Source organism: Malaclemys terrapin, chromosome 8 (genome assembly GCF_027887155.1).
Source record: "Malaclemys terrapin pileata isolate rMalTer1 chromosome 8, rMalTer1.hap1, whole genome shotgun sequence".
Taxonomy (NCBI): Eukaryota; Metazoa; Chordata; order Testudines; family Emydidae; genus Malaclemys; species Malaclemys terrapin.
Genome location: NC_071512.1, coordinates 109,309,843 through 110,455,722, shown reverse-complemented (window position 1 = coordinate 110,455,722; position 1,145,880 = coordinate 109,309,843). Strand labels below are relative to the sequence as shown.

The 1,145,880-nt window shown below is 50.4% G+C and overlaps 10 protein-coding genes across 33 annotated transcripts; 7 read left to right on the top strand and 3 right to left on the bottom strand.

Moving 5' to 3' along the window:
• The first annotated feature begins 26,353 nt into the window (after window positions 1–26,353).
• Window positions 26,354–65,620, top strand: TIE1 (tyrosine kinase with immunoglobulin like and EGF like domains 1). 3 transcript variants are annotated; one of them, XM_054037819.1, is made up of 23 exons: window positions 26,354–26,534; window positions 27,101–27,388; window positions 35,404–35,514; window positions 37,439–37,594; window positions 38,536–38,667; window positions 42,498–42,638; window positions 43,197–43,325; window positions 44,084–44,229; window positions 44,881–45,025; window positions 48,713–48,871; window positions 49,987–50,124; window positions 50,740–51,030; window positions 54,534–54,824; window positions 55,780–55,973; window positions 56,189–56,399; window positions 57,208–57,318; window positions 57,514–57,704; window positions 58,774–58,887; window positions 59,403–59,473; window positions 59,891–59,931; window positions 63,220–63,316; window positions 63,695–63,794; window positions 64,629–65,620. In XM_054037819.1, the coding sequence occupies exons 1-23, from the start codon at window positions 26,486–26,488 to the stop codon at window positions 64,698–64,700; spliced, it is 3,378 nt and encodes a 1,125-aa protein (XP_053893794.1). In that variant the 5' UTR covers window positions 26,354–26,485; the 3' UTR covers window positions 64,701–65,620. The 3 variants fall into 3 exon arrangements, with proteins under 3 accessions (XP_053893794.1, XP_053893795.1, XP_053893797.1); XM_054037820.1 differs by lacking the exon at window positions 54,534–54,824 and having other exon boundaries at window positions 26,450–26,534; XM_054037822.1 differs by lacking the exons at window positions 26,354–26,534; window positions 27,101–27,388; window positions 35,404–35,514; window positions 37,439–37,594; window positions 38,536–38,667 and adding an exon at window positions 41,465–42,343.
• Window positions 65,621–67,174: 1,554 nt separating this feature from the next.
• Window positions 67,175–88,622, top strand: MPL (MPL proto-oncogene, thrombopoietin receptor). Its single transcript, XM_054037941.1, has 12 exons — window positions 67,175–67,353; window positions 70,653–70,788; window positions 75,335–75,513; window positions 76,951–77,105; window positions 78,741–78,897; window positions 79,312–79,441; window positions 80,146–80,318; window positions 80,882–81,024; window positions 81,456–81,615; window positions 84,428–84,566; window positions 85,045–85,132; window positions 86,397–88,622. The coding sequence occupies exons 1-12, from the start codon at window positions 67,251–67,253 to the stop codon at window positions 86,931–86,933; spliced, it is 2,100 nt and encodes a 699-aa protein (XP_053893916.1). The 5' UTR covers window positions 67,175–67,250; the 3' UTR covers window positions 86,934–88,622.
• Window positions 88,623–93,178: 4,556 nt separating this feature from the next.
• On the top strand, window positions 93,179–111,777 carry CDC20 (cell division cycle 20). Of its 2 annotated transcripts, XM_054036504.1 has the most exons (11): window positions 93,179–93,312; window positions 94,656–94,894; window positions 99,150–99,295; window positions 101,344–101,440; window positions 102,183–102,311; window positions 104,034–104,230; window positions 109,424–109,518; window positions 110,087–110,318; window positions 110,598–110,723; window positions 111,009–111,126; window positions 111,520–111,777. In XM_054036504.1, exons 2-11 carry the CDS (start codon window positions 94,672–94,674, stop codon window positions 111,690–111,692), a joined length of 1,536 nt encoding a protein of 511 aa, XP_053892479.1. In that variant the 5' UTR covers window positions 93,179–93,312; window positions 94,656–94,671; the 3' UTR covers window positions 111,693–111,777. The 2 variants fall into 2 exon arrangements, with proteins under 2 accessions (XP_053892479.1, XP_053892480.1); XM_054036505.1 differs by lacking the exons at window positions 93,179–93,312; window positions 94,656–94,894 and adding an exon at window positions 97,120–97,781 and having other exon boundaries at window positions 99,119–99,295.
• A 15,360-nt stretch (window positions 111,778–127,137) lies between these two features.
• Window positions 127,138–160,565, bottom strand: ELOVL1 (ELOVL fatty acid elongase 1). 5 transcript variants are annotated; one of them, XM_054037623.1, is made up of 9 exons: window positions 160,489–160,524; window positions 150,061–150,135; window positions 137,043–137,236; window positions 136,161–136,351; window positions 135,856–135,936; window positions 135,402–135,458; window positions 129,793–129,898; window positions 129,235–129,371; window positions 127,138–128,767 (listed from the first exon to the last, which is right to left on the bottom strand). In XM_054037623.1, the coding sequence occupies exons 3-9, from the start codon at window positions 137,086–137,088 to the stop codon at window positions 128,507–128,509; spliced, it is 879 nt and encodes a 292-aa protein (XP_053893598.1). In that variant the 5' UTR covers window positions 137,089–137,236; window positions 150,061–150,135; window positions 160,489–160,524; the 3' UTR covers window positions 127,138–128,506. The 5 variants fall into 5 exon arrangements, with proteins under 5 accessions (XP_053893598.1, XP_053893597.1, XP_053893599.1 ...); XM_054037622.1 differs by lacking the exon at window positions 160,489–160,524 and adding an exon at window positions 152,348–152,430; XM_054037624.1 differs by lacking the exon at window positions 160,489–160,524 and adding an exon at window positions 152,183–152,201.
• Window positions 160,566–205,594: 45,029 nt separating this feature from the next.
• On the bottom strand, window positions 205,595–232,395 carry MED8 (mediator complex subunit 8). Of its 2 annotated transcripts, none has more exons than XM_054037703.1 (7): window positions 232,352–232,395; window positions 227,412–227,530; window positions 223,526–223,670; window positions 220,182–220,322; window positions 219,663–219,744; window positions 213,115–213,363; window positions 205,595–210,260 (listed from the first exon to the last, which is right to left on the bottom strand). In XM_054037703.1, exons 1-7 carry the CDS (start codon window positions 232,355–232,357, stop codon window positions 210,196–210,198), a joined length of 807 nt encoding a protein of 268 aa, XP_053893678.1. In that variant the 5' UTR covers window positions 232,358–232,395; the 3' UTR covers window positions 205,595–210,195. The 2 variants fall into 2 exon arrangements, with proteins under 2 accessions (XP_053893678.1, XP_053893679.1); XM_054037704.1 differs by lacking the exon at window positions 232,352–232,395 and adding an exon at window positions 227,659–228,532.
• Window positions 232,396–232,454: 59 nt separating this feature from the next.
• SZT2 (SZT2 subunit of KICSTOR complex) lies at window positions 232,455–306,644 on the top strand. Of its 6 annotated transcripts, none has more exons than XM_054036882.1 (74): window positions 232,455–232,502; window positions 233,499–233,624; window positions 233,858–234,031; window positions 234,466–234,636; window positions 236,469–236,600; window positions 239,744–239,903; window positions 240,165–240,271; window positions 240,631–240,841; window positions 242,125–242,295; window positions 246,391–246,622; window positions 247,337–247,466; window positions 248,068–248,210; window positions 249,745–249,897; window positions 250,518–250,632; window positions 252,920–253,125; window positions 253,566–253,790; window positions 254,218–254,296; window positions 255,082–255,179; window positions 255,509–255,677; window positions 258,307–258,421; window positions 265,988–266,101; window positions 267,538–267,735; window positions 267,838–267,950; window positions 268,520–268,658; window positions 269,189–269,350; window positions 270,241–270,445; window positions 270,702–270,814; window positions 271,151–271,394; window positions 272,202–272,361; window positions 272,445–272,537; window positions 272,759–272,840; window positions 273,171–273,452; window positions 273,846–273,984; window positions 274,331–274,447; window positions 274,539–274,602; window positions 274,926–275,111; window positions 275,294–275,620; window positions 275,720–275,912; window positions 276,310–276,384; window positions 276,518–276,656; window positions 277,706–277,823; window positions 278,027–278,156; window positions 278,273–278,425; window positions 278,611–278,713; window positions 279,078–279,195; window positions 279,639–279,750; window positions 280,460–280,578; window positions 280,949–281,113; window positions 282,304–282,385; window positions 283,103–283,153; window positions 286,478–286,666; window positions 286,971–287,153; window positions 287,368–287,543; window positions 287,767–287,933; window positions 288,698–288,795; window positions 289,404–289,536; window positions 289,683–289,810; window positions 292,837–292,958; window positions 293,410–293,592; window positions 295,862–296,132; window positions 296,384–296,463; window positions 296,723–296,848; window positions 297,135–297,337; window positions 297,447–297,537; window positions 298,862–298,942; window positions 299,551–299,625; window positions 300,620–300,685; window positions 302,021–302,234; window positions 302,702–302,885; window positions 303,144–303,266; window positions 303,567–304,065; window positions 304,601–304,717; window positions 305,229–305,297; window positions 305,911–306,644. In XM_054036882.1, the coding sequence occupies exons 1-74, from the start codon at window positions 232,473–232,475 to the stop codon at window positions 306,052–306,054; spliced, it is 10,965 nt and encodes a 3,654-aa protein (XP_053892857.1). In that variant the 5' UTR covers window positions 232,455–232,472; the 3' UTR covers window positions 306,055–306,644. The 6 variants fall into 6 exon arrangements, with proteins under 6 accessions (XP_053892857.1, XP_053892856.1, XP_053892859.1 ...); XM_054036881.1 differs by having other exon boundaries at window positions 277,703–277,823; XM_054036884.1 differs by lacking the exon at window positions 283,103–283,153.
• A 1,304-nt stretch (window positions 306,645–307,948) lies between these two features.
• HYI (hydroxypyruvate isomerase (putative)) lies at window positions 307,949–315,256 on the bottom strand. 3 transcript variants are annotated; one of them, XM_054036888.1, is made up of 8 exons: window positions 315,035–315,256; window positions 312,558–312,669; window positions 309,944–310,058; window positions 309,608–309,686; window positions 309,451–309,500; window positions 308,884–308,953; window positions 308,476–308,610; window positions 307,949–308,116 (listed from the first exon to the last, which is right to left on the bottom strand). In XM_054036888.1, exons 1-8 carry the CDS (start codon window positions 315,231–315,233, stop codon window positions 308,043–308,045), a joined length of 834 nt encoding a protein of 277 aa, XP_053892863.1. In that variant the 5' UTR covers window positions 315,234–315,256; the 3' UTR covers window positions 307,949–308,042. The 3 variants fall into 3 exon arrangements, with proteins under 3 accessions (XP_053892863.1, XP_053892864.1, XP_053892865.1); XM_054036889.1 differs by having other exon boundaries at window positions 308,476–308,530; XM_054036890.1 differs by lacking the exon at window positions 308,884–308,953 and having other exon boundaries at window positions 308,476–308,530.
• A 3,349-nt stretch (window positions 315,257–318,605) lies between these two features.
• On the top strand, window positions 318,606–319,729 carry LOC128842476 (proline-rich protein 2-like). The gene is made up of 2 exons (XM_054038497.1): window positions 318,606–319,125; window positions 319,209–319,729. The coding sequence occupies exons 1-2, from the start codon at window positions 318,606–318,608 to the stop codon at window positions 319,727–319,729; spliced, it is 1,041 nt and encodes a 346-aa protein (XP_053894472.1).
• Window positions 319,730–507,328: 187,599 nt separating this feature from the next.
• On the top strand, window positions 507,329–1,078,163 carry PTPRF (protein tyrosine phosphatase receptor type F). 5 transcript variants are annotated; one of them, XM_054037697.1, is made up of 35 exons: window positions 507,329–507,461; window positions 665,642–665,722; window positions 735,109–735,268; window positions 812,401–812,546; window positions 814,420–814,561; window positions 946,696–946,884; window positions 969,199–969,309; window positions 987,474–987,743; window positions 989,535–990,116; window positions 990,960–991,093; window positions 992,326–992,470; window positions 997,223–997,528; window positions 1,000,618–1,000,811; window positions 1,010,319–1,010,345; window positions 1,013,136–1,013,253; window positions 1,015,742–1,016,320; window positions 1,016,844–1,016,941; window positions 1,024,457–1,024,710; window positions 1,025,447–1,025,537; window positions 1,028,128–1,028,340; window positions 1,031,694–1,031,842; window positions 1,035,474–1,035,589; window positions 1,038,399–1,038,431; window positions 1,041,635–1,041,732; window positions 1,054,580–1,054,703; window positions 1,057,616–1,057,791; window positions 1,063,990–1,064,109; window positions 1,065,046–1,065,200; window positions 1,066,271–1,066,556; window positions 1,068,611–1,068,789; window positions 1,071,711–1,071,837; window positions 1,073,567–1,073,692; window positions 1,074,410–1,074,564; window positions 1,075,221–1,075,356; window positions 1,076,587–1,078,163. In XM_054037697.1, exons 3-35 carry the CDS (start codon window positions 735,187–735,189, stop codon window positions 1,076,653–1,076,655), a joined length of 5,730 nt encoding a protein of 1,909 aa, XP_053893672.1. In that variant the 5' UTR covers window positions 507,329–507,461; window positions 665,642–665,722; window positions 735,109–735,186; the 3' UTR covers window positions 1,076,656–1,078,163. The 5 variants fall into 5 exon arrangements, with proteins under 5 accessions (XP_053893672.1, XP_053893674.1, XP_053893675.1 ...); XM_054037699.1 differs by lacking the exon at window positions 665,642–665,722; XM_054037700.1 differs by lacking the exon at window positions 1,010,319–1,010,345.
• An 8,616-nt stretch (window positions 1,078,164–1,086,779) lies between these two features.
• On the top strand, window positions 1,086,780–1,125,190 carry KDM4A (lysine demethylase 4A). 5 transcript variants are annotated; one of them, XM_054036997.1, is made up of 22 exons: window positions 1,086,780–1,086,959; window positions 1,087,201–1,087,373; window positions 1,089,144–1,089,319; window positions 1,093,169–1,093,283; window positions 1,095,391–1,095,584; window positions 1,098,289–1,098,336; window positions 1,099,346–1,099,451; window positions 1,100,073–1,100,210; window positions 1,101,513–1,101,763; window positions 1,102,478–1,102,668; window positions 1,103,459–1,103,829; window positions 1,108,276–1,108,396; window positions 1,109,898–1,110,076; window positions 1,113,586–1,113,790; window positions 1,114,088–1,114,164; window positions 1,115,270–1,115,325; window positions 1,116,503–1,116,611; window positions 1,118,381–1,118,569; window positions 1,119,370–1,119,540; window positions 1,120,514–1,120,633; window positions 1,121,905–1,121,997; window positions 1,122,892–1,125,190. In XM_054036997.1, the coding sequence occupies exons 1-22, from the start codon at window positions 1,086,953–1,086,955 to the stop codon at window positions 1,123,030–1,123,032; spliced, it is 3,231 nt and encodes a 1,076-aa protein (XP_053892972.1). In that variant the 5' UTR covers window positions 1,086,780–1,086,952; the 3' UTR covers window positions 1,123,033–1,125,190. The 5 variants fall into 5 exon arrangements, with proteins under 5 accessions (XP_053892972.1, XP_053892970.1, XP_053892969.1 ...); XM_054036995.1 differs by lacking the exons at window positions 1,086,780–1,086,959; window positions 1,099,346–1,099,451; window positions 1,100,073–1,100,210; ... (12 more) ...; window positions 1,121,905–1,121,997; window positions 1,122,892–1,125,190 and adding an exon at window positions 1,086,970–1,087,043 and having other exon boundaries at window positions 1,098,289–1,098,503; XM_054036994.1 differs by lacking the exons at window positions 1,086,780–1,086,959; window positions 1,099,346–1,099,451; window positions 1,100,073–1,100,210; ... (12 more) ...; window positions 1,121,905–1,121,997; window positions 1,122,892–1,125,190 and adding an exon at window positions 1,086,975–1,087,048 and having other exon boundaries at window positions 1,098,289–1,098,503.
• Window positions 1,125,191–1,145,880: the final 20,690 nt, after the last annotated feature.

The following is a 1,145,880-nucleotide window of genomic DNA, read 5'->3' as shown; positions in this document are numbered from 1 at the left end:
TTGGCACCAGACCACCTTGCCAACCAGGACATAAACCGCAAGAGGTACTTCTCTATGGTGCTGCAAGCGCTGGTGGATGTTTCACTGACATCAACATGGGATGGCCGGGAAAGGTGCATGACGCTCGCATCTTTAGGAACTCCAGGCTGTTTGAGCAGCTGCAAGAAGGGACTTACTTCCCAGACCAGAAAATTACTGTTGGGGATGTTGAAATAGCAATAGTTATCTTGGAGACCCAGCCTATCCCTTGCTCCCATGGCTCATGAAGCCGTACACAGGCAGCCTGGACAGTAGTAAGGAGCAGTTCAACTATAGGCTGAGCAAGTGCAGAATGGTAGTAGAATGTGCCTTTGTATGTTTAAAAGGTTGCTGGTGCTGTTTGCTGACTAGGTTAGACCTCAGCGCAACCAATATTCCCATTGTTATTACTGCTTGCTGTGTGCTCCATAATATCTGTGAGAGTAAGAGGGAGATGTTCATGGCGGGGTGGGAGGTTGAGGCAAATCGCCCGGCTGCCATTTTGAACAGCCAGACACCAGGGCAATTAGAAGAGCACAACAAGGCATGCTGCGCATCAGAGAGGCTTTGAAAAGCGGTTTCATGACTGGCCAGGCTATGGTGTGACAGTTGTGTGTGTTTTTCCTTGATGCAAACCCACCCCCTTTGTTGATTTTAATTCCCTGTAAGCCAACTACCCTCCCCCCTTTGATTACAGCTGGTAAAGGAAATAAAGTCACTATTGTTTTGAAACCATGCATTCTTTATTAATTAAAACAAAAAGGGAGATAACTGATAAGGTAGCCCGGGTGGGGGAGGAGGGAAGGACAAGGCCACATTGCTTATTGTAGCCACACTACAAATCAAAACTGTTTGAATGACAGCCTTCTGTTGCTTGGGCCATCCTCTGGAGTGGAGTGGCTGGGTGCCTCTCCCTGCCCACCCCCCCCACACACATGTTCTTGGACATCTGGGTGAGGAGGATATGGAACTTGGGGAGGAGGGCAGGCAGTTGTACAGTGGATGCAGCAGCGATCTGTGCTCTTGTTGGCTTTCCTGCAGCTCTACCAGATGCCTGAGCATGTCCGTTTACTCCCCCATTAGCCTCAGCATTACATCCTGCCTCTTCTCATCACGCTCACTTAATGCTTTCCTGGACTCTGCCACTGAATGCCTCCATGCATTCAGCTGTGCCCTATCAGTGCGGGAGGACTGCATGAGCTCGGAAAACATGTCATCTCGAGTGCGGTTTTTTTCGCCTTCTAATCTGCGATAACCTCAGGGATGGAGATGGTAGGGGGAGCATAGAAACATTTGCACCTGCGGGGGGATAAAAAGGGAGAGTAAAATTTAAGATGATACATTTCTGAGAACAAAAGGAACACTCTTTCACAGTGTATCAAGCAATTCACAGCAGACAGCACATGTGCTTTAGGTACAAGGTCTCATTTTGTCTTTTATATCGAGCGCCTGCTGGTATGGTGACACATCACACACAGCTGGACAACAGAATTCGGTTTCCAGGCACCCATGGTAAGCCAAAGGGTATGCGGGTTTGGCTTCTAATGCCTTTATAACATGTGGGAATGTTTTCAAACTGCAGCGCCCTCCTTTCCCATAGCAAGCAATGGGTTGGGTTTGCTATTTAAAAAGAGGGGCTGTGGTTTTCGGGTGGATGTGCAGCACACACCTCCCCGCACCCCTTCGCGTTGCTATTCTTAGGGATGATCCCTTTTAGCCAAGCGCAAACAACCCAGCAAGAACAGGATCCTTTTACTGTTCCCTTACAAAAATTCCCCTATTTCAACCAGGTGACCATGAATGATATCACTCTCCTGAGGCTAACACAGAAAGATATAGACCAAATGTTGCTCGAATGCAACCAAAACCCAGGACCATTTGCTGCCATGCTTTGTGCTGCAGTGATTCCAGACTACTTGCTACTGGCTTGGCATGGTAAAGTGTCCTACCGTGGAGGACGAAATAAGGCAGCCCTCCCCAGAAACTTTCTGCAAAGGCTTTCAGAGTACCTCTGTCATGGACTCACAGATCGTGCCCACTCTTGGTCCCATGCGGTCCGTGGGGGGTGCCCCTTTCAGTGAGATAGCCCTTTTCCCAGGGGTCCACTCTCTCTCGGGGTTAGGCCCCTCCACCTCCTGGAGCCGCACCTCTCTGAGCCTTAGCACACCTGTTCCTTGCTGTGGGCCCCCTCAGGGAGTCCACTCGCTCTGGACCCCCCGGGGCCTCCACCCCCCGAAGGGGACGATGCAACCCTATTCTCTAGACCAGAGTGACTCTCAGCCAGCGTAAAACAGGAGGGTTTATTGAGCATTGAACACAGCACAGGAAACTCTCAGTTCTCAGGCCTGGCCATCAGCACAGCACACCCCAGCCCCCTGCATCCAGGTGGGCTCTGCCTGCTCCCCCTCTCCATCCCAGAGCCCCCCTGCTTCCCAGCTGGGCATCTGAGATCGCCGGCCCCAAGCCCCGCCTCTGTCCATTGTCTTCTCTCCAGGTAAACAGGGTCATAAACCAGGACACCTGGGCCTCATCTTCTCTCTTCTGTTCTCTGGCCCCTCTGGCTGATACTGGCTGGTTAGGTCACTGGGGTCCTCTCTCCACAGCCCATTGTCCTCCCACTGGCCAGAACCAGCTGCAACTCCTGAGCTGGGTCTCTGGGTCGTCAGGTCACCAGTCGCTGGGGCGTCCATCCTCCAGGCCATTGGCTGGGGTCCCAAGTTCCCTTTCTGGTCCTGTGTAACAACAAACTCCCTCTCCCCTCACCTCGTTAAACCAGTAATACCCAGGGACACTGAGTTCCACTCCCTCTGCGTGCAAACCATTGGAAAAACAAGGGAAAAACAAGAAAATCCCCCACTTCATCACAACCTCCAGGAGAGTTTCATGGAGATGTCCCTGGAGGATTCCCGCTCCATCCCCAGACACGTAAACAGACTTTTCCAGTAGCTGTACTGGTTGCGAATGCATCCCAAGTCTTCAGGGCAAATCAAACATTAAACACTATTGCTTTTAAACCCTGTACTCTAGTTAAAAATGTGCACTCACCAGAGGTGCCTTCTCCGCCTTCAGGGTCGAGGATCCCGCCTTGGGAGGGTATTGGCTCCAGGGTGATGAAAAGGTCCTGGCTGCTGGGGAGAATGGATTCACCGCTTGCCTGCTGTGCATTGTCCTCCTCCTATTCCTCATCCACAAAATCCTCCTCTGTGTTGCGTCAGACTCCCCCCTTACAGATGTCCACAGACAGTGGTGGGGTAGTGGTAGGGTCATCTTCCTCCTCCCCCCCCCCAATGCCATGCAGCTGATCATAGAAGCAGCATGTATGGGTCTCTGACCCAGAGCGACTGTTTGCCTCCTTTGTCTTTTGTAGGGTTGCCTGAGCTCCTTGACTTTCATGCGGCACTGCTGTGTGTCCCTGTTGTAGCCTCTGTCCATCATGCCTTGTGCGATTTTGCCATATATATCAGCATTTCTTCTTTTTAATCAGCATTTTGCCTGCACAGATTCTTCTCCCCATCCAGCAATCAGATCCAGTGTCTCCCGTTCGCTCCATGCTGGAGCTCGTTTGCAATTCTGGGGGGACTGCATGGTCACCTGTGCTGCTGAGCTTGCCACGCTGACCAAACAGGAAATGAAATTCAAAAGTTCCCGGGGCTTTTCCTGTGTACCTGGCTAGTGCATCGGAGTTGAAAGTGCTGTCCAGAGTGGTCACTTTGGAGCACTCTGGGATAGCTCCCAGAGGCCAATAAAGTTGATTTGCATCCGCACTACCCCAAATTTGACCCAGCAAGGTCGATTTTAGCGCTACTCCCCTCACCGGGGAGGAGTACAGAAATAAATTTTAAGAGCCCTTTTGGTCGATGGAATGGGGTTGCTTGTGTAGACGCATTCATTATAAAATCAACCTAACGCGGCCAAATTCGACCTAACCCTGTAGTGTAACCAGGGCTAAGCCCTGATCTACACTACAAAGTTAGGTCGACATAAGCCGTATTAGGTTGATTTAATAATGTATGTGTCTACACTACTGAGTCCCTTCCGCCCACCTAAAGGCCTGTAAAGTTGACTTTTGTACTCCACCTCCACGAGAGGTGTAGCGCTTGATTCAACATCCACAGGTTGACATGGGGATAGTGTAGACACTGCGTTGTGTAATTCAAATGAATTGGCCTCCAGGAGGTGTCCCACAGTGCTCCGCTGTAACCGCTCTGGAGAGCACTTTCAACTCCACTGCATGTCAGCCAGGTACACAGGAAATAGAAGCCCCCCAGTTAAAGCTCCAGGAACTTTTGAATTTTCATTTCCTGTTTGATCAGCGTGGAGAGCTTGTCAGCACAGCTGATCATGGATGCTCAAGGCCACAAACACACTCCAGCATGGAGTACAGAGGAGGGCTGGATCTTATTGTTGTGTGGGGAGAAGCATAGGTGCCGACTCCATGGGTGCTCCGGGGCTGGAGCAGCCACGGTAAAAAAAATTATGGGTGCTGAGCACCCATCAGTAGGCCTCCTATCAATGCCTCTCCCTCCCCCCAGCGCCTCTGCCTGCGCTGATCAGCGCCTCCCCCTCCCAGTGCCTGCCGTGGATCAGCTGTTTTGCGGTGTCTGGAGGCATTTGGGGGAGGGGAAAGGAACAAGGGCGCCGCGCATTCAGGGTAGGGGGTGAGAAAGAGGTAGGGCGGGGGTGGAGCAGGGGTGGGAAGAAGCAGGGTGGGGTTGGGGCATTGGGGGAAGGGGTGGAGTGGGGGCAGGGCCTGGGCGGAGCCCGGGGGAGCACCCCCCCCAGCAGATTAGAAACTCTGTACCTACGGGGAGAAGAGTTTGTGCAGGCAGAGCTCCGATCCAGCAGAAGAAACATTAACATCTATGCCAAAATCGCACGGGGCATGGGGGAGAAAGGCTACACCAGGGACACGCAGCAGTGCCGCATGAAAATAAATGACCTTAGGCAAGCGTACCAGAAGACAAGGAAGACGAACAGTCACTCTGGTTCTGAGCCACAGACATGCGGCTTTTATGAGGATCTGCATGCAGTTCTTAGCGGCAACCCCACCACTACCACAAAATGCTCTGCAGATACCGCCCAGGAGTCCCGGGTGACCTCAAGCAACAACAAGGAGGACATTGTTGAGGAGGAGGAGACTGCAAGGAAGGCAAGTGGAGGATCCATTCTCCCTGATAGCCAAGAACTTTTTTTAACTCTGGAGCCCATCCCCTCAGCGGAGTGTGATGCTGTGGAAGGCACCTCTGGTGAGTACACATTTCCAATCAAATCATAGGGGTTACATGCTATTTTTTTTTTTAATGTTGAATCTGAACAAAACAATAGGTGTAGTGGTTATCAGTGGCCACTCCAGCTACGCAGAGGGTGCACTTCAAAGAAGACGGTTTATGTATACGGGGATGACCCGGGAATCCTCCATGGAGATCTCTAGGAAGCTTTCATGGAGGTACTCTGCAATCCTTTGCAGCAGGTTTCTGGGAAGGGCTGCCTTATTTCATCCACCATGGTAGGACACTTTCCCGCGCCACTCCAGTATTAACTCTTCTGGTATCATTGCAGCACAGAGCATTACAGCATAAGGACCAGGTCTGTACCCAGATACTTGCAGCATCGACTCCCTTTCCGTCTCTATTACCCTCAGGAGACTGATATCACATATGGTCAGCTAGGGGAAACGTGGGAACTTTTAAATGCTAGCCCTTAAACCCCAAGCAATTTGATAAGTAATCCGCCCCTGTTTGGTGAATTCTGGGTCACACAACCACGCTTTCCTGAGCCTGTCCTGGCTGTGGTTGGAAGGGATCACCGCGTATTGCAATCAGGCATTAAAAAAAAATTTTGTGGGGGCGCTTCCTATTTGTCTCTCTTCTCCCCAACCCGGTGCCGCTTTTGTAACAATCAAACTATTTGGGGGGCTTTATACTGGTGCCTGTCTTCAAGCACTAACCAGATTGCTTGGGGAAAGGGGGATCTTGTGAGGTTGGAACCAGTGATTCCAAGGATGTCTTCACAAAAGCAGCAGCACAAGACCTCTCGCCCATGCCTCATGGCCTTACTTACCATGGCTGGAGCACAAAACGACTCTTGCAGTAGCCAGCGGTTGTGATTACGTTGTGGCTTGCAGGGAAGTGCATCGAGGGGTGTTTCTTTTATAAAAAGAATTAACTTTGCACTAGAAACAATGTATGCACTGTCAATGCTATCCTTGTGCTCTGCATTCCTTGCAGCTGAAATCTTGTCCGTTGGCGCATCCTCCACACTGGGACAGAGACTTTCCCAGATTATAAGGCAGAAAAAGAAGACTCGGGAGGACATGTTCAGTGAGTTAATAATGAGCACGTCTGAGAGTGACAAGATGGAGCTCAGCACATGGAGGATTGCACTGTCCGACAGCCTGAATAAGGACAGCAAGGACAGGAGAGCATGCAGAGAACATGAGCGTGCTGTGCAGGAAGAGATGCTGCGGATTATGAGGGAGCAGACAGACATGTCGAAGCATCTGGTTGAGGTTCAAGAAAGGCAGCGGGATGCTAGAGTCCCGCTGCATCCTATGCTGAATCTGCTGCCATCATCTCCAAGTTCCACATCCTCCTCCCCCAGACATCCTAGGATGTCGCCGGAGGGTGGGAAGGGGGGTTCAGTATCTGTTGCACTCAACTCCAGGGGAGGGTACAAGGTCCAGAAGGCGCCTATTCCCACACCTTTGACTGTTACTGCAGTGCGACTGTAAGCAAGCTGTCCTTGCTTCTCACCCCACCCCCGTGTTATCTGCCATTTTCCCCCAGGTTATCTTACTTTTCTTTGCTGTCTCTGTAGGTCTGTGAGCATAATAAAACTTAATGGATTGAATAGAAAAGGCTCTTTAAACATTCACCACATTGTGGTTAGTGGGGGTGAGCTGTTCTCAGTGGTGGCAGATGACAGAACAAGGAGCAATGGTCTCAAGTTGCAGTGGGGAAAGTTTAGGTTGGATATTAGGAAACACTATTTCCCTAGAAGGGTGGTGAAGCACTGGAATGGGTTACCTAGGGAGATGGTGGAATCTCCTTCCTTAGAGGTTTTTAAGGCCTGGATTGATAAAGCCCTGGCTGGGATGATTTAGTTGGTGTTGGTCCTGCTTTGAGCAGGGGGTTGGACTAGATACCTCCTGAGGTCTCTTCCAATCCTAAACTTCTATGATTCTATACCTGTGTGTGTGTGTGTGTGTGTGTGTGTGTGTGTGTGCGCTGCAAGGGGCCGAAGAGCCTAATTCAGCAAAACAGGGAGAGGAATCCTGGCTGATGAAGCCGAAGGGGCTCAGTGAAACCCCAGTACATCAGGTGGCATCTCGGACATGGGAGTCTAACTCGTCACAATGTTACTTATTGACACATGCATCCAGTTGAGTGATTTAGGGTGTCTTTCTTCCATATAGAAGTGATGTATGTTCGTGGTCCTTTATCAATACTAATCAATAGTAATTATTTGATTACGGTAGTGCCCAGAATGTTCTGTATGTTTTCCAAACAGAGTCCTGGCCCGCTGAATGTTGATAAATGGACTTAAATCGACTAAACAGCATGACTATTTTTCAGGCACACGTGTACTGCTGTGTGCAGGGGCCATCTCCATCAGGAGTCCTTGTGCTCTAAACAGAGCACATATTGGATGTGCTCTTTCCATCACTGAGCGGCGCTAGTGTATGTGCAGTGTTAGCAATGGAGTCTGTGGGCTCTTTCCCAGGACACTGTGAAGATCTGGCAATGATGCAGCAGAGCCTGGGTCTCCTTTAATCACTCCATGGATGCTTCGCTTCGGGGGCACTGTACTTCCCCTGAGTGCAGTGTAAATAGTCGGAAACAATGACTGGATTTCCCGTTCCTGTGCATGTTTTCTTTAGATTTTTAGCAGGATGTCCTATAGGTTCAGGACAAACTAAAACACAAAGCTTGTTAACAGGATTTTTGCCCAGACAGCATTAGGTTTCACATGGGAACAGTTCAGAGTTCGGTGGGTAACAACAGTGTGTGAAGTTTATCGGCTGAAGATTGATGATGCTTTTCCCTAGGATAGGCTGTAGCACATGGAGTTAACCTCAAGCATGCAGTCCTTTTTCTGGGAGTCACTTAGTGTTTTCTGTAGGCCTGTGTGTGCTGTTGGGTGTGACTTTGCATTCCTGGGCATAAGGCCTGTGAGTTTTTCTTGAGTTGTGCAATGTGTAAGTAACTGTGATTTGGGTGTTGTACAGTTGGAAGTTTTGCACAATGCACTGTGGGTTCTGTAATGTGTGGTGCAGTGCTGAGGCATTGCACGCAATGAGCTTAGCTGTTTGTTGTGCATCTGATGCCCCTTAGACTCATAGACTTTAAAGCCAAAAGGGACCATCGTGACCATCTAGTGTGACCTTCTGCACACTGCAGACCACAGAACCTCGCCCACCCACTCCTGTCAGAGATCCCTAACCTCTGGCTGATTCATAGATTCATAGATTCTAGGACTGGAAGGGACCTCGAGAGGTCATCGAGTCCAGTCCCCTGCCCGCATGGCAGGACCAAATACTGCCTAGACCATCCCTAGTAGACATTTATCTAACCTACCCTTAAATATCTCCAGAGACGGAGATTCCACAACCTCCCTAGGCAATTTGTTCCAGTGTTTAACCACCCTGACAGTTAGGAACTTTTTCCTAATGTCCAATCTAGACCTCCCTTGCTGCAGTTTAAACCCATTGTTTCTGGTTCTATCCTTAGAGGCTAAGGTGAACAAGTTCTCTCCCTCCTCCTTATGACACCCTTTTATATACCTGAAAACTGCTATCATGTCCCCTCTCAGTCTTCTCTTTTCCAAACTAAACAAACCCAATTCTTTCAGCCTTCCTTCATAGGTCATGTTCTCAAGACCTTTAATCATTCTTGTTGCTCTTCTTTGGACCCTTTCCAGTTTCTCCACATCTTTTTTAAAATGCGGCGCCCAGAACTGGACACAATACTCCAGCTGAGGCCTAACCAGAGCAGAGTAGAGCGGAAGAATGACTTCTCGTGTCTTGCTCACAACACACCTGTTAATGCATCCCAGAATCATGTTTGCTTTGTTTGCAACAGCATCACACTGTTGACTCATATTTAGCTTGTGGTCCACTATAACCCCTAGATCCCTTTCTGCCGTACTCCTTCCTAGACAGTCTTTTCCCATTCTGTATGTGTGAAATTGATTTTTCCTTCCTAAGTGGAGCACTTTGCATTTGTCTTTGTTAAACTTCATCCTGTTTAACTCAGACCATTTCTCCAATTTGTCCAGATCATTTTGAATTATGACCCTGTCCTCCAAAGTAGTTGCAATCCCTCCCAGTTTGGTATCATCCGCAAACTTAATAAGCGTACTTTCTATGCCAATATCTAAGTCGTTGATGAAGATATTGAACAGAGCCGGTCCCAAAACAGACCCCTGCGGTACCCCACTCGTTACGCCTTTCCAGCAGGATTGGGAACCATTAATAACAACTCTCTGAGTACGATTATCCAGCCAGTTATGCACCCACCTTATAGTAGCCCCATCTAATTTGTATTTGCCTAGTTTATCGATAAGAATATCATGCGAGACCGTATCAAATGCCTTACTAAAGTCTAGGTATACCACATCCACCGCTTCACCCTTATCCACAAGGCTCGTTATCCTATCAAAGAAAGCTATCAGATTGGTTTGACATGATTTGTTCTTCACAAATCCATGCTGGCTATTCCCTATCACCTTACCACCTTCCAAGTGTTGGCAGATGATTTCCTTAATTACTTGCTCCATTATCTTCCCTGGCACAGAAGTTAAACTAACTGGTCTGTAGTTACCTGGGTTGTTTTTAGTTCCCTTTTTATAGATGGGCACTATATTTGCCCTTTTCCAGTCTTCTGGAATCTCTCCCGTCTCCCATGACTTTCCAAAGATAATAGCTAGAGGCTCAGATACCTCCTCTATTAGCTCCTTGAGTATTCTAGGATGCATTTCATCAGGCCCGGGTGACTTGCAGGCATCTAACTTTTCTAAGTGATTTTTAACTTGTTCTTTTTTTATTTTATCCGCTAAACCTACCCCCTTCCCATTAGCATTCACTATGTTAGGCATTCCTTCAGACTTCTCGGTGAAGACCGAAACAAAGAAGTCATTAAGCATCTCTGCCATTTCCAAGTTTCCTGTTACTGTTTCTCCCTCTTCACTAAGCAGTGGGCCTACCCTGTCTTTGGTCTTCCTCTTGCTTCTAATGTATTGATAAAAAGTCTTCTTGTTTCCTTTTATTCCCGTAGCTAGTTTGAGCTCATTTTGCGCCTTTGCCTTTCTAATCTTGCCCCTGCATTCCTGTGTTGTTTGCCTATATTCATCCTTTGTAATCTGTCCTAGTTTCCATTTTTTATATGACTCCTTTTTATTTTTTAGATCGTGCAAGATCTCGTGGTTAAGCCAAGGTGGTCTTTTGCCACATTTTCTATCTTTCCTAACCAGCGGAATAGCTTGCTTTTGGGCCCTTAATAGTGTCCCTTTGAAAAACTGCCAACTCTCCTCAGTTGTTTTTCCCCTCAGTCTTGATTCCCATGGGACCTTACCTATCAGCTCTCTGAGCTTCCCAAAATCTGCCTTCCTGAAATCCATTGTCTCTATTTTGCTGTTCTCCCTTCTACCCTTCCTTAGAATTGCAAAGTCTATGATTTCATGATCACTTTCACCCAGGCTGCCTTCTACTTTCACATTCTCAACGAGTTCCTCCCTATTTGTTAAAATCAAGTCTAGAACAGCTTCCCCCCTAGTAGCTTTTTCAACCTTCTGAAATAAAAAGTTGTCTCCAATGCAGTCCAAGAATTTGTTGGATAGTCTGTTCCCCGCTGTGTTATTTTCCCAACATATATCCGGATAGTTGAAGTCCCCCATCACCACCAAGTCTTGGGCTTTGGATGATTTTGTTAGTTGCTTGAAAAAAGCCTCATCCACCTCTTCCACCTGGTTAGGTGGCCTGTAGTAGACGCCTAGCATGACATCTCCCTTGTTTTTTGCCCCTTTAAGCCTAACCCAGAGACTCTCAACACTTCCGTCTCCTATGTCCATCTCTACCTCTGTCCAAGTGTGTACATTTTTAATATATAAGGCAACACCTCCTCCCTTTTTCCCCTGTCTATCCTTCCTGAGCAAGCTGTACCCATCCACACCAACATTCCAATCATGTGTATTATCCCACCAAGTTTCAGTGATGCCAACAATGTCATAGTTGTATTTATTTATTAGCACTTCCAGTTCTTCCTGCTTATTCCCCATACTTCTCGCATTTGTATATAGGCATCTAAAATACTGGTTTGATCTTTCCTCCCAGTTTTTTCCTGACTCTCCTTTCTCTCTGCCAATATAGCCCACACTCCCTCTTGTTTCCGACTCATTTCCCCGGTCTCCATGTTCCCCACTTACCTGTGGGCTTTGCTCACCTGTCCCCGTCGAACCTAGTTTAAAGCCCTCCTCACTAGGTTAGCCAGTCTGTGTCCGAATAGGGTCTTCCCTCTCCTCGAAAGGTGAACGCCATCTCTGCCTAGCAGTCCTTCCTCGAATAGCATCCCGTGGTCTAGGAAGCCAAAGCCCTCCTGGCGACACCATCTTCGCAGCCAGGCATTCACCTCCATGATGCATCTGTCTCTGCCCGGGCCCCTACCTTTAACAGGAAGAATTGAAGAGAATACCACCTGTGCTCCAAACTCCTTCACCCGTGCTCCCAGAGCCCTGTAGTCACTCTTGATCCGCTCAGTGTCACACCGCGCAGTATCATTTGTGCCCACATGGATGAGTAGCATGGGGTAGTAGTCAGAGGGCCGGATAATCCTCGACAATGCCTCCGTAACGTCTCGGATACGGGCCCCCGGCAGGCAGCATACCTCTCGAGATGAAATGTCAGGGCGACAGATGGGCGCCTCCGTCCCCCTCAGCAGAGAGTCTCCGACCACCACTACCCTACGTTTCCTATTCGCAGTGGTGGCAGCAGACTCTCCAGCCTTAGGGGTACGAGGCTTCTCCTCCTTTACTGTAGGGAGTGATTCCTTCTTTCCTGTATCAAGAAGAGCATAACGGTTACCTATAACCACGGCAGGAGGGTTCGGAGCAAGGGTGGAGCACTGCCTGCTGCCAGAAGTAACCAGCTGCCAGCGTCCACCCTGAGCCATCTCCTCCTCCACCAGTGGTGTATCAGCAGTCCTGTGTACTGGGACAGCTACCTCAGCTGTCTCCACATGGACACTGTCGAGGAATTGCTCGTGGATACGGATGCTCCTCAACCTAGCCACCTCCTCCTGTAGCTCTCTCACCTGCTGCCTGAGAGATTCCACCAGCAGGCACCTTTCACATTGGATGGTCCCCCCAGCCTGGATATCCGTAAGTGGAAATTGCAAGTTACAGTCTTTGCAAAACCACACCAGGATCTGGGTAGAGGCATCCATGCTTAGGCACTCTGTCTGGCTACAGGCACAGGTGGAGGAGACAGTAGCAGTGCTGGCACAGGTGTTGCGGGTCTTCCTAACCATCGTAAGCCTCCCTCTGTCAAACTCCCGTCTGCAGCCCCCTGTCAGCTGAAAGGGTTGTTTAAGCAAACAGTTAGAATGTAGTTGCTTTATAGGTATTAAGGGGAATCAAGAGAAAACAGATGGAACCGGCAAGGGACCCTCGCCCCCTTCCTGCTCCCCTTCCAAACTCCCTTGCGAAACTCCCTGTTAGCAGCCCCTGTTGAGTTACTGAAGTCCTCAAATCATGGTTTAAAGACTTCAAGTTACAGAGAATCCACCATTTATACCAGTTTAAACGTGCAAGTGACCCGTGCTGCGGGAAAGGCAACCCCCCCCCCCCCCCGAGTCTCTGCCAATCTCTGATCCCTACCCCAAATGTGGTGATCAGTTAGACGCTGAGCATGTGGGCAAGACCCACCAGCCAGACACCTGGGAAAGGATTCTCTGTAGTAACTCCCCCACTCTAGTGTCCCAACGCCAGCAGTTGGAGATATTTGCTGCTAGCAGTCACAGATTGGCTACATGCCATTGTAGGCAGTCTCATCAGACCATCCCATCCCCTCTAGACACTTGATCAAGCTCAGTCTTGAAACAAGTTAGGTTTTTAGCCTTCCATGTGTAACTGAAGTTTGTAAAATGTGGTAAGGGGAGAGAGCTGGAAATCAGTGAAGGAGAGTTGGGTTTTCTGCTGCTTTAAACTTCCTCCCAAACATGTTTACCCAGACATACAAATTCTATTGTTCTCTCCTCAGCATCCCCCACCCTCCTGATCCCAGTCCAGCTCTTTTAATCTCAGTAATGAAAGCACTAGGTCACCACTCACAAAGTTTCAAATCAGGCAGCTACGTTTCAAGTGGCCCCTACGCCAAGAAAGAACAATGCTTGGAACCCTTCCCCAAGGCCTCCCAGGAGCACCGGCTCTTGGATAGTTTGGTAGAGTTAGAGGTCTAATGGCCCTGGCTGTGTCTGTAATGGACCTTGTAGGAATCCTAGCCCCAGAACGTAGCATCAATGGGGCCCAGGCATTTTGATCACTAATTCTGCTCAGAGCAAGTCCAGCCCATGTGGTTGTGTAACTGTCTGTACCCAGTCTACACTCGCTCTTCCACCGATGCTTACACATTCCAGCATTCCCTGACATTCCCACTGTGGCCAGGCAAGGCAACCTGCACTGAGCTGGGCACGCTGCCTCCAATTTGCCCTTCTCTGCTCTTTCCCTGATTTTCAGACTGTTTATAAAGTGGGTTCATCTCTGCGACCAGGCACAGAATCCATGACACTGCACGGTGGGTGCCTGTCATTGAATTTAACACGTCTCTGGGTGTGTGGTATTCTGTACACATTGGTTATGGAATGATAACCAAAGAACTATAGTCTTTAAAATAAGTCCATTAATTTCCTAAGAGTCGTGTAAGAATTCATCCACTCTCTGAGGAATCTGTAATAACATTGCAAATAGTAATATTTAGCAATGCATAGTCATTTCTAAAAATTGTGGACCAAGTTACTGAATTACTTACCCCTAGGTTACTCACCTCCCTGCATGGGAAACTCAGGAGAGGGAGACGAAGGGGGAGGAGAATGCTGTGATGAGCCTTTCACCAAGTTTCCCCCAAATCATTCAGTATTGAATGTGCCACAGTTCCACCTTGAACCCAGATCCCCAGAAGGCAATGGGACTCCACACCGGCTCTTGCACCCATCCTTAGCTCCTTGTCAGCATTAATCCAATGACTCTGGACTGTCCAGCAGTTATGGAGGGCAGCTGTGGCAGATTGTGATGTCTGCACATCTGCTTTCTAATTTGGTATTGTACTTCTGAATGTTTAGGCAATTGATATCCTGGGCAGACAGGTAGAAAGGTGTGCTGGGGAGCAGGTCTTATGTGATCTGCTACAGATGGCCCTGCGGCATTAAGGGATATAGAAGATGGTAATAACATTGGAAACTTCTCTTATTCATTATTAACATTCTGCCTTTTTACCTGGATGTAACTGAGAGCAGAATGGCCCCTTTTGTAAAGGAGGAATGAATCATGGCAGCTGGCAGCATGATTCGGTTCCCCAAGATTAGTGCTGTTCACAGGCCTCCCAAGGGCAGTTTTAGCTCTCTAGGTATATCTATGGCTTCCTTGCCCACAGTATCTGCATGCCTCAAACATTAATGGATTTTATCCTCCTGACCCCCCCAGCAAGGTAAGGAAATGCCATCCCCATTCTAAACCTGGAGAACTGTCACAGAAGTTAGGGGCCTGATTCGTAGGGTGTGAGCACATGTCGTTCCTTTTGACTTCAGCTGAGATCCAGCACTTCTGAAAACTGAGCTCAGTGTGACTTGCCTACAGTCGCATGGAGTTCATGGCAGAGCAGGAGATTTGAACCCAGGTGTCTCATATCCCATGTGTCCCCAATGTCTTAGCCACGAGGCCGTCCTTCCGCATTAGTTCATACTAGCTGTGACCACTAATCTATATTCTGAGTGGTCAGAATGTTTCATAGAGATTTTAAGGCCAGATGGGACCATTGGAAACATCTAATCCAACCTGCATCACACTGGTCTCAGAATTTTCCCATTCATCCCTGTAGCGCAGGGAATTATTCTCCCCCTCTCCTGGTGTAAATTAACATTCACCAGCCTAATGCACTCAGTTCAAATGTCTCTTTTAGGGATCAGTCCATTCTGAACTGAAAGATTCCCAGTGACGGTAGATTTATCACGTGCCTTGGGGAGCTGGTCCAGTGGCTAAATATCCTGACTGTCCAAAATGTGCTTCTTATTTCCAGTTTGAGTGTGTCTAACTTTAGCTTTCAGGCTTTGGATCTCCTGCCCTGGTCTCCGTGATCAACAAGCCCCCTGATGTCAGATATCTTCTGCCTGTGTAGGTGCTTTAGACTGTAATCAAGTCACCTCTTACCCTCCTTCAAATAAGCCAAATAGATCGAGCCCCTTAAGTGCCTCACCGTGAGGTATCTTTTCCAGACCTCCAGTCACTTGTAGCTCTTCCCTGAACCTTCTTGATTTTTCAGTCTCTCTTTAAATCTGTGCTAAAGTGTCTGTTTACAGTGGTACAGCCAAACACCAATTCCCTCTCCTCTGTCATTCTGGTGAATGTGTTTCCTGGGGGGGCTGTCTTGTAGCACCCTACCCACAGAGCTGGGGCACGGGGACCTTGCAGAAGGGAAGCTGTATGAAATGCAAAAGGATTTGCAGTCTTTGTATTCCAAATCCATCCATTCCCTAGAGAACAGCATCTGTGTGGCAGCTCAAATCATGCCACACATTACTCCCCTTCTCCTAGAGTCAGGGCCATGTTAGAACAATGGGTGGAGAGCAGGAAATGCTGCATGGGAAACAGGATTTCATTTCACTGCTATTGGGATTCCTCCGACAGATCCTCTCCCCTCCCCCAGCTCAGCCCTGTCTGTTACCCGGGGTTCTTTCAACCCAGAGCTCTTGGTATCTTTTACTCTGTGCAAGATGGTGTCAGGAAATAAATCAGGGGAGACACAGCCGTCTGACCGATAGATGGCTGGCACAAACAGGACAACACATTAGTGCTTTCACTTAAGGCTAAACTTTACTAGTCTCAAGCACTTACACACGTCCGCAACAGGTTAGTAAAATAGGGTTACCATACGTCCTCTTTTTCCCGGACATGTCCGGCTTTTCGGCACTCAAACCCCCGTCCGGGGGGAATTGCCAAAAAGCCGAACATGTCCGGGAAAATGGCGGCTCTGCTCCTCCCCTGACTCTTCGGCTCTGTTTAAGAGCCGGGCTGCCCAAGCGCTACCGGCTTCGGGCAGCCCCCATGCCTCCGGACCCTGCGCCACCGGAGCCCGGGAAGGGAAGTGCCTGGCTGGGAGTGCAGGGTCCGGAAGGAATAGGGGCTGCCCAAAGCCCGAGCGCTACCGGCTTCACGGTTTGCCGGGCAGCCTCCAGACCCTGCGCCCCCGGCTGGGCGCTTCCCCTCCCGGGCTTCGGCTGCGCTGGGGAAGCGCCGGCCGGGGGCACAGGGTCTGGGGGCTGCCCGGCAAACCGTGAAGCCGGTAGCGCTCGGGCAGCCCTTTCCGCATGGCTGGGAGTGGGAGGGAGGAGGGGGCGGAGTTAGGGTGGGGAAGGGGTGGAGTTGGGGCGGGGGCTGGGGGTGGGGAAATGGGCGGGGCCAGGGCCCGTGGAGGGTCCTCTTTTTTTATTTATTAGATATGGTAACCCTAAGTAAAATACCCCCAATCCCCAATAATTACCGAAGCTGAGTGTGGCTCTCAAGTGGCACAGTGGCAGCCCATCTGCCGGTGGGGGACACAAGATGCATCCAGAGGGAGAGACCAGTCCCAAAGAGTCCCCCTTATTTTGTTCATTAATAGCACAATGACATATCCCTTAAAGAAAACTTGTTAAGCAAGCAGTTTCAATGGTCAAGCAAGAGGTTTCCTTCTGATTATTGATTAACCAGATATGGGTTTTTCCCAGAGTTTGCAGCCTTGAGGTCCCAATAGACAATCCTGAGGGCACATCCTGCTCTTCTAAAATGCATGTATCAGCAATTTCAAATATTAACATCAACTCTGTTAAAAGCATCTTGTTATAACAGGCCTTTTATTTAGACAATTTGTTTTTGAGGCCAGTGTGTTCAATGCTCTCTTGAAATTTTTGCATCGGCTTTTTAATGTAATTATATCCTTGGGGTTTCGGTGAATTAAAAAGTCGGGGTGTCATGCATACAAGCAGACCCCTTTTGTACCTGTCTTCAGATTTTAGCACCCCCCCCCCCCCCCCCCCACACACACACTTTACTCTACTTAGGGATAACCTGTCCCTCTCTCATTTTTAGGTTTGACTTCTTTTTCCACCTTCCTCTGGAGGGTCATAGATTCTAGGACTGGAAGGGACCTCGAGAGGTCATCGAGTCCAGTCCCCTGCCCGCATGGCAGGACCAAATACTGTCTAGACCATCCCTGATAGACAGTTATCTAACCTACTCTTAAATATCTCCAGAGATGGAGATTCCACAACCTCTCTAGGCAATTTATTCCAGTGTTTAACCACCCTGACAGGAACTTTTTCCTAATGTCCAACCTAGACCTCCCTTGCTGCAGTTTAAGCCCATTGCTTCTTGCTCTATCCTTAGAGGCTAAGGTGAACAAGTTTTCTCCCTCCTCCTTATGACACCCTTTTAGATACCTGAAAACTGCTATCATGTCCCCTCTCAGTCTTCTCTTTTCCAAACTAAACAAACCCAATTCTTTCAGCCTTCCTTCATAGGTCATGTTCTCAAGACCTTTAAGCATTCTTGTTGCTCTTCTCTGGACCCTCTCCAATTTCTCCACATCTTTCTTGAAATGCGGTGCCCAGAACTGGACACAATACTCCAGCTGAGGCCTAACCAGCACAGAGTAGAGCGGAAGAATGACTTCTCGTGTCTTGCTCACAACACACCTGATAATGCATTCCAGAATCATGTTTGCTTTTTTTGCAACAGCATCACACTGTTGACTCATATTTAGCTTGTGGTCCACTATGACCCCTAGATCCCTTTCTGCCGTACTCCTTCCTAGCCAGTCTCTTCCCATTCTGTATGTGTGAAACTGATTTTTTCTTCCTAAGTGGAGCACTTTGCATTTGTCTTTGTTAAACTTCATCCTGTTTACCTTAGACCATTTCTCCAATTTGTCCAGATCATTTTGAATTATGACCCTGTCCTCCAAAGCAGTTGCAATCCCTCCCAGTTTGGTATCATCCGCAAACTTAATAAGCGTACTTTCTATGCCAATATTTAAGTCATTAATGAAGATATTGAACAGAGCCGGTCCCAAAACAGACCCCTGTGGAACCCCACTTGTTATGCCTTTCCATAATTTGAGCCTTTTGGTTTCAGGTAGTTTATTTGCTGGCCAGGTATGTTCATAATCTGCAGCTCCTTTGTGCTGCCATTTATGGGCAGTTCTCTCCTTCCTCTGTCAGTTCGGTAATTTGCATTAACACAGACGCTTTCTGGCTTGCTTTTGGATCCAAAGCCATCAGCAGCTCAGAGACCCTGTCTTAAAAAGGACACAATCAACTTCCATCCGAGTTTTGATTTCTTTTCACTTTCAACTCCTGCTTCAAAAACATACAGCGATCTGAAAAAGAAAACACAACCTATTGTGGCTCCCTTTAGAGCCCTAATAGGATTTCAATTTCCATTTCTTTTACCCCTTCTACAATATACATTGCACATGTCCTGGGAAAAATGCACATTCCTTTCATAGTTTAACGTCTATAACATTACATTAGCCATATCAATTTTTACATAAGGTGTAACTGTTTCTTTTGTGCTCACAGAGTTTTCATGTACCTTTATCAAAGTGACAGTCTGATTACTCAGGCCTTGGCTACACTGGCCCTGTACAGCGCTGCAACCTGCTGCGCTCAGGGGTGTGAAAACGTACCCCTCCCCCCGAGCGCAGCGCTGTAAAGCACCAGTGTAATCAGCGCCTGCAGTGCTGCACGCTCGCTCGCAGCGCTGGCGGCGCAACTACACTCGCGCTTCACAGCGCTGCCACGGCAGCACTGAATCCCCAAGTGTAGCCAAGGCCTCAGAGCCACCTTAAGGCTCAGTGTTTCTAATGTTGCTTCTTTTTTTTGTGCACCTCACCCCTGCGGTTGCTCCAGAGGGATACTGTCTTTTTTAATTTCTTTTACTACAGCTCTTATCTGCTATTTTGTTACTAAAAAAAAAAAGGATCCAGAATTTCTCCCCATTCTCCTGGGTTTGACGGCCCTACTGCAGCCACAACTTTGGTCTTTAAAAAGATATTGAACTTTATAAAGCATTGAGGTAGCTGAAGGGTTAAAGGCTAAATACCAAACCCAAACACCACCTGTGTCTGGCAAACAGTGTCTGTCAGTTTTGCAGCTTTGAATGAAAGATTCAAATGGCTTTTTAGTGGTATTATTTAAAAACAAAACAAAAACCAATTTATCTTAAACCTACAAAACAGAGTTTTACAAGCCAGGAGTGTTGTTTTAGGTCCTAAACACTCCACATATTTACACAATATATTTACACACACAGACAGATACATACATACTCTTTTGCTTAACATCCCTTACACTGCTTTAATTTTTACACAGCTGTACATAGATTACATTGGTATACATTTGGGGTCAGTTTGTTCCAATAGAAACCCCTTACATTCTTTTAGCAAATTTGACTAAATTGTTCAGTCAAATGATTTAAATCAGATTGTCTTTTTGCCTGGCTTATTTACAAACATTCCTTGGAAAAGGGCCTACTTTTCCTTCAGAATGGCTGCAAAGAAACCAATATTTCTTTTTCTATAATGCTTTTTCTTGTTAACGTTTTTACAAGGTTCAACCCTTAATTCCCTCCAGCCTCTGCAGAGTTAACTTCTCACTCTCTTTCTTAAATCACTTGCTTATCTCCCAAAAGGACACCTTCATCAACTCAGATTTTACCTTTCCAAGTATTGTCCCAGGGATCTGAATTTCCCATGCCTGTACTGAGAAAGCGTTGTTCTAAGTCAGCCATAAAAATGTTGGCATACTGTGGGGCCATGCGGGTACCCATAGCAGTGCCGCTGACTTGAAGGTATAGATTGTCCCCAAATGTGAAATAGACTTTAACCTGTCTGGTCACTCAATGACAGACCTGCAGGTGGCAATTTTGCAACAGAAAAGCTTCAAAAACAGACTCCAACGAGAAACTGCTGAGCTTTAATTGATATGCAAGCTAGATACAATCAACTTAGGCTTGAATAGAGACTGGGAATGGCTGAGCCATTACAAACATTGAATCTATCTCCCCATGTAAGTATTCTCACACTTCTTATCAAACTGTCTGTACTGGGCTAGCTTGATTATCACTTCAAAAAAAATTTTCTCTTACTTAATTGGCCTCTCAGAGTTGGTAAGACAACTCCCACCTTTTCATGCTCTCTGTATGTGTATATATATCTCCTCAATATATGTTCCATTCTATGCATCCAAAGAAGTGGGCAGTAGCCCACAAAAGCTTATGCTCAAATAAATTTGTTAGTCTCTAAGGTGCCACAAGTACTCTAGTTTCTTTTGGTAACCCTCAGTGGGATCAGAGGATAGTGGCCTGTAGAATGTGGTGTTAGCGAGCTGCCTAGCAGCCTCTCATTCATATTCCGACCTACTCATGATGACGACAGCACCTCCTTTGTCAGACTTTTTAATTATGATATCAGAGTTGTTCCTGAGGCTGTGAATGGTGTTGTGTTCAGGGTGTGATGTAAAATAAAATGTCAGTTGAAAATAACTGTGTGAAGCGTGTTTTTATGGAGTTCAAGGTGTGTGGGGTTTGTCAAAAGGGAAGTAGGTTGCCCCCTTAGTATACATGGAGTTAGGTTACAGTTTGTCAACAACAACAAGAGGTATATGAGCGGCCTGTTCCTCTAACAAAGGCCCACCCACCCCACATAGCCCTGGCGCTTGTGCATGAGGGATATAGGCTATTGGGGCATCTGGACCATTGCAAAGCAGCCCTAGAACCCCTCTTAAATCATACCATCTTCCGCTTCAGCTGTAACTTTTCATTTTCCACCCCAGGCCCTCTGCATTAGGACTTAATCATGACCCCTCTGATTTCAACAATGTCTCAGGACTCTCATCTACTGTTTCATATTATTTAATGCTGTACAGCATCTAGGGTTACAGTTTGCATAAAAGTGTTTCATAAAAACAAAACAAAAATATATTCTCTAGGGCAAGGGCAAGGGCCGTCCCTACCCATATGCAAATTTCCTGGTGCCTTACGAAGCTGCGTACTGCTCCCACCCCGCCCACACTCCAATCCTACCCCAAAGCCTCTGCCCTGCTCTGCCCCGCCCCAGCCCCACCTCTTCCTGCCCCTGCTCCACCCCAGCCCTACCTCCACTCTCCTGAGGAGTGCAGCGGGGTTGGGGCTGCACTCACCGGCGGTGGGAAGTGCAGCGGCCTGGTCCCAGCCGCGCCGCTGGTGAGTGCTGGGGGGTGGTTCCCTGCTGCCCCCCCCCGTGGGGGGGCTGCATAGGGCCCCAGAATATCTAGGGATGGCCCTGCTCTAGGGGCTTAGACAAGATAATGATCAACAGCATTGTAATTGTTGCTTTGCAGGCATTGCTACAAAGTAGCTTTAAGTTTGTTTTTGTTAAATCATACCATCTGCCCTCATGGTGACCGGCATGCCGCCCCCTGCGGCTTGCCGCCCCAGGCATGCGCTTGGTACGCTGGTGCCTGGAGCCACCCCTGGGGAAGACTCCTTATCTCTGGTAAAAAACAGGTAACTTTTTTTACATAAGCTAATTTTTTCTTTTTTTTTTTTTGTATAAATCCAAACTTTAAAAAGCAATCTTGTTTATTTTTTTTGATAATTTTGTTTTTTTATTAAAACACATATGTAAACTCCCCTGAATTGCCAGTTTTCATATTCTTACCCAGTTGCTGTTTTTGTACTTTAAAAACACTATTTTTAAAAGGACAGGATAGTATCTTAAATCTTTTTACTTCACTAAACATCCCTAAGAGGGGCCTTGTTTTGTTACTGCTCAGTCAATACTGCTTTTTCATGTTAAACTTTAAAAATAAATAAATAAATAAAAATAATGCTTCAAATAGGCCTCACTGCAGACAGACTATCCTTTAAAAAGGTCATGTTATGTTACATCTCAGTCAATGCTGTATTTTCATGTTAAATGTTAAAAAAAAAAAAAACCTTTATATAATGAAACACTGCATGTTTAGCAAACGTTAAAAGTATGGGGGAAAAGTTGAGTGGTGGAGGGTGTTCTTCAGATAGGCTATATCTGAGCTTCATGCAGTCACAAAGCAATGTTTTTTGTCTTTTTACAATCAGTAAATAGAATAAAATACTTGTTATAACTTTCACAAAGTATCTTCCAATGCAATCTCACCATTTGTTAAAACTTTAACAGCGTTAAAGAAGTCTGTGTTAAAAAACAAGCAAACTGAAGGGGTTACCCCTAGAGCATTGCTAAGGCAGACTATAATGCATGGATCACTGGCTAGCCTAATTAGTCTTATCTGTTTTTAAAATGTAGAGAAAGCTCCAGCCTGTGCTGTATTATTTTAATGAAATCTATGGACCCAAAACAAACACAGGAGCTTGTACCAGTGTCTCAGCACACGGGTTGCAAACGCTTAAAAAAAAAAGACATTCTGATAATGCAACAGAAAAATTCATCAAAAGTCTTAAGAAAATGAAAGCTTAATATAACTTTCACATGGATTTGTTAAAAAGTGGGGAGGAAAATAAACTTGTCTCTGATACACTGGATTACAGAATAAGGGGAATATAAACTAGCTGTTACTGAGGTTCTGTGGTTTTCACTCTGAGGTGTTTTCTGCATAATCATTTTTTTTTTTAATTGAAACACGCATGTAAAAATACTAAATAAAGGGCTCTGTCTTCATATAGGCCTGTCTTCTAAAGTGTTTGTTCCTTTACAAAACTTAATATAACTTTTACTTGTATTTGTTAAAAAGCAGGCAAAGAAGCAGCCTTTTTATCTCTGCTCCAGTGGTTTATAGAGGCTGTTTTTTGTTAAAAAGCAGGCAAAGAAGCAGCCTTTTTATCTCTGCTCCAGTGGTTTACAGAGGCTGTTTTTGCTGACAGTGGCTTTGCTGCAAAAGCATGCTGTTTCAAATTGTCCTTACTAAAAAATGACCAGTGCTAGTCTAAAACATAGAGGGGAAACTTTTTTTATCACTATACATTACTTTTATAAACAGGTTTTCTGTGTTTTTAACCCTAGGTTGTTTCTGCATGCTCACTTTTTATTGAAACATATGCAAAAGGACTAAATGAAAAATTGTTTCTTCAGATAGACTTGTTTTTCAAAGTGGTGGTCTTTTCTAATCCACTAACTTCAAAAGGCTGTTTCAAATTATTCTCACAAAAAACATACGGAAAAGCTTTTAAAAACTTTTTCTTAGCAAGGGTTTGTGGGTTTAGGCATGGGGTGCTTCTACATGCTCTTTTTTTATTGAAACATATGCAAAAGTGCTAAATGAAGGGATGTGTCTTCATAGAATCATAGAATATCAGGGTTGGAAGGGACCTCAGGAGGTCATCTAGTCCAACCCCCTGCTCAAAGCAGGACCAATTCCCAACTAAATCATCCCAGCCACGGCTTTGTCAAGCCGGGCCTTAAAAACCTCTAAGGAAGGAGATTCCACCACCTCTCTAGGTAACCCATTCCAGTGCTTCACCACCCTCCTAGTGAAATAGTGTTTCCTAATATCCAACCTAGACCTCCCCCACTGCAACTTGAGACCATTGCTCCTTGTTCTGTCAACTGCCACCACTGAAAACAGCCAAGCTCAATCCTCTTTGGAACCCCCCCTCAGGTAGTTGAAAGCAGCTATCAAATCCCCCCTCATTCTTCTCTTCTGGAGACTAAACAATCCCAGTTCCCTCAGCCTCTCCTCATAAGTCATGTGCTCCAGAGCCCGAACCATTTTTGTTGCCCTCTGCTGGACTCTTTCCAATTTTTCCACATCCTTCTTGTAGTGTGGGGCCCAAAACTGGACACACTACTCCAGATGAGGCCTCACCAATGTCGAATAAAGGGGAACGATCACGTTCCTCGATCTGCTGGCAATGCCCCTACTTATACAGCCCCAAATGCCGTTAGCTAGGGTTACCATACGTCCGGTTTTTCCCGGACATGTCCGGATTTTCGGCAATCAAACCCCCGTCCGGGGGGAATTGCCAAAAAGCCGAACATGTCCGGGAAAATGCCTTGGCACTTCCCCTCCCGCGGCAGCTCTGCTCCTCCCCTGACTCTTTGGCTCTGTTTAAGAGCCGAGCTGCCCGAGCGCTATGGGCTTCAGGCAGCCCCCTTGCCTCCGGACCCCAGCCGCCAGCCGGGCACTTCCCCTCCTGGGCTCTGGCGGTGCAGGGTCCGGAGGCATAGGGGCTGCCCGAAGCCCAAGCGCTACCGGCTTCACAGTTTGCCGGGCAGCCTCCAGACCCTGCGCCCCCGGCTGGGCGCTTCCCCTCCCGGGCTCCAGCTGCGCTGGGGAAGCACCGGCCGGGGGTGCAGGGACTGGGGGCTGCCCGGCAAACCATGAAGCTGGTAGCGCTCAGGCAGCCCTTTTCGCGTGGCTGGGAGTGGGAGGGAGGAGCGGGCGGGGAAGGCGCAGAGTTGGGGCGGGGCTGGGGGTGGGGAAATGGGCGGGGCCAGGGCCTGTGGAGGGTCCTCTTTTTTTATTTGTTATATATGGTAACCCTACCGTTAGCCTTCTTGGCAACAAGAGCACACTGTTGACTCATATCCAGCTTCTCGTCCACTGTGACCTCTAGGTCCTTTTCTGCAGAAAATAGGCTTGTCTTTTAAAGTGTTTATCCTTTTACAAGTCTTTCACCTCTATTTAACAAATTACTTTTATAAACTAACTGGCTGTGGTTTTAACCCTGAGGTAATTTCTTTTTTTATTTTACATTTTTAATAAGATTAGTTACAAAGCAATGTCTTCTTCACATAACAAAAGGAAATGTTTATTTCAACAAGTATTTGGTATAATTTTGTTTTAAAAGCAGGTCTAGGGCTTTCTTGTTATGTTCTGACCTTCTTATCTCTGATCCACTGACTCACAGACGCTGTTTTTGATGACAATGGCTTTGTTGAAAAAGCATGCTGCTTCAAATTGTTCTTTCTAAAAAATGACCAATGTTAGTCTAAAACATAGGGGGAAACTTTTAAAAATTGTTTGTTACTAATGGCTTATGGTTTGAACTTTTATTAAAGCCCCTATGTAAAAGGGCTATATGGTGGGAAAAATGCTTGGTGTCTTTTTTTAGATAAGAATAGGGCAGATAAAGGGGGGTGTGGGAGATGGCTCTTGCTTAAAAACCTTGGGACTATAGGATTGGTTCAGGAAAATGAATTCTATGACACTGCTGTAGAACAACATCTGAATGGGCCGATCCAAAGGCAGTGATAACAAGCCTGAGGGGCTGTGAACCTGGAAAGTTGCCTCTTTACGCAGAAATACTTGGAAGGGTAAGAGCTCTCTCTCTGACTCAACCACGTGCTAACTTTGCCCTTTGCAAAAGGGCTTTCTTTTCCCTTTTCTTGTCCTGTTCTCACTTTTAACCTATCTTTATATGTTTCTCTTTTATTTAACTCTTTTTAAATGCTCTTTTCTTAACCTACCCTTATATTTAATACACCTTTCACATTTGTCGCAAAAAATTTGATTCTTTAATAACATGCCAGACTAGGCCTTTAAAATCATCTCTCCTTACTAAACCTCACCAAAAATCTCTTTTCTTTAATAACTTGCCTCTATTTGAGGTTATACTACTTACAGACATTATTCATATTGGGCCCTCCACAGTTCCTCTGGCACCAGCTGCCTTACTGGCCGGATGAGTTTGCTTGGCGTTCAAGGGCACTAAGCTCCAGAATGAGCCTGCCACTGTACTAGAGGAAGCAGACGGGCAATGTCACCTCTTGTCATGGATGCAGACGACACATGATAAGGAGCAGCTTGAACCCCAGGGAAGCTGGAACACGCTTTGAGAATTCTGGGCAGGGCCCTAGTTCCCCTGATAGATCAGCAGCCTGGAACTAGACCTGGGATACCTCTGCTCACAGAGACTTTCTGCTTGTGCGGCGTTCAGCTCATGCTGGAATCTGCCTCCGAGTAGACCAGCCGCCAGCATTCTGCTGAGATTCCAAAAGGAGCTGAGCCGGGCGACTGGGCCCAGAGTGTTTTCCACTTAGGGAAAGGGAAGCTTCTTTCTCGCTGTGTCTCTGATATGAGCAGCACCATTTCCTTCCTGGACTTCCGCCCCCGTCGCTGTGACTGGAACTAAAAACTAAAGGAAACCCGCCGGGGAGGGGGACCGCCTCCTCGGCCAGCTCAGTCTCTCTCCAGTCGGGCATGTCTGGGCTTTCCTGACACTGGGCAGAGTCGGGACTCACTTCAGGGCCATGAGATCCCAGGAGGTGTATCTCCTTTTCCTCCTCCTGCGCCTGACAGGTAAGTTTCCTTCCCCTGGTGGGAAACCCATGGCATCTACACTGGTTCCCCAAAGAATTTCCAGGGGTTTGTCGATTGCACAGCCAGGGTGATCACTTTCCATAAAGTCTGCTTCGGGCCATGCAGTTGTAATGCTGCAGCTGCGCTGGGGCGGGGTCCCTGCAGGACAGGCTGGGAATGGTGACGAGGCACTGGTTACCTGCTCTGCAGGGTGCATGGTTGGAGAAATGGGGCTGAAAGGGCGGCAAGGAAAACTCCCAAGGTCTTAACAGCTGGAAAGAAGCAGTGACCAGCATGGCTCCCAAACCAACTAGCTGAGCCGGCAGGGTTCATTGTTCTCTCACTGGATCAGACCTAGCCATGTGCTGGCAGTCGCTCCCGCTCAGCCACGCAGTCACCTGCGGCCAAGGTAGATGTCGAAGGCGTTCTGGGACTGACTTGAAGGTTCATGTCTAAGAGTCGGGGCAGGTTGAGACCCAGGAGAGCCGAAGGCCTGTGTCCTCCTGGGCTGTGTCTGGGCCGTGGTTCCCCACACGCTCTCTCTCCCTCTCATTCCTCCTGCACAGCTGCCATTCTGGACATTACTCTGGTCGCCAATGTGCAAAGTCCGTCTCACACCAGTTTCTACCTCTCCTGTGTGATGGGCGAGCGAGCTGTGAGCTACCTCCAGATCGAGAGGGACAATAAAATAGTGATGACTCATCCCAACACAAAGTTCCAGAACTACAGGAATCGCAGCAATGAGGTCCAAGCCAGAGGCTTTTCGGTGGCGGATCTGGTGGGGATTTTATACTGCCTGGGGAAGACCCCGATGGAGCAGGCCAGGGTGGTCTACGTGCATAACGGCCGGAATGGTAAGTGGCTGCAGGACAGCAGGCCTGCCCCAAGCGTTCCCGGAGGAGTCTGGGCGTGCGACATAGATTCATAGATTCATAGATTCTAGGACTGGAAGGGACCTCGAGAGGTCATCGAGTCCAGTCCCCTGCCCGCATGGCAGGACCAAATACTGCCTAGACATCAGCATGCCTGGCAATGGCTGAGCGTGCGTGTGGGCATGCAGGAGTGTACTAGCACCGGGCAGGCCAGAGTTATGCTGCTTTCTGAGGCTGTTAGCACTCAGAGGCCAGAGAATGGTATTTGAGCAGCTGAACTACTGAAGGGACCTTGGCTAAGGGCAGAGCTTCTAGTGACCAGGTCAAACCTCGTTATGTCCGCGTGGGAGTCTGGCTGTGGGCTGATTCCCAGAACGGTCTCGGAAGGACTTTGGGAAGCCCAGAGCTGCTGGGGCCATGAAAGTGGCATTGAACAGCTAGAAAAGGGACAGAGCGTGGCCTGGCCCAGCTGTTGCAAAGGAGTGTCTGTGAGTTCCTCCATTGCCTGGACTCTAGGGCTATCTCCCCATCCTGAGCTCAGGGTTCTTTTCAAGGGGCAAGGCTCAGCATGGGGCACATCACAAGCTTCTCTGCTTTGGACAGGTCATCGGGGAGGGTGCCTGTTGGAGAGTTTGTCTTGGACCCTTTCATTTCTGTCCTGGGCAGCTTGGTCCGGGACATTTCAGCCAGTTCCCTGTTCTAGCTGGATGGCGGTTCTACATAGAGTCTTTACTGGCTTGTGGGTTTGCTCCTAGCTCCTTGGTCGCACCCTGGCCCTGTATGAATTACGGTCCTGTCACAGAGCAGGAGATAAGAAATTACCCACTAAGCTGACACCACTGCAGAGGTGTCTGGGAGACTTAGGCTAGCAGCACTTGAGTCGGGGTGATAGCTACGCACCTCGTTACAATACATCCAGTGACGAGTGCCAGATTGTAGCAGAATGGAGAGATTGCAGAATGGGGCCCACCTGAGGAAATCCGGTGATTCCTTTATAAAACCAGCCAGTTTTAAATAGTAATAAAGTCCAGTTGGGGAAGGAGCTTGAGGGAGGTTCCAGGAAAGGCCAGAAGCTCAGAGCAATAAGAGGCAGTGAAAGGGGGAAGCCCAGAAAACTGCCACAATATCCATAGAGACGGCAGGGAGCCGAAGGCCCCTGAGTTGTCCGGGAAATGCTCTCCAGGCAGGCAGGGAACCATGGGAGCAGCCCTGCTCCAGCTGGGAGGAAGCTGAGCAGTAACCCCGGAGCCAGCAGGGGGGTTTGTGTCTGTCAAGGACATTTTGGACTTGAGTCTGGTCAATGGTGACCCCAGAAAGGGGGAACTAAAGACTGTAACCTGGCTGGAGGGCCATGTGACCTGGCAGAGAAACCACCACAGCGCCGGAGTGACTGTCCACGCTCATGCCCTGGCCATGAGGGGACTGTGCAAGGACTCCCAGCCGTTCGGCTAAGTGGCGTATGGATGCAGTATGAGGCCCCAGGAGAGCAGCTCAAGTCTAAGAGGACAGACCTAGTTCTGAGACCCTCCCACCCTGCAGGGTCCCTGACCCCAGAAGTCTACGCAGCAATGAAACACCCCACGAGCCCAAGTCGTCTGGCACAGGCCAGCCATGGGGTTTTTCTTTGCTGTGTAGACATGCTCTCAGGCCCAATGCTCTTATGGTCAAAGATCTAGGAAGCTGGAAAATCTGCCTGTAAAACATTACACCTGTTACTTCTCAGCATTAGCTGCTGAGTAACCCGCCTGGGCACAGCTTAGGGGAGCTGTGTACTGACACCGGAAGCATCTACACTTTAAATTTGCTACAAGGAACAACACAGCAACTGACTAATGCTTGGGTTCCCCTTGGGATGGGGATGGCACAAGAAGCCTTCCCTCCCCCCCCCGATACTTGACCCATCACAACTGTTGCACAAGGGCTGGTCCCTATGCTCCTAAGTGCAAGGGCCAAGCAGTACTAGCCACCCCAATTGCATACATGCAGGCTGCATGCTGGTGGGCTCTGGGCAGCATGACTCTGCATTGTCCCCAACAAGGGCCAGAGCCTGAAAGGTGCTAAGCTGCCCCTAATGTTAGGTAACTAGTAACCATGAGTGTTGGATTCTCACACCCATGCTCAGACTCGTATCTTACTGCCTAGGTACTACAGTGCTGGGTATGTTTATGATAGGGGACACAGGTAGCGATGCCTGTAGTTAAGGTTGCCTGACACTTTCAATTATAAGACCCTGTTATCAGGTGCTTATAACTTTGCCAAACTTTATTCTTATGATTTGTATTGTGCTTAAGGACTCTAGTCATGGATCAGAATTCCAGTGTGCTGGGCATTGTACAAACACAGAACAGAAAGGTGGTCTCTCCCCGCAGCTAAGAGGTAAATATAGCCAGATGGCAGCCTACAAACAAAGAGGGGTGGTCAGCATGACGAGCAGCAGTCTCTGCACACTAGCAGCCTAACCATTGTCGTTTTTGTAGGCATCGTGGCTAAGGAAAGTTGTGAAGAGACATTTGAATGTGGACAATGAGGTAGCTTTGCAGATGTCTATGGGCAGCCACTCCCATGCGTATGGGGCAGCATGAGAGAAAGCACAAAGGTGTTTGAAACTGTAAGAAGTGGGCAATGGAGGCCATCACGGGCCGATCAGAGGAGAGCACTGACAACTGGAAAAATGAACGAGACTCAAGAGGAGATAGGTAGACTTGGATTGACTGTGAAGGGCCTTGAAAGTGAAGACAAAGCAGCTTATGCTGGATGCAAAAGAGGAGGAGGAGCCACTGGAGGGATTCAAAGAAAGGGGTGACATGGTCAAAGGGACAGGCTAGGAACATGATCTTTGCAGCAGCAGCATTCTGAATATGAGTGGGACAAGACTGCATTTGTCAAGGCCAGAGAGGATGTGGCAATAATCGAGATAGAAGATGAGAGTCAGGACACGGGTTTTAGCTGTGTGGATGGATAAGAAAGGGCATATCTTAGAGATGTTATGCAGAAAATGAAAATTTATATATCATCTGGATGTGAGGATCTAGAGCAGTGGTGGGCAGCTTGTGGCACGCAGGCCGCATGTGGCCCGTCAGAGTAATCCGCTGGCGGGCCGTAGGATAGTTTATTTACATTGACTGTCTGCAGGCACAGCCGCCCACAGCTCCCAGTGGCCGGGAACGGAGAACCGTGGCCACTTGGACCGTGCCTCTGGACGGTCAATGTAAACAAACTGGCTCGCGCTCCACTAGCGGATTAGCCTGACGGGCCGTGTGCAGCCCACGGGCTGCAGGTTGCCCACCACGGAGAGAGGTCCAAGCTGAAGATGCCACTCAGGGTCCGGGCTTGTGACCGACAGGATGGCGTTATACACAGTGATTGAGAAAGGAGGTAGTGGAGGATTTGGGTGGCAAAGATTAGGAGCTCTGTTTTAGTCAGGTTGAGCTTGAGCTGACAGCTTGCCATCCACAAGGAGATGAGAGAGAGAGAGTGGCTGAGATTGTAGTTTGGGCAGAAGGAGACAGGTCTGGAGTAGATGTAGATCTGTGAGTTATCCGCATAGAGATGGTTGTTGAATTTGTGTTTGCAATGAGATTACCAAGAGATAAGGTGTCGAGGGAGAAGAGAAGGGGACCAAGGACACAGCCCTGAGGAACCTATATAGAAAGCTGGGGCAGGGGGATGAGAAGGATCCTCTAAGGACATGCTGAAGAACCTATTAGAGAAGCAAGAGGAGAACTAAGAGAAGACAGAATCATGGAAGCCAAGGGACGACAAGATTTCAAGAAGAGCATGATCAGTTGTGTCAAAGGCAGCTGACAAGTCAAGGAGGATGAGGAAGGAGTACTGATTCTGAGATTTGGCTAGGGGGAGGTCATAGAGACATTGGCAAGAGCCATTTCAGTGAAATGCAAAGGGTGGAAGTTGGACTGGAGAGGGTCTAGGATGGAGGAGAGGAACTCCAGACAGCAATTGTGGACAGCATGTTTCAGTAAGCTTTAATTTTAACCATTTGGGCTGAAATTTTGTGTGCTGGATGCCTGCCTCAAGCTGAACATTTTTTGGAAAGTTTCAGCTAAAGCAGTTCAGCTGTTTTCTGAAAATGAGATTAGGGAAAAACATGTTCTGCCCATATTAAAAATCTTGCAGTCTTTCTTTGAGACGCTCTAGTGCTTCTATTATATGGACCACGGGCTTGAAATTTGGCTAGGAGGGAGGTAGCCTGGTGACAGGATGTGCCTGTTGCTGTACCCATGATAATTTGCCCAAATTTGGCCAATTTATGAACCCCTGAAAACTGCAGTTTTCACACGTTCAGTAGAGACTTGTTAGAGTTTAGCAGCTACATTTTCCAACAATTTTTGTCTGTACAGAGCATGCTGCAGCAGCCTCTCTCAGCTCCTCCATGCTCCCTCTCAGGGATGCAGGGACTGAGCAGGATTTCCCATGCATTTGCTCCTCTTGGCCAAAGGGGGTAGTTGTGGCTCTGAGCCCAGCAACTGAGAGCAGCAAGCCTGTCTCTGCTGTGCGCTCAGGCATCATGGAGGAGAAGAGAAGAGTCATGCAGTCTAACTGGGATGCAGGGGAGTGAGGAGCTGAGCTTGAGGTTAATGAGGAGGGAAACTGGGGCAAGAAGCCAGGGCATTTGGTGGGAAATGGGTGGAGAGATAGGGCTGGCCACATAGAGGAAGACCAGGGTTGGCACAAGGAACTGAGGAGGGGAGACCAGAACTTGAATGAGGTCAGGCTGGAGGGCCAGGGGCAGAAGGGGTCAGGTTTTATTGGGGGTGGGGGGTCCACAGGGCCAGAAGTGTCTGTAACCGTTAGAGCACACACCCCTCAGACCTTGGAATAGACCCCAGGATTTCTGAGGCTCAACAGTCCTCTGCTGTCAGCACATCACTGTGAAATCCCCTGGCAAACCTCTTTCTAGAGGCTGGCCACATAGAGGATGACAGTCTTCTACTGCTGCCAGTTATTTTGTTAGCCCACATGGCACAGGACTTTGGGGTGGATTTAAAGGTTCTGACCCTCCTGATGACCTATGTGGGTTCCCATGCAAACTTAATTGTCCCCCCTTATGCATATGCAGTATGATACAATCCTTCATACATGATCACATTCTACTTTTTCATAGGATCCCACTTCATTCAGTGAGTAGATCATAATTCAGTATCTTTTTTAAATCTCCTCATACAATGTGTGCCCTCATGCCTTATTTGGATACATCCCATCCAAACCCAGTACTGGATATAAAATTATTAATTTCCTCTTAGGTGTTTTCTGTGGTGCTCTTGCCATAGTATTTCAATGAATTATCTTCACAACACCCCAGTGAGAGGAGTTAATATTTCAATCCCCACTTTACAGATGGGAAATTGAGGCACTGAGACATTAAGGCCAAAATTGTTAGAAGTGTCTACTTGAGACACACGAGACTTGAGTTCCCAGATGTCTCTGCAGTTTTACAGCACTTTATACTTTCAAAGCACGGCTCCACTTGACTTCAGTTGCTGTTGTGAGCACTTACCATTTCTGCAAAAACAGGTATCTCACACTGGGCACCCAGAAAATGAGGACCACACGATTGTGAGCACTTAGGTTTTAAGTAATTTGCCCAGCATCACAGGGGAACTCTGTGGCAGAAGCAGAGATACAATTCTCCAAGGTAGCATTCAGCTCCCTTACTCAGGAGACCATCCTTTATTTTCCTGCAGTCCTCTCCCATTCACCGCACACCTTCCCACTTCTGCAACAAATGAAGCAGAACCCTGATACATCCCCAGAGCACCATCCATCCTGTGCACGGAATGAGGCAAGGGGCCTGTGGAAAAAAATAGTATATGATCAGGTAATCAAAGGCTGTATCATCATGCATACACACGGGGGGAGGCAGATAAGGCTGCACCGGCAGCCTTCATTCTGGCACTTCCTAACTTTTTAGTGGCTGACTTTGAAACTTTAATGTTCTTTTAACAATTTTTAGGATCTGTAAGTACCTAATATAGACTCCACTGGGTAACAGTGATCACTACACACTTACAAAGCTGTATTATTAGCCACACAGATTTCACAGGAAACATCAAACTGACCATTTGCTATGAAAACCAGAAAATCCCCAAGAGGACTGTGAAATCCTTTGGCTGCATGACCTGTTTGTGTTGTGCACACGGGCAGAGACGTGGGCGAGTCTGAGCCCGCAATCTCATTGCAGCAGATCAGACTGGGGGAAGTGGGTGGCCAGGCTGGTTGCCTGCCCAGGGACTCTCCTGGACTAAGGCTGTGGACCAGGCCATTAACAGCAGCTGGGGGAGATGGGAAAAGAAACTGTAGGAACAGTCTGGGAGGGGCACTTCCCTTCTGCTCTCTTAACAAAGGAAAGCTCCAGGAGGTTGAAGAGCGACGGGCTTATGGCCCTTTTGGAGCGAGTGGGTGCCCCAGCGTAAGCACGGCCGGGCTACATTCATACTTCCACATATGCCCTGTAAACCGTCCTGCTCCCCTCTCCAGCCCATACTATGCAACAAGAAGTCCTCTGCAAACCTGCCATCACTCCCAGCCATACAACAGTGCCTCACTCCAAAGCCTTCTTAATGCCTAATCAGTGTGGCCAGCAAAGCGGTCTCTGGTGGTGCCAGTGATTACCGCAAGGTGTCCAGGTACATCTGAGTGGTAGCCATGTTAGTCTGTATCAGCAAAAACAATGAGGAGTCCTTGTGGCATCTTAGATACTAACAAATTTATTTGGGCATAAGCTTTCGTGGGCTAAAACCCACTTCATCAGGTGCATGGAGTGAAAAAAACAGTAAGCAGAATATATATTATAGCCCATGAAAAGATGGGAATTGTCTTACCAAGTGGGGGGTCAGTGCTAACGAGCCAATTCAATTAGGGTGGAAGTGGCCTGTTCTCAACAGTTGACAAGAAGGGACGAATACCAAGGGAGGGAAAATTACTTTTGTAGTGCTAACGAGGCCAAGGCAATCAAGGTGGCTCATTTCCAACAGTTAACAAGAAGGTGTGAGTATCAGCAGAGCAGCAACAGCTCGTCTGTTAATGTTCATTCCCGAGTGACCTTCCTGTCTTGCTGCCCCCACCTGCCTGGGTTGTGTCTTGCTTTGTACTGGTTAGTATGAGAGGGCAATTCTCCCTCCTTTGTGCTAGGCTTGTGGACACTGGGGAATCCAGACAGACAGAGGCTCTGTGTCTGTATGTCCTGCCATGTCTCCTGCTCCCCTCCTTGCCTTGCACCTCCTGCCACATGGCAGGCTGGACCTCGAAGGGCTCAGACAGGGCAGAGACCATCACTGACAGTGTTTGACCCCTGTCTCTCTCATGCGTTGGCCTCTCTGGGGTTCTCTGCTCTTCCGGCTGTCAGGCCATGCGGTCATTGCTTGCTCATAGAGATCCCGGGGTCCAGACTCCCTGTGCCTCTGGGTGAAAATGTCGACTAGAGGCCCCAAGCAGGAGCAGTGCAACTCCCTCCTCAGCACCAGCAAGGAGCCCACAGCCTGTGATACAGTCAGGGACAGAGGTGGCTTCCGGCCACTCTGCAGAAATCCTGTCTAGCAGGTAACTTCATTGTACTTTGGATTTCAGAATGGCCTGGAGCACAGCAGGGGGCTGGAACAATGTGTCCAGAGAGCAGTGGAACCAAACTGTAAACCCTGGATATGATGGAAACCACTTCAACCCGGGGCATGCGGCAGCGTCCCCCGTACCCATAGTTCCAGCACGTCTGGAGCACAGGGTGTGAGGAGCTCCCATCTCTACATCCCAGTGCCCAGGATATCCGAGTGCTGCTTGGCCTGGCTCTGCCCTGCTCTCAGCGACATCAGCAATGAGACTGTGCCATAGGCGGCCACGTTAACTTTTTCTTTTTTTTGGTCCGAATGATGTCCCAGGGGTTGGCAGTTCCTCCACAGCAGCTGTCCCCTCTTGGGAAAGAGGGGTCATTGTGGACACTCAAACACCCTCCTAAGCTTTACCCTTCTTTCTCCGTTTCTCTGTAGCCCACCTGGTCCCACTGAAAGTCACCCAGACTGTGAGCATTGCGGACTCGGCCACCTTCTCTGCCAAAGTCCTTCACAAGAAGAACACAGATGTCTTATGGAAAAGAAATGGCAAGTGATCTAGTGAGCAGCTTCCCCTGGCTGGAGAAGGCAACCCTAGGGAGTATCCCCTCACACCCCAGCAGGAGACCCCAGGGAGCCATGCCCCCAAGAGATTAATAGCTAATAAGGCAGAAGGGACCCCTGTGCTCAGCTACTCTGACCTCCTGTATAACACAGGCCATGAAGCTTCCCTTAGTTAATTCTGCCTGAACCAGAGCAGACCTTTCAGAAAAACATCCAACCATGACTTAAAACTTGCCAGTGATGGAAAATCCACCACAGCCCTTGGTAAATTGTTCCAGTGGTTTAATTTGAGCCTTATCACCCGTCTGAATTTGTCTAGCTTCAGCTTCCAGCCATTGGCTCGTGTTAGACGTTTGGCCGCTGGAGCTCTCCTACTGCATGCAGGTTCTGATTGACTATGATCAAGTCACCCCTTAACCTTCTCTTTGATGAGCTAAGTAGATGGAGCTCCTTGAATCTACTACTAGAAGGCAGGTTTTCTAATCCTTTAATCATTCTCGTGGCTCTTCTCTGAACCCTCCCCAATTTATCAACATCCTTCTTGAATTGTGGGCACCAGAACTGGACACCGGATTTCAACAGCAGTTGCACCAGAACCAAATACAAAGGTTAAAATAACCTCTCTGCTCCTACTCGAGATTCCCCTGTTTATGCACTAGCCCTCTTGGCCACAGCCTCACACTGGAAGCTCACGGTCAGCTGATTATCCACCACGACCCCCACAGAGTCACTACTTCCCAGGATAGAGTCCCTCCCACAGCAGGAGACCCCAGTGATCCGCCCCCTTTGCCAGGCTGGGGCAGGCAACCCAAGTGAAACAACCAGACTGTTGTGGATACGTAGGGCCAGGGACCCCAGAGAGCTCTGGGCCAGGTTCCAAGGTGTGCACACAGCCAGGGCACATGATCCCAGTGAGACCATCTCCCCAAACCCCTCCCCACGGGGTCGGAGTGAGACCCTCCTCCACACATGACTGAACCCTACATTGCATGAGCTCAGGACAAGTGGCAAGTGAGCCCCCCCCCGCCCCGCTCCAGATGCAAATGAGGCTGGGGCAGGTGCCCCCTCTCCCCCCCCGACTGCTCTGGAAGTACTCAAGGCAGTCGCGTTGAGCAGGATAAGCTGTGGCAGTTTCTGGTCCAGACTGTGCCATAGGCTCCAGGCACTCGCTCTGCAGTGTCTCCAGACCCCCTTCTCCTAGGTATGTTTACACTGCAATGCCTGCCAGTGTGGGGAGACAGACGCACTAGCTGTGCTCACGATAGCGCCCTAAAACCAGCAGGGGAGCCGCACTGGAGTGGCCTGGCTGGCAGCTCAGGCTGGCTGCCTGAGCACAAACCCACCCAGTCCCCTGGGCTACGTACGTGGGCGGCTAGCCTGAGCCCCTGCCTCTGCTAGTCCTGTGAACAGAGCTAGTTTGTGCCTGTCTATCCATGCTGGGGAGCATGCACCCTGCTGCAGTGCAGACGGGCCCTGAGAGACACTGCCTCCATCTGATGCGGTCCCTCCAGACAGTGCTGCCTGGGGGCTCAGACCTACCCTGGAGGGAGCGCCTCAGTAACCAGGGAGAGGAGTCAGGCTGCATGTTTGTCTGACCCCTGCCTTTTCTGGGATCCCTATCCCCCACAGACGGCCACGGGACTGGCCACCAGGGATTGGCTCATGCCTTTGCGCTCACTTTGCTGGCCTGGCCATTCAGGAACAGTCCAGGAGAGCCCTGATGCTCACCCACATCCTAGAGACATGTCTGGGTCATCAAGCTGAAGAGGGCAGAGCCCCTCGGTGTTGCCCAGCTGCACATGGTTGGCTCTCCCTAGAGGGACTAACAGGGACAGGGTTTGACTCAGGCCAGCTCCAGTGTTGGGTAACTTCAAGACCTGATGCCATTTTCCCTCGTTCCTTAATTCAGGTACCTACTACCAGACAACGGACCGGGGTGAAGTGAATGGGACGCTGTTCACCTTAACCCTACCGGATGTGGGTCTGAGTGAGAATGGGGTGTACAGTGCTGCATTCATTGGGGACAGTCCCCTGACAAGTGCCTTTTACAGGCTGATTGTGAGAGGTAAGATTGCTGTGGGACCTCAGGGCTGGATCTGGAGCCTGGCTGGGGTAGGGAACAGGGCAGGAATGCCACGTGGGGCCAGAGCCTAGGCTCCAGACATACAACAGACCCACTGGAGAAGGGGCTGGTGGGTGTGAGGGCTCAGTCTAGGCTGGGACCTGGCCCAAGAGAAACGGGGGTCTTGGATTTGGGGTCAGACAAACAGACATGGGCCCTGTTCTGGCTTTGTCTGAGCTCAGCTGTGCGCCGCATTTGCCGCCCTCTGGCGCTAGGGCCTGTACAGAATGCTGCTCTAAGTTACGCTAGGCTGTGTTGGGCCCCGTGAGGCGCCTGTAGCAGCCAGAAATGGCTGGGATACAGCAGTGCTCTTGCCGTGCTCTCCCCCAGCCATGCCTCCACGGGGAGGCGCATGCCGTGGTCCGGACTGGAGGCGAGGAGGGCCTGGAGGGCAGCTTAGCTGTGTGGATAGAAAACAAAGGTGGAATCTAAGGAACGTTCTGGAGAGGGAAGCAGCATGGTGAACGCGTGGGTGCAAGGGAGGGAGGAATTGAAGGTGACGCCAGGTTCCAGGCCTGAGTGACACAGAGGGGGATGGTGCCAGAGAACAGGGAGCAGTGGGGCTTGGTGGGAGAGAGCAGCAGCTTAGCTTTGCCCTTTGGGGTGCCAGTGACGCATTCATGCAGAGCCATGTTAACTGGGAGGGGCAGAACACATGTGTGCCACGGGGCTGAGGTCTGTGTGCTGGGGAGACGGGCCCCTCTGGCATTTCCTGCTATCAGAATACTGGATCCCGTTGCCCTGGCCCTGCCTAGCGGGCAGGCTCTGCTTTCGCATTTCCTGAGGTTAGGAGTCCATCGGGCTTCAGTTCAGACTGAGCATGCAGCCGGTGCTCCCAGAGGTACATGGGTGGCACTGCCCTAAACCCCCCTGCTTTCTCCCAGGGTGTCCAGCGAAGAAGTGGGGCCCTTCTTGTGAGAAGGACTGTCCTGACTGCCTGAATGGAGGCATCTGCCACGACAGTGTTGGGGAGTGCATCTGCCCCCCAGGTTTCATGGGCACGCGCTGTGAGAAAGGTATGAACTCCACACACCCAGCCCCTGTGGGGGGAGGTGCATTCTGGAGCAGGAGTAAGCAGTCGTGGGGCATAGGTACCTCCACACTCCATAGGCCAAGGGAATAAACACCCCACTCCCTCCACTGACCCTGAGTCCCCCGTCTCCCATTTTCCAGCTGCAGTAGGCACAGAGCCTTCCTCTCCCCTTTCTCTGCCGTGTGGCAGGGATGGTGATGTAGGGATGGGGATGGGCTGTGCTGGACCTGGGCCTCCTTGGGGGATGCGGATGCGGATGCAGGGATAGGAACAAGCCAGGCTGGAGCTGGGCCTCCTTGGGTGACAGGAACAGTGATATAGGGCTGGGGCTGACCTCAGTCTGTGACACGGGGATGGGCTCAAGGAGGTCTGTGGCTCAGCCTCTCCTAGACAATAGGGGCGGTTTTGGGGGGTTTGACAGATTTGTCAAATGTCTGTTGTTTGTGAGTCTCCGTGGCCTGCATGGGAGGCTGGGCCCCTCTAGCAGGACGGGGGCAGGAGCTGCTCCCCATTTCTTCCACAGAGGCAGGGAACTGCCTTACCTGCTCCCAGGAGTGGCACTCAGCTAAGGACCGTGAAGCCTCCAGGGATCTGAGAGAACCTTCTCCTGCAAGAGGCTCTGCTAGTGCTGGGTGTGGGAGGCAGCGTGTCATCTCGGACCCCTCCATGCTGAAGCTGGGGCTTAGATCCTGGGGCAGAGGAACTGTCCTTTTGTAAAGATGCCTTTAAAGATTCCTCCCACTGAGGGTCTGGGTTCATAGACTCATCGACTCAACGGCCATAAGGGACCATTAAATCAGCTAGTTTTATCTCCGGTCTATCACAGGCCAGAGAACTTCACCCAGTTCCCCATGTTTTGAACCCAGCAACTTGTGTCTGGTAAAGCAGTGGTCTCCAAAGTGGGGTGCACGCACCCCAGGGGGTGCGCAAGAGGATCCTTCAGGGTGCGCGGCAGGAGGAGCGCCGGCGGAGCAGCGCCGCTTCGGCAGTTCAGGCGGCTTTTTTGCTTGTTTGTTTTTTTGCTTCGGCAGTTCAGACGGGAGTCCGAGCGCCCTTCTCCCCCTCCCCCCTTCGGCAAGTCAGGCAGTTTTTTTTTTTTTTTTTGCTTGGGGCGGCAAAAATGGTAGAGCCGGCCCTGCGGTGTGGCAGGGGGTGCATGCTCAAAAATTGTTTACTGATAGGGTGCGCGATCAAAAAAGTTTGGAGACCACTGTGGTAAAGCAGCAATTCCAGAAAGGCAGCCGGACTGGATCTGAAGACAGCAGGAGATGGAAATCTACCACTTCTTTGGGAGCTGGTTCCAGTGGTAAATCACCTTGATGGCTAATTTTTGGCCTTATTTCTAATTTGAATTTGTCTGGTTTCAACTTCCAGCCACTGGTTCTTGTTCTGTCCTTCTCTGCTGAAGGAGAGAGCCCTGAAGTACCTGGTATTTTCTCCTCATGAACAGACTTACACACTGTAATCAAGTCTTCTTTCTGGTAAACTGAACAGACTGAACTCTGTAAGTCTCAATGGTAAAGCATGTTCTCCAGCCCTCAATTCATATTTGTGGCTCTTCTCTGCACGCTCTCCAATGTTTCAACATCCTTTTAAAAATGTGGATGTCAGAACTGGGTGCAGTATCACCAATGACAGAGGTAAACCCCCCACCCTGCTCACTATATCCCAGAATCACATTGGCCCTTTTTGCCTCACACTGGGAGCTCATGCCAAGGTGTGTGACAGAGTGCTGAGACCTGACAGGTGGGTCAGCACTCTGATCACTGTAGCCTCAATTAGTTTTCCCAGAGACTGCTGACTGAACAATGAGCTAATCAGAAGGAGAGGATGGGGAGGTAAGGAACTAATTAGTCCTCAGCTGGCTAACCTGATAAAAGCCAGGAAGGAAGTGTTACAACGGGGGACTGGAGTGGCTGATCTGAGCCTGGCCTGGCTCTCTAGAGAGGGAGATCGCCTTTCCTCCTAGGCCCTAGTAAAGAGAGGCAGAAAGATGTAGGGATTGAATACTGTGATGTTGCACTGTACTGGTGGGATTGGAAGGGTTTAGAATAAAATACAGTCTGAACACTGAGGGTATGTCTGCACTGCAATTAAAACCCACAGCTGGCCTGTGTCAGCTGACTCAGGCTTGCAGAGCTTGGGCTAAAGGGCTGTTTAACTGTGGTGTAGACGTTTGGGCTTGGGCTGGAGCCCGGGCTCTGGGACTCCACAAAGAGGGAGAGTCACAGAGCTCAGGCTCCATTCCATGGTGCACGCAGAATATAGTGACCTCATCGTGTCTTCACCTCACAGGTGCACAATCACCATAGACCCACGGGGGAGGGTGCAGATCACCACGAGTGGTCACCATGAGTGCCCGTTGCAATGCTGGAATGGGTTCCCTAGGGAGGTGGTGGAATCTCCTTCCTTAGGGGTTTTTAAGGTCAGGCTTGACAAAGCCCTGGCTGGGATGATTTAGTTGGGAATTGGTCCTGCTTTGACCAGGGGGTTGGACTAGATGACCTCCTGAGGTCCCTTCCAACCCTGATATTCTATGCTGTAGCTAAGATGGTGGATGTATCCTTGATTGCATTAACAACAGATAGTCAAGTAGGGAGGTGATGTTTACGTCCTGTATACAGCATTAGTGAAGCTGTTACTGGATACTGTGTCCAGTTCTGGTGTCCATACTGCTAAAAGGATGTTGATAAACTGGAGAAGGTTCAGAGAAGAGCCATGAAAATGACTGAAGGATCAGAAAATGAACTATACCGTGAGAGACTCAAGGAGCTCAGTCTATTTAGTTTAACAAAGAGAAGGGCATGACTTGATCAGTCAATATGTACCTACACAAGGCAGAGAAATTGGATAATGGGGGCTCATCAATATAGCTAACAAAGGTATAACAAGATCCATTGGCTAGAACTTAAAGCTGGACAGGTTTAGACTGGAAACCAGGTGCAAATTTTTAAACAGTGAGGAGAACAACTTACGAGGGTTTTGGTGGATTCTCCATTGCTCCAAATTTTTAATCAAGCTGGGATGTTTTTCTGAGCATTATCCTCTAGTGTGAACAGGAATTAATTCAGGGCAGGTCTCTGGCCTATGCTGTGCAGGAGGTCAGACAAGCTGATCACAATGGTCCCTTCTGGCCCTATAATCTGTGACTCCTGGCCTGGGCACAGCAGACTAGGTTCTCGTAGTATCTGGCCCTACCCAAAGATAATCTGTTCATTGTCCCCTGAGTTGAGATCTCTTGTGCCAGCAAGATGGCAGAAATCCTCAGCTCTGACTTATGCTGCTCCATCTTGGAGTTTTATGCTGCAAAATGGAACTGGGGTAGAAAGTTTGCTCTGTGCAATAGCTGGGGCTGTTTCTTATCTGGGTCCATTTGGCTTAGCCTTGTCTCTGATGCTGTCAAAGCTGCCCCTGGCTGTCGCTAAGGTCTCCTTAGCAGTTATTTCTGCCTATCCTGTCCCTGTGAGTGGTGTTTCTCTATCTCCCGCTAATACACATTTTGCTCTTACTGCTTATACCATTATATTTTACACGGGACTGAGGCTGGATTCCCACACCAGTAATGGCCAGCATCTCTGCTCTGCCTTGTGGAACTCAACAGAGTTTTGTTTTCAGCCGTGTTCCGGCACAGGGGCCTCCCCAGTTCCCTGCTGGTTTTGGTAAGTTCATTAACTGTTAGTGCACCTCTGTGCTGGCTGCGTAGCTTGTCCTGGCTGTGGTGGTGGCAGGGTCAGGCCATGTGGAAATGGAGGACAGTGAATGGACCGATGCTGGCTGCAGCAGAGTAGTGAGGAGAATTGTCTTGTTTTGAAGCCTGTAGGGAAGGGAGGTTTGGCCGTAACTGCCAGGAACAGTGCAACAATGACCAGGGCTGCAAGGGACTAAGCTTCTGCCTGCCAGATCCATACGGCTGTTCCTGCGCTTCTGGATGGAGTGGCTTACAGTGCAGTACAGGTACAGCCTGCTTCCCTCTCCCCTCCCCGACAGAGGCACCACCCTCAGACGGGGTTCCTCCTAGGCAGAGGGGCCTGACCTCTCTATTTCAAAAGGGAGACACCCCCTGGGGCCAAGGCAGCCCCCAACCCCCACCCACACATTTGGCTGTGGTTTTTGTCTCTTGCTGGCTCCCCTGCTGTCTGTGCAGCATTCCGGATACAAGGGCGCTCACTCGAGGACGCTGAGTACAGCTCATGTCTCCAGTTTTGCAGCCCCAGCCCATCAGCCACGCAAAGTACCTTGGGACAGGAACTTCCACAGCTCAGACTGCAGCAGAAAGAAGCAAACGAACCTTCTCTGCTGCTTCCCCATCTCCTCTCATCCCCCATGTCCCTGGCCAGCCCCACAACGGATCCCTGGGGACACAGCTGGGCTGGAAGAGAATGGGGCAGGGTGCCACACATCACCACTTGGACTGAAGGGCCTGTGAGAACTGGCTCTGACACAGTATTAGTGCCTTGGGGGTCTGATTCTGTGGTTGCTGCTCACCAGTGAATTCTTGGCTCCTCCCCCCAGCCTGCCCCCTTGGACGCTATGGCGCAGACTGTGCCCTGGAGTGTCACTGCCAAAATGGAGGCACCTGCAACCGCTTCAGTGGCTGTGTTTGCCCATCAGGGTGTCATGGGGAGCGCTGCGAGAAATCAGGTACAGCTGCCCTCAGTGCAATACCTATGATCCGCCTGGGGCGCGGCACTGCCAGGCAGGTTCACCCAGCCCCGGCCCCGCAGTGTCTGTGCACCGCCCACGTACTGACCATTGTAACGCTGGGGGTGCACGAAACCTCAGGAACTGCTCCCTGCCCAATGCCGCAAAGTGCTGCTTAGAGACAGGCTAATGCAGCCCCTCCCTGGCTGGCAGTGCCCCCGGCGGGAAAGCTGCCGAAGAGCGGCTGGGTGGGACCCTGGCACTGGGTGGGAGAGCAAAGTGCTGCAGCACTGTGAGCAGGCCCATCAGATGCCAGTGCTTGGACAGGTCAGCTCCGTCAGGGGACATCACTGCCCAGCCGAGGGGCTCAGACCATGGCCCGTGGGCACTGGCTTGGGGTGTGGAGAGCTGCCTGGGCACGAGGTGCTGGCTTCTCCTGCTGCTAGCAAGGGAAGAGACCTGGGAGAGGAGCAATGAAATGGTGTCAGTGGAGAAGGGGGGCAGATCCACCAGCCGTCCTTGCTGGGACTTGCCCCTAGAGACCAGGGCAGTCACTTCTTCAGGGCATCTAAAACTGGGAAGGGGGCGGGTGGCTCTGCAGAGCTGCCTTGAGGACCTCAACGCAGAACCCTCAGCTTGGGCCAAGCTCTGGGCCTCCCAGACGCCCTGCAGCAGCCTCTGGCTCGGGGGGGCAGGGAGAGTGGTGAGCTCAGGGGGGCTGGGGCTTGCCTGCTCAGCACTGCTATTTGCCATCCCAGATCGGAGTCCCCAGATCATCAACTTGGCCGCAGAGCTGGAGTTTAACCTGGGTTCCCAGCCTGTGATCAGCTGTATGGCCACGGGCAACCCGCCCCCAGTGCGAGACAGCATCGAGCTGCGCAAGGCTGACGGGACAGTGCTCACGGTACCCGCCCCCCCTCCTCCTGCCCCATCAGGGCTCCCTGTGCCCCCCCCCATCTTCCCAGGGTTTCCTGTGCCCCCCCAGTCCCGTACCACCAGGGGGCTCCTTGTGCTGCCCCCCCCAGTCCTGTCCTGCTGGGGCTCCTTGTGCCCCCCCTCCTCCTGCCCTATCAGGGCTCCCTGTGCCCCCCCCATCCCACCAGGGCTCCCTGTGCTGCCCCCCACAGTCCCATCCCACCGGGGCTCTCTGTGCCCTCCGGTTCTGCCCCGCCAGGGCTCCCTGTGCTTCCCCACCCCCCAGTCCCATCCCGCCGGGGCTCCTTGTAGCCTCCCCCCACTCCGCCCAGGAGAGGCTCTCTGTGCCTCCCCTGCCCCTGCTCTCTGTGCACCCCTCCACCCTGCCAGGGCTCTGTGTGACTAGGTCCAGCTGCCCCCAGGTACCTCAGTCTCCAAGCTGGTATTTACCCCAAATCCCTAGGCCTGTGCAGCCCCATCTAGTGCGCCATGGCTGCACACCTGAACGTGAGCCTGCTCGGGCCTGCGTCCTGCGCAGCAGCCGTCTGCCCCAGCCCAGCCATCTCTGTTCTACCCATCTGGCTGTGCTTGGTGCCTGTGGCGCTAGGAGGGGTAACTGCAGCTTCTCTCTCCCACCCAGTCGATTAAAGCCATCATGGAAACAGACAAAACCACCTCTGAGTTCCTGGTGCCAATGCTCACCGAGGCAGACACGGGCCTCTGGGAGTGCAGAGTTTCCACCAGCGGGGGACAGGACAGCCGGAGAGTCAATGTCAATGTCAAAGGTGAGCGGAGCAGGGGAGGGAACAGCTGGGATATTGGAGAGTGTGACCTTTCTGCCAGTCCGAGTTGGCAGCAACAAGGGCCGGGTTCAATATCTAGTGATTCCTTTTCAACAATACAATGCAAAACCAGCTCGAGCTCCCACCCAGTGACCTGGGACAATTACACACCACCCCCTGGGCGCCTCTAAGAGGCTGTACTTCCCCACTCGCAAGCACAGAGTCTGAGTGCAGCAAAAATGTTTAATAAAAGGAGGGGAGTAACTCCGCATTAATTTGGGAAAACACCACAAGTAGGTTCATAAATATAAACCCTGAGCAAAAGACCCACCCCCAAGTAAGTTGGGCAGTGTCCTTTTCCCCTCAGGGTCTTAAGTCCAGCAACCAAAAAGTCCCTTAAACATGCCCGTCCCATCACTGCACCCCGCTCACTGTCCTTGGTCAGTGCAGCCCCAGAATCCAGAAGTTCAGCTGTAGAATTCACCTCCCACCGTGGGTGGAAGGGGGGGTAAGGAGGCACCTTACACACTCTGCTGCTTGGACAGTCGCTCGCTTCCCCACCTGCTGCACCCCTCTGCCAGCCACCCTGCTGGCCGCTCCTCTCCGCCAGCTGGCTACTTACCACCTTGCTGGCCACACCTCTCTACCAGCCACTCACCAAGATGTCTTCTGGGCCCACCACTTAACACAGCTCTCAGTGATTTCAGCTCTCAGTGGAGGGGACCCTCACTGCTTGTACACACTAGGCAGTCTCTTGTACCAGAAACACTGTCCCAAAGTAAATCTAATACTTAGACTTAGGTATCAGTGATTTTAGCTCTACAGCATGTAGCAAGACTCTTAATTGAGTCTAAATTAGTTATTTTATTATAGAGTTGGGAGACAAGCTTAAATAGTACCTGGGTGCCCATACCCCACCTCCCTCTACTCATTGGTGTTTGGAACCCATGTCCCCGCCTAGTGAGTGCCATTCAGTTGAGGGTGAGTCCCTCCATTGCGGTATGCCAGGTACAATTCTGCTGCCCTCAATTCACACAAGGATAACAACCCTTTATTATCAGAGGGGTAGCCGTGTTAGTCTGAATCTGTAAAAAGCAACAGAGGGTCTTGTGGCACCTTTGAGACTAACAGAAGTATTGGGAGCATAAGCTTTCGTGGGTAAGAACCTCACTTCTTCAGATGCAAGTAATGGAAATCTCCAGAGGCAGGTATAAATCAGTGTGGAGATAACGAGGTTAGTTCAATCAGGGAGGGTGAGGTGCTCTGCTAGCAGTTGAGGTGTGAACACCAAGGGAGGAGAAACTGCTTCTGTAGTTGGATAGCCATTCACAGTCTTTGTTTAATCCTGATCTGATGGTGTCAAATTTGCAAATGAACTGGAGCTCAGCAGTTTCTCTTTGGAGTCTGGTCCTGAAGTTTTTTTTGCTGTAAGATGGCTACCTTTACATCTGCTATTGTGTGGCCAGGGAGGTTGAAGTGTTCTCCTACAGGTTTTTGTATATTGCCATTCCTGATATCTGACTTGTGTCCATTTATCCTCTTGCGTAGTGACTGTCCAGTTTGGCCAATGTACATAGCAGAGGGGCATTGCTGGCATATGATGGCATATATAACATTGGTGGACGTGCAGGTGAATGAGCTGGTGATGTTGTAGCTGATCTGGTTAGGTCCTGTGATGGTGTTGCTGGTGTAGATATGTGGGCAGAGTTGGCATCGAGGTTTGTTGCATGGGTTGGTTCCTGAGTTAGAGTTGTTATGGTGTGGTGCGTGGTTGCTGGTGAGAATATGCTTAAGGTTGGCAGGTTGTCTGTGGGCGAGGGCTGGCCTGCCTCCCAAGGTCTATGAAAGTGAGGGATCATTGTCCAGGATGGGTTGTAGATCACTGATGATGCGTTGGAGAGGTTTAAGCTGAGGACTGTAGGTGATGGCCAGTGGAGTTCTGTTGGTTTCTCTTCTGGGCCTGTCTTGTAGCAGGAGGCTTCTGGGTACACATCTGTCTCTGTTGATTTGTTTCTTTATTTCCTTGTGTGGGTATCGTAGTTTTGAGAATGCTTGGTGAAGATCTTGTAGGTGTTGGTCTCTGTCTGAGGGGTTGGAGCAGATGCGATTGTACCTCAGTGCTTGGCTGTAGACGATGGATCGTGTGGTGTGTCCGGGGTGGAAGCTGGAGGCATGAAGGCAGGCGTAGCGGTCAGTGGGTTTTCGGTATAGGGTGGTGTTAATGTGGCCATCGCTTATTTGTACTGTGGTGTCTAGGAAGTGGACCTCCCGTGTAGATTGGTACAGGCTGAGGTTGATGGTGGGGTGGAAGCTGTTGAAATCATGGTGGAATTCTTCCGGGGTCTCCTTCCCATGGGTCCAGATGATGATGATGTCATCAATATAGCGTAGGTATATTTATTACTCCTGCCCCAATAACAAGGAGACTAGGGATCCAGCACCAGTCACAAGTGACCATTTGGGCAAGCAGTCCATCATGCTGAGTACCTAGGCAGGGTGGGTGGGCCCATGCAAATGAGATCAACTCCTGAAGTCCTTTTCCACAGCTCACCAGTAGATGTCAGGGGACCTCATTCAGACTCTGCTTACAAGAGCAACTAGAGCAGTGGTTCTCAAACTTTTGTACGGGTGACTCCTTTCACATAGCAAGCCTCTGAGTGCAACCCCCCTTATAAATTAAAAACACTTTTTTATATATTTAACACCATTATAAATGCTGGGGACAAAGCAGGGTTTAGGGTGGAGGCTGACAGCTCGCAACCCCCCTGTAATAACCCCGTGTCCCCCTGAGGGGTCCCGACCCCCAGTTTGAGAACCCCTGAACTAGAGAGAGGTGGAGTCTCCACTGCCGAAGACATCCATCTCCCCGCAGGCCAAGGCAGGCTCCCTGGGCCTGAGCGCAGCACGGGGGAGGTCCAGGGCTGCCCTCTACTTCTGGGGAGCAATTGGCATTGTCATGGTTACAGGAACCAGCATGGTTTGCTTGTAGCTGGCCGACCCTCAGCCTGGTCTTGGACATAGAATCTTTCCCTCTCTTGCCCCTGGGTCCTCTCTGGGAACCTCAGCCACTCGGGCAATCTCATTGCTCCTGGCAGTTCAGTTCACTCCTGCGGTCCCTTGTGAGTCCAATTCCCTCTAGTCCCTGGCAACATTCCCCAGGCCTAACCACTGGTTATAGTGGGGAGCCACCTTCCAGGGCCCCTGGCCCATGTCAGGTGTCAGTCTGCCCCCAGACAAGGGTGGGGTGGGAGGAAAGGACAGCCAGTCCCCCGGCCAGGCTCCCCTGGCTACTGGAGCTCACTGGCAGTCCCCAGCAGCCTCTCCTTCTGGGCAATCCCCCCACCACCACTCGCAGTAGCATTGTTGCCTTTTTAAGCTCCCCTTCTCCAGGTGAAGCAGATTCTGCACATGCCCCTAGCTGGTACTGCCTGAGTGCAGGAACCCCTGTTAGCCTCTGCATCAGTGGGATGAAGGCATGTCCCATCACGGTACTGACGGCAGAGACTCTGGGATCATGGGGTTCCCCCTAGACTACGAAGGAAAGGGGTAGTATGAAACTAGCATGGGCGATATGCTAGGGCTGACCAGCAGGTCAGTGTGGCCAAGTGTCCATGTTAAACATTGCTTTGTTCCTTCTTCCTTCAGGGTTGTGTTGGGTTTATTGATGTTGGTTCTGTTCTTTGCCTACAGTCCCTCCAGTGCCACTGAGGCCTCCCCGGCTGCTGGCCAAGCAAAGTCGGCAGCTTGTGGTTTCCCCAGTGGATGGATTCTCTGGTGACGGCCCAGTCACCTCCATCAAACTGCTCTACAAGCCCAAGGACAACACCTCGCCTTGGTCATCCATTGTGGGTAAGGGAATCGGCTTGCAAAGGACATTTAGGGCAGGATCAAAGTCACGGAGCAACCGCTCTGCCTCTTGCCCCACTGCCTGCAGGACTGATCCCTTGTGTCTCTCTGCCACGATGCTTTCCTCCCTGTGTTTGCTACTGCTCCGATTTTGGTGTCATGTTCAAATTTGGCCACCATTTACAACAAGGAAACTCCTATCCCAGGGAGGCCTGAGCCAGCTGCTGCTGCTTCTGAGCTAGCATGTCAGTAAAGCCTATGGAGACCCTCCCAGGCTGAGTGAAAACCAGCAGAATCCGTTGCTGTGTAGAGATTGACAGCTGATGCCACATCATGACGGCAGCAGTGGCTCAGACGTGCCTGGCTGGACATGGGCCAAGAACCCATGGTCCAGAAACTCCAACCCTAGCCAGGGAAGGATAGGGCAGGTGAGGGCTTCGCTTGGCCAGTTCTCCCCTCGCCATTTTCCTCAGCACTCCCATGAGGTCCCCTCCCCAGTCTCCAGCTAATCCCACTCTGCCTTGCCCTGGCTGCCACATCGCAGGGAATCTCTGCAGGGGATTTTAGGAGAAAGCAGAGCGTGTGATGCTGCAGGGAGCGTGTTCGATCTGTGCAAGGCCGAGAGTGCTATCAGGGCTTTCCTGGGCACAGGGTGGGGCATGGCTGCCTGAGGGGTTGGCCTGGCAGCACCATGACCAGAATCCAATGTGCTGCTCTGTGAAGAGCTTCTCGTTCTAGTTGCAGGGCTGGTGCTGACCCAGATTCTGTTCTGAGCTCCAGCCCCAAGACACTGGGCGTTGGGCACTCCAAGTACTAGCTTCGCCAAACAGAGCATTCTCGTAGCACCAGGGGAAATCCTAGAAGCAAAAGGGGGCAGGCTGAGTAGCAGGCGGCGATGGGCTAGGGCTGAGACGCTGGGATCCAGCAGGTCCATGTTGCACATTGCTAACAGCTGGGCCCAGGGAGCTTTCGGGAGGGAAGAGGCAACAGGCCAGCCGGGGACATCCTACTGCCAGTGCTCAGCCTGCGATGGGCTTTGGGAGGAAGCTGTGTCACAGGATGGAACAAGGCTGCTGGTCACATGGCTTCGGTTTAACAGGATCCTCTGTAATCAACAGTTGACAACAGTGAAAACATCACACTCATGAACCTACGGCCAGTCACGGCCTACCTGGTCAAGGTGCAGCTGACTCGCCCTGGTGACAAAGGGGAAGGTGCCATGGGACCGCAGGCGGTCATGGTGACAGAATGTCAAGGTGAGTGCCTGGCAGGGACTGGGGACAGATAGGAAAGGAATCCCCCGAATAAAAATTCTACAGAGTGGGTGTGCCTGGCCCTGCCCTCCCCAAGATCCGCCAGGACTAGAGCTGGGTGGATTCAGCTATTGGTTATTGGTTTATACTGCACCAGTGTCTAAAGCTTCCAATCAGGGATCAGGCCCTGTTGTCCTGGGCTCTGCACACGTGTGGTTTAATTCACAGCAAGCCATTTGTTCCATGAATCTCACCTAATTCATCCTGCTCTGAATCAATCCAATGAGATTTAATTCTGTCCAGTCCAGTTCATACTAGACCAATCCCAGTTTTATTGGAATTTCTCTGATTTAATCAACTCTGTTCCAACTGATCTGAGAGTCTGGGCCCATGCTGAGTCTAGTCTGAATTTACTGGGGCGTTCTCATCCTCCTCAGCATCAGGGCTTGATACAAGTGTAGGGTTCTGCCAGGCCCTGGAGCCTAGATTGGCAGCATGAGGCTCTGTGCATTCCTTCGGGAGGAGAGAGAGGACTGGCCCACAGTGAATTTGCTGTCTGGTTTTCACAGGCATTGGTCCAGTAAAGATATTACCTCATCCACCTTGTGTCTCTAACAGAACCCACAGCCAAGCCTGTGATCGAAGGCTGGTCTGTAGAGGGGAAGAACACGCTTCATGTTAATTGGAACTTGCCAAATAACTACGAGCCAGCAAATGGGTTCGTTGTACGTCTCTTGGACTCAGCAAAAGTGCTTGTCCGTGAGATGAATATAACCTCCATGTTTGTGCACTCTGCCCGCATCCCTAACCTGGAGTTCAACAAGGAGTATGGCCTGGAAGTGTTGGTCTATCACTGCACCAGCCTGGGCCCTCCATCTGACCTCTACAAGGTCATGATCAACAGCAAAGGTAGGTAACCAACAGCCCCTCCTACCCCTGCAGAACCAGCACTGTCAGGAGCAAAGGGAGGGAACTGTTTGTCCTAAGGACATGGGGCCAGCTCCTCAGCTGGTGTAGATCAGCATAGTCGCATTGAAGTGAATGGAGATACACTTGGTGGGGATCCGATCCATAGAATTTGCCACACAAGATCAGACTACTGGTCCACTGGGCTCTTCTGCCTGCTTATTTCAGGGACAATGGCCAATACCTGATGCCTCAGAAAGAGGCAAAAAAGTCATGATGCACCTGGCTCATGGTACAGTCGTGCACAGGTAAATAGTTTAGCCTGACATGGGGAGGGGGGAAACTTTCCTGGCCCTTGTAGGGATCAGCTGGTATCTTGAAGCATGAGGCTTATTCTTTATGTCTTAGGTATGTCTGCACGTGAACCGCCCCAGCGGCACAGCTGCAGCGAGCGCTCCACTGTCAGTATAAGTAGTGCCTACCGGAGCGGCTCTCCCATCAGCGTAACAATCCATCTCCCTGAGAGATGGTAGCTAGATCGACAGGGGTTAGGTTTCCACGCCCCTGAGAGATGTAGCTGTGCTGATTAAGTTCTCAGTGCAGACCAGCCCTTAGTATCTAGTTGCCAGTGTTATTAGGCATAAAACTATTATCCAGCACCTCTTTCAGTTCGGCTCCATATGTCACTCTGCCCCTGCAGCCATGACTCCCTCGGCCGATTGCCTGAGGAGGGAAACACTGTCTCTTTTTCTTTCTTCCACAATTGTTTGGCCCAGAGTGGCTTCCTGCTGCGTAATCCCCTGTTCCATGGCTACTGCTTGCCCTCTGTGTGTAAAGCACTAGCACAGTAGGGCCACCGTCCCAGATTGCTATTGTAATACAAATCCTGCATTGTGGCAGGGGGTTAGATTAGGTGACCCTTGTGGTCCCTTCTAACCCTACAGTTCTATGAAATAATAGGTAACACAGGCCATGGAATTTCACTGGTGATTCCTGCATCAAGCCCAGTAACTTGCTGCAGTTCCTTAGCCTTGTGTCATTTAATAGGACTAAAATTATAGCACTGACCATCCCCAGTTTGATTCTTTGCAGACACAACAGCTCAATTCTTCCCAGGTGCCACTGCACCAACCTCCTTGGAGTTACATGAGAGGGGACCATTGTGATCATCTAGTCTGACCTGTACAGCACAGGGCAGAGACCTGCCCCACAATAATTCCTAGAACGAAGCTTTTAGAAAAGCATCCCATTTTGATTTAAAAATTGTCAGTTAAGGAAAATCCATCACAACCCTTGGTAAATTGTTCCAATGGTTAATTACTCTCACCAGTAAAAATTTACACCTTATTTCCGGTCTAAATTTGTATAGCTTCAGCTTCCAGCCATTGGATTGTGTTAGACCTTTCTCTGCTACATTGAAGACACCATTATTAAATATTTGTTCCCCATGTAAGTACTTTAAGTACCAAGCAAGACGGATGCAGTTTGTCTTTGAGGCACTGAATTTCCCTATTGTTTGGAGAAGGGACTTTTTGACAAGTCACCCCACTTAAAATAAACGTCAGCGAGTTGTCCCAGGGGCATGTGCAGAACTGGAGATACTGCTCCCACTTCAGCTAACTGTGCTTTGGAGAGGTTAACCCTCCTGCAGTCAAGTAAGAGTGCCCCTAGAGGTGACAATCACCAAATTCAGCATGACTTTGGGATACTGTAATTAGACTGTGGAACTTACGGGCACTGGATGACATTGCGGCCAAGAATACAGGAAGATTCAAAGAGGGGTTGGACATTTCTATGGCTATCAGTAATATGCACAGGTATTACAGTTAATGTGTAAAAGGGTTTTTGGAAGGGAGACAAAACCCTGCTTTGGGGCTTAAGCCAATCTCTGACAGATAGGGAGCAGGCTGAGACCTTCATGGAGGCCACACTATCCCACATGAGCCTGCAGTGGGCTTTTGACAGTGTTCTCTGAAGCTCCTGGGCTGGCTATGGTCAGAGACAGGAGAGTAGGCTACACAGACCTCAGGCCCAACCCAGCCTGCTCATTCCTCTTTCTGTGGTGCTGAAGAAAGAAATTAAAACCTTAATTTAAAAAATGACCAGCCATTGATTATCTTGTGGGTCCTGTCCCATACCACGGCTGGGGTAAAGGGAGGCAGTGGTCAGCATCCACTAGACCCTGCCGCCTCCTCTGTCTCATCCCTTCTAACTATTTAGCGTTGGTGCTGACTCGGGATGGCAGCCATTGCTCACCCAAACATGTGCTGCTCTCCCTGTCCGGCTGATGCCTCAGCTCTCTATTTCCTGTAGCTGGTTCTGCACACTGCATCCCGCTGCCCTGAGGGCTCAGCCCTGCACTGCAAGCTGGGAGCATCTGAGAAGGGCTGATAGTGCCCCTGGGAGCCCTGCCATTTAGTGCAGACGAAGAGCGGTGACTAGAAAGATGAGGCTGAGGCCACGTCTACACTAGGTGCACTTTGCCAGTACAGTTCTTGCAGTGGTGCTCCTAGCATGGACACAGCTTATACCAGCCACACTGCACTCTTGCCGGTAGAGCTTAGACTCATAGACTTTAAGGTCAGAAGGGACCATTATGATCTTCTAGTCTGACCTCCTGCACAACGCAGGCCACAGAATCTCACACACCCACTCCTGTAACAAACCCCTGGCCCTGACCTATGTCTGAGCTATTGAAGTCCTCAACTTGTGTCTTACTCCAGCTCCTCCCTGTGAAATAGGCTCTATTGGCAAAGGCGCACTTTTACCAGAATAACCGGGCCTAGCCTAGGGGCTTTCCCCAGCCCAACGCCATTGCTCAGGGATTGCACCTCTTGACGCCGCAGACCCGTCACCGTGTGTGTGTGAATTTAAAAAATATGGCCTTGGCATTTCCCAGCCTCCCATCCAGGCAGCCCTCAGTCTGCTCTGTCTATAGCCTCAGCAGTAAAATCAAACAGGAGTCAAGACTCCCACCTCATTGCCTCTCTTCCCCGGCCCTAGGAACGGGGTGCGCGGCTCCAACCCCGCCCCTCTTCCCAGCCCTGTGGACGGGGTGCGCGGCTCCGACCCCGCCCCTCTTCCCCGGCCCTGTGGATGGGGTGCACAGCTCCGACCCGGCCCTGGGGACGGGGTGCGTGGCTCTGACCCCTCCCCTCTACCCCGGCCCTGGGGACGGGGTGCGCAGCTCTGACCCTACCCCTCTTCCCCGGCTCTGGGAGCATGGTGTACGGCTCCGACCCTGCCCCTCTGCACCAGAGGTCAAGGGGGGACCTGTCTGGGGGGTGATCCCACTGTTCTTCCTTCTGTGTTTATTCTGCTGTGGCCCATTGACTGTCACCCCCTCCCACATGCACACACGTCCTTTCCATGATCCCATGCCCTGCACAGCCCAGGGAGTCTCCTTAGCTGTGGCTGAGGCTGGGGGCTGGGCTCAGCCAGGCCTGGTGCCTCACACCCTGGAGATGTTACCTGTGGTGCTGATTTCCCTCCTCTCCTCGTCCCAGGCCCCTCCTCCCCCAGATCTCTCCACGCAGAGCCCCTCACGGACACTATCGTCAAACTCACCTGGCAGGCCCCTGAGTATCCCAACGGGGGTGTCAGTAAGTACATTGTGGAGCTGCAGCAGCTGGGTGGGGCCAGTGAGCCACAGTGGGTTGACACGGACAGCGGTGGGGAGACCACGAAGACCATCCCGGGCCTCAACGCCAGCACATGCTACCAGTTCCGGGTCCGAGCGAACTCCCATGTGCCTGGGGAGTGGAGTGAGCCTGTGAAGGCGGAGACCCTGGGGGACGGTAAGTGGGTTATTTCAGAGACGCACCAGGAAAGCGCTGAACTGAGTGGGGTATGCAGTCCCCCTTCATCCCGGCTGCTCTGCTGACCTACGTCTTGGACCCCACCATAGCTGGAGGCCTTGCACCTGTATCCATTCCCTCCTCTCCCACACACAGCCATATTGCCAGGGCAGCCCCAGCCCAGCTGGCACCCCACACACACAGGCCCCTTTGGAGTCTTGGCTCTGTGTCCAGCCCTGCAAAAAGCCTAGTTAGTGGGTGATGTGCTATGCCCCAGAGTGTCACCAGTAACCACCTCTCCGCTGGTGTGTGACCCACTGAGCGGCTCGGGCACTGACCCCCACATCAGCTGCGAGCCCACAGGAGAGCTGCTCCCAGCAGCACTGCTGTGGTGTGTGGAGACAGCAACGCTCCTGGGGCTGGAACATTGTCTTTGGCGTGGGGAGGCAGGGCCAAGCAGAAATGGGCACGAGAGAGAAACTGAAGGTGAAAAAGAGCCAGGAGGGGAGGGGAATGGTGCGAGAAAGGAAATAATAAGTCAGTGGGGCTGGGGGGCAGGGAAGGGCACAGCCTGAAGGGGAGTAAAATGCCCTTTCCAGAACATCGTTCATTTCAGTGCAGCATGGGGAACATGCAACACTTGTGCAAATCAGTGTATGTGTGGGTGCAAATAAGCAGCAGCTGTCAGGGCCGGGAACGTGCTGTCATGGCTCCAGTCGTGCAGTGTGATACCTGGGGCAGGTGAACTGCAGAGCCCCGAAATGCCAGGGTCAGCTGCAGCCACTTCGCTGCATGGCCTTTGCTATTGGGCTGCAGGGCAATACTCAGCCAAGGAGGAGAGGGGTTTTCCCAGTGCATGGAGCAGTGCAAAGAGCTGCGTTGGGCTGGAGTTGGTGCATTTGATACCTTGAGCCGGGCACAGCCATGAGCCCTCTGTTCCCCTCCCTCCCTGCAGGTGCCTTGAGCGAGGTGCCCAGACTACAAAGCCAGGACATGCAGCCCTCGGGAATAGACCAGCAGCTGCTCATGGCCATCATTGGCTCCGTGTCCGTCACCTGCCTCACCATCCTTTTTGCCCTCTTGGCACTTTTCCTTATCAAGAAGAATTTTTTTCACCGGCGCCGGACCTTCACCTACCAGTCTGGCTCAGTGAGTAATGCTGCCTCTGCCTCTGCCTCATCAGACCCCCAGTCAGGCTCCCTGAGTCCCCATGTGCCAGCCCGACCTCTAATCCTAGTGCATCACGGGCAGCGTGAAGCATGCCTCACGCGCACACACACCATCACCCCCAGCCCTGCTCAGACCACGGTGTTGGGTTCCTTGGGGGCCAGAAATCTTTAACTTCCCCCTTACCTGTTTGTCAGGGGGAAGAGACCATCCTGCAGTTCAACTCAGGGACCCTGACCCTGACCCGCCGGCCAAAGCCCCAGCCTGAGCCCCTCAGCTACCCCATCCTGGAGTGGGAGGACATCAAATTTGAGGATATGATTGGAGAGGGGAACTTCGGGCAGGTCATCAGGGCAATGATCAAAAAGGACGGCCTGAAAATGAATGCAGCCATCAAGATGCTGAAAGGTGAGCGAGCCTGTGCCTGCTTGGGGCCCAGGAGGGAAGGATGAATGGCAAGGGGATTAAGGACAATGTACACATCCTGGCAGGGATCCCTGCACCCTGAGCTGGGCCCCAGGGCCCAAGCTGGAGTTTGCTCCAGGTACTGGGACAGACTCAGCCTCGAGCAGCTGAGATACTGAGCAACACCAGAGCTCACAGGGCTGCCTGAAGGCCCCACATCTGGGCTCCGTGGGGCCCAAGTCCAAATCTGAGAAGTGCCCGATGTGTGTCCCCCAAACACTATCTGAATGGGAACAGCGTGGACACCTGGGGGGTGTGTGATGGTTTGTGCCCACCCGAGAGGATTTTTCAGGAGTGGGCAGGTGATGGGGGTTTGCACCCACCCAGGAGAGCACCTCGGGGGAGAGGGTTTCTGGTGGTTTGCACCCACGGGGGGTGGAGGGGCAGTGCTGAAGGTTTGTACCCACGTGGGAGGGTGTCTCACGGGCGGGGGGGGTGATGGAGGTTTGCACCCACCCAGGAGGGTGCCACGGGGGATGGGAGCCAGTGCTGGTGGTTTGCGCCTGCCGGGGGTGTGGTGCCAATTGCCTTGTTTTAAGAGTCACACCTGGCCGAGGGGTGGAGGAGGTACCTCAGGACTGCAGAGGGGGGTGGCTGTGGACAGGAGCCTCAGGCCTGGGACTGCAGAGTGGGGTGGCTGGCGATGGGAGGGTGTCTCGGGACTGGGACTGCAGAGGGGGGTGGCTGGGGACAGGAGGGTGTCTGTGGCCTGGGCCCCTGGACTGCAGCGTTTGTTCCTGGCTTGTTTCAGAGTTTGCCTCAGAGAACGACCACCGGGACTTTGCGGGGGAGCTGGAGGTGCTGTGCAAACTGGGACACCACCCCAATATCATCAACCTGCTGGGGGCCTGTGAGAACAAAGGTGGGAACTACCCCCCCTCCCCCCCCCCCCGCTGCTCTGGGTGGGCTGGGCCAGGCTTTTTTCCCTGCTGTTCCTGGGGTCCCTGCACTTCTCCCCATACCTGCTTCGCTGCCCTCTTCTGTGCTCTGGGCGAAGTCCTGCCCGCCCTACCCACTGCAGGATGTTGAAGGCCTGTCTCCCTCCTTTGTCCCTCAGGCTACCTGTACATTGCTATTGAGTATGCTCCCTATGGGAACCTGCTAGATTTCCTCCGGAAAAGCCGAGTCCTAGAGACTGACCCGGCCTTCGCGAAGGAGCATGGGACGGCATCTACCCTCACGTCCCAGCAGCTCCTCCAGTTTGCTTCCGACGTGGCCAAGGGAATGCAGTATCTAAGCGAGAAGCAGGTGTGTCCCCTCCCCTGCCCTGCCTGCTCTGAGCACGTGCCAAGCTCTGCCATGGCCAGCAGCCATGGTAGCCACGTGGGTGCGTGTGCAGGAGCGTGGGAGGAGTGCCGGTGCCTGCACAGCTGTGTATCAGAACCAGGAGCTGAGGCGTCTGGCACCAGGCTCTCCCTGAAACACGCCAGCCATGGCCACCGCTCTGTGACCCAGCGACATGGAGCCCAGCCTGCCTGCGGTGAGGTAGCGTTACCACGCCCCAGCATGTCACTTGCCACCAACAAGACACAGAGCTGGGGCAAACTAGCCAATGAGTATAGGGCTCTCCCACCCATCTGCGTTCTGATTGGCTGTGACGTGTTCTGCACGTGGGGCACGGGAATGGAGGAGCTGGCGCCATGGCCCTGCCTGCTCCTGTCTCAGAGAGCAGCTCTGCTGCTCAGTGGCTGGCCCAGCTGACCTACCCATGCTCTGACCCAGAATGCGGGGAGCCGGGCACCCCCCGAGCCCTGCTGAAGCACCCTCCCATGCTTAGCCGCCCCATGACGCCCCAGTGCTGGGTGTGAAAGGCCCCCAGTCTCCTCTTCCTAGAGCTGCCCCAAAGCCCAGGCAGTCCTAGGTGCAGCACGTTGACTTCCAGGGACTTGGAGCCACCGCTGCTGAGTCCAGGCTCCTTTCTGCTGCCTCCTGGCCAGGCTCCCTGAACCCACCAGCAGCTTGGCTGCCCTCTGCCCAGCCAGCTGGCCCAGGGGAGACTCCCCAGGATCCAGGGGAGCGGATCAGAATCCACTGCAGGAGCAGTAGCGGGGGCCCAGCTGTGCCCAGGGATGAGGGCTGGACCAGAAGCAGAACAGCTTTGTCCAAAGCGCCGAGGCTAAGGCCCGCCGGCACCTTCCCGTTCCCAGCTGCAGAGTCCCAGAGGGTGAATGCTGCATCGCCCCCACCCCCACACACCTGTCACCAAAGCTGGTCCCTGTTCTGGGAGTAACAGGAGGCTGTGCCGAGCTGGGGCCCGCCAGCTTGTCTCCAGGAGGGGTCACACAGGCCCAGCCCTCACTGACCATGGCTGTCTCAGTTCATTCACAGGGACCTGGCAGCCAGGAACATTCTGGTGGGGGAGAACCTGGCTTCCAAGATCGCCGACTTTGGCCTTTCCCGAGGGGAGGAGGTCTATGTGAAGAAAACCATGGTGAGTCCAGAGTGAGGGGCTCTCCACTGCGCCCTTGGCAGACCTAGGTTGCAATGCCCGAACCCAGCAGCTCTAGGGACAATTACTGTAATTGCCCCTGTCCTAGTACAAGATCTCTTCTGTCCCACAGCAAGGCCGTGAACCCCCCTCTACCCATGGCTCCCGCTGCCTGGATTGGGGGCAGCTGTTCCCTACCCTGGCTTTCCCCACTCAGTGGTGGGTGACACCTGTATCATAGAATATCAGGGTTGGAAGGGACCTCAGAAGGTCATCTAGTCCAACCCCCTGCTCAAAGCCGGATCAATCCCCAGACAGATTTTTACCCCAGTTCCCTAAATGGAACCCTCAAGGATTGAACTTGCAACCCTGGGTTTAGCAGGCCAATGCTCAAGCCACTGAGCTATCCCTCCCCCCTGATTGGGTTGGGAGTGGCTGTTTCCTACTCCCCCTTTCCATGACTGGGGGGGGGGCATTTCCCCACTACCCTGCTTATTACCGTGAGTCTTTTTCCCCAGGGCCGCCTGCCAGTTCGCTGGATGGCCATCGAGTCACTGAACTACAGCGTGTATACCACCAAGAGCGATGTGTGAGTCCTGCCCCCGGTCTGTGGGGTTAGCTCTCTGCCAATGCAGAAGGGGGTTAGCCGACCCTCCCTGCTGACACCGGAGGGGCTACTGCTCCTACACCTTCCCCGTGCCTTGTTCCCAGCTTCTAGCCCATCCCCCCACTCAGCCCAGGCTCGCTGTGCTCAGAGCCAGGGATTCCTGTTACAGCAGGGCCCCATTGCGCTGGCCTTGCTCAGCCCCAGCAGGACACAGTCCTAGCTCTGAAGAGTTTGTCCCCATTTCCAGTGCCTCCATCTTCCCAGCCCCCACCCCTGGTGCAGTCCCAGCCCCTCCCATTCCTGTCCCAGAGTGAACCCCGCAGACAGATATGCTGGAACTGGGCGAGGGGGCCCAGGAGGGAGGCACTGCTGGAGACCCAAGCGCTGTCTCTCTTTCAGGTGGTCCTTTGGGGTGCTGTTGTGGGAGATTGTCAGCCTGGGTAAGTACCGGCCCAGGTGGCTCATCCTGGGTTGATCCGTTCTACCTGTGGGTCCTGCAGGCATGGCACAGGTGTGCCCAGCTGGTCTGGCCCTCCCTCCCATTGCTCTGGCAGGGAGCTCTTGGCTCATGTCAGAAATGTTGTCCGAGTGAGGCAGTGAGGAACGTGAACATGCCTCATTGAGCGCTGCCCAGCGGAGGGTGCGATGGCACGGCAGTGCCAGCCAGGAGGGTCCCTCAGATCCAAGCACCCATTGGGGCAAGGGAGTAACTCACATGCCGAGGAGCTGGCATAGGGTCTCCACTGAGCTGTCTCCTCTGGGCCTTGGCGCCTGAGTCATAGCGTAGACGTGCTCTGAGTGCTCCAGCAGCCCAGCTGCAGCACTGTCCTGGAGACACTCGCGACAGCCACGGAAGGGCTTTCCCGCTGCTTTAGAGCCACTCCCTCAAGAGGCGGGCGCTGGGTCACCATCGACCTCGCGGCGTCTACACCTGGGCTTAGGTCAGCGTAGTGACGTCTCTCGATGTGTGGCTGCCCCGCCATAGTGTCTGAGTGCCGCACCATCTGGGGCAGATTTATCCCCATGGTACAAATGGGGACAGAGGCACGGACCCTGGCTCTCAGTACAGCCAATGGCTACATGCCTTGGAGGATCTGTGCCAGAGAGACCAGGTGACTTGCCCACGGTCATGCAGGGAGCTGTCATGGAGCAGGGACATGAACCTGAATCTTGGGCTAGAGCTCTAACCCCTGAGCCAGCCTGTCCCGAGTCAGGCCAGTCCCGACAGTAATCCAGTGTTGAACATGTTCCCAGTGCTGTGGGTTCTGAGTCTGTGGGCACCCGCGACAGCACCCTAGGACTGGCCCAGCTCCTGCCACGGCTCCAGCGGGCACTGCCTGTCCAGGTCTCTTCAGGAAACACACAACCCACCAGCAACAAATGCCTTCCAAAGTGATGGAGCTGAAAGGAGCATTATAGGGAGATACATGTGGGCAGCGCAGGGAGGCGGGGGGAGAGCCCACCCATTGCGTGTCCCCTTGAGGGAGGTGGCTGGTTCAGCCTCAGCCACAATCTGGCTGGTGTGGTCTGAGTGTGGCTGGAGCCTGGGCAGCTCTGGTTTTGTATGGCAGAGTCTGCACAGGGGTGGTGTGTGGCGTGGGACCTGCAAACTGAAATAGTCACAAGAGTGAAATGCCTGCAAGCTGCATGGAAACTTTTAAATTCATCATAACAGAGGCTCAAACTCTATGTATACACCAAATAAAAAAACACAGTAAGGGGACCAAAAAAATGCCATCATGGGTAAACAGAATAATAGAGGCGATTAGAGGCATATTTTAAAAATTGGAAGTCAAATCCTACTGATGAAAATAGAAAGAAACTCTGCCAAGACAAGTGTATATGTATAATTAGGCAGGCCAAAAACAAATATGAAGAGCAACTAGCAAAAACTAACCAGTTTTTTTTAAAGTACACCAGAAGCAGGAAGCCTGCCGAATAGTTATTGGGCCACTGGACAAAAGAGGTGCTAAAGGAGCACTTAAGGAAGATAAGGCCGTTGCTGAGAAGATAGATAAATTCTTTGCATTGATCTTCACAGCAGAGGATGTGAGGGAGATTCCCACACCTGAGTCATTCTTTTTAGGTGACAAATCTAAGGAACTGTCCCAGATTGAGGCATTGATAGAGAAGGTTTTGGAACAAATGATAAATTAAACAATGATAAGTCACTAAGACCAGATGATATTCATCCAAGAGTTCTGAAGGAAGGAACTCAGATATGAAACTGCAGAACTAATAACTGTGATATGTAACCAATCGCTTAAATCAGCTTCTGCACCAGATGACTGGAGGGCAGCTAATGGAATGCAGATTTTTTAAAAAGGCTCCAGAGGCTATCCTGGCAATTACAGGCCCATAAGCCTAACTTCAGTATCAGGCAAATTGGTTGAAACTATAGTAAAAAACAGAATTATCAGACTGCTAGATGAGCACAATATGTTGGGGAAGAGTCAACATGGCTTTTGTAAATGGAAATCATGCCTCACCCATCTATTAGAATTGTTTGAGAGAGTCAGCAAACATGTGGACAAGGGTGATCAGTGGATATAATGGACTTGGATTTCAGAAGGCCTCTGGCAAAGTCCCTCACCAAAGGCTCTTAAGGAAATTAAGCAGTTGAAGGTCCTCTCATGGATCAGTAAATGGTTAAAAGACAGGAAACAAAGGGTAGGAATAAATGGTCAGTTTTCAGACCGGAGAGAGGTAAAAGGTGGGGTCTCCCAAGGATCTGTACTGGGACCAGTGCTGTTCAACATATTCATAAATGATCTGGAAAAAGGGGTAGAGAGTGAGGTGGCAAAGTTTGCAGATGATACTAAATTACTCAGGATAGCTAAATCTGAAGCATACTGTGAAGAATTACAAAGGGATCACACAAAACTGGGTGACTGGACAACAAAATGGCAGATGACATTCAATATTGATAAATGCAAAGTAATGCACACTGGAAAACATAATCCCATCTATACATATAAAATGATGGGGTCTAAGTTAGGTGTTACCATTCAAGAAAGAGATCATGGAGTCATTGTGGATCATTCTCTGAAAATATCTGCTCAATGTGCAATGTTAGGAACCACTAGGAAAGGGATAAATGGTTGCCCCACCTAAAAAAATGATGTGTTAGAATTGAAAAAAGTACAGAGAAGGGCAACAAAAATGATCAGGAGTATGGAACAGCTTCCCTATGAGGCGAGATTAAAAAGACTGCGACTGTTAAACTTGGAAAAGAGACGACTAAGGGGGGATATGATAGAGGTCTATAAAATCATGACTGGTGTGGAGACAGTGAATAAGGAACACAAGAACCAGGGGGGTCACTCAATGAAATTACTAGGCTGCAGGTTTAAAACAATGATAAGGAAGTACTACTTCACACAACACATAGTAAACCTGTGGATATTGTAGAGACCAAAAGTATAATTGAGTTACAAAAAAATTAGATACGTTCATGGAGGATGGGTCCATTAATGGCTATCAGCCAAGATGGTCTGGGACACAACCACATGCTCTGGAAGCCTCTAAACCTCTGACTGCCAGATGCTGGAATTGGACAACAGGGGATGGATTACTCGATCAGTTGTCCTATTCTGTTCATTCCCTCTGAAGCACCCGGCATTGGCCACTGTTGGGTGACAGGATACTGGGCTGGATGGACCATTGGTCTGACCCAGTCTGGCTGTTCTTATGTCCTTATGAGTGTGTGTGCTGTGCTCTGCCCCCAGGAGGAACTCCTTACTGCGGGATGACGTGTGCCGAGCTCTACGAGAAACTGCCGCAGGGATATCGTATGGAGAAGCCCCGCAACTGTGATGATGAGGTGTAAGTGGGATCTGGCTGCCCCAGTCTGTCCCAGTTGGGCCTGGTGAGACCAGGAAAACAGGCTTGGCCTTGGCTGTGGCCATGGGGCACCAGCCACACACAGGAACCAGGGCCTCTTTGCACGGCCTCTGTGTTTGTTTGGTGTCTTGGGGGACGGGCTACGTCACATGATGTAATCCCTGTGCACTAGGAACAGGAAAGCTGGCAGCCTCCCCACCCGTGACCCGCCGTAGGGCAGCCTGCTGGGGTCCCTTGCCTTCATCCCTCCTACTGCAGTTTGCTTATGCCTCAGCTACTTGCCACCTTCCCTGCCCATGCTTCCCCCACCCCCACGTCCTGTCTGCACTGACACAGGCCCTGCTGTGCCCTGTCTCCTAGGTATGAGCTGATGAAGCAGTGCTGGCGAGACCGCCCCTACGAGCGCCCGCCCTTCGCTCAGATCTCCATGCAACTTATCCGGATGCTGGAGGCCAGGAAGGTAGTCTGCTTGTGCCCCAGCGGGGCTGGCTGCAGCTCTGTCCCTCCCTCAGCGCTGTACTCAGGCCCTGGGGCAGGGCTGCACCCAAGGGGGAGGCAAGGGTGGCCTTACGGGGCAGTCCCATCACAGTAACTGCCACTCCAGGGCTCTAATGAGCTTTTCCAGTGGCCAGGACCAGCTGGATTGCAGAGCTGCTGTAGCTCCTTTCCCTGGCCATGCCCCGTGTTGGCAGCTGCTGGGCGATGATGTAAATCTGACTGTGCCACACGGGAACTGCCATGATGCTGGGGAAATCCTAGGGGCTTTGCAGCCTCTCTCCTCGGAAGGGCACCAGGGAGCAGGGCTTTGAGCCCTGCCACGTGCTTGGGACTCATCTCCAAGCCGGAGTCCAGGAAGCTTTGCAGGGGGACAGTCACAGCTGGACTAGGCGCGTAGTGTGGGGACAGCCCTGTTCTGGAGGGACATGCTGTGGGGTCAGTCCCGCTCTGCCCAGTGCCCCGTCCTGCCTGGCATTGGCAGGGAACACCGGCTCTAATCCCTGTTCTGAACCTCACCAAGTGGAGCCGCAGCCCAGACCCAGACTACAAGGGGCTCGGGGGAGAACACTGCCCCCTCCTGGCTAAGAGAGGAGCAGCTCCCAGCCTTAGCTCAGGCCGAGGGGCACAAAGCCAAACCCCACTTACAAGGTGTTCAGCCCTACCTACGTTCGCTTAGACATGGGGAATCACCCAGACAGCACTCGGAGCCGGCCAGGGTCCTGATACCAGGACCAGGGAGTAAGGGGCAGGATGTTCTAACCCAGCCCCAGGCCTGACACTCTCTCTCCCCATCCAGGCCTATGTGAACATGGCCTTATTCGAGAACTTCACGTACGCCGGCATCGACGCCACAGCGGAGGAGGCCTGAGGGCGAGTGGAGCACAGCGCTGGGAGCCCTGTAAATAACACACCCCGACTTGCCGCACTTGGACGCCAGGGGAGGGACATGGCCTCTGCCCCGTGTGGGGCATGCAGTAAATGGCCTGCTCCAGCATGGAGAGTGGAGACGAGGAACTGCCCTTTGTCCTGGAGTAGGAACTTGCCTGGGGGCAGTTTCTGGCTAACATGATACCCCCATATTCTGCAGCCAGATTCCTGGCTGAACGGCAGCTTCTGCCCCCCAGTCCGCTCAGGCAGGACTGCCCTGCGCTTGCTGCCCTCTCTGCCGGTCTCTGCAGTGCAGCTCTACACCAGTGGCAGGGCCAGCCAATGGGCCAGGCTGTCCCTGTCTCATGCCCCTCCCCGCTCTCCCAATCCTTGCTGCAGGCAGGCGCTGTGCGTGGCCGAGGACAGGGGCAGGGAGGCCTGTCTCCCCTTGAGCCCATGGACACTGGGGCCTTCTCTGAAGCTGAAGGATGTGATACCAGCCCCTTGCTGCCCGAAGAGAGGCACAAAGACTTGTCCTGGGTAAAGGACAGACTTGGAAACAGCCCCAAATGTAGAGCCCTCGTCCCCACCTCCAGCCCCAGTGTTTCATGTGTGGCTGCTCAGCTTCCCTGCTGCCCGTGGGCTCTCGGAACTGACTCGCTGTGCAGCTGGACCTGGCCCGGCACCATGCGGCCAGCGCACTGGCACACAGAGCTGTGCAAACATTGCTCCTGGATGCTGGAGACCCTCTGGGACAGGGCGATCAGGGGAGTCTGAGAGGAAGGATTCCAGCGCTGGCCTTTGGAACACCATGGAGGAGTAAAATATTCTAGGCTTGGCCCCAGGCTCCTCTCTGACCTGCCAGAGACCAGTGGGTGCCACGACTTGTGCTTTACGGTTAATAAAGGAAGTCTAAGGGACTGGCTGGCTCAGGGGTTTGGGGAAGGGGCTTGAGCCTTTCCTCTCTCTCTCTTTCATAGAAACACAGATTGTAAGTCTAGAAAGGACACTTAGATCGTTTAGTTTGACTTCCGCTAGGGGGCACTGGCTCCAAGCCAGCTCGAGGGGGGGGGGACTGGCTGGCTCAGGGAGCAGAGAATGGGATACTGGGTCTTGCACCACTGGTGCCTGTGTTTTCCCTGACCTGCCATGAGGACGTCAGTGTCCTGGGCTATCTCAAGAGCATGGAATTTGCCAGTTTTGAGCGTGGGCCCGTTGCTCCCAGAATCCTGGATAGGGTATGGTTTATGCCTGTTTCTTCAGGAGCAAGCAAACTAATTAAAGAAACCCTCCTTGCACGGGGATATTGGGCCATGCTGAATAGCAATGGAATTCCCTCCTGAACTCTAAGGAGACAACTGGTGCTCTGGTACATGAGAATGGATTCCCCTGAGTTCAGCTTTCTGGTGAGTGCCCACATTGTTGCTGAGCGTCTAGTTTTCTTACCCACGTCCAGTCCAGTTGTGGTATTTTCCTTCTGCATGGCTGGCAGTGCAAAAGCCAATTACAATGTATGATTTTAAAAAACACATTCTGCAGCATGTGCGTGCTCTGAGTGCATGCCCTGTGCTCGGAGTGTTCTGAGGGGTCCAAGGTGGCGCAGAGGTGCAGCTGTATCCTGGTGCTCTGCACGGGCCCTCAGGCTCTGCTCTCTCTGTCGCTCTCTCTGGGAAGATGGTGTGGAGCACATGCCTGGCCTCACAGTCGCTAGGCTTGGCCTTAGGCACCTGGTGGGAGCTCAGTAAGTTTGGAGCAAGCAGTTGCCTGGGGCAGGTGACGCCTGTCTGCATAGCTGAATATCGCCATCTTGCGGAGCCTGTACAGGTGGTGGATACAGGATGTGTTGGGAGGGGATTTCTGTCCAGGCTGAGCTGACGTGAGGTGTGAAATCTCCAAGGGACTAAACCATGCAGCATTCCTCTATGAGCCAGAGCTTCCTTTCACCAGTGACATGCAGCAGCCTCGTCACCCTGTGTTGTCTTGAGTTGTTATTGAATGAATAGCTGAGAGGTGTGTGCAAGCATGCCCCTGACTGGTCTGGTGTGTGCAAAGAGCTGCTCACACAATGGGTGTGTAAGGGGCAGCTAGTCCCAGAGTGCTGCCTGCAGAGGGACCCAGTGTGCATCCTAGAGCCAGGACTCCCTCCCGGGTGCACCCCCTCCTTACCCACCAAGCAGGGACTCGGTGTCTCACAGCAGGGTTGTTTTTCTTCCTATCCCAGCCTCCATTCTCTCCTGTAGCCGCAAGGGCAGGACGTGCTGCCTATCTGATAGGCACAGGCTCTATTGGTGCCATCACTGTCAGTGGCTGAGCGGCCACAGCATGGTGGTTTGGGGGCCGGGGAAGTTGGGTGGATGGGGGTGGAAGGAGCCCTTTACCCAGGCTTCCTGCGGAGCGAGGCTGGCATGTCTCAGATAAAGGCTTTGTGTCTCAGCTCCAGCAGCAAGCCAGGCCCAGAAAGAGAACAGCCCTGCCCCTGGATGCCCAGCTCTGCAGGGCAGGTGGCCGGAGCCCTGCGTTCTCACTGGCACTGAATGCTCACTGTAGCAGAATGGGGGCCCAGCTGTGTCAAGAGCGGCCCCTTTTCTTGGTAGCTGGACTCCTGCTCAGCCTACTCACTCCTGCTTTGAGCCCTGCTCCGGTGACATCTGAAGGTGGGTCCAAAGAGCCTCTGTCCTTCCTTAGCGCCCTTGGGGAAGTGCGGGGGAGGAGGGTGTGCTCAGTCCCTTTTGGGTCTCTGCAGTCGGTACATGGGCCATGGCCAGAGATGAGCCTGTGTGAGCCTAGGGAACAGTCGGTCTCTCATCCAGCCTGGCCCAACTTGCCAGCCTGGCTTGACTAGCTCCAGATTCCTCTGGTTTGGGGCTGAGTGAAACGGGGCGTGGCCAAGGCCCTGCCACACCTGGCTGTGCCCTAGTTGTGAGTGGTTCCTTGGGGTCATGTGCAGCTGGGGGTAGGCAGATGGCTTCACCTTACAGCTGGGACTGGGTGGATACTGTCTACTTCAGGTAGGGACCCAGGGCTACAAGCCACTTCCACAAACTCCCCTGGGTCTTGTGTTAAGCACAGCTCCCCTGAGCCAAGACCCTGCAAATGCTCACAGCAATGACTGTCCTATGTGTGCACACTGCACATGCCTTTGGCCAACTGGTGAGTGCTGGGGATAGGGGTGCACTGTGGCCCCAGGGTGGGGGCGCACTCCAAGGTTCCTGGGAAGAGAGAGCACCTCTCTTTGCTCTCGATCACCTCCCTGCCTTTGAGTGGAGCTGCATCAAGCGTTGTGAGGTGGAGGGGTGTGTGAGAGAGTGTGTGCATGGACATGTTGTGGAGGTGAGGGGTGCTGTGTAGGTATCCCTATCCTGAAAAGAAATCCAGTGTGTTCTTAACCTGTGTTAGCAGTGATGCCAGGCAAGTCAGCACTGCATGTGGGTGAGCAGCGGGGTCTCGGCCCTCGGGCTCCCTAGAGCCGAGGCTTCAGCATGCACTGCTTACCTGAGATAAAAGCCAAATTGCTGTTTCTTTAGCTAAATTGGGTGAAAATAGCTGATCTAAGTCACACCCCCACTTTTGAAGTGTAGAGACCCTGGGTGTGGGTGTGCATTGCACATGCATGTGGGGCGGAGGCTGGGACTGGGGGGGCCTCTCCATGTTCAAAAATGTCCCAACTGACTCCATGCTAGGCTCTGTACTGCTCCTGCATCGTCTCCCTAGCCCCTGTCCCTGCAGGTCCCAGGCCACCACCTGTCGCTCTGTGGGCTGAGGAGGGAGAACTGGCCTAGGCAGGAGATGCTGCAGGGGCAATGAAGGGCATCCGGGACTGGGATAACCATTCCCAAGGAGCCCGCAGTTGTGGCAGGGGAGAGCTGGGCTCTGGTACGTAGGCGGGCCGAGAAACTATTTAAATACAAAACAACAAGGAAACAAAATGCCCCAAAACTTCATTCACACTGAGGTAAGGGTGCCCGGGGCTGTCCGGTGCCCTTCCAGAATGTGGAGCTCAGCTGAACTCACACTGCTGAAAACCAAGAACTGGAACATTATGGTACATGCCACCCCAGCCATGCCACCTTAATGCTGGTGGCCTTGCAGCTCCTTCAGCCACCTGGCTTCCTGGGACATTGTCTAAGGCCAACTGGCTCCAGGGGGGGAGGGTGTCTCTGGCTGGATAGCGGGCTCCCCTGGGGGGGTCTCTGGCTGCCCAGTGAGCTCATAGGGGGATCTCCAGCTAGCTGGTGGGCTCCTGGGGGAAAAGGGGGGTGTCTCCAGCTGGACAGTGGGCTCCTGGGGGAAAAGGGGGTGTCCCCAGCTGGACAGTGGGCTCCTGGGGGGGGAGGGGTGTCTCTGGCCAGCTCCCTGGGGCACCAAACTCTTGCTGAGCTGAGGGAACTCCTGATGCTTCCTGTGAAAGCCCAAGTCCCAGGCTCCTCCCATGCTGGCACCAGGGCACCCCTCACTGCACTTCTCCCTAGGTGAGTCCTGGCACTGGCTCGCTGATCGGGACACAGATGCCCCAAGACTATGGCAGCAATTACCTGTGCAAACCTGGGGACAGCATGGGGCGAGGTCTGAGCAGCGGTGAGCCTGATGGCAGCAGGGATGAATGCCCCCAGCAGGCAGCTCCCTGAGCCCCGCATGGTGCAGCACTCTCTACCTCTTTCTCGCCTGCATTGTCTCCTCCGCCCAGCCCCCTGCGTGATGCCCAGCCCTGGCCCTGCCCTGCTCCCGCTCCAGGGAGGAGTCCCGAAGCCCCAGGCCTTCCTGCTGGTCTGTTCCATCCAGGGGCTGCTGCTGCAGAGCTGCTGTGTCTGTCCTGGGAGCGCATGGACCTGCTTCTCCTTATCTCACTTCCTCACACTTTTCCGCAGTGAATGCTATCGCCCAGCATGAGACAGGGTGTGCTTCCCGCCGAGCTGGCCTGAGACTGGCCTGAGCCACATGCCGAGCCACATGCCAACCCACAGGGCTATTTTGGGATGTTTGTACCCAAATGACCCACCCCTCCCTACGCGATAGCCTGGGAGGAGGGATGGACTCCGATCCCGATGGCCCACGGCATGCAGTTTGTGCGGCTGATCAGAACTGGAAGCACAGCTCATGAGCCCACTGGACCCTTGTGGGCGAGCCTGGTGAGACGGGCAGGTTCTTACCTGGTACACGGCTAAGCCTCCCAAAGAGCTTTGGCCAGCTGGCCAGCATGGGAGGCTGATGGCCATCTGTGGGGAAGGGAGTTTCTATGGCTGAATCCCAGGCCTGACTCTCTCCTGCCCTGTCCCTTGTGTGCACCTCCCAGTCCACTCCTTGCCCCAGGGCAGCATTGGCAGCCCCTTTGCACAGGGGTAAATGGTGACAGAAGATGGCAGGCAGGGTCCCCATAGGCTCCCCATCTGTCTGGGTGGGGTGGGGGTGATGAACACCTACCTCTGGGGGCTGAGCTGGGGACGCACATATGAGCCCTGGGCTAGGGTGAGGGGGCTTTCCTAATACAACATCAAAACCAATAGCACGTTTTTCTATCCTGCGCCCATCACCTTGGCACCTGAGCACTTGCAAAGACATTAAAGCCCTGACTCTCTGGAGCAGTAGGGCTGCCACATGCGGTTCTGGTGACACAAAGCAGCAAATTCCCCTGCCTGGGGGAAATGGCAGCTGGCCCAGTGCTGTCATGTGGCTGCTCTGCCTTGCCTGTCCCCTCAGCACAACGGTGTGGCCAGGCTGCTCTGGCAGCTGGTTGATCTGCAGTTACTGGAATGGGTCCTGGGTGCTGCTGGCAACTGGCACAGGACACAGCAACCTGGTTGCTCTAATTTGCTCTGAGACCAGGCCAGTGCACGGCAACTGCACAAATGGGGCACCGTGCTTCCGGACTCTCATTGCCTTCTGGGGTCACTTTGACTGTACTCTGGAGCAGCCTCTCCAGGCCCCTCCCCACTAAACAGCTCTCTCCTCCATGCAGATGTGGCTCTCCTGAGAGAGGTTTCTGAGACCATTCGCTGCTTCTCCCGATCTTTTGAAGACCTCACCTGTTTCTGGGATGAGGAGGAGGCAGAGCGTGGGAACCACACGTACCGCTTCTACTACACCTACAATGGGTGGGTCAGGACTCACAGGCCCTGGAATCCTAGCCCTGGCCTCTCCCTCCCCAAGGGCCAGGCTGGCTGCACTGTGCCCTAGACAGACACCTGACTGCCAGCAGCCCCCATCCGCCTCAGCCCTACTTAACTCCTGGAGTGTTAAAGATGGTGCACCCCACTTATCTCCCCGGCACAGCTCCGAGTGGAGCACTTCGCCCTCTGCACCAGTCTTGGCCTTTCACTGGTTTCCAGAGCCTGGGAATTGGCTCCCTGCTGCAGTATGTTCTTGGCAGCCGTGTGGGGAAATGCTCCCCCACTACCATCAGTACCTCTGTACTGCCCCCACCATAGTGCCTGCGTGCCGGGTGGTCTGGCTTTGCCCTCAGCCCCCACAAGCAGCGCAGGGCCATTGGCACCTTGGTACAGCTGGGAACTGGGTCTCAGAGCCTGGCCCAAGGTCACACAGGGAGCAGGGACTCGAATGCTGGTTGCCCAAGCCCTAGGTTAGTGCCCTGGACACTTGCCCATTGTCTCCCTGCTGCCTGGGCCCCTGGGGCAGAGAACCTGCTTCTGAGGGGGGCAGCCTCCTTTCCTGTTCTGCCCATCACAAGCCTGGCCCGTGCAGAGTGGGTGTTGGTGGGCGGTCAATTAGGGTTACCATATTTAAAAAATAAAAAAAGAGGACACTCCACGGCCCCTAGCCCCGCCCCTTTCCCACCCCGGCCCTGCCCCTTTCCCACCCATGGCCCCGCCCCAACTCCGCCCTTTCCCCGCCCCTTCCCCAAAGTCCCCGCCCTAACTCCCCCTTCTCCCTCCCAGCCACGCAAAAAGGACTACCTGAGCGCTACCAGCTTTACGGTTTGCCGGGCAGCCCCCAGACCCTGCGCCCCCAGCCGGCGCTTCCCCAGCGCAGCTGGAGCCCGGGAGGGGAAGCGCCCAGCCGGGGGCGCAGGGTCTGGAGGCTGCCCGGCAAACCATGAAGCCGGTAGCACTCGGGCTTCGGGCAGCCCCTATGCCTCCAGACCCTGCGCCCCCGGCCGAGCACTTCTCCTCCCCAGCTCCAGCTGCTCTGCTCCTCCCCGGACTCAGACTTCGGCTCTGTTTAAGAGCCAAGCTGCCCGAGCCAGCGCTACCGGCTTTGGGCAGTCCCCCTTGCCTCCGGACCCTGCGCCGCCGGAGCAGAGCAGCTGGAGCGGGGAGGAGAAGTGCCCGGCCGACGGCTCAGGGTCCGGAGGCAAGGGGGGCTGCCCAAAGCCGGTAGCGCTGGCTCGGGCAGCTTGGCTCTTAAACAGAGCTGAAGTCTGAGAGGGGAGGAGCAGAGCAGCCGCGGGAGGGGAAGTGCCCGGAAGGTATTTTTCCCGGACATGTTCGGCTTTTTGGCAATTCCCCCCGGACGGGGGTTTGATTGCCGAAAAGTCGGACATGTCCGGGAAAAAACGGACGTATGGTAACCCTAGGTCAATAGCATGGTCTGCCACAAAGGGCTCTGCTGCTGGGCCTGGGGCTTAGGGTTGCCAGGTGTCCAGTTTTCGACCAGAACGTCTGGTTGAAAAGGAAACCTGGCAGCATTAAATCTGGTTGGCCACAGTAGCCGCTGGCTCCATCCCATCCCAGCACCCACATGCGGCAGCTCCCTCTGGCCTGGTCTGCTCCTGCCTGAAGGCTCTGCCCTCTGCAGCGGGACAAACTGCTTGGGGGACCCCTGCTCCCCTCTGGGCCCTGCCCCTGGGCTGCTGCTGCTCCTCACCTTCTCCCTGCAATCAGAGGTGGCTCTGGGCACCCCACTCCCACCTCATTCTGCAAGCACCCCAGGTTCCTGATTGCAGTTGACTCCAGTTATGAGCTCCGGGTAGTAATCAGCCCTGTGCTTGCATCGCTCAGTCTGCTAAGTGCTTTAGCAATGCTCAGAGCTAAACGGCAAGGATGGTGGCTTTCTACTTGCTGGTGAGAGAGGAGAGAGCGCACACACTCTCCCTACTTACTCTCACACACCATGGGTCTGCTCTTTCAAGTGCTAAGTGCAGAACTGTATATACAAAAATCATCCGCAGTGATCTCAATTGCAATTATTATGATCAAGCATACAAATTGATTATTTGAACATGCAACTGCCATAATTGTGTGTGCCTTTTTTGCACACAAAACTGCGCCAAAAGCGTGCGTGTGTAATGGACTATTCTGCCTGTGTGTGTGAATGATCTCTCTCTGTCAGATAGGGTTACCATACGTCCTCTTTTTCCCGGACATGTCCGGCTTTTCGGCAGTCAAACCCCCGTCCGGGGGGGATTGCCAAAAAGCCGAACATGTCCGGGAAAATGGCGGCTCTGCTCCTCCCCGACTCTTTGGCTCTGTTTAAGAGCCGGGCTGCCTGAACGCTACCGGCTTCGGGCAGCCCCGTGCCTCCAGACCCTGCGCCGCTGGAGCCCGGGAGGGGAAGTGCCCGGCTGGGGGCGCAGGGTCCGGAGGCACGGGGGCTGCCCGAAGCCGGTAGCACTTGGGCAGCCCGGCTCTTAAACAGAGCCGAAGAGTCGGGGAGGAGCAGAGCCGCGGCGGCTGGAGCCTCCAGCCACTGGAGGCTCTGACACAGTGTCAGTTACACAGAGCCCCAGCCGCTGGAGGCTCTGTTTAAGAGCCGGGCTGCCCGAGAACTACCGGCTTCGGGCAGCCCCGTGCCTCGAGACCCTGCGCCGCCGGAGCCCGGGAGGGGAAGTGCCGGGCTGGGGGCGCAGGGTCTGGAGGCACCGGGGCTGCCCGAAGCCGGTAGCGCTCGGGCAGCCCGGCTCTTAAACAGAGCCGCGGCGGCTGGAGCCTCCAGCCCCTGGGGCTCTGTGTAACTGACACAGTGTCAGTTACACAGAGCCCCAGCCGCTGGAGGCTCTGTTTAAGAACCGGGCTGCCCGAGAGCTACCGGCTTCGGGCAGCCCCCTTGCCTCCGGACCCTGCGCCCCCAGCCGGGCACTTCCCCTCCCGGGCTCCGGCGGCGCAGGGTCCAGAGGCACGGGGGCTGCCCGAAGCTGGTAGCGCTGGGGCAGCCCGGCTCTTAGAGCCTAAGAGGAGCAGAGCCTCCAGCTGCGGGGGCTCTGCTCCTCTTCGGCTCTGTGTAACTTATACAGTGTAAGTTACGTAGAGCCACCGGAGCCCCGGAGGGGAAGTGCCCGGCTGGGGGCGCAGGGTCTGGGGGCTGCCCGGGAAACCATGAAGCTGGTAGCACTGGGGCAGCCCTTTCCCCCTGGCTGGGAGTGGGAGGGAGGAGGGGGCGGAGTTAGGGTGGGGAAGGGGCGGAGTTGGGGCGGGGCTAGGGGTGGGGAAATGGGCGGGGCCATGGCCCGTGGAGGGTCCTCTTTTTTTATTTATGAGATATGGTAACCCTACTGTCAGACCCCTCCATTTTAGCCAGTATTCACTACGCGGCTGATAGGATGCCAGCAGTCTAGGAGTTCAGAACTCCCCTCTGAGGGGGTTCTGTTTTTCACTTCAATATCGGCCACCCAGGTGAAGGGACAAGGCCCTGAGCCCAGGGGTGAGGGGTCTGCAAGCTGTCTTCTCACAGACAGGCTGTGGGGGCGCACTCAGGGCCAGGCCAGAGGCTCCAGGAGCCTCCAGTGCACTAGGTTAGGCTGCTAGGCCCGTCTCCATAGTGATGGCTACGGCGGTGCAAGGACCAAACCGTGCAGTCAATGGGCTCTGTCTGGGAGACCCGGGGCATGGAGCAGCTTCTGGGCCTCTGAACAACCCATCCCCTCCCTGCCCTGGCCCCAGCCCCTTGCTATGGGAACCGACTCCTCCCTGCCCCGGCCCCTTGCTATGGGAACCAACCTCTTCCTGCCCCAGCCCCTCATTATGGGGACCGACCCTTCCCTGCCCCCTAGCTCTGGGGACTGGCCCCCACTGTGCCCCGGCCCTAGTCTCTTGCTACAGGGACTGACCCCTCCCTGCCCAGGCCCCAGCCCCTCGCTATGGGAACTGACCCCTCCCCACCCCCTCGCAATGGGAACTGATCCCTCCCCACCCCAGCCCCTCGCTACGGGAACTGACCCCTCCCCACCCCAGCCCCTTGCTCTGGGGACCAGCCCCCACTGTGCCCCGCCCCAGCCCCTCGCTACGGGAACTGACCCCTCCCCGCCCCAGCCCCTCGCTACGGGAACTGACCCCTCTCCGCCCCAGCCCCTCGCTATGGGAACTGACCCCTCCCCGCCCCAGCCCCTTGCTCTGGGGACCGGCCCCTGCTGTGGCCCGATCGGGCAGGCTCCACATCAGCTCCTCCCAGTCTGGCTCTGCAGGCAGCCGGTGAGTCCCGGGAGAAGGGGGTTCGGGGGGGGGGTGGAGAGCGAGTGATGGAGGGAGGGGGGAAAGGACTGAGTGGGGTGGGGCCTCGGGGGAAGACGCAGGGCAGAGGTGTTCGGTTTTCAGCAATTAGAAAATTGGCAACCCTCCTGGGACCCAATTCCCCTGGCCTGGCCACGAGGCTGAGCTGTGCCCAAGAGTGAGGAAGGGGGACCTGGTGAGGCCCCTCCTGAGGCCTGTGTGGGCTGCGACCCCACGCTCTGACTGCCCTGCCCCCCAGGGAGAAGGCCAAGGAGTGTGTGCTGGCCGTGCATAGACGGAGCGGCAGCGGCAGACGTTACGTCTGCGTCTTCCCCAGCAGCCATGAGGTGCGGCTCTTCACACAGCTCTGCATCCGCGTGCTAGACACACCCAGCAACCAGACCAAGTACTCCCGGGAAGTCGCCGTGGAGACGGTCGGTGAGTGCTGGTGTGACGAACTGGGTCTGTTCTCACTGTGGTCTGTGAATGCTGACAGGGGAGTGTGCTGGGATAGTCTGCATTGCAGGATGGGATCTGCCCGAGGGCGCATACCTGAGTGTGTAACATGAGAACCCAGGAAGGGGTTGAAGGCGAGGCGACTCCTTAGCCGGGGAAACTGAACAAAGGCTGTGGGAGGGGTCGCTGAAAGCAGAGTGCGGAAAGCAGGCTGGAAGGAGGCTGGAGAGATGGCTGGGAGGCAGAGATGGCTCTGACCCCCCAAGGGGGGTGGGCTGGCATGCCCTGGGACCCCAAGCTGGACCTAACTGAGGGGGGCCCTGTTGTCTGTGCCTGCAAGATCTGTCTTGGACTGTATTCCTGTCATCCAAATAAACCTTCTGCTTTACTGGCTGGCTGAGAGTCATGGTGAATCGCAGGAAGCCGGGGGTGCAGGGCCCTGAGTCCCCCAATACTCCGTGACAGCTGGCCTCCGGTTTCTGCCTGCGACGAGCCCTGCCTGTGCCCCACCCCTTACATCATGACCATTGGAGATGGAAAAGCCATGGCTAGGCTCAGGGCTGGCACAGCCGATTCTCCAGTGCTTTGTCCTTCCCAGGGGCCGTGTGGTGAAGAGTTTACTGCTATGGGAAGCCCCAGGCCCTGCCCCCCACCACTGCCACCTTTTCTCTGACACTGGCAAGTCGTTGGGCCGATGGGGCATGGCGGTGTTTCCCAGCATCTCAGTCCTGTGCTGCCCCAGACGGAGGGAGCTGCCATTACCTACTGATGCTCACACCACGCATGGAGAGCAGCAGTGACCCTCACCCCACTGCCGAGGTCTCGACACCCTGCTGCAGCCTGCCAGCATGCTGGCCCCCGCCCAGTCAGGCCAGGGCACGGCACAGAAACAGCCCTTGCTGCTCAGGTGGACGCCCTCTTCCTGCCCAAAGAGACAGGAAACCCATCCACATGGTTCCTGTCAGGCCTCTTCAGGGGTCATCACCTTTCTGCAGAGAGATGGAAACTCCCTGGCTGGCTCAGTCCCAGCTCTGAGGCTTGCTCCATGCAGCCTTTCTTCCATGCAGCACTCGGTTTAGCCAGCGCGGGACCATGCTGTCTGCCTCTCAACCGCCTCAGTAATGGAGAGGGAGCTTAGCCACAAGCCCAAGTACCAACAGACCCTGCTCCAACCCCAGGGCACTGGCTGCTAACAGTACCCAGCTCTTGGTCCTGGCACAGCCAGGCCCCATGCCCAAACAAGGCCTGTCCCTGGTGTCACACAATTGTTATGAGAGTAGTGCCTCGGGGCCATGCCCAGCCACACGGGTGGGTTACTTACAGGCTGCTGGTGCTGTGTGCTGCTAGCCTGGCCTTGGAGCTGTGGCAATTCCTATGAGCCTGCAGCAGAGGCTTTTAGTTTTGGCACTTTCCTTCCAGGGCTCATTGCTCCCCCTGTGAATATAACGACCACCTGGACAGGGGCAGCTGGGGAGCTCCAGGTGAGCTGGGAACCCCCAGCTACTGAATACACCGAGTTCTTCATCTATGAGATCCTCTACTGCATTGTGGGCTCCATGGAACCACCCCGCCGGGTAAGGCTGTGTTCCTCCTGCCATGGCCGGCTGTAACATACCTCATGGGCTGTGAATATTGCTGTGTTCCTCCCGCCGTGGCCAGCTGTAACCAGAGGTGGATTTACCATGAAACAAACAGTGCGGTGGCACGGGCCCCCCAATGACAGGGCGGCCACCAAAATGCAGGACAAATCTCATCTGACAACCTGCCCCTGAGTCCCGCCGGCGGTGCAGCAGGACTTAGACTGCCTGCATTTTGTGGCTGGTGGCTCCACGCCACTCCTGGAAACGGCCGGCGGCTGGCACATCTCTACATGCCCCTGGTGGGAGGGAGGCGGCCCCGTGCGCTGCCCCCACCCCAGATAGTGCATGGAGACCCGCTGCCCTCCTCCCCCCAAGGGGCATGCAGAGACGTGCCAGCAGCAGGGCTAAGGTGGCTCCCTGCCCGTGTTGCTTCCTTCCCTCTGCGCTGCACTGCTACCGGAAGCAGCCGGCATGTCCCTGAGGCCCCTGAGGAGGGGGGTGTCTCTGTGCGTTGCCCCCACCCCACGCGCCGACTCCACAGCTCCCATTGGCTGGTAACTGCAACCAATGGGAGGTGCAGGGGCAGCGCCTGCGGGCAGTGGCATGCAGAGACCCCCTGGCCTCCCCCCCGCTTAGGAGCCACTGCCAGAGGGGTGTGCTGGTTGCTTTGGGAGCTGCGCGGCCCAAGGTAAGCGCCGCACCCCTGCCCCAGCCCAGAGCCAGCACCCAAACTTCCTCCCAGAGCCCTCACCCCCTCTGACGCCCCAACCCCCTGCTCCAGCCCAGAGCCCGCACCCAGCACCCAAACTTCCTCCCAGAGCCCTCACCCCCTCTGACGCCCTCACCCCCTCTGACACCCCAACCCCCTGCTCCAGCCCAGAGCCCGCACCCAGCACCCAAACTCCCTCCCAGAGCCTGACCCCCCGCATCCCCACCTGCACCCAAACTCCCTGCCCCGATCAAGATACCTCACTTTATTTTCATTTACTTCCTATTACTTATAGGAGGAGCAGGAAGAAAAAAAGAATTAAAAACCAGGGGAGGAAAGGGTGGAGATAAGAGAGGATGTTCTTTTTCTTGGCTGGGTCCCCAGGGAGGGGCCCCCTGAAAATGAAGCTGTGCACAGGGCCCCACTAACTCTAAATCTGCCTGGCTGTAACATACCCCATGGGCTGCAGGTTGTGTTTCTCTCCTGTGGCCAGCTGTAACACCGCACAAGCTATGGGTAACACTGGGTTCTTCCTCCCCATGTTCGGCTGTAACAGGCCCCATGGGCTGTAGGTAATGCTGTGTTTCCCCTCCCTTGTCGAGCTGTAACAGGCCCCATGGGCTGTGGGTAACACTCTGGTGACCCTTCATGCCATTCTCCCTGCAATTCCCAATCCCAGCCTGGCAGCTGCAGTCACCTCATTTCCTGCCATGTGGATATAATGGGGGCATTGGAAATTCAGCCAGACTCTTGCAGGGAAGGATGTGACTCTCTTTCACCTCTCTGGTGCTGCCCCAGGCCCTTGGGGCTCAGGGGCTGAGAGCTTTGGGGGGGTCTTGTTAGAGGCAAGGACAGTGTATGTGGTGGTTGAAGCAGCTCCCACGTTCTCCTCCTCACCCAGTCTGGTCCCTCTCCTACAGAAGCAGGTTCGTAGCACCAGGGCATGTGTCCTCCACACCCTGCAGCCCGGGGCCAAGTACCACATCCGGATCCGCACCAAGCCAGATGGCTCGTCCCTGGATGGATTCTGGGGCCCCTGGTCTCAGGCAGTGGCTGCTGAAACACCCCGCTCCTCAGGTGAGTGACTCCTGGACAGAAGGGGTTTGGCTGGGAGATCCACACACAGGATCTCCCCAGTCCTGCCTGGTAACACACAGCCCACGCAGGAGCCAGGGTGGGGGCTGAGCGCGTCACTCCAACTCTGCTCACCCATCGAGGGCTCCTTGAACTGCCACAATCGCCCATCTCTGAAGGCTTCTGAGGAGCATCAAGGGAGGAGACTGACGGCCAAAGAGAGAGAGGACAGGGTTTGGTGGAACCTGCGGGAGATGGCACCTGGGGGGTTGGGCACAAAGGGGCCCACTGCCTACAGCCCAGCTCTGTAGGGCCCTGCCTGCAGGATCTCAGACATCCAATAAACTGTAAGCTGGGCTCCTTGTTCCTGTAGCCTTGCACGGTCTGCTTGGCACTCACTTGCTCTCTCCTGCCCAGGAGAGATCGGGCTGCGCTGTTTCACCTCTGACCTGCAGTGGGCGCGGTGTGAGTGGACCTGGGATTCTGCAGATTCCAACAGCTCCCACAGCCTCTTCTATCGGTCCCAAGGGAGCAGTGATGCCTCCAGGTAACAGGCCCCGGCCAGTGCCCAGGACACGCCACTCCTGTGCGAGGTGGGGAAGTGCTGCAGCTGTTCTGGGATCGACTTTCAGATACACAGATGCAGCGCCCTGTCCCAGGAGCAGAGCTTGCCATGTCAGACAGTACTGAAAATCCCATGCAGCCAGGACCTTCCCTTCCCCCTTCCCTTCCCCCCTTCCCCCCCCTTCCCTTCCCCCTTCCCTTCCCCCCTTCCCCCCCCTTCCCTTTCCCCCTTCCCCTCCCCCCCCCCCGACTGGTGCCTGTGCTCTGCAGACCCCAGAGGTTCCCAGACTGAGGGGATTCTCTGTCCTGCCCATGCCCTGCTTCGCTCAGGAGCAGAGACGAAGGAGGCTGTGCTACGGGATGGGCCACATGCCATTCTTTCTGTGATGGTCACCAAAGGCCCCTGGGGAGCGAGGACAGACTCTCAGGAAGCAGTGTGGGCTCAAGCCAGGGGGAGAGAGCCCAGGAGGCCAGAGATGCTTGTGGGCAATGGGTTGGGGCAGTGCCCAGCTGCTAGTGACATTCGGGCCCTTACGGACAGGGCGGGTTTGTTACCCTGTGGGGGAAGGGTGACTCGGGCGAGGGTGGTGAGAGGAGACAGGTCAGTGAAGGGGTGGCCATGGCTGCTGGAGGGATTGGGAAGCAGAGGTCTCAGCTGGACTCACGTGAGCCCTGCTTCCTCCCCAGAGGCCAGGCTTGGCAGCGCTGTCAAGAGCACAGCACAAGGCCCCAGAACACCCACGCCTGCATGTTCCAGCCCAGGAATGACAGCGACATCTTCATCTTGGTGAATATCTCTCGGGGGCACCCTGAACCAGTCCTCAGCTACTTTGGGGAGCCGTTCCGGATGCACCAGGCCGGTGAGAACCCGCTGACGCCCCATCCTGTCTCCTTTCTAGGTCTCCTCCCCATGGCTGCACAAGCCTGTGTCCTGTGAGGCAGGGCTGGCTCCAGTTTTTTTGCTGCCCCAAGCAGCGAAGGGGGGTGGGGGAGCCGTGATCGGCAGCACTTCGGCGGCAGCTCTACCGCGCCGCTTCATTCTTCTGCGGCAATTCGGCGGCGGGTCCTTCCCTCTGAGAGGGACTGAGGGCCCTGCCGCCGAATTGCCGCCGAAGACCCGGACGTGCCGCCCCTTTCCATTGGCTGCCCCAAGCACCGGCTTCGTTTGCTGGTGCCTGGAGCTGGCCCTGCTGTGAGGGTTTTGACTGCGCGGGTGCGGCCCAGGGAGCCCCGACTGCACTGCCAGGAGAGCTCACTGCATGGCGTGGCTGCGCCCGCCCTTTCACTGCATCAGGAGGGAGCTCTCTCCTGTCCTGTCTGGGCAGAGACGGGGTCAGTGCGGGTGGAACTCGGGGGCTGGGCTGCATGAGGGATTCTCCATTTGCCCAGCTGTGCCAACATGCGCTCCTTGCTCCAACTGCAGTGCTCACCAGCCCCCCCAGGATCTTGCAGGCCAACATCAGCGGTGGGCAGCTGAGGCTGCAGTGGGCCCCACCAGAGGAGGAATTGGCAGAGTACATGGTGTATCAGATCCGCTACTCGGTGGAGAACAGCCTGGACTGGAAGGTAATTGGGAACTGCCCCCCATTGCAGGAGAGGTTGTCAGGGGGACTGGCACCCCCCCTCACCTCCACAGAGGTCTCCCTGGGGATGGGCACCCCCCACATGGGAGGTCTCCCTGGGTACTAGCACACCCCTTACCCTGCAGGGAAGGTCTGCCTGGGGATTAGCACACACACAGCCCGGCAACCTCCTCCAGCAGGGGAGGGCTCCGTGGGAACTGGCGCACCCCTCCCCTGGAGGTGCTCCAATACCATGGAGAAGGGTCCAAGAAAAAAAGGTGCCAAACCCAATAGAACTTGGCCCGCCCTTTGTCTGTCCCACCCCAATCCCCATCAGCTCTATCCTCAGGGTCAGCACAGGGCATGTGGAGTCCAGCGAAGTATCTCTTGCCTCACCCCATGCCCTCAGGGTGTAACCCAGCTTTCCCTGGGCAGGTCCTGCAGATCCAGCATGTGGCCAACAGTGAGACCCTGGACCTGCGTGCTGGCCCCCGCTACCTCCTCCAGGTGCGAGCCAAGCCCAATGGGCAGCAGCTCCAGGGGTTCTGGAGTGCCTGGTCAGAGACCATCGTGGTGGAGGCCCCTTCTGGAGCAGGTATGGGCCAGTGCTCCTGATGGGGATGGGCCTGAGCGAGAAGGGGGGCCTGTAGCTGGCTGAGGCGAGGGACACTAGGGGCTGGGGCAATGTGTGTGTGTGTGTGGGGGGCGCTGTCACAGATTCACAGGGGCTCTGCTAGACCCCAGCCTTTAACAGTCTCCACAGAGTCTCCGTTAGTGTGGGTCACACTGTTCCACAAAGATGGACCACGCAACCCCAATGACTCTGGGATTGGGCCTTTGGCCGCCAGCATCCCGTGTCTCCCCATGAGTTCTGCCCAGCGAGTCAGACTGAGGAAGACTTTTCATCCCTTTGGGGATCAGTGAATGTCAGCCAGCATTTGCAGTGATGCCAAGTAACCTGTCTCAGACCCCAGCTGGAATACAGTGTCAGGGATTTCTTAAACAACAAGGAGTCTGGTGGCACCTTAAAGACTAACAGATTTATTTGGGCATAAGCTTTCGTGGGTAAAAATCTCACTTCTTCAGATGCATCTAAGGGATTTCTTAGATTAGCATAGGGAGCAAAGATTAAGACTGAGTTCAGACTTGTCCAGCTGTTTTCAAACTTTTTGAGCTGAGCCCTCCTTTGAGTTACAATTCTGGGGTGCGTCCCCCCCAACCCAGACAAAAATAGACACAATCCTTGCCTCTCTCCACATCAGATTTTTAGGGTGGGGGAAGGCGCGTGCAGTCTTTGGGGGTGGAGGCTGCCGGGAGCGGAAATTGGTGTAGCCATGGCGGATGTTGACACTGACCCACAGGCTGGGTGCCCCACTGAGGCGAGCCAGAGGGTGGAGGTGGCGCTCTCTTCCCTGGCGTCGTCGCTCCCCCTCTCCCCCCCCAAACATTCCTCTGCACCCCCCTGGGGAGGTATGTCCCACAGTTCGAAAACCTCTGGACTGGCCAGTGCAGGGGTTCCCCCAGCCAAGCTGCTCTAGAATCCATCTTCTCCCTCTCTATCTCCGAGTCCCAAAGGAGAGCTGCTTTGTGTATGTGAACCCTGTTCTTATCCCAGGCCCCTGACCCCTCCAGTCTATTGTCTTTGTGCTGCAAACATACCGAGTGCACCTGTTCAGCATGCCAGGCTTTCCCATTGAGTGTTAATGCTCGGTCATTGGAGTTCCCACTGTCTTTTCCGATTGCTCCATTGGTACAGAATCATATAAATGTAGGTCTGGAAGGGACCTCAAGAGGTCATCAAGTCTAGCCTCTGCATTGAGGCTGGACCAAATAAACCTGGACCATCCCTGACAACTATTTGTCCAGCCAGTTCTTAAAACCTCCAATGATGGGGATTCCACAACCTTCCTTGCAAGCCTGTTCCCCAGCTTAACGACCCCTAGAGTTAGAAAGATTTTCCTAATATCTAACCTAAATCTCCCTTTAAACCCATTACTTCTTGTCCTACCTTCAGTGGCCATGGAGAACAACTGATCCCATGCTCTTTCTAACAGCCCTTAACTGTTATCTGGTCCTCCCACAGTCTGCTTTTCTCAAGACTAAACGTGCCCAGTTTTTTTTTTAACCTTTCCTACTACATCAGGTTTTTAAAACCTTTTATAATTTTTGTTGCTCTACGCTGGAATTTCTCCAGTTTATCCATATCTTTCCGAAGGTGAGGTGCCCAGAATTGGATACAAGACTCCATCTGAGGCCTCATCAGTGCCAAGTAGAGTACAACAATTCGCTCCTGTGTCATTTATATGACACTCCTCTTCATATTCCCCAGAACATTAGCCTTTTTCGCAACTGCGCTACAAGCCCCAGATCCTTTTCAGCAGCACTGCCATCTAGCCAGTTAGCCCCCATTTTGAAGTTGTGCATTTGATTTTATCTTCATAAGTGTAGTACTTGAGAGAGAGAAGGTATGTGAGACAATATCTTTTATTGGATCATCTTCTGTTGGTGGAAGGGACACATTTTCAAGCTTCATGGAGGCCTTCCTCAAGTCTGGAGAAGGTAACTAGAGTGTCCAAGTAAAATACGAGGTGAGACAGATTGTTAAGTATAAAGGGCTCAAACATGCTGTAAGAGACCACTGAAAATGAAATGGGCAATTAGACCCAGGACAGGCCTCTTTCTAACGATAAGGGTAGTTAAGTTCTAGAATAGGGAGGATGTGGAATCCCCATCATTGGAGGTTTTTAAGAACAGGTTAGACAAACACCTGCCAAGGATGGTCCATCAGGACAGCTGGACGACTGGCTGTGGCTTGAGCAGGCACAGGGTGGAGCAGGAGCTGAGGCAGGAACAAGAACAGTCTGGAGCAGGAGTAGTCTAGCAGGCAGCATACCCAGCAAGGTAGTGACGTTGAGCAGACTGAAGAGGCTTGTGGATTGACTGGACCCGTAGGACTCACAGGTAATTATCTCAAATGTCATATCAAGCTCAGAGCCATCAGGCTCAGAACACTCATTACATGATCTAGGTTTAATTGGCTCTCTCAGCACAGGGGGCAGGATTACATGACCTCTTGAGGTCCCTTCCAGACCCACATTTCTATTTCAGCAACTTCTCCCTAATGTCACAGACGTGGGATCCAGGCAGGCAGCACCCCTCCTGGTGCCTCAGGTCACGTCGGCTGGTGGGTGCCTCTGTGTTGAGATGTGTTGATCCCAGCCAGTTCTTGAGGACACATTTGTACCACCCCAGGCAGCTACATGACCCAAACACCTCATATCTTCCTCTGCACCAGGGGAAGCGCTTTAATCCCTTTGGACCCAGCAGGTCATAAGACAGTCTGATGGGTCACCTGAGACACACAGTGCTCATAACAACACTACAGACAATTCCCATTTTCATCACAGGCAGCAAGGACACCGGGGAGCCTGATGCATTCACTGCTTCCTTCTCTGTCCCCGGCTGGATAATATTGAGCCTTACCGTCACTCTGCTCTTCTTCATGGGACTCCTGGGGCTGAGGTGCTCTTTTCCCTCTGTGTACAGGTAACTGACCCCCCTTCCTGCTGGGGTACAGGTAACTGACCCCCCTACCATTGGGGTACAGGTAACTGACCCCCCTTCCTGCTGGGGTACAGGTAACTGACACCCTCCCATTCCTGTAACTGACCTCTGCTCCCAAGGTACAGGTAACGGATCCCTCCCTCATCAAGGGTAAAGGTAACAGACGTCTCCTGCTCTCCTGTTCTCTCCCTGTCCCCTAGAGTGCTCCCTGCTGTTCCCTAATTTGTCTTTTCCCCAGAGGGACTGTGCTAGGATGCTGTGACAGGCCTGGTTAGTGTGTTTCTGGGACAAGCCAGGGGCAGGATGGTGTCTCCCCCATAGACCTGTGTGGTGCTGGGGGAGGGACGGAAAGTGTCTCCCCCATAGGGCCATGTGGAGCTGGGGGGGCGGTCTTCCTTTATTGGCGTGTGTAGAGCTGGGGAGAGATTGATTTCATGCTCCCATTTTTCCTCACCCCCAGCAGCGTGAAGCGAAAGCTCTGGCCTCCCGCCCCAGATCTGCACCGCGTCTTGGGCACTTTCCTCACCGACAGCAGCAAGCAGCAGCAGGTGAGGTGCAGAGGCCTCGGGCCATGTTCCCAGGGCAGGAGCCGAGGTGGCTGTCCTGCCCCAGTAGGGTCACCAACTTTGTAAGGTTTAAAAACCAGACACTGAACCGGAGTGCCAGAACCTCCCCAGCCCTGCCTCTTCCCCCCAAGATCCCACTCCTGATTTGTTCCTCTTCCCTCCCACCCCCGCATGGCTCGCTGCTCTTCCCCTCTGCCTGGGAGGGACTCGCCTGCGGAGCTGTGGCTGGGAGCTGCAGCCACGGAGGTAGGAGGCAGCCCTGGCTGAGTAGGGCTGATGCAGGTGATGATCCGGTGCCTCCCCTGCCCACAGTAACCAGACTTTAGGTATCTGGTTGGTAGATGTGACCAGCCACTGTCAAGTCCCTTTTCGACCAGACTTCCTGGTCAAAAACTGGGCACCTGGCCACCCTATGCCCCAGATGAATGCCAGCTGGTCGAGACTCTGTGTTCTCCCACCTCCCTGCTCCAGAGCCAACAAAGAAAAACCTTTCACTGGAGCTATTTGTCACGTCTCTGCCTGTGGCGCCATTTCCCAAGTAATCACAAGCCTGAGTCTCAGTGGCATTAAGCACTGCAGCTCCCTGTGGCTGCAGCTGGGTGCTCAGCACTCCTGTGGGTCAGCCATGTGGGGATGGCTTCTGGGCTGTAAAACCACCCCAAAGGAGACCCAACCGTTTCCAGACACACAGCAAGTTAGGAATGTCCCCTCCCCAAGGGGTAATGCCCCATTCTGAGCCCTGGGGTACAGCTGAAGCATTTAAGCATGTGAGGCGCTGCCACTGGGCCAGGCCTGACTCTTACCCTTACCTGTCCTGGGCCTCAGGCTGCTGGGGTGACTTCAGGTCAGGCAGGGTCATCACCTTTGGCTCCTCTCTTCTGCAGCAACTTTTCACTGTGGATCTCAAAGCCTTTTACAAAGGGAGTTGAGGTCACTTCCCCCATATCACGTAGCGGGAGACTGAGGCAGGCGGGGATGAGGCACATTCCTTTGGCAGGTTCTTTGAAACAGCTTGAAGGTTGATATGTGAGGATTGGTCCCAGAAGATGTATTAATGGACCAAGGGCAGGCAAGATTGGCAGAGGTTAGTGACTGGGGAAATGTATCACATGGAGATCTCTGTCCTGCGAGCATAATATACACAGAGGGTGGGATACAGGTGTGGTCTGGGGTGGGCTGCATTACTCTCCCTCCCCGTCCTGCCCCAGCCTACACTCAGCTGTGCTATTTCCCCGTCCTCCTTAAGGCAAACACTTCATTCTACAACAAGCCCTTGGAAGATGTAATCCTACCCTGCCTCCTGGAAGTCCTTTCTGAGAGGAAGGGGGCTGAGAGTCCCCCAGAGCCCACCCTGCTGAAGACAGCATGCCCAGGGTCTGGTATCCCAGAGGGCCCCGAGGATGAAGAGGCTAGCAATTTCTCCTCTCCTCATCAGGACTACATGGTGCTGCATCCCAGCAGCCCCACAGGCAGCCGCTACGAGAACGAGTACTTGGACAGCAGAGGGGAGGGGGATGACATCTACCTTAGGGGTCTCGCTGTGCTCCTGCTCCATGTCCCAGATGCTCACGCAGAGCTCCGGCAGGACAGGGCTGAGATCCAGTACAACCCACAGGTACCTAGCAGCCTCCAGGCTGAACATATACCTCTAGGGGGGCCTGTGGACTCTGAGGAAGAGGACTGGGATTGCCCATGCTCTGGGAAGCAGTCCATGTCCACTACAGACATTTCTAACCAGTCCTACCTGCTGATGAGCAGCTGGGAGCAGCAGCCCTTCCTCTGAATGCAGGATCTGCTACATGCCCTAGGCTGCCCAGCGAGATGGGAGTGAGGCAGAGGGCTTGGCATGTCATTAGAACCTCACTGCTGGGATGTCCGTGCCTGCCTGGATTCTCAGCTGGGCAGGAGGCACTCCCATGAGCTAATACTGTAGAGTTATCTGCATTTCTTCTGCGGCCTTCACTGTCAGCTGCTGCTGGTGACAGGATCCTGCACTAGATGGGCCAGGCTCAGGGGTGTTTGTGCAGTCAGTGGGTGGCCGATACCGATCTCCCTGGCATGTGATCAGTCTCTGAGGCAGCTCCCCAAACAAGCTGCACTCTGGCACTACCAGAGAAGTCCTGCAGGCTGGGGTAGGGGACACTACAATTGTCCTGGAGGTCAGAAATCTGCAACCCTTCCCCAGGCACCCCAACCACTGTCCCCGGTGATCCCCAGCTGCTTTTCTTGGGGAGGAGTTGCAGAATTCTGATGTCTAGGACAGTGGGGTGAGCCCCCCCTGGGTTCTGTGGGGGAGCTGGGGGCTTTGAAAAGGGGATGTGAGGGGCTGAGCACAGCTGTAGTCCTGCCGCATGATAGATGACCTGACCAGAGACAAGAAAAGAAGTCCGCTTCCCCTCCCCCTGGCTCCCCAGTCCGGCTGCCTCCTGCACTTCCCTTCAGCACTTCGTGAAGCTGTCTACATGGTTCCAGTCAGCCAAGCTGGGAAACGCTGAGGCTCCCCAGAGCATTATGACATGACTCCTCTGCCTCAGTCACAGCCATTTGAGATGGGAACGAGGTCCTTTGTGCTCCCTTTTTTTCCTCCCACTCTCCACACTGCCTGTGTGTGCCCAGTTCCGTCCATCTCCACCTCCAGAGCATATCCTTACATTTGTCTCCCTCCTGACATGGTCTCTGAAGCTCCTGGGTGCAGGGTTGTGGTCTGTGCTTTGCTCTGTAGAATGTGGTGCACACCCTGTGGCATTACTGATGAGTAATAAAGAATCATTTACTGAAATGTGATGCCTGTTGCTGCCAATTGGATCAGGGTGGTTTACTAACATGGCACACTCTGCAGGAGGCCCTGGAGAAAACCTAGGCTCCTGAGAAATCCCTATCACAAAGCAGAGCTCTCTACTACTGGACCCCTCAGTTGTGGAGTCCCATCCCATCACTCCCTACACTGGCCTCCCATGGAATATCAAATCAAGTTAAAGGTCTCGGTCCTGAGCCACAAGGTGCTCAGAGTATCTAAAGGATCACCTAAAGCTCTGGGATGAAGACTGGTGGAGAACTCCACTCCTCTGGCACAATGCAACTCCCTGCAATAAAGATAAAGCAGATCTGTGTGGGAGACGGAGCTTTCTCAGTCTGAAACTGTGGAATTCATAGATTTTAAGGCAGAACGGATCATTGTAATCATCTAGTCTGAGCTGTATAGCCCAGGCCAGAGAACATCCCCACAATAACTCCTAGAGCACATCTTTTAGAAAAACATCCAATTTTGATTTAAAAATTGTCTGTGGAGAATCCACCATGACCCTTGATCCATTGTTCCAATTATTAATTCCTTTCAATGTTAAAAATTTACACTGTATTTCCAGTCTGAATTTATCTAGCTTGAATGTATTCCCACAAAATCTCTCAAACTGAAGGGCCTTGCTTTCTTTAAAAAATAAAGTATGTGTATATGTATTTTAAAAATCCTAAACCATTCCCCTGCGTATACTTCTCCCATGAAGAACCGGAGGAGAGAATACATACAGGACAGACGCAGGGCCAGCACCAGCTTACCAAGCAGGTGCTTGGGGCGGCCACTTCGGAGAGGGGCGGCACGTCCAGCTGTTTGGCGGCAATTTGACGGACGGTCCCTCACTGCTGCTCGGAGAGAAGGACCTCCCACTGAATTGCCGCCTCAGATCACGATCGCGGCTTTTTTGTTTGTTGGTTTGTTTGGCTGCTTGGGGCGGCCAAAACCCTGGAGCCGGCCCTGGACAGACGTTAGTCACTTTATGCGCTAGTGGGAGGTGCTCAGATACTACCCTGAAGAGCACAGCATAAGGAACCTAAATTGAGTAGAATAAATCTGAATGTGTTACCTGATTGGATCAGCCAAGGAGAGCAACAGATTTCAGAGGACTCAGCCATGGCCAGTCACGATACAGCTGTTTGCATATACAGTTAGACTGCTTGACACTTCCCTTCCCGAGGTGCAGTAGGAAGGTGGCCTGGATTCTCACCTCCTCTATAAAACCTCTGTGGATTTGGAGCTCACTGAGAGAATATCTCACACTGTTCTATCAGTGGGAAAAGCCTCAGGGGAGACTCTCCGAAGCTGGTTTATCCCCAGGGAGTGGTGGGAGGCCAGAGCCATGAGTGCACAGGCTCTGTACATCAGCCCCAGCCAGTACCTACCCCCCATCCCCTGGCAGTGAGTTCCATTGGAGCCATGGTAGCAGTGACTGCTGGTGGTCCTGGTTTCTCCTAGAACCCCTGGGAGGCGCCACAGGGCCCTGGCCATATTATTGCTTCTGCTTATGGTTTGCGGTGAGGGAGGGTGGGGGAATAATGTGCGTCCCAGCTCACCCAGTCTGCACCCCTTCCCCCACTTTGGAGCTGAACCTGTACAGGGGCCTCTTTGAGGTCTGGGGATGGTGAAGAGGGACCAAGAAGGTGGCTTACTCCCCCAACCATGCAGCAGAGGGGAAGAACCTATCAAAGCCCCTTCCTATCTCGGTTTTGGAACAGGGAGAGGGAAGGAGACAATCTGTGTCAATAATGATACTGAGGAATTAACAGCAGACCAAAAACCTGCACCCCCCCAGTGCAGCTGGGGAAACTAAGGCTCAGAGAAGGGATTTGCCCACTCAGAGCTGGCGGCAATGCCAGGAAGGGTGCCCCGGTAATCCACACACCTTCTGGGCGTGGTGTTCTGTCCCATCTAGTGGCACCGAGACCACTTGGAGAGAGATTAATGCATCTGCTCTGCAGCCTGAGCTAATAGCCACATGGCTTTGAGCTCATGCAGGAGAGGCTCATGCACTAAGCTCCAGAGGTCCCAGGTTTGATGCTGCCCACTGACAACCGGGGGTCTGTTGGTGTTACACCCCCCACAGCTTAAACTTCCAGTCCCTGCTGCCACATGCACATGCCCAGACATGCTGCTCACACCTAAGACATGTGTGTACATACATGAGCCCAGATGTGAGTGCACGCACACATTAGGCCCTAATGCAGAGGCCCTCACATAAGTGAGTCTGTCACAGTGTTTCAGGTAACAGAAGGGAAGCAGCCTGTTTCATGCTGAAGATTACACAGGGGCTGGGGCAATCTGAATCCAAACTGGAACAGGTGCAGAGAAGGGCTACTAGGATGATCAGGAAAATGGAGAGCCTATTGTACAAGAGGAGACTGGAAGAGCTTGGCTTATTTAGCGCAGCAAAATGAAGACTGATAGGGGACCTGATTGTTCTCTCTACATTTATCAGAGGGGTAAACGCCAGGGACAGAGAAGAGCTACTGGAGCTAAAGGAAAATATTGGCACCAAAACAAATGGGGATAAACTTGCCGTGAGTAACTTTAGCCTCAAAATTAGAAGCTTTCTAACCATCAGAGGAGTGAGGCTCTGAAACAGCCTCTCACCAGGAGCAGTGGGGACAAGAAATGTAATTAGTTTTAAGATGGAGCTTGATAAGTTTATGTGATGATATGAAGGGGTTACACACACACCAGATTAGCACGAACTCCCAGCCTTACAGGTCTTCCTGCTCTCCCCTGCCACCCTTCTAACTAGGCGAACTGAAACCCTCCTTGTAATGGGCTTAGTCATGAGTTACCCTCTAACTCCCTTACGTGAATCATCACTAGGCACACTGCAGTCATTGCTCCCAGGCCTTAGTAATAACCAACAGGACCAGTTTAAAATCCTGTAGCACTAGGGTGAGCAGATGTCCCAATTTTATAGAGACAGTCCCGATTTTTGGGTCTTTTTCTTATATAGGCTCCTAGTACTCCCCACCCCGTCCTGATTTTTCACACTTGCTGTCACCCTTTATGGACAGCAGAGCAGGCAGAACACAGTCCTGATTGCTGTTTTCAGCACCAGCCGCTAGCGGCAGGGGAGCCTTGCTCTGAGGGCATGCCAGTCACCAAGCCTCATGGATGGGAGAGGTGAACGGTGGGTCCAAAGGTATAGATAGCGGGGGAAGACTGCAACCTCCCCACGTCACACAGCTACACTGCGGAGAGCACCGTGCATGCACACGCTGCTCTCTCTGGCCAGACATACCACGGTTCCCAACATAGCTACCTAACTGCTTCTGCATGTGTCCACACACAAGGTGGGGAAAGAAATATTATTGGGAAACAAAGCTTTCAGAAATGGGCCTGTCTGTCCTTTACTACCACGTATTACTTGTACTAAGCTAGTGCCTGAGGGCTCTGTTCTCATTCGCTCAGGCAAACTGAAATGAATTGCTGCTGCTGTGGCTGTGGAAGGCCCTTTCTCTGACCTTGCCGTGGGCTGTCTGAGACCAGTGTGCCAGGATTTCTCATTTATGTTCAAGTCTCACTTGAGCTTGTATGCCACTATCCATGGGGATAGAAACCTCTCCTAAGCTTAAAAGCCAGTTAAACCAGTTTAAACGTGTCTACATTAGTGGATTGTGCCTGTTTCCCTAAATCAATTTTGAAATTAATTTATACTTTTGTAGTATACATAAAGCCTCCCAGCCAGATTTTCAAAGTTATCTGGGCACCTAAATCTGCTGACAGGCAGGTGGTAGGATTTTCAAAAGTGCCTAGGCACCTAATTCCCATGGGCACCTAACTTCCCTCTATGGTGCTGTTATTTCTCTAAGCTCCCCATAAGAGTAAGGGTAGGTCTACACTTACCCGGTAGTTCGGTGGCAAGCGATCGAACTTCTGGGTTCGACTTATTGCGTCTTGTCTGGACGCGATAAGTCGAACCCGGAAGTGCTCGCCGTCGACTGCGGTACTCCAGCTAGACGAGAGGAGTACCGCGGAGTCGACGGGGGAGCCTGCCTCCCGTGTGTGGACCGAGATAAGTTCGAACTAAGGTACTTCGAACTTCAGCTACGTTATTCACGTAGCTGAAGTTGCATACCTTAGTTCGAATTAGGGGGTTAGTGTAGACCTGGCCTTAGCGACCTAGGCATTTGAAAATTCCCTAGACACCTATCTGCAACTTTAGACACCCTAAATATGGTTTAAAATTTGGCCCCTGGTATAACCTATGCACCAATATCTACCTGAGTTTACTGAGAACCTGCAACAACAGTTCTGAAAGGCATTTCTCTAACTCGGAGACCAGTGATGAAGTGCCAGCATAGCTAACTATTTCACTGCTGATCACAGCACGTTAAAAGCAGAGGGATAATCCTGTTGTGTAGATCTCCAGTCTGCAGGGAGCAAGTCAAGTAACAGATCATTCTGGGGCCAAGAATGAGTGGCACTCGGGAAGATCCCTCGATTGATTGTTTCCAGTCAAAAATGAGCCAAACCCACACACCCGCTCAGCCTCCAGCAGGGCCTCTGAGCTTGGCCGAGGCGGGAGCCGGACGCAGCGAGTGCAATGGGGCAGCCGAGCCCCACGGGAAAGCTGAGGCGAGCAGACATGTTGTCACCCTCTGGACAATGCACAACTAGTGCAACCAGCTCCTCGGGCGGGTGCGGGGTGACCAGATGTCCCGATTTCTGGGTCTTTTTCTTAGAGAGGCGCCTAGTCCCCCCCCCCGCCCGGTTTTCACACTTGCTGTCCGGTCACCCGGCGGGCGGGCGGGCGCGCGGCTCGGGCTTTGTGGGCAAGGCTGGAAAAGCTCCACTCGCCCCCCCCCCCACGCAGCAGCTGCTCAGTGACCCAGCAACGAGCGCCCGCGTGCCAGGGGCGGCGGGCCGGGCTCCGCGGCTGGGGGGGGGAGGGGTTGGTAGCTCGGGTTGGGACCGGGCTTCAGCCCCCCCAGGCCTGGGCCAGGCCGGCCGGCCAACACCGACCCCCAGACAGGCGCTTCCGGCCAATCAGCAGACCAGCTCTGAGGTCACGGGACCGGGCTCGCGTCAAGGGTCAAAGCCCCTAGTCTCGCGAGACGGACGCTGCCGGCGTAGTCTCAGGGCTAAACCCCGCCCCCGAGTCCGTGCGGGCCAATAGGGACAGGGAGTCCGGTCGTCATGGTGCCGGCGGCAGTTGGGTTTGAAGTGGCCAATGGGGGCTTGGGGCGGCAGGTTTAAGCGGCGCGAGGGGGCGGAGCTTGGAGAGCGGAGGCTGACGGAGGGACCGCGAGCGCGAGGTGTCGTGTCCCGGTATCCCCGGCTGTGACCTGACTTGTCCCGCCCCGCCGCGCGCGCCCCGACCGGTCTCTGCGGTTAACTCCCCTCCCCGCCGGTCTGTCTCCGATCTGCCCGGGGGGGTCGGGTGTGTGGTTGTGGTGTGGGGGTGTCGGGCGGGGGGAGCCCGGGGTGTGTCGGGGTGTGTGTGGGCGGGGGGTGTCGGGCGGGGGGAGCCCGGTGTGTGTGTGTGGGCTGGGCGGAGAGCCCGCGGTGTGTGTGGGCGGGGGGGTGTCTGGCAGGAGGGGGGCACTGGGTATTTGGGCGGGGGGTGTCTGGCTGGGGGAGCACGGGGTGTGTGCGTGGGCTGGGCGGAGAGCCCGTGGTGTGGGTGGCGGGGGGGAGCCCGGAGTGTGTTGGGGTGTGTTTGGGCGCGGGAGAGCCTGTGATGTGTGTGGGTGGGGGGTGTCTGGCAGGAGGGGGGCACCGGGTATTTGGGTAGGGGGTGTCTGGCGGGGGGAGCACGGGGTGTGTCGGGATGTGTGTGTGGGCTGGGCGGAGAGCCCGCGGTGTGTGTGGGCGGGGGGGTGTCTGGCAGGAGGGGGGCACTGGGTATTTGGGTGTGGGGTGTCTGGCGGGGGGAGCACGGGGTGTGTGTGTGGGCTGGGCGGAGAGCCCGCGGTGTGTGTGGGCGGGGGGGTGTCTGGCAGGAGGGGGGCACTGGGTATTTGGGCGGGGGGTGTCTGGCTGGGGGAGCACGGGGTGTGTGCGTGGGCTGGGCGGAGAGCCCGTGGTGTGGGTGGCGGGGGGGAGCCCGGAGTGTGTTGGGGTGTGTTTGGGCGCGGGAGAGCCTGTGATGTGTGTGGGTGGGGGGTGTCTGGCAGGAGGGGGGCACCGGGTATTTGGGTAGGGGGTGTCTGGCGGGGGGAGCACGGGGTGTGTCGGGATGTGTGTGTGGGCTGGGCGGAGAGCCCGCGGTGTGTGTGGGCGGGGGGGTGTCTGGCAGGAGGGGGGCACTGGGTATTTGGGTGTGGGGTGTCTGGCGGGGGGAGCACGGGGTGTGTGTGTGGGCTGGGCGGAGAGCCCGCGGTGTGTGTGGGCGGGGGGGTGTCTGGCAGGAGGGGGGCACTGGGTATTTGGGTGTGGGGTGTCTGGCGGGGGGAGCACGGGGTGTGTGTGTGGGCTGGGCGGAGAGCCCGTGGTGTGGGTGGGTGGGTGGCAGGGGGGGAGCCCGGAGTGTGTTGGGGTGTGTTTGGGCGCGGGAGAGCCTGTGGTGTGGGTGGGTGGGTGGGGGATGTCTGGCAGGAGGGGGGCACTGGGTATTTGGGTGGGGGGTGTCTGGCGGGGGGGAGCATGGGGTGTGTTCGGTGGAGCCTGAGGTGGGGTGTAGTGGGGTGTGTCTGGCAGGAGGGTGGGGGCTGGTCTCTGACTCCCTGTCGGTCTCTCCCTCCCCTCCCCCAGACACCTCTCCCCTGCCATGGCGCAGTTTGTGTTTGAGAGCGACTTGCACGGTCTGCTGAAGCTGGACACCCCGATCCCCAACGCCCCGCTGGCGCGATGGCAACGCAAGGCCAAGGAGAGCAGTGCCTCTGTTGCTGGCCCAGGGCCCAGCCCTGCCAACACCAGCAGCACTGGCCTCTCCCCCATGAAACCAGCCAACCGGTCCCACAGCACCAGCAAAACCCCCTCCAAGACCCCCGGTGAGTCAGAGCTGGGGCTGGTGCCCCTGGGTGTGTGGAGGTGGGTGAGCAGACTTGGGGCCCTGCATCAGCCAGCTGCTTGTGTGGGAAGCGGTGCAACAGCGACCTAGCTGGTGTGACTCCCGTTGACAGGGCACAGAAGGCTGATAGAGTACTGTCAGGTTTCAGAGTAACAGCCGTGTTAGTCTGTATCCGCAAAAAGAAGAACAGGAGTACTTGTGGCACCTTAGAGACTAACAAATTTATTAGAGCATAAGCTTTCGTGGACTACAGCCCGGAGGAGTCCATGCAGAATCCTTTTTTTGTAGTGCTGGTAGGGAGGATTCTGTGGGTTAGTATGCTGTTCAGAGGTATGTTGGAAATATTCTTTGAGTCGGAGACGTCGAAAGTAGGATTCTAGGTCACCGCAGAACTGTATCATATTCATGGGTCTGGAGGGACAAAAGGAGAGGCCCCGAGATAGGACAGACTCTTCTGCTGGGCTAAGAGTATAGCTAGAAAGATTAACAATATTGCTGGGTGGGTTAAGGGAACTACTGTTGTGGCTGCTTGTGGCATGTAGCAGTTTAGATAGTTTAGTGTCCTTTTTCCTTTGTAGAGAGGCAAAGTTTGTCTAAGAGTAAACTATCTAAACTGCTACATGCCACAAGCAGCCACAACAGTAGTTCCCTTAACCCACCCAGCAATATTGTTAATCTTTCTAGCTATACTCTTAGGACAGACTCTTCTGCTGGGCTATCTCGGGGCCTCTCCTTTTGTCCCTCCAGACCCATGAATATGATACAGTTCTGCGGTGACCTAGAATCCTACTTTCGACGTCTCCGACTCAAAGAATATTTCCAACATACCTCTGAACAGCATACTAACCCACAGAATCCTCCCTACCAGCACTACAAAAAAAGGATTCTGCATGGACTCCTCCGGACGGTCGAAACAACAGACTGGATTTCTACATAGATTGCTTCCGTCGACGTGCAAAGGCTGAAATTGTGGAAAAGCAACATCACTTGCCACATAACCTCAGCCATGCTGAACACAACGCCATCTACAGCCTCAGAAACAACCCTGACATCATAATCAAAAAGGCTGACAAAGGAGGTGCTGTCGTCATCATGAATAAATTGGAATATGACCAGGAGGCTGCTAGACAGCTCTCTAACACCACATTCTACAGGCCATTATCCTCTGATCCCACTGAGGATTACCTAAAGAAACTACACCATCTGCTAAAAAAACTCCCTGACAAAGCACAGGAACAAATCCGTACAGACACATGCCTAGAACCCCGACCAGGGGTATTCTATTTGCTACCCAAGATCCATAAACCTGGATATCCTGGACGCCCCATCATCTCAGGCATTGGCACCCTAACATCAGGCTTGTCTGGTTATGTAGACTCTGTCCTAAGACCCTACGCTACCAGCACTCCCAGCTATCTTCGAGACACCACTGACTTCCTGAGGAAACTACAATCCATCGGTGATCTTCCAGAAAACACCATCCTGGCCACTATGGACGTAGAAGCCCTCTACACCAATATTCCACACAAAGATGGACTACAAGCTATCAGGAACAGTATCCCTGATAATGTCACAGCTAACCTGGTGGCTGAACTTTGTGATTTTGTCCTCACCCACAACTATTTCACATTTGGGGACAATATATACCTTCAAGTCAGCGGCACTGCTATGGGTACCCGCATGGCCCCACAATATGCCAACATTTTTATGGCTGACTTAGAACAACGCTTCCTTAGCTCTCGTCCCCTAACGCCCCTACTCTACTTGCGCTACATTGATGACATTTTCATCATCTGGACCCATGGAAAAGAAGCCCTTGAGGAATTTCACCATGATTTCAATAATTTCCATCCCACCATCAACCTCAGCCTAGATCAATCCACACAAGCGGTCCATTTCCTGGACACTACTGTGCTAATAAGCGATGGTCACATCAATACCACCCTATACCGGAAACCTACTGACCGCTACACTTACCTACATGCCTCCAGCTTCCATCCAGGACACACCACACGATCCATTGTCTACAGCCAAGCTCTAAGATATAACCGCATTTGCTCCAATCCCTCGGATAGAGACAAGCACCTACAAGATCTCTATCAAGCATTCTTAAAACTACAATACCCACCTGCTGAAGTGAAAAAACAGATTGACAGAGCCAGACGAGTACCCAGAAGTCACCTCCTACAAGACAGGCCCAACAAAGAAAATAACAGAACACCACTAGCTGTCACCTTCAGCCCCCAACTAAAACCTCTCCAGCGCATCATCAGAGATCTACAACCTATCCTGAAAGATGATCCTTTACTCTCACAGATCTTGGGAGACAGACCTGTCCTCGCTTACAGACAAGCCCCCAACCTAAAGCAAATACTCACCAGCAACCACACATCACTGAACAAAACCACTAACCCAGGAACCTATCCTTGTAACAAACCCCGATGCCAACTCTGTCCACATATCTATTCAAGTGACATCATCATAGGACCTAATCACATCAGCCATACCATCAGGGGCTCGTTCACCTGCACATCTACCAATGTGATATATGCCATCATGTGCCAGCAATGCCCCTCTGCCATGTACATTGGCCAAACCGGACAGTCTCTACGCAAAAGAATTAATGGACACAAATTTGACATCAGGAATCAAAATACTCAAAAACCAGTGGGAGAACACTTTAACCTGTCTGCTCATTCAGTGACAGACCTGCGGGTGGCTATATTACAACAGAAAAACGTCAAAAACAGACTCCAAAGAGAGACTGCAGAGCTAGAATTGATATGCAAACTAGACACAATCAACTCCGGTTTGAATAAGGACTGGGAATGGCTGAGCCATTACAAACGTTGACTCTATCTCCCCTTGTAAGTACTCTCACACTTCTTATCACACTGTCTGTACTCGGCTAGCTTGATTATCACTTCAGAAGTTTTTTTTCTTTTTAATTAATTGGCCTCTCAGAGTTGGTAAGACAACTCCCACCTGTTTATGCTCTCTGTATGTGTGTATATATATCTCCTCATTATATGTTCCATTCTATATGCATCCGAAGAAGTGGGCTGTAGTCCACGAAAGCTTATGCTCTAATAAATTTGTTAGTCTCTAAGGTGCCACAAGTACTCCTGTTCTTTTTACCTTAAGAGTGTGAATGGGATGGAGAATATAATATGTATGCAGGAGGGCAAAAAAACCTCTTCCTAGAGAGGGAAGATCAGGAACTCTAGTTCTCCCTTTCTCATAACACAGAATAGGGGGGGATGTTCAATTATATTGAAAGATGGGGAGACTCACAACCAGTACAAGGAATTTTTTTTCATAAAACATTAAACTGTGGAACCTACTGCCACAGCAAATCATAGAGGTTAAGGACTTGACACAATTCAGAAAGGGAATGGACATTTATATGGATATCAAGAATATTCAGAGTTAACATAATTGACAAATTCTAGAAGGGGTATTTTAAACTTTGCATGTCAGAGGTTAAGCTAATCTCTATTAGAGATCAGCAGGAGGCCTATATGGGGCACATCTGCTACTTGGGGGTTGTTACACCTTTCTCTGCTGCATCTGGAACTGGCCCTGTTCGAGAGGATACTGAGGTAGATGGACCTTGTTGTCTGAGCCAACATTTTGAATTACCATGTAAGGATTCCTGGCTCTGGGGTCTGTAAGTGGCTGCAGTCACTGTGACTGGGCTCTGGTGTTGCTGAGCTCTGCACAGTGGATACTGGTGACCTTCTACTTGGCAGTGCCACCAGTCTGTCCTCAGTCCCTCTCTAGAGGAGTCTGTTTGGCTGCTCCTGGAGAGGACTGAGGTCTGTATAGGTTAATGGCGAGCCTTTGAAACAAGTTGAGGTTCTTCCTGGAGCTATGAGTGATGCTGCCTGTTGCTGAAGCCATTGCTTTGGCGTTCAGAGTCTCTCTTAATGAAGTGAAGCTGGGACCCAGGCCCTTCTAAGATGTGCTGAGGTGAGGGCCAGCAGCACATGATCATTGGATTGGAGGCAGCTGGTTATCTACTGCATCAGTCTCTTCCCAGCCAATCGAGATCATGGGATTTGTGTGGCTGCACTAGAGCCTCCAGGCTGGCAAAACACCAATGCCTGGAAAACACGGTGTGCAGCCAGCAGTGCCTGAGGGCTTTGAGGCAAACACTGTCTATCTGGGGCCTTGCTGGGCAGTTTGCTTCAACTAACTGCAGATGGAATGGCTCTCTTCTGTATACAACACAGGTAAATCAGGATCCAAAATCCAGAGCACACCGACCAAGGCAGGCGGGGATCGCTATATTCCCAACCGCAGTGCCATGCAGATGGAGGTCGCTAGCTTCCTCTTGACCAAAGAGAATGATTCTTCTGAGGATACACCTACCAAGAAGGTGAGCAACGCGTTCTCCTAAGAGCCAGTCCCTCCTAATCTTCTCCTGAGAAGCAAACTTCAGAGTATTTACACTGCTTCATGATGAGCAATTGGTGTGGTGCTCACATCTGCAGCACTCATCTTTATGGAGTGAGGCATGAAAAGTGGTGGCTGGAATGGGTAGAGCTGTACAAAGTTATTGTAGGAGACAAAGAATGAGGGCAGAGTGTGCTTTTTGTCTTGTCATATAATGCCTTGGGACCCTTGGCTGGCCTGCACTGCATCTGGCAGGTCTGAATGCAAACTTGTGGAAGGCTAATCATAGAATATCAGGGTTGGTAGGAACCGCAGGAGGTTATCTAGTCCAACCCCCTGCTCAAAGAAGGACCAATTTCCAACTAAATCATCCCAGCCAGGGTTTTGTCAAGCCTGACCTTAAAAACCTCTAAGGAAGGAGATTCCACCACCTCTCTAGGTAACCCATTCCAGTGCTTCACCAGCCTCATAATGAAATTTGTTTTCTTATTATCCAACCTAAACCTCCCCCACTGCAACTTGAGACCATTACTCCTTGTTCTGTCATCTGGTACCACTGAGAACAGTCTAGATCCATCCTCTTTGGAACCCCCTTTCAGGTAGTTGAAAGCAGCTATCAAATCCCCCGTCATTCTTCTCTTCTGCAGACTAAACAATCCCAGTTCCTTCAGCCTCTCCTCATAAGTCACGTGCTCCAGCCCCCTAATCATTTTTGTTGCCCTCCGCTGGACTCTTTCCAATTTGTCCACATCCTTGTAGTGTGGAGCCCAAAACTGGACACAGTATTCCAGATGAGGCTTACCAGAGGGGAATTATCACATCCCTTGATCTGCTGGCAATGCGCCTATTTATACAGCCCAAAATGCCGTTAGCCTTCTTGGCAACAAGGGCACACTGTTGACTCATATCCAGCTTCTCGTCCACTGTAACCCCTAAGTCCTTTTCTGCAGAACTGCTGCCTAGCCACTTGGTCCCTAGTCCACTTCTGTCCAAAGTGCAGGACTCTGCACTTGTTGAAACTCATCGGATTTCTTTTGGCCCAATCCTCTAATTTGTCTAGGTCCCTCTGTATCCTATCCCTACCCTCCAGCATATCTACCACTCCTCCCAGTTTAGTGTCCTCTGCAAACTTGCTGAGAGTGCAGTCCCTGCCATCCTCCAGATCATTAATGAAGATATTGAACGAAACCAGCCCCAGGCACTCTGCTTGATACCGGCTGCCAAGTAGACATGGAGCCATTGATCACTACAAGTTGAGCCCGACGATCTAGCCAGCTTTATATCCACCTTTATAGTCCATTCATCCAGCCCATACTTCAACTTGCTGGCAAGAATACTGTGGGAAACCATATCAAAAGCTTAAAGTCAAAGAATAACACTTCCACTGCTTTCCCCTCATCCACAGAGCTAGTTATCTCATCATAGAAGGCAATTAGGTTAGTCAGGCATGACTTGCCCTTGGTGAATCCATGCTGACTGTTCCTGATCACGTTCCTCTAAGTGCTTCAGAATTGATGAGACTTGCACACACACAGCTGGCTATTCCAGGCTCAAAGCTTGAGGACTTGGCTGCATAAGGAAATTCCACAGAACTTGTTGTGGAATAAGCTATTTAGCAATAGCTATGGCACTTTAAATTCACGGCCTATATTATTCTGGAATGATTTCTCCATATAGACAAGTCATGAAGCAGCTGTACAAAGCCAGTCCCTTGTGGCCATATTTCCAGACTGAGAATGGGATGCAAAAAAGGGCAAATCTGGGGGCAGTTGGTACACTACAAAACTGGCCAAACAGGACACAGCTGTTCAAGTGAACTAGGGGCAGCCTGGAGAACTGGCTTGCATGCGGCTGGTTCTCCAAGCAAAGCAGCATACCATCTGGAGCAGAGGGAACTACCTTAAGCTGATGGCACAGCTGGGACCATGGGGCCACGGAGCTGTTGAGCTACATTCCTGTTCTGCCTGTATTCCCTCTGAATGTGGTAGGAAGACTCTAGTTTGCCTGAGAGGATCTGTATCTTCTCTACAGGAGCAACAGAAGGCTTGGGCGCTGAATCTGAATGGGTTTGATGTGGAAGAAGCAAAGATCCTCCGGCTTAGTGGGAAGCCTCAAAATGCCCCAGAAGGTATGCCGGGTTTGGGGGTGATCTGAATACACCTTCTGTGCTGGAGGGAAGAAGGGCTCCTTTCCCTCAAAAGAGGGATCCATAACAGAACCCTGACTCGTGTCCTGTGTACTCTCCCACCCCAAGTAATGGGATGTGTTCAAATAGCCGTGTACCAGACTGAGCTCTGGAGCACCATGAGTTCCTTAATAGCTTTCCTTTGTGGTCACTGGCTTACTGGCATCCCGACCACTGCACACCCCTCAAGTCTAAGCTTAGCAGTAGCTGCACAGGTCATTGGCACTAAAAAGAGCAAATCTTCCCTAAGAATTTGCTTTTGGCCCTAAGCTCCCTCAAGGAAAGGCTGCAGTAGAATATTTGGTAGCCCCCACCCACCCAATACTATCCTTGATTTAAGTCATGCTTCAATTAAACTGTTAATTAACAGAGGATTGCGGAAAGTGAAACTTCCTAATCCCACCAATTTGAATCTGGTTTCAGCAGGTAAAGTAGCTGCCATCTGAAGGTAGCTCGATGGATCACATAAAAGGAGTGAAACTCATCAGCTCAGTCTCCTAGTGGGCAGGGGTCATAACTGGCACTACAGCTTGCTCCACTGGCCTGAAGCAAGTGCATCTCCCTTTTAAGTCTTGGCTTTGCCTTCAGTGCAAGACTCCCTGTGCCTAGGTGAGCCACAAGTCTGCCAGGATGAGTTGGTAGAAACTATCTAATGAGTAACCATTGCTGTCTCTCTGGTTTTCAGGTTACCAGAATAACCTGAAAGTGCTCTACAGCCAGAAAACAACACCTGGGTCCAGCAGGAAGAATGGCAGATATATTCCCTCCATGCCAGACCGGATCCTGGATGCGCCAGAGATCCGTAACGACTACTGTAAGCAGGTTCTGCTGCTGTGTGCAGGGCCCTCGGTGGCCCGCTGTATTCCTGTCCATACTAGTATTTGCTACCCTCCCTGTGCCATGCCCTTTATAAATGTCACAAGGGTACTACTTGCTTCCTCTTCACCCTGCATGAAGAGATTAAATAAGATCAGACTTAAGAGTTCTTGCAATATCTTTTATACCATCTCCAACTCAAACTGTCACTTGGTGCCACTGGTTGGCTATCCTCCAGCCCATTTGTCAGTCCATATGAGTGTCCCATTGTAGCTAATTCTAAGTAAGATTTTGAAAGTGTCTCTCCATAGGATCCTGGTCTTGTTCACCCCTTATTCCCTTCACCCACTCTGTTCTTCACTTGGTCTAGCAGGTTTTTTTCTCTAACCTCAGACTTCTCATGACTTGAAGGGCCATCCACCTCTGGAAGTCTGTACTAAGACTTGTTCCACTAGGGACTGAAATTAGCCTCACCAGGCACTTCCTGCTGGGATTGCTCTTGTTTGGATGGTGCCTCTCCCTTGGTTCTATGACTGCAGAACCTTGTGTACTCCCAAAGGAGTTCTTCAGCAAATCCATTAGTGTCAGACTGTCTCTCATCTAGACCTGCTGGCTTGTATGTTTAAACTTGAATGCGGTTGAGCAGAAGGCAAGTCCCTTGCTCTTCTTGAAGAGGAACTCAAAAGTCAGGCTTAAAGGGTTCAGTACTGGCCGTTTTCAGTTGTAATTAACTTCTGCCCTTCCTTTGTGAGTGGGTGGCTCTGGTCCCCATCTCCTGATATCTGAAAGTGCCTCTCTTTCCTCTATACTCCTGTTGCTGGCACTAACTCTGTGCTCTCCTTACTACCCTGACTCTGAATGCTTCTGTCTGGCTGCACTTCCACTTCAGGACAAGTTGTCTCTACTCTCAGGCCTCTGATTATCCCATTGGGCAATCACACTGGCAGCTTTTGTGCCTCATAGCCTGTAGGGATTGTGGTGGCTTTTACCACTTTCTGTTGCACCTCATTCAAAAGGCCAAAGATAGGTGGGGAAACGTGTGCTCTTATTGCTGCCGTTTCCTTCATTGTGCCGTGGAGGCTGCGTTCCTCTCTCTGAGAGGATGCCAAAAACTCCCTATAGGAATGAGGGGGCTTGGGGTCAGTCATCAATCCCCCTACCCCAAAATCAGCTGCTTTAGTGAGAAGGTAGTTCTACCTAGGAGTAAGGTGGGTGGGGTGAAAATAGCAGACAGTGCCTGTTCTCAGCCGCGGCAGGTCAGCTCCCTTCCTTGGCTCAGCAGTTTGGTCCTGGAGGACCAATGGAGCCTTCTCTAAGCTCGGTCAGTGCTGTGTCAGTGGCACGCTTAGGGCAAACTAACACACAGGCTGACTCTGGGTGGCTTGCTGAATAGTGTCTCTATCTAACCTTATAGGAAAGGGAGTTCAGAGCTTCATGCACCTGGACTGGAACGAAAAGCTTCAGTGCGCTGATCTTGTTAGCTAGGACTCCAACATGCCACAAGGCCAATCCCCTTTCCTGTAGAGTCCCATACACCTGTGGCACTATAAGAATAAATCAGTGGTGCAGTTGGGAGTTCCTGGTCCATCAGCATTGGGGGTGAAGAACTGGGGGGGTCTCTTGCCATGGTGCTGAGCCAGGCTGCAGGCAAGACTTCCCTGGGGTATTGTAATGAGCAGCGGGCATAATGGGTGACCTGTGCTGTGTCTTCTGATCTTAGATCTGAACCTCATTGACTGGAGTTCCCAGAACTTCCTGGCTGTGGCTCTGGACAACTCTGTGTATCTGTGGAATTACTCCTCTGGCGAGATCATCCAGCTGCTGCAGATGGAGCAGCCAGATGACTACATCTCATCAGTGTCCTGGATCAAAGAAGGAAACTACCTTGCTGTTGGCACCAGCAATGCTGAGGTCCAGGTGAGAGGAATTGCACAGTACAGGGAAGAGCCTTTTAAATAGAGGCTCCTGCCCAGGGACCATTGTTGATGCCTTTAACGACTGCTTCTTGGAGCAGGTAGTCCTGGAACCCATAAGGTGAGAGGCAATTCTTTATTTCTAAGTAGTACACGCAGGATCTGGTCTAAAAGGTGAATATAGCTGAACCACTTGGTAATAGCAACTGTAATGTAATAAACTTAACATCCTTGTAGAGGGGAAAATACTAGCCTCCCTTCCCCAACAACAGAATTTAAAAATTCAAAAAGACCTGCACAAAAATGAGGAAGCTTCTTAAACAGAAATTAAAAGGCACAGTGACAAGAGTGAAATGCCTGCAAGCTGCATGGGAACTTTAAAAACACCATAATAGAGGCTCACTCATGTATACCCCAAATTTAAAAAGTAAGAGAACCAAAAAACACCACTATGGCTAAACAGAGTGTAAAAGGCATTCAGAGACCAAAAGACTTCCTTTAAAATTTGGAAGTCAAATCCTACTGAGGAAAACAGAAAGGAACAAACTCTGGCAAGTCAAGTGTAAAAGTACCAATTAGGCTGGCCATAAAAGAATTTGAAGAGCAACTAGCAAAAGACAAACTTAACAAAAATTGAGTGTTTCTGCTTCTGAAGCAATCAGTGGGACCACTGGATGATTGAGATGCTAAAAGCATTCAAGGAAGATGAGGCCGTTACAGAGAAGCTAAATGAATTCTTTGCATCAGTCTTCGCTGCATAGAATGTGAGGGAGATTCTCACACCTGAGCCATTCTTTTTAGGTGACACATCAGAGGAACTGTTCCAGATTGTGGGGTCAATAGAAGTTTTGGAACAAACTGATAAATTAAACAGTAATAAGTCACCAGGACCAGATGCTATTCACCCAAGAGTTCTGAAGGAACTCAGATACAAAATTGCAAAACTACTAACTGATATGTAACCATCGCTTAAATTAGTTTCTGTAATAGATAACTGGAGGATAGCTAATGTAAAACTTTTCTTTTTAAAAAGGTCTCCAGAGGTGATCTTGGCAATTACAGGCCAGTAGGCCTAACTTCAGTACTAGGCAAACTGGTTAAAACTAAAACAGAATTATCCAGCTCATAGATGAACACGATATGCTGGGGAAGAGCCAACGTGACTTTTGCAAAGGGAAATCATGCCTCATCAATCCATTCATTGTTTGAGTGGGGTCAAACATGTGGCTCAGTGGATATAGTGAACTTGGACTTTCAGAAACCTTTGACAAGTCACTCACCAAGGGGTCTTAAGCAAAGTAAGGAGTCATGAGATAAGAGGGAAGACCCTCTCTTGGATCGTAACTGCTTAAAAGATGAGAAACAAAGGGTAGGGATAAATGGTCAGTTCACTCAGTTGAGAGGTACATAGAATCCCCCAAAGATCTATACTGGGACATGTGCTGTTCAACATATTCATAAATGATCTGGAAAAAGAGATAAACAGTGAGGTGGCAAAGCTTGCAGATGATTCTAAATTACTCAGGATAGTGAAGTCCAAAGCAGACAGCGAAGAGTTACAAAAGGATCTTACAAAACTGGGTGACTGGACAAGAAAATGGCAGATTGCATTTATCAACATTGGATTTCAAGTAATTCCCATTGGAAAACATAATCCCAACTATGCATCTAAAATGATGGGATCTAAATTAGCTATTACCACTCATGAAAGATCTTGGCATCATCATGGATAGTTCTCTGAAAACATCTGCTCAATGTGCAGCATCAGTCAAAAAAGCTAAGTGTTAGGAATCATTAGGAGAAAGGATAGATAAATAAGACAGAAAATATGCCACTACATAAATCCATGGTATGCTTATACCTTGACTATTGCATACAGTTCTGGTCTCTCCATCTTAAAAAAGATGTATCAGAATTTGAAGAAGTAGAGAGAAGGGCAACAAAAATTAAGGGAATGGAACAGCTTCCAAATGAGGAAAGATTAAAAAGACTAGGACTGTTCAGCTTGGGAAAGAAATGACTATGGGGGGGATATGATAGAAGTAGGGCTGTCAGTTAATCGCAGTTAACTGGTGCAATTAATCGCACTGTTAAACAATAGACTCCCAATTGAAATGTATTAAATATTTTGGATGGTTTTTCTACATTTTCAAGTATATTGATTTCTATTACAACATAGAATACAAAGTGTACACTGCTCACTTTATATTACAAATTTTTGCACTGTAAACATTATAAAAGAAATAGTATTTTTCAATTCACCTCATACAAGTATCATAATGCAATCTCTTTATCGTGAAAGTGTAACTGTATATTTTTCTGTTACATAACTGCCCTCAAAAACAAAACAATGTAAAACTTTAGAGCCTACGAGTCCACTCTGTCCTACTTCTTGTTCAGCCAATCGCTAAGACAAACAAGTTTGTTTACATGTACAGGAGATAATGCTGCCTGTTTCTTATTTACAATGTCACCTGAAAGTGAGAACAGGCGTTCGCATGGCACTGTTGTAGCTGGCATTGCAAGGTATCTACGTGCCAGATATGCTAAACATTCGAATGCCCCTTCATGCTTCGGCCACCATTCCAGAGGACATGTTTCCATGCTGATGCTCATTTTTAATTAAAAAAAAAAAGGGGGGGGGGGAATTAATTAAATTTGTGACTGAACGTTTTAGGGGAGAATTGTATGTTTCCTGCTCTGTTTTACCCGCATTCTGCCATATATTTCATGTTATAGCAGTCTCGGATGATGACTCAGCACATGTTCATTTAAAGAACACTTTCACAGCAGATTTGACAAAATGCAAAGAAGGTACCACCAATGTGAGATTCCTAAAAATAGCTACAGCACTTGACTAAAAGTTTAAGAATCTGAAGTGCCTTCCAAAATCTGAGCGGGATAAGGTCTGGAGCATGCTTTCAGAAGTCTTAAAAGAGCAACATTCAGATGTGGAATCTACAAAACCCAAACCCCCCAAAAATAAAATCAATCTTCTGTTGGTGGCATCTGACTCAGGTGATGAAAATGAACATGCGTCAGTCTGCTCTGCTTTGGATCGTTATAGAGCAGAACCCGTCATCAGCATGGAAGCATGTCCTCTGGAATGGTGATTGAAGCATGAAGGGACATACGAATGTTTAGCATATCTGGCACTTAGATACCTTGTGACGCCGGCTACAACAGCGCCATGCGAACGCCTGTTCTCACTTTCAGGTGACATTGTAAACAAGAAACAGGCAGCATTATTTCCCGCAAATGAAAACAAACTTGTTTGAGCGATTGGCTGAACAAGCAGGACTGAGAGGTCTTGTAGGCTCTAAAGTTTTACATTGTTTTGTATTTGAGTGCAGTTATTATTTTGTACATGATTCTACATTTGTAAGTTCAACTTTCACAATGGAGATTGCACTACAGTACTTGTAGTATTTTTCAATTCACCTAATACTTTTCTTTTTACAGTGCAAATATTTATATTTTTATTACAAAGTGAGCACTGTACACTTTGTATTCTGTGTTGTAATAGAAATCAATAGATTTGAAAATGTAGAAAACAATCCAAAAATATTAAAATAAATGGTATTCTATTGTTTAATAGCGCAATTAATTTATTTTTTTAATTGCTTGACAGCCCTAGATAGATGTCTATAAAATCATGAATGGCATGGAGAAATAGAATAAGGAAGTGTTATTTACCCCCTTCACAGACACAAATCAGGGTCATCCAATGAAATTAATAGATAGCAGGCTTAAAACATACGGAAATACTACTTCACAAAACATACAGTCAACCTGTGGAACTTGTTGTCAGGCAGTGTTGTGGAGGTCAAAAATAACTGGGTTCAAAAAAGAATGAGAAGTTCATGGATGATAGATCCATCAATGGCAATTAGCCAAGATGGTCAGGGATGCAACCCCAAGCTCCGGATGTCCCTAAAACTCTTGACTGCCAGACGCTGGGACTGGATGATATGGATCACGTAACAAAGTGCCCTGTTCTTTTCACTCCCACTGAAGCACCTGGCACTGTCCACTGTCAGACAGGATACTGGGCTAGGTGGAGTACTGGTCTGACTGGTGTGGCTGTTTTCATGGCCATCAGTAGTGCTGTGACTGCACAAGTACTCAGTTGTACAGCTCTGAATGCAGCACAGCTAAGCAGCCCGAGGGAGCTTCTCAGGGCAGCAACTATGCCTAGGGGCTCCACAAGCCTTGACTCTCTTCAGCTCAAGTTGTAGCAGCTTATTCTTTTAGCACTTGAGCTCCCTGGTTCAATCCCCGCTATACTGGCCAGGAGGGCCTGTGATAGAACTTAGAATCTTTAAATCAAGAGTGAGTGTTTCTGAATATAAGATATGGTAGTTCAGTAACAAACTATTGGGCTTGATGAAGGAACTGCTGTGTGGACGGACCCTCGTGGCTTCACTGTCTCTAAATCCTGAGTGCTGCCGGGTCCCTGAACACTAGGCTTGCAGGCAATCTGTATTGCTCGGAGCATGATGTCCTACCTCCGGAGGGCAGTGTGCTTCAGTCACTCTGGGCAGCAAAGGAAACTGTACTATTAGGTCAGAAGAACTCTCCTGGCTCATGGAGTGAGTGGCTCAGCACAGATGCCAAGTGACCACCTCAAACTCCTGAATGACAGGGGGAGGCTAATGCATTAGAGCTGCTGCCTGCCAGAGCCAAGGGGGGTGGAAATGTATCTGCATTGCAGGCGGTTTGCAACCTTCACTCTAAACATAGGCATCTCGTACACTACTTATAGATCCTTCTAAAGGCAGCAAACTCCCTCTCCTGGGCTAGTAGAATGAAGCTAATTCCTGTGCAGAGAGTGTACTGCCTGTGCATGGAGGGCAGCAGGGATATGCCCTACTTCATGTTCCCATTGTCCAAAGTTCAAACTCTCTGGGCAGTGCCTTCTAGTGAGTTTTGTGACGATGGCACTGAGTTGTTAGCACTTGGTAACTAATTGGGAAGGCCCCCAATATACATCTAGAGTTTCCAACTGTCTCATGGGCAACAGGTATAAAATTCTTTGGATGGCTCCATAGCCTAGTGCCCTGAGAGGTTTAAATGCTAGCCTGCAAGCAAAGGGACCCAGGATTTGACAGCCAAGGAATGCACCAATGTGACAAGGGCTCTAGTCTCCTCTCCTTGCACAATTAGAGAAATGACTGCTCTTAATGTCTCTTTGCAGCTGTGGGACATACAGCAACAGAAACGGCTCCGAAATATGACCAGCCATTCTTCCCGTGTAGGGTCACTGAGCTGGAACAGCTACATCCTCTCCAGGTAAGGACACGACCAAGGCATGGCAAAACACTTTGCTGAGCCCCCTGCGCTAAATGAACAGATGGGAAAAACCAAATTGACACTGCATGTGCACAGTGATCTGTTCACAAAGCCAGAAGTGCAGTTTTGCATGGACCCACTTCAGCATAACCAGGGCACAGATTCCCCAGATGCCAATAGAAAGTCAGTGAAGTCCTGGTGAACAGCCTGTTTCTGCCCTGGGCTGCTGCAACTCCTCCCTGGTGTCTTGCCCTGCTTGGGGGAGGGACCTGTATATGTCCTAGCCTCTGATTAGAAGGGGCTGGATTTAAGCCCCTGAATGTAGGGGCAGTGGGAGGGCCCTCCATTCCCCATAACCTCTGTATGAGTCCTCTGCAGTGCAGTCCCTGCTGCTGTGTTCCGCTGTCCCCAGTAGCAGGTGACACCAAGATTACAGCATCACTGAATAGCTGGCCTTGCTGAAATGCCTGTCCAGGAGCTCTGCAGTGGGAGCCCCTTGGAGCAGTGCTGAGATGGAATATAGCTCACAAGCACAATATGACCCTGATTCAGAAACTTCCCTCTGCAGTGGGGCGAGGACCGGTCATATCCATCACCATGATGTCCGGGTTGCTGAGCACCACGTGGCCACGCTTGCTGGCCACACGCAGGAGGTGTGTGGGCTCAAGTGGTCGCCCGATGGTCGCTACCTGGCCAGTGGAGGCAATGACAACCTGGTGAATGTCTGGCCGTGTGCCCAAGGGGACAGTGGTGACTTTGCTCCTGTGCAGACCTTCACTCAGCATCAGGGTGCTGTCAAGGTGAGTGGGTGGCTTGTGCGAGACTTGTTTGTTGTGCACAGGGCAGAGAGTGATGCAGCAGCTGCTGGGTTCCACTTTCCTCTGTCAGTGCACTGGCAGTCTCCATCTGTTGGAGAGGGACTTCTCCTAGGACATATGAAGACTCTGCCTGCATCCTGGCCAGCCAGTGCTGCTCATGCTGCTGCATGGATGCAGAGCTGCCGTGGCTTGGCCTGACCTATAAGGGCAATGGGGCACAAGCTGTTCTTGCATGTCTTATGACTGATGCCTCTCTCGTAGGCTGTGGCCTGGTGCCCATGGCAGTCAAATGTCCTGGCCACAGGTGGTGGGACAAGTGACAGACACATCAGGATCTGGAATGTGTGTTCAGGCACCTGCCTCAACGCGGTAGATGCCCACTCCCAGGTGAGCTTCAGCACTGACTCTGTCCAAGACTGCGCTTTGGCACAATGAGCAGCATAAGTGCTGCCAAGGGATGGAACCTGAGGGCCAGGGCCTGGGATATTTCCCAGGAGAGCATGGGGGATGCTGGGGGGAGGTTTCTTGTCTCTGGATGGGGGTGGATGTTGGGTACTACTGCAGTGTATGTGCCCCTTCCTTGTGGGCTCTTTTGGGAGGTGAGGAGCTGGTCCCCAAACTAGGCGACTGCTGGTCTGCTACCTGCCAGTGTAACAAACTGCCTCCTTACAGGTGTGTTCCATCCTGTGGTCAACAAACTACAAGGAGTTCATTTCTGGTCATGGCTTTGCACATAATCAGCTGGTGGTGTGGAAATACCCTACCATGGCCAAGGTCACAGAGTTGAAAGGTAGGTCTGCATCTGAGAGGGCTGGGATCCAAGGCAGTGCGAAAGGGCTTGGCTGCATCCAGACAGATCCTGAAAGTAAAGTCACTCTCCAGTCTTCGTGAGAGCAGCAGCAGCATGCTTATGAGATGGGGCGATGGCAGCAAGGCACGTCCTGCTGGGAAGTGACTCCGCCCTAGGGAAGGCTGAGGGATCAGGTCTCCTTTGAGTTCCTGTGTTCAGCCTTGCAGACTGCCCAGGTCAGCCTGAGCATCAGCTGGGCAGGATGGAGTCTGTTTATGGGGGGAGAGCGGACTGAACTGGGAATGTGACTGGGCATAAATGTGGCTGAAAAGGACTGTGGTATTGGTGGGGGATGTGAGCAGAGCCCTGACAGTGCAGCTCCTCCTTCCCCAGGTCACACAGCCAGAGTCCTGAACCTGACCATGAGCCCAGATGGCTCAATAGTGGCATCTGCAGCCGCTGATGAAACATTGCGGCTTTGGCGCTGCTTTGAGATGGATCCGGTGAAGAAGAAGGAGAAGGCAAGCGGTGCCAAGAGCAGCATCATTCACCAGGGCATCCGGTGAGCCTGCGAGATGCCACTGGCAAGAGAGATGTGGCTACACTCTGTACAGTATTTTAAATGTCAATAAATACCTTAGTCTGCTTTTATGGAGTCTGATGGAATAAGTGACCCTGGCTTGTCTTGGGATCAGACCTGCCACCGCTGGACCCTGGGAGCCAGTGATCCAGTCAGTCAGCCACAGGAATAGGGAAGTGGTTGGCCAAGGAGCTAGGCTACCTGTCTGGAGCCCTTCCAGTCTGGGAAGAACCCTCCCAACCAAATCCCTTCTATACTGGCTGGGCCGCAGCTGTGCTGCACAGTGGAGTTATGGTGGGCACTGAGCTGTAAAGCTGGCATAGCTCCTGTAGAGGTAAGTGGTGGTGGCAAGGCTGAGAAGCTTTTTCTTAAACCAAAGTGTCTTGAAACAGCCTATCACTGCCCCTGGGTCAGACTCAAGTCTCCTGCTGGTCCCTAGAATTGCTAGGGGGCTTGACTCAGACAAAAAGGAAACTTTAAGGTTCAATGTTCCCCCTTCCAGCTCCAAGGGGGCTGAAGTAGACACCTGCGAGCAGTCATTCCTGTGCTTTGTGGCCCATCTGCTTCAGGCTGGCAAGGTGACTCCAGGTATAAGCAAGGCTGGCCCTTGCCATGGGTATAGTCTCCCCAGCTGTGCTTGGTCCTCAGAATCAGTCTGCTGTAGGACAGGAATAATTTCTGTGCACAGCTGCCTTAGAAAGATAGGCACTAACAGCCAAGAGCAGTGGGGCATTGCTAGTGTCTGGACTACAAAATGCAATGCTCTGCTCAGGGCAACTTCCCAGTCTGTGATACCTGAGGCCCTTGGCCCTGTGGAGTATTGTAGAAGTACAGCTGAACTACTTCTGCCCTTGTTTGTCAGAACTTGGCAGCATGGCTCCTGCCCCTCTCCAGTGCTCATTTTGCTAACAGACAAGGAGTGGTGGGGGCTAGAGTGTGTCCCTTCGGGAAGACTTCTCCCTCAATGTGTGCTCCTTGCTGTGCAGTCTTCCTTGAGATGTTGAGAACAAAATTAAGGAACCAAACCACGGGAAGGGATATGATTAATGACTTGCCTATGCACTAAGGGTAGGAGTTTGGCAATAAACAAGGCCCTGGAATTGCTCAAAGATGAGCATAAATTCACTCTAGGTGCTATTACTTCAATGGGGTAGGATGAATTGCACAACTGGTATCTTAAAATAATGCTTACTACCTCGTTGGGTAGGAACAAGTGGACAAATGAGGAGCAGGAGTATCACTGTCAACACTACCATTACCTAGTTCTTGGGTCAGTGATAACTTGGAAGAAAAGGATTGCATTTGTGGATCAATGTCTTAACAGATAAAACCACACCATGGGCTACTAGTTAGTGTTGGTGCTGTACCATCCAATCACACTAAGGAAGAGGATAATTGTCTCCTTATGCACCTGTTTACAATGTGGAGGTGGGAGGGGGAAGTCGCATGCTCACAGGGGCCTTCAATTTGAGGGAGGCATGTTGGAGATCTGTTCTGGCCTGTACTAAACATCCTTGGAATTTCTAAATGTTACAACCAGCACAGACCAATTCTTTATTAGACTTTCCCTTAAGGGCTAGAGGACATGAGCACTGACCTAACAGATAAGGAGAGTTTAGGTACCACTGTTTGTGACTTGAGCATATTTATAATGTTCAAGCACAATCAAGTCCAGAGCTGTAATATATCTACTGCTATTTTAATAGGGCCAAATTCACAAGCTGTAATGAATAAATCAGACAATGGTGAATGATTATTGGGACTTGTTCAAGAACACCTACCTTGATGCCTAAAATGTCATAATCCCACAAATGAAGAAGGCTGTTCTGGTTTAAAAAAACAACGTGGGAGTAGATGGGGACGCAGAAACAGCTCTTAAAAAATAACAAAATAATATATAACAACGAGAAGTTGATATAAATGAGAAGTTAGCAAGTGTAGAAAATTGACGAAGGAAGCAAAGGGACAGAAGGAGAAATCTATGCAGAGTTAGGGATAGTAAAGGGTTTTCAGAATATATTACAAACAAAAATGGTGGTGCTGGTATTGAATGCTTGAATGTGAAGGTATCTACATCTACCATAAAGAATGTAGGCCATACTAGTGTAGTGGTACAGGGACTCTAAGGGGGGAAATAGTGACTCTTACACCATGCCCCCCACATCTTTGTATCATCAGCTGAACAGGTGCACTCACAGGGAGGCTGATGCCAAAAGAGCTAAAAGGATCCATAAACAGCAGGCATGACTTGGTGGAAAGAGGTTATTTCACTTCTGTCTTTAGTGATGATGTGACTGCTGCTAGAATACTGTATCCAGTATTGCTGAATGGGAGAGGGGTCAGAGAGGAGGCACAAGAATGATTAAAGGATTAGAAAATCTGCCTTATTGTGATAGACTCAAGCCGCTCCAGAGTTTAACAAAGAGAGGGTGCAGGGACACGATTACAATCTACACTTATTTATGAGGGGAACAAATATTTAATAATTAGCTCATTACTGTAGCAGAGAAAGGTATAACATGATCCAATGGCTGGAAAATGAAGCTAGGACTAAAGTGTACATTTTTGACAGTGAGGGTAATTAACCATTAGAACAATTTACTAAGGTGGAGTCTCCATCACTGACAATTTTTAAATCAAGATTGGCTGGTTTTAGAACAGATCTGCTCTAGGTATTTTAAGGCTGTAAGAACTGCCATGCTGCGTCAGACCAATGATCCCACTAGGCCAGTAACCTCTCTCCCACTGAGGCCAGTACCAGAGCTTCAGGGGGGAGTAGTTGCACCATAACACTGTTGGAGGGACAGCCAACCTTGTTTTGCTCATCTGGTATGGGGCAGGGAAGAAACCCTGAGTATGGGGTTACATCCTTGACCATCTTTGCTAATGGCCATAGATGGTCCTATCCTCTGTGATTTTATGCAGTTCTTTTTGAACTGTTATACGTTTGGTCATCACAACATCCCCTAGCAGTGGGTTCCACAGGTTAACGGTACACTGTGTGAAAAACTATTTCCATGCATTTGTATTAAACCTGATGCCTGTTAATTTCATCAGCTGACCCCCCTGTTTTTTGTATTGTGCAAAAGGATACATAATGCTTCTCTCTTCGCCCTTTTTTCACACTGTGATTTTATAGACCTGTACCATATCCTTCCCCTTAATCATATTTTCTCAACTGAACCTACCTAAAGTGTTGTTAGTCTCGCCTCCTGTGGAAGCTGCTCCATTTTTGTTGGCAGGTTCTGAACCTTTTCCAGTCCCCTATCTTGTTTTTGAGACGGGGTGATGAGAACAGGCCCCGCTATTCAAAGCACAGGCACACCCTGGCTGTATATAGGGGCATTGTGCAATTTTCTAGCATTTGCTTAATAGTTCCTAACAGTATTAGCTGTTTTGACCACTGCTGCAGAACTTGTCAGAGCACTAGTCCCACTGCCTTTACAATCTCTTGAGTAGTAACAGTTACTTTAGCCCCACCTCCTTCTATACTTATAGTTGGGATGATTTTATTTCACGTGTACATTACTTGCTCTTATCAGTGTTGCATTTCAGCTGCCATTGAGTTGCCCAGTCACCCAGTTTTGTGAGAGTTCCCCTCTAACTTTTCATGCTCACTTTTGAGCTTAGCAAGCTTGAGTGAGTTTTGTATCATCTGCAAACATTGCCCCTGCCTGTAGGAACCTTCCCTTTTAGCCCCTATGGGACTTCAACAAACGCATTCTGAACATTTAAGTACACCATATCCACTGTATTGCCCTTGGCCACATGGTTGTTGACACCTTCAAAGAATTCTAGTAGATTAGTGAGGCATGATTTCCCTAAACCAATGGTGTGTTGAGGCTTCCCTAACAAAGTGTATTAAGCTAGGTTAGTGTTTCCCCACAGGTGTGCCATCAGGCCCAAACAGGTGTGCTGTGAAATGTTTTGAAAACTGACAGTGGGGGAGAAGCTACCATCTTCAAGTGCTCGTTCATGTCAATTCCAATCAGATCTGTGCACACCATGTGCACAATCATCAGAAAGTTTTTCCGTAACAGCTCCTATCAGATCAGCTATGGAGCCCTTGGAGTGGCGCCGTCATGGTACTCTATATATGACCCTGTCAACCCAGCCCCTGCTCACTTCTTTCTTACTGCCCGTGACTGTCACTGGAACTGCGGTTGCTTGCTTAGCAAGTGCTTCCATTTGTGTTCTTTCACAGAGTTAGCTTAGCCTCGTTTAGTTCTAATTAGTCAAGTGCATATAGTGAGATTTGGGAGCAGGGGTTCCCCACTCTCAACTCTTTACCCCCCCGGGCTCCGGGGTATGCTGCGAGCCGAAGGCTTTAAACCTTGCAGAACCTGCAGCAAGCCTCTGCCAACGAGCGACCCCCATGCACCACAGAACAGTGCAAGATCTGCAGGGCTTTCTGCCCAAGACCTAAAAAGGAGCGAGATTTCCGATTGCAGCAGTTGCTCAGGGAATCCGCCCTTCGTGCCCAGTCTGCTGCGAATGACCCTGCACTGAGCACATCCATAGGCCCCAACATTGGTACGTGACGCTGCTGAGGAAGGATGCTAGTCTAAGAGATCCTTGGCACTGGCACTCTCCAGCCCCGCAGACTGCACAGACAAGCCGGCACCGCTCACACTCAGCGGTGCCGTACAAGTAGCACAGAAATGCTGACGGGGTACTCCCTGTTGCAGAAAACAGTAGAAGCTGCAGGTGTGGTAGCGGGGTGGCCTGTGAAGGAGTCCTTGGTGTCCAGGAAGCAAGAGTCAGTGCCGTTGACTTTGGCTCCCACCGGGGGACCGTCGAGTCCACCGCATGGCGACTCCCAGGATGGGCAGTGCCAGGTGGAGGAGTTGGAGTTACCCTCCACCACGGACACGTTTGAAGCTGCCAGAGACGTAATAGCAATGATGGCTACTCGGCCCCCGTGATCAGAGAGAAGCCCCCGGCGCTGCCGCAACTGGCACCATCTAGAGGCAAACCAGCCATGGTGCAGCAGTCACCCTCTCCTGCCTGGCACCGCTCCAGATCACTTCTCTGGCACTGGACTCCGTGAAGGGTTCCCTGGTACCAGCAGCACAATGCTCCCCGGCACTGACGAGATAGCTGTGATCCCCGGCTCTGAGAGAGGACTGGCACCGGACCCTTGGCACCAGACCCCCAGTTTCGGTCACCAGCCCAGGATCTCAACACTGGTCCCCTGCATCATCAACTCAGCACAGGTCCCCGGCCCAATACCATGCGGTGCCACCATGGTCAGCTCAATTGAGATCCGTGCAGAGGTGAAAGTAAGCTGGTACGGCATACCGGCAAGAGCCAGTACACTGTGGCAGACTGCACCGGCTTCCGCGGCGGGGAGCCCAGAGCCCATTAAACCCCGCCCCCGCAGCTCCGGCGGCTGGGCTGGGGCTGGGATTTAAAGGGCTCGGGGCTCCCCGCAGCGGTGGGAGCTCCGGATCCTTTAAATCCGAGCCCAGCTGCCAGAGCTGCGGTGGGGATTTAAAGGGACTGGAGCCCCGCGGCGACTGGAGCCCTATGGCCCTTTAATTTGCTCCTGAGCCCTGGGGGCTCCTAACCACCTCTGCAGCTGGGAGCCTCGGGTTGATTTAAAGGCCCTGGGGCTCCCAGCCACAGCTGGTGCCCCAGGGCCTTTAAATCTTGAGTGGTCCCACCTCTTCCAGATGAGGCCACGCCCCCCTCAGGACTCCGGCAGTACCGGTAAGTCCTGTAAGTTACTTTCACCCCTGGATCCGTGTCTTCAGATTCGGATGGTGACTCATATTCCCGTCGCAGCCGGCATAGATCCAACAAGTGACGGAGGGAGGCACCAATGGCACAGCAACCCCAGTGGCAGCCTCCGGCGCAATGGCCTTTTTGGATCCCCTGGGCTCACCATCAGGCCCAGGGCTCCCCTTTGGTGACCTCAGAGCTCCCACCATCCCAGACAGCCAAGGCCCATGGTGCTGAGGCGACCTTGGCGCAAACCCCACAGGCCAGGTCCCCAGGGAGGCAACTCTGAGGCAGGACCAATTGCAAGGCCAGGCTACTGTCACCTTGGCTACAGTCGCCTCGGATGCTGAACAGGACGTGAGGGAGCCGGAGGGTCAGGAGGACCCCATACCACCTCTGGTTGCCTCATCTTCGGCCCCGGATGAAGCGGTGGTGGGAACTTCAACCTTGGGCCCTCCCCCAATTGAGCACAGGGCCCACCAGGACCTTCTACAAAGGATTGCCCGTAACATGAGGTTACAGGCGGAGGAGGTGGTCGAATCCCAAGGCTCAATGGTCGACATCCTTGCCAGAAGGACCATCCAGGGTAGCTCTGCCGCTAATAAAAACTATCCAGAGCAATATTAAGACTCTGTGGCAGACCCCTACCCCAATCCCACCTACTGCCAGGGGATACGAGTACCTGTTCTCTCACCTGCAACCATGCTCCCTCAGTATCAGCGGTGAAAGAGAGAGACGGGGTAGCAAGGGCTGGCCCCTAAATCCAAGGAGTCAAAAAAGGATGGACCTTTGTGGTAGGTAAATCTACACAACTGGGGGCCTGCGGCTGAGGATAATAACCAGCAAGCTATCCTCAGCAGGTACAACTTAAACTTCAACATGGAGACCCACAAGTTGAAGGAGCTGATTCCACCAGACTCGAGTTCTCGGCTATCACTGATGAAGGGAAGGGAGTGGTACAAACCTCCCTCCAAGCTTCATTGGACTCTGCCGCCTGCACCCTTTTCTGCAGGACCTGCTATTCGAAGGCGCAGGATTATTTTCAGAGAAAACAGACTCGAAGCTGCACAGTGTCAAAGACTCCCTGGCGACTAAGAAGTCGTTGGATACGCACAGCCCAGCAACCCAACGGCAACATTTCAAGCCCCAGCTGCAACAAGACAGGATTTTTATAGGCGTAGGGGCAGGAACGGCAGGTGCAAACCTTCCAGTCCCCCTTCTCGGCAGAGGCCAAGGCCCAACCAAACCTTCTTCTGGCTCTAGAAAGGGAGCCTGAGGACAGTGCACTCGCCATGACACTGGATCCTTCCACATTTTATGAATCATCTGCCCCACTTCTACTGTGCTTGGGCAATCCCAAACAACATCGGACCACTGGGTTCTTCTCGTGGTAGAGGTGGGATATTCTCTCCAATTCTGCTCCTTCCCACCTCCCTTCCCCATCCCTCTTCAGGGACCCTTCTCACGAGCAACTCCGTATCCAGGAGGTGCAGGCACGCCTTGCAGCAGACCCAAAGAAAAGAGTTCAGTGGGGCGCTACTGGACTTGGTACGGGCAGAAGCGTTTTTGCCAGAGACCCAATTCCAGGTTACGACAGACACTATTCAAGGCCTCAGGCGATTCCTGACCACCACAGCAAGGGGATGCCTGAGTCTCCTCGGCCACATGGCAATCTGCACGGATGTGGTCTGCCATGCCAGACTGAGGCTCAGGCCACTCCAGGCGTGGCTCACTTTGGCCTATCGCCCGGGGCATGACAGCCTGGACGTAGTGGTCATGGTGCCAGGGCAAGTACTCGAGTCCCTCGGTCAGTCTACAAGAGAGTCCTGCTCAACAGCTCCCAGCCCTCCTTGTCCCTTGTAACAGACGCGTCAGCTCTGGGATGGGGCACGCAGTTGGGAGACCTCCAAACATGAGGCCTATGGTCACGGGAGGAGCTTCCCCTTCATATCAATAGCGAGGAGCTCAGGGCAAACCTTTCAGGCCCGGCTACGAGGTCAGTGTGTGGCAGTGAGGACAGACACCACCACTTTTGCCTTTTTTCAGAGTAACAGCCGTGTTAGTCTGTATCCGCAAGAAGAACAGGAGTACTTGTGGCACCTTAGAGACTAACAAATTTATTAGAGCATAAGCTTTCGTGGACTACAGCCCACTTCTTCGGATGCATACCACTGCCTTGTTTTACATCAACAAGCAAGCTGGAGCCCGTTCCTCCTGCTTATGTCAAGAAGCCCTGAGGCTCTGGGAGTTGTGCATAGCCCACTCCGTTCACCTGGAGGCGTCACAGCTCCCAGGAGTGCAGAGCGAACTAGCAGAGCACCTCAGCAGATCATTACAAAATCACAAGTGGTCCATCTGTCCGGATGTCATTCACGCCATCTTCCAAGGGTGGAGGTTTCCCCAGGTCGACCTGTTCGCTACCAGGAGCAACAGGAAGTGTCCAGTGTTCTGCTCCTTCCAGAATCACAGTCCTGGCTCGATCACAGACATGTTTCTGCTTCCCTGGGGAGGCTGCCTGTTGTATGCCTTTCCCCTGATCCCTCTTATGCACAAGGTACTTCAAGGTTTGCAGGGACATATCTGAGGTCATTCTAGTGGCCCCAGCATGGCCCTGACAACACTGGTACACCACACTCCTGGAACTGCAGGGGACACTCCAGTCGAGTTGCCACTGTTCTCCAATCTGATCACTCAGGACCCCGGTCGCCTTCACCACCCAGACCTCCAGTCCCTCCGTCTCACAGCCTGGAAGCTTCATGGCTAAACCCCATGGAGCATCTGTGCTCAGAACCAGTAAGGGAGTAGGAAACCATCTACGAGGGCCACATATCTAGCTAAGTGGAAAACGGTCACTTGCTGGTGTACCCAGCAGCGTATACCTCCACTACAGGTGTCTATACCACTCAGTCTGCAGTACCTTCTGTACCTGAAACAAGGACTGGCAGCGTCATCTCGCTGCTATCTCAGCCTTCCACCAGGGAGCATCCGGGTGATCTGTATTTGCTAACCCCATGGTAGGCCTACATCCTCTGACCAACCAGCCTGAGACCTCAACCTTGTCCTCTCCAAACTAATGGGCCCCCCCTTTTGAGCCAATAGTGACTTGCTCCCTTCTCTATTGTGGAAGGTAGCCTTCCTGGTGGCTATCACCTCAGCTAGGAGGGTGTCAGAGCTAGAGGCCCTTACCTCCGATCCACCTTACACGGTCTTCCACACGGATAAGGTGCAACTCAGGCCTCACGCAGCCTTTCTTCCCAAGGTAGCGTCACTCTTTCATACTAGCCAAAACATTTTTCTACCTGTCTTCTATCCTAAGCCTCATGCCAGTAGTCAAGAGCAGAGGCTACACTCACTGGATGTTCGGCAAGCGCTTTCATTCTACATTGAGTGCACTACGCTGTTCAGGAAATCGAACCCGCTGTTCGAAGCAGTAGCAGACTGGATGAATGAACTCCCGGTCTCCTCTCAAAGAATATCTTCCTGGAACACATCCTGCATCCACACGTGCTACGAGCGGGCAAGGTCCCAGCCCCGGCACTTACGGCACATTCCACGAGGGCACAGGCCTCATCAGTGGTGTTTCTGGCCCAGGTCCTGATACAAGAAATTTGCAGGCAGCAACGTGATCCTTGGAGCCCACGTTCACTGCTCATTATGTTATTACCCAGCATGCCACAGATGATGCAGTATCCAGCAGCGCGGTGTTCCAATCAGTGTTTCCTTAACTCCGACCCCACCTCCGTGGTGGAGCTTGGGAGTCAGCTGATTGGAATTGACATGAACAAGCACTCGAAGGAGAACAAACAATCAATTACTCATCTTCTCGTAACTTGTTCTTTGAGATGTGTTGTTCATGTCCATTCCAATATCCGCCCACCTACCCCTCTGTTGGACTAGCCAGCAAGAAGGAACTGAGGAGGGACCGGGCTGGCAGGGTCATATATTGAGTGCCATGAATGCCTCACTTGAGGGGGCTCTACAGCTGACCCGATGGGAGCTGATAGGGGAAAACTTTCCGACAACTGTGCACATGGTGCGCACACACCTAATTGGAATGGACGTGAACAACACATCTCAAAGAACAGTTATGAGAAGGTGAGTAACTGTTTTTTCCTGTTTGGCCATCTACCTCACCTCCTCCAGGCGCTGAGCAATCAGAGCTCAATCTCCCTCTCTCCCACCCTACCCCCTCTTGGGTGAGCACTAGGTCCACCCCTCTGCCCTTCCCCTTCTGCAGCCACCTGGCTGGGGGTGGAAGAGGGAAAAAAAGCCCCTGGAGCTCAAGGTGTGACACGGGTAAGAAAAGGGTGGGAACCACTGAGTAGGTGTCAGATAGTTCCTGTGCCTGGTCCTGAAGTCACCAGTCTGTAACTGGCAGGCTCAGCTCTGGAGCTCTTTTTAAAAATCAATGTTCCATTACCTACGTGCCAGTCCTCTGGTACAGAGACTCACTTCAGCAATAGGTTACACAGCAGTTAGTGCAACTTCCTCTTTGAAAAATACTAATTTCCCCCTACGTTACTCATACCTTCTTGTCAACTGTCTGAAATGGGCCACCCTCATTACCCCTTCAAAAGTTATTTTTCCTCCCCTGGTATCCTGCTGTTAATTGATTTATCTTGTTAGACTGACCTCACACTTGGTAAGGCAAATCACAGCTTTTCATGTATTTATACCTGCTCCTGTATTTTCCACTCCATACATCTGATGAAGTGGGTTCTAGCCCACAAAAGCTTATGCCTAAATAAATGTGTTAGTCTCTAAGGTGCCATAAGGCCTCCTTGTTGTTTTTGCTGATACAGACTAACACGGCTACCCCTCTGAAACCTTCCTCTGAGTTCCTTCCAAAGTCTTGGGCAAATGCCAGCTGCGTTACTATTTAACTTATCATACTTTTTCTATTTGTTTGAGTCTATTTGTTCAAATGTGGAGATGTTGCAGGCCTGTACTCTACAGGAGGTCAGGCTAGATGATCACAAGGGGCCCTTCTGCCCTTGGAATTCTGTGCAAGCCATTGGGGTAACCTCAAAGTTTGCGACTAGTCAGCTGCATTTCAGTGTGCACAGGGCAGGGGCTGCTCCCATCCCAGCAAGGGGCCAGCTGCGGGCACTGCAACAAACTGGGGCTCACGGTAAAGTGCAAAGGCTCAGGCTGCATAAGGCAGGGGAGTAGCTACCCTTGGGATGGCATCATGGACGGAGTCAAATGGAGGGGTTCACAGCCAAGAGCGAGTGACTAGTAACGCCTCCTGCCCCACAGCATGGGACCCAGGCTACACTCAGAATTTAGATCAACAGCAATATGGCCCTCATGGGTGTGGGAAAACCCACATCTGAGCATTGTAGCGATGCTGCCCTAAGCCCTGGTGTAGATGTCGTTAGGTCAATGGCTGCATGCCCAGACCAGTGCTTTTCTTCCCTCACTGTAGGAGTCTGTGCTACAGGACTATGGCAGCATAGCGATGGCACATACCTAGAGTGCTACAGCTCCTGGCAGCTAGAGACAGAGGAGAGGGTAGAGCAGGCCCCGCTGCTCAGTCCGTACAAGACGAGTGTGGAACACTGCAAAGCGCCGCAACAGCAGGCAGCCAGCGGGTGGTGCACATGGCCCAACGTTCAGGGGGTGAGTTTTTCCTTAATTTAAGTGGGGGGGGGGGACAATTGCAGGACCTGGAGGAGTCTGAGTGGGAAAAGGATGGAGGGACTGGACACAGCCAAATCAACAGCAGGTAAAACTAGAGTCCCTGCAGTAAGCCAGGGAGGAAGCTAGCACTGCTACTTGGGCATTACAAAAGCCCCAAACCTGGATGGGGCATGGTGCCACCTCGATGGGGGTTAGGATCCTAGCTCCTAGCCCCAGGGGTGAGTCCCTCCCCAGGATGACACCCTCCTCCCCCAATGTGTACTGCTGTACCCAGTCTGGCTTGCAGTGGAGACTGCATCCCAGCCACTTATTCTGCTGCTAGAGCCTATGTGGCAGCAGGGGACAGCCCTGGAAGTATCGTATTAGTTCTGTTCTGCCAGCAGGGCTGAGTCTGTCTCCTCCACAAAGCTCTGCCTAGGCCCCTTCTTCCTCTGAGCCCATGTAGCTATGGCAGAGTTCTTGCCTCCTCCAGCTTGGCTAGCTGCCTGTTCAAGCAGCTCCTGTGTGCTCCCGTACCCACCACCCTCCCTGCTGCCTCCCCTCCGGGCTGTCTCCTTCCCCCCCAAGCCAGGAGTTATTCAGGTCTAGGCTAGTGGTTGGGCTGAGCCACAGCTGCTGTGTGGAACAGGAACTGAGCCCTTTGGCCCCCGCTGCAGCATCAGGGCCTGCAGCAGTTGCTAGCAAAGGGGCTTCGGGTGCCCCCATTGCTGATACTGGGGCACAGGCCGCCCTGCCCATTGGTTTCCTGAGACACACTTAGGAGGCGTGACTGGGTGCAGAGCACTAGTGCTCCCATTTAGCTGTGTTCTTGTCTCTACTCTCAGCTGGGCAAGGTCAGCCAGAAGTGAGAGAGACAGACCAGGCTGCTAGTACTACAGGAGCTGCAGCCGAAGCCCCACCGCCATAGCGTGCTGAATAGCCTCACAGGGGTGGGGTGACCCTGGGCCTCCACCGAGCTTGAGGCCTGGGACAGGCATTGCTTTCCACTTTTATCGCTCAGTCCCTAGGCTCGCGTCCCCTGCCAGGATGCTGTGCCCAAATTGCCCCCACACTACAAGGAGAAGGGAGCCCCCCTGGCCCAGAAAGCTAGGCCTGGGAGAGCTCCCTACAAGGAGAGAATAAAAACATTTGGACTAAACCATTTGGAGAGAGGACATAAATGACTGAACAGCTCACACGGGGCTGTCACCTTCCCATGAATCAAAGACATAGGCACACCTTAACAGATACTGCTGGGGGAATTCTGCACCAAAAAAAATAAAATAAAATAAAAACTCTGCATATTTTATTTGTCAAAACAATGCAATATAATCACACCAGCTTCAGATATTCTGGTAATTTATTTCAAAATACCTGTCAGCAAGTATGTCTGTAACAACACAGACACCGATTTCCCCAGGCATACAGAGCTAAAGAAACTCCTATGACAACCCAAATCCTGTTTCACTGTAATGCTTTTGTTGGGCACCACAGTCTGGGTGTATCACACATGCCAACTAGGCACATCTTGGGGGAAAACTGTACCCCTCAGGTCTCAGATACCCATATCCCTCCCCCCCAGAACCCAGCTGCAGGACACCCCTTGAGATCCCAGGGATCTAGAGAGAAACAGCCTGATGCTGGGTCCCAGGCTTGTAGGGAGTTCCCTACATGCTGCCTCCTTCCTTCAGGACACACTGGGAACCACAGCTGCCCAGAACCCTCCAGCTTCTCCCCCCCGCCCCCAGTCCTGTATTTGAGAGCTTGAGAGCTAGGCTCCGCTGGGTCCAGTGGCCCATAGTGGCAGCCAGCAGCACGAATTCTCCAGGGAAAGATGAAATTCTGCACAGAAGATTAATTCTGTGCAAATTCTGCATTGGTGCAGAATTCCCCCAGGAGTAAACAGACCACATCTAGAATCCACAAAACCACAAACAGTGGGACAAGATTGAGGCAGAGTTTAGCACAGCACCAGGCCTTAAATGGATAATATCCAGAGTTGCATTAAAAAGGGCCAACTCCTCCCGTCTTCAGTGGCTGAACTGACCACTCCTGCCCCCACTGGGGGGGGCATGTGTGTCCATCATTGCCCCCCTCCTTCCACCCCACTAGCACCTTCTCCTGTCATTATCAGGTACTGGTCATTCTCACAGCCACAATCCAGGACTAGAGTGCTGGGCACACTAGATTATCAATCCCTTTGTTGCTAGCCTAGGGTGGATGAGCAGTAGGGTACATGGTAGTTTGGGGGGAGGAGGGGAAGAGAGGCGAGCCTAAGAACATCAGCACTGCCTGAGTCGATCAAACCCAAGGTCCATCTAGCCCAGCATCTTACCTCCAACAGGGACGACAGCCAGCGGTTTCAGAGCAAAGTTGTGAGAACCCCACAGGAGCATGTGTGGGATAACCTGCCTTGCACAGTAGTGCCATGCTAGGCCCTACTAGCTGGAGATAATCTTAAACCCTGAAACAAGTTTTAATCCCTTCCAAAATTTATCACTGCTGCTAGTGGAAGCTGTTCCTGATAGCCCTCTAAGCGTCCAATCGCTTTGTGAACCATGTTAAATCCCTGGCCTCAACACTTTCTTGTGCCAGCCTGTTTCCTCAGTCTAGTTACCTGTTCTGTTCCTTCCATTTACCCCTGCTCAGTGGCACTGTGTGGCTGGTAGGAGCCTGGGCCAGGATTTTCTTACTATCCATCTGACGTGCTTTAACACCCCCCTTCATCCCACCCTTGCGTAGAGCTGGGAGAGGAGGAAGTCCCTGGTCTGGAGGCATTGGGAGCGCAAGTGGCACATGCCTGATTTCTGGCCAGCCTCCTGCCCCTGGGAACGGGAACGGTTCCTCTCACACCCAGCAGCTGGAGGACGTTCCCAAGTGCGGACTCTAGGGGAAGCACATGCAGGCAGCTTGCTGGCTCTCCACAACAGCCCAACTTTAGGCAAAAGCCAAAACGACTTGGCAGCTATTCCCATCTCCTGCTGGAGGTTTGCTTCCTGCCCCATTTCTGCCCTAACAGTTGCACAGAAGGACCCTCATGAGCAACAGTGGCCGCTCTGCAACCCCCCACCCCAAACACTTTGTTCTCTGCCTAGGCTTTAGCAAGCATACCGGTCTGGTATTTGCTCTCCGCTGTGGTTCCCACCTAGGGTTGTCAACTCTCCCAGATTGGCCAGGAGGCTCCCGGAATCAGCCTTGGTTGCCTAGCGAGACTACTGAACCAAATTCGGGAGATTTTAATAGGCTAAAGTCCAGTGGCACAGTAGGGCTAAGGCAGGCTCCCTACCTGCCCTGTCGCCACATGGCTCCTGGAAGCGACCTGCACGTCCCTCTGGCTTCTAGGCACAGGGGCAGTTAGTGGGCTCCGCCCACTGCACCCACTCTGAGTGCTAACTCCACAGCTCCCATTAGCCGGGAACCACAGCCAATGGGAACTGCAGGGGTGGTACCTGCAGGCAAGGGCACCATGCAGAGCCGCCTGGCTGCCTCAAGCCAGGGAGTTGGACACGCCAGTCGCTTCCAGGAGCTACCCGAGGTAAGGGTTGGGCAGCCAGAGCCCACACCCTTCACCCCCTCCCACATCCCAATCCCACCCTCCAACCCTCTTGGCCCCACCCCCCAGCCCAGAGCCCACACCCCAACCCCTTGCCCCAGCCTAGTGAAAGTGAGTAAAAGGTAGGGGAAAGTGAGGGGGAGGGGGAAATAGAATGAGTGAGGGGACATTGGAGAAGGGGCAGGACAGGGCCATGGCCTTGGGCTGGGGACGGAGCAAGGGTGTTTGCGTTTGTACCATTAGACAGTTGACTACCCTATTCCCACCTCACCAATGTTCTTCCCAGAGTGCTCCGAGAGTCCAGCTGCCTTCCCCAGCAGCAAATGATTCTAGTATCTGCTGCCTTGTTAACTCCCTCCCAGCTGCGAGCAGCTGCCCTCAAGGCAGCGAGTTCACTGCAGGTGCCTGCTGGCTGCCTGGTGTTCTGCCAGGGCCAGGCACTTCTCTCAGGAGCTTTCACCCCACATCTCCGTCTAGCTCAGGCAAGGGTTACTGAGTTCACACTAAAAAGAGATCCTGGAAAACAAGAGGGTAGAGCCGCTTCTCCTTCTGTCTTTATTTCTGGAGATACACAAGAGCAGCCCGGTTTATGTGGGGGGAGGGGTGCTCAAGGCCCCGTGCTTCCCCCACAGGATGCACACCAACAAGGCTTGACTGCAGCCAGAGTGGGAGATGCTCACTGAGCAGCTGCTGCACTACTCCCAAGTGCAAGAACAAGCCCCCCATGCCCTCCAAGTGGAAACACTTACAAGGCACAAAGGGCACCGCCTTGGGAACCTGCACAAGGGACAGCAGGGCCACGGGGAGGAAGAGGGCTGTGGCCATGCTCTGACCTCCTCTCACTGTGCACACGGCTGCTGGGCTTCAGTGTGGCTACTGGCCCAATGCCACGGCAGCAAGGGAGCAAATTCCAGGGGAGATTATTGCTCCAGTCTTGAGTTTACGGGTATTAAGCAGAGGGAGACAAAACTCAGCTGCTCCGATGCTGGACCAAGCCACAACCTGAAGAGGCTAGCTCTCAGGCAGCCATGGCCGGAATGGACTCACTCGCCCCACAGCCAGCCAGGAAAGAAGGGTGCAGGCAGGCTGGGAGCATGCACTCTGGGAATGGCTTTTCCCGAGTGTCAGCATGGCCCATGTGGATGCAAGGCACAGGGTGAAAAGGGTCAGCTAGTGCACAGGGGCAGTAGGCCCAGCCTCATATTCAAGTAGTAACCAGAGAGGGACCTGACCCTGCACCCAGCCTAGCTGTCCTGGAGTGCCAGTGCTCTCAGTGCAGGGCCTAGCATCCCCTCGCTCTGTGTACTGGAGCTGGGAGGGAGCAGCGCAATGAAATGCAATGAAGTGGCAAGGACAGATGGTGAATGGGGAGGACCCAGGGTCCTTGAGGTGGGAGTGAGGCCCAGGGCCTTACACTCCTAAGCAGCAGTGCTGAGAACAGAGGGGCACAGGGAGCACCTGGAGTCAAATGGAGAGTGACTCCCCTCATTCACACAGGGCCCAAGACATGGCAAAGGTGGGGTGGGCTCCATGTTTGGTCCTACTCACCATGGAGCGCCTCCTGGTGCAGGAAGGGGGCCCTGGCAGAAGGGGCAGACAGGCACTTATGGGGAAGTTCCTTTGGAGACAACGGAGCAGGGCTGTAACCCCTCTGCCGGTGATGCAGGTGGCTGCTCCTCTGCTCACATGGCAGGGAGCAGGAGCCTGCCCCGCCCTGGTGGGAGGAGCTGCCCAGAGCAGAGGGGCCACGCCTGAAGACAGGGCAGCAGGGAGCGGGGCCGGGCACTTGGGATACAACAGTCTGTAGGCACTTGATTTGGCTAGTAACACCCAGGAGCAGGGGGACAGTCCCAGCCACCTCTGCCCCGGGGCTCTCATTGGCTCTGGGAGGGGCTGGCCCTCTAGTTGGCTTTGACTTTGCCGTTGGTGACAGCGCTGTTCTCGTGCAGGCTGATGCCGTTGTGCTGGAGCTGGGCTGGGTACTGGGCCCCCCTGGGCAGCCGCTTGCCCTTGGTGTAGGAGTGGTACCAGAAGTTGGAGAAGAGGATGAAGAAGATGGTCCCATAAATCCAGATGAGGTGGATGAAGATGGGGTACTGGTACTGGCAGCCGGGCATGAAGTAGTATTGGGAGATGTGGATGGAGACGATCACGAACTGCGCCTGGGAGCCGGCGTGGAGCGTGCGCCACGGGAGAGGGAGGCAGAGAGGGGACCAGTTACTCATGGGGGGGAAGGGGGAGGGAGAGAGTATCCCAACCCCATCTACGCCTCCTCCCCGTAGCCCATGGGAGAGTGCCCATTCACACAGGGCACACACACTGAGAACAGCACCACGAGGGTGCCCCTGGTGGTGGCAAAGGCCCAGCCCTTCCCAGGGCAATACATGAAGCTGCTGCAGACCTCAGCTGGTCACAGCACCCAGACAGGCGCAGCCTGCTACGGATCTCAGTGTGGGACAGACACAGCCCCATCTGCACTCTAGTGAGGGGTGCTGGTCCTGCCAGAGGTTGGCATGGATCCTTTCCAGAGCAACCCTGCCCCCCTGCTGTGCCTCCACTGGCGCCCACAGGAACACCCAGCCCCAGGGGTGTATGGAGCATGTATGGCTGCTGCACAGCCCAAACTCACCAGCTGAACAGCTGTGATGTGCTTCTTCCACCACAGGTACTTCTGGAAGGCAGGCCCTGCCGCCGAGAGCCCATAGTAGGAATACATGACGACATGCACCATGGAGTTGATCATGGCATGGAAGGAACCCATTCCCCCTGCCGGGCAGAGAAAGGTGATTAGGGCTGAGGGCCACTCCCACCCTGTGGTGCTGCGCCCCCCCACCCAACAGGGGCACAGGCTCCCAAGCTCATGGATGACCTACTGCAGCAAGCCAAACTGCACTACAGCCCTCCCCATACCCACACAGGGCTCCCAGCCCCCACAAATGGGGAATAATGGGTGTGAGGAGTGGGTAGGGAAGTGGGTTTGATTCAGCCACAGGTGAGAATGGGGGCTGCAACCAGGCGTGGGAAGACTGTGCATGCACTCCTACAAGGGTAGTGAGAAGAAGGGCCCATGGGGAACAAGGGCAGAAGAGCCCTGAGGCCAGCGGGGCGGCGTAGGCCTCTCACCAGGAGACTGGGACCAGATCTTCCCTCCCCTCACTGCAGGGCAATTCAGTGTGCCAGCCCTCACCTGGGCCAAACTTAGCCCCCCACCACCAGCTCCAAGGCAGGACAGAATGGTGGAAGAGGTGCAGGAAGGTGATCTGCTCATTCTTCTTGCGCAGGACGAAGATCACCTAGAAGCAGAGAGAAGCAGGTGGGTGGCTGAGTCAACGGAAGCTGGGACAGGATGGCTATTGAAGGTGCAGAGGTTCTGCCAGGGCTCTCAGGAAAAGACGGTTACTCCCCTTTGTAACTGTTGTTCGAGACGTTGCTCATATCCATTCTAATTCGGTGTGCGTGCGCTGCGTGCACGGCCGTTGGAGAATTTTTACTGTAGCAACACCCGGTGGGTCGGCTGTGGAGCTCCCTGGAGTGGTATCTTCATGGCACTGGATATATGCCCCGGCCGACCCAGCGCCCCCTCAGTTCCTTCTTGCCAGCTACTCCGACAGAGGGGAAGGAGGGTGGGTTTGGAATGGATACGAGCATCTCGAAGAACAACAGTTACAAAGGGGAGTAACCATCTTTTCTTCTTCCAGTGCTTGCTCATATCGATTCCAATTAGGTGACTCCCAAGCCTTACCTAGGCAGTGGGGTCAGAGTGAAGTACCGTGGATTGTAGGATCGCTCTATTAAATGCCGCATTGTCTCTGGCCTGTCTAACGATGGCATAATGTGAGGCAAACGTATGCACTGAAGACCAAGTAGCAGCTCTGCAGATCTCCTGGATTGGCATCTGGGCCAGGAAGGCTGCCGATGAGGCTTGAGCCCTCATGGAGTGAGCAGTGAGATGGGGGGGGGGGGGGGGTTGGGGAAAATCAAGGCCCCAGCCAGGTCAGCAGGCACGAATACATGACGTGATCCAGGAAGAGATCCGCTGGGAGGAGACTGAAAGACCTTTCATCTGGTCTGCTATTGTGACAAAGAGCTCCGTCGTTTTCCGGAACGGCTTTGTATGTTCAATGTAGAAGGCAAGAGCCCTACGAACGTCGAGGGAGTGAAGCCGTTGTTCCCGACTATTGGTGTGAGGTTTTGAGAAGAAAGATGTTCTGGTTGATATGAAAAGTCGACACCACCTTGGGAAGAAAGGCAGGATGAGGTCATAGCTGCACCTTAACCTTATGGAAGATGGTGTAAGGTGGTTCCAATGTAAGAACCTTGAGCTCAGAGACTCGCCTCGCCGAAGTGATAGCCACGAGGAAAGCTGTTTTCCAAGAGAGGTACAAAAGGGAACACATGGCCAAGAGTTCAAACAGGGGTCCCATAAGTCTGGAGAGGACCAAGTTGAGGTCCCATGTGGGTACAGGCTGTCGTACCTTTGGATATAGGCGATCCAGGCCCTTGAGGAACCTACCAACCATGGGGTTGGCGAAGACAGATCGGCCAGTCACTCCCAGGTGGAAAGCTGAGATGGCTGCCAGGTGAACTCTGATGGATGAGATTGTCAGGCCCTGCTGTTTCAGGTTCAGGAGATCGTACCTATCATTCTGGACTGACGCTTGGAGGGGAAGTGTGCCGTGGCGAGAGCACCAGCATGAGAATCGCTTCCATTTAGCCATATACGTAGCCCGAGTGGAAGGTTTCCTGCTGCCCAACAGGACCTGTCGTACCAAGCGAGAATAGAGGATTTCAGAGTGGCTCAGCCATGCAGCATCCACGCCGTGAGGTGGAGGGACCGCAGGTCGGGGTGACAGTGGTGACCGCGATCCTGAGTGATCAGGTCCGGAAAGAGAGGCAGCGGAATCGGGGCGTCCACCAAGATCTCCAATAGCGTGGGGTACCAATGCTGCCTGGGTCACGCCGGGGTGACCAGAATCAGTTGTGATCTGTCCCTGCATGCCTTGAGCAGGACCTTGTGTATGAGGGGAAACTGTGGGAGCAGTCAGCTTGTCCACCGGAGTAGGAAGGCATCTGTGAGAGAACCTGGGGAGCGACCTTGGAGGGAGCAAAACGCCTGGCATTTCTGATTGCTGCGTGAGGCAACAGGTTGACCTGGGGAAACCTCCACTTTAGGAAGATAGAGTGGATGACATCCAGATGGAGCGACCACTCGTGGGCATGGAAGGATCTGCTGAGGCAGTCTGCCAACATGTTCTGGACCCCTGGGAGAAATTACGCTACCAGGTGACTGGAGTGGGCTATGCTGAACTCCCACAGTCGAATGACCTCCTGACAAAGGGGGGAGGAACGAGCCCCCCCTTGCTTGTTGATGTAGAACATGGCTGTGGTGTTGTCTGTGAGGACTGCCACACAACGGCCATGCAGCCGCTCTTGAAAGGGTTGACAAGCTAGACGTACTGCCATCAGTTCCCGTATGTTGATGTGGAAAGAGAGTTTGGAAGGGGCCCACAGACCATCCCAGGGCTGACGCATCCATAACAAGGGACAAGGAGGGCTCAGGGGTGTGGAAGGGAACTCCTTTGCATAATGCCCCTGGTTCTAGCCATCAGTGGAGGGTGGTCAGGATCCTCTCTGGGACGGTGACCACCAGGTTCAGGCTCTCTCGACCTGGGTGATAGACCAATGCCAGCCAGGCCTGAAGTGGGTGGAGCCTTAGTCTGGCATGCCTGGTGATGTGCGTGCAGGAAGCCATGTGCCATAGAAGACTCAAGCACATTCTTGACATCGAGGTTGGGAAGCTTTGAAGGCTCTGGATGAGGCCCGACAAATCTTGGAAACGAGTGTCTGGCAGGAGGGCTCGAGCGCACAGAGTCCAGGCCGCCCGATGAATTCTATCCTCTGGGTTGGTTCTAGCGTCGACTTCGCCACGTTGAGAAGGACGCCTAATCCGTTGAGAGGCCAAATGGAAGGACCGTAAACGGATAGTGTTCGTGGTTGACCACAACGGAGGAAGCGTCTGTGCGCTGGATGGATCGCTATGTGGAAATACGCGTCCTTCATGTCAAGGGCGGCGTACCAGTCTCTAAGATCCAGGGAAAGTATAATGGTGCCCAAGGAGACCATGCGGAACTTCAACTTTACCATGAATTTGTTGAGTCCATGCAGGTCCAGGATAGGCCGAAGCCTGCCTTTTGCCTTGGGGATTAGGAAGTAACGGGAGTAAAACCTCCTGCCCCTTGGAACCTCCTTGATCACCCCAATGGCGAGGAGTGACTGCACCTCCCGGATAAGGAGTTGCTCGTGAGAGGGGTCCCTGAAGAGTGACGGGGAGGGAGGGTGGGGATGACGAAAATTGGAGAGAGCATCCCCTTTCCACTGTGCGAAGAACCCAACGGTCCGTGGTTATGAGGGACCAGGCATGGTGGAAATGAGAAACGATTCAAGAATGGGGTAGGATCCTGAGTGAGGTCTGGTACACCGTCCTCGGGCAGCCCTTCAAAATTTTTGTTTGGGACCCGCCGAGGGCTTGGAAGGACCTTGGGCCTGGCTAGATTGGTGGTTGGAGAGTTTTCTCCTGCCACTGCGCCCCCGTCTCCTATAGAGGTCCTGTCTCGGCCGAGGAGGAGGGTAGGAATGTTGAGGCTGCGGTTTAAATGGTTTCCGCAGGGTAGATGGTGTGTGCATCCCCAGCGAATGCATTATGGCCCTAGAGTCTTTGAGTGTCTTGTTTGAGAACAGGCTCACCTCCATCAAAGGGGAGATCCTGCAAAGTTTGCTGAAGCTCTGGTGGTAGACTAGAAGCTTGCAGCCAAGAAATGCACCTCATTGCTATCCCTGAAGAGAGGATCTGAGCGGCAGAGTCCATGGTGTCCAATGAGGCCTACAAAGTGGTTCATGCGACCGTTTTGCCCTCTTCTACCAGGACCCCAAACTCTTCTCTGGACTCCGGAGGAACCAGTTCCTTGAACTTCATCATGGAGTTCCAAGAGTTAAAGTTGTGTCGGCTCAGGAGAGCCTGCTGGTTCGCAACCCAGAGTTGGAGCCCCCTTGAGGAGTAGACCTTGCGCCCCAATAAATCGTGGCGCTTGGCCTTTTGATTTGGGTGCCGGGGCTTGCTGACCATGACGCTCCTTTTCATTCACTGAGGCCACCACCAGTGAACAGGGCTATGGGTGAGTGTACAGATAGTCATATCCCTTGGAGGGGACTAAATACTTCCGCTCCACCCCCTTAGCAGTTGGGGGAATGGAAGCGGGTGTTTGCCAAATTGTACTGGCCGTGGTTTGAATGGTCCGGCTAAGTGGTAAGGCCACCCTGGAAGGAGCCTCTGCGGACAAAAATGTCAACCACAGGGTCCTCCACCTCGACTACCTCCTCTGCTTGCAGGTTCAAATTCCACGCCACTTTTCGCAAGAGTTCCTGGTGGGCGCGGAGGTCTATCGGAGGGATGGGGGCCGATATAGCGGTCTATGCCACAGCCACGTCGGGCAAAGATGATGAGGATGCCGCCACAGGAGGTAGAGAATCATACGGGGCCTCTTCCTGAGTTGTGTCCCTCTGCTCCGGTCCCGCGACCTCAGTGTCCAGGCCAGGAGCTGGAGTTGGAGGAAGAGAAGCTGCGCCTGTAAGGATGATGCCTCCATGCCTCTGGGATCAAGACGGCTGGCAGAGGCCTCAGGCACTTGCGGCTCTTAGTTCTCAGCCTCCAGCGGTGCGCCAAGATCCGGTGCTGAGTGCTTTGGTACGCAGCTCCCTGGCTTCAGCTACAGGAGTGCTAGGGAGAGTGGAGAGTAGCAAAGCCAAGCTCCACGGTTCCAACAACCATCACGGGTGGCAAGAAGGAACTGAGGGGTGCTGGGTCGGCCGGGGTAGATATCCAGTGCCATGAAGGTGTCACTCCAGGGGGCTCCACAGCCGACCCACCAGAGGGTAAGAACTCTCCAACGGCGTGCGCACACCTAATTGGAATCGATATGAGCAAGCACTTGAACCTACAGTGACTGCAGAGGCTCCAACAGCAGGGAGGGTCCTTCCAAAGCTCGGGTGATATGTTGGGAAGAACCCACTGCCAGGCACTTCTTGTCCTGCATCCTAAGAACATCGGATTCAGCAGCCTCCAGGGATGATGGTGCCATGCTTACCTGGGCAGTGCCAATTCCCAGTAATCAGCTAATACCTGTGCAGCCATCAGGGAAGGTGGAAAAACTGCAACCTGCCCCCGCTCAGGAAGGGGAGAGCCTGGTACTGGCATGAAAGAAAGCGCTCACCTCCCATGGGCTGGGCTTATTGTTTGGATGGATCCTGGCTCCCTCACACTCATTTCCAAAGCCCAAGAGGGGAATCTCTGGTCACTGCTTCAGGGCAATGACCTGGCACGAGGTGTAGGGAAGCTCCATCACTGGCTATCAGACAGAATGGGCAGGGACACAACCCCATGCTCTGGGTATCCCTAAACCTCTGACTGCCAGAAGCTGGGACTAGACGACAGGGGATGGATCACTCTATAAAGTGTCCTGTTCCATCCACTCTCTCTGAAGCACCTGGCACTGGCCACTGCCGGAAGACAGGATACTGGGCTAGATGAACCACTGGTCTGACCCAATGTGGCCGTTCTTATGAAGCTCATTATTCCCAGTCTCCGTATTTTTTCCACGGGCACTGCTGAGGCCCAGCACTGGGGTCTGGCCAGGCTCATTTGGATTTGCAAGCCACTCTAGGAATCTGGAGTGCTTGGGGGGGAGAGAGGGGCCAGGGAGAGGGTGCTTGATTACCACTCCCCCAGGATCCATCACTTACCGTGTCCATCAGCTCAATGAACTTGGAGAAGACAAAAAGCCAAGCTACACGGACCATCTGCAACAAGGAGATGGTATGTGCGTCAGAGACCAAGCAATGCCCACCCAGCTCTGCCCTGCAGTTCAACCCTCCCAGACAGGTTTGTTTCATGCAGCCAGCAAGGGCCAACAAACATCGGGGCAGTGACGCTTTCGTCTGTGGTTCAGTAGATGGACCCCTGGGGTTCTGCAATCCCATACAGGCAGGCGCGCACACACACACACCCCGGAAGGCACTGCCTCTTTATTCAGCTCCACGCTGCTGGTTTATAAGCCACAGGAGACACCCAGCCACCATCTTGGGCCAGAGGTCCCCAAAGCCAATGGCTACGGTAACAGGAAGGAAGCAGCTGCATGCTGCCCAGGGCCTGTGATTAAGGGCCCCATTCTGCTTGCAGCAAGAGGGGAGAACTTACCCGAAGGGCCTTGGGGTCCTGGGAAAAATCAACAGGGTCACATCTCCAGGTGTATCCCGTCAGCCAGCCTGCCATCAGGAACTGCAGCAAGGGGACACCACCAGACCAGGTTCAGCACATACCATACCACCATGCCCATCCTCCCCCTCAGAGAGAGGGTAGGCCGAAGCTCCCAAAGCAACCATGAGGGGATGCCTCAGTCACTGGGCATCCAGGTGCCCTCTGCCTGGCAACTCAGATTGTCCAGGGGCAGGGACTGATGGCGCAAACGCCTGGCACAGACTGCACTGCCATTGGCACCTCACCTCATAGACGATGTAGAGTGAGAGGCCCACCAGGAAGAAGTTGTAGACCACCATGAATTTCTTCAGGTCAAAGGGCTTCCTGTTCGCCATCAGCCGGGGGCCCAGGGACAGCACAAAGTAGACATAGCCCAGCAGGATCCCCATCATGAGGAAGGGTGACTGCATCAGGGGGTACTCAGCTATGCGGGGGTCTGCAGTGAGAGGCATAAAGGATGACGGTAAGGACCAGGGGAGAAGTCCAGCCCCCAGCCCCTGCTTCCCTTCACCTGCAGTCAGGGCCCTGCTCCGAGTCAGGAGACCTGGACTCTGCCACTGACCCACAGTGTGGCCCTTAGAGACCCCCTGCTCCTCCTGGGCAATCACAGTTACATGGCGCTCAGGGAGGGATGTGGTTGGGAGCACCTGATGAACCCAGTAATTCCTAATGCACACCAGGCTCCATGGCAGCCACAAACCACTTTGGGTGAAGACTCCACTCCAGGACTTCTCCCCTGCCCCTCAGATGGCATCGTAATACCATGCAGGAGGCACTAAGAGCAGGAGAAGCCCAGGACACCCGAAGCAGAGCCAGGGTTCCACAGCATGGCTCAGTAATGGGGGCACCCCAAGGGCATCGGGATCGCAGTGCAGGGGTCCCGCAGCATGGCTCAGTACCAGTGTGAATCTAAGAGCTGTGGAACTATATTCCACTGGGTGCTGTGATGGCCAGCAAGCAGGGCTAGTCCTTCAGGGTTAGGGAAGAAGTGGGTTTTTTACCCATGAAAGCTTATGCCCAAATAAATCTGTTAGTCTTTAAGGTGCCACCAGACTCCTTGTTGTTTTTGCAGCTCCCATGGCACCCAGCTCCCTGGGCAGCAGCTGGGCACGGAAGGAAGATCTCACCTGTTCCCTTCATGAAATCCCGGTACATTGTTACAATTGCTTCCATAGCAGCCGGAGTTCCGCAGAGTCAGGGAAGGGTCAGGTTTTCTGGGCTCAGGATCCCCAGCTCTCTGTGGTGAGCACTGAGCCTGCCGATTTACCCCAAGTGCGAGCGTCACCGTAAAAAGTGAAAGTTCACCAAGTGCCACAGTAACCTACAACAATAAATGTGATGGGAAAAGGTGCATAAGGGAGATTTGTTTGAATTAATTCAGTTTGAGGCCCACTAATACAGTGCCTCTCAACCTTTCCAGACAACTGTACCCCTTTCAGGAATCTGATGCGTCTTGCACACCCTCAAGTTTCACCTCACTTAAAATCTATTTGTGACAAAAATCAGACATAAAAATACAGAAGTGTCACTGCACATTACTGAAAAATGCTTACTTTCTCCTTTTTACCATATAATTAAAAAATAAATTGATTGGATTGCCCTCACATTTCAGTGTATAGTACATACAGCAATATAAACAAGTCATCGTCTGTATGAAATTTTAATTGTACTGACTTTGCTAGTGCTTTTTATGTAGCCTGTTTTGTAAAACTAGGCAAACGTCTAGGTAAGTTGATATAGCCCCTGGAAGGCATAAGAACGGCCAGACTGGGTCAGAACAAAGGTCCATCAAGCCCAGTATCCTGTCTTCCGACAGTGGCCAATGCCAGGTGCCCCAGAGGAAATGAACAGAACAGGTAATCAGCAAGTGATCCATCCCCCGTTGCCCATTCCCAGCTTCTGGCAAACAGATGTTAGGGACACCAGCCCTGCCCATCAAGACCTCTGGGGGTTCCCCTGGTTGAGAACCATTGCACTACTACATCTCAAGAACGGAGTTAAAATAATGCCAGGTAAACAAAAGAATTGTGGAACTGGAACTCGATGGACAAAAGTTGGTGCACTGGAAGTTAGCCCTAACCCAGGGGTTCTCAAACTGGGGGTTGGGACCCCTTAGGGGGTTGTGAGATTATGGGGGGGGGGGGTTGCAAGCTGTTAGCCTCCACCCCACACACCGCTTTTCCTCCAGCATTTATAATAGTGTTAAATATATTAAAAAAAGTGTTTTTAATTTATCCGGGGGGAATCGCACTCAGAGGCTTGCTATGTGCCAGTACAAAAAAGTTTGAGAATCACTGCCCTAACCAATGGGCAAAATAACAAGGGACGGGATATTCCACCCATCATCCCTTCTGGAGTCCTTAAAATAAAAGGATTTTTTTGGTTTGGGGAAGGGAGGAAGAACTAAAAAAAAGCTGTCTGACAAAACCCCTGGCTGACGGAAAAGAGGAAGACGCAAGCTTCATCATCACAGCTGCCATCCCCACTGGGGTCCCAGGAGGCATCACACCACCACTGGGCCCTCATCGTCCTGATCCTGAGTGCGATCCTGACCAGACCGGGCCAGGGAGAGGGACCCAGATCACAGCATCATCTCCACCAACTTTGGCCAGATCCCCAACGCTACCTGGGATGTAAGAATGTATCATCCCTCTCTTCCCCTCCGCCCATGTGTCCTTTTCCTTCCCCACCTTACTTCTCTCCTCATCTTTCTAATCACGGTCTGGCTTAACCTGCCAGACTGTTGATTTTGCAACACGGCTATGAGCCTGTAACAAAAGAGAGACAAACAAAAGCAATGTCCTAAACAGCCCAATGCTGGTACAAGTTTGCCGGGCCACAGAATGGCTAATAGAGTCAAGCGCCAGGCTTGTGTTTCCCTAGCAGCAAGGGATAGTCAACAGCAGAGACAGAAGCTGCATCTTCTGTCTTCACTGTTTTCTTCTCCCTTCATGGGTTTTGTCTTGTCTTTTAGAAAATGGGAACAAATGTTTCCAGCAACAGCAGCTCCAGCACCACTCAGCTACCTTCTTCTCTTTTCCCCAAAAAGGACTAAGATTGTCAAACACCAATTTTCCCTTTTAAAAATTCTACTGCTAAAAACCCAAGGAAAAAAGGTGTGGTTAAAACAGAAGCCTCACCTAATGCGTGAGCCGTTTCTCCTTTTCTGTGTCTTAAATAGAGATGTTTAATACCGTGTTTGCCATGGTCTTATGTAGGGTGAGGGCTCTCTAGCCAAACCCCAAACCTTGTTTAAAATTGAACAGTGCCAGGGTCATGCTAACACCTTCCCCTGCATCATGCGAGTCCAGAGGTCACTTCCCAGGATTATCCGGGCATCTCACGGAATCATTTCCCTGCCATTGCAGGGGCCCCCCGAGCACTGGTGCGCCTCAGTCCCCACATTCTCTGCCTGTGGCACATCCTAGTCTAGTCTCCTGTGGGTCTCGTTTTGGTTGCTGGAGTAGTGTGCAGGTGCTGGTGGCCCGTGATGCCCAGGTCAGCCTCGATGAGCCGTCAGGCCCTTCTAGGACCCTGGAAGGGCCCAGCTGCAGCAGCACCGGTTCCTCCCCATCAGGCTGTTCTCAGCCTGCTTCTTGCTGCACAGCTCAGTCCCTGTTCGTGGCAGCATTGAGCCCTGCCCACACAAGGCTCAATGCTGCCACAGCTAACAGCTTCACTCTGTTTGCTGCAGTGGAGAAGCCACTTGCGCCAACCCAGTTCCCAGAGCTGGGCCATCTGCACCCCCAGCACTACCTTCCCCCTCCCCATGCAGAAGGGGCTTCTTCCCGGACCATGGCCATGCCCAATCCCTCTCATGCCTGGAGAGAGACCCCAGCCCTCCACATGACTGCAGCCTGATTCCCTCACCCTGCCCCTTCAAGCACTCGCCCAAACCAGCCAGGGTGATCCCACTCTTCACACAACAGAGCCAGAAGGGTGCCACGGTATCACCACCCCTCCCTGCTGCTCGCATACCCATCAGCTGGAGGTCTGAGCAAAATGATGTTATTTCTGCCAGGATGAGGGCAAAGAAGGGAGGGGCCACCGCACATGGGCCCCGGACATCAATGGCCACCAGAACATGGAGCATAAAGCTTTGAGCTTCTGCAGGCCCCAGCCAGGGAGGGACACAGCCCCTGGGCAGCAGCACCCAAGGCAGAGGAGCAGCAGGGCTGGGTGAAAGCTGCCAGCTCAGGCAACTGGACATCAGCTCATTGGTCTCCAAATTCCATGCACTGCTCTCTAGGACCTACCCCTGGCAGGGTGCTAGCCACACAGCCCAGCCCTTCCCAGCCCACAGCTCCTATTGGCCTCATTACAGCTCCCCTCTGGAGGGACAAGTTCAGCTCCAGGTGTGACGCTGCTGTGGTGCCGGACAGTCGTCCACACAGCCCACTCTACCAAGCACACAGCAAGCCAGGTGCGCTCCTGGAAGTGGGACAGCAGGCATGGAACAGCACGGAGGACAGCCACCTGCCGTGCCCTCCTCCACTTGCCTGAGGGGAGAGTGTGCCTGGCATAGCTCTGACTGCAGGCCCAGCCCTGCCTGACTCACTCAGAGCCAGCCCAGAGAGGGAACTCCCTTGGCTCTCCTGCCAAAAGACGCACTCCACCCACCCGCCTTCTACAGACAACAGCCCCCTCTCTGCAGTTACTGGGCAGGGTAGGCCCCAGCCTCTGGCACAGTGAAGGGCCCCAGGGAAGGTGCAGAGAGACCCCACAGGATGGGGGACGTCAGCCCCCAGCAACCAGCCAGGGAGGACACTGGTACATAGGAGAGATGGCACTAAGCTCTTTCTCTCCTAGAGAGTCATTGCCTGGCCCACAATGGCCACCCCATGGGCGGCAGCTTCTCCCCCACAGGACAGTTACAGCAAGAGTGACACCACCAGATCCCACTCCACCAATCTGTATGGTGAGCTGTCTGGGGCCACGGGATGGGGTGGGGGATGACATGTTCAATTCCCCCCACTCCTGTGGCCCCTACCTGAGGGCTTGTCTCAAGCTATGAATTCTGTCCAGTGAATTGTGGAAAAGTTTGTCTGTCCTGGTGGGCATGGGGGAGGAGAGAGAGAAGAGAATCGTGGGAAGTCATTAGAGGACAAGGGGCATTCATGTGGTGCTAACAGGCCATTCTGCGCTCTGGACACATGCTAACACAATTCACATTAATATACTCCAAGTCCAGAAGGGACTCTTTTTGCTTCAGTCTGACCTCCTGCATCACACAGGCCAGACCCATGCCCTGTATTAATTCCTGCTTCAATTCCAACAGCTGAGCTAGAGCATCTCTCGTCGGAAAGCATCCAATCTTCACCGAACCGTTTCCAGGGATGGAGAACCCACCACAGCTGTCCCAATGGTTAATGACCCTCATTGTTCCAGCTCGGCACGTTATTTCTAGTCCGAATTTGTCTAGCTTCAGCTTCCACCCATTGCATTGTGGTAGACCAGTTAGCCAAACTGAAGAGCCCTCTACTATCAAACATCTGTTCCCCACGGAGGTACTTACAGATGCAATCAAATTACCCCCAGCCTGTGGTATGATAAGGAGCTCAGGCTCTTTAGCTTGAGTCTCTCAATATAAAGGATTGGAAAAAATATGGCCTTAGTCTCTCTCAGGGCTCTTCTGTGAGCAGTCTCCAATTTTTCCATATCCTTCTTGGCTTGTGGATACCAGAACTCAACCCTGGTGTGACAACCAGTGAGAATAACCTACTCCTCAAGATTCCCATTTCTACATCCAAGGATTGACTCCCACCCCCACCCTGCCAATTTGAATTAAACACACCACTGAAGTTTAGGGTCAACATGTAAGCTATGGACCACAGAATATGCCCCCAGAAACCTTTGCAGCATCCTCTACCCAAGTTAAGTGCAGAGAACATGAGTTAACTCCCCTGAAGACACATCCATAGAGCAAGAGCTCTTTAGGGGATCTTGCTGCCAACTCAGTAATATAATCAAAGCCTTATTGCTATTACCCTCATTCATCTCTTCACTCCCATGCCTTGGGCCCCTGCGCGCCAAAGGCAGAGGGTACCGAGAAGCAGATGCACTGCCCAAACTCCCTGCAAGCCTGGGAAACCTGCCCAGCCTACAGAGCCAGGATGCCTGGATTAAGGGAGAGGCTCACCCAGCTGACCATGGGATTGAAGTGACTCTAAACATTAGCCAGCACTGCTGGCACCAGGATGACAGGAGACTACCCAATGCCACCAGCCAGTCAGTGCCAGAGCTGGAAATAGAGCTCAGGAGCCCCGGCTCCCGCCCGGTACTGAGACCACATGGTTGCTCTTCTTTCTATGTGCTCCAGAGAGGGAGCTGGAGAGCCAGCAACTGGTTGGCACAGGACTGGGGTACCATGGAGGCCCCAGCCAGATGACAGAAAGGGCTGGCTCCTGTGCCTCTCAGCATGCTTGTCAGGAAGCAGGAGAACCATGTGGTGATGCCCAGGGAGGAGATCCTTCCCCTTTCCCCCCCCCCCCGCCCCGTCCCCCACCAGCCCTGCAGAGAAGGCCACTGCAGGAGTAGAGTATGCACAAAGGCCATTCTGACAACAGCAGAAACCACAACAGTATTGTGCATGGGAGCCCATCCACCTGGACTGCTGAGCATACATCCAGAGGGGCTGGAAGGACCAGGCCCAGCATGCCTAGAGCTAGGAGCAGGTTCCCTGCTGGCACAGTGCTGGGTTTCCCGCAAGCCCATTCCTTGCTGCAGAGGCTGTAATTCCATTCAGTTGCCACCAATGCTTTCTAGCCTCACAACTGCAGAGAAAACTCTCAACCCGGGATAAGACAGTGTCTCACGCCCGCGCACACACACACACGCATGGGAAGAGCAATGCACTGAAAACAGCCAAGCGCTTTAAAATGGTAGGAGCAGCTGCCAGCAGGAGTCAGTTCTACAGTCGGAGAATCTAGACCCCAAGTGGCTGCAGGTGGCAGCCAGGAGAAGACAGGGATGCTGTCAAGGGCCAGGACTTCTCCTTGTTTCCCCCCTTTCCCAAGTTACAGAACTTACCTGACACCCCACTTCGAAGGGCAGGCTACTCCCCATCAGCCGACCTTGCCCCCTCCATTCCAGGCTTGAGAGCCCTGCGCCCTCCACCCCTCTCTGCCAGCATTATAAATAGGGACTTGAAGGGGTGGGAATGGATTTCTTACTTCCCCCACTCCCCAATTAACTCCACTGAAACACTGCACCAGGGCAGCCTGATTGGAACAGTCACAGAGCTGTCACTAAGGGCAGATCTGCACTTAACGCTGCATTGATGCAGCTACACCGCTGTCGCACTTAAGTGAAGATGGTCCTACACTGACAGGAGAGCTTCTCCCAACAATGTAGGGACTCCCTGCCCCAAGGCAGCAGCTATGTTGAGGGGGAAGCCCTCCCCTTGACATAGCACTGTCTACACTGGGCGACATAGGTACACAGACATAAGTTGCTAATGTAGGTCAAGCCTAAGCATCAGAGAGAGGGATGGGCCCATGAGCGGGAATGCTGACAGCACACAGGTCGCAGTGATGGGCCCTTTAGGAATACCCAGCAGAGGGAAACAGGAGATTAGACAGAGGATTGCACTATGGCATGGCAGCAGTAGAGGTGGATGTGGTTAGGAAGGGAAGATCAACACCTGGATACTACACATCAGAACGGTATGCACAGAACTGGTGCGACTGCACTTGAGGTAGTGCACTGCACTCCAGGCACCTCAGTACTGGAGAGGCTGATAAGCTGGAAGGACATCAGAGACTGACTTGGTACATGGCAAACAGCCATGGCCGACGATTAGGTCACTCACAGAAGAAGCCATGGGATGCTGCCCAAGCACTTCTAGGAAGATGAGGGACTGAATAAGCAAGGGCCAAGCAGTACTATCATGCTGAGGATATGCTATGTTCAGAAGTTGTCACGCTGAGTATTATGGGACAGCCAAGCCCATCTCTTCCCCCAGTGTGGTCGGGGCAAAATCTCTCAATGTCTGCCCCTTAGAGAGTTGAAGCAACAGACCAAAGTAAGGAAAAAGACACTGAATTCAGGATTGTTCCCTACAGCCCCAGCGGCACCTGGCACGCAAGGAAATGTCTAACTCTCAGAAAGGCGGGAAGCAGCCAAGGACTCCAGCCTCCGATCAGGCTGCGAAATTAGACTGCAACCCAGAGGTGCTTAGACGTGTGCCTCCCAGAGTAGCTATCAAGAAGCCATGCAGACAACAACTCAGCCGTCTCCTGTACCCAGCAGAAAACTCCAACGTCATGGCACCAGTCTCTTGGAGCCAAGCCTGGCAGAACCAGTTCAGCAGCTTTAAAATAGGGTAAAGGTGAGCTTTCCTTTCCTACCATTTGATTCCACACGCCTGGTGCAGGCTTGCAAGTCAGAAAAAGACTCAAGAGTTCCACTGGACCAGAATACTCAAATGCCAAGGTCAGTGCACTCCTGGGGGAGTTCCCTACACAGATCTCTGCAGGAGAACACCCTCAACCCAATAGATTCCTACGTCACACAGTTCTGTGAGCCATACTATGCAGACTGTCTAGGCAAGTAGCCATCCCAGGTCTCCTCCTTAGCAAACCCAAGTATGTTAGGCTAGCTTGGGGCTGGTGGCCTCACACTAGTGAACTGACTGCATGCTCTGCATCCATTCCTCCAGTGCACTGGATTTCAAAAGTGCACAAAGCACAAGTGTTAACAGGGAGTGTTTAATAAACTCCATACAGGTAGGGAGGGTCTGGGATTCCAAAAAGCACAACTGACAGCCCCTCTGCTAAGAGGAAGAGGCCTGTGCAGTTACAGCAAAGGCCTGGAGTCAGTTAGTCCGGATTCTATTCCGGACTCTACTGCAGAATCACCAAGTGACATTAGGCAAGTCACTTCCCATCTCTGCAAGTCAGTTTCCCCCATCTGTGAAGAGGGGTGTGTTTCAATACCACTTCCTTGCCTTGGGCAGGCTGCAATAATGTTTGTAAAGCCCTTCAAGGACCTTGAATGAAATCTTAGAAAAGGTGGGGGTGGGGAAAAGAGCAGAAGAAAGTCTCAGAACCCAGGTCCACTCATTCATCCTTGCAGGGTTTGTGCTATGGGGATCAAAATAGCAGCACAGGCATTCCTGCTTGGGCTGGAGCCTGGGCTGGGAGATTGTGTGTATGCGGGGTGGGGAGAAATCACACACACAGAGGCCAGGTCTCAGAGCCTGGGCAGAAACATATGCATTGCTATTTTTATCCCTGTAGCTTGAGCCCCACAAGCCCAAATCAGTTGACCCGGGCTCTGAGACTCGCTGTCACGGTCTTTTTTGCCAGTGTAGACGTACCCTTCAATTCTCATTGCCTCCCAACAGTAAGTGTATCAGTAAGGAACAGCTGCACTCATGCCATCTGAACACAGCCTGCACGAGCAGCAGAGCGCCACAGGTAAAGGGAGCAGCACTGAGAGAGGCTTGGGCAGAACGTCTGGAGCAGGAAGGGATGAGATCAGCGATATCCGAGCAAGAGCTCTTCCTGCCCTGAGCTGCCTGCAGCCTATGGGGAGTGTGGAAACTCCACAACCATGCTAGTAATCAACAACAATTGTGTGGGCAGGAGATTAGACCGCACAGCCACAGGCAGCCCAGCCCAAGGAGGATTAAGGAGGTGGAACCCAGCAGATCTAGACAAATATCTAAAGAGTGGAGAGGTCAAGGCAGAGCAGAACTAGCTGGGGCAAAAGTGGAGGAACAGTGTTACAACAAGGAAGGGAAGAGTGCAGTTAAGTCCCAAGGGGAACAGCTTCCTGACAGGCACATGGGTTAGGCTGACAGCCTTCCAGAGGCAGAGCCAGAGCCAGAGGTCCCATTCCCTGGGCCAAAGCCCCAGAGGAGCCCACTACTGGGTGAGAGCAGACAGGGCTTCACCAGCACCCACCTCGGTTATTTGAAACACACAAGAGTGCAAATTCCATGCTGCAAGGCTTCAATTTGATTGCTAGGACAGGCCCTGTAGTTAGCAGTTACTACTCCACTCTCTTGCCCTGGCTAGGCCTTGGCTGCAGCATCACACAGACAGGGACTGAACAGAGAGCTTGGAGAAGGGCACAGGCACACTAAAGGGTTTGGAAAGCAAGAACCAGGAGAAAGACTTCGAGGGCTCTGATGACTGAAACCCTACCCTGGCTACCCAAGAGATGCAAGCACAATCTCCCCCGAGAGCTACCACCCAGCAGAATGCGGTTATCAGCCAACAAAGGGAGCATGGAGTGGGGGAGAGAAAGAAAGTTTACCTAGGAGCCAGAACTAGGCTATGGAATGCACTTCTGCAACATCCGAGACCCCAGGCCCCACACCCTGCTCTGAGAGGTCACTTCCCCTCAGCCAGTGTCTCCCTCCCCCACAACTATGTAGGGCAAAGGATAATTGGTGTTAACACTCAGGAGGGGCTCCAATCCTGTGGGGAAATCACATGTCCCAATAAACCCAAGGCACTGAGCAACTTCATCCAGGCTCCCCAGCCCCACCTCAACAACGGACAGACTGACAGCTCAAGGCCACAGAGGCACAGCTGGGATCAGCACCCAGGCTGACCCTGTGCAACAGGGACAGGAAAGGCCTGTCCTCCCTGCAGCCCACTCTTCCCATTGATCACTAGAGAAAAGCATAATCCAGAGGAACCTTTCGATTTTATGCCCATGGGGATGCACCAATCAGCCCAGAGCCTGACTGCAGATTCCCAGGGGCCCCAGGCAGAGCCTGGGAGACTCCGGCTGGCCTTCATATCACAGGCTGGGATGAGATAAACCATCCCAGCTGTCCTATAGTCAACAACCAGGACCATGGACTAAGTGATGCTATAAGGCCACAAGGAGCGAGCTAGCTGACCATACCTGGCATCAAAGCAAGGTAGTTTTCTACAGCAGGCTCTCAGGTTTCACTCCCAATAAACAGCTGCCCACCCTGATCCATTCTGGGGGTTACCAGAGTGAATTTACCCCCATAATGATCCCTTCACAGGGCACAGGATAGGAAATGAAGAACCCATGAGATCCTGTCCCCAGGCATGTCCACAAACTCTCTAGCCCCCGCTCCACCACTGGAGCTAGAGAATGCTCCAAAAAGGCAGGAGAGTATAGCATCCAAACTGGATACTGATGTTATCAGAAAGCGACAGCTTCCTCAGCCTTCTGGACCAGCAGCAATGACTGCATTCCCAGAGCCTAGCATCTCTGCTATTCCCGGCATGGAGAAGTTCTTGTTCTTAGGGACTCGCTCCTTTCCAGAGGCATCTCAACTTGCTCCACCCATCTGACAGGAAAGGGCAAGACATTCCAGCCAGAGAGCTCCCTCTGCCCCAACAGCTGTGCAGTGGCAGAGCACAGGCAGGCCACCATCTAATCCAATATGTGGAGGTTTCTTCCAGAGCCTCTCTGAGGGTTTATGCTCCTCTTGGCCTTGCAGCACTCAGGAAGAGCAGAGCACAGAACACCATTCATCCCTCCCCATCTCTGCAGGAGGATCAGTGCCTATACCTGCCCTGCTCAGTCTGTATGCAAGCCAGGTACAGAGAGAGAACACTCTCTCCCTGCTATTACTCTGTGGGGCAAATAGGAGGTTCTCCTGAATCCAGACCAACATGGGGGGAGAAGGCAATGCAATCTGAAAGAGACCCTGGGCCTCTTCCCAACTCTCACAGCACCAGGAAGACAGACTCAGCATGGCTCAGAGATTCAGGAAGCACTGGGCTTCCTACCCACTCCCCCACAAACAAACAAGTTGTCCTACCTGCTCTGGAGTGAGTGGGGAATTGGGTCTTGGTCCCCCAGGGCAGAGAGTTGTGTGGGAGGAAGCACATCTAATTCCCATACCTAGAGGCATTACTTCTCCCTTCATCCCCCCTGAAACTGCACAGATCAGAACCCAGCAGAGGCCTGGCTTCTGCGTGGCAGGGCCTGGCAGCTCCACACCTGTGGTGTGGTAGAGAGAGGAGCATGCAGCACTTAGAGCCAGCATGTTACTCTGAAGGCTGGGCACTGTCACTGGAACAAAGAATCGCAGGTTGACCGGTAGGCACTAACCTCTAAGCCAGGGGAAGTCAATGGGGGACTGTGGGCCAAATCCAGATGCTTTTGAGTGGACCCCAAAATCTTATTTACTTATTATCATCATGATAGGGGGGAGGGGAGAGCAGAATGATTTTTCTCCTCTGGAGTCAAGACCTTGACTATATGTTGACCAAGAAATTTGGACCTTGACAAAAAATAGCCCACCCCTGCTCTAGGGGCGTGTCTACAGTGCAGCAGGCAGCAAGCCTCCCCGCACAGGGAGACAGACTCACGCTAGCATGCCAAGAATGGCTGTACAGACACTGCGCCTTGGGAAGAGCTTCACTACAAATTTATGTTGACCTAACGCCATTGCCCAGGGAGTAGGAAAAAAGCGTTCCCCTGAGAGACATAGCTAAGCCAATCTAAGCCTCAGTGTAGACACCGCTAGGTCAATTTTTCTTCATCAACCTAGCTACCAGCTCCCGGAGAAGTGGATTTACTGCAGAGACAGAGAACCCCTTCCGTTACTGTAGTAAGTGTCTACACTGCAGTACTGCAGCGTTTCCAGTATAGACACTCCCATAGGTTAGCACCCGAGCTAAAGACCATACAACCGCCCAGGCTTGAGCTCGGATGGCTAGCCTGACTCGCTGCCAGAGCCACAATGTTCACACAGCTATTTTTAGCATGCTAGCTTGAGCCCCTCTAGCACCCGTCTGCCTACCCATGCTCATGAGAGTGTCCAGCAGTGTCACTCAAGCCCCATACCACTAGGCAGGCTGTTTGATTCAGGGAGCCCTCTATCCCTGGGAAGCTGTTTAGCAAGTCTGGCTGGAAGGTCAGCCCAGCCTGGAATCTGCCCTGCCCACATTCTGCAAGGTGGGAAGAGAGCCCAGCCCAGAGCCTGTAACCCACAGCAGCAGGATACATGCCTGCCATTCACACAATGCTTGTTGCCTTTCAGGCCTGGGGCAGAGACCTTCCCAAGGAGACTCTCCTCAGCTCCTTGACAGGAGGAGTTCCCTCACTATCAGCCCAGTCTGCTTATCACCCCTGCTGCCACTTGCCTCTCTCATTTCACCCCTCTCCACCACAGCCACTTCTTCACCAGGCTCGTGCCTCCAGCATCTCTGAATTCTCCCATTTCCCTAGTTACTAAGGTACCCAAAACAAAGCAAGTCATCCCAGGGGCAGCTGCACAGAGCATTCCAGAGAGACTGCCACTCCTGTTGCAGCAGGCGTAAGCCCAGGTGCACACACAAGAACTGCCCACCATCTCCACAATGCCTCCGTGTATAGCCCCACTTCACCCACCACACATGCCGACCGCATCCCTAAGGAAAGGCTCTAAAGAAAGGCAACCGCATGCAGAGGGGGAAGAAGCGGGACGGTAAGCTGCTGAGTCACCCCCAGTCCCACCCAGGAGTGGGGGCTGACAGCTACTGAATTATATGGTCCAGGAGATTAGAAATTCCTCTGCCCCCTCCCTACACAAGCGGCAGCACAGATCCCCTGTGCATGATAACGCCACAAGCCTCACGTGAGTCTGGCACTGGCCTCCCAGTGCTAGTGCTGCACAGTCCCAAGAGCCTCCTTCCCACAGATGTTCCAGAGAGAGACCCATACACAGGCCATGCACCTACGCGAGCTGGATCTCATGAAAGCCAATGTTTTATTACAGGCAGCGCACAAGGCCTGGCACTGCCATCCAGCACGGGGAGGGGAGGGGAGGAGGAATCTCTCAATGGGACATTGATGCAGTGGCCTGGAATGGAGAAGGAGCTCTCGTGCTACAAAGCAGTCAGCCAATCACAAGAGTCAGATTGCCTTTGCCCTGCAATGCAGAGGTCTGAGCATGGCAACTGCTGCAGGCTCAGCTGCAAAGGGAGAGCATGCTGCCCTGCAGCAAGAGGTGGGCACTGTCACATGTGACTGTTCCCAACTGAAGATCCAATCTTCTGTGCTCCCAAACAACTCCCCTCAGCCACCTATCAACCTGGGCCAGGGGTCTTATTTATACAACACATGCAGCTTTCCTCCGGCTTTGGCTTCTGAGTGCAGGAGGCATGAATTTGAAACCAAGAGGAGAGGGGCGATGCTGATGCAGCCCCAGATGAATTTTACCTTTTCTCCAATCAAAGATGCCTCTCTCAGGAACGGGCCCCTGAATTCTTCTCCGGGTCACAGATGTGTTGCTAGCTGTAATGAAACAGGAACTCCCTTAGAACTGAGGCACCCACTGAGGGAGGGGAAAGCAGTAGCAACTGTTGGGGTCCAGCATAGAGCTGCGGTGGCCCTAGGGAAAAGCTTCAGTAGCCCAGGTGAGAGATGATGCAGGCAGAGCGAGGTGCTCAGAAGGGGTAGAGCCATCAGGTTTGTGACAAGGCTGCCAAGGTAGGCCAGGTATATGAGATGGGAGCCTCGAGTAAAGTTCAGAGTGGAGGATTGGGAGTAGCAGAGACAAGCAAGGGTGTGAATGCTGAGGAAAAACAAGATGGCACTGGGTTCCTTTGCCTTGGAGAGATCAGAGGGCAAACCTGAACAGGAATCTGTGCCACCCATTTGACATTTACAGCTCCTATTGTTGGAGCACCTCGGCTGAGGCAAGCACGTGGGGCAGGGTGTGTGCCTGGAGACTGAAATGACACTAGCTCATGCCCGGGACATACACGTTTTCACCCTATACGCTGGAATCACATAAGGCTGCACCTGGTATGGGGCACTGGACAGAACTCAACCTGCAGCTGGGGTAGGTGGTGAAGCTTTCTGCACAAGGGGAACATGTATGTGCAGTCCCTGCACCAAGTGGGAGCACACAATTGAGTCAGGCCAGCTTAGTCCCACAGCCAGAGGTAAAGAGCCACCCCTCCATCAACATATTGCCACTATCTAGGAAACCCACCACAGCAATATCGTCTCCCTAGCTTAGCCAGCTGCCAGAGGCCAACAGGCTTCCTTCCAAAGCCAGCCAGAACCCCTTTCTGCCGGGACTCAGGATCAACCCTGCTGACCTCCAACCCTAACCCCCCAGGCGTGGCCAATGCCTACTCCATGCAGCCCCCCTACCCCGTCTGGGGCTCACCCCGCTGACCTCCAACCCTAACCCCTCAGGCGTGGCCAATGCCTACTCCACGCAGCTCCCCTACCCCGTCTGGTGGCTCACCCCGCTGACCTCCAACCCTAACCCCTCAGGCGTGGCCAATGCCTACTCCATGCAGCCCCCCTACCCCGTCTGGCGGCTCACCCCGCTGACCTCCAACCCTAACCCCCCAGGCGTGGCCAATGCCTACTCCATGCAGCCCCCCTACCCCGTCTGGCGGCTCACCCCGCTGACCTCCAATCCTAACCCCCCAGGCGTGGCCAATGTCTACTCCATGCAGCCCCCCTACCCCGTCTGGGGCTCACCCCGCTGACCTCCAACCCTAACCCCTCAGGCGTGGCCAATGCCTACTCCATGCAGCCCCCCTACCCCGTCTGGCGGCTCACCCCGCTGACCTCCAACCCTAACCCCCCAGGCGTGGCCAATGCCTACTCCATGCAGCCCCCCTACCCCGTCTGGCGGCTCACCCCGCTGACCAACAACCCTAACCCCCCAGGCGTGGCCAATGCCTACTCCATGCAGCCCCCCTACCCCGTCTGGCGGCTCACCCCGCTGACCAACAACCCTAACCCCCCAGGCGTGGCCAATGCCTACTCCATGCAGCCCCCCTACCCCGTCTGGGGCTCACCCCGCTGACCTCCAACCCTAACCCCCCAGGCGTGGCCAATGCCTACTCCATACAGCCCCCCTACCCCGTCTGGGGCTCACCCCGCTGACCTCCAACCCTAACCCCCCAGGCGTGGCCAATGCCTACTCCATGCAGCCCCCCTACCCCGTCTGGGGCTCACCCCGCACTCCCACTCCCACTCCCGGCCAGGGCCATTCCGCCGTTCTTCGCCAGGCTGCGCTCGCCGGCGAGTCCCGGCCACACCAGCGCTGGGCCGTCGGCCCCGCACTCCCCCGGGCGGGCACTCCCGGGTCACCCCGCACCGGCTGTGGGGCAGCGGGCCCGAGCCCGAGCCCGGCTCTGCAGACACCCAGGGAAGCGCAGAGCCCGGCCGCGGCGCCAGCCCCCGGACCAAGCCCCGGGGACCAGCCGGCTCGCTTCCCTCCCGCCCCGGCCGCGCTCAGAGCCAGGGCACCGGCGGGACGGACCGGCCCGGACCCGGCCCGGACCCAGCGGCCGCGGGGCCATGAGACACCCACCCCGGGCTCTGGCGGGGCCCCGCGGCCCGGCCCGGCACACACCGACCCGGCCCAGGCCCCGGCCCCGGCCCCGCATCGGCCCCTGCCCGAGCGCGGGGCCCGGCGCGATCCGCCCTACGCGGCCCCAGAGCCCCGGGCCTCAGACCCCCGCCCGGCCCCACTCACCGGGCCGCGGAGCGCTCGCCGGCCTGCCCCGCCCTGCCCTGCCTCCCCGCCGGCAGCAGTGAGCGAGCGAGCGGGCGGGCGGGCGGCGCCCCGGGCCCCGCCACGGGAGCGGGCAGCCCGGCCAATCACAGCGGCGGGCCCGCCCCGGGCGCAGAGGGAGGCGGGGAGGGGGCAGAGCTGGGGGAGGGGGGCGAGAACAGGCTGTCGGGGGGAGGGGGCAGGGGACAGTCAGGGAGGGGCAGGGCAGGGAGGGGCAGGGGAGGGGGCTGTGAGAGGGGAGGGGGACGGGGAGAAGGCTGTGAGGGTGGAGGAGGGGGCTCTGAGGGGGCAGGGGGTTGTGAGAGAGGAGGGGGCTGTGAGGGCAGAGGAGGGGCAGGGGGCTGTCAGGGAGGGGGCAGGGGGAGAGGGGGCTCTGAGGGGGCTGGGCTGTGAGGGCAGGGGGCAGAGGGCTGTCAGGGAGGAGGCAGGGGAGAGGGCTGTGAGAGGGGAGGGGGTTCTGAGGGGGCACGGAGGGGCAGGGCTGTGAGGGGGCAGAGGGCTGTCAGGGAGGGGGCAGGGGGAGAGGGGGCTCTGAGGGGGCTGGGCTGTGAGGGCAGGGGGCAGAGGGCTGTCAGGGAGGGGGCAGAGGGAGAGGGGGCTCTGAGGGGGCTGGGCAGGGGGCAGAGGGCTGTCAGGGAGGAGGCGGGGGAGGGCTGTGAGAGGGGAGGGGGTTCTGAGGGGGCACGGAGGGGCAGGGCTGTGAGGGGGCAGAGGGCTGTCAGGGAGGGGGCAGGGGGAGAGGGGGCTCTGAGGGGGCTGGGCTGTGAGGGCAGGGGGCTGTCAGGGAGGAGGTGGGGGAGAGGGCTGTGAGAGGGGAGGGGGTTCTGAGGGGGCACAGCTGTGAGGGCAGAGGAGGGGCAGGGCTGTGAGGGGGCAGAGGGCTGTCAGGGAGGGGGCAGGGGGAGAGGGAGCTCTGAGGGGGCAGGGCTGTGAGGGGAGGGGGACGGGGAGAGGGGGCTCTGAGGGGGCAGGGCTGTGAGGGGAGGGGGACGGGGAGAGGGCTGTGAGGGTGGAGGAGGGGGTTCTGAGGGGGCAGGGCTGTGAGGGCAGAAGAGGGGCAGGGGGCTGTCAGGGAGGAGGCAGGGGGAGGAGAAGGCTGTGAGGGGGCAGGATGCAGCAGGTGGGCAGGGGCTGGGAGCCTCCCCCAGCTCAGGTGGAGGAGGGCCCTGTGGGAAGAGGCACAGCTGCCTTCCCATCCTCCATGCAGCACAGGCCACTTCTGCCCCCTCCTTGGGTTGTGGCTTCTGTTGCTGTCACCCTCATGCACTGGCTTATGGGGCAGGACCCTCCTTCCCAGTAGTCCGTTATTCCCAGGGGTCCTGGCAGGCCACAGGACTGAGCTCTCTAGGGAGGCTTCAGGTCACATCCTGGCTCTTGCACTCTATATATCAAAATGTGTATTGTGCCCTGCCCCCATCTACCAGATTTGCTGAGGGGGAAGTGCCAGCTTTTATAAGCCCCCCTCCCCATGGCTACCAACACACCCAAGACTCATGGGGTTGAGAGGGTTTCAAGTGGAACTGGCTTCTCACACAGGGACAACTTTCCAGATAACAAGGGGCCGCTAGTGCTGCTTGCTGGAGGGTGCATGCTCAGTCCCAGGAGGGTAGCATAAATATTTAATTCTCAGGGCACCACCTCTAAGCTAATCTGAAAGATCTTCTCAGACCAAACACTCCCCATCCTCCGTTCTGTCTCACATATCATCCCATGATATTGCATCATTATGATGCACTGTTGCCAAAGTCAGTTAAGAGCCACAAACTCCACAATCAACAGAGCAAAATTACAGTTCAAATCAGAGATGGGGGAATACAAAGGTTCAGAGTCCAGACATATCCACAAAGGATGCTTGCATGACTCTATGGAGGCTTCTAACGCTTCCTGTGACCCTCCCTTTGTTGGGTCTTGATTTCCACTCCTTGTCTCCTCAGCAGCACCAGATACTACAATGACTGGAGCCAAATTGATTACTTAAATTAGAAAGAGAGCCTCTTAGAGGGATGGGAAAGTTTAGGCACTGCCAAGACAATATTGAATGGGAAGTAGAAACTTTGAAAGCAGAGACCTCGAGTGTGACATGGTAACAAAACCAAATTGACCCCGATGCCCCAGTGTGGTACTAGGAGGTGCAATGCTGCAGGAGTAGGATGGGGACTCATCAGCGCATTGTCTAGACAAATATTTAGAAGCGTGATGCTAGCCAACATTACAAACGCCAACCAGGACAGCACATGTTACAGGCAGTGTGCCATGCCTACACTAGTCCTGAGCACTGGTTGGTAACATGCATACATCACACTTTTAAATCCTCATCTAGAGAAGGCCTCAATGAGTCCAGATCCTAGTGTCTTGGCCTTGGGCTCCTGAAACTGCCATCTTTCCTGTGATACTTCAAGAGCTTTATTTAGTCAGATTTTTTTGAGGCCAGAGGGAACCATTAGTTCATCTGTGCAATTTGGCACCTGTTGACTCAGGCTGCAGGACTCTTTAATTGGGCTGTAGACACTGGCTCAGGCTCCAGCCTGATCTCTGGAACCCTCTCACCTCACGTGGTCCTAGTACCCAGGCTCCAGCCTAAGCCTGGAAACCTACACTGCAATTAAACAGCCCCACAGCCCGAGTCAGCTGGCATGGCCCAGCTGTGGGTTTTAATTGCAGTGTAGACATACCACTAGTCTGATCTCCTGTCTATCACTGGCCAGACAATTTTATTCATTTACCCCGCTATTGTGACCAATATTTTGTGCTTGACTAAAGCACCTCTTCCAGAAAGGCCTCCACTTCCTTGGGAGTTTGTTCTAGTAGTAGGTCACCCTCAGTGGGAAATATTTGTGCCTAATTTCTAATTTGATGGTCTGGCTTCAGCTTCCAGCCATTGATCCTCATGTGCCTTTCTCCATTAGATTAGAGCCTTTTAGTACCTGCTGTTTTCTTCCTATGAAGGTACTTACATGCTAATCAAGTCACCTCTTGATTCTTTTTAATAAACAAACTAAACTGATTGGAGTTCTTTAAGACTCTCTCACTTTTAAGGCATTTTCTCCAGCCCTCCAATCCCTTGTGTGGCTCTTCTCTGCACCCTCTCCAATTTTTCAACATTGTTTTTATAGAAACAGCTTGGAATGGGATCTAGGTGCTTTTGTCAAATATTTAAAAATGATAAATCTAAATTTAATCTCAACCCCCATAGCAAGAGATTGCCAGACAAGAAAAACAGAAGTGGCACCTCCCCACACCCTCTCCAAAGGGCCTAGGATGATGGATGGTCTTTACAGGACACACTAAAATGAACAGAACTGGGATATGGGGGAGAGGGGATGAATTCCAGGGCAGAAGGGCCCTCAGAGAATACTGACTCCAGCATCCTCCATTTAAAACAGAGGCAGTTCAGCTTGAGCCTCTACACAGACCTAGCCTTCGTGTTCACAAGTGTCTAGGTCTATGCCACAGACCTTACAGCAGCACAACTACACCCTACAATGGCACAGCTGCAGCAGTCTCCGGCGTAGCCGCTCTACGCCGGCGGGAGAGAGCGCTCTCCTGCCAGCATAATTAAACCACCCCCCAACGAGCGGCAGTAGCTATGTCGGCAGGAGAGCGTCTCCCACTGACATAGCACTGTGCACACCAGCGCCTTTGTCAGTGACACTTATGTCAGTCAGGGGTGTGATTTTTTTTCCACACCCCGAGCAACATAAGTTATACCAACAAAAGTGCTAGTGTAGACAGCCTTAGAATCCTATAATACCTTTCACAAGTGCAGGGATGTTTGCTACAGGATCTCAGACATCTCCCAGTGTGAGGTCCTCCACCTTCCTGCAGGTTAACTGGGACACCATCCTCGCCTTCCTGCCCTGAACTCTCTGCAGAGCCCTGAGTTTGGCAAGGGGAGGGATTCCCATGCTGTGCAGAGTGGTATGGACTGCAAGTGTAAGGTGTTAGTGTTATTACAGGGGAAGAGATGGTCTCAGATGTTACAAGCCCCTGCTCCCAAACTGCAGCAGTACTTGGAAGTGGGGGGATGGGGGGGAGCACTAGCTTAGCTCCCCAGAGAGTCACACTCTGAGGGTACACTAAGAATCTTTGCATCTTTTTCCTCTGTCCAGTTGCTCCTCACCTCACATCTCAGCTACCCACCCCAATCAAAACACTGCTGCCAAAAAATCAGTTTCCAGGTACATCACTTCAATGTGTCACAATTCTGTCTTCCCCCTCCCACTCCCTCTATAAGTTCCTCCACTGGCTTCCACTTCCAGTAGTTGGTGTTGGTCCTGCCTTGAGCAGGGGGTTGGACTAGATGACCTCCTGAGGTCTCCTCCAACCCTAATATTCTAGGATTCCTTATTTCCTCAGACAAAAGCATCTCATCCTCACCTTTAACACGCCTCATGACGTATCTCTGCCCCACTTATTGCATCTATCATCTTATTGCATCATTGCCTCCTGCCTCTGCTCTAAAAAGGTCCATCCTTCACAATCTCACGGAAGCATATCCCTCCTCACTTTTTCACAGCTGCCCCGTCACTGGCACAAACTCTGTAGAATCATCACCTTATCCCACCCAGAGTCATCGGTGTCAAGAGGCCTCCAGGGCCTGTCAGCTGATAGCAGGTACTTGTTGCAGCAGGCACACAGCTAATTTATGCATCAATTTGCTCTGATTATTGGTCCCATTTCTTCCCACACAACCACCCACTTGACTCCACTTGTGGTGACTTGTCATTAACCTAGGCCTGGTCTACACTTAAAATGTAAATTGACTAGCTACGGTGCTAAGGGTGCACCCCAGCCATGCTGACCTAACCCCAGGGGGAAGCTGCTGCTGATGGAAGAACACTTCTGTTGACCCAGCTCCCGCCACTCAGGCAGGTGCAACTCCTACAGTGAGAGGAAAAACCCCTTTTGTCACTGCAGGCTATGCCTACACTGCAGGCTTCTGGCGACATAGCTACAGTGCCATAGCTGTGCTGCTATAGTCCCCATGGTGTAGACATGGCCCAAGAGCAAGGATACTCAGACCTCAGTAGTCCAGGAGCCAGATTAGCGATCAACATTACCTAAAAGAGCCACAATGGTGTGAATTCATTTCCCTCCCTTTGCTATAGTACCATCTAGTCATGCTGAAGCAATATGACAGGGGAGTATATACATATATATTCTCACAGCAAAGTGACTGACCAAATGTCATTGTATCAACTACAGTTCACTAACAACATAGTAAAAGCATCCTGATTGGTGAATAATTAAATCACACTGTTTCGATATCATGTGCTGCAAAGAGCCACGGGAGATGCATCAGAGAGCTACTTGGGGATCACAAGCCTCAGTCTGAGTATTGCTGGGCAGGGGTTATCACACCTGAAACCTCTCTCCAAGGAGCACAGGCCTGGCCCTGGGAAAGTTTTGCAAGTTAGAGAAAGGGCTTCCTCCAGGCAATGGGTAAAGTTGATGCCAACTCAAGATTGGAGGGCTTTCAAAAAGCCAGGCCGGAGCCCAAAGCAGAGCTATAGGCTTGATGCAGGAATCGGTAGGTGGGATTCTCTGGCCCATGTTATGCAGGAGGTCAGAGCTGACGATCGTAGCAGACCCTGTGAAGTTGGCTGAATCAATTTGAGTCTTTGAAGCTCTTCTCTGGCCAATTCCAAGCCCTGCTGACGCAGACCACTACACTATTACTGCCAACCACAGGGGCACAATGTGCAGTGCTGGGGGGAAATGGACCAGATTCACATCCCCTTCCCCAGCAAGCGACGGGGGCAGCATATCAGCCAGAAGGAGCCACCCTGCTCTTCCCCAAAAAGCTCAGCACAAGGGCTTCCAGCAAGAGATCAGGGCTGGGAATCAGATCCCCAGCTATGCTCCTGCATAGCAGTGCTCAGCCTCCTCTCCCACCATGGCAGTGCAGAGAGTACCCGCCCCACACAGCCCTGCAACCCCCTCACTGCCCTGCTGGGGACCAGCCCTGCAACCCCCATCTAGGGTGACCAGATGTCCCAATTTTACAGGGACAGTCCCGATATTTGGGGACTTGTCTTATATAGGCTCCTATTACCCCCACACCGTCCCGATTTTTCACATTTGCTGTCTGGTCACCCTTCCCCCCCATGTAATGAAAAGAGCCCTGCCGGGCACTGGTCCTGCGCTCCCCTTCCCCGCCCAGGTAATGCAGAGAGCCCTGCTGGGCACTGGTCCTGCGCCTTCCCTGCCCTTCACCCCCCAGATAACACAGATCCCTGCCAGGCATTAGCCCTGTGCCCCCTTTCACCCCCCAGGTAACGCAGAGATCCCTGCCGGGCACTGGCCCTGTGCCCCCCGCGCCCCCCAGGTAACGCAGAGATCCCTGCCGGGCACCGCGCCCCCCAGGTAACGCAGAGATCCCTGCCGGGCACCGCGCCCCCCAGGTAACGCAGAGATCCCTGCCGGGCACCGCGCCCCCCAGGTAACGCAGAGATCCCTGCCGGGCACCGCGCCCCCCAGGTAACGCAGAGATCCCTGCCGGGCACCGCGCCCCCCAGGTAACGCAGAGATCCCTGCCGGGCACCGCGCCCCCCAGGTAACGCAGAGATCCCTGCCGGGCACCGCGCCCCCCAGGTAACGCAGAGATCCCTGCCGGGCACCGCGCCCCCCAGGTAACGCAGAGATCCCTGCCGGGCACCGCGCCCCCCAGGTAACGCAGAGATCCCTGCCGGGCACCGCGCCCCCCAGGTAACGCAGAGATCCCTGCCGGGCACCGCGCCCCCCAGGTAACGCAGAGATCCCTGCCGGGCACCGCGCCCCCCAGGTAACGCAGAGATCCCTGCCGGGCACCGCGCCCCCCAGGTAACGCAGAGATCCCTGCCGGGCACCGCGCCCCCCAGGTAACGCAGAGATCCCTGCCGGGCACCGCGCCCCCCAGGTAACGCAGAGATCCCTGCCGGGCACCGCGCCCCCCAGGTAACGCAGAGATCCCTGCCGGGCACCGCGCCCCCCAGGTAACGCAGAGATCCCTGCCGGGCACCGCGCCCCCCAGGTAACGCAGAGATCCCTGCCGGGCACCGCGCCCCCCAGGTAACGCAGAGATCCCTGCCGGGCACCGCGCCCCCCAGGTAACGCAGAGATCCCTGCCGGGCACCGCGCCCCCCAGGTAACGCAGAGATCCCTGCCGGGCACCGCGCCCCCCAGGTAACGCAGAGATCCCTGCCGGGCACCGCGCCCCCCAGGTAACGCAGAGATCCCTGCCGGGCACCGCGCCCCCCAGGTAACGCAGAGATCCCTGCCGGGCACCGCGCCCCCCAGGTAACGCAGAGATCCCTGCCGGGCACCGCGCCCCCCAGGTAACGCAGAGATCCCTGCCGGGCACCGCGCCCCCCAGGTAACGCAGAGATCCCTGCCGGGCACCGCGCCCCCCAGGTAACGCAGAGATCCCTGCCGGGCACCGCGCCCCCCAGGTAACGCAGAGATCCCTGCCGGGCACCGCGCCCCCCAGGTAACGCAGAGATCCCTGCCGGGCACCGCGCCCCCCAGGTAACGCAGAGATCCCTGCCGGGCACCGCGCCCCCCAGGTAACGCAGAGATCCCTGCCGGGCACCGCGCCCCCCAGGTAACGCAGAGATCCCTGCCGGGCACCGCGCCCCCCAGGTAACGCAGAGATCCCTGCCGGGCACCGCGCCCCCCAGGTAACGCAGAGATCCCTGCCGGGCACCGCGCCCCCCAGGTAACGCAGAGATCCCTGCCGGGCACCGCGCCCCCCAGGTAACGCAGAGATCCCTGCCGGGCACCGCGCCCCCCAGGTAACGCAGAGATCCCTGCCGGGCACCGCGCCCCCCAGGTAACGCAGAGATCCCTGCCGGGCACCGCGCCCCCCAGGTAACGCAGAGATCCCTGCCGGGCACCGCGCCCCCCAGGTAACGCAGAGATCCCTGCCGGGCACCGCGCCCCCCAGGTAACGCAGAGATCCCTGCCGGGCACCGCGCCCCCCAGGTAACGCAGAGATCCCTGCCGGGCACCGCGCCCCCCAGGTAACGCAGATCCCTGCCGGGCACCGGCCCTGCCCCCCGGAGCCATGTCGGAGGCCGGGCCCGGCGCGCCCCGCAGCAGGACGGACTCCCTCCCTCACTCACCCACTGGCGCTGCCGGCAGCTCGCGGCGCTTCCTGCCCTGGCGACTCGGCCGGCTCGCGCTGTCACCCCAGCGCTAAAGGGGGCCGCCCCCGGCGCTCGGCGGCCGCTGATTGGCCCGGCCGGGCCCGGCGGCCCCTCCCGGCAGGGCGGGGCGGGGCGGGGGAAGCCGCCCGTCACCGCCCCCTCCCGGCGCGCGCGCGCGCGCGCGCGGCCCCGGCCCCGGCCCGCCTGGAGGTTCCGCTCGCGCGGGCGGCGCCGCCTCTGCGTGCGCGGGCTGGGCCCGGGAGCGCCGCCCTCGCGTCGGAGGCTCGGGCGGTGCGTGTCAGGCGGAGCCTGTCGGGCCGCAGCCAGGCCGGGCCCCCCCGCGCGGGGCGCCCCGGAGCTCGCCCTGCAGGGACCCCGTTGGTCTCTGGGCGCCATGGCCTGGGACCCCACCGTGCTCGGCGCTGTACGAGCGGAGCCGTTCGCCCCTGGCCTAGGGGCTGGGGCAGCCCAGTTTTAACAGCCCGCAGTGCAGGGGCTCCCCGAGGTGCTGGATCCCCAGCAGGGCCGGCAGCCTGGTAGCAATCGCTGCCCCCTGCAGACAGGGCCGGCTCCACCATGTTCGCTGCCCCAAGCAAAAAAACAAAATCCGCCCGGACTGTGCGGCCCCAAGAATGGCCGGAGTGCCGCCCCTTAGCACGGGCCGCCCCAGGCCCTGCGTCCTGCGCTGGTGCCTGGAGCCGGCCCTGATCCCCGGCCTGGTGCAGCTTCCCGTCTCGGGGTTTGCCTGATAGTCCACCTAAATTGTTCCGCTCTGCGTTTCATCCATTTACTCCTTTTGCCGCCCCGCAGAATTCGTCTCTCTCCCTTCATGGTCGCACAGCCAAGCTGTGCGTTTCTCGCCAGGTCAATAAGTCTGTCAGCCCCTCACTGTCTTGCTGCTCCCTGAACTGCCTCCGCTTTGTGCCTGTCCACCTGAGACAACGGAGACAATGGCCTTCCTTCCCTGATGCCTCTGTCCCGCCAGCCCCAAAGAGCAGTGGCCTGTTTCTAGCGCTATTCCATTGCAACGTGTCTTGTTACCTTCTGCTCCCCTCTTGGGCTCTCTCGTTTCTTTCTGTTCCCTGCATTTCTTCTTCCCGTTGAGTTTTGGGGCCTCAGATTATTCCCCGGGGGGATCAGTTGCCCTGGCCCGGCCTGTGAAGTGCTGGCAGTGGCACAGCGTTCTGTACCCCGGCAGTGCCCTCGGGCCAGTGCTTTCATACCTGGCAGTAGCCCAGTCGGGGGATAACAAGGGAAAGTGAGGCCAGGTCATCGTCTGCCAGGATGGGACACCACAGGTGCCGACTTTCTGATTTCCCCTGGGGTGCTCAACCCCCGCTTCACCCCAGGCCCCACCCCCGCTCTGCCTCTTTCCGCCTTCACTCTGCTCCTGCCCCCCTCTTCTCACCCCATTCCACCCCCTCCCCCAAGCATGCCCCGTCCTCGCTGCACCTCTTCCTGCCCCTCCCCCTCCCCCCCAGCGCCTCCTGCCCCCCACTGAACAGCTGAGCAGCAGGAGGTGCTGTGGGGGACGGGGAGGAGTGGATTGGTCCTTCCCCCAGCGGGTGGAAGGTGCTGGGGGAAGGTGAGGAGCTGATATGGGGGGCCGCCAGCAGGCGGGAGGTGCTGGGGGGAAGGTAAGGAGCTGATTGGTGGGGCCACTGGTGGGCAGAAGGCATGGGGTGGGGGAGGAGCTGATCGATGGGGCTGCCAGTGGGCGGGAGGTGCTGGGGGGGAGGGGTAGGAGCTGATATGGGGGGCTGCCAGTGGGCGGGAGGCGCTGGGGGGAAGGGGAGGAGCTGATCGATGGGGCCACCAGTGGGCGGGAGGTGCTGGGGGGGAGGGGTAGGAGCTGATATGGGGGGCTGCCAGTGGGCGGGAAGCGCTGGGGGGAAGGGGAGGAGCTGATCGATGGGGCTGCCAGTGGGCGGGAGGCGCTGGGGGGGAGGGGTAGGAGCTGATATGGGGGGCTGCCAGTGGGCGGGAAGCGCTGGGGGGAAGGGGAGGAGCTGATCGATGGGGCTGCCAGTGGGCGGGAGGCGCTGGGGGGAAGGGGAGGAGCTGATCGATGGGGCCGCCAGTGGGCGGGAGGCGCTGGGGGGGAGGGGTAGGAGCTGATATGGGGGGCTGCCAGTGGGCGGGAGGCGCTGGGGGGAAGGGGAGGAGCTGATCGATGGGGCCGCCAGTGGGCGGGAGGTGCTGGGGGAGGAGGGTTTGGCTGCTGGCAGAACTGCTACCCCACCCTGAGTCATTCCCCTAAACTGAGGAAGTAGGAAACCCAGAGTCACCCCCAAAGTAGGGCAGGACTGGGCGCTTCCTTTGATTTCGCACTCCAGTTTGCAGCTCTCAGGGCCACCCAGCCCATGGGGATTTCATGAGGTTAATCACCTTCCTGGAGCCTGCTCTGGCTGCTTATTACCTCCAGCCTGGACACCCTGTCAAGAACTGGGAGCACTGACCTCAATTCCAGAGTTCAGTGGGGCCACACCCGCTGGTTGTACCCTCACAGCACATCTCTAGCTCCAGAGTTGCTACCATGGCAGCCTGAATCTAATAACACAACTGTGCATTTATACAGAAGATGTTTCATCAGAGCCGCCAGACATTATTGCTCTCTCAACCCCTGTGGGGCAGCTGGCAGATTAACGCCCATGTGCAGCTGGGAAGAATAGCAGAGAAACTACCCAGAGTCACCCAGCAATTCAGGGCAGAGCTGGGAACAGAATCCTGGAGTTCTGATCACACACTCCTGATCAGGCTACTGGCCAATACCCCACTTCCAGCACCAGTAATAAACCCCAGGAGTTCTTAGTACCAATCCCCGGCCGGCCCATCAGAACACGCTCCAGGATTAATAAAAAGAAGAACAGGAGTACTTGTGGCACCTTAGAGACTAAGTGGGCTGTAGTCCACGAAAGCTTATGCTCTAATAAATTTGTTAGTCTCTAAGGTGCCACAAGTACTGCTGTTCTTCTTTTTGTGGATACAGACTAACACGGCTGCTACTCTGAATCCAGGATCAATGTGCCCCTTAGCTATTGCTCTCTCTCTTGCTTTTGGTCACACATTCATTATCTGCGTATTGCACTGTAATGTTTGGTGGGGTGAGTCCAAACTACATTTCTTTATAGCTGCCCCCCACCCCCGTGCCGTCACTCCAGCACTATCACCTGTGTGAAAGAGAGCAGATCCCCGAACAGAGCAGCTCATACACACTTCTGCCTTGCCTCCACATCATGTGTTTGTCAGCTGCTGAACCGGTTTATCAGCTGAGACAAAGAGTTGGCCATCTCTTGATGTCTTAAAACCCAGACTGGATCCCTTTCTGGAGGAGATGGTTTTATCAAACACAAGTTATGCTTTAGGATGTCAATTTCTCTGTGTAGACCAAAATGGTGTTGCAGGAAAGCTCACCTGTGGGTGCTATTTTGGAATAAAAGTGATTTTACTCCACTATGGGAGTGCATTGATTATGCCTGAATAGAGCGATTTAAAGACTAAAGTGAATAAAATGACAGAGAGCTATTCCAGAATAGTTTATTATTATTAATAGCTTATTATTGTAAGGGTTAAAGCTTGTACCAGTCAGTTTCCCTGTCCTGACAAGACATCAGTCAAACACAAGAAATTTCGTTCAATATGGGATAATGGGGTGAAATTCTCTGGATGTGATATATTGGGAGTTAGACTAGACAATCTAATGGTCCATTCTGGCTTTAGGCTTATGAATCGATGGAGGTCAAGTTCAGATGTCTGCCAGGCCTTGTCTCCACACAAACTTTCACCAGTGTCGGTGTAGTCAAACTGGTGCAAACCTGGGTGTGGATGTTCTTACTGCAGTGTAATTTAAACCTGCTCCTAATCAGTTTAAACCAAACTGAAACCAATGCAGTTTAAACTGAAATTAAAGTGTCCACACAGCCTCTTTCCAGCAGATCAGCTAAATCAGTTTAAATCGGGTAGGCAACCTATGGCACGTGTGCCGAAGGCGGCATGCGAGTTGATTTTCAGTGGCACTCACAGTGCCCGGGTCCTGGCCACTGGTCCGGGGGGCTCTGCATTTTAATTTAATTTTAAATGAAGCTTCTTAAACATTTTAAAACCCTTATTTACTTTACATACAACAGTAGTTTAGTTATATATTATAGACTTATAGAAAGAGACCTTCTAAAAACGTTAAAATGTATTACTGGCACGCGAAACTTTAAATTAGAGTGAGTAAATGAAGACTTGGCACACCACTTCTGAAAGGTTGCCAACCCCTGCTTTAAATCCACACCTTCATCTGCATGTAGACATGCTCCAAGCAACACACAGGCAGCAGCACCACACTGACCATCCCCTCACAGGTTCCCATGTGGGAGGGTCCTGCTGCGTGGTGGCCAGACATTTGTCATTAACTCAGCAACCCATAAACCAAGCATAGTGCCCTCCATTTCTGTCCCTGGTGCCAGAGACAGCACACTGAGAGAAGGCCAGGCACCGTACCTAGATGCTCTAATGGTTCATTGTGACATTGACCATCACCTTCATGCCAACAGCTTTTCCCACAACCACCTTCATACTTCCCCCCACACCACCTGGTCCCCCTGGGGAAACTTCTGACTAAATCTTCTTTGTCATGGCCATCATATTCCTTTGAAAACTCATCTGGGTCACAATGCCTGCAGGCCGCTGCCAGCTGGTATTGGCCAAGAGGGGAGCCATAAATCATGCTAAAATGCAGTGTGTTTGAGCAGTTAACCTCCTTCCCCTATAACCACACCCACCACGCTCTGCTCCACCTATCTGTGGTGCCCTATAAACTGTAAGTGCTTAGGGCAGAGATTGTCTTCTTAAGACACGCTTGTTCAGTGCTGAGACCACGGGGAGTTCTCAGGCACTGCTGGAAAACACACACATCCAACACGCAAGAGCAGAAGCAGGAGGAGCATGCAGCATCCCAGCAGAAGCGACAGCACTCCACATTCTAAAACGTATTGCTTCACACAGGGACCTGGAGACAGACCTTTCAGAGCAAGCTGGGTTTGGGGTTTCATTGATTGGAGACGCTCTGTCAGAGGGAGAAAGTGCACTAAACATGTACCCCAAATTATAGGCAGAGACCTGCGTATGACACAGCCCCACAACCTCAATTTTAATTTAAAAACAATTGTTTCTAGCTCTAATTGTGAAGAAAGGCTTGACACCATGAGTGTAACCAAAGCAGCAAGACACCCAATGCCATGTCTACATTAGAAAACTTTACCAGTTGCCAGCATACAGCTACTGACCTTATTCTCTAATAAAATTTAAATGTCACCAGAGTGTGTTCACACTTGTTTGCCTTGGCCAGTGCCATATGTCCTTATGGTGAGAAGCTATCCTGGCAAAAGATGTGCTGCCCTGTGGATAGAGGTCCCAGTGTCCCCTGCACCACCATACGGGACACTGCCTTGTGGGGCATTTTTGCAGTGTGTGTAGAATAACACTAGGAGCTTGAGGTCACGTTTTCCCAATTCCCTTTGCTCCAACCCACAATCTGCTATTTTTGTGGCTTTCAAAACAATCCCCACAGTTCCTCTGTTACAGCCCATAAGCAGTTTCCGAGTTCTTGCCATCTCACTGTCAGAAGCGTGGATCCTGAACGGATCAGTGGAGTTTTCATGTCTGTTTTAGAGACAAGGCGTCTGATTCATCCGTATTTGATGAACTTCAATAACTCCCGCAGCAGCCAGGCATACAGCAGTGAAATGAGAACACCCAGGAGAAGGGGATGATGTGGGAAAGCAAATCAACGTCACCCATTGCTGCAAGCGTTCACTGACCAGCTGCATATGGCAGAGTGGGGATTCTGGGCCCGTGAAATTAGCACCATATGGTGGGCTCAGACTAGTTGCAAATCTGGACAATCAGCAGCGGCTGCAGAACTTTTAGATGCAGAAGGCCGTATTCCTGGATCAGTGTGCCAAGCTCGCCCCAGCCTCCAGCGCAGACACGCCAGAATGAGAGCTGTTGTCTCAGGGTGCTCCACTCTCTGCTTGATGGCGCCTCCCGCTGGCTGTTCTGTGGATTAGCTCAGCCAGGCCGACGCACCTTCCTCCGGCTGCACTCTATCATTCTCTCACTCTGCGGCCCCCTCTCGCTCCAGCTTCCTCTTCGTGACCCAGCCCTTGCCCGGGTCACTAACTGGTTTCCCCTTCCAGGGTGGGAGACTTTCCAGGTGTCTCTGAACAAGCAGAGTCAACAGTCCTCATACCCGCTGTCCCGCTTCTGTCACTCCTGACGTGACTCAGACAGTCTGCTAGTTCACTGCCCCGGCAGTACCACCCAGCCGTGGCTGGTAGGGAGCCCAGGCTCTCCCTCTCCTCTGGGTGTCAGACCAGGGCCCTGCAGCAAGCAGTTCAGGACTGCAGCTTCCCTGACCTTACTACTCTCACCCCTGGACTATTAACTACCCTGCTGCCAATATTCTCGTCAGAGCCCTCTCTCCTAGTGTCTGCTAGGTCACCCTGCAGCCCTATCTCTGTTGCCCATTTCTTGGCTTTATGTAAGCCCCGCCAGTTCCCTCACAGGTGAGTTGCTTCCAATTAGTGGGCTCCTGGTAGCCTGAATCTCTCTCATTTGCTGCTTAATTGGTTGATTTGCCCTGCCTGGCCTAATTCAACCCTCTCTGGGCTGGTGTGGGGAGTAGATTCATAGATTCTAGGACTGGAAGGGACCTCGAGAGGTCATCGAGTCCAGTCCCCTGCCTGCATGGCAGGACCAAATACTGTCTAGACCATCCCTGATAGACATTTATCTAACCTACTCTTAAATATCTCCAGAGATGGAGATTCCACAACCTCCCTAGGCAGTTTATTCCAGTGTTTACCCACCTTGACAATTAGGAACTTTTTCCTAATGTCCAACCTAGATCTCCCTTGTTGCAGTTTAAGCCCATTGCTTCTTGTTCTATCCTTAGAGGCTAAGATGAACAAGTTTTCTCCCTCCTCCTTATGACACCCTTTTAGATACTTGAAAACTGCTATCATGTCCCCTCACAGTCTTCTCTTTTCCAAACTGAACAAACCCAATTCTTTCAGCCTTCCTTCATAGGTCATGTTCTCTAGACCTTTAATCATTCTTGTTGCTCTTCTCTGGATCCTCTCCAATTTCTCCACATCTTTCTTGAAATGCGGTGCCCAGAACTGGACACAATACTCCAGCTGAGGCCTAACCAGAGCAGAGTAGAGCGGAAGAATGACTTCTCGTGTCTTGCTCACAACACATCTGTTAATACATCCCAGAATCATGTTTGCTTTTTTTGCAACAGCATCACACTGTTGACCCATATTTAGCTTGTGGTCCACTATAACCCCTAGATCCCTTTCTGCCGTACTCCTTCCTAGACAGTCTCTTCCCCTTCTGTATGTGTGAAACTGATTGTTCCTTCCTAAGTGGAGCACTTTGCATTTGTCTTTATTAAACTTCATCCTGTTTACCTCAGACCCCATCATAGCTGCTCTGGAAGCTTGCAACTGTGGATTGCTATCAGTCAGTGGGTAACCAATGGGTGACTGATACAATGGGAGCTGCCATCACCAGGTCTGCAAGGCCATTAGGCATGTCCTGCTGCACAAGACTGTGAGTGTGGGCAGTAGGTAATTGAGGGATTCAATGCAATGGGCTTCCTTAACTGGAGCATGGTGGGGTGACAGATGGGACATGTATCTGGACTATAACCCTCCACCTACCTTGCTTCTGAGTACTGTGACAGGGTCAGGCCAGATGGCTACAGGAGAGTGATAGAAGGCAGATATATTAGCCCCAGATTAAGTAGGTCTCTTTTCCCTGGGTAAGATAACAGGGAAAGTTCCAGAAGAATCAGGAACTTTCTGGAAATAATTAAGGCAGACAGGCTGATTAGAACACCTGCAGCCAATCAAGAAGCTGCTAGAATCAATTAAGGCAGGCTAATCAGGGCACCTGGGTTTAAAAAGGAGCTCACTTCAGCTTGTGGTGTGGGTGTAAGGAGCTGGGAGTGAGAGGGTGTGCTGCTGGAGGACTGAGGAGTATAAGCATTAACAGGCACCAAGAAGAAGGTCCTGTGGTGAGGATAAAGAAGGTGTTGGGAGGAGGCCATGGAAAAGTAGCCCAGGGAATTGTAGCTGTTGTGCAGCTGTTCCAGGAGGCATGCTAGACAGCTGCAGTCCACAGGGCCCTGGGCTGGAACCCGGAGTAGAGGGCGGACCCGGGTTCCCCCCAAACCTCCCAATTGACCTGGACTGTGGGTTCTTCCAGAGGGGAAGGTCTCTGGGCTGTTCCCCAACCCACATGGTGAATCTCTGAGGCAAGAAAATCCACCAATAAGTGCAGGACCCACCAAGATAGAGAAGGAACTTTGTCACAGTACATACAGAAAGAGGAGTGCTTTCCAGTGGTGATTTAACACTGGTGGGTCACCAGAAATGTTTCACTGAGATGAACGAAGCATGGTTGGGGAAGGTGCATGATGCTCGCAGCTTTACTACTGGATTGTCTGAAAAGATGCAAGCAGGGACATTTTTCTCAGGCTGGCACATTCACATCAGTGGGGCTGCAATGTGGATAGTTACCTTTGGAGACCAGCCTATGCTTTGCTTCCCTGGCTCATGAAGCCATACACCGGGCGCCTGGAAAGCAGCAACAAAAGCTTTGATTGCTGCTCAAACAGGTGCAGAATGACTGTTGAATGCATTTGGTAGATTGAAAGGATGCTGGTGCTGCCTCCTGACTAGTCTGGATCTCAATGATCCAAATATTCCCACTGTTATTGCTGCCTGTTGTGTTTTACATAATATTTGCAAACCAAAGGGGGAGGGGGGAAGTGACCAGCAGAGTGCCAGGGGAAGTGGAAAGATTCTCTGGCTGTTCACAATCAGCAGACACAAGGACCTCAGCAAGATCACGTCAAGATGCTGTACTGCTGAAGGAAGCCTTACAAGATCACTTTAACAGTGTGCCTGGGTCCTGGAGCCTATTGGTTTGGTGTGCTTAGCTTCTATATGAATTTTAAACAATTTGTTAACACCTGTTTTGAATCTGGTGGGAGGGGCTGATTTCTGCTGTCACATGTCTGCTTTAGAGAGAGCAGATGGGAGAGGTAATATCATTGATTGGACCAACTTCTGCTGGTGAGAGAGACAGACAAGATATTGAGCTCACACAGAGCTCTTCTTCAGGGCTGGGAAAAGTACTTCGAGTATCACAGCTAAATGCAAGATTAATCAGATTCTTTAGCATAAGATTTGCATAATTACTTCTGCTAAACAACCTGTTCCATCTTGCATTTAGCCGGGACACTCAGAGTACCTTTTCCAGACCTGAAGAAGACCTTTGTGTAAACTCTAGATAAATTCATGGAGGATAGGTCCATCAATGGCTATTAGCCAGGATGGGCAGGGATGGTGTCCCTAGTCTCTGTTTGCCAGAAGCTGGCAATGGGCGACAGGGGCTGGATCACTTGATGATTCCCTGTTCTGTTCATCCTGGAAGACAGGATACTGGGCTAGAGGGACCTTTGGTCTGACCCAGTATGACCGTTCTTATGTTCTCAAAAGCTTGAGAAGTTGGTCCAATAAAAGATATTACCTCACCCAACTTGTCTCTCTAATACCCTGGCATCAACACAGGTACAACTACACTACATGTCTGCTTTGTAAGATGTAAATAAATCATGATTTTTACCAATCAATCTTCTGAGCAGTACAAACAACCAACTTATTAAATACTTTAAAACATTAAAAATAGCTTGAAAGCAAAGTCCAAGGTGCTCACTGCTCCTGCATGAATCACAGGTCAGCCTATGGACAGTCATAGCAGTTCTCCTTGAATCATAGAAGATTAGGGTTGGAAGAGACTTCAGGAGGTCATCTTGTCCAACCCCCTGCTCAAAGCAGGACCAACACCAACTAAATCATCCCAGCCAGGGCTTTGTCAAGCCAGGCCTTAAAACTAAGGATGGAGATTCCACCACCTCCCTAGGTAACCCATTCCAGTGCTTCACCACCCTCCTAGTGAAATAGTTTTTCCTAATATCCAACCTAAACCTCCCCCACTGCAACTTGAGACCATTGCTCCTTGTTCTGTCATCTGGTACCACTGAGAACAGTCTAGATCCAACCTCTTTGGAACCTCCCTTCAAGTAGTTGAAGGCTGCTATCAAATCCCCCGTCATTCTACTCTTCTGCAGACTAAACAAGCCCAGTTCTCTCAGCCTCTCCTCCTAAGTCATGTGCCCCACCCCCCAATCATTTTCATCGCTCTCTGCTCAACTCTCTCCAATTTGTCCACATCCTTTTTGTAGTGGGGGGGAGGGGGGCAAAACTGGACGCAATACTCCAGATGTGGCCTCACCAGTGCCAAATAGAGGGGAATGATTACTTCCCTCGATCTGCTGACAGTGCTCCTACTAATGAAGCATCTGAGTTTGCTGTCTGAGGAGCTGCATTATGTCTTGGTTAGGTGACCAGATGTCCTGATTTTATAGGGACAGTCCTGATTTTTGGATCTTTTTCTTATATAGGCTCCTATTACCCCCCACCCCTGTCCCGATTTTTCACACTTGCTGTCTGGTCACCCTAATCTTGGTGCACTTCTTGTTGCATCTCTCGGTTCTTTTGCCTTTCCTCCAGCATGTGCTCTTTAAAATCCCTTGCTTCTTGTAAACTGGCCTCAGAGCTCATAAGAAGATCTGAAAAATGTCCTGCCTTGTGTGTTTCTTCTCTCTCCTCAGGCGCGTAGGAGTGTAGGGTCACCTGAGGACACTGAGATAGCTCATGACCAAGACACATTGTTAGATTTAAAGGCTTAGTGAGCAGGAAAAGATACGAATGTCAGAACGCCCTACAATTTCCCCATGAAGTTCTTCATTATAGTGGTGCTCCTGTTCTACTGCAGTGAAGGTTCTGTCACGACTTCTCTGCAAAGATTGACCTTTCTAAAATTGGCATGCTTACTCAGATTCCCTTGAAATTTGGTGTTCCCCAGGAGGATGCAGGGTAGTGTTAGTGACCCAAATTTGGGGCCATTTGAGCTAAGAGTTGAGGCAAAATAAGCCCTGAAAAAAAATAGCCATTTTTGAAAAGCTCTTTAAGTGGTGGGTTTTTTGTTTTGTTTTGGGGGTTTTTTTTGCGCAGAACTAGGGATCAAACTATGGCTATGATCTTGTTAACATGGTCTCAGTCTGTCAGGTTTTACCCAAGGCAGTGCATGGGACCCACTAAACTTTTGGGAGACCCAATCTGAGAACATTGTTTAAGAACAGGTTTATTTCTGCACTTGCAGAGATATGCAGCCTGGAAGGCTTCCACAGCGCATGCACCAATTTGAAAAAACAAGTGAGAGGGTTTCTATGGAGCCACTTTGCACTTGCCTGGGTAGCTCGAAGGAATGTGCTGACACTATTTCCTCTGGGGAATGCCCCTCCGCTGACATTCAAGCCCAAGCTTTGTAAACCTGTGCCGATTGTAAAGATTTAGTAACTCACGTTGTTGTTACATCTTATCTCTGTTGTAATATGACATGTTTATTTTATGGGGAGGTTTACTGTGAACACAGCGGAACAGTCAGCAGCTGGAGTACACCATGACATGGGGGTTGATGACTACAGGCTGATTAGGACGGAGAGCAGTGGTCTGAGTTGGCATCTTGTTTTGCCCACTCTGTAGCCTCTCACTGGTGACTTACGAGCTACTGGACATTGTGGTGATTCACTCAGGTCGAAATGATCTAGGTTTTAGTCCTAGTGCACACCGCACAAAAGGTATGAGGGCAGATTTGGACCAGATCAGAGCTTTATGTCCAGGAGCTGTGATAGTTTTCTCTGGGTTGGCCGAGCTTCTGAATAGTTGCTTCAGTGATGAGATGAAAGCTGTTAATCAGTGTTGGAAGAACATTAATCAGGAAATTGGAGGGTTCGTGGGTGACCAGAAAATGTACAGGGTGGCATAGAAACATTAGGAGCTCTGACACCTCGCTGGCTCTCAGAGAGGGCGTACACCTATTGATCAGGGGTCGGAGGATCTCTCTCTCAAACGTAAAGCTGTCAGTGTTATGGAACAGAAACCCAGTCTGTGATGTCTCGCTGGCCCTGCCACAAACTGCCCCCTCCAACCATTCTGAAACACGACCAGACACTAGGGAGGCCACTCGTCTGGTTTTGATCTTATGGATGTCGTGTCGTTGTAGCCCTGTTGGTCCGAGGATCTTAGAGAGACAACGTGGGGGAGGTAATACCTTTTATTCAACCAGTTTTTGTAGGTGAGAGAGAAAAGCTTTCCAGCTACACAGAACTTTTCCTCAGGTCTGGGAAAAGTGCTAAGAGTGTCACAGCTAAATACAAGATGGAACAGAACAGCTTAGAACAGGGGTGGCCAACCTGTGGTTCCGGAGCCACATGCAGCTCTTCAGAAGTTAATATGCGGCTCCTTGTCTAGGCACCGACTCCGGGGCTGGAGCTACAGGCACCAACTTTCCAATGTGCCGGGGGTGCTCACTGCTCAACCCCTGGCTCTGCCACAGGCCCTGTCCCCCCCCTCCACCCCTTCCCCTGAGCCTGGCATGCCCTCGCTCCTCCCACGCCCCTTCTGAGCCTCCTGCACGCCACAAAACAGTTGATCAGGAGGTGCGGGGAGGGGGAGGCACTGACTGGCAGGGCTGCCGGTGGGCGGGAGGCGCTGGGAGCGGGGGGGAGCTGATGGGGGGCTGCTGACGTATTACTGTGGCTCTCTGCAGGGCCTGCTCTAGGTTTTTTGCCTCCCCAAGCAAAAAAAAAAAAAAAAAAAGTGTCCAGAATTGTGCCGCCCCTGAAATAGTTCGCCCCAAGCACATGCTTGGTTTGCTGGTGCCTAGAGCCAGCCCTGGCTCTTTGGCAATGCACATTGGTAAATTCTGGCTCTTGTCAGGCTCAGGTTGCCACCCCGGCTTAGAACTTTAGCCTAAGCAGTTAGCGCATGTTCTAAGGCACCATTCAAGGTGAAGTGGCCCATTAACACCCCTGCGGGCATAGGACAAACAGGGGTTAGTGGGTTACATATTGTTGTAATAAGCCATAAATCCAGTGTCTCTATTCAGTCCATGATTTTTAGTGTCCAGCAAAGTTATGAATTTAAGCTCCCAGGCCCATCTTTTGAAAGTGCCAGGACAAATCCCAGGAAGTACCGGGATGTCTGTTAGTCCAGAAATGGGTGAGTGGCCACCCTAACAGGACGACCATGCCATTGTAACATAGCTGTCCTTTGCTCTCGGCAATGCATGCGAGTGGGGTTCTAGGGAGCAGGAGAAGTAATGGCTATAGAAACGTTTGTATACCAGTGAGTGAAGACTTCAGGAAGATGTGTTCCCTGCTTGTGGGGGGAGGGGGCTGGGTACACTAATGTGAAGGGGGCCAGGTTGGAAGGGGCAGTAAATGGGTTGGAGCATGGTTTGGGCGGTGTGCTGAAGCAGGGCTGGTGGGGCTCAGCTCATGGGAGGGGGGACTGGCTGGTTTGATATGAAAAGCATGTGACATGATACGTACAACTGGCAAAATTACTGCTAACTCCCACCAACAACATGTCTTTTTCTGTTCAACCCAAGTAGGAAATTCAATGGCAAAACCCTAAATTAATGCAGAGTCAGGGTTACTTGGTGGCACGTCATTCCCTTGTAGAACATTAAGCTGGGCAAAATTCAAATGTCTGAAAACTAGGAAAATGAAGGTTACTTACATGTAACCGAGGTTCTTGCATTTTCATGCTAATAGGATACTCCAGCTGGTGGAGCCTAAATGGTAGAACTCCAGCTCCCAGTAGCCACTGGAGCATCTCACTCTCCCTCCCCCCACTGCGAATGTTGAACACTCCAGGGCGAGGGTATCAAAGGGACTTGGCGCTCCAGCCGCCTCAGTCCCTTCCCCTCTGGCCCCAAGCCCTTTGGTCAGTAGGAGGCGGGCGGGGAGTGTCCATGTGCAGAGTCCATCTCGAAACATCTCCAATTCACTTCTTGGGACAGATGAATAAGCAGTTCTCTGACCCAGGCTAGTGGGACCATGGAGTCCTCACTGGAGGAGGACAGCAGGATGTCTGTGGCAAATCTCACATCAGTTCTAGATTCTAAATCTAAGGAACAGTGTTTAGGAAAGGTGTGACCAGAACTCCACCTTCCTGCTCTGCACAGCTCTATTAGAGGTGTATGTCTAGAAAAAATTATAGAGGCTACCTTTGACCTAGTAAAATGTGTTCTAATTCCCTGGGGAACAGACAAACTTTTATATTTATAAGCTTTGTTAATACAAAATCTAATCCAGCTTGCAAGTATTTGTACAGAAATAGCTTTAACCGTATCTCTCTTTTCATAGGCAATAAACAATCTTGGAGTCTGTCTAAATTGCTTAGTCCTGTCTAAATAAAAGGCAAAGCTCTTCTAACATTTTGCATATGTCATTTAGCTTCCCCTTCCTGAGCACAAGGGTTGGGAAAAAATGGTAAAATTATAGACTGATTTACGTGAAAGTCTGAAACTACCTTTGGTAGAAATTTATGAAGAATTACTTTATCTTTACAAAAGACAGTGAATGGTGGATCAGCCATTAGTGCACGTAATTCACTTATGTGCCTTGCAGATGTACTGTACTTTCACCCCGTGTAGTAATAATAATGTTTTTATTAGATTACACATTTGAATTTATAGCCTTGCAAAGTGCCGTTAACAGATAGGCCTGCAATATTTGGGACGCTGTGAATACATATGTAATCCTAGATAATTACACATGTGTATATATAGATATCTTAAGATATTTCAGCATGGCCCTCTTAACCCGTGGTCCGTTAACACGCGGTCGTGACGACTTGACTCCCAACATCTGCGCATAAACAGGTCTGTACTGTATTCGCTATACAAAACACTGTCTTAATAGACAGCTGAAACAAAGTACAACTTCCCAAAGGTTCAAAGGGAGGTTTCATCAATTGCAATAGCACTAGGTTCATACCCTAAGATGGCACAGGATGTCTTATTGGAAGATATAAATTATCCTTTTAAGAATTTTTACTACATCATTAGTGAAAATTGATTTATCACTTGCAGGAACATGGTGCTATGGCTGAAAGGTGAACTTTCAGAAGATAGTGAAAGAGTTGTTGTATTAAGAGTCAATAAGTATTCTAATATATAGCTAATTGGTTCTCTAGACATCAGACACACAAATCCACAATAGCAATCTTTGCCACTTATGACTATAATATTTTCTGTGCACTCATTCCTGGAATGTAACAAATAACTTTTTTCTAACAATCCCAGACTCCTGTGCCCCTTGCTGTTAGATGAAGAGCCTGGCGATCTGGGTGATAAACCATCCTGTGTTTTTGCGCCAAGTCTGGTACTAACGGTAGAGGCTCTATTACTCCTCTCGACCAATGAATTAAGTCTGGGTACCATTGTTGTGTGGCCCATGCTGATGCTATTAAAATGATCCTGGCTTTGTCTTGTCTTATCTTGTTTATCACTCTCTGAATGAGGGGAAATAGGGGCCATGCATATGTTAATCCCTGACCCCAGTGTTTTAGAGAGGGGCCCGATATCGGGTCTCTGTCTCTGCTGAATCTTGAGCAAAATTTCTGACACTTCTTGTTGCTGCTGGATGCAAAAATATCTTTTATTGGACTCCTCCAGAACTGGAAGAGCTGTACTACTATTTTGCCCTTCAGAGACCACTTGTGCCTGTGACCTGCCCAGATGATCTGCAAGGGCGTTTTGCTCCCCAGATACATAGATTGCTACTGGGTGAACATCATGTTTTACAAACCAGTTCCAAAGGCTCTTTGCCTCCAGGCATAACTGTAGGGAATGAGCCCCGCGCAGCTCGCTTGTCCAGATAAATATAACACTGGCATATGGTCTGTTACCCTCAACTACCTTGTGTTTGACCTGAGGTAGAAATGATTATAGGGCCAGTCTGATTGTTCTCAGCTCTAATATATTAATATGTAGATTCTTTTATTCTGATGACTAATGAGCTCTGACCAACAAATCGTTAGAGACAAGGTAAGTGAGATAATATCTTTTATTGAAATACGCTCCCCATACCAGTGTAGATGCGTCAGACGTAAGTATTGCTACTGGCAGAGGGAAATTAAAAATCACACCCTTCATTACATGTCGAGGGTTTGTCCACCACATTAAGGATGTTATCACCTCCTGTGGAATTACTAGTTTGCGATGCATGTTGTTTAAACCTGGCCTGTAACTTATTGCTAACCAGTGTTGAAGATCTCTCATCTGAAGATGAGCATATGGTCTCATTGAGATGGGTGATGCCAACAGACTCAGCAACTGGAGAACAGAAGAGAATTGATTGTTGTGGGGATTGGAGAAGGAGATATTTAGACGTTTTTATAAGTCTCTCCTCTGGGAGAAAAGTTCTTGACACAGTTGAATCTAGTATGGCCCCTATAAAAAGCATCCTCGGAATTGGGCTTAGGAACAACTTTTCCCAGTTTAGTGGTAATCCCAGACAGGCAAAGAAGGACCGTATTTGTTTTACATGTGATAGGATGTAGGTATAGGTGTACACACATCCCCTGCCTTCTTAGGTTCACTGCTATTACTACAGGGAGGTATTCTGTAAACACTCCAGGAGCTCTGGACAGCCCAAACCTGAAGGAAAAAAGAAGGGATTAAAGAGGTAAGAGGTAACAGGAGGAAACAAAATTTCTTTATATAGGTAGGGCAAAGGCCTCACCTTTTGTAAATTAGAAAATAGCATGAATAAAACCCCATCCCTCTCTGATCTCGCAGTACTGTCTTGATCACTCCTGACTACAGTAGAGATTGAGCCTCTTTTCTTAGCAAATCAAAGCAAACTCGATCCCTGACCTGGGATGAAAGAGGTGGGTTGTTCAGGGGGAAAGATCTCGAACTCAGTTGTATAACTGCTTGCAAAAACTTCCAGGATCCACCTATCAGATGTTATTAATTCCCACTGCTCATAAAAATGGGACAAACGGTCCCCAAACTGCGGATAAATGATGTCCAACTGAACTGGTTTGTAACCCACATCCTCATGTCAAACCTAAGACACTCCAGGAATCGCGGCAGCTGAAGCAGTGGAAGTTTTCCCTTTATTATTAAGAGGTTTATACAACTCCTTCCTTTGATGTTGCTGCTGAGAGAGATGATACTGAGGTTGGTGATAATAATTCCTTCTGTGATAATGGTAAGGAATCGATGCAGAGGAACTCAGATATTGTTGTCGGTATCTGAATAATGGAGTTGCAGAGGATCTCTTCTCCATAGTAAAGACACCCAGAAATCTAGCTATAGATCTCACATTTTTAATCTTTTCTAACACTTAATCCCTCTGTACGCTAAAGAGACCTTCTCTTTCAGAAGGAAGGTTTTCAATCCTCGTCTTTGTCTCATGAGGCAGACCTACTGACCTAAGCCATGCATGCCTTCTTAGAGTGATAGCTGAAGCTACTGCCATTGCCAAAGTATCTGAAGAATCAAATGCTGCTCTCAGCTGATGTTGGCAACATCCTGCCCTTCGGGGAGAAGAGCATCCGCTAACCTCATATGTTCTTCAGGTAAAGTATTGAGGAATGATAGCATTTTCCCCCATAAATGGTACCATACTGGTATCTCACCATGTCAGCTTCATAATTCAAAATACACATGACTAAAGTGGTTGAAGAAAACATTTTTCTCACAATACCATCCAGTGTTTTCCCTTCTTCATCAGAGGGAGTGGAGTCCACCTGAGCACCTTTTGATCTTTGTAATGCCGCTTCTACAACTAATGAATTAGGAGATGGGTGGGTGGGTGGGTGTGAAACATAGCCAGAGCTTCTTGTGGAAACTGATACAATTTGTCCGCCCTCTTCACTAAAGGCTGAGACGACGGAGTATTCCATACTGCTTTTGCTGGTTGGAACAATCCTTCCAGTGAGTGGAGTGTAACCCCTTGTCGGGTAGCTGCTCCCAGTATATCAAAAACTGATTTTGAAATGATTCCTCCAACGAGCCTGAAGGAATATCCAAAGTCTTTAGCATGCAATCCATCAGCTCATGGAATGCCACTGCATCTTCCGATGGTGACGAGGCCAACTTGTCCCCCACACTTTTATTTGGGCATGTCATCCCTCCAGAGTCTGGAGCCGACTTCTGAAATTCATAGAATCATAGAATATCAGAGTTGGAAGGGACCTCAAGAGGTCATCTAGTCCAACCCCCTGCTCAAAGCAGGACCAATTCCCCAATTCCATTAGTTCCTTCTCTGACAAGAGACCCCTTACTGCTGTAGGAGACCCATCAGGTCTTATAGGGCTTGTCGGACATATCCTTCCTATCCGGTAACTGAACATCCTCTTTGTACCAAACTGCTGAAAGCCTAGTCTCATACCTAGGGAGCTCCAGATAAGGTGCAGGAAAAACAGTGTGACCTTCTAAGCCAAGGGGGACTTGCCAGTCTGGCCAGAAACCCACATTCAGACCTGATTGTTAATATCTTTGTCCACATGGATCTGAAGTACATGAGTGTCTGGGCCTGGACGTCTGACCTAATGGTCTGAGCCCAGAGCAGAGTCATGGTCAGGAATCACGCCAAGAATCATAGCTGGATTTGGAGCCAGAAGCCATGCCCAGTGTTAAACCAGCATCAGAGCCAGAAGTCACACCAGGAGTCAAAGTCAGCAACTGAGGTCAGGACCAGGGAGCAGGAACAAGGAACGAGGTGAGGTACGAGGAACAGCGGGAACCAGGCATGGAGGCAGGAACTTGGTCTCAGGGGCACTCAGCAGCAGGCCTAGCGACCAGTTGCTCAGACAAGGGGCCTGGGCAGGAACAGGAAGCTTTATGCTAGGCGGTGACCAATTAGCAGTCTGCTGCTAGTCAGCTGACCCCGCTGAGTCAGCTGGCGTAGCCCGCTTGCGGGGTATCAGCTGCAGGTTGTAGCACAGGGGTGCAGAAAAACACTCTTGCTCAGCAGCCCTGGGAGGCCTGATGCTCCACCCACTGAGGGTGGTCCCCGGGCGCCCCAGGACCAGGCTTTTCAGAGTGATCCCTGTAGAAAGCCTGTACTTTTGCAGGGGTGTGCACGCAATCAGCTGGCTCCCAAGAGCGTTCTTTGGGCCCATAACCTTCCCAGTTAATCAAACAATACATTGTTCTTGGGTGTATTTAGGAATCCAGGATGTTCTGAACTACATATTCCTTAAAAAGCAACAGAGGGTCCTGTGGCACCTTTGAGACTAACAGAAGTACTGGGAGCATAAGCTTTCGTGGGTAAGAACCTCACTTCTTCAGATGCAAGTGAATCTGAAGAAGTGCATCTGAAGAAGTGAGGTTCTTACCCACGAAAGCTTATGCTCCCAGTACTTCTGTTAGTCTCAAAGGTGCCACAGGACCCTCTGTTGCTTTTTACAGATTCAGACTAACAAGGCTACCCCTCTGATACATATTCCTTGTGGTCCTTTACTTGAACCGGGGAGATGGACTCTGGCCAGAAAATGCATCACTGAGAAAAAACTTTGAGAGGAATACATGAACTATTGGCTGGATCTTCCAGGACCGAGGGAGCTGCAATTCAAATGCCACTGGATTGATGGTGCAAGCGCCTGCGTATTGGTGGTCCAATCGGTGCCCAGGTCGGCTGGCATGTAGATGCACGTGCACAGCCAGACCTTTCGACCGGCCTTCAGCAGTGTGGTATTTGTCAGCGTGATGTTTGTAGGCTATTGCGGCGGTCTCCAGGTGATCCTGCAGGTTAGCCTATGGCTTCTGAATAGTCAGTACCAGATCGGAGGCAGCAGGAACCGCCATGGACAAGGGGACAAAGGGATCAAACTGTGGATGAAAATCATAATTGGAGTAGAAAGGACTGAATTGGGTGGAAGTGTGTTCTGCGCTATTATCAGCAAATTTGGCTAATAGGCGTAACGCAGCTCTGATAGGTGCTCAGATGACTGAGTGGCCTAGTGATTAGTGCACTTGACCTCCAACCCCTTATCTCTCTGCTGGGGGGGAAGGGGGTGTCAGTAACAGTGCCTGGTTCCTGAGCCCCGGCTGGGAATGTCTGGGACTCCCCCCTGCATCGAAGCCTTTGAATGGAGCCTAGTAGGGGGACCCAGGCCTCCCTCTCCCCTGGGACCCACCCCAGGGCCCTGTGGGAAGTAACACTGGCAGGTTCTTCCCTGCAGCAAGCCTGAATCTGCCACCTGAAGCTACTTCCTACCTATGTGGGCCTTCAGTCTGGGGCATGGCCCATATGATCCAAACAGTCAATAGCTTCACAAAGACCAAAGGAGCAGGGCCCTGCAAGGCTTGCTGGTTCTCAGAGGGTGGTGGTTGGACAAGGCTCAGCCTGAGGGCCTTACTTGCTATGTGGCTCTCTCTCAGGCTTCCTGGAGAAGGACTCTTCTCTCCTGCTGCCTGTCCACTACCCCCTGCCTGGGCTTCTGAGCACCTTTTACTCCACTTCTTCAGCTGGAACATGCTCAGCAGGCCTGTAGGGGTGGGGATATCTGGGCCCAGTAGTGCCTTTCAACCCCTTCAGGCTCAGGGTGGGGTATACAAACCCCATCTCAGCCAGCCAATTATTTTGGCAGTGGTTTGGGAAACAGTGTAGATACCGTTCAATTACCTGGTTGACCCGTTCCGACTGGCCATCCATCAGGAGGTGGATGCATGAGAACATACATCCAGGAGGATAAACACTTCCTTCCAAACCTGGATAGAAACTGAGAACCTTGACCTGTGGTAAGAAGATTAGGAGGCCATGGAGGCAAAAAACATGCATAATTTGGACTCATGCAGTAATTTCTGCAGTCGGGAAACATACACATCGTATAAAATGAGCCAATTTGGTGAGCTGATCTACTTATAATTCTGGTAGTTCCACTATGAAATCAAGGGTCATACGTAACCAGGGTCAGGAAGGGGGTCCGGACAGTATCAGGAGGCCAAAAGGCTTGTTTTGGGAGATCTTAGTCACAGCGCGAGTGTTGTAGGACCTGACGTAGGCTGGGACATCATCCTGCATCTGCGGCCACCTGAATGAGCGATCTACTGCACGCCAAGTCTTGGATTGTCCAAAGAAACACGGGGGCTGTGATGGTGCATGCGCAGCATCTCAAGTCATGGGGGAGCCTTGGGGACATAGAGATGGCCATTAACATAGACGAGAGTGTCAGCCCAGGAGTAATGCTGTAGGCCGGTGCCAGGGAGGCCCTCCTTGGATAACGTTATAAGCTTTACAAAAGGATTGGTAGTGAGATAAGGAAATCTGACGGCACAGATCCACAAAGGAAACGGTGTGGTTTCAGTATGTCAGGTGGTGGTTCTTTGGGGTTATAATATAATAAATAATGATATACCTATCTCCTAGAACTGGAAGGGACCCTGAAAGGTCATAGAGTCCAGCCCCCTGCCTTCACTAGCAGGACCAAGTACTGATTTTGCCCCAGATCCCTAAGTGGCCCCCTCAAGGATTGAACTCACAACCCTGGGTTTAGCAGGCCAATGCTCAAACCACTGAGCTATCCCACCCCACAAGCTCTGTATAGCATTCCCCCTTCTGTGGAGGCGTGTACTGGGCTTGTGGCCTGGATGGTACACGATCATGAAGTCAAACCTTGAAAAGGACAAGGCCCAATGAAACGGCTGTAGCTTCAGCGCCTTGGCAGATTACACACACTGCAGGTTTTGTGGTCTGTTAAGATGAGCATGGAGTGCTTAGCCCCCTCAGGGTAGTGTCCCCATGTCTCAAGTCCCACCTGGCTTGCCAATAATACTTTATTGGCTGCTTCATAATTGCATTCAGCTGAAGTAAGTTTTTGAGGGGAAAAAAGCACATCCCGTTGGGACCCCATTCTTTTGGGCACAACTGCCCCACTGGCTACATGGGAGATGTCAGTTTCAAGGATAAAAGGTTGGTCTGGATCTTGGTGGGCCAGGACTGGGGCTGAGATGAAGGCTACCTTAAGATGTTCAAATGCTTGATGGGCCTCTGGGGCACAGTGAAACTTTGCAGGTTCATGAAGGATAGTGGTTATGGGAGATGTGATTTTTGAAAAGTTGGGAATAGATCTCCTAAAGAAGTTGGCAAACCCCCTGAATTTCTGAATGTCTCAAATACTCTGGGGCTCTGCCCAGACTGAACTGCAGATACCTTCTGAGGATCTATCCGTAGCCCTCCCGCTGACAGGATAAACGCCAAAAATTCAGTGGATGACTGATTGAACGCACACTTCCCTAGCTCTGTGTACAATCCGTGCCGGTGTAATCTTGTGAGAACCTCACGAATCTGGTGGTCATGGCTGGCTTGGTCAGAGTACATTAAGAGATCATCCAAATATGTGAACACATATTGGTTGATGATCTCTCAAAGAATATTGTTAATTAAGGTGCTGAAAGGTGGCAGGGGCATTAATAAGGCTGAAGGGTATTACTTAATATTCAAAATGCCCATAGCTAGTTCTAAAGGCTGTCTTGCACTCATTCCTTTTCCTGGTGTCAACTAGGTTATATGGGCCCCTAAAATGCAATTTGGTGAACACCCAAGCTGACTGTACTTGATACAAAAGCTCTGGAATGAACAGCAGTGGGTACCAATAGCATACAGTTATTTGGTTAAGTGCCCTGTAGTCCACACAAAATCTCAGAGAGCTTTCTTTTAACAAAGAGTACCAGAGCGCCTGCAGCGGAGGTAGAGCAATGGATAAAGTTTTTTCTAGGTTTTCCTGGATGTACTCTCTTAAAGCTGCAAACTCCGGCTTGGATATAGAATATATGTGTCCAAACTGAATTTTAGCCCCGGGTTGAAGGTAAGGCAAGATTGTGAAACCTATATGAGAGAAAACCTACAGGAAAAGAGTAGTCAGCAGGGAGATGTCTTATTTATTACTAAGATCAAAGGATTAGACTTGTACATCAAGTAACTCCAGGAAACGCACAGCATTCTTCACCCAGGACGCAAGCTGATGGCATGGCTTGTCTTACGAAAAAGGCATCACAGCCTGCCTATCTGCCTGGAAAGCACTGGTGAGCAATACTTTATTAGATGTGAGAGATTCTCATTAATTGAGTGTAGACTCTAGACTGTGTTATGATTTTATTTGATATGTAACCATTTGTTCCCAATACATCTACTTGCTATCACTCGACTCTCTGGACTTTAAATAAACTTTTACTTGTTTTCCCTGTAAACTTATCTAAGTGCCGTGTGTGAAGCAGGGCAGTGATCTAAGGTGCAACTACTGAGCTGGGGGCACTGTTCCTTTGGTAGCAGTGACTCTGTGAATACTGCGAGTGCCCTGTGGATAACGGGTTGGACACTCCAGGGAGATGGTGGGAGGGTTCAGAGGTCAGAATGTGCCTATCACTAACCTGAAGAGATAGAGCAGGGCCTGCATAGGCTGAGAGGGGAGTGCTTGTGTTGCCTGTGGCTGACGGAGTTGGGGAACTGACCCCCAGCACGCATAGGCAAGGCTTCCACACACTTACCGCAGGTGGTAGTGAGGTGCTTCCATCCAAGCCCTGGGTACCCCCAGGAAGCATCGCTGTAGTCCGCAGGATCTACAGCCTGTCTGCTCATAAGCCAAGGATCACGTTCCAGCCACTTGTGCACCAGATAATACAGATATTGAGAGACTCAAAGGTGAGCAGCTTGAAAACAGGTAAAGAAAAAAGGTTGCAGTTTGTTATTTTCCATTTGTTTATTTTGGGTAAGGGAAACAGAACAAAGGGAAGGACAAGGTGAGTAAGCCAGAGACATCTGCTAAACATACCACACTGCAGCTCAGTGTCGGGCATGGCCCAGGAGGTCCAGTAAACACTGCAGAGGGGATGAGACCTGTGCTCCTGGAAGATGATAGACATCAGGAGGAACTGACTAATCTATTCAAAGTGCCTGCGGCCAAGAGGGGTGTGGGCTTCGGACACCAGCCGGGCACAAGTCCCAGTGAATAGCAATGCAGTTGGAACTGGCCAAACTAGAGATGAGAAAACTGGAAATAAAGGAAAGAGTCCAGGAAACGGAGATGCTAGCGAAGAAGCAAAAGCGGGAGGCACAGACCAGCCTGGTAAGGGCAGGTGGTAGTGAGGTGCCTCCACCTCGGCTACCCCTTGGAAGAGTCACAGTGTCCTACCACGGTGAATGAGCCAAGGCTGTCCTTCCCAGGCATGTTCAGTCACAGATTAAAGAGCATCTGCTTCAAAACGTTACTGGGATTGTGCGAGAGGACAAAAGGGACATATGCAAGAGAAGTTAAAATTTCACAAAAGCAGAACTCTGCTGCTGCCGCTACTTAGCTCTTCAAGCCAGTACAAAGCCAAGCCCCCTGAGCCAGCAATCGGTCATCTCTACCTCTCTGTACCCTGAATCCAAGCACGCCATGTGAGTGATTTATTTCGGACTTGTGCTCTGGGACTGGAAGACCAAAGCCCTGCCTTTTGCAATGGTGATGTTGCACATTCAGTTTTCAAGTTTATTCATAAGAATCAGGTCGTCTGAATGGCCAGTTACTGGGCTGCTTGCAGGGGTGATTTGAATTTTTTCGTTTTTTATTTGAATGGTCCAGTATCAGTGTTTGCAATGAATGCCTTGATTTTTGTTGGTAGAAATCCAATCCGGCGGCCTGCGAAAATCTAGCAAGGTTGATATGCTGGTGATCTTTACAGGACTCTTTAGCTTTACTGCCAGGGCACATTTTTGAAATAAAATTTCTTCTTCAAAAGGCAATTTATGTGTTCCCTGCATGTGTGCTTTTGGCCACCATTTTGGAAAGGGAGGGAGGGTGGAGAAGGGGGAGGTAGTTTTAGGCCCATGCAGAGAGTGAAAGGAAAAGAGCAGCGTGCATTAATACAGCTCCCTATGCTGCCTTCTGCCTTGCCTAGGTCGAGTCCTGCTGGGTCTCAAAGAGCTTCTGGCAGTCCACAGGCCCTGCATCCCTGTCCCCAAATGAGCTTGTCATCAGGGCACCGGTGAGGGTGCCTGCCTCCAGGGCTTGTGAGGTGTCCACTGTCACTCACAGGGTGGTGGCGGATCCCCACCAAGGGTGGCATACAGCTCCGCATAGAAGCGGTGGGTCTGGGGTCAGCGTCAGCTTGTGTTGGTCTCCTTTGCCTTTTGTTAGGCCGGGCACGGTTCCTCCCTTTCACCCAGCATTGCTGCTCGTCCTCCAACTGCTGCATGCCCTCTGCAATGTCTGAAGACAGATTTATTTTGGCAGCTGGGTTATTATGCAGCTGTGTTTGCATTGCCCCTTCTTCCCACAGGCCAAGGAGATCCAGGACTTCCTTGGATCTGGGACAAGGCAGCAGCATGAGGTTTAGCTGTAGCTCTAAGTGGCGCCAGGCCTGTGTGCCTGCTCATCAAGGCAGGCGAGCACTTCGAAAACACGCTGGGGGTTTTAAAGGGGGATGGGCTTCTGGTCACTGTGACCGCAGAGCAGCAGAGAGGTCACCACCGGAGGGACAGGGACACTTCAGGACTGTTCCTACCGGCACAGGCAGTGAGTGTCGGCACTGACACTGTACCAGTCAATCAGTGCCAGCAGGCGGTGTGTCATTCGGCGAGCGGGTTTTCAGCCACTGCCAGAAAGTCAGAGTTTTACCGCCAGGACCTAGAACAGGGCGTTCATGCCCACAGCGATTACCAAGAAAAGGCAAGTTTTGCTAGTAAAACCTGCTAATATGGCCCAGGTCTGAGGCTGAAGACAGCCAGGAACAGCTCCGAGAAGGGGAACTCCCCAATCATTTCAATGGGGTATTAAAATTGCAACCAAAGTTGGTAATATCAGCGTGAATACCAAACTAGTGTGTTTACCCCTTGATCTGAAATCATCTCCCAAGCTGCCCAACCCCCCAGCTCCCTCCTTACGGTGCAGTCATGTGGGGTCAGTGCCTGGACCAAAAGCAGACACATTTTGGGGAGCGCGTACGCCGAGCAGACCAGCTCCTCTGAGGGCTGCTCTGCAGGGAGGAAATGTCCACTGTATCTGAAGCTGCTGCAGGATTTCCATGGACCCAGCAGAACCTAGGAGCCCTGATGCAGAACCGAGGTGCTGGCATCCAGAGAGGGGCAGGGGAATTCACTGGAGTCTGGCTGAACGAGCTGCTGTTCTCTGCGGGACAGAGGGACCCATTGTCACAGCAGAGGACTGTGCTGGCAGAGAGGCCACACAAATCTGGAATTGTTTCTCAGCCCCCAGCTGGTCTGGGCTTTGGCCTCCTTGCATTTCTGAATGCTGAGCATAGAAGCGGCCTGGAGCATTGCCAAAGTGACTGTTACACTTGTTAAGGGCCAGAGCCTTTTCCAAGGACATTCTGGCCATCGCCCCAGCACACATGTCCTCTTCTGTGATCCTTCGAAAGCCCAACTAGCAGCAGAGACCTGCCCCGAGCTCCTGGGGTGAGTGGGGAGGAAGAGACACTCAAACTGCTTCCCAGAATGTATGAGAAGAAAAAACGGTTACTCACCTTTTGCAACTGTTGTTCTTTGAGATGTGTTACTCATGTCCATTCCATTGTAGGTGTGTGCGCTCACCATGGGCACTGGTGCTGGAAGTTTTTCCCTCGGTGGTTTCCGTAGGGGACCGGCTCTGGCGCCATCTGGAGTAGCGTGTGTATCTGTCAGTATAAGGGGCACAGCTGGCTCCCACCTCCCTCAGTTCCTCCTTGCCGGAACTCCGACAGAGGGGAAGGAGGGTGGGTCATGGAATGGACATGAGCAACACATCTTGAAGAACACCAATTATGGAAGGTGAGTAACCGTTTTTCTTCAAGTGCTTGCTCATGTCCATTCCATTGTAGGTGACTCCCAAGCACTACACCTCCAGAGGTGGGTAGGAGTTCATGGATGTGTCGATTGCAACACAGCTTTGCCAAATCCAGCGCCACCCCTGGCTTGCTGGGTGATGGCGTAATGCATCGTGAAGGTGTGTACCAACAACCACGTCGCAGCTCTGCAGATGTCCTGGATGGAGACAAGGGCCAGAAATGTGGCCGACGATACCTGAGCTCTCGTGGAGTGAGCAGTTATTATAGGTGGGGCGTCACTGGTATGGATGCAGGTGGTGATCCAGGGACAATATGGGGAGGTGCGCTCCAGGCGGAAAGGCTAGGTGCGCTCCAGGTAGAAAGCCAGAGCACGCCTGAGGTCTAGTGTGTGCAGACGCTTCTTCTCTTTAGACGCGTGCAGCTTTGGACAGAACGCCAGGAGGAAGATGTCCTGGCTGACATGGAAGTGCGACACCACCTTTGACAGGAAGGCAGGATGGGGACGCAGCTGGACTTTATCTTTGTAGAACACCGCGTATGGGGGATCCAACGTAAGAGCTTTTATCTTGGAGACTTGCCTCACCGATATAATAGTTACAAGGAATGAGACCTTCCATGACAGGTGCGAGAGACAGCAAGAGGGTAGAGGCTCGAATGGAGGACCGGTAGGCCTGGAAAGGACTAGACTGAAGTCCCATTGGAGAACCGGATCCTGGACCGGAGGAAACAGCCTCTCAAGGACCCTGAGGAACCTGATCGTCATCTTATGTGAGAATACTGATCTACTCTGGATGTGTGGATGAAAGGCTGATATGGCCGCCAAGTGCACCTCAATCGATGAAAAGGCAAGGCCCTGGCACTTTAGATGCAGGAGACAGTTCAGGATGGATTGTAAAGAGGCACTAACAGGAGAGAGATTCCGCTCCGAGGCCCAGCAGGAGAAGTGCTTCCATTTGGTGAGGTAGGTAGCTCTGGTGGAGGGCTTTCTGCTTTCCAGAAGAACCTGCTGGACCTGAGTGGAGCAGGCCTGCTCCTCGGGGCTCACCCACACAGCATCCACACCATGAAGTGGAGAGAGGTGAGATTCGGGTGCAGCAACTGTCCGTGATCATGAGAAAGCAGGTCTGGACGGCCATGAAGAGTCCATGGGGCTGCCACTGCCAAGTCCGTGAGAGTGCTGAACCAATGCTGGCGAGGCGAGACCGGAGCAATCATGACTCGTGCCTTGTCCCTCTTGATCTTGAAAAGGACTCCGCTGATCAGCAGGATTGGTGGAAAGGCGTACATGAGACCCTCTGACCATGACAGGAGAACAGCATTCAATAGCAAGCCGCTGTCGAGGCCTTGTAGCAAGCAGAATTGGTGGCATTTCCTATTCTGTATGGTGGCGAACAGGTCTACTTGGGGAGTTCCCCACCCCATCTGGGCAACATTCGAGTGGAGGGATCACTTGTGGTGAGAGAAGAAGGACTTGCTGAGGCAATCCGCCAGCGTGTTCTGGACGCTGAGAGGTGCAAGGCTTCCAGGTGGATAGCATGCTAGATGCAGAAGACCCACAGGTGAAGGGCTTCCTGACACAGGGCTGACGACCGGGCTCCCCCGTCTGTTGACGTAGCGCATGGAGGCCACGTTGTCTGTCAGTACCTGCACCACTTGACCAGATAGATGGGGAAGGAACATCGTGCATGCCAGACGAATGGCCCTTAGCTCTCTGACATTTATGTGAAGCGACAGCTCCTCCCACGACCATAGTCCTTGAATTTTGAGGGCCCCGAGGTGCGCTCCCCAGCCGAGATCGGACACATCCGACATCAGGGACACTGTGGGCTGTGGAGCCATGAACGGAACTCCTTGCATCACCGGATTCAGGTTGCACCACCATTGGAGGGAGGTGAGTACCCCGGGCAGGATGGTGAAGAGCCTGTCCAAAGGGTGTCTGGCTGAGGAATAGACTGACAACAACCACATTTGAATGGGCTTCAGCTGCAGCCTTGCGTGCTGGACTACATAGGTGCACACAGCCCTGTGTCCCAGGAGTCTGAGACAGACCTGAGCTGTGGTGAGCGGGCGCGTGGTGACTTGGGCAATCAGATCTGACATTGCTCTGAACCTGGCTTGGGGTAAGAATCCCTTCCAGATACGCACATTTCAGGAATGTGGGACTCACCCAGACTTTTCAAACAACTAAAGATGCACATCCGAAGAAGTGGGCTGTAGCCCACGAAAGCTTATGCTCTAATAAATCCGTTAGTCTCTGAGGTGCCACAAGTACTCCTGTTCTTCTTCTTCTTGTTTTTGTGGATACAGATTAACACGCCCCCCCCCCCCCAGGAACTGTTAACTATCTGTAACTGCAACTATTTACACAAGAAAAGTTCGAAGAGCCCCTGAAACCCACTTGCTAGAGCACGGGGAGCGTTCCAGCACCGGCGCTGGTGATAAGAAGGAAGTGAGGGAGGGAGGAAGGGGGCCGGCAGCACCCCTTATACCAGCGTGCACGCACGTCACTCCAGAGGGCACTAGAACCGGTCCCCTACGTATACCACGGAGGGAAAACTTCCGGCACCGGTGCATGGGGCGCGCATACACACCTACCATGGACTGGACACGAGCAAGCACTCGAAGAACTAGCTGAATCCCGCCTCTGGCAGGAGACTCTCACAAGCCTGCCAGGCACTGTCAGAGGTGCATGGATGCAGGGGGAATGGCAGGGAGACAGTGCCCAGTGCTCAGTGGAGAGGGCTGGCCAAGCAGCAAGGGGGCGGAGATCTTTCAGCTAGGTCACTAGGCCCAGCTGCCTTATCTGCCCCACTCGGCTGTTAGGAGGAGGGCTCAGCTAGGAGCAGAAACGTGGAGGCTCAAGTTGGGAAAGGCGATGGCTTCCTTTTTGCAGGCAGGAGCGTGGAAAGCTGCAGAGCAAGCCTGGCTGGCTACTCGCTGCAAAGGAACAGGGGGTTACAGAGGGTCGCAGATTGAATATCAGCCGACAGTGGGCTGCAGTTCCAAAAAAGGCTACTCTCATTCCAGGGTGTATGAAGAGGAGTGCCATATGTAAGACATGGGAGGTAACTGTCCCGCTGTGGCACTGGTGAGGCCTCCGCTGAAGTACTGTGCCCAATTCTGGGCCCCACACTTTGGGAAAGATGTGGACAACCTCAAGGAAGTCCAGAGGAGAGCAACAAAACTGATGCAAAGTTTAGAAAACCTGTCCTATGAGGAAAGGTGTTAAAAACTGAGCTTGTTTAATCTTGGGAGACTGAGGGGGGACCTGATAACAGTTGTTAAATGTGCTAAGGGCTGTTAGAGGAGAGTGATCAATTGTTTTCCATGTCCACTGAAGGCAGGACAAGAAGTGATGGGATTCATCTGCAGCAAGAGAGATTTTGGTTAGAGATCAGGGCTGTTAAGGTCGGGAACAGATGTGCAAGGGAGGTTGTGGAATCCCCATCATTGGAGGTGTTTAAGAGCGGGCTGGACAAACACCTGCCAGGGACAGTCTAGGTTTATTTAGTCCTGCTCAGCACAGAGGGCTGGACTCAATGACCTCTCGCGGTCCCTTCCAGCCTGACATTTCTAAGATTCTGTGCACTGCCCCATGAACTTACAGTCTAAATAAGGGGGAGTGCAGGGCCCAACAGAGAGAGCAGGGGGCAGACAGAGCCATGGCACCGGGAACACAAAGCTGCAGATAAGAGCTGGTGTCTCTGTTGGAGGCTGCAGAGTTAATTATTTTCTTTATTTAAGTAAATGAATGAACAAGAGCTGTTAATGAATAACTAACAGCCCCCATCTCATCAGCACTAACCCATCCCTCTGCTCCTCCCCAGGCTTGTATTACAAACTTGTGTCCGGGGCAGCTCCCCTCTGCCACTGTGGGCTACCTCCTCTGGGGTCAGCTCTCATCCCTGCTGAGCCCAGACAGTCTCTGGGTCAGGGATTGTACTTTATGTTCATTGCATGCCCCGTGAAAGGGAATCCTGGCAATAGTCACCGTGTTATTCATTGCAAAACCCCCAAACAACTACACTATTGCTGTTATTACAGCAACGCCTAGAAAAAAATTAAGTGTACAAATTCAAAATAATCAGAGTTGTGGTTCCTCAGCAACATTCAGTAGGACACACTTCACATGGGTAACACTCTGTAATACTGTCTTAATTAGCTGCTGGCATTATCCGTTTGTACAGTGCTTTAAAGTCGTTTCCTGAAGATGCTGATGGATATCTGAGTTTTGACAAGAATGGAAGAATTGTCTTGTGCAAGGCACTGGACTGGGACTCAGAAGATCCTGAGTTCAATTCCTAGCTCTGACCCAGACTCTCTGTGTGATCCTGGGAGAAGCGCTTCATCTCTCTGGGCCTCAGCACGGCAGTTGTATGGGGGGTGGGGAATAATGAGAGTTCATTTCTCCTGCCTTTTGTCTGTCTAGCTCTTCAGGACAGGGCCTGTCTCACATTCACGTACAGTGCCCTGATCTCAGCTGTGACCTCTAGGCACTACTGCAATACAAATACCTAATAATAATAACCAGCTGCATCAACGACCAAATTTCAATCTGTGACTCACAGGGACAGCTGCACTCCTCTGGGACAACGCAGATCACAGAGCCCATGACACACCGCGTGAGAGCGGGGATAAAACATTCTCTGCTAAGGGGATCTGGCAAATCCAGACTCCGAGCCTCTGTAGGACCGTCCTTGTTGTTGCAGGACCGTCCTTTTCAAAAGGATTTTCTACCATAAGAATGACACTCTCACACTGACAACCCCCTCTGGCCAAAGTCCCAAGCAGCCAACCAAAAGGGGAAAAAAGAGGAAACTGGAAATTAATAAAATACAATAAATAAATAAACAAGTCAATCACACAAACCTTCCCTCAAGCAGGGTCTTTACAAAAAAGCAGGCAAGCCAGAGACCACATGAAATCTACTAGGAACTTTGCTGTTGCTATCATCTTGCTGTGGTAGATGCTCAGATACTATGGCAATGGACCCCAGGATAAACCCCAAAGAGAGAGAGAGAATAATATTACCCTAAAACATGGCCAAGTTAATTGCTGCAAGAGCTGTAACTTTTCATTTCCTTTAGGGTGCTTACATCTCACCCTGGGCACTACATTAATGTTGTTTACACCAAATTTCCTTTAAAAAAAGAAAACCAAGCTGCTCCCCCATGCACATTACACACTGCCCTTTAGCCCAGAGCTCTCGGACATACACAGGGTCACCCATTCAACGTGATCACAGAGGTAGTTATTAATGATGGTGCAGAACTTCATCAAAACCAAGGCTCATGGATGTAGCTGGAACTCTGCATCACCGTAGGCAGCCGTAAACGTACTGAGAAATCACATCCATCCAAGGTGCTTTCATGGTCTCCGCCACTGCAGTGTGTAAACACCTCCTGATTTCTAATGAGCAAGCTTGTCTGTCAGGGCCGACTAGCTGCTAGCTAAGTGAGCACTAGCCTCCTGTCCCTTGAGCACCCTTCCCCTGTGTGTTAATAAGGGGGCAAGGCTGACATAGGGGAGAAGGGCTTAGAAGCCAGACACTGAGGCCTGCTCTACACTAGAAAATTAAGCCAGCTTAACGACGGTGCTCAGGGGTGAGAAAAATCCACTCCCAAGCAGTGGGGTTAAACCGACCTAATCCCCAGTGGAGGCAGCGCTAGGTAGATAGAACAGGAGTACTTGTGGCACCTTACAGACTAACAAATTTATTAGAGCATAAGCTTTCGTGGGCTACAACCCACTTCTTCGGATGCATAAGAAGTGGGTTGTAGCCCACGAAAGCTTACGCTCTAATAAATTTGTTAGTCTCTAAGGTGCCACAAGTACTCCTGTTCTTTTTGAGGATACAGACTAACACGGCTGCTACCCTGAAACCTGTCATAGGTAGATAGAAGAATTCTTCCGTCAACCTAGCTACCCCTCTTGAGGAGCTGGGTTACCTATGCCGACAGGAGAACCCCTATTGTCTGTATTGAAGCACTGCAGTGGTGTGGCTGTAGCATTTCAAGTGTAGACAAGCTCCAAGTGAGCAAGGAGGAGCTAGCACCTAGGGGAGTTTGAGAGGCAGTTTGCAGGAGGGAGACAAGAATAAAATCACATGGTTACAAAAGGCCACATTGCCTATGCTACGCCTAGTTCCTCCATCTGCACCTGCATCCAGACAGAGAACCCTCAGTCCAGGCCCTGGTGTGGATTTGCAGGGACTGGGGCCTGTGTTTCCCCGTCACAGAAAGCCAGGTTAGGGGCACTGTCCGGTGTGGGAGATTCCTATGGGTAGAGTCCCTCAAGAAGCAGGTGGGAGAGCTGCCGAAGTAGGTGCTACACCAAGGAGCATCCATGCACAGGACGAAGCCATTGAAAACATGCACATGGAGATCTCTAAAGCTGAGGAAGCAATGCAGCTGCAGAGGGCTGCAGGAGCGCCACCAGGGCAGGAGGAAACGTAGGGTTACCATATTCAAACATTTAAAAAAGAGGACACTCCGCGGGGCCCCGGTCCCGCCCCCGCCCCAACTCCGCCCCTTCCCCACCCCTGGCCCCGTCCCAACCCCAACCCCACCCCTTCTCCGCCCCCATTCCAACCCCTTCCCAAAAGTCCCTGCCCCAACTCTGCCCCCTCCTCTGAGCACCCCGCATTCCCCCTCCTCCCTCCCGCTCTGATCTTGGTTGGGGGTTGCTAAGTGCTTCCCTGCTCCCCATTCGCCCCACAGCCCCTATGCCCTTGCCTGCCCTGCTCCTCCTCACCCTGCAGCCTCTGTGCCCCCTGCTCCCCACTCGCCCTGCAGCCTCTGCACCCCCCCGCCCCTGCAGCCTCTGTGCCCCCTGCTCCCCACTCGCCCCGCAGCCTCTGCACCCCCCTGCCCCTGCAGCCTCTGCGCCCCCTGCTCCCCACTTGCCCCTGCAGCTTCTGTGGCCCCTGCTCCCCACTCGCCCTGCAGCCTCTGCGCCCCCTGCTCCCCACTTGCCCCTGCGGCCTCTGTGCCCCCTGCTCCCCACTCGCCCTGCAGCCTCTGCACCCCCCTCCCCTGCAGCCTCTGTGCCCCCTGCTCCCCACTTGCCCCGCAGCCTCTGCGCCCCCCGCCCCTGCAGCCTCTGTGCCTCCTGCTCCCCACTCGCCCTGCAGCCTCTGCACCCCCCCACCCCTGCAGCCTCTGTGCCCCCTGCCCCTGCCGCCTCTGTGCCCCCTGCTCCCCACTCGCCCTGCAGCCTCTGCGCCCCCCCGCCCCTGCAGCCTCTGTGCCTCCTGCTCCCCACTCGCCCTGCAGCCTCTGCACCCCCCCCGCCCCTGCAGCCTCTGTGCCCCCTGCTCCCCACTCGCCCCGCAGCCTCTGCGCCCCCCGCCCCTGCAGCCTCTGTGCCTCCTACTCCCCACTCGCCCCGCAGCCTCTGCACCCCCCCACCCCTGCAGCCTCTGTGCCCCCTGCTCCCCACTCGCCCCGCAGCCTCTGCGCCCCCCGCCCCTGCAGCCTCTGTGCCTCCTACTCCCCACTCGCCCCGCAGCCTCTGCACCCCCCCCACCCCTGCAGCCTCTGTGCCTCCTGCTCCCCACTCGCCCCGCAGCCTCTGCACCCCCCCCACCCCTGCAGCCTCTGTGCCCCCTGCTCCCCACTCGCCCCGCAGCCTCTGCGCCCCCCGCCCCTGCAGCCTCTGTGCCTCCTGCTCCCCACTTGCCCTGCAGCCTCTGTGCCCCCCGCCCCTGCAGCCTCTGCGCCCCCTGCTCCCCACTCGCCCCGCAGCCTCTGCGCCCCCTGCCCCTGCAGCCTCTGCGCCCCCTGCTCCCCACTCACCCTGCAGCCTCTACACCCCCCCGCCCCTGCAGCCTCTGTGCCCCCTGCTCCCCACTCGCCCCGCAGCCTCTGTGCCCCCTGCTCCCCACTCGCCCTGCAGCCTCTACACCCCCCCGCCCCTGCAGCCTCTACACACACCCCCTGCCGCCTGCCCTGCTCCCCCCACTCACCCGGCAGAGGGAGAAATGCAGGCTCCACGTGGAATCAAACACAGCCCCGCTGCTCTGTGGGGGAGGAGTTCGCGGGGGAGGGGGAGGGACTCTGGCTGCTAGAGGCCCTAGTGGCTGCAAGCGGCTTTCAATCAGGCCAGGCGTCCAATCAGCCGCGCCGCACGAGGGGAAGGGGGAAATCCCGGACATTTCTACTTGATTAGAAATCCCCCCCGGACGGCCATTTAACACTGAAAAAGCCGGACATGTCCGGGGAAACCGGGACGGATGGTAACCCTAGGAAACGGCTCCAGCACAGGGCGGAATCTGGCAGCAAGCAGTGCTGCACCCCTGCTCCCAACCCACCGTCCCTATAGATAAAACCTGTATGCTGCCCTGGCATCCAGGTGTGAGGAACCTCCCCGAAAGGTGGAGGAGGAGCCGCGTACCCCCATGGGCGTACCCCCCAGAGGATCATGGCCACCTCTCCCAGGAGGAAACAAAGGGTGGTGGTGGTTGGTGACTCCCTTCTAAGGGGGAAGTGAGGCATTCAGCTGCCAGCCTGACACACCATATCCTGGAAGGGCCCATATCTGAGGATCGTCCGGCCCTCTGACTACCACTGCTCGTCCACATGGGCACTAAAGGTCCTGCAGGGTGTGACCCTGAGCAGATCAGATGGGACTACAGGGCTCTGGGAGCGAGGGAGTTGGTGGTGCAGGTGGCGTTGTCATCAACCCTTCCCATCAAGAGTAGCGGCCCAGGCAGAGCCAGACACACCCTGGAAACGAACGCACGGCTGCACGGCTGGTGTCGCCTGGGCTTTGGCTTCCTCAACCAGGAGAGGCTGTTCTGGGAAGGGCTGCTGAGCAGAAACGGGGTCTGCCTGTCAAGGAAGGGGAAGAATATCTGGATACAGACTGGCTAACCCGTGAGGCAGCCTTTGAACTAAGGCCTGGTCTACACTACAGAGGTAGGGTGACGTAAGGCAGCTTGAGTCAATCTAGCTCTGTAAGCATCTACACCACAATGTAGCTCCCGCCAATGTAAGTTGCCTGTGTAGACACTGCGTTACTTACATCGCCTGTTGCCAGGCGGGGCTGCAGCCAGAGCCCCCCCCCCGTGGCACTGGCAGCCTGAGCCTGGGCAGCCTCCTGGTTAGGGATGTGGGTGGGAGAGCCCGAGCCCAGGCTGCCTCCCACTGAGGGATTGGGGGGGGGGGGGGAGAGCCTGACCCCGGGCGGCAGGGCTCTGGGGGAGGGATGGGGGGGGGGAGGAGAGCCTGACGCCGGGCGGCAGGGCTCTGGGGGAGGGATGGGGGGGGGGAGGAGAGCCTGACCCCGGGTGGCAGGGCTCTGGGGGAGGGATGGGGGGGGGGAAGGAGAGCCTGACGCCGGGTGGCAGGGTTCTGGGGGAGGGATGGGGGGAGGAAGGAGAGCCTGACCCCGGGTGGCAGGGCTCTGGGGGAGGGATGGGGGGAGGAAGGAGAGCCTGACCCCGGACGGCAGGGCTCTGGGGGAGGGATGGGGGGAGGAAGGAGAGCCTGACCCCGGGCGGCAGGGCTCTGGGGGAGGGATGGGGGGGAGGAAGGAGAGGCTGACCCCGGGCGGCAGGGCTCTGGGGGAGGGATGGGGGGAGGAAGGAGAGCCTGACCCTGGGCGGCAGGGCTCTGGGGGAGGGATGCGGGGAGGAAGGAGAGGCTGACCCCGGGCGGCAGGGCTCTGGGGGAGGGATGGGGGGGAGGAAGGAGAGCCTGACCCCGGGCGGCAGGGCTCTGGGGGAGGGATGGGGGGAGGAAGGAGAGCCTGACCCCGGGCGGCAGGGCTCTGGGGGAGGGATGGGGGGGGAGGAGAGCCTGACCCCGGGCGGCAGGGCTCTGGGGGAGGGATGCGGGGAGGAAGGAGAGGCTGACCCCGGGCGGCAGGGCTCTGGGGGAGGGATGGGGGGGAGGAAGGAGAGGCTGACCCCGGGCGGCAGGGCTCTGGGGGAGGGATGGGGGGGAGGAAGGAGAGGCTGACCCCGGGCGGCAGGGCTCTGGGGGAGGGATGGGGGGAGGAAGGAGAGCCTGACCCCGGGCGGCAGGGCTCTGGGGGAGGGATGGGGGGAGGAAGGAGAGCCTGACCCCGGGCGGCAGGGCTCTGGGGGAGGGATGGGGGGGAGGAAGGAGAGGCTGACCCCGGGCGGCAGGGCTCTGGGGGAGGGATGGGGGGAGGAAGGAGAGCCTGACGCCGGGCGGCAGGGCTCTGGGGGAGGGATGGGGGGAGGAAGGAGAGCCTGACGCCGGGCGGCAGGGCTCTGGGGGAGGGATGGGGGGAGGAAGGAGAGCCTGACCCCGGACGGCAGGGCTCTGGGGGAGGGATGGGGGGAGGAAGGAAAGCCTGACCCCGGGCGGCAGGGCTCTGGGGGAGGGATGGGGGGAGGAAGGAGAGCCTGACCCCGGGCGGCAGGGCTCTGGGGGAGGGATGGGGGGGGAGGAGAGCCTGACCCCGGGCGGCAGGGCTCTGGGGGAGGGATGGGGGGGAGGAAGGAGAGGCTGACCCCGGGCGGCAGGGCTCTGGGGGAGGGATGGGGGGAGGAAGGAGAGGCTGACCCCGGGCGGCAGGGCTCTGGGGGAGGGATGGGGGGAGGAAGGAGAGCCTGACCCCGGGCGGCAGGGCTCTGGGGGAGGGATGGGGGGGGAGGAGAGCCTGACCCCGGGCGGCAGGGCTCTGGGGGAGGGATGGGGGAGGAAGGAGAGCCTGACCCCGGGCGGCAGGGCTCTGGGGGAGGGATGGGGGGGGAGGAGAGCCTGACCCCGGGCGGCAGGGCTCTGGGGGAGGGATGGGGGGAGGAAGGAGAGCCTGACCCCGGACGGCAGGGCTCTGGGGGAGGGATGGGGGGAGGAAGGAGAGCCTGACCCCGGGCGGCAGGGCTCTGGGGGAGGGATGGGGGGAGGAAGGAGAGCCTGACCCCGGGCGGCAGGGCTCTGGGGGAGGGATGGGGGGGGAGGAGAGCCTGACCCTGGGCGGCAGGGCTCTGGGGGAGGGATGCGGGGAGGAAGGAGAGGCTGACCCCGGGCGGCAGGGCTCTGGGGGAGGGATGGGGGGGAGGAAGGAGAGGCTGACCCCGGGCGGCAGGGCTCTGGGGGAGGGATGGGGGGAGGAAGGAGAGCCTGACCCCGGGCGGCAGGGCTCTGGGGGAGGGATGGGGGGGGAGGAGAGCCTGACCCCGGGCGGCAGGGCTCTGGGGGAGGGATGGGGGGGAGGAAGGAGAGGCTGACCCCGGGCGGCAGGGCTCTGGGGGAGGGATGGGGGGAGGAAGGAGAGGCTGACCCCGGGCGGCAGGGCTCTGGGGGAGGGATGGGGGGAGGAAGGAGAGCCTGACCCCGGGCGGCAGGGCTCTGGGGGAGGGATGGGGGGGGAGGAGAGCCTGACCCCGGGCGGCAGGGCTCTGGGGGAGGGATGGGGGAGGAAGGAGAGCCTGACCCCGGGCGGCAGGGCTCTGGGGGAGGGATGGGGGGGGAGGAGAGCCTGACCCCGGGCGGCAGGGCTCTGGGGGAGGGATGGGGGGAGGAAGGAGAGCCTGACCCCGGACGGCAGGGCTCTGGGGGAGGGATGGGGGGAGGAAGGAGAGCCTGACCCCGGGCGGCAGGGCTCTGGGGGAGGGATGGGGGGAGGAAGGAGAGCCTGACCCCGGGCGGCAGGGCTCTGGGGGAGGGATGGGGGGGGAGGAGAGCCTGACCCTGGGCGGCAGGGCTCTGGGGGAGGGATGCGGGGAGGAAGGAGAGGCTGACCCCGGGCGGCAGGGCTCTGGGGGAGGGATGGGGGGGAGGAAGGAGAGGCTGACCCCGGGCGGCAGGGCTCTGGGGGAGGGATGGGGGGAGGAAGGAGAGCCTGACGCCGGGCGGCAGGGCTCTGGGGGAGGGATGGGGGGAGGAAGGAGAGCCTGACGCCGGGCGGCAGGGCTCTGGGGGAGGGATGGGGGGAGGAAGGAGAGCCTGACCCCGGGCGGCAGGGCTCTGGGGGAGGGATGGGGGGGGAGGAGAGCCTGACCCTGGGCGGCAGGGCTCTGGGGGAGGGATGCGGGGAGGAAGGAGAGGCTGACCCCGGGCGGCAGGGCTCTGGGGGAGGGATGGGGGGGGAGGAGAGCCTGACCCTGGGCGGCAGGGCTCTGGGGGAGGGATGCGGGGAGGAAGGAGAGGCTGACCCCGGGCGGCAGGGCTCTGGGGGAGGGATGGGGGGAGGAAGGAGAGCCTGACCCCGGGCGGCAGGGCTCTGGGGGAGGGATGGGGGGGGAGGAGAGCCTGACCCTGGGCGGCAGGGCTCTGGGGGAGGGATGGGGGGAGGAAGGAGAGCCTGACCCCGGGTGGCAGGGCTCTGGGGGAGGGATGGGGGGAGGAAGGAGAGCCTGACGCCGGGCGGCAGGGCTCTGGGGGAGGAATGGGGGGGGGGAGAGCCTGACCCCGGGTGGCAGGGCTCTGGGGGAGGGATGGGGGGGGAGGAGAGCCTGACGCCGGGCGGCAGGGCTCTGGGGGAGGGATGGGGGGAGGAAGGAGAGGCTGACCCCGGGCGGCAGGGCTCTGGGGGAGGGATGGGGGGAGGAAGGAGAGCCTAAGCCCGGGTGGCAGGGCTCTGGGGGAGGGATGGGGGGGGGAGGAGAGCCTGACGCCGGGTGGCAGGGCTCTGGGGGGGGGGGGGGGGGAGGAAGGAGAGCCTGACTCTGGGCGGCAGGGCTCTGGGGGAGGGATGGGGGGGAGGGAGGAGAGCCTGACGCCGGGTGGCAGGGTTCTGGGTGAGGGATTTGGGGGGGGAGAAGGAGAGCCTGACGCCGGGTGGCAGGGCTCTTGGGGAGGACGCGCACCGCTGACAGAAACAGCATAGTGTGGACGTTAAAAATCAAATTAATTACTCCAGTGGCTGTATGTCGACTTAAGTTGACTTAATTTTGCACTGTAGAAATGCTCTTAGTTTGATGGGGACAGGAGACAAAGGCCCACAGATATGTCCAAAACACAATGACCTGGGTGAACGGTCAGAATCTGGGGGGCAGATGGACAATCATAGCAGGGTCAAAGGAGAGACAGAAGGGAATGTAGGAGGGAAATCTAATGAACATCTTATCTGTTTGTAGACTAATGCAAGAAGTTCGGGGAATTCACTAGTATTTCTAGTTCTTCCTGTTAAGAGTCACAATTACAACAGAACTGGTATCACAGAGACTCAGTGAGATAATTCACATGACTAGAATATTAGTATATTATATTAGGGTACAGGCTGTTCAGGAAGAACAGGCAAGGAAAAAACAAATGAGGTGTTGTCTTGTATGGCAAAGCTGTCTTCACTTGGACTAAGGTCGAAATAGAAGTGGGAGGCAGCCCTGTTGAAAGTCTCTGGGTAAGGATAGAAAGGATAAAAAAACCACAAGGGTGATGTCATGGTAGGAGTCTGTTACAGACCACCTGACCAGGAAGAAGAGGTGGATGAAGCTTTTTTTAAAACAACTAACAAAATCATCCAAAGAAGTAGTGACAGGGGACTTCAACTTACCCAGACATCTGCTGGGAAATGATAGAATTCATGATCCTAAGAAACGGTAGGAGGGAAAACAAGCAGAATAAAGACATTAGACTTCAAGAAGGGAGACTTTAGCAAACTCAGAGAACTGGTAGGCAAGATCCTGTGGGAAGCAAGTCCAAGGGAAAAAAAGAGTTCAGGAAACTTGGCAGGTTTTTTTTTTTTTTAAAAAGAGACATTATTAAGGGCACAAGAGCAAACTATCCCAGTGCATAGGAAAGATAGGAAGTAAGGTATGTGACCATCCTGGTTTAACCAGGAGATCTTCAATGACCTGAAAGGGAAAAAATGTCGTACAAAAAGTGGAAACTAGGTCAAATTACAAAGGGAATATAAAAAAACCCAAGACAAGCATGTAGGGACAATATTAGAAAGGCCAAGGCACAACACAAGATTGCACTAGCCAGGGACATAAAAGGTAACAAGAAAACATCTTACAAATACATGAGAAGCAAGAGGAAGACCAAGGACAGGGTATGCCTGTTACTCAGTAAGGGAAAGACAACACAAATTCAGCAATGGTGGAAGTGTTAAATGCCTTTTTTGTTTCAGTTTTCACCAAAAAGATTAACAGTGATTAGATGACTAATGTAGTGAACATCAGTGTAAATGGGGCAGGATCTGAGGTCAAAATAGGGAAAGAATGAGTTAAGAATTACTTAGGTCTGGTCCCCACTAACCCCCCACTTCGGACTAAGGTACGCAAATTCAGCTATGTTAACGTAGCTGAATTCGAAGTACCTTAGTCCGAACTTACTGCGAGTCCAGACGCGGCAGGGAGGCTCCCCCGTCGATGTCGCGTACTCCTCTCGCCGAGCTGGAGTACCGGCGTCGACGGTGAGCACGTCTGGGATCGATCCCAGAACATTGATTGCCTGCCGCCGGACCCTCTGGGAAGTGTAGACGTACCCTTAGACAAGTTAGATGTCTTCAAATGGGCAGGCCCTGACAAAATATAACCTAGAATACTTAAGGAACTGGTTGAAGAACTCTCTGAGCCATTAGTAATTATCTTTGAGACCCCAGAGGATTGGCAAAGAGCAATATAATACCCATCTATAGAAACAGGAATAAAAGTAACCCAGGGAATTACAGACCAGTCATCTTAACTTTGGTACCCAGAAAGATAAGGGAGCAAATAAACAATCAGGGTGTAAGCACATTGAAGATAGTTAGTAACAATCAACATGGATTTGTCAAAAACAAATTATGTCAAACCAACCGAATAGCCTTCTTTGACTGGGTAACAATCCTTGTGGCTAGGAGGGAAACAGGAGATGTGATATAGCTCAACTTTAGTAAGCCTTTTAATACTGTCTCATAGGACCTTCTCATAAGCAAACTAGGGAAATACAGCCTAGATGAACCTACTAACAGGTGGGTGCACAGATGATTGGAAAACCATACTCAGAAAGTAGTTATCAATGGCTCACAGTCAAACTGGAAGGGCATATTGAGTGGGGTCCTGCAGGGATCTGTCCTGTGTCCGGTTCTATTCAGTATTTTCATAAAAGATTTGGATAATGGCACAGAAAGCACATTTATAAAGTTTGTGGATGATACCAAGTTGAGAGGGGTTGCAAGCACTTGGAAGGACAGGATTAGAATTCAAAATGATCTTACAAATTGGAAAAATGGTTTGAAATACATAAGATTGCAATTCAATAAGGACAAATGTAAAGTACTACACTTGGGAAGGAATAATCAATTTCACAAATACAAAATGGGAAATGACTGCCTAAGAAGGTGGCATGGCCTTGGGGAAGGGGCGGGGCTCGGGTGTTTGGTTTTGTGGGATTAGAAAGTTGGCACCCCTAACCACATGACCTATTGAGATTCCTTCCAGTCCTACAATTCTATGATTCTATTTACTCTTACAACACTCCTGTGAGATATGGAAGTGCCTTTATCCCCATTTTACAGATAACTGAGGCAGAGAGAGGCTCAGTGCCAGATTTTTACAGGTATCGATTTGCCGAGGGATGCAGCTAGGTACCCAGTAGAGTTTTCAGAAGCAGCCAGGTGCCTCTCTGCATCCTTAGCGAACTAAATACCTTTAAAAACCTGTTGCTAGGTGACTTGCCAAAGTCTCACAGCGAGTCTGTGCAGAACAGGGAACTGAAGCTAGGTCCCCCAAGTCCCAGGCTAGCACTCCAACCACTGGGCCCTTCTGCCTCTCCATGTCCCTCACTTCTCCTACCTGACATTTTTGAGCACTTCACTCTAAAATGTCTAAGGCACACTCTTCCCAGATCTACAAGCAGCTTGTCCTTCATGAGCACTAAGTTCAGGTCCAGCTGCTTTGGGAGTGATCTGAATGCAAAACCAAGCTCAACATTTCTATAAAGTGTGCACAGAGCTTACTCTCAACACAACCTCAGTCCAAACCCCAGGGCACATCTGCCTTTGGATCCAGAGCACACATGGGACACCTCAGTCAGAAAAGTCATGTCATTGAAGTAAGTGCCTCCAGCCATGGCTACTGTTCAAATACAAGTCAGTGGCACAGACTGAGCCAGCAAGCCTCAAGTCATGGCTTTGGTTAGGTACAGAAAACATATACTCTCTAACAGGTTCCTTCCCCGGCTTCTCCCTCCCCGTATCTGAAGAGTCTGCTAAACTCCCCTGCTGTAGAGAGCTCTGGGCTGCGTTAGCACCTGCAGATAGTTGAAAATCCATCACTAGATGGAATGGTAGAATGGTTAATACAGATGTGAAAAAGGCAGAAGCAATCAATAAATGATTCTGTTCTGTATTTGGGAAAAAGCCAATCATGTAGTTCTATCGTACGATCACAAAACTTTCCATTCCAATAGGAACTTGGGAGGATGTTAAACAGCTACTAAATTTAGACATTTAAAGTGGGTGGCTCAAAGTGACATGATTTGGCCACTGAAACTGAGCAGCACCTACGTAGTAAGAGTGCAGAGAACGTATGTTGTATATGTTATTTTGGGGAAGTGCTATACAGAAGGTCAGACTAGAGGATCACAGTGGTTCCTTCTGGCCTTGGAATCTATAAATCAGCAGGTCCAGATAACTTGCACCCAAGAGTTTTAAGAGAGCTGGCTGCCCAGCTCACTGGTCTGTTAATGAGGATTTTCAATAAGTCTTGAAACACTGGGGAAGTTCCACAAAATTGGAAGAAAGCTAATGTTGTGCCAGGTCTGTCATTATAGGTCTGTCAGATTGGTATCAAGCCTGTGCAAAATAATGGAGTGGATGATAGGGGACTCAATTAATAGAGAATTAAAGGAGGGTAATATAATTAATGCCAGTCAACACAGATTTATGGAAAATAGAGCTTGTCAGAATAACCCGATATCTTTTTTTGGATGAGATTACAAGTTTGTTTGATAAAGGTAATGGTGTTGATGTAATATAATTAGACTTATGTAAGGCACCTTACTTTGTACGGTACAACATTTTGAACTAGAACGATGCAAAACTAACATGGCACTCAAATGGATTAAAAACTGACTAACCAATAGGTCACAAAAAGCCAATGCGGCCACAAAGGCAAATGGCCTCCTGGGATGTACTAATAGGAGTGTTGTATGCAAGACCACAGGAGGTAAGTGTTCCCCTCTACTTGGCGCTGGTAAGGCTTTAGCTGGAGTGTCATGTCCAGTTTTGGGAACCACATTTTGAGAAAGATGTGGACGAACTGCAGAGAGTCCAGAGGAGAGCAACACAAATGGTAAGTAGTTTAGAAAACATGACCTGTGAGGAAAGATTGAAAGAAATAGGCATGTTTTTGTCAAGAGAAGACTCAGGGGGAGAATTTATAACAGTCTTCAACTATGCGAAAGGTTGTTATAAAGAGGACTATGATCAATTGTTCTCCATGTCCACTGAGGATAGGACAAGAAATAATTGGTTTAGTTTGCAGCAGGGGAAATTTAGGTTGAGGATACTTAAGCACTGGAGCACGTTACCTACAGAGGCTGTGGAAGAGAAAATTGGAGGTTCTTTAAAATGTATGGTCCCTATCGGTAATCCCCCGTGGGTATGCATGTGGTCCATGCACCTGTACTCAGAGAACTTTGAAAGCAGTGTTCATTGGTCCACGCACACGCCCTTGCTCTCCTTGTGCCTCCAAGGAGATAAAAGGGCAAAGTGGACTAGCCACCTGTCCAGTTCCTTCTCTACTGCAAATCCAATGATGCAAAGCAGAGGGAAAGGAGGGTGGGTAGTGGAATACAGATAGGGACCACACAGCTCAAAGAACCTGCACTTACTATAAGGTAAGTAACTTTCTCTTCTTCTCTGAGGGGTGGACCCTATATGTCCTCCATTGTGGGGACTGACAAGCAGTCAGGATGCAAATGCTATGAAACTTTGTCTCCATGGAGTGTGATGTAAGGTGGATCCACCATCAGTGCTCCAAGATCACTCACTGCTGGAATGATTAATAATCTTTGAAATTATTAATATGGAAAACCACTAATTTAACCATTGTGGCAGGGCACTGCAAGAGAAGCCCTTAATCAGCTCCTGCCACTCCAGGGCTGGGTGAACTGCCCTGTGTTTGCCCGGTAACTGACCACACCTGCCAGCCTCATTAGCAGGACCTATAAGGCTGGAAGGAAGTGAGAGAAAGGGTGTGTGTGTGTGGACTAGGAGTGGGAGGTCAGGCTCAGAGGGAGTAGACGCCTCCTAGTCTGCTGCTGGCCAGGCTTGTGATAGGCCAAGCAGCTGTAAAGCCTGTATATAGCTGGAAATGGATCACAAATAAAGAACATGGGTGTTGCACCAGACTGAAATGCCCCTGATTCATGGAGGAGAGGGCCCAAGGGGCTGAATCCAGAGGGGCGCAGTGTGTACCCCATTACAACCATAAATTCCTTTATTAAATCCAAAGAAACTTATACAATTACTCTAAACATGCCTAAAAAGCCTAAACAATAACCAATGCATCCAAACAGTAACAAAACATGTATCAAGCATTTGATCAAGATACTTACAAATGGGCTACAAGCAAGGAGTGCTTAGACCCATATTGGTCGGCTCCAGCTTGGTCAGGCAGGTATTAGCAATGAACCCTTTAAGAATTTACTATTTATATCTTATAAAACAAGTTATGTCACTGCCAATTACTGACTTCAGCAAAAGACAATTGGAGACAGTTCACCCTTATTTCCAGCCTTAATCCAGGTAAGATTTACAACCTCCTTTCTTTCCCAGGCCTTTCCTCTCTCCTTCTTGCTGTTCAACAGTTTTCCCATTGCACCTGGGTTCACACAAGCATTAACACTGGTGTGTGGGCTGGGGAAGGGAAGGGTTGGCTCATTTAAAGACAGATTCTCTTTGTTTTATTTAAGTCATCTACAGCTTCCCCTATTGGTCAGAGGCCTTCTGTTTAGAAACTTCCCTTTATCTCACTAGTTGTTCTTTGAACCAGACGTCCTCCCTACATTAGTCCTCCTGGCCTTATCACTTAACTTAAGCTAACGTTAATTTTTTAATTTTGTACTTATCCTACACCCACCTCCTGGCTGAGGTTATGGCTACCAGGAATGCAACCTTCATAGACAGGCGAGACACGGAACATGTAGACAGCGGTTCCAAGGGCAGCTTTGTGAGCACCGAAAGAACAAGGGCGTAGGTCCCATTGAGGAGCAGGGTTCCTTACTGGCAGAAAGGTTCTAACTCAGCCATTCCAGAATCAGGCAGTCAGCGGGTGAGCAAAAATTGAGTTCCCATATGAAGGTGGGTGGTATGCACTGATTGGTGCCAGGTCAACTCATAAAGAGCTGATGGAAAGACCAGCTGCTTTGAGGGACAGAAGATGGACAAGAATAAGGGGAATACCTGCAGCCTCTGGGGATATAAGTTGTTGTTGTGCCCAGACAGAGAAACACTTCCACTTGGCTAAGTAGCCTTTCCTAGTGGAATCTTTTCAACTATTAGTAAGGATGCTTTGCATGGCTTCAGAGCAGAAATGTTCTAGAGTTGATGCCCATCCAAAAAAACATGCCTGAGATGGAGTGCTTGGGGGTTGGAATGCTTGATTCTGCCCTTCCCCTAGGTCAGGCTATCGGAAAAGGGCTGAATATTGATCGATGACTAAGATGACAGGAGTACGAGACTCGGGAATCAAAACTGTCTGGTCTAGTTGGGGGCGATGATGATGACTCGTATCTTGTCCTGATGAATCTTCCGCAAGACTCAAGATAGGAGTGGTAAGGGAGGGAAGGCCTAGTTCAGGTGATCTGACCGCAGAAGGAGAGTGTCACCCTACGAATGAAGCCCTAGGGCGCCTCTGGAGCACTATATGTCACACTTCCTGGTTGTTTGAGAGATGAACGGGTCTGTGGTGGGGGTTCTCCATACAGCAAAAATACTGTTTATCACGGAGTCGTGTAGCTCCCACTCATGGTTGATAGCAAAGCGTCTGCTGAGCGTGACCATCAGCTCATTTTGATTCCCTGCAAGGTAAGCTGCCAAAAGCCTCATCTGATTGCTGATGCCCCAGTTCCATGGACTGACTGCTTCTGCACACAGGGATGGATCTCACTGCTCCCTGCTTGTTGGTGTAAAAGATGGTTGTCATATTAGTCGATATTACCAAGACACGGGGACATTGTATGAATAGGAGAAAGGCTTCCACAATTCCATAATGTTTATATACATCCTGGTCTCTCGGGATGTCCAAGTGTCCTGTGCTGTATGACTGTCCATCTGGGCACCAGCCTAAGAGGGAGACATCTGTAATGATCACTGTGCCTGGTGAGGGGGAAAGGAAGGGACACCTATGCATATTTGGTGGGATCCTTCCACCATAGTAGAGATGATTACTATGGTGGGAATATTACTCTTGTGTTCATGGACAGTTTGTTTGAGGAGTACACTGTCTGAAGCCATGCCTGTAGGCAGCGAAGATAGAGTCTGTCAAACGATGTGATGCAAGTGCATGAAGCCGTATGTGCTGAGAGAGAGAGAAATTTTGGTTGATGTTCAAGGGTTGTTCGTGACCTGATCCATAAGGTCATTCATTGCTTGGAACCTGTCCACTGGCAGGTAAGCCCTTGCTGTGACTGAATTTAGTTACACCTTGACAAAGTCTAAAGTCTGTGTTGATATTAGGCCGGCAAACACTGCCTTCAAAATTCTCCAACTCTGGATGCATGCAGCGCACGTGTACCCACAGTGAAATACACAGAAAGGCCAGCACTTGAAGAAGAATCTCTGTTATTGGATGGAAGAGTACAAGGAAACAATGAGACAACACGACTCAGCACACCAACAGCCTAACCTTAGTTAATTTTTTTGTAGGCCTCATGGTAAAGGAGTTTAAGGAGGCATTTATAGGAGGATAATGAAGGGAGCTCCTCCTAAGCCTGAGAGGCAGCATAGGAGAAAGCATGAATATGCGTGTTTGAAAATCAGAATGGATATAAGCAGGGCAAGACAGCATCTGTCAAGGCCAGACAGAAAGATGTGGCAATAATCAAGAGAACGTGGATGACAGTTTTAGCTCTTTGGGTGGACAGAAAAAGGCCTTATCTTAGAGATGTTATGCAGAAAGATTTGGCAAGATTAAAACATAATCCGGATGCCAGGACTTAGACAGGGGTTTGAGTCAAAGATGATGCCCAGGTAATGGGCCCAAGTGACAGGCGGGCGGATGGTGGTGTCACAGAATCATAGAATATCAGGGTTGGAAGGGACCTCAGGAGGTCATCTAGTCCAACCCCCTGCTCAAAGCAGGACCAATCCCCAACTAAATCCATAGTGATCAAGTAAGCAGCTAGTGAGGAGGACATGGGGGGGGAAGGTCAGGAGCAGTTTTAGCCATGTTGAGTTTGAGCTGATGGCTAGACATCCACGAGGAGCTGTCAGAGACAGGCCAATATTTTAAGTCTGGACAGAAGGAGACATGCCTGGAGCAAAGGTAGATCTGAGAGTCATCAGCATCCAGCTGGTAGTTGAACTTGTATTTGTGGATGAGATTACCCTGTATAGATGTGTAGAGGGAGAAGAGGACTAAGGACAGAGCCATATGGAGCCACCATATAATGTTGGAGTGCAGATGAGGATCCCCCTCCAAAGGGCATGTTGAATGTGTGACTAAAGACGTAGGAGGAGAACCAGGAAGGGGCAAAATCACCAAAGCCAAGGGAGGACAGGATTTCCAAAAGAAGAGCATGGTTGATGGTGCCAAAGGTGGCTGACAGATTGAGGAGCTTTGTCTAGGAAGAGGTTATTCGAGACCATGGCAAGAGTGCTTTCAGTGGAGTGTAAGGGCAGAAGCCAGATTGGAGAGGGTCTAGGATGGAACTCCAGACAGCAAGCTCTACACTTTGTGTTAGGAGGACAGACGAGATGATCAACAGTGGTCCCTGCTGGCCTTGATAATCTATTATTTTAGACAGTGTGTTCAATGAGCTTTGTAGATGGAAGGGAGATGGGGCAGTAGTTGGAGAGACAAGTGGGGTCAAGCGAGGGTTTTTTAAAATAGGAAAGACTAAAGCATGTTTGTACTGCGAGAGGAAAGAGCAGGAGGAGAGTGAAAAATTACAGAGAAGAGTGAAAGTTGGTGCGAGGGAGATCAGGAGATGGGATGGGATCAGGGCACGTGGAGCCATTAGATTACAGAACATCTGTGCTTCTGTTCCTGAAGCTCCCTCTGCTGTGACCCTCACAGCATGGCATCTTGAAGGGTGGTACAGGGTTACTCATTTTCCCCTTGGATGGATTTTTTTTCATTCTAGGACTGGTGCCTGGGGAATAGCTATTGTGAGTTTTACAGTAAATAAAAATTCTGCTGCTCATGGCAGGGAGTGCTGTATCCAGGTGAAACCCAACAGCAACTCCTGGATTCAACCTCCATATCAGTATTCAATAGAGAACAAGATGCCATATAAATGGCCAGCTCCATGCCATGTTTAGAGGCAGAGCTGTTCTACAGCCATTCCCAAAGGGAAATGAGGATCAGGCTGCGAGGCTCCTTGGGACCTGACACACAGCCAACAGTGGTCACACTTGGCATAGTACAGGGTCTTTATTCAACAATGGGAGGCAGGGGAAAGGGAGGGGGCAGTGCAACCTTCATGCACCTCCTTACACAGAAGCCAGGAGAAGAGTTTTCTCTGAAGCTGTTCAGGTTCTGCATTTGGATGAACGAAGAGTATGGGCCCCTCCACGCCAGACCAGGTGGGAGACAGGCTTTCCCTTGTCTGGGGAGCTCCCACCCCAAGCACGCGGCCACCAGCAGCTATGCACAAACCCTCCAGCACTGAATAAAACCAGATGGAGGAGACAGCCTGGAGCTCACAGGAGGGGAGAGCCCACCCAGAAATCTCTCTGCTGGGGATGATGAGTGGAGGCTTGAGGGGATCCGACAGGCATGGAAGGAAATCCTGGAGTGGCAATTGGCAGGAACAATGCTAGTGTCGTGTGGTCAGCCAGGACGAGGCTCCTCTCTGCTCATCTCTGGTATGGATGCATTGAGGCAGATTTGATGTTGGTTTTTATGCCACTGGGTATCTTACCTAGAGAAGAAAAAGGAGTCATGCAGTCACTTGATAAGAGAAAGGGTACGTGCAGGACAGCACATCAGTGCAGAAACAGCCCTATTGGGAGCCATCCAGTCCCAACCCCAGGCTCCAGGGCAGGATGGTTAGAACATAAGAATGGACACACTGGGTCAGAATAATGGTCCATCTAGCCCAGTATCCTGTCGGCCAACAGTGGCCAGTGCCAGGTGCTTCAGAGGGAATGAACAGGACAGGGCAATTATCAAGTGATCCTCTCCCGTCATAGAATCATAGAATATCAGGGTTGGAAGGGACCTCAAGAGGTCATCTAGTCCAAGCCCCTGCTCAAAGCAGGACCAATTCCAAACTAAATCATCCCAGCCAGGGGCTTTGTCAAGCCGGGCCTTAAAAACCTCCAAGGAAGGAGACTCCACCACCTCCCTAGGTAACGCATTCCAGTGCTTCACCACCCTCCTAGTGAAATAGTGTTTCCTAATATCCAACCTGGACCTCCCCCACTGCAACTTGAGACCATTGCTCCTTGTTCTGTCATCCAGTTCCAGCTTCTGTCCCATCCTAAATAAACCCTTCCTCTCTCCTTCCTGGTTACACCCTTCATCACGTTTGCAGGCAGGTAGGTTTGCTACCATTGGTCATTATTTTGGCCAAGCAATACATTATAATTTGCTCCGCTATAGCCACTTCACAAGGATCTCAGAGCATTAACGACTAACACTACACTGGGTCTTCCTCAATGTTAATTTAGGGTTAAAGCTGCTGCTCAAAGGTATTTTCCAACAACACTACCAGTGCACATCCAGGAACTCACTAGTAGGCAGAGTTACATCCACACTAGCCTCAACTAACACCTCCTTCCCCAGACGTTATTCCCATCATCCCTGGATTCTGTGGCAGCTTCAAGAATAATTTAAGAAAATTGAGATTTTTAGTGAATTAAATAGGACCATGAGTAATTCAGTCAGCTCAGCTTTCCTTATGATATTTAATTCAGTGGTTTCTGGGCTGCCCTGAATTCAGTGTTGTGTGCTACAGAACTCTGTATTGACACTACATTGTCGTTTCATTCCAGAAGCTGTGGGTAGAAGTGGAGGTTTTGGCAGCTGGGCCCCCCACACCCTTGGAGTAGGAGCGTTTGGAGAAACACATTAACTGGAGGTTTCTGCTAACAGGACCAACCATGAAATCGCTAACAATGCTGACATTTACATTGTCATTGTCAGGGTCCATAATTATCACCCCACTGAGATAAATGAGGCCATTCTACCTCTCTGGGCCATTGTTTCAGGCTGTTTGCTGACCCTGGCAGACACCACTGCACTGGGTATGCTGGGTTATATTTCAAAGGATTCCTTCACAACCATAAAGGCTAGAAATGTGTCTTTTGAATAAAGCGGAGTTTTTGGAGGACACTTACGCATCGCCTGGAATGGATCCTTACACCAAACTTAGCCAGGGTCTGCATCTATGTAACACGTTCTGCTTTGAGCATTCACAGCACTCACGTTCTATTGCTCGGAGTCACGCCCATGGAATGTCTTACCGCTGACTTCAGCATGTCTGGCTAGTAACCAATATGACAATCAAGGTCCAGACACCCCCGGGGAGAACGGGAGTGAGGCACTGATTTACAGAACACGAATACAGCATGCAAAGTATAATGAGTAACATCTTGCATCACAGCTTGTCATGTTCTGAACGTGATGGCCATAATGAAATAGGTATACAGACTGGTTATGAATCTAAGTATTTTTAGCTATAGAAAAATTTGCTAATAACCCGTACTACAACTTCAACTCCACCTCACAGCAAGGAAGGGCACCTCCTAAGGCAAGAGCCTCCATATAATCATCATTGTCCAGCCCAGGAACAGATAATGATGAAAGATGATAGTTAATGGGGAGACATTGAGACATCCCCTGCTATCACCTCAAGAGGGAATTTCCCCAATCTGAATAACCACAAGTCACCATGGTTTTGGGGGAGATCCCTTTAAAAAGGAGGCTTTCATCCAGAAACCGAGGGACACCTCTAGGCAGGAAGCTGTCAGTGAATGCCAGATTCCACCTTTGTACTAGAGAATATAGGTTCGTTTCACCGTTTGTGTCCCTTTGTTGACTCCAGCTCTGAGTTATTTTATGTCAGTTTGGATCGTATTGTGGGTTAACCTAGATCCCCAAGATACCGCAGTCTACTCAGCTACACCCTGGTGTCCTCCACAACTCCACACCCTGGCACTTATTGTAACTCCGTGAGTACGGTTATTCAGCCAGGTTTAAAGTTGTGGGAGTATCAGAGCCACAACAAACTGAATTCTTCTGTTAGGAAAACAGCATCAAATGGAAATAAGATGCAAACAGTGAGGGTAAGTAACCTCTGGAACGTGTTCCCAAGGGACATAAGCAAGTTCTCCATCACCTGGTGTCTCATGACAGGGAGTTTCTGTCTAAACCATCTGCTCTAGCTCAGCCACAGGGCACTGGGCTGGAGACAGGAGTCTCTGGCCTGTGCTATACAGGAGCTCAGACTAGATGGTCACAATGGTCATTTTCAGCCTGAACACCATGAATCTGTGAACAGTTCTGTAATATCTGGATTTTAATAAGGAGAGGTGTCCCTCAAAGCCAGGTCTCTCCAGCTCCATGCCATGGATGCTCTGCTCTCCTTGTCCTGAGCCCCCACTTTGCCCCAAAGAGGTCTCTATCAAAGCCAGGTTTCCCCAGCTCCATACTGCGTATCCCTCTGCTCTCCCTGGCAGCACAGAGAGCGTGGTGCTTGGGGTAGGACAGCTGGCCTTGATGTCCCTCTTTTTCTCTCCACACACCAAGCACTCTTAGGCATTCTTATTTACCTGGCTGGCCTGCCTGTGACATCTGCACTCCTCCAAGCATTGGCTGCTGTTGGCTAGAAGCACTTGACATCTGGACCTGCTGGATGCCTGAAGCCCCTGCTATGATGGCACCGGCACCTGGCTGACTTGCTTGGACAGGTCCCCCTGAGCCTGGAGGCCTCCGGTTCGACAGCCCTTTTCCAAATGCCACGGCTGCCACCAGAGCATTGGTATCAGCAGGGTTGAAAGTCTGCTTGTTTTGCCGTAAACCTGCAGGGAAAGAGAAAATTTCTGGAGCATTTCAACAGCCAAGCCCATTGGACACTTCCCAGGAGACAACCTGGGCTCACTACTGTCCTGTGTCTGTAACGATGAACTTGGTGTGGATACCAGTAGATGAAATAGAATAAGGATGGGCCAGCGTGCTAGTGGCACTCAGGAGACTGAGGCTCTACACCCACCAAGGACTCCTTGTGTGACCTTGTGCAAGTCTTGCCTCAGTTCCCAATCTGTAAAACGGGGACAATAGCCCTGCCCTGCCACACCAGGGTGTATGATGGTAAATTCACTAAAGACCGTGAGGTGCTCAGACACTATGGGACATCTACGATACATCCATGAGGCCCCTTTCTCCAAGATGCCATGCTGTGGACTGGCAGGTAGCTATGGAATAAGATGGCCCAGCCTACCCGGGCTGTTGGAAAATCAAACCTACTTTCAAGAACTGAACATACATGGTTTCAGGTAACAGGGTCATGCTGTGCATGATCAGTCCATGTTGGCCATGGATACTGGAAATACCCAAGATCTGATTTTAAAAACAGTAGACTTCACGTAGAGATAAAAACTAAATTTCCCTGTGCTAATTTCCCCCTACTGTTACTCATACCTTCTTGTCAATTGTTTGAAATGGGCCACCCTGATTACCACTACAAAAGTGATTTTTCCTCCTATTGATAATAGCTCACTTCCACTTTTAATTCAATTGTCTCTTTAGAACTGACCCCCCACTTGGTAAGGCAACTCCCATCTTTTCATGTATAGTTTGAAATGGGCCACTCTGATTACCACTACAAAATTTGTTAAGTCTCTAAGGTACATATTCTGCCTACTGTATTTTCCACTCCATGCATCTGTAATAGGCAGAATATATATACACAGCACATTTATTTGGGCATAAGGTGCCACAAGTACTCCTCGTTGTTGTAATTTTAGAACTGAGACTCCTAATGGCTATAAAATGGTTATTTGCCTGTTCAGGAACTGCTGCCTTTCATCATGTGTTGCACATGTCCATTCCACTTCAGGGTGAGCACATGTGTTCAAGTGCACCAAAGCCAGAGCTCTTTTTCTCATACCAGTACCCGTCAAGCAGCGCATGCACTATCCACATGCTTGTGTTGCTAGCCAATGGTATAAAGGGGTAGAGCTGACCTGACCTTCCCTCAGTTCCTTCTTACTGGAAAATAGTAAGTTGGAGTCTAATATAGAAGGGAGGAGGGTGGGTCAGGGAATAGATGTGTGCAATACAGCTCAAAGAACAATAGTTACAGAACAGGTGAGTAACTGTTTTTTTTTTCTTCTTCAAGTGATTGCTCATGTCCAGTCCACTTCAGGTGCAGTGCAGCAAGGAGGAAGGTTTCAGAGTCTATTTGAACAAGAACTGCAATACAACTTGTCCAGATCTGGCATCTTCCCTTGATGCTTGGAAAATACTATGACTCGGGTACATATTTTCATGTCCAGGTTGCAGCCCTGAAAATGTCACTTATGGGCACCTTACCCAAGGAATGCAGCTGATGCTGCTTGAGCTCTTGTAGAAATGAAGGTTACCCACTTGTAACTGGAGTTCTTCAAGATGGACTCTGCATATTGCCACTCATGGGATATGTTGAGTGATCTGGGGCATGACTAGCTCTTTATGGAAAAGGCTAGCCCATTTAGTCAATTTTATATATTGTCTTTAGGAAACTACAAAGGTTATTGAGATTCGCAGTGTTAAGAGGAAACCACACAACAAAGGCGCTGCCATCTGGGAACTGGTTATCCTAAGAGCTTTGATTTCTTAGATCAGTGGAAATTATACCAGAGCTAAAACAGAGAATTCAGCTGAGTGAAGCCAATGTTTGTTTCTACTTGAGTACATACCTGCTAAACCATAGCACACATGCTACAATCCTCTGACAGACCCTGCTCAGGGAAGCTCAGGCTTCACCATGATGAGAGTGGGTTCCCCCACCTCTTACTGTAATAGTTACATCGGACGCCTCCAAAACAGGTTGGGGAGCGTGTCAACAATCTACTACTATGAATATGTATTTGGCATTTAAACTTCATGGAAACTATGGGATATTACATGCATTGTTTTCACTTATCTGTATCCTGTTATAATGTAATGGCAAACATTTACATTATCATACCTCTGCAACTAAATAAGTGAGAAAGAAGCCTTGTGTAATGCAAACAAAGAATTTTAGCAGGAAAGTACTAATTAGTGTGCATTTGAAGGCAAGTGGTAATTGTGTGTGATAATCAGAGATCCAAGACCCTAAATAGACTCCGGGTGGTGACCCTGTCAGTTTGCTTTCTGTAACAAGAAGCTATAAGTATGGATTCAGGGAAAAATTCTGCAGCTCTGGATGCAAAGCAGGGATCCCAGATAATCTGGTACCTTGAAAAGACTGTTGGGAAACTGGCAGTTTGTTACATCGCTGCCATCATTTGGAATTACCAGACTGTGATTCACCTGTACATAGATTTAACCTGTTTTAACATCTCAATAACTCTCATTTCCTTTTCTTAGCTAATAAACCTTTTGTTAGTTTACTACAGAATTGGCTACTAGTGTTGTCTTTAGTGAGGCATCTAGAAAGCAACATGACCTGGGTGAGTGACTGGTCTCTTGGGACTGGGAGTAACCTGGAATAGTGTGTGATTTTTGGTATGAATGCCCATTTATCACTAAGTTTCAGAGTAGCAGCCGTGTTAGTCTGTATCTGCAAAAAGAACAGGAGTACTTGTGGCACTTTAATAAATTTGTTAGTCTCTAAGTGCCACAAGTACTCCTGTTCTTTTTGCATTTATCACTAAGTCCAGTTTGTCTGGATAACAAGACAGACTGGAGAGTCTCAAGGGGACTGTCAGACTCCATGGAAAGACTGTAATAGCAATCCAGTAGTTCACATTTAGTACCGACTTGGTGAAATATAATTACAGAACATGCCACCAGTTTGGGATATCTGCCCTGAGATAGGCAGTAGGTACTTACGGCTGTGAGCAGTGGTCACTCTAATTTTTCCCACCCATGTGAGAAATTAATTTTGTTATGTCCACCAATATGGAGGTGACATGTGACACATCACCTCCATATTATAGACTCATAGACTTTAAGGTCAGAAGGGACCATTATGATCATCTAGTCTGACCTCCCGCATATTGGTGCACTTAACAAAATTAATGTGGAGGGGTGGGGCCAAGGGGTTCGGAGTGTGGGAGGGGGCTTAGGGCTGGGGCAGAGGGTTGTGGGGTGGGTGAGGGCTCCAGCTGGGGCTGTGGGCTCTGGGGTGGGGCCGCGAATGAGGGGATTGGGGTGCAGGAGGTGGCTAGGGCAAAAAGTTGGGGTGTGGAGGCTGTGGGCTCTGGGCCAAGCTGGGGGAGGGGCTGCTTTCCCTGGAAGCTCTGGTGGGGCAGGGCTGGACCAGGGGAGGGGCGCCTCCCCCCGGCCGCGGCACTTCCGGCGGGCCTGGGCCGGGAAAGGGGCTCCTTTCTCCAGCAGCTCCGGAGGGGCTGGACTGGGGGATCTGTGCATCCCTAAATAGCCAGCTGCATGGCCGCGCAACTTACAGGGATCTTAGGTTGTGAGCCACTCCAGGCAGCATGACAAAGACTATGTGAGATACAACTGAGGTCGGAATCTGAAGCAGAGAGAAAGATTAAATTAGTCTTTCTTGGAGACCCTATAGGTGTCTTCGGAGGTGGAGCTAAGAAGTCAGATGATCTTCATGAAGACCGATGCAAAAAATTAATTTAGTTTCTCCGTGATGGCCTTATTGTCCTTTTACTTTGTTGTTTAGCCACAGTGGCACTTTTTTTGTTCTCTTACTATGTTCTGTAATTTGGGGTATACATTTAAGCTGAGCCTCTAATATGGTGTCTTTAAGAAGTGTCCATGCAGCTTACAGGGATTTCACTTTTAGCACTGTATCTTTCAATTTCAGTTTAACTTCCTCATTACTGTGTAGTTCCCCTTTCTGAAATTAAATGCTACAGTGTTGGGCTGCTGTGGTATTTTCCCCACCACAGGGATGTTAAATTTAATTATATTATGGTCACTATTACCAAGTGGCCCAGCTATATTCACCTCTTGGACCAGATTCTGTGCTCCACTTAGGACTACATCATGATAGAAAGAACCAGAAGAGATGAAGTGCTCAATTTAGATGGATATTTTGGATTCTTTGGATACTTTACATTGGTAAGATACAGGGCTATTATGTTTTTAGCCTGCGGATCCTTAGCCAACGTTGGACCCACACTGAATTCACAAACCAAGGGATCTGATGAATAACCTGAAATGGGAAAACTTTTCCAGCTCCGAGGTACGTTTCATCTTGGCTTTCTGTTTGCTTGAACTGATGTCCCCAGGTCTGACATGATGTCAGGGGGTTTAAGTCCTCTGTCCTGAAGGGTCTCAGTAGAGGGCTGTACCTTTCTGGCAACGGGGTCTGAATGTTTAGCTACTGAATGCTCGGTTGCCTTGGAACTAGAGCTCAGTGCAGAGGCTGATGCCTTCGGCGTAATTGACTTCCTCAATCCAGAAATGCCTGGGGCTGATTTAGGCCACCTGTTTTTTCCCTCAGATGATTCTGATACCCCTTTGGAATCGGGGGTAACAGTCAAAACTTCTTGTAATAAGAGGGCTTGAAATCTTTTGTCTCTCCTGCTGGACATGGGGAGTGAATGTGCGACAGACAGCATAACAGGAAGAACAGGAGTACTTGTGGCACCTTAGAGAACAGGAAGGACGGTGTCTTTTCTCTAGGCATTTGAAACCCCTGGTGTGGGCATCCAAAGCTAGGGGCAGAGCATGGAACACAACACACATCTTTTAAAGCCACGCTTCTTTGACCCCACCACGGACACTAGTACTGTCATTAGACACTAACACCTAGACTAATGCTATTTACTATGAACTACTGGCTAACAAACTAAACTGACTGACTACCCTAAGAGAATAAAGGCGCTTATCAAACTATTACAGATCCACAAGATCCGGAGAATGTCCATATCCGTCCCAGTGCTGCACTTGGAAGGAAACGAGATGGTTGGGTTGAGCTGTCTCTTTGTGCTAATACTTTTGTTTCCCTTTTATCTAAACCAACCTAGTGCTGCGTCTGAGCTGAAGTGATTGTTAACTCCAGTTAAAGCAGCGAACGGCGATTTTGTCTCTTTAGAGGAGCAACAAACGTGTCCCCAGAGCGGGCTGGGGCATTCAGGCCAGACGGTTTTGGGGTGCTTTGGGCCTGGGGGGGGGGGGGGGGTGTTGAGGTCAAGGCCGGGGAAGACCAGAGTGGGGGCTGCTGGAGTCAGATCGCTGAATCAGGGCTGCAGAGCACACACACTCGGGGCACTGCATGCTTGTCTGGTGGCTGTTGGTCTGCAGGCTGAGAGTCACAGCAGCAGAGCAGAGTAACAGGGCCTCTCCCTGGCCTGGGCGGAACCCCAAAATGTGACAGCCCCTAATAACGAGTCGATAACAGCAAAGCAAATACCTTAGCCCCCCCTCACCCCCACCCTACATTCTGGGCTTCCCAGGGTGTCCTGTCTGCTACACGTCTGTCTTGGTTAGATGACAAGCCCTCTGAAGCAGAGAAAACCTATATTTTGGATCTTGGACAGCACCACTCACAACATCAGCACGGAAAAAACAAGAACTAGCAGCCTGCATGGAGCAGTGCTGTTTATGCAGACAGAAGCGTGGCAGGAGATAAAATGCAAGGGTGCTCAACACTGTGTCACAAAGTGAGACAGAGCAGGCTGCTGCATGTCTTGAAACACACCTTTAATCACAGGGCACGAACAACCCAAGGGCAAAGCTACCAGCTGGCACATTCTCGACTCATTCAGAACATGGCTAAGGGGTTTCTTGTTTTCTTCTGTATTTGCATGGTCATTCTAATTAAATTATGCTGATTAAGATACTTGTGTTGGCAAACTCCAGGAGCAGCATTTAGGGTCACCTAGAGGGATGTAAAGTGAAGCTGCAGAGATGGCCAGAATGACATTCCTGATAAGATCAGAACTCACCTGAATGATGCTAGTTTGGATCAATTAGATTTCCCTAAAGCACAGAATACCTAATGCCTGGCACAAAGGAAACCCATCTCACGCCGTCTGGATTCCTTTCTAAAAAATGGGTCTCCTGGCTCAGCCTCTCCTCCCTCCGCCCATCCCGAACTCTTCTCCCATAAGGCCCTTCTGCTATCCCCATGCTCTATGGTTTGTGTTCGACTTGGCCTCTCAAGCCTTCCCCTTGGACTCTGTACCCCACCTCCACCCCAGTGCCATACCTCCACTCTCAGACTCTCGCTCCTCCTTGCTGATTTTCTCCAGCAGATTTGAGCACATTTTGTTCAGGCTCTGGATCTGTTTCTGCAAAGTGAAAATAATGAGAAAATGCAAGGACATCTCCAGCATGGTACAGGACAGTGAGGTTAGTGTGTAAAACCTTTCCCAGCAGCTGTGTGACTGAGTGCAGGCATTTAGGGAGCCTGGGTCCAATAAAAGGTTGGCCGGGAACAGCCATGTGAACGACTGTGTACTCCTCATCTCTGCTGATCAAACAGCAATTCCTACAGAATGGGAAGTGGTTACGGTGCTGTCACTTTAGGAGGAGGTGGAGCCCTATGGTCTGGGGCAGCTGGAGAAATCACAGAAGGGAAAAGGGAGAAGGGCCTAGAAGAAAAGCAAATTGCAACCAGGACAGAATGGCAGGATGTAGCAACTCAGGAGCGAGACAGAGAAATGGGGAGCCTGCACCTGTTCTCTGGGTTGAAGGTGGGTGCAGCACCTAGCTGTTCCTCCCCTACCTGTGCCACATCAGAGCTGATTCGAGTTGCATCTGTGATCAGCTGCTTCTCCTGCTCCTCCACCTCAGGGTCGGGCTTGGTACGGAGGTGGTCCGGCACCACCTCATGGCTGAAGACTGGCACACGCCCTTCTGTCTGTCGCTGGAACAATTGGAGAATCTGTGCTCAGAGCCCAACCCTCCAGCACAGCAGTCACACAACTGGAGCAAAGAACACTGGCTAGGAAGCTAGAGCCCTACTAACATAGAATCATAGAATCATAGAATATCAGAGTTGGAAGGGACCTCAAGAGGTCATCTAGTCCAACCCCCTGCTCAAAGCAGGACCAATTCCCAGCTAAATCATCCCAGCCAGGGCTTTGTCAAGCCGGGCCTTAAAAACCTCCAAGGAAGGAGACTCCACCACCTCCTTAGGTAACGCATTCCAGTGTTTCACCACCCTCCTAGTGAAATAGTTTTTCCTGATATCCAACCTGGACCTCCCCCACCGCAACTTGAGACCATTGCTCCTTGTTCTGTCATCTGCCACCACTGAGAACAGCCGAGCTCCATCCTCTTTGGAACCCCCCTTCAGGTAGTTGAAGGCTGCTATCAAATCCCCCCTCATTCTTCTCTTCTGGAGACTAAACAATCCCAGTTCTCTCAGCCTCTCCTCATAAGTCATGTGCTCCAGACCCCTAATCATTTTTGTTGCCCTCCGCTGGACTCTTTCCAATTTTTCCACATCCTTCTTGTAGTGTGGGGCCCAAAACTGGACACAGTATTCCAGATGAGGCCTCACCAATGTCGAATAAAGGGGAACGATCACGTTCCTCGATCTGCTGGCAATGCCCCTACTTATACAGCCCAAAATGCCGTTAGCCTTCTTGGCAACAAGAGCACACTGTTGACTCATATCCAGCTTCTCGTCCACTGTGACCCCTAGGTCCTTTTCAGCAGAACTGCTACCTAGCCATTCGGTCCCTAGTCTGTAGCAGTGCATGGGATTCTTCCGTCCTAAGTGCAGGACTCTGCACTTGTCCTTGTTGAACCTCATCAGGTTTTTTTCTGCCCAATCCTCTAATTTGTCTAGGTCTCTCTGTATCCGATCCCTACCCTCTAGTGTATCTACCACGCCTCCTAGTTTAGTGTCATCTGCAAACTTGCTGAGAGTGCAGTCCACACCATCCTCCAGATCATTAATAAAGATATTAAACAAAACCGGCCCCAGGACCGACCCTTGGGGCACTCCACTTGAAACCGGCTGCCAACTAGACATGGAGCCATTGATCACTACCCGTTGAGCCCGACGATCTAGCCAGCTTTCTATCCACCTTACAGTCCATTCATCCAGCCCATACTTCTTTAACTTGGTGGCAAGAATACTGTGGGAGACAGTATCAAAAGCTTTGCTAAAGTCAAGAAATAACACATCCACTGCTTTCCCCTCATCCACAGAGCCAGTTATCTCATCATAGAAGGCAATTAGGTTAGTCAGGCACGACTTCCCCTTCGTGAATCCATGCTGACTGTTCCTGATCACTTTCCTTTCCTCTAAATGTTTCATAATTGATTCCTTGAGGACCTGCTCCATAATTTTTCCAGGGACTGAGGTGAGGCTGACTGGCCTGTAGTTCCCCGGATCCTCCTTCTTCCCTTTTTTAAAGATGGGCACTACATTAGCCTTTTTCCAGTCATCTGGGACCTCCCCGATCGCCATGAGTTTTCAAAAATAATGGCTAATGGCTCTGCAATCTCACCCGCCAACTCCCTTAGCACCCTCGGATGCAGCGCATCCGGCCCCATGGACTTGTGCACGTCCAGTTTTTCTAAATAGTCCCGAACCACTTCTTTCTCCACAGAGGGCTGGTCACCTTCTCCCCATGCTGTACTGCCCAGTGCAGCAATCTGGGAGCTGACCTTGTGCGTGAAGACAGAGGCAAAAAAATCATTGAGTACATTAGCTTTTTCCACATCCTCGGTCACTAGGTTGCCTCCCTCGTTCAGTAAGGGGCCCACACTTTCCTTGATTTTCTTCTTGTTGCTAACATACCTGAAGAAACTCTTCTTGTTACTCTTAACATCTCTTGCTAACTGCAACTCCAAGTGTGATTTGGCCTTCCTGATTTCACTCCTGCACGCCTGAGCAATATTTTTATACTCCTCCCTGGTCATTTGTCCAATCTTCCACTTCTTATAAGCCTCTTTTTTGCGTTTAAGATCAGCAAGGATTTCACTGTTTAGCCAAGCTGGTCGCCTGCCATATTTACTATTCTTTCTACACATCGGGATGGTTTGGTCCTGCAACCTCAATAAGGATTCTTTAAAATACAGCCAGCTCTCCTGGACCCCTTTGCCCTTCATGTTATTCTCCCAGGGGATCCTGCCCATCTGTTCCCTGAGGGAGTCAAAGTCTGCTTTTCTGAAGTCCAGGGTCCATATTCTGCTGCTCTCCTTTCTTCCTTGTGTCAGGATCCTGAACTCGACCATCTCATGGTCACTGCCTCCCAGGTTCCCATCCACTTTTGCTTCCCCTACTAGTTCTTCCCTGTTTGTGAGCAGCAGGTCAAGAAAAGCTTTGCCCCTAGTTGGTTCCTCCAGCACTTGCACCAGGAAATTGTCCCCTACGCTTTCCAAAAATTTCCTGGATTGCCTGTGCACCGCTGTATTGCTCTCCCAGCAGATATCAGGGTGATTAAAGTCTCCCATGAGAACCAGGGCCTGCGATCTAGCAACTTCTGCTGTTTTTTGCTCAATTTGCTGTTGAGGGATTTTGATCTACAGAGCATTAAAAGGTTTGGGTCCTATCTAATTATCTAATTAGGTTCTTAAACTACGCCTGTCCTCATGGTATCCAAACATTCTAGGGGCTACCCGAGATCCCTCTTCTCTCCCAAGGCGATTCCTGCCATGACTGCCCGTTTAGCTGGGATGCTTGTGCTAACAGCCCCCACATTTCAATATCGGGGGGCCTGGGAGTTCTTAGTGGCGTGTCTTGGACTGTGGAATTTACTTCCCTATTGGTCAGTTAGCCGAGGACACGGTGCAAGAGGCAGTCAGTGGGGAGGCCTGTCAGTACAGGGGATCTCTTTCTGGGGGCCTTGGCTGCACGGTGACTGCATTTTCACAAAGAGGAACAAGGAATATAGACTGTACCAAAGTGCAAGTTCGCAGGTGAAACCTCTCCACACAGCAGCTCTGGGATGAGCTACCCCTCCCCCAAAGTGTTCATTCCCCTCTTCCTTCTGTGGAAAGGCTGTGTGTGTTAAGCATTAGGAGGTTGTAGGTGAGTTGGAGCTAGTGCCTGAAGCACATTCCAGCGCTCCATGGGCATCTCTCAGCAGAGCAGAGCTGCCAGGTTCTTACCATGATCTCCTCATCACGGTCTGGAGATAGCACCAGGGGGATGATGACCTGGTTGCGCATTAGGGGCGTCTTCTCATGCTTCAGCACTTTGTTCAGCGTGTTCAACTGGCCTGAGAGCAGTGCAAAACTGTCCAGTACTGAGGGCCTGGGAAGGGAAAGGCGATGAGTGAGACCAGGGAACGGATGCAGGAGACAGAGAGAGCTCTTTCACCGCTCAGCCGCAGCTCGTCATCCACTCGTCTCTGCAAGGCCCCCAGACCCAGGGGCAGAGCAGGCTGGGGGAGGAAGGGTGGTCTCTGGTATTTGTGAAAGAAGCCTGCCTCAAAGCAGGGACTAATAACTCCCCCTCCCCCTGTATGATGCCATGGGTGGTGCCATTCCCAGCACCACTGGAAGGGAAAAGGGGGAGGAGATGCCTGTAGGTTTTAAATTACATGCACAGAAAGAGATGCAGTTTTCCTCATCGCTCATTTCCCATTGTGATCCGTATGGCAGTGCCTGAGACACCCTTTAACTTCTACCCAGCACCTGGCACTAGGAGTAGAGAACGTGCTCATGGTTTGGCTGTTGAGATTAAGAGCCAACGAAGTAGAAAATGTTTCAGGTGGGAAGTTTGCTTAATAAATACCATCAGCAAAGCCCCCTTCAACTTCCTTTGATTTCTTGGAAAATCATCAGGGAGGTTCTGACAATTTTGCAGGCCTTTTACAATGCTGTGTATAAACAGTGACTCTCTCCAATGCTTCACTGTAGTAGCTGACATTAAAGAGAGACTGCATAGTTTAGTTAGCAGCTCAGCCATTTTGTCCTGAATGTCCTTCAGAAGGTGAATGTCATTATGTGATTGACATCAAAAACCTCTAGGCAAATGCACAGCAACGTCAAACAACAAATGCAAGAGCTATGTTTTTGCAGGGGTCAGGTGGCATAGCTGGCAAGACCAAGAAATGTGGAACAATTTACTTATCGTATAGTAAATGGGGGTTTTCAAGATGTCTTCTCCAAGTGGATCCCACTCAAGGTGTGCTTGGGGAGCCATGCACACAGTTTCATGCACGAGGCCCAAGCGCATCATGTAAGATCCACATGGACAAAGATTCAAAGCAATAACTACAATTTTTACTGCCACACATAGGGTGGGGCTGGCCTGGGTCAGATACAGAGAAAGATATCGTGGCCCTAATCAGGAGCAGTAAAAGAATGAGATGGATCTGGTCTCTCTCAGATCTCAGTGTGATTCTGTCCCTGGCTGCGATTAAGGAGCTCAAGGCTCCGTTGAAGTTCCCGATTTGACGACGATCCCAGTCTCCCTTGGAATTGTACCTGCCTCAGTTTGGTACCAAGGACCTGCAGGCCAGTGCCGAACCAAGGATGCAGCTCAGAACTGAGGATAGATTATACAAGGCCTCGTACATTGCCTTTGCTAGAACCCCTATGGAGGATGACTGCTGGTGGTATGGGCAGACAGATCTGAAAGCCATCTCTAGGCAGGGATAAAATCCAGCTGGATCTTTCCTTTCAGTGAACTTTCAGATCTGAGAATGCTGAGAAGCCTGACCAGATCCACCTGTCTGTGCCTTTGCATATTCATTCATAGATTCACAAATTCCAAGGCCAGAAAGGACCATTGTGATCATCTAGTCTGACCTCCTGTACAGCACAGGCCAGAAAACTGCCCCAAAATAATTCCTAGAGCACATCTTCTAGATAAACATTCAATCTCGATTTAAAAATTGCCAGTGACAGAGAATTGACCGAGATGTTTGGTAATTTTTTTCAATGATTAAATACTCTCACTGTCAAAAATTTACACCTTATTTCCAGTCTGAATTTGTCTAGATTGTATCAGCCATTGGATCGTGTTCGACCTTTCTCAGCTAGACTGAAGAGCCCATTATTAAATATTTTTTCCCCATGTAGGTATTGTACTTATAGTCTGTAAATCAGTCCTTAACCTTCTCTTTGTTAAGATAAATAGATTGAGCTATTTTAGTTTATCACTATAAGGCAGGTTTTCTAATCCTTTATTCATTCTTGTGGCTCTTCTCTGACCCCTCTCCAATTTATCAACATCTTTCTTGAATTGTGGGCACTAGAACTAGACATAGTATTCCAGCAGCGGCCACAACAGTGAAAAATATAGAGGAAAAATAAACTCTTTTACCCCTATTTAAGACTCCCCTGTTTATTCATCCCAGGATAACATTAACTCTTTTGGCCACAGTACTGGGAGCTCATGTTCAAATGCTTATCCACCACGACTGCCAAAATTTTTTCAGAGTCACAGCTTCCCAGGATAGAGTCCCCCGTTCTGTAAGTATGGCCTATGTTCCGTTCCCAGATGTATCCATTTAGCTGTATTAAAACACACATTCTTTGTTTGCGCCCAGCTTAACCAGCAGATCCAAATCACTCTGAATCAGTGACCTGTCCTCTTCATTATTTACAACTTCCCCTAATTTTGGTGTCATATGCAAATTTTATCAGTGATGATGTTGTGCTTTCCTCCAGCTCAGATACAAATGTTAAACAGCGTAACAAATCCCTGCGAGACACCACTGGAAACACATCCACTTGATGATCATTACAATTACCTTTTGAGACCTATCAGTTAGCCAGTTTTTAACCCATTCTATGTATGCCACTTACATTTTATATCCTTCTAGTTTTTTTTGTTTTGTTTTTTTCCGGGCAAAATGGTGTGCAGTACCAAGTCAAACACTTCACAGAAGTCTATTTATATTACGTCAACACAAATCCCTTTATCAACCAAACTTGCAATCTCATCAAATAGAGATGTTAAGTTAGTTTGACAGGATCTATTTTCCATAAACCCATGTTCATTGGAATCAGTTACATTGCCTTCCTTTAATTCTTTATTAATTGAGTCCTATATATGGAAATGCTCCTTCCTTTCCTTGGGGGTGGACATTCCTTTCCATAAGGACTAACTCACAAGACAAGGTCACATTTCAGAGTATATGCACTACTGAACTGTGTAGGGTAACTCTATTCTTTCTAGGGTCTTACACCGTGCCCATCACCATGGCATCTGAATGTGTAAAATGTGGCCATTTTTAGAAGTGGGAAAAGTGGGGAGTTCACACTCCGTGACCTCAGAAACACCAGAGAGGATTGTGCTCAAACTCTCCTATGAAGTTAATCTCTGGGCAAAGACCAAACCTTTGAAAAGTCATGACAGCATATAGGGAGAGATGTGTCTCCCTCAAACACTTCAATACTGTGGTGATAGGTGCTGCATAAAAACCCTAGGACAAAGACCCAAACTGAGATTTAGAAATCAATTGCAACACTGGACTAACAAGCAAGAAAACCACCCACATTAGATCAGATGACAGAACCAGACCCTTTCTAGAGCGAAGAATATCGTGCACGACCATCCCTACATTCCCTAGAAGTTCTATGGCCTGTACTATATAAGAGGGTTGAGTAGATGATCACAGTGGTTCCTTCTGGCCTTAGAATCTATACAGAGCAAGGGGGGGGTCCCTGCTTACTCCATTCCTGACTGGTTCCGAAGCACACTTTGCTCAGGAACCAACACAAGGAGCAGGCACCTCTGTAGTTTGCACTCCTTCTACAAGGCTTGTGGCTGCTTCTTTTTTTCAGAAGATCATCTGCCAAACCCAGTGCGTGGGCACCTCCCCTCCAAAATCACCTGACAGTCATGTGGCAACACCAGCAATTGCTAACATGAAAAGTAAATATTAAGAAAAGATTTTTTGGGTGGGGATTCTTTTCATGGGATTTAGCAGCTGAAAATAAGGTCTCTGTGAACCCCAACAAGCAGAATGTAGAGCACATCTTGCACAACAGGCAGATTAGCCATGACACCCCACACTCGCAAACATGCACACCCTCTTACCAGGTGAGCCGGTCATACTCATTCTCTAGCTTATAGATGAAGCTGACCAAGGAATTCTTCAGGTCAGCCACCTGGCTAATAAGCGCCTCCAGGGACAATTCGAGCTGCTTCTCCTCCCTCTGCAGAAAGTGGGAAAGAGAGGAGTTAGGACAAGGCCTAGTGCTCTCCTCAGCCCCAGAAATGCACAGAGGTTACCAGATACAAATATATGCATCGCCCCACTCCCCCTTAGCAGATAGAGCAATACCATTCTTCCAGGAGAGAAACATGCTGGAGATAAAATGCCCGGGGTTTCTTCTGTCACAGCCCCATTTCCCTTCGGCCAGGAACTCAGTCTCGTGCAGCTCACAGGCAGCTGGTCTCCCCTGGATTTCCTAAGCACCACTCGACCTGACCCCCTTAGGTACCCACCTCAGACTCAGGTACCAGCCTCTTTCCCTCACCCGCTGCCTTTGGTCTCACACTGACCACTTGTAATCTCCAGTGGCCATGGAACCTGTAGGCTCCCACGTTTCGTCTGCCATTTTTAATTTGTGGCTGGTGCTCAGACACTGCGGTGGTTAGGGTCATACAAGTACCTAGACCCACAAAGAGAGTTGACTACTGCCTTTCATTTCGAAGTGTTTCATACCGACATACAGCCATCTCACGGACATCCTTTGGGATGGAGGGTGGCAGACAACTGGGGCACAGCATGCCACCTAACAGATGGGTGAGCATCTGCAACCTAGGAAGCTGGGTCAAACCCCGGACTCTTACAAAAAGCACCCTAGGATTTTGGCTACTATATGTTACTTACACAGTAGCAGAGTTGCACAAAATTCTTTATGAAACACAGTTGGACTAGGTCCCTGCCCCAATAATTTACCAATGTAAACCACAAAGAGAATAATAATACGCCAAGGAGGGTGGGAGAGAGCAAACAATGGGAAGGGAATGCTGATTGGGAAAGCAGATCATGACACAGTCTTTTTACAGGCATGGCTCTCACCACACCCTTCCTGTCTCAGAGCAACCATCCTTCTCCATCCTCCTCCCTTCCCCCCCACCGGGTCCATCTTCCCATCCTGGTTACCATCCCCCCTCTACGGTTCCCACCAGCTCTACTCATCCCATTCCAATCTACCACTCCTCCCACCACCACAAATCCAGATCCCACATCCACATCCTTCTCTACGACCTCCTCCTCCTCCTCACCTCTGCTGACATTTGCACCAGCCCTGGTCCTCCCTCCATCCCTACCCGCTCCACCTCCCACACACATCCACCATCACTTCTGGCCCCTCATGGCACCATTCCCAACCTCATACCTATTCTCCTCCACTCCCATGCCCTACCCTCTCTCTTTTTGGAACACCACACCATTTCTAAAAAGATCACAGCCATCCACAAACTCTTCATATCTCCCTCCTACCAGCTCCTGGTTCTCACAGAGACCTGGATCCCTTCGTCTCATCCAGCCTTTGCAGCTGCCCTCTTATGAGGCCCCTCCTTCTCTTACATTTCCCACCCTGGATCAGATCGTAGTGGAAGTGTTGGACCTCTCCTCTCCTGCTCCTACAGCTTCCATCCTCTCCTTCCTCCCCTACTTTGAACAGCACTGCATGTGCCTCTTCTCTCCTCTCCCATGCCACCGTGCTCTCATCTACCATCAACTTCGCTCCTCCCCATCAGCCTCCCTCTGGCTCTCCTTCCTCTCCTGGCAATCTCCCACATTCATCCTCAGTGACTTCAACGTCCATGTTGATAACCCATCCAACCTCTCAGCTGCACATTTCCTTACCCTTCATTCAACCTGCAGCCCTGGTGCAACTCTTGTACTCACCAAAAGGGCCATTCACTTGACTCAGTCTTCACCAAGCACTGCTCTTTCTAACTGTTGCGTTCCCTCTCTCTGACCATCACCAGCCCTCTTACAGCGCCACCCATCAGCCCTGCCCTCCCGCCCTGGCACTCGCCTTTTCTGTTTGCCTCCAGCCCACCAGCGCTTCTCCTTTGCTCTCAGCCCTCTCCTCCCTTCATAGGATTGTTGATTCCCTCCAGGCTTCACTCACCTCCACCCTTGATTCTTTCGACCCTCTCTCTCATCACAAGGTCCACCTTGCCAATCCCCAACCTTGGCTCACCCCCAACATCTGTTTCCTCTGTGCCCGCTCTCACACTGCAGAGCATCTCTTATGGATGAGCAGGCTGACTTCCTCCACTACAAATCTGTTCTCACCCGTTTCAGTTCTGCCATCTTCCTAGCTAAACAACATTACTTCTTCAACTTCACTGACTCCTATGGCTGCAATGCCAACTGCCTTTTCACCACCTTGGACTCAGGCTTTGTCTACACTAGCACTTTTGTTGACAAAACTTTTGTGGGTCGGGGTGTGAAAACACACATCCCTTACTGACATAAGTTTCACTGACAAAAGCACCAGTGTGGACAGCACTATGCTGGCAGGAGACACTCTCCAGCTGACATAGCTACCGCTGCTCGTTGGGGGTGGTTTAATCATGCCGGCAAGAGAGTGCTCTCTTCCCCCGGCGTAGAGCGTCTGCATAGGAGCTCTTACAGCGACGCAGCTGCAGCGATGTAGCTGTGCCGCTGTAAGGTCCATAATGCAGACATGGCCCCACTCTTCAAACACACCCCTTCTCCTGCCACAGGCTCTCACCAATTTTGTTGACGAAATACGACATGACCTTCCCCCTCCCCTCAGCTTGCCTTTCCCTTCACCCTTCCCCTCCAACATCTCTACTTCTGCACTGTCACACATACAAAAGTGTCTCATCTGCTCTCTTCCTCTAACCCCTCCACTTGCCCCAGTGAACCAGGGATAGCTCAGTGGTTTGAGCATTGGCCTGCTAAACCCAGGGTTCTGAGCTCAATCCTTGAGGGGGCCCACTTAGGGATCTGGGGCAAAATCAGTACTTGGTCCTGCTAGTGAAGGCAGGGGGCTGGACACGATGACCTTTTAAGGTCCCTTCCAGTACTATGAGATAGGTATAGCTCCATATATTATTTATTATTATTTATCTCCTGATCTCCCTCACTGCCCACTCTGATCCTCACCCTCACTTTTCTCCTTAAACTCTCATTATTCTAAAGCTCTTTCCTCTCTCACAATACAAACATGCTTTAGTCTCTCCCATCTTAAAAAAACAAACAAACCACCTGTAACCTCACTTGCCTCTCCAACTACTTCCCCGTCTCCTAGCTCATTGAACATGCTGTCTACAGTCACTGTCTGAGCTCTTCTCCTCCAATTCCATGTTAGACCCTCTCCAATCTGGCTTCCACCCCTTGCGCTCCACTGAAATCACTCGCCCTCTTAGTTGCCCTTTTCTGAACTTTTTCTAATGCCAGTATATCTTTTTTGAGATGAGGAGACCACATCTGTACGCAATATTAAAGATGTGGGTGTACCATGGATTTATATAAGGGTAATAAGATATTCTCCATCTTATTCTCTACCCCTTTTTTAATGATTCCTAACATCCTGTTTGCTTTTTTGACTGCCGCTGCACACTGCGCGGATATCTTCAGAGAACTATCCACGATGACTCCAAGTTTCAGAGTGGTAGCCGTGTTAGTCTGTATCAGGAAAAAGAACGAGGAGTACTTGTGGCACCTTATTTGTTAATCTCTAAAGTGCCACAAGTACTCCTCGTTCTTTTTGATGACTTCAAGTTCTCTTTCCTGATTAGTTGTAACTAAATTAGCCCCCAACATATTGTATGTATAATTGGGATTATTTTTTCCAATGTGCATTACTTTACATTTATCTACATCAAATTTAATTTGCCACTTTGTTGCCCAATCACTTAGTTTTGTGAGATCTTTTTGAAGTTCTTCAGTGTCTGCTTTTTTGGTCTTAACTATCTTGAGCAGGTGGCAAACTTTGCCACCTCACTGTCTACCCCTTTCTCCACATCATTTATGAATAAATTGAATAGGATTGGACCTAGGACAGACCCTTGGGGAACACCACTAGTTACCCCTCTCCATTCTGAAAATTTATCATTTATTCCTACCCTTCGTTCCCTGTCTTTTAACCAGTCCTCAATCATGAAAGGATCTTCCCTCTTATCCCATGACAACTTAATTTACGTAAGAGCCTTTGGTGAGGGACCTTGTCAAAGGCTTTCTGGGGCAGGGGCTGCCAGCAGCAGGGCCCCAGGGCTGGATGGAGGTGAAGTAACCGTGCTGCTCCTACCGCAGGACCCTCCAGCTCTATCAGCCACAGCCCCCCTCCAGCCATGCCCCACCCCCCTGTCTCACACAGTGCCACCTCCAGCTATGCCCTGCCCCCTCCATCTCCCATAGCCCCCCACAGCCATGTCCCGCCCCCCTCCGTCTCACACAGCACCCCCTCCAGCCATGCCCCACCCCCCTCCCACAGCACCCCAGCCTTGTGCCATCCCCCTCCGTCTTACACAGCCCCCCACACCACACCCACAGCCATGCCCCGCCCCCTCCATCTCCCACAGCCCCCCCGCCATGCCCCGCCCCCTCACACAGTACCCCAGCCATGCCCTGCCCCCTCCATCTCCCCCAGCCATACCCCGCCCCCCTCACACAGTACCCCAGCCATGCCCCGCCCCCTCCATCTCCCACAGCTCCCCAGCCATGCCCCGCCCCCTCCATCTCACACAGCACCCCCTCCAGCCATGTCCCATCCCCCTCCATCTCCCACAGCCCCCCCAGCCTTGTCCCATCCCCCTCCGTCTCATACAGCCCCCCCAGCTATGCCCCCCTCCGTCTTACACAGCCCCCCACACCACACCCACAGCCATGCCCCGCCCCCTCCGGCTCCCCCAGCCCCCCCAGCCATGCCCCACCCCCTCCGTCTCCCCCAGCCATGCCCCGCCCCCGAGGGACACGTTCACGCGGACTCCGAGTGCGCGGCCGCCTGTGGCGATGACCCGCCCCTCGGCTGAGTCCCGCGCACCTGCATGGCGGCGCCTCCAGCTCTTCCCGACGCGCGGGGGGGGCCTGGCGCGGCTCCCTTCTACTTCCGGGTCACGGAGTGAGAGGTCATCGCCTGCCGGAGGGGGCGGGGTGGGGCAGACATGGCTGCCTCCGAGCGAGCGGACTCTGAGGTACCCCCCCCCCCCCGCCCCGACCCGACCCCGCGAGGAGGCGCGTCCTGCCCGCCTGGCCGGGCCGGGCCTAGCGCTGTGCGGGAAGCTTGGTCGGTGGAGCTGGGCCTGGCACTGGGCAGGGGGAGCTGGGCCGGGGCCGGGGCCGGGGCCTGGGCCTGGATCAGTGGGAGGGGTCCGAGCCCGATGCCAGGGGGCGGGTTGGTGCTGGGTCTGGGTCTGGGTCTGGGTCTGGTGGGGGCAGCATGTGGGCCCAGGTCTGCCGGACTGTGCCGTCTCCCTAATGAACAGTCAGAGCAGCAGAGGGGCCTGTGGCACCTTCTAGACTAAGGGATGTATTGGAGCATGAGCTGTCGTGGGTGAATGCCTGGCCATGCGTCTGACGAAGGGACATTCACCCACGAAAGCTCATGCTCCAATACATCGATTAGGCTACAAGGTGCCACAGGACCCTTTGCTGCTTTTACAGATCCAGACTAACACAGCTACCTCATTGATACTAATGAACAGTGCTGGTGCCCTGCTGTGACTGTCGTTCAGGGTTAGATCATAGAATATCAGAGTTGGAAGGGACCTCAGGAGGTCATCTAGTCCAACCCCCTGCTCAAAGCAGATCCAATCCTCAGACAGATTTTTGCCCTAGATCCCTAAATGGCCCCCTCAAGGATTGAACTCACAACCCTGAGTTTAGCAGACCACTGCTCAAACCACTAAGCTATCTCTCTTACAGTGGTGCTAAGCCTTGGCCTGTTGTACAAGGGGCTGCACAGACGTCTAGCAAAGCACAATCCCTGACCCAGACCCTACAGCTTTGGCTCGAGATCAGGCATGGTGTGGGTGAGGATGGAGCAGCAGCATGTATCTGCAGAGATGAGCAATATGCACTTTTAGCTGTACAAGGGTTTTTGTTAATGGAGAAAAATAAGCAGCTTAGCTGTTGTGTTCTCTGGTCATCTCCTGCCTAGTGATATGGTGACATGTTCCCCTTTGCTGCAGGTGGAAGACGCAGGACAGGTCTTCCTCCTGATGAAGAAAGACTATCGGATCTCCCGCAACGTGCGCCTAGCCTGGTTCCTCAATCACCTGCATCAAGTCATTTGGGCTGTGCCTGAGACAGAGCTGGTGAGTACGTGTGCCCAGGCTTGAAGGCAGGATGGCGCTGTGTGCTGATCAGTGCCCTTTGACATTGGCAGTTTGGCCAAGTAGGAGAGAAGCTGTAGGACTTTTGGCCACCACTGCTCCTTGGGAGCCTAGGATTCCTGTGAAAGGCTTTAGCCCAATTCTTTTTGTCTGTTCCTTTTCCTGCTCCCCTGCAACCTGGCTTTCCCTCACTTGCTGTTTCTTTTCTCCTGTAGGTGAAGTCAGATAATGAACTGGATGTTCTCAGCATCCTGCCAAATGGATGGCAGCCACATGAGTCTGTCCGGCCTAGGCCTTATCTCCTAGTGCCTTCCACACAGGTCACCTTCCTGGCACGACAGTACCGCTTTGTGATTGAGCTCGACCTGAGCCCATCCACAGGCATTGTGGTGAGTGTATACGTCTCTGTGTACCCCATGGCTCTGCCCACAAGGCGCTCCTGCTGCCATCTCTGTTCTGGAAGGGCTTCCTCCTGTGCATTTACTCCCAGCATGCATCTCCCTTCTGTGTGCCACGAGAGGTTAGCTCCCACTAGAAGCAGTGTTTGCCAGCAGCTGCCACTTGGCCAGTGCCACTCCTAGGCCAGCTCCTAGCAGGCAAAACCCCTGCACCGATAATCCTTGCAGGAAAATCCCGCCCCTATTGCAGGGATTATCGGTGCATGGGTTTTGCCTGCTAGGAGCTGTCTCAGGAGTGTTCGGCCTCTCCGTGCTGGGGCTCTGCAGAGTATTACTAGAAGGCTGTATGGTGTAATTCCATGTGCTAGGGACCCTTGTCAATACACCAGGGAAACAGCTAAAATTTCCTTTTTGTACTTCTGCAGGATGACTCAACGGGGGAGATCATTTTTGATGAAGTGTTTCATGCCCTTTCTCGATGCCTAGTGGGATTGCTAAAACCCTTCCGAATTCCTGGTTCAGAAATTACCTACCAGCCAGAGATCTTTGTCACCATCCAAGCATATTCCTCCATCATTGGCCTGCAGTCCCACCAGGTAAAGTTCTACCTCCTTCCCCTCCCCCAATCTTTGTGTGAGAGCACTTTTTGTTGCCCTGGTTGCTGCTGAGATCCTAGGGAAGTGGAGACGGGAGTTGTCTGAGCACTGCTATATGATGCTGTAGTCTTGCTTCATGAGAGCCTGTAGTCGGGTGCAATGCTAGACTATAAAGGAGCAACTGCTCTAGTGTGGGCACAGCTCCATCGTGTATCTGTGGGCAGGAGGCTGAGATTTGGCATATGTGGGCAATGCCAAGCAAAGAATGGGATCTGTGGGCAGCAGCTTGCCATTAATTTAGGGAAGTACATCTAGGATATATTTTGCCCCAGTGTGACTTGAACTCTCTTCAGTTCACTTTTTTGGGTGTCTTCCTAGTGAGATTGGACCGTAGCTCAGGTGCTCTGTAAACCTCACATGCAAGGGCAATTCCCGTTTAAACAACTGAATTCTGGTTGTTGGGGCCAGAAGGCACCCATGTAGCTAATCCCTTCCCAGCAAAACCTTAACCCTCAAAAATCATAGTGTTACCATGCCATTTGCAGACCATCGCTCTTCTCACCCTGCTGATGCATTCTATCCCTTTCCTCTGTCTTCTGTTTGTGTGTTTGGAATGTAAGCTGCTTGGGGCAGGGACTGCTTATTACTCTGTCTGTACAGTACTTGCACAATCCTGGTTAGTCCCTAGGCACGACCATAATAAAGATAACGAGGACACCTCCCTCCATCCTTCCCATTAGCCTGCTGTCACTGATGTCAGCCTGAACTGCCTGCTTGTCCAGTTCTCCCGTAACCGTCTGTGTGCTTTGTTCTAGTTCATCTCCCCTAGTGACATTCAATTGATTTGCAAGGCCACTATCCTCTCCTCCTTCAGATCCTTTCTCGAGACCCACTTCTTCCATGAGGCCTTCAAGAAACTAGCCCGGGGCTGAGGTGCAGATGGAGATTGCTGTACATGTGCCGGGGAGGAGAAGGATGTATATGTGTGCAACTCATCTAAATAAAATTGTCCATATTCTAGTTGTTTCCCTCTCCCCCACTCTGTTACTCATCGCGGGGGGGAAAGGGGGAGAGAATGGAGCTAGCAAGTTGTGTGCCGATTATCTCCTGAATTCTCTGCTTGTGTGTTGCATCATGTTCCCCTCCATGTCATCTTGTAAATTCTTTGGGGCAGGGACTGTCTCTTACTCTGGGTCTGTGCAGCACTCAGCATGATGGAGCCCTGATCGTGGCTGGGGCCTGTGGGTACTGCTGTAATATAAATGGTAAGAGCATCATCTCTGACCTGCTGTGAATTATCTGCTGTGATTGGGCTCCCACCTCTCTGACCAGTGGACTTCACTGTCCAATGCTCAGGCTTTTTCCCTAGTTTCTACCCTATTTTTTTTTCTTTTGCTTCAGGCTACTGTTCCTTTATCCTGCCAATTATCAACAGGTAGTTGGATCAGGCTGCATGTGTGTTAGAGTAGAACAAATGTGCCTTCTTGAGAAATGTTAGGCTGAAGTTAGAGGCATCTAGGGGCTTGGACAAGAAGCCCTACTTCCTCCTGTTCAGTGCCTTCCCTCTCCCTGACTCCTAGGGCAGCAGGAACCTCTTGCCCCAGAATGAGGTTGACAGGTGCATGTTGTGGTGGCTCCCAGGATCACAACACAGAGGTGGCTGGTGTGAGGCCTTTCTTGTCATGACTGAATTACCTGCCATCTCTTGTGTTCCCCCTGCATTTCCTTAGGGTAGTGCATGTGTGTGTCTGGATCAGTGGGTCAGATACCACTGTGATGGGTGGCTGTTTAAAACCCTAAGGTAATGTCTTTCCCATGTGTCTCTGGCTCAGGTGCTATTCCAAGGCTGTCAGCTGGATGAGACCAAGAGAGAGACCTTCCTGCAGCAAATTTACACACAGCTGTGTGCCTTTGAGAATAAAGTGGCTGAGATGCTCCAACAACAGTATGAACCCAAGCCCCAGGTGAGGCAGGCAGAGGTGATGGATGGACTGGAGGAGAGATCTAGGCTCTCTGGGGCTGCTTTCCTGCCCTGGCACTCCTCTGGGAGGGGCTCATAGGATGCTGGCTTGTACTAAGATGGACATGCTATGTAAGCCTCAGCTAGGAGTCTGTCCTTTTTGAGGAACAGCCTCGTTCAGTGGCTGAGAGAACAGCGCCTGGCTGCAGAGATAAGTAGACTGAGAGGTTTCCATAGTAGGTAAGCAGGACCAAGAGGTATTTGGGAGGGATCACATGGGAAATATTTACCCTAGCTCGGGGTTATACAGTTAAGCAGCTGGATTTATTTGAGATCAGTGGGCAGACCCCACCTCTGCGCTCCCGCTCCCAGGTAGTTCATGTCACAGCGGGGTTCAGTGTTAGTACTAACATGGGAAGGGTGGCTTGAGCAGCTTCCTGTTTGGTGTAACAGCTGACTCTTGGGCTGCAGAAACAGTGAGGCCCAGCTGTTCCTAACATCATTTTGAAACAATGGTGGCTGAGGGATTTTTAGTGCAGGATACAGATATTAGCAAGTTAACAGGAAGTGCCCTCAAGTAGCTGTTCGGGGTCATGGGGATTCAGAGCTCAATGCGACCTGTCCATAAGAACAAGATCTGCGGAATGAAATGGAGGGGATGGAGGAATAAGACTGACCCTGCAAGCGCCTGTGTGTGTGATGGGATCCCCGGGGTACAACCTGGAACTGGGGTACCATCGTGCCCCCTTAACTCTCCAGCCTGGGCTGTCTCTCAATGCTTTGCTAACGATCAACAGCAAACCCCTCCAGGCGCTGTGATCACTCAGCATAACAGGAGGTGGAGCCCCACACCCAGCTAGATTACATGAATGCTCCCAGAGCCACTCCTGAATCACACAGAGAAAGGCACCAGCAAATCTCCCAATCCCCCAGTCTTGCACCCCAGAACTGTACCTGACCAGTGTATGTTTATTACCTAATCCACCCCCTCTCGATGTGGAGAGGACAGACACTAGCCTTTGTAAACTGATCACTTCAACCAAAACGTACTGTTTTAGATGAAACATGAAACATATGTATTAATTACAGAAAGATAGATTTTAAGTGATTATAAGCATCAGGCACAAAAGGTCAGAGATAGCTACCAAGGAAAATAAAAATAAGCCCGCAGTCTAAATCTTAACCCTTGTTTACAACTCCCCTGCTGATTTATGGTCACTTAACACTCTCCTGGGAGTGGATCACCACATAGCAGTGGAGACTCTCAAATTTACAAGATATTTCAGTAACAACCATTCAGCAAAATTTCATAACTTCGTACACACTAATGATATATGTATTTGCACAGAACAATGGGTGTCAGCAGATCATGACCTTTCATATAATAGTTTACATGCCATGCTTTGTATGAAATAGATCATAATTGTATGACAGTGTGAATATGGGGGCTCCAAGGTGCTGCTTTGAGGTACAGAGTGCCACAGTGTGTAACTTTATGCGCAAGAGCAATCTCATTGTAAAGTTATATGCTTGTGTAAGTGTTTTCAGCATCGGGGCTTAATACAAGAACAAAATTGCTCAAATCCAGGGTAGTGAAAGCAGAAGCTGCTTCTGTATTTAGGTGGCTACTGCTGGTTTGTGAGAACCTTAGGCAGAGAGTCACACATTTAAAGGGGCACCATAAACTTCATATTCTGACTGGAAACGTTTGACCTGCTAATGTCATGAGTAACATTTATAATTTCTAGAACTGAAAGAGACTTGTGGAGATTCTGTTTGACAGATACTTTGTCAGCATTTTGTGCCAAGTCCCACTCATTGTGTTTCTGATAGAATCAGCAGCCCCTGTTTATGTGGCATTCTGCCACACACACCGGGGGCGGGAAGAGAAACACTTATAAACAAGAGTCGTTGTAAAACCACAGAAACTGGCAGTGGCCTTGGGCAGGAGGCTCTGAAGCAGAGGATATGCTAGAACTGAAATTTATTTTTTTTATTTTTGAAGTTGCCTAGATTTTCAGTTGACTGTGTCCTTGCCAGCAAACACTGATGACTTTATTGGATCCAACAAATTAAAGAGGTTTCGATGCGCACTGAGGGATTTTAATTTTTGCTGATCATGTATCCTCTTTCCCCAGCCAAGAGCAGCCCTGTGATTGTGCCTGGGAAGGTTTTTTACCCTTACCTGGTTCAAGAGTACAAAATAATAGTTATATGGGATGAGGCTGGCAGAGCTGTCCCAAGCCATCCCCAGACCAGGAGGGCCCATGGCTGCTCTTGGTTTTACATGACAAATATTTATGTACCCCAGGACCACACACCCTCTTTCACCCACAATAGCCTTTGGGCAAATGACGGGAAAGACAGGCCAGCATTTGTATCCGTCTTTGTAACAGGACTTGTTCTGCTTGTACAGGTCTAAGCACATAGGTACACATTTGTTTATGACCTGAGTCCTCAGCGCCTCCAGGAGCAGTGTCCCAGACAGGGTAAAAGAGACCTACATTTCTTAGATGCCCTGGAAGAGAGACCTCGGGCTGCATTATGAGAGATGCAGCTTGCACTAGATTGAAGGAGTTAGGGTCTGTCCACACTGCAATTAGACACCCGTGGCTGGCCTGTGCCAGCTGACTGGTGCTTGAGCTGTGCAACTGTTTCCTTGCCGTGTAGACTTCCAGGCTTGGCTTACAGTCCGAGCTCTGGGACCCTATTTGGGCTGCAGCCCGAACCCAGAATGAAACAGCCCCACAGCCTGAGCCCTGCTAACCCAAGTCAGCTGTCAGGTCTAATTGCAGTGTAGACATACATCTCCTAGTGCTGACTGCAGAAATCTAGTGGCCCCGGCATCTCCTCCTCTACTCACCCCATGGGGTGATCTGGTAAGCCCAGGCTCTGCTCAGACAGAATATTGGGCATATAACACCATAGAAGCCTTCTTAGGGGCCAGTAGGAGTGCGAGCTCAGGGGAAAGCCACATTAACGGGATTGAGAAGGGCTAGAAGATTAAAGGTTAGCATAGTACTGGGTAAATCACACTAGGGCTGGGGTAATGTATGGGGCTGTTAGACTCCAGGGCACCTGCAAAAGGAGTGGGTGGAACAAGGTCAGAGTGTGGCTGACGGCATCTCGTTGGTTTCTCGTTGCTAGGTAGATTTGTCACCCCTCAGCCAGGAGAGTCCTTGTGCCACACAGGAACCTTCTGGAAGGAAGTCGGGTGTCTCCATGGTCACTGCTGACATTGGCCTAGTCAGCATGATCCGACAGGGGATCTTAGCACTGCAGCTGTTGCCTTCCAACTCCAGTGCAGGTTAGTTCCACCTCCTGGGCTTCAGGGAGGTTGGCCTGGAAGTCTGTATCCCTCTAGCCTTCATGCCCAAGGAGTCATGTTAGGCCCTTCAGATGAGGGAAGGGCAAGGCTTCAGGGCAGCAGCTCTGCGATGCAGCATTTCATGATCCCATTGTGGTGTGGTAACGCAGATAAAGCCAGCGAGTGCACTGGGGGTGTAGGGTGGGGAGTCTGATCACAAATGAGGGACGGTGCTCTGAGATGGTGCCTTGTTACCTCCAGGTATCATCATAATCACAGATGGTGTGACCAGTGTCCCGGATGTGGCTGTGTGTGAGACTCTGCTCAACCAGCTGCGGAGTAGCACTGTGGCCTGCTCCTTTGTGCAGGTATGGCTGGTGCGGGGGCACTGCAGACTGCACCGTGTATGCTGGTATGCTAGCCAGTCTGAGGCGGAGGGTAGGCGTGGGATGCTGCACCATGTGTGTAGGTATGCCAGTCTGGGGCAAGGGTTGGGGATAGAGATGGCTAACCTCTGGTGGGGAGTGGGGACGGGGATGCCAATCCAGGGCAGGGGCTCTGACACCCGGCAGGGGCACCGTGCTGTGTGTGCTGGTATGTGCTCCCTTTTGGGGGTTTGATGTTCATTCGCCCCTAGCAGGATGGAGTGGAGCTTACCTCTGCTTCTCTCTCTCCTCTCTCCTCCTTTGCTCTGTCTCACATGGATCTCTCTCCCTTGCCTTCTCAGGTGGGTGGAGTCTACTCATATGACTGCAGCTTTGGCCACGTCCCCAATGTGGAACTGATGAAATTTATTGCTATGGCAACTTTTGGTGCTTACCTGTCTACCTGCCCTGAGCTGGATCCCTTAAGCCTCGACCTCAATGTATATCACAAGGCCTTCCTGCTGTATTCCTTTCTGCGCACTGGGGAGTCCCTGAACCCAGAGTATTACTGTGGTGAGGCGAGCATGTGTGTCCTGCTCCATTGGATGGGGGGGGGGGGCTGGAATTTCTTCATGTGGTGGGGCCTGGATACATCAATGTCCCCTTCGTACCCTTTCCTGATTGTTTCCAATAGCAGTGGGTGAGGGAGGCAGTGGGGAAAGCCTTTTTCCAGCCCCTTCTACCTACTGCAGTACACACAAGGCAAGGGAGTGGTCCTCTTTTCTCCAGCAGCCCCGAGAGCTCGGTCTGGGGAGGACAGCTTAACAAGCACACTGCTCAGTGGATTGGAGCATGTGGTCAGGGCCTGCAGAATTCTAGGCCTTCTCGAGGCTCTGAACACTACTGGATGCTGGAGCAGAATCTCTGTGGCTCCCTTCCTGGGGCATGGTGCTTTAGGGAGCATTAGCTGGGGAGTTGGGTGCTAACGTGCCTTTCTCACTACTGCTCTCAGCTTGCCTACCCAGCCCAAAGGGGAATGTTTGTGCAAGCCTGAGCACAATCCCCCCTGCCACGGGAGTACGGTGAGGGTAAGGAAACGCTCACTGGCCCCTTTGCACATGGAGGCCCTCTGAACGCTGACCTGGTTGGCTGCGCTCCGCAGAGCACATCCAGACCATGTCTGCACATGGGAACTTGGCTTACACAGTTATGGTCCCCAGAGAAATGGCCACAATGCCAGCATCTGGGTGCTCTCACTGAGGATGCGGGAGGACACGACACTTTGTGTCAATTGAAAATTGGCCTTAAGGCTCAGAAGCATCACCAGTTCTTGGAAAATGTCTGCTGTCTGTGGGGGGGTTGAGATTTCCCATGCTGGTTCGGAGGGGGTCTGGCCTGAAGGACTGGGGGGAGGGGTTCAGGTGCTGGGGGCATCCGATGCTGTTAGTTGTTAAACCTTGCAGTGAAGGCTGTCAGGCCCTACTAACTGGTCATTATACAGCACCCAGGGTGGGCATGAGACTCACTAGGGACAGGGGGAAATGGATCCCTGCCTGGATTAGTGCAGCGGCCTTGCCATTCCTGTCTGGTTAAATGCATCACCTGTTGTGCTCCTCCTGGTTATCACGCCTGTCCCATCATGTGCTCAGGCTTGGCCCCTGCCCTGTTACAGATCTCTTCTGCACCATCAGGCCTCTCCTGTCCCATTCCTGAGCGAGCCTGGAGGGATGCACTGCTCACTGGGAGGGAGGGAGGGGTTCCACAGCTGCACTCGCCAAGTGCCTTGGGCTCCTGCTGCAGGCTGGGGAGTGAAGGAGCTGCCCCTGCGTGACCCGTGTGCCTGCTGTTGTTTGCAGTGTCCCAGCACAGACTGTTCAACGAGCATTTGGTGTCCGCGAGCAGCAACCCGGCTCTGGCCATGAGGAGGAAGAAGCACACAGAGAAGGAGGTGCATGCAGACCTCGTGAGCATAGTCTCTGTCCGGCTGCGTGAGGGCTACAGCATCCGTGAGGTCAACATCACCAAAGGTGACCTGCCTGCACCATGCCGCTCTGTGACTTGGGGCTCCATTCCTGGTTACACAGACTTAAGTGCAGGCTCGCCATAGTCTGGCCAGCCTCGGTGGGGTGAGGACAGGAAACCATGGTCTTGGGGAAGGAGTTTGTTCTCCATGGTACGTGCACAGGATTGCCCTGTGCATTTGCATGGTGCTTGTGTGCCTGCTAGGCAAATCCTGTCTCACAGTATGGAGATACCAACAGTTCAGAGGTGAGGAGCAGCTACAGGGTAAGGGGGTGCCCCATAGGCGACAGCGGTGCAAGGGGGGGAGGGATAGCTCAGTGGTTTGAGCATTGGCCTGCTAAACCCAGAGTTGTGAGTTCAATCCTTGAGGGGGCCACTTGGGGATCTGGGGCAAAATCAGTACTTGGTCCTGCTAGTGAAGGCAGGGGGCTGGACTCGTTGATCTTTCAAGGTCCCTTCTAGGAGATGGGATATCTCAATTAATTAATTAATTAATTAATAATTAAAGTCTGATATGGGCACAAGTACTGAACCACGGCTGCAGACTAGGAAGGTGCAAATAGCAGCACTTTATGCAAAGAAAGTGGCTGCCAGCAGGTAGCACTGTATTTACATTAGCCCAGTGGTTCCCAAACTTTAACAACCTGTGAACCCCTTTCACTAAAATGTCAAGTCTCGTGAACCCCCTCCTAAAAATTAATATTTCCAGGGATTTTCTCGTTTACCTGAGTATAAATTATAAAAACAGTGATCTTGGAAATATAAAATTTGTTTTTATGACATGCTTATTACACACTAATTATTATTAAGTGTCCCTGGCCTCTGTTTGCCAGAAGCTGGGAATGGGCGACGGGCTGGATCACTTGATGATTCCCTGTTCTGTTCATTCCCTCTGGGGCATCTGGCACTGGCCACTGTTGGAAGACAGGATACTGGGCTAGATGGACGCTTGGTCTGACCCAGTATGGCCATTCTTATGTTCTTATTTATCATTACAGTATTTTTATTACATTATGAAAATGGCAACACTCTTCCAAGATCTCACTTTCGTAGCTTGTATCACTTTGAATAAGCCGGTTATAAGACCAGGCTCCTATGTTTCATCAAAGAGTATCAGATGTGAAACAGCATGAAGGTATTTAAGAAGTCAACTCAAAGAGTTCCTCGTACACAAGCATTCAGGTCTTGAGCAGTCCAGACAAACAACTCACATTACAACAAAACTTAAACTTGTTCATCATAATAATTTTAAAAATAATACTAGCTGCCTATTTAATTTTAAAAACCGCAAAAAATATCCACCTCCCTTTCCATTTCTTATAAGGAGTCTTGAAGTTCAAATCTCCTCAGTGTGATAGATATGCTTGCTTTGATCCTCTTAGCTCTTGGAAGTCCAGGGGCACCAGGCTGCTGGCCCCGTGCTGCCCGGGGTCCCTAGGGACAGCTCTGTCCGCAATTAGGGAATTTTTTTCCGAGAACATTTCTTGAACCCCCAGGGGTTCTCGAACCCCAGTTTGGGAACCATTGCATTAGCCTAAGCCTTCTGCATTCCTGCCAGCACAGCAGTGGCTGCAGCAGAGCCAGGTGAGTGGCTGCAGAAATGATAGCATGGGCAGGATCTCAGTAGCACCATAAGTGTACCTGGTCCTTCCTAGACAGTGAGAGAGAGAGAAAATGAAAATCTTACTTTAGTGAAGCCATGTAAAGAAGAATAAATTCGAGCAGGAGAAATGTACGGAGTAAACTAGGGTGAGAACAGGACTTTTGAAGAGCAAACTTCCAAACACAAATAGCAAGAACAACAAGGAGTCTGGTGGCACCTTAAAGACTAACAGATTTATTTGGGCATAAGCTTTCGTGAGTAAAAACCTCACTTCTTCGGATGCATAGAGTGAAAGTTACAGAAAGTCTGTAACTTTCACTCTATGCATCCGAAGAAGTGAGGTTTTTACTCACAAAAGCTTATGCCCAAATAAATCTGTTAGTCTTTAAGGTGCCACCAGACTCCTTGTTGTTTTTGTAGATACAGACTAACACAGCTACCCCCTGATACTTGACAAATAGCAAGAAATCATTTGCATATGCAGAGACAGGACGCCTGCAGGAGAATCAGTGTGTCTGCTTGCCTAGCTGGGAGTCAAGGGAGCAGTTGAGAAGGATAAGGCCATAGCAGAAAAGTTTAATTATTTCTTTGCATGAGTCTTCAGCTCAGAAGGTATTGGGGAGATACCTACTCTTCTTGGATAGTAAAGATGAAGCACTGTCAGGGACTGAAGTGTCAAAAGTAGAGTTGCTGGAACAAATAGAGTGACAAGTCACCTGGGCCAGATGGTGTGCTGAAGGAGCTTCAGAATGAAGTATATGAGCTAACAAAAAATTGCAGTCTGTTTAAAATCTACACCTATGCCAGAGGCTCAGAGGGCAGCAAATGTTGTATCTCCATCCTGTAGGATGTTCCTGGGAATTCTGGCATGTAAACTAGCACTGTGTAAATTAGTTGAAACAACAGTTTTTAAAATAGAATTCTAAAATGGTTGGGAAATTGGACATGACGGTGTAATCAGCACAGCCTCTGCAAAGGAGAAGCATGCCTCACTATTAGGCAGCAGCAGAATGGAGCTGACCAGACTCTTTCTTATTGGTGTCACTGCTGTGGGTGTGGTTCTGGGCAGCTGCTGACCAGAGTCTAGTTAATGTCACTCTTGCTCTGGGTAGCTCTGTGCAGAGGAAGCTGACGCTGGCTGCAGACTCAGGGAGGCAGCACTGCATCAGGTCTGGTTGGGATGATTGGCTTCTGACCAGTGACTTACCTCCTTTGATGGCTTAGCATCTCCAGCCACTCGCTGAGGAAAGGTTTGATAAGCCCTGCTAGCTGTGCAGCACTGGGGACCTAGTGGGGGAGCGAGTGAATGAGTTGGCAGTGCGATGACCTGTTTGATTGGGTTGCGTCCATAGGCTAGCATGTGGGATGGGTGTTCTGCTCCCCTGGCCCGGCTAGGTCCTCCTTGGGCGCTGCCATCACTCTGCCAGTGAGGGAATGGAGCGCTTGGAGCAGGCCCCAAAGAGCCGAAGGATTCTGGAGAACAGCCCGTGGGGCAGGCTGGCTTGTTCACTTTGGGGCAGGCATGTCTGGGGAGAGATGGGACCAGTGTGACATGAAGGCTGTCAGGCCTCAGGGAACTCCAGCTGGTACTGAGTGCTGCAGTATCCCGTACTCGTGAGCAAACTACATCTGTCCTATGCTCTGCATTGGCTTCCTATAGACTGCTGAGTTAGGAGCAGGGTCTTGGTCCTAGTGTGCATAGTGCTCCATGGCCTAAGCCCAGCACGTCTGAGAGCCTAAAGCTCCAGGATGAAGCCTCTGGCTGACCGCTCTGCTCCTCCGGCACCATGGAGCTTCCTTCACAAGGGGAAAGCTCGTTTGTGCAGGAGACAGAGCTCTGCTTTTCCAGTCTGAGCCTGCCTGAGGAACTGGCCTCTCATTCCAAAGGCCAGGTGCGTGTCTGTGACACGCACACAGCAGTGTGTGCATTTCAAAACAGCTCCCCAGCAAAACGCTGTATTGCACAAACACCTCTCTCCCTGGGGGCGCACACGCGAGAATGAAGCACACGTCCCCTCACTCAATGTGTGATTGGAAGGTGTTGGGGGTTAGGATGACACCTGTACAGGACAGAGTAGCCTCTGCCAGTTCAGAGTGGTATTTGAGTGGGCCTGGGCCCACTTGTTCTCCCATGCTGTGGGGCGCAGAACAGGCAGCAGTGGCCGAAGGGAAAGGCCAGGGTAAGTAGGAGGGGGCTTGTTTAGCTGGATGCCAGAACAAGCTGCCAGGGGGCGCTGTGGAGTTCCCATTGCTGGGGAATCAGAACAGAGCCTGGGTGCATTGTGCTTAGGGCAGGTTGGGGGTGCTGAGTTCGGCCCTGACCCCATGGAGGAGAGGGACCATCCCACCCAAAGGATTCTGGGAATCCTCTTACCTGTTCAGGGGCCCCATGTCAGTTGAATCTTGTATCTGGGGGCAAGAGGTGGTGCTGCTGGGTTATGGCCTGGGTGGTGAGCTTGATCGCAGCCCCTCACGGCCCTGCTCTCATCCCACGCAGGTGGCTCCCAGCTGGAAGTGAAGCTAGTCTTGCTGTGGAAGCACAACATGCGGATAGAATACCTGGCTGTGGCGGCATGGCCCCTGGACCCCTCCAAGCGCAGTACCTGGGTGGAGGTGACAATGGAGGGCAGCTATGACATCCTGCATGATATCAGCTGCACCATGAGGAAGCCTATCACCAGCCTGTACCGCACTACAGTGATCCGTCGCTTCTGGAACACACTGCAGAGGTGAGCCTGGCCGTTCCCTGCAGCTCTCGTAGTCTGACCCCAGCACCTGCTCGCTCCAGGATGCCTCTGCACCCCCCTTTCCCTGCTCACCTGGGCCCCCCAGTGGGGGTGGCCTGAAGAGGAACACCGATTGGGAAGAGGGACTTGAACTGACTTGTGTCCTAGGCAGTAGGATTCCCAGAGCCAACGGTGCTGCATTCCCTGGGCCTTGCTCTGTTTGCTGTCATTAACCAGACCCCAGGCATTGGGAGGGGCTGGGCAGTGAGCAGGGGATGTGTGCCCCTGGCATCACCCTGCAATGCTGCCTTGCTCTGAAGGACAGAGCTGTGGGTGATTCTCTCTCAGGTAGGTGGGGTGTGTGGCTGCTCCCGGATGACTTGTGGGCATCTGCCCAGTGTTCCCAAGCTCTGCAGAGCCTGGGGCATCTACCCCTGTTCTGTGCAGTTGTTCCCTGCCTGCTGTACCTAGAGGGAAGGACACGGCCGAACCCTTTCCTAACTCTTCTTGCTGTCGCTGAGCTCTCTCGCCTGTGGGGTGGGCTGCTGCATCCCGGCTCCCTCTAGTGTGCCCTTTGCCAGGCCTGGGGGAATCCTGCTTCCCCCAAGGACGTGCCCCCAGCTGGCCTTGCAGTGCCACGTGTGCAGGCAGCACAGCTCTGAATGGTCGATCGGCTGGGAGCGCCCCAGAGACTTACCGATGGCTTTTGTCTTGCAGCATCAACCAGACCGATCAGATGCTGGTTCACCTGCAGTCTTTTGACACCGTTCCAGAGCACTTTACCATCCCTGAGAGCACTAAGAACGGAGTGCCCCTTTTCTACATCCCACCGGGCTCTACTACCCCGGTACGCCGCCGCCTCCCCTTTCCTGAGAGCCCTGGGAACAGGTGCCCTTCTGTTCTGTATCCTGTGTCAGAGGGCTGATCCATGCAGGTGGCTGCCATGGTAGCTGTGACTCACAGGCTGTTCTCCTTGCTAACAGTTGCACTGCTCCACTTCCGCATGATGCTGTGTGAACCGGCACTTCTCTGATGTCCTTTCCCAAACATTATGCACTCCATGGCGCTAGCTTAGGGTGTCTGCTCCAGCAGCTGCTCCTGGGGTGAATAGCAGGCTGCCCATTCTAGGCAACGTGCAGAGTGTTCTCCAGTGAGCGTGTGGTGTGTATACCAGGTGCACTCCAGCTAGAGAGGGCAGGAGTGCCGCAGGCTCAGCCTGCCTCGGTGCGTCTGAGATACCTTCCCATGGGTGCGGAAGCCCATACTGGCTGTCCGGCTGCATTGCTCAGTGATGTTGCTGAAAGCATTCATTCTCCCCAGAGACAATGTAATGCTCTTCAGCCACCCTGTGAGGCTCAGACTCTGGGGAGGCCTGGACCTTCTCCCTGGGGAAACCAACAGCTTGCGGCTGAGCTCTGTAACCCCAGCTCTTTCTCTCTGTCTCTCAGGTGCTGTCCCTGCAGCACAGCGGCTCTGACTGCAGCCATTCACAGTTTGCCTCCTACTGGAAGCCCATCCTCTCCATGGATGCTAATTTCTGGCAGAGGTGGCTGCATATGCATCGGATTGTCCTCATGCTGGAGCATGACACGTACGTCTGTGGTGGGGCTAGGGCAGCGTGACCTGGACAAGTCGCTGTGGGGAGGAAAGCAGCCCAAGGGACGGCGGGAGTCTGGCTAGGCAGCCAGAGCCTGCAGGAGCTGCCTCGCTGACAGAAGGGGGCTATGCAGGATTACTCTGTGCACAGGAGGGCCCTGGGAAGGTGTCTGCTAGCTGCACAGCACAGGCAGTAACAGGCTGGGCTCTCAGGCATGGGAAGGCCCATTAGCCTGAGGAGACCATGCTGTTTGTGCATTAACCCTCTGCAGGCTGGGAAGGCATCCTGGCTGGAGGGGGAAGGGAGAAGAGAGGCAGCTCCTGAGAGTGTTGGGTGCCCTCAGGGTTTGTCTCTGCCAGAGAATCCGATTGCAGGGTCTCCTGTGGGCTCCCAGCTGGAATTTCACCCTGTGGCTCAGTAAGCCTCCCTGCAGGGTGGAGAAGCTCAGGGTGTGTCTACACTACAAAATTATGTCAACCTAAGTTCTGTGGATGTACAGCGCCGCATGTCCACACTATGCTCCGTGTGTCAGTGGTGCGTGTCGTCCCCAGGAGCACTCGCACCGATTGTACGGTCGATGTGGGGCACTGTGGGACGGCTCCTGAAAGGCAGCCACACTTGATGTAAGCAACGCAGTGTCTACGCTGACGCTGGGTCGACCTAACTACACTGACCTAAGCCTCTCGCAGAGGTGGAGTTAAGCCCTGTAGTGGGCGAGTTACGTTGGCAGGAGCATTTTAGTGTAGATGCTCACAGAGTTAGGGCAGCATAAGCTGCCTTATGTCAACCTAACTCTAGTGTAGCCCAGGACTCAGTATAGAGGGGCTGTGGCCTGTTCCCGGGGGATCAAAGGACAGGTACAGCCTGTTGTGTCCTGCTGAGAAGGGGGCTGCCAGTTGTTCACAATGGCCCTCGTTTCCGTAAAACACGGCTGGAGTCTGCTCTGATTCCTGCCTCAGGCAGAGCCCAATGCCTGGAACCTCTGGAGAGCTGGAGCTTCCAGGCGCGGGGCCAGTTTGGAGTCTGTCTCTGCATGTCCCGACATTATGGCAGGTGACTGCGAAGCTCCATTGGCTCAGATGGACACAGTGGCCTGCTGCCCACCCTGGCATCATCTGAAGCCAAGGAGGGGAGGGCGCCCTGTTAGCAGGGGGGCTCGTCCCAGCCAAGGATCAGTGTGGCTAAGCCCCAGCCCTGATCAAAGGCTTACCCCATTGGTCCCTGGGAAGCAGGTAGGTAATGCTACCTCCATTGTACAGAGGGGGAAGTAGCAGATCAGCCTAGGGGGAGAGCAGGGTTCCTGTGACAGCGGAACAGTGGAACTCCCTGCAGATGTGGCAGAGCTAGACAGCACAGCAGGAGAGGCGTTAGTGGCAGCCTGTGGGTGTGGGTGGGGGAGGAGCAGGTTGATCCTGCCCAGGCTAATGAGGGAGGGTGAATGGGCCAGGGGCTCTGCAGGGGCCCTTTCTGGGCCATGGTGGGAGCAGACAGGAGGGCTGGGCTAGTGACGCGCTGGTGTGTTCCACAGACCTGTCCCAAAGCACCTGCACACACCAGGCAACAATGGCCGGTACAGCACCATCCAGTGCCGCATCTCTCACTCGGCACTCACCTCCCTGCTGCGGGACTGGAGCAGCTTTGTGCTAGTGGAAGGCTACTCCTACGTCAAACTGATGCCCAGGTGAGAGGCTCCGTGTACGCAAGGTGCTGCTTCTGCTGTGCTCCATAGAGAGCCTGGTTGGGCAGGGGAGGAGTCAGGGTTCCTTTCGCGCACTAACACCATGGCTCATGGGCTGTTGGAACTGCCATTCAGGTGTGCCCCATTTTCCCCCCCCTTCCGTGCGCTGCTAGAGCCCTCTTTCCCTCTCTCTGCTCCTGGCCCCCTTTCTGCCCCATCTGCCTGGGGCAGCCCCTGGTAACCTTAGCGCAGCCCCTCCTCTTGCCAGAAAGCCTTCCAGCAGGAACCCCCATGGCAGTACTCTGTCCTCTCTCATTGGGGCCCTGGAGTGTGTCTGACTCAGCAGCTCTCTGCGCACCCCTCGTGCTGTGGAATGAAAATAGTACAGGCTGATCCCTGCTAGCAGGGCTCGTTCAGCTCCGCCTGGCTGACCCCAGCGCTGGTTGATTCCAAACCCAGCTTACAGCTCGCCCGTAGCAGGGAACTCTCTGACCTCACAGCTGGGGGAAGGAGCATCCACTCTGCATCGGGCCCCAGAGCAGCTAGAGCTCTGCCGCCAAGGCCATGCCGCCCGGTTAGACCATTCTCCCTGCTACCCAGTCAGTGACTAACTCCTCTTCCAGCTCTGAGGATCCAGCTCCTTCTTCATTCTATGTGGTACGGATCATCTCCAAAGCTCCCTGCATGGTTCTCCGGCTAGGGTTCCCCATCGGGACGCCTGCCCAGGCCAGGAACCGGGTGAGTCTGAGGGAGAATGCTTTGGGGCAGTGGAAACAGAGTGAGCTGCCTGGGAGGCGTGGGGGGGCTGGCATGGAGAAGAAGCAGGTGGATGTATTTACAGAGCTGACACCTTGACCAGGCAGCTGTTTGGGATTTGGGACAAAGGAATTTAAAATGTAGCTGCTGTAGCAGAGATTTGGAAGGTGGCAAGAGACTGCACCTGTATATTAAAGAGGCTCCAAGGGTGATCCAGGGAATTGCAGACTAGTAAACCTCACATCTGTGCCTGGTAAACGGGTCAAAATGATGATTAAAAATAGTAAAATAAAACATCTGAAGATTATATGATTTGATCTAACCAGCGTGGTTTGTGCAGAGGAAAACCATGACTCACTGAGCTATTAGAATTCTTTGAGCATTAGTAAAGTAGTGGATAGAAGAGGAAACTAGTTAACATAATTTAGATTTTGACAAAGTCCCAGGCAGGAGGCTACTAAGAAGCTAAGATGTCATGGGCTGAGAGGCAAAGTGAGGGATCAGGATCTGTGAAGGAGACAGGAAACAGTGGGATTAAATGTTCAGTTTTCATCCTGGTGCCCGCAGGATCTGTACTAGGTCCTGTGTCCTTTAATGTTCTGGAAAGGAAAGGAGGCAGAGAAAAGTGAAACTCCCTGCAGATGTGGCAGACCAGACAGCGCATCAGGTGACTTCATAAAGGTCTCTGAAAGGAGTGGACTAAAGAAAGGCAGTTGGGAGCGTTGTTCTGTCTCCTAACAAAAGAATAAGGCACATTCAATGAGGTTGAAAAGTGGCAAATTAAAAACATAAAAGGAAATTTGACTGCGGAAGTCACAGGAAGTTGCTGAGGCGAGAACTTAACAAGATTCAAAGAGGGGTAGGGCCTTTACGTGGGTACAGAATACCCTAAAAACCTTGCACTTTGGGGCTTAACCCAACCTGTAACTATTAGAAATCAGGAGGAGATCATTATGGGGGCAGATTATCCCCTACGTGCGACAGCAGGGTTTTTGCACCTTTGTCTGCAGCCGTTGGAGCCAGGACACCGAGCTAGGCAGAGCTGTGGTCTGGACCCATCTGGCAGTGCCTGTGTAATGGCATTCCTGCAGACCCAGAATGGGGCAAGAGTAGGGAGTGGTTTCCCTGGTGCCTCTCTCCACAGAGCAGAGCTGTTTGTTGATCAGGAGTGGGGAAGGGGTGGTTAATTCATAGCGTTTAAGGCCAGAAGGGACCATTGTGATGATCTAGTCTGACCTGCTGTGTGACACAGACCATTACACTTCACCCAGCTACCCCTGTGCTGAGACCAATAACTTGTTTGGCTAAATCATTTCTTCAGAAAGGCCTCCAGCTGGAGAGTCCATCTCCTCCCTCAGCAGACTGTTCCGGGGGTTAGTCACCCTCACGGATTGAAAAACAATTCTGCCTTATTTGTCTGGCTTCAGCCACCAGCTTTTGGTGGTTCCTGTCCCAAGTTAAAGAGCCCTTTGGTACCGGGTGTCTTCTCCCCTGGGAAGTACTTGTCACTGCAATCCAGCCACCTTGCAGTCTTCTCTCTGATAGCTGAACAGTGTGAGCTCTGTAAGCCTGTCACTATAAAGCATGTTCTCCAGCCCTCAGAGCAGTTTTGTGGCTCTTTTCTGCCCCCTCTCCAATCTTCAATGTCCATTTTAAAATGTGGACCCAGAACGGGATTCTGTATTCCAGTATCAGCCTCACCAATTTCACATACAGAAGTAAAATCACCCCCCTGTTCACTGCTCCTCTGTCTGTACATCCCAGGATCACCTTCGCCCTCTTTGCCAAGGCCCTGCTGTAGCAGCTCACGTCGAGTTGCTTGTCTCTACAGCAGGCAGCATGGACGTAGCTAAGCCCAAGTCTGCAGGACCCAGGCTTGTAGAACTGATGTTTCCAAGCCCTGCTTGAGCATCCATGCTTCATTGTAAATCTGGGTCTGCACTGGCTGGGCCTGGCTCCCTCAGATGGGCTAACACGTCCACACCACGCTGCGCAGCCCTTCGGATTGTGGCTGGACCTGCAGCCATGCTGCCAAACGAGAGCGCTTCAGCCTGAGCTATGGCTGACTCAGGATCTCACCCTCTCCCCTAGCAGGGTCCTAGGCCCCAGGCGCTGAGTGCCGCCGACCCGGGGTCAGACTGATCTCTTCGTGGATGGAAGTGGGGCTTGGGCTCAAATCTCAGTTGGGATCTGGGTGTAGTGTGCAATGCAGACACCCTGTGATCCCTAAATAGAGCTGCTCAGGCTTCCTTTTACCTCTGTCCTGCAGATAGTGGAGGAGTTACAGGACCGGATCCTGCAGCTGCGCTTCCCCCACAGGGTCCAGAGCAAAGAGGCGACTCCCAAAGTGAAGAGGAAAACTTTTGGCAGCAGCTCTCCCTCGAAGTCCCCGCCCGTGGCTGGGGCCCCGCCAGCCCTCTCAGACAGGCCCTGCCTTGTAGTGCTGCACAAGCCGCTGGAGAAGCTCCTGATCAGGTAGTGGCGGTGGGCTAGTGGGGCAGAGGGGCAACAGGCTGCCGGGAGTCATCTTGCTTAGTAGTCGGGGTGGGGAGGGGAACTGCGGTCTGGGTTTGCCCTGTGCCCGAGGAAGGGCCCGTGGAAGGCTGGTGCTGCCGGCGGCGGGGTAGCCTATGCCCTTGGGTGGGTTCCGCGGGCACGTTCTCTGACAGAGCTGTGGCTGTGACTCGCAGGGCTTGGGGTCAGCGCTGTGCTGAGAATCCGAACCTGGCTAGAGCGAAGGGAGGGGGAGAGAGGATCACTGGCCCCAGAGAGGGGACTGAAGTGGAGCAGATCCCAGCCTTCCTACTGCCGCCCCCGTGGTGTTAGAGCCAGGATCAAACCAGCTGTCCAGAAGTGCAGGCCTTGTCTGGGGACCCTTCCCTCTTGGCTGGTCATTCTCCCTTCCGCCCTCCTAGGTATGAGAAGCTGCCTTCCGACTACCGGGCTCCCTTCATCCTCACCCTGGAGCACCCCCCTGTGTCCGGCCCCCTCACCATGGTGGCCAACCGCACCGCCTCCTCCACCCTGGCTTCGCTCTCCCGCTACTTCTATCACCAGCGCTGGATCTGGTGCATCCAGTCGGGGCTGGCCCCAGCCGTGCCCATCGCAGCCGTAGCCCATCTCCTGTCCACACTCACCGAGTAAGTGTCACGGCTGAGGGGGGCAGGGAGCTGGCGGGCGGGGAGCTGCCCTTTCCGAAGGTGCAGACCCCAGGGCAGGGCCGGATGGTTTGAGGCTGGGTTGGGGTCCCATAACCCATCTCAGCACAGCTCGGATTCTGGGTCTGTGGGGTTCGCCCAGTCCTGCTGCCACCCACTAAGGGCGAGTGGGTTTCCTGACGTGAGTGCGCAGGAGGCGTCTCCTGGAGCACGGCACCATGGCCTGGCCTTTGCTTCTGTCTGGGCTGTGTCTGTAACGTGCCAAGCTACTCCCGGTGTGTCGGGGCTGGCTCGGATTCAGTCCCTGCGGGGGGGCCCTGAGGAGTTCCTGTGGCCGAGGGGCTCCTCTCGGGGGAGGGGGAGCGGAGGCGTTGCTCATCTCCCAGTGCTTTTCTCTGGTGCTGCCCAGGGTCCGTTTGTCAGAGGGCTTCCATTTTGCATCCAGTGGAGACGGAATTATCAATATGGTGCTGGAGCTGCCCATACGGGTAAGTCCTGTCCCTGCCCCACCCAGTCCCTCCAGGGGGACACACTCTCTGAGACCCCATGGGAATGAGTGTGGGGAGACCCACTCACTTCCCTGGGGCTCAGCGGCTCCTGTCTCCTCCCCAGCCCTGGGGCTGAAGGGTCCCATGGAGCACTGGGGGCTCGCTGCTGTAAAGGCGTAGGCTCCCTCTCCACTTGAGGGAGGGGACTTGGGAGTGGGGTGTGTTGGGGGAGGTGTGGGGATTGGGGGAGGGGGAATTTGAAGGTGGCCTGTGTTGGAGGAGGTGTGGGGATGTGGGGTGGGCTGTGTTCGGGGAGGTGTGGGGATGGGGGCAGAGGGGTGTGGTGGGCTGTGTCACATGGGATTTGGGGGTGGGCTCTTACAGGGCATGGGGAAGTGGGGCAGAGGGGTTTGGGGGAGCGGCGACAGATTTGGCAGTGGGCTGTGTTTTGGCGGCATAGTGACTGGCCTGAGGGATTTGGTGGAGGCAGAGGGTAGGTACACATTGGTGCCGTTGTTGCTGGTCCAGCAGTGGGCTGTGTTTCGGGGGCTGAGGGGTTGGGTGGAGGCAGGGGGTATGCACGCATTGGTGCCGTTGTTGCTGGTCCAGCAGTGGGCTGTGTTTCAGGGGCACAGTGACGGGGCTGAGGGGTTGGCTGGAGGCAGGGGGTAGATCCACATTGGTGCAGGTGTTGCTGGTCCAGCGGTGGGTTGGGTGGAGGCAGGGGGTATGCACGCATTGGTGCCGTTGTTGCCAGTCGGGCTCATGCAGCGTCTTGGCCACAGAGTGACTCCTCCAGTGACGACAGCAGCGGCAGAGAGAAGCACACTTGCATCGTCCAGTATGTCCTCTTTCCGCCACACTCCACCTCCACCAAGGACAGGTGAGGTCAGGGATCAGCCTCCCAGGTAGCACTGAGAGCCAGCCCCTCTGGCTCCTGGCCTCGGGCCTGTCAGGCAGTGTGTGGGGATGGGGAGGGCTCGTACCTAGCGCACCCTTAGCAGCTGTTGGGCTGTGACTGCTTGGAGCTGCAGTGCCCTCGTGCCTCGCTGGGCATGGCCTGCTGTGGGGGCGGGCTAGCCATTGATGCCGGCTCTCGGGGGGCGGGTGGTGCTGCCCTGGGGGGTGTCTGGAGCCCGTGCAGCACGGGGGAGAGGCCTGAGCAAACACCTGGATGTGCAGGATGCTCACCCCACCTGCGCTGTTCTCCAGCTTTTCTACAGATGATGACAACGACACAGAGGTGGAGGCCATCGAAATGGACACTGAGCTGAACCTGGTCACTGAGTGCTGGGTGGAACCACAGAGTGGCCACATCCGCAGCACTGCTGAGAACTGGAGGTATCTCCAAGGGCTGCCCTACCAGAAGATCCCCAAAGCTGTGAGTCTCCAAGGGTTGGTGGGGATGGTGAGCCCAGTCACGTGCCAGGCCCCCATTGTCCAGGCCCCATGCAAATACTGACCAAAATTTTCTAAGCGTGGGACATTAGATGGGTCGGACAGATGGCAAAGTGCAGGGAAACAATGGGACAGTATTGCTCAGCAGGACGGGCAGAGGTCTCAGCACCCCTGCGGCCTTGCCGTTGTCAGGTCTTTTCTGGGCATCATGGCCAAGGAGACCTGGGGAGGTTAAAGCTATCTGGTGGTCCTTTTCAAAGCTCTCCTTTGCTGTGATACCCACAGAACTATGACAACCGGCTGCTTGTGCGCTGAACCCACTGCCTATCATGGTGACAAATAGGGTTTCACTGTCTCTGTGTGCTCCCCTGTCTGCCTGTACCCATCTCTCTGGTCTTATGCTCAGACTGGAAGCTTTCTGGCACAGGGGCTGTCTTTGTTCTATCTGTGCACCGCTTAGCACAGCCCATGACTACGGCTCCTAGGCGTGAGGATAAATCATTAAGGGAAATTTGAAGGAGGGTAGTGAGGCAGCTTTGCAGATGTTTATGGGATGCTCCTCCCAAGTGTGAGGGGCAGCATGGGAGAAAGGCACAACGGTGTTTGTTTGAACATATTCCAAGTGGGTGAGGGAGGCTGGCCTCACGGGATGGTGAGAGGCAAGAGTGGACACCACAATCATGAACGAGAGAGAGAAAGTGAAAGCAAGTAGCTTACATTTGATGCAGTAGAGCAAGGGGAGCCGGTGAAGGGTTGCAACGAAAGGAGTTTGGTCAAAGCAACTGGGTAAGAAAATGATCTCTACAGCAGCACTGGCTGCATTTGTCATGGCCAGGAGGAGAATGTTGCCGCGATTGAGATGTGGAGTGATTAGCACCTGGATGAGTGCTTTAGCTGTGTGCGGGTCTAGGAAATGCCCTATTTTACAGATGCTGTGGAGAAAGAATTGGAGAGACAGATAGCCGGATGTGAATCTTAGTCAAAGGTGATGCCCAGGTTACACGCTCGAGTGACAGGCAGGATGGTGGTGATGTACGCAGTGACTGAGAAAGGAGGTGTGGAGCTCCAGACACCGCAGCTTGGGGCCGCCACTGGAGGGGGACCCTGGAGCTCCCAGCTCTCCTACACCCACCCGAGCTGCCCAGGCTACCTATTTTGTCATAGGTTTTAGTAAAGGTCAAGGACAGGCCATGGGCTTCCATGAATTTTTCATTATTGCCCGTGACCTGTCCTTGACTTTCACTAAAAATATCTGTGACAAAAACTTAGCCTTACTATGAGCCAATAATAATATACAGGGGAAAAGGTTCTATGTGATACCAGTCTTCAGGAGCCATTTACATTCACTTTACGCAGAAGGTGTGCTCCCAAAACTATGCACTTCAGCTGGCAGTGTTTATAGGGTGACTTTCCATGTTACACGTTTGCTTACGTCACTGTAATTCACCCCATCAGTTTGTCTCTGTCTGTGACGTCCTTTCCATATTGTTGTTCTGGAAACTAGCAATCCAGGTCCTGGTCCTGAAGGTACCTTCCTAGGCTTATACCATGGAAGAACAATCCGATATTTGGTCCTCTTCCTTTGGGACATTCCAGTACTGACCTGAGAGAGTAACTCCCTACCTGTTGCTGTGGTAAAACACCCCTATGTCTTGATCCTGACAGTTTTCCTATCTACTTCAGCTAATGCAAGGTGTCATGGGATTCTTAATGTAAGTGAACAGGATTCTAGTTAAGATTAGGCCAATTTAGGCTATGCAATTGCTACAATATTTGTGTGTAATGGATACATACATGTATGTATGTATGTATATATAAAATAGAGAGAGAGTGTGAGTGTGTGTGTGGATAATACCTAGTAATAATATAAGATAGATAGATGTGTGTGTATATGCTAGCCAGCACATACTAGTCAACAGAGAGAAGGAGACAGATCTGGAGCAGAGGTAGATCTGAGAGTCGTCAGCATAGAGATGGCTGTTGAATTTGTGTAGGTGGATGAAATTAACAGAGATAAGGTGTCGAGGACAAAGAGAAGGGGACCAAGGACAGAGCCCTATGGAACCCCCCCCAGGAAGGTGCAGGACACGTAAGGACATGCTGAAAGTGAGATTAGAGAATTAGGAGAGGACAGTCACAGAAGCCAAGGGAGGCCAAGGTTTCAAGAGGAGCATGGCTGATCGCTCAAGGAGGGTGAAGATGGAGCACTGGTTCTAAGCTTTGGTTAGGGAGAGGTCATGGAGTCCTCCTCAGAAGCGGTTTCCTGGAGTGCAAGGGGCAGAAGCTGTACTGGAGGATCTAGGGTGGAATTGGAGGAGAGGAACTGTGTCAGTGATTTATAGATAATGCCTTCAGTGGTGGAAGGAAGATGAGGCAATAGTTGGAGAGGCAAGTGGAGTCAAAGGTGGACTTCCCAAGATGAGAGAGACTAAAACATGACAGTATTGTAAGTGAAAGAGTCAGAGGAGAGCGACAGGTTAAGCAGGGGATGAGAGTGGAAACAAGGGAGATCAGGAGGGTTGGGATGGAGCCTCCTGTCTTCAGACTTCCTCTGCCCTCAGTCGTCTTCTGCTTGAGGCTTGTTCGAGACTGAGCCTGTATCCTTGTTGCAGCTGTACCCCAGGGATCTGGCCTGCATTAGCACCATGCTAACTTTCGAGTACATCAGCCAGCTATGCCAGAACAAGGAGTGGGTGTCCCCGGCTTTGGAAGCCAAGGCTGCTGAAGGTGAGTCAAAAATCTGTTTCTGCTCTGGCATGATGGACGGAACCAGGGGCAGAGCCTACCGCCAGCAAGACGAAGTTCTCACAGCTCATTCTGACGCTCTGACAGCTCCCTCTTTCTGTCTGACAGCCTCAGCCTCCTGCGCTGCTCCCACAGATCACCCAGTCTGTGGCTCAGCTGGCGAGGGTGCGGGCTGGGCTTGTGAAAGCCAGCAGGCACCCTGAGGTCTCAGGGCAGGGGAGGAGAAATCCTTTGGTCTGGCTTGCGGAGCAGTTCCGGACAGGGAAGAGCTGCTGTCTGTCTCCATTCCCTTTTCCCTGACTGGGCACGGTGGGTGTCTCAGCTTCTTTGCAAAGAGAATCCCTCTTAGGAGCAGGCGCTCAGCTGCTATGGTCCTGAGGGTGGGCTGAACACCTAGACGGACAGCTGAATGTAGGAAGGGTTACAGACCAAACCATGGGGAGCTCCCTTGATGCTTCAGGAGCTCTGTTCTCAGGACCCTTCTGAACCTCTTGGAGCACTAAATCCCTTAGTTAGAGATTGCAGCTACCTGTCTGCGAGTCATGTTCCCTTGGTACCTCCTGTTCTGGTGCACTAGCAGCCCAGGAACCTAGACTCATTTAACCTGGGTGACCATCCCTCCAGAAGCAAAAGGGTCTTGGAGGGCAGCACTGGAAGGGGACATGAAACTGCACAAGCAGGAACATGTTGGCGCTGCAGCTAGCGATGGTCCACCAGTGGCTAGAGGGTGGTCCCCGCAGCTAGCTCTCGGTTGTACAGCAGGAGGCCAGGCTTTCAGGCAAGCTCAGTTCTAGCATATCCACTGTTCTCGAGCAATAAGGACTTCCTGTGGGAGCTGAGCTGTTCTGAAAGCCCTGCCCACTCTGGAGCCACTGGCCCTGTGTTGTGTGGCAAGGTAAGCTTGGCACCATTGGGCAGCAGGATCTAACCATCAGCCAGTGAAGGTGGGAATGAGAGCTGGGGAAGCCCTGTTCAGGCCCCTCTCCCCCGCAAAGCCGGGCCAGGGGTTCCTCTGGTACTAGGTGCCCATGAATGCAGCCCCTGCTTCCCTTAGGATGGATTCACAGCTTAATGTGCTCCCTGCCCGGTTAAGATTTCCTGGTATTCAGCCTATTCTGTCCTGTCCCTCCAGGTTATACTCTCCCTAACCAAACAGCTCTCCTTCTCCAGCTTAATTCAGTCCTGAGTCCCAGCCTGCTTTTTGCCACCTTTGACTTGCTCCTGAAGCGTGGTGGCAGCAGAAGGGTTTCTCCCTCTCATCGCAGCGATTCTCGGACTGTGGCGCTCAAGCCGCAAGTGAGCTTTAATGTGTCTCCTCCGGCTCTTTGCAGCACATGATATTAAAAGACGTGTGATTGATTAATAGGAAAAGCAGCCTGATTTAATTATGTTATTAACCAATTGTAATTGGTAAAATAATATACTTGGTCAGTCTCTTTGCTGTGAGAATATCAATATCATCATCATCATCATCACCACTCCCATAACTGCATTGGTCATTGGGGCACCATCAATTATGGTGCCATCGACCAATTGTCTCCACCCCTGACGATTGTGTGTCAGTGCTTGAGTCTCCACGAAGTCCATTCCTGTCCACTCTTAGGTTGTCAGTCCATCTCTTCTATCTACCTCTTCTTCTCTTCCCCTGAACTGTCCCTTGGAGGATCATCTTGGATAGGCCAGATGATCTTGTTACGTGGCCGTACCACTTCAGCTTGCGCTTCTTCACGGTCACCAGGAGGTCTTCATATGACCCATTGGGTGATGATGTTGCAGACCTCTTCGTTAGTGACGAGGTCGAAGTAAGAGAAGCCCAGGATTTTACGGAAGTATCTCATCTCTACTACCTGTATTTTCTGTTCAAGTTCTGCCATAAGGGTTCATGTCTCGGACGCATACAGAAAATGGAGATGACCAACGTGTGCAGCAGTTTCAGTTTGGATTCCAGGGAGATGTTCTTATTCCTCCAAATTGGCTTTAGCTTTGTCATTGCTGCTGTTGTTTGCGCAGTTCTTGCCTGAATTTCTGCCTTGGATCCTTCATCAGTGATGATTGCCCCCAAATACTTGAACTGTTTCACTGTCTCCAGCTCTTGTCCACTGACAGGGATATGTGAGCTCATCCCATCACATTTGTTTGTCATCAGGTTGGTTTTCTCTGCACTGATTTCCATGCCATATTTTGCAGAGGTTTCATCCAATCATTTCACAAGGTTGGCAAGTTCATCTTTGCTGCCTGCCAGGCCATCAATGTCATCAGCAAACCAAAGATTTGAAATTGTTTGCCCCCCAGTGCTGACTGGGTATATGTAATCTTCTAGGGCATCAGTCATTATGCGCTCCAAATAGATGTTGAACAGTGTGGGCGAAAGAAGGTAGCCTTGTGAGACTCCAACAGTGGTGCGAAACCACTCTCCTATTGTGCCATTGACGAGAACTGCACTGCTGGCCTTGGCATACAGTCGTTTAATGGTAAGAATAAACTTACGACCAACATTGTACTTCTTCATGGTTGCCCATAGAGCTTCATGCCATACTCTGTCAAACGCCTTCTTGAAGTCAACAAAGACGTGGTAGATGTCCTGCTGGTGTTGTAAGTACTTCTCATATAGAACACGAAGGTTGAAAATCTGTTCTGTGGTACTTCTTCCAGCACGAAAGCCAGCCTGTTCTTCAGTGATGATATTCTCTGCTTGTGGCTTCAATCTGTTCAATATGACTTTCAACATCACTTTGCTGGGATGGCTAATTAAGCTTATGGTCCAGTAATTTTGACACAATTGCAGGTTGCCTTTCTTTGGCAGAGTGATGATTAGTGACTGTGTCCATGTGGAGGGCCACTCACCGGTCTGCCAGATCTCGTTGCAGATCTTGGTGAGTACATCTATTACTATTTCTCCTCCAAATTTCATCAGTTCAGCTGGGATGTTGTCAATACCTGTAGCCTTTCTGTTCTTGAGTGATTTCATAGCTGTCTCCACTTCTTCACGTAGTATTGGAAAGTCATCCTCCTCTGTTGAATCTGGGCTGTCTAAGACACTAGGATCTCCATTTGGCTGGTGGTTGTATAGATCAGAGCAGTAGTTTGTCCACCTATTGATGATGTCCCTTTCTTCTGTAAGACTGTTCCCTTCGTTGTCTTGAATTGCATTAGCTTTGGTCCATCTTTCCTTCGTCAGATCTTTTACAACCTGGAAGGCTCATTTGCTATTTTTATTATTGATGCACTTTTAGAGCATTGTTTTTCAATCTGTGGTTTGAGCATTGGCCTGCTAAACCCAGGGTTGTGAGTTCAATCCTTGAGGGGACCACTTAGGGATCTGGGGCAAAATTAGTACTTGTTCCTGCTAGTGAAGGCAGGGGGCTGGACTCAATGACCTTTCAAGGTCCCTTCCAGTTCTAGGAGATAGGATATCTCCATTTATTTATTTTATTTATTTATTCCTTTCTTGATCTTTCTGCCAATCACTCTATATTTATCAGCTCCCTCAGTGCTGTTCTTGTCTCTCAAGTTCTCTTCTAATGTCACACATTTGTAGTATTTCATTTGTGACTCACGGTTTTGTCTTCTTACGATGTTTCCCAAGGATGCCCATTGCTGCCTCATTCATTACAGCTTTGAAATTGTTGATCATTGTTTCTACGTCTTCCTCTAGAGCAAGCAGTGGGGCAAATTTTCCGCTGATCTTGCTTGGAATGACTCTGCAATGTTTTGGTCTCTGAGTCTTTCTAAGTCAAACTTAGTTCTGGTGAACTTTGGCCTGACGATTTTCCTTAGCCGCAGCCAAAAATTTAGCATCACAAGGTCGTGATCACTTCCAATATCAGAACCAGGAAAGCTCCTTGTTTTAGCTCTGTTAATCCCAGAACAAAATCGGTTCTGCACCATGATGTAGTCGATCTGGCTGTGATGTAGGTGTGTGCCATGTTGACCGTCTGGATGCTTTATGTGTTCCTAATGTGTTTGCAAGAATCAGATTGTTATAGCTGGCAAACTCCAAAAGTCTTACTCTTCTCTCATTGGTTACCATGTTACAGAAAGGGCCACAATAATCTCACCGATCCACCTGTGCGTCAGTACTCACGTTAGCATTCTACCACAGAACAGATTTTCAACCTTCATGTTCTATATGAGAAGTACGTACAACACCAGCAGGACATCTACCACGTCTTTGTTGACTTCAAGAAGGCGTTTGACAGAGTATGGCATGAAGCTCTATGGGCAACCATGAAGAAGTACAATGTTGGTCGTAAGTTTATTCTTACCATTAAACGACTGTATGCCAAGGCCAGCAGTGCAGTTGTGTACCTTATTGATGATATCTTGAAGCTGATCGAAGATTTTTACAATTTGCTCATCATCATAGTCTGTTGTAGGAGCATAGACTTTTACCATTGTGATATTAAACGGTATTGCCTTTAGATGGATGGAAATAAGCCTGCTGGACATTGGGCGCCATCCTAATACTGAATTCTTGATAACTTTATGCACAAGAAATCCTGCGCCGTTGACACTGTAATAGAGTACATGGCCTTCTTCCGTTAGTACCTCTCAGAAGTTCTTCCATCTGACCTCAGAGATTCCTAGGAGGTGCCAGGTGTATTGTTCCATTTCATACCTGAGTTCTTTCAACCTCCCTATTTGTCTCAATGTCCTTACATTCCATGTGGCTATGGTGATGTTATCTCTTCCACGGATCCTCTTTGTTGGGGTTACACCTGTAGTATATTTGTAGCGTCTGCCCTGTTGGGAGACGGATGGCGCAGTCATTATTAACACAGGCAGCGATCAGTCCGGTATGGACATGGTTGACTTGCTCATCATATGGTGTGTCTTGGGCAAATTTCTAACCTGGCGGAGCCCATCCCTCTCCAGGCAGCCCCCTTTAGTTGCTTCTTATAACATGTAGGAGGAGCAGTGGGCCTATTCTGTCCCCGGACCCACAGGGAGCATATATACAAAATATGAAGTAGTTCCCAGTCATACTGTTTAAATATGACTCTACAGCCCTATAGTAAATGAAACAACGACTTCACATGGCTGTGGCTCTTTTGGGTAATGCTGATTGCTAATTTGGTTACTGAGGTCTGAGTCTCGCTGCTCTACAGGATCTCACTGGTTTTCTTTCAAGAGATAATTGAAAAAATGTGTCCTGCTCTTCCCATCCCCTGCAACAACTCTCTCCTTCTTCCAGGTCATAGCAGACAAGAAACATCTGCATCTCTGACAGGTTTCAGAGTCGCAGCCGTGTTCATCTGTATCCACAAAAAGAACAGGAGTACTTGTAGCACCTTGGAGACTAACAAATTGATTAGAGCATAAGCTTTCGTGTAGCCCACGAAAGCTTATACTCTAATAAATGTGTTAGTCTCTAAGGTGTCCCGAGTACTCATGTTCTATCTGCATCTCTCTCTCTCTCTCTCTCTCTCTGACCTCTCTGTTTGCCACTCATCCCATCTCCTGATCTCTCTCCATCCTCTCTCATCCCCCGCCTTTCTCTCCTCTGGCTTTTGCCCCTCACAGGTTTCTCCCATCTTAAAAACAAAAACCATCCATGGCCCCACTTGCCTCTCCAGCTACTGCCCTGTCTCCCTTCCCTCTCTGAACTCCCAGAATGCGTTGTCGAGCTCCTCCTGTCCAGTCCCATCCTAGACCCTCTCCAATCCACTTTCCGCCCATTGCACTCCACTGAAAATGCTTTTGCCAAAGTCTCTGATGATCTTTTCCTAAGCAGAGCTCAGGACCAGCACTGCATCCTCCTCCTTCTGGACCTGTCAGCTGCCTTTGACATACTCGACCATGTTCCTCTTCTTGAAATCTTGTCCTTCCTTGGCTTCTGTGATTCTGTCCGCTCCTGGTTCTCCTCCACCTTCAGCATGTCCTTAGAGGATTAATCTTATCCCCTGCCTTTCGCATGGGGCTCCCAGGGCTGTGTCCTGGGTCCCCTTGTCTTCTCCCTCAACACCTTCTCTCTGGGTAATCTCATCCACATCCACAAATTCAATAACCATCTTTATGCTGATAACTCAAGCTCTACCTCTGTACTCCAGACCTCTCTCCTTCTGTCCAAACTACAATCTGGGCCTGTCTCGCTCTCATCTCCTTGTTGATGGCTAGCTGCCAACTAAAACAGAACCCCTAACCTTTGCCAGACAAATCCTCCCCACTACCTCCTTTCTGCATCACTGTGGACAATACCATTCTATTGGTCACTCAGGCCCTCTGATTCACACCTCTCCCTAGGTCCTCGCATCTACACTGTACCTAGCAGTATGTTTACACTTAAAATGCTGCAACAGCACAGCTAGACCCTAGCTGTGCCGATGGGAGGGTTCTCCTGTCAGCATAGGTAATCCAGCTCCCCGAGAGGTGGTAGCTAGGGTGACAGAAGAGTTCTTCTGTTGACCTCTCACTTTCTACACCAGGGATTAGGTTGGCTTAACTACGCTGCTCAGGGGGATGGATTTTTCACACCCTTGAGCGACATAGTTAAGCCGACTTAATTTTCTGGTGTAGACCAGGTGGAAGTCTTGTGTATTCTTTCGGCATGCCTTCTTATCAGAGAGAAGTGGGGGGAGGGAATCTCTTTTAGTGGATAACTTCTTGGTTGATATCACCTCCCCTACCTTGTGTCTCTGATATCCTGGGACCAACCTGGCTACAGCAACGCTGAACCCATCTCTAAGATACTGCTTTCCTATCCATCCACGCAGCTAAACCTCTCATCCTGGCTCCTGTTATCTCACATCTTGATTACTGCAGCATTCTTTTCTCTGGCCTCGACCAATGCAATCCTACCCCACTCGTGTGGATTCTGATGCTGCTGCAAAGATTCTCTCCCTGCTGTGTCACTTTGACCACGTTACCCCTCTCTTTGCATCCCTTCACTGGCTTCCTCTTCTCTTGTTATCATATGTAAGCTCCTTGTTTTTACTTCCAGTGCCCTTAACGAGCATCCCCACCCCGTGTATTGTCTCCCTCAGTGCAGAAAAGCCAGCTCCCACCTCCATGTGGCCCTAGACCCTCCAGCTCCCTCTTGTTAAATTCTCAAGCAAGCCCTTTTGTGGTTTGTCCCCTGCTGCCCCCTCGCGCTTGGGTGGAGCTCCCTGTAAACCGCCCCCAAAGGAACCGTTAGTCTCCTGCAAAATCTGTTTTGCTCTGCCGCCTACAACCAGTTGTGCACTGAGACTGCTGCCTGTCATGCTGACCAATGCCATGTCTCTGTGGCCATCTCTTGTCCTTAGATTGGCAACTCGGTAGGACAGGGGCTCTCTCTTTGTTCTGGGTTTGCTCAGTGCCTAGCACGGTGGGGTCCTACTCAATGACTAGGACTCCTAGGTGCTAGGATAATACAAATAATAATAAATCCCGGGTGATTCCTCCCCCTCCTTGGCTTTAGATGCCACCACACAGTGAGCAGCAAAGGCGCCTTCAGTGTGCACGTCTCCCAGCTTGTGCTGCTTCCAGCTGGCAGGCGCTCCTTGTGGGTCCAGCCACCTAGTGCCCCAGGAGGGACCAGGTGCCTTATCTCCCTTGTTCTCCTTGCAGGCCCTGACATGGGGGCTGGCTCCCATGTGCATGAGATCCCGTTCCAGTTCAGCCTCCTGAAGCTGCTACCCAAATGCCAGCAGATCGAAATGTTCTTCCTCATGCTGACGGGAGGTGAGCACTGACATTTGTTAGAGATAGGGAGCGAGGGAGAGCAGTGAAAGTCTGGGGAATGTGACGTACTGAGTCGGGCTTTCATTGTAACCACACTCCTTTTGCAAGAGAGGAGGGCTGGATTTGCTGCTGCTTAGTTTGCTTGCTTCCTTGAAAACCAAGCCAGACGCGCACCTACAAAGGGGAGAGAAAGGAAGAGCAAAGGGAATATGCAGCTGCTGTTTCTGGTGGTGGCTCGTTTGCTGTCTCGCTGCTGGAGAAACACAAGCACAGCACGGAGATTAATCAGCACTCCAAGCACTGGGAAACTGGTGCCACCCTCAGGCCGTTCAGGGAATTGCTTTTTGTTGTCTTTCAGGCTCCCACAGTGTTGCAAAATGTCCAGTCTTGGCCGGCTAAGCTGGGACTCTCTTTAGATGAAGGGCCAAGCGCCAGGCACAGGAAAGAGGAAATAAGATGGGGAAGGAAAAGGAGGGAGAAGGGGCAACAGCAGAAACTAATGCCTCACGTCCCAGGTGGTGGTTGGGATCTAGCTGGAGCCAGGGAGATGTGAGGTGATTTGGGTCCCTCTCTCTGGCCCAGTCTGGCCAGGGCAGCTCTTAGGATCAGGCCAGTGAAGGCCCATCAGTATCACAGTGGCTCCTGGTGTGCCAGAGTGGGATGGGGGGTCTTTCAGCCAGTGCTCTCAGGACTCCAAAGCGAGGTGATAGGTGCAGTACCCCAGCCTGTCATGATTTTGTTCACCAGTTGGGTCTAATTTACGACACACCAGTTCTGGTCCATCGATTTCCGTCCCACAGTCCTCCAGCAATATCCCGACGGTATCAGCAGGCTGCCTAGTTTGGATGGATGTGGTCTGCCTCCCTTCTGTACTTTTTCTGTTAACATTGATTGATGTAGGTGATTGGAACCTTTTATAAACTTTCATCTGCTTTCGCCCCATTGACCTCACAGCTGGGGGAGGCCCCTTGGGCCCCGGTTATTACAGCAGTGCAGGGGAGCTGCCTCCTCTCCTCCCTGCAGCGGTGCCACCTCGTGTCTCCCAGCTGGGGCATGCGGGGTGGCTCCTACAGCCCCAGGGTCACTGGCGGAGACGTTGGGGGTTGCTGCTGCTCCTGTGCTGGTGTCAGCGTGGTAGCGGGTCTGTTTGTGAGTGCCAGGCCTGGGTCTCTGTGCTGTCTTGTGGCTTCGTCCCTCTTGAACCTTGTCTTCAGCGTGGTTCCAGTAGCTGGTGTGGGTGGGTGCAGAGAGGTTTGTGTGGCTGATAGCAGAGGGCTCCCTCTCAGCCTTGTGTAAGCTCACCTTGCAGACGTAATGGGAAAACCTCACCAGCCCCATGCAGCTGTCTCCTTGCTATGACCTGCCTGGCGGGAGGGTGTTGGGACAGTAGCTGGCTGGAGCGGGTCTCTGATGCTGGTGGTTCTGTGCTGGAGCAGAGGATGAGGTGATGGCCAAGGACTCTTCGTTTGCACCCAATGAAATGCTGCTAGACTTCTTCCACGGCTGCCTGCAGCATGACCTCAGTGACCGGGAGATCCCTTTGGCGGACATGGATCACATGGCCTTCATGGAGCAGGTCCTACAGCGGGACCGCGATGGCCATCTGCCCCCATTCACGCTTCCAGTGATCCGAGGTAAGGGGCAGAGAGCCTGGCAGCCGGAGACGTGAGCAAGGCGGGGCCCTTGGTGCCCTGCTCCTGGGTTCCCCTCCTCACAACCTGTCTCTTCGGTTCCAGAAGAGCCCCTGAAGGCCCCTGCGCCCCTGGACCAGCAGGATCCCTCTTTAGCTGCTCACCCTGTTGGCAGTAGCACTACCAGGGACATGAATGGCTCCACGAGCACCCTGCAGGTACCTCCCTTGGCTCTATGGCCCTCGTGCTGCTGGGGGCCTTGTGCTCCCCTGCCCCGGAAACTCCTGAACACTGCACAAAGGGGGCAGCTGCTGGGGCACGGCCTGAGCCCAGGGACAGGGATTGGAATGGAGCACTTCAAATCCAGCTCCTGTCTGTGATGACCCACCAGTCTCTCTTGGCTGCCCAGGGGCTGGGAGAAAGCGAGGGCCTTGCTCTGGGGCAGGCACACAGCTGGCAGAACTGCCCCGGCTGGCACTGCCCATGGAGAGGGCAGCAATGGAAAGGGCTGGGGATGACACAGGCAGGAGCCAGGCTGAGGAGGGCCTGGGGAAGCTGGCGCCATGGCCACCTGTGCTATACCTGCAGTGGGGGGGAGCCCCAGCCTATGCAGTGTGCAGCAGCACAGGTCTGAGCCAGGCTGCTCTGTCAGCAGGTCGAGCGCATGGACACGGAGGCTGCTGCACCTGAGGGCCAGCCAGCCCCCGAGGGGTGTTTCTGCTCTGTATCACCCCTGCCTTGCCCTGTGGTGTCCCTGCAGTCTTACCCCGCTGTGCTCTCTCCTCAGAGCCTGTGCAGCGCAGAGTTGCCGGAGGCCGACGTGTCCCCGGCCGATGCTGCTGGGCTTCTCCTGCAATGGCGATGCTACGCCAAGCTGGTCAGTCCACAGCACCTCTTCCTCACCTTCCTGCCAGCCACCTTCCCCAGTGAGTCTGCCCTGCTGAGCCAGGGAACTGAGTCGGGCAGCAGCGGGAATGCTGAGTGACGCTCTCGGGGGGACAGCCTTCCTGTTGTGTGGAGATGGGCAGAGCTCAGAGCTGAGGGGCTTAGCAATGGGTCTCTTGCAGTGCTCTGGGACCTGCCTGGCTGTTGCTTGGCTCCCGTGTGGGGGTTTGGCTTTCCCCAGTTTATTGCGACCTGGTTTGGGGCATGCCTAGAGCTCCCCGCCCCTGCCATGGGTGGACCTGAGTGAAGCCCCCTGGGGTTACCAGAATGGAGGCTGGGGCGGCTGGCAGGGTGTTCTCTGAGGGCCCTTGCCTCTCGCAGGAGGTGGGTATTTTAAGGGTTGATACCAGTTACCCAGGGTGAGCTACTGAGTTGGCTACTTCTCTAACTCATGTTGAAGGCACCTAGAATGTGGCTGGTCCTCCAAGCTGCCCTTGGGGTTCTGGGCTAGCAGCAGCCCCCACCTGTCGGGCTATGCGGGAAGGGCCTGACCTCTCCTTTTCTTCTCTAGACGTACAGAAGCTGATGGCTTGTGCGCTGGAGAAAGCCCTGAAGGAGGACGGCTCTGCAGGAGAGAGCCTGGACTCTGTCTGTGGGGAGCCGGGCAGAACGGGACTCGAGGAGGCGGTGGCTGCGGCATTCCCACCTACCCTCAGTGTAACGCCGGCCAATGGTACTGGCCCCAGCTCCCCACCCCATGTGTTCTGTGGGCAGGACCCGTTCCTGAGCCCAGGAGAGTCGTCCTCCCACTCAGAGTGTCTGCCACGGCCAGGCAGGCCAGAGGCTTGTGCACATGTGCTGCTCCTGGCTCAGCCCGCGTGGCTGTGGGATACGCCCATCCCCTGATCGGGGCGTGGGGAAGGGCTGAGGAGTCCCCGAGCAGTGTAGCTATGTATGCAGCCTGGTCAGCACCCCTCCAGAGGGGCTGCTCCTTGGGAAATGGACGTCCGCTAATCTGGCGCACAGGCTGCAGGCCGGGTGAGACTGCCTCCAGCGAAGCAATGGGGCTTCCTCAGACACCAGCCCTTCTGCCATGGAGGCCCCTGGATCTCTCTCAGACCCTGTCCCGACAGGCTGTTCGGAGTGTGCTGTGTCGCTCTGGTAGCGTGGAGCGGAGCCACCTGCTCCCTGCTGGAGATCACAGCCCCCCGGAGGGCAGGGGAAGAGGCAGCACTGCAGGCTGGGGGTGTTCAAGCTCCATATAGAACCCTTGATATGGAAAAGGGGAGGGGGAATCAGTTGGCTGGCTAGTGTCTGAGGAGCGGAGGGTCCATGCTGCTGGACAGAGCCGTGGCAGGGGACAGGAGTGGGAAAGCCCTGGGCCAGTATGCTCAGGTGAGGAGAGTCTAAGGGAAGTTACAAACCGGCCTCATGCTCCCTGTGGGCCCAGAGAAGACGTCTGGGGCGGATGGGAGCAAGACGGAGGGGGGCTCTTGGGAACAAGGATACCAGTGTATTGAGCTGAATGGGCAATCTCGTGAGGAAAGGGCAGGCCCAGACATAGTGGCTGGCGTCTTGGGCTGTCAGCAGGGAGCTCCCCCTCAGGGCGCCTCTCTTCTGCAGAAGCATGCCAGGACCCAGGAGAGCCAGGCGCTGCCCTGCGGAAGGACGTACACATCTCCTTCAGCCGCCAGGCCTCGCAGCCCGAGCTGAGCGAGGGGCACCGGGTCCGCTGCCCTGTCTACGTCTATAGCTGCTCCTTGGAGCTGCTGCGGGAGCAGATGGTCAGCCCCCGGACACACCGGCCTCCGCGGGACATCTTTTTCAGGTACAGCCAGCTCCCCCAGCTCCTTGGGTGCAAGTGCAGGGAGCTCAGGGCTGCCCAGTCGAGTCTTCCCTGTGCAGGATGCTGGCTCCAGCCTTGCCCTGGTCTGCTGGCGTATTCCTTCTTGCTCACAGCAGTGCCTGCCTGCAAGAGCTTGTAGGCTGGCCATGGCCCATCCGGTCCCAGCGCAGATTACCTCTTCCTCCAGGGATGTGACACACCAGCAGGGCTGAGTGGTGACGCTGCTGCTCTTTTCCAGGTCCCAGTTTCTGGAGCGCCCCCCAAATGCCACCTGGCTAGACCACAAGCACAAGGAGCTGGTGAGTTACTGCACGCTGCTGCAGGAGCACTCGCACCAGTGCTACGTGAAAGGTAAGGAGGGGCATGGCAAGGAGCTGTGCCCTGGCATGGAGGGGGCTGAGCCAGGCCTTCCTAGACCCCACTCTTTGGTGGGTGAGGGGAGGGAAGAACTCTCTGCAGGGAACTAGTTTCTTGTCAGAATTAGCTTAAAGATGTTCCCGCCCGGCCCCTTGGGGCCCAGGTCTGTGGGCACAGCCGCAGGGAGCACAGCACAGAGCGAGCACTGCTTGCTAAGTCCTCTCACTGGGGGCTTACTGAGCGGCCTGAGTAACCTTGGCCATGGTCTCCCTTCCCACCTCCTGCCCCGCTGGGCACAGCCGTGCACTGAGCCCGGTGTTACACCCACAGGGCTGTTCAAGAGCCTGCAGCAGTCGCATAGCATCAGCTCCCAGGACCTTCTCACAGCCATGGACTACTGCGAGGAGCTGCTGCAGGAGATCGACATCACCAACTTCCTGCTGACCCTCTGCAGCCATGTGCGGGCCTTCCGCGAGAGCCACCGGCACTTCCACATGCACCCCAGGGCAGCCAGCCTGGAGCAGGAGGAGGAGCCACTCTCCAGGGAGAGGGGTGTCCTCGTCTCAGAGTCTAGGTAGGAGCCATCTGCCGCCCTTTGCATTGACTCAGGGATGAGCCGTGAGCTCCTGGCCCATCACGGGTCGTTTCCACGCAGAGGAGAGACCGCATCATGCAGCAGGAGGGCTAAGGAAGTGAGGCCCCAAGTGGGTTGGGGGCTGCAGTGTGTCCTGCCGGGTTCCCACTCCCTGGTGCTACCCAGAGGTACGGTGCCTAGGCACAGAATGACACGAGATGTCTGCATGACGGGTTCTGTGGCTGGTGGACTTCGTGCTGAGTTAAGGTCTGCGGCATGGCTGCAGGGCCCTGAATCCTGCTTGATCAGCTGGTTAATATCTGCTATGTGCAGTGAGACCAGCCCCAGTCAGCACCGAGCAGGGACATTGCTGCACTCTGCCCACTTCTCCATAGGCACCGCCCCTTCCCTGAGTGGCTGGACTCTGTGTCTGTATCCAGACCCCGATCTGACTCCCTCTGCTCCTCTCCTGAAAGTCTGGCAAAGGCCTGGTATAGACACAGCTTCCCCCCAGCCCTTGTATAGAGTCCAAGGCCTTATACCCAGCTGCTGTCCCTCTACTTTTCTTCCTGGGTCCTACCCCCCAGGGCTTAGCAGAGGGGCACAGTACCCAGCAGGGCCTGCGTGGCAGTATGGGTACCTAGTGGAGTCAGCTGCAGTGGGCAGAGGTGTTTTCTGGCACTTTGGGCTGAGTGGGTTATAGGTCTGTTAGGTGGCTAGGGGTGGGTGCATTGTACCTGGAGGTGACACTGACTGTTCATGGTTCGTACTGTGCCCATCTGGCTTGTATGCATGTGGCCTCGTCAGTGCGGAGATGGAGGACTACAGCGAGCAGGACCACGGAGGTTTCTCATGCCCCACTGAGGAGCCCAAGATCAGCACCAGCTGCTGCCCGGAGTTCCCCCTATCCCTGCTGGAGAATGGCCAGCCCTGCCAGGTGCACCCTGACCTGCATAAAATTATCCAGGTGAGGGAGAGGAGCAAGCATGCAGTGGGCTGGGGCCGGAGGGAGTCAGTCTGACATTCACCATCTCCTGTCTCTCTCGGCAGGAGAAGTTCCTGGAAATCGGGAGTTTGCATTTTAAGCCAGTGCTGTCGAATCCTCATTATTTCTTCTACTGTCCGCCCTGTGCCAAGAAAGAGGTGTGTGTGTGTGGGGCGGGGGGAGTACTCGGGTCCCTGTTCTTGGCTCTGCCCCAGTGCCCTGATGGTGGGACAAGTGAACTAGGCTCCTCCGAGGAGGGAAGTGCCATTAGTCTCCCCCAGGTCTGTCCTTTGGGCGTCCGTTGAGCCCCCGGGACGCTGGAGCAGCCTGCCCTGCTGCCCAGCCTGATGATTGACACGAGGTTGTTCCCCCTGCTCAGGAGGAGGCCTCCCGGGACCAGGCAGACAGGAAGGGCAGCGAGGACATGGAGGGGTCGGAGGCTGAACTGGCAGTGGAAGAAGGTAACTCTCTGTCCTCCCTACAGAGAGCATGTGCCTGGCACTAGTTCCGGGGGGGCTGGACTCCACCACACTTCACAAGGGAGGGGAGCTCGGCTGGACCGCACTTAGTGTTCCAGCGTCGTTCTTGGAGCAGTGTGAAGATCTCGCCCCCAGTTGCCGTAGCTGTACGGGCAGAAGCCCTAGTGTAGCTGCACTTATAAGTGCAGCTCGTTGGGGGCCAGTCCTGGCCATGTTGGCAATGGAGCACTGCTGCTGTGAGCTGCGTCTCCACTAGCAGGGTGAAGGTGCGGTTACGCTGTGCTAGAGTGGAGCAGCTGTGTGTGTGCGCAGGGACCGTGTCTGGCTGCTGCATTGCCACCGAGAGTGACCCGGAGCTGGAGGTGGAGTATCGGGAGAAGCTGGAGAACGAGTTCCCAGACTTGGGCTCCCTTTCGGACTCGAACACCGTCAACCATGACGACGACTCGTTCAGCGTCCTGGGCGGGGACTCGCTGAACGAGCAGGAGCTCCTGGAGCAGGAGATGCCGCCACTCTTCGTGCACCTGACCTGCTCGGTGAAGCTGCGCACCCAGCACAGCTCCATGCCCGTGCGGTCGCTGCCCACCTGCCTGGGTAAGAGCACGCCCTCAGGCGGCCAGGGCTGGGGCCTTGGCTGCATCCTGAGCTGAAGGGTTCCAGCGGAGCCCAGGTCAGTGCCAGGCTGCTGGCTGGGTGAGTGGAGCCCCTTGGAGCACAGCGCACTCGTCTCCCCCTCTGCCCCAGACGCTGCTCGCTTGAGGCAGGTTCCCTCCCAGGCTGGAGGCCAGAGCTCTCCCAGTACTATGCTGGTGCCGCCAGCCAGCCCTCCTGGTCCCTGGGAAAGTGGCTCCAGGGTGCTGTACAGGAACTGCAGGACCTGGGCTCCCCTTGCCTCAGGGGCCTCTTCCACCTGTCTGAGCAGGGCGGGGTTCAGCACAGGACCCCCACGCCAGCCCCTTCCCCTGACCTCCTGGTGTCCTTCCTCAGGGGAAGTGCTGAGCTGCCTGGAGACCTGCCAGGCTATGGCCAGCATTGACCTCAGCGACCTCTGTGTGACCCTGGACATCTTCGTGCTGACCTTGCCGCTGGAGATAGAAGGTGTAAACGCTGACCTTCACCACAACAGGTGGGTGTGGGGCCGGGCTGGCTCCCCTGAACTGGCTCCCCCGGCCCTGCCAACCTGCAGCCCTACGGACTGGGCGCCCAGCTGGCCTGGCTCTCCTGAATTGACCCCTCCAGACAAGGAAGGTGGAATTCCCCTCTCGCATCCTGGACCCTCCTGTAGAGCTAGGCTGCTCTGATTCCCCGTGATGTGGCACCAGGGTCCCTGGCTATGGGAGAAACGGCCCCCCCCATTCCACAACTGCTCAGCCCTTGCCTGGGGCCCCCGCACTCCACTGGAGCCCCTCTGTGTGGCTCCTGCCTGGGGCTCGGGGGCTGCTGTCCCAACCTGCGCTCTCTTCCCGTGGCAGGTACACGTCTGAGAGCAGCATCTCCTTCACCCGCTCGCCCGGGCAGCCCTCCTCCTTTCGCTCTGACGAGGAGATCATGCACAACCTGGACCGGCTGCCGTCTACGGGAGGCGAGAGGTACTACACCCCTTGGGCTGGCAGCTGGGCTCCGTGCTCGGGTGCAGTGCAGGAGCGCGGGAGAATGAACCCACTCTTCCCTCTCTCGTAGGCATCCAGCGCTCTCCAACCTCCCAGGGGTACACAGACAAGCTGTCGAAGCCACCATGAATGAGGTGAGCCCTGGTGCCCTCTCTGGGTCACCGCAGTGCCGCCTTCTCGCCCAGCCAAGCGTGTCCCAGTGCGGGGACCTTTGCTGCCTGCAGCAGGCTGCATGCTGAGAGCAGGCCCCAGGCCGTGCTGAGGACGCACAGGACACTGGCTGTGCTGCCCAGCTGCTGGGCAAGTCTGTCTGAATCCAGCCAAGGCCTGGGGTTGGTGCAGGAGGGTCTCTGACCTCTGGCCACCAGTGGGCATGGCTGGGGAGGGAGATAGAGGCCCAGGGTGCATGGTGGGGAGTGTGAGCACAGGTCACCCACATCGTGTCCTTGGCCCTTAGATCCGCTGGCTTCTGGATGATGAGATGGTGTCTGCACTGCGCCATTCGCAGGCGGTCAGCACCTCCATCCTGGAACGGGTCGCCACCCACGTCTACAGCTCCCAGGGGAGGCCTAGCTGCCACAGCGAGGTGGTGCCGTTGCAGTTCGTCTTCGGGCCCGAGCACTCCTTGGAGAAGTTCAAAGAGGTGAGAGCCTCACGGCCCCTGCCGATGTGCCCCGCCCCACCTCCCATGGGCATGCCCAGCGTGTTCTCTGCTCTGCCCTTGGCAATGCCCAGCCCCATGCGCATGCCCAGTGTGCTCTCTGCTCTGCCGTCGTCAGTGCCCGGCCCCCCTTGCAGTGCGCTCTCGTGGGCTCTGTGTTACAGGAGTTCCGGAGAATGACCCTGCCTGGCTACGTGCTCAATGCTGAGGGCAGCGATTACCACTACGTCTCCGTCAGCCGCTTGCACCCCCTGGAGGCCCCCGCCAGCGCTGTCCCCAGCCTGCAGCAGCCCGCGCCAGGAGGAAGCACTGGAGCAGCCCAGAGCCACGTTGGGCAGGAGGGGAGTAGTGAAGCAGATGCCGAAGGCCTCCATCCAATGCCCTCCCTGCCGCAGGGGGCTGGGAGCCTCTGGGCCTGGCCAGTGGGTGAGAGCCAGTTTGGGCCGGACGTGGGAAATCCACTGAGCGAGAGCGGACAGACGCAGGACGAGGTGAGAGGGATGGATACTGTCTGGACGGCATGGGGGAGCTGAGCTTCGGGAACCAGCCCTGGGGGCGGGTCAGTAACGCAGCCCCTGGTTTGGGTGCAGGAGCCAGAGGAGGTGCTGCGGCCGGAGCAAAGTGGAGCGGTGGGACACAGCTCGCTGGAGGAGGCAGCCCGGGAGATGACCCCCCTGACTCCTCCCCACTCTCGGTTCCTGCCCTTGTCCTCGGAGAAGGGGAGTGGTGAGAAATCGCCATCAGCAGCGAGCCTGGCTGACTCCGGGACCCAGGGCAGGGAAGGTAGGAGCCTGCATGGGGCTGGGCAGCATGGGCTGGGCTGGAGCCCATGGCACGAGAGCAGCTTCCTCTGTGCTGTCATGTGGTCCCTGCTTGACCCAGGTGTTCTGCATGGGGGAGCCCTGCTCCTGGGAACGGGGTCTCTCGAGGCCGTCTGCCTCCCCCTTTCTTTGCCGACCTGGGGGGTTGGTTCTGCTTGTTTGCACACGGGGGTTTGTGAACTGGGCTGTGCTGGGTTGTCTCTAGACACGCAGGCTGCTCCAGAGTCAGTCCCAGGGCCGTCGCTGTACCTCCTGGCACCCTGGGCCTGTGCTGCTAGTCAGCTGGTGTCTTGTCCCACCCTGCGGAGTCTGGGAGCCCGGGGTCTGTGCGCTGCAACAAGCTCCCTCTTCTCCCGCAGGCGCCACCAAGCAGCGTCCCAGCCGAGTGCAGAGCCTAGTGTCAAGCCAGGGCAGCATGGACTCGGATCACTTAGGTGAGATTCCCCTCGGCGAGGGCAGGCAGCGTGGGGCACGGGACTGGCTGGGCGTTGAGCTCCAAGGTGCCAGCTCCCGCTCTGGAAGGAAGCAAGGGGGGCTGTGTTCACAGGGCCCACGTTTCTGCGGCAGGTTATGATGGAGGGAGCAGTGACTCGGAGTGCGACGAAGCCCTGATGAGCGACCATGACCCCAAGTGCCCCCTGATGCCGGATTTCTGGCTCATTGTAAAGATCCAGCAGGACCGGGTGGAGGCGTATTCTCACACACGGTAACGAAGGTCCTGTGCCAGGTCCCCTCTCCACACCCCCTTCCTGTCACTCGCATTGGCCCGCAGACTTCTCCCGCTCTGCCCCCAGTGCCTTTGCTCCCCTCTGTCGCCTGCTCTCAGCCTTGCTTGCTCCTTGCGTCTGCTGTCTGAATCTGGGGCACCCTGGTGGCCCCAGCCCAGCACTGGGGTGTTCTGGTACCAGCCATGTCACACGGGGCCCAGGACAGCACAGCCCCGTCACAACGCTCACGATCTCAGACAAACAGCTGGGCGGTTTGTTCTTAAGCTTGGCAGGGCAACCTGGGCTAATGCTGCCAATCTCTGTGACCTGAGCTGGGTGGGGCTTTCTGTCGCTCTGCCCTCCCAGCTGCCCCCAGCCATGGCCGTGGCCAGGGGGATTGGGGCAGGCACCCAGCCTTCCTTGCTAGCACCTCTGCTGCTCCCTCTCTGAAGCCTCACACCCTACTCAGCAGGACTCTGCTCCAGCTCTGTGGCCTCTGCTGCTCCCAGCCCCTCTCCACTGGCTCCCCTCTGCTGATCCTTCCCACAGCAGACGGAGTCCCCCTGCATCTTCGCCTGCAGTTGGGGCCGCAGGGTACGAGTCCTCGATCCCGCTGCAGCATACCTGCCCCAAGCCTGCTCCTGCAGGGTCTGAGAGCCCCTTGCCTGCCCTTCTCTCCAGGACCCCCATGTGACTACTCTCACCCCCAGCCCTGCACTCCAGTCCTGGGTCTCTGCTCTCACCGCCCCAGTTCCCATCTCCCTGCCAAGGAGTGACTCATTGTCTCTCCCTCTGTTGTCCTGCCAGCCACTCCGGCTGCTGCTCTCTCCGTTGTCCAGGCTTGGGGTCCTGACTGGCTCTCCTTCCCTTCCATGCATCACCCCACTCTTCTCCACCCCTCCTGCCCACTGGGAGACTAGCCCTTTTTGCCAGCTGCCAAGGAGCTCCCCAGTGTGGCTGGGGCTCCCGGGCACTGTGCCCGGCGCTGGGCCCCATAGCCTGCAGCCCATAGGCCCGCTGACCTCCCTCTCTCATCCCCACGAAGCAGCCTGAGTGCAGAGCAGGTGGCGATGGCTGAGGCCGGGAAGGAGCCGGCCGGGGAGTGTCTGCGTCTCCACCAGACCGTGGTGAGGAAGATTGGCGAGATCTGCAGGGTCGTTAACCAGGTAATGTGGCTGGTAATGTGGCTCAGCCTGGCTCTTGAAGGAACAGGGGTTCCTGGGCTCAGCCCAGCCCCCAGTTCCCTCTGTAGCACCAATGCGAGGGCTCTTGCAGCCCTTGTTCTGCCTGGGCCCTGGGTTCCAGCCTCGCTCGCCCTGGGGCCTGGGCCGTGAGGAGCCGGCCTGAGCCACCCCTGTGTCTGTTGCAGCGCTTGCTGCTGCAGGACCTGCACGACAGCCACGTCTGCAACACGCTGCTGGTGGCGGAGAGCGAGGAGGACATCTGGAAGAGCGAGACTCCCTACAACTCCTATCGGCAGCGCGCCCAGCCCACCGATGGTAAGCTGCGCTCTCTCTCTCTCTCTCCCCTCACCCCCACTGCCAGGCGGGGAGCTGCCTGCAGCCCCAGCATGACCGGGGTGCTATGCCCGCATGACCCACTCTCTGCCCTGCAGATTACTCCACCGAGGAAAGCTACCAGCCCCGCGACTACCTGGCAGCCACCATGCAGTTCATGCCAGGTCACTTCGCCTGCCCCGTGGTGTGGAGCACCCTCATCCACGTGCACTCCCGTCTCAAGATGGGGCCCAATATGGGGGTCTCGCGAGGTGCGTACCGTCGGGGTCGACTGACTACCCTGCTGATGCGGGCGGGCGGGCCCTGCCTTTCCCAGGCATCCAGCAGGCGGGGGTCTGAGCGGTGCCTGCCTAGGCCTCATGTCTGCACCGGGGGGCAGAGAGCTCAGTGGGGCAGTGGGCTGCAGAACAGAGCTCAGTGTCCCGTGTCTCCACAGCTATCCAGGCGCTACGCTCGGTGCTCAATGCTTTCTGTGTGGTGAACAGGAAGAACATGTTTGTCTACCAGGAGCGATCCACCAAGTCAGTCTTCTACCTCCGGTAAGGAGCCCCCTTCCCCAGCCCTGCCCCCGGTCGCCTTGTCCCTAGGCCGTGCCCCCCTGACCTCCGCCGGGGCTATCGCCCTGGATTTCTGGGCTCCTTGGGGCAGGGACGGTCTGGGTCTGGGCAGTGCCCTGCACATGCTACTGCAGCACCTGCAGTGACTGCACCATTTCACCAGTGGTGCCAGGCAGACTGGGTCCCTCCTGCCCGCCGCTGCCTGGCCCTCCACACGAAGACCCACTGAGCCTTCAGTAAAAACCCCACTGAACTCTTGCTCCTTTTCACAGACACCTTAATGCCCCGGGCCCCACCCCCTGGGCTGAGGCTCACATTCCTCCCGTCCCTCTCTCCCTGTGCCCAGACTCTCTGAAACCACCCACAACGGGAAGGCGGGGGAAGGGGAGAGCACCCAGGGCTGCGTGTGCCACTCGCTGGCTCTGACGCGCAGTCAGGAGCCCATTCACATGGAGGATCAGACAGTAAGTCTGTGTTGCTCTCTGCCCTTGCGGGATCTGGGGCAGCTCCTCAGGGTTGTGGGGGGGGCAGGTCAGTGGGCCCGGCATGGGCACACACTGGTGGTGGGCGCCGAAGGCCTGGGATACAGGGAGCAGCCCCATCTCCTCTCTGGCAGGCAGTTGTGGGTTTTGAGGGTTTGTGAGGGGGTGCATGTGGGGCATGGGAGGTACAGGTGGGGGAATTACAGGCAGGGCAGAGGGAAGTGTGGGGTAGGAGGGTTGTAGGTAGGGCAGGGGAGAACAAAGGGGGGGGAATTGCAGACAGGGTGGGGTGTGGGGGGTCGTGTGAGCAGTGGCAGGTGCTGGAGCTTGCCAGAGCTCAGTGACTCCCCAGCAGTCCTACATGGGGCTGGCTCTAGGGGCTGTGGAAGCGAATGTGTCTAGTGTAACCCCTTTGTTCCCCCCAGGGCTCGCGCTCCTCCCTGGACACAGCCTCCTGCCGCAGCGCGGACTCTGCCCGCCCCGTGGGCCAGGTGGACAGACACATCCAGCTCATGGTGCATGGTGTCGCCCCAGCAGGTGGGTCGTGACCTCCTGGGGGAGAGAGGGCGCACAGGATCGATCACCCCCTACCCTGGGCAGTGGTGTGGGAGTGGCAGGGCTGGGCTGGGGCTCCCCCAGGGCAGTGGGCTGGGGAGTGGGCTGGGGGGCAGGATCATCCCCGGGGCTGGGGGGCAGGATCATCCCCGGGGCTGGGGGGCAGGATCGCCCCTGGGTCAGTGGGTGGGGGGCGGGCTGGGCAGCAGGATTGCTCCCGAGGCAGCGGTTTGTGGGGGTGAGGGCGCAAGATTCTCTGCCTTGGCTGTTGTCTGAGCGATGCCTGGTGCTGGGGCTTGGAGTCAGCAGCTCCGCGTGGCATGAGGCATGTCTCGGGTCAGGGGGAACAGTTTATCCCTTGGCCCAGTGCCGGGCGGGGGTGGGGGGGGCTGCTTCCTTGTCCGTGCCGGGCCCTGTTCTCCCCTTGCCCCCCCAGCTGTCCTGGGCATCGATGCCAGATGGCCCTAGGGTCAAACCCCATGCATGACGTGCAGCCCAGACAGTGCCATGCCTCCCCCGGTCGGCGCCAGGGCTACTCCTCCGACGGGAGCAGCTTGCTCTGGCACGTGGCCTCTTGGGGTTTGCTGTGACAGGCAGGTGCCCTGCTTGAGGGGCGGGGTGGGACCTCCGGGGGTGATGCCCCGATGAGCACGTTGTCCTGGGGGCTGCTCTCACCTCTGCTTCTCCCCAGGGCCCGAGATCACAGACGAGCTGGTGAAGGTTCTGCGCAGGCGTCTGGATGAAGCCACCTTGGATATCATCACTGTCATGCTGGTGCGGAACTGCAAGCTGACCCCGGCCGACGTGGAGGTAACGTGTTCCCAGGGCCCACAGCCAGATCCAGACCCCTGCCAGAGGCCAGGAGCCATCAGTCCTGCTATGCCCCCGCTGTCCCCCACCCCCAGGCCAGCCACTCTGCCGCTGCAGGGAACATCCACTGCCTGAGGCTGTCTCCTTGGCTGGGGTCCCAGGCGCTGGGGTGGCGCAGGGCCCCTGCCAGGTGTCTGAGCGCTGACCCCCTGCTTCAGGCCAGCTCTGGAACAGGGTGCCCATGAGCGCCCCGCATACGTCCGCTGGGTCCTCGGGGAGTTCTGTGTGCAGCAGCACTCGGGGGGGCCTGTCTGATGCTGCCTCTCCCCGGAGTGCTGGGCCCAGGGATGAGCAGACTTCCTCTTCACAGTTCATCCAGCCCCCAGGCTCTCCGCCCACAGAAGTCCTCCAGTTCACTCTGCCCCCAGCCTCTCTGCCCTGGCTCCCTGCTGTGGCCTGTTACCTGCGCCAGAACCTGCTCATCTTCCTGCACACCCCCAAGTACACCGACAGCAACGTAGAGCACCACTTCAAGGTGAGGGGCTGGGGCCCTGCGTGCGGCCGTGTTCCCACATGGACTGGGGGTGCATCGGAGCAGGGCTCCGGCTGCAGAGCGTGCAGGTCTGTGGCTGTCTTGCTGCGCTCAGAGGCAGCGGCCGAGTGGTCAAGTCTGACGCTTCGCTCCGGAGCCTGAGGAGAGTGAATTCCCACCCAAGGAGATGAGCCCCCTGGGAGCGGTTGGTGCAGGCAGCACTGCCGGGTGCTGGTTCCTTACCCTGCAGTCACCCCGCACTGGGCCTTGTCCCCACGCACAGGCCGAGGCCCGGGGGAAGGGGTTTGAGGTACTGGGAAGCTGCGGGCGGGGGGGTGAGCCAGCGGACAAGGAGGGTGGGGAGTAGGAGGGGCCCAGCTGCAGCACTCATCTGCGTTGAGCTACGTTGATGGTCCTGTTCCCGGCTGTCGCCGTGGAGACCCCCCCACCACGTCTGTCTCTCTTAATTCTGACAATGCCCCGTGGCTCTGTCTCCTGGCCCCACTGAGCCAAAGCCTCTGGCCAGCCGTGCCACACCTACCGAGTGAGCAGGGCTGCTGTGCCAGCCTCCACGTGGGCGCTGAGCCTGCCCCTGGGTCTGCTGGGCTCTGGCTTCCTGGGTGTGCTGCCATGTGGCTCCGAGGGCTTCATGCCCTTAAAGGCTCAGACGCCAGAGCCCGGCCTGCAGCCCCGCCCACTCCGCATGGAGGTGGGGTGGCGGATGGTGGAGAGTTCAGTGTCCGCTGACCCCCAGCAGCACTGCTTGGCTGGCAGGCTGTCTGCTCCCCTCCGCTCCAGTTGTGGGGCCTGGCAGGTTGACAGCCATCCTAGTCAGCTCAGTGGCCCGGCAGCCTTTCTGGACTTGTGGCTGAGGGGGTGATGCCACCAGCATGCAAGGCAGGTTGCTAGGCACCAGCCCAGGGCCCATCGAGTCCCAGCGGCTGGTAGATGATGAGGGCTGAGCATGGAGGGCAGGGCTGAAGCAGATGGGGCAGGCTCAGGGTTAGCAAGGGACCTGCCCATGTGGCTGGAGGCAGAGCGCTTACAGTGGGTGAAGCCACGCTGGGCTGGCACGCGCCCGCCCCTGGGACAAGGCTCTGCTCTCCTGCTGATGTGGCTGAGGCCGCCTCCCGTCGCTCAGTGAGGTGCTTACCCTGGCACGCCCTTCACCCTTCTCCTTCTCTGCTCCCCAGCACTACTTCCAGCAGGGTGGCAGTCCCGACCTAGATCTCTACCTGTACAACAAGCCTGGTGGCCAAGGCACTGGCGGCAAAGGTACTGGGGCGCTGGGCTCTCTGGCATTGGGGGAGGGGCTGAGCAGCAGGGAGCGGCTTTCTCGTGCTGAGCGTCCCGCAGGGATAGGAGGGCAGCACGTGCCCTGTGCGCAGTGTGTGGATGTGGGACCATGGGGATCATCTCTTCCCTGGGGAGGCCTCCCAGGGAAAAGCCCCGCCATGGCAGTTGGGGCCCAGCACAGCTTGGAGAGGGTCCCCTGCCCCATTCCTTCCCGTTGGAGCAGCGTGGCTGCAGTGCAGCTCTGGGGCTGGCTGGAGGCCCCTTGGACATGGCCCAGCAGCAGAGCAGTAGCCCTGATGTGCTATTCTCCGAGGGCCCCAGTGTGCTCTGCCCCTCAGTAGCCCAGGTCATTGTTCACCCAGCTCTGGGGTGACACACAGCTGGGTTCCAACAGGTAGGAGCATGGGGTAACCCTCGGGGTTCAGGGTCTTGGGTGGGGAAGGGCAGGCCCGCTGGGTGCAGGCGCCTGGCGATGGGGACCCTTGAGCACCGTAGGTACTAGCTGCTGAGGATTCGTTGTGGGTGCAGTGTCCTGCCCCCTCTCGTGGGCTGTTGGAGGAAAGCTTGCCCGTCCTGTGCTTCGTGCTGGTCCCTTGTGCCCCTCCCCTGCTGGGTGGTAATGTCCCGTCTCTGTGTCTGTCTGTGGTGAGGCTGGTGTGGCCCGCGGTGGCCTCTGAATGCTCTTCTGTTGTGTAGGAACCATGTCGGACCTTGTGCAGCACCTGTTTCCGCTCTCCCACTTTCAAGGTAGCACCTGTGGTTCGTGTTGCACTGAACCTCTTCCCCTCCCCCCACCTGGCCCCTCTGTTCCTGCCATGGACTGGTTGGGTTGTATTGTGGCTTCAGCGCTGGCTCGTGGCTGTGTGACTCCAGGCTCCCTCTTCCCAGCTGCCTGTGGGGTCAGTGAGCAGAAGGCTGCTGCTGCCTGGAGCCACAACCCTCAAATCCCCTGGAGAGAGAGTTCTGCTGCTGGCCCCCCGCCCCCAGCTCAGCCCAGGGAGCTCTCTGCAATGGGAACACATCTCCTGCCACCAGGGCACCCTGCAGGCAGTGCCCACAGGGTACAGGCTCCCTCCACGGCTATGTCCACAAGGCCCCGAGGGGTCACCCTGCACCCCAAGACCCAGGTGGCTGCATTGGGGGGTTTATAGTGGACAGCATCCCTGGTGTGATGAGGCTGGGTGGAGGGGATCCAGTGCGATGGGGCTGGGTGAGTGCTGCGGTCTGGCCAGCACTTCCAGTGGGAAAGGGGGGAGGAGGGGACAAAGCCCCAATCTCCGTCAGTGTGGGTCTGGGCGGAAATCCTGTCAGGAAGTGGGGGGACCATGATCTCGGTCGCTGTCTGTCTAGGCTGTGCCCGAGAGTGGGAGAGTAGGTTTCCAGTTTCAGCTGGGCCTTAGATATCTTCACACCAGCAATGGATTAAGGCTACGATTTTCTTATGGAAGTCACGAGACCTCTATGACTTCAGCCTGCGGCGGCTGGGAGCTGCAGGGTCCACCCGCAGCATGAGGCAGCGGGGGAACCCCGAAGCTTCCGGCTGCTGCAGGTGGCAGGGGGGACCCTGCATCTCCCGGCTGTGGAGGGGAGGGGCACAGCTCCAAGCTACCGCAGGCATCAGGCCCAGCCACAGCGGGGCCCCCCACAGCTGCCATGCCCAGTGTGGGGACCCCGCAGCTGAGCTCCCCTCTGCTCTCATAATGGGACTGGCAGCGTTGGCATCTGGTGGACCCCAGCCTGTTCCCCTGCTCCAGAGTATTGTGCCTGGATCCTGGCTGGCCTCTCATGCTGGGGCAGCCCGTGGGAACCAGCCATCTGCCTGGGGCAGGCGCTTGCAGAATGGGCCTGGGGAATCAGGCAGGTCACAGAGCTGCACGGCTAGCCCGGCCCCAGGTAGGGGGTAGCAGCCCTCCTGATGCAGGCAGACAGGGACCAGCCCTGGGTACTGTGTCCCATTCAGGTGTGCGTGCGTCAGGGGGATGGAAAGTTCAGGAGTCCCAAGGAGGACTCGTGAGCTGGAAAGCCTGCCTGCTCATGAGAGACTAAAGGAGCTCAGTGCGTTGGCAAGAGAGAGAGAAGGGGTGACTGGAGCACGTCTGAGCACCATGGGGTGGAGCCGTGTGTTCCGCTAGCAGAGGGCTCTTCAGGCTGTCAGACTGAGGCCGAACAGGCTCCGGGGCGGGAAGCTGAACTAGACAATGCTGACTATAAACAAATTCAACTTCGGATATAATTAGCCATTGCTCTAGCTCAGCCCAACGTTCTGGGCTGGCTCCAGGAATCCCCGGGGAGATTCTCTCTGGCCTGCTACGCGCCTGGTCAAACTGGATGATGATCATAGTCCTCGATGAACGTCTCTCAGCACCCACCTTGCTGGGAATCTGCCACTGACGCTTCGGTGCATGTCCTAGGCAGGGCGGGCTGCAGGGACCCTATCCGAGCGCTCTGCTGCCAGCCCAGACTGCAGAGCTCTGACATGTGGGCACCAGGAAAAGGCACCTCCTCAGCACCTCTCTGGGCTGCCAAGGTGGGCGCTGTGCTCTGGAGTGTGTGGAGCCCAGCCCCCAAGGACGATAACCTGCCGTTCAGCAGACTCCTGCTCCGCTGGAAGCATCCCCCCGCCCCCTGGAAAAGGGGTCGCTGCCTCCAGTGCTGAGTGGGGGCAGGCCACGGCCACCTGCTGCCCTCCCTGCGTGACCCACTCTCCCAGCTGAGTCGCTGGCACCCATGAGAGTGGACTTGCTGCTCTCTGCAGGGGAGGGCATTACCTTCCTGCGAGATGGATTGGGGCAGGGCCCTGTGATGGCCCCCATTGCTGGCATGTAACCTAGTGCATGGGTCCTGCGTGCGTTCACATGCCAGCAACTGTGCAGCGACTTGCCTGTCTCAGTGCCCTTAAGTGCAGGTTCCTGGGCCACCTTGCACATACTGCCCCTAGGAGGGATCTTGCCCTTACCCAGCCAACTTCCCCGCACCCTCTCCCAGTTGCCAGGGCCCTCCTGGTGGCCCACGGGGAGTTATCTCCATCTCCAGAGACATGGCAGTGGAGGGACCCCACACAGGACGATGTGCAGTGGACACAGTGCTCTTAGCCTCCTTACTGCCGGCGCTTCCTGCATGGACTGCTCTCCGCTCTTTGGCTGTTCGGAGAGCTGCCCTGGGAAGCAGTGTGGGGCTGGGTAGGGCTAGGAGGGGTTGGGTGGCTGAGTTATGGTCCCAGGGCTGGGCTGTCTCACCTACTCCTGTTGCTGCTGCTGCTGCTGCTGCCTTCCCTCCCCCCCCCCGCCCCCCACCCCCGGCGGGTGCCCCTGGTTCCGATGGAGACTGCGGACCCCTGGGGACGAGGCCTCTGGCTGTGTGTGGCACAGTGAGGCCGATTGAGGGTCTGGCTCCTGCCATACAAAGAACTAACTGCTTTATGCCCAGAGCCCCTCACTCTGCCCCTGAGGGGGTAAAACCCCCAGGCCAATGCTCAGTTCTTCAGAGCGAGGCTGCAGGCCTGGGGCCTTCCCCAGCATCATCACCAGGAGCTACAGGTCCTGCAGCACTACTGAAGAGTGTTGGATGCTGGCATGGAGAGGAGCAAGGACACAGAGCCCTGCCCTGGGAGTGGGGAGGGCATGTTCTAGCCAGGATGCTGCGGGGATGTCCAGGAGCACACTGAAGGGCATGGGGAGCTGGTGCAGCATTCGGGGGGGGGAGGGGATGGGGCGTCGAGGGCAGCATAGCTGGACTCCTTGCACCAGCCAACAATACAAATGCAGCATGATGGGTACATGACCCACACGCACCTCCTCAAGGCATCATGTGGGCATCTGCAGCCCATCCCCTCTGCTCCCCAGGCCAGGGACCCTGTCTGTCTGCACCGGGCGCTCCTGTGCAGCTGTGTAAGTGTGGGAATGCTAGAGTGGCAGCAGGACAGACCCAGCTGTATGCCAGGGGTGGCATTTCCCTCTTGGCCATGGGCACTGGCTGCAGTGGCAGCTCTCGGCAAGGGCCCAGAGTCCCTGTGGGCTGGGGGTGTCCAGTGCAGGGTTGACACACAGTCACTCGGGCTCTCCTCTCCTGCAGGAATTGCGTGCATTGCTCTGTCGTTCGTGGATGAGCATGACAGCCCCCTCTCACTGGCGCACTGGGAACGGTCTAGTTCCCTGAAGCTGCCCCCGTCCCCGCCTGGCACAGACCTGCTGCAGGACGCAGACTTCGAGAGCCTCACTGCAGTCAGCAGGCACCATGCTGAGCCCGGCACCCTCCAACCAGGTGGGAGTGCGCATGTTCTGTCCTGGAGCCGCTGAGCAGCTGCCTTGTCCCTGTCCCTGTGCCTGGGCAGGAGCTGCAGCCTGACGAGGGAGCTCTGGGCACCATGGACAGTGGGCTCAAGGCTGGGGGTAGGGGGGCTGTGGTGGTGGGGCCCCTCCAGCTGTGTCTCTGGGATGGCTGGAGCTGAGGAGGGCCTGCTGTGCTAGGGGAGAGGGCATCATGTGGCCGTGGGTGTCTCTGAGCCTTGGGGGGATCATCCCTCTGCAGGGGCCGTGCAGCTCGGGTGACTCCCCTCTTCCCGCAGGTGCCTGCACCCTGGTGCGCTTGGACGTCTGGGAGAAAGGGAACATCAGTCCCCTGCAGCTGTCGGAGAAGCTGCGCAGTGCCGTGCGCCATGCCCTGTGCGATGCAGTCATGGAGTTCCGAGTGCTGCCGGCCCCACTCTGCGTGGAGGCCGCCTGCCCGCCGGAGGAGCTAGGCAGTGGCGGTAAGCTCTGGGGCAGGATTGCTGCCATCTGGCTGTGGGGTCTCTTCTGGGTCTTCTCACCACGGGCAGCTGTGTCCTGGAGCTCAAGGGGGTGGGATGGGCCCCAGTCCAGGAGCCAATGGGAGGCTGGCCCCTTCTCCTTGGCCAGGGAGATGCTGCTCCGGCGCTGGGTCCATGGCCTCTGCCCAGGTTCTGATGTGCACTCTGTCTGCAGGAGGCCTCCGGAGGACCATGTCGGAGACCAAGGGGCTGGCTCTTCCTGCGGGCAGTGCTGGTGCCAGTAGAGTGCCCCCGCCCCCTCTGCACTTCGCCTCAGCCCCCAGCTCTAGCTCCGGCGAGCCAGTCACGCCCACAAACAAGATGGGGCGCCGGAGCTTCTGGGACATGCTGGTACAGTCAGAGGGACGTGGGCTGTAGCAGGGTGCTCAGACTGAGTCCTGCCCCGGGGCTGCGGTCACAGCGGGGCCTGGGAGGGGAGGAGCTGGCTGTACTGGATGGCAGTGGTGGGGACGGGCCTACAGCTGGAAGCCAGCTGGGATGGGTGGGCAAGGGGAGCTCAGAGCTTTGCCTCTCTCCACCACTTCACCCCCTCTCATGCCCCCTGCCCCCCCAGAGTAAGGCCGACTCCTCGGAGCTGGGCAGCCCCAAAACCACTGACGACATCGTGCTGGAGCGGCCAGAGGAGAGTCGCACCCGGCGCCGCCACAAGACCGAGAGCGTCAAGCAGCACCTGAGCCAGGAGCGTGCTTCCGCCACGGCCGAGCTGGAGCAGGCCCAGAGGCAAGTGCCCCCGGTGCTCCCTGCACGGCCGGCCGGCTGTACCCACAGCAGCCCGGGAAGGCGCGCGGTGTGGCGCTGTGTGCGTGGCAGGACTCGGAGCAAGAGTCCAGGACACCGGGCCCGAGGCTTGTAGTGACCCACACGGGGCATTACGCATGGACAGGGAGTGACCAGTGTGACGAACTGGGACTGTTCTTGCTGGGGTGTGTGAATGCTGACAGGGGAGTGTGACTAGGATGGTCTGCATCGGGGGATGGGAGTCTGCCCGAGGGAACATACCTGAGCTTGTAACATGAGAACCCAGGAAGGGGTTGGAGGCCAGGTGACTCCGGGGCCCGGGAAACTGAACAAAGGCTGTGGGAGGGGTCGCTGAAGGAGAGTGCTGGAAGCAGGCTGGAGAGATGGCTGGGAGGCAGAGATGGCTCTGACCCCCCAAAGGGGGGTGGGCTGGGATGCCCTGGGACCCCAAGCTGGACCTAACTGAGGGGGGCCCTGTTGTCTGTGCCTGCAAGACCTGTCTTGGACTGTATTCCTGTCATCCAAATAAACCTTCTGCTTTACTGGCTGGCTGAGAGTCATGGTGAATCGCAGGAAGCCGGGGGTGCAGGGCCCTGAGTCCCCCAATACTCCGTGACAACCAGACATCACCATGGGGGGAGAGGGGGGGAGCACCACCATTCCCTCATCCCTCTAGCTTCTGCTTTGCACTGCCCCTGACGTCTGTCTCTGGCCTCGGCTGCATAACCAGTGCCCTGCCCCCACAGGCGCCAAGTCTGCCAGCTCCAGGAAGGGGAAGTGGGCACCATGCACCCGCTCTTCAGTCAGACCTGCCGGCAGTGGATGGCGTTCATGAGTCGGCTGGGTATGTACCACGGGCCCATCTCCCCTGCCTCCCAGGATGGGCTTGGAATGGGGCTCTTCTCCCCGAAGCTTTGCCTGTAGTCCCTGTGTAACCATTCCTTCCTCTGGCCCACGCTGACCCCACCCTGTGCCTCTAACCCAGCATGTAAGTGCTGTTTGTTTCCTTAAAGGCACCATGTGCCCGGGGTGTGGTGTAAGCAGTAACATGGCCTCCAACAGATGGGCCTGCGCTGGTCAGCCAGTGCCTAGTGCTGCACACGGCGGCCTGGGAGACCTGGTCGCTCTCCCCAGCCCATCAGGAGGGCTCAATGTGGGAGGCGTCTGCAGCCACAGGGCTCCTGCCAGAGGGGAGAGGCCGGAGCCCAGGCCTCACACAATGCGCTGGAGATTCGGGCCCTGTCCAGCTCCGGAGAGGAGAACTGTTCCTTGGGAATACCTGCCTGAGATCCTCGCAGTCCATGCCCTCTGGCTCCGCCAAGGGCGTCCCCACTAGGGTGCTCACGAACGCTCTCTGAGAACCCGGCAGAAGGCCAGCTCCCTCTGCTCCCAGCAGGCCGCTTTGTAGCTGGGTATGTCTGTGGCTCATGCCACTTCTCCTGTGCGGGGCAGGGTGTCCTTCGGTGCAGCAGTGCTCGGTGGAGATCGTCTCCCGCTTCCTGCTCGCCTCCATCCTGGAGGAGGTGGTGAGCCTGGTCACGGCCCTGGCAAGTGACACCATTGTCAAGGTGTTCCAGCAGCACTGGTGAGTGTCGCGCTGGGGGGATCGGCCGTGGGGTTGGGAGAAGGGCCCAAGGAGCTTGGCTAGGAGGTAGGGTGGGGGGTCACTGGCAGGGATTGGGTGGGGTGGCTCCTGGCGGCCAACGCTCTGTGTGGTGCTCTCCCCTGCAGCTGCCCTCGGGGCGCCGCCTTCCTTCCATACAACCCCCATCAGAGCTCCAGTCCTCAGCCTGCAGCCATCCGACATTTCATCCTGCTGGGACGCAACTTCCATCAGTGGCGCTCCAGCACTGAGCAGGGTGAGTGCGGGCCGGGTGCAGGCATTCCGTGGGCCTGGGGGGCAGCCAAGGGGGCCCCAAGCTAGCAGTGCTGGGAGAGGGCAGGCGCCCAGGCAGAAACTTCTTGTGCCCAGCTCCGTGCCCTCAAGGCTTTTGTTCTCAGACTCGCTCGTGGCCTGTCTGGCTTGTCTCCGGGTGGGACTCAGGCTTGGGCAGTACAGGCTCTACCCCAAGCAGTAGTTCCCTCTCTCCCAGTCCGCCTGAACACACCACGTGGCACATCCTCCAGGAGGAGCCATTGCAATGTGACACGCTCCAGGCAATGCGTGTGGCGCAGGCTGTGCCAGGCACCCCTCAGGCCAGCACCGGGCGGCTGCTCCAGCCCAGAGCAATGTGCGGTGTCTGAGCAGCGGGTAACTTTCCTGGGCCAGGGCCCCCTGAGGAGTTTTATCCTGTCTCTGCTTTGCCGGAATCTCGCAGTGCAGCAAGTGGGTGGTGCGCCGTACGGAGAAGGGAAGGCCAGGCCCATTCCTCCTCCTCACAGACAGGCCCTACAGAGACTGCAGGGAGAAACAAGCTGGCGCCCCTGGGGAACATGCTGTGCTGGTCCCAGACATGCTGCTCCTTCATCAGAGTGGTTAGCTGGCTCGGACGATGCCCACCCTGGCTGGCCTCCCGTGGGGGTTCTGCCCTTAGTCCCCCGTCCCCTTGGGCAACACTTAATGCCCATGTGGGGCGAAGGGAGGGGAGTGAGGTCCCAGCGAGACCAGCTCGGAGCTGGTGCTCAGCAGAATGTGGAGAGCAGCGAGAGGAACTCCTCCAGCATCGGCTCTATCAGAACTTCATCCTCTGCTGAGAGAATCACGGGGGCCTGCTGCTCGGGGAGTGAGTGGGTGTATGTGCGCCCAGGGTCCGGTCCTTCCCATTAAAATTCGGGCCTGGTCTCTGGCTGGCTGCAGAGCTCTGGGGCTCTGACTATATCAGCACCCAGGGGTGCGGCAGCCAACACTGGTGGTCAGCTCATGCAGTCTGCAGGAAAGCTCTTCGGGAAGGTTTGACCCTCCGATCATGTGCCCAAGACCCTGACGGAGCCAGGGCAGACGAGGCCTGATGTTCCTTACTAGAAACCACATCTGCTTCCCGAGAAGGGCCGAGCCCAGTGCCCTACAGTGCCCACAGGCCTGAGCAGGTTTTGCCATCAGCTCCCCTCCAGCCCTCTGGGTGGGCTCCCCGCACAGGCTGGGCACTTTGCAGCTGGGCCCCTTCACTCTTGCAGGGCACTCTTCCAAGCCACGCCCACAAAATAAGCGCTGCCCACGAGTGTCCGCCAGCGTGGTGCTGCTTGTGGCAGATGTCCCACACAGGACTGCGCAGTGCCCGAAGCTGCCCTGGGTTCCCCATGCCGGGGGGTGCACATGCCCCTGGGCCTGGCACCTTGGCTGGGGAAAAATAAAATGGCTTCCCAGCCCCAGCCACTCGTGGCTCCAGAACGTGGCCACCTGCAGGAAATTGCGCAGGTCTGTGACCCGCTCGCACGGGGGGTGAAATAGTGAGCAATGCTGATGTCTCGGCGATCATCCCAGGCAGAGGCGCTAACCCCTTTGCGCTGTGCAGACCCCTTTCCGCAGCAGCTGCGCAGGTGGCATGGCGTTGAGGTTTTCCTACGAGCTGAGTGACTTGGGAGAGGTGGCGCTGCACGGTACCAGCCTGACCCGAGCCCTGCTCCTGTCTTGCCTGAGCTCTCCGCCTTGGCCCTGCCTGGAGTCAGGGATGTGCCCATCTTTGGCTGGGGGTGCTCCCATTCGCCTGTGCTGTCATGGTCCCTTCCCGCCCATGTCCTGACTAGACCCCAGAGCAGGTAGCGCTGGCTGGGCTGGGTCCTGACCAGGCTCGGGAGCTGACATTGTCCTCACCAAGAGCAGGTGTCAGTAGGTTGAAAGTCTCTCGCTGGAGTGATGAGCTGGTGCTTGGGCCTCGCCCCGCCCAGTGGAAGGGCCAGCTGCAGGCTGTCTCCGGGCCTTTGTGCTGGAGTAGAAGCGAGTGGCTGTGCGAGTGCTCATGCCACGGCGGGGAACACTGCACGTGCTGCTGGTTAGGGCTAATCTGACCGGGTTCAGCCACGGGGCTGTCCTGATCCCAGGGGCTGCAGACACAGGAGACCTGCAGCCAGCTGAGGGGCTGGGCGCTGTGCTGCTGTGGTTTGCCAGTGTGCCCGCGTGGCTCTAACACTAGTGCCCTGAGCGCTCGCCCTCCCTGGGAGAGGCAGGGATCTGGGGTGGCTGTTGCCTAGGAAGTGGGGAAGCCAGGAATAGCTGCTTCCCAATGCTTTTCAGACTGAGGCAGGGCCTTGGGTGCAGCATGGCCAGGGCACTGCTCTGGCAGGGCACCCTGGGCTTGGCCTCATGGAGGGTCACCCCAGCATGGCGGGTAGGGCCAGCTCCCTTTCCCTGCGATGCCAGCACAGGGAGGGGGTGTGGCTAGGATGCCCTTAGCTCAGGACTGGGTGGGAGGGAGGGGGCCTTGGCTCCACCCAGGACTTGGCATGGCAGTATCACAGGGGCCCTGGGCTGTGCTGCTCCATAGTGGCTGGTCGGCATCACAATGCTTTGGGGACAGGGCTGGGGAGCACAAGGGGAGTGCTCCCTACAGCTTGGTGGCACTCAACGTTTGGTCGTTCCCTACGTCCCCACTGAAATGTACCCACCTCTGGTATCAGACATGGGCACAGAACCCTGCCGCCCAGGATCTCAGTGCTGAGGGTGGGGCGTGGACTGTTGCCGCTGCACGGCCCAGCCTGCTCGGCGCAAACACTGGCATGCGGGGTTGGGGATTAGACTGGAACTTACGGTGCAGCCCTCCTGGCCAGCTGGGTCTTGGCAGGCTGCAGTGCTGATAGGCTCCAGCTGGTTCCCGGCTAGTTGCTGTCATGGGCCTCCTTCCCGAGGACAGGGGGTCTGTGACACCCAGGTTCCTGCCGACGCCTCCCTGCGGGGTACGGGCAGTGAGCAGCAGGAAGACACATGGTGATTCTCTCTGGTCTCTTTCAGCGCACAAGGGGCTCCAGCACTTCGAGGCCATGGAGCTGAGCTTGGCGGAGAAGGGCTCCAACTCCAGCCCCTCGCTGGCCCCGCGGCAGAGATTCCTTCTCCTGGAGATCCTTGACAAGAAGGTGAGCACAAATCCAGCCTGGCCATGCAGCCTCTCCAGGCAGGGGCTGTGGGTGAGGGCAGCCTGGCCTGGCTCCTCACAGGGCCCTGTGTAACAGTGGGGTGGGCAGTGTTGGGCAGCTGCCTCCGTCTGCCCTGGCGTGGCAAACCCCATGGTCTTCCTGTGGCCTGGTGCTGCCACCCCCTCCAGCCGGGCATGCTGATAATAGCCTTGGTGGCTTGCCAGGGCCAGCCTGTGCTCCCAGGCGCTTTGCAGTCGGCAGCTGTGGGCCCTTGTGCTGCAGAGCAGGTGTGAACACCAGGATACATCACCGTGGTGATCGGCTGGGCGCTGAGGTGGTGCTGTGCTCCCCCCACACACACACATCCCGCATCCTGTAGGGGAAGCCGGCTGGTGGTGCAGCAGCCTGGCCATGGCTCAGCAGAGCTCTCCCCATCTCCCTTCCCCTCTAGCTGATGCTCTACACCTACAACTGGTCCCCGGACCTGGGCAGCTCCTTGAACAGCTCACTCACCCGCCTGCTGCAGTGGCAGAACGCCCGCTCCCACATCGTGCATTGCCTCCTCAGCCAGAAACTGGGGCTCTTCCACCACTACTGCTACCTGGACACACCCTGGCATGAGGACAGCAAGCAGGTAATGGCACTGCCAGCCCCCCCATGCTTTACTGCTGTAGCTCCCACCGGGGCCGCTCACAGATCACCACGAGTGTCTAGACAGCCACAGTTCTGTTCGGCAATTCTAACCCAGAGCCTGTCCGCAAACACAAGGCACATGCTGGCTCCCGACAGCCTTGGTTACTACCTGTCGGGTGACCCCAACACACTCCCAGTCCCGAATCCCCCCCAGAAATGTGCGCACTGTTCTGTCCAGCCCTCTTCTGGGCCGTCCGGATAGGTCCCTTGTTCCTGCACGGGAACAACATACAGCAGCTTGCCGCCTGCGGTGGAGCTACCCACACAGCTCACAGCATGGAACTAATTTTGATTACACAATAAAACCAGTTTCTTTAGCAACAGAAGCTAGGACTTGAAGTCAGTACCAGTAATGAGGCATTAAAGTCAGAAGTGGTTACAAGAGAAATAAAGATAAAACAGATTCTAAACTTAAACTAGCCTTGGTTCAAGATGAAGTTCTTACCACAGGTTTTCAGTAGCAATGTTGACCAAGTTTCAGGTCAGGCTCTGCTCCGAAGATCTGCGGCTCTTTCTGCTCTCTTAAGTGAAAAGAGAGAGAGAACTTGGGGTGGTTTTGTCAGTCTCCTTTTGAAGTGCATTTTCCGGAGAGTGACCCCTAGATAAAGATCTTTTGGGCTCAGAGAAAGGAGACATGGAGTCTGGTGGGAAAGAGGTTTCATGCCGTTGTTTGCTAAGATGCAGAATCTGTTTGGCAAGGAAGCGGTTCAGGAACAAAGAATGGCTGCTTGAGAGGTGATGGCTAAGGCAACGTTTTAGTCACGGGTATTTTTAGTAAAAGTAATGGTCAGGTCACTGGCAGTGAACAAAAATTCCTGGCCTGTGACCCTTCCATGACTTGTACTAATATACCCCTACTAAATCTTGGGAGCTCGCGGGGAGACCCTGCTGCTGCGGGGGGTTGGCAGGCTCCCTGCCTGGCTCCGCATGGCTCTCTGGAAGCAGCAACATGTCCCTTAACTCCTAGGTGGAGGCATGGCCACGGGTCTCTGCACACTGGCTTCGCGGCGCCCATTGGCCGGAAACAGCAGCCAATGGGAGCTGCGGGAGCAGCGCCTGCAAGCGGAGGCAACACATGGAGCCACCTGTCCGTGCCTCCGTTCCTAGTAGCTGAGGGAGGGACATGTCGCCGCTTCCGGGGAATCCCCCGAGGTAAACGCCAGCCGGAGCCCTCACCCCCTCCTGCCCCAACCTCCTGCCCCAGCCCTAAGCCTCCTCCCACACCCAAATTCCTGCTGGGGTGGGGTGCAGTGGCCCGAGACTGCCCCAGCAGCGGCCAGTGCAGCTGACCCAGGGCCTGCCAGAGCTGCTCAGGCGGCCCCCAGATCAGCCGTACTGACCGCTCCAGCAGTCCCAGGAAGTCATGGATTCCATGACCTCCGTGACGAACTTGCAGCTTTAGTGATGGCCCATCAACTTCGGTGACACCTGGCTAGAAGTGTCAACTTGTCGGTTGTCTTTGAGAAACCCGTTTACCCATTCCTCAGACTTGTCTGGTAAACACGTCAGTCATGATTCCAACTCCTGTTCATACCTTTACGTGTAATGTTGCCACGTGCATTTCACCATGATATTACTGACCAGCAAGTGATGTTTTCACCAGGCATGTTCCGTACACAAATGACTACACTGGTGTGGAGGGTGTGAATCCAGGGTGCATTCCATCACACTCTTTTTCTTTTTAAGACCCCACTGAAGGGAGCGATGGGTGGAATAGCTCATTTCCTCATTGTTTTGTTCAACAATTAGACCTAACATCCAACATACCAATTTTGGTCCATTGATTTCTGATCCCACCCTGTTCTTGTTCACCAGGCGTGATCTTAACACATCCTCGAATTCTATCAGGAGACCCTTTTGTTGGGACTAATTCAGCGCGTCTCCCTTTGGCACCTTTTCCCGCCAACTGGTTCTTATGAACTTTCACTCACTTCTTATGGCTGAGCTTGCGGTTCGGGTACAATTATCACAGCAGCAGGGGCCAAGGGCATGAAACTGGGAGGGGTAGGCTGTGCCAGGCTGGGGAACCCGCTGCCTATGGCAGGGGCCACGTTAGAAGTAGGACTGGGCAGAGCCCTGGGACTAGGCTGTGGGGACCTGTCCCTGTTAGGCAAGGTCTAGAGGGGCGTTCAGGGGCTTTCCCAGCTCTCTGATTCCCACTCCCAGGCTCACAGTGAGGGGGGTCTCAGGGCTGTCTCTTGCTTACGTAGGAGCCAAACCCCTTCCTGAACTCCACCCTGGAGGTGGATGCCCTGATCCGGAGCTCAAGCCCTCCCCCCAACAAGGAGCAAGGCCGGCTCAGCAGCTCTACGCGCAGCCTGCCGTCCCTGCACTTCCCCCCCGACATGATGCCCTTTGACGAGGCTCTGCGAGATGTCACCGCCCTCAAGAGCGTCCCCCTCGGCCCAGAGCTGGGGCCACGTGACCCGGTGTCTTGGCATGGTGCCCAGTTCCTGGAAATCAAGAGCCTGGAGAGGAGAGGTAAAGGGGGGGCCCCCCAGCTGGTCCAGCCCGGGGCACTGGTTTCTGGGGATGCGGGTGCTCACAGCCACGGCATTTCAGCCTCCACTGCTTTCCAGCCCTGACCTCTCCCAGCAGGAGTGTGAGGAGCCTGGCCCGCACTTCAAGGGGGGTTGGAGGCTTTACTCTGTGGGGGGGGACGGTGGGAGCCTGTGGGGTGGGAGGGGCCTGGCTCTGGCTCCGGCACCCATGGCCGCTCCTTTCCCTCTCAGAGCTGGAGAAGCAGATGAAGATTGAGAATCTCTTTGTGACGTGGCAGCAGAGATCAGCACAGTCCAACATGCCCATCGGTGTAAGTGCCGCCCCGCTCTGACCTGGTCACTGCCCCCAGGGGTGGCTGGGGGCATAGGGACATGGGTGGAGGGGAGGTGTTGCCCCAGGGGTGGGGGGTCCTACATTGGGACTGGTGGGGAGTGGGGGGGTTGCAGAGCCAGTGGTCCCCCTGGGCATTGGGGGGTTGGCCCGGAAGGGCAGGACTCCCTGCATGGGACTGGGGGAGAAGGGGGCTCCCGTGGGCCACCTCCTGCAGCTGTGCCCCTTGTACTGTGCAGCTGGCAGACCTGGAGACCCTGAAGCAGTCCTCGCGCCTGGTTCACTACTGTGCCACACCACTGCTCTTCGACCCAGCTTTCCGGCAGCAGATCCAGGCCGACCAGCAGGCGAAGCTGGAGGGGAAGGTGAGCGACTCACCAAGTGTGCTGTGACGGGGCCCACCCTGTCTGAGCTGCAGCCTTGTCCCAGGGAGGGAGCCAGCTTCCCTAGAGCTGGAGGAGGGGCTCTGCCCCAGCTGTGCAGGGCCAGGCCACTGGGCTAGAACCAGCCGGGCAGTTCCTGTGTTCCAGCACTCGGGGGCAGCAGCTGAGCAGCTATCAGCCAGCAGGTCCCTCTCTCCTCGGGCAGGGCAGCGCCTGCTGGCCGTTCTCTACCGCAGGTGCTAGCTGCCCCGGCTCCCTTGTCTTCCAGAAGCGCCATCGCTCGAGCGACTCGACGGCGTCGGGGCGGGACCGGAGCCACAGCTGCGACTCGGCAGAGGTGCTGCCCTGCAAGCTGAAGGAGGAGCCCTGGCTGCAGGAGATGTGCAACGCCTTCCTGCAGCAGTACATCCAGTACCTGCAGAGCATGGGTTTCATCCTGGTGCAGGTGCGGCCCCCCTCGCCCGCCCGCAGGTCAGTGTGACACCGAGACCCCCACCCTTGTGCAGAGCGACGCCCGGGCAGGCAGGGCATGCTTGCAGAGTGACTCTGGTCAGCTGACTTTGTTCTGTCTGCTTTGCAGTAGCACAAGCCGGATCCGAGCTCTGGCATTCCTGGGCACTGAGGGGAGAGGCTCCTTCTCCTACAAGCCCAAAGCAGATGGGAGTCCGAAGGTGAGAGCCGAGTGTTAGGGCGGGCATGGGTCACTGCTCTGCTCACATGCCTGCTCTTGGCTACTCACCAGGCTGCTGTGAGCAGAGCCAATCACGGGATCTTGGAGGTTCTACGCGTCCCTCTCCTGGGGCCCCTGGGCATGCCCTCGGCGTGCCCGTCCAGGATCTAGCCCCCTCTTCTGACAGCTGCAACCCAGCAGTCCCCTGCCCAGTCCCTGGACCCAGTTCTGACCCTTCAGACTCCTTCCACAGCTTATTCATCCCCTCTCCCAGAGCTCCAGCTTGGGGGCGTGTTCTGGGCCCAGGTGCCTCTCACGGGGCACGTGAATAGTGTAACACACAATGCAGTGTGATGCTCTGCTTGTCGCACAAGGAAAATCTGCCTGTAGGAGACTGAGGGAGCCCAGTCTGCGGTGGTGAGGGGAATTGGTCGTGGCTGCCATCCCACCTGGGGAGGAGAGCTCTTCTGGTGGCTGGGAGTGGAAGCGAGAGCGAGACCACCCAGACTAGAAATAAGGCACAAATGAAGCTGTGAAGTTGATTAACCATCAGAACAACTCCCCCAGGGATGTGGGTGGAGTCTCCAGCACAGTCTCTTCACCCAGACCGGGAGTGTCTTTCTGCGAGATCTGCTGTAGCTCAGGGTGTGTCTACACTGAAAATGGTGCAGTGGCACAGCTGTGCCGTTGTAGCATGTCAGTGTAGGTGCTCCCTATGCCAACGGGAGGAAATCTGCGGGTAGTCCGCTTCCCCAAGAGGCGGCAGCTGGATTGACAGAAGAATTCCTCCATCAACCTAGCATTGTTTACACGGGGGGGGTTAGATCGGCTTAACTATGCTATTCAGAGGGGTGGATTTTTCACACACCAAGTGACCCAGTTAAGCAGAGTAAATCGCCCAGGCCTCAGCGAGAGGTTCTGGGCAGGAATTGGTGGGGAGAGTCTCTGTGCCGGGCTGCGGGGGAGAACAGCCCCTCCGGTGTCCCGTCAGGCTTAGTCTCCAAGTGTCAGTGTATCCACCATGGCCCTAGGTTTGTTGTAATGCAGGTTACGGACCCTTGATCAGAAACCTCCTCCCAAGGTGGAAGCCTCCAGACAAATCTCCTCTTCCCCTTCTCTCAGATAAACAGACCGAGCCCCTGGTCCCCCTGGTTCCCCCTCCCGACTCCAACAGTGTGGGGAACAAAAGCTGGCTCCAGAGGGAGAGACGCCCATGCCAGCTGCCTCTCCTAGCTGGTGCCGCCTGGCTCTTGGCTTGGATGGTGGCTGCTGCTGGCGCCAGCACCCACCTGCCTTCTGATCAGATCTCTTCCTCTTCTCTCCAGAGCACAAGCCCCCCAGTCACCACCTACCACCTGCAGAGAGCCCTCCCGGGCGGCATTGTGCTCATGGAGCTGGGCTTCCAGGTGAGTGGGCAGAGATCTGTCGTCCCCAGCCGGGTTCTCTGTGCCCAGCTCACTTAGGGCTCCCGTGGAGCTTCTGTGTAGTGTCTGCAATGGTGGGCTGCAGCCACCAGCCAGCCTGGGGCCTTGTTCTCATGTGCCAGCCATGCTCACGCTGTGCTGGGCACTGTCCCGGTGCGGGCGGGCGCTGCCCCTGCCCTGAAGCGCTAGCTGCTGAAGGAGACGAGCCCCCCATGGCAGATGGGAGCGGAGACGCTGTCTAGACAGAGCTGTCCCTCGTCTGGCCCTGCCCAGTGCACTTCCTCACAGATGAGCCCAGGAAGGGCCTGGCATGCCCAAAAGGCAGCGAGGAGGGTAGTGAGATGAGCAGGGAAGGGGTAGGGCTTAGCCATGCCCCAGGGAGAGGGTTTTCATGGCTGGTTGGGACTAGAGTGGTGAGGCCAGAGATGGGAGGGCCAGGCCAGAGATCTGACGCCTGGCCCAGGGGAGCTGAGGCAGGATTGGGGTGTGGCCTGGCTATGTGCACAGGACCCTGCTGGGCCTTTGGGAGGCTGTCGGCAGCAGGGCCATGCCTGCCCATGGGCCGTGTGCTTAGTGCGCTCTCTCTCCAGGGCTGTTACTTTTGCGTGAAGCAGTATGCGCTGGAGTGCTCGCGGATCCCCATGGGCCAGTCCGTCAACTCGCAGGTAACAGCTGGCCTGTGGGCGCTTGCTCTGTCCTGGCTGCTCCGGGCCTGGGCAGGCAGGGCTGGAATCTCCAGCTTGCTACCTGCCGGGACAGGAGGGCAGGGCTCCGGGTAGCACTTCCACCTTTCCCGAGGCCCGGCCTGGGCTGACTTCCTACAGTAAGAGCAATAGCTCCTCTGCTTCACTTGAACAAGGGGGAAGCAGGGCCAAGAATGCACATGGAGTGACCTGAGCTGGGAGAGGCCGTTCCAGCACCATGCACTGCTATGCCCTCTGCAGTGCCTTGGGGCTGCCCCAGTGGAGCAGTGATAGGGTGTAGAGCGTGCCAGCTTTCCAGGTCTCTCTTGTGAGGAGTGGGCTGCTGCCAGAGGGGCCAGCCGTCCATTGTCCGCTGCCCTACCAGTCTGTGCTGGGTGCAGGAGGCCTCAGGGAATGGGGCACATGCTCTCCTTCCCCAGGGAGCCAGCGCCCTAGACGTGCCACTGGGCGAGGGGCAGGGGACCTGGTCCTACTGGGAGCTGATCGCCCCGGCTGGCTGGTGGGCCTGTTCCCGTAGGTTGAAGTCTGCCAGGCCCTCGAAGCAGCTGCTGAGGGCACATGGAGCCTGCTTTCTGGGGAGCCTTTGCGTGGGGCCCAGCTATAGACCCCTCTAGGCTCCGGCAGGGGGCTGGGTCACCCCAGTAGGTCACCCAGGGTTCTGCAGTGGGTGGCAGGCGTTGTCCCACCTCTGCTGGGGCATCTGATGAGGAGATACTGCCCAGTCCTTCAGGGGTGCTTGGCCTCCCTCTGCAGTGCAGGGAGCGCTGGGCAGGGCTGGCTAGCATGGGGCTCATTGCAGGTTCTGGGACTGCAGGGTCAGCCCCTCTTCCACAGGGGCTGGAGTGCTGTCTCCTCCCTGTGGCCCCTGGAGGGCGGGCAGGACACAGGGGCAGGCATGGGCAGTGCCAGGCACTGTCCCCTTTCCCACTGGCTGCGCGTCTCCTCTCTCCATCAGGGTGCTCTCACGGCCAGAGCTCGTAGCAAGAGCTGCATGGGACCCAGCTCCATCTCTGAGTCTGCGGTATGTCCTCTCCTCCCACTACTGCCCTGGCACTGCAGCATCTCCCCGTGCAGGGCTGGGGCTCGCCCTGCCAGGCATGCTGGGTGCTCTGTACCCACAGCCCCTTCCTGCCCTGGATGCTGGCTGATGCTGGGCCTCTTGCTAGCTGGTTCTCGTGGGGAGACATCCCAGCAGGCAGCTGGGCCCTCAGGAGAGGGCTTGGAAACAGCCTCGCTCGTCTTGCTTCTCTCTCCAGGGCTGGGGCAAAGGTGCCTCTTGCTGGGCTCACTTCTTAGATCCGCTTGGTGTCCTCTCTGCTGCTGGCACGGGGTCAGGGTGCTGCGTTTGGATGCAGCGAGTGCTGCTGCCTGGTCCCCTTGGCTGCTTGTTCACCCCATTTCTCGAACGCTCGGGGCCAGCTCTGTCCCCTGGGTGACACCCAGAGGGCATCCCTGTGAGGAATCAAGGCGCTGGAGCCAGCCCAGCAATGCCAGTACCTCGGGGGGGGGGGTGACCGGAGCACACTGCGCTCTGGTGATCCTGGACCAGGGCAGGTACTGCGGCATACATCAGAGTGCCCTTGAGGCTGCTCTAGCTTGTGCTCCGGCCCAGTTGGCCTCTGGCTGCCCCAGGATCCGGATGGGGGAAACCACCTCTGCCTCCTCTCCTCAGGCCTTCTGGGAACTGGCCTTGTGTGTCAGCTGTGCTCAGTTAGGATGGGGTGTGTCTGCAGTCAGAGCTGGCCCAGGCGAGCCATCCGCAGTGGGTTCCCAGCAGCTGTGCCGCTCCTGCTGGGGGGCTGCCAGTGGCTGAGCTGGAGGTGTTGCATCCAGGGGCGTGTGGGGAAGGGCGCAAGGGGTGGGTGAGTGTGGAGACTGAAGCAGGCCCTAGCTCCCTGCTCTGGGGGCAGTCCGAGTCTCTGTCCTCACCCTGCTGCAGTCCTTGCAGAGCGCTGCACCGCCTGCCCCAGACCCAGAGCCCGTGGCCTGACTTTGCCTAATGCCAGCCCGGTGGGGTCCTGGCTGGTTGGAGGTCCGTGCAGCAGGGTGAAGAGCTAGGCTAATGGTGGGAGAGTTGAGCTGTTGCAGGCTGTCGGGTTTGGGGCCCTGCCACTCAAAGCCAGCTGTGGGTCCGTCTGGTTCCTAGCAGCCAGGTCTCTGCAGCACGTCTGCACCAGGGCTTGGAATTGAAGCAACACAGACACAGCTGCCTCCAGCTGGGCGCAGAGAGGGGTGAATAGGCAGCTCCCCACTGCCAGGCCCTGTGCCTTCGCCAGGAGGCTGCTGGTGTCACTCACTCTGCTGCCAGCAGGGCACAAGACATCTGGGGCTCCCCTGACCCTGTGCCCCTCCCCAGCTCTCCATGCTCTTCACGGAGGAGTGTGACAAGGTGCGGGACCTCATGCACGTGCACTCGTTCAGCTACGACTTCCACCTGCGCATCGTGCACCAGTACCTGCTGGGCTCCCACATGACCCTGCGCCAGGGCTACCACCTCACCAGCTTCCTGGAGGACTTCATCGCCCACCACCCCGACATCCCCAAGTTCGGCCGCAATCACGTCTTCCAAGGTGAGCTGGGGAGGGGCGATGCCCGTGGCCCTGCGAGCCCCGGTGCTCCTGGCTGAATCCATCCCCCCCATGCAGGAGCACGGGCCCTGGCCCTTCCCCCGGGGGTGGGCCGCTCCCCAGCTGGAGACGCCGTTCCCAAATTCAGTGCGGCATCTGGCCCCATCCGTTCCTTGGCCAATCCGGATGGATCCGCTCCGTAGCTCTACCTGGGGCACGCTGTGCCATTGCCCCCGGCCTGCACGGTTCCAGGGCGTGGCTGTCAGGGACTGAGTGACCCCAGCCAGGCTGTGTTCAGCAGAGGCTGTGCAGAGAGCCCTGCCCGGGGGCTGCAGGGCAGGCGACGTTGCCTCATGAGTGCGCTCTCGGGGCTGGGAATACTTGCTGTCCTGGTGTCCGGCTCTGGGGGCCCTGACCTGCCCCTGAAGACATGGGGACACCCAGGCAAACACTGACTCCTCCTCTGCTAGGCACGCTGGCCATGCCCACCAACATGATAGCAGCCCATCAGCTCTACAACTACGTGGCAGACCATGCCAACACCTACCACATGAAGCCCCTGCGCATGGCCCGGCTGGCTGCGGGCAGCGACGGCAGGAAGGGGACCCCGGGCATGGAGCAGAACGAATACGCGCTGGTCTCCATCTGGAACAGGTGAGCGCCTGGCACTGCCCCAATGGCTCCGGGAACCCTGAGTGCCCGTCCCACTCAGGGCATTGCCTGGCCAGGGCCAAGCAGGACTGGGGCTGGGAGATGCACTCACACCAGCTGCTGGCCTTGTGCTCTGGATGGGGGTGGGTGCTGCAGCTGGTTCTCCTCACCCTCCCCGGACACCTCCTGCGAGGCCCTGCTGCCCAGCTGTGGTTGGGGGTGGCACCGCCTCGGCCCCCAACGCTCTGCTTATGCCTGCAGCTCAGGCTCCTACAAGGACTCGGAGGGGATGCGGCACCATGATGACTTCGACGTGTCCCTGCTGGTGTGTCACAGCGCGGCGCCGTTCGAGGAGCAGAGCGAGGCGGAGAGGCACGTGCTCCGGTGAGAACCAGGGCCTTCAGTCAGGGCTGGGTAGAGAGGCCCAGGGGGGCTTGGGCAGGGTAATGGTTTGGGGGTGGTGCACGGGCCAGGGCCACTTGCATGGCTCAGTTCCTGGGGGGACGAACAGGGTGGCTGTGCCAGTGCAGTCCCAAGGTAGCGTTGGCTGGCGGGGGGTGAGGGCCTGGGTCGGGTGGGCACTGGGTGGCACGTCTGCCTGAGGAAGGAGTGTTTCAGGAGGCCCTGGGGGCACGGAGCCTGGTTGGCAGGGGTGCCCCCTCCTCACAGGCGTCTCCTCTTCAGGCTGCGTTTCTACGTCATCATGACGAGCCAACGGGAGCTGTTCCCCCGGCTGACAGCTGACATGCGGCGCTTCAAGAAGCAGCCACGCTTACAGCGGGAGAACACGCTGGAGCCAGTGGTGGGCCGGGCGGCGTGGGAGGCGCCGGAGCCGGGTCAGGGCTGGCAGCAGCAGGCGGAGCGGGAGCTGTGGCAGGAGGGAGAGGACAGCAGCGAATTCTACGCGGGCGGTGCCCAGGTCAAGCTGGGCCCTGGGCTGTTCTACACGTCGCCGCTCTTCCCCCTGCTGGCCTCCGAGGTGGCCGTGGCCCAGAAACAGCTGAGCAGCATGGTGCACCTGGCCAAGTGCCACTGCCGCAGGGACAACCTCTGGAAACGCCTCTTCCTGCTGGAGCCGCTGGCCTCGGACAAACTCAAGCTGGGCAAGCTGTCGCTGGGGGAGCTGGAGGAGCTGCTGAACGCAGTGCACGGGAAATCCATCGCTGACATCGACCCCCAGCTGGTGAGGGGCAGGGGGTGCACACTCACACACTCACACACTCACACTCACACACACTCCCACCCACCCCCGGGCCCATCATCCCCTGGGGACAGGCTGAGTCCCAGCTGGTGAGGGGTGGGAGTGGAGACGCGCATGGCGTGTGGGAATCATCGGGAACATTGTCCCCCCACTGGTGAGGGGCTGAGATGGGCATTGCTGGGGATGTAGCATGTGGGAAATCCCGGCTAGCTGTGGGTCATGATCCGGGGGCCAGCAGGGACTTGGGTTTGAGCGCACATCTCGTGAGTTTTGGCACCAGGGGGCCGGCAGGAATTGGGTTTGAGCGCACATCTCGTGAGTGTTGGCGCCAGGGGGCCGGCAGGAATTGGGTTTGAGCGCACATCTCGTGAGTGTTGGCGCCAGGGGGCCGGCAGGAATTGGGTTTGAGCGCACATCTCGTGAGTTTTGGAGTTCCTGGGCTGTGTTGCTCCTCTGGCCTGGTGGCCTCTCACTGCTGTTCAGGGGGCCTGGCCTCACCCTCTCTCCGTCCTCGCAGGGCTGCTTCCTCACCATGACTGTGCCCTGGTACCAGAGCCTCATCAAAGTGCTGCTGAGCCGCTTCCCGCAGAGCTGCCGCCACTTCCACAACGTCGAAACTGGCACCCAGTATCTGGTAAGGGCCAGGGCCCCGCAACCAGCCCCACCACTCCTGCCCACGCCCCTGCAGCTGGCCCTGCTGCCAGACTCCCTGGTCCTGCGCCGGCCCCTTTCCCCGGACATGCTGACCCCGATCCTATGGCCAGACCCACCTCCTGCCCTGGGACACTTTTTTCTGCCCCCTCCCCTGGAGCCAGAGGTGGCTCCCCTGGCCCAGGAGTCTCTTCTGTCCCACCCATGTCAGCCCCCCTGGCCAGACGCGCCGCTGGATGTGGTGCCTCTGTGCCCGCTTTAGTGAGGCTACCCTGAGGTGTGATGTCACGAGGGCACAGCCGTAGTCGCATTGCCTGACTGCACCGTGCACTGACCCCCACCCCACGGCGCTGTCACTGCGCCCCCTGGCACGCCCCACAGTTCTGGCACTGTGCCCCCATGGGATGCTGGGGAGCCTGCCCCCCATGGTTCTGGCACTGTGCCCCCCAGCCGTTGTCATTGCACCCCCTGACGGCCTGTCGTGCTCTCTGCAGGTCGTGCTCAATCAGAAGTTCACAGACTGTTTTGTTCTTGTGTTTCTGGATTCCCACTCAGGGAAGACGGTAAGAGCTGCTCCCCGCGGGGGCCTGGGTGGGTACCTGGCTCTGCAGGTGTGCCCGGCCCAGGGGCAGCGGAGGGAGTGCGCTTCCAGTGCTCAGGCAAAGCCCGGAGGGTTTCAGCATTCGCCATCAGGCTGGGCTCTGCCCAGAACTGTCAGAGCTAAAACTCCACCAGCCCTCTCCTGCTGTCCCCTCCCCGAAGAGCAGGTGTCAGCTCCCGAATGGGGGGCTGGGTGGGGGTGAATGGGGGGCAGCAGGGGCCATGTCTAACACACGAAGCACGCTACGGAAAGTCCAGGAGCCCTGACTTGCTGCATTTCAATGAGGCAGCAGCCTGGAGCCCCGGTATCCAAGGGCCTGCTGGTGCCCTGCCCCCCAACTGGGGGTCTCATCCCATCCAGGAGCCTGTGCTGTCCAGTCCTTCCTGCCCCCCCCCGCCCTCCCCCCAGGTGTGTCTGACTCTTTGGGAGCCGGTGTCATCCATTTTCCCCCCCCTGGTGGGTGCAGGTATCCTTGCCAAGAGCAGGTACAGGCACTGAGCTGGCCCCAAGCCGGGCAGGGGCTGGAGGCTGGGGGGGAGGTGGCTCTGCTGTGAGCAGCTTGTTTCTCTCTGCAGAGCCTGACGGTGGTTTTCCGGGAGCCGTTCCCCGTGCAGCCCCAGAACAGCGAGAGCCCACTGCCGCAGCTAGTGTCCACCTACCATCACCTGGAATCTGTCATCAACACGGCCTGCTTCAACCTCTGGACAGGGCTGCTCTAGCCGGCGCCAGCACCTTCCAGCCAGACACACCGCGCCGCACCACGTCTGCACCCAGGAGCTGACCTCCAGCAGGATCCCCCCAGCGCTGCTGGCAGCACGGGGGTCACGTGATGAACGAGTAATGGACAGAGTGGAGGGTGCATGGGGCTTGGCGGCTCCCCTGGACTCCAGCTAGCCCAGACTCCCCAGAAGGGGTGAGCCGGGGGGGGGGGGCCCTTCTCGGGTAGGGGAGCTGCTGTTAAGGACGCTCACGTGTATTTGACACTGAATGGATTTGAAATGGAGACCCAAGGAGGGTCCCGGCGGCCCTGGCACCAGGAACTTGGCGCACCTGCCACAGCTAAACAGCTGCCATCTCTGGGCCCAGAAACCCATGTATGCCCAGCCCTGGGCCTGGTGACGGAGCTGCCTGGCATGCTGGGCCGGAACCAGGCACAGTCCTGAGGGCACCGAGCACGGCTGCTGCGGGCCGTCACTTCGATGGGTGGAAGCAGGGTGGGATTTCAGGGGTGGGCCAGCCGCGGGGCGGCAGGGGGGTTATGAGAATGTACTGAAGGACGTCACTGTCAAATAAACTGCCTCAGACCATCCCGCTGCTGCCTGGCTCTCAGCTTGGCGCTGCAGGGGGCTCCCAGCCTTGCCCAAGGCCTTCCCAAGGAGCTGAGCAGAGTCTGGCTGGCCCAGTGTCCTCATGGCCCCCTACCCTCTCCCCCCAGCACACTGGGGAGGCAAAGCTAAGCCCCCCCAGGGCAGCGTCGTCCTTCTGGCCCCCAGGCCTGGCTGCTGAGCGCAGGGAGGAGTCGGGAACAGCGGGGTGAAGTGGTGGTGGGGCAGCTCACCGGCTGAGCAGGGCTGGGGGGAGGGCAGAGCACATCCTGAAGGACTCCGGGGCCCTTGGCTGTCACTAAACCGTCCTTCGACCCACTTGGCTCTGGGCGTTCCGCAGGGTTGGCTTCCCTTTGCCCCACCAGCCTTTGAGCCCGTTGATTCAATGGTGGGGGGGGAGGGGAGGTGTCTCCTGGGTGCCATCCAGGGAGCACCCGCTCCCTGCCCCTTCTCTGCCCCACGGTGCTCAGCAGGGAAAGTGAACAGTGCTGACTTCACACTGTGGCTGTTTGGAGTCTCCTGCCCGAGGGCTGAGGCAGGTTCCAGGCGGGCATCGCTGGCCCAGTTATTGCTGTAGCCACACTCAGAAGGGCTGGTGGCTTGTCTTGGGTAGTAGCTCAGTGTGGCAATGGGCTGCAGCCCCGTCCTCTTGCAGGGTCGGCTGGTGCAGGAGCCATAGCCTTAGCCACCCCTCTGCAAGCCGGATCCTGCCTGGTGCTGGTTCCCCGCTCCTTGTCATCACCTCCAACCCCCAGCAGGGCCCAAGGGCCCAGAGCGTTACCACGTGGAGATGAAACGCTCCCAGCCTGACCCGGGCAGGCTCTGCCAAGTAACTGCCCTTGCCCAGAGCTGCAAGGAGGCAGTTTTGGGGCCTCTCCAGGGAAGAGGAGAGCCCTGGAACCAGACCTGCCCCATGGCTGCCCCCACTGTAGTCGCCTACCCCTGCTGTGTGTGGCAGGGCACTCCTCCGGCTGCAGGCAGCCCTGTTCTCCTGTCCCAGCAGTTGTGTGTGCTGCTTGCTCTGCACCGGCCTGGCTGCTGGGGATGGCACACGGGAGAGTCAAGGCAGCCTCCTGCGTAAGCAGGCAGTGTGAAGGGAGGGGCAGTGGGGTGTGAACCCCCAAACAGACAGGGGAGCCAGTGCACAGGACAGCTGCTTCCTCCGCGTCGCTGCCACTGAGTGCTCTCTATCCCAGTTGCTACGGACTCCACCTCCCAGCTCCCCCCATTTTGTGGGCACAGCCGGCGCTGGGCAGAAGCAGACTACGCAATTGCTTGGGGTCCTGAGTGGCTGGAAGGCTCCTATTCGCTTTTTATTAAAGACCTTGTCTGTTTTAGTAAGGGGAGGGTTACAAATATTCCTGCGTAGGGCCCCCGCTGGGCTAGCACCGGCGCTGCTGCCGCCCTCGGCTCTCCCAGTACGCGTGCAACCAGCCCAGCCCTTCCAGCGTGTCTCCTGCAACAAGAGCCAGATCCGGGCGTGAGCAGCTTCCCCTGCATTGGAGCAGCCAGCACAGACCATCCCCTGGGGCAGGGCAGGTACCCCCGAGGGAGCAGCAGCTACAGGCCAGCTCCCACCAGGTGAGTCCTGCGACCCTCCCTCCCCCTGGGAGCGCTGCTCCAGCACCCTTCTCCCAGCCCGGCAGCGCCTGCCCCCGGCAGAGACACCTCTCCCAGGCCCTGGCTCCATCCACTACCCCATTCCCTGCCCTCTGGGGTGGACTCGCTGGGCAGGGCCTGGCTCCACTCCAGTGTGTGCCAGGCCCCCCTCTCCCGCCCAGGCTGCTGGGGTCCCTGCGCTCCAGCCCCGCTCACCTTGCGGGGTGTATTCGCAGCCCACGTAGCCCTCGTAGCCGAGCGACTCCAGCAGCTGGAAGAGATAGGGGAAGTTCACCTCGCCTGGGCTGTCAGGTTCGTGCCGACCGGGCACCTGCCCGACCTGGATGTGACCTGGGGGTGGAACCAGCATCTCAGGGTGGCTGGGGCATCACTGTAGTGTGCACGGCCCCGGGCTCTGATCCACGGGGGGGGCACAGCCCCTAACCCAAGAGTCCTGCCCCCACACCCATGGTATGAGGCAGCCTCTCCCTCCCAGGGGCCAGGCCCGCACCCCCTCCCCCCAGGCCTGTCCATGAAGGGCTCTGCCTTGACTCAAACCTCCCACCCCACAGTCTGGGCCCAGTGCCTTCCCCACCATGCTTGGAGCAGAGCCCCGGCCCTCACCAATGAGCGGGAAGTATGTCTTCAGGTTCTGTGTCAGGTTCCCATCCATGATCTGGCAGTGGAAAATGTCCTGCAGGAACCAGAGCTGCAATTCAGGGTCTGGGGCAAGAGCCAAGGCTGCAGCTGCAGGGAATGACTGCGCCTCCAGGCACGCCCAGCGGGGTTGCCGGGGCTCCGGGCACGCCCAGCGGGGTCGCCGGGGCTCCTGGCTGGCAGCGGAGACCTAGTGCCTGGGATGTGTCTGAGCCCTCTGCCCTGTCCCTCGCTGCACACAGCACAACGCTCCCTGGGGCCCACGCCGCCTCCTGCAAGCTGGGGACTGGTGGGGGCATGGCCGGCATGGACCAGAGGGTAGCTCAGCCCCACCTGGGGGATGGCACCATCACTGACCCACGGGGCCATGTCAGCAGGCTCCTCTAAACTGCTTGGGCCGGGTTTACCCACCTGCTGCACCCCGTGGCTGGCACCCACCTCTGGCTTCCCCTGGCAGCAGGGGCTGGGAACTTACTTTCCTGTAAAGGAAACGGGGCTGGGCACTACAGAAACCACCAAGCTGCAGCTACTCACCAGCTGCAGGCGGAGGTTGGGCCTCCCCACCTTCTCCAGAATGGCTGCAGCTGTAGGGGGAAAAGGCAGGTTACTCACAGCAGGGGCCCCACAGCGCCAGCACCCAGCTCCCCTGGGCTCGGGCCGGGGCAGTCAGTGGGTGGCAGGGCCCCCTTACCTTGGTGAGGGGTGGTCAGGAAGTAGCGGGGGTCGGTGATGCGGCTGTTCATAGGCTCCAGCAGCCCCGTCATGTCCTCCTGCAAAGCCACATGTGAGCCCCTGGCACTTGTCCCCTCGCGGGCAGGGCGGCCATGGCTCCCTCACCTCCCTCCCCAGCCACCCCTTCTCCAGCTGGTGTTGGTGTCTCGCGCAGGGGCTGCTCCTCAGCCAGAGGCCGAGTCAGCTCAGGGACTATGTGGCCCCATGCCCCCTGGGGGAGTCTCCTCTGCGTGTCCCTCTCATGGTGCAGGAAAGTCCGGGGGGGGCACAGCTGACTCCTAGCGTCCCCTCGTACCTGGGCCAGGATGTCAGCAGCATATCGGAGGTTCTCAACGAAGGTGGTTTCCATCTCCAGAGCCATCGCTGCCCGCTCGGTGCCCACAGGGACCCGCCCGGCCATGAGATGGATCCTGCAGACAGACCCGGGTCAGAGCCCACAGGCAGGAGCGGAGCTGTTCACGGCATAGACGCCTGACCACGCGTGGGACAGGGGCAGAGACGGAGGATGCAGCAAACTGCTCCAGGTGCCCAGTGCAGGAGGGGTGAAGGGAACAGCAGCTGCAGCACCACCAGGGCACAGGCTCTAAGGCACTCGCCCTCCTGCCGTGGCTGGGGCCACCCCATACGGGGGAGGTGGGGGGCCACTCCCTCTGAGGGGGGATCCGGGGGCCCTCAGCAGCATTGCCTCAGGTTGGGCAGGAGGAGGTGGGCTTTGATCCCCCCCCACCTCTGGCATGGGGCCTACAGGCCAGCACTCAGCCTTGGGAGGGGTCTCTACCCCTCAGCATGCCCCCCACATGCCAGCACTCCCCAGCCCGGGGGGGGGCGCCTGCAGCCACAGGTGCCTTCCAACCAGAGGCCATCTCTGGGGCAGGGGGATGGCGTGTGGAATCGAAAGCCTAGAGAACCTCAAAGCTCACCAGCACAAGGACCCTGCACTCAGCTCTCCCTCTCCATGTCCAGGGGGATGGGGATGCCACAGATCCCAGTCACTACACGCCACTCACCCTGGCTACCACACAGCACAATCCTCCGTGGCTGCTCATGCTTTCACCTACAGGCTGAGCAGGGGAGAGGATTTCTGCTGGGATCCCGGCTGAGCTGGAGTTCGTGTGCAGCCCGGGGTGCCCCTTGGTGCTTTACACAGCGGCAGCCACGTACCCCTAGCCAAGACCCTCCTGCTGCCAGGGGTACATGGCTGTGGGTGTGCGAATCACCCAGGGGCCCTTGTGGGAGGGGAACACGCTCAGGCCCCTGTGAGCAAGAGTCACTGGAATGCCAGGATCTATCAGGGGCTGGCAGAGCAAATGCTGGGGAAGGACACAGCCCAGGGCTGCCACACCCCCAATGGAGCTACAATCACGCAGGGCCAAGAACAGGAGCTCCAGAAATGCCCTTTCTAGAAGCTGCCGGAACAGACTTGGGGGATGGAGACCACCACTGAAGCCCAGCACAGGGATTTCCCCAGGACAGCCCCACTGCTTTGGCCCACCCAGCCCAGAGAACCAGGTGCTGGAGATGACAGCCAAGCCCCGGGGGCGAGAGCTGCAGTGTGGTGCTCTCCCATGGTGCTGTATTGTAATACAGCAACAAAGAGGGATTTGAACACCTTTCCTGCATAGCCATGGCCCCTGCCCCCCTCTCCTCGTGTTTCCCCAGCCCTCGCTGTGGGGGCCTGTCTGAGTTCTCGGGGCAGCTGATCAGCCCAGGCCTAGGACGAGATGGGCACGGCTGTTGGCAGCACTCCTGTAAGACTCGTCCAGTGCAAGGCCGGAAGGGCCCATTGTGATGGTCTGACCCCTGCACAGCATAGGCTGGAGACCTGCCCCCAGTCGCTCCTAGGGCAGAGCTCAGAAACCATCCAGCCTTGAGTTAGCAAGTGCCAGTGGTGGAGACTCTGCCATGACCCTCAGTCGATTGTTCCTGTGGTTAATTACTCAAATTGCCTTCTTTCCAGTGTTTGTCTGCTCCCTCTTTCTCTGATCAAGTCTATTAGCAATTTCCAGTGGTAGGTTCTCGTAGGCTGTAATCAAATTACCCCTGAACCTTCTCTTGGTTAACCAGACTGAACTGCTGGACTTGCTCAGGAGGGGGCCTGGTTTCTGATCCTTTCATCAGTCTCTTCTCGCAGCCCTCCCCAATTTATCAACATCCTGCTTCAATCGTGGGCACCAGCCCCGGACACAGGACCCAGCAGCGCTCGCGCCAGTGCCGGAGGTGAAATAACCTCCCTGCTCCTTCGCAAGGTTCCCATTTATACACCCCAGGATCCCATCACCTCTTTTGGCCACAGCGTCCCCCTGGGAGCTCGTGTTCGGCTGATTACCCACCACAGCCCCCAAATCTGTCTGAGTCGCTGGTTCCCAGGGCAGCGGCCCCCATCCTCTGGTATGGCCAAGGTACACTGAGCATATTAAACCCTACTCTGGGTGCTCGCAATCAGTGCACTGAGTGACCCACGGTGTAACACTGCTGCAGGGAGTTGGGGGGAGAGCTCCCTGCCCCCATCCCAGGACATGGCTGTAACTGACCACGCTGGGCACTGCCTTGTCTACCCCTCCCAGCCCACGGCTGCTAGCAGCCCCTGCCCTATGCCGACAGCCCCTGGGGCAATGGGCAGGGGGTGGGAGTGGAGCCTGGGCTAAGCTGTGGTCATGGGAGGAGCCCAGGTTGCCTAGCAGGGTGTGGGGGGTCGGGACCGAGGCACAGGACCAGGGGTGGGGGGGCCCCAGCGTGTCTGGCTGTGGCAGCCTCTCTCCGCTGGCCTACAGGGCCCCTGGCTGGAGAATACCAGTGCCCACCGCGAGTAAAGTGACACCCATGATCTCACCCTCCTGGTGTCGGCCAGGCCAGCTCCTTCCCCTGACCCACCCACTGGCCACGGCGGGAGGGCTGGGCTGGTTCCCTACCTCGGGCAACCCAGGACCTTTGCGTACTTCACGGCCAGGGCCAGGCCTTCCCGGAACGCAGCCTGGCGGCCGGGCACAGCCCCCAGCCCCTTCTCGCCCTTGTCCTCGTCCCCTAGGGAGAGAGCAGCCGAGACAGCCCCGGGTTAGGGGCAGGAGAAACCCCAACCCCTGCCCGCCCAGCCAGCCAGGGATGGGGTCACCTGTGCCCACGTGGGAGGGGCTCGCTCCAGGGCCAGACCTGGACAGGCAGTGCCCACATCTGCCCATAAGCTGGGGGCTGCAGCCCCCCGGACCCGTGACTTCATCCAGGGGACAGGGACAGGCCCGGGGAGCTGGCTCCTAGACAGAGTGGCCCTCAGGCAGTAGCAGACCGGGGACCCGGGTGGGTACCTGGCCGTGGGGGTGGGTGGGGTTCGGGGCCCAGACCCTGGTCAGCACGAGGCAGGGCAGAGCGTGTGGGGGGGGTTGGGGCTCGGTACCTGGCGGGGGGCGGTTCGGGGCTCGGACCCGGTCGGTACCTGGCGGGGGGGGGGTTTCGGGGCTCGGACCCGGTCGGTACCTGGCAGGGGGGGGGTTTCGGGGCTCGGACCTGGGTCGGTATCGGGGAGGGTTCGGGGCTCGGACCCGGGTCGGTACCTGGCGGGGGCGGGGGGGTTCGGGGCTCGGACCCGGGTCGGTACCTGGCGGGGGCGGGGGGGGTTCGGGGCTCGGACCGGGCGGGGGGGGGGTTCAGGGCTGGGACCCGGTCGGTACCTGGCGGGGGGGGGGGGTCGGGGCTCGGACCGGGCGGTACCTGGCCGGGGGGGGGGGGTTCGGGGCTCGGACCCGGTCGGTACCTGGCGGGCGGGGGGGGGTTCGGGGCTCGGACCCGGTCGGTACCCGGACCGGGCGGGGGGGGGGTTCGGGGCTCGGACCCGGTCGGTACCCGGACCGGGCGGGGGGGTCGGTACCCGGACCGGGCGGGGGGGGGGGGTTCGGGGCTCGGACCCGGTCGGTACCTGGCGGGCGGGGGGGGGGGTTCGGGGCTCGGACCCGGTCGGTACCTGGCGGGCGGGGGGGGGTTTGTTCGGGGCTCGGACCCGGTCGGTACCTGGCGGGCGGGGGGGGGGGGTTCGGGGCTCGGACCCGGTCGGTACCTGGCGGGCGGGGGGGGGGGGTTCGGACCCGGTCGGTACCTGGCGGGCGGGGGGGGTTCGGGGCTCGGACCCGGTCGGTACCTGGCGGGCGGGGGGGTCGGTACCCGGACCGGGCGTGGGGGGGGGGGGTTCGGGGCTCGGACCCGGTCGGTACCTGGCGGGCGGGGGGGGGGTTCGGGGCTCGGACCCGGTCGGTACCTGGCGGGCGGGGGGGGGGGTTCGGGGCTCGGACCCGGTCGGTACCTGGCGGGCGGGGGGGTCGGTACCCGGGCGGGGGGGGGGTTCGGGGCTCGGACCCGGTCGGTACCTGGCGGGCGGGGGGGGGGGGTTCGGACCCGGTCGGTACCTGGCGGGGGGGGGGGTTCGGGGCTCGGACCCGGTCGGTACCTGGCGGGCGGGGGGGTCGGTACCCGGACCGGGCGTGGGGGGGGGGGTTCGGGGCTCGGACCCGGTCGGTACCTGGCGGGCGGGGGGGGGGTTCGGGGCTCGGACCCGGTCGGTACCTGGCGGGCGGGGGGGGGGTTCGGGGCTCGGACCCGGTCGGTACCTGGCGGGCGGGGGGGTCGGTACCCGGACCGGGCGGGGGGGGGGGGTTCGGGGCTCGGACCCGGTCGGTACCTGGCGGGCGGGGGGGGGGGTTCGGGGCTCGGACCCGGTCGGTACCTGGCGGGCGGGGGGGGGGGGGTTCGGGGCTCGGACCCGGTCGGTACCTGGCGGGCGGGGGGGGGGGGGTTCGGGGCTCGGACCCGGTCGGTACCTGGCGGGCGGGGGGGGGGGGGTTCGGGGCTCGGACCCGGTCGGTACCTGGCGGGCGGGGGGGGGGGGGGTTCGGGGCTCGGACCCGGTCGGTACCTGGCGGGGGGGGGGGGGGGGTTCGGGGCTCGGACCCGGTCGGTACCTGGCGGGCGGGGGGGGGGGGTTCGGACCCGGTCGGTACCTGGCGGGGGGGGGGGTTCGGGGCTCGGACCCGGTCGGTACCTGGCGGGCGGGGGGGTCGGTACCCGGACCGGGCGTGGGGGGGGGGGTTCGGGGCTCGGACCCGGTCGGTACCTGGGGGCGGCGGGGGGGGGTTCGGGGCTCGGACCCGGTCGGTACCTGGCGGGCGGGGGGGGGGGGTTCGGGGCTCGGACCCGGTCGGTACCTGGCGGGCGGGGGGGGTCGGTACCCGGACCGGGCGGGGGGGGGGGGGGGTTCGGGGCTCGGACCGGGCGGGGGGGGGGGGTTCGGGGCTCGGACCCGGTCGGTACCTGGCGGGCGGGGGGGGGGGGGGTTCGGGGCTCGGACCCGGTCGGTACCTGGCGGGCGGGGGGGGGGGGTTCGGGGCTCGGACCCGGTCGGTACCTGGCGGGGTGTTGATCAGCACCAGAGCCAGCCCGGCCCGGTCCGCAGCCCCGCGCAGCAGCGCCGGGCACCAGGCGTAGGGCTCGGGCAGCTCGGCCGCGCGGAACCCGGCCCGGGCCGCCGCCTCCAGCCGCTCGGGCAGCGCCGGGCGCTCGGGGAAGAGCCAGGCCAGGTTCGCAGCGAAGCGCAGCGGAGCCATGGCGAGCCTGGGGGCGGGGCCTGGGCTGGGGGCGGGGCCGCGGGGAAGCTGGGGGTGGGCGGGGCCTGGACTGGGGCGGGGCCAGTGGGCGGGGCCTAGGTGTTTGCCACGTGCTTGCGGGGGGGGGCTGGAGCAGAGCGGGGGGAGCCCGGGTCCCTGCCAGGCCCAGCCCCGCCCCCCCCGCCTGGCCCCTCCCCAGAACAGCCCCCGGCTGCTGCCAGCTGCGCCCAGACCCAGCGCCCGCTCGGCTCTGCCCGGCCTCGCCACGTGCTGCCCGTCTCCCCTGGGTGCAGGGCTGCTCACACGCACCGTGTCGTCGCCTGCGGCCGGGGGCGGCCACCCACGTGCTGAGCCAGGTGCCCTCAGCTGGTGGAGCCGGGGCCCTGCCCAGTTGTGCCAGGGCTGGGCAGTGCGTGGGCACCTCGCCTGTCCCCAGCCGGGAGGGCTGAGGGGCACTGACGTGGGTGTAGGGCAGGGTGACCCCAGAGCATGGCACGGGGAGACGGGTCTGCACAGCCTCACTTCATTCCTGGGCAGCGGCTCCTCCAACCCAACCCTCCATTCCCTGTCAGACAGAGCCCAGCGCTGCCCAGGGGCTCCCGCCCACCCCTGCTGTCCTGCCCTCGCTCCCCCCAGGGTATCCCCCTTCCTGTTCCCTGCTCCCTGCTCCCCTCATTCCCCCTGCTCCCCAGTCCTGCGAGTGCCCTGACCTCCTCATGCACTGCTGACCTCCTCGTGCACCGCGCTGACCTCCCCATGCATTATAGCTGACCTCCCCGCGCACCGCCCTGACCTCCCCGCGCACCGCCCTGACCTCCCCGCGTACTGCGCTGACCTCCCCGTGCACTATGGCTGATCTCCCCACGCACCGCGCTGACCTCCCCGTGCACTATGGTTGACCTCCCCGTGCACCGCCCTGACCTCCCCGCGTACTGTGCTGACCTCCCCGTGCACTGTGGCTGATCTCCCCACGCACTGTGGCTGATCTCCCCACGCACCGCCCTGCCCTCCCCTCCCCTCCCCTCCCCTCCCCTCCCCATGCACTATGGCTGACCTTCTCGTGCACCACCCTGACCTCCTCGTGCACCACGCTGACCTCCCCGTGCATTATGGCTGACCTCCCCGTGCACTGCGCTGACCTCCCTGCACACTGCACTGACCTCCCCGTGCACCACCCTGACCATTGACCTCCCCGTGCACCGCCCTGACCTCCCCATGCACTATGGCTGACCTCCTCGTGCACCACCCTAACCTCCTCGTGCACCACGCTGACCTCCCCGTGCATTATGGCTGACCTCCCCGTGCACCGCGCTGACCTCCCTGCGCACTGCGCTGACCTCCCCATGCACCGCCCTGACCATTGACCTCCCCGTGCACCGCCCTGACCTCCCCATGCACTATGGCTGACCTTCTCGTGCACCACCCTAACCTCCTCGTGCACCACGCTGACCTCCCCGTGCATTATGGCTGACCTCCCTGTGCACCACGCTGACCTCCCCGTGCACCACGCTGACCTCCCTGCGCACTGCGCTGACCTCCCCGTGCATTATGGCTGACCTCCCCGTACACCGCGCTGACCGCACTGCGCTGACCTCCCCATGCACCGCCCTGACCATTGACCTCCCCGTGCACCGCGCTGACCTCCCCGCACACTATGGCTGACAGCTGCATCCCTATCCCTTGGCTGGGCTTGCATGGCTCATTAGGTGTGTTCTTGCTCTTTTCACTTATTGACCCAGCGCCCGAAGCCTGCTGGGCGTTTTACAGAGTGAGCCGTGGCATAGCCCCTGCCTGCAGAGCTCCCAGGCTCTTTTTCGCAGGAGTGAATAACATGTTGGGGGGGCTAAGGCACGGCTCTTGTCTCTACCTTTCCAGGACACAGCAATGAGAGCTGGCTCTCAGCTCCAGCCAGGCTGCGCTCTCTGCACCCAGAGCCCCACCATTGGTCTCTGCAGCCCCTGACCCTCCAGATCCCTCCACAACACCCCCAGCTGCCCCACCCAGCACCTGCGGCTGCTGCTGCTGTTTTCCCTGGGGTCTGCTTAATGCACTTTCTGCACGAGCTCAGCTGTGGCGATACCTGACTGAAGCGCCTGGTCCTGTGGGTGCTGCGCACTCTCCAGGCCTAGCAATGAGGACCCAGCATGTTCTGCACCATGCAGAATTGGGCCTGTCACAAACCAACCCATCCGGGATGACCTGAGTGCACTCAGGCCCTTCCCACTGCCCTGCCTTGCCGATGCCCACTGGGGTTTGCATTTAGCACGCAGCTCCGCAGCAGAGGGTGATGCACAGCGTACATTTGTTTTGAAGTGATAAAATAATCTGTGCTGATGATTAAATACCATCAGCCTACGGATAGAGTTTATTGATACCAATGTAACTGGCTCATGTATCAAACTCCAAGCATCTCCTGACAACTCTCCATTTAATACCAGCATTCTCCAAGCTGATCACTCCCATTCACCAGTCAGAAAATGGCCACAGGTGTGAGGGTTAACCATGCAACTTTCCCACACCCTGCGGCAGCTGGACCAGCCCCCAGACCCCAGGGTGTGTGCGTGAGAGGGATTGCTGGCTGGCTGCAAACCCCAGGGTACGTGCACTGCCCCAGTGTGAATCTGCAGCAGAGACATTTATCCCAGGTGCAAACATCCCTAATGTGGCTAAGAACATAAAAATGTAAGAATGGTAGGGTGACCAGATGTCCTGATTTTATAGGGACAGTCCTGATTTTTGGGTCTTTTTCTTATATAGGCTCCTATTACCCCCCACCCCAGTCCCGATTGTTCACACTTGCTGTCTGGTCGCCCTAAGGAATGGCCAGATTGGGTCAGGCGAATGGTCCAACCAGCCCAGTGTCCTGTCTTCCAGCAGTGGCCAATACCAGACGCTTCGGAAGGAATGAACAGAACAGGGCAATTATTGAGTGATCCATCCCCTGTGGTCCAGCCCCAGCTTCTGACAGTCAGAGCTTTGGGGACACTCAGAGCTTGGGGGGCAGCATCCCTGACCATCCTGGCTAATAGCCATTGATGAAACTATCCTCAATGAATTTACCTGATCCATTTTGAACCCACTTACACATTTTTGGTGCCCTTCTCTGCACCTTGTCCTATTGTACTATATCTGTTCTGAGATGGGGAAACCAGAACTGCACGCAGTATTCAAGGTGCGGGTTCACCGTAGATTTATACAGCAATATTATGATATTTTCTGCCTTGTTATCTATCCTTCTCCTATGGCTCCTAACATTCTGTTCGCTTTTTTGACTGCCGCTGCACATTGAGTGGAAGTTTTCAGAGAACTAGCCACAATGACTGCAAGATCTTTCGTGAGTGGTAACAGCTAATTTAGATCCCATCCGTTTTTATGCATAGTTGGAGCTGCCGAATACCCCGAGGAGCTGCCGCCCGGCAAGTACCCGAGGAGCTGCCGCCCGGCGAGTACCCGAGGAGCTGCCCCCCGACGAGTACCCGAGGAGCTGCCGAATACCCCGAGGAGCTGCCCACCGGCGAGTACCCGAGGAGCTGCCCCCCGACGAGTACCCGAGGAGCTGCCCACCGGCGAGTACCCGAGGAGCTGCCGCCCGGCGAGTACCCGAGGAGCTGCCCCCCGACGAGTACCCGAGGAGCTGCCGAATACCCCGAGGAGCTGCCCACCGGCGAGTACCCGAGGAGCTGCCCCCCGGCGAGTACCCGAGGAGCTGCCCCCCGGCGAGTACCTGAGGAGCTGCCCCCCGACGAGTACCCGAGGAGCTGCCGAATACCCCGAGGAGCTGCCCACCGGCGAGTACCCGAGGAGCTGCCCCCCGACGAGTACCCGAGGAGCTGCCCACCGGTGAGTACCCGAGGAGCTGCCGCCCGGCGAGTACCCGAGGAGCTGCCCACCGGTGAGTACCCGAGGAGCTGCCGCCCGGCGAGTACCCGAGGAGCTGCCCCCCGGCGAGTACCCGAGGAGCTGCCCCCCGGCGAGTACCCGAGGAGCTGCCGCCCGGCGAGTACCCGAGGAGCTGCCCACCGGTGAGTACCCGAGGAGCTGCCGCCCGGCGAGTACCCGAGGAGCTGCCGCCCGGCGAGTACCCGAGGAGCTGCCGAATACCCCGAGGAGCTGCCCACCGGCGAGTACCCGAGGAGCTGCCCACCGGTGAGTACCCGAGGAGCTGCCGCCCGGCGAGTACCCGAGGAGCTGCCGCCCGGCGAGTACCCGAGGAGCTGCCCCCCGGCGAGTACCCGAGGAGCTGCCCCCCGGCGAGTACCCGAGGAGCTGCCCCCCGGCGAGTACCCGAGGAGCTGCCCACCGGCGAGTACCCGAGGAGCTGCCGCCCGGCGAGTACCCGAGGAGCTGCCGCCCGGCGAGTACCCGAGGAGCTGCCCCCCGGCGAGTACCCGAGGAGCTGCCCCCCGGCGAGTACCCGAGGAGCTGCCCCCCGGCGAGTACCCGAGGAGCTGCCCACCGGCGAGTACCCGAGGAGCTGCCCCCCGGCGAGTACCTGAGGAGCTGCCCCCCGGCGAGTACCCGAGGAGCTGCCCCCCGGCGAGTACCTGAGGAGCTGCCGCCCGGCGAGTACCCGAGGAGCTGCTGGAATTGCTGGCGTCTGAGGACTCCAGGAACTGAAGGCCCGTGAGCGACGAAGCCCGATGAACAGGTGGGGTAGGCTGTAGCCCAGGGACATCAGACATTAGTCCGGTTGGTTGCCAGAGTCTAGGTCAGCGTGTTCAGTGGGATCCCCGCTGACCCAGGGGTGGGATTCGCTGCCACTGCCAGGGGCCTGGGCTGGCACCTGGTGGAGTACAGTGAGTCCAGGTCCCTGCTGCCGGCCCCATTCCCGCGGTGGCTGCCTGCCCATGCTAGGCCAGCATTTGCCTACAGTCTGCACTGCTGGCGAGCTGGGCTACGGAGCACCTCGGCGTCACAGACACCTCGGGAACGGAATCGTCCGTAACTCCGAACAAAGCGAGTTTGGGCTCCAGATCCAGCCGCTGACCCTCCGAGCGAGGCTTCAGCAGCAGCCGAGCTCCCTCCTCAGCCCCGGCACGAGTTCGAAACCTTGTCCCCCTCCCGTGCTGTGTGTGTGGGGGGGTAAAAACAGCACATCCCCCTCCCGTGCTGTGTGTGTGTGTGTGTGTAAAAACAGCACATCCCCCTCCCGTGCTGTGTGTGTGTGTGTGTGTGTGTAAAAACAGCACATCCCCCTCCCGTGCTGTGTGTGTGTGTGGGGGGGGTTAAAAACAGCACATCCCCGTCCCGTGCTGTGTGTGTGGGGGGGGTAAAAACAGCACATCCCCCTCCCGTGCTGTGTGTGTGTGTGGGGGGGTAAAAACAGCACATCCCCGTCCCGTGCTGTGTGTGTGTGTGGGGGGGGGGGTTTAAAAACAGCACATCCCCGTCCCGTGCTGTGTGTGTGTGGGGGGGGGGGGGGTAAAAACAGCACATCCCCCTCCCGTGCTGTGTGTGGGGGGGTAAAAACAGCACATCCCCCTCCCGTGCTGTGTGTGTGTGTGTGTGTGTGTGTGTGGGTTAAAAACAGCACATCCCCCTCCCGTGCTGTGTGTGTGTGTGGGGGGGGGTTAAAAACAGCACATGCCCCTCCCATGCTGTGTGTGTGTGTGTGGGGGGGGTAAAAACAGCACATCCCCCTCCCGTGCTGTGTGTGTGTGTGGGAGTGTAAAAACAGCACATCCCCCTCCCGTGCTGTGGGGGGTGTGTGTGGGGGGGTAAAAACAGCACATCCCCCTCCCGTGCTGTGTGTGTGGGGGGGTAAAAACAGCACATCCCCCTCCCGTGCTGTGTGTGTGTGTGTGTGTAAAAACAGCACATCCCCCTCCCGTGCTGTGTGTGTGTGTGTGTGTGTGTAAAAACAGCACATCCCCCTCCCGTGCTGTGTGTGTGTGTGTGTGGGGGGGTAAAAACAGCACATCCCCCTCCCGTGCTGTGTGTGTGTGTGGGGGGGGTAAAAACAGCACATCCCCCTCCCGTGCTGTGTGTGTGTGTGTGTGTGTAAAAACAGCACATCCCCCTCCCGTGCTGTGTGTGTGTGGGGGGGTGTGGGGGTAAAAACAGCACATCCCCCTCCCGTGCTGTGTGTGTGTGTGGGGGGGTAAAAACAGCACATCCCCCTCCCGTGCTGTGTGTGTGTGTGTGGGGGGGTAAAAACAGCACATCCCCCTCCCGTGCTGTGTGTGTGTGTGAGGTAAAAACAGCACATCCCCCTCCCAGGGGAGGGGGGAGGGATGAAAGCTAGGGTTACCATATTTCAACAAGCAAAAAAGAGGACGGGAGGAGCCCCGCCCTAGCCCCGCCCCTCCCACTTCCCGCCCCCCCAGAACCCCCAACCCTCCCCCTATTCCTTGTCCCCTGACTGCCCCCTCCTGGGACCCCTGCCCCTAACTGCCCCCCAGGACTCCACTCCCTATCTAAGCCTCCTTGCCTCTTGTCCCCTGACTGCCCCAACCCTTATCCACACCCCCAGACAGACCCCTGGGACTCCCATGCCCCATCCAACCACTCCCCACCCCCTGACAGCCCCCCCCCAGAACTCCCAACCCATCTAAACCCCTCTGCTCCCTGTCCCCTGACTGCTCCGATCCCTCTCCGCACTCCTGCCCCCTGACAGCCCCCCCCCAGAACTCCCAACCCATCTAAACCCCTCTGCTCCCTGTCCCCTGACTGCTCCGATCCCTCTCCCCACTCCTGCCCCCTGACAGCCCCCCCAGAACTCCCAGCCCCCCACCCCTCTCCTTGTCCCCTGACTGCCCCCTCCTGGGACCCCTGCTCCTAACTGCCCTCCAGAACCCCACCCCCTACCTAAGACTCCCTGTTCCTTGTCCCCTAACTGCCCCCTCCTAAGACCCCCCCCAACTGCCCCCCAGGACGCTACCCCCTACCTGTACCCTGACTGCCCAAAACTTTCTCCACTCCCCCCAAAAAGCCCCCCCCCGTTTCTTGACTGCCCCCTCCAGAACCTCCCTGGCCCCCTTACCCTGCTGCTCAGAACAGAGTGTTGGGCTCTGTGCGAGCCGGACACATGGCTGAGCTCCCCTGCACAACACAAAACCCGGTCCCTGGCCCTGCACAGGGCTGCCGGAGCGGGCTGCAGGAGGAGGAGCTGCCGGCCGGCTCAGAATGCAGGGGGGGGGGGGGGTGGGAGGAGGAAGCTGCTCCGGAATCCAGCCCGGGACTTTCCTGCAGCCCTCCCAGCCGCTCGCTCTGCTCTGCCAGGGGAGGGGGAAATCCCGGACATTGTGAGTGCTTTACAAATTCCCCCTGGATGCTATTTTTAGCACACAAAAGGAGGACATGTCCGGGTAAATCCGGACGAATGGTAACCCTAATGAAAGCGGTGCAGACCCCAGTGCTGCTCCTGCTCTACCGGCTCTGGCAGCCCCGGCATCTTGCTGTAAGTGGCTGCCCCGTGGGTCGGGTGGGGACAGGCAGCCCAGATGTGCCTCCCTTTAATACAGGCACAGCACAGCACAGCACAGTATTTGCTTTTGTGTGTGTGTCTCTGCAGCTGCCTGACTGGTTACTTCTGGTTTCACTTGGTGTCCGGTTGACCAGTCAGTCCGTAACTCTGGTGTTCGTATCTTTGAGGTTCTGCGGTATTGCTCTGTCCCGCCCAGAGGGCTGGGGCCTGACTGTACTTGCTGCCTGCCCGCCCCAGCCAGGGCGCTGGGCTAAAGGCAGCCAGTTGCCCTGTCCCAAGCGGCCAGGGCCCTAGACTCTTTACTGACTTACCATGCTAACCCGTTGTTGATCAGCTCTCAGCTGCCAGAGGCTGCCTACATAAGGGTTAATATTTGTGTCTCTCCTTACAACTGCATTTCACATGTAGCTGTCCGGCTGCAATAGTGTGGCTTTTTCTGGTGGTGGAGGAACCTACATAGCACTGTGTGTTCCAGCATTTGTGTGCCACGATTGTGTAATGAATGACCCTGTTGCAAATGCAGGCATCGGGGGCTGAATGACGTTGCTGTGGGAACCTTCTCTCCAAAGTCCCGGAGTGTTCTGAGAGAATCTCAGCAAGGTTGCTCTGTAGCCACCAGAGCAGGGAATTGGATGATATCATGTATTTAGATTTTCAAAAAGCCTTTGTCCAAGTCCCTCACAAGAGACTGTTAAAGAAACTAAGTGGCCATGGGCGAGAGGCATGATAGTGCCACAGATCAGAGTCTGCCAAAGAGACAGGAAACAGGAGGAATATATGATCAATTTTCAGCCTGGCAGAAGGCTGACATGAGGCTGTATACTAGGACCAATGTTGTTGAATATATTGTTACCTACCCCCTCAGTGGTTAGCCAATGTTTGGGGCTTTTTGGATGGTTTCTATGAGGAGGAAATACTGATTGATGCAATCTGATATTTCTTTGATGCAATCCTGTTTATTCACAAGGAATGTCCATAAATTCTGGTTCCCCTGAACACAGCAGGCTAAACAGGAGACAGTTTCCTTTCTTACAATTCCAAGCCTCTTTCCAATCAGCACTCTGCCCAAAAAGTTCTCTCTTGGGGCTCTCGCTCTCTCTCAGGTCCATGCCACATGTACATTTCTTGCTGTCCTTGGCTTTCTGCTTCTTTCACTGGCTGCTTTGACTCACACAGACACCCACACAGCTGCAATGAAATCAGCCTCCAGCCCCTGCGTTTGCATCCAGTCTAGTCTTTGGGCCGTAGTTTCCATTGTTTCACCTCCCACCAAACAAAGAGTCATTTAGTTGTTCCCTGATTTAGCTTGAAAGGAAGGCAGCTAGCATGCCCAATGAGGTTTGTGCCTGCTCATAGATCAAAGACACAATGTGGGAGCCACCCAGCTGCAAGCATAGCAATTTTCATTAACAATCTGGAAAACAGGCTAAGCAAGTGGGTAAATTTGCCAGTGACACAAAATAATTTAGTAAACGCTGAGAGGAACTTCAAAGGAACTGAACCAGATTGGTGAACAGGTAACACGCTGGCAGCCAGGAATCAGTGTTGAGAAATGCAGCGCCTCATAACACAAGAACAAGGGGATAATTAAATTGAAAGATAGCAAAACTAATCTCTAATAAATGGAAGCCAGGGGACATTGCTAGTCAGCACTACACATATTATAGAGAAGACTTGGAAGGTAGGCTTTCTAGAAAATTGACAAAATAAGCAAAAGGCCACAAGGTGAAACCCATACCCAGCGGAGTTAAGGAAGCATGTGTAACCCTTCTGCCAGGTGGAGCCAGCAGCAACCAGGGCCGGGTTCAATATCTAGGGTTTCCTTTCCATCGATACAACACAGAACCGGCTCGAGCCCCAACCCAGTAACCTGGGAAAATTACACACCACCCCTGGGTGCCTCTGAGAGGCAATACTTCCCACTCGCAAGCACAGAGTCTGAGTGTAGAAAATAAACTTTTAATAAAAGGAGGGCAGTAACTCGGAGTTAATTTGGGAAAACACCGCAAACTGGGTTCATAAACATACACCATGAGTAAAAGACCCACCCCCAACTAGGTTGGGCAGTGCCCTTTCCCCCTCAGTTTCTTAAGTCCAGCAACCCAAAGTCCCCTTCACTTGCCCAACCCTTCTCTGCTCCCTTTCAGGACAGTTGCTGTCCTTGGTCAGTGCAGACCCAGAGTTCAAAGGTGCATCTGCAGAGTTCACCTCCTACCCTCGGGGTGGGGGGACGGCAAAGAGGCATCTTACTCGCTCGCTGGCCACTTGCTGCCACCTGCTCACCGCTTTCGCCGGGCCCCTCCACCAGCCACCCTGCTGGCCGCTCATCACGCTCTCTGCCACCGCCCTGCTGGTCACTCATTCACCAGCTGACTGTCAGTCACCTTCTGCCTCTCTGCTGTGACCGCTGCACGTCATTCTCTCAGTGATTTCTGCTCTTTTGCAGGCTGGGCAGAAACACACTCCGACCACAACTGGTTTCAGCTCTGATTGAGCAACTAAAATAACAAAAGAGGCTCCTAATGAAGCCTCTTGAGCTGTATTCTTTGAACAGTGGGGAAGAACAGGTTAAGCCAGTCTAGAGAGAACCCCTGGAGGAGTTGTACAGCCTCCTGACCAGAACTCCTGTCCCCACGCCTCTTACTCTCACAGGGCTCTGGCATTCGAGCCCCTGGCTTAACCAGGTTCTTTCAACTGAGGATGCCTCCCTCATTTGGGACAGGTTAAGCAAGTTCTGCTTTTCTGTATTCCTACAATAATTACAACATTGGTAACCATGTTTCACTACCTTGCATTCAGTACTAAGGTCATTTGTACCTGTCAAGGCTGATTCCCCACTCTGGCACTTCGTGAGTGAGTACAGCACCCCGTCACATTCCCCAACCCCCGCAGGGGCCAGGAGGGCTGGAACAATTTGTATTGTGGGGGTGCTGAGAACCATTGAACTAAACAGTGAACCCATATGTAATGGAAACAGCTTCAAGTCAGGGGGTGCTGCAGCACCCCTAGTTCCAGCACCTTTGCTAGGGGCCTCCTGAGGCCCCGCCCCTTTGCCATGGATCAGCCTTGCTTGGGTGGAAGGAGCCATCCATACAAGGGCCATTTGCTCAGCTCAGGGGGCTGGCACCCATCCCCCTACACACTGCTCCCTGGCTTTACATGGGCTGGGGCCTGTCCGGCAGGAAGGAGGATACTTCTCCCATCCACCCAAGCACAGGACCCTGGGGGGCCCTGTGAGCCATGATGGGGTGACAATGAGCCCCCACAGAGCCCACCCAAACAGTGTGTTTTACATAAAACCCATGAGGTGCAGGGTAAATCACCGCTCTCTGAGCAATGGGCTCAGGCTCTCTGCAGATACAGGAAGCGCCACTGTGTCGGTCACACTCAGGACAGTTCAGTTCTCCGAGCAATGGGCTCAGGCTCTCTGCAGATACAGGAAGCGCCACTGTGTCGGTCACACTCAGGACAGTTCAGTTCTCCGAGCAATGGGCTCAGGCTCTCTGCAGACTCAGACAGATGTTGCTGCATCAGTTACACTTGGGGCACCTTTTCAAGTTTTTCTTCACAGTCATAAACTGAATTGCTTCTGACCCTTAACTCAAAGCTGACATTCTTTCATTGTCACGTGACGCCCGGTGCCGGGCCGAGGGCATGGATCCATTGTGCCTGTGCCTTAATCCAACTCCAACACATGCATTCACACCCACAAGGATACCAGAGCTGCACAGAGACTGCATCAGTTCACGGCACACTGGACAAATGCTACTGAAGTAGAGCGTGGTCAGAGTCCTGCGCTCTGTGTCGGGGTGCGGCCTGCCCAGGCCAGGGCTGCGTGCTGTGCTGGGGGGCGGATCTCTGTGCCCATTCTGATGTGGCAGCAGACGGCTCCATAGCACAGGTCTGTCCCTCTCCTTTCCCCGGGGCCAGGAACGGCGTTTCCTCAGCTCTCTGATAAAGCATCTTTGATGGTTCCAAGAGTCTGAGGGAAATGTCTCTGATATGGGGATACGGCAGTAGACAGGGCCCCTGTCTGTCGCTCTGTCCCCTGCCCTCCTAGATCTCTCCTCCCAAGACCTGTGTTTCATGCACCCCAATCGCCAGCTCTCCATGACGGCCAGCGAGGCTGTAATGGGGACAGCCTTAGCCTTGCACCTCTCACTGTGGGGAGGCCTCAGCGGGAATCAGCAGCAGGTGGCCGCTTGTCGGCATTTCTTCTGCGTCTCCCAGCTGTGGCTATTCCCTGCTTTATGCTGCAATGTAAAGACACAGTCCCTGCCCTTAGGCGCTCATAGCCGAGTTCTGCACATATCTGCAGCTTGCTGCTGGTTTACCATGCCGAGAGTGACTGGGCTTTTGTCCCGCTGGCCAGGGGGTTAGAGCTGTTACCCTGAGGATCCAGAGATTCCCAGGCCAGAAGGGTCCACTGTGATCAGCTAGTCTGACGTCCGGGGTAATGCAGGCCAGAGACCTGCCCCGCAATAACTCCCAGAGCAGAGCTGTCAGACAAACATCCAATCGCAATTTAAACATTGTCCATGATGGAGAATCCACCACGACCCTTGGGAAATTGCTCCAATGGTTAATTACCTTCACTGTCAACAATGTACCTCTTATTCCTGGCTTCAGCTTCCAGCCCTTGGACCGCGACAGCCCTGTCTCTGCTTGGCTGACGAGCCCATTACACATTCCCATGTAGGTACTTATAGACTGTGATGAAGTCACCCTTCACCTTCTCTTTGTTAAGCTAAACAGATTGAGTCTATCACTCTGCGTCATGTTTTCTGAGCTTTTAATCAGTCTCATGGCTCTTCTCTGACCCCTCTTCAATTTATCAGCATCCTTCTTGAATCGTGGGCACCAGCCCTGGACACAGGATCCCAGCAGCGGTCGCACCAGTGCCAGATCCAGAGGTGAAATAACCTCTCTGCTCCTACTCCAGATTCCCCTGGTCATGCATCCCAGGATCCCATTAGCCCTTTTGGCCACAGCATCACACTGGGACGTGGGCGTTGAGGCCAGAAGGGACTGTCATGATCGCCCAGTCACGTCCCACATAGCCCAGGGCAGAGCCCTTCCCCAGGGCTGCCTGCAGTGCAGGGAATGAGTTTTCCCTCCGAAGGTTTACTGTTTTGGATGAGATGGCACCATAAACTGAGTCTTCTGACTGGGGGTCCAAACAGCCAGGCAGATCCACTCGTCCATCCCCAGAGCCCCCTAGCAATGTTACGAGACACCCCTCCCCACCTCCCTGCCCACGTGCACACGGCACCCTTGCCTGTTCCCCGGCATCAGTAGGGCCCTGTTGCATTCTGCGCTGAGGCTGGCAGCTTTGCTGCCTTTCTGTCAGGTATTTAATACTGTGCTGCTGGGGTCTCCAGGCTGGCCCTGGTAGGCAGAGCCAGGTTCTCCTTGCTGCATTGTACACTGGGGAGGTTGCTGTCATCACAGAGGGCTGCAGGATGCTGTGAATGACCCAGCGAGGCCTGTGTGTTCCCTGGGAAAGGTACTTTTGCCAGGTGTTAGCCTGACGTGTACCAAGCGCTGTGTAAATGAGTTTCCGGGAAGGCTGTGTGCAACAATGGGTCAGTACGGGAGACGGTGCTTTCTCTTCTCTCACGGACGCTGCATATTTTACCATAAAATGAAAGTCTCTGGCTCTGCAGAATGGGGATCTCATGCCAGATAACTTGTCCCTGGCTCCCTGCCAGACAGAGAAGCCAGATCTGCAGGTTCCCCACCGAGCTTACCCCCCATCCACGAGTGCGCCCCCATGTTCAGCCGCCAAGACCCCTGTCCAGCCCTGTGCCTGTCTGAGCACTGCCCAGCTTCCATGGGGCCTGTGCCCCGGGGCAAGGTGAATGCTGGGCTGAGCGGGGCTGGACGGCTCAGCAACTGGGGCCTGAGCCCTAGGAAAGGGACAAGTTAAGCTGAATGTCAGGAAAACCTTAACTGAGCAGCTGGGACTTCTTTCATGGATTGAGCCCGCAGGGAAGCTGTCCTGCCCTTGCTCTAAAGCCTGTGCCCCAGCGAGGAGGGCAGGCCAGTAGCTGACAGCTCACAGCAGTGACCAGCTGCATCTCCAACCAATGCTGAGCCTGGCTGGAGCCGGTGGCTTGCCGCAGGAGAGCAGCTCTGGTCAGTGCAGGGGCGGTGGTAGGGAAGGATCAGTGACACTATCCATCAAACAGTTGCAACTCAATTAAGGGTATTGATTAATCAGTACGGGCTTGACTCAGCTTCTCAGCAATGATCAGAATCCCCGTCTGGGGAGGAACAGCTGCACCGCAAAAACGGAAGCAGGTTCTTCAGCACATGCCGGGAATTTCATTGGGCCATTTGGTTTGCATGCCGGGGAATTTCCGGTGCCCAGGCCAAGTGCCAGCCCTGCGTGCTGGAGGGAAATCCCACACCGGGCCCCATTTGACACTGCAGGTTTTCGGCACCTCAGTCTTTTCCCAGCGATGTTCCAGCCCCAAGACAGCAGCATTTACGGTGCAAATGTCAGCCATTTGCAAGGGTCAGCTGGAAGGTCCCTGGGTGCGCCTGTTCTGCTCCTCTTACAGAAGACTAAGGGGATGAACAACACCACATTAAAGGCAGAAGAATTCAGCCTGTTACAAGGAGCTCCTTCGGCCACTTGTTTCACACGGGTGCAGCTGGCCTGGGGCACTTACGATCACAAGATGTCACAGAGGCCCCAGGCTCAGCACAATTCAAACCTGGGTTCTCGTACTGCCCTGGGAGGCAGCTGATGCTGGCCCTGCTCAGCGGTGGATTGGAGTAGCTATGGAAGGGTGACCTCATGGCCAGAGCACTGGCCTGGGACCCAGGACTCCTGGGTTCCATTCCCACCACTGCCAGACTCCTGGTGTGCCCTTGGCCAAGCCAGTCTTTCCACCCCTCAGCTGGGCAATGGGGAAACCCCCCTTTCCTGTTGGTATTTGTATCCCAGCAGCGCCTAGGCAGGGCCCAGGGCCCACGGTGTCGGGCGCTGGACAAACAGAACAAAGAGCCAAGGGGATAAAGAGGCTGCTTGGAGCTGTGTCTGACAGCGCCTCCCCAGGCTCGGGGCAGCACGGGGGTGTTTGCAGGTGTAACACATGGGCTGGGGGAGGCGATCCTCGCTGGGCTGTAACACTCACTGTGCAGCTGGGCAGTGAATGGACTCGCCCTGCTGGGCACAGGAATGCGTTTGCACCGTGCGTCCCATCTCTGTCGTGCCAGGGTCACGGGAACGCCCGGGGCTGTTGCAGGGGGCGGAAGAGCTGGTGGAATTGCAGCAGAAGGACAGAGGGCTGCGTGTGGTTCTGTGAACGGGCTGTTCCCTTCCATGGCTGAGGCCTGGACCTGGACCCCTCACAATCTCTCAGCGAGAGCAGGCTTATGGCTGCTCTGCAAAGCCAGCTCCTGGCCCAGCTAACAAGCCAGGCGCACCCTATGCGAAGCCAGCCCCCATGCGCATGGAGCTCGGTTCTGCTCCGCTCCGAAGCAGGCTGGCAGCGTAAGGAGCCATTTGACTGGCCGCTGCAGCCTGTGCTGAGACACGAGAGCGCGGAAATGCTGCCGCCTCCTCCGCCCGCTCCCCTTAGTAAGGGACCGCTAATAACAGCTCCACACTGTGTCCCCTGACCCCAGTCCATGCCCCTAGGCCGCAGGCGTGGACGGCTGCAGACTGCCCAGGACTCGCCGGGCCCGGCAAAGAGCAGGGCTTTACAGATACAGGAATAAACAACCACAGAGCACCCGGAGCATTTAGAGGGATTTCTCGGCTAATCAACAGCATAAGCCGGCTGTGCTGGCGGGATCCCAGGTGCAGGTGAGCACGGGCTGCCGGCAGCCTGGCTCTGCGCCAGAGGGAAACATTCAAAGGGAAACAAGAGCGTCCTGTATTACGTCTCTAATGCTGCTGTTTAGGGCTGCATGGCCCGCCAATTCCCCTGACGCTTTGCGGGTCTGGAACAGCTCCTGAGAGCCGGGTGCAGTGGGGTTTAGTGCCATGGCCTTTCTGGCGTGGGTCTGTGTGCGGGTCGCCAGGCATCTGCCCCGGGGGTGCAGCCACGCAGGGCTCGGGTGTGCTCACAGCCGAGAAGGGGTTTTATTGTGGCTTGAACTGCCTCCTAGCCCAGGCTGACGTGCCCTGCTGGAGCAGAGGTGGGTGTGCCCACACACCCCCGGGAGCCTCACGGGAGGACAGCCGCCCGCTCGCTGTGGCAGAGGCTGTGATTGGATCGCCCTGATCAGCACCCTGACGGGTAATAAATAACAAGGACTGAGCGACCGTCAGCCAGAGCCGGGGGCTGCTCGGGCTGGGCAAGGTGCTTACGTACGGGCCTCGAACCGGCCTGTGACCCTGTGCTTGGGCACCTCACTGCAGGGTCTGCTTGCCAGGATGTGGAGCACCCAGCAGCACCTGTCACCTCTGTGGGTGTCTCCCTCTGTGCCCAGGACCCAGGTTCTAGGCTCCTCTCTCTGCAAGTGCTGGCCCCTCTGCTGGGGCGCGCTGGCGGCTGGCGTGGGAAGGACTTGTCCCCACTGGCCAGGCCAGAGAGGAGGAGGCTCTGGGGCTGCAGCTGCCTTTCATACCAACTGCTATGGGTGCTCGTCTCCCTCTGATGAAGGTCACTGCCAAGATGAAGACAAGGACCCGGTCCAGGAACTGGCAAGCACACGCTGGGATCCTCAGCGATGGCCCTTGTGCGCCGTAGCCGAGCGCTCTGCACCAGGACAGACCAGAAGCAGCCACGCTCGACTTGTTGATGTCCAGCTGAACACTGAGTGCGGCGCATCCCTGACCCCTCCAGGCGAGTCCAGTGCCTGTCGCACGTTGCTCCCCATCCCTGCGCCGCGACGCCACAGCCCTTCGGGAATTCCAGAGGATGATGGAAAAGGAACGTCTCCCATCCACCGGCACCTTCACAGCGTCCCTCACCACTGCCTGGCGTTGCCTGAGCCCGTTTGGACCCACGCGTTTCACCTTCAATAGCGAAAGGCCCCATGCAGAAGATCCCTGGCTTCGATCTCCCACCAAGTTCCTGGGCGGCCCTAAACCACAGCCGCACAAGCCAGGGCAGATGCGGAGACTTGCTGCACAGACAGAACAGTCGAGACTCTCCAGTGGTCACCCAGACAGACCCTGGAGCACAGAACAGCTCCGTGCCCGATTCACCACTACGCAGGCGGCAGCTACACTCCACCGCGCAGACGCAGGGCTTTGGCTTAACCCTCCGAGGGTAAGACGAGAGCTGCTGCTGGGCCTCTACATCAGCCACACGGAGACGCTCTCCAGGGATGGGCGCTCAGCAGGCTCTTCTAAAAACCACCCGAGACTGATGCTACGACCTGCCGCTCCAGAGCCCACACGCTGCTCTGAGCTGCACACACAGCATGGCGGGCGGGGCAGGGGCACGGCGGGAGCTGCACACGCAGCACGGCAGCTGCGACGGGGCACGGCGGGAGCTGCACACGCAGCACGGCAGCTGCGACGGGACACGGCGGGAGCTGCACACGCAGCACGGCAGCTGCGACGGGGCACGGCGGGAGCTGCACGTATAGTACCGTGTCCACGGCAGGGGTCCGCCGTCCCGTAACTTTCCCCGGTATGAGGGGGCAAAAGAGGCTCCTGGGAGCACTAGAGACCAGTTCCTGCCACATGGCCCCGGGGGCAGTGCCCAGGCAGCGGGGTGAGGGCGGTGGGGTAAGAACCCAGGCGCACCCAGTGGCATTCTGAACGAGTTCCTCGAGGTGCAGCCCTACCCTGCCAGGGATGCTCCCGCCCCCGCTGGGTGGGTCTGGGCTCTGGGGCTGTCCACGTGCTTTCAGCGCTGGGGAGAAGGTAACAATGGGGCTCGGGGGAGCTGCAGCAGAAAGGCCACCCACAGGCCAGAAGTCCTGGACTTGGCTGGGAGTTGGCCAAGGAACGTTCCTGCTGCAGGTCGTGACCTGGCAGCGTTTCTGGGATGCTGCCTGGCAGTGCTGGGAATCTGCAATCAGGGGGATGTTCCAGCGTCCCCACTAGCCCCTTCGGCTTGTCGGTGGCGGGCGGGCGGCAGCCTCAGCCCCAGGCCAGGGGAGCGGCAGGTCGCCGTCTTGTAGAGGCTCGTGTGGCTGGAGGCGTTTTATTCACCCCGAGGCTCTGGCTGGTTTGACTAGCGGGGGGACGTTTTGGTGCAGACCTGGCTCTGGTCTCTGCTGATGAGTAATGGGAACGAAAACGACTGGCCGAGTGTCTGCATTCCAGCCAAGCTGCCAAAGAGCTCACCTCCGGCTCCACCAGCAGGCAGCCATGGGGGCTAGGGGGACCCCTCACCTCAGCCCTCCCCCCAGGCATCTGGACAGCCGCCGGCAGGAGCGCTGGGTCTGAAAATTCAGAGCAAGTATTAGCTCGTGATGGAATGAACAGTAAATACGGCCAGCGAGTGGCATTAATCTTGTGACGTGCCAGTCACCAGGCTGCTTCGCTAGCCCATAAATCCACGGCTCTCTCCGCTTCAAAGAGAGCTTCTCCTCTTCTCTGAAATTGTTTTAATTTCCACTGACCTTTCCCTGTTTCCAACCACCTGCCCCTAGCTCCTGGTTCCCCAGTGCGCGGAGGGCTGAGGCTGGCCCTAGCGGGCCAGGCGGTGACAGCCCGGAGGGCTCTGTGCCCCTGGCTCCATTGCAGCAGACAGGGGGGCAGGGCAGCACCTCTCTGGGGTGCTGTGGGTTGGAAGCAGACCCAGCACTGCAGCCGTCTGGGGGAGGCCTGGCCTCACATCCCCAGCTCCGGTGCTCCCCTCCGGCCCCACTGTGCAGTTCCTCAGACAGCAGCTCCTTGTCCCCCAGGCCTAACGTGGCCCCCACACAGCTCACCCCCGTCTTGTCTATGCCACAGACCCAGCTGGGTACATGGTTCAGTCTCCTCACCGGGTGACCCGTCTCTGTCTAACTGCCCGTTTCCGAGTCTAGCAAGCACTCGCTAGCATCTCGCTCTCCCCGCGGGCTTGGCCTCCAGACGGTTCCGTCTCTGTCGGTATCTCGTGGGCTCTCTGGGTGCTGAGTCTGCCGGCTCATCAGGGCCCCCTGCTCTGTCGGGTCCCTGGTCCCTCTCACGTAGCCACTTCGAATGACCTTGGTGCCACTGCACCCCTCCCGACTCCTTTAGTCCATTGCTGCTGGTGTCTCTCTCGTGGCTGGATCCTCGCAGGAGTGCTCCAGTACTCTTACTCTGGAGCCGGCGTTCTCTGGCTGTCGGCCATCTCTCGGCAGGACCTCCAGCCCTCTGGCTGCAGCAGGTCTCCCCTCATTGGTGGCAGGGTTTTGGCAACCCACCTGAACCAAGGGACAGCCTCACCAGCACCCTGGGGGCATGCCGGGGACCAGCTGTGTGGGGCAAATTCCCATTTGTGTGCAAATTCCCTGAATTCTACCCAGGCAAATGGGGCCCATTGCTGGGGAATAGTGTCCAGGTGCCACAGCTCACAAGTTGGGCCGCCAGTTTGCCAATCATTGCCTTGCTTCTCGTGTCAGGCAGGGCATGGACTTCCCAGAGGTCGAACAGCAGTTCCCTGTAATCAAGTGCTGCTTTTCCTTCTCCCAGGGTCATGTGGGCACAGCTCTTCCTGCTGCGGTTATTGCACAGCTGGCGGGTGTGATGGCCTTCTGTCGAAGAGCAGACTTGGAGCTTGGAGGTGGGGGCGGAGCGGGAAGGGGCGGGGCTTGGGAGAAGGGGCGGGGCCGAGGGCGGAGCAGGAGGTTGAGCACCCCCGGGGCCCGGAGGAAACTGGTGCCACGTGTCGTCTGCAGAGTGAAGCTGAGTGCAGGTTGAGTTTAGCAAGTGGAACTTTATCAAACCCTGATCGCTGCTCTGTCCGTATGGCTGAGCCGCTTCCAGCCAAACCCCACCCGATCCCTGGTCCCTTGGGGTCCCCTCAGTAGCAGCCCTTCCAGGCAGCGTGAGCCATCGACTCCCGTTCCACCGACCAAGATACAGCCACTCGGCTCTGCTGGGCTGGGCCTCGTCAGTATGTGGCTGGGCAGCACCCATGCTGGGCTGTACTCCTTCTCCCCTGAGCACTGGGATTGCCTGGCTGCGGGCTCCTTGCCCCATGGAAATGCGCAGCAGGGTGGGGTGTGGCCTCGGGGAACAGACCGGGCTTTTCCAGCCCTAAGGTCCATCACGTCCGGCCTCACCAGTCGTGCTGTGTCCCACGGGTGGCTGCATTCAGCAATGCAACGTGCTCGGGGATGACATGCAAAGGGGAGGTCATTCCAGTAACCAGAGCCATCCCTAGAGTACGGCAAATTGGGGCGACCGCTCTGGGCCCTGCGCTTTGGGGGGCCCTGCGGGCTGGCACGACTGGGTGCCGCGTGAACTGCTGGGTGGGGGAGGCTAGCCCCCAGCCAAGCCCCGTCCACCCGAGGGAGAGCACACCGGAAGGGCGGGTGGCGTGGCCCCAGCCCCCTGGAGCCCAGAAGCACCACTGAAGCAGGATCCTGGGGGGGGCGGCGTGTGGGTGGGGCCATGCCTGGCTGTTTGGGGAAGTATTGCCTTCCCCGACCCCCGCCCAGTGCGGTTGGTCCTGGAAGTGGGAGATTCGTCACTTCTGCCCCGGGCCCTGTACCCCCCTAGGAACGGCCCTGACAGTAACTGCCCTCTGGCTGCTGCCAGTGTTGGGCTAGTGTCACAGACAGAGGCAAAACGGACACTAAGGATGGTACAGAAGTGACACAGACTGAACCCAGCATGCAGGATGGTGTGCTCCAGCCGCCTTCTCACTGCGCCTGGGGACTAAACTTTATTATGCAGTTTAAACTTTCCATCCCATCGCCCCCTTTTTCATTTTTCTTTACTGCATTTTAACAATTTTAATTTTTAAAACTGCTTTTAACTAACTTTAAATCTCCCCACACATCTGTCTGTTACTCACCTCTCACTTGTCGTGTTGCTTAAGTGTATGGCCAGAATGGGTCACACCTGGGTGACTAGACTGGCATTTATTTGCAGCAGCTGTCTCTGGCCCGTTTGGAATATGTTCAGCTTCATCTCCTGGTTCCACAGCTGCAATTTGCAGAGTTTGCTCAGTTGATTGTTGAATCTCTGGAAGAAACTGAAGATGCTGACCATTTCCGTTGAATTCTGCAGGGTCTGTCTCCATAGTATATGACCTGGGCAAGGCATTCTTTTTCTTTACATCAGTTGGAGTTCTCCATCCTTTTCCTCCATCCAGTTTGAGACAATCATGGTCACTAGGTTCCAGATCAGGCAATTTTCTAACTGAGTGACATTGACTATAAAAGTGTTTATAAGCTCTTTTAGCCTTGTGATCTGATTTGTCTACTCTGCCTACGTCTGGCCACTTTGGGGCGAGATTCTTTTCCAGGCTTGGAACAGTAGTTGCCTTCCCATCAGGAGTTGGGCTGGGGTACAGCTGGTAGCTGCTAATAGTTTTGATCTGTAGATCAGAAGAGCAGGGACCAGATTGTCCTGCTTCAATATTTTTTTGGCTGTCTGTATAATCCTCGCAGTCTCTCCATTTGCTCATGGGTAACGTGTGCTGCTGGTGATGTGTTCAAAATCATATTTTGTTTGGAATGACGTAAATTCAGCTGCCGAGAATTGTGGTCCATTTTCTGTCAATAGTTGTTTTGGAATACTGAAATGGGAGAATGTGCTCTTTAATTTCTCGATAACACTGTTACATGTTGTAGCTTTCAAATATATTATTTCAACATAGCTAGAAAAATAATCCACTACAACTAGATAATGTTGTCCTCTGAATTTGCATCGATCTGCTGCTGGCCTCTTCCAGGGTCTGTCCAGGAGAGGTGGTGTCATTAGAGGCTCTTTGCACTGGGTTGGTCCGTTAACTCTGCAGCGTTTGCATGAAGATACTTTATTCTCCATGTCCTTACTGATTCCAGGCCACCACTCTGACTGATTGGTCCGTTCACGGCATTTAGTTAGACCTTGATGTCCTTCATGGATGAGGTCTAGAATCTCTCCTCTCAAAGCACTTGGGAGGACAATGTGATCACCTTTAATCATTAGCCCATTGAACTTGCTTAATTGTCCGCATACAGCAAAGTGGTCTCTTGCCACAGCCATAGTGGCTGCTCAAATGTAGCTAAAAACTTCTTGATGTTGCTTATCTGCCAAGGTTGCTTTTTGTAGTAAGAATAGTCTCCTACTTGACACTGGTCTGTCAGCTTTCACGGGATCCAGGTAAGTCTTTCCGAGTTCCTCTAGCTCACAGCTGTTTGAGTGACACTGGTCTCCGTGACAGCGGGTCTGCTATTGTCAGATTTTCACCAAGAATATATTCAGCGACTGTGTTAAATCACATTAGCCTAATGAAAAGACGTTGGTATCTCAGCTTTACTTGATCCAGGTCCTTCCTATTGATAAAGGTTCCAGAAGGATTATGGTTGGTTATCAGCTTAAAGGAACCCAACCCACACAGCTAGCTATAGAAGTTCTCCCATGCCCATACTCTCGCCTGGCATGCCTCTTCAATCGGAGCATGTTGTTTTTCTGCTTCTCTAAGTGCACGAGGGCAGAAGGAACTGGCTTCCACTCAGCTCCATGTCATTGTAACAGTACACCACCAACAATAACAGTCAAGTAAAGTAAACAGCTGCTGGCATCAGCACTGACTCTTGGGAGTTTGTTTAAAACTGGAGCAGCTGAGATCTTTTCTTTTACCCTTTTGAAGAGAGTCTCCTGGTTTGGCCCCAGAGCCGGGGTGCATTGGACCTTACTGGTTCCTTCAGGGCGGAGGTCACTGTAGAAAAGTCTTGCTGATATTAGCCAAGATAATCCCCAGCATGTGTCTCAGGCAGGGCCGGCTCCAGGCACCAGCCAAGCAAGCTCGTGCTTGGGGCGGCAGATTCTGTGGGGCGGCATTCCGTCCAATCCTAGGGCGGCACGGCCACTTTTTGTTTGTTTGTTTGTTTTGTTCACCGATCCGGCCGCCTTGTAAGGGGCGGCAGCGCGGAGGAGGGAAGTGCCCTGCTGGGAGGGGGCTGCGCGCTCGGTCTGCCCCAGCCGGTGCAGCAAGCCCGGCAGGGCAGCCCGCATCCTTCCCTCCCCGCTGACCAGAGCGGCGCAGAGCCCTCCCGGCAGGCGGCGCGGCAGTCGGGGCTGCGTGGCGAGCGCCCCGCTGAAGCCCTGGCCACACCCCTTCTCTCTCTCCCCCCTCTCCCCCCCCCGCTAGCTGGAGCACGTCTGCAGCGCAGGGAGTCTCCCTGCACCCTGGCTCCGGCTGCGCCGCAGGGGTTTTTTTATTTTATTTTATTATTATTTTTGCTTTGCCGTTCTGGTGGCCTGGTCTCAGGACTGGTACCCCTGCTGGTGCATTCAATGCTCTAATTGCTTTTACTTTTTCCGGACTAGGACTAATTCCATCTTTGTGTATCTGTCCCAAAAATTCAATTTGATCTAGGCAGAAAACACACTTTATTTAGCTTGAGTCTGGCCCCACAGATTAAGCTCAGAACTTCATTGAGGGTTTTGTCACGGTCTTCCGTTGATGACTTGTATACTTGTTAAACCCTGCAATAGACGTCTTTCTATGAGATGGGGAGCAGGCAGATACCGGACACAGCATTGGTATATAATACTTTAAATGCTTTTTATTGATTACAAAACAAACCTTACTCACTCCACATTCACACCCCAAACATACTATACCAGAGTTCAAAGGTCAGAATGGTCCCGATGGCCAGTCGAGATTCCTTCCGATCATAAGATCATAAAATGCGGGGAGCAAGCAAAAACCACATCTGTATCCACATGGGATTCTGGATCAATAAACAACTCCAATTTGCAGAAGTTATAGGCAACCATTTATAGTTCATTTATCGGTTCTTTGCTTTTGTTTACTAGGCCTTCTACCGCACAATTCCAAAGAGAAAACCCTGGGCGAGCCACCATGATGTAAGGCAGGCCATTTTTTTCAATTTTTAAACAATTTTTTATCAGTCCCACTGGTGGTGGTGTTTTTCTTTTCTGAATTTCCATATTTTTTTCTGAACATAACAAGATTATTTTTGCACAAATAGTTTTAATAGTCCTTGACCTTAAGTTCTTGCTTCGGTTGCCAACTTGCAACGCGTGAGCGGGGGGTTGGACTAGATGACCTCTTGAGGTCCCTTCCAACTCTGATATTCTATGATTCTATGATTCTATGATTTATGTTAAGCACGTGTCATTCATACCAGGTCTCAATGACCTATAACATATTACATGAATATATGAATCACAATGCGTATGTGTGTGTGTGTGTGTGTGTGTATATATATATATATATATATATATAAAATACCGACATTCCCTCCACTTAATACATGATTAATGCCATTCATTATTGTATCACTTTATAATTTTGCAAGCAATTTAATTTTATATATTACTTGCTTTAAAAATTTTGTTGCTTTTTTATTTGGCAGTATAAACATAGCATAATAAAGGTTAACAAAATTATTAATGCAAATATTATGACAATAGGATGTAGTGGTAAATTTAGAAGAGCTGTGACACTGGGAGACCATTTTTAAAAAATATTATACTAATGAGAAATTGCCATTTAAAAAAAATATTTGACCATTGTGGATTAAAATGTTTATTTTTTTCTTAGCTGAGCAGACTTAGATAAATAAATCCCTTCTGATACGACAGTTACGTTTGCACCCACACATATTTACATCTATTTTAAAATTAGCAGTCTTTCTACAGATACTCAGCTCCACCCTCCAGGCTGGCTCTGTGTAATCACACATGATTGATTTCCCCCTCTCCCCCATCGTTCCCACATCTTGGGCTCCTGCTCTAAAAAGGGCGACATTTTGCCTGGGGTTGACACCACATTGCCTTTGAGGATTTACTACAATTGCTTTTGCAACTGTGCTGTGATTCCTATCGTGTAAGTCACTTCCTTAAGGCTTATTTCTGGCACTCACTGGTCTCGGTTTTGATTTTTAATCACCTCTGATTGCCTTGCCGTTTCTGTGGCTGTGTGAAGGGTTAAATCTCCCTCCATTCAGTTTCTCTGACAGGCCCTTGTTTGATGCCAGTCACGACTCTGTCTCTAGTGTGCTTTTCTCTTTTGTCTTCAAAATCTCAGCTTTCTGCTGTGGCGGGTTGGATCACAGAAATCCTCTTGGGAACTGCCAACTGATGTGCCAAGAGTACTGCCCCTGCTTTCCCTGCCAGCCTGGGACTCCAAAACCCTGACTTGTTGAGCCAGACATGCCCGTCTGCTCCAACACAGACCCAGAGTCTGAACCACGTGCCCCAAAGCTGCAGACTTAACTGAAAGCAATTTAAGAAGTGTTCCTGTCTTTAACACTCAGATGCCCAACTCCCAATGGGGTCTAAACCCCAATGAGGTCCAAACCCCAAATAATTTAAGACTGTATAAAGCTTATGCAAGGTAAACTCATAAATTGTTCGCCCTCTATAACACTGATAGAGAGATATGCACAGCTGTTTCCCCCTCTCCCCCCCAGGTATTAATACATACTCTGGGTTAATTAATAAGTAAAAAGTGATTTCATTCAATACAGAAAGTAGGATTTAAGTGGCTCCAAGTAATAGCAGACAGAACAAAGTGAATTACCAAGCAAAATAAAATAGAACACTCAAGTCTATGTCTCAGAAAACTGAATACAGATAAAAACCTCACCCAGTAAGCTTCCTTTTACAGACTAGTCTCCTTCTAGTCTGGGTCCAGCAATCACTCACACCCACTGTAGTTACTGTCCTTTATTCCAGTTTCTTTCAGGTATCCTTGGGGGTGGAGAGGCTCTCTCTTGAGCCAGCTGAAGACAAAATGGAGGGGGTTGCCCAGGGATTTAAATAGACTTTCTCTTGTGGGTGAAGACCCCCTCCTCTCGCCTATGCAAAGTCCAGCTCCAAGATGGAGTTTTGGAGTTACATGGGAAAGTCACATGTCCATGCATGACTCAGTTTTTACCAGCCAAGCCACATCCCTAGGAAGGCTCAGATGTGGATTGGTGTCTTCAAGTTCATTGTTGGCTTAAGTGGTTCTTGACTGGGCATTTAATTTGCACATTCCCTTTTATAGATTCATAGATTCATAGATTCTAGGACTGGAAGGGACCTCGAGAGGTCATCGAGTCCAGTCCCCTGCCCGCATGGCAGGACCAAATACTGCCTAGACCATCCCTAGTAGACATTTATCTAACCTACCCTTAAATATCTCCAGAGACGGAGATTCCACAACCTCCCTAGGCAATTTGTTCCAGTGTTTAACCACCCTGACAGTTAGGAACTTTTTCCTAATGTCCAATCTAGACCTCCCTTGCTGCAGTTTAAACCCATTGTTTCTGGTTCTATCCTTAGAGGCTAAGGTGAACAAGTTCTCTCCCTCCTCCTTATGACACCCTTTTATATACCTGAAAACTGCTATCATGTCCCCTCTCAGTCTTCTCTTTTCCAAACTAAACAAACCCAATTCTTTCAGCCTTCCTTCATAGGTCATGTTCTCAAGACCTTTAATCATTCTTGTTGCTCTTCTTTGGACCCTTTCCAGTTTCTCCACATCTTTTTTAAAATGCGGCGCCCAGAACTGGACACAATACTCCAGCTGAGGCCTAACCAGAGCAGAGTAGAGCGGAAGAATGACTTCTCGTGTCTTGCTCACAACACACCTGTTAATGCATCCCAGAATCATGTTTGCTTTGTTTGCAACAGCATCACACTGTTGACTCATATTTAGCTTGTGGTCCACTATAACCCCTAGATCCCTTTCTGCCGTACTCCTTCCTAGACAGTCTTTTCCCATTCTGTATGTGTGAAATTGATTTTTCCTTCCTAAGTGGAGCACTTTGCATTTGTCTTTGTTAAACTTCATCCTGTTTAACTCAGACCATTTCTCCAATTTGTCCAGATCATTTTGAATTATGACCCTGTCCTCCAAAGTAGTTGCAATCCCTCCCAGTTTGGTATCATCCGCAAACTTAATAAGCGTACTTTCTATGCCAATATCTAAGTCGTTGATGAAGATATTGAACAGAGCCGGTCCCAAAACAGACCCCTGCGGTACCCCACTCGTTACGCCTTTCCAGCAGGATTGGGAACCATTAATAACAACTCTCTGAGTACGATTATCCAGCCAGTTATGCACCCACCTTATAGTAGCCCCATCTAATTTGTATTTGCCTAGTTTATCGATAAGAATATCATGCGAGACCGTATCAAATGCCTTACTAAAGTCTAGGTATACCACATCCACCGCTTCACCCTTTTCAGGAAGCTGACCAAATGCTCTTCTAGGCTAGTTAAAATCAAGCAAGTACACAGCCAATATTCATAACTTCGAATACAAAAATGACACACGCATACAAAAAGGATGAATAGATTCAGTAGATCATAACCTTTACATAGATATGTTACGTTGCATATGTAGCATAAAACATGTTCCAGTTGTGTCATATCTATACATTCATAAGCGTATTTCCATAAAGCCTTATGGGGATCACTGTCCCGTCTGCCAGGTCACACAAGCCTCGTAGAAAAGATTCCACAAGCTGCCCAGGTATTTGGACACACTGGTAGGCACATGCTCCCTCACATCCCATTACGCTGCTGAGGTGTAAAATGCTCCTCACACTTAGCCAGCACCACAGCGTAACTGTTCTCAGGGCTCCTTGCCAAAGGCAAAGGATTGAAAGAGGCCTTCAGCTTCCCCGTCCCTGGCCTAGACAAGGAATGTGCCTGTACCTCTCCAGGCTCTGCAGGGCGTGTGGCTGCCATGTGAAAACATGCAAACCATTCCCTCCAGCCTGGGCTGTCAACGCTGATTCTCTCTGAGGCACCCAACTGTGGCATTGGGACGAAATTCTGCAGGTCTATTGTTGTCGGGTTAGTGACAGAGGCAAAATGGACACCGCCGCCGGCAACCTTATTGCAAAAAATAACCTCGATTGCCTCCAGCACGCCGTAAAGATGTGCTGCGGTGGGCTCCTCACAGTGCCACCTCATCACTAAACAGGGTAATGCTGTTTAAACTTTCCTTCTCTGTCTGTGCGCATGAGATGGGGCTCCTGTCCGGCCACAGCTCCTGGGAGCAGGCCCTGGGCCTCGTCCGTTACCCAGCGCGTCAGCTGTATGGAAGTCGCATTGCAATCTACAGCGCTAAACGCATCCCTTTCCATTTGTGCTGGTTGATTCCCCAGGGAGCCCACTTGGCAGCGAACACTGATCTCCCTCCAGACGCGCCTCATCCCCTTCGGAGGCTCTGTGCCCGGCCCCTCTGCTCCGAGTGCCTCGTGCCTCGTGCTCCGCTGGCTACAGGCCCAGTGAAGCAGCTACCAGGTAAGAGCCGTAGGTCAACTCTTCACCCTGAGACTTCCCCTCCTCACCCGGGTCGCTGCCTTAGGACTCTGCAGCCCCACGATGGAGGCTGGGCAAAGCTGCTCTTGCTGCAGCCAGAGAGGCTGCCAGGCCACTGCACGTGGCTGGGCTGGCAGCGGGCAGAACGTCCGCCACAGACGAAGCCAGTTCAGGGCATCTCCAAGCGGGCGCTGCTGAGGGTCCGCTTCAAGCCAGCTAGGAAAGATGCCCCAGGGACTCATTCCCATAGGGTTACCATACGTCCGGTTTTTCCTGGACATGTCCGGCTTTTCAGCAATCAAACCCGAATTTAAGGTTTTGGGAATTGCCAAAAAGCCGAACATGTCTGGGAAAATGCCGGCCGGGCACTTCCCCTCCCGCGGCGGCTCTGCTCCTCCCCTGACTCTTCGGCTCTGTTTAAGAGCCGAGCGCTACGGGCTTTGGGCAGCCCCCATGCCTCCGGACCCTGCGCCGCCGGAGCCTGGGAGGGGAAGCGCCGGCCGGGGGCGCAGGGTCTGGGGGCTGCCCGGCAAACCGTGAAGCCGGTAGCGCTCGGGCAGCCCTTTTCGCGTGGCTGGGAGTGGGCGGAGTTAGGGCGGGGTTGGGGCGGGAAATGGGCGGGGCCAGGGCCCCATGGAGGGTCCTCTTTTTTTATTTGTTAAATATGGTAACCCTACATCCCCATGTAACTGCAGGTCTGGCCAGCAGCCTGGGACGTGGGTCGGATGAGCCCTTCCTTTCCCGAGGGCTTAGCATCTGGACCCCAGAGGGGTCTGTGGGACTTCCATGCTCTTGGCAAGGTGCCCACACTGAAAATCCAGCAGCACTCCTGCATTTCCACAGCGCCAGGCAGGGGCATTGGGCAGCCTGGGGCTGGTGCAGAGAAGCAGTTTGTCCTGCTGTCCTGCAGTGACTCTAGAGCACAGATAATGTTGTACTTAAAGTACTGCCCAGGATCTTTTCAGGGGGAATAAGGCAGAACGCCACATTTATTATCATAGAATACCAGGGTTGGAAGGGACCTCAGGAGGTCATCTAGTCCAACCCGCTGCTCAAAGCAGGGCCAATCTCCAGACAGATTTTTGCCCCAGAACCCTAAATGGTCCCCTCAAGGATTGAACTCACAACCCTGGGTTTAGCAGGCTAATGCTCAAACCAACGAGCTATCCCTCCACCCTAGTAATACGTGTATTCATTAACACTGTATCATATGCATATAATATATTACACTTACACTCACACACACACACAAACACACTCCGTCTTGTTGTTACCAATTAGTTGCTCCCCTTAACTTCACTGGCCAGGTGAGTTAGATGGGGGAGGGGGTGGAGCCGGGATGCTCCCATGTTGACAAGACGAGACCCGGGGTCCTGTGCAAGACACCTCACTTTTATAGCAGCTTTCCTCTTATGCAAATCTATACCAGATTCAAACTCTGTGTCTGTGTTCATTGGTCCTTTGTGCTGCTTTCTTTTGAGTGTTGTCCCAATGCTGCAAAGAGGGTGTTTCCAAAAGAAGGTGCTTGCTTCTAACCCCCGAGGCTGTCAGTATGTCTGCTTGTCTTTAATGAGCCCACTTGACACGTTTTATTGTCCTTGGGTCTGGCTCCCAGCCCCTCTCCAACAGTTGAGGCTGTCTGGAGGTGCTGCCTTCCATGCCTTGCTCATCCACACCTCATTCATTCAACAGAGCAATTGATTAAGAGTGGGGGGGAGAGCTCTTGTTCTACTGCTAGCAAAAAGAAATTTTTCTTCTATCTTATTCTATCCTTAGGGGCTATAATATTATATCAAGGGCAATGCAAAGTTTCTAAATGAGGTTTTGATATAAAGTCCCATGAAAACAGAGGTCACACGTGGGTAGACCCACCACAAGGTTATATGAAGAGGCACAATGTAAAGTCATATGAAAATTATCAGAGATTTATCTACAGTACCAACCTCAGGGCACTGGTAGGAACCAGGCAGGGCCGGCTCCAGGCACCAACCCACCAAGCATGTGCTTGGGGCGGCGCTTGAAGGGAGGCCATGCGGCGGGGCCCCGGCTGGGCTCGCCGCCCTCCCCCCGGTGCTCTGGCCGCCAGGGAGAGCGGAGAGGCCCCGCAGGGCTCTCCGCCCTGCTCCCGGCACTCTGGCCGCCCTCCCCTGCCGCGCTGGGGTGGGGTGCGGCGGGTGGCTTTTTTGCCTAGGGTGGCAAAAAAGCCAGAGCCAGCCCTGGAACCAGGGCACAAACCCCAAACCGGCTGTGAGCTCTGTACTTGGATTTCACCAACCAATTATGGAGTGTGAACTGCCCAGGTACTGTAACAGCCTGCCATGGAGTCATTGACAGGCCCTGGGGTGTTCCGACCTGTCTCGCCACCCCACTTAGCTTGCCTGTGTGATAGATTGTCCCCTACACCAAGGATCACAGCAACATTCAAGTCACTCCCCATCCCAAGGGACCTGTCGCCCTTAGACTCAATTGCAATTGCACCTTAGACTCACACCACAGGCATAAATTCTCCCAAGATGTATTAAAAGGAGAAGGTCCATCTAGCCCAGTCTCCTGTCTTCTGACTGTGGCCAGTGCCAGGTGCTGCAGAGGGACTGAACAGAACATGGCAATTATCCAGTGATCCCCCTATTGTCCAGTCCCAGCGTCTGGCAGCCAGAGTTTTAGGGACATCCAGAGCATGAGGTTGCATCCCTGACCCTCTTGGCTAATAGCCATGAACTTATCTAATTCTTTTTTGAACCCAGTTATAGTTTTGGCCTTCACAACATCCCCTGGCAATGAGTTTCACAGGTTGCATGTGCGTTGTGTGTAAAAATACTTCCTTATGTTTGTATTAAACCTGCCACCTAGTAATTTCATTGAGTGACCCCTAGTTCTTGTGTTATGAGAAGGAGTAAATAACACTTCCTTATTCACTGTCTCCACACCTGTCATGAGTTTATAGACCTCTATCATATCCCCCCTTAGTTGTCTCTTTTCCAACAGCCGCAGTCTTTTTAATCTCTCCTCATATGGAAGCTGTTTCATACCCTGATCATTTCTGTTGCTCTTCTCTGTACCTTTTCCAATTCTAATATATCTTTCTTGAGATGAGGCAACCAGAACTGCACGGAGTATTCAAGATGTGGGTGTACCATGGATTTATATAGTGGTAGTATGATATTTACTGTGTTATATTACCTATCGCTTACCCAAGGGTTCTTAAAATTCAGTACACTCAGCTCAGTGGTTTGCGCGTTGGCCTGCTAAACCCAGGGTTGTGAGTTCAATTCTTGAGGGGGCCACTTAGGGAACTCCCACAAAATCAGTACTTGGTCCTGCTAGTGAAGGCAGGGGGCTGGACTCAATGACCTTTCAAGGTCCCTTCCAGTTCTAGGAGATAGGATATCTCCATTAATTTTATTGACTGCTGCTGCACATTGAGTAGATGTTTTCAGAGAACTAGCCACAATGACTCCAAGATCTCTTTCTTGAATAGTAACAGCTAATTTAGACCTCATAATTTTGTATGTATGGTTGGGGTTATGTTTTCCAAAGTGCATTACTTTGCATTTATCAACACTGAATTTCATCTGCCATTCTGTTGCCCAGTCACCCAGTTTTGTGAGAGCCCTTTGAAACACTTCGCTGTCAGCTTTGGATTTAACTATCTTGAGTAGTTTTGTATTGTCTACAAATGTTGCCAGCTCGCTGTTTACCCCTTTTTCCAGATCATTTATGAATATGTTGAATAGGTCTGGGCCCAGTACAGACCCCTGGGGACACCACTATTTATCTCTCTCTTTTGTGAAAATTGACCATTTATTCTTACTCTTTGTTTTCTGTCTTTAAACCAGTGGCTGATCCATGAAAGGACCTTCACTTGTATCCCATGACAGCTCACTTTGCTTAAGAGTCTTTGGTGAGAGACTTTGTCAAAGGCTTTCTGAAAATCTAAGTACATATATCCACTGGATCCCCCTTGTCCAGATGCTTATTGACCCCCTAAAACAATTATAATAGATTGGTGAGGCATGAGTTCCCTTTACAAAAGCTGTGTAGGCTCTTCCCCAACATATTGTGTTTATCTATGTGTCTGATAATTCTGTTCTTTACTAGAGTTTCTACCAATTTGCCAGGTACTGAAGTTAGGCTTTAAACATTGGTGTCATGTTAGCGATATTCCACGCATCTGGTACAGAGGCTGATTTAAGTGGTAGGTAACATACCACAGTTAATAGTTCTGCAATTTCATTTCTCAGGTCTTTCAGAACTCTTGGATGATACCATCTGGTCCTGGTGACTTATTACTGTTTAATTTATTGATTTTTGTTCCAAAACCTCCTCTAATGACACCTCGATCTGGGACAGTTCCTCAGACTTGTCACCTAAAAAGAATGGCTCAGGTGTGGGAATTTCATCTGCAGTGAAAATCAATGCGAAGAATTCACTGAGCTTCTCTGCGATGGTCTTGTCTTCCTCGAGTGCTCCTTTAGCACCTCGATCGTCCAATGGCCCCACTGATTATTCATTTGGCAGGCTTCCTGCTGCGGGTGTATTTTAAAACAATTTTCTCTTAATTTTTGTGTCTTTTGATATTTTCTTTTCAAATTCTTTTGTGGCCAGAGTAACTATACTTTTACACTTGACTTGCCAGAATTGATGTTCCTCTCTGTTTGTCTCGGTAGGATTTGATTTCCAGTGTTTAAAGGTGAGACCAGGGGACCTTGGCCTGAGCTGGCACCTGGTCTGCCAGCATCACACAGGTTTTTGGGGGGTTGGTTTTTTTGGAAAGTTTGCCTCACGACAGAGCTTCACACAAGCTGTGGGGGAGCTGTGACGAACTGGGACTGTTCTTACTGTGGTCTGTGAATGCTGACAGTGGAGTGTGGCTAGGATAGTCTGCATTGGGGGATGGGAGACTGGCCATGAGGGAAGATACCTGAGCATGTCACATGAGAACCCAGGAAGGGGTTAGAGGCCAGGTGACACCTTTGCCCGGGAAACTGAACAAAGGCTGTGGGAGGGGTCGCTGAGGGGAGAGTTTTCAGGAGCTGGCTGGGGAGCTGGCTGGGAGGCAGACGGGGCTCTGACCTCGCAAGGGGGCTGGGGCGCCCTGGGACCCCAAGATGGACCTAACTGAGGGGGGTCCTGTTGTCTGTGCCTGCAAGACCTGTCTTGGACTGTATTCCTGTCGTCTAAATAAACCTTCTGCTTTACTGGCTGGCTGAGAGTCATGGTGAATCGCAGGAAGCCGGGGGTGCAGGGCCCTGAGTCCCCCATACTCCGTGACAGGAGCGGGGAGAGCCTTGGGTAGTTAACAGGTTCACGCCCTGATGCGAGCCACGTTTTCACAGCCCACTGACTGCAAAGGCCCCGGGAGATGGTTCTGCTCACCTACAACCATGCTCGGGCAGAAACCCCTCCACTCCTTGGTGTGATGGATGGGGACTATGCGTGTGCAAACATGCACATATGTGCAGGTGCACACTGGATAGTAGCCATGCACTTGCTCTCTCACACACACATCCATGCACATCCCCCCCCCCATGCACACACACACGCCCACAGAGGACAGTAGCCATGGTCACAGACACATGCACCCAGGCACGCACCCCCGTGCAGACACACACTGGATGGTCACCCCCACCCCCTGTGCACATGCACACACACAAAGGACAGTAGCCATGCTCAGACACACACCTGCACACACATACACTGGACGGTCGCCCCCTGTGTGCAAATACAATCGATGGTAGTAGGGTTGCCACCCATCCAGTTTTTGGCTTCTATGTCCAGATACCATTTAGCGTTGCCAGCTGCTGGCTTTGGGAACCTGGCAACCCTAAATGGCACCTGAACTAAATTCTTTGTTACCACATGGCACGGGAGGCGCCAGCCACTGCTAGGCCAAGGCCACTTCCTATGTGCAGGCAGGTCCTGGAGACGATCCAGTGAGCCCGGGGAGGAGAGAGCAATGGGGGGGTCTTGGGGGAACAGGTGGGGCGGGGGCAGGGCCTCAAGGTCCAGTTACTAGGAATTTGAAAGGTGACAACCTAGTGTGACCTTATGAGTGTAATAAAATATTTCATTGGAAGATGACAGGGCCAGAAAGAGTTAATTAACTCACAGACTGACCTGACCCATGGATGAACTGTAGAAACTGGTTAGGAAGATATGTAAATGCATAGAGCTTTGAAATGCAAGTCTGTATTGTTAGAGATAGAAGGGGAGATGTTTGCTCAGGGCTTGTGATGTCAGCAAACAAGTCTTGTCTATTGCTATAGCTTTAATTCAAAGATCAAAAAGGAATATTAAAATTTATAATAATAATTGAGTGAAATAGTATTATTGTCTCTATGTCTCTATGAAGGTTGTGGTAACCTGGATCTGAACTGTTTAATGGATAAATGACCCTGTGCTAATTGCCAGGGTGTTTGGAAGGAGAGTTGAGCCTATAGTTTTCTCAGGCCGAAAGGCTGCTGGAAATGTATAAAAACCCTGGGACACGATCCTCCTGCGTTTTACATCTGCTTTGGGTTTCAAGAGGGGGAAACCTTAAGCCATAAGGATTGAGATCCCCAGTCACTGACTGGAGTCACCCTGAATATGGACGTTGGACTATAACCTATGGACTATTTCTAAAAGGACTTTTGGCAACTACAGGATCACCTCTGCTATGCATCTGAACCTCAAGAATTGAATTCAAGTCTGTCTGTATATTGATCTTTTAACCAACACTCTCTCTCTTTTCTTTTTTAATAAATTTTAGCTTAGTTAATAAGAATTGACTATAATGTGTATTTTGGGTAAGATCTAAGTTATCATTGGACCTGGGTATGTGGCTGATCCTTTGGGGTTGGAAGAACCTTTTCTTTTATATGATGAGATAAGATTTTCAGTAATCATCATCATATCTGACAGGTGTGTCTGGACGGAGGCCTGAGGCTGGGCACTTTAAGGGAACTGCGTTGTTTGGACTTCTAAGTAACCAGTGAGGTACTATAGAAGCTGGTTTGGGCTGGTTGGTAAATCTAAGTATTGGAATAACCACCAGTGTTTGGGGTTTGTCTGCCCCATTTTCTTTGCAGTTCACCCTGATTGAGTGACCTCAGCTGGCTCCCACGGGCAGCACTGTCACACCTAGTGGCTGTGCTCACATTCACATGCACACACGTGAGCGAGCACGCACACGCACACACACAGGATGACAGCCATGTGATCTCTCACTGACACACACACACATGCATGTGCACACATCCTGAATGGTGGCCATGCTCACAGAGAGGTGCACACACACATACCCAGGCTGGTTGCCATATTCATACGTGCACACACACACATCCTGGATGGCAACCAGGCTCTCTCTCTCACTCACACCCACGCGCACACACCCACACCCACACCCATATCCTGGAGGGCAGCCATGGTCTCTTTCACACATACACAAACACACACAGTCTGATGGTTGTCATGCTCTTTCTCTCACACACACTCACACACACAGACTTGTGCGTGCACGCACACGCACACACATACACACACACACGGGATGGTGGCCGTGCTCTCTCTCTCTCTGTTCTCTCCTTCCCACGCTCCTTGGCTTCCCTGACAGGCGAACACGAAGGCTGGGGTCAGAGGAGCCAGGCCCCCCCGTGCCCGGTGCTCTCTCTCTCTCGCTCGCTCACACACTGCCTGGCGCCAAGGGCCGGCTGGCTCACGGGGGGGCTGCAGCCCAGGCTCGGTTACACATTCAGCTCAGCCCAGCTTCCCAGCCAAGCGCCACAGCCCCAGTGCCCCTGCTGCCCCGAGCCACTGGCTGCCTCCCGCACCCTGCGCTCAGCAGATGGGCAGCATTTGTTGAGCAGAGCACGGCCGGCAGCCAAATTAGGGCAATTTGCTATTTGCCTTAACTGACTGGAGCTGGCGCCACTCTCGGTCCATCTGTGGCTGCACCGCACCACTGGAGAGAGCGGACAGGAGCGGTGGGGCAGCGGTGTCAGCGCCGGGGCTGCTGGCAGCTGCGACCCCCTGCGGGAGGGGGATGCCCAGCACTGTGCCCAGCCAGCGCCTGCTGGGGGAGGGTCTGTCGGACGCCAAGCCGGAGCCTGATGGGACCCTCTGAGTGACGGGACCCACCTCCGCTGGGCTCCAGGGGGAGCTGCTGGAAATGGGTCTGGAACCAAAGGGTTAATGATCATCTGCTGGAATGGCCGGGACATAAACCCGGGCGCCCTCTCCCCATTACACGGGGCTGCCGGCGGGTCAGGCCCTGCCAGCTCCACTGGGGTCTCTGTGACGCAAACCCTGCTACAGACGGGAAGAGCCATCAGGCCAGGGGAGGAGAGCAGCTCGCAGGGCAGCCGCATTATTAGTGACGGGCTCTTGTTATTTGTCTCATCCCCGCGCCCCGGGGGGCCAGGCCCCCCATGTGCCCTACAGACACAGAGCACAGAGACAGCCCTGCCCCAGAGAGCTGCCAATCACAGCGTAAGACAAGAGACATGCATGGGGGGGAATGGGGATGGGGCCTGAGTGGGCTGGAGTGTGGCATGATTGCAGAGCCGGGGGGGCAGCCAGCGGCTGCAGAGGGTTGCCTTGCCTCCGTGTCTCAGGACGCCATGGGCGGGCACGTCCGGGGCTGGGGCAGGAGAGGAGCTGGCTGCAGCAGGCTCGGGCCACGCGGGACCTGCCTGCACCAGGGCTGAGCTTGTGTCTCACTCGGATGCCAGGGGCTAGAGCAGCAGGCGAAGGAAAGGAAAGAAGACTTATTCCGATGGGACAATGGGCCTGTGCAAGGAAGCTCACAGCTACTCTGCCAGTGCTGCGCCCCCCCACTCAGGGCTGGCTCCAGGCACCAGCCTACCAAGCATGTGCTTGGGGCGGCACCTGGAGGGGGGGCGGCGCTCAGGGTTGGGGTTTTTTTTGTTTTTTCTTTTAAATATACTGGGGCTGTTGGGGAGCCCGGCGGCGCTCCGGCCCGAGAGCGGAGCCGCGACTGGGCTCGCCGCCCTCTCCCGGCGCTCTGGCTGGTTGGGAGAGCGGGACCCTGGCCGGGCTCTCCGCCCTCCTCCCGGCGCTCCAGCCGGTCGGGGAGAGTGGAGCCGGCGACGTGCTGGGGCTGGGCCCTGTGCCCCCCGCCTGGGCGACGTGCTGGGGCTGGGCCTTGTGAGTGGGGCTGGGCCCTGTGGCCTCCCCGCCCCGGGTGGCATGCTGGGGCTGGGCCTTGTGAGTGGGGCTGGGCCCTGTGGCCTCCCCACCCCGGGTGGCATGCTGGGGCTGGGTTCTGTGAGTGGGGCTGGGCCCTGTGGCCTCCCCGCCCCGGGTGGCATGCTGGAGCTGGGTTCTGTGGGTGAGGCTGGGCCCTTGCCCCCCCCAGGTGGCATGCTGGGGCTGGGTTCTGTGGGTGGGGCTGGGCCTTGTGGAACCCCCCCTGGGCGACGTGCTGGGGCTGGGCCCTGTGAGCGGGGCTGGGCCCTGTGGCCCCCTGGGGTGACATTCTGGGCCCCGCGGCTGGGCTGGGCCAAGCTGAACAGCAGCCCCGCTTTTGCCCTGGAGAGGCCAGGCCTCAGGTGTCCGTGCACCCACGAGATCCTAACGAAGCCTGATGGCCTCCATCCCCCGCACAGACCCGCCCCATGCTGGCTTTTCCCAAGTTGCTGACATGGAGCTCAGGGAATTCAGGACCACGGCAGGCCAGAGCAGCGTGGCAAGCGCTGTGCTGGGACCTGCGCCGCTGCCTGCAGCATGGGGTGCCCTGCAGAGACGGCACCTCGGGGCACACAGGAGCCAGCTGCTCCCAGACTCCAGCACACAGCACCAGTGACTTTCCTGAACACCGGCCACTCTCGACCGCCCCGTGCTGGGCATGGGGCCAGACTGAGGCACAGGCACTGCTGGCCTACAGCAAGGGCCCAGTGCCTGGCGTCATCACAGCTCTCGTGTCCCAAAAAGTCCTTCTCTGGCCCTCATGGTTGTGATTAAATCTTGAAAAACCTGCCCCTGTCATAACCCATGTTGCAATGCCTGTCTGGGTCTGCAGGGAGCCTGCGATGGTCGCTCTGAGAGTGGGAGCCGCCCCCATCGATACCTGCAATGCAACATCTGCCTGAGTCTGCAGAGAGCCTGCGACGGTTGCTCTGAGACTGGGAACTGCCTCCATTGTAACCCACGCTGCAACATCTGCCTGGGTCTGCAGAGAGCCTGCGATGGTCACTCTGAGAGCAGGAGCAGCCCCTGTCATAACCCATGTTGCAATGCCTGTCTGGGTCTGAAGAGAGCCTGCGACGGTTGTTCTGAGAGTGGGAGCCGCCCCCATTTTAATGCACGCTGTGACATCTGCCCGGGTCTCCAGAGAGCCTGTGATGATCACTGAGAGCGAGAGCTGCCCCCATCATTACCCACCTTGCGACGTCTGCCTGGGTTTGCAGAGAGCCTGCGACAGTTGCTCTGACAGTGGGAGCTGCCCCTGTTGTAGCACACACTGCGACGTCTGCCTGGGTCTCCAGAGAGCCTGTGTTGGTCGTTCTGAGAGTGAGAGCTGCCCCCGTTATTACTCATGCTGCAAGTCTGCCTGGGTCTGCAGAGAGCCTGTGATGATCACTGAGAGCGAGAGCTGCCCCCATCATTACCCACTGCCTGGGTCTGCAGAGAGCCTGCGACAGTCGCTCTGAGACCGGCAGCCACACATGTGTCTCCATGGGGTGTGATCTCCAAGACCCACTGTTCTGAGGGAATTCTGCCCCTGCCAATTCAATAGAGGGTGGGTCACGGGGCAGAGCACGAAGCATCAGGTCCCAGATTGGCTCGTGCCAGCCCTGCCTTGGCAAGGTTATTGAGAAGCAAACTGGCTCCATGTCACCGGCCTCTGCCGGGATCCTGGCCCCTGCCAGTGTGACCCCAGGCCCTGGCACGGCACAAAGCTGCCCTGGCTGTGCTGCTGAAGACTCTGCTCGATACAGACACCACCAGCGGTCTCTGCCGAAGCCTCCTGCACTGGCCAGGCGGAGCTGCTGGCTGGCCCCTCTCTGCAGGAATCGCACTGGTCAGACCCCAGCCGGCCTTGAGAGCCACCTCCGGGCTCGCCCCACACCTGTCATGGAGCGCAGATGTGCTCGGCTCTCCGTTTGCTCAGCATGGGGAGGAGAATGGAGCCTGCAGCACCCAGGGGAGATGGGGGCGGGGTAGGACGACTCCCCGATCTGGCCTGGCCTGAGGGTTCAGGAGGGAGCTACCGTCTCTAGCGTGGGCTGGGGACAGCATGTTCCCGCAGAGCTCTGTGCCCTGCCTGGCCCCCTGCTCCCCACCCGCCCCAGGAGGCGCCCCTGGGCTACAGTCACCCCCCGGGTGAAGCCACTGTCTGGGAAGGGTTTGTCCCTAGGCAGTGCCAGCTGCCTGCCGTGCCGTGGACGCTGCCCGCTGGGTGGATTAGGCTCCTCTGCTGGAATGTCCTGCTCCCTGCTGGGTTCCCACTTGGGCCATGTGGGACCCCAGCACTGGCTGCCCTGGCCATGCCTGGGACAGGCAGTTCCGCTGGCAGGGGCTGTCCGGGAGCAGGATATTGCACTCCCCAGGCAACGCCGGCACTCAGACATTCTCCTCGCCGGGTGGCAGCAGAGCTGCCTCCCTTACACTCAAAGTGTGTGTTTGTCACAACAGTTTTGTCATCTCTGAGCAATTCCCCTGCACCCCTATAATCTGGGTGCCAGTCAGCCCCTTAACAGCTACCTTGGTGGGAAGTGATTTCCCAGCCAGCCCAGGGCTTTGTCACTCGGCACAAATATTTAATCAGACGCTATAATCACGCTGTCAGCAGATTCCCTCCCACTTGCGTGCTCGGCCCGCCGCGCTGCACAGCCCAGCTGCTTCGCGGTGCCACAGAGAGGGAGGCAGAGCTCTGCCAAGGGGCTGCCCCCTCCAGAACCAAAACCGGCTCTGGCTCTGGGACAACTGCTCCCATCCCGCCCGCCCCAAGGCCACGGGCATAGCAGCCCTCTGGGCTGAGCCGGGAGAGCCCACCTCTGTTATGGCCCATTGCCACCACTGCCGCTTCCCATGCGCTCAGTGGGGCTGGATCCTCGGCTGCCAGGCTGGGGCAAAGCAGGTCGGACGAGAACTCGTTCCCTGGGTGGGGTTTGGTGTGTGGTGGCAGCTGCAGAACGGTTTGAGGGGAGCATGAAGGGCATGGAGCAGAGGGTGTGAACACCAAGGGAGGAGAAACTGCTTCACACCTCAACTGCTAGCAGAGCACCTCACCCTCCCTGATTGAACTAACCTCGTTATCTCCATACTGATTTATACCTGCCTCTGGAAATTTCCATTACTTGCATCTGAAGAAGTGAGGTTCTTACCCACGAAAGCTTATGCTCCCAATACTTCTGTTAGTCTTAAAGGTGCCACAGGACCCTCTGTTGCTTTTTACAGATTCAGACTAACATGGCTACCCCTCTGATACTTACCACCTCCCTAGGTAACCCATTCCAGTGCTTCACCACCCTCCTAGTGAAAAAGTGTTTCCTAATATCCAACCTAGACCTCCCCCACTGCAAGTTGAGACCATTGCAGTGAGTGCTTGGCCATGACTTCCTGAGGCAGTGAGTTCCACAGTCTGATTTTGCAGTGAATGGAGAAGTATTTCCTTTGGCCACTTTGAATAATCATCAGTGCGGGGTTGCGGGAGAGCTTACCCTGCGCGCCAGTGCCCGACCACAGGCTGAGTGCAACGTTCAACCCACGCCAGCTTGGGCTGGGTTAGCTCCCTACACCACGTGGGTTGGTCTGTACTCCCTGGCTGGCTTGTCCCACATCAGCCAGGGCCCCATGCTGAGGGCATGGGCCTGGCCCTGGAGAACCGGAGCCAAGTGGAATGGGGCTGCGCAACTGAGGCATCCAGGAGCCTTGTGCAGGGTTTCAAAAAATTTGCCAACTTCAAATAAGGCAAAATTCCTCCGAGAAGTGAGCCAGTGTCCTGTGCCACTCGGTCAGAGCAGCTCACTCCCAGCTGGGGCAGTGAACACAAGCAGCAGCTTCAGTCAGGGCCAAAGGCTCCGGTTAATAGCAGAGACGTCCGCCCATGTGACCGCTTCATTTTGCAGCCAACCAGGTGGGCTGGCGAGTCTACGCTGGGAAGTGGCACGTGTAAAACACGGAGCAAGTGTCTGTGTGGCACAGTAATAAAACCAGCCAGCAGCGCTGGCTCATCAAGCAGGCGCAGAGATTGATCGCCGGCCGGGGCAGCATGTTAGCGAGTCTCGCTGCACATCCCAGGGGGAATTAGTGCAGAGACAAATTAATAGGAACCTCCCGGCCTCAGCTCCTTTCCACAAACAAGCAACAGCCAGAGCTCTGCTCCACGGAGGCTTCCTGCCAGTGACGCCAATGCTGAGGCTCTGAACTTCAGCCCGGCCTCCTACCCGGCTGCGGTGAGCCCCTGGCCCCCAGGGATCCAGACACCACAGCTGTGCATGCGCCCAGGGACCCCCGCCCACCCCCAGGGAGCCAGACACCACAGCTGTGCATGCGCCCAGGGACCCCCGCCCACCCCCAGGGAGCCAGACACCACAGCTGTGCATGCGCCCAGGGACCCCCGCCCACCCCCAGGGAGCCAGAAACCACACCTGTACATGCGCCCAGGGACCCCCGCCCACCCCCAGGGAGCCAGAAACCACACCTCTACATGCGCCCAGGGACCCCCCGCCCACCCTCAGGGAGCCAGACACCACACCTGTGCATGTGCCCAGGGACCCCTGCCCACCCCCAGGGATCCAGATACCACAGCTGTGCATGCCCCCAGGGACCCCCGCCCACCCACAGGGAGCCAGACACCACACCTGTGCATGCGCCCAGGGAGCCCCCCGCCTGCCCCCAGGGAGCCAGACACCACAGCTGTGCATGCCCACAGGGACCCCCGCCCACCCCCAGAGAGCCAGAAACCACACCTCTACATGCGCCCAGGGACCCCCCGCCCACCCTCAGGGAGCCAGACACCACACCTGTGCATGTGCCCAGGGACCCCTGCCCACCCCCAGGGATCCAGATACCACAGCTGTGAATGCGCCCAGGGACTCCCGCCCACTCCCAGGTAGCCAGACACCACAGCTGTGCATGCCCCCAGGGACCCCCGCCCACCCACAGGGAGCCAGACACCACACCTGTGCATGCGCCCACGGAGCTCCCCGCCTGCCCCCAGGGAGCCAGACACCACAGCTGTGCATGCCCACAGGGACCGCCGCCCACCCCCAGGGAGCCAGACACCACACCTGTGTATGAGCCCAGGGACCCCCGCCCGCCCCCAGGGAGCCAGACACCACAGCTGTGCATGCGCCCAGGGACCCCCGCCCGCTCCCAGGGAGCCAGACACCACACCTGTGCATGAGCCCAGGGACCCCCACCCGCCCCCAGGGAGCCAGACACCACACCTGTGCATGAGCCCAGGGACCCCCGCCCGCCCCCAGGGAGCCAGACACCACAGCTGTGCATGCCCACAGGGACCACCTGCCCACCCACAGGGAGCCAGACACCACAGCTGTGCATGCGCCCAGGGACCCCCGCCCACCCACAGGGAGCCAGACACCACACCTGTGCATGCCCTCAGGGACCCCCGCCCACCCACAGGGAGCCAGACACCACAGCTGTGCATGCCCACAGGGACCCCCGCCCGCCCCTAGGGAGCCAGACACCACAGCTGTGCATGTGCCCAGGGACCCCCGCCCACCCCCAGGGATCCAGATACCACAGCTGTGCATGCCCCCAGGGACCCCCGCCCACCCACAGGGAGCCAGACACCACACCTGTGCATGCGCCCAGGGAGCCCCCCGCCTGCCCCCAGGGAGCCAGACACCACAGCTGTGCATGCCCACAGGGACCCCCGCCCACCCCCAGGGAGCCAGAAACCACACCTCTACATGCGCCCAGGGACCCCCCGCCCACCCTCAGGGAGCCAGACACCACAGCTGTGCATGTGCCCAGGGACCCCTGCCCACCCCCAGGGATCCAGATACCACAGCTGTGAATGCGCCCAGGGACTCCCGCCCACTCCCAGGTAGCCAGACACCACAGCTGTGCATGCCCCCAGGGACCCCCGCCCACCCACAGGGAGCCAGACACCACACCTGTGCATGCGCCCACGGAGCTCCCCGCCTGCCCCCAGGGAGCCAGACACCACAGCTGTGCATGCCCACAGGGACCGCCGCCCACCCCCAGGGAGCCAGACACCACACCTGTGTATGAGCCCAGGGACCCCCGCCCGCCCCCAGGGAGCCAGACACCACAGCTGTGCATGCGCCCAGGGACCCCCGCCCGCTCCCAGGGAGCCAGACACCACACCTGTGCATGAGCCCAGGGACCCCCACCCGCCCCCAGGGAGCCAGACACCACACCTGTGCATGAGCCCAGGGACCCCCGCCCGCCCCCAGGGAGCCAGACACCACAGCTGTGCATGCCCACAGGGACCACCTGCCCACCCACAGGGAGCCAGACACCACAGCTGTGCATGCGCCCAGGGACCCCCGCCCACCCACAGGGAGCCAGACACCACACCTGTGCATGCCCTCAGGGACCCCCGCCCACCCACAGGGAGCCAGACACCACAGCTGTGCATGCCCACAGGGACCCCCGCCCGCCCCTAGGGAGCCAGACACCACAGCTGTGCATGCGCCCAGGGACCCCCGCCCACTCCCAGGGAGCCAGACACCACAGCTGTGCATGCCCACAGGGACCCCCGCCCACCCCCAGGGAGCCAGACACCACAGCTGTGCATGCGCCCAGGGACCCCCGCCCACCCCCAGGGAGCCAGACACCACAGCTGTGCATGCGCCCGGGGACCCCCGCCCACCCCCAGGGAGCCAGAAACCACACCTGTACATGCGCCCAGGGACCCCCGCCCACCCCCAGGGAGCCAGAAACCACACCTGTACATGCGCCCAGGGACCCCCGCCCACTCCCAGGGAGCCAGACACCATAGCTGTGCATGCGCCCAGGGACCCCCCGCCCACTCCCAGGGAGCCAGACACCATAGCTGTGCATGCGCCCAGGGACCCCCCGCCTGCCCCCAGGGAGCCAGACACCACAGCTGTGCATGCGCCCAGGGACCCCCGCCCACTCCCAGGGAGCCAGACACCATAGCTGTGCATGCGCCCAGGGACCCCCGCCCGCCCCCAGGGAGCCAGACACCACACCTGTGCATGCGCCCAGGGAGCCTCCCGCCCGCCCCCAGGGAGCCAGACACCACAGCTGTGCATGCGCCCAGGGACCCCCACCTGCCCCAGGGAGCCAGACACCACAGATAGTGCACGTGTTGCTAGTCACCAGTGCTAGCCCACAATTCCCAGGGGCTGCATGGTCCGACCCTTCTGCCAACAGCCTGCTGGCATCCCACGCCAGCCAGGAGCTACCTGCTGGTAGCGCTACAGCCGCTGGGTTTTAACCCTTCATGGCACGTGGCCGGCTCCAACAGGGCACCGCTGCGTTCAGCTCAGCGTGCTTCGAGACAGCCACAGGCACATGTCAGGTTCAGCTCGACCTGTGTTTGAGGCATGCAAGGCCCAGGATTTTGGCAAAGCTGCAGTTCTATGATGAGGTCTCCGGAAGGTGGGCGTTAACCGGGCCACTGTCCCGCATCAGCATCACAAGACGAAGGGTGGGACTGGCAGTTCCCCATCTCCCTGCCTCTGCTGTGAGGAGTTCAGCTGGGTGCTCACAACCGCCCCGACACAGAGCCCAGCGTCCGGCGTGACCGTGACCTGAGCCAGGCCGGCGAGAGCCCGCACTGGCAAGGAGCCTGGGGCAGACAGGCTGGAGTCGCAGGAGCACACGCCAGGCGCCAGATAGGTGAGCCTGTATTCTGAAACGCCATGTGGGGCTGGGCCCAGGGAGCAGCCCAGAGAGGCAGCGGCAGGCCCCGGGCATCCCTGGGGCCAGGATCTGTGGGCTCCTTTCCTGCTGCCTGGGGCCCAGGACACCCCTCCCCGCACCTCTGGCATGTTTGCCCAGGGCCCGGCTCAGAGCGGTTAGGGCATCACCTGGGAGGTGGGAGGCCGGTTTGTCCCCGTGGTGCTGCCTGAGGGGAGAAGGGATTTGGACAGCGTTCCCCAACCCCTGGGCTAGGGGATAATCAGACGGGGGCGCCCCCAGGCTCCCGGGGAAGCTGTTCCCCTCCCGACACAATGAAGAAGCCACTGGGCCAGAGCCTGTGAACTCACCAGCATGAGCGGAAGCTGCCGCGCCCCTGGCAGGCGACGGTGTGATTCGGGGCCTGGAAAGCGTAACTGGGCGAGTGAATCACACTCACCCTGACGAGTGGTACAACGGTGCCTGGTACACACGCGGCGTGTGGGACTGGAAACTCATGGCCCAGAACTGGAAAACGGGACTCTGACACTGTCCAACGCTACACAAGAGTCGGGGTTTGGTGTCCAGAGACCTCCGCCTGCTCCAGCCCATGGCGGAGACCCGAAGAAATGCACAACTCAAGTTCGGGGATTTACAGCTAGGGCACGCAAGGGACAGGAGCTAAACCAAGTGACACAGCACGTAATTGAAACGGAATGATTATAAAACAAACGTAACCACACTCCTGGGAGGAGACCAGTCAGGCTGGTTTTGTGGCCACCGTGTTTGGTGGGACGGAAGGGTTAGTTCGGTTGCTTGGCTCTGAGCTGCGGAGGATGGGAACCTGCCCTGCTTTTGACAGACGAGACGTGTGTAAAGGAGGTGAAATGCGTCTTGTGTTGTTCTCAGGATTGCAGGCGGCAGGTCAGGCACAGATGGATGCTCTGGGTTGGCTGGCTGGTCGCGACAACAGTTGCCCCGGGTCTGGGGCACCGTCTGGGTGATCGCATCCCTCTCCTGCATGGGCACAGGCTGGCGCGGCTCATTGCGATGTGGCCGTGTGGTACGGCTGCCCTCAGGCGCAAAGGGAAAGCTGAGAGTGACAGAGACAGGACAGTATGAACAAAGGGGGGGCAGAAAGGGACACACCAAGGCAGGCGAACTGGAGCGCTCGTGTCTGCTGGCGTGGCAAGGCTGGCCAGGTGGCCCTGCTGCTGTGCTGAGGTCGGGACTGCTCTGAGGCTGTGACGTTCGGGATCCTGGGCAAAGGACGAAATCCCTGGAGCGGTGCAGAGGTCTGATGGCCTCACGGGTTACTCGTCTGGCTGACTCATCGCTTGTGTCCTTTTCCAGGCACCATTGGGACTACAGGGGGTGGCAGCACCATCTTACACCCTTGCCCACTTTTTCCCCAGTGAAGTGCACACCATGGGTAGGCCTGCCAGCCCCAGGGGTGACAACAGGGGCCAGCAGGTCCCAGCCAGGCTCACCCCCCCCCCCCCCCGGCGCTCCCAGAACACTGGCCCACGCAAGCTGCAAGGCCAGCGCCCGAGCCGGAGCCTGGGAGGAACAGCAGCAGGACTCGCCGGGGCGTGTGCTGTGGGATGCACCACATGAGCCACCAGAGGGCACTCTCGCCCCACACCGCACACCCCATGCCTGGAGCCCCACACCCAGGAGCCCCACTTCCTGCAGTGTCCCATCCTGCTCTCCAGAGACACAAAACCCGACTCCCGCTGCAACCCCAGAGACGTGGGGCAGGGCCCATGGGGCCAGCAGTGATTACACACCCCAACACCCCCCCACCCCCGTGAGCACCTCGGCCACCTGCCCACGTCAGCCCCCCGCTGCCCCTCCCCCCAGACACCCCATCGTCCCAGCTGCTCCCTCCCCCACAGACACGCCCGCCCCATCTCTCCACTGACTGACCAGCACCGTCCGGGTGCCCCATCGCCCCCACAAGCCCTGGCCCAAGCCCCTCGCACCAGCCCTTGCCCTGTGCTTAGGGTTGCCGGCGTCTGGTTTTGAACTGGAACACCCAGTCAGAAAGGGACCCTGGTGGCTCCGGTCAGCACCACTGACCGGGCCATTAAAGGTCCAGTTGCCGTGGGGCTGGCAGGCCCCCTGCCTGGCTCTGTGTGGCTGCCGGAGCGGCTGGCATGTCCCGCTGGCTCCTAAGCACAGGGGCAGCCAGGGGGGTCCGTGCAGTGTCCCCTCCCCTAGCGCCAGTTCCACAGCTCCCATTGGCCAGGAATGGCAGCCAATGGGACCTGCGGGTGAGGTGCCTGCGGGCGCAGGCAACGCGCAGAGCCCCCTGGCCGCCCCTGCGCCAAGGAGCCAGAGAGACATGCCGGTTGCTTCCGGAAGTTGCCTGAGGTCCACACCGCCTGGAGCACACCCCCCCCACCCCTTCCCAAACCTCAAACCCCTGCCCTAGCCCTGAGCGCTCTCCCACACCCTGAACCTCTCATTTCTGGTTCCATCCCAGAGCCTGCCCTCCAACCTTCTGCCCCAGCCCAGAGCCCCCTCCTGCACACCAAACTCCTCATCCTTAGCCCCACCCCAGAGTCAGCACCCCCAGCCGGAGCCCTCACCCCCCACCCCGCACATCCCAACCCACTGCCTCAGACAGGTGAAAATGAGCGAGTGAGTGAGGGTGAGGGAGAGCAAGCGACCAGGGGCGGTGGTGGAGTGACGGGGCGTGGCCTCAGAGAAGGAGGCGGGGCAGGGACAGGGCCTCGGGGTAGGGGGCCAGGGCTGGGGCAAGGGTGTTTGGTTTTCTGCAATCAGAAAGTTGGCAACCCCACAGCTGTGCCCCTGGCTGCGAGGCACTAGGCAGGCTTTGGGGGCAGAGCCCTGCTTCCCGCAGCCCCCCTCCTGCTGCGCAGCCCAGGCTCCAGGGGCTTTAATAATTAATGACGCCTCAGATTAATTAATCCCTGACTCAATCAGTGCCTCATTAATGGGGCTCGCTGGAGTGGGGTGCGGCGTGGTGGGCTGCCAGAAGGCGGCAGGGCACCGTCCTGCCGCCCCAACATGGCTGTGGCCTGGCCCTGACTGATGCCAGCGCCCCATCGCTGCTGCGGCCTGTGCCCCGGCTGGGCTCCCTGTGGCGGGGGGCAGCGGTACTGTCACCGCTGGCTGCAGAAGGGCTGGCGTGGCTGCCCAGGGTCCACCCGCACTCCTTGCAGGCCTCTGGGCCCATGCTGGCTGAGGCTGGGGACTGGGCAGCACAGTACGGGACACACACACACCCCCCGCAGGGCTAGTGCCAGGGAACTGGCCGGGGACACAGCGGCTCGGCGGCTCTTTCCGCACCAACAGACGTAGGCACCAGTAATGTGGGGGGGGGGGGGGCCGCAAACTGCAGGGAGTGGGGCGGTGTCTGGGCTGTGCCCAGCCTGTAACCAGTCCTTGGCACTGACCACTTCAGCAGTCCAGGCCCCGTTCCCCTGCCACAATTCCACCGGGGCAGGCCCAAGGGTTCCATGCCGCTCACCCTGTCTCTCGCTTGTCCTCCATGGCTGCCTGCCGCAAATCCAGCCAAGCCAGACTCCTGTGCGCAAGCCTCGTGAGCTCAGAGCTGTCAGCCGGGCCCTGCAACACGCTGCCGTGGGCTGTGTAGCCAGACCCTGCGCGCTTGGCTCATACCAGCCTCCTGCCTCCTTTCCCGTGTGCTCCAGCATGCGGGTGTGTGTGTGTGTGTGTGTCTTGCTTTGCTTGTACCCGGGTGGGGCATCGCCTCCTCTTGGTCCTTGCTCCCTGCGCATGCCTGGCCCAGCCACGGGGTTCTGGTGGCTCGTCGGCTCCTCCATTCACAGCATAGCAGGCCCTGGGGCTGGGCTGCGAATGCCTTGCAGCTCCCACTGTACAGTACAGGGCTCTGCTAACTGGTACCTTGGTAGGGGGAGCAGCTCCATATGGGTCCCTGTCTCTGGTAACCACCCCCCTCCCCCTCCACACACACAGGGGGCAGAGGCTGCACTGTGCCATCTGGGCCCCGCTCGCTGGGGCAGTCACATTTGGCTGGGGGCAGTTCATGGCTCTCATCCATGTTTGGTTAATTAGGTTTCAGAACATCAATTCCCCAGCATGCCCTTGGTGGCAGGGAATGTCCTTATGGGCAGTTCTGGGAGGCAGGAGGGCACAAGCCAGCCCATGTCTAAAGGCCCCTCCCCCAGCCTTGCGGGAGGAACCACTAGACCCGGGAACCAAATGAAGACGGGAGACAACTAAGGAATAACAGGGTCAGGAGTGAAGGTCATGGGTTCAAAACTAGGGATCCAGAGGGGGACACCGAGCAGAGAACCCTGGACAGTGCCCGCTGCTCCTCACAGCTGTCTAGGGAGCCAGCGGACGCTGCCCAGAGGAACTCTGCCTGGATGCGTGAGACCAGGGATGAACAGAAATAGCCCCTCACAGTCGCAGAGCACCCCCTTGTCCAGCATCCTCCTCCTGGTATTATAGATAGTGACCTTGGCCAGGGCCAGGAGGTTGATGAGGAGGTCTCGCAACTTCGCAGGGAATGGCTGGCTGGCTGGCTACACCATTGTACTGCTGCCCGTCACTGGAGTATCAGGCACCAGCCTGGTACCAGGCCTAGCCAGGGCTCTTCGGCACCTTAGTAGGGTGACCAGACAGCAAGTGTGAAAAATCGGAACAGGGTCGGAGGGAATAGGCACCTATATAAGAAAAAGCCCCAAACATCAGGACTGTCCTTATAAAATTGGGAAATCTGGTCACCCTCTACCTTAGCCTCCAGCACATGCTGCCCCAGAGATCAGGTGTAACTGGGGAATTTAAAAAGCGGAGCTTGAATAATGACAACATCTCCTCGCTCGCTCTCTGTAGAGGTGTTTTTGTGCATGTGTGTGCTGTGTGCACATCTCGGTCTGTGTGTGCATGCGTTGTGTGTGCATGCATTGTGCACACACACACACACACACACACACACACACCTCCCCAGCCCGCTCACTGCGTCCGCTCCTCAGCCCCACACCGCAGCAGGGAGCGGACAGTCTCCCTGGCTCCAGCTGCCGGGGCAGGAGGTTCGGGGTTCTAGACTGACCGGGGGCTTGGTGCCGCTCGCTGATACTTGCCCTGTCCCTGGCCATGGCTATTCTGGTGGCTGAATGGAGCAGGAATGACGAGATGGCTCCAGGAATCGCTGGGTGGGTGCGTGGCCCGGGCTCCTTTCAGCATCTCTGGCACTATGGGGCGGGGAGCGGCTGCTGCCATGCTGGGGGGGCAGTGCCCACCCCCACTGCTCTATAAATACCCTGCACATGTCATGGTCGCTTGCTGTTTGCATTTGTGCAACCTGGGAACAGCCCAGCATCCCGTGACCCCGGGTTGCTGAACCGACACTGGCGGCTGCTGGGGGAGGCCTGGCCCCATTCCCCCTGCTGCCAGGACCGGCACGCTGGCTCCAGGCACCAGTGCTGGCTCGAGCTGTGCCCAGAACTCTCCCCTGGGCCTAGGGGCAGAGCCCCTGCAGCTCCCCACTGCTGGCGAGTCCCAGGACAGCAGAGGCCCTGGCCCTGGGCCTGCCCCGCACTGGGCCAGGCACTCAGGCTTGCAGGGCAGCGTGTGGCCCGGCAGGACGAATGATCACAGCAAGATGGAGAGGAAGTAAAAGCTGAGCTGTTTCCTTATCTGCAGCATCAGGGCTTTGCTGTCATTACCAGAGCAATTATCATCTCATTGAGAGTCTTTAGCTGCCCTGATCCGCCTCTCCCCTGGATTTGCTCTGCGGGCTGGAGCTGCCGGAAGGGAAGGCAGCCTAATAAAAAGGAAAGGTTTCAGAGTAGCAGCCGTGTTAGTCTGTATCCGCAAAAAGAAGCACCTTAGAGACTAACAAATTTATTAGAGCATAAGCTTTCGTGGACTACAGCCCACTTCTTCGGATGCAAGAAGAAAAAGGAAAGGGGGTCTCTGGCTTCTGCTGTGGAATCTCCACCGGACAGAGCAACCTGGGCCCAGGTGGGGAACTCGGAGAAGGACATTGCAGCCAGTGTGTGCATCTCCAGTGGACTGGCCCAGGGCAGGGTGGCAGGTTGGGGCACATCAGAGGCACTAGGAAGGTAACCAAAACCCCCATCCCATTACCCTCTGCTTAGCAGAACAGTTGACCCCCCCCACCCCCCTGTATCCCCAGTGCAAGCTGGGAGGGCTGGGACGGGATGGGGAGAAATCGCTTAACGGGGGACTTGTTCCTGCTTTGCACCAGGCAGATGCCAGGGCTCCAGCATCTGCCTCTCCTCTCTCTGGCCTCCATCCCAGCAGCACTGGACCTGCTCCCCCAGCAAGCAGAGAGCAGGACAGTGGCCTATGCCTGCCTCTGGGCCTGGTATTTAGGACAGCCTGGAGCCAGCAGTACCGTGGGCTGGCGGGGGGGGGGCAGAGGGCTTGTGGCCACTAGCAGCTCCTCCCGCCCTGTGCAGCACAAACTGGCCCTGGCGTGGGAAAAGGCTGAGCCCAGCCGCGGCACTCGGCCTCCAGCTGCAGCAGGAGGCTAGCGGCAAGTGGACCTCATCTGGGTATTTTCTGCAAACAGCAGCACAGCTGGCCTGGGAGCTGGGGTTGGGGGCCCAGCAGAGGGAGCTGGAGAAGCCCCCTCCCTCACACTGGCTCCAACCCCCCGGGGAGTGGCAGGACGGGTCTCTGCAGGACAGGCTCTAGCACCTCACCTGGCATTGGCAGAATAATGCGGATAGATCCGTCAATGGCCGAGCGCGGCCGATACTAAATGCAAGTCTGGGCACCCAGCTCAGACAGGGCTGTGCAGAACTAGAGGGGGCTCAGAGGAGCAACGAGAAACATCACCTGGGAAAACTCTCGTGTGAAGAGATTGAAACGACTGGGACTGTTAGAGAAGATGAACGAGAGGCTGTGATTAAGTCTATAAAATAATGACTGGCCTAGATAAGGGAGATCGGAAGCATCTGGTCTCCCTGGCTAACACCAGGACAAGGGAAAGTTCAATGACATCGAAAGGTAGGAAATGCAAAACATGACAGGAAATTAGACTGTGGAACTCACTGCTACTTGATGTTGTTGAGGCCTAGCACTTGGCAAGGTTCGAAGAGGGAGTGATCATTTGTAGGCCAACAAGAATAGGCCATGTTATAATAATTGCTAACACAGGGTCAAGCAACCTGCAGTGACTAAAAGTGTGATTATGCATCTCAGGGCAAACTTTTAAGAACCAGGACATGAACCCCAAACTGGTGGTGAGTTCTATGCTTACCTTCAAGCAACCAATCAAGTGTGAACTCTCCAGGCACTATAACAGCCTTGCCATGGAGTCACTGACAGGCCCTGGGGTGATCTGATCTGCCTCGCCACCCCAGTGAGCCTGCGTTTATGACAGATGGCCCCTTACACCAAGGATCACAGCAACATTCAGGTCACTCCCCATCCCAAAGGACCCATCACCTACCCCAGATCAATTGCACCTTAGATCTCACACTAAAGACAACGCTTGTAGCCACTCCTATAATAAACTATACAGAGATTTATTAATAGGAAAAGGAAATGAGAGGTATTTATATCGTTAAAGCAGATAAATATAGATACACAAATGAGTTACAATCTTATGTTTCAAAGGGTAATAGAAGCTTCTATAATTAGTAAGTTCTATATGCTCTTTAAGACTAACAAGCTAAGCAGCTGGAGATCCCTTGCTTATGCCTGGAAAACCTTGCCCTCCAGAGTCCAAGTGGAACAGAGCTACAGTTCCTTCTTGTTAGGTGTTGGTATCTCTTCTCCCCCACCCCATGCTCTGAGCCACAAACTCGGCTGATGGGAGGAATCTACTTGCAAGACTCATTTTCATGGGGGAGAGCAGAGCAAAGCAACAGAGTCTGTTTTCCTCTTTAATGTTTCACAATAGCCCGTCTGGTGTCGATGGACCTTCCCTGGTGGCCAGGATGTAACACCTTCAGTTGCAGATCGCCACTTTACACTAGTTAGTGTCTCTCTCATGGTGGGTGACTTACATGGTCACAGAAACTCACAATACCAATGCTCAAATAGCCCTTTACAATATGGGATACAGACGCTGTAAGTGAGATTAATGCCGGCCGCCATTCACAAGCATTCATTAAATCTAAACACATTCTTACAACTCTAATCCCTATTTCAACAGTACTAACGCACAGGTGAGCCAGACTGGTTCCACCTCTTTATTTGTCAGTCTTCATTTGAGACAAGGGGAGCTTGGCATGAGCTGGCACCTGGTCTGCCAGCACCACACGGAGCATATTAGAAGGAATTAAAACCTTATGCTTTGGGACTTAAACTGGTCTCTAACTCCTAGGCATTAGGACAAGATCTTCATGGGGGATGCTATCCCCCATCTGCCTGCTGCAGGTTCTAACACCAGCTTCCTTAGACGTTTTTAATCCTTCCTTAGAGGTTTTTAAGGTCAGGCTTGACGAAGCCCTGGCTGGGATGATTTAGTTGGGAATTGGTCCTGCTTTGAGCAGGGGGGTTGGACTAGATGACCTCCTGAGGTCCCTTCCAACCCTGATATTCTATGATTCTATGGTGTTGGCCACGCTCAGAGATAGGATCTTGGGCAAGGTGAACTATGGGTCTGATGCAGTCTCGCAATTACTAGACTTCAGAGTCAGAAATTCCAAGGCCAGAAAGGCCCATTGTGATCACCTAGTCTGACCACCTGTACAGCACAGGCTGGAGAACTGCCCCACAATAACGCTTTTGCATCTAGGCCTGCTCTTTTAAACAAAATCCACTCTTGATTTAAGAATTGCCACTGATGGAGAATCCACCACAAACCTCCCCTAGATGATGTCCCATTTATTCACTCTCACTGTGAAAACATTCCATCTCCTTTCCAGCTTTGAATCTCATGCGAGCTGTGTTTGCTGGATTGAAACCCATCTATTAAAAAAAAAACCCTCTCTTCCCATGTGGGCACTTTCTGCTGTCGGACCTCGTGAGGGTCACTTGGATAACTCAGTAGATTGAGCTCCTTTAGTTTAGCTGCAAACAGATTTTTACAGCTCTATTTGAAGTGGACCCAGTGTCCAGTAACAGTCTCACTAATGCTGTATACGGCAGGGATACCTCTCGAGATTCCCCTGCTTAACAGTGCAAGGATCACAGTCACCCTCTTAGGGCTTGTCGACCCAGGGAAATCTACCAGCCAAGTCACACCAGTATAGCTGTGCCGGTAATCTCCCTGAGCAGACAAGCCCTGACCTAAAGCATTATACTGGGCGCTCATGTTCACCTGGTTTTCTACTCTGACCTCTGTGTCCTTTCCATGTCCTCACATTCTCACATGCAGTCCTCCTTCTTATAAGTGTCTGTTTCTAGACCCCTGACCTTGCATTTGGCTCCATTAAAATGCATGCTGTTCAAATGAGCCCCTTTACCAAGTGACTGCTGTGTAGACCTGCCCTGCCCCCATCATGTGCCACACCAAAAGAATGTGAGTCCGCTGCAGTTTTACCAGCAATGGTTGGATCGTTTCCTCCCCAGGCCGAGAACAGCGCCCTATGGCCCCTCCCAGATCCACCCCCTGGAGGATGGCTCCCCATTTTCATTTACTTTTTGAGGCCTGAAGAAGAGCTCTGTGGAGCTCCCCAAATTGTCTCTGACCAACAGAAGTTGGGACAATAAAAAGATCTCACCTCCCCCACCTCGTCTCTCTCTGAGATCGATCAGTTAAACAGGTTTTAATCCATTTTATATGGGCTACGCTGATGGTGCAGAGTGCTGGTTGTTTAAATCCGGCTGTCACGCAGACTGCTACAGAGCGTTTGACTCAGTCCTAAGTATTATCCCTTTTGGGCCAGAGTGGCGAGCCAGCATTCATGGCCTTGGGGGCTGCTTGCCGCAGAAGTGAAAACGAGCGATGGAGCCAGGTAGTTCTTTGGGGCCGTGCTGTTCACAGACACAGCATGTACACAGCCCTGTTCCCACAACAGGGCAGGCAGCTCCCTTGCTCAGAAAGCCAAGCCCGCATTCTCATGTCCCCAGGAGCTTTAACTCTGCATCCTCCCGGGCCCTTGCTCACCACTTCTCGCGCTAGCTGCTGGCTTTCTGCCTTTCCCACTCTGAGGGAGGGGAAGTGCCCGGCCGGCGGCTGGGGTCTGGAGGCAAGGGGGCTGCCTGAAGCCCATAGCGCTCGGGCAGCCCAGCTCTTAAACAGAGCTGAAGAGTCAGGGGAGGAGCAGAGCAGCCGCAGGAGGGGAAGTGCCCGGCCGGCATTTTCCCGGACATGTTCGGCTTTTTGGCAATTCCCTCCGGACGGGGGTTTGATTGCCGAAAAGCCGGACGTGTCCGGGAAAAACTAGACATATGGTAACCCTAAGTCACCCTAGCCACGTGACTCAACACCTTGTTGACTAAAATTTATTAGAGCATAAGCTTTCGTGGACTACAGCCCACTTCTTCGGATGCATATAGAATGGAACATATAATGAGGAGATATATATACACACACATACAGAGAGCATAAACAGGTGGGAGTTGTCTTACCATCTCTGAGAGGCCAATTAATTAAGAGAAAAAAACTTCTGAAGTGATAATCAAGCTAGCCGAGTACAGACAGTGTGATAAGAAGTGTGAGAGTACTTACAAGGGGAGATAGAGTCAATGTTTGTAATGGCTCAGCCATTCCCAGTCCTTATTCAAACCGGAGTTGATTGTGTCTAGTTTGCATATCAATTCTAGCTCTGCAGTCTCTCTTTGGAGTCTGTTTTTGAAGTTTTTCTGTTGTAATATAGCCACCCGCAGGTCTGTCACTGAATGACCAGACAGGTTAAAGTGTTCTCCCACTGGTTTTTGAGTATTTTGATTCCTGATGTCAGATTTGTGTCCATTAATTCTTTTGCGTAGAGACTGTCCGGTTTGGCCAATGTACATGGCAGAGGGGCATTGCTGGCACATGATGGCATATATCACATTCTTTGTTGGGCCTGTCTTGTAGGAGACAAGCACCTACAAGATCTCTATCAAGCATTCTTAAAACTACAATACCCACCTGCTGAAGTGAAAAAACAGATTGACAGAGCCAGACGAGTACCCAGAAGTCACCTCCTACAAGACAGGCCCAACAAAGAAAATAACAGAACACCACTAGCTGTCACCTTCAGCCCCCAACTAAAACCTCTCCAGCGCATCATCAGAGATCTACAACCTATCCTGAAAGATGATCCTTTAATCTCACAGATCTTGGGAGACAGACCTGTCCTCGCTTACAGACAACCCCCCAACCTAAAGCAAATACTCACCAGCAACCACACATCACTGAACAAAACCACTAACCCAGGAACCTATCCTTGTAACAAACCTATCCTTGTAGCAAACAAACTCTAACTCTCATCTCTCTTTTTCCTTTTATGAATAAACCTTTAGATTTTAGATTCTAAAGGATTGGCAGCAGCGTGATTTGTGGGTAAGATCTGACTTGTATATTGACCTGGGTCTGGGGCTTGGTCCTTTGGGATCAGGAGAACCTTTTTTCTTTTACTGGGGTATGGGTTTTCATAACCATTTGTCCCCATAACGTGTGGCACTGGTGGTAATACTGGGAAACTGGAGTGTCTAAGGAGATTGCTTGTGAGACTTGCGGTTACCCAGTGGGGTGAGACCGAAGTCCTCCTAGTCTGGCTGGTTTGGTTTGCCTTAGAGGTGGAAAAAACCCAGCCTTGGGCTGTAACTGCCCTGTTTGAGCAATTTGTCCTGAGTTGGCACTCTCAGTTGGGTTCCGCCAGAACCGCATTGTCACATCTTGTCATTGATAAAGGGTCATTTAATCACTCCTTCCAGTGAGCTCAAATGAAAGGTGGTTGGTTACTGTCCATGGGTGTCCTAATCTCTGATTGTTCTACAGATCAAAGACATGGTTGAGGGAAGCCATTAAACACTTTCCCATCTAACACTCTGTTCTGTCAGTGTTATCATCAGCAACCACATTTATGAGCTCATTTAAAACCTATCAAATTTATTTGACAAGACCTATTTCCCATAAAACTATGTTGATTGGCATTAATTATGCTACCAACCTTTAATTCTTTACTGATTGTGTCCCTTTACTAGCTACTGTTTAACATTCTCTCTCGTAACTGATGGAATAGAACGTATGCAATTATCACACTGAGATATGAATACATCATTCTGCTTCTTTCCAAATACAGAAGAGAAATATATACATTGAAAACTTTTGCTTTTTCTGCATCATGATTGACAATCTTACCATCCTTGTCTAGAATCAGATGCAAACCATTGCTAGGATTTGGTTTGTTCCTGATATTTAAAAGAATTCATTATTATCCTTAATCCTTCACTGATACAGACAATTGATAAGAGAAGCTAAAGATGTTTCCTAGGTGCTAATTTGTATTGGTACTCATTGCCATCAGCTTTTCTATTTGCTAAATATTTATTTTTAATTGCTTCTTCCACTACTCCTCATTACCCTTATGTTTGCAGAATTGTGTTTTTTGAAAGTCTAATTAAGCATTCCTAAACAACTCCAAATTTTCAGTTTCATGTTTAAATATTTCCTTCCCCTCAGTTTTGCTTATGATTGTTTTCAGCTTTGGCAAATGGGCACTTTTAAAAGCACCAGGTTGTACATATGGCTGTCCAGGACTACAAGGTTAGTTAGGTCATATCTTTTATTGGGCCAACTTTTGCTGGTGAGAGACACGAGCTTTTCACACTTACAGATCACTCTTCTTCAGGTCTGAGAAACATACTCAGTGTCACAGCTACCTATAAGGTGGAACAGATTGTTTAGCACAAGTAGTTACACACATGTCCCTACAGACCAGGATACACCAACTCAAAGCGGCACTAGATCTGCCAGAACAGCAGATCCAAAACATGCAGACATATCTCCACTGGATCCTACACTTGCCTGTCACAACATGTGGTGTACCGCATCCAGTGCGCTAAGGGCCCCAATAACTACTATGTGGGTGAAACTAGAAAATCACTGAACCAGAGGGGTAGCCGTGTTAGTCTGAATCTGTAAAAAGCAACAGAGGGTCCTGTGGCACCTTTAAGACTAACAGAAGTATTGGGAGCATAAGCTTTCATGGGTAAGAACCTCACTTCAGATGCAAGAAGTGAGGTTCTTACCCACGAAAGCTTATGCTCCCAATACTTCTGTTAGTCTTAAAGGTGCCACAGAACCCTCTGTTGCTTTTTATAGAAAATCACTGCGCTCTCAGATGAACTCTAGGGTGACCAGATGTCCCAATTTTATAGGGTCAGTCCTGATTTTTGGGTCTTTTTCTTATATAGGCTCCTATTGCCCCCCCCCCCCACTCCTGTCACGATTTTTCACACTTGCTGTCTGGTCACCCTAATGAATTGATGCCTGCCTGGCCTGCAGGTTCTCATTCAATGCGACGAGAGTCTCGGGGCAGAGCAGAGCAGCGTCCCCCTGTGTGACAGTCGTGACAGCTGGGAGATGACGGGGGCTGGCCTGCCCTGGACCGGGCACACCATGCGCTGGCACTAATGCAGGATCTGAGCCCCAAATGCCCCTCAGCTCAGGCCCGTTAGCCCTCTATTACTGCCGTGGGCAGCTAATACAGGCCTGATGGCACAGCCTGAGCACAGCCTCATTTCCAGGCTGCACCTTAAACCTCCCAGCCAGCTCGGTGCAGGGGCTGCCTGCTAACGACCGAGGCCCCCTCATCGCAGCCTGGTCCAGAGCCTGTGGCTGCCCTGGCCAGATCCCCCCCCACAGCATCCCCCAGAGCTCCCTGCCGGGGAGACAGCCCTGTGCTGGCTCGGTGGCCCTGCAGTCGGCTCCTTGCAGCTGGCCTCACTCTGTGCCCAGCTCCTGCGCCAAGGATGTATAAACCAGGACAATAGGAGGACAAAGCAGCAGAGTGGGGCTGGCAGGGGAAGGGGTTCTCCCCCCAAGGAGCTGCCCTCAGGCAGGAGCCTAGTGATTTATTCCCCCCGCCCCGCCCCCAGCAGCCAAGCTGGGTGCCATGCTGGGAGCAGCCTCCTTCTCCTAGCTAGCAGCATGGGCCAGACCCTGGAGCAGCAAGAACACAGGCCGTCAGTGGAAAGGCAAGTGTTCGGGGGCTTTGTGTGGGGTCAAGCCCTAGGTGTTCCCTCCAAGGCAGGGCTTGCTGAAGGCTGAGGGGCCCAGGACAGCACCATGGCAGGGCCTTGGGATGCCATCCTCACAAGCACAGCAGGGGTCACAGGGGCTGGAACTAGGGGTACTGGGGCTCCCCCTGGCTTGACATGGTTTCCATCATATCCAGGGTTCACAGTTAGGTTCAATGGCTCTCAGCCCCAACACTATACACATTATTCCAGCCCCCCCGAGTGGTGTTAGGGGGCAGCCGGTTCCCAGTGGCAGGGCAGCATGGGGGAGGGGCTGCTCCGACTTGGTCCTCCGACTTGGTTCTCATGCTCCTTCACACCCCTCACCACCCCTGCCTGTTAATGGGGATTCCCAGCTCCCCTCCGGGGCGAGGGGGGCAGGGCTGGTACCTGGCAATGCGGGAGGGGCGAGGCTCACACAAAGGGATTCCGGAGAACGGGGTCTTCGGCTAGAAGCCGGAGTCTGGACAACAGGCCGGAGGGATCAAGAGAGGACACAGCCTGCCCTGGGGGTAGCGGGGGCTCACTGGGGCTGGCCCCTCATCCTCTAGTCGGTGATTTTGAAGTTCCTTGTCCAAGGCTGCAGAGAACAATGAAAACAAAACCCATCTTCTGAGCCTTTGCTCTGCCCACTAGACCCCACTGCCCTCCCAGAGCCAAGCACGGAATCCAAGAGTCCTGGCCTCCAGCCTCCCCCACACTCTACCCACAAGACCCCCCACCCCCTCTCATGCACATTTTTTTTTTTAAATATATGGAGATATCCTATCTCCTAGAACTGGAAGGGACCTTGAAAGGTCATCGTGTCCAGCCCCCTGCCTTCACTAGCAGGACCAAGTACTGATTTTGCCCCAGATCCCTAAGTGGCCCCCTCAAGGATTGAACTCACAACCCTGGGTTTAGCAGGCCAATGTTCAAACCACTGAGCTGTCCCTCCCCAGTTCTGCTACACAGTTCCCCAGCAGCCCCCTTGCCCCAGCACTGCCCCCAGAGCCTGCTCCTGCTCTCAGCCCACGACCGCACCCACAGAACACAAGGCTCCTGTGGGTCGCTCATGCGCACAGGGAGGGCCCGGGCCTGGGGCTGTCGCTCCAGCCCCTCCACCCCAGGAAGGTGGACAGGGCTGCAGGACGCCGTCTGTTCACCCCTGCTCCCCTGCCCGGCTACGTGCGCTCAGGGGGCAGCGGCTAGTCCCCCTGGCTGAAGCGAGCAGCCAGCAGGGCAGGGAGCCCCCTTCCCCCCAGGACATCCCCTCAGCCTCCTTCCCTGCCAGGCCAAGAAGCCTGGCCCTGGGGGCTTCATGGGGACGTTGCTCAGCACCCCACTCCTGCCCCAACGAGGGAGCAGGACAGGCCATGGGGACGGGGCTTAGCTCGCAAAGGAGATGAGCATAGATCCAGGGGGGAGACTGCAGGCTCAGGGAGTACAGAAAGGGACACACTCCCCTCAGTCAGTGCTTCCCCCCCCCCCCCCCCAATACCCCAGAGCAGGGGGGTCCCAGTCAGGGGTTCTCTCCCCTCACTCAGTGCTGCCCCCCAGCCTCAGTGCAGTGATGGGAGCTGGGGGGGGGGGGAGGGGGTCAGTCAGGGGGCACACTCCCCTCAGTCACTGCTGTCCCTTCCCACCCCAACCCCTGGTGAGGGGCAGCCTCTGTGGCCAGCCTAGTGCATGGGGCTCCCCACAGAGCACCCCACAGCCCACCCAGACACTCAGCCAGGGAGCGTATCCCAAAGTCCTGCCTCTCTCCAGGCCACCCACTCCTCCTCCCAGCCTCAGTTTCCCTCACCCCTTTCCTCAGGCCTCCCAGCCAGACTCACCAGCAGAGCCCAGCTCCCAGTACCAGCCATGCAGCCCCCACACTCCCCCCACAGGAGAGCTCACCACAAGTGAGGGAGGTGGGGCGAGCCCATATTTTAAAGGCCCCAGACTCCTCCCCTTTCCCAGCATGCTTTGCCATGAGAAGTGTGATGGCTGGGCCAGGCCTCCCCTTCCCCCACTCTGTTACCACTGGCCCACATGGCTGGCTGCTCTGCACTCGCCCTGCGCCCCAGCCCACCAGCATTGGGGAAGGGGCACTCCGGCTGCTTCCCCCGCCCCCCAGGAGTCCCAGCCAGGGACAGGGCCGGCTCCCTCCCCGGGCACGCAGGGGCAGGGGCTTGGGGCAATCAGCCCACAGGGGGGAGGCTCAGACGGCACTGACCTGCCAGGGCTGATCCTAGGGCAAGGCCCAAATCCAGCTGTCCTGGGTGCAGAGTCTGTGGGGTGGCCTTGGGAGAAGGGGTCCCAGCACCGGCCAGCTTGTTCCAGGCTTCGGGCACCCTGAGGGCAGGCAGGCACAGCGCCCCAGCCCAGTCGCAAAAGGGCAGAGGGCCTGCGCATGGTGGGCGTTGCTGGCGAAGGGGCGGGGCTGCAGGGTGAGCGGCCGGCAGCCATCTCCCCCATGCAGCTGGGGGGTTGCGGTGGCGTGTCGCCCTGGGCTGCACAGGCCCCAATCACCAGGAGTTCCCTTGGCAGTGACTCCAACCAGTGCCCATCCATCCCTGTCACTTCCCAGCCCTGGTCACCAGCCATTCCCTTGGAGCTGCCATCTTCCCCTGAAGAGCTGTGATCTGCCAGGCCGCCAGGAGCCAGCTACTGTCCCAGCCATGCACAGGGCCCCAGGTGACCAGGGAGGAAGTGCTGCGGCACACCTGGGCGCTAGACAATCGATCGGAGACAGGACAGGCTTTTGTCCTCTTTAATGTCCCGCTCTAGTCCGCCTGGTGTCACTGGGCTCCCTGTGCGGCAGGACAGAGCGCCTTGGAGATGTTCTTCATGCTGTCTCTCCTGGCTGGTGAGTTATAGGCACAGAGGTTCACGATGCAAATGCTCCAACGTTACCGTACGAGGCGGGATACGGATGCTGTATGTGACATTAATGCTGCCAGCAGCTCGCCAGCATTCCATAAAGTGCAAACACCGAACCTTTCTGATAACCCGAATTCCTGGTTTACCAGCACTAGCCACAGGTGAGCAAGACTGGCTCCAGCTCCAGGTTTGTCAGTGTTCGCTGGGCCCCGCTGGTGTGTGGACAGCAGCTCCCCCCGGCTCCCCCATAGCATGGCAGTGCCATCTGCACCCGGGAACAGCACACACCACAGCCCCTCCCCCAGCCAGCCACACTCATCACAGCAGCTTAATGGAGCCCATTTATATGCAAAATCTCCAGGAAAAAGCGGTAATTAATGAAGTCCCCTTCATTACCATTATGCAAATGTGATTAATTTCAGCTGTTATGAATATGCAAATATTACAATTATTATCTAATTGCCAGCGCGTGTGCAGGGGAGCAGGCGGGATGATGAATCACAGGCTTGGCCCTGGAGCTGCCAGGCTGGCACATGGCACAGGGGGCACGGAGCAACAGCAGCACCTGGCCCAGCCATTGGGCGCTGGCTGCAAGGGGCCTGAACACAGGAGAGGGGCAGGGCCTGCGGGTGGGGGCCGTGATGGCAGGACTTGGGGTGAACTTTCAGAGAGGGGAGCAAGGGCACAGAGAAGTGACTTGCCTGAGGCCATGCACCGAGTCTGCAGAGCAGGAAGCGAACCCAGGAGTCGCGGCTGCCAGCCCCACACTGCTGTGGGTCTCCTCAGCATGAAGGCCATGAGCGCAGGTTCCACTCCAGTCCCCATGCACCTCTGCTGGGAGGGTTTTGGGGGGGGTCAAGGCACCTGGGAAGGGAGCCCCAACCTCACCACCCTGCACCAGGGCAAGGGGTGCTCCCAGGATGGGGGGTGCAGGCTGGGGGGGCCTTCTCACTCAGGCCCGTGTGGCAGGGCCAGCGGAGCTGGCGCCAGAGAGGGGGACACACACAAGAATGGCAGGGCAGGCAGCTGCACCCCCCGCCCCCCATCACAGAGGAAGGAGCTTCTGTTTCTTCTCAACTTGCTGTGCCTGGCCTGGCCTGGCCTGGCCGCCCTGATGCTGGCCAGCGCAGCCCGGGGGCAGGGCCCCACACCACACGCTCCTCCCAGCAATTATTTATCTACAGAAAAAATGATTTAGTCAGCAATTCCCTCCATCAAAGCCTGTTTCCAGCACGGCCGTTGCTTGTGCCCTGGTGCAGAGTGAGGACACAGCAGAGGCAGGGATGCAGATGCAGGGACTGGCTGGTGATTGGGGCAGGGGAAAGGGAAGTTTCTGCATCTGGGGCAAAACAAAATCTCTTTGGAAGCATGACAGGGCTGCCCCCTGGCCACACACAACGGGCCGTGATTCTGAGCCATGCCGCCAGCTCCTGGCCGGGCCCACCCATCACCGGCCTGCTCCATGGAGCCCGACGTCTAGGGTTACCATACATCCATTTTTTCCCGGACATGTCCAGATTTTCGGCACTCAAACCCCCGTCCGGGGGGAATTGCCAAAAAGCCGAACGTGTCCGGGAAAATGCCGGCCGGGCACTTCCCCTCCCGCGGCGGCTCTGCTCCTCCCCTGACTCTTTGGCACTGTTTAAGAACCGGGCTGCCCGAGCGCTACCGGCTTCGGGCAGCCCCCATGCCTCCGGACCCTGCGCCGCCGGAGCCCAGGAGGGGAAGTGCCCGGCTGGGGGCACAGGGTCCGGAGGCAAGGGGGCTGCCCGAAGCCCAAGCGCTACCGGCTTCACGGCTTCACGCTCTTTTTTTATTTGTTAAGTATGGTAACCCTACCGACATCCCCAGCCTAGCGCTGCGGCTCAGCTCCCAGCAGCATGTGAGAAGGGAAGGGAGCAGTGCCACCGACATGGGCCCCCAACCCTGCGAGCCCAGGCAGCAGGGCGAGCAGGCTGCTGGCCCCCACCCGCTGGGAAGGAGGTGCCCCGGCCAGCATGGGCAGAGACTCCATGCCAAGCGGTCTTGGGCAGCCGGCAGCTCTCACTCCGGAAGAAGACAGGGAAGTGCGGATAAAGGGCTGGGAGGGATTGTAGGCAGCTCAGGAAGCCCTTGAAGGTGCGTCCCGGGGAGTGGGTTGGGGAGGAGAGGGGTAGCGGGACCAGTTGGCCACCTGGCTTCATGCCAGCCCTGTAGGGTCACTGGAGCTGGAGGGGCCCAGGAGGGCCTCATCCTCTGCATACGCGTTGTCTGGTGTCTCCTGCCTGTTTCACAGCTGCCATGGGAGGCGCTGGGGTCAGCACCGGTCCCCAGCCCCGCCCCAGGGTTCGAAGCCACTCACAGTCACATCCCCACTCTCCCAGGGAACAACTGCAGAGGGAGAGAGTGCGGCTCCTCCTGTCTGTGCAAATGCACACGCGTCGGCACGGAGCCACGTGCACATGCGTGCACACATGTATGTAAGCACCCCGCCACGCACACACCGAGAGACACGTGTGCATGCAGACAGACGCTGGGACGTGTGTGCATGCACAGACTGACGGACATGCCCACGTGCACACACACGTACAGAGACCGACAGACGCTGGGACGTGTGTGCATGCACAGACTGACGGACATGCCCACGTGCACAAACACGTACAGAGACCGACAGACGCTGAGACTTGTGTGCATGCACAGACTGACGGACATGCCCACGCGCACGCACACACACGTACAGAGACCGACAGACGCTGGGACTTGTGTGCATGCACAGACTGACGGACATGCCCACGCACACACACACACACGTACAGAGACCGACAGACGCTGGGACTTGTGTGCATGCACAGACTGACGGACATGCCCACGCACACACACACACACGTACAGAGACCGACAGACGCAGGGACTTGTGTGCATGCACAGACTGACGGACATGCCCACGCACACACACACACACGTACAGAGACCGACAGACGCTGGGACTTGTGTGCATGCACAGACTGACGGACATGCCCACGCGCACGCACACACACGTACAGAGACCGACAGACGCTGGGACTTGTGTGCATGCACAGACTGACGGACATGCCCACGCGCACGCACACACACGTACAGAGACCGACAGACGCTGGGACTTGTGTGCATGCACAGACTGACGGACATGCCCACGCGCACGCACACACACGTACAGAGACCGACAGACGCTGGGACGTGTGTGCATGCACAGACTGACAGACGTGCCCACACACACACACGTACAGAGACCGACAGACGCACAGAGCCAGGCCAAGCCACGCAGAGACGCACACACAGCCTGACAGCTGGGAGCTCCTGCCTCCCAGGCTGCTCTTGCTGGAGAAACCCTTGGAGACTCGGCTTCCCCGTCACAGCTCAGGCAGCCCCGGCTCAGGCCTGGGCCCGCTGGCAGCATGGGGCCAGGAGCATGCAGGTGGGCTGGCTCGGATTTGGCTGGTCTCAGGCTGACCCAGGGACGTGACCTGTGACTCTGGGGGGCCTAATGTAGACGGACCCTGGTCAGGCAGCAGCTGAAAGCCAGGTGGCAACACGCCCCAAGAGACTAGGGTGATGGCCAGCGCCTTGGAGAGCTGGGGCTGCTCTGCATGGCCAATAGCCCTGCCCTGCCCTAGGAGGTGTGGGGGTAACACCACCCCCAAGCACAGGGCAATCAGACACGGGGGGCAGGTACCAAGGGACAGTGAGGAATGGGGTTGTATCCTTTAAATCACTGGCGAGCCCGCTAGCACCCTCTGCTCCAGAGCCCAGTGCATCACAGCTGGGCAGGACGGCAGGGCAGCGCCCTCTGCTGGCAGCTCTGCACAGAGCTCAGGGTGACTCCAGCATCTCCACAGCTGTCTGCAGCTGGCTCGGGCCCTGCAGGCCTCGTGCTGGTGTCGGACCGAGCCCGCCTCCATCCCTCCCTGCCCCCATGCTGCGTCCCGCCCCGAGCCCCGTGGAGCCGTGGGCTCTGCCTGGGAGGAGCTGGCACGTGTGCCCCTTGCTGCAGCAGCAGCGAATATTTTATTTATAACCATGTAATTAGTGTTTTCCCTGCGAGAGGCAGAAGCTAAACATTGCTTATTAGAAGGGCTGAGCCTGATGCAAGCTAATGCCAGCGTCTCCGCTGACTGGCTGGCTGCAGGCCAGCCCTCCCGAGCACCTCTGCCCCCCATGCACCCGCACAGCACAGGCAGCTGCCAGGGTGCAAGGAGCCCAGCTGGGAAAAGGGCATTTCCTAGACTGGCCCCCGGCACTGCCACCCAGACTTCCCCGCCAGGTGGGGCCTGGGCACTGCACAGACATGCAGGGCAGCACGGCCCCATGCCGGACGCACGCAAAGGGGAGCAGGCTGCAAAGTGGGTGACCTGAGTGCTTGGCACAGCCCTAGCACACTGGGCTGCCTGGGGTGGCTCCCAGCATGACCTGGCCGCAGCCAAGCCACTGAGGCCTCCCAAGTGCCAGAGAGCTGGGCTGGACTTACGGAGATGGTGATCACCGGAAAGCCCCCGGTGCTCCAGCAGGCAGTACCTGGCCCCACGGTGAGCACTGAAACCAGGGCCCCAGCGTAACGGTTAGCAGCAACGTGTGGCTAGAGCAGGGCTGGGCAAACTACAGCCCGCGGGCCACATCTGGCTGCCAGACGATTTAATCTGGCCCTCGAGCTCCCGCTGGGGAGTGGGGTCTGGGGCTCCTGCGCTCCAGCCGGGGAGCGGGACCGGTGGCCAGTCCACGACTCTTTGTGGCTCCCGGAAGCAGCGGCATGTCCCCCCTCCGGCTCCTATGTTTAGGGGCAGCCAGGGGGCTCCGAGCGCTGGCCCCACCCCAAGCACTGCCCCAACAGCTCCCATTGGCCGGGAACTGCAGCCAATGGGAGCTGCAGGAGCGGCACCTGCGGACGGGGCAGTGTGCAGAGCTGCCTGGCCGCACCTTCGCGTAGGAGCCGTAGGGGGGACATGCTGCTGCTTCCAGGAGCTGCGTGAGCTAAGTGCTGCCTGGAGCCTGCACCCCTGAGCCCCTCCCGCGCTCCAGCCCTGATCCCCCTCCCCCCCCTCCAAACCTCTTGATCCCAGCCCGGAGCACCCTCCTGCACCCCAAACCCCTCACCCCCAGCCCCATCCCAGAGCTCGCACCCCCAGCCGGAGCCCTCCCACCTCCCCCCACACCCCAACCCCCTGGCCCAGCCCGGAACCCCTCCCGCACCCTGAACTCCTCATTTTTGGCCCCACCCCAGAGCCCGCACCCCCAGCCCCAGCCCCAACCCCAATTTCGTGAGCATTCATGGCTCGCCATACAATTTCCATACTCAGATGTGGCCCCAAAAAGTTTGCCCACCCCTGAGCTAGAGGCATCTTCTAGACCAGACGCTGTGGTGTTTGCAGAGCACCCGAGGAGGCCCAGGACTGGAGCATTCAGGCCCATAGCAAGGATGGGCTTGTGAGTAAGGCTGTGGGGGTTTGGCAGTAGGAGCCCTGGGTTCAAATCCCTGCTCTGCCACAGACTCCCTGTGTGACCCTGGGTAAGTCACTTAGTCTCTCTGGGCATCAGTTCCCATCTGCCCAATGAGGGTCAGAGCCCTTCCTTTCTCCCACCCTGCAGCTGTCTTGTCTAGTTAGATTGCAGGCTCTTTGTGGCTGGGAATACCCCTTACTACATTTGTATATGCTGCCTGCACAGCGGCATCCTGGTCTCAGCCAGCTTGTGTCTGTGCAGTGCCTGGCACAACAGGGCCTTGATCTCGGTCACTAGGGATCTGGGTAGCACCCCATGCACCAGGGGCGTGCACAAGGGGGTCAAGCAGGAGCCCAGAACTCCTCCGGAGCCAGGGCGAGCAAGCTGCCCCGGGCCGTGGAGGAGATGACAGCTTCTCTGCCTGCTAGGGGAGTGAGCTCCTGTGACGAACTGGGACTGTTCTTAACGTGGTCTTTGAATGCTGAGTGGGGAGTGTTGGCTGGGAAGGCAGGGGAGGTTGGCTAGGATGGGAGACTGGCCTTGAGGGAAGATACCTGAGCATGTAACGTGAGAACCCAGGAAGGGGTTAGAGGACAGGTGACACCTTTGGCTGGGAAACTGAACAAAGGCTGTGGGAGGGGTCGCTGAAGGGAGAGTTTCAGAGCTGGCTGGTGGAATGGCTGGGAGGCACACAGGCTCTGACCTCCCAAGGGGGCTGTGATGCCCTGGGATCCCAAGATGGACCTAACTGGGGGGGATCCTGTTGTCTGTGCCTGCAAGACCTGTCTTGGACTGTGTTCCTGTCGTCTAAATAAACTTTCTGCTTTACTGGCTGGTGGAGAGTCATGGTAAATCACAGGAAGCCGGGGGTGCGGGGCCCTGAGTCCCCCACACTCCGTGACAGCTCCACCAGCCCCGGGGCTGCAGGGGGAGAGCCACTGGCTGTGGGGGGACACAGAAAGTGCCCCTCCAAAAGCAGCCAAATTTTGATTCCTGTGCACGCCCCTAGCCCAGACCCTGATCTCGGTCACTGTGTCCCTGCAGCACCTGGGGTGAGGAGGACTTGTGGGGCTACCACAATAAAATACGTTTCCCATTGGGGAGCCCAGGTTCTGCCCCCCCACACACACATTTCCCCTGTAGATTTTTGGCTGAGATTCCTCTTGCTGGGCAAGCGCCTCAGCCCAGGCTCGAGGCTGCTGCATTTCAGTGCTGGGCCAAGAGCTCACTGCAGCGTGGGCTGAAACACTCCCTAGCAATGTAATCATCCATCTCCATCCCAATTAATCGGTACGAGGGAGCCCACGAGTGGCTCCTATCAGCAGCAGCATCTTGGCTCTGCTGCATTTGGGGAATTAGGTAACTAGGCAACTAAGGAAGCAACAATATTAGAATGATACCGAGTTACCAGTGAAACCGACCCACAGTTAGAGATCCGTCCGGACCCCCCTCTCCCTACCCACAACTTGGACACACTCAGCCATGCGGCCTGCACAGGGACCTGTTAGGACAGCATCTGTAACCCACCCACATGGTGTCCCGTGCTGGCACAACCCCCCCCTCCAGGTTCCTGCCGTAAGCCCTTCTGTCCCCACTCCACAGAGCTTGTCCCAGCCACACCTGTGCCCGCGTCTTGCTGTGCACCTTGGGGCTGATCCTGCACCCCAAGCTCAGACAAGAGAGCAGGGTGGCTGGATGCAAGACAGATAGGACCCCACCCAGACGACACATGGCACCACCCCCTGGCCCAGCAGGCAGCTCTGTCCCCAGCCCAGGTCCCCAGGCCCTTTCCCTGCTCAGGGATGCGCCACCTGGGAGTGTCCATGCTGGGTCCCCTGGCCTGGGCTCTCAGCCCCCCTGTGTTCTCTCTGGGTGCCTGTAGGAGCTGGGCTGGGCCACCAGCGGGCTGCACTCCCACAGCGCACGCTGCAGAATGTCATGCCAAGGAAAGGCTGAAGCGGGCATGCGCTCGTGCCAGCGAGCTGGTGTCATTCGGGGCTGCAGGCCCCAGGGCTGGCACCTCAGGAACATGTTCTCTTTCCTGCACCACTGCACTGACACCATCATGCACGGATACACAGAGGGCTTCACCAGCCCAGGGGTAGCTACAACCACTCGCTCGCTCCCTCAGCAGCTGGTCCTGCCATGGGCAGCGCGACTGCACCCCCGCTCCTGTGCGCTGGGCAAAGGCACCTTCCCCTGCGATGGCAAAGCCCCCACAGCCACCTCTCCTTGTCCGTGCTCCACGGGGGGCCAATGTGTGCTGGTCGCTGCACCCATGAGATTGCAGGGGCCTATTCCCAGGGCTCTGCAACCCCAGGATCTGCCATGCGGGCAGGGGACTGGACTCGGTGACCTCTCGAGGTCCCTTCCAGTCCTAGAATCTATGAATCTATGAATGTGCCCCATGGCATCAGTGGCTGGTCCGGTGCATGATGCCACAGAACTGGCATGTGCTGTGGAGCCAGAGGAGTGACGCCAGGCCAACCCAGACACCCTGCATGACCCCTCGCCTAGTGCATATGCCTGGACACACATCGCCCCACACGGTAGTGCCAGCCCACCTGTTCAAAAATCAGACACCAGACCCCAAAACCCACAACGCTGGCCCCCAGACCAGTTTCTGTACAGATGGAATGGTGCGTTTGGGTCCCCGCCTCCTGCCCCCCGCATGCTGGCAAACAGCTCTGCGCCCAACTCATGCCCTTGGGCCCTGCGCCAGGAGCACTGGCTAGCGGCACCGCATTGCGCTAGGCCCCAGAGCCACATGGAGCGCGGGTTTCCCGTCCCCAGGAGCTTTCAGTCCAATGGAAAGCGGTGGCGAGTTTGTAATGCGGAAACTAGGGCCACCAAACTCATCCCCTGTAGGGACCACAGCACATGCCTGTTAACCCCTGCTGGGCTGGCAGGAACCAGAGGGGGACCTCAGTGAAAGGTCATTAGCGTCACCCTGGGGCAGCAGTCCCTGTAAGCCCCAAGGTGGTGCCTGGAAGAGCCAGGCTGTGGAAGGCTGAATTCCTGGGACGGCCCGGTCACCTGCCTGACCCTCACGCTGGCTCTCGAGAGGCTGCCACACCTGGTTTGTAACAGGCAGCGCCCACTCACCAGAACAACAGTGCACAAGTATTGGTGCAATGGCCAAATCCACCGCTACGCACACCATATCGCACAGCAGAGCGTCCAACCAGAGCACCAGGCCTGACACCAACTTTCCGATGCAGACGCCTGGGGATTTTCTCCCCCACCTGGGGCAGCGTCTGCACCCAGCCTTCAGAGCCACAGCCCTGCCCCCTCCCGCTTCAGCTCCGGGAAGGACCAGGGCTGGGGGAGCAGGCTCTTACCTGGTATGTGGGCTGGCCCACTGTTGCGGAGTATTGGGGGACTCAGGGCCCTGCACCCCCGGCTTCCTGCGATTCACCATGACTCTCAGCCAGCCAGTAAAGCAGAAGGTTTATTTGGATGACAGGAATACAGTCCAAGACAGGTCTTGCAGGCACAGACAACAGGGCCCCCCTCAGTTAGGTCCAGCTTGGGGTCCCAGGGCATGCCAGCCCACCCCCCTTTGGGGGGTCAGAGCCATCTCTGCCCCCCAGCCATCTCTCCAGCCTCCTTCTAGCCTGCTTCCAGCACTCTCCTTTTGCGACCCCTCCCACAGCCTTTGTTCAGTTTCCCGGGCTAAGGAGTCACCTCACCTTCAACCCCTTCCTGGGTTCTCATCGGGCAGATCCCATCCTGCAATGCAGACTATCCCAGCACACTCCCCTGTCAGCATTCACAGACCACCGTGAGAACAGGCCCAGTTCGTCACATCTCTCCCCCCTTCGAGACCGAACTGAGCAGGGTCACTTTAGCCAGTGACCCGGGGAAGTTCGAACCTACCCCCGTTCCCATGGATGCCCCCGCATCCCTCCCATTCCTTGGTGAGAATTACACCAGGCCCCTCCAGTTTCACGCTCCCCCTTAGGTTGGGGTTGCTTGATGGCACTCGCAGTTCGCATGTGGGAAGGTTTATGCGGCCTGCGCCCTTTTCCCACCCCCATACCTCTGGGGCTCCAACTGGGCTGTGGTCTTCTCCCAGCGCTCCAGTCTGGAGGTCTGTGCTTTGGGCTCTCTTGGTTTAGAGCCGCCCTTTTTACCTTGGCCACCCTCCGAAAAGGCTCCTCTATGCTGGGCAAGGGTCCTAAAGCTGTTTTCCCCTTGTCCCAGGCCTTCCTCCCCCTCTGACAGGGGTCACAGGATCCGCAGTACTGTCGGACAGTAACAAAGACCCCAGGCCAGTAAAAGCTCCGTAGCAGCCTCTGCTGGGTACGCCAGGTTCCCTGGTGCCCTGAGAGGGGAATGTCATGGGCCCGGCACAGCAGCTGGCGGCGATACTTCTGGGGTACCACCAGCTGCCTCCTGATCCCCCCTGACTCCATTTTCCCTGGGGGAGCCCATTCTCGGTACAGGAACCCCTTCTCCCACAGGAACCTTTTCCGGCCACCTCGTCCCATGGTCTGTACCGCATTGAGGTCGGCCAGGTCCCTTATCTTCCGCAAGGAGGGATCTCTCTGCAACTCGGCCTGGAACTCAGCAGCTGGGACGGGGATGGCCACCTGCTCTTTCTCGCCCGCTGGGTCCGAAGCTGCAGCCTCCCTGAGCCGCGTCCCTGGGCGTTCCCTCCCCACCAGGTTAGAGTCCCGCGCCTCAGGCAAGGCACCCCCCCCAAGGCCAGGGTGCAGTGCCCCTCGCCGGCTCTGACCGCGGGTCACAACTAAGGCGGTCTGGGGGCTGCTGGGCCAGTCCTCTAGGTCCCCCCCCATCAACACCTCAGTGGGCAAATGGTGGTGCACTCCCACGTCCTTGGGGCCCTCCTTGGCCCCCCATTTCAGGTGTACCCTCGCTACGGGAACCTTGAATGGGGTCCCGCCCACCCCGGTCAGGGTCAGGAAGGTGTTGGGCACCACCCGATCTGGGGCCACCACCTCGGGCCGGGCCAGTGTCACCTCTGCACCCGTGTCCCAGTAACCATAAACTTCCTTCCCATCCACCTCCAGGGGAACAAGGCACTCGCTCCGCAGGGACAGCCCCGCGCCAACCCTGTAAACGGAGAACTTTGAATCCGGAGCATCTGGCCCCCCAGAGAAGCTGGCCTGGGGCTCTCCTCCCTCCTTAGCAGGTGGTACTCTGCCAGCCCCCCTTCCCTGGGAATGCTGCCTCTCGCCGGGCTGGGTCTCTACCCAGTCAACCCTCTGTGGGTTCGGCCTGCTCAGTCTGTCCCTGAGCCTGGGGCACTGGGCCCGTATGTGGCCCTTTTGGCCACAGTGGTAGCAGCCCATGTCCCATGGGTCCCCTTGAGTGGGTCGGATGGTCCTGATGCCGGATGTTCCCCTCTGATGGGGTTTTTCTGTATTTTCCCACGGGGAGGTCCCATGGTGACTCTCTCTCTGCGTTGTGGTGGGATTGCTCCTTTGGGACTCCTCCCTGCCACCCCCTGACCGGCTCTTTACAAACTCATCAGCCAGCTGCCCGGCGTGTCGCGGGTTCTCTGGCTTTCTGTCCACCAACCACAGCCTCAGGTCGGATGGGCACCGCTCATACAGTTGCTCCAGTACCAGCAGTTTAATCAGGTCCTCCTTCGTCTGGGCCCCACCAGCCCACTTGCTGGCGTATCTTTCCATGCGGGCGGCTAGTTGCAGATATGAGATCTCAGGGGTTTTATCTTGACTCCGGAACCTTTCCCGGTACATCTCAGGAGTCAGCCCAAACTCTCGTAGCAGGGCCTTTTTGAATAGTTCGTAGTCCCCTTTCTCTGCCTCTCCCAGTTGGCGGTACAATGCCACGGATTTGGGGTCCAGTAAGGGGGTAAGGACCCGGAGTCTGTCCGCGGGATCCACCCGGTGCAGCTCGCAGGCCGTCTCAAAGGCCTCCAGGAAGTCATCCATGTCCTCCCCCTCCTTGTATGGGGCCATGATGCACTTATCAAAGCTCCGTGCAGTCCTGGGTCCCCCCTCACTCACCGCAGCCGGGGGTTCGCTGCCCTTCAATCTCGCCAGTTCCAGGTCATGCTGACGCTGTCTCTCATTCTCCTGTCTCTGTCTCTCATTCTCCTCCCGTTCACGCTGATGCTGTCTCTCTTTCTCCTCCCGTTCATGCTGATGCTGTCTCTCTTTCTCCTCCCGTTCATGCTGATGCTGTCTCTCTTTCTCCTCCCGTTCATGCTGTCTCTGTCTCTCTTTCTCCTCCCGTTCATGCTGTCTCTGTTGTTCACGATCCTCCAGCTCTCTCAGTTTTAGCTCTTTCTCCCATTCCAGCCAATTCCGCTCCCCGGATGCCGAACGTCGCCGGGAGGATCCTCTGCTGGCCGGCGAGCTTCGCCGGGGGGACCCCCTGCTGGCCGGGGGGGCCACGGCGCCTTCGGTATTTGCTGGGCTCCTCCCCACCCTTCCCCTAGGCATAGGAAGGAGGGGTCTCGGGACGCCCTCAGCAGCCGGCTGACCACTCCCAGCTGGGACAGACACTGGTGCCTGCGCTGCATTTGCCAGGCTGCTTCCCTGAGACACAGGGATCAGTTCATTCGCGCGATCTTCTGCCTCCAGCTGGGCAATGAGCTGTTCTTTGGTGAGCCTCCCAATGCGCAGCCGCCTCTGCTTGCACAGCTCCACCAGGTCGCTCTTAAGCCGCTTGGCATACATCTTCCTGCTGGCCACTCACCGGCCTGTGTGCTCACAGCTCCCCACAGTACCCAGGGGGCCCCCTAGTGTGCCAGCCCTTCTCGAGGTCACCACCTCTCTGCCAGGGTCGAGCTGCAGACTCCTCCGCCCCTGGGACCACTCGCTGCGATCCCCTCGGGGGACCCTGTTACTGCAAAAGTCCTTCTCGCTGGTCACACACTCCCAGGGGTAATAACCGTCTCTCTCTCACTCTTCAGCGCGCCTGGTCCCCGTCAATCCCCCTTCGTTTTACTGCTCCCCAGTCACTTACTGCAGGAAGCGCCGTCCACGGGGTGCAGTAGATCCCGCCGCTGCCACCAGTTGTTGCGGAGTATTGGGGGACTCAGGGCCCTGCACCCCCGGCTTCCTGCGATTCACCATGACTCTCAGCCAGCCAGTAAAGCAGAAGGTTTATTTGGATGACAGGAATACAGTCCAAGACAGGTCTTGCAGGCACAGACAACAGGGCCCCCCTCAGTTAGGTCCAGCTTGGGGTCCCAGGGCATGCCAGCCCACCCCCCTTTGGGGGGTCAGAGCCATCTCTGCCCCCCAGCCATCTCTCCAGCCTCCTTCTAGCCTGCTTCCAGCACTCTCCTTTTGCGACCCCTCCCACAGCCTTTGTTCAGTTTCCCGGGCTAAGGAGTCACCTCACCTTCAACCCCTTCCTGGGTTCTCATGTTACACACTCAGGTATGCGCCCTAGGGCGCCCTCGGGCAGATCCCATCCTGCAATGCAGACTATCCCAGCACACGCCCCTGTCAGCATTCACAGACCACCGTGAGAACAGGCCCAGTTCGTCACACCCACACAGAGACCCACAATACACATGCCGCCAGCTTCCCACCAGCACTGGGCTTTCCCTGGCTCTGGGGGCAGAGCAGAGCAGTGACAGCTAGACACCACTAGTCTGGCACTCGAGTGACACAACACTATGCTAATGTCGGTTACTCCCGTCACAAGCTCCTAATCTGACCTCTTCCTGCTGAAAGACAGAGGCAAAGCGGAGGAGACCTGGCCCGGGTATGGTACCCCTCCGGGTCTCCTTCTGGCTCTGCTGAAAATCAGTCTGGGCAAGTTCTTGGCCATGGCCTCTGACATCTGCCGCCCCAGATCACAGAGCAGCCTCAGCTTTCCACGCCATCGCAAGCCGTCCTGCAGCAGGGGCCACAGATGCCCTGCGTTGGGGAGAGCTGGCACCGCGGCCCAGGCCGGGCTGGCCCAGAGCGAGGAGGAGGGAGATTTAGGCTGAAGCTGAGGCAATGTCTCCCAGGGCAGAGTTACACCAGGCAAGGGTGGAGCTGCACCGCCTGGGACAGCAGCTAGGCCCCACAGAGCCTCAGCTAGCGGCATGGGCCAGTGGGGACATCCTGCTCCACTCCTCTGTGCGGTGAGCCCACAGCCGACCCAGTCGCTCCAGTCGGGTTCCCGCAGGCACAGTGGGGAACAAGAGTCCCCGGGCGCTGCAGCTCCAACGCGCTGTGTGGGATCCCCAGCGCTGCTGGCTTTAATGGGAGTGTAATCGGCTTTTAATTAGCGCCTTCTCCTCTCACCTCAGGAGGGAGGGATCGAGAGGATAAACACAGTGGGGTGTCAAATGACTGGCACACCACCAGCCTGCTGTTCCTGCACCTGATAGTGCAGCTCTATACCACGAGTGTGTGTGTAGCCCTGCACCCCAGGGTGTATGTGTGTGTGTGTGTGGGGGGGGGGGGGTTGTAGCCCTGCACCATGGGGTGGATGTGTGTGTGTGTGGGGGGGGGGGTTGTAGCCCTGCACCATGGGGTGGATGTGTGTGTGTGTGGGGGGGGGGGTGTGATGAACTGGGACTGTTCTTGCTGGGGTGTGGGAATGCTGACAGGGGAGTGTGACTAGGATGGTCTGCATCGGGGGATGGGAGTCTGCCCAAGGGAACATACCTGAGCTTGTAACATGAGAACCCCGGAGGGGTTGGAGGTCAGGTGACTCCGGGGCCCGGGGAAACTGAACAAAGGCTGTGGGAGGGGTCGCTGGAGGCAGAGTGCTGGAAGCAGGCTGGAGAGATGGCTGGGAGGGAGAGATGGCTCTGACCCCCCAAGGGGGGTGGGCTGGCATGCCCTGGGACCCCAAGCTGGACCTAACTGAGGGGGGCCCTGTTGTCTGTGCCTGCAAGACCTGTCTTGGACTGTATTCCTGTCATCCAAATAAACCTTCTGCTTTACTGGCTGGCTGAGAGTCATGGTGAATCGCAGGAAGCCGGGGGTGCAGGGCCCTGAGTCCCCCAATATTCCGTGACAACTGGTGGCAGCGGCGGGATCTACTGCACCCCGTGGACGGCGCTTCCTGCAGTAAGTGACTGGGGAGCAGTAAAACGAAGGGGGATTGATGGGGACCAGGCCGGCTGAAGAGTGGGAGAGAGACGGTTATTACCCCTGGGAGTGTGTGACCAGCGAGAAGGACTTTTGCAGTAACAGGGTCCCCCGGGGGGATCGCAGCGAGTGGTCCCAGGGGCGGAGGAGTCTGCAGCTCGACCCTGGCAGAGAGGCGGTGACCTCGAGAAGGGCTGGCACACTAGGGGGCCCCCTGGGAACTGTGGGGAGCTGTGAGCACACAGGCCGGTGAGTGGCCAGCAGGAAGATGTATGCCAAGCGGCTTAAGAGCGACCTGGTGGAGCTGTGCAAGCAGAGGCGGCTGCGCATTGGGAGGCTCACCAAAGAACAGCTCATTGCCCAGCTAGAGGCGGAAGATCGCGCGAATGAACTGATCCCTGTGTCTCAGGGAAGCAGCCTGGCAAATGCAGCGCAGGCACCAGTGTCTGTCCCAGCTGGGAGTGGTCAGCCGGCTGCTGAGGGCTTCCCGAGACCCCTCCTTCCTATGCCTAGGGGAAGGGTGGGGAGGAGCCCAGCAAATACCGAAGGCGCCGTGGCCCCCCCCGGCCAGCAGGGGACCCTCCCGGCGAAGCTCGCCGGCCAGCAGAGGATCCTCCCGGCGACGTTCGGCATCCGTGGAGCGGAATTGGCTGGAATGGGAGAAAGAGCTAAAACTGAGAGAGCTGGAGGATCGTGAACAACAGAGACAGCATGAACGGGAGGGGAATGAGAGACAGCGTCAGCATGAAGAGAGACAGAGACAGGAGAATGAGAGACAGCGTCAGCATGACCTGGAACTGGCGAGATTGAAGGGCAGCGAACCCCCGGCTGCGGTGAGTGAGGGGGGACCCAGGACTGCACGGAGCTTTGATAAGTGCATCATGGCCCCATACAAGGAGGGGGAGGACATGGATGACTTCCTGGAGGCCTTTGAGACGGCCTGCAAGCTGCACCGGGTTGATCCCGCGGACAGACTCCGGGTCCTTACCCCCTTACTGGACCCCAAAGCCGTGGCATTGTACCGCCAACTGGGAGAGGCAGAGAAAGGAGACTACGAACTATTCAAAAAGGCCCTGCTACGTGAGTTTGGGCTGACTCCTGAGATGTACCGGGAAAGGTTCCGGAGTCAAGATACAACCCCTGAGATCTCATATCTGCAACTAGCCGTCCGCATGGAAAGATACGCCAGCAAGTGGGCTGGTGGGGCCCAGACGAAGGAGGACCTGATTAAACTGCTGGTACTGGAGCAACTGTATGAGCGGTGCCCATCCGACCTGAGGCTGTGGTTGGTGGACAGAAAGCCAGAGAACCCGCGACACGCCGGGCAGCTGGCTGATGAGTTTGTAAAGAGCCGGTCAGGGGGTGGCAGGGAGGAGCCCCAAAGGAACAGGCCCGCCGCGATGCAGAGAGAGAGTCACCCTGGGACCTCCCAAAGGGGGAATACGGGGAATCCCCTCCCACGGGGAATGCCCAGCGTCAGGGACAACCGACCGGCTCGAGGGGACCCACAGGACATGAGCTGCTATTACTGCGGCCGAAGAGGCCACGTTCGGGCCCAGTGCCCCAAGCTCAAGGACAGACTGAGCAGACCGAACCCGCATAGGGTTAACTTGGTAGAGGCCCAGACGGACGAGGGGCAGGCTTCTCACGCAAGAGGGGCTGGCAGCTTATCAACTGCTCAAGAGAGAGAAGGGCCCCAGGCCAGCTCCTCTAGGGGGCTGGATGCCCCAGACTCAGGGTTTTTGGTTTATACGGTGGGCGCGGGGCTGTCCCTCCGGAGAGAGTACCTTGTTCCCCTGGAGGTGGATGGGAGGAAGGTCAATGGATACTGGGATACGGGCGCAGAGGTGACGCTGGCCCGGCCCGAGGTGGTGGCCCCAGATCAGGTGGTGCCCAACTCCTACCTGACCCTGACGGGGGTGGGCGGAACACCAGTCAAAGTGCCCGTGGCAAGGGTACACCTGAAGTGGGGGGCCAAGGAGGGCCCCAAGGATGTGGGGGTACACCCGTATTTGCCCACTGAGGTATTGATGGGGGGGGACCTGGAGAACTGGCCAAGCAACCCCCAAAAGGCACTGGTTGTGACCCGCAGTCAGAGCCGGCGAGGGGCCCTGCGCCCTGGCCTGGGGGGGGGTGCCTTGCCTGAGGCGCAGGACCCTAACCTGGTGGGGAGGGAACGCCCAGGGACACGGCTCAGGGAGGCTGCAGCTTCAGACCCAGCGGGCGAGAAAGAGCAGGTGGCCATCCCTGTCCCAGCTGTTGAGTTCCAGGCCAAGTTGCAGAGAGATCCCTCCTTGCGGAAGATAAGGGACCTGGCCGACCTCAATGCAGTACAGACCATGGGACGAGGTGGCCGGAAAAGGTTCCTGTGGGAGAAGGGGTTCCTGTACCGAGAATGGGCTCCCCCAGGGAAAATGGAGTCAGGGGGGATCAGGAGGCAGCTGGTGGTACCCCAGAAGTATCGCCGCCAGCTGCTGTGCCAGGCCCATGACATTCCCCTCTCAGGGCACCAGGGAACCTGGCGTACCCAGCAGAGGCTGCTACGGAGCTTTTACTGGCCTGGGGTCTTTGTTACTGTCCGACGGTACTGCGGATCCTGTGACCCCTGTCAGAGGGGGAGGAAGGCCTGGGACAAGGGGAAAACAGCTTTAGGACCCTTGCCCAGCAATAAGGATCCTTTCCAGAGGGTGGCCAAGGTAAAAAGGGCGGCTCTAAACCAAGAGAGCCCAAAGCACAGACCTCCAGACTGGAGCGCTGGGAGAAGACCACAGCCCAGTTGGAACCCCAGAGGTATGGGGGTGGGGAAAGGGCACAGGCCGCATAAACCTTCCCACATGCGAACTGCGAGTGCCATCAAGCACCCCGACCTAAGGGGGGGCGTGAAACTGAAGGGGCCTGGTGTAATTCCCACCAAGGAACTGGAGGGATGCGGGGGCATCCATGGGAACGGGGGTAGGTTCGAACTTCCCCAGGTCACTGGCTAAAGTGACCCCGCTCAGTTCGGTCTCGAAGGGGGGAGAGATGTGACGAACTGGGACTGTTCTTGCTGGGGTGTGGGAATGCTGACAGGGGAGTGTGACTAGGATGGTCTGCATCGGGGGATGGGAGTCTGCCCAAGGGAATATACCTGAGCTTGTAACATGAGAACCCAGGAGGGGTTGGAGGTCAGGTGACTCCGGGGCCCGGGGAAACTGAACAAAGGCTGTGGGAGGGGTCGCTGAGAGCAGAGTGCTGGAAGCAGGCTGGAGAGATGGCTGGGAGGGAGAGATGGCTCTGACCCCCCAAGGGGGGTGGGCTGGCATGCCCTGGGACCCCAAGCTGGACCTAACTGAGGGGGGCCCTGTTGTCTGTGCCTGCAAGACCTGTCTTGGACTGTATTCCTGTCATCCAAATAAACCTTCTGCTTTACTGGCTGGCTGAGAGTCATGGTGAATCGCAGGAAGCCGGGGGTGCAGGGCCCTGAGTCCCCCAATACTCCGTGACAGGGGGGTGGTAGCCCTGCACCATGGGGTGGATGTGTGTGTGTGTGGGGGGGGAGTTGTAGCCCTGCGCCATGGGGTGGATGTGTGTGTGTGTGTGGGGGGGGGGTTGTAGCCCTTCACCATGGGGTGGGGGGCTGAGGGGGGGGAGAGTTGTAGACCTGCACCCCAAGGTGTGTGTGTGTGGGGGGGGGGAGTTGTAGCCCTGCACCACGGGGGCGGGGGGCTGAGAGGGGCGGAAGTTGTAGACCTGGGGGTGGGGGGCTGAGAGGGGGGGAGTTGTAGACCTGCACCCCAGGGTGTGTGTGTGTGAGGGGGGGAGTTGGAGCCCTGCACCACGGGGCCGGGGGGCTAAGGGGGGGGGAGTTGTAGTCCTGGGGTGGGGGGCTGGGGGGGGGGAGTTGTAGCCCTGCAACACGGGGCGGGGGGCTCAGGGGGGTGGGAGTTGTAGTCCTGGGGGCGGGGGGCTGAGAGGGGCGGGAGTTGTAGCCCTGCACAACGGGGCGGGGGGCTGAGGGAGGCGGGAGTTGTAGTCCTGGGGGCGGGGGGCTGAGGGGTGGGGGAGTTGTAGCCCTGGGGGCGGGGGTTGTAGCCCTGGGGGCAGGAGTTGTAGCCCTGGGGGCGGGGGGCTGAGAGGGGGGGAGTTGTAGCCCTGGGGGCGGGGGGCTGAGGGGGGGGGAGTTGTAGTCCTGGGGGCGGGGGGCTGAGGTGGGGGGGAGTTGTAGCCCTGGGGGCGGGGGGCTGAGAGGGGCGGGAGTTGTAGCCCTGGGGGCGGGGGTTGTAGCCCTGGGGGCGGGGGGCTGAGGGGGGGGGGAAGTTGTAGCCCTGGGGGCGGGAATTGTAGTCCTGGGGGCGGGGGGCTGAGGGGGGGGGGAGTTGTAGCCCTGGGGGCGGGGGGCTGAGGGGGGGGGAGTTGTAGCCCTGGGGGCGGGAGTTGTAGCCCTGGGGGCGGGGGGCTGAGGGGGGGGAGTTGTAGCCCTGGGGGTGGGAGTTGTAGCCCTGGGGGCGGGGGGTTGAGGGGGGGGGGAGTTGTAGCCCTGGGGGCGGGAGTTGTAGCCCTGGGGGCGGGAGGCTGAGGGGGGGGGAGTTGTAGCCCTGGGGGCGGGGGTTGTAGCCCTGGGGGCGGGGGGCTGAGGGTGGGGGAAGTTGTAGCCCTGGGGGCGGGAATTGTAGTCCTGGGGGCGGGGGGCTGAGGGGGGGGGGGAGTTGTAGCCCTGGGGGCGGGGGGCTGAGGGGGGGGGGAGTTGTAGCCCTGGGGGCGGGGGGCTGAGGGAGGGGGAGTTGTAGCCCTGGGGGCGGGGGGCTGAGGGGGGGGAGTTGTAGCCCTGGGGGTGGGAGTTGTAGTCCTGGGGGCGGGGGGCTGAGGGGGGGGGCAGTTGTAGCCCTGGGGGTGGGAGTTGTAGCCCTGGGGGCGGGGGGTTGAGGGGGGGGGGAGTTGTAGCCCTGGGGGTGGGAGTTGTAGCCCTGGGGGCGGGAGGCTGAGGGGGGGGGAATTGTAGCCCTGGGGGTGGGGGTTGTAGCCCTGGGGCGGGGGGCTGAGGGGGGGGGAGTTGTAGCCCTGGGGGGCGGGGGCTGAGAAGGGGGGGAGTTGTAGTCCTGGGGGCGGGGGGGCTGAGGGGGGGGGAGTTGTAGCCCTGGGGGCGGGGGGCTGAGAGGGGCGGGAGTTGTAGCCCTGGGGGCGGGGGTTGCAGCCCTGGGGGCGGGGGGCTGAGGGGGGGGGGGAGTTGTAGCCCTGGGGGTGGGAGTTGTAGCCCTGGGGGCGGGGGGCTGAGGGGGGGGGAGTTGTAGCCCTGGGGGCGGGAGTTGTAGCCCTGGGGGCGAGGGGCTGAGGGGGGGGGAGTTGTAGCCCTGGGGGCGGGGGGCTGAGGGGGGGGGAGTTGTAGCCCTGGGGGTGGGAGTTGTAGTCCTGGGGGCGGGGGGCTGAGGGGGGGGCAGTTGTAGCCCTGGGGGCGGGGGGTTGAGGGGGGGGGAGTTGTAGCCCTGGGGGCGGGAGTTGTAGCCCTGGGGGCGGGAGGCTGAGGGGGGGGGAGTTGTAGCCCTGGGGGCGGGGGGCTGAGGGGGGGGGAGTTGTAGCCCTGGGGGCGGGGGTTGTAGCCCTGGGGGCGGGGGGCTGAGGGGGGGGGGAGTTGTAGCCCTGGGGGCGGGGGGCTGGGAGGGGGAGTTGTAGCCCTGGGGGCGGGAGTTGTAGCCCTGGGGGTGGGGGGCTGAGGGGGGGGAATTGTAGCCCTGGGGGGGGGGAGTTGTAGCCCTGGGGGCGGGGGGCTGAGGGTGGGGGAAGTTGTAGCCCTGGGGGCGGGAATTGTAGTCCTGGGGGCGGGGGGCTGAGGGGGGGGGAGTTGTAGCCCTGGGGGCGGGGGGCTGAGGGGGGGGGAGTTGTAGCCCTGGGGGCGGGAGTTGTAGCCCTGGGGGCGGGGGGCTGAGGGGGGGGAGTTGTAGCCCTGGGGGTGGGAGTTGTAGTCCTGGGGGCGGGGGGCTGAGGGGGGGGGCAGTTGTAGCCCTGGGGGTGGGAGTTGTAGCCCTGGGGGCGGGAGGCTGAGGGGGGGGGGAGTTGTAGCCCTGGGGGTGGGGGTTGTAGCCCTGGGGGCGGGGGGCTGAGGGGGGGGGGAGTTGTAGCCCTGGGGGCGGGGGGCTGAGAGGGGCGGGAGTTGTAGCCCTGGGGGCGGGGGTTGTAGCCCTGGGGGCGGGGGGCTGAGGGGGGGGGAGTTGTAGCCCTGGGGGTGGGAGTTGTAGTCCTGGGGGCGGGGGGGCTGAGGGGGGGGGGAGTTGTAGCCCTGGGGGCGGGGGGCTGAGGGGGGGGGAGTTGTAGCCCTGGGGGCGGGAGTTGTAGCCCTGGGGGCGAGGGGCTGAGGGGGGGGGAGTTGTAGCCCTGGGGGCGGGAGTTGTAGCCCTGGGGGCGGGGGGCTGAGGGGGGGGGAGTTGTAGCCCTGGGGGTGGGAGTTGTAGTCCTGGGGGCGGGGGGCTGAGGGGGGGGCAGTTGTAGCCCTGGGGGCGGGGGGTTGAGGGGGGGGGAGTTGTAGCCCTGGGGGCGGGAGTTGTAGCCCTGGGGGGCGAGGGGCTGAGGGGGGGGGAGTTGTAGCCCTGGGGGCGGGAGTTGTAGCCCTGGGGGCGGGGGGCTGAGGGGGGGGGAGTTGTAGCCCTGGGGGTGGGAGTTGTAGTCCTGGGGGCGGGGGGCTGAGGGGGGGGCAGTTGTAGCCCTGGGGGCGGGGGGTTGAGGGGGGGGGAGTTGTAGCCCTGGGGGCGGGAGTTGTAGCCCTGGGGGCGGGAGGCTGAGGGGGGGGGAGTTGTAGCCCTGGGGGCGGGGGGCTGAGAGGGGGGGAGTTGTAGCCCTGGGGGCGGGGGTTGTAGCCCTGGGGGCGGGGGGCTGAGGGGTGGGGAGTTGTAGCCCTGGGGGCGGGGGGCTGGGAGGGGGAGTTGTAGCCCTGGGGGCAGGAGTTGTAGCCCTGGGTGGCGGGGGGCTGAGGGGGGGGCAGTTGTAGCCCTGGGGGCGGGGGGCTGAGGGGGGCGGGAGTTGTAGCCCTGGGGGCGGGGGGCTGAGGGGGGGGAATTGTAGCCCTGGGGGGGGGAGTTGTAGCCCTGGGGGTGGGGGGCTGAGGGGGGGGGAGTTGTAGCCCTGGGGGCGGGGGGCTGAGGGGGGGGAGTTGTAGCCCTGGGGGTGGGGCGATGAGGGGGGGGAGTTGTATCCCTGGGGGCGGGGGTTGTAGCCCTGGGGGCGGGGGGCTGAGGGGGGGGGAGTTGTAGCCCTGGGGGCGGGGGGCTGAGGGGGGGGAGTTGTAGCCCTGGGGGCGGGGGGCTGAGGGGGGGGGAGTTGTAGCCCTGGGGGCGGGGGGCTGAGGGAGGGGGAGTTGTAGCCCTGGGGGCGGGGGGCTGAGGGGGGGGGAGTTGTAGCCCTGGGGGCGGGGGGCTGAGAGGGGGGGAGTTGTAGCCCTGGGGGCGGGGGGCTGAGGGGGGGGAGTTGTAGCCCTGGGGGCGGGGGGCTGAGGGAGGGGGAGTTGTAGCCCTGGGGGCGGGGGGCTGAGAGGGGGGGAGTTGTAGCCCTGGGGGCGGGGGGCTGAGGGAGGGGCTCTACCACTGGTCAGGATGGGGCTGTCCTGGGTCGACAGAGTCCCAGGGAGACTCAGTCCCTGCCCCAAGGAGCTGGCAGCCTAGGACCAGTGGCGGCTCTAGAGCCATTCAATCCCCATTCGCTCGAGCCCCCAGAGCCTGCCCAGAGTCCAGGCACTGCCACTGCCTCGCAGCCTCTTGACACCCCCTGCCCGGCCCCTGGACTCAGATCTGAGCCCCCAGGCTCCCCCGGGGCTCAAATACCGGCTCGTCCACCCACAGGGGGGCGCGCGGGAGGGGAAAGGCTTAGCACAGCCACCTGCTTTGCACCAGGCTCTAAACCACTATTGCTCTCGGTAATCACACGAGAAACACACAGATCTGTACAACCCCACGCGCACGTCCCTGCCTCAGTTTCCTCACCGCTCCCGAGCTCTCTGAGCTGGGCACATGGTCACCCGGGGCCATCCAAGGTCCTGCTGCTGTGCATGCTTCCTGGGTCTGGCACATGCAGCCTGCCTCCCCTCCCCAGCTGACCTGCTCTGACCTGTCCAACCTCTTCCCCTCTCCTGGCCACGCGCACCTGTGTGGCCCGGGGCCATCCCGGGAGCCCTTTCATAACCTCCTGCCAGGTCCCTTAGTGACTGCATACCATCAACCACAAGGCGTAAGCTGTACATAGGTTCCCCAAACCGCCGCCGTTCCTGGTCAGACCCAGGTGCCACCCTTTCTCCAGTGGCACCGACTCAGATATTTCTCAGGGGGAGCAAAGTCCAATCCCTGCTGTGACGATGCTGCCCGTGGGAGCCAGCCGAGGTCACTCAATTAGGGTGAACTGCAAACAAAAATGGGGCAGACAAACCCCGAACGCTGGTGGTTATTCCAATACTTAGATTTACCAACCAGCCCAAAACAGCTCCTGTATTACCTCACTGGTTACTCAGAAGTCCAAACAACGCAGTTCCCTTAAAATGCCCAGCCTCAGGCCTCCGTCCAGACACACCTGTCGGATATGATGATGATTACTGAAAATCTTATCTCATCATATAAAAGAAAAGGTTCTTCCAACCCCAAAGGATCAGCCACATACCCAGGTCCAATGATAACTTAGATCTTACCCAAAATACACATTATAGTCAATTCTTATTAACTAAGCTAAAATTTATTAAAAAAGAAAAGAGAGAGAGTGTTGGGTTAAAAGATCAATATACAGACAGACTTGAATTCAGTTCTTGAGGTTCAGATGCATAGCAGAGGTGATCCTGTAGTTGCCAAAAGTCCTTTTAGAAATAGTCCATAGGTTATAGCCCAACGTCCATATTCAGGGTGACTCCAGTCAGTGACTGGGGATCTCAATCCTTATGGCTTAAGGTTTCCCCCTCTTGAAACCCAAAGCAGATCTGAGATGAAGCAGGATCGTGTCCCGGGGTTTTTATACATTTCCTGCAGCCTTTCAGCCTGAGAAAACAATTAGGCTCAACTCTCCTTCTCCCAAACATCCTGGCAATTAGCACAGGGTAATTTATCCATTAAACAGTTCAGATCCAGGTTACCACAACCTTCAAAGAGACAATAATACTATTTCACTCAAGTGTCTTCCTAAGTGTTAATATTCCTTTTTTGATCTTTGAATCAACGCCATAGCAATAGCCAAGACTTGTTTGCTGACATCACAAGCCCTGAGCACACAGCTCCCCTTCTCTCTCTAACAATGCCGGCTGCATTTCAAAGCTCTGTTCATTTACAGATCTTCCTAACCAGTCTCTAAAGTTCAGCCATGGGTCAGGTCAGTCTGGGAGGTAATTAACTCTTTCTGGCCCTGTCACCTTTCAATGAGATATTATACCACACTCATAACGTCACACGTGCCCAGCAGCGACCCATTTGTTCCCCTGACCCCCCAGCAGGCATCTCTGGTCTCCCTTGGACCGGGCCTCTCTTACCCACACAGCACATGAGTCGGTGCCGCCAGGAATCAGGTCTCGGGAGACTCCCCTGCACTCTGCCATCCAGGAGCAGATGCCCCACACAGCAGGTCGCAGTGCCATGGGGCCTGCCTGGCCCTCCCCCGGACAGAGGGGCAGCTGGGTCCCATTTCAGTGCCATTGCACCCAGACCGTTCCAGCAGCAGCCGGACTGATCTGATGTGGGACCACGGCTTGACAGCACTCGGGCCATCGCCCCCAGCTGCGCAGCCTGGGAAACTTTGAGCAAACATAAAAACCTGGGAGGGAGGCAAGTCGTCTCCCCCGCACCAGCCACCCCCAGGCCCTCCTCGCTGGCGCCACTGCCTCTCGCCTACAGACTGAACCCTAAACCCAGCTGCCATCAGAATGGAGGGACCATCCCTGGCGGCTCGGCCTCCATTTCGCAGCCCTTGGGACAGGGCCTGGGTCTCCTTACGGGTCTGGATGGTGCTCAGTACATGGCTCCTTCCCAGCGTCTGCAGAACAGCTGTGTCTCCCCTGCCTGCCCCGCTGCGCGGGGCCCAGCTGGGAGAGGCCCCTGCCGCCTGTGGGACGCAGCCGAGGGGACCGGGACCGGGACTGGGCGTGGTTTGGTAGCTCATATGCATCAGGGCGGCCTGTTGCGCCATGGCCAGACTGCACTGCCCCATGGGATTCACTGGGCCCTGCTCGGCTCCAAGCTGTCCCCACGCGGTGCCGCGCAACAGTGCCAGGCCTCCTGCCTCTGTGCCAGGCTTATTCCCTCAGACCTCGCAGTTGGGCCTGGTACCAGGCTGCCAGCTGTTCCCAGCCCACGCTCCATCGCGTGGTTGAGGTAGCTGACCTGGGAAATCCATCAAGGCTCAGTGCAGGCTGCCAGCTGCGTGGGCTGAGGCTCGTCCCAGACGCCCCTGAGAGGCTCGCCCTGCTTGGGGACCGGGACAGCTCAGGGCACCAGAGACAGCAGAGGCTGAACAGTTGCTTCCAGAAGGGACCTCTCAGCAGGGCTAAGGAGGAGGCAGCAAAGGCCCGGCAAGCCACCCTCCCCGTCCGGGGCCCTAGCACCAGAAGCAGGAGGGTGCTGTCCTGCAAAGCCAAGGTGTGGCCCTGGGGCCCCTGTCAGCTCACCAGGGCCTACGAGCGAGCGGCTGTGACAGGGGCCCAGTCTCCGCAGTCGCAGCAGGCTAGAGAGAGCCCAGCCAGACACAATCAGCAGAGATCTCCCATATCCTGCAATCTGCTCCCTGCATCCCCGCTGACAGCTCCCGCTGTTCCCATTTGCACTCAGCGCCTGAGCCCTGGGAGATAAAGCTCCCCTGACGCAATCCAGCCAGGAGCGTGTATCTGATCGGCGAGCCGATGCCGACATGGCACAGGGATAATTAGCCAAGAGAAGGGGAGGGTTCCCCTAAGAGCCGTCTGTTCCTTTCCATGCCCACAGCCAAGCCTCTTGTTCCTGCTCCAGTCTATCCTGCAATGGCCTCCCACCAGGCCTGTCTCTTTGACACCAAACCCTGCCCCATGGGTGTAGTTTGTGGGGCACAGGGGGCATTGCCCCCACACACCTCCCCCACTCCATGCTGAATGTGGTCAGTTCCATTGTGACTCCCCACCTGCTATTTCAGCTCCATGGCACTCCCTGCAAGGCTCCTTGTTGGCCCTGGGCCCGTGTGTCCGATCCTGGCAGCTTCGCCCCGGGCGTTCTCCCAGGCAGCTGCCTGTGCGCGGTGCTGCCTCCCGACGTTCACACCACCCCTGCCACACTGCAGTCCCACCTCTCCCTGCTGCCTCCAGGGAACCAGGTTGTCTCTGGATAACTCACTGCCCTTCCCCTGACCGTGGCCTCCTGGTCTGCCCTCAGATCAGGTCGGGGAAACCCGCCGCACAAGGGGTGCTACCGCCAAGAAACGTCGGGGAAACATGGCCTTCTCAGAGGGACCCTGGCACACGGGGACGACCCCGCAAACCCACCTCGGAGCCATCCCTGTAAATCCGCCTCCACTGCCTCCCTCGTGGCCCTGCTGATGCCAGCCATGAGGTCATTGCAGTGACATCACCAGCGTTACCATGGCCACAGGCTGATGTCATAAGGAGCGCAGTGGGAGGAAGCAGGAGAAGCCACAAATGCGGCCTTCTTCAGACAAGGGCTGATGTGCCCCCCAGCACTGCCCCAGCCGGCTCTGCCCCCAGGGGAGAACAGGCCGCAGCCTGAGTGCTGAGGGGTGATGGGTGATGGGAGGGAGCTGCCCCTTGGGCTGAATGTCCTGCTCCCAGCCAGTCGCCCCCTGGTCCCTGCTGCGCCGCATGGCTGCGGACGGCTGAACCAGGCACTGCCCAGCGAGAACATCCCCACGTGGCTAGGGCCTGGGGCCGTGCCAATGTCCCAGCCACATCAGGACACGGCTTCTGGATCTGCTGTCTGCGGCTGGGATCTGAGAGGCAGGGGCCAGCTGGGTGGGCCGACGGGATCCAGCCAGGCTGAGCTGCCCCTTCTTGCCGTAATGACCCCCGTGTGATCCAGCCTGCTCCCCGGCCCAGCTGCCTCGCCCCAGCACGCCCGCAAGGGTGGGGATCGCAGCGCGCTAAGCCCACGTTCCTGAACAAGCCGCCTCTTCGTGGCCCTGCTCTCTGCGCCTGCCCCAGCATGCCAAGCCAGTCAGAGCAGCACACAGGTACCGGAGCTCCATGGGGCACCCGGGGCATCCACACTCAGACCCCCCCACCCCCCGAGCTGTACAGACACTTCTGGCTCTGGGAAATGAGACCAGAACCTCCTGGTCCCCTGCAGGTGGCTGCACTCAAAGCCCTAGGAGCCTGGGACCACAGGGACTGTCTACGGGGGGAAAAGGGAAATAAGCAAAATCCAACCACATCTCAGGAGTGTGGCCAGCCCCACAGTGCTACCTATTAACTGTGTGGCTTCCTGTGTCTGGAACGCGTTACACACCATCCCTGCCCACTCCTGGGTGGGTCCAGCCAGACTCGCTGTAGTACAGGGCATCAGAGAGCGGCTCGCTGTGATCCAAGGATGTCTCAGGCGAGGCCCTGCCAGCAGAGCTAGAGATGTATTAACGCCATTGCACAAGGCACTGGGAAGCTCTCCTCTGGAGCACTGGGTACAGATCCGGTCAGCCACGTTCAAGACAGGCGGATTCACTCTGGAAGAGGTGCAGAGAAGAACTAGTGATAGGATGAGCAGGGGAAGGGAGGGCCGATCTTATGAGAGGAGACTCGAAGAGCTTGGCTTGGTTAGCCTAGTAAAAAGAAGGCGGAGCAGGGATCTGAGTGCTCTATAAAAACCAGGGAGGGTGAAGAGCTATTTTAGCTAAAGAACAATATTGGCCAGGGTCTTCTGAGTGCCTGGGCCCTGTCCTGGAGCCTCCTGCTCCAACAGGAAGAGGGGCTTTGTCCCCGCTCCCAGCCAGGACAGGCCCCACTTGTTGGACCAGGGCCTTTCCTTGCAGCACAGGGGGGCTGGGGCTCAGATCTCCCCGAGATCCAGACCAGGGATCCCAGAGCTACAGCATCACAGCCACATCCCTCAGCGCTGCCTGAGAGATGCCCATCCCAGTGCACCCGCTCAGCCTCTCCCCACTGGGCTCCCCGGGTGGGTTAAGGGGCCCCAGCTCCTGTGTTTGGGGTCAGTGGAGAGGGGGAGGGGCCCACGTCCCCAGTGTGTGGTGGGGCCTAGCTCCCCTGGGTGGCATCGGGGGGGGGGGAAGTGGGGGGTCTCCCAGTAACTTGGGGGGGAAGCAGCTTCAGAAGGAACTGTCCCTTCTGTTTCTATGGCGACTGTACTTAATGGCGCTTCAGCCTGACAGGTTCATTACTCCGCAGCTGAACTCCTCAAGGAGGGACTGGAGATAGTGACCACCATGCCGGGGGGGGCAGTGGGGGCCATGGGCACCCTGACGTGGGTGGGGAGGGTTGTGCCGTGACCAGTCTCCTGGGCCTCGCCCCTCTCACGCCATCACCCAGTGCTCCAGGGAGTGGGCTGCGCAGAGCCCTCAGCACCCAGCGCTGTGACACCCGGGGATGGGGCTGGAGGCAGTTGCTGGAGCCCAGCTCAGTGCTGTCCCAGCGAGCAGGGGCCAGCGCAGCAAGCAGGATGGCCAGGTGGCTGCTGCACGCCTCGCGTGGCGTCGCATCTCCCTGCGATGACCGATTCTCCAGCCAAAATGCCCAGTACAAGCTCCCATCCACAGGCTGCAGAGTGGAGGTGCTGGCCAGGAACCTCTGTCTGGGCACAGAGAGCCCAGGCCTGGCAGCAGGGATGTCCTGAGGCAGAAGACGTATTCGCGGACAGCTGCAAGCAGAGCCAAGCAACCAGGCAGATAGGTCAGCCCCACAGGAGGAGACGTGTGGCATGGACAGGGAGAGGAGACAAGGGCAGCTGGTGCCCGAAGGGGCTGCTTCCCAGCGAGCCAGAGCCCTGTATCTGCACCCCTCCCTTCCAGCCCAGCCCACCACCGCCCCACCCCTGACGGCCCCACGGAGTTGAGCCGTGCAACCTGGGAAGGGGGGCACCCCCTGGGGAGCAAACAGCGCCCCAGGAATCCACCTCCTGAGTCTTGCTCCTCCCCCCCTCCCCTGGGAGGAGGGTCAGGACCATCACCCCATTCCACAGCGGGGTGCAGGGGCAGGAAGATCACTGAGGACCCCCTGACTCCTGCCTAAATGCTGTACGAAAACCTCATTGCTGCTGCACGCCAGCCTGGCTGGGACACCAGCCGTGGCTGCCCTCGATGGCTCAGCCGGGCCCAGCGCAAAGGGGCCAAGGCCAGCAGCCACGCTGGCCCAGCGGAGGCAGGATAGGTTGTGCCAGGCATCCCCGCTAGCATTGCTCTAAACCTGGCTGGGTAGCAACGTCCTCTGCGTACCTTGCCCACAATTCCTGGCCCGCTCCAGAAGCAGTGCATTCTGGGAGACTTCAGGGCCACAGCAGCTGGGCTCATTGAGACATGTCAGTCCGACATGCATCAGACTGACCCACTTAATGTTCAAGGGGGTATTAAACCTGCTGAGAGGAGAGGCTGTCTGCTGTAGCCACTTCCTAGCCTGTGTGCCCTGTTCTGCAGCGGTTCCCTGCCTGAGCTGTACATGCAGCCCAGCACCGTGTGCTCAGGACAGGCCAGAGGCTGCAGTCTCTGGGCTTAGTGCACATCTGCCAGAGCGCAGCAGTGACCTCCAGTCCCATCCAGCCTGCACAGCCCTGGAGGGGAGCCCCCCCACCCCCCGCCTCGCTCAGGAGGTGCTATACTTTACAATACTTTCCATTCCACTGGTATCTCTGGAGGATGTTCAACCAAAGCGCCTACATCTGTAAATCAGCAGGCCAGATAGCTTGCCCCCAAGGGTTTTAAAAGAGCTGGCTGAGGAGCTCGCTGGACCATTAGTGTTGATTTTCTGTAGGTCTTGGAGCCCCGGGGAAGTTCCAGAAAGCTGGAAGAAAGTTCACGTTGTGCCAATTTTTAATAACGGTAAACGGGCTGATGGGGTAATTATAAGCCTGTCAGTTTAACATCAGTCCCAGGCAAGACAATGAAGCAGCTGCTACAGGTCTCGGCTAACAAAGAACTGGAAGAGGAAAATGTAATTAATGCAAATCAAAATGGGTTTATGGAAACTAGCTCCTGTCACACTAACTTGATAGCTTTTTTGATGAGAGTACAAGTTTGATTGATAACAGCAATAGTGCTGAGGTAACATAGACAGACTCCCTGAGGTGTTTGACTCAATGCTGCATGACATTTCGATTAAAAAACTAGAAGAATCTAAAATTATCCTGGCACACATTAAACACATTATAAACTGGCTAACTGATAGGTCTCAACATGTAAAACAACTGAGGAGAGTTGGCAGTTTTTCAAAGGGACACTATTAAGGGCCCAAAAGCAAGCTATTCCGCTGGTTAGGAAAGATAGAAAATGTGGCAAAAGACCACCTTGGCTTAACCACGAGATCTTCATGATCTAAAAAATAAAAAGGAGTCATATAAAAAATGGAAACTGGGACAGATTACAAAGGATGAATATAGGCAAACAACACAGGAATGCAGGGGCAAGATTAGAAAGGCAAAGGCACGAAATGAGCTCAAACTAGCTACAGGAATAAAGGGAAACAAGAAGACTTTTTATCAATACATTACAAGCAAGAGGAAGACCAAAGACAGGGTAGGCCCACTGCTTAGTGAAGAGGGAGAAACAGTAACAGGCAACTTGGAAATGGCAGAGATGCTTAATGACTTCTTTGTTTCAGTCTTCACCGAGAAGTTTGAAGGAATGCCTAACAAAGTGAATACTAATGGGAAGGGGGTAGGTTTAGCAGATAAAATAAAAAAAGAACAAGTTAAAAATCACTTAGAAAAGTTAGATGCCTGCAAGTCACCAGGGCCTGATGAAATGCATCCGAGAATACTCAAGGAGCTAATAGAGGAGGTATCTGAGCCTCTAGCTATTATCTTTGGAAAATCATGGGAGATGGGAGAGATTCCAGAAGACTGGAAAAGGGCAAATATAGTGCCCATCTATAAAAAGGGAAATAAAAACAACCCAGGAAACTACAGACCAGTTAGTTTAACTTCTGTGCCAGGGAAGATAATGGAGCAAGTAATTAAGGAAATCATCTGCAAACACTTGGAAGGTGGTAAGGTGATAGGAAACAGCCAGCATGGATTTGTAAAGAACAAATCATGTCAAACCAATCTGATAGCTTTCTTTGATAGGATAACGAGCCTTGTGGATAAGGGAGCAGCTGTGGATGTGGTATACCTAGACTTTAGTAAGGCATTTGATACAGTCTTGCATGATATTCTTATCAATAAACTAGGCAAATACAATTTAGATAGGGCTACTATAAGGTGGGTGCATAACTGGCTGGATAACCATACTCAGAGAGTTGTTATTAATGGTTCCCAATCCTGCTGGAAAGGCATAATGAGTGGGGTTCCGCAGAGGTCTGTTTTGGGACCAGCTCTGTTCAATATCGTCATTAACGACTTAGATATTGGCATAGAAAGTACGCTTATTAAGTTTGCGGATGATACCAAACTGTGAGGGATTGCAACTGCTTTGGAGGACAGGGTCATAATTCAAAATGATCTGGACAAATTGGAGAAATGATCTGAGTTAAATAGGTTGAAGTTTAACAAAGACAAATGCAAAGTGCTCCACTTAGGAAGAAAAAATCAGTTTCACACATACAGAATGGGAAGAGACTGTCTAGGAAGGAGTACGGCAGAAAGGGATCTAGGGGTTATAGTGGACCACAAGCTAAATATGAGTCAACAGTGTGATGCTGTTGCAAAAAAAGCAAACATGATTCTGGGATGTATTAACAGGTGTGTTGTGAGCAAGACACGAGAAGTCATTCTTCCGCTCTACTATGTGCTGGTTAGGCCTCAGCTGGAGTATTGTGTCCAGTTCTGGGCACCACATTTCAAGAAAGATGTGGAGGAATTGGAGAGGGTCCAGAGAAGAGCAACAAGAATGATTAAAGGTCTTGAGAACATGACTTATGAAGGAAGGCTGAAAGAATTGGGTTTGTTTAGTTTGGAAAAGAGAAGACTGAGAGGGGACATGATAGCAGTTTTCAGGTATCTAAAAGGGTGTCATAAGGAGGAGGGAGAAAACTTGTTCACCTTAGCCTCTAAGGATAGAACAAGAAGCAATGGGCTTAAACTGCAGCAAGGGAGGTCTAGATTGGACATTAGGAAAAAGTTCCTAACTGTCAGGGTGGTTAAACACTGGAATAAATTGCCTAGGGAGGTTGTGGAATCTCCATCTCTGGAGATATTTAAGAGTAGGTTAGATAAATGTCTATCAGGGACAGGGCCGGCTCCAGCATTTCTGCCGCCCCAAGCAAAAAAAAAAAAAAAAAGCCGCGATCGGCAGCGGCAGTTCAGCGGCAGGTCCTTCGCTCCTAGAGGGAGTGAGGGACCTGCCGCCCCCGAATTGCCGCTGTGACGAACTGGGCCTGTTCTCACTGTGGTCTGTGAATGCTGACAGGGGAGTGTGCTGGGATAGTCTGCATTGGAGGATGGGATCTGCCCGAGGGCGCATACCTGAGTGTGTAACATGAGAACCCAGGAAGGGGTTGAAGGCGAGGCGACTCCTTAGCCCGGGAAACTGAACAAAGGCTGTGGGGGGGGGGTCGCTGAAAGCAGAGTGCTGGAAGCAGGCTGGAGAGATGGCTGGGAGGCAGAGATGGCTCTGACCCCCCAAAGGGGGGTGGGCTGGCATGCCCTGGGACTCCAAGCTGGACCTAACTGAGGGGGGCCCTGTTGTCTGTGCCTGCAAGACCTGTCTTGGACTGTATTCCTGTCATCCAAATAAACCTTCTGCTTTACTGGCTGGCTGAGAGTCATGGTGAATCGCAGGAAGCCGGGGGTGCAGGGCCCTGAGTCCCCCAATACTCCGTGACAGCCGAAGGTGCCGCCCCTTTCCCTTGGCCGCCCCAAGCACCTGCTTGTTAAGCTGGTGCCTGCAGCCGGCCCTGATCAGGGATGGTCTAGATGGTATTTGGTCCTGCCATGCGGGCAGGGGACTGGACTCGATGACCTCTCGAGGTCCCTTCCAGTCCTAGAATCTATGAATCTATGTAACTGTAAATAGGGAATCAGCACTGAGTGGGTGTGTTTCAGTGGGGGCCCGCAGGGATCGGTTCTTGGTCCTACATCTAAGTTCCCTGTAAGCTGCGCGGCATCCCTCCCCCAGCCCAGCCCAGCCCTGCCCCGCCCCGCCGGGACTGCCATGGTCAGGGAGAGGCGCCTCTCACCCGGCCCCGAGCTGCTGCAGCAAGAGAGAGAGCTGGGGGGAGTCCTCTCCCCCCGCTGCAGCCCCGGGGCAGCCTGCACCCCAAACCCCTCATCCCTGGACCCACTCCAGAGCCTGCACCCCGCTGCACCCCAATCCTCTGCCCTAGCACTGAGCCCAATCCCGCACCCCAATCCCCTCATCCCCAGGCCCACCCCTGAGCCCTCACCCCCAGCCAGAGCCATCACCCCCCACGCTCCAACCCTCTGCCCCAGCCCTTAGCTCCCTCCTACACTCCGAACCCCTCGGCTCCACCCCCACCTCCATATTGGTGCACAAAACAAAATTAATTCCGCACACGGACATAAAAAATTAGAGGGAACACTTTCCTACACTATTTCATGTTTTTATCAATGACTTGGAAGAAACATAAAATCAATGATAAAGTTTGCAGATGACACAAAAATTGGGCAAGTGATAAATAATGAAGAGGACAGGTCACTGATTCAGAACAATCTGGATCGCTTGGTAAACTGGGCGCAAGCAAACAATATGCATTTTAATACAGCTAAATGTGAATGTGCATATCTAGGAACAAAGCATATAGGCTATACGTAAAGGATAGGGGACTCTATCCTGGGAAGCAGTGACTCTGAAAAATAAATAAGCTCATAGTGGATAATCAACAGTACATGAGCTTCCAGCATGAGGCTGTGGCCAAAAAAGCTAATGGGATCCTTGGATGCATAAACAGAGGAATTGTGAATAAGAGCAGAGAGGTGATTTTACCTCTGTCTTTGGCACTGGTGCGACCATTGTTGGAATCCTGTGTCCAGTGCTGGTGCCCATAATTCAAGAAGGCTGCTGATAAATTGGAGAGGGTTCAGAGAAGAGCCACAAGAATGAGTAAAAGATTAGAAAACCTGCCTTCTAATGATTCTAATGCTACTCTGAAACTTCTAATGATTGACTCAAAGAGCTCGATCTATTTAGCTTAGCAAAGAAAAGGTTAAGGGATGACCTGATTACAGTCTATAAGCACCTATATTGGGAACTCATATTTAATAATTGGTTCTTCAGTCTAGCACAGAAAGATCCAATGGCTGGAAGTTGAAGCTAGACACATTCAGACTGGAAATAAGGTGTATATTTTTACCAGTGAGAGTAATTAACCACTGGGACAATGTACCAACGGTCACGGTGGGTTCTCCATCACTGACAATTTTAGAATCAGGATTGCATGTTTGTCTAACATCTGTTCTGGGCATTATTTTGGGGCAGTTCTCTGGCCTGTGCTATACAGGAGGTCAGACTAGAGCAGGGGTGGCCAACCTGAGACTGAGAAGGAGCCAGAATTTACCAATGTACATTGCCAAAGAGCCACAGTAACACGTCAGCAGCCCCCCATCAGCTCCCCCACCCCACTTCCAGTGCCTCCCACCCACCGGCAGCCCCGCTGATCAGCACCTCCCCCTCCCTCCCTGCACCTCCCAATCAGCTGTTTTGTGGTGTGCAGGAGGCTCTGGGAGGGAGGAGCGAGGGCATGGCAGGCTCAGGGGAGGGGGCGGGAAGGGGTGGAGGGGGGGCAGGGCCTGTGGCAGAGCCAGGGGTTGAGCAGTGAGCACCCCCTGGCACATTGGAAAGTTGGCGCCTGTAGCTCCAGCCCCGGAGTCGGTGCCTAGACAAGGAGCCGCATTTTAACTTCTGAAGAGCCGCATGTGGCTCCAGAGCCACAGGTTGGCCAGCCCTGGAGTAGACGATCACAATGGTCCCTGCTGGCCTAGAAACCTATGAATCGATGTCCTGTGCAGCCCAGCTACCCTGCACGAAGGGGGCTGCAGCAAGCCCCTGCAGTCACCAAGAGAAGCATCCAGAACGCAGAGAAGGAGCAGGACTGGGTCTCCCGCAGCCTCTCCCCTCAGTGAGCAGGAGAAGAACATAGACTCTGAGCCCGTCTGGAGAGGATCTGGGGCCAGCTCCCAGGGGCACAGAATGCAGCCTGCTGCTGGCTGTGAGGGGAGCCCCCGGTTACTTCAGCCCTGGCCGCCCCGCAGGGGTGCTGTAGGGTCAGGGCAGGAGCAGTGGCAGCTCCCAGCTACTCCAGGCCTGGCAAGGGCACTGTAAGGCACAGAGGCCATGGTGCGTGAGCGCCGCATGGCTGCGCCAGTGTGACGAAGTGGGACAGTTCTTAATGTTTTCCTCAGTTTCCCCTATGCAGTTCTTAAGTGTCTAGGGGGTGGGATAAGGGTGTCTGGTTGCTGCAGAGCAAAGGGCCAGGGTACATAAATGCCCGACACTCTGTCTCCTAGCAACTGACGGCCTGGGCCCCTCCTCTGCAAAGGTGCCAACTGAAGGTGTTGGAGACAAAGGGAACAGGTGCCCTCCCGGCCCGGGAAAGAGACAAAGCCCAGAGAAGGAGGGGCTGGATGGGGGTTGGAGTTTGGAGCTAGTTGGGGACTGGAAAGGAGGGCAGACGGGGGTCTGCCTCGCTGGGCCCCGGAATGGACCCGGCGGAGGGGTCCCGTTCGCTGGACCTACAAGCTCTGTTTTAGACCGTGTTCCTGTCATCTAATAAACCTCTGTGTTACTGGCTGGCTGAGAGTCACGTCTGACTGCGAAGTGCGGGGTGCAGAACCCTTTGGCTTCCCCAGGACCCCGCCGGGGCGGACTCGCTGTGGGAAGCGCACGGAGGGGCATATGCTGAATGCTCCCAGGAGAGACCCAGGAGGTGAAGCCGTGTGAGCCTCTTGCCCTGAAGACGATCTGCTCCGAGGGAGAGGAGGCTCCCCAAAGTCCTGACTGGCTTTGTGGGGAGCATTCCCAGAGCATTGCCCGGGGACTCCGTGACAGCCCGCTCTGAGACGGCAGTTGGAGGAGCAGCACGGGCACCAGCCGAGTGTTCGTGGCAGTGCCCTGCTGATGGAGATAACACCTCAGCTAATCGCTCTCCCTGCAAGGCCCTGTGTATTTCCTAATCTAATTACATTCAGAGAGGTTTCTCCCTGGAAGCGGCAATCGATAAGCCCGTGTTCTGCGCCCCCTCCTCCTGCCCCTTGGCACAGACAATGGATACGGACGAGGGGAAAATTGAATTTGCAGCCATTTTTATTGGGATTTAATTGGCTAGTCTCACCCCACTGCCTTAATCCCAGGCATTGACACGCGGCAGCCCCCCTTATTTATCACTCTTCAGATATTCGCCTTTTGGCAATTGTGGGAAATCAATGGCCTTGCCCGGGGCATGCCGGGAGTGGCCGCGCGGCCGGCCGGGGATCCATCAGCCTCTGCCATTGCTATCGACAAGATGATTGGGCTGTAAGAGGTGCTTTGATAACAGACCTGGCGCGCATTAAGTGCTCGTCATCAGGGATGATCATGACTTATTACAGCTAATTCTCCCCGAACAATGGCCGTGCTCTTAACAGACAGGTGCTTCGCTCCGCGATTGCCCAGAGCGCGAATGGGACCGGGACACCAGAGCCCTCGGCCCCACTGGGGACCTGCCTGCCCTGAGCCCCTATGGACAGAGGGGTCCAGCCCAGCGTGTTCTCAGCCCCGCTGGGGACAGGAGGCCCATACCCCACGGACAGCTTGATCCAAAGCTATTTCAACTCAACCCATCTTGGAGGGGGAGGCCTCCAAGTCACCTCAGTCCATCCAGACAAGGAATTAGAAGTCACTGATCTGTCCCAGTCCATGGATGCCAGGTGAGCCCAGGGGCCTAGCAGCCCGGGCACATGGATCCCAACTAAGGCTAGGAGTCTGCGGGGCTCTCGGGATAACGCCTGCCATTGAGTGCACAGCAGCTACACCCCAAGCCGTCCTCAGCCCCCATCTCACCCCCAGAGCTGTGGGGCTCGGGGAGCTGTTCGGGCTGAAGAGACGGGACGGGAGTCCCCAGGCCAGGATGCAGTGGGGAGCAGAAGGGCTGCAGGACACTCCCTGCCCTGCACGTTGTCGGGAGCAATTCTCCGTGCCTTGCATTTCCGTCTTTCTGAGCCCAGCAGAGTCCAAAGGCCAGACCGTCCCAAGAGCTCCGTCCCCGAATACATGACAGGCGGCTGCGCTCAGCACATTGGGTGCCAAACACAGGGAAACCCAGCCCCGAGCGTGGGGGGACCTGGCCGTAACGTGGGCTGCAAAAGTGGGGGGAACCCGGCTCTGAGCGCAGGCCCAGTGACAGGAGAACCTGGCTGTAACGGGGACACTCACCTCTTGAGCACCTCCTAGCAGCCGGGTGTGGTACTGCAGTGCTTTTCTCACCTGGCTCCCCCAGCACACCCCGGCTGTCCTTGGTGGGACCTCCATGCTTGCCCTCCGGCCAGGTCCACCAGAAATGGGCTGCCTGCCCTCACCAGGGGCATCGGCCCCAGCTCGGACTTTTAAATTCAGCCCTTCACTCGTGCTTCCGAACGAGCCTCGTCCCCTTCTCGGGGTTTACAGCACTTCGCCGCTGCTCCGGGCTCCAGCCTGGGGACCCAGCCACGTACAGCTCCCTGCACCCGCTGCTGCCCCCTCCCGGGCCTCACCCCACCTGGCCCCTTCGCGTCACCTCAGCCCAGGGCTAAAGTGCCAGGGCCCCTCCCAGCCCAGCAAACGCAGCCAGAGCCCAACTCTGGTTCTCCCTGGGGCGGGGCGAGGGCTCTGCTGGGCTCCAATTGGCTGCTTCACATGGCCCCTCTAGGCAGGCCTGGAGGACTCACCTTCGCTGCTCTGTCCCTGCCACATTGCGGCTTGCTGGGGAGGGCCCTGGGGCCTCGTGAAGGGAACCACAAAGGCCACGTGCAGCCCCACACACCAGCCCCAGGCCCCGAGTGGGGGGGAACCAGGCCCCAAGGCCCTGCCTGCCCCATGCCTGCCCCTATTTGACTCCTGTCTTCTCTCACCCTCCTCCAAATGGGGGGCCCACGTTCCGTGCAGGACATGCGACCAGACCTGGCCGTGGCTTGCAGGGGATGCTGCCCCTGCTGGCAGTGCTCGCAGGTGCCTGAGCTGCACCGAGCCTGGGGAGGGGGAGCCCTGCGCTGGCCAGGACTTCCCACAGCTCTGCGCTGCCCTGCTCGTCCTGCCGTGGGGCTCACAGCAGAACCGGTCTGAGCCTCAGGGAGGTCCTAGGAGCCAGGATGTTGCCTGTAAGAAGCAGGGACCTAGAGCTGCTGGCTCCGACCTTCTCCAGCTCAGACAGGCTCTCGGTCGGGCCCACCTCCCGCCATCCTGGCCGCTAGAACCGCAGCAGCACGCTGGGTCCGTGCTGACAGCGGGGGGGATGGGATGGGGGTGGCTTTGCTGGCCAGGACCAGTGCTGTGTGCTGGAAGCTGGTATCCACCTGCCTGGCTCATCTCCTCCACCCAGCCATCACTCCCAAACACAGGGGGCACCGGGGGGGGGGGGGGGCACTGCTCTGCCCTGGCACCCAGAGCTGCTGCCAGAGGGAGCCAGCCCCTCAGCCTGTCTCCAATGGGGAAGGGACGGTCACTCTCCTGCCCCACAGGTGGGGCGGTGGGACAGGCTGCAGGGATCCAGTGGCCTGGGGTAGCCGTAAGAGGTCAGATTCTGGGCAGGGCCGTCCTGTCATTGCTCACTATTCTAAACAGTCACCCCAGCTGGGACACCGGCCTTCCTGGCAGCCCCCCGCCCTGTCTCAGTGCCAGCGGCCTGGGCCCTCAGCCCAGCAGAGTCTGCTGCCCTGGCAGTGCCGGCTCTCGGGTGAACGCTGCAGGATTCGTTTTGCCCCAAGCTTCCAGGAAGCTGGAACTGGACCAGGTCACCCCCGCGCTGCCCAGGCCTCTGGGGAAGGGACGGCATAGCTGCAGCACCATAGCTGTGCCCACGCACAGGCTGGCAGTTCCTCCTCCCCCCAGCCACCCTCAAATCGCATCCAGCCCAGCATGGCAATCGCAGGTGCTGGCGTTAGCTGCCAGAGGGGCCGTTTCAGCCTGACAGCTGCTGCCACTCAAAGCTTTTCAGTCTGACAAGCTCAGGTCTCTGGCTTCAGAGCTGGCCTGGCTCTGCGTTGCCTCCTCCCCTCATGTTTCCCGGTGCATCCCAGGGAGCTGGGGCTGGAGAAGCTATGGAATATGCAAACGCTGAGGCCGAGGGCAGCAGCTGCCAACGCACGCCCAGGGCACAGCTTGCTCTGTCCACGTCTGTGTGGACAGGCTGGGCTGGTGCAAGGTGAGGGTCCCTCTAGCTACAAGGCTGTCGCTGCCAGTTCCCAGTCTGCCCACCCTGAGGAGAGCTCCCCCGCGTGTCCTGAGCGGCTCCAACGGCCCGGAAGGGACCCGCTGTAATAACGGGGCCCACACATGTACCGAAGTGTGAGCTCCACTGTGAACAGCAAGTGAAAGCTCATAAGGTGCCAAAATAACCTATAAACGGTGCCCAAGGGAGACCGAAAGGCTGAATTAGTCTAAACACAACGGCCTCCTGATGTAACCCCAGGACGGGGCTAAGATCCTGTCTTGTAAACAAGGAGAATTGGGGACCAAAACTTAATAAACCAAAATTGCTGTGTCAGATACTAGGCGTCTCTGGTGCACAAAGCAATGAGTGGACGGGTGTTCCCCTCATCCCTCCCTTTTGGGAAGTTCAGAAAGAGACTTCGGGGGAGAAAAACTGGCTTCGTCTTCATGGCTGCCACCCCCCACCATCTCCTGGGACCCCATACTTTCTTCAGCCTCCTCCCGAGAGCTGTCCTGACCAGACTGGGCCAGAGAGAGGGATGCAGATGACAGTGCCACCTCCACTGGCCCCAGCTGAATCATGCATATCACCTGGGATGTGGGTAGGGTGATCAGGTGTCTGGTTTTCGACAGGAACACCTGGTTGAAAAGGAACCCTGGCAGCTCTGGTCAGCACCGCCGACCAGACCATTAAAAACTCGGTCGGCGGTGCTGGAGAGCTAAGGCAGGCTAGTCCCTACCTGTGACACCGCGCTGCGTCCCGGAAGCGGCCAGCTGGTCCGGCTCCTAGGCAGGGGGGCCATGAGGCTTCGCGCGCTGTTCCCACCCCGGGCACCGGCTCTGCACTCCCATTGGCCGAGCTGGGGGGGGGGGGCAGTGTCTGCGGGCGAGAGCAGCATGTGCTATGGAGCCTCCTGCCCACCCCCACGCCTTGCCTAGGAGCCGGACCTGCTGGCTGCTTCCGGGGTGCAGCATGGAGCCAGGACAGGCAGGCAGCCTGCCTTAGTCCTGCTGCGCCGCTGACCGGGAGCTGCCCGAGGTAAGCCTGTGCCCCAACCCCGAGCCCCAACCCCGAGCCCCAACCCCCTACCCAGCCCTGAGCCCCCCTAACCCAGAGCCCCCTCCTGAACCCCAAACCCCGCACCCCCAGCCCAGAGCCCTCACCCCCCTGCACCTCAACTCCCTGCCCCAGCCCAGAGCCCCTCCCACACCCTGAACCCCTCATCCCCGGCCCCACCCCAGAGGCCTCACCCCCCCTGCACCCCAACCCCCTGCCTCAACCCACTGCCCCCTCCCACATTCCGAATCCCTCAGTCCCACCCCTCAGCCTGGAAGCCCCTCCTGCATCCCAAACCCCTCATCCCTGTGCCCCTCCCAAGCCAGCACCCCCAACTGGAGCCCTCACCCCCTCCCACACCCCAACTCCCTGCCCCAGCCCAGAGCCCCCTCCCGCACCCTGAACCCCTCATTTCTGGCCCCAGCCCAGAGCCCACACCCCCATTTAGAGCCCTCATCCCTTGCCACACCCCAACCCCCTGCCCCAGCCCAGTGAAAGTGAGTGAGGGTGGGGGAGAGTGAACCACTGGGAGGGGGGGAATGTAGTGAGCGGGGGGCGGGGCCTCGGGACAGGGGCGGGACTAGGGTGTTCGGTTTTGTGCCAATAGAAAGTTGGCAACCCCGATGTGGGACTTTGTCTGTGCCCCACTCGCACTGTCACAGAGCCTCAGGACTGGTGCTACCCCCCAGCTTTTCCACAGCCTCTTGGCAGAGCCCCCTCAGTGTGGGGGCCCCCAGGAGTCCCACTAGGCCATGCAGCCTTACCCCACCCCTGGAACGGGACCTGGGCTCCACCCCCCATTTCACACCACGACTCCTGGCAGAGACTCGTGCGCTCTTTGTTCGGGGACGCGGAGCTGGGACTCAGCGCTGGGCGTGCTTAGGTCAGCCCCGAGAAATAACGGTTCAAGCAGGGCCCGCGCTGGTCACGCCAGCGCAAAGCCCCAGCAAGCTGTCTCAGGCTCTGTCTCTCTGACTGCTTCAGGCAAGAGCTGCCCGCTTACCAGGAGCCCAGACTTAACTCCCTGCTGGTCACCTCCAGTCCCTTGTTCTCCATGCGGAGTTCACACCCCCCCTTGCCAGAGCTTTCCACAGCTGAGTGTTGAGGTGCTAGAGTTTGCATTGTCTCTATGGACCCCCGCTTTGATCTGGGTTCGTGTCAACCAGTTCCTTGGCGACCCTATTCACCCCCCCGCAGGCAGCGAGGTGACACACACACACACACCAATGTCTCTTGTGCTCTTCCAGGAGCTGTGTCACATGCACACACACACCCCCAACTGGGTAGCAATTATAGAGGGAAACTGAGGCACACATATGTTCCTTACAATATGTGGGGGAGGGATAGCTCAGTGGTTTGAGCATTGGCCTGCTAAACCCAGGGTTGTGAGTTCAATCCTTGAGGGGGGCCACCTAGGGATCTAGGGCAAAAGCAGTACTTGGTCCTGCTAGTGAAGGCAGGGGGCTGGACACAATGACCTTTCAAGGTCCCTTCCAATTCTAGGAGATAGGATATCTCCATTAAATTAAAAAAAATATATTACAGAAAATTCCCACTTCATCACACCTGGTGTGTCTCCTTCTCCACATTAGTTCTCTTTCCTACCCCACTACTTTTTCCTTCTGTCTAACAAGAGCCTGGCTTATTGTGCAGCACGGCTGTGAGCCTGCAGCCAGCCCGAGGCAGCTAAAAGCAGTGCCCTGAACAGCCGGTGCCGGTACGAGTTTGCCAGGTCCGGAGTGGCTGATCCGACCAGCCGTGGGCTGGGCCTGTGTTTCTCCAGCAGGGAGGTGGCAAATGAGAGACACCCCAGGGACAGAAGCTGCAGCCTCGCTCGCTGCTGCTCTTTTCTCTTCCCCCTCGCGTGTGTTCGTCTGATTTTGTTGGCTAGGAAACGGGAGCCACCTTCAGCAGCATCTCCTGCCCGTCTCTTTGCCCCAAAGGCCAGTGATTCCCCTAGAGACTGTCCAGCCGTCTCTAAAACCTCCCTCCAGCTGAACTGGCAGGGACCAAGGGATGCTGTTACAAGGACAGGCTCACTTAGCACTGCCCCCTGCCCCCTTCATGCACGCTCCCCTCTCATGCCTTCCCCCTTCCATGCACGCTCCTCTCCCACGCACCCTTCCAACTCTTACCCCTGAAGTGGTGGATGCTCACTTCTGCCCCTTCATCTCACCCAAATCTGCCTCGCTCATGCCAGGCAGGAACGGGCATCTCTGACAGGCATGGTCCTCTAGCCTAGTGGATGTAATGAAGACCAGCTCTCTGAACGGAAGGGAGCCAAGCGAGCGTGTGCTGGTGCTGTCAGCACTGGTGCAAGCTAGCAAGAGTAGGGAGGCATCACCATTGAGACTACAGGGGTTGGGACCAGGGCAAGTGGGGGAGTCTCAGCCAGGACATCTGCCATGGGAAGCTGGTGACGGGTCCGAGCCCCGGGCGGCCAGGAGCCTGGGCAATGACCCAGGGCTGAGCGCTGAAGAGAAGCTGCATCCTGGGGCCGGGTGCCGCAGGCACAATGCCAGCCCCAGGCAGTGCGGGTCCTGTCATGGGGCTGCACAGCCCAAAGGGAGGCGGGGGTGGGACGCCACTGACCATGGGAATCGGCCTCCCCTTGCCGCCCCCAGAGACAGGAGGCATTTCCTGGGGGTCTCCTGGTGACTGTGCAGCAATTGCCCCTTCCCCCAGGCTGGGTGGGGTTGGGAGCAGGGAGCTCCCCTCCCTACACCCCCCAGGCTAGCAGAGGTCGCCAGGCAGCGGCCAGGCCTGCGGGAGCGCAGTGAGGTGAGATGCTGATGGTAACGAAGCCCAGGCGGATGCGTCTCCTCTCCAGGAGCAGCGTGCGTGGCCCAGTGGCCACAGCCGATTTCCTGCCGCTCGTACCAGGCAGCCCAGCTTGGGTCCCGCTCAGCTCCCTTTCAGAGACTGGGTTTAATTACATCCCTCAACGATCAAGCCTGTCAGAGATGCTCGTCCTGCCCTGCATGAAAGATGCTGAAATTGGAACAGCCACAGAGCAGAGCGCACCGTCCCCTGCCGCTCCCAGAGACGCTCCCAGCGGCTGAGCACAGCCCGCGTCACAGCCCAGCACCCTCGCTCCACTCGCGCTCCCACCCCAGAGCACCGCAGGACCCACAGCCCCCCCCTTAGTGCAGTGAGAGCCACGCCCCAGGGCAGCTCTCTGCACGGCCACCCTGCTCCCAGCATCCCTCAGTGCCCAGCCCCCCCATTACCCAGAGCCCCCCAGGGCCCAGCCCCAGGGCAGCTCTCTGCCTAGCCACCCTGCTCCCAGCATCCCTCAGTGCCCAGCCCCGGGCCCCCCCATTACCCAGAGCCCCCCAGGGCCCAGCCCCAGGCCCCCCACCATTACCCAGAGCCCCCCAGGGCAGCTCTCTGCCCGGCCACCCTGCTCCCAGCATCCCTCAGTGCCCAGCCCCCCCGTTACCCAGAGCCCCCCAGGGCCCAGCCCCAGGGCAGCTCTCTGCCTAGCCACCCTGCTCCCAGCGTCCCTCAGTGCCCAGCCCCAGCCCCCCCGCCCCGTTACCCAGAGCCCCCCAGGGCCCAGCCCCAGGGCAGCTCTCTGCACGGCCACCCTGCTCCCAGCATCCCTCAGTGCCCAGCCCCAGCCCCCCCCCCCCGTTACCCAGAGCCCCCCAGGGCCCAGCCCCAGGGCAGCTCTCTGCCCAGCCACCCTGCTCCCAGCATCCCCCAGTGCCCAGCCCCAGGCCCCCCCCCCGTTACCCAGAGCTTCCCAGGGCAGCTCTCTGCACGGCCACCCTGCTCTCAGTGTCCCCCAGGGCCCAGCCCCGCCCCCCCCATTACCCAGAGACCCCCCCATTACCCAGAACCCCCCAGGGCAGCTCTCTGCACTGCCATCCTGCTCCCAGCATCCCCCCACTACCAAGCCCCAGCCCCCCCCCCAGTTACTCAGAGCCCCCCCAGGACTGCTGCACAAAGTGGGGGTTGATGCCTGCAGCACTAAAGGGCATGGATGTGCAATGGGGTTTCCTCCCCCGAGTCTGGATGGGGAGCTCCCAGGGACAGGGCTGAACCTGCTGAGGGAGGGCCTGGGGGCAGGGCGCTGCTATGGAGGGCAGAGCCGAGGCAGTGGGGAGGGCGGCATGAGACAGCTCCGGACTCACAGCCCCGGGGCTGGCAGGCACCGAGCAAGGCAGCTGCCACTGAGGGAATCCGTCCCCCGGGCCCAGCCACCCGCCTGGGGGCGGCAGGCGAAGCTGCCGCAGGCCAGGCCCAGGAGGAGCCCCAAGTAGCATGGGGAGCCCTGGGGAATGCTAATGCCGGCTGGGCTTCCCCTGGAACATCCCCTCGGCCCTGAGCAACCCCACTAGGCCCTGGGAGCAGCAGGCAGGCGGGGATCTGGACCAGAGCCTGGCAATGTCCAGGGTGAGACGCCCCAGCCTGGGCTGCTACCAGAGCAATCCAGAGAGGGACCGGACAGTGTGCGCACACACACACACACGCACACCCTTCCCCCCCCCCCCCAAGGCCCTGCACCCTGCACAGATGGCACCCACCCCTACCACACAACCCCAGCGCACTCCCCACAGGCACCACGAGGTGCACAGCACATGCTGCACACCACAGGGCCACCGAATGACCTGCCTTTGTGACCCACACACCTGGGTGTGGGGCTCTGTCCCCTTAGCGATTAATGAGTCTGCTGCAGCCGTAGCTAAGGGCCGTGTGGCTTTGAGCTCATGGAGTAGAGGCTCATGCACTAAGTTCCGTAAGTCCGAGGTTCGCTCCTGCCCGCTGCCGACCGGGGTTACACCTGTACTCTGGGAGGGTCAGATACCCTCTCCCGGTACAGTTATGGCCACCCCAGGGCTGGGCCCAGCTTGCACCACACACAACGAGGCCCTGGCGCAGCCTGGCAGGGCTCAGACGCCTGGGGCGAGCCCAGCGTCCGTCTGCATGGTGGCCTAGGAGGGCAGCGAGGCGGGGGCCTGCTGTGGTCCATGCAGGGGGAAGCGGCTCTTCCCCCCATCCTTCCCAGGCTGCAGCAGGCCCCGCAGTGTAGCTGCAGCTCTGCGGGAAGAGCGAGGGAGGGAGGGAAGGGGCCAGGAGAGCTCCCCAGCCCCACCCCATACAACAAGCCCATTAGTAGGAAATCAATGGCAGCTGGAGCCAGGAAAGGGAGCAGCTCATGTGCCAGCCCCTGGCAGGCTCCAGGCCACACAGTGCACTTAGCCGAGGCTACTTCACCCCCCCAGGGCACCACTGCCCGCAAAGCTAGAGCCCTGCTCTCCCCAGCACTGCTCTCCCCATGCTGACCCGGCCACAGCCTCAGCCCGGGCAACCCCTGAGACCCTGACATCCCTGCGGGAGCAGTACAGCCCCCCTCCTGACTTGAGCAAGGCGCGAGCCGGTGGGGAGGCTGGCCAGGGCACACGGGGTGGGGCACAGTCTCTCCTCTGCCAACCTTGGGGGCGGGCACAGCTCATCCTCCACCCTCTCACCTCTCCAACAACGAGCCAGAGGCCAGCGGCCCAATTCCCCTCGCACTCAGGAGATGAGTAACTCCCCGGGGGCACCTGCCCACCCTGGCTCCTCACAGATCGCGCCTGGGACCGCTCCAGGGGGGTGCACCCAGCTAACTGCTCTGGCCAGCCCTAGCCCCTGGCTACCGCCCCGGCGGGGCGACAGGATTTAAGGAGCCAGGCTGCCAGGTTAACATGCCAGCCGGGTAATTTGTAATGACAGAGAGCGGCCAGGGCCTCAGCTTTATGGCTCGTTCCCAAGATGGCACCTGGTGCAGCACAGGTGAACCCCCAGCAAGCCTGCTCCCGGAGGCATGGCTCCCGCCGCTCCCCCTCCCCCCGCAGCAAGCCCCCACCCCGCACCTTGCAGCACAGCCCCCCACCGGGTCCCCTGCCCCGCTCCCTGCCATCCGGCACCTCCCCCGCCCCACTCCCTGCCATCTGGCACCCCTGCCGGGTCCCCGGCCCCACTCCCTGCAGCCCAGCTGGGGTCAGCCTTGTGTCCAAGTACACACCTTATGTGACAATGCGGTTCTGGCGGAACCCAGCTGAGAGTGCCAACTCAGGACAAATTGCTCAAACAGGGCAGTTACAGCCCAAGGCTGGGGGTTTTTCCACCTCTAAGGCAAACCAAACCAGCCAGACTAGGAGGACTTCGGTCTCACCCCACTGGCTAACCGCAAGTCTCACAAGCAATCTCCTTAGACACTCCAGTTTCCCAGTATTACCACCAGTGCCACTCATTATGGGGACAAATGGTTATGAAAACCAATACCCCAGTAAAAGAAAAAGGTTCTCCTGATCCCAAAGGACCAAGCCCCAGACCCAGGTCAATATACAAATCAGATCTTACCCACAAATCACGCTGTTGCCAATCCTTTAGAATCTAAAATCTAAAGGTTTATTCATAAAAGGAAAAAGATAGAGATGAGAGTTAGAATTGGTTAAATGGAATCAATTACATACAGTAATGGCACAGTTCTTGGTTCAGGCTTGCAGCAGCGATAGAATAAACTGCAGGTTCAAATCAAGTCTCTGGAATACATCTCCCGCTGGGATGGGTCCTCAGTCCTTTGTTCAAAGCTTCAGCTTGTAGCAAAGTCCCTCCAGAGGTAAGAAGCAGGACTGAAGACAAGATGGAGATGAGGCATCAGCCTTATATAGTCTTTTCCAGGTGTAAGAACACCTCTTTGTTCTTACTGTGGAAACTTACAGCAAAACGGAGTCTGGAGTCACATGGGCCAGTCCCTGCATACTTTGCTGAGTTACAAGGCGTATCTGCCTTCTCTCAATGGGTCCATTGTATAGCTGATGGTCCTTAATGGGCCATCAAGCAGGCTAGGCAGAGCTAATCTCAGTTTGTCTGGGATGTCACCCAGCAGCATAGCATAAGTTTGAAATACAAAAAGAAGAACAGGAGTACTTGTGGCACCTTAGAGACTAACAAATTTATTAGAGCATAAGCTTTCGTGGACTACAGCCCACTTCTTCGGATGCATATAGTGGGCTGTAGTCCACGAAAGCTTATGCTCTAATAAATTTGTTAGTCTCTAAGGTGCCACAAGTACTCCTGTTCTTCTTTTTGTGGATACAGACTAACACGGCTGTTACTCTGAAACCTTTGAAATACAGACAGTATAGAGCCAATATTCATAACTTCAACTACAAAATTGATACACACATACAGACAGCATAATCATAACCAGTAAACCATAACCTTGTCTTAGACACCCCATTTGACCCCCTTTATACAAGATTTGGGTGCCACTACAGGACCTTGGTTGCAACAATGATCTATATGGTCCCAGATTATATCAATAACGTCACACCTTAGCATCATGCTACAGCACTGGGATGAGCAGCGACTCGGAGGGCCGCGCACCCCACTGCAGAGTCTGATGGGCTACCCCCATCTGAGGCTTGGCCCCATGTAACTGACCTTAGCTTGCCACCAATGGGGAGACCCTGGGCAAAGTGGGTCTGGCTCCAGGGCCCTCCCTCGTGCCCCAGCTGCATTAGCGCAGACACTGAGCCCTTCTCCAAAGCAAGCCTGCTCGTGTGTCCAGAAACCAGCCAGATGCGTTTCGTTGAGCCTTGTCGCTTGGACGACAGCCGGTAACGAGCCGCCAGACAGCAAGAGACACTAGCAGCGAGCAGGCTCTGCTGTGGCAGCAGAAATGACTCCAGCAGCTCTCGGACCTGCCAACTTGGCAGGCGCCAGGCGGCTCTGGTAGCGGTGGGCTCAGAAACGGGCCTTTGGCGGTTGCTGGTGCAAACTGATCTTGCCTGATGCTCTCTGGCTGGGCACACCAGCTTGGATCCCTGCAGCTCGGCCTACCCTGACAGGGGGCCAGTCACCAGATCCCCCCATCTTGATGGGCACAGAACCCCCTCCCAGCAGGCCAGCCCACGGCCTGGATGTAACATGCCAGCCCACGGGAAATGCTCCCCCATGGCAGGCTGCGGGGGCCTAGGCTGGAGCAGCAGCCGCAGGCAGGTGGCTGAGTTCCTGGCGATGTGCCGAGCTGGGATGGGCAGAGTCATGGGTGCGGGATGACAAGGACAGGGTCCAGGGCCTGGCGAGAGGCAGCAGGCACAGGAGGAGGATCCCCCACAGAGGAGTCCCCCCCATTTGGGTCCCAGGAGCTGTCGTCACACTGCACCTGCCGCCCCTCTGCTGGGCTCCCCCTGTGCACAGCCCTGCTGCCAGGGCCCTTTCCATGGTGTCCCGCCCTGCCGGACGCACGGGGCTGGACAGAGGTGAAATGGAGCCCAAGGCCACTGGGCGGAGATGGAGGCAGGAGGCAGGGAACAGTGGGTGGGGCTGGGTGGGGATTGCACAGGTTCAGGGCAGTCCCCGAGGGGTGGGGGGGGCAGATACCACGGGCCCTCAGTGCGGCCTGTCGAGGGGGGGGGGGAGGGCTCCATCCCCCCACAGGAAAGGGGGTGTCAGCAGTTCAGGGACTGAATGCATCGCGTACCTGCCCCGGCCATGCACTTGGGGACCGGGGGTGCGACTGGGGCCCGGGCACTCAGCTCAGCAGAGAGCGCCACGCTGAGGGGCCTCTGCACGCCCGCGGGCTCGCCCAGGGCACAGCCCCCATCACCTGAACAGGGTCGGCCCCCAGGGGCCCTGTCCCTGCCCCAGCGCAGCAGGGCCCTTCCCCCGCCCCACCACGCCCAGAGCGGCTCTGCATTGCCCCGGCAGGAAAAGCAGGTGCATAGTTAGCCAGGCCCCACGTGCCCCCCCAGTATGTGGGCAGGGGGCTGCCCTGGGGGCTGGGAGTGAGGGCACTGCAGTGACACTGCAGGCATGTTACCCGTCCCTGGGGGGGAGGCCAGCCCCCCCACCTGCCTCTGGACCCTGCCATGGGGGGGGGGGTGTTCACGCTGCCAGAGGCCGGGCGCTCCCTGCCACCCCGACTCCCCCGTGTGACCCCTTTCACCTCCCCGCCCGGCACCGTTGCCGTGGTTACAAGCACTCGGTGCCCTTTATCCTTTTCTTTAGCGAGGGACCTAGTGAGAGAAACATTTCAAATGAGACTTAATGGGCCCCCAAACCCATGTGCCCTGCTCTGTGCCCTCCCCCCACCCCCCCTGTGCCAGGTCCGGCCCGCCTGCCCCCACCCCCATGTGCCCTGGTCTGTGCCCTCCTCCCACCCCCTGTGCCTGCCCCCACCCCCCTGTGCCAGGTCCACCCTCCCTGCCCCTACCCCCCTGTGCCCTGCTCTGTGCCCTCCCCCCACCCCCCTGTGCCAGGTCCGGCCCGCCTGCCCCCACCCCCCTGTGCCCTGCTCCATGCCCGCCCCCCTGTCCCTGCATTGCTGGCCCCCTGGTAGCACGGAGCCGGCTGTGGGGCAGTCGCAGAAGCATCAGAGCAGGCGTTGGTCTGCTCGGGCAGGATTCCTGCTGCCTTCCACACTCCCGTGCCGGGCTCATCTCGGCCGGGCCTGCTGGTGGGATCTGGGCTTCAGCCGCACCGCCCACACGCTGCTGAGCGAGCAAGACCTCTTCTGCCCGCGTCCCACCATGGCAGGGCCTCTTTGTTCCCGAGGAGCCCGTCGAGCTGGCATCCCGACCCTGGTTCTGCCTAGGAGCCCCAGCAAGTCGCTTCACCGCTCTGGGCGTCCCAATCCTGTGGGCAGAGCCGTGCCCGGCTGCTCCCTGAGGGCCGTGCAGCTCCAAGCGCGGAGAGCCTGAGCTCTGCGGGGGGCAGAGCACCGTGCCCATGAGCTGCATCCACTTCCTGCCACGGCCTCCACAGACATTTCCCACCTGCCTCAGGTCCGGCCTGCCCCCCACACCGCACGAGGAGTCTGACCCCATGGCCAGGGGCTCCAAAAGGTGCTGGTGGCACAAGGCCCACGGGGCAGAGGAGGAGCTCGCCCCGTGATTGAAACTCTGATTGTGGGGCAGCAGGAACCAGACACTGTGAATAGGATCCCAAACCTGGATTCCCTTTGGGAACTGGCCTGGAGCAGGAGAGCGCTGGAGCCCCCCAGCACTCCGCAGCAGCGAGCGGAGACAGCCGGGCCTGTGCCAGTGGCAGGGAGACAGGCTGGGGGTAGCGATTGCCCTGCCAACAGGACGGCCTCCAACAGGCGCTGCAGGGCAGGAGCAGTCAGGGGCTGCCCTCGGAGGGGTGTTGGCCAAGCTCCCCTGTGCTGGGGGGCGCTGCTCTCTACTCTCTCTGCCCTTCTCCCCAGCGCCCAGGGAGGCTGACAGCCCTGCCTGGGATGAGTGCAGGAGAACCCCAGCGGGGGCCATGTCCCCTCCCGCGTGCACACCTATCTCCATGCACTCAGCGTGGCAGGGCCGGGACAGGCTCTGGACCTTGCCATGCCCCAATCCATATGGCGGGACCCCTCCCGTCTAGCCCTAACGGCCCCTATTGCCTGCTTGTGTCCTGGTGGGGGTCTCCACCCCGGCGGAGCGACCCCGGGGCTGGCTGATGGGGATTTAACCCCAGTTTGCCCAGAGAGCAAGCTCTGCCTCTGCTCTGGAGCTGGGTCCAACCCCCGCCTAGCTGGCTGGGCTTCCCCCTCTCTGTCGGGAGGCTGCCACACCCCACCCTGAGCTGGCTAAACCGGCTGGGTGACCTACCCACAGGAAGGGCTGGGCCTCCTGCTTCTGCCCCAGGGGCCGGACGGGGGGGAGGGGGGGAGAGAAGTGCCAGGAGGAAGCAGTCCCTGAACCAGCCCAGGCGGTGCAGCTTGGGCAGCCCACCCCCTCTCGCGCCTGGCTCCAGCCACACTGACAGCCCTACAACCCCTCCCCCACCAACAGGCCTAGGGCCGGGGCAGAGCCAGGCCAAGCAAGGACCCCCGGTCTCCAGCCTGCCACGCCCTAGGCAGGGATTCACGGGGAGGAGGTGCAGGCAGCAGTGGGCTTGCTCAGGGCTCCCATCAGCACGGTCTCTGGGCTCTGGGACGGGTCCAGCTATGCAGCAGGAATGCAGCGTGTGGGCCCAGCGCAGAGATTACAAAGCGCCCACCTGGAGTTCCTTATCAAAGCAGCTCACGTTCCTGCTCAGCACAGCGCTGTTTCCTGCAGTTGATGGTTAGAACAGGAGCAGTGACGTGTTATGACAGCACATTCCTGTCCTTCAGCCCTCTCTGGGCAAGGCACTCAGGACTCAGCAGCCAGGCAAACTGAGGCCCAGAGCAGGGGAAGGCAGACAGTGATTCAGCAGCAGGCCAGGGATAGAACCACGGTGTCTGGGCTGGCAAGGCCATGCTCTTTGGGGTTTCACTGATCCCAAGGGCTTGTAGCCAATAGGAGCAGAGCACCTCCCACAGCCCCAGCTGAGCCCATGTGCAGCTAGGAGTGCTAATTAACTCTCCAGTCACTATCTCCTCAATATATGTTTCACTCTATATGCATCCGAAGAAGTGGGCTGTAGTCCACGAAAGCTTCTGCTTTAATAAATGTGTTAGTCTCTAAGGTGCCACAAGTACTCCTGTTCTTTTTGCGGATACAGACTAACACGGCTGCTACTCTGAAACCTGTCTCCAGTCACTGTGACCCCTGCTCAACATCCCCCCGTTCCCCAGTGCTCTTGCCTTAAATGCAGGTTTCGGGCTTATCGAAGCCAGGCCTGGCTCTGTGCTGTGTCCTGCACCTGGCACCATGGGGCTGGGACCCCCAGGTGGGACTGTGACAATGTGCCTGGCTCCATCCTAGCAGCCCCCACTGCAGGCCTGGGGTGGCTCAGTGAGCAAGAGCAGAACAGCCTGGGTCCAGAGGCCGCTGCCCACCCCTTCACCCGCCTCGCAGAAGGGCTGCCGGGGAGCAGCCAGGGTTTGTGCCCGGATGAAGGATTCTCCCTGCAGCTAAAGCCCAGCTCATTGGATTTCTGCAGCACGCTCTGTGCCCCGGGGAGCCAGGACCTAGTGAGCTCCGGCTCAGCACAGAGACCCAGCCACGTGGAGAACCTGGAAGGGAGAGCGCAGGGCTAAAGCCAGAGCTCCCGGGGCCCGGCCAAGGTGGGCTTTGGGCCCAGACCCCTCAGGGTCGTTGCTGGATACTGGCGTGGGCCCCATGGTGCTGCATGCCCCCCCACACACACACACACGCCCTGGGGCACAAGGAGCCAGGAGACTGAGAGCTGCTCCTAGCACTAGGCAGTACTGCTCCAGGTCATGCTCACAGGGCCTCACAGTCCCTGGGTGAGGCTTACTCTAAACCCAGGGCCGCAGCCCAGCACCGCACAGCAAGCCAGGCTTGGGTGCACCTGCTCCTCAGAGTGGAAGGGAGGAGCCTCACACTCACAGGGATACACGTGCCATCCTGAGCTGCACCCGCACTGCTGTGGCCCCCTCCCCCCCCCCCGGCACCGTTCACACCCGTGGGCCTGCCCATTCACACCCACCTCAGAGCCGCAGGGTTTTACACCTCTATTCCGACAGGCATTTTTCTGAGGTAAGCCACCCCCGAGCAGCTCCTGTGTTTCTCACCCTGGCCTGGCAAACCAGGCAGCGCAGAAAATGGGAAATCCCAGTTACGAGGCTAGAGACACGGCTCCCAAAGCTGCCCCTGCCTTACGGGAATCAATTCACAGAGACTAAAGCTGCCGTGGCAGCGGCACTGGGGCCAGGGCTTCGCACGAGGAGAATTTGTTTCCTTGTTAAGTGAGATTTTTCTGCATCCTGGTTATGGGAATAGAACCACCCCAGGTGTGAATTATTCATGAGGCCCTGCAATCACGCGCTCAAAATATCAATTTCTCCCAGTCGAGCCAAGCAGCACTTAGGCCTAAAAGCCTCGTTAAATGGAGCTGGGCCCTGGTGATGGGGGGAAGGAAGCCGAGGGTCTCGGCCACTGAAGCCCACAGCGTCGGTCCTAGGACACGCTGCTGCAGGGGCAGCAGCTGAGACGCTGTGAGCTCAGCAGGTGTCTTGCAGCTGAACCCAGGGCAGCAGTGCAGCCAAAGGTGCCATCCAGGGAGAGTGTGCCAGCTTCCCCCAGCCCATGGGCCCCTTCTGTAGGGCCCTGCCCGCTCTGTGCCCTGTGGAGCAGGCTGGCCCTGGTGCCAGGCCCAGAAGGTGAGCTCCTGCCCACTCCACTCTCCCAGCAGGGGCCAGTCCCAGAGCCCCTGGGTGAGGAATCAGGGGGGCTCCCCAAGGGCACGCCTGCCCCACAGTGTGGCAATTGCAGGATGTTTACCTGGGGGTTCTGGCATGAGGCCTGGAGCCCTGAGGGCTGGCACAGAGATGCCAAGGGTGTGGCAGAGGGCGGAGGCAGCTCTAGGTGCACATGGGGACTAGCTAACCGCAGCTCCCTTGGCTGGCACGGCAGGGCTCCTGGCTGACTGCAGCCGCGGGCGCGTGCCCGTGCCCGCCCCACCAGGACTCGCAGGCACAGGCAGTGCTGGGAAGCAGCCCCTGCGCTGCTCTCTTGACAGCCGTCACTCAGGGCACAGACACCCCACCCCCCTAACTAGGTCCCGGGGCTCTCAGGCTACCCCATGCAGCTCCCCTCCCCCGGGTGTTTGCATTCCCACGGCCTGCACTTTGCATCTCATGCCCCCTCCACCCAGCACCTCTGTCCACCTAAGGGATCCTGTGGGCGCCGCCCCCTCCCCTCTCCTCCCCTCCCCGCTCCGCTGGCGAGGGTCTAGCCAGAGGCTCTGCTGGGCTTGGGATGCAGGTCTGGGCAGTTTGGAGAGCCCAGCGCCCCCTGCCACGCTGCTCGGCTGGGGTCCCCGGGCAGTGGACAGAGCCGCTCACCTGCAACCTGGGGAGCTGCTCAGCAGCCAGCCTCCCCTGACCCCAAACACAGGCCTGAGAGCCGGCAAAGGCCCCAGGGGCTGGACTGAGCATGCACCAGCCTGTGGGGACACACCCTGTGCACAGCTAGCACGCCCAGGCGGGCACCGGCAGCAACATGCCCTGCACGGCTGCAGCCACACGGCTGCAGCACACCCCACTCCTGCTACCCAGCGCCGCGTTCCGCAGGCTGCAGGAGACGCTCACACATCAGTTTCAGGCTCTTGGCATCTCAGTGAGCCCTGCAGCCCCGCCCAACTGGGACTCAGCCTTGGCTCCACATTCCTCTTCCATTGATTGTGTCTGGGCTCGCTAACCACGGGGGCTTCCATAGCTGCGGCTTCCCCACCTCGCCAGGGGACTGGGCGAGAGCTTGGCAGTGGCTGCAGCCGAGCAGGTCTCCCGCCGGCCCCGTGGGCAGGGCCTCTGGTTGGCGCAGAGCGGAGGAAGCCGGGAGGCTGAGGAGAAAGACACTAGAACAGAGAGACAAAGAATTCACACTAAATGCCCCTTGGCCTGGGAGCAGAGTGAAGGAGAGCAGAGGGGGCGCTGCGCCGCGCTCAGGGGCAATGGCAGCCCCCGCAGAGAAAGGGGCAGGAGCGCTGGCTGTGGGGCAGATCCCTGCTACTCCAGCCCCAGCCGCTCCCAGGAGCTGCTCTGCTCTCCTCTTCAGGTGGAGAAGAAGTGGGTTGTAGCCCACAAAAGCTTATGCTCTAATAAATTTGTTAGTCTCTAAGGTGCCACAAGTACTCCTGTTCTTTTTGAGGATACAGACTAACACGGCTGCTACTCTGAAACTCTTCAGGTGGGTTTGTGGGAGGAGCTGAAGTGCCGCGTGGGAGTCGCTCGCTTGCTGGCTGGCAGTGAGTCGGCCTTTCCAGGCAGCCTGGGGCAGGAGCTCTGGGTCAGGGCAGCAGTTCTAGGCCCCATGCAGACCCCCTCGAGAGCCAACTGGCTCAGGAGGCAAAGATGCATTGAGGGCAGGACTCCCCGCGGTGAGCGCCCCCAACGGCTCCCAGCACACCGCGGGCCCCTACGAGCAGCCTCGGCCCCGCGCCGCAGGAAGGACCAGCAGGAGCACAGGGGACGCCTGCAGGGCTGTGGTTTGATCAGAGCATCCCAGGTGTAGCCCCAGGAGGGCGGTCAGGGCTGCTGGATACCCTCCCACTGCAGAGGGGCTCATCAGCCTCCGGGCCCCCACAGCGACGCGGCAGCAGCCTCCGTTTGGAGAGGATGGGGGGCCCAGGTGCGAGGCTGCCTCCTCTTGCCCCGGCACCCTCGGGCGGGTGCTGGTTTCCTGGGAGTCACTCTGAAGCTCGTGCAGCAGCCACTGGGGACCCACCCAGAGCCTGCGGAGGTGGAGCGCCCCCAGCTGGAGGGGCAGGATAGGCAGGATGAGTGTTTCCAGGGCTAACTCTGCAGTGGGAAGCAGATGCAGCTATGACCCAGAGCCAGGACCCCCAGAAAGCCACAGGCACGGGGGGCGGGGAGGTGTCTGAACATCCCTCCAGCAGCTCTCAGCACCTCACCGTCTGCAGCAAAGGAGCTAGGAGCCTGCAGCGGCAGCCCGCACACCACAGAACACCCACCCCTGCAATCTGTCACCACCTGCCAGCTAGCACTGGCTGGAGAGACTGACCTTCCCCAGCTAGTCATTAGCCTGCACGCAGCGATGATACCAGCCCCATTAGAAGCCCGGTCGGCGGTGCTGCGGGGCTAAGGCAGGCTAGTCCCTACCTGTCCTGGGCACTGCGCTGCGCCCCAGAAGCGGCCAGCTGGGTGGGGGAGAGCGAGGCACCGAGGGGCCACAGGGATGTAGTGAGTAGGGGGTGGGGCCTCGGGGAAGGTGACATGGCTCCTCCCACAAACCCTGGCGAGCAGGGGGGACATGGCTCCTCCCACAGACCCTGGTGGGCGGGGGTGTGTGACATGGCTCCTCCCACAAACCGTGGTGGGTGGGGGGTGACATGGCTCCTCCCACAGACCCTGGTGGGCGGGGGGGTGACATGGCTCCTCCCACAGACCCTGGTGGGCGGGGGGGAAGGTGCCATGGCTCCTCCCACAGACCCTGGTGGGCGGGGGGGAAGGAGCCATGGCTCCTCCCACAAACCCATCTGAAGAACGCTGTATTCTAGGGGGTCGAATACAGAACAGTCTCTGCCTTGCTGCACCCCGGGAGCCTGCGAGGTTCCCCCACAGGCCCGGGCTCTGCCCTCCCTGCAGCAGCAGTCAGTTTGGTGGCGGGGAAGGGGCGGGGGGGCTACCGAATAGCCTGTGTGTCCCCAGGGCCTGGCACGCCGGGAGCTGGGCTGCCTTCTGCCGGGGCCACCCTGGGGAGAGGAGCAGCATGGCTGTGGGGGCGCGTGCCGTGATGGAGCACCTCCCCTGGTGTGCCCAGGGCACGGGCAGGGCTGCCTGCACCGAGGGCCGGCCCCAAAGCCCTGTTCTCGCCCCTCTCCCTGCTGGGGTGGCCCCAGAGCACGCGGCAGCGGCAGGCGAGGAGGAAGGAGCTGGGCAGGAGTCGGTGCTGCTGCCTTTGTAATTACTAATTAAAATGCAGATGCTCCCGAAACTGTAACTTCTAATTTACTTCTAGGGCCCAGGCGCTAAATCAAAAGCAACAAGACAGTAAAACCCTGGCTGTGTACGGGGAGCTGGAACGTTAGCAGGGGGAGGCGGTGCCGCCAAGCCGCACACAGGGCTGCTTCCCACGCCAGCCACAGCAAGCACTGTGCTGCGACACGGACACCAGCCCCGCGGCCAGCTCGGCCCTGCCCAGCGACAGCAGGGGCGGCTGGCATGCCACGGGAGCAGCCTGGGGCATGGAGCCCTGCGGCAGGGGCACAGGCGTGCCGGGCAGTCGCTCCCACCGGGGCGCGGGGGACCCTGCAGGAGGCAGCGCTGGGGAGTCCCCCAGAGGGCGCCCAGCCAACATGCGGCTGCAGTGCCCCGCTGCACAGGAGCCGCAATGGGGGACGCATGCACTGCTGCTGCCCGCAGAGGGGAGACAACACAGCCGCTCTCTCTGGGACGTATCCCCCGTCCCCCGCGAGCTGGGCAGGGCGGTTGTCCCTCGTTACACACAGAACAGAGACCCACAGGTTATGTCTACAGTGCAGCTGTCCACGAGCCTACGAGCCTGGGCCCACAGGCTGGCCTGGCAGGGCACACGCTAGGCGCTCAGAGGAGCCCGGCTGCGGATGCTGCGGCTCCGGCTGGAGCTCCACCGTCTCCTGCCTCTCCCACTCCCCCGGGGCTTGCGAGCCTGAGCTGCGGCGTCCGCATGGCTCGGCTGCGCACCTGGCGCACAAGCCAGTGGGCCTGGGCTGGGAGGCGCGTGACTCCCCGGGGCCCCCCAGGGTGCCTGCGGCACAGAAGGGAATTCGCACAGCTAGACTAGCGTCCCGCTGAGCCAGCTTCCTCCCTAACGTGCCTGAGCCCGTGGGCTCTAGTGCGGAGCTGCAGCAGAGGAATGACAGGTCCTGAAACAAACCCGGGGCTTCCCATGGGGCTCCACCAAACCCCTCAGCATGCAGCAGGTCATGGCCTGGGGCCCAGGTGGGGTGGAGGGTGGGTTCAGGTTAGTGCCAGTGGCAGGGTCTGGCATGGGGGGGCCCAGATGGGGTGAATGGTGCCGGTGGCAGAGTACGGCCCGGGGGCTCAGATGGGGCCAGGGTTGGGGGTGTGGATAGGCAGCATATGGCCCAGGGCACAGCGGGAGCGGGCCAGGGAGGGAGAGGTGGCTGCAGCTGGGAATGACGTGGGGCCAGGAATACACAGCCGGCAGAAGAGCCGGAAGGGCTGTTACCAGCAGCCCGGGCAGCTCTAGCGATAGGAATGAGCTGTGCTGCTCCTCAAAGGCGGAGACCCTGCCCCTATGTGGGAGGGCGAGGGAGGGCACAGGCCGGGCAGGGCGAAGGGGGCACTGATCTAGCCAGCTCAGCGCTAACTGGACCAGGCCTGGCAGCTAGCCCAGCATGGCCCCCCTGGCACTGACAGCCTGCCTGTGATGCCCAGCGCTCAGGAGCAAGCCCACAGTCGCGGCTCGTCTGGCATATGCTGGTGCGGAAACAGGCTCCTGAGAGCCCGTGAGAGGCACGGCCGTTCCCGATGCTGGAGATTCCCCCCTGTGCAGCTGGACTGAATGCAGAGAGCAGGGCACTGCAGCCAGCCCTTAGCATGCGCCACGCTCCTCCTGGACTGTTATTTACACGCTCGCTGCAGGAGCGGCTGTCGGGAGCCATGCAGGAATCACTCGCTGCTTGTGTTCACTCAGCGTCACCTGGCCGAGCCCAGGGAAGAGCAGCCGCCGGCTCTGGGTAGCCAAGAGACCTGATTCAAGCTGTCAGGCAAGGAACATGCTGCCTGGGTCACTCGCTGAGCAGTTCCGGGAGGGGCTCTGCTGGGGTGTGTCCCAGGGCCACGTTTCAGGCTCTGGGGGCCCAAACACAGTGCTAACAAGGATGCCCGATAGCCAAGCACTCCCAACGCCCCCGAGCTGGACCAGTGTCCAGAAACCTCCAGAAGAGCCCCCCAATGCAAAGTGCCCCCCCCCAGGCTCCCCTGCACAGGCCTGGGACGGCAGCTGAGCCCTGCAGGTGAGATGCAGATAACCCAACGCAGGCGCTGGTGAACGCAGACAAAGCGATGGTGGGACACCGCGTGCAGAACCAGCTGCCCATCTCGGACCGCGTGCTGCAGCCCCAGAGGGGTCTGGAAAAGCTGTGCTACAGCGTGAGATGGAAGAGATGCGAAGGCTGCCTGCGTGGGCACCAAGATACAGGCTGTAACTCCATCTCCCTGTCCCCCAGCAGATCCCTGTCCGTCTTCTCCTCCCTCCCCTCTCCAGTGTGTCTCTGCCCCCCAGGGTCACCCCTCTGCACACCAGCCAGGCTGCCTCATCCTTCTCTTGCTGCTGGGCCCCAGCAGAGAGGACCTGCCCGCTCCCACTTGGGTCCCTGGTCCCCAGTGGCCAGAAGGAGCCGTTGTAGGGAAGGTCCTGCTCAGGCCCTGGGATGCAGCCCATGGTCACTCTGTGGGGAGGGGGCATGTGCCCAGTCCGCTTGGCACACAGGAGTTGTGAGGGGCTGGAGCATGCTCATTGCAGGTGGAATCTTCCAAGAATTTAGCTGCCAATTCTACTGAATGTCAACTGAGCATGTGCAAACATTGTCAGAGGCTCAGAGGTTGGTCAAATTTAGGCAGATTTTCACAGGGACAGCAAAAGGCACCTCCCTGACCATAAGGTGACCCCCCTGCCCGAATTCAAGTCTCTGCTCCAAAGCATGGAGGCACTGGGGCCTCTCGCTGCAAGGGCTGTAAGATTTATTTTTGACATGGGCTAAACAATGTATTTTTCCCTAATCTTCTTCTTGGAAATGGCTGAACCATTTTAGTTGGAACTTTCCAGAAATATTCAGCTTGAGCCTGACAGCTGGCATGGCAAAGCGGTAAGCCACGGAGAACAGGGCCTTATAATGGAAAGGTCTAGTCAACCTTAACTATAGGCATCACTGCCAGACTGCCTCTAATAATGAATGACCATTATCAGGAAGAGGTGGAATGAGAGCTCCTGTTCTCCTGGCTCATAACCCAAGAACAAGGGGACATTCAATTAAATTGAAAGGTGGCAAATTCAAAACTGATCAAAGGAATACTTTCCCATACAAATGTGAAATTAGCCTGTGGAACTCATTGCCACAAGATGTCAGTGAAGCCAAGAACTTATCAAAATTCAAAGAGGGACTGGACATCTATACGGATGACAAGAATATCCAGAGTTATCACAGTTAATGCAAACAAAGTTTTGGAAGGAGTAAAACCCTCCTGCTCCCAGATGATGGAGGGCTGTGTGGGTGAGAACCCCCAGGCAGGCACAGAATGCCAGCATGCTGTGCTTCCTCAGGCCAGCAGCCGTCGCAGTCTGCCACTGCGGGGCGCATTGCACTGACCCAGCCGCCAGATGACACCTAGGGACGGCCTCAAGGACAGGGCCGGATGCAGCCCTCATGCCAAGCCCAGCTGGTGAGACCCACAAGCAGCAGCCGGGGCCCACAGGAGCCCTGGTCCCGAACCACTAGGTGCAGCCGGCATTGCCTCCCCACCTTGCGCCCCCCTCCCCAGCCCTGCGACAGCTCCCCACCCCCCGCCCTGAGGCGCCCCCCTGCGGCAGCTCCCTGCCCCCCAGGGAGCTGTGCGGCAGCTCCCCACCCCAGCTCACCTCTGCTCCGCCTCCTCCCTGAGCACGCCACCCCCGCTCTAATTCTCCTCTCCTCCCAGGCTTGTGGCACCAAACAGCTGATTGGCGCCGCAAGCCTGGGAGGCGGGAGAAGTGAAGCAGCGACGGCGTGCTTGGGGAGGGGGCGTAGCAGAGGTGAGCTGGGGTGGGGAGCCCTGAAGCAGCTCCCCCCCCTGGCCCTGAGGCACCCCCACAGCAGCTCCCCAGCCCCCACCCCAGCTCACCTCTACTCCGCCTCCTCCCCGAGCACACCGCCCCCGCTCTAATTCTCCTCCCAGGCTTGCGGCGCCAAACAGCTGATTGGCGCTGCAAGCCTGCGAGGCGGGAGAAGTGGAGCAGCGACTGCGTGCTCGGGGAGGAACGCTGTTAAAAAAAAAAAAAAAAACCACACATTGGGGGCACCGCTTTTTGGTGCCCCCAACTCTTGGCGCCCTAGGCAACCACCTAGTTTGCCTTAATGGTAGCACCGGCCCTGCCTGTATCCGGAACAACCTGCCCCGGGACCGGGAATGGGCATTAATGACAAACGGACACGGGGCCAATCCGAAACACAGAGCGTGATCCCGTCTGGGACGGGCCCCACCTTTCTGGGACAGAGCCCTGCAGCTGCTGGGCCAGACCCTTGGGCCACCATGGCCTATCATGCCAGCCCTGTCCCATGGAATCGAGTTTGGAGTGGGTGTGTGAGAGAGAGAGCGCGTTTGTGGGGTGTGAGCGAGACAGAGTTGTGTGATAGGGTGTTTCTGATGTGCATGGTGTGGAGGGGTGTGTTTGAGTTTATTGGGGTTTGTGGGGTGTGGGTGAGCTTATTGGGGGCATTTGTGGGGTGTGGGTGAGCGTAAAGGGGTATTTGTGGGGGTGGGGGTGCTTACGGGGGTGTTTTCAGGGTATGGATGTGTTTGTGGGTGTGGGTGAGCATAAGGGGGTGTTTTCAGGGTATGGGTGAGTTTATTGGGGTGTTTGTGAGTGTAAGGGAGTGTCTGTGGGTGTGCATAAGGGGGTGTCTGTGGGTGTGTTTATTGGGGTGTTTTGAGGTGTGGTGAGTTTATTGGGGTGGTTGTGGGGTGTGGGTGAGTGTAAGGGAGTATCTGTGGATGGGGGTGAGTTTATTGGGGGCTGTTTTGGGGTGTGTTTGTGGGGTGTGGGTGAGCTGTGGGTGTCTAAGTGCACATGTGGGGTGTCGCAGTAAGAGACTGCTCTCCGCCTAACATGCCCTCACTGCGGTACCCAGCGTGCCTGTTGGCCAGCGAGAGCTGCCAGGGAGAATGGAGTGGGTACTTAATCTCTCCCTATACGTTTAATTAATGGGCTGCAGTGCTCACTCGGTGGGGCTGCCTTAATTGGTACAAGCTGCACATGCTGTGGAGCTGGAAAAACACATTTAGAAATGAAAAATATATTAAGCAGCAAACAAATCAGTGACTCTTAATGAGCCTGGTTCAGGGCCATCTGTCCCGTGGGGCCCCAGCTCAGGGCGCCACCAGCTCACACAGACGCTGCTGCCTGCAGTGGGCTGACTAGGCCCTGCTGGCTTTGAATGCTCCCAGCATAGCCCGGCCTCGGCCGCTGCTATGTGCGTGTGGCTGGGAGCCGCCGGTGCCTGTGCCGTCACTCCAGGTCCCTTTGGTAACGGTGCCGCCAGCACCTTGTCCCCCGGCAGGTCTCCCAGGGAGCCTGTCCCCCTCGTTTGCTGGGTGGTGTCAGCACGGGGCATCTCCATCAGTCCTTGGGAAGAACTGGGCCTGTGGCAGGCTCAGGGGAGCAGCTGCTATCCGAGGCCAGGGAGCTGTGCGGGAGGCTCCCAGGGCAGATGCAGAGCCTCAGGCTTGGTTATGCTGACACACACACACACACACACACACACACACACACACACACACACACACACACACACACACACACACACCCCCTTTGTTAAGGACTGTAATGGCCTGGACTGCGCACAGAACATCAGCTGGGCTGCCTGGCAATTCACACCGGGGAAAACAGTCATAACTCCCCCAAGAACCAGGCTCCCAGGCTCTGCACAAGGAGCAAGGGGGCCCAGCCCTTCCCCCAACCCTGCATCAGGCTGACAGACGCGGGCCCAGACCTCCCTGCAGGCTGCACCCAGCAGTGAGCACAGCAGTGTGGGGCGGGGAACGAGCACGAGGGCGTGACAGGGGGCAGGGAAGGAGCAGGGCGGCGTGGGGCAGGGAAGGAGCAGGGCGGCGTGGGGCAGGGAAGGAGCAGGGCGGCGTGGCAGGGCAGCGTGGGGCAGGGAAGGAGCAGGGCGGCGTGGGGCAGGGAAGGAGCAGGGCAGGGAAGGAGCAGGGCGGCGTGGGGCAGGGAAGGAGCAGGGCGGCGTGGCAGGGCGGCGTGGGGCAGGGAAGGAGCAGGGCGGCGTGGGGCAGGGAAGGAGCAGGGCGGCGTGGCAGGGCGGCGTGGGGCAGGGAAGGAGCATGAGGGCGTAGGGCAGGGAAGGAGCACGAGGGCGTAGGGCAGGGAAGGAGCACAAGAGCGTGGCAGGGCGATGTGGGGCAGGGGAGGACCATGAGGGTGGGGCGGGGCGGGGTGGGGCAGGGGAGGAGCAGGGCAGTGTGGGGCAGGGAAGGCGCATGCAAGAACCCCCTGAGCTCACTGCAGTGAGCGGGGAGGGGCCCATCACCACACACCCCTTCTCTCTCCTGGCACCTTATGGCCCTGGCCGTGGGGAGTCCCAGGGATTTACTCACCCATATCACTGCCAGGGCGCAGCGTAGCCCCCTCTCTGTTACCCGGTGGGGTCTGTTTTAACATATCCCCCCAGTCAGACGACCAGGCGGCGAGATGCTCCTTCTCCCAGCCCCGCCCATCCACTCGGCTCAGCTCTGTGGGGAGCACTTGGGGCTCCTGGCCCCACTAATCCACTTGCTGACAGTGCAGCCTCTGTGTAATGGCACATCACATTACACCCCGAGAAAGGGTGTAAACGGCTGGGCTCTACCAGTCGCTCGCCTGTGGCACAAGGACAAACGCTGCTCTCACCCCCGGAGCTTTGCTGCCCGGCCCTTAACTGACTGTCCCATTACTGAGGCCTTGGGACTGCAGGGCTGAAACCCTTCGTCACCCACCCAGGACGAGCATCCCCCAACACGGGGGCCTCGGGGACACACACTCCACGTCCTTCCAGGCAGCCAGCAGCATCTCAGCATTCCTCTTGGAGCAATCCAGCCCCCCACACAGCACCTGCTCTGCCCCCCCCCCACCTCCCACCCCACTAAGGGGGCAGGGGTCTGACACTACCAACTGGCAGGGTGCACTAACCAGGGCAAAGGCTTGGGGCCGGCAGGCCTGCAGCGTGTCTGCCCAGGCCGTGGGCACCGTTATGGCTGCGCAAGGGGATCTCCCCTCGTGGGCACTGGTGTATCACAGCTATTCAGGGGAATTACTGCCCTTCGGTGAGTCCAGCCACACCCGGCCCCTGGAGCAGCCAAATGCTACACGGTGAAACTCTCCTGGGGGCGAGAGATGCCGCGCCAGCCTCAGCTCTCCCCATCCCCGTGGAGGAGCAGCTCTGCTCAGAGCGCTGCCCAGCCCCGACCTCCGATTCCCACACGCCTATTGGCCCAACAGGCCTGGGGCGCCGGCGCTCAGAGCAGTGACGCTACCATTGCTTGGCTTTCTGTCTCCGGGGAGAAGGTGGCCAGTAGGAGGGCCCAGGTGCACCCCACCTCCAGGCCCTGCCCATCCTCCCCGCTGCACAATCCCCCATGCGTCTCACGTCTCCGTCCCCTGGCTGACTGGAGCACTGGCCTGGCACTTTGCAGGCCACACAGACTGGGGCAGAGCAGCAGCAGCTCCAGCCAGCCCAGAGTCTGCAGGAGAAGGCACAGGAAAGACACTGCCCTGGACTGCACACAGGGAGGCTTGTGCTGGTTTCTCTCGTTGCCATGTTACCAGCAGCGAGGGCCCCATCCCAGCCCTTGCTCAGGAGGGGCAGTGCCTGGCTCCAAGGGACAGCTCGCAAGTGGGATAGGCCTCCGGGAGCCAGGGTCACACAGGTGTGTCTCGCATGTCAGGCCTGACTGCGCCAGCCTTGCCACAGTACACGGTCAGGGGCATCTCTCGCAGGGAACCCCCACGCTGGGATCCCAGCCTAGGCACCAAGGCTAACGTCAGATTCCCCAGAACAGTGCCAGGAGCACAGCACCCCCAACTCTGGGAGGAGAGCACCCCCTACTGAGCCCACCACCCCACTCCCTGCAGTGTCATGCCCCCTCGCGCTGCACTAGGGCGAGCACCCCTCGTCACTCACCAATGCTTATTCCTGTCCTCTCTTCCGAGAGGAAGCCCAGCCGCCCTCTGGGTCTGCAGCAGTTTTGAGAGCTGGAATTTTGTGCTAAACCCGCAGTCACCCCCGTAACACTTATCGCCCATCACTCTCGGCCTCGCAACTCAGCTTCTGCTGGGCCAGCCACACCGCCAGGTCTGGGTGTATCTGGGTTGTTCCTGGCCAGACGAGTGAGACTATTTCAAATGGATTCTATTTATCAAAATGGAGAAATCACTGAAAATAACAAGTCCTTTGCCCGTGTTTAGTGCTTCATGTGCTCAAAGCCCTGCATGCACGTTCACTAATGAACCACATGAAACCCGCATGAGCCAAGCTGCCTGCCCTTGCTCACGTCTGGGCACCATGGGGGAGCGGCTCCTGGCCAGACTGTGTCTAACCATTTCCCGCCCAGCAAGCTTATAAGCCACTCTTCTCTCCGCTCCGCGGCTGCATCGTCCCCTGGATTGCGTTTGGCCTAAGTTCCCTCTAAGCTGCACCGTCGCGCAGCTGCCTATTAAGCGCCGTGCTCAGGGCTGTGACGGGGAAAGATGCCCCTCCCCCAGCCGTGGACCTGACCCAGCCCAGTGCCAAATCTGCCGCAGCCGGGGTACAGGCGTCCCTCCCCCGACCCAGCCCAGCACCAAATCTGCCGCAGCCGGGGGGACAGGTGCCCCTCCCCTGGCCCCGACCCGCCCCAGACCTGTGGCAGGGGAGAGAGGCACCTCTTCCCCCCAGCCCAGGTGCTGCTGTGGGGAGAGCTGGGGGGGAGTCCTCTCTCCCTGCCGTAGCCCTGGGGCAGCCTGCACCCCAAACCCCTCATCCCCGACCCCACCCCAGAGCTCACCCCCTGCACCCCAACCCTCTGTCCCAGCCCTGAGCCCCCTCCCACACTCCGAACCCCTCGGCCCCACCCCCACCACATGAATTTTTGTATGTATCACACATCACCTCCATATTGGTGCACGTAACAAAATTAATTCTGCTCATGGGTGGGAAAAATGAGAGGGATGCTGTTTGGCACCCCCACCTTTTGTGTTAATGGAGATGGGCGCTGCAGGCCACAGGGTTTAACTGAACCCAATCACTGTAACATTACATAGTGTTAGGCCAGGCTGAGGGTTTGGGCTGCAGAGACCTCAGCCACGCAAAACACACCAGGAAACAGCCTGTTCTCCCTTTCCTACCGGTACAGAAAGGGGGAGTTAAAGCACTTGAAAGGTGGAGTATTAAGTGAGGCTGTCAATGTAACAATGTCCCTGGGGCCCATTCCCTGTAGCTGGAGACAGTTTTTAGAAGGAAAAACCCCCTTGTTGAACAGTCTGTTAGCGGGTACTAAAGACGGGTTCGCTGGTCTTTTGGGCCAAGAGAAGAGGTTAGTGGAGCTGGGCTGGATCTGCTGCTGCTGCTGAAGGTGGCTCCCGTTTCCTAGCCGACAAAACCAGACGAACACACACGACCGGGCAGAGAAAAGAGCAGCAGCGAGCAAGGCTGCACCTTCTGTCCCTGGGGTGTCCCTCACTTGCCACCTCCCTGCTGGAGAAACACATGCCCAGCCCACAGGTCGGATCAGCCACTCCGGACCTGGCAAACTCGTACCGGCACCGAGCTGTTCAGGGCACTGCTTTTAGCTGCCTCGGGCTGGCTGCAGGCTCACAGCCGTGCTGCACAATACGCACTCTTGGCTGGATAAGCCAGGCTCCTCTTAGACAGAAGGCAAAGGGGAGGGGGCAGAAAAGAAAAGAACAAAGAGGGGGAAGGAAAAGGACACACCAGGTTGGGGGGCAGGGCTGGTGCAAGGAAGTTTCACGCCCTAGGCAAAACTTCCATCTTGCGCCCTCCCCTCTCCCCCCAACCCTGTGGCAGCTCCCCGCCCCCCCCTTCGCCCTGAGGCGCCCCCCCCCGCAGTAGCTCCCCCCTCCCTCTGCCCTGAGGCATCCCCCCCGGGGAGCCGTGGGGCAGCTCCCCACCCCACCTCTGCTCCGCCTCCTCCCCCTCCCCAAGCACACCGCCCCCGCTCTAATTCTCCTCCCCTCCCAGGCTTGCAGCACCAAACAGCTGATTAGCACTGCAAGCCTGGGAGGCGGAAGAAGTGGAGTGGCGACCGCGTGCTCGGGGAGGGGGCGTAGGAACGCTGTAAAATAAATAAATAGGGGGCACCGGGCGGGGGGGCAGTGTGACAGTCTCACGTCTCAGGTGGTAGCTGGGATTCAGCTGGAGCCAGGGAGGCGGCGCTGTGATCTGGATCCTTCTCTCCCGCTCAGTCTGGCCAGGTCAGGCCAGCTCTAAGTATCAGTGGGACAAAGGCCCAGGGTACCAGGAAATGGGGGTGGTATCCAGGATCAGCTTGCTTGAGTAGCCAATTTTTCTCCCCAAAAAGTCTTTCTTGAAGGACCCAAAAGGCAGTGATGGGAGGAACAGCCCATGGCCTCATTATTTTGTCCACCTATTAGGCCTAGTTTCTGAGAAACCAATTTTAGTCCATTGATTTCTGATCCCAACCTGTTCTTTTTCACCAGGCGTAATCTTAACGCATCCTCGAGTTCTATCTGGAGGCCTTTTTGTTGGGACTAATTCAGCGCGTCTCCCTTTTGCACCTTTCCCCACCAACCCTGGTTGTTATCAGTTATTGTGACATCTTAGCAATTTACATTCACATTTGACAGTTGAGCTCACAATTAGGGGAAATTTGTACGCCCAATTATTACAACACACCTTCCTGCGCCCCGTGGGATCTGCACGCATTTCAGTGACATCTCTCTTGCCATTCACTGCGAGGGAATCAATCAGTCCCTTCGCTGCCGTCGTTATCTGAACACATTTAATGGCGGTGACTCATCTCGCCAAACACAGAATGCTTAGCCGTGGGCTTCGGTTCCTTTCTATTTTGATTGTTGGTTGAATTACTAGTGAATATTTTATCTCCGGGATTGTGAAACTGTCACATTTCGGTTATCATTATATATTCATTTCTGGGAATCTTTTGCAAGCTTCAGAGCACACTACAGAACTATAAACCACGTAAGTATAGGGATCACTTCACTTCACCCACCACTGAAATGCAGCTGCTTCTGGAGTAGGATGCAGTAGCTGTTTAACAATGCTACGCAGCACTGTGGGGACAGGCGGACAGGAATCCTGCTAAAGGAGGAGTACATTGCAGTTACTCACGTGACAAATTCTGCCGCCCCTCATCTTGCAAAACAAGGGAAACAGGAAGGCAAGGGGTAAACGACAGGTTCCCAAGGCTAGTCAAGCCAAACAGAAATCCTTCCAAGTGGAAATCTAACCGTCGCAAAGCCAATACACAGGAGCAGAACTCACAACAGGTGATAAGGAAGAGGAAAATCAGAATGGCCAAAATGGAGTTTGAAGAACGAATATCTAACGGTGTAAAAACAAAAGTTTCTTTAAGTCTATCAGAATCAGGAAGCCTGGGAAAGAACTGGTGGGTCCACTGGATCACCATGGGTTAATGGAGTAGTAAAGGAAGCGCTGGACATTGCTGAGAAGTGAAATAATTTCTTTGCTTTAATCTTCAACACCAAGGCTGTTGGGGAGATCTGACCCCACATATGCTGTATTCTGCGACCAAAGCTGAGGTTCTCTCAGAGACTGAGATGCAAGAAGTAGGAGTTCCGGAGCAAATTGATCATTTAAAAACCAGCCCCAGGCCCAGATGGTCTAAATCAAGGAGTTCGTGAAGGAGTTTAAGTATGAAGTAGCTGATCTGCAATCTCTCATTAAAACCAGACATTGTTCCGGAGGACTGGAGGGCTGCAAATGTTGTACCTATATTTTAAAAAAGGTATCAGGGTGATCTGGAGAATTATAGACCAGTGCACCTTACATCTGGATCTGACAAACTGGTAGAAACAATCATTGAAAACAGAATAGCAACACCTGGAAGATCATGATCTGGCAAGGTCTAGCCAGCATGGATTCTGCAAAGGAAAACTTGTCTCTTGAATCACTTGGAGTTCTTTAAACATGTCAGTAACATAGTGGAAAGAGGAAAACTAGCTGTCATGCTTTATTTAAGTTCCAAAAGGCCCCCCACACAAGAGGCTACTAAGGAAGCCAAGTCATCACTGGGTGAGATGCAAAGTACTGTCATGGATCAAAAATTGGCTAAAGAGACAGGAAACCGCACAGGAGGAAATGGTCAATTCTCCTCCCAGCAGAAGGCAAACAGCAGGGCCTCAAGGCTCTGTACCAGGTCCCGTGCTGTTTGATATGTTTATTAATGATCTGGAAAGGGGAGCAAAATCTGCAGCTGACAGTTATTTAGATTAATCAGGACCAGAGAATACTGGGAGAACTTCAGAGAGAGCTGAACAAGCCGGGCGAATGGGCAACATGACAGCAAATGGAATCCAACCGCAAATCACAGTAATGCACGAATAAGAGGGGCCATGATAAAGCCTATAAAAAGTGCATGTTCTAGAGACAAGCGATCAGGAACTTTCTGCTTCCGGCCTCACAACACACAAACAGGGTCCATTCAATGAGATTAAAGGGGGAAAACTGAAAACCAATAAAAGGAAATAGTTTTTCCACACAATGAGTACTTAACTGGTGGAACTCATGGCCACAGGAAACTGTCGAAGTCAAGACCTTCGTAAGATTCAAAAGGGGATTGGATATTTCTATGGCAAGACTATCTCCACAGGTATCAATATTAATGGTAACAGATTTTGTGGCAGGGATAGTAAAGCTGCTGCAGTGGGGCTTAACCCGTCTCTGGCTATTAGGGACCAGGAGGAGAACGAATGTGGAGGGCAGATTATTCCACTGCTATTGCAGGGCTTTTGCGCCTTCCACTGAAGCAGCTGGTGCTGGCCTCTGCCTGAGGCAGGTTGCTGGGTTCAGGGAGCCTCAGGTGGGATAATGCCGTGGTTTGTATGCAGATGCAGCCCGGAGTCTTTTCTGCCTTCCAGACAGGTAACCCTGTGCTGGAGTGTTTGGGTCAACACTGACTCAGGGAGTGAGCGCCCCCTGCCCCACACCTGCAGCAAGACACCGAGCACCCCTTAGTGAGTCCCATCCAAATACTGATTAGGCACAACCAGGTCTGGCTCTGCCTGGCTTATAAGAACAACTCACCTCCCATCCTAAGGCAGCATTTGATGCTTTCCTGCCTGCGGCACACGTGCCACCTCCCCTTGGTTTCAGCAGTCGGCAGCCGCCAGCCAGGCCCACACCCGCGTAGAGGAATGCCAGGTGCGCTGGATTCTGGAGGAAGGGTGCAATAAGCCCATGGTTGTGTCAGGAAAGCCACCCACGTCCTCAGCTGAAAATTGTCCCATTGTTTCTGTTAACGAATCCTCCCGCCTCTACCAGGCTTGCTGCCCGCACTCCAGCCAGGCTGCGAGATCCTGGGGACCCACTGGTGCCTTGCAAGAAACGCCTGCTTGTTCTGCTGGCTCCCAGCTGTGGGGTCCTCACATCGCTGGCGTCCCACCAAGTGGTCAGAGGAAACCACGTGGTCATGAACACCACAGCCCAGGCCCACGCTGCAGCAGCACCAAACCTGCCAGGCATGTTCCAAACCCGCCACAGGGGGAGAGACGGACGGGGGTGCAGGAAACAGATGCCATGGTCATGCAATGGGATGGGGGGGAGCAGCTTGTTGGTCACAGGTTTGTTTGGCTGTTGTCAACTAGGATGACCAGATGTCCCGATTTTGTAGGGACAGTCCCAATTTTTGGGTCTTTTTCTTATATAGGCTCCTATTACCCCCCACCTCCGTCCCGATTTTTCACATTTGCTGTCTGGTCACCCTAGTTGTCAACACACTCAGTTCTCCCAATTCCCTACCACCCTCCTGCTTTTCTCCCACTCCAGTCCCAGAGGCCTGGCATTCCCCAGCCCCCTCCTCCAGGCAGAGGAGCAGTTCACTCTGGAGCAGAAAGAGATAAGCGGAGGGCTTGACCAGTTGGATCCTTGAGGGCAGAGCAGGCGTCGGGCCTAGTGGTCAGAGGAGACGGTCCGAGCCAGAGTCCCAATGCCGGAGCCAAGAGTCAAGACAGAGTCAGAACCACCTACTACTGGCTGGATAACCGTACTCAGAGTTGTTATTAATGGTTCCCAATCCTGCTGGAAAGGTAGAACAAGTGGGGTTCCGCAGGGGTCTGTTTTGGGACCGGCTCTGTTCAATATCCTCATTAACGACTTAGATATTGGCATAGAAAGTACGCTTATTAAGTTTGCAGATGACACCAAACTGGGAGGGATTGCAACTGCTTTGGAGGACAGGGTCATAATTCAAAATGATCTGGACAAATTGGAGAAATGGTCTGAGTTAAACAGGATGAAGTTTAACAAAGACAAATGCAAAGTGCTCCACTTAGGAAGGAACAATCAGTTTCACACATACAGAATGGGAAGAGACTGTCTAGGAAGGAGTACGGCAGAAAGGGATCTAGGGGTCATAGTGGACCACAAGCTAAATATGAGTCAACAGTGTGATGCTGTTGCAAAAAAAGCAAACATGATTCTGGGATGTATTAACAGGTGTGTTGTGAGCAAGACACGAGAAGTCATTCTTCCGCTCTACTCTGCTCTGGTTAGGCCTCAACTGGAATATTGTGTCCAGTTCTGGGCACCGCATTTCAAGAAAGATGTGGAGAAATTGGAGAGGGTCCAGAGAAGAGCAACAAGAATGATTAAAGGTCTTGAGAACATGACCTATGTAGGAAGGCTGAAAGAATTGGGTTTGTTTAGTTTGAAAAAGGGAAGACAGAGGGGACATGATAGCAGTTTTCAGGTATCTAAAAGGGTGTCATAAGGAGGAGGAGGGAGAAAACTTGTTCTATCCTTAGAGGCTAAGGATAGAACAAGAAGCAATGGGCTTAAACTGCAGCAAGGGAGGTTTAGGTAGGACATTAGGAAAAAGTTCCTAACTGTCAGGGTGGTTAAACACTGGAATAAATTGCCTAGGGAGGTTGTGGAATCTCCATCTCTGGAGATATTTAAGAGTAGGTTAGATAAATGTCTATCAGGGATGGTCTAGACAGTATTTGGTCCTGCCATGAGGGCAGGGGACTGGACTCGATGACCTCTCGAGGTCCCTTCCAGTCCTAGAATCTATGAAAAAAACCAAACCAAAAAACCAAACAAACCCACCACCCCAGGAACCTTGGCTGAGCGAGGCTCGGACAGGACCAGAGCAAGGGCAGGTTCCAGGCTGGGGCAGGGCAGAAGCTCACGTCCAGCTCTTTAGGCCAGGAGGGAGTGGAGAGCCGCTAGCCCTGGGGAAGTCAGCACCCCAGCTGCTCCTCACTGGTACCCCAGCACCAATCCGGGGCCTGGCTGGAGAAGGGCTTTCCTCCTCCAGGTCAGCTCCACCAGTATCCCGCAGTGACATCACAACCCTGGGCTCAGAGCATCTGCTGGTGACTACGGCAACGACTACGCGGTCACAAGCGCAGCGTTGGGAAGCCGGGGAAGGAGCTGCCCGGAGAGTTGGGTGGTAACCATCTCAGAGCAGCTGTGGGACGGGGCTGGTCTCGGCCTCCCTGGAGTGTCTGCCCCCATTTGATGCCATGGAATGAATTCCAGGGCCAACAGGTCCCAGCAGGAGTCACCCAGCTCCCCGGGGACTGACAGGAAACTGACAGGTTTATTCCCAGCAAAGAGGGGCTTGGAGGGACTCAAATTAATAAGACAAACCTTAATTTAAAATTCTATTAGGCCATCAGTTACTGCCCCCGTGTCTGGGCGCTCCGCTGGCAGCATGCAAGGGCCAGGGGTGATAAATGGTTTTATCGGGATTTCATAAGGGCTGAATTATTTGCAGATACAAAATTGTAATTAATATCAGAAAATTTCCTAACAAGTTAACAGTTCCCAGCATTTCCTCTCTCAGCTGGACTGAGATCCAGTCCCGCTCCCTTCTCCAAAGCGTGCAGCAGCGGGCAAGGCTGCTAGAATCTGCCTGCCTACAGCAAAACCGCTGGTCTAATGGATAGACAATGGCCTGGGACTGGGACTCAGGAAACGTGGGCTTTACTCCAGTCTCTATTGCTGACCTGCTATCCGACCTGGAACAGTCACTTTCCCTGCTCTGTGCCTCAGTTTCCCCTCCCACTTTTGGTCTGTCTCCATTGTAAGCTTCTGGGGCAGGGACTGTCTCTCACTGGGTGTCGGTGCAGCGCCTGGTATGGTTATTATGAGTTGTACTGTGGTAGCCCCCAGGAGCATCAGTCCTGGACCAGGACTCCCATGTGCTAGGCACTGTCTAAACAGAACAAAAAGGCACTCATGCCGCAAAATGTTTACAGTCCTGGGACCGCTGATCTGACACCGAACAGCCATAACTCGATCTGACTGTGTCTACCTGCGCCCATGGCTCCCTCAAGCTGGGAATTTCACCAGCACCGATGGTGGGGGCGAATAGTGCCACAGTGCAACATGCACTGGACGCCCATCCCCCCCGTGTAAAGCCAGCTGTGAGCTTCAATGACCTGCACGAGAGGCCTGCATCACACCATGGGCTGCCATCCAGGACCGGCCCCAGTGTGCACAAGAGCTAGGTGGAAGGGATGAAATTGACCCCTGGGAATGACAGGGTGCCTAGGCCTTGCCATGACTCTCGGCAGAGGGATGAATTTCCCACTAACAGAACAAGCAGCAACGTGGGCTGTCCCAGTCTGTGCTGCGCTTTGAGCACACACCTCAGCAGCAGCGAGTCAATGTAGCTTGGCTGCGTGGCCAGGCACAGAGCAGGTTTCTGTGCTGTGCAGAGGGAAAAACAACGCGCCTGCGGGGCTGTGGCTTCTGGCAGCTCCAGCTAGACACCCTCGAGCTCCGAGCAGCAGCTCCAGTGCTGTTAGCAGAACGAGGCTCTGTGCATGGCCACCGCTTCTTGCCTGGGCTGCCAGGCTTAGCAAAGGACAGGTCTCTCCTTCCCCTGCGTGGCAAGGGACGGGCGACGTAGCAGGGGGGCTCTCCTGAGCAGAGGCACGTGCCTCGTACCTCTGGCATCAGCAGTGACTGACTGTGCTTGGAGGTTAATTCTCTCCTGTCGGGTTTCTGGGGAATGTCAAATGGAAGGGGGAAATGGACCATGGACAGCTCCCGTTCCCCCAAGAGAGCGAAACGGGAAGTTTTAGAGGCAGCTTCTCCACTCAGGGCAGTGGGAGCAGAGACCAGGGGGTAAATTCAGCCGGAGCTCCCATAAATATTTTCATACCCAGAGGAGCTCCAGCAGGCCCTGCAGGGCTGAAGCCCCGACCCCTAGGGGCTCCAGGAAGAACCATGTGTGAATTTGAGCCCCGGCAGATACCCTCACTGCAGCAAATCCTGGGCTCAAAACACAGGGCCAGGCACCCCGCGCAGTGCCAGGACCATCGTGTGAAGATCTGTCACTGCTCACGGTGCAGTCTCTGAGGCCCGACAGGCAGGCACAGGGGAGGCAGTCAGGGAGGGAGGGACTAGGCCCAGAGCTGGGGAACAGCAGAACAGTGGGAAGCTCCTGGGATGGGTGTTGGGTTCAAACAGAGGGACAGCCTGGTGGCAATCTCTGGGCCTCGGGCTGCTCTGAGCAGGCACAGGAGTGTGTCCTCTCCGGTCTGTCACGACAGCCGTGCATTGCTCTGCAGCCCGCAGGTCAGGCAGGCTCCTGCAGACCCTGCTCAAGACTCACGAGGGTCCGTCAGTCCTTTGGCCCAGTTTTTGTCCGCTGCTAGGTTTTGCAGTTCTCCCCTGGCTGTATTTCATGGTCCTGGTGCTGTCAGGCAGCAGCTCCCAGCTGGGAGAGGTTTCCCCTGGCAGGACAGGTCGGGCTGCAGCATTCGCAACCTGCGAAAGATCTGGAAGATGCTTTTGAGCCTTTAATCCCCTGTGAAGAGGAGCAGTGGGGGCAGGAAGTGCTAATCACCTGGCGCCTGCTGGCCAGCCCAGTGCTGGGTTAGTGCTGCTGCCTGCTCCGGGCGCTCTCCTGCACTCAGTGGAGTGGGGTTTCCTGGCCCAGCTCCAGTCAGTCAATCTCATTTTTGCAGAGGTGCGGTGTCCTCTCCCCTCCCCTCGGATGGCTCGGCTGAACAGCCCCAGGCCCAGCAAAGGGGCTCATGCTTGTCCAGCTGGGGAGTGCAAGAGACTCAGCGCAAATCCAAATGGCAGCAGGACTCCAGCCAGGAGGACTCAGCCGCACACCTGCTCTTTGATCAGCCAGCGAAGCAGAGGGGTGGGGAGCAGCTAGCAGCCCGCCCTGTCCATAGTAATCAGTCCGAGACTCACCTGGGGGGGAAGGGGGCTGGAGTTTATCCCTGGGGTTGCAATGAAGCAAGTCCTGAGAGGTTGATTCAGATCTGGAGGGTCCTTCCAGCAGGGCCCGGAGCTCTGGCGCTGACAAGCACTGACCCTGCTCATTGCCACCGAGGCCGGCGAGGCTAGCAGTCAGGTCTGGGAGCGGAGTGTGCTGAGCTGTCAGCGAGCAAGGCAAGGCGCTAGCCAAGACGCTGGGGCCCAGGCTAGAGCCAGGATTGAGCACTCAGGAAGGAAGCTTCCAGCACCAGGAGGGTTTCTGGAGACAGCCGGGAAGGGGTGTCAGCACCCGCTCGCAGTCAGCCCCATGAATTCATGTCACGCTCCAGCCCAGCGCGGGAGGAGTTGGAGGGGTCTGTTGTCACCCCTAATCCCCCGGCATTCCGCCCATGTCTCCCAGGGAGCAGCATCTCTAACTTCAGCACAAAACGGAGCCTGATCCAAACCCAGCCAGTCTCCTGTCCACCACGGGCTGCAGCTGCCAGAGGCCTTTCCCTTGGCCTCTCAGTGCTGGAAGGAGGACACCCCCTTCCTTTCCCTTACATCCCCTCTGCAGCTCCTCCCAACTGAGCCACCCGCTGCTTGACTCCCTCCCAGCTGGGTCTGAGGGCTGGACAGACCCCGGCTCCAGGCCCTGAAAGGAGCAGCCCAGCCTGTTACAGGCCCTTCCCATGTTGGTGGTATGCTCTGAAAGCCCCACGCCCAGCGGCTAGCCGCAGAGCTGGGGTATTCCTGACCCCTCCTTCCATTCCGCAGGGAGGCCAAGGTCAGAAGGATCCCACCCGCCTAGGGTTGCCAACTTTCTAATGGCACAAAACCAAACACCATTGCCCCACCCCCTGCCCACCCCTTTCCCAAGGCCCTGCCTCTTCTGAGGCCCCGCCCCCACTCACTCCATCCTTCGCTTTCCCCCACCCTCACTCACTTTCACCAAGCTGGGGTAGGGGGGGTTGGGTGAGGGAGGGGGTGAGGGCTCCGGGGTGGGGCCAGAAATGAGAGGTGGCTCCTGGCTGGGGCAGGAGTGCGTGGAGGAGGTCAGGGCTCCGGCTGGGGATGTGGGCTCTGGGTGGGGCCAGGGATGGTGGGTTTGGGGTGTAGGAGGGGGCTCTGGGCTGGAGTCGAGGGATTCGAAGTGTGGGAGCGGGCTCAGGGCTGGGGGCTCTGGGGATGAGGAGTTTAGGGTGCATGAGGGGGCTCAGGGCTGGGGGAGGGGTTGGGCTCTGGGAGGGAGCTAGGGTGTGCTCATACATGGGCCTAGGAAACAACCTCCTTCACCCTGTAATCGACTCACATGTCGGGTTTCCATCCCGCAAAACAGGACCCATGCTCATCCTTGGGGTAACTCCTGCAAATCCCTCCCCCGCTCCAGAGTTACACCAGGGATGATCCCGGTCCATTGTGTAGCAGGGCGGGGAGACTGGCTACCTTGGCCCCTGCCCCAAGGGGAAGGTGGAGTTCCAGAAGGGAATTCCCTCCCCTCTATGCCGGCATCGCCCCATCAGCCCTGGTGGCCTCCGGCAAGACAGTAGCTGGGCAAGAAGCTCAACTAACCATGGCCCTTTCCAGGGCCAGCCCCAGGGAGCTGGAGTGGGATTCCCAGGTGACTGACACGGTGTCAAGGGTACACCCTCCCTGCCTTACGAGAATGAGCACCTGTGGCTTGGAGGAGGTGGAGGGGAAAAAAAAAAAGGGGGGGTAACTGCACCCTGGGCAAATCAGCAATGAGGCGAGTACAGAAAATCCAGGCTTCCACTTCAGAAGCCGGTTGGTTTCACCCTCGACAGCGGCAGGTCTCCTGCAGGCATCACAGAGCGGATTTTCATTTTACAAGCTCAGGAAACGCCTGTGGCCCGCCTGATGAATCGGCCCCACAGCCACATGCATGGGAGGGACTGAAGCACACACAATATTCAGTGCAAGTAAAATAAAGAGCAATTTCTGGAGGCCCACAGCAAAGTCTTCCAACCAGCAGCTGGTCAGACAGACAGATTTCTGGGCCCCCTGCATAGGCGCTGACTCTGGGGCTGGAGCACCCACAGAAAAACAATAGTGGTTTCGTGAGGCACTCCAGCATATGGCAGAGGAGTCAGCTAAGGTTGGTCTCCATGTTTCATGGTCAAAGACAAAACTGCAAAAATCTAGGACCAGGTCCTCCCGCGACTCCATTCTCTCTGAACAACGAAACGGTCAAATAGTTTCCAGCTTTTGCTATCTGGGTACTATACTTACCAGCCCCTCCAGTTCTCACACAGAGGTTCTCTATCGGACTGGCATCGCAGCATCTGCCACGAGCAGTTTACAATGGAGATGGAATCAACATCATCTTCGTACGACAACCAAGTTCAGGATTTATGCGAGCCATATCCTTCCCATACTGTTGTACGGCTGTGAAACACGGACACTACGCAGCGCAGACTGGGCAAAGCTGGAGGCTTTCCACACAAAATGTCAATGTCGTATATTGGGCATAAATGGAATGATTTCATCTGTAATGCAGATGTTTATGGTCACTCGGGTCTACGGACTACTGGGGCCATTGTCCGCAGGCGGCACCGTACGCTTTTTGGACGTGTCGCAAGGATGCCACAAGTGAACACCGTTCTCCGGGTGGCTTGTAACATCCGGGATAAAATCCCACCAACCGAGGGGTGGCGGTGGCCCAGAGCAGAGCCCCTCCTACATGGGTTCATCATGTCTGTTCTGATGTTGGACTCTCAAGCCAACAAGCCTTTGTGGTTGCACAGGAACGGACCAAATGGCAAACGATCGCTACGGCCGACTGTCTGGCTAAGCGCTGAAGAAGAAAAAGAAGTTCCCACCGGCAGCCCCGCAGATCAGCACCTCCCTCCAGCGCATCCCACCCTCCAGCAGCCCTGCCAATCAGCTCCTCCCCCTCCCTCCCAGCACCTCCCACCCATTGTGTTCAGCTGGTCAGCAGCATGGAGGAGGCACTAGGGGGGAGGAGCAAGACAGGAAGAGGTGGGGCGGGGCCTTGGAGGAAGGGGTGGAGTGGGGGCAGTGTCTGGGGTGGAACAGAGGTCGAGCGCCCCCCGGGATCTGAGTAAGTCAGCGCCTATGGCCCCCTGTATGTATCCTCACCTGAGAGCCTGACCTTGGATGCACCTTTACAATTAGCATTCTTAACAGCAAGAGAAGCTTTGTTTTAGGCCAACAAGTTCCTATATCTACAGTTAACCATCACCTCTCTGTGCAAGAGATGAACCTGAGGAACCCATCCGCCCATCCTCCTCCCACTCTGGCTTCGCCAGCTCTGATAAGATCTCGATTCCTTACCCTCTTCAACCTCTGCCATAACATCTGATGGGAAGGTCTTTCAGTGCGCAGGGCTGGAGGAACTCAAGTACCAGAGGAGCATTAGCACTGCTGGATCTACCGGCCCTGGATGGTACATGCAAGAGTCCCGAAAGGACTCAAGTATGAAGTGGCAGAGCAGGTAGCAAAAAAATATATATATATACACCAACTCATTAAAAAGAGCTACTCTCCCTGAGATGGAGGGTAGCAAATGTTGTACCTGTATTTTAAAGAGGCTTTGGGATAATCTGGGGAAATGGAGACCAGTCAGCCTTACATCTGTGCCTAGGAAATTGGAGGTTGAAACAATAATTAAAAATAGAATAATAAACATCTGGAAGATCAGACTATGCCAGGCTATAACTAACAAGGATTCTGCCAAAAACACACATCATGTCTCACTGATCTATTTGAATTCTTCACACATCAATAAATAGGTGGATAAAGAAAAAACAGCTGATCTAGTTTATTTAGCTTTTCAAGAGGCCTTTTGACAAGTTCCTGCTCGACAGGTTACTAAGGAGCCAAGTCACCAAGGGGTGAGAGGCAAAGTATTATCATGAGTCAGAAACTGCCCCAAAAGGCAGAAAACAAAGAGTTGGAGTCAATGGTCAATTCTCCTCCCGGATGAAGGTGAACAGCAGGGTCCTCAAGGGTCCTACTAGGTCACACGCTTCATATATTTATTAATTCTTTGAAAAGGCAAGCAGTGAGGGGCAACATTTTCAGGTGACCCAGTTATTTAGGTTAGTTGGGACCAGGACCAGAGAGGGTTGTGAGGAACTCCAGAGAACAAGGCAGGGAATGAGCTTCATGACAAATGAAATCCAGGGCTGACAAGGTAAAGTCATGCTCCTTGGATGGAAAAACAAACACCTTGGACACCGGACAGGGCTCTCAATGAACTGCAACAGCTCAGGGGGGGCCTGGGTGTCACTGCAGACAGCTCAAGGGAGACCTCTGCACAATGTGCAGCTGCTGGCAAAAAGGCAAACGTGATGTTAGATGGCATCAGGAACGGGACGGGGAATAACAGAATATTTACACTGCTCGTTGGACGCTGGGTGCAGCACTGCTCTCCGCATCGCACAGAGGATAGCACAGAACTAGGGGGTCTCAGCACAGAGCACCAAGAATGATCCCAGGGCTGGAAAATTCTCTTAGGAAGAGATATTGAAATGACTGGGATTGTTACCTGGCAAAGGAGATGAATAAGAGGGGACAAGATAAACATCTGTAAAATCATGACTGGTCTAGAGAAGGGAGACCAGGTGCTACAGTGCACTGTGTCCCACAGTACAAGGGCAAACAGTCAGTTAAATGAAAAGATGGCAAATTCAGAACTGATGAATAGAAATACTTCCACACCAAACATGTACTTGGACTGTGGAACTCATTGCCATAGGATGCTGTAGAAGCCAAAAAACGTAGCAAGATTCCAAAAGGAACTGAACACGTGTCTGGCTAACAGAATATCCAGCGTTATCACTATTAACAAATATTGGATAAATATTTAACCTCATGATTTAGTCCAATCACAGACTAAAGGGCTCAGAATGGGACTTAACAAGAGGACAGATTATCCCACATCTGCTCCTGGGAGGGGCTTACCACCTTCCTCTGCAGCATCTGGTGCTGGCCACTGGGTCTGATCCAGTCGGTGATGCCTATGTTCCTAGGACCCCTTTGTAATGCTGCCTGCAGGGGCTCTAGAGCATGGGTACCAACCTCAGGGCACTGGTAGGAACCAGGGCACAAACCCCAAACTGGCTGTGAGCTCTGTATTGGATTTCACCAGCCAATTATGGAGTGTGAACCGCCCAGGCACTGTAACAGGCTCGCCATGGAGTCACTGACAGGCCCCTGATGCAGCCTGTAGCAGATGTTTTCTGGATGCCTAGGTAGATTAGGTGTGAATGTAAATACAATCCCGTCCTGAAGCCTTTCCCCCCAGCCCATCACTAGCTGTCAGGGAGAGCTCAATTAGGCTTTGCTTACAAATCATCATTTGAAATTATTAGGTTGGCCAACATCACCGAAATGAATGCACTGACATTGTCATAAAAAACAACAGCTGTATAAGGAAGCTAGTCTATGTTCAGACTTTTCAAATCTATTATACTTTTTCAGATACACGTATTTTATCATATACTTCATACGCTTTTAAAGTGCCTATTAATGTTTCAATTCAAAATTTCCAAACAATCGTTAAATTGGCAACACTGCATGTAACTAGTTTACAAAACCAGGGGGGGGGGTGGAAATTCAGGGGGGGTGTAGGGAAATCCCTGCAGGGCACAAACCCCAAACCAGCTGTACTTGGATTTCACCAACCAATTATGAGGTGTGAACTGCCTGGGCACTGTCCAGGTGTAACAGCCTGGCCATAGAGTCACTGACAGGCCGCTGGCAGATGTACACAGGAGGGACGGAGGAGCCACGTATCACTCCCACTCCCACAGCAAATGCAAGAACCCAGGATCACAGGCCCTAGAGGCTGCGCTAGACCAGGCAGGTCTGTGGGGTGGGGTGCAGGGTGGAGGGTGCTTTGAGTCTTCCTCTGCTATAATAACCTGGCAGAAATGGGATGTTTCTCTATCTGCCCAACTCCACACCCCTCTACTCACGCCTCTGTCCTGCTCCGAAATGTTACTGGGAATCCAACAGGAGACCCCCTTTCTCCCAGCCCAAACCTGGGCCCCATCTGTCCCCTCCAGACCATCGGTCACACTGACTCATGGATGGAAAGGATTGTAAGGCAGCCCCTCCTGGGGTGCCCTCCTCTGACAGGCCACAGCACAACAGGTGTGCCTGCCTCAGTTTCCCTTCCAATGGTTCCCAGAAATAGTCCACAAAGGTTAATAATAATAATTAATGGAGATATCCCATCTCCTAGAACTGGAAGGGACCTTGAAAGGTCATTGAGTCCAGCCCCCTGCCTTCACTAGCAGGACCAAGTATGGATTTTGCCCCAGATCCCCAAGTGGCCCCCTCAAGGATTGAACTCACAACCCTGGGTTAGCAGGCCAGTGCTCAAACCACTGAGCTATCCCCCCCCAGTATGTAGAGCCTGCATGGGGTTAATATGGAAAACCCCATCTATATACAGCACAACCATCGTCCAGACTTCCCCGGCACACTACAAACCATACAGTCTGTCCTCACGTCCCAACAGACTGTCCACGCACCAAGCATTTCTCACCACGCTCATCTCCCAGGTATGGCTCCAGCACCTGGCACTACACCTTGCCCCTGCCCCCTCTGCCCGCTGGCTTTAGCTCTCCTGCCCTGAGAACCAGCAGGCATCTCTGTCTGCTGCTCTCCATCTTCAGCCCTCTCCCATCTTCTCTGGCCGTGGCAGGCCAGCCCCTCTGCTGCCTTCCTGACAATTCCTTTCTCTTTCCAGGGAGGGCCTGCAGTGTTCGGCGGAGAGCCCAGCACACAGTAAATCACAGAGTACAGGGACACAGTACTGTGAGCAGCCCAGTCCAGGGCTGGGAAGGTTTAATGAGCCCACCTGGCCCCATGGAGAATGAGAGGAACAGCATCACTAGTAAGAGATTCCTGGCCTGTCCCGCGGCACCAGGGGCTCGACTCCACGGGGTTCGACTCCACAGGACTCAGCAACGGGCCTGCCCCTGCATTAGCTGTCTGACACAGTCACCTACTGCTGTTTGCACTGCAGATCCCTACCAGTGCCAGCACCACAGCTTCTTCAGTTAAACCCCCTTCACGCACGACCTCCAAGCCGGGGCTTATGGATGGATCTCCTGCACGCCTCTGCCAGCCCTAAACAAACAGGGTGGAGCTCTGAAGCATCATGGTCACACTGCCCCAGCAGCACACGGTGCGGCTGGCACAGGCTGCACAGAGCCACGCCTGGAGCGGGGCTGGCTGACAGCGCTCAGTGCCCCAGCCTGGGGACGGAGACAGCCTCGCTCGTGGCGTTACAGGCATTTCTATAGTGCCCCCCAGGCTGTCTGAGCACAGCCAGGACTTCGTGCCTTGACCCAGGGCAGCAGCCGTTCCTATCCCGCCTGCCCCAAGGGCTCTCACCCACACCCGGGCAGAGCTGGTGTAAATTGTTGCCCCCGCCCCTGGTCTTGCCCTCACGCTGCACAGCTGTAAATGATGCCATGAGGTGTAGGGCAGGAGACCCCCAAGGGCAGGGGCTGGAAGGTGGGGAGAGCTGAGCGCTTGGACCCACCTTGTTGTGCACGGGGTGGTTGGGGTAATCATAGGTCCCTGTCACGGCTGCCTTGCTGCTCCCTCCCGGTGCATTCACCAGCGTGTTGTATGTTGCCGCTGTTTCAATTGCGAGTTCCCTTGGGCAGAGCCTGCCCCACCCCGTGAGCCTGCCCAGCACCAGCACAACAGGGCCAGGCACGGACAAGAATGATTCTTACTGTCCAGTTTCACGCACTCTCCTGAGTCCCAGTCCCATACCTTCCGGCCTCTTGTCTCACACCCCATCCCGGATGGCACAAGCCAGGGAGTACAACAGCCATGTGGGGCATGAGGCAAGTGGCTGTCTCAGTGCCCATGTGTAGCCCATCACTCCTGGTGATGCTATGCAGGAGAGGACCATCGGGAGCAGACCAGCTGTGTTGGGTCCTGAGGCAGGGCTGTTACCGGAACAGGACCCGTCATGGGCAGCCCAGCTGCATCGCACCCCCAGGCAGGGACACAGGCGGAACAGGACCCGTAGGGGGCAGCGCGGCGCCCCAGGCAGTGCTGTTAGTGGAACGGGACTGTATGAGATCCGGACTCACCCCTGCGGTGCCTCCTGCTAGTCATCTGGGGAATCAGCTCAATCCAGCCTCTGGAGCACCCTCTGCAGACCAGCGATCCCCCTTGTCCTTCGCACTGGCCCCCGTGTCCCTCCCAGGACCCTGGTGCCCCTCACTCTGGGTGCTGCTCCCGGCAGTACCCACACTCATTGGGTCTCCCCTCCCAGGGGAACCCCCACCCACTATCCCCACCTTGCCTCAGTACCAGGCCACTGCCAGTCACCAACTAGCCCCCGCTCCCTGGGGCAGACTGCAGTATAGGCCACTCATCATCGGCAAGGGGGGTTTGGACCTGCTGCCTTGGCCTACACCTGGGTTGCCCTTTGCAACCCCCAGTACCCCTTAGCCTCCTACTAGGCCACAGCCTGGGGCTTTCCAGGCTGGAGCTCCCCAGCCTTTCCCCAGCCCTGCTCCACTCAGGTACCCTGTCTTTAGCTCCCTGCAGCCAGGCCCTTCTCTCTCTCAATGCAGAGAGAGAAGAGACTGGCCTCTGGCTCCCAGCCTTTTTATACAGGCCAGCTGGGGCCTGATTGGGGTGTGGCCCAGCTGCGGCCACGTCCCCAATCAGCCAGTTTTTAGAGCTGCAGCCCTCTGCGGGGCTGCTTTTAAGCTGTTCCTGGCAGGAGCGGGGGACCACCCCGCTACACACCCCCCACCTCAAGATCCACTCTACCGGGGGGGGTGTCTATCTGCCCAGCGTCTTCCTCAGCTGGGCCCGCAGGACGTCCCTTTCCTGCCGCAGGCTCTCCAGTGTTTGGAGCAGCCTGCTCGCTTCCTCCAGAGTTTGGGTTCCTATGGTAGCCTTTTCAGCTCCCCCATGGGCTCCCAGGTTTGTCTGGGGCCTCCCTGCCCCTGACAATCCCCTCTTCTGGGCCGTGGTCATCACCACCCCCTCCTTCAGGGCAATCTCAGACCCGGCCTGGTCCTGCGGCCTCCCCGTCCTTCTCTGGGGGCTAGGCCGCTTTCCCCGGCGCCCCTTGTGGCAGAGGAGGCACAGCCAGTGCCCACCCCTGACCATCTCAGGGCTAGCCTGGGCCCTGAGAGTCCCATGAGGGCACTCCCTCTTCTTGTGCCCCGGCTCCCCACAGGCCCAGCAAGTGTGGAGCCCCCCTGTTGGCTTCACAGGGGGCACTCGAGTCTGTCCATGGTCTGGCGCAGCCCTTCCTTCAGGGCTCGCCTGGGGCCTGTGAGTTCCATGAGGGCACTCCCTCTTCAAGTGTCCTGGTTCCCCACAGGCCCAACAGTTCCTCGGCCTTGGCACCGGCCTCCTGCCCGAGGTGCCTGGCCTCCGTTGAGGTCCAGGTGCCCTCCCCTGCAGCAGCTTGCTTGCTGCTCGGCGAGCCGGGCCACACAGGTTCTCCAATAATAGTCCTGCATTCTGGGTCCACCGTCTGTTTGCTCAAGTCACAAGTTCGGGCAACAGTCCCACGGTCCATGCCCTGCCCCTTGTGTCAGGGACGGACCACTATGCCCACATTCTCCACCACATGTAGAGGAGCGGACTCACCCCTGCGACGCCTCCTGCTGGTCTCTTCTGGGAATTAGCTCTTCCAGCATCCTGGAGCGCCTCCTGCAGGCCGGTGATCCTCTTCTGGCCCCCGTGCCCCTCCCAGGACCCCTCTAGATAAGGGCACCGGGGTCCAGGCTCGCTCCTGTGCTGTGCAGGGCAGCTGGGTCCGTGCGGCCGCCAGGACACTGCTGAGCCCAGCGAGACCCCAGCGTGGAACACACTCAAAGAGCCAACGTGCGTCGCACGCCCCGGCTCAGGCGAGGCCGGCGGCAAAGGTGCCGAAGAGGGGCGTGTGCACAGCTGCAGCAGGCCGGGATTTCTTGGTTCCCAGGGTTACGCAGGCCTCAGCAGAGCAAGCTGCCTTCCCACAGGCAGCTCAGAGGAGCCTTTGTGCTCCCAGCACTACCATCGCTCACACAACTGCTTTGGACTGGGCTTCGATGGAGAAAGGGCCCCTCCCTTTTCCGGCAGCAGCTCGGCATTCAGGTTCCACTCGTTATGTTGATGAGCCCCGGCGAGGGCCCCACAGGGGCAGCCCGGCGGCTCCCCGGCCCCCTCGGCCTCGCGCTGCAGGAAGACACACAGCCCTGATTGTCACACAAGCCTTGCTGCCGTCAGCACCACCCCACTGCAGATCCGGGGGCCAGCTCCGGCTCCCCAGCTCTAGCCATTTGCAGCACGCAGGGCTCCCCCTTCTGCTCCAGGCTCTCCCGGGGGGATGTCCCGCTGAACCGAGCTGGCACCTGCCATCTGTGTCGTCAGCACCCCCCTGGGCTCCTAACTGCACCCGGACAACGACAGCCCATGGCTGGGGGCTGTGGTCCCCCACCAGACAGTGCCCAGCAAGGGGCCCCAGGGAGCCTGTCTGGAGCTTCCCCAGGCTCTGACACACACAGCCCTGCTAACCCACCTGTCTGAGCGCAGCCAGCGTCCGTGCCGACGGCAGGGAGCGCGGGGGCTGCGCAGGCATTGGGGGGATTTCCCAGAGAGACAAAGGGCACAGCCTGAGCCTGGCACAAAGGGAGTGTTGTGATGCCGTAACTCCTGCACCTACCCGGAGCTCAGTCACATCCATGGGATTGCTCCCCAGCTTCCAGCAGCGTGTGGAGCCTGCAGGGTGTGAAAAGCAGCTAGGGCACTTGGGCTGCCTAGTGCCAGTCGCAAACGGGACTGGACGTCGGGAAGTTAGAGGACAACTCCTGCCAGTTCCATGGCCTCCCAGCACCAACCCCTTGGACTCCCCTGCACCGTAACCCCCTTCCCAGGCCCCGGACCAGTGCAAGAAAGTGGCACTGCCAGTGGGAGGAGCAGTGTGTGAAAGAAAAACTCTGGGGGCTTTGCCCTGTCCAGGGGCCTGGCCCTCCCAAGCAGAGGCAGAGACACCCAAACCATGGCCGGCTGGCTCTCCTTTGTGCTTCTCCCCTACCTCACTAACCTGGCCTGTCAGGCTGGCCCGGGCTGTGGGGTGAAGCCCCCGGGTCACACAGCCACAGGCCGGGGTGAGACAAGAAGCACAGGGGCCCGGCTGCAGGCACATGCCCAGACCCCGTCAGGTGTGTCCATGGGTTGCAGGGGCAGGGCACTGATAAGCGATGAGAAATGTAAACAGCCTCTGCACTGAGGCATCCGAAGCATCTGAAGCAGCGAGTGAGGCCTCCAGAGCGAATTCCTGCCATTGTGCCTGCGCTGACGGGAGAGCCCTCGGGCCCCTAACGGCAGGGGAACCTCTCCTGGCTGCCATGGGATGCTGGGCATGCCCGGTGCGGAGTGGGGCGGGGGCCTGGCAGCAGGCGACGATGGGGCAGGCATAGCGGGCACCCAGGTGCAGCACGGGCTGGAGGGACGTTCCCGCGCATGGGACAGTGAAATGGGCACGTAGCTTTTCTGCTGCTCTTCGGTTTTCATTCACCCTCAAATCCTTATTTGTCTCTCACCCCGTCCGATCCTGAACCAAGCCGCCCAGCCCTTTTCCACTCTCCCTCTGCCAGCGTCTCCCACTCCCTCCAGCACCTGGGGAGGTTCCCACAGCACATGGTGTGGTGCTGAGTGCCAACAGGCACTGGTCTGAGGCAGTGTGAACATGCTGTTGGGGGAGGCTAGCCAGCCCCCAGTCCCTCCTGCTCTGCACGAGGCCTCGCCTCCATCCCCTGCTGGAGCCCGGAGCACACCCCCACCACGGCTGCTGGCTGTGGCGCCCCAGGCAGGCTGTTAGCGGAACGGGACCCGTAGTGCTGGGCAGGGGGCACAGCCGGAGTGCCCCCAGTGCCAGACAAACAGACGGGTGGATCAGCGTGGCCCCAGCCCCCCACCCTGGGCCTTGTGCGCACCGGCCCCAGACGCCTGCCCCAGCAGTCGGTTACGGAATTGCCGGAGAGCAGTCGGGGGTTCTGCGCGGATTTCAGGAACAAGGGGCTGGGAACATCAGCACTGAAGGACCCTTTGAAGAGGCAGCCAGAGCGTGCAGCATGCGGCGTAACAAGAAGCAGACAGGCCCGTGGGCTCTGCACGCAGAGAGTGGGTGCCCCCCCCGGGGGCTTTTCATTGGTTTTGGAGGGTTTGGTTTCCTCTCTAGCTGGTTGCTAGCCAGAATTCACAGCTGTTCATGTGACCGATTGGCTCTGCCATGATGGCAATACATAGAGGCAGCTGCTCCTGCACCCCAGTCTGTGCAATGCACTGGGAGCAGGGCCTGAGTTCAGACACAGCCTGCTCCCCTTGGGCCTGGGTTTAATAACACAGAAAAGAAGATAAACTCCACCTCAGTGAGACAGTTTCCCCCCAGGGTGCCACCTGGAACTGGGGTACCACTGAGCCCTCTGGCCTACCAGCCTGTGCTGCTGTGACACGCGGCAAAGCCCTCCAGCCTGCACTTTCTCCAGCATTCACACAGGTTGGGACACACCCAGCGGCAGTTACATGCAGGGCTTTCTAACCACCAGCCTCCCAGCCTAGGCCCCAGAGCAGTACCGTCCTGCCCCGATCAAATCTGGCCACTATATGGGTTTAATACCCAGTCCGCCTCTCCCTCAATGTGAAGAGGACAATGCACACTTGTGGTAACCAAACTGAGACTTTCCCCAAACATCTTAGTCAAATGCACACTGGTTTGGGTTAAACCATAAAATAAGTTTATTCACTACAAAAAGATAGATTTGAAGTGATTATAAGTGATAAACAGATCAAAGCAGATGACCTAGTAAACAAACAAAAATGCAAACTGACCTTAACATACTAGATAGATAGGAGAAGAATTAGCAAATTCTCACCCTGAGTGATTCTTAAGCCACAAGCTGCCTTTGATTTGCAGCTTGGGTTTCCCCAGGTTTTCATACACAAGCTAGAAATCCCTTTAGCCTGGAACCATCACTTCCCCCAGTTCAGTCTTTGTTCCTCAGGTGTTTCCAGGTGTGTTGTTGTAGGGAGAATGAGGTACCATCATGATGTCATTTTCCCCCTTTTATATCTTCTTCCCACTTGCTGGAAAGCTCTTTTGCTGTGGCCTGGGTCAAACAGTTCCCCTTGTGTAGAGCTATCTCTGAGATGTTTCTGTTGTACACAGTTCCTGGGCTAATCCTTGTGCTTGTGCATTGCCTCAATAAACCATTAACGTTGTTTGGCCTTTTTACTGTTGTACCTGAAAGGCTGCTTGTGGGTGTTTTCAACCTTACAACATGTTTCAGTCACACACACACAGCCAAACTTCATAACTTCAAACATACGACGGTAGCACATACAATCCAACGAGATATTAATGTCCAGCAGACCAAGACTTTTAGAATGATACCTCACAAGGCACACTTTGTGCAAAACATATCCTAATTACGTTTTAGTAGTGAATAAGGGTGTCACACTCAGACCTTCCCCCAGGCTGGGCTGCTCCCAGGGCTCCTCCCTCAGGCTTGCTCAGCCCTCACCCTGGGTCCTCTCTCCCCTCCAACATATCCAGGTGGGGTAAGGAGCCACCTGCCTCAATGAGTCAGCAGCACCCACTTAACCCTTTCCCAGCTGACTGGGAGGGGTGCTTCAGGCAGGCTGCCCCAGCACCCTCCGAAAGGGCTCTAATAGCCAGCAGAGCTTTGTGGCAGAGCAGAGCAGAGCAGAGCAGAGCAGCCTCCCTCGACGAGGCTCTGAGGGGTGCCTGCCAAGGCAAATGACAGCATTCCCCCTGCAGCTGTCCTGATCCCCAACCCTGCGCTTGTCTGAGGCCACTGGCAGTGTTGGCCCTGCCCTGGGTTAACCCTTCACCTCCCTGACCAACATCACATGTGGGGCCAGGAAATAGAGCTCAGCCCCTGGCCAGCACTCCTGTGCAGCTCACCTCCTCATCACTCCAACCGTCTGCTCGGCCTGGCCTGGCCACGTGAACGGCTGCCCAGAGGCGCAGGAGCTGCCGCCTTGGCAGAGCCCCGGAGGGCCACCCGCAGGTCAGGGGCATGCCGGGGCCCAGCCATTGTGCTAATCATTCCCCATTTCAACTGGCCAGACTCGGGAGTGCTGGTTGCTAGGTTACAGCCTGGGGACAGGGGCTCAAAGCCTGGACCTGGTCAAACCGGAACAAGAGCGTGGTGGTTTCAGACTTGTCCCTATTGGGCTCGATCACAACCCTCCGCCCTACAGTTCACCCCAGAAGAGCCCCAGAGAACTGGAAGGGGGCTGAGGGTTGGGCCTGGGGCCTGGGCAGGGCTGGAGCCTGGCCGGGGCGGTCTGGGCGCTCTGTAGAACTAGAAAACACGCAGCCTGCGTGCAGCGCATGCACAAAGAGAACCCAGAACGCGGCTCTCTGCTGAAGGAGCCGGTTGATATGGCAACCCTGTGCAGGAGCCCAAGCTCTCGGCTCTCGTTCACTTCCCCAGTTGTGCCCCAGCCGCGTCACAGATGACTGGGGCGGGTGGGGAGCTCCCCTGGTAGTTCTTGGGGAGGGCCATAAAGTGGGACCCTACATAAACAGCTCTCTGGAGCAGAGGGGGTGTTTTCCATCTGCTAATCAGGCCAGGCCCCTGCGCAGAGCAGTCAGAAGGAGGTGGGAACTCGCAGGCCGTGTCTGTCCCTGGCAATACTGGCTGGCCTCTGTTTTGGTAGTTTCAGAGGAAAGTCGGAGTGAAGTAAAACCCCCTCACAGCTCCTGTGAATCTGAAATCCTAGAGCTGCTGGGCTAGCAGCATTGCCCGTACCGCGAAGCTTTGCACACCTCTGCAGCAGATACGCTTCGGGGGTTTGGAGGGACGGCCTGACGTCTCCATTCTGCACAAGCTGCCAGCAGTTTATAGATCGCTCTGGGAGCCGGCGGGAGGGACCCAGCACAATTGTTTTGGAACATTCACTTGTTAAATAACCAGCAAACATTCAGTGACGTAGCGCTGGGGCGCAGCCCGTGAAATCCAGGCACACGCTGCTGGGAAGGGAAGATTTGCTATTTCGGCCAGAGGACACGCAGATGTAGAGGGGAACACTGGTGTTGGGATTGCCAGGAAGCACCAGTTCGCATTTGCCTGCAAAGAACGGGCCTTTTGCATGTAACCAGATGTCCCACGTGGGTGGGCCGAGCTGCCTGGAGCTGACACTTTATCTTTCATTTGCTCTACCCCAGTGCCAGCAGCTTGAGCTCCATGGCCTTGGGGTGTCACGTACGCTACCTCCTCAGGAATCAGAAACAGGGATTGTTCCTGCAGGTGTGACCTTGTGCCTGTGAAACGCGCGCAGCTTCTGCTCCAGGCTGCTCCAGGCCAGTTCAGCCAGCCCCGGCAGCCCCCGCCCCAGTCGTTTGTAGCCTGTAAGGAAGCAGGGAGGGGGGAGAGGGGAGAGCTGGGGAAGGCAGCTTCATAGCAGACTCTTAGCTCTCAATCATTTGCTTTTTAAAAGCTGCCTTTGCACTCAATTCGGAGTCTCTGGTGGCTGCAGACTCCAGCTCTTTAAAATCAAATGGTGCTTAAAATTAATTCTCTTTGCTGATGAAAGAATCTTGATTGATGAATTACATTTCTCTGCATTTCTAAATGAGCGGGGGCCCGGGAGCCTCTTCACAGCCTCACGCCCATCCCCCAACCCCTACACTGTGACCTCATGGCTGTCCCCATGGAAACACACTATGACATCAGAGTGACTGGGGGGGTGAGGTCCCAGGGGCAGGGGAGCGGGTACAGGAACTTGTTTCAGAGAAGGAGGAACCATTCTCGTTAGTGGCCTGCCTGAGGAGTGGGGAGTCCTTCCTGCACAGGGCTTCAAGGGCTGGGACTCATCTCCCTCCTCTGCCTAGGGAGCCCCTCAGCCGGGACTCGGGCTCTTCAGAGCCCGCCTGCCGGTGGCAGCTGCTCCGGCCCCATCATAGCCGGGTGACGAGTGAGGAAACTGCTCGTGGACATTTGGGGTGTTCACCCCCCACCCATGCTTGCCAACACTCCCCCAGGCCTGGGCTGAATGCACTGAACCCTGGCTGGAGCCCCAGCACCTTAGAGATGGGGTGCCATCCTGCCACTCTGTCTCCATTGCACATTCCCAATCCCAGCACAGGTACCGCCATGTGACTCAGGAGCCGGGAGAACTGTAGCTGCAACAAGCGTCGGGTAGCGCAGTGAACAGCGTGTGCTCAATGTGACTGACCCCCAGGAGTGCTGGGGAGAGCACGTTTCCTAGCCCTCTTCTCAGACGTTGTTCTGGGAGGGAGTTAAGGCCCCAGTCCCACAGCAGGGCTCCATGGGCTGTGGTCCAGAGAGCTCTCTCCAGCACGCAGCATTCGCCAGAGAAGAGCAAATAATGAAACGCCCTCCGGCTGCACCTCAGACTCTGGGCTGGATGCAGGAATCGCTGGGGAGGGGCCCTGGCTGGGGCCACACAGGAGGTCACGCAGGGACAGCAGGATGGCCCCTCTCTCCTAAGTCCCATGACGTTTGCCGTCTACCTTGTTCCCTGCAGGTAGCTTCCCCAGGGGCTCTCCTGCCCGCATGCCCACTAAGGAAGAGGGAAGGTGGGAGCCGAGGGGCCGCAGTCTCCTCACTCACCTCTGGTGGGAGCAGTCTGCTCCGTCTCATGACAGGGAAGGGGGGTTTCTGGGCTCCTGGCACACTGCCAGCTATGCCCTCCTCTCTGCTGGAGGAGTGGTGCAGCGCCCTTCTCCCCTGACAGCTCGGTCAGAGGGTCTCCATCGCTTCACACGCCGCTCTGTGCTGAAAGCGTTCCTCTGCGCCTCCAACTGCTCTTTATGAAGCTCTGGGGGCTGCAGACGCCCTGCCCTGGACGGATGGGGAGGTTGCTGCATGGGATGGTTCTCACCCCGCTGGGACCTGGCACTCCTGGTTTGCTCCTTTCCCCCGCTGGGTTCTTTTTGCAGCTTGGCACAGATTGCTTGTGGCAGCAGGCTGAGAGGAACATGCTCCCCAAGGACCTTACGCAGACACCGGGCCTGAGATTGATCTGAGCAAGGCACACACAGCAAACACCCCCCCTCCGCCATTCAAACGCTGGTCAGCGGGGAAAGCCACCTGGCGGCGCACTCAGACCAGGGGCACCAGAACGGGGGGGGGGGTTAGAGGGCCATGACCCCCCACTTTTTACCAGCTATAGGAGTGAACGACGGGGGGAGGGGGCAAAGAGGAGTGAGCGGAGGCAGGGTCTTGGGGGGAGGGGGAGGAAGAGGCAGCATGGGGGGGTGGGGCCATGGTTCAGGCGCTGGTGGCCCCCCCACTTTTAGGAACTTTCTGCTGCTCCTGACTCACACAATGCTATAGGAATTCTTTCATCTTAAAGGCATGGCTCCTCCAGCTCCCAGCCCCTCCCCCAAGAGCCGAGGCCCCAGCCCCGAAAAGCTTGCACTCAGAGAAGATAGCAGGAGGGCACCACACTGACAAGGGGCACAGGGGCTCACCCCATCCCTTCTGGCCTGGCGCTCCCCCAGCCAGCTCGGCTCTCCTCCCAGGATCGGCTCTGAGCACAGGGGCGGGCTGCCACAGTGAAAAAAGGACATTTTGTGTACCAGACAAGGGTGCCTGGGCTGCTGCAGTCCGGGATGGCTGGGGAGGAGAGAGATTCCCCACGAATCAGAGAAAGGGGAGCGAAATGTGTACCCCAGCTGGCTGGTGCATTGCCCCCCGCAGAGCCCCTGTTCGCGCTCTCCTGAGCCCGCTGGGAGGTTACACAAGAGGTGGAAGCGCAGCCAGATCCAGATAGCGAGCAGGCGTTAGTAACAGGACCACAGCAATTACCCATGTAAGCCATGCCAACCACAGCCTCTGTCAGCTGAACACCGTGCTTGGGGAGGAGACTGGGGAAGGGCGCCAGGATGCTATTACAAGCGCCGTTCTGTGCCAAGTTAATTGTTAATGGGTTATTGTCCCAAGCCTGCTCCACACTACGATTATTGAGAGCCGTGAGCTTTCCCCTGGGACAAAGCCCTTCCCAGAACAGCCCGCTGGCCTGGAACAGTCGCCCAGCACTCCGCATCAGGCAGACTCAGGCAATGCACAAGGAAACACCCTGCAGATGGGGAGAGGGCAGGGCAGGAGGAAGAACGGTCATACTAGGTCAGAACAAGGGTCAATCTAGCCCAGTATCTTGTCTGCTAACAGTGGCCAATGCCAGGTGCCCCAGAGGGAATGAACAGAACAGGGAATCATCAAGTGATCCATCCCCTGTCACTCATTCCCAGCTTCTGGCAAACAGAGGCTAGGGACACCATCCCTGCCCATCCTGGCTAATAGCCATTGATGGACATATCCTCCATGAATTTATCTAATGCATTTTGAACCCTATTATAGTCTTGGCCTTCACAGCATCCTCTGGCAAGGAGTTCCACAGGTTGACTGTACATTGTGTGAAGAAATACTTCCTTTTGTTTGTTTTAAACCTGTTGCCTATTAATTTCATTTGGTGACCCCTAGTGCTTGTGTTATGAGAAGGAGTAAATAACACTTCCTTATTCACTTTCTCCACACCTGTCATGATTTCATAGACCTCTATCATATCCCCCCTTAGTCATCTTTTTTCCAACCTGAAAAGTCCCAGTCTTATTAATCTCTTCTCATACGAAAGCTGTTCCATAGCCCAAATCATTTGTCGCCCTTTTCTGTACCTTTTCCAATTCCAATATATCTTTTTTTGAGATGGGGCGACCACATCTGCACGCAGTTTTCAAGATGTGGGTGTAACATGGATTTATATAGAGGCAATAGGATATTTTCTGTCTTATTATCTATCCTTTTCTTGATGATTCCCAACATTCTGTTCACCTCTGACTGCCGCTGCACATTGAGTGGATGATTTCAGAGAACTATTCACAATGACTCCAAGATCTCTTTCTTAAGTGGTAACAGCTAATTCAGACCCCATCATTGTACATGTTTGTTTTTTTCAGTGAGTTTAGTAAAAATGTAACCAGTTTTAATTATGGATATTTATACTGGGTGTAAACCAGCAATAACTTGACAGGAATAAAACAAAGGTTTAACTAGTACCTTATATGTTGGTCCCAAGACACCTTTATCAAGCTGACAAATTTGTTAAATTTTCATTTTTAGAGGTTTGAAGTGATAAAGAAATTTAGTTTTCAAAATGTGTGACGGTTTGACTTGTGACCCTTGTAGTATTATACAGCCAAATGAAAACCGGCAAAGCAGCCCCTGCCAGATGCTGACAATAACTCCTCCTTCCCCACAGGGTCTGTCCGTTCCTCCCTTGCACTCCCCGCCTTTGCTCCAGTGAAACACTAAAAGTTTGTTGTTTTAGAAAAGGTCAGCAGCAGGGCAGTGACGCACCTCCCATGAGCCCGGGGGTGCGGCCGCTCCCTTGGAGAGCCGGCCTTGCCCAATTCCAGTCCCTGTGGCTGTGCAGTCCTGCCAGCGCCAGCCCTTGGTGCAGCCGAGAGAGATTCTGCAGCATCAGGGAAGTACGCAGGGAGCTGAGCCTGATGTGAAATTAGGGAGATGTCTTTGAAACTGAAGGGGGAGATAAAAGGGAAAGGACTCGGACACAACACAGAGACCGGGCTTCCAGCCAGCAAGCACACTCAAGGCCCCGGCTCCTGCTTGATAGTTTCCCCAAAGACTCACACAAAACACTTTTATTTGGTTTTCGAACATCGGAGGATTTTCTCCCTAAATTTAAATAGACGCCCCTACTCTCTGCCTCCCCAGCGAGCTGCTCCCGGCATGTCAGCCAGGCCCAGCGCTGTTTAGACGGTAATGGCTCTCCGCTGTCCAGCCCGGGTCGATATCACCGCCCTGGGGTTAAATCACTATTTGCATTATTCCTGGCACCTGCCCCTTGGCCTCAGACCGCGGTCAGGGCACAGAGCGGGTCGGCTGTGTGTCTTTGACTCACCACGGCAGCAGCCAGCTCCTCTCCCTCTCCCCTTCCCAGCCAAAAGGGCAGTGGGACCCACCCGATGCCACCTCCCAGCACTACATCAGGCTATGGGCTGCAGCCCTCCCCACCCCAACTCCCAAAAGAGCCTAGAACCTGCACCTCCGTTGCCAGGTATCAGCAGCCTTCCCTCTGCCCATGGCTTTGCCACAGTACCGTGCCCAGCGAGGTCAGGCGCACAGCCCAGATCTGATCTAGAGCAGTCACCACAACTCAGCACCCAACATGTCTTCCCAATCCATGCCCTGCCTGCAAGAAACCCCCACAGCACATGCAAAGTAGCACCCAGAGCGCAGCAGCCCATCAAATGCAACAGCTGCTTCACACCAGTTTACAACCAGCAAAAACACACACCAGAGTCTGAGGCTACAGCTGATCGGTGCCAGGGCTCTGCTCAGGAAGTCCTTTATCATCCATGATTTCATCATGTCCTGGGTTCAGTAATATTTTCATTAGTGACTTGGATAACAGAGTGGAAAGTATGCTTATAAAATTTGCAGAGGACACCAAGCTGGGCGGGGTTGCAAACACTTTGGAGGTCAGGGTTAGAATTCAAAACAACCATGATAAATTAGAGAATTGGTCTGAAATCAACAAGATGAAATTCAATAAAGGCAAGTGAAAAGAACTTCATGTAGGAAGGAAAAAAATCAAATGGGAAGAAGTGGCTAGGCGGCAGTGCTGCTGCAAAGGAACTGGGGTTACAGTGGGTCACAAATTGAATACGAGTCAACAATGTGATGCAGTTGCGAAAAAGACTAATATCCTGGGGTGTATTAACAGGAGCGTTGTATGGAAGACATAGGAGGTAATTCTACTCGACACTGGTGAGGCCGCTGGAGCACTGTGTCCAGTTCTGGGGGGAGCAATGAAAAGGTTGAGACCACCTGACCTATGAGGAAAGGTTAAAAAACACTGGGCGTGTTTAGTCTTCAGGACAGATGACGGAGCGGGGGACCTGATGGCAGTGTTCACATAGGTGAAGGGCTATTATAAAGAGGGCTGCGATCAATTTTCTCCATGTCCACTGAAGGGAGGACTAGTCATGTGTTTAATCTGGAGCAAGGGAGATTTAGGTGAGCTATTAGGAAACTCTAAGGCTAGTTAAGCACTGGAACAGGCTACCAAGGGAGGTTGTGGAATCCCCACCATTGGAGTTATTTTAAGAACAGGTCAGATGAAAGGAGAGATCTAGCGGTGTTTTCTCCTGACCTTTTCCATTTTTTCTTTTGCTACCTTGCAACTCATCCAAGCTTCCTCAACTTTGGAGAAGGGACAAAGTGGCAAAATGAAAAACAAAACTATCACTCTGTACCTCCACCAAAGCTGGGGAAGTCCTGGAAAGCAACAGTAGCAAAAAGAGAAAATGAGACGTGAAGGGAGAACTCCTGGATAATCATCCACTTTATAGCACTCAGTGACAAGAGGAAAACAGGGAGAGAGAGGATGAACATTGAAATTTAAAAAAAGAAAGAGTCCTGAATAGATTATTCTGTTTTGAACCCTGAAAAATGGAAACATGATAAAAATTCAAACATTACATTGTTTTTCTATTTTTTCTAGTCTGGAGTCTAGAAGTGAAGAAAATCAGCTGTCTGGAAGAGCATTCTGGGTAATGGCAACATGCAAATGAGCATCTCACTTTGCTGAAGAAATCCTATCCGCAGCACCAGCACAAAGCAGCTGCTGAAGGGGAAGAGAGTTTAACCAGGCCAGATGTGCAGCTCTAGGGATGTGTTTCTCCCCGTTAGGACTCAGTAGTCTGGGGTCTGCATAGGGCAAAAAAATGCATCTATGTGACTAGGATAGGAAATACTCAGAGAATTAAGGAGGGAGTAGGCAAAATGTGTCAGAACCGTCTGCACTAACTCTGGGAACCAGGGAATAAGCAGGAGGATTGAGAGGTTCTCATGCATGAGCACAATTGTGATTTCGCTGGCATTACAGAGACCTGGTGGCGTGACACGTGACTGGAATGCCAACAGGGAACTACACAGGGAAGTGCATCATTAGGGGGAAATAAAGGATGTAGCACCATATATCAAAATGTACATAAAAGCCTTGGAGTGCATGGGAGGGAGGGGGAGATCGTGAAAGCCTAAGGATGACGATAAAGGAAGCCGAGAGCATTGTGAAGGCTAAGCACCAAGTCATAAGTACGTGAGCCACCATGCAAATGAGATGATGTAATGTTAATGTGGATGCAATTGTGCTCAGCCCCTGAGCATGCCCAGTGCTAGTCGAGATGTTTCCCGATGCCGGAGCAGAGTCACACAAAGCCTCATGCAGCCAATGAGAAGTGCGAGGCATCCTCTCCTGGCAAGCTTGGCTCCTGCATGCTCACTAGTAGCATATGGAATCAGAAGCGGTTTCAAATAGCCACCCCCACCAAACCCACTCGACTCGCAAGGCGAACTTCCAAAGAGAGGGAATTCGTTTAAGCAACAGTTTGAAACATTTCTCATCACTTCCAAGTCTGCTGAGGAAGCAGCTACAGAGCCAGCAGGATATCTGCCCACATAGTGAACTGTCTAGAACAGCCGGCTTCATGGCTCAGTTCTGGAGCCTGTGGCATGGGGCCAAAGACTGTGGGCTGAAGTCCAGCTGGCGTAATAAATAGTATTGTAGGTTCATGATACTTCCCCAGAAGAATAAGGCTTTGCCACTGTGACGAACTGGGCCTGTTCTCACTGTGGTCTGTGAATGCTGACAGGGGAGTGTGGCTGGAATAGTCTGCATTGGAGGATGGGAGACAGCCCGAGGGCGCATACCTGAATGTGTAACATGAGAACCCAGGAAGGGGTTGAAGGCCAGGTGACTCCTTAGCCCGGGAAACTGAACAAAGGCTGTGGGAGGGGTCGCTGAAGCCAGAGTGTGGAAAGCAGGCTGGAGAGATGGCTGGGAGGCAGAGATGGCTCTGACCTCCCAAGGGGGGCTGGGCTGGGATGCCTTGGGACCCCAAGATGGACCTAACTGAGGGGGTCCCTGTTGTCTGTGCCTGCAAGACTTGTCGTGGACTGTATTCCTGTCATCCAAATAAACCTTCTGCTTTACTGGCTGGCTGAGAGTCGCAGTGAATCGCAGGAAGCCGGGGGTGCAGGGCCCTGAGTTCCCCAATACTCCGTGACAGCCACAGATTATGGAGACTTCTGAGCGGATCTCTAACGCCCAAATAAAGTGTTATTTGGAAGAGGGATTCATTTTTATTCGTAATTAAGAGCACTGCAAATTAATTGATGCACATGTGACAGACTTAAACCTTAAAGTTCAAACATAGGATCTTGGGAAGCGGAGTGACTCATTAAGAACAGATGGGCTCATGTGTAGAATATAATTAAGCAAGTGAAGCACAGAGTGCTGTGGGAAACTGACTGAACCCGACCCTGAGCCAGAGACATCTGGGGTGAAGTTCACCCTGTGCGAAGGAGGGCCAGCAGCAGGGCTATGCACCACTCCATCTCTAGTGGAGGAGGGGGTGACTAGGCCTTGCAGAGGTAAATGCAAATTCGGGCTCTAAATGAACAGCTAGCATATCATTCAAAGACAGGAAGCTAGAAATGAAGGAAAGTAAAGAGGAATCAGGAGTGAACCGACAGCTAATAATCCCTGCATGCAAGGACTTGCTGAGAACACAGGCCAAGGACTTGCTTCAAATTTGATCAAATTTGCTATCAATGCAATAGAAAGCCATTTTCAATAGTACGTTCCACAGTTGTCTCAGGGTGCCCGGCAGTGTGGAGAACAGTGAGACGGATCCCCCCTTGCAGGGGCAGAGAGTGACTGCAGAGCCACTGCTCCAGCATGGAAAGCGCTAGCAGGCAAATGTCCAAAGGCACAATGTCAGCTGGGCTCCCACTGAAAGTCAACAGTAGCACCAAGCCTGAGCGTTTGACAATGATGAGTCAGCTCCAGCACCTTGGAGATGTTTGAAACCAACACATTTTGAGTTCTCATTTGTCTTGGACTTTGAGCCTTTAGGGGGCCCTTGGGGTCAGGTTTTCAAGAAATTCTCTGCAACCATGAGGGCTAGAAACACTCTTTAAAAAAAAAAAAAAAAAAAGAAGCTGAGATTCTTTTGTTATCACATGACTCCAGGAGATGGGGCTTTAAGGAACAAACACACCAAATACTGAGACACTCATGAGTTAGCAACACAGAGCTGGGCACCCATCTCCCACATTGTTCCTTTGAAAACCTCCCTCTGAAGCCAAGATTTTTCAAAAGGAACCAGTGACATTGGGTGTCCGAAAGGGCAGAATGTGCTGAACAAGCACTCTCAACATCAGCCCTCATTAAGGCCCAAACTTGAGTTATTTTTGAACACCTTGGCTTAAATTTTCAAGTGTCTGCCTGCTGAGTACCCAACCTGAGACAGCTGGAGCCGGATTTCCAGAGGTGCTGAACATCCAGGACTCTAGCTGAAGTCAGCAGACAATGCAGGTGCTCAGTGCCTCGGAAAATCAAAGTTAGGTGTCGCAGGTAACACTGGGGCAATCAAAAACAGTGGATGCTTTTGAAAACGATAGCCTCTAAATTGGAAACCATTGCACAATGCGATATTACCTTAAGGACAACACAGAACAGTGCAGGTAAGGAAACTAGTCAGAAGCCTTTTGTCATAGTTCGGATGTACAATATACCAGCACAACAGCCGGTACTTGTTTTAAAAATTAGTATCATATGATAACTTCCCAAATAATAAATCCCAGTGTATCACCTTAATTAGAACTAAGAGCCTCTCCCAGCTGTGAAATTAATTAGAGATGTTTGCTGTAAATGCCCCAGAACTGCATATAGGATATTCACCTGTGCAGTGGGCCAGCCCAAGTTCTATGCAACAGTTAAGCCCAGACGTTCGCATACAAAGCTTCACCTACATGAGCAAACTTAGTGCCGGCTTTTCAGCTGCTATGTAGCTGCACTGATTCTCAAAAACCGGCTCAACATTTGCTATCAAAGGCCCTGCCTAGAAGAATTCCCAGATGTCTGGTAAGGCTCAGGTTGTTAGGAAAGAGAATACCATGCTAAGATAGATTAGTGCTCCAGTGACCCATCACAAAGAAAAAAATCCATTAGCCTGAATAGATAAAGCAAAAACGTAACATAATATGGAAAATCTGGGGGCTAGTGCCAAGTGCAGCAGAGAGATGCTTTAATGAATAATAATGCCCTTCACAATCTTTTAATGTATTTATCTCACAACAGCCCTAGGAAGTGGGGCAGGACTCAGATGGGGAACTAGGCACAGAGAGACTATGGGGTTTGCCCAGGGTCACACAGGAAGCCCATGATGGAGGAAGCAATTGAACCTGGGTCTCCCACATCCTAGGCCAAGGCCCTAAGCCATTGGACCATCCTTCCTCCCAGTCATTTACCTCCTTTAAACAACACTATCAAACGAACATTATCCTAGGTCAACAACTAGCATGGCAGCTAAGCTCTCACAAGAAAAAAAAATTCAGTATTAAATGTGGGACATCTATTTTGGCAAGTAAACATCAATGAGACAAGCTCATAGCTAGCTCCCGTAATGTATCCTTTGGATGTTATCAATGTAAGTTAATGCCCTTTAGCATTAGTCCTGCTCCTGACGTATTTCAAACAGTAATGGCACAGATCTTTGAGGGTTGAGGTGTTGAAGTTTTGATGGCTGCTATTTTAAATTGGGCTGGGACTCTTAAAGCACAACTGAAGACTTAATGTAAATTTTACAGACAGCAAAAAAGACACTTCAGAACCAACTTGAAAAGTCAATATTCCCTTACCAGAATAGCTGGCTACTGAAATTGCCTGGCATTGAGCAGACAGATGAACAGGCATTGGAAAAACTCTGGTCATTAGAAATCCTGTATCCAGAATCACTGCAGTCACTAGCCTCCCAAAGGCTGCCAAAACCCAGGGGGACCAGGTTGAAAGCACAGAACAACAAGCCTGGCATGAGCTGTTAGTGGCCCTGTCCCGAGAAAACCAGCCAGCCACTGAGCGCAGAATAGATTACAGCTGACTAGTTACCCAAGAGCCTTTGAAAATTATTTAAAAAAAAAATCTATTGGCCAGCTTCAGTACACATCCCGTTCTCTCAAAGGTAAAAGCTTCCCATTCCTGGTGGCTCATTCTGAGCCCCACAGTGAAAACCTGGCCCCACTGAAGTCAATGTCAAAACTCACATTGACTCCAATGGGGCCAGGATTGCCCCCGGGTGGTTTAACTAAGAGTTACGAGGTGATGCTAAAAACAGAATGTGAGGTCTGAATATCAAGGGAAACGTGACCTGACAGGGAGAGTTGTCAGGCATATTACTAAGACTATTAGCTCTTCTGGCAGGGACCCTGTCTGACAGGTGTTTGTACAGTACCTAGCACCGTGCAGCCCTGGCTCTAGGCACTTCCACATTACAAATAAAAAGCAGGCTGTGGATTCCTCTCCCAAGAGAATCCCTTGAATTGTTTAAGCCTAAAATGCTACAACCACTGGAGGATGTGCCACGGAGAACAGTCCTGCTCTAACCCCAGTGAAAGTAGGAGTTAGACTGCCTGGTCTCTTTTTCTGTGTGGAGCACTTTGAGCTCTAGGGCTGAAAAGCACTAATTAATAACAACACTACCACCAATTATATTATCTTATATTTTCCATTTCTTACACACAAAAACCCAGTCTCACACACTAGGTCTTTATTCTGGAAGTTTTAACCAGTTTACAAATCCTATCCACATGCATATTAGAGACTAAACTATAATCATTACAACAGTGAGCCTTATTCAGTAATATAATTACTGATCTCTATTTTACAGGGCGTGACCATGCGACAGAGTGAGCACCTTTGCACTACTCGTGACATGGTGCTTGTAGTGATTTTATAAAATTGAGTAAATTCTCTGATTACTCATTTAACAAATGAGGCACGTCTATCAAATGTTCACATTTAAAAAATAAATGAACAGGTGTACTAGGGTTTTGGGGTTTTTTTGCAGTTATCTGAATATTGAATAAATGGTAACCAAACATCTAAGTATCTATTTGTCTTCTGTCTGTTTTGCTGGGTAAGTAATTGGTGAGTTAGTTTTTCCATAAACAGCCACCGCCTCTATTTTTTGAACCATTCCCTAATCCTAACCCTAGCAGAGGAGAGATTAATTCTTCATTTTCTTTTGTGGGACCATTTCTGCTAGAAAGCCCCAGGAAGATTACTAAAAGATCATTTGGTAATACATATCAAACATTTTATGATATTTGGTTCTGAATTGCATCCCGATATCTTTAATGACTGCACACGTCTACTATATATGCATAAAATCTCCTCTTTCACCACAATTTCTCCAACAGTTATCCTCATTCTATATAGTGAGGTACCACTGAAACAGTATCTTAAAGACATTGTCTTTTACTGTGCTGCAGATGGAGGTTGCTGGTCCTCCTTTCCAAATCAAACCCCATTCCTCTGTGGTAATTTGTCCATCCAGGTCCTTTTCCCAGTGTGTCGTATATGGCCTTTTTTAGTTAGGAAAGCTGTCTGCAAAGTTTGATATAAATTAGTTATAATTTTATTAGTTTGTTTCCTAATTGACCAGATGCCATTGTTTCTAGACAAATTCAAATTTAAAACAAGGCGTACATTCTTTAACAGAGAGTAATTAATCATTGGAGCAATTTGTAGGGTGACCAGATGTCCCGATTTTATAGGGACAGTCCCGATATTTGGGTTTTTTTTTTTTTAAATATATAGGCTCCTATTACCCCCGACCCCCGTCCCAATTTTTCACACTTGCTGTCTGGTCACCCTAGCAATTTGCCAACGGTCGTGGTGGATTCTACATCACTGACAATTTTTCAATCAAGACTTCATGTTTTTCCTAAAAGACATCCTCGGAGAATTATAGGAGTACTTGTGGCACCTTAGAGACTAACACATTTATTTGAGCATAAGCTTTCGTGGGCTAAAACCCACTTCTTCGGATGCATAGAATGGCTGTAGCCCACGAAAGCTTATGCTCAAATAAATGTGTTAGTCTCTAAGGTGCCACAAGTACTCCTGTTCTTTTCGTGGATACAGACTAACACGGCTGCTACTCTGAAATCTGAGAATTATGTTGGGGCAGGTCTCTGGCCTGTGCGAAAACAACAAGGAGTCCAGTGGCACCTTAAAGACTAACAGATTTATTTGGGCATAAGCTTTCGTGGGTAAAAAAACCCTCTTCTTCAGATGCATGTGGAAGTGGGTTTTTTACCCACGAAAGCTTATGCCCAAATAAATCTGTTAGTCTTTAAGGTGCCACCAGACTCCTCATTGTTTTTGTGGATACAGACTAACATGGCTACCCCTCCGATAGTTGGCCTGTGCTGTACAGGAGGTCAGACTAGATCACAATGGTCCCTTTTGGCCTTGGAACCTATTAAAGTTAGTTTTCTGTATACAGGACCGGCTCCAGGGTTTTTGCCGCCCCAAGCGGAGAAAAACAAAACAAAACAAAACAAAACAAAACACCGCGATCACAATCGGCAGCAGCTCCACCGTGCCACTTTCTTCTTCGGTGGCACTTCGGCACCAGGTCCTTCCCTCTGAGAGGGACCAAGGGTCCCGCCGCCGAAGAGCCCGACGTGCCACCCCTTCCCCTTGGCCGCCCCAAGCACCTGCATGCTGAGCTGGTGCCTGGAGCCAGCCCTGTCTGTATAAAACAGCATAGCCAGAAAGTCAAGAACCACAAGGCGTCACTTGAAAGTACCAGGGGAGAGGGAGCCAGCTAACGGTAGGAGTGGGTCTGCACTCCATGGGAGGTGGACACTTGAGTGCTGGGACAAATCCCTTAAGCTAAGCCTTCCCAGAGCTGATCTCCGTGTCTGCTTCGTTCTGCAGTTGGGTGTGGCCCTGCCTGTGTGTGTGTAGAAGGAAGCTTAATAGCCTGGCTCAGCAAAACAGGTAAAAAAGGCCACCCAGGTTGGCATAACAGGCGGGCTCAGTGGTATCTCAGCACATCAGGTGGCATCCAAAGGGGGCCACCCGTCACAGTCACAGGAAGACTTTAAAACAAGAAAGCTATCCTTGGCAAAATGTTCATTTTGACTGTAATTGAAATTGCAGACTTCCCCCACCACCTCAGATCTCTTTTTATTTGCTGAAGAAGTGATTTGACATTTAAGCCATAGAGATCTTCCAGGTTGCTTGAGATTTTAATTTATTTTTTTCCATTTCTAACTTCTGTTGTCATCAAACCACCCCGGACAAGCAATTACCCTGCATGTTTCAGTTCAAGGACTCAACCCTTGGAACTGCTGAGCACCAAAGTCTCAGTCCAGCAAAATACATCGGCTCTCCCCACTTCTATTGTAGGAGCTGCATGAGTCGGAGCATTGCCAGCAGATTGAGGGACGTGATCATTCCCCTCTATTCAGCACTGGTGAGGCCACATCTGGAGTATTGGGTCCAGTTTTGGTCCCGCCACTACAGAAGGGATGTGGACAAATTGGAAAGATTCCAGCGGAGAGCAACAAAAATGATTGGGGGGCTGGGGCACATGACTTACGCGGAGAGGCTGAGGGAACTGGGATTGGCTTAGTCTGCAGAAGAGAAGAGTGAGGGGGGATTTGATAGCAGCCTTCAACTACCTGAAAGGGGTTCCAAAGAGGATGGAGCTCGGCTGTTCTCAGTGGTACCTGATGACAGAACAAGGAACAATGGTCTCAAGTTGCAGTGGGGGAGGTTTAGGTTGGATATTAGGAAAAACTTTTTCACTAGGAGGGTGGTGAAGCACTGGAATGGGTTCCCTAGGGAGGTGGTGGAATCTCCTTCCTTAGAGGTTTTTAAGGTCAGGCTTGACAAAGCCCCTGGCTGGGATGATTTAGTTGAGTTGGTCCTGCTTTGAGCAGGGAGTTGGACTAGATGACCTCCTGAGGTCCCTTCCAGCCCTGAGATTCAATGGTTCTGTACATCTGCTTAACATTAAAGGAGGTGCTTTGCTGCATCAGGATCCTGTTCCTCAGCGTCTTGCAGGATCAAGCCCATAACGAGCAGCAGTAAATAGTGAATTCTGCTGAATCCTCATCAACCATCATCATCCGGGTTCGGAATCATCCAGCTGAAGAGAATGCGAGATGTTCATCCCTTTCCTAGAGCTGTTTTTTTAGGCTGTCAAGTATCAGAGGGGTAGCCGTGTTAGTCTGAATCTGTAAAAAGCAACAGAGGGTCCTGTGGTAACAGAAGTACTTCTGTTAGTCTTAAAGGTGCCACAGGACCCTCTGTTGCTTTTTTTAGGCTGGTTCTTCCTGCAGACTCAGGAAGTCAGCACTGCCATCCAGTAGTATTTGGAAAGTTCTCTTTGCAACCAGCAGAGCTACAAACTTAGCTTACATTATTTTGAAATGTGCATCTCACAGGCACTGGTAGCGCTGCCAGAACTGAGCTGGAAGGTCAGTCCAGTCTCTTCTAGCTTTCCTTGCAGCCATGTTATAGCAGCGAACACGGAGGTGAGCACATAATCCCATCAATACCCTCTGATCTTGCAGGTCAGGTATGATCTTGCATCATACAGGCAGTGCTGAATATTCACACACCATTGGGAGCATTCAGAGCCTGAAAGCAGTTTCCATAACCTAGGTAATCCTTCAGCGTTGGAGGCTTTAGCTGAGGACAGAGTATGGGTCATTTTGTGGTTCAAGGCATTTTTCTGGCGCCAAGGCAGAGGTGCTGCTCTGAGCTTAGACCTGGTCCATGTTGTGTCTGTGGCAGGAAAACATTTGGGGTAGCAGGTGTCACACTGGCACCGGGCAGAAGGGATACGCCAGTGGGAGTTTTCACAACTCATTTGGTTTGTAAATGGCACCAGCATTAGCATCCTTCAGCTCCTGGGGTACCACTTTGTTTCTCCATATGGTCACAGACAGCAAGTGAGGGTGCCCAGCAAGCACTTTGCACTGACACATTTTAGTTTCTGCAGGAACACCAGCCACCTGGCACCAGTGTGTGCACTACCATTGTCAATCTGCTGTGCTCTGTCAGCGATGCCAGTGGGTGCAATGCCCATTGCCTCATGCCCATTAAGATCAGACTGGCTGATAGTCAGATCTGTGTCACTGATGACTAAGGGATGAGTGGGGGGAATGGATAAAGGGGCCATACCCCATTTTACAGGATAACTGGGTGGCCTGTGAGCATAGTTTTCACGTTAAGAGTTCACAACTGACCCAGAGGTATAAGACAGCCAACAAGAAATACAGAGTTAGGAAGGCAAGAAAGCAAAATGAAATTACACACAAGTGAGGTGAGTCACAGGAAATAAGCAACGAGTCTATAAAGACAAGTAGAGCCATGACCTGTTTATTAATGCACCAAGAACAATAAGACACAGAATCAGCATAAAGATCAGCAGGTGACAGCGTAACTTTGTACTCACGATACAAAGTCTTACCTGTAACATGCTCAGGTTGTGTACATTAAACATCCTTCATTTTAACAGCTTTGCTCCTGCTCACCTTGCAGCGGTTAACAAGGGAACATTGCAATTTAAACACAATCATAGAAGAGGAGAACAAAGAAGGACAGAATGAGAGCTGTGCAGCAGAAGAGGAGTGAGCTGGGAAGGCTCCACCACAGCATAGATTTCATAGAACTATTTTTGATCACCCTTCAATAATCATAGAAATGTGGGGCTAGAAGGAAGCTTGAGAACTCATCAATCCAGCCTCCGGCACCATGGCAGGACCAAGTAACCCTAGACCATCCCTGACAGGCATTTGTCCAATCTGTTCTTAAACACCTTCAATCATGGTGATTCCACAACCTTCCTTGGAAGCCCGTTCCAGAGCTTAACGACCCTTAGAGTTAGAAACATTTTCCTAATATCTCACCCGAATCTCCCTTGTTGCAGATTACGCCCATTATTTCTTGTCCTACCTTCAGTGGACATGGAGAACAATTGGTCATTGTCCTCATTAGAACAGCCCTTGACATATTTGAAGACTTATCAGATCTCCAATCAGTCTTCTTTTCTGAAGAAGAAACACGTCCAGTGTTTTTAACCTTTCCTCATAGGTCAGGGTTTCTAAACATTTTATCACTTGTGTTGCTCTGCTCTGGACTCTCTCCAAAGTATGTTGCCAAAAATTGGACAAAAATTATAATAAAATTGGTGAAATCAGGGAACCTTGTGCAGGAAGCAGAGAATTTATCGGGGAGCAGTTTGAGAGGCCAAGACCAAAGGTAAGAGTATCTGACAAAACTACACCTATATATTGTAAACCGGCAGGTCCAGATTGGTTTGCCTGGGAATTGTAAAAGAAGTCACTGAAGAGAAGCTCTGAAAGATAATCTTCCATTTATCATGGGAATCAGAAGAGGTACCTGGTGGCTGGGAAAGACAAATATGGCTCCTCTCTTCAGAAAGGGTGGGAAGGCAGGACAGGAGGACTCTACCAGCCAACTCACCACACCTCTTTTGTAGGCAAAAATATTCAACCTCTTCTCTCTCTCTCTCTTCCTGGACCCCTCTCATCTCTTCCCTTTCTTTTTGTTATTCTCTTGCTGAACCTCCGAGTGCTTGCCAAGGCCCCTACTAAACTGCAGTAATCAAAACATTCAGGTAAGGCAGCTTGCTTGTTGCATTCATTTCTTCTCTCTCTCTCTCTCTCTGGCTTTGTTTTAATCCTGGGGTAGGCAACCTATGGCACACGTGCCGAAGGCAGCACACGAGCTGATTTTCAGTGGCACTCACACTGCCCGGTCCTTGCCACTGGTCCAGGGGGCTCTGCATTTTAATTTAATTTTAAATTAAGCTTCTTAAACATTTTTAAAACCTTATTTACTTTACATACAACAATAGTTTAGTTGTATATTATAGACTTATAGAAAGAAACCTTCTAAAAACATTAAAATGTATGACTGGCACGCGAAACTTTAAATTAGAGTGAATAAATGAAGACTCAGCACACGACTTCTGAAAGGTTGCCGACCCCTGTTTTAATCATCAGGAGGGAATCTGTTTGCATTTGACCTTTGTTACTGCACCTGGAATCATTCCCTAAACTAAAGCTGTAGGGTTTTTTTGGCAGGCGGAGGGGGGAGAAGTCCACTGTAAAATCGGGGAGTCAGTATAGTAAGTCCAGACCCAAGTAACCAGTTTGGGTGTTTGTGGTGTCTGCAGTAACGGGAGGAATCTCCCACCCCCAGTTGCTTTGTGGCCAGTTCTGCAGCCTTGGTGTTGCTGCAACACACCCAGCTCCGGACCCCGTTCTGCCCAGAGGAATGGCCAGCAGCCTGTGTAGCTGTGAAACCTCCAGCCCTGACCGCCTCCCCTTTTCGTTAGAACAATTTTGCTCCCCCTTTACCAAAAGGCCATCCTCATTAAATAACTGACTGCTCAGTCCCCTCACTTCAGTTTTTGCTGCAGCCACAAAATAAACTGGTTAAATTCCAACTAGATACAAATATTTCAGTGTGGGCTAGGAATTGGCTGATGAGTCAGGATCAAAGAGTAACCATTAAAGATAAAACCTCCAAAGGGGTAACAGCTTTGAATAGGTCACTGAAGGAGTCAGCACTGGGACCTGTATTTAAAATTTCATTAAGCAGAGAAAGATGGAATATCACCCGTGATTGATTTTAACCAGATGGACAGCAAACACACAGCAGAAGGCATCCAAAGTGACCCGGAGACATTAAGGCAGTGGACTGCGTGAAATGGGATGAGATTCCATGCCAATAAATATAAATCCATAAACCTAGGGAGAAGAAATAAAGAACAGCAAGTCCGAGAGACTAACAGGTGATAAAGCTACTATTGTACGATCCTGAAATATAATGCAGTTGTGAACAAAGCCAAGATCTTTTGTGGTGTGTCTGTATGGGGGTGAGGAGGAGAGAAAATGCACGTCCAGACATGGCCTGGTATGACCTCACCTGGAATGCGGGGGGCCCTTCTGGTTTATTCGGTTCTATCCAGGTTCTCCTCACCGTAGTGTCTGAGCGCCCTCCAACCATGCATTGGCAACATGACTAACATCCACCAGACGTCGTTTGTTCTCTCTCCCGCCGGGGGGAGAATTGTGAGTGCAGCAGGGTGTTCTGTTTTAGTGGGGCTTTGGTGGCTGGCTGAGTGTGCATGCTGCTCTGTGTTTATGCTAGAAAGATCCCCAAAGTTTTGGAAAGATATAGACAAAACTCCAAAAATGACACAGGACTGAAGCATACAGCACAGAGACTGTAGGAGCTGAAGTGTTATAATTTAGCAAATGGAAGAATCAGTGGAACACAATCTCGGTCTATAAATACCTTCCAGGTAACAACATAATGGAAGGAAGGGAATTAATTCACAGTCTCAGAAGATGGTAGGACACAGAGCCAGAGCCTGGAGTTAAAACAGGAAAGGGTAGGCTAGATATTAGGTTCTTTCCAGTAAGGGCAATTGGGTAGTAAGATAGGGTTGCCAGGCGTCCGGTTTTCGACTAAACGCCCGGTCGAAAAGGGACCCTGGCGGTTCCAGTCGGCAGTGCCGACCGGACGGTTAAAAGTCCAGTTGGTGGCGCGGGGGGGTCCAGGCTAAGGCAACTCCCTGCCTGCCCTAGCTCCACGCAGCTCCCAGAAGTGGCCACCAGGTCCTTGCAGCCCCTAGATGCACGGGCAGCCAGCGAGGCTCTGCACGCTGCCCCCGTCCTAAGGGCCTGCACAACACTTTCAAAAGACGAGCCCAGGAGCTTAAATTCATAACTTTGCAAGACACTAAAAATCATGTTCTCAGTAAAGACATTGGATTTATGGCTCGTTACAGTCTGTAACTCATGAACCCCCCCCTCCCTTTTTGTTCTAGGACTAGAGAGGCATTAACTGGTCACTTCCCCTTGAATGGGCACTTACAATGCGTGTTAACTACTTACAAGGCAGAACAACTTGTTTAGCGTATTTAGCTCCAACACTCTGAGGCTTGGCCTACACTACAGCCTTACCTCCGTGTAACTACAGCGCTCGGAGGTGTGAAAACCCCCTGAACGACGCAGTTAGACACCCTAACCCCTAGCACAGACAGCGCTACGTTGACTGAAGGCCTTCTCCCACCAACACCGCCTCTCGGGGAGGGGCAGTACCTATGCAGACAGGAGAAGCTCTCCCCTCGGTGTAGGGAGCATCTTCACTAGATGCTACAGCGGTATTGTATGTGTAGACAAGCCCTGCACACCTTTCCCAGGCCTGCAGAAGAGCTCGGTGTACACTTGTCTTGCTCACCCGCAGAAGCTGGTCCGATAAGATATTATCTCACCCACCTTGTATCTCGAATGTGCCAGCTGCATTTGGGGCTTCCATTCTGTGGCCACCCTGCTCTAGGAGCAGAACTAGCTCTACCAAACTGCCACCAAGGGGCAAACACTTACACCCACTGCCAAGTTCAGCCGGATTAGAGCAGTGCCCTGGGTGCTGTAGGTTCCACTAGCAACCCTCGAGCCAGGAGTCCCCTGAAAGCGCACACTACCGGATGGCCTGCCAGTGAGCACAGTTCCAGTATCCAGTGCTGCCACACAGTGGTGAAGTGGCATTTCAGAAGGCAGGATCTTCAAAGCCTCCTATTAAAACATCTTTGATGGGAGCCTGAGGCAGCAGAAGGAGGTTGGAGCCTGTTCAGACCCCAAAGGATCCTTTGACCAAGCTGTGGTAGAAACTATAAGCAGGAGTGCATATTAAACAGAGATGAAGGAAATCTGCTAGGTGATCAGCTGATCCCCAGCCAGCTCGAATTGTTCCCTCCAGCGTATTCCCCAGGACAATGTCTCCAGCAAGGTTCCACCATCTCCTTTGGGGGAAATAGCCTGCCAGTCTTCTTCTTTCATAGGAGGCTGGGGGGGGCGGGAATGGAGCGAGAGATCTGTGACATGAAGGAGCTACCAATACATTTCTGCCAGTTTTCACAATATCTGGTGTTTTTCTCAAAGCCCCAGCTTCTGGAGACGTTATTTATGATTGAAATAAAATTGGATTGTAATCCCCCCTTCTGATGGCTCATAATGTTCACATACAAATTCCTTTGGGGCTAAACTCTTAGCCCAGATGGGACTGATTCTTTTTGAACCTGTCAGCAAATCCATTCTGAATTCTACCTTTATGTACAAAAAGACAATAATAGTATTAAATGGAGATATCCCAATTCTAGAACTAGAAGGGACCTTGAAAGGTCATCAAGTCCAGCCCCCTGCCTTCACTAGCAGGACCAAGTTATGATTTTGCCCAAGATCCCCAAGTGGCCCCCTCAAGGATTGAACTCACAAGCCTGGATTTAGCAGGCCAATGCTCAAACCACTGAGCTATCCCTCCCCCAACAAGCATGTGTCCTGTAACTTCTAATCAGAATTATCATATATGGTAAAACAACAACATCTGAACAAATTTTGTTCAAACTTAGCTTGCTCCATAGATCTGAGATCTAAAAACAAGCCCATGTTTGAAGGAAATTTGGTTGTTTTGAAGTTGAGGGTCTATTTTTTTTAAATGCATATGCCATAGAGATTGAGTTTTCAAGTAAATCAAGTACTCAAAAGTCAGAGTTAATCAACCATAATGTAGCATTAATGGTAGGTTTGGTTTTCTTTGGCATGGAATTAGTGAGTTCAATAATTTATTGATATTCAGACCTCTGAAGAGAGACGATTAAATCCTGGATCTACCGAAGTCAATAGGAATTTTGCCATTGACTTCAATGGAGCCAGGGTTCCACCCATAGCAATTGGAGCCATTTTAGACAGTAGAATGGCAGTTCTTAGTGTCCGCAGAGCCCAACATGAATGCAATGATTATATAACCAGGCTGGCAGGCCGTGCCAACCAGCATGGGCAACCACAACCCCTTTTTCATTGTTTAGTTTAAAAAATATATATATATTTTTTGCAATTTGAATTAACCTATTTTAGTTATAAATATCTAAGTTAGTAATGATGAAGCTGTGTTAAAGAAAACGTCACGTTGAAGAGTATTCCTTTAAATCCAGAATGGGGGTTTGTTAAATCAGTTTAGAGTTTAAGTTAAAGTGAGACTGAAAGAATGGGTAGCTAAGGCTGCCACTGCCATCCTTAAATCTTGCTGGTATGATCCTTCTCTTTCTAAACCAGAATCCTGTGCATTAAGGATGAAGTCATCCGTAAATTTTAATGTACTTTACTTCTGCCGGTATATCAGGCAACTGACATTATTTAAAGAGATTTTCAAGGTTGCAAAGCCCCACATTTGCCACACTTTTCCTCCCATGGCTGTTTGCAAAGTTCTTGGAATTCTTTATATTTGCTTTTCTTTTTAGCAGATGCTTCGGTGCTTTTAGTTCTATAACAAACAAACACAACAATATCTCCTCTAGCTCCAGCAGTCATGAGTGACCCTGAAATAACAACTGAGACTACATAGCAGAGTCCTAATGAGCAGTCCTTTAACAAGTCTGGAATGCACACCAAAGACCCAGGAACAAAGTGTCAGTAACAAACTAGCGTGTGCAGCCTGGAATTCCCTACAAGAGCAAACTCAGGGGCATATTTTCAATGCTCAGGAGAAACCCTACAACCTAATGCACACAAACACCCCCATGCATGCTGTGGTTCAAATCCAACATCACAACACAACATGCACCTGCTCACTGAAGGGAAAGATGCTTGTTCGGGGAAGAGGGGTAGTATCAGGCTTTCCGGAGGGTGTTATTTCTAGAGTGCTGACATTGTTCCAACAGACACATAAAAGGCAAAGTCCTTGCACTGAAGAGCTCAGAGTCCAACTCAGACAAAGTTTACTCCAAGTTATAGTGAGACGAAAAGTGTTTAAAAAGCCTTTAAATGACACCCTTTGAAAACCTTATACGTTTTGTGGATTTTTTTTTAAGAGGTCATAAAACGTGCGCTTTACATCTCTTGGGTAAGAGCAAAAGCGGGCCGATTTCTCAAACATGTTTGTGTATGAGCCAAGGTGACTGTTACTGGCTCCCTCTGTCAGGTAAACACGTAATTAGGATGTTTCCAAATGCATTTATTATGCACATGACTGAAGCCAATCCAGGCTGCAGTATAAATATTCTGCTTTTAAACAGTTGCAGAGGCAATGCAGGGATGGGGGGCAGCAGGGTCCCCAGATTTCTGCCAGGGTTCCCATCAAAACCTACAAATTGTGTCGCCCCCCCTCTCCCCCCCACACTATTAACAGTTGTGTCACCTCTGCCTGGCAGAAATCCGGGAGGGCTCAGCGTGGCCGGTCTCCAAGGCTGGCTCAGAGCAAGTCTCCCTAGAGCAGCAATCAGTTTGCCCTGCTCCCGACGTCTCTGCGAGGGTCTCAAAGAGCTTTACAAGCTTCAGGGCAACGCTGGGAGTGAGGGGGGGGTCCCCCAGCATAGAGTGAGGGAGGCTTCACATTTCACCTCCTGCAGCTATGTAGCTATGTAGGTGCGTGTGTGTGCAGGGGCTGCACTTGCAGCCCTGAGAACTTGGCCCAGCTGCCTTGTCCAAGTTCACAGTGTCCATCACGGCAGTAACGGGCTTACGATGGTGCCAGAATCCGAAGGGGCACTGCTCCTGCGTGCCGCCCCCTCCCCATCGCTCACTCCTCTCTGACCCTCCTGTTGTGCGAGCCGCAGGCAGGGCCTTGGGGGGGGGAGCACAGGCGGAGTAGCGGGGTGGGACCACATCCAGGGCCCACACGAGGTTAATTCATCTCTCCATCAGAGAGCCAGAAATAGAGCCTCGGGGGCTGGGATCATGCAGCCAAAGACCGGGTGGGACCGGGAGTCTGTGGCCAAAGGTGGGGCTGGCCGGGGGGCCAGGAGCTGGCTCTGAGCCGGGAAGCTGCTTAGCATTGCACTGAGGAAGGCGCAGCAAGTGACTGGGAGGCCATGCTGCAGCCCACGAGGCCGTATGGCGAGCCTCTTCCCCCCATACATCACCTCTGCTGCCAGGGTTCACACCACAACCTTTAAACTGTGCCCACCCCCCATATCTACAGTGACATGTTGCCAGTGGAAAGTTGCGTAATTACAAACCTACCCCTGAGGCCCTCTTGCCTGTTCGGCGTCTGAACGATTACTTTGCGCAGTACGCGTGCAGCTCGCCCACAGGCACTGTAGCAGAGTCTTGCTGCACACAACAGAGCTGATTTTTAAACAGCAATAGATTGGCTCTCTTTCAAAATACCATCTCTGCTTCAACTACTTTTTGCCTAATTGCTTCTCAGATTTATTGTTTAATTAAAACTGTTCCTGGGTTATACAAGCAACAAATCCCAGTAACAGTTTGTTTTTTTCAGACATTATTTTCAGAAAGGTTTTGTATCTTCTTCACCTTTTGCAAGAATTACTCTCTCCAGTCTGAGAGGCTGTTTGCCAAGTTTCACCTGGTGGTAAATGCTGGAAGTTGAAGTCTATAATGGGAACACTGACAAAGCTTTATCTACAGCATCACAAGTGGCGACGCTAAACACCATTTGAAAGACCAATGCAGTCGGCATTTTAAAGCAGTGCAATACAACATATTCTTCATTATAGAGCATCCTTCAGACTGAGTGTCTCAAAATGCTTCAGAGAGAATTCATCACGAGCGAGAGAGAGAAAGAGGCAAATAAAGCTTGTGGTAACACTTGGAGAGAGGAAGCGGCTTAGATACAGTGCACGTCATGTAGGTGGGGGAAGGGAGACTTTCCTTACCCAAGGAGAGTCATGGGGGAGGGGCAGAGAGGCGCATCATGAGCAGATCAAAAAGAAGAACAGGAGTACTTGTGGCACCTTAGAGACTAACAAATTTATTAGAGCATAAGCTTTCGTGGACTACAGCCCACTTCTTCGGATGCATCCGAAGAAGTGGGCTGTAGTCCACGAAAGCTTATGCTCTAATAAATTTGTTAGTCTCTAAGGTGCCACAAGTACTCCTGTTCTTTTTGCGGATACAGACTAACACGGCTGTTACTCTGAAAAATGAGCAGATCAGAGAGTCAGGTTGGAGCTATCCACAGAGTCTGTAACACCAGATAAACTCGGCACTGGAGTCAGTAACTGGGTTTCTCGGGTTCCCTTGTAGGCCAGCCTTGAGAGGCTACGTTCTGGATTTTGCAGCTCAAACATCTTTCTGAAATGGGTCAGATCTGAACACGGCACCTAAACACCCTGAACTTGGGGAAATTTGGGTGCGGACTCAATTCCGGGAGTGTTTGACACCTGGATTTGCCAGTTGTAAAATCTGGAGTTCAGATCTGAGTTTTCAGTGGGGACAAACTCTGAAAATCTGGAAAACGATGCAGAGAGCAGAAAGCTTAGATAACCCAGCTCCTGTAGTGATTCTAGGCAGCATGCATACGAAAGAGCTCTTTGGTCTAGCAACCAAAGGTATAGGAGATCCAGTGGTTAGAAGATGAAGCTGGACAAATTCGTACTGGAACCAAGGCGCACAGTTTTAACAGTGGGATGATTAACCATTGGAACAGGTTCCAGGGGGATGTGGTAGATTCTCTATCACTGGCTGCCTTTCTAACAGTTACATTCTAGTTCAACCACAAGTTATTGGGTGGATGCAAGAATCACCAGGCCTGAGAATTTCACCTGTGTTATATAGAAGGTCAGAATAACTGATCACAATGGTCCCTTCTAGCCTTAATCACTTCCAATCTATGCTGTTAATTCTCACTATTGTAAAAGTGAAGTTGGATCCCACTCGGAAGGTTTACAGGACACCCAAGATGCTTCTTATTTAAAATATGATTCTGAACTGGAGGCCTTTGCAAGCAGGGCACAGTCACACTACGCACTGGGAGCCTTTCCTCCAATTTGGAGAGAGGAAGGGAGAGGGGGAATGGTTCCATTCTCTGGAGGCCAGGTTCCCCATATCTCTCTGGAGTAACCAACAAGGGGAAAAATGGACTAGTTAAATATATATATCTATACCCTCAGGTTCCCTACTACAGGGTGGCTGCTTCATGCTGATCTGGCCATGCAACACGGCTAAAAAACCCAGCTGAGCTTAGCTGGCTCTGCGGCTGGTTTGCATCACCGGAGTGGCACCACTCAATCTGGCCCATAATATTAGTGTCTTGAGTCTGCAGGGCTTCAATATGCACCTTGCTATAGAGAAGCCTTTTAGATTCCACACTTTGGGCTGGGTGGTGCCCTCCCCTTTGTGTGCAGAAGATGCTTTCCATCCATGGACCTTTCTTGTTCGAGGCATGGGGGAGGGAGCCAGCAGTCTCAGCTGCACTGCCCTGCCTTGTGCCTGGCTCTCTGGAAAGCAGTCATGGGGAAGGGGAATGTGTGGGAGAGAAGGATATCATTCCCCTCAAGTGCTTGTAGTAAAATCATGGAAGAGCCGAGGCAGCCTGGAGCTTGCTTTGTGACTCACTCTTTGCAGTTTCAGGCTTTTATCAGTTTAGATTGCTCTAAATTGACTCCTAAGACAGTGCCAGGGCGTTGTGATGATCTATAGAAACGCCTTGCACTCAGCAAAGCTTATTTGTATTATTTTTAAAAGATTACTTAGTATTTCATCAGAGTTAAATTTTCAGGGAAGGTTTGGTTCCTTGCCTACCGAGATAAAGTGAATAGCTGAGAGTTCTTTCCAAATCCCCTTCCCCCACCCTTTTCGCATGTATATTTTTCTTCCCTCTCTTTATGGAACATTATTGCTCCCTCTCTTTTCAGCTGAAGACTGATGGGCGGGGACCATTTAGACTTTTTAAACCGATGTTAGAGCTGATAATTGCATTATTTTCTTTCAGCATCTTTTAGATAGTAGAATTCTTAATGTAATTAAAATCACAAAGCTTACAGAGAAAAACTCCAAGAAGCTGTCTTCTTGTAAATAGCCATTGTAATAAAAACGTGGGAAGAAAAGTAAAGAGAAAAGGTAGTACTGTACAGAATCTCTTTCTGCTTTTGTGAGGCCTTTCCCAGCTGCCTTGAAGGACATGAATAAAGATTTCAAAATATAGGACTATAAGAATTGCCAGACTAGATCAGCCCCCATGTCCATCTAAGCCAATATCTTGTCTCTGACAGTAGCAACATCAGATGCTGCAAAGGTGTAAGAACCCTGCAACAGGCAGATGTGGGATAATCTTTCCCCCACATTAATTCCCATCCTGGTCTCTCACAGTTAGGGATTTGCTTAAGCCCTAAAGCATGTGGTTTAATATCCCTTCCAATTTTTTTCTTGACATTAATTCTGACAACTCTGAATATTCTTGATAGCCATATGAATATAGTACATGGATAAGGTAAAGATGGACTTGCAGCCCAGTCTCTCAGTGGCCGGGACCCAGCATATCTAAAAGAGCATAAAACTCTTGGATGAAGGCTGTGGTCAGCAACTCCGCTCCTCAAGCACAGTGGAACTTTTTGCCACAAAGAAAGCTCAGCAGGGTGGATGACAGGTTTCTCATAGCTGCTCTTAGACTGTGCAGCAAACTTCCACAGGCACTAAGGACCATCACAAATCTCTCCACCTTCTGCTCCCCAGGGCCATGTGCATTTCTCCAACCTGCCTTCTCCACCATAAACACAGAACGGTGTGTACATTTAAAAACAAAAATATCCCAAAACAGGACATTCCACTGCACGCAGGATTCTCCCCCTTGGGAAAGAGGATGAGAGAGAATGACCTGCACCCAGCAGACGCTAGGCAAGCACTTAGGTGCTGAGATACTATAGTGAGGAGAGCAGGATAGAAACCCATGCAGAACAGATGTGGCAATGCTGCATACGTAGCAAGTGGTGACTTGTAGATAGGAAAATGTGGGAGGGAAAAGAAAGTACAAGATCAAGGATGGCTTAAAAATGTCTAGTCTTGGGAGTTTGAGTCAGGAGTCAGAGATAGATCTGATACTGAAAGAACAGCTAGTTCCCAGAGGGATGACTTCAGTCCTTGAAGCATTCAGTGCGGGGAAGCTGGATAGGTCAGGGAGATGAACAGTTAGGGGTTATCTGAACAGAAAGACATACAAGGCTGAGTAAGATTTCCAGTTTGAGGAGGGCAAAGAATGGAGCCTTGCAGCTCTCCACGCAGAAGGGGCTGGGGAGATAGGGAACTAAGAAGTGTTCAGCTAGTCAGATTATTTCATTGGTTTAAAATGCCGAACCCTTCAGTTTTTGGGAGAGAGGTGTCCCTAAGCTGCTGAGATGAACAAAAATAAACACCACTCACTCTGCCATATTTGCAGAGCGCCCATTGCTATGGTACATGGGAGCCATCTCTCCCCTGCTTTAAGTGATACCTTTAAATGCTCTTTATTCCAAAGTTTGATCAATGGCTGCCTCACATTTATTACTTGACCCTCCCTGATTTATTGGTCTTGTATGTTTAAATCTGTAGCTTAAATTTGTAACCTTTAAGGCTTGGAAATGTATGTTAAGTGGTTTCCATGCTGCTGTAAAACCACCCTGAGCATCCTGACAGGGGATATTTATAAACGACATTAATTATTATCTCCACCTTAGCTGCTGTTCTTATATTCACAGGACTGTACCATTCTGCTGGAATTGAGATGGGTGGTTGTTAAATTCAAACAAAACTGATATTCTGAATATCTGAGTCCCTTGATAGTTTTTCCATGTTAAACTTGTAACCCTCCCTCACAGTCGTGGCACTCGTACAGAACCATTTGTGGCCTCGCAGCTGATGACTCAACTGCTCACAAGGCAGTACCTGTTAGTCCTTCTAGCACAGGTGACTTCAGAAACAAGAAAACTATTCTACATAAACACTGATCTGAGTAAATCTCCCAGTATCTCCCCAGATAGTACCCAAATGTCTTTCCTTGGCAAAACCATGTACTCCTCTTGTATCAAATACAATAAATCATGACAACCAGGGACTCATTTGAAGGCAGGAGCCCACAGGAAGAGGTACATGTGCTGAAAGGACTCTAACCAATCATCAGCCTCTAAAATATCAAGCTATGAAATATGTATCTGCTAGTGCCAGAGCATTTTTTTAAATGATCTGTCAAGGCGGCTTGCTCAGGCTTACCCATAAAGGCTGCATTAAATGCAAAAAAACTCAACAGGGGATAGCCTCACCCTGCTCCCGTGCTCAGAAGTCTCCCCAGCTGAAATTCAGCCCTGTGTAGAGGGGCAGCGAAAGCCCCATGTCCTGTTCAGACTCATAGGCATTAAATAATACAGAGCCGTTGTGCTGGCCCTCTGCCCAGGGGAGACAATCGCTCCCTGAGAATAATGGGAGTTCTACACACAGACCAGAGGGAGGACATCACCCTGTGCTGGTGTAACATTACGACAGAGATGTTAATTGTACTAAGGTCAGGATAGGCGGCATTATGGTTTTCCACAGCAGCTGGGAGGGTACCTAGCCATGTTGTGCATCTGTATTAATTCTGGTCTTTGCAGAAAGCTGTCCACAGCCACATAAGTAGTTACAGTGGGGCATAATCCTTCTCCCAAGCCTGGGGCAGGGCATGCACAGCATCCATAATCTCAAGGCTGCTGTAGCATGCATGGCTAGCTCTGCCTCCTAGACATGAGTTTTGGCCTGTGGATCCAGACTTTCATGTATCCACTGGACAGGCCCTCCACTCTCCTCTGTGGACCCACTGCAGAGGATTGCTGTATCCAGATTCCCCTGCCTGGCTTCTCCATACACTGTCTCTTTTTGTAGAACAGAAACATGTAGATTATACTGGGGGTGAGGGCGGGGCTCCTGTGACCATTCCAGGCCCAGGAAGAATTGACACAGCCCTTGCTGCATGCAGGAAGAGAGAATACTCACATACAGGAGGTCTGGGATTAATAGATTCTAGGACTGGAAGGGACCTTGAGTGGTCATCGAGTCCAGTCCCCTGCCCTCATGGCAGGACCAAATACTGTCTAGACCACCCCGATAGACATTTATCTAACTTACTCTTAAATATCTCCAGAGATGGAGATTCCACAACCTCCCTAGGCAGTTTATTCCAGTGTTTAACCACCCTGACAGTTAGGAACTTTTTCCTAATGTCCAACCTAGACCTCCCTTGCTGCAGTTTAAACCCATTGCTTCTTGTTCTATCCTTAGAGGCTAAGGTGAACAAGTTTTCTCCCTCCTCATGATTAGCTGCCACAAGAACAATACATTAATTTCTTCACTTTCTCAGGATTAGAAATCTAACTACAGCGTGGGTCTGCTCTGAAAAAGGACTCTGTCAAAATGGATCTCCCTGCTTATTGTGTCCCCACAACCTCAGGATCAAATTTACTCAGTTTACAAATAAATAAATCAATTAAAGAAATAAATGTGTGTTTTTTTAAGTAGCAGCCTTCCAAACTCATCTTGGGACCTGAAACTCTGTCTTGGATCTTTCCTGTTTGCTGGTCGTCCTCAGCAGGAAAGCTGCCGCAGGGCCACCCCACACCTCAGTGACGCTTGTACAATCTTCTAATTATTATCTTCTTCAGTGGGTTGCACATGTGCAGTGAGGAAGAACTTGGCCCTGCAGTCAGAACTCAGGGGCATGAGAAAGGACAGAATTCATTCTGTAATGCTAAAAAGAATACGAAGTCTAAAAATCATTTTTCTGCTACTAAAGTTGGCAGCTATCACTCTGATAGAGGCAGGGAGCAGAGCTGTTTGAATGAACAGCTGCTATTTTTACAGAATCATTTTTTGAGATCAGAATTGCATTTTAAGATATTTTTCTTGCACTGGTATGCAGTATTTTGTATTACTGCATCTGCTACATGGGTCACAATTTGAAACTTTGAGGAGTATTTTTATTGCAGGAAGAAGGTGTTGAGAGTTCCCTCAATATAAAAGTACCAAATCCTGTAACAAGGTCTATAGATTTGCTGTAAGACTAAGGTATGTCACTCCCTTTCCCTTCTAAATGCTTATCAGGAAAAGCACTTAATCAAAAATCCACACTTGTACATAGTAGATAGAATGTATGATAGCAGCATTCCTCATCCAGTACGTACAAGCCAAGTTTGAAGTTTTAAAACAACATTGTCTCTAAGATATTTGAGCATAAAAGTCTCCACCATATTAACTTCCCATACCTGCTTTTTAAATGTTTTTAAACATGTTCTGGTAACAAAGAAACAGACAGAACAACAAGCCAAATTGGGCTAAAATTATAGTTGACAGAAAAGATTCACTTTCTTAGCTCGAGACCAAGCAGGGGATCTTTCAGCCCTAAAGGTACATTTTATGGCAAAGTTAAAGTTAACCGGATACAGGAATTTGGGCAGAATATCAGGGAAAGCTTCTTGACAGTGAGATATATTGACCTGTGGAAAAGACACCTTCCTTCCCCAAGGGAAGTATCAAAATCCCCATCACTGTCCCAGGCCAATGATTCTCCCGCAACAAAGCTTTGAGTTTGATTTAAGATCTCAGTCTCTTCTTCTCCAGATTGCAGTGGTCTGTCAGTTTGACTGCTATGGAGGTGAGTGGGGGCTGAGGGTGCTGAGCACCTCTCAGAAAGTGTTCAGCATGGAACCCTGGTGCCCACCAAACTGGAGAGGACCAATGTTGAAGGGCTCCAGGAGTAGTCCTGGCTAGTTCTCATTTGCTGGGCATAGAGGCCATGATAACAAAATCAGCAAGAACTTGGAGATCCTCAGAGACCTAAGAAGGGTGGGGAGGAACGGTGGAAAGACTCTGAACCCTAACAGGCAAGATAATGAGATTGGAAAAAGCAAGCTTGCGAGTTTTTATAAGGAGACTATTACATTTCCCAGTCTGCAACTTTGGACCTGTGTGAATAAAGGAAGGTTCTCAATTAAATATTATTTATAGTGGAATGGTGCCTTGAAGGTCCAGCTGAGATCAGGGCCGGGGGCCCCATGGTGCTAAGCACTGCACAGACACACAGTAAGACACAGTCCCTAAGACAAACACCACCAGAATCAGAGACCTCCTGGACTATGACCAGCGGGACTGGGTGGATCCCTGAGGTTCAATGTTTGAAGACTTAACAGTGGTTCAAGATTGCACTCAGAAACCTGGGAAACTGTTTACACTACCCTGGACACCCTAGATGGGCAATACTTTCCCACTTGCAAGCAGCAAGTCCAATAATTTAAAACAAAGAGGGAAGGAGACAAGAGAAAACACTTAGGAAAACCAGCATTAAGTAACCCTCATCCACCCAGGATGTTTTAATAATAGTCCCAATCTCTGTCCTCCCCTGGGAGTGAGTGGCAGCTGCGTTCGAGCCACTTTCCTCCTCCCTAGCTAGGCTCCCCACTCACAGTTTGCTGTCCTGAGTTGGTGGAGTCCAAAGATTCTGCAAGGACAGCACTGCCTGGTCTACTCCAGGGGCTCTACCACCTGCCCCAGCCCAGGTGATTTCAGCTTTAATTGCTGGACAAGGAGACAACACCGGACTCCCTTAAGTAGGTTGCTGCTGCTGCTTCTCTCTTCAGCTTTAACCCAAACTTCCTCCGCTGTGTGCTGTCCATTGCTTCAAAACCACCTCTGCTCTTCCAAGAGAAACCATGGTATCTAGGCCCCTTAACAGAGTCCTGACAAGGCAGAGGCACTCAGTGGGAAACAACACTTTCTTTTCCCTTCACTGTAGCCCAGTCCAGGAGACTGTATCTAGCTGTGCCTGACTGAGTGACCACAGGTGCATTTGGGTAACTGTCTTCTGCCTTCAGCTTCCAACATGGTCGGTAGCATTTTGTTGCCCTCAAAACTTAATTGCACTTTAACCAAACCGCCCCAGATGGTTACGTAAGAGAAAGCAAACAAAGCTTGGACCAACCAACCAGTCAGTCAGTCAGTCAGTCAGTCAGTCCCCCCCAGCTCTCCCACAGATCCTAGCAGAGCTCCCTCCTCTACGAAGCCCGTCCATCTGCAGCTTTTATATAGCTCTGGGCTGCACTTCTCCTCATTCACCAATAGGTGTCAATAGTGAGCTCCCTTCTTTCTGTGGCTTCAAGTCATAGGGCTTACAGATTGAATGCAACTACACGGGGGTGGGCAAACTTCTTGGCCCAAGAGCCACATCTGGGAATAGAAATTGTATGGTGAGCCATGAATGCTCACAAAATTGGGGTTGGGGTGTGGGAGGAGGTGAGGGCTCTGGTTGGGGGTGTGAGCTCCACGGTGGGGCCAGAGATGAGGAGTTCAGGGTGCGTAAGGGGGCGCTGGGGTTGTGGAGTGGGGTGAAGGGGGGGATGAGGGCTCCAGCTGGGGGTGCAGGCTCTGAGATGGGACTGAGGGGTTCAGAGGGCAAGAGAGGGATAGGGCTTGGCCAGGGGGTTGGGGTGTGGGAAGGGGTGCAGGCTCCGGCTGGGGGTGCCGGCACTGGTGATGAGTGGTTTGGGGTGCAGGAGGGTGCTCCAAGCTGGGATCGAGGGGTTTAGAGGGCAGGAGGTGGATCAGGGCTGGAGCAGGGGGTTGGGGCCCAGAGGCAGGCTCAGGGGTGCAGGCTCCAAGCGGCGCTTACCTCAAGTGGCTCCCAGAAGCAGTGGCATGTCCCTTCTCTGGCTCTTACGCGGAGGCATGGCCAGGCGGCTCCGCACACTACCCCGTCCACAGGCACCACCCCTGCAGCTCCCACTGGCTGCGGTTCCCGGCCAATGGAAGCTGCGGGGGTGGCACTTGGGATGGGGCAGCATGCAGAGCGGAGCCCCCTGGCTGTCCCTAGGCGTAGGAGCCAGAGGGAGGACATGCCGCTGCTTCCGGGAGCCGGGTGGAGCGGCCCCCAACCCTGTTCCCCGGTTGGAGCGCTGGAGTGGGGCAAGCCCCAGACCCCTCTCCCCAGTGAGAGCTTGAGGGCTGGATTAAATGGCTGGTGGGCCGTAGTTTGCTCACCCCTGACCAAGCGTCACCCAATTAATTTGATAGGCAACGGGCAGAGACGACGTGTGTGTGAGGCATGCAGGGTCACACCCCCACCCCCGATTTCTTGGGTCGTCTCTTGCCAGGACGACCAGCAGTGAGGAGGCAGCGTCTCCTCCAGGTGGTGGCACTCACCTACTTTGCAGACCACTGAGATGAGGCAGAGGCAATACGTGGGGTGGTCGTGATCCCCCCCCGGCCCCCTGCTATCCACAGTTACATGTGGCCTCTGGAAGCAGGATTAAAACAAACAAGAGGAAGTACTTCTTCACACAATGTGCAGTCAACCGGTGGAATTTGTTGTGAAGGCCAAAACAAAGCTTATGCTCAAATAAATGTGTTAGTCTCTAAGGTGCCACAAGTACTCCTGTTCTTTTTGTGGATACAGACTAACACGGCTGCTACTCTGAAAACAATAACAGGTTTCAAAAAAGAACTAGATAACTTTATGAAGGATAGGTCCATCAATCACTATTAATCAAGATGGCCAGGGATGCAACCTCATGCTCACTTGCTGACCTGGGCCAATTCAAGCCAGTTCCTCAAAGCCATCTCTTTGTTAAAATAGTGAAACCATTAATATGTAAAAGCTGACTACTGAGCATGCACTAAAACTCTTCTGGTATTAATGTATTCATATTAGTGTTGTGATGGTTCCATGTTATGGATCAATGACAAAATGAATAGGATTTACATTGTAGATAACATGTAGATGAAGTGCACCACTTGCTAAAAAACAAATTAAAATAAATTCTGGGATTAACAGAAAATCACTCTCTTTCCCTTTCTCTTCCTGTGAAGTGTGGGGAAGAAGAACAAAGGCATTGCAAGAACTCTGCTATTCCCAGCTTGAATGAAGGAGGAGAAGCCTCATTTCCCAAGACAGAAGGCTCATTCTAATGGCGTAATTGCCTCCTTGGCTTCTCTGGACCATCCCCTGCTTCCACCCCACCCAAAGTGTCTCTTTACAAGATATGCGCCAGTCCAGCTTTGGCGAAAGGGTAACATCCAGTTCCCACAATCTTTAATTCTCTGACTGCTGCTGTAGCTTCCATTGCAAGGCATTGAAGAGATCTTGAGCTGTCATATACGTAGCATCCCCATGGTGTACTGAGGAATCTCTGCCCTTCCCAGCTGAGATTGGGCACAACCCACCCAAAGGTTACTTTTTCAGCAAAGATGGGGGTGATAAGAATCCAGGGAAGAGAGCAGTGATTGGGGATGAGTGAAGGAGTGGAATGATGTAACTGGTTGGGATGAGAGAGAAAAGAGGATAGAAAGAATAACTCTGCACTTCTGTATTGTTTGATGCAAGGATCTGGGAGTGCTTTACAAACATTAGGTAATGGAGCATCACAAACCCCCACAGAGGCAGGATTATGAGTCTCTTATAGATGAACAGTGCTTGTATTGGCCCAGTGTGGCTGTGTAGCGTAACAACACCTTTCCACTACACACCTGTCCCCCTGGTGCAGCTCTGTTCTTTCTCACGGGTTGTTGAGCTATGAAAGGTGGTCCAATCCCTACTGAGGACCTCATTCAACCTTATCTGCTCTGCTCCGTAGATATCTCACTAACTCCAATCCCACTTCAATCCTCACCTGCCTCCGATTTTCCCTGTCCCCTGCCTATCCTACCCCTTAGCACCGGAGGAGCTTCAAAGCCACTTGCACTTACCAGCAAGCTATGTGGATGTACCCCTCAATCACGCTGGATAGACAACATGGCAAAGCTTGTAGCAATAAGACAGGAGTTCTGGAAGCTGGGGAGGACTGAGCTGGGATGGGGGCCAAGGAAGACTCTAAACTGGAGGGGAGCTGCAAGGGAGGAAAAAAGTGGGTTCTGATCTGGTGAGCCTGGCAAGGGAAGACGTGGGCTGACTTTAGTAGGGGAATGAGGACAGAAAGAGTTTGAATATAGGAAGAAGAGCAGTGACTGAAAGAACACAAGGAATAAATCCAACAGAGGGATGGAGGAACAAAAGAAAGAGAGAGACGGGAACTATGAAAACAAATCTATAAGGGATTTAAACGTGTACAGGAGAAAAAAGATGAGGAAGGTGAATATTGTTTATTTTATTGGATTTTTATTTTACAAATAGCAGGGGGAATGGTTTGGACGATCCCGGTTATTGCTCCTTTTTTTGTCTCCAGCAGCTCCTTCATTTTGCTGCTTCTGCCTGTCTCCATCTGTCTCTTGTTTCTTCTTTTTGTCTCCATCTCTTTCTCTCCAAAGGTGGCTCAGATATAGATCTTTAGTGAATGCCTGGCAAATCATGGCCCTTAGGCCATGCCTGCCCCAACAAGCATAAACTCATATAACACTATTAAGAGGTACCTGCCTGGATTCAAAACATGGTTGAAAATGCATAACGTTGCAATTTTTATTAATGATTTTTAACATCCCCAGGAATATGTGAGGTGCACTGGGTGCCAGGTTGATGCAATGTGTGCAGATGTGTTCAGGAGGAGAACCCCTCCCCCGCAGGCCCCTCACAAAAGAGGAATAGCAGGTTTGTCTGCTTCCTATCAGACATCACCTGTCTCCACTGCAGGGGTGTGTATGTGCGTGTGTGTGTGTGTGTGTGTGTGTGTATGTATGTGTCCTACAGGTTATGAGCACCACCTGAAACAACTGTGGAGCACAGGGGGAGGGGAGAGCTGGAGGCAGTTTGTCTGTGGCTGCAGCTGAGATTAGTGTGGGGGCTGCTCACACATCCCTGTGAAGCCAAAGCACCAGAGCAAGCAACAGTTTCACTCTTCCCTGCCAGTGAGATCACTGCTGCCCAGGGCAGGCTCCATGGGGCAGCACAGGCTGAAGGGGAGGAAGGAGGGTGGGGTGAGAAGCCAGGCTGGGGACACCTGTGGAAGGCAGGGAGAGGCTGAGCCCAGGCTCCCAGCCTAATGGGGGCGGGGTAAGGATGCTGTGGGGAGCAGGACGGGCGGGGGGCAGGTGCTGAGGGGAGGAGGGAACAGGGGCCTGGGCACTGAGGGGGGCCAAGGCAAGGAAGGGGTAGCAGGAAGCGGGTGAGGGAGAGGGAAGCGGGAGGTTGAGTCCTGAGGAGGGCAGGGGAGGAGGAGGTGAGGGGGCTAAGTGCTGAGGGGGCAGGGGTGAGGGGAGGGGATGTGGGGGACTACGTGGGGGAGTGACTGGGGTGGGCAAGGAGGGAAGGGGGGGCAGCAGAAGTGGGGGGCTGGGCATGGAGGGAAGGGGGAGTGGGGTGAGGGAGGGTTGGGTGCAGAGGGAAGGGGGAGTGGGGTGAGGGAGGGTTGGGTGCGGAGGGAAGGGGGAGTGGGGTGAGGGAGGGTTGGGTGCAGAGGGAAGGGGGGAGTGGGGTGAGGGGGGCTGGGCGTGGAGGAAGGAGGAGCGGGGTGAGGGAAGGGGGCAGCAGAGATGGAGGGGAGAAGGGTGAGGGGGACAGGCGGTGAGGGAAGGGGCAGCAGAGGTGGGGGGCAGTGGGGTGAGGGGGGCTGGGCGCAGAGGGAAGGGGGAGCAGGGGGGAGCAGGGTAAGGGGGCAGCAGAAGCGGAGGGAAGGGGGCAGCAGAGGCAGGGGCAGGGTGAGGGGGCAGGTGGTGAGGGAGGGGGAGCGGAGTGAGGGAAGGGGGGCAGCAGGGGCAGTGGGGTGAGAAGGAGCGGAGTGAGGGAAGGGGGAGCGGGGGACAGTGGGGTGAGGAGGGCTGGGTGGTGAGGGGAGGGAGAGCGGGGGGCAGGGTGAGGGGGGTTGGGAGCGGGGGTCAGTGGAGTGAGGGGGCTGGGCACGGAGGGAAGGGGAAGGGGATTGGGAGCGGGGGGCAGCGGGGTGGGGGGGCAGGGCACAGAGGGAAGGGGGCGGGGGGGCAGGGTGAGGGGGGCAGTGGGGTGAGGGGGCAGGGCACGGAGGGAAGGGGCGGGGGGGCAGGGTGAGGGGGGCAGTGGGGTGAGGGGGGTTAGGAGCGGGGCAGTGGGGGGGCAGGGCACGGAGGGAAGGGGGGGCAGGAGCAGGGGGAGCGGGACTAGCTGGGGGGGTGGGAGCGGGGGGCAGTGGGGTGAGGGGGGCTGGGCTCCGAGGGAAGGGGGCGGGGGGGCAGGGCACAGAGGGAAGGGGGGAGGGGGAGCGGGACTAGCTGGGGGGGTTGGGAGCGGGGGTCAGTGGGGTGAGGGGGGCTGGGCTCCGAGGGAAGGGGGGCGGGGGGGCAGGGCACAGAGGGAAGGGGGGAGGGGGAGCGGGACTAGCTGGGGGGGTTGGGAGCGGGGGTCAGTGGGGTGAGGGGGGCTGGGCTCCGAGGGAAGGGGGGCGGGGGGGCAGGGCACAGAGGGAAGGGGGGAGGGGGAGCGGGACTAGCTGGGGGGGTTGGGAGCGGGGGTCAGTGGGGTGAGGGGGGCTGGGCTCCGAGGGAAGGGGGGCGGGGGGCAGGGCAGGGCACGGAGGGAAGGGGGGGCAGGAGCAGGGGGAGCGGGACTAGCTGGGGGGGTTGGGAGCGGGGGGCAGTGGGGTGAGGGGGGTGGGGTGAGGGGGCAGGGCACGGAGGGAAGGGGGGAGGGGGAGCGGGACTAGCTGGGGGGGTGGGAGCGGGGGGCAGTGGGGTGAGGGGGGCGGGGTGAGGGGGCAGGGCACGGAGGGAAGGGGGGAGGGGGAGCGGGACTAGCTGGGGGGGTGGGAGCGGGGGGCAGTGGGGTGAGGGGGGTGGGGTGAGGGGGCAGGGCACGGAGGGAAGGGGGGAGGGGGAGCGGGACTAGCTGGGGGGGGGTGGCCGCTGGGGGGCAGTGGGGTGAGGGGGCAGGGCACGGAGGGAAGGGGGGAGGGGGAGCGGGACTAGCTGGGGGGGTGGGAGCGGGGGGCAGTGGGGTGAGGGGGGTGGGGTGAGGGGGCAGGGCACGGAGGGAAGGGGGGAGGGGGAGCGGGACTAGCTGGGGGGGGGTGGCCGCTGGGGGGCAGTGGGGTGAGGGGGCAGGGCACGGAGGGAAGGGGGGAGGGGGAGCGGGACTAGCTGGGGGGGTGGGAGCGGGGGGCAGTGGGGTGAGGGGGGCGGGGTGAGGGGGCAGGGCACGGAGGGAAGGGGGGAGGGGGAGCGGGACTAGCTGGGGGGGTGGGAGCGGGGGGCAGTGGGGTGAGGGGGGTGGGGTGAGGGGGCAGGGCACGGAGGGAAGGGGGGAGGGGGAGCGGGACTAGCTGGGGGGGGGTGGCCGCTGGGGGGCAGTGGGGTGAGGGGGCAGGGCACGGAGGGAAGGGGGGAGGGGGAGCGGGACTAGCTGGGGGGGTGGGAGCGGGGGGCAGTGGGGTGAGGGGGGTGGGGTGAGGGGGCAGGGCACGGAGGGAAGGGGGGAGGGGGAGCGGGACTAGCTGGGGGGGGGTGGCCGCTGGGGGGCAGTGGGGTGAGGGGGCAGGGCACGGAGGGAAGGGGGGAGGGGGAGCGGGACTAGCTGGGGGGGTGGGAGCGGGGGGCGGGGTGAGGGGGCAGGGCACGGAGGGAAGGGGGGAGGGGGAGCGGGACTAGCTGGGGGGGTGGGAGCGGGGGGTGGGGTGAGGGGGCAGGGCACGGAGGGAAGGGGGGAGGGGGAGCGGGACTAGCTGGGGGGGTTGGGAGCGGGGGGCGGGGTGAGGGGGCAGGGCACGGAGGGAAGGGGGGAGGGGGAGCGGGACTAGCTGGGGGGTTGGGAGCGGGGGGCAGTGGGGTGAGGGGGCAGGGCACGGAGGGAAGGGGGGAGGGGGAGCGGGACTAGCTGGGGGGGTGGGAGCGGGGGGCAGTGGGGTGAGGGGGGCGGGGTGAGGGGGCAGGGCACGGAGGGAAGGGGGGAGGGGGAGCGGGACTAGCTGGGGGGGTGGGAGCGGGGGGCAGTGGGGTGAGGGGGGTGGGGTGAGGGGGCAGGGCACGGAGGGAAGGGGGGCGGGGTGAGGGGGCAGGGCACGGAGGGAAGGGGGGAGGGGGAGCGGGACTAGCTGGGGGGGGTGGCCGCTGGGGGGCAGTGGGGTGAGGGGGCAGGGCACGGAGGGAAGGGGGGAGGGGGAGCGGGACTAGCTGGGGGGGGTGGCCGCTGGGGGGCAGTGGGGTGAGGGGGCAGGGCACGGAGGGAAGGGGGGAGGGGGAGCGGGACTAGCTGGGGGGGTGGGAGCGGGGGGCGGGGTGAGGGGGCAGGGCACGGAGGGAAGGGGGGAGGGGGAGCGGGACTAGCTGGGGGGGTGGGAGCGGGGGGTGGGGTGAGGGGGCAGGGCACGGAGGGAAGGGGGGAGGGGGAGCGGGACTAGCTGGGGGGGTGGGAGCGGGGGGCAGTGGGGTGAGGGGGGCGGGGTGAGGGGGCAGGGCACGGAGGGAAGGGGGGAGGGGGAGCGGGACTAGCTGGGGGGGTGGGAGCGGGGGGCAGTGGGGTGAGGGGGGTGGGGTGAGGGGGCAGGGCACGGAGGGAAGGGGGGAGGGGGAGCGGGACTAGCTGGGGGGGTGGGAGCGGGGGGCAGTGGGGTGAGGGGGGCGGGGTGAGGGGGCAGGGCACGGAGGGAAGGGGGGAGGGGGAGCGGGACTAGCTGGGGGGGTGGGAGCGGGGGGCAGTGGGGTGAGGGGGGCGGGGTGAGGGGGCAGGGCACGGAGGGAAGGGGGGAGGGGGAGCGGGACTAGCTGGGGGGGTGGGAGCGGGGGGCAGTGGGGTGAGGGGGGTGGGGTGAGGGGGCAGGGCACGGAGGGAAGGGGGGAGGGGGAGCGGGACTAGCTGGGGGGGTGGGAGCGGGGGGCAGTGGGGTGAGGGGGGCGGGGTGAGGGGGCAGGGCACGGAGGGAAGGGGGGAGGGGGAGCGGGACTAGCTGGGGGGGTGGGAGCGGGGGGCAGTGGGGTGAGGGGGGCGGGGTGAGGGGGCAGGGCACGGAGGGAAGGGGGGAGGGGGAGCGGGACTAGCTGGGGGGGTGGGAGCGGGGGGCAGTGGGGAGCGGGGGGCGGGGTGAGGGGGCAGGGCACGGAGGGAAGGGGGGAGGGGGAGCGGGACTAGCTGGGGGGGGTGGCCGCTGGGGGGCAGTGGGGTGAGGGGGCAGGGCACGGAGGGAAGGGGGGAGGGGGAGCGGAACTAGCTGGGGGGGTGGGAGCGGGGGGCAGTGGGGTGAGGGGGCAGGGCACGGAGGGAAGGGGGGAGGGGGAGCGGGACTAGCTGGGGGGGTGGGAGCGGGGGGCAGTGGGGTGAGGGGGCAGGGCACGGAGGGAAGGGGGGAGGGGGAGCGGAACTAGCTGGGGGGGGGTGGCCGCTGGGGGGCCGCCTCGCGCAGCGCGGCTGTGGAGCGGCGCCTGGGCTCGGGCACGCGCGGCGCGCCCCGGTCGGAGGGAGGGAGGGAGGGAGCGAGCGGGCGGTCGGAGGGCGGCGCGCGGCGCGCGGGCACGGGCGGCGGAGCCGGAGCCGGAGCCGGAGCCGGAGCGGGCGGCAGTCGGGCGGTCGGTCGGGCGGTCGCGCAGCCGGAGCGGCGGGAGGCAGCATGCGGGCGGGCGGCGACCCCAGCTCCAGCCCCAGCCCCGCGGTGAGTGGAGCCGCTCGGGCGCGCCCGGTCCCGACCCCTGGGGCTCGGCGCCCCTGAGCCGCCGCCTGTTGAGCCGGGTCCCGAGCCCCTTCCCCGGGCAGCGCCGGGCAGCCCGACCTGCCGCGGTGGCCTGGAGCCCGCGGGTGGGTGGGACCTGTGCCCGGCCCCCTGCCCCCCCCCCCGCCGCCCCGGGCTCGGTCCCTCCCCCCCCCGGGCTCGCGGCGGGGGCTGCAGCCCGGCTCGGGGCAGGGCTCGGACCCGGGGCTCGGGGCCCGCGGAGGGGCCGGGCCCGCTCCCCATGGCGGGGGGTCACAGCACCTGGGCCGCGCCGTCGCCCGGCGTGTGGGGACGGATCGTAGCAGCTCACCCGCCTGCCAGCTCAGGTGCTGCCGCGAAACCCCAGTGCCCCCTTTCAGCGGAAGGCTGACATGTGCCTTCACCCAAGGAAACAAAACACAGACAGCTATTTAATCACAATGGAAACTCCGTCCTAAACTCGGGTCTCTGGACAAAGGATAAATGTGAAGTCAGGATCTAGGACTGGAGTTTAGCTTTGTCAGTCCTCTGGCTTTGGTTGGCTCATCACAGCCTCCTCTTACACGTTTTTGTATTTCATTGTTTAAAAAAAAAAAACAACACAAAAAACTGTGTGTGGACACTGAGACCATCCAGCAAATCAGCACCCCTTTCTAAGGTTATTCTGTTTGCATTCGTTGGGTATTTATAATTAAATGGCTCTTGTGATTGTAACTGTTCTATATTTTTTTTCACCTGTGTATTTTAAATACTGTTTATTTTTTTTGGCAAGCACAAAACTCCTTTTTATCAAATGGTGGCGTTGGCTGATTTGCAGCAGAAAGAGCAGGCACTTTAACAGACACACAGTTAGATGGTTGTAGAAAATCTTCTCCAGTTCTAGTCTTTGGATTTTTAACCCTTTTAAAAACTAATTTACTTGGACAACAAATGAAACATTCCAGGTACAAATTACCTTATAAGAGAGGAAAGGGTATTGATGTAATGAATCTTCAATTATTAATGAAAATGGCCGAGTGACCTTTCTCAGTGGAAGAACGTACCTAAGTCATCATGGTTTTGAAAAGTTCATCATTTCCGGTTTCATATACATTTTTCTCCCACTGGCAAGTTTAATAGGTAAGGAATACACATGATCCAGACTGTCTGACTTTACCTGAGGTGCCAATGATGTGAAACCATAGAAATGTTGCCTTTCCTGCTCCTCCACTCAGAGAGAAATGTTCAGAAACAAAATTTTGAATTTCAACTAGGTCTACCAAGCAGTCTGGAAAAGAGGCAATGACACCACTCTAGTAGTAACCCTCAACAACCAGATGCTTTCAGAATGGCTGCTTCACCCTTTCAAATGGCAACGGAAAGTGTTGGGCTTTTTATCTTCAAAGCTTTGTTCTTTCAACTGCAGATGGATTGAGAGAAAAGATAGAATACAATGGGTTTCCTGATTTTGGTTTTACTGGTTTGTGGTTTTATGCTTTCAGATAGCTTTAGAAAAGTGCCTTCTTGTTTCAAAGTATATGATTAGTGATTTAAGCTAAATATGGGGTAATTAGAAAACTACCTAAAACACATTTTTGCACTGACAGTTGGTTATTAGCATTTATCATTTTTCCTTCAAAGAAAGAAGTGCATTAAAATGATTTGTGAGCCTTATACTCATGCTATTTGCATATTTTTTTCTGTGATGTGGGTCAGTGGTGATCACTTTCTGCTCATAGAATAATATTAATGGATGATAAAGAGAAAAATGGTATGAACTCTCAATGTTATGAATAGTGGTAATGGTGATTCTTAAGTATTCAGTAGGTTCTTATGGGTGCTAAGAACAAAATGGTTTTGATAGTAATTCTCAAAGGCCTTTAATAAGGAGTGGAAAAATAATGGAAAAATTCCCCTCAGTTAGAGAGGAGATATTAAATGATAGTTGTCTGTATGATAATTTGAAACTGGAAAAAATCTCTTTAAACTCCCAACTATATCCCCTCCTTTTTTCTCACAATTTATTCTCAAAGGGGCTCTAAAGTAAAATGCCTAAGATTCCAACTTTTGCCCCCTATTGGACTGGTGAAGTGATCTCTAGGTTAGAAGAAAGAGGCCCCTTTTTAAAATGCAAATGGTGTAGGTACTTTGTGAGCAGTCTCCCACTCAACCTGTTGATTTGTTTTATTAACAGAGCAGAGACTAGCAGATTGTATGAAATTCCAAGACCTCTGAATTATCAGGATCTAACGTAGCATTTTTGGTGTTTAGCTTCTTGGAGTTTTTAATCTTCTCGTGGTGGGCTATATGGCAGTGCAAAAGTGTAAACCATGAAGTCACAGTATGGAATCAGAGTTCAATTTAGACATCATAAATGTAGCTAGAGGAATTTTTAATGTGGAAGAAGAAAAACGTATGCTGCAAACTAATGCATTTAGCTTTCTGATATTTCCAGTATCTTGAAACTGTTTTTAAACCCTAACTCAGCATTTCAGTTGCAGTTTAAATGCTTAGCATAAATTTAAATTTATAAAAAGTATTTCCACACTATTAAACCAAGGGATAGTCATGTAGAAGAAGATAGATTCTATTTCCAGGACATTGATTGTGGCAACTGTTTTAAAGCATTTTGAAGATCCATATTTATTTCAACTATCACAGATGTAACTAAATTAAGTTGTACTGTCAATATCAAATAAAATGCTCTTTTGTCACATATAGAATTGAGTTATGAAGAGTGATTTATTCTGGAGATAACTGGATAATCAGCTTGAAATGTGCATTTTGCTGAATATTTGCTGGTTTGGAACTCTCCAAAGACAGTTAACTTGAGCAGGGAAGATGAGCAAATACATTCTCTTTATATTGCTTGTATAACCACCTTTGTTAATTTTTCAAAGTAAATGTTAGAGATATGACAAATTTAATTTCAGATTACCAAAGTCCTACACTGTAAATTACTTTGCTTTGTGACTGGGGTGATTGTTCCAAGTCTGCTGACTGATTTTAAAAACAGCTTTATTTAAATAGAGTATACAGCACTCCTTATGATAATGTGGGAAATGCTTGGCTCACAAGAACAGTTTTATGATGGGTGTCAGTGTACTTTAATCCTGATTTTTATTACTTCTGCCAGGGTGGCCTGTTATGGGTCTGAAAACTTATTTGTGATATATCTATATGTTAAAGTGTACAATCAGCAAACTGAACTTTGCAATCAAGAAATAAAAGCTGCATATCACAACAGCCAATCTCTGACCTGAATGTGTGGTAGATAGTAGTCTCAGGTTATCTGAGTTTCTAATGTGCTTTTAACCCCTTGACTGGAAGTGTGATTTTCTTGACATGTATCCTATTGCTGGAATAGGATGCACCATGAACATTCATACTAAAGGAGTTAAAACAGCTTATGGCTGAAGAGTTAATGCATCACTTCAGCTCAAAAGATTTTTATAATTCAGCTTAGTTACAAATATTGCCATCTGCCATTTTCTTTTTATGTGTATGAACATAAATGTATCTTGGATAGATGAACTGTTGTGGTTTTTAGCAAAATAATAAAGCCATAGTTAATGTTTTATTCTGATCCATTCTGTTACTGAAAATGTAAGTTGTTGGGAAATCGAAGTGGTTGTGGATTGAGAGGTGTTTAGGTATTTTTAACTTATTTTTTGCTTATGGGACTGTTTTTGGATATGTTTGTTCTAGGTTTTGTGCTTCTGCCAATGACAGTTGCTTGAGCTTGTGATTATAAGCAGAAAGATCTAAGCTTGTGGGTAACGGAGAAGAAATGTTTTCCTCTTTGTGTCCACATAATGCAGGGCTGTGGGAAGAGATGCTTAATGAGGATGATTATTGCTGTGTCTGTGGCTTTCTATAAATCCACTTGTAATGGAGGCTTTGTACAGTTACTTCTGAATCTGTACATTTAAAAACTGCAAATAGCGATAATGGAGCTGGCTAATAGCAGACTGTCAAGTAAGTGCAATCCTTGTGATAACATTCAGCCATAGATCTCAATGTAAGTATTACTTTTACCAGCAAATGTTTCTTATAGCAGTTGCTGTATATGTAGTTTAAAAAAACATTTGTTGCTGCCTGTTTCGTCCTTACTTTCTTGAATCTTCACTAACTTTCTAATTAAAAACAGTTTTTTCTTTCTCTCCGCTCTGTCTCAGGGAGACTGTAGACTGTAGAACAGATTCAGATTGTGGAGATTTAACAGATTCAGAAGATCTGCAGTTCATTCCTAATTTTATTTGATGTTCAGAGTCTACTAGTAGCCAGTAGGAGGAAGTTTAGTAGCCAGTTTAAACAAAAACATGATTCATATGTTTATTCATATTACATAATATGCAGCTACAGTTTTTGTAATGTGGTTTCCATGATTATGAATGAAAAGTTGAGACATGTATTTCACAATAGGATTGTACAATTACAAACCCATTAAGCATTTGTTGGATCAGCTAAATGCCAATAGGCAGCAATTTTATCTGGTCTTGTTAGTACCTTATAAAGGGGAAACCTTTGCATTCCAATTTTACAGTGGGTTTTAAAGTGCCTTTTAGAATCTAGGTCTAAGAGTTAAACTACTTAGTTCCATTATGCAACTTAAACACACATTAAGATGGCAGGGGAAAATGCTGATGTTATGCTAAGACAATACAGAAGACTTGGTCCACAGTGTTGTGGATGACTTAGTTCATTCATTTATTTTATTATATAAAATGGTGACTTCTTCAATATATCAATAATACTTTCTCTTTTCTATTACCATCTTGTATAAGTATATATGCTTCATTTTCTTTCTATTATCTACAGAAACGCCTTTCAGTGTTTGGAATATTAACCAAGAAATCAAGCTCAGAATCTTGCCAAACTCTTTGTGAATACATTTCAAGCGATGTTATCAAAGTGAATACTTAACACTATTCAACTGGGTAAAGGTGCAGTAATTTCAGATTAAAGGGGAGGGAACTACTCTCCCATTGGAGTGGTGTGGGTTTTATTTGTAGATCTTTCATATTTATGTATTTTTCACTTATTTTGCTCATGATATATTATTGGAAACTCCATAGAACTATAGTGAAATTGACTGCTATCCTCCAAGTTTTGTGGTTAGTCTAAGACGCATCTGAAAAAAGTTTTAGAAAAAGACTTAGTGGTCATTAGTGGATAGCAAATTACATATGAAGTTGCAGTTGGAGTATGGATGCCAACATGACTGACTTTGGGTTGTGGAGAGAGAGGAAGAAAGTCTTGTACTAATAAGATGATAGTCCCCCTCTCTATGGCTTTTCTGAGATTACGTCTAAATGTGCAGAACAGCTAAACTGTGGTAAATTATTCTAGTTAGAAAGCAAATCCTACTGATTTGGAGGCCAATAGGAAAATTGGTAGAGTGAAGGCCAACAGTGTCCATGCACAATGCCTGGGTGAGACTCTCATAAATGGCTTCTTGGAGTGTGGTGTTTATTAGTGCATTGTGCTGGAAGGACTACCCATATTTAACCACCTTATTTAACAGGTGGCAAATTTTGAGTGGCACCCCCCAGTCTTTTCCTCCCATTATTTTCTAAAATATCCCTGACCCATCCTATTACTCATCCCACTCCTTCACTCTCTCCATTTTCCTTCTTCTTTCTCCATTATGTGGGATGTATAATTATCTGGTATTAGTCTTCACTTCCCATCTCTTCTGGGAGATGTGATTGGCAAGTGCCAGAAAGTTCTTCCGCAGTCTGTGGAAGGTCTGAGATCTTGTGTGATTCTTATTAGAGACCCAGGGAGGGGAGCCTGAACATTTGCTGCTGTTTAATATTTGTATACAATGTATGGATGCACATTGTGCTTTACAGAAAGACACAGTCCCTGCCCCAATCAAGGGGCTTACAGTTTGGGAACCTTCTCTTGTCCTGATCTTAGGGTATTGTTGGGATTTTGGGTGCTGGGCTGTGAGGTTCTCCATTGCTTTGGGGAGGAGAATGGGAGTAATATAGGTAGCAAACCCTGGTTGGCAGCAGAACTGGAGAAGCATCCCACAGGACCAGGTCAGGTCACTAGCAAGAACATCTCTACTCTAATTCTGTCACCCAGTGCAATCCTCTGTATGGCAGAAGCATTGAAGGAGTATTCTCAGCAAAGGGGCAGAATGCATGCAGAGTAGTCTTCTGATCCTTACCCTTCAGTAAGCATATAAACTTCTAGGATACAGCCTTTCAGAAAGCTGTTTATTTTTCAGCACTAAACTCACAGTTGCAGTTGACAGGTAGGTAAGTACTTTCTTCAGGCCTTACCTGCGAGGAGAGGAATTATTTAGATTGGCACGAGGGGGCTATAATTGGGAGTTGCGGGATGAAATTGAGCAGAGGAAAAATGTAAGGTCGATTATGTGGCACCCTGTCTCAAGGGCAATGGTAGAACACTATCACTTATTTAAGCAAAACACTGTTATATTTACTATAGAGAAGAATCCTGTGCTGGGGTAATAGGCCTCTACCATTTATAACTTCTAAAATTCTGTGCAGTGTTCAGCATTGAACTGCATGAGTTTCCTTACACTTGTGTTCTAGTGATAAAATTCATCTCTGTCTCTATAAGACCCATATAGTGCAGCTGCATGGAAGTTTTTTTCAGTGTCTGGCTTCTTTGTGTTTCATTTTAACAGATGAAATTAACTGGGATCCTTGAGCTTTGTACCTTTGGGCAACAGGAAGTTATTAACATAGGACACTTGATTCTTGAATTAGATTTCCTCGTGTTTGGCTTGAGAGAACCAAAGTTAGACCTTGTAGTGTGCCTGGAAGACCACTCAGCCCATGTGGCTGTGGAAGAAAACAGAGTCTTCACTCTCAGGTTGGTTGCAACAGGTCAGAGACAGTTTATTTTCCTGACACTTGCAAGGGGAGAGTACACCAGGACAGGGGCTCCCCCCCCCCCCCCCCCCAGGCAGGTCTCCATTAACTAAACAATTAGGGCAAGCATTTATACCTTTTGTTACAGACAGTAATGATCAACAATTGCATCTTGTTTATATATATTCCTTCTGATACCTTACTTTTATCAGCAGTTCTTGCTACAGTCTGTATTCCATTCTTATCTAACACAAGGTCGAAAAACAGTATCTCTTACATTTTTTTTTGTTCCACTCGCTTTCCATTTGCCCAGGCCCTGCCTGAAGTCTCGCGTTATTAGAGCTAGTATTAGCTTATTACTTTATTCCTAAAAGTTAAGATATCTGCGTTCAAATTCCCTTTATCTTTTTCTCTGCTTCCACATGGCTGTGTGAGGAAGTTTGTATTTCTCATTTGTGTGGGGTAGTTTTTGGAACTGTTGGTATGTCAGTTTGTCAACTACATTTTTTTAAATTCTGCATGTTCCTAGAGATGTTTTGATAGGTTCACTATATAAACTAGAGAGTAAATGAATCTGAGAAGAGGTATAAAGTGGAAGGATAATGTCCTTATCTTTGATGTTATTTGTATATATTTTATGATGTGTGTTTAAATATGTAGTTTGTAAAGAGCTTTGGGGTTTTTGAGTTGAAAAAACACTATGGGCTTGTCTACACTGGTACTTTGCAGTGCTGCAACTTTCTCACTCAGGTGTGAACCCCCCCCCCCCACTCCCCCCTCCCCACCCCCCCGAGCGCTGCAAGTTTCAGTGCTGTAAAGTGCCAGTATAGACAGTGCACCAGTGCTTGGAGCCATTCCCCTCGTGGGGGTGGGTTTTTTTGGAGCGCTGGGAGAGAGCTCTCCCAGTGCTCTGCTGGGACTATACAAGCCATGTTAAAGCGCTGCCCCAGCAGCGCTTTAACGTTGCCAGTGAAGACGTGCCCTATGGGAATGGTGCTGGTTGTACACCACATTAAACCTGTCAGATTAAATGTGTTACAAAGATACTATATATTTATTTTGTCTAATATTTATCAAGCTATAACATATCTCCTAAGGAGGAAAAATTGATAATATGCTCTTTGAGAGAACTTTTTAGTAAGGTGCCTATTACTTCAAATGTGAAACAGTTGTTTGCTTATATTTTGTTAAAGGACTGTCATCAGGGCAAATTTGGCCCAAAGTTAAGTTTTGCAAAATATAAAAAAAAAAAAAAAAAAAAAAAAAAGAATAGAAATGTTTCAATTAAAAAAAAATCCAAAGGAAAGTTTTATAAAATATACATTTTCCATTGCAATCTTTGTAATTTGTAGCATGCATAGAATTTGACAGTGAAAATGTCTAGAAGCTGACAGTGAACAAACATAAGAAATTCAGTAGTCTTTTTCATTGTCCAAGCAGAAAGAAATGCAAAAAGTAAATACCCTAATTTTTACTATTTATGCTACTAAAGCTACAAACATGTAAGCAGGAAATAATTTCATGCATGTATATAGTTCTGTTGAGTTTGGGACTGCTTACATGATTAAGATCTTAATTAGATTTTTAATAAAACCTTTGTATTAATGTAAGGTAAGCGAACCCATTTAAAAAAAAAAATTTAACTTGTCAGTTTGAAGTGTGTGTTTTTGACCACGTTTTAGATATCTGTTCTAAAGGTGAGTTGGCCAAATGTTGGTTGTTGAGTTGAGGCATTTCTCTCTTTAAGGTATTTTAATTTTTCTCCCTCTGTGGAGAATTTGATTGCTGAGGTTCTGTTTCCTTGTGCTAATCTTGTTCCTGGGTAACTTTCAATTACTGCAGTGTTAGATATGAAAAAGAATAAATGCAGGTAAACAAGTATTCCAGCAGATTGTAAGGTTATGGATTTAGTTTTCCGACATCTCTTGCTATTAAGATAAAAATGGTAAACTTTTGCAAAAACCTGATTGTTTCCTGTAGATCTGAGAGAATGAAGTTTCTATATCTAAAATGGTTGCTTTTCTCGCTGGTTTTATTAATTTGCATGGTTCTTACTAGTATTTATTTGGTGCTTGGAAGCAATTTTTTCCTGCAGGGTTTGAGTGCCAGGATTGAATCTTTCGTTTAGAGTGGTGGTAGTTGCGTTCTATCCCATTATAAAACTAATTTTAAAAATCCACCCTCCCTAAATTTAATCTCCTTCCCCAATACATTTTACAATCCATGTAATTTATGAAGCTGTGAAAGGACTTTGCAATTTTACTTGATTGTATCCTGTCTTCCCATCCCCTGCTCTTCATCTGTCTGGGTCTTTAAGCTGTAAGCCCTTCAGATTTGGGATTCTCCCTTTTTTTGGGTTTGTATAGTACCTAGCACAATGGGACTGTGATCCCAAGACCCCCTTGATGCTAACTAGCAGAGTTCATTGTTCTGTAACAGTAACTCTTATCATGCCTGACAAACTCACTACACCTAACACTTTGCTGCCATAGTAGTTATCTATAAAGAATGTAATGTAAGATCTTAAATGAAAGCCAGGATTATGCTGGTCATTAATATAATGAAATGTATGTACAGATTATATTTTTAAAAATCTATGTCTGTATCCTTATAGTTTGTATTAATGTTTTACTCCCCAGTAGAGGTGAAAAACTGGTTTTGCCAGAGAAAGGGAGGTATTTTCAGATGTGTAGATTTAAGCATTGTAAAGCCAACACAATGGAAGATCCGTTTACATGTGAAAGTCAACAGGAAAAAACGGTCAACTGGGGAATGTGAAACAAACAAGAGTTTGGGAAGACATGTTGGAGCCAGCAACCCAGGAAGAGAGTCACAGAGGTCATCCCATCTTTGGGGGAGAAAACAATGTGTTTGGGAAATAGAAGGAGAAGCAAAAAGACATTGGGAAGCAAATAGGACAGTGCTTTTTGTATTCATGAAAGTTGGATCCTGACCATAAGCACTAGTGATGCTGGGAAGTTGCTTTAGGTGAGAAAATATTTTTAGGTAAGGATTTTAGACTGTTTAAGTTTAGGAAGCATCCTTTTTGTTTTACATGTGACCTGTTCTTCTTATCCTTGCTCACTGTCTTTTAAATCTTAATCTTTATAAATAAACTTATATTTGTTTTCATTAGAAGTAGATTCCAGTGCTGTGTTATATAGGGAGCTGATTCTAAGTTGTGCTAGTGAAGCTATGTGTACGCTGTCTCCTTGGGGAGAGCTTACCGATAATTACTGTGAGTGTCCAGTGATTCGCTGGATACTGCACGGGGGTGCTTCTGCAGAGATCAGGGACTGGAATACAACAATTGTTTACCTGCGAGGCAAAGTAGGGGCTGGCAGAGTCCTGAGGGGAGTGCTTGAGTGGCTGAAGGGCTTAGAGTGTGAGGGAGATGAATGACATACAGCTGTCATAAGTAATAGTCCTCCTTGCTGGAGGCAGAAGGGTAACATGGTGATTCTCAATCCTGAACGCCCTGAGAAAGTGTTAATAGCTCTCCAATCCTGATTGGGGCTTTTTGGCAGGATCATAACATAACTAATACTACTTAGAATGAAATAATTATTTTCCTGAAATTTTGCATTCCACACCTTGTTGTAAGTTAGTTTTTCTGGGAATTTTGAGCACTTCCCTAAATTTTACTTTTAAACTTATTTTAAAACTTTTTTTGGGTTCTTAATACGTCCAAAAGGACTCAAAATACTTTTTTTTGGCCATGATGAAATGTGCCTTTTAATAATTTGGGGTGGAGGGTGTTTTACAGCATTACAAGTGTATAATAAAACCAGCTTGTGATATCTCATACTAAGGGCAGGTCTGCACTAGAAAAGATTTAGTGGTATAACTACACAGGCAAACCGTCCTGGTGCAGATGCAGTTTATACTGGCAAAAAAGTACTTCGGCTGGTATAGCTTACACCACAGTTCTCAAACTTTACCAACCCAAGGACCCTCATTTTGATTTAAAAATTTTCACCCCTAATCCACCCCTTCCCTAAGGCCCCGCCCCACCTCTTCCCGCTCCACCCCTACCCCTTATCTTCCCTGCCTCTCTTGCGAAATGCTGGAGGCACTGGGAGGGAGGGGGAGGAGTTGATCAGTGGGGCTGGCAGCCCCAGACATGATTCCGCCCCCTCCCCTGAGTGTGCCCTGTTCCCGCTCCTCTTCCTCCCTCCCACCACCTCCTGCATACTGCTGAACAGCTGTTCCCTGGTGTGCAGGAGGCGCTGGAGGGAAGAGGAGTTGATCAGCAGGGCTAGCAGACCCCCTGGTGTACCCTCGCAGACCCTCAGTGGTCCGCGGACCCGAGTTTGAGAAATGTTGGCTTACACCAATTTCCTGATTAAAATAAAATATACTGGCAAAAACAGGGTTGTTATTTTTTTTTTCTTATATTGCGTCTTTGCTGGTATGGAAATATTAGTTACATTGGCATAAAGCAGGTTTCAGAGTGGTAGCTGTGTTAGTTGGTATCAGCAAAAACAACGAGGAGTCCTTGTGGCACCTTAAAGACTAACAAATTTATTTGGGCATAAGCTAGAATCCACTTCATCAGATGCATGGAGTGGAAAATACAATAGCAGGTATATTTATACATAGGACATGAAAAGATGGGAGTTGCCTTAGCAAGGGGGTTCAGTCTAACAAGACAATTCAATTAACAGTAGAATACCAAGGGAGGAAAAACAACTTTTGTAGTGGTAATGAGGGTGGCCTATTTCAAATAGTTGACAAGAAGGTGTGAGTAACAGTAGGGGGGAAATTAGTATGGTAAAATTAGGTTTTGTAATGACCCATCCACTCCCAGTCTTTATTCAGGCCTAATTTGATGGTGTCCAGTTTGCAAATTAGTTCCAGTTCTGCAGTTTCATGTTGGAATCTGTTTTTGAATTTTTGTTGTTGAAGAAATGCCACTTTAAAATCTGTTATTGAGTGACCAGGGAGGTTGAAATGTTCTCCTACTGATTTTTGAATGTTGTAATTCCTGATGTCAGATTTGTGTCCATTTATTCTTTTGCATAGAGACTGTCTGGTTTGGCCAATGTACATGGCAGAGGGGCATTGTTGGCACATGATGGCATATATCACATTGGTAGATGTGCGGGTGAACGAGCCCCTGATGGTGTGGCTGATGTGGTTAAGTCCTATGATGGTGTCCCTTGAATAGATGTGCGGACAGAGTTGGCACTGGGGTTTGTTGCAGGTTTTGGTTCCTGGGTTAGTGTTTTTGTTGTGTGGTGTGTAGTTGCTGGTGAGTATTTGCTTCAGGTTGGGGGGCTGTCTGTAAGCAAGGACTGGCCTATCTCCCTAGATCTGTGAGAGTAAGGGCTGGTCTACACTAGGGGGGATCGATCTAAGATAAGCAACTTCAGCTACGTGAATAGCATAGCTGAAGTCCAAGTATCCTAGATCGATTTACCTTGGGTCCTCACGGTGCGGGATTGACGGCCGCGGCTCCCCCGTCGACTCCACTACCGCTGCTCGCTCTTGTGGAGTTCCGGAGTCGACGGGGAGCGCATTCGGGGATCGATAAATCGATCGCTACCCGCCGATACGGCGGGTAGTCTGGACGTACCCTAAGGGATCGTCCTTCAGCATAGGTTGTAGATCTTGGATGATGCGCTGGAGAGGTTTTAGTTGGGGGCTGTAGGTGACGGCTAATGACGTTCTGTTAGTTTCTTTGTTGGGCCTGTCTTGTAGTAGGTGACTTCTGGGTCCCTTCTGTCTCTGTCTATTTGTTTCTTAACTTCCCCAGGTGGGTATTGTAGTTTTAAGAACTTTTGATAGAGATCCTGTAGGTGTTTGTCTCTGAGGGATTGGAGCAAATGCGGTTGTATCTTAGAGCTTGGCTGTAGACAATGGATCAAGTATGTGGTCTGGATGAAAGCTGGAGGCACATAGGTAAGTATACTATACTTACCTAGAGCATGACACATGCCTTGTGACAAAATTGTAAGAGTTTTATGTGTGAAAAGTATGACTAATTATGCTTAGCTCTTACTGACCTCAGTGACAAAACTGTATTATTACATTAACTTACACCTGTGTAATCTTGGCATAGGTCTTTGCTAATGTTAGAAAGCAAAGGGAGGTTGGGTGGTATAAACTAACTGGAGTAAGAGTAAATTCTGTGTCATTGTATGCTAATGAGCCACAGGTTGTATGGCTTTCTGTTGATCTCCAGGTTTCAGAGTAGCAGCCGTGTTAGTCTGTATCCGCAAAAAGAACAGGAGTACTTGTGGCACCTTAGAGACTAACAAATTTATTAGAGCATAAGCTTTCATGGGCTACTGCCCACTTCTTCGGATGCATATAGAATGGAACATATATTGAGGAGATATATATACACACATACAGAGAGCATAAACAGGTGGGAGTTGTCTTACCAACTCTGAGAGGCCAATTAAGTAAGAGAAAAAAAACTTTTGAAGTGATAATCAAGCTAGCCCAGTACAGACAGTTTGATAAGAAGTGTGAGAATACTTACAAAGTATTACCTTTACACAATTATCACTTCAAAAGTTTTTTTTCTCTTACTTAATTGGCCTCTGAGTTGGTAAGACAACTCCCACCTGTTTATGCTCTCTGTATGTGTGTATATATATCTCCTCAATATATGTTCCATTCTATATGCATCCGAAGAAGTGGGCTGTAGTCCACGAAAGCTTATGCTCTAATAAATTTGTTAGTCTCTAAGGTGCCACAAGTACTCCTGTTCTTTTTTTTGCGGATACAGACTAACACGGCTGCTACTCTGAAACCAGTCTATCCGCAGTGACAATAAGAACAAGGGCTTTTAAATACACAACAAATGATATGTTTTGCTCTGTTTGTTCAGTTTGCAAGCTGTGCCGGGGAAGGGATCATGTGCACTTTATCTGTACTGTGTGGTGCTGAGCATGCTAGTGCTGTAAAATATTTAATATGAATTTGTTCTAGTAGGGAAAATATCTTGTCTGTAAATATAAATCTGAGTTAGAGGTGAATTATTCTTAATTTATTAAATTTTAGTTGTATTTTGGAGATTAATGGCTTCTTGTCATTAATGCATGTCTCCTTTAGCAAGTAGGTCAGGGCTGTACTGCCTTTCCCTGTTTTTCTTTTCTTTTCTTTTCTTTTCTTTTCTTTTCTTTTCTTTTCTTTTCTTTTCTTTTCTTTTCTTTTCTTTTCTTTTCTTTTCTTTTCTTTTCTTTTCTTTTCTTTTCTTTTCTTTTCTTCTTTATCACTAAAGATGTGTGCTGTTTTTAGATGTGATCAGAAGCACTAACATTTCAGTTTGGGTTTGGTATATTGTCATGACATCTTGGTGCTGGAACTGGCCAAATAAGCATGTAATGAAGCAACTGAGGGGCAAGTGTTCTGACTAGCGCCTGTTGTGAAATTATTGGTTTTCTGTGTATCTTAAGTGAGTTGACAGCTCGCTGGATTCTAATTGCACAGTGTAATTAAAATAAACACTATAATGCTAATCATTTATGTATTTTGCCTTTGGCTGAAGTTTTAAATTAGAAGCTGCTATACTTTTGGTGAAAGTAGTTTTAATATTTATTTATTTATTTATTACTAGGCTGCCTGTTTCCAGTCCAGCAGTATTTCTGTGAGAGTGGATAAAATATTGTTAGGCAGACTCACTTTTGTTTTTCATTACCTAATAGTATATTCTAGAAATAAAGTAATTATTGCTTTTAAGAAAAACTGCCACACTTGAGTGTTCAATACCATTAGACTCAAGCAGTCACTGATGAAGTGAATAAATGACAGGTTATACATAGATGTAAATTTGCAATTATTTACTTCTTTGAGGGGAAAATAATGATATTTTGTTTCTGTCCCAATGACTAGTGTTGAAAATCAAAGCAACATACCAGATTTTTTCCTAATAACTGCAGTTCAAGCTCTCTCTTGTATGGAGGAGTGTTTGAACGGAGTTCAGCTCCTGTCTTTGTAGTTTCTCTTGCTTGTTAGTGCAGCACTTCTCTAACTGTTTCCTTCAACAGACCACTTCATGGGAGAGTTCAGTGGACTAACTCCCCTTCCAATGACAAGTTTCAGAGTAACAGCCGTGTTAGTCTGTATCCGCAAAAAGAAGAACAGGAGTACTTGTGGCACCTTAGAGACTAACAAATTTATTAGAGCATAAGCTTTCGTGGACTACAGCCCACTTCTTCGGATGCATCCGAAGAAGTGGGCTGTAGTCCACGAAAGCTTATGCTCTAATAAATTTGTTAGTCTCTAAGGTGCCACAAGTACTCCTGTTCTTCTTTTTCCCCTTCCAATCTCCTGCTGTTTCTAAAAGTGCTTCATTCTGTGGACAACTGGTAAGGAATCTATAGGGTGTAGCTGGTTCATGGCTCAGAGTCTGAGACACTGTTAGCTTATGTAATTTAAATAGGTACAGTGTTTTTCATAAGATATTGACTGATAGTCATGTGTAGTTGGGAATTTATGCAAATGAATGATTAGCTAGTGCTCCTAAAGTTCTGCTCCAGTCCTGTCCTAGCCTTGTCCTGAAATAAGACCCTGCCTACCATGGTAGCAACAACGGTGTTCAAGGGTCATAGTACAATTTTCGTGAAAGATAATAGGCAGGAATATTTTAATAACATGGCTGAGAGAAAGTTCCTTTTCCAGGGAAACAACGAAGACATGTGGTTGTTGCTAGTATGCTTTTGGTCAGCATGGTTTAGACCAAGGATTGGCAACCTTTTGGCACATGGCCCATCAGGTTAAGCCCCCTGGCGGACCGGGCCAGGTTGTTTACTTGCTGCGTCCACAGGTTCGGCCAATCGCAGCTCCCACTGGCCGCAGTTTGCCGTACCAGGCCAATGGGGGCTGCGGGAAGGCTGGCCAGCACATCCCTTGGCCCAGGCCACTTCCCGCAGCCCCCATTGGCATGGAACAGCAAACTGCGGCCAGTGGGAGCTGCGATCGGCCAAACCTGTGGATGCAGCAGGTAAACAAACCAGCCCGGCCCCCCACGGGGATTACCCTTGCAGGCCGTGTGCCAAAGGGTGCCAACCCCTGGTTTAGACTGAATTTTAGTGAATTATGTGGCAGTTATTGTGATATGACAAACCGATTAGGATTAGTGTGAAATCTCAATACTAATCTAATTTTATGACACAATCAAGTTTTGAATTTGCATATGGAGAGCTGTAGTTTGTTGTTCCACTATATACGTTGTTCTCAAACAGGGGTATGTGTGTGTACCCCTGGGGATATACAGAGGTGTTTCAGGGGGTCAACTCATCTAGCTATTTGCCTAGTTTTACAACAGGCTACATAAAAAACACTAGCAAAGTCAGTACAAATTAAAGTTGTCATACAGACAATGACTTTTTTATTCTGCTCTATATACTATACACTGAAATGTAAGTACAATAGTTATATTCAATTGATTTATTTTATAATTATATGGTAAAAATGAGAAAGTACGCAATTTTCAGTAATAGTGTACTGTGACATTTTTGTATTTTTATGTCTCTTTTGTTAGCAAGTAGGTTTTTAGTGAGGTAAAACTTGAGATACGCAAGACAAATGAGACTCCTGAAAGGGATACAGTAATTTGGAAAGGTTGAGAGCCACTGCACTGCATCATCTAGGCCAGAGTTGCCATAGATCGCCATGATGATGGGGCTGTTTAGTCTTGATGTTAATTAAGGTGATTTTTCCCCTCCTCTTTCTTACACTAAGGCTATGTCTACACTACTGCCTATGTTGGCAAAACTTATGTCGCTCAGGGGTGTGAATATTCCACAGTGCTGTATGTATTGACATGGCCTAGATTAAAGTTGTTTATATACTGCTTCTATGGAAAGAAGCTTTCAGATTTGCTTGGTATGTATAAAAAGCCCTTGAAGAAATTAAGATAATTCTTGGATTTTATAGAAATTATTAGAAGAGTCAGGTAAAATATATCAGAAAAAACGGTCTTGTGGGCATAACTGCTTTTCTTAAAACAGAGAAACTTGGCTCCTTTTTCTGTTGAATCAGATTGTCATTCCAAGGTCCCTAAATGATATAAAAACATAATGTTTAATAGATTCCTGAAAGGAAATTCTTTTATCTGGTTCAGTGAACATTCAACGCAAGTTTATTCTTGAAATCAATTACATACCTTTAGAAAGACGTTGCAAAGAAACTCCACCAGCAATCTTGGTCTGAGATTTGTCTGGGCAGGTGGGCATTAGGGAATTTCATAGTCTTATTTTTATAATGAAATTGTGTAGAATTAATATTGATTTATTGTAGCAGCTTGCTAGCACCACTATATCTAAGGGTCACTTGCCAGTTCTGCTTGTATAGTTGTGCCTCTGCATACTTCCTCAGTTAAGATCTGTTGTTGCAGAGGTTAGGGAGTAATGGGGACATTTTATTATTTTTAAAAATCAATTTTTGAAGGCTTTATTATCTGACTTAAGTTCTTATCGGGCTGAAAAACAGCACATAAATTCTTGGGGAATAGAAATGGGTTAAATTAAGTTGTATTTTAATGATAGATTTATTTCCATTTCCAGTCCCCAATTTCTGCCCTCAGTCCTAGTGTAGAGTGGTGTATTTTTGTTTAAGATATTTTAAATGCTTGGGTTTAACTGTGAAGAGCAGCTGCTGTCCATTTACGTTTCTCTTACCATACATACACCTCTACCCCGATATAACACAACCCGATATAACATGAATTCGGATATAACGTGGTAAAGCAGTGCTCGGGGGGGCGCGGCTGCGCGCTCCGGCGGATCAAAGTAAGTTCGATATAATGTGGTTTCACCTATAACATGGTAAGATTTTTTGGCTCCCAAAGACAGCGTTCTATCGGGGGAGAGGTGTGTTTACATTCAGTATCAAGGATTCTATCAAAAATCCCATTGACTTCAGTGGGAGTCTGATTGTCAATATTTAATATCTCAGTGTTTAGTATTTTATTACATGTTGAAGAATGGTTCATTCATATTGGTGTAAAACAGTTTTTTTCTAATACTATTGGGAAAAGTAGGGATGTGACAAATATTCCATTCCTGTTTGCTCTGTATACGAACAGTCATCATTTCCCAGTCTTTTAATTTAGTAAATAGTGATCCAAGGAAAAAGCAGAAATAATAAACAGTTTTTGGTGATGTGACAGTTAATATGATTGTTTTTGAGTGGTGTTTGCAGGTATGTCAATGCAGTATTTGGACAGTCAGCACTCCAGTATTGCTAGAATCATAGAATATCAGGGTTGGAAAGGACCTCAGGAGGTATCTAGTCCAACCCCCTGCTCAAAGCAGGACCAATTCCCAACTACATCATCCCAGCCAGGGCTTTGTCAAGCCTGACCTTAAAACCTCTAAGGAAGGAGATTCCACCTCCCTAGGTAACCCATTCCAGTGTTTCACCACCCTCCTAGTGAAAAAGTTTTTCCTAATATCCAACCTAAACCTCCCACACTGCAACTTGAGACCATTACTCCTTGTTCTGTCATCAGGTATCACAGAGAACAGTCTAGATCCATCCTCTTTGGAACCCCCCCTTCCGGTAGTTGAAAGCAGCTATCAAATCCCCCTCATTCTTCTCTTCTGCAGACTAAACAATCCCAGTTCCCTTAGCCTCTCCTCATAAGTCATGTGCTCCAGCCCTCTAATCATTTTTGTTGCCCTCCGCTGGACTCTTTCCAATTTTTCCACATCCTTCTTGTAGTGCAGGGCCCAAAACTGGACACAGTACTCCAGATGAGGCCTCACCAATACCAAATAGAGGGGAATGATCACATCCCTCGATCTGCTGGCAATGCCCCTACTTAAACAGCCCAGAAGGCTGTTAGCCTTCTTGGCAACAAGAACACACTGTCTTGCTAGTCTTGCTTCATTTGGTAGAAAAAGCCGTGGGTAATCTTATTCTCGAATCTCTTGGGGTAATACAGCTGTAGGCTACACAACAAGCACAGTGATGAACTAAGTGAAATTCTAGCATGCCAAAATGTTCTGATTTAAATAACTTCTCAGAAAGATATTTGTCTAACAAACTGAACGACTGCTGTGAAAATACGTAATTCTGTTGCCAAATTTCTTGCTGCACAGCCATTTTTATTGCCAGCAAGTATTTGTTTTAAGTCTCTTTAGCCCACTTACTATTGGTTTGACCAATATTTCAATAGAAAAGTTGCTGTTATATTCTGCTAACCCAGTGTTTTGTAGCAGTCCTTGCAGTCAGCTGCAAGTTGGCCATTTTTAGCACTCAGCCTGCAGCTCAATTGCAATATCAGCTTTAAGAAGGTAAAAATCCATATAAGATCCATATTTCACATTACCTTATTTTAGTTTGATACCACCTGTTACCGTGCCAAAGAAACCTATCTAAACATTGACAGCATTACTGAGCAAATCGTGGCCATATATGTGATAGTAAGACGAAATGTTTCGGAACCTTCAATTGAGAATTCATATTTCAAGTCTATTGTTGGTGGGAAAACAATACAATAATCTTTGTAACTGATTCATCAGCATCAGTTGGCTGCTAGTTGGCAGCCGGTATCAAGCGGAGTGCCCCAGGGGTCGGTCCTGGGGCCGGTTTTGTTCAACATCTTTATTAATGATCTGGATGATGGGATGGATTGCACCCTCAGCAAGTTTGCAGATGACACATCTGGGGGGGGGGGGGGGGGGGAGAGGTAGATACGCTGGAGGGTAGGGATAGGGTCCAGAGTGACCTATACAAATTGGAGGATTGGGCCAAAAGAAATCGGATGAGGTTCAACAAAGACAGGTGCAGAGTCCTGCACTTAGGACGGAAGAATCCCATGCACTGCTACAGGCTGGGGACCGACTGGCTAAGCAGCAGTTCTGCAGAAAAGGACCTGGGAAGCTGGATAGGAGTCAGCAGTGTGTCCTCATTGCCAAGAAGGCTAAGGGCATATTGGGCTGCATTTGTAGGAGCATTGCCAGCATATCGAGGGACGTGATCATTCCCCTCTATTCAGCACTGGTGAGGCCGCATCTGGAGTATTGCATCCAGTTTGGGGCCCCCAGTATAGAAATTGGAGAGAGTCCAGCGAAGGGCAACGAAAATGATCAGGGGACTGGGGCACATGACTTATGAGGAGAGTCTGAGGGAACTGGGCTTGTTTAGTCTGCAGAAGAGAAGAGTGAGGGGGGGATTTGATAGCTGCTTTCAACTACCTGAAAGGGGGTTCCAAAGAGGATGGAGCTAGGCAGTTCTCAGTGGTGGCAGATGACAGAACAAGGAGCAATGGTCTCAAGTTGCAGTGGGGGAGGTCTAGGTTGGATATTGGGAAACATTATTTCACTAGGGAGGTGGTGGAATCTCCTTCCTTAGAGGTTTTTAAGGTCAGGCTTGACAAAGCCCTGGCTGGGATGATTTAGTTGGGGATTGGTCCTGCTTTGAGCAGGGGGTGGGACTAGATGACCTCCTGAGGTCCCTTCCACCCTAATCTTCTATGATCACAACACAGAACTGTTGTATATTTCAAACCCATGAGTTCCATACCTCTCTTTATCACTGGAAGCACTATACTATCCACTATACTATGCCAAACCTTTTTGTCCCAAAGTCTCTCTTTGAATCCATTATTTGTCAAATAGTGCTAAATATCAAAGAGAACAACTCTCAGCTACTTAAACCCTAGACACAACACAGTATATTTGCAGGATATATTGTACTGTCTTATCCCCTACTCTGAACTACTTCAGTAACTCACTATATTGTAAAAACAACGAGGAGTCCTTGTGACACCTTAGAGACTAACACATTTATTTGGGCACAAGGTAAGTGTGAAGTCAGTCTAACGAGATAAATCAATTAACAGCAGGATACCAAGGGAGGAAAAATAACTTTTGAAGTGGTAATGAGAGTGGCCCACTACAGACAGTTGACAAGAAGGTGTCAGTAACAGTAGGGAGAAATTAGTATTGGGGAAATTAGGTTTAGATTTTGTAATGACCCAACCACTCCCAGTCTTTATTCAGGGCTAATCTGATGGTATCCAGTTTGCAAATTAATTCTAGTTCACTCCTCGTTGTTTTTGCTGATACAGACTAACACGGCTACCACTCTGCAAGCTGTCACTATATTGTGCCTAGGTAAAGATGCTGCACGCTATTTATGCTGCAGATCTAACCATGTTTAAGCATAGCTGTGAAGTATTGTTACGGCTAAACCCTTCTATAACATTTTTGCTTACCGATGTGGACAGAAAATAGTCATTTTATAACCAAATTACAGAACCACGTTTTAGCTTATGTTTGTCGAAAACTGTGCTAGGCTTTCACTCCTAAAATTTCATGCCATTGCGATTACTAGTGAAAATGCTAATGTAGACGAGCTGCTGGTGTTCTGACTCCTGTATACTCTAACCTAGAGGGCGAGGTGGTTAAAAAGTTGATGGTCAAGGCCCCTTGTCGACACTGGGAATCCCGTCGTTGCTATTACCTGTGGAGTTGCACTGGTGGTAGTATATTACTGGTAAGTTTTAGGGGAAGAAAGGCTAATGTAGAAAAGGACAATAGAGGTTATAATATGCTTCTGTAATATGGTGGTAAAATTTTTCTGTCTATGCCAGCAAGAAAAGAAAGCATGTTTATAATATGGTTTGATTGTGTGAATTTTGTGTGGCATAGGCAAGGTTCTACTCTGAATTTTCTGATTTTAGTTGACCCAAGCCCTGCTTAGCACATCGATTGGCACACACAAAATGAAATAAAAGCTGGCTAACTGCTAGGTCTCAAAATGGAATGGTAAACAGGGAAACCTCATTCTGTGGGTGCATTTCTAGTGGGGTCCTGCAGGGATTGGTTCTTGCTGTAAGCTGTTAAACGTTTTTATTAACCTGGAGGAAAACATAAAATCATCATAGAGTTTGCAGATGACACATTTGGGCAGTGGTAAATAATGAATAGGACATGTCGCTGATACAGAGCGATCTGGATTGCTTGATAAAGTGGGTGCAAGCAAACGTATTTTAATATGGCTAAATGTAAATGTATACATCTAGGAGCAAAGAACATAGGCCAGACTTACAGGCTGGAGGACTATATCCTGGGAAACAGTGACTGGAAAAGATTTGGGGTGATAGTGGATAATCAGCTGATCATGAGCTCCCAGTGTGATGCTTTGATGAAAAGACTTAATGGGATCCTTGGATGCATAAACAGGAATCTCAAGTAGGAATGAGAGAGGTTATTTTACCTCTGTATCTGGGACTATGACCTATGAGGGAAGATTGAAAAAACTGGGTTTGTTTGGCCTTTACTAATTCTGGGTCACTGAGAACGAAAATGATGCTTAAAATTGTTGATTGGCTCTAGTTTTCAAGATATGCTATTGGGTCTGTATATACGACCCTTGACTTGGGAATGGCGGAGGGTAAGTAAGTTATAAAGGGAAGGGATCTCAATTTAAACCAGAAATGACTAAAATACATCTTTGACTGGATCTATGAATAAATCTATGACTGGGTTTGGACAGTACTTGCTTTTTAGGCAAAACAATGAATGATGCAATCTGAAGCTGGTATTGGGTCATAACATGATGCAATTCATGTCATGTATTCCTAGAAGTCATGGATGATGCAATCATAACGAAGCTTACATCACTCTGTTGAACAAATTGCCGTATATCAGCTCTAGAAATCATACAGTGTCGTGCTCTCTTATTTGTCAGTGTTTGATTTTGCAAAGGGACACATTTCTGTTTAGCCAAACTGAGCAGAGATGCCTCGTACTTGTGTGAACAGTGCAGATAACTTCCGCTATGTTTGTGGTGAAGTGACTTTTGCATCACAAAAGCGCAGTATAACCACTATGGTTAAGAAAGCCTATCACCTTTATTTCGGCGGCAAAATTGCAGATCAGGACAAGAAGTGGGCCCCACACATGTGCTGCAACACTTGTGCAACAAATCTTTGCCAGTGGTTGAAAAGGAAATCTATGCCTTTTGCATTGCCAATGATTTGGAGAGAGCCAACAGATCATACCAGCAATTGTTACTTCTGCATGGTGCCTCCAGGTGGGAAAGGTGTGTCAAAGAAGAAAAAGTGGACTGTGCATTATCCAAACATTCCATCAGCTATACGCCCAGTACCCCATGGAGAAGGATTGCCGGTTCCTGATGCACCAGAATCATTCTCACTTGAGTCAGACGAGGAAGAGGATGAAACTTCTGGTCCCGAACCATCAATGTCACAGGACCCACATTTTCTCCCATCCTCCTCCTCTGAACCACACCTCCTAACACAAGGTGAACTGAATGACCTTGTCAGGGATTTGGAACTACCCAAGAGTAAGGCAGAGCTGTTGGGCTCCAGACTACAGCAGTGGAATCTCCTGGCAGGTGATGTTAGGGTTTCCATGTTCCGTGACCGTCAAAAGGATCTTGTCCCATTCTTTTTCATGGAAGGTGATCTTGTAGCCTGCAACAACATCAATGGTGTGATGGCAGCCTCAACATCGTTCATGATCCAGATGAGTGGAGACTGTTCATTGATTCATCGAAGACGAGTCTTAAAGCTGTTTTACTGCATAATGGCAACGTTTTGCCATCAATTCCAGTTGGTCATGCAGTCCATATGAAGGAAACTATGACAACACGAAACAACTTTTGAGGTGCATAAACTATGACCAACATCAGTGGCAGCTTTGTGGTGATTTGAAGGTTGTTGGTCTGCAGACTGGATACACAAAGTACTGCTGTTTTCTCTGCGAATGGGATAGTCGTGCAAGAGATTCCCACTACCTCAAGAAAGATTGGCCACTCCGACAGTCATTGGAGCCTGGGAGGAAAAGTGTTCAGCATCCACCACTTGTTGAATCAAGGAAGATTTTGTTACCACCCTTCCACATCAAGCTGGGTCTGATGAAGAACTTTGTCAAGGCCATTGACAAAACACAAGCAGTTTTCAAGTACCTCTGTGGAAAATTTCCAAGGTTAAGTGAAGCTAAGATAAAGGAAGGTGTCTTTGTTGGTCCTCAGATTCGTGAACTTCTTCGAGATGATGCATTTGACCATGCATTGCGTGGCAAGGAAAAGACGGCATGGAAAGCCTTCCAGTTAGTGGCAATAAATTTTCTCGAAAACAACAAGGCAGACAACTACAGGTTGTTGGTGGAAAACCTCCTCAAGGCATACAAAAGCCTTGGTTGCAACATGTCACTAAAGATACATTTTTTGCACTCTCATCTAGATTTTTTTCCACCGAACTGCGGAGCAGTGAGCGACAAGCACGGCGAGTGATTTCACCAGGACATTGCAACAATGGAGAAACGCTATCAGGGCAAATGGAGCCCATCAATGCTTGCAGACTATTGCTGGACAGTGACAATAGACGCTCCATTGAATGAATACAAGAGACAAGCCAAGAAGCGCCGAGTAGACACTGAATAGGACTAAACTATGTACATAATAACTTTTTGCCTTTTGTTTCATAATAAATTTTATTTATATAACCCTTTTGCTGATTTTTGAAGTGTTACATAAACAGGACAGGTGAAATATTATCATGTAAAGCAACCATAAACACATGAAAAGACCTAGGTTTACAATTTATGATTAAAACTCTATCTACACAATATACATAGACATAAAATGTAAAAACTTAAATATCTTAGAAACAGTAGCCAATCAGTTGTTTTAATTGTCATATTTGAATTCAGCACATCAAAATACATAATAAATAGCACATTTTATCTCTGAAGCAGATGACTTCTTAAAAATTGTAGACCAGTGTAATACTTAGTCCCGCCATGAATGCAGGAGACTGGACTAGATGACCTCTTGAGGTCCCTTCCAGTCCTATGATTCTATAAAGAGGAGAGTGATAAATTGTTCTCCTGATGCACTGAGGACAGGACAAGAAGTAATTGGCTTAAATTGCAGCAAGGGAGATTTAGATTAGACATTAGGAAAAACTTCCAAGCTGTAAGAGTTGTTAAGCACTGGAACAAACCTAGGGAAGTTGTGGAATCTCCATCACTGGAGGTTTTTAAGAACAGATTAGACAAACAACTGTCAGGGGTGGTCTGAGTCCTGCCTCAGTGCAAGGAGCTGAACTAAATGACTTATCGAGGTGCCTTCCAATTCTACGTTTATAGGATTGTTTGATCAGCACTATTGCAATGTTTTTAATAGAGTTTACTGCAAAACAAACATTTTTTGGCTGGGTTTAAATTTCAGAAAGTGTTGCAGTTTTTCTTTAGTTTGTGTTCTCAACTAAACCACTCTACACACCTCGGTATAATCTTGTTAATTAAAATAAACTGGTTTTGCATGATTGCTAAAGCATTTCTGAATAGGTATTAGCGGACCAATAGATTTTGGTGATTCATTGCTTGAAATACAAGCTTTTAAAATGGACAAGTTCGCAGTTATGATTGAAGCATTTGTGCAGAATGTGTATCCTTGTGTTTTTCGAAATGTTGATTTGCTGAGAGGAGCACAGTTATATATTGCCATGCACTGGTTTGGAGACAAGGCTATATTAGGATACAGAAAGGGGAATAAAATTAGTTTGATTTGTTGAAATAAGTAACACTTTTTGTTAATTTGTGTTATGGTGCATGAGATACTGTTGTATTGGTTGGGTTTAAACAAGTGAATAAACTACTGTTCTAATTTTTAGGGTGGCTCAGGGTCATTTCACTTGTCAAAATATGTAATTGCCACATGTAAGACACCCTTAAATATTTGGTCATTTGTCACATACCTTTTAGATTCTGTTATACTTTGGTTTAAGTTAGATAATCCTTTTGAGAAAGCCTATGAGCAATTAACTGGAAATGAATGAATTCACAGAAGGTATAGATCATAAAGACACCTGTCATCATGAAGGTAACTACAGGAAACCAACCCAACCTTGTAGCAGTAGGTTCATGTTTCAGAGCAATTCTTGTGACCGTGACTGCACAGAAGAGCTAGGTGTGGTACTGAGGAGTTGCATGAAGTCCTATGTGGATATTTGCCCTCTTTGGTTAATGATGGAAATTTTTTCTTTTTTAGGGCTGAGAGTTCCCAGCTACCACACTTTTTTTTTTTTTTAAGATCCTTATTTGAAAGTGTTTTTAACAAGGGACTTGACAGACTGAGATATAAAGAAACCTTTTGAAGTTGAAAGTGGGTCTGCATGAAAATGAACTGCTTGTCTGTAAAAAGAGTCAAGTGTGAGAGAACAGGATAGTTTCACTAAATGAAGTTGATAGTCTGAATAACACACGATAGCAAGGCAGAGAGGAGAATTTGTAAAGGTCAGAAGTGGTCACATGATCTCAAACTAGGCAGTGGAAAGACTTGAAAGGAATTGAGTGGAAATGCTTCAGTTTACATTTTTCACTTGGAAGTGATCTTTTTTGGTTATAAAGAGAGAACTTTAGAAATTCACTGAAAGAAGCAGGGAATCTGATTCCTCTGGGATCTTGTCCTTTTTCATTCAACTTTTGCGAAGTTTCACATCTTTGAAAGATCAAAGAAAAAAACAGTTCATGCACTTTTCCATTAGAAATAACAATCTATGCTACATACTGTATTCATTTAAATTGCCTCTGCAATTTTTTGTCCTAAGTACAGGATTTCTTGTTACTGCAGGTTTTTTCATTAATACTTTCATGATCAACATAATTTACAGATTTTCTAACTGAAATATGTTTAGATTGTGAAATGTCTTCTGAGTACCAAATACTGTTTAAAAAGGCAACTAAAATCTAGATACTGTGGTACGTGGATGGTCACCTTTTGTTCTGTCCCATCAAGAGCAACTGAGATTGCTGAGTTGTGATCACTGTCCTCAGGTTGTCTGGATTGGGTCTGGGACATGGCCTTCTTGGTTTCAAAGTGTCATTTGAGGATGAATAGCTAGCTAAAATTGAATGCAAGTAAGATGTACTGTAGGTGGGCAGAGAGAAACCTTTTGAAGAACTGGTCAAAATCATAATCTTGCCATCATTCGAGGGCATTTGTTTTCTGATAATCAAGCTGATCCACATTGTCTTCTGAACTTGTGTCCTTGTTCACACAAACAGCTTTAGTAAAGAGAAATGCCTTATACTATCTTTAGCTGGTCAAAAGACTCTGCCCTCCTTGTTGATTGCAGTTATGACCATAGTGATCCAAGTGTTTACAACCTTCAGACTTGACTTCTGCAGTGCTCTATTCCTATTGCCAGGGCCAGATTTAGGGGCAGGCGGGGTGCTGAGATTGGGGGCCACCAGGCTCCAGGTGCTGTTTTTGTTGTTAGCAACAAAAGGGAAAATAGAATGTTTGAAGTAACACGTTTCAGATATTCTGTATTTGCTTATATATGACATGAATAAATACAGATTTACAGAGCTTGCTTGCAAATGTATTGTTTTATATGACAGGGATAAATCATACATACAAATCGTGCATCAAAGTTGTGAAATGGGCTACAAATGCCAAAAAAATAAGGTATTCAAAAGTTTAACAAATGGGGTAGGGGCACCAAAGGCTGTCCTCGACTGGGGCTTCATTTGTTCTAGGGCTGGCCCTGCCTAGTGCTGAAAGTGAATGTGAATGCTGTGAAGAAACACCTAAAAGACACTTTAGGCACATTCCTATAACACCAACATTGTAGAAAATATTTATTAACAACCTTTGGGCTGAGATAAAGAATTTATGTCCCAAAAGGCAAACATTTGGAAAAGGTCAAATAGAGAAAAATTCAGAGCTACAATGGAAGTCTTGCTGTGTGTGTGTGTGTGAGAGAGAAAGAGAGAGAGAGAGAGAGAAAGTGGGCGATGGCAGGAGGAGGGTTGTGATGTTGTTTGCTATGGCAGGGGAGTCAGGAAATCTGCAACTCTGATTCTTATGGGTTTTAGAGGGCTAATTGTCTGTACATTTTTGAGATACTTTTATATACGAAATACTGCGTAAGGTCCTAAACCATTAACAAAATGTGTATAAACATAAAATTTGTATAAGTATATTTGCATTTGAAACAAAAGAGCTTGACTTCATGGCACAGTCTTTCTCATGACATTACAAACCCTGTGGCAGTTCTCTGCCTTTATTTGTTAAGCACCAGCAAATGCTACTGTGCAAGATGTAATGGAGGATGTGTTCCTAGACCAAGCAGTTTCCACTGTAGATACTATAGACATATTTGAGACATACACATGCTGGAAGATGGAAAGGACAATGTTTATTAGGTGTTCAGCTCTTGTAGAAGAACCGCCTAACACTCAGGTGTTGGCAGGAAACATAACTTTGTTTACTCTTAACATGCATTAGAATACTATAGCTGTCCCTGTATTTTGTCAATGATCTAAGATCCAACAGTCTTTTCACCTTGTGTGTTTTCAAATATGTTTTGGTTAACCTTTAAGTTACAATACTACTAATCAGCCTTGCAAAACTCGGTTCACCCACTAGCCTGCAATGAATAACTTCTTGATTTTTTTTTTTTTTTTTTTTGGACAGGGCAGTATCATTTAGATTTTTCATCATGACTTCAATAAGGTCGGGTGAATAGATTTTTGCACTGGGGCTGGTAAATTTTCATGATTTTGCAGGGCTGTGTTGATATTTTTATTCTTTATGGGCATTTCTATGACCTACTTTACAACAGTCATATGGTATTTGGAATCTTACAGACTAGTTTTTGTTTTTCAGAGGGCTTTGCAGTTTGTCTTTAAAGTGTAGGTAAATCAGTTTTTCTAATTAACTAGCTAGAGAACATTTTAGCAGCTTCCTCTATTTATTCAAGTTTATGCAGTATAGTTTGATTTAACTGAAATTAAGTGGCAAGAAGGAAACTACAAGTGGGCTAGCAAGCTTATTCTAGAGTGATGCGATTAACTACCTGACTGATTTCTCTCTCTCTCTCTCTCTCTCTCATATTCTGGGTTTATTTAATCTTTATTGTTTTGAATTCCAAATCTTATTGCTTCCTTAAAATATTTTCCTCAGATTTATTCCAATAATGTATTGTTCGTGGAGAAAAATGACCCTTTATGGAGAGGGACAGATATTACACATAAAACGTTAGGAAAATGGTGGATTTTGAAACCCCAATATGGAAATTGGCTTAATAACACTGGTGAGTATAATGTGGTTGTAGAAAAGGAGATTTTTAGTTAGATTTTGATCCAGGTGCTTTAGGATTATGGATTCTAAGGTTGGTGTATAGATTGGTTAACTGGACAGTGGACATTCAATTTTGGGACGAAGAAAATCTTGAGGGTAATGCAAATAGAAATATAGTTTCAGTGGTGCAAAGTAAGTTTTATCTCTAGGATGCGTATGTGTGTGTTAAATGACATTGATCAGCGTAGTCAAGAAGGCCTCTCAAAATTTAAACTTCGATTACCTGGATTTCTTCCATTTAATAAAAAGGAAGGGCCAAATCATAACTTCTTTTAATCATTAAGGGAAATTATTTGGTGAGAAAATCCATAAGCAGGAAAAATGTACTCCTTAAAACTTGTGGAGTTAGTCACTTCTTCAGAAACCATGCTGCAGTTCTTTGGCTGCCCTGTCCTTATTCCACAAAGGGTAGTAGGTGCTGAAAGTGAGATAATGATCTAAACCAGAGGTTCTCAAACTGGGGGGCGTGCCTCCCCGGGGTGTGTGTGGGGGATGTATTGGGGGTGGGGTGCGAGGGCATGAGACGTTTTAGGAACTTACTGCGCACATTTTACTCACAGCAATGAATAGCTAGCAAAGCTGATTCCTCCAGACATATCACGTCCTCAAATGGCGCTGTGCATTTTGACAGATTTCTGTTAAGCTTGCAGAGCATTATACAAAGTCGTTGTCATCTGTACTTTAATCCTTTTGCTACGATACGGTGTGCACATTTAATTGTAAGCATACCACCATCGCAGTTTTGCTTTTGCTCTTACTACCGTGGATCCTTGGCTCAGTTTGAATCAATGCCTTATTGTTTTTACATTTAGTGAGAGTTGCATGTTTATTTTTTGTATGGGTTTATATACTTGTGTGGTGTGGGAGGGGCCTAAACTACTACAGACACAAAGAAAGGGGGTGCGATCAAATACGTTTGAGAACCACTGATTCTAAGCAGCATTCATGTTTTGGCAGGAATTCAGCTGGGTTTCTAGGGGAGCAGGTTACAAAATGACTGTTCCTGGCTCTAGGCAGACATATTCCTTTTCCAAATCCATGGAGTTACAACTGCGCAGTGTTTTCTCTAAGGCAGCAGTTCTCAACAGGATGTCCGTGGCCCCCTGGGGGTTGGTGAGCTCGTTCAAGGGTGCCGTGGGGTCCTGTCGCTGAAGCCCTGATCCCTGGTGCCCCGTGTTGGGCTGAAGCTGGAGCCGCTGGGCTGAAGCCCCGATCCCTGGGGAGGCACTGGGCTGGAGCCCGGAGCCCCGATCCCTGGCACCTCCCGTGGGGCTGGAGCCCTGATTCCTGGGTCCCCCGCGGGGCTGAAGCTGGGAGGCGCTGGGCTGAAACCCCGATCCTGGGGAGGCGCTGGGCTGGAGCCCCGATCTCTGGCGCCCCCTTTGGGCTGAAGCTGGGAGGCGCTGAGCTGAAGCCCCGATCTGTGGCGCCCCCCGCAGGGCTGAAGCCCCGATCCCGGGGAGGCGCTGGGCTGGAGCCCCGATCCCTGGAGCCCCCCTCTGGGCTGAAGCTGGGAGGCGCTGGGCTGAAGCCCCGATCCCTGGTGCCCCCCTCTGGGCTGAAGCTGGGAGGCGCTGGGCTGAAGCCCTGATCCCTGGAGAGGCGCGGGGCTGATGCCCTGATTCTCGGTGCCCCCCATGGAGGCACGGGGGCTGAATCCTGGAGCCCTGGTGCTCCCTGTGGGGCAGAAGCGCTGAGCCCATTGGCAGAGTTGGGGACATGGAGGGCATTTCCCCCCTCCCCCCCACCAACTGCAGCGCCCCTCTCATCTCCTCTCCCCCCTCATCTCCTCTCTGGCTGGTGCCATGGAGCAGGCAGCCGCAGCGTTCCCTCCTCTCCTGCTGGTGCCCCAGATGGAAGCTGCTCCGCAGCTCCCAGCCCCGTTATCTCCCAAGGCATCCAGTAAGAGCCTGCCGGGTGGGGAGACCCGGCTCCGTGGCTGCCAGACCCCTCCGGGAACAGGGACCCCAGGGGAGTCTTCCCAGCACACAGCCCCTAATACACCCTCCCCCCCCCCCGAGCTACCTCCCTGCCCGCACACAGCCCCTAGCTACCTCCATGCCTGCACCCTGAGCTACCCCTTGCCTGCACACAGCCCCTAACTACCCCCCCTTGCACCCTGAGCTACCCCCCTGCCCGCACACAGCCCCTAGCAAACCCCCTTGCACCCTGAGCTACCCCCTGCCCGCACACAGCCCCCATACCCCCCTCCCTGCACCCTGAGCTACCTCCTTGCCCACACACAGCCCCTAGCTACCCCCTCCCTGCACCCTGAGCTACCTCCTTGCCCACACACAGCCCCTAGCTACCCCCTCCCTGCACCCTGAGCTACCCCTTGCCCACACACAGCCCCTCATACCCCTCTCCCTGCACCCTGAGCTATCCCTTGCCCACACTCAGTCCCTAGTTACCCCCTCCCTGCACCCTGAGCTACCTCCTTGCCCACACACAGCCCCTAGCTACCCCCTCCCTGCACCCTGAGCTACCCCTTGCCCACACACAGCCCCTAGCTACCCCCTCCCTGCACCCTGAGCTACCCCTTGCCCACACACAGCCCCTCATACCCCTCTCCCTGCACCCTGAGCTACCCCTTGCCCACACACAGCCCCTAGCTACCCCCTCCCTGCACCCTGAGCTACCCCTTGCCCACACACAGCCCCTCATACCCCTCTCCCTGCACCCTGAGCTATCCCTTGCCCACACTCAGTCCCTAGTTACCCCCTTCCTGTCTCTGCCCCCCTCAAATAGAAGTCAAACTATGCCCAAGGCCCCTGCCCCGAGGGCCCCCTCCCTCCCCACTGGGCCTTGGAGTTTTCATAGCATGTCTACAAGATTCGCTGCAGCCCCTTAATAACTAGTTATAAAGATTACCCCTAAAAGAGAATTCTTGCCTGATCATGTAATTCATTTCTGTACAAAACATCATTTGACTAAGCACATTCACAGCATGATGCAAACTGTGGATAGCTTCTTCAAATGCCTGCAAACTGTGCATTGCAGCCACGGGTAAAAGCAATATCTTTCTTTGTTATCATTATGCTTTTTAAACTGTTCAAAAAGGTTGCATTTATTTACAGTTGCTCTCTGGGTAATTTTTGGATGTTATTAGTGTGGAATAGTTTGCAAAGAACCAAGTGGTAGCTCAGTCAAATAGTAATTTGTGACTAATTTTTGAAGTAACAAAAATACCTTTATTTCATTTAATACATTTTCATGCTAAATCAAAATAACTCAGTTTAAAAAAAAATTTCTTCTGATCTACTGTAGATCACAACTTCATCAAGGTACGCAGAGGCATAGTCAGTGTGGGGCTCTTGTAGGCGATCCATTAGCCACTGGAAAGTCGCTGAGGTGCCACAAAGGCCGAAGGGTATCTGAGTGAATTGGTAGAGCCTGCGTGGGGTGGCGAAGGCTATTTTTTCTTTTGACCCCGGGTCCAGTGAGATCGGCCAGTAACCCTTGGTGAGATCAAGGGTTGTTATGTACTGGGCCTCTCCGAGTTGATAGAGCAGATCATCAATCCAGGGCATCGGGTATGCATCAAATTTGGATATTGCAGAAGCGAAGGGTCCCGTCCAGCTTTGGGACCAGCACCATAGGGCAGGATCATTAGCTCTGCGACCTCTCGATAACCCCTAGGTCCCCCATTGCCTGGGCCCCGTTCTCTAATACCTCCTGCATTTGTTGTGGGAGGGGTCGTGTCGCCTTGCAGATTATTGCTCCGGGGTTTGTCAGGATGGTGTGCTGGACTGGGGTGTCTTGTCCTGGTGAGGCTGTGAAGGTCCTGGGAAAGGCCTCTAACAGGCTTCTGGTCTGCCTCCGCTACTCCTCAGTGAGGGTGTCTCTGAGCAGGAGCTGTTCGGAATCCCTGGCCATGAAGACCTGGGGACCCAGGTGTGATGGGGTGGGTCACAGAAACCCCCCTTGGGACTGCCGTCTGATGTGCTGGGACTACCTCTGAGCCCGTTTTCTCTGCCAGCTTGGGATTTCAATATCTTGCCTTGTTTGAGCCAGACATGCTTGCCTGCGGCAAACACAGATCCAGGTCTGAACCACTTCCCCCACAAGCTGCAGGCTTAACAGAAAACAGCTTAAGAAGTGCTCCTGTCCCCAGCACCCAGATACCCAGCTCCCAATGGGATCCAAACCCCAAATAAATCTGTTTTACTCTGTATAAAGCTTATACAGGGTAAACTCATAATTTGTTTGCACTCTATAACACTGCTAGAGAGATATGCACAGCTGTTTGCTCCTCCAGGAATTAATTACTTGCTCTGGAAAAAAGAACAGGAGTACTTGTGGCACCTTAGAGACTAACAAATTTATTAGAGCATAAGCATAAGCTCTAATAAATTTGTTAGTCTCTAAGGTGCCACAAGTACTCCTGTTCTTTTTGCGGATACAGACGAACACGGCTGCTACTCTGTTACTTGCTCTGGGTTAATAAGTAAAAAGTGATTTTATTAAATATAAAAAGTAGGTTTAAGTGGTTCCAAGTAATAACAGACAGAACAAAGTAAATCACCAAGCAAAATAAAACAAAAACATGCAAGTCTAAGCCTACTACAGTAAGAAACTAAATGTAGGTAAATCTCACGCTCAGAGATGTTGCAATAAGCTTCTTTTACAGACTAGCCTTCCTCCTAGTCTGGGTCCAGCAATCACTCACACCCCTGTAGTTACTGTCCTTGGTTCCAGTTTCTTTTAAGCATCTCTTTGGGGTGGAGGGGCTATCTTCTGAGGCAGCTGAAGACAAAATGGAGGGGTTTCCAGGGGCTTATATAGTCTCTCTCTTTTTGGTGGAAACCCCTCTGCCCCCTTGTGTAGAATCACAGCTACAAGATGGAGTTTTGGAGTCACATGGGCAAGTCACATGTCCATGCATGACTCAGTTCTTTACAGGCCAACGCCATTGCCCACATGTTAACCCGAATGTTCCCAGGAAAGCTCAGATGTGGTTTGGCGTCTGTCAAGGTCCATTGTTAGCCAAGTACTCCCAATTACTTGAATAACCCCTTCACACTATGTTGATCAACTCTGCCTTAGGTGCTTTCTACAGCAAACACTTTAAATACAAGCATAGAGCCAACTATCATAACTTCAGATATAAAAATGATACATGCATACAAATAGGATGAATAGATTCTGTAGATCACATGCAGAGATATGTTACATGACATATCTAGCATAAAGCATATTCCAGTTATGTCATTTACACTCATAAGCATATTTCTATAAAGCCTTATGGAGTGCAATGTCACACCAGGTCTGGCTAGAGGGTGTATATGGTGATCGGCACCCCTTCCCGCTCATTCCATGGTTTCAGGAGGTTCACGTGGTATAGCTGCCGGTTCCTCTGTTGGTCGGGTTCCTGGATCTCATTGATCAGCGGTTCTCAACAGGGGGTTCGCGAGCCCTTTCAAGCCCCAAGCTGAAGCCCCGATCCCTGGTGCCCCCTGCGAGGCTGAAGCAGGGAGGTGCAGGGCTGAAGCCCTGATCCCCGGGGAGGCACGGAGCTGAAGCCCTGATCCCTGGTGCCTTCTCTTCTCTCTCTCTCTTCCCCCGGCCACCCACTCCCCTGGCTGGGCCCTGGAGTTTTTATAGCCTGTCCAGGAGGACCTCAGAGAGAGAGAGAGGTTGAGAACCCCATTATAGATGATCACCTTGTATGGCCCCTGCCGTTGGACTAGGAGTTTTGACTCCTTTGAGGAGAGTAAGAGGAGGACCTGATCATTGGGTTCGACGGTCCGTGTGGGCTCCCTGATCGTATGTTCTCGCCTGTGATCTCTGGGCAGTCTGCAAGTTCTCCCTTGCCAGGTCTCTGGCATGAGCTAGATCCTCTTGTAACTGTAGCACATATAGCAGGAGGCCCTGGGCTTGTGATGGGGTTTGTTCCCAGGTTTCCTGCATTAGGTTGAGCAACTTGCGGGGCTGGTGATTGTACAGCAGGTTGAACGGCAAGAACTTCGTGGAGGATTGCGGCACCTCCCTGCTGGCAAGCAGCAACAGCGGCATGAATTGGTCCTACTCGCAGAAGTCCTTCAGTGGAAAGTTGCAGAGTATGTCCTTGAGTGTACGGTTAAACCGCTCGACCAGTCCCCGATGTCTGCATCTTCTGGATTCCCAGGAGACTGCAGACCTTGCAGAGTAGCCGGGATGTAAAATTTGTCCCAGTTCGGTAAGGATCTCCTGGGGAGGCCCACCTGGGCGAAGCCTTTCAAGAGCTCCTCTGCAATGGTTCGAGCGGTGGCATTCCTTAATAGGGTGGCCTCAGGGAAGATGAGTGGTGTTATCCATAACCACCAGGATGTAGCAGAACGTGGTGATGCTCTTGGTGAGGGGCCCCACCAGGTCCAGTGTGACCCTGTCAAAGGGGGACCCTACCAGTGGCAGGTGGACCCAGGGAGCCTTCTGCATACCTGGAGGGGAGATGCAGTAATCCTTGACATCTTGATGCACCCCCAGCCAGAAGAACTGGGCTCAGACCCGAGCAGAGTCTTTTCCTGTCCCAAATGGCTGGCCACAGTGACATCATGGGCCAATTTCAACACGGCTTGTTGGTGACACCGGGGCACGATCAGTTGGGATTGGGGTTCTTGGGTTCGGGAGTCTTGGTCGACCCGATAGAGGCGCTTCCTGGTTAGTTCAAATCACGGCCGCTGAGTTGGTCGCTGAGGTCTTGTGGCTTCCCCACTGACATATGCCAGCTGTTCATAGGACCAGCTGGGGTGGGATCCTCCCTCTGGTCCCAACTGAAATTGGCCACTTTGTCTAGGGTTGCTTCCTCTGCTGGTGACATGGGTGGAGCATCTCCCTCTGGGGCACCATGGTTGGGTTGGTGGGTTGCCATCTCTGCCTGGGGGCTTTGGAGGCTTGTTTCCTGCAGGATTCCAGTGAACCCTGGCCAGTCCCACCCAAGAATGATGGGGTAGGGCAACTTCAGAGCTAGCCCCACCATCATTACTATGGTCACTCTGTCCACTGTTATCAGGACCCGGGTGCTGAGGTAAGACTTCACATTGCTGTGGATATATAGGAGTTGGATCTTGCCTGGCACGGGGTCAGTTGCTAGGGTGAGCCGCTGGTACACTAGGGTCTATCCGCAGCATCTACCAGGGTGTGGGACCTATTTCCCACCTGGTTCCACCAGGATAGTCACCTTGATGAAAGGGCATTGGCGGGCACGGGACTCCCCCGTGCAAACCTAGCCAGAGGTGCAGTCCAGGGCTGTGCATTGTCACTTGAAGTGGCTGCAGGCAAAGCAGGGTCCGACTTCTGATGGGACAGGCTAGGTTTGGGATTCCATGAGCAATGTGGTGGGCTCCGATTTGCAGCCCTTCCTCCCCTGCTGTGGCCGATGGGGGCTTCCTGGGATGTTGGGACAGTCTGTAGCAGGTGGCTGTTGCTGCAGCCAGGTTGAGCACTGACTTTAAGGCTGGGGATCTTGTAGCCGGAGCCCCTGGCACGACTAGGGTCTCTGCGGCCTGAAAATCTTCCGTCAAAAAACCCAGGTCTTCCCATGGGGCGGGTGTATGTGGACAAACTGCTCGATGACTATCTGCTTGGTTGCGAAGTTCCGCTCAGGCTGGAGTCACCGCCAACCGCTATCCTTAAGTTCCTGTGTCATGACCTGGGATCAGGCCCCCGGTGGGTATGTCTTCCCCCAGAGCTGCTGTCGGAAGGCCTCGGGGTGTTGTCCAGCATTAAGTATGGGCTGTCAGGCGTGGCGCCGGCCAGGCGGCTCTGCTCATTGCTCCATCCGCAGGAGACACCCCTGCAGCTCTCATTGGCCGTGGTTCCCGGTCAGTGGGAGCTGTGGGGGCAGCGCTTGGAGCAGGGGCAGCGTGTGGAACCCCCTGGCTGCCCCTACGTGTAGAAGGCAGAGGGAGGACATGCCGCTGCTTCCGGGAGCTGTGCAGAAAGCCCCCGACCGCGCTCCCGGCTCAAGCGTCAGAGCAGGGCAAGCCCCCGACCCCACTCCCCAGCGGAAGCTCGAGGGCCAGATTAAAAGTTCTGACAGGCCATAGTTTGCCCACCCCTGCTCTAAAGCATGCCATTTAACTTCTTTTTCTCTCTAATTTGCCAGTAAAAGTTCTTTTGTTTAAGGCAACTTGAATAGAATCTCAAAACTGGGGCAGTCACTGAAGGGCACCTCAGAGAAACTGTCTTAATCTCCTGAGACAAAAGGTGGGTGAGGTAACATCTTTGATTGAACCAGCTTTTGTTGGCAAGAGAGAGAGAAGTTTTTGAGCTTACACAGAGCTCTTCTTCGGGTCCCTGTGTAAGCTCGAACGCTTGTCTCTCTCACTAACAGAAGAAGTTGGTCTAATAAAAGATATTAACTTATCTACCTTGTCTTTCTCATATTCTGGGGCTAGAGCAACACTTTGAATCTCCTGTAATGCAGAGCCAGAGGTACGTAGCCGTTTAAGGTCAAAGTGCCAGCAGAGCAGCAGTCATGATCTCCCTCCTTGAATTGTCAGAGGAATATAGGGAGAGTCCAGTGACCTTGAAAGGTGTCAGATGTGGTCACCTACACATCAGTCTTCATAGCATCCCTGCCAGGCAGGCAGTATCCTTGGTCCACAAATGAAAAGATTGAGGCACAGAGGTTTCATGGCTTGCTGTTTCCTGGATCGTGCTTGAACTAATGTACCACATCAGTCTCTCAGTGAAAACACTTTTTATTTTGCCAGTCTTACCCACAGACATGAAGTTCAATAATCTGCATTTAGAACCTTGTTTACACTTGTTTTCAATGGAAAGTAGACTCCTCCTAGCAGAATTACATTTCTTTTCTTGGTGCCCCTTGTTGCCCCTCCACCCCAAGGCTCTATCATAGATGTTAACAGAAAATCACTTTGTGTCAGAGAAGATTCTATAGCAAATGCTTATCTGGATTTTGGTGCAGCATATGCCAAAATGATACCATTAATATATTATATTTGGTAAATCTTGTTACAATAAGAATACAAAATAAAGAATATGATTCAACAAACCATAGAATCATTGAAGATTAGGGTTGGAAGAGACTTCAGGAAGTCATCTATTCCAACCCCCTGTTCAAAGCAGGACCAACCCCAACTAAATCATCCCAGCCAGGGCTTCGTCAAGCTGGGCCTTAAAAACCTCCAAGGATGGAGATTCCACCACCTCCCTAGGCAACCCATTCCAGTGCTTCACCACCCTCCTAGTGAAATAGTGCTTCCTAATATCCAACCTAGACCTCCCCCACTGCAACTTGAAGGCTGCTATCAAATCCCCCCTCACTCTTCTCTTCTGCAGACTAATTAAGCCCAGTTCCCTCAGCCCTCTAATCATTTTCATTGCCCTCTGCTGGACTCTCTCCCATTTGTCCACATCCGTTCTGTAGTGGGGGCCCAATACTGGATGCAATACTCCAGATGTGGCCTCACCAGTGCCAAATAGAGAGGAATAATCACTTCTCTCGATTTGCTGGCAATACTCCTGCTAATGCAGCCCAATACGCCGTTAGCCTTCTTGGCAATAAAGGCACACTGTTGGCTCATATCCAGCTTCTCTCAGCTGTAATCCCCAGGTCCATATTTATTTAAAAGTTCTGATATTAATATTTATCTTTATGGAGTTCTGAAATTGTACTTTCTAGGCATGCTTGAAACAACATGTTCTCTGAATAATGCATGCTAGTAAAAACGACTATTACTGCAGAGACTCAAGTAAGTTATACATAGGCTGGCTAGTCAAATGCTCCAGAAAGGGAATGGGAAAAAGAAGCAGGCACACAATAGCTGAAGCAAAGGCTGAAATTCACTTTTTTATTTACTTTTGTTTATGCACTTAGTGTGCTTGGCCCTGTACAAGATAAAAAGGAAAACATAATCCCTGCCCTTTATGAGTTTACAATTTAAATAGGTAAAGACTAGACATAGTGCATTAGGAGACTCAGAGGATGGTGCTAATTTGGAGTGTAATTTTTTTTGTTTTAGCAGTGGTTTGAGACACCCCCCCCCTTTTTTTTTTTTTTTTTTTTTTTTTTTTACTGATGTGGAGCAGGGTTTGTGGGCTTCATAGAAAAAAGTGGGTTTTAGGGAAGGTTTTGGATAAAGAGGATGGGCTATTAGTAGAATTGGGAGGAGGCCCCACGATTTACTCATCCACCTCCAGCCTGCTCATCCCAATGAGGTATGAACTTCAAACCTAGTTGGAATTATCCAAATGCTAAGCGAAACAGATATTTTTTTGTGTTTCTTGCTTTTTTATAAAAGCAAGGAAAGAAAATACAAAGTGCTGCTAATGCAATATTCAGATGGAACAGTTAAACTTACAAAAAATCAGGAAATATAAAGTCCTCATAGCAACGTTCACTCAGTCCCATTGCACTTGTGTAGTGTTTTTGTTACTGGTTAAATGTTTGTAGAACAAAATATAACAAGTGGTAGAGAGAGGAAGTTGACAGTAAAGAATCTAAATCAGAAGTTAGGAATTGTAGAAAATTGATAAGGGAAGCAAAGGGATGCAAGGAGAAATGTATGGCCAGCAGAGTTAAGGACAATAAGGAGGAGTTTTTAGAATGTATTAGGAATAAAAAGAATCCTGACAATGGTACTGGTCCATTATTAGATGGAAATAGTAGAATTATCAATAAGGCAGAAAAGGCAGAACTGTTCAATAAATATTTGTTTTGTATTTGGGGGGGAAACATGATATAGTCTTGTCTTATATTGAAGACATTTTCCATTCCATTAGTATTTCTGGAGGATGTTAAACAGAAGCTACTAAAGTTAGACATTTTTAAATCAGCAAATTCAGATAACTTGCATCCAAGAGTTTTAAAAGTGTTGCCTAAGGAGCTCTGTGGACCGTTAATGTTGATTTTTTCAATAAATCTTGTAGCAGTGGGAAAGTTGCAGAAGACTTGTAGAAAGCTAATGTTGTGTCCTTTTTTTTAAAAAGGATAAACGGTAATACCCAGGTAATTATAGGCCTGTCAACCTGACATGGATCCCTGGCAAGATAACGGAATGGCTATTATGGGACTTGATTAATCAAGAATTAAAGGAGGATAATGTAATTAATGGAAATCAACATGGGTTTATGGAAAATAGATCCTATTAAACTAACTTGATATTTTTTTGTGAGAGAGAGTACAAGTTCTGTTGATAAAGGTGGTAGGGTTGATATAATGGACTTCTGTAAGGCATCTGACATGGTACTGCATAACAGAGCCGGAGTGAGGGACCGTCTGCCGAATTGCCGCCGAATAGCTGGACGTGCCGCCCCTCTCTGGAGTGGCTGCCCCAAGCACCTGCTTGACAAGCTGGTGCCTGGAGCAGGCCCTGTGTGGAAGAAAACATAAAATCATCATTGATAAAATTTGCAGATGACAGAAATTGGGAGAGAAATTGTTAAATAAGGAGGAGGACAGCTCACTGATTCAGAGTGATCTGGATTGCTTGGTAAACTGGGTGCAAGCATATATTGTGTGTTTTAATATAGTTAAATGTAAATGGATATATCTAGGAACAAAACATAGGCTATATTTACAGGATGGGGGACTCTATCCTGGGAAGCAGTGACTCTGAAAACGATTTGGGGGTGGTGGTGGATAATCAGTTTCCAGTGAGTTTCCAATGTGATGCTGTGGCCGAAACAGCTAATGCAATCCTTGGATGCATAAACAGGAGAATCTTAAGTAGGAGTAGACAGCAGACATGCCAAATCTGCAGAAGAAAAGCAGAAATTGGGCTTGTTTTTGGCTTAATTGGCTTGTGAGTTGCTTGTTGGCTAGTTTTTGGCTTGTAGCTTGTTGCCTTTTTTTTTTTTTTTTTGATTGGGTCCTGGCAAGCAGAGGCAAGAGGGGAAGAGAGGGGTTCACAGCAGGCCCACCACAGTCTGACTGCACGCCGTGGGGATCTAGTCACCTAGAGTGTTGGGGTTCTTAGGAATTGGCTTATTTTGGCCTTGTTTTGAAATAGGATTAGTTGGGGTGCTTATTTACCATGTGAAAGTTGGCAACTGTGATAGGTTATTTTCCTCTGTATTTGGCATTGGTGCAACTGCTGTTGGAATAGTGTGTCCAGTTCTGGTGCCCACAATTCAAGGAGGATGTTAATAATTGGAGAGGGTTCAGAGAAGAGCCATAAGAATGATTGATTAAAAGATTAGAAAACCTGCTTTGTAGTGATAGACTGAAGGAGCTCAATCTATTTATCTAACAAAGAGATGGTTAAGGGTTGTTAGAGTACAGCCTATAGGTATGATTGGATGTTTTTCTAAAAGATCTGCTCTAGGAATTATTTTGGAGAAGTTCTCTGGCCTGTTCTATATAGGAGATCAGACTAAATGATCTCAGTGGTCCCTTTTGGTCCTGGAATATGTGAATCTATGAAAATAGTCTCTCTATTTATGTTGTTTGCTGTGTTTCTGGTGTGAAAATGGTTGTGTTTTTGTTTCTGGAAGAAAATAAATATGCTTTTCATTCCTCACTGAGAATTTCATTGCTTTCTGCCAATTTTATAAATTACACAGTCCATCTCTCTGGCCCCAATTCAGAATTGTTTCCTCTTGTACATTTATTCGTGTCTTGTCCAATCCAGCTTGAAATGCCCTATGTGGTGGGGTTTCCACTATATCCTATGAGAAACTACTCTTTACCATACAGCTCTGATCTTTCAGTGAGACTTCTGTGTGTGGACTCCTGTATCTATGCATAATCAGAGTGTAGGACTGTGGCCTGAGAAGGGGCCACATTGTGAGAACCTTCCAGATACTCATCTTAAATATTCCCACTTCTTAATTTTATCCATTTACTCCCATGTATAATTCTGAATAATTCCTCCCCCCTCATTTGTGTTTACATCCTTTTAATATTTATGGACTGTTATTGTGTCCCTTGTTGTCTGTTAGCCAAGCTAGATATATTTAGCTATTGCTGCTTCTTCGAGTAGTGTCCCTACGGGTGTTCCACTTCAGGTGCGCATACTCATAGACTTAAGGTTAGAAGGGACCATTATGATCATCTAGTCTGACCTCCTGCAGAATGCAGGTCACAGAATCTCACCCACCCACTCCTGTAACAAATCCCTAACCTATGCCTGAGTTATTGAAGTCCTCAAATACTGGTTTAAAGACCTCAAGGTGCAGAGAATCCTCCAGCAAGTGACCCGTGCCCCACGCTGCAGAGGAAGGTTGGAGATTTTCAGTAGCAGTGCTCGTTCAGCCTCCACATGTGCTATATGCAAGTTCATGTTCTGCTCAAAATATACAGAGAGCAGTGCAGGCGAACAGCCCTCAGTTTCCTCCCAACTGCCTTCGGTGTGAGATGGAACATCAATCATTCCCTGTGGGGGGGAGGGATAGCTCAGTGGTTTGAGCATTGGCCTGCTAAACCCAGGGTTTCATGCATCCGACGAAGTGGGCATTCACCCACAAAAGCTTATGCTCCAATACATCTGTTAGTCTTAAAGGTGCCACAGGACTCTGTTGCTTTTTACAGATCCAGACTAACACGGCTACCCCTCTGATACTTTAAACCCAGGGTTGTGAGTTCAATCCTTGAGGGGGCCACTTAGCGATCTGGGGCAAAAATCAGTACTTAGTCCTGCTAGTGAAGGCAGGGGGCTGGACTCGATGACCTTTCAAGGTCCCTTCCAGTTCTATGAGATAGGTATATCTCCATATATATTTTTTTTCACTTAGAAGTAGTTAAGTTAAGAAACAGAATAAACTATATTTAACTAATTTAACTGTACTATTTAGTTGGGGGTCTGTCCCCCCCCCTTTTTTTTATTTAGTTGGGGGTCTGTCCCTCCCCCCCCCCTTTTTTTTTTTTTTTTTTTTCTTTCCATGCCTGGAGGATTATTTTGGACTCTGATGCTTTTGGGATCTGCAAGTTTTAAGTATTGTCTTTCCTGCTGGGAAGCTATCCTGGTTAGTGACACACACTCCTAGTGTCTTCATTGTTTGGGAGACACCTATATACTGGCTAAGTGGGAGATCTGCTCTCTGAGAGCTTCTTACCTCCCGGGTATACAGAACACCATGGCTGATGACCTCAGCAGGCTCTTCTCCCAGAATTATGAATGGAAGTTGTCCTCAACACATATTTCTAACCTGGGAGTTTCCAGAAGTGGACTTCTTTGCCACCACTAATCAACACAAAGTACAAAAATTTTTCCTCGAGAGGGACTTGATCCTCAGTCACTATGGGATGCCTTCCTTATTTCATGGGTTAAGGGCCTTCTTTATGCATACCCACCAACACCATTGCTCTCAAAAGTACTGAATAAAATCAGTCAGGATAAGGCCAAGGTCATTTTAATTGCATTGACTTGGCCGAGACAGATTTGGTATCCTTACCTGGTTCGGCTTGCTTCTCATCCACCTCTGAGATTTCCAGCCAGCCAGTCAGTCAGTCTGCTGTCTCAGGATTCCAGTCAGGCACTATATGGTAAACATATTCAGAAATGGAAGAAATTTCACAATTGGTTTAACTGGTGGTAAGTTCCTTTTGTTCATTCTTCTCTTTCCACTGTCCTAGACTTCCTGTTGGAATTTAAAAGGTCAGGTCTTATTTTGTTGCATCCGAAGAAGTGAGGTTTTTACTCACGAAAGCTTATGCCCAAATAAATCTGTTAGTCTTTAAGGTGCCACCAGACTCCTTGTTGTTTTTGTAGATACAGACTAACACGGCTACCCCCTGATACTTGAGGTCTTATTTTGCTAGCTATCACAGCCTTTCATTCGCCTGTGGAAGTTTTTTCGATTTTTTTTTTTTTTTTTTAAGATCACCCTGCAAAGTCAAGATTCCTCAGAGGACTGATTAATCTTTTCCCACAGATTAGTGAACCTACCCCAGCATGGGACTTTAACTTCTTCCTCACTTGCCTTATAAAACACCCCTTTGAGCTATTAGCTACATGTTTGTTGCTTCACCTGTCCATGATCACAGCTTTCTTGGTGGCCATCACTTCTGTGTAGTAGGTCGGAGGACTAGGGCTTTTAATGGCAGATTCCCCATCCCCAACAATGTTTTTCAAGGGAAAAATCTCATTACAACCACATCTTAAGTTTCTACCTAAGATGTCTTATGAATTTCATATTAATCAGACCATTCATCTTTCATTTTCCCCCCTAAAAGCACATCAGGCCAAGGGGGAGGTCTTTCATACATTGCATGTCACATGGGCGTTAGCCTTCTGTCAGTACAAAATCAAACCATTTAGAAAATCTCCCAGACTCTTAGGCCTGGTCTACACTACGGGTTTAGGTCGACTTTAGCAGCGTTAAACCGAATTAAGCCTGGACACGTCCACACAACGAGGCCCTTTCTTTCGACTTAAAGGGCCCTTTAAACCGGTTTCTTTACACCACCTCCGACGAGGGGATTAGCGATAAAACCGGCCTTTGCGGGTCGGAATTGGGGTAGTGTGGACGGAATTCGATGTTATTGGCCTCCGGGAGCTATCCCACAGTGCTTCATTGTGACCGCTCTGGACAGCGCTCTCAACTCAGATGCACTGACCAGGTAGACAGGAAAAGACCCGCGAAGGTTTGAATTTCATTTCCTGTTTGCCCAGCGTGGAGAGCACAGGTGACCACGCAGAGCTCATCAGCACAGGTAACCGTCATGGAGTCCTCCCAGGATCGCAAAAGAGCTCCAGCATGGACCGAACGGAAGGTACGAGATCTGCTCGCCATATGGGGAGATGAAGCAGTGATAGCTGAACTCCGTAGCAGTAAAAGAAATGGAAAAGTATTAGAAAAGATCTCCAAGGCCATGAAGGACCGAGGCCATAACAGGGACACACAGCAGTGCCGCGTGAAAATTAAGGAGCTACGGCAAGCCTACCACAAAGCCAGAGAAGCAAACGGAAGGTCCGGGGCAGAGCCGCAAACTTGCCGCTACTACGCGGAGCTGCATGCGATCCTAGGGGGTGCAGCCACCACTACCCCAACCGTGTGCTATGACTCTCTCACTGGAGAAACACACAGGGAAGACGGTTCGGGGAACGAGGAAGATGACGATGGAGGTACTGTAGGTAGCTCACAGCAGCAAGGAAGCGGAGAAACCGGTTTCCCCAACAGCCAGGATATGTTTGTGACACTGGACCTGGAACCAGTAACCCCCGAACTCACCCAAGACCCTCAGGGCACACAGGAGACCTCTGGTGAGTGTAACTTTGTAAATATTTGTAAACATTACAAAAAAAAAGCAAGCAAGTCTGTTAACGTGTATGGGGATGGAGCGGAAATCCTCCAGGGACATCTCCAGAAAGCTCTCCTGGTTGAAATGGGGTGATTTTATTAAGGGGGACATTCAGAGGCGCCCGTTCCTGCTATTCTGACCAGAAATGTTCCCCGCTGTTAATCACGCGGTGGGGGGGAGGGGTGAAGTGATCATCCCAGAGAATCGTGTGTGTGGGGGGGGGGCGTGGTTTACTTGTGTTTGTGCCGCATGTTAACCGGGAAACCGCAGCCCCCTCCTTTTACATTGAAACCCCATTTTAAATGGACAACCCAATTCATCCTTGATATGGGAAATGCGCTGCTGTTTGCAACCTTTCCCGCATGTTAAGAAGGTTAAAAAAGCCAAAACACTGTGGCCTACGATGGCTGCCTGCAAGCCGAAATATGCGACCTTGTAATGAAAGAGTGTACCCATTGTTCCCTAAAATGTGTCTTTTTTAACCACCTCTCCCTTCTCCTCCACCAGCTGCAAATGTTTCTCCTTCGCAGAGGCTCGTGAACATTAGAAAGAGAAAACGTAAGACGAGGGACGAGATGTTCACGGAGCTGCAGATGTCCGCCCAGGCTGATAGAGCACAGCAGAATGCGTGGAGGCAGTCAATGTCGGAGATGAGAAAAGCCCAACATGAACGAGAGGAGAGGTGGCGGGCTGAAGACGATAGGTGGCGTCAGCTTGCAGACAGACGGCAAGAGGCAATGCTCCGTCTGCTGGAGCATCAAAGTGATATGCTCGAGCGTATGGTTGAGTTGCAGGAAAGGCAGCAGGAGCAGAGACCGCCGCTACAGCCCCTGTGTAACCAACAGCCCTCCTCCCCAAGTTCCATAGCCTCCTCACCCAGACGCCCAAGAACACGGTGGGGGGGCCTCCGTCCACCCAGTCACTCCACCCCAGATGATCGCCCAAGCATCAGAAGGCTGGGCTTCAATAAGAGTTAAAGTTTTAAAATGCAGTGTGTCCTTTTCCATCCCTCCTCCCCCACCCATCCCAGCTACCTTGGCAATTATCCCCCTACCTCTGTAAGGAACTAATAAAGAATGCATGAATGTGAAAAAACAATGACTTTATTGCCTCTGCAAGCGGGAGGGGAGGGGAGGGTGGGGTGGGGTGGTTGGTTTACAGGGAAGTAGAGTGAACCGGGTCGGGGGGGGGGGGGGGTTGGAGGGTTCATCAAGGAGAAACAAACAGAAGTTTCACACAGTAGCCTGGCCAGTCACAAAACTCGTTTTCAAAGCTTCTCTGATGCGCACCGCGCCCTGCTGTGCTCCTCTAACCGCCCTGGTGTCTGGCTGCGCGTAATCAGCGGCCAGGCGAGTTGCCTCAACCTCCCACCCCGCCATAAAGGTCTCCCCCTTACTCTCACAGATATTGTGGAGCGCACAGCAAGCAGCAATAACAATGGGGATATTCTTTTCGCTGAGGTCTGAGCGAGTCAGTAAGCTGCGCCAGCGCGCTTTTAAACGTCCAAATGCACATTCCACCACCATTCGGCACTTGCTCAGCCTGTAGTTGAACAGGTCCTGACTACTGTCCAGGCTGCCTGTGTATGGCTTCATGAGCCATGGCATTAAGGGGTAGGCTGGGTCCCCAAGGATCACGATAGGCATTTCAACATCCCCAATGGTCACTTTCTGGTCCGGGAAGAAAGTCCCTTCCTCCAGCTTTCGAAACAGAGCAGAGTTCCTGAAGACGTGAGCATCATGTACCTTTCCCGGCCATCCCACGTTGATGTTGGTGAAACGTCCCTTGTGATCCACCAGGGCTTGCAGCAGCATTGAAAAGTACCCCTTGCGGTTTACGTAGTCGGTGGCTTGGTGCTCCGGTGACAAGATAGGGATATGGGTTCCGTCTATGGCCCCGCCACAGTTTGGGAATCCCATTTCAGCAAAACCATCCACTATTGACTGCACGTTGCCCAGAGTCACTACCCTTGCTATCACCAGGTCTTTCATTGCCCTGGCAAATTGGATCACAGCAGCCCCCACAGTAGATTTGCCCACTCCAAATTGATTCCCGACTGACCGGTAGCTGTCTGGCGTTGCAAGCTTCCACAGGGCTATCGCCACTCGCTTCTCAACTGTGAGGGCTGCTCTCATCTTGGTATCCTGGCGTTTCAGGGCAGGGGAAAGCAAGTCACAAAGTTCCATGAAAGTGCCCTTACGCATGTGAAAGTTTCGCAGCCACTGGGAATCGTCCCATACCTGCAGCACGATGCGGTCCCACCAGTCTGTGCTTGTTTCCCGGGCCCAGAATCGGCGTTCCACGGTATCAACCTGCCCCAGTGACACCATGATTTCCACATTGCTGGGGCCTGTGCCTTGTGAGAGGTCTATGGCCATGTCAATTTCCTCATCACTCTCGTCGCCGTGCTGCAATCGCCTCCTCGCCTGGTCCGGGTTTCGCCTTGGCATGTTCTGGCTCTGCATATACTCCAGGACAATGCGCGTGGTGTTCATAGTGCTCATAATTGCCGCGGTGATCTGAGCGGGCTCCATGATCCCAGTGCTAGCTATGGCGCCTGGTCAGAAAAAAGGCGCGAAAGTAGTATCTGATGGACCAGGAGAAGGAGGGCGGGAGGGAGGGAGGGCCGAGTGACGACATGGCGTACAGGTACAGGAACAGGGAGAAACACAAACAACTGTCACACAGAATGGTCCCCCCAAAGATTAAACTGGAAACCCTGGGCTTAGCAGGCCGTTGATTTCACGGAGGAAGGGGAAGCAAATGAACACAGAACAAATCTATTTTTTACATCTTAAGGTGGCAGCTGACGGTGCAGCATGAGTGACAGCCATACCAGTACGATGACGATGGGTACCAATCATAAAATACCATCATCTGCCAAAAGGCAAGGGGCTGCTGCTGTGTAGCAATGCAGCCCCACGTCTGCCAGCCCCACGTCCGCCAGCACCCAGCATCGCCCTCGGCCTCTTCTGGGTGCTTAGCAGACAATATTGGGCAATTGGCAGAAAATAGTATATTATGACTGGTAACCGTCATCATCAAAACAGTAGCATGTCTGCCCAGGTGGCCATGATTGACAGCCATACCAGTATGACGACGACGGGTACCAGTCATAATATACCATCGCCTGGAAGGGGCTGGTGCAATGCAGCACTACGGCTGCCAGCCCCACGGCTATCACTCATGCTACACCGTCTACCGCCAAAAGGCAGTTAGCAGCTGCTGCTGTGTAGCAATGCAGTCCCACGTCTGCCGGCACCCAGAGGACATATGGTGACGGTGAGCTCAGCTGAGCTGAGCGGGCTCCATGCTTGCCGTGGTATGTTGTCTGCACAGGTAACCCAGGTAAAAAGGCGCGAATCTATTGTCTGCCGTTGCTGTGACGAGGGGGGAGGGGCCTGACGACATGTACCCAGAACCGCCCGCGACACTGTTTTGCATCATCCGGGCATTGGGATCTCAACCCAGAATTCAAAGAAAAGGCGCGAACCGCTTCTCGGCTCGAGCTGTGGCGCAAACGTAGTATCTGACGGCCTAGGGGAAGGAGGGAGGGGGGCTGAGTGACGACATGGCGTACAGGCACAGGGAATTAAAGTAAAGAACGGTGGCTGTGCATCAGGGAGAGACACAAACAACTGTCACAGACTGGTCCCCCCCAAAGATTAAACTGAAAACCCTGGGTTTAGCAGGCCGTTGATTTGACGGAGGGAGGGGGAAGCAAATGAATACAGAGAAAATCTATTTTTTTACATCTTAAGACGACGGTGCAGCGTGACTGATAGCCCTCGGCATCTTTCTGGGTGCTTGGCAGCAAATACGGGGCGGTGTATGACGATGGTCTTCAGGCCTATTGCACGAGCTGCTGCTCAGGGAAGACTCTGCTAACGTGCGATGACCCGACTTGTAATAGGCCGGCTAACAGTCATAATACACCATTTACTGCCAAAAGGCAAGCCCCACGGCTGCCAGCACCCAGATCGCCGATGAAGGCTACCAGTCTACTGCACCGTCTACCGCCAAAAGGCAGTTAGCAGCTGCTGCTGTGTAGCAATGCAGTCCCACGTCTGCCGGCACCAAGAGGACATATGGTGACGGTGAGCTCAGCTGTGCTGAGCGGGCTCCATGTTGTCTGCACAGGTAACCCAGGTAACCCAGGTAAAAAGGCGCGAATCTATTGTCTGCCGTTGCTGTGACGGGGGAGGGAGGGGCCTGACGACATGTACCCAGAACCGCCCGCGACACTGTTTTGCATCATCCGGGCATTGGGATCTCAACCCAGAATTCCAAGGGGCGGCGGAGACTGCGGGAACTGTGGGATAGCTGTGGGATAGCTACCCATAGTGCAATGCTCCGGAAGTCGACGCTAGCCTCGTACTGTGGACGCGGTCTGCCGACTAGAGCACCTAGAGCATTTTATTGTGTGGACATACACAATCGGCTGTATACAACCGATTTCAATAAAACCGGCTTCTATAAATTCGAACTAATTTCGTAGTGTAGACATACCCTTAGTTTCAATTGTAAGGGTCCACAGTCTCCACACACAGACTCTTGAGGTAGACTCTCTTGTGTTATAAGTCTGATAAATTCATCCTCCTAGAGCTGTAGCTCATTCCACAAGGTCTCAAGTACTTCTGTGGCATTGCTCATTCCAGCTGCTGAAATTTGCAAGGCTGCAACCTGGATTTCAGTACTTACTTCTTGCAAACGCTATGCTTGGTTCATGCCTCTAGATCAGTGGTCTCCAAAGTGGGGTGCTCAAGAGGATCCTTGGGGGTGCATGGCAGGAGGAGCGCTTTTTTATTTTTTTGCTTCGTCAGTTCGGGCGGGAGTCAGAGCGGCTTTTTTTTTTATTATTTGCTTTGGCAAAAATGGTAGAGCCAGCATGGCAGGGGGTGCGTGCTCCAAAATTTTTTTACCGATAGGGGTGCGCGATCAAAGAAGTTTGTAGATGACTGCTCTAGATCAGATAATGCTGTTGGAAATGCATTTCTGAAGCTCCCCCCCTCCCCCCCAATGGGAATACTGCTTGGTAGTCACCTGAAATGGAGCATCCATAGGCACAAGGAAGAGATGAGTAACTAGAGTTCTTTGAGATGTGTGTCCCTATGGGTGCTCCACTACCTGCCCTCCTCCCTCTTGCTTCAGTTTCCTCTGTGGGACTTTGGAGGTACAGAAGGAACTGTGTGGGTGGTTTACCCATGCAGCTCTTATATCCTTGGTACGGGGCATGAGGAGGCATAGAGTGCAGTTACTGCACAAGATTAGTGACCTCTCCTTCCTTCTTTCTTAATATGGTATTTCTGCATATGGAGCCCAAGCTTTGATCAGCCTGTCTTGCCGCCACGTCCTGTCGATCTCTCTCTGCATTGCTTCTTCCCCTGGAGTATTTATGTCTCAGAGTGTTTCCCCTCAAATGAATTTGCTGCATCCTCCCAAGGAAAATCTGATTATTTAATTGCATGTTTCTCATTTTTCTTTGTCCATTTGTGTTTTCTATTCTCACTGGTGTTTGCATCTCCTCCAACTTGAGTATCATTTTTTTAATTTCAGGAACATACATTTTATTACTTGTTCTGGATCATTAACAAAGATATTAATAAGGCCAAACCTAACACAGGTTCCAGCAGTACTCAGTAGGCACCTTCTCCAGCTTACTATTTGATTCTCATTTTCCTTTGTTATCTACTGCCCTTTAGTCAGTGTTCGGTCCACATCCATACCAGTTTGAGTGGATTTTGATAGTAAGATGTCAGAAGACAGTATCAGATGGCTTACTAAAATCAGAGTATATTGCATCTACTGCATTCCACTAATTACAATGCTCAAAAAAAGCAATCTGCTTTGTCAGGCACAATGTTATTTTTATAAACCTCAACGCCATTTTTTGCTTCTGGTTGGAAGAAGAAAATCTAGAAGTTTAGCGGGTTTTTTACCCTCTTAATACAGATTATTTTACTTGGAGTTGGAAGTTAGACTTACAGGATAGTAATTGCCAAGATTTCTCCTCGTCCCTTTTCTGAAGTTTGGGTCTATATGTGTGTCTTTAATCTATGTGTACCTCTCCAGTTTTCCATGACATCTAAAAAATAATTATTGGTAGTATGTTACATTTGTTTGCTAATTCCTTTAACACCCTAGGATGAATTATTGTCTGGATCAGATGATTTGTAGATCTCTACATTTTCCAAGTCCTTTTTTTTAGATGTACTTATTCAGAGACATTTGCAATAGCTATAAATTCTTGCCCTATATCTATAATGGAAAAAAAGAAAAAAGGAAAAAAAAAAAAAAAAAAAAGTGAAACTGCCACACTACGTATTATCAGTAATGCTCCCAGAGAATAGTTGCCTGTCATCATTTTGATCTATCTAATTGAGATTGTAAGCTTTATTTTCCTGTAAACCACCATGCATGCCTGTGGCGCGATGTAAATAATTTTTATAAATTCTTAATTACATTCTTGATTGTCTAGTATTTCTTTATTTTTCTTGTTAGACTTTAAAAGGGTCAGTATGGTAGCCTCTTTGAATCTTTAATTTCTCCCCCTTCATTTATTAATAGTCCAGTATTCTCACAAATGGCCCCTGCAGCGGTATCTCATTTGGCTTTTTTGTTACACTTATTTTGTACTGCAAAGAATAATTTTGGTAACTTTTGTTTGTTTGCCCTCCCTCCGCCATTTCCAGTACTGCTTTGTTAAACCTCTGATTTTTGAGCAGTCTCTCTGAAATCTGTGTTGACCTCTACATTGACCATTATGTTGTTCACTCTGCTTGTGTGTTATACTGCTTCACCCACCCTGTCTCTGTCTTGTCTATTTAGATTGTAAAGCTCTTCAGGCCAGGGACCATCTGTGTGTTTGTACAGTGTCTAGCACACAGGGGGTGTGAAGGAATGTTTGGGGGGTCCAGCAGGTCTGGGCCAGCCCCCATGGGGGGGCAGGAAGGGATAGTCACCCAGCTGTGCTCCGGCCCCCAGCCCTGGGCCTGGCCTTGGCCCCAGCATTGGCATGGCTCTGTACCTGGCTTCCAGCCCCCATTGCGGCGGCCCCAGTCTGAGCCCCCTTAACCCTGTCCGTGTCTCCTCCCCGGGAGCCGCGACCCTGCTCCCTGCCCGGCTCGGGGTGGGGGGCACAACCCAAAAAGTTTGGAGACCACTAGCCTAGCACAATGAGATCCTGTTCTTGGTTGGCCCCTTAGCACTACTGCAGTAAACATGATTAATAATATTTCTTCTTGCAGTGCTTGCTCATGTCTATTACATGCCAGGTGTGTGCGCGCCACATGCACAGTTGCTGGAGATTTTTACCTTAGTGGTATCCGTAAGACTGGCCCTAACGCTCTTTCCCCCTCCCCCGGAGCTAGCCGCCACCTCCTCGCCCTAGAGCCAGTCACAGGCCCTTCTAACCCACACCCGCCAGATGATTTCACAGCCCATCAGAAGCACCTGAATAAGGGTCTCCATGAACGTGGGGCTGGAAGTAGAACTACTGAAGGAATCCACGTACATCCTGATTGATACCCTGGCTACAATGGCTCCCTCCAGAGTGGCCCTGCCAGTCAACGAGCGGTGTTGGGACCAGTCAGGGCACTTTAGCAGACCCCTTTTTCTCTGCCCCCTACCTCAAGAAGGACGGAGAAGTGCTGTGTACCAGCCCATGGGTTCGAATACTTATACTCCCTCCCCCCCGGTCCCTGGTGGTGGTAGCCACAAATGAGAGGGACAGACAAGGGCAGTTCAGCGTCACCCCAAAGAACAAAGAGGCTAGATCTGTTCGGGAGAAAAATGTTGTTCTTCTTCGAGTGCTTGCTCATATCCATTCCATTAGGTGTGTGCGCACCGCGTGCACGATCGTCGGAAGATTTTCTACCCTAGCAACACCGGCGGGTCGGCTGTGGAGCCCCCTAGAGTGGCGCCTTCATGGCGCTGAATATATACCCCAGCCGACCCGGCGCCCCCTCAGTTCCTTCTTACCGCACCTGACGGTCGTTGGAACTGTGGAGCGCGGCATAGCTGTTCTCCACTCTCCCTAGCTTAGTTAGTTATTCGCAGTTGTAGTTATAGTTATAGTTCTAGTGTTTGTAGTTTAATAGTTAAATAGTTTTTAAAGTTGTTAGATTTGTTATAATAGTCCAGGGGACTAAGGGGGTCGTCGCCCCCTTTCTCCCCCGGCCGCGGGCCCGGGCTCATGCCCAGAGCTCCCGGCTTCAAGCAGTGCGCCTCCTGCTCTAAACCTATGCCCACGAGCGACCCGCACGACTCCTGTCTGAAGTGCCTGGGAGAGTCCCACCAAACAGATAAGTGCAAGATCTGTAAGGCCTTCAGACCAAGGACCAAGAAAGAGCGGGACTTTCGGCTCCGGCAACTCCTGATGGAGGCGGCACTTAGCCCGGACACTCCTTCTACGAGCCAGGCCCCGGCACCTAGCGCCTCGGTGCGCAGTGCCCCAGCAGCACCGGCAATGCCGACAACGCGGGCGGTGTCGGACAAACCTCCCCGGCACCGGACCTCGTCGGCACCGCAGCAGGCACCTCGACGCCGGTCATTATCCCCGGGGCATAAAAAAGCCCATAAGACGGGGACCTCTGTGCCGAAGACGCCGGCTCCCCCAGTGCCGGGGGTAGAGCCGAGTGCGCCGGTGGAGCACCGGAAACAGGTGCCTCCAGCACTGTCGACTCCGGCACCGAGGCCGTTGAGTCCGGTGCAGATAGCGTCTCCACCGAGACCGGCGGTAATACAACTCCCGTCGACTCCGGAGACCTTCGTGGCGGCGAGAGACTTGATAGCTCTCACGGAGCCGGCACCGCCTCAACCACTGGCACCGACGGCACCGTTGACCCGCCCGGTCCAGTCAAGGGGGAAACCTGCCTTGATGCGCCCTCCATCACAAGGGCTGGAACCTCGGCACCGGTCCAGGTCCAGAAGCAGGTCCCCACGCCGCTCGCAGTCCCGGCACCGAATATCACCTCGGCACCGGTCGTACTCGCGGCCAAGATCTTCGTCGCAGCACCGTTCTACGTCTCGGCACCGCTATGATCGTCGGCACCGATCAACGTCGAGACGTAGTTCTCGGCACCGCTACGGTCGACGCTCGACGTCGAGAGGCCGCTCCCGGCACCGGGCATACTCCAGGTCCTCGTCGAGGTCCAGATCCGGCTCCCGGCACCGACGAGGTCATCGGCACCGATCGCGGTCCCGGCACCGTTCGCCGGCACCGCGCAGAGATAGATCATCTCCGGACCGGTACCGTGCGGCACCGCAGCCCACGGGGATCGTTTCATCTCTCTCGGCACCGCCATGGCCGTCAAGATCGGTGTCTCGCTCCTCGGAGGACCTGTCGAGATCGGCATACCCCCCTCAAGGGCAAACCGAGGAACGGAACTTGGGCCATTGGCAGGAGATGGCAGAGGACCACTCTCATGGACCATCTCACTGGTCATTTTGGACCCCGTGGGCGTACCACCAGGAGCAAGGGGCTCCAATACCATCGACCTCTCGCTCGGGTCACTCGGTTAGAAGGGCCCCAGAATCCACCATCTCTCGGCCTCCACCAGGGGGCATGGAGGCTTCCGTGTCCACGCCACCTGACACCATAGACCCAAGTACAGGTGATGCTCCGGCCCAAGAGCAGGGGGATCAGGACCCCCCCTTGGATCCAGTACCACCGGAGGCATCTTCCTCCTCCTCTCCGGATGAGGCAGTGGCGGGCACTTCATGTACGGGTCCCCCTCCGATAGATCTTCGGGCTCACCAGGATCTCCTGCGTAGGATGGCCCGTAATATGGACCTGCAGGCGGAGGAGATAGTGGAAGTACAGGACCCTATCGTGAACATCCTCGGAGCGGATGCCCCATCGAGGGTGGCGCTACCCCTGATCCGCACGATACAAACCAATGCGGATTCGATATGGCAAACTCCTGCCTCTATCCCTCCCACAGCGAGAGGGGTGGAAAGGAAGTACTTTGTCCCATCTAAGGACTACGGGTACTTGTATACCCACCCCCAACCGTGTTCACTGGTGGTGGCATCAGTGAACGCACGAGAGCGCCACGGCCAGCAGGCTGCAGCACCTAAATCAAAAGAGGCTAAGCGGCTCGATTTGTTTGGCCGTAAGGTTTACTCAGCCGGAGGGCTGCAACTTAGAGCGGCGAACCAACAGGCGCTACTGAGCCGTTACAATTTTAACTCCTGGAACTCTATGGGGAAGTTTAAGGAGTTGATTCCCCAAGAGTCCAGGGAGGAGTTTGGAGCCATGGTAGAGGAGGGTAAGAAGGTGGCTCGGACCTCCTTGCAGGCCTCCTTGGACATAGCAGACTCAGCTGCGAGGACCCTGGCTTCGGGTATCGCTATGCGGAGGATCTCCTGGCTTCAAGTTTCAGGTTTGCCTCCGGAGCTGCAGCAAACCCTACAGGATCTGCCCTTTGAGGGACATGGATTGTTCTCGGACAAGACGGACTCTCGCCTGCAGAGCCTCAAGGACTCGAGAACAATCATGCGCTCCCTGGGGATGCATGTTGTGGGCCCTCAGCGCAGACCATTTAGGCCACAGCCTCAGCGCTTCTACCCCCCCCCCCCGCCTCGTCAGAGACAGGACTCGACCCGGAGGCGAGGGCGAGGTGGTAGAAGAAGGTGGACCGGCCCTCAACCCGGCCAAAACCAAGGGCCACCTAGACCACCTTCAGGCCCCAGGCAGAACTTTTGAAGGTGCGGTCGAGGACGGCGCCCCAGTCATCCCCCAGGATCCAGCCCCCTCCTTCCGGGATCGCCTCTCCCACTTCCACCGTGCTTGGTCCCTTATAACTTCGGACCGCTGGGTCCTCCGCACGGTGGAGAAGGGATACGCTATCCAGTTTTCTTCTATCCCCCCCTCCCACCCCCCTTCCCCGTCCCTCTTCAGGGACCCTTCTCACGAGCAACTTCTTATACAAGAGGTTTCTACGCTCCTGGCCATGGGGGCCATAGAGGAGGTTCCGATAGAGTTAAGGGGCAGGGGATTTTATTCCCGTTACTTCCTGATCCCCAAGTCCAAAGGAGGTCTGCGGCCCATCTTGGACTTGCGCGGACTCAACAAATTCGTAGTAAAGTTGAAGTTCCGCATGGTCTCTTTGGGGGCCATTATCCCTTCCCTCGATCCTGGAGACTGGTTCGCCGCCCTCGACATGAAAGACGCATACTTTCACATCTCAATTTACCCACCTCACAGACGCTTCCTGCGATTCGTGGTAAACACGGTGCACTACCAATTTGCAGTCCTTCCTTTCGGCCTATCCTCGGCCCCAAGAGTGTTCACGAAATGTATGGCTGTCGTGGCAGCGTACCTTCGTCGGCAGGAGATACAGGTGTTCCCGTACCTAGACGACTGGCTGGTACGCGGTCGCACCAAAGAGCAAGTTCAAGCTCACGTCCACAGAATAGTGCACACATTCAACGAGTTGGGCATCCTACTCAACAAGGACAAATCCACTCTAGAACCTACCCAGAGAATAGATTTCATCGGCGCAGTTCTAGACTCCAGACGTGCACAAGCCATCCTGCCAGACAACCGCTTTGGCACCATCACGAGCCTCATTCAAGGGCTACAGGCCTTCCCAACTACCACGGTGAGGTCGTGCCTTACCCTGCTGGGTCACATGGCTTCCTGCACGTACGTAACCAGGCATGCCAGACTTCGGCTTCGCCCACTCCAGACCTGGGTGTCATCAATATACCGTCCACATCGGGACAGCCTGAACATGGTGGTCACGGTCCCGAACTCGGTCCTGACCTCCCTCACCTGGTGGCTAGATCACAATGTGGTCTGCGAAGGGATGCCATTTCACGCCCCACAACCCTCTCTGCATCTGGTCACAGACGCTTCATCTCTGGGTTGGGGCGCCCATCTCAACGAACACCATACCCAGGGCCTGTGGACTGCACCCCAGTTAGCCCTGCACATCAATGTTCGGGAGCTGATGGCGGTGCGCCTGGCGTGCCAGGCATTTCTCAATCAACTACGTGGCCGTTGTGTGTTAGTTCTCATCGACAACACCACGGCCATGTTTTACATCAACAAGCAAGGAGGAGCACGTTCGTCAGTTCTATGCCAAGAGGCCATTCGCCTGTGGGACTTCTGCATCGCCCACTCAATCCATCTCACGGCATCGTTCCTCCCTGGAGTCCAGAACACTCTAGCGGACCGACTCAGCAGGTCCTTCCAGACACACGAGTGGTCTATCCGTCCGGACATCATACATTCCATCTTCCGGAGGTGGGGGTTTCCCCAGATAGACCTGTTTGCATCTCGAGACAACAGGAAGTGCCACGTGTTCTGCTCCCTACAAGGTCGAGCTCCAGGCTCCCTCTCGGATGCGTTTCTCCTTCCCTGGAAAGACCACCTGTTTTATGCCTTCCCTCCGTTTCCTCTGGTCCACAAGGTACTGCTAAAATTGCGCAGAGACCAGGCACAGGTAATTCTGATCGCTCCAGCGTGGCCGAGACAACATTGGTACACCACACTGTTGGAACTCTCGGTTCAAACACCGATCCCGCTTCCATTATGTCCGGATCTCATTTCTCAGGACCACGGTCGGCTGCGTCACCCCGACCTGCAATCACTCCACCTCACAGCGTGGCTGCTCCATGGTTCACCCAGGCAGAGCGGCAATGCTCGCACTCTGTCCAACAGATTCTGCTGAGCAGTAGGAAGCCCTCAACACGGACCACGTACCTGGCCAAGTGGAAACGGTTCTCATGTTGGTGCGAACAACGAGCCACGCCCCCGTTGCAGGCACCTATTCCTCTCATTTTGGAATATCTCCTCTCCCTAAAACAGCAAGGGTTGGCGATATCTTCAGTCAAAGTTCACCTGGCTGCTATATCAGCCTTTCACCCAGGGGAATTCGCGTCCTCGGTATTCTCTAACCCGATGGTCGTTAGATTCCTCAAGGGCTTAGACCGGACGTACCCACAACAGCGTCAGCCCGTCCCGACGTGGGACCTTAATCTGGTTCTCTCCAGACTCACAGGTCCTCCATTTGAACCACTAGCCACCTGTTCACTTTTGTATCTATCCTGGAAGACAGCCTTCCTCGTAGCCATTACCTCAGCAAGGCGCGTTTCTGAACTCAGGGCGCTTACATCCGAGCCCCCTTATACAGTTTTCCATAAGGATAAAGTGCAGCTTCGTCCACATCCTGCCTTTCTCCCTAAGGTGGTTTCTCCATTTCATATCAACCAGGACATATTTCTCCCGGTCTTTTATCCCAAACCACATGCCACTCGCCAGGATCAACGTTTGCATTCCCTGGACGTACGAAGGGCCCTGGCCTTCTATATTGACCGCACAAAGCACTTTAGAAAGACGACGCAACTCTTCGTTGCAGTGGCCGACCGAATGAAAGGCTCACCGGTCTCCTCACAACGCCTATCCTCCTGGATTACATCTTGCATCCAGACTTGCTATGACCTGGCAGGCGTCTCAGCACCGCACCTCACCGCTCACTCCACGAGGGCCCAAGCCTCCTGCCACAACCCGCAGCCCGCACCCACACTCTGAACTTCTCATTTCTGGCCCCACCCTGGAGCCCACACCCCCTCTCGCACCCCAACCCCAATTTCGTGAGCATTCATGGCCTGCCATACAATTTCCATACCCAGATGTGGCCCTCGAGCCAAAAAGTTTGCCCACCCCTGCACTATGCCATCACCCAACAGGCCTGTGACAATGTCAGTTTCGTGAGAGTAATGTTGCAATCAGCATGTCCATGAATTCTGAGTTCACCTCTGAGGGTACTGCTTGTGAGTCACCTAGCATGGAATGGACATGAGCAAGCACTCAAAGAAGAAAAAATGGTACTGACCATCTGTAACTGTTGTTCTTCGAGATGTGTTGCTCATGTCCATTCTATGACTCGCCTTCCTTACCCCTTTTTGCCGTTACTGGCAAGAAGGAACTGAGAGGGTGCGGAGTCGGCAGCGCCTCTTGTATGGGTGCATGTGTGTGGGGCTCCAGGGGGCACTAGGGCTGGTTCTACGGATATCACTAAGGGAAAAATCTCCGGCAACTGTGCACGTGGCACGTGTACACATGTAGATTCATAGATTATAGGACTGGAAGGGACCTCGAGAGGTCATCGAGTCCAGTCCCCTGCCCGCATTGCAGGACCAAATACTGTCTAGACCATCCCTGATAGACATTTATCTAACCTACTCTTAAATATCTCCAGAGACGGAGATTCCACAACCTCCCTAGGCAATTTGTTCCAGTGTTTAACCACCCTGACAGTTAGGAACTTTTTCCTAATGTCCAACCTAGACCTCCCTTGCTGCAGTTTAAACCCATTGTTTCTGGTTCTATCCTTAGAGGCTAAGGTGAACAAGTTCTCTCCCTCCTCCTTATGACACCCTTTTAGATACCTGAAAACTGCTATCATGTCCCCTCTCAGTCTTCTCTTTTCCAAACTAAACAAACCCAGTTCTTTCAGCCTTCCTTCATAGGTCATGTTCTCAAGACCTTTAATCATTCCTGTTGCTCTTCTTTGGACCCTTTCCAATTTCTCCACATCTTTTTTAAAATGCGGCGCCCAGAACTGGACACAATACTCCAGCTGAGGCCTAACCAGAGCAGAGTAGAGCGGAAGAATGACTTCTCGTGTCTTGCTCACAACACACCTGTTAATACATCCCAGAATCATGTTTGCTTTTTTTGCAACAGCATCACACTGTTGACTCATATTTAGCTTGTGGTCCACTATAACCCCTAGATCCCTTTCTGCCGTACTCCTTCCTAGACAGTCTTTTCCCATTCTGTATGTGTGAAATTGATTTTTCCTTCCTAAGTGGAGCACTTTGCATTTGTCTTTGTTAAACTTCATCCTGTTTAACTCAGACCATTTTTCCAATTTGTCCAGATCATTTTGAATTATGACCCTGTCCTCCAAAGTAGTTGCAATCCCTCCCAGTTTGGTATCATCCGCAAACTTAATAAGCGTACTTTCTATGCCAATATCTAAGTCGTTGATGAAGATATTGAACAGAGCCGGTCCCAAAACAGACCCCTGCGGAACCCCACTCGTTATGCCTTTCCAGCAGGATTGGGAACCATTAATAACAACTCTCTGAGTACGGTTATCCAGCCAGTTATGCACCCACCTTATAGTAGCCCCATCTAATTTGTATTTGCCTAGTTTATCGATAAGAATATCATGCGAGACCGTATCAAATGCCTTACTAAAGTCTAGGTATACCACATCCACCGCTTCACCCTTATCCACAAGACTCGTTATCCTATCAAAGAAAGCTATCAGATTGGTTTGACATGATTTGTTCTTCACAAATCCATGCTGGCTGTTCCCTATCACCTTACCACCTTCCAAGTGTTTGCAGATGATTTCCTTAATTACTTGCTCCATTATCTTCCCTGGCACAGAAGTTAAACTAACTGGTCTGTAGTTACCTGGGTTGTTTTTATTTCCCTTTTTATAGATGGGCACTATATTTGCCCTTTTCCAGTCTTCTGGAATCTCTCCCGTCTCCCATGACTTTCCAAAGATAAGCTAGAGGCTCAGATACCTCCTCTATTAGCTCCTTGAGTATTCTAGGATGCATTTCATCAGGCCCGGGTGACTTGCAGGCATCTAACTTTTCTAAGTGATTTTTAACTTGTTCTTTTTTTATTTTATCCGCTAAACCTACCCCCTTCCCATTAGCATTCACTATGTTAGGCATTCCTTCAGACTTCTCGGTGAAGACCGAAACAAAGAAGTCATTAAGCATCTCTGCCATTTCCAAGTTTCCTGTTACTGTTTCTCCCTCTTCACTAAGCAGTGGGCCTACCCTGTCTTTGGTCTTCCTCTTGCTTCTAATGTATTGATAAAAAGTCTTCTTGTTTCCTTTTATTCCCGTAGCTAGTTTGAGCTCATTTTGTGCCTTTGCCTTTCTAATCTTGCCCCTGCATTCCTGTGTTGTTTGCCTATATTCATCCTTTGTAATCTGTCCTAGTTTCCATTTTTTATATGACTCCTTTTTATTTTTTAGATCGTGCAAGATCTCGTGGTTAAGCCAAGGTGGTCTTTTGCCACATTTTCTATCTTTCCTAACCAGCGGAATAGCTTGCTTTTGGGCCCTTAATAGTGTCCCTTTGAAAAACTGCCAACTCTCCTCAGTTGTTTTTCCCCTCAGTCTTGATTCCCATGGGACCTTACCTATCAGCTCTCTGAGCTTCCTGAAATCCATTGTCTCTATTTTGCTGTTCTCCCTTCTACCCTTCCTTAGAATTGCAAACTCTATGATTTCATGAAAAGAAGAACAGGAGTACTTGTGGCACCTTAGAGACTAACAAATTTATTAGAGCATAAGCTTTCGTGGACTACAGCCCACTTCTTCGGATGCATATAGAATGGAACATATATCTCCTCATTATATGTTCCATTCTATATGCATCCGAAGAAGTGGGCTGTAGTCCACGAAAGCTTATGCTCTAATAAATTTGTTAGTCTCTAAGGTGCCACAAGTACTCCTGTTCTTCTTTTTGCGGATACAGACTAACACGGCTGTTACTCTGAAACTTATGATTTCATGATCACTTTCACCCAGGCTGCCTTCTACTTTCACATTCTCAACGAGTTCCTCCCTATTTGTTAAAATCAAGTCTAGCACCTAGCATGGAATGGACATGAGCAACACATCTTAGGGTATGTCTACACTACGGGATTAATCCGAATTTACAGAATTCGAATTTTGGAAACATTGTTTAAAGTCGAATGTATGCGGCCACACTAAGCACATTAATTCGGCGGTGTGCGTCCATGTACCGGGGCTAGCGTTGATTTCCAGAGCGTTGGGTAGTTATCCCATAGCTATCCCATAGTTCCCGCAGTCTCCCCCGCCCATTGGAATTCTGGGTTGAGGTCCCAGTGCCTGATGGGGCAAAAAATATTGTCGCAGGTTGTTCTGGGTACAGCCTCACCCCTCCCTCCATGAAAGCAACGGCAGACAACTGTTTCGTGCCTTTTTTCCTGGGTGAACACAGCAGTACGCCATACCATGGCAAGCATGGAGCCTAGCCATGGCAAGCATGGAGGTAGTGTTTTGCTGTTTTCAGTGTCTCCCAGTTTAATATGTGAAAATGTAATTGTGGTGTTTATTCCATCTTTATATTATTAATGAGGGTATTAAACATGGCCGGGCCAAATTCTGATTCCTGTGTTATTTTACTGGGAACATTCCCCAGTATGCTTCATTGATGTGTGTGTGTGAGTCTTTCAGTTAGTCTCCATCCCATGTGCTGGAGCCCATAGTTATATTCAAGCTTGTTTGAAATTAATTTTTCAGGAACAGTTTGTCTCCTGCATTTTTTTTGTTCCTTTCAAAGAGAAATAACACGCTAAAAAAATTCTTTTTGGTGCTGTACCAGATGTCTAAAGTCAAATGTAGTCTGTCTTAATACTGATTCTTGTTTGAAACTTTAAATATATGTTTTTTAGCTAGTGGCTGCAAATTTAGTATACAATCTAAACTAGTTAGGTTGGCATGAAATGTACATTATGGTCTAAAGTACAGCCAGGTGGATGTGCTCACTGACTTTGCATGCTACAAATAAACAGTAGATCTGAACTGATACAAAATTATCTTCCCTTGCCAATAACATTTTTTGTTCAACACAATGGCATATAATTTTAATAAGAAATCTAAAATTGCACATGATAGACCAAGAGAGATGGGGTAACAAAACTTGGTTTTTAGAAAAGTGTGTAGTTTTTTAATTAACTATGGATTGAAAATATACAGGTACAAAGATACAAAAGCAGAGCAAAGTCATGTATTTGAGAGGCCTGTTTTTGTTTTAGTTATAGGAAAACCAATAATTAACCTTTACAATGAACAAAATTATGTTGTTTTTGATGGATATTTAAAATAACATCTGTCAACACAAAAATCAGTAGGTAGATTTTGAGTAGATCTGGTGCAACAGATGTTTTTTAAAAATTGGATTTAGAGTAATTTTTAGCTGTAATTCATCAGAACTGAAAATGTATGCACCAACAGCGTGGATAAACTTTGTGACTTTGTCCTTGCCTGTTCAAAGGATTTAATCAGTTTCATGGAGAATTGATTTTCATAGGGCTAAATATAAATAGTCTAATAGGCCTTATATACTGATATAAAGCCTGGTTGGTAAGGGTAAATTTGTAAGTTTGGTATGACAAGAAAGCTGCATTAATGATCAACACTCATCTATCTATTGAACATTATGTATTTTTAATGCACCCAAGACCCTGGCACTTGGTTGCTATATAGATAAAGAAGAATCTGTTTTATCTGAAAGGATCCAAACTTTCATCTCTTCAGGATTTTGTCCCTTCTAAGTGTGATTTTCTTCCTTTGTTTCCATTTAGGCGATGGGTTATTAGAGGAAAGGCTTTCATGAAGAGGTGTATTGTACACTGATCTCTGGAGTGGGGGGAGGGATAGCTCAGTGGTTTGAGCATTGGCCTGCTAAACCCAGGGTTGTGAGTTCAATCCTTGAGGGGGCCATTTAGGGAACTGAGGTAAAAATCTGTCTGGGGATTGGTCCTGCTTTGAGCAGGGGGTGAGACTAGGTGAGCTCCTGAGGTCCCTTCCAACCCTAATCTTCTATGATTCTATGAAGTGGGCTTAATCTCATGGTGGTGGTGTGGCATTTACCAGTTGGGGTGAGGTGCTGCCACTGAAAGTGCTCAACTCCTTAAAGTTTCATTGTGGTTTTAGTTAGCCAGAGTGTCCCTGGGGATTACAGCTGTTGTTGAGGTGAATTATGGAGTTCAAAGCAGTCTCTGAGATAATGGGATCTTTATTATTATAAATGTAAGTAGCAGTCAGGAGATCTCAATCAGAATTGGGGCCCCCTCTCACTGAATTCTTTAAAAATCAGCATGACTTTGAAGCAGTTCTGCAGCTGGTTAAAGTGTACAGCACCAGCGTGATATGGTGCTCACCTGTTTGTGCTAGCTAGGAAGCAGTCTGATTCATGATGAGGACCAATTACAAACTGTTGCAGTGCATCTCCAAAGTTGTAGGCTGTTACTTGTCTTTAGTGGGCTGTGAAAAACATTTTAAATATTTTTGGAGAAGGCTTGTTCCAGCTGATCAAGTGTTCCAATCTAAATGCTCAATCCAGGGTACCATTGCAGTGATTTGGTAATGCAAGGAAATATGGGGCAGAGTATTTTTTTCTTAGCTGGAAAATAAAGTATTTTATTGTTGGGTTTTCCAGTCGAGCAGTTGAGGAGGATCAGTTTTGCATGCTAATTAATATCATAGCCAAGCACATTTTATCCAAATTTTTCCTTCCCAGCCTTAAAATGTAATCCTGGACTAAGATCACATAGGCTCACAGTAAAATTGTTCCAGACTAAAACTTGGCAAAGTGATAAACTTCTGAAAACAGAAGCTCATAATGGGAATGCTGATGCTGGCATAACCACAGCGTTGCAAACGTGATGTTATGAGAACAGCTTTGCATATTGCTCATGAATAGCCTGGAGGTAAAAGGATTAGTATTTATTAATACTGGATTGAGTCTGCTACGTTTTTTTTGGTTGCTGGACTCAACACATACACTGTGTAGTGTACATAAGTTTAATACTGTATGAGCCTTTTGCTCTGTTCCATTTTTTCCCTCTAGCTGAGCATTCTTTACTGGTGTGAAGAGAAGCCTTTGTTGTCATTTCAAATTTCCTGCATCACCTACCTGGATTTGTCTTCAGAGAGAAATTAATACCAGAAATAACAACTTCAGCTCAGTTTGTAGTATTTAATTTGCTGTCTAAAGGTACTTTTGTGTATTTTGTGTTGGGGAGGGAGACCAGATGGTGAAAGGGGGGGATGGTTCTGTCTAAAAATAGCATGCTTGCCCTTTGTTAGGGGAGACCATAGTACTAGGGGTAAAACTGTAGATTTAACCCCCTTTTACAGAAGGGAATATGGAAAATAAAGAGCTGAAATACTAGCCACATTATAGGATCTCTACAAACAAGTTTGTGGGTTTCTTTATTGGCTATACAATGAAATATTTTTTTGTGAATTTGTGTGTTTGTCTATACATAAATCTAAGTTTCTCTTCTTTGAATATTTCCATCATGTAGAAATGACTGCTCCCACCCCAGCCTGCCTGCAAATGCTTATATGTTCCCATAAGAATGAAAACAAATGAAGAAAATCCTGAGTATCTGGTTAAGTAGCTCAGCGTCATTCTCTTTCTTCCTATTGCTGTTGCCATAGTCACCCTGTGGCTGGGCTTTATACTGTCAACTTTACAGGGAGGTGTCAGCAAAACATGGTGTATTTTAAATATAACCAAAGACACCCTCCAGCAGCAAATCAGCTATTTTATTAAAAATCCCTTTCCTCCACAAAAATCTTCACTTTATTTAATTTGTTTCTGGCAGAAACGGGAACAAACTTTCATTACTTTAATTTTTAAACAAATACAATTTTATAAAATGGGTGATATGCATGATTAAAGCCGAAATACAAGGGCTGCTACTGATCATTTACAATAGGGATGGCCTTGATATACTACTGCTAAGGTAGGTGAATATATAGGAATCATTAATCTATGTGACAAGTGATATCAGTGGAAAGTCTGTTGGCCAGAACATAGAGCTCTTGTACAAACATGGCATTACGATTTTTTTGAGGAAACTGTGTGTGTTTATACAGTAAGATAAGTATGTAGATCAAAGTGATTTGAATTAAAACAATAAAAGCTAAGAAATTGAGTTGTAGTCATTATTGCCTTAATTCACCCTGTTGCTGAACCAAGCTTTTTCAGAATATATAGCCCTGGTCATTTATTAGGCGAAGGTCTTGGAAAGCTGGGTTTGCTTCAGTATGTACTATGTGGGGTTCACTGTGGAGAATGAGTTAAAGGAACACCATGGAGTCTTTAATTTCTTTAGATTTAAAAAAAATAAATAAATGCAGAAACAAGAAATGTGCTTAGTTAGGATACCTAATGGAAGGAAATGACCCTTTATGAGGACTTGAGCTAGCCAGTGTTCTTATTAAAGTCTATTGTTAATACTTTTTAATATAAACTTTTGGATTTCTGAAGGAAGGTTGTCTTCAACTCAGTTACTTTTTCAAAGGAAGTGAACTCAAATTTCTCAGCTATATTGAGATGCTTCCCCTTTTCCAATTCCAAATTCCACCACAGTGAAACATCACCAATTGGCACTAATCACTAACCAGTCTCAATAACTGATTTTTTGCAAATGAGCTATTACAGAAACAAGTGCAGTGCTTTGCACTAGAGCATTATTCCTACTGATTCAGAAACCAATTAAATTGAATCAGTGCGACCACCTGATGTTGACACTCCTATTTTGTATTGAGTACCATATTCCAATTTTGCTGAAGTTGGCGAGGAGCCAATTTAAGCAGAATCAAAGTAAGACACTCTTAATCCGAAATAAGTGTGCACACCAAATGGTGTTTGAAGAGTTGTAGCTGTGTTGGTCCTATGATATTAGAGAGACAAGATGGGTGAGGTGCAGGAGCAGCGCCAGGGTTTTTGCCTCCCTGGGTGGCAGCGCTCCTCCTCTGAGCATTTGGCAGCGGGAGTCCTTCTGCTCCACGTCTTCGGGGCACTTTGGCAGCGGGTCCTGGAGCGAGTGAAGGACCCGCCGCCGAATTTCCGCTGAAGACCCGGAGTGGAAGGACCCCCCACCATCAAATTTCCGCCGAGGGCGGCAAAATGCTGCCCCCCAAATCCTGTCACCCTAGGCGACCGCCTAGGGTCGCCTAGTGGAAGCGCCGGCCCTGGTGAGGTGATATCTTTTACTGGACCAGCTGCAGTTGGTGAAAGAGACAAGCTATCGAGCTTACGCTGAGTTCTTCTTCAGGTCTATTCAATCAGCTCTGTCTAGGCTTGTCTCTTCCCCAACCAAAGATAGTTCAATAAAAGATATTACCTCACCTCGTTTGTGTGTCTCATGTGGGAGGGCTGGATTTATTTGATATGTAGACCAGCCCTAAAAGGGTGTGTCTACCTCCTGGAGGAAGGGACACATTATCCTCTGTCTGAGTTGGCATAAGACTGCTTAAAAAAATAAATAAAATCAGCACTAACTTTTTACCACTGTTTTCAGCAGTCTTCCACAAGAAACTAAAAATGTTCCAAAAATATCTGTAGGATTTAAAACAGGCTTTCCTCTTGAAATGGTTTTCTCTGAGAAGCTTGTAGCAGAACTGAGAAGAATTAAATAGGGAAAGGGAGAGCAATGGGCTATTTGGTGCCTCTCAGATTCACAAGTGCACATGAGTTTGAAAGAAAATGTAAATGTACATATTTATATGGGACCTTAGAGACTAACAAATTTAGTTAGTCTAAGGTCAAAACAACAGAGTGACCGCTGCAGGGGACTGAAGCCCGAGCCCTGCAGAGGGTGGGGGACTGACAGCCTGAGCCCTGCTGCCCGGGGTGGGGGCTCCAGCCCCTGCTGCAGCTGTGGGGGCTCACAGCTCCAGGCCTCATCACAGCTGGAGGGGAGGGGACACTGAAGCTGAAAAAGGCATGGAGGAATCCATGACCTCTGTGACTAAGTATCACTAAGAAATATTACATAGCAATGGGCTATATTTAACATATTTAAAATACGTTTGCAGATTTTTGAAGTGCCTGTGTAGCATGAACAATGACTTTTATTTACATGGGAGTATTTCCTAGTATGTGGTAACTTCTCGTTCTTTGCTAAAGTCTTATTCAGATTTATTTAGTCTTAACTAGTGTGCCCTCGCCTTATCTGGAATGTTGGTGTGTCTTGCTGAAATTCAGATGTTTCACTGCTTTATAAGAGTATATCATTGAGTGTCAGTAACTTCTTAAAAAACCTTGTTTTGAGTGTTAGCCTTGATTTCTTAAAACAACACAGTCAAGGGTTTAGATCTCTTGAACATTGTAAAGTCATATTGGCTCTTTTAACTAAACAAAGAGTTGGCAAGTAATAGATCTTCTCTCTGGTCCCAAGAACATTTGTGGCACTTACTTTCCATTTGGGATTTAATTAGGTTCAGAATGATTTAGGATTTTCTTACATGAGGCAATATTCTGGATTAACATGTCTGGTCAAACTCTGTGTCTGGACACACTATTCCAGAGTAAAAATAACTGATTCTGGAATAATTGGTGTGCTTCCAAAGTGGAATACTTATTCTGGAAAAAATCCATTGTTTTTCTGGAGTAGTGTCCACAGGTGGAGCCATTCCAGAATAGCGGTTCTGGTTCGCTTCCCCCTGTAGATTAGCCTTTACTGTAAGCAGAGATCATACAAGCTGTTGAACTGGAAGTGTAGTTCTTTGCTCATAGTCCTTTTGGCTAGGGACTGTTTTGTTCAGTAGAGAGGACATGTCACTGTTACGCATTGTTTAAAAATATTTTTACTAATATATTTGATTTACTCATATATTTTTGTGGCTGCATTTAGTGTATTCGTGAGCAGAAGCTTCCAAGCTAATACTTTGCAACTTTCTTATGTAATGTCTTTCAGACATATACAAAGTATGGGCGCATAGTGAAACTAAGTACAGTAGAATCTCAGAATTATGAACCCCAGCGTTACGAATTGGCTGGTGAACCACACACCTCATTTGGAACTGGAAGTATGCAATCAGGCAGCAGAGACACCTCCCCACCCCCCCACCCCAAAAAGGAAATAATAGTACTGTACTTTGTTAAACATAAACTACTTAAAAAAAAAAAAAAAAAAAAAAAAGGGAAATGTTTAAAAAAAAGGTTTGACAAGGTAAGGAAATAGTTTCTGTGCTTGTTTCATTTAAATTGACTGTTAAAAGCTGCATTTTTCTTCTGCATAGTAAAGTTTCAAACCTGTATCAAGTCAGTGTTCAGTTGTAAATTTTTGAAAGAACAACCATAATATTTTTTGTTCAGTTATGAATGTTTGAGTTATGAACAACCTCCATTTCCAAGGTGTTTGTAACTCTGAGGTTCTACAGTAAATATAGGAGAGAAGCCAAAAGCTCAAATGAAGAAACATCTTGAAAGCTGCAATTAAACATCTTGATGGAAGAGCTTTAGGGTGTTAGGGTACAACTTGGCAGTTTACTTGGTCAAACTAATTTTTATCCGTTGCCTCTGTGCAAGTGGATTTTTTTCAAGCACTGACCATAACTACTCTGTGGTCTGGTCTGCACTTAAAAATTAGATTGACCTACCTACATTGCTCAGGACTGTGAAAATTTTCACTCCCTGAACACTTTAGTTAGATTGACCTAGTCCCTGGTGTAGATGCAGCTAGGTCGATGGAAGAATTTTTCCATGAACCTAGCTACTGCCTCTAGTAAAGATGGGTTAACTATGTCGATGGAAAAACCCCTTCCTTCAATGTAAGAAGTGTCTACACTGCAGTGCTGTAGTGACATAGCTGCAGTGCCACTGTAACAATGGTAATGTAGACATGCCCTGTGTTTGTGTCTGTTAATCGCTTTGAATAGCATAGACAGGGCCATAGATGCTTCACTTTGCTTATAGCGAATTTCACTCCACTGTAAAGGACTTCACTGTGCTAATCCTCTTGGATTGTAGCACTTGTCATATACCAGATAGGTGTTAAATACTGCTTTCAAAGGGGATTATCACCTGCTCTGGTTGCAGAAAGGAAGAAGAGGAGAAATTTCCACTCTTCTATGAGGAGGGAGTAGAGGGGAATCCCAGTAATATGATTGTAAAGGTGTAAAGCATTTTGGAATCCTGTGGGATGAAATAAGGTGTTCTATAAATGTAGGGATTAATTTTATATATTTATATATTAAAAGCCATTATATAATATATATATATATATATATATATATATATATATATATATATATATATATATAAAATAAATTTAAAAACTTACTCTGAAGGTGCACAGTTATTGTATCACTTGAAGCAATGCAAGTTCATCCCTGCCATGTAAAACCTGCATGTTGACATATGATAGTATTACTATATCAACATAGGATTCGTTCAGTCAGGCTATGTTATTCGGGCACTAAATGTTGCCTGACCTAATTGAAATTCTGCTCCGCCGTGATTCTGGTCTGGTAGCTGTCATGTTTCACAATAAATTGATATTTTCAATTTCCTCAGGTTCTCTAGGTTGTTGCTGATTTTTGTAAGGCGTAATGAAAATACGTAGAAATCCACGTTGAGTAACAATAGACGAATTGTGTGTGTGTGTGTGTGTGTGTGTGTGTGTGTAAACAAAAAAGTGTTGCTAGACTCTGGTCTGACTCAGATTTGCTATTGTTACAATATATTTCAAAAGTAAGTTTAAAAAAGAAACAACAAACAGCAGGGAACATGGATTGCCAATGTGCTCTGAAGGATCCATTAAGTAGACCTATTCAACCTGAGAAAACTCTTCAGCAAGCTTTGCTTGCTCTTAACAGACTGTTAGCAGTCTTTACTAATTGAGTTTATTATAGCAGTATCAGATTTTAAAATACAGATACAAATTAAAACTGATTTTCATTAAGTTATTTCAGCATTCAGCTCAGCTGGTGACTTAATGAACAGCAAATACAGGGTATGACCACACAACAAAGAAAAACCTGCAGCTGGCCCATGCCAGCTGACTCGCTCCCACGGGGCTCAGGCTAAGGGACTGTTTCGTTGCTGTGTAGATTTCTGATCTCAGACTGCAGTCTGGGCTCTAGGACCTTGCAAGATGGGAAGGTTCCAGAGCTCGGGCTCCAGTCTGAGCCAGAACGTCTGCACAGCAGTGAAACAATCTCACAGCCTGAACCCCACACCGAGTCAGCTGGCACGGGCCAGCCACAGGTTTTTCTTTGCTGTGTAGACATACCCACAAAGGTAAGAGTTGGCTTCTTGCCGAGGGCAGCTTCTATCCAGCAGTATGGCCTGTTCATCCCTAAGAGCAGTACTGGCTTCTGAAATACTGTATTAGTAGATGTTCTGCCTACGCAGTGATGAGGAAAACAAGGATAATGTATGCTGCAGGGAGTTTCCTATGCATCTGCCTAGTTTTGTTTTTATATGGTATATTTATACACATGTGCTACTACGCCATTTTAGCTCTAAAGTCAAGTCATCTGATTCTGGATGTGCAGTTTTAAAAGAGGGAAAATGATATAAAGGAAGGAAAAATGACTTGTAAAACTTGGTAGAACACACACACACGCCGCTACCTCGATATAACGCGACCCAATATAACACGAATTCGGATATAACACGGTAAAGCAGTGCTCCGGGGGGGGGGGGGGGGGGGCTGTGCACTCCGGTGGATCAAAGCAAGTTCAATATAACGCAGTTTCACCTATAACGTGGTAAGATTTTTTTTGGCTCCCGAGGACACGTTATATCGAGGTAGAGGTGTGTGTGTATATATATGTGTGTGTGTGTATATATATCTATATCTATATATTTATTTTAACCCCCCCCAACTTAGAAACATTTTGCTTCTCTAAATGAATTATTGCACCCTGTTATGTAGAAAATAGAATTCTCGCTTGAGAATTGTAGCAAAATACTAGGAGATTCAAGCTGTCTGATTGTAGGCTTTAAATACCCAGAATGATTCATCCTGCTTTCTTGTTGTCCAAACCAGTGGTTAAAAATTACCATATACTTTAAGAAAATTGAAGAAGGGTTGCCACAAAAATGGGAAAATAAATGTGAATGACAAAACATCAAATTATTTCAATTCCTTCTTTATAAGTCTGTTCTTAGATCAAAGAACGATTATTATTGACCTGCAATGCTATCAAGAAGAAGTTCAGAATTTTCAGTGGAGTTGGCACTCAAGATTTAGCAGCTGTGTATTTAAGAAATGTGGGCGACTTAAGCAAATTGTGAGAGTTGGCAGCGTGTGGCATGAACGGCTCCCTCCCTCTTAGATGGGAACTGGAGTGCACAAGACAGCATATACAAACCACGGGTAAATTACCATAGAGGTATTGTTTTAGCACCATTTCTCTTTTCAGTCTTCTCAACAAGTCCAGGTATTTTAGTGTCCGTTCCTCCCAATTGTCAGGGACAGATCATATAGTCTTTTTAGTATGCCAACCCAGCTACGTATAATTCTCTCTCTCTCTCCATCAGACTCTAGTGGCTCCAGCAGGTGGGGGAACAGTAACCCTCCTAGGTTCGTTGACTGAACACTAGAAAAGAGAAGCAGGCCTCTGAGATCAGGAAGTTATCCACCAACACTACTGTGCATGGCTGCCTCCACAGCTGTGCATGAGGCATGGGCAACTTTTGGGCGCTCAGTCCCATGTGCAACAGGCACCTTTATCAGTGTTCAGCATGGCTGACCCTGGCAGAAGTTATTTGCCCAGTTCAAGCCAAGAAGGTGTTTTCTGCCAGGCTCCTTTGCAGCCGAGCAGAGCCAGGCCTTCTCCTTGAATTGCTCAGAAGAGAGCTGGATTCAGTGGACCCCCCAGCAGTCAAGTGAGGCTGGGAGCAAGGGGTAGGCCATGGAAAGAGCTACTGGAGGAGTGCACCAAGCAACATGTCCTTTCCTCATGCTCATCCCTCTAGGTGCCTGGCCTGCAAATCTTCCAGAAATGAGAAGAGGAAGAGAGTTGAAACAGTATACTTGCTTCTCCCTCGTAGAGTGAGAGAAGATGTGTTGTAGCCGTTGCGCTCACACCTCTGGGAACGTCTGTAATGGACCCCTGGAGAACTGGTTCCAGCTCTTCCATCTCCACCATTGTGGCTGCAGCAAGAGATCAGCTGATTTTCTCAAGCAACAATGCTTCCTTGAGGCAGGCCAAGTGGCTTGGGGATTAGGATGCACGACTTAAAGGTGCATCTCACAAGTTGGTCTCACAACCACATGGCAGTGCCACCGACTAAGAATAGGGGCCATGTGGTGTCTGAGATCATTCTCTGTCTCCTCCTCAGAGTAAATGAGGGGGAGGGGAAGGGAGGAAGGAAGGCATAAGTAGAAAGGGTGCCAACAAGACTTCCCTTTCTAGAAAATTCCTCTGTTTTTGTATAAGAAAAAGAGATAAATGAGAGCACCTGACTTAGCTTCTCTGAACCATTGATTATTATCTATGTCTCTATCATGTCTTGAGAGAGACAAGGGGTGTGAGGTAATACCTTTTATTGGATCAACTTCTGCTGGTGAAAGAGACCAGAAGAAGAGCTCTGTGGAGCTTGAAAGCATCTCACTTTTTATTGGACCACTTTCTGCAGTGAAAGTGTTACCTAACCCACCTTGTCTTTCTCGTAGCCTGGAACAAACATAGCTACAGCAACACTGCAAATATCTATTACATCTTCTCTTTTCCATCTCTACTCTAAACCAAAGAGTCCCAGTCTTTGCTCATGCAAGTCTCTCTAGGCTTCTAATAATTTTTGTAACCTGTCTTTGAACCCCTTATATTTCTGCCCTCTCTGTTTTGAGATAAAGTGACTAGTACTGAGGGATTTTTAGAAGGCTCATTATGCTGTTTGTAAAGCATGTTACTGTTCTTTGTATGGTATTTTCTATGAACAGATGTTTAGTTTACTATTCTGACCTTGCTTCTGGCTGGTTTAGTAACAGGGAATGAAAAGAAAGCAGCTTATTTTTTCAGTTGGCATGGGAAGATGGAAATTAAACAGTGAGTGTGCAGCTGGGCAATCCAGTCATGAGGGGACATACAAAAGGGGAAGGATTGAAGGGGGAAGAAATTAGAAAGTAAGACTATTCTTTGGGGTGTTTTAGGTCAGTACAAGGAAACTTCTGGACCTGAGGCTGTTCTTTAATTCAAAAAGGAAGTTTATTACCGTCTGATGGCTATTCTGCAGACTAAGGGTATGTCTACACTGCTCACGTTACAGTGCAGCCGTGGCAACAGAGCTGCGGCAGTGCTGTGACGTGGGCAATGTAGTCACGCTTTATTGCCGGGGGAGAGCTCTCCCCGCGATTAAAAAAAACAAACAAACCCACACCGAACAAGCGGCAATAAAACGCTGTCTATACTGGCGCTTTTCAGTGCTAAAACTTTTGTCACTTTTTTCACACCCCCGAACGACTAAAGTTTTAGCGCTGAAAGTGGCAGTGTAGACACGGCCTAGGAATTGGACTGAGAACTCTCCAACTTTATTTCACATAAACACCCTACCAACACAACTAGTAGTGACTTGCCTTCTCCCTTTCAGATCAGCAGTGAAGAGAAGTGAAGAACTGAATAGGCCACAAAGAAAGAACTTTTCTATCATCCATATCAGTAGCACCACACCCATCATTGGTGGGACAGTGTGGAATAATCTCATTGCTTCTTCATGCTCTGTGTCTTGAGGATGTCTGTCTTCAGGACTTCCAGTCCAGTACCAGACATGTGGGAGAAAAGACATGTGTGAATCCCTCCCGCCAAAACTGTTGAACCTTTTTTTAAGATTAAAGAAATCCCATAGCTACAGTTCTCACAGTGATGGGGAAAAATGGAGGAATATTTAAATTTTATTATCTAGACTGGGGTTATCATAGCTTATCACTCCAAAAGTGCTGCCAAAATCTGGTTCTCGTTGGGAACACAGGATGTGGACAGAAGGCACTACATCAAGCAGTGTTCAAGTATCCACCTGGGCTTTCCACATTCACATTTGGGATCGTTCCACAGCTTCCGCTTGGTCATATTGTCACCAGTCTTTGCCACCCAAGCTCTCCCTTGATTTAGAGTAACCCAGTGTTTTTTCCTTTGAGGTCGGTGCCTGAGGGAGGAGTTTTGAAGGAACCTGGTTTCTCCAAGATCATTATTTCCTGGCATTTTGTTACCCCAAAATACCAGTGTGGAAGGCTATGGAGTAAGGGATTTTCAGAAGCAAAGCTCTTTCTGCACTTCAACCTCTTAGATGTGGAATGTATCCATGAAGGGGTGTCTTGGCTCATGCATCTGGTTTTTGTGTCTCCATTTTACTGAAGACATCCTGCCTCACTGATGAAGTGCAATCCCTACAAGGCAGTACAGTGACAGTGTGGGATTGCAGTTGAAGATCTCTGTGATGGCCCTACCTGATTGATTACGTTTGGTATCAACTTTGTGTGCATGGTTCAAGCATGACCATACTAGGGCACTGTAGTCCTCAGTTGAGTAACTCAGGGTGAGACTGCTCACAATGTTTTGGGGTTAGCTCCCCATTTTCTGTTGGCCCTTTTCTGGAGTACACAATTCCTGGAGTCCGCTTTCTTTTTCAGCTTCTTAATGTGTGCTTTTTAAATGTTAGCTTTCAGTCTTATGTGACCCCAGGGTACACTGGAAATTCATAGTACTTAAATATTGTAACCTCTCCAGATATCTGGAGTTTTTGTTTGGTCTGACAGTGGAAGGTGCACACTTATGTCTTAGTAGGGTTGGTATTCAGGAACCATGTGTGATCGTTAAGGCTGCGAGTTTGTCACAGAAGTCACCGATTCTGTGACTTTCTGGGACCTCCGTGACTTCTGCAGCAGCTAGTGCGGCTGGTCTGGGGGCCCCTGGAGGAGCTCGGGTAGCCCCTGGATCAGCCGCTGGGGCAGTTGCAGGCCACTGTGCTCCACCCCAGCAGGAGTTTGCATGTGGGAGGGGGCTCAGGGCTGGGGCAGGAGGTTGGGGCGTGGGAGGGGGTCAGGGCTCTGGCCGGCGCTTACCTTGGGAGACTCCCTGGAAGTGGCGACATGTCCTTCCGTCAGGTCCTAGGCAGAGGCCCAGCCAGGCAGCTCCATTCCCTGCCTCTGCCTGCAGGCACTGCCCCCGCAGCTCCCATTGGCCACGGTTCCTGGACAATGGGAGCAGCAGAACTGGCGCTTGGGGCGGAGATGGCGCGGCCAGCGGGCGCTGCGCACTTCCGCCTAGGAGTCAAGGGACATGTCACCGCTTCTGGAGAGCCGTGCAGAGCCAGGTGGGAAGCCTGCCAGCCCCACCATGACCCATCCCCCCCCCAGCACCCAAGATTTAGTCAGATGTATATAGTACAAGTCATGGACAGGTCACAGGCCATGAATTTTTGTTTCCTGCCAGTGACCAGACCATGACTTTTACTAAAAATACCCGTGACTAAAATGTAGCCGTAGTGATAGTATTCTCCAAGTACACTGAGGGAGCTAGTTAGAATGTGTTCAATGTCCTCAAGTGACCCCCTAGACTGTGGTGAGAGATTTAAAAGCAAAGTATGTTGAGAGGTTTCTAAATTACCTTTCTTAATTTAAAATACATTTGAAAATCAGAACTGGTCATTTATAATCTTGTGTTCTGGACATATTGGTGGTAATGCTGAATTTGATATCCCTCAGTTCAGACAAACAAAGCTTTGCCACTCTTGATCAAGGAAAGTGCAACTACAGTATAAAAATTTGGAATTGCCATATCTTCAATCCAGTCCCCTCTCTGCTCCAGGTGCAGTCTCTCTGCTTTTCCTTGGCTCACTGCATGCATGCCTTAACGCTCCCCTCTTGTATTTTATTTATGCCACAAGTCTGGTTTTGAATCCTTCTGTATTATCCAAAAGTTGGGGTCCATCTCCAGATTTTGCCCAGTATGCTTCAGATTGTTACGTTAGCACAACTTAGACTTGATAGCATCACTAAAAATGTTTCTAGTTGGAGCAAGACTTTCATAACAAATATAGAGCTGAAGAAGATTCTTGAGTTCATTACTTGGCCCAGTTAAAGAATGTTCCGTATGATGTATTCTCCAGTGCTTTGTCAGACCCAGTTTAATTGACTAAAGTGATGGGACTTCCATGTCTTCACTTGACAGCCTGTTCCACAGCCTACAGAAATAGATCTGATTGTTAGGAACTATCTCTTGATAGCTAACCTATATTTTTCTTTGCTTAATTTCATCACATTTCTTCTTGACCACTATATAATATTCATTTACCCTCCTTGGTGTTTACATCTTGCAGATATTAATTAGATGGTTATACTTACCCTATATTTACTGTTAGGCCAAATAACCTATAAAGACAGGAAATATAATTATCTCCTCTAATCCATTATTCAATTTTATACACTTTTCTTAAATTGTTTACATATTTCAGTCCTCACCACACCGCCCAGTATCTGCAAATGTGGCTAATTTTCTCTTATTTTCTAGATCACTAATAAATAGGAACAGGTCAAAGACAGACTCTTGAGAGACTCCACTGTGTCCCACCTCAACTCAATATGGCGAATGTATGCCCTTTCAGTTTTCAGTCTGTTTCTTGACCTCTACAAGTTTCTTGCTACTTTTTTCTGTGAATGCCTTCTTTACTCTGTTGAATTCAAATAGCTTTAGCTTGTGTTAGCTGGAACCAAGGTTTCTAATCTCTCTGGGTGGGTATATTTGAATATGTTTACACTGTACACTAAGCTGGGGCTCTGACTTGTGTTTGATCCAAGTCCCCCTTTGTCTATGTACAAATTAGTCTGACTCGGGTCAGCAAACACTCAGAATCTGGGTTCTAGGACCCTTCTAGGGGGGTGGATCAGATCCTGAGTTCCACTATGACTTGAGTCCAAGCCCTGTCACTTTGTAGTGTAGACGTACATCAAGCTTCAGACCCGAGGCAGTAGTACAGTATGGATGCATTAGCATGGCTGGGAGACCTGGTTCCAATAACTGTAAACTCAGGTTTACAATGCAGTCTGGATGCTCAAGTACAGGCTTGGAAACACCAAGTCCAGAAGCCTGGGTCCTAGGGTTGCCAACTTTTTCTGACTTATTCCTTGAGGTTTCATCAGATGATATAATCTTTAATTAAAGATTAATCTTTAATTCCTGGGGACTCCAGGACAATCCTGGAGGGTTCACAACCCTACTGGGTCCCACAGACCTGGGTTTAGTGTGCAGCGTTGGAGCACCCATTGAAAAAAGCGAGTGGGTGCTTAGCACCTACTGGCATGATCTCCTCCCCCTAACCCCCAGCACCTCCCGCCTGCCTGCGGCCCCGCCGATCAACTCCTCCCCCTTCCTCCAGGCACCTCCTGCCCGCCACGCTCAGCTGTTCCTCGGCATGCAGGAGGTGCTGGGGGTGGGGTGGGGAGGAGCAGGGATGGGGCATGCTCAGGGGAGGGGGCGGAACTGGGCGGGAAGAGGTGGGGTGGGACCGGGGGCTGAGCCCGGGTTGAGCACCCCCAGGGAAAGGAGAAAGCTGGCGCTTGTGTATCGGAGTACCTCCTTTAACTCAGGTTTCCAGTGTAGATCCAGTGTGGCTTCCCCTCTGGTCAGATTTTCTACTTTCTGACTATCGAATTTGCGTACAATTTAAGATAATCTGTTGTTCTTACTCAGCTGTATTTGTGCCTGGCAGCTATTGTCCCCAAGAGTGTATCTTTTTTTTAACAAAAAAATAATCCTCAGAATTTATCCAGAATATAAGGCACTTGATTTAGCTTTGTGAAGACCCCTAGCCACTTTATAGACAATATGAAGTTTAAGACTATAACCAGATCTACAGCCACATTATCAAGAGCAGCCAGCAGCTCTATAAATCTGATCACAGGTACTTCACCTGTCTAATCCAACATTCGAAATCTCTAGTGATAACATTTTGAGATTTTAGTTACAGGGAAACAGCCAACAGTTTTTAACCTGTGTGCCTGGGATCTGCCAACATGGATCTCCACATATTGCATAAAGGCCTTCTCTGTGGACTGCTCTGGGAAACTCATGGAGAGAAGAGTGGTGTGTGCATAAAATCCTTTTACACAGTTAGTTTACTCAGACTGATGTGATGAGGGAATAACCTATCCTGCCTATAAGGGTGGAATCTAGGCATGGAAACAGAATCAACAGGTAGAGAATGAATTGTTTCTTTTGTTTCTGAGATCAGTATTTTTAAAGTGGCTCTAAAATGAATCTTAATATACAAAATGTTCTACAGCTAGAAAGTAAATAAGAGCATGTCTACATGGAAAAAGAACGAGGAGTACTTGTGGCATTTTAGAGATTAACAAATTTATTTGAGCATAAGCTTTTGTGGGCTAAAACCCACTTCATCGGATGCATGCAGTGGAAAATACAGTAGGAAGATATGTATATACACAGAGAACATGAAAAAATGAGTGTTGCCATACCAACTGAGACTAAAATTAGCATGGGGAAATAGTTTTTACTTTGTGTAATGACCCATCCACTCCCAGTCTTTATTCAAGCCTAATTTAATGGTGTCCAGTTTGCAAATTAATTCCAATTCTGCAGTTTCTCATTGGAGTCTGTTTTTGAAGTTTTTTTGTTGGAGTATTGCGACTTTGAGGTCTGTAATTGAGTGACCAGGGAGGTTGAAGTGTTCTCCGACTGGTTTTTGAATGTTATGATTCTTGACGTCTGATTTGTGTCCATTTATTCTTTTGAATTTTTTCCCCTACTGTTACTCGCACCTTCTTGTCAACTGTTGGAAATGGGCCATCCTGATTATCACTACAAAAGTTTTTTTCTCCTGCTGATAATAGCCCACCTTAATTGATTACTCTCGTCACAGTTGGTATGGCAACACCCATTTTTTCATGTCCTTTGTGTATATATATCTTCCTACTGTATTTTTCACTGCATGCAGCCGATGAAGTGGGTTTTAGCCCATGAAAGCTTATGCTCAAATAAATTTGTTAGTCTCTAAGGTGCCACAAGGTCTCCTCGTTCTTTTTGTTGATACAGACTAACACGGCTACCACTCTGAAACCTGTCTACATGGAGCGCACCACCATGTTGTGTACTAACTCGTCTGTGTAGACACTGCTGGCATGACCTAAAAATTCCCTAGAGCCCTTTAATGTAGCGTTCTTTCTCCAGTGTGCATTGCTGCTCCATATTGACAAACCCTTAGCTGAAATTGCATCCAGTTAGTTTTTTCAGGTTACTGTTTGATACTTTCGTCTTAATGTTCTCTGACTACTGTCATTTTTACCTTTTCTTATCTTACCCTCTCTCAAAGTTTAGTATCAAAGGAGGCTAATAGAAGTGTAAATTCTTCTGCCCTCAGTTAAAATGTGCGCTACTTTAACAAGAGTTGAAGGCTACATTGTGTATGCCAGTGTTTCAGTGTAAAGCACGTGGCATCTATCAGTATAACATCATGCCATTATCACTGCATTGAATTTGGGAGAAGAATGCAGCTAGTAATTTGCACGGGATCATTTAATCTTCTTTGTCAAATAATTAAGTTGTTATTGATTTGAAGCTGCTGGTTAGCTTTAAAGAATTGTATCTTAACTTGCTTCAGTCATTTTTGCCTAGAGAATGTAGTGCAATTCTACATATTATTACATTGAAAACAATGGTAAAAGAACATCAAGGTTGCAAATTCAAGCATTCAGAAGTTAGGAAATGAATGTCGTCCATGCCATGCACTGACTGACAGGTTGCTGTGGAAGAAATAGTATGTAATTGTGTACTTAGACTATCATAATGCATTTGCACAAAGGACTGAATTAAGGTTGCATGGACAACTGTAATTCTGGCATTTCCTAACTTCTGAATGCTTGACTTTGCAATGTTACTGTAGTTTTAATGTAGATTTTTGTATGTAATATGCAGCACAGCACTATGTAGTTTTTGGTATGAAATAACAGAAAGCAAAGTAAAAAAAAAAAAATAAAAATCAATGTGGAACACATTGATTCCCATATGGTTTGTCATCAGGTCTGGGGCCTTTCATTGTCCCAGAACAGACCTCTACCACTTGAGCTAATAGAGTGACTGGTAGCTAGTGTGGACCGGCCACTAGAAAGGAATGGAGGATGCATTTTTGCCAGTGGGATTCACAGCTGGCTTTTAGACAGCAGAGGAATGCTGCGATTAATCAATCATGGGTTCAGTGCCAGGTTGTGGAGGAGCATGTGCTGTGGTTATAAATCCTTCTGCCTCTGTCCTAACAGCATGTCCCTGCCATCTTCTCCTAATCTTTTCCCTCCTCCCCACCGCCTTCCCCTGCCTTCTGTCCCATCCCCCACATTCCTCACCCCTTTGCATTAAAGTCAAGTTGCTTCCTCCTCCTCCATGCTGGCTTGGCACTAGTGAGGAGTGGAGAGAGAAGGGGGGAGGAATCGAGAGCACAGGAGAGAATATCTCCGTTCTTGCACTGCAGTGTCCCCTGACAACTGGAAGGAGTAATTGCAGGAAAAACCCTGCTGAGCCCTGTGGTGGAGCGTGTGCGGTCTGGCTGGCACACAGGAGCTTTGTGGTGATGTACTATGCTCACTGCGGATGGAATCTTTGGAGAATAATATTGCCAACCTCTAGCAAACCTCTGAGCATGTGTGAGTGTTCTGATTAACTTTTAATCGGTGCTACTGCATCCTCAGCAATTTTGGAGTGTCTAAAGATATTTTGGATTATTGTGCGAATGAAAGCTATGTAAGTAGAGTGGAATGAAAAAAATTACAAATGATACGAACGCAGTATCTCTTCAACCCATTGTATATCAATGTGCATTTGGTTGCAGCCAAAGATGTTGAAACATCAGGGCCGACAGAGGTACACATTTCCAACACTCGACTTTAATTGGGGTGTTTAATATATTAAGCTTAGTTATGATTTCTTAAATGCAACTTGCTCCCAACCCCATACAACTCACTTGAATCTCTTCAATAGTACATATAAAGGTAGATGAGTCCAGTTTTAGTTTTGAAATAAGGAATAAAAATCTAGCAAAACCAAACTGAACTCTGCCATCCCAGTGCCAGCTGAGTGGACTTAAAATAGTGAAAGGCAGTTTTTATTCTTTTATCTCTCTTTAACAGGCATATTACTTTAATTAATGCGCAGCTTAGCTAGCCTGCATGAAATCAATAATTTTTACAAGTGGCAGATTATTTTTCCTCCTGAAGAAAAGAAAATGATATCTTTGCAGATTTAGATTGTCCTTACTCTGAACTATAAAATCACTACTGCTGAGAATTTTTCTCCATTTATAGACCAAACTATATGCTCAGCTTCCAAAGGAAGGATTTAATATTTGGGGTTTTCTGTAGATATCTGAGAGATTTATACAGCTTGATTCACAGTGGCTTTTTAACGATTCACACCTCAAGCTTTTATTACAATGAAAAGAAAAAAGCAGTTGTTTACATAAAAGCCTAGCAGAGCCTCCTAAAAGTATGTATCCCACTCTAAGGGTAGGTCTACACTTACTTCCGGATCCGGCGGTAAGCAATCGATCTTCTGGGATCGATCCTGGAAGTGCTCGCCGTCGACGCCGGTACTCCAGCTCGGTGAGAGGAGTATGCAGCATCGATGGGGGAGCCTGCCTGCCGCGTCTGGACCCGCGGTAAGTTCGAACTAAAGTACTTCGAATTCAGCTACATTATTAACGTAGCTGAATTTGCATACCTTAGTCCGAAGTGGGGGGGTTAGTGTGGACCAGGCCTAAGGTACACAAATTCAGCTACGTTAATAACGTAGCTGAATTCGAAGTACCTTAGTCCGAACTTACCGCGGGTCCAGACGCGGCAGGCAGGCTCCCCCGTCGATGCCGCGTACTCCTCTCGCTGAGCTGGAGTACCGGCGTCGATGGCAAGCACTTCCGGGATCGATTTATCGCGTCTAGACAAGACGCGATAAATCGATCCCAGAAGATCGATCGCTTACATCCGGACCAGGAAGTAAGTATAGACGTACCCTTAGTTCGAAGTGGGGGTTTAGTGTGGACCAGGCCTAAATCCTGTCTTGTGAATGACCCAGTTTTCTAAACAGTGAGAGATGGGGAAATCTACAAACACTTATTCTCAGTCTTTGTTTTGGAATCACCATGAAGCTGCAGTCAGTTTCTGTAAATGAGATCATCTACTCTGTTAGAGGAAGCAGGAATGTTTTCAATTGATTAAAAAAAAAATCAAAAATTCTTTTAAAAAGAAAATTGTATGCAAGATTGCCCTGCTCACATAAAGATTGCATTTGAAGCTTCCAGAATGCACTGGATTAGAGCGAGCTACAGAGAATTACAGGTATGCTGTGCTGTCTCAGTACCTGCCTATGGGGAGCGTTGCCCTCAAATAATGTCATCTACAGATCATAAATCAGCATTTTACTGTCAGCCACCAGGTGATTCTCAAATGTCAACTAAAGGTGCATGATCACTCCCAGATTGCTGTTGGAGCTGCCATTGTATTGTACTAGACAGAATTTTTTAGGAGGAAAATTTGACCTTTGTTAAATTTTTCAACTGCACCATCAGAAGTATGTTTTTAATTAGTCTCTGAAAACTTAGAACCATCTAGACTGAAATCTGCATCAGAACCCAGAGTATCTGCCGTAGTGAAAAGGACAAGTCAGGAAAAACTTGGCATTATTGGAGTAGGTACCCAGCTCTAACTGTAATCTCCTCTAGTTGACAGCAAGTGTACACGGTTAAGAAGTTGGCTTCACTGCAACACATCCGTGCTAGATCTGGATATTGAATGTATTTGTGACATTAACTTGTATCTCCCCTTTTGGAGGAGACATAAACCAGGAAAGGTTTTGCAAGACCTTCTTACAATGCTAGACTTTTATTTGAAAAACTTGTTGAGAAATATTATGCTTTGTGAATTGGGTCTTCAGTTCTGTCCTTATTCTTGAGACTCCTTTGTCTTGTTTATCTATTAAAAAACTGGTGGGAGAGTGAAAAAGAAAGAAAGCTCAGCTGAAATGGTGGCTTCAAATGCAGCCTGGCTCTCCCCACCACCCACACCATCAAGTTACACCAAATCATGAACTGGAGTTAGGAAAGGTACAATGAAAGCAGGAGGAAGTTAACTATAAATTGCCAGCTTTCTTATTACGTCCACTGTTCTGTAGGTAAACACTGCTGGATTACTTAACTGAGAATAGAGAGAGAAAATGGCATGGTCCAAAGTAGGCAAGCATTTGTGTAAAATCTTTCATAAAACTGAAAGTTAATTGTTGAAATGCTATGAATTGCATCTCGTGTGGCCAGATTTTAAAATTACCCATAAAAACACTTTCCACAACAGTGCTCATCAGGTGCTCAGCAAATTCTTTCAGATGACCTGATTTGGGGATTGAGATGTATGCAAACCATAATCATTAAGAGAGTAGAGAAGAGGCTGTCTCCAGCGGCTCAGAGACTTGCACCTTTCTCCCTGTGTTTTATCTTATTAGAGGTGGTCAGCTGGGAGGCTTGAGCTCACAATCCACTATGTGTATATAAGCAGGGGCAGGACTTTCAATGGAACTTTGCGTTTCATTCCCCCTGCATCAATTGTCATTGTTGGGATGAGGTTTGGTGATGCCTTTTATTTGTATAAAGTACCATAAGGTTAGCAGTAGTTGCATCTCATCAATGAAATCAATCTAAGTGAAGCAGAATAGTAAATCATTGTTTGAGAAAATCTTAAACTGAAATGCTTAAAAAAAATTGTGGTGAAATGGGAGGAGAAGATGGCATGTCATTTGGCAGCTGAGTGGGTGTCAGTAATGCAAATGAAATTAATGTTGAGATTGCCACAAGATTTCAGGAAAGGGCGAAGTCCAAGCTGTTAAAATATCTCTGGTTTCAAAGTAGCAGCCATGTTAGTCTGTATCTGCAAAAAGAACAGGAGTAAAATATCTCTGTTGGCAAAACGGCATGGGAGGGAGGAGGGGGCAGGGAAAGAGGCGGACACTAAACTGTATAATTTTGTGTTGCTTTAAATAAAAGGTGGGAAAGCTTTCAAGTCAGGGTGGGCAAGAGGATACAACATTCCAAAGCATAGTATAGTAAGGCTGGTGGTGCCTTTCAGTAGGGTGTAACCCCCTCAAGCAAAACTCAGTTTTAAGACTGGTTAATCACCATGAAGGTTGCTTTTATATTCTCTAGTGGTTGCTAAAATGAGACAGTCTTGTTGGCACAAATTAGTGAGGCTCAACATTGAGTCTCTCCTCATCTTTGTAATCCCTGCATTCAGGAGCCATTTGAGAGAGAGGTTGTCAAACTTATCCATAAAAGGCACCGAGTGATTAGGCTGTTTGGTAGAGTGGTATTAGCCATCCAAGGTAGAGAAACAAAGTATAGTAATTGCAGCTGACATTTTTAGTACCTGTGACGGGTTGGATCACAGAAACCCCCTTGGGAGCTGCCACCAGATGTGCAAAGACTACCCCTGCTTCTGCTTTCCCTGCCAGCTCAGGACTCCAGCACCCTGTCTTGCTGAGCCAGACACTCCCGTCTGACTCCAGACACAGACCCAGGATCTGAATCACTTGTCCCAAAGCTGCAAGTTTACCTGAAAACAGCTCGCAGTAGCGTGCTTGTCTTTAGCACTCAGATGCCCAACTCCCAATGGGGTCTAAACCCAGATAAATCCGTTTTACCCTGCATAAAGTTTATGCAGGGCAAACTCATAAATTGTTCGCCCTCTATAACACTGATAGAGAGATATGCACAGTTGTTTGCTCCCCCAGGTATTAATACATACTCGAGTGAATTACTAAATAGAAAGTGATTTTATTAAATACAGACAGTAGGATTTAATTGGTTCAAAGTAGTAACAGACAGAACAAAGTAAGTCACCAAGCAAAATAAAATAAAATGCGCAGATCTATGCCTAATCAAACTGAATACAGATAATTTCCTCACCAGTTCCAGAGTGCTCCCTTTTACAGGCTAAGCTCCTTTTAGCCTGGGTCCAGCAATCACTCACACCCCCTGTAGTTACTGTCCTTTGTTTCAGTCTCCTTCAAGTATCCTGGGGGGGGTGGAGAGGCTCCTTCTTTAGCCAGCTGAAGACAACCTGGAGGGGTCTCCCATAGGTTTAAGTAGACTCTCTCTTGTGGGTGGAGACCCCCCTCCTCCCTCCTATGCAAAGCCCAGCTCCAAGTTGGAGTTTTGGAGTCACCTGGGCAAGTCACATGCCCCTGCATGACTCAGTCTTTGCAGGCCGACGCCATTGTCCACATGGCATCTTGCATGTCTCCAGGAAGACTTCTCATGTGGATTGGAGCATTCCAAGATGCATTGTTCCCTAAGTGTCTCCTGATCAGGTACTTAACCTGGCAAATTCCTTCCTAAAGAAGCTGACCAAATGCCTCACAAAGCTTACTTAGAAATCAGGCAAGCATACAGCCCATATTCTTAACCTCGAGTAGAAAATGATATATATGTACAAATAGGATGAATAGATATAGTAGACCATAACCCTTACGGAGATATGTTACATGGCACAGGCAGCACAAAACATATTCCAGTTATGTCATACATACATTTATAAGCACCCCCTCCCCATAAAGCCTTATGGGGTACACTGTCACAGTACCATACAAGCAGCTGAAGCTAAATAGATGAGCTAAAGAGGCCGTTCAATATACATATTTAGATGGCTCGCTAATGGTAGCTCCCCTTATATTTTAGGGGTGCCACATGCGTGGACTTGAGCATTTGGTGTGAAAAGGAATCTCAATTCCTCCCTATCAAGGTGCTATGGGGAGGGTTGCTGGGCCCAGGAGGGCTGTGATATGGCACAAGACCGGCCAGACTGGGTCAGACCGAGGGTCCATCCAGCCCAGTCTCCTGTCTGCCGACAGTGGCCAATGCCAGGTGCCCCGAGGGAATGAACAGAACAAGGAATCCTCAAGTGATCCATCCCGTCACCTAAGTTCCCTGAGCTGTGCAGCCGCCTATTAAGCGCCGCGCCGGCACTCAGGGCTGCAGCTGGGGGAGATTCCTCTCCTCCAGCCTGGACCCGACCCAGCCCAGCCATGGACTTGCTGTTGCCGGGAGAGACGCACCCCTTCCCTGGCCTCATCCTAGCCTGGATGGACCTGCCATGGCCGGGGGAGAGGCTCCTATCCCACAGCCCCAGCCCCGGACCTGCTGCGGCAGGGAGAGTCGCCCCTCCGCCCCAACCCAGGTGCTGCTGCGGAGAGAGAGAGAGCTGGGAGGAGTTCTCGCTCCCTGGGGCAGCCGGCACCTCATACTCTTCATCCCTGGCCCCACCCCAGAGCTCGCATCCCCAGCCAGAACCCTCACCCCCATACACCTCAAACCTCTTCCCCAGCCCTGAGCTCCTCATCCCCGGTCCCACCCCAGAGCCCTCATCCCCCAGCTGGAGCCCTCACTCTGTCCCAGCCCTGAGCCCCTTCCTATACCCCGAGCCTCTCGGCCCCACCCCTGCCACATGACTCACCTTCATATTGGCGCACATAACAAAATTAATTTCGCACATGGGTTGGAAAAATTAGAGGGAACACTGCCTGTCACCCACTCCCAGCTTTTGGCAAACCAAGACTAAATGGAGTGAACATACGATTATGTTATTTACCTGCCAGTTTTACAGTTAACAGTTCAATAATTTTTCAGTCATCTACCTACAAAAAGGTGTCAGATTATTTTTTTAATAAATCATTCAAGTGTATGTTTAAATCTCCATCTTTGTTTCAAAATTGCCAAAGGTGGGTCTGGGATTCAAACGTGAAAAAATACCTTTTAGCTGTGGAGCAAGGATGGAAAACGGGTAAATGCGTTGTTAAGATCTGAGCATGTTAAAGCAGGGTTAGAATGGAAACTGCGTTGCAGGTTTAACTATGCTGCTTGCGTCCAGCTTGATTGCTATATCGTTAAGTGTACAATTTAGGGTTATGGGACTTCCTCCTGTGAGTTTGAGGATATTTTCAAATACACAAATGGCAGTTAGGCATCCAATTCCCATCTATGCCGTTGAAAAATCTCGCCTTTGATGTGTGTGTTGTATGCTTAAGGTAAATAAACCAAACCTCCCTATGGCTGCTGCTTGATTTCTGAGCATCTAATACAATTCTGATAGCTGATTTTACAAACCTTGCATCTGTTTCAATGATATTTTGTTTTTGTAATGCATGCTTTTGCAATTAAGAGTGGGCAACAGTTAACTACTGAGGATATAAGTAGTAGCTAACGAAAGCTGTATTTACTCCTTGGAAGTACAGCCAGTGATTAAATCAATCCTTTATACTCTAAATCCTACCTACCTCAGCTGGGTACAATCAAATGATTTAACTGGCATCATCATCCTGAATGTTGTGCGTTTTTTATCCAATGCAATGCTCAAAGAGAACAGCCTTGAAATATTGGGATTTTCATTTATGGTTTCACTTGAACAGGCACAAGCAATCCAGTGAATTTACAGAACTTTGAGCATGCACCTAGGTTGTCTCAAAGCTCCTGTTAGTTTCCTTGGTTATGTTTTGCCTCACACAGAGGGAGCAACATGAGTGATTGGCTCTCTCTTGTTCTAACATTTTTCTTGAATTAGGGGTATTCCCACAGTTCAGCTAGTCCGGCCACGTCATAAGAAAATATTGGAAAAGATGAAGGTGTGCAGAAAGAATAGCAAATATGGCAGGCAACCAGCTTGGCTTAACAGTGAAATCTTCGGTGAGCTTAAACAAAAAAGGAAGCTTACAAGAAGTGGAAACTTGGACAGATGACTAGGGAGGAGTATAAAAATATTGCTCGAGCATGCAGGGGTGTAATCAGGAAGGCCAAATCACAACTGGAGTTGTAGCTAGCAAAGGATGTGAAGGGTAACAAGAAGGGTTTCTACAGGTATGTTAGCTACAAGAAAAAGGTCAGGGAAAGTGTGGGACCCTTACAGTCCCTCATTCAGTAAGGGTTCGGGACTCACCCCTGCTGCGCCTCCTGCTGGTCGTCTCAGGGAATTAGCTCTTTTCCAGTCTGGGCGCCCTCTGCAGGCCGGTGTCCCACTTGTAGCTGGCCCCATGTCCCTCCCGGACCCCAGTGCCCCTTTATCCTGGGGCTGCCCCCTGGCAATACGCCACCAGTCTCTATGGGTCTCCCCTCTCAGGGGAACCCCCAACCCCCTAATCCCCACCTTGCCTCAGTCTGGGCTACTGCCAGTCATCACCAAGCCCCTGTTCCCTGGGGCAGACTGCAGTGTAAAAGCCACTCCTCAGAGGCAAGGGGGGTCAGACTTGCTGCCTTCCTCTGCCTCCCAGTACCTCTGTGGGCTTAGGACCAGGCCCTGCAGTCTGGGGAGTTGCCAGCCTGGAGCTCCCCTGCTCCTCTGGCTCTCCCCAGCCCTGCTTCACTTCAGTCCCCTTTCTGCAGGCAGCCAGACCCTGCTGTCTCCAGCCTGGAGAAAGACTTCTCTTGGGCCTCTGGCTCACAGCCTTCTTATAAGGGCCAGCTGGGCCCTCATTAAGCCAGCCACAGCTGTGGCTGCTTTCCAGTCAGCCCAGCCTTTCTCCTCACAGCGCTCTCCCAGGGCTGTTTTAAGCCCTTCAGGGCAGGAGCGGGGTAACCACTCTGCTACTGGGAAGCAACCTAGTGACATATGGTGTGGAAAAAGCTGAAGTACTCAATGCTTTTTTTGCCTCAGTCTTCACAGACACGGTCAACTCCCACACTGCTGTCCTTGGCGACACAGTATGGGGAGGAGGTGAGCAGCCCTCAGTGGTGAAAGAACAGGTTAAGCACTATTTAGAAAAGCTGGACAGGCTCAAGTGCATGGATCCAGATCTAATGCATCCAAGGGTGCTGGGGGAATTGGCTGATGTGATTGCAGAGCCATTGGTCATAATCTTTGAAAACTTGTGGTGATCGGGGGAGGTCCTGGACGATTGGAAAAAAGCTAATGTAGCGCCCATCTTTAAAAAAGAGAAGAAAGAGAACCTGGGGAACTACAGACCGGTCAGCCTCATCTCAGTCCCTGGAAAAATCATGGAGCAGGTCCTCAAGGAATCCATTTTGAAGCACTTGGAGGTGAGGAAGGTGATCAGGAACAATCAACATGGATTCACCAAGGGCAAGAAATGCCTGACAAACCTGGTTGCCTTCTATGATGAGATAACTGGCTCTGTGGATTTGGGAAAAGCAGTGGACATCATATATATTGACTTTAGCAAAGCTTTTGATACGGTCTCTCACAGTATTCTTGCCAGCAAGTTAAAAAAGTATGGATTGGATTAATAGATTATAAGGTGGATAGAAAGCTGGTTAGATTGTCAGGCTCAACGGGTAGTAATCAACGGCTCGATGTCTAGTCGGCAGCATTTATCAAGCGGAGTGCGCCGGGGTCGGTGCTGGGGCCGGTTTTGTTAAACATCTTTATTAATGATCTGGATGATGGGATGGATTGCACCCTCAGCAAGTTTGCAGATGACACACAGCTGGGGGGAGAGGTAGATACACTGGAGGGTAGGGATAGGGTTCAGAGTGACCTAGACAAATTGGAGGATTGGGCCAAAAGAAACCAGTTGAGATTCAACAAGGACAAGTGCAGAGTCCTGCACTTAGGACGGAAGAATCCCATGCACCGCTACGGGTTGGAGACCGACTGGCTAAGCAGCAGTTCCCCAGATAAAGACCTGGAGATCTTACAGTAGATGAGAAGCTGGATGACAGTCAGCAGTGTGCCCTCGTTGCCAAGAAGGCTAACGGCATATTGGACTGCATTAGTAGGAGCACTGCCAGCAGATTGAGGGAAGGGATCATTCCCCTCTATTCGGCACTGATGAGGCCACATCTGGAGTATTGCGTCCAGTTTTGGGTCCCCCACTACAGAAGGAATGTGGACAAATTGGAGCGTGTCCAGTGGAGGGCAATGAAAATGATCAGGTGACTGGAGCACATGACTTATGAGGAGAGGCTGAAGTAACTGGACTTGTTTAGTCTGCAGAAGAGAAGAGTGAGGGGGTATTTGATAGCAGCCGTCAACTACCTGAAGGGGGGTTCCAAAGAGGATGGAGCTCGGCTGTTCTCAGTGGTGGCAGATGACAGAACACGGAGTAATGGTCTCAAGTTGCAGTGGGGGAGGTCCAGGTTGGATATTAGGAAACACTATTTCACTAGGAGGGTGGTGAAGCACTGGAATGCGTTACCTAGGGAGGTGATGGAGTCTCCATCCTTAGAGGTTTTTAAGGCCCAGCTTGACAAAGCCCTGGCTGGGATGATTTAGTTGATCTTGGTCCTGCCTTGAGCAGGCGGTTGCACTAGATGACCTCCTTCCAGCCTTTTCCAACCCTAATCTTCTATGATTTTATGATTCTATGAACAGAAAAATAAATAGGTGCTTCTCTTGTGGTGAAGCTTTTCATCTTGCTTCGACTAGAGGGCATTGGCTCTCGTGCCAGATTTCTCAATTGCTGTTTGCAGTGATCTGATGAAACTCCATCCCGGGAAGTAGTGAGTCTGAAAAAGATTTGGAGGGGATGGTGGGTAATCAGCAGAACATGAGCTCCCAGTGTGGTGCTGTGGCCAAATGGGCTAATGCGATCCTTAGATGCATAAATGGGAATCACAGGTAGGAATGAGAGAGGTAATTTTACCTCTGTATTTGGCAGTAGTGTCACCACTGCTGGAATACTGTGTCTAGTTCTGGTCTTCACAGTTCAAGAAGGATGATGATAAATTGGAGAGGGTTCAGAGAAGAGCCATGAGAATGGTTAAAGGATTAGAAAATATGCCTTAGAGAGAGAGAGATTTAAAGAGCTCAGTCTATTTAGCTTAACAAAGAGAGAAGGTTCAGGGATGACTTGATTACAATTTATAAGTAGCTACGTGGGGAATAATTATTTGATGATTGCTATTCAGTCTACCAGAGAAAGGTATAAAATGGTCCAATGGCTGGAAGTTGAAGCCAGAGAAATTCAGACCGGAAATAAGATGTAAACTTTTAATGGTGAACGTAATTAACCATTAGAACAATGTACAAAGGTTCATGTTGGATTCTCCACTGCTGGCAATTTTTAAATCAGGATTTGATTTTTTTAAAAGCTCTGCTTTAGGAATTATTTTGTGGCTGTTCTCTGGCCTGTGCCAGATACGGGAGGTAGAACTATATGACAAGGGTGGCCAAACTGTGGCTCATGAGCCACATGTGGCTCTGGTATAGTTAAAATGTGGCTCTGGGAGCCCACCATGGCCCGCCACTCTCCACCTACCAGATTAGGAGGAGGGGGAGAGTGAGTTCGGGGCTTCTGCCCTGTGGTGGGGCTAAAGGCTTCTTCCCTGCAGGAGGTGCCTGCCGGGGCTTCGAGCTTCAGCCTCTCTCTTGCTGAAGCCCTGGGCACCAACAGGTACCTCCCATGGGGCTGAACCCCTGAGCTCCACCACCCTGCCACAGGGCAGAAGCCCCGAGCCCTGGCAGGTGCACCCGGCTCTCAAACTTCTGAAGATTATCATATGTGGCTTTGAGGATCCGTAAGTTTGGCCACCCCGCTATATGATCACAATGGCCCCTTCTGGGCTTGGAATCTATGGCCTTGGCTACACTGGCCCTGTACAGCGCTGCAACTTGCAGTGCTCAGGGGTGTGAAAACGTACCCCTCCCCCCGAGCGCAGCGCTGTAAAGCACCAGTGTAATCAGCACCTGTAGCGCTGCACGCTACTCCCCTCGGAGAGGTGGAGTACTTACAGCGCTGCGAGAGAGCTCTCGCAGCGCTGGCAGCGCGACTACACTCGCGCTTCACAGCACTGCCGGAGCAGCGCTGTGAATTGCCAAGTGTAGCCAAGGCCTATGAATCTGTGATATTATTATTACCTCAGCATACAGCATCAGCGAAAGTATTACTGGAATACTGTGACCAGTCCTGAGAGCCACATTTCAAAACAGACATTTATAAAATTAAAATAAATAAATAAAAGGGAAAGGGCTCAGAGAAAGCCACAAGAATTATTTGAGTTCTGGGAAACTTCCTTATAGTGAAAGACTAAAGAAGCTATAAATCTTTGTGGCTTAACCATGAGAAGGTTAAGATGTGACATAATCACCTTAAGTCTATATGTACCTACAAGGAAGAGAATGTCTCAGTGTTCTTTAATTTAGTAGACAGAACTGTAAGAAGATCCATTGGCTGGCAGTTGAAGCTAGAAAAATCAAACTGGAAATTAGCACTTTTTTTTTTTTAAAGAGTGAGGGAAATTTGTCATTGAAACAAATTACTGAGCATTGTGGTGGATTTTCCTGTGTTCAAAGTCTTTAGATTTCTAAAGATCTGCTCTAACTCAAACAGCAGTTTTGGGCTTGATGCAGATCCTTATGGGTGAGGTTCTGTGGCCGTTTGATACACAGGAGATCACACTAGGTGATGGCAATGATCGCTTCTGGCTTTAAAATCTGTCACTAGGTTTGTTAGAGTAAAGAAAATTTTACTATATCCCAAAATCCCTTACTGCTTTCAAAGTAATACGTAGCCAGTTTAGCCTTATTTTGTTTGTGACCTAAAATATAGAATAGAAAATGAAATGCTCGAGATCTTGTGAATATTAGAATATTATTTTAGTTAATTACTTGGATGTAAAAAAAACAAGTAGTAGTTTGACACATTTCTTTCAATATCTGATATGAACAACTAGGTTGGCTCCTACCACAACTGAACCTTTCCTCCCTGCTGTTTTGGTTTAATCCATGCTTAAGATAACTTTTCAGGTGGAATTTATATAGTTTATTGGTGAAACTCCTTGTGGAAAGATGGTTAATGTAGCAGCATTGCTTCAACATGTTACGGTGAACCTTTAAATCTAGTAATGCAGTGTATCTTAGAGTTTAGCTATTTGGATTTTGTTGTAAACCTCTTAGATATGATACAGTGGAATCCTCTTAAACACAAATTCCATGTAGCAAGTGACAGAACATAATGAAAGCATAAACTGTTACACAAATAAAACTGTCAGATGCATAACACTATAGCTGTACACAGCTGTGGATTTCAGTATTTCACTGATTTTAGCATGCTGGGTTAGGTTGCTTGTTTGGGGGTCAGTTTTGACTGGCATGGAGGAGTTTTCAGTGGTATCAACATGAACTAACATTTCCTGGCTTGAGAGGGAAACATTTGCTGTCAGTATTTTGAAATATATGTAAAATTAATAACTGATCTGACATAATCCTTTACATGTTATAGCACAAACGTTAGCTAATTAGATTGCTAGGAGATGCTGAATATCTTGACTGATTCAAGTAAATTCCTAAAATTGTGTTGTGAATTCATGAGTCCAGTATTTTTACATTTACATACAATAGTTAGATCTGTAATAAATAGTATAGTATTCAGCACTGTAAAAGCAACCATGTTCATAACTCCGGGATGGAGAAAAGGCAGTATCATTAGTGCCATTTTACAGCAGGAGGAACTTAGGGATAGAGGGGAAGTGACTTGCCTAATGCCACATAGTGAATCTGTGGCAGAGCCAAAGAATGGACCTTGAGAACTCCTGGCTCTTACCCTGATCTCTGGGTTCTGGACCAGGCTACCACCCACAATAATAATAATAATAAATATTTTGCTGTACTTCTCAGGGAGTTGAAGTAGTTGTGGAAGAAGTAGTTGTGTGCAGTTATATGGTGTTATCTTTGTCGGAACTGCTATTCTTGTTTCTGCTGTAGAAGTAGTAAGGTGTTCGGAGAACATAGGCTCCAGTGTGGCTGCCAGGGGCCAACTAGTAGGCACTCCATTATTTTTCAGATTCTTTTTTGAGTGATGGTCCCTATTGCATTCCCCTGAGGGTTATATGCATGTGCCATGCGACTGGAGCCGGAGATTTTAAAAGTAGTAGCATGCGTAGGTCCGTGCATGTGCCCTGGCTGCTCCCCTTGGTTTCGTTCGAGGCGATAAAGGGCAGTGTTAGTTGTTGTTTTTAGGGTTTGAAGGACTTTGGGACTCCGTTTTCACAGGTCTCCCTCTGCCCCCGAGCACCCATGCCTGGGTATTGGATTATGCTGAAGATGCCGGGGTTCAAGGTCCGCGCCTCCTGCCCTTGCTCATTCTCAGTCAATGATGAGCACCAACTCTGCCTTTACTCCATGGGAGAGATCCATATTGCATCCAGGTGCAGTATCTGCCTTTCCTTCCCAGCCCGTACCCAAGAAGGCTGGGCTCCCTGCCTCAAGAAGCACCTCATGGAGGTTGCCATGAGGCCGCAGTGGGATCCAGGTTGGGGAACCCCCCTGTACATAGGCCTGAGCAATCTAAGAGCATGCCTCCTACTGCAGAGCTCCAGACCAGTTCTGCTGGTACCAGCACATGGACCTCATGTTGGGGCCTAGCTGTGAAGTAAGGCAGCATGCACAAGCATGCACTTTCAGGCCCAAGAAGGATACTGCTCCATCCATGAGTTCCGGCCATGGAGAAGTGGCACATTCCGAGGTGCACAAGGACGACTAAAAGCTGCACAGACCATCAATTCCGTCCACCGAACGTTGTACTCCTTCTGGGTTGGCTCTGCTGAGGTCAAGGGAATCTTTGGTTTCAAGGCAGTCTTCTGTTCCGGTTCCAACTGAGGAGCATGTACTGCTGACACCGGGTAGACAGGGTCAGCCCCCGTGCCTCATGAACTGTTTGTGTTAGCTGGGTGAGGTCCCCGTACCCTCATAAACCATCGCCTCCTCTGAGGATGTGTTCCCCTACAATAGACTTGTCTCTTTTGGGCTGTCTTCCAGCATGCTCCCCTGAGGCTCCTGCAGTTCTGCTAGCACCATCAGTCGAACCGGCCTCTGATTTCTTAGGGTCAGAGGACTCGGATGGAGCACAGGGTCTGCCCCTACTGTACTGACAGTGTGACTACCCCAAGGCCCTGCCGACTCAATGAAATATTCTCCCTTTACCCAGCAGCGGGGTCATTGGTACCTTGCTCCATGGGGCCCTTTTCAGCATCCACTGGAACTGCTGGAATGGCCGTACTGGGGATCCTGGCTTGAGTATCCACCGTCGGAACCTTCCCACTTTACTTGTGAAGAGTCTCCAATTCTCCCCCCTTTGGCCATCACTGAATAGGCGTTCCTAACTGCTGTTAGAAGATGCACCAGTTAGCCTGACTCCAGCGGTACTGCCGGAACCAGATTATTTTCCCCTGGTCATCCCCAGACGCTGCAGTGTCTTCAAGTCCCTTCTTGCCCCCCAATGACAACTGACAATTCCAAGAACTGCTTTGTAGGGTGGCTGGTGCCCCAGCCACCAGTAAACCCACTCCTAACGGGGTGGAAAAGAGGTACTACGTGCCTCCAAAGGGGTCTATTCTGTCACCCCCCGCCCAATTCCCTTGTCATTCAGGCATGGATGAAATGGGCCCGTCAGCAACACCGGCTTTCCATCCTGGTGAATAAAGAGGGCAAATGCCTGGGCATTCTGGGTTGCAAGTTTTTTTCCTCTGCAAGTTTTCAGTTTCGTATTTCAAATTACCTGGCACTGTTTGTGAAATACGACTTTCTTGCCTCCACCAAGTTGGTGGACTTCACAGACAAATTTCCTCAGCAGGATCAAGCCTGATTCCAAACTATCCTACAGGAGGGAAAGCTGGTTGTGAGGAAAATGCTTGTGCAGTTCCACCAGTGGGACTACATTGTGGACAAGGCACATGCATCTGCTGGTGTTCTTACCATCATGTCCTTTAACTCTACTCTGCCCAGGATTAGATGACACACTGGTTCAAAAACACCCAAGTCCTATGTTTACTGTAGCTTCTGTCTTTGCTGTACCACTGGAGTTGCACCAGCTGTGAATTATGACTATGAAGTTTGCTAGTTCAGATTAGGTACATGTACACTAGAAAATGTATCTATTTTCCAGAAATGGTAAAGCTGCAATGGTGGTAGTAATGATGTGTAAGTGCTAGTATAGACAGTACTTAAGTGTCCTTACCTATGTATCACCTAATCCTTTTCAGAGCAGGTTTCCAGGATGCATAACAGTTACATTGCAGCTGGAAAAAGTTACGTTTTCTAGTGTAGATGAGACCTAATGATTCCTTCCTGCTCAACTTGTAAAATAAGTTTCAGAGTAACAGCCGTGTTAGTCTGTATCCGCAAAAAGAAGAACAGGAGTACTTGTGGCACCTTAGAGACTAACAAATTTATTAGAGCATAAGCTGTAGTCCACGAAAGCTTATGCTCTAATAAATTTGTTAGTCTCTAAGGTGCCACAAGTACTCCTGTTCTTCTTTTTGTAAAATAAGGTACGTGTTTTGTATCCTGCTTCCTGGACCCAGGTGCCTTTGATTCCTAGAAGTTCGGTAGTCTCTTGGTGTATTCATTGTATTATAGTTGAATATTTGGCCTCTCTGCCCCTTAATTGTACCAGGGATTTCCACACGCCTGTGTGGCCTGAGACCCACGAACATGTGTATAAATCAACAGGGGGTCCTGTGGCACCTTTAAGACTAACAGAAGTATTGGAGCATAAGCTTTCATGGGTGAATGCCCATTTCATCAGACGCAAGGGATACCTGTATAAATCAAGGCATCTAATTCATTTTGTATAGTACCTAAAATGCATTGAAGTGTTTTGGGCTGCCTGCATAATTTAAACAAAGTGATTTTCACCCCAGTGAGGTTACTCTGGTATGAGGCTTTATGTAATTTGGATGACTTTTGAGTGCATGCAGTTCATATTTTGCATAATGCTGAGTTTTCAGGTGACCTGCTTTGTGACCCAGTATTCACTTTTTCTGGCAGCTTTGTAAATGTATGCAGCGTGAATTGGCTATGCAGGACATGCACTCCTCTCCTGCCACCATTTCCATGAAAAGAATCTTTATTACAATGCATGAGAGTTCAGTCAAACTTTGTTACATCATTACTGATATGGCTATTTCATTTGTGTTTGTACAGTCTGACAAATAACATGCTGAAAACCTGGTGATAAGAGACTCTAAAATGTTGAGGTTCAATAAAAGAAACCAATTGTGGTAGAAAATCCTGGTTATTGGCTGAGGTAAGTGTAGCCATTGAGTCACAGACTATGGAATCATGATCCTAAAAAGACTGCCTACAGATCTCCCAGCACACCAGAAAGGGGGAAATAATGCTTAGTATTGCACTGGCAGCCCTTTCCGAGGGAAAAAACCCTACATTTTAAAGGATACATTAATGTTCCTTTTTGGTGTAATTTATGGAGGCAGCCTGCCCTTACTGAACAACAGAATCTTCTCCAGGAAAACTCCAGCAATAGAATGCATACTCGAACATATTATTTTCAATTATAAAAATTTATTACAGGAATATTTATTAAATCAATCAGTTTATTTCCATTTTATAAAAGTTACTGTTAACACTTACAAAGGAAGATCTGCTTTTTGTAGCACATACTAACTGTAGCATTGATCTTGACTTGAACGTGTCCAAAAAGAAAATTTAAGGCAAATAAAATGAGCACAAAGGGATGTGTTTTGTTTGTATACATAAAGATTGTACTTCAGGGATTTATGTGAAATAGAAAACCTTCTGCAAGTTGCATGAAGTGTAATAAATTGTACCTGCAAACACCCCCAGTTTGACTATAAAGGTCTTATCTCACCTGTGTAAAAATATTTATGTGTAAATGCATATTTTATATTTGCCTTACCATCCTTGAGTTGCTTTATACTTTCATAAATGGCATCTGTGGTGTTTTTTTTTGTAGTGGAGACAGCAAAAAACGTACACTTTATTTGATGTTACTCCTTTGACTATTTTCAGTTTATTTTGGGTACAAAGGAGGATTGAAAAGGCTGGTTAGAGTAGGGTATAAAGATGTTAAAAGCAAAAGTGGAAAGTTGGAGATATTTTTGGAGCTCTTTGTTTAAGTTGCAGGTTAACTTAACAACTCATCACTTATCCGCATTGGTTTTAAAGTTTTTTGTTTAGTTTTACATATTGGTATTCTCTCGGTGGCAGCACAACCCCCTCTTCAAACTCTAGCCATTTTTCCTGTACAGTAATGTGTGATATTAACATCAATCTATATTTAACATGTTTCCCAGTGTGCTGCTATTGTTAAAAGGAATAACAAGACCCTAATATTTATAAACAGGAGAATATTGAGCACAAATATCAATGTGATCACTGTTGGAATATTATGTTATGTTTTGGTGTTACCACTTCAGAAAGAATGTTGAAAAATTGGAGAGTGTTCAGAGAACTGCTTCAAGAATTATTCAAGTTCTAGAAACACTCTCTGCAATGAGAGACTTGAGGAGCTCAGCTGAATAATTTATTGAGAAAAGGTTAAGAGGTGACTTGATCATGGTCTATAAGTACCTGCCCAGGGAGAAGATATCTGATACTAAGGGCTCTTTTATTTAGCATAACAAGATCCAGTGGGTGATAGTTGAAACTAGAAAAATTCAAACTGGAAATATAGTGCAAATTTACCAGTGATGGTAGTTCTCATTTGGAACACCTTACCTAGGGCTGTGATAGATTCTCCATCAATTGAGTTCAAGATTGAATGACTTTCCAAGATATCGTCTAGCTCAAATACAAATCATTGGGTTTGGTACAAGAATCGTTGGGTGAAGTTCTGTAGTCTGACCTCCTGCATTGCATAGGCCAGAGGATCATAATGGTCCTTCCTGGCCGTAAAATCTGACTGTCTTTTTTTTATCCAGCTGAGTCTCAGGCTTCTTTGAAGTAAAGAAAAAAAATTAAAACATTTTCTGACCTTTTTCTTCTTTTTTCTGATTTTATCTCCAGGATACTTGTAGCTGAGTACTTCCTTATCCTTAGACATAATAGATAAAACCTATCAAGCCTGACTGATTTACCTAGCTCCCTAGGTTTCCATGTGACCCTGAATAGCCTGCCAAATCATAAACAGGAGAGTATAATGTTAAAATTGAACACAGAACACACATCTCCAGAGGTGATCCAGCCCATTGTCTCTCCTGAGATTTGGCACTTGATGAAATAGGGAACAATTCAATGACTACCTGCAGGAAAGCTTGCCTTGAGCTAAAGCATCTTTTTTAGGCTTGTGGGAAAGCAGTGAAAATCTCACTAGCTTCTGAGAAACTGATGAATGTGAGATTTTAGTAATGTGCTCAGGTTCCAAATCTTCTAGCCAGTGAGGAAGTGGGTGATTATAGAGCCATCTTTTATGGACAAATTGCCCATGTTGAGTGATATGTGGGACATAGCCTCTGCAGTGTGTTTTCCTTGTCCATTTTTGAAGCATTGGTGGAGAGAACTTTGCAAACCTGATGTGTGTTGTGTTTGTTCCATGTTGAAGTAGGTGCAAATCTCATGGCCATTTTATATATTTCCTGAGCTTATTGGCTTCTTAATCTTTACTCCTTCATCTGCTGCCCTTGATACTAGAAGACAGTAATGCCTCTAGTCAGTCTTAATGAGGAAGACTACTGTGTGATCAAGAGAAAAAGCACTTGCAATGTGACTAACACAGATTTTAAATCTCCCTCCCCAAAACACACACACACACACACACACACTCTTTATGCAATTTTTATGTAATGGAATTGTGAAGTCTTGGAGCTTTCAGCTTAAGCCACCATCTTGTTTCATGCTCTCTGACACTTCCTAAGGCATTAGTTTCTGTAGGAAGAAATTGTCTGGCGTTACAGTTGTATTATAAGTAAATAGCTGTATTTTCTTCACATTCTTGTTTAGTTATCTGGGTTCCCTGGATTCTTTACATCTCTCAGCTTCCTGTGTTCCCCAGACTTGCTAAATATTGAAAGCTTTTAATTCTCAAATGTAACTTGGCACTTTCACTCAGATTTTTAGGAGTTGGACTGAAGTGTAAAATATTAAATTTCTTCCCATTAATGTTAGCCTCTTCAAATAAGCAGTATAGTAGCAGAGTGGGACTGGCTGTATGAGCTGATAATGATCAGTGGAGAGGGGCAGTTCCTACTTGGCTCAAATAAATACGTGAGCATTAGGAAGTAAAATCATTAAACTGTAGTTACTGTGATCTCAAAGTAAAACCTTTATGAATTTCCAGCAAATGGGAATCTAACATTTGATATCTTAGATGCTGTATATTGGCATGTCAAATTCTTCACTGGGAAGCCTATTTAAGTTTGGTTGCTGGGAGGAAAAGAAGTAGCACAAATAGAGCAAATGTTAACATAGACTAGAACAACCACCAGGGATTGGCAGAAGAGGCCTTTGCTTGATGACCCATGAGAGAGCACCTTCGTGTCACCCTCACCCCCCCAACGGTAACATACTACAGTGTCAGCCTTTGGGATGAGCTCAAACTCTCTGCTGAAACTTGAACCCAGAATATACCAAACATCTAGAAAAGTGGTTGCATTTTTTTACTATGATATACTGACTTAGTTATTTGAATACATGTTGATTTACTTACCAGCAAGGAGCCCTGACATGAATTTATATACCAGCATTGGTACCCTGGTATGAAGGAGTTTTATGTTTGCATTTATATAAATATTAAGAAGTATTTATTTAGAAAAGGGAAACACAAATTTTTGATTGTGAAGGAAAGTCACTTGTTTCAAACGTGTTTTCATAGAAGGATAATTTTAATTACTTTTTGAGAGCATTGAAGCCCCAGATATCTTGCTGTGACTTCCATGATATTACAGTAACTGAATTACAAGACCTCTATTTTAACTGCACTTAAAACAATTTTAAGAGTGCCTGCAGAAGAGGATTATGCTGGTTTATCACAATCAATTTAGAAACTGATTTAGTTAAATCAATGTAATTTCTATGTGTAGACAAGCCTGAAATTCATGTACATGGTGAGGGAGTCTGAAGAAAGTTGTAATGTATATGAACCTACTCTCTGAATTTGACCCAGAGACTGTTGTAATGCTGCACTAAAACAGTAAGAAAATTATTATGAATGAACACTTAGGGGTTGAATGTTTCTAGATCATACTAACTTGATATAAGTTCTAGAGTTTAACTTGAAACCCGTTTCTGCTGTATGGAGAAGCAATGTGATAACGGCTAAAAAAACAGCAGATCTTTAAATCCGTTTGATGCATTTAAAGTATTTACTGGAAAAGGATAAAAGCCTGATTCAAATAACTGTAGCCATGGAATTTAATGGTAATGTTTTCATAGGGCACACAAAAGTCATTATACGTATATTTCATCAGAAAGCACAAATCATTAGGGTTTGAGAGCACAGCTGGAGATGGATTGTCAGAAACTCCAATTAAATGTCTGCTCTGAAAGTGGGTAATGATGTAATGCATAACCCACAAATTGAGAGTCTTTTGGCCAAGAATCAAGACATGGCTAATTCCCTGCAATTAGGAAATTACTTTGGGTAAAACCAAGATGCAGTATCATAAATAACTACACAGAGTTTTTCCAGTTGCACAGAATTAATTCTGCACGATGAAAAGTCGATTGCAAGTATTAGGGACAGGTTAATGAGAATGCTCTGTTGAAACTCTTTTCTTGATTTGATCACATAGGCGCCAACTTTTCCTGGCGCCGGTGGGTGCTCGACCCCCCTCCCCTCCCGACTCCATCCCTGCCCCACCCCATTCCAAACCCTTCCCCAAAGTCCCTGCCCCATTGGACTCTTTCCCCAAATCCCTGCCCCGGCCCCGCCTCTTCCCCGAGCGCGCCACATTCCCCCTCCCCCCCACTCCCTCCCAGCGCTTGCTGCCGCGAAACATCTGTTTCGTGGTGGGAAGAGCTGGGAGCTAGAGGGAGAAGCGGGGACATGGCGTGCTCGAGGGCGAGGCAGAGGCGGGGCAGGGAGGGGAGCTGCCGATGGGTGCAGAGCACCTACCAATTTTTCCCCATGGGTGCTCCAGCCCCGGAACACCCACGGAGTCGGCTCCTATGGATCTGGACACTAGGTTTATTTTTTAATTAGTTTAGATTACAATTTGATTTGTAGGCAGATGAAGGGATGATGATTTGTAGTGATCTGGCAGTTTAGAACAGTATGCTGCTGTTTGTTTCTCTCTAATTTATATACCTCATGCTAAAAGAGCTGACTATCAGGTTAACAATATTTCTTCCCACACTGTAGTTTTTGAAAAACATTATTTTTCAAAAATCAAACTAGTTCAGAATTGCCAGATAGAGCAGAGAATAAAGAGATTTATTGTAAAATCCCCCTCTGTTAAAAATATATATTTATCCAGGCAATACCTATTTCAGAGAATTTTTCTCTCTGCTTCAGAGGCAGCATAATTTTTATATACTACATATAGAAGATTCATTCAAATACAGGCTTTGCATTTTTTTACTGCCTCAACAGCACAGTCTGCTTTTTTTTTTAATATATGAGTGTGTTTTTATTTTAAAAAAGAAAAGCTATGTTTAGAAAAATGTTTCTGGAAGATTATTTTTGTGGGTTAGCACAAAGTACATACTAGTAATGCAGTTGGAACCAGCTAAAATTTAACCTGAAATTCTGAAGTGTGGCACTTACTCTTGTAAATGATACATACTTTAAATGAACATTTTGTATTGTATTGTTATATTAAGCAGGGGTTTAACCTTGATATATTTCAGGACAAATACACTAGGCAAGTGTTTTGTATACTCATTGTGGGGTAATATGTGACTATAAACCCTTTATGATTATATATTAATGTGAAATAATACCAAGATGCTTTGAAGATTTCTCTTCCTTGTTCTCCCCTCTTCTCTTAATTAATTGGCCTCTCAGAGTTGGTAAGACAACTCCCACCTGTTTATGCTCTCTGTATGTGTGTATATATATCTCCTCATTATATGTTCCATTCTATATGCATCCGAAGAAGTGGGCTGTAGTCCACGAAAGCTTATGCTCTAATAAATTTGTTAGTCTCTAAGGTGCCACAAGTACTCCTGTTCTTCTTATTACAGTTTTAGGTGAGGACTGAAAGTGGGAGAAGAGTACCCAAGTGCTGTGTGCCTGAAAGGGCACATGAATGTATTTGTTTATGCTGTCCTCAATGTAAAATGACCTTTATTAGAAATTTCTATTTAAACTTTCTTTCTCTTCCCCTCCCTCTCCCTTCGGGGACCATCTTGAGTATAGGTAATGGGAGAATAATTCTCAGTCGGTAATGTTTCCAGGTTTTCTCTGTATTGCCTGGTGAGCTTTTGGTATCCTGTTGTCACCTCTATAGTTACTGAGATATATTAGACACAGCCTCACTCTAAGATAGCTCTGGGCATTGGTTGATTTTTGCTTGAGTTGCTGTGCACGCCAACGCTAACATGTCAGATGCAGTTTACACAGTTTGAATGAACATCAGCCCTCTAGCAGGGACTTTTAAAAGCATTACTCAGTAAAATTCAGTGCAGAGTTGAGGTAGCAAAGAAGATAATCTTCCATTTTGCTTGTTGAGCTGGTGCTTATTTAAAATAGTGAATGTAATTGAAAAGGGGTCTGTTGCTTGCAGTTCGGGGGGGGAGGGGGATCTATGTTAGCATCTTAGATTTGCATTGTCTCAGAACAGAATTTCTGAGTGGAGTGTCCATGCATTATCTAATTTTAAATGTCGTCTGCGCTTTTAAGTAGAGAGAAGGCTATTCTTGTCTCCACAGTTGTTGTGCAGCCAGTTACACATGTTTAAATGCAAAATGCCAGTACTTGTACACCTTAAACGTTGGAAACCTTGTAGTGCTGTTTGTAAAAGTGTCATTTCCCTTTGGCTTTCATAGACCTGACCAAGCTTTCTAGGGTTAATTCACTCTCTACTGAAACATTAAGCTTTGCCGAAATTGGGAGGCTGAATCTTAAACTTGAATTTGCTATCAGCCTTAAAAATTAAATCAATAATATGAAGAGCTGAAGCTCCTCATGCAGAATAAAACCCTATGATCGTGTCTGACATAAATCTCAGCCCTGAAAGAATAGCAGATTTTGCCGATCTTTTCTTGTGTGCATGTTCTGTTCTCATTGCAAGCTATCTGGGGTCTGTGGTGGACCTGTTGTGATTGTGTTTCCTTGGGGAGGTAAAGGGAAGTAGAAGATATGGAGAAATGAGAGCTCTGCCCAGCTCAGTAATAGAATAAAGCAGATCTTTAATCCAGTTGTTGGCTGGAGTAAATCCTCCCTGCACAAGGTCCACTCTCCTCTGTGCCCAGCAGCTTTGTCACTGGGGGCTGCTTCCTTTAGAGGTGTTTCCAGAATGTCAGGCCTCAAGCTATTTTCCCTACAATTAACACAGTTGGTCAATTTTGTAACTATGGGAGCTTGATTCCAGAAATCCTTTTACTACTGCTTATATTGGGTTTAAGATCAGAACAAACAAACATGTTGAAGACTACATCTAAACAGGAGGAGGAAATTTGCCTCATAATGTAAATTCTGTAATCTTTTAAAACAGTATTAGAATCATGCAAAGTATGCCTTAGGAGTTTAATTGCATAGAAAGCGATTTACAGATGAAATGGAAAAGAGCATATTCAGTTGCTTGAGGAACTGTCTACCCAACAGAAAGACTGTCTCTTCTTCTGTCCAGCGTTGCCATAGCTGAGGTCATTGGAGATGTTTGAGCTGGAGCTCCCTTAGTATATAAGAACTGTAGTTGCCGACAGGATGTTCTCTCCACTTCAGAATCCACTCACTCCTTGCTCTGAATAGCCTGAATCTGTTTGCTGTTAAAGACCATTACAAAGCCCATCTATTGAGGTTGGCTGTTAAGGAGTGCTGGGGTGTGGCTTTCTGTTGGCCCACCATGGCTAATTTAATGGCAATTGGCCAATATATGGATTCAAACGACTCCAATAAAAAGGCATATAGTGTTCCATATTTAGTCTAAATGAAACAGCCTATATTACTGAGCAGCAGAATGGCAAGTGATTGACTCTTCAGTTCATAATGCACCAGCCAAGAAAACTATACTTACATCATTCAATATGAGATCTTTACACAACCGATATACAATTGAGTTATGCAATTTTTATAAGAACTCATACATGTCTAGTTGTAATAAGGCTAATTTCCTAGCACATTTTAACGGGCTTGTCATACCATCTATTACCAGCGAAGAACAAAGTCGTTTAGATAGATTGTTCTCTAACTCTGGTGTCTTGACCACTGGTGGTCTGTGGGAGCACTGTGGGTGGTTCACCAAGCTGCATTCTGAGAGATATGTGGAGCTGCTTTTGTCACAATAGTAAGTCATCCATCAGCCTTCAAAGTGATACTTGCTGCCAGTTGTAGCCTGCTCTAGGGTATGTCAGGATTGCTGAAGGTTTTATGATCAGCTAAACTCCCAGGAAGAAGAAAAATCCAAATATTTCCCCTCAAAACTGCTTCCTACCAGGGTTTTTTGGTACAAATTCAACCATGATCCAATATGCAGATGAAACTAAAATATGATAGGCAATAAAGACTGGAGGACAGAACCAAGCTTTAGAAAGTTTGAAGGGATTAAAGCAGTGGGGATTGCTGGTAACAAGGGAAACTATGGACAAATGTGACGTTCTACAGACCGAGAAAGGAAATGAAGAGCACAAGATGAAATGAAAGTTTGCAACCAAGCATATGCACCAATTGCCTTAAAATTAATTTATTTTCACCATGTTGTCTTAATTTCATCGTATTATCACTTTTTCATTAATTTGGGCACTCTTAATTATTTCAGGGCGGGTGTAGGGTTTAGATTAGGTGTCTGAGAGAATCTATATTTTAAGTAATGGTCCGCAATATGACTGTCTAAGGACCATGATTTTAGAGGATTTCACAAAGTAAATGACTGAAGTTCTTAAACGTGTGTGTGTGTGCGCGCGCTAACAGGAACAGGTGTGTCTAATTTTACATGCAGTGTTTGTGGATGCAAAGGAAAAAACATACTTTGCAATAGAAAGACGACCATTTCTTTGAATGAAAAGATAAAGACCCCTAACACTGAGAAAATAGGTTATTTTCTCTTCTCAGCCTGGAGCTTACGATCCATTGTGCCGTGTTAAGCAGAATTATTGAGAACTTAATACAAAATCTGGCAGAAATGCAAGGACAGTTTTCCATTTAAGGTGGAAGGTCAAAGATTTGTTTCCCTTTTTCATACTGTGTTGCTAGATGCAGCAAAGGCTTTTGACAGGGGGGAGTGGAACTCTTTGCTCTATATCCTGAGGCCATTTGGAGTTGGACCTAATTTTACTAAAAGTATTGTGCTTCTTTATACCAGTGGCGTCTAAAATGTGTAATTTTCCCCACACGCAGTTTTCATGCTGTTCAGAGACCCTAGACTATACTGTCCACTACCTTGTAGTTTAAAGCCTCTGGCAATAACCATTAGGAAAAACGCATCACTAAAAGGCATAGCTGTGGGGAATGGATTATACAAAGCACTTTATTATGCTGGCAATATGCTGTCACTCCAGAGAATTACTATGGATCCATAGAACTTATGTATTTATCGATGTTTAACAGATATGTCAGAATTCTGTGACTGTAAAATTAAGTCATTGAGGAAAAGTGTTGCTGTTGTGTTTGGGCTTTCAGGTGGATGCAGTATGAGAGTTCTTGTGGAGAGCTTGCATAACGGGATTGTCTTGACTGTAGAGTAAGGGACAGTATTACTCCACCGGGAGGGGATTCTGTTGATATTTCACATTGCGGGAGCTGCATGAACCTTGCATGGAGCTGCACAAAAAGAGTTAAAAGGTTATTCTGTCATTCAGCTTCTGGTGTATGCTCAGTAATTTGCCATTGCTAGTTCCAGTTTTAGCAGAGAAAATATACAGAGTAATTTATTTGGCACCAAAATATCATGGTTAGAAAAGAAGCCCTCTTCCCTTGCTGGCTAGTGGGTGAGTCCCAACCGTGATTTAGCTGAAATTAAATTTGCCTCATTCTTTTGCTCTGTGCAATGTGCTTAGTGAAATGCACAAGTGAAACAGGCCACATTCTTCTAAACTTCACTCAAGTGTTTGGAAAACGTTGGTTATGTCTACACAACAAGGAAAAACCCACAGTTGGCCCATGCCAGCTAACTCCGGCTCATGCAGATGGGGCTATGGGGCTGTTTCACTGCTGTGTAGACTTCTGGGCTTTGGCTGGAGCCCGAGCTCTGGGACCCTCCCACCTTGCCAGGGTCCTAGAGCATGGGCTCCAGCTCAAGTCTGGAAGTCTACACATCAATGAAACAGCCCGGGAGCCCAGACCCTGTGAACCTCAGTTGACAAGCACAGGCCAGCCATGGGTGTGTAGTTGCTGTGTAGACATATCCTTTGAGATATGAGATATATTGATGTAAAGGCATTTCTATTGTACTTATCACCATGATATGTAGCAGGAGTGGAGGATTAAAGGGAGAAACTTCCTCATCCTTTTTCTGTGAGTGGACAGGAGGATTGTGAGGACTTTCTCCTGGGGAGTAGAGAGGGTACTCCTGTCTCCAGGCAGCCAGGTTGAGAAGTTCCATGACCTTTATAGCAGCAGGGATGGAAGGAGAAAAGAAAGCAAGTATCCCCTTCCTTAGTAGCCCTGGTTAGAAGGGGGCAAAATGGAGAAGCCCGTGTTAATCAGACATCCACAAACTGAGGCCCGTATGAAAAATAGGATATCCCATTTTACGTTCTTTGCTCAGTCGTTAGTGTCTCCTGAAAAGGGTCCTGTTTTGATTTGTTTGCTAGATTTTCTGTGGCAACCTTACTGATGCTTAAAAATATATTCCTATTTTATGTAGCATGTCATGCTCTCAGAAATTCTAAAAAAACCTATTCTCGGTCAGCACTTGATTTATTCAAACAGTGAAAGGAAAAATGGAGAAGAGAACTAGGAATATCATTTTTGAAAGTTCAAAGCCTGGAGTACTTCAAGGCTCAGTTAAGGGTAAGTTAGTGTCGTTCCAAATTGTGCATAGAACGTATTGGACACCTGCGCTTCTTAATAGACATGAGTTGTGAGAGTGTAGTGCTTGTCGAAGTTGTAGAAGAGATGGGGCCAGGGCTATTTAAGTCCATCTCTTAAATTAAACAATATTGGAGATGAATAATGAATGTCGTTGATAGGTTGTTGGAGTGAACCTTAATCCATCACTTCCTGGAGGCGGGCTGGATGTAGGGACAGCGGTCCCTTGCTGCTGCCACTCTCCATGACCAGGAGGCGGCATATGGGATGTTTCCCTTTTTGTGTAATGAACCCTATTATACATTAGGGGATACCTCGTGATTTTATTGATGCAGTTCAGAATCTTGTTCCTTTTTCTTATTTATCTTGAATTGTGAAAGTGTTGATAGCAGAGTTAGGGAGTATTTTCTAATGTTGTACATTTACATTTGGCCAATTGAGGACTCATTCTGCAAGTGAGTTTACAGTGTTCTGCTAGATCTAATCATTTACTAATTTGAATGTGCTGTGTATGTTCTTTGTCATTGTGTTTTTATGTAGAAGATATAGAATATTATTGAAAGACACGGTAATTTAGATAAACAAAATAGTAAAATCATCATAGCATGCATCTAATGTGTTTACTAATCAAACCTTATATGAAGCAGAAGTAAATTGCTTGTTCTTTTTGCTCATTTCTCACTTTCATTTACAAAGTACATTAGTTGTAAATTGGTGCCGTCACTCTTTTTTACCCTGTTAGTCTTAAGTGACGTTCTAACCATGACACAGTTCTTTTCTTTTATCTTTTGTTGTATTTATTTAGCTTTCTTTTGACAGGTTGCTCAAGATTTATTTTCAGTATTGTTATCTGAAGAACTAATGTAAGTCAAGACCTTGACAAATGGTGGAGCTACTTGGAATATTTGTAAAAGGCAACAGAGTCCTGTGGCACCTTATAGATTAACAGACGTATTGGAGCATAAGCTTTCGTGGGGGAATATCCACTTCGTCAGATAAGTGTCAGCTTATGCTCCAATACGTCTGTTAGTCTGTAAGGTGCCACAGGACTCTTTGTCGCTTTTTACAGATCCAGACTAACACGGCTACCCCTCTGATACTTGGAATATTTGGTGCTTATAGGTGGTCACTGTTCATCTGCTTATCTTCACAGCTGATCACATAATTGCTTTGCCAAGGGCTTGGAGAAGAATACCCAATGTATCTGTTAAACGTGGCTCTAATAATGAGTAGAATAAAAACATAATTTGATCATTTAGTAAAGATTATAATCAAGTTATTATAGAAATGTAAGTAGTTTGGGGGTGTTTAAAAAGAACGCTGTTAAATAGTTTAGGTTTCATATTTGACTGACTTTCAAATTGCTATAATCTGATGGAAAAAGTTCTTTTGATTCTAAGTAATTTTAATAACTACTTTGGTTCCCCCCGCCCTCCAATCAAAACAAAGCAAAATACACCATCAGACAGTCATGGATTTCAGGCAAAATATCCCGTGCTCCCTCTGCTAGCCCTGGTGCAGCTGTTTACTAATAAAGTTTATTCTCCAAGCTGAGCTGGTGTGTATGCACACAAAGTAAGGCCTTGGCTACACTGGTGCTGTACAGCGCTGCAACTTGCTGCTCTCAGGGGTGTGAAAACGTACCCCTCCCCCCGAGTGCAGCGCTGTAAAGCACCAGTGTAATCAGCGCCTGCAGTGCTGCACGCTCGCTCGTAGCACTGCAAGCTATTCCCCTCGGAGAGGTGGAGTATTACAGCGCTGTGAGAGAGCTCTCGCAGCGCTGGCGGCGTGACTACACTCGTGCTTCACAGCGCTGCTGCGGCCTCGCTGGGAAGTCCTGAGTGTAGCCAAGGCCTTAGAGAGAAACACACATAAAGTGTGTTAAAAGCATGGGAGGAAAATTCTTGATTTGTCAGATAGAAAAGGATGAGGAAGGTGTCTGATTTTCAAGGGTCTAATAAGGTTTTACTAACAGTGATGGAGTAGTAACTCCAGAATAACAAACAAATAAAAACGCAGTGTCCTTTTAAGGTAGCTTGTGAAAGAGAAGATAAATAATCAAAAAAAGCAGTCATTTTAGCAATCAGTCTGGGAAAGCTGAAGTCCTTATTGGGGTGAAGTAAGGCTCTTTGAATATGATTTGGAGAACATAGGGAATTAAATGTACTTTTAGGTATAATTTGATCCCAGTGACTTTTTTCTTAGAAACCAATGAATGTGTGTTAAATTTATCTTGGCTTATGAAAAAAGATACAATGACTTCTGCTAACAAGATAAAGGAGAAGGCAGCCCTTAATTTCCTAGGTAAAACACAAAATAAAAATGATTTGCATGTCTTCAAATGATTATGCGCAACCTTGTTAAATGTAGAACAATACAAACCAAGAATAAATGAGTTACCCAGATAGGATCCATTTTTGTAATTCGAGACTGCTGTCTACAGAATTCCAATGGAGGGGCAAAGCAAGCAGAACTTATTCTCCAGTGGCTCTCGAGTTTTTGATACTCATTGTTGGCAAGATGATTTAAGGAGCAGGATGAAATCAAGAATTAAAAAAGCAATGAAATGTCAGTATGAGATTTCATGGGTTACACAGTGGTGCTTTAGTGAGGGATGTGCTCATTAACAGAATCTAAATTGGCTACGTTAAACTCCTCTATACATATTTGTTTTTTCCCTGATTTCTGTGAAACATAACTCATTAACTCAGGTTTGTTTTTTCCAAAGATTCTCCCAATAATTTGAGAATTTCTGCTTTGAAGCATTTTTCATTCAAATAAGCTCCTGGAGGTGATTCCAGAGGGCAGTTGTAGTGCATGATGGGACTAGTGACGATAGGCAGCCAGCGTACAGTATATTGACTAGTATCGTGCTGTAATGAGGCGTAGGAAGCTTTATGCCCAGTTCTCGGTTAGAATTGTCAGCCATTGCTGCATCATGGCTGACACAGCTTCTTGAGACTGACTGCCAAATCTTACACAAGTGCCAGATTAATTTTGATGTATCATGCTTATAGCAATGACTGTGGATGGTTACTTTCAGTCTCTTCTGGAAAGCCATTAGAGGAAATGTTTAAACAATCAGACTAAAATAGCTGTAGTACTGTAAATAATTACCTGTAATTCTTTAAAAATGTCTTTAATGGGAAATTAATACTTATGAATGGTGCCATATTCCAAATATAAAACTAGTCTAATATAAAACTGCACTGAGTTCTCAGAGCAGTTATGTCATAGGCAGGGGCTGTATAAGAGTGGGAATAAGCAGGGGACACTCAAAGAACAACTTAGTAATAATAATTGTTAAGGGCTGCCTTATGTCTTGTTGCAGTGAATTGAGAGCACCAATTGGATTCACTTTAAGTTTTCTGGTTTCTGAAAATGGTTTTGAAGTGATATTTACCAATTCAGTGACTTAAGGTTTTATTGACTTAGTAGCGTTGTTTGTAGTCTTGGTCAGACCTTCAGGTGGTTAGTGTCTTCTGAGGTAATCCCATCCATGCTTTTATTTTGTTGTTTCTGACAAATGAATTCATCTTTAAATCTGTTTCTTAATAAATCTACTTAAATGCGTAATATCTAAATTCATACAACACTTTGATGGGGGATGGCAGGCCGCACTTCTGCAGAAAGTTTGTTGAAAGAGTGAATAAAGAACATACAGTTTTCCCTTTGTGTATTGTACTCCAACTTCAGGATCGACAGCATGTGATCTTATTTGAGTGAAAATGTTTAACGTGACGAATAGAATCTTCTTAGCACATGTAAATCTTGTGTAATATGACAAGATAATGAAGAGGCCAGAGGCACTGATGAGGCCACATCTGGAGTATTGCGTCCAATTTTGGGCCCTCCACTACAGAAAGGATGTGGACAAATTGGAGAGAGTCCAGCGGAGGGCAATGAAAATGGTCAGGGGGCTGGGGCACATGATTTATGAGGAGAGGCTGAGGGAACTGGGCTTGTTTAGTCTGCAGAAGAGAAGAGTGAGGGGGTATTTGATAGCCTTCAACTACCAGAAGGGGGTTCCAAAGAGGATGGAGCCCAGCTGTTTTCAGTGGTGGCAGATGACAGAACAAGGAGCAATGGTCTCAAGTTGCAGTGGGGGAGGTCTAGGTTGGATATTAGGAAACACTATTTCACTAGGAGGGTGGTGAAGCACTGGAATGGGTTGCCTAGGGAGGTGGTGGAATCTCCTTCCTTAGAGGTTTTTAAGGCCCAGCTTGAGAGAGCCCTGGCTGGGATGATTTAGTTGGTGTTGGTCCTGCCTTGAGCAGGCGGTTGGACAAGATGACCTCCTTAGGTCTCTTCCAACCCTAATTTTCTATGATTCTGTGATTTAACTTGTTCAGTGTATTCTTTGTTTTTGCTGCCTTCAGTGTGTTGAATCTAAAAATACTCATTCACTGTAAAGACGAGAGAAACCAAGGTAACATTGGGGTTTCAGAATCTAGGATTTCAAGATTATTTATTGGTGATTTATTATTTATTAGTGATGAAAGGAAAGTGGTGTCTGAGTTCTTTACTCCAACCTGTTCTGACATTCTAGTTAGTGCTGCATTTTGGACATCGGATGTCCTGACTTATTTTTCCCCCATCTGTAATTTTTGCTTTTGATAACCATTGTATAAAAGTTATTCAGTATTTCCATTTGGCATGTTTCCTGTTCACATATTTAGTAGAGGCGTGTGAATTTTTCTATTTGTATCAGTTTGTAGAAGAGGGAATGAAATATTAGAGTATTTCTATGCGTTTGTTGCCATTCAACAGCTCTTTCATTTGGAGGTTTGTGATAGAATGTGCTGGTTCCTGCAGGACCAATCTCATTTAGTATTGCTGGCAGCATGTATTTGCTTTTGTTACAAGGAAACACTCCAGAAAAGCAAAAGAATGTTTACAAAATGAAAAGCTTTTATCATGGTGTCTGCAGTTTATAGGAGGCTTTGGGGAAATGAGTGTGTTTAAGTCTGTATATGACGCAACCTCACCTTTAACAGTCTAAATCAAACCTTCTTTTCCATTCCTGTCTCCACCCTTGCTGCTCCTCGAGTAGACAGCAAATCTAACCAACCAAAAAACGATTAATGAAGAGAGGTTAAAAAAACTGGGACACTTCAACTTGGAAAAGGGAAGACTAAAGGGGGATACGATAGAGGTATATAAAACCATGACTGGTGTGGAGAAAGTGATTAAGGAAGTGTTATTTACCCCTTCACATAACACAAGACCCATGGGTTACCTAATGAAATTAATAGGCAGCAGATGTAAAACATCACAATGCACAATCAGCCTATGGAACTCATTGCCAGGGGATGTTGTGAAGGCCAAAAGTGTGACTGGGTCCAAAAAAGTTAGGTAAGTTAATGGAGGGTAGATCCATCACTGGCTATTAGCTCAGATGGTCAGAGATGCAACTCCATGGTCTAGGTCTTGCCTCTGTCTTCACGAACAAGGTCAGCTCCCAGACTTCTGCACTGGGCAGCACAATACGGGGAGAAGGTAACCAGCCCTCTGTGGAGAAAGAAGTGGTTTGGGATTATTTAGAAAAACTGGATGTGCACAAGTCCATGGGGCCGGATGCGCTGCATCCGAGGGTGCTAAAGGAGTTGGCGGATGAGATTGCAGAGCCATTAGCCATTATTTTTGAAAACTCATGGCGATCGGGGGAGGTCCCAGATGACTGGAAAAAGGCTAATGTAGTGCCCATCTTTAAAAAAGGGAAGGAGGAGGATCCAGGGAACTACAGGCCAGTCAGCCTCACCTCAATCCCTGGAAAAATCACGGAGCAGGTCCCCAAGGAATCAATTCTGAAGCACTTAGAGGAGAGGAAAGTGATCAGGAACAGTCAGCATGGATTCACCAACGGCAAGTCATGCCTGACTAACCTAATTGCCTTCTGTGATGAGATAACTGGCTCTGTGGATGAGGGGAAAGCAGTGAATGTGTTATTCCTTGACTGTAGCAAAGCTTTTGATACGGTCTCCAACAGTATTCTTGCTGCCAAGTTAAAGAAGTATGGGCTGGATGAATGGACTGTAAGGTGGATAGAAAGCTGGCTAGATCGTCGGGCTCAACGGGTAGTGATCAATGGCTCCATGTCTAGTTGGCAGCCGGTTTCAAGCGGAGTGCCCCAAGGGTCGGTCCTGGGCTGGTTTTGTTAAATATCTTTATTAATGATCTGGAGGATGGTGTGGACTGCACTCTCAGCAAGTTTGCAGATGACACTAAACTAGGTGGCGTGGTAGATACACTAGAGGGTAGGGATTGGATACAGAGGGACCTAGACAAATTAGAGGATTGGGCCAAAAAAAACCTGATGAGGATCAACAAGGACAAGTGCAGAGTCCTGCACTTAGGACGGAAGAATCCCATGCACTGCTACAGACTAGGGACCGAATGGCTAGGAAGCAGTTCTGCAGAAAAGGACCTAGGGGTCACAGTGGACGAGAAGCTGGTTAGGAGTCAACAGTGTGCTCTTGTTGCCAAGAAGGCTAACGGCATTTTGGGCTGTATAAGTAGGGGCATTGCCAGCAGATCGAGGAACGTGATCGTTTCCCTTTATTCGACATTGGTGAGGCCTCATCTGGAATACTGTGTCCAGTTTTGGGCTCCACGCTACAAGAAGGATGTGGAAAAATTGGAAAGAGTCCAGCGGAGGGCAACAAAAATGATTAGGGGGCTGGAGCACATGACTTATGAGGAGAAGCTGAGGGAACTGGGATTGTTTAGTCTGCAGAAGAGAAGAATGAGGGGGGATTTGATAGCAGCCTTCAACTACCTGAAGGGGGGTTCCAAGGAGGATGGAGCTCGGCTGTTCTCAGTGGTGGCAGATGACACAACAAAGAGCAATGATCTCAAGTTGCAATGGGAGAGGTCCAGGTTGGATATTAGGAAACACTATTTCACTAGGAGGGTGGTGAAGCACTGGAATGCATTACCTAGGGAGGTGGTGGAATCTCCTTCCTTGGAGGTTTTTAAGGTCAGGCTTGACAAAGCCCTGTCTGGGATGATTTAGTTGGGAATTGGTCCTGCTTTGAGCAGGGGGTTGGACTAGATGACCTCTTGAGGTCCCTTCCAACCCTGATATTCTATGATTCTGTGATTCTCGGTGTCCCTAAGCCTCTGACTGGTAGAAGCTGTGACTAGACAACAGGAGATGCGTCACTCTATAATTGTCCGTTTCTATTCATTCCCTCTGAAACATCTGGCACTGGCCAACATCCAAAAGAGGATCTAGGTCTACCATTGGTCTGACCCAATATGATCACTCTTATGTTCTTAATTACCTCCCTTTAGTGGAGTTTGGTTAAATCCATGTTATAGTGGGAAATAGATTATTACAGTTTGCTAAAATATTTATAATTAAACTCTTAAAAAAACAAAACAAAAAACACAAACAAACAAACTAGTAATGAAGTTGTGGTGATCATCATCCTGCAAGATACATTGTCTTAGCTGCCAAGAATGATTCCCTTGTGGTTTTTATTCATGGAGAGAAATATTTGGCTGTGTTGTTAATTAGGAATCATTACCAATCTGAGTGAGCAGATGTGACTTTATCTGTTAGTTTTCAAATCAGTTATCTGTTTGAGTAGAAATGCTAAGGTTAGTCTAAGAGAAACTTCTCTGCCGCCTTAAATTTTGCTGCTGAATGACAAAATTAAAACAATTACATTTATACACAAAATTAGATGAACCATCTCTCTGGCCTTTACCACCATGCTACCTAAGCACCTATTTGAAAGGTTAGTTTGAAAGATCTTGGTGAGAGCTGCACAAGACTAGATTTTAATTGAGGAAAGGCTTATTTAGGAAAGTGTTCACTGGTGTATTAGGATCGTTAGAATTGTTTCTAGGTCACTGGCTATTTTTTAATGGCACCGGGTGACTGAGGACCTAATCATTCATCTGAAAAGAAAATCCCTCTCTTTTCAAAATGTAGTCTTAAAAATTTAAGTGATAGCTAAGTATGCCTCTCAATAGTTTCCCTGGGGAAAAAAATTAGGAAAATTCACAGCCAGCCAGCCTGCCTATCCATCCTCTGACCACCTACACCAGCTTGTTCTTGCCTGAATCTCCCTCAGCTCCTAGCAGCAGAGCGACTAACTCAATTACCTGCTTTTGACATTGTCTTCCACCCCCGTCTCCCATGCTCCACCTAACAGGGATAGGCATCACTGGAGTTTTCATTCCCCATGTACCTGCCCACATATATTTACTCTTGGTTTCAGTGGCTGTGCAAGCAGCCCCATGAAGAGAAAATGAGGACAAAAAATCCTCAATGTTTTGAATTCCATGTTTATCACAGCAGTAGGCAGCACTATAATATCCACAATATTTCCAAGGAAATAGTTAAGAATCTAAAGTTATTTACATATCCTGATACCAAAAAAACAAAATAAAAACATCAAAAAACCTTGGATAGTTTTGTAGGTTTTCTGTTCAATATATTGATCAGGCCTGTTCCTATTTAGATTTAGTCAGATATTACAAGCTACTTATCTATATAGGATTTTAGCACTCTTATCACTGTGGTATCTGACTGAAGTAGGATTGTCTTACGGGATTGTAGAAATGTAGGCCTAGAAGGAACCCTCACAGGTCATCTAGTTCATCCCTCAGTACTGAGGTAGAACCCGTAAACCTAGACCATCCCTGACAGGTGTTTGTCTAACTTGTTCTTTAAAACCTCCAATGAGGGGGATTCTACTGTCTTCCCTGGTAACCCATTCCTGTACTTAACTGTCCTTCTAGTTAGAAAGTTTTCCTAATATCTAACCTAGATCTCATTACTTAAGTTCATTACTTCTTGTCTTACCTTCTGTAGACATGGACAATTGATCACAGTCCTCTGCATAACAGCCCTTAACATATTTGAAGACTATTATCAGGTTCCCCCACAGTCTTCTTTTCTCAAGAATTTTTTTAACCTTTCCTCGTAGGTCAGGTTTTCAAACCTATTATCATTTTTGTTGCTCTTCTCTGAACTTTCTCCAGTTTGTCCATGTCGTTCTTAGTGTGGTGCTCAGCACTGGACACTACTCCAGCTGAGTTCTCACTGGTGCCGAATAGAGCAAAAGAATTACCTCCCGTGTCTTAGACTCATAGACTCAAAGGTCAGAAGGGACCATTATGATCATCTAGTCTGACCTCCTGCATGATACGGGCCACAAAAGCTGACCTACACACTCCTGGAATAATTCGCTCCCTTGACTCAGCTGTTGAAGTTTCCAAATCATGATTGAAAGACTTCAAATCACTGAGAATCCTCCAGCAAGCGACCCCTGCCCCATGTTGCGGAGGAAGGCGAAAAACCTCCAGGGCCTCTGCCTATCTGCCCTGGAGGAAAATTCCTTCCCGACCCCAAATATGGTAATCAGCTGAACCCCGAGCATGCGGGCAAGATTCTCTAGCCAGACCCTCCGGAAAAAGTTCTCTGTAGTAACTTTTAATATCCCATCATTGACCATTGTTACTAATTACCAGCGATGGCACGTTATTGACCTATTGACTAAAATCACTTTATCCCATCAAACCATCCCCTCCATAAACTTATCAAGCTTAATCTTAAAGCCAGAGAGGTCTTTCACCCCCCACTGTTTCCTTCGGAAGGCTGTTCCAAACTTCTCCCCTCTGATGGTTAGAAACCTTAGTCTAATTTCAAGCCTAAACTTCCCGACGGCCAGTTTATATCCATTTGTTCTCGTGTCCACATTAGTATTGAGCTGAAATAATTCCTCTCCCTCCCTGGTATTTATCCCTCTGATATATTTAAAGAGAGCAATCATATCCCCCCTCAGCCTTCTTTTGGTTAAGGTAAACAAACCGAGCTCCTCGAGTCTCCTTTCATATGACAGATTTTCCATTCCTCGGATCATCCTAGTGGCCCTTCTTTGTACCCGTTTGATTTCATCCTTTTTAAACATGGGAGACCAGAACTGCACACAGTACTCCAAATGAGGTCTCACCAGTGCCTTGTATAACGGAACCAGCACCTCCTTCTCCCTACTAGAAATACCTTGCCTAATACATCCCAAGATCGCATTAGCTTTTTTCACGGCCACGTCACATTGCCAACTCATAGTCATCCTGCGATCAACCAGGACTCCGAGGTCCTTCTCCTCTTCCATTACTTCCAACTGATGCGTCCCCAGCTTATAACTACAATTCTTGTTAGTCATCCCTAAATGCATAACCTTACACTTCTCACTATTAAGTTTCATCCTATTACTATTACTCCAGTTTACAAGGTCATCCAAATCTCCCTGCAGGATATCCCAGTCCTTCTCCGAATTGGCAATACCTCCCAACTTTGTGTCATCCGCAAACTTTATCAGCCCACTCCTACATTCGGTTCTGAGGTCAGTAATGAATAGATTAAATAAAATCGGACCCAAAACCGAACCTTGAGGAACTCCACTGGTAACCTCCCTCCAACCTGACAGTTCACCTTTCAGTACGACCCGCTGCAGTCTCCCCTTTAACCAGTTCTTTATCCACCTCTAGATTTTCATATCGATCCCCATCTTTTCCAATTTAACCAATAATTCCTCATGCGGTACCGTATCAAACGCTTTACTGAAATCGAGGTATATTAGATCCACCGCATTTCCTTTATCTAAAAAATCTGTTACTTTCTCAAAGAAGGAGATCAGTTTGGTTTGGCACGATCTACCTTTCGTAAAACCGTGTTGTAATTTGTCCCAATTGGCATTGACCTCAAGGTCCTTAACTACTTTCTCCTTCAAAATTTTTTCCAAGACCTTGCATATTACAGATGTTAAACTAACAGGCCTGTAGTTACCCGGGTCACGTTTTTTTCCCCTGCTTGAAAATAGGAACCACATTAGCTGTTCTCCAGTCAAACGGTACCACCCCTGAGTTTATAGATTCATTAAAAATTATCGCTAACGGGCTTGCAATTTCTCGCGCCAGTTCCTTTAATATTCTTGGATGAAGATCATCCTGTCCACCCGATTTAGTCCCGTTAAGCTGTTCGAGTTTGGCTTCTACCTCGGATACGGTAATGTCAACCCCCACTCCTTTATTCCCATCCGTCTCGCTTCCACTATTCCTCAGCCCTTCATTAGCCTCATTAAACACCGATGCAAAATATTCATTTAGATATTGTGCCATGCCTAGATTATCCTTAATCTCCACTCCATCTGCAATCTTAAGCGGTCCCACTTCTTCTTTCTTTGTTTTCTTCCTATTTATATGGCTATAAAAGCTCTTACTATTGGTTTTAATTCCCCTTGCAAGATCCAACTCTACACGGCTTTTGGCTTTTCTCACTCCATCTCTACATGCTCTGACCTCAATAAGGTAGGTTTCTTTACTGATCCCTCCCATCTTCCACTCCCTGTACGCTTTCTGTTTTTTCTTAATCACCCCTCTGAGACGCTTGCTCATCCAGCTCGGTCTAAATCTCCTGCCTACGAACCGTTTTCCCTTTCTTGGGATACAGGCCTCCGACAGCTCCTTCAACTTCAACTTGAAATAATCCCAGGCGCCTTCCGCCTTTAGATCCCTAAATATGTTAGTCCAATCCACTTCCCTAACTAGTCCACTTAATTTATTAAAGTTAGCCCTTTTGAAATTGTAAACCTGTCTCCGATTTAATTCTGTTAATCTTTCCATTTAGTTTAAACCGAATTAGCTCATGATCACTCGAGCCAAGGTTGTCCCCTACAACCATTTCCTCAACGAGGTCCTCACTACTCACCAAAACCAAATCTAAAATGGCATCCCCCCTCATCAGTTCAGCAACTACTTGATGAAGGAATTCATCAGCTATCATGTCTAGGAAAATCTGAGCCCTATTATTGTTACTAGCATTTGTTCCCCAATCTATATCCGGGAAGTTAAAGTCTCCCATGATTATACAGTTCCTATTAGTATTTACTTCCCTAAAAACATTAAAGAGTTCTCTGTCCATATCCAGGCTAGATCCCAGCGGTCTATAGCACACCCCAAGCACTATCCTAGGGGAGGCTCTAGTAGTTTTTACCCAATGTGAGTATTGCCCAGACAGACTCCGTCTTATCCATTCCATCACTTATTATTGACATACAATGCTACTTCCCCACCTTTACCTTTGATCCGGTCTTTCCTAAACAGCACATACCATTCCATACCTGTTCTCCAGTCATGACTACCGTTCCACCACGTTTCAGTTATTCCTACGATATCCGGTTTCATTTCTCGGACCAGGAGCTCCAATTCCTACATTTTGTTACCTAGACTTCTCGCATTGGTGTATAAACATCTTAATTTATGCCGTTTGGCCTCTTTCACATTCGTTATCCCATTTGGTATGGATACCATACTACTAGTATGACCTATTAGTCTAGTATCCATTCCCCCCATCCTCCTTATGTCCAATCTCTTCCCCCCGGCTATATCTGTTCTTATCTCATCGTCCTCCCTCTCAATGTTATAATCTGGTGTGGAGATTAAGTGGACATCTCCCAACCGTCTCCCCCAAGTTCCTAGTTTAAAGCTATTTTGATGAGATGAGCCAGCATCCCTCCCAGAAATCTATTTCCTTCCCTATTAGGTGAAGTCCATCCCGTGAGAACAGTTTTCTGTCCCCGAAAGCCTCCTAATGGCCATACATCCCAAAGCCCTCTTTATAGCACCACTCCCTTAGCCAACTATTTATCATCACAGTCCTGTCACCCCTTTGCTGCCCTTCTCTAGGAACAGGCAGAATCCCACTGAAGATGATCTGAGCCTCGATTTCCTTAAGCGTCTTCCCCAGCCTGGCATAATCTCCCTTGATTCTCTCCAGCGAGAACCTAGCCATGTCATTCGTTCCTACTTGAAGGATGATCAAGGGGTTCTTACCTGCTCCTTTTAGGATCCTTTTCAGCTGCAGGTCCACATCCCGTATCTTAGCGCCCGGTAGACAGCACACCCTTCTGTTCTCTGGGTCCACCCTGCTCACAGGCCTGTCCAACCTCCTCAGTAAGGAGTCCCCAATCACGTAAACCTGTCTTTGCCTGGTGACAGTGCGATCTACTAATCTATCCCCTGTTCCCTCTAGTTGCAACCCTTGTCCATTCCTATTTTCCCTTATAATCCCCCTTATGCCATCCTATATCCTCCAGGGGCCCAGATTTGGTGCTGTCTCCATCAACTCCTCCCCTCTTTCTATGGGACTAGCAGCTCTTCTCTTTTTCCTCCCCCTCCCCCTTCAGTTACCACCTGCTGTACCCCTTCCTCGTTTTCCAAACATCCAAACCTGTTCCTGAGCTCTATTTCTCCTTCACTGGCCCTCCTTTTCCTTGACCTGCTTCTCACGGTCACATACTTCCACTGCCCTTGTTCTCCCCCCGGCATTCCCCCCTCACAGGTCTTTGCCCCTGCTTCCACCTGTACCCCTGAGCATTCCCCTTCAGCCACTCCTTGCCTTTGCTCCATCAGCTGCTCGAACTCCCTTCTAAACTCCACCAGGGTATCTATCTGCATCTCCAAATCTCCAATCTTTTCTTCCAGCAGCTCTATTAGGTGGCACTTCATGCAGACATACCTCTGTTCAGGCACCGCCGCTAGGACCATGTACATACCGCAGCTGCCGCATGCAATCATCTGTATTATGTCCCCTGTGGCTTGGCTCATGGCTGCTGTTGTCTGAGCCTGCCTGCTCACCTGTGCCCTCCGCACCTGGCGGAACACAGCACACGGGGCACCGCGCCCTCCTGCCCTCCCCTTCCACCTCCCCCTGTAAACTTACATATGACAATCTTCTTACTACACCCCGGAATGATATTAGCCTTGAAGTACCTGACTGTATACGTGAGTATGAAGTGTTAAAACAAATTTGTTTTAGAGCTATCTGTGTACAAGAAAGCAATGGAAAAATTGTCATGCTCATTAAACACTACCTGTATTTTTATAGTCCTAAATGAAAAACGGAAAGGATTTTCATCATTTACCAAAAACGAAAACTCACTCACTCACTCCCACCACCACAACCAAAAAAAACCCCACACCCACCCAATACAAAACCTTCCTGGGTCTAAAGCTTAAGTCATTTTGGTCAAAGGGGAGGATTGATTTGAGAGAATAATAAATAAAAATGAGGTAAAAACAATCTCTCAGAGCAGGGTAATATCGATGTAGTTTATACATCAGTCATTACCAATCTGAGTGACTTTATCTGTTAATTCTCAAATGCGTTATCTGTTTGAGTAGAAACATTAAGGCTAATCTAAGAGACGTTTCTCTTTAAGCCTTAAATTTTGCTTTTGAATGACAATAAAATTAAAACAATTAAATTTATCCACAAAATGAGCTGAATATTGATGATGCTTGTAGAGCATCATGCTAGTCCAGCAGACTGCCATGGACTCCAAAGGCACAAGCACTGCGAATTGGTTATTTCATTGAAAACAATGGGCCACGTGACCCTGGTTATTCTAGGGATGTCTCCTCTTGATAGGCCAATGTTGTTGCAAATTGGAACTTTAAAGCATGGAGTCATCCAGCGAAAATGTGTATTAGTTGCTGAGAGCTCAGGTTAACAAGTTGTCCAAGCAACTTAATGGCTTAACTTCAAAACATTGGAAGTGCTTTAATATGTTCTTGTAGCCGTTTGTGAATATATTGATATACTGATTTGGATTAAGATAAAGCTGCTTCATTATTCAGATATTGATAGTTGTGGTTTTTGAAAGTTATCTTTTCCCTTTTTTTAAATCCTTTTATATTCCTATCCCTATTAATATTAACTCAGTGGGGAATGAAGGACCTCAGGAAGCTGTTTTCTCCTGATTGTGGAAATAAACATTTGGTAACTCCACAGATAAATGAAAGATAACAGATTACTTTACTTTTCATAAAGAATGTGAAAGTTCCATATCTCACCAATAGCTGTTTGAGACAATGATGTCAGCAGCAGTATTCAGGAGAACTCACAAGGTTGCATGTTTTGGATACATGTTGTGCTTTAATGTATTGCAAATTATATTTTTTGAAGGTGGGGGTAAATTTATTAATATTAATAATAATAAAATAAAGACAATCAATGCCCTCTCTTAGCCAGGAACACTTGTTAATGTAGTTTAATAACTTGTGTTTTCCTCTCTACATTCTGTAATACCTGAATGTCAAGGTTTGTTGTCATTGCTGGTCATTTTTAGTGGGTTACCTGTCCAGTAGACAAAGGTTTTTAAACTGCAGAATGAGCCTTGAACAAGCTTTCAGCATGGATTTATGTTTTTTTCTGCCATGACATGTGGCAAATGACATTACTAGCCTTTAAACAAAATCCTTTTTACACAGGAAGGACAAATCACTCATGATGAAGCATGGCTTTGAGGGAAATGCAGTCATAAAAAACAAGTGTAACTCGGATCTTTTTAGGACCATTTTGTATACTCTGTGTATTGTACACTAAATTGAGAAGTGCCTATTTGAAATGAAAATCTGAAATGTAAATGCAAAATTTATTAGCACGCAGAAAGATTGTGTTCGCACCCAAAAAGGCTCATTGGGGGTCCCATTTATTCTGGGTGCTTTATAAACATATTAAGATACAGTCTGTGTCCCAAGAATTTACAATCTAATTTAAGAGAAGATGGAACAAATGAATATAACAAAATAAATTCAGGAATGGGGGAGGTAACATTGACAGGAAAACAACATGGTTACTTAGATTGGGTATCTGAACGACCCACAAAAACAACAAGGAGTCTGATGGCACCTTAAAGACTAACAGATTTATTTGGGCATAAGCTTTCGTGGATAAAAAACCCACTTCTTCAGATGCATGGAGTGAAAATTACAGATACAGGCATAAATGTGTATTGGCACATGAAGAGAAGGGAGTTACCTTGCAAGGAACTTATCCTTACCTTAAAAGGATAAATGGACTCAAATCAGACATTAGGAATGGTAACATACAAAAGCCAGCAGGAGAACACTTAAATCTCCCTGGACATTCAATTACAGATTGAAAAGTATCCATTCTTCAACCAAAAAAAAAAAAAAACCCTTCAAAAACAGACTTCATAGAGAAACTGCAGAGCTATAATTCATTTGCAAACCTAACACCACCAATTTGGGCTTGAATAAGAACTGGGAGTGGCTGGCTCACTACGAAAGCAATTTTCCCTCTCTTGGTATTGACACCCCCCCATATCAGTTATTGGGAGTGGACTACATCCACCGTGACTGAATTGGCCTTCAGAATTGGTTCTCCTCTTGTAAGGTAACTGCATGTAACTGGATAGAACATTCAATACCTTGAGAACTAACTAAAGTATAACTTAAAGTTGACAATTTCTAAGTGTGCTTTACTGTTGGTTCCCTTGCCTCCTCTCTCTTGCATGCTTGTTCTTCTTTGAATGATTGTTCCTATGTGTAGGATACCCCTTGCACATGCACTCCATTGGCCCAGGAGCAGAGAATTTTCTTTAGCAGTGTGTGGGGTCTGTGCATGCGTCCCTGCTGTGCACTGAGGGAATATTGGGACCTGTTGGAACGCTTGTGGTCTAGGGGACAAAGCTTCAGTATGCATGCTGACTTCTTCAACTTCATGCTGTTGAAGAAGAAAACTTTAACTAGTTTTTATAGTATTAGTTTTTAGTACAGTTAGTTAGAAATTAGTTTAATAGCAGTCTGGTTCCTTATCTTTGAACCACACACCAGAGTGGGAATCCGTTGCTGTAGCCCCCACTCTCCTCCTGATCTTCTAATGGTTGTGGAGTAGTGTGGCAAGGATACCTCACTTTAAAAACTGCGATATATACCACAAGCTGTTCCTGGTCAAAGTCTGCCATGACAGCTGTCTGTACTGCTTGGAAGAAATGTACATTCTTTCCAGGTGCAGTGTCTGCAGGTAATTTCTGAGTAGGAGTAAACAGTCTTGGGAATTTTGGCTCTAAGTTTCTCGTGGAGGAACCCAAGAAGGTAGGGAATAGCTTTTATCCAGGGAGACTCCCAGTACCTTGGCATGAAGAAGGTAGGAATGACCCTTTTTCTGTTTTGATCCCAGATGATCCGAAGACCTCCACCCCTTCTCCAGCTCTGAGAGAGATAAGTATTCCCCTACGTACAAAAGGAAAGGTTCCCTGTCCAAGGTCTCTAACAAGGGGCAGATTTTCCTGTCCCAAATTTAAGTCATTGGGAGCTTCTTGATCTGGAGAGGGACCATCTGCTACCAGGAAGGACTGTACTGAGACTTCAGAAGGGAAAATCGCAGCACCTTCCAGTACCGGGGCTGCTTCTTTGGCACCTAAACCCTTGTTGGTACTGCTGGATTTGGAACCTTCTACTTCAGCAGCCCGAGATGTGGAAATGACTTCATTGACTCCAGCTCCCTACTCGGCTCCAGAAGACCGTCCTATTGCTTCTGGAACTGGAGTAATCTCTTCTCTCTAGACTCAACTCAACAGCACTTAGAGATATCGGTAGCGGATCCAGTCCATGGTGCCCCTCTGTCCCCATTCACATGTAAGGGTTGAGCTAGATTGTCTCTAGTACCATCAACAAGTAGAGGCAGGTCATCACTGCCTTTTCTGGATCCAGGATCAGAATCCCCAGAGGTGGAAGGCACCCAGCCATAGACTATGCCCCAAGAGATCTCTTGAGAGGATGGAGCCTAGACAGAATATTGGGAGTCTCCAGGATTTCTTACAACTACCATCTGAGAGACTACCCCACTATACTCATTGGTACTCTATCCCTGGGGTCTGGTGCTGACTGGTTATAAGACTCCTTTGTTGTTTCCCCTCCCTTAGGAAGTTCACTTTCCCACTACCTATCTGTCTGGAGAGGAATTACAGAGGACAGATGGGTACCAGTGGTTGTCTCCTCAGGGATCACCATTCAGTTTTCTTTCCTACCCAACTCCTAATTTTCTCTACCCCATCGTCTTTCAGGCACCCCTCCTGCAGGGGGTAGTCACTCCTCGACCTGGGGATGATGGAACTAGTACCTTCTTGTAGCAAGGGGAAAGAGGTTCTACTTGAGGTAGACTTCTGGGAACTGAACAAATTCATCTGCTGCTTAAAATTCAGAATAACTCCTTTGTCATCCATTATCTCATCACTAGATTCAGATAGTTGATTTACAGTCCTTGATCTCAAAGGTGCCTACTTTCATGTAGACATTCATCTGGCACAGAGGAGATTCCTGACATCTGGCACAGAGGCGATTCCTGACATCTGTCACAGAGGCGATTACTGAGATTTGTGACTGTCAAAAAGCACTACCAGTACGGAGTTCTGTCCTTTGGGCTCTTATTGGCACCGAGCGTTTACCAAGGCATTGTTGGTGGTAGCAGCTCGCTTTCATCAGCAGAGGGTGATAGTTCTTTCAGGGTAAGCCATTTTACCAAGAAGCAATCTCTGTGCTGCTTCATTTTTTTGAGAGGTTTGGCCTCATAGTGAATCTGGTGAAGTCTACCCTGGTATCTTCACAATTGACAGAATTAATCAGGAAGAAGGCTGGACACTGTTACAGCCAGGGCTTCCTTATCAGAGGACAGTTTCCCCTGCATACTGGGCTCATACAGCAAATCCATTTGAGCCCCATAATGTCCATATAATCCTGCCTGCATTGTTGGGCCATGTGGCCGTGAGTATTTACATAACCTTGTTTACAGGGCGTCAGTTGTCTACAGGCCTGGCTGTGAATTGTCTATTTCAGGGTAAGCACAGTTTTGACCTGCTAGTTATGATTCCCCTAAGATAGACTCATAGACATTAAGGTCAGAAGGGACCATTATGATCATCTGGTCTGACCCCCTGCATGCTGCAGGCCGCAAGACCCTTCCCTGGACTCTACCGTTGAAGTCCCCAATCCTGTGTTTTAGTGACTTCAATCGGCTGAGACCCTCCTGCTAGTGATCCCTGCCCCATGCTGCGGAGGAAGGCGAAAAACCTCCAGAGGCTCAGCCAATCTACCCTGGAGGAAAATTCCTTCCCGACCCCAAATATGGCGATCAGTAATACCCCGAGCATATAGGCAAGAGTCTCTAGCCTGACCCTTGTTGGCCATTATGCTGTTCATGTACCATTGCTTGGTTTTCCTTGGCTACTATGTTTTATCATTAAACCATTCCCTCCATAAACTTATCCAACTTAATCTTAAAACCAGACAGGTCCGTCGCCCCCACCGTTTCCCTCGGAAGGCCGTTCCAATATTTCACCCCTCTGATGGTCAGAAACCTTCGTCTAATTTCAAGCCTAAACTTCCCCCCGGCCAGTTTGTATCCATTCGTTCTCGTGTCCACATTAGTACTAAACTGGAATAATTCCTCTCCCTCCCTTGTATTAACCCCTCTAAATACATGGTCCCCTCACAAGTCCGTGCTTCACATCAATGGGTGAGAGCTGAGAGCAGTCAGAGTAGCCTGCAAACAATTCCTCTCTTGCATCCGCGGTCAGGCAAGGTGTTGTGACAACATGAGAGTGGCTTATTTATCAACAAACAGGGAGGTGCATGCTTTTCCCAGCTCTGCCTGGAGTCCATCACCCTCTGGGAGTGGTGCATTCCCCTATAGATTACCTCGACCGCCGTCCACCTGCCGGATATCCACAGCTTCCTGGCAGATTCTCTGCGTAGACACTTCTCCACAGAATGGGAATAGGAGTTGCATGACTTATGGGGAGGAGGTGACCAGCCCTCTGTGGAAAAATAAGTGGTTCGGGACTATTTATAAAACCTGGATGTGCACAAGTCCCTGGGGCCAGATGCGCTGCATCCGAGGGTGCTAAAGGAGTTGGCAGATGTGATTGCAGAGCCATTGGCCATTAGCTTTGAAAACTCATGGTGATCGGGGGAGGTCCTGGATGACTGGAAAAAGGCTAATGTAGTGCCCATCTTTAAAAAAAGGGAGGGAGGAGAATCCAGGGAACTACAGGCCAGTCAGCCTCACCTCAGTCCCTGGCAAAATCACGGAGCAGGTCCTCAAGGAATCAATTCTGAAGCACTTAGAGGAGAGGAAAGTGATCAGGAACAGTCAGCATGGATTCACCAAGGGCAAGTCATACCTGACTAACCTAATTGCCTTGTATGAGGCGATAACTGGCTCTGTGGATGAGGGGAAAGCAGTGAATGTGTTATTCCTTGACTGTAGCAAAGCTTTTGATACGGTCTCCCGCAGTATTCTTGCTGGCAAGTTTAAAAAGAGCAGGAGTACTTGTGGCACCTTAGAGACTAACAAATTTATTAGAGCATAAGCTTTCGTGGACTACAGCCACATCCGAAGAAGCCACAAGTACTCCTGTTCTTTTTAAATTTCATATAACTTTAATGATATGCAGTCAAGTTCTTACTGGTTGGAATCAACTTTAATTTCTTTGCATGGTTAAGCACTCAAGTCAGAAAATGCCTATATTCATTCTGCCTCCTTGTTTGTATATGTTGAAACATAGCCATTCGATATGCTATCATAGAACATGAGATAATGTCATTTTCCCCTACAACTTGTGTAGTACTTTTTAGTATTGTGTACTACTCTGTGTGCGCCATTCAAACAAAATTTGTGAAAATCATCTATATGAAAAGTGCACAATAAAATGTACTTGCACAACATACTACAGATTACCATCATAAAGTATTGTAATAGTGAAAATTTACTGCTGTATATAACTCAGGTAAATTTGCAGCTAATGTTAGCTTTGTTATAAATACCTCATCTACTAAATTGCTCGTAAGGAAGGATTCAGTCTGCATGTATGTGCAGGTAAATTAGTTTCATAATTGCTTCATTCCTGGAATTTCATCCACAAGGAAAGCTGTGCTGATAGCTAAAAAAAGAATGCGTAGTAACTGGGTGTAGAGGTAAAAGAAGTTACCCTATAAAAATTCTAAGTCAATAAAGACGTTCTGGCCCTACCCATACGACTTTTCACCTCATTAGGCTTGCTGTGTGTGCATCAGTAGATGCCTCCTATGGAGGAAGTGTGTCCTCTGGTAGTGATCAACTGTTACCTTTCCCCTTCTGCTGGCTAGTTTTATTGGCCATGGGCAGAGCTTTGTGTTTCTGATATTTAACACTTGCGTTTGAGTAAAGTATCTTTACAAAAAAAAGCAGCTTTTGTCTCCCCGCTTTGATCTCTCTTTATGGGGAATGCTAAACAGATTCTGCTAGACTGTGGCTGTGGACAAAGACACAGAAGAAATTGTTGTACCTCTTAATTCATTTCTGTGTCCTCCGATAACACAGTGATGACTACAGTGAAGAAACCTAAATAGAACCAGATAGATTCTTCTGATCCGGACACTTGTCTTTACTTAGGCAAAAGTCCATTTTCTATTAGTTGAAAGGTTGGTTTATCAGGAATTATGTTTTTCAGCTCTGGAAGTTGGCTGACTGGAGAGTAGAGGAAAAATGGTGGTTGAGATTAACTGCAAAAATGTGCAAACTCGAGCATTGTGTTGGCTGACTTTCTGCTGTGTCTGTAGCTACAGTACGGGTGCTACAGTGGCACAGCGGTGGTGCTGCAGCTATATTGCTGTAGTGTAGATGCTTCCTACAGTGATGGAAGTAATCCACCTCTCAGAGTGGCATGTAGCTAGGTCAATGAAAGAATTCTTCTGTCAACCTATCTGCTATTACACGGGGAGTTAAGTCAGTTTAACTACAGTGCTCAGAGGTGTGGGGTTTCATACACCATAGCACTGTAGCACCTAACTTTTAAGTGTGGATCAGGCCTAAGAGGATGTCCCTGTTAGTTTGCACTGGAGGAAGTGGAACACAGGAATTAACAAAGTTTTCATATATTTGAAAAATAGTATCGTATATTTCCCAGCATTTTGTGAGAAATTGTAGATGAGATTATAGATTTGTTAAAAGTTAATTGCCTGAATTTTATGTGAAATCTACATTGTATTAATGTAAACATGTGTAAAATGGACAGTTTCTTAAAAGCAGTTTGTTCTTGTAGCTTTATGTAAATGGTGAATTTTAATTTTGGGGAAGAACTAGGGTTGCCAACCCTCCCGGATTGGCCGGGAATCCCCCAGAATCACGCCCCATCTCCCAGAGGCTACTGAGGCCAAACTGGGAGATTTTAGGTGCTGAAAGTACAGCAGTGAAGCGGGGCTAGGGCAGGAGCCTGCCCTGGCCCTGTGCCACTCCCAGAAGCGGCAGGCATGTCCGTGCGGCCCTGGGAAGCGGGGAGGGGCAGCTCTGTGTGCTGCCCCAGCATTGATTCTGCAGCTCCCATTGGCTGGGAACTGTGGTCAGTGGGACCTGCGGGGGCGGCGCTTGCAGGCGCGGGCAGTGCGCGGAGCCATCTGCGGCCCCTCATCCCCCAAGATGGAGCGTGTACCCTGTCCTGCACCACAACCCCCTACCCCAGCCCAGAGCCCCTCTTGCACTCAAACTCCCTCCCAGAGCATGCACCCCACACATCCTCCTGCCCCAGGCTCAGCCAGGAGTCCCCTCCCACACTTTGAACCCCTCGGCTCCACCCCCAAACGCAGAGCCCACACATCCTCTTGCACCTCAACTCCCTGCCCCAGCCTGGTGAAAGTGAGTGAGAGGGTGGGGAACAGCGAGTGACGGGGGGATGGAGTGAGCGGGGTGGGGCCTTGGAGAAGAGGTGGGGAAGGGTGGGCCCTCCGCAGGGGGCGGCACAAGGGTGTTTGGGTTTGTGTGATTAGACAGTTGGCAACCATAGGAAGAATGCAGAATTGTTGCTAGTGTATATGTTTTAGCAGCAGTGTCTAACGCTAATGACTTGGTGTGTAGCAACTGGAAATTTTAAAATTGAGATTGGATGTTTTTCTAAAAGAGAGATTCTCAAATTCACATAGGAATTAATTCTGGGAAGTCCTGTGGACCCTTCAGGCTTTGTCTATGAATCTAACAGTCTTTTCCTGCATTTGGTTTCCCTCCTTCAGTTACTGATTGCTGATGTTTCATAGTTTTTTTTTTTTTTTCTCTTCCCCTCACTTCTGTGTAGTTCAGTGTTCATTAAAAGTCACTCTCTTGGGGGAAGGTGTAAACATGCCAAGTGATAATGGAGGGGTGGGATGGAATTCTCCAGACATTAGCTAGAACTCCACAAGAATAAGGTGGCCCTAAAGATTTTTATGTTTATATCAGATGGGTGGTTTTGGAGACCCAAGTATAAAGGGAGGTGGAATGTTCAGCTAGTGAAGAAGGAGTTTACAGTGCCTAGGATATTCTTCAGAGCAATCAGGCTGTTTCCTTGACATTTATTTCAGATTCCTCTCCCTGGTTTACATTTTCAAGTGGTTCTATAGACACTTTTAATTTTATTTAAAGGTAAAATGGAATATATATATTTAAAAGATTGCTAGAAGGAGTATCATGCCATATATATAATTTTCTAAATGTGGTTCACATACTGTATATTAACTTTGTATGCAACTATGTAAAATGAGCAAGAGTCTAAAGTTGTAGAATTGAGCATAAAATGCCATATCAACAGATAAACAGAAGTTTATCTAATTTTAGAGAAGGTATTATTTTAGGCAAACTATGGATTTAATTTTTATTTAAAAAGGCAGAGTAATCACAGATCACATTGCGGAGAGGAACGGGAGGCAGTGGGAGTCTTCTAACGAAAATGTTTATGGCATATTTCCTCATGGAATTCCCTCCCGAGTGTACTCTTGTACTAGGTCCTATTTCTTTGTCTACTTTGCTCACCACCAATTGAAATCATCACTTCCGAAGTGCTAATATAGCAGGATGGTGGGTGGTGGTGAGGCAGAAACATGAGTCGAGAGAACTCACCGGGATGAGCAAGTTACCTCTGGCCTGGTTCTGACTAGCTTGGGTCTTTCTCACTGGTATATTCTTGCAGTTTTATTAAGTGGATCATGCTTGTGAATATCTTACCAAATTTATGTAACTCATCTATTCAAATCAAAAAGTTAACATAACCTGAACTCAGTTTGTACTGAAACTTAATCCTCTGAATGGCTCTTTTGCAAGCACATGAATAATGCATTTAAAGAAAACCTTCTTTCTAAAAAAAAAAGTTAGATCTCGATTTAAAGGAAAAACATTTCATTGTGCTCCAACAGTGTCCCGTGAACAAAGAACCTCACGGATCAGTATAGTCCGTCAATGTGTTCACACTCCCCTTTTACCGGTACTGGAATGTACCTGCTGGCTCAGTACTGGGTGTTTTCCCTCCCACGCTGGCGGAGCTAGAGGGAAAGGGGCTAGCCAATGGAGGGAAGGCTCTGGAGAGAGTCAAAGCTGCCTGAGAGAAGGAGCTTGGGAGAGGGCTACAGAAGGAAGGCCGATAGCAGGGATCCTGGCTGTGGGAAGCTGAGGGCAGATTAGAAAAGCAGCCTGTTGCTGGCATGGGGCCAGTAGTAGTTGCATGAGGAGGATTCAATGCAGTGGTCTGCAAGCAGGAAGCCTGGGGGCAACTGCACATGCAGAGCAGGGAGGCGTTTTGGAGGAGACCCCAACAAGACACCCTTTATTTTCCCTATATTGGGCTGCCCCAAGTGGCTTGGTTAGAAACTGTTGGGTTGAGCTTTTATTGTAACTTTAAAGAAATGTGTAAATACCCCAGGCAGGCTTTGCTGTTTGCCCAAGTAAAATGAATCCTCAGTTACTGAAAATGTGTGAACGTTTTAGCAAATGAACTCACAGTGGGGCTACAGTCTGTAGAGCAGGGGTCTCAAATACGCGGCCCGCGGAGCTCTTCCCTGTGGCCCGCCAAGCTGGCGCGCCCCCCCCCCCCCCGCTCTCCAATGTTTGGGGCCGGGTCTCTCCCTGGGCCCCGTCTGCCATCCCCACATGTCTCTCCCGGGCTCACTTGCTGCCCCCTCACTGCCCGGAGCCTGCAGCTCACGCTGACTCAACTCCGCTCTGCCAGCTTCCGGCATCACCTGCTGCCGCAGGAGCCTAGTGCCCCCCTCCACTCTGGCCAGGGCACTGCCCTTCCCTTCTGCCCTAGTCCTGAGCCTCTCCAATGCCCCAAACCCCTCATCCACAGCCCTCACCTCTGCACCCCCTCCTCCACCCAAACTCCCCTCCCAGAGCCTTAGGCAGGTGGGGGGGGGGGGCAGGTTCTGGGCACCACCAAAATTTGTACAAACCTGCCACCCCTGGAAGAGGCAGAGCAGGGGTGGAGTGGTGGTGCACCCAGTGCAGTGGGGGAGGGAGGGGGGGTTTAACAGAAGTAAATCTAACTAAGTGCGTGTTTTGTCCTTTGAGTGAGGTGCATTACTGTTGGTGATGCTTAGCACTTTCCAGGAAGGATGGGGGAGGAGCAGGGAGCCGCACTCAGGGGGGGAGGTGGAGAAGAGACAGGGCAGGGGCGGGGCCTCATGGAAGGGGTGGAGTGGGGGTGGGGCCAGGGGCAGCGAGGCGGGGTGTCAGTGATGCGGCCCTCAGGCCAATGCACTAGTCCTCATGCGGCCCTTGTGGTCATTTGAGTTTGAGACCCCTGCTGTAGCGTCTAGTGCTTAGAGCGTTGAGTTTGCCTCCAAGGTGTAGTATAGTGGGGACTGTTTGACAACACTTAGTGACACTCTGTAGTTGGCTTGGTTACAAAAGGGAGGGGTTGGCCTCCCTTTTGATGAGAGTTTAGAGCTTTGAAGTTGTTCAATTTGTGGCTAAACATGGCTTTCATCAGTTATAGTTGCCTTCTATAGTGTAGAGTATGTTCAGTTTATTTTCCAGAAATATGGGAAAGTTTGCCTGTTGGAAAATTGTTTGTTCACTACTGTAGTTGCCACACTTCCAATTGTTTTCAATAGAAGGGACCTAACTATGTCTGTAAAGAAAAACATAGACCAAAAAAATCACACTATATCTTGATTAAATTTACCATTTTATTTAAAAGACAAATGCAAGTTGATATACTGCCAATAAAAGTTTTTGACACCTAAAAGTTTCCATAAGAAAAATAAGCTAATCTTGGTTAAATATGGAGATCCTGTAGACTATATTCTTTTTATATCCAATATAATTAATAATGCAGTGAAATAACGTTCTGAAGCAGTACCAAACTTGTGGGATAAATGTGCAGAGAAGGTCTGATCCCTGTATTAGCAGAGCGGTAGCTCAAAGACGGATAATTTTAGAATTGTCATTTCCCAAATTTATAACATTCCCTTGCTTAGATGCTGTTGCGTACTTAATGTGCAGCTCCCATGCATTTCTACGGGGGTTTAGCAATGTGTTGCCTGCTATAACTGAAACGTTTTTGAAGGCCATTGTGTCGTAATGCAGCATTAGAGCCCTCACATCAATATCCTCATCTCATGAGAACTGCAACTCTAAATCAGCGCATTGAAAGGCACAGCAGAAATACTGAGAGAGGGTATGTGTCTGGGTAGATCTGGGAAGGAAGTCTTTCATATACACCTTTGGTTTCTCATGGCTTGAACAGCAGTTTCTACTTTCTACATTGCTGAGACTGATATAAAAAGGTAAATGAGAAAAGGTAGAGTCCTGTGGAGATCCTGTCACAGGCAAGAACAAAGTTTTAGTCTGATATTAGTAAATCAGTACCTTGGGATCTCATTGCTTCTGCCAAAACAAGTGACAGGTAGTTGGTTGTAAGCTATTTTGGGGGAGGGGGTGTGATTTCTAAAACACACTAACATGCACATTAATTGGTATGTATAGACCATGCTGGTGCACACTAAAGATTCCCTAGTGCACTTTAACATAGTGCTGTTTCAAACAGGACTACAGTAAAACACACTAGGGAACCTTTAGTGCACACCAGCAGGGTCTACCTGGACCAATTATTGTGCAACACATTAATGTGCTTTAGAAATCACACTCCCGCAGTGCACTTTGCTGCTCTGTGTATAAAAGCTGAAAGCGAGAGAACCATTAAGTGCTGTAGGGTCTTGATTCTGACTGGGGCTTCTGTGTGCAACTACAATACAAATATTAAATAATTTCTGTTGAATATTTTTGTCCACAATGATGAAAAAATTGCCCTTGGCCCAACTGTGTCTTTGGCTGAATTACTCTAGGGATGTATTCTACAGATTTCAATTATATTGAAAGAAATTCTAAATGGTCCCCTCCTTAAAAGAGTACAAAGGATTTCCATTTGGTTTCATCGTGTTTAATTAATGTAAATACACCCAGAGGCTTTGGCAATTGGTGTATATTTTAAAAATAGAACTATCAAAATTAAATAGAGAACGTTGTAAAGCACAAACTCTTATTCTAGTAAATGTATAAATTTATGTTAATAGAATGCTAAAGATACAGTTTTAACAAAAAATCCTAACTTTTGAGTTTTTAAACTGTATTTTTAGCATCCCAGTAAAGTAAGATGATAAATTCACTAGTGGAAGAGTTTGTACATTACAATCACAACAAGGAGTCTGGTGGCACCTTAAAGTCTAACAGATTTATTTGGGCATAAGTTTTCATAAGAAGTGGGTTTTTTACCCACGAAAGCTTATGCCCAAATAAATCTGTTAGTCTTTAAGGTGTCACCAGACTCCTTGTTGTTTTTGTGGATACAGTCTAACACGGCTATCCCCTGATACTTGTGTATTACAATGTTCCTTTCTATTCTGTTTAATCTTTGTAATTTTGTTATTACAATGTATACCAATTGTATACCAATTCTCAGTGAGTTAAACCCAACAATATTGTACATACAGGAGCCAGTTTTGTCTGCCCATAAATCTGAGCAACTCCCATTGAAGTCAGCATGAATATATGAAGGGATGGTATTGGGATATATTTAGTTTTCCATGCCATGTGGATGAGTTAAAAAGTTTGTTGGGTGTTGGTGGTTGAGAGCTTGCAATGTAATTGAGATAATTTACAAACAATGAGAAAGGAAAAAGTGACTCTGTAGAATGTTATCCTGAGAACCCATGTTTATTTTCTCAATGACTTCTGTTTGTTTGATTGTTCTGATTGAAAAACAGGTATTTTCCCTACCTCTAGCCCTGTAGAGGTGACTTGGTGTCTGAGAGTGAAACTGGTTTCTTCCTGGCATGTGTGTTTGTACCAGTAATAGAGATTCTGCGGGTATTTTAACCTGTTAACCACCACTTCTTTAAAAAAACAAACAAAACCCTCACCAGTTCTCTCCACTCCCCTCCCCCCCCAAATAGAGTGAACTCAGAGAAATTAATTCTCATACTCAGCAGTGGTTTTCTAGATCAGTGTTTCTCAACTTTTTTGATAGCAGGGACTGGCTTGCTGTCTTCCTAAACTGTGTCAGGGAGATCTCAGGGACCCGCACCAGTCTGCAGATGGTTGTTGAGAAACACTGTTCTAGTCATGGCTAACATATGCTGATAGAACTAAAGGGGAGCAACATTGTTTTAAATTAGTTGTAGTCTGCCAAATAGGTTTCATTTGCAGCCTTGCAAATAGTGAAATGCAGTGGCCCCAAGAGCACAATTACCTCTTCTTTTTGGAGGGAAATGCAGATGTTTTGATACCTTATTTTATTAATGGAATACAATTTGGAGATATTCTCTGTAATAAATAACTGATGCCACTACACTCACTTTGTAGTGTCTGATGATAGCCTACACTAAGATCTAGGTGGCCAGTCTATATATTTCAGCAAAATATGTTGCCCTCTGCCGCCTTCAGAGTCATTTTGTTTGTTAAAATTGCTTTTTACGTCCTTTCTATGGATATTATTCCAGAAGGTTCCTTTGGGAAAAGTAAATTTCTCACTACCTGGTAAAGCTCTTTCTGCAATGGTCTTGCAGAAATGTTCCCAGTGTCATCCTTCCCCCTCCTTTATCATTGCTCAGCTGTCTCTCTCAGCAGAAGAAGGTGGGTGTCTACTTGAAGTGTTTTCTGATGTACATTCCTGGGGTAATTTTCCATAACGAGTCAAGGAGAAACTGAATATTTTAGGTATGAGAATTCTTGAATTAACTCACTCCATACTACTCTGCTGGTTCCAAGAACATTATCGCACAAAAATATCTTTCTCAGACAGGGACAATAAGGTTGATTTGATTACCGATGGACTTGAGCTTGTGTATATAAAGGGTATGTCTTCACTACCTGCCGATATGGCGGGTAGCAATCGATTTATGCGGGATCGATATATCGCATCTTGTTAAGACGCGATATATGGATCCCCGAACGCGCTCATCGTAGACTCCGGAACTCCATCAGAGCAAGCGGCGGTAGTGCAGTTGATGGGGGAGCCGCGGCCGTCAATCCCGCGCCGTGTGGACCCCAGGTAATTCAAGCCAAGATACTTGGACTTGGATCGATTCCCGCCCCCCCCCCCAGTGTAGACGAGCCCCAAAAATCTGCATCCAAACCAGAAACAAGTGATTTGTGCCCATAAAGTAGTGAATAGCTGAACTGAAAGGCGTGCTTTAAACATACACTGCTGTTCTGCAGTTAGCCATACCTTTTATATACAAGTGTTCACATATTTTGACAACATTACGTTTAGGTTTTGCAGAACCATAATCAGTTATATGAATGCAAATTATTCAAGCTACATAATAATTCCCTGCGTCTGCCATTTCACATGCTTCATTGTTGTGGAAGAGGCCGGCAAATGATAAATTGCTAGGAAATCAGAAATTGTTCATCATCTAGAAAGGCTCAGTGGAGAAGAGGGAGGAGGAAGTGTGAATGTTCTTTTTAAAAACAAACTGCAGTATTCGGCATTGGTAAACAGCAAATTTTCCCCACATTCAGTTAAACTGAAAAAAAAATGTGGAAAATAATGAGAATTAGAACTGTCTTTGTCGTCAACATAGCATTCTGAACAGAATTGAAAAACTAACCAAATTACTAGGCTGTTGTATTTCAGCTATTGATATTTTGAAAGACCAGAACGTTATCTAATGTTATAGCCCCAGTTTCGTGGATGTGTTTGTTAGTGTAGCTGGAAAGTACTTCTAGGTCCTGTTGAATCTTATCCAGTAGCAAGATGGATTGAGATGACTTGCATATCTTACTAGTAACTATTTCATCCAATTAATAAGGAGGAAATGTAAAGAATACTATCAGAATATTCTAACATGTAGAAAATGTTAAATTTTTATTGCATTACCACAAAAATAAACTAATTTACTGCTGCACAAAAATGATTATGCCTTGTGTTGCCTGCTATACATTTGATTTATTCCTGTAGTAATTAAAGTGGCTGATTTGGTGAAAATTGAAAACATTTTTCTCCGAGCAGAACAAGTCTTTTGTGTTCCCATTGCTGGTGCATCGCAACGCTTTGCACGTGCTTGGCAGACATGACAAAAGAGTTTAATTAAAATACTAGAAGATAAAAAAAATGTTTCTCAGCATTAACTTTGTACATTTCATATAATTCTAGTAATAAAGGAAAAAATTTCATGACTGAAATAAGAGGTTGTTTTCCCTCCACCAGGAAAGGATTGTATCAGAGCTACAGGATATTTTGGTTATTTTACTTCACACCCTGAAGTGCTATTTGAATATTAGCTGTTGGTAAATAAACTGATCAATAGGAAAGATGTGGGTCTTCACTCACAAGCAAAAGCTTGATTCTCAGTGTATTATAGTGACCTGGGACAGCTGAGCATTTTCAACTTCTTAACAATTTTCAAAAGGCTCTTTCCCACTAAAATCAAACCAACCTCCCCAAACCTGAGCTATCTCTTTGTATTAAATGTGCACCTTGATCCTCCAAATGCAGCTGTGTAAATACAAGTTTCTGGTGCTTACCTTTTAAGCATCTGATCAAGTACGAGCAAATCACCTCCTGTGATACTGACAGAGTAAATCCAGCGTATGACAGGCAGATGTGTGTAGTTATTTTGTTGGAACACTAAATAAGGGGCGGGGGGGGGGGGGTTCTGCAGTGCAGAACCTGTAGGTTAATATTCTTTGTATCTCTCATTTACTATTGTAATACTGTAATCACTTGATGAGGGTGGTGGTAACTGTGCTTTAGTTAAGGTTCCAAACGAGTTTTAATTGGAAGCCTCATTTTTGGCCCCATCTAAAATCCTGAAACCAGAGAATATCAGCCACAAAGCTGGTAGGTTAGGTGTGGGGCTGACATAGAATTTTTTTTTACAAAACTTCAAGTGATGCTGGACAAAGAGCTCCTGAATTATGATACAAACAGAGCTGATCACCAGAGTTCAAAAAGTCTGACATTTTTTGCCACATCTCCCATATTCCTAAAAATCAACCCTCCCCCTTTCCCCCCACCTGTTTCAGAAACAAAAACCCACCACAGCAATGTGGAAAGAAGGAAACTTGGGTTTTGCAGGGTGAAGCTTCTTCAATGCAAACGTAGGTACAGTACAAAAGTTAAGATGTTCGTAATGTTTTATTCCTGATGCAATGTTAAGTTGGTCGTTGTGTGAAGAGTTTACTGTTTTATACTGTTACATTTACTCCTTAATACATATCTTTAATGTGGTCTTTAATGTTATTGTGGGAACCTTAATTTTATCTCTGAATCTTAATTTCTCAGTTTTAATGTGGAATTGAATTTCCTGGAGCTTTTAAAAAGAGAGGAAAGTTTGAAATAAACAGAGATGTGGAATTAATGAGTTAAATATGAAGCATGTATTGCATTTATTTCACTATTCTTACACATGTTTGCAATTGGACATTAGCTTATTATTTGAATGTGTAACTATTAAAATAAATGCAGTAACAAGATCTAGATAATGGTTTATGTGTAGCAGATGTATTTTGCAAAATGTACAGTGTATGTACAGTATACAATTTTTAATTGCTCTTAATTTTATTATTTCAGTGTTAGTAAAGCACTCGTCGGGGATTATATCCATGACAATCTTGAAGTGTTTATAGTGAAGCTGGTTTTGACTTGTTATAGAAAATAAAAAGCATATTTTTGGCAAAATATTTCATTTGTGTGAGGTGTGTGTGTGTGTGTGTGCGCGCGCGTATGTATGCATGTATGTATGTATATGCACACACTCTCAAACCCCCACCCTCCTGCCCTTAAACTTCAGAATGGGATCAGATGTTCCTGCCTGAAAGATTCTTGTTGCTTTCAGTTTCTCAGTTTGGTTTTAGAATTGAATGGCCATTTTGGTGACTATATCAGGGGTTCTCAAACTTCATTGCACTGCGACCCCCTTTTGACAACAAAAATTACTAGACACAACTCCAAGAGGGGAGACCAAAACCCTGAGCCCCCTCCCCCGGTGAGGGGGAGGGCAAAATCTGAACCCAGACGCCCTCCTAAGGGCTCCTGTAACCTGAGCCCCAGCACCCAGAGCTGAAGCCATTGGGCTTTGGCCCCAGCAAGTCTAACACCAGCCCTGGCAATCCCATTGAAATGGGGTTATGACCTAACCCACTGTAAGCTGCGTGGCCACACAGCAGCCTATATAGCGCCACGCAGGCACGTAGGGAACCCACCCGGGGACCTGCCATGGCCAGGGGTGAAGTGCCCCAGCCCCAACCTGCTGTGGTCAGGGCACCCCTCCCCCGGAGTGCCTGGACCTGCCACGGCCCGGACCCAGCCGGCGGTGTGGGGTGGCCTGCACCCAGACCAGGTGCTGGTGCGGGGAGAGAGAGCTGCACCCCTACCCAGAGCCTTCACACCCCTGCACCCAACCCTCAGCCCCTTATAGAATATCAGGGTTGGAAGGGACCTCGAGGTCATTTAGTCCAATCCTCTGCTCAAAGCAGGACCAATCCCCAGACAGATTTCCCCCCAAATGGCCCTCTCAAGGATTGAACTTTCAACCCTGGGTTTAGCAGGCCAATGCTCAAACCACTGAGCTATCCCTCCCCCAAAATAATATATGGAGATATACCTATTTCATAGAACTGGAAGGGACCCTGAAAGGTCACTGAGTCCAGGCCCCTGCCTTTACTAGCAGGACCAAGTACTGATTTTGCCCCAGATCCCTAAGTGGCCCCTTCAAGGGCTGAACTCATAACCCTGGGTTTAGCATGCCAATGCTCAAACCACTGAAGTATCCCTCCCTCCACTATTTTTAATATATCTTCAGGCTCCCCCACTAGTTAACACAGCACTCAGTGATTTCAGCTTGTAGTATGGGAGCCCCGGTGCTGGTGCACCATTGGCCCAAAGTGAATACAGCACAGCAGCCTGTAACTAGACTCTGAATGGAATCAAAATTAGCTCTGCTATTCAACAGTGGAGAGAGGAGGCGGTGCAATTGGTGTTTCAGGCCCTCCAAAGGGATCCCATACCATCAGGTACAAATATCTATCCCCAGCCTCTCTCATCCCCGGCCTGGATACTATATTCCACAAAGTCAAGGTGGTATTTAAACTTCATTAATAATTTTTTAATCAAAATTATAGTGATTTGAATCTCAGATCAGTTAATATCACTCCTGGGGAAAAGGCGTGTTAGCAAGTTATTCAGAGGTCTAACCAGTTCAGAAAATCAAGCAGACTATTTGTGACCTTTGGAGAAAAAAAACTGAAGGTCAGGGCATCTCCGCTCAAAGGCTGTGTAAATGAAAGAGACTATCCAGTCTGATTTGGGCCAGGGGTTCTCATTGCACCACAACCCCCTTCTGACAACAAAAATTACTAAATGACTCCAAGGGGGTGGGGTGGGGCAAAGCTGAACCCCACCACCCCGGGTGGGGGCCCAAAGCCTGAGCTGCACTGTCCTGGTCAGGGAAGCCAAAGCCCAAGGAGTTCAGCACTAGGGCTTCGGCCCTTGGCAGTGGGGCTCAGTTACAACAGTGACTTTTTGGCTCTGTGTGTTTTCTCCATAGAGGCACACTGATCCTCCTTTAGCCCCCGCTAGCTCAGAGCCCAGCTCCAAATAAAGCTTCTGGAGCTAGAAGGGAACTGTGGGTGGGTGGGTGGAATTTAAATCTTGGGTCTGTGGAAAGAAGTGTTCGGATCCTGTGGCCATAATGCAATAAACGCAATATTCGGAAGGAGAGATCGGGGCCTGGAGTTCACAGTTACAGAGAACAAAAGTTTCTGTTGGCAAGGTCCCCCTTTTAATGTTTATTTATCACGTGTATTACAAGAGTGCCAACAATGGGATGGGGCTAGTGTGTATGCATACATATCAGACACACCCTCTGTGTTCTGAAGGGTAGGTTTCATAGATTCCGAGGCCAGAAGGAACCATTGTGATCATCTAGTCTGACCTCCCCCAGGCCAGAGAACTTCCCCCAAAATAATTCCTAGAGCACATCTTTTAGAAAAACATCTAATCTTGAATTTAAAATTGTCAGAGATGGAGAATCTACCTCGGCCCTTGGTACTTTGTTCAGTGGTTCTCACCGTTATAGATTTACACTTTATTTCAGTCTGAATTTGTGTAACTTCAACTTCTGTCCATTGGATTGTGTTATACCTTTCTCTGGTAGGAGGAAGAGCCCATTATTAAACATTTGTTCCCCATGTAGGTACTTCAGGTCTGTAATCAAGTCACCCCTTAATCTTGTTGTTAAGTAGAATGAGCTCTTTGAGTCTATCACTGTAAGGCATGTTTTCTATTCCTGTAATGATTTTTGTAGCTCTCCTTTGAACCCTCTCCAATTTATCAACATCCTTCTTGAGTTGCGGATACCAGAACTGGACTCAGTATTCCAGCAGTGGTCACACCAGTGCCAGATACGGAGGTAAAACAATCTCTCTACTCCTAGTTGAGATGCCTCTGGTTAAGCCTCCCAGGATGGCATTAGCTCTTTTGGCCACAGCGTCACCCTGGGAGCTCTTGTTCAGCTGATTATCCACGCTGACCCCCAAATCTTTTTTTAGAGTCACTGCTTCTCAGGCCTAGTCTTCACTTACCGGCTGGTCCGGTGGCACGCCATCGATGTTCTGGGATCGATTTATTGCGTCTGGTTAAGACGCGATAAATCGATCCCGGATCGATCCCGGAAGTGCTCACAGTCGGCGCCGGTACTCCAGCTCGCCGAGAGGAGTACGCGGCGTCGACGGGGGGAGACTTCCGGCCGCATCTGGACCGCGGTAAGTTCGGACTAAGGTACTTCGAATTCAGCTACGTTATTAACGTAGCTGAATTTGCGTACCTTAGTCCGAAGTCCGGACTAAGTGGGGACCAGCCCTCAGAGTAGAGTCTGCTGTCATGTATGTATGGAATACATTGTTTGTTCCAAGATGTGTATGTTTACATGTCGCTGAGTTAAAATGCATGTTGTTTGCTTGTGCAAAGTTTACCAAGCAATCAAGATTGTTCTGAATCAGTGACCTGTCCTTGTTATTATTTATCACCCCCAATTTTTGTACCCTCTGTAAACTTTATCAGTGATGATTTTGTTTTCTTCTAAGTCACTGATCTCTACAGGACCCTATGGGAAAAATACCCCGCTCGATGATGATTCCCTGTTTACAATTACATTTTGAGACCTATCAGCCAATTTTTAATTAATTTAATATGTGCCATGTTTATTTTGTCATTCTAGTTTTCTAATAAAATGTCATGTGGTAGTACCAGGTAAACACCTTACAGAGTCTGTGTATTTGATCAATACTATTACCTTTATCAACCAAACTAGTAATCCCATCAAAAAGATAGTTAGTTTGACAGGATTTGCATTAATTATATTACTGTCCTTTAATTCTTTGTGAATCAAATCCCATGTCAGCCACTCTATTATCTTTCCCAGGATCAATGTCCGGCTGCCAGGCCTATAATTAGGTAGGTCGTCCCATTTACACTTTTTAAAAATTGGCATAACATTAGCTTTCCTCCAGTCTTCTGGAACTTCCACAGTGCTCCAAGACCTATAGAAAATAAACATTAATAGTTTAGTAATCTCCCCAGTCAGCTCTTTTAATACTCTTGGGTGCAGGTTATCTGGATTTGCTGATTTTAAAAGCTTAGAAGCTTCTGTTTAACATTCTCCAGCGATATTAGTGAAATGGAAAAAGTGTTGTCACTGTATGATGAAACTCTATCATCTATTTTTCCCCAAATACAGAGCAGAAATATTTATTGAACGCTTCTGGCTTTTCTGCATTATTATTGATAATTCTAATATTTTGATCTAGTAATGGACAAATATCATTGCCAGGTTGCTTTTTATTCCTAATATATATATTTTTTAAACTCCTTATTGTCCTTAACTCTGCTGGCCTTAGATTTCTCCTTGTGTCCCTTTGCCTTCCTTATCAATTTTCTACAATTCCTAATTTCTGATTTCCATTATTGCCAACTTCCCCTTTCCTTCTATATATCATATATTATTTCTTTATAGGTGCCTTCGCATCCCCTCTAAACCAGGTCATTTCTTTACCTAGCTTGGCCGCCTCCTTCAGTTGTGGGAGTGTGGCTTTTTGGCATCTTGGAAAGTGTTCTTAAATGATTCCCAATGATCATTCACATTTTTCTGATTAAATTCTTCCTCCGAGGGAAGTAGAGGGATATAGAGACAATGTGTGCAAGTTTTTCATTATTCACTTTTAAAAGTGTGTTGATCAAGAAGAACGAGGTGACAGGGAGTGGAGGAATGTGTGGGACTCTGGGGAGAACCAGGGTTAGTCGAGAGGTCACTAGCAGGCTGAGGCACGCACTACGTAACTGGTGAATGGGAGGCTAAAATATTAAGTGTATGGGAGCAGATGGGAGATGAGGAATGGAGGTAGTCAGAAAGTTTGAAAAGCCTGGTTGGAAAGTTCAGCATATTGCTAGACCAGGATTGGGAATGCAGTTCTTAAAGGATAGCGAGGGAGAGTCTTTTGGGATTAAAAGATTACACTTTTTTGAAAAAGCAGACTGCAATATTTCATCATCCAACAGTTGGTGAGTTCTTCAACCTTAATTTATTATCAGTTTACATGGTGAGAAATTAACACTCAGTCCAACGTTCTCCTTTTATTGGATGCTGATCATTGTATCGTGGGGTTGGAAGGGCAAGGGGATGGGAAAGAGCATATTCTCTGTTACTGCCATGGAAGAGGAAACCAATATCCCTTGAGATAGTTATATTCACTTGTGTGCTTTTGTTTGTGAGGATAATCCCTAGGAGGATTACTATAGAAATCTAAAGGAAATGTTTTATATTATAAAAACTTTCTTTTTTGCAGTCTGAGATTTATTTATAATGCCATAGGTATGTGACATGGAGTCCCATATGCATTAGCTCCTCTCTGAAATGTGGCTTTTAGCTGCTTCACTGGAAACCCTAAAGCCAAGGATGGAAAGTGTTTTTGTCTAGGGGTTCTCCCCATCCTTAGGACCTTGAGATTCTTCGCTTTCCCTGCTTTAAATCTATTCTCCACTCTAGACACCTGATGTTATAGCCATAGTACATCCTTCTGAGGAGACTGAACCAGACCTTCTTCAGAGTCCATTAAGGTTGCTCCTTTAATCCCCCAGAAGGGGATTGCTACTGAGTGACACAGGGCAGTCATTGCTCCCTGCCTCTCCCCCGCAAATCGAATGGGCTATAGCAGTCATGGGACTGGGAACATCATTACATTTCAGAGCAGCAGCATAGTTGTTATAAACCCCTGAAGTGAAAAATTCTTGTGGCGTTGTAATATGCAGGGAAGGGGAGAGCTGAGTAACAGGTGGTATTTAGAAACTAATTAATATTTGTGAATAACAGTGTGTTACTGGTAAGAAAACAAATCAGCTTGTATGTGAATATTTATGATGATTTTCAGAGCTGCTTGGATCACACAATCCTTTTCCAGCTGTCGTGTCTCCTCTCATGTCATAACATTTCACAGAAAGGTGAAAGCCTTCTATGGTGTGGAGCCATGTTGTTGGGAGCCAGCCAATTGAGCAGATTAGCTGAGTGCAGTTTTTGAGCAGAATATTCTAGATAGCTGGGTATTAATGGGCCACCGGGTCCCAAACATTTTAAATATTCTTTGCCGGTACAGTAAGCCATTCAATTTAGTTTGAGATTCCATCGCATTAAGAGCCAAGCCTTGCACATAGATAATGCTATGTTTGAAGTGAAAGCAGGTGTTAAAGGTTGTTCTCTCTCTTAATGTTGTATGCAAGTGTTTTACAATAGATCAAACTTGCCTAATGTAATCTGCATAATACTTGTATTTGAATTGCTCCCCATAGTTTGTGTTTGTGGAATTGAAAGAGAAGAATCAACTTTGTTTCCTGGTGGGGTGGGGTTTTCTATTTCACACATGTTCACTTTGCCATTTGAAAAGGATAATAGCTTTTTAACCTCTGTGAATGTTAGATTGCTGTATTTGTGCTCATGGGGTTCTGCTGTATTTCTGAAAGCTTTGCAGAGAGAGCTAAACTTGCTACCCAGGTTTTCCGGTACTCTTTGGGTACATCTACACTGCAATTAAAACCTGTTGCTGGCCCGTGCCAGCTGACTGGAGCTCACAGAGCTCGGGCTAAGCACCTGTTTAACTGCAGTGTACATCTGGGCTCGGGCTGCAGCTCAGGCTCTAGGACCCTGTGAGGTATTTTTTCCAAGTCATTAGACTTCCTTGGTTTTTCACAGTACACTTCTACCCCAATATAACGCGACCCGATATAACACAAATTCGGATATAACGCGGTAAAGCAGTGCTCTGGGTGGGCAGGACTGCGCACTCCAGTGGATCAAAGCCAGTTCGAGATAATGTGGTTTCACCTATAACACGGTAAGATTTTTTGGCTCCCAAGGACAGCGTTATATCGGGGTAGAGGTGTAGATCCCTTGCTGTGACCAAGCGGTGGTGACAGTATTTACCTTACCGGAATGTCATTGCTGTGTGTGTCAATTCCATATGAAATTAGAAGCTTGTGGTTGCTCTAATTGTTCATTCTTGTATTAAATAATAACTGTCAAATAGAACTGTAGAAGAACTGGAAGGGACCTCTCGAGACCAGCCCCCTGCGCTGTGGCAGGACCAAGTAAACCTAGACCATCCCTGATGGGTTTGTCCAACCTGCTCTGAAAAACCTCCAATGATGGGGATTCCACAACCTCCCTTGGAAGCCTGTTATAATTAGAAAGTTTTTCCTAATAGCTAACCTTAATCTCGCTTGTGCAGTTTTAGTCCATTACTACTTGTCCTGCTGTCAGTGGACATGGAGGACAATTAAAAATATAAAATAAAAATATAAATTAATGGAGATATCCCATCTCCTAGAACTGAAAGGGACCTTGATAGGCCATCGAGTCCAGCCCCCTGCCTTCACTAGCAGGACCAAGTACTGATTTTGCCCCAGATCCCTAAGTGGCCCCCTCAAGGATTGAACTCACAACCCTGGGTTTAGCAGGCCAATGCTCAAACCACTGAGCTATCCCTCCCCACAATTGATGACTCTCCTCTTTATAACAGCCCTTAACATATTTAAAAATTATCAGGTTCCCCCTCGATCTTTCTTTCTCTCAGCTAAACATGCCTAATCTCTTTTAACCTTTCCTCATAAATCAGGTTTTCTGAACCTTTTATCGTTTTTATTGCTCTCTTCTGGACTCTCTCCTGTTTGTCTGCATCTTTCCTAAAGTGTGGTGCCCAGAATTGGACTCAGTACTCCAGCTGAGGCCTCACCAGTGCCAAATAAAGCAGGACAGTTACTTCCCAGGTCTTACATATGACACTCCTGTTAATACACCCCATAAGAGTAGCCTTTTTTGCAGCTACTTCACATTGGTGACTCTCATTCAATTGTGATCCACTATTACCCCCAGATCCTTTTCAGCAGTACTGCCACCTACCCAGTTATTCCCCATTTTGTAATTGTGCTTTTGATTTTTCCTTCTTATTTGAAGTACTTGTCTTTATTGAATTTCATCTTGATTTCAGACCAATTCTCCAATTTGTCAGGGTCATTTTGAAGTGGAATCTTGTCCTCCAAATTACTAGCAACACCTCCCAGCTATGTCAACATTTTATAAGCATACTCTCCACTCAATTATTCAAGTAATTAGTGGAAATATTGAATATTCCTGGACCTGGGACTGGCCCCGGTGGGACCCCACTAGAGATGCCCTTCCAGTCGAACAGCGAACCATTGATAAATACTGTTTGAGTACAGTCTTTCAAGCAGGTATTCACTCACCTTATAGTAATGTCATGTGTGACTGTATCAGAAGCCTTACCAAAATCAAGCTATATCGCATCTACTGCTTCCCCCATATTTACTAGGCCAATAAACCTGTGAAAGAAGGAAATTAGGTTGGTTTGTCATGATTTGTTCTTGACAAATCCATGCTGGCTGTTCCTTATAACCCCATTATCCTCCAAGTGCTTACAACTTGATTGTTTAATTATTTGTTCCAGTATCTTTCCAGTTATTGAGGTTGGCTGACTGGTCTGTAATTCTCCGGGTCCTCTTTGTTTCCCATTTAAGATAGGTACTATCTTTGCCCTTCTCTAGTCTTCTGGGACCTCACCTGTCTTCCACAAGTTCTCAAAGCTAATTATCTTTAGGGTGTGTGTGTAACCCACTCTTCAGTGCAGGGTGGATTTGATTTAAATCACTAGTCAGGAAGACTCGATTTAATCATGGATTTCTACATTAAAAAAAGCTTATACCCAATAAATCTGTTCGCCTTTAAGGTGTCCACCGTTTTTGTGGATACAGACTAACACGGCTACCCCTCTGATACTTGGTACATAAAAGTGCATTCTTTTTGGTTGTTATAACCAGGGCCGGTGCAAGGATATTTTGTGCCCTAGGCGAAACTTCCACCTTGCGCCCCCCCTTCTCCTCCCCTTCCCCCAGAGCATCGCTTATTATAAATTTTCAAAAATGAATACTGCATAATGTGGCATTGTTCATTCGAATTAATACAAGGGGGTCAGAGGAGATGATCACAATGGTTCCTTCTGGCCTGGGGGAACCTAAGAGCAAGAAGGAGGCTGAGAATGCCCCCAGTTCATAGGGTCTCTAAATGTTCCCAGGCTCTGAGTACTTCGCCCTTCGGGGGAGACCCAGGGGCAAGGAGGGCAGAGCCGGGCTCTCCTAGGGAGCAGGTGAGGATCTCTCTGGGGATCAGGGCTGGCTCCCTACATTGGCACAGTGCCACCGGGAGGGAGGGGGGCGGAGAGTTGGTGTGTGGAAGCAGCACCTGTGCCAGCCCTTTCCCCTTCTTCACGCTGCAGGGTTTAATTTCACTTTCTCTTGCCCCAGGAGGTGGCTGCGCCTGGTTCCGGGCACGGTACGTTGGAGGGTGAAGCTCACCTGAGCTCAGGACCATGTCCTGCCTCCCCCAACAGCTCCGTCCCTCGTCCGCAGCCTCCCACTGACCGTCCTGCATGGCGCCCCTCGCTGCGGGGGCGGGTTTGTTATGGAGGTCTTGCTCTGCACCCTGCCACGCTCAGCTGACTCCCGTGACGCTGGACACCGCTTTATGGCGCCCCCAAATCTTGGCGCCCTAGGTGGCTGCCTTGTTTGCCTAGTGGTTACACCGGCCCTGGTTATAACCTTAATACATATTCTTCACAACTCAGAGATAGATGTAGGTTTCATTTTTAGAAGGTGCACACTATACATTTTTAAAATGATTTATTTTGAAAACTTTTCAGATTAGTTTTAAAACTATATTAGAAAATGAATGATTGGTTATTTCATTTACCAAAGGTAATTGAAGCAGATATTTACGAAGTCATTGGGAGGTGAACGATCTCCAATTCAACAGGTTAATCATTAATATTTGGAGGATTTTCTTGCCAGGCTATATTAAGAGGTGAACATCACCAGACAGTCATTTACATTGTTTTATTTAACTAAAACAGCATTATGTATTCTGGATTTTTGCCTTCAACAGCAAACATGTCCATGTCATAGCCAACTCCTCCTCTTCAGCATTTAAGGTTTGATCCTGGTACCAAGTATTGAGAATATTAGCAAGAAAATGAGCTGGAGATAGTGCTTCTCCCATTTGTTTTTTTAATGCTTGTAATTTAACTCTGTCATTGCATATTTCTCTTTAAGATCTCACTCAGTTCCTTCCAAATTTCAACAGCGTCAGCAATAAAACAGCTATTTCCCTGCATTTTGTTCAAGGCTAGAGAAATAGGCTTCAGGGTACTCAGCATGTGTTCAACATTTCTCTTAAGCCCAGTGTTGAGAACTTTGGCTGTGACAGTGCCATCTATTTTTTCACGATTTTGTTCACAAACTGTCATCAGATTAGGCCAGTTCTTGATATAGTGCTCAAAACAGCCCACAACTGAGTTCCATCGCACGTCTTGTGGGAGAGTTTGTTCAGTTCCTCCCACTTTTTTCAGAGCAGCTGCTGCAAAGTGGTTGTTATGAAAGTATTTTGCAATTTCAACATTAGCCTTTATTTATGGAACACTGAAGTCTTTGGCTAGGAACTGCCTCAAATGAGCACTGCAACCGTATGTTATTAGCTTGGGACTCTCTTCTAAATAATTTCTTCTCACCTTGGATACATTTGCAGCATTGTCTGTGACCAAGCTGCGTACTAGACATTTGAATTTTTTTTCACAGTTTTTGTTATAGCTTTTACTGCGACTTCTTGTAAATATTCTGCGGTGTGTGCATTTCCTGATGTATCAATTGTTTCTGTGAGGAAGACATTCCCTTCTTCTGTTGTCACACAAGCACATACAACAGGATCATTGTGGACGTTGCTCCACCCATCAAGACTCAGATTAACAATTTTACCCTCTAGAACTTTTGCACACTTCTCAATTTCTCTTTCATACACTTTATCCAGCAATTTGCCTGCGACACCTGCTCTGTTGGGTGGACTGTATCCTGGTCTTAATGACTGAACCATGTTAATGAAGTGTGGGTTCTCAATCATACCATTGGGTAGATAGAAAGATTAACCTAAATAATGTATCTTAATTAAAACTATCCTTAGATAGGTTTTTTCCCTCAAAAAGCATTTTATCAACAAAATCCAAATTAAATAAAAAATATCCGATTATTTTTAAAAAAAAACATTGATTTTTATCCACCCTGCTTCAGTGTCCCCCACTGTGCCCAACCCACAGCGAATGAGAGTTTGTTACAACCCCCAGCAAGAAAGCCTGGCTCTTCTGCTCAATTGTAGAGGCTCATGCTTCGAAGGGTGTCTAGTTTGTTTCTAGGAGTTGTACAAGATGGTAGTTGTCATGTCTGCATATCATAAATCTCCATTGGTTATTTGCATAGAGGGGTGCCTCTTGGGTTTGTAACAGTTTGGGTGTATTTTAATGCCTGGCAGATCCATGTCTCTGCTTTCACCTTATCAAATGATGTTACTGATCCCATATGTGATGCATGCTTCCCCTCCTCCTTCTGGTTGAGAAGGTTTGTATATGGAGCCTTTCTTGCTATGGAAGTCATAGCAGAGAGGCCAAGGATAGAATGTGTGTGGTCCCCTCATCTTTGTGGAGAACTTTATACTGCAGTGGGGGAGTTGCGTTGTATGTAAGAGAGGAGTATGACTGCTCAGAGCTCCGGTATGATACTGCAGAAAAACCTGAGAGTCTCTGGATAAAGTTGAGAAGTGTGAGCAACAAGGGTGATGTCGTGGTTGGAGTCTGCTATAGACCACCAGACCAGGGGGATGAGGTGGACGAGGCTTTCTTCTGGCAACTAGCAGAAGTTGCTAGATCACAGGCCCTGGTTCTCATGGGAGACTTTAATCACCCTGATATCTGCTGGGAGAGCAATACAGCGGTGCACAGGCAATCCAGGAAATTTTTGGAAAGTGTAGGGGACAATTTCCTGGTGCAAGTGCTGGAGGAACCAACTAGGGGCAAAGCTTTTCTTGACCTGCTGCTCACAAACAGGGAAGAACTAGTAGGGGAAGCAAAAGTGGATGGGAACCTGGGAGGCAGTGACCATGAGATGGTCGAGTTCAGGATCCTGACACAAGGAAGAAAGGAGAGCAGCAGAATACGGACCCTGGACTTCAGAAAAGCAGACTTTGACTCCCTCAGGGAACAGATGGGCAGGATCCCCTGGGAGAATAACATGAAGGGCAAAGGGGTCCAGGAGAGCTGGCTGTATTTTAAAGAATCCTTATTGAGGTTGCAGGAACAAACCATCCCGATGTGTAGAAAGAATAGTAAATATGGCAGGCGACCAGCTTGGCTAAACAGTGAAATCCTTGCTGATCTTAAACGCAAAAAAGAGGCTTATAAGGAGTGGAAGATTGGACAAATGACCAGGGAGGAGTATAAAAATATTGCTCAGGCGTGCAGGAGTGAAATCAGGAAGGCCAAATCACACTTGGAGTTGCAGTTAGCAAGAGATGTTAAGAGTAACAAGAAGGGTTTCTTCAGGTATGTTAGCAACAAGAAGAAAATCAAGGAAAGTGTGGGCCCCTTACTGAATGAGGGAGGCAACCTAGTGACCGAGGATGTGGAAAAAGCTAATGTACTCAATGATTTTTTTGCCTCTGTCTTCACGCACAAGGTCAGCTCCCAGATTGCTGCACTGGGCAGTACAGCATGGGGAGAAGGTGACCAACCCTCTGTGGAGAAAGAAGTGGTTCGGGACTATTTAGAAAAACTGGACGTGCACAAGTCCATGGGGCCGGATGCGCTGCATCCGAGGGTGCTAAAGGAGTTGGCGGGTGAGATTGCAGAGCCATTAGCCATTATTTTTGAAAACTCATGGCGATCGGGGGAGGTCCCAGATGACTGGAAAAAGGCTAATGTAGTGCCCATCTTTAAAAAAGGGAAGAAGGAGGATCCGGGGAACTACAGGCCAGTCAGCCTCACCTCAGTCCCTGGAAAAATCATGGAGCAGGTCCTCAAGGAATCAATTATGAAACATTTAGAGGACAGGAAAGTGATCAGGAACAGTCAGCATGGATTCACGAAGGGGAAGTCGTGCCTGACTAACCTAATTGCCTTCTATGATGAGATAACTGGCTCTGTGGATGAGGGGAAAGCAGTGGATGTCTTATTTCTTGACTTTAGCAAAGCTTTTGATACTGTTTCCCACAGTATTCTTGCCACCAAGTTAAAGAAGTATGGGCTGGATGAATGGACTGTAAGGTGGATAGAAAGCTGGCTAGATCGTCGGGCTCAACGGGTAGTGATCAATGGCTCCATGTCTAGTTGGCAGCTGGTTTCAAGTGGAGTGCCCCAAGGGTCGGTCCTGGGGCCGGTTTTGTTTAATATCTTTATTAATGATCTGGAGGATGGTGTGGACTGCACTCTCAGCAAGTTTGCAGATGACACTAAACTAGGAGGCGTGGTAGATACACTAGAGGGTAGGGATCGGATACAGAGGGACCTAGACAAATTAGAGGATTGGGCAGAAAAAAACCTGATGAGGTTCAACAAGGACAAGTGCAGAGTCCTGCACTTAGGACGGAAGAATCCCATGCACTGCTACAGACTAGGGACCGAATGGCTAGGTAGCAGTTCTGCTGAAAAGGACCTAGGGGTCACAGTGGACGAGAAGCTGGATATGAGTCAACAGTGTGCTCTTGTTGCCAAGAAGGCTAACGGCATTTTGGGCTGTATAAGTAGGGGCATTGCCAGCAGATCGAGGAACGTGATCGTTCCCCTTTATTCGACATTGGTGAGGCCTCATCTGGAATACTGTGTCCAGTTTTGGTCCCCACACTACAAGAAGGATGTGGAAAAATTGGAAAGAGTCCAGCGGAGGGCAACAAAAATGATTAGGGGTCTGGAGCACATGACTTATGAGGAGAGGCTGAGAGAACTGGGATTGTTTAGTCTCCAGAAGAGAAGAATGAGGGGGGATTTGATAGCAGCCTTCAACTACCTGAAGGGGGGTTCCAAAGAGGATGGAGCTCGGCTGTTCTCAGTGGTGGCAGATGACAGAACAAGGAGCAATGGTCTCAAGTTGCAGTGGGGGAGGTCCAGGTTGGATATCAGGAAAAACTATTTCACTAGGAGGGTGGTGAAACACTGGAATGCGTTACCTAGGGAGGTGGTGGAGTCTCCTTCCTTGGAGGTTTTTAAGGCCCGGCTTGACAAAGCCCTGGCTGGGATGATTTAGCTGGGAATTGGTCCTGCTTTGAGCAGGGGGTTGGACTAGATGACCTCTTGAGGTCCCTTCCAACTCTGATATTCTATGATTCTATGATTCTATGACTGCCATTCTCCATGGTATAAAATGTGTGTCAATATAATATCTCCCCAATCACTGTAGATTCTAATGCCCTGAGCCATAGGCGCCGGCTCCGTGGGTGCTCCGGGGCTGGAGCACCCACAGGAAAAAATTGGTGGGTGCTCTGCATCCACCGGCAGCTCCCCGCCCCAGCTCACCTCCGCCTCTCCCCTGAGTGCGCCTTCCCCGCTTCTCCCCCTAGCTCCCAGCGCTTGCTGCCGCAAAACAGTTCGTGGTGTAACAAACTGTGGGAGGGGGGAGGAGCGGGAACGCGGCGTGCTCAGGGAGGAGGCGGGGCCGGGGCAGGGATTTGGGGAAGGGGTCCAATAGGGGCAGGGAGGGGGCAGAGTTGGGATGGGGATTTTGGGGAAGGGGTTGGAATGGGAGCGGGGCAGGAGGGGGGGGCGTGAGCACCCACCAGTGTTCTGAGAATTTGGTGCCTATGCCCTGAGCCTACATCATAGAGGATGCAGTGTATTGCATGGAAAAATCATCACTGCTGGTTAAACTTCTTGTTAATATTTAAACCTAACTAGTAAATGTGCAGTGTTTTTACTAGTCTCTGTGTAAAGCTGAAAATATTTACTCTCTGTCAATCTGGATACACCATCCAAAACTGAATCAGAGTCCAACATTCGCAGCTGACAGATTACATAATATTAGGTTTGTGACTCAAATTAACAAAACCAAAGACATTTAGAGCTAATGTGAGCATACAGCTTTGACTGATCTTACTGTAGTTGGGTTTTTCAGTGGCCTGAAATTGTCTGCTGCAAAATTTGGGCATGACTGAGAGTGAGTTCCAACTTTAACCTTGAATTTCCTTGTCCCTCCGTTTGTCTCTGTCCTAATATTTTCAAAACAGAAGGGTGTTTTGGTAGCACATTTCCTTTTTTTATGGTTTTATGGAGAGAAAAGCCATTGTGTAGGAGAGTTTCTGATTTGAACTGCCCCGTTGTATAAATACAGTATGTATTTAAGTGTCTAAAAAAGAAATTTCTATGCATAAATAAGTACAGGTATAGAATAGGAGACTGCAATTATATATGTTGGGGTTATAGCAAATTACATAGGGTATCCAGAGAATAAATTAAAAAAATATAAAAAGCAATATCATAGTTTGCATTAGAAATTGATACTAGAAACATGGGAAATTAATATGAATTGTAAAAAGCAACCATAGAATCATAGAATATCAGAGTTGGAAGGGACAGAGTCTCCTGTGGCACCTATAAGACTAACAGATGTATTGGAGCATAAGCTTTCGTGGCTGACAGACACTTGCGTCTGACGAAGTGGGTATTCACCCACGAAAGCTTATGCTCCAATACATCTGTTAGTCTTATAGGTGCCACAGGACTCTCTGTTGCTTTTTACAGATCCAGACTAACACGGCTACCCCTCTGATACTTAATATGAATTGCTGGCTTACATAAATTTCAGGCATTTTCTATAGGTTTAATAAAGGGTTCATAGAATCATAGAATATCAGGGTTGGAAGGGAACTCAGGAGGTCATCTAGTCCAACCCCCTGCTCAAAGCAGGGCCAATCCCCAACTAAATCATCCCAGCCAGGGCTTTGTCAAGCCTGACCTTAAAAATCTCTAAGGAAGGAAATTTCACCACCTCCCTAGGTAACCCATTCCAGTGCTTCACCACCCTCCTAGTGAAAAAGTTTCCCCTAATATCCAACCTAAACCTCCCCATCTGCAACTTGAGACCATTACTCCTTGTTCTGTCATCAGGTACCACTGAGAACAGTCTAGATCCATCCTCTTTGGAACCCCCTTTCAGGTAGTTGAAAGCAGCTATCAAATCCCCCCTCATTCTTCTCTTCTGCAGACTAAATAATCCCAGTTCCATCAGCCTCTCCTCATAAGTCATGTGCTCCAGCCCCCTAATCATTTTTGTTGCCCTCCGCTGGACTCTTTCCAATTTTTCCACATCCTTCTTGTAGTGTGGGGCCCAAAACTGGACACAGTACTCCAGATGAGGCCTCACCAATGTTGAATAGAGGGGAATGATCATGTCACTCAATCTGCTGGCAATGCCCTTACTTATACAGTCCAAAATGCCGTTTGCCTTCTTGGCAACAAGAGCACACTGTCGACTCATATCCAGCTTCTCGTCCACTGTAACCCCTAGGTTCTTTTCTGCAGAACTGCTGCCTAGCCACTCAGTCCCTAGTCTGTAGCAGTGCATGGGATTCTTCCATCCTAAATGCAGGACTCTGCGCTTGTCCTTGTTGAACCTCATCAGATTTCTTTTGGCCCAATCCTCTAATTTGTCTAGGTCCCTCTGTCTCCGAATCCTACCCTCCAGTGTATCTACCATTCCTCCCAGTTTAGTGTCATCTGCAAACTTGCTGAGGGTGCAATCCACGCCATCCTCCAGATCATTAATGAAGGTATTGAACAAAACAAACCCCAGGACCGACCCTTGGGGCACTCCGCTTGATACCAGCTGCCAACTAGACATGGAGCCATTGATCACTACCCGTTGAGCCCGACGGGTAGTCATGTCTCAAGATAAACAGCTTAAGTATCCTTCTCCATAGATAATACATGCCAGCATTTAACAAGCCACTTACTGACTGAAATATTGTTGGAAAGCTTCCATTCTGATGTGACTGCCACACTTGCAACAAGGACTAGCTGATGAAGGAGGGGGTGAAAAGGGCCAGTATGGAATCCATCATCACATTGGTACTTCAAGGATTTTTTTTAAGGCATTTTTCACCCACTAGATTATAACAGGTCTAAATCCTGTGAATGATATAAAATATATTTAGGGTGGTATTGAAACCTCTAAACATCAGGGTTTAGGGTAGGAATGTGAACACAATCTGAATGTCATAACAGTGAACTCAGACTGCGTGCGTGTGTGCAAGTGCATCTGTGTGTATATATATGTGTACTGTAATATTACACAATGTATACATTTTCTAAGCCTATTTAAGCGTAATTTCTTACAAAGCAGAGGCATTAGTTAGGGGATTGCATTCTAATCTTGCGGAGTGAATGTACATTATTTTTGTCTTGCTCAGCAATTGGCATACAGTCTGTGCTTAACAGAAAATAAGAAATGATTAATATCCAGGTTTAAGGAGAATACTGTTCAGTCCAGGGCTTTGGAGCGGAGCCTGGAGCTGGAGCGCGAAGCAGCTCCCGAGCAGTGGGGCGGAAGGTTTTTGCCTGGAGCTAGAGCGGAGCCGGCGCACAGCTCCAAAGCCCTGGTTCAGTCTTCAAACTGGTGCCAAAGCTCTTCAGGAAATATGTTAGCTTTTTGCAGAGTCTTTTTTAATAACAGATTTACACCTTTGTTTAATCTTAAATATTTTCCCCTTTTTAATAGATGTACTCATTTGCCTTGTTTTAACTAACAGTTAACAGCTAATTCAAGCTCAGACTGGCCCAAACGTAGCAGAACTGATGTTGTTCTTGTAGGATGTAGATCTGGGGAATCCATATATTGGATCTGCAACCACTGAGTATCATGGAGCCCAGTTCCACTAGGGCACTCTGCCCCATCACATGTGTTATGAGGTTGGGACAGTGCTGAACTGCGCCTGGGGCTGGTGGATCCATAGGTAATTGTCCCCTTCCCTCACAGTTTTCATGGTGGCTGGATGGGAATCTGTCACCCCCTACCCCACGCCAGATACACAGACTTGGCCCTGGTGGGGGATTTATGCCACAACACGAGGTTCTAACCCTTTCATTCTGCGAATTCCTTTGCTACTCTGCTTAGGCAGGAGATTTATTTTTATATCTTTTATTTTTCTAGGTACTTTTATGGCCACTGTCACTCTAGTATTTGAGCGGCTCCCAGGCATTTATGGATTTATCCTCAGAACATCTCTGTGAGGTAGGGAAGCATTATTATTTCCATTTTACAGACTGGGAACTGAGGTACGGGGAGATTAAGGTGAGACAAGAAGTTAGTAGCATAGCCAGAAATTGAAATGCGATTTTGCCTTTCACCTTTTGCCTTGCCCACATACCTGTTTTTGTGTTTTTTCCTCTTCTAAGCTTTACTAGAAGTAATCTTGGCCACTGGGACTGGAGAAAGACCCTATGAAAAATATGGCTAGGGTTTTAATGTCCTTTTAAAGTATTGTTAGAAAGGAGCTGAAATGCCTTTCTAAAAATATCATCAGAACGGTTTATGATGTTAAATCCTTAACATGTTGACTTTCTATCGATAAGCTAAAAAACATTTTTGCAAGTTAATTCCTCTTTTATCTACCTGCCTGGACTTGAGGTTAGTGTTCAGCTTTACCCTGTGTCAGCTGATGCCATATCTTCTATCACCTAAGGCAATGCAGAGCATGCTGTTTCCTGGCCTATCTTGGGCGCTGTCACCAATGTGGAGCCCTGAATTCATGTCTGGGCAGGTGTAGAATTTCTCACTCACCTTTATATACATTTATTACTGCTTCACTCACATCATTTTTCAAAGGTCATTCCAGTCCTCCTAGAACGTTGAGTTTTGCATTCCTAAATTCTCCCACAAGTGAAATTTCGGTGTCTGATTAGTGATGGTGTTGCTTTTCAGAAAGTAGATCAGGAACCCTGCAATATTTGTGCACATTGAGCTCAGATTGTAAAATCAAGCATCACGAATAGCAGCCTGGAACATGTCTTTTTTTAAAGTAGAGAAGTTTAGGGTAGGTTCCCCTCAAGTTTTTCCTTCACTGTAAAAAGTTGGTATTTAAAGCATGACATTTACTGTATTAGAAATGTTCTTAGAGCTACAGCAGGGTTACAAATTGTGGAGGCATCAGCAGAATCCTGCAGTTTAATATTTTATTGTCTATTAAAATAAGCAACAGGATTACATGTGATAACATGGAAAAGTGAATATTTCATGCCATCTTTCTAATTTAGCACTCTGTAAAATGCACACATTTCACACTATTTATGCTGTTTATCAACATAAATCATAGGACAGGAAGGGAGCTCAAGAGGTCACCTAGTCCAGTCCCCTGCACTCATGGCAGGACTAAGTATTATCTAGACCATCCCTGGCGGGTGTTTGTCCAACCTGCTCTTAAAAATCTCCAATGACAGAGATTCCACAATCTCTCTGGGCAATTTATTCCAGTGCTTAACCACCCTGACAGGAAGTTTTTCCTAATGTCCAACCTAAACCGCCTTTGTTGTAATTTAAGCCCATTGCTTCTTGTCCTATCCCCAGAGATTAAGAAGAACAATTCTTCTCCCTCCTCCTTATAACAACCTTTTATGTACTAGAAAACTGTTATCATGTCCCTTCTCAGTCTTCTCTTTTCCAGACTAAACAAACCCAGTTTTTTCAGTCTTCCCTCATAGGTCATGTGTTCTAGACCTTTAATCATTTTTGTTGCTCTTCTCTGGACTTTCTCCAATTTGTCCACATCTTTCCTGAAATGTGGTGCCCAGAACTGAACACAATATTCCAGTTGAGGCCTAATCAGCACAGAGTAGAGCAGAAGAATTATTTCTCGTGTCTTACTTACAACACTCCTGCTAATACATCCCAGAATGATGTTTGCTTTTTTTGCAACACTATTGACTATTGACTTTTTTTGTTACACTATTGACTCATATTTACCTTGTGGTCCACCATGACCCCCCCAGATCCCTTTCCACAGTACTCCTTCCTAGGCAGTCATTTCCCATTTTGTGTATGTACAACTGATTGTACCTTCCTAAATGAAATACTTTGCATTTGTCCTTATTGAATTTCATCCTATTTACTTCAGACCATTTCTCCAGTTTGTCCAGATCATTTTGAATTATAATCCTATCCTCCAAAGCACTTGCAACCCCTCCCAGCTTGGTATTGTCCACAAACTTTATAAGTGCACTCTCTATGCCATTATCTAAATAATTGATGAAGATATTGAACAGAACCAGACCCAGAACTGATCCCTGCGGGACCCCACTCGTTATGCCCTTCCAGAATGACTGTGAACCACTGATAACTACTCTCTGGGAATGATTTTCCAACCAGTTTTGCACCCACCTTATAGTAGTTCCATCTAGGTTGCATTTCCCTAGTTTGTTCATGAGAAGGTCATGTGAGACCGTATCAAAAGCTTTACTGAAGTCAAGATATACCTCGTCTACCGCTTCCCCGCTATCCACAAAGCTTGTTACCCTCTCAAAGATAGCTATCAGGTTGGTTTGACTCAATTTGTTCTTGACAAATCCATGCTGACTGTTACTTATCACCTTATTATCTTCTAGATGTTTGCAAATTGATTGCTTAATTATTTGCTCCATTATCTTTCCGGGTACAGAAGTTAAGCTGACTGGTCTGTAATTCCCTGGGTTGTCCTTATTTCCTTTTTTATAGATGGGCACTACATTTGCCCTTTTCCAGTCTTTTGGAATCCCTCCCATCTTCCGTGACTTTTCAAAGATAATCACTAACGCCTAGATATCTCCTCAGTCAGCTCCTTGTGTATTCTAGGATGCATTTCATCAGGCCCTGGTGACTTGAAGACATCTAATTTGTCTAAGTAATTTTTAACTTGTTCTTTTCATATTTTAGCCTCTGATCCTACCTCATATTCAGGGGCATTCACTATTCTACGTCCAATCACCACCAACCTTCTTGGTGGAAACCAAAACAAAGAAGTTAAGCACCTCGGCCATTTCCACATTTTCTGTTATTTCCCCCCCCATATATTATAATGCTTCCTGTCAGTAAGAATAAAAATTATAATGACTCATGGAACTGTCTGAGAATACACTAAATAAGATTAAAGTGTTGGCCATTGACCTTAACAGTCAATTAGGCTATACATTACTCAGCTAGTATTTGGGGGAGGAGGGTGCAGAAAGGAAGCTAAAGCTCATTAAATAGGATGCTGTTGTTTGAAACAATTAGGATGTCTGTAAACCAGGAAATTGGTCATGATACCTAAGCAAAGACTTAGAGGAGGAAGATCTTGTTGTGTGAAGTGTTCTTGAAAGAACATAAGAACGGCCATACTTGGCCAGACCAAAGGTCTATCTAGACCAGTATCCTTTCTACCAACTGTGGGCAATGCCCAGGTGCCCCAGAGGGAGTGAACCTAACAGGCAATGATCAAGTGATCTCTCTCCTGCCATCCATCTCCATCCTCTGACAAACAGAGTCTAGGGACACCATTCCTTACCCATCCTGGCTAATATCCATTAACGGACTTAACCTCCATGAATTTATCTAGTTCTCTTTTAAACCCTGTTATAGTCCTAGCCTTCACAACCTCCTCAGGCAAGGAGTTCCACAGATGCGCGGTGTGAAGAAGAAAATCCTTTTATTTGTTTTAAACCTGCTGCCCATTAATTTCATTTGGTGGCCCCTAGATCTTATATTATGGGAACAAGTAAATAACTTTTCCTTATTCACTTTCTCTATACCACTCATGATTTTATATACCTCTATCGTATCCTCCCTTAGTCTCCTCTTTTCCAAGCTGAAAATCCTAGCCTCTGTGATCTCTCCTCATATGGGACCCGCTCCAAACCCCTAATCATTTTAGTTGCCTTTTGAGATGACGAGACCACATCTGTATGCAGTATTTAAGATGTGGGCGTACCATGGATTTATATAAGGGCAATAAGATATTCTCCGTCTTATTTTCTATCTCTTTTTTAAATTATTCCTAACATCCTGTTTGCTTTTTTGACTGCCGTTGCACGCTGCGTGGACCTCTTCAGAGAACTATCCACGATGACTCCAACATGTCTTTCCTGATTAGTTGTAGCTAAATTAGCCCCCATCATATTGTATGTATAGTTTGGGTTATTTTTTCCAATGTGCCTTACTTTACATTTATCCACATTAAATTTCATTTGCCATGTTGTTGGCCAATCACTTAGTTTTGTGAGATCTTTTTGAAGTTCTTCACAGTCTGCTTTGCTTTTAACTATCTTGAGCAGTTTAGTATCATCTGCAAACTTTGCCACCTCCTATTTACTGCTTTCTCCAGATCATTTATGAATAAGTTGAATAGGACTGGTCCTAGGATTGACCCTTGGGGAACACCACTAGTTACCCCTCTCCATTCTGAGAATTTATTTAATTCCTACCCTTTGTTCCCTGTCTTTTAACCAGTTCTCAATCCACGAAAGGATCTTCCCTCTTATCCCATGACAACTTAATTTACGTAAGAGCCTTTGGTGAGGGACCTTGTCAAAGGCTTTCTGGAAATCTAAGTATACTATGTCCACTGGATTCCCCTTGTCCACATGTTTGTTGACCCCTTCAAAGAACTCTAATAGATTAGTAAGACATGATTTCCCTTTACAGAAACCATGTTGTCTTTTGCCCAACAATTTATGTTCTTCTATGTGTCTGACAATTTTATTCTTTACTATTGTTTCAACTAATTTGCCTGGTACTGACGTTAGACTTACCGGTCTGTAATTGCCGGGATCACCTCTAGAGCCCTTTTTAAATAATTGGTGTTACATTAGCTATCTTCCAGTCATTGGGTACAGAAGCTGATTTAAAGGACAGGTTACAAACCATAGTTAATAGTTTCCCAATTTTACATTTTAGTTCTTTCAGAAGTCTTGGGTGAATGCCAATTGGTCCCGGTGTCTCCCAAATGCTGCTGGCATGGTCCTGGGGAGGGTGAGGGGAAATGAAGTCTAACGACAAAGCTGGAAGAGAGCAAAAACTTTCAGGATCTAAGTATTTTAGGGTATACTCTGCCAAGAACAGATAATGTTCAAATGGCCACTGATATCAGAGAGAGTACTGGGAAGTGGCATGTGCAAGTCAGATCAGAAATAGTGTTAGTTGAAGGTGGTATGAATGGGAAAGTGGGTGCCAAAGTCCTTGTGCTTCAAAGGGAAAATATGACACAGGGAAGTTGTTGACAAGTATGATTGGAATACTTGTTTTGCTTACAGATGACAAGTTTTGGGTCCAGCACATTCTGGATTATTCAACAGTGGGTGAGGAACTCTTGCACATGTTTGCACACTACTGTTAAGCATTGTTAGAGTTTGAGTCTACCTCTCAAGCAGGTTGGGAAACGTAAAACTGAGGGGCAGTTAATGCTGAAAAAGTACAGCCAAATCTTATCCACTCAGTAGGTGTTTAATTGGCCCTCTTTTGATTTTTCAGCATAATAGCCCTAAGCACATCAGCAAAGTGGATAAAACCTGTCTGACAAGAGGAAACATCAGTGACTTTGCTGGGGATTATACTGTGTGAGCGAGGAGTTGAGCCCAGAAATCATGAGAATTATGGGAAATTTCTGTAACACATGAGAGAACATTCCATAATTATCTGATTACGCGTGATCCCATAGACATGAGCATTCTCTGACTACCTAAGGGAGTGTATAGAAGATTGTCAGTGCCCTTCAAGGAGGGCTAGCTAAGTGGTGACATACTGAATCAGTGCACTGTGTTAATGACTGACTGTCTTCGCTCTGTCTAAATTTGCATTGGTTATGTGGATTGCCACGGGCACGCAGGGGTGAAAGAAAATGCAGGCCTGTTATTTACCAGGCTGCACGTGGTAATAGACTATATTGGTAAGGGATGCAAGGAGAGTATGGGTCACGATGCAAACTGCAGACACACACACACACCTAAAATTAATCAATTTAAAGTTTTACTGGGGATAATTACAAGGGGTAAGGGAGCAGCGTTTGATTAGCTAATAGAGTTAATGAAACTTAAAAACACACAATGACTAAAATATCTACTGTTAGGTAAAAAGCAAGTCCTCACTCACCTCTCCAGCACCCGAGTTCGTGCGGAGTTGGTATGGGGCTCACAATCTGTCAGAGACCAGACACCAATTCGTTGATCAACGGGCTCACACTATCCTTAGCTTGAAAAGCTTCAGAGTAAGTGTGGCAAGTTTATTAGGGGTGAGCATCAATATTTATACACAGAAGTAAACAAAGTGATTAACAGATCATAATGGTCATGTATAATCAATCAAGATTCTACAGGATAAAACAGGTTAAAATGTAAATTCAGAAAGAGAAAAGGGGAGATGACTACTTAAGGGGAGGGGGGTGTCATGAGTAGTTCACAGGTCAGAGCTTTGATTAAAAGTTCAGACAGAGACATCAAGTCTGGGTTAAGTTTAAGCTCATCAAAAGTTCAGACTCAACATTCCTCCATTTGTAGCTTTGGGATAACTATTTACCAAAAGCTACACCCCATTTTAAGGAGCCAAGGGCCGCTTGGCAATTTCAGCCTGGGCCAACTCGAAGAGAGTAAGGCCCTTGGCTGAAGTAGGAAAAGAATAAACTGACCCACATGAGTCTATGAGGGAGGGGACACACTGAATACAGCAACACAGTATTATAAGGATTACTATGGCCCCAACAATACCCACCAAGAGTTTTTTTAACCCACCCAAATCCAGGCAGCCAATTTCATAAGGCTCCCCACCAATTATAAGGTGGCTGGCCAGAGGAGTAGTTCTTAGCCATGATCTGTTAATCACTTTGTTTACTTCTGTGTATAAATATTGATGCTCACCCCTAATAAACTGACCCACATCAGTCTATGAGGGAGGGGACACACTGAATACAGCAACACAGTATTATAAGGATTACTATGGCCCCAACAATACCCACCAAGAGTTTTTTTAACCCACCCAAATCCAGGCAGCCAATTTCATAAGGCTCCCCACCAATTATAAGGTGGCTGGCCAGAGGAGTAGTTCTTAGCCATTTCCCTTAGATGTTTGGTACATTGAAAAGTGTCAGAGTAGGTGTCATTTACAAAAACACAGCATTCTTCATTTATGAGGGCACAAGTTCCTCCCTGGGCTGCTAACATTATGTCTAAAGCCATGTGGTTTTGCAAAGCTAACTGGCGCAGCTGGGACATTTCCCCGGCCTGATTCTCAAATAGGGTCGCAGTTTCATTGGTTAAAGATTCTAGTAGTCCCTGTTCTGCATTTACTGGAAATTGAGTACATACCCAGCAATTACTTCTGTTTCCTAAAATACGAGTTTTAACCTCATGGGAATATCTAATAAAAGCATTATCTTCATAAGTAGAAAATACACTAAAAAGGCATAATAAAAAACATACAGTTGTCAGAATAAAAGGTCCTCTCATTTTTGCCGAGTCAATTTAAGTCTGATGTCTGAAAGAGGTAAGCTGGTCCACTGGTCGGAGGCAGTGTCCTCAGTGGTGGCAAGAGCTGCTGGTCCGTCACTGTGGTCCACTACGGCTGGCTTGACGTGGGAGTGGTGGATCCAGGATTTGCGTCCTTCCAGGAACACTGCAGTCTGGGTTGTTAAAAGAACCTGGTGGGGTCCAGTAAACCTCGGCTGGAGGGTGTTGCCACGAACGAACTTTTTGGCCCAGACGAAGTCCCCTGGTTGGAACGGGTGGATCTGTTCTTCCAGCGGCACGGTCTGGGAAAACTGCGAGGCTTTCCAAAGGGTACGGAGGCGAACCTGTAGGGAGAGAAACTGGCATGCGGTCATATGATCCCCTCCCAATAGTGAAACATCAGCACGTGGTAGCGCCCCGCCTTTGAAAGGGGGGTGTCCATAGAGCAGTTCAAAGGGGGATAATCCCAATACACGGGTTGGGCGAGTACGAAGGTGAAACAGGACCAAGGGAAGTACCTGAGGCCACTTTAACCCTGTTTCCTGACAGTATTTAGCCAATGTAAACTTAGCTCCCTATTCATACGCTCAACTTTCCCGCTAGACTGGGGGTGGTAGGGTGTATGAAAGGAGTGTGAAATGCCCAGTCCTTGTTCTAAACGGCCAAGGACATGACCAGTAAAGTGAGGTCCGCGATCTGAGTCAAGCACGAGAGGGATGCCAAAACGGGGTACAATGTCTCTAAGGAGAATCTTCGCCACTGTGGCAGCAGTACAATTAGCAGTAGGAAAAGCTTCGACCCAGGAAGTCAGAGGGCAAACCAAAACAAGGAGGTGCTTTTTCCCAAAAGCCTTTGGCATATCTGCAAAGTCAATTTGAAGATGTTGAAATGGAGCAGCAGGCAGAGGTCTTCCACCCTTAATTTTGTTAAGAGGCGGAGCAGGTCCATTACGCTGACATGTGCTGCATGCTTTCACTATTGACAGGCAGTAGGGTTGAATGCCTGGAGCATACCAAAAGCGAGTGATGGTGTCCACAAGGGCGTGCGTGCCGTAGTGACCCCCCTTATCATGGTGCCAGTGAACTGCCACGGGGTATGTGGAGCGAGGGAGGCAGCCTCAGCCATCCGGCATAAGCCAGGTCCCTTATTTGTAAGATGCTATAAACTACTTCCAAACAGTCGTGCTGATCCTGGAGGACTGGCAGGTCAGGAAGCAAGGTAGCTGGATTAAGGGGCCCACACCTTTCAAAAATTAGGTTAGTGTCTTTTAAGAGTTCGGCCTCTAGCTGTTGCTGACGATGGGCCGAAAAGACTTGGGTTGTGCCCCTACGCAGAAGGGCTGACAAGGCATGAGAGGTCCAAACCGTGGTAAAATGACCCAGGGTCAGGCTCTTTGCCTTTGTGATCAGCAGGGCAGCTGCTGCCAGAGTCCGGGTGCAGGATGGGGTTCCCTGAGCGACAGGGTCGATCTGCTGAGAGTAAAAAGCAAGCGGGAAATGGTGGGGCCCGCTCAGCTGGGTAAGGACGCCACTAGCAATTCCGCCCCTCTCGTGGACAAAAAGGTGAAAGGGTTGCTGTAATTGGGGGGGGCGGAGAGACATGGAGGAGGCCACACTGTCCTTGAGTAACTGAAAGGCTTGGATTGTGTCCGGGGACCACTGCAAAGGGTCAGGAGCAAGGTTAGCAGTGAGTCGGTGGAGCGGTTTGCTTAACTCCCCGCAGGACGGCAACCAGGGGTGACAGAAGCCAATTAATTCTAAGAAACCTTGAAGTTGTTTCTTGGTGTTTGGCAGAGGGCAGTTTTGGATAGTCTTTATGCGGACTGGGTCCATTTGTCTCCCCTCTGGGGTTAACAGGAAGCCCAGATATCGGACCTTCTGTGAGACCCACTGAATCTTGTTAGGGTCTATCTTGTGGCCTCTGGTGTGTAGGTATAATAAAAGTGCCTTACCATCGATGCGGAGGGCAGCTTCTTCGCGGTTACCTAATAGGATGTCATCTACGTATAGGACTAACGTGGATCCCTGCGGACTGGTGAAGCCTTCCAAGTAGTGGCGGAGGCATTGGCTGAAAATCATGGGGCTGTCTCTGTAGCCTTGAGGAAGTCGTTGCCAGACATAACTTTGTCCCTCCCAGGTGAAACCAAAGAGATACTGAGAGTCTGGGTGCACAGGAATGCTGAAAAAGGCTGATTTTAAGTCAATAACAGTGAACCACTCAGCATCCCAGGGGATTTGGCTGATGATAGTAGCTGGATCAGGAACTACTGCATGAAGAGGGACCACATACTGATTAACAACCCGTAGATCCTGTACAAAGCGCCAACGAATAGGGTCTCCGTCCTTTTTAGGAGGCTTTTTGACAGGCAGTATAGGGGTGTTACAGGGGGTGCGCTGAGGGCGGACTAGCTTTTGTGCAATGAATCCCTCGATAATGGGGCGGATGCCCTCCCGGGCTTCCAGCGACAGGGGGTATTGAGGGACTGACGGGGGGGTTAAGGAGGGCTTCACTTGAATCCTTACTGGCTCTGCCGAAAGGAGCAGGCCAACATCAGTGTCAGAAATTCCCCAGAGGGTTAAAGGCAAGTCAGTGAGGTCAGGGGAGAGGGGGGGGGGGGTTCCCAATTACCCTGAGTTGGGGCCGAATCTCCTAACACTGTCATCAATAATCCTACCCCTTCAGGAGTGCAGGTTAAAGTAGCCTCAAGCTTACAGAGTAAATCCCGGCCCATCAAAGGGATTAGACAAGCTGGGAAAAAAAGAAAATGGTGAGAAAAACATTTATCAGCATAAATAACATTTAGAGGCAAAGTGAGTCCCAGAGACTGTGGGTTGCCCTCCACCCCAGTTGCAGTTTTAACCTCAGAGGATAGCCAGGGAGAGGGGGCATGATTTAAAAGAGAGAAAGTAGCTCCAGTATCATTGAGGAAGGAGACAGGCAGTCCCTGGACTGAAAGGGTTAGACAGGCTCTTTGCTGGGAGGGGAGAAAGTGAGGAAGGAGCCGGCTAAAGACATTAAGGAAATAAGACCATCACATTGTTTGCCTTCGCCCCCGGGGTACCGTCATTGAGGAGGCTGAGTTTGCTGCAGCTGCTGCTGTTGCCCGTAGTTGATCCAGGCCTGGGGAACGGGCTGAGCTGGTGGTGCAGGGATGTATTCGTCCCTGGTGTAAGTATCTGCGGATGCGACTGGACCCTCTGGGCGTCCCCAGGGGAGGGGTATGCAACCTGCTGCATCTGCTTGATCTTTTGCCTAGTAATTACTCCTCCCGAGGTGTGCCCTTCCATTTCCCCCTTATCCCTCTGCAGAGATTCCGATCTGGAGTCCTGCAGATTCCCCTCTGCGCCCTGGAGAGAGTCCCCCTGCGGAGGAATAGGGGCAGGTGCAGTGGGGACCAACTGACGAGTCAAAACACGCCGTGGTTTACACCCTTCATCGAAATAACATGGAGGGGGGTTCACTCTCGGGAGAATACCTGACTGCCATAATTTTTAAAGATTTCCACAGCTCTGCTGCTGTGTCCCAACAAAACCAGTAACATAACTGTCCCGGATGGTCTTTTTCAATCTGGCTCCTTACTCCTCTTAAGGCAGCCTGTTCGAAAGAGCCATACGAAGGCCACCTCATCTCCGGGTCGGCCAATACCGCGGTATACCCAGTCCAATTCCTTACACACAGTGTGTACAACTTCCTCCTAGACATTCCTGTCTGTACTGGGAGTTTCCCTTCGTTCCATAACTTATTTACAATCCCCAACGGACTCTCAAGAGGCACGCTAGTCCCTTGACCCATGGTGTCTGACAGGAGCCCTCCAACTGGCGTTTACCCTGCTGTCCAGTACACGACCCCTCAATATTGAATTGGCTGGGAGAAATCTCCCGTGGCGCCTGCCAATTCGTATATGAGTGGTCTGACCACTGGACAGAGGCACCGCACCAGAAGGAAATCCCGGACGAGCCCCCAAATTGTTAGGTAAAAAGCAAGTCCTCACTCACCTCTCCAGCACCCGAGTTCGTGCGGAGTTGGTATGGGGCTCACAATCTGTCAGAGACCAGACACCAATTCGTTGATCAACGGGCTCACACTATCCTTAGCTTGAAAAGCTTCAGAGTAAGTGTGGCAAGTTTATTAGGGGTGAGCATCAATATTTATACACAGAAGTAAACAAAGTGATTAACAGATCATAATGGTCATGTATAATCAATCAAGATTCTACAGGATAAAACAGGTTAAAATGTAAATTCAGAAAGAGAAAAGGGGAGATGACTACTTAAGGGGAGGGGGGTGTCATGAGTAGTTCGCAGGTCAGAGCTTTGATTAAAAGTTCAGACAGAGACATCAAGTCTGGGTTAAGTTTAAGCTCATCAAAAGTTCAGACTCAACACTACTAACAATATTTTTGAACAAAAATGCAGCATTTAGTAATAACTGATACTTACAAATACAAACCAACGCATAACGACCGGCAAACGTAGACACTCTGTTTGAAACACGTGAGCTGAGAGAGAGGCTTCGAGGTGATCAGGCTCGGTTACGGGTGTACACAGGATACACAGGATTCGTTTTTCTTTCTCCTCTCCCTGCCTGCACATGGCAGGCAGGCCCATAAAGTACCAACTATGACATCATAGAAGTGTCCTAGGGGACGGGGCCCAAAACCTGTCTGTGTTCGTTTCTGATTGGCACAAGCAAAGTTTACACCAAGTAGGGGAGCAGGTGCCTCAAAGTCTGGCTTCGCCCCCAAAAGGTGAGGAAATGCATATTGTTTTAGAATGCGTGCAACACTGAATGACAAAAGAAGAGGCCAGGGCAATACCGGTATGGGCAAGTTTTACAGGATGCAGACAGGAACTCATCTCAACAGGTTATTCAGACTTGATGTTATTCAGAGAAGCATCAGTTTAGATGAATCTAAAGTGTTTCCAATTTCATAGCACTTGTGTGCTATATATACGATTCGGAAACACAGTTCTGAAAGTTTTCAGCTGGCCTTGAGTAGTTAAGTCATTCCATGGTTCCTAATATGAGCCTAGCTTTTCTGCTAATCTAAGAAAAATAATGATTTAAGACAGGCAAGTCTTGTCCATGCAGTATATAGCTGAAAGTGAGGTCTGAGTGACATACAGTAAAATCTTTTAAAGTAACTTTTTTGTTTTAGCAGTTAAATTGGGCAGGTTCTTACTGATCTAGCGCATAGTTTAACTTGGGGGGGGTTCTTTAAAATAATTTCCTTAGTAAAATCAATCTGAGTTGAATGAATAAAACCCCCAACACAAACAAGCCCTAACCCCCACTCCCCCACTCTCTTCCTGCTATTCAGATGAATGGGAGTAAAAAAGAAAAGGAGAGAGTTTTGAGAGTTACCTTTTCAGTCACATCAGGCTGGATCTAAGTCAGAAAGGAATGATTTTACAAGAGAGACCCTAAAGATAAACTGTAACCTAGATTAGCAAAATTCAGATTGTTTTGTAAAATTTGGTAATGGCGTTACTTCCTGAAGCATGCTCTCCGAATTGTTTTAATCACAAATCAGCGTATTAGTGCTCTTTCAGGAATTTAACATCATACGCAAAGTTTGCTTTTTAATATTGTAGTCATGAAGTTAATAAACTCCCTGAAGTGAAAAGCTGCTCAGCCCAAACTATTGTAAAAGTGCAATTTACAAGAATTTTCTTTAGAAATATGCATCTCTCGGCCGAGATTTGAGGGTGTGGGGGTGCTTTTTATTTTTGTTTTTTTTAACACTGAAACTGCCACCATAGCAGTTTGGAAGGTTCCAAGTTAATTTGGAACACGTATTTTAAATTGAGCTTTCTCTTGGCATCCAATATTCTAATCCCAAATTACAAAACAGTAATAATGATAATTGATGTCATCTTTTAATTCTTTCATATTTATATACCTAGATCGCACTGTTACAAAATATAATCCATTCAGAGTGACTCAATTATATATACCACTAACATGTTTTATTGGCCAGAGCATCTTATACTTACTTGAAAATAGTAAAGTTCTGGATACTTTTGTCTGCTATATAATAAACAGTTGTTTGCAGTGATGTTGTAACTGTGTTTCATCCCATGATATTAGAGAGACAATGTTGGTCCAATAAAAGATATTATCTCACTTACCTTGTGTCTTTAATATAATGAACAGGACCTGCTGGTTCACTATCAGATGAAAACTAGTGAATAACATCACAGAACATTGACTGACCTTGTGGGCCTATCCCAACATTCCTGCATATCACTGTGTAAGGCCCTTTGGACTTAAGACATGTTACAGTTCATTTTACCTAACAAATAAGTCAACTTTCGAGTCCTTGAGTATATTGATGCCTCAAGGGGTTAGCTGTTGGAGTTACCATTAGTTGTGTGTGTGTTTTAAAGATGCAAATTTAGACTAGTGTGTACTGATGGTGAAGTTCATCTTTGGCTGAAGCTGCATGCTTACTTATCCTACACTGGGGATTTCTTTGCAAAACTGAATATCTTAGAAAACAGTATTAACAGGCAGCTGAAGATGATGCAAAATGTAATCACATTTGCAAAACTGAACATAAGCACTAGCCCTCTGGTTCTTTTAACTTTCCTTTTGTTTCATCAGTACATTTCATAGAATCACAGGACTGGAAGGGAGCTCGAGAGGTCATCTAGTCCAGTCCCCTGCACTCATGGCAGGACTAAGTATTATCTAGATCATCCCTGACAGGTATTTGTCTAATCTGCTTTTAAAATTCTCCAATGGTGGGGATTCCACAATCTCCCTAGGCAATTTGTTGGTGGCTTTTGTTTTGTCATAGTATCTACTAATTATTTTTGTTACCTGAAGGTTATATAATAAAGGAGATTGTAGAATCATCATAACTGACAATTTAACTTTGTCATAACACACAGTCAGCAATTGCTAGCACTCTGAAGCAGTGTGTTTGAATAGCTGCCACAGTGTGTGCATGCTTTTAAACCCGAGACAAACGCTGAACTCATTTAAAAATACAAGATATACATGTCTATGCATATAAGGAGTTTTGGTGCCACGCTCTCCTTTGAGGATAAGTTTAATGCTAATTAAATTGGTTATGTTCTATCCGGTATCAGGGCATTCTTGATGTTTGGTTAACTACTGCCAGACTGATTCATGTTAGTATTGGAATAATGTGGGATGGGGTTTCAATGGAAAAAGGACTGTGTAGTTAAAAAGTATCTGGGTATTTTTTGTGGTAGGGAGGAATGGCCAATAAGTTGCCATTCCAGGTTCTTTAGTCACATTTGGTGACAACAGCGGGAATATTTGTGCAGATAGTGGCATCTAGCTGTAGAGTTTCTGGATAAAAAGTTCCACGCAGTTTGGATGTGTATCACATTACATTCTTAGGCAAGACTGTGGAGACCTAAAGCTGCTTGAAATAATTGGGTTTGCTATACAGTAGTTGAACAGTTACGTGGTTAGCAGACTCTTCTGACCCAATCCAAACATAATCTGAATTTTGACAGTAGTAAACTGGAACAGGAAGAGTAGAAAATTACTGGTATTTCATTGGCTCTGGCTTTGTTCTGTGTTCTTCTTTTATGTATCTACCACCAGCGCCAGAAATGGCCTCTCTCCTCCCCCCGCGCGCCTCCCCCCCGTTTTAACAAAAGAATCATACACACACTCTGGGGTATTTAAGTATTAATTCTCCACCACTTTGGCCTTGCCCCTCTTCCCCACTTTTACAAAGGTTTTTGGGCCACTGTTCTCCCCCCGCCCCCTCCTACCTGGCTGGGAGGGAGCGAGCCATGACCTGGCCTGGTTGGCCAGCACCCGGGTCCTGCTTTGCATTGACGGTTACTGGGTCCTTACCTGTCAGTTACCAAAACTGCAGTGGAGGGTCCTATTGGTGCCGGTGACCTGCTACCTAAGGGCTTTGGGTTGGTTAGCAGGGAGAGAAAGGTAAGGAGAATGTGTGTGGGGTGGGACTGGGGGCTAGGGCTCTGGGAGGATCGGGCCATTTGGGGTGTGGAGGGGTCTTTGGCAGTCCTTCTGACGCCTGTGTTATCTATCCATTAGAGCACAAAGATCATAGTTAAAGGACTGTTTAAATTATGAACAGTTTTTCATTAGAGACGGGCAGCAGGAAAGGTCTTATTGACAGTAATATCTGACACATGAACAGTTAAGATGTGCATGGGTTGAAGAAAAATCAAATCAAACAAGCTTGTTTTTAATGCCTTCTAAAAATTAACGGCACTGAAAGTAGACTTCAGTACTTTGTGAGACAAGGGTATGACTGTTAGTAACTATCCTAGAGGTAAATATCCTCATACAGATTCATATTTTGGACTAGACTGTTGCAATATTGTCTTGTAATACTGGAACAGTCATAGAAGTGTAGGACTGGAAGGGACCTCAATAGGTGATCTAGTCTAGGCCCCTGCACTCCAGGCAGGACTAAGTAATAATTGGACCATTCCCGACAGGTGTTTGTCTAACCCAGTGGTTCTCAATCTATTTACCATTGTGGGCCACGTATGCAGTTCTCTGTGTTTTGTTGGCCGCAGCCACACACTATATATACTATCTGTCTGACCTGAGGATGTCACATGAGCTGCAGCTGTGTGTTGATAGATCTGCGAGAGGACTGCGGGCTGAGAGCCACTGGTCTAACCTGTTCTTAAGAACCTCTTGTGACAGAGATTCCGCATCCGCCAGTGGCAATTTGTTCCAGTGCTTATCTACCCTGACAGTTAGGAAGTTTTTCCTAATGTCCAACCTAAACCTCCCTTGCTGCAATTTAAGCCCATTGCTTCTTGTCCTATCCTCAGAGTTTAATGAGAACAATTTTTCACCCTCCTCCTTGTAACAATCTTGTGTACACTTGAAAATTGTTATTATGTTCCCTGTCCGTCTTCTCTTCTCCAGACTAAACAAACCCATGTTTTTCAGTCTTCCCTCATAGGTCATGTTTTCTAGATCTTTAATTATTTTTGTTGCTCTCCTCTGTACTTTCTCCAGTTTGTCCATATCTTCCCTGAAATGTGGTGCCCAGAACTGGACACAGTACTCCAGCTGAGGCCTTATCAGTGTGGAGTAGAGCAGAAGAATTACTTCTCGTGTCTTGCTTACAAACATTCCTTCTAACACATCCCAGAACGATGTTTATTTTTTCTTACAACTGTTATACTGTTGACTCACACGTACCTTGTGATCCACTATGAGACCCAGATCCCTTTCCAGAGTACTCCTTCCTAGGCAGTTATTTCCCATTTTGTAGGTGCAATTGATTGTACCTTCCTGAGGAGTACTTCGCATTTGTCCCTATTGAATTTCATCCTATTTACTTCAGACCATTTCTCCATTTTGTCCAGACCATTTTGGATTTTAATCCTATCCTCCAAAGCACTTGCAACTTCTCCCAGCTTGGTATCATCCGCAAACTTTATAAGCGTACTCTCCATGACATTATCTAAATCACACAAAAACTTTTTCACTAGGAGGGTGGTGAAGCACTGGAATGGGTTACCTAGGGAAGTGGCAGAATCTCCTTCCTTAGAGGTTTTTAAGGTCAGTCTTGACAAAGTCCTGGCTGGGATGATTTAGTTGGGGATTGGTCCTGCTTTGAGCAGAGGGTTGGACTAGATGACCTCCTGAGGTCCCTTCCAACCTGATATTCTATGATTCTATGAAAATAATAATACGTGGCCAGTCATTTTGCTGTTAGGAAAAATATATATATAAATATAATTAAATATTTCCTTGTCATACTGTTTAAATATGAATATATAGTAAATTAAAACCACTTAACACGTTTTGTTCCAAGAGTCTATTTTTTGTCTAGCACATTGTTCAGTATAGTCCTTTGAACCACCATGACTCACACCTCCCCTCCCCACAAAAATACATAAACCATTAAATTAATACAATGGACCCCAAAGATACTAAACTTAATTTATAGATTCCAAGACTAGAAAGGAACCACTTTGACCATCTAGTCTGACCTCCTGGGTAACACGGGCCAGAGAACTTCCCCAAAATGGGGAAGGGATAGCTCAGTGGTTTGAGCATTGGCCTGCTAAACCCAGGGTTGTGAGTTCAATCCTTGAGGGGGCCACTTGGGAATCTGGGGCAAAATCAGTACTTGGTCCTGCTAGTGAAGGCAGGGGGCTGGACTCGATGACCTTTCAAGGTCCCTTCCAGTTCTAGGAGATGGGATATCTCCATTATTTATTTATTTTATTTATTTTAAAATAATTCCTAGATCATATATTGTAGAAAAACATCCAATTTTGAGTTAAAAATTGTCTGTGATGAAGAATCCACCATGACCCTTGGTAAATTGTTCCAATGGTTAATTACTTTCTCCATTATAAATTAAAGCCTTATTTCTACTCTGAATTTGTCTAGCTTCAACTTCCAGCCATTGGATCATGTTAGACCTGTCTCTGCTAGATTGAAGAGCCCGGTATTAAATATTTATTTCCATGTAGATACTTAGAATGTTAAGGGGTAACTTGATTATAGTCTCTTTGTTAAGCTAAGTAGATTGAGCTCTTTGAGTCTATTACTATAAGGCAGGTTTTCTAATCCTTTAATCATTCTCATGGCTCTTCTCTAAACCTTCTCCAATTTATCAACATCCTGTTTGAATTGTGGGCACCCAGCATTCCTCCAGCTGTCTCACCAGTGATCAGTCTAGAAGTAAAATAGCCTCTCTACTTCTACACAAGAGTCCCCTGTTTATGCATCCCAGGATCCATGGCTCTTTTGGCCACAGCATCACGGTGGGAGCTCATGTTTAAGGCTTGCAGGGGCCTCCTGCCATTCTCTGCTTCAGTCCCAGGGGCTGCAGACTCTGGAGCTGACAGCCAGTGGGGCCCTGGCAGGGTTCCAGCGACCGGGGGCCCCCTGCAAAGTTCCGGCCACAGGTGACAGATTCCTGAGGGTTCCAGCGATGGGCAGCAGTCTTGCGTGGGGGGAGGGAGACCCTCGGGCAAGCGGCTGGGGGTGTCCCATTTTCTATTTGGGAGATATGGTCACCCTGCAGCTCCCAGCCGCCATGGGCAGAGGGGGAACCCCACAGCTCCCAGCCACCATAGTGGTGGAGGAAACCACGGAGCCGCAGCAGCAAAAGTCACAGACAGATCACGGCTTCCATTAATTTTTGTTTATTGCCCGTTACCTGTCCATGCTTTTTACTAAAAATAACCATGATAAAATCTTAGCCTTAGTCATGTTCAGCTGATTATCCATCACAACCCTCCAATCGTTTTCAGAGTCACTGATTCCCAGGACAAAGTCCCCCATCCTGTAAGTACGGCTTACATTTCTTTGTTCCTAGCTGTATACATTTACCTTAGCTGCAGGTTTGTGCCCAGTTTACCAAGCAGGCCAGATTGCTCTGGGTCTTTAACATGTCATCTTCATTATTCCCCCAGTTTGTGTCATCTGCACACTTCATCCATGATCATTTTCTGTTTTCTTCCAGGTCATTGATAAAAGTATTAAATAGCATAGGGCCCAGAACTGATCCCTGCGGGACTCAACTGGAAACGCACCATCTCAGTAACAATCCCTCATTTACAATTGCATTTTGAGTCCTGTCAGCCAGTTTTTAATCCATTTAATATAGGCCATGTTAATTTTATATCATTCTAGTTTTTTAAACAAAATGCCATGTGGTACCGAATGAAATGCCTTACACAAGTCTTAAGTATATGACGTCAACACTATTTCCTTATCAAAGTTGTAATCTCATAAAAAAGATATCAAGTTAGTTTGACAGGATCTGTTTTCCATAACCCATGTTGATTTGCATTAATTACATTACCCTCCTTCGGTTCTTTATTAATTGACTCCCATATCAGCCAGTCCATTATCTTGCCTGGGATTGATGTTAAACTGCCAGACCTATATTTACCTGGGTCATCCCGTTTACCCTTTTTAAAAGTTGGCACAATGTTAGCTTTCTGCATTTCTGCCAACTTCCATTTTCCTTCCATTTGTTACATTATTATTTTTTGTATGGCTGCCTTCACTTCCCCCCAAGATCGGTTTTTGAATCGGCATGACTTTCTTCCTCAGTTGTGGGATTGTGGCTTTTGGGGCATCTTGTAAGGTGTTCTTAAATGATTTCCAATTATCATTCACATTTTTCAGTTTAAATTCTTCCTCCTGGCTGATTTGGTTCATATTTGTTTCAGTTTTGTGAAATTGGCAAATATATATCACTGGTCTAGACTTTATTCTGCTCACACATTATAAGTGTGATCAAGTTATGATCACTTATATCTAAGATGCCTTTATTTTTTTAGTTCTGTGATCAGTTCCTTTTTATCTGTTAAGTCAAGGTCTAATAAAGTATTCCCCTGTGTTGGCTGCAACACTTTCTGAATTAGGAAATTGTCATCTATAATGTTTAAAAATTCCCAGGATATTTGAGTACTGGCAGCATATGTCACTCAGACTGAAGTTCCCCATGATCATACAGTTTTTCAATAAGTCTTGCAAGGAATTGCCGTATCTGTTACAACCATAACTGTACCCAGTATTCTAGATGAGGTTTTACCGGTGCCTTATGCTATGGCAGTAAATACTTCCCTATTTCTGCTGCAGATGCCTCACCTGATGCATCCTAGGATCGCATTTGCCTCTCTCTCTCAGGGCTGCATCACACTGGTGGCTAATAATTGTCCTTTGATCAACTTAATACAGCCAGGTCTTTCTCCTCCTCCTGTCGTTTCCGATGAGCCCTTGTATGTGAAGGTGTAATCTGTTCATATTTTTTTAAAGGCACTGTTTATACAGAGCACAGATCAAAGGGGGCCCAGATCCTGATTGGGGCCTTTGTGTGCTAAAGTTAATCTAAATTATTAATCAAGTAAACAAAAATGTACAGCGTTGGGAAATAATGAGATGTTTACTTGTATACACACATTTTGGAAACTTAACATTCTACCCGGAATTACTCTCCTTAGTATATGGGCTGTGAGCAGGCTGGTGTGATGGGGATCCCATGGAGGAATTTTTGAGGAGACAACACAGCTGTGACTGGTTTATGTTCCAGCTTCAGAGCTGGAGTAGCCCCCATTCCACCCGAACTTCCTCTCCATGGGGGAAATGGCTGATAGTTGTGCATAGCCACAGATCCATCAGACTTGCTCTTCCTGCAGTCTGTCCTACCCAGAAGTCCCTACTGAGGAGGTGCACAGTGTCCTTGCTCAGCTCAGCTCCCATGTATACATCCCTACATAGCCTTCCCAAATCCTACCCATCCTGCTGTGCTGCAGAAACATACCAGTTCTGCTGCAGACATGACTCTGTTTCTAAAAAAAAACAATAAAAAAATAAAAAAATACTCCAGATATCCTTTAGAACAGGATATACTCCTGAAGAACTGATGGTGCATATTTTGCAAAAGAATATTTGACCCTTAAGTACTGTACAGTCTCCTATTATAGTCCTTTGTTTATTTTGTCGATGTGCTGTCCTTTATTCCCTGACTAAATCAACATGTGCTACTTACCATACTATCATTTAAACTCCTTGTTAAATTACAGTTGCATGTGTACCCTATAATTGCCAGTGAAACACACTGTGATATTTTTATGCAAATGAAACTACACAAACCTGCATTGTACTGTACTGAATATTAGATGGCGATCCTTGCTTTGTAGTGTAGGGTAAAACATGTGCCTGATCAGAATGGCTCATCATTTTCTGTTGCTATAAACTACTAAGAAAGCATGTGATCAGTGACTTCCAATATCTGATTCTTCAAAATATCCCTGCCAACGAAATAGTCATGAGCTTGTTAGTTATATACAATCCATAACATGCAATGGTTAAGTATTAATATTCATAGACTGTGCTTAAAGATCAAGAATGAATCCTATGGAATGAAACCTAGGAAGTTTGATTGTTGGCTCTGTGAAATTTCATAAGGAGGTCATAGAGATTTAAGCTTTACCTTATGAAAGGAAGTCACTGTTTCATGAACTTGATCAACAATTAAGTGGAATTGCTGATTTAGAATATAGAAGAATTTAGACGAATGTGTCTTTCAAAGTCTGATTTAATCACTTAAAAATGTAGCTAGGCTGCTTGACAAAGGACCAGACTCCTCACTCTGCAAGACGAATTGTCTTTCTTGCCCATCTTTCCCCATTTTGTTAATCATATAGATGCCCTTTTTCAAGCAGTTCCATTAAATTAATGAGGCCACCTCATTCAGAGGTGTGGCTGATTTAAGATTAACTTCCTTGATAGCCATTAGCAGTCTGCAGGGTCTAATTTCTTCAGTTAGTGATGAGGGAGCTGACCCTGCTCGTCTGTTGGAGCATAGTGCTTTGCATCCAGAGAGATGGTATTTATATGGTGGTTTAGAGACTGGAGACCATCTGTGTAGTCAGGGTTAATTGCATTATATAATATATTCCTTTCCACTTTATAATATTTTTAAAAGCCTTAAAATTAAGGGGGTAAGAGTTTGAATCCTCTTTTGGGTATCTCATTGAATTATAAATTGATTCTTGTTTATAATCTTACACATTTTCTTTGCAAGTGTTTCCTAGCAGTGTTCCACTTTGTCATCCACCACACAGGGCCAAGGAAAAAGATTTCCTCTTGATTTTTTCTTTAGCATAATTACTGCCAAATGGCAAATACTTTTGTCTGCTGTGTCCAGGGGTGTGCTATTGGTAGTGAGCTAAGTTCCCTCTAAGCTGCACATGTTTGCAGCAGGATATCAAGGGCCGTGCAGGTGGGGAGAAGCACCTCTCCCCTGGGCACAGCAGCGCTGTGGCTGGGGGAGAGGTGCCTTGCCGTGGCAGCGCTGGGGCCCAGGGAGAGGCACTTTTTCCCGGTTCCGGGCTGTTGCGGCAAGAGAGGGCTGGAGGAGTCCTCTCTCCCCGCTACAGCCCCGGGGCAGCCTGCACCCCAAATCCATCATTGCTGGAGCCCTCAGCCCTCCCCCCCCACTCCAACTCTCTGCCCCAGCCCTGAGCCCCATCCCACACCATGAACCCCTCATCCCTGGCCGCACCCCAGAACCCTCACCCCCAGCCGGAGCCCTCTGACCCAACCCTGAGCCCCCTCTTGCACCCCCAACCAGAGCCCTCCCCCCACACACCCCAAATCCCTCTGCCCCACCCCCCATCACCTCCATATTGGTGCACATAACAAAATTCGTTTTGCCCATAGATGTAAAACATAGGAGGGAACATTGGTACAGAGTGTGTGAAAGAAGGAACATTGGATAGGGTTTTTTCGGATGTTTTAACTTGCCCAGAGAGTACTACCCATCGGCACTGTCTGAATCAAGGAGTCTAACTGACGAAACGTGCTAGGAAGAAGGGCTGGTAAAACCAGTCTATGGATGTTATGACAAGTATGTTACATTTTTTCCTCCATAGGAGAGTGACTGATTGGCTGTAGATGTTCCTGACATCATCTGACAAAAAGGGTTACTTTATCTGAAAACAGCACAGTTACAGATGAGAGAGCTCCAGAAAAGTGTCACTCATTTTTACTAGTGACATCCATCACTTCCTAATTATAGCTGCTTTCAGGTAAAGAAACAAGTTCTCTTCACTGTCCCTTTAGAGACGCTCTGCAGTACCCAGAGAGGGTTAAAGCATTTTCTTTATGCCAGTGGCACTGTAAGCAATGGGATTAAATTTATTAACTTAGTGTGTATATGTATTACATATACATACACGTGCATACACATGCTCTGTGTAAAATTGACAATGACCACAATAGTCAAGGTTGCATAACTCTTTCTAGTGTAAGCACCTCTTTTCAGCTACCAAATATTTATGGAGTGTTGAAGGCTGAATTTTTCCATTTTTATGTATTTTTTAAACAGAGATCAAAATAGTTTAAGCAGTTTTGAGAGTAAGAAGAATGGCAGAAAGAGAAACTTTTCCCATTAAAAAAAAGTAGAAATTTGGTAGTGAAATGGAGAGGTGACTTTTACTGTTCTGAAAAAATGTCTCTTTGTGCATGTTTGTGTGTTTGTTTGCACTGGAGTTATGTTTTTGAGATGTTAGTAACAAATTATAGATGTGTAAAATTTTCAACAGCATCAAAGTGATTTAGAAGCCTGAATCCCCATGGAAAAGCTAAAAAATGTTGGGGGGTTAAAAGTGGTTCCTCTGTAAATCATCTCTTATTTTCTTTCTGTTTGGGGGCTCCTCAACATCCATTTCATCCTGATCTTCAAGGCCTGAAATGAGAGGTCTGCCTTTTATTCTGTCCTGGGAGGGCTGCACATGGCTCGCTCCCTTACCTTGTTCCTGGATTCACTGGATGGGTGTTTGGAAGCTCTCTCTGCTTGCTATACCTCCTCCTAGGGACTGAGCACTTGCTACCTCAGTGTGGTGGCTTGTGCCAAGGTTTCTTGAAAAGCAGTGTAAAATGGGTCAGTTGTTTGGTTTTGATTGTGGCGTTATGGTGAGCTTTTCAAAAGCATTCAGTGTTGGCCTACCTCAGCTCCCATTGAAGTCAGTGGTAAAGCTCCGAGTTAGGTCAGTTTTGAGAGCTTTTGAAAAATCCGACCCTTGTGGCCACATTTCAGATGTCTAGTGCAAGCACTGCCTAGAGCTCTCCAGTGCTGATTCCAAAGCCACCTCCGTTTCTTGGCATAAGAGGCGACGTTAACAGCTGCATCTATTATCTGATGGACTTGTTAATCTGAAAGCTTCATGTCTGCCTGAGTCCTTTGAATAGTGGAGTATCTGAATTTTAATTTGTTTGATCCTAAATTCCATGTAGGTTTCAACTCTTCTACTGGACACTAAGATTTATTTTCCTTACAGATGGTGTATCCATATGAAAACAGTTGGCTTGTATTCACCTTAAAGTGAAAGGAGTACAGGAGATTTACTTTCCTGGGTGTGGTATTGTTTACAGTTCAGATAGAACTATATGTCAGTTGAAGTACTGTGTATGCTTACTCACAGATATGCTACATGTTGTACCCATAAGAGAACCTTTCTGTGCAGATTTCTTTTGCTGTATTTCTTTACATGCATGGTTTAATATAGGTTCAGCATACATAGGCATGTGGATACCATGTTGTTAGTGTCAATGTCAGTACTTGTGTAGATATATAGATATGGTTTGGAAAGGGAAGAATGGAATAATAAATATTTTTTGGGGTTGCTGTTTAAATCAGATGACTTTGCAGATGGTGAAGTATTTACAGTTGTTAAAACAATCTCCATTGCCCTGTGATGTCTTGTCTCCTTGCAGCCATTTCCTTATTGCTGTAAAAGCAATAATTAAACTCACCAGGTAACGACATCCCAGCACTGATACACATTCTGCCACAGACGCTGATTTCCTGAATCAAGAACTCCCATTACATTTGTACACTGGCCTTCCATTGAAATTCAGACTGAAGGGTAAAATCCACAGTCCATAAATGATATGGGAGCAGATCTCTTATTTCCCTACTAGATACAGTCTTGGCTTTCTCTTGGTGAGTAGAGTTTGGGCAGTCAGTATTTTCCTATGGGACTGAGACGCTTGTTTGTTTATTTCTTCTTATTTTTGTAGGCACAACAATGTGCTGGATACGATGCAGGGACAAGGCCCTTACCCCGAAGAGTTTGTTTTAAGTGCGTGCCCAGTGCTGCAAACATTTCATAGTAAAGCACTATGCTTGGTAGTTAGTATTTGCAAACAGCAGGTGAAGATCTACTGTCCTAATCAGATTGGAAAACTCTCTGGATTTAGGGGTATCCATAAATACCTGGAAGTTATAAACAAACCTGTTGTAGATTTGAAGGGTTTGAGTACTAATATGGTTGAATAATCTGCAGCCCATATTTGAGGGGATGGGTACTGTCCCCCTTTATTCAGGCATAGCCTGGTGTCTGTCGCTATTTAGTGGATGTTGTTAGGAAGCATGTGTGCATGTACTTCAATAATAATTTTTAATTGTATTCTCTCCAATTTGAAATACCTTTTTTTAATCATGTAAAACTGCACAGATAGAAGCAGAGCATTTACATAGCCCAGCTACATATCATCTGGGTTTTCCTGTTTTGGTAGCAAAGCCTGTTTTTGTTGCCTTTTTTATGATATGGTTTCCAGAGCTGTGCTAGGGCATCTCACAGAAGGCATAGAAAATCCCTGCACCAAAAGTCTTATCATTTAAATTTAGACTTGATGTAATGGTGTAGGCTGACAGACAGAAAAGAGCAGAGGGGATAGGTAATAATAATGTGGTTGCTTTGTTTAAGGCACATGCATGTTCCTGTATTTTTTAATGTATGTCAAAATAAAATGGCTCAAATTCAAAGACTAGTGAAAGGAATTGACTCGCTCACGTGAAGCATCGTGGAAGAAATGCTAGGAACTGTCAGGCTGCAGGAAGCAGCACCATAGCATTCTTATTAGCCACCTTTCAGTGGCCAGCAAACTGCTGCTGCTAATAGAATAGATTTGAAGACCCTCTTCTCCTACCACTTAATAGGGTTGCCAGGCGTCCAGTTTTTGACTGGGACGCCCGGTCAAAAAGGGACCCTGGCGGCTCTGGTCGGCAGTGCCGACCGGGCCATTAAAAGTCTGGTTGGCAGCGCAGCGGGGGCTCGGGGCTAAGGCAGGCTCCCTACCTGCCCTGGCTCTGCACTGCCCCCGGAAGCGGTCGCCAGGTCCCTGGGGCCCCTAGGTGCTGGGATGGCCAGGGACTGGGAGGCTCTGCGTGCTGCCCCTGCCCCCAGTGCTGGCTCCGCAGCTCTCATTGGCTGGAAACCACGACCAGTAGGGCGCGAAGGTAGCACGCGGGCCTCCCTTGCTGCCCATGCGCCTAGAGGCCACAGGGACCTGGCAGCTGCTTCCCCAGAGCCACAGTAAGCACTGCTGGAACACCGCTCCCCCTCCTGCACCTCAACCCCTGTCCCAGCCCACAGTCCCCTCCCATGCCCCAGACCCCTCACCCCCAGCCAGAGCCCTCACCCTTGCCCCATCCCAGAGCCCTCTCCTTCACCCCAAACCCCTTATCCCCAGTTCAGAGCTCATACCCCCTCCTGCACCCCAACCCCCTGCCCCAGCCTAGTGAGAGTGGGGAGGAGGGAGGGAGGATGGAGCAAGCGGCGGCGGGGCCTTGGAGAAGGGATGGGGCATGGGCAGGGCCTCAGAGAAGGGGCAGGGCAGGGGGTAGGACAGGGGTGTTTGGCTTTGTGTGATTAGAAATTTGGCAACCCTACCACTTAATGTATAAATATCATAGGCTGATTTTTCAGAAGTGTTGAGCAACTTTCTTTGGTTTCACTTGGAGTTGTGGATGCTCAGAACTTCTGAAAATGAGGCTCCATAAATTGAACAAATGGATCAAAAATCTGGCTAGCCGAAACCCCAACGACAGTTGTAGTTCCAAAGACAGAAATCAGTTGAACTAATGGTTTGTAGGGAAGTTTGTATTCTCCAGGAAATTTGTTCCAGACTTAATTATTTTAAATATATGTATTATTTGTTGGTGGAAAGATTGAAGTGGATAATTATCTACCAGCTCCTGAAAGATTAATTTGTGGGGAAGGTGTTGCCAGAGTGAAGTCTTTTACATGAAGGGTGAGTGAGGCCATCTGTCAGGATTACTCTGTGCTGCTTTTATGATGCTGTTAGAAACTGATCGTCAGTCGCCTGTTTCAAGTCCTTGTGCACTCATACTGAAGTGAGACATGGTGCTCCAGGGAAAGTGCTCTCATACCTGCATATAGCTTAAATGCCATCTTGGAGAAAGATGAATCAGATGTTAATTGTAAATCTGGATTTCACGTATATATCTTTTTTCTCATTAAAATTTAGTCTAATTCAGTGTATCTGAACACACACAACTTCTGTGGTTATCCACCATAACAATGTTCCTTTGAAATAGTTCTGTGATTATGCAAATACATTGTTTTAACAGAGGAGAGACTCGATTTTGGAAACTGATTAGGAAGAATGTTCTTTGTTGCTAGATTAAGACTCTGAGGGCAACAGTTGATTTCATCATTTGTTTTGAAGAGGGGAATTACAGGTCCATATTTTTCTCATCCATTAAAAAGCAGTTTGACTAAAATAGCAGTTTTAATTTGTTTTAATGATGCTTTCCCTGTGTGGAAGGGGCTATGAGATATTTAAGTCTAAAGGTCTATTAGTAATTGACTAAGTTATGGGAATTGTTTACAAATCATACAGTGACTATTGCTTTCCATAGCTGACCTTTATCCTTGGTTTAAAGTGTAATTAAGGAATACGTGCCACTGTGTATTCAAAATACAATAAAATGATGTCATGCACTGATTGCATAACAGTGAGTGGCAGGTACAAATGAAACACTTGTATTTTAACTTATATACCTTTTGTTAGGAAAATACCATGATTCCTGTCTTTATTTAAGGACCTCATCAAATATTTTTCTGCTACTGTTCTAATAATATTAGCTAGCGAGATCCTTATGTAAACATGATTTTGGCACACAAGATGCTGCCTTGTTTTTTTGGCTAGTGTAGGTAAGACCAAACTCTCTTGTTTCTTTTTCTTTTGTTCATCATGGTGGTATCTGAGCACCTAAATACATACAGTGAATAGATAGATACTATATGATGGTGTGCTATAAAGATGTTATTGACTTAACTTTTTTAATATGCATATTACTTACACTGGTTTTTCAGATGATCCCCAAAAAGTGCTCATAAAATATTAATTCCAGTCTACTCCATGGTGTATTCTCTGTATAGGATATCACATTTTACAATTTTTTTATCAGAGACTTTCATATACCTCCCACTGTAAAGCCAGATTCCTTTATTTACTGTGTGTCCATTTTTAGAGGCCTCAGAGGAGAGAGAGAGAGAGAGAGATTCTCTGTTCATAATACCATGATTCCTTAGGACTCCTCTCTCTGGATCTGCCAGGGCTTCTTCACATAAGTGTTGTGTTCTGCTGGGGGAACCTCTGCTTTTCAGTAGCACATATCATAGAATCATAGAAGATTCGGGTTGGAAGAGACCTCAGCAGGTCATCCATATCCTCTGCTTCTAGGCTTGATGGTTTCAGGTATTGGCGCTTACACCTGTCACTGGGCCAGGATTGAATGTTGTCCATCAATCCTCAAGGCAGTGCATTTTTAAAGGGGATTTTACATTTGAGGGGAAAGGAGGAGATTTTTCTCTGTTTAGTGGTGGTGGTGGCATAGGGTGACCAGATGTCCTGATTTTATAGGTACAGTCCAGATATTTGGGGCTTTTTCTTACATAGGTGCCTATTACTCCCCACCCTCTGTCCCAATTTTTCACACTTGCTGTTTGGTCGCCCTATGATGGCAGCAGTTGTTTTTTGAAAGGAAGCTGAGGGGAGCTGCTCAAGAATTTTGAATGTAGTCCCAGTGGAGATGCATTTGAAGGCAGAGTGATGCAGAGGTGGCCAAAGCTACATCATAAATAGAGAGTGTATGACATGGGTTTCACTTCCATCCATATTCTTTGTCATTTTGCAATGCTGTGCTGTATACCAGGGCTCCCAAAGCATTCCTGAGAGTAACTCAACCTAATTCAATATAAATCAAACATTAAAACTGCTGGAAAGTTGTCTCCACGTGTCCTTGCTTTTTTATTCCTACTCATGGCCATGCATGTTGCACTGGATTGCTCTCCTAGCAAGAGGCACCTGCTGAAGAGGACATCTTGGTCCTTACTTGGATGCTAACAATCCTTGTCTTTATTACTGTTGAAGCCACAGTGATGCAGGCATGATAAATGTATAGATTGACCCTCACAAGTGCTCAGATACTACAATGAATGCTGTCTGAATGTTTAGATAGCACAAGACTATGCCAAGGCACTATAATTGGTGGGGAAATGAATGCTGCCAATGCATAGCCAATTCCTATGTCAACTGCAGTGCTATTCTAACCTGCCCTGAAGTGCAAGAACTCCTGAATTTCTTCTGCAGCCAATCTATCCTTTATTCACTATGGTTGAATTTTATATAAATAATCCTACCTACCTTTTTCTTACAGTTGCACTGTTTGAGCCATAAACAGCAAATAGAATGATGCAGTGCTTTTAAAGAGAAGAAAGTAAGCAAGAAAAATGTTTCTCCAAACAGAACACAGGCGCAGTTTAGAAAACAGTGGCTAGAGCACCGATACTTGGTAAACAATCTGTCCTGCCATAGTGTATGATAAGAGATCAGAACTTGGGGGGGAAAGTCTAAACACAAGCACATGCACTCTCTCACCCAAGAAAATAATCACCAATATTTAAGGAAAAATACTGCCCTGCCTGAGCACAGTTAGCTGATGTCTGCTCAGACTGGGCTTCCAGTGAGTAAATGTTTATAATAGTCCCCAGAGCACTTGGCTAGTAGCATGCTGTGGAGTATTGTTTTGGTACATATGTCCTTCTCTGACACCTTCCATATGAGGATCTCAAGGCAACTTACAAACAGTAAGGAATGTATCCCCACTGAGTAAATAGTGACTTACCAAAGACCTCAAAAACCCTGTGTAGATCATAGTTCTACTTCCAATATTATGCTTTAACCCAAGGGTTCTCAAACTGGGGGTCGGGACCCCTCAGGGGTCGTGAGGTTATTACAAGGGGGGTCGCGAGCAGTCAGCCTCCACACCAAACCCCGCTTTGCCTCCAGCATTTATAATGGTGTTAAATACATTAAAAAGTGTTTTTAATTAAGGGGGGGTTGCACTCAGAGGCTTGCTATGTGACAGGGGTCACCAGTACAAAAGTTTGAGAACCCCTGGTTTAACCACACCACTAATCTTCCTTTCCAAGGCTTTGTTTTAACACTAGTAACAGGGTGATATTGACAGCTTCAAAAGGACACTAATTTACAAAAAGATGATTTTAAAAGTCCATTTGAGCACAGAACAAATGTTACAAGGAAACAGTCACATTTCTCTAATGTTCTCTGTTTCTTTTCCAATTATTCATCTAAGATTTGATGCATAATCGATTTGTAGTTTACCATAGAAAGATCAAGACTACAACAGAGGCATTGTAATCACCTTTCTCTTCCTATTACCCTATATAAGGAAGTCATTTGGCATCCAAGTTGTTGCTTTGTTCACAGATTGACTTCAGCGCATTATACATTGTAATCTTACTGAATGGTAAGAGAGTATAAGGGAAAAGGACTAATAGTTTTGTATGAACTTACCTTTGAAAACTTTCAAGATGATTTGAAATAGGATTGTTTACATATTAAATTGAAAATGTATCTCAGTGTAATGTTATGACTTCAGATTTCAATGCCTAAAAGCCAGGAAATATTAATATTAAAACTGTTCTAACAATTGGCATGTTGCCTGCCCCCTTTTGCCTGTGCATTATGATACTGGCTTTAATCTTTGATAACAAACAGTTTCTCAAATACAATATATGACGCACACTTTTTTGCAGTTATTTAATTTTTGAAATTATTTCATTTAAATTACTTGAAACATTTTTCTACAAGACCTGAACAATATAAATATTGTATGTGATTCTGGTTTTACCAAATGGGACTTGTGCTCCTAACTCCCATAGGCACTTCTGGAAATCTCCCTCTAACTCGAGTAAATGTATCTATATTTTTGGTATGAAGGATACCATTGAAAGTTAATGTGCCCAAGAAAAGTGGGGAATCCTATATACACCCGGATGTAATAACTCTCTCATGGGGAGAAAAGGAAAATCTCATAGACTGATAGATTCCAAGGCCAGAAGGGACCATTGTGATCATCTAGTCTGACCTCCTGTATAACACTGCCCAGAAAAGTCCCCAAAATAATTCCTAGGGCAGATCTTTTAGAAGAACACCCAATCTTGAGTTAAAAATTGTCAGTGATGGAGAATCCACCATGACAGTTGGTTCATTGTTCCAATAACTAATTACTCTCCCTGTTATAAATGTACACGTTATTTCCAGTCTGAATTTGGCTAGCTTCATTTTCCAGCCATTGGATCATGTTATACCTCTTTCTCTGCTAGACTGAAGAGCTCATTATTAAATATTTGTTCCCCATGAGTAAGGCCATGAGTTTGTCATGGAGGTCACAGATTCCGGGACCTTTGTGACTTCTGCAGTGGCTGGCCCAGGGTCCGCATAGGCAGCTTGAGCAGGCCCTGGGTCAGCCGCACCGGGCACTGCTGGGGAAGTCTTGGGCCACCCTCCCCTCCCCCCTACTAGCAGTTTGGGTGTGGGAAGGGGCTCAGGGCTGGAGCAGAGGGTTGGGGTGCAGGGGGTGTAAGGGCTTCAGGTGGGGCTTACCTTGGGGGGCTCCCTGGAAGTGGCGACATATGTCCCTCCCTCAGCTCCTAGGCGGAGGCGCAGCCAGGTGGCTCCCTGCGCTGCCTCCACCCGCAGGCACCACCCTAGCAGCTCCCATTGGCTGTGGGTCTCTGGTAACACCCCCCTCCCCCCCGGAGCACCTGCAGCACCCCTCCCTGAAAGCACCCAAGATTTAGTCAGGGGTATATAGTACAAGTCATGGACAGATCACCGGCTGTGAATTTTTGTTTACTGCCAGTAACCTGTTCATGACTTTTACTAAAAATACCCGTGACTAAAACGTAGCTTTACCTATGAGATACTTACAGACTGTGATCAAGTAATCGCTTAACCTTTTCTTTGTTAAACTAAGTAGATTGAGCTCTTTGAGTCTGTTGCCCTAAGGCAGGGGTTCTCAAACTGTGGGTCGTGACCCCATTTTAATGGGGTTGTCAGGCTGGTATTAGACATGCTGGGGCCCGGGACAAAAGCCCAACGGCTTCAGCTCTGGGTGGCGGGGGTCAGGTTACTGGCCCTCCTCCTAGGGCTGAAGCCCTTGGGCTTTGTGCCCCTCCCTCACCCAGGGTGATGGGGTTCAGGCTTTGGCTTTGGCCCTCCCCGACGGGGCCACAGCGCTCAGGCTTTGGTCCCCCCTGCTGGGGTCGTGTAGTAATTTTTGTTGTCAAAAGGGGTCATGGTGCAATGAAGTTTGAGAGCCCCTTCTCTAAGGCATGTTTTCTAATCCTTTAACCATTCTCATGGCTCTTCTCTGAACCCTCTCCAGTTTCTCAATATCCTTCTTGAATTGTGGGTACCAGAACTGGATCCAGTATTCCAACGGTGGTCACACCAGTGCTAGATACAGAGGTAAAACAATCTCTCTACTTTTATTTGAGATGCACCTGGTTAAACATTCCAGGGTTGCATTAGCTCTTTTGGCCACAGTATTATATTGGGAGCTCTTGTTCAGCTGATTACCCACCATCACCCCCAAATCATTTTCAGAGTCACTGCTTCCCAGGATACAGTCCCTATCACGTAAGTATGGCCTGCATTCTTTGTTCCCAGATGTGTACATTTACAATATTCAGATTAAAACGCTTATTGTTTGCTTGTGCCCTGTTCACCAAGCAATCGAGATTGCTCTAAATCAGAGACCTGCCCTCTTCATTATTTACCTCTCCCCCAATTTCTGTGGTGATTTTGTGTTTTCTTCCAGGTCATTGATAAAGATTTAAATAGCATAGAGACAAGAACCAATCTCTGTGGGACCCGCTGGAAACATACCCTCTCAATGATGATTCCTTATTTATAGTTGCATTTTGAGATCTATCAGTTAGATAATTTTTAATCCATCTAATGTGTTCCATGTTAATTTTATATTCTAGTTGTCATGTGGTACCAAGTCAAACACCTTACAAAAGTCTAAATATATGACATCAACACTATTACCTTTATCAACCAAATTTGTAATCTCATGAGAAAAAGATATCAAGTAATTTGACAAGATTTATTTTTTATAAACGCATGTTGATTTGCATTAATTACATTACCCTCCTTTAATTCTTCATTAACCGAGTCCTGTATCAGCCGTTCCATTATCTTGCCCGGGATCGATGTGAGACTGACATATATACCCAGGTCATCCCTTTTCCCCTTTTATAAATTGGCACAACCTTAGCTTTCTTCCAGTCTTCTGGAACTTCCCCAGTGCTCCAGTTTGCCAAGATGGAGTTAGAGTAAATGAAAGAAAAATATGTATCTGTAAGAAAGGAACAGTAAATGGCATGCAAGCAAAATCCTATTCTTCCGTGAAGACGTTCACCACTGACTTTTGTGCGATATTATCGTTGCTTCACATAGGCACTTGATATTCTCTGACCTGCTTTGTATTTGCCTGTACTAGTTCACAAGATGCTGGAGACAGGGAATGCTTTGTTTCTATAGCTCTGAAATTCCATTCATGCTTATTTATTAAGTGACATCAATTTTAATGGTTAGAGGGCCAAACACCTCTCTTCTGGTGTGCTGATACATGTGCATAATACTCTTCTTGAAGGAACAAGTATATGTCCAGTCACAGTTCTGGATGGGATGCTCCGTTTACTGCCTTGATAAATGTAAAAGTACTAAGCGGAAACAGCAGGTACTACAATATCAACAGCAACACTTGATGCTTAAAGAGCCTTGATTCGTAGTCCCCCAGGTAGGTGTCATGAGCATTTCTTCATATTTGGAGTTAGGGAGAATCTCTCTCCCTTGCATTGAATTCCTTGTCAGCCATTACTGTATTTATGGCCATAAGGAGGCTGCAGCAGCTAAACCGAGACCGAATGGAATGTATATACATCCATATCTCAGTTTTTTTACATCTAATAGTGCCTGGTGTCAGAATGTGTGAAATATTTGAATCACATCTTTATTTGTTACAAAAGAGCCATCTAATACCATCATAACATATTCCTTCCTTGCATTCGATTTTCAGTACAAAATTTGGATTGTGTTTTTAGTCATGTTTTGCTGCTTTGAATGAGAACTGTTCTCTTGGGCCAGATGGCATCTGCCACTGAAGTAGTACCTTGGGCAAAATTACTAGATCAGCCATTTCAATACGTGTTTCCAAGATCTGGAAAGTTGAGGAGAATAGATCTTTAGATAACTTACCTCTCCCTGGGGATTCGGAAAACAAATAATTAGGTGAACTGGGGGGAGGGGGAGGAGTAGGAAGCTAGTCCAAGAAATACTACCTTCTAAATATGACCTTCTAAACTTTAAAAAAAACAACGGTAGCCTTTACACACAGAGGACAGCAGTCAAAATTTTGTTCTTAGTTAAGACAAATTATGAAAAATTTCTTGTAGTATTTCTGGTAACATGTAGCTGATACAGCAGGAGTTTTGTTTAATAAAGATTTAAATAGCATAGGGCCAAGAACTATTAAATGTGTAAGTTTTCAAAGTCTTTACATTTATTCTTGATATCAATAGTTTAGAAGTTGTATAGAGCAGTATCAATTTTGTTCTCTTGTATTCCTTCTAAATATATGCTGAGCTAATTTGTAAGGTAAGGTGTTTAGAATTTCTCTAGGTAAGGTCTGTAGTTTCGAAAGAGGGGATCATCAGCCAACTCTGAGCATATGAGGAAGGCCAGACCGAACAGTCCCATAGAATGCCAAAGGGCCTGTCAGTTTAGAGAGATGCTCCAGACCCAGTGCTGTAGATCTGACTTATTAAGCTGAATAAATGTCTAACAAGTAAAGACCATATTCTCATTCCTTCAAATAAAGAAAGGATATTGTCATGTAATATGGATCCACTTCCCTGTTTTGAACAAAAGGCTACTGTATAGAAGAGCCAAGGTTACTAAGTGTTGAGAGTCTCTAGGTTAGGCTAAAAGGGGTAAAAAACAAGGGTGATGTCATGCTAGGAGTCTACTACAGGCCACCTAACCACGTGGAAGAGGTGGATGAGGCTTTTTTTAAACAGCCAACAAAATCATCCAAAGCCCAAGATTTGGTGGTGATGAGGGACTTAAACTATCCAAATATATGTTGGGAAAATAACACAGCGGGGCACAGACTATCCAACAAGTTCTTGGACTGCATTGCAGACAATTTTTTATTTCAGAAGATTGAAAAAGCTACTAAGGGGGAAGCTGTTCTAGACTTGGTTTTAACAAATAGGGAGGAACTCATTGAGAATTTGAAAGTAGAAGGCAGCTTGGGTGAAAGTGATCATAGAGTTTGCAATTCTAAGGAAGGGTAGAAGGGAGAACAGCAAAATAGAGACAATGGATTTCAGGAAGGTGGATTTTGGTAAGCTCAGAGAGCTGATAGGTAAGGTCCCATGGGAATCAAGACTGAGGGGAAAAACAACTGAGGAGAGTTGGCAGTATTTCAAAGGGACACTATTAAGGGCCCAAAAGCAAGCTATTCTGCTGGTTAGGAAAGATAGAAAATGTGGCAAAAGACCACCTTGGCTTAACCACGAGATCTTGCATGATCTAAAAAATAAAAAGGAGTCATATAAAAAATGGAAACTAGGATAGATTACAAAGGATGAATATAAGCAAACAACACAGGAATGCAGGGGCAAGATTAGAAAGGCAAAGGCACAAAATGAGGAAACTACAGACCAGTTAGTTTAACTTCTGTGCCAGGGAAGATAATGGAGCAAGTAATTAAGGAAATCATCTGCAAACACTTGGAAGGTGGTAAGGTGATAGGAAATAGCCAGCATGGATTTGTAAAGAACAAATCGTGTCAAACCAATCTGATAGCTTTCTTTGATAGGATAACGAGCCTTGTGGATAAGGGAGAAGCTGTGGATATGGTATACCTAGACTTTAGTAAGGCATTTGATACGGTCTCGCATGATATTCTTATCGATTAAACTAGGCAAATACAATTTAGATGGGGCTACTATAAGGTGGATGCATAACTGGCTGGATAACCGTATTCAGAGAGTTGTTATTAATGGTTCCCAATCCTGCTGGAAAAGCATAACAAGTGGGGTTCCGCAGGGGTCTGTTTTGGAACCAGCTCTGTTCAATATCGTCATTAACTTAGATATTGGCATAGAAAGTATGCTTATTAAGTTTGCGGATGATACCAAACTGGGAGGGATTGCAACTGCTTTGGAGGACAGGGTCATAATTCAAAATGTTCTGGATAAATTGGAGAAATGGTCTGAGGTAAACAGGATAAAGTTTAACAAAGACAAATGCAAAGTGCTCCACTTAGGAAGAAAAAATCAGCTTACAGATACAGAATGGGAAGAGACTGTCTAGGAAGGAGTACGGCAGAAAGGGATCTAGGGGTTATAGTGGACCACAAGCTAAATATGAGTCAACAGTGTGATGCTGTTTCAAAAAAAGAAAACGTGATTCTGGGATGTATTAACAGGTGTGTTGTGAGCAAGACACGAGAAGTCATTCTTCCGCTCTACTCTGCTCTGGTTAGGCCTCAGCTGGAGTGTTGTGTCCTGTTCTGGGCACCGCATTTCAAGAAAGATGTGGAGAAATTGGAAAGGGTCCATAGAAGAGCAACAAGAATGCTTAAAGGTCTAGAGAACATGACCTATGAAGGAAGGCTGAAAGAATTGGGTTTGTTTAGTTTGGAAAAGAGAAGACTGAGAGGGGACATGATAGCAGTTTTCAGGTATCTAAAAAGGTGTCATAAGGAGGAGGGAGAAAACTTGTTCACCTTAGCCTCTAAGGATAGAACAAGAAGCAATGGGCTTAAACTGCAGCAAGGGAGGTCTAGATTGGACATTAGGAAAAAGTTCCTAACTGTCAGGGTGGTTAAACACTGGAATACATTGCCTAGGGAGGTTGTGGAATCTCCATCTCTGGAGATATTTAAGAGGAGGTTAGATAAATGTCTATCAGGGATGGTCTAGACAGTATTTGGTCCTGCCATGCGGACAGGGGACTGGTCTCGATGACCTCTCGAGGTCCCTTCCAGTCCTTGAATCTATAACTAGTTCAAATGGTGAGAGCCCCTCCTAAAAGACATTTCTTTCCAGAGGCTTGGAAGTCCTAATCCCTGCACACCAGGAAAGTGTACCAATAGATGAGAGAAAAATATTTTAACAAAGAAAACTAAATCAAAATGGTAGAATAGCATGGCACATGCTAAACATTCCCCTCAGCTATGCTATTTATTGTTCCATTGTTGTATCTGATCATTCTTGTCTGTTGGCCAGGTTGTTTGTGCTTTTTGGGTCCAGACTGCAGTCTTACTGGGTTTTTTAAAGTACCTAGAATATAGTGTGTATTATATAAATAGTCTTCTGGTAAATCAGGTGAGCCCTAGCTGCTAACCAGACTGGAATACATGGGTGCTACTGCTGCATCTTCAAGTAAATGTCCTCCAAGTACTTGGATGCTAAGCATCTGCCGCCAGCTGCAGTTCTGGTCTCAGTCCAGTGTTGTATGGTTCTGGCTCAGACTGATTTCTTCACTTTGATAACTTTTCCTGACAGAAATTGCGAAGTCTACAAAGGAGCGAAGATGTTCAGATAATCCAGCTCTCTATCCATACGCTGGTTTTGCTCTTCTACCTACTCAGTCTTTTCTCCAACTGTTATGAACTTTCAGGTGCTATCACGTTTCCACACTTCAATCAGTTGGTTGGATTCCCTGAGCAATTCCCTGAGAAAGGGGCACAAAATCTTTGGTTGGCCCAGGAAGGAGATAAATACCTGATAGTACATTTCCAGACAGGATCTCCCCATATCAATTGGTCATTATCAAGATAGAGATCCCTCAGCCTAGGGGAGTAGTAAATCTGCAACTTTTTAGTCTCCTATTCAGAACATCTGTCATAAAGGGTGTGATGCATGTGGCAGTTACTTTGACACAAAATTTGGTTAGACAACCCACAAGTGTTCGACAAAAAACCTACGCTTGTTGGAAGGTGTGATATTCCTAAAGGTACAGAGAAGAATTTATCTTCTGTTAATTCTGAAGAGTCTTTCTGTTCAAAGTCCACACTTGCTAGTGCTTCCTCTTGTGGGCTATTGCCTCCAGAAGATTTAGACTTTAACAAATTGTTGTCAAGTGTTATCACTGACAAGTAGAGTGGTTCCTCAGAAAACTGCTATTTTGTAAAGGAGAAAATCAGTCTAAATAGTCCCCTAAATTCTTCGTTAGAGGATAGTAAGGACTTGAACATGCATTTGATATTTAGTCTTTGTTACCAGATGGCATATATTATATTATACAACTAAAGAGTATATTAAAATCCAGGCTCTGCACCATGGCCTAGCGTTAGTTCCCGTAGATTTGCAAGTCTCTTCTGCTCATTTAAGGGAATATGTTATTTTTAAATGATTGAAGCCAAAGAAAATTAGACGCGGTCTTCCACAAAGCACACGATTACACTATTAATATTAGCATTGCCCTATTTTATGTAAAAGCTTTGGGATTATAGAATATGGAATTGAAACAAGAATCCTCATTTGAGTTACCTACAAAACAGAAAAAGATGATGTCAGACTGGAGACTAATTTTTTGTTATAATGCGGACCTTTTCTTGATGGCCTTGAATTATGTTCTCAGGTACTTAGTACCCATGTCATCAGTTGTGAAGCTTTATGGGTAAGACTCTGGTCAAGGGATTTTTCTTCAAAGTGTTTAATGATTCTATTTAAGGGCCATCATCTTTTTGGAGACAAAATTGACTAAGCACAAAAGATTTGGTAGCTTGAATAAGGTTCTCGGTTCCCCCTCAGCAGACTAGACTGTTCTTTCATCAGGAACTACACTCTGAAATCTAGATTTAGGTCTCATTTTCAGTGCTTTTTATCCTGATAGAGGACAAGGGATTGTCTCAGAGCCTCCTATATGTTCAAACCTGAAAGAAGGCTAGATGTAACTAATCTACTCTCCCCTATTGACCCCTTCAATGGACAGGATGGCTTATTTCCAGAGACCAGGAAAATACTGTACTTAACGAAGGACAAATGGATATTTCCGTTATTTAGCGTTCTTTATAGCTGGAGGAATATTTTCTTTCATTTTATTCCATCTAGTAGCTTCAAAAGCTGCAATAAACAAACAATGTTGGATTCACTTTGTCATTTATATGAAATTAAAATTAGTTGTCCATTCTCTACTCTTGAAGAGTGTGTAGAGGTGCTCTCTGTTCTTTCTAGTTTCAGAAAGAACAGAGCAGTTCAAACCTTTACTGCATCTCAAATGGGTGAAACCTTACATCACATACAAGCATTTGAAAATGGACACTGCAATCATTCTTTGCTGCAGTATCAGTAGTAACAGTAAACCTTTTGTTATGGGCAGTTTTCATTACAAAGCACAGTCACGTTCAAATAAACATTAAAACCTTAACCCCTTTCAGGCCAGCACCCCTCTACACCACAGTGCTGTGTTTGACACTTTCAAGGGTAAAATTGACCTTTTAAAGGATCATTTTAAAATGCTTTCCATAATAAAGGTAGCTTGCTACAGCCTGTAATATTATTTATCTTTTTATCTAGCATGTCCCATATGCAGATCTCAGAGCAGTTTTCAAAGCTGGATGAGTTTAGTCTCACCTTATCCCTGTGTAGTGGGTAGGTAGGTCAATATTACCCCACTTTACAGATTTGGAAAGTTAGGAACAGAGAGGTGAAGTAATCTGTCCAACAGTATTGAAGGCAGCTGGCAGATCAAAATAAATCACTGGTGTTGGCATCCTTTCGTCTGCAAGAGATGGTGGGAATTGCAGTCTATGATGTCATGCATCTGAAAAAGTGGGTTTTTTACCCACGAAAGCTTATGCCCAAATAAATTTGTTAGTCTTTAAGGTGCCACCAGACTCCTTGTTGTTTTAGTGGACACAGGCTAACATGGTTGCCCCCTGAGTCTATGATGTAGACCAGGGTTCTCAAACTGGGGGTCCGGACCCTTCAGGGGGTCGCGAGCGGTCAGCCTCTACTCCAAACCCTGCTTTGCCTCCAGCATTTATAATGGTGTTAAATATATTAAAAAGTGTTTTTCACTTATAAGGGGGGTCGCACTCAGAGGCTTGGTATGTGAAAGGGATCACCAGTACAAAAGTCTGAGAACCACTCATGTAGACAGTTTAAAAATCCTCTAATGAGGAAAAAAGCAGAGTTTTTACCCCTAAAATGGAGGAGCAGTGGGGAGACTGTGAAGTCTACTAGGGACTTCACTATTGCTATTGATTTTATAAGGAAGATGCTCATACTAAGATGATGGGCAGCAGTATAAAATTCTTCGATAGATAGGAGTGAAGTTCAAAATCTCCTCCTCCTTTCTAAATCAGCTTTGTCATCCCAGCTGGGGATACTTGTTTGAAAACTGAAGACCCACTCCTCCAGGCACTCTTGAAAATGGCCCCTCCAATTCAAAGCTGGTGTATTTTGTAAAAGGGACGGAAAGGACTGAGGAAGGTGGGTAAACATGGAGAAAGAGGTTGTATATCCAAGGAGATTTGGTGGTTAAGGGAGACAGATCACGGAATGAAATGTAGAATCCAGTTTTGAGATTTCAAAACTGAATGATTCCTGTGGCACCAAGGGTCTACCAGGCTGTGAGGATGATCATGGGGAGGAGCCTGGGAGACCCTAGTCTTTCTGCCTGGTCTTTTCCGGAGTTGCTGCTGAGAGGAAAGGGAGCACCGGGGAATGAGGTCTTACACAGGCCTCCTTGTGGCTCTTCCTCACTGACCTAGGGCCTCCATATGGAAAGGGAGAGGGCAGGTTGTTGGTCTCACCGTCAAAGGCAGCCTTGCTAGATCTAGGGAAGAGAGATTTGCCGGGCAGGCCTTAGGAAAAAAACCCCTTCTGCCATTAATTTCTCGATTTATTGTGCCCAAATCTTTAAGAGGCTCTGGATACATATTGAAACTTTCAGTAAATAAACAGTACCTTCAAAATGAGCTGTTTGAATATGCAGTATTCATTGTGGATCTCTCTAATCCACAGTATAAGGAAAAATAAATCAACAATCTTGTAAATTGCTAGAAGGAGTTTATTGACACAGTGTCTGTCGAATACCAGGCACAGGGCTTACTTGACTGGCATCAAGAAAGCCGGGGGACTAGAGGTGATGCCAGAATTACTCTGGTGCAACCTTCTTGCCAATCTTCCCCCCCCAAAACAGAAGATTGGACTCTGGTCAGCAGTAAGATTGTCAATGTGCAGAGATGGTTTCCCATTTACTAGGGAGCGACTATCGCGTAGTTATCTTCAGAGGTGAAAGCAGTCCGGTCCGGTGTACCAGCAAGAGCCAGTATGGCGTACTGGCCCGGCTTCCCCAGGCCAGCGATTTAAAGGGTCTGGGGCTCCCGGCAGTGGCCAGAGCCCCGGGCCCTTTAAATTGCGCCCGAGCCCCGCTGCTGGAGCCCTTGGGTAGAGGCGGCAGGGCTGCGGTGTTGATTTAAAGGGCTGGGGCTCCAGCCGCACTACCGCAGCAGAGCCCCGGGCCCTTTAAATCGCCGCTGGAGCCCTGAAGGCTCCTGGCTGCCACGGCTACCCTGGGGCTCTGACAGAGATTTAAAGGGCCCGGGCAGTAGCGATGGCCGGAGGCCCAGGCTCTGTAAATCGCCCCGGGGCTCCCAGCCGCCGCTGCAGCCGGTAGCTCTGGCGGTGATTTAAAGAGCCCCGGGCTCTGGCCACGCTACCGCAGCAGAGCCCCGGGCCATTTAAATCGCCGATGGAGCCCCGGAGGCTCCCGGCTGCCACTGTTACCCCGGGGCTCGGGGCTCTGGCAGAGATTTAAAGGGCCTGGGGCTCCACTGCAGTAGCGGTGCCTGGAGACCCTGGCCCTTTATATCGCCGCCAGAGCCCCGCTGCTGCTACCCCAGGGCTTCGGCAGTGGGGCTTGGGCGGTGATTTAAAAGGCCCGGGGCTCCAGCTGCCACAACCGCCCCAGACCCTTTAAATCTCCGCCTGAGCCCTGGGGTTGTGGCGGCAGCCGTGAGCCCCCGGGGGTCTGTCAGTGATTTAAAGGGCCCAGGGTTCCACTGTGGTAGTGGTGGCCGGAGCCCTGGGCCCTTTAAATTGCCCCCGGGGCTCCCAACTACCTCTGCAGCTGGTAGCTCTGGTGGTGATTTAAAGGGCCCAGGGCTCCCAGTCGCTGCTACTGCAGCCGGAGCCCGGGGCCCTTTAAATCTCGATTTAAAGAGCCCGGGGGTTTAAGGGACCGTGTCTTCCGGTTGAGGCCACGTCCCTTCTGGTTGAGGTCACGCCCCCTGCCCAGGACTCCGGCGTACCGGTAAGTCCTTTAAGTTACTTTCACCATTGGTTATTTTAGACCTAAATTATTAAAGGCTTTATGAGGAGGATCTTATATGCATCAGTCAGAAGTTATGGGCTTGATGTAGGAATTCAGTGGCCTGTGTTATGCAGGAGATCAGACTGGATGATCATAGAATGGTCCCCTCCTGCCTTAAAATGTATGGAACCAGTGCGGATCACAGAAGGTAGATCTACTGATCCCTTCCCCATCTACTGTGGAGCAACACAAATGTCATGTTTCCTCTGGTGGCTCAACTGCAACACTTAACTAATAAATCTTATTTGCAGACCAGGGCTGATATAATTGAAACTGGAGGTTGTTTGGTATGATCAGGTGCTATGCATGTTTTTTGTTAAGAGGCTGGATTCCTGTTTCATTTGAAACATGGAAAAAATATTGGACAAATGAAGGAGAATTAAATCAGTCTGGAGAAGGGATACTTATTGTCAAGCTTCTGAGATGGTATTGCTTATATTGAGCAGTAAAGTCAACAAATAAAAAACCCAACTAACGATTTGCCGCAGCATCCTGTTTAATCTAAAGCTAATTCATCGAAATCGAGGGGCACGGAGTACTCTACTGAAGTATCTCGGGCTCTGTGTTGGCCATTAGTTGCCCTTTTTGCAAGTGACAGGAATTTTCCAGCAGCACCTAGTCAGTGAGGCATGTAGAATCTGCAGCAGCAGCTCAGCAGTATGTACATTTAATAGCTCAGTGGGTGAGTCCGGTAGTTATAAAATGTACCGACCTTACGGACAGACAAAAGATTATTTTACTTTTTAACTCTGAACAAAAAAGTTAACTTCCTTTCAGTGTGAAATCTAAACACTGATCGGACATATAACGTATACATTCACATAGTTCTTGGATGAGTAGATCTCACTTCATTTTCTCTGTTGAGAGTCAGAGGGAATCTATTCTAGCAGAACCTGTGACATCATCCACTTTGCAGACAGTTGTGAGACTGCAAAATAAAATACCAAGCTGATTCCAGTAGTTTGGGGGCTGGGCTTTGTGCTGAGTAGGAGTAAAACAAAACCAGCTTTAGGAGGGGTGGTTTCTGTGCTTCTCCAGAGGAGCTGTTGGGAAGTCTAAATTATAGATTTTCTGAAGGCTATTTGAGCAAGGGCGACTAAAAGTATGTTGGTGGGGGTGTTACTGGCAGAGCAATTGTTGGAACTCTCAGATGGTTATTTAAAAAAATTTAAAGTTTCCATTAGCTGATGAAGCAGTACCAGTGGGAGGTCTGTAAAGTCTGTTCAGCATCAGTGCAGGAAAGCAGATTGCCCATCTCAGGGAGAAAATACTGGGTACTAACAGGCTCTTTTAGCAGAGAGAGGCAGAACAGGAAGCAATGGCTGGAATCTGAAGCCAGACTAATTCAAATTAGAAACCAGGGGCACATTTCTGACAGGGCGGGTGATTAACCCCTAGAACAAACTCCCAAAGGAAGTGGTGGATTCTTCATCTCATGAAGTGATCAAATCATGACTGGCGCCTTTCTGGAAGACGCTTTAGTCAAACACAAGCTATTGGGCTCAATGCAACAATAAGTGGGCGACACTTAGTGGCCTCAGTTAATCTGAGTCTGAGAAACTGGCTCACTAAATGCAGATATTTTCAATAGTATTGGTCCCAGCATCACAGGAGCGCCACTATGGACCATTAGATCATTGAGTCTGAGCTCCTGTAGATCACAGGTCACTAACACTACCCAGTCAACCCTACACCAAGTCTAACAGCCAAAATTAGACCAAAAAATTAAAGCCCACCAGAGTCTAAACTACTATGTTCCACAGGTGGCGAATCATAGAAGATCAGGGTTGGAAGGGACCTCAGGAGGTCATCTAGTCTAACCCCCTGCTCAAAGCAGGAAAATCCCCAACTAAATCATCCCAGCCAGGGTTTTGTCAAGCCAGGCCTTAAAAACCTCCAAGGAAGGAGATTCCACCATCTCCCTAGGGAACCCATTCCAGTGCTTCACCACCCTCCTCGTGAAATAGTGTTTCCCAATATCCAACCTGGACCTCCCCCACTGCAACTTGAGACCATTGCTTCTTGTTCTGTCATCTGCCACCACTGAGAACAGCCGAGCTCCATCCTCTTTGGAACCCCCCTTCAGGTAGTTGAAGGCTGCTATCAAATTCCCCCTCACTCTTGTCTTCTGCAGACTAAATAACCCCAGTCCCCTCAGTCTCTCCTTGTAAGCCCCCTGATCATTTTCATTGCTCTCCGCTGGACTCTCTCCAATTTGTCCACATCCCTTCTGTAGTGGGGGGACCAAAACTGGACTCGATACTTCAGGTGTGGCCTCACCAGTACCAAATACAGGGGAATAATCACTTCCCTCGATCTGCTGGCAATGCTCCTACTAATGCAGACCAATATGCCGTTGGCCTGCTTGGCATCAAGGGCACACTGCTGACTCATAGCCAGCTTCTCATCCACTGTAATCCCCAGGTCCTCTTCTGCCTTTTCTCAACACAGGGCTGGGGTTTCCGTATTGACATTTGCAGGTGACTAGCTGAAGCGTGGAAGCATGAGATTTTTAGGATCATAAGACAAAGAACCAGAAGAGACCTCTAAAGCAGTTGAGCCTAGCCAAGCCCCCACTATCCCTGGCAACCCTATGATATAATCCTACTCATAAGTGTCTTAAACTCCTTCTTAAAACTAATAAGGATGTTTGCCCCACCCCACCTATTGGGAGGCTGTTTCAGAACCTCACTCTGTTGGATAGAAACTCGCAAGGTTTGTACATTTTAAAAACAAGCAAACCCTAAGCATTGATTTTCATTTGAGCATATTCAGCTGAGTTTGACCAAATGATTTCTCCTAAGATGCAGATATATTTTGCATCAGTAAGTTTTAGAGCATTGTCTGATATTTCTAAAGAAGATAGTAATGTTGGTAATGAAAATCTTGCTGTCCTGCGTTCAGTGTGCGATTTGTTTCTCTCTAAGGTATCCTTGTTTCTATTTAGTATTCTATGTATCATGCTGAGACCTGGGTCTGGTTTAATCAGTTTGGTTCTGATTGCTTCCTTGTATCCTTGGATCACATCTTGAATTCAGTGTTTTGCATTACAAATCTGCTCTCTTGAGATGGGCAGACTATACAGCTCCATCTGCCGTGTCTAGTTTTAGCCTTTTTTCAATGCGTTCTGCTAAAGGGTGAAATATGCACCTCCCTACCCCACCCCCCAAGACTCCAGCTAATGTGTCAATATACAATTAAAAATGAATGCTGACCAGATACTGACTGCAGCCTGGTAAAACTATTGCAAGGCACAAAAGATAGGAGGTGTTAACTTTTACTTTGGGTACAGATCACATGTCTGGAGTCATGTGATCTGCTTTTACTTTGAATACTGAAATGCATCCTGCAGGCTAGACTGTTCCACTTGTGTGTCTAATTTTAAATGCCGGTGAAGATACAAGGAAGGTGGATTACTCAAAGGAATATCATTTGAGCTCTTTTGATCTTTGGGATTTGGCTAGTAATATTTCTGAAATGATTATTTCTCATTATTACTATTACATAAAGGAGTTTATTCTAAAAGCACTATGTGAAAATGCTAATAAAGACTCTGATACCGTGATCAGAGCTTAAGTAGATGACTGTTATATTAAATACCAATTTTTTTTTACCTCAGCAAGTTTTGTGCTGGAATTGTTTTTTAAAAAGATGTGTTTATTTTTGTACTCTTTCATCTTAAAAATGGCTGATCCATTTTTGCTTCAATTTTCACCAAAAAAATCACCAGCTGACTATTGACTCAGCCAGAAAAATGACAGTTTTGGGGAAGTTTTAAGGAGTGAAAACAAGTTAGACTAGAAAATATTTAGAAACTGAAATAATCTCCGACATCACTTCTAAAACCCCAGTAACTAGAATTATACCAAGAACCTTCTCATATCTTCAAGATAACAGTAATAATACTTGACAGCTTTATAGTGTTTTTCATGGTCAGAGCACTTAAATTGATTCTCACAAAAGTTCTGAATAAGTATTATCCCTATTTCCCTGATGGGGAGCTGTGATGGGGTGTCCACCCCACACAAGGCCTGAATACGTAAAACGGGCCAATTAACCCTGTGACAGGCTGCACATGGAGGAGAGTCAGAGCTGATCAGGTCTCACTGATAATGAAGCCCAGCTGAGCTGGTATAAAACCAGAGGTGAAGAGCAAGAAGGGGCTGTGGGAAGGAACACTGCCGTCATTCCCTAGAGAGTAGGGGAGTTGCGAAGAGAAAAGGGAGAATCCTGGGGGGAGTAAACCCTGGGATCCTGCCTGGGGAATACTGACTCCGGCAATACTGACCCTGGGGTAGGGGAGGTTAGCTGCAGGGAGCAGAGCAAGCTCCAGTGGTTACCTGTGTGTGTGTGTGTGTGTGTGTGTGTGTGTAAGACACGTAGGAAAGGCAGGAAAGAGCCCAGGGAATTGCTAACAAGGTTGGAGCTTGAACAGACCTTGGTTGCTAGACATAAGGTCCCTGGGCTGGAATCTGGAGTACTGGGTGGGCCCAGGTTCCCCTACCAGCCATCAGAGCACTGGCACAGTCTGGGCAGTGAACCAGAAGACTGCCTGAGGTGGATTGTCCAGTGGGACTTGGTAACCTTGGAAAGGGAAAACTATACTGACCTGGCTGGAGGGCCAAGCCATAAAGAAGGAGTAACATGAATCCAGAGATTGGGGGGAGGAGGGAACCATGGGGAAAGCAACTGAAGGATGGGGCCTGAGAATGGTTGAGAGCTAATCCCCAAATGAGCCACCAGGAGGCACTCCCCGCAGTGAATAGTAAATCTTATGACAGGAGTGTCATGCAAAGAAGTGAAGACCTTGCCAAGATCATGGGAGGAGTCCGTTTCAGAGTTGGATTAGCGCTTTGGGCTACATGATCTCTGGAACCATACTGAAAGCACAGCTCTGTGCCACTTTTCCTTCTCCCTCTCTATCTTCATGCACAGAAGTGCAGTACAGCTTTGAAGAACTGATACTTTCTCTCTTCCTGGCATCCTTCAAGTGTTAATGAGGGGGTGACCCTCAAGATGTGTGGCAGGACACTTGTATACTTTGGAGGTAAAAGGACATAGAAATCTAAGTGGAAATCAGCCGAAGATGAAATATTGTAGGTTGTGGCAGGTTCTCCTGTTCGTGATTGAAATTTGAAATGTGATATTTATACTAAGTTCTTTAGAAACAAAACTTTAGAGTATTTTCAATGAAGTAAAATAGCCAGGAGACATTTGTAAAGTAAGGGTCTGAAGAGCAGCATTTATCTTGGTTTGTGGCACTTGCAAATCAAAAGGAAGGTGAAAATACCTAACTTGGTCAACTCCTCTGAACATTCTTTGGCTTCAGGAAAACCTCATTCCAGGGTTTTCTATTTATGACACTGTCTCATAGGGCACGAAGAATTCACCAGCACTGGGAAATCTAATTTAGAGATGCCACAGAGTACAAGAATTCTTTTTAAAGTGGCATAAGACTTGAGAGCTCCTGAAGGACATTGTAAATACAAAAGATGGATTTGTTCCATCAACTTTAAAATTTACAGTTGCCTTAGTAGATGCAATGTATTTGGCAACTGAAACTCAGAACTTGAACAATATAGATTAAAATTAGGGTCTTGCTGTTGAGAGATGAATCAGAAATGTGGATTTAGATTAAAACTATTTCCACATCCAACCTGAATTTTATACTGTGGCTGCCACTAAAACAGCAGCATCCGACCATAGTATCTGATACTGGTATCGGAGGTACCACAATTTTTCTTAGCGACAATTATTTCCTACCATGTAAGTATATGGTATCTTTTTAATGGTGACCTCTACACCTGATGGGAGTTGCCTTTTTATTATGTGAGCCTTAAGAATGACGTGCTACGTAAACTGGCCCCAGCGTTTTTATGGAATGTATAGTTAGTCATCTTCAGCATAGTCACTTTGAAGCCAAATTTAGTTCAGAGCTGGAAAGCTAAGTAAATCAAATATGTGAGTGAGCAATGGTGAAGCAGCCTAAAAATGTTTGGCTGAGAGACTGGAAGAGTGGCCAGTCGGTCTCTTCTGTGGGGCACTATTTAATTCATGGCAGTGGGGATGGGCTGAGAAATTGAGCTTCTGTGAAAGAGATGTAGGTTAGATTAAACAAAACGTTTAACCATTAGTTTCATTTTTAGTGTTGAGATATTTCATATAAGCACTAGGACTCATTTGATAGTTTTATTAGAAAGGTTATTGCCTGTAAAAGGTATAAAAGCCTAGGCAATAGAAATATATTTATTATGGTTACAACTGGTATTTCCCCTTAGTGGCCTGATGGAATAGGCCTTTACCTTGACCTACCACTACTACTAACCTTAAACTGTTTAGAACATTTCCAATAAAAATATGAATCTTTCATGAAATTGGATATAGATTTTTATATGGATGCCTGATGTTAAAATAGATGGAATGAATTTTGTTAGCATTTGTATTCATAAAAATACATTTTCAGAGACTGTAAAAGATGAGATGCAAACTGTTACAGGTTTATGGTATTATATGGGGAGGGGAAGTGCCTACTTCTCCATTTCTAGAAAGTCTAATACTAAAAGCTTGTGGTTTTTGAATTATTGCTAAGACTGCGCTGCCTTCCTCCCACTTCTGACGTGATGTTTTTAATGCATGTTTTTATTTTGAATCATTCCAGTTTTACAATTATGGCCTTAAGTGACCATTCTGGATAAAGCAAATCTATTTTGGTTACATCATCAGGCCATTTATTGTCTGCACAACTGATAATCATTCTTTGATTTGTGCCATTAGAATAAAGCTCAGGCCACAAGTGGTAGCAATACAATATTCTCTGAAGTTGATGTTTTGTTATTTGTTCCTGGTGCTATTGGCTTGGGTGCATTTAGAAATAGCTTTAGTTTATTTCTGAAACCTAGAGTTACATGTCTCCAACTAATTAAACTTCTGTTTTCTCAGTGCTTTGACTCCAGGTGTGGAGGCAACAGACTCACTTCTTCGGTTGGATTGGGAGAAGCTTAGCTGTCAAGCAGACTGGCTTCTCCCAGCTCCTCCTTGCTCATCACTACCAAGCACTTCATTTGATTAAACCAAGGAAAGCACAGCTGAAAACATCAGTCCTGTGGTTTCTGGGGATGCTGCATCCACCATTTGTGAGGCTCCTTGTCTCGTAGTTTCATGCTTTTCTTCTTTGTTTTCCTGTTGAAGATTAATGCAACGGAATCGCTTTTCATAGCTTGGAGGTACACATGCTTGTTGTTGCTGCATTCGCTGCACCTGCTGGTTTGCCATGCTCTGAAGTTGCTTGAACTGGCATCTCTGGCATTGTTCTGTTAGGATCTACTTGGAGTATTCAGCAGCAGCAGCAAGATGGATAACATTAGGATCTTCTTGTTAGTGTGAATTGATGAATATGGGTAAACTGTGCTGCATTAGCTGAATGAATGGCATGTCATTTTATTCCTAACTTTTTAAATGACAGGTGAAAAGCTTCAGCTAATGTGTCTTTAATAATTAATTGGTGTGTACAGGCGCATCTTAGAGACATTTTCATTTTATCTGGTATGATAGACCTGTGATTGATTAATCCTGCTTGTAAAGTTGTACTAGACTTAATGGGAGGAAAGCCTGTACTTTTCTTGTCATTGACCAAATAATAATGAATTGGCTAAGAGACAGTCAGCTATAGTTGAAGCTTATTTATTTAACAAAAATGTATACATTATATAAAAACACGTAGATTTTGATTATATCCCTCTTCCCCAGTTTCCTATGCTGCTTGTGTTCTTAGATTGGACTGACTTTTGTGAGCACTATTGGAATACAAGTAATTTATTGTTGCAAAGATGGAGTAAAATAGATCTAACTAGTTAGTTCTCTCCTCTGCTTGCTTACAGTTTTAAACTACCAGGTGTGAAATCTAGACCCAGATTGCAAGCAATGTACTTGGAATCCATCTGTGATGCAAACTCCAACTTTTCCCAGGAGCTTCTTGCAGTAACAAACACTAGGGAATATGAAAAAGGGGCTGAGGTGGAGGGGAAATGGAAATATAAGAGGCTGAACTTAAGGAGTTATAGAGCAGGGTCTACTGCCAGTTAAATTATATGTAAGCTTTATAACTTTATTTATTGTCTGGAACATGATGAGGAAGAGGTACCCTATGAGCAAGTGCTTATATAATCCATCATAAAGTCTACAGCAAGCTTGATTTAAATATCAAATGGAGGCCTTTATTGGATTTAATATGAAAATAAATAATAGGATAGTGGCCCCATGATTGTTTATTTTGATATTTTTACGTGTAGAAACTGTTTTCCTCTGTTTAAAATATGAGTGACAGGAGTTGTATCTTCTACTTCTGGATCTTGCTTGATACTGTTTCATATGTAATCTATAGAATGTATATATGTTGTCCTGAAATGGGTGTGTTCTGCTGAAAAAATAGTACGAGAGGAATGTTCAAAAGTGTACTTTAAATCAGTACCTCATTGTTCTTGTAAAGGGTGAGTGTGTCCTGCAGATAGTGTAAGGAAGCCTGTGATGTATTTTACCACATTAGTGATCATGGTGTCAGATATTAACATATAGCCATCCTGTAGCTTTGTGCAGCATCACTATTATATGAAAGACTGTAATGGTATGCAGTACCTATTCCATCTATTAAGAGTTCCTGGGGGAGAAAAGCAATAAAGTAATGCAGTAAAAAATGTCCCAGTTGTCCCTGCTATAAAATGCTGTTGGGCCTTCTGGCTGAATGTAGTGAGCAAAGAATGGGGCTACCCAGCTGTCAGCAGTCATTTAGTAATGAAATACCACACAGGCATTCAATAATTCTCTCTCCCCTTCTCTCCTTCCTCAGCACTTTGCTGTTAAGCTCACTGAAGAGAAGAGTCCATGAAATCAATTAACAGATCTGCCTGTTTCATGCTGGGTGGAATTAGTTGCATGGAGAAATTTCACTCTATTTCAGTATTTGGTGAATTGTGAGACCAATTAGTCACCTTAAACCTTCAAGAAGAGGCCTGTAAAAATAGCACAGCTAATTTGGCATATAGACATCAATAACTTTACCAGTAGTGTATGAGCTGGCCTAGTTCGTAATGTTAGCCATTTAAAACCCCAGTCTGCCCAGTTTTTAATAGGATACTAAAAGCTTGTGTTTTTTGAATTATTGCTAAAACTGCTCTGCTGCTCTGCCTTCCTCCCACTTCTGAATTTCTTCAGTACACATGTATGTTAACTTCGTTTCTATTGAAGATTGGCTGACATGCATGCAGGACTTAATCTGATTCTGGTAAATACATATTCTCACCATTGTGATCTAAGAGCTGTGATGGTTGCGCTTGTGTTAGGTAATGTTTTCTTTAGAAGTACTGTATCTACATTTAAAGGACATTTTTGATTCTCCAAACCCCCCAGTCCCTGGCCCTTCCTTATCAGTAACTGAGTATAGAATGGATCAAAAGATTGTCTTGTACAGTTCAAGATTCAAAATCACTTGAATAAATTCAGGACTCTACTAAACAAAAGACTACAGAGCTGGTTTGCTGTTTTTTCCCTGTACAGTTGCCTCAGGCTTTCTGCTGTCCAGAAAAATGACAAACAGAAGTAGTTATTGGTGGCAAAGGATTTTTTTGCTAATATTTCATTTCAAAAGAATTCCAATCAAATTTTATTTTTGTGGTTTCTAATGCACTGTATTGGCAATTAACAGCTTGAAACCTGTTAAAAAGAGCTTTAAAAATTCTATGATATGAATCATGAATTTACAAAGTCCCAAGAGGTAGACATCTTTTTGTATTGGTGTTAACTGGACATGTTTTAAGGTAATGGTTTAATAAATATTTTAGCACTGTCTTAGTAGAATTTTGACCTTTTCATTGCCCCTCTGAGCTCAGGATGTTAACAAGGGAAATTGCAAATGATACGAGTGGAAGGCTTGGGCTAATTTACTAAAGTCTGCAGGTCCTTTCTTGTGGGGAAAAAGAATATTTGGACCTCTGTAATTTGAGCTTCTTTGCAAGTTACAGTAATTACATGCCGTACTATTTAACTCACCAGCATTTGACAGAATGCATCTTTGCATACAAAGATGGGAATATGCACATAGAGTCTCTAAAGGGTTAAAAAAGGCTTGTAGTTAATCCAAAACACACAAATGCTGTTACAGCAGAATTGCTTCAAGCTCTTTTAAAAGTCCTTTCAAGTTGAAATTATATTGCTTTTGGTTTTACTGTAACATTCAGTAAAGCAAGCAGGCAACTCTACTAGCTCTCTCACTCCCTGGTGATGAAAGGGAGTTTGAGATTCTCATGCCGCTAGATGAAGTCTGACTTGCATGTAGTGTGATAAATTAAAGTGGAACTTTTTTTTTAAACAATGGACCAAGTGAATGTGGTTCTCAGCCACCAGTAGCACGTAGAAATCTTTTAGTACAGCCTGGTGAGAGCTGGGTTGTGTGGTGTGTTCCCAACAAAACAGGGATAGCATCCAGTTGTAAAAGATTTGGTCCTATGGGTCATACAGTTGTCCCTCAGTGGCAACTTTCAGTTTAAAGCAATGTTTTAGTCGCCGTCAGCCCCACTATGAGCATTATCTGAATAATTGACTGACTTTCTTTATGAACCCTCACTGTAGAGCCAGAACTTATGATCGAGTCTCTCTCATCTCCCTCCCCCACATAAATGGAAGAAAATACGTCTGGCTTCTCTTGGACTATCGGTGTTGAGTACTGAGGAGTCCAGTAAATAAGATCAGAGCAGTGACACTGGAACATTTTTAGTGATGGGGGTGCTGAAAGCCAGCCCCCAGCTCATACCCCTGTCTGTCCGCGGGGGTCCCCCCCCGAACTGAGAGCTGACTGGGAGCAGGGCTATGTCTCTGGGAGGGGTAGACCTGGACAGGTGTAAGGGGACTGAGGCTGTGGCCACAGCTGGGGGTGGGCATGGGGCCAGGAGCAGAGCCTGGGAGCGGGGGTTGGGGCCAGGCGTGGAGCCCTGGGTGTGGGCACAGGGCCAGCGGTCAGGGAGTGGGGGCCGGTGGCCAGGACCTGAGCCCTGGGCGCAGGACCGGGGAGTGGAGTCCTGGGAGCAGGGCCCCATGTGCAGAGCCAGCAGCTGGGGCGCGGGGTCAGCCCCCAGCACCCAGGCTGGGGAGTGGAGCCCTGGTTGCAGGGCCAGTGGCCCCGCATAAAACCTGGGGGTGATCCAGCACCCCCCTGCACTTCTACTTCCTGTGTCTAGGGATCAAAGGGATGACCCTTTCAGTCATGATTGTGGTCTCTGCCTGGTCCCCGAAGTGTTTCCTTCTTCCTCCCACATCGCCATCCAGCTTTTGATACAGTCCCACATGACATTCTCATATGCAAACTAGGGGAAAAGCAGTCTAGATGAAATTACTATAAGGTGGGTGCACAGCTGGTTGAAAGACCATACTCGAGTACTTATGAATTGTTCACTATGAAACTGAGAGGGCTTATGTAGTGGAGTCCCACAGGGGCCAGTCCTGTGTCTGGTACTGTACAGTATTTTCATTAATTACTTGAATAACGGAATGGAGAGTGTGCTTATGAAATCTGCAGAGGGCATCAAGCTGGGAAAGGTTGCATGCACTTTAGAGGACGGGACTAGAATTCAAAAGGACCTTGACAAATTGGAGAATTGGCCTGTAATCAACAAGATTAAATTAAATAAAGAGAAGTGCAAAATACTTCACAATAGAATGGAAACTCAAATGCACAACTACAAAATGGGGATAACTGGCTAGGTGGTGGTAGTGCTGAAAAGGAACTGGGGTTATAGTGGCTCCTGTTGAATAGGAGTACAGGCGAGTCTCATCTTACGTGGGGGTTCTGTTCCGCAGTTAGCGCGTAAAGTGAAAACCGCATATAGTCAAAATTACATTGAGCTGAATGGCGGGCAGAATCACCCGCACTACAGGTACAGCATTAAAATTGTTGTTTTTCTCTTTTTTTTTTTGTTTTTTTTTGTTTTTGCCGACCGCGTAAAGCTGAAAATGCGCGTAAGATGCAACAGACCTGTACAGGCGAGTCTCATCTTACGCGCATTTAACATGCGCAAATTCAGCTTTGCGCGGTCGGCAAAAACAAAACCAAAAAAAAAAAAAAAGAGAGAGAGAGAAAAATAACAATTTAAATATTGTATCTGTAGTGTGGGCAATTCTGCCCGCCATTACACGCAATGTAATTTTGACTATAGGCGATTTTCGCTTTACGCGCTGACAGCGGAACGTAACCCCAGCGTAAGATGAGACTCGCCTGTAAATAATGTGATGCAGCTATGAAAAAATCTAATGTCACTCTGGAGTGTATTAACAGGGATCTTGTGTAAGACATGACTTGGCACTGATGAGGCCTCAGCTGGAATACTGTGTCCAATTCTGAGCACCATACTTCAGGAAAGATGTGGACAAATTAGTGAGAATAGAGGAGAGTAACAATAATGATAAAAAGGTTGAGAAAATCTGACCTTTGAGGAAATGTTAAAAAAACTGGGTGTTTAGTCTTGAACAAAAGAAAACGGGGGGGACGGGACCTTATAATTTGGCAAATACGTTAAGGGCTGTTATAAAGAGGCGAGTGATCAGTTGTTCTCCATAACCACTAGACTAGACGCGATAAATCGACCCCCGAGCGCTCTCCCGCCGACTCCTGTACTCCAGCGCCGCGAGAGGCACAAGCAGAGTCGACAAGGGAGCAGCAGCAGTCGACTCACAGTGGTGAAGACACCACGGTAAGTCGATCTAAGTACGTCAACTTCAGCTACATTATTCATGGGGCTGAAGTTGCGTAACTTAGATTGATATTCCCCTCTTCCGCCCCCACCCTCCCCAGTGTAGACCAGGGCTCAGTCAGACACGGTGCAGGGGGTTAATGATTTCTTGAGGTTCCTTCTAGCCCTTCTCTCTCTCTCTCTCTCTCTCTCTGTATTTCATACTTTTTTATTTCTCTCTTACACTTGAATTTAATTCTTTGAGTAGTGAGTTCTAAAATGCCCAGCCTGTCCCTGCTGGAGTATTTATCCCTATGGTAACTTTTTAAAAATATATATTATATCTAGGTTTTTTGTTTCTACTGGTGACGCACATCCGCACATACCTCCATATTGGTGCGTGCAACAAAATTTGTTCCGTACATGGATGGTAAAAATTAGAGGGAACATTGCGGATAAGTCTGCTCAGTCCATTTCCCTAACTAATGGGAGGTTGGGAAGGCTCAAACCTCTGTTTGGAGGAGGTAATGACTGGTCCTGAAAGAGGTATAAATGATTACATCTCCAGCTTTGATACTGAGGGTGAAGTCTATATAGTGCATTCTGTGTGAGGAAATCTAGACGCTATCTGGGACAATCTGATATTTGCGATAGCTGACTTGAGATCCTTAGCTAGTGTACTGGGGGGCACTTGCATAGATATTAAAGGCATGTTGTCAATTCCGTTCCAAGACTTGATAGTATTTCTGCTAGACATGGAGAAATCGGTTGAAGCTGTGCAGTGGTTAGTGTACTAGTAGGATTCCTTGATTGGGTTTGTCTAGGGTTGCCAACTTTCTGCTTGCACAAAACTGAACACCCTTGCCCCGCCCCCTGCTCCACCCCTCTTCCTCTAGTCATTGAACTTTTTGAAACTTTGCACTTGTAGAGAGAGGTAAGGGATTGACTCTGTGTACACAAATTTGCAGAGGGACAATAGAGTTGAGGTCTATTATTTCTCACCTCTCTATATATAATTTATTTATTTAAAAACATTTTGCTGTTAACAAGCATGTTACCTCAGGGGAGACACATCCACAGTTTGAGAACTGCAAAACCTAAGCATCTCTGATGGTATCTTCTAGACTGAGAACTGAGTCCCATTGGGTAGATAGAAAGATTAACCTAAAGAATCTATATAGAAGCCTGTGGAACCCCATAAGATCGGGTCCCTAATCCATGAACTATTGGAACTCATTTACAAAACTTTTCTTAAACATTACATGACTATATTGTCTCATACTATAGAATTAGAATTTATAATCCCTATTCCATGATGAGATATAATGTATCTTAATTAAAACTATCCTTAGGTTTTTTTCCTTAAAAAGCATTTTATCAAAAAAATCTGATTTAAATGAAAAAAATCTGACTTTTTTTTAAATTCATTGATTTTTATCCACCCTGCAGTAAACAGAAATTCACAGCCCATTACCCGTCCATGATTTGTACTATATACCCCTGACTAAACCTTAGCTGTGGGGTGGGGGGGGGGCGCTGCTCTGGGGGGGGATGGACGTAGAGGGACACCGGGGGGCTGCTGTTGGAGGGGATCTGGGGGGCCACGAGCAGCAGCTGCTCTGGCCGCCCCCAGGGCTGCCCACCCGCTGGTGCTGAGGGAGTCTCCGGGGCCAGCTGTTCAGGGCTGCTCCAGCAGTGCTGGTGTGGCTGGCTGCGGGGCTCCCCACCTGCCAGTGCTCCGGCTGCCCCGGGACTGCTGAGCTGCAGGTGGTCCCGTGAGCAGCCGCACTGCTCGGCTGCCCAAGCAGCGGCCAGTGCGACTGGCTGTGGGGCCGCCTGAGCAGCTGGCTGCAGAGCCGTTCCAGCAGTGGGCGTTGTGGCTTTCCCACGGCTGCCTGAGCAGCCCTAGGGTCAGCCACAACAGCCACTGCAGCAATCATGAAGGTCGCAGAGAGTCACGGAATCCTTGATGGACACGGAGCCCTAATTAGAAGTGCCCTGGTGCAGGAATCACCTTTTTGTTCCATGTTTATACACTGCCTAGTGCAACGGGCTCCTGATCCATGACTAGGTCTGCTAGTGCTACAGGAACACACATACACAGGAGGGTGGGGTGAATGGACACTTAGTGTGTGGGGCTCCCTCATCTGGCTGTGCAGCAGCAGTTTATCTATTATCAGAGCTGTGCTGACCTTGATTACTTTGTGCATAGGCATAATGAGAGAGCCTTGTTCATTGCAGCTTCTTTAGAAATACAGCCAGGCACTACCAGGCAAGGCAAGTGCTGTACTATTACAATTAAAATGTAATAAACATTTTGTGGTTTTAATATTTGAATTAATTTTTTTATGTATTCAATCTATAAAATGTGCTGATTGTTACCTCTTGGTGCATATGCATTTTATTGAAAACCACTGGATTAAAACAGAGCTAAGAGACCTCATTAGGAACAGACCAGTAAAAGGAACTTTGCCCTTTGTACCATGCCTTCAGGGGAGAGGCTGAGTAAATACATGGTCCTTGCTATGTGGCTAAAGGTAAAAAAACCTCTGACTTTTGGACCAATAGAGGATGCACGTAAGTCAGGTTTCTTTCACTGTGAAGGTTCTGTGTCTGGCTCCCAGACACATCTTTAGAGGCTGTTAGTCAGAGCCTCAGCTCTGTTCATGGAGTATGGAGGGGCCAGTGTCTTAGATAGCTGGGGTGCAAGTCATATAGAGTTGTATACCACAAAGCCCAACACCTTGAATTGTGAAAGTTTAATATGAGAAACAGCTAAGCAAACAGGCAGCCGATTTGCACATGAAGTGAAATTTCGGAGTGGTGTTCAGGGGTAGTACAAAATGGAGTTCATTGCTGTATCCAATCTGCAGGTGACAAAGGCCTGGATAGCTGGTGAGGTCCCATATCCTAAGGTAAATGTCACAAGCACCAGAACAATATTTGCTAAGGGGTGCAACAGCTGAAGAGCAGTACTCCATACTTCTGTTAATTTGATATGCTTGGATTTGATGAATAAGATACTACGTCTTCTGTCAGTGGGCGAACTTTAGCATTAGCTCTGTTTAAGAGCATAGATTAGCTATTTCCTTTCCTTGGAGTTTTAGTTGTTGAATGCCTTATGAGGGTTTCCTTTGTTTTTCCTTAATTTGGAAACAGGCTAACATCTTTTTCCATTAAAATTTGCTTTGTTCCTTTCTACATAAAGCTTTTGCCTTCAGGAATTTAAGTTTTGGCAACTAACAGAATTAAAATGGCTTTCCTCCTAAGTGCTGTAAAGTGTGTGTGTGTGTTGAATGCGATCCTAATGACTCAAAGTGTACATTTCAGCACATTAATGCATGAATGGATTGAAAAACCAACTAGCTGTAATTTCTTTCCTTGTAAAATTTTACTGAATGGTATCCCAGGAGGCTGCACGTTGTATATCCCCTTTATGTCTTACACAAGGTCACTTAAAGGCTGTAGCCTGGAAGGAAAGAGTGAATAACTTCAATAGCAATGTAGTGAAGCTTCTACAGATAGCAGATGGAATGAGCTTTTTTCAAAGGTCTTTCCATTTGCTATCAGCAAAAATCTTCATTACAAAAGGGCACTCCTTTGTGAGGTACATCACTTTCTCAGGTGGCTCTTTTATTAGGAGCCAGGTTTATCTTGAATCGGACTATTAGTATGGGACAATTCCCTTGGTAAAGAGGATATCTAAAACTTGTGAGGTGTAATTGAGATATAAAGAAAACATTCTTATAATTGTGATAGTGGGAACTTCTAGAGTAAATAAAAACTCAAACCTGGACCTCTCTTATAAAACAAACTTCCTCCTCCTCACTTTTTGGTGAAAGATGAGCAAATAAACAGAGATGTTCAGATCATGGGTGGGGTTATCATGGAAAGTGAAGATTATCATATCTGTCAGATGCATGTAATGTTTGAATGTAAGTCCCTGGTTACTGCTGCAATCTCTCACATGTATAGACTCATAGCCTTTAAGGCCAGACGGGACCATCATGATCATCCAGTCTGACCTTCTGCACTTCGCAGGCCACAGAACTTCACCCACCCACTCCTGCAATAGGCCCATAACCTCTAGCTGAGTTACTGAAGTTCTCAGGTCATGATTATTTAAAGACTTCAAGTTACAGAGAATCTACCATTTACTCTAGTTTAGACTAGCAAATGACCCGTGCCCCTTGCTGCAGAGGAAGGCGAAAAACCCTCAGGATCTCTGCCAATCTGACTTTGGGGAACAGTTCCTTCCGATCCCAAATATGGCATGTCAGCAAGACCCACCAGCCAGTCACCTGGGAAAGAATTCTTTATATTATAAGAACTCAGAACCCTCCCCATCTAGTGTCCCATCTCCAACCATTGGAGACATTTGTTACTAGCAGTCACAGATGAGTCACATGCCATTGTAGGCAGTCTCCTCATACCATCCCTTCCATAAACTTATCAAGCTCAGTCTTGAAACCAGTTAGGTTTTTTCCCTCACTCCTCTCGATGGGAAGCTGTTCCAGAACTTCACTCCTCTAATGGTTAACAACCTTTATCTAATTTCAAGTCTAAACTTGTTGATGGCCAGTTTATATCCATTTGTTCCTGTGCAATCATTGATGCTTAACTTAAATAACTCCCCTCTCTCCATGGTGTTTATCCCTCTGATGCATTTATAGAGAGCAATCATATTTCCCCATAGCCTTCATTTGGTTTGGCTAAACAAGCTAAGCTCTTTGAGTCTCCCCTCATATGGTAAGTTCTCCATTCCTCTGATCATCTTAGTAGTCCTTCTCTGCACCTGTTGCAGTTTGAAATGATCTGTCCTAAACATGGGAGACCAGAATTGTACACGGGTATTCAAGATGGGATCTCACCAATGCCTTGTATAATGGTAATAACACTTCCCATCTCTACTGGAAATGAATCGTAGGATTGCATTAGCCTTTTTCACAGACACATCACAATGGTGGCTTATAGTCATCCTGTGATCCACCCGTTACACTCAGATCTTTCTCCTCCTCTGTTGCTTCCAACTGTCATGTTCCCAGCTTACAGTAAAAATTCTTGTTAGTCCCTAGTTAATTAATATACATTAATATAGAATGCTACTATACTGCCTTGATTTCTGTCTTCCCTGAACAGCACATCCCTTCAGTACCTATACTCCAGTCATGACTACTGCTCCACCATGTTTCTGTTATCCCTAGAGTACAGAGGTAAAAGCCACCATAAACTGATAGGTGACCATCATATACTCACAGTTTTGACTGCTGGTCACATGGTTTTTGTAGTAATCCGTGTCATCCAGATACCGAGGTACGAGCTGAGTAAGTTTGTAGTGAGCCTTATGGCAAACGAAGATCTTAACAGGGACTGAAACAGCCAAATAATGAGGCACAGTGAGAAATATGGAGGGATAATTAGGAGCTCTTCCTGTATCCATGCTGCACGTCGTTATTTTGTAACTTTATTGCAGCAGCCTCTGTACTCCACTCTCATAGGTCATGGGGGCACTTGTACTGGCTCATGCAGTCAGACTGTATAGTGTGTTCTTGCCCTCGCCCCTCCTCTCTGCCTTTCCCAATCTGAAATGGATGAGGCTGCGTTTTCTTGAAGACTAGCAGGCAGCATGGAACAATAGCCACCCAGGAGTGTTGCCGTCTTCCTCTCCTGTAAGCTTTCAGTGCTCACCTGAAGCAGATTCTGCAGTGCACACACTCATATGGTAATATTGCAAACATGTCTTCAGGAAAATATGAGCAGAAAGACAGCCCTGGAACAAACCTTGGCCTGTTCTGCTGGGCAGAGATCTGGGGACTTGCCATGTGGTGTGAAAGGTGGATGTGTTGGACCACAGTCTGTTGGATTTGCTGCAGTCTCGATGCAGCTGTCTGGGCCTTTCAAGCAGGAAGTTACTCTGAAGCCTACTATATTAATCTGCCAAATAAAGAAGAGTTGTAATATGTATTAGTCGATTTTTCTTCAAAAACAGATTGTTTTGAGCACATAAAAGAGGGTGATAGACTTATGCCTAGCGGGGTAGGAAGGCTGTTGTAGTGTTATATAACTTACTATACAGAATGTTGTATAAGAAATTCAAGTTTAGAATTTCAAGTTTAGTATGCAGCAACAATTTGAGAGAGAGAGTCTTCGTAAACCACAAGAAACAGAGTTAAGGATGAGTTCTCAACATCAACATTGAATTTCCTGATTTATGAGTGCCTGATATCTCAACCTTAAATGTGCATTAATTCTGGGGGTGGATTCTCATTTACTTGGAGGCTCTTTTACACCGCTCAGGGCGAATACATTATATTTGCATTTTGCAAAGCAATGTAAAGGGGGCCTAGTCTAAATGAGAATCAGACTTTCCCCCTAACGTTATTATGTTGTCATTGGCTTGCCATGCCTTAATGAGCTTACAGGACGTGGAGAACATTTTTTGCTTTAGTTCAGGGTGAAGAATGTTTACATGAAAAACTTGTCTTTTCACAGTCCCTTAGTTATAAATACAAATATAATTGTGGGGATATATTCCATCTACCTGCTTGCCTATTTGACCCTCTTCACTATTTTACCTGAGTGCCTCCTGATTTGGAAAAGGATCGTATGCAATGTTGATGAAGATCAAAAAGGAAATTTAATCTAATAAAGCGGTAATTATGGGTGATATTAACTACCTGCATATAAACTGATCATTATATCATGTCAGAGCAAAGGTTAGAGAAGCAATTTCTCAGCGCCGTCAACTATTGCTTCTTGGAAAAACTAGTTCTAGAGCACACAAGAGAAGAGGCTGTTCTGAGCTTAGCCTTTTGTAATGCACAGTAGTTAGGTTCAAGAAGTAACGGTAGTTGAACCACTAACAGCGACTTCAGTATAACAAAGTTCAACATCCTTCAGGAGGAGTAATACCAAAATCTACCACTGAGAAAATTCACAGAGATATTCTAAACCTTCCATCATGGCAAGTCATACACTAAATGATGGATTACAAAAAGAATTCCCTTATGGGCAGGGTACTCTGTAATTGTCCTTTTTAGAGTGACTCTTTCACATTCTTTTGAAGCATCTGGTATGGCCCACTGTCAGACAGGGTTACTGGGTTAGTTAGACTGGAACAATTCCCACTTCCATAGGCGCTCAGATACCATGGTGAAAAACATGCGTAGAAAGAAAAGTAGAGGGTTCCATTATGGACTGTGTTAATGTATGTAATGTATCACGTCAACTATAGATATATTTTTTGTGCGTCAACTCTGAGAAAAGTTCAGAAAGCAAAACCGACCATTGTAGATGGCCTTTGTGAACCTAACCAAAGCATTCGACATAGTCAGCAGAGCAGGTCTATTTGCAGTATTAGAAAAGATAGGATGCCCACCAACCTTGTTAAGTCTTATCCCTTCATTCCACAACAACATGAGAGCAACTCTCCAGTTTGACGGGTCCACTTAGGACAGCTTTGAGATGAAAAGCGGAGTGAAGCAACAATGTGTTCTTGCCCCAACACTCTTTGGAATTTTCTTCTCGGCATTCTCGAATTGTGTGTTTAAGGACATGAAAGATGGAGTGTATCTCCACACAAAATCAGATGGGAAACTCTTCAGTCTGTCCCAACTTAAGTCAAAGACCAAAGTCAAAAAGGTGCTAATCAGGGAACTTCTATTCACTGATGATGTTGCTCTCATAGCCCACAGTGACGATCTACTACAATAGGGTTACCATATTTAGTGCCTCCGAAAGGAGGACACTTTAAAGGGGCCCCAGCCCCGCCCCCGCTCCCGCCCCAACTCCGCCCCCTCCCCAAAGTCTCCGCCCCCTCCCCTGCTTCCCGCGAACATTTGAGTCGCGGGAAGCCTGAAGCAGGTAAGGGGGTGTGTGGGGGGAGGAGGCGCGGCCCACCCCCAGCCCCCGGCACCGCAGGTCCCCAGCCCGTCCCCCGAGCCCCCGGCCCGGCACCGCCGGCCGAGCCCCCGACCCGGCACCCGAGCCCTCGAGCCGCCGGCCGAGCCCCCGGCCCGGCACCCGAGCCGCCGGCCGGGGCCCCGAGCGCCCGGCCCGGCACCGCCGGCCAGGCCCCCCAAGCCGCGGGCCGGGCCCCCCGAGCCCCCGGCCCGGCACCGGGCCCCCCCGAGCACCGCCGGCCGAGCCCCCGGCCCGGCACCGGGCCCCCCCGAACACCGCCGGCCGGGCCCCCGAGCCCCCGGCCCGGCACCCGGCCCCCGAGCCGCCGGCCAGGCCCCCGAACCCCCGGCCCGGCACCGGGCCCCCCCGAGCACCGCCGGCCGAGCCCCCGAGCCCCCGGCCCGGCACCGCATGTCCGATTTTCCCGGACATGTCCGGCTTTTTGGGATTTCCCCCCGGACGGGGATTTGGAGCCCAAAAAGCCGGACATGTCCGGGAAAATCCGGACGTATGGTAACCCTAACTACAAGAACTCATGGACTGCCTTTCAAGTGCCTGTCAGGCATTTCCTCTCACTATCAGTAAGAAAATGGTTGTATTAGGACAGGGGGTTCCACAGGATCCTTCAATTACTTTAAATGCAAACCAGCCATAAGTAGTCCAAAAGTTCAGCTGTTTAGGTTCTATAGTGACCACCAACCTCTCACTGGATGAAGAACTAAATGTTCACATTGGAAAGGCTGCCACCACCTTTAATAGACTAACTAAAATTGCATGGAACAACTCAGATCTTGCCATCAAGACCAAAATGCCAGTATACCAAGCCTCCATCCTGAGCACTCATGTACGGTGGGGAAACATGGACAACTTATGCTCATCAGGAGAAAAGATTAAACAGTTTCCACCTACATTGTTTACGCTGCATGCTCAACACTAAATGGCAGGATACAGTCACTAACACAGAGATGCTTCAAAAGGCAAATTTACCAAGTGTGACAGCCCTGCTAAAGCAAAGACAACTGCGCTGGCTGGGCCATCTGAGTCGGTTGGAAGATGGACGCATGCCCAATGACATGGTATACGGGGAGCTAATAGAGGGAACAAGAACAACAGGGCGTCCCAAGCTTCCCTATAAAAACACATGTTAGCGAGAGATGAAGGAATTTGGAATTGATCCTGACCAATGGGAAATCTTGACAAGTGATTGTAACAAGTGGTGCCATCATCTCCATCAGGGTATGAGAGTCCATGACAGGAGCTGGCTCCTACAGCTTGGAGAGAAAAGCCCACAGGAAGTAAGCAGCTCCCAAACACACTAGATACGTTTGCAATAACTGCCAGAGATCGTGTACCTCTCGGATTGGACTATTCAGTCACATGAGACATTGCAAACCATCTACATCATAGGCTGCAATTCCCATTGTCTCTCGCAGACGAAAAGATGCCAACACAAACGTATGTTTGGGAATTTGTCACTTGTAGTGCCATGGAAGCTTCTTGAGAGCCTGTTGGCAGAGGGAAGAGGAGACAATACCACAATTCCTGTGTCTCTGTCTGCTGTTGCAATATAGGGACCCATCAGTATGTTTTTGAGTATACACAGGAGCTAATTCAGGAAGTGACAGTAGCTGAGGCTACTAAGTATTATTAACTACAATATAATTAGATTCCACAGGCCAGATTAGGTATCAACATGTGACAGTGAGACTAAACTTCAGAAAGGGCAATTTAAATACAATGAAGTTAGTCAGAAAGCTCTAAAATTAAAAGTAAAGGGAATAAAATCCTTGGAGGTGTCATGAAAACGGTAATAGAGTCTCAAAAGTGATGCTTTTGACAGCTGTAGCCTCTTCTGCAGGTGTCGAAGGAATATTTTCTTTCTTTCAGTTTGGGGCTAGTGTACGCAGTGGGTAATGCACACTACAGAGGTGTGAATTCTAAAGCGCACATTAATTGGTCTACGTAGGCCCTGTTTGTGCGCACTAAATGTTTTTTATGTGCTTTAATGCATTGCGGTCTCCTACATCTGACCTGCAGGGAGTTGATTGGGATATTCAGCTTAAACTTCCCTTTGCTCTGTTCATTCTGTTCGCCAAAGGTGTACAGCCGTGAGTAACCATAAACTTCCTTTCCCTCCATGATGTCGATACACTACACATACTTACAGATGGTTATCAGATTCCTTCTCTCCTTTTAGCCAAGCTGTATGATACTTGCCGCTTGTCTTGTATGTCAGTCCCTTCAGCTCCTTAAACATTTTGTTGGTCAGTTCTCTCCAGGTTGTTTTGTATTTATAGTTTTGAACTGATGTTCTAGACATGGTCTCACCTTGGTCTGTGAAGTGATATCTTTGCACATGCAGCAGTGTCATATTGGCTTTTTTACCTCTGTATTGTATTGCAAGCTCATATCCAGTTTCACCCTAAATCTCTCTTGGTATCACAGCCTCCCAAATAGCTCTCCCATTGCTTATCTTTCAGATATGCCCTATAGTTTGCATCTAGCAGTATCACCAGACTGAGTCTTGTCCATATTGCTACACTAGTGCCTTTGTATTCTATTCCTTGCCCCCTCAAAAAACAAAACAAAAACACACTGTGCTAAAAATATGTTACGGCTGCAAAGTGAAACATTCACAAGCAAGTCAGGAACTGCCTACACAACTTTACTTCTGCTGCTTTGTGTATATGCATTATGATAGTCTTTAATTAACCCGGTTCCATATGTTTTCCATTCCTCCGTCAGTACGCAGATTAGCTGATTAGCACTGGATGAAGCCGCTGATCTATACTGATTATTATCCTCGCTGTTAATGAAGTAGCCTGCTTCATTCGCTGCTTACCATCCTACTTTTGCACCTGCTTTGCTTGGTCAGTTTTATGTTGTTTGTTCAGTACCCTGAAGTGCTATGGACACTTCTCTCCATTCTGACGAGTCAGTGTCTTCCTCAGGATCCGTAGGCCATGCAGAGTCTCCTCCTGGATATTATGTACAATGCAAAGGGGGTCCCATTATACTGCACATGCAGCATGTTTGGAAACAGCAGGGAGATCTTGGGATTGGGTTTGGACAGTGTTTAGTTCACATCTCCCGATCTGCATATGTGGGCTCAAGTTTCAGAGCATTTTATACTTTTCCATCATTAAAAAGCAGATCCCCTTTGTTCTGTCTGGCTTTATGAAAAATTGTTCCTTGTCTCCTATGTCAGATAGCAACACAATTGATGTTCTGGAGTTAACTTCCTGCTCAGAAAAGTTTCTGGAGGGAATCCCATCACATTTCTCAACAAAGATGGGATTGTTTTTATCTTGTGATCATAAGCAAAACTGGATCTGGCAGTTCTTCCCCTGCAGAAATCTTTGATTCAAATATCCCTTGTCCTCACTTGATTTTCAAATTGTTCCAAGCATCTCTTCCTAAGAAGCTTAATTTTAATAAGTGTTTTTTTGTGAGAGTCTCTTGTTCCTCCGCTAGTTTCTTTGAGACTTCTCATCCAGCTCTTCAGTGAGCTGCTCATTGCTGGTGACCCACTTATTTCATTTATTAGAAGTTCATGGAGGACTTGAGCTATTCAATGCTGGTTATGATTTCTCTCGATTTTAGAGTTAACCTTCTCCCAACAGAGCTGGCTTGCTCCCTATATTGCCCAGCACTGTATGAACCATTGATACGCTTGACTTTGTTTTAAACTAGTCCAACTTTTCTTGCTTGTTTACTGTGTCTGTTGTGTTTTCTTATCAGATTTTTAGGTTTTCTTCCAAATTACAGATAAAAGGGGTACTTGGCACCCTAAAAATTCAATGCTTTTTTTCTTTTTGAGAATGCTAAACTCAGAGCTGTTTACATAGAGCCTGTTGTCCATGATGCTTAGCCCCACTCTTTTTGGATTTCATGTTTTAGATTTTGTAGTTCTGTTCGTGTCACATGAGGAAATGGCAATGGGAATCTGTGAAGGAACTTTCCCTGTAGTATCTTTGCTCACAGATGCTAGCTTAGTAGTGGGATGCTAGCCTAAAGAAGTGAGGTTAAGAGAGGGATAGGAAAGAGGAGGGGAGTGAGGTCATTTGGTACATGGGAGACTGTGCTGTGTAAGGGACAGCAGCCAGGGGAAAGGCATGGGATTGTGAGCAGGAGATGACAAAAGAAACAATAAGGCTAACAGTCAGCAGATCACAGAGCATTAATTCACCTTGATTTGTGCTGCCTAACATTTGTCCCTGCATTGAGCCTGTATGTTCTTGCTTAGTTCAATATCAAACATATCTCACTTGGTTTTTAGATAATTTTCTTCTGATGCCACTCTTGCACCAAAGGGAAGAGATCCTCTAACAGTCTTGGTTCAGGATTTTTTCCCCTGCCAGCTGTTCTGGTATGGGTAACATCTGCCTCCGAAGGGTTAATTGTGCTTAACCTGACTTCCTATCACATTGCATCAAATACTAGGTTGTCTGGTTGGGGAGAGCTGTTTGCTTCTAAAAATGGAAGAGCTGAACCATATAAATAGAGGCCCTTTTCATGTTTTCAATTTCAAAACAGAATGACAGTTACTTAGATTTATAAAAAATTAAAGCATTCCAATTTAGAGGGTTTTAAATATTGTATGTAGGCAGTTTTTCCAGATACACTGCAACAATGGAGAGAGAGAGAAGAGGATTCTTCCTATTGAGGGACAAGGAAAGACTATGGGGTTTTATTAGCCAGGGAGCAATGGGGGGATTGGGATGGATAAGAACAATTTTGCCTAAGAAATTTGGTTTCTCTTAACCCAGATGGTAAATTAGTTTAAGGGAGTGAACAGTTGTAAAAAGAGCAAGTCTATAAAATACCTTATGGGACAACTGATAATTTATCACTTTCTTATGTTGCGATTTATCCCCAGCTCATGGGCCTGAGAAGTCCTAAATCTGTCAAATCTGAGACCAGAGCACATCTGAATTAGTTTGCTGAAGAGAGACCGATCTATTCTCTTAGTTGGGGTTTCTCTGTAAGTGCTCTCTGAATGAGGAACGTAAGACACCATGCTGCTCTTCACCTGACTTCTGAGCAATGTCTGGTGCAGACAGACCTGAGCCAACACTCTTCAAAAATGACTCATTCAAAAGTTAGTCTGGTAAATATCCAAGCTGCCTTCTAAGCTAGTTGTAAGCCACATGCTCTGCCCTGATCAGAGGTGGAATTTGACACAAAATATTAGTTTTGGCACAGTAATTTTGAATACTTGGCGCTTTTTGTGGGGAGAGCAGCCCTCTTACGGTTCTATTGCTGACGAGTCAAATGGAATAGTGCTGCTGAAAGTGTGCTGCAGAAGGTTCTCGCTTTATCAGGTTGAATAAGTTAACAGCACATGCAGAAGTTAGAGGCATAATCTTCACTGTTAGTCCAGGCACTCATTCTCATTCCCTGGTGCTGTTCATATTTACAGATCTGTTTAACACTGGGCAAACCAATTGGGGCTTGAATTGAGTTTCCTATTGGAATAAAGTTGATCCTGTTGGTAATGATACAACTATCTGTCTCTGTCTCTGCAGAACGGCACATTTAATGGTGTTTTCAGTAACTCTTTCGCAGGAGACAAATGAGGATTTAGGGGTTAGATACCAGCAAGAAGAGAATTGGATGTCAGGCTGTTATGAAGGGCATTTCTTTCAGCATGCAGAATCCTGCCTCTGAGCATAGTTGGATTTATTTTTGGATAGCGATAATAGAATCAGGGATGGAATAATCAGTATTCTCTCTGTATCTAGTTCAGAACTAGGTTATTGTGTAAAGTACCTTCAGATGTCTTGGCTGTAGAAGGCACTACATAGATAAAATTTCCTTTGTATTGTATGACGATATAACATGTGAAGAGATTTACTGTATAATACAGTAATAGAGGGAAGAAGAAACCCCACTGACTGTTAGATAGTATGATAAGATGTAAATATTTGCCTTGTTGGATTCTCCTGAGATTTTGCTGAGCATCATCGTTGCTGCCATTGTCTGAACACTGTTTTTGTCAGAAGGTAACGTTCCTAAAATGCAATGCTTATCGTCCCCGTCAAAAGTTTTTATGATATCTGTGAATCTCAGAAAAAGGTTAAAAAACAAACACAAAGACAAAACAACAAATCCCAAAAGGAAGAACAGCCAAAATCTTTGTCCCCAGACCTAGGACTTGAGCCCTTCTCTGAAATGCATGTGACCAGCAAAGAGTGCTGTGAGTAGTGTCATGTGTGATAAGTGATCTCCCCAGTGCCCCACTTTCCTTCCAGAATGCCAATAATCTACATGCAGTGCTTCAAAACGGGGCCCAGGAACATACTAACCAGGTGTGTAACCTGGACATGTCTCATGCCACAGAGGCACCATTGGCACAGAGTTGTTAAAGTAGGAAAGATGGTTAAACCCATGTAAAAAAAATCTGGGCTTATGAGATGTATATTTATTTGCGATGAAATACTGGGGCACCATGGTCTAATTTTACTGTCTTGTCCTTGAGATTTGATCCATTTTCTCCTATTCTCTTTGTTTGTAGGAATAAGTCTGCATTTCTTAATGCTGGATGTACTGGCCACTTGCTTCAGACTAAGGAGGACTGGCTCTGCTTTGGAATATGGTGCCTAGCTTCTGTGTCCCAGTATTCATTGTGCCAGCAGTAGTTCTGTGCTGCTTGATGCCTTCAACGGAGGCAGACAGTAAGTAACATTCAGACTGTAACTTTCTAAAACCTCAGAAACATTAAATATTTTTCTTCCATGAAATATTCACCCGCTTGGCTAAGGTATGTGCCAAGAGAGAAATGGAAAAGTAACCCTAATAGTCTTTTGTTTCCAATGCGATTCAACAGTACATGCCTGGGAAGGACAAAATAAAATCTTGTCCTTTTCTGTGGCTTTGAAAAACAAACTGTCAATAAAAGTCATGTGGTATTGGGGGAGCAATATGTCTAATGACTGTCAGTTCGAAACCTTAGATTTGATTCTTATCAGCTATAGTGGACTAAACACAGCTTTGTACTGGGGGGAGGAGGTGCTACGGTGCACAGGGAATTTCCATTACTTTATTTTCCCCATTCTTTTATTCATTTTATTGACCCTCAAAACCTCCATGCTGCAGCTGAAGGCTACCAGTCAGATGGTTGCATGGATACTGATAAATTGGAGAGGTTTCTGAAAAGACCTATGAGAAGGATTGGAAAACATGCCTTATGGTGAGAGACTCAGAAGCTCAATCTAGTTAACAAAGAGAAGGTTAAGAGGTGACTTGTTCACAGTTCATAAGTACCAACAGGGGGAATAGAAATTTAATAGGGGGTTCTTCGGTGTAGCAGAGAACGGTCTAACATGATCCAATGGCTGGAATTTGAAGCTAGACAAATTCAGACTGGAAAAAAGGTATAAATTTTTTAACAATGGGGATAATTGTACACTGGAACAATGTACCAAGGGTCGTGGTGGTTTCTCCAGCACTGACAATTTTTAAATCAAGATTGGATTTTTTTTTTTTTTAAAGATCTGCTCTAGTTCAAAAGGAATTTTTTTGGGGCAGTTCTGGCTGGGATGATTTAGTTGGGGATTGGTCCTGCTTTGAGCAGGGGGTTGGACTAGATGACCTCCTGAGGTCCCTTCCAACCCTGGTAGGCTATGATTCTATGATTGCAGCCTGTGTTATATGAAGAGGGAGGAGGGGGAGACTAGATGATCGCAATGGTCCCTTCTGGCCTTGGAATTTTTTGAATGGGTGGGAGCTGCTGGAGATTGAGGAGGTGGCCCTGCTGTAGCACTTCTAGACTCACATGTCAGTAGAGTGAAGGTAAAATATTTCAGTATGTTGCTGCCTTGTTTTTAACCTGTATCAACCAACACTATGCTTGAAATGTTCTGCAGCCCTCATACCCACCATGCTTAGCCCAGTACAGGAGAGAAATTAAAAAAGCAGGGCTGTCGATTAACTCAAAAAAATTAATTATGATTAAAAAAATTAATCACGATTAATTGCAGTTTTAACCACACTGTTAAACAATAGAATTCCAATTTAAATTTATTAAATATTTGTGGATGTTTTTCTATATTTTCAAATATATGGATTTCATTTACAACACAGACTACAAAGTGTACAGTGCTGACTTTATATTATTTTTATTACAAATATTTGCACTGTAAAAATGATCAACTAAAGAAATAGTATTTTTCAATTCACCTCATACAAGTACTGTAGTGCAATCTCTTTATTATAAAAGTGCAACTTACAAATGTAGATTTTGTTTGTTACATAACTGCACTCAAAAACAAAACAATGTAAAACTTTATAACCTACAAGTCCACTCTGTCCTACTTCTTGTTCAGCCAGTTGCTAAGAAATTGGAGAGGGTCCAGAGAAGAGCAACAAGAATGATTAAAGGTCTAGAGAACATGACCTATGAAGGAAGGCTGAAAGAATTGGGTTTGTTTAGTTTGGAAAAGAGAAGACTGAGAGGGACATGATAGTAGTTTTCAGGTATCTAAAAGGGTGTCATAAGGAGGAGGGAGAAAACTTGTTCACCTTAGCCTCTAAGGATAGAGCAAGAAGCAATGGGCTTAAACTGCAGCAAGGGAGATCTAGGTTGGACATTAGGAAAAAGTTCCTAACTGTCAGGATGGTTAAACACTGGAATAAATTGCCTAGGGAGGTTGTGGAATCTCCATCTCTGGAGATATTTAAGAGGAGGTTAGATAAATGTCTATCAGGGATGGTCTAGACAGTATTTGGTCCTGCCATGCGGGCAGGGGACTGGACTTGATGACCTCTCGAGGTCCCTTCCAGTCCTAGAATCTATGAATAACGCTCGTTAAAATAATAATGCGTTAATTAAATTTTGACTGAACTCCTTAGGGGAGAATTGTATGTCTCCTGCTCTGTTTTACCCACATTCTGCCATGTATTTCATGTTTTAGCAGTCTCAGATGATGAGCCAGCACATGTTGTTTGTTTTAAGAACACTTTCACTGCAGATTTGACAAAACACAAAGAAGGTACCAATGTGAGATTTCTAAAAATAGCTACAGCACTTGACTAAAGGTTTAAGAATCTGAAGTGCCTTCCAAAATCTGAGAGGGGTGCGGTGTGGAGCTTGCTTTCAGAAGTCTTAAAAGAGCAACATTCTGGTGCGGAAGCTACAGAACCTGAACCACCAAAAAAAGAAAACCTTCTTCTGGTGGCATCTGACTATAAAAGTGAACATGCGTCGGTCTGCAATGCTTTGAATCGTTATCAAGCAGAACCTGTCATCTTATGTTTATAAGAAGCACACGGGATCTTTTTTAGGGGAAAAGGCAATATGCATTTATTGGAAATACAACAATTAGCATATGCATTCAATCACACACATGCTGTCCAGAAGTTGATGTTATAGTTACCAGTCCAGAGTCTGGATCAATCTGGTGCCCAGCTAGGTTGATCACAGGCAGGGCCGGCTTTAGGCCGATTCAGCCGATTCGGCTGAATTGGGCCCCGCGCCAAGAGGGCCCCGCGCTGCAGCTGTTCACCCCGCCCACTTCCCCCTCCTCCCCTGCCCTGCACGCCCCGCCCCCTCCCCTGCTTCCCGCGAATCAGAGATTCGCGGGAAGTCTGAGACTAAGCAGCAGGGGCGGGCCAGCCGGCAGCATGAGGTAAGCTGGGGTGGGGGCGGGAGAAGGGCTCCGGGGAGGCGCGGCCCGTTCCTGCAGGCCCCAGCACGGCCCCCGTGGCCCGGCTCCGGCCCGGTCCCCGCGGCTCGGGCCCCCCCATCCTCCCCCACGGCTCGGCTCGGGGCCCCCCCGGCCCCCCTGCGGCACGGCTGGGCTCGGGGCCCCTCCGGCGGCGCGGCTCGGCTCGGGGCCCCCTGCGGCGCGGCGTGGCGGGGCCCCCCCGGCCCCCCTGCGGCGCGGCTGGGCTCGGGGCCCCCCCCGGCCCCCCTGCGGCGCGGCTGGGCTCGGGGCCCCCCCGTCCCCCCTGCGGCGCGGCTCGGCTCGGGTCCCCCCCGGCGGCGCGGCTGGGCTCGGGGCCCCCCCGGCCCCCCAGCGGCTCGGCTCGGGTCCTGGGGGCGGGGCTTGCAGCAAGCCCCGCCCCCAGGAATCGGGCCCCGCTCTTGCTAAAGCCGGCCCTGATCACAGGTAGGGAGGAGCCAGGTTCTGTCAGTCACGATACAATGCTTCGGGGAAGTCTTGGCAGGACAAACTCAAAGTTTCATGGCAAAGCAGCCTGTTTATATAGTGATTTTCCTTCATTGGGACCAATGCGTTTTGCACCATCATGCTGTAATCAATTGTCATTTGACGAGTGCTTGTTTTCTTAAATTGTTCTTCTTGTCCTTTATTTTGTTCTTTTATTAGTTTTTTAGGGAGTTACCCCATGCTGGTTTTGAGTACAGCTATTTTGTCCTCATTGATGGGTGTGCCTGCCACATCTTTTAGAGTCGTCAGTCTGCCCTCCTCTGACATCTCAATAGGGGCGTATTGCAATCTCCTTCTGGCACCTTTACGACCGTTCTCCATTCCTTCCTAGAACATCTGGTCCGGTGATGGCCTTCACACTTATTTTCTAACATGCACATTCCTCATTCACACACACAGCATTTGAACAGAAACATCAAATTGCAATGCAAGAAAAAACAATCATTGTATTCTTTTATTTATTTTAAAATGCTAAACCTACAACAAAGTGGTGACCCTAAAAGGTCTGTCACTGCCTTGAAATCACAAAATTCAGACAGAAAATTCTGGCTAATGCATCATTCCCAATGGCACACTAGGCCATTCCTTTATGCTTTCAGAAAGGGTGGTTGGCAGAATATAATCAAATCATACATCAGTACATTTAATACATGCTACACCACATTCTTTATCCTTCTTTTGAAATTATACAAAATACAGACATAAAATCCTACTACTACATTCATAAGCATGGATGCATGTCCTCTGGAATGGTGGTTGAGGATGAAAGGACTTATGAATCTTTAGTGCATGTGGCATGTAATTATCTTGCGACGCCGGCTACAACAGTGCCATGCGAATGACATTGTAAACAAGAAGCGGGCAGTATTATTGCCCGGAAATGTAAACAAACTTGTTTGAGCGATTGGCTGAACAAGTAGGACTGAGAGGACTTGTAGACTCTAAAGTTTTACATTGTTTTATTTTTGAATGCAGTTATTTTTTGTACATAATTCTACATTTGTAAGTTCAATTTTCATGATAAAGAGATTGCACTGCAGTACTTGTATGAGGTGAATTGAAAAATACTATTTCTTTTGTATTTTACAGCACAGATATTTGTAATAAAAATAAATATAAAGTGAGCACTATACACTTTGTATTCTGTGATGTAATTGAAATCAATAGATTTGAAAACATCCAAAAATATTTAAATGAATGGTGTTCTGTTATTGTTTAACAGTGTGATTCATCACACAATTAATTGTGCTTAATTTTTTTAATCGCTTGACAGCCCTAGAAAAAAGCTATGAAAAGAAAGTTTGTGGAGAGTGGGGAGAGGAGAGGAGAAACTTGGCTAACTGGGCTGCTGAAAATGCGTTCCAGGAGTGCGCTAGTGAATGCATTGCGCATAATGCAGAAAGCTCTGCAGGCTCGTTTTTCAGCCTTGCTTTTCATGACCCTGCTTGGGCAGCCATCTGTATTAGCTAGGCCTAGCCGCAGGTATTTGCGGGGCCATGTCTAAGGTAAGACAGGTTCCCTCCCCCCTCATTTCCCTGTACACATGGCAGGTGCTAAGTTACCACCTTCCTCTCTGCTTCTTTTTCTGGACTGGGGTGACTTTCCCTCCCACACATTTTTGTTGCGAAACTTCAAGACTGCTGGTATTCTCCTTCACACGAAGCAGAAAGGAGAAGTCAGAACCCAGATTTCTGAGCAGGGGAGATACGGATAATTAAGGAGTTCAGTCTCTGATACAGTTGTCGGGCACCAGAGTTGGATGGGATAGCGGATGGGGAATAGGAATGGTGCTCTGGCTGGCAGCTGTATGTGTGTGCATGACATGAGTGGGAACTTGTGTCTCCACATAGCTCCTGGCTGCCACTGATACCTGTCAGAAGCTTGTTTTTTTTTTTTTTTTTTCAGAAAGCCTCAGCACCCAGAAATCTCACTGAAACCAATGGGAGCTGCAGTACTTTTTGAAAATCAGGCGGATTCTCAGTTTTTCTTGGAAATTAGAAAGTCAAGGTTGGCGGTAGATGGCTGAGACGTGCTTCCAGTGCAGCTTGTTATAATAGTTAGCTGCTTCTCACACAATTTTTACTTTGTCATCAGATTTGTAATTAAGCTACAATTTTACAAACACTAGAGGAAGTCACTGTGGAGCTTGGTGAGAGCCTGGATGGGAGGGAGGGAGGGAGGGATCGAAAGCTTTTAAGCTTGACTGAAGGGGAGGCAGTGGGCTCCGAGGGGATGGAAGTAAGATGCGAGACGTGTAAGGGGGAATAGGAGGAAAGATGAGAAATTAATATTTGCCAGCAATAGCACTTCTACGCAGCTGGTGGGTTAATGAAATCTCTTTCAGAGCCTCTCTGACTGGGTCACGACTACAGCTGGGGGAATGGTCGTTATGCCACAGCTGTCCCCTTCCTCAGGTTCTCCTGACTGGTGTTGACTGTAAACTTTTAATTCACCTCATCTGATATAAATAGTTCTTACCCTGTTTTGGAGTCAAGAGAGAACAAGAGGATGCAAGCTTTATCCTCTTAAGGTATGAAGGATCCTAATAGTTAATGATCCTGCTCTTCTCCTAGACAGAACAAGGGGCATTGCTCCATCGGATACAAAAGCAGAAGGAGTCCAAGGTAGTTCAGGACACTTCATGTTTAAATTGACCAAAATTGGCCCTGCTTCACAGCCCCCATTCCAAATACTGATGTTTAAGGTGTGAAGCGCTGCCTCTTGGGAGGTAAGCAAGTCTTTTTCTCAGGCTCTGAGTGATTGAATTACTTCTTCCTGATATGGAAGGCAAATTTGTAGAGCTGTGACCTGGATGATCCTGCACCCTCGAGAATAGGCACAGATTAACCAAGAGCTTCTGTGGAGGTGCAGTTTGACCCCAGTATGTGGCTTTAAATTCCTATTCTTCCTTTATCCCTCCCCACTGGCTCTCTTTTGAATAACAGGGTGGAACTGTTCAAAACAAATTGGTCTGGATCGCAGCAGATGGGGAACAGAAAGGAAGGAAGTGCCTCAGCTGCCAGTGGCAGGAGTAAAAAAAAAGTGACAGTTTCATTTTTCCTTTCTCTCTGACGGACAGGCAGGTTGGGAGCAATTAGACTTCCAATTAAGGGATGACTTATCTGGAGATGGAAACTGTGTTTTGTAGAAAGGGACATTGCAGCCAAGGCCGAATACATGGGTGTGTGTAACCTTGGGATAGCCTCGTTCCAGAGGAGAAAGCTGGAGCGTGAGGTAAAGAATGAGAACCCCTGTCATAGGATTTGGAGCTGGGCTGACGCATACATTGGTGAGAAGTGACCTCTAGATCACCGTGGCTGTTCCTTCTCCCTGTTGGAAAGCCATTTTGGAGGGTGCTACGGGGGTGTCAGGATCAATTCATATCTGTTGAGTGCTCTAAGTTCCTCTGATAAAAAGTGACAGAACAGGGAAAATATGACTATTATTGTTTCTAGATTCCCTAGACTCGGAAAATAATTGAGGGTAAAGGGGACAGCTGTGTCGTGTATCTGATGCCCTGCTTTGTGCTCAAGAGCCCACACATAAGCTGGGTTTCCCTACTTTCTAAGTCTGTTATTGTTGTCACAACAGATTTTAGTGCTGCAGCTGTTACTTTTTGACAATTAGGCAACTGTCATATAGTGAGACATTGAAGGGTGAGATAAAACAGGTTGAATATGCACTACATAGTAGTGCAGGGAATTTACTAGATTGACTTGCTTGGAATTGAGTTCACAGAAGCTGGAAGTAAAGGTAGTGCTGAAGAACTGGAGGATAATACAAAGGTTGAACATATGTCACTGTTTTAGAAAAGAGGTTCGATTGTGGGTTCTGCACTGTAAGGGGAACAGAGTCAAGAGCATCACAAACCTTTCTGGTGAGTTACCACCAGGGATAGGTGAGCATAAGGGTGGGTGGGTGGATATTAGATATACGTATAGTGCTAGTTTGGCAGAAAGTACTTTCAAAAACCTCCTATTGCTTTTGCAGACTGCTGTGGAGAAATTATTAAATTTTCTCTGTGATCTGACTGTGTTTCTGTCAGGGTGACCCTAATTCCATTAGAGTAGCTTGGAGCTGATTCAGGATGATTGTTTTACACTTTCTCCGTCAGCTTGCTCATGTTTTTCTTTTATGCACTCTCTCTGCTTCCCCTTCTGTTAGCTCTCAACTATACCACGGAAAAATGGCTTTGCAGATTTCATTTAACGTTCAGTTCAATTGTCAAGGAAAAGATGCTCTTTTCGGGCCTTTGGAATATGTTGCTTGCTTTAATAAAAAAAAAAAAAAAAATCTTTTCTACCAAAATATGTGGAGTCCAGGGAAAAGAAATCAATACTTTCAGCAGAGGCCATCATCACTCTTTCTTTAAATTAGGCTTTGTGTTTGACATCCTGGGCATGGCTTCCATTAACCGAGGGGCGGACGAAGTGACCCAGCAGAGGTCTTTTCTAACCACATATGTCTTGAATTATCTCAGGCAGAATTTCAAAGGATTTAAAGAAGAAAGCTTCTTCAAAAGTGACCTTGTAAGGTGGAAGAGCTAAGGCAGGGCATATGTCAACTGAGGTGTGAATGTGATATGTGGCAAATATCCAATTAACTATTTTGATGTCTAAAGATTTTGGATAAACTTCATCTTTATTTATTTATGGGAAGGCCAGAGTAAGTAATTGGCCAGTAGTGAGCTTGTGCTAATAATGGCATAGCGTTTGGCATCGCAGCAGTGAAAACTGGGAATGGACTGAGAAAATAGGTGCTGACTTTTTGTGTCAACAGGCCTCTGTCCCTGTGAGGATCTCTCTATAGAACAATGGACAGACACATATATCAAATGTGGCCTTCTACAAGTGGCCACATTATTTGGATCTTAACTTGGGTCAAGAACAGGAAACCAAAGATGATGGGAAGATGATAAAGAATTGCTAGTATTGCTAAAGCCTGAGAAATGAAAAAGTACTGGTGCCATTTGTAGACGTTTGACACAAAGCGAGCTCTGTCTCACTGAGGAGATTTTACATTGGGATATAAAATACTATGTCTTGAAGCTTTGGCAGGGGAGAAAACTGGAGCCTTTTTACTATATCCCCTTAAACTTTCACTCTAGTGCTGCCTTTTTGCCCTCCTTGCTCTAACTTTCTGGGACCCATCAGTGAACCCGACTGATCTTGACTCCTTGATTCAGCAGTGCCTTCTCAGGCTTTCAACTGCTTGACTGGTGGAGACTCAGCAACTGATCAGCCACAAAGATAACTGGTGCAGGCCGCCTTTGAGGGAAAGCTGTCTCCTCTGGGAGAGAAAGGCACTTGCAGAGTCAAGTGGAGAGACCCGAAGATGAAGTTTTGAACCCAAGACTTATCCTTTACCTTTTCCTGTTTCTTTATTCCTTGTTTTTTTTTATGTCCCTAAAATGATGTGTTTGACTGTTTTGTGTGGTTTTTATAAGGTATGATCCAGATACCAGTGTGTTTTACATTGCAAGTAGTTAAGTAAATGTTCGGGTACTTTTCTACAACTGTTAACCATGTTATCTTTGGGTAGCTTAACCATCTTCACCAACAAAGGTCATGAGCAAAGTTTTAAAATATTCTTTAGGGGAATAAACAGTCTTTGAGTTACACCAAATGCCGTGTGACCTGGATTGTTTGGGCTAGCACAATTAACACATTAAACCTCCGACATTTGTCCCTTCAATCCCAGTGACCCATGACATTCTCCAGTCACCCTAAGGAGATGGATGCTACCTTGAGACTGGACAGCCATTGATAACCAAGCCCCTTGTTGCTCTGTCATGTACACAATCTCCTGTGACAGCTTGTTTGGGTAGCTACTGTGGCTTCTAAAGCAGCAGTCCACTGATCAATTAATCTTTCCTTTGCTTTTTTTCTCATAAACCCATTTACAACATCATTCAGTGTATTTTGTGTCAAACTCTTTTCCTCCTGGTTTGTCAAACCTCCAACCTCCCAGGGTTCAGGGTCCTCTTATGGACACGCATGTTTACTAGTGTTCACAGGAGAGCCAACCCAAACAGAAAAACAAACAAACAAAAAAACCACCAACACCAAGACATAAGCTGTTCCTTCTGCTGGGCTTCCCAGTGCATCTGTCTTCTCAGTTTCTGACTGAGACTCGAAGCTCCTTGGACAGGGACTCTGTATTTTGTGTCCCATACAACGCTGACGACATCAGCAACAATTAATAAATAACGACAGGGGTACAGTGATTTCAGTGATGAATGTGGGATGGGAACGGTCTCTACCCTGCCTTTTCAGGGAAAGGAGTGGAGGCTTAAAGTCCTCATTTTTGAGAGGATCAGTTGTGTCCTCCTTGGCGGGGCTGCTTTGGAAAGAGATCAGTAAAGCTTCTCTTTAAAATGTTATCTTCAGCATAGAGCCATACATTTTAAGCCCCAAAGGGACCGTTATGATCTGCTAGCCTGACCTCCTGCATAACACAGGCTGTATGATTTCCTTCAATAATTTCTGCATCTAGTTTAACAATTTGGAGTTGAGCTAGATGCAGGGGTTCTCATACTCCATTACATGCCACCCCCTTCTGACAATAAAAATTACTACATGACCCCAGGAGCTGGGACCGAAGCCTGAGCCCTCCCTGGATTGGGGGGTGGGGGGAAGGTGCTGAAGCCCAAGGGCTTCAGCCCCAGATGGGGGGCCTGTAACCCGAGTCCCAAAACACAGGGCTGAAACCCTCAAACTTTGGCTTCGGACGGTGGGGCTCAAGCTTTGGCTTTGGCCCTCAGCCCCAGCAAGTCTAAACCAGCCTTGGCAACCCCATTAAAATGGGGTCATGAGTTTGAGAACTGCTGAGCTAGAACATATCTTTTAGAAAGATGTCTAGTCTTGATTTAAAGGCTCCAAGTGATGGAAAATTTACCTACATCCCTTGGTGGTCTGTTACAATGGTTAATTACCATCCTTACTATTAAAAATTTTCATCTTATTTCCAATTTGATTGTTACTGATTTTCGGCTTTTAGCCGTTGGGTCTTGCAACTCCTTTCTGCCAGATTGTATCAGTATCTAGTATTGGATATCTTCTGCCTGTGAAGGTACTTTATAGAGACAGGGTGGGGGAGGTAATATCTCTTATTGGACCAACTTCGTAGGTGAGACACACAAGCTTTCGGAAGCTGGGGGGGGTGGCAGTTGGGGGGCTTGTTAGTGGTTATATATAGATTGTTGTAATAAGCCATAAATCCAGTGTATATTACCATGTCTCTCTAATGTCCTGGGACCAACATGTCTACAACAACACTGCATACAAGGTACTTTATAGACTGTTATCAAGTCATCTCCTTAACCTTCATTTCTTTTCTATAAAATAGGTAGATTGAGCTCCCTACCGTTCTCATTTTAAGGCATGTTTTTCAGACTACAGATCATTCTTGTGGCTCTTCTGAACCTGACACATTTTCCAACATATTTTTTCTGAAGTGTGGACACCAGAACCAGACACACTATTCAGTGGTGGTCTCACACACACCATTTAGAGAGAGAATATCACCACCATCTTACACTTGTTTGGTATTCTCTGCTAGCACATCTAGGTATTGTGTTAGCTGTTTTTGCCAAAGGATCTCACTAAGGGCTCATGTTCAGTTGATTATCTATAATGACCCTTAAGTCCTTTTCTGAGTCACTGCTTTCCAGTATGTAGTCGCTGATACTTTGAGTGAGACCTACATCCTTTGTTCCTAGATCTTATCTTGCATTTATCTCTATTAAAATACATTTTGTTTGTGCCCAACTCAACAACTGATTCAGATCTCTCTGTATCAGTGATCTGTCCTTGTAATTATTTACCACCCCACAGATGTTTGTGTCACCTGCACACTTTATCGGCAATAAACCCATTGCTCTTACAGGGTTCTTTTCTCATTTCCAGAACTAGCTGTAGGCCAGTTTCATTTGTTCATCCACATCTCATCCAGATAAAAAAGTAATAAGTATATTTGTAAACATACAGGCAGTTGAAAGTTTTTGAGAAGGAAATACTAAAAAAAATCCTCTATTAGGTGAATTTAGCAGTTTTTGTGCATGAAACTCAGGCTCTGTGTTAATGACATACCACCTGCTTTTACTAGGCCATTGAAATGAAGCGAAGTAGAAATAAAACCTACTTGTGAGTAATCGCAGAACAGTGAGCCCCATCTTGCTTGCTACTACAGTGTGCTGACTTGGGATACAAAAGAATTATGGGGATCTTTGCTGGAGCTGTTAGTGTTTAGATGAGCAGTTGTGGGAGGCAATAACAAGGTAATGGGGACACTTCTGTTTGGTTTTCTGATTTTGTTATGATGGTGCTTCAAAATGCTTCTGTAGTTTGAGATGATCAAGCTTGTTTTCATGAAGAACCCAGACTCTGAACGGGGGGAGGGGCTCAATAATGCTAACAGAGCACAGATCGAGGGCCTTGCATATCATGCTAAACAGGACGGTGGAAACATCCTCAGATTTATATTCATTGGGTCGCAATTTTTTGGTTTTCTTAATTAAATCTAATTCTTTTATCATCTGGCATAATAATCTGTGTGCCGGATCAGCAGGTATTACCTGAGGTGGGGGAATCAATTTGGAAACGGTACCTCCGGATTTTCTAACAATGCGGCTACACTCTCTCCAAAGCTGAGAGGGATCTGCAGCACCGAGGTTCTCCACAGTCTCCGTGCACTGAGGCTGTAGGGAACAATCGGCTGGCTGTAGGGTGACCAGACAGCAAGTGTGAAAAATCGGGACAGGGGGTGGGGGGTAAAACGTAGACACTCTGTTTGAAACACGTGAGAGAGGGTTCGAGGTGATCAGGCTCGGTTACAGGTGTACACAGGATACACAGGATTAGTTTTTCTTTCTCCTCTCCCCGCCTGCACATGGCAGGCAGGCCCATAAAGTACCAACTATGACATCATAGAAGTGTCCTAGGGGACGGGGCCCAAAACCTGTTTGTGTTGGTTTCTGATTGGCACAAGCAAAGTTTACACCAAGTAGGGGAGCAGGTGCCTCAAAGTCTGGCTTCGCCCCCAAAAGGTGAGGAAATGCATATTGTTTTAGAATGCGTGCAACACTGAATGACAAAAGAAGAGGCCAGGGCAATACCGGTATGGGCAAGTTTTACAGGATGCAGACAGGAACTCATCTCAACAATGAGCAGTTGTGGGAGGCAATAACAAGGTAATGGGGACACTTCTGTTTGGTTTTCTGATTTTGTTATGATGGTGCTTCAAAATGCTTCTGTAGTTTGAGATGATCAAGCTTGTTTTCATGAAGAACCCAGACTCTGAACAGGGGGAGGGGCTCAATAATGCTAACTTGAGCTCCAGTGCCTAATAAAAAGGAGGTGGGGGTGTCACCGTTAACTAACAAGATGGCATATGGGCGTTCATCGGTGGGATCTTTAATTTGGGCCGGGCAGCATCCGGCCCCTATTAGTTTTTTGACCTAACATAGTCCTCCCAATTTTTCCAGCCTAGCTGTTCGGCTATATTTTGCTGCTCTTGACCTGACATTTTACGCAGGGCTTCTTTGGGGATTCCTTTGTTAAGAAGGAAGCCAAATCGTGCCCGTTCAGCTTTAGTTTGCTCAGGATATTTTTGGGGATTAAACTGACTCTTTGGAGGGTCTTTTGGTGGCGAATCAACTGGGAGGACAACAGGCGGGGGCGGCAGTGACAACTTAATTTTACTAACTACTTCAAATAACGTTAAGATGGGTCTGCGAACAGCCGCATGCAAGTGGAGCATGGCACCGATGTCAGCTCCAGGGGCAGCTTCTAATGCTAAATCAACTGCCTCTGCTGAGACAGGAATTTGGGTGGGATCAGTAACATGTATAAAGGGTGTGGCTACCAATTGCTGTTGAACAGTTAAATTAAGTGGGTTTTGTAGTGGATCCCACGGGGCTATGGAAGCTCCTGCGATTGCCCATATTAAATCGTGTGGAGGCTCCTGGGGGGATATACAATCCTTTAAAACTGCCTTGCATTGCTAAAACGGCAGCTGCCGGGGTGGTAAGTGGCCAAATGTGATTATTTTATAAAGCATGACCCGGGAAGCCTCGTGCCCAATTGGCCGTTTTGGCTAAGATGCCAGCCTCCTCACGGTCCACCAATTCTGCTCCGTGTTCTAAGGCTAGCCGCCCGACCCAAACCATTGGTGCCTCATCGGCTTTTCGTTGCGTTTCCTTTAAAAACTCTTTAAGTTCGGCCTTAGTACGTGTTCGCAGTTCAGTAACCTGCGTGGTGTTGCCTGTTTGTGCATCAATTTTAGTTTTAGTTATCGCAATAGGCAAAGCTTCTGCTACAGTTTCAGATTCAGTAAATTCTGGGGCTGTTGGCAGAGCTGGATACACAGGAGTTTTAGGAGCTTCATATGGGGGTGGCAAAATTTTCTGAGAGGGACTTGGGGAGGGGGAGGTAGTGATGGGCTCTACCTTTTCTGTCTTCTCCTCATTATCATCTTTAGGAGAGCCTGGGGCTGCCTGTTTAGCTGCAAACGTGCCCCCGTGGAGGACAGAGCACAGATCGAGGGCCTTGCATATCATGCTAAACAGGACGGTGGAAACATCCTCAGATTTATATTCATTGGGTCGCAATTTTTTGGTTTCCTTATTTAAATCTAATTCTTTTATCATCTGGCATAATAATCTGTGTGCCGGATCAGCAGGTATTACCCGAGGTGGGGGAATCAATTTGGAAACGGTACCTCCGGATTTTCTAACAATGCGGCTACACTCTCTCCAAAGCTGAGAGGGATCTGCAGCACCGAGGTTCTCCACAGTCTCCGTGCACTGAGGCTGTAGGGAACAATCGGCTGGCTGACACCTAAAGCTCGGGTGGCACTGAAGGAGGCATCCCGTATCTGCCAGGGTTAATGGTACAGTATAGCCTTTTAGAGTTTTACCGAGCCAAGGGAACAGATCCATTCTATTTTTGGATCAGTCGAATTTTGGCTAGTAAAAAGGCGAAACTGCAAATGTTGGAACTGTTCAGTTTCATCATCTGCGCGGTCTGCAGCGTGCCACGGGCATGGCCCAACTCCCTTGCATCCTGTTCGTGACGCCATGTGGATTTTGCCACGGGCACGCAGGGGTGAAAGAAAATGCAGGCCTGTTATTTACCAGGCTGCACGTGGCAATAGATTATATTGGTAAGGGATGCAAGGAGAGTAGGGGTCACGATGCAAACTGCAGACACACACACACGCACAGAAATTAATCAATTTAAAGTTTTATTGGGGATAATTACAAGGGGGTAAGGGAGCAGCGTTTGATTAGCTAATAGAGTTAATGAAACTTAAAACACACAATGACTAAAATATCTACTAACAATATTTATAAACAAAGATGCAGCATTTAGTAATAACTGATACTTACAAATACAAACCAACGCATAACGACCGGCAAACGTAGACACTCTGTTTGAAACACGTGAGCTGAGAGAGAGGCTTCGAGGTGATCAGGCTCGGTTACGGGTGTACACAGGATACACAGGATTAGTTTTTCTTTCTCCTCTCCCCGCCTGCACATGACAGGCAGGCCCATAAAGTACCAACTATGACATCATAGAAGTATCCTAGGGGACGGGGCCCAAAACCTGTTTGTGTTGGTTTCTGATTGGCACAAGCAAAGTTTACACCAAGTAGGGGAGCAGGTGCCTCAAAGTCTGGCTTCGCCCCCAAAAGGTGAGGAAATGCATATTGTTTTAGAATGCGTGCAACACTGAATGACAAAAGAAGAGGCCAGGGCAATACCAGTATGGGCAAGTTTTACAGGATGCAGACAGGAACTCATCTCAACAATGAGCAGTTGTGGGAGGCAATAACAAGGTAATGGGGACACTTCTGTTTGGTTTTCTGATTTTGTTATGATGGTGCTTCAAAATGCTTCTGTAGTTTGAGATGATCAAGCTTGTTTTCATGAAGAACCCAGACTCTGAACGGGGGGAGGGATAGCTCAGTGGTTGGAGCATTGACCTGTTAAACCAGGGTTGTGAGTTCAATCCTTGAGGGGGCCATTTAGGGGTCTGGGGCAAAATCAGTACTTGGTCCTGCTAGTGAAGGTAGGGAACTGGACTCAATGACCTTTCAGGGTCCCTTCCAGTTCTATGAGATAGCTATAGCTCCATATTAAAAAAATAAAAAAATTGTTTACTCAAAACATGCATAAGACATTTTTGATAGCGAATATATTTGTAAAAAAAAAAAAAAAAAAAACACCCCACCTGTACATTAACAATTTGTTTCCAAAAAAGGGTATCTTTACATGTCAATAACTCAGACAATGCAGAATTTCCATCTATATCATATGTCCAGTCCCCTGAGAAAATGAGGTGCTTTGCCTATGTTGAAAAAATCTCATTTATTTTGTGGTGTTAACCATCGTAGATGTGTACAGAAATTCTCAAGATCTAGTATCAGAGGGGTAGCTGTGTTAGTCTGGATCTCTAAAAAGCATCAGAGAGTCCTGTGGCACCTTTAAGACTAACAGATGTGGGTATTCACCCACAAAAGCTTATGCTCCAATACATCTGTTAGTCTTAAAGGTGCCACAGGAGACTCTGTTGCTTTTCTCAAGATCTAGCAATTCTCAAGAAATTCTCTTTTGTCTTGCACTCTGGAAGCATGTGATTGTCAGATTAAACCAAAATACTAAATTTTATTATGAACAAGGACTTTTTCATCTAGAAATGAATGTAGGTAACATTGCAAGGTTTTGCCCTGAATTTCATTTACATTTGGGCTTTCTTTGCAACATTATTACACTAGATTTTCACAGTATGAGGGCACCTTTACAGCCTCAGAAGACACTAGTCACAAAATGTTGTCCGATTCGTATTGTGTAAGTTGGAATAAGTCTTCAGTCTGTGAGACTTTCAATTACCTGTTCAATGGATATGTTACCCTGGATTTTCAGTCCTTATTGCAGGGCTTAGCAACACCATTTTCATGACTGTATCTTGCAAAATGAGTTTGACAAAGTATCTTTTGGTCAAAATGTAGAAAGTGAAAATTTCAGAAAGGCGTCACATGGGACCAAGCGAATGGCCATCCAAAATGGCAAATTCTACAATTCAAAATGTCAGAGAAACCTCCTGTATTGGACGTCGCTGAAAACCATCACAATGAGTTAGTCGCTCACGGGGTAGTTTGGGAAAGACTTTAATTTGGTGTAAGCATCTGACTTGCTACCACTCCACCTGATCTAAGATCGGGGGCACCAGTAATGGTCACATGGAAAGTGCCATACCGGGTTGTACCAATGGTCCAGCTAGTCCAGTGCTGTGTGATCAGTACTAGAAAGGTCACTGAGACCTATCCTCTTGTTTCCTTTAGCTGCTTCCCTCATTTTTTCATTGTAACTTCTGTCTGTGCCTGGGGATTGTCTCTTCACCTTAAATTCTAGTGATATAAACCCTTGCAAGGTAACTGTGGTGTGTGGAGGAGGAGAACATAACTCTTGAGCCTGTGTACTTGGATATCAGATTGCAGAATATCTAGATGCTTGGCTTGTCTCTCCTTGGGTGAAACAATCTCACTTAAACAGTAGTGTAGCTGCGTTGTTGTTCAATAAAATCTATTTTAATGGTAGAATTTTAGAAAGCCCAGGAAAGTTGCATCCATTTTGCTTATGCAGCATTTCTGCCCCTGAAAACTGTCTGTATAATAACCTTTCTGAGCCTTGGCTTAAGAACAAAAGGGCTTGGCAGATAGAATAGTACATTGTCACCAGCTTCCCAATAACCGTTAATCACTTCTCGGGATGTTAGTCCAGATTTGTTGCTGAACTGTTGCTTTATGGTAGAGTTGTACTTATGGCTGTACTGAAGGCTCTGTTTTCGAATTGTGACTTTCTGCGTAAGCTACCTTTTGGGCTTCTGGAAATTCTTGCGGGTCTCAACTCTAAAGGAAATATATTATTTTTCCGTGTTTAAAAAAAAAAAAACAGGGCGGGGGGGGGGAGAGAGAGAAGCAAAACACCACTTTGTTCATCTGAGTTCTGAAAACATGCAAAATATTTTCATTTGTCAGGGAATTTTTCAGATGCTTTTGTTTTGCTTGGCAAATTAAACAGATTTTAAAGGGAGTGAGAGCATGCTTCACAGTTGGCATAAACCTGAGTTTCATCAAGGACTTGTGCCTCTGATGTGTTTGAAGAAATTTCTTTTAGAAATGAGAAGGCTATTGTCTTTCTCTATTGGCCAGGAGCCTGCTTTCTGTCAGAAGAAAGATGCATCAGGAAGAGTGAACTATGGAGGGTGAAATTCAGATGTTGCCAAGGATTTGGGGGCTGAGAAAGATACTTAATCAAAATACTTTATATTGATGTAAGCAGCTGGGTATATGATTCAGTGTCTAATTATTTAATGTGGAACAGTGTGTCTTTCTGTAATGTCAGATTGATAGATCACTTGTAAAGCAAAGTGAACTTTATAATATGGTAATCACAGATGGGTTTAGTGTGTCTTGAGCAACAGTGGTCAGAAAACAAACAAAGGTTTGAATGCATGAAGAATAGGTTAGAAATAATATGAAAATATTCAAATGCAAATATATGAAGCAACAGGATGCCCCTACCTGAAATTTTGCATTCATGCTTTCTCAACAAGGATTTAGTAGAAATAGAGGGGCTTTCAGGAGTGTGATGACAATTGTTAGAGGTTGGAAAGCCTTCCTTGCAAAGAGAAATTGAAAAGATTGGGATTGATTAGAGAGGGAGAAGATAGAGGTATACAAAATAATGAATGGTCTACAACAGACACTTCTGATTAAAAAGTACTTTTTTACACAGACACATGATTACGCAGGGGCAGGGCTTCCGATTTTACATTTTAACTGATAAACACAAATAAAACTCCTTTGTTACAAAAGAAAAGAAAAAGAAATCCGTGCGTAACCAATAAACACTGGGAAAACACTGGAAATGGTTACGCGTATCTAAGGGCTTGTCTACATGGTGCAGTAATGTGCCCTACAGGGGTGTGATAATATGCATTACTCATTACCATATATGCAAAGACAAACATTTGAACCCTCTCCCCCATTTTTGGATATCTGCATTCATTTCAAAAATTGCTACAAGTAAATCCTTAAAATAATATTAATAATCCCAGAAAAACAGAATACCTATCTAGTGAACTTGTTGCCATAAGGTATTTATATGTATGGTGAGAATATTCTGGTTACACTAGATAGGATGAAAGATGTATGTATCTCCATGTGCTGAGGCATAGGCCCAGTTGCTCACTGTCTGGGGATAGGAAGCAACTGGGATTCCCCGTGGGAAGGTTATTCAGGAATGGGCCATAGTAATGGGCTACCTTTTTTGCACCTTTCTTGGAAGCATCTGGTACCGATGGTAATCAGACCGGGATTACTAGTCAAGATGGACCACTGGTCTGATCTGTCATCTATAGATTTTATGTCCAGAAGGAATCATTAGATCTAGTCTGACCCATCACACAGGTCATAGAATTTCATTCTGTTACTCCTGTATTGAGGCCCAATAACTTGTGTTTGACTAAAGCATCTTCCAGAAAGGTATCCAGTCTTGGGTATGGCAATTACTATGTTCCTATACAGTGTTTTACATAAGAAGTGCTGAGCTACAAAAATACTTCTGGTCTTCTGATGAGTTAAAGGTCCTGCTTGTCGTCTGTCATTTCCTTGTGCTGCATGTTGATCTTAACACATTTCCAACATGGTACTATATGTATTGCAGCAGGCATGGGACAAGTTTTGCACAAATGTTTCCACTCGTTGTTTCAGTTACTTGTAACTTTCTGAACCTTACACTTTGGGGTGAAAATTTCCCATCTTGGTCTTTGGCTACAAGTAAAAGGTTTGGTTGGTTTGTTTTGAAAGTTTGAGCAAAAATGCTTTTGACCATTTTTGAGAATGAGGAGAATGGGGAAAAACATTTGGCATGTTTATAGATTAAATAAAAAAAAATCCTGCAACGTTATTAAAAATACTCCACTGCTGAAATGGCTGAGGTTAGAAAGTTGTAAATTTGACATGGAATAGCCCTCAGTGGAAGTGCCTTTCAATAGTCCAGTGAAAATGGAGTTTGACTTGACTTGACCAAGATATGACATGTTGAAAAATGTACCATATAGAGAGATGCATAGTATATTTTGCACTAAGTTTTCTTGTGAAATCTTCAAACTCACTCAGCCAAAGGATGTCGTTCTTCGCTTGTGCATGACTAATTTAGCTGTATACTTGAAAATTTAGTTAAACTATGCAGTGAATGAAGCAAAGGTCTCCATAAGGTAAAAGTAACAGATGGGATTCACCACTCTACATCTTATCATCTGCATTGTGTCTGGGCATTCAGGTGGTGTCTACTCAAATGGTTCCGTGTTATGAAATATTTCCCTGTATATGTATATAATTCCCATTGATAAAGGAACATTATGGTTACGCCGTAGGACACAAAAATAACAAAATGTCTCCCCTGAAGCTGTCTGCTCAACCTTAACTCTGTCCCTTTGTGTGTGTATATAGGCTCACAACATAGTCTCTAATAATGTGAGTACATCATTTCTCACTACACTATACTATATAATATCATATGTTTTCTATAACCTTAGAGTTATATGCGTAGCATCTTGCAATATCCTTTTCATTGTTGTAGGGGTCCAGAATGTGTTCAGTGGCTTGGACATTTTAATAATGTCCCCTTCTTTTGTATTTGATTTAGTCAATGAACATGTGCTATTGAATTTCTTTTCAGCCAGCAGCACAGCCTTCTGTAGGGGGTCATGCATTTAGTGTGAAGCTAATTTAGTTTAAATTTGTGGCATTTAACTTAATCTGTAATATGTTGTGTTAGAACAGCTTACTGTACTTTTGAAGACATGAGGAGCTCTATTTACTTGGCATACATAGAGCAGTATATCACAAGATATTTCCTGTGTGTGTAAGGCTATATAAAAATCTGTATGACATTATATAAAGAGGATTAATGTGCTGGGACGGGTTCCATCTATCAAATACTGGCAAGAGCATCTTTGGACATCACCTGGCTAACCTGATAAAGAGAGCTTTAATCTAGGTCCTGTGGGGGCTGGTGAACAAAATCCAGACAATATGCATCTGGACTCAAGTAACAAAGACAAGGGGAAGGGCTAATTTCTGGGGAAGGGCCTTGAAATCACAACTGCGTTAAAAAGGCAAAAAGAAAAGCAACAGGGCAGTCTGCAAAATATCTTCAATGCCTTAAATGCAAGGAGTATGGGGAACAAGCAGAATGAACTGGAAGTCATGGTATATGAAGAAAATTGACTTAGTTGGCATCACAGAGACTTGTTGGGACAACTTCCATGATTGGAATACCAGCATTAAGTGATACAGTTTGTTCCAAAAGGATAGGTATTAAAAAAGGGGGAGGTGTTGCGCTGTACGTCAAGAATATATACACTTTCTCTGAGGTCCAAGAGGAAGTGAGTGCAGACCTTCTGAGAGTCTCTGGTGAGGATAACAAAGGAAAAGAACTGGAGCAATGTTACAGTGGTGGTCTATTATAGACCACGAAATCAAGAAGAGGAAGTGGATGAGTCATTCTACAGGCAGGCAGGTAACAAAATTAGCTAGCACACGTGAGCTAGTATTAATGGGGGATTTTAACTTCCCTGATATCTGTTGGAAGACTATTGCAGCAAAACATCATACATCCTGCAAATTCAGCGTGTGTAGGGGACAGCTGTCTGATTCAGAAAATTGAAGAAACAAATAGGGGGGCGTCCATTTTGGATCTGATTTTCACCAACCAACATGGATAAATTTGTTGTGAATATGAAGGTGGTTGGGAACTTGGGAGTGATCATGATCTAATAGAACTCAAGATCCTATGGAAAGGAGGACCTGAGAACAGCGAAACAAGGACACTGGACTTCAGAAAGGTGAATTTCAACTGACTCTGAGAAATAGTTGGCAAGGTCCCATGGAAAGACCAATTAGGAAGAAAAGGAATCAAAGGGCACTGGCAGTTCTTAAAAGATGTAATAGTAGAGGCTTAACATCAAGCTATTCTGAGGAAAGATAAGAAGAGCCACAGGAGGCCAACGTGGCTGCACAAGGAGCTTTTTAGCTCTCTACAAACCAAAAGGGAGACATACTAGAAATGGAAGGAGGGGCTCGTCACCAAGGAGAAGCATACAGGGGAAAAGCATGAGCACGTAGGGACAAAATCAGGAAAGTCAAGACAGGGTATGAGTTACAGCTGGCAAGGAATATTAGAGACAACAGGAAGGTGTTCTTCAGATATGTCAGACAGAAAGATCAAGGATAGTGTAGGTCCACTGCTAAGTGGAGACGGTGAACTGGCAATGGAAGATGATAGGAAGGCAGAGCTGCTCAATGCCTACTTTGCGTCAGTCTTATCACACAAAAAAATGTGACTGGATGACTAGCAATGTTACTAAAGACAATAAAGGGGAAAGGATGCAGATTGGGATAAGTGAAGAACACATCAGAGATCTTCTGACCAATTTGAATGAATTAAGATTAGTGGGGCCGGATGCTATTCACCCAAGGGTACTGAAGGAATTAGCTGAAGAAATCTCAGAGCCTCTGGCAACAATATTGACAAACTCATAGATGACAGAAGAGGTCCCAAAAGACTTGAGAAGAACTAATGTCATGCCCATCTTTAAAAAGGGGGGAAAGGAGGATCTGGAAAACTATAGACCAGTCAGCCTGGCTTCGATACCTGGGAAGCTACCAGAGCGATGTATAAAACATTCAATTCGAGAGTATCTGGAGGATGTAGAGGTGATTGCTAGCAGCCAGCATGGATTTACCAAGAACAAATCATGCCAAACCAGCTTGATTTCCTTCTTTGACAGGGTAACTGATTTGGTGGATGGGGCGAATATGGTGGACATAATATACCTGGACTTGATCAAGGCTTTTAACACAGTCCCACATGACATTCTGATAAATAAGCTGGAGACATCCGGGCTCAGTGGAACTACCATTAAGTGGATACATCGTTAGCTAAACATCCGCAAACAGAGTAACTATTAATGGAATAAACAACAGAGGGTCCTGTGGCACCTTTAAGACTAACAGAAGTATTGGGAGCATAAGCTTTCGTGGGTAAGAACCTCACTTCTTCAGCCTTCCATCTGAAGAAGTGAGGTTCTTACCCACGAAAGCTTATACTCCCAATACTTCTGTTAGTCTTAAAGGTGCCACAGGCCCCTCTTGTTGCTTTTTACAGATTCAGACTAACCCAGCTACCCCTCTGATACTATTAATGGAATGATGTCTGATTGGAAGGAGGCCTTGAGTGGGATTCCACAGGGATCTATTCTGGGTCCAGTGTTGTTTGACACTTTTCTTAATGACCTGAATGTAGATACAGAGCAAATTGATCAAGTTTGCAGATGGCACAAAGCTTTGGAGAATAGAGCTAAAATTCGGAGGATCTTGATAAACTGGAGGACGGGGCTATAGACAACTAAATGGAAATTCAACAAAGACAAATGTAAGGTGCTACCCTTAGGGAAGAAAAACCTAATGCACAGATACAGACTGGGGAAAAACTGGCTTGGCAACAGCACTGCCAAGAAGGATCTGAGAGTTGTAGTGGATCACTGTGTCAAATTTTAGGTTGCATTAACAGAGGCATAGTATGCAAGTCATGGCATAGTACTGCTGTACTCAGCGCTGGTTAGGCCTCATCTGGAGTAGTGTGTCCAATTTTGGTCACGGATGTAGAGAAACTGGAAAGTATCCATCTTTGTCCCTCACCTCTGATCAAAGGGATGGAATGCAAGCCATATGAACAAAGGCTGAAGGAACTGGGTATGTTTGGAAAAGAGTAGATTAAGGGGATCTGATAGCAGTCTTCAGATACTTGAAAGGCTGCCACAAAAAAAATGGAGAAAAGTTGTTCTCTTTTGCCACAGTGGGCAGGACAAGAGGCAAAGGATTCAAACTACAGCATAGCCAATTTAGAGTAAATCTCAGGAAAAACTTCCCAACTGTAAGAACAGTAGGACAGTGGAACAGACTGCCACGGGAGGTTGTGGAAGCTTTTTCACTGGAGGTTTTCAAAGAACATAAGAACAGCCATACTGGGTCAGACCAAAGGTCCATACAGCCCAGTATCCTGTCCTCTGACAGTGGCCAACGCCAGGTGCCCCAAAGGGAATGAACAGACAGGTTATCATCAAGTGATCCATGTCCTGTCACCCAATCCCAGCTTCTGGTAAACAGAGGCTAGGGACACGATTCCTGCCCATCCTGGCTAATAGCCATTGATGGACCTGTCTTCCATGAATCTATCTAGCTCCCTTTTGAACCCCGTTATAGTATTGGCCTTCACAACACCCTCTGGCAAGGAGTTCCAGAGGTTGACAGTGCGTTGCGTGAAAAAATACTTTCTTGTGTTTGTTTTAAACCTGCTACCTGTTAATTTCATTTGGTGGCCCCTTGTTCTTGTATTATGAGAAGGAGTAAATAACACTTCCTTATTTACTTTCTCTATACCACTCATGATTTTATAGACCTCTATCATATCCCCCCTTAGTTGCCTCTTTTCCAAGCTGAAAAGTCAGTCTTATTAATCTCTCCTCATACGGAAGCTGTTCCAATTCCAATATATCTTTTTTGAGATGGGGCAACAACATCTGCATGCGGTATTCAAGGTGTGGGCATACCATGGATTTATATAGAGGCAATATGATATTTTCTGTCTTATTATCTGTCCCTTTCTTGATGATTCCCAACATTGTTCACTTTTTTGACTGCCGCTGCACATTGAGTGGATGATTTCAGAAAACTATCTACAATGACTCCAAGATTCCTTTCTTGAGTGGTAACAGCTACTTTAGACCCCATCATTGTATATGTATAGTTAGGATTATGTTTTCCAATGTGCATTACTTTGCATTTATCAACATTGAATTTCATCTGCCATTTTGTTGCCCAGTCACCCAGTTTTGTGAGATCCTTTTGTAGCTCTTCGCAGTCTGCCTGAGACTTAACTATCTTGAGTAGATTTGTATCATCTGCAAATTTTGCCACCACACTGTTTGTCCCCTTTTTCCAGATGGTTTATGAATACGTTAAATAGGACTGGGCCCAGTACAGATCCCTGGGGGACACCACTATTTACCTCTCTCCATTCTGAAAACTGACCATTTATTCCTACCCTTTGTTTCCTATCTTTTAACCAGTTACCAATCCATGAGAGAACCTTCCCTCTTATCCCGTGACTGCTTATTTTGCTTAAGTGCCTTTGGTGAGGGAACATGTCAAAGGCTTTCTGAAAATCTAAATACACTATATCCACTGGATCTCCTTTGGCCGCATGCTTGTTTGACCCCCTCAAAGAATTCTAGTAGATTGGTGAGGCATGATTTACAAAAATCATGTTGACTATTTCCCAACAAATTACACCTCTACCCCGATACAACGCGACCCGATATAACGCGACCCGATATAACGCGGTAAAGCAGCGCTCGGGGGGGGGGGGGGGGCTGCGCACTCCAGCGGATCAAAGCAAGTTCGATATAACGCAGTAAGATTTTTTTTGGCTCCCGAGGACAGCGTTATATCGGGGTAGAGGTTTATGTTCATCTGTGTGTCTGACAAAAGGAGTGCTGGATAGCCATCTGCCTTGGATAGTTTAGATGCAACAAATTCTGCATCATGGCAGAGGGTTAAAGATGACCCTTGCAGTCCCTTCTAACCCTATGATTCTATGATATTGTAGTAAGATGATAGGAGTTTCCAGACTACATCAGACCCAAGGTCCATCTCGTCCAGTGTTCTGTCTCTGAAAGTAGCAGATGTGGGATACCCTACTCCTACATTAGATCTCCTTTTGATCTCTAATAATTAGAGATTGGGGTAAGCCCTAAAACAGGAGGTTTAATATCTCATCCACAAAATGTATAATTATTATTGATAACTTTGGATATTCTGTTTAAATTCCAATCCCTTTTTTAATATTGTTGGTCTCTGACTTCCTGTGGCAGAGTTCCATAATGTAATGACATATTTTGTGAAAAGGTATTTCCTAGAATTGGTTTTGAGTTTCCCATTTTTTAACTTAATCATAGAATATCAGGGTTGGAAGGGACCTCAGGAGGTCATCTAGTCCAACCCTCTGCTCAAAGCAGGAACAATTCCCAACTAAATCATCCTTAACTTAAGGTCCCCATCTGCCTATAATGGGAGAAAAAGGGGCTTATTCACTTTGGATGCCTTTGTAGTCAAAAGCTATATTGATTTTAAAAGTCAAGAAATATTGAAAAGAAAGTCAATAAGATAAGTATTGTTCTTTTCCTTACATTAATTTTGCTCTTCACCCATTCAGCATCGTGGCTGCTTTAATTGTTGTTTGGTGAGATGGTCCCAGGTCTGTACTGTTGGAAGCTGCTGCATGGTTGATATCGAAAGGGCCCAACCAACTAATTGCTTGTAGTTTTACCTGTTTTCGCAGACTAGCCATGGGGTGTAGTCATCCTATTTCAGCTTTGTGTCAGATTTCACTTATTGGCTAAAAAAAAAAGTGGCATTCAAATCCACACAAGGTTCCTTTCCACTTTGTTTCATGTAACTAACTGTTTACTAGTTAAAGTCTTAGGGATTGTCTACACTTAGTGCCACAGCGGTACTGCTGAAGGGGTAAAGAAGACACTACCTACACTGATGGGAGAACTACTCCCATTGGAATAGGTATCATAAGCACCGACTCCGTGGGTGCTCCAGGGCTGGAGTACTCACGGGGAAAAACAGTGGGTTCTCTGCACCCACTGGCGGGCTTGCCGATCCGCTCCTCCCCCTCCTCCCCAGCGCCTCCTGCCTGCCACTGATCAGCTGTTCAAAGGTGGGCAGCAGTCGCTGGGAGGGAGAGGGAGGAGCGAGGGCAGGGTGCACTCGGTGGAGGAGGTGGGGATGGGGCCTTGGGTGAAGGGGTGGAGTGGGGGCACGGCCTAGGGGGGAACCGGGGTCAAGCACCTCCAAGGAAATGAGAAAGTCTGCGCCTGTGATAGCTACCACCTCTTGGGGAGGTGTAGCACTGTCTACACTGGGGGTTAGCTCATATAAATGTTGCTTATGGGTGTGGATTTTCCATGCCCCTGAGTGACATAGTTATACTGACATAAGTGTGTAGTACGAATCAGGGCTTAGTGCAGGGGTCGGCAACCTTTCAGAAGTGGTGTGACGAGTCTTCATTTATTCACTCTGATTTAAGGTTTTGCGTGCCAGTAACAAATGTAATTGTTTTTAGAAGGTCTCTTTCTCTAAGTCTATAATATATAACTAAACTGTTGTTGTATGTAAAGTAAATAAGGTTTTTTAAATGTTTAAGAAGCTTCATTTAAAATTAAATTAAAATGCAGAGCCCCCCGGACCGGTGGCCAGGACCCGGGCAGTGTGAGTGCCACTGAAAATCAGCTCGCGTGCCGCCTTCAGCATGTGTGCCATAGGTTGCCTACCCCAGCTTAGTGTATCCGTATCGTATATTCTTACATGCGATTCTGAAAGCTCTAACTAGCCAGTGCAGATAAAAATGCACTTGTATTTCCTTGTAATAGGAAAGAAACACTTATAAAAAGCAAATAAAGATATTGTCTGCTCAGTGAGTTGCAGAGTCCTGCAAACTTCAACTGTTCTGTCAGGATGTTCTCTCCAGTCATTCTGTGGTTTTAAATAGTTAATTTTTTTTGAAAGAGTGAGAATGAAATCTGCAGCCTGTTATGAATAATAGAATATGGTAATATTACAGCGACATACACAGAAACTCTGCAGACTGACAGCACAGCTGCCAAGCGTTAGGTTTTTAAAATATGTACAATCTTTTGTCAACAGAATTAAGAACAGGAACATTACATGGTTTGTTTCTGCATGAGGGTATTTTCCAAGGAAATTTAATGATAAACTGTTCCGCATTTTGACCTTTTTAAATTTTCTGAGCTCTTGCATCTTCCAGAGAATTGGTGAGATTCCGAAATTTAGACGTGCAGAATCTTAATGGCTACTCTGACATTTTGCTAGACCTGGCTGGATACCTGTGCTTGATTAGTTTTCTAATGTGCTTGCTCTGCCAAGCCTGAGACACTAGGATTCTATGTACTTTAGTTTCCTTTAAAGTGATTGCACTGTAAACCTCTTTCCAATTAAAAGGTGATGCTATTCTGGTAATGGAAAGTTGTTTTATTTTTCCTGTCCCCTGATATGCACGCAAGTTGAAAGGCTGTAGGAAAGTATTATCGCTGGGTTTTTTGTAGTTTGTTCTCTACTGCAGATCTCTCTATACAGAAAAGTAAAAAATCTGTGTGGCTGGCTGGCTGATGGTGAATACGGATACAATGATACTTAGGCCATGTCTACACTAGCGACTTTAAAGTGGCACAGCTATACTGATGCGCTGTTGTAAGATCGCTTAGGTAGCTGCTCTGTGCTGATGGGGGAGAGCTCTGCTGGCAACATAATAAACCCACTTCAACGAGCAGTGGCAGCTGTCGGTAGGCGAAGCTCCTCTGCTGACACAGCACTGTGCACACCGGTGCTTTTTTCGGTATAACTTAGGTCGTTCAGGGGTGTGTTTTTTTTTCACATCCCTGAGCTAAGTTCCCTCTAAGTTGCACGGCCGTGCAGCAGGCTATCAAGGGCCGAGCAGGTGGGGAGAGGCGCCCCGCCCCACCGGAGCTGCTGCGACTGGGGAGAGGCACCAAGCTGCTGGGGGGAGTTCTCTATCCTGGGGCAGCCTGCACCCCAAGCCTCTCATCCCTGGCCCCACCCCAGAGCCCACGGAGCCCTCGCCTCCCACACCTCTGCCCCAGCCCTGAGCCCCCTCCTGCAGCTGCACCCCCAGCCAGAGCCCTCAATCCCCTGCCTTACCCCTAACGCCGCACTCCCAGCCAGAGCCCGCAGCCCAACCCTCTGCTCCAGCCCTGAGCTCCCTCCAACATGCCGAACCCCTCGGCTTCACCCCCCGCCACACATCACCTCCATATTGGTGCACATGGATGTAAACAGTCAGAGGGAACACTGCTTGAGTGACATACGTTTTGCCGACATAAGTGGTAGTGCAGACATGGCCTTACCGAGGGTGCAGCTAGGGTGCAGAAGGTGCTTTTCTGATCCTAAAGGGTTTTTACTAGCTACTCTGTAACCTGGCTGAGGTACTGAATCTTGTTTAGACCATGGAAAAAAACTGCTGGAGGGTGGGAGTAAAGAATCTAGGATCACCTCTGGATCTAATCCTGATAGGGAGACAAACTCATACCCTCAGGCAAGCGAACTGATGTGCCATGACCACTGTTATCCCACCTGTAGAGCAAGGAAATCAGCAGAGACTTCTGTGAAAATGACAGGGAGCTGAGCTTTCTTGAAGAAATAAATATAAAAATCATAATACAGAGGAAGTTTCCCTTCATCTTAACAGGAAATGCAAGAGTTGACTACAGAATTGTGCTGTTAAATGCTAGAAATGGGTAACAGAGCTAATTCGAGATGCATGGGCTGGGGTGCAGGAAACCAGATACCCTTGGTCAGTGTTGAAGTGCCGCTTGCTGGTTCCCCCTCTCTAACCTGCAAAGAGAAAGACAAATGTTAGCAGTTCACTGATTGTCTCTGTGCTGGCAGCGGATCCCAGAACTGATTTATAGCACTTACTCAGCTTTCAGCAAGCAGCAAATGCATTGCTTAATTATTCATGGCAGATGTATTATTGCAGGAAATTAAGACATCAAGGAAACAAGTAAAAACTGTTACTGAGTAGAGCTATAAACAATGGGAGGCGGAAGGAGATGCAGAATGGTGCTACTGTGATGTTAGAGAGATGTCACACTTTCAGAAAGTAATTGGTTAAAATTCCCAGGTCCTTCAGCATGTAACTCACTGCATGTAATTAATAGCTTACAAGTGGTGTTTCATTTGTTAAATTTGTCATTTAAATTACCACATTTGTGAATGTGAAAACCCCTTATGTTGTCACCTTCAGCAGACAAGTTTGTATAAACAAACTTTTTCCTGCTGCTTATGTACACCTTCGGCTATCTTTAAAATACCTGGGGTTTAATTTGCAGAATTGGGTTAGGTCACCTGAGGAATTACTATGCCAAACACAGCAGCAGTTTCTTTAGGCTCTGGGCCAAATGCAGCATCCTAGTGCAAGATATTTACACTTAGTTTTGTCACAAACTATTGTACCAGTATGGTCACACGTACAGTTCAACCCTTTAAATCGTTTGCTATCACTGACTGTGGTGTATAGGATAGGACACATCTTCATCACCTTGGCCTATGAATGACCTGTATCTGTAGGGATTTGCTGACAAGGAATCGGGCAACCTTGAGTTCCAAAAGTGTTGAAACCTGTTTGGTCCTTGGGTGCCATTGGAAGATCAGTCTTCTGCATGACTATACTTCCATCCTTTCTGTGTTAGATGAGGTTTCTCACTTGCAGTAGTTTCAAGGTTCTCTTAACTTTATGCCTTATAGATTTGATTGCCAATTTTTAATTGTACATTCTGTGCTTCTGAGTAAAAGTAAAGGGGAAGACAGTGGCTTTCTGCAAACACTTTGTCCTTATTTTTCCCCAGTCCTCATCACAAGGGAATTACTTCACTCTGTCTAAGAGAGTTGGTAAAGATGCCAACTCCAATTGGTACATAACCTCAGGCTTCCAGTTCTATAAGTAAGATGGTCATTTCAGTATGGCTGTCCCTGGACTATATCTCCATCCAGGCCATATGCTGCATTTGGTCAGGAATAAATTTCTGTTCTTACACTTCATTCTGTTGGCCCCAGCTATTAACTCTGAAAGGCAAAAGTCAACCTGCTGACTCTTCCATTGGCATTAAAAAGATTTCTTTGACTTCTAAGCCCTTTCCTCATCTCTTGGTTGCAAGATTAGAAAAGGTCTATTGGGATTAGCACCAATTTTCTATTGAAGTAAGGAAAATTTTTTCTCTGTGTGTGGTCCTGGACTGAGCCTTGTAAAGATATTTTAATCTTGGAGAAATTTTCCTTGTTATTCATGGCCCTAAGTAAGCGGTTTATTTTTCTAGTTGCATAAATCAGACACACTTGGTGCTAAGAGGCAGCCGAATAAATCATTTAGGTGTGTTTGAGCAAACCACCCCCCCCCCCCCTTCCCGGACTAATGATGATAAAAATTATCCTCAAGTATCCTGTTATATGTAGTTTTAAAACCGGCCTACAAATAAAGATCTGTTTGAAGTGACTCCAAAACCCTGTACTGTTGCAAGAAATAACTGCATTAAAATTGAGTCCCAGAGTCTCTGCTTCAGACATTTCCAAATCTAGGAAAACAGAATAGAAAAAATTGACGAGTAGCTAGTCTAAAACATTGATATTGTTTTTCTGATGACGGAATTTTTCAGTAGCTGGTATAGGATCTTTCTATCAACCCATCATTTAAAACATAACAGTAAATTTAAACTGTACAAACTCTACTTCTCTAATTCCCAAGTAAATGTTATTCTGGTGAAAACCGATAATTTATAGCACTGAGCAATAGTTACATCGTGGATTGTAGCAGTGCAGGCTCTCCTTTACATGGACCTCTGCCAGGGTGCCTCAGTTCCTGACCTGGAACAATAGCAATGGGGGAGAGTTCATTTTCCATGGACCACTAAATCTTTGGCCTTCATGCCGCGACTCCTGAGGAGATGGCCAGTGGTGATGTATTAAACCCCCATCTGCTTGTAACTGAATCAAGGGCATTAAGAGAGACAAGTGGGTGAGGTAATATCTTTGACTGGACCAACTTCTGTTGGTGAGAGAGACAAGCTTTTGAGCTACACAGAGCTCTTCCTTAGGTGTAGAACTGAGGACATCAACTCATTTCATGTACAGCAGAGCAGCAAAAATCTATCATGTGGCTGTAATTTTTGGTCACGGCTGCCTAAGTTGCACTGGTTCCAGTGACCGATGGAAGATGTGATAAGTTACATATCCCATTACCAATCTCCTGCACTGCCTTCCAGTGGGAACTTAGTGGACTTGTGAAATAGCAAAGTGGGTGGAGTTGTTTCACAATGACCCTCTTGGATGATACAGCTTCCTTGACGGGAGTCATGAATGTGTATGTGGTTGTTAAATGAGATTCATTCATCAGATTCCAACTGCTCCACTAGATGGGAACTCTGTGTAGATGCTGCCTCGTTTGTTTATTTTTAAATGCCTGGATTAGTTTAGTGTGAAACTGTTGAGAGAGATAATTTGCCCAAGGAGTTGATCTATAGGTCATGGAATGAACACTAATCAGGCTCTTATACAGCCTACAGAAGAAACTGCTATATCCTTTCCCTTGCTGTGCCCCCCGTTAGCATGGAGGCTGAGTAGTCGGCTTTTACCGCAAAACACGCAGCCCTGAATGCAGATGGTGTTTTCCTCACCCTTACAAAGAATAGGAGGACCTTCAGGTCAGAGGGTAATATCAGTGTCTGGATAACTAATGTTGCGTTTGGTATGTGATAGGAGTTTTAATTTGGTCAGCCTTTTCCTTTACCACTGTGCATATCCATTTTTCAAAAAAAACAATGACATCTCGCTAGCATGTGTTACCTGTTGGGATATCTTTCTTCATGGTAGCAGATTACTTCCTTGGTTTTGTCTACTGCTGTTTCTGGGGTTTTATATTGCATCTCCGCTCAGTGGCAAAAACAAAAATTGTTTACTAGAGAAATGTATAGGCAAGGCCTTTTTCATGTAATTATGTTCACGTTAACAAGAGTAATTAGAAAGATAAGTGGTTTGAGAACCAATTGATTAGATTTTGTGGGATTGGCAATGGTTGGGTGATATGGAGATACATGTATATAGAGTAGCAGATTTGAATGAAACCAAATTGTTTCCGAATGCTTTATAGTTGTGTGCATTTCCGTTGTAAGATCCATTTTTGTACAAATCTTTTCATATACTGAGAAGATTCAGTACCTGTAAGAATGATGGAGAATGACCAAGATGTGAAATTATAGAATATTTTTTCTTACTCTCGCTTACATTTAGCAAACTCATCAGCTGATATAAGTTGCAACTGGATAATTTCATCAATTCCCATCATGGACATTACATGAGGCTATTTTGTCACTTATTTGGAAGATTATGAATAAGGCTGTGAGTTTGTCACGGAAGTCATGGATTCCGTGACCTCCGTGACTTCTGCAGCGGCCAGTGCACCTGGCCCGGGGACAGCTCAGGCGTCAATCACACCGGCTGCTGCTGTGGCAGTCTCGGGCTACTGCCTCCCTCCCACCCCCCACTCCAACAGCAGCAGGAGTTTGGGTGTGAGAGGTGGCAGGGGGATTTTGGTACGGGAGGGGGTGAGGCAGGCTCTGGGTGGCGCTTACCTCAGGGGGATCCCCAGAAGCGGCGACATCCCCCCTCGCTTAGCTCCCAGGCAGAGGCATGGCCAGGCAGCTCTGCACGCTGCCTACGCAGCTCCCATTGGCCACGGTTCCTGGCCAATGGGATCTGCAAAGCCAGCGCTTGAGTCAGGGGCAGCACGCAGAGCTGCCTGACCACACCTCCACCTAGGAGCTGAGTGAGGCGGGTGTCCCTGCTTCTGGGGAGGCGTGGAGCCAGGTAGGGAGCCTGCTGGCCCTGCCAACCTCCCCTGCCCCCCAACACCAGCAGCGGTTCTGGGCCACGTGCCCCCGGGCTGCCACCCCAGCACCCTTGGGAACCCTTTCTCCCCCCCCCCCCCAAGATTTAGTCAGGGGTATATAGTACAAGTCATGGACAGGTCGTGGGCCAAAAATTTTTGTTTACTAGCCTTAATTATGACTAATAAAAGTTCTTGAACCATTTTCAGTTTATGTATCTGCACCATAGAAAAGACGTTTCAGTCACTTTAATATTTGCCCTAGACTCACTGTCTGTGATATGGAGTTGAGCCATCCATTTATCCATTTGGTTGCCTTAACATGGTTGCTTATTTTCTGAAATAGCGCTATTAATATAATTATATTTTTTAAAATTACATTAAGAATGTTATAAAGGTTGCAAAGTCAAACACTTAAAAGTTAGAAAATACCAGAATGCAACCTTAATTCTGCATCCATGTGTGTATGTATTATGATATAATCTTTAATTAGGTGATTGATCTCACACTGTTTTTTCCGCAGGACCCCTGCCTCATTTGGCGCACAGGATGATCCTGTTTCAGAATTGATCAGGATCATGTAGTGAATGAAGTTGTTTTTTGGTAGGACCCCAGCTCAATTTGTTGCCGAAGTTGGAATTTATATAGTGAACAAGACAGGGGATTGCAGGTAGAGAAAGCATGATCTCATGATAAATCCAGTTGAATATTACCTAGGAGAACAGGGTTCTGGTAACAATGGAGGTACTAGTGATCTTTTAAAGGGGGTAAAATAAAGTTGGAAGAATTTTTATAAGGGAAAGTGTTAGGTAACCTAAATATGAGTCTTTGCCACTCCCCCTATAATGTCATGGCAGAATTTATCACCCAGACAAAAATACACATTTTATCAGCCTATAGGAAGTCTCAAATTATTTCCTGTGAGAGATATTTTGGGAATGTCAGTGGTCAGGCTTGTATTGGAAATCCCTTTTAACAGAAACATAATGAAGTCACTGACTGCTTTGAGACTTGGTGAAAATGCTCAGAGGTCTAGGATAAACTCTGAATGTATGAAATTTTCAGGCTGAAAAACCATGAATGGGAGGAAATAGACAAATCTATACTGGAAGACCTCAAATATCTTTTCTCAAAACCTTTGCATATTTTTCCTTCCTCCTCCTTGCCCCCTAGCCCTTAACAGTTGATGCTCTTCAGCATTGTTTCAGTTCTTTTGGGCTATATACACTCATCCTCAAAACTTGTTTTAAGATTAAAACTATGAATAAACAGCTCTTCTGGGAGTGGAATTGGCATGCTCTATATTCCACTCCCAGTAAATTCTTTGGCAGGATATTTATGTTGAATTGTCTTCATTGCTTGATTATGACAAGATGTTTCTTTTGGTAGTGCTTGATTCATTAACCCCCACCAAGTGCTCAGCAGTGTACAGATCACAAAATGGGAGACCGTATGTGTCCCCAATGTTTAGCTTCCATTCTAAAGGACAGGAAGCGCTGAGAGCCTGTTTTAATGTGTCGTCTATTAAAATGTGTAGCCGCTTTGATTATTTTGTTTTAAATTAGGCTTTGTAACACTAAATTCAATATGAAAATGAAATCAAATTAATCAAACAATGATTCAAATGGAACAGAAATTCAACCAACCCAGGAAGTGCATGGCAAAGTTTGGTCACATTTTAACATCTGTGTGAAATAAGTGAGAGGCAGGGATCATGTTAGAAGCTGGACGTGAATAGTGAAGGAGCTCCATTTTTAACAAGTGGCTAATCTACCTGATCTCATCGGGTGACTTGCAGATTCTTGCTTTAGCTCAGTAATTCTGGGCTGACAGCTGCAGGCAAGTGAAAATGAACAGGTCATTGATTATTTGGAGGGGAATCATAAAATGTGGTATTGAAGTGCGGGCACCATCTGGGCCTAGATAATGCTGATTTCAGTATCTGTATTTGTCCAGAATAGCAAAGACTTTTAAAGCAAAAAGTGCTTTAAAATAATGCAAACACAACCCTTTTAAGGAGGTGGCTGTCTGCCGAAATTCATGCTGTTCTGATAGTGCAGTGATGTTTTCTGTATAAGGAGCTTCAGTGACTAAAGCCTGACAGATGGCTACAGAGGGAACAGTACAAGCAGGGTGCTCCTATAAAACAAATGTCGCAATGCGAATGAATGTGAGCTGTTTAAATAAAATATTTTTAAAATGTATTCAAAATTTTGGGCCACATATGTGTGCTGTGAAAATTTGAAATTTAGTATAAAGTAGTTGTTCTTTTCAGTCTGGTCTGAGCAGCTGCATTTCCTGGATGGCGATGAGCACATGGGTTTAGAGTGATATGAACTATGAGTTTTTTTCACTTCCTAAGAAGATTCTTGTGCACTAATTTTGGCTACCATGTTACTAGGGAGGTGTTTACAGTTTTGCGGGAGTACGGTGAAGATGATCAGTGCATTGGAGAGATAAAAGATTATCAGAGCATAGTCTGTCTTGGCCCAAGGAATGATTGAAAGCCCTATTCTGCCAACCTGCTGATGTGTAGTAGCATTTAACTTCATGAATTATCTCATTGGTTTCAGTGGAGTAACTTAGTAAGGGGCTACTCATAATTAATATGGGTGGCAGAACTGGGCCCTAAAAGGCTAGTTGGATCAAAAACCTACAAGTATTGTTGGTCTGATGAAAAGATGTAAACTCCAAGGAGGGCAAGGAATAATTCAAGGGGCCATAACTAGAAGAGGATGGGAGGAAAGGTAAGAAAAGGCAAACATCATTTGGAGGTATTTATAACAAAACTTTATCCCCTTTAAATCTAAAATAAAGTTCTACAGCATCTCCAGGTGGGATCCATACAGAGCTAAAGTTCATCAGAACCCCGATATGTTCTAGCCCACGCTAGGTTTGAATTGATCATAAAAATATATGAAAATGTTTTAACTTGCTGGTTTTTAAACATTTAGAACATTAAAACTACTAAATTGATTTTCTTCAGAATTGGCTTTTTTTAAAGATCTCACTTTAAAACCAAACCAAGACTCTGAACACTATAATTAAAACGTTCTGTAGATAAAGGTGTAAAAGAAATTCTAGTTGTAATATACTGTATATTGTATTAACTGACAAATAATTATGGTACAAAGAGAAACCCTATTTTAACACAAAAGATCAAGGAAGCAGTGTTAAAAGTTAAGCTTCAGATCTTTTACCTCTGCCTTGCCTGACTTTTGAATGCTTGAGTTCTCTCACCATTAGCTTTGCATTAATGCTAGTTTTATGCATGCGGCCTATTTCATTATATCCTATGGTCCAAACTGGGAATTTTGTTACTAGATTACTACAGTCTTGATGTATGCAAACCTGATTTTAATCCCTTATGACACATTATATTTTGTCTGCTGTATGCTAGCCTAAAATGCTGACAATCCGTCAGGGAGACTCATCTTTTTTTAAACAATTAAAGGACAATAAGAGCCTATTTTACAAAGTATAATGAAGGACTTCCATAGCAGTGCATTTTAGTGAATTACTCACGATATTTCTGTGAGCTGCCCCACACAGAACCTATGAAACCAGATTCTCAGTCTCTTGGTATGACCTGTAGCTAGTGCTTCAAAGTCCTAGCAATCAGTGCCCATTACTGAGCACTGTGTTTTCAGTTCGACTGGTGATGTTCTTGTTCTAACTCCACAAATGAACTTGGATCAAAGAACTTTCTTGGGAAAACTTCTGTTTAAATGTATTGACTTGTTAAATCTAATCGCACAGATGTTTTCTCGGTCCCCATAGAAAACTCTTGCAGAAGTAAAACAAACTTGTAAGTACAGTAGCCTCTTAGAGAAGAAGAAAATGTAATCCTCTCCTCAGATAGTTCCTGTGAAAAGTCTAGAGGTGTGTTCAAGAGGTATAAATGTTGCTGTTGCGTATTTGTGGATGGCTTTGCAAAGGTAAACTTTAAGTACCACTGTGGTGTTAATAGTTTTACTCTGTAACGCAGGGGTTGGCAACCTTTCAGAAGCGGTGGGCTGAGTCTTCATTTATTCACTCTTAATTTAAGGTTTCGCGTGCCAGTAATACATTTTAACATTTTTAGAAGGTCTCTTTCTATAAGTTTATAATATATAACTAAACTATTGTTGTATGTAAAGTAAATAAGGTTTTTAAAATGTTTAAGAAGCTTCATTTAAAATTACATTAAAATGCAGAGCCCCCCGGATCGGTGGCCAGGACCAGGGCAGTGTGAATGCCACTGAAAATCAGCTCGCGTACTGCCTTCGGCACACGTGCCATAGGTTGCCTACCCCTGCTGTAACGAGATACAGCTCATTAATACTACCTCATTATCTGGCAGATGAATTGTGATTCCATGTACTGTATTTCCATCAAACTTTAAAGTGCGATTGTTTTGCTGTTACTGTGATAGGTGATCAAGGTTAAAGCTCTCTTGAACCCAGAAAAAGTCAGCGATTTCAGGCCTAGCAATTCTTTTCTCATCTCTGATGCTTTATATCATAAAGTTTGCATACTTTAATAATCCACTAGAATTTAGTGTAATCTGGAACACAGTTTGCACTTGGTGAATATGGGAGTTCCAGGGTGCTACTTTGAGCAAGAGGTCCAAGTAGATGCAGGGGTCATGCTTAAGGGTCTCTGCCTGAGTTTGAACTCTCACAGGCCCAGAGACATTAAACAGCAAAGAGATGAAAAATCTTCATGTTCGCTGTTTTTATTTCCCTCTTCCAGCATTCAGACTGATGGGAGGAGGCCTTCTGCACATACACCTCTACCCCGATATAACGCTGTCCTCGAGAGCCAAAAAATCTTACCGCGTTATAGGTGAAACCGCGTTATATCGAACTTGCTTTGATCCGCTGGAGCACGCAGCTCCGCCCACCCCAGAGCGCTGCTTTACCGCGTTATATCCGAATTCTTGTTACATCAGGTTGCGTTATATTGGGGTAGAGGTGTACTTCTTCATAGGCGGATCGGGCAATTAACAAAACTTTTGTCTTCTAATGACCCACTTAATTGTTGATAGTCCTCCTGGATGGGCGGGGGAGGGGAAGAGGGGAGAATGATTCCTTTGCCTGGAGTCCGCTTGCAACTGAAAGATTAACAAATTTATTTCGGCATAACCTTTGAGTGGGTAAAAAACACATTTCTTCAGATGCATGGAGGCCTTGCCTGGGATCACAAGTTCAGAGCAAGCACTTTCAAAGTTATAAAGCAAAACTTACATATTTCCCTATAGCGTGGAATACAGGCATTACAAGTGAGATTAATGCATGAAGCAATTTACAAGTGTTTTACAGAGTTTAAACAGTGAATATTTTCTTATAAGACTAGTACCCATTTTAAACAAAACTAACATACAGGCAGGGTGGATTTGATTTAAATCAAATTGATTTAAATCACTAGTCAGGAAGACTCGATTTAATCATGGATTTCTACATAAAAGTGCATTCTTGTTGATTGTTATAACTTTAATACACGTTCTTTACAGCTCAGAGATAGATGTAGATTTCATTTTAGAAGGTACACACTATACATTTTTAAACAGTGATTTATTTTGAAAACTTTTCAGATTAGTTTTACAGCTATATCAGAAAATGAATGATTGTTTGGTTATTTCATTTACCAAAGGTAACTGAAGCAGATATTTACGAAGTCATTGGGAGGTGAACTATCTCCAATTTCAACAGATTAATCATTAATATTTGGAGTATTTTCTTGCCATGCTGTATTAAGAGGAGATCACCACCAGAAAGACATGTAAATTGTTTTAACTAAAACAACATTATATATTCTGGATTTTTTTAAATTCAACAGCAAACGTATAATATTTTAGCAAAACAAACATACGAATTTTTTAATTTAGTTAAACATTAGTTTTTTAAAATCAGGTTTTTGTTAAAATTGTTTTCAATTATAATAGTTAAATTAATTTAAAAAAAATCAACTATGTCAGCCAGGTCAACATGAGAAACTTAAAATATTGTCTTCTGCGGCTAACTCAGTTGTCTTCACCGTCATTTTCCTGTTTGTTCATAATCTGGAAAACTAAAACAAGCTTTCCTGCTTTTTCAGGTCCCAAATGATTTCTGTGGAACCGCATAAGATTGGGTCCCTAATCCATGAACTATTGGAACTTATTTACAAAACTTTTCTTAAACATTACATGAATATATTGTCTCATACTATAGAATTAGAATTTATAATCCCTATTCCATGATGAGAGATCTTTGAGCTATAATGTATCTTAATTCAAACTGTCTTTAGATAGGTTTTTTCCTCAAAAAGCATTTTATCAAAAAAATCTGATTTAATTAAAAAATCGATTTTTTTTATTTAAAAAGAATTGATTTTTATCCACCCTGCATACAGGTGAATTGGTTTGATTTCCAGCTATGAGTTCCTCAATTCTTAGTGAGTTCCTTTGGCCTTGGCCAGAGCTGGCATTTGGTTTATCAGCGTCACACGTTCAATAAAGGATAAATGTTGTTAAATTATAGACAAGCTTCTTGTGCTATTAGATTGTAACATAATATTAATTTTATCATTATTTCTCTCCTTATTTTCCCCATCCAGAAGCCAACATACTAATGAAAACAATCCCTGTTCCCCTCTGTTAATGTAATTGTACAAGCTACATTATGACAAAGGTAACTGAGCTAGAAGCAAGGAAAAACATCTTAATTTTCACTGTAAATGGGACAAATCTGATTGCACAAAGAGGTTGCGTGGGAGGCTGCAGTCACTGTAAGGATTTTAGATGAATATATTATTATTTTTTTTAAAATTACAAAAATGGTCTTAGAAGACAGTAGTAACAACCAAGAAGTTAGTAACAGTACTGTGGGAAATGGTTGGCATTTGGATCATTGTTCACTGGACTAAGAGCTTTCAGAAGCAGGACAGTTTGAGAAAATAGCATTTTCTTGATTACATAACCCAGGTCAATGAGACTCCATCTGACATCCGTTCACAGAGTACATTGGGCTGAAGGATAATAGACTGATAATGAAAGATATGCTTTCCTGACATCTCATGAGCAGCTTCAGGAAACAGATGCATTTGAAGAATGCAAGAAGGCTAGCAAGTGTAGATCTGATGCATTTTGGTCTCTATCTCCTTTGCAGATAGCGGTCTTATCTCTTCTACTGTTTTAGTTGTCTTGCCTCTTGGTTGGATTTCTTTTTCCTTCTCTGTTTTTGTACTGTTTTCCTTTTTGGTGTCCTTATTGTGGCTTTTGTTTTTAGAAGGTGTTGGGGCTTGAACATAAGGTTATTTACTACATCATGTAACGTGCTGTAATAAGGAGCCGATTTCCCCTATTTGGGGTCTGCATTGTTTGTAGATGCACCTGTAACTAATCATGATTTCCATAAAAATAGAAAGTATGGATTTTTTAAAAATAGATATTATAGCAGTATCTATTTTAGTTTTTCTTATCTGGTGTTTCTTGTATAACTCTTTAGTTTCTCCTAATCACTTCATATCCTCATTATGCCTGGGAGGCTCATTCATTTGTGTTCCTGAGAGGGCCTCATATACACCTCCCATAGGAATTCCTATAGGAATGCCAGGGGCAGGTGGTATATAACGCCGATTGGACTCTTCATCCGTTTCATTGTAGAGTGGCTACCGATGGAATTGCTTGGCTCAACTATTGCTGTCCTGGGGTCACCCTAACGTAAAGTCTTCATAAGGTCATTCTTGATCACCCAGCAGAGAGAAAGGAGCGCCTCAGCACAGTTTAGTGTAGGCGTGTAATTCAGCACCTTTAAGTTAGAAAGTCTTAGAGGGGAATTTTTCAAAGACATATTATTTTGTGACATATTTGTCAGACACTTACACAACTGAGAAAGTACCAGTGGAGGTGGTGATTGTGCTGTTGGGAAGCAACTTCTTTCTTGCTTTAGCAAGTGCTTTCCTAGTGTTTTTTTCCTGCACATAGTTGTCAATCGTTATCATAGTAGTTCGTAAGTTTCTTAGTTAGTGAGTAAGTTTAAGTTGGGGGGTTCCCCCCCTCCCCCCCCGGGCTAAGTTTTCCATGTCACCGGGGCATGCCGCGGCCCCAGGGGTTAAGCCATGTGATAGGTGTGGTAAGCCTACATCCAGAGGGGATCCGTACGCTGCTTGTCTGAAGGGCCTGGGAGAGGGACATTTTCAGGGCAAGTGTTGTATTTGCAGAGGCTTCAAGCCCAGAACCAAAAGAGAGGGAGACTATCAGCTGAAACTCCTTTAAATGGAGTCTGCTCAACCAGCACAAGAGGCAGACACCTTGGCACTGAGGAAGGACTCGCATACGCTCCCCGGTGCGGAAGGCTGACTCATCAGTGCAACGCCGATCACAGTCCCCGGTGCCACATAAGAAGAAAAAGGCGGAGAGGAGCTGTTCCACCGTCAGGAAGAGCACACAGGACACCAGTGTGGTGCGTCCCTAGCCGGGACACCTGAAGGCTGGTCCATCAGTCCTGACACCATTGACTCCGGCCTCGGGGGGAAGGTCTGTCGAGCCTGGTGACAGTGGACTCCCTGGTCCGGGAGGTGATGGAGGAGGACCTGGACCTTCCCTCCACACCAGATACTTTAAAGGCCATATGGGACTTGATTGCTATGACGGCACAGTCCCCTACCTCGCATTCCCAGGCTCCGGTTCAGGTGCAGACACCACTTCAGGCACTGATGACGACACCGTCTGCGGCACCGGTGGCGGCACCAGCTATCTGGCACTGGGGCAATCCCACCGTGATGCGGCACTCCCGGCACCCTGGTCAGGCTCGGACTATTTCTCTGAGTCAGAGACGGAGTCATTCGTGTCCCGACACAGCCAGTACCACTCAAGATCCTGCCACTGGTCTCAGCACTGTAAAGTGGAGACCCCTCGGTACCGATGGTATCCTGGCCACCCCAATGTCAGGGCCTGGCACAAAGGCCCTTTTGGACGCCTTGGGCTGATCATCAGGGTGGTATCGCAATTTCACGTTAACCAGGGCATATTTCTACCGGTATTCTTTCCTAAACCTCATGCCAGCAACAGAGAACAGGCACTCCATTCCCTGGACATCAGGCGCGTCCTAGTCTGCTACATTGAATGCACAAAGCAATTTTTTAAGTCACCACAGCTCTTTATTGCAGTTGCTGAAAGGATGAAAGGGCTTCCCATCTCGTCCCAGCACATCTTGTTGTGGATCACGTCCTGCATCAGAACGTGCTATGACCTGGTTAAGATCCCAGCCCTGGCATTGATGGCGCACTCCACAAGAGTGCAGGCTTCTTCCGCTGCATGCCTTCCACAGGTCCCTGTTCAGGACATATGTAAGGCAGCAACCTGGTCTTCTATCCACACCTTCACGTCGCACTAGGCCATCACCCAACAGGCGAGGGACAATGGTGGGCAGTACTTCATTCAGCACGTCGGTGAACTCCGACCCCTCCTCCATGGAAACTACTTGGGAGTCACCTATTGGAATGCACATGAGCAAGCACTCAAAGAAGAAAAAACAGTTACTTATCTCGTAACTGTTCTTTGAGTTCATGTCCATTCCAAATCCCACCCGCCTCCCCTCTGTTGGAGTATTCTGGCAAGAAGGAACTGAGCAGGCGGCGGGGTGGCAGGGGACGATATACACCTCCATGAAGGTGTGACTCCAGAGGGCTTCACAGCCGACCCGACAGGTACCGCTAGGGTAAAACCTTCTGACAGTTGTGCACACAGCACGCGCACACCTATTGGAATGGACATGAGCAACACATCTCAAAGAACAACAATTATGAGATGGTAAGTGTGAACAAGTGGGGTTTTATTCATCTTGTTATGTTACATGTGAGTGTTACTGTCCTATACTAATACTCCGTGTACCTCCATTTCTCTGCGTACTACACCAGTATTTCGGTGGTGGGAATTAGGTGTGTGAGTTTTGCTGAGGCCCTCGGAGCAGGTGAGGCTGCCCAGCTATATGCACCTATGTAACCTGAGACCCAGGAGGGGGATGCGACCAGGTGACGCCTTTTCCCCGGGAAGCAGGACAAAGAGGAGCAGGAGGAGAAATGTGGGGTGTCGGAGGTCAGGTCGTTGGAAGCTGCTCAGGGGACTGGAAGAGGGGGTGTCCTGGCCGTCTGGCCCAGGACTCCTCAAGATGGACTTGGCTGAAAGTTACTGATGTCTGTAATAGCAAGTTCTGTTCTACACTGTGTTCCTGTCGACTAATAAACCTTCCATTTTACACTGGCTGAGAGTCGTGTCTGACTGCGGAGTTGGGGTGCAGGGCCCACTGGCTTCCCCAGGAGCCCCGCCCGGGTGGGCTTGCTGCGGGAAGCATACGGGGAGGAAGGGGATGCTGAATGCTCCGAGGTCAGACCCAGGAAGGTGGAAGCTGGGTAAGCGTCTTGCCCTGGTGACAATCTGCTCAGAGAGAGGAGGCTTCTCCAGAGTTCTGGCTGGCGTCGTGTGGAGCAGTTCCAGAGCATCGCCCATAGAATCATAGAATATCAGAGTTGGAAGGGACCTCAAGAGGTCATCTAGTCCAACCCCCTGCTCAAAGCAGGACCAATCCCAGCTAAATCATCCCAGACAGGGCTTTGTCAAGCCGGGCCTTTAAAACCTCCAAGGAAGGAGACTCCACCACCTCCCTAGGTAAAGCATTCCAGTGTTTTACCACCCTCCTAGTGAAATAGTTTTTCCTGATATCCAACCTGGACCTCCCCCACTGCAACTTGAGACCATTGCTCCTTGTTCTGTCATCTGCCACCACTGAGAACAGCCGAGCTCCATCCTCTTTGGAACCCCCCGTCAGGTAGTTGAAGGCTGCTATCAAATCCCCCCTCATTCTTCTCTTCTGCAGACTTAATCAATCCCAGTTCCCTCAGTCTCTCCTCATAAGTCATGTGCTCCAGACCCCTAATCATTTTTGTTGCCCTCCGCTGGACTCTTTCCAATTTTTCCACATCCTTCTTGTAGTGTGGAGCCCAAAACTGGACACAGTATTCCAGATGAGGCCTCACCAATGTCGAATAAAGGGGAACGATCACGTTCCTTGATCTGCTGGCAATGCCCCTACTTATACAGCCCAAAATGCCGTTAGCCTTCTTGGCAACAAGAGCACACTGTTGACTCATATCCAGCTTCTCGTCCACTGTGACCCCTAGGTCCTTTTCTGCAGAACTGCTGCCTAGCCATTCGGTCCCTAGTCTGTAGCAGTGCATGGGATTCTTCCGTCCTAAGTGCAGGACTCTGCACTTGTCCTTGTTGAACCTCATCAGGTTTTTTTCGGCCCAATCCTCTAATTTGTCTAGGTCCCTCTGTATCCGATCCCTACCCTCTAGTGTATCTACCACGACTCCTAGTTTAGTGTCATCTGCAAACTTGCTGAGAGTGCAGTCCACACCATCCTCCAGATCATTAATAAAGATATTAAATAAAACCGGCCCCAGGACCGACCCTTGGGGCACTCCGCTTGAAACCGGCTGCCAACTAGACATGGAGCCATTGATCACTACCCGTTGAGCCCGACGATCTAGCCAGCTTTCTATCTACCTTACAGTCCATTCATCTAGCCCATACTTCTTTAACTTGGCGGCAAGAATACTGTGGGAGACCGTATCAAAAGCTTTGCTAAAGTCAAAGAATAACACATCCACTGCTTTCCCCTCATCCACAGAGCCAGTTATCTCATCATAGGAGGCAATTAGGTTAGTCAGGCACAACTTCCTCTTCGTGAATCCATGCTGACTGTTCCTGATCACTTTCCTCTCCTCTAAATGTTTCATAATTGATTCCTTGAGGACCTGCTCCATGATTTTTCCAGGGACTGAGGTGAGGCTGACTGGCCTGTAGTTCCCCGGATCCTCCTTCTTCCCTTTTTTAAAGATGGGCACTACATTAGCCTTTTTCCAGTCATCTGGGACCTCCCCCGATCGCCATGAGTTTTCAAAAATAATGGCTAATGGCTCTGCAATCTCACCCGCCAACTCCTTTAGCACCCTCGGATGCAGCGCATCCGGCCCCATGGACTTGTGCACGTCCATGGGGCACACCCAGTTGCTCCATGGCAGTAAGTAACTGTGTTTTCCCCTCTGTTGGAGAGCTGTTAGCCATGGTCACTGCGGAGTCTAGCAGCTGAAGCTCAGGCTGATGCACATTGTACCAATTAGGTGTGGGAGCTGATTATCGTTTTAGGGACAGAAGACCATCAACATTACACCTAATTATAAATGCGTTAGTTTAATCTCGTAATGTTTCCTATTTGACCTGTGCCGCTCTGATCCTTGGAGCCTATGTGATTGGTGTCATGGCATGCTGTCTTCCCTGAGTGGTGCTTTGTCTGCCTGGTCGTCTTGGCCGTGCTTTTCTATATCAGTCCTCTCTAACGCAGATTGAGGTAAATCCATTTAAAGTAAACAGATTAACACATTTTCCCATGTCTGTGGCCGTGCTTTTCTATATCAGTCCTCTCTAACGCAGATTGAGGTAAATCCATTTAAAGTAAACAGATTAACACATTTTCCCATGTCTGACGTGAGAACTGAGAGTCTGTCATTTCCCTAAAAGCATTGCAAGCGACAGGTCCCAGATGCTGAGCTTCTCTGGGCCAGCTGCGTTATTTACTTGACTGGATTGGTTTTACAGCTGGTGTCCGGCTGTTCTTTGTTATGTTTATCTGCAGTCTCTGGGGCTAATCAGATTAGAAGATAGCATTATCTTGCTAAAGATTGGATTCCCCTCTGAATCCAGGGGGCCTGGGCTTTTCTAGTCTTGATCATTGCTAAAAGGGGCTGTGCTTTGGGATGTCACTGAGAAATGGTCACTGTGCCTCAGGGGAATCCCAAACTCAAAGTTGTAAACTAGTCATTGCAACTTTCTACTATGACATTTATATGTCCTACCTGAATCAGTGAAAAGCTTGAGGATAAGGTAAGATCAGTTCAAAGGAATTGCAGTTCGTATCATGGTCTCTATTACATGTTTCTCTAGAGGAGTTACCTCCCCTTTTTAAATCCTTGCACTATTTTTTCTTCAACCCAAGTCACCATTGTTTAATTGTGTAACTGTGGGTGGTTCACTTTTTCTATGGCAGACACACTAATATGTCCAGTCCATTTCTTTACCAAGCACTGTTCTGTGCTAAGGGTTGCTATTGGAATGGCAGAACATATGTTAAAACTAAAGTCTGGTTTTACACATCCTGATAAAAGGTTTAATAAAGGCATTTCTGTTTAATCCCAGCCTATTTTTTTTACACACACACCCTTGCCAAAGCAACATAAGGACACACACACAGCTACTCATATTCCTCCATGACCTTTCAGGAAGAAGATGGGAACTTCATCTTTTTAAGAAATATGGGCTCAAACCTGCATGGAATGACTTGAAAGGCAGGCAGTAAGTGCCACACCAGAGGACCCTTTTGTAAGATCAAGGGCTGAAACAGTTAATATTTTGCTACTTTATTACTATTCTTACAGCACACAAAGTGCGTTACAGAAACAAACAGAAATCCATGATCCCTGCCCTGAGCAGTGTGAAATTTAAATTAAAACTCTCCATCTAAATTGATACCTATATGCGAGGCACTGTTCAAGAAATCCTAACTCGGTTCAGTCTACGAACTTTGCTATATACTCAGGAGAGAGCATGAATACTCTTTGTATCGCGATGTGATACGCTGTGGAAAATCTCGGCTCTTCACATCCATCTTTGCCCTCCTGCACAGCCCAAAAGAGAATGGGGGGCTGTAAATGTCTATACGGGAATGTAGCACTTGTACACAGAACTGGTAGCATCTCCCATGTGCACAGATAAAATGCAATCCCTGCCTGGAACAGAATATAGCCAAGGCAGCAAAACCTTTGTCCTTAGATAATAACTATGCAGTTGACAGGTAAATGTCAAAAGAAAAGATGGTATGGTGTTTGAAATGTTAGCATCCATCTGGCACCAGATCTATAGGCTTACCTGCCATTCTCTCAGCTAAAAAGAATACCTGTTTTATACAGGCAGGAGGACACAAGTCCAGTAAAACTACTTAATTACTAGTCTATGCAACTGAACAGGCTATGGTATTTCTGCATGCCAAGCATCTGTTACCCTAAGCAATAATCCTGGGAATTAAAAGGCTAAATTTCACAGCAAGCATAGATAAATTGCAATCCCACAGCAGCCTGCCTGGAAAAAATATCATGCAAGCTAGCTAAACAGTGGCAACCTTTAGTCACTGATGCTGTTGATTAGGGTGCCCTGTGCAGGGAAGGAGCACAGAGAAACGCCTTTCCAACACACACATCATTTTTTTCTGAACTACCTCTCCAGGTCATTAAACGATTTTCTCAGGGAAGGGCTGCTGCATATATAGTCAGCACAAGAGCATATCATCATCACTGAAAACAGATTTATAACCAACAACAACAACAACAAAAATCTGACCCAAATCCACAGAAGTTCAGAAACAGAAAGATCAGACCACCAGGTCCAAGAGTGACAGCTATACAATAGTGATGTGCTAAAGGTGCAAATACTGAGAGATAATGGAACAGACATTTAATGCACCTGCACCATGGAGTTCCTGTGGAAACTGAATGGTGAAATAACTGGAATAGTGAAATAAACATGCAGCCATATGCAGAACATGCACTCCACTTTGGGGGACGTGTCAGACCTGAATGAATCCTTAAAGGGAGACACATACACCCACATAAGTCCTCACATCTCTCAGTACAAGTCCTGTACCAAACCTGCTCATCAGAACCCTTTGGGAAAATCTGAGATTCAGCTGATTGGTGGAAAACATACCTAGGTTTCCACTAACACTGCTCAGAAAACACTACAATCCTCAGCAGGCACAGCAGGCGGTTGGCAGAGCAAATGGTGTCTTGCTTTTCCTGGGTTTCACTGAGGCCCAGAATCTTTACTGACTTTTCTTGTAATTTAATTTATTCTGCATTTTTCATTGTAGTGAAAAATAAGAGCTTGTGAGTAAGGCTGGTCTCTGAATCCCTACACTCATTCTTGCCCAATGACACTGCTCCTATGCAGTGTTTTTGTAGCTGTGTGGTGAGTCTCAGGATATTAGAGACACAAGGTGGATGAAATGAGGAGAATATACTGGGTACTAAAAATCCCTTTAATCTAGCAGAGAAAGGCAGGAACTAATGGCTGGATGATCTAATGGTCCCTGCTGGATTTAACATCTGTGAATATAAATATAGTGCTTATATAATTTAGCATTTAGTAAGATCAGTGGTTAATTCCCTTAATATCCTAGAGTCTAGACCCTGGTTTTGTAAATGGGTATTCCAGGTGCATAGTTACTCCTGCATGGAGCCCCATTGACTTCAGGTTAACTGCATTGTGTGTATATTAAAACAGAATTTTTTTAATATTAATATATAGAGATATACCTATCTCATAGTACTGGAAGGGACCTTGAAAGGTCATCGTGTCCAGCCCCCTGCCTTCACTAGCAGGACCAAGTACTGATTTTTGCCCCAGATCCCTAAGTGGCCCCCTCAAGGATTGAACTCTCAACCCTGGGTTTAGCAGGACAATGCTCAAACCACTGAGCTATCCCTCTCCCTCAAACAAATCTCATTTGTTACCTTTCAGTTTCATTGAATGTTCCCTTACTCTTATGTTGGGGGAGGGTAAATAGGAGCACATGATCAAGCTGCCTATATGCAGTTTATTTTATATTTCTCTGTCATGTTCCTTCTCATTTCTCTCTGTTGTAAATTTTAGCATTCCCAGTCTTTTCAGTTTTTCCTCATATGGAAATCTCTCCAGGCTGCTAAACGTTCTCATTTCGTCTCTCTGACCCCTCCCTATGGCAAGGGGAGGGGTGTGTGTGTGTGTGTGTCGGGGGGAGCGCGACTAGCACTCTCTAAAGTGTGTCAGAGAGACAAGGTGGGAGAGGTAATATCTTCTATTGGGCCAATTTCTGTTGGTGAGAGAGACAAGCTTTTGAGCTTACCCAGAGCTCTTCTTCAGGTCTGGGGAATATACTCATAGGGTATGTCTACACTGCCATTCAAAACTCGGGGCTGGCTGGTCGGTGCCATGTGACTTGGGCTCCTGGTGCCATGGGACTATTCCGGCTCGGGCTGGAGCTCAGGCTCTAGGACCCTCTGAGGTGGAAGGTGGGGTGGCGAGTTATAGGGACCTGTGGTGCCCATGCTCCAGGAATATTCAGGGCCCAGCTCCACCAATGTTCAGGGCTGGGTCTCTTCCCTCAGCCCCGCCTGCCACCCTCAGGCAATTTAAAAGGACCTGGGGGCCCCCAGCCACCGGCGGCGCAGCGGGGCTAAGGCGGCTTCCTGCCCATCCTCGCTCCACACCACTCCCGGAAGCAGCCTGCACATCCCTGTGCCCCCGGGATGGGTGGGAGTGTCTCGGCACGCTGTCCCTGCCCTGAGCACTGACTCCGCAGCTCCCATTGGCTGGGAACTGCTGCCAATGGGAGCTGCGGGGGCAGTGCCTGCAGGCAACGGCACACGGAGACTCCTCCCCTCCCCCCTTGCCTAGGAGCTGCTGCCAGAGGGGTGTGTGGGTCACTTTCAGGTGTGCTGCACCCCTCACCCTCTCCCCCAGCCCAGAGCCCACACCCCAACTCCCTCCCGCACCCAAACGCCCTCCCATACCTCTTCCGCACCCCAAGCCCCCTCCGAGTCCGCACCCCTCCTGCACCCAAACTCCTTCCCAGAGCCTGCACCCCTCCCGCACCCAAACCCCCTCCCAGAGCCTGCACCCCAAACGCCCTCCCATACCTCTTCCGCACCCAAACCCCCTCCCAGAGCCTGCACCCCAAACTCCCTCCCAGAGCCCGCACCCCTCCCGCACCAAAACTCCCTCCTAGAGCCTGCACCCCAAACCCCCTTCCACATCTCTCCCTCACCCAAACTCCCTCCCAGAGCCTTAGGGAGGTGTGGGGTGGGGGCGGGGGCAGGACTTTAACCCATTATACAGTCCTGCCGCCCCTGGTGGAAGGGTCCCAGAGTTTGGGCAGCAGGCTGAGCTCGAACATAGACACTACAATTAAACAGCCCTGTAGCTGGGCCCCACGAGCCCGAGTCAGCTGGCACAGGCCAGCTGCGGGTGTCTAACTGCAGTGTAGACAGACCCAGGCCTGGTCTACTAAGGCAGCTTATGTTGACCTAAATCTGTAAGTGTCTACACTACAATGGTGCTCCAGCCAATGTAAGTTGCCCACTATACCGACTTAATAACTCCACCTCTGCAGAGGTGTAGCGGTTAGGGTGATGTAGTTAGGGTGATGCAGTGTCAGTGTAGACACCATGTTACTTACATCGCCTGTTGGCTGTCAGCTCAGTGCTGGGCTTACAGAGGGAGCCTCCCTTCCTGTCCCAGAGCTAGGAGATGCTAGGCTCAGTTTCACAGCAGGAAGCCTACCAGCAGTGAAATTGACATTCTTGTCAATTTTACAGCTGCTATTACTTCACATTTCCGCTTGGGTTGTTAGCTCCTGGGCCCTCAGGCTCCAGCTGTGAGCCATGCCCTGGGCTAACAGCCTGAGCTGAGGAGGAAGTGGGAAAGAATAGCAGCTGTGAAACTTACAAGACTGTCAATTTCACTGCTGGTAGGCTCCCTGCTGTGAAACTGAGCCCTAGGGGTGGGGAGGCTCTGGCTGTTAGCGCCACGTGGCTGTCAGTCCCCCCACAATGCCCTAGGTCAGTCAGTGCACGCACTCCTGGGGAGGATGCGCATCGCCTGCAGAGGTCAGGTGGTGTGGACACCAACAGCCAATTTAATTGCTGCGGTGGCTGTAGGTTGACCTAACTCAGTGGCTCTCAAACATTTTTTGCACTGGTGAGCCCTTTCACATAGCAAGCCTCTGAGTGTGACTTCCCCCCCTATAAATTAAAAACACGTGTTTATATATTTAACACCATTATAAATGCTGGAGCAAAGTGGGGTTTTGGGTGGAGGTTGACAGCTCACGTCTCTCCCCCCCCATGTAATAACCCAAAGGGTCACGGCTGAAAACAAGGTGGAACAGATGGTTTAGCATCAATGGTTAACACATATTTCAAGGGACCGTTTGAGGTGAAGTGGCCCATTAACACCTCTCCAGCCACGACGGGGGTTGTTTAATGGGTTCTAGATTGATGTAATAAGTAAGGAGGTGTTTTAGTCATGGGTATTTTTAGTAAAAGTCAAGGACAGATCATGGGCCCGCGAATTTTTGTTTATGGGCCGTCACCTGTCCGCGACTTTTACTAAAAATACCTGCCGTGACTAAAACTTTGGCAGGGCACCATGGGGGCTGGAGGAGGTGGCCTGGGACCGTGGGGGGGAGGGGGGGCAGGACCCCTGCTGGTGCTGCGGGGGGGGGGGGGAGGGAGGGACAGGCCACGTCACACAGCCTGGGACCCCTGCTATTGCTGGGGTGGGGGGTGTTGGCGGGGCTGGCAGGGGCTTCCTACCCGGCTCCGTGTCACTGCAATTCCTAGGTGGCAGAGGGGCCAGGCCAGGAGCTCCGCCGCTCCCACCACAAGCACCAGCTGCTGCAGGCCCCATAGGCCGGGAACTGCAGCTAATGGGAGCTGTGGGGGTGGGGTCTGCAGGCAGCGTGCGGCGTGGAGATCCCCCCGGCCCCTCTGCCGCTTAGGAGCTGCAGGGCCATGTCCATGGGAGCCAGGGAGGCCCCCCCTGAGGTAATGTCCCCCCCACACACACACTCTCCAACACCCAGCACCAGCGGCTGCAGAAGTCACAGAGGTCACGGGAAGTCACGGAATCCGTGACCTCTGGGACAGACTCGCAGCCTTAGTTATAAGTCATAAATCTAGTTTCTCTATTCAGTCCATGATTTTTAGGTCTAACAAAGTTATGAATTTAAGCTCCCAGGTTCATTTCAAGAAGGTTTTGTGCAGGTTCCCTTTGAGGAAGAGGACTGAGAGGTCAGATATGGAGAGATTGCTTTGTGAAAAGTGTTTGCCCACAGTGTTACAATGTTTTTATTTTTTATCATTTTTTGGTATGAGTTCAGAGTGTAGTGATTGTCTCATTTCAGTCACATAGTTGTTACTGGAACACTAGTGCACTGAATGAAGTACACCACATATTGTGATAGGCCTGGATCTTGAAAAGTGTGTTGTGGGGAGTGCTGATCATTCTAGCAGTGGAGAAATGTCTACAGGTTTTGCATTTGTTGTTCTGGCAGGCCTGGTGCTACTTTGAGTTGATGTGTCCTGGTCTGTGAGGAGTTTGCTTCCTATAATGTGCTTGGTGAGGTTGGGGGGTTATTTGAAGGCCGGAAGAGGAGGATTCAGGAAATATTTCTTTCAGGACATGCCCCCAACGATTATAGGTTGTAATTGTTTGATAATACCCTGTATTTGTTCCAGTGCAGGATGGCAGATGACGGCTAGGCGGGTGTGGTTGGAGAGAGTTTTCTTTCTGTATTGAAGCAGGTTATCTTGGGGTATTTGGGTGGCCTATTCTATGATGCAATCTACTTTTCTGGGGGAGTGTCCTTGTTTGGTGAAGGCGGTTTTAAGCGTGTTAAGGTGTATATCATGGACTTTCTCCTTGGAGCATACTCTGTGATATCCGAATGCTTGGTTGTAGATAACAGATTTCTTGGTGTGTTTGGGGTAGTTACATGATCTGTGACGGTAAACGTGGTGATCTGGGGGTTTCTTGTATATAGTTGTCTTTAGGGTTCCATTGTTGAAGCTGATCAAGGTGTTCAGGAAATTGATGCTAGTATGGGAGTGTTCTAGAGAGAGTTTAATGGATGGGTGATGCTCGTGGAAGTTGTGATGGCTTTCTATGAGGGAGTTTAGGTCGTCTGTCCGGAGGATGAAAATATCATCGGTGTATCTCAGATATATCGTTGGTTTTGTGGTACGTTTGTCCAGGAATTAAGTATCAGAGGGGTAGCTGTGTTAGTCTGAATCTGTAAAAAGCAACAGAGGGTCCTGTGGCACCCTTAAGACTAACAGAAGTATTGGGAGTATAAGCTTTCGTGGGTAAGAACCTCACTTCTTCAGATGCAAGTAATGGAAATCTCCAGAGGCAGGTATAAATCAGTATGGAGATAACGAGGTTAGTTCAATCAGGGAGGGTGAGGTGCTCTGCTAGCAGTTGAGGTGTGAACACCAAGGGAGGAGAAATTGCTTCTGTAGTTGGATAGCCATTCACAGTCTTTGTTTAATCCTGATCTGATGGTGTCAAATTTGCAAATGAACTGGAGCTCAACAGTTTCTCTCTGGAGTCTGGTCCTGAAGTGTTTTTGCTGTAAGATGGCTACCTTTACATCTGCTATTGTGTGGCCAGGGAGGTTGAAGTGTTCTACAGGTTTTTGTATATTGCCATTCCTGATATCTGACTTGTGTCCATTTATCCTCTTGTGTAGTGACTATCCAGTTTGGCCAATGTACATAGCAGAGGGGCATTGCTGGCACATGATGGCATATATAACATTGGTGGACGTGCAGGTGAATGAGCCGGTAATGTTGTAGCTGATCTGGTTAGGTCCTGTGATGGTGTTGCTGGTGTAGATATGTTCAACAACTCTGCCCACAGAAGAAGGGGTGCTGGTGGTGCTGCCGCACCCCTGGGCTTGACGTGATTTCCAGTTTGGTTCAGAGGCTCTCAGCACCCCCACTATACAAATTGTTCCAGCACCCCTGCCTTCAGGGAGACTGTCTGTTATCTTATAAATCTTGGAGCAGGCAGCAATACCGTCATTGTGAGGGACAATGGTGTATAGAGAGGTGACATCAGTGGTGGCAAGGATGGTGTTTTGAGGGAAGTTGTTGATGATGTGGAGTTTCTCGAGGAAGTCAGTAGTATCGTTTGGGCGGTGAGTGGTTTGAGGATGGTTCTGTGGGTCCCGATATTCCTTCAGTATGTGTGCTGCGGCCAGATATGAGGGGTCTGCCTGAGTTCCGTTGTTTATGTGTTTTGGGAAGCATGTAGAAGGTCCCTGACATGGGTTCACAGGGGATGAGGTGGTAGAGTTTCTCTTAGAGCTGTTTGGGGAAGGATTCGATGATATCCTTAAACTCCCAGGTAAATTGTGGTGTGGGGTTTTCTGAGTGCTGTATAGTAGGTGGCGACAGAGTTGTCAATTGGCCTCGTTAATATAATCATCATAGTTGAGCACTATGAGGGGATCCCCTCTGTCTCCTGGTTTGATATCTAATCCAGATAGTATTTAACAAACACCCCCCAAATACCTGTATCAATAAGAGTTCCTCAGTGTGCATAATGGGCACCTGAACTACCCTGCCTGTGCTTGAATTAAGATTGTAAACTTCTGAAAACAGGGATTGTGTCCTTTTTATTTTGTACTCTGCTCAGTATATGAAGAGTAATCACAAAATAATAGTGGTAATCTTGAGGAAATTCCACACTCCAGATATGGAAGGGTTAAGCTAATGCTGTTTTAAGAAAGGATGATAAATGCTTTAGAATTAAGATCCTAGGTAAAGAATTGAGTTAGTACTGAACATTTAAATATGTGGATTTAAAACTGTATTGTAAATACCAGGAAGCCATAACACGATTTCTTGTATTAAAGATTAATTTTTTCCTCTAGCAAAATAATCTCTTCTGCACATCAAAATTTTTACCTGCATAGTTTGCAGGTTTTAGCAGTGTGATGCTATGAATTCGTAAGTTGTTCCTATAGTTTTGTTGTGTGAAGCTGCAGCTGTCGAGCACACTGAATAACTGGGATTGCTCCTTAACTATGCAATAGTGTGTCCATGTCAGCAGGTAGATTCTGCAAGGAGGGGCACAGCATTCTTTGCAGTTCAATAAACAAGGACTTGCAACATGCTGTGACTTGCAGGCACCAGTCTGCTTTGCCTAACGTTTGCTTTCTGCAGCTGTCGTCATGCTCCCACTCTCTTGTGGACTGTTACCCTTCAAAAATGCTCAGAGCAGATACTAAAGGTGTATACGTTAAAAGAACATTTTGCAATAGGATGGTTCTTATTCTTTGGTACTTCCATATACATACAGTGCACAGAATATGAGGCTTCCTGACAAGGTTAGAATGCAGGAACCCTGAGATCCTTGTTTTTTCCTTTTTCCCCACAAGATTTTGGATTCATTATGAATAGGGTGACCAGATGTCCTGATTTTATAGGGACAGTCCTAATTTTTGGGTCTTTTTCTTATATAGGCTCCTATTACCTTCCACCCCCGTCCCAATTTTTCACATTTGCTGTCTGGTCACCCTAATTATGGAGCACAGCAGTTACAACTGGGGCCATAGTCAAATGTTTCTGCAATTTTGAAGTGAACCGGTCAAGGAGTTCTTGGATGGTGATCTAGAGAGAGGTCTTGAATGTTGTTCCCAAAGTCTGCTGTTGTTTTTCTGCCACTTTGTGGAGGAAAAAAGAGAAATAAAACCATTGTTACCCTGCCTGAGATCTAGTGCCCTCTCCTTGATGTAGATATCAGAGCATAACTTGATAGTTAGGGAAGCTTGTCTGTGCGGGGGAAAAAGATCATTCTTTTCCAGGCGATTGTCCACATGGATTCCACTTCTGCCTACATGTTCCTCATGCATGTGTGATTGGATTCTTTTGGCCAATAGTGTCTTAGGAGGATGCAGAAGGTGAGAGATGCTCATCTTAAATTTTTTACTGGAGTTCTTTATGAGAACCACCTCAGAATTGTAGACAAGCGGGCCTACCTGTTGTGAACAGGCTTCTTCCATAGTGCTCCTCAGAGCTGGACCTCTACTCCAAGAAGAACCAAAACCTTCATCAACTGAGACCAGCAGAGCAGCTACCACCAGTTCCTCTTCCAATCTCCATTCCAATCTCCCCCTCCCCTCCCCTACACATCAGAGCTGTGTGTGTGGAGCTCAGGACTGGAATAGCAGGGCAACTTATTAAAAATCACCACAATTGGTCAGGATTTGGGCTTAGATCTTCCAAAAGGAAAGATGGTCTTGTGGTAAAGGCACTGGCCTGGGGCTCAGGGGAGATCTGGTTTCCGTTCTTGCTTTGTTGCAGACTTCGTGTATGAACATAAGCAAGTCAGTCTCTGTGCCTCAGTTTCCTCTCTGTAAAGTGGGGACAGTAGCTCTGCCCTGACTCACAGGGATGTGTCAGGAGAAATACATTAATACATTACTGATGAAGAGAACAGGTCACTGATTCAGAGCGATCTGGATCTCTTGGTAAATTGGGCACAAGAAGACAATATGCATTTTAATACGACTAAATGTAAATGTTCACATCTAGGAACAAAGAATGTCGGCCATACTTACAGAATGGGGGTCTTTATCCCGGGAAGCAGTGACTCTGAAAAAGATTTGGAGATTGTGGTTCTGTATCTGAGACTGGTGCATCCATATCTGGAATGCTGTGTCCAGTTCTGGTGTCCACAATTCAAGAAGGATGTTGATAAATTAGGGAGGGTTCAGATAAGAGCCACGAGAATGATTAAAGGATTAGAAAACATGCCTTCTATTGATTGAGTTCTGAGTCTATCTATTTAGCTTAACAAAGAAGTTACGGGATCACTTGTTTACAGTCTAGAAGTATCTACACGGGGAACAAATGTTTAATAGTGGGCTCGTTAATGTAGCAGAGAAAGGTTTAGTATGATCCAATGGACGGAAGTTGAAGATAGACAAATTCAGATTGAAAATAAGGCAGACATTTTTGACAGTGAGTGTAATTAACCATTGGAACAATTTACCAAGGGTCAACGTGGATTCTCCATAACTGAAAATGTTTAACTCAAGATTGGATATTTTTCTGAAAACTCTGCTCTAGGAATTACTTTGGGGCAGTTCTCTGACCTGTGTTATACCAGAGGTCAGACTAGATATTCACAATGGTCTGTTCTGGCCTTGGAATGTATGAATTAAAGAGTATAAGACACCCAGATGCTGCAGTGATTGGCGTCTAGAGGTACCTATGGTTGAGTGCTTAAAAAGGTGGTTACAGCTGTAGAGGTATTACCTGTAGAGGTGCATTGGCCACTTTCAGTATAAGTAATATCATTTGAACTAGAAATGCTTCTAAAACTAGAATTAACTTTTAAAATGTGCTCGCCGAAGGTAGAAAGAGTGATTTAAACTTGAATATTTTAGTAATTAATTTTCCAACTCTCCAGTTAAAGATTTTTGACCCAAACACAAAAAAAGACATGAGATTATCAAAAGCATTATACCTTATAGTTGCCATGTTGTAGCGTTCTTGGGTCTGTATTTGAGAACAGCAGCCTTTATGCACTAACTGTCTGAGTGAGCTCCACTACCCTCCTGCCCGGGAGGAGTCCATTAACAGTGTGCTTGGTTGCAAGCCAGCCCATCAGTGTCTAATGGAATTACGTGCAATGTAGATATACTCAGAAACCACAGTGGGCAAATAACCGACATGGATGCCTGTAAATATAGTGTGGGCATCACTAATATTGTTGTGTGTAATTTATTTCATGAAGCTCACTTATTCATAGGTGAAGCACCAAATCAGCAAAACAGAAGTGGATGGTAATGTTGTTGTTAATGATTGCAGCAGTCTGAAAGATGAATCCCTGCCTGCTGCTGCAGGGTGGCCTTTGACTTCACAGTGCACTGGATGAGGATGTCTCACAACTGGAATCTTAAATACGTTCTCCTTAAATATGGGTTGATGCTACTATGTGAATACAAGAATTTTTAAAACTCTGTCCCTGGTGTATAGGCTGCATTTCACTAGTTAATGGGACTTAGAGTCCCTCCATCCTCCAATACGTAAAAGTTGGGTGGTCTCATAATGAGACATGCATAACACAAAAGGAAAAGCTGGGACATTTGAAATAATGTGGGACTGAAGTCTGTAATGTTGTATTTTCTCTAACCTTAAAATTCTGCACCAGCCTGTGTCATCAATAATAAATAGCAGGAGAATGTCTGTCTGACGTAAATTTGAATCTAAAATGATGAGTGGTCCAGTGAGTGAATGCCAGCACATTACAAATTATTTTGTGGGCCATCATTTTAAACTGGAAGTATTGGGAGCTTAGGAAGCCATTTCCTTGCTGTAAATAAGGCTTGTTTCCCCAGTTTAAATTTGTGTTTTGTTACCTTAGGATCATTTTTAAAAAGACTGAGAAAATGCATGTTGAAATACTATTATGCCAGCTGAAGTGTATATGTTTGTACATTAACTGTACGTCATCCTGACATGGTCACAAAATGCATGTCCCTTCTGAGACCTCTGGCTGGTAAGCAGACATGCTCCACCGTCACAGTGAAAATGGAGACTTGGACGTGCGCTTGGAGTTATAAAGCGCAAGTGAAGGTGTTTTTAAACCGTTTCAAATGCCCCATGTCATTTTCTCTTTGACAAACTCCAGGGTTCTCCTGGTGTTCAGTTATTGCAGGGGTGGGCAAGCTATGACCCGCGGGATGGATCCAGCCCATCGGGGCTTTGCCACCCCTGTGGCCCAGCAGGCCTTGCGCCGCTCCCAGAAACGGCCGGCAGACACCACGTCCCTGCAGCCCCTGGGGGAGGGGGGATCAATGGGTTCCGCGCACTGCCCTTGCCCGTGGGTACTTCCCCCAAAGCTCCCATTGGCCGGGAACGGGGAACTGCGGCCAATGGGAGCTTCGGGGGAGGTATCCACAGGCCAGGGCAGCGCTCGGCACCCTCTGATCCCCTCTCCTCCAGAGGCCGCAGGGACATGGTGCTGCCGCTTCCGGGAGTGGCACAGGGCCAGGGCAGGCAGGGAGCCTGCCCTGGCCCCAGTGCGCGCCGCTGCCACCCCAAGGCTGCTCCTGGCCGGAGCCCGAAACTAGTGTGTATGTGTATTGACTTGAATTAGATCAGGAAGGTTCCCACTCTTTGTCTCAAGTTTTCACCACATGGAAAATCAGATTCAAATTCTAGTTTAGGTCTGTAATGAAGTGTACTGGGTTGTGAGCACGGCTCCCAGCTCTGGGGCACTGTCTACACTGGTGCTTTACAGCGCTGAAACTTGCTGCGCTCGGGGGGGTGTGTGTTTTTTCACACCCCTGAGCGAGAAAGTTGCCGCGCTGTAAATTGCCAGTGTAGACAAGCCCTAGTAATGAGTTGGCTAGTGGCTGGCTATTCCCTGATAGACATTGGTCCAAAAAACAAACCTACCACAGAGTTGGTACCTGCTGTTGTAGTTTTTGGATTCTCTTCAGTAGCAGGAGAATGCTGCATAGCAGGGCAGAGCATCATCATCAGAGCTGTGTGTGTGGAGCTCAGGACTGGAATAGCAGGGCAACCTGGCATGCCAAAGTTGAGATATTAGTGGGTTAATTTCATGATCACCTGAATCACACCTCCCCATTTACAATTTTGAAAAACATTTTTTAATTGGAAATATGTCTAGTCAAATATTGGTTAGACATCTGGGTTAGTCCATATTAATCTATAGGTGACATCACTTCCATGGATCATGACTTTTGGACATGCTCTGAGATGCGAACTTTGACAATGATAGTACCTGGCCAGATGCACACATGGCTTGCTGACCATACTCTAAGGGGCTGAGATGGTTTCTGTGAAAGAGGAGATGACTTCTTATTTTTTTCCACTGGCTGTCAAACCTAGAGCAAGCTTTTCTTTCAACTGGGGTTTTCCATGTTGATGTAAAGGCTGTTTTAATTTCATCCTCTCCAGACTTCAAAACGTTTGCTGAACTGGATGATACTGACTTGACATCGGGATGTAAATTGTATGGGAACCCTTCTCCCACCCTCCCAGACCTAGGCTGATTTGGGCCTTCTGTGTTTGGGACTGGGATGCTTATTCCTTGACTGGTAGGCTGTACTCCTAGCTCAGTTCTTGCGCTAGGTTAGAAAGCATTAGCTCAAATGCCTCCTACTTGATAGCGCTTAAGTGCAGTCTTTTGACCTTACCACCTCAGTGATGTCTGCTTCAGTTGTTACCATGCCTAGATGGGCTCATGTAGTGATACAGATATTGTTAGAGGAGTTGGAAACAAAAAAACTCTTGACATTGAAGAAGGGCCTTTCTTGGACAGGTTCAGTCCCTTCGGGCATAGGTGTTGGAAGTAGGGATGCTGGTGGTGCTGCTGCACCCCCAGGCTTGATGTGGTTTCCAGTTTGGTTCAGAGGCTCTCAGCACCCCCACTATACAAATTGTTCCAGCACCCCTGCCTTCAGGGAGACTGTCATGGAGTGTGTGCTTGGCATCATTATCCTCTTCAGTGCCAGCATCACTACCACCCAGTGGGCTATCTTGATTATCACTTCAAAAGTTTTTTTCTCTTACTTAAGTGGCCTCTCAGAGTTGGTAAGACAACTCCCACCTGTTCATGCTCTCTGTATGTGTGTATATATATCTCCTCAATATATGTTTCACTCTATATGCATCCGAAGAAGTGGGCTGTAGTCCACGAAAGCTTATGCTCAAATAAATGTGTTAGTCTCTAAGGTGCCACAAGTACTCCTGTTCTTTTTGCGGATACAGACTAACACCGCTGCTACTCTGAAATGAAGATTAAGATTCACCAGTCAGAAGCACGTGAGGATAATTTACTGGGCTCCTCAATGCTCCCTTCGCTCCTAAAAACCTATAAATCCATGAAACATACAGTTGAGGAAATGGCCATTCTTCAGTATCTCTAAGAACTCTGAGGACTCTCTCTGCCTCATAGATTCTCTTTCAGAACCGGAGCTGCAGGAAAGTTCTTAAAGTTCTTTGAAACCCCCCCTTTCTTGAGGCAAAATCCAAGCGTGTCTCTGTGTGAGTGAGTGAGAGTGTAAGAGAATTTTTGTGAGGTGCCTAACCACATTCTGAAACTTTACACTGTAGTAACTATTTAAATGTATGTACATGAATTTTTGTTTGTCTGCAGGCACGGTTTGTGGACTCTGAATGTGAAAGTAGTTTCTACAAATAGGGAGAAATGACTTGTATAATGGGAATACCAGAGTGCATTCATCATTAAGCAGGATGCTTTCTTCCTCACCAGGTAGATGAGGCAAAGGTCCAATTCACTGCTAGGGGAAGGACAGAACAATATAATTAAAATGAAATGCAGTTTCCCTAGCAAAAGGCCTTTTTAGGAGTCAGGGAATTTGTTCACTATTCTATGATTGCTTACAATGGATTTTAATGGAGTTGGGAGTCAGAGTAAAGGTCCTATATTTACAAAATAAGGCTACATTCACGTTTTAATTCTTAAAACCAGGAAAAACCTGAGCCTGGCAAGGCCCTTTGAACTACTGATTCAAGAACTCGCTGCTTGCAAAGAGGGATTAAAACCTTTTAATCCCTTTGTGCAAAAGAATATTGTGTTTAATGTGGCAGGCATGCTCACTAAATTAATTTTCAAGCACGAGATTCTAGTCCTGCTTGTTCTTGCTCTGCCTTTGTTTCCTAGCTCTGCATACGCTAGGGGCCCTTTGCACTTTTCAGTACAAAGTAAAACTTTGAAGTTTTGAAGAAAGTTGCAAATAATAAACTGTAGATTAGGAGAAAAATCACAAAAGTGACTAGGAGCAGCCACAGCTGTGCAGACTGCCTGAGGCAATGCCATAATTACTGAGGTGCTAATGCCCAGCAACCAGTACTGCTAATCTCCTGCCCGTTGTGTGCAGTCTATGAAGATAGAAACGGCTATATTTATATATATATATTTAGACATACGGTAAATGTATTTAGGTAAACAGTTGAAAGCTCTCAAAAGAATGTTGTGTAAATAATAATAAATAGGAAGCAACCTCCTAATCCTATCCCGAGTCCAAATGGGTTTATAAACACAGAGGCTGAAGCGTTTATTAGCCAAGGGGATGTATATTACTAAGCTAACAGGAAGTGCCCCCAAGCTGTAATTGAAGTTTTGGGTCCGTTTTCAAATTTTAAGCAAAAATAAAACTGGAAAGCTGCAGCCTGGGTTGTGGAGGTGTTGTGAGGTGCATGGTTTGGAAATTGCAAACTGTTTGTTGCTTCTTCCTGCCACCTTCTCCTTTTCTTCCTCCCCTTACTTCTTATTTTGTGCACATGCACATCCTTTCACGTCTCCCCAGAATACAGTTCGTATTCAATTGTGCTTCAAGACTGACTCCAGTTGGGCAGTCCCGGACTCTTCCAGTGTAGCCAGCAATGGGAACATAAAGATCAGTTTTTTTTCTGGGTGCAAGAGCCTCGCTGTGATTGAAGGAGCTCAAAGGGAAGTTGGGGGTGGGAGGGGGGAGTGAAGATTTTTTTTTTTCAGTTTCTATAACAGTCTTTCTTTTTAAAAATGTCACCATTGAGCAGTTTGAGCCCCATTTTCTTATCTTTTGTAATCCTTCTGCCCGCGTTCAGTATCTAGGGGTTCTGTTTCAATAACACAATGCAACACCGGCTTGAGCCTCCACCCAGTGACCGGGGACAATTACATACCACCCCCCGGGACGTGAGCTGCTCCACCAGCCATCCCATGAGCTGATCCGCCATATATCTTCAGGGCCCCCCACTACTTAACACAGCACTCAGTGATTTCAGCTCTTTAGTGAATTCAGCTTGTAGTAGGGGGAGCCCCAGTGCTAGTGCACCATTGGCCCAAGGAGAATTCAGCTCAGCAGCCTGTAACTAGACTCCTTATAGAATCAAGATTAGCTCTGATATTCTACAGTAGAGAGAGAGAAGGAGGTGTAATTGGTGCCTCAGGCCTTCAAAAAGGGGCCCATGCCATCAGGTACAAACACCTGTCCCCAACCTCTCTCTATTCACTGGGAATTGGAACCCATGTCCCTTGTCTAACGAGTGCTACTTAGTTGATGGCGAGTCCCTCCATCATAAAATGCCAAGTACAGTTCTACTGCTCTTGATTCACATAATCAGGGTAACAACACTTTATTCTTCCTGCCCCAATAACAGAGAAACTGGGGAATCCCACAGCAGTCAAAGTGACCATTTGGGCTGCCGTGGGCTCAGGCTAGGCGGGGTGGGTGTGCCTATGCAAACAAGATCAGCCCCTGGAGTTCTTTTCCACAACTTGCCACAATTCACCACCAGATGTCAGGGTAGAGCTCATCCTGACTCTGCTTACACTTTTGACATGATTTCAGAGTAGAGAAAGCACCATGTTCACGGTAGGTAGTTGTTGAGGAGTATCCACACAGTGAATGTGCACCCTCCCACCCACAACCAACCAGAGTGCATGGAATTGCATAGGAGAGAAACTGCAGTTTCATTAGCCTTCCAAAATTGTGATGACAGATTACCACCCTTCCCATTACATCTGCTCATCCACTCTTGTCAGGCTGAGGCGGATCAGACTGAACCTCCCCACCGCCCCCCACCCTGGAAATTTTACCTGCTCATCAAAATTATCATTAGCCCCAGGTGAATGGGCAAGTGGAGTTTTTCAAAGTTGCTGACTAAGCCCTGGTCTATACCTAAAACTTAGGTTGTGACCAAGCTAAGTTGCTCACAAGTGTGAAAAAATTCAATGCCCTGAGAGACACACATAACTTTAGTACCCTCATGGCCACGACGGAGTCTGCTCTGCAGGCAGCTCCATCAAGAGAAGGCACACACAGGAACGCAGTAGGGAAAGTCCCTTTCACCCCGGGGGTACCTGTTCAAAACTCCCAGAGTGAACGAATGAACACACACTCTCTCTCTCTCTCTCTCTCTCTCGAAGAATACAATGAATAAAGGAAAGAGAAATATTTATTCACAGAGGGATGAAAGGAGAAAAGCAGCAGTGATACTGGGTCCTACTCTGGTTTGTCCTCCTTGGGCGATTTTTCACTGGCATAGTGGTCCTCCTGGCACCTGTCCTGGGATGTCCCCGATCTGTCCTTCCCAGGCTTCATGCAAGTTCTTGGCTCTTTCACTGTGTGCCGGTCTGCTTGCTGCAGCCCTTGTGTCTGGAGCTCCAGACACACACACCCTGTCGCTCTCCTGTCCCCATCCCCTCTGCTCCTCCTCCCCCCACAGCACTTCCCCCAGGACCAATCAGCTTTTCCCTGCTCAGGAATAAATATTTAAGAGGCCATGTTCTCTAAACCCCAGAGGGGTTACACATAGTTAAACCGACCTAAGCCCTGGTATACACACCACTAGGTCAATGAAGAATCCTTCTGTCAACCTACCTACCATGTCTCTACTACAGCGAGAGAAAAACCCCTTCCATTGCTGTAGCTGTGTCACTGTAGTGTAGCCCTACAGCGGGACTGGCATCCCGTGCTCCCGCAGGACCTGCTGCCATAATAGCAGGAGCGGGCAAAATGTACTTTGTTGCGAGCGGGATTGGGTGGACAAAAAAAACAGACTGTGGGAATTTGTGGGAAAACACTTAATCTCTCCTCAGTTTACCACATAAAAATTGTGTCTGAATTCCATTTATATATATGAAAATATATTAACCGACCATAGTTGTTTTTTGTTTTGTTTTAGCAACATGGGGGCATCTCTCTCCCATGCGGGATTTGCAGGATCTAAGGTTTTTGAGAGTGAGAATGAGATAAAAATGCAAGAAACAATACTGGAGAAGGTGGGAGCAGGAATAAAAAAATAGTCCCGTGCAGGGCTTTAGTATAGACAGTACAGCATTCCTGCAGTCTGATTGGCTGAAACCGTTCCATTTCAATATGATGTCAGTTAATGTTAGGCATTTAATCTCTTTTCAGCAATGTCTGTGATTCAGCAAGACAGTATTAGAAGTCTGCTGAAGTGCTAAAATAATATGGCAGGCTATTGCTATAGTTTATTAATACCCAGCAATCATGGCCTTAACACTTAAAAGCATTAACCACATTCACATTACATTTCAGTAGAATGAAAGGGAATTTCTCTCATGATCAGTACTTAACATAAACACTTATTTTTTCTTATTTATTCCGTGTCATCAATGTACCGTGATGGTTTTCATACAAATAAACAAGGACAGGTGGCTAATCAGAAATGGATTTATGCCAGTAGTATTATATTGATGCTTTAATAAAAGAGGGAATTTTTTAAATAGTCATTTTAGGTGCTTTCTTTTAAAGGAGAATTACTGTTTCTGTCAGATTTTATATCATAGTGGACTCTCTATCACTGACAATTTTTAAATTAAGATTGGATGTTTTTTGAAAATATATGCTCAGAATTATTTTGGGACGTTCTATGGCCTGTTATACAGGAAGTCAGACTAGATGATCACAGTGTTCCCTTCTGGCTTTTGAATCTATGAACCTTTAAACCATATATCAAATCAGTAAAAAATCAAATCACTTCAAGGAATGCCAGTGAAAGTTTCAATGTTTCTGTGCCACTGGGTGCCTGTGAGCTCTTAGAGGCAGCCATGCTTCTGTGAAAGGGCCCAATATTGGATAAGTGGAGCTGTGGAAGGAGAACTGGTAGAAAGTAGCCTCATCATTTTGGTGAGAGTGGAGACAGTGATTACAGAAGAGTGTGGGTCTGAGGCATTTGTGTACCAGTAAAACGACATTTACGCTAATAGTGGGCATGTCCCCTCTCTCTGACTGAAGTGTGTTATACATAAACATAAGCAGTCTTGCCATTGAAATCAACACTTAAATGTAGTGTAGTTGTAACGGTGTTGGTCCCAGGATAGGAGAGAGACAAGGTGGGTGAGGTAATCTCTTTTATTGGACCAAATTCTGCTGATGAGAGACAAGCTTTCGAGCCGCACTGAGCTGGTTCTTAGTTCATCATGTTTTCTGTCAGTCCTGTGACAGACCCAGACCAGTGGGGTACAGGAGTCTGGTAGAGGGCAAATATCCTGTCACTGGATGAGTAGTTCTCTGTTCCCTGAGTGACCAGAGCAGGGGCTGCACTAGAGTAATCAGGAACCTGATAGAACCAGTTAAGGCAGGCAGGCTAATTAGGACACCTGGAGCCAATTAAGAAGAAGCTGCTAGAATCAATTAAGGCAGGCTAATCAGGGCACCTGGGTTTTAAAAGGAGTTCACTTCAGTTTGTGGTGCAAGTGTGAGGAGCTGGGAGCAAGAGGCGCAAGGAGCTGAGAGTGAGAGGGTGTGCTGCTGGAGGACTGAGGAGCACAAGCGTTATCAGACACCAGGAGGAAGGTCCTGTGGTGAGAATAAGGAAGGTGTTTGGAGGAGGCCATGGGGAAGTAGCCCAGGGAGTTGTAGCTGTCATGCGGCTGTTACAGGAGGCACTATAGACAGCTGCAGTCCACAGGGCCCTGGGCTGGAACCCGGAGTAGAGGGCGGACCCGGGTTTCCCTGAAACCTCCCAATTGACCTGGACTGTGGGTTCTTCCAGAGGGGAAGGTCTCTGGGCTGTTCCCCAACCCACATGGTGAATCTCTGAGGTAAGAAAATCCGCCAGTAAGCACAGGACCCACCAAGATAGAGGAGGAACTTTGTCACAGTACATAGACAAAACAGCAGCCTCCACTGACTGACCAAGTTTTACTGTTTTTCATTGAACAGTGTCGATTTTTTTTTTTGTTAAACGGGTGCAGAATGGTATGATTCTGAAAATTTTAAAAAACATTGAAGATTTGCTTGAGCATGTTTAAGGTCTGGTACTGAAATGAATTCTTTATCAATTATTCACTTCACTTTATGTGAATTTGTGTATTTGTGTAAATATCTACACTTGGGAACTTAGAAAAAGCCGTAGAAATGCCAGGTAAAGAAAAATGCATCTTATTTTGAGACATTGATTGCAGATTTGATTACCGTGGACAAATGCCGTTCAAACTGGAAAAAACACTATCATTAAAATTGAACTGAAATACCAGAACAGTTTATACTGGCTATTGGGCATGTTGTAGACATGAAAGCCTAAGTCACATTAAGACTACAATTAGACTAGTGTAATACAGAGCTAGCTTTAGGTAACCTTTTATGCTTCAATACAAACTGAGTACTGTAGCACACTTTGGTTACCACGTTGTGAAAATGGGGTGTGTGTAGATTACAAAAGAATGGGCCATCACCGTTCAGTTAAAAAAGGAATGAACAACCCCCCCACACACACAAGTGTCATCATCAAAGCCAAATAAACTTTCTACAGAGCACATAGAAAATGAACTAACAGCACAATCACTGATACCAGCTGATATCAGTAACCCATTAGCATAAGAACATAAGAATGGCTATACTGGGTCAGACCAAAAGTCATCTAGCTCAGAATCCTGTCTTCTGACAGTGGCCAATGCCAGGTGCTTCAGAGGGAATGAACAGAACAGGTAATCATCAAGTGATCCATCCCATCACCCATCCCCAGCTACTGGCAAACAGAGGCTAGGGATACCATCCCTGTCCATCCTGGCAAATAATCACAGACAAATAATTGCAAACGGTTAGTAAATCAGCTATATTAAAAGGATTTAACAGGATCTTTCATACTTTAAAATTACAAATTAATTGAGATCACAACCTTTGAATCAAAGTCAGATAGTATTCCAACTATGACGACTCAAAATATCCAACTTACAATAATGGTCACAAAGGGGGATAAATGTGCTAATTGAGGAATCATGGTTCAACAGTGGAATAAATCTGGGAGGAAGAAAAAACACCAATCCTTCATACATATTTACGTGAAAGGTGATACCACAATTTCTCTTCATCCTGTATTATTTTTTTGTGTGTAGTACCCACAGCCTCTCTGTTCATTGCCATTCTAGGACCAACCATGCACAGAGTAAAGCTGTTGTCTGCCTAAGGTACTTGTGTGGTCCCCATTTCTGTGGTATCTGAGCACCACCTCATCCCTTAAGGTATTTGTCCTTTCAGCACTCCTGTGAGGAAGGGAAGTATGAGTTACAGATAGGGACCTGCAGCATAGTGACTTGGAATCTGTGGCAGAGTAGGGAATTGAACCTGGGTCTTCTAAATCCCAGGCTATAGGGCTAACCACTTGACCATCCTTCCTGTCTCATTCAGTCTCCCCATTGACTTCATGCAAGCTATTCACATTAGTAATGCTACCCAATGCGTACATTTTTGCAGATTGGAGGGGGTTATTTAATCTCATCCATTACATATTTTTTCTCAAAAAGAGTGTAAATTATAATCTCAGTTTAATCCAAGTGGTGACAACCTTCATATAAAATGCCAGCTCCCTCTGTGTGAAGTCTGTTGATTGTGGCTGGTCCTCTGTTTTGTTTAGAAACATGGTCAGTCTCCATAACCTGTAGAATTATGATAGAATGATTTTCTCTTTTTTACCAGGTGAATGAATATTCAGCCATCTAATTACAGAGCTGTGTTTAATAATTCATTTTTTTCATAGACCTTGGTGGTCTCCCCAACTTAAAACAATCCCTGAGAATGGAAGGAATGGTATGATTCTCAGAATACATTTTTTTTTTATATAAACTTTGATTCAGATACAAAATGTTGAAAAGCATCAGGATTTGATTTGCATCTAAAAAGGTATAAAAAGGAAACCTCTAGCTATGTTTGTTTTGAAATAAATCCATAGGATAAATATTAGCCTGTTCCAGCAAGTCTATAAATCTATTTGTATAGGCATGTCTCAAGCGAGAGCTCCTTGTCATACCCTGGACATTACAAAGTTAGTAGAAAGAGAGTGTTCCTTATATAACCAGTGCAGAGTAAACCTGTAACCAGGATCTGCATCTGGGGGGTATGCACATGCCTCAGCACCCAATGTGAAGGCTGATTGACCAGATGAGTCAGGTGACCAAGGGTAACAACTAACAGCTCAATGGTAGTGTTTCCTATAAGAGAGAGCCTGCTCAGTCTAATGGGAGATGCCGGGGGTCAGGGAACGGACCTGTGAGAGGGGCTCTGTGCACAAGTCGGGGGAAGGTTGGGTAGGAGATGCCCTCAGAGAGCAAGGGTTGAATCCTTCACAGAGGGCGGCTGTAGGAAAGGCCCAGAGCATGTCCTAGGTTTCAGGCAGGAACTATAGAGTCTACAGAAGATGCGTTGAGTTGAGGTGACATTCATAACTTTGTTAGACACTAAAAATTATAGCATGAATAGAGACACTGGTTTTATGGCTTATTACAGCAATCTGTAACCCACAAATCTCCTCCTCACCATGACTGGAGGAGTGTTAATGGGCCCCTTCACCTTGAATGGTCCATAGAAATGTGTTAATAACTTATGCTAAACAATCTGTTCTACCTTGTATTTAGCTGTGATACTCTGAGTATGTTTCCTAGACCTGAAGAAGAGCTTTGTGTAGCTCAAAAGCTTGTGTCTCTCACCAACAGAAGTTGGTCCAATAAAAGATATCACCTCACCCACCTTGTCTCTCTAGTATCCTGGGACCAACATGGCTACAACATTGCATACACTGAACTGTGTCAGGTTTCAGAGTGGTAGCCGTGTTAGTCTGTATCAGCAAAAGGAGTCTCTAAGGTGCCACAAGGGCTCCTCGTTGGTTGAACTGTTTCAGTAAATAAAGAAACCGCTGAAGAGAGGGAGGGTGTGTGTGTGTGTGGCTGGTGAGAAGGCCTCCTGACTCACAAAGTTTGTTGTACATGATGTCCAGGTCCCATGAACAGCACAGGACAATAGTGTATTTATAGTCCCACTTCATAGCTAATGAATTGCGCCTTGGGAAGGCTGTGCTGCTAATTCTTCAATGTGCCGGAATGAATCTCCCTCCTGCCTCCCTGCCAGTGTCTGTAGGAGTCCTTCCTCAGCCCCATTGCACCTTATAAGATCCACAGGGACAGTTGGCTAATGTACATTTCAAACTCCATTAGGTAGTGCACGCCTAACTTACCTGCTCATGTACACCTGGCTTTCTCCAGCATCATTCTCATAGATCTCTTCAAGTTTGAGGAAGAGATCCTTTCTCCTGGGCACCTTAGCACCCTTCCTGAGCCCTTAAAGTCTGCCAGAGCCCACCTGACTGCTCCTGGGTGTCCCTACTGATTTGTACCAAAATAGTGGTATAGACTCTTCTGTGACTAGGAAACTAAATTAGCCCTCTTTGACAGCAAATCCTTCCTTGGCTGTGTACGTTACAAGCTTTAGCCAAAAATCTGAGTATGCTCAGTGAGTAACTATCCAACACTATTAACTGTGAAATAAAAATCCCTTTGGAACGGAAGAGCGTGCTGCGTTCAGTGAGGGCGATCAGCATGCAGAGTGTCACCCTTCCGCTTTACCTGGAGCACAGCCTTTTTTTTTTTTTTTTTTTTTTTATGTTGCAATGTTTTTTTATAGTGAGAAAAGTGTCATTTTGACTCTTCGTACTCACATGCTGAACTGTTTCCCCTTCAATTTTCAATTTTCAATAATTCACTTTTAGGCAAAGCCCTAGCATGGAAAATGTAATAAAGTTGTAAGTAAATAGAAATAGTTAAGTAGCATTAACTGTAGCAGTTGCTGCCACTCCCACTATAGACGAGAAAACGGTATTTGGGTGAAGAGTGGAATAAGAGTTTCTTTAAGGGTGTGGGTCGAGCACCTTCTGGGGATCTGTCACTTTGAATAATGAGCCCATAGAGGGAAACAGATACTCTTCTAGAGATCTTCAGTGTTGCACTGGTGGTGAGTGAGGTCAGGCTGTGATGGGCATTCAGCCATCCTATACCACTCCCTTCAGTCACTTAGAACATTCCCAGAAGTTTCTCTCTCGGGCTGAAATTTCGCAAGCTTGGTCTCATTCCAAAGCTAAATCTTTCTGAGAACGGTTTGAGTAAAATCTGTTTAACTATTCCTGGACCCTGAGCATGAAAGTGCATATTGTTCCCTTGAAAAAATATTTTATTTTTCACATTTGCAATTTGTCCGCCCCCTATCCGCCTCCTCCCACTTTCCACTTCCTGGTCTGCCCCCCTCAGAACTCCCAACCCATCCAACCCCTTTCCCCCCCCACTCCTTGTCCCCTGATGGCCCCCTCCCAGGACCCCACCCTCTATCCAACCCCCCGACTCCCTGTCCCATGACTGCCCCAACCCTTATTCACACCTCTCACCCCCGACAGGCCCCCCGGGACTCCCACGTCTATCCAACCCCTCCTGTTCCCTTGCCCCATCCAACCGCCCCCTGCTCCCTGTCCCCTTCCTGCCCCATATCCAACCCCCCTGCCCCGGCCCCCTTACCATGCCACTCAGAGCAGAATGTCTGGCAGCGGCGCCTCCCGGTCAGAGCCAGACATACTGCCGCGCTGCCTGCATGAGCTCGCAGCCCCGCCACCCAGAGCGCTGCCCGCCCGGCGGCGTTGCTGCGGGGAGGAGGGACAGCGGGGGGGGAGCGGGGGCTAGCTGCCTGGCCAGGAGCTCAGGGGCCGGGCAGGACGGTCCTGTGGGCTGGATGTGGCCAACGGCCTGTAGTTTTCCCACCCCTGCCATAGGGACTAGTCACTTTGCCCAATTTAAAGTGGGGGAGGGAAGAATTGTGTGTGATTAAAAACAATTGCATGTTGAGTATTTGCAGTATACAGTTTTCTTGCTGTGTCTCCAGTGGCTACCCGGAGAGAGAGAGACATTGAAAACAGGATTAACAGACAGGTTAAATGGATTGCTCGGGCCTTTCCCTGGTCCATCCCTGCTTCTTGTCCCTCTCCCCATAACATATTTTAGTGGTTGAACTCTAATCTGCTTACTCTGGAAAGAAGTCAGTCAGACACCTTTTACTCAGTGATACCGTGACTGAGGACCTGTGGACTATGACCTTTTCGTTAATTGTCACTAAGCCTATGCTATTTCACGGAGGTTGCGAATGTCATGGAATCTGTGACTTCCAGCCATCTCCATGATTTCAACCTGCAGCGGCCCGGACCTCCGAGCAGGCCCCCGCAGCTGCCTAGCTGCTGTGAGCGGTGTGGGGACCCCTGCAGCTGAGTTCCCCATTTTGTCATTGATATTTTTAGCAAAAGTCAGGGACAGGTTACGGGCTTCCGTGAATTTTTCTTTATTGTCCATGACCTGTCCCCGACTTTTGCTAAAAATATCTGTGACAAAATCTTAGCCTTAATCGTCACTGACATAAGTTTCAAGAGTTGTTGACATACCCCTAATCCCTGGATGTGGCCAGAAGGCCAGGACACAAGATCTGAGTCTTGGTTGTTTGTAGTGTGACATGCCCCGGGGTACAACCTGGACTGTGGAATTGCTCTGCCCCCTTAACTCGCTAGCTCAGGGTGTCTCTCTCACTGTAACTCTCTTGTTTACATCTCTCCTGCTAGTGAATGGCCCAGATGGTCGCTTAACACCTGGCTGGATGTTGGTCACTCCTTTGTTGACACTGAAAAGCTAGTCTGTGGGCGTTTCCTAGACTCACAACATGGTTCAGTATCAAACAGAGCAAAATTTCTTAACTTCATATACAGTGATGATGCACACGTTTTGACAGGATAATGATACTCAACAAATTATAACTTTTCAAATGACACCTCACAAGGCATACTTTGTACAAAGCATGTCCTACCCATAAGCAAGTGGTGAATATGGGGGTACAGGTGTTATTTGGAGGTATAGTGGTCACACATATCCCTATCCCTATATGTGGTCAGGTGGCCAGGACATGAAATCTGAGTCTTTGTTGTTTGTATAATCTTAACTCAGAATTTCCTGGCTTCCAAACTTCAGGGTTTTTTTCTTCTTCTTTGGGACACTCAGAATTAATTAATTACGTTTTTTATTGTCTCAAAATGTGTTGTGTGGAATTTGTTTTATATACAGATATACCTTTGTAACCAATACACTCTCTGTGCATTTAGGTGGTTGCCAGAAAGTGGTGTTGCTTAATGAAATGTGTAGGGAATCAGAGAGTCATTCCAATGGTGTAAATGCAAGCCGAACAAGGCTATGAATTTTCCAGGTTTTATTCCTGTGCAAGTCCAATTTCCCCTTGTTCCTTTTTTAAAAATTTTATTTTGTGTGTTTAAAAAAATCAATAAGTTCTCAGCATGCACAGTCTGGGGAACGGGTATATAATGCGATATATGTTTGAACTGTGTTCTTCAAGGACAGAAGTTTTGGATTCTGTTGTATTTGTCCTTTAATAAATGTACACTCGTTTACTAGCATCACAAAGTAAATAACAACATCAAAAGAACAAATCAACTGCAGAAATTCAATACAAGACAAATCCGCTCAACACCCTGCATTTCTAACCAGTCACTCACACCACAATCAACACGAGCAGTAAATCAGTATTTCACTGGGGGAGATGGTAGAGGGGAATAAATACAAATATATCTGAATATAAATTAAGTAGAAGTAGATGTGATTACAGATAAGTAAACATGTGGAATCAATGTAAGTCAGGCAACCACAACTAATAATTACTTGTCTTTAGTGTCAGGACTCTGCGTCTCTGCTGCAGACACGACAAGGAGCCATAAAATTTCAGTGTCTTAGGTGTCTACACTAGAAGCGCTACAGTGGCGCACAGACACAGCATCTGGTGAAGACGCTCTGTGCCAACGGGAGAGAGCTCTCCTGTTGGCATAATAAAACCACCGCCTCTTCCGCCAACATAGCGTTATCCGCATTGGCCAGCCGGTCAGTGTAACTTATATCACTTGTGGGTGCGCCACAAAAGTTATACTGACATTACCTGTAGTGTAGACAAGCCTTTAGAAATCATTTTCTGGAAGCCTAACCCTGTCTCATTTCTGCTCATTTCTATGGTTGGGTCAGGTTTGTCTTGCTTTTTTCAGTTCACGTGCTTTTTGGGGAAAGGACTGTGTATACCTGTAGGCCCTGTTCCTCTTTGTGACTTTTGGATGCTGCTGCAGAACAAACGAACAATAATAATGGTGGGCCACACTTGCTCCTTAGTCAGTAAGCCCTCATCTCCTGTGAGGTATGTTTTTGATCCATGAATATGTAACAGCTTGTTTCCTGTATGGTTGGGCCAATCAGCTCTCTGCCACTGGGTTGAATAGCACAAGTTTCCAGTTCATAGAATCATAGAATAGAATCATAGAATATCAGGGTTGGAAGGGACCTCAGGAGGTATCTAGTCCCACCCCCGGCTCAAAGCAGGACCAATCCCCAACTAAATCATCCCAACCAGGGCTTCGTCAAGCTGGGCCTTAAAAACCTCCAATGATGGAGATTCCACCACCTCCCTAGGGAACCCGTTCCAGTGCTTCACCACCCTCCTAGTGAAATAGTGTTTCCTAATATCCAACCTAGACCTCCCCCACTGCAACTTGAGACCATTGTTCCTTGTTCTGTCATCTGCTACCACTGAGAACAGCCGAGCTCCATCCTCTTTGGAACCCCCCTTCAGGTAGTTGAAGGCTGCTATCAAATCCCCCCTCACTCTTCTCTTCTGCAGACTAAATAACCCCAGTTCCCTCAGCCTCTCCTCAGAAGTCATGTGCCCCAGCTCCCTAATCATTTTTGTTGCCCTCTGCTGGACTCTCTCCAATTTGTCCACATCCCTTCTGTATTGGGGGGACCAAAACTGGACACAATATTCCTCACCAGTGTCGAATAGAGGGGAATAATCACTTCTCTCGATCTGCTGGCCATGCTCCTACTAATGCAGCCCAATACGCCGTTGGCCTTCTTGGCAGCAAGGGCACCCTGCTGACTCATATCCAGCTTCTCATCCACTGTAATCCACCAGGTCCATACACCATCTGGTGTATGTTGCCAGACTTGAAAGGCTCCCCCACTGCACTAGGCTCTGTTGTTTGCTGTCATCTACGAACTTCGTAGTTCACATTTCAACAGCCTCTAGTTACCACTGTTGTGTACAGTGTCGTTGTAATGATATCCGTCCCAGGCTATGAGAGAGAAAAGGTGGGTGAGGTAATATCTTTTATTGGACCAACTTCTTTTGGTGAGAGAGACAGGTTTTGAGCTTACACAGAGCTCTTCTTCAGGTCTGGGAAACTTAATTGGAGTGTCACATCTAAATACAAGGCGGAACAGCCTGCTGTGGAGTTTCCATTTCAGACAGCAAAATTCAATATCTTCCATTGTTATATGCAGTGGTGTTGTAGCCGTGTTGGTCCCAGGCGATTAGAGAGACAAGGTGGGTGAGGTAATATCTTTTATTGGACCAACTTCTGTTGGTGAGAGAGACATCTCTCACCAACAGAAATTGGTCCAATAAAAGATATTACCTCACCCACCTTGTGTCTCTAGTTACAGTGGTTGGGCATCTCTCTCCCTTTGGCATTGATGGTTCCACTGACTGCGTGGCGAGATGAGTCACCTCTCCTCTGACGCTTGTTTTACTCCATTTGATTCCCCAGGCCTCTGCAGATCCCTTTTACAGATTCTTTACGAGATTGCTGATTCAGGTACCTGGGTAATCCAGGTGTCTGGTGAGGAGATGACTGCATGTTTCTGAATCAGGCTAGAATATGGCCTCGTCTCATGCTCGCAAAGGCTTTGCCATCGTCCTTGCTAATGGCATTGGCCTATTGGAAAATATTGTATATCCTTTCCTTCTAGATCCAGGGCAGTTCCCCCGCCCATGGTAATCAGGTATTGCCTGAGTGCACAGTAGTTACTGACAAGCAAGTTGTGTTGATCCCAAGCAAATAAAGGGGAGTAGCACATTGTGTTGCATATAGAATGTGGGTGGCATTGCCCTTGGCCTGCTGCTGCTTCTCTAGGCCCTTGGCGGGGGGAGGCAGAGAACAGGCTTTGGTCCTCTGTGACTTTGTCTAGACTAGCATTAGAAGTTGTGTAGTTAGATGGTGCTTGCTGGTTTGAGCTGACTCGCACTCTGCTCAAGCCAGGGCAGGTTGTTTCCACGTGCTAACTGGTTGAGCTTAAGTCTAGGGAGAGACTAGGATTTAACGTGACCAGTTAGCACATGGTAAAGTAGGTGGGGATAGGGTCTCAGTTTTCAACCCAGCCAATGAAAAAATTCTCTTCAGATGTTCTGGCACTGGGGGGGGGGGGAATGGGTTTGTGTATTAAAATTTGACTAATTCTTAACAATAAGTATATGGAGCCAGTGCAGTACTCAGGTTAGACGTGCTGCGACTCTTTCAGCCAGCCCTTCACAAATTATTTGGCAGGTCGCTCAACGGAAGACTTCTCCTACAACGCCAGAAGGGCCCCCCGGATTTTTATGTTGTTTGTTAGCAGGGAAGGAGAAGGCAGGGAGATGGTTTTTCCCTTCTTTTTGCACAGCTACTGAGCTTCACAGGAGGAAGGTTCCCTCCTCTTCCTCATCCCCCCAGAGCTGCTCCTGAGCTCTGCAGGAGAGTGGTTCCCTCCCTAACCACCTGTGATTTTTTTAACTCAAGTGGTGATAGGAATTATCATGGGCTGGTTTTAACTGTGTGTGTCTGTGAGTTGGTGAGTGGGAGAGAGGTTTTATTGTTTTATAGAAATGACAGTATGTGTGCCTCACACTCCTAACCAGGCAAAGCATATAACGCTTGCCAAAATACCTACCTGACCAAGAGCTGAAGTATTCTGTGGGACTGAATCTGTCTAAGAAAAATATGAACACTATGTTCAAATCAAATCACTAATTATATCGAGCTGGAGCAGAGTCATATACGCTCGGAAAACAAGGCCATATTTCACGAAAGGTCTATTGATCACTAAATTTCTACGTTTGTGGAGTCGCTCAGGCCTGAATGTCCCTTTGGTTTCTCTGCTCACTCCCAGTTTTAGTTAATAGTCTTTTACCGGTCACATGCCAGGCTGGACAGATGTAGGGATCCTTGGATCTTTAGGTCAATCGGAACCTATGTTTGAATTAAAGACTCAATTGTGCATTGATTTTGACTAGATTCTGAAAGTTCTCAGGTGCAGCATGCGCTCAGTAAACCTCAACGTCTTAGCTGTTCTGTAATTTCCAGTGACATGATCACATTATTCACCTGTAAAATTTTATATTTACAAAATGAACAGGTTTTAAATTAGAGCAGAAAAACCTGTCCCAGTGTCATCTGCCTGAGTCAGTGTGAGTGGGAGTCTGCATTGCCTTTATTTTCATGCAACCAGATGAACTATTTTATTTAAGAAAAAAATGTTTCTGAGCTGAAACCGTGCTTATGCTGCAGTCTACACTGAATTGGTATGAGTAAAGTCATTAAAATTGGGTTTTAAAGTAGTGACACTGGTGATCCTATAACTTGGGATAACATGATACACAGTTTCTTTACTGATGTATCCCTTGGTTATCTGAGGTGGCTCACCGCTGATGGTTTGGTTTTCTTCCAGGCAAGCCAAGCTTTATGAAAGCTCCCGAAGATCAGATTGGGATTTCTGGAGGAGTGGCCTCGTTTGTGTGCCAGGCAACAGGAGAGCCCAAGCCTCGCATCACATGGATGAAGAAGGGGAAGAAGGTCAGCTCCCAGCGTTTTGAGGTAACTACAGAGATCTGGAACCAAATCTATTCCTTGCAGAACTTAGCTTCACAGTAACCAGTGTCAGAGCCTGAGTTTCTGTCAGTTGCTATAGGAGAAGAGGCTGAGAACTGCTGCAAGGGAAATTTTCCCTTCCTTCAGTGAGCCCTGCCTTAGGTCAGACATTGCCATGGGGAGCCAGAATTTGACTAAACATACTGAATGCCTGTTCTGGTCTAGCCTCAGTCACCCCAGAACCAGTAGCAGCCACTAACTAAGATGTCAGAGCTAGGTCATAACAACCAGAAGATTTATGTAGGATTTTTGTGTGTTCAAGTGGGGGAGGGGAGCAGGCATGGAAGCCTGCTTAGCCTTTCAGCACCAAGCAGACCGAAATGGGGTGCCCAAGCTCTAGCGGGAAGCTTTCCGGAAAGCACTGCTGCCATTTCTGGGTCTGATTTAGATGCAGAATAGGAATAGGGAGGAGAGGCCAAAGGGAGAATCTGAGTTTTCTTTAGAGTAACGGGGATGGGGCAAACAGGGCTTCCCACCCTACATTGTGTTAAGATTTTTAATGGGAAAAGCAATTTGAGTTCCTCTCCCCACCTCTCCTCCTATCTTCCCTTTGGGTCATGCCCTTTTTCCCCCTCCACTCTTGGGAATCTAACCCTTCCTCTGTGTTTCCATCTCTTTGATGGTTTTGCTTTTCTTATTGGAGCGGCCTCCTCTGATCCATCTGCCACTTCCTGGCACCTGAAATGGGTTTCTTGTGTCCGTTTTCTACCTTGGGCACAGGAGACTTCTCACCAGTGGCGTTTCTCACCCTACTTATCTTTCACCTTCTGCCTGTTTCTCTTGTTTCCTGCCACTTCTTTCATCTCCAGTGGTTTCTGCTGACCACTCCTGTCAGTTTTTTCTTCTTTATCCTTTGGATGTGTAGCATTAAGAGTTTTTCACGGGACACAGCACTGCATGCAGGAGAGGGGGTCGCACAGTGTCTGGGCTTGAAGCAGGTCGTCCTAGTGCTCAGCATTGCTGAGTCACTTCATATGTGACCTGAGTGATAACCTGATGAGGTGAGGTCTGTGCCCCTAAGGCGTAGCCCTGCCTCCTTTATTACCACAAACATAGTTCAGTTTTCCATGTGTCCGTCGTTTTGCTCCTTTCAGTAATTGAAACAGGATGAGTCTAAAGTTAACTGTGGCCTGAGGCTTTGCAACCTGCCATTAAAGAGTAGTTTATAACGGTCCTGTAGCATAGCAAGTTCCCCTCTTCTCTGCCATGTAGAAGAGTTGGAGTAATACTTCTCCCACCTTTGCATGATGGAAAGATGAGTGACTGTTGATTATACTAGGAAAGGAACTGTAATTATGTCACTGTTGATTGTGCCACTGTTGTGAAGGGCCCGATCCTAGACGGTACCAAGCATCCTCAGCTCCTATTGAAGTTAGTGATTGCTGAAGTGGCTCAGCATATTGTCCCGCACTTACCGATATTTCTCTTCTAATCCACAGGCTCTTAGAGCACTGTTCTTTTATATTTTATCAGGGTTAAAGTTGGCAATAAAATCCATCAGTGTGATTAGTAAAATCACCAGTGTAAATATGGTCCAGGTGTTTGAAGTCAGAGGATCCACATCTGTATTAGCGGGTTGATATTTTTTCAAGTTTTAATTGTTTCATAAAGAACAGCATTGGATCTCCTTTTGTTCCGGGACTCCTCAAAGGGCAAGTATATTCCTAATCCTGAAGTTTCTTGCTTCACTGGATAAGGAACGTCTCTTTTGTCAGGTGGTATATTTGTATTTATGGATTCTATTCCTGAATTCATTCTCACTTTCAGTCTCCATTTCAGTAGGAAGCCAATAAAAAACTCTTTTCTTTTCCTTGTCCAGGTTATTGAGTTTGATGATGGGTCAGGATCAGTTCTCCGGATTCAACCCCTGCGTGTTCATCGAGATGAAGCAATCTATGAGTGCACCGCAACCAACAGTGTTGGGGAGATAAACACCAGTGCCAAATTAACAGTGTTAGAAGGTAGGTGAGAATCTCTCATGTTGGCATAGTGGCTGATGGTATGTTTTCTGGCTTTGATATCTACAGGTTTTCTTAGTGACTCCAGATAATACCGAGGTATTCTGGATTAGTTCTGGAAGGCCGTAGGCCTCAAGTATTAGTGGCCATCGTTTCCTTCAATGACAGAACTCTTTGTCTGTTAATGTTTATGAGCAGGAAGGAGCTGTAGATTGTGAGCTTCGCTTTGAAGTGCATCTGTGCCATGCCCACTACCAGCTTTGGGATCTAGCCAGACACACACTTTTATGGTCTTTCTCGTCTGTCCTACAGTGCCCCTCTCCACGGTATCTAAGAACCTGCACTTTGAAATGTGAAAAACTTAATCTATATTTCTACCCCATCTGGACTAAATTGCCAGTTTGTTGTGTATGGGTTTGCAAGTCGCTCTTCAGCTTTTGCAGCTGGTGTGGAATTTAGCTGTTTTTACTTTTTGTTGTAGTAATAACTTTCAATTCTGTTTCCTCTCTTTACGGAGGACTGGAGTGGCTACATAAAGCAGTACGCTTGATATAAAGATCTTGATACTTGCCTGCAGTATAATATGACTTTTATTTTAGTTCTTGTGCCGGTCCTGCTTTTAAATGGTTTTTGTCTGTATTTCGTATAAAGGGACAGTGTCTTTAGATACCATTGTTTTTTTCCATGTAATTGTTTTATAGATTGTAATAATTATTGTCCACTTTTGTCTAAGATAAAGTTACTTATTTTACTATACATGGATATGATAGTATTTGTTTATATAGTGACTCTATAAATTGCCCTGCGGTGCTCAAAGGCAGGACTTCCTCCAAGTGGAATTTTTATTTGCATTCGATATCTCTGATAAAAGAGGAAGGGCTGTTTTCCAACAGAAGATGAAGCAGAATACTTGGTATGGATAAACTATTGGATAATCCTACAGTGAAGAGGGCTTAACTGTACTATGAGAACTAAACCACAACATTTGGCTGAAGTTCCTGGTTTTGTTTGTTGGTGCCAGACTTAGCAAAGAGGAAGGACGCTCCAGTGGATAGGGCACTAGCCAGAGGCTTGGGAAACTGTTCAGTTCTTTGCTCCACTGCATACTTCCCATGAAGTAACTCGGGCCTCCATTCCCCATCTGCCTACCTCCGCTCTAGAGGAAGCACCAAGCCCATGGTGGGCGTTACCACAGTGTAAAAAAGTAAATGTGTGCTGTTGGCTGCAATTAAGCAGGGAATTTCATCCCCAAAGGCAAATATTGATGGAAGTTCTGAGGGAGTGGAAATGGAGTTTAAAATGGAACGTCTCTTTCAACCCGGTATGTGCTGGTTTGTTGGGTGCATGCACACCCAGGGGGACCAGGGAATCTCCCACTCACATTCCCTGGGGCTGAGGGAGAAGATGAGCTCCGTTCGTTCAAATATGGTACACAGCTAATTAGACGTGGACACAGTGATTTACACTTTTTTCTCCTTTGAGGATTTTTACAGATAAGTTCTTATTATTTTAGCCAAATCTTTGCCCTTCTATTCTCAATGCCCCTGTTTGTTGTGCCCATTTCCACATTGCACCTGATGGCTGCTATGCATGAGCATGGGGGTTTGTGATGCTTCTCCTGCGTTGTGGCTATACCTGAAACCACGTCTCTCTTTGCTCAGGTACTGTCAGCGTGTGTACGAGGCCTGGCTAGCTGATCCTGCAGGGCGCACTCCAGCACTCACATCTCAGGGAATATTTTTTGGCCCAGGCTCCCCTTTCTCTTGCTTTTCTTCCTCAACAAGAATTCCACCAAGCTGTTTGGAAACGGAACATGATTTGTGTGAGGCAAATGAGAAAATTAAATGGGAGGGTGAAATGCTCAGGCAACTTAGTGGGGTTTGGCTTTTCTCACTGATAGCAAGGTTAACATAATTTTTGTAATTGCTGTCAGGTGGAAATTGAAATAGTGCAGACCTGCTGTCTTTCAAGAGCTTGCTTGACTAGTGCAGAGATCCCAGGTGCATGGCAGAGCTCTGCTGATCACAGACATTCTCAGGGGTACATGCTGCTAAAGACACAGCACGTATTGATTTTACATTACAACCTTTTGAATTCTTATCCACAATTTGATCTTTAGAACACAGACCTTAGCATTGAAGCCAGAAGTTCACAAACACTCAGGGGTTAGCTGACTTCTCTGTTGTCCTCATTGCAGACTAATCTGGAGCTTTATTTGATTTAGCTTTCTGCTGGGTTTTGTGCATCAGTGGCACATTGTCTTTTCTGATTGCTAACTTACTCTATTCAGACACAAGCTGGAGTCTCATCTCTTTCTGTAGGAGCCAGGAGCTCAAACATGTGAATGTTCTGGAACAGTTTGATTCCCTGCTACATCCTTAATCTGCTACTTCCATCTCCCTATTTTTTTCTGTCTAACTTCAAATCCAGTTTGTGAGCAGAGCTGCATATACTTAGCGTAATTGAAAATTATTTCTCCTGTTGATAGCGGGTGAGGGAGACATGCGAACACCTCCTCTTCTCTTTTTCTCCTGGGCAGCTGATAAGCTGAATTATGTATGAGTCATATTGAACATTTCTGTCTTTTTCAATTATGACCTGAAGCAGCATACAAGTACACTCTTGCATGCCTAGCAGCAGGGTGAAAGCAAAGCAAACAGGGGAGGGTTAGAATCAATAAATTGACACACATTCCCAAGGAAACCTTCAGGGATAGTTAGTGGGTACTCCATGTAACAAATTAATAAATATATTATCCAGTTGTAGTGTGCAGGATTACGTCTAGCATTATAGAGCTTTTTAAGTAGGGCGATTATATGAAATGTAAATCGAAGGATGAGCAATGTGGCAAGAATTTGGCAATATTTCCTATCCTGAACAACCTGATTACAGGAGTCTCCACTTAGTGCTCTTTAACAAAATGCCTTGCATCTTCAGCTTCGTCGCTATATTAAGAAAGGCAGAGGTAATTATGTTCTCCACTGGTCTCTCGTAATCTGCATTCTGTCAGTATTAATTTGCAAATTCCAATTGGCAGGCATAGGGAAAAAGTAGCGCAGGATCTTTCACCAAGGTTTACCGTCGCCTGGCCAGTGTAGTGAGCTCGCTCAGCTGTGAAGTACTGTGCTTTCTCCCAAGAGTTTGGAACATAGGCGTCGTTACACTGCAGTTTGTAGCCTGAATAAACAGTGGTGAGAAATGATCTGAACCTCGATGAACCTTGATGCTCTGTGAACAGACTTTTCAGCCCTCTGCTGCCCAGAGCATGTTGTGTCATATCAAGGCAACATTGAAGAAATACATTTAGAGCTTAATTCTCCTTGTTTTAAGTTTAATGAATGCTAAAATATTATCTCTAACTTCCATTTCCAGCATTCGTTTACAGAAATCCCTCAGGCCTTGTATCCTAAACTTATTATCTGCTACGTAACTGAGCTTGTTTTGAGCCCCAGTGCATTCATCTTTGGTGTGCTGCCAAACTCTGCCATAAAGTAGCTCCTCTTGAGGAGAAGCAAAATAGCAACAGAGGGACTACGTACACAGTAGGCTTTAGTTTCAATTAATCCACTAGGTTAGTTTCACTTGATGGACTTTCCCTGCCAGAAGTCAGGGAAGTTCTGGTGCATTTTAATGGAGCCCCAGAACCTTGTAAAACTCCAGAGTACATTGTATCGGGGTGGGAAGCACCTCCTTCTGATTGTGGTTCACTGATTACTGAACCATGTCATGAGCTTAATTTCTCTCACCAGCTGCTGGCTCCTTCCCAGTTCCTGGAGTTACCCAGTTTGAAACACTGCAGATGATAAACATTTGACAGTTGCAAATGATTTCTGCAGAGAGCTGGATCTCCAAAGGCCTGAAACAATATGTCCTGTTGTAAACACTCATCTAACAGCGTTTTCAGCATTGCAATGGTAAACAAAAGTTAGCTGTGTTTAAGCCTTGTCTATGCTTGGTTAGTTACAAAAGGATCAGTTGGAACATCCCCTTTGGGCTAATGTTTGTCTCATTTTCCTTTACATCTTCTTGCCAAGAAAAAATGTGTCAATAACAGTTATAAAATTAGATGGATTATGGAGGAGAGTTTGGTTTGGTTTAGATGCAGTATGTCTGTACGCAAAGTTGAATGCTGCAACCCCAAATGTACACTGTAGCTCATCTTACGAGGGATGAAATGTTCCCTTTCTGTAGAAGAAGGTGAGATTAGAAATGTCTTGTCCATCCTCCTGGCCAATACACGACTGTTCTCTCCTGTATTTGCTCAAGGAGTCTAGTTTTATATGGCCTAAGAAATAAGTCTTCTATACTCTCCCTTGGGAGACTGTGCCACAAATTCAAATCCCACTGTTCTTTTTCACTGAAGTTAGACTAACTGTCTAGAAGAGACTGATGTGATATTGGGTTAAATGCCCTCTGTAAACATTGCATTCCGGAGTGCTGTAGTACAGAGAGTCTCTGCATGCTGTGCTGCACTGGGAAACTTCCTAAGATCACTGTGACATGGATAGGAACAGAGCTGCCTAGAAGGATTTTTTGCCTTAGCTGGTGGTGTACCATGTTTTTAACAAAAGTTAAAATTAAGCCAATTATTTGTGGATGAGCGATGTGTGGTGCTCTACCCTGCCCTGCTGGAGAGACGCGTTCACTGTTCAGTCTCAAGCCCCCGGAGGCAAGATGCACGTTCTACTCATAAGGAAAGAATGCCTTGCACTGCTCAACAGCAGGTGCCCGTATATTGCTCTGACAGGCAGACTTAGCAGCCATGTTGACTACCTCAGAGTCTTGTTCGTTTCTCAGCTGCTAAGGTGGTGACTGCAAAATGAGATCTTGGGGATGGGGGGGAAATAGGAGGTTTCTTGAGGTTCTGACTCCCCGAGAATCATAGGGGTAGAGATGAGCATCAAGGACTTAACTTTAACTAGGGCCAAGAGCATTCACAATCACTGTTTAACTCCCCTTGTATTGCCTGGGTAATAACAGTTGTTACATCATTGTATCCTGTGTGCTGCTAATACCTAGACACGCCAGGGTATCCTAAATGGCTGTAGTGTAAAGAGAGTGGCTTTCCTGGCTGCAAACGAGACAACTGAGAAGTAATTTTGTCAGCCAAAGACCATAAGAACGGGCATACTGGGTCAGATCAATGGTCCATCTAGCCCAGAATCCTGTCTGCTGACAGCAGCCAATGCCAGGCACTTAGGAGGAAATGAACAGAGCAGGGCAATTATTGAGTGATCCATTCCCTGTCATCCACTCCCAGCTTCTGGCAGTTAGAGGCTAGGGACACCCAGAGTATGGGGCTGCATCCCTGAGCATCCTGGCTTATAGCCATTGATGGACCTGTCCTCCAGGAACTTGTATAATTCTTTTTAAAGTTGCTGCCTAGTAATTTATTGGGTTTGCATGTTATATGAAGGGATGCAACACTTCCATATTTGCTTTCTCCACAGCATTCACATTTTATAGACCTCTGTCATCTTCTCTCGTTAGCTGTCTCTTTTCTAAGCTGAGCAGTTCCAGGCGTTTTAATCTCTCCTCATATAGAAGCTGTTCCATAGCTCTGATGATTTTTGTTGCCCTTCTCTGTACTTTTTTTCAATTCTAATATTTTTTTTGAGATGAGGTGACCAGAACTACAGTATTCAAGGTGTGGCGGTACTGTGGATTTATATAGTATTATATTTTCTCTGTACCTAATGGTTCGTAACATTCTGGGTTTTTTGACTGCACATTGAGCAGATGTTTTTGGAAAACTATCCACGATGACTTCAAGATCTCTTTCTTGAGTGGTAACAGTTGATTTTGACCCCATCAGTTTGTATGTATAATCAGGATTATGTTTTCCGATGTGCATTACTTTGCATTTATCAACATTGAATTTCATCTGCCATTTTGTTGCCCAGTCACCCTGTTTATTGAAATATCAGTAATTCTTCGCAGTCAGCTTTGGACTTAACTTTCCTGAGCAATTTTGTATCATCTGCATATTTTGCCACCTCACTGTTTACCGCTTTTTCCAGCTCATTTATGAATATGTTGAACAGCGCTGGTCCCAGAGCAGATCCTACCTTTCTCCATTGTGAAAACTGACCATTTATTCCTATCCTTTGTTTCCTATCTTATAACCAGTTACTGATCCTTGAGTGGACCTTCCTCTGATCCCATGGCTCCTTATTTAGCTTAAGAACTTTTAGTAAGGGACCTTGTCAGGCTTTCTGAATGTCCACGTACACTATATCCCTGGATCACCCTGTCCACATGTTTGCTGGCACCCTCAAAGCATTCTAATAGATTGGTGAGGCATGATTTCCCTCTACAAAAGACATGTCGACTCTTCACCAACAAATCATGTTCATCTGTGTCCGATAATTCTGTTCTTTACTGTGGTTTCAACCAATTTGCCTAGTAGTGAAGTTAGGCTTACCGGTGATCCTCACCTCTGGAGCCTTTGTAAAAAAAAATCAGTGTTACATTAGCTATCCTCCAGTCATCTGGTTCAGAAGTTGATTTAAGCAATGGGTTACATACCACAGTTCTTCAATTTTGTATTTGTGTTCCTTCAGAACTCTTGGGTGAATACCATCTGGTACTGTTGATTTATTACTGGTTAGTTCATCAATTTGTTCTAAAACCTCTTCTGTTGACAATGCAATCTGGGACAGTTTCTCAGATTTGTCACCTAAAAAGAATGGCACAGGTGTGGTAATCTTCCTCACATCCTCTGCAGTGACGACCGATGCAAAGAATTTATTTAGCCTCACTACAGTGGCCTTGTCTTCCTTGAGTGCTCCTTTAGCACCTCGATCGTTCGGTGTCCCCACTGATTCTTTGGCAGGCTTCCTGCTTCTAATGTACTTAAATTTATTTTTTGCTGTTAGTTTAGTTTAGAAAGCTTAGTGTTGTCAATCTCTTCTCCAAACAGGAGAATCAGCAGATCTGTAGAACTTATTAGACCCAAATACCATTATTTCCATCTCTCATCTCTGTTTAAATGTTTAACTAATGGTACATGACCATATAATGTATCCACAATGACCAACTCCATCAGAAGACTGGCATGCACTGACATTGTCAGTCAGGTTTATTCCACTAAGTTTATGAAGCAAGAAATACATCCTTTGAAAAGTTTTGAATGGAATCTCACATAACCAATACAGAGTGGAACCCTTGGAAATTGTACCCTGATGTGAAAACCTCCCAAATCAGATCTCCTGAGATTGGGTCAGGAGTGGTTCAGAGAGTTGTCATAGCCTGCCTGGCATTCTTGTGGCTTCAATGGTCTTGAAACACTTGAAAACAGTACCTGATGCAGGAAAAGTGTAAGGTCTGGATAGAATTCTGCCAGGTAGAAGTGAGAAAATTATAAATGGCAAACAGAAGAGACAGCAAAATATATACTTCCTTGCTACCCGATTCTTGCAATAAGAACTTTTACCTAGAATGGGGATACATACTACAATCAAGCATATACCAAATAGTTTTCAAAATCCAAAGTACTAAAAATGTGGTTCCATTCTGAAAAGTACCTATAAAAATTCACCATCTTAATCGATTTGTTCTTTTTGTGTATTTAGAGGTATTATAAACCCTGACTTTAGTGACAAATCATTTCTAGCTATTTTTTAAACTCTCATTATCCTGCTATGCCAACACAGATAATAGAGTGTGGCGTGGATTACGTATATTCCTATTTCAACAGAATTGTTGACTGTGTTCCACAAATGACATCTAGGAATATGTGGATGAGATCTGAATCATACAAGGGATCCTTTTTATTGTGACACTGTGTTCTCGTCTATATAAATGTCCAATTTTTTTTTAAACTTCCTAAAGTCTTGGTGTCAATATCATCATTTGGTAGAGAATTCTAGAGCCTAATTCTACATTGTTTGTAGGCAGAAAGTGTATTCTTTTATTTATTTTTATTATATTTAAATATTCTGCCTTTGTTTCATTATATGTCATCTTGTTCTGGTGGTCTAGGAAATACAAATGAGAGTGGTAATTGTATCTTTGGTATACCGTTTATTTGCTATACGTTTATCAGGTATCTTCTCTAAAGTAATTAGTTCCTATCTTTTCTCTCTCGCCTCCTATGGACATTTTTTGGTATTTTGTACCATTCTTTTGTCATACCAGAACCTCCTTTATTTATTCAAAATACTTTTTGAGACTAGGTAACCAAATCTGAACACATTATTTCAGATAAGGGCATACCATTGATTTATATAATAGCAATATAAAATTTCCAGTATTCTTTTTCCTATTCCTTTTGCATGCTAGCATTGCTCCCCCCCCCCCTTTTTTTTTTTTTTTTTTTGACAACTGCTGCACTTTGAGCAGAGGTCTTAATTGAACAAGTACAGAGAAGGGCTACTAGGATGATCCGAGGAATGGAAAACCTGTCTTATGAAAGGAGACTCAAAGAGCTCGGCTTGTTTAGCCTAACCAAAAGAAGGCTATGGGGAGATGATATTGCTCTCTATAAATATATCAGAGGGGTAATGAGAGTAAGAGGAATTATTTAAGCTCAGTACCAATGTGTACGCAAGAACAAATGGATATAAACTGGCCATCAGGAAGTTTAGACTTGAAATTAGACGAAGGTTTCTAACCATCAGAGGAGTGAAGTTCTGGAACAGCCTCCCAAGGGGGAGTAGTGGGGGAAAAGACATATCTGGCTTCAAAACTTAGCTTGATAAGTTTATGGAGGGCATGGTATGATGGGATAGCCTAATTTTGGCAATTAATTGATCTTTGATTATTAGCGGTAAATCTGCCCAATGGCTTGTGATGGGATGTTTGATGGGGTGGGATCTGAGTTACTACAGAGAATTCTTTCCTGGGTGCTGGCTGGTGAGTCTTGCCCACATGCTCAGGGTTTAGCTGATTGCCCTATTTGGGGTCAGGAAGGAATTTTCCTCCAGGGCAGATAGGCAGAGGCCCTGGGGGTTTTTCGCCTTCCTCCGCAGCATGGGGCAGGGGTCGCTTGCTGGAGGATTCTCTGCACCTTGAAGTCTTTAAACCCCGATTTGAGGACTTCAGTAGCTCAGACATAGGTCAGGGGTTTGTTACAGGAGTGGGTGGGTGGGATTCTGTGGCCTGCGTTATGGAGGAGGTCGGACTAGACAATCATAACGGTCCCTTCTGACCTTAAAGTCGATGAGTCTATGAACTAGCTACAGGGATGCCTGCGTTATTGCCAGGAGCTGGGAATGGGCGACAGGGGGTGGATCACTTGATGATTCCCTGTTCTGTTCATTCCCTCTGGGGCACCTGACATTGGCCACTGTCGGCAGACAGGAGACTGGGCTAGATGGACCTTTGCTCTGACCCAGTCTGGCCGTTCTTATGTTCTTATTAACTTTAGTGGTTACAGTGAATTTAGAACTCAGTAAATTGTATCTATAGCTCAAATTATTCCTCCGAGCATACACTGCCTTGCACTTGTCTATGTGGAATTTCATCTGCCATTGTGTTGCCCATTCACTGAGCTTTGTTAGCCCCCCTGAATCCTTCACAGTCATCTTTACTGTTCACACTAGGCTAACTAATTCTGTGTCCTCTGCAAACATTGCCTCATCACTACTCATCCCTTTTTCCAGGTCATTAATAAAACTACTAAACTGTGCCGGGCCTCATGTAGAAACTTGTGGCACCTCCTGATATTTTTTGCCATGATGAAAATTGTTCATTTAGTCCTTTATTTTATTTTCTGTCTCTTAGCCAGTTTCTGATTCATGGCAGTACCTTGCTTTGTCAAGAACAAATCGTGTCAAACCAACCTGATAGCTTTCTTTGACAGGGTAACAAGCTTTGTGGCTACGGCGGAAGTGATAGACATGATATATTTGGACTTTAGTAAAGCTTTTGATATTGTCTCACATGACCTTCTCATAAACAAAGTAGGGAAATGCAACCTGGATGGACCTACTATAAGGTGGGTGCATAACTGGTTGGAAAAACATTCCCAGAGAGTATTATCAGTGGTTCACAGTCATGCTGGAAGGGCATAATGAGTGGGGTCCCACAGGGATCAGTTCTGGGTCTGGTTCTGTTCAATATCTTCATCAATGCTTTAGATAATGGCGGAGAGTACACTTATAAAGTTTGCAGATGATACCAAACTGGGTGGCGTTGAAAGTGCTTTGGAGAATAGGACTATAATTCAAAACGATCTGGACAAACTGGAGAAATGGTCTGAAGTAAATAGGATGAAATTCAATAAGGACAAATGCAAAGTACTCCACTTAGGAAGGAACAATCAGTTGCACACATTCAAAATGGGAAATGACTGTCTAGGAAGGAGCACTGCGGAAAGGGACCTGGGGGTCATAGTGGACCACAAGCTAAATCTGAGTCAACAAACCTCATTCTGGGATGTATTAGCAGGAGTGTTGTAAGCAAGACACGAGAAGTAATTCTTCTGCTCTACTCCGTGCTGATTAGGCTTCAACCGGAGTATTGTGTTCAGTGCTGGGCACCACATTTCAGGAAAGATGTGAACAAAATGGAGAAAGTCCAGCGAAGAGCAACAAAAATGATTAAAGGTCTAGGAAAGATTGAAAAAATTGGGTTTGTTTCAGCTGGAAAAGAGAAGACTGAGAGGAGACATAACAGTTTTCAAGTACATAAAAGGTTCTTACAAGGAAGAAGAAGAATTGTTCTTCTTAACCCCTGAGGATAAGACAAGAAGCAATGGCCTTAAATTGCAGCAAGGGAGGTTTAGGGTGGACATTAGGAAAAATCTTCCTAACTGTCAGGGTGGTTAAGCACTGGAATAAATTGCCTAGAGAGGTTGTGGAATCTCCATCATTGGAGATTTTTAAGAGCAGGTTAGCTAAACATCTGTCAGGGATGGTCTAGATCAGGTGTGGGCAAACTTTTTGGCCCAAAGGCCACATCTGCGAATAGAAATTGTATGGTGGGCCATGAATGTTCACGAAATTGGGGTTGGGGTGCGGGAGGAGGTGAGGGCTCTGGTTGGGGGTGCAGGCTTTGGGATGAGGCTGGAGATGAGGAGTTTGGGGTATAGGAGGGTGCTCTGGGCTGGGACCAATGCATCAGGATTGGAGGGCATTGGGGTTTGGAGGGCAGGATGGGGATCAGGACTGGGGCAAGAGTCCAGGAAGGGGTGCAGGTTCTGGCTGCGGTGTAGGCTCTGGGGTGGGGCTGGGGATGAGAGGTTTGGGGTAATGGAGGGTGGTCCAGGGATCGAGGGGTTTGGAGAGTGGGAGGGGGATCAGGGCTGGGGCAGGGGGTTGCAGTGCGGGGGGGGGGGGGCATGTTCAGGGGTGCAGGCTCCAAGCAGTACTTACCTCAAGCGGCTCCCAGAAGCAGCAGCGTGTCCCTTCTCCAGCTCCTACACGGAGGCGCAGCCAGGCAGCTCTGCACACTGTCCCATCCACAGGCACCACCCCTGCAGCTCCCATTGGAGTGCCAGAGGGGGCCATTGGAGCGTGTAGAAGCCAGAGCGGGGCCATGCCGCGGCTTCCAGGAGCTGCATGGAGTGGCCCCCAACCCTGTGCCCCGCCTGGAGCACCAGAGCAGGGACGAGCTGTGTGGTGTGGCCCCCGACCCAGCACCCTGGCTGGAGTGCTAGAGTGGGGCCAAGCCGCGTGGTGCAGCGCCGGAGCGGGAGCTCACCGGCCGGCTTAAAGCGGCTCGGCCAGCTGGCCATAGTTTGCCCACCCCTGGTCTAGATAATACTCATGCCATGAGTGCAAGGGACTGGATTAAATGACCTCTCGAGGTCCTTTCCAGTCCTATGATTCTCATCCCATGAATAGTCTTTTATGAGGGTTTTTGACAAAGTCCAAATAAATTATGTTGACCAGTTCTCCTTTAGCTGCTATTTTATGGAAATATTCAAAGCATTCTAATAGGTTAGTGAGGCTTGATTTTCCTTGGCAGAAGCCATACTGGTTAGACCCTATCACATCATGACATCCTGTTGAAGAAGTAGGACTGGTTAGTCCCTAGCTATCTGAGGGAAGTTGAGAGACAAGGTGGGGGAGGGGATGTCTTTTATTGGACCGACTTCTGTTGGTGAGAGAGACGAGCTTTTGAGCCACACAGAGCTGAAGAAGAGCTAACTGGGGCTCAAACGCTTGTCTCTCACCAATAGAAGTTGGTCCAGTAAAAGCTATCACCTCCCCCACCTTGTCTCTCTAATAGCCTGGGACCGACACAGCTACAACTGTACTGCATACAACAATGAGGGAAGTTGAGTTACACACACATTGGGGGCATAGTGGAAGACCATGGGATTGCATGGGTATCACTGTGGCCTGGTTTGGTCTGAGATCATTTTGCTGGTGATAATATGTGAGGCAAAATCCAGCTTGACTCCCAGATCACAGATTGAGTTTGGAGGGCTGGTAACTATTCAAAATATTTTATTTGTGAACTGTGTGCACATTTGATCTGGAAGCCATTCAAAGAAAATAGACCTGGAACCCCATAATTCTGTTTTACAGTTGCTTTCTAAGCATAAGATGCACTTGAATGGAGATTGAGTTAATTCTATTAGAAAAGAGACACAGATCTAATTAATTTGTAACTTTGGAAGACTTGAGTAGTTGCATCCATAAACACTACTCATATGAAAAGAAGACAAACATCCCATACATTTCAGCTCTACTAGTGTCCCTCAGAAGTTAAAGAATAACAGTTCCTTACTTACCATATATTTCAAGCTCAAAAGGCCTTTCTTACTGCTGGATCTACTTCAAGATAGCTCATTCTGAGAGCTTACATGGAGAAGCATAGCAACCTATTACTGACAGCTGTGCTCTTTAGTGCAACCCTGCTTGATATCTTCTGCTGACTGATAAAACTGGAAAAATCTCCTGAAAATGTCATAGGGAGCAAGCCAGCATTAAAGTAGTTGTGGCATGTATGTTGTCATTTACTAGTTTATTACAAGGTAACTTGTGTGTACACACGCTCTGTCTCTCATATATAGATAGAAATGGAAACAGCACCACAGTGATCTTCAGTAAGTTGTTCCATGGGAAACAATCCGCAGAGAGAACAAAGCATTATATAGTACCCATCCAGTTGCAGAGATTTCAGTGCAAACACCTACAAAACATCATTAAACCTTATGCTTATGAGAAGCTTCTTACATAACCCTCTCTGGTTAGAGATCCACCTTTTCTTCTCTACTTTCCCACTAAAAATCACAGCCCCAAATAAACCATCCTCAAGATGGGAACCTGTATCCTAATGAGACACCCAGCAAACTGTAAGTTTGAAACAACACTGTGTGTTAATGAACTCAGATAGCTGAAGCAACCACAGCGCTTCAAAAACCAGACCTCCATGCTGGGAGAAGTATGATAAAGGAATTTCTCATTCATATCTCACCTACAATACGTGCAGAAGAGGAAATTTCATTTATACTTTTCCCATTCCTTCCCCTCTTCAAGAAGACGTATAATCAGACCATTATTATCGATTGACCACCTCTTGATCCCAGCCTGAGGCATTGACAGTACAAAATGAAGTTGGCTTGCAACAAAGACCTGCCAATAGTGATTATTTTAACAGTTGGTTTCAATCCATTGAGCTCAGACACAAGGCTCAGCTCCTACTTTTTCTTGTGTCTTTTTTGTCTTTTTTTTTTTAATACTGTTTGGAGTAGGGGAGAGTCTATGGTTAAGGCACCTGTTGAAATATAGTACCAGTTACTGATCAGGAAAAACCATTCAGCCCAGTCTCCCAGGAAGTTGGTGAGAGATTACAGATAAATAGCATTGCCTCAAGAAGTCGTCATGTTGTTGTTAATTCATTAATTGTACTCAGTTTTTGCACCTAGCACAATTGGTGCACTGAGGGTTCAAATATTTGCCCTCGGTAGGCTCTTTCAGAAGCTCACCTGAATATTAATCTCTCATTAATCTTACGGTATTCAGACAGCTTCTTCCCCATAGCAGTTGCAAACTGTTGATTGTCTTCTGTGAAATTTCCAGGTCTAATAATACAGCAGTCATTCTTATTGGTACCTCTCACCTGCTCAGTTTCCTTCTGCTTAGAGCTCCAGAGCTGTTTAAAAAATCCTTTCTCCCAAAGAAAACCAGCGAGTGTGAAGGATGATAAAAGCTCTCTTTTCAAGATTGTCTCTCCAGGATGGATGATGCCAGGGGGAAAAACTGCACTGTGTTCATCTGGCATGCTAATCCTTTGCTCTGTTGCGTCAGTCCTTTTATTGCAGGGGTCCGGCCCAAATGAAATCTCTCCAAATTCTAGATCTGAGAGTTCAATGGAGACATGCAAATGCTGATTTAGAGTTGTAACTTCATGCAGTTATATCCCAAAACTTACAAAATGATCTTTTCTTGCCTGGTGGGGATGACTGGAAGCGTTTAAACTGTGGAGTATTTCCTCCAACTTAGAAATCAAAGCCTTGCTTTTTTCTTCACAAATCCACAATTTGTATATCACCGTTACCAGCCAAGCAAGGTTAAAATTAATCTTTCTATGTCTCTGATTTTAATAGGTTTCAGAGTAGCAGCCGTGTTAGTCTATGCTCTAATAAATTTGTTAGTCTCTAAGGTGCCACAAGTACTCCTGTTCTGATTTTAATAGTACCTTTGTCATCCTCACTGGCCACCTTGGAGAGGAAAGAAGGGTAGTGAAAGTATTGATTATAAGTTGAGGAAAATATTGTTGGCTAGTGATGTTAAATAGTGTTGTGGGGAAAGGTATATGTCTGGAGGATGCATGGCCCAGGATCAGAGAATATTCAATATAGAGAACAAGAGCAAAGGAGAAAAAGGCTGAGTCTGTGGAAGAGTGAGGGAGATATCCTCCCACTTTGTGATTCACAACTTCTCACGGCCTGGACATGCACAGCACAGCAGCTTGTGACTACACCATCTCAAACAGAAAACACTCCAGGCAATGCCAAGAGATTGCTCTCTGTTCCAGGAGTGCGGAAAGAGGGTGGCACAATCTGTCAGTAGCTAATGCATGGTAACCATCCAGAATCTCTGGAGCATGCCACATACGTGGAGAAGATTTCATGTTGGCCTCAACCAGATGTTTCTTCATTTTAGAAGTGAGAAGATAAGGGAGATGCTTTCTTGATTCACACACCCATCTTCAAAGATACATTGGTCTCTTTTTTTCCCAATGGGCAAGGCAGACTAGCACCAGGTAGAGTCTTGCTGTGAACATTTTCAAGTGAATGTCTTCACTGGCATTACAGGGGCAGTTAGAGTCACAAATGAGCTTGTTGTCAACACTCATCGGATGCTAATGAGGGAAAAATCCCTCTCAAGCTGGCTGTGTGGATACAGACTATGGGGATCCACAGTGCCTTTGCCACTTCCTGCATCCTGTCCTTCGCAGGAAAGCTATTGGGTACCCCGGTCTTCGGATACTGACTGTATCCAAGAAAGTAGCACACTAGAGGGCCTAGTGACTCGATTGGTTCAAATTTATCTGCAGGAGCAATGATATCTCATGAAAAATTCTCTGCTGACAGGTTAACGAGAGTCCACCTGATTAGTAAGGAACGTAATTGTTACATTGCAGCTTCCCTCCTTCATGTGCTTGTTGTTAAAAACTTTGTAACTGATCAGAGGACTAATGCCAAGGCTCAGGTGGAGTAAAACTGAACTTTTGCCTTCAGAGTGTGTCTTTCACAAAGAAGAGAGAGGAGAAGGATGCAGAAGGATTCTTGTCTTTACTAATCAGACACTAAAAGTGATGGAAGTGTAAAAAGAGAGAGAGAGAGAGCGCTGTTGCCTCAGGCATGAATTTTACAAACGTTAGTTTGTTGTTCAGTTTGGCTCATTGATCCTATCGCAATTGATGATTCATTAAGTTGTGACTACAGTAGCAATTACAATGTGCAGATGAATCTGAACTGCACAACTGGGTGATCCCAACGTGTTAATTATTTAAAAAATACTCTGTAGCTGGCCATCCAGTACATTCCAAGTACCATTTGATATTATCGAGTCATTTGCTGTGGATGGCAGAGACATGGCCTTTTTATTCCTGTGATACTACTTGGTCTCTTTTTTTCCACATTTCAAACAGTGGGATTTGGTTGCCAGTGCAGCCTTTATCCTTTCAGGAAGGAAAATCATAGGGCTTGTAACTCCTTTCCTATGCTACCTGAATTTTCATCTGTAGCTTATCTTCTCTGCGTCTTTGCCTGTAGGGAGAGAGAGGCTTCTTTCCGTCACTGAGTCATGTAAAGTGTGATAGGTTCATAGAGGTGACCTTCTGGACTCTTGGGTATTAAGATTTAAATGATTGTCATAGCTTTAGGTAATAACATAATGATAACGACTCACATTATGCAGCACCTTTTGTCTCCAAGAATTCCAGAACACTTTACAAACTGTCAAAGCAGCCGCCTTGGAGTTGAAAAGAGGCAACTGGTTCACTTAAGAATGGCCATACTGGGTCAGACCAATGGTCCATCTAGCCCAGTCTCCTGTCTGCTGACAGTAGCCAATGCCAGGTGCCCCAGAGGGAATGAACAGAACAGGGAATCAGCAAGTGATCCATCCCTTGTTGCCCATTCCCAGCTTCTGGCAAACAGAGGGTAGGGACATCATCCCTGCCCATCCTGGCTAATAGACATTGATGGACTTATCCTCTGTGAATTTATCTAGTGCTTTTTGAACCCTGTTATAGTCTTGGCCTTCACAGCATCCCCTGGCAAGGAGTTCCAGACGTTCACTGTGCGAAGAAGAAGTACTTCCTTTTGTTTGTTTTAAACCTGCTGCCTGTTAATTTCACCTAAAAAGAATGGCTCAGGTTTGGGAATCTCCCTCATGTCCTCAGCCACGAATTAATTTAGTTTCTCTGCAATGGCCTTATTGTCCTTGAGTGCTGCTTTAGCATCTCGATCGTCCAGTGGCCCCATTGGTTGTTTAACAGGCTTCCTGCTTCTGATGTATTTAATTTTTTTGCTGTTACTTTTTGAGTCTTTGGCTAGATGTTCTTCAGATTCTTTTTTGGCCTTCCTAATTATATTTTTACACTTGACTTGCCAGAGTTTTTTGCTCCTTTCTATTTTCCTAAATAGGTTTTAGCTTCCACTTTTTAGAGGATGCCTTTTTGCCTCTCACTGCTTCTTTTACTTTGTTGTTTAGCTCAGAGGCACTTTTCTGGTTCTCTTACTATGTTTTTTAATTTGGGGTATACATTTATGTTGAGGCTCTATTATTGTGTCTTTAAAAGGTTTCCAAGCAGCTTGCAGGGATTTCACTTTTGGCTCTGTACCATTTAATTTCTGTTTAACTAACTTCCTCCCTTTTATGTAGCACCCCTTTCTGAAATTAAATGCTATTGTGATGGGCTGCTGTGGTGTCTTCTCTCCCCGCGGATGTTAAATTTTATTATGTTATGGTCACTGTTACCAACTGGTCAGGAACGCTGCCAGATTTTCTGTCGCCCTAGGCAGCGGAAGGTCCCGTCCCGAAATGCTGCCCCCCACAGAGGCGGCGGAAGGTCCCACCGCCGAAATACCGCCGCGGTCGCCGCCCCCAAAATTGTAGCGCCCTAGGCAACCGCCTAGGTCGTCTAATGGCTAGCGCCGGCCCTGCAACTGGTTCATATATTCACCTCTTGGACCAGATCCTGTGCTCCACTTAGGACTAAATCAAGACTTGCCTCTTCCCTGGTGGGTTCCAGGACTAGCTGCTCCATGAAGCAGTCATTAATGGTGTCAAGAAACTTTATCTCTGCATCCCATCCTGAGGTGACAGGTACCCAGTCAATATGGGGATAGTTGAAATCCCCCGTTATTATTGAGTTTTTTATTTTAATAGCCTCTCTAATCTCCCTGATGATTTCACAGTCGCTATTACCATCCTGATCAGATGGGGGTCGGTAAGATATCCCTACTGCTATATTTTTATTATTCAAGCATGGAATTACTATCCATAAAGTTTCTATGGTACAGTTTAGTACATTTAAGATTCTTACAGAAAGCAGCAACACTACTCCATAGTTTGATAGTTAAACAGTGCATACCCCACCCTTTCTTACTTCAGCTCTCTTTGGGCTAGTCTTCACTAGAAAACTGCACTGAGTTGGAATTCCACCCTGAAGAGTTGCATCTGCTAACACCAGGCTAAGCACGACTTTTACATAGACAGGGACAAGTCAAGTCCAGTAATGTGCCAGCTAGTCATGGGTAAATGCTGGTCATACGACTACTAAATCGTGGTCTGTATTGCGTTAGTTAACGCAACTCTTGGTGATCATGTTAGAAATGATACTAATAGGATGAAGGGAGGCTCTTTGAAGTACACGTCGTCTCTGTAACATCTCGCACCATTGAGGCATCCGCTATCAGGTTGTGAAGTTGGTCTGCAGCCTTCGGCTCCTTTGTGATCTCATCTTCCCTCCTCTGGCTCCAGGCAACAACTACTCTCTGCTCTGCACTGCGGCTCCTGGCTGCTCCCTGCAGCCCTTCTCTGACTGGCTGTGTCCCACACAGCCTCTCGAGGCTGCTTGGAAGCCTCACTTCCACTGCTCCTGTATGGGATGGGGTGTAGTAGGATCCTGAGGCCTCAAAGGACCTGGTACACCCCGCCACAGATGCCTAAAAATTATCAAGACCAAAGTAAAAACAAGGATTTTGTAATAAATTACTTTGGGATTGTAGTTAATTATGTTATTTGATGTCTGTTGGGTAATAATGGGCATACCATTTGCGGATGGATTGCAGTAATTTCTGGCTGGATGCTGCTCATTAGAACTCTTTTGGCATAATAAACAATGCTGATAATCAGTGCCACTGAATGGCTTCATTTTTGCCGATGTTGGCAGATCAACCTGCAGCTCTCCTTTCATTTATAGTAATCTGTAATATTAAAAAAATCCAGTGTCCTGTTCTGAGCAGTAACTGATCACACAGTATTGTCAGTCGAGGGCCACTATTTAGCTTTGTGGGGTTTGCGTGTTTGACATCTCTGTGTTAAAGAATAGTTAAAAAACCATTGATTTTTAACATTCTCTCAAATAGATTATCTGTAGAATTGTCCCAGCCTTGTCATGTTTGGTACCGTTGTGTTTGTGAAAGAAAGGGCTTTTGAATGATCCCCAACTTGACCCATTTCCAATGACATTTTATTAACAACATTTCCTTGAACTGCAGGACCTGGAGTTGAGAGCTGGGGGGATAGGGAGCTCCTGACCCCTCTGCCAAGGCCAGAGGGTGACACCACTGCATTTATGATTCTGTAGATTTTTATTAATCAGTCATTAACTTGCCCCTTGAAATTACACATGCTGCCAGACTATAAGTAACATCCATGTTGGTGCAAGAAGGAACTGGAGCTGAGTCAGTATTTCATAGTGAAAGTTGATTCTTTTGCCCGTCTCGAATTAATATTTTTACATGTGTCCTCCTTGTTATGTGCAGAGTCGTATATTCAATGACTATTAAAAATATTAAAAAGATGGGGCACTAAAAAGAAAAGCACTAAGTGTTAAACAGATCTGTCTGGAACATAAGTTCAGTCACAAAACTTGACAGCTCATCTTCTCCACTTTCCTAACAACTGTGTCACTAATACTCACTGAAGCACAGAATCAAAATGCCTTCTCTTATCACTTAACCTTTTATTTTATGGTATATAATTTAAAAAAAATGCAAGCAGCAATGTACATTAGATCTATGCTGCTATTCTAAGACTGACAAGTGGTGTTTTTCGGTAGCTGAAAAATGAATTGCAAAATCTGAACAACATATAGTGAGTGATTCATTATCTTATGCCAGTTGTTTATCCAGACATGAAGCACCAGGTTTCATGGAAACTGGACCTCAGTGCCAAATAAAATAAAGTTGTCCTCTTGTCACGTTAACTGCTGGTCTTAGAGTCTAAGACTTAGAGCTATTGGGGAAAAGGTGGTAGTCCGGCCTAGCCAAATATCCGTGTGCCTGATCCACCATCAGAAGCCACCCCAAGCTCCATAGCTGTGCTAGTAAGAACGTTTCCATAGTGCTACCTGCCAATATGAGGCTTTCGGCTTTTTAAAGGTTATTTTGACATTTATTGTAGTAAACTTTTTTTTTTTATCTGAAAGTTGTAGGTGATAGATGTATCTGAAAGTCTGATCTTTGGAGAGGAGACTGCATGGTTAAGTGCAGGCTTGAATTGCGCTATGGCTGAATTAAACAAAACAAAGTCTTAGGTTTTAACCTCTGGGCTAGTTTTAAACATGGGAAACATGATGAGGAGAACAGTAATAAATGTGGCTTCTAGTTAGGCAGCTGTTCCTGTCTTTTCTCTGAGTGCTAGCTAAGTTAGCAAATTTGAAGATAATTTAGTGTTTGTTTAAAATCAAGGACTAACTTTTGTCTGTTCACATTTTTTATTTTCAGTCCACTGGCCAACTGTCGTAGCTGACTTCCCTCTGTACTAAAAGAGCAAAAGCAGAGGCCACATAACATATTTGGGTTTTTAGAAATCCATACTATCTTTTTAAAGGAAAGCTGTCCCGAATATTTTGATGCTGATGTTTTTCAAGGAGGGAAGGTTTCATTTGTGTGACAATTTCATTTGTTTCAGTATGTTTGGTCTTATCACCTCTTTTGTGTTCAGCCAATGTTCAGCCTTTTTGTGTGTGAAAGGATGCTTTCTGAGTGTTTTATCTCTTTTGATATATAAAGTAATGAAAAAGTGCCCACCATGAGCTCTGACTTTCTTCCCCAACAGAGTGACAGCTGCTCCTTCTTACATTTGGCAAACCCTGTGAACAGAAAATACTTTTGTTAAATGTAACACAAAACTCTTAGTCTGAAGGCATCTGTGCCATTTATGTCTGTCACCTAATATGCTAATCACTGCAGTATATCAAGGTGCTACAGATATAATTAAGAGTTACATTACATCTGTCCCTCACTTGACTGAGTGCTCCTCCCATTTTAATCCTCCTCCTCTCTTGGAACCAACTTGGTAGCTGTCTTGCAGGCATGCTGGGCTGTTCTGCTACTTTGAGGCAAGAAAGTCTAAGACAAGAGACAGTAGGTGGATACAACAGATAGATCTGAGGAGCATAAGTTACATTGAGATGAAAGTGGTCAAAAGCAGTGGTCAGAGCACAACCACTGCCTCACCATTGGTGAGATTTCTGTAGGCATCACAGGAGAGGAGAGTTTTAAGGAGGATAGTGAGGGGCACCAGGGGAGAAGGTGCAGATGTGCTTACAGGTGATTGAAGCATCATTGGTAGTGCAGAGGTGGGGGCTCAGTGTGTCCATGGTTTGTGACAGATGTTAGGTCAGGTGGGATAGGCCACAAAGGTCCTTAAAAGGGAAGACAAATAATTTGGGTTTGATGCAGTGGAGGGATGCAGAGAGAAGGGTGGCTGAGATGAAGTGACCATCCAGGAAAATGATCTTTATAGCAGTGATTTGAATGAGTATAATTGGGGCAAGATAGAATTGGTGAAGATTGGAAAAGAGAAGGGTGCAGTAGTTAGGATGTGAAATGGTGAAGACTTGGAAGAGAGTTTTGGCTGAATGGACAGAGGAAAGGTCAGTTTTTAGAGCTGATGTTCAGGAAGAATTTGCAAGATTTATACACAGTCTGGATATGAGCACCTAGAGAGAGGTCTCATTTGAAGATGATGCCCAGGTTACAGGCCCGAGTAATAAGCAGAAATTGTGTTCTCCACTGTGATTGTGAAAGGAAGCTGTGAGGTAGGATTGGTGGTGGGGGTTAGAAGCTCTTTTATCCATGTTGAGTTTAAACTGATGACTGGACATCCACAAGGAGATGTCAGAAAGAGAGGCTGAGATTTTAGTTCGGGTGGAAGGAGATACTGGGATACTATGGTTATTGACACCAGTATAAATGCCTCTGTTGATATCTAGATCATTAGCAAATGAAAGGCATTTATTTTAGCTGACAAATGGTTCATAAGCATTGTTTCACCCCTCTTTATACAATTTAGTTAGAGCACTGGGCTCATTTCAAGACTATAACAGGGTTAAAAAAAAATCTAGATAAGTTCATGGAGGATACATCCATCAATGATTATTAGCAAGGATGGGCAGGGATGGTGTCCCTAGCCTCTGTTTGTTAGAAGCATCTGTTGTCAGTAGCCACCGGTGTGGTCTCTGCTCTTGTTCGATGATGAGAACAGTTGGCTGCGTGTGTGTGTTCCCTCCGTGTGCTGCCTTGGCTCTGCGCAGATCGCTGACACAGCAAACCCCGAGAGACCCCCAAAGACACAGACTCTAGTAAGGTACGAAGGAACCCGAGCCAGGTTTATTGTCAAACGAAGCACAGGAGTAGTTTCCTGTAGACTCTACAAGACATACTACGAATTTGTGCCCCCTGGCAATGGACCGGCTCAGTCAGTGGCGGGACTTTCCACTGCCCCCTAAGCCAGACAAAGATGTGCACTCCGGGACCTACTTTTATACAGTTACAGGACAGATTACTCATCCCTACTGACATATTGAGGTACAGCCCCTTGACTCATTAGGGTGCTGTCTCCCCCTTTGATCATGTTGTTTCAAACAAACAGATCTATCCATCATGCTGTCCTTTTGACCCTGCCTTTAAGATGCATCTGCTTGTTCCTTGTTATCTCTGTGGAGTGTCCTCATATCGGGATGTCCCGGTGCCATCTTGGCACAAGTTCCTCTTTTTAGCACTTATATGTGAATGCGTCTGCTTCTAACAAGCCTCTTCTCGCCAACTTCTGTGAGCGGGGCCTGCCTCTGGCTCACAGCCCAGCTTTTGCTTAGCAATGCCTGGAAGTACTTTGGTTCAGGCTTCAGGCCTCAGACTGGGCCTCTGACACAAGAGTTTGTTTCTGGGCCTCATCTTACTACAGCATTGAATGGGTGACAGGGCCCTTGATGAGTCCCTGTTATGTTCATTCCCCCTGGGGCACCTGGCATTGGCTGCTGTTGGAAGACAGGATACAGGTGTAGATGAACCATTGGTCTGAGCCAGTATGGCCGTTCTTATGATTTTGGCATCAAGTTTTAGGGATGCTTATTTGGGTAGCTTCCAGTTCTTCCTTGAGTGCTGCTCACGTCCATTCCAATTAGGTGCGCGCCGCGTGCATGATGGTCGGGTTTTTCCCCTACCGGTACCTGTCGGGTCAGCAGTGGAGCCCCCTGCAGTGGGACCTTTATGGCGGTGTAAATAGGTCCTTGCTGACCCGCTGCCTGCTCAGTTCCTTCTTACTGCCAGTGACAGTTGTTGGAGCAGCTCGGTCTTGCATATGGCAAGTGCCTACTTAGTGGTCTTTCTTCGAATAGTTGTTGTAAATAGGTTTCAGAGTAGCAGCCGTGTTAGTCTGTATCTGCAAAAAGAACAGGAGTACTTGTGGCACCTTAGAGACTAACAAATTTATTAGAGCATAAGCTTTCGTGGACTGCATCCGAAGAAGTGGGCTGTAGTCCACGAAAGCTTATGCTCCAATAAATTTGTTAGTCTCTAAGGTGCCACAAGTACTCCTGTTCTTTTTGTTGTAAATAGTTACCCATTGGCGTTAATCAGTTGACTAGTACTTAGCTGGGGGATCTTCCCCAATTCCTTTTCCCCCAGACCGGGGCATGCCTCGGTCCCAGGGCTTTACGCCCTGTGAGAAGTGCCTGAAGCCCGTGCCACGTGGCGATCCGCCCAACTCCTGCCTCGGGTAGGATCATCAGACAGATACACCTCTACCCAGGGCCAGCTCCAGGCACCAACTTAGCAAGCAGGTGCTTGGGGCGGCCACTCCGGAGAGGGGCGGCACATCCAGCTATTCGGCGGCAGTTCGGCAGATGGTCCCTTACTCCCGCTCGGAGCGAAGGACCTTCTGCCGAATTGCCGCCGTAGATCGCGATTGCGGGTTTTTTTTTTTTTTAGCTGCTTGGGGCGGCCAAAACCCTGGAGCCGGCCCTGCCTCTACCCCGATATAACGCTGTCCTCAGGAGCCAAAAAATCTTACCGCGTTATAGGTGAAACCACGTTATATCGAACTTGCTTTGATCCGCCAGCGCGTGCAGCCTCTCCCCCACGGAGCGCTGCTTTACCGCATTATATCCGAATTCGTGTTATATTGGGGTAGAGGTGTAGGTGCAAGATTTGCAGGGGTTTTAAGCCCAGAACAAAGAAGGGGAGAGAGAGACTCCTCTGAAGTTCCTCCTAATGGAATCTGCATTTCGTCCACAGCCGGCGCTGGAGCTGGCACCGGCAACCTCGGTGCTTAGCGCACTGGCATCGGTGTGGGAACCCTCAGCACCAAGAAAGGAGTCAGGTAAGGCTCATCAGCACTGCTCTGCCTTGGTCTGCGTCCAAGTACTCCTCTGAGTCAGAGGCGGAATCCTACACCTCCAGGCGGAGCCAGTACCACTCTAGATCCCGGCACTGCTGCCGGCACCGCTTGAGAAGCAATGTACCCCAGCTAGCACCAATGCTGTCATGGCCTCCCCAGTGGCAGGGGCCGGTGCAGTGGCCCGTCTGGACCCTATTGGCCTACCAGGCCCAGGGGCCGGGCTCGAGGGCGACTTCAGTGGCCTTTGGACACCACGAGACCCTATCAGCCACATCGGTCTCAAGGGATCCAGAAGTGCAGGCTGCGTCCCGAGAGGAAGGCCTGGGGCAATCCGACCCTCAGACGGGAGCTGTTATCCCCCCACCCTCGGTGCAAGGAAGGGCACCTATAGCGGATGCACCTGAAACTGCCCCGGTGACCACCAGGGAACCGGAAGGGGAAGAGGACCTAATCCCTTCCCGGGCATCTTCCTCCTCCTTGCCTGATGAAGCAGTAGCAGGGACGACCACCTCTCTACCAGCAATGGACTCCAGGGCCCATCAGGACCTCCTTCACCAGGTGCAGAAAAACTTGAACCTACAGGCTGAGGAGGTCACAGAGGATTCAGACCCAATGGTTGATATCCTGGCTCCTGAGGGGGCCCTCTAGGGTGGCCCTTCTTATTATTAAAACTATTTTAAATACAACTAAGGGGCTCTGGCGCAGACTCCGGCCTCTATCCCACCAACAGCTAGAGGGTAGAATGCCGATATTTTGTTCCACAGAAGGGGTATGAGCACCTCTTCACCCATCCCCAGCTGGGCACATTGGTGGTGGACGCCACCAATCACAAGGAGTGGCAAGGACAGCCGGGTCCCACTCCGAAGGCCAGGGAGGCCAAGAAGTTGGACCTCATCAGTCGCAAGGTGTATTCAACCGGGGGGCTCCAGCTTCACATTGCCAATCAGCATTCGGTGCTTAGCCGGTACGCTTACAATGCCTGGGCCTTCCTGTCCAAGTTCCAGGAGTTGTTGCCCACAGACCTGTTTGGAGTTCACCACGATACTCGAGGAGGGTCAGGTGGTGATCCGGACCTCCCTCCAAGCAGCCCTGGACTCTTCGGACTCGGCTACGAGGACTATAGCCACTGTGATTACTATGCACAGAAGCTCATGGCTTCAGGTGTTGGGCCTTCCAGCAGAGGTCCAGAATACCATCCAGAACCTCCCCTTCGACTGTGCTGGTCTTTTTGCAGAGCAGATGGACTCACGGCTGCACAGTCTGAAGGATTCTAGGGCATCTCGTAAGTCCCTGGGAATCCACGCTCCTGCTCCGCAGAGGAAGCCTTTCAACCCCCCAGCCTCCCCAGCGCTGCTACTCGGGGAGCACAAGGCAGGACTTCAATAGAAGGAGGGGTAGGAACAACAGTAGGCGGCCATCGAGATCCTCCTCTGACCAGGGCCACGGTTCGTCCAAACAGCCTCCAGGCCCTAAGCCTAATTTTTGAAGGTGTGCCTGAGGGAGGAGCACCAGCCCATCTCCCGGATCCTTTTCCACTCTTTGCGAACCGTCTTTCCCACTTCTGCTGTGCCTGGGCCCAGATTACCTGAGATCGCTGGGTACTGAGCACAGAGAGGTGGGATATTCTATCCAATTCTGTTCCCTCCTGCCCTCCCATCCCCCTTCCCCATCCCTTTTCAAGGACCCCTCTCACAAGCAACTCCTTTTAGAGGATATTCCTCAGGAGTTCATGGGAAAAGGGTTCTACCCCTGATACTTCTTCATCCCCAAGGCCAAGGGTGGGCTCAGACCTATCCTAGATCTGCGAGACCTCAACATATTCATAAAGAAAGCGAAGTTTCGCATGGTCTCCCTGGCCTCCATCATTCCTTCCCTGGATCCACGAGACTGGTACGCCGCTGTCGACTTGAAGGATGCGTACATCCACATCTCCATCATCCTGGCCCACAGATGATTTTTCCGGTTTGTGGTCAACGCCCAGCACTACCAGTTCAAGGTGGTCCCGTTGGAGCTCTCGGCAGCCCCTCGGGTATTCACAGAGTGTATGGCTGTTGTGGTGGCCTTCCTCCGCAAACATCAGATCCAAGTCTTCCTGTACCTGGCTGACTGCTCATCAAGGCCAGGTCGCAAGCACAAGTGGAAGAGCACCTGGACCTCAGTTGTGCCACCATTCTCAGGAACATGCCCAAGTCCACACTGTCCCCAACGCAGAAGATAGAATTCATTGGGGCTCTTCTGGACTCCACACAAGCCAGGGCATCCCTGCCCGAGGCCCGCTTCCAAGCTGTCAGGGACATTATTGAGAACCTCTGCCAATTCCCCACAGTCACTGCCAGAAACTGCATGAAATTGCTGGGGCATGTGGCGGCCTGCACTTATGTGGTCCAGCATGCCAGGTTGCATCTCCGTTCCCTACAAATATCGTTGGCGCAGGTATACAAGCTCAGTTGGCTTGGGAGTCACCTGATTGGAGTGGACATGAGCAAGCACTTGAAGAAGAAAAAACTGTTACCTGCCTCTTGTAACTGTTGTTCTTTGAGATGTGTTGCTCACGTCCATTCCAAATCCCGCCCGCCTCCCCTCTGTCGGAGTATTCCGGCAAGAAGGAACTGAGCAGGCGGTGGGTTGGCAGGGACTATATACATCATCATAAAGGAGCCACTCCAGGGGGCTCCACAGCCAACCAGCTGGGTACCACTAGGGGAAAAACCTTCCGACAATGGTACATGTGGCACTCACACACCTAATTGGAGTGGACATGAGCAGCACCTCTCGAAGAACAACAGTTACGAGAGGTCGGTAACCGTTTTTGTTCAATCTGTCAGGTGACAAGTCGGTCTCCTCAGGAGGGAGAGCTATTGGCCATTTTACTGTCGATGACTTGTGAGATGAGAACAAATGAGGCCTTTCTCCTGGAGTCCAGTGGGTCAAACTGCTGAAGTATGGTTGACTGGGATTGGCAAGACAACTCGGTGTTCATTCTTCATAATGTATTAGTCCGTTTTAGCTGAACAGAGATTGAAATGTCATTTATTTGTAATGCAGGCTGATATCTCTACATTCTAGACCCTGCACTGTGTGGTTAGCTGGCAAGATACCCTCCCCCAGACAAACTCCTTGGAAAGATGATGCCAATTGTTGAATGGCGGGGGAAGCTAGTGAATGTTCTGTTTTATCATAAAAACAACAAGGAATCTGGTGGCACCTTAAAGACTAACAGATTTATTTGAGCAGAAGCTTTCATGGGTAAAAAACCCACTTCTCCATGCATCTGAAGCTTATGTCCAAATAAATCTGTTGTTTTTTTGGATACAGACTAACACGGCTACCCGGATACCTGTTTTATCATATTCTAGAAGCATGGGGAACAGCCAAAGTGTGTTACCTCAAACTTTAATGAAGGCTGAGCAGCTCCAAGGACCGATGGGAAAAATGTCTGATCTAATCTAGATCTCCTTCTAAAGTTCTGCTTACCAGGTATCTGCACAGAAACTCAGGCTTCCTGGCACTGACAGTCCCACAAAGATGCTAACACTTCAAGTACACAGGTGATAGCCATACAGTTCTACTTACATGGTCTGGCTACAGTAATTATTTTACATCACATAGGTTTATGACCCCAGATACTCTCATTTTTCCGTGTTTCAAGGCCAGCTAAAGAGCATTTCCATGGGGCTATTCATCCCTTTCTCTGGATTCTGCTCTATGTGCTTGAGACACACAAAGCATTAAATAGTGAATAAAGCTTAGAGAAATAGAAGTATGATCATTTGAATACTAACTTTTTCAGCTGAATAAGACACCAGCTACTAGGGAAACAAGTGGCAGCTCTAAACTCTTTTCTTGAGTAATAATTGAAGCCATTAGCACAATCATTTTCACTAGTTAATAGTAGGCAAACTCCTGAAATGTTGTGGAGTGAATCACTTATGACTGGCTTTACAGTTGGTGTAATCTGACATTTATATTCAGTTGTAAATACAGAAAATGGTAATGAAATGTGAAAAATGTGATGTGTCATAAAAGATACAGCCTCCTCATTACATTTATTATATGTTTCTGAGATACCCAGCAAATGGAATGAAAGTGGGACTTGGTTGCCTTGCAGCATAGTTAAGACATTTTCTGAAAGATTTGCAAATAAGAGGCTGAAATGTAAACCAGACTTTTGTTATCTGTAGATTTGAGATGGTCAAACATCAACATAATTATCAGGTGGACCAGTTCTGCTTGAGTGCCCATTGCCTGCAATTGACTACGCATCTGTTGGCTGTGAGCTGCTGGTTTCCACGGAAACTGCATGTACCACTACCTGTGAATAATTGAGAATGACAGTTGTAATGAGGGAATTTGGGGCAAATTGTGTAAATATTCGTAACCAGATTACACTGATAAAATATTTTCACAGCAGATAAAGACATAACTTCCAGGCTTAAGGAGATCAAACTGAAGAGGAGCAGGAGAGGGTCCATCTGTGTGAAATCCAAGGGAAGAGTGTTTTAAAACCTGTAACAAATTCCCACGGTTTCAGAGCCGTGTTTGAGAAAGTTGGATTCTGTGTGCCACCTCAAGGGCCTGAAATCCTTTGTAGTTTTGTTCCTGGGGGCAGGTAATTGGAATGCAGGAGCTCTGAATATGTAACTACTCTGTGGGCCAGGAAGGAACAGTATAGGCTGCAGCTGCCTCATTCTCTCCATACTTTGGGGGTACACATGCACACACGTGCATGCCCATACCAGGGAGCTTGGAATAAAACAGCTGAATAATAACAACCAGACCCTTTATCCTTTACATCTTTCACTGATTTAAAAAAAATAGACTCCGGTGTTTTACTATTCTGAGCACGCCTGTGTTCTGCAGTGTGTTCTGCATCAGCCAAAGCAGAGGCTACACTAGCTATTCCGTGTGTGTATGAGCTGGTTGTAACAGAATCCGGTGTGATTGCTGCTCAGATTCTGTAGACTTGTATTTATGTTGGGTTGAAATGACCTGAAGAATTTCCATTGCCTGTCTTTGGGGGTATTGTCTCTTGCACTGAGCTTGCCAAAGAAACGTGCAGTCATGTCAGCAAGGAGATTTGTATTCTGTACTAGCCTAAGGTAAAAAAACAAAACAGTGACTATTTTGTGTGCCACAACCACGGAGAAGGTTTGGACTGGGACATCCTAGTTAATGCTGTACAAAATTAACTTTTCCTTTGAAACTTGATTTTCATTTTTGCTAGCAGCCGTTTCTCCCCCGGGTAAAGCTGCAGTGCACGCTCATGCAGGTGTGTATCTGCCAAAGCCAAGGGCTGGAGTGACCTGCAGGAAGAGATGTCGCCTTTCTTGGGAAGTGTGTCCAACGTCAGCTCTGCTGCACTCTTCTATTCCTGATCCCCTCCGTGCAGCCATCGTTATTGCTGCGGTTTGGGGGGAAAGACTGATCGATGAAACCGTTTTCTCCCTTGAAACAGGGAACTTTTAAAAACTTCAAATCTTGACTGTTGCTAGGTTACTTGATTGGATAAATTTAAAAAGCCTTGACTATGCCTCTCTGAACAGGGTAAGACTTCCATTTGCTATTGGAGGTCTGTTGGGACATGAGGCGGTCGCCCAGGGTAAGCATCTTTGCAAACCAGCTAGGCTGAGGATCTGTTGTAGTTCTGACTTGAGAGATGGAACTTGTCATAAACTGCCTCTGTGCTGAAGCTGTTCATTGATTTGGGGGCAGATAGCTGTAATGAGCTTTCATTGCACCCAATCAACGCCAGGAGTGAATGGGGGATATACTGGCAGGGCCTGGTCGAAAAGGAATTCGTTTCCACTTCTTATAGTCAGTGATACACAAACATCCAGCAACCATAATTTTGCATTAAAAAGTGAGACGTCTCGGAGGATTTCCATTCTGGTGTGTAAAACAAGGTCCCTTTCAACTTTGTAGGGCTGTTTTTGTTTTCACAAAGAACTCTCTGCTGTTGACTGACATGGGCTTGTCAAATTTTATAATAAAGGAGGTTTAAATGGAAAGAGATACACTCGTTTGAATCCCAGTCCGTTCAGGATGCCAGAGCCTTTTCAAAGTGAAATGTGTAACACAGGCTTGAATGGTTGAGTGACTTCCATCTGCTTCAGAATCTCTCAAAGATAATCAAGAATGATGAAAATTGTTTCTTCATTTTTGGCCTCTAACCAACCTGTTAGCCTTGTGTCTATAAAACAAGGGAAGTCTCCGGACTGGACATAAATTCTAATGATGTTATAGATCACAACTCTTTTGTCAATATTTGACGTAGGAAGGGTTTATATAGTTATGGCTTATGTTCATAGTATTCATAAGGAAAAATCCATAGCCACAAGACATACTAAATAGACAGACCCCTAAGGGCAGTTACAAACCTTACTCTGGCACTTCATGCAGCAAGTGACACCCTGGGGGAGAATAAAAGGCAGAAGATCCCCAGATTGCAGAGTCAGCACCCACAGAGGAGGGTTAATCCCAGGGCTGGTCTCTTTCTAACAAACCGAGGGACTCTCCTTGTCTAGCATATCAGCCATGCTGTGTTAGTGTCATGACTAAGATGCCCAGTCTTCTCGGTTCAGCTCAGTTGCTGCTGGCTTTGCCATCTTGTTGAATGTGTGTTAGATTCCAGCAGTTGGTGGCCCTGGCTAACTTAGTCTGTCTTATCTAATGATGCTGCAAGACCAATTATGTCGCCTGTGATCACCAGGTGACAGCACTGATGTTTATACACCCAACTCTAGATAACTGTCATCTCCTTCAGTTATCATTTCAGTGGCTGCTGTCTCTGTCTGACACTCTTTTTCTTGTCCCTGGAAGTCTTAGTATCGTAACTCGGCGGAGCTCTGCTGTAGGGAATATCCAAGACAATAAAAGGAGGGTTATTGGGGTCTAAACCTTCTGCCCTGCAGAGAAGAAGTTAAAGATTAGCAACCTGCTGAGAGAAACTGTTTGCTTGGGACAGGTATAGAGGAGACTAACTAAATAGCTGGAGCAGAATTGGCTGGTGAGGGGAAAAGCAGCAAATATACTTGGCTAGTTTGAGCAGGCTCTTGAGTTGCTGAACTACTAATGCACTTGATACTGCAGAACTGGAATAAATAAACACACATTATGTCAATCAGTCCTTTTAATTATTCTTCACAACAAACCTAGTAATCATATGCAGGACAAATCACCTGACTCTTACTTTGTCCAGAATGAGAGGATAATGCACTATAAAGTTGTATCCTGTGTCCTTCAGAGAGAGACCTGCAGCCAGAGCACCCCACTCCGCTACATGATTTTTGGAATATGTCATGCGCTACATGATTTAAGACAGTACTTTGGGACAACTGGCCATCTCTCCAGAAATTCCTTCCTCCACTGTTGGCTGCTGAGTCTTCAAGGAACTCTGTATAGAAGTCTTGCCCTAGATTAAACTAGTGTGTTAACATGAGGAAAAATTGGCCTGTCTGGAACACCTTGTTCATCAGCAATACTGAAAGGAAGGCTCATCATAGAATGTCAGGTTTGGAAGGGACTTCAGGAGGTCATCTAGTCCAACCCCCTGCTCAAAGCAGGACCAATCCCCAGGCAGATTTTTGCCCCAGATCCTTAAATGGCCCCCTCAAGGATTGAATTTACAACCCTGGGTTTAGCAGGCCAATGCTCAAACCACTGAGCTATCCCTCCCCCATCTGTGGAAGGAACTGAATAGGGCGTCCTTGATTAAAATAGGAAAGGCTGTGTTGAGGCTTGGGCTGCTGCTGCTGCTTATTGGTAGTTTTTGACATATGGGTGGGTGTGTGTCTGTGTGTGTGGTCCATCTGTTTTAAAGCTTTCTGTCTTTGACTGTGCATTTTAGAAGAATCTACCTTCTCGGAGGCACATTTGGTGTGGTGGGGAGTTGGGTTGCTGGAAGTTTGTGCCAGGTGTTGCTGGAAGTGGGGAAGCATTTGAATCTAATGATTCACTTTTAGGATCTTGCTCACTAGGTGGTCTGCCTGGGATAATTAGTTTGTAGTGACCACACAGACATTTTTTGAAGTAGTCTGCATGCCAAAGGCCAGACAGAAGACTGAAGTGGTGAACTTCTAGCATTGCATTGTGTGCATGTGGGGTTCACCTGAACAGAGGTGACCATTGCTGCTGTCCTAGAGCCAGTCAAACATAGGGGCAAAGCAGGAGAGGATATTGGTTTGCTGTTTAATCTCCTCTCCCTCCCTTTGCTTCACTTCCCATAGTAGCATCTTTTCATCGCAATCATAGTAATCTGTGAGCCCTCAGGCTCTGGCTCTGTGTTGGCAACCTTCTAGTGAACCATGCATTGGTTATTATCATGGTTTCACTGGCTGATGTAGACAGGATCCATGTTACTGTGGTATGGTGCATTCAACACAACTGTGTGTGTTTGTCCTGTTACAAGGAAACACCACTGTTGAGCATTTCCCTACCAGTTTTCCAGTCCGTGTTCTAATCTAGGCTATGGGAGCTTGTGTTCTTTGATCTACTGCATCACATCTGCCTGAAAGGATTAGCAGAAAGCTCCCACCTCAGCAGCTTATGGTTGTCATATACTGACACCTGTATTTTGGCAGTTGCAAGCTAAGCCCGTACACTTAAACAAATAAACGAGCTGTGTTCTACATGGATAAAATTGTAGGATGAACCTTGCTTTAATTAGAGATGGTGAAACTCCTCAACACTCCTGCTGTTTGCTATCATAAACATATTGCGTATGCTTGCAGCACAATGAAAAGGAAAGGCTTAGAGGGGCAGGTGTTGTTTTTAAAGCAACAAATCAAGCTCAAGATAATTGAAAAAGCCACAGTTATTTTCAGAGCAGGTGGATAATACAGAAGGGTTTGAGGGAAATGTGGCTGCCAGACATCTGCTGTAAAATTAATAGACATTACAAGATAGAGTCATAGAGTTTAAGGCCAGAAGGTGCCACCAGAAAATCTAGTCTGACCTCCTGTATATCATAGGCCACCAACCCCACCCAGCACTTGCTCACTAAACCCAACAACCGAAATTAAACCCAAGTATTAGAACTCGCAGGAGACAAGACTATTATGTATTACAGACAGAGGACAGAAGGGACTGAGGTGCACCAGTGCCCGAGGCCCCTGCAATGGCAGGTGAATGACTAAGTGAAATATACCTGAGAATCGTGGCAAGTGACCCACATCTACACTCCGTAGAGGAAGGCAAAAACCCCACAAGGTGACTGTCAATCTAACATGGGGGAAATGCCTTCCTGACCCCATCAGTTAGACCCTGAGCATATGAGCAAGAATCAGCCAGCCAAGCACCTGAGAGACAGAATGCTTGGTGTCATCTCAGAGCCCTGTCCCACCCTGTCCAATGTCCCATCTAATACACTTAGAGGGGATCCCTTCCTGATCCCTATAGGTGGCTGGCTGAAGATCTGAAGCATGAGCTTTTACGAATGTAAGACATAAACTGGAAGTGAGTCCCAGGACTGCTGAGCCCTGCCCCTATCATCACAGACCGCCCATCATAGAATCGTAGGACAGGAAGGGACCTCGAGAGGTTTCTAGTCCAGTCCCCTGCACTCACGGCAGGACTAAGTATTATCTAGACCATCCATGACAGGTGTTTGGAGATTTTTAAGAGCAAGTTAGACAATGATGGAGATTCTGCAACCTCTCTAGGCAATTTATTCCAGTGCTTAACCACCCTGACAGGAATTTTTTCCTAATGTCCAACCTAAACTGCTCTGGCTGTAAATCCATTGCTTCTAGTCCTATCCTCAGAGGTTAAGAAGAATGATTTTTCTCCCTCCTCCTTGTAACAACCTTTTATGTACTTGAAAACTGTTATCGTGTCCCCTCTGTCTTCTCTTCTCCAGACTAAACAAACCCAATTTTTTCAATCTTCCCTCATAGGTCATGTTTTCTAGACCTTTAATCATTTTTGTTGCTCGTCTCTGAACTTTCTCCATTTTGTCCACATCTTTCTTGAAATGTGGCCCCCAGAACTGGACACAATGCTCCAGTTGAAGCCTAATCAGCACAGAGTAGAGCGGAAGAATTATTTCTCATGTCTTACTTACAACACTCCTGCTAGTACATCCCAGAATGATGTTTGCTTTTTTTGCAACAGTGTTACACTGTTGACTCATATTTAGCTTGTGGTCCACTCTGACCCCCAGATCCCTTTCTGCAGTACTTCTTCCTAGGCAGTCATTTCCCATTTTATGTATGTGCAACTGATTGTACCTTCCTAAATGAAGTACTTTGCATTTGTCCTTATTGAATTTCATCCTATTTACTTCAGACCATTTCTCCAGTTTGTCCAGATCATTTTGAATTATAATCCTATCCTCCAAAGCACTTACAACCCCTCCCAGCTTGATATCCGCAAACTTTATAAGTGTACTCTCTATGCCATTATCTAAATCAGTTGCATCCGAAGAAGTGAGGTTTTTACTCACGAAAGCTTATGCCCAAATAAATCTGTTAGTCTTTAAGGTGCCACCAGACTCCTTGTTGTTTATCTAAATCATTGATGAAGATATTGAACAGAACCGGATCTAGAACTGATCCCTGCGGGACCCCACTCGTTATGCCCTTCCAGCATGACTGTGAACCACTGATAACTACTCTCTGGGAGCAGTTTTCCAACCAGTTATGCACCCACCTTATAGTAGGTCCACCTAGGTTGCATTTCCCTAGTTTGTTCATGAGAAGGTCATGTGAGACAGTATCAGAAGCTTTACTAAAGTCAAGATATACCATGTCTACCGCTTCCCCGCCATCCACAAGGCATGTTACCCTGTCAAAGATAGCTATCAGGTTGGTTTGACAAGATTTGTTCCTGACAAATCCATGCTGACGGTTACTTATCACCTTATTATCTTCTAGACGTTTGCAAATTGATTGCTTAATTGTTTGCTCCATTATCTTTCTGGGTACAGAAATTAAGCTGACTGGCCTGTAATTCCCCGGGTTATCCTTATTTCCCTTTTTATAGATGGGCAGTATATTTGCCTTTTTCCAGTTTTCTGGAATCTCTCCCGTCTTCCATGACTTTTCAGAGATAATTGCTAATGGCTCAGTTATCTCCTCAGTCAGCTCCTTGACTATTCTAGGCTGCATTTCATCAGGCCCCGGTGACTTGAAGACATCTAACTTGTCTAAGTAATTTTAACATGTTCTTGCCCTATTTTAGCCTCTGATCCTACCTCATTTTCACTGGCATTCACTATGTTAGATGTCTAATCACCACCAATCTGTTTGGTGAAAACCGAAACAAAGAAGTCATTAAGCACCTCTGCGATTTCCACATTTTCTGTTATTGTTTTTCCCCCCTCATTGAGTAATGGGCCTACCCTGTCCTTGGTTTTCCTCTTGCTTCTAATATTTGTAGAATGTTTTCTTGTTACCATTTGTCTCTAGCTAGTTTTGATCTACTTTTGTGTTTTAGCCTTTCTAATTTTGTCCCTACATACTTGTCATTTGTTTATATTCATCCTTTGTAATTTGACCTAGTTTCCACTTTTTGTAGGATTCTTTTTTTATTTTTAGATCATTGACGATCTCCTGGTTAAGCCAGGGTGGTCTCTTGCCTTACTTGCTATCTTTCATCCCCACAGTGAGATAGTTTGCTCTTGTGCCCTTAATAATGTCTCTTTGAAAAACTGTCAACTGTCTTCAATTGTTTTTCCCCTTAGACTTGCTTCCCATGGGATCTTATCTACCAACTCCCTGAGTTTGCTAACGTCTGCCTTCTTGAAATCCATTGTTTTTATTTTGCTGTTCTCCCTCCTACCATTCCTTAGAATCATGAACTCTATCATTTCATGATCACTTTCAAATTTTCAACCAGTTCCTCCCTAATTGTCAAAATCAAATCTAGAACAACCTCTCCCCTAGTAGCTGTCTCCACCTTCTGAAATAAAAAATGGTCTCCAATACATTCCAAGAACTTGATGGATAATCTGTGTCCTTCTGTGTTATTTTCCCAACAGATGTCTGAGTAGTTGAAGTCCCCCATCACCACCAAGTCCTGTGCTTTGGATGATTTTATAGTTGTTTAAAAAAAGCCTCATCCACCTCTTCTTCCTGGTTAGGTGGTCTGTAGTAGACCACTACCATGACATCACCCTTGTTTTTTACTCCTTTTATCCTTACCCAGAGACTTTCTACAAGTCTGTCTCTCCTATTTCCATCTCAACCTCAGTCCAAGTTTATACATTTTAAATATATAAGGCAATACCTCCTCCCTTTTTTCCTTGTGTGTCCTTCTTGAGCAAGCTGTACCCTTCTGTAAAACAATAATCCAGTCATGTATATTATCCCACCAAGTCTCTGTGATGCCGATTATGTCATAGTTGTATTTATTTACTAGCATTTTGAGTTCTTCTGCTTATTCCCCATACTTCTCATATTCATATACAAACATCTAAGATACTGATTTGATTCTCACCCAGTTCTGTCTTCTCTCCCTTATCCCTGCTCTAACAGCCCATGCTCCCCCCAAATTCCAACCCTTTTCCCAATTCTTCATGTTTTTGACATAAAGTCACACTCCTGAATTTGCCCAGCTCTCTTTCAAAATTAATTAAGTTGTTTGGCCCCACAATTCGTATTGAGAGGCTGCTCCAGAACCTCATTCCTCTGATAGCTAGAAACCTTCTTCTAATTTCCAGCCTGAATTTGTTCGTGGAATGTTTATACCCATTTAGTCTTTTGCCCGAACTGTCCTTTAGCTTAAGTAGCTCTTCACTCTCCATGGTGTTTACCCCCTGATATATTTATAGAGACCAATCGTATCCCTTCTCAGCCTTCTTTCTGCCAGGCCACAGAAGCCAAGCTATTCCAATCTCCTGTTATAAGATTGGCTCTCCCATTCCCTTGATTAGCCTCGTAGCCCTTCTCTGCACCTGTTCCAGTTTAAATTCATTTTTCTTGAAAATGGGTGACCAGAATAGTACAGTGTGTTCCAAATGAGGTCTTACCAGTGCCTTGTACAATGGCATTAATACTTCTCTCTCTCTGACGGCAGTGCCTCGCCTTGATAATCCTAAAGTTGCATTTGTCTGTTTCACAGTTACATCACACTCGTGGCTTATTGTCATTCTGTGATCAGCCCACACACTCTGGACTCGCATCCTCCTCTTCTGCTTCCAACTGATGAGACCCCCAGATTGTAGATGAAATTCTTAAGTGCATGACCTTGCGCTTTGTCCTATTGAATGTCATCTCTTTTCTGCCACTCCAGTTGTCAGTCACCCAGATCATCCTGTGTAATAGTCCGATCCTCCTCTGTGTCGACCATGCCACCCAATTTTGTATCATGAGCAAATTTCATTAGCACCCTCCTACTTTTTTGTGCCAGTGTCATTAATAATATTGAATACTTGGTCCCAAGCCTGGTCCTTGAGGCTCTCCACTAAGAACCTCTCTCCAATCTGATAATTCACCTTTCAGACCAACCTGTTGCCTTCTCTGCTTTTAGCCAGTTCCTTATCTACCTTACAATTCACTATTTCTTTGAGTAGTGTCCCTATGTGTGTCTGCGCCCCAGTGCCATCCTCGGTTCCTTCTCAACTGCCCTTGGCCTGAGACGAAGTGAGTAGCAGTCCAGTTTACTTACCTCTTTGTATATGTGATAGTGTTTAGTTTATAGCTACTTTTAGAGTTTCTGTTCCTTTTTGTAGTGCTTCTAGAGCTTCCATTCAATTCTTTAAAAAAAAAAAATTCTTTTGACCCATTTTCCTGCCTTTTGTATGGGATCCCTCCTGTAGGGACATGCCCAGTTCCCCCAGTTTCAAAAATCTGCCTCTCATGAAAGGAGGCAATTCCTGTGATGGACGGACACACTGTGTCTGGTACCTCGGAGAAGCACTCATTCCACAGAAGTGCAGTTTCTGCCTACAGCTGAAAGCTTGATCCTGAAAGATCTGGGAGCTAAAGCTGAAACTCCCCCTCATGGAGGGTGCCCTTAAACCAGCGTCAGACCCAGGTCCTGAGTCCCCTCGAGGACGAAGATCGTCCCCGGAGCCGTCAAACTCCAGCAAGGGCGAATCTCAGCAGTAGATTAACTCCCGTCACAAAGCCTCTAGAAAAAGAGGGGGCTCTGCGATAGAGAAGGAACTGAGGGTGGTTCACCCCCGCAGGGCTAAGTAGCGTTGAGGCAGAACACGAGGGAAGGAGGGTGCATGTGCAGGCCAAACAGACACTGCTACCTACATTCTCCTATTAGAGGCACAGGAGTGCAGACTCACATACAGTGGAGCATCCATAGGGGGACACATCTCGAAGAACCATCAATTACTGCACAGGGTGAGTAACTTCCTCTTCTCTAATTTAACTAATAATTTCCGGTGTGGTGCCATGTCAAATGCTTTACTGAAGTCCAAGTATATTAGATCTACTGCATTTCCCTTATCTAAAAAATCACTTATTTTCTCAAAGAAGGACATCAGAATCACATCAAGCTGTTCCAACACTGAGGAAAGAGAAGAAGAGCCACAGGAGGTCAGTGTGGCTTCACAAGGAGTTTTGTAGCTATCTAAGAACCAGAAGGATCCATACAGAAAATGGATGGAAGGTCATGTCTCCAAGGAAGTACATGGGAATAGTGCGAGCGTGTAGGGACAAAATCAGAAAAGCCAAGGCAAAGAACAAGTTACAGTTGGCAAGAAGTGCTAGAGATAACAGGAAGGGGTTCTTCAAATATGTCAGACAAAAAAGAAAGATCAAGGATGGTATAGGGCCGTTGCTCAATGGAGAAAGTGATCTGGTAACAGAAGATGATAGGAAGGCAGAGGTGCTCAATGCCTATTTTGCTTCAGTCTTCTCACAAAAAGTAACATGTGACCTTATGACTAGTGAAGTTACTACAGACAATAAAGGGAAAAGTATGGAGATTGGGATAAGTAAAGAACACGTCAGATCTTCTGACCAATTTGAATTAATTCAAATCAGTGGGGCCGGATGCTGTTCACCCGAGGGTACTTAATGAATTAGCTGAAGAAATCTTGGTGCCACTGGCAATAATATTTACAAACTAATGGGTGAGAGGAGAGGTCCCGGAAGACTGGAGAAGGGCTAACGTCGTCCCCATCTTTAAAAAGGAGGAGCCAGGAAACTATAGACCAGTCAGCCTGACTTTGATACCTGGGAAGCTACTAGACCAGTGTATAAAACATTCGATTTGCAAATACCTGGAGGATGAAGGGGTAATCACTAGCAGCCACCATGGATTTACTAAGAACAAATCATGCCAAACTAGCTTGATTTCCTTCTTTGACAGGGTAAACGATTTGGTGGATTGGGGGAATGCGGTGGACATAATATACCTGGACATCAGCAAGGCTTTTGATACAGTCCCACATGACATTCTGATAAATAAGCTGGAGAAATGCGGGCTCGACAGAACTACCATTTAAGTAGGTACATAGTTGGTTAAAAAACTGCAAGCAAAGACAGGTTTCAGAGTAGCAGCCGTGTTAGTCTGTATCCACAAAAAGAACAGGAGTACTTGTGGCACCTTAGAGACTAACAAATTTATTAGAGCATAAGCTTTCGTGGACTACAGCCCACTTCTTCGGATGCATAAGTGGGCTGTAGTCCACGAAAGCTTATGCTCTAATAAATTTGTTAGTCTCTAAGGTGCCACAAGTACTCCTGTTCTTTTTGCAAACAAAGAGTAACTATTAATGGAATGATGTTGGATTGGAGGGAGGTCTCAAGTGGGGTTCCACAGGGATCTATTTGTCTGGTGTTGTTTAACATCTTTATTAATGACCTGGATGTAGGTATAGAGCATACTAATCAAGTTTGCCAATGACACAAAGCTGGGTTGGGGGTGGAGGGGGGGGTTGCCAATACTTTGAAGGATAGAGCTAAAATTCAGAGGGACCTTGATAAATTGGAGAACTGAGGTATAGACAACAAAATGGAATTCAACAAAGACAAATGTAAGATGCTACCCTTAGGGAAGAAAAAACCAAATGCACAAATACAGACTGGGGGATAACTGGCTTGGCAGCAGCACTGTTGAGAAGGATCTGGGAGTTGTGGTGGATCACAACCTCAACATGAGTCAGCAATGTGATGCTGTTGCAAAAAAAAGCAAATGCAATTTTGGGTTGCATTAACAGAGGCATAGCATGCAAGTCACGGGAGGTGATCGTACCGCTCTACTCAGCACTGGTTAGGACTCAGCTGGAGTATTGTGTCCAATTTTGTTCACCAATGTATAGAAAGGATGTAGAGAAACTGGAAAGGATCCAGGGGTGAGGGACAAAGATGATCAAAGGGATGGAATGCAGCCATACGAGCAAAGGCTGAAGGAACTGAGTATATTTAGTTTGGAAAAGAGGAGATTAGGCGGGGCCATGATAGTGGTCTTCAGATACTTGAAAGGCTGCCATAAAAAAATGGAGAAAAGTTGTTCTCTTTTGCTACAGCAGGCAGGGCAAGAGGCAAAGGGTTCAAACTACAGCATAGCCAATTTAGATTAAATCTCAGGAAAAACTTCCTCACTGTAAGAACAGTAGGACAGTGGAACAGACACCTGAGGAGGTTGTGGAAGCTTCTTCACTGGAGGTTTTCAAAAGGAGACTGGAGGCATCTGCCTTGGATAGTTTAGACCTGACATCTTCGCAGAGGGTTAGACTAGATGGCCCTTGCGGTCCCTTCAAACCCTACGATTCTGTGATTCTAGGTTAGTCTGGCATGATCTACGTTTGATAAACCCATGTCGTATTACATCCTGTTCACAGTTTACCTCGATTCATTTAATTAGTCTTTCCCTCACAATTTGTTCTAAAGCCTGGCATACTATTGAGGTCAGACTAACAGGTCTGTTATTACCCATATCACTTTTTTCCCCTTTCTTAAATATAGGTATGATGTTGGCTATTCTTTAGTCATATGGTACTAACCCTGCTTAGATAGAATTATTACTAGCAATCTCATGCTACAGGGTTTGCAGTATTCTGCGATGAAAATTATCTAATCTCTCCAATTGGAGCTCATTCAGGTCTTTACGTTTTTCTTTCACCTCAGATGCACAGTTGCCAACCTTCACGCGGTAAATAAGCACCCCAACTTTCACAATAAGCCAAAACCTCAAGCTAATCCCCTTTCAAAACAAGGCCAAAACAAGCCAGTCCCTAAGAACTCCAACCCTCTAGGTGACTAGATCCCCCCGGCATGCAGTCTGGGACTGTGATGGGCCCGATGTGCACCCCGACACTCTCCCCCCCCCTTTGCCCTTGCTTGCCCCGTGCCCCTACTTGCGCCCCCTTGCTCCTGCTTGCTGGGAGCTGATTAAAAAAAGAAGCTACAGGCCAAAAACTAGCCAACAAGCAACTCTCAAGCCAATTTGCGAAAAACAAGCCCAATTTCTGTGTTGTTTTTTCTTGGGTTTGGCATGTCTGCTCAGATGTGGTAATTTCCATTTGTAAACACTCGTTTCCATCAACTGTCCTGCCTTCATACCCATGTTCCATAATGTCATCCATATTGAAACCTGAGGCAAAGTATTCATTTCGTTATTGGGCCATATCTAGATTATCTTTAATCTCCTTCCCATCCACATTGCATAGTGGCCCAGTCTTATATTTCCATGTTCTATTTTTAATTATATAACTAAAAGGCCTATTATTATTTATGTTACTCTCCCTGGCAAAGCTAATTCAGCTTGTCTTTTAGCAGTTCTCACTTTATTTTGACGTTTTCTGACCTCTACAATGTAGCTGTCTTTGCTGATTAACCCCATTTTCCATTCCCTATAGGCTTTCTGCTTATTCCTAATTACCTTTTTGAGGTAGTTATTCATCCAGCTAGGTTTGGGCCTTTCCCTACAAGTTTTTTCCCCTCTTACTTGGGGTGCAAATTTCAGGTAGCTTTTGTAGAGCTGATCAGAAGAAATTCCAAGCCTTCTCCACATTTAAATCCTTGAGCTCTTCAGTCGAGTTGACTTCTTTTAACTAATTCCCTTAATTTCCCGAAGTCTGCTCTTTTGAAATAAAAAAACATAGTTGATTACCTGATTTTGATTATCCTTCCATTTAACTTAAACTGAACCAACTCATAATCACTCAAACCAAGCTTATCTCCTACTGCCAGTTCTTCTGTGATGTCCTCACTACTTACCAAAATCAAGTCTCAATTACATCACCTCTTGTTGGTGCAGTAACAATTTGATGAAGAAAACTCCATAGAATCATAGAATATCAGGGTTGGAAGGGACCTCACGAGGTCATCTAGTCCAACCCCCTGCTCAAAGCAGGACCAATTCCCAACTAAATCATCCCAGCCAGGGCTTTGTCAAGCCGGGCCTTAAAAACCTCCAAGGAAGGAGATTCCACCACCTGTCATATCCAGGAAGAACTGGGCCCTACCAGTATCAGTAGCATTTATCTTCCAATCTATATCCAGGGAAGATAGTCTCCCATTATGACACAATTTCAGAAGCATTTCTCTCTCTCATAATAATTAATGAAATCTCTGTCCATAGCTGAGTATGATTATGTATCAGACCCCTAATACTATCCTAATGCAACCTCTTACAATCCTTCCCCAAAGTGATTTTGACCCAGACAGATTCCTGTTTTGTGCACACTATCACTTCTTATTTCTTTACAGTTGACTGATTTGTTGATGTTCAGTGCTACCCCACCACCTTTACCTTTATTCCTATCGCTCCTAAACAGCACGTGCCCTCCTGAATGGTATACCACCAGGTTTCTGTAATCACTATAATGACCAGTTTGACTTCCTGCACCAGTAGTTCCAGACTTCTTGTATTCATATACAAGCATTTCAGTTGTTTCCCTCAGACCTGATCCAGTTTTCTAGCCAGATTACATCCAGGCCTCTTACTAACTATAATATCTGACGACTACTCTAATCAATGTTTATACTTTTTCTCTTTGCTGTCTATACTCTTACCTTGTGGTGTTCCATTAGTCCTTACTTTGTCTTCCTTTCGCTGATTTTCGTCCTCCCCTCTGTTGAAGCCAGGAGTGGAGGTTTCATGAGTCTCTCCCTAGTTTAAAGCCACCTTTCTCTGTCATGCCAGCCTTGGTACCAGAAGGTTAATACCACAGGTGCTTAAGTGGAGTCCATCAGTCGAGAAGGGTCTTCTTTCTGTGAATGTCTCCTATGGTCAGTCATCTCAAAACCTTTGTCATAGCACCAAACCTTGAGCCATCAGTTGACCTTAATCTTTTAATGCTTTTGCCCTTCTTGTTTAGGGACTGTAAGTAGTCCCTGAACATCATCTGATCTTCCACTTCTTTCAGCATCTTACTCAGTTGAGCGCAGTTGTCCTTGATCCATTCCATTGAGAATCTAGCAGCGTCATTCATCCTAACAGGCAGCACAATCAGTGGATTTTTTCCTGATCCCATCAGGATCCTTTTCAGCCTAATGTTCACTTGTCCTATACTTGCTCCTGGCAAACTGTGCACTCTTCTGTTCTCTGGGTCTGGTCTGGTGACAAGTCTGTTGATTCTTCTGACTATGGAGTTCCCAGTCACATAGACCTGTCAATTCCTAGTGTTGGTCTGAATCTGTCTCTCTTGCAGACCCTTGTACGTCATAATCACTTTTGCTTAGGCTCCATGCCCTGGCTATCTCTAGCATCTCTTTCTCTCTTCTACAGGGACTGGTTTCCCTTCTTTTCTTCCTCGCCATCCCATCTTCTGCCTGTTTCTCCTCATTCCGCAGTGCAACAAACCTGTTACTCAACTCAATTTCACCACCACTATCTAATCTCTTCCTCTGCCTTGTCCTCATGGTCACGTTCTTCCATGGATCACTCTCCCCTTCTGGCAGTCCACCCTCCAGGTCTTTTTGTTCAGTAGGTGTGTACAAATCTTGAGTTGTGTGTTCTACCTCCTGTCTCCTCTTCTCCATTATATCTTCATATCCTCATCTGAATTTCATCCTTGTCTTCAACTGCATCTTTAATCCTTGGATTGTCTCTGCCATGAGCTCTGTCAGGTGACATTTCCTGCATAAATAGCTTCCATCAGATGCATACTCACAGATTATGTATATCTAACTTCTGCATCTGACCATCTTCTTTGTCTCCTCCTCCAGTTATGGCTTGTGCTGCTTCAGTAGCCCCTGGTGAAGCCTCATTGACTGCTGCTTGTTCCTCACATTCTTTTTGTCAAAGGAATCATAGTCTACTGTACCTTAATTTTGGTGCCTTTTAGGGTTCCCTGGCTTTATGCCATACTTTTGTGGCTTTGATTGCACATTATTCAGTAGGGGCCAAATCCTGCTTGTCTCATTCATGCGAAGACGCCTATCAATGGTGGTAGGGCTACACGCACAGGCTTCAGCCTGTATTTCCCCCCAGATTTGCTTTCCTGAAATCTAACACCCTGGTGGTGCTGCATTTGTAGAGCTCTCTCCAGCCCTCGCTCTGCTGTTACCCAAGTAGCTCGTGCTACACAGAAAAGTTCCTTTACCTCCTGGTTAGTTTTTAGTGATCTCCTGTGGCTATATTCTGACTGCTTTGCAGATATTAATGAAGGAGGAAATAAAATATCGGTGATAATGGGTGCATGGGAATTTCTGTCTCAATAAAAGCATCGCCCTGCACCCATTCTCTTAAGAAACCCTGGGATATTGTAAATTGCTGTTAATTGTGTTTGAGGGTATGTCCTGGTGTCAGTGAACTGATGGAAAGATCTCCCTCCCTCAGTTGCCTTTGTTGTCCTTTGGTTTCCATGAATACAAGGCGTTCTGCTATGAATTCTCTTCGTGATTTCACGGATGCCTCTGCAAATCTGCAGAAGGGAAGGCAGGCTGCAAAAATATCTCAGAAACGTCAGTTACAGAAACCACCTTCTGGAAGAACGGGCTTCCTCAATGGATAAATGAAGGGTTAGAATCCAAAGCCCCCCTGAGATTCTAACCTTAACTTGTCTATATGGTAACATGAATTTTTGAATTGCCCAGAACATTGTTCCCCGTAAGTAAATAAACAAAGAGAGACTCTTTATCATAGTCATGGTGATTTGCTCTTCAGAAACAGGTGTAGGCTAGCATGCCACATCAATATTGGCTTTTAAAATGGTTAAAAGGAAAATGTGCAAATAATGTGCATACTTAGATTTAGTTTAGGAAAGAACAAATGCTGCTTTGAAAATGTAACTAGTTTTCACGTTTTCCAACCTTGTCAGAGGGTGTTGAATATTTATATACAGTAGGAAAAAGGTAATGAATTAGTTTGTTTCATACTAGCTTTTAGTGCAGGAGCAAACAGGCGGAAAATTCTCATATTAGGATTCTGGTTTGTTGCACTTAGTGCTTGAAAACCAGAGATCACATGGAGAAATGTGTAGATTGGTGCACGAGCTCCCCTCCACGCTCTGGCTAGGATCTGGGGTGCGGTCTGAAGTGTCACATGGGTTTATTCAAAGTGTAAAACAAAAAAGAGGGACTCAGTAATGAGAATTTTGCTCTGTTTCCAGAAGGAAACCCATGGAAATGCTTTATATTACCAACTTTATGGTCTAGAATGATTGGCAATTTCTGATTTTAACCTCTGTACAAAACTGTAAATGCCACAATGTATACAGAAGATGTGGTGGTCAGCAGGTCACTGATTGCCTGTGGAGATGTGCCTGTTCCAGCCCTCTCACTGCTGCCCTGGAAATCAAAACAGGGATGCTTCACACTTCCATCGGTGTTGATTTTTTTCCTGATGCTGATAAATGTAGAGATATTAAAGTGAAAACATCCGTGACTTCTCTCTCTAATGGGCGAGAGACTGAGCAGATGGAATATTTTACTAGGGCCAGGTCAGAACATTATTTTCACTGCTTATGTGGATTTGAAAGAGTCTCTGACTTTTTCTCTTGGAGGCTCTTGGTTTTTTTCTCCATGGTGGTCGGAGAAGGTGAGACAAGGTGTTCGTTATAGACCCCGGGGAAAGGGAAGAGTGCCAGAGCTCATGTGTGTTCTGTACTCAAACCAACACATCTTAATTTCCCTCTTTGGTGCAGTCTGCCTCTACTGACCACTCTTGCTCGTCCCTTCATTATTTCCTCCTATCTCGTGAAGATCTGTAAGTGGACAGCTTGCCTGCTTCCCAGTGAGTCTGTGTGGTGCTGGGGGGGGGGAAGGGAAGAAGCTGGAAGACATGCAACAGAGTTTTAGAGAAAGTAAACTCTTCTAATAGTGCAAAAGGGAGGCAGCCCATAAGGAGACCTGCACTACTGTAGAAGTCAAGTATCAGGGGGATAGCCATGTTAGTCTGGATCTGTAAACAGCTACAAGGAGTCCTGTGGCACCTTACAGACTAACAGATGTATTGGAGCATGAGCTTTCGTGGGTGAATGCCCACTTTGTCAGATGCAAGCCTGGTGAAGTGGGCATTCACCCACAAAAGCTTATGCTCCAATACTTCTGTTAGTCTTAAAGGTGCCACAGGACTCCTTGTAGCTGTTTACTGTAGAAGTCGTCGTGGCCCTTCCCTGGCCCATCTACCATGGAGCATAAGTCCAGAAGCTGGAGCTGCAAGTGCTAGACATTTTGAAATACATTAAAAAGCTTTCATGTGTAAAATTTGGCATTAATTAGATCTGAGAAAATGAGTGGGTCTTTAATTCCCTTTCCTTTGATATTAAACCCTTGCTAGGAAGGGAGAGAATAAAGACTTCACCTATTTTGATGTTGACAGGCCTCCCCTTTACCTGTGCAGCCCCCGTAGCATAGAAACCCCACTGTGACCCTGCCATTGTGCAGCATAGAATGGAAATTAATTTGGAGGTTAGTAGGTAATGAAATAAGTAACTTCAACTTTGTGCATCTTGTAAGTATTGAGGATTTTAAGTGGGAAAATAAGCTTACTAATGGTTTTGACAGTGTTTATCTGAAGGAGGGTATTTAAAACCCCTGACGTTAAAATCTGCACCTCCTGCCTGCGTTCCTTCTCAGTCAGCAAAGAACATCAACACTGCTTCTACTGCTTGGAAGAAGCCCACATTTCACCCAGATGCAGTATCTACTGTCCTTCTCAAGCCGTACCTGAGAAGGCCGGGCTCTCTGCGTTTGGAAGGACCATGAGATCTCATTTGGATCCTGGCCGGCAACCCCTCAGTACATCGGCTGCCAGGAGAGTGCCTCCAGCTACAGAGTCAGAGGACAGTTCCGGTGGTACCGCCACAATAGACCCCACACCAGGGCCTAGTCAGGAGGTAAGGAAACATGCACATAGACATAGCAGTAAATCTTCCCCTAAACCTAAGAAGGGAGAGACTCTTTCCATGAGTTCCAGTCCTGGGACTGGAACATGCTGTAAAGCACACAAAGGCACAAGAAGAAGCCACATAAAGCGACGGATCCATCAGTACTGAATGCAGCCCACACAGAGAGTTAACATCAGTGCCCCTCAGAGCTAAAGAGCCATCCGCTTTGGGTGAAGACTATTGTTCCTATATCAGTTACAGGACTGAAAAAGTGCCCTTGACTCCGTGGATGTTGGGGAAAGCATCAGAACCCCAGGAAGTGCTTGCCTAGGGAGAACCCAACTTCAAGGGAGACATTATCTGCAGCACCAGATGTGCATGTGAGGCACTCCTCACCACCCACTCTGATGGTGTTCACATTTCCACTGGCTCCGACTGTACTGTCGATGGAACCGGTCTCCCAAGTTTTCATTGTCAGAGGAATCAGTTGGTGGGTCAGGGACTGTCCATCCCCTTCCCGCCACTACGAGTACCAACAGGCCTTCTACATCGTGGCAGTAATCTTCACTCCAGCTAACGCAGAATCACTGGTTCCCTTTGCCCTGGGGCCCTCCACAACAGCCCCTGGGTCTATCATGCTGATTCTATTGAGGATCCCGGCCCCAATGCCCGCCTTCAGAACCTGTCTGTTCCGTCAGGGAGGAGTCGCCTGTTTCACTGTCTTGGGTGCCTTTGAGTTGACGCTCAGAACTAGTAATGGAAGATGAGCTGCTGAATATATTTCACGCATCAGTGCTAAGCAGTGTCACTCTACCAATCAATGATGTTATCCTTGAGCCAGCTAAGACAGTTTGGCATACGCCAGCCACATGTGTGCGTATGCTTACCACAAAAGGGGCAGAAAAAAGATGCTGTGTTCCAGACAAGGGATTTGAGTTTCTATTCTCACACCCACCTCCCAACTCACTTGCAATACAGACAGTGACAGAATGGACTAGACAACAGCATCCACACTTAACCCCATCCAAGGGGAAGGGCAAGTGACAGGGCCTTTGAGGCTGCAATATCTTCTCTTCCGCGGCCTTCAATTTAGGATTTTGAATTACCAGGCATTGCTTGCCATATATGATTTCCTGAATTACAGCAAATTGGAGAACTTTGCCAACAATCTACCACCGCAAGACCAGGACTGATTCCAGGTAATTGATATGGGGGAAGTGGTAGCGAGGACCTTGCTCCAATCAGTGGTAGATGCAGCAGATACCGCATCATGTTCAATGGCCACGGGAATTGTAATGAGGAGAGAGTCGTGGCTCCACTCTTCCAGTTTTTCCAGGGAGGCACAAAATACCAGAGAAGACTTCCCTTTCGATGAATCATATCTTTTAAAACAGAAAACTGACAATTCCCTCCATACCTGCAAGGATTTGAGAGCTACACTCCATTCTTTGGGTATTTACACACCTGCGCCAAAACTTAATTCTATCGTCCGCAGTCCACATGTTACAGAACCTCCCAGTTTTTCCACCAGAGACCTTACAGACCACCAAGGAAGCATCAAAAGACTCGAAGATCTCGCTCTCAAGGACCACCCTTGCAGTTTTCCTCCTCCCAGATGCAACCCCTCAGAAGAGGTATTGCTGAGAAACTTTAGAGAGCTGCCAACCTTCTTGCCAGCTGCCAACCCAACCCCCTTTCAGGGTTGTTTAGCACTCTAACAATGGACAAGTGGGTGTTAAATGTCATCCACCATGGCTATACGATCAAGTGCATCACACTACCTCATTCACATCTCCCTTCCTGATCCTCCTCAGAGACCACTCTTATGACAGCATCCTCTCTCTAGAGGTGAACTCCTTACTACTAAGAGGGGCCATAGAGCATGTCCCTCTGGACTGTCAAGGGGAATGGGGTTCTATTCAGCCTACTTCCAGATACTCAAAAAGAAGGGCAAATGGAGACCATTCCTGGATCTCTGCTGTCTCAATTGTTACATCCGCAAACCCAAGTTTCATATGGTCACCTTAGCAGCCATCATCCCATCATTAGAAGAAAGTGGATGGTTTATGGTTCTCAATATGCAGGATGTTTATTTTCACATAGACATACATCTGGCCCATAGACAGCTCCCTAGATTCACGGTTGGCCCTCAGCATTTTCAATACAGCATCCTGCCATTCAGATTCATCACTGCTCCCAGGGTCTTCACCAAAATTTTCTCAGTCATGGTGGCCTATCTCCGGCATTATTGGATCCTTCTATTCCCCTATCTCAATGACTGGCTCATAGCAGCGCGGTCCAGAGACAAAGTCTGGATCTCAACCTCCATGTTGCTCTGACTCCTTTCCTCCTTCAAAGTCAGCATCAACGTTGAAACATCAACTTTCTATCCCACACAGTCCCTAGGCTTCATAGGGGCCACCAACAATTCTAGTCACAGCACGAGTTTCCCTACCAAGGCACAGATTCCAGACTCTGCAGGAACTCATAGCCAGAGTAGTCAACAGTCCCTCTGTCCCAGCCAGGACTTGCCTGTCCCTCCTTGGCCACATGACCTCGTGCACATACGTCACCACCTTCGCTTCTCTCCACCTTCACTGCCTCCAGATGTGGCTCCAGAGAGTTTCCTCACCTATGTGCCATGCCAGGGACCTTATGCTGAGAATCCCCCGCGGTACTCTCCTCCCTTCAGTGGATGGACCCGCGACAGGTATGCACGGGGGTCTCCTTTCTCCCATCCTTCTCGGCAAGGACGATCATCACTGATCATGGGTGAATGGGGAGCACACATGGGACGCAACATGACACAGGAAACATGGACCCCTCGGGAATCCAGGACGCACATCAACTTGCTGGAATTCAGGGCTGTATGGAAGGCATGCCAAGCATTTCTCTCATCCATCTGTTGCCATCATGTTCTCATCATGTTGGACAACACCACCACTGTTTGTTACATCAATGAACAAGGGGGGATGAAGTCAACTTGCTCTATGTGCAGAGGCAGTCAATCTATGGAATTGGTGTATCAACCACAAGATCCTGTGTCTGCAGCCTATCTTCCGAAGACTCGGAACACGATTGCGGACTCCCTCAGCAGCAGAATCATCACTGATCATGAATGGGGGACTCTGACCAGAGACTTCTTCACCTCTCCCGCCAACAACAAATGCAGCACATACTGCTTCAGGGGGCGTATTGGTCTCTACTCTCAGGGCGATGCTCTCATACTCTGCCAGTCTGATCAGATCAACTATGCCTTCCCCCTTCTGCCACTCCTGCCACTTTCCGTAAGGATAAAGTCTCCCTGCACCTACATCCCAAGTTGCTGTCAAAGGTCATATCCCAGTTTCACCTCAACCAACCCATCCACTTACCTGCTTTCTTCCTGAATCCTCATGTCTCGGAAGTGGAACGATGACTTCACTCCCTCAACATCCACTGGGCCTTGGGCTTCTACCTACGGAGGACAAGCCCAATCAGGAAATCCCCTAGATTGTTTATTGTAATAGCTGAGAGAGTCATGGAACAGGTGATCTCTACACAGAGAATCCCCATGTGGATTTCAGGGTGCATTACACTATGCTGTCAGTTGGCAGGACTGCCTCCACCCCCTGGCATGAGAGCCCAGGCTTCGACTCCATTCACCCTCCAGGATGTACCACTTCGGGATATATGCCTAGCGGCCATGTGGAGTTTAATACATACTTTTGCTATGCATTATGCCATGGTGCAGGACTCTGTGATGGATGCCTCATTCGCTGCTGCTGTCCTGTGCTCAACTGTTCCATCCTCTCCTCGCACAATCCTCCGACTTAGGGACAGCTTGTTAATCACCCTCAGTGGAATACAGTAGGAACCATCTCTCGAAGAAGAGGAGGTTACTTTCCTATAACTGGAGGGTCTTGGAAATGTGTGGTCCCTATCTGTGTTGCCCTGCCCGCCCTCCTCTCTCTGCTGCAGATCTCTTGGAATTGCTGTGGAGGAGGCACTGGAGATGCAGTCAGTCTGTCCTGCTCTTTATCTCCTCGGATGAAACCATGAGGCGAATTGAGCGCATGGATGAACCAATGGACACTACTGTTTTCAAAATCTCCGCCCCCGGGCATATGATGCGCCTGGGTAAACCCTCAGTGTAATACAGATAGGGACCACACATCTCGAAGAACCTCCAGTTACAGATACGTAACCTCCTCCTACTCACGCCTCTACTTCTACTTCTACTTCTTCTAGTGATGGTCCCTATTGTATTCCACTGAGAGTGATTAAAAACCAATACCTAAGTGGGAGGAGGGTGCGAGGATGAGGATGGAATGGTCGACACATTAACTTGCATTAACACATGAAATTACATTGGGCCCGAGGAGCTGCCCGGAGGGACAGTTTATGTGTACACAGGGACGGATGAAGCAAGAAATAGAGCTATGACAATCAGGGCCGCCCGGGGCGGAGGGGGGACAAGTGGGGCAATTTGCCCCAGGCCTCGGCCGAGAATCCCTTCCGTGGCTACTCACCTGGCGGCGGTCCAGGTCTTCGGCGGCATTTCGGCGGCGGGGCCTTCAGTGCTGCCGAAGACGCGGAGTGACTGAAGGACCCACGGCAGACTCGAAGCACCGCCCGGTGAGTACAAGTGCCGCAGCGGATGGCGCCTTTTTTTTATGTCCGCTCCCCCGCTTTGCCCCAGGCCGCCTGAATCCTCTGGGCGGCCATGATGACAATTTAAATCAGTGGAGCCTCTGCCTCGTAATAGAGAAGAATAATGACTTTCCCTATTCTGTAGGGACTGCTTGTGTGTGTGTGTGTCGAGGGCCTTGGCTAAAAGGAGTTTGTCACAGTCCACAGTGGCCCTGGTTGTAACGAACAGGGCAGTCCATTGACTAGCTGGACCTGTGGTTAGACACCTGCCACAGCCTGCGGTTGGAGCCTAAGGTTTGCTCCACAAGAAGAAATTACCATCATTTACAAGCTCTACTGCGCTTACAGAGTCTCTGCCCTGAGGTGACCTGCCAGCCGTAAAATCATGCATCTGGGACTGTGAGCGCACATGTGGCAGGAGGCGGGATATTGAAATCATCCCATTGTCACAGATTGGTGTTTCTTCTAATGGAAGTACATTTCAAGAGCCGCTGCTCTCAGAGAGTCCACGAATGCAGAATGTGAACTCTCCAGGCTGTCTCTGCTGCAGCCGTTGCCTAACGCTGTTTTCAAAGCTGAATATACTGTAGGGGCACAAACAAGGAAATAAACAAAACACCATCTTCATGTCAGCTGTGTTTGAAAACAAAGGAGGTGGGGAAAGTGGAGGGTTTCCAGTGCTTCCCAAGTGGAGACCATCCGCAGGGGAGGAAGAGAGTACTTGTCAAACAGCGGTGTGTACCTGGAGACAGGGTACACTCATACAGCAGAGGCAGATTAAGCTTTTGTGGGGCCCTGGACCAGAGCAAGTGGGGGCCCCTCCCCACCCCTTTCGCCTGCAGTATCCCCCCCTCCTGCCGTGAGTGGAGTCAGGGCGCAGGGGCTTGCCCTGTTCCGCCAGCCCAGTGCTTCTGCTGGGGGTGGGGTCAAGGCATGGGGACTTCCCCTGCTCCCCAGCAGGAGCACCAGGTGGGCGCAGTGGGTCAGGGCACGGGGGTGCCCATTTTTCTGGGGTCCCCCAATTGCCTGGGGCCCCTGGGCACGGATCCTGTTGGCCAACTGGCTTATCTGCCACTGCATAGCACTGCTGAGTTCAGCTTCCTCATGTGGGTTGTGTCTGAACCGGAAGTACTGACAACTGGCTGGCTGGGTTCCTCACTGGATATTGCAATAACTTAACGGGCAAAGCATCCTGAGTCATTACCACGAGCAGAAGGTGGCTCCGTTGGCACTTGCTGTCTGGAATGGACATTGTGGTGCAGAGCTCACATTGGGATGTCTCCGGCTTGCTGCCCCAATGAGGGGGGTACTTTGAGACTGGTGTTTTCTGGCGTTGGCGAGGAGCATGTTGTTGTTTGAGTGCCTGTAGGGTGCTTGACCACAGACGGAACATGGAAGAGACAGACAAAGGCCTGGCCCAAGCAGCTTACAATCTACACAGACAAATGGTGGGCATCCGCTCAGACTCTCAAAGCCCTGGTGACCTGAAGGTGGGTTCAGCAGACAGCAGGGCAGCAGCTTGTAGCAGACAAAATCCAAAACTGCTGTAAATAAGAGAGCCCGATTCTTAGTCTGCAGAGAGCTTTGGAAAAAAGGAGTTAAAACCTTTGTAGCCTTATTGATCCATCCTTTCTGAAAGCAAATTTTGTAAGAGCTGAGGCATTTTCCTTCTGATTCTGGTACCCCTCAGAATGGCTTGCAGGGTGTATCAGCCAAGAATGGTTTCACGCTGGTCCGTTTTTTCATTTTGTGTCTATTCTATCCACAGATATGATTCAGCCCAGCCCTGCCTTACTGTGTTCTATTCTGTGAATCGCTTTTGGGACCGCACCCTCCCCTCCCCCCCGATTCTCGGAGCTCAGTAAATTTATACATAGGGGAAAGCATCTCCAGAAATGAACTTTTCTTTGGTAGGATGCTGCAGGCCAAAGAGGAATAGGGAGGACAAAGGGGGACGTTGTGGATCTGTGTCTAGTATCATCAGTGCCTCTCTCACCTGCTAAAGAAGATGATTTCCTGTCTGATTAGACACACCGCAGCACTTCTGCAGCTCAGCTCGCTGGGATCATTACACAAGGCAGGCACTTGGCACGACTGCATCTCTTCTTTTTGGTCATTCAGTCACCCTTTTTTCTGAGAGCCCATTGTGCTCCACAGGAGACATAGTGACAGGGAAGCTGTTCCCACTAGATATCGCTTCGTCTCATTGTCCTCTAGACTGTGGCTAAGCCACGCCATAGTGTGTATTGTGATGTAAAATCACATCTATCCCGTCTCTCAGGAGCAAATGTTTGGGGCCAGCACCTGCTGGGGGTGGCATATGCAGACCTACAGGAAATCATTCCTGCATGGGAAAGAGAAGCTCAAACAAGCATCCTTGACCCAATCAGGTAGGCAAAGAGATGATTCAACATGGAAGCCCCCAACGTTCCAAGCCAAACACTGGAGATGATGTTACAGAACATTGTTCGCCGGCTAGCCCAGTACCTAGCTTTGTATCGAGGGGTTTCATGACTGCTGTAGCTTTTCCCCTGCTGGCTTTAAGTGTCAGTTTCTATTGAGGAGAGCTGGAATTAAGAGCCACGGGCTAGTGGATAGTAAGGATTTTGGAGGGAAGTGAGGGGGAGTGGGATAAGAACGTAGTATCTGAGAACCCGAAGAGTCATTGTCCTTTCCAGACAGCACTGTGCCTTTCTTTTCCATTTGGGATACTCAGGGAGCAGTTGTCTGTTGAGAAGACAGGGCTTTCAGGAAAGAACTTGGATTAATTTCAAGCATTTTTTTTATCAGTTGCAAGCTTTATGCTAAAAGAATGTAACATTGGCTCTCTGTAAAGGAAGAAGAGGGGGAGGAGCAGGGTTTTGAGACTCATTTGCCTTACCTTAAAAATCATCATAGGTTACTTTGTATTCACCCTGCCCTGCTAGTGCTATGAAATCCATTTCTCAGACAGGGCCTGTAAACAAAATGAAATTAAAAAATTATTCTGCTGTATGTCTGTGCCCTGACAAGCTGAGGGTACTAGCATCTATCTATAGCTGTATGGGCACCCATCACTTGTCCTGTCCACTCAGTTCTATTGGGGCAGGATATTTAAATATACAAGAACGGTGCCGAGACCCAGCTGCTCACAAGAATGCAGGCTGGAGAGGAAGAGGCGACAGATGATGCATGCACATTGTGCACCTGCCCTCCAGCTGGGAAGCTTAGTTTTAGTTCTCATCAGCTTGATTCCTCTTTAAATCACCTACACTCTGTACAAATGTCATTGGTGGAATAGAACTTGTGTAAATAAAATTGAGCTCATATAAAATCATACACGTATGGGGAAGTGTCAGTATGGAAGTGGTACCTGCTAACCTGCTAACCCCCTCTGAAAGATGAACTGCGTGGCCTGTTATTCAAGGATTGTAAAACCATTAAAATCAGAGTATTTGACCTTTATGTAGAACCAGTAGCTCTTTAACCTTTTCCATCTGCCTCTGAGTGGACTATACAGTGGAAGGACCAATGGAAATTGACATTTGGGAATCAAATTAAGGTTTTGGAATAGATAATTGACTGAACTTGTGAGTCCTTTTTTTCAATTTGATGGCATTTCTCTGTTTTGCGGTAATGTGATCACTTTTGAACACGGCCTCAGATCAATTCCAAAATTCCAGGGAATATTCTAGGAATCAGTAGGCAGGACCCTATTGATTTTGGTGAAATTCGGAAAACTGGAAGGAGGAAATGGGAATACATGGAGCCACTGGCATCTGGTTAGCACACCCAGCAGCTTCAGCCCGCGTTGGATCACCTAGCTCTGTGAAGGGCTCATAGCTATGGTAGGGGGAGTTCAGTTAGGGCACCAGAAATAACTGGGAGGAAGCAGTGCTGAGAAAAGCTTTCCGATTGGGACTCGCTTCTGAAATTAGGCAGGAGAAAATAAAATTGACCCTGAAGCTGGAAACTAGATGTAATGAAAGTTGGAGGAAACGGGGTCCAATGCTGACGATCCCCACCCACCTCCAAAGAGAGGAAAAAGCAGGCACTTTCCTTAGTGCTACCGACTCCCATTATTTTATCTCAAGTCTTGCAAAATTTGTTGTTTTCTTAACAGCCCCATTTCCTCAAACCATGTGAGTACCTGAGAATCGCACCTTCTGGCCTCATGGTGGTGGAGAAAAGTTTGAAGTAAAAAACCAGATGGCAAAGAAAAAGACTCAGAATTTATAATTTTAAAAGTTGAATGATTTTTAAGCCAGTCTTGTGGGTTTTGCAGGGCCTGACTTGTGACTTTTGAATGCTTGGGATTGGTGATGCTGTTTCCTCTCCCCTGAAGCTATGAATTTTGTGCCCATGTGAAGCCCAACAGAGGTGAGAGTCCCAAGCCATGCTGTAGTGCCTGGAGTAAAGGAGGGTTTGCCTTGCTTTACCACCCCAGGGTGATGATTGCAGTGTCTCTGGCAACAGAAGTAAGCAGGAGGACTGTGTAAGGTATTACGAGAATATGTCTGAATGTGAGGGGCAGGAACAAAAGGAGAATAATTCGAAGACAAATATGCAGTCTAGGGAAGACTGTATATTGTAATAAAGTAGCACTCCTCCGGATTGTTTCATGGGGATTATTTTTTTCATAATATAAGGCCGGGTCAACACTACAGAGTCAGCTCGACATAAGGCAGCTTACGTTAACCCAGTTATGTCAGTGTCTACACTACAGCTTTGCTCCCGCTGATGTAGGTGCCCTACTATACTGACATAACTCCACCTCCACAAGAGGCGTAGGGCATATGTTGGTGTAGTTATGGCGACACAATGTCTGTGTAGACGCTGTTACTTACACCCACTCTTGGCTGTCTTGTCAGTTTCGCAGTAGGGACAATGAAATTGACAAGAAAGCTGGCCAGCTAGAGCCCAGCTCCCCCCTCCTCTCCCACTCCCCTGGAGAGCTGGGCGGCTGGACCCTGCTCCTGGCTGGGAGTGCTGTCTGTCTTTTCAATTCCATGGCCCCAGCATTGACAAGGCTGCCCAGCTCCCTGCAGGGAGCAGGTGGAGGGAGGGTCTGAGAAGCTGGAGCATCTGGACCCCGCTTCCCGGGGGCAAGACGCCATAGGCGGCTTCCCCCTGCTCCCAGCAGGGAACAGGGAGACGGGAAACCCCGGGCGGCTTCCCCCTGCTCCCAGCGTGGACCGGGGAGACGCGAAACCCCAGGCAGGGGAGCGGGGAGCCGAGAGGGAGGGGCAGCCCACCGGGACCTCGGGAGCCTGTGATACAGCTGGACTTCTGGCAGGCAGCTGCTAGCGGAGCTGAGAGACCAGCTTTCAGTCTCCACACTGCCCCTCACAGGTCGATGGAAGTGCTCCTGTTGAGGACGCACACCACCGTCCCAAGGAGGGTAGTGTGGACAGGCACCACCACAGTTAACCTTAAGGTTCTAGTGTGGACGTGCCCCAAGAAAGTTAAACCATGATAATGGGGTGAGGGTAGAGAGTGGGAGAGAGATGAATTTTTCCATTTACTCTTGGAAAACTCAGGATGTTTGCTAATTTTGTAATGAATAAGTAGTTGTTAGATGATAGGGCTCTAACCATTCATTTATCTTCTCTCTGCGTGCGGGGGGGATGTACACAAACAGAGAAAGGGCTTTTACCGGATTGATTTCCATTTAAAATGTAGCTTTAACCCATTTCTTGCTCTGCTGCACCCGTAGTGTCTTGAAACCTTTTAGCTCTGGCAAATCAATCAGCATATCTCTACTGTCTGTTCAATAAATAAAATATGCACAGTGTTAATCCTGCAATATGACGGAGTATCTGCTCGGCAGTGTTTATGAAACTGTTCTGTTGTTTTGTGGTGGCCTTGTCTCAGCTGCTATAAGTGTTTGTGTAGAACGTACTCTCGCACTCCCATTGTCTCTGCAGGTGCTTAGTGAGAGGTGTGTGTGTGTGTGTGAGAGAGAGAGAGAGAGCGCTAATACTCACTGTGCTGACGAGATAAATGGAATTGCCAGAGGGTTACTAATATCCTTTAAAAGGAGAAATATTCTTTCTCCCTAAGGGATGTGTAGAAAATTAGAGCAATTACGTTCGTATCATGAACCTCTGTATCTAAGGGAGCAGCAAAGAGGGCCAGGGAGTAACGTGACAGGAACAGGACAGAGAGTTCCTGCTCATGGCTCCAAGCTGTATAGTTGGATGCAAATTTGGGAGGGGAGTAGAGGGAGTTGGCAGTATTTGTCTTATGCATTTTTGCTAACAAAATGAGAAACAAGCAGGATTTGTTTGCCTAGGTCACATAACTGCAGAGGATATTAAAAGGTTCTACATGGAGTGGCTTGGAGCAGAACTCATTTGCGTATGCAAGAAATACAGCTTCTGTCCAGTACCGTGTCTTGGTGTAGCATGTCTAACAGCATTTCTGTAACTGAGAATGAAAGTAAAGGTGGCTTTTTCTGTTAATGCCAATTGATTTTTCCTTATTAAACAGAGCTCTCTGCTGCAGTCCCTGCCACTCTGTAACTGGAGATGCCCTGCTTGCCAGTGTCTATGAAGTTAGTCTATTTTCCACCTGTAGATAATGTTTTAGTGTTTAATGCAGTTTATCTTCACTGAAATTTCAGAAGATGTCAACACTAAAACATTTGCTATCAACGTAATAAACTGGAGACATTGGCGGGCACTGCTGAGCAGCGGTTGTCGTCAAGGAACATAAATATTTTTAAATAATCTAATACAGCAGCTTCTGCTGGGGAAAAGGTTGACTAAATGCAGTATGAAAGAGCTCACCACTGTTTGTCAGATGACCTTTTAGTAATCAGGAGAGAAATCGGTGCTGCACATTAAATGCTCTTGAAATGGAGTATGCTCTCTAGGTTCCTACTCCTGGGTCTCGTTCCCTGACGTAACTTCAGAAGCTAATAGTCTTATCAGGTAAGGTTTAGAACCAGCTGTGATAAACTGGTGCACTGAGGGCTTTACTTGCCTCGAATAGTCAGTTCCTTTTCTCTTGAGCATGCTGGGAGGTGTCCTCTACAAATGCTTGTGCCTAGGAAAAGATTTCTCTGCTTCCAGGGCCTTGATTGTTCCCTACCATCTTTTCTTCTTGCCTCTCTTTTTTACCTTTCACACAGTTTTTCATTTATTTCAGGGCTGGACTGTGTTACATACACAAACATGCAGTATGCTTTGCAATTGTTATACATCATCCTGCATTACCTGAGGTGGTCCTGCTCCGGCTGCTTTCCTTCAACCTCTTCCCCCGGGGAAGCAAATAACCAGCCTTGGAGTGCTGGGAGATTTGTACTGAAGCAAATGAGACTCTTCTTTCATTTTCTTCTAAGCCCCCCCGCCTCCCCCCCAATGCTAGTCTGTCTTTTCTTCCACATGCGTGGTGAAGGTGCCAGGAGAGCCAGTGCAGGTAGGTCCAGATTTGTAAAAGCAGGTCAGTGCTGTCGCACTCAGGGTTGCAGTGCTGAACTGATTGAGGAGCTGAGATCTCATTTTCAAAAGTTATTTAGGCCCTTAGGAATCCAAACCTCATCACCAGTCAATGGGAGTTTGGCTCCTAGGTGTCTGTGAGATGTAGGGTCCTAAAACAGTTAGGCATGGTAAGGCTGAGCACAGCAACACCTCAAGGCTTGTATAAATATGGGCTTTGGAAGGGAGTGACAACAGGCAAGAATGCAAGGAAAGTGGCCGTTTGAGAGCTGCCTCTGACGACTCCTCCCAGAGTTAAAAAGCCAGCATCCAGCGGGGAGCATGCCAGGAGGGGTTGTGCATAGAGCTGCAGCACTTCCCTCTCCTTGTGGCTAGAATACAAACACCCAGTTTAATTCAATTCAAATGACTTTGACTCCAGAGAGAAAAGCCCAGTTACAATATTTCCACAACATTGACAAATTCTCCTTCAGTGCATTGTTGTCTCAATAGCTGTTCAGAAATACTGTGTCCACAAAAAGGGTTTGAGAGGAACTCCTCATTACTGCAAGTCGGCGTGGAGAAATCTGCGGAGCCAGCAAGTTCCCTTCCGATTCTGTGAACTGACACTTTCTTTGCCTTTTTTGAAAAGTGAGGTATCTGATTAATTTCTGGATTAAAGCAATCTCTTTGTGAACAGATTTAACTAGGCTGCCCTAAATCTTTGTCTTGCGTGAGGGAAATAACACATAGGTGATAGGCAATAAATGACTAATATTGCTAAGAAATGGTGGTTATTATGTTTTCATAAGACCAAAAATGAAGAGGCCCAGGAAGGATTGGCAGCCAGAGTCCTGCAATCTCCATTATTTCGGTTGACATGCACTTGAGAAGGATAGACGAGCCCGCTGGAAGGCCAGGGTGCACTGAACGAACATCCTGTCATCATTTAGAAAGCTCTCGTGCAGACTGATATTCCTTGCTGAGAAGGAATATTAGTCAACCAGAGTCTGTCCTCCAGTAGAAGGAACAGGGTGCCCAGGAGTCCTTGAGATTATGAATGGAGCATGTTTAAATGAGACTTCTTCCTACAATGCCCTTTACCTTCAGAGGACAGAAAAATGAGTGAATAGACAAGGGAGTTTTTCCCTACCGCCCTCTCCCCCTGCACACACACATACCCCATCAGAATGATTCCTGAATGTTTTGAAGTCACCATGCCACATCATCTTGGCTGGAATGTGCACATACTATAGATCGTACCTCTTGTAAACTCCACGGAATAAGTGCTGGAGTTGCTGCAACATGTCCTGGAAAAGAATGCATCAAACCACTTTCTCTGTTCCCACACAAAAACTGTTGATAGCTTAGGACATGTCTGTACTTGGGAAATTTTCTAACACAGTTAAAAACTGACCCAGTTAAATCAACTTTAAATGAGTTAAAGACAAAACATATACCTTGTAGTAGGTGGTTTAAGGTATCCTGGCCTGTGTTTACCAAACAGGTTTAAAGACCAGCTGAAAATGATGTATGCTCTAGCTGTAACCAGTTTTAAAATTGGTTGATAGGTTGGAAGATTTCCCCAGTGTAATCATGCCCTTAGAATTTAGGTTGATCAAGTGTATTTCCTCTCAGCACAATACTGGAAAAGCAAGGCAAGCATAAATTAAGGCTACATTCACAGTATCAGTCTCCAAGAATTAGCTCTGCTGGCATGACACACACCATCACCTTAATACCATCTCTAGTTTCAATACAGGCACACATCAAAAAATGACAATCACATGGCAATGCACAACTTTAACTCCAGGCTTCCAACACAGTATTATTTGATGATTTAAAGACAGGTGCAATCTTTGCATTCTCATGTGGCATATACAACCATGCACAGGGAGTGCACACTGTTTATTACATACTCAAAATGTCTGACCTTATCAAGACATAAACTTTTACATACATACATACATTATATCTTTCAAAAAATTAGGTCAGCTATACAGTACACATTACTAAACCAACTCATACACAGATATTAATGAATATCAGGGTTGGAAGGGACCTCAGGAGGTCATCTAGTCTAACCCTCTGCTCAAAGCAGGACCAATCCCCAGACAGATTTTTACCCCAGTTCCCTAAATGGCCCCCTCAAGGATTGAACTCTCAACCCTGGGTTTAGCAGGCCAATGCTAAAACCACTGAGTTATCCCTCCCCCAAAATAATATATGGAGATATACCTATTTCATAGAACTGGAAGGGACCCTGAAAGGTCATCAAGTCAAGTCCAGTCCCCTGCCTTCACTAGCAGGACCAATTTTTTTGCCCCGGTTCCCTGAATGGCTCCCTCAAGGATTGAACTCTTAACCCTGGGTTTAGCAGGCCAATGCTCAAACCACTGAGCTATCCCTCCCCCCACATGGGTTGTATTATGTGTAGCCAAAATATGTTCTGTGATGAAATAACAGATTTAATAAGTCAGTGTTGAGGTTATGAGTGACTGTTTTGTACATAGTCAAAGAGATCCTACCGCTCCTTTCTAAAACTAGTTCTGCAGATACAGTGCAGGAGGACTGTTTTCTGACATAACTCCTTGGAAGCAAATTATGAAAGTTGTACCTAAATAATGAAATCCATCCCTTCCTGCTGCAGGGGATGAACTTATTGGACCATCTTGTTTTAGAATATATATTTTTTTAAATTCATGAGGTTATTTTTCTGATTAGGATAATATGGAAACTGACGCTGGACTATGAGATCACAGAATCTGCGCTTTAGCAAGATGCAGTGGTTTCTGAGAGCAAGAGACATAGAATTTGAATGATAAACTTTATCTCAGATTAATGTTTTATCTTAAACTTCTTGAGATTTTTCTAGTGTACTGTGCTGAGAAACATGTCTGTATCTTTCTTTTAAGTTTCCAAACCTTACCTGGGTCATTTTGCTGAGTATATCAGAGTAAGGATATCATTTCAGGGATTAATAAAATCTGTTGAGAGAACTGATTTCTTCAGGAGATTATGATATTTCTATAAGTATGGCGGGAAATAGTGTGTTAAGGCAAAGGACAGAAAAACACCCATGTTTTATTTGTCTCTTCTCAGAGCCTCCATGGCTTTAGCTTGGTGATATCCTTTCAGTTAGCAGTCCTCCTGCAATCTCTCTGTTGGAGCTACCCATGTGGATTCAGTTGTCATAACAAAGGAAGTTTTACTCAAAGGATTCCTGGGCTTCTAGCTTTGGGGATTAGTATTAGATCCTTCACACCCACCTGTTGGAGAGAATGATTATGCACTTGTCTTACTGCACTACCAGGCTGTGTTCGCCTTTTTCTTAGATTCCCAGGCCAGTAGAGACTGTTATGATCATCCAGTCTGACCTCCTGTGTACCACAGACCAGAGAACTGCCCTCAAATAATTCCTAGAGCAGAGCTTGTAGAACAACATCCCATCTTGATTGAAGAATTGCCAGTGATGGAAACCGCACCAGAACCCTTGGTAAATTGTTCTAAAGGTTAACTACTCTCACCACAAAAACCTATTTCCAGTCTGTATCGGCCTAGCTTCAGCTTCCAGCCATTGGATCGTGGTAGGCTTTTCTCTGATAGATTTAAGAACCCGCTGTTAAATATTTGTTCCCCATGTGGGTATTTACAGACTGTAATCAAGTCACACCATACCCTTCTCTTTGTTAGACTCAAAGAGCTTAATCTATTTAATTTATAACTAAGCGCCATGTTTTCTAATCCTTTAATCACGCTCGTGGCTCTTCTCTGAACCCTCTTCAATTTATCAACATCCTTCTTGAATTGTTGGGCACCAAAACTAGACACAGTATTAAAACAGCGGCCACACCTGTGCCAAATACACAGGTAAAATAAACTCTCTACTCCTTACTTGAGAGTCCCCTGTTTATACATCGCAGGATCCCATTAGCTCTTTTGGCCACAGCATCACACTGGGAGCTCAGGATCAGCTCATTATCCACCAAGACCCCCAAATCTTTTTCACAGGCCATGTCTACGCTACAAAATTGTGTTTACCTACATCAGCATACAGCCACTGCAGTTCTTAAATTGCTTGTGTGCGCACACATGGCTCCTTGTGCTGGCAGTGTGCGACCTCACCAGGAGCGCTTGTATCGATGTCAATGTGAAGCATTGTAGGATGGAGCAGTGCAATGTCTATATTGACACTGCGTTGACCAAATTACATCAACGCTACACCACTCACGGAGGTAGTGGTACTAAATCGGTGTTGAGAGGCACTCACGTCGGCAGGAGCCAAATTTTAATGAAGATGCTTCAACGGGTAGGTCGATGCAAGGTAGTTTACTGTGAGTGTAGACCAGGCCAGAGTCACTGAAAGTCACGTTTGTAGTGGTGATAATTATAGGTGGTAATGCAGCCTCAGGCTGCCTCCTTTGCAATTCAATTGCTGCGGCTTTGAATTATTGTGCTGTTCCTGTTCTGTGCTGCTTCAGGGAGTAGCACCCTTCAGTTCAGACATGACACAGTTGGCCATAAGACAGTATAGCTGAAGTAAATCAGCAAAGTCCTTATTCAGTGGCTCACAACAGTACCCAGAAGCCGTGTAACTTCCTTCCCCCTAGGCAAATTCACTACTGGCACTGTGATGTCAGGTGACAGCTCAGCTGAATGACAGAGCACGTTTCTCTATGATGTGGCAGTGACGTTCCTTGCCGACTTTGACATGTGATGGGATTAATTAGGTACATGTTGTGAATACTTTTGGGGAACTTCCTGTTTAATTGCCAGTTACAGGATTTTGCTTATGGATCGAGTGACTTCATGAGGTGATGATGATCAAATATTATCAGCTACTATCTTGGCAAGGACATGATGAATTTGGTATGCAACACAAATGCTTTCACTGGGCATTACATGCAAATCCAGTAGACCAGAAAAGCAAGCTTTCTTTTTAGGCCCCAAATCTGCCTCATCTATTTTAAAGTGATTCTGAAGGGACATGACAGTGTCTCGTTTGTTATGTGAAAAGGAGCTGCTGGTTGAAGTCAAATGCACTCTATGTATTTTTTCCCTTGAGGCACGTACAATGATTGCCTTTTTGGAGGGCTCTAAACTCCACTATATGAGCCTGCTAATCAGTTCCCAAAGCCTCATGGGTGAATGAAGACAGATGAAGAATGGGAATCTATAACAGAATTTTTACCTTCAGGGAACTCCAATTAAAGGGATGTAATGTCCCTTGTTAATGGCAATGAAAGCGTAGTTTAGCCATCCAGTTCAAATCTTCCTGAGGTATTTCTAGGGCACCTATTGCTTAACAATGTAAGTGCCTTACGCAGTAATTAAGATTTGCACAGCATTGTCCGCGGTGGAAATGGTCACACGTTTTTCCATTAATTCATAATAAGTTGACAGTCACACACAGAGTAACAGTTTTTAATTACCGTTCTTCCTAGCCCCCTCTGCGTTTTCTGTTTTGGCTCCTGGTTAGGTTGGCGAATGTCAAGTTTATGTTGTTGTTAGTGCAGCAAACTTTGTAATAATGGAGCTATGATACAATGGGCTCTTTGTTTTGGAACTTATTAATAAATGGAGAGAAAAAACTCCTTAAGAAGAAAGACGAGAGGGGGCAGCAACTTAAATGCAGCTATTAAACCATATTACTGGGACCCGGGGTTTGTTCTAAATGGAGGAAAATTAGCAATGCAAATATTTCTAGTCACCAATTATCCTTGATATAAATAGAAGGAGGTTGGAAATTTGCACTGTTAATACCAGCCGTGTTGAAACCTTTTCTCAGCAGTTCATCAGCAGAGGTTTTGTGTTTTCCAATCTGTATTCATGTGGTGTGTTAGGGGCCTGGAGGGGGGGATGGGAGTGTGGCAACAGGCTTAATGGGCTGTAAGAAGTAAAACTCTTGTGCTACTGTAAACAAACTAAGCAGTTGAAGCTCTACTTACCCTTTTTTTTTAAAGGTAAATAGCTATTATTTTCCTGCATTGTAGCGCCTCTTCTGTTCATCTTATTTCTCTTCCTTTTAGGAGTTAAGCTTGTGAACTCAAGCCAATAAAGAGGCAACAACATCTAAGGCCATGTCTATACGCACAGCGGCAGCTGTACCAATACAGCTGCTCCACTGCAGCGTGGCTGGTGAAGACGCTGTATGCTAACAGGAGGCATAAAACGCCCACCTCCACGAGCGGCAGAAGCTATGTCCGCGGGAGAAGCTCCCCCAATGACATAGCGCTGTGCACATGAGCGCTCGTGTTGGTGTAACTTATGTTGCTGGGGGGGGGGGGGGGGCCACAAGTGTGAGCGACTTAAGTTCTGCCGACACAGTCCGCAGTGTAGATGTAGCTTTAGACCAGGGGTCGGCAACCTTTCAGAAGTGTTGTGCCGAGTCTTCATTTATTCACTCTAATTTAAGATTTCATGGGCCAGTCATACATTTTAACGTTTTTTAGAAGGTCTCTTTCTCTAAATCTATAATATATAATTAAACTATTGTTGTATGTAAAGTAAATAAGGTTTTTAAAATGTTTAGAAGCTTCATTTAAAATTAAATTAAAATGCAGAGCCCCCTGGACCGGTGGCCAGGACCCTGGCGGTGTGAGTGCCACTGAAAATCAGCTGCGTGCCGCCTTTGGCACGTGTGCCATAGGTTGCCTACCCTGGCTTTAGACACACACACTAAGGTAAAACTGGATAGACAATGCTTTTATGTGAACAGAAACCTGAATGGTGAAGTAGCTGCTTATAGCAGGTGCTTTCCAGTTCCGTTGTTTTCCATCTGCTGGTGTTCATAACTTAGTTGCATACGACTAGCATTTCTTCTTGGTTTGGACCCAGGAATCTTTTCTACTGAAGACCTGCCCTCCAAAACAGGCAATTCACCGCTTCTTTTTTTGCTTGTTGAGTTTTAAATGTTCTGATTGAATTGAGCCATAACAATCCCCCATCCTTGCTCTAGTCTGTTCTTTCATCTTTCTTTTCTGTTCTTTTCATTTCATTGCTAGAGCTAGGATTGGAAAGCAGGAGTCCCTCGGTGACGACGATCTGCTCAGTGCACCAAACCACACTTGCTCTTCTGCTGTGGAGCTCAGTGTTGCTATCTCTCATGATTGTATCTCGCAATATCTAGGATCTCATTTAAAGCCCTAGCACCTAGAATCTAGCGATTACGTGAGCATCTCAGCTCTCCTTTAAAATAAAAGGAAATTTCTAACCATACTGGTTACAGAGAAAAGCTTGAAAATGTGACCCCAGTGTCCCTAGAGATTCAAAATTCAGAAGTCAAATACTGATACCCCCACATTTATATTTTTACAAAATCTCATGATTTTGCAGGGTTTGGGGTTTGGTGATAGTGTGAGCTGCCCTTTCTTCTGGCCATAGGTCCTGCTGACTATTCAACAGAGGATCCACTCAGCAGGCTGGGAGTGGGAAGGGAACTTTTGAGGGCACTGTCTTCATAGCCAAATTGGTCAGAGATCCTTTCACAACACAGGAGGCCAGTGGGCTTGTTTCATAAACCCCAAAGGTCAGAGCCGAGCAGCTACAGTGAAGTTGTGAATTATGTATTCTCTTAACCACAAATCAGGGCCAAACTTTTGACTCCCCGTGACTGGCTTATATCAGTTACATTCTCACAAAGCAAAGGGGGAGGAACTTAAAAAATGAAAGTTGAGTTGATCTCTGACATCTCCAGGCCACAATGTAGAGAAGTTGGCAACGAGCGACAAAGGCCCCAAAGATCAGGTCTGATTCCTTGCTGGTGCTGTTGTGTTATATTTGGAGATTAAATTGATTTTTACTGGAAAATGTGTCTGAATGTAGTGTCTCTCTTTAGAACAACATTTGTGTTCCTCTGTATAGTCCTGACACTGTCCTAATGCTGCAGTGGATGTGCACGCAGCGCTATTATAATAATTCTTAGCCCTTTGGCATCTATGGGAATTAAATTTGGTAAAATTCATGGATGTGTGACAGTGCAACTAGTATCAGCATAATCAATATGAGTATGTGCAACTTTGAGTCCCTCCTTCAGATTATATACAGAATCAGAGTGTTTGTAAAGCTTTTTCAGTAATGTTTGGATATGCTGAAGGTGAAATAGGGTATTCTCTTCATCTGATATAAGAGAGAACCTCAGTGAAAGGGGACCTGTAGACTGGGCAACAAAATGGCAGATGAAATTCAGTGTTGATAAATGCAAAGTAATGCACATTGGAAAACATAATCCCAAGTATGCATACAAATTGATGGGTCTAAATTAGCTGTTACCACTCAAGAAAGATCTTGGAGTCGTCATGGATAGTTCTCTGAAAACATAGGCTCAGTGTGCAGCGGTAGTCAAAATAAAGCTAACAGCATGTTGGAGACTATTAGGAAAGGAATAGATAATATAGGGTTACCATAATCCAGCAAGCAAAAAAGAGGACGGGAGGAGCCCCGCCCCTGTCCTGCCCTAGCCCCGCCCCTGCCCCTCCCACTTCCCCCCCTCAGAACCTCCAACCCTCCCCCCGCTCCTTGTCCCCTGACTGCCCCCTCCTGGGACCCCTGCCCCTAACTGCCCCCCAGGACTCCACCCCCTACCTAAGCCTCCCTGCCTCTTGTCCCCTGACTGCCCCCTCCTGAGACCCTCCCCCCATCCTAACTGGCCCCCTAGGACCCTATCCCCTACCTGTACCCTGACTGCCCCAACCCTTATCCACACCCCCACCCCCAGACAGACCCCTGGGACTCCCACGCCCCATCCAACCACTCCCCACCCCCTGACAGCCCCCCCAAAACTCCTGACCCATCTAAACCCCTCTGCTCCCTATCCCCGACTGCTCCAATCCCTCTCCCCACTCCTGCCCCCTGACAGCCCCCCCCCAGAACTCCCAAACACTCCCCCCGCTCCTTGTCCCCTGACTGCCCCCTCGTGGGACCCCTGCTCCTAACTGCCCTCCAGAACCCCACCCCCTACCTAAGCCTCCCTGTTCCAAGTCCCCTAACTGCCCCCTCCTAAGACACCCCCCCCAAATGCCCCCCAGGACCCTACCCCCTACCTGTACCGACTGCCCAAAACCTTATCCACACCCCCAGAAAGCCCCCCCGAACTCCTGACCCCCCGTCTGACTGCCCCCTCCAAAACCTCCCTGCCCCTTCTCCAACCCCCTGGCCCCCTTGTTTTTGGCCTTTCTTCACCTAATGTCTCTGTGAACTTGCTCAGGAACGGCCTGAGCCGCTCGCCGGACGCTGGGCAGCAGTGGGGGAGGAGCTCCAGACTGCCGGAGCCGATCTGCGAATGCGGGGGGGAGGGAGGGAGTGAGCTCTGCTGCGGGGGGAGGAGGAGGATGTGCTCTCTCTGGCTGGGTGTCGGAGCCCCATGTAAGTGGCACCATCCGGCTGCAATGTTAGCCGTGCGTGCTCTGCATGGGGGGGAAGTCCGGACATTTACAAATTCCCCCCGGACGCTATTTTTAGCTTAAAAAGCTGGACATGTCCGGGGGAATCCGGACGAATGGTAACCCTAGATAATAAGACTGAAAATATCATAACGCCACACCTGGAATATTTACCCCTGTACATACTGTGTGAACCCAATGAAATTACTAGGCAGCAGGTTTAAAACAAACATAAGGAAGTACTACTTCCCACAATGCCCAGTCAATCTGTGGAACTCGTTGCCAGGGGATGTTGTGGAGGCCAAAAGTATAACAGGGTTCAAAGAAGAATTATATAAATTCATGGAGGACAGGTCCATCAATGGCCAGGATGGTCAGAGACGCAACCCCGTGCTCAGAGTGTCCCTAAGCCTCTGACTGCCAGAACTTGGGACTGGATGACTGGAGATGGATTACTTAATAAATTGCCCTGTTCTGTTCACTCCCTCTGAAGCATGTGGCACCAGCCACTTTCAAAAGATCGAATACTGGGCTAAGTGGACCATTGGTCTGACCCAGTGTGGATATTCTTGTGTTCTTATGGTTACTTTGTGAATACATGTGCACTCACAGTGTGATTCCTTCATGCTGACTGTATAACAATTACTAAAAAAACATTCTTCACCAATGCTGAAGCAAACATATACTGAGAGAGGGATAAGCTGATGGTTAGGACCTTATGCTCTTTCTGTGCTTGGTAACTAAGGAATCTGTATGTTAAAATTTTCCATGGGATCGTTTTAGCCCTGTCTTCATATCACAATTCAGCAAAACATGTCATTTGAAAACCATGATTACAAGATTTGTGTGGACTCCTTCCCAAACAAAGATTCACAGCAAGTGCTTTTCTCCAGTGGGATCATACTGTTTTCATTACTCTTTATTCCCAGATGCCATATCAGATCAGGCCATAGGTCCATCTAGTCCAGTATTCTGCCTTCACCCACTTCAGAGCCCACCACACTCACATGAGCCTGCACTTAGCTGAATATCTAAGCGTGTACGTGTGGGGAAATGAAGATTTTCCCTTCTCACCTGCGGGGTGATCAGCTTAGGGTTGCCTCTCACCAGAAACAGTACATCAGCGGCTGTGTTATTTCTGCTGTTGTACTATTGTCCTCCTTGGTGAGTTCTTGATCTAATCTGTTTGCACCCTTGCCCTGGAGGCATAGCGCCACCCGCAAGCATTTGCAGTTTGGACTGTAAATAGCAGGGTACCCATGGCAGACTGGGTAGCAGCAGCGGAGGTGTGGCTTAGCCGTACCAAATACACACCTACCTGTTTCAGGCAGGTGTGTATTCAGCATGGCTTAGTCATGTGTTTGCTGCTGCTGCCTGTGCTACCCCAGCAATGCTACTATTTATCTTTGTGCTAGCGCAAGTATATTTCTGTGGGCAGCAGACCCACACCCTTAACTTGCAGTGTAGACTGCAACAGGGTCCACTTACTGCTAAGCTGCATCCTTTTGGCTGCTCTGGGGATTAGCTCCTTCCAGGTGCAGCGCCCTCTTCTGCCACTCATTTGCATGCCTCACCGCCTCTCTCTCTGCAACTTGGGGTGCTTCTCTTCATGGCTTGGCCCTCCGGCCAGGTCTCTGTAATCCTCCCCAGTCTCACCGTACATGCTGCCCCAGCAGTCTTTCCGTTCACTGCCCAGACCGAGCCACTTTCCTCCGTGGCTGTGAGGGGAACCCAGACCTGCGCTCTACTCAGGGATCCTGTAATAAGCAGCCAAGGTTTGCACTATCCTAAACCTTGCTGCCATTTCTCTGAGCTTTTTCCTACACCCTCTCCCCCCGTGTTTCCTTCCTTCCTTCTCTAATGTCCAGAAAGTGACTACAGGCTCCCTCACTGCAGCCCCTCTCTGCTGCCAGCTTCCTGGCTTTATCCTAGTCCCGCCTGTTCCTTCTCTGCTGGGCTCCATCATCATTCATGGGTTGCGGGCCACCTAATTCCCCTCAGCTGTGGCCTATTTGGTTAATTAACCCATCTTAGCCTCATTAACCCCTTCTAGGCTAGTGTCGGGTGAACACCTCATCACATAGAAGTAGCTTCAGAAGTGACAGAAACCTAATAGACCTTCTGATACATCGAGGGAATTGGCCCAGTTCACTGACCCCTTCCTGTCAAACACAGAACTCAGACATTCCCCTCCCCCATACACTGAGGCGAGCGTCAAGAATAAAATCATCCTGCAAAAGCAAAGCGATCACAATCTAGTGGCCTTGCCCCTAAGAGCAGCTTGTCCATTGCTGTCTGCTGTGACTCGGCATATTCCCAAAGCCCGGAGGGAAAGGTAGGAATTGCCTGTTTAAACGGGAATAGCGGCAGATTTGCTTGTAATTTCGGGGGGCGGGGGAAAGAGTTTTAAGAGTCCATTAAGGTGTGTGGTGACTGAGAGAGTCAGAGTGTTACTGAGCCGGTGTGGGGTAGAGAGAGGTGTGGTCCGGCACCCTGCCATTGCTGCATTGAGGAGTCTTTCTGCTTTTAAAGCCTTATCTCCTGAATGGCGATTGAGCGACCCAACGTAGTCTGATGTGAACACGGAGGATAGGGAGCTAAAGAGCAACTTCTTCCATAACAAGGGAGGGAGGAGAGAAACGCATCTGACCCTTTGGAGCCTGGCTGCATTTGGCCTCCTAGTCCCCATTTGGTTTCTTATGTAGGTGGACCTCTAGATTGCTGGGGTCACATTTTGTCCGGCTTTGTTAGATTTGCAGCTGTTGCCAATCAGATTAATGTGGACGCTGGTCCAAATGTTTATTACTGGAGAGAGAACCGCCTGGAATGTGGTGATTCAGATCAATCTCTAGTATAGGCGTCGACTCCGTGGGTGCTCCAAATTAGTGGTTGCTTGGCATCCACTTGCAGCCAGCTTCTCTTCCCCCCCCCCACCCTCCAGCGGCCCTGTCGATCAACTCCTCCCTCTCCCTCCCCGCGCCTCCTGCACGCCTTGGAACAGCTGTTCTGGGGTGTGCAGGAGGCACTGGGAAGGAGTGGGGATATGGCGTGCTCAGGGGAGGGATGGGAAGAGGTGGGGCGGGGTGGGAGCTTGGGGGAAGGAGTGGAGTGGGGCAGGGCCTGGGGTTGAGCACCCCTGGGGGCGGTGCCTGTGGTCTCCAGAGGTGTGTGACAGATCTAAGAGAGTGGGAGAAGGCAGATATATCAGCCCCAGAATGAGGAAGACCCTTTTCCCTATAAACTGAAAATAGGTTACCTCAAATTAATTAGAGACACCTGAGTCTAGTTAAGGGCTGCCGGTGATCTTTAAAAACCCCTCTTCTGGTGAGAGGAAGAGAAGGGCGGAGAAGCAAGCTGCAGCAGGGAGAGAAGGTCTCTCCTGGATGGAAGGCTGTCTGTTCTCCTTATAGGAAGCTGACTGTTCTTTGGTAAAGAACTGGTCACCAGAAGCCAGCGTAATAAGACAACACCCCGGAACGGGGCAGGGAAAGGTATTCCTTTTGTGCTGAGTTTGGGGTTTTGTTGCTTTGCATCGGAGAACAACTCGGGCCTACCCTGAGGCCACCTTGTAAATATATTGAACAATCAACCAGAGTGAAGAATAAAACCTGACAGAGTAGAATTGATTTACTCCAGGCCCCGTCCCCCGCCTGAGGGAGAAACTCTGAGGCCAACGAGTCAAGTGAGATGGCTTGACACAGTAGCTTTTTGATGACATCACCAAAAATAGCCAATAAAGTGAGGCACTTTTGTTGCGCAAACAGGCATAAAAATGAGGCTTGCGGGTGGCCGTGCTTTGGAGAAAGTGCTGTGGAAGGCTGGAGCAGCCTCTGAGCCAAACGGGCTTAACATGCAAATCACAGACCCAGGTGTGGCCTGTGCACAGTTCATTGGCTTGGCATCACGGTTTACTTCTGGGAAGAGCAGAAATAAATGAAGGGGAGGGAAGTCCAAAGCACAGGGAGCAGCAACACAGGACAAATAGATTGAGACAGAATGTTTGTTAAATCGTGCGCAATATATTAATAACCACATCCTTTCCCATCTCACTGACCAGTTGTCACCCCACCACCCACTTGGATCTCTTCACTACCTTCAGATCCCTTCCCAGCAAGTTCTCTTTCCCTAAAGCTGCCTTTGTTGTCCTTTTCTACCCCTGACTATACCTTTTCCGTATCACTCACTACACTGCCAGGAATAATCTGCCTTATGGTATCAGTGAAACCCGAGGAATGGTATATTACTAGATGAAGATGGTAAAATTGTTAATGATGCAGAAAAGGCAGAAATGTTCAGTAGCTATTTCTGTTCTGCATTTGGAAAGAAGTAGGATGATGTACTCATTTCACATGAGGATGATTAAGTTTTCCAGTCCATTAATGACTAAAGAGGATGTTAAACAGTATCCACAAGGGAGAAACATTTTTATATCAGCAGGCTGGATAACGGGTCCAGATGTCCTAAAAGAGCTGGCTGAGAAAGTCTCTGGTCTGCTGTTAACTTTTAATGAATCTTGGAATCCTGGGAAAATTGCGTGAGACTGGAAGAGTGGTAATAGTCTAAAAGGAGAAGCAGTGTACCTAGCTATTGCAGACCCGTTAGGTTGATGGAAAATAGGTATGTCAAACAAACCTGATACCTTTTTTTGATGTAAGAATACAAGTTTGTTTGATTAAGGTAACTGTGTAGATGTAATGTACTTAGAAGGTATTATGCTTAGAAATTAATAGGCAGCAGGTTTAAAACAAACAAAAGGAAATACCTCTGCACACAGCACACAGTCAACCCATGGTGGAACTGCTTGTCATGGGATGTTGTGAAGGTCAAAACTATAACTGGGTTCAAAAAAGAATTAGATAAGTTTATGGAAAATAGGTCCATCAATACAGTAACTCCTCGCTTAATGTTGTAGTTATGTTCCTGAAATATACTACTTTAAGCAAAACGATGTTAAGCTAATCCAATTTCCCCATAAGAATTAATGTAAGTGGGAAAATTATTTTGCCAGTCAAAAGACATTATATATGTATACAGCATAAGTTTTAAATAGATTAAAACAAACAATTTAATACTGTTCTCCCCAGTGATGATTGTGAAGCTTGGTTGAGGCGGGGCATAGCAGGGTCGGGGTTGGGGGCTTGCCCCACTCCACCCGCCCGGCGTTCATAGAATCATAGAATATTAGGGTTGGAAGGGACCTCAGGAGGTCATCTAGTCCAACCCCCTGCTCAAAGCAGGACCAATTCCCAACTAAATCATCCCAGCCAGGGCTTTGTCAAGCCTGACCTTAAAAACCTTTAAGGAAGGAGATTCCATCACCTCCCTAGGTAACCCATTCCAGTGCTTCACCACCCTCCTAGTGAAAAAGTTTTTCCTAATATCCAACCTAAATCTCCCCCACTGCAACTTGAGACCATTACTCCTTGTTCTGTCATCTGGTACCACTGAGAACAGTCTAGATCCATTCTCTTCGGATCCCCCTTTCAGGTGGTTGAAAGCAGCTATCAAATCCCCCCCTCATTCTTCTCTTCCGCCTATTAAACAATCCCAGTTCCCTTAGCCTCTCCTCATAAGTCATGTGCTCCAGCCCCCTAATCATTTTTGTTGCCCTCCGCTGGACTCTTTCCAATTTTTCCACATCCTTCTTGTAGTGTGGGGCCCAAAACTGGGCACAGTACTCCAGATGAGGCCTCACCAATGTCAAATAGAGGGGAACGATCACGTCCCTCGATCTGCTGGCAATGCCCCTACTTACACATCCCAAAATGCCTTCTTGGCAGCAAGGGGACACTGTCGACTCATATCCAGCTTCTCGTCCACTGTAACCCCCTAGGTCCTTTTCTGCAGAACTGCTGCCTAGCCGCTCGGTCCCTAGTCTGTAGCAGTGCATGGGATTCTTCCGTCCTAAATGCAGGACTCTGCACTTGTCTTTGTTGAACCTTATCAGATTTCTTTTGGCCCAATCCTCTAATTTGTTCCAGCCGGGAAGCGGGGTCGGGCGTGGTGGCTTGCCCTGTTCTGCCCATCCAGCGCTCCTGCTGGGGAGCAGGGTTGGGGGCTTGCCCGCTCCCCAGCTGAAACACCAGGCGGGTGGAATGGGGCAAGCCCTCGCACCCCGCTCCCGCTCCCCGGCAGGAGCACCAGGTGAGCCCGGGGCAGGGCGAGCCAAACAACCTTATAATGGAATCTTGCGCAACTTTAAACAAGTATGTTCTCTAATAGATCAGCATCCTAATAACGAAAGAGTGTTAACCGGGATGGCTTTAAGTGAGGAGTTACTGTAACTATTAGCCAGGATGGTCACGGAAGCAACCCCATGCTCTGGGTGTCCCTAAACCTCTGACTGCCAGACGCTGGGACTGGACGACAGGGGATCGAGCTCTCAAAATTGCCCTGTTCAGTATCTTCCCTCTGAAGCACCTGGCACCAGCCACTGTCCGAAGGCAGGATACTGGGCTAAGTGGACCATTGGTCTGACCCAATGTGGATATTCTTGTGTAAGGTCGTGGTATAATTCAAATGCCTTACAAACGTTTGATTTTAAACAGCAGCACTATAAAATATCAGAAAAACATGTTAAATACATTCAGAACCGGGTAACTGGCAGATCTCGAAAAGTAGTCATCAGTGGGGATTCATCACAAAATGGAAGTGTTTCCATAGGGATCAGTTATGGGCCTGATCCTATTCAACAATAACTTTATCAGTGACCTGGAAGTAAATACAGAATCACTGCTGATCAGATTTACAGATGATGCAAGTATCAGTGGAGTGGTAAATAGCAGTGAGGACAGGGCAGTGATGCAGGGCGTTCTAGATCGCACAGTAAGTGGCGCATTTCCTAACAAAGTATAGTTTAATACAGCCAAATGCAGAGTAAGACAGCTAGAGCAGGGGTTCTCAAGCTCCATTGCTTGCATCCCCCTTTTGACAACATTACTACATGATCCCAGGAGGGGGGACCAAAGCCTGAGACCACCTGAGCCCCTCCGCCCTGGGGCAGGGTGGCCAAATCCTGAGCCCCATCGCCTGGGGGTTAGGGGGGCGGGCAGCCAAAGCCCAAGGGTTTCAGCCCTAGGAGGGGGGCCTATAACTTGAGCCCCACCACCCAGAGCTGAAGCCGTTGGTCTAACACCAGCCCAGGTGACCCCATTAAAATGGGGTCGCAACCCACTTTGGAGTCCCAACCCACAGTTTGAGAACCCCTGAGCTAGAAACAAGGAGTGGGGGGGTCACATCTACACAATGGGGAACTGTATCGTGGAAAGCAGTGACTCTGGAAAGGATTTTGTGGTCATGGTGGACAAACACCTTGACATGAGCGCCCAGTGTGATGCTGTGGCACAAAGATCTAATACTATCCATGGATGTATAAACAGGGAGTGTTGAGTACGAGTAGGGAGGTGATTTTACCTCTGCAGGCAGCATTGGTGAGACTGATAGTAGAATACTATGTCCAGTTCTGGTGTTCACAGCTTAAAAAGAATGTTTAAGAATTTGAGAGGGTGCAAAAAAGAGCCACAAAAATGATTTGAGGGCTGGAAAAAATGCCTCGCAGTGAGAGATTTAAGGAGCTCAAGCTGTTTAACTATGGAAAAGAAGATGGAGAGGTGACTTGATTACACTGTACAAGTACCTTCAAGGGGGAAAATGACTGGATATTAAGGGGCTCTTTAATCTAGCCGTGAGAGACTGAACAGAAACCAATGGCTGGAAGCTGAAGTCAGACACATTCAAATTAGAAACGAGGCACAAATTTTGTGTGAGGGGGTGATTAATCAGTGGAACAAACTGCTGAAAGAAGTGGTAGAGTCCTTGTCTCTGATGTCTTCAAATCCAGACGGGATGCATTTCTGGAAGATATACTTTAGCCAAACATAAGGTAGTGGGCTCAGTAGAGGAGTAAGTGGGGAAATTTAATGTACTACGAGGGCAGACTAGGAACTAATGGTCCTTTCTGTCCTTAAAATCTATGGATGTCTGAAAACGTTTTTCTCTGATTTTGGAGCACTTTTCTTTCCTTTGTATCCTCAAGACTACTTCATCTCATGCCTGGTCATTTTAAAAGAATACCTTGAGAGGGGAATGTTGAATCTGGTGTCGTCACAGTGAAATGGGACACACTAAGGTCAGAGCAGAGAGGTAGGCAGTGGCCGTCTTGTGTAGAGCAATGAAGGGCTGTACAAGACTGAAACTTACTGAGGGCAGGAAAGAGGGAGTCAGAGGAGCGACACTCTTCCTCCAGACGCCCCTGTGAAACGTGATGAGAGCTGAGTGGCAGATAGAGAAGGTAATGAGCTACTGCCTTCTGGGATGGACTCCAGGGTCACAAAGAAGGAATGATTATTGCCTGTTAGTAGAGGGTTGTGGACCAGCATCATGCCACTAGGGGTTGAGAAGAAGGGAGCGGTTTTAGAAAATAGTGTAGGGAAGGAAATAGAACTTGGGCACAGCCTGGAGGTGCAGGAGAGAGGGCAAAGGGACTGCTAGCCAGAGCGATGGACACTAGTGGAGAGTGAAGGTAAGAAACGCAGGAGCTGGGAGGGAAGATACACAGCTCAGTCTTTTCCATGTTGAGGTCATGTGACAGCAGGACATCCAGGTGAAATGTCAGCAAGGCAGGCCTTGAAGTGAGCGGAACGTGAGGCACGTGTGGTGGTGGAGAGGGGTGTTTCCAAGGGTTCGCTCTGGAACTACCCAAAGTCACAGCGCAGGAGCGAACAGGCTTCACTTACACCTGCCGTGGGGTTGGGCTTGGGTTTAGCGCCATCCTGCTCTTAGGGGCTCATTAGGTGATTCGCATACCAGAGTATTTTACTAAGATTGTCAAGTAGCATTTTTTTTAAATTAACGGCATTAAGTGAGCCCCAGGTGTTGGAGCAGTAAACAGCACAGGTCTCAGCCTGAAGTTGACACATAAGTGGTGCCGATTAACCATGACCTGGAATTTCTCTCAGCAAGTGAGGTTGCTTGATTTCCCGCGTCCCTTCTAGACACGTGCCTACTGTGTTTCCCTCTTTGAGCAGAAGAGCAGTGTCTACTCTGAGCTTAGCATTGGAATAGGATGTTTTGTCAAAGGCTGTGCTGAGAAGACAAATTGTTTAATGTGTCAGATTCCTTCTTGCTCCCCCTGCAAAAGTTTTCTAAAGACCACACTTTCTGTGAAGCATGACTTCTATTCGAACCAGAACCTAGTCTATGTTTAGACTGTACTGCATTGTACCTGCTTATATCACTAGGCCATTTGGTCAGAGACCAGGTAAACGTTTGGTCCTGACTCACCTCCTGTACGGGCTAGGTACATTTCTCATGAGTTCAGATTGTAAGCTCTTCAGCTCTTATTCTGTGTACATAGAGCACCTAACCCAGTAAGCCCAGATCCTGATGGTGGGCCTGCAGATGCTATTATAACACAGATATTAAATATGATGCAAAATTTTACACCAATAAGAGGTGGTCAGTCAGTAAGGGTCTTAAGCTATAGTAATCTGTTTACACCACAGTTATGGGAAACAAAATGGCTAGTGATGCAAAGAATGCTATGCCTGTAACCTTGGCTACCACTCCAGTCAAGTGACAGACTGAATCCAAAAGGGAAAGGTGAGCCGGGCGTAGAGCAATAATCTGTCTGTTGGATTCATTTCACATCTAATTGAAGTCGGGATATAACCAGTTCAGTCCACGAATGACATGGTGAAACCTGGAACACTTCATAATAAAGCTGCCATGACTTACGCAGCACTTCTTATGTGAGTGCTGTGGAAAAGGGGGTGGGGGGACACCTACAGATACAGTAATGTAAGCTCTTTAGGGCTGGGACTGTCCTTTACTATGTTTGTACAGTGCTCGGCATAGTGGAGCTCTGATCCTGAATGGAGCCCCTGGGCTCTCCCATAACACACAGTAAAAGAAACCCAGACATTAATCTAAAGTTAATATGAACAAAGGCGTTCAGCCTGTGTCTGCCTCCAGGATTCCCAGTGCGGCCGAAGCACCACCTTTAGAACAGATAACTCAGCACCAGGCGGAATTAACAGAGCTTGCTGGCACAGAAAGCCAAATTTTGCCTCGTTGAGAGCCACAAAAACCCTTGATCAAAAGAGATAATTTCTTTCTTTAAAAAAAGTTAGTGTCTTTGGTCCCTGACAATGAGGGGGGCTGATTGCAAGAGCTGGAGCTAAACTGCCATATGTTCTCATTTCCTTGTCTGTTCGGAGAAGACTTTGCTGCCCGCGTTGCACCTGATCTGCATGCAGCACCAGGCATTGTTTTTATACAAAGCGCAAAGTGAATCCCACAGCTGCTGGTCAGTGCTTCATTTGAAACATGAACAGCATTTCTGTGGTAAAGGTTTTGCTTTGAAAAATAGTTTGAGGCTACACATTACAGTAGAATTCTCTTAATTGGCACAAACCAGCCAATCATCACGATTATCAGAACACTTTGGGCTTGTTCATATCCATTTGTATTTAATGCTTCTTTCTCTGTTTATCCCTGTCTCTCTCTCTAAAGGATACAAACTACATTCCTTTCAGAATTTTTTGCTGTAACTGCTCTTCCCCACCATTTTTATTCCTCAGCTGTCATGAAATAAAGTTCTTTCTAAAATTCTAATGTCAATTTAACTTGACTCTTCTTCTCAACTGATGCTATGTCCGTATGTAATCATCAGTTATTATTGCTCATTAAGCACCAACAATATGTTTGGCCTTGTATATGGCACATCAGGAGAGCATTTCTTCTGGGAAAATTTACAACTTACTGGATTAGAGATGCCCTGGGAAACCCCAGAGGAGGGAATTTTTATTTAGATTACTGTTGACTCCCTTCTCATGGGTGTTATGGAAGAAGAGTGAGCACTAACGACACACATTCTTGTTTGTCTGCCCAATTACTTTGTTTGTTTTACATCGCTGTGCTGTACATAGACCACAGTGGGATAGTGATCTTGCTGTGGTTCTGCAGCAGGGGTATGACCTCTTTTGGAGAGGCACCGTTCTGTGCCCTCGCTGAGTGTGCCACTCTCCCCCCACCTCCCTCCCCGGTCACAGCCCTGGGGCTGGAGGAGTTCTGTGCACCTGATGATTATTGGGGGGATCCGAGCCCCTATTTAACCCCCCCCCCCTTGTGCATGCCCCTGTTCTGTAGCCTGCACTGGCATTTAGCCCAGCCATTGGTTTATTCATGTAGCAATAACTCTCTTAGGCCTTGGCTACACTTGCGAGTTGCAGCGCTGTAAAGCCTCCCCCAGCGCTGTAACTCACTCCCCGTCCACACTGGCAGGGCACTTGCAGCGCTGTATCTCCCTGGGTACACCGCTGCAGGTACTCCACATCTCCGAGAGGAATGCATCGGAGTGGCTATGACTCATGGGTGTGAGTGTAAACGCTTGCTGTGCTGTACTAATCACCTTGTCAAGTGGCCAATCCTCTCCATTGTTGTGACCGGTTGCAGGAATGCGGAAGTGCCGGTTTCAAAGCTCGTACCACAGAGAGAAAGCAAAAGGTTGCTGTTTGCTTTGAGTGAGTGAATGAACGAGCAGTGGGACGGGAGTTCAGAACTTGCAAAATAGAGTGCTGACACACTCCAAAAAGCATACTCTCTCCCCCCCCCACTCCCTATCACACTCCACCTCCCCCCGCTGTTTTGAAAAGCACGTTGCAGCCACATGAATGCTGGGATAGCTGCCCATAATGCACAGCTCCCAACACAGCTGCAAATGTTGCAAGTGTGGCCACGCCAGAGTGGACAGACTGCAGCGCTTTTCCCTACTCTGCTGTACGAAGACAGGTTTACCTCACAGCGCTGTACAGCTGCAAGTGTAGCCAAGGCGTTAGGCTGCCCAATTAGAGATTTCTTATCTCTTTCAGTCCCGCTGTGGAGCATAATGTGACCCTTTGAGTGGAGCAGAACCCTTTCCTCCTTAAAACTTATGTGAGATAATGAGTTGGGTTTTACGTGTTTGTTCAGAGTGTCTTACAGCAAACCTTACTCTGTCAATAGCTAATAAAGTAGGAATCCCAGTCCACAGCTCTCCGGGAGACAGAGGGTTAACAACTATATTTTTTTTAAGCTCCACTTCATGCAATTGTTGTCTAATGGAGCTTCATCCTTTGATCTGAAATAGTGAGTCTATTCATTACCTACTGTATAATACAGTTGACTGCAGGCTCTTAAAGTGGGTGACAGTGTTATAAATCAACAAAAGCTGATCAAAATTGAGGCTGAAATAGCACTGTAAATACAGGCTGTGTAATCAGTTATTGGAAATAGTTTTAACAGTAATCTTTCATCAGTTTCCCTTAAATCAAGGCACATAATAATCTGGTAATAATAATGACAAGCAGCCTCAGGACGTTGTGGATCAGACCCAGTGCTAGCTATCACAAAATATTTATTATACGCCTTACAATCTATGCCTTATCCCCTGTTACCTTGTGCTGCACCGTATATCAGTGTTGTGCTTTGGAACTTTACACGGCGTTGGCTTTGTGTATGTTTGACTTCTCCCAGTCCTCTTCCTTTAGAGACCTGCAAGCCAATCTTGTGTCTGTGAATCCAGCTCTCAAGACCAGTTACGTTTTTATCTTGATATTTTTATATGGGTTTTATTCAAACACATACTAAGTAAGACATTAAAACAGAAGCAAACATCTAAGAAGGTTCAAGAATTGTCCTTGTTGGAGAGTTGACAAAGAACCCTTGAATTCCCTTCATTCCTGTTTCATGGTGACCCTTCATGGGCCTTGGTGTAGTTTCCACCTTCATCTCTGGCAAGAAAGCTAGCTCATTTTGCTGTCAGGGTTGTGCTATAGTACATGAGACTGTTGAGCTGTGGACTTCAGCAGTCTCTACTCACACAATAATACATTGCAATGATCAACGCTTGATGAGTGCAAGGTGGTATAATCCCAGCTAACAGTGGTTTTCCAGTAGAGTGGTTGATTCTGATACTGCTGAGAAGATGCCCTTTTTCTGGCCTCTTTTAAAAGTGGAGGATGGAATGAACGTCGTCGTCTTTGGTTGGAGCATGGAGATTTACTCCTCCTTCCATTTCAGCTAACTTTAAACTTTCTTCCAGCTGGAACAAAGCACTCTTTCAGTCTAGGCAATGATAACTGGAGCTGTTGGAAAGGAGTCAGTCAAGGGCACGAGATTTCAAGGAGATTTAATATAAAGTTGCTCCCCAGTAGAATGTGAACTTTCTGCCAGAGGCCACGATTAAGACTGTGTTTGAGTCTGCTGGACATTGTCAGATGCCTTTCCTTATGATTTAATTAGCTTTGTCGGGAGGCTTAGTGTTGGCTCAGAAAACAAATGGAGTGGAGGAATTTCTGGCCTCGTCAACCACACTTTGAAGTGTTATGTGAGAATTCAGCTTTTAAAAATTCTCAAATGTTAACCCAAGTTCTCATCAATCGTGGAATAACCGTTTAAAATGATTCCCTGCCCAGAGCCTACTGGAGAAGTCCCTATTGTCTAAAAGTTTACAAGCAATGCAATATTGAGGTTTGTTCTGACTAGGGTTGGATGGAGTGATGCTAGATAGGTCTGGGAGCAGGACTGAGCAGGAGTATGGCTTCCCATACAGGTAAAAACAAGACAATAAGAAAGGCAGTTTCTCCCAGAGCAATCTGTCTATGCTCTGAAATGCAGGTTGCATTATCTACTTCATTGTTCTTGTGCTCTGTGCCCTCGTATCTATTTTGTAACCAATAACTCCTGATTAGGACTCTACAGGGATGTGACACTTCCTCCTGCTGCCTGGTGGAGATTCTGAGCTGCCCTCTTGGGATCTGGTGGGTTGGAGAATGAACAAAGTCCCAGTTAAAAATGTAAACTAAAGAGCCAAAGACCCACAATCTTAGCCAGCTACTTAAAAAAACCTGCAATTCTCCCACCTGCTCATCTCTGGTGGTGATTTTCTCACTGTGCAAACCTTCCATTAAACTCTCCCGTACTGCAGGATCAGACCTAATAGGGCACTTCCATCCACAGTCTAGGTCAGGGGTTCTCAAACTGGGGGTCGTGAGGTGATTACAGGGGGGGGGGTCACGAGCTGTCAACCTTCACCCCAAACACCGCTTTTCCTCCAGCATCTATAATGGTGTTAAATATATTTATAAGGGGGGGTCGCACTCAGGGGCTTGCTATGTGAAAGGGGTCACCAGTAAAAAAAAGTTTGAGAGCTACTGGTCTAGGTGAAGAGGTGACCTGGGTAGTGATGCTTACAAGCTCATTGGTGGAGTAGAGGACAAGAGATGACTGCAGCCTCTCTTGCTGGTGCTGGACATGTCATGGTGGTTCTGAGAATTTTTGAGTTTGTGTCTGGTACCATTTCTTAAAGGGGAAGCGTAGGGGTTTACCTGGAGACAGATGAGTGCTGAAGAAGAACTTGGAGGGCGCTGCTGGATCATCCCAATGTTTTCCAAGATGGTGGCACTTTGATTCCTTTCTAACTGCTCCAGTCATTGCTGCCAGGATTTAAGGAGTGCTTTGTTCCAGCTGGAGATAAATATAAAATTAGCTAGAATGGGGGGAAGAGTGAGTATTGTCCACTGTGCTTACAACCCTCTCCCTCCCCTCCTGGGGGCTGCCAACTTTAGAGCAGCCTCTGTTTAAATTTGCTGCCATACTGGCTTCCTCCAACTCATGTCCCCCTCTCTTGCTTCAATACTGTGGCTGGTGCAAGCTCCATTCTACTCTGCTGGCAGCTTGCTAATAGCTATCCTCTATTTTTCGCTTGTAAGCCCTTTGGGGTAGGGATCCTGTTGTTATCTTTTGTTGCCCAGTGCTTAGCACAGTGTGGCCTGAATCCTGTTGTGCGACCACAATACAGATGATGATGATGATGATAAGAAAAGGTAAGTTGCTCGTGGAGGTGGGGTTAGGGAGAACCTGGAATCGCAGCCTGTCTCCTGGCTTGTTCCAGTGCTGCTCCCACAGGAATCTTCCAGACAACCCTCTCCCTGTCAGTCATGCGGGGGCAGGCTCGCGTAGGATTGTATCAAAGGGGCAAAATGATTCCGTAATGATTCCATTCAAATCTGAAAAGCCATTTTGCTTCTGAGAAGGGGCAGAATTTCCTAGATGAAAATGGTTGAAATCTATAGGACTCTCTTGCAAGTGTGATTGGATGTTGTTTTTGCTTCATCTAAAATATGGTGATTTCAAGTGTAGCAGCCTGTCTTTGAGATGATGGTATCGAGAGAGAGAGTGTGTGTGTGTGTGTGTGTACACATTATCGGCTGTTCATGAGCTCATCTGTTGTGACACGGTGTGTATAATCCTGCAAGTATATTACACTTTGCAGTTGCATTAGTATAGAGCAGTGAATAGTATTGAATCAAATGCCAGCGCTTATGTCAGGTTTAATCCTGCTGCAAATTAAACTGTGTAAAACCTCTGCAAAATTGGGTTTTTTAATAGAAACAGCAGTTCAGTTGTACTAGAGCTACTAAATTAAATGTTTAATGATTTTCAACACTTATTTAATACATTAGTGTTTGACAGTGTTTCAGTTATTGTTGTATCTGGATTGATTCAGCTCCACCCCTTGTTTAACTGAGTCTCATTTTAGCCATGTTGAAGAAATTTATCTGGGCAATTTTGCTTGTGCTGTAAACACGTAATTAGGCTTGTGCCAAATCAGTCTGCAGTTCTGGGTCATTACGGGATTTGGGCCAGCAAGAACTGAACCCGAGTTCAAGTCCACGTCTCAGCATTGGAGTAACCTCAGGTGATATTTATGCAAATCTGTACAGTGGTGCTTAAACTTTGATTTCAGCTTACTGTCTCTTTCCTTTTAAAACTGGCTGTGTAACCAACAGCTAATAAAAACTTCATCCATTTCCCCCAAAATTCTAGAGAAGTATCTATCCTTTTTTCAGTAATTGACTGCTAGGCTCCCTGTATTTCTCCATACAGCACACTGAAATGTTTTCTGACATTAAAAGTTATAAATCTGAGGTTCTGTCTGAAAACAAAAATAAAACTTGCATGTAATTCAGAGCTATTTTCATAACTGTTACGAATAAGCAATGGCTTTGAGATAGTTATGATTCACTCAATGAGAACACTTGTAGTTCTGCAATTAACAGGTCATTAACAAAGCAAAAATCTCAATCATGACTAAGTTTTTGACTTCGTCTGTGAGCTCTACTTCAGGAAAACATTTAAGTGAAGCCCAATGATGTATCTGCTGTAAGACAGCACAGCCATTTTCGGGGCTGTCAAAATTAGCTCTGTGCTGAAACCATCTCCCAAAGGCCGGAGCCTGGAATTGTATTATTTCTTTGCAAAATAAATCAGGAAGTACAAACATAGGCAGGGGTTTTCCAATGCTATTTTTATATAGCCGTATCTCAAAAACAATTTTATATTTTAAAATAAAATTGTATACGGTCTGTGGAATTACTACTTCTGGTGTTCTGTAAATAAAATATTTTGACATGGCTGTGATATGGAATGCTGAAAGCTGTCTGTTTCATGTGTGCACTGTGTAATTACCCATCCTAATGGCAATTATGTAATTTAGTATGTTGTTACAAGATTAGAGTAGCTATTTATGTAGTTAAATTCCTGAAATGTTCAAAGCACTGAAAATTACAGTGGGGGGTGAAAGGGGGTGGGGTGGAAAAGGAAATATAAAAATTTGAAAACTACATTTAGGAAAGGCCTTTAGAGTTAGAAGACACACTGCCAAAATCAAGGAAATTCACAATCAAAGAAAAACATTGCGAGTCTAGCCACAACTCTACTAATAGTGGTATTGGAAAGCATATGTGGGGGCAGACTAGCATCTGCCCAAACCCCTCTGACAGTGCTCACTGATTACACGAATCTCGTTTGGTAAGGATAGAATCACAGATGTTCCTGGCAGAGGGGACATTCAGACTGTGTATACTCTTGCTAATTGCATACCCATATGGCACCACCAGTGGAGCTCGGTGAACGATGTAGTGTAGACAGGGCTCAGGTGTTTTGATGACTGTGTCCTCTAACCCTGCTGTAGAGTTAGATGCACCTGAGCCTTGCCTGTACTCCAGCCTCTAGCATTAGTGCCAGCAGTGCAGTGGCACCAGTGGTGATCCCCAGGTGCAGCTTCTGCTAGTTCGTTCTTCTGGGATTGTTTCTCTTCTAGGGGAGCTGTTCACATTAGGTCAAAAATTTGATGCCATTTTCAAATGTAAGTTAACTGTAAACGTGTCAAATCCTGTGAGTTCTTTTCCATCTTGGGCCCTTTTCAGTTAAAAGTGCTGGGAGTTATTCCTTTGCTTCTTCCATAGCACGATGGAAAGTGAATCGATTCCTGGGGTTTAGCCCTTCTGGTCAGGCCATAAACGTGAACTCAGAAGAAGAATCAGTGTGCAACTTCAACTAACTTCATCATTTGTCTGCCTGTTTCACTGTGAACTGAAGAAAAGTATTGAGAGAATTCAGAATTGTGCTGTAGGGAGGAGGCATTGTAACAGGCAATGGGGAGAAAAGCTACGGAATAATTCACAATACTTTCTACAGGAAAAGCCTCAGAAGGCGAGAGCTCTTAGACATCAGGCTTTCACTATCCGCTCAGGCATGAAATCAAGACAAAGTTTTTGACCTAACTTAAAGAGCTTCTCTAGGAAAGAGACCCCTGCAGCAGTGGTTAATGTGAAGGAAGAAAACTGATTAAACAGAGAGAGTCCTAGTAAAACGACGTGTTTGCCAAGCCTGTGCACAGAGGGGGTGGCATGGCTCAAGATTGGCAGTGGGATTTGCAGAGCCTGTCTATCTAGTTCATGGGTTCCAATTTGTCTTAAGTTGCTAGTGATTGAAAGTTACCATCTAATAGTTACTCAGTGAACTACTTGAAATGAATATTACCTCGGTATTATTTCTGTCAGACAGCTGTTTGCAACACAAGAGCCGCTGTCACAATGGTCCTATTCGTTGCAGCCTCAGCAGAGAGGCAAGGACTGCTGAGGGAGTTGGCTGATGTGATTGCTGAGCCATTGAGTGGCGATCGGGAAGGTCCCGGACAATTGGAAAAAGGCTAATGTAGCGCCCATCTTTACAAAAGGGAAGAAAGAGAACCCGGGGAACTACAGACCCATCAGCCTCACTTCAGTCCCCAGCAAAATCATGGAGCAGGTCCTCAAGGAATCCATTTTGAAGCACTTGGAGGAGAGGAAGCTGATCAGGAACAGTCAACATGGATTCACCAAGGTCAAGTCATGCCTGACCAATCTGATTGCCCTCTGCTGGACTCTCTCCAATTTGTCCACATCCCTTCTGTAGTGGGGGGACCAAAACTGGACGCAGTACTCCAGGTGTGGCCTCACCAGTGCCGAATAGAGGGGAATAATCACTTCCCTCGATCTGCTGGCAATGCTCCTACTAATACAGCCCAAAATGCTGTTGGCCTTCTTGGAAACGAGAGCACACTGCTGACTCATATCCAGCTTCTTGTCCACTGTGACCCCTAGGTCCTTTTCTGCAGAACTGCTGCTTAGCCAGTCGGTCCCCAGCCGGTAGCAGTGCATGGGATTCTTCTTTCCTAAGTGCAGGACTCTGCACTTGTCCTTGTTGAACCTCATCAGATTTCTTTTGGCCCAATCCTCCAATTTGTCTAGGTCATTCAGGACCCTATTCCTATCCTCCAGCATATCTACCTCTCCCCCAGCTTAGTGTCATCTGCGAACTTGCTGAGGGCATAATTCATCCCATCATCCAGATCATTAATAAAGATGTTGAATAAAACCGGCCCCTGGATCGGATGGCACAGGGAGAAGAGGAACATTGGCCGAAACACAGATCATCTTGTCTAATATATCTCGTTGGTTTTTCCACCCTTCAGTACTGCTGTGTAAACTTTTGAAACTGTATTCACATCCTCAATAGCATCAGTCAAGACTTGCTTTGGATTTTTTCTAGATGAGATTATTTTACTGAGTCCAGCACACAGACAGACACATTCATCTTCTCACATGGCATGAACTAAAATAAAGGGTTCTTAAAACCTGAAGCAGTGTATCTCACCTCTCATTTCCTTCTGCATAGGTATACACTGATGCCATAATGCTGTGTTGTATGCCACAGTCACTCTCATCTCAGAGATCAGTGGGACATTCCAAGATGATATGATTTATGTAGTTGGAATATTTTGAAATTAAATGTTGATATATCTATAGAAGGTGTGTGTGTGTGTGTGTGTGTGTGTGTGTGTGTGTGTGTGTGTTAAAATCAGGGAGGAATTAAGTAGAGTCTATTTTGCTCATGTCCTCAACAGCTGCTTCATTTCAACCCAGATGAGGCTGTGCGTTAGTGGTGAGCGAAGTGATTTCTGTGTAGAGATGCTGAAGACTGGGATCTATTTAGATGAAAGGCCCTTAGTAAATGTAAGATATTATACCTCATTGTGGCATTGCTGTGCCAAACATAATCGTTTTTGATTCTGTTAATCTTTTCTTATTTGTCAGTCCCTATAATCCATAGGGAAAATTTTCAAAGGCACAAGGTGACTAATTCCCATTGAAAGTCAACAGGAATTATGTACCTAGATGCCATTTGTGTCTTTGAAAAATTCTTCCCCTTAATCACTCTTGCAGTCTCCTCTCTGAATTCCTGTGATAAGTCACTGATATCTTTTGGGTGCTGAGAGCAGAATGCTTGGTCCTAGGTGAGTCTCGTTGGTATCTGTAGAAAGGGGCTACAGTTTACCTTCAGGATCTTTGGTGGGAGGCCTCCACATCCCCACATCACATACTTTGGTGTCTTGGTCCCATTTCACCAATACCCAGCTGGGACTGTCAGGTCTTCCTTAGTGTAACTGCTCCCTGTGACATTATTGACATGAACTGGGACCGTATAGATCATTGTTGCAACCAAGGTCCTGTAGTGGCACCAAATCTTGTATAAAGGGGGTCAAATAAGGTGTCTAAGACAAGGTTATGGTTTGCTGGTTATGATTATGCTATCTGTATGCATGCATCATTTTTGTAGTTAAAGTTATAAGTATTGGCTCTATACTGTCTGTAGTTCAAACTTGTGCTAGGCTTCTGGGTGACACCCCAGACAAGTTGGTGTTTGATGTTCCATTAAGGCCCATCAGCTATACAATTAACCCATTTGAAAGAAGGCAGGCACACCTTGTGACTCAGCAAGGTAAACAGGGACATGCCTATCCGCAGAACTCTAAGGTTTTTCTATGCCATGTGATGGACAGCTTGTCTTTGGGGCCAAGAAAGCAGAGATCACATGGCAAGAGACTATAAAAAGCTGCTGCAGCTCCTCCATCTTGTCTTCAATCCTGCTTCTGACCTCTGGAGGGACTGTGCTACAAATGGAAGCTCTACACAAAGGACTGAGGACCCATCCCAGCTGGGGATGTTCCAGAGACTTGATTTGAACCTGCAGTTTATTCTATCGCTGCTGCAAGCCTGAACCAAGAACTTTGCCATCACTGTATGGAATTGATTCCATTTAACCAATTCTAGCTCTCATCTAGATCTTTTTCCTTTTATGAATAAACCTTTAGATTTTAGATGCTAAAGGATTGGCAACAGCGTGATGTATGGGTAAGATCGGATTTGTATATTGACCTGAGACTGGGGCTTGGTCCTTTGGGATCGAGAGAACCACTTTTGTTTTACTGGGGTATTGGTTTTCATAACCATTTGTCCCTATAACGAGTAGCACTGGTGGTGATACTGGGAAACTGGAGTGTATAAGGGAATTGCTTGTATGACTTATGGTTAGCCAGTGGGATAAAACCAAACTCTTCTCTGATTGGCTGGTTTGATTTGCCTTGGTGTGCAAAGGAACCCTAGCCTTGGGATGTAACTGCCCCGCTCTAAGCAATTTGTCCTGGATTGGCACTCTCAGTTGGGTCCCGCCAGAACCAGCATCGTTCCACTCCCTAATTGATTTTTACTGAGCTTGAGTCTCCTTGGGGACAGTACTTCTAGTGTGTCTCAGTCCCTTCATGTTATGTCTGTCCTTGCTGATATTAGTAGCCCAGTTTGGTATCACCTGCAGATTGTATTAATATGCACGTTTACCCCCTTCTTCTAGATTAATTAAACTGTTAAAAAAAACCATCCTAACGCCAATCCCCAGTGGTGACGCTGTCATTTATCCTTCCCTTTAGCTACAGACATTCAGTCCCCCGACAGTGTTCTAACCTCAGCCCATTTCAGTTCTGCGAAATGCTGTAGTACATGCTTTCCTCCAGACCAAATAGATCACATTGACTCTTCCATTTGCCCATTCACTTTCTAATTCTATCAGAAACACTCAGGTTAGTTCGACATCTTTTGTTCTTTGTACATCCCCAGTGAAGCTGTTTATTTTAGGGTTTCTGCTAGCATTAAAGTATGTATGGATTTTCGTGTTCACATTTGTTCTGTGATGGCATTAGGTTTAGCATGCAGTAATTGCCAGGATCACTCCTTTTGTCTTTTCTGCATAAAGGTTTGCCTGCCTTTTCCAATCTTCTGATGCCTCAGGCCTCTCTAGGGCCTTTCAAAAATAATTGCTGTTGGCTTAGTAAATTTGTTAGCTAATTCTTTAACAGCCTGGGATTAAACTATTCAGCGCCACTTTTTTCCTTATTTTTCTTTTTTAAATTGTTCATTGCCTCAGACTCTTCGGAACCCTCAATCTCATCCCCCCTCTGCCTTATTCCCCCTGCTTTAGCGCTAAAATCTCCTCTTCTTCCCTGTTAACCCCTTTGGCAGCATTGACTCATTCTGCTTTTCCGCTGTCTTTCTCTCTCCTATGCGCCTTGACTGGCTCCGGATCTTTCTTTTCTTGTTTTGTTTCATTCCCTGTCTACATTTCCAGGCTGGATTTTTTATTTTAACCCTCAACTTCTTAAGAAGCTGTGCTGGCCTCCCCTTATATTCTTCCTTTCCAGCATAACTGATTTGTTTCATCTTCATCTTTAGGGCCATGTATTCATCCTTCAAACTCTTAGGCAAAGGGCAAAGGCAGGAAACTCAACTGCCATCTCTCCTCTCCTCTCCTCTCCTCTCCACTTTGCCTGCAGACCTGTCCTCCTTCACTCCCTGGAACAAGGGCTTTCCTACAACTCATGTGGCAGAGGGTCTGGCAAGAAGTGCAAGCCTCATTCTCCTGTCGGAGAAAAAAAGAGTTCTCACTCTCAGGTTGAGTGCAGCAAGTCATATACTTTATTTTCTCTAGCAATTGCGTGGAGGGAGAGAGCAAAACAGGTCTCACAGGTAAACAATTACAGCAAGCATTTATACCTTTTGTTACATACAATAATGGGCGACAGCTGCATTTTGTTTATACATATGTCCTCCTGATATCTTATTTTCCTCAACAATTTAGACTATAGTCTACATTCCATACTTATCTCACACAAGGTCACAACAACTTCTCATACAGTTCTTTCCCACTCGTCTCACACAATCCTCACTTCTATGACTCTTGCGTTATTAGGGTTACAGCTAGCCTGACTCTTGCTCACCCAAGGGGACTGTTTGAATATGAAATCCCCTTCAAATCCCTGTCAGTTCTTTCTCTTCTTCCACACTCCCCATCCATTTTAAGGGAGCGGCTATTGAGCTGCCTTACTCCTGTTGCTTTCATGTGTGGGGAGGATGGGACAGAAGGCGCCGAGTGCATGAGGACTCGTTCTGCCAAAGTGTCCTTACCCACTCCTCGCTCCCAGCAGCCACAGACTCCCAGTGTTATACCTCAGGACAGGAGAGTGGTGTGAGAGCTAATCATTGTGTCTTGAGATTCCTCAGCCTTTTTTCATAGTGCCATATTCCTAGGGGTCCTAATTCCTAAACAGGCCTTCTGGGAAATCTAACCGCCTTTTCCTTCTGACCCCACGTTCAATCTGTGTTCTGTTAAATTATGTCCTGGGTCGCAGCACTGCACTTGACATTGAGCTTTGAACTCCGTATAAAAGGCCTGGAGCTTTAGAAAATGCATTAGAGTCGGGGGCAGGGGGAGATTCTCTTAGAGGAATACTGAGAGCTAAAGGGGAAGGGGCTGGGGTAAAGAGAGCAAAGAAAGGAGAAGCTTAGCTGTCAGCAGAACCATGGGGGAGAGAAATAACTGTCCCCATTCACACAAGCCTGGCTGGCTAGGGGAGCGGCGGCAGGCCTCCTGCCACATAGAGCAGGGACATATCACAAACTTAACAATGATAAATGGCAGCAAAGCAAGCAGGATTCTGAGACGGAGGCAGCCTGACTCTGAATCCCATTCTTGAGCTATCTGTGTCAGAATCTGCACAGTAATGGAACGGTCTTTAATTTCCCTTTTCTTCTCCGTAATGTCAATGGCATTTGCTCTTTTATTTGGGTGTCATAATGGATAATAATAGATTTCTTTGGGAATAATTTCCCCTCATCACTTCACGTTACAGCAGCATATTTGGATGTCTAAGGGCCTCTTCAGGTGCTTCTGTGGAAATAGTTTCTTCCACAATAATGCTAGTGTAATGGAGTTAGGGTTGTATTGAAATAGTAGGGTGATTTTTTTTTTTTAAGGGGTGAATTTAATTTCAAAGAATTAAAGGAAAATTTGTCAAGTATCAGGGGGTAGCCGTGTTAGTCTGTATCTACAAAAACAACAAGGAGTCTGGTGGCACCTTAAAGACTAACAGATTTATTTGGGCATAAGCTTTCGTGAGTAAAAACCTCACATAAAAACCTGCATCCGAAGAAGTGAGGTTTTTACTCACGAAAGCTTATGCCCAAATAAATCTGTTAGTCTTTAAGGTGCCACCAGACTCCTTGTTGTTTTTTTAAGGAAAATTTGGGCATTCTGTCTATTAAATCCCTGTTCCACACACATTGCCATGATCAAACATGCATACATATTGTGGAGGTTCTGAAATGTTTTGTGTTGAAATACAGGAGGGATGTGCACATGCTTGGAAGTCACTTTCCCCTGAGAACTCTAATAATCCTTCACTGGTCATTTTAAAAACGAGGGATTGCAGCAAAGTTAGCTCGCCCTATGATGCAGCACACGTACATTTGGATTCAGCTTGTGTAACACATGCCACCCTGATGAGATTTGAAACAGCCAGGACATGAACACCTGGGAATGAGAACAAAAGAAGTTCTGACATCATCTTCATAATGGTGATCAAAAATATATCTTGTTATTGATACGTAAAGTGACAGAACCGCTGACACACAAAGCACAAGAATTAGCTGGTGACATTCTGATCTGTGCAAATAGGTGATGCTATTTACATTTAACGAGTTTAAAAATCAGCTACTGTAAATACAGAGCAGTGTACTTGAACTACAGAAATGCCATCACTCTCCCTGACTCAGTGATAATGGTCTAATAGGTGCCATACATAGTGAAAATGCAGCAGAAGCTCTACAGTGCAGGCTAGAAACCAGTGATGGGAGCGAAAGCAACATACATCTTAAAACAAATTCAAAACAGCACCTGAATTAAAAAAACAAAACAAGCTTTTAAAATGCCAAGTTTGATGTAACCAAAGTAGAGAATAAGTGGTCGTGGCGGTTTTCAGCTTAAGAAATCAAAGATAAAAGCTTCAGTGTGAGACTAACTTTCTCCCTCCCTCTCTCTTTGCCACATACGTGCATAGAAGTTCATACCCCCACAGTCTGTCTCAACCAGCATGTTTTCCAGGGAAAGTTTTTCTCCCAGTATTCTCAAGTAAAACCAGTACAGAGGTCTGAGCTCACATGGTCGAAAGCAGAATATTGCTAGTAGGTAAACTGTGGTTCTGTGTTGGGATGGATTCCCTCTAGTCATTGCGATGTCTCCTGACAACTTGTTGCTTCTTCCAGGCCTGTCACTGTGTATCTCCTCAAGCAGGACATGCTGTCACACCTCCGTCATTAGAAACCTTGCAGGGTGCTAGGAGCAATCCTGAGCCACTCTGTGCGTCTGATCTGGTCTGTCTGTAGAGTTAGCTTAAGCTACTATGGCAGAGGTCCTCAAACTGGGCCACACCTCCCTAGGGGAGGCGGAGGAACATTCGGGGAGGCCCAGCTGGGGCCCCGGCCAGCGCCGCCCAGCTCCGCTCCTGGCCCCAGGACCCCAGCTGCTGGCCTCCGCTCCACTCTTGCCCCCAGCTGTGGCCCCAGCCTCAGCCCCCTTACTCCTGTCCACGTCCCCCCGCTCCCGGCCCTGGCTCGGTTGGGTGGAGAAGGATAAGGTGGGGTGCAAGGTAAAAAGTTTGGGGACTACTGTAATATGGGATGAGACCAATCTCTACCACTGTTTGTAGGTGACACCCTGGTCAATGCTGCATCCTGCCAACACTGAAATACTAATAGGCCTGTGGTAGGCAGGCTCCCAGGGCTGCCTAAGAGAGCATTAAACGGCACAGAATGGAAAGTGCCTAGAGGGTTGAATGTATCTTAGAGCGCGAGAGAGGTTGTGGGGTAATAAACTGAAGTGTCAGGAGGCAAATCTGACAGGGGGCTAGTGTTCAGACAGCAGAAGCATGGGCCCTGCCTCACACCAAATACATTGTACAATCTAAATGGACAGGTACACAACTAACAGAGAGACACCAACTGATTTGGATGACCAAGGGTGAAACGGTTATAGGAGAAGCACTTCTTTCTTGGGTGGTTAAAAAGGGAGACAGATACACAAAATCTTAGTTGTGTGAGGCTGGTTAAAAGATAGGAAACAAAGTGTAGGAATAAATGATGAGTTTTCACAGCGGAGAGCAATAAATAGGAGGGTCCACCAAAGATTTATACTAGGATCAGTGAAATTCAATGTATTCATAAATGGTCTGGCAAAGGGGTGAGCTGAGACATAGTAAAGTTTGCAGACTGCGAAGAGCTACAAAGGGGATCTCACAAAACTGGATGACTGGGCTCAAAATGGCAGATGAAATTCAATGTAGTTAAATGCAAAGTAATGCACAATGGAAAGCATAATCCCAGCTATACATACAAAATGATGGGGTCTAAATTAGCTGTTAGCACTCAAGAAAAGATCACGAAGTCATCATAGATGGTTCTCTGAAAACATTTACTCAATATGCAGTGGCAGTCAAAAAAACTAACAATGTTAAGAACCATTAGGAAAGGGATAGTTAATAAGACAGAAAATACCACAGTGCTGCTATATAAATCCATGGTATCCTCACACCTAGAATACTGCATGCAGTTCTGGTCTCCCCATTTCACAAAATATATGTGTTAGAATTGGAAAAATTACAGAGAAGGGCAACAAAAATGAATGGAGGTATGGAACAGCTTCCGTATGAGGAAAGAATAAAAAGACTGGGACTGTTAAGCTTGGAAAAGAGACGATGGGAGTGGACGTGATAGAGGTTTATAAAATCTCGACCATGGGGTTGAGAAAGTAAATAAGGACGTATTACTTACCCCTTCACATAACACACAAACCAGGGGTCACCCAATGAAGTTATTCGGCAGCAGGTTTAAAATAAACGTAAGGAAATATTTCTGCACACAACACACAGTCAATCAACACTGTGGAAGTTCTTTCCAGAGAATGTTGTGGAGGCCAAAAGTATAACTGGGTTCAAAAAAGAACTAAATCAGTTCCTGGAGGATGGGTCCATCAATGGCTATTAGCCAGGATGGTCTGGGATGCAACCCCATGCTCTGAGTGTCCCCAGCCTCTGACTGCCAGAAGCTGGGGCTGGATGACAGGGGATGGATCACTCAATAATTGCCTTGTTCTGTTCCATCTCGCTGAAGGATCTGGCACTAGACATTGTAGGAAGACATGATTCTGGGCTAGATAAATCATTGGTCTAACCCAGTATAGCCGGTTAGCTCTCTTTGAGAGCTAGGAGTCTCTATACATTTAATTTCAATACTTGGTAGATTCCTAGTACACCTAAACAAGCAACACCTAGAAGAACCCCTGGTGCCTTCTACAGTAAATCATGTCTGGGCTCTGTGTTTACCCCTTATAGCACCCTCAAAACGTGCATGTTTAGTAGGCGGTTGCTCGTGTCAACCATGCTCAGAGAAGAGTGCACTGGATCCAGGATTTGATCTCGTAAATCCACTAACAGGCTCTTGATGGACGTTAGGTAAAGCCTTTAACTTGTTCAGACGTGGTATTTCATCAGAGTTGGAAATGTATGCTTTTTTTATACCTTGTTTTTTATAATGCTCACCTTATTTGGAAGTTGTTGTATGTTCCTTGTTGGTCCTGGCCTCATTGCCTCCAGACGGTAAAGAAGAATGTCATTCAATACCAAAAGGAGAGTTTTTGTTTACAAGGGTGTGTCTGCCATAATTTCTCCCATAGATTTGAATCCTATACTCTATGGAGGAGTGAGCAGAGACCTATGAGGATGTTAAGTCAGCAGAACAGCAATTAACATAATTATATGCAAAATTCTGAATGATGCATGACCCAGAATATGCTCTAGCTCTCTCTCCCAGAACTACATTGATTTGCAAAGTGACAGAAGAAAGACTTGTTTAGCTGTATTTTTGTTAATGAAGTGGGCAGATGTGGCTGACTACACACAGGGAGCAGATCTGTATTTTTGTTAATAAAGTGGGCAGATGTGGCTGACTACACACAGGGAGCAGATCTGCTAAGTAAAAATACACCATTTTTTTACAGTCCTTTTTCTGTCCGTAGTCACTTTTTAAAAACACAAAGGATTATTTGTAGATCACTGAGAAATGTTAAATGACTTCATTGAATATTATGTTACTATGCAGAGATGTGAGAACAAAAAGATGCAGACAAAAGAATTCCTTTGCATCTGCTCTTTCTCCTCTGGGTATCAAAGACAAATAACAAATGGGGGGAGCACTTGCTGGGACCTTTGGATAAAAGGAGAGCTAGGCCTTTCAATAGGGAGAAAAGATGAGTTGGGGGAGGCAGGTGAACCGCCTGCTATTTCAGAAATGGGGACAGGGAACAACTATTCTCTGCAGGCTGTGAAGACAGAAGGGCAAGAATGGGCATAAACAGCAATGGGGAAAATGCAGGTTAAGTATTACATTAGCAGAAGCCCTGTGCGAACAGGCTGGGTGATGAGACCTGTTGCAAAGGGAGGTTGCAGATCCATACACACTAGAGGTGTTAAAGCCAAAGACCATGAAGTCTCTTGTATTGTACTGCTGGGGGATGAGGAAAACACCCCTTCTACAGTACGACCCCTCCTAGACAGAACAGCCCTGTGATTCCGGCTTGCCATTTACAACCCAACAGTGATGGAAAAGTGAATCATACAAGTGGCTTCACCAAGACATTTTCTAGTTATTAACATCTGAGCAGCTCTTCTGAGGTGTCTGAGATTTGTTATAGAATCTTTCCTATTCAACTCCTGACATACACATCTGAATTTATTTTCTTACTGATCAACTTTAAAGGTATGTAATCATGCGAAACATACACTGTTGACAGCACAATTTTAATTCTTGCCAGCCACTCGACAGGCAGTCGGTATAACAGGAGCAGAGTGCAGATTCTCACTGTCCCCTTGGTTTAATAGATTCGCTGCTATCACAGTTTCATTAATTGCCTCACCTCTAAACACAGTATTAAAATGTTATCAGCCTCTTATGGGCTGTTTCCTATTCTTACCATGCTCAGGTGCCGCTGCAGAGGAGGGCTGGTTCAGGTTCTATTATAGGACAACTAACTGTGAGCTCTTTAGACCAGGGACTTTCTCTTATTCTGTTGTGTACGATGGGCCCTGATTTTGATTGAAATCTGAGTGCTACTGCAATATAAATAATAAATTAAAAATGTTTATTAAAGCTAATGTTCAAAAAATTATATAATACACAGGTTAAGAAAATAGTGTCTGTACATCTGGGTATAGTGCTTAGATTATCCACAAATACAAAGTTTATTTTAAAAGTCATAAGATACATATAGTGCATAATCAGCAGTAACCCAAATTAAGGTGAATAACAAACCAGAGCTTGTAGGCACAAACAGGACCCCACAACCAGGTACTTCTGGGGGGCAGGGAGATTAAACCCCAAACTTGGGGCTCCCTCCTCTTCCCCAGCCCACTCCAAACTGAAACCCCCTCCAGCAGTCTCACTCAGCCTCCCCCCAGCTCCTCCCCCAGCCTTTGTCCAGTTTCCCAGGCAAAGGTGTCACCTGGCCCCATCCCAGCTCAGGTTACAGGCTCAGGTATCATCGCTCAAATAAAGTCATCCCCTGCTCTCCCTTCCCCCCTGCAGACAGTCCCAGTAAAACTAGACGACATTCCCAGGTCAGTCCGCCCCGCTCCCTACTGCGTCACATCGGGAATCACGGACAGATCTAGAAAAGGGGATTTTCAGGAACTTACTATGCCACATGACTGGATTTTTGGGACTTCCCAACCCTAGTGAACAGCACGGTGCTGTGTGTGTAAACCTTGAGGCAGGTCCCCTTGTTTCAATGCATCATGTTTAAAATATGTTGGTCATCAATATTTAAATGGGTTCAATTAGACATTCAAACATATTACAGAATGCCGCTACTAAGAGCCGCAGTATGAAATACAATCGCACTCCGGTGATACAGTTATGGCATCATGGTTAATGACCAAAATATTAAAGAACTTATTGAAGTTCAATCATCAATCAAGGTAAATTGAGTCTTGTGGCAAAGAATACAAATGCGTTCTTTTTATACTGCATGAATACAAACCACCCAAGCTCTGCTCACACTTGTTTCTATGGTTATCTGCATGTGAACAGCTGGGTGAGACATTGGGCGGGGCGGAGGGGAGAGGAAGGAGTGATAATTAACTTTTCATTTACTAATTACTAGCTGGAATTATCATGATAATCCTGATTACTGGATTAGTTCTCACATTCTTCCTTCCTTCTTTCCCAATGTCACAAGCACAAGCAGTGTCTCAAGCACTGTACTTGGCACGGTGATTGCTGGGGAGTTCTTTGATGTCCCTGGGTTTGTTGCAATAGAACTTTTTTTCTTTTTTTAAATCAGTCTTTCTGCAATCAGTGTTTCCCTGAAATATTTAAACGTGAGTGAGAGGGTCTCCGTGAGTCACAGCAAGATTATCATAATAATCACGGTATCCTTGTAGTAGTATCTTCCTCGCCTGCTGTTTGGACCACCTCTGCTGGTTCCCTCTCATCTTCCACCTCCACGCCAAGGTTCTTCTCCTTGCCTTCAAGGCACTTGCACAACTTTTCCTCGCCAAGATCTTCGCTCTTGCTTTTTATGTCGTCCTTTAGCTTGGCCAGTAATGCCAGCCTCACCAGTCCCTGTATTTTCCTCTCCCTCTGCGTGCATGCTGTCCCTGTGCATGGAGCTCCCTGTGCTTGGAGGAGGTTGTGAAAGCTAGGACTATAACAGCGTTTAAAAGAGAACTGGATAAATTCATGGAAGTTAAGTCCATTAATGGCTATTAGCCAGGATGGGTAAGGAATGGTGTCCCTAGCCTCTGTCTGTCAGAGGATGGAGATGGATGGCAGGAGAGATCACTTGATCATTACTGTGACATTGTGCAGTCTATATGGTTTTATAAAAACACACTATATTCACTTATTATCATAACGGGGATAGTTTTATAAAGATTTGCTAATAAGTGAATATAATGCAACTGGGATATGCTTCGTGCAAAAGGTCTCTTGTAAGGTATCATTACAAAGCTCATAATCTACTGAGTGTGATCATCCTATTTGTAGAAATGTACCACTCTTATATCTAAAACTAGAAATATAAGGCCTATTGTAATTATGTAAAGTGTGGGCCATTAATGATGGTTTGGAATCTTGATGACTCCCATTAACCAGGACCATTGTCTGCAGATGGCTGTGTTTACCTGTGAGTCTTCCTGTATATGTGTGTGCTGGCAAGTGGGCAATGAAGTCTTGCAGTGACATGTGATCATGTCACCTGAACTGGAATCCATCTTTAACCTGGTGCTTTTCCAGTGAGGGGGGGTGGAAACCCAGAGGGACAAAGGGTTCCCGCCTTATGCAAAAGATATATAAAGGGGTGGAAGAGAACAAAGGGGGAGAGGAGCCATCATGAAGAATCCCCTAGCTATCACCTGAGCTGCAACAAGAGCTGTACCAGGGGAAAGAATTGTGGCCAGGCCTGGAAGGTGTCCAGTCTGAGAAAAAGCTTACTGAAGCATCTCTGAGGGTGAGATTATCTGTATTCAGTTTGATTAGACATAGATTTGCGCATTTTATTTTATTTTGCTTGGTGACTTACTTTGTTCTGCCTGTTACCACTTGGAACCACTTAAATCCTATTTTCTGTATTTAATAAAATCACTTTTTTCCTTATTAATTAACTCAGAGTATGTAGTAATACCTGGAGGAGCAAACAACTGTGCATATCTCTCTATCAGTGTTATAGAGGGCGAACAATTTATGAGTTTACCCTGTATAAGCCTTATGCAGGGTAAAACGGATTTATTTGGGTTTAGACCCCATTGGGAGTTGGGCATCTGAGTACTAAAGACAAGCACACTTCTGTGAGCTGTTTTCAGGTAAACTTGCAGCTTTGGGGCAAGTGATTCAGACCCTGGGTCTGTGTTGGAGCAGATGGGAGTGTCTGGCTCAGCAAGACAGGGTGCTGGAGTCCTGAGCTGGCAGGGAAAACAGAAGCAGGGGTAGTCTTTGCACATCAGGTGGCAGCTCCCAAGGGGGTTTCTGTGATCCAACCCGTCACAATTACCTGTTAGGTTCACTCCCTCTGGGGCACCTGGCATTGGCCACTGTCGATAGACAGGATACTGGGCTAGATGGACCTTTGGTCTGACCCAGTACGGCCGTTCTTATGTTCTCCCTATCTCAGTGCCCCAGGCATCCAGCCATTCTTCATTAAAAGTTCTCTCTGGGGCCCACAAGTGCCAACAGGTGTCAGTTAAAGCCCCTCTAAGTTCGCACCATTCTCCGGGTCTGCCAACATGCTGTGTCCTCAGCATGTTTTACTTGGGATGCTCCTCAGGGCTGGGAGCCGGTCTCTGTGTTTTTGTACAGCACTCAGAACAATGTTAATAATAATCTAATATCCTCTCCAGACACTGCAGTTGGTTTCTGGTCATATAAACTGGTGAGAACAAAGAGACATTTCAAATAAACAGTGTGTGCATGAAACTCCCCTCTGAACAGCAAAACCCATGTTCTCAATAGCAGTGTGACCCTCCATTCCTCCTGTTACTGTGAGGACTGCCTTTCATTTCTCTGGGTCCATCTCCTCCCCCTCTCAGTGAGGGTGACCTTTGAAGAACTTTACTGCTTATCTCTATCCTCCATTCGGGATTCTACTCTGTTGCACTTTGTTACTTTCCCGAGGCACACAGCATTACCTACATGGAGACAGGCAGGCTTTTCTCTCCCCTGATTCACCGCAGCTCTGCCCCAAGACTGAGTCTGTCTGTGTGCAGGAGCATTAGCGATCTAACGGGCACTAATGATAAACACTGATCTCCTCTCAGGCTGCCTATGCACAGTTTATTTTACGCTTTTAAAATGCAAAGCGAGAACGAGCCATTTCTTACCTCAAGGACAAAAAGCTGGCACCTCAGGCTATGGTTCCCTCCTCTGAAACTTTGCCAATACTGAGAATATACATCTGAAAATGGCTGTAGTAAGACTTACATTGTTACATTTAATAAAAATAGCCTCATTAAACATTTTCTTGAAAAGACTAAAATAGACTCTCAGATTAATAATTAATTTTTCCTACACACACTGCTCTCCATCCTGTTCTTCAAACTAGCTTCGCATATATGTGACGTAAGTGTCTGAGCACTATATATGGACCATAGGAGAGGACACTCCAAAAAAACTCCTCTGGTGCTAGAGAACTGGGGTGGGTGTTAAAGAGAAGATGGGTCAGCCACTCTCCATGTGGATGCGGATTATTGGAGAGAGAACAGCTGCTTGGACCCCTCAGCCAGGTGCCACCAAAGCTACTATCACAATATGGCAATCTACTGTTCATAGCTTAATTAACCCCTTAGTCCCCCCTTATGGCTGCGTCGTTTGCAGCTTGTTTATTCTGAAATGTGGACAAGTGAAACTCCTGCACACTATTGAACGTCAGTCTGCATCCTGTAGGCGAGTAATGCCGGATCGGTGAATGCGGCGCAAACCGGAGTCATTTACATACTTTAGTAGCAAATCATCATCTCAACCTTTGTAGACAGTTTCCAAAAATTAATTAACTGGCTCGTAAATTCCTGTTTTGCTTCTGTGAACAGAATGGCAGACTGAGCCTCTGCATAGGGAAAAACCGCACTGTTCTGATGGGTCACGTGAAGGCTCCAGATGCTTTGAGGTTCAGGGTAATTACTGCTGTATCAAGGTGGCCGGTGAGCCCGTTAGCACCAGGACATAAAAGTGGTGGTAGTCTCTCTTTGGCCAAAGGAAACTACAGAGCTAGTGTAGTGAGGTCCTGTGAGGAAGCTGTAGGAACAGCCCAACTCAGAAGATGCTCACGCTAAGGTTTATGTTGTGTTATTGTTTCTGACTTAACAAGTCAGACAAGAATGGAAGGGGTGAGTTTTGGACATTGACTCTGGGACCATGTCATCTGTTGGTGGTAGAGCATTAATGATAACCACCAATGCTCAGCCCGTTTATACACGGGTGTGGAACTGAAAATGGAAGTCTCACAAGAAACCAGAATGAGGATGGGCATTGTACGTAGTTGTTGGCTCTCATGTCATCAGACTTCCAAAATAGAAATGTTTCTAAGGTTGTCAGAGAGAATTTGGCAAACCCAAAAGCAGGAAAGATATGGCTGAACACACCAGCTGACAGAAACTGCTGTCACATTTCTACAGTTGTCAGTTAGGACGAGAAGAAAATCTAGTACAGAACTGCCAGCACATCTGGCATAAATTAAAGGTGAGCAGCTGTCCTCCAGACTGGCCAGTTACCCATTAGCCAAGAACAAACTTCATAGAAGAGGCGACAGGTAACAGATGGTGTGAGCATGTAACTTACTTATATTGGTTGCCACTGCCAGTCAAATTCCCTTCATGAAAGGGCCTCCTTTTCATCTGCACTGTCAAGCCTTTAGGAGTCTTGTTCCGGGCTAGCTATGTCTACGTCACCACAGCCATTCTCATGGCACCTGATGCTGATGTGCTAGGCTTTATAGAGGACTCTGAGATGCCTTGGCACAGTAAGGGGGGAGGGACAGCTCAGTGGCTTGAGCATTGGTCTGCTAACCCCAGGGTTGTGAGTTCAGTCCTTGAGGGGGCCACTTAGGGATCTAGGGCAAAATCAGTACTTGGTCCTGCTAGTGAAGGCAGGGGGCTGGACTCCATGACCTTTCAAGATCCCTTCCAGCTCTAGGAGATAGGATATCTCCAATAATTTAATTTAAAAAAAAAAAAGGTATCTAAGTATCTGTGCTAGTTGCAGCTGGAAAATTATTCTTGCAGAAAGAAGATATGGCCAAAAGTTCATGTGAGCAGCACTTCACACTCACTGGCACCAAGACTCAGAATAAACTACTGTTTGGTGCAAGCTCTGTTCTAGGCAGGAGCCATATTGGCCACAATGAAGCAGAGGATGATTAGTTCAGAATAAATGGAGCCCTCAGAGATGGGAAGCACAAATATTCATCCTCCTGTCATCACCATCGGCGTTTCTTCTGGTGAGGCACGGGGCACATCCATAGATTCCTAGATTCCAAGGCCAGAAGGGACCATTGTGATCATCTAGTCTGACCCCCTGTATAACAGAGGCCAGAGAACTGCCCCAAAATAATTCCTAGAGCAGATCTGTTAGAGAAATGTCCAATCTTGAGTGGAAAAATTGCCAGTGATGGAGAATCCACCAAGGCCCCTGGTAAATTGTCCCAGTGGTTAATTACTCTCACCGTTGTAAATGTACACCTTATTCCCAGTCTGAATTTGTCTAACTTCATCTTCCAGCCTATTCTTCACTTCCATCTCTTGCCAGCTGTTCCCAGAGGGCCCGTTTGATGAAGCAGACCAAATTCCCTCTAGCTATTTTGCCTTGTTGTGAGCTGCTGCCTTTCCATACTGATGAAATGACTGTGTCTGCTGATGGAGATTCCTGTTACTTAATGCTTGTCTCCTTGTTTCCCTTTCCTGTCTTCCCACTTAATAGCCATGATTGTTTTTATCAAGCTTTTGTATTGAAACCTCTTCCCAAATTCCTTACATCACTGCTTGCCAGTAACTCATGTGCATATAATCATTGAGTTCATATAGCTTGTGTATCACTTCATTTTGGTTCCTAGTCGGACTCTTCCACTCCAGAGATCTGTTTTTAAGTCGTGCCCAGCTGGTGCAGTCATCTCTTTCCCATCAGCCCCAGAACCGATGTAAAAGATACGCATACACCCTAATCAAGGCATCTCTCAATCTTCTTTTTGATAAACTGGATAGACAAGGGGGGGGGCGAGGTCATATCTTTTATTGGATCAACTTCTGCTGGTGAAAGAGAGAAGCTTTCAAGCTCCACAGAGATCTTCTTCGGGTCTGGGAAAGTGTCATGGCTAAATACAGGGTGGAAGAGAAAAGGAATCCACACATGTTGCAAGAGACCATTCAAGGGAAAGTGGCCTTGTCTACACTGCCACTTTACAGTGCTGCAACTTTCTGGCTCAGGGGTGTGAAAAAACACCCCCCGAGCACTGCAAGTGGCAGTGACGAACCGCACTCCCAGTGCTCGGAGCTACTCCCCTTGTGGGGGTGGGTTTTTTATAGCGCTGGGAGAACTCGCTCCCAGTGCTGGTGCCGCAACTACAAAAGCACGTTAAAGTGCTGCCGCGAAAGTTACTAGTGAAAACATGCCCTAAGTCTCTCACTCTGCGGCATTTTCCTCCAGCTCTCAAATAATTTTTGTGTTAGCCTTCCCAGCTTTGCAACATCCAGTAGAACCTCAGAGTTACAAACACCTCGGGAATGGAGGTTGTTCGTAACTCTGAACAACACTTATGATTGTTCTTTCAATAGTTTACAACTAAACGTTGGCGTACTACAGCATTGAAACTTTACTTTGCCGAAGAGAAATGCTGCTTTTAACCATCTTAATTTAAATGAAACAAGCACAGGAACTGTTTCCTTACCTTTAAAAAATGATTTGACAACTTTCCCTTTATTTTTTAGTGGTTTACATTTAACACAGTACTGTACTGTATTTGCTTTGTGTCTGCTGCTGCCTGACTGCGTACTTCCAGTTCCAAATGAGGTGTCTCGTTGACTGGTCAGTTCCTAACTCTGGAGTTTGTAATTTTGACGTTCTACTGGGCTTTTTAAAAATGAGGACACCAGAACTGGACACATTATTCCAATATAGGTCTTACCAATGGCTTACACAGAGGTAGAATCACCTTTCTTTTCCAACTTGCATCCCACTGGGAGCTCACATGGAGTTGCTTGTCCGCTAGGGGTATGCCTACATAGCAAAAAAAATCCTCACAGCAGCGAGTCTCAGATCCTGGGTCAACAGACTTGGGCTCACGCGGTGGTGCTAAAAAGAGCTGTATAGACAGACATTTGGGCTCAGGCTGGAGTTTGGGAAGGAGGTGGGTTTCAGAGCCCCAGCCCAAATGTCCACACCCTATTTTTAGCCCCCGTGGCGCAAGTGTCACAAGCCCCAGTCTGTAGACCCAGGCGCACTGCAGCAGGGTTTTGGTTTTGCTGTGTAGATGTACCCAGGACGCTAACTCCTTTCCAGAGTCACCGCTCAGGAGAGAGTCCCCCATTCTGTAGGTGTGGCCTACACTCCTTGTTTTGAGCTGTATGACATTCCACTCGGCTGTATTAAAATGCATTGTTTGAATGGGCCGAGCTTATCAAGTGATCCAGATAGCTGCCTGACTTACCCAGCCCGTCCTCAGTGTTATTTCTCACTCCACCAGTCTGTGCGCCATCCACAGATCTGATCAGCAGTCAGTTTATATTTACTTCCAGATCATGGATAAAAATACTAAACAGCATCAGCCCTACTACTGATCCCTGCGGGACCCCGCCACATTCTTGCAGCTTCAAAAACGTGTGATGAGTGTCTCCAGCCATAACCAGCCAACCTTCCAGAAGTATTCCAAGGCAGGTTAATAAACCAAATGAAGGAGTGTCTGCTTCGGGCACTTTGAGATATGACATTCCAAAAACATTTGAAGAGTTTTCACAAAGGGGGAGGAGGGGATTTGTTTTTCAAGACCTCCCATACTGTCTCTCAAACACCTTGTTCAATTAACTGAAGACTTCCCTCAAAATTCCTTCATTGGCAGCAGTCTGTACATGAGACTTCTGCAGTTGAAAACTGGGTATCTAATTACAATCGTAACTGTACAGTCACTGCAAGATGCCTTTGTCTCGCTATACACATAACTGGACTTTGAAATATTTCCTGTTGTCTTTTGTACCACTGGAAGCATCAAGATAAACATTCCCCCAAAAGGATTATCTTATAATTAGTTGTAGTGAAGTTTGTCCTTTTGACATTTAGGACTGACAGCGACCTTATAGCTATGTGAGTGAAATTAAACACACATTAGCAGGAAATTGCTGTTCTAAAGTATAAAAGATTGATGGCCCAAAGAGCTCCTTACAGTTGCACTATTTTGTTTTTCAGTACATAACTCTGCAGAAAGAATTACCATGTGTAGTGTGTACAATAGAAAATCTAGTGCAACTGTTAAAAACTTTTAGAGACTTTTGATAATTGCAAAGCACATCGCACTGTGTATCTGCTAGTACATGAACTTCCTGAATAGTGCAATAAATGGAGCTATGAAGTCTTAAGATTATAGCTTTATAGAACGAAGCATAGCATGCCTTCCTCTGCATTATGTATTCCCCTTCTTCTGTTCACCCCTCATGCAGGGTTTTAGAGACCGAAAAGATGTGCAGTTATGTTAGCAAAGATCATAGCCTGCAATCAGACAAGATTCCATAGAGCTAAGTCTTCATAATTAGAAAAGGGAGCAGAGTGCCTGTTGGGTTTCTATAGTATGAAGCTGGTATTAGAAGCCTCCAAACTTAAGCGGTGCAGCATACTTCAGAATGAGTCCATCTGGGAGGGCTGCTACCTGTATTTCAATCAAATGTGGCCATTATTCTTGGTTTCCCTTTTGCTTCACTTCACCGTTGTCCTGTCTTTTCTGTTTTTGGGGAGTCAGTTTTTCAGGTGGGGAGATTGGTATGTTTTTGCTAGCTGCAGCCACCAGCCATGGCCTGAGATCAGCTTGTGTGGATGTGCTTCAGTTCGTTTACACCAGTGCATATCCATAGTGTAGAAGAGACCCTAATGTCTGCCGGCTTGGGCTAAACTGGACTCTGTCTTCTTTATCTCTGGCCAGCTGTGCGGCAGCATCATTTCCTGCTGGTTCCGTTGTAGAAGATACTAACTTTTAATCAAAGGCCATTGGCAGGCGCCAGTGGAGTTGTGCAGCTGAGCTTGGTTAAACAGAATATCTATCAAAGGGCTATTCGAGTTAAAGACACTCCCCCTCCCTGAGAAGAGTGATTCAGAGAGTGCCTCCCAGAGTGAAATCAGCGACAACTGACAGGCTCCCTATCTTCGTAAATCCCCAATCATTGTAACACACACTCAGTGCCGCGGGCCAGTGCTCTGCCGGCTGCCACGCCAGCCTGGCGGCTACCACAGCTGCAATACCAGCACTTCGTGCACGTGTCCATTTCCAAAGGGATGATTTCCTGTGCGTTAGGCTGAGGGATGCTGCTTTCAAAAAGGTGGAGTGATCCATGCAAGTTCAGACTTTAACTCCTCCCAGCTGGAATCTGGGTTCAGATCTGGCTGAAGCAGCTGACATGAGTTTGGTGGTCATGTCCTACTCCCTGATTTGTTCATATTATTAAACAGCTGCAGCAATGGCAACTTCTGTACAGGAGAAATCCACAGTGGAAATAACCTGACCTGCAGCAAACCCTATTTTCAGCAGCATCGGCAGAGCTCTGTGAGGGAAGGCTAGAATAGCAGGGGAGCTGCAGGTTGAAATTGAGTGCTGTTGGCAGAGCTGTGTGAGGAACCACTTGTAGGAATAAGAGAGGTGAGCTCTAGGTAATGGTAGAAGAACAAAGAGGAGCCAGGGAATTCTAGACCAGTTACAGTTTAACTTAGGCACCTGGAAAGATACTGGAACAAATCATTAAACAGTCAGTTTGTGAACGCCATCCTAGAGGATTATAGGGTTATAAATAATAGCCAACATGGATTTGTCAAGAACAAATCATGCCAAACTAACCTAATGTTCTTCTTTGACAGGGTTACTGCCCTAGCATGTAAGGGGGAAGCTGTAGATGTGACGCATCTTAATTTTAGTAAGGCTTTTGACACAGTCCCACATGAGGTTCTCATAAGCAAGCTAGGGAAATTGATCTAAATTAAATTACTATAAGGTGGATGCAAAAGTGGTGGAAAGACTGAACTCAAAGTAGTTATCAATTGTTTGCTGTCAAACTGGGGGGACGTCTCCCACAGGAGTGGGTCTGATTCTATACAATATTTTCATTGATGACTTGGATAATGGAGTGGAGAGTGTGCTAATAAAATGGATGGATGGACCAAGCTGGGAGGGGTTGCTAGCACTTTGGAGGACAGGATTAGAATTCAAAACAACCACGACAAACAAATTGGAGAACTGGTCTGAAATCAATTAGGTGAAATTCAATAAAGACAAGTGCAGGTCTGGAATAGGCTTCCAAGGGAGGTTGAGGAATCCCTGTCATTAAAGATTAAGAACAAGTTGGACAAACGCCTGTCAGGGGAGGGTCTAGGTTTATTTGGTCCTGCCTCAGCATAGAGTGCAGGACTTGATGATCTCTGGGGGTCCCTTCCAGCATGACATTTCCATGATTCTGAGACCATTGGCTGGATACAGGAGTTTTTGTGTCTAGCAGTGTGTAATGTAATGGGATATAGCCAATGTGATCAATCTCTCACTTTCCTGGGCAAGTCATTAACTCAGATTTTAATGGCTGGTGAAATATAAGCTTGAAAAACCATCTTTTCTAGCATATCTAGTACTGCTGACCCTCCTGTTTCTATGTTGTGTTGCACTTGCGTACCCTGCAGCTTCTGTTTTATTTCTGGATTAAGGATGTGAAATTTTCTTCATTTTAGGATCTTAAAAAACCAGAGTAGCTAAAGAGCTACAGCACAGAGGCTGATTCCTCTGGAAAGTGTCATGTTTAAAGCTAATGTTGACTGAATTTGTGTGGTGCTCAGGACGTGGATTGCTTCTAATGGCCAGGGTGCGCCACACTCTAGGGGAGGAAGAGAAGCATGAAAGGTGCAGCTGAGCTGAAATAAAATGTTCAGGTTTTTTTAAAATGTGTCTTTGTAGCAAAGGGAATTTCTCTCCCTAAAACTAGTGTTTGGGGCCAGGCTGGTTGAAGATGTGTCTTCAAGTAGGAAAAGGGCTGTCCGCAGTTTCACTCTTTCTGTTTCTTGCAAGTCATCTTGTAGGGAATTTAGATGGGTTTTAATGAGGTATGGAGTCACTCTGAGGAAACGGATGACTCTGCTCACTTTTCTGTGAAAGGAGGGTCTGGAGCCTTTTCTTTGTTCCTTATGTACACTATCAGATCTGATTGCAGAAACCTGATGAGGCTCTTAACCTGGGCCCCACAGAAACGACCACTCTGGCCTTCTCTTTATCCATCTTGTTTCTGGGCCAAGTTTTTACTGCAGCCCATCTCTCAAGGCTGTATCCCCACTTTGAACTTTAGGGTACAAAATGTGGGGGCCTGCATGAAGACTTCTAAGCTTAACTACCAGCTTAGCTCTGGTCCGCTGCCACCATCTCAAGCTAATTCCCTTCCCTGGGAAGCCTTGAGAAACCTTTCACCCATTCCCTGGTGAATACAGATCCAAACCCCTTGGATCTTAAAACAAGGAGAAATTAACCATTCCCCCTCCTTCCTTTTACCAACTTCTGGTGAATACAGATCCAACCCCCTTGGATCTAAAAACAAGGAAAAATCAATCAGGTTCTTAAAAAGAAGGCTTTTAATTAAAGAAAAAGGTAAAAATCATCTCTGTAAAATCAATATGGAAAATAACTTTACAGGGTAATCAAACTTAAAGAGCTCAGAGGACTCCCCTCTAGTCTTAGGTTCAAAGTACAGCAAACAAAGATAAACACTCTAGTAAAAGGTACATTTACAAGTTGAGAAAACAAAGTAAAACTAAGACGCCTTGCCTGGCTTTTTACTTACAAGTTTGAAATAGGAGAGACTTGTTTAGAAAGATGGGGAGAACCTGGTCCCTCCCCATCTGATGATTGATGTCTGGTCCCTCTCAGTCCCAAGAGCGAACGAACTCCCAAACAAAGAGCACAAACAAAAGCCTCCCCCCGCAAGATTTGAAAGTATCTTTTCCCCTTATTGGTCCTTTGGGTCAGATGCCAGCCAGGTTGCCTGAGCTTCTTAACCCTTTACAGGGAAAAGGATTTTGGAGTCTCTGGCCAGGAGGGATTTTATAGTACTGTACACAGGACAGCTGTTACCCTTCCCTTTATAGTTATGACACCATCACACTCGGTGTTTTCTGACAAAAGGCAGCCGAGGCCCTCTTTGTTCTATTAGCTCCTTAATTGGTGCCATGTTTTCTAGGTGGAATTGAAGACTTTCCCATGCAGATATAAAAGGATTGGAGGTGGCCACTCTCACCAACTCGGCCTTAAAGTGTGTCATTGCAGGGCCAGCTGTGGTCTAGTGGAGTGAGCAGGCTGCTGGGAGTCAGGAGACCTGAGTTCTACACCACACCTGGACCTTGGGTTTCACCTCTTCTTCCCTCCTTTTCCACATCAGCGAAAGGGGGCTAACAATACAGTGGCAAGTGCTTTGAGACTGGCTGCTGGAAAGCGCTCTGACTGCTTCCAGTGTACCATTTACTGTTGGTTTGTGTTTGCTCAAAGTCTGGAACCAGACAATCCAAGGAGGAGGTGGGGAACCAGAATAGCTTCAGACAAGGGGTCGGGACTCCTTGGGGGTCGTGCGCTTATTACGTGGGGGTTGCGAGCTGTCAGCTTCCACCCCAAACCCCGCTTTGCCTCCAGCATTTATAATAGTGTTAAATATAAAAAATGTGTCTTTAATTTTGGGGGGGGAGGGGTCACACTCAGAGGCTTGCTGTGTGAAAGGGGTCGCCCATACAGACATTTGAGAACCACTCAGCTAGAGCTCTTAGGAAGGGCTGTATATGTGCTCTGTATTCCCCGAGCACTGACCCCATCTGTTCAAGCCACTAGAGAAGCCAGCAGGTGTGAATTTTTCATTGCCGTTTCTTCATCATTCCTCATGGCACCGTGAGCTGCAGTTTTGCTGACTTTCACCGCTTCATAGCAGGAAAGGTCAGGAACCTCATAAGCAAGGGGAGCCGAGGAGTGGGGAAATGCAGAGCAGCAGTTCGGGCAGCTGATTCTTTTTGGCTTTAGAGCACGAATGAATGTTCTGTCATGGTCCTGTGAATATTTCAGGAAGCATTCTTCTCCTGCCTTCCTGGGCCTCCGAGTTACCAAGGTTACCTGACATGACTTTCCTGAGAGAGGTAGCTGCAGGTTGGTTGTTCTAGCGCGCCTGCCTCCTCCTGATTGCGCCAGCAAAGGCCGCTCAGCGAGGGGCATCACCTTCCATTCTCTCCATCCAGCTGCCGCTGCTTCCCTTGCTCCCTCTCCACTGCTGCCTGAGGTGTCAGTTATTCCATTTCATTTTATTTTTTGGAGTAAGGATCATTTTAATTTTGTTTTGCTTGCATAACCTGGGCTGTTCTCATCTGACTAATTACTCACACGTTTTCCTTCAGACAGCAAATGGGAGAGATAAAGCTGCAGCGGGTTTATGTGATTTCTGCTTATCAAGTTACTGTAATTATTTGAAGAATGGCTTAAAATTGTATGGAGCAATGAATTTAATTATGAGTTTGCAGTGATGCCTTCTGCTGCATGGGGCTCGCAAGTGGGCAAGTTTATTAGAGGCTCTTCGCAAACTGACAGCAGGCGAGGATGACAGCTAGTTCCTTGCAAAGAGAGGTTCTGACATGTTCACATGATGCCAGGAGCGGGGAACAGGGGCATGCTTAGCAGGGCAGCTTGGCAGATTATGAGAACTATCTGTCAGCTTGCCTAGTCCATTTTTAATACCAACCTGAGTAAGACAAAGTATCAGAGCTCTCGCAGGACTCTGTGTGCTGAGGCTTCTTGGCTTCGCTCGGATATTTTCTGCCTCTCCTGCACTGGCACTGCCATGTGCATGGGGGGGGAAACTGCCCTTTTGCCCAGGCATTAGCGGCTTCCTCTGTGAATGGATTTTATTTCGGAATGAAACCCTTTGGGAGCTCCCCTGGCAGGGCCGCCCAGAGGATTCAGGGGGCCTGGGGCAAAGCAATTTCGGGGGCCCCTTCCCTAAAAAAAAAGTTGCAATATTATAGAATACTATATTCTCCTGGGGGCCCTTGCGGGGCCTGGGGCAAATTGCCCCACTCACCCCCTCATTCTTCCCCCCGAGCGGCCCTGTCCCCGGGAGAATCAAGATGTGACCCTTTGGTTTTGTAACCTGGTCAAACAAGACTATACATTTCCACACTTATGACGTTTATTAATAATCAAACACTCAGACACTTGTGTTATTGTTTTGTTCAGCAAAGGCTCTTTCCCAAAGTAGGCTACACAGAAGTTTCTTTTACAAATTTTCCTTTCTTTAAGGGATTGAGGCAGTTTGCGATAATGAGTTGCACCTTGAATACTTGCTTTATTTAAATACTAACCAAGGATATTTATCCATATAATTGAACTCTCCCAGATGATATAGCGAACAAATACCTCCAAGCCAAAAGGCATCGGAGCATACTTACGCACGCGAGGAAGAAATAGAGGAATACAAAGTTAGTGCAGTCCCCCAGAAGGCCATGGATCTAGTTAAGGCAGGTTCAAGACCCCGAAAGAACCCAGAAAATGAGGAAGTAGATTGGGTCCATTATACCCCAGGTTTATGTAACTTCATGACTAATGTCTGTGACCATAACGAGATTAATACCTACCTACTATCCATATGTGGCCTTCCAGTCTCCACAACTACACCTTTAATTATGAATATTAATAAAGTACATCACATTTCTGAATAATTCCTATATGTAAATGCGGTCCAACTGCCTAATTACTACCTAGTAGCCAGATTGCTAAGCTCCACCCTTCCTTTCTTGCTAAACTCTGCTGTACTATACCCTTCGTGGTTATTCATTGATCTCTCAGACTTGTGTGTGCAGAATTTATGACCTGAGGTTATTTTCTTAGGCCTGTAACATTTCAGCTAAAACCCAGTCTTTAGCATAACTACTCCCACAAGGCCTCACACTAATACAACAGGCCTTAATCCTAACAAGCCTCATAACCCACTTATGTTTACCTACTTGCCCCCGGGCGTGTTCAGAACTAATAAGCAATGCACCCCTGTCAATATTATACCCCTGTAGTGTCACTCCACTTACAAAAAGGTTAAGATTAGTCATGAAACATAAGCCAGTCCTTCTCTTGCTTGACAGAAAATCTCTATCTGCTGCATCCCTAGCTCCCTCCACTTACACTCTCACACCAGTTCTGCTGATTCTCCCCCTGCCCTTCATAAAACTGGCTTCCATCTCCATCCCTACCCAAAGTTGGTATGGCCTGAGATTGACGCAGGTTGGGAAAGAAGATTGCACAGGGACTCTTAGGGTATATCTACACTGCAATTAAAAACCCGTGCGGGCTTGGGCTGTGAAGCTGTTTGGTGGTGGTGTAGATGTTTGGGCTTGGGTTGCAGCCTGAGCTCTGGGACCCTCCCCCCTTGCAGGGTCCTAGAGCCCAGGCTACAGCCTGAGCCCAAATGTCTGTACCACAGTTAAACAGCCCCTTAGCTCCAGCCCCCTGAGCCTGAATCAGCTGGCACAGGCCAGACACAGCCCCTTAGCTCCAGACCCCTAATCATTTTTGTTGCCCTCCACTGGACTCTTTCCAATTTTTCCACATCTTTCTTGTAGTGTGGGTCCCAAAACTGGACACAGTATTTCAGATGAGGCCTCACCAATGTCGAATAAAGGGAAACGATCACGTTCCTCGGTCTGCTGGCAATGCCTGTGCTTATACAGCCCAAAATGCTGTTAACCTTCTTGGCAACAAGAGCACACTGTTGACTCATATCCAGCTTCTCGTCCACTGTGACCCCCAGGTCCTTTTCTGCAGAACTGCTACCTAGCCATTCGGTACCTAATCTGTAGCAGTGCATGGGATTCTTTTGTCCTAAGTGCAGGACTCTGCACTTGTCCTTGTTGAACCTCATCAGGTTGTTTTTTGGCCCAGTCCTCTAATTTGTCTAGGTCCCTCTGTATCCGATCCCTACCCTCTAGTGTATCTACCACGCCTCCCAGTTTAGTGTCATCTGCAAACTTGCTGAGAGTGCAGTCCATGCCATCCTCCAGATCATTAATAAAGATATTAAACAAAACCGGCCCCCGGACCGACCCTTGGGGCACTGCGCTTGAAACCGGCTGCCAACTAGACATGGAGCCACTGATCACTACCCGTTGAGCCCGACGATCTAGCCAGCTTTCTATCCACCTTACAGTCCATTCATCCAGCCCATACGTCTTTAACTTGGCGGCAAGCTTCACAGAACAAGTGGGTCTGGGGAGAGGCAGCTGATGGTGAGTGGTAATGGGAAAGCTGTTCCAAGCATGGGAAGAGAGTTCAAAATAGGGAGTGGATGGAGGAGTGAAAGCAGCAGTGCGGAGAGGAACTGGAGTGCAGTGAGTGGGTGAAAGAGTGGCAGAAAGAAATGCGGGTGGGGTTAAGTTTTGCAGAGCAGTAAGTGCTGGTGAGGAGTTGGAAAATATTGAATAGTAACAAACCCAGGACAGACCTCTGCAGGACACCATTAGAGATGTCCCCCCAGTTGGACTGCGAACCACTGATAACTACTCTGAGTATGGTCTTTCAACCGATTTTGCACTCACCTTATAGTGATTTCATGTAGACCACATTTCCCTAGTTTGCTTATGAGAATGTCATGTGGGAGTGTGTCAAAAGCCTTAATAAAACCAAGGTGTGTCACATCTACGGCTTCCTCCCATCTGCTAAGCTATTAACACTGTCAGAGAAGGATAAATTAGGGGTTTTGGGCAGGATTTGTTCATGACAAATCTATGCTGGCTGTTCCTTAGAACCCTATTCTCTTCTAGGTGCTGACAAATTGATTGTTTAATAATTTGTTCCAGTATCTTTGCAGGTATTTAAGTTAGGCTGACTGGTCTATAATTCCCATCTTGTCTTCTACAAGCACAGGAGAAGACAATGCATCTTGAAACCATAACATTAGTTCGATGGTCTCAAACTTTTGTACTGGTGACCCCTTTCACATAGCAAGCCTCCGAGTGCGACCCCCCCCTTATAAATTAAAAACACTTTTTAATATATTTAACACCATTATAAATACTGGAGGGGAAGCAGGGTTTGGGGGAGAGGCTGGCAGCTCACGACCCCCCATGCAATAACTTGCGACCCCCTGAGGGGTCCCAACCCCCAGTTTGAAAACCCCTTCATTAGTCAAAACAATTGACATCTTCCATGAGACTGGCCACACTGGGGAGAAAGAAAAGGCCTGTTTTAGTGGGAAGGTTTGTGCACCAAACTCTGTTGTTGCTAATGAGCTGACGGAGGTCAGAAATGGAGCAGCATAGGGAGGGATATGGGGGCTTTCGTTTGTTGAGATCTGTCCAGTCATTGGTCTATCTAGCTAGGTTCCTGGCCTCCAGACGTGGCCAACACATGATGATGCCCCTTAGTCCTATATCATTGGCCAGTTGCACAAGTTCTGTATTTGGGACAGGAGAAAGAGAATTCCTTTTGCCCTGCAGCATGAGATGTCATTACCCTTATTGTTCTCAGCTGTTATCGCTACAAATGTTATTAAATGTCATAAAATTGTCCAGTCCTTTTAAGTCCAGCCACAGTATTTGTCCCGATTTGCCAGCACATAAAGAGAGAAGCAAAGGCCCTCTCTGAAGAAATGAGGAAATAACAAAGTCATCTTAAATTCTTAAATTCACCCTGAAAACAGGGAATAAATTTAGCAATAATATTTTGAACATCGAGCCGCCTTCGGGAGTGATCTGTGCAGGAGGAAATAACGGTGGCTAATGTTTTCCTCTCAGTCATTTCTAAAGGTCACATCATGATCAAAATGCACTTGCTAATTTAATTTCTCTTCTCAATGTAAATTTAAGATGTTGCTTTTCTCCATTTGCTAGTGAATCAATCTTTTGCTCTGTTCCCAGAGTAAGTGCGACAGGGTCGGACCCCAAAGCTGCAGTCCAGCCTCACAGCCACCCATCACTGTGGCATCTGAGTGCCTCCCAACACCCCTGCCAGGTGGCGAAGAATTGTCCCCATTGTACAGGTGGGGAGCTGAGGCACAGGATGGAGTAAACAACTAGACCAAGGTCACCTAGAAAGTGAGTGGCAGAGCCAGGCATTGAACCCAGGAATCCAGAGCCCCACTCCTGTGACTTAGCCACTAGACTGTCCTTCATCCTTTAAAAGTAGGAGGCGAAATAGACCTAGAAGATGAAGTGACACACTCAGAGTCACACAGCACGTCAGTGGCAGAGTTGAGTTAAGAACCCTGGCTCACAAGTCTCAGGCCAGTGTCCTCCCCACAAGACCACCTTGCCTCCTTCTCAAGTCTCTCCCAGAAGCATTCCCGTGCATTTATCTTTTCCCAGTGCTCTCCATCCTGGGGGTGCACCAAGCTCCAGGCAGTTGCTCCTGGGTTTGGAAGATAGGACAGTAGGAGGAGAAGGCAGCACAGCTGAAAATGGCAAAAGTGTGGGAGAAAGAGGAGGAGAATGGAAGAAGGCAAAGGGAAAACACAGAGCCTGATTCCCCAGCCCTGTGTCAGAGACCCATGATTTCATTTAAAATAGTGTCAAATTAAGGAATTTCCGACTCTCCACCTTTCCCCTCTTGTGGGGAAACTTTCCGTGCATGATGTAGCTAGTCCCCCACCCTTCCCTTCAATCCAGGGGGATGTACTGAAAACATCCGCGAGTGCCCTGGATCTGAAGGCGATGAGGTGATGTGGGGTATGGCTGTGCCAGCCCGTGGGTGTGGTGGGATGACAGAGCGCTTAACCTTTTGTCAGCTCAAGGGCCTTTGCACGTTGCTGGTAATCCTTAGAAATAGGATGTAACGGATCAGATGGGTTTATTAGTAACAAAGATCTTTCCAGAGTCAGCTCCCTGTCTAAAGAAATTCACAAGAGCGCCCTCTCACTTCTTAGGTGAGAGACAACAGGTCACAGTGGGGTCTGGCCATTGCCTGGAGACCATCAGGGCTGTGTCTGTGTCGAGATCCATTGATTACAGAGCTCGTCTGGACCTGCACTTGGTCCCCTCCAGCAGATCGCTGATTCAGCTCTTGTTAGGCTTCTCTTCAGTTGGTGGGGGGACACCTTTTTGATTAGTATAATGTACGTTGTCCTAGGCGCTGCACTTCTGTTCAAGGCTGCTGTGGTCACTCTACATAGCTAAGACTCGTTAGGCAGGTGTTTTTTTCTCTGGCATTTGTATCAATCCCTGGTTCAGTGAAGTGAATGGCTGAGATTCTCCAAGCTGGCTGGGAGAGTTAGCTACACATCTCCTGTTGATTTCAATGGGAGTGCACTGAATCCCCCAGTCAGCTTTGAAACTCACCACCAGCGTGTTCAGCACTGCAGCCGAGGAGAGTGTTGGTTAGTAAGGCGTGATCCTGCAGTGTTTGCTGAGAGAGCTCAGGAGGGGGACTGCTGTCACACTCAGCCACCTGGGAAGCTGGGGTTAGCGGTGTTTTCTTATGTCAGAGCCAGAGTGTGTGTCTCTCATTTGGTTGTGTTGGACCCCGAACAGCAACATGCATTTACTGGGATGAGAATATAAAAATTTAACCACCATGGTCTAATCTTGCAGAGCTAGACAGTTACAGGCTGCCCTCTCCATAGCGCCGCCTACAGAAACAGACAGACTTTAATCAGTATCTGCTTAGTAGAGAGTTAGAGAGACAAGGTGAGTGATGTCACATCTTTTATTGGCTCAGCTTCTTTTCTCTCTAATATCCAGGGTCCAACACAGCTCCAGCAGCAGCGCTGCGCAGTAGAAAGTTCTCTCCCACGCTGATAGTTACAGCTCTGGAGAGCCTCCCCAGCCCCTGGCTCCTAATTACTTCGGTGAAGTAGCTTGGGAGCAGGTTAAATAGTCTTTTGTAATATCAAATAAAGCCAATGTGCTTCACTCGATGAAAACCACTCTGATGATCTGTATGTATTGTCACGCTGTATATTAAAAGAGCATCTTAAAGGGAAACATGGAATTGTTTAATGCCTCTAAAGACCAGAGAGCAGAGGCTTTGTGGCAAATGCCTCTAATCTAGGATCTGAGATAGACTTGGAATCCAATTGCTTTTGCAGTGTTGTAAAACATGAGAAATTTTGATGTGGTAACTCAGGTTTGTTTCAGAACTTTCTTATTAGCTGTTCTTCAGGCACATCAAATGTTAGACACCGAGCTATTTAGCTGTGCTCATGAAGGGTGACGCTGACTCAAGGACAAAGCTGTTAAGGTATGTAATACTCAAGCTAGGAAAATTCATTGTCTTTAATTTGGCATAAATCCCAAAAATTCTAACTTTGGTTATTAGGAATTCAGGGCCATTTTCTAATTAGCTGTATCCAGGAATGTGCTCACATCCAGCTTCAGGAGTTTAATCTGGGGGCAGGGTTTGTGCCGCTGATCGTTGGTGTGTTAATAAAGGATGGTGCTGTCTGACTCTTGTATGGTCACTATCAGGTGGCAGCTTAGCCGATGGTAAATCACATCACGTCATCGCTTGGTTACAGTTCATTGAGCAGCTCCACACACCTGACCTTGTGAGACAGTCCATGAAAACAAAATGGCTGGCCAGGTCGGCTGTTGGTGGCTGCTGTTGCATTCACATGCAGTTCATCTGCTCCAGAAGAGGAAGAGTCCCTTTCTGTGCAGTTTTCTTCAGCCATTTGAAATGTAACCTTGCAGTTACGGCAGCTCTTTCCCAGAAAGTCTCGTCTAAGCTGGACCTGGTACAATAAAGAAGACGTGCCTTTTGTATTCGGACAATGGTTGTGACGTCCTTGTGGCTTACAAAGTAGAACAACCCAGTGATTACAATGTGGGAAAGAATGTGGAATGCATTACAATGCCCGTTCGACATTTCTTGCACATATAAACAGAGTGATGGGCAGTGGTTTCTGGTCTAGCAGCTCTGCTGGCTAGTTAATAAGCACCGGGAAATGGAAAACAGAGATAGGAGTAACATCGTCCCTTGTTGGAAGCTGGCAGCATAAACACTTGAGTCTTCCAGAAGAAGAGAGGGCCATGTGGGCATCTCCCATTTTGGGAAACTCGCCTTTTTTCTCCTCCTGTTCGATCCAAATACACGAAGTAAAAAACCTCACAAAACACTGGTTGGGCCACTTTGAGCTTACAGCACCAGTGCAATAACCTCTCACCTGTCCCCACGGCCTCACGAGCACTGGCTGTACCTGTGGATCCCATCAAGTGGGCCTGGCTTTAGCTTAGCTCCATCTGACCTGACACCCACTACGCGGGTTTCTCCTCAGTGTACATTGGAGGTCGCATTCACTGCAGATGACCTGGCTCACCCAGTCCTCCTGACTCCACTCCCCCAGTGCAGCATGTCTTGATGCGGCATGAGGAAGATCAAAAGCCCTGGCCCCCAGCGTCTGCATGGGACACTCTGGGATAGGTTGATTCAGAAGTCCCAGAGTGTATTGATACAACCATTGTAAGATGTGCTGTGTGTAGAGGTGCCAGACTGGTGGTGTAAGAAAGTCTCTGTCTGTCTGTCTGTCTCTCTGTCAGGCTCCCCTGCTGCCATTCAGGAACAAGTAACAAACCATTTCATGCAATCTATGTCCTTGCAAATAGTTTCCTCAGAGAGACACCCTAATTGCTGTGTTTTAATCCTGGTCTGGTGCATGCTGATTGCAGTTCAGTAAGAGATGGAAATGAACTTATCTGCAGTAGTAGAATGAAGAAGTTAAACAGATCTAAGGACAGTTACTCGTGTATCTCTCACTTTGATGTTAGGATGTGTTGCATAACTGAGATAGGGGAACTGTACACGGCCGCCATGTTTTCCCTTTTCTCTGATTTAAAAAAATGGAAAAGAAATCCTTCAAGAAATGAAGGAAGCTCTGGGGTTTCTCCTCTTGTGTAGACATGTCTGGGTGCGGTCCATACAGAGACAGAGCCCTTCTTCATGAACACAGCAGCTGTAGTGGGGTGGCAAAGCAGCAATTGTCTTTAAAAGTTTGGGGTAAAGTATTGTCTCTTTTCAAGGGAAAAGGATCATCTTAAATGTCTAGTTTGAGTTAAACTCTAAGTCTAGGAACTCTGAAGCCTGCATACTGCATTAAAACACTTAGTGACTGAAGTCAGGAGGCTGTTTCTCATTCTGACTCTTCAACCATCATATATAATGTCCTTGGAGAGTGGAGAGGACAGGATTCAAGGGCAATGTACTCTTCCTGCATGCAAAGGTGGGAAATGCCCCTCTGCCACAAGCTTACTGCTGAGCTGAACGCTTTCCCAGGGGGGAAACAATAGCGCTCCTTGTCCGCCTGTGAAAATGAGGGAGAACCCCAGCCATTTTTCTTATCGGTCATTTGATAAATTGAGACACTGGAGCATGTGCAAATGAGTATAATGTTCGGAAATACATTTTACCGCGTAATCCAGAGGAATTTTAGTTGATCTGCTGAACTGGTTTGTATTAAAATGAAAATGTGAAAGGTACCGTTGTTATCCATGTGGCCCTGATCTGGTTCCACAGCCAACTTGACATTTGTTTGTAATGTGCTCTTTAATTCATGAGGGCCTACACAGGGGATTTGTTTAAAGCCCTGGTTGAAATCGGGAGCCACCGCTTTTGCTGTACATGTTCCTGAAAAGATGGGCGTTGTTTCAGAGCAGTAAAGAGATGGTTGAGCTTCTGTAACACTTGCTGCCTATGTAAAAAATGTTATGTCCTCCCATTAAACTCCGATCAATTACATCAGCCCAACATTAAAAAGCATCACTTGTCAAAAGCCAATGTTTTATTTGTTTGTATCCAGATCATTGACTTACTGCTGGCCCGATACTCTGAGCCTCTCTGCTTCTGCTGTGTATGATCTCTGAAAGATGGTTCATGTAGCCAGAATCCTGCATCCAATTGCTGTCAGAGCCAGGGCAATTAGTGGTTCTTCTCAAAACCCTAGTCTGTTAGTAAAGGCACTGGATGGATAGTAGGGAGATCTATTTCTATCCCTGGCTCTGCCACAAACTCACCATGTTCCCACCTCTTTGTACAAGTCCCTTTCCCACCAGTAAAATACAGACCCTATCTAACTGCCTCAAAGGTCTTGCAAGTCTTCATTTGCTAATGCTGGTAAAGCATTCCCCTCCTCAAAATCAGCCAACTTTGCCATCACTAAACCAATCTGCCTGAAAGTCCACATTTATTATTTCATGCCAGGATAGAATTTGTCTTCAATGAAGGTAGTGGGGAAATAGGAGAGCCAGAAAAATACCTGATCTCACTACTGGAATGTTTTCTTCAAGGTTACTTTACTTTCTTTGTTGCTTGTCATAAATCAAAAATAGCTCGGCCTGAAAATCCCAGCTTTGTTCTAACGTGGTGTTCTTGACCTGGGCTGGTGCCTTAGACTAGTTTTGAGTGATTTGTTAGCTAAATAGTTCAGTTACGAAAAGCATTTTAATGTACTGTAGGTGCTGGGGTGCCCAGAAAGCAGATGCCTACAATTGGGGAAATGGCCGACATGGAGGGTTGCGGGGAGGAGGGTGCAGGGAGCGGACTGCCACTTGATGGGATGTGGGAGGACTGGGGGATAAGGAACCAGGCAGGGAAGTGAAGAGGAAAGTGCTCTGAGGAGAAGCATGTCTGATTACTGCCATGTTTGTCTACTATATCGGAACTCTTCTAACTCAGCAATCCTTAAACACTGCTTTAAAAACCCCCTTCATTTAAGGGGTAAGTTTGATAAATACCAATCGCTGGATGAGAAAAAGCAAATGCTAGCCTGGGAATCTGAAAACACACAGTTCATCAGCAAAGCCACTAACTCTGCCTTTCTGGGGCTCCCTACGAACCTTTCCAGTTCTTCCCTGAGATCACAAAGCAAACAGTGTTTGACTTATTGTCCTTTTTTGAAAAAAATGTCAGTTTTTAGATCTCTGAATTTCCAGAATTGCTTGAACTGTGCATGACCACTCTTGGGTTGGCTCATGTGGTTGGCTTTTTTTTTTTTTTTTTTTTTTTTTTAGTGCAATCTTAAGTTTAAATTTACTAGCTTTGAAATGTTTGTGTTTTGGGAGGAAAACTATAATATTCTCAAGGTTTTTTCCCTTAAGTAATTGCTGCAGTGAGAAGGGTTACCAGATAGCAACTGTGAAAAAACGAGACGGGGGGTGAGGGGGTAATAGGCGCCTGTATAAGAAAAAGTCACCAAAAATGGGACTATCCCTTTAAAAAAAGGACATCTGGTCACCCTAGCAGTGAGTGCCATTTAAAAATCAACATTTCCCAGTAATTAGTACACCATGGTATCTGGAGACGCCTCCATTATTAATCAGTTTAGACATAAGCCAGTGCTATCTAAGAGGCCATAATCTGCTGATAGGACTTTTTAAAGGTGGCTACTGTTGATATTTACAAACGTATTGCATTTTAACAAAGATTTTGCCTGGAAATTCTATTCTTGATGACTTGACTGTTCTCTCTGATGGGCATGACTTTCCACCAGAGGACTCTAGAGATGCCAGCGCATTGGCAATGATGCAGATGGGCTGCAGGAGCCAAACAGAAACCAGATTTTAGTAAAATCTGACCTTTCAGGTGACCCATGCTGGGGTGTGAAATGGAAGTGAATGAACTTTGTAGTTCAGCTGAGTGACAGCCGGAATCCTTCACATTAAGCTGAGGCTGAACGTTAGAAAGCACGGGAGAGTTACTCTGTCCCATTAACTCCGTTCCTGTGCATTTTCTTCTGCATTGAGCTGCAGCCCTACTCAAATGGATCACAAGTCAAATGGCCCATTAATTTTAACAGCAGGTTACACTTAATGATATATGGAAATGCTTTATTGATTATGTAGCTAAAAATGAAAATCTCTGCGCTAATAGCATATTGCATCAATGCAAGCGAAGAAGTATGGAAAATATAATGGATTAATAGATTACTTAAAATAGGCGTAAGAGCCAGTTATATTATTTTCTTTGAAAAGCGTGGAGGTTTTCCCCCTACATGGGCGTGTGGTTTCTGTACGTTGTCGCATTATTGCAATAATACAGTAAAATGAAGTACATGACAATATTTGTGTTGAGGTTCTCAATACAAAACATTTTTAAAAAACCAATGGATTGAGAATAATTCTAGGGAAAATTCTGTTGAAACCAACAAATTTACTAGAACCTGGTGGGTCTGCCTGAAAGAGCAACTTTGGGTTCCTTTATTGTTCCCTTACCAGCTGAAACCCCCTGACAAGGGAGGGTTGAATTTTGTTTAAAAATGCAAGTAACTCCCAGTTGTTACAATCCTTTTCTAAGTAATATTTTTAATCAGCTGCTGGATGTGGCCAGGAAAACTGTATCTTTACCTGGAACCTGGTTATGAGTTGTATAATTCTTGGAGGATTTCAGCAGAAAAAAAATCTCCATTCCCTGGCTGCTTCCCCCTGAATGAGGAGGGAAGGGTGTTTCTCAGTCATGTTCCATAGCCATTTCAGGGAATTTTAAAGCATTTGTTTTACTTTGTTTGAGCCCCTCCTCATCCACTCTTACAATTTTTCACTGTTTTATACTTTATCCTGTGCTTACAATAATTCTTATACTATCCTCATCACCAACCATATCCGAGTACTTTCCAGTACTGCATTAAATGGCACACCTAGCATCTAATATGTGTGGTGCGTTCTTTCTCTTATCCATTTCCAGGGGAAGCGGTGTGTGTGCAGTGCAGTGGTTTGTTTTTGTAGGTCCTTGCTTTTGAGTTGCTTTTTTTTTTTTAAATGTAAACACTGCTCCTTGCTTGTTTTAGAGAAGGGAGGTCAGAGAGGTGCACCTGGCGTTTGGGCAGATGGTGGGGAGGTTTGTGGTCATCCTTAGTTCCTGGAAGAATTTGTTCCACACTCTCAAATTGGCCCCCAAGAAAGTTCTGTTTCCTGCACAAACAAGCTTTACCCCTGTGACAGAAAGTCCTATTCTGCCCGAGGAGCAGAGCTGCCAACCACTCTCTTCATCCTGGAATTTAAGTATCTTTTAATATCCTGGGCCCAGGCCGCTGAGTACCTTGAAGATAAGGCCCGAGACCTTGAACTTGATTTGATAGTCTATGAGAAGCCAGTGCAGGGAGTGGAAAATAGGTTTGGTGTGATTGTAGGAGCCCATGTTGCTGAGGAAATGTGCAGCAGTATTCTGTACTAGTTGGAGTTTTCTAAGTGCTGAAGACTTCATGCCAAAGTATATTGTGTTGCTGTAGTCCAACTAAGAGGTGACGGAAGCATGAATAAATGAGTCCAGGTCATTATCCACCAGGATGGGATGGAGTCTCCTGGCCAACCGGAGATGATAGAAGCATTACTCACAGATATTGCTATGTGTGAGCTCAGTGTCAGTGAGGAATCCAAGAGTGCACCTAGACTGTGGTCTGAATTGAACAACTGGGGATGTGAACTTTCAACCAAAGGAAACTGCACCAGGGTTGCAAATTCTTCCAAATACTTTCCTCTGCCCACAAGCACCATCTCTTGTTTTGCTCAAGGTCAGTGTCAGCTGTTCTTCATCCATGAGCAGACCTCATCCAAATACCGGTCCATCTTGGAGGTAGTTCAGGAGGTTGAGAATGGATGTCTGTCCTCCTTGACACAAGGAGATCCTCCGTCAGTAGCACTAAAGCTAATTCTACCTTGTGTCCTGGCCTGAATCCAGATTGTGCTGAGTCTAGTTCTCTGTGAACTTGCTCAGGAATGGGGGTTTGATGCTGGGCAATAAATGGCTAGAACAGATGTATCCACGGTGGGTTTTCTTTAGTGTCAGTTGCACTATTGTATGTTTGACTGAGGAAGGGAAGACTCCTGCCCTGGCTGTTTCAGTCAGGAATGGCACCAGTTGCTCATGATTCTTTCACAAGTCAGGAAGGGCCTGGGTTGGATTCACAAGTCTTGCATCAAGACTCCTTTTGACAAGAGAGTGCAGTGAACTCTGGGAATGCTGGTGTGTATAGGCAGAGCGGATCCAGGCTGTTTGAGAGGCTTCCTGAATGCATGTGATCTTTCCAGCATTGACTAAGTAGTTGACTACCTTGGATGGCTCTTTGGGATGAGATTTGAGCATAGTCTTGGAGAAATTCCTTATACTTCAACCTGTCTGTTTCAGCCTTTCTTTTCTGCCATCAGCGTGTGAGTTACTGGCCCTCTCACTTCATCTGGTGTGGGGTGTTAGAAACTCAAGGAGATTTCCATGGGCAATGGGGAAAGAGGAACTGCCTGGGGGCTATGTTGTCGGTTGTCAAGGCTAGCATACTCTGGCTATCCCCGTTTGTTTGGATTGGGGAACTTCCTCTTTGACTTAGTAATATTTCATAGCATTTATGTAGCGTGTTGCCTTTGGAGACATTAACCCTTACAGCACCCCTGTTTGCTAGGCTACCATTATGCAGTTGGGGAAACGGAGGCACAAAATGATGAGTTGACTTGCTGAAGGTCACACATTGAAACTGTGACAGAGCTGGGGTTAGAGTGGAGGTGTTCCTACCTACTATGTTCATCCATTACAGCTCCTGCTTTGCTGTAGGGCAGGCATTGCTTCATTTTATGATAAACCAGGAGTGGGCAAACTACGACCCACGGGCCGAATACGGCCCGCCAGCTGTATTAATCTGCCCCTCAAGCTCCAGCGGGGGAGCGGGGTCTGAGGCTTGCCCCACTCCGGCGCTCCAGCCAGGGAGCAGGGTCGGGGGGGCGCTCCACCCAGCTCCCGGAAGCAGCGGCATGTCTCCCCTACAGCTCCTATACTTAGTATCATAGAATATCAGGGTTGGAAGGGACCTCAGGAGGTCATCTAGTCCAACCCCCTGCTCAAAGCAGGGCCAATCCCCAACTAAATCATCCCAGCCAGGGCTTTGTCAAGCCTGACCTTAAAAACCTCTAAGGAAAAGCCTGACCTTAAAAACCTCTTAGGGGCAGCCAGGGGGCTCTGCTCTGCACGCTGCCCCCGCCCCAAGTGCCACCCCGGCAGCTCCCATTGTCTGGGAACCGCAGCCAATGGGAGCTACAGGGGTGGCGCCTGCGAACAGGGCAGTGCACAGAGCCTCCTGGTCATGCCTCCGCATAGGAGCCGAGAGGGGGACATGCCGCTACTTCCGGGAGCCACTTGAGGTAAGCGCTGCCTGGAGCCTGCACCCCTGAGCTACCCTACCCCCCCCCGCACTCCAACCCGCTGCCCCAGCCCTGATCCCCCTCCTGTCCTGCGAACCCCTCAGTCCCAGCCTGGAGCACCCTCCTGCACCCCAAACCCCTCATACTCAGCCCCACCCCAGAGCCTGCACCCCCAGCCAGAGCCCTCCCCCTCCCGCTGTGCCCCAAACCCCTTCCCCAGCCCCGATCGCCCTCCAAACCCCTCGGTCCCAGCCCGGAGCACCCTCCTAGACCCCAAACCCCTCATCCCCAGCCCCACCCCAGAGCCTGCACCCCCAGCCAGAGCCCTCACCCCTGCCCCAGCCTGGAGCCCCCTCCTGCACTCTGAACGCCTCATTTCTGGCCCCACCCCGGAGCCCTTACCTCCACCTGCACCCCAACCCCAATTTCATGAGCATTCATGGCCCGCCATACAATTTCTATACCCAGATGTGGCCCACCCCTGTGATAAACAGTCTCTGGCAGGAATGTCAAGCTGTGTTGGTGAGAAAGTATCGGTGGCTTGTAAATTGAGATAATTGACACCCAGTAATTAAAGGGCAAGGTTAATAGCAGCTTCCTTTCCTGGCACTTTAAGCACTGCTCTCCTTTTATTTGCTGTTTCATAGACTCATCATCTCTAGCCGAGTGAGAGAACCAGGTGAGATTCCACCCACCGCACATCTAAGGCTGGGCTCTTCCTAAGAGATTATTTTCTTCCACCATGTGGCCAGTCTAGTATTCTCTTGGATTTTCCTTACATTTCCTCCTCCCTTGCTTCCCATGACTCAGACTCTTTCTTTTAGGAACGTTTCGCTACTGCTGTGTGGTATTTTGAAGAGGTACCAACTGCTTTGTTTACTTTTAGCTGTTGCATGGTATTTCATGTGCTTCGCCTGGAGGAGATCTCTCCAGGGCTTGGTTTGGGTTTTTTCAGTTAAAATTAAGTTTTTGAACAGCAGTCTTAGCATGACATTTTCGGAGTGACGCCACAGGACATCGGTGGGTTTGTCATTGAAACCTGTTGATGCTGAGGTTTTTTGTAACTGCGTAATCTGTGTGAAGCTGTTTATACTTGCCATCCCAGTCATTAATACTTTGTTGTCTTTAAAGTACGTTAGTTTCACTGCACCGCCTTTTCCTCAGGCAGGTGGCAAGATGGTGCCAGTGCTTTGGGCGTTCATTTTGCTGCATGAGACTTGGCACTGGTCACTCTGCTTCCTCCCAGCCACTCCCCACACGGGCACTGGGAGCTTTCAGAGAGCTTGGCTTTAAATTGCACTTCTCTGCTGGGCGGTGACATGGACGTCTGTGAAAATACAAACCCAGGAAGGCAGAGACTCTTCTCAGAGCTATTAATAACAAGCTTTTGGGGTAGATTTGTTCAACCTGAACAAACCCACCTCAGTGCTGCTGCTTGTCACAGAAAATGATGCCCCTCTGCTGGGCCCCGAAATTGCTCGGTTGCTTTTGATTGTCTTGCGTTAATTGAGCAGCAGCTCTGTGTAGCCTGTGCCGGAGGAGTGTGGGCTGTTTGTTCAGCAAGCAGAGGCACCGGAATGGATTGTGCATTGGAGCCTTGTTAGCCTGCCTCTTCCATTAGTTAATATTGCCTGCCACTCACGGCTTTATAAAGGACCATCTTACTGTCACTGATATTTTTCATTTGCTACTACATTTCATTGCCTCTGAGGGCGTTTAGGAGGCTTGTGAAATGTATAAAGTAATCCCGATCACCTACCAAGTATAGAACTGTTGTAAAGGTTCATCAGTGGAGCGTGCTCTCTCCTATCCACGAGAGAACAGAGTGACGTACCCAGCATAGCGCAGGCCTCGTCTCAGGATCCCTTTAAGAACAAATGATTTCAGCTTGGAGAGAGCTCCGGCCCATTCACTGAATGGACACATTCTACGTATGCACCGCCCTCTCTGTGCGGTGCTGATACCCAGGTGGTCAGAAAAGTACCACCGCCCTCACTCCACCTGCATTCTGCCCGTAATTCCATTTCCACACAGCCTGTGTCTAGCGCTCCAGGCCTCTGAGCAACTTCAAACAGCTTTGGATGTTACTCGTTCTTACTGAGCCCCCAAGAGTTACATTGGACTGAGAGCCTGAGATGAGGGGCGCTCTAGGATACTGTATTTCTAGCACCGTGACAGGTTTATGGTCCAGTATCTCACTCGCAATGAGCTGAGAACGTGCCTTTCCAGGGGTATAAAGCTTTTGATGGATTGTGCGAGATTTAACCTTAGAGTTATAATGGAACATATAGAAAAGGTACTTTAGACGATTTTTTGTTATTTTCAAAATATATTGGGCATCATTTTTGCTCTCCCTCTGCAGGCCGAGCAATTGGACTTATGGCACTAAGGGGGCCTGACTTTACAGGCTGAGGGATATGAAGAATAGTGCCCATAAAAATGTTTACAGTTTTCGCTATCGTTTCGTCTAAACTAGTCTTTCTGAGAAATACATTGACACAAACAAACTCCCAGCTGTTGTGGAGTAAACGTTTTATTGGTGCCTGTTTGTGATGGCCTGCAAAGCAGACTCGTGGCTTTACAACCTGCATGTACCGTGACCAGGCTTGTGGCAATAAAAGGCTCTCACCACACCATAGTGTATTTCTTCTCCCTAACAGATATGCGCGCAGCTAAGGACGGCTAGTAATATTGTTGGGTCTTAGGCACATAAATCTCAGCCGATGAGAGAGAAGGCCCCGAAGTGTCGGTTCTCTGTGATCGATAGCGTTGACCCTGGAGAGCTCACCGGGCTGCCGCCTCAGGATTCTGCTGCCAACTGCTGTATTCACCATGGACTCCTGCTGTCCTCCTATGTCAGTGGCGGTTAGCCACGTGTTTACAGCTGCACTTTGGAGCTGATCCCTGTGGTCCTGTAAGACTGAAGCTTGGGATTGATACATGTCCCATGTCTTCACTCCAGCTGGTGCTTGGAGCAGTGCAGCAGATGGGAGAAGGGGGCATGTGTCCGGTGCCAGTCTCCACGAGAAAAGTCATTGCTGTCTAAGCTGGTGAACGAGCACAGTGATGGGAGGTGCTGAGAGAAAGGGCAGAATAGCTGCTCTGGACAAAGGGTAGGAGCAAGGGGCAAGATCCCTCTTCGTTGCTCCTGCTTGGGGGAAAGGGGAAGCTGCCCCGCCCCAAGCACCAGCTTCACAGCTCCCATTGGCCAGAAACTGCTGCTAATGGAAGCTGCGGAGGCGGTGCCTGCAGATGGAGGCAGCACGCAGAGCTGCCTGGCCACGCCTCCACCTAGGAGCTGAGAGAGGGGAATGTCCCCGCTTCCAGGGAGCCCCCCAGGTAAGCGCCGCCCAGAGTCGTCCTCACCCCATCTCGTGCCCCAACCCCCTGCCCCCTCCCACACCCAAACTCTGCTGCTGTGGAGGTGGCCCGAGACTGCCCCAGCAGCAGCCGGTGCAACTGGCACAGGGACTGCCTGAGCTGTCCCCAGGCCAGGCGCACCGGCTGCTGCAGAAGTCACGGCGGTCACGGAATCCGTGACTTTCCGTGACAAACTCGCAGCCTTAGTGATAGTTTAATGCTAAATCTCCATGCATGCTTTGGATCAAGTTAATTACGTGATATTTTGCTTAGCGTGTTCTGTGTAAACTCTTAAGCAAGCCAACAAAGGCTGTAAATATTCAGCGTGGTATCAAATTAAAGCCCTTTGGGGTTTCAGCCTCCCCAGACTGAACATCTGCTTTCACATCGCAGATAGCAAGGGGCTGGGCTTTAAGGACACCTGGCTGTGCGCCGGGGGAATGTAATTGTTTACCACTGTTTGTGTATCTCCCTTCGCAGTTTAGTCTATGCCACACTATAGTGTATTGTGTCGCCTGTGAACTAAGGTGCAATGTGTGCTGTGGTTGTGTCAGTGCTGTTGTTGCTTCTTATTGAATGCTGGCTCTGGTATCTTTCTATTTAAGCTCTGTATGTATGCCTTTTGTCTTTGAAAATCAATGGAGTGCAAATAAAAAAAAGGGAACTAGTTTTCAGTGATACCTTTCAAAAAACCTCTTATGTTTGCTGGTACGGGGGAGGTTTCTAGGGAGGCCAGACTGAGACACAAAATATGGCTTATGCTCTTAATAAGCCTCAGTAGCTTTTTCCCTTTAGAAAACCCTGGCTGCCCCTCGCATCCAAACACAGAAGCAACATTCTAGTGGGTTGTTTTGTTTACAGCAGATGTTGCCTTGTGCTGTAGAATCTTGATGTACAAACAGGCGGGAAGTGTCTTGGGGATTCTCCTGAGATCTTAGGAAAGGATGTTTAAGATTAGTCACCAAATGGTCCTAGTTTGTGCTGCAAATGTGGAACTTTAAAATAAAAGAGACAATCAAAATATCTTGTTATTAGTGCTTCTCTGACAGTAGGTAAAATATGGGGAGGGTAGGATCCCAGTGAAAGGAATGTAGAAATCGGAGTATGGTGGGGTCACAATCTTGTGGGACTTTGGGGGAACTATGGGGCCTGGTAGGTTTGAAACGTTTCAGTGAGTGGACGGGTCGGATTAGCAGGCGAGGAGAGGGTTTGCTTAAGTTCTGCTCTCAAACTAGAGAAAATAGGGGCCTGCTGAAAAGAATTTAATTTTTAGTGCTTTTAAGGATCCTTAATGTTTTCCTGGCTCTGTCTTCCCGTGGAAGCGTGTCCTTTTTTAGTGCCGTTCAGGCTTAGTAGAGTACAGTACATCTTGCCACGGAAGTGAATAAAGGAGCTCTGTCCTGCACTTGTTTGCTGAATGGCTGTTCTGGAGCCTCCGCTGTTTTTTGGCACAGGCTACCTAACGTATTCAGCCAAGCCTACCTGGGACCGTACGGCAGCAGCCCACGGAACTGGCCTTTCCTTTCCAGTCTATTGTATCTGTGCTTTTTAACAGTTCAGCATTGTGATGCTTTCATTTGTAATATAGCAGAAAGCCACGCCAGCCCGTGCATTAGTCATCTCTCACACACCGCCGATGCCTTCAGCTGCCTATGAAGTCCATCGGGAGCTTCCTAATGCACAGCCTGGCATTGCTCTTCGTGGTCAGATGTAAACTTTACATTCGTTTGTTTCTAATAACCTCTTTAACACCAGGTTTTGGGGCAGGGAGCGATTTGTAATGGATTTTTCTGTTGGGAAGACTCATGCCTAGTAGAAAGGAGAAATGTGTTTCTTTATGCTCTCTTGACAACTTGTATTGTTTAGTATGTATGTTTGTTTTTAAGGTGCCTTGGCCTATTTGGCCCTGGTGTTGGCTGCATGTCTGTGTAGCATCCAGAACACATCTCTCTCCTTGCATAAAGACAAACACCGGCCGTTAGACTTTATTAACGACAACAGATGGAGCTTACATATCAGTGAAAATCATGGGCATGTCCCAAGGCAGTTGATTCAAACCGAGTTACATTTAGCGGCTGCCCCTGTTGCTGCAATGAGTGCTCCTTATAGAGTCTAGAGTGCTTTGGGGGTTTTGCAAGTTTCTCAGGCCATGTCTATACGTACAGCCGCTGCAGCACGTCTGGTGAAGATGCTCTATGCCGACAGGAAAGAGCTCTCCCATTGGCATAAAAACCCCACCTCCACGAGCGGCATAAGCTCTGTCGGCGGGAGAAACTCCCCTGCCAACATAGCGCTGTGCACACGAGTGCTTATGTCGGTGTAACATGGTGCTCGGGGTGGAATACTCACACCTGAGTGATGTACATTTTGCTGACATAGGCCGTAGTGTGGACATAGCTGCAGTGGGGGAGTCTGGTGATGCTCTCCAGCAGAGGCACTGCTGTCACCAGGACTATGATCCCATTACTGTGTGAACTGTAACTCATCAGTCTGGTGTGTGTTGTTTCCTATTGCAGAAGATCACCTCCCATCCGGCTTTCCAACCATTGACATGGGCCCGCAGCTGAAGGTGGTAGAAAAGGCCCGCACAGCCACTATGCTCTGCGCTGCCAGTGGCAACCCCGATCCTGAAATCTCTTGGTTCAAGGACTTCCTTCCTGTGGATACAGCAGCTAGCAATGGGCGAATCAAGCAGCTCCGTTCAGGTAAGGCCGCAAAGCAAGTAAGGCTTCCCTTCTCCTTCGCTCCCGGCCTGTTGCCATTGTAGCTTTTTGCATATTATTCTGAAGTGCAGCTATGCACCTAAACCCAGACGTTAACTTTATCCCCATTATGATATGAAAACCAGCCTTTGGGGGCCAGTTTTCTCTGGCAGGATATCATGGCCTGCTGGAGAGAGAGATTAGCACGGACATGCCTTTGGGCACATCACACAGATTCCTCTGTCAGTCGGGGTGTTGGCTGAGGAGGATAGCTCACAATGAGACTGACTCAGATCCAGAGCAACGTCAGACACTTCACCCCAGCTCAGCAGGCGCTCAGATCCTACAGTGATGAGCGCATGTAAGAACCTCTCTAGAACAGAATGGAGAACACAGCACACGGGATGCTAGAGTCAAGGACAGAGGCTGCTACGTCATGGCCCAGAGCCTTCAAGACAACACTCTTTTTTCTCTGGAAGTCTTCACCAGTCTCCAAATTCGCCAGAACAAGGATAAAGAAAAACCAAGAAGCCGAGTAGCAGATAAATGGCTGGTCTGTAGATTTCAAGAATAGAAACATGGTTACCAGGATGCACTTTCTCATTTCTTATTTAACGAGTTAAATACAAGAATGTGCAATGCATGCTGCAGGCTTCTCTCCAACACTCTGGCACAAACTAGTCTGCTCCAATGCATGGAAATGCACTTGGGCCTCTTAATAACGATCTCTTGCATTTCTGTCATGTCTTTCCATCCTCCAGGATCTCAAAGCCCTTTACAAAATTAAACTACATAAAAGGATTGCTTAATCTATTGCTCAAGTGCAGCCACATCTGGGGTGAAACACAACAGCTGTTTAACAATGCATAGCAGCACTATACCACAGGGCTGGAAGTAAGGAAGCCTATGGTATTCCGTTGAAAGCGCAGAAGGGAGTGGAGTTGATATGGGTGCCTCCTGACTAGAAAGATCCTTGGTTGCAATAAATTAATGCAGCCTGTGTTGCCTGCCTGTGGTATCTACTGGCACCCAAAGGCATTGCCTTGTCCAGTGCTGCCAGGGCATTCCTATGTTCTCTCCTTATAACACGGACATTTAATGTGTGCCCTCGCTGTGCAAGCCCTCTGTGGTGCTCTGTCTCTTGTGCTAGCATGAAACACCCTTTAAGTGGGAGAGTGGGTAATTAGCAACCTCTGTCGCCTACATTAGAACTTAGCCTGGCATTCTGGTTTCACCTAGATATGCTAGTGAGCACTAATTACACTAATACATTTCCAGCTTAGGAAATTTCACAGTGACCTTTAGCTTTTCTCCCCCACAAACCTGGTTTAATCTTGATATGTTTGTGCTGACAGAAAATATCACACTCATTAATTATTCTTGGAGGCATTTGGAAAGCAGCAGTGGGAAAGCGCCTATGGATATTTTGCTTTTCATAACTGACTAAATCAGCGTCTGCAGGTAAAACTGTAAATGAACAAGGCAGCTCTGATGCACTTGCTGTCCGCACTCTCTTTATGGGCACTTGTCCATCTCCTGTCTGCTGGGCGAGCTTGGAGAGACAGGTAGAGTGTAAAACTATAAGCCCTGTCATAGTGTCCAAGTTTTGTTTCCTTTTTCCTGTTCTCAAGCGACGTCTCAATTGAATTTCACTGGGGATTCAAACTCTAGAATTTGACTGCTTGTTGAAGACACTATAATTACTAAGGGAGATATCAAGGGAACCTTTTAGAAATCAATGAGCAACACACATCCTCAGCCCTGTGAGAGAAATTGATTAGACTTTGGTGTAGTTTCAGCACAGCAAACTTCCACGTGCGGGTGATGGGTTTGTTTTCAGGGGTGGGAAAGGAGGATTCAGAGCCACGGTTCGGATGAAGATTCTCCTCCCCCCCCTTCCCCCCCCCCCCCCCCCCAAAAGTGGGAATCAAGTAATTTGCACCATGAGGCTCTGGCTTTGCCAGTTTCTGTGGTCATTCCTGTAAGTACAATCTGAGCTAGAACTGGGCGTGGAATTACGGACCCTTCCTTGCCTCCTGGAGTTGTCTGTTCGTAGCAGTGTAATAGGTCAGGCAGTCCCTGATCCAATCCACCAGCTGCTGTTAGAGATTCCAGCAGAATTTGATAATGAAGGAAAGTTGTTTTTCAGAGGAAAATAAATGTAAAGAAGCATTTCGTTATACAGTATTAATCTTCCTACATAAAGGAGTCTCTGCTCCATTTAGAGCAAAATCATCTGATACAACAGTATCTCCCAGGCAGCCTGGTGTCAGCACAGACTGTCTCAGTCTGAGCACAAACTCATTTCATTTCATTTAATTAAAACTAATAAGACCCAGACCGATGGAATGTAGTTAAAATGGTTGCATAGAAAGAGTAAAGTCTAGCCATTTCATATACGTGATTTCCTAACCAAAGTCTTCACCCAATACAGTCGTTTGTTATATATTATTTTCCAAAAGGGCCAGAGTTCTACCTCAGACATATTGAATGTCAGTCTGAAAATGCCAAAGCTGCTTTGGAAATCTAAATTCTCTCTTGTGAGAGCGCGAGTTTTTTCCCCTTTATTTCTTCAGGCTCCTAGTACAGTATGAACAGCTAGATAGATAATAAGTCAGATAGTTAGAAAAGGTGCTCTCCTCTGACACTCCTATTTATCTGGGCTGGCAGCGCTCTAGGGGGCTTCAGGCAGAAGCTTTGCAATAATGTGCAGTCAGACCACATATACTCAAGATGGGCTCTGTCCAGCAGTTTCTAGAGGTCTAGTCTTCCTCTGACAGGGTCCTGGAGAGCATGGGCATTGCAAGGAAGACCAGACGTAGCCTTAGGCAGTTTTAGTTCCATAACACTACCAGCTGGAGTCTTTGTCAGAAAGAAAACTCCTATTCATGTATGTCCTGGACGTTGTTCCTGCCACTTGTCGGTTGTTTATATACGTACGTATATGCATTTTATAGTTAGCCTGGCTCTTTAGTTTCTTTTTATAAAAGGAATGTATCCTCACCCAGGAACAAAATCTTTCTGTTCCTTAATGTCAAGTCTTGTGTATTATCGCAAATTGGGGTGGGGCTATTTCACATACACACAGTTGTTCTACGGAGTTCAACACAGCAGTAGGTACAAGATTTTCTCTAGCTTGTCAGATAGACAATCCACGATCAAGACAAGGGACTCTGATCCTACCTTGCTGTATTAAACATTTCCGGTACTAAACTTACCAGTATCTCCTTCCTCTTGTGGTAAGTAGGCTTTGCAGCAAACCAATCACTCAGAAAGACCCAAGTGTTTCTGTCCTGGAAGTACAACTTCATGTCAGTGCCTCATAATCATGGACAAAGATTGCAGGATGTAAGGCCTGGTCTGCACTGGAGAAATTTACCCTGAATGCTAACCATTTTAAAACTACAAGGAGTCTGGTGCATCCGAAGAAGTGAGTTTTTTTACCTACGAAAGCTTATGCCCAAATAAATCTGTTAGTCTTTAAGGTAACAACGGACTCTCTGTTGTTTTTGTGGATACAGACTAACACGGCTACCCCCTGATACTTGACATTTTAAAACTGGCTCTGCTAAACTGATTTTAAATCTATGTAAAGATATAGTATACTAGGTGGTTTTAAAACAGGTTCAGGCAACCAGGAACCTAGTCTACATTATGGCTCCAACTGGTTTTAAAATAGATTTAGGGGAATTTGTTTTCAAACTAGTTAGTGATTTGGAGACCATTTTCCCAATGTAGACCAGGCCTAAGCATTTCTATTGATGCTCAGGAGCTCACTTTGAATTTTAGGGTCTTGAGCAGAGAACCTTTAATTCAGTACAGCTCTCTGAAGGACCCTCTTGCAAAGTTTATGGTACTCAGACCTTTCAAACTCTTGGTCGCTTCCAACACATGGGTTCAAGATTCATATTCAGGGAAGCGTTTCTGCCTTGCTCATGAGAAAATTGTCTGATAAAATGTGTTAAAAAAAAAAAAAAAAAAAAAGGTAAAAAAAAGTAAGAAAGCAAAGTTGGAACCAGCTGTTTCATTTGTCCTGAATGCTAACAAAGAATCATAGGTGTAGGACTGGAAGGAAACTCAGTATGTCATCTAGTCCAGTCCCCAGCACTGAGACACGACTAAGTATTATCTAGAACATCCCTGACAGGTGTTTGTCTAACCTGCTCTTTAAAACAGGTTAGACAAACAAAGTCTTTCTCCCCCCCACCTCCACTGAGGTTAGAGGAGGAAATGTTTCACTAGCACTGTTTTGTGATGCCAAAAATTCTGCATCTGTTAAACAGCTTTGTTTAACAAGAGTCATCCTGTGATGATGTATTTTAATTCATAGTGACTAGAACTGTGTCCTGGACCTGGCGATTGCTAACAGGCAGCTAATTTGATATTTGAGTTATGAAACATGGCTCTGCAGAAGACCCCCAATCGCTCTCAGTGCAAGTTTGATGCCTCATTCCATGGTGGCCGTGTATGTGGCTGCTTGACCAGATTATCCCAGGGTAGTTACGCACTCTGAGTTGTTAGCAAACACGTTCTCTCCAGCTATGCTGCTTCACATAGATGCCCACTCTTCAGATGTTACTTGTGATTGACAGTCTAGAGCAGTGTTTCTCAAAGCTGGTGTGCCCCTTGTTCAGGGAAAGCCCCTGGCGGGCCGGGCCGGTTTGTTTACTTGCTGCATCCGCAAGTTCGGCCGATCGCGGCTCCCACTGGCCACGGTTCGCCGCTCCAGGCCAATGGGGGCTGCAGGAAGCGGTGCGGGACGAGGGATGTGCTGGCCACCCTTCCCGCAGCCCCCATTGGCCTGGAGCAGCAAACCGCAGCCAGTGGGAGCCGCGATCGGCCGAACCTGCGGACGCGGCAGGTAAACAAACCGTCCCGGCTCGCCAGGGGCTTTCCCTGAACAAGCGGCGACCGGCTTTGAGAACCACTGGTCTAGAGGCTATTGCTATTGTCGGTTCACTGGAGCACTCAGCCGTCTGAGAAAGTGATCCTGCAAGAAGCTGAGCACCTGCTTCTCCCGCTTCCATTACAATAATGCCCAAAAGCCCCAATCAGGATTGGGGCCCTTTTGCACTGGGCCCTGCACGGACACACCGGAGGAGATAGTCCCTTTCCCAAACAGCTTACCGAATCCAAGAACATTAAAACTGTTTATTTCATCAAGTGTGGAAGGTGCTCAGAGTCTGGCAGGAGACTCTCGCCTCCTGTCAAGATCAGGTTGTAAATCCAGAAAGCAGATGTGCATCTGGCTGAAAAGAAGAACTGCAGAATAGCACTCCCAAGAGGCGAGGGGGCCCGGTCCAAAAGGACACAGTTCCCCATGTGAAGGGTGTGACATGGCCCAGACAACACCTCTGCCAGCAGACAGCCAAAACGTTTAGAGAGATGAACTACAGAGTAAGAATTTGTCGTTCTTTGAATGTTTGTCCATGTGGCTGTCAGTGCATGAGGTGTATGCACACACCAGTAATGGGGCCCACTCCGGTAAAGCTCTGAAGGACCACAGTTACTGTGCAAGGTAAGTAACCTTCTCTCTTGTTGTCACATTCCTGAACAATAGCTTGCCTTAAATAGGGCTTCATTCGAAACTAGCCAATATCAGCTGAACTGAGCTCTCTGGGATGGGGGTATTGCTAAACCCAGCCCCCTGCTACATTCAGTGTGAGATATCGGAAACTGGAGTCGGGGGGAGGGAGGGTTACTTCCGGGGGGGGATTTAAGGGTGAACTATGTGTTAGTGAAGAGGTACTGGATTGACAGCCTTAAGGCGAGTCTGTGTCAACAGAAATCAGCCCCTCATTTTCCACCAGTGGGAAGTGCTGGGGCCACCCAGCCGCTGGTGTTTCTGCTCTGGGTGGAGCCATCGGACCCACCAGTAAAAACACTAACGTCCTGAGCGCACTAATGCTTCCATCATCGCTGTGGTGGCTGCAGCTGCACCAGTGGGGAATTATGGGTCAGGCAAGGCCACAGAGACTGATGTCTACATTTATCTAGAGAACAGGTACATCACAGACAGTGGCAGTGCCCGCTTCCCCTACATACTCTCCTGCCAACGTGCATCAACCTGCACCTCCAGCAAGGGAGAGGGCCCAGGCTCCATGTCCACTGAGTCCCAGGCTCATTTAGTGCCAGTTCTTGAGGTGGTGAACTGATAAGTTCTCCTCACTTACAGTGAACACTTCAGCACAGCCAAAGGACTAGGCTGAAAGCTTGTAACTGGGATGCCCTTTGTCATAAGCCTGTCTGGCCATCACAGGACACAAGCTGGGCTCAGTTATTAAGCTGTTCAGGTGTTTGTCATGCTGCCAGTTTCATGGTCTGTGCTGTAATTAAGCCCTTTTGGGGTACGAGGGGGAATCGGCCTTATCCTATGATTTTGAGGCCTTCTTGCCTGTGTTCTTTCTGCCATGTTGAGCATCCCACAGGGAAGTGTTATAGGAGCACCTCGAAGGCCGTTTTCCACAAACATCCCCACATCAGTGTTCCTCTGGGTGGAGAAAGAAATGTCCCAAGCCTGGCAGGGTAACTAGGCCCCTGAATGAATATTGTTCTTCAGCACCGTGAGCCTCCTGCAAGAGCTGGCTTATGCTGCTAGGCCAGGGGGATTGAGCTGTAATGCAGGAGACGATGAGCCCATTGCACTTAGCTTGAGGGAATCTGTTTCAAGTGTGCACTTGCTACTGGAGCTCTGTGTAGACAGTCGCGTATCAGAGAAAAGGGCCTAGCTACTGTGGTGGGTGGATTTAACGACTGGCTTCAAATCTCCGCGGTGTCAGCGTAAAACTATAAACCCCACTTCAGCCGGCCCAGAGCAGGGAAGGGTTCCTGGGTTCTGCTCCAGGGATGTGATGTGCCTGTGTGGGGAGTGACCATCTGTGCTGAGGCTTTTTATGTGGGGGTGGAATAGGCAGAGAAACCCAACGGCTTCAGAGAAAGCTGAGCACTTACCAAACTCTCCACCTGGGCAATGAGAAATAACCCTCTGCTCCCTGTCTGTGCAGCATCAGTGCTGTGCAAGCATCTCTGGCTATCACTGTTCTGTCAAGGGTAGCGGCAGTTACCAAGATAGATAAATAGGCAGCAGATTTACTATGGCAAAGGAGAGATTACCCACAACTTCAGCGACAGCAAGATCTTCCCTGATGCTTCACTCATCTGTGGACAAAAACATCAAAAAATATAACCAGCCATAAAGTTAAAATGGAGTAATGTCATCTTGGCTGAGGAGAATGCTACGATGAGCAGCCAGAATTGCTATTCCTGATTTGAACAAGGCCTCTGCCTAAAGGAACAGTAGTTAAGCGAGAGAGATAATAAGTGTAAATATTTTAATTACTTTTTAAGAGGCAAGTTAAACATGCTTAAAATCTGCCTTCTTTGTATTTACAGAAACTCTTTGAGTGTCTTTCTTTGTTTCCCATTGGGTGAGCATTGTTGTGGATAATGGAATGGGGAGCTGTAAATCTGAGATACACAGCACTCGTGTATGCATACTGGTATTTATTAATCAATACACTGAACATGATTTGACACTCTGTGTCCTGTTTAACCCTGTTTTTCTGTCTGTTTAAATTCCTCAGTTTTCTTTGGTAAGTGCTTGGTATTCAGATCTTACAAATCTGCATAAAACCAACACCTACCATGAACTGCCTACAGATTAGATATGCATGAATCTCTCCCTTGTACTAACAGCCTTCATATGTGCAAATTAAGACCAAGGGGACAAAACTGGGGATTAGAGGGGTTCACTGCCAATTTGCCTACCTGGATTTCCCCACACTTGAATCTATATATTGTTCATTAACCACATAGTAAACTCAGGGTAATAACTGGTTGATGCCCCACATGCTAATCTTAAACCCAATGATAAAACAAACTTTTGCTGTCTGTTGCGTCAAGTCAACTGGACCTCAGTACCAAAAAGCCCTCCTTATAAGATGCACTGCATTACAGCATGTAAAAATGATCTTCAGCTCCCTTATAAAGAGGGTAAGGATTCTTTCCTCTAGCTACTGTCCAAATGAGGGAGGCATGGCTGGTGTGCCATTGTTTCATCATGGGATTAGTAGAAATTCTTTGTAGTTTTGTTTGAAAATATTTTCTATATAAAGTTAGTTCTACATGACACTAATCTCCATGCCAGAGGGAAGTAATACTGGGTTTGTACAAATGTGTTCTCCTGGAGGCTGGCTTTGCTCTTCTGTCCCCTTAATTTCATTTCTTTAAATGAGCAGATTTTGTCCCACTGGTCATTCTAACCTGAAAGCCAGAATGTGCCCCACGCCAGCGACCATGTGCTTAGCACCGCGACCCTCCCAGCACACTCACGCTCACACACCACCCAGTCTCCACTACCCCACCCCTGGCTACCCAACAAAGGGCACCGCACCATCTTTCCAGTGTCTCTTCCATCTCAACTGCTTGAATAATAATGAATGCGAGTGGGTAGGCCAGTCGCCAGCACCTCCTCTGCAGCGCAGTGGGCGGCTAGGAGCAGAATGGCAAACCCCGGGCTGGAGGCTACACTCCTGGAGCAATGAGCTTTACTAACCTAAGAGTGTCACTCTGACTTTACTGCACATCAGTTTCTTTTTATTTATTCCTGTCGCGCTAATACAAATTCTAGCTTTAAAAAACTTTCTGCTTTTTAGTTATAATTTTCTTCCTTTCCTCTTTGTACTAACGCTTCTCTCTAATCTTATTTGCATTCAAATTACCTCACCAGGTGGTACACCAATCAGAGGTAAGAATGCTGAAATGTGTCACATCACTTCATTTCCTGTCTGCCCTGCTCCTTCTCCACCAGTGTTTCTCATCTCCAGCTTTTTCTCTCAGCCCTAACTCTGCCAGTGCTCTTACTCATCTGCACTCTCCCACTAGCGTGTTGATTTGGGTTTATTTTTAGTGCGACTCCTTGCAGAGTCATCCATTGCAATGTTGCACTGTTGAAAGGGGGTTATTCAATGGTTATTCAATGGAAAGTTTGCAAACTGGAAACACTTCTCCCGTGCGTCCCAGAGGGGCCGGCTCCTCCTGCGGCTTCAAGAACTCTCTGAACTTCTGTTCAGCACGGTACAGCCGTCACCTGCTGGGTGTCGATGCGCAGGGAGTTTTGATCAGTCGCTGTGGTGTCAGTTTAAGACTGTAACATTTTCACAAGAGAACAGTCAAACCTTTTGTCACTCTGCTGCTGACAGGCATGAAAATCTAATCAGATGAAAATAAATTCTAGAGAGTTCAGGCTAATCTGGCTGTGAAATAAGCAGCCCCTTGGTTTGAGAGCTGTGTGTAGTGAGAGTGAGGGAACAGCCACTCCTGAGGAGACCCAAAAGCCTGCCAATCCCAGGTTCCGGCTGCTTTAAGCCTTCATTAGTTAAACCCACCTACAGTTTGACAGCCCAGCATGCACAGACTTGGACTAGTTTTTCACAGCCTGTGTGCACCAGTAATGACTTTCCCATTGGAGTGTTGGTTTTCTAGCCTAATACTCACAGTTGTCCCTTTATATTAACTTTACTCTGTTAATCTGTGTTACACGGTAAGACCCTTTGAGTTCTCTTGTGATTTCTGTTACCACTGTTGACTGACCCCTACATTTCTTGATAGAATTATTACCCCTCCAAATTGTTACAATCTCATTTGTCCAATGCTGCTGCTCCTCTCCTCCCCACCCTCCACTGAATCACTGCTGGAAGTTAATAATTTGACTCTTTGGAACGGGTTCTGTTGCTGTGGATTAATGTTTTCAGCTCCTGTAAAGTGATTTTAGAGCAAATATGAATTGCTGTTTCATGTGTATTTGCATCAAGTTGCCTGTGTAGCAAATCTGGGTCAGGGGAAAAGATTGAAACTATTTATTTATAAAAAATGAATGGGTTTATGTACGTGTCATTCCTACCTTTGGAATGCTTCAAGATAGACAGCTGTGATGTTACAAGCTATTTAAACTATTTCTTCATCTCTATTCCTATTACAAATCCTAAAAGGAAGGGACAGATTGAATACTAACTAGCTGAGTGCTTCCAGCGCTGCATACACAACACATTGCATTTCTTGGGCCTTTCCTTGCACAGCTGTCTGATGACATTAGTGACTCAGCATCAGAACCGGGTGGATGTTCCATACCTCCTGCTTGGGAACTGAGCATCTCTCTGTAATAAGAATCATCCATCTCATAAAACATAAATTCCTCCCATTCAAATCCTGACAAGGTATTTTAAGAATGTGCTTGACATTATTTAAAATGTATGTGTCCTGTTTGAATGTCAAAGACGACATTTCTATGAGTGCAAACAGAAGCCATGTGCCCCTTTCTGCCTTTCCCTGAAGGATTTCTGCTAGCCTAACACCTTTTGTTTAAAGCAGAGGTCGTTGAATTTCTAAAGATAACAACTGATTAGATGAAACCACTTTTCTAAAGGAGAGGTTATGTCCACTTAGATGTGACTGTTCTGCCACGTTCTATACCCAGCTGCACTCTTGTTCCGCCTTACGGTAAGTTCACTGCTTGAGCTTCTCTAGAATCCATGAACCTGGTCCGAAAGGAAAACTGACTCTGTTTGAACAATCAGTTTGGGTGACCGTTGATCTAACTATCTGTATAATTCTCTGTTGAGAGGTGTTTGATGTGTGAAGTAGCTTGGGAGTTTCAAGCATTAGCCCAATACTTTAAGGACAGGCCTAGACCACTGAAAGACCCATTTGCAGGAATCAGTGCATGATCAACAGGAGATTGATAAGAAATTCCTTCCAAACAGTCCTCATTGAGCCACGATGAGATTTATTTCTGTGACTAACCTTTTCTTTTGGTCCTGCTACTACAAAACCTGTCCTTTCTGTCCAAGCCTGCTGTCATTACTCAGCCACAGAGAGACTCTTCTATTAGTTATCCGGTATTCTTAGCTCCAGACGTTCTCTCTCCGCCTTTCAGGTGAAGCCCTGGCTGATGGCCAGTCCCAGAGTTCTGTTACACTGTTCAGAGACGTGGAACCAGCGAGTGATTGGCATGTTAAACAACAGGTGGACGAGGAATGACAACCGCTCTAAGTCTGAGGAAATGATGCCTTGCCCTCTGTTTTCAAAGTATAAAACACAATGTTAGTTTTCTGTATTGCTCTGGAATCGAGCTTAATCAACCTTTCAGGGAGTCTTTTGGCTGTTCTCTCCTGCCATGGTAGGTGTGTGGAGCAGGACATAGAGTTCCATGGGAACATTAGCACTTCATAGGTTACGTACCAGGTACATGGGCAGCGCCAGAAACAGTAAAGGGACACCATCAGCTTTAGTATTCCCCTTCCTTAACCTGTCTTTACCACACTACTGTCACAGGTAACACCTAAGATTCCTGTATGTGAGGGAGACTACAAGGAAGGGAAGTATTTTCCTTCGTTCTTTTGGTGTGTGTTTGTGCTTTCGATGGTGCTTTGTGTATGGTCGTTTTTGCTGTTTCCCTTCTTGTTTCTCTGGGGTTTTCACTCTCAAAAAGGGGGAAAACAAATATTTTTTAAAATGTAGAATGTGATTGTAAAACCCCAGACGTTGGCAGGGAGACACAGGCGGGTAACTACTGGAATTGTTGGTCACTCATTGCTTGTAGACTGACTGGACTTCAAGTGGACTCTGTCCCTCTAGAACCACATAAATCCGTATTCCTTCTGGTTAGTATTGTAGTTCACAGCTGATACTGAACCGCAAAGATTTATGGGATCCTTTCCAATACCTGGCACTGAGAGCTCAGAGCCATCCAAGACCCAGTAATGTACCAGGAGACCAAAAGAGCCACTGCTTGTATTCTATACCTCCCTTTTCTCCTATTTGCCCACGTTCGGTTTCAGAGGTCCAGTCACATCACCAGCTGCCTCATTGGCGTATATCAGAGTTGATTCCTCAGCAGCAGCACAGGCATCCGAAACAGGTGCCTAACATGCCAATCATCGGGGTCTGGGATGTAATGAACGTAATGAGCACTAACAAGGAAATTATTTTTGTAGTTATCTTGTTTGCATAATTGGCGACACTGATGGGCTGGGTGTATTTGTCTATAATATCTGGAAGTTGACTGCATTATAAAGTACCAAGTTCATACTACTGCATGAGCCAAAGAATCCTAGAAATGCTTCTTTTAATTATTACCTTGTAAGAGACTTTTTAAAAAGTGTTTGATATCTGAGTCTGTCCCAATGTCCCTTTAGTGAGCACAGATTCCTTAGGACAATTTACCACAGCATCAAACTCTTGCCATCTCCTCCGATCAGATTCACAGTCTACATCCTACAGTCCCCACTCCCCATGCCAGCCCTTAAAAATCCATCTCTAGTGCTTCTGGAGGGAGGTGGGTGGCGTGCTCTCCCCAGCCGCAGAGACAGCTCTCCATATGGTGCTGGGATATCTGCAATGCCGTCTGTCCTTCGGAAAAGGGCACTCTGGTGGATCAGGCAGGATTCTCACAAGCCCAGTCGGATCCCCTGATAGCTGGGCTGTAAAACTCCCCTGTGCAGCTCTCACTTGATCAGAATTGTTTTCCCACATCCAAAAAGTGACCGAAGCGAACTGGAGACCACAGTCCAGACACTCATCAGATTTTTTCCCATGCCTGTTTTATACATGGCTTTTTGCTCTGTTACTTCATTCAGTTGTCATTAGCATTATTAACATGATTAGACTACCAGGTCTGTCAAGGCCAAAACATAGTGTCAGTGTCTAAGGCAGGTTTTAGAGCTGTAATGGAGTGGGTGGGTTTATGTCACGTGTCTCTTCCATGTCGTGGAGCCGTTTCTGCAGCTCACCTTTAGGACAGAGTTAGAATTGGTTCTCTCCTCTCTTTGTGTTGATGTGTATAAAGCACAGGGGGCGGCTACTTTTTCTTTGCTGCTAGTGAGAGTGTTTCTGTTTGAATGGAGCAGAAGCCAGCGTGGCTCCATTTTACTGATTTCCATTGGAGATGCTCCAGCCAAAGCAGCGTATGTCAGCAAGAAGTGACCTACAGAAACAGGGTCTTTAAATTACTTTAGACAAAGTCCTGGATTTAAAAAGGAGCTGAGAGGGGATCCCCCTCTCAATGTGGTGCCTTTTAGTGAGGGGAAATGGAGGGCACCGGGCCTCAGCACCATGGATAGTTTCTGCTCCCCAAATGGCTGACATGGAAAGCAACTGCGGAGGAAGCCACACATTGGATTTCTCTCTCGTGGAGAACGTGGGCAGGTTGTTCAGGGCAGAGATGGGGAGGAGTGAGATAAATAGGCGCCCAGGGATGCAGGTGGGTGAAATTCTGTCTCCTGTAGAGCCGCTGGCTGAGCAAGGAGAGTGTCTGCGTCAGTAGCTGGGATCCATTCGCACCAGCATTGTGACCCTCCTTACAGAAATGCAGCGGTGATTCCTCTGACTCCTGGGCATTTCACTTGTGTTCATTCTCGTAGTCCAGGGAAAAGATCAAACTCTTCCTGTCTTTGTGCCCTCGTGGCTGAGTCCAGGAGTCAAACGGGGGTGCACATGTGCCTGGGAGAGCTCCATGCAGAAAAGTAGCCCCGAGAGAAGCCGCGCAGAGCTCCCGGTGGGTCTGCGGGATTCCGCTGAGCAGCGCAGCGTCTCCTCTGGCTGTTTCAGGGTTCGGGTTTCAGAGAGTTAAACTTGTGTTGGAGCTAGAGAGCTTTTTACACTGAGTTACAGACAGGGGAGAGAGAGTGGAGCCCAGCCCGCCCTAGCGTATCTGCCAGGCTGGTGGCCTTATCAGGATCTGCCTTCCCCATGTTCCGCACAATGCGCTTTTTAAATGTCACTTTTAAGCACTATCATTGCCGCTAATGATTTTTCCTAAGCAGCACGACTGTATTTGAATAGATAGGAATCTCGGAGAGCTGCTGCGGGGCTGTCGTCTGCGCCCATGTTGAAGGAGAAAAAAAGAAAACTCCAAAATGAAGCAGTGATTGGCACGGAGGCCCAAGTGCCGAAGAAAAAGCTGCTTGTCATTCAGCAGCAGCTATTTCTTCCCTCAGCTCCAGAAAGTCCAGCCTCATCCCTGTTCTCCCTGGCCCCGGAGGGCAGCCAGGGGCTCTTCTCAGAGCTTGCAGTGCTGTGCTGTGAGCAAGATCAGCTTAGCACCGCCAATGCCTCTCCTAGCAACCTGTGCTCCCCCTGCCCATGGTGGGGAGTGGCTGAGCCCTGCTTGGGAGGCAGGCTGAGGGGTTTTGCTCCCATGTCAGCGGAGGGCAGTGTAGCCTGACACCTGAGGCTCCCTTACCAGTGGAAGAGCTGGCAGGCGTAGCAGTGTGCTCCCTCATTCCTTCAGCGATGCCGTGTTTGTTGTTAGTGTTTTAGGGCTTACCTCCAGGTGTGGTGCTTGCTAGGGCAGGCAGCCCCACATAAGTCGGTGTCCTCAGCCAGAGTCCTCCGTGTAGCACGTGCTGCCCAGAAGGGAGCGTTTGCATGATCGCGCCCTTAGACATGTTTTAACAACATTTACGGTCACAGTTTCTTTGTCTAATCAACAGTGTGGCTGTCATGTCACTAGGAGGTGGGGCTGGGCATCTGCCCTCTGAATCCTGCCTAGCCGGAGCCCCGTTGGGTGACGATGGTGGTAATGATTAACGCTTATTGAGCAGCTGTTAGCCCCTAGATTTCAAAACACTCTCCAAAGGCAGGTCCAGGTCGGTGTCATTTTTCCAGGTGTACAGAGAGAGATATTGGGGTGGAGAAAGGGGAAGAGACTTGCCCAAGGTCACCCAGAAAGTCAGTGGCAAAGGTCTCCAGATTCCCAGCCCGTGCCCTTGCTATAGGGTAGCAGAGCATAGAGGAAATGACAGACGCAGTTTTCCTAGCACTAGGAAGTGAGTAAATGGTTAATCGTTAATTTGACAACTATCAATCAGAGCAGTTGCAAAGAACTGATAGAATTTACCAGTGCTTGGAAACTCCCTCGGCTCTGTGACTTCCATCAGCTCTGCAGATGGGGGCTGGTCAGGACCCATTCAGTCCTTCGGATCGTTCCCTATGGTAGGCTTTCTAGTGCCTTGTCCAAACAAGATGTGAATTTCTCAAGCGATGAGGCTCCCAGGAGCCAGGTCCACGGCCTATAATATATGAACATACATAAGAACATAAGAACGGCCGTACCGGGTCAGACCAAAGGTCCATCTAGCCCAGTATCCTGTCTACCGACAGTGGCCAATGACAGGTACTCCAGAGGGAGTGGACCTAACAAACAATGATCAAGTGATCTCTCTCCTGCCATCCATCTCCATCCTCTGACAAACAGAGGCTAGGGACACCATTCCTTACCCATCCTGCCTAATAGCCATTAATAGACTTAACCTCATGAATTTATCCAGTTCTCTTTTAAATGCTGTTATAGTCCTAGCCTTCACAACCTTCTCAGGTAAGGAGTTCCACAGGTTGACTGTGCACTGCGTGAAGAAGACCTTCCTTGTATTTGTTTTAAACCTGCTGCCCATTAATTTCATTTGGTGACCCCTAGTTCTTGTATTATGGGAATAAGTACATAACTTTTCCTTATCTACTTTCTCCCCATCACTCATGATTTTATAGACCTCTATCATATCCCCCCTTAGTCTCCTCTTTTCCAAGCTGAAGAGTCCTAGCCTCTTCAATATCTCCTCATATGGGACCCGTTCCAAACCCCTAATCATTTTAGTTGCCCTTTTCTGAACCTTTTCTAGTGCCAGTATATCTTTTTTGAGATGAGGAGACCACATCTGTATGCAGTATTCAAGATGTGGGCATACCATCGATTTATAAAAGGGCAATAATATATTCTCAGTCTTATTCTCTATCCCCTTTTTAATGATTCCTAACATCCTGTTCGCTGTTTTGACCGCCTCTGCACACTGCGTGGACGTCTTCAGAGAACTATCCACGATGATTCCAAGATCTTTTTCCTGACTTCTTGTAGCTAAATTAGCCCCCATCATATTGTATGTATAGTTGGGGTTATTTTTTCCAATGTGCATTACTTTACATTTATCCACATTAAATTTCATTTGCCATTTTGTTGCCCAATCACTTACTTTTGTGAGATCTTTTTGAAGTTCGTCACAGTCTGCTTTGGTCTTAACTATCTTGAGCAGTTTAGTATCATCTGCAAACGTTGCCACCTCATTGTTAACCCCTTTCTCCAGATCATTTATGAATAAGTTGAATAGGATTGGTCCAAGGACTGACCCTTGGGGAACACCACTAGTTACTCCTCTCCATTCTGAGAATTTACCATTAATTCGTATCCTTTGTTCCCGGTCTTTTAACCAGTTCTCAATCCATGAAAGGACCTTCCCTTTTATCGCATGACAGCTTAATTTACATAAGAGCCTTTGGTGAGGGACCTTGTGAAAGGCTTTCTGGAAATCTAAGTACACTATGTCCACTGGATCCCCCTTGTCCACATGTTTGTTGACCCCTTCAAAGAACTCTAATAGATTAATAAGACACGATTTCCCTTTACAGAAACCATGTTGACTATTGCTCAACAGTTTGTTTTTCTATGTGTCTGACAATTTTATTCTTAACTATTGTTTCGACTAATTTGCCCAGTACCGACATTAGACTTACCGATCTGTAATTGCCGGGATCACCTCTAGAGCCCTTTTAAAATATTGGCGTTACATTAGCTATCTTCCAGTCATTGGGTACAGAAGCCGATTTAAAGGACAGGTTACAAACCTTAGTTAATAGTTCAGCAACTTCACATTTGAGTTCTTTCAGAACTCTTGGGTAAATGCCATCTGGTCCCGGTGACTCGTTAATGTTACGTTTATCAATTAATTCCAGAACCTCCTCTCGTGACACTTCAATCCGTGACAGTTCCTCAGATTTGTCACCTACAAAAGCGGGCTCAGGTTTGGGAATCTCCCTAACATCCTCAGCCGTGAAGACTGAAGCAAAGAATCCATTTAGTTTCTCTGAAATGACTTTATCGTCTTTAAGCGCTCCTTTTGTATCTCGATCATCAAGGGGCCCCACTGGTTGTTTAGCAGGCTTCCTGCTTCTGATGTACTTAAAAAACATTTTGTTATTACCTTTGGAGTTTTTGGCTAGCCGTTCTTCAAACTCTTCTTTGGCTTTTTTTATTACATTCTTGCACTTAATTTGGCAGTGTTTATGCTCCTTTCTATTTGCCTCACTAGGATTTGACTTCCACTTTTTAAAGGAAGTCTTTTTATCTCTCACTGCTTCTTTTACATGGTTGTTAAGCCACGGTGGCTCTTTTTTAGTTCTTTTACTGTGTTTCTTAATTTGGGGTATACATTGAAGTTGGGCCTCTATTATGGTGTCTTTAAAAAGCACCCACGCAGCTTGCAGGGATTTCACTTTAGTCACTGTACTTTTTAACTTCTGTTTAACTAACCCCCTCATTTTTTCATAGTTCCCCCCTTTTGAAATTAAATGTCACAGTGTTGGGCTGTTGAGATGTTCTTCCCACCACAGGAATGTTGAATGCTATTGTATTATGGTCACTATTTCCAAGTGGTCCTGTTATGGTTACCTCTTGGACCAGCTCCTGCGCTCCGCTCAGGACTAAATCTAGCGTTGCCTCTCCCCTTGTGGGTTCCCCTACCAGCTGCTCCATGAAGCAGTCATTTAAAGTATCGAGAAATTTTATCTCTGCATTTCGTCCTGAAGTGAAATGTTCCCAGTTAATATGGGGATAATTGAAATCCCCCACTATTATTGAGTTCTTAATTTTGATAGCCTCTCTAATTTCCCTTAGCATTTCATCATCACTATCACTGTCCTGGTCAGGTGGTCGATAATAGATCCCTAATGTTATATTCTTATTAGAGCATGAAATTTCTATCCATAGAGATTCTATGGAACATGTGGATTCACTTAAGATTTTTACTTCATTTGATTCTACATTTTCTTTCATATATAGTGTCAGTCCCCCCACCCCACTCCACCCCCACCCCACGACCTGTTCTGTCCTTCCGATATATTTTGTACCCCGGAATGATTGTGTCCCATTGATTGCTCTCAGTCCACCAGGTTTCTGTGATGCCTATTATATCAATATGCTCCTTTATCACAGGGCACTCTAGTTCACCCATCGTATTATTTAGACTTCTAGCATTTGTGTACAAGCACTTTAAAAACTTGTCACTGTTTATTTGTCTGCCCTTTTCTGATGTGTCAGATTCTTTTTTATGTGAATGTTTATCGTCTGATCTGGCCCTTACATTATCCTCCTCCATCCTCTGCTCCTGACTAGAACCTGGAGATTCTCTATCATCAGACTCTCCCCTCAGAGGGGTCTCTGTCCGATCCACATGCTCCTCTGCAGCAGTCGGCTTTCCCCCATAAAGATATCCCATCTCATAGAACTGGAAGGGACCTTGAAAGGTCATCGAGTCCAGCCCCCTGCCTTCACTAGCAGGACCAAGAACTGATTTTGCCCCAGATCCCTAAGTGGCCCCCTCAAGGATTGAACTCACAACCCTGGGTTTAGCAGGCCAATGCTCAAACCACTGAGCTATCCCTCCCCTGCAAACAAATGCATCACTGCCTGGGGGATTTTCCTCCTCCTCAGCGTACATTGTGCCCCTTTCCCCAGCTATGGCCTGGCCCCTTGTTTCTCTTCCGATAATTCCTCTGTGGCATGCACACCCTGCAGATATTTGGGAACATGTAGATCTCCCTGTGTCTATCACTTCGCCATTCATTTTCCCACTAGAAACGCACTGCTGGTTGCCATCACAGTATCATGGTGGGGCAGCTTCCTGTTATTAAGTATTTTGCAGGCTCTTCACATTTGTTTAGTGGCGGTTTTGTTTTTGTAGCGGTCAGAATCTCTTTTCTGGTACAGACTGGAGGTTTCCTTTTACCTCCTTCATCTCTTGGGACCTCTCAAGCGTTCTCCAGGCCGTGCTCTGTGGCCCTGGTCACTGTTGTCTCCGTGTGCCCATAGCTGTACTGGACATATCTCAAGTTGCTTGCGCAGGGGCCTGACTTGTTGCTGAAGCATAGTAGTATACCCTGAAAGTGGTGTTCTCAGAACCACGCCCCTGTCCACACCGGCCATGGCACGCAGCAATCGTGTTTCATCTGCAACAGTCCTCTTTGCAAGTCTCTTCCTTCATCCCTCCCTTGCTTTTTCTCTCCTCCCCCACCATAGCTCTGACATTTGGGTGCCTTGAGGTTAAGCACCTATAGATTGGCTAAGTAATGGTTAAGGAAAGTGGGGAGGTCATAAGTCTGCATTTGCATGTAAGCCCCAGTGAAGTTTACTTACTAGGCTAAATAACAAAGAGGATATCGTCTTGTGTTGCCCCAACCTCCCGCCCCCACCCCCCCGCGTCCTCAAACAAACCCTCTCCCCTGTATTTACTGGTGCTTTCAACCCAAGCCAGCTGGCTTCTCTGGCTATAGCCTAAAACCAGAGTGTGAGACTTTCACTTGGACTTGGTAACCTTAGTCCTGAAACCCCAAGGGGAGAGGCAATTCTTGATTTTGTTATAAATGGAGCACAGGATCTGGTCCAAGAGGTGAATATAATGGCATTGCTCAGTAATAGTGATCATAATATAATTAAATTTAACATCCTTGTAGGGGGCAAAATACCAAAGAAACCCACCACAGTATTGTTTAACTTCAGAAAGGGGAACTACACAACAATAAGGAAGCTAGTTAAATGGAAATAAAAAGGAACAGTCACAAGAATGAAGGGCCTTCAAGCTGCATGGAAGCTTTTTAAAAACACCATAAAGAGGCTCAAATTAAATGCATACCCCCAATTTAAAAAAAAAGAAAGAAAAGGTAAGAGGACCACACACAAAAAATGACACCTTGAAAAAATAACTCACTTGATATTGCCCAGTTCTGTTCATTGTCTCTGAAGCTTCTGTCTTTGGCCCCTGACAGAAGACAGGATATTGGGCTAGATGGACCATTGGTCTGACCTAGTATTGCTGTTCTTATGTTCTTTTAACCTGCCCACGTTGTGGTGAGGATGCAGGATAAATCGCTGCTGATAGTCCTCTAGTGCCTTCCCACAATCCCTCCTCCCCTCCACCCCCCTATGTGCCCAGAAGGACAGAAAAATTCTCCCATAATTCACCAGGAAGGAATCCTAGAGCAGCTCCGCTTCCTGCAGCACAGAGAACCATGGGATATGCTCCTAGACGTCCTAGTGACACATGCAGGGGAATGCATTTCCAATTACGACACAATATTTTAGCTATGGCTTTGCAGTGTGGTGGTCACGCCTGGGCTAAGTTAACCTGGGTGCTCAGCACCTGAGTTAACTCTGCAGAGAAGACACATCCTAGAGAGTAATAGGAGGAAATTAAGAGGGAGTAAAATAGGCTAAATATCAGAGAGATTGTCCCGCCAGTGAGTGCTGCTAGGTTGTGGCACAGGGTCCCTATCATTTGGCACATTTAAAACTGAATTGGACAGAACACTACTACGCTACAATCGGGAGCCATCCTGCACGGGCCCCTGGATACGCACTAGGTGTTTTCCATCTCTAGGGTCTGGTCTTCTCTCCAGCTTGTCAGGGCCAGGAAGCTCCCTCCCACTCTGCTGCCTCTCTGAGCATGTGGAAATCCAACATTTCCCCTGAATTCAGCAATCACGCACGAGAGATGCTGGGCTGGCCCCGCATTCCGAAGGGGTCCCGAGAGCTCTGTGCTTTGGGGAAGCTAGCAGGTTGAGAGATTGCAGTAGCATGTTTTCTCTGTCTTGCTGAAGCCTCATTTTCAGCCCTAATGCAACAACAGCGAGGGCTTTGTGCATCATTTGTATTATGTGGCAGAACTCGGGGAAGTTCATTTTTTTTTTCTCTGTGACACACAGACTTCTGCTACAGTCTCAATTTATCCTTCTAAATAATGTAGGTGGCGGTGGTTGATTCACATCACTTTCTCTTCTCTTCTAATGATATGAAAACCTGAGTTTGACCTCCTCCGCTTGAACTGAGAAGAAGGGAGATGGCAATTTCTGCAGCTATTCACAGTGCTGCTCTCCACAGTTATTCTGAACTGTGGCGGATGGAAGTGGGTTCAAATTCTTACAAGCAAAGGGGTTAATGTTTTCTTCTAGTTCAAGTATGTGGTTTGTGAGCAGAGTTCCCCTCCGACAAGCTGCTGGAGCCAGAAAAGTCTGAGCGCTTGGGGGTGCGTTAAAAATGAATTCCTTGTTGCCGTGGGAAAGCAGGCAGAGTAGCAGAGAGAGCCGTGTCTGGGCATTTGACCTTAACAGTGGCGGGTCACTTTTTATTCTGGTCACTAGGTGTATTCTGGGTCTGTATCATTTTCTCACCTCTTTTCATCTAGGCCCCACCTGCAGCCCAGTTAGCAGAGTTTAGTTCAGCCAGTTTTAGGTCCCATCCGTACAAGGTGGAGAGCAGACTTGGAAATGTTAAATGTCATTCCAGCCAAACTGGTGTGAACATGGGTGGGACAGCCAGTGTGGATGGGGGTTGACCACAGTTCACCTGAGAGGGTTGGAAATTACATGTAAAATGTTCAGGCGCAGGGTAGACATAGCCTTGGTCTCGTGTGGTTAGCGCGACTCTCGCTATGATCTGGGGGCTGTTGTTATCATTTGTACCCTCGGTGTGCCTGGCACGCTAGACATGCAACGAGATCCTTCTGTGCCCAGAGACGCTTCCAGCCTGAGTGAAATATTCCCAGGGCGGAAAGAGTGGGAACAAAGGCAAAGGGAACTCTGTGATGTCCTTTGTTCTGCAGATTGTTTGCTTTTGCTGTTTGATTCCGTCTGTAATCAGGTGAGAGTGAGGAAAGGACTGGCATGGAGCGAGCTGATTAAAGGCAAGTCTAAAGATTTGGTGGAGAAGAGGGAGGATGAGCCGGCAGAGCAGGCGGCAAAGCCGCGGTTCTGTTCAGCAGAGGCCATGACTGTGGAGGCGTAAGAAGCAAACAGCAGTGGTTAGGCTACGTTTTGTTCAGCTGCTTTGATTAGAAAAATCTAATTTTAAAGTCTGTTAAAGGTCCTTTCATTAGACAGGAATCCTTTCCAGCCAACGCGGTAATTAACATGGAGCTGTATGTGTTTTCTTTATTTAAGCAGTGCATTTAAGTACCTGTGTCCAGTGGAAAGGCATCAATAACTGGTTTTCCCATGCAATTAAAAAAAAACTCACCCTCGCCAGCCTTTGACAAGAGCATGGACACCCTGGGGCTGCAGCTAGGTCCCACTGAGAGTCTGAGGGCTGCAGTTGGTGGTACACTTACCCAGGAAAGCTACTTTTCGAGTAGGGCCTGTGTTTCTCGTGTGGTGAAACTGTTCAGTTGTCATGTCTGGACTTGCCATAACCTGGGTTGTCTATGTCTTCTTGTTTGTGCACAGGGGCTCTGCAAATAGAGAACAGTGAGGAGTCAGACCAAGGCAAATATGAATGTGTTGCAACCAACAGTGCAGGAACCCGCTACTCTGCTCCAGCTAACCTTTACGTTCGAGGTAAGAGCAGCTCTCTCTCCAAGGGTCACTCTCTCCCTGTTTAATGAACTGTGTGGCTTTGCAATGAACAAGTATGTGGTCCTGTCTTTGTGCATCGATAACACTTTGTGGATTGTGTGACTTGAGTAGCCATTTGCTCAAGATTTGACAAACTAAATCCAAACGCATGTTTGAATAACATCAGCCTTGACTCAAATTAGCAAGACCTGGAAATCCATCTTCACCAAGCTTGTGTGATGCTTCTGTTGTCAAAAGAGCTGAGCTAAGGCCAGAATTTGAATTCCTTTGAATTTCCTCACCTTGTGGCACAATTACGTAAGGGGAGGAGGGGTGTTTCAATCTCTCTTGTATAAAGACAAATCTTCAGTGGAGAAGTCTAAAATAAAGTCCCATTCACCTGCTAAGCCAAGGCTTGTCAGTTGTGGATGAGCAGGTCTTTAGCTGCCTGCTTTGGAATGTTTAGCCATAAAAACTAGAGAACAGAACAGCTTTTTGACGGTTTCTCAGTCAATCTTGTATCTGCATTGACGATGGATCCTATGGGTATTAAAGATACACACTAAGAACCCTTCTGAAACATAGCTGCTGTTCATGCGAAGAAACCACTTTCTAATGGTTATTGTCTTGCCTTTTTAAAACTCTTGTTTTCAGAATACAAAATTGACCAGACTTTACGGCTGATTGACCTCTGGCCTAACCTATTTTTCTAGATTAAATAAATCTGAATTACAAGTTTGGAAGGGGGGGGGGGGGCGGTCTTTAAATAGTTGATTAACTCTGTTCTGTTCATCAAGAAAAAAAAGTGCTTCCCTAGTTGGGATCTGGTATAGCCAGAGCAACCAGGTCAGAAATCCTTGAAAACTGGTTTGGGATTTGCCCAAGGGGTGTGATGCTACCTAAAGCTTTTTAGGAAGGTGTTTAGAACCCAACTTTATTTCCACATAGTAACTCAAGACACTGACAACTGTTGGTAAATAAAATCTCATCTTCATTTCTTCCTCTCTCTCTCCCCTTTGAGAACAACCCCCAAAGCCACCCTTGGAAGCTACAAATGCTTTGGTCAGTGTGAAGAGAGGAGAAGATGACGATAAAACGTCACATGTTGTGTGTTTGCTTCTAGGTGCCGCTTCGTGCCTTGTGCTCTTTTTGTTTGCCTCTAGGTGCTGCTTCTTGCACTGGGTTCTTTGCTTATTTGCCGGGGGGGGGGGGGGCTCATTTTGCAACATCAAGAATCTTTGGCAAACTAAAGTATCAGATTAAACATGCTCAGAAGATTAAGCTTTCTCTGTGTAGTGGGACCACTCCTTTGACTCTCTCAGTATAATTATGGATGATTTTAAACTCCCTGTATTCTTATAAATTCATTTTTCAGGCCAGCTATAGTAAAATTCATCCCCAGGTTGTCACTTCACACCCTGAGGGAGAGAGTGTTCATTTGAATGGATCACACTGGATGTTGTTGCACTGACTTTGGGGGTATTCAGCCTCCGTGCCACAATAGCTGAGTGTTTTCCTTCCTGTACATAGGATCAGTCTATGAAACATACCCCGTCTGTCATAGAAATGCTATGGAAAATACTGCTAGGAGGCCAGTATTTCAGCTGAATGCAGCAGCTTCTAGGGATGGAGAAACCTCATCTTCAATCTTGCTGGTTTCCCATTCATGGATGTTCATTCTTTATTTACCAATAGAATCCCTTAAGACTGTAAGAAATACAGTAAGCAATAGCACTTGGCTTGCTGCACCCAAGGAGTTGCCTGGTCTGCATGGGCTTGGGGATGAGAATGGGTTTACACATGGATGAGAGGATCCAGATGCTCCATGAAGAGAATGCTCCAGACCTGTGCTCAGTTCATTTTCTGTTTACCAGTGCTTTCCTTTTGTGTACATCTTGGACCAAGCCTCCTTTTATTGCACATCATCTTTACAATGCAAGTCTCTAGCCTGCATGATCCTGATAAAGCCCTGCAGTATATAGAAGACAGGTTACTCCATAAATCGTCTCCAGATGAAATTCCCCATATGTCCTGGTTCCCAGATAATATTTATTGCTGAGGTATCTGATATCTAGTGTTTTACAAAACAAAATGTTCATCATGAATTCACTAGTTAGTGGCTTCAACAAGTCAGCCAAACCAAGAACCATAGCTTATACCTTTATCAAACTGAAAAAAAATGGTTCCCTTGTCTCCCATGTCTGCATTGCAGAATAAAAAAGAATCCCTTGTTTCTGCCCATGTGGTTATTATGCTGTACTGTGGTTAGTTAGAAGAATTGGTAACTTTCAATGGGGTCCTTGGAAAGTGCCTACATATTTGCTAGAGAAGACATTAATTAATGCTAAATTACAGTGGAATTAAGTGTTCTAGCTACACCACCACCACATCATGGTTTCATAATGATTGACCTTATTACAATGAATACCCAAGGAATTAGCTACTTACTGGAAAGTGGCTGAGTATTGCTTCTATTGTAGTTTTGTGAGCAGAGGTATTAATTTCCATCCAGTGGTAATTCTCAGGAGTGCTTGTGCCTGCTTTCATTTATAGCCTATTGTTTTTTTAATAGTTCAAATGTTTGTTTATCACTTGGCTCCTGGGGTTTCTAGTTTTTGATCATTTCCTCCCCTTTCCCATCCCCCAGGAAATGCTTTGTGGGAACCCTGGGTTACAAAGCACAGGCTCATTAGCATCTTTATTAATCGCGCCCCTCACACTAACAGAGGAAGTTCCTGGGTGCTGAGAGTGAGTGTCCAGGCGCTGCCCAGGGCTTCCCATATCACTAAAAGGAGGAGGAGGATGGAGCTGGCTACTCCGCAGTGTCTTGCCTCTGTGAATCCGTCAGAGCCAGCACTTCAGCACAGATGGACTTCATTAAAAGTTATAACATTTCCACACAAGGGATTTGTAAAGGAAAGTGGATGCGTTTTCCTTCAAGCTGTTATTTTCATTGTAATAAGTGTGCTGAAAAGCTGCCCTCAAAAATGTTCTGCTTCTAAGCTGACAGGTCTGTCTGTCTGTAAAGCGAGTGCTCGGACCACGCCACACAGCACAGCCCTGCCCTGTGTGACTGACAGAGCACTTCACGCTGAATGGCTGGCTTCAGCCCAGAATGGTTGGCAGGAGATGTTTTGCACTCTCTGGAGAAGCAAAAGCATTGAAGACCATGCCAAAGAGAGGAGGATTGCAGATCAGAGAGAGAGAATCTATAGTGCTCTCAATGGGGTACAGCCTCACCTGGCCATTTGAGAACCGCAGTTCCTTCTGTCCAGCTGCACTTTGACACGCTGCTTCGACCCCTTGCCTAGTCTGTCAGAGCAGATCGGGAGTCCAATGACTGTGGTTTGTGTGCTGTTATTACAGTAACGCCCTGGAGTCCTCTTCAGGGTCAGGGCACCCCATGGTGCTGAGAGCTGGGGAAACACATACGAAGTCATGTTTCTTACAGTCTAATTTTAGACAAGACGCAATACGTGAATGTAACAGCAGGAGCGAAGACAGGCATAACAGTAGTAGGACCATGTTATTACATTGCTGTGTTGTGTGCCCAGCATAATGGTGCCAATTCCCAGAAGAAATAAATGTCTTCCATCCTCCACTTGGCCTCTGGTTGCCTTCAGCTGCCCACAGAGGCTTGTGAGTCAGCAACGGGTTTTGCACTGCCATGCCACCAGGCTCCCCGTGGCTCTCATAGCTGGGAGGCACAGGCTAAACACCTGACTCTGGCCTCAGCCTTGGTCTGTCGTGCAGATGGGATCAGCCTCAGCCTAATGTATACTAAGCCGCTGGACGGGGAGACTGCATGGTATAATGTCCTCCTAGAGCACGACAGTATTCTCTAGACTGGGCCCCATGCTGCTGCTTGCGGGAGTGTAGCTGTAGGGTACCCTCAGGTTTGATTAGGAGATTCTATATTCAGACGTGTTCGGGGTAAAACAAAAATAGCCGTTGTCCGGCAAATGGCCTTTGTTATAGATGCCACTTTTTGGACCTTCAAGGCATGGCTAGAGCAAGTCGTTGGTGTCTGGGTAGGTGAGACAGACACAGAAAATTCTCCACTCCAAAGGGTCTGACACATACTGTACATTACAGAGCAGGAACCTGCAAAACTGGTTTTCAAAAAGACAGCTGTACATGAGGGCCCTGCCACAGAATTATACGTCCGTAAATTAAACAAGATCACAGTCAGTATAAATGGTATTATTATGATGCCTGTATATTTTCCTGCTTTGTCTCTTAAAAAGCCGGGCTTGTATTTAATTTGGAGGGGGTAAAATCTGCCGAGTTTCACCCTGGAACCAAATTAAACCAAAATAAAATTAGGATTGCAAGTCACTCTGGTCCTGGCAATAGCAATCCGATGAGAGCGCAGCTAGCATCTCCGGGCGCGTGGCTGCGGACTCCAGAGCTCTCCCTGGAGCCAAGTCACCTAACCAACCAAATTGGCTGCCTGACTGAGACTGTGATTTGTGTGTCTGTAAAGTGCTGAGCACATTGTGGGCGCTGTGCACATCACAATAATGATGCTGAATGACGAAGGTCGGCCTGGAGCAATGGCAGCAGGATTTGAAATATTTCAAAAGGAAATGTTTTGCTTATCTAAAATTAAAACCGGCTAAAGTAGCAACAACAATCAAAGCTGAGGGCCTTGCCGATGGGACAGTCAAAGCTGAGGGCATTGATCAAATGATGAGTGATCAAAGCAGAGGGTTCTTGAGAAAGGGTGATAGATAATAGGAAAACTGTTCTGCTACGAAATACTACGCCCACGCCTCCAGCACGTGCTCCGTGTCAGTGCCTCTCATTAGTGCTGATCTGGTGGAGCTGTACAAATCCAGAGAAGGGCCCAAAGAGATGTTGCAAAGGCCAGGCCTGGTTAGCGTGGCCAGGAGAGAATGTATTACTCACAGGAATCTGGGAAGTGCCATATTGGATCTGACCCGTGGTCTGTCCAGTTTGGCCTCTGGTCTGTGGCAGTGGCCAGCCCCAGATGTTCAGAGGAAGGAGCAAGCCCTGCAATAGTAGCTATGGAATGACCTGTCTGCAGGGAAAGTTTCTTGCTCCCCCCCAGATCGTTGGGGTGTTGCCCGAACCATGAGGCAGAAGAGGTGGTTACATCCCTTTGAACAATGATTTTAAACTTTTTTTTTCTGGCGACCCAGTTGCAGGCATCAATAATTTTCTTCAACCCAATGGAGCTGGGGATCAGGGGTTCAGAGTGTGGGAGGGGGCTCTGGGCTGGGGCAGGGGGCTGGGATGTGGGAGGGGGTCAGGGCTCTGGGCTGAGGGTGTAGCACAGTGGGGGTGCAAAGGCAGGCTTCCTGCTTGTCCTGGCACCACGGACCACGCTGCACTCCGGAAGCGCCCAGCAGCAGGTCAGGCTCCCTAGGCAGAGGTGCACAAGCACCGTCCCCTCTCCCCCAGCCAATGGGAGTGCGGAGCCGGTGCTCAGGGCAGGGGCAGCGCGCGGAGCCCGTGGCCCCCCCACCTAGGGGCCAGACCTGCTGCTGGCCGCTGCCAGGACGCAGCACGATGTTGGAACAGGTAGGCACTAGCCTGCCTTAGTCGGGCAGCACCGCCAACAGGACGTTGAATGGCCCGGTCGCCAGTGCTGACCAGAGCCACTGTGACCCAGTCCCTTCCATTCTGCGACCCAGTTCTGGGTCGTGACCCACGGTTTGAAAACCATTGCCTTTTAAACCTCCTGGTGGCTTTTTGTTTTTCAAATGCACTATAACAACTCCGGATATTCTTGTTAACCATGTAAACCTCCAGTCTCTCCTTCCATCCTGCCAATCGCAGAATCATAGAATATCAGGGTTGGAAGGGACCTCAGGAGGTCATCTAGTCCAACTCCCTGCTCAAAGCAGGACCAATTCCCAACTAAATCAGCTATGCTTGTGACCTCAATGATAATGTGGCAATAAGTTCCATGGGCCAGCTGGGCTTCATGGGGAGAAGAATTTACAGCGTTCCCTTTGATCAGTTTGAAATTTGCCACCTTTCAGTTTCATTGTCCTCAAACATCCCCTGGCTTTTGAGGTGAGACAGGGAGAACAGCCATTTCCGATGTACTTTCTCTGGCCTATTCATTATTTTGAATATTTTTATCATGTCCCCTCTTATTCATCTCCTCTAGAAGGCAAACAGTCTTCTCAGTCTCTCGTCATATGAGAGTTTTCCTGTGTCCCTAATAATAATTGTTATTAAATAAACAGTAGTTCTCCACCCTTTTCTCAAAGCGCTGTACAGATGTTAAATAAATAAACCTCATCACTGATTATTCCTTGCAAAGCCCTTTGCAGGTGAAAAGTGCAATCTAGGGACCATGTCTGATTATTTATAAAATGGGCTTTATGAAACATGGAATCTAATTGGTTGATATCCAAGGATGTGATACAGCTACATGGGTAGGACTTGTTAGTTATATTTCCCCCACACACACAATATCTGGTATAAAATATCATATCACTGTACTAGCTAAACATCACAGATCCTCTCATTTCCCATGCACAAGGGGCCACACGCAATGGAGCTCTGAGATTGTGCCATTATAATTGTGTGCATGAGTGTGTGTGCACTACAAGTGGGAAGGAACAGATGGTGTTTGTGTCTCTCCGCTATCACTAATGCACCCACCATTGTGGCTCTTGAACATCCTGTATTTGTATTTGTGGGGGGAGGAGGGTCTTAGTCTCAGTTCATCTGGGATAAAACAGCCAATTTCTCCTTGGGTAGTTCTCCGCTGTTGAGAAGTGTGAAAAAGGAAAGTCACAGTCCCTGGGTCTCAAAATACAGGTATGTGAATGAGCAGGAACAGGTTAATTCCCTCTGGGCTTTCCTAGTCTTGGTGGTTTCTGTCTTTAGACTGTCAGGTCTTTGGGCAGGGCCTGTTGATGTAAAGCGCTTTGAGATCTGCTGATGCGACGTGCGCTGGAAGAGCTCGGAATTATGGTTCTAAGGTTTATCTCGTACAGCACTGAGTGCACTATTGGTGCTCCGCAAACGCGGAGAATTCCCTGAGCAATGGCAGTGCCAGTTGGACGTGAGCTCTCGGGGGGGTTAGAAATTGTTTGCTGCCCACTCTGCGGCGCCTTGGCAACCTACCGGTATTTTGTTAAGCTCGTGATCGTTGTGCTCAGCCCTGTGTGGACATATCCTAGGCACAGGCCCCATCCCTACTGCAAGAGCCTACGCTCTTGTGTCAAATATCTGAAAGCAAAGACTCTTACCGCCCTACAGTCCTGCTGTCTGAAGCAAGCTGCTGCGGTAAGAATAGTGCTGCTGCTGCATAAAATGATCCTGTCTTGGAAGAGTCTGAGCCAGATTCAGTCAGCATGGGAATTTCAGTGTTCGGAGTGCTGGAGCCATCTGATGATCTGTGCTGGCAGGCACGTCTCTGACATGGCCTTGATCTTGAGGCTTCCTCGCTGTCTCTCCCCCGATTGGGGGGAGAGTGATTTTTTTCTGTCTGGTGTGATTGGCTGCCCCCTAGTCATTCCCATTGTGACTTGACTTACATCAGTGTTCCCAGAAAGGCAGATGAGTTTGAATCCTTTCGGGACACTCAGGGTTCATGAGACACTGTGGACACATGACATGCAATGGCTGATCAGGCACCCCTGGGTGCGGACACACACCACATCTCTAAATCCTCTGTGCCCTCATGGCCCAAATTCCTCTGCAGTTTTCACTGTCACTATTCAAAGTCCAGTGCACTGTAGAAAGGTGACAGGTCTGTTGGTAAGACATACTTCCGCAGCGTAGGAGTGACAGGGATAGAGACCTGGAGATAAGAGAGAATTGGAATGGGAGCTGGAAGGAGAATTAACTTTCAATTCAGCGTGTATCAGCCTTTTTACAGACAAAGTAACAACAGCAGAAATTTAAATATTAGCCAAAGAAAGAAGAGAGAGAGCTTTCTGTCTAGTCTTTGTGAAACAGCCTGCTGGTTATGTCCTAGAGTCCGTTAATATAATAAGAGATTAAGAGATAATCCAGCAATTAGTGATGAGCAACGGCCTCGAAACTTGTTTTTGTCTGGCAGGCTAGAAAGTAATCTGTTTGAACTAGCTTGTCTCACATGAGTCCCTTCACCTCTGTAACTAATCTGAAGTGTAAATACTTTTGGGAAAGCCGTTGCCAGAGCAGCCAGCCCTCCAGACATGCTGACAACCTCCCGATCCCTTCCAGCTACACAATGCAGCAAACATTGTGCCAACCTGAGATTTCCAAGGGGAAACCTGCTGATCCTCCGGTAGGACCAGCAGGCATCAGTCTGCCTGCCCATCCTGAAGGCCAGGTCATATATATCTGTGATTCCTTGGCGACTGTAGATATCTAATGCAGCCACCACTAAGGCATGCTGTGACCCACTGACCGACTACGGCTCTCGCAGCTGATGTGTTACTGGACCTTGCCGTTAAATTAGGGTTGTGGCCTTTGTACCTTCTTCTTACTGCCCTGTTCAGTCACAGGGGTCAATAAAACTGACTTGTTTCCTCACATTTACCCCAGCTCATTTGTACCCCAGTCGCATGCTGCTGCTGCTAGTATTAGTACACGCTGCGCTAACATATGGGCTGTAGGACCGTTTCCGTGTATTGTCTCGCACAGTGCACTGGCCTGCGGCACCGCCTCGTCTCTCAGTGCAAGGGCTGCTAGGAAGTGTGACCTCTTTCTTGAGATGAGATGAGCTAAGCTGAATCTCAGACCCTCTTGACCTGCTGAGCCCCCAGCAAAAGGTGGGATGTGTTTCTTTAGGGGATGAGAGCGTCCCTCCTGCTACCGTATGTGGGGTTTTGCCTCTGTGTCTGTACAGGGGGAGAAGAGAGAATACCAGCTTTGAAAGGGACTGAAGGAAATGTGGGCCTGGAATCAGGACTGTGTTGATAACGGACATTCAAGAGGTGTGATCTCTGGTCTTAACACTTGCTCCTGAGTTCCCAGCCTGCTGGCTCTAGTCCCCCCGAATCAGGTACTCAAAGGAATAAAAGCACGGTAGTGCTGTTCTCCTCCAAGCTCCATTACACTCCATTACATTAGGCCTCTGCTGTAGCCCATATTAGCAACTCATTGCCTGTTCTACATCATGTCAGTGTGGGTTAAAATCCTGTCCTCTTTGATCACTGGAAATGACTGACTGACTGTACTGTACACACTGGACCACATGCTGGTTTTTAATTTGCAATGTTTCTTCTGAAAAGCAGGTTTCTCCCCCCACAGCCTCCCTCACCACAAAAGAATGTGATTCGTAAGCAGTCTTTAACCATCAGCCCTCCTCTTTGTGTTCTCTCAGCGAGGGGTGGGGTACAGCCGATATGCCACAGATCTCTAGCTGGAGTGATGGCGTTCTGGCTAAAGAAATAAGATGTTCTTTATCCCTAAGGAAAATGTAACTAACCTTTTACTGTCTCTCCTGCAGGAACAAAAACTGGGACCTCCACATTCATTCTGGGTGTTCTGTTGCTTTGATTTCTTGTCTCTCTCTCACTCCCAGCACAATGCTCCAGTAAGGCTCTCCCGACCCTGAGCTCAGCTGAGACTGCACATGTCTGTCAATTGTCTAATACCTTTCTGCCACAATTAGCTCTTTGGTTGGAGAGGGGGAGCAGCTCTTCCTGGTAGAAGACTTTCCATTTACCACCAGGAACATTTCCTCCAGATTCTAACGTTATATCTACATGTCTATGCTCTGCCCAGTGTGTGGTCAGTGGGTTCAAAGTGCCTTTGCCATCATCTCTATGCTTGGAATGGGAGCACGGGAGTGTTTGGAGCAAATCCATGCGGTGATTAAAGGCGTGCGTGTGTGTGTGTCACGTGTTCACGTGTCTGTGCTTCGAATACTGGCCAGGAGTGGGGCTGCCCACTGAAAAGCACCGCAGCTGTTGGGGTGTGATGTACACTCCTGTCTGCCATGTCTCTGTATGTCTTGAGTCGGTCAGTGGGTGCTTGTCCCTGAGCAGTGCATGTGGAAGCGCTTTGTCCTTTGCGAGTGTGAAGCTGTGTGCGTGCGTTGTGGGGAATCCTGACTGACTTCTGCAGTCTTGTCTTGTTGTTTCAGTGGTGTGCGGACAGATGAAGCTTGGCCTGTTTTTACTCTCTGTGTTTTTCCTTGTCTTTTTTTTATTCCCTCCTCATCTTCATCGCACTCTGCCATCAAACAAAACAAACTTTCATCTCTCAGATCAGCGAGAAGGTTGGTCCTTTTCACTTCTTATCCATCTACAGTACGCCACGTCAGATGGGACTTTTCCAGTAGGGAAAGGAGAGCCAGCCCTGAAAGGGGCGGGCCCTACAGACCCTGGCTCCCTGCCAGGCACGGCCACAGCGCACCCGATGAAATCTGCTTACTGTTTGCTATGACTTTGGTGATGGCATTGATACACTGCTTGCATGCCTTTCTTGCTTGAGAGTTCAAATGCACAGAATATATTTGCATGCAAAACACCAGCTGCGGATTCTGTGTTTAAGGGGAAAGAAGTGCATGCTACGTATGCGGGGTTCTGCCTTCACCCATTACCTGTACCAGGCTCTGCGCTAATACATCTGAACTGCTTCTGTTTCCTGGTAGGAGATCAAGAGCACTAGTTGGAAGCTTTGATGTGACTGATCTCCCCCTCTCGCTGTGTGAGCTGCTGGTGGAGAGCAGGAGCTGCACTTTCTCCTTTTGCTTCATTGTTTTGGGTTTTTAGATTGCTAAACGCCCTTTTGATCATGGCTGTAGGCAAAGGCTGGAGTGCTCCTCTCCCCTGCACCTGTATAAAAAGAGGGGGAGCTGAGGACAATGGCCCAGTGCTCTGGTGCCTTTGTGTTACACGTGGCTTCCTGCTCTTCTGTGGTTCTCACTCCCTTGGCGTGCTGGGATCTCCAGGCCTCCGAGCCCCCTTGCATGTCTGGGTGGCAGGGTTTGCCTTCGCCTTCCTCACTTGTGCTGGCTCTTTGCCTTGCTGGTAGCAGAATTTGACCTCAGCCTTGCCCGGGTGACCCCTTGACAAGCCCAGTTGCTGTCCTACCAGGAGCTCTGGGTCACTAGGGAACGTTGCTTTACCCTCTCTCTGTCCCCATGCAGCTCCGTTGCCCTGAGAGCAGAGTGGGACCAAAGAACAATCACACAGGGAAAGGGCATGGGCAGGTCAAACATTTACATGGAAAGCCAGGTCTAGGCCAATGCTGAGGCCTTTGAGATTTGTGACACATTTAGCACTGATGAAAGTGCTGGGTTTGACAGCCCTGGTGACTGGTTTAATTCCCAGAATAGATCCGTCCTGGGCAGGCCCATTCAGCCCGGGGGCCAGTTAGCATGCTGGTATTGTGATGTGCAGCCCTGCCCCCAGGAGCTGGTGGGACCCTAGCTTGTTTCACACAAGCCACCGAGCAGCCATCTGAGTTGACTTGATTTTAATGACGATTAGAACATGTTTAGCTGTTCCAGTGCAGGATTTACTTAGTTCCCATTTCCCTCCCTGAAACATGCTCCCGTTTCAGTTGTACTGAGGCAGAGGCTCTTGTGTTCCCTCTAAATATAGAATTCTTGGCGATTAGAATTACCCGCCCCTGAGACAACAGTGAAAAGAGAGAAAACCCCAAAGCCGAGCCCCAGAGCCTCCCGGATGTCACTGAATTGCAAGGCTGCGGAGAAGGCTCAGAGATCACAAGAAGAGTGAAGCTCTGGCTCTGTCTGGGCGCGTCTGCATTTCAGTAACACGCTTTAGTGGCAGGGAGCTGAGCAAGTGAGAAAATGGCTATCAGCCAAGAGGAGCAGATCATCTCTCCTTCTCTCCTCTCTCCATTGGCCTCTCCTTCTCACCCTATCAAAAATCCACACGTCCACAAATATTTAATGTGACGGCAGAAAATAGTTTCTAAATATTCCAATGGGATTTGCAGTGCTTATAATTTGTTTGGCACTGATAATTACATCTTACATTTTTCTAGCTTTACTTAAAACTGTGTACTGCTCACCCATGCATTTAATTATTGCTCTGCGACGGCTACAAGGTTATTTATTAAAGAGTTATTTTATCTTGATACAGTGGATCTTTTTTCTTATTCCCCTCCTTAATGTTGTGTTATTTTCATCAGAGAAATTTCAGAGAGTGAATGCAAATTGCATAGCTCCCCAATCTCCGTCTCCCGTACTTTGCTATTAGTATGTCACTATGCTGAATGCTGATGTCTCCAGTGCTGCAGCACTGTAATGATATATCCTCTTTTATATGTGGTTGTCAGCGCAAATAATTAGACCTAAAAGTTATAGCTGAAATATAATCCAAAAATGGCAAGGCCCTGTTTTGGAAATTGTCTATAAAATGTCAGCATTCAAGGATGCATTGGGAACATAAATAGTACAGCATTGTTTGAGCACAAGATTAGACTGTAAATGCATTTTTCTGGTTCCAATTTTTCCTCTCCTGCTGTTGATTCTGACAATAGATTGTGAGGCTCCAGTAACTACCTTTCGATTTGGAGACCTTGCTTAAAAGAGAGAGATGAAAGGTGTCTACAGCTGCGTAAACCATGCAGCCCAATGATCCTGTTTCTAGGAGGTTGTCTCCTAAGTTCACTCCTTCCCCACCTCAAGCAAGTGGCTTGGAGAAAGAGAGGGACTTGTAGGCAGTAGGCTTGGAGTTGGGGTGCCAAGACATTCCGCTTCCCTGGGAACGGCTGCTCTTTTCCCAGGAGGGAGGGAAGAGGAGGGGAGGCCAGGAGCAGAGGGTTTGGGTGTAAGAGGAGCAGCAGCTGGGAGACTGGGGGGTCCCTCATGCCCAGGAGAACAGCAGAGACAAGGCAGCAGCAGAGGCTCTTGTGAACATACATGGGGGGCAGCACTGATGGGCTGGGGGAGAAATCTGCCCTGCCCATCCCTCACCTGCCACTGTGTGATTGGCCAGGGGACTGGGAGCTGGGGATCGGGCTGGTGCCACCATGGCAGGGCAGTGAGAGCAGAAGGGATTCGGTTTGGGAGCCGAGGGAGACCAGGGAACAGGTGCATGGAGTACAGGGTAGTGGGGGGGGAGGAGCATTGAGTTTTGGGGTAGAGGGGCTGTGGGAGCTAGAGAGAGGGGGTCTGTATTTGGGGAGGGTACGGGGGGGCGGGTGACCAGATGTCCTGATTTTATAGGGACAGTCCCGATATTTGGGTCTTTTTCTTATATAGGTGCCTATTCCCCCCCCACACTCTGTCCCGATTTTTCATACTTTCTGTCTGGTCACCCTGGGGGTGGGGGGAGAGGAGTCAGCTGCTGTTGCCAAGATAGCTAGTGGGAAAAGACAACTTCACTTCCCCTTTCCCAGGGCTGCCGCCCTTGTTTCACTTTGGAAGTCTGGCCCCTCCCCACACACACTCTGTAGCATTTCCACTGGGGCCCTGCTCTGCTCCAGCACATGAGAGAGGTGATGGCTCTAAAGGTCTTGGTTAACCCTTGAGTGTGTGAAGCCGTTGGTTGGTGCCCGGAGTCTCCCAGGCTGAATGGGGAGCAGAGAGAGGAGGGTAGACCTGCGGGCTCTTCGGGTGGTGAGGTCACTCTCTCACAGAATCAGAGACTTGGAGGAACAGCCGCTCCAGGGGTGAAAGGAGCAGGGCAATCGATCCAGGCTCTTTGCGCCAGCTGCAGGGAATGTGCACGCTAATGCATGCTAAATTATTAACCCTTCTCAGTCTCTTCCGTCTGCGCTGTGGTGTTGCTTGTTTCTCCCACAGCTCCTCGGAGAATGTGCTCCACGGTCCTTTCACCCTCTCCTGTATGATCCAGAGCAACGGCTCAGGTTGCATTGGGTGATTTACCACTTTGGGGTTCACTTTCCCTCCCAGGCAGGGCGCTCAAAGGGGGAAGCTTGCTGAATTGCTCTGCGTTATGCAGCCTTTCATGATGCCCAGTTCTGGGATGAATGGCAATGAATCTCATTTTTGACAGTCTGCTGGTTTAAATGAACCTCTGAATGATACTATTGTCTGGTGAAATCATTTTAATATGCACAGCAATTTTCCCCATGCTGTTCTTGCAAAACCTCCAAACCACCTTCTTTGATCTTGATCCAAAAAGAAGATTTAAAAAAAAAATTGCAAATTCTTGTCAAGAAAATTGTAGTAAAAAAGGGAGGAAGTTACTGCAAGAAATGGAGAGTAACAAAAATTGCCAAAGCGTTTAGGTGGCATCACAGGCTGCACTAGCTGTTGTGATTTGACTTGTAAATTGGTTTACATTTCTGGAGAGCTGCTCTTCGAGAGAGTTATGCTGGTTTAAATTATTAGTGGGTTCTTATGCTAGGGGAAGCAAGAGACTTACAGAACTGGCTTGAGCCAGAACAGCCTGTGTGGGTGCTATGTAAGCTTCTATGAGAGCTCTACCCGCTCTCTGTAATGCTAACTGACAGCAGCTCTGCTTGTCCCACTGGACCAGCCACTAAAAAAAGCTGCCAATTATCCCCAGATGATGTGCTGGTCTGTGTGAGAGTTCATCTCCTGTATTTCCCTTACCGACGGTCTGGCTAGATTAGAATCATGGCCAGATTCGTAACTAAAGGCATCTCCGAGCCTCCCCCTCCTTCTTTTCCCCTCAGCCCTGGTATCCATTGTTACTAGCCGAGAAGGTGTAACTGAAAGGATGTTGCCCCTCACTCCACTTAGCAGGGAGCCCAGCTGAGCCACCATTGATTTCCCAGCCCCGCTCTGGTGAGGGAGGGAGCCAGCTTTGTGGCAGTTCCTCAGTGCGTCACCAGCAAGACTGAATCAATCTCCCAGAAGTAAACTTAGGAGGCCAGGTTAATCTCCTCACGTCCTAGGTGTGAGCGCACGATGGAGCCTCCTTGCCAGCACTGGCTGCTGGCTGCTCTCGGTACCACCGTGAGGTGTGGGCAGATCAGCTCTCCCTGGGCACTCCAGCTAGACATGCCCAGACACTGAGGCCTGGCGGGGGGTGCAGCAGGGGATTGGGAGGGAACAGAGGCCCTCAGTTGCCCACTGATCTGCAGAACCCTGGCTGGTTCACCTCCAGGGCAAACTGCAGGGCCTTCATGGGCCCGGCCTTTCCCTGGTTCAACGGCCAGTCTCCCTAGGGCCCCAGGATGTTCTGTCAATTCCTGTTGCTTCTCTTTTGCGGTAGTTTTAACCTGGTGCAAATTCTGCACAGATTCTGCTGCCCAGGCCGTTTTGGCCTCTTTGTTGCGGTGAGGCCAGCACAGCCCCCCTGTGGAGTGAGGCCACAGGCAGAGGGGGTCCCTAGGGCCCCAGATCCAAGGCAAGCAGAGCGTGGGAGAAGAAGAACAAAGGCAGTGCTGTGTTTCCACCCATCTTCCCGGCTGTCGAGTAGTGGCCGGTCTGTCAACAGCTAGACCCATGTCCAGCATTGGTGGGAACGGCCTGGCGACACTCAGTGTGACCCAGCGTAACGGGGCATTTGCAGTCAGCTGCAGCCCTCAGGAGGGGTGAGGAGCTGTTCCCACCTAGGATGGAGGAACAGTGCATTCAAGCAATGCACACATGGCGGGGGGGACAACAATCCTTTAAGTAAAGGAGAAATTGTGCTAAGATGTAACCAAGAGGCCTCCAGGGGCCATCTCCCTGCCCCACCAGTCTATGCGACTGTCACTCAAGGACAAGGGTTTGCCTAGAAGCCTTTTCCTTGTATTGATCCGCTCTGGAGAGGGGAGGAGAGAGTATTTTCTTTGCCATTCATCCTGTCCCTAGGCACGCAGACCCCCATCTCCAGTATATTGTCTAGCAGCCTTTTCTCTTCCCCTGCCGACAGCATAGTAAACAGCAGCTTTGAAAAGGGGCCAGAGGTTCTCTCCATAGCACGCTGCGGAATGAACGGAGGTGTTTATCGGCAGATTCACAAGCTGTGTTCCTTCCTAGCAAGGGCTGACAGCGTTCCTCGCTCTGACAAAGGAGAGCCAGGGACTCAAGTCTGAGGGCTACATGTCAGTGGGGCCCAGGGCTCTCTGAGGCTGAAGTGAATGGCAGGGGATAGGTTGGGGAGCAGTTGTGTCTGTAACAGGGGCCCTGTCTATGGGGTGGCAACAGAGGCCGTTCTAGCTCTGTTCTCACAGGATTGGGTTTGAGGGCTGTTTCTGCATGCTGGGTTTTCTGAGACTCCAACCCTCCTGCATGGCCTCTCGGGGAGAAGTCGCACTCGGTGTTTTCCATTGTCCAGTGTCTGCATACCTGAGTCAGTGTGCATCCCCCTTAGCTCATTCCCTTCGCTTTGTGACCCCATCCCGGCCTCTCTTGCCTGCCTGGTGCATGTCAGGTGCATGAACAAGTGCTCTGTGCAGACCTACAGCTTTTCTCTCTCATTTTTCTTCCTTTTGAAAATGCGGGAGGTGCGGGGAGGTTGCTGTCCCTGCACTGGGACCCAGTCCAAACAGCGGCTGGCTGAAAGAATTCCGCACCGTGTTCATTGGAAAATGGAACCTGCCTCCTAAGGAACGGTGCTGGGGCGCTTTGAGTGAAAACACACCATCATGTTAAACCCATCGCCATGTCCATCGAGTACGCGCGGTGTTCTCATGACTGTGTAGCGCTCGAGGAGAGTTTCATTTCTGTCTGCTTGGGGGAGCGCTCCCCTGTCAGGCAGGTAGCACCTCACTGGCGATCACACGTGTAGCTATTGATTGGGGATTTAATAATTGATTAAAAGAAACAACCAGCAAGACTTTGGATTTAGACATCTTAAAAAGCACACGTTATCCTTCCCCCTGGCTGGTAAGGAGCTAATGAGCCCTGTTTTGTCTCCACGAAGATGTGTAGTACACACACATTGTTGACAGCATTGTCTAATTTATCACCAAGTCATAGCTCTGTTGTACATCTAGCGTGGGGGCTTCTGTGTTCAGTCTATTTCTGCAAGTCTGTTGATTTGGGAATGAATCATCAAAGAGCAGTGCTAGTGAAATGGGATTAGGCAGTCAGCCTGTCAGCCGCTGCGCAATTTCCAAAGAGTTTTTGCAGTGCCAAGGCTGATGTGGGACGATGCCCAATGCCACTGTGCTGCCCACGGGCCCTGCATCAGGGAGTCCTTCCAACTCCCCGGGCAAAGTGCTGGGACCTGGAGCTACCGGGATTCCCTTGAAGATCCCGCTCTGTGACTGTTCGCTGCTCTGCCAGCCGTGGTTGCACTGATTGAGAGTAATTGGGAATGGATGGCTCCGTGTGAGTGAGTCAGTCGTGAACCTTCCCTGGGCTTTGGCATTTCCTTTCCAGTGGAGAAGGCTGGGGAGCGCGAGGGTTCCAGGCGAGACACGTTCAGGCAGTTTCCCTTTTTAACTACACACCAAACCGCATTAGCCCAGAGCAGACAGAGATTTACAGGACACAGTTGTGTTTCTCCAGCCCTGCTTAAATAGGCCCATAACACCAACCCCGCAGAAGGGCCTCGTTTCTCAGTGTCATTTCTCGGACTGGAATGCATACAGCTGGCAGCTTTAGAGCTTTATTGTAGCTGAGAGTTGCTTACAAATAAGTCTTGGATGAAATGCCCTGCAAGAGATTGCTATGGAGAGATGCTTTGCGATGAAATACGGAGAAATAGGTCTCCCAAAGTGCTGCCCCAAAGGTGGGACGGGTTCTGGCAACCCAGCGCTCGCCTGTTGAAATGGCGGTGATCTCACAGCCGTCAGGAATAGTGTTTCCTGCCCAGCAAGGTGATCGGATCCGGCTGTGACATTGTCATGCAGCTCTGGTGACTGTTTCTTTTTCTGCAGTAACCCCAGTGCTAATTCAGAAATGCCCCCCCTGCCCAAGCCCTGTGAGGTGTAGGGAGTGGGTGGCGTTGCTCGAAGCTAATAAATTGAGCAGGTAATTCCATTTTTCAGAGCTTCAGTGGGCCCTGTACAAAGAAAGCGTGTGAGTGGCATTTGTGCATGCTTTCCAATTAGAGGGATGTAATGTAAATGGGGGAATGGTTCATGTTAGTAATAGCCTCAGTTTGGGGGGAGTGGATGGGCCAGCCCTTAATGAGTGGTTCTAATAAGAAGCCAGTGGCTAAGGAAGGAGAGCAGCGTGTGTGCAATTTGACAAAGCAGCAAACAGCGTTTGTGCTTCGTTATATCTATCTCTATGGATAGATATACGCCCTGTCCGTGAAAATGTCGAATCCTCTTGCTATAGCTGAGTGCCACGTGCCGATCCAGTGACACCACTAACTGTCTCCTCCTTGTTACAGTGCGGCGTGTCGCACCTCGATTCTCGATCCCTCCCAGCAACCACGAGGTGATGCCTGGGGGGAGTGTGAACCTCACGTGTGTGGCAGTGGGCGCACCAATGCCCTACGTGAAGTGGATGGCTGGCGTGGAGGAACTGACCAAAGAAGATGAGATGCCTGTCGGCAGGAATGTCCTGGAGCTGAACAACATTGTGCAGTCTGCCAGCTACACCTGCGTGGCCATGTCCTCTCTAGGCATGATCGAAGCCACGGCCCAGATCACTGTCAAAGGTAAGACCCGGCACAGCCCCCCCAGCTCTGCTGCTTTTCAGAGGGGTGTGGAAGTGCCTAGTCCTTCCCTGGACTGCCGTTGGGTGCACTCTGTACACTGCAGGGGCACGGCAGCCTCATGGCCCTGCTGCTTGGGAAGAAAGTTCACAACCCGCAACCTGATTTTTCCATTTGTTTTCCAGCTTAGATTTGACTGTTCCCGCCAGCGGCCTGTCTCCTCTCCCTGTGCATGGAGCCCACGCCTCCCTTGGCAAGGGAGAGTGTGGGAGGCTGCTTGCCTGTGGACAGGCCCTGATGTGCCAAGAGGCATCACTGGGGCTCCAGGGTCTGTTTCTCCGGGGGAATTCTGACTCAGGTCTCCAGCCAGGCCTGGCTCAGCCCCTGGCAGGTTGCAGCTGCGTCTTAGCAAGGGCACCCTGAGGCCCCGTGACCCAACCCTCCTCCTTGTCAAGGGACCCATTTTAAACAGGGATAAACCCGGTGCGATGCCCTTGGGCTGTGTGCATAGGGACTCACCAGTGAGTGAGCTCAACTGCCCGCTATGCCCTCAGCCTCCACCCTCTTTCTTGCCCTCTCTCTGCCTCCCTCATCCCATCCTGCACTGTCTCTAAGGTGTGGTTCCTGCTGTAACACTGACAGGCGTTTCCTTCCCTTGGCCCCAACGTGGGCTTCACCTCACTATCGATTCCTGTGGATGCAAAGCCCTGCGCTCAGGGCCAGCTCTAGGATTTTTGCCGCCCCAAGCAGAAACAATAAGGAAGTGTTATTTACTCCTCCATATAGCACAAGAACTAGAGGTCACCCAATGAAATTAATAGGCAGCAGATTTAAAACAAGAGGAAGTATTTATTCACACAATGCACAGTCAGTCTGTGGAACTCTTTGCCAGAGGATGTTGTGAAGGCCAAGACTAGAACAGGGTTGAAAAAAGAACTAGATAAGTTCATGGAGGATCGGTCCCTCGATGGCTATTGGCCAGGGTGGTCAGGGATGGTGTCCCTAGCCTCTGTTTGCCAGAAGCTGAGAATGGTCGACAGGGGCTGGATCACTTGATGATTCCCTGTTCTGTTCATTCCCTCTGGGGCACCTGGCATTGGCCACTGTCAGAAGACAGGAGACTGGGCTAGATGGACCTTTGGTCTAACCCAGTTTGGCCGTTCTTATGTTAACACTTCAGTGATCTCAGTGTCAGAATTCCTGTGGCCCAATATATTGTCTGGTTACGGTTTGACATGCCACCCTGTGAAATAACGGCTGTAAAAGTTGGTAGTTTCTCTGGCTGCATGTACTGTAATACTTACCGGGCATCCTTATCATCCGCCCGTCTAACTGCACTTGCCATGAGCTCCCTGCAGCCTAGCATGTTGTCTTTGTGGAGCTAGTGGCGTGGCCCCAGATTGTGTGTGGTGTTTAGGCCGTTTTACTGCGTCCCTTTGTGAAGCTTACTCCTGGGGGTGCAGCCTACCCCAGGTGAGCACCTTTCAACTGCCAGCTCAAGACCCCGACAACAAGCATTCCTGCATCCCTCTTAAATTACCTTTATTTAGCCTGCTGCTGGCAAGTGCTTCAAGCACGTCTAATAATATGATTGCTCTGTTTATCCTCCCATTAAGAACCACTTCATGCAATATATGACGATATAAAAATGCATGTTTCAGAGTATGAAATGATTTCTGCCTTTTAAAGAAGAATGTTAATGGGAGGTGCCAGCTCCATTTTTATCCCTCTGCACATTACAGGAGTTGAGCTGACTGAATTATTTAAAATGCTTCTCTCTCCTTCCAATCCCAGCGCTGCCGAAGCCACCGACGGAGCCGCTAGTGACTGAGACAACAGCCACCAGCGTGACCCTCACCTGGGACTCTGGTAACTCCGACCCCATCTCTTACTATGTCATCCAGTACAAGCCCAAGTCCTGGGAGGGCCCGTTTCAGGAGGTGGACGGCGTGGCGACAACCCGCTATAGCATCGGTGGCCTCAGCCCGTTCTCGGAGTACGAGTTCCGCATCATTGCCGTCAATAATATCGGACGGGGGCCTCCTAGCGACCTGGTGGAGGCGCGGACTGGAGAGCAGGCTCCTTCCAGCCCGCCCCTGAAGGTCCAGGCACGGATGTTGAGTGCCAGCACCATGCTTGTGCAGTGGGAGCAGCCGGAGGAGCCCAACGGACAGATCCGAGGGTACCGGGTGTACTACACTACGGACCCCCATCTGCCTCTGAGCATGTGGCAGAAACACAACACAGACGACAGTCACCTCACCACTGTGGGCAGCCTGATCACAGGGACCACCTACAGCATCCGTGTCTTGGCCTTCACCTCCGTGGGAGATGGGCCTCCCTCGGACATCATCCAGGTCAAAACTCAGCAGGGGGGTATGTATGAAACCTTCTTTCTTAGTGCTGCCGTCCTGCTCCCGGTGCTGCGTGTCCCTTGCGCTCTGCCCCCGCATGCTGCTCTGCAGGGCGCCTTCTGTTTATCGGGCTTCTGAGCCCCGCTGGGTGCTTTACCAGTCACATGCCAGAGTGACAGCTTAGTGCCAGAGACAGCAGCTTCACACCGTTAGTGAGTGTCGGGGGGAATCTGTGTCAATTTCAGCAGAAATAACGACCGTAGCGACTTGTGTTGGACTCTGGCTGGACCCCCGTGGAGGCCGAGTAGCGCACCCCTGCTGCCGTGCGGGCTGTCTCTGGGGGGGTACGTCTGTGCAATGGAAGAGGCCTAGGGTGCAGATTGAATCAGTGACTAGAACGAGCATGGCTTGGGTAGCTCTGGTGGGTCTGCGCTGGAGTTGGATGAAGTGAGTCCCAGCTCCAGCAGACAGACAGACGCACACTAGTTCTGGCTGAGCGAGTGCGTTAGAAAGCGCCGTGGAGCAGCGGGAGGGGCTGGCCGCCCGAGCACGTACCTAGGTTTTTGGACGGGATCGTACTGGGGTCGTTGGCCCCTCCCACGGCCGGGCTGCACGACTGTTTTTAGTGTGCTAACTCGGGGAGAGCTCAAGCAGGTCTGTCTGCTCGAGCTGGATTTTCAGCTCCACCACCCGCACACCCTTGGTCACCGGCCTGGCCGGAAGGACTCATCGCCTGGCCTGGCCTGAGGGCCAAGGTTAAATACAGAAGATCCTTTCTAGGGCCAGGTTCAGCCTATGGGAGCAGAGTCTCTGCTGCCCTTTGTAGCGCCCAGGCCAGCACTAACTGTATTGTATTGGTCCCCAGTTCCAGCCCAGCCAGCTGATTTCCAGGCAGAGGCAGAGTCTGATACCCGGATCCTGCTGACGTGGCTCCCAGCCTCACAGGAACGCATTACAAAATACGAACTGCTGTACTGGGAAGGAGAGGATGGGAGTCAGGTGAGGAGTCCGCCTTGGCTGCGGCCAGTGAATAGTAGGGTCAGAGCGTGATGATCCAGCGGCTGGGAAAAGGCCACCGCTACCGTAGCTGGAGTATCTTGGGGCTGCTGCATGGCAGGACGGGAACAGAAGTGTTTTCTCCCTCTTGCGTCTTTAGCGTAGGGTGAAACCTAATCTCAGCCTGTCTCTCGTACACATTGCTTCTCCAACACGTGGTGGATTCCCATCGAGTTAGTCTGGGGTCTGTGATCTGAAGCTCTGGTGCCTCGAGAAAGCACAGTGCAATGATCTCTGGGTTTTAGCAAGGCATTCCTAGTGCTGGGCTGGCAAGGGACATGCGCAGGGTAATGAAAATAAAGCTTTCAAATGGGCTATAACATTGACTACAAAACGTGGCTGCACGGCTCCAAGACCAGAACTGCTTTGGAGGCCAGGCGGCCTTGGCAGCTGGACCTTCAGGAACGGCCATGCAGCCCAGGAGAAGGATGTGGAGGTGTCCTGGGGAGAGTCCCTCCAGAATCCATGTTGGGTCCCTGGAACAATCAAGACCATCCCAAAGCAGCCATCTCAGATTTATCCCTGGGGCAGTGCAGCAGACCCAGAGCCCTGGTGTCCCATTGCTGCGTGTGTACGTGGTCCGGTTCCCTGTATGTTTCTGCCAGAAACAATACCAGTCGCTTTGCAGGCTGAACTCCACTGAACAACAGTGAGTTCCTGTAAGCAAGCCACTCGCCCTTCCTGCAGGACAGAGGTTGATGGAGCGCTCCAGGGGACCCGCCTTCCGCCTGGGCATCTCCAGGCCTGCTACAAACACTAGCCAGTCCATGAGGTGGGGCTTTCTCCCCGTGTCACAGCCAAGCAGGGATTCCCCAGGACTCAGTGCAAGTCTGAGACAGAGCACGGAATAGAACCCAGCTGTCCTGAGTCTCACGCCTGTAGTTAATGGTGCTCCCACAACCTGGCGCAGGGAATTAGCGCTGTGCAGACCGGCGCACGGCGTGGGCAGCACCGTAAAGCTGAGCGACTTCCCTGAGGAGTCGTGGCGGTTTAATTCAAGCAGCTCGGGGCACTGGAGGGGTGTTTGGCAGCACGGGGAGCTCAGGCGCTCGGGGCAGTTCTGTGAGCCTGGCTGCTGGCTCCCCCTGGCCTCGGGAGCTGATCCCCGGGGAGAAATGTTGATCTGCTCTTCTCTAACTGTGAAAAATAACTGGAGTCTCCCATCCGTTTTCCAGCGCAAGGTGAACTTTGACCCAAGCTCATCGTACGCGGTGGAAGGTCTCAAGCCTGACACGCTGTACAAGTTCCAGCTGGGAGCCCGTTCGGAGCTGGGGCTGGGGGTGCACACCCCAGTTCTAGAAGCCAGAACTGCCCAATCCAGTAAGTGTCCACGAGGCTGTCAGTGAGGACAGAGCAAAGGCAGCCTGGTTTCCACCTGGGCACGGGGTGCATCAGGGCTCAGGGCTCCTGCCCTTGTATTGTCAGACCAGCCACTGACCCATAGCGACCCGGGGCGGGTTAGGGAAAGCCAGCCAGCACTCCGGTCTCGGCCTGCTTGGCAGAAGGCGATACGGTAAGTCCTGTCTGTGTCGTTCAGCCATGCCGTCCTTCCCCGCAGGTAGACTCACAGAGACACTGAGGAGGGAGGAAGGTGGGCTGGCAAAGTGCCTGGGAGAGGCTGCGCGGCGGGGTCATGCGTCTCTGTGAGTTTACTTACATGCCGTCATGCCATTCAGATGGGCAGGCCAGGCTCAGACTGTGCTAGACTCTGGCAGCTTGAGAGCGCCTGTCTCCCTGGCCATGGGACACTCTCATTCCTCCCCCTCCCCTTCCCAACCACCTCCCCAGCTGCCTGTCTGCGCAGGGTGCCAGGCGCAGGACGCGTTAGGTACGTTTGCAAGGCAGGGCCCCCCTGTGCTGACTGGCGGCTGGGAGACCAGGCGTAGGCGTGGGGCTTGTGTGTGAGTGAATGAGGCGGCTGCTCCGGGGACTGCAGGCACGAGGGAAACAACCACAAGCAGCAGGGAAGTTAATCAAGAGGCCAGATTCTGAGGTGATCCTGGCACTATCCCTTTCCTCCACTCTCTGCCCCATGTGATCACAGAGCAGAGTTCACTTGGCTGTGATTGGCAGCTCAAAGTGCTGCCCATAAGCAGATTAGGGCTATCAAAGGGCTCTCCGATAAGCTGGTTTTCACTAACCAGTTCTGGGCTTGCTATCATGCAAAGAGCATTGAAAGGGGCGGAAGGAGCGTCTGTCTGGGATTTGGTGACCATGTGGGGTGAGCAGTTGGTGAAGGCAGCCGGCTTTCTCTGCATGGAGAGCGTCTCCTGTTCCTGCTGCGTTGGCTGGGCCGAGGTGGTCCATCAGAGCAGGAGGGCAGCGGTGCCACTTATGATTAGAATGACCTTCCCTTCAAGGAAAAGGCTGCAGCCCTGTTTTTTCCTTCCCCCCATTAGCATATCAATCACCAGAATCCCAGCAGCCCAGTTAAACTAGCGCTCCGGCTAATGGAATCTTAGTGCCTGAGCAATAGATTGGACATAAAATATAGAGAGAAGCTCAACTCAAGCCGTTATAAATATTTGAACGCTGGAGAACGTGCTCTGAATATGGGGATTTGTCATTTTATTTTTTTGCTGGTTTTGATGCCACTCTCATTGCTGGACAAAGGGTTGGACACCTCTTCCGCCCCTCAGCTAACAAAGGCAAACAGGCAACGGACGCAGACCCCAAGTGCTGTGTCGATGGGATTTAGCTAACGAGGAGCAAGGCATTCTGTCCCCACAAGTCCGTTCATCAAGAGCACTCCGTGTGTAGACAGGCCCTGAGGAGCCCTGCCATAGTCAGACTAGGAGAAGCCACTCCTTGGAGACAGACTCCTCAGGGAGGAGCAGACCCCTACCTGCTCTCTGGGCTCCTAACCTACTCTGCACACACCATCCACTCACCAGCACTTCCAAAGTCATCCTCTTAGAGATTTGGCTTTCTTAACAGAGACAGCAAAGTTACCCAGGTCGGGCGTCCACACCACAAGAAGGGGGCTGACAAATTGAAAAGGGCTCAGAGAAGAGCCCCAAGGGCAACTGAGGTCTAGACAACATAGGGGTGTAGTGGATTCTCTGTCACCTGGAGTCTTTAAGTCAGCAGTGGACATCCGTCTAAAAGCCCTGCTCTAACTCAGCCTGAAGTTATGGGCTTGATGCTGGAATCACTGGGTGAAATTCTCTGGCCTGCTGTGCAGGTCAGATAGGTTCCCTCTGACCGTAAAATGGGTATTGTTCGTCTGTACTTCAAGTGATTGTCCCCTCTGCCGTTCCATCTGGTTGCCCTGGAAAAGGCATTTAGATGGCAGAGAACGGCAAGCAGAAGCAGTCAGACGTGTACGATCTGAAGAGCCTGTTTCAGGTGATATTCCTGGCACTGACAAGCAAGAGGCCAGTCCTCATAGACTCATAGACTTTAAGGTCAGAAGGGACCATTATGATCATCTAGTCTGACCTCCCGCATGATGCAGGCCACAAAAGCTGACCCACCCACTCCTGGAAGAATTCTCTCCCTTGACTCAGCTGTTGAAGTCCCCAAATCATGATTTAAAGACTTCAAGTCGCAGAGAATCCTCCAGCAAGCGACCCCTGCCCCATGCTGCGGAGGAAGGCGAAAAACCTCCAGGGCCTCTGCCAATCTACCCTGGAGGAAAATTCCTTCCCGACCCCAAATATGGTGAGACCGTTATGGGTTGCTAGCTGGGCTTTCCCCTGCCGGGAAGGCTCTGAAAACCGGAGTGCTCTGCAGAGAGGGAACCAGCATTCATCGACAGACCAGGGGCTGGGGCCAGGGGTCACCTTCCGCAGCTATACATGTCCACACAGGAAACAGAGGAGGATGTGCAGCCTCTTAACAGAGCCTTCAGCAGCACAGATAGGACCCTCAGCTCCTGAAGTGTCTGGGCAAAGAGTTTTCCATTCCAAAGTGCTTGGTTGAGTTGAGTTTTGCCCGGACACTTCACAGCAATCAATACAGTCTTGCAGGACAATACAGCCGCACCAGACATGGGGTATAATTTAGCAGAGGAACCCCTGAGCTGTGCCTGGCAGGGGACGGGGTGGGGGTATGTTGGATGCTGCAGGGGGACCTGTTTTGGAAGTAGTCTGTGTGCCGGTGAATACCAACGAGTCGCCCCTCAATCGGAGACGGCCCTGGCGGTGGGAGCACAAAGTGTCTGCAGAAGCAGGGCTGCGGCCCACCCTGTGCTTGGTGAGAAACTCGTTTAAATTCACCTGCGCGGGTTCTGCAAAGGGATCCGGAATTTAAAGGGGCTGATGGTCCCCCAAGCAGGTGTGGGAGGCGGATGGAGTAAGGACCCACAGATCTCCTCGCCCTCCCCAATTCAAGCTGCTCTCCCTCCAGATTTGCCAGGGTGCTTGGGGCAGATTTTCCCCTGGTAAGGAGCCTCTGAGCTGGGTTGGGGCACAGGCCCGCTCGTGCCCAAAGCCGGGCAGCAGTACACAGTCTCCTGGCCCTCCGCCTGTTTTGAAGTGGAGGCAGCGGCGTGTCTGCGGGGAGTGGTGCGTGCGTGCGTGTGTGTGTGCGTGCGTGTGTGTGTGCGTGCGTGTGCGTGTGTGTGCGTGTGTGTGTGTGTGCGAGCTGACCCTGCTGCCTGCCCAGCGCGGGGGATGGACATTTCCATGCCGGGGGTGGTTTAAGTTGACCCTGCTTATGTTACTGCTTTTTATTTTATTTCCCTTAAGCGTTAAGCGACTGCTTGTGTGTTTTGCACATTGTCTGTGTGACTCTTACCCAGCCAACAGGCAGGATGAAAAGGCCAGCGAGACGCCTACCTGTGCTGCCTTGCAGAGAGGGCCCTTATTACAGCAGCTCCTCGTGTTAGGTCCCGGGAGACGCTGTGCAGAGCAAATGGCCGAGCGCATGCTGGCCTGCCTGCTTGGCCTTTACAGCTGGTGGTGGAAGGGAAGGGCTTCCCCGAGCCTCATGGCTCCTCGCTTCACAGGCACCGCCTCTGAGGTGTCCCCTGAGACTCCATTCTCTCCCTCTGCCTTCTCTGTCCTCCCTCTGACTGTCGTCTGGGCTGTTGATACTCAGCTGTGTGTGCGGTTCCTTCAGTTCCTGAGCACTGCAGGGGGGACCTGTCCTCACTGCAGGCTGCGGGTAACCTGTCAGCACCTCCTGCAGGTCGTTGTCCTTTGCTAATTCCCCTCCTGCCCCATATTCTCTTCCTTCCTCGTTCCCAGCAGGGCCAGGAGTGGTGGGCTGGGTGGCACCTGTGTACTGGTCACCTTCAGAACAGGCCGCCCACCATCTTCTGTCCCCAGCCCGGAGCTATCGTTCCTGCTGGCGTGGCTCAGAACTTACTGTTAGAGGCAGATGATTTTCACGTCCACTTTGAAGCGAAACCTTGCCTGCCCTCCCCTCCATCCCTCCCACCCCCCCCCCCACACACACACACAGGCTGGGGATGAGGCTTGGGTGGGGTGGGGCCTGAAGCCCATTGACAGGTAATGAACAGGCTGGGCCCACTTCCAGATGTCCCTTCTCACACGACAAGCACAGCCACATCCCTGCCAGCCTCAAAAGCTCCGCGGGCTCCTGTCCCGGTTCAGGATACAGTGCCCAGTTCCCTCTCTGGATTTTGTTCTAGCCAGTCTTCCACACATCTTCTCTCTGTTCTCCTGCTGGGTCTGCCTTCAGCTAGCCCCAGGCTCCTCTCTGCCCTTCGCTCAGTGTCCCCACTTCTGCTGCAAGAGCCTCCTCTTCTGTCGCTTCAGCCTTCTGGGATTTTGGTGCCTCTTCAGCTGTTTGTTTCACATCTCAGTTGAAAACATCTCTCTTCTCCCTGGCCCCATGTCTCTCTCTCCCCCTCTCCATGCTGTTTAACGCTGTCACGGCATGAAACCCCAGGCAGCTGGGGAGGCAGTATTGTGTTGCAATGCTGTCCGTCAGATAGTCAGATACAGATTGCCCCAAACGACTTCTAAAGAAGGAGTGGGAGAGTCTACAAAGCTCTCGGCTGTATTTCATTGCTACTTCAGTGCTCAGTTGGCTGGGTAAGAGTTCCCTCTACATTTTGTTTTTCCTTCCACTCATTTCCCTTCATCTCCCCACTATCCCTAGCCCCTTCTGCCCCACCCCAAGAAGTCGAGTGTGTAAGCACCAGCTCCACTACCATCCGGGTAAGTTGGGTGCCACCGCCTGCTCAGAGCCGCAATGGGGTCATCACGCAGTACTCCATTGCCTACCAGGCGGTGGACGCAGAGGACGGCGCCAAGCACGTAGTGGATGGAATTGGACGGGAGCGCTCCAGCTGGGAAATCAAGGACCTGGAGAAATGGACAGAGTACAAGGTGTGGGTACGGGCCCACACAGATGTGGGGCCTGGACCAGAGAGCTCCCCGGTGCACGTGCGCACTGATGAGGACGGTAGGTGTCACTGAGCTGCTCCTTCAGCCACTTCCCTGCAGGTAGCAGGACCCTTCCTTGCTGTTCTGCCTAGCGCTCCTCAACCTGTGCCCAGTGCCCGGAATATAGCGGGACCAACGCTCCTTCTCTCACACCACGCGCCAGCCTGGCAGCCTCTGCCACGTGCCCCCTCCTGCTGCTGGCCTTTGCACTGGCCTTTCTGTGCCTTGCGCGGGAAGCTCAGGGCAGGCACCAGGTGACGGGATAGGCAGAGTCCTGGATGCCAGTGGTGCAGCTGGCCTATCGCATGTCCCCCGTTTGACCCCACACACACACACAATCCTGGGCCTGCCAGGTAAGTGAGGAGGCCACTTGCCTGGCACTCGGAGCGCAGCTCCCCTGCTCAGGCTTCTCCTGTAATGGAAGCACTGTAGGGCGCCCCCCTCTTCTGGCAAAGGCTGTAGGGTGGGCCCCCACCCCCACCTCCAGCTCCAGCAAAGGCTGTAGGGTGGGCCCCCCGCCCCCTGGCAAAGGCTGTAGGGTGGGCCCCCCGCCCCCGGCAAAGGCTGTAGGGTGGGGCCCCCCTCTCCTGGCAAAGGCTGTAGGGTGGGCCCCCCACCCCCGGCAAAGGTTGTAGAGTGGGGCCCCCCTCTCCTGGCAAAGGCTGTAGGGTGGGGCCCCCCTGCCCCCTGGCAAAGGCTGTAGGGTGGGCCCCCACCCCCGGCAAAGGTTGTAGGGTGGGGCCCTCCTCTCCTGGCAAAGGCTGTAGGGTGGGCCCCCTCGCCCTCCTCCCCCGCCAAAGGCTGTAGAGTGTGGTGGGCCCCCCTGGCAGCGGCTGTTCTCTCCTGTATTGTAGGATCAGGATTTAAAGTTTGCTTGTTGGCTAGAAATGCAGAAAATCAGAGAGAGGAAACAAAGTCCATTCGAGGCTCATGGATATTGTTGGAAAGCTGCTCTCCACCCTGGCTCCCAGGCAGGCCACAGCTTACGTAAATCTGTTCTTCCTCTGCAGCGCCAGACTATCCCGTGTCCAGAGCGCGTTCCTGGCTGGGACGGCCTTGAGCAGAAATTGCATTGCATTAGCAAGTCTGTCAGTTATGTCAGCAGGGCTTAAGCCATTCCCTCTGAAAGTGCCAGTGCTCGGCATGACAGAGGCACTTCCGTGGTTTATGCTGACCTCAGAGGCTGTGCTTGGCAGTGGGAGGGAAGCGGCAGAGAGGCGAATGGAGAAGTATCTCCGCGTTGCCCAGCCAGCTTCACAAATTGAGACCAGACATTTTGCAGTTTCACTAAATGTGCTGCCACTGTCCCTTGTGCCTCTTCAGCTGTGGGATGTGGTGTATGGAAATGTTCATTGACTGTTTGCCTGGCTTGATGAATACATCTGTGTGTACTGCTGCCTGTATTGTTTGCTTCAATTCTCATCCAGCCGAGTCGCAGCCCAAGGGAAGCTGCTACCCTAGAAATGTCACAACAAGCTCTCCTAGTTAGTTTTAGGGCACCGTGCTTGGACATCCCAGTTCAGCTGTCAGAAATGATTTCAGATTCCTCCAACATGCTGATGCTCAGGAGATGTCCCCAAGGAAGGAATGTGAAATGCAGAACCCTGAGTGAGATGAGAACAAACTGAACTTTCCCTCTCCGATCTCAGACCCATCCCTTGCTCACATCGCTGGCACGGGCAGCACAGCAGACTCCCCGAATGGGGGAACCCGCCCAGTCCCCCCAGGACCAGATTCCTAGCAAACGCTGCACAAGCTTCTTCACCTTCGTGTCCCCCGGCCCAGGAGCTGCTCCTGCTGCGGCCGGGGCTGAGGTTCTATTACCCAACGAGCTCAGATCAGGAGCATCTTGCCTTTCGCCCCGGTTCCCAGCTGGGGTTCGGCTCACTCGCCCGGGGGAGGAAGCCGTGGGACTCGCCCACGGTCACTGAGTGGGTTGGATGACAACGCAGGGTGCACCAGGCTTGTGGTGGTAACCACTTGGCCACAGCCCCCTGCACTCTGACACCTCCGCTGGCCTATCAGTGTTGAAATGCCCACTCCTTCCCTTCTCCGTTTTATTTAATTATCTACAATTAAGAGAGACATCTGGGGAAAAGAATGAATTGCCCGGAGGCTTCAAAGTGGTGCTTTCCTGCTGGGTAGCTGTTTCTTCCCGTCTAGTTGGTTGGAATAGCAACATTCATTATTTCTGCATGTCAGCTATCCATCCCTAATTACCTAATTGGGATGATTTCTTGCTGTGCTGGGAGTTGGGGCATATGGGCCTTTTACAGGCCTGGATCCTTCCCGGGGAAGGAAGAGTGGGTGGGGGCCACTCAGCAGTGGGACAAAGGACCCGAGCTGTGTCCTGCAACCAGCTCCTCGGCGCTCGCATGGCGGCGATACCCTCCAAAGGGATGTGACTCTGCTCCCAGCTGCTTCAGCCCGAGGGAGCTTTCCAAGAGCAAGGGAGAGGCAGCTTTTTCAGCACTGACAGCATTCAGTCAGCGCGGGAGCAAAAAGGCAGAAGGATGTCATGTTTCCAAAGGCAGACAGGGTGTAAATATACCTTGAAACGTGCCTCACCTGGCAAGGAAATTGATATTTTCAGGGCGCCATACGTTTTCATTTTATTCTCCGAAAGCATTCATCAAGCCAGGCATGAAGTGCAGGCTCCCAGGCCCCTCTCTCTGGCCGGACTCAGTGACTGCTCTCTCTGTACTCTGGGTTGCTCTTTTTCTTTCCCATTAACCTTTTGTTATTCTGGCAGTGTCCGTGTGGGATCTGGGCGGCGGTGGGGCATGTGGGGACGTGTGTCAGTTTCAGGGCCCGTGTTACATCTGCCTAGAGCGGCGTGTCTGTATTTGAGCAGGGCGCCCGCCCAGGGGAAAGTAAACAGCAGAGTGCAGGTGGCATCCTGCAGCCTTAGGCAAGGTGTGCTCCTGTAGCTCCCAGCCCAACCCATTCCCATGGGGACAGTAGGGCTCTGTGTGGACACCAGGGAGATCCGGGTGCAGGGAGGTGTGTGGGGCCAGGTTTGAGAGGAGGCGGGGGAATGAAAGTACCGTGGTGATGGGAGTGGTGTGACCTGTGCCGTTAACACTGTCTGTCCAATGTGTGTTCTAGTGCCCAGCGCCCCACCACGAAAGGTGGAGGTGGAGTCTGTGAATTCAACAGCCATCCGGGTCAGCTGGAAACTGCCACTCTCCAACAAGCAGCATGGACAGATCCGGGGATACCAGGTCACTTACGTGAAGCTGGAGAACAATGAACCGCGAGGGCAGCCTGTTATCAAAGATGTCATGTTAGCAGAGGCCCAGGTACAGCATGGGGACCGCGGGCTGCTGGGCATGGGACAGTCACTATTGCTCTGTCTGCGCAAACACCAGATGTACACTGTGATGTGCAGGACACAGGACGCAGCCAGAGGCCACTAAGTCACTGGCTAGACCCAGGGACAGACCAAGCTGATTCCTGGAGGAGACTTGTGGCTGCCCCCTTTGGAACAGGGGTTTGCTGGGCTCGTGGGCTGGTGACGAGGTCAATGAGAGGATGATTGCGCTGTCCGCCTCCCTTCCACCCCGCGGCTCCCCTGAGGTTCTGGGGGAGAGCTCAGCTGGCAGGGATTTGGTTCCTTGTAGCCACATCCCTGCCTGTGAGAGGGACGTGGGGAGCTGGCACGTAGTGTCCGCACCTTGCCAAGCAGGGAGTGACCCTTCAGAGAGCTTTAAATAAGTCTTTCCTGTCTGCTGCCTTCTGCATTGCCAGTGTTCAGCAAGGGGCAGAGCCACCTTAAGGTACAGCTCCCTAGGCAGGACTTGCTTCATGTTTGCCCAGCCCCGCCTATTTGCACATTGCGCCGAGAGCCATGAAATTCCCCGTTGCCAGGCTCTGCCCGTAGGACTCCAGCCAGCCGTGCCCATTTACAGCTCTGCTTTGGTCAGGTGAGACTCAACCTAGATTTACCTTTGGAAACACAAAGGTAGACAGAGCAGGCAGGTCTGAGAGGGCTGGGCAGGAGTGAAGAGGTGAGGCGGACCTTGGGAATGGATTTCCCTCGCTGCATTCACTCTCACTCCATGCTTTGGGCTGCCAGGAGGCTGCATGGTGCGCCTCGACTCCTGCAGTGTATTCCATGTGCCGGCCCTCGCTCTGGTCACTCTAGACTTCCAGCACAAGAAAAAGCAGTCGCCCCTCCCTGGGAGGAACTTTCCTGGGGCCAGAGACCTCTTCCGAGCCTCGCCTGAGGAGAGCCCCGAGCCCTGCACGGGATGGACCTGGGCCATTCTCTGCGAAGAGAATTGCACAAATGAAGTACACATCCCCTGCTGCAAGTGACAAGTGGCCGATTCAGACCTCGCTTGAATCAAACCCAGTATAAACACTGGAGAGCTGCAGCCATTAATTGATCCATCTCCTGAATGCAGCTCTGAATCACTTACCCATTTCTCAGCAGGGAGCACAGTGCTCAGAGCAGGTTTTCCCCACTCAGACTCTGAAGGAGTAAACCCAGCAGCAGTGTGGAGAAGGACAAGGTAGAGGAGAGGAAATGGGCTGAGAGCTCACTGAAGGGCTGAGGAAGTCGCTGGGGTTTCACATGCTTCTTTATTTGAATATGTAGAAAAGCTGCCTAATGGCCTTTTCCTTTCCCACCAGAGCATCATCTTCAGGCTGTAGCTTGACCAGTTTATCGCCTTCCTGTTTCGTTTGGGGCTAATGGGTTAATCCCAGTTTTAGGCCAGAGCAAGAACTAGTTGCCTTCAGAACCTTTCCTCTTCAGCCGGTCAATCTCATTTTCATTTCTGGCTCATTTCCTGGACAATGGGCAGTTTAGAGAGAGCAGCTCTGGTCTCTGGAGCCCCCTGCAAGCTCACTGCAATGAGGGTAGATTCCACTTTCCGATGTGTATCCAACTCCTGTCAAACGTTCCCTAAGCTCCTTTTTGCAGGGATGTGTCCGTGCCCCTGTAGGAGGGGTAAGCCCTGCTGTGTGTGTGTCTGAGACCATGTCGGTATTTCACAGCACCTCAGCAGCTGTTCCGTAGCCAAAGATGTACAAAGGGGGTAGGTAGTCCTCGTTAATTAACTGTCATCTTGTCTTGCTGAAAGACTTGCCCATCATAGGCCTTGGGCATCCAGGGACGGTGTTGGTTTGTCCCAAGTTTTTTGGTTTGTTTGTTTTTCACACACAAGTTGTGATCAAGCAAGCAAGTTGCAGGTTTTTTTGGCCCTGTGGAGCGCTTGTCAGTCTTTGGCATTATGTGGAAAGTTCATTGCTAGCTGTGGAGTCTCCTAGGTACTTCTCCAAGCTACAGATCATGCCAGTCTCCTCCATTTCAGGGAAGTCCCATGGAGTGAAATTAGAAGGGAAGCTAAGGCAAGCTGGTAATTGTCATGAGGAGTATTGCTTTTCAGGAACCAGGTGGCTGCAGAGATGAGCTGATAACTTTGCAAGGAGACGTCTTCTGTGAGTGATTAGGAGAGAACTTTCCCAGCACCAGCAAGGAGGAGCTACTGATCACTGCTTGTGCAGAAATGTCAGGCTCTTCCAGGTGGACAGGAACAAGAAGAGAATTAAACTGATTGCATATCTGGGGTCAGAGAGGAAATTTATTTCCGGGCATGTGGACAGGGCCCCTCCTGGATGATCTGCTGATTGTGAGTGGGCATAGTCTACCCCAGGGGTGGGCAAACTACGGCCCGGGGCCGGATCCAGCCCCTCAGGGCTTTGGATCCGGCCCGCGGGATTGCCCAACGTGGCGCCATGGACCCGGTGCCGCTCTCAGAAGCTCCATGTGCGTTGCCCTTGCCTCCAGGCACCACCCCCCGCAGCTCCCATTGGCCGGGAATGGGGAACCGCGGCCAATGGGAGCTTCGGGGGAGGTACCTGGAGGCGTGGCAAGGGCAGCGCACACTTGAGGTAAGCGGCGCCAGGCCGGAGCTCGAACCCCTCCTGCACCCGGCCCCCCAACTCCCTGCCCTGAGCCCCCTGCCTGCACCTCGCATCCCTCCTGCACCCCAACTCCCTGTCCTGAGCCCCCTCGTACACCCCGCCCCCCAACTCCCTGCCCTAAGCCCCCTGCCTGCACCCCAACGCCTGCCCTGAGCCCCCTCCTGCACCCCGCACCCCTCCTGCACCCCAACTCCCTGCCCTGAGCCCCCTGCCTACACCTCGCATCCCTCCTGCACCCCAACTCCCTGCCCTGAGCCCCCTGCCTGCACCTCGCATCCCTCCTGCACCCCAACTCCCTGTCCTGAGCCCCCTCGTACACCCCGCCCCCCAACTCCCTGCCCTAAGCCCCCTGCCTGCACCCCAACCCCTGCCCTGAGCCCCCTCCTGCACCCCGCACCCCTCCTGCACCCCAACCCCTGCCTTGAGCCCCCTCTCACAGTCCGCACCCCTGCCCTGAGCCCCCTCCTGCACTCCGCACCCCTCCTGCACCCCAACTCCCTGTCCTGAGCCCCCTCATAGACCCCATACCCCTCCTGCACCCCGCCCCCCAACTCCCTGCCCTGAGCCCCCTGCCTACACCTCGCATCCCTCCTGCACCCCAACTCCCTGTCCTGAGCCCCCTCATAGACCCCATACCCCTCCTGCACCCCGCCCCCCAACTCCCTGCCCTGAGCCCCCTGCCTACACCTCGCATCCCTCCTGCACCCCAACTCCCTGTCCTGAGCCCCCTCGTACACCCCGCCCCCCAACCCCTGCCCTAAGCCCCCTGCCTGCACCCCAACCCCTGCCCTGAGCCCCCTCCTGCACCCCGCACCCCTGTCCTGAGCCCCCTCCTGCACTCTGCACCCCTCCTGCACCCCAACTCCCTGTCCTGAGCCCCCTCATAGACCCCATACCCCTCCTGCACCCCGCCCACCAACTCCCTGCCCTAAGCCCCCTGCCTGCACCTCGCATCCCTCCTGCACCCCAACCCCTGCCCTGAGCCCCCCCACACCCTGCACCCCAATTCCCTGCCCTGAGCCCCCTCGTACACCCCGCATCCCTCCTGCCCCCTGCCCCCCAATTCCCTGCCCTGAGCCCCCTCATACACCCCGCACCCCTCCTGCATCCCAACCTCTGCCCTGAGCCCCTTCATGCACACCGCACCCCTGCCCTGAGTCCCCTCCTGCACCCCACCCCCTTTCCTGAGCCCCTTCATGCACCCCTCCTCTGCTCCAATCCCTTGCCCTGAGCCCCTTCCTGCACATCGCACCCCCTCCTACACCCCAACCCCTTGCTCCAGCCCTGCATACAATTTCCTCACCCAGATGTGGCCCTCGGCCCAAAAAGTTGGCGGTGGTATAAGACGTTGCTGCTAAAGCTGACTCTGAATTGGTCACTGTTTGAGGCTGAGAAACACAGAGGGAGCAGCTGGAGCCGAAAGGCAGAAGAAAGGGGAATGGAGATGTGAGTTATTCAGATAATAGGGAGCCGCAGTGATCCAGAACCGTTGAAGCTGTGCGGGAAGCCAGCAGCGAGCAGCAATCCTGGTGCCGGAGAGTATTTCTTTTCCTTTCCCAGCCGCCTTCCTAGGGACTGTAATTGGCTGTTGGAAAGGTCCTGTGGTGGAGTCGAGGCCTCTCTTCTGCCATGGCTGTGCTGTGACTGATTTTCCCATCCAAGTTCTTGATATTTCAGTAAAGGTTTAGTCAGTGCCTCACCTCCGACTGACAGACAGCAGGGCAGATCAGCATCTGGCCTTGGGGAAGACCTCGCAGACAGCGACAGGTGCTGCGGTATCGCAGACTTTGGCCTGAGCACAACCGCGTGGCTGGGCTGCATCTCCCCTGTGGGCTCTGCTGGTGGCGCAGGAGAGAAACCACGGCTGGATGCTGGCAGGGTTCTAGTTTGCCTGGGGCTGCTCTCATCCGCCGCTCTGGTCTTGCGAGTGGAGGCTCCCCGTCTCTGGGCTGCTTTGGGAGACCCCACGAGAGCAAGTGACTGGAAGCAGAACAGTTTCTTTCACTTGTGCTGGGTCTGTGGCTCCTGCATCTCCACACACGGTCTGAGAGAGTGTGATCCTTCCCCCGTGGAGTTCCGAGTCCTGTGGCTGCCGGAGATCACCGACTCTAGCTTCCAAAGCAAGTGGGGAGCCCCACCCACATTCCTGGGGTACCCTGCCCACAGGCAGCAGACCTTCCACTCCCTGTGTGCTCCGTGAGCAGTAACCCCGTTCTTCCTTTCCTCCTGGGCTCGTGGGCCTCTCCCGGATCCGCGACCCCAGGAACCGACCCGTTACGCTGCAGATCCACATAGTGAGCCGAGGTGGGACCAAGCGGATCATCCCCAGAAGGCGACAGGACATCGGCTTGCTGTTTTCTCCTCGGCCGCCGTCTGTGGCCTCAGATTCAGCACGGAGAGAGGGAGCAGCTCGCCCAGCCTTGTCACTGGGGCGCTTCCAACGTCTCTGGCCCTCTGCTCTCAATGAGCCCTCACCAGACATGCTCCCCGTGTGCTGACCCTCTGCTAATTGAGGAGGGCTTTCCCAGAGAGCTTCCAGCTCTGGGAACCAGCTGGCCACGCTGGGAGTGAAGAGAACTGGCTGCTGCTTCGACTGTTCCGTTCTGTGCTTCAGCCATGGAGCACATACAGTCCCAAGGGAGATCTTCATGGTGAGGCTGAGGGGGGGCATCAGCCATGCTCTGTCCATCTGTCCGGCATTCACAGACCATCTCAGGGCATGTCCTGCCAAGCTTCTCGAAAACAGCAGAGGAGTGAAAACCAGTTCTCTCTGAGTAGCATGCCTGGGAAATTAGCGAGCCCCATTTCCCTGCGCCCGCCCCACACAAGCATCAACAAGAAGGCTTGTCCTGAGCCCCCTGCTCTGCCCATAGGGTGATTTGCAGAGACCCCCCTCCTGAAGCCTCCCTTCCCCTGTGGTTAGTTGCCTGGCTTGGGAGGAAGACTCAGTGCCCTGCTTTCATGAATGGGGCAAAAGCGAAAAGTATCTGCCAGTGCCAAGAGGAACTCTGGAGCAGGAGGTAATGCGACGGGCTAGACCACAGGGGCCTCTCTCCAGCCCGAGTTCTGAGCAAGCACTGCACGTATCGGAGATCTCACTGTCACCACTGCATTCAGTGGACAAAGAGGGTCAGAAATCTGCCTTGCACAGGCGAGCTAGTTGAGAAGGGCTAGAGCCGTGGTCAGGGAGGCAACTGTTTCCTTGGAGAGGGACATAACTGCGACGCGCGGTGCTGAAGTGCAAAATGAAATGTCGTAAATGCATTGCAGCGGCCATAAATACAGGCTGTTAGCTTTAGCACTTCCCTGTGCCATCTTGCCTCCTGTATGCAGCACCATCTGAATCCCGTTTGTCAAGGTTTCTGTGTTCTCAAGTTCAATTTGTCCTACACAGCACCCCTAAACACTTACGAGGTAATGGAGCTGGTTTAGGAGGGAAATGTTTTTATCTGCAGATATTTTCGTAATGAAACTGAATTTATAACTGAGTCTGTGCCCAGGCATGGAGTCTCAAACATGTTCCTACAGGATCGAGCCCCACTCTCATCTGAAAGAAAATTGCAATATGCAGAAGATGTAAATTTAAATGGCTCCATCATGGTAAAAATTCATCCTCAAATCTCCTGACTGCAGCTATTGCCTGTACATGGTTGGCTTATGACACTCCCCTCCGTGTGGTGTGAGGAGGTCAGTGGGGGCACCAGCCTTCAGAACCTGCATCTGCTCCATTGCTTAGCACATAGGCATGGGGTTGGCGGCTCGGTGGTGCTGCTGCAGGTCTTCTCGTTCGGAGCCTGGACAAACTCCCAAGTAGTATTTGGGATGGTGCTTTAATCAAGCTTCATAAGCTGCGTGTTCTCCCCTCCTGCCAGAGGCACAGGGCTTGGAGCAGGAGTGGATTCCTGAAAGGAAAAGCTGCTGGTCCTTTGATCCTTTCTCTAGCAAGATTTTAGTCAAGCTGTAGGCCAATGGAGTGCCTACAAAGGCTGTGCAGCACCCAGAGCATTGCACCCAGCTCAGGATGGTTAGTACAGGTAGAATTTGAGCCAGCAAGAATGTAATTACTCGAGTTGGACTGAAGACAGAACACTGGAGATAACACCCAGACCTTGTGAACGAGGATCTTTAATGATGGCATTTGGTCAGGACCTTGGTTTTATAGGACATCTCTGGGGATGACCTGACCTCTTCCTTGAAAAAGACTTTTAAGATGGTTTATGGGCACAATTTTAGTTGCAGTATAATGCCATTCTGTAGGTGCAATATAATAGAAATTCAGAGGAGCAGTTTAGCCAATAGCTGGTTCCCACTGAATTCAGAGATTAAAACAGTAAAACGTTGAAGATGGGCCATGCATTTTAATACTCCGACAGTCTACCAGAGCCCCCGTCGTTCAGACACGGCCCACTCTGGGAGAGCACCTCGGGTACCTTGTGGCTCTGCTAACATTAGCTCTTCCAGGGCATCTGCAGCTCTGCAGGCCCATTGCAAACATGAACGGGGCTTCGGGGTGTGAACCCTGCCTATCGTTGGGGGCCAGGGGTGAGGCACAGAGCGGTGACGTGACTTTCCCAGGGCCTCACCATAAATGAGCCACAGAGCTAAGAACAGAACTCTGATTCCTGACTCTAGTTCCTGTGCGTTAACCACTAGACAATGCTGCTTCTGCGCAGACACCATAACTCACGTCACTTAATGCACTGCCTTAGCCAAAGGAACCTTGCCACGATCTCTGTGGCCATTCCCTCTGCGTGCAGCCTACCAGAACCTAGCTGCCGGCATGGACGGTGGTAGCCTAGCCCTGCCTGAGATTTAATGACCAAGATGCCATTGGATGTCTAGCAAGCTCCAGTCTATTTGTAGCGGTTACCAGAAATCGGCGCTCTCTCCCGAGGATGGCAGATAAGCCTGCCACAGTTGACGCTGTCTACAGGAAATGTTTCATAGCCTTGCCTGCGGGGAGCTCTTCCTGCCAAATGTGCATTTACCACTTGCCGTTCTTTTGTTACACAGCAGGGGGCGATGTTCACATCAGGATTTCTCATCTCAATGTTCAGCGGGTTGGATGCTCTAGTTTCCCGGCTTGCTCAGCCTGCGAGCTGGGGGCCTCCTTTGTGCGATGTGTATGTGGGGGGGGCTTGCAGCTCCGCTTTGCATGAGCCCGCCCCAAAGTGCCTCCACAACATAACTACGGGCATTTTGGGTCAGACCAAAGGTCCATCTAGCCCAGTGTCCTGTCTGCTGACAGTGGCCAATGCCAGGGGCACCAGAGGGAATGAACAGAACAGGGAATCACAAAGTGATCCCTCCCCGTCGCCCTTCCCAGCTCCTGGCAAACAGAGGCTAGGGACACCGTCCCTGCCCATCCTAACAGCCATTGATGGACCGATCCTCCATGAATTTATCTAGTTCTTTTTAGAACCCTGTTATAGTCGTGGCCTTCACAACATCCTCTGGCAAAGAGTTCTCTGCTGCCTATTAATTTCATTGGGTGACCTCTAGTTCTTGTGCTATATGGAGGAGTAAATAACACTTCCTTATTCACTTTCTCCACACCAGTCATGATTGTATAGACCTCGATCATATCCCCCCCTTAGTTGTCTCTTTTCCAACAGCCCCAGTCTTTTTAATCTCTCATCATATGGAAGCTGTTCCATACCATTAATCATTTTTGTTGTCCTTCTCTGTACCTTTTCCAATTCCAATATATCTTTTTTGAGATGGGGCGACCAGATCTGTACAGAGTATTCAAGATGTGGGTGTATCATCGATTTATATAGAGGCAATATGCTATTTTCTGTCTTATTATCTATCCCTTTCCTAATGATTCCCAACATTCTGTTCATTTTTTTGATTGCCGCTGCACATTGAGCGTGTGTTTACAGAGAACTATCACAATGACTCCAAGATTTTTCTTGAGTGGTAACAGCTAATTTATATCCCATCAGTTTGTATGCATAGTTGGGATTATGTTTTCCAGTGTGCATTACTTTGCATTTATCAGCATTGAATTTCATCAGCCATTTTGTTGTCCAGTCACCCAGTTTTCTGAGATCTCTTTGTAGCTCTTCACAATCTGCTTTGGACTTAACTCTCTTGAGTAATTTTGTATCGTCTGCAAGTTTTGCCACCTCCCTGTTCACTCCCTTTTCCAGATCTGCCTTCTTGCAGATGATGTAGTATCAAAAGCCTTTTGAACGTCACATCAGCACTTCCTCTGTTATTTATTGTGGTTTATTTAGCTCTGGTTTCCAGTGAGAGACAATGGCTGAAAAGTCACCACGCACAACACTCTGGAGCAGAGAGCAAACCTGTGATTGGGTTCTGGGCCAAAAATCTCTCTCAGTTGCTACTGCTGTCAGTTCCCTGGGTGGTGGCAACAGGGGAAGCCCTAGTGAAGATAGGTCTCTAGGCAGCCATCATTGTCCAGAGCAGGTCTAGTGATTATAACGTTCAGCCCTTGTCTATATCAGGACTCCCCTGATTGCTAGCACCAGTGGAGCTAGCAGAAAAGGCTAGCTGCAGGCAAGGCAGGAGAGAGGGAGGGGCCCAGAGACCCCTGTCTGCAGAGTTAGCAAGTGGTCACCTCTCCATCTTCACGAGAGGGAAGCTGCTTGGCCTTGCTTTGTATGTGTTCTCTCAGCCCTGCTGCACAGGCTGGCTGCATGTAGGGGATTGCACTGTATCCCACGTCTGTCCTTGGATACAGCCTGTGCTGAGTGATCCTCTTGTGTGTAAGTGTTGTAACCCATACCCCATCCTGCTAACCCAGGCTATTGTCATTCTCTCCCTCCCCACCACCCCACCCCGCCTAGAAGTCCTCCCTTAAAATTCTGTCTTCATTTTTCTCTCCTCCTTCCTTTCTCCCCCATCAGTGGAGGGCTGAGGACTCCATCGACCATGTAAGTACCACTCGTGTGTGTTCTCGTTTGGATCAGAGGGGTCTGGCAAATCGATGTATGAATTTTGTAGACATAGTGCTGTCAAAACATCCCTTTCACTCCCTTAATGAGGCTGGAGAGTTGCACTGTGAAGCCTTCCACAAGCAGCAAATCCAGAGAAAATTGGCATTTAGATTGCTGCTAAATGCAGAAAAGCAATTGACATTTTCTATAATCTGTGTTTCCAGCTTGTTGCAATGCAATTTTAGGCAGACTCAAGTGATCGACTCAGGAGGTGCATCCTACTCTCTGCGGCGGTTGGCTCAGCTAGGTGTATGGTAAAATCAGATAGAGAATCTTTAAACCTCATTGATCCCAGTCATGAAAAATAACCTACACGCTCAACCGTGACCTTTGGCTGAAACAGAGACTGTTTGCATGTGATTGTTTTCCTATTACAGTTGCATCCAATTTTTCCCAAGTAATTTTGAAATATAAATTTGGAGGAACAAACTAGAAAATGACCTTTTTAGAGTGAGCAATTCAATTACGCACCCCACTGTGGGCTTCCCAGGCCCAGTCCATTTCTCCCGCTGTTTAAACTGAGGAGTTTTGCTAGGAGTGGTTTTGTGATGACAGCCCTATGTTTCCATTGTGTAATCATCTCTTCCTTGATCCATCCCCATCTTACTTCCCCTCCCCCGCTCCCAGGGGCATGCTCTTGCACGAGAATTTCTCTTTGCATGGGTTTGGGAGGAATTCGTCCTGGTGGGAGGTTCCGAGTCTGTAGGTTCTTTATGGGGTGCTCACCGCGGCTCTCTGGGCACCAGTTTCCTGTGCACTTGCTCACTCACACAGGTGAGGAGTGGAGAGGTGGAATTTCGCTCCTGCTCTGATTTTGGTGTCGTTCTTGTTGGTGCTTGTTGATCTGTGTCTCTGGCTTTGCTGGTTCCACAATGACAATCAGGTGGCGTTGGCGAAGTAAGGCTGGGCAGGCCCCTCACAGGTGGGTCTGGTGTTTGGGAGACCAATTAATGGGAGAGCAGCAATGATTCCAGAGCGGACAAACAGAAGAGCCCTTGAAAGGCCTTTAAGGAAGCCCTGGAAAGTAGACACAAGTCCCAGGAGACATCGCATCTCCCCATCCCCCAGTGCAAGTCCTATCCTGGCCCCTTCGCACATGATTCACCCGCCCTGGCCCCTGTCATTCCTTGTGTTTGTTTCCATCCGGTAGTAGTGCATCCCTCGGACCCTGGCCAGTGGCTTTACCGTGGTGCATGGAAGGCCGATGGTTGGGTCTGAACAACTGAGCCTGTGGCATGGCAGAGAACGGGGTCTGTCCTGCCTGGCCCCGCTCAGCTGGGGAGTCAAGTGGGGTTTTGCCTTTCCAGGAACGTCCCTACGTTGTCGAATAGGCAACATGGACGAGAAATGGGAGAGGGGCTGTGGGGGGGTCTGATAGGCTTTGGTGGAGGTAAATCCTTGGCCCCTGTAGAGCGGGGATGCAGAGGGAACGCACCAGAGGTCAGGCTCTGTCCTACAGCGGTCATTAGTGTGTGCAGGGGTCCCCCCGCCCGACGTCACTGCGACAGCACTCCCTGTTAGCCAGGACAGCCAGCGGGGAGCTCAGCAGGGAGTTACGGCCTTTCCCTGCCTTCTGGGGCCTGTGCTTACCAAGGCAGATCCCGTTCATAACATCAGTGGGAGACAAGTCCTAGGGGTCATTTTCCTCAGCCTGTCCGCAGAGTCTGTGAGCTGCTTGGCTGCCAGCCCCAGGTCCCTTTGCGGGTGGAGCGCCATCAGCTGGAAGGTGGGCGTGCTCTGTTCTTTGAGTAAAATGTGCCTGAGGGGCTCATGCCCTCCTGGCGCCCCGGGAAGGGTGGGGCTGGGGGGGGGTGCTGCACGGCAGCGAGGCACTCTCAGCAGGAGCTGACACGCTCTGAGCACATCCTCCGCTCCAAGCCTCAGTTTCTTCACTGCTAGCAGGGCCTTCCCTCCACCGCCAGCAGCACAGCGCTTCCCTGGCTGGGCCGCGGGGCCGCTGTTGGACTGAGCTGGAGTGATCCCAAGTTACTGCCCCCTGGCCAAGCCCACCTCGTGTATACATGGACCCTCCCTGGCAATGATGCTGCAGCGGAGTTTCAGCCTGGGGGGGCCAGAGCAGCAATGCCTGACGAGCCCCTCTCCTGGAACCCAGCGGCTCCCCCACCCGGGGTTGTCTACCAGGAGTTCCCAGCAGGATTCCAGGCTGCTTCAAATTCCAAAATCAGCCCCAGAGAGGGTTGCACTGATGTATCCCGAGCTGGCCTTCTGCTTTTGTGGGTGGCTTTGATTTGTTGTGATCCTCTCATGCTTGCTGGCAGGGTCCTGGCTGTCCCTGAAGGCTTTGCCTAGAATGCAGCTTCCAACCCAAACTTCCTGGAAACAGCAGCTGTGGAGGCAGGAGTGGGGACAAGGCTCAGAGGAGTTACTTGGAGCGGGGTAGGGGTGGGCCTCATCCCCTCTCAGCCTCGGTTTCTAGACAAGTTTGCACAGGTCTGGTGACCGCTTTGGATACGGGCACAAAACCCTGAGTGTCGGAGAGGTGGCAAGTGAGATGTGAGAAAGGGAACCACTGGAACGAATGTCGTCATCGTTCCGTTAATGCCGCACGGGCGCAAGGTTAGAGACCTCCAGGGGGTGTGATGCACGAAACGAAACCAGTCAACATCAGTGCGTTTCTGGCTGAAACCCTCCTTCCTGCACCCCAAGCAGTAACAATATTTGTTTCTTCTTGCTTATTTTCTGCTCACCTTATGAATGGTCCCACAGGAAACCATCATCGGAGGCCTTCTACCTGAAACCACCTATTCCGTCACCGTGGCAGCCTACACCACCAAAGGAGATGGTGCACGCAGCAAACCCAAAATCGTCACTACGACGGGGGCGGGTGAGTGTGGTGCTGCTGGGTGGGCTTATGGAATTCCCTGGGACCCAGCACAGCGGATACTGCTGAGGACGCACGTTTGGAGGGAGTGGGCAGACTGGGGAATGTCATGGGGATTTGTACTTCTGCAGTGGGGGCAAAGGATGAGAGTGCGATCAGCATCCCTTACGCACAGGCTTTACCTGTGGATCAGTTGTGCAGGGTTCACACAGAGCAGGGGTGCAGGTGGGAAATGGACAGTCACTGAGAGGGCAAAAGGAGAGAAAAAGCAGCAGCCCTTTGGAAGAGATCTGTGAAAAAACTTTCCAGCCTTACTGTACCCCTCGACCCAGGGAGTAGGCAAGGGAAAGCCAGGTCCTAGACCCCACCACCTCTGAACTGACGTCCCCCTCACGCAGCTTTCTGATGCACCAACATCTGGTTGGGGCGGCTGGAGGAATTAGCCACGGTGGCTGTTGAGCCTCCTGCAGCTGAAGGGTTTTTGAGAGGCCGTTAGAAGTGGATCCAGCCCATTTTTGATGCTGCACCTCTACATGTAACTAGACAAGCCCAGCTTAAACCAACACCAGCTGCTGCAGAGGTGCAGCAAAATGCCACATGCAGTCTCTGGATCCCGCTGAACCCAGCCAGAGTTCTACTGGCTAAACAGAGAAGCATATCTAGTGCCAGTGCCCAGAAAAGCCCGTGTCGTGGTTCAGGGATACCACGAGAACATGGCAGGCGCTTGGCTTTTCTCTGGGAACGTGGTGGGAGCAGGTTTGGGTGGTTCTTGGGAGAGAGGACCAGTGAGCTGGCATTGCCTACTCATTGATTTTTGGATCACTAGCCCTGTCCTACATGTGGCAGTGCTGCTGATCAGCCGAGTCGCCCCAGGCAGGGTGTTTATCGCTCATTAGAATGGGAATGCATTTTGCATGAACTGGAAATCTGAATTCCTGGTGCATTAACCTAGGAACAGCTCTCTCTCTCTCTCCATGCTGCTCCAGATGGCACCAGGATAACTCCAGAGGTCATTTCCATTGTCAGCATCTCAGCTGCTCTATCCCCCCTGCCTGACCAGGGCGTACATTCTGTGGAGTTAACACAGCTATCCTGCAAACAGGAGAAGCTTCCTAACCATCCCAGTGCTACACCCTAAACCGCAGCAGATCGTCCCACCTTGTGATGCATAGATAACGATATGTTGAATCAGCTTTGAAAAATCATCTGTCCCTGACTCCTAGCGGCTGTTAGTGATTGTGTTGTGAGTTTGAGTAATGGAGAGAGCGACATTAGCAGTGTGCACCTCTACCCCGATAGAACGCTGTCCTCGGGTGCCAAAAAAATCTTACCACATTATAGGTGAAACTGCGTTATATTGAACTTGCTTTGATCCACCGGAGTGCGCAGCCCCTCCCCCCGGAGCACTGCTTTACCGCGTTCTATCCGGATTCGCGTTATATCGGGGTAGAGGTATATACTGAATTATATGTGCTTAAATAGTAACAGAGTCCCCTCCTACAGATTTGTCCAGCTCCTAGGGACCTTAGAAGGGAACAGTATCGTGGGCCTCTGAGGACAGAATTGGGCCAGAACACCATCAAATACAGTGTCTGGTTTATTACCACCAGGACATTATCCCACTGATTAGGAATGTTTTCCGTATCAGTTGGATTGTATACCAATCTGATCGGCTTCGGAATGGTGATGCCCTTTGTGTACGTGGTGGGGAATCCAGGTATTAAATCCTCGATTCCAAACTAACGGTTCTTAACCTGTGAAGGCAGCAGCCCTTCACTTGCGCCGCATGAGCAGAATTTCAGTGGCTTGACTGTTGCTGCTCCCCAGTCACATCGACATTCCCGTCATGAATTGGTTCATCAGCTAAACCAAAATATATTCTGATTGCTAACAGCCCACCCCGCGCCTCTTACTGCCTCTGCAGATGGTAAAATTACAAGGTTGGGGATGACATTTTTCTGCATTCAGATAGATCAGGATGCTGGGTATGGGGTTTTGTGCATCTGTTGCAACACATCAGAGGGGTAGCCGTGTTAGTCTGAATCTGTAAAAAGCAACAGAGGGTCCTGTGGCACCTTTGAGACTAACAGAAGTACTGGGAGCATAAGCTTTTGTGGGTAAGAACCTCACTTCTTCAGATGCAAGTAAGTCAATGCATCTGAAGAAGTGAGGTTCTTACCCACGAAAGCTTATGCTCCTAGTACTTCTGTTAGTCTCAAAGGTGCCACAGGACCCTCTGTTGCTTGTTGCAACACAGTACATCAGGGTCTAGGTTTTCCTGGTGCTATGGCACTTGTCTGCAGAGAGATCAGCACCTGGATTTGGGTCCATCTGTGTCTATGCATCTAGGCTTGTATGCTGCACTTGCCACTATGTTACCTGAGCATAAAGTTACACCAATCCTGGACCCAGTAGACCTGAGTTTCTCTCCTCTCGCTCTTTCTGGCAGCAGGATGGGTTTGTGGGTGGTCACAACGTCTTTATGTTCCAGTCCCAGGCAAGCCCTCCATGCTGATTAGCACAACAGCCATGAACACCGCTCTCATCCAGTGGCACCCCCCCAAGGAGATGGTCGGGGAGCTGCTGGGGTACCGGCTGCAGTACAAACGCACCGACGAGGAGAAGATGAACATCATGGACTTTGAGAAAAACGTCCATCACTACACTGTGACCAGCCTGCACAAAGGTGCCACCTACATCTTCAAGCTGTCTGCCAAGAACAGAGCCGGTCCAGGGGAGGAGTTCGAGAAGGAGATCACCACGACCGAGGACGTGCCCAGCGGCTTCCCGCAGAACCTGCGTGTGGTGGGGCTCACCACCTCCACCACAGAGGTGGCCTGGGATCCCCCAGTGCTGGCGGAGCGAAATGGGAGAATTACCAACTACACAGTTATGTACAGAGATATCAACAGCCAGCAGGAGCTGACCAACGTCACCAAGGAGACGAGCATCATGCTGACCAACCTCAGACCTGACACCACCTATGACATCAAAGTGAGGGCCTGCACCAGCAAGGGGGTGGGGCCACTCAGCCCCAGCATCCAATCCCGGACCATGCCTGTTGAGCAAGGTAACACGCCTTACAGACGGTGACCCTCCCTTTGGTGTGGCAGGCTGGATTCCCTGGGCTCTGGCTAACGAGGCTGTACGTCGTCTGGTTTCCTCTAGTAAAAGTGGCTCGGCACAGGGAGCCTCGCTGAAGGCGTCCCTCACGTTGCCTGTTACTAGGAGGAGGATTTTTTGGTGGGAACATAATTGCCTTTGTCACTTCACAGGCACACCCCCGTTACCTGTACAGGAAAGGGTCTCTGCTGGCTCGGGTGCAGACCTGAGAGCTGCTGGCTTTTGATCCTGGCAAAGGGGCAGGAGAGTCCTCAGGGGGAGGGGAAGCTACAGTTCAGTCTAGACCTGCCGGTCTCTGCTGTTCAAGAACGGAGTCACAATCGGAACTCGGCTGGGCCGAGAGACTTGGGGAAAGGTTGCTGCTCTCCCCTGCTTGTCTCCTTTCCTGCCACAGCTGAATTCAGTAACCCGTGCTGCCGAGCCACTGCTGGGCCAGGCTGGCAGCTCACAGGCGTTGTTTTTCATTTCAGTGTTTGCTAAGAACTTTCGGGTCAGCGCCGTGATGAAAACGTCCGTGTTGCTGAGCTGGGAAGTGCCTGACTCCTACAAGTCTGCGGTGCCTTTCAAGGTAAGGACCAACTGCACGGGATGCCAGGGTGCCCCCGTGGCAGGTGAGCAGCATCTCTACCGAGCGCCAGGCTCTCAGGCAAACGATTGGCTGAGCAAGGTCCCATTGCTTGTCAGCTCGGGGAGGCCTCCGAGCACAGCAATAAGGATCTGCTGATGCTATAGAAAGCAAAGCTGCTAACCCGGAGGTGCTGCTGCTTTCTCACCCTCCTTCCCAGCATCCTGGTCTCTGGCAGGGCTGCAAGCCATAGCCGTGCCAGTGAAGGGGGTCAGCAGTGTTGAGTCCGACAACTAAAATGATTGCTCTGAGGCCAGCAGGAAAAGCCAAATGGGACACGCCTGTATCGTGTGCTAAGCCAGGATGGCGTGTGCCACGTTAGGTCGTGGTCATTAGACTGTGCGCCAGTGCTGGGAGGTTCCTCCTAGATGGGTCACGAGGTGGCCCTAGAGGGTTACTAACAGGCCAGGCCCAGGTTGCCGTCACTGAGCGAGCTCACCATCCAGCTATAGACCTGAGCAGAGGAACATTGACTCCAGGTGCTAAGCCTCCACCCTTCCCTGGCCTGGGCCCACTGGTTCCTTTCCACTGTATATTCTCCAAAGCATCCCCTGCTCTGCTCTTACACCTGGGTACGAGGGAGACTTGTGCAGTCCTCCCAAGGCTGTTATTAATACCTCTCCCCTGCTCAGCTTTGAGGGGCTCAGACAGTCTGCCAGTTCCAGTGCCCAGGGGTCTGGAGTCTGGCTGGACGAGGTCCCACTTCCAGCCGGCCAGGACAGCTCCCTGGCAATGCCTGTGCGAGGCGCTCCTGTTCTCGGGCTCCTAGCAGGCTCTACATTTGTTTGTAAGCCAGGCTGGCCCCGCGGCACAGCAGAGCTGGTGATGCCTTACAGCTCTGTGCCCTCAGAGAGGGGGAGGAGGAGATGCTCCCCAGACATAAGGGAGAAATCCCAAGGCTGTGTAGAGCGTCCACGAGAGAGCTGGAAATGTCATCTAATCACAGGAAGCGAACAAGGCAGAACAGCCTGAAAACCAGGCAGCGACTCGACCTTAGCGTGACTCCCTTTGCCCCAGCCCGGCTAACCAGATGGCCTGTTTGCCACAGAGCGATCAGAGCAGCGGCACAGTCCCGAGCAGTGGTTCCAGGAAACTGTTTCCATTGTAGCAGTCCATGATCCCCTCTCTGACGGCTGCCTGGGCAGACCCTGCTCAAATGGCTGCTGCTCTCACTTGTCCGGCACAACGCTGGGTGTTTATCAGCCTCCAGGCCCAGAATGGCTTATTCACATGGGCCCAAGCCTGGCCGTGTCCCTTCAGCAGCCCCAGCCTGGATTGTGGGTGTGGGGAGCAGCCAAGGCACGCAGGGTGGGGGATTTCTGCAGAGGTGGTCCGGGCTGGGGAGAGAGACTCTTGCAGACAGAAGCACTGTATCTCTGCTCGGAGGGTTTGCTGTGCCGAAGGCATGGACGGGCGTGCAGGCTGACTCACGGAACCCGTACAGAGGTGATCACTAACCCTTCCAGGCATTGCACCACCTTGAATTCGGAAACGATGCAATGAAACGTGAGTTCTCTGTGCTCCCCATCGCTATAGAGGAGCAACACACCCACACCCACACACCCATACACCCATGAGAGCTTGTAGTACAGCCAGAGACAAAACCCTGGTCTCTGGAGTCCGAGTCCAGAGCTGCCCTTCTCCGCAGCTGGAACATCTCACTGCCTAGCAGTGAACTCAAGGTCAGCAGGTTCCTGTGGTGAGGGTGAACGTGTCTCCCAGGGGAGTTCTGCCACTCACCTGTGAGTGGGAAGGGGGTGCGGGGCAGGGTGCATTGCCCCGTCCATGCTGCATGTGTAGGAAACGCATGGAATGGATGAGCTGAACACAAGGGGATATGACCACACCACGGGGCAGTCTCTCCATGGCAAGTGGGAGAAGCATCTGGAATGGCTGCCTGTGTTTGTGTGTCTCTCCCCTGCTTGCTCATCCTGCCTCTCGATTATAACGCTCGAGCGGAATCACTTTGAACTTGCAGAGTTTAGCTGGAAAGAGACAGGGAATCAGAGAGGGCATGGCTCAGCTTCCCAGGGGCCGGCCACGTTTGGACAGGCAAGAGTCTCGTTGGGACAGCGGGAACAGCCCAGCTCCCGGTTTGTGCAGGGCGTTGAATGGCCAGTTTGGTTTCCCTTCCTAGTGCACTGGAGGGGATGCTACAACCTGTGGGGTGGGTAGAGCAGGTCAGGCGCCAGAAAGAATAGTGCTGATGCCTTGTCTCTGCCTTGTCGCCAAGCCTGCGGACATGAGCGGTGATTCATTCAGTGTCTGCCCCTGCTGTGACACAGGAGCAGATGGTGTTAGTTACCTGTCAGCTGAGAGCAGCCATGCAAACAGGATTGTTAAAGATATTTCTCCAATAGTATCTTTCTTCTGTTAATACTCCCAGAAATGCAGGTGCATGTGAGCCTGGAGGAACAGCCCCTGGGCTTTGACTGCCCTGAGAGAAGTCTCAACCTTCGGGAGTGTGTTTTACAAACAAGGTTCACCTCTTTACTCTCTGCTTAATGCAGGCACACGAGATGCAGAGGACAGAGCCTAATAACCATAGCAGATAAATCTCCATGGGAACAATTAGTATTATCTGCACTTGATAAACAGTCTCACACTAAATCTACATCCCAAAGGGTGTCACATTCCATGTTAACGGATTTAATTAAAGGCGATTTTGTTCTGATTGTGAGTACTGGCAGAACCTTGTGTTGTTTTTATGGGGGCATGAATTGGAGACCTCTGGAATTTTCACTCCTATCAAATCAGTAAATCAGGTGTCAGTTCTCTTCAGGGAACTTCACAGCTTCATCTGGGCCCGGGATAAACTCCCTGCAAAGTGCTGCCTGGCTTTGGTGGGGTATTTTACATTCCAGCCCTCTTGGCCATAAGCCTCAGACATTGTTCCTCGATTCCAGGGACTTTCCTCCTTGCATATTTTCCAAGTAAAGGTGAAATTTGACAATTGCTGGATTCTCACCATTTTGAGCTAGGAGCTGGTTTGGGCAGTTCCGGTGCTTTCACGTAAAGTGTAAGGTCAGCCTTGGTTGTTGTTTTTCATTTCCTTGACGCACCTCCCTGGCCTTGCCCAGGACAGAGGCTGTGTGGGTTGTGGGCAGCATTGTTAGGTATTTTACAGGGGAGAAAAAGATTCTAACTCCCTGCCAAAGTGCAGGATTCATTGTGTCTGCGCCATCCAAGATAGATGCTATCCAGCCTCCATTTGAAGGGTCTTCCACGACCTCCTGAGGCGTCTGTTCCATTGTCCTGCTGGTCTGACAGTCAGGAAGGTTTTCCTGCGATTTAACCAAAAGCTGCTGTGCTTCAGTCTTTGCATGATTCTATTCGACGTTGGTGAGGCCTCATCTGGAGTACTGTGTCCAGTTTTGGGCCCCACACTACAAGAAGGATGTGGAAAAATTGGAAAGAGTCCAGCGGAGGGCAACAAAAATGATTAGGGGTCTGGAGCACATGACTTATGAGGAGAGACTGAGGGAACTGGGATTGTTTAGTCTGCAGAAGAGAAGAATGAGGGGGGGATTTGATAGCTGCTTTCATCTACCTGAAAGGGGGATCCAAAGAGGATGGATCTAGACTGTTCTCAGTGGTACCTGATGACAGAACAAGGAGCAATGGTCTCAAGTTGCAGTGGGGAGGTTTAGGTTGGATATTAGGAAAACTCTCACTAGGAGGGTGGTGAAACACTGGAATGGGTTCCCTAGGGAGGTGGTGGAATCTCCTTCCTTAAAGGTTTTTAAGGCCCGGCTTGACAAAGCCCTGGCTGGGATGATTTCGTTGGTGTTGGTCCTGCTTTGAGCAGGGGGTTGGACTAGATACCTCCTGAGGTCTCTTCCTACCCTGATAGTCTATGATTCAGTTCAGCACATTTCTTAGTGAGCATAGAAACAGCCCCATGAATGGCAGTTAGCCTCAGCTGTGTTATAACCAGACTCCAGCCTTTGGCGATGACATTTGGACCCGCCGAGCTTTGCAAGCCTGTCTCTGTGAGCTAGAGCAGCACTAACAGGGATTTTATAGCAGGGCAGGCGTGGGTCAGCCCAGTGTTCAGCAGTTTAAAGCCCTTTGGCCACATTTCACTGCTGACTAACGTAGGTGTCACTGAGCCGTTCAGCAGCCTCTGGTTGGTATGCTAGCTTCAGCCCCTGGGCTCCCACACAGCAGTGACTTTATCCCTGTGCCCTTACATCATCTACGGTTCATGGAGAGGTGCTAACTAATGGTGCATAGCGTTGGAAAAGGTAATGCAGACTGGCAGGTAGAGGAACACAGAACCGTTGTGGGGAGAGGGGCTGGGAGCTTTGTTTCCTTGTCTTTGGACACACGTGTCTGGGCAAGGCAATGAACGTCGTCTTCGGATGTCAGCAGGAGACCATGCAGTGCAAGTTTGTGGAGCTTTTCAATCAAACCCAGAGCAAGCAAGGAGACTCTGGCTGAAAGCCCCAGACTGTCCATCCAGTCTGCAGCACTCGTGGGCCCCCCTGCCCCCCCCCCCCCCCCCCCCAGGGAAACACGGCACGCAGGTTCCTGTTCCTGGAGCTGCCGTGTTTCTGCACCAGCAGAGACGGCGGGTTGCTGACTCAGCAGACCATGATGTCTTGGTGCCGAACGCGCGGCCAGGTTCACTGTCAGCAAAGCTCGGTGTCAGTGCCCGGCTGGCTGGTTACCGGCACACTATCACACGGACACCTGTGACAGTGCAGGGGTCAGCTCCGTCAGCATGGCGGTGTCCCATAGGCCAATACAAAGCTGCCCCTCCTGTTATACAGCGATACAAACCAGTTACGTGCTACGCTCCAGATGTTACTAGTTACCCTCCTTGTGCCTCACAGCTAATAGTTCAGACAAAACGTCCTCATCCATTCTCCTGTCCTCCCCTCCGGGTCTTACCCGGGGTCCCGCCCCGCCCTCTGAGGAGAGCATGAGGTGGTTACTTGAGAGGTCTGCGTCTTCTGTCAGGAATGTGTTTGCTTGGTGATTCCTAGTGTTACTATTCTAACAAGGCCCACTTTGGTTCACAGCCAACCTTGCCTCATGCTTTTAACCATGCCTAGGTCTCCAGGAAGGCCTACAGCCTTCGCACACGTGCATTGTATAGACAACATGCCTTCCTACAGCACGTGTGGAAGCCCTTTGGAATCACTTAGTTGTGGGAGACTGTGTAATGGGAGATCCCACCTGCTGCTAGAGCAGGGTTTGGGTGACCTGAGTGTTTCAACTTTGTTCGTGTTTGAGTCTGAGCAGAATTCCTGAGCTGAGGCAGGGAGTCATGTAGGAATCTGCCTGCAGATAGGTAGCCCAGCCCTGTTCTTGTCTGGAATACGCTGCCCGCTGCTGCGATATTGTTAGTGCTTGAAGGAGTTGATGCAAGGATAGACTGCAGAGCTCTCAAGTAACCAGCTGTTTCTTCTGGCTTGGCTGAGTCTGGTGTGACTGAGCAGGAGGAAACCTGCCAACTAAACGTCTGACATTACAGAGGCTTTAAGAGGCATTTCTGGGTCTGGACGCTTGGCACTCACTCTAGTGCCTGTCTGACGTGTCTCTCTGCAGAGAAGGGATTAAAGCCTCAGAAGAAATAGTCTCACAGGAGTCACAGCAGAGAACACTCCCTCCGCATCGCCTCCGCACTGGGGAGCCAGCAGGGCTCTCATCACTGCAGGCATCCTTGTTATTTTAGCAGTGGGGCCCATCCCGAAAGACCGGCGCACGTCAATGAGAACGTGGGTCGTGTCTGTCCCTCCCTTCGTGCTCGGTTCCGGCTGACCACGTCCTCCGGGCTGCCGGAGAAGAGTCTGTATGTGACTGGACCAACCTCAGCAGAGTGCAGTGGCCAAAGCCTTCTGGGCGTGGCTACTTAGGTCACCCAAAGCAGCACTGTGCACCTCACTCTGCGTTTGCTCCCTGTGCCTGGCTGCCCCAGGGGTTCTGCAGGGCCTGCTGCTCCCCTTCTCGCTACCTCCCCTGTGGAGTTAATGTGGGGCGCCTGCCCCAGTGAGACAGCAGCTGCTTCAGGGCTCTGCTGGCACCTGGCTCTGGTGCTGCTTCACCCGCTCAGCTGCACCCAGAGGGGAGAGAGGGCGCTGGCTCCCTTCTCTGGAGAGCCCAAAGGCAGAGCATGTTTGTGGGCATGAGGCAGCCGTCTCCACCTGGGTGCTCTAGGCTCACCCCCTCCCTGGTTCATGACTCTCAGCATATGGTCTCTTCAGAGCACTTTCTACGCATTAATCGATCTTGCGGCCTCCTTTAGATTCAGGAACCCCCCGTCGAGTGCTGGGGATTGCCTAGCAGAGAGGAGCCTGCGTCTCCGCGGCAGCCTCAGGCAGCCTCAGGCCCTCCAGTCCTCTCACCGGCACCGCGGGTGTCTGTGGGGCTTGCTTGTGTTTCTGACTCTGCCACGCGTCTCCGTTAAAGCTGGGATGGGGCGGGGTCCCCTTGCTGCTGGCTCTCCCGCTGAGAGGTTGAACCAGGGCTCAGATCCAGATTTTCGGCCGGAAACCAATGAAGCCCAGCAGGTGCCACTCTGCTCATACAAAGCAGCCATGCAGCCGGAGCAAATTCATACTGAGCACGTGGGGAGCAGCAGCCACCAAAGAGTGCCCACGGCCCCATGCGTCCAGGAGAGCAGCTCTCGGTCAGCCAGCGAGGGTGGCTTGAGCAGGCAGCCCCAGGGGCGTAGTTTCTTGTTTCCTCGTGATATCACGTGGCAGTGCCCTGCTCCATGCCAACAGGAGAGTGCGCTCCCCATTCTCTCCAGCAGTGATGCCGGGTACGGTTCTTTGGAAGCCCACCCCAGGCAGAGGTAAGGTTTGAGCCCCAAGCTCTGTGCTCGGATTGCAGCGCGCCAGCAGCTGTTGTGCTGGTGCCCTGGTGTCACACCAGTGAGGTCGTGTTTTTGGGTGTGGGTGTGAGTGTGTGAGATGCATTACTGATTGGTCAGAGGCATAATTCTAGGAAACAAATGATCCCCGTAGTTCCCTTCCTGGAAAGGGGCAGTTCTGTGTTCTCCCTTTGAGCGTGTGTTTACTGTTAGATTAGGGTTGAAACCACTTTAGAACCAATGGGGTTTTATGCCCAAAGTCCATTGTATGCCATGCCACCACAAGGAAACAAAGACCCATTAATATGAACCCATCTGTCCTGTCCTCCTACCTATGCACTGAAGAGACGCTCTGGTGGGGCATCGCCGGGGATGCGTCTGGTGGAGTCCTTGCAGTTTAGGATTCTAACCACCCAGCCGGTGTTCGCGATTCCGCACTGTGGCCGTAAGGAGCAGCGAATGCTGCTCCGCTGCCTGCTGTGGGTTGCTGTGCTGGACGTCGAGCTGTGTGGCTCTTTGTTCTCGTTATGGGCATTCCATAATCTGGCTCTGGGCCCTCCCTCAGGTGATCAGCTCTAATGCTGCCTTCTATTCTGAGCATGCCCTGCGGCATGGTGTGTCCTTTCCCGTTTCAGATCCTGTACAACAGCCAGAGTGTGGAGGTGGACGGCCATTCGATGAAGAAGCTCATAAGCGACCTTCAGCCGGATACAGAGTATTCCTTTGTGCTAATGAACCGCGGCAGCAGCGCTGGTGGGCTCCAGCACCGGGTATCTATCCACACGGCTCCTGATGTCTTGCAGAGCAAACCCATCTCCACAAACAAATACATGCAGGAAGGAAAGTTCACCCTCACCCTTCCCAAAGTCCAGATCTCAGCGCCAGTTAGGTAGGTGCTCCCTGCTAATGGACCAGAGGGCAAGGGGAGGTAGGAGGCTGGATTGTTCTCTTGATGTACCCACTGAGTCTAACCCATTGATTCAGTGACACTGTGGAATGAATGCCAAAGCAGCCTGCAGATGCTGGAGCCAGGTTTTCCCTTCACCACATGACAGCGCATTGCTGGCATGTTCTGAACTGATGCTTTTGTGAGATAGGGTAACAGCTCCCCGTCACTTCTCGGGGTGGAACTGAGACCCTCCCGGGAAAGCCAGCTGAGAATCCGGAGGTGCTTTCTCTGTCACTGCACAACAGCTTTTGAATAAGTAATGTCTTTAAAGCCTCAAGGAGATTAAAACAAGCCAGTTCATAGAAGTCTCATTTGTAACTGTGCTATCCTCGTGCTGAAACCCGATTCCCCCAGGGATCCTGCTACAGCCAGTTTATATAAATGTCCTTACCCCAGCTCCTGCTACCATCCTCTATTCTAGCGCGTGGTCTGTGTATCTTCATTAACCTAATGATCGCTAGCAGGGAGCGTTCCGTTCCTCAGCACAGCAGGAAAACTGGCCTCTGACTCAGTGACGCTTTTTGCCCATTACAGAAGGGGAGAAAGAGGAGATTTGGGGAATGGGTTTTGATGGGAGGCATCTTGAACTTGTTTCTATTCAATCACCTGCTAAAGAAATGTCCTAATATCTCCTGCTAGCACTAGCCACCTCCTCTGACCCTTCTTTCCTCCCCAGGTGGTACTATATTGTGGTTGTGCCAGTAGATCAAAGCACCAGCAGCCGCACGGCCAGGTGGCGGACGCCTGATGAGATGGAGCTGGACCAGGTAGGAATCGGAGAGACCTGGTTTAAGTGTGATCTTCTAAGGCTTCCTTTTATGCTTCGCCCACGCTGCCTGGGCCCTGGGAAAGGTGGCTTAGAGCTCCGGCTGGTGTGAGGAAAGGGGCACTGCCAGGGGACAGGCTGGCAGAGAAGCCCCCAGAGCTCACTTTTTCCCTCCTGCCTGTACAGGATCTGATAACTGCCCTAATGCTTGGCACTTCCACAGCCTGCCCAAGGGTTTGATTCCTTAACCTTCTAGCTTCTTCCCCGGGAGACTCCCTCAGCCCTTTGCAAACACTGAGTCAGACCCCAGCATTAGGCAGGACAGAAGTATTGTCCCCATTTTACAGCTGGGGAAGCTGAAAAGCCAAGTAATTTGCCCAGGGTGTCTCAGAATGTCAGATACAGAGCTAAAGCCAGCGCCCAAAACTCTCAACCCCCCATCCGGTGCCCTAGCCCCCTCCACATTGCACAGTCAAAATGCTTTTCATGGTTTAACCTTCACAACTCCCTGTGTGTCTTCAGAGCAGGATTTGAATCGTGGGCAGTAAACGAGGAGAAAACAAAATATTGAACGGCTGCTCGTTGCGTCCGGTGCGCTGAACGAGGCAGGGTCCTGTGGACAACATAGTGTGTGATTGTGTAATTAAAAACTCTCTCGTAATACACAGGCACCGGGGGGCCGGCTGAAAGCCGCCTGGGCAACCTGCATTCTGGCATTTCCTGCATTCCAGTGCTTGACTTCGCAACCTTAACGTTCTTTTCGTGTCGTTTTTTGTATGGAATATGCATGTGGGTGACAATAGCATGTAGAGACTCCAGTCAGAAACGGGGTCCCTTGTGCTGTGTGGGGGGCAAGTCCAGTCCTGTTCTCTGCCCCAGAGCGTTTAAATGTCATTTCAGACAAGATGCAGCAAGTGACTAATGAAGCGAGGGTCTGTAGTTTTGTTTTAGGAGGTGTTAGTGTACATGTTAGCTCACAGAGCCATGCGCTCTAGCTGCAGCCCAGAGTTAGACACAGGCGGGTATGTATCATCCACACTAGGACTTACAGAGCTAAGCCCTCCGAAGAGGAGGCTGGAGGCAGCGCAGCACGGGGGCTCGTGGTGAAGTAACGGTGGTTCTGAAGCACGCAGAGGTTTGGTTTTTTAAGGAGACACTAGAAGGGGCTTTCACTGGTGCCAGTCCCTTGTGCACGAGCCCAAGTCTGCACTGCCGCATTGTGACCCGGCAGCGAGGTCCTGTGGTGGTGCCAAACGAGCACAGACTAGGAGCTGCATGTCGTCACCCTAGGCTAAAAAGGACCGAAGGGTGACAATGGGCAGCAAATGTGTGTGGTGCAGGTGGAACTGAGATGTACTGGCTCTAATTCCCAGCTCTCATTCGACCCTGCCTTGTACCGACGTGCAAACCTCACTGTCCGTTGGCGTTCTCCTGCCTTTCCTCCCCACGGTTCCCAGGATATTAGTCTGTAAACGCGAGGCTTCTCCTTTGCCTGGTTCTTTCCGTGCGGTTACAGACGCTGGCCTCCCTGGTTCACCTCAACAGGGGCTCGGCTGCCAAGAGAGAGGGGGTGGGGCTGGGGCTGGGGCGCTTTGACGGCTTCTGTGTAAATACCCGTGTTCCCAGCCCCACCTCACTCTAGGGCCCTGTCCGCTGACAATGCGGCACGTCGGGCTGTGAAATGTATTTCATGCCTCCTCCTCCATTTGAAATTAGAATTTCTGTTTGGTGCCTGGCATTCATTTTTATTCACTAGAAAAACTTCTTCAGACACCGGCGAGTCGTTTTTAGCAGCGTAATTGAAGGTTGGGGTGTTTATGCCATTTTCAGGAATTTGTGGCCGACTATGAAATGTGCCATTTTTGCTCTGAGCGTCCCATGAAATCTGCTGTGTCTGTGTGATCTACATGCAGTTCTGCCTGCAGCCCAGCAGCAGGGGAACTAGCGGAGCTCAGACAGGGAGAGACGTACAAATGTCACTTTTTCTCGACAGCAGCCGCGACTGCCGTTCATGCCCGGTGTCTGTGGAGAGCCAAGCGGCTCTCCATGCCAACGGATCACCGAATGTGGCCTGCTTCCCTTGCAGCCAGCTGGAATCCATTAACCCAGGGCTCTTGGGGTCCAAGCAATGCCCCTCCCGTGAAATAACAGAGTGAGCGTCACGGCGGCCGAGTCCCAAGGCCCAGACCTCTCTCTCTGACGCCAGCCTGGGTGCGAAGGTGCTTGCAGCAAATCCCACGGTGATGGGGGCCCTCGCAATGCCTTCAACAGCTGGAGGTTCAGTCACGCCCCAGTTGCTTTGCTGCATGTTAACTGTAACTCAGCCAGGAGTCTTTCCTCCCCTGCCCCAGCCCCGCCTCAGCCTGTCATCATGGAAATGAGCATGAGGTTGCCAATCCAGCCCTCTGACTTGAGGCATGACAGGGGCTGCCAGGGGGTCAATGAAATAAGTGGGGAGGAAAGTTCTGAAGCTTCTGTTCCTGGCTGGGCTTGGCCCAATCCACGTGCAGGTCCCCGGCTGTCAGTCAGGGCAGCGGGCACCTCTCGAACGCTGGGGAGAGGGATGTAATGACCCACGTCTTTGTCCTCAGTTACTGGAGGCCATCAGCCAGGGCGGCCTGGGCAGGCGCCAGCGGCGTCAGGCAGACAGGCTGAAGCCCTATATTGCTGCTCAAGTGGACATGTTGCCAGAGACCTTCACCTTGGGAGACGAGAAGACCTACAAGGGCTTCTACAACAAGCCGCTCTCGGAGGATCTGAGCTATCGCTGCTTTGTGCTGGCGTCGCTGGAGGACGGCGAGACGGTAAGGGCTTCTTGCTAGAAGGGGCATCCCGCTCTCTCCCCCCTCCCCACCCCACCCCAGCAAGGGGCGCCCGAGGGGCTCAGTGCAGGGAGCTGGCAGCCTGCTCAGTGGAGTTCCCTGCAAAGTGAGGTGAGCCCGGCACAGTAGCTGGTGTCAGGGAGAGGAGGCGTCCATTGGAACTGACTTGATGAATGGTGTTTTCCGAGGGAAAGAGCAGGTATCTTTGACGTACCAGATGAGAGCTGAGGGCAGCACTGGGAGTCGAGCTCCGCCACTGCAGAACTCCAGACTCCGCTGTGATAGGGGCTGGCTCTGAGCCGCGTTTCTGCTCAGAACAGTGACTGGAACAGACCTGTGCGCTCGCAGGGACCAGGCTCGGAGACAGCCCGCAGGCACCCAGCTCCTCACCCACCCTTCCTAAACTGCTGCTGTGCTCACCAGACTCTCAGCTGGGCTTCCAGTCTGTCTCTAGCTGGGGTGGCTGCAGAGAAACCTCTAAACTGGCCGCGGAGAGGAGCCCGCCGCCACTGGGTGGGTGGGGCAGGGCTGCTCCGTGCACTCTGGTGCCATGTAACAATAGGTTAGACATCAGCCTTGTCTGAGTACCACCACTTTTTTCTCCAGTCCCCTGGCAGTAACGCTCTAATCCTATCTGCCCCGGGACACGTCGGAGCTCCAGGAGTGCTGAGATGCCGCTGGGATCTGCAGAGCAGTTTTGCACTCCACCGCGTGACCCTGTGGATTCTAGAAAAAAGAACGGGAGTACTTGTGGCACCTTCGAGACTAACAAATTTATTTGAGCATAAGCTTTCGTGGGCTACAGCCCACTTCTTCGGATGCATAGAATGGAACATAGATTGAGGAGATCTATATACACATACAGAGAGCATGAACAGGTGGGAGTTGTCAGTCAGCCCTGATGCAGGAGGCGGGGCAGAGTCCCACGCACTCTGGACTCTGCCTGGCTGAACAGGGCTCACTCAGAAGAGACATGCAGGGAGCTTGGAGAGTCACTTGCCTGATCAGAATCTCCCTCGAAAGGGGCGTGTAAGGGAGTAAATTCACCTGTTCCCACAGTAGCAGGGTCTTTGCGGGGCATGAAAGTGTGCGGGTTCCCAGCCCTGGTACCTCTCCTTGCTAAGGGGAAATAGGGTGACCAGACAGCAATTGTGAAAAATCAGGACAGAGTGTGGGGGGTAATAGGCACCTATTTAAGAAAAAGCCCCAAATATCGGGACTGTCCCTATAAAATCGGGACATCTGGTCACCCTAAGGGGAAATGGCGCATACCTGGATGGCTGAGGAGGGCAGCTGGCCCAGCACGCAGGGGTCTAAGGGAGGGAGAGGATGGCTGCCACAGTGAGTATGAAATAGCAGAGCAAGACCTGTGCCATGAGATCCTCCTGTAAATTGCTTGTGGGGGAGGGAGGAGAGAGGTGGCAGCGGCAGTGTGTAAATAATGGGAGATAATAAAGATGCTCCGGACCCTCTGCTCAGCTCCCACGCTGGGGCTCACTTCTTCAGCCTCATTTACTTGTAATGGCTCATTAGCACTGGTCAAACTCTCCATTACTCATCCGGCCCACAGTGCTCGTGGCAAGGTGCAGACACAGTGAGGCGGGGAAGAGACCCAGCTAGCAGTGCAGAGGTCTCAGATCACACCGGCCAGGCATGCCCCCAGGACTCTGCGACATGGGGCCCATTCTCGCGGAAAGCACAAGGCAGTGTGTCCAGTCGCAGGGCTGCTTGTCCCCACCCAACTCCTGCATTGCCTGCTGGGTCCCTAGAGTCGGGCCGAGCGCGGCTCATCGGGGGGCACCTGCTCCGTCTGGAAACATCGTCCTCGTGATCCTTCGGCTCGCTGGGCTCCTTCCTTTCTTCGGAGGGAGGCCAGTCAAAGAGACCAAGGGACACTGGTGTCTCGGGCCCCTTTGCAAGCCCAGCAGGGCAAACGCTCTGCAGCGCTGTGGCTGCCTGCACTGGCCCCAGGAAGGAGGCTCCATGTGATTGTAGCGTTTAGTCCTGTCTTCAGATGTAGCTAGATGCTTCTGTGGGACCTGTGCGCCTTCCTCAGCAAATAGCGTGGCAATGAGCCCCTCCCTTCCGCTGCCCACGCACCTCCCCTGCCTCTTGTCTGACAGAGCTGGAGCCGGAACAGCTCGTCCCCCTTCCCACCCCACGTCAGGGTCCGGCAGAGCGCCAGAAGGGTGCTGTCTGAGCTGTTGAGCGAAGTGTTGTCTACACGCTGGTGGGCCCAAACTATCTCCCTAGTGCCTCTAATGGCCACACGCAGACATTGGCCAGGAAAGGAGAAGAGATTGAAGCCTGCAGAACCCTATGGGGGGGACGTGCAAGGGCACATGGCCCCCAGCAGAACCCGCTGCTAGCGCCGCTGCAGGCTGCTGCTAAACCCGCCTAGCTGCACCTGAGGGTTTGACCTGTGTATTGCCGGAAGGGGGTCGTAGATAGCAGCCCCACCCGCCCCTTCGCACCTGCATCCACGTGAAGTGTGGGTCTGAACTTGACCTTAAAGCAGGCACCCGAACTTCCTGTCTCCGGCAAGGCTGGAGAGTTTCTCGTTCCCGAGCACAGGGCAGCAGGTGCTACCTGAGAGCCCCCGCACTTGGCTGATACGGCTCCTGCGTTCTCGCTAGGCGGAAGGGATTGCTTTTCGCAGTATTTAACCCTTCTGACCCAGTAAGGCTGAGCTGTGAAGCGACGCCACGGCGACATAAGCCTTAGCAACCGCGGCATAACAAGCCTGCTGCTGGGCGTTGGGTCTGGTAATCCTGCCCTGCTGTACTCGATCTGAGGCACTGTGCCACCGCATCACCTCGTTCTTGGGAAGGACCCTGCTAGCGAGAGACCCCTGCGCGAGATCTCTGCTAGCGGAGCTGAGACACGGCCTTTTGTTCCCTCAAGAGAAGTGTCTGGCCTGGCGGGGGTTCTCCAACTGCAGCCCCATCCTGGGGAGATGTGTTTAGATCAGCATAATAGGTGTTATAAACCACTTAGCCAGCCCCAGCCGCTGCCTGGGATTGCAAAGCCTGTAATTTGCTCCTCGGGAGCCTGGTGGGGGAGTTGCTCTTAGCTGGGCTGTTCCATTTCGGCACCTAGGGAGCTCGGCTGGCTGGCTGGAGAATTGCTCTAAGTTGGATTGTGCCATTTCCCAGGAGGAGGAGGTGGATTTCCATGTGTGCTGGCGCGATGCCCTGGCGCACGGGGAGCCCTGGGTGTGAGAGCCAGGTCCTCCCCGCGCTGGGCAGAGGCAGGGTGCCGTACAATAGGATGGGAGGTGGTTGTTTCCTTCACCCTAACGGATGTTTGCATTCTCTGCCCCCCGCCCTCTGCAGAAGAGGTATGCAGCCAGCCCCTACTCGGATGAGATTGTGATGTCTTCGGCAAAGCAGCAGGACGAGCCCGAGATGCTGTGGGTGATGGGACCAGTGCTGGCCGTTATATTAATCATCATCATCGTCATTGCTATCTTGCTCTTCAAAAGGTGAGAGCCAGGCCTGCTCCCCACACAGCATGTCGACACCAAGGACCTCCCTCTCGTCGTCAGACCCAGCGTTCCCCGTCTGGTTCAAGGCCTGCGGGCATGGTGGAGGGCTTGCGAAGCAGCATACAGGGCTGGTTTGTAAAGTAGACAGTAGACAGCCGGCTGGGGCATGAATGTGAATCCCCAGGCACAGAAAGAAGAGGGAGGCAGGAGGTGTCCCAGGACCCCACGGGGCAGTCGGGGGAAGGGGAAGCGATCTGTCCTTGGTGGTGTGTTATGAGGAGTCCCACCACTCTTGGGTTAGCTTTCCCAGGCTGGTTTCCAGAGTCTGAGTGTCCTGGTGAAGATGTGGGAGCCTGATTGGCCCCTCTCAGGTGCCCCTACTAAAGAGCCTGCCTGCTTCACTCCGCCCCTCGGCAGGCCATGGACACTAAGGGCTAAACCCAGACAGAAACGCTGCTTCTCCTCCTGGCACCCCTCGAGCGTCCCACTGGCGCAGTGTGCTCCCCGCTGAAGGACCAGCCCTCCGAGCTCGTGGGCCGTAAGCTCTGTAGTGTGACCCTGTATTGTAAGTCTCTGTGATGAGCTGTTGGTTCATTTACATGAGTTTCTGTGGCCCACTCAGTTGTAACCAGTAGAGTCTATCCGCTCACCTCCTGGATTCTCTATCTCTATGTGTATTTTGTGCTGTGGGAAGGGACCTGGCTTTCTTCTCTGATTAAATGGAGCTCTGTGCTGTGCATGTGCAGTCAGTGCCTTTCTGTCTCAGTGATCACCTCCTTTCTTCTGTTTCTGCTCTTCTCTGGATCTAGTAAACAAGAAAGGTAGGAATCCGTTTTCTCTTCCCTCTTTGTTTAAAGTTTAAAATCTACTTCCCCCTTTAAGAATCTACTGCCTGGTGTGTCCTGGCTTCCCTATGTGCAGGCGTGGCATAAGCCAAGGGTTGAAGGCAGTGGCCACATCCTACCCCTCAGCCTTTAGCAATTCACATGGCTGACAATCACAGGTCACAAGATTTGTGCCAGAGTGTTTTGCAAATGGGTTACAAATCTAGAAGTGCGATTGTAAGTGGTTATAGGGGTTTCTTTGCACCTCCAGTCTTTCAACTGAGAACTTAGGTGCCATTCGTCTGTAACATGGATCAGTGTCTCCTGCAGCTGGTAAAGTTGACCCTAACCTTGCCACAGTGCGATGCCAGCCTGTGGCCATTGCATTGACAGGGACTGTGCTACTTGGGAAGGTGCCATCTGCGCTTGGGCTCCATAATTCAAATCCTGCCTTTACGCATTAGCCGACGCCCAGATGGCCCTGTGTGGTAATTCACCCGTCTCCAGGAGGGTTTCTTTTACAGAAGTTGACAGACACAAGTGGTTTCTGAGCCACCACAAGGAACGTTTTGTGGAAGCCCAGGGCAGATATTCCCTCATCTGGGTTTACCTGAGTCTGTCTGTCTGTAGGTCCCTTTGGGTGCTGGGCCCAGCTTGGCTTCGTTTTGTTTTTTCTGTGGCTCCCCAGACCCCATTGTGAGATGGACGCTTCAGAAATTAAATAACTCTGTTCCCTGGTGCTCTTCACTTGTCATCATGAGACAGCAGCACCCGACGCACCTCTGGGCGCTGAGTCCGGCTGCTTTCTCCTAAGGCTTCGCTCTCTAGCTTCCTTTCTGAGGGGTTTTCTCCCTGAAGTTCTAAATCTCAAATGCAAACGGATTGAATCCAGCTATTGGTACATTGCATGAAAGTCTGGACAGCCTGGATTTGTTGGTTTCACAGAAGCCCCGTGTGGGCTTTTGAAACTGACTAATCTCAAACACCTTTTTGCCTCCTTCCCCACAGAGACCCAAGTCACATTGCCCAAGGACTTGGGGACCAAAGCACGATAACATATGCCATGTCTCACCATGGTGTCTGAGAGCAGGAGAGATGGCGCTTTCGTGTGCGCTTGTCCCTCTCCTTCCATTGATGCTGTAAAGTCCAGGAGCTCTCCTGTCTGGCTCTCAGAGAGTCAGAGGACTTGGTAGATGCTTGGATCACTCCACGTGGTGTGAGGATCATATGCTGCTCCTCCCCTGCCGATTACCCCAAATGTCTTGTAGTCCCAATGTCCAGATGTTTTGGCTGCAAACTGAACTTCAGTCATAGTTTGGGTGCCCCCGAGTGAATTGCTGCATAGAATCACTTAATAACGAATGACGTCTTGCCGCTCCCCACACCAGGCACTAATGCAGAAACCCGTGTGCACCGCTCTGTAGCAGTGTGTAAGTAGTAACACCGTGTGCTGGAACAGCACCTTCCCTAGTCATGTATGTGAGACTCCGGTCACGCACCAGTCTGAAATGCAGCGACGTCTGGGCGGAACATGGCAGCTGTTAACAATGCCCGGCAGCTCCTCAGAACAGATTAGAAAGGGGAGGAAAGCTGGTGAATTTAGATGGGGGGACACACTAAAATTGACCTGGGAGATTGGTGACAACATGCCCGTCTCCTACACAAAGCTATGGGGTCTTCGATATTCACCAGTGGGGCAACTCCCCGGGGTTTACGTTTTGTCCAAAAGGCAAAGCCTTGAGTATCACAGCAGCACCCTCTAGTTCTACGCGGAGGCATTTGGGTCAGCACTGACCCAGAGAAATGTCCCTGCTCCGCAGAGCACAGCGCCCCCTAGCACCACACGGGGGCATTCCCTTTAGCTGTAACCCATCTGAAACCTCCATAGCACTTCTTGCCTTGCCAAGTTTGCCTTAAAGGTCTCCCGTCCAATTACCAATCAGGTCTGTCCCTCCTTGGCTGGTGAATTACACCAAGATCAGCGCCCGAGGTGGTGACATAAATATAGCATTAAGAGACAACAGTGTGTTTTATTGTCCCGTTAATACACGCCTGGGGTGCCTTCAGCCATTCAAGACATGTATTAATGGCCCAATAAAACACACCCTGAAGAGTCTTTACACCATTACGCTATGGTTCTCGACATTTCATTTCTTTTAATACTTGGGGGGGAAATTGACTCTATCCTTCCGCTACAGGAAATAGTTCCTAGGGAGAGTAAGAGGTAATGGGGTTTTGCTTCCTCGTCTTTGCTTCTGAGGAATACATTGTACGGAATATGGCATCTCCTAAGGGCTTCCCACACACTTGCAGTGGGAAGTCAGAGGGCTCATCCGCGCGCTATAGGTGGAGAACCTTAGGCCAGCAACATGGGCCCACAGAGAGGTGGTGGCACTGCTGGGTCTCAAATGCAGGAGTCCTCAGTCCTCTTGGCCCCCTGCTCTGAGCACTTCCTGCCAGTCCCTCCCAGAGCTGGAGAGAGCCCAGGAGTCCTGACTGCCAGGACTGCACAGCCCCCCCAATCCAGCATGGCCCCCGGCTGCAGCTCTTACGGGGTTTTGCTTTCACTTGTGACAGTAACTGGGGGGCTGATTTAGCTGCTCAGAGAGTGGTGCTCCCAGCCCGGGGAGTGCAGCAGCCGAGCTCACGGGCAGAGGCCCCCAGCAGTACATTCAGGCCCCCCCGTGTCTGCCCTGCTGGCCAGGCAGCTGTCTGAGCGCCAGCTGAGTGCACGGTCGCCATGCTGGTCTGTGGGACGTGCACTTCCTCGCTGGGCCCCTCAATTGTGTGTTTTCCTTCCCTAGGAAAAGAGCCAACTCCCCCTCGTCCAAGGACGAGCACTCCATCGGCCTCAAGGACTCCCTGCTGGCTCACTCCTCCGACCCTGTCGAGATGAGGCGTCTCAACTACCAGACCCCAGGTAGGATGCTGTTGGCAGTGCCTGCCCAGCGCTCCCTCCCGCCCCCAGCAGACACTGGGCTGAGGGGATTTCGCCCCCGTCTCTCTCCGAAACGTTCTGCCCCTTCCCAGCCACAGCGATAAGGGCAGTGGTCTTTGTGCAGATCCCCACATCTCTGCCCTGTGAGCTGACATGCTGCTCCCCGGCCATGTCACACAGGCCTGGTGTGTGTCAGGCCCTCCCGCTCCCTGCCGTAAGCGAGGCTGGTACTCCGCAGGGGTGGCAGATCAGGACGAAGTGCTGAGGCTCTGGCAGGGAGACTTCGGGGCTCAGGGAAGCTCTGAGGATTTTCCATTCTGACCTGCCCCGGGGCGCGGACCATGTCCGAGGAGTCTCAGCCTTGCTAACAAGCAAAACGAGGGAGGAGGCTGGCCTGCCGAAGACGCTGTGTCAGACAGCAGCTGTGTCTGGGCAGGGTGGGCCCCTTCCCACACGGAGATCTGAGGAACGGCTCAAGAGGTGGTTACTCCTGCTCTGCTCATGTGTGGGGAAGAGAGGTGAGCTGTAAGCATAGCTCCTCCCAGCACAGAGAGGGATGCTGCTGGGGGCAGTGCTGGCAGGCCAGAGGACGAGGGCTCGGTCACACCCAGTGAGTTCTGCATGCAGTCGTTCGCTGTGGAGCATTGCCAGTCATGCCTGCACTGTCCTGTGGTGCCTGGGGTCCATAGACAGTGTATCAGCCACGGGAGGCAACTCTACTTTCCAGAGCAGAAATGTCTCCTGCTGCTGCTTTGTAGCCCGTGTGTCTCTGACGGCTCTGAAAGCACCGGGCCGGTCATTAGCGAGATCAGAGACCGGCACGCCCAAGCGAACTGAGCCACGTCCTCAGTGCAGCAGAAGGGCCGTGGGGCTCTCCGTGGTGGGGGCAGTTAGCAATAAATGAGGCCACGCCCCGGTCCCTGCTGCCTTCCAGCCTTCCTAGGACATAACCTACTTTCCCTTTCTTCCTGCTGCTCCTCTGGCTAAACGGGGCGTTTCCTGATGGAAGCCTGCTGGGTCGGGCAGGGAGGGTGAGCGAGAGCTTTCTTCTTACCGCTGGCTGTTCGAGCCAGCCCCACTTCCCAGCTCTCCCCTTCCTCTGCCGAGGAACCAGCGCGGCTTGTTCAGCACAGCGCTGCCGGGGGAGGTTGGACAGGGCCAGGACTGGGGGGCTGCTAGGCCGTCCTCGTGCCAGGCTCGTGTTCCAGGTTGGATGGGAAGGGTGCAGTGACAGCTGTGCCATAGATTGTGGGCTGCGGGGCTCCTCGGGGTATGAAATAAGGCAAATGTTGTGCAGCGGCTTTGGAGAAGATTGTTTGCTACTGTCTTGGGAGAGGGAGAAGCAGGCAGCTGAAGGAGGAGCTGAGAGCTCACAGCCAGGGCTTTGCCAGCGAACAGAGTGCAGGGCTGGGGACGGGTGAGTTGCAGCAGCAGGGCCTGAGGGTGACCGTACCTGGGGGTTTGCTCAGGCTGCTTGTGTGCTGGGCACTTGCTTTCCAAACCTGGTTTCCATGCAGCGGCCTCACTCCCCAGCGATAGCTGCTGGTAATTATTTGAGCACTGGGGCTGGTTGGGATTTTGAGTAGGTTCCTGTCCCTGCAGGGGCCCTGGATGTGTTCATAGGCCCTACCGTTGGGCACTCCAGAGCATGTCAGATGTGCTTCTGTCACATGCTGCACAAAGGGGCAAGACCCTACCCAGATCTACACAAGAACCACATTCAGTGGGCAGAGGGGTGCAGGCCACCCCCTGCCGCCCATCCCCCATGCGTCAGGACAAACAGGGAGCAGGCGTAAGGGAAGGGAAGCCCAATTCCCCGGAGATGGCTCTGTTCCCTTGGCCCCTGAGCTCATTTCTCCTGCGATCTGGCACTTCCCTCCCAAGCAAAGTCACTTCCTGTCCCTCCAGTGCTGCTGCAAGTCGGAAGGGGAGTGCCACGGCTAGAAATGAGGAGAGTGTGCTGGTGAATGAAGGGGCATTGACGGGCTCTGAGCCAGGGGGCCCAAACGGCACCTGGACTGTCCCCCGAGCGCTGTACGGGCACGAAACAAACGAGACATGTTGGAATCAGACCTGCACGGGCTGGTGGCTGATAGTCCCTGCTGGAGATCACAGAGGCAGGGAAAACCTTGTTTCATGCATAATTAATCCGCCTCCCATTATTAAATATTAAGCCTTATCGCTTTAATGGTTCCTGCTCCAGACCCAGGTTATTTCACGAATTGTCAGCCTCTTGGTACTAACGTGCTATTTTGCCAGGCTGCATCTCTGCGTTGTGATGAGGCCTCTGGCTGAGCCCAGCTGTGGCTAGCTGGAATTCCAAAAGCCTGACCCTGCAGTGGCAGCTCGGTTGGGCGGTGCCGTGTTCTCTGTCCACCAGGAAGAATGTGATTCCATGTCCACTCCTTAACCTCACACCTGCCTCCCCCGGAGGCGTGGGCAGTCGTAGGGTTTACAGCCAGATGACAGAGGGTCAGGGTGGGATGTGTAATCATTTCACATGCTCGGAGCAGCACTTCCCTTTGTACCCCAGCTGCAGTAAAGTGCACTGGCTGGGGTTAAAAACGTATTCTTCAGCTGCTCGGTTATCGTCCGCTCCCCAGCCAGGCAGCGCGCCCGTGTGGCTCCGCTTAATGCAGGAGGGAGCTCCAGCTTGTCCTTGCTTTTCTGCAGCAAACTCTGCTCTTTCCTTTGCATCCTCATCTCTCTGCCTTTCCCTCTCTGAACCTCTGCGATGATTGTCTGAAGGCTAATGGGATTTCTGTTCTTGCCCCGTTTTTTTTCTTTGCAGGTTCCAGTGTCCCCAGTTGCCCGAATATCTCAAGTTAGTTTTCACTCCTCCTGTATTTATCTTGACACTTCGCTTTTCTTTCTCTTCCCCTTTCTCTCTCGTCTCTGTAATTTTTGTTACGATGTCATTGAAGGTCATCCTCACTCTCAGCAGATTAGAGTGGCAGTAATTTCACTTTCTAACATGATTAATGGGCCAAGACGTCCCACACAGGCCAGGTTCTGGTGCTATTTGCATCACACGCCAGCAGTTCAGCACAGCACAAAAGCAGTCTGGGGGCTACAAGGCTTTTGGCCTTGAGGATCTCACTACAGTAATCCCAGCTGATTAGCAAATGACTGTTTCTCTTCAGAGCTGCATTCCAGTCCCTGCTTATGCAGCCCAACCTGCTGTGTCGCTGGGCAGATCACTGGGCACAGCTGGGCGTGGGGCGCTCTGCAGCTGTGAAGTTCCATCTCAGGTGTGAGCAGGACAACAGACATTTCCTTAGAGGCGGCCAATTAACCCCCCTAAACGGACAAATTGAAGGGTTTTCCGTGGCCCAGGGGTTGAACACACTCTCCTTTCGCCTTGGATGGACCAGCTTCCAGTGTGGCTCTGGCCACCGGTGAAATACAGCAGAGGGGCCAGGGTGTCTGCGTGCTGAGGGACACTTGTCAGGCTTGTCTACACGTGGAGTTATTCCGGAATAGTTGGTCCACTTTGGGTAGGTCCACACTACCCGCCCGATTCGGCGGGTAGAGATCGATCTTCTGGGATCGATTTATCGCATCTCATCTGGACGCGATAAATCGATCCCAGAAGCGCTCCCCCATCGACTGCGGAACTCCTGCTCGCCGAGAGGAGGAAGCGCTGTCGATGGGGGAGCTTGCCTGCGCCGCGTGGACCCGCAGTAAGTAAACTTAGTTCGATCTAGGAAACGTCGACTTCAGCTACGCTATTCTCGTAGCTGAAGTTGCGTTTCCTAGATCGATCCCCTGCCCCAGTGTGGACCAGCCCTTTGAATCCACACCCTGCATTAATCCAGAATAACTTCAGTGCGTACCCAGCCCTCAGCCTTCAAACCACCACACAGCTGGCCCAGACCGCAGGGCCTGGCCAAGAACCAAGCCCAGAGCAGTGTGGGAGCGGAGGTGCATGAGTAGCTAGGAGTCTCTGTCTTTTGTGAGCCTCAGACTGAGTCCACCCCCAAATAACCGTAAAGGTCTGTCCTCGCTGCTGGCGGTGCTGTGGAGCACGCGGGTACAGGAGAGAGACCTGGGAATGGCACCCCCTGGCCAGTGCTAAGGGCTTTGCAGCCTGCAGCCCTGTCGGGGTTAGTGGGGATCTCTGGCCTCCCCCACCAAGGGCCTGCACTTCTCTACTCTCCACTCTGCCTGCTACAGAGGCCTCCCTGGAGAAGCGTGTTGAAGTCAGGGAGCTGTGCAGAGCAGAGCCCTCCAGACCCCTCCCCCGGCGTATGTGGGTGCTGTTCTGGAGCCACTGCGCTGGGGAAGAGGTTGCACCCCTCCCCCTCCCCCAGGGCTGCTCTTGGCCCTGACCAGCTCAGCGGGAATCCAACATGGCACCGAGCAGCTGCAGCTGTGGAGTGAGCTGTGGTCCCATGGCTCTGCCATGCTGCGGCAGGGACTGCCCTGGATTCACACACTGCAGGTACCTGCCAGCCGGGGCCCCCTCCCTGCCAGGTCGCCGCTGCCTACATGCCCATTCGTTGCAAGGGCCGCTCCCTGGTGCCCTGGCTCTGTGTGTGAACAGCTGGGGGCTACGGAGCGCTGATCTGTGCCTTCTGCCAAGTGGGGCAGGGGCCTCAGTGTGGAGACCAGCAGCGAGTCACTGGTGAGATGACCCTAATGCCAGGGCAGAGGGACCCTCTCTTGCCCCAGGTCGGTTGTTGGGCAGTGCTCTGTGCCATGGCAGGGGTGGTGCTTGCGGCACTTGGCAGAGGGAGGCAGCATGTGTGGGGTGGACTCAGAGCAGTGTGCAAGTCCCTTTATATGGTGGTGACAGGCCCTCGTGGCTGGGAGAGCTGGTGGTTTTCCCAGTGGCTACATTGAAATGTGCAGTGGCGCTTGCACGTTGTCACCTGACGGCTTGTCACTGCTGTCTGAGATCTCCTGCTGGATCGCCACAGCAGCCCGTCTCTGCCAGCCAGGGCACCCAGAGGCTGCCGAGCTCTGTCAGAAGGCTCCTGGCTGGGCTCCAGCCTACCTCCCTGCTCCCTGTATCAGCAGCATCGCCCATTAATCATCGTTAACCACGTGGGGTTTGGGGAAACCCACAGAGCAGCCTGCGGTGGCACAAGCCCCGAGAACTTGGATGAGCTGTTTTACAGCCACGTTCCTGCCAGTTCGTCAGTTCAGGACCAGGGCAAAGGGTCCTTCGGGGCCTGGGCTGTAAACCCCAAGTGCTATAATGAGGCTCTCGCCTCTGACCTCTATCCTGTCCCCGTGTGATACAGCCCGTCCCCCCGGGGGCTGTGCTGCCAGACATGCGCTCCACTGCCCTGCGCTCATCACCAGGGACAGGCGCCAGCCAGCCAGACCTCCCAGCAGGGCCGGCCCCATCAACTCTCAAACATGAGAGATGCAGGCCGGCTCCCTACAGGGCACCCAGCTCCCACCCGCCTGCCCGGCACCGTCAGGCCAGTGAGTGGGGGCCCTGAGGTCTCGAGTGCCGGCGAGTCCCCCTGTGCCCAGGCCTGCGGTACACACAGTTTGAGATGTGAGGGGACAGGCCTGTGGCCGGAAATCGGGCTGGCCTGCTCGGTGGTAAATAGCAACTGGTGCGCATACCCCTTCGGCTGCCGCCAAGACTAGCCATTGCAGGGGCTCAGTAGCCCCTCTGGGGACCCTGTAATCGTTAGGGGTAAGTCATGAGACCACCCCTCCCCCGGGGAAAGCTAGCGCTCTTGAGAATCAGTGTGTTCAACCTCAGCCTGTGCGGGAGCCCCGGCAGAGCATCCCCCTCGGCCTGTGAACGGAGCGGGGCTTCCCCTCTGCACGGCCCCCAGGCCCTGTGCCCACAGCCTGCTCCGCCTGCGGTGCTGTCACGTCAGCATGCTCACCTGGCCATGACCATCCTGCCCATCCCGTCTGTTCTGTCACCGCTCAGCATGCCACGTGCCATCCATCCTGCCCAGCGCGTCCCATCCTCACTGTCCACACGCCGGCCGCGCGCACCTCTGGGCCTGGGCGCAGAGCAGTAACGCTCCCCTCCCCCTCTCTTCGGCCCGCCAGGTATGCGAGACCACCCGCCGATCCCGGTGACGGATCTCGCTGACAACATCGACAGGCTGAAGGCCAACGACGGACTGAGGTTCTCCCAGGAGTACGAGGTGAGCAGCAGAGAGGGAGACCGGTGTGAGTGGCGTTCCCAAGAGCCGGGCGTCGCAGGGAGGGGCTGGTCATTGAGCTGCTCCCATGGGTGACTGGGCTGTAATGATGGGGCCTACCCTGGGGGGAGTCCTTGGGCAGCAGAGCACTTGCTGGCCCCGGTGGTGCCAGTAGTGTAGTCCGGCTCAGCCCAGTTACGGACACAGGGAGTGCGAGAGCCGAGGGGTTCCTGGGTCTCAGCACCATGCCCATCGCTGGGCTCGTTTGTTCTGTTTGATCCAGGCCTAACACGGGCACTCGGTCTGCAAGCTGCGCCCGGCACCTCAGGCCAAACCCCCAGCACCCTCTGCTCCTCCGGCTTCCTCCTTTCTCACAGCTTCCCTGGGCACCTCCCGCTGGGGTTACCCTGCACCTCAGGCCTCAGCTCCAGCTCCCCGGCTGCTTCCCTTGTCACACGGCGTAGCTGTCCTGAAGCACCCAGGCCTGATCTGCAGCACCCTGGTGTCCCACATCTGTCCCATGACACTAAACATCCCGCTCTGCTGATACCTCTCGGTCCTGCCCTGTCTCTCCCTGGCCCTCCCGCACCTCTCCTGCTCTGCGGATACCCCTCGGTCCCACCCTGTCTCTCCATGCCCCCCCCCCCCCCCGCACCTCCCCTGCTCTGCGTATACCCCTCAGTCCCGCCCTGCCTCTCCCTGGCCCCCCCACACCTCCCCCGCTCTGCGGATAGCCCTCGGTCCCTCCCTGTCTCTCCATGCCCCCCCCCACCTCCCCTGCTCTGCGAATACGCCTCGGTCCTGCCCTGTCTCTCCATGCCCCCGCCACCTCCCCTGCTCTGCGAATACCCCTCGGTCCCACCCTACCTCTCCCTGGCCCCCCCGCACCTCCCCAGCTCTGCAGATAGCCCTCGGTCCCTCCCTGTCTCTCCATGCCCCCGCCACCTCCCCTGCTCTGCGAATACGCCTCGGTCCTGCCCTGTCTCTCCATGCCCCTGCCACCTCCCCTGCTCTGCGAATACCCCTCGGTCCCGCCCTACCTCTCCCTGGCCCCCCCCGCACCTCCCCAGCTCTGCGGATACCCCTCGGTCCCACCGTGTCTCTCCATGGCCCTCCCACCCCTGCTCTGCTGATACCCCTCGATCCCACCCTGCCTCTCCTTGGGGCCCCCCACCCCTGCTCTGCTGATACCCCTCGGTCTCGACCTGCGACCTCCTCCCCACTGTTTAATTCCTGCTGGCCTTCCCGCACCGTTGCCGCTGCCCCGAACCCGGCCCATTATCACTCGCTGTTGGGCTCCCCTGGCACCCCTCAGTCCTGACCTGCAGCCCCTCCCCTGTGTCCTGAGGACAGCCTGCCAAGCCGGGCGGGAGGGGAGTGCAGGGGCGCGGGGGGGGGGGGAGTGAGCACTAGAATTGCTGCATCTGTCCCTGGCATGCTCCAGCCCTTCTCCCGCTGGAGCCATTCGCCAGGCTGGCTGATCAGTTGGGGGAGAAGTTCCCATGCAGCCATTAGAGCCGCAGGATGTTTTCCTCGGCTTGCACGCATCCCTGGAGGAGCCACTTCAGCTGTGGGAGGGTAACTCGTCAACCCCCCCTCCCCCCCCAAGTATTAAAGAGGGGCTAGATTGGGAACGAGTCCTGTGCATGTGTTATCGCTGCTGTTCGCATTGTCATCTGCCTCTGCCTGCGGCCTCCCGTTGCGGGAGCCGATCTCCGTTGATTTATGAGAGGGGAGCAGGACACTTCCCCACAAGGTAAGATTGTACCCGCTGGAAAGGAAGCGAGCAAAGGGAGGGATGAATTGCAGCCAGCTGGAGAGGTGCTGTGTGACGGAGGACACTGAGGAGACCGGGCATATCGGCCGAGTAGCTGCCACTCCGTGCACAGCTCTCCTGAGCCAGGGAGATGCCTTGTCACCGTCAATGCCGCTAGCTTGCAGCACAGTGAGTGTGAGCTGAAACGCCATCCCCCCATTTTGTGTGTCTGTGTCCATGAGCACGGCAGCCCTGTGCACGCTTCTACCTGCCTGCCTCATTCTTTTGTGAGTCCAATTGAAATTTAAAGCAGAACTCTCGGATCTGCTGTAACCGGATTCTGTCTTTTCTGTATCCCATGAAAGGCCTGTGAGTGCTTGGATGCAGCGTCTAGTGCTCTGGGTATCTGCCTGTGGGATTCGTCTCTGCCATTCGGAGCCTGCCACACAATAGCGAGCTCTTGAACTGGTTCCGAAAATTAGCGTTAAGTAAATTCCCTTAACCATTTTCCTGTGCTGCTCTCTTCAGTCTCCCTTTTTAGAATATCGTGGCTGGTTGAGAGCACCAATCAGTTGTACTTTCCATGCTGAAGCAGTTATTAAATAGCTGATTGTTGCGTGTAATTCCTTCCCATGGACTCTGCCGCCTTTGACTCCAGATTTGGGTGGAATGACTGAACGCAGCACGCTCATCAGGCACCGGCACTAGGGTGGGCTGGAATAGGTGTGCACCAGGTGCCCAGGGTCACTAGTGCAAATGGGGTTGGTCTCATCCCAGTACCTGCTTTGGCTGATTGTCACACACTCCTGGGTCGGGATCTAGGAGTGGAATTAGCCAGGGAGCCTGGTGCTCCGCGGAGTCCTGGGGCGCTCGGAAGGGAACCGTGCCCCGTGGATGTGGAAATAGCACAGGGAGAGCTGGGGGCAGCGTGCTGCAGCCTGGATGAGCCCATGCATGAGGCAGCAACTGCTGCTCCCTGAGAGAACTGCTCAGTCGTAAGCTCTGACCTCCAGTGCCTACTGCCCTGACTTCTGCAGTGAGACAGCAGACTCCAGCGCTTAATCCCTGTGCCAGGGGCTGGATGCAGGCTAGTGCCACTGACCTGGCCTGGCCTGGCGAGCAGTGCAGCGCGGTGAAGATTGCCCCGGAGGCCCTTCTCCTTCTGTTTAGTTTTAGGAAGAGCCATAGTTTGTGTTTTCCCATAGAAAGCCAACAGCCTGGAGTCTGTGTGTGGCGCGTGGGGCTCCCTCGTAAAGGGAGCGAGGCAGCCCAGACGCAGAGCAGATCTTTAACAGCCCGTCTGCCCCGCGCAGAACTGCCCGGAGTGAGCTGTAACCTGGGCGCCTGGGCATGGAGCTCCAGGACAAACCCGGGAACCCGGGGGCCGAGGGCAGCCCTGGGTGCAGGGGTGGAGCTCCCGGAGGCTGCAGCCAGGTCTGAGCCGGAAGGGGTCCCCCTGGAACGGAGCAGGCAGGGTTAACGGGCAGCCGGAGCCCTGTGGCCGCCAGGCATGAGGCGAGCCGAGCACTCAGGGTCTGGCAGCAGCTCTCCCCGGTGTGTTGGAGGTACAGTGAGAGTCCGGAGTGATTTACAGCCCGGGATTAATGGAATTACCAGCGGACAAGGGAGGCTCAGCCGGTTAATTATTTATCTCACTCTTGATGGGTTTGTGCTGAGGCTGTGTTAGAGCTCCCCCTCTTGGACACCTGTTTGCACGGCAGCCACGACAGGGCAGGTCCAGCCCCGATGGGGATTGTTGGCGTGTGGTTCCCGCCCCGGCGCTGGTGGTGCACTCTGCTCAGACACCGGGGAGTTGGGCATTGCTGCCCCCCTCGCTGACGGGCACGAGGCCGGCCCAGACGGAGCAGATAGCCAGTCGGCCTTTCGTTCTCCCATTTCTGGCCTGTGTCACACAAGATCTTAAGATGGGCAGGGGCCTGGCACCATGGCTGCACCATGGCACCATGGTGACAGGAGGGCGGGCAGAGGCCGCTTTCCCCTTTCTCCGTTCTAGAGAACAGCCCTAGTCCAGTCCCGCCCCTCTAGCCTGGGAGCCCGGCGCTCGCCCGGTCCCAACCCGCCCCTCTAGCCTGGGAGCCCGGCGCTCGCCCGGTCCCAACCCTCCCCTCTAGCCTGGGAGCCCGGCGCTCGCCCGGTCCCAACCCGCCCCTCTAGCCTGGGAGCCCGGCGCTTGCCCGGTCCCAACCCGCCCCTCTAGCCTGGGAGCCCGGCGCTCGCCCGGTCCCAACCCGCCCCTCTAGCCTGGGAGCCCGGCGCTCGCCCGGTCCCAACCCGCCCCTCTAGCCTGGGAGCCCGGCGCTCGCCCGGTCCCAACCCGCCCCTCTAGCCTGGGAGCCCGGCGCTCGCCACGTCCCAACCCGCCCCTCTAGCCTGGGAGCCCGGCGCTCGCCCGGTCCCAACCCGCCCCTCTAGCCTGGGAGCCCGGCGCTCGCCCCGTCCCAACCCGCCCCTCTAGCCTGGGAGCCCGGCGCTCGCCCGGTCCCAACCCGCCCCTCTAGCCTGGGAGCCCGGCGCTCGCCCGGTCCCAACCCGCCCCTCTAGCCTGGGAGCCCGGCGCTCGCCCGGTCCCAACCCGCCCCTCTAGCCTGGGAGCCCGGCGCTCGCCCGGTCCCAACCCGCCCCTCTAGCCTGGGAGCCCGGCGCTCGCCCCGTCCCAACCCGCCCCTCTAGCCTGGGAGCCCGGCGCTCGCCCGGTCCCAACCCGCCCCTCTAGCCTGGGAGCCCGGCGCTCGCCCGGTCCCAACCCGCCCCTCTAGCCTGGGAGCCCGGCGCTCGCCCCGTCCCAACCCGCCCCTCTAGCCTGGGAGCCCGGCGCTCGCCCCGTCCCAACCCGCCCCTCTAGCCTGGGAGCCCGGCGCTCGCCCCGTCCCAACCCGCCCCTCTAGCCTGGGAGCCCGGCGCTCGCCCGGTCCCGACCCGCCCCTCTAGCCTGGGAGCCCGGCGCTCGCCCGGTCCCGACCCGCCCCTCTAGCCTGGGAGCCCGGCGCTCGCCCGGTGCCGCCCCTCTAGTCTGGGAGCCCAGCGCTCGCCCGGTGCCGCCCCTCTAGTCTGGGAGCCCGGCGCTCGCCTGGTCCCGACCCGCCCCTCTAGTCTGGGAGCCCGGCGCTCGCCCCGCCCCCCTAGCCTGGGAGCCCGGCGCTCGCCCCGTCCCAACCCGCCCCTCTAGTCTGGGAGCCCGGCTCTCGCCCCGTCCCGCCCCTCTAGTCTGGGAGCCCGGCGCTCGCCTGGTCCCGCCCCGCCCCTCTAGTCTGGGAGCCCGGCGCTTGCCCGGTCCCAACTCGCCCCTCTAGCCTGGGAGCCCGGTCCCAACTCGCCCCTCTAGCCTGGGAGCCTGGCGCTCGCCCGGTCCTGACCCGCCCCTCTAGCTTGGGAGCCTGGTGCTCGCCCGGTCCCAACTCGCCCCTCTAGCCTGGGAGCCCGGTCCCAACTCGCCCCTCTAGCCTGGGAGCCTGGCGCTCGCCCGGTCCTGACCCGCCCCTCTAGTCTGGGAGCCTGGTGCTCGCCCGGTCCCGCCCCGCCCGTGGCTGAGGAGCAGGCGAGCTGCAGCACAGAAATATGGCGGAAGGGCCAGTTACTGAGTGGAAACGCCCTTTGGAAAGTGAGTGGATGCATATGTGACGTGCCCTTGGCAGCTGGTGCAGGGGAGCAGCGGTTTTCTGCTGGGGATGTCCCCTGACACGTGCTGCCCTTGGGGCTGTTTCGGGCGTTTCTGTAGCCCATACTGGCGGGAAGCTTCTCGTGGGCAGGGGTTGTGTTCGGTGCCCAGGGCTATGGAGAGACTCACTGGGGATGCTCTCGAGTCTCCCCGGCCAGCCGGCTCCACGTCGGTAGGTTGGCTCCACTAGTACGTTCAGGCAGCTCCGTCTGTAGGGCCTCTACTCAACCCCCTCCGCTCCTGGAAGGTGCGACTGCCCAGCAAGAGACGCGCGGGTTACCCAGAGATGCCAGCCCGCTGCTCGCGGGAGGGACAGCGCGTGCTGCCGGGCGAGGCACTGGACTCAGATCAGCCGTGGCCACGTCCGGAGCTGAGGGAGGGGAGGTGGGGGGAGGGTCAGCATCTCCTGCACCCCGAAGTAAACCTCCTTCAGATGCCGTTTCCAGCTGAGCAGCCAGCTCCTCCCGCGTTCCTCCGCCTTGAGGAGGGGCCGGGCCCCAGGTCACTCAGAGGCCAGCAGCAGAGCTGGGACCAGGCCCTGGGAATCCTGGCTCCCAGGCCAGGGCCATAAGCCCAGGCCGGCCTTGCCGGCCCAGGCCCCGACGTGAACTCAGAAGCCAGTTGCTGAGGCGGGAGCTCAGCTTTTAGCTGCCCCTGGAAATAGCCTGCGAAAGGTTATCAGACGGCTGTGCCGCGGGAGCGCCCAGAGCAGTGCCGAGGCCTGGGAGCTGGATAACTGGGACCCAGACCTGAGGGTTATCACGCTGCCCTGTGAACTGCGGGAGTCCTGTCCCCCGCCCCGAAGCACCAAGAGCTGGTGGGAGAAGCAGGATCGGGGGAGACCTTCAACGGTACGGGCTCTGCACCCTGATCCCCCATCCCGGTGCAGGCAGCCTGCAGGGCACCGCGGGTCCCTCTGGCCGCCTGTCTGCGCCCGGGCCCCAGGCCTCGCTCCGTGTCGCTCCTCTGGCAGCATGGTACGTAGTGAGCTGTGTTCCTTGGGGCCCAGGGCGGTGCAGGGTAAACCGTGTCCTGTGTTTAATTTGCTTGTACTAATGTGCAGTTGCTGGCAGGCGTTCGGCGCGTGCATTCCAGGAATGTGACTAATAAGGTGAAAGCTTTGCCAGCGATTGATTCAGGAGCACGTTATCTCCCCATTTAAGACGTCATGTAGATTGACGGCGGTCAATGGCTACGCTAATTTGGCTGCTGTCACAGGAGGCTTGGAAGTGCTGGTGGCAGGGCTGGGGCCAGGCCTGAGATCCCCTGGGGCCAGGCCCGTTTCTAACAAAGCGGGTTCCCGAGTGGGACGAGCCTGCGAGGTTAAAGAGCTGGCAGGTGACTGCTGGTTCTTGTGTGCGCCCAGGTGCCGTGCAGCCCCCAGGTTCTCGTCAGGGCAGCTCTGCTTTCCCCCGGTTTTGTGGGGCTGCTGATGAGCAGGGAGGACTTTGTAGTCATCTGCTAAGGAGCTTTGTGATTCCTGCTCCTACAGTGCTCAGGGGAATGGGCTCTGCTCATCAACGGCTGCGTGAGCAGAGGGGACAGGCAGCAACTGATCTCCCTGGCTAAGACATTGTGTAGATTGGGGTCTAGGGACCTGCCATTGATTCCTTCAGGGACCTGCGGCAGGATGTTCTGCTCCTGGCTTTCCAGTTCCCCCCACTGTAAAGAAAACTTGGGTTCATGGTGCTTTAGCCATGTTTGTAAAGCGCTTTTGGATCTGCTGAGGCAGACGCGTTCCCCACTGGAGCTCCTGCTGCCTGGAACAGCCTCTGTGTCTGCACATTATCTCTACAGGCTCCCGTGCTCCTTCCCACGTGCCAGATCCTGAAGCTGTAATAACCCATATGCTCCTAACGAGGAGCTCGTCTGATGTACTGCTCCTTACTTGGTGTTGGGAGTGACTTGAGGCTCATTTACTGTGTAGTTTACAAACCTGGGACGGTTTCAAGCTTTTCCTGGAGTCGTTAAAAGTTCCCATCGCTTGACGCCACTCAGCTTTTCTTGGTGAAGAAGCAGAGGGAAGAGAAGCAGTGTGGAGTTGTACAGTGGTGGGGACCCACTGGCTTCATTGCACTGCTGAGTGAAGAGGGGGGGTCCCCTCCCCAGGGCTAGGCGGGAATGAAACCATATTGCTGCCGCACACTGGGGCTGTCCGCCCCCTCCCGGGGTGGGACTGGCCAGCCGCAGAGCTCTGTGTAATGGGCTTCAGCTGCATACCAAGCAGCCCATCAGCCTCCCATTTATTTACTCATTTGCTTGCCTTCCAGGGGGGCCAGGTGCACATTAATTCATCACCAGAGCTCAAATTAAATCATTTTACTTCTAAATGAGTCACTCATTTGCAGGAGTATTTAATTAGAGCCTCTTCGCACCCAGGTGCTCCATTACTCCTGCCTTCTCACCTGTTCGCCCTCCTAGGGGGCTGCTGGTGATTAGACCGGTTTTGCACATCCTCGCTGCACAGCAAAACAATTACCCTAATGGCAGTGCCTCAGAGCCGCTCTTCACAGAGCCGAGCCCACCTGGAGAAATGATCCTTCCCCCTCACTGCATTCAGACTCGGCCTGCGACTGCTCCCGTCCCACCGTGGAGCCGGGCAGCCCTGCATCATCTTCCTTCTGAGAACGCTCACCCGGGGCTGGGAGGGGGGAAGGTGTGTGACCCCCAACCCTGCAATGGGGCGAGCGCTCGCCCGGGGCTGGGAGGAGGGAAGGTGTGTGACCCCCGGCCCCTGCAATGGGGCGAGCGCTCGCCCAGGGCTGGGAGGGGCGAAGGTGTGTGACCCCCAACCCCTGCAATGGGGCGAGCGCTCGCCCGGGGCTGGGAGGGGGGAAGGTGTGTGACCCCTGGCCCCTGCAATGGGGCGAGCGCTCGCCCAGGGCTGGGAGGGGCGAAGGTGTGTGACCCCCGGCCCCTGCAACGGGGCGAGTGCTCGCCCGGGGCTGGATTTCTGATGCTTCTCCCTGGTGGAAAACGCTGCGTTGCCAGCCCTGTGCTCTGCCATTGGGGCACCTGCGCGCCCGGCCTCGCCTGCACAGACAGTTCCAGCTCTGCAAGGGGGACGTGGCTGTGCGGAGCCAGGAGAGAGGCTAGAAGTTCTGTCCCCTCTGCTGTGAGCCCGAGAAGGACAGGCCCAGCTGCCGGAGGGGAAGGACAGAGCTGTGTTGATGTGAGCGTAGGAAGCCGGGAGATCTCTGTATGTCTGCTGGGACTGCCCCAAGATGAAGAGATTCGGTTAGCTGTGGTGAAGCTGTAACACCGTTGCACGCCAGGATTCCCCTGCCGGCGCCCGAGAAATGCTGTTAGCCCTTCCCCAGCTAGCCGTCCATCTCGCCGGCTAGCAGCCCTGTGGGATCCCGGCAGTCTGGAAACGGGGGTGCTGCCTCTGCTGAGCAAGGGATTGAGCTGGGGATGAGAGAGGGACACACCAGGGGCTGGCGCCAGCGCTCTTGGCTGTGTGGTAAGGGCAGTGCCAGGGAATTCGTAGTGAGTAGAATGCCAGGCCCGAAGGGACCAGATCGCCAAGTCTGACCTGTAGACACAGGCCATTAAACGTCACCCAGGGACCCCGATCCATCCTCACCCCGCCCTGCCCCGTGCTGGGCCCTCCCCTCCGCCTGGCCTCCTCGCCCACCATGCCCCAGAACAGCACCCCCACTGGCCACCAGGCCCTGCTCCTTGCTTGCCACTGTATTAATGTAGATGGAATAAAGGGACCCAAAGAGTCCGAGGTTTGAACGTGACCCAGTCACTGCCCAGCTCTGAACGGTGTTAAACAAGGGCTGAGGTTTGGTGTCCGGAGACCCCCGCCTGCTCCCCGGCAGCGACACCACGACAGCCCTTCACCCTTTCCTTCCCGATACAGACCGGGGGTGGGGGCAGTGCTAAGTGAGCCTGTCCTTGTAACAGCATCCCTTGGTCCCTGCCAGTTCAGCTGGAGGGAGGTTTTAGAGACGGCTGGACAGTCTCTAGGGGAATCACTGGCCTTTGGGGCAAAGAGACGGGCAGGAGATGCTGCTGAAGGTGGCTCCTGTTTCCTAGCCAACAAAACCAGACGAACACACGCGACGGGGAGAGAAAAGAGCAGCAGAGAGCGAGGCTGCAGCTTCTGTCCCTGGGGTGTGTCTCACTTGCCACCTCCCTGCTGGAGAAACACAGGCCCAGCCCACGGCTGGTCGGATCAGCCACTCCGGACCTGGCAAACTCGTACCGGCACCGGGCTGTTCAGGGCACTGCTTTTAGCTGCCTCGGGCTGGCTGCAGGCTCACAGCCGTGCTGCACAATACGCAGCCTTGGCCGGCTAAGCCAGGCTCCTCTTAGACAGAAGAAACAAGGAAAAGGGCACAGGTGGGAGAGGGGCGGTGACACAGTCCCAGGTAGTATTCGGGATTTGGCTGGAGCCAGTGAGGTGACTGTATCTCCGGCTCCCTCCCTTTGGCCTGGGCTGGCCAGGACTCAGGATTAGGATGAAGGAGGCCCAGGGTCCCAGGAGATGGTGGAGTGACAGCTGTGATGGTGAATCCCATTCTAGTAGCCAGTTTTTCTCCCCTGAAGTCCCTTTCGCTAAGGACTGCCAAAGGCAGAGATGGGTGGACTGGCTCGTCCTCTCTGGTGGACAAAATACAATTAGGCCTAGTTTCTGACGCACCAATTTTGGTTCATGGATTCTACTTTCTTGCTGGTCTTGCTACCAGGCATGAACTTAACACAATGCTTGAGTTCTCTGAGGAGGCCGTTTGGTTTAGTCTAATTCAGCCTTTGTCTCCCTTTCCCATCTTCTCCCGTTGACGTTCGTTGTTGCTGGCTATCGTGACCCTTCTATGAATTTTTGCTCACTTCTTCAGGGTAAATTTGTAATTAGGGTAAATTTGTAGTCCCAGTTATCACAACAGTGCTTGCCCTGTCCCACCCCCTGCCTTGCCCTGCGTCTCCTCTTCCTCTGCCCTATGGGGCCCTTTCAGTAACATGGCCTTCAGCAGAGGGTGAAGAACATTTCAAAAGGAAACGTGATGAAACTCTCTATTGTGCAACGTGTGAGATACGAGCAGCCGCACAGGGGGCTGTGGAACAAGTCAGTGGGCAGCGCTAGTGCAGAGATGTGTGTGCAGGGAGCCTCACAGACCCCCAGTGGATACCCGGCTAAACGTTCAGGCAGCAGCCGGTGCTGGCGTCCTCTGCTCCCCCACCCAGCCACAGCGCCCCGCGTGCCACTGCTGCTTAGTACTCTGATAATAGAAGATTACAGGGTTTCTGTTGGAATCATCTATTTACATTCTGCATTGCCCAACCCCCCTATCAGCTCCGCTGTGATGCCACCTCTCCCTGCCAGGCCCTGCGGGGGGAGAGCGCTGCCACCAGGACCCCTGGGCGGGAGTGACGTGTGCTGTGCAAATGGCGAGCAGGGTGCAGGTCCCTGTTCGTTCTGAGAACTGCGGAAGGGCCTCAGGGCAGCCCCTCTGCAGGATGCTAAGGCCCCGCATGAGACCGGGCTATCCTTTACTTAGGTGCCGATCAAGCAGGCTCGTGGTGACCTTAACCGTGCTATTGATCGAAGGGCGTCTGCAGCAAACACCAGAAGGGGCGGTACAGCGAGTAATCACGTGGGCTGGCGTTTGCACTTCGGGTGTTTCCCTGGGTGAGCAACAGAAGTGGCTAGTCTCCAGCCTGACGCCCCTTCGAGGCTTTCACAGCGGTTAGGACCGTTACGTTCATCTGCCTGCCTCCTACATCACCCAGGCCGTAATGATTCCTGCAGCCAGCCCATATCTTGTGGTTGAGCTAGGGCCTGGTTTTGAGAAGGCGCTGACGAGGCTGGTCATGCAGCTCCCAGCGTTTCATGGCATGACGATAGCTGCCTTTGTGTGTGCACCCAGACCAGGTGTGGGAATGAGGAAGGCTTTGATGAGGAGTGTCCCTCCCAGCTCAGAGGGACATGTTTGGGACAGGCCTTCATATTCTCTTCTGTTCTGCATGTGAGAAATGTGACTACCAGGATGATGCATTTTGGGAATATGGTGGCCAGGCAGTCCTGTGGTGGATGGGCCATGTCGGGTATGCAGTGTGTGTGTCCAGGATGGACTGTGTTGAGTGCGGGGTGGCACAGGATTTGGGATGGGTCACAGCAGGTATATGGGGGGAAGGGTCCCGGACGGGCTGTGGCGAGTACGTGCGGGGGTCCTGGATGGGTCACGGCAGCTATATGGGGGGAAGGGTCCCAGACGGGCTGTGGGGGGTACGTGCGGGGTCCTGGATGGTTCACGGCAGGAATATGGGGGGAAGGGTCCCGGAGGGGCTGTGGTGGGTACGTGCGGGGGTCCTGGATGGGTCACGGCAAGTATATGGGGGAAGGGTCCCGGAGGGGCTGTGGGGGGTACGTGCGGGGTCCTGGATGGGTCACGGCAGGTATATGGGGGGAAGGGTCCCCGACGGGCTGTGGGGGGTACGTGCGGGGTCCTGGATGGGTCACGGCAGGTATATGGGGGGAAGGGTCCCAGAGGGGCTGTGGTGGGTACGTGCAGGGGTCCCGGAGGGGCTGTGGTGGGTACGTGTGGGGGTCCTGGATGGGTCACGGCAGGTATACGGGGGGAAGGGTCCCGGAGGGATGTGGCGGTTATGCCGGGCAGGAGGTTTCAGCCCCACAGCAGAGGGGCTGCGTTCAGTACTTGGGCGGGTCCCACCAGCCATGTCAGGTGCGTCACGGGGCCCAGCTGGCCCCCAGCAGAGTCTGTTGAGTACGTGGTGGGGATCCTTTGTCAGGGACGCAGGCGAGTCGCGTATTTGTTTCCCGGCCAGTCCCTAGCACATGGGCCCTACACATGTTTATGGCCCTGTCCCCAGGTCTCATGCCATGAACTGAAAGGAGAGATGTTCACGCTGCGGAAGCAGCTGACGCAGCAACTAGTGACCCATCCGGTTTCATGACTTCTCCCAGCAGGAGCCTTGTTCACGCTTGTTCTTTAATATCGAAAGCCCCTGGGCCACCCGCGGCTCCAGAGGCTGCTCTGTCCCCAGGGACTGCAGCTCGCTGACTGATCCAACCACGGGGGTCAGGAAGCGTGTGCACGCCCAGCAGGAGCCGGTCTCCGCGGCAGTAATTGAGGTAGAGGAGTTTCTGCTGGGGGGGCAGCTTGGACTAGGGAGCATTGGCTGGGAGGAGGAGGCCCCCCCATCACACCAGCCAGAGGCTGTTTCGGTGACTGTCAGGTTGCTCCAGGGCAGGTGTGACTTCCTGGCAGGGCATTGGGACTGGCATCAGCTGAGCACCAGCCCGAGAACGCCGTGCTGCCCTGGACCTAGCGCCGCAGCGGGTGTGGCTGCGTGGCAGGCTGGGGTGTGGCAATCCCGCAACTCCCAGGAAAGGTGCGTCTCCTCCAGACGGCCCAGCGTGCTGTAACAGCCTGTCCTCTCTCCTGCAGTCCATCGATCCAGGGCAGCAGTTCACCTGGGAGAACTCCAACCTGGAAGTGAATAAACCAAAAAACCGCTATGCAAACGTGATCGCCTACGACCACTCGCGTGTCATCCTGACCTCTGTCGATGGTAAGCGTGGGGCTTGGGGCCTGTTCCAAGCGTTGTCTGAGGGAGTGGCATGAAAAGCTACACGGGGGGATCATTGTAACATGCAGCAGAACAAGGTTACTCCGAGTGTGGCAGGGCAAACAGCCAGGTGAGCGGGATGCGTGTCCATGCTGCGCCCACGCTGCCCAAGGAGGGTCTCGCAGCCGGGCAGGGGCTGTACTTCGGCTCCAGACCCTGCAAATGTATCTTTCAGGCCGAAGGATAAGAAACAGCAGCAGAATTCTGCTGGCCCCTTCCCCAGCGGTGCGACAGCTGCCCTCCTGCCACGCCCAGGCCCAGCTCTCTCAGCCTTGGTGTAACGGCACCAGACCCCGGTCGTCTTCGGGCGGGATCATACCTGGGACCGCCGGAGCCTCAGCTGCATGAGCTCAAAGCCCCATGGCTGGTCGGGGAAGCGGAGCTGGCTCGTCAGCCCTGGAGACGGGAGCTCGTTGTCACAGCTCCGCCCATAGTGAGCCCGCACCCACCGCCAAGGTGCTGCGCCTGCCCCTATGTGGGAGTGGAGCGGGCAGCCCGTGGCCTGACCCCCACCCCCGGGCGCCTCAGTGCGAGCCTTCCCTGGGTGCAGTTCTGTTGCTGCTGCCTGCTGGGCAGAACGGGCAGCACACCCCTCTCAGCCCCTCTCAGCCGCGCGCCAAGCAGGTCAGCTCAAGGCGACAAATCACAGAGGTCAGAAAGTGCTGCTCGACCCCATCTAGTCCATCCCGGTCCAGGGGCCAGGGCAGGACTCCACAAGGCTTTGGCCCATCTAGGTTTGGGTGCCCAAGCGGTGGCTCCGGCTAACCAGGAAGGGTGTGCTGCATTTCTGCCCCTGCTGCAAGGCCCAGCGTTGAGAGGCAAGCGCCTGAGTGCTGAGTGTGTATCGCCCGGCGAGACCAAACGCTGACCCATCCACCTCCCGCTCTGTGCATAGGAGGCTGCTGACCTCTCTGACCTGCGCTAATGTTTGCTTTCCAGTCCCTGGACGCAGCGCGCTGTATTACAACACCCGCCCTGTCACACTCCTGTCTGTCGCACCCATAGAAACGCTCCGGCACCAGAGCATGCGGCTGGCTGAACGCGTGAGGGGAGCCCAGCTAATGAAATGCGGCCCCTTCTGGTGTTGAGGCTGGAGCTCGCTTGGGATGCAGCCTGGTCTCTCTTCATCCCAAGAAGGAACATCTTTGTAACGCCAACGGGCTGCTCTTCCTTGGCAGGAGGTTCAGCCTCTTTCCCTGTAGCAGTGTGGGGCTCCCCTATAGCGAGGGGCTGAGCGCTGCACTGGGAACCTGCTTTCTTGGAGCGACCCTGGTCCGGTAAGCAGGTTCTGGGACTGAGCCATTCCCAACGTGCCCTGCCAGCTCCCTCTCCTTCACGGCAGGAGGCGCCAGCCAGGGAGAAGAGGCCCACATGTGTTAGTGCGGCTGGGCCAAGGGGCAGCCAGCACCGAACTCCAGCTGATCTGGTCTCCAGGCTCCAGACTGGGTTATGGCCAGGGAGCTTCTCCTCCCCCAGCCCCCGGCGTCTCTTCCACTGATTCCACTTGCGGCTGCTGGGAACCAGCAGGAGATTCTGTGGTGCCCCGTGGCGGGTGGAACTGATCCCCAGCCTCCTTTAAGGGAAAATGAGAGCATAGTGCCCCCCCATGCAGCACCCACCATATGCCCCCCCCATGTAAAGCACCCCCCCCACGTGTGCCCTCCTGGGGACCACGGGGATCCCGCCAGGTCCTAGACCTGCTGCTGGTGCTGAGGGCGGCTGCAGCCCCCCCAAAGCCAGGTGCTCACATTCAGCACCGGCAGAAGGCGTCATGTTTGTGTTAGTAACTGCGGGTTTGCGTTTTAAAGGCCTATCCGGGCAAGAGCTTGACACTGGAGGGGCATGCGGGGGGGGGGACACCTGCACGTGGGGGGGTGCTTTACATGGGGGGGGCATATGGTGGGTGCTGCATGGGGGGCACTATGTGCTGGGGGGCAGCCCACGAAACCTAGAGGAGGGCAAGCTTTACATGTGGGGTGAGGGGCACTGCATGCAAGGGGCAGCGTGCAGAGGCCAGAGGAGGGGGAGCTGGGGGGATTGTCAGGAGGCGCTGCATGCAGGGGGCAGCCTGCGGAGGCCAGAGGAGAGGGAACATCGGGGGGCGCTGGATGTGGGGGGCAGCCTGCGGAGGCCAGAGGAGGGGGGAGTGTTGGGGGGGGCGCTGCATGAGGGGTGCAGCCTGCGGAGGCCAGAGGAGGGGGGAGTGTCGGGGGGGGCGCTGCATGCGGGGGGCAGCCTGCGGAGGCCAGAGGAGGGGGAGCTGGGGGGACTGTCGGGGGGGCGCTGGATGTGGGGGGCAGCCTGCGGAGGCCAGAGGAGGGGGAAGTGTCGGGGGGGCGCTGCATGAAGGGCGCAGCCTGCGGAGGCCAGAGGAGGGGGAACATCGGGGGGCGCTGCATGAGGGGTGCAGCCTGCGGAGGCCAGAGGAGGGGGAACATCGGGGGGGCGCTGCATGATGGGTGCAGCCTGCGGAGGCCAGAGGACGGGAAGTTTTTCGCATGTTCCCCTTTGCAAACAGACACGGGAGAGCGTGAAAGTAACAGAGCAACAAAACCTGTCCCGAAGTGCTGCAAGGCCGCAGCAAACAGCGGGCCAATGTGAGACAATTATTTCAATCTGTTGCCTGGGGCTGTACGTGCTGCCTGTGAACTTCCCTTTGTGTGCGAGGTGGCAGCTGTCTCTGCTTCCATGTTGCCTGATTGCTCCAATAACGTGATAGTTAGATGATTCCAGTAACGCACAGCCCTCGCCAGCTCTCCCTGCGGGGAGGGACTGGCTCAGCGCCTCTCAGGTTCGTCAGGCACCTTGCAGTCAGCCCGGCTCCCCGGGTAACCCGGCTCCCTTGGTCTCTACAGGGGTGCCCGGCAGTGACTACATCAACGCGAACTACATTGATGGGTACCGGAAGCAGAATGCTTACATCGCTACCCAAGGGCCCCTGCCAGAGACGCTCAGCGACTTCTGGAGGATGGTGTGGGAGCAGAGGACAGCGACCATAGTCATGATGACCCGGCTGGAGGAGAAATCCAGGGTATGGGGAGCTCGGAGCGGGACGGTTCTGACCCCAGTGAAACACGGGTCACTGTCGCAATCGCAGGGTGGGAACAAGCTTCTCTGAGTAAAACCCTCCCCGCCACACACGCGCTAGCCCCCCCCCCACTAGCTCCCTGCCCCTCCCCTCGCCCCTGCTAGCTCCCCTGCCCCCACTAGCCTCCGCCCTCCCTCTCCACACTCAGGTGCCCCCACACACACACGTGCACGCACCCGCTCCAATGCGAAGCTCTGCAATAGGAGTGTTGGGGCGCCGTGTCCCCGCAGAAGCAGGGTGGTGAGGCTGGTAATGAGCGTTTTAAGCGTCGGGCAGCCTGCTAGGGCCGCGGCGTCCCCGCGCTGCGGAGTTGCTGGTGGAATCTCCTTGCAATGACCAGGCTGATCTGTCCCCGGGCCGACGCCAGAGAGCTGCAGGGATGATCCCATCTCGCCGGGCTCGGCTCCGGAGGCTGCAATGTAGAGCCCCTGCGGAGCCGGGAAGGAAGGAACAGGGGCCTCCTTTGGAGATGGGTTTGTGGCCGCCCTGACCATCTCTCCCCTGACTTCGTTTTCTCCCAGTATTTCACCGTTGCCACGCCAACCGCAGGCAGCGGGCCAGTGCTCAGGCTGTGAGCTGGGGCTGCAGGAGGGGAGAGCCAGGGCTTTGGGCTCAGCTAAAAGCCAAGTTCTGTAGCGCTCTCCCCGTCCCGATGGTGGGGTGGGAAGCCCCTGCGCACGACACGGCTGGGGTGGGAGCGCCTCTCAGGGAGGGGCCCAGAGGCTGCCAAACAAACTTAGTTTCCCCCGGGGCCCAAGCAGGCCTGGCTTCAGGCTTCCCCCGGCTGCTGAGATCAGGCCAACTCCTCCCCGGGCAATGGCCAGTCCCTCGCTAGAGACAGACGCGCACACGGGTGCAGCTTCGTGTCCCCTGCTGGCCCTACAGCACCTGCCCCAACGCTCTGCCGGACACTGGCTGAGCCCCCCAGGACTGCGCACACCGAGGGAAGCAAACAAAATGGAGCCCTGGGGTTTGTGCTCCGGCTCCAGCGCTTGCTGAATGGGCAGAGGTGCCTCCTGAGAGGAGAAGGAGCTGCAGCGGCTAAGGGCCCCTGTGAGCAGGGGCCAGTGGCTAAAAACACCTGAGTGGCCCTTTAAACTTTTTTTTTTTAATTTACCTTTGAGGTGTGAGAAAAAGCCAAATAAATCACTGTCACGTCACTTGTAGGCTGGCTACTTATCACAAGCCATTGCAGGGTGCATGCTTCTCTATGATAATGGGTGTCTCTGGACCCTGCCAGCACCTGTCTGCCTCCTGCTTCCCTGCTACTGAGACGTGCATTATCTCCCCCTAACATACACACCGGCCTGGAGGCAGTGCACTGGGCAGGCCCTGGGCTGGGCATGTGCGACGTCAGCTACTGGAGCAGGGACAAAATGAGCAGGGAGCCCCGGGCGCCATCCATGCCGCCGTGCCCCTCACACCACAAGAGACCAGCCAGCCAGCCAGAGACAGCCCTTCCCATCATCCCCAGCACGTGGCCCTGCCCAGAGAGACAGAATCCGAGGAGGAAGTGGGGAAAGTATTGGGGTCGGCCTGAAACCGGTTACCCACAGCGGTACTATGAGTACCCTACTGCAGCCCTGTGCTGGACAGGAGGCCTGGTACTTCCCTGCTGACCCGGCATCTCTGGGAGAGAAGGGAACAGGGCATGCGGGAGGGAGTGGGAGGGGAGGCTGGCAGAGGGATGGGGGTCGAGGAATCGCTTTTCCATGAAGATTCTCTGGATTGCATTTCCTTTCCCAGTGTTCCCTGGCGAGAGACCTCCCGTCCCCCGCGATTTGGGATTCAGTTGCTCCCATTCAGCCTGTTCCTTTGTCCTCTCCGTCTCGCTCTCCCTGTCCTGCCCCATTGCCTTCAGAAACAGACACTGGGGGTTTAGTGCTTGCCTGGCGCTCTTCCTGGACTCCGCTGGGAGCCTGGACAGCCTCACCCAGCTGGTTCCCTTTGCTAGGCACCGCTAACCACTGTGTCCCGTCCCGTCCCCCCCGGGATTTCTGTGGGACAGCCCCAGTTTTGCTGGGGCCAGTCCTTGTGCCACAAGACTAGTTTATGCATTACAAAGTGCTCTGGACCCGACACCACCATTGCCTCTTGATGTCGCACCAGGACAGACGCGGCAATGTCAGGGGTTTGTCCTGGAAAAGCCTTTTCCAGCTGGCCCCCCTCTCAAGCGCCCCATTGGCCAGCGGCTCTGGCGGCTCAGCACAAGAACGCGGCTACGGCTGTGTAGCCTGTGGGCCAGGCTCGGAGGCTGTGGAGCCGGCGTGTGATGCGGAGCGGGCTCTGCCTGATTTCTGAGCCGAGAGCCGCACGTCCCGCCGGTAATGCCGGGTGGAGATAAGCTGACCCGAGGCCAGCCGCAGCTTCGCAGCCCTGTGGGGTGACAGTGCTTTAAAGGGCTCCTGGGCTCTGGGAAGGGGGGCACAAGCTGCAGAAAAAAATCTTTAAAGAACATCAGCTTTTATGTCGGCAATCTGAGCCTGCTTGATGGTCCAAATCATCCTCCCTTTTCATGTTCGCACAAAGCGAGAGCCGCATAAAGGACCGAAGAGTCTGGCTTGGGCAATTTAACTGCCTTCAAAGCTTTACAGTCAGTTTCCGAATCGTTTGGTGGTGGTTAGAAACACTTCGCTTTCCCAAGGTGCTGAGCCGACTGTGGGAAGGTGTCAGCGCTGGCTCCTGCCGGAGAGCCCACCCGGGAGGCCACGCCTGCTGTGCGGCTCCCCCTCCCACTTTGCCGACAGTGGCACCGGAGCAGGGAGGGGAGGGGAGGCCCAATGCACTGCTCACCAGCAACCCTTGCTCTGCAGGCAGACGTGGCCATTGGGCTCCCCGAGGCAGGAGGGGCCACTCAGCAAAGCTGGCAGTAAATGTCTGTTTGGGACATTAGTGTGTTCCTCGCCTTAATGAGAAGCGAGCGCTGCCAGAAGAAACCGTCTCTTATCGGCTTTAGTGCCACAGCGCATCGGCTTCCGCATAAAATTTACAGAGCTTGAAAATGGGGCATAAACATTATGGGTAAATTTGGCAGAAAATGTGACTGACTCTTATCTGGTCATGAATAAATAATTTTCAATTACCAGCCCCAGCGCTGCTAGGAGCCCGACACAGGATGCTTCGAAAGTTGGGTTTGTGTTTGTGCAATGCCAGCTCTGTGGTTCCCACGTGTCGGGGAAGAGAGAGACCACAGGCTGGTGGGGAGGGCGGGCAGCAGATCTCTGGCCCTGACCTTTACACTCTAGAGACGCTGAGAATCTTGCTCAGATTAGCCAGGGTTTGCTTCCTCCTGGAGCGGCTCTGGGCCGGATGCAGCTGCCACTGATCCGCAAGGATTGGATCAGTTTAGCCGTGACCTCAGCGTTCGTTCTGCAGCCAGGCACTGTAAAACAACGTTCTGCTCCATGCCCAGCGATGGGGAGATACACACGCTCAGATGTACGCGCAGCCTGGGTCTCTCCGCACACTCTCCACTGGGGATGTGCTCCGTGCCCAGCGAGGGAGAGAGATTCGCACACTCAGATGTACGCGCAGCCCGGGTCTCTCTGCACACTCTCCACCGGGGATCTGCTCCGTGCCCAGCGAGGGAGAGAGATTTGCACACTCAGATGTACGTGCAGCCCGGGTCTCTCTGCACACTCTCCACCGGGGATCTGCTCCATGCCCAGCGAGGGAGAGAGATTCGCATACTCGGATGTACGTGCAGCCCGGGTCTCTCCGCACACTCTCTGGGGGAATCTGCTCCATGCCCAGCGAGGGAGAGAGATTCGCACACTCAGATGTACGTGTAGCCCGGGTCTCTCTGCACACTCTCTGGGGGGATCTGCTCCGTGCCCAGCGAAGGACAGAGATTCGCACACTCAGATGTACGTGCAGCCCGGGTCTCTGCACTCTACACCAGGGCATCCTGAGAGAGGCTGGAATCTCAGCTCCCACTCTCTAGGCATGCAGCCCCTGCTTCATCTTCTTTTCGGGGGCAGTGCAGGCTTGGGGGAGATCAGGGCAGCGACAAGCCCCAGTGTCAGGACCTCACCAGAGACAGAAGCGGGTCAGTTGAACTGCAAGAGGCAGGATGGCCACATCCCCGGTGCCATCCCGCTGTCCTTTCGCCTGTCCCAAAGCTCACCCAGCTTACGGTGCCGTTCCATTGATTCTAATTCCTCCTGTCCCCCTTGTGAACACGCAGCTAATGATTACGTAAGACAAGCCCCGGTGAGCTCCCATTCATTCCCCTCTCCTAGGGCGGGCATCTGGGTCCCAGACAGCTCCCAGGGGTGGGAATGAAGTTCCTCTTGGCCAGGCAGCTTCGGCGGCTGGGCTCGGCTGGGCGTTGGAGTCGTGTGCAGAATTAATAGGAGCCAAGGTTTGGAGACAATCAAGAACAGGAGGCAGCTTCTAAAAACCAAACCATTTGAATAGCCAAGTGCGGGGGGGAGGGGAGCGGACGCCCCAGGCAGGTGAGATGGGGTGGGGGGGGGAGCCGACGCCCCGGGCAGGTGAGATGTGGGGGGAGCCGACGCCCCGGGCAGGTGAGATGGGGGGAGGGGAGCCAAGAGGCAGACTAACCAATAGGCCATCCGTAGGACCTGCCATTGCGTTTCAGGGAGGAGGAGACGCAGCTCAGACAGGAGGATTGAGGGGTCAGAAGAGAAACTGGGCTGTATGCATAAGGTGGCCCCGAGACTCGGGCAGGCCCTGCTGTGCTGTGCTGGGCCATAGCATAGCCTGTGGGAAGCAGCACTCAGCCCCCGATGCGTCTCTGAGACCGAGGACCCGCGAGCGCAGGCTGAGGAGCCGCGCGGCGGCTGGGGCCGCGAGCGCAGGCCGAGGGGCCGCGCGGCGGCTGGGGCCGCGAGCGCAGGCCAAGGGGCCGCGAGCGGTGGCTGGAGCCACGAGGGCCACGGTCAGAGGCCGATGTTCGGCCGTGCTAGGGCTGTGGAGGAGGAGGCTGGGCTCTAGGCTGATTGCAGGGGGGCAGCTTTCCCAGGATGTGCCCCATCTCTCCTCCTGGCAGTCGCAGTGGGAAACGTGCTCCGGCCGCGGGGTTTGAGCGGGAGTCTGCGTCTGCGGCAGGGTGGCCTTTGAGGCCCCCACACTGGAGAGGGGCGAGGCCGATTCGAAAGGACCGAGTGCCAAACCGAGGGTTGTCTGGGCCCCCTACGAGCCCCCCATGGGCTGCTCCCGGCCTGGTGCCCGTGGCAGCCTTCCCTGCAGTGCAGAGAGCACCAGGCCTAGCACGCACAGTAGCCGGGTGTAGAGCGCTGCATGCTGGGACCTGTCATTCCCATGGGGCCTCGCCACCTACCAAAGGTGGGGCCAGCGATACTGCGTGGGGGCACCTGAGGGAGCAGGCTGCGGAGCTGCTGGAGGGCTGGGCGCTCACCCCGAGTCTGGCCTCAGAGCCGCAGGAGGCTCCTGTTTCTTCCCTCCCAGCGTGGGGGAAAAGGCCCCTGGGCTGGCTGCAGATTGCTGGGTCACTGGCTGTCTCTCTCTCTCACCCCCGCCGCCCTTTCAAGGGCAGACTCTCCCGTCTCTCTCCTCGCCTCCTGACACTTGGCTGGTTAGCACAGAAAATTGCTTCCAAGCCCAAGTTAGTGATGCCCTGCGGGGCCCAGCTCCGCGCCTGCAGCGTCCCCGTGGGGCAGGGCTGGCGGCCCCCGATCATGCCAGTGCCACAGTGGAGCAGAGGATTATAGGTTCTGGGCAGGTGCCCGCAGATGGGGAGGCAGCGAACGTGCTCCTCTGCAGACCCCAATCTTCCCAAAGAGCAGGTAGAGAACAGGAAATTATAGGGGAGAGAAATTGCTCTTTGCATCAGTGCCTCTTCTCTGCACTCGTTCGCTTCCTTGCTGCTGTCCCTGCATTCTGTGCCCCAGCCACCTGGCCACCCCGATCATTCCTGCACCAGCGAGCTCTTCCCAAAGCAAACCCCTTTGAATGTGGGCCCAGGGGAGCGTGTGCCGGCGCTGCGAGGATTCAGAGCTGCAGTGGAGGGGCCCAGAACAGCGCGTCTCAGGGCGCTTTGGGTTCCCCACACCGCAAACTGCATGTTACATTCAGGGAGGGCTGTTCAGCCCCGACCCGGGCCTCCTGCAAGAGCCCTGGCCAAGCCGTGACCCACCCTTTTGTGTCATGCTGCAGGTGAAGTGTGACCAGTACTGGCCAGGCCGGGGCACAGAGACCTACGGGCTGATTCAGGTGACCCTGCTGGACACCGTCGAGCTGGCTACCTACACCGTCCGGACGTTTGCACTCTACAAGGTAATGGGTGGGCTGTGGCTGTGCCCTGCACGCCTGGCCCTGGGGATAGCCAGCCCCACAGAAGCCCACGTGCAGCCCCTGGCTGATCACACCGCTGGGCTGTTTGGGCAGTGACTGGATCGCGCCCACAGGGCTCACGCCCAGCCTACGCAGGATTTTGGCCAGGACACCATGGGGTATGCTAGCCCTGTGCTTCTCTCCACCGGGCAGAGCATGGAGCTGCTCGCCACGCCAGCTGCTCCTCTCCAGCCTGCTGCATTCCTTAGCCATGCCCGCGGAAACCCCCGTGTTCAGCACACAGCAGCGAAGCGCCCGCAGCGCCAGGCTGAGTCTGGCTCCTGCAGGGACCCTGCACTCAGCAGGTGGAGGGTCCCCAGGCAGAGGCTGACGGCACTGCTACAAAGGGGGCTTGCTCACTCCCCCAGGCAGGAGGGCAGGGGGGTTGCTCTCCACCTTTGGCTGCCCAGCTGGCTCCCCAGGGAACTGCGTGTGCGCTTGGTCCATCGCAGGCCAGATTACCCCACCTGCGAGCCTCCAGCTCCCACTGTCCCCATGCTTAACCGTCCTCAAGGCACCAGGTATCAGTGGAGCGATTGGAGCAGGGAAGGTCCCCCCCTTTGGGTCTCAGTTTACCCACCTGGCCCATCCTTGTGCGGTGCCGAGAACTGTTCACCTTCTCCTCAGTCTGATCCAGATCCATACAGCGCACACGGCGCTTTCCCCAGATCAGCTGTCTGTGCTCAGGGGGCCGTCCTCCTGCCTCCTCCCCCGGGCTCAGGGGCGTGGCTGGGGTCCCGGTGCTGAGTGGGGCTCACAAGAGGGGGTATTTGTGCCCGTTTGTGCGGGTGTTGAACGCCCACGGTGACGCACACGGCCGAGTCCCCCAGAGCCCGGCTCGTTCTCAGCCCCGGCACGTCTCTTTGGGTTCCTTGGCAGAACGGCTCCAGCGAGAAGCGAGAGTTACGCCAGTTCCAGTTCATGGCGTGGCCGGACCATGGGGTGCCGGAGTACCCCACCCCCATCCTCGCCTTCCTGCGCCGGGTCAAAGCCTGTAACCCCCTTGACGCTGGGCCCATGGTTGTCCATTGCAGGTAAGAGTCCTTGCGGGAGGAGCTGCTGTGTTCTAAAGGCTGCAGGGGGGCATGGGACACTTGAGCTGCTGAAATAGAACAGGTTTGGCTTATTCCTGCTCTCACTGCAGCCTGGGCCGGGGTGAGGGGAGTGCCTCCCCTGGGGACCTCCCGGGCCAGCGTCTTCGCTACTGGTGGAGTTTGCAGTGTGGCGCCACTGTCAGACGAAACGGTGCTTCTGCACATCTCTGATCAGAACTGCAAAGCCACAGTTCTCTGAGCAGCAGCAAACACCGTTGAGAATTGCAGCATGCTCAGAGCTGCCCGGCCAGGGGATTCCATGCACGGATGCACATGCCCCCGCACCGGGCATTTATTGTCGCTCTCCGGGAGGGGTGAGAAGGGCTGTATTTGCTGAAACTGTTAGTCCACTAAGAATCAGCATCTTCTCTGGCCCGAGATTTATCTCCCCCAGCAGAGTAGGGACTATCCCTGAGCAAACCACTCCATCGCTGCTCACTTGCAAACGCCTTGGAGACAGTATTTAATGCTCTTCCTTCGTGCCGAGTTTCAGAGGGGGGTATAGTTAAAACCCAAACACGCCACATTAAAACCCAGTTACAGGTCTGACTTGGATGATAGCAAGGAGGTGCCCTGGCTCCGTATCTCTGCCTTGTGTTCCTGTGTCAGGGCCCATGGCTGCTGCCTGCAGGGTGAGCCCAGCAGAGATCGCCATTGGCTAATGCTCTTGCTCTTCCGCACGCAGCGGCGAGACAGCCAGGTGTGTTCTGAGCCCAGGTGCAGAGTATTAAGTACAAAAGTGCACAACCCCCTTCTCTGCCCTGGCCGGAGTCTTGTTGTGCGGAGGGGGAAGTGTAGACACAGATGAGGGAAAGGCCTTGCCCTGGCCCGTGCAGGGACTTGGAGTCGTGGCCGGGATTAGAATCCAGGGCTCCTGACTCCCCCGCCTGACATTTAAACCCTCGAGGCGTCTCTGCTGGCTGCTCCCTGGAGGGAAAGGTGCCGGTGGGGCAGCACTGAGAGACGACTGAGCATAGTGCTAACTCCTGCACCGTGCTGTGCTCCTGCAGCGCCGGCGTGGGCAGGACGGGCTGCTTCATTGTCATCGACGCCATGCTGGAGAGGATGAAGCATGAGAAGACGGTCGACATCTATGGCCACGTGACGTGCATGAGATCTCAGCGTAACTACATGGTGCAGACCGAGGACCAATACATCTTCATCCATGAGTCCTTGCTGGAGGCAGCCACCTGCGGCAACACCGAAGTGCCCGCCCGCAACCTCTTTGCTCACCTCCAGAAGCTGAGCCAGGTGCCCCCGGGTGAGAGCGTCACTGCAATGGAGCTGGAATTCAAGGTAAGCGAGCACGCGTCCATGCCCCCTGAAATCCCCTGGCTTGGGCCCTGTTAGTGCTGGGCTCCCGTCCGTCCCACACCCCCGAGAGCCGCCAGCAGCTGAGGCGCTAGCGCTGGGCCTGGAGGGAGGGAGACCGATTGGGCTGGGTTTAATGGTTCTTCTGTTCATTTCCAAGCCAGGGAGCAGCTATTAAAATCCATTTGAATCGTGGAGTTTGTGTGCCCACACTTCCTCCCCGGCTTGGCAGGGAGGATCTCGAAGGCAGATGCGAGAGTCTCAGCAGCACGTTCTGCTCTTGGTTCACAGTGCGGCTGGAGCTGCCTCCGAAACCAGATGCAGATTGTGTGTTTGGGATAATTGATGTGACTGTGAACAACTTGTCTGGAAACGGCTCCAGTGTAAATATCAGAGCTGTTTATAGTCCCATCCTCGTGCCGCTGAGCTCGGTTATCATTTAACCTCCAGTTAGGGTGGCAGGCTGTGGGGACAGCAGTATCTGAAGGAACCCAGGAGTAGGGTTTTAAAAAACAGCCCACCTGCTGCTGAGAGTGTGCGTGTTGGCACTGCGTGTGTGTGTGTGTGTGTTTGCATGCATGTATATGTGTTAGCACTGCCTGTGTGTGTGTGTCTGTGTGTTGGTACTGCATGTCTGTGTTGTGTTGGCACTGCGTGCTTGTGCATGCGTGTGTGTGTGTGTTGGCACTGGGTGTGTGTATGTGTTGGCACTGCCTGTGTGCGTGTCTGTGTGTGTGTTGGCACTACGTCTGTGTGTGTTGGCACTGTGTGTCTGTGTGCACATGCATGTGTGTGTGACTGCCTAGCACAGATATTTATTACAGCCGTGGAGATGGAGACCAGCTCTGCTAAGCGCCCATGTGCTCCTCTGATGGGCATTAGTCCAGCAGACGCATGCAGGGGAATACAGGTTATGCAGGGAAGCAGCCAACCGTGGAGGCCGTGAGACGAGCTGCTGGAGTTCTGCTTCGCCCTGGGAATCTCCTCCAAGTGCAAACGGGGCTGGGGAGGCCAAACATTGACTTCTCTGAACACGGGGAAAGGCAAAGCAGCTTCGTCCTACAGTCACCAAAGCTACCGACAACACCTTGGGCATTAGCTCAGACTTCTCTGAGCCAATAAGCAGGGGTTGCTGTCCAATGTCTTCAACAAGGACAAGTGCAGAATCCTGCACTTAGGACGGAAGAATCCCATGCACTGCTACAGACCAGGGACCAACTGGCTAAGGAGCAGTTCTGCAGAAAAGGACCTGGGGATTACAGTGAATGAGAAGCTGGATATGAGTCGGCAGTGTGCCCTTGTTGCCAAGAAGGCTAACGGCATTTTGGGCTGCATTAGTAGGGGCATTGCCAGCAGATCGAGGGACATGATCATTCCCCTCTATTCAGCACTGGTGAGGCCTCACCTGGAGTACTGCATACAGTTTTGGGGCCCCCACTACAGAAGGGATGTGAACAAATTGGAGAGAGTCCAGCGGAGGGCAATGAAAATGATTAGGGGGCTGGAGCACATGACTTATGAGGAGAGGCTGATGGAACTGGGGTTATTTAGTCTGCAGAAGAGAAGAGTGAGGCGGGATTTGATAGCTGCTTTCAACTACCTGAAGGGGGTTCCGTAGAGGATGGAGCTCGGCTGTTCTCAGTGGTACCAGATGACAGAACAAGGAGCAATGGTCTCAAGTTGCAGTGGGGGAGGTCTAGGTTGAATATTAGGAAACACTATTTCACTAGGAGGGTGGTGAAGCACTAGAATGGGTTCCCTAGGGAGGTGATGGAATCTCCTTCCTTAAAGGTTTTTAAGGCCCGGCTTGACAAAGCCCTGGCTGGGATGATTTAGTTGGGAATTGGTCCTGCTTTGAGCAGGGGGTTGGACTAGATGACCTCCTGAGGTCCCTTCCAACCCTGATATTCTATGATTCTATGACTCCCTCCCGCCCCCCCTCGCCCACTCCCGACTGCTCTGCTCGTGCGGCTGTTCATGCAGGCGTGACTAAACCCCCAGGCTCCCGCGTACTCCTGACCCTCCTCCTCTCCTTCAAGCTCCTGGCCAACTCCAAAGCACATACCTCGCGGTTCATCAGTGCCAACCTTCCATGCAACAAATTTAAGAATCGTCTGGTGAACATCATGCCGTACGAGCTGACCAGAGTCTGCCTGCAGCCCATCCGTGGGGTCGAGGGCTCCGATTACATCAATGCCAGCTTCATAGATGGCTACAGGTAAGAGTCACCGGGATGCATGGGCCCATCCCCTCATGCCTAGGAGCAGCTGGGACTGGCCATTGCGGGCGCTGGCCGTCTGCCAGGCATTGCCTCCTGGCGCTGGATGGAAATGGAGTGGGTTGGATTTGAGTCCAATCCTGTTTCTCTTCATTGTGTCGGGATCCTGGCTGGGGTCAGGTACCGCATGACAAACAAGCGTTAGCCAGAGCTCCCCTTGACTAGCTCCCAACGTGTGCGCTCTTCGCCCCGTGCTGACAAGCACTTCCTGGGATAACTGTTCCCATCCTCTATAAATGCTCCACACGGGCCCCTCTGCTGAGAGCCCCCCGCTCTGTATCTGCCCTCCCGGGAAGCCCAGTTTAAAGTGCTGCAGTAGCCGGAGAAGGGGCCGCTTGGCTGCAGGGGAGGTCTCGGGCGGAAGCTCGGGACGGGACGGGCTGGAGCCAGGCACCAGGGAGACCCGTGCAGCCGCCTGCTCTCAGGGACGCTCTGTCCGGAGCATGAGCAGGCGGTCGGTGTCCCGCGTGACACGTTCCCGTGGTTCCGTGCAGCGTGTTCCCGGCTTTTGAGCACTGTGAGGGCAGGGCAGCAGCTGTGCCAGACGCACGGAGGATCAGCCTCGCCCAGCCACCAGCCCCGGCACAAAGCCTCCCCCGACCCTTTCCCTTGGCATTCAGCACAAACGAACGTGCCACTCGCCCACCAGGAACTGGGCCAGCAGGTTCCGCCTGGGGTCCCCCCTGCTCGAGGACGGAGCCACAGACGCTGCAGGAGTGGGAATGCGTGAGAGCCTGCCACGTAGCATGCCAGGGCCCGGGGATCCCAGCCCAGGCACTGCTCTCAGGGCGTGGGCAGGTGGGGTCAGTGTGCTCCCAGCACTGCTGGCCAGAGAACAGACTGGGGCTCTTGGGCAGAGTAGGCCAGAGGGCAGTGAATACAGTCAGCCCTAGAGTGCTGTGTGGGTGAGGACAGGCCACTTGGAGCTGCATGGAGCCAGGTGACAGCGGGCAGAGCTGGCCTCCTCTCTCTCTCTCGTGCCCTGGCACCAGTGCAAACGCCAGCTCCCAAACCAGGCTGTGACGGAGCAGGGAGCGGGGCGGATTTGACCTGGGAATGTAGCCTGGGAGTTACATTGAGATACCTGAGCTGTAACCTGAGCCAGGAAGGGGGGTGGGGGAAGTGACACCTTCTGCCTGGGAGACTGAAAGGAGAGGAGGAGCAGAGGGGAGGGGGGAGAGAGCTGCTGGAGTGATTTTGGGGAGTTTTCAGTTTTGGGGCTGGGAGGTGCAACGCAGGGAACCCAAGCTGGGGTCTAAGCTCCCTGCACTCCCCAAGAGGACTTGATTGAGGGGTCCTGGTTGTATCTACGAGCTCTGCTGTAGACTGTGTTCCTGTTATCCAATAAACCTTCTGCTTTACTGGCCGGCTGAGAGTCACGGTGAATTGCAGGAAGCCGGGGGTGCAGGGCCCTGAGTCCCCCACACTCCGCCACACAGGCCACGTATGGGGCTAACTGGGGGGACTGTGCCCTTGGCTGCTTTCCAGCGCCAAGCCTCGGTGTGCGGGGTCCCCGGCGGCCCGCGCTGCCTGGCGAGCGATGCTGTTCGTTGCGTGGCTGCCAGCGCAGCAGGCGATACCATGTCATGGCCGACCTATCGCTCCCTGAAGGGCTCCGTTATCTCTCGTGCCCATTCCTCCGAACAGAGCAATCTTTCTGCAGTTGATCTAACGAGATCAATTGGCCCCAGCTCCTGTGGGCATGGCTAAAGCTGCATCTTTATTAGCTCTTGTGTTTCTTCCTGCCCCCTTACTCTTCATGGTGATGGTGTCGTATAAACCCCCCGGAAGCAGCATCCGTCTCTGTACAACAGAGTCATTCATTTTTAGCACCGATGGGGAGATTAAATGATAAAGAGATTTGATGATGGTAAGTGCCACGGGCCCCTATTCTGAGATCTCCAGCGCCCCTTAGTGGTGGAAACATGAACGGCTCCTCGTTACTGATGCCCACGACTCAGGAGTCTCCTCTGTCTTGCTGATTGCTGTGCATTTCCCCTGCGCTCACCGAGCATGGGGCACCGCGACTGCTGGGGTTATCCTGGCCCATGTAGTGCCACCAGAGAGCAGCGCCTGCACCTGCCCCGCTGCTTCCCTTGTGGCGAAGTCTGAATGTGACGGCCGGACCCGCGTTAGGGCAGGAGCCTGTCCACGGGTCCGGAAGCACCTGCAGGACGCGGGAGCAGGGCCTGCCCGCCCCAGGTCCCAGCGCACACCCTTGGCCTGGCTGCTTTGGCCGGCGGTGCAGCTGGGGAACAGCCTTTGTTCATTACCCACTGTACCAACGACGCGCAATCCAGGCCTCAGCAGCCGGCCTGCGTGACCCGTGTGAGCTGACTCGAGCTTCCTGGGGCGATCGAGGGGCGTCTCTGGGGTCAGTGCCCAGCTGCAGGGGTAGGGAGGCTGGATGCCGATGCCGTTGGTGGCAGAATCAGCAGCCGAGCCCAGGCGTGGCCGTGCAGCGCCCCAGGGACGCCGGAGATGGGGCTTTGTGCAGCGGAGGAGCAGTGTGCAAAGGGTGGTTGTCAAGGGGACAATGGGTTCTTGGTGGCTCAGGGACTCCTCCCGCCCCGACCCCCAGAGTCCAGCACACAGAGCCGCATCCAGCATGCTCACCCCCTGCCCGTGGGCACTGCCCACAGCAACACTCTCCAACCAGCCCTCTTGCCCCCCGCATTGGTCACTGATCCAGCTGCCAGTCCCTCCTCCCAGCTGCCGCAGAGCCCCGTGCCCAGCTCGGTGAATGCTCAGGGCCCAGCGCTTTGCCCCATGCGGGACGGGTGCCCGAGCCCCTCGAGTGGGTGTGGGCTGCATGGGGACACCTCGCCGGCTGTTCTGAGGGTGGCTTGTGTGTGTTGCAGGCAGCAGAAAGCCTACATTGCCACGCAGGGGCCCCTGGCAGAGACCACGGAGGATTTCTGGCGCATGCTCTGGGAGCACAACTCCACCATCGTGGTGATGCTGACCAAGCTCCGCGAGATGGGCCGGGTAAGGGCTTTGGGGGGCTGGGCCGGGGAAGGGCTGGGTGGAGGCGTGGGCCGGGGAAGGGCTGGGTGGAGGCGTGGGCCGGGGAAGGGCTGGGTGGAGGCGTGGGCCGGGGAAGGGCTGGGTGGAGGCATGGGCAGGAGAAGGGCTGGGTGGAGGCGTGGGCCGGGGAAGGGCTGGGAAAGGGCTGGCGGGGGGCGGGGAAGGGCTGGGGCGTGGGCCGGGGAAGGGCTGGGTGGAGGCGTGGGCTGGGGGGTGGGGGCTGGGCCGGGAAAGGGCTGGGGGGAGGCGTGGGCTGGGGGGTGGGCCAGGGAAGGGCTGGGTGGAGGTGTGGGCCGGGGAAGGGCTTTGGGGGGCGGGGAAGGGCTGGATGGAGGTGTGGGCCGGGGAAGGGCTGGTGGGAGGCGTGGGCCGGGGAAGGGCTGGGTGGAGGCGTGGGCCGGGGAAGGGCTGGTGGGAGGTGTGGGCCGGGGAAGGGCTGGGAAAGGGCTGGCGGGGGGCGGGGAAGGGCTGGGGCGTGGGCCGGGGAAGGGCTGGGTGGAGGCGTGGGCCGGGGAAAGGGCTGAGGGGTGGGGGCGGGCTGGGGAAGGGCTGGGGGGTGGGGGCTGGGCCGGGAAAGGGCTGGGGGGAGGCGTGGGCTGGGGGGTGGGCCAGGGAAGGGCTGGGTGGAGGCGTGGGCCGGGGAAGGGCTTTGGGGGGCCGGGCCAGGGAAAGGGCTGTGGGGGGCGGGGAAGGGCTGGTGGGAGGCGTGGACCGGGGAAGGGCTGGTGGGAGGCGTGGGCCGGGGAAGGGCTGGGTGGAGGCGTGGGCCGGGGAAGGGCTGGTGGGAGGTGTGGGCCGGGGAAGGGCTGGGAAAGGGCTGGCGGGGGGCGGGGAAGGGCTGGGGCGTGGGCCGGGGAAGGGCTGGGTGGAGGCGTGGGCCGGGGAAGAGCTGGGGGGTGGGGGCTGGGCCGGGAAAGGGCTGGCGGGGGGGCGGGGAAGGGCTGGATGGAGGTGTGGGCTGGGGGGCGGGCCAGAGAAGGGCTGGGTGGAGGTGTGGGCCGGGGAAAGGGCTGAGGGGTGGGGGCGGGCTGGGGAAGGGGAGACTGTGGAGGCCCATGGAAGAGCCATGCTGCCAGTGACCTGGGCCGTTTCCTGACCCGTCCCTGAGCTGTTACTGCGGGGCCGTGCACTCAGCAGCACTCGGAGCATCCCAGCCTGGCTGGCTCCGCGCTAGGGTCCCGGAGGGCAAGGCTAGCCAGGGCCCAGCAGCTCTGGGAGCAGTCCGAGGGGTCCCTGCCCGAGGGGTGGAGATACCCAATGAGGACACGGTTCTCTGTCCCCGACCACTGCTGTTACAGCCGTGACTCCTGCAGGGCCAGGCCTGTCCCAGGTGGGGCCCAGGCTGCGCCGGCCGGTCTGACAGGCTGGTGCTGCTCTGGGGGTTGGCAGACAGCGGGTTAGCAAGGGCATCCCGGGCACACTCCCCGCTGCACAGGGGGGTGGCCCAGCCCCTCGCCAGGCCAGCTGCCCTCATTGGCCTTGGGAACTGTGCCCCATTCCAGGCCCAGATCCCGCAGGGTTTAGAATTACCTGTCCGTAACTGGCAGTGACCGGGAGGGGGTGGGGAAGGGGACCTCGCCCTGGAGAATGTCTTGTGGGGGGGATTGGGGAGGGGGCAGGGCTGGGGAGACACAGGCCCCCTGGGCGAAGACCCGGCTTTGCTGCTTCACGCGTCTCCTCTTGCCTGCAGGAAAAGTGCCACCAGTACTGGCCAGCGGAGCGCTCGGCCCGCTACCAGTACTTTGTGGTGGACCCTATGGCAGAGTACAACATGCCCCAGTACATCCTCCGTGAGTTCAAGGTCACCGACGCCAGGGTGAGTGGGGCTGGCGGTGCTCTCGGGCGGGTCCCTCCCATGGGGCCGGACAGTGACGGGCTGGGATCCCCTCGAGCCCCAGCAGGCTGTCGCTCCCAGGGCTGTTCTCGTCTCCAGGGGCAGGAGCCGGCGGCCTGGCCCCTTCCCAGCGCCCCAGCAGTGACAGAGGCAGCCAGACTCCTGGGCGGGGGCTGCACCTTCACCTGAGTCAGCCTTGGCTGGGCATCCCAGCACTGAGCCAGTGGAGACCTGCCGTGCCCCCTTCTCCCTGGTGTGCCGCTGGGCAGCACTCGGTTACACGGGTCAGGCAGGCGCAGCCGGGGGGGAGGGGAACGAAACCTGCCCAGACTCAATCCCAGGTCGCCTATCCCACGCCCAGGCCTGGTCCAGGTCTGCAGAGCCTGGCCCCTGCGAGGCACAACCTGGCCCAGCCCCGTTCCGGGAACCCACCCCTGGGGCTGTGCAGAGCCCAGCCCGGGAACCCACCCCTGGGGCTGTGCAGAGCTCGGCCCGGGAACCCACCCCTGGGGCTGTGCGGAGCCTGTCCCCGGACCGGGAACCCACCCCTGAGGCTCTTCAGAGCCCGGCTCCCGTGAGGCACAGCCCGTCCCCGGCCCGGGAACCCACCCCTGGGGCTGTGAGGAGCCGGAACCCACCCCTGGGCCTGTGCGGGCTGGCGCGTGAGCAGGGCCCAGACAGACGTCTCCTTCCCCGCAGGATGGGCAGTCGCGGACCATCCGCCAATTCCAGTTCACGGACTGGCCCGAGCAGGGAGTGCCGAAGACCGGCGAGGGCTTCATCGACTTCATCGGGCAGGTGCACAAAACCAAGGAGCAGTTTGGCCAGGATGGGCCCATCACGGTGCACTGCAGGTGAGCGCTGTCCGGGGTAGGCAGAGCACCCCCCCCGGAGACGCCGTCCTCCACAGAGCCACGAGGGGTCCTGCTCAGCAGCGCTCCCTGGCACCCTCAGATGCTGCCGCCTGTACCGCGCGGCAGAGCTGGGAACGGCTCTCCTGCCCCCCACGCCGGCGGCCCTGCTGGGAACGGCTCTCCTGCCCCCCGGCGGCCCTGCTGGGAACGGCTCTCCTGCCCCCCGGCGGCCCTGCTGGGAACGGCTCTCCTGCCCCCCGGCGGCCCTGCTGGGAACGGCACGGGAAGCTACAGGCTGCCACGCAGGACATGGAGGGGAGCCCAGACCCTCAGCAGGCTGCCACGCAGGACATGGAGGGGAGCCCAGACCCCCATGGCTCTGCAGGCTCAGCACCTCCAGCAGGCCCCAGGTGTGGGGAAGGCGCGTGGGGCGCTGCCAGGAGGCCAGGTGGTGCCCGCAGTGCAGGACAACAGGAAGCAGAGGGCCCCGAGAGTCTCTGCAAGCCCCTTCCCATCCAACATGCCCCCCACTGGCAGAATGGGCCTGGCTCCCTGTGGGCCCAGGTGGCTCAGTGATGGGGCAGGGCTGTGGGGGGACCGGCGGCCATGGGGCCTGGGGTCTCTGCTGACAGCCCCTCTGCTCCTTGTGCTCACAGCGCTGGGGTCGGGCGCACAGGGGTGTTCATCACGCTCAGCATCGTCCTGGAGCGCATGCGCTACGAAGGGGTGGTTGACATGTTCCAGACGGTGAAGACCTTGCGAACGCAGCGACCAGCCATGGTGCAGACAGAGGTAGGTGCCCGCGTGCCCCCTGCTGACTGAGGGCAGGACTCCCCCAGCCCAGGAGCTGGCACCCCTCCAGTCCTTGCTGGGGTGTGCCCAGGAAAGGGGGGCCCGGCGCTGCCCTAGGCCTGTTCGGAAGGGTTTCATTTCAGCAGAGCTGAATCTGGCAGCAGGTCCCAGTCTCCGGCCTGCCCTGGGCTTCTGGCTGGATCAGGAAGCCCTGGTGGGAGGAGGGTTCTTGGGCTGGGCTGGGAGGTTTTTGGGAGTGGGTGGGAACTGGACTCCCCCCTCTCTGCTCTATGCTGTGCCCCCCACCCAGAGCAGCCAGGTGGGTTTGCAGGCACAGGTGTGTCTGTCCCGCTCCGCAGGCCATGGCCGGGCCACTGGTTACTGTCTGGCGATTCGCGGCCTGGACAGGGAGGCAGCAGCTGGGAGCCACCAGCCTGTGGTGGCCCTGGCTGTGCTCGGAGATCTCACTCTGAGCTGGGAACGGCCTGTCTGCGGTGGGACGGCTGCCAGCTGCATGGAGAGCCCCTCGCCAGGGCTGGGCCTGGCGCTGCTCTAGGGACAGCCAGAACGGGAACCAGCAGCAGGCCCCGGCTGTGTCAAGCAGGCTGGCCAGGGCCCCAGGGGGCACCTTAACCTCTGACCCTTCAACCCCCCCAGGGAGGGATGGCTCCCGGACAGATCCTGCAGGACAGCCCAGCTAGGGTGACCAGACAGCAAGTGTGAAAAATTGGGATGGGGGTGGGAGGTAATAGGAGCCTATATAAGAAAAAGACCCAAAAATCAGGACTGTCCCTATGAAATTGGGACATCTGGTCACCCTAGGCCCAGTGCATGCCCCTCTCCCTGGAGCTTGGGCGAAGTGCAGCCTCCATGCTAAAATACCAGCCTGCGCTGGGCTGGGCAGCACCCCCGCCCCGACCCCATCGAAGGGCCCCACCTGGCCCCCGCCTTGCAGGCTGTTCTCACTGCGCAAAGGGTGACAGGGCCAGAGAGACGCAGGGGCCAGGATGGCACCGGCCCAGCTAGTGCTCTAACCACTGGGCCGCCCGGCCTCCTACCTCTCCTTTGGAACGTCACACCCGCTTCGGGGACGAGCTTGGCCATGTGCAGAGACCTGGGCTGGGGACGGCGCCTTCTGTTCGCTCGGGCTGTCCCCATGGTGAGTCCCTGTGCCGCGCAGCCTTCTGCACGGGGCACCTCCCTTCACACGCCTGCCCTCTCTCCTTGCAGGACCAGTACCAGCTGTGCTACAGAGCAGCGCTGGAGTATCTCGGCAGCTTCGACCACTATGCAACGTAACTAGTGCTTCCCCCAGTCGCAGTGGGAATGTCTAGGAGCGGAGAAGGTCCCCCTGAGCCACAGCTGCCATTCTTCAGTCCTGTACAGACGCTGCTGCTGCCGAGGCAGCAGACCTCCCACGACCGACCAAATCTGACCACTGCATTGAGGAGCATCGCCCCGCGCCGAGCAAGGGAGTCTGACTCCAGTCAGATTTCTGCTCACTTGTCTCCCTCTCGGCCCCCTCGCGCGACTGCATTTCACAGCCAGGCTTTCGGTGGATGGAACGGGATCTTTTTTTATCTGTAAAATAGTTATTCGTGTTTTTATAATCCTTTCTCTTCGTTTGCTAGTCTTACCGTCTGGCTGGGGCAGAGCTGGGTCCGTCAGGCCTTCTGGGGGTTCCTTTCCTTTTGCCTTTCTTTTCCCCTTCTCCTTTGTTCGGATCCACCCCGCCTTTGGTGCTGCCCATTTTAGTGCAGCCACTTGGAGACCCCCAGCAGTGACTGGCTCACGGTTCCAGACCCTCTCCGTTCCCCATAGGCTGCTTTTAACCCTCTGTAGACTAGAAAAGTTCACCGAACTGGAGCTAAGCTACTGATGATTTTTTTTAGCTGTTTTCCCCTTATTTCCTGTGGGGGGGAAGGGACTTGGGGTCGCGGGAGAGACAATTCCATCGCAAGCTTGAAACTGGTCAGTCCTATTAAAGTGCGTGTTAACCCATTCGGTGCCCATGTGTGTTGGCAGATCCCGATCTGACGTGACTTGTCGGCACCGCTGCGTTCGTTAGAGACCCAAAATCCCAGACTCCTGGCCTGGGGGCCTCTCTGTGTGTCTCACTGGGGAGGGGGCAGGGAGGCAGCAGAAGCCGACCGCGCAACGTGTCCCTTTCTGCTCGTGCTGCGGTTGTGGGTGTGCAGGCAACTCACCAATGAATGCATCACCACATTTCCAAAGGGAAGGAGCACAATTCTAGCAGCTCCCGCAAGGGGGCTGCGTGGGCTATTTTTGGAAAATGGGGTACTTCAGGGAAGGGGCAGCGGGGGAGGGGGGACATGTTTTCGGAGGTTGGGTGTATCTATAATTTCTGCTATCCTGCAAATGTTTAAAGTCATTAGAATATTGTACTTTCTGCTACTTCAGGACGTTCTAATGAACCAATGTGGCAAGTCTACTGGACTTAATTTAATGGTACTATATCTTACTACTCCCTATTCTATCGCGCTTGCACTAAAGACGGGAGAGCCGCCCTCTCTCGAGTGCACAGAGTTCTCAATGAAGGTGGTGGAAGGGTAGCTAATTGTATTATCAAATGTATTCCCAATGCTAAGAATCTGAGGGACGGTGAAATCAGCAATCCAGGGTGGGGATGTTGGAGGACACGTTCATTTTTACCTTGTGGATGCATAGTGCCGTAGGGGTCACTGGTGTAAACAGTCTGTTTTCTATTTGTTAATAAAAAAAAAAATCTACAGCATCATTGCATAATTCTTGATGTTAATAAATTTGAATAATCAGGTTTCATACAAGCTGGTCTTGCTGCCTTCTTTGTTCAGCAATAAACAGAAGCCAGGGGCCTTTCTGCTACGGGCCCTCATCAGCTCCCTCCCTTACGGAGCAGGCCAGCTCCCCGGGCCGCAAGGGGGCAGGGCCGGGGTGCTGCTCGCAGGGACGGAGCCCTGGGGCCTCTCCTTTGCGGCATTCCTGGCAGCTGGCCGGGCCTGTAGCGGAAGTCGGGCGCCCAGCCTGGTTGAGGAGAGAGGAGCAGGGGAAATGGGGCTGTGACCCCTCCCCAGCTGCTGCCCTGGCCAAGTGCAGCGCAGGGAGAAGGGGGCACGGGCCCTGCCAGAGGCTTGGCAGCTGAGCATCTGCACTGCTCGTGCTTTGACCCTGTGGCGGGGACAGACCTTGCCCGCTGTAGTCAGCAGAAAGGGTGGAAGAGCCGCTCTTGTCCCCGTGCGGCGGCTCTCTGGGGCTGACGCTGCTCAGCTTCCTCTCCTGGAGAAAGGAGACGCTAAACCCAGCTCGCTGGGCTCTGCCGGGCTGACTGGCTGTAACGGACTCTCCTTACAGGGGCGAAGGGGGCAGCTCTGCTAACTGTGGAGGGGGCGCTCCCCCTCCTGGGCTGGGTGGGGCTCAGCTCCCCGGCCTCTGTGGAGTGAAGTAGGGGGGATGGGCACTGCCAGCAGCAGTGGAGGGGGCGCCCCATGTCCTTGCAGTACACAGCCCCTGGCACGCAGTGGTGGGTCCCAGCTGGGCGTCCTTTCCGCTAAGGGAAGAGCTGTCTCTGGCATTGGGCGGAGGAGGGGAATCAGGCAGGTCCCTCCCCTCAGTACAGATGCTCTAGGCCACCGGGGTGTGGATGGGGGCACTGCAGGCCAGGAACCCTTTTTGATACAGTGCGTCTCTTGTTGCCTCTCTCCCTGTGCTGCCTCTGCCCCAGGGATCGTGGGACCCTGCGCCGCACGTAACTGTGAGCCCGGAGACGGAGCTGCTCCTACACCGCGCTGGAACCAGGGCCCCCGGCAGCACTAGGGCACTACTGAGCTGCTGGGGGGCTGGTGTCATCTTAAAGCTGGGAATGTCGCACATTCCCTGGCCAGCCCACACGGAGCAGTAAAGCGTCCCCAGTGATCCGCCAGTGCCTGCATTGCCATGGAAAGTCGCCCTTTCTGTTGCAGTACAAGGGCTATGTTCCATCTCTTGCCCCACCACCGGTCAGGAACCCAATTGCTGCAAATCCAGCCACTATTTCTTGCACATGGCCGAGCGTCACCGTTCTGCGTCGCAGGAGACGATTCATGGCACTACACACTTGCATGACAACGACCCCCACTTGGGATTTTTCCAACTCCAAAATAATTTCCCACAGACCAGTAGCAATCTAATGTCACAAGTGCCTTAAATGCAACTTTTGCCTTAGTGAAGCCACTCTCTGACTTCAGAGTTCGGCCTGCTGTCCCCAGGCACTGCAGCGCTCTGGCTTAGCTGAAAGAACACACTATGATGTCTGTCACGGGCAGGCAGGGGTCCTGGAGCTGTGATCAGCTGGCAGGAGGAGCATGAAGATCACTCGAGTCCCTCCCCCACAGCTGGGTGTAGTGTAGGGGAAAGGGTGCTACACCCCATCCGCACCACGGGAGCCTGGCAGAGATGTGAAGTGGCCCGTTCATCACAATGGGATTGTCACGGATGAATGGGGATGAGTGAAACCTGAGGCCACGCCTACACTAGCGAGCTTATAGGGGCACAGCTGTGCTGCCGTAACATCGCTCATGTCGCTGCTCTGTGCGGCCAGGCGAGAGCTCTCCAGTCGACATCGTTACACCAGCCCCAACGAGCGGCAGGAGCGCGTCCCCCGCCCCCCCCAGCATCTCTACTTCCAGCACCTATGCTGACGGGTATCTTTTCACATACGTTAAACTGACAAAAATGCTAGTGTAGACATGGCCTGAAACACTAGCTTGAGAACTGTGACTTGCTCCATAGACATTCTCGTCCCCTATCCCTGCTTGTCTACACACAGAAGTTGTACCGCTTTCCCAGCCTAGTTAACATGGTACAGCCACCTAATGTGGATGCAAATGTACTGCAATAAAAGCGCTTATACCGGGATAAAAACAACAAGGAGTCTGGTGGCACCTTAAAGACTAACAGATTTATTTGGGCATCAGCTTTCGTGGGTAAAAACCTCACTTCTTCTTCTTCTTGTTTTTGTAGATACAGACTAACACGGCTACCCCCTAATACTATACTGGGATAGTGTATTCCTGGACGGGAAGGGGCCTAAGCACTTCTAGCCCAAGATAACTATGTCCTCATATGCTCCTGGCCCAGCACTGACTGGGAATCTTGCACCAGCCTCTCTGGTGTCATTGTCAGTTTGAAGCAACAGAGGGTCCTGTGGCACCTTTAAGACTAACAGAAGTATTGGGAGCATAAGCTTTCATGGGTAAGAACCTCACTTCTTCAGATGCATTGACTTGCATAACCAGCACTTTGAAATTGGACGGGAGCTTGGGCTCTAAGGCCCACCCCTCTTCCTAGGCCTCAGGAACCAAGCCATGACTCAAAAGTGCTGTCTATGCAGGTATTTTGAGAGCACTAACATGAACCAAGATCCATTGACATGGGCTGGGAGGCTCCCCGCCATGGGCTGTGTCCGCATATCCTTACGGACCAGGTGGCTTCAGCTAGCCAGGCCTGTGCCATAATTAGCTACCTCCTAGCCTAAGGGAGCAGCCTGAAACATCTGGGCCTCATAAAACTCCGTTTGGAAGAGATGACAGGGAGCAAACTGGGCTTCTGCAGAAGGTCCTAAATAGGGTCTGGAGGACCCCAGGGGCCAGCTCTATTCCAGCGCAGAGAGCCTTACCGGTAGCCCAGAGGGGCTGAGTGAACGGGAAGCAGTCTGGGGGTCAGCGCTCTAGCCCAGAGCCAGAGCGTTGATGGTAGCCCAGAAGGGCCTGGCAATGCAGTCTGGAGGGCAGGCGGAAGAAGAGCTTTTCTGTTTCTTTCCATCTGGATCATCCTGAAATGAGACTGAACAATGACACTGACCCGGGTGGAGAACTGAGCCATGTGAATTCCCAGGAGAGAGACAAAATCCTGGTAAATTGTATAAAAAGCTCATTCGGGGGTGGGGTGGGGGGGCTGTAGTGTTCAAACAACCCCAAATTTGGATCCCTACCCCCCAATCCCTCACAAACCACAGCACATTACAAGACAATCTGAATGTGCATGTGGCGCTCAGAGCCCTCAAGAGAATCAGCTGTTAAACAGTAAGATAGTCCAAACCTTAAATGTAGTGGTGCCCTTGCCCCACTATAATGTCATTCCCCAAGTTACTCCCTGCTTGCTTGACCTTTTTTAGATCCCCAGAGTGTAATGCCCATCCCAGAGCCCATCTGCAGCTGGTCCTATGGAACAGGACGTCATTGTTTGCATTCTATACTCGTTCCCTGCCCCGTGGGTGGGAAGAGAGACTCTGAAATGATAGTTCTCAGCAGAGATGTAAGCTGCCCCATCCCTTGCAATGGGGTGTTAATGCCAAAGGCTGATGATGGCAAGGGAGAGGTTAGTAATTGATGATTATGTTACGCGCAGTGCTTAGCGAATGTGTTCATCTGATGTGGCTGGATAATCAGATGATGGTTTATTCAGCACCACAGCTGAGCATAGTGTTAAGAGCCACCAGACCATAACCCTGTGCTCTGAGGGGATTTTCCAGTCGACTTTTCACTTCCAAACAGTGAAGCACTGGGGTACTGCTCTTTGCAGTCTAGGCGGCACTCCGGTGCAACTCACTCCAAAGTTTCGCCTGTTTAAAAAACAAAAAATCTTCATTTCATCCCAATATTCCTAATCCAAGAGTCTAGGTGAGCCATGTCGCGGATTATCGGGGGACTCTGGGCCCTGCATCCCCGGCTTCCTGCGATTCACCATGACTCTCAGCCAGCCAGTAAAGCAGAAGGTTTATTTGGATGACAGGAATACAGTCCAAGATAGGTCTTGCAGGCACAGACAACAGGGCCCCCCTCAGTTAGGTCCATCTGGGGGTCCCAGGCATCCCAGCCCCCCTTGGGAGGTCAGAGCAATCTCTGCCTCCCAGCCATCTCTCCAGCCCGCTTCCAGCACTCTCCCTTCAGCGACCCCTCCCACAGCCTTTGTTCAGTTTCCCCGGCCAAGGAGTCACCTGGCCTCCAACCCCTTCCTGGGCTCCCATGCTACACGCCCAGGTATTCGCCCTCGGGCAGACTCAGACTCCCATCCCCCAATGCAGACTATCCAACCACACTCCCCTGTCAGCATTCACACACCACAGTAAGAACAGGCCCAGTTCGTCACAAGCCACCAGGAAAAGGAGAAAGGGGTTTCACCTATCAGAAGAGGTTTGAGACGGGGGTCCAGTAGCCACCAAACAGGAGGGAGGAGGGCAGATGAGGTGCCACCAAAGGTGGAGATGTGACTAGTGAGGAGTGAGCATAGGTCCTGTCCCTTTTTTTAACCACATTTTGCCCTCTAGAGGGGAATGGCTTGTGAGGGCCCTGCCCTCACTTTATACGTCTCCTAGTAAAGCTGAGCAACCTACTGCCCAAACGCTGGCCCTTTGGGAGTCAATTGATTTAAAGGGTGTTTTTACTGGTACATTTGTTTAATAAGAAAAGAAATGGTTGCAACATTTAGCAAGTAATATCTCTGTTTGCTTCAGGTGGACGTTCGGCAGCTCCTTCCCGCCCAATCCCAGGGTTTCTTGTGTAGCTGCTTGCATAAACATTTTCATTTGTAAAGGTTCCCACTGACAGTGACTTTCTTTGGCCTGTTCTGATCTAGCTCACGTGTGGGAGCAGGAAACCTTCTGGTCCCTTCAACTAAAGCTGCCTGATGCCTTCTTGCTAGTTTTAATAAGCAATCTCCACCCAAGTATCAGCCCTGGGAACAATACATGTGTCCCCAGATTTCTCTACCGTCACGCTTCGGCTCAGGGTGACTCCACACCATTTACCATGAAAAATGGCTCACGTCATCCTAATATTGAAAAGTTGGTCCAGGATTCTCGAAATGAAACAGAGCGTGCCTGCCCAAATGACACACAAGCTGGAACATACAGTTCTAGTTTTCTGCTATCTTGCACCCTCACACAATATAAGAAAAGTTTTTCAGACCACATCTGTGGAAGATTTTGGGTCCTCTGTTTGCCTCATTTTTATTCATCTCATGTACTCCTCAGGTGCCAGTTCTGGCCCTTGAGTTCTTCTGATTGTAATTGAATTGTCTCCTCAGAAGAGAGGCTCACCTGAAGCTTGTCTGGTTTTGTGCTGGGAAGATTCAGCAGGACCTTCATGGCTGCCTTATGACAATAACCTGACAGCAAAGGAGACTCCTGGTGGGAGAAGCGAAATAGCCTCTTGGAGGGCTCATTTAGGTATGAGTGCAACCAGTCCCTTTGCTCATGGTTTCGGGGCATGGTTGCAGGCTCCTTTTAGGGTGGTTATGTTCATCCCCACTGTTGTGCTCTGGTGTTTATGCATTATAACTAAGGCCCTACTTAAGCTGCGATATTGCGGATCCCGCCATATTAGACTGCCACCACAATTTTGACAGTGGGAGCCCCAGCTGCCCTGGGGTCTACAGCACGACCTCCCACTCTCAGCCCTGGGCGGTCAAACACCGGGAGCCCCCCACTGTCAACAGCGGGATCCTGCTCTCAGGCCTGGGCTGCCGACAGTGGGAAATTGCAGAAAAGTCATAGACCTTATTTGATGTTAGGAGTGTAATAGAATATCTCATTGAAAGATGACAGGGCCAGAAAGAGTTAATTAACTCACAGACTGACCTGACCCAGGGCCCAACTTTAGAGACTGGTTAGGAAGATAGGGTAAAAGAATAGAGCTTTGAAATGTAAGTCTGTATTGTGAGAGGAAGAAGGGTAGATGTTTGCTCAGGTTTTGTGATGTTAGCAAACAAGTCTTGTCTATTGCTATAGCTTTAATTCAAAGATCAAAAAAGGAATATTAACATTTATGATGATACTTGAGTGAAATAGTATTATTGTCTTTATGTCTCTTTGACGGTTGGGGTAACCTGGATCTGAGCTGTTTAATGGATAAATTACCCTGTGCTAATTGCCAGGGTGTTTGGAAGAAGGAGAATTAAGCCTATTGTTTTCTCAGGCCGAAAGGCTGCAGGAAATGTATAAAAACCCTGGGACACGATCCTGCTGCATCTCAGATCTGCTTTGGGTTTCAAGAGGGGGAAACCTTAAGCCATAAGGATTGAGATCCCCAGTCACTGACTGGAGTCACCCTGAATATGGACATTGGACTATAACCTCTGGACTATTTCTAAAAGGACTTTTGGCAACTACAGGATCACCTCTGCTATGCATCTGAACCTCAAGAATTGAATTCAAGTCTGTCTGTATATTGATCTTTTAACCAACACTCTCTCTCTCTTCTTTTTAAATAAATTGTAGCTTAGTTAATAAGAATTGGCTCTAAGCGTGTATTTTGGGTCAGATCTAAGTTATAATTGGACCTGGTGTGTGGCTGATCCTTTGGGGTTGGAAGAACCTTTTCTTTTATATGATAAGATTTTCAGTAATCATCATCATATCTGACAGGTGTGTCTGGACGGAGGCCTGAGGCTGGGCACTTTAAGGGAACTGCATTATTTGGACTTCTAAGTAACCAGTGAGGTTCTATAGAAGCTGTTTTGGGCTGGTTGGTAAATCTAAGTTTTGGAAGATCCACCAGTGTTTGGGGTTTGTTTGCTCCGTTCTGTTTGCAGTTCACCCTGATTGAGTGACCTCGGCTGGCTCCCACGGGCAGCACCGTCACACCTTATTACCGCAAATAAGGTCCATTATTACTTTTCTGCAATTTTCCATTGCTTGTTCATAATTCAGCTGCAATTTTTTGACAATCGTCCTGCAATTCAAGTAGGGCTTTAATTTTACAGCATTTAGCACAGCAACATAACCAGCATGTGCCCACCAAGCTCTGACAAGTGTCAGATCCCTCCAGGTGTTTCCCTGGGTCATGGTGAATTTGGTGCCAGATTATTGCGTAGTGTCGAACTCTGCTGAGGTTTTGTTTACACACACAACTTATACCAGTTTAACTAAATTGGCTTAGAAAGTGAATTAGCCAAATTGGCAAGAATCCAATTGAGTGGACATCCTTAAACAGCCTGATAACAGTTAGCTTAAATCAGTAAACAATAGATGTAAGCAGAACTGAAAGAGGGCACGCTTAATCTGAAATAAGTGTCTATACAATGGCGTTGCTCGTTTAACTAAATCACTATCAAAACCTGTTAGTACAACTTGTGTGTGCAGCCATGCTCTCGGTCTCTGCTAGGTATGTACATGCTGTCCAGTTCACCCTAGTCTGTAGCCAGCGCTGGGTGCCGCCCGATTGCTGATGTGGGCTCAACGAAGGCAAGACCTCTGCTGGCATGTGCCCTGTGGGGCCAAGACTCTGCTGCCTCTAAAGGAGACGGCATGAGGCCTTGGCCGATTAGTGCCTGGAGGCCATGCCAGCGGGACCATCGCCGTGACAACCCCATGATGACAGAACAACTAATGGGGAGCAGACTGAATAACCCTGGAGTCACCCTGGCTCTGCAGAGCACACCAGTAGGTGCCCCACCTGCCCCCAGCACAGGGACAGGGCTCCCAGCCGCCCCCCCCCACGGGGACAAGGCTCCCCCTCCCCCTCCTTAGGCCCCCCCCACCAGCACAGGGGCAGGGCTCTCCCTCCCTAGCCCCCCACCAGCACAGGGGCAGGGCTCCCAGCCCCCCCCCCCCACGGGGACAAGGCTCCCCCTCCCCCTCCTTAGGCCCCCCCACCAGCACAGGGGCAGGGCTCCCCATCCCCCGGGCCCACCCACCACAGGGACAGGGCTCCCAGCCCCCCCCCCCCCCCCCCCACGGGGACAAGGCTCCCCCTCCCCCTCCTTAGGCCCCCCCCACCAGCACAGGGGCAGGGCTCTCCCTCCCTAGCCCCCCACCAGCACAGGGGCAGGGCTCCCAGCCCCCTCCCCCCCCCCCCACGGGGACAAGGCTCCCCCCCTTCCTTAGCCCCCCCCCCCCAGCACAGGGGCAGGGCTCCCAGCCCCCTCCCCCCCCCCCCACGGGGACAAGGCTCCCCCCCTTCCTTAGCCCCCCCCCCCCAGCACAGGGGCAGGGCTCCCAGCCCCCCCCCCCCCCCACGGGGACAAGGCTCCCCCCCTTCCTTAGCCCCCCCCCCCCCCAGCACAGGGGCAGGGCTCCTCCTCCCCCTCCCCAGGCCCCCCCAGCACAGGGGCAGGGCTCTCCCAGCCCGCCTTCCGCCGTAGGGAGCCTCTTTGGGCCTGCAGTTCCCTAGCAACTGCGCCCCCCAGCAGGGGACTCTGTAGTCTGCCTGGCAACAATCCAGTCTCCTTTTTGATTGGCCAACTCCTACCGCCCCGTATAGGTGAGACTCTAATTCTTATTGGTTGGAATCCCAGGCTGCGCTGTGATTGGCTCAGGCCGATGGAGCGGGCGGGAGGAGGTCGTGCGGTGGAAAACCGCCTGGCGGACTCTTTAGCCGGCGCTCCGAGTGGAGGGATACATCTCACGTCGCTGTAAGTTTACATGACGTAACATCGTCGCGCGCAGCCGTTTACCCATCCGCGCCGGAACTGATTTCGGGATGCGGGAGCGGTTGGTCCGCGCTCGGCGCGGTGGGGGAGAAGAGGCAAGTGATTGGCACGGGCGCTCAGCCAATGAGGAGGCGCGTCTGGTGCGGACCCTGTGGCGATTGGCCTGCAGCGGCGCTGCCTCACCAATGGGATGGGAGGTTGGTACAGCGGGGGTCGTTTTCTCTTCCCTTCTTCCGAGTCGCGGCGGGGCCTGGCGGAGCGAGCGCCGCGCGCCGGCTGAGGTGAGGTGAGGTGAGGTGAGGCGAGCTCGCGGGGCGGCAGTGCGGGGGCGTCGCCGGGCCGCGCCTGTGAGGCGGCCGGAAGCGGGTCCGGGCCGGGGCTTGGCGCGGGCGGGGCGGGGCTCGCCTGGCGCGTGTTCACGGGTTCCGCTCCCCCCAGGTTGTGCGGGGCCGGGCCCGAGCCCGAGCGGGAACATGGCCGCGGAGCCGGAGAGCCCGAACCCCAGCGCCCGCATCATGACGTTCCGCCCCAGCGCCGAGCAGTTCCGGGACTTCAGCCGCTACGTCGCCTACATCGAGTCCCAGGGCGCGCACCGGGCCGGGCTCGCCAAGGTGAGGGGCGGGCCGGGCCCTGGGCCAGCCAGCGGAGCGGAGCGGAGCGGTGCCCGCGGCTCTGCGGGAAAGCTCGCGGCTCCAGGCTCGCGTACCCCTCTGGGGACGCGGGTGTCCCGGCACCTGCCCGCCCCACGGCGTTATCGCACTTGTCGGGAGCTGGGTCCACGAAAGGCCAAAGTAGGACAGGGCTTGAAAGGCTACGGCCTGTCTCGCTTACTCCGATCCCATTCGCCTAGACACTTCTGTACACGAGTCGTACCACTTACCACTCGGGTGTGGGAACGTAAGCGTGTGCCAGCTCCGAAACCTGCCAATGCTGCTTGTCGGCGACGCTAAGCCCCCGGCATTCCATTGGAAGTGAATGGAGGCTGTGGGAGCTCAGCATGTCCAAAGCTCGGACCCTTGTTCGCGACCATGCCATGGACAGAAGGTAGCACAAAGACAAGGCGTGGGAGGTAATATCTTTTATTGGACCAACTCCTGTTGGTCAGAGACAAGCTTTCGAGCTTACGCAGAGCTCTTCTTCTGTTGTCTGTAGCTCTGTGTACGTTCAAAAGCTTGTCTCTCCAACAGAAGTTGGGCCAATAAAAGATTTCGCCTCACCCACCTTGGCTCTAATATTCTGGGACAGACACAACTACATCAACACTGTATACAAGAAGGTAGTGTAGTTTGATGGACCAAACTTTGTAGTTCTTGCTCACAAACCATAATTAAAAGTAATTCTAAGAAGTTTGACATCCTCCTTCTCCTGTTGCATTCGTTCCTTGCTGAACGTTGCTGACTGAATACTCATTGTCCTCAAGATAAAGCTCCTCTCGTAGGCAGGGTTTTCTGTGCAGAATGAATTTTATGTGCACCAATATGGAGGTGCAACAGAGGGTCCTGTGGCACCTTTAAGACTGTTAGTCTTAAAGGTGCCACAGGACCCTCTGTTGCTTTTTACAGATTCAGACTAACACGGCTACCCCTCTGATACTTGACAATATGGAGGTGGTGTGTGACTTTCTTATTGGTGCACAAAACAAAATTAATATGGGGGGGTGGGCCGAGGGGTTTGGAGTGTGGGAGGGGGCTCAGGGCTGGGGCAGATGGTTGGGGGGATGAGGGCTTTGGATGGGGGTGTAGGCTCTAGGGTGGGGCTGAGGATGAGAGCTTCAGGGTGCAGGAGGGACTCTGGGATGGGGCAGAGTGTTGGGTGTGTGGGGATGCAGGCTCTGGGGTGGGACCAGGGATGAGGGGTTTGGGGTGGAACCAGGGATGAGGGGTTTGGGGTGGGGAGGGACTCGGGTTGGGGCAGAGGGTTGGGTGTAGGGGGTGAAGGCTCCGGGGTTAGGCCAGGGATGAGGGTTTGGAGTGCAGGAGGGGGCAGACGGTTGGGGTGTGTGGGCTGTGGGGCTGAGGATGAGGGGGTTGGAGTGTAGGCTGCAGTGGGGAGAGAGGACTCCTTCCCAACCCTCTCTCGCTGCAGCAGCTCGGGTCCGGGGAAGAGGCGCCTCTCCCCGGCAGGACTGGGCCAGGCCGAGGAAGAGGCTCCTCCCCAGCTGGCCATGGCAAGTCTGGGGCAGATCCACTGTGGGGAGGGGCACTCCTCCCCGCCGGCAGCAGGTCCGCGCTGGGGCTGTTGGGGAGGGGCACCTTTCCCCGCCACAACCCTGAGCCCTTGTGCGGGGCTTAATAGTCAGCTGCGCAGCTTAGAGGGAACTTAGCTCATGGGCTGAATTTCTACGTTTTCTGATCTTTGCCTTTTATTCTGTGAACCATCAGGTAATTCCCCCAAAGGAGTGGAAACCGCGAACATGCTATGATGATATTGATGAACTGGTCATCCCGGCTCCAATTCAGCAGGTGGTGACTGGACAATCTGGCCTCTTCACACAGTATAACATCCAGAAGAAGGCTATGACTGTCCGGGAATTTAGAAGAATTGCAAATAGTGACAAGTAAGAGTGTTTGTGCCTGCAGTTTCTTACATCTGTGGGGCTTTTGCATCAGTTACCATCACACAGCTTTTTCTCTATTTAGTGTATAGTTAAATGGATTCTCTTGGGTAGAGGTATGTAGCTTAAAGAAAATTTCAATGATAACAAAATTTTCTTTAAAATGACAATGCAAAAATGACACATTAATTAACAGATCTGTCCTGCTACACTTTACTTCTGTTAGTCCTGAAGACAGTGGAATTGCACAAGGGTCGATGTGAGCATGATTTGGCCTGGAGAACCTTTATTACATAAGAATGAGCATGCTGGGTCAGACCAATGGCCCAGCATGCTGACTCTGACGTAGGGCAATGCCAGATGCTTCAGAGGGAATGAACAGAACAGGGCAGTTATCAAGTGATCCATCTCCTGTCGTCCGGTCCCAGCTTCTGGGAGTCAGAGGTTTAGGGACACCTGAAGCCTGACCATCTTGGCTAATTGCCATTGGTGGACAGTGTCCTCCATGAACTTGTCTGATTCTTTTTTTTTAAGCCAGTTATACTTTTGGCTTTCACAACATCCCCTAGCAACAAGTTCCACAGGTTGACTGTGTGTTATGTGAAGAAATAATTCCTTATGTTTATTAGGCAGCAGGTTTAAAACAATTTCATTGGGTAATCTTTGGTTCTTGTATTACGTGAAGGGGTAAATAACACTACTTTATTCACTTTCTCCATACCAGTCATGATTTTATAGGCCTATATCAGGTCCCCCCGCCCCCCAAGTCATCTTTTTGTAAGCTGAACAGTTCCAGTCTTTTTAATCTTTTCTTGTATGGAAACCATTCCATACCTCTAATCATTTTAGTTGCCAATTTGTGTACCTTCAATTCTAATCTATCTTTTTTTTAAATGGGACAACCAGAACTGCACAAAGTATTCGAGATGTAGGCATACCATGGATTTATATAGTGGCATTATATGTTCTGTTTTATCTCTCTCTTTCCTAAAGATTCCTAACATTGTTAGCTTTTTTGACTGCCACTGTACATGGAGTAGATGATTTCAGAAAACAATCCATGATGACTCCCAAGATTTCTTTCTTCGGTGGTAACAGCTAATTGTCCCTCTTCATTTTGTATGTATAGTTGGGATTATGTTTTCCCATGTGCATTACTTTGCCCTTATCAACTTTGAATTTCATCTTCTATCTTGTTGACCAGCTACCCAGATTTGTGAAATCCCTTGGTAACGCTCTGTAGTCTGCTTTTAACTTAACCATCCAGACTTATTTTGTGTATTGGCTGCAAACTTTGCCACTTCATTGTTTGCTCCCTTTTCCAGATCATTTACGAATATGTTGAACAGCACAGGTTCCAGTATAGATCCTTGGGGGACCCCGCTATTTACCTCTCCATTCGGAAAATTGGCCATTTATTCCTATCCTTTGTTTCCTGTCTTTTAACCAGTTACTGATCCATGAAAGGGCCATCCCTCTTATCCCATGATTGTTGAGTTTGCTTACGAACCTTTGATGTGAGACTTTGTCAAAGACTTTCTGGAAGTCCAACTGTATTATACCTACTGGATCACCATTGTCCACATGTTTGTTGCTTCCTTTCCCCCCTCCCCCCCAAAAAATAATTCTAATAGACTGGTGAGGTATGATTTCCCTTTACAAAATTTGTGTTGACTCTTCCCTGACACATTGTGTTCATCTATGTGTCTGATAATTCTGTTCTTCGTTATAATTTCTACCAATTTGCCCAGTACTGAAGTTAGGCTTAATGACCTGTAACTGCCAGGATCGCCTCTGGACCCTTTTTAACAAATTGGTATTATGTTAGCTCTCCGCCAGTCATCTGGTACAGAAGCTGATTTAAGTAATAGGTTACATACCACAGTCAGTAGTTCTGCAATTTCATATACAAGTTCCTTCAGAACTCTTCAGTGAATATCATCTGGTCCTGGTGACCTGTTACTGTTAAATTTAACAGTTTGTTCCAAAACCGTCTCTGCTGACATCTCAATCTAGGACAATTCCTCAGAGTTGATGCCTAAAAAGAATGGCTCAGGTGTGGGCATCTCCTTCACATCCTGTGCAGTGAAGACCAATACAGAGAATTCAGGTCGTTTCTCTTCAACTGCCTTGTCTTTCTTGAGTGCTGCTGTAGCACCTTGATTGTCCAGTGGCCTCAGTGACTGTTTGGCAGGCTTCCTGCTTCTGATGCACTTAATATATTTTGTTCTTTGCTGTTAGTTGTTGTCTTTTAACATAAGAACGGCCATACTGGGTCAGCCCGAAGGTCCATCTAGCCCAGTATCCGGTCTTCTGAAAGTGGCCAATGTCAGGTGCTTCAGAGGGAATGAACAGAACAGGTAATCATTGGGTGATCCATCCCCTAATATATGGAGATATACCTATCTCATAGAACTGGAAGGGACCCTGAAAGGTCATTGGGTCCAGCCTCCTGCCTTCACTAGCAGGACCAAGTACTGATTTGCCCCAGATCCCTCTAAGTGGGCCCCCTCAAGGATTGAACTCACAACCCTGAGTTTAGCAGGCCAATGCTCAAACCCCGTCGCTCATTCCCAGCTTCTGGCAAACGGAGGCTAGGGATACCATCCTGACTAATAGCCATTGATGGACCTATCCTCCATGAATTTTTATAGTTCTTTTTTTTTAACCCTTTTTTGCTATGTGCTCTTCAAAGTCTGTTTTGACCTGCCCAATTATATTCTATAGTTTATGCTCCTTTCTACTTTTCTTCAGTAGGATTTGATTTCCAGTTTTTAAAGGGATGCTTTTTTGCCTATAACTGCCTGTTTTACTCTGTTTAGCTGTGGTGGCATTTTTTGGTCCTCTGACTTTATTTTTTTAAACTGATGTACAAGAAGGAAAGGATGCAAATTTACCTGAAGTCCCTACATAGAGTTTAAGGCCAGAAGAGACCTCACCAGATCATCTAGTAGGATACCAACCCCACCCAGCACTTGCTCACCAAACCCAACAACCGAAATTACAAGTAGTTTGCAGGGCTGGAAATTAGGAGCAAATGGTTCTTCATGATTAACTGAGCATCCTTGACCTAGAGTTATTGAAAGACCACAAATTTGGAACCCAACAATGCTATTTTTATAGTCACTCATAAAACTGAATTTAACCATTTTATTGCAGTGTTTGAAACCCCAAACATTGCATTGCTACACTAGTTCCTGAGACCCAGAAAGTAAAATTGTCATTAGTTTCCATTGTTCTAGCTGAGAGAAATGTGAAAAGTAAACTAGACTTACATGCTACCACTACTTTATGAAATAAATGTAATTGTTAGTAAATTAACTTTTTAAAAAGATATTATTCCCTCACAAGATGTGGCTTGAGGACTAAAGAAGGAACTAATTAAATGCTCATTATTCCATTTTGTACAGTGCAGGTTGTTCCTTTAAACAGTAAAGGATAAACTATATGCTTTGCAAAACTTGTAACTTGCTGTGGGAGTTATGCTGGGGATTAGTATTTCAGTAGCACCTACAGATCCTAACTAAGGTAGGGGTCCCATTTTGTCAGACCCTGTACAAAGAGCGGGCGAGGAAACACAGGCACAGAAGTGAAGTGAGTTGCCCACTGTCACACAACAGGTTATGGCAGAGCAGGAAACAGAGCCTGGGTCCCCTGACTCCCCAGTCCAGTGCCCTAGCTACTAGGAGATACGCTAAATGTGCCTCTTTATTCTTTCATTAACCTTTTCAATATAGCCTTCTATCTGCTTTCTTAATTCTGTGCTGTTGCTCTAAACTCTAATGTATTGAGTTGCAAAGTTTTTATTGATTAAATGAGTTGATGAAACGGCTTTTTTTTTTTTTTTTTAAGGTACTGCACACCCCGATATACCGACTTTGAGGACCTTGAGCGGAAATACTGGAAGAACCTCACTTTCAATGCCCCCATCTATGGTGCTGATGTTAATGGCACACTCTATGAGAAGGTGAAGGAAAATGCTTTGTCTTCTAGTAACATAATCATCCTTGTGAATCTTGATAGGGTTTATCATGTAAACTCTCTGCCCTGGAATTCAGCTCTGCAAAGTTTCAGAGGTATTTAATGGAGTTCATAGCAAACGTCTATCTTCTGAAATATATTACTTGGGAGATGCGATCTAACATATTTGTCATTTAACCAAAATTGTTGAGGCTGACTATAAGCCACATCACTGAAAGTATTTGTGTTTATCCATTCATTAGTGCTTCGTTGTAATACAGTTGGAAACTCATGGGAGCCAAAATTAATTAAATATATAAATGTAGGTAAGGCACAAAGCTGACTTAATGGTGCTAATATACTTACGAATATAAATGAGCCTGAAATGGAGACTAGCAGGGAACATGTATCGCCTACGTATCCTGCTGCTGTACGCAGTTCTGTGGGGGACTCTTTGTAGTTTGATAACTTAATTGTGGTGTGACTTACCCTGATAGCTGTGACGTGCTGATAACCATCAGAACTGAGCGCATAATCTTGCAGCCACGTTTTGCCTGTAAGAGTTTGTTAGACTAGAACAGTAGTTTTCAAACTGTGGACCTCTGGGAGTCTGCAAACTGTTTAAGGGCTGGTCTACAGTGGGGTGGGGGGGAAATCGATCCAAGATATGCAACTTCAGCTACGCAAATAGCGTAGCTGAAGTGGAAGTATCTTGGATCGAATTACCTGGGGTCCAGACGGCGTGGGATCGACGGCCGCGGCTCCCCCGTCAACTGCGCTACCGCCGCTCGCTCTGGTGGAGTTCCGGAGTCGATGGTGAGCGCGTTCAGGGATTGATATATCGCGTCTCGTTAAGACGCGATATATTGATCCCGGATAAATCGATTGCTACCCGCCGATATGGCGGGTAGTGAAGACATACCCTAAGATTTCCAAAGAGGAGCGCACCTCCATGCAAAAATTTGTAGGGGTCTATTCCAGTTTTTTAACAGGGGTTTGGAAGGAAACACAGTGGTAGGAAGGAAAACATGACAGTCCTGGATGCTGAAGTCCTCTTCACATTGGACAGGACCAGTATAGTGGGTGGTGGTGCGTGCTTTCTACACCTGTCCTGCGAGTCTGTGTGGCTCACCCTGAAGTGTTTGTTTCTAGAGCAGGGGTGGGCAAACTATGGCCTGTGGGCCAGATCCGGCCCATCAGGCCTTTGGATTCAGCCCACGGAATTGCCACCCCCGTGGCGCCACGGGCCGCGCGCTGCTTCCAGAAGTGGCCGGCACCACGTCCCTGTGGCCCCTGAGGGAGGGAGGAGCAGAGGGCTCCGAGCACCGCCTTCGCCTGCAGCTACCTCCCCCAAAGCTCCCACTGGCTGGGAATGGGGAGCCTGCCTGAGCCCCAATGTGCGCCGCTACCACCCTGGAGCCGCTCCAGGTAAGCGGCACCAGGCCGGAGCCTGAACCCTCCAGCACTCCAATCCCTTGCCCTGAGCCCCCTGCTGCACCCCTCCTGTATTCCAACCCCCTGTCCTGAGCCCCCTGCTGCACCTCGCACCCCTCCTGCACCCCAACTTCCTGCCCATAGCCCCCTGTCGTACTCCACACCCCCTCCTGCACCCCAGCCTTCTGCTCTGAGCCACTTGTACACCGTGCACCCCTATTCTGCCCCAACCTCTTGCCCTGAGCCCCTTCCTGCACACCACACCCCCCCCCCTCCAATCCCCTGCCCCAGCCCTACATTCATGGCCCTGCATGCGATTTCCACACCCAGATGTGCCCCTCAGGCCAAAAAGTTTGCCCATCGCTGCTCTAGAGGCTAGGGGATTTCAGACTCATGTCATGCACGTCCCTCTTTGTTTTCTGGCCTTTATGCTGAGATGTTAATGTGGAGTGTGATTAGTAGCAGTTAAACACAGGCTAATGGAAAATGAGACTTGTATTTAAAAAGGCGGGGGGGTGTCACTGGGAGGTGAAGACTTTAGATTGCGCATCAAAACTGAAAAACAAATCTCTGTCCCAAAGTACAGAGTGATGTAGGGGCGAGTGTTATATAACTGATGTCTTGTTAACATGTTGCCTTCCTTGCTGATTCTTGCTTAATATGAGCTCCGTGTTTTGCAGCATGTACATGAGTGGAATATTGGCAGGTTGAACACAATCCTGGACGTAGTGGAGAATGAAAGTGGCATAACCATTGAGGGAGTGAATACCCCTTACCTCTACTTCGGCATGTGGAAAACCTCCTTTGCCTGGCATACTGAGGACATGGACCTCTATAGTATTAATTACTTGCACTTTGGAGAACCCAAGTCATGGTAAGGTTTCTTGGAGCAACCTCCAATCGTTTATGGTATTCTCTCTCTAGTGAATCTTGGAGTCCCTCAATAAATGAGGAGGGACAGATGGACAAACAAGGGATAGAGATTACTAGGAAAATAGTGGGGGGTGTTTCCTCCATCTCCTCAGGCTACTGCTCCTTTACTCCCCAGGAATTCTGTGCCACTGTGCATGCGCATAATTCATGTCCGTCCCGTTTCCCCCCCCCCCCCAGATTTCTTTGCTTCCCTGCAGAAAAATTACTTCTGACGGGGAAGCCAAGGGAAGCTGCAAGAGTGGTCATGTGCCCCTCCCTGGCAGTGTAGGTGGATCGTTTCATGCAACTGCAGCAGTTGGTGGAGAGGTAAATCACCACTGGGGGGTGCAGGGCTGGGGATACCCTGGCCGGTGGCTTGTACCCTGCGTCAGGCTCAGCTCTAATCCTGGCTTGGGTGGGGACAGAAGAGGATGGGACTTCCTCTTCCTCTGCAAGGAGTGGCCAGGGCCGGGAAACTCCCACCACCAGAAACCTCCCCCAGCTGCAGGAAGCTTTGTACCCTCCCGCTTCTTGCCACTATCACTCCTCGGCCACAGAGGGAGGGGTCACTGTACAGGGAATACAAGAACTAGGGGTCCCATGATACAAGAACTAGGGGTCACCAAATGAAATTAATAGGCAGCAGGTTTATAACAAATACACCCCCACCCCTCCCTTGCATCCAGACCCCTGCTAAGCCCCCTGCGCTTGAACTCCCCACCCCACTGAACCCCAACCCAGCTGCACCCAGACTTCTATCCCACCAAGCACCACTTCCCCACCACCTAGACTCACTCTGCCAAGTCCCAAACGCCTTCACCCGGATACCCCTGCAGAGTCCCATTCCCCTGCACACACCCCCATGAGTCCCTGTGCATCCAGATTCCCCAGACCGCTCACCGAGCCCCTGTTCATCCAGATTTCCTCAACAGAATCCTCTCATCCCACACCTGGATTCCCCCCCCCCCCCCCCCACTAAGTCCCTCCACACTTGGATCCTGCCAGGAGGAGCCTTCCCACCCCACACCTGGATCGGGGGCCTGGGCTGGGCATGCATGTGAGACTCTGTCCCTCTTGCTTTGTATCTTGGTGCGCCTAGTGTATAGACATGTAGCACCAGTAGTGTGGGAACAGAAGGATGAGAACTATTGAGCTAAATTATACTAGACCTACCAGAAAAGCCTCTCACCTAGGTATTTTTAAGGTCATTGATGAAAAGAGTTAATTGTGTTGCACCTTAGAACTTGATTGCAGTTGGATGTTAGGTGACCAATGACTGGTGGAAATTCTCGCTACTTAGTGCTATTGTCTCAGTCTGGGGCAATTAATTACTGCAGCAAGAAGGGTTAGAAACTGTTTTGGGGGGAAAAACAAAGTGTAGAATACATGAAAGGAATATGCAGGGAGACCCTCAAATCCTTAAAGTGCAAAGCTTGTGTGAGTGCTTTATCTTCTTATCCCCTTCCACACTAGTACTATGTTCGCTAATGTAGTTCCAACTTCTCCCTCTTTGTTATGCCTTTGGCTGCACAAACATGCCGTGAATTCAAATACTTCAGAGACTTCTCCCCAGACTTTTGCCAAAGCAAACAAGAGATTTGATATTTTAGTGGAACTGCTGACCAATTATTGGGTTATTTTAGGCAGAATGCAATAGCAACATGTGCTTGATAGAAGTTAGTGTTTTATCAAACTAAGCAAATGTGTAGTGAGAAGAATTAAATAAAGCGAAGCCTGATGGACAGACAGTTAAGCTGGCCAGCCTATTGTAATCCTCAACAGCGAGCGGGATTTTAAATTCCCCTTGTTGTAAGTTAAAAGGGTGGCGGGTCATCCTGACCTAAATGCTTTTCTTCTGTATTTGGAGGTTTCCAATGTCTCGCAATGGAGAGCCCTCTCACACTGGAGGAACTGTGCATTTCCAGCACAGGGCTACGGGAGAGTAGGGGAGCACTCTTTGATAGGAGTGCTTAGAGTGTATGGTTAGGAATGCCTTAGAAAGAATGGAGTCCTTAGGGTCGCAGTTTGGTACCCTTGTCAACCATGGCATTTTCTGTAGTGCAGACACAGCATTGGCGCTGGATACTATTCAGTGACGGATATCTGCCAGGAAGGGCACCTATAGCAGAGGTGAAATTAAACATTGCTCTTTTTCTCTGTTTAGTATGAATCCAGGTGGGAAACTGGCTTTTCCAGTGAGGGAGAATAGACTATGTAGGGGGGTCCTCTGGGAGACCCATGGGCTCCCTTGTATTACCCGTGTTTCAAACAATGTTCTCTTCCAGCAGTCTGTCTGCAACTAACAGGAAGTTCAAATTGGCATTTGAACTATCAGGTACATTTCCCAACTTGTTCCTGTTGGAAACTCAAACAGCTGCTTTCCAGGCTGTTGAAGAGACAGAAATAGATGGAGTTTTCCTGTATGTAACCTGTCAAATCAATACTATGTCACTGGCCTAACCGATCATTTCCCCAGTAATTCTCTTGTCTATCTTTGGAGAAAAGAGACAATTGAGTGAGCTAATATAGGTTGGTGGGATAAGTAGGCAATCTACATCTTGCTGACTGTTCTATATTTGAAGTTGTAAGTGGATTTTTTTTTTTTTTTTTAAAGAACCAAACTCTTTCTTGTCCCCTTTTTTACTGGTTTGCTCTTGTGACTGCAGGTATTCCATCCCTCCAGAGCATGGGAAGCGACTGGAGCGACTTGCAAAGGTAATCATTCAGTTCTTCTCTGTCCTGATCCTACACTCTGCCTCTTACATGGGGTGGGGGGATAATTATGATGGGCTTCAGATCTCTGTCAGACTGTAACATGCTTACTGTATTCATGTGGGTGTGGACCATAGTTCTGTATGTGGTGATACAATTATTTTCATAACTTGTCACTCGATAATATGGGATTATTTTTGTGTTTCTTTCTATAAGAGGAACACTCTAGACAAAAATGTTTTATAAATTAAAACTAAGGCTATAAAAACTGTACTTACTCTACAACTGTACAACCCGTGAGCTGTCATCATTGACTCTTACTAAAATTTCAACACCTGGTCTGTTCATATTGTTTTTGTTGAACTTCTTTAAAAGGCTGCATTTTGAACATAAACTACTTGGTTGCCATGTATTAAAATCTTATTTAACTTTCCAAAATAGGAAGTTACCCATCCGTTGCTGTCACTTGAATTTGCTTAAAAGGCAAGAAAAGACTATGCAGACGGTCTTTGCTCTTTTGATAAAGGTTTCTGTTGACTTGGGGAAGGTAACTGCACCCTATCCCCTATATTGTACAGAAGGCCTCTTTAAGACCTGCAGCTATATCTGCTTAAGTCACCAATCTGTTTTCTGACCATGTCTTCCTTACATAGCACAGTCCAGAATGGAATACACCTATTCTAGGCCAGAGACAACATACTTTGTGTGGGCAGTAACTTTCCTACTAGAGTACTGATTAACTAACTTACTCTTTCTCGATTGCAGCAGCAGAGTGTTCAACATCTCTCCATACCTTTCTTTAAACAAAAAGAACAGGAGTACTTGTGGCACCTTAGAGACTAACAAATTTATTAGAGCATAAGCTTTCGTGGACTACAGCCCACTTCTTCGGATGCATATATATACATGCTCTAATAAATTTGTTAGTCTCTAAGGTGCCACAAGTACTCCTGTTCTTCTTTTTGCGGATACAGACTAACACGGCTGTTACTCTGAAACTTTTCTTTAAACAGGCTTCTTTCCAGGAAGTGCCCAGAGTTGTGAAGCTTTTCTCCGTCACAAGATGACCCTCATCTCTCCATTGATATTGAAGAAATATGGCATCCCATTTGATAAGGTGAAGGGCGAAGGCCTGGGATACTTTGAAGTACAGCAAATTCAGTCAAAGGGTTCCCAGAATGTCTGCTGGGTGGCAGGGTGGGGATTTCTGAGGAGGGCAGATGAGAAGGGATTTTTTTTTTTTTTCTTTTAAGCTAATTGGCAAAAGAAAACTTTTAAAATGTAAATTCTTATGATGCACATGTGGCTAGGACTTCTAGAAGCATGCACTCTAACCTGTATCTTCTGTGGCTTTGGGGTGTCTGACCTTGTCTGTTTATGCAGATGAATTGCTGAGGACCTGTGTTTTGCCAACAGTTTTCTGCTTTATATTTAGTACTGTGCTATTTTGAGACTAGTTTTGAACAGTAGTTAATTACACTGCAATAAGGGACCTGAGTAGGGCATGAATCTATTTGCTTGCATGGCCAATATAGCTTGAAATAAACATTCGAAGTCATTTTGTCTTCACTGCAATTTTACCAGCTACCAGTGAGTGAGTCTCTCTAGCATGGTAAGGAAACAGTGAAAATTCTTCCATAAGAGGAGAGCAAAGGCAGCTTGTATATCAAACCCAGGAGAATGAGAACTGTTTTTTTGTGAACCAGGTAACAGTCTGTGTGAACTTCCCTTCTTTTAGGTGACACAGGAAGCTGGAGAATTCATGATAACATTCCCTTATGGTTATCATGCTGGCTTTAATCATGGGTTTAATTGTGCTGAATCTACCAACTTTGCTACTCTTCGGTGGATTGAATATGGAAAGCAGTCTGTGTTAGTAAGTGGTCTACTGTCCTTTTTTTATTGCATATGAAAAAAAAATCCACTTTGGTGTATTTTTGACAGCCGATTCTTTGACTGTTGCTCTAGAACAAACCATTGTTTCTGTCTAATATAACTACAGGCAGCAGAGTCAAATGAGCCTCTTATCTAGTGGTTTGGTGCCCATTTAGACTCTGTGCAGCAAATAATGGAACATCAATCTCTTCCCCTGGATATATCGGATCGGATCATTTTAAGGGTTTAGAGCATAATAGGTTAAACTATAACTGCTGTGTAAGGCTGAGGAGGTACTGGAAGGGTGCACATTATGGCATGGTCTTAAGCCTAGTCTAAACAGTTTTTGTACCAACTATAGCTATTTCTCTTAGAGATGTGTTTTTTGTACTGAGGTAATTAAATTGGTACAACCCCTAGTGGGACATTATATCATTATAAAGGTGCCTTATACTAGTATAACTTATTCTGCTTTCCTTAAGGGAATAGACTACATCGGTATAAACACCTTTATATCAATATAATTGGTTGTACTGCCCTACCTTTGCTAGGATAGTTAAAGCGATACAACTTTTGTGTGTAGACAAGCCCACAAGCCACAGACTGCTGTTTGCCAGAGAATTCAACTAAAAAATCTGTTTATGAAGTGCTAGAGCCTGTTCAGTCCCAAACAGTCGCTCCCTCTCACCACCATGTGGGCCATCCTTACTTTCCCACCCTGGACACACAGACACAGACACAGACACACTGCTTGAGATTTGCTAGCCCTGGAAGTAACTCTGGACAAGAGGGATCAACTTTTAGCAACTAAGCAGAGAACTTTTGAAGCTAAAGACCTGTCCATGGACCCAACTGCATTGTCATCCAAGCTGCAAAAATTGTTTAAGCTTCATCTCTGCAATGTAAAGATCAGAGGGCCCAGAGCAGAAATTTCTGTGAATGAGAAGGAGTTCCAACAACCTGCAAATTGGGTTGGTGCTCTTAACTAAGTGGCTAACTCCGCCAATAGGCTGATACACTCTGGCCTGGTTTTTCTTGGCTAGCAACCTGCTCTCTCTCCTTGTTTCTGTTCTTTCGTTTTTGCTGGCTTCCTTACGTGATCTTGGACAAGCCATTTAATCTTTGTCCTCGCTGATTCCCTGGTTAAAATAGGTGGACAGCCCTGACAAGGGAGATTTTAGATGTGAGAGTCTCACCACTTGGAGATATTTTGGATTAGTAGAGCTACAAAAGAACAAAGTGGTATTGGATTGGAAAATAAAATGCTTGTGTAATTGGCCTAGTGTCTTCTGTGCAACTGCAGTGCTCATGTCGGAAGGATATGGTGAAGATCTCCATGGATGTTTTTGTGAGGAAATACCAGCCAGATCGCTACAAGCTCTGGAAAGCAGGGAAAGATGTGACTGCCATTGACCACACTCTTCCCACACCAGAGGCAGCAGAGTTCTTCAAGGGGGAGCTCCTCCAGAAAGTCAAGAATGGGAAGCAGTGCAGTGAGGAAATAGAAACTGGGGAGGCATGTAAAGAGGATGTGGACATGGACGAGAAGAAGAGGTATGTCACATAGTGGTGAATGCTTCCCTGTTCAATGACAAACCAGTGCAACCTGCTGCGTTGGAATGCTTTACATTCCTATGGAACAGTAGCCGCTGGGATTGGGCAGGTTCCTGTCTCAGGAAGAGGATTTGCTCTTCCCTGAAGTGGTTAGGTCCAAGCTGATGTGTATCTGTCAGGGGAGAATTGGCAGGGAGCCGTATAATAGCACTAGCTTGGTCCACCATGGTTTGCCTACTTGGGTCATTGCTGTCCAAAGCCTGAAAATTAGGAGCAGTGCTGTATGTTGGAGACCAGAACAAAGAAGCATTCTGTTGGGATTGTGGAAACATTCTCCATGGCCAAATTCCAGCAGCATCAATGCTGGAGCTGCCATGATAGTACACAATTCCTATTCATTGTTGCTTAAGGAATAGTTGAACAGTGATGTCTAAGCTAGTGGTCTTGAGTTTTACTTAAGCGGAGGCGATGTCTCTGGATGTACTCTGGCATCTGTTAATCATGCATTGTGAGGCTGAGGAAACCTAAGGATGAGTGGTAGTACACAAGGCTATTTTGGAATAGCCAAGAGAGTTCATGGCTTGCCCAGTGCTGGTTTCTAAAAGTCCTGGCATCAGGCATATGACCTAAACCAGGCGTTTCTTGAGGGTACTGACCTGACATTTCACGTAAGTATTCTGTGTGATCAACCACTTGTGGACTTGTTTTCTGCAGTTTGCCCAAGCATCGCATAGGAACCAAGAGGCACAGGGTCTGCCTCGAGGTGCCCCAAGAGGTGAGTCAAAGCGAAGCCTTTCCGAAGGAGGAGCTGAGCTCTGTGCAGTATGAGGTGGAAGTGGCAGAGCCTCCTGTCAGACCCACTAGTGAGCTTGTGCAGCAGGGCGAAGATGGACTCCCAGTTTCAGGTAATTGTTTCTCAAGTTCCATCTTACTGTATAGTATAAGTTTGTGTTTTAAAGGTCAGACCGATCAGAGGCACTGGTGCTGAATCCAGGTCATTCCCTCTTAAATAAGAGGCCATTTGAGTTTGACAGCATGTCACAAAGGCATGTTTGAACCTGGGTGTGTGGCATTTTTGCCTCCATCACTGGTTCATATGCAGACCACTGCTTGTTTAAATGATTTTGTTGGCACCAGGCATGTAGGTGGCACTTCTGGTTAAGAACAGGAGGAGGAGACCAACATGAGCAGGGTGGAGGGAGGGAAAGAACAAGGGTGCAAACAACTGTCTTGGGGCTGCTTGGATGATTGAAGATGTCCTTGGAGCTTCTTATTTCCAAGGAGCCTCAAAGAAAAGAGGAAGTGTTTTGAGATTTTTGTAAGAAAGCTGGCCCTTCTAGCTTCACGACTTCTCTAGTCTTTCCACTTCATCATTTCCCTCTGTCTAGAAACATACTGGGTGCTTCAACAGTCCTGGCCAAAGCGCTTCTATGGCATTAGACAAGTGACTAGACAGAGAGGAAAAGGGCAAGGGTCAGTCGCTCAGTAAAGCACGTGCATATCTTACTGTAGGATCCTGCCTGCTAAGCAGTGTGTGAACCACCTAACAGGATGTTTCCTGATTGTGCATTCCGTTCCTTCTGCACACCCAGGAGCCTCCTGTCTAGTGGTTGTCTTCTCCATCACTTCCTGGTGTCTAATTCAAGGCAGTCTCCAAGCTGCCCTGACTTCATCAACAATCTGTCTTGGTTTCAGATTATGTGGATTCTTCAGAAGTCAAATTTGAAGAACTGAAAAATGTGAAACTGGAGGAGGAGGAGGAAGAGGAGGAAGAGCAAGAGGCAGCTGCCCTGGATCTTTCCATTCCTCATTCAGTCAATTCCACCTCGGCCTTCACTGCTTCTAAGCCGAGTTCAGCTTTCAGCCTTCAGCCCAGCTCTCCAGCAGAGTCTACTTCTTCCGACTCGGAGTCAGCCGAGCTATTGCCCCGACGAACGCTCGGCCAGGCCACGGTTCTTACTGTTCATAGCTATGCTAAAGGAGATGCCAATGGCGCTGACCGTGAACATGCTTCAGGGAAGAAAGCCAGCACTACAGCCAGTGTGAATGAACAGGAGCTTGCAGAGGTATGAATGGCAGCTGTTAATGGGAAAAGTTCAGAACTGCATTATGCTGTGGTGAATTTGGTGGGTTTGTGAAATTGTAAGTGTCTGTCTATTGCACTCACGCTTTCGATTCTACTGGTGTCAGTACAACAGATCTCCTTGCTTGGTAATTTCTGTCCTTTAATCTTTACAATGGGACCTGACTGTAATTTTAATTTAAATTATCAACCAGACCATCAATGTTTCGGTACTGTCACCTCACAAATTGGAGCGAGAGAAACCTTTTTCCTTTGGCTGTATAATACTACAAGGGACACAAGTCAAAAAGTCTCACATTTTGAAAACCAAATTTCTTTATCACCTCAAATCTCTAAAGTGAACATTTCAAAAAATGTTCAGGTTGATAAAAGGTGTCCTGGGACCAACAACATACAAGATATTAGTTAAACCCTTGTTTTATTCATGTCAAGTAATTGCTGACTTATACCCAGTATAAATAGCCATCATTAAAACTTGTTACATTCTTACTGAACTCACCAGGGGAAAAATATATCTTTTATAAAACAATAAGGTCTAAATTAGCTGTTACCACTCAAGAAAGAGATCTTGGAGTCATTATGGGTAGTTCTCTGAAAACATCCACTCAGTGTGCAGCGGCAGTCAAAAAAGCAAACAGAATGTTGGGAATCATTAAGAAAGGCATAGATAATAAGACATCCCTGTTGCACCCACATCTTGAATACTGCTTGCAGATGTGGTCACCCCATCTCAAAAATGATATATTGGAATCAGAAAAGGTTCAGAAAAGGGCAACATAAATGATTAGGGGTATGGAACAGCTTTCATATGAAGAGACATTAATAAGACTGGGACTTTTCAGCTTGGAAAAGAAACTAATGGGGGGGATATGATTGAGGTGTACATATAATCATGACTGGTGTGGAGAAAGTATGTAAGGAAGTGTTGTTTACTCCTTCTCATAACACAAGAACTAGGGGTCACCAAATGAAATTAATGGACAGCAGATTTAAAACAAACAAGGAAGTATTTCTTCACATAACACACAGTCTGTGAAACTCTTTGCCAGAGCAAGTTGTGAAGGCCAAGACTCTAACGGTTCAAAAAAGATCTAGATAAATTCATGGAGGATAGGTCCATCAATGGCTGTTAGCCAGGGTGGGCAAGGATGGTGGTGTCCTTAGCATCTGTTTTGCCAGAAGCTGGGAATGGGCGACGGGATGGATCACTTGATGATTACCTGTTCTGTTCATTCCCTCTGGGGCACCTGGCATTGGCCCCTATCAGGACACTGGGCTAGATGGACCTGTGGTCTGACCCAGTATGGCCATTCTTATGTTCTATTAAAAAATTGAAATTAAAATGAAAGCAGTACAGCTTCTCTTGTTCCATTTCCCTTTTGTTCGATAGTCTTTTATAGTAAGAAACCCTTTCTTTAGTCTTTCTAAATGGTTTTACCGGTTGTATTTTAGGGGGGAGATTTTTAGCTCAGGCAGCTTTGAGGTGGTGGTGCTGAAACAGGCTCAATCATCCTTTAAAACAAAATATCACAGATTGATCAAGAGCATGTCTTGATCAGTCTGTGTGACCCCAAAAAATATAAAATCCAAACCAGTAATACCCACACTTGGTGTCTTTAAAGGGCCAGATTTACAAAACTAAAAAGTTATGGACCAAATCGGGAATTGTATAAATGGTATTGGTCCATTACTAGATGGAAGTAGTAGAATTGTCAATAGTGCTGAAGTGTTCATTTAAATATTTCTGTTCTGTATTTGGGGTGGAGCGGGGGATTCAGATGTGTGCATACATCACAATGAAATACTTCTCATTCCAGTAGTAACTCAGGAGGATGTTAAACAGCAGCTACTAAAGGTAGACCTCTTTAAATCAGCAGGTCCAGATAACTTGCTTCTGAGTTTATTAAAAGAGCTGGCCAAGGAGCTCTTTGGACCATTAATGTTGATTGTTCAGTAACCCTTGGAATACTTGGGAAGTTCCGGAGGACTGAAGGAAAACTAGGTAAATGGGATGACCGTGATAATTATAGGCCTATCAGTCTGACATTGATCCTGGTCAGAAGAATGCAACTGCTGATACAGGACTTGATTAATAAAGAATTAAAGGAGTGTAATTAATGCCAGTTAACAAGGGGTTATGGAAAATAGATTGTCAAACTTTTTTTTTTTTTTTTTTTGAGGCGAGTATGTTTAGTTGATAAAGATAACAGTGTGTATGTGATATACATAGGCTTCTGTAAGGCATTTAATTTGGTACCACATGACAGTTTGAATTAAACTAGAACAGTACAAAATCAACAGGACACAAATTAAGTAGATAGGGTCTCAAAATGTAATTGTAAATGAGGAATCATTAAGCAGTTGTGTTTCTAGTCAGGTTCTGCAGGGATCAGTTCTTGGCCCTATACTATTTAATACTTTTATCAGTGGTCTGAAAGAAAATATGCATTCATATGCAAAACTTTATTTGTAATGACCCAAAGATTGGGAGAGTGATAATTAATAGGACAGAGCACTGATACAGAGCTATCTGGATTTCTCTTAAGCTGGGTGCAGGCAAACAATATATGATTCAGTACGGCCAATATAAGGTCATACTTACTGGATGGCGGACTCTATTCTGGGAAGCAGTGACTGTGAAAAGAACTTGTGTCATGGTGGATAGTTAATTGAACATATGTTCCCTGTATGATACTGTGGCCTGAAGGGCTAATTTAACCCTTGGAATTATAAAGTGGAATCTTGAATAGGAATAGTTATATTATATCTGTTTGGCCCTGGTGTGACTACTACTGGAATACTGTGTCCAGTTCTGGTGGCCACAATTCAAGGAGGATGATGATGATGATAAATCAGAGAGGGTTCACAGAAGAGCCATGAGAATGATTAAAGGATTGGAAATATGCTTTATAATGAAAGTCAAGGAGTTCGGTCTCTTCGGTTTAACCAAGAGACGGTTAAAGTGTGATTTGATCAGTATATAAATACCTTCGAGGGGAACAGAAATTTGATGATAGAGGGCTCTTCAGCCTCACAGAGAAAGTTACAAGAAGATCCAATGACTGGAAGTTGAAGCTAGCCAAATTCAGACAGAAATAAAGCTCATGTTTTTAACAGTTGGGGTAATTAACAATTGGAACCATTTTCCAAGGGTTGTGGTGGAGCCTCCGTTACTGGAAATCTTTAAATCAAGATTCGATGTTTTTCTAAAACAGATTCTATAGTTCAAACAGGAATTAATTCAGGAAAGTCCTACTGTCTGTTATACAGGAGGTCAAACTGGATAATTAAGTGGATCTTCTGGCTTTATAATCCATGAATCTTTGGAAAGGGGAGAGAAATCTTCTGTTTGCATCCTAGCCGCAGAGAAATTACAGACTTAGCATGTGGGCTTATCAGCCACATAGAGATCTGGCAAACTTTCACCTGTGTCAGGTTGTTGAAGGCATTGCTTTTAGCTCCTTTTCTGATCCCAGGCTCACAGTAATGTTGCAAAAATTGGAGTTATCTGAGCAAGCTAAGCCAGATTCTTGTCAGGAGGGAAAAAGAGGAGCAATAAGGTGGGGAAGAAGAATGATGGAAGAAGGTGGATGACAGATCCTTGGGGTTATACTTCAGATGTTCATGATTTTAGCCAAAGCCAGAAGTGGTGTAGTGAGATCATCTGGTTACTTCTCTCTGATTTGATCTAATCAGGACATCTTTTAGGATCAATATGGCAATAGTCAACAACGTTGCATTGGATCATGGGCTCCCAGGAGACAGTGCGGGGCAGCACCAGTTCTAATAGCAAAGCTCATTCCTTCCAGTCCATGCATCCTGCTGACTTTTTCAGTATCATGCGCTTATCCCCCCCAGATAAGTGATATCCAGAAGATCGTGGCAGCCGCAGCCTTTAACTCGTCAAAACACACTTAGGTGACTTCAACTGTAAATGTTTTCTCCCATTTCTAGAATCTTTCAGCATGTCTTCATATCAACCCAGGACTTTACCAGGAACGTTGAAGACCCCGTATCACTGTTTTTAACTTAAACAATCCAGTTGGTAGTGTCTTCAGCTTTAGCTTGCCTTATGTAAACAAACTTGCATAATGGGCTGAGTTAGGACTTGTCTAGTGTAGATTACACAACAGATCTAACTTACTTTCACCATTAATTGGTGACTGGTTAACTTTGTGCATTTCACTCTGCTTAAACAATGAAAACAGTCACTTCTGCTGTCTGGCTATTCTATAGCAGTACAATGCTAAAATACTTGGGTTTCAGATACTTTCGCAAGCATAAATCCAAAGTTTAATATACATTATGGAAATATTTCTTTGTTTTAGTGTCTTGTAAAAATGCCCTCTTTTTAAACTTGTTTTGGGCCAAAATGGATCTGACTGGCTGTAACATGATGATTGCTGAGTTGCTGCTTTGCCTTGTCCAGGTGGCGAAGGAGTACATGAGATCAATGAAAGAGAGTAAAAAGTCAAAGGGTCGTCGCCAGCCCTTGAGCAAACTTCCTCGTCATCATCCTCTTGTGGTTAAAGACTGCATCAGTGATGATGGTAAGTTCTACATACTTCAGTCGGGTAGGATTCAGCTATCTGGGGAGGCCTTGGATGGGAAGGTAGAAAGAGGGCTCAAGATGTAGGAGGACAATATGGTACGTTCCATGAGATAACGGAAGATATATGGGAGGCATCTAGGCAGGTGTCTTCTCTTCAGCCTAGGAGAGGTTCTTAGTTCTGCTTGGAACTCTTGCTTCATTCTCAAGTGCATGCCCTCGGCAGTGGAATTGTTTCACACCTGAGTGTTTCTTTCCCACTACTTTCTTTTGAAATCTGAATATTTTTTCCAGTCACAGAAAGTCACAACTGTGTATACCAGTCAAACGCTAAACATATCTGAACTTCGTTTCTGTATTCCACAGTTGATGCTTCCTTGGAGCTTTCCAATAATCCACTAAATAGCCATTTAAAAAAAATATCGATATTGTTTACTGACCATTTAGCCTATATATGCTTTGGATCTGATTAAATTGTAGGCTCGAAGGAGCTGTGTGACGGGTTCACCTCACGACAGGCGCTCCTCCTTGTGACGGGCTGGGAATTAGCTTTCACTTCATCGGTTGCTTGCACTGTGAGCTCCCTGTCTGAGCGCACTCAGTGTGCTCCCTCTTTGTGACTTGGCCCTCCAGCTAAGATACTGTATAGTCCCCCCCCCCCCCCTTTCTGGGATAACCGAGTCCTGCTAGACAAGCTGTCCAGACACTGTTGCAGACAGTCTTCCTTTCCAAGTCTGCCGGCCCTGTGCCACTTTCAAATGGCTGGTAGGGGAACCCAGGCCCTCCCTTTACACTAGGTTCCAGCCCAGGGACCCTATAACCAGCAGCCCAGGTCTGTGCAGTCCCACTCCTTGCTGCTGTTTCCCTGGGCTTCTTCCTATCCCACCTCTATCTTCTTGCCAATCTCTGGCTTGCCGCTAGAGAGTCCTCTGCTCTCTATGGCTACTTCTCCGTTCTCTGCCTCTTGTTGGACTCCCACCCTAGGGCAGGAATCCAGGTTTACTATCCCCCTGGATCTCCTTTTTGGCCCTAGCTAACTCCCTTTCCCCCCAGGGAGTGACTGCAGACCTCTTCCCTGCAGTCCCTTCCTGGCTTATAATCCTGTCCCAGCTCCTTCCCCATATGAGTTTCATTTGCCATTCCAACCAGTCCTTGGTTACCCGCCAGATGCAGCATATAAGGTTAATTGGCCCCTTCTAGCTCCTGCTCAGAGCTTGTGTGGGCTGGCCACCCCATTGTAAGCAGGAACAGGATCATGCATGCCTATACTACTCATTTGTATGACTCTTCCTCAGCTCATGTTTCTGCTAAATTCCTCATGTTTTCAGAAGGAAATAAACAATTTCTCACCATCCCTGGCATGTGCATACTTCCCATTGTCAGAGATTGGAGCCCCTCTCCTTACCATTCTTCATCGTGGTGGCTATCATAAACTCTCCTTGCAACACCGTGGCAGCAGCAGGACATATTGCTAACACTAATGAAACCATTTCTTGTTGCAGAGATGTCGGAGCAACTGACTCCTGAAGAAGAGGCTGAGGAAACAGAGGCTTGGGCCAAACCACTTAGCCAGCTGTGGCAGAATCGCCCTCAGAATTTTGAGGCAGAAAAAGAATATAATCAGACCATGGCTCAGCAGCCCCCTCACTGTGCTGTATGCATGCTCTTCCAAACCTACCAGGTAAGCGTCCTGCACGTCTCCCAGAGCTGCTCTTTGTATGGCAGAAGCTGAGGGAGAAGGCAGCTGCCACATTCCTCAGGATTTTGTAAACTAGTAGGTTGTGAATCTAGCCAGCATGAGTATAAATAGCAGTGTAACTGATGAGAATACAGACACACCAGAACCTTAAGGTATATATCCTGCGCAGCTCTGTATATGCCCAAGGAGTGCCTCCCATGTCTACGCTGCTCTCTTTAGCAGTGTAGTATCTCACTGCCACCCTGCTGCCGGAACCTTCCCCAGCCACCATGAAAAGCTCCAACAGTGTGAAAGGTTTGGGGAGGGGGAGGTAGAAGGGAAGGGTTCCAGCAGACTTTCCCTGCTTCCTCCCCCGCCAGAGCCTTTCGCTGCTGTGTGGACACAGCCTACTTTTCACTGTAGCATATCACTGCGTGTACCCTACATTCTGTTGCAAGTGTAGACAAGGCCCTAGAATATGAAACAGCTATGGAGATGTTTAAAAAAGTTGGTATATTCTTTAGAATCTTAGGCTATGTCTACATTACACAACTTTTAGCGACGAGGCTGTCACCACAACCGTGCAGGTAAGTCACACAGTGTAGCCACTGTTTGTCAGCTCTCCTGCCGACAAAAGACTTCTGCCCCCCAACGAGCAGCATTTGCGTTGTCGGCAGAAGTATTCTACTGCTGACAATGTGCTGTTCACACTGGCACTTGTTGTGGCAAAACTTTTGTCTTTCGGGGGGTGGGGTTTAACCTCTGAAAGACAAAAGTTTTGTCATTCAATTGCCGGTGTAGACATAGCCTTGGAGATCAGAGGATATAACTAAAAACAGTACTACTTATAGTAGCATTGCAGTCTTCTGTGACTCTGCAGCTGTAAAAGTCTAGGCATTGTAAAGATGTGCCACAGATACCCTTCTGGGGAAAGGGACAGGCCTTGTGATTCCAGGGGGCACGTACAGACAAATGTATCTCTTGCTGCTTGACACAGAACAATGTGTTTCAAACATCCTCAGGCTTACTCTAGAGAGAATGGGAATACCTCTAGACTTGAAGCCGCTCTGACTGAGAATTCTGTGGGGCACTGGGAGAGTATGGAACACCAGTGGAGGGTTTAGTGAGTTTTGTTTCTTCACACAAATGTGGCTAGGTTTTTAGAAGCACGAAATCCCAGCTGACACCAATTTTTTAAAAAAAGGCTCCAGGGCAATCTCATTAATTGCAGGCTGGTAAGCCTAACTTCAGTACCAGGCAAATAGGTTGAAACTCTAGTAAAGAACAGAATGATCAGACGCATGGATGAACACAATTTGGTGGGGAAGAGACAACATGGTTTTGGTAAAGAGAAACCATGCCTCACCAATCTATTAGAATTCTTTAAGGGGGACAACAAACGTGTGGACAAAAGTGATCCAGTGGATATAGTGTACTTAGACTTTCAGAAAGTCTTTGACAAGGTAACTCGCCCAAGGCACCCAAGGGAAGGTCCTCTCATGGATCGGTAACTGGTTAAAAGATAGGAAACAAAGGGTAGGAATAAATGGTGAGTTTTCAGAATGGAGAGAGGTAAATAGTGGTGTCCCCCAGGGGTCTGTTCTGGGCCCAGTCCTATTCAACATATTCATAAATGACCTGGAAAAAGAAATCAAGAGTGAGGTGGCAAAATTTGCAGATGATACAAAACTACTCAAGATAGTTAAGTCCCAGGCAGACTACGAAGAGCTACAAAGGGATCTCACAAAACGGGTGACTGGTAACAAAATGGCAGATGAAGTTCAGTATTGATAAATGCAAAGTAATGCACATTGGAAAACATAATCCCAAGTATGCATACAAAATGGTGGTGTCTAAAATCAAGAAAGATCTTGGAGTCATTGTGGATAGTTTTCTGAACACATCTGCTCAATGTGCAGTCAAAAAAGTTAACACAATGAGAGAGAGTCCAGTGGAGGGCAACGAAAATGATCAAGGGGCTGGGGCACATGACTTACAAGGAGAGGGGCTATAACAGCGTTTAAAAGAGAACTGGATAAATTCATGATGGTTAAGTCCATTAATTGCTGTTAGCCAGGATGGTAAGGAATGGTGTCCCTAGCCTCTGTTTGTCAGAGGATGGAGATGGATGGCAGGAGAGAGATCACTTGATCATTGCCTGTTAAGTCCACTCCCTCTGGGGCACCTGGCATTGGCCACTGTCAGTAGACAGGATACTGGGCTAGATGGACCTTTGGTCTGACCTGGTACAGCGGTTCTTATGAGAGGCTGAGGGAACTGGGGTTATTTAGTCTGCAGAAGAGAAGAATGAGGGGGGGATTTGATAGCAGCTTTCAACTACCTGAAAGGGGGGGTTCCAAAGAGGATGGAGCTCAGTTGTTCTCAGTGGTAGCAGATGACAGAACAAGGAGCAGTGGTCTCAAGTAGCAGTGGGGGAGGTCTATGTTGGATATTAGGAAAAACTATTTCACTAGGAGGGTGGTGAAGCTCTGGAATGGGTTACCTAGGGAGGTGGTGGAATCGCCATCCTTAGAGGTTTTTAAGGCCCAGCTTGAGAAAGCCCTGGCTGGGATGATTGGGGATTGGTCCTGCCTTGAGCAGGCGGTTGGACAAGATGACGTCCCTAGATCTCTTCCAACCCTAATATTCTGTGTTAGGAACTATTAAGGAAAGGGTAGATAAGAAGACAGAAAAAATCATAATGCCATTATATAAATCCACAATATGCTCGCATCTTGACTACTGTGTGCAGATCTGGTCACCCCATCTCAGAAAAGATATATTGGAAAAGGTACTGAGAAGGGCAACTAAAACACTTAGGGGTATGGAACAGCTTCCTGATGAGGAGAGATTAAAAAGACTGGGACTTTTCAGCTTGAAAAGGAGACAACTGGGGCATGGGGGGATGAATATGGTAGACATCTATAAAATCTTGTCTGGTGTGGAGAAAGTGAATAAGGAAATATCATTTACTCCTCATAACACAAGAACATGGGGCCACATATGAAATTAACAGGCAGCAGGTTTAAAACAAACACAAGGAAGTACTTCTTCACACAAGGCACAGGTGACCTGTGGAACTCTTTGCCAGGAATGTTGTGAAGGCCAAGACACTAGCCAGGATGGTCAGGGATCCAACACCATGTTCTGAGTGTCCCTAGCGTCTGTTTGCCAGAAGCTGGGACTGGACAACGGGATGGATCACTTGATGATTACCTGTTCTGTTCATTCCCTCTGAAGCACCTGGCATTGGCTACTATTGGAAGACAGGATACTGGGCTAGATGGACCATTGGTCTGACCCAGTATGACCGTTCTTACGTTCTTATGGCTTGTGCTTGTCTTTAAAGATGGGATCATGTTCTGAATGATGCAGGAAGTAAAGCTTGCTGTTGTGTAGCAGTTATCTTTGTCTGATGAAGCTGGTAGTAAGAATAACAATTTGAGAGAGAAATCTGAGGTTTTCAATATTCCCGGTAAAATATACCTATATTCCCCACCTCACTTTCATAGGCAGAATGTGGAGGCCATGGTCAGAGCCCTGGAGTTGCTCCAGGTACTGCCACCAGGAAGGTACGAACCAAACCTCTGATTCCTGAGATGTGCTTCACTGCAACTGGCTGCAGCACTGACCTCAATCTCTCAACCCCTTACCTGGAGGAAGATGGAACAAGTGTCCTGATCACCTGCAAAAACTGCAGTGTCTGTGTTCATGCTAGTGAGTACAGCCAAACCCCACACCTAGGCACTTACTTGCCCTGCAGTCTGATCTTGTACACTGTAACAATTCCACCTAAAGAACTGAGTCCATTCCTTAAGTGGATCACGGAGACCTGCAACACAGGGCCTTGTGAATGGTGGCGCGATGGTGGTGTACGGCACACTTGAGGTTTATGGAACCCTCAGGCGGGGATTATGAAGTGAAGCCCAAGGGCTGTAATTTTCACATTCCCTCTTTGACCTCCAAGGTGAGAGATCTGTGCTGTTTTCCCTAAGCAGCTTGTTTCCATTATAGGTTGTTATGGTGTGTCCCCTGACAAGGCCACTGAAGACTGGATGTGCTCCAGGTGTACAGCCAATGCTTTAGAGGAGGTAAGAAAATTGCTTGTACAAGCCTCACTTGGCTTTCTCTTTAAGGACTCAGGAGGTTCCTATTAGTCAGGTATCCAAGCTGTGTGGAGCCCATGGGAGGACTGGGGGCAAGGTCATAGACTCATAGAATATCAGGGTTGGAAGGGACCTCAGGAGGTCATCTAGTCCAACCCCCTGCTCAAAGCAGGACCAATCCCCAAATCCCTAAATGGCCCCCTCAAGGATTGAACTCACAACCCTGGGTTTATCAGGCCAATGCTCAAACCACTGAGCTATCCCTCCCCCGATGAAGGCGAAGTCAGATGAAGGCTAGTTGCAGAGCTCTTCCTGAAACCTTCCATTGTGCAGTGTCTGCTCCCCTTTTGTGATAAGGCTGTAATTTAGAGAACACCTCCAGAGTGTAATTCTCTACCGTTTGCCTTTTGATTTAATGTCTTCTGGCTTAAAGATTCAGTGATGCAGTGATTCAGGCTGTTGTGGTCAGAAATGGAGAAGGGAAGTTCACCACATTTCTGCAGATCTGTTTATCTCTGATATCTCCTTGTATATGACAACTTCTGCTCTACAAAATGCAGCTAACTTGTTGCTTAGCTGTGGCTGTTGCAGTGGCAGGGGATACTGAAATCTAACTCATTGAGGAGAAAGGTGGCCCAGAGTAGAGGGGTTCTTTCAGAAAGTGTCATGGGCTCTGGACCAACAGAAGGGACCACTGCATCTCTTCCAGGGGCCAACCCCTTGAATTGCATCCGCCAGGGTGGTTTGTTCCCAGCTTCAGCTATGCCTAGTTGGGATAGGATTTTGTTTCTCTGGTATGAGCTCACAACATTGGCTCTCTGTGTTTTTCCCACCCAGCTTCAGAGTAGCTCTCCTTAGTTTACTCCACCTCTGAGTATCTAGAGAACTATGAGGTCAGTCCATTTCTCAAAAGCAGGAGGCCATTGATAGCTCTTAATTAGGCTGTCCTCTGCAAAGTGATTGTACCAGTGGGGCTAATTGGCAACAAAGAGCTATTTCTCTGAATGTGTCGTCGCAGTGAGGCTCTCTGGTGCAAGCTTACTGCTTCATTGACAGATAACGTGGTTCCTCATTTTCCTCCATGTGGCAGGACTGCTGCTTGTGTTCATTACGAGGAGGTGCGCTGCAGAGAGCCAATGATGACAAGTGAGTATTCCAGCTTTTTCATTCTCTATGGAGCAGTGTAGCACATGAGCACTTGTGAGGTTGTTAAAAGTTCATTGCTTAGTGCGAGTGTGCTGCAGGGATGATGTAGTGACCAAGGGCATCTTCCAGATGGATTGACAGGATTGATGCGGAGGGTTGTAAACATATATAACATAGTTCAAGATGTGAGCACGTGGTGCCTAATGCACCAGGACTTGGGTGAGTGGTGCAGTATCACAGAGACCCACAGCCAGTCACTGACTTCCCAGGGAATTCCCCATCCCAAGGTGGTGATAGCTATTAACTGCTTAGTCTCTTATTAAGTAAAATTGTCTTTGGTTCCCAGAGCCATGTGAGGAACTCTGAATACCAGATTACAAAGAGATCATGCTCCATACAGCAACCAAAGGCTCTACATACCTCAGCTCTGCCAATAGACTGTCTAAATTTACACTGCTTGTGTCTTCAGCTCGGGGCTTAGCTGGAGGCGTCTACATCACAGGACAGCCACAAAAGTTCCTTTGACTCTTCCCAAACAACACTTCACTGGCTTTGGGAGATGGGGCCCTCCTGCAATGCAGCATATTTTAGCTCAAGGCTGACTTGGGGCAGCTACAGCATAGGCGACTGTTAATGGAAAAGGACGCAGATTAATTTGGCTAGTATGTCTAAAGTTCTTGGATGCAAAATATGTTGATATTTAGTATCTGAATCTTAACTTAAAGTGCTAAGGGGTAAATTATGGTAACTTGGCCTGAAGACTCGGAGTGGCCTTTGACCTCTAGGTCACTGTTTCAAAACCAGGTCAGTAGTGTCTAAATAGTTATTATCTGACAGGTCTGTGGCCTGAGTAAAACAAGCTTATAGGGCACATGTGCCTGCAGCACAAATACCACCAGCACAAGTCTCACTCAGTCACTCCCTTGTTCACCTCAGTGGAAAGGCCAAGAACTGAATGGGATGAAGTCTGCTTTTGCTCCTAGATGTCTCCATTATCAGGACTAGTGTGAGGGAGGCTTGCACTACTTGAGCTCTAGTCTGCTGTATGGATCAACAAAGGATTTCATTCTTAGGGCTGGAGGGATTGCCAATCTGCTACACTTCATTAGCACTAAACTTGCTTAAATTCTCAACTGTCTTTCTCCAGTGTGTACTGACTTTTTTCCAATTCTGGCAGGTGGGTCCATGTGATGTGTGCCGTAGCTGTACTGGAGGCAAAATTTGTGAATATTGCAGAGCGCAGTCCAGTGGATGTTGGCAAAATCCCCCTGCAGCGCTTCAGACTGGTAAGAAACATCTGAGATTCACTGTTAGGCTTGTTAGTTTCACTGAGGTCCTATCTGTGGGGTCTTCTATTCTCCTCCTGAAGGAGACAACTCCTCTCTGTTAATTAGAGGTCAGAGAAAATTCAAACTCTGATGGTTTGGAGGTGGTTTGTTAAATAAATCCCATTAGAGTACTCCCTACTCTCCAAAGCTTAGCTTTGTTCTTGGGTATTAACACAGCACAATAATTACCTGAAATTAGAATTAACAAGGGGATTAGTATAGAGTCTTGTTATAGTTTAGCTAGTGATTTGAATTGCATAATACAGTAACGTGTTGGTATCTTATGTAGGAATCTCTAGGCACTTTAAATAAAATAGAAGCTGGATCTGTTTAGCTTGTCTACAAACTCAGTTTAAAGAACGTCAGACTCTCACTCCTTTAGATAGAAGAGGAGGAAGGGGGTTTCCCTCAATCCAGAAGGAGAGAGGCTGAGCTTTGTATGGCTATATCACATCATACCTTGTTATTAACTATCCACGCATGCAATCCAGTGCAGCACTAGCAGAAGAGGCGGGGTGGGATTTGACCAGTGGACTTGGAGCCACTGGAAAAGCAGAATACTAGAGGGGAGACCACTGCCAAGAGCATTCTCAATCATTGAAGCGTCTGAGGTGACAGCGATGAGATTGGATCGTGAACGTAGCCCCTAAAGCACCTCTGCATGTGTATGAAAGGTAGATAGATCTGTTCCATCTGAGGAAGCCTATTCTGCACATGAGTCCTTGCTAACTGGCCTGAGTCCTGGGTGGCTTTTTCATTTTTAGTGTTCTCTTTTTTTTAAGGATTTCTACAGTCTAGCCACTCATGAGTCTCAGACTGATGGAATTAGGAGAAGGTTCAAATACTTAATGCCTATTTCTTATAAATCACTTTTCATCAGCTGTTCTCAAAATGCTTCACAATCATTTAATTTATTTAGCCTCTAAATCTCTGTACCTAAAAATGACAATGGACTGAACCGCTTTGCTAAAAAACCTTCAGTATTTTGGGGCAAACAAGGTGAGAACTATTAAATAAAAAGCTGTATATTCACTTTAGCTGTAAGATATGGGACTTCCTGGCTGGCGTGACTAATTGTTAGAAATACGTACGTTTTAGAGCCTTTTCCTCCATTTGCTCAATCCTGCTTTAAGGATATAAACCAGTGTTTGTGACGTCCGTCAGTTACCACAAACCTGCTGGCCCAAATCTAGCCTTCTGCCTTTAGGGTAAGGTTATGGAATCTGCCTCTGTACAAATTCTATTCAGTTCTCCTCCCTTCTGAAATTCTGTCTCTGGTTTTATGAAATCCTTTGGGGTATAATGTTACTCTAGCCCTCTGGCCTGTTTCTGTCCTTGTATAACTATAGCCAGGAGTTGCAGTGGGCCATTGACTTTTGTCATCGCTGAAATGTGGTAGAATGACGTGTCCAGGTCTCCTTTCCTTACAGACATTTCTGTTCACATGTTTTGCTATTAAGCTTGTTGGATTGGTATATTATAGACACTTAATTTTTTGCCTTTGTCCCTGTTTGTAACTCCTGAGATTCCTGCCCTGTTATGAAATAAAACAAGTGTCCTTCTCTCTCTAGAATATAATAAAGCATGGTGCCTTTCTGGGATAGAGATTAATTGGAATAATGTAGTAACAAAAAAGGGTATTTCTAGTAACACCTGGGGGGCCTGTCAGCATTCTGTGCCTGGGGAAAGCCAATGCTGAGCAGTAATCTCTAGTTTCCTGTCTGCAGAAATGCATCTTCTGTAAGAAGCGGAGGAAGAGAATTGCAGGTTGCTGTGTGCAGTGCTCTCATGGTCGCTGTCCTACGTCCTTTCATGTCAGCTGTGCTCAAGCAGCTGGAGTCATGATGCAGCCTGATGATTGGCCATTTGTTGTCTTCATTACCTGCTTTAGGCATAAGATTCCATCCCAGGCAGAGGTGAGTATTTGGGACACAACTAGGATTTGTTCTGGAGTAGGCCAGAGTATCAAGGGAAACTGAAAAGCTTTTGGTTGTGCTAGAGATAAAGTGGATGAGGTAATGTCTTTGACAGATTCATATCAATAAAAGAATCCCCTGTGCATTTTAGCCAGCGTAGTCTAATGATCTTGGCTCCCATCCCATGCCAAGAACTGAGCCCTGATCTCAGTCCTGCTGCTGACTTCTTGTGGCCTTCAGCCAGTCACTTCTCCCGGGTTTCAGTTTTGTCTATAAAGTGACTGAGAACCACCTCCCCCTGGAACTGTCGTGAGAAGGAATAGCTAACGTGTGTGTGTGTGTGTGTGTGTGTGTGTGTGCATGTGTGTGAAGTAAGTGAGGCTAATGTGCAGAGTTAGTACTGGGATCCCAGTGGAATGTCATGTTCCCTTGCAGCCCTTCTGCCAAATGAACTGCAGCATTCTGCTCGAGATGGGCCTGTAGAGGGCTTGCTGCAAAGTCCTCAAAATGTCTTGAGGGAACCTACTCTAAAGAGCGAGAGCTTGTAACTCCCTAGGTGGCCTGAGCTATGCACAGCACTGTCTTGGTCGCTGCAGCTGACTGGTTTGGTTTTTAAGCATTTAAAGCACTCTGGGGGAAAACTCTTTTAAAAATTGACTTCAGATCACTGGTGGATCCTACGTACAATTAAGAACTCTTGGCAACAATGTAGTTCTGTCTCTTCTCATCTGCCAAGACCCATGTTCAGTGCCAGTACACTGACCTTCATTTCAGCTGTCTAACAGCTCTTCTCCTCTCAGCGAGCTAAAGCTGCTCTGCAGGATCTCTCAGCTGGGCAAATGGTCATCAGCAAGCACAAGAACGGTCGTTTCTATCAGTGCGAAGTGGTCAATCTTACAAAGGAAACCTTCTATGAAGTCAACTTTGATGATGGCTCCTTCAGCGATAACCTCTATCCAGAGGACATTGTGGTATGTGGTGAAATAAGAGAGCTACTCCATTAGAGGGCATGTGGTACAAGGAAACTGTATCACCATTGTGGGAGCAAATGTGTCTGCTAACATTTCTAGGGGGTTAATGACCGTTCATACAGTGGAAAGTACTCTCATCTGAGCGGAGAATTTCTTACAGCTTTTTAGATTTCTTCCCACTTAAAAACTTGTCATTGTCTAACTTAATACTTTGGTTGCAAAGTGCCTGTATTGGTCTTCTTTCTGACTTATGAGCAGCTGTATTCATTATCCTTGTCAGACCTTAGTTAGCTGTTGTCTCTGTTTTCAGTTCTGTACCGAACAGTTCTGCATGGGTGGGCTGGGTGGGTTTTATATACAGAACAAGGCAGTTGTGGCTGAACTGTAGCCTGTAGACAGAAGGCTTATCTACTGGTCGCCATATCTTCTTCAGTGATGTTAATAGCAGCATGGAGCTATTTGTGTGCCAAACTTGCATTCTCTGTGCCTCAGGCACCGTGGAAAGGCCCCTTTTCAGAGGCACCTGATGTGTGGAGGATGCCATGTGGCTACTACGCAGGGCTGGGAGGTGGGGTAGTGAAGGGCAAATGACAAGGCAATGCATTTGCACAGTTGTCACTGAGGATGCAGGTTGTGTTCAGGGTCTCTAACTGGAGCTGAGCCAGGAGAAGGAAAGGATCCAAGAAGCTTGACTTTGAAATTGCAGACCATCTGAAATAGCTGGGAGCAGAAAACACCCTGTGTTTGTGAACTGATGGTTTAGTTGTGGCACCCTGTGGCTCAGTTTCCCTGTCTCTAGATGGGAAAATCCAGCTATCTCAAGGGCTGTTCGTAAGGTGCTTTGGTACTCTGATGGAAGGCCCTATAAAAATGGGATGGATCTCCCTGGGCCTGCTGAATCTTTATGCAAATGTAAAGAAGCTGTTACTGCTCACTTCTCCGCATCTCCCGACTTTCCTTCTTATGCCATCAGAGTCGAGACTGTCTTCAGCTGGGTCCTCCTGCTGAAGGAGAAGTCGTGCAAGTCAGATGGACAGATGGACAAGTCTATGGAGCCAAATTTGTGGCCTCACATGCCATCCAGATGTACCAGGTATCGAGCTTCTATTCCTTTCTGCTGCCCTCCACCTCTCACTCTTTAGATAAAATGCTCATCACAGTGGTCTCTAGACACCTCCCCACAGTCTATTTTAGAAGCCCTTTTGTAGAAGTGTGGTACTACTGGCAAACCAAGTCCTAGGACCCTCTTTAACTACTGCAGTCAAATCCCACTCAGGAAGGGGCAGGCGCGGTATGGGGTTTAGTGATCTATTGGAAGGAAAGCTGCATAGATGACAGTAAAAATCTCCGCTTTTAGTCTGGATGGAGTGTAAATGCTGAATAACTGGTACTGAGGACCCTGTTATAGCCTAGATGTCCTTTGTGACCCACCAATATATAGCCAGGTACCGATGAGTGGGTTATTGACCCCTTCCCTTCTGCACTAGAAATACAAATCCATAGGATATGCAGAGAAGTGATTCCATGCAGCAGGTTGTAGGAAACGGGGGCATCTAGTCAGTGTCTGCACCATGAGCTAAGCCCTTCTGCCACCAGCCTCAGCAGTGAGCCCTGCAAGTGCAACTGTTGAGCTTCCAGACATCCTGGGGGTCACGCTAAGGGGTTGGGCTGAGCCTGCACAACATGGGCACATTCAGAAGGTTCAGACTCAGGTGTGAAAATGGCCTCATTCTCAGAGGTGCTGAGCACTGGCAGTGCCCACTGAACTCGGCAGCATTTTGGATGGCTCACCCCCTCTGAAAATCAGGCTGCTTTTATCTGACTGCCTCGCTGTGGGCACCTGCGTTTGAAAATGGGCCCCAATATTTAAGCTCCTGTAGCTGAATCTGGCTGAAGCAAAGTTTCATTTACCAAAAAAACCTTGAATTTTAGAGTGCTTGTGTACATCTCGTCCTCTTCTCCCAACCCTGCTGCTCGGATAACGTCCGGAGTGGCATTGAAACACCCAGTTTGCCTGACAAGTACAAATCCCCAGTGAGGAGCTGGCTTATTGCGAAGTGTTCTGAGAATATTCCTAAAACTGGTCATTCCCTTGACCCTAGGCAGATTGGGCTGTGCCACTTCCTGCTGCTCTTAGGATTATTGCGTGTACAAAGTCTGTTCCCAATACTAGATATTAACCAGCTGCTGCGACCTCCCTCATTTACACATGACCCCAGGCTATGCCAGAAAGTACATGTATATTGAAAGCTTTCATGATGGGAGCTCACTTAGAGAGCTGGGAACTGAACAGGGAGACTCTGTAGTAGTGGGGGGGATCTGGTTTTTGTGACTTCAGGCAGTACAGTATCATTTGTGTGTTAGGTGGAATTTGAAGATGGATCCCAGCTGATGGCAAAGAGAGATGATGTGTACACCCTTGATGAGGAGCTTCCAAAGAGAGTCAAATCAAGGCTGGTAAGTAGTGGGGGTGTGCATCTGTACTAAAAGTCCACTCCATAACCTTGATGTCCATGTGGCTTCCCCTGAGAGTAGCCTGCCTTCATGGGAGCAAACGCATTGAAGTGCACAGCAGCAAGGGCATTGCAAGGTGAGACTTGCTCTGGGAGTTTGTTTGCTGTATGTTCCTTGGCTGATCTATCTCTCTGTAGATACATTACTTCAGCTCACCTCTAGCTGAGGTCTGTAGCCCTTCATTGCTCACTGACAATTTATGGGACTTAACTAGTGAAATCCTGCATCTCTGAAATAGTGAGGTACACCAGGAAGTGCCTTGGTGTCCTTGGCCTGCATCGCTCCAGAAGGCCTCACATAGTAAGGCATTAGCTCCGCGGCCATTCACAACCCAGGCACATTGCTGACCTGAGAGGCAGGTCCTGTGCACCCACCTGACTGTCCTAGCTCAGTTGCAACACTTGTTAATAAGCATGCAGAGTGTCTGAGTCCAGGAAGGGTAGGGGTGGGGCATTCATGCTGAGTGGGTGTTTAAATCTGCCTGTCTCAATAGAGCGGAGCATGCTGCAGAGGTACTGGGTGTTTAGTTTGATCATTGCACTGACCCCTTAAGTCTCCTTCACACTTGACACTGAGCTAGAATCCTTTGGCCCTCAGTGTTGTGTTTGCCCATTAATCATTTCACTGGGTCTAGTGACTGCAGGTTTGTTAAGTTGCTTCTCTCTCCATACTGCAGTATGGCTGGGAACCCAGCCCAGTCACGTGGGCTTGTGCAAAACAGTCCCGTTACCCCATGCCCCACGCGATTTCTCTGCAGTGTGGGAGAGCTTGTAGGTGAGGGGTAATAAGTTCATTGGAGCGGCGCTGTGGGTGTCTAACCCTGCTTTACTCTTGCAGTCAGTAGCTTCAGATATGCGCTTCACAGAAATCTTCACAGAGAAGGAGGTCAAACAAGAGCGGAAGAGACAAAGAGTGATCAACTCACGCTATCGGGAGGATTACATCGAACCTGCACTGTACCGGGCCATCATGGAGTAAGCACTGCCTATGGTAGAGAAGGAGAGATGCCAACCTCCCAATGGATTCTAACACTCCAGTACAACAGAGGCCAAACTTGGACATTTCAAATCCATGTTTTTTTTTTTAAAAGGAAGCTACAATACTGTACCCTGCAGTAGCTGAAAGGAGATTGTTGGACGGTGGAACCATTCAGTGTTGCAACAGTGGATGCCTGCCTGCAGGCTCCTCCCCTGAAGTTGTCTGCACTGAACAAGTATCCGGCAAGCCAGCTTGGGAGTTCTGCCTTCCACAGCTTATCTCCTCAAACAGTCTCTCACTGTTTCTGCTTGTCTGAGACAAAATTGACAGGTGGCAAACTCTTCTGGGAACTTCACCTGGGCATCTTGGCAGCTGCAGGAGGATACAAAGTGTGTAGTTTTTGTTGAATAATGTTCCTGATTCTGGGAGTCTCTCCCCAATGGCCACACCTGCACCGAGCAGGCAGTATTACTGGTGCTTGACATTGAACCCCTTTTTATATTTATATCTGTGTGTTTTGTCTGGAGCAGCTTCAGTTTCTTGTTTCTCAGCATCTGCCCTCTGAGGGTGGAGCCTCAGGCTGTGCAGAGCCAAGTGGATTGGAGGCGTTTGTGTGAAGAGATGAAATGTGAAAATCAAATCCGATTGGACAAGCTATTTAACCCTCCATTTAGCTTTTGTTCTGATTTGATATTTTGAGACTTACTCGTGTTTAACTGTAATGGTCTGTGCCTACGTATAAATAGGAATCTGTCTGGAGCCTCCTGCAGTGCAGCCCTCTAACAAGAATATTCATTCAGCCCCCAAAGAGTACTTTAGCGTAGGCTTCACTAAGGCAATAAAGACCAAAGGGTCCTCCTAGAGAGCCAAGCACCACAGTATTGGTTATGCCAGGGCAGCAGGATCTGTAGCATCCAGCACCTTGTCTGTGGCTATGCTGCCACACGCTCTTACCTAGGATAATTAGATGTGAGTCTAGGACCCAGTTACAAGATGCACTGAACTGTACCTGTTAATGAATGGTTGTGTAGTGCCACGCAGAAGCAGAAGTGCTGCCACGTTCTTCTGTCTGGCCACAGCTGGTAGGGCATCTGTTCTTTCAAATCCTGTGTAGAGCATTAATTGGACACACTCTTAGTTGTATCGGATAGACTTGACTATCCCAGCAATGGAAAGCTGTCGATTGAGGAGCCAGGCATTGCGTGTATCCTGAAGATGTTCTGACATGCTCCTAGTAAAGCATTAACAAGTTAAAGCAGCAATTGAATAAGGATGTGTGGCTTTCCCACCCTCTGGGAAAGGGATTTTAGACTGTGGGCAGACTGGCTGCCTTCCAGCTGCATGGAGTGACTTGGGTAGTTTCCCTTTGTTGAGAGAAAAAATCGTACAAATATACTCAGTTTTTTTATTTTAATTCTCTTCACTGACATAGACCCATCGCTGTAGTAAAGGGACCTTGTGTACACAAGACCCTGATTTATAGCAGTTTCCTCTTTGTTTCTATAAGAACACTATAAACCAAATTATTTTGAAATCTGGTGCATCAACTTGTTGATTAGCAATAAAATGTAGTGTTGTGCAGTGACTTTTTGACTCTTGATCAGCAAAATAATAAACAACAAGCTTTTTTGAAAAATAATCCTCTGTTTATACCAAAACTCTTCTAGGATCAGGATACTGATGTGACTATACAAATTTCTAGTGCTCAGGCTTGCTCTTGGATGTCCTTCTCTTACAATGTGTGGGAGAAGCCCTTGTTAATCAGCATTTGGGCAGATTCCTGGAAGGAACAGGGCCTTCACTTTGTACGTTTTCCCAGTAACTTAATTCATCGTGGTCAGTTTCAAATGTTAATGAATCATTCTGTAAGCATTGGAATTGTTAACATGTAAAACTGGGACATTGTAAAATTGTCATAGTATCTGCAAGTGTGCAGGTGTACGAAATGAGAATTGGTTAGAGCTGCAAGTTGGCAACTCCTTTCGATGCCATTTTTGTGACTAACGAAAGGAAGGGAAGCTGCCAGCATCTCTTTGAATCTGCCCTCTAGTCTTCTAATGTACCTGGGATTCACTTTAATTCCCTCTAGACTGAATGCTGTCCTGTTCATCACGGGAAAATCTATTCTGCTTTCCCCCCCCCCCCCCCAAAAAAGGGGTACCAATTTAGCTGTCTGGATGATGTAGAGGCTTCCTACCCAATCTGCTATATTACCTGCATGGACTGAGTTTCCATTCTAGGTGGTGATACTATATGTCTGGTATAAATACCTATCTACAAAGAAGGCTCCCACCCTAAAATGACAACCTAGTGCAAGGCAGCTGGGCTTGTGCCCTGCAAGGGTTCCAGGTCAGTTACACCATGCTTTGTCACCTGCCTCTCTCAATACTGAGTGACTTTCAAGAGCGTTTCCATGCTCGGTATTAGTTCTGGTCAGGGAGCTCTGACCTGATGTGACCCAAAGTGTTCTCTGTAAACGGACTTCAGACTAATGGTCTTGTCGGCTGTCTGCACTGTCTTGGAAACCACTGCCATCCTTGCTGAGTTTCCTGCATCATTGGATAAAGGAAGGTTGTCCCATTTCCCATTAACTGCATTTAACAATGTAGTTTAATAAACATCTATAGATGTAAACCTCATTTCTGATTGGTTTATACCTGACCCACTTTTTGGTGACTTAGACCTGCACTCCAGCACCAGGCTAGGTGCACAAATCGAAATGAGAGCAGAATTCCTCATGTTTAACACACCGGGGGGGGGCGGGGTAGCTCAGTCATGTCATTTTTTGACTCCCAAGTAGAATCCTTACGTTTGTAGACGGATTCTGTAGGCACCTACATTAATGTGCTTAAAATATAAGGGGCAGAAATTAGCTCTTAAAATAGCAGCTGTACAATATTTAACTTGTGTTTCTACATTGTCCTGTTGTGTGAGAAAACTGACCTTGTGCTCTGACCCATTCTGGTGTGTGTGGGTCCTTCACACACTATTGTGTCATTGGAAAATGTCCTAATTCCCTTCCTCTGGAGTCCTTCCAATCTCAGGACAAGTGCCATTAGGATGCCAGTTGAGCAGGTGCTTTTGGAATATATTTAAAATAGGAAGTTACTTCTAGAAACATGCTCAAAACACCTATGTTGATGCTAACCCATCCCATAGGGAAGCACTGGGTGAGAGCTATTCAGTCACTCCATTTGGTGTGGCATTGCAGATCATGGGCTGCATCCCCTTTCCTCTTGTGCTAAATCTGATTTTTGGTTCAGATTGGGCTCTTAGCAAACTGTAGAATGGAGCTGTCTGGATGTAATCCTGGGAAAGGCTGGCAGATCCGGTTTCCATTTTGGAACTGGGAAGCTAGTGTCCTGTTTTTGCTAACCGCTTATTGTAGATCCCTCTTTGTGTCCAGTCTTCTAGGAGAACTCCTGCTGCACTAGCAGGGTCTTCTGACAGGCAGGGAAAGTGGTTTCAATGGTTACACCCATTTTCTAAGATCATCCTTCCCAATTTCTGAATGAGACAGAGCTCCCATCTGGGGTTAAATGAGTTCTGTATTGGCGTGATCAGGAATGCCTGGGATGAGAGGTGTGTCGCCCTTCTCTGGCCACCCAGCCTGAGGCTTCCATCGTTCTCTACAGTTCCCACGCTCCACTGGGCTCCTGTTGTCTGACCTGTCTACGGCTGTGCTTTGTTTTTTTTAATGCAAACGTGGGAGGGAATAAGACTCCAGCAGCCTCTGTATCGTTTTTAATTTGATCTAGTAATAAACATAATTAACTTCAAAACAGACAATCTCTGGACTGATTTAAATCTTTAACAATTTTCCTTGGAAATCCTCACAAGGTTTTTAATTACTTGTCTAGTCTTATTACCTATTAACCTCTTCCTAATCCTCCATTACACCCTCTCCTTACATGGCTGTCCAGTGGTCACATAACAACTTGAGTACCTCCAGTAAGAATGAGTGGTGGTTGCTGCTGTTCTATGATCAAAGAAGCTAAAGGTTGGGACTTAAGCTGTGCACCCTTAACCGTTCACCACGAGTACAGAGTGTGCCTTCACTGTTCACCACTGTGTCTGGATTTTTTTTTTCCTCCCTGGAAGGATAATATGATGAGACAAGATTCATTCTGCTGCAATTCTAACTGGTTCAGAATCCAATATGCTGGTAAGATGCTTAGTTTTAGTTAACATATGAGAGAGTTATTGTGGTCTCCAAAGCCTCTTTTCTTACCTGCCATCTCTACCGCTCAACAAAAGGAAACCAGTCACTCAGCCCAAGCTGTTCAGCAGTCTCCTTCCTCAGGAGCAGTGTGCCTAGGCACTCTGCTGGCTGGCCAGCAGGAAGGGCGCTCTGAAGGCTGGAACAAACAATCCAGTTCTTTGAGTGAGTGATTGTCCGTGTCCATTCCACTGGAGATGTGTGCGCACCTCATGCACAGTTGTCAGAGAACTTCTCCCCTCAGCGGTACCTGTTGGGGTGGCTCGAGTGTGTCTGTCGCTACATACCACTGCCTGCTCATATGAGAGGAGAGGTGCCCCGACCCGCCGTTAGTTCCTTCTTAACAACAGTGTCCATTGTTGAAGTACTTTGAGTCTTGCTATCGCAAGCTAGTTGTCCACATTCTGTGTACAATCCGTTTCTTTTTTCATTGTTGGATATAGTGTGTCGTTAGTGTTAGGTTTTTCGTCCCATTTGGACCAAATTTAATTCTCAGGACTGGAGTCATGCCTTGATCTCCTGGGTTCAAATCCTGCCAGTTGTGTGCCAGACCAATGTTGGTCAGTGACCTACACCCTAGCTGCCTAAAATGTTTGGGAGAGCCCACGTTCAGGACAAGTATCACGTTTGTAGAGGGTTTAAGCCTTGCTCTAAAAAAGATGGTGCAACGAGACTTGTATTTTCTTATGGAGGTGGCACTTTGCTCTCCATCAGCGCTGTTGGGTTCAGAGTGGGCTCCAAGCACAGCACCAGGAGTACAGCGTGTGCCTGCTGAGATGTCTCCGGCACTGTTTTGTGTCTCTCGATACCAAAGAAAAGAGACAGATTACCAAGGACACAGTACCTTGTCCAGCGAGATCTTTAGTACTCAGGCAAGCCAGAAGTGTGGCAGGGATGCTGAGAGGAAGTGTTCTCTGGAGAGCTCCTCTGCTACAAAGGGGACTTTGTCAACTCTGGAACCTGTGCCAGGTTCATTGAGGACAGCCCCTGAAGTTCCTATACATCAGACACAAGACCCAATTCTGGTACCAACAATGCTGGTAGCATATGCTGCTGCCAGAGAATTGCTTGACCTCTTGGTACCAGTGTCCCTGGCAGCATAGGAAGGGTTACTGTTGGTACTGGCAACTATGGTCCCCACACCAGCTCCGCAAGATCATGCAGTACCGATGCCCGTTCCTGTACCTAGGAGGCCGGTACATTCCGGGGGCAAGCCACCATTAACATCCCCAGTACCACCATCTCAGAGTTCGGCTTAGCTGTCTCCTGTCCACACTAGTTCTGCTCCACCAGGACTCAAATCCTCTTCATTGGATTTGTAAGAGGATTTGTGTCGTGGAGTGGACGGGAAGCTTATCCCCCATCTGAGCTGGGGGGTCCGTGGATGTCACAGCAGTTGGCACATCACAAAGGCAATGGCCTGTGCAACCAGGGGGCCCACCACCACACCAGTGGCCTTTCTGGGTACTGCAGGGTGTCCCTTCCCCTGCTAGGACATGTTTCCCATCTGAGAGGACTTCCTTAAAGGTGGTCTGAGATCAGCACCACACATCATGTTCTCCAACACCCAGTACCGGGACCAAGGAACTGGAAGTTACTCAGACAGCTCCTCCATGGCAAGAGGCAGACCAGCCATTGCCTCAGCATCCTGGTGCATCTTCTATAGCCTTGTCTGGTGATGAGGAAGAAGTGATGAGTGATTCACCACCACCAGAGGATTACAAGACTCACCAAGAATTGCTTAAGAGGGTGGCCTTGGTTTTAGATGTTAAAGTGGAAGAGGTCTGTAGGAAATACCACAGCCTAGTGGAGGGCCCTCCAGAGAGGCACTTCCAAATAACACAGAATTTCTGGAATCCGTTAAAACACTGGCAAACCCCTTCTTCCCTCCCACCCATGGCTAAATGGGCAGAGGACATACTATGCCCCTTCTAAGGGCTTCGAACACTTCTACTCTTCCCCTGCCTCCAGGCTCTTTGGTGGTGATAGCAAGTGAGTGGGAGAGGCGTGGACACCAAGCGTTGACACCAAAGAGTAAAGAATCGGAGGCTGGACTTCTTTGGCCATAAACTATTCGACAGGAGCCTACAGCTAAGAATTGCTAACAAGCTCTCCTAAGGGTACGTCTATACTTATCTCCGGGTGCGGCGGTAAGCAATCGATCTTCTGGGATCGATCCCGGAAGTGCTCGCCGTCGACGCCGGTACTCCTGCTCTGCGAGAGGAGTACACAGAGTCGACGGGGGAGCCTGCCTGCCGTGTGTGGACCTGTGGTAAGTTCGAATTAAGATACTTCGTATCTTAGTTCGAAGTGGGGGGTTAGTGTGGACCAGGCCTCAGTCACTACAACTTAGTCCTCTGAGAAAACCTCGTGAAGTTGAAAGACAGGCTACCGGAGGACTCCAGGAAAGAGTAAGCTTTCATGGTAGAGGAGGGCAAGCTGGTGGCAAGGCCAACTCTTCAGGATAGTTTGGATGTGGCTGACTCATCAGCTCGATCCATGGCATCCACCATATCTATAATAAGGTGTTCATGGCTGCAGTCCTCCGTTCTCCCTCCTGAAGTACAGCAGACATCCAGGATTTGCCATTTCAGGGACCGTCCTTGTCAGAAAAGACAGATGATAGGTTGAATAGCCTGAAAGATAACCGGGCAGGACTGAATTTGCTTGGAATTTACACATTGGCGACAGAGGAAGCAATTTTGGCCCTAGCAGGCTAACAGATATCAGAGCTTTATTTTTCTGTCCCAAGACCTGCCAAGAAGAAGGGCAGGAATTACATGAGGGGACCACTCATCTGCGACAGCAGGTTCCTTTCACCCAGCATCCCAGTCTAAAAACCTTGCATTTTGACGGGTTTGTCAAGGGCAGTATGCCCATACTTGTAGAACACCTTGTTCCTACCCATATTTTTGCGAAGTGATTATCCCACCTCCTCTGTGCTTGGATTTGCATCACGTCGGATCCCGGGGTCCAAAGCATGGTGGATATGGGATATTCCCACATGGTTATCCTAACTTTCATCATTCCTTCTCTGGAACAGGGTGTCTGGTTTGCTGCCGTCAGCTAAAGGATAGTTATATCCATATAGTGATCCCTCCAGACCCCTCCGCAGGTTTCTCAGGTTCATAGTGAATGGAACTCTTTACCAATTCACAGTATTTCCATTTGCTTTATCAGCAAAGTACATGGCCTTGATGACTTTATATCTGAGGGAACTGAAAATCAATGTGACATGGATGACTACTTGGTGAAAGGTCCATCCCAGTCTCAAGTGCTGTCCTGCATGGCCGCTGTTCAATCCACTATCAATGCACTGGGAGTTAGGGTGCCCGGGGCTGATTTAATGCGCTCTAACTTGCAAGTGTAGCCAAGTCCTAGTGTTAACAGACAACACAGCTACAATGTTTTATATAAACAGAGGGAGGAGCATGTTTGTCCCAACTATGCCAGAAGGCAATTCTACTCTGGAAGTTTTGCATAGCCAACTCCACCTCAAAACAGCTTACCTCCCAGGAGTGCAGAACATGTTGGCAGATCACCTAAGCATGTCTTTCTCCACTCTCCACAAGTGGTTGCTGCATCCAGATGTGACCAGATCCATCTTCCAGCTGTGGGGGACTCCCCAAGTGGACCTGTTTGCAACAAAGACCAACAGAAAATGCCATCAGTTCTTCGAGTAGTGTTCCTATGGGTGCTCCACTGCACCTTTGATTGGAGATTTCATAGCAGTGTCTGTTCGGCCCATGCATGTGTGTCACTCAGCCTCTTGCCCATGCCGTTGCTACATAGCAGTGTGTGAGCCAACCATCTTCAGTTCTTTCTCAATTGCACTGGCTTGAGGAGGACCTTAGCTAGTTTTCTGTATTGAGTTTTGCCTCATGGTCCTGCTGCATCTTTTACCTTAGGGAATCTCATATTTCCCAAAAGTGCAACTTCTGTCTGCAGTCTACAATCTAGAGCCAGAAAGAACAGGGATCTAAAACTTTGACTCCTTACGAAGGAGAGCTTGCTGCATCCAACCTCTGTCCCAAGCCAGGAGCACCCCTGGTACATTGGTCTCAGAGTAAGTCAACTGCCTCTTCTCTCTCTGAGCCACTCGTCAAGGGCATCTCAGAGGAAGCGCTAAGATTCCTCTCATAAGTCTTCCAAAGTCCGTGCCCTGAGTTCTCCAGGCAGGGAATCTACCTTGAAGAAGTCAAAGTTGTTAGCTCCCCTGGATCCTATCAGTCTCCAGTACGGTAACCAGAAGGTTGCTGGTTCCTCAGGTAGCGAGAGCTCTGGTAAGCAAAGAGACCCTAAAATATTGGGCTCCAAGAGACCATTGGTACCAACAAGAGACCCCAGTAGCAAAAAGAGCTCTATCATGGTACCAAAAAGACGGCTCTGGCTCCATCTGGATTCTCCCCAGAGCATTCAAAACTCACGGTACCATTGACTCCTTTGGCTACTGTTACTTCATCTCAAGCCGTGGACACGGTACTGACAATGCTAGTACTGCCAGAATTCTGGTTTCCCCAAGACCTTGCAGTGGCCGAGACTCCTGATTCAGCATTGCTCGGTACCGAGAACTTCCAGATCTCTGGATTCCTGGTATCAGTGGTGGTACTTCACACTTCCTCAGTACCGAGAGCTTCCAGATCTCTGTATGCCTCTCCAACACCAATAGTCCTACCTCAAGCTCCTTCTGCTGCCCCACAATTGCCAAGTGACCTAGAGGAGGAGGATTCTGATGAAGATTTTGCCTCAGCCCCCCAAATATCTATGCAAGGCTCTCCACTCTGTCCCTATGAAGGTTCTTTTCCTGAGCTCACTTGTGACAGACATCCACCACTATCATCCTGCTCCAGTGAGCACCTGTGGATTCTGCCATCCCTGCCATATGCACCATCCCCTTGGCCATACTGGGACCCCGGGTGGCGTATTGGCATCAGTTCTCTAAGGGCTCCTATGTAGAGATAGACAACCCTCTTCGCCCTCCCTTTCCAAGAGATGAGAGCCTCAGGTAGAGACCTTTGAGGAACAGGAGGCCAGCGTTGACGAGGAGGTGTCTCCAACCACTGACATTTCTTCATCCCTGGATGGAAGCGGTCATGCCACCTCCACCATTCTTGACTGATGATTTTAAGCAGGTTCAGGATCTCAGCAAGAGGTAGGGTATTCTTTACAGATCCCCTTCAAGGAGACTGAAGAACTGCATTATAAGCTGATCAACATATATAGCTATATAGCCTCCTCCTACCCACATTGCCCAACCAGTCAATGAGGATCCTGGATCCTGCAATGGTCCTCTGGCATACTCCAGCCTCAATTCCTCCCATATGCAAGAGGGTGGATAAAAATACTATGTTCCCTCTAAGGAGTCAGAATTTTTATTTTCCCACCCATCACCTAACTCCTTGGTGGTTGAGGCTGCTAATGAACATTGAAGGCAGCACCAGGCTAAATCTACACTCTATGATAAAAATCTTAAGTGACCTCCTAAGTTTAAAAAAAAAAAAATTCAACTGCTTTACAGTTGAGAATTGCCAACTACCAGGCCTTAATGGCAAAGTACAACCACACTAATTGTACCAAGCTGAACTCTTGTATTGAACATCTACTGACAGAGAGCAGTTCCAGGCAATTATTGCAGAAGGCTAACTCCTCACCAGGACATCTCTGCAGGCTTCTATTGTCACTGCCCACAGTCGCCCATTCAATTTCTACAGCAGTAGTTATGAGGAGGGCCTCCTGGCTTCAGCTCTCAGGATTCCCTAAAGACCATTTTCAGTACAGGTTACCGATCATCTGCCCCAAAGGTCTTTTCAATAGTTGTCGGTAGTAGCAGCATGCCTCTGCAGGAATGGAATTTTGGTATTCTCTCCAAACACCTGGACAACTGGCTTCTGAAAGACCCACTCATTGGAAATGACTTTGCAGGCAGCGTACAAGGCCATAGAACTCTTTCTCAAGCTGGGCCTGCAATTGATCGTTCAGAAGTCCACCTTGACCCCTGTGCAAAAGCTGGAATTCATAGGAGCTCATCTTGGTTCAGTAGTAGCGAGAGCCTCCTCCCAATGCACAGATTTATGTCCCTATCCAACTTGGTCAATATGATTTAGATCAGCCCTCAAACCCCAGGCAGGAACTGTCTTCAGCTTCTAGGGCGCATGGTGGCAGGCACTTTCGTTCTAGATCACACATGACTGTAAAAGCGATGCCTTTAAGCGTGGCTCAGGATGGCTTATTCACCAAGCAGACAGTTTAAACACACACTGCTTTCCACATCCACTTCTGTAAAGGAATCTCTCAATTGGTGGAAAGACCCTCACAATGTGTATGCCAGAGTCCCCTTCACTTGCCGTCCCCCAACAGTTGTCATAATGACAGATGCTTCCCGGTTAGGATGGGGAGTGCATCTAGACACCCACACAGCTCAGGACTGGTAGATGCCCCAAGAAACCACTCTACACATCAGCTTCCTGGAACTCAGAGCAGTCAGATATGTCTGTCTCCAGTTTCGGCCATTAATCAGAGGCAAACAAGTAAAGGTCATGATGGACAATCCGTCATGAATGTTTTATATAAACCAACAAGGGGGAGCAAGATCCCTCTTCCTGTGTGCCGAGTCTATAAAGCTTTGGAATTGGAGTATACACAGATTGTTATCACGACAGCTTACCTTCCAGGAGTTCAGAACATGACCACAAACATACTCAGCAGGCATGTCTCTCGAGACCAGGAGTGAGAGGTAGATTCCACCATACTTCACCACATATTCCTTTTTAGATAGACCTCTTTTCCATAGTGATAAACAGGAAATGTGCCCAGTTTTGCTCCAGAACCAGGCTGGGGCACCGATCCTTGGGGATTGCCTTTCACTGCCTGTGGTCACCAGGTCTTGTGTATGTGTCCCCTCCAACTCCTCTGATACCTAAAGTTCTACTCAAAATAAGAAAGGACAGAGCCAGAGTTATTCTGATTGTTCTGACGTGGCCCAGACAAACATGGTTTCCTTACCTGATACAACTGGCTGTGTTCTCTCCGATTACTCTCCACACTGCTCCTCATCTCCTCTCTGAGGAGAGCAGGAAGATCCTTCACCCCAATCTCAGAATCCTTTGCCTCAAAGCACGGCTGGTCGATGGTTCATGGGCATAAAACGGCCTGTTCACCGCAAACAAAGAGTGCTGCAACGCAGCAGAAAACGGTCTACATGCAGCACTCACTCACAGAAATGGACAAGATGTGCCAACCGGTGTGATCTCGAACATGTTGCACCAACAACCTCATCTTTGCAAGACATCCTGGACTACATTCTAGAACTAAGGAGCTTGGGTTGATTAGCTGAGCTCCATTAAAGTTCATCTGGCAGCCGTCCTGGCCTTCCATCCTCCAATAGAGGGTTACTGTATTTGCCCGCCCAGTGACAGTGAGATTCCTCAAAGGCCTTGACAACCTTTTCCCGCTAGTTTTACGCCTTACTCCAGTTTGGGACTTCAGTTTGCTTCTTAAATGCTTTACAAGACCACCGTTTGAACCTATGGTGCCTGCTCACTCCTTCACTTATCGATGAAAGCAGCATTTCTGGTTGCCATCACATCGGCTCAATGAGTGGGGTGAATGGGGGCTCTTATGACATAACCCCCATTCACAATATTTTTCAGAGACAAGGTTGCATTGTGACCACACCCCAAGTTTTTGCCAATGTACCTTCTCACTTCTATATTAATCAGCACATTCACCTCCCTTTCTTCCACCCTAAACCTGACCGGGATAATGGCATTGTCCTGCCTTGACAGGAGAAGACTTCCAGATTGTTAGTCTTGATCACAGACAGAACAATCTCTGAATAGAGGCTCTCTAGGTGGATAACTGACTGTATGAGTAGCTGCTACCAATCTCATAATCTCGAAGCATCCACTGACCTACGAGCTCACTCTACGAGATCTGTTTTCACCTCCACAGCCTTTAAGAATGTTCCTATCATTGAAATATGTAAAGCTTCAAGCGGGCCGCCTATGCATACATTCCCTGAACGCTATGCAATAATTTGCAACTCTGATTCCGATACCGTGTTTGGTTCATTTATACTTTCTTCCATACTGGACTAGACTCCGAAGCCCCCTCTCCTTAAAGGGGAACTGTTTGGTAGTCATCTAGAGTGGAGCCTCATAGGGAAACAACTCGAAGAAGAAATGGTTATTCACCCTGTGCAGTAACTACGGTTCTTCGAGATGTGTCCCTCTATGGGTGCTCCACTGCCCACCCTCCTTTCCCTCTGCTTTGGAGTTCCTGGTCATGGGGCTTCACGGTAGAGAAGGAAATGAGGACGGTTAGCATGTGCAGTGCTATATAGCAACAGCATGGGGTGTGAGGTTGAGTAATATGCATGCCTGGGCTGAATAGACACTGCTATGAGAAATCTCTGATCAAAGATGCAGCGGGCTCAAGCACACCTAGAATGGAGCACCCATTGGTGGACCCATCTCTAAGAACCACCGTTATTGCACTGGGTGAGTAACCATTTCTTCTGCTCATAAGGGGGGTCACAACCCTGGGTCTCTGACGGATGCTTTCCTGCTATTGTGGACAAACTCCCTGCTGTGTCCCTTTCCTCCGATACCACTACTTTCCAGTGTTCTGTAGAGACCAAGCAGGATCATGCTTGTCTCATACTAATAGCACTAGCATGGCCTCAGCAACACAGGTTCTCAAGCCTGTTAGCGTTGTTAGTGAGGCCTCCTCTACTTCCCTCATTGGACTCAGATGTGATTTCTCAGGACCCTGGCTCTCTGCTCCATCCCAACTTACAGGCTGTCAGGGTTCCCTCCCCACTCTGAATTCTGGGGTACAGATGTGGGGACCCACATGAAAGACCCCCTAAGCTAATTTCTACCAGCTTAGGTTAAAAACTTCCCCAAGGCACAAATCCTTTCCTTGTCCTTGGCCGGTATTGCTGCCACCACCAAGTGATTTAGACAAAGATTCAGGAAAAGGATCACTTGGAGTCCCTATTTTCCCCCAAAATATCCCCCCAAGCTCCTTCACCCCCTTTCCTGGGGAGGACTGAGAATAATATCCTCACCAATTGGTACAATGTGAGTACAGACCAAACCCCTGGGTTTTTAGGACACTGAAAATCAATCAGGTTCTTTGAAGAAGAATTTTATTATAAAGAAAAAAAGTAAAAATCACACCTGCAAAATCAGGACGGAAGGTAACTTTACAGGGTAATAAGATTTAAAACACAGAGGACTCCCCTCTGGACTCAACTTCAGTTACAAAAAACAGGAATAAAACTACCTCTTAGCATAGGGAAAATTCACAAGCTAAAACAAAAGATAATCTAACGCATTTCCTTGCCTTACTTACAATTTTTGTAATCTTAGATGCTCATTTCAGGTATGTTTCCAGGAGACGTTTTTTTCCTGCCTGGATCCTCTCTCCATCCGGAGAGGGAACAAAGAGAGCACAAACAAAAACTCCCCCTCCCCCCCCCAGTTTTTGAAAGTATCTTCTTTCCCCATTGCACCTGGTCAGGTGCCAACTAGGTTAATTGAACTGATTAACAACAGGTTAGGAAATTCAGTGCAGCTACTCAGGAGGGATTGTATGCTACGCTTAGCTGTATGTTTATGACACAGGCCCTCCCCTTGCATGGCTAACACTGCTAGAAATGACTTGCTCAAAAGATGTTCAGAACGTGTTTCTGAATAGTAGAAAGCCTTCAAGTGGGCACACTTACCTAGCCCAATGGAAATGTTTTTCAGTCTGCTCTCAGCAGAAAAGTCTCTCCAGTGCAGGTTTCCATTAATCACATTTTGGATTATCTGTTGCACCTAGAACATCAAGGGCTGACAGTTCCATTCAAGTACTTTGGGCAGCAATTTCAGCATTCCACCCTCCAATCTGTAATAGATCGCTTTTTTCCAGCCCCATAACTAACAAATGTCTAAAAGAGTGGGCCAGATTTTACCCTCAGGTGCAAGAACATGTTCCTTCAGGGGATCTCAACCTTGTGCTATCTGCATTAATGGAGCCTTCCTTTGAACCTCTCACGGCTCACTCGCTCCCTCCTCCACGTCTCTATGAAAGTAGCATTTCTGGTTGCAAGAACCTTAGCAAAGAGAGGGGCTGAATGGAGAGCCTTGGTTTCAGTGCCTTCCTGTACAGCTTTCCATAAAGATATACTTTACCTCTATCCTCACCCCAAAATTGACATGGGTGGTGTCCAATTTCCACATTAACCTGCAATTTATTTGCCAATTCCTCCCCCTCTCCCCCCACAAGCCTCCCACACACAGAGGCGAGTAGAAGCGTCATTCGTTGGACATGAGGAGAGCTTTAGCCTTCTACTTGGACCGCACCAGACTCTCTAGATCCTCAGCACAGTTACCTGTCGTAGATGGTGAAAGGTAAACCGGTTTCTACTTGGAGGATTTCCTCCTGCATTCGTTTGTGCTGCCAGTTTGCTAACATCACGCCACTCCATAGAGTATTGGCTCTTTCGACTAGAACGCAAGCCGCTTCAGCCACTTTCCTAGCGCAGTTCCTACTCAGGACATTTGCAAAACAGCAACTGGTCATCCATTCACACTTTTGCTGCTCATTATGCCATTTCCCAGCAGTCCGGGAATTATGCCAGGTTTGGATGGGTTGGTCTTAGGGCTGTCAATGAATCGCAGTTAATGGATACGATTAACACAAAACAAACTAACGTATTTAAACAAATAGTTCCCATTAATCGCAATTTTAATCTCACTGTTAATAATATTTTAAATATTTTGGATGTTTTTTCTCTATTTTCAAATATATTCAATTAAAACACAGAATAGGAAGTGTACAGTGCTCACTATATATTATTTTTATTACAAATATTTGCACTGTAAAATATAAACAAAAGAACTATTGTTTTTCAATTCACTTCATACAAGTCCACTCAGTCCTACTTCTTGTTCAGCCAATCGCTAAGACAAATAAGTGTGTTTACATTTACTGGAGATAATGCTGTCCGCTTCTGATTTACAATGTCACCTGAAAGTGAGAACAGGTGTTCACATGGCGCTGTTGTAGCCGATGTTGCAAGGTATTTACTTGCCAGATATGCCAAACATTTGTATGCCCCTTCATGCTTCGACTTGTAGGCTCTAAAGTTTTACATTATTTTATTTTTGAGTGCAATTACGTAAAAGATATCAAAACATATATAAGTTGCATTTTTCACGATATCAATTGGACTACTATACTTGTATGAGGCGAATTGAAAAATACTATTTATCTTAATTTTAAAGAGCAGATATTGGTAATAAAAAATAATTAGGGTTGGCGATTAATTGCATTTCTCGCAATTAATTCAAAAAATTAATCACGATTAAAAAAAATTAATCGTGATTATTCAAATTTTTAATTGCACTGTTAAACAATAGAATACCAATTGAAATTTATTAAATATTTTGGATATTTTTCTACATTTTCAAATATTGATTTCAATTGAAACAATACAAGTGCTCACTTGATATTTTTTATTACAAATATTTGCATTGTAAAAATAATAAAAGAAACAGTATTTTTCAGTTCACCTCATACAAGTACTGAAGTGCAATCTCTTTATCGTGAAAGTGCAATTTACAAATGTAGTTTTGTTTCGTTACATAACTGCACTCAAACAAAACAATATAAAACTTTAAAGTCCACTCAGTCCTACTTCTCATTCAGCCAATCACTAAGACAAACAAGTTTGTTTACATTTACAGGAGATAAAGATAATGCTGCCCATTTCTTCTTTACAATGTCACCTGAAAGTGAGAACAGGCGTTCACATGGCGCTGTTGTAGCCGGCGTTGCAAGGTATTTACATGCCAGATATGCTAAACATGCGTATGCCCCTTCATGCTTCGGCCACCATTCCAGAGGACATGCTTCCATGCTGATTATGCTTGTTTTTAAAAAAAAAAAGTGTTAATTAAATTTGTGACTGAACTCCTTGGGGGAGAATTGTATGTCCCCTCCTCTGTTTTACCTGCATTCTGCCATATATTTCATGTTATAGCAGTCTCGGATGAGGACTCAGCACATGTTCATTTTAAGAACATTTTTGCTGCAGATTTGACAAAATACAAAGAAGGGGCCAATGTGAGATTTCTAAAAATAGCTACAGCACTCGACTCAAGGTTTAATAATCTGAAGTGCCTTCCAAAATCTGAGAGGGACGAGGTGTGGAGCAAGCTTTCAGAAGTCTTAAAAGAGCAACACTCCGATGCAGAAACTACAGAACCCAAACCACCACAAAAGAAAATCAACCTTCTGCTGGTGGCATCTGACTCGGATGATGAAAATGAACATGCATCGGTCTGCTCTGCTTTCGATTGTTAGCAAGCAGAACTCGTCATAAGCATGGACGCATGTTCTCTGGAATGGTGGTTGAAGTGTGAAGGGACATATGAATATTTAGCCCCTCTGGGATGTAAATATCTTGCTATATCAGCTACAATAGTGCCATGAGAACGCCTGTTCTCACTTTCAGGTGACATTGTGAACAAGAAGCGGGCAGCATTATCTCCCACAAATGTAAACAAACTTGTTTGAGTGGCTGAACAAGAAGTAGACTGAGTGGACTTGTAGGCTCTAAAATTTTACATTGTTTTATTTATGAATGCAGTTTTTTTTACATAATTCAAATAAGTTCAACTTTCATGATAAAGAGATTGCACTACAGTACTTGTAGTAGGTGCATTGAAAAATGCTATTTTTCACAGTGCAAATATTTGTAATAAATATAAAGTGAGCACTGTACTCTGTTGTGTTGTAATTGAAATCAATATATTTGAAAATGTAGAAAACATCCACAAATATTTTAATGAATGGTATTCTATTATTGTTTAACAGTGTGATTAAAATTGCGATTAACTTTTTTAATCAATTGTGATTATTTTTTTAATTGTTTGACAGCCTTGGTTAGTCTACAAGTGCTGTTTAAGTAAACTCCAGGCCCGCCTCCACCTTAATCTGCTTGTGATCACCTCCAGTGGAAGAGGCATGTGCAATCACTCGAAGAAAAAGGGGTTACCTACCTTTCCGTAACTGTTGTTCTCCAAGATGTTGCACATTCCACGACGCACCCTCCTTCCCCTCTGCATCGCAGTCTATCCGGTAGGTAGGAACTGATAGGGGTCGGGGCGCTCCACCCTTTTGTATCTAATTGTACTGGCACACGGTGACAGGGCGCTCAAGCCACCCCACTGGGGAAAAGTTCCCCATCTGTGCATGAGCCATGTGAATGTAACACCGACCGATCCCAGTCGCCGGCAGGCGGGATCGAACCTGGGACCTCCGGAGTTTTGTGCATGAGCCTCGACTGCATGAGCCCAAAGCCATATGGCTGTTAGCTCAGGCTGTAGAGCAGACGCATTAATCTCTCTCTGTATGGGCTTGTCTACACTGGCACTTTGCAGTGCTGCAACTTTCTCGCTCGGGGTGTGAACCCTGCCCCGCCCGAGCGCAGCAAGTTTCAGTGCTGTAAAGCGCCAGTGTAGACAGTGCCCCAGCGCTGGGAGCTACGCCCCTCATGGAGCTGGGTCTCTCCCAGCGCTCTGCTGCGACCACACAAGCCACTTTAAAGCGCTGCCGTGTAGATTAGCCCTGTGGTCTTAGTGCCACTAGATGGCGCAGAGCACCACACCAATGAGGTGTGGGTTACACGCACACCTCCAGTGGCATGAACGCGTGCAACACATCTCAAAGAACAGGTATGGAAAGGTAGGTCGCTGCCTTTTCTTTTCCTCGGTATTGACAAATTAAATTGCTCTCTGTTGGGTGGAAGCCTGCTTGATTGGCAGCTGCGGGAAGGAGGATCTATGGCTAAAGCACAGGTCACGTCTGTTCAGTTTTCAGAGTAGCAGCCGTGTTAGTCTGTATCCGCAAAAAGAACAGGAGTATTTGTGGCACCTTAGAGACTAACAAATTTATTAGAGCATAAGCTTTCATGGACTACAGCCCACTTCTTCGGATGCATATAGAGTGGAATAAATATTGAGGAGATATATATACACACATACAGAGAGCATAAACAGGTGGGAGTTGTCTTACCAACTCTGAGGCCAATTAAGTAAGAGGAAAAAAAACTTTTGAAGTGATAATCAAGCTAGCCCAGTACAGATAGTTTGATAAGAAGTGTGAGAATACTTACAAGGGAAGATAGATTCAATGTTTGTAATGGCTCAGCCATTCCCAGTCCTTATTCAAACCGGAGTTGATTGTATCTAGTTTGCATATCAGTTTGCAGGTTTGCTGCTGAGGGAGCTTGGACAAGTTGCTTACCCCCTGTCTCTTGAGTTACAGCAGCAGTTCTCAACCAGGGGTCTGGGGGCCGGGAGCAGTTTCAGTGGGGCCGTCAAGCAGGGCCAGTATTAGACTCACTGGGGCTCAGGGCAGAAAGCCGACGCCCTGCTGCATGGGCTGAAGCCAAAGCCTGAGCAATTTAGCTTCGCTGGCCCCCCTGTGGTGTGGGGCCCCAGCCAATTGACCAGCTTGCTATCTCTCTCTTCCCCCGTCCCCCCGCTGACCTTGGCTTTTATATGCAGAAAAATAGTTGTGGCACAAGTGGGCCATGGAGTTTTTATAGTGTGGTGGGAGGGGCCTCGGAAAGAAAAAGGTTGAGAACCCCTGATCTAGAGAAGGGGAGAGCACCCAGCTCTCAGCTCCTGTGAGATTTGAAGCATGTTTGGGAAGCCAATTAAATCCTTAAACAGAAGGCACTCGACTGCCAAGTGCTACCAGGACTAGTCCCACTATCTGAAGAGCCGTGTCAAAACTTAATCAAACCTGTGAAACGCTCGTGTCGCTCTGAAGACAGAGGAGATGCTATTTTAAGCTTGAGAAAAATGGAAGGTGGTATTTTGGAGGGAGTTTTAAAAATGAGGCCTTCCCTAATATCTTTCAGGTCCTTGCACTGAGTAAGAAAAAGCAGCATTTGCAGAGTTGATCATGTGATCAGGAACAGTCAACCTGGATTCACCAAGGGCAGGTGTGACAATGCGGTTCTGGCGGAACCCAACTGAGAGTGCCAACTCAGGACAAATTGCTCAAACAGGGCAGTTACAGCCCAAGGCTGGGGTTTTTTCCACCTCTAAGGCAAACCAAACCAGCCAGACTAGGAGGACTTCGGTCTCACCCCACTGGCTAACCGCAAGTCTCACAAGCAATCTCCTTAGACACTCCAGTTGCCCAGTATTCCCACCAGTGCCACTCGTTATGGGGACAAATGGTTATGAAAACCAATACCCCAGTAAAAGAAAAAGGTTCTCCTGATCCCAAAGGACCAAGCCCCAGACCCAGGTCAATATACAAATCAGATCTTACCCACAAATCACGCTGTTGCCAATCCTTTAGAATCTAAAATCTAAAGGTTTATTCATAAAAGGAAAAAGGTAGAGATGAGAGTTAGAATTGGTTAAATGGAATCAATTACATACAGTAATGGCAAAGTTCTTGGTTCAGCCTTGCAGCAGTGATGGAATAAACTGCAGGTTCAAATCAAGTTTCTGGAATACATCTCCCGCTGGGATGGGTCCTCAGTCCTTTGTTCAAAGCTTCAGCTTGTAGCAAAGTTCCTCCAGAGGTAAGAAGCAGGATTGAAGACAAGATGGAGATGAGGCATCAGCCTTATATAGTCTTTTCCAGGTGTAAGAACACCTCTTTGTTCTTACTGTGGAAAATTACAGCAAAATGGAGTCTGGAGTCACATGGGCCAGTCCCTGCATACTTTGCTGAGTTACAAGGCGTATCTGCCTTCTCTCAATGGGTCCATTGTACAGCTGATGGTCCTTAATGGGCCATCAAGCAGGCTAGGCAGAGCTAACACCAGTTTGTCTGGGATGTCACCCAGCAGCATAGCATAAGTTTGAAATACAGACAGTATAGAGCCAATATTCATAACTTCAACTACAAAAGTGATACACACATACAGACAGCATAATCATAACCAGTAAACCATAACCTTGTCTTAGACACCCCATTTGACCCCCTTTATACAAGATTTGCATGCCACTACAGGACCTTGGTTGCAACAATGATCTATATGGTCCCAGATTATATCAATAACGTCACAGCAGGTCATGCCTGACCAACCTGATTGCCTTCTATGCGGAGATAACTGGCTCTGTGGATGAGGGGAAAGCAGTGGATGTGTTATTCCTTGACTTTAGCAAAGCTTTCGATACGGTCTCCCACAGTATTCTTGCTGGCAAGTTAAAGTATGGGCTGGATGAATGGATTATAAGGTGGATAGAAAGCTGGCTAGATCGTCGGGCTCAATGGGTAGTGATCAATGGCTCCATGTCTAGTTGGCAGCTGGTATCAAGCAGAGTGCCCCAAGGGTCGGTCCTGGGGCCGGTTTTGTTTAATATCTTCATTAATGATCTGGATGATGGGATGGACTGCACCCTCAGCAAATTCGAGGATGACACTAAGCTGGGGGGAGAGGTAGATACGCTGGAGGGTAGGGATGAGGGGTTTGGGGTACAGGAAGATGCTCTGGATTTGAGGGGGCTCAGGGCTGGGGCAGGCTTCCCGCTTGTCCTGGCACCGTGGACTGTGCTGTGTCCTGGAAGCGGCCAGCAGCAGGTCCGGCTCTGAGGCAGATGTGCGCAAGTGGCTCTGCGCGGTTCTCGCCCGCAAACACCGTCCCCCCTAGCTCCCATTGGCCGGGACAGCGCGCAGAGCCCGGTGGCCACCCTACCTAGGAGCCGGACCTGCTGGCTGCTTCCGGGGTGCAGTGCGGAGCCAGGACACGTACGGACTAGCCTGCCTTAGCCCCGCGGCACTGCCGACGGGACTTCTAAGGGCTGACCAGAGCCGCTGTGACCAGTGCCTGATATTCCACGACCCACGGTTTGAAAACCACTGTCCTAGACAATCTCTAGGAGCCAGATGGCTGCAACATCTTGCAGGGGAGCTGGAGGAGGGACACCCAGAGAGACATGAGGGCTCTTCTCCCGCCCCCCAGCCATGGAAATGCGGAGCCCAGCCGGAGCAGAGAAGGAATAGTAGGTGCAGGGGGAGCAGTGCAGTGCAGTGCTGCTGGGATGCAGGCAGGCATGTTGGCAGCCAATGCTCCCAGCTCCCTATGCCAAAGCTTCAGCGAGGAAAGAGCCTTGGGGGTTCAGTGAGCGGGGGAGTTCTGGGGGTGGGCAAATTCCCATCCTCACCTGCCCCCGCCAGCTGCAGCTCCTAGTCACTCCCTTGGAAACGCCCGTTTCACCTAGAGCTTCTCTGGATTAGCTCCTACTCCAGCTACCGGTCTCGCGCTGCTCCTGGCTCTTGTGACACTGGTCTGCCCTCCGCCACCTCGCTGGGAGCTCTGAGCAGACTGTTCTCCTTCCTCCTCGTCCTGCTCCTGGCTGCTGCCCTGGCACCAGCTCGAACCCCTTGGCCCGAGTCAGCCTTTCTTCCGCTGATGTGCTCCACGCGCCTGCCACCGCTGAGCAGCCTCCAGGGAGAATGTGCTTGACCTGGGTTTTTCTTGCTGCCCTGCTGTTCCCTAGCAGCACAGGGTAGGTGTTCCCCTCAAGAGTGGGTGATGCCCTGGCGATGGTGGCATGGCCAGTGCCCAGGGAGGGGCAGGGGAACGGGACCTGCCGGGCAGACCCCACCTGTTTTCTCAGCTCTGCCCCACCCTGGGAGCCACAGGCAGCATGACCAGTTCTCTGCTCGGCGTTGGCCAGTGCCCAGTCTCTCAATGGCAGCGAGATGCTCCAGCCTAAACCAAAGCTGCTCTCCCAAGGGGAGGAGGATGGGGTGGGGGGGCCATAACCAGGGAACTCTCCTCGTGAAGGAGCAGGGAGGTTATTTTACCTCTGTATTTGGCCCAGTGCAATGGCTGCTGGGATCCTGCATCCAGTTCTGGTGCTTCAAGAAGGATGTTGATAAATTGGAGAGGGATCAGAGAAGCGGTCGACTGTCCATCACCGGCTATTTTGAAATCCTGGTTGGATGTTTTCCTACAGATCTGTCCGGGAGCTGTTCTGGGGACGTTCTCTCCCAGAGCCTGTGCTAGACGCGGGGTCGGACTAGGGGACCTGGGCTCTGCTCCACTGCACACTTGTGAACTGCTCTAGTGAGTCTGCAGCCACCGAGTCCCTCCCAGGTTTGTATTCCCTTTGCAAGCTCGATATTCGTAGCTGAAAACCTCCTCTGTGTCCTGCGGGGAGGAGGAGACACTCGGGGGCTGGGACGCGAAGCAGGAGGCAGAACAGCAGCCCTGGAGCCCTGCTCGCGGGTGAGTGTGGAGCTGCCCCATTTGTCTTGCTGGCCTAGTGACAGGCTGATGGGAGGGGGGGGCCCTTGCCTTCAGCCCCCAGGGAAATGGGCTCCCTCTGAGCCTGGGCAGACACCCCCTTCCCTGGAGCCTGGATTCTCCTGTGCACTGTCACGGTCTGGTTGGGGGAGGGAGGGGATGTGTTGGGTCTCCCCTCCCAGGTTCCCAGGCCTGGCCTGCATTTGTCCAGCCCCTCTCCTGGGGGTGGCAGGCCCAGGAGCCGTGTGCACAAGGAGCAGACACAAGGCCCCGCTTGTGCTCCCAGGCGGCCCCAGCACAGTAATGCTCTGTTCCTGCAGCCAGTGGAGGCAACCCTCCTGCGTGGGCAAGG

Excerpts from the sequence above, each read along its gene's own strand:
- TIE1 (XM_054037819.1), top strand. The coding sequence starts at position 26,486 with ATGAGATCCCAGGAGGTGTATCTCCTTTTCCTCCTCCTGCGCCTGACA. Across the intron at positions 35,515-37,438 it reads TGTCTTATGGAAAAGAAATG|GTACCTACTACCAGACAACG; the intron begins GCAAGTGATCTA and ends TCCTTAATTCAG. Across the intron at positions 50,125-50,739 it reads CATGGTGACAGAATGTCAAG|AACCCACAGCCAAGCCTGTG; the intron begins GTGAGTGCCTGG and ends TGTCTCTAACAG.
- MPL (XM_054037941.1), top strand. The coding sequence starts at position 67,251 with ATGGGGGCCCAGCTGTGTCAAGAGCGGCCCCTTTTCTTGGTAGCTGGA. Across the intron at positions 70,789-75,334 it reads TTCTACTACACCTACAATGG|GGAGAAGGCCAAGGAGTGTG; the intron begins GTGGGTCAGGAC and ends CCTGCCCCCCAG. Across the intron at positions 77,106-78,740 it reads CCATGGAACCACCCCGCCGG|AAGCAGGTTCGTAGCACCAG; the intron begins GTAAGGCTGTGT and ends CCTCTCCTACAG.
- CDC20 (XM_054036504.1), top strand. The coding sequence starts at position 94,672 with ATGGCGCAGTTTGTGTTTGAGAGCGACTTGCACGGTCTGCTGAAGCTG. Across the intron at positions 102,312-104,033 it reads AGAGATCCGTAACGACTACT|ATCTGAACCTCATTGACTGG; the intron begins GTAAGCAGGTTC and ends TTCTGATCTTAG. Across the intron at positions 104,231-109,423 it reads CCAGCAATGCTGAGGTCCAG|CTGTGGGACATACAGCAACA; the intron begins GTGAGAGGAATT and ends GTCTCTTTGCAG.
- ELOVL1 (XM_054037625.1), bottom strand. The coding sequence starts at position 137,088 with ATGGAAGCAATTGTAACAATGTACCGGGATTTCATGAAGGGAACAG. Across the intron at positions 135,937-136,160 it reads CACTCTACATCGTCTATGAG|TTCCTGATGGCAGGCTGGCT; the intron begins GTGAGGTGCCAA and ends CCCTTGCTGCAG. Across the intron at positions 129,899-135,401 it reads TCATTGAGCTGATGGACACG|GTGATCTTCGTCCTGCGCAA; the intron begins GTAAGTGATGGA and ends CTCTGCTTCTAG.
- MED8 (XM_054037703.1), bottom strand. Across the intron at positions 220,323-223,525 it reads ACCGTGATGAGGAGATCATG|CGACAGACAGAAGGGCGTGT; the intron begins GTAAGAACCTGG and ends CAATTGTTCCAG. Across the intron at positions 210,261-213,114 it reads GTCACAGGCAGGCCAGCCAG|GTAAGATACCCAGTGGCATA; the intron begins GTAAATAAGAAT and ends TTTCTTCTCTAG.
- SZT2 (XM_054036881.1), top strand. The coding sequence starts at position 232,473 with ATGGCTGCCTCCGAGCGAGCGGACTCTGAG. Across the intron at positions 272,538-272,758 it reads CGCCCTGTGCCAAGAAAGAG|GAGGAGGCCTCCCGGGACCA; the intron begins GTGTGTGTGTGT and ends CCCCCTGCTCAG. Across the intron at positions 305,298-305,910 it reads ATTCCCACTCAGGGAAGACG|AGCCTGACGGTGGTTTTCCG; the intron begins GTAAGAGCTGCT and ends TTCTCTCTGCAG.
- HYI (XM_054036888.1), bottom strand. The coding sequence starts at position 315,233 with ATGGCTCCGCTGCGCTTCGCTGCGAACCTGGCCTGGCTCTTCCCCGAG. Across the intron at positions 312,670-315,034 it reads GCTGATCAACACCCCGCCAG|GGGACGAGGACAAGGGCGAG; the intron begins GTACCGACCGGG and ends CTCTCTCCCTAG. Across the intron at positions 310,059-312,557 it reads AAGGTCCTGGGTTGCCCGAG|GATCCATCTCATGGCCGGGC; the intron begins GTAGGGAACCAG and ends GTCTGTCTGCAG.
- LOC128842476 (XM_054038497.1), top strand. The coding sequence starts at position 318,606 with ATGCATAGTTGGAGCTGCCGAATACCCCGAGGAGCTGCCGCCCGGCAA. Across the intron at positions 319,126-319,208 it reads ACCCGAGGAGCTGCCCACCG|TACCCGAGGAGCTGCCGCCC; the intron begins GTGAGTACCCGA and ends CCCCCCGGCGAG.
- PTPRF (XM_054037699.1), top strand. The coding sequence starts at position 735,187 with ATGGTGCCTAGCTTCTGTGTCCCAGTATTCATTGTGCCAGCAGTAGTT. Across the intron at positions 1,010,346-1,013,135 it reads CTGAGGACTCCATCGACCAT|GAAACCATCATCGGAGGCCT; the intron begins GTAAGTACCACT and ends ATGGTCCCACAG. Across the intron at positions 1,025,538-1,028,127 it reads ATGAGATGGAGCTGGACCAG|TTACTGGAGGCCATCAGCCA; the intron begins GTAGGAATCGGA and ends CTTTGTCCTCAG.
- KDM4A (XM_054036997.1), top strand. Across the intron at positions 1,101,764-1,102,477 it reads GACATGGACGAGAAGAAGAG|TTTGCCCAAGCATCGCATAG; the intron begins GTATGTCACATA and ends TGTTTTCTGCAG. Across the intron at positions 1,120,634-1,121,904 it reads ATGCCATCCAGATGTACCAG|GTGGAATTTGAAGATGGATC; the intron begins GTATCGAGCTTC and ends TTTGTGTGTTAG.